The following is a 1,147,033-nucleotide window of genomic DNA, read 5'->3' as shown; positions in this document are numbered from 1 at the left end:
CATGCCCTGCCCCAGTCGCCAGGCTGCAGAGAATCTAGTCACCAATCTATGCAGGCCCACAAGTTGCCTGAGGGCTTGTTGTTGGGTGGGACCAGTCCCTAGAGTGGGCTGCCTGGGCAGTCACTTTTGATGCGGTGTCACCCACCACAGCCTGTCCTGAGGATGAGAGACAACATCCGCAAGTACTACATGGGGGCTGATTGACGCAGAGGGAAGCTGTACCTGGGCAGGAAACACTAGTGTCCTGAGGACAAGACAGAGAGGAGGAGGGGTCAGGAGTCACGGGGCTCAGAGGGCGGGGCCTGTTGCCAGGTGCCTGGGCTTCCTTCTCTCCACAAAGCTTAGATTCGACTTCGCCTGTCCCACCTGCACGGAGCCCTCCTCTCCAACTGCCCCATTTAGCTGCTGCTCCCACCAGACTCTCGCAGAGAACTTGGGGGACCAACATTCCCTCTGCCCACACTAGAGTGCACTGCCCCCTGCCGGGATAGGACAGTCAGAGCCCATGCAGTGTGCTTGCATGGCCATCCCCTGCCAGCCTGTCACATCACAACTTCATATAAGAGAAAGAGAAAGTCCTCCCCTAGCCCCCATTCTACAGATAAGGAGACCAAGGAACAGAAGGCTTTCCATGGTATCCTTGGGGCAAGGCTGAGACCACTAGCCAAGTCTCCTGACTCCTGGTCCAGGGACCCACCTCCCTGAAGGCATGCATTTCCCCTCCCTGTTCCTGCAGAGGTAAAGTAACTCTGAGGTCAGGGGGCAGGAGGAGAATCTCATCTTCAAAACAGAGAAGATCTCATTTATTCATTCTCCATTTGTTTAACCAAAATGAAAGGGAATTTGAGATCTATTTGTGCTTTTCTTGAATTGAACAAAAGGTGTGTGTGGGACTGGCGCTAATAACTAACTGTAGCTTATAAAATTTTCCTGTTTATCTCACTCCAGGCTTTGCCAACTCTGCAGCACAGATCTTTTCTGATTTCTCGAGTCCCTTTAATAAAGTGCCTGGCCACTGTGCCTTGCTCAGAACACGTGGGACACGATGATTCAGCTCAGAGTTATCTGAAGGATTCCATGGTGGCCAGGGAGTGGTTGGGAGGGAGAAGAATCTCTAAATTCAGAAAAAACAAGTCTTGATTCATTCTTAAGGATTACTAAGACACCTTAGAAGACCTCCTCCACCTAACTCACATGGATTTCATGACAAATTTTGCTGTAGTAGTTCAAGCCTGCCCATCCTCTTCCCTGCTCTGATCCTAGTCACTTCCTCCCCCTGCTGACTGTCTCTCGCTTCTCCGCTTCCTGGGGATGTAATTCACAGAGGAGGCTGCCCTCACCCAATGGGATACTTCTTTTCATGCCCAAAAGGGAGGTGGGCAATGGGGAGGGTCTGTGGTCAGCTGCAGTGTAGGAAAACAGGTCCTATGAGGAAGGTCCCCTGGCCTTGGGAGCGGGCTGGGCCAGCAGAGGCTTTCTTAATGCATGTCTAAGGTGTCCCATTTTATTCCTCTGTAAATGCAAATCACTGCTAAAAATATCACTTGACATTTGCAGACCCCTTGGGTATCCCGAAGTTCATTGTTTGATCACTTGATCTTCACAACCACCCCAGGAGGTCTCGAAACACAGCACAGACACATTGTCACAATTTCCAAACAGATTCAAATGCTGTTGAGTTTATAGAAGGAGAATGATGAGCAGTTTTTCTCTATGTTCCTGGAGGGTGTGGTAGAGATGGATGTCCAGCAAGACACACAAGTATTGTGGTAGTACATAAAGAAGATTGTTCGCCCCATTGGGCTACAGATTCTGGAGTGGAATGATGGAGAGGGGTGGTGCAGTCTCTGCCCAACGGAGTCCTTAAGAAAAGAGTAGACAAGCTCTTGTGCCAAATACTGCATATATTCATGGAATGTCAGTGCACCGAGGTCCAGCCAGGCGTACACCTCCTCATGGGGTGGTGGCAAGAGAATCCACTGGCGTATAGGAAGAAAACGTTAGAAGTCCTTTCTATATTTTCCTCATTCTTATAAAAATTCCGTTTTTTATTTACAAATATAATAGTACGGTGATATACATGTATATCCTGCACATCATTTATAAATGAGTATATGTGCGAACATCAGGAGTCTGTGTGCCCAAATAATGATGGTGGTGCTCAGCTTCACGACCATTCCTCCGGAGAATTTTCCAGGCTCTGAGGTTCTCTGAGACCTTTATTCCGAAGTGAGTCTCTTTCTGAATCCTCCCTATTCCTGCCCTTGTCTTCAGTGAACCTTAGAAGACATGAGCTCAATCAATGTGAAAAAAAATTCTTTTAATAATTTTTTAAAAATACACATGCATGTGTGTGTGCATATATATATAGAGAGAGAGACAGGGAGGAAGGGAAGGGGGGAGAGAGAGAGAACCAGAGACAGAGAGAGACCAGGCTCATAGACCCCAGAAGCACACGGAAATCAGGGTGTGGTGCTGCACAGAATCGATAGCACATTGTGGTTAAGAGTAAGAACTTGAATCAGATCTGAGCTCAAAGTCTCTGTCTTTCAGTTTATCCAACTACAAAATGGGAACACTGATTTCAAAGAATTGTAAATTAATTGAGGATTAGTTAAGGTAAGTGACGTGCTTAACATAGTGTCTTAAACATAGTAAACACTCAATAAATGGTGGGTATTATTTGTGAATATTAATTTTTTTAAAATGGGCAGACTATCCAGAGAAATAAGAATTCTACCTTCAGGGCTGCTGTTGGAATCTGTCCAGTAGAAGCACTCAGAGTGTCTGCTAAAGGAAGGGGTTTGGGTTTTTCATTTTTGTTTGTTTGCCTAATGAACTAAGGAAAGGGATACAGGAGGGAGACCAAATAAAGTTGATGTCAAATGATTCTTGAAAGTAACTTGGAATTTGAATGGGCATTTAAAGCAGTAAGTGGAAGAAACGTAGATTAGTGAAACAGAAATGCACGCTGCAACAATTAGAGAAAAAGCCCTCCGGTAAACAGCAAAACATGTTGTCAGACAGAAAACATGTTCTGGCCTGAGCTCCACCACTTGCAGCGTGAAGACCTGAGCAAGTCTCCGGGCTCAGAGAGCTGAGTCTGTGAACACAAACTCACCTCACACGTGGAAAACATGACCTTCCATTCTCAGGACCAGGAAATCTATGCTTATTGTGAGCAATTAAATTTTTTCTTTAGATGGTTGGGTCATGAAGAACTTGTAATACATCTCTTTTCCTTCTTCACACTAACTGTTAGGAGCTCAGAGTGAAAACTCTTAGCCATCTCTAGCAATGGTGCACAATCTCTTGGCATGTGTTTTATGTGAAATGATGTTTGTGAAAGTGCTCTGTAAGTTCTAAATCATGAAACAGACAACCTCAGAATCGTGAAGTATATTGACAGGTGTTGGGAGCATTTCAGAGAATGCTGAGTGGCACTGAGTCCCTCATATTGGGACAGAATATTCTGGATAAGTGCAGTTGACACTAGAGTACAGCACAGATGACAAAGCATTCAGGAAGCAGGGATTTGCAAGGAACATCATTATTAAATCACAAAATAATACTGGGAAATGATTTTGTCCTGATACCACCCAGAGTTGCTGCAATGAGGGCAAAAAGTGGGTAGGGGCTGGCCAGGCATCAGATCTAGAACTGGTGGGAATTGGGCAGCCTGTTCACCTGCTCTGAGCAGACTGTGCCTGACAACAGTGCTGGGGTGAGGCCTTTATCCCAGCCCTTGCTGCTTGCCTGGCCCTCCTCCTCACTTCCTTTCCTCCCTGTTTTAGATTTGGGTCCCAGGACAGCCTGTTAACAGCCAGTGATGTAGTTGTGGGCAAGACCTTGTCTCTGTCTGGAACTTAGTTTTCCCCTATGAATCAAAGAACTAAGCTAGATGCGGGTTCTTAACCTTTTTTGTGCCATAGATCTCTTTGGCAGTATACTGTGTTCTCGAAATAGTGTCTCTGAGGCATAAAATAAAGTACATAGGTTTGCAAAGAAAACCAATTACACTGAAACATAATTATCAAAATAGCTATAAAAACACACCTTTCCAGGTGATGTCAGCATTGTGGCAGAATGAGTTATCCCCTTTCTCGTTCCCCGCTAAATTACAACCAGGAGGACATCCATTCACCAGCAGAGTACTCTCTGCACGACACACCAGAATGCCTGAGAGATCCATACATCTGAAGGTGGGTGGACTAGACCTTCTCGAGGCAGTGGAACTAGGGGAGCAGGAGGTGCAAGTCCCGAGACCAGAGGTTCCAGGATCTGTGGCTGGGCCTGCATACAGAGGCCCGAGGAAGTGAGATGTTGCCCATGCACAGAGGCTTCAGGAATCCAGGCAGTGCATGTTCCCAGAGGTGCCAGGAATCACTGTGGGCTTGTGACCAGAGACTTGGGAACTGTGAGATACCTGTGACTCACTCCTGTCTCCCTCCCGTGATGGCAGCACCTCTGACACTGGCCCTTCCAGCAGAGACAGTAGCAAGCAAGACTAGGATACTTCCAGCAATGTCAACGGGTGACCCTACCTGAGGTTTGGAAAAGTGCACCAGCCCCAGAGACCAGAGGCTACAAGAGTAGCAATGGCACTCACAGCTCAGCCCCCATCCCTCACTTAGTAGTGGCAGGTGGCACCTGAAACCCTCAGCTTCAGAAAACGCAATGGGACTCGCAGCTTAGCTACTATGCCTCCCACAGCAGTGGTGGATGATGTCTGTGACCTGACACTTCAGGAGCCACAACCGTACCCATGACTCAGCCCCCAGTGGCAGCACCCCCAACACCAGCCCTACCTACCAGTGGGGGCTACCTACTAGACCCCAGGGCCCTGGCAGCAATAGCAACACCCGTGAACACAGTATCCCTGGCATTGGTGCTGCCAGCACCCGCAGGTAACCTGGGAGCAGCAGTGCAATTGGTGCATGCGGCAGTCCATGGAGAGCTGGCAGAGGGCCAGTGGGGGAACACAACCCAGGCGGCCCCAGATGCAGCAGAGGTGCTTACAGCTTGTTGACCCCCATTGTGACACCAGCAACTTCAGTGACATCATAAACAGAAAGGTTCCAGCAACTTCAGAGGCACAAGCAGCACAAGGAGGGCACTGACAACACCTCTAGCAGAGACAGTAGAGGGTGGAAAGTTCAGGGTCTCAAATGCAACCAGAAGAAGCTCAGAACCAAAGTAACCTAAGCCTTACACAAAGAAGAAAGATGAATATTACCACAAATACACCCACAGAGGATCATCTCATCAAGCACCATGAAGAACTACAGTAACATGGTAGTACTGTAAGAAAATGACAACTCTCAAGAAAACAAATTTGAAGAGACAGAAGAGTACAATCTAACTAATAGGGAATTTAAAACAGCTGTCCAGAAGAAACTCAACTAGTTACAAGAAAACTCAGAAAGACATTTCAATGACCTCAGGAATAAAGTTGATGAACAGGAGTCCTTCACCAAATAGATTAAAACGTCTATTAAAAAAAAGCCAAACAAATTCTGGGGCTGCAGAACACATTAATGAGATGAAAAATAAAGTGGAAAGCTTTGGAAATAGAGCAGACCATATGGAAGAGAGAATTAGTGAACTTGAAGATACAAATGTAGAATTGACTCAGGTGGAAGTGAAAGAGAACAAAGATTTTAAAAAGTAGAGAAATTCTATAAGAAGTAAATGACTCATTTCGGAAAAGCAACATGAGGAAATTGGGTAATCCAGAAGTAGAATAGAGGGATAAAGGAGCAGAGAGCTTATCAAAAGAAATAATAGCTGAGAACTTCCAAAAAACTGGGGAAGGAACTTGATATACAGGTACGTGAAGCAAATAGAGCACATAATTATGTCAACACAAAAAGACCTTCTCTAACCACATTATATTAAAACTGTCAAAAGTCAGTGAGAAAGAAAGAATATTAAGGGCAGCCAGAGAGAAGAAAATAACTTACAAAGGAACCCCCATTAGGCTACCATCAGATTTCTAACAGAAACTTTGCAGGCTAGGAGAGAGTAGAATGATATAGTCAAAATATTGAAAGACAAAAACTGTCAATCAAGAAGACTCTGTCCAGGAAAGTTATCCTCCAGGTATGAAGGGGAAATAAGGGCTTTCCCAGAAAAACAAAAGCTGAGGGAGTTCATTGCCAATGGACCTACCTTACAAGAAGTATTGAAAAGAGCCCTTCTGCCTGAAACAAAAAAGCAAATGTATACAAACTTTGAGCAAGATGATAAATAGAAAGAATCACAAAATTTTAACCATAGATCAGAATAGGTTACTAAATACTTAATTATAATGTAAAGGCTAAAGGGAAAAAAAGCATCAAAAATGACTATAACCACTTCAAGTTGGTAACAGACTTAACAATACAACAAGGAATAATTTGTGACAACAAAAGCATGGAAGGTGAAGAAGTAAATGATGGAGGCTGCATAGGCTAATGGAGATAAAATACTCTAAGCAGAAAATGGATTATCTCATCTATGGGATCCTTTATATGAACCTCATGGTAACCACAAATCAAAAAGTCAGAGCAGAGTCACAAAATATAAAAAAACAGGAAACTGAGAAAACACATCATAAAACTTAAATGGTAGACAGAAAGACAAGGAAAAAGAAACTATGGAAATATAGAACAACTTGAAAACAAAAGATCAAATCACAATATTTAGCCCTCATATATCAATAATCGCTCTAAATGTAAATGGATTGAATTCACCAATCAAAAGACACAGAATGACCAAATGGATTAAAAAATGAGAACGAACAATATGCTCCCTCCAGGAGACCCATCTCAGCTCTAAAGACAAATATAGGCTCAGAGTGAAGGGATGGAAGATGATACTCCAAGCAAATGACAACCAAAAGAAAGTTCGTGTAACGAAACTTATATCACACAAAATAAACTTCAGGCCAAAAGGATAACAAGAGACACAGATGGAGATTTTATAATGATAAAAGGGACATTACACCAAGAAGACATAAGATTTATTAATATATATACACCTAACATAGGAGCACTAAGTATATAAAGCAACCATTAACAGACCTAAAAGGAGAAATTGACAGCAACACAATAACAGTAGGGTAATTTAATACCCCACTAACATCAATGGATAGATCATCCAGACAGAGAGTCAACAAGGAAACATTGGCCTTAAATGAAACACTAGACCAGATGGATTTAATAGATATATACAGAACATTCCATCCAAAAGCAGCAGAATACACATTCTTCCCAAGTGCACATGCAACATTCTCGAAGATAGACTATATGTTGGGAGACTAAACAAGTCTTGATACATTTAAGAAGATTGAACTCATACCAAGTATCTTTTCCAACCAAAATGGTACGAAACTAGAAATCAACCACAAGAAGAAAGCTGGAAAATCCATAAATATGTGCAGACTAAACAATATGCTTCTGAGCAACTGTTGGATCAATGAAGAAATCAAAGGAGAAATCAAAAGATACCTGCAGACAAATGAAAATGAAAACAAACTATGCCAAAATCCATGGGATGCAGCAAAAGCCATTCAAGAGGGATGTATAGAACAATACAGGTTTCTACCTCAAAAAACAAGAAAAATCTCCACGAAGAATCTAACACTACACCTAAAAGAACTAGAAAAAGAAGAACAAATGAAGCACAAGATCAGGAGAAGGAAGGAAATAATAAAAATCAGAGTGGAAGTAAATGAAATAGAGGCTAAAAGACAATAAAAGGATCAATGAAGCTAAGAGCTAGTTCTCTGAAAGATAAACAAAATTGACCAACCTTTAGCTAGACTCACTAAGAAAAAAGAGAGCAGGCGCGAATAAATAAAATCAGAAATGAAGCAGGAGAAATTACAATGGATGCTGCAGAAATACAAGAGATTATAAAAGAATACTACAAAAAACTATATGCCAACAACTTGGGTAATCCAGAAGAAATAGATAAATTCTTAGAATCATACAATCTCCCAAAACTAAATCAAGAGGAAATAGATAATCTGAATAGATCAACCACAAGTAAAGAGACTGAAACGGTAATCAAAAACCTCTGAAAAAAACAAAAGTCCGGGACCAGATGGCTTCTCTGGTGATTTCTAGCAAACATTCAAAGATTTAATACCTATCCATCTCAAACTCTTCCAAAAAATTGAAGAGGACAAGATGCTTCCTAACTCATTTTATGATTATTTTAGGATCCCAACATTACCCTGAAACCAAAACCAGGTTACAGGCCAATACCACTGATGAACATAGATGCAAAAATTCTCAATAAAATATTAGCAAGTTGAATACCACAATGAATTAAAAGAGTCGTACACCACAATCAAGTGGGATTTATTCTAGGGACACAGGGATGTTTCAGCATCCACAAATCAATCAATGTGATACACCACATGAACAAAATGAAGAATAAAAAGCACATGATCATCTCAATAGATGCATAGAAAGCATTTGACAAGATTCAGCATCCATTTCTGATCAAAATTCTCAATAAAATGGATATAGAAGGAAAGTACCTCAACATAATAAAGGCCATATATGACACACCCATAGCTAATATCATACTCAATGGTGAAAAACTGAAAGCTATGCCTCTAAGAATGGGGAGAACACAAGGATGTCCGCTCTCACCACTTTTATTCAAGAAAGTATCGGAAGTCCTACAGAGCAATTAGGCAAGAAAAAGAAATAAAAGGGACATAAATTGGAAAAGAAGAAGTAAAACTGTCGTTATTTGTAGATCACATGATTCTATATATAGAAAATCCTAAAGAATCCAACAAAAAACTATTAGAAAAGATTGAAAAATACAGTAAAGTTGCAAGATAGAAGATCAAAATACAAAAATCAGTCACATTTCTATACACTAACACCAACTAACAGAAAGATAGTTTACAATCACAACAGAAAGAATAAAATACCTAGGAATAAATTCAACCAAAGAGGTGAAAGACTTGTACATTGAAACTGGAATTCATTGTTGAAAGAATTGAAGAAGACATAAAGAAATGGAAAGCTATTCCTTCTTTATGGGTTGGAAGAATTAACACAGTTAAAATATCTGCATTACCTAAAGCAATCTACAGATTCAATGTAATCCCAATCAGAAACCTAACAACATTTTTCACAGAAATGTAACAAAGAATCCTAAAATTTATATGGAACAACAAAAGACCCTGAAACCAAAGGAATCCTGAGAAAAAAGAACAAAGCTGGAGGTATCACTCCCTGATTTCAAAATATATTGTTAAAGTAATCAAAACAGCATGATACTGGCAGAAAAACACAGACACACAGATCAGTGGGATAGAATGAGATCCCAGAAATAAAACTACACATCTGTGGACACCTAATTTTTGACAAAGGAGCCAGGAACATACAATGGAGAAACGAAAGTCTCTTTAATAAACAGTGTTGGGAAAACTGGACAGCCACATGCAAAAGAATCAAAGACCATTATCTTACACCAGGCACACACATCAGCTCAAAATGAATTAAAAACTTGAATGTAAGACTTGAAACCATAAAACTCCTAGATGAAAACACAGGCAGTATGCTCTTTGACATTGGTCTTAGCAGTATCTTTTTAAATATCATATCTCCTCAAGCAAGGGAAAGAAAAGAAAACGTAAACAAATGGAACTACATCAAACTAAAAATTCCTTCTGCATGGCGAAGGAAACAAAACAAAAGACAACTCAACAACTGACAGAAAATATTCGCAAATCATATATCCAAAAAGGAGTTAATATCCAAAATGTATGAAGAACTCATAAAACTCAACAAAGGAAAAATAAACAACCCAATCAAAAATGAGCAGAGGATATGAACAGACATTTTTCCAAGAAGATATACAGGTGGCCAACAGGCACATGAAAAGGTGTTCAACATCACTATTAGGGAAATGCAAATCAGAAGTACAATGAGATATCACCTCACACCCATCAGAATGGCTATTATTAAAAAAACAGGAAATAAGTGTTGGAGAGGTTGTGGTGAAAAAGGAAGCCTTGTACACTGCTGGTGAGAATTTAAATTGGTGCAGCCACTATGGAAAACAGTATGGAGATTCCTCAAAAAATTAAAAATAGAAATACTGTATGTCTAGCTATTCTACTTCTGGGTATTTATCTAAAGAACAAAAAAACACTAATTCAGAAAGGAATATGCACCCCTATGTTCATTATTCACAATAGCCAAGACTTGGAAGCAACCTAAGTTCCCATCAACAGATGAACGGGTAAAGAATATATGGTATATAGATATACAATGGAATATTACTCAGCCATAAAAAAGACGAAATCTTGCCATTTGCAATAACATGGATGAACCTTGAGGGTATTATGCTAAGTGAAATAAGTCAGAGAGAGACAGACAATTACCGTATGACTTCACTCATATGTGGAAGATAAACACATAGATTTGGAAAACAGATTGATGGTTACCAGACAGAAAGGGGGTGGGGAGAGGGCAAAAGTGGTAAAGGGACGTATGTATGGTGACAGATGGCAACTAGACTTTTGGTGGTGAACACGATGCAGTCTGTACAGAAGTTGAAATATAGTGATGTACACCTGAAGTTTATATGTTACACACCAATGTGACCAGCATAAAAAGAATTCTAAAAATGCACACGATTGGATATTGTAATATAGATGCTTCTATAGTGAGGCATTAAATGACATGATCTTGCAGTAGATCTAATAACTACTGTAATTTCAAAGCAGTGAAGCACATAAGTCATATTTTGAGATATGTGAACAGTTGAAATGAGATTTGAGATTATCTGTGATTTGTGTCGGTGACAAAGTCACAGGTACCACTAATAGTGTTATACTTTGTTGCCTCATTCATAGTCAACAGAAATGTTCAATTTCACTTACTAAAAATAAAGACATAAGGACTATTCAAAATCAGACCTCCCCTGAATCTACCTAAGGGGTCCGTGGAGCACAGGCTAAGAACATCTGGACTGACAATCTCTGAAGTTGCTTCTGACCATGACGTAGTTGGATTGCATAGACTTATTTAAACGAGAGGGGGTTAGAATAGGGGACATTTAGGATAATGGGGTGAAATTTTACGATCTGAACTGCTGGCAGCAGACTGTATCATAGGGTGGAACCTGTTTTTGTTGAGAGAACTGCCTTGATACCTCTCTTGGGGTAGACTGAGATCCTGATGACTTGTTGGGCAGGAAGAGGCATTTAAGTGAGAAGTGAACTGCTCTGCATGACACATGCCCAGGAATTGGGAGGTGGGGGCAGGGAGAACCCAGAGGGTAATGGCACACAGCACAGAGGAGACTGGAGCCTGAAGGGGTGGAAATGGAGACTCCTTAAGAAGGCGGGTGCTTGGTATCCAATTGGAATTTGTTGAGTTCCTGGGGTAAACAATCCTCCTTTGACCCAAAACTTCACTGAGGTCATCAACATATACAGGAAATAAGGAAAGTGCTGGTTTCTCCTTCCAGGTCAATGTGCCAGAGAAAAGGAGAGTCTGTATGGCTTCATGAGATGCTCAGGAGGTCTGAACCAAAAGAGGTCATGAAAATAAAAGTGCCCTGGAAATGCCCAGAAACTTTGGGGATCACATTAGAACGAGGGTTTGAACCCTTCCTGTCTAGATCGCATAGGACACAGTGATCTTGGCCAACTTTCACGTTCTCAGAGCGTGGTACCCAGGTCAGCAGCATCTGCAACATCTGGGAACTTGTTAAGCAAATTCTTAAGCCCCACCCCAGACCTACTGAATGAGAAAGTATGGGGTGAGGCCCGGCAAGCTGAGATTCAGCCCTCCAGGTGATTCTGATGCTCATTCAAGTTTGAGAAGCCCTGCCATAGACATGATTGTGTTCTTAATTGCATCCCAGAGTCATACACCCCATAGAAGTTATCCAGTCCAATTTCTCACACACCCAGAATCCCTGCCAGCACTCAGCCTTGTGGGAGCTCTCTCTGAGCCTGGGGGTATCTCATCTTATGCAGGAGAGAGTTATCAGAGTCCAAAAAGGCTCCCAGTCATGGGGAGCTCCTTGCCCTAAAGATAGTCACTCCCTAGTAGGACATTCCCAATAACCTGAATGTCTACGCCTCCTGTTCCTGGGGCTGCCCTCTGGAGCCACTTATAGAAGAAGCCCTTGAGGAAAGTGAAGACTGAAGCTGAGCCTTTCCCTTTTCCTTCCTCCTTCTCACAACCTGGTTTTCAAGCCCCCCACTGGTTGTCCTTTAGAGCCTTCATTTAGCAGTGTTTCTCTTAAAATGGAGTGTCCAGAGCTTGAGACAGGCAGGGCTGGGCCGGGCCAGTGGGACTGTTGCCTCCTTGGATCTGTACATCCACCTGCTGTCACTGTGGACCACATCACACAGCTGGTGTTGAAGTCGTCCCCTGCACTTGACGAGGAGGAGGGCTAGGGTCTGAGGACAGATTAGGCAGGGAACTAAAATAGTGTGATCTCCTCCCCCTCGATGTAACTGAAAACACAAATACTAGCAAACCATTAAATAAATATAAGAAAGTCGAACCAAGTTTTACATTCTCTCATTGCAATTATTTCTGTATTTTTGAAATATCAAGTACCAATTTTTTAAATGTTATTACATAATAGTTCAGATGCTCAAAAATACATAAAGAATTATTTAAACAAAACGAAGTCATATTCTCGTCAGTCAGCTTAAGGAATAAAATATTACCAATACTGTTAAAAAAACAATACTGGGCTCGCGCCATGGCTTAGCAGTTAATTGCGCACGCTCCGCTACTGGCGGCCCGGGTTCGGATCCTGGGCGCACACCGACGCACTGCTTCTCCGGCCATGCTGAGGCCGCGTCCCACATACAGCACCTAGAAGGATGAGCAGCTATGACATACAACTATCTACTGGGGCTTTGGGGGGAAAAAAATAAATAAATAAAATCTTTAAAAAAAAAACAAAAACCAATACTATTTTTCAAAAAATTCTGCTTATCACTGCTTGGAGCCAATGGTTCTGAAATTTTGCTGCACATTAGATTCACCTAAAGCTTTAAAACTCCCAACACTCAGTCTCCACCCCAACCATTGGAATCAGGAGGTCTAGGAGTGACAGCCACTCCTAGACCTCTTTGGGTGATAAACTCATTGGGTGACTCCAAAATGCAGCCGAGGTTGACAACTGCTCCAGGAAGAGACAGCTCCGAGGGAAGGTGTGATGGGGCCTGAAGATGGGGCGGACATGGGCTCTAATTCCTGTCCTCTGGCTCAGGGTCAGCGCTTTCCCTGGTGGATTCTCAGTGCATTTGCATCCAAAACCAGCAGGACATCATCGCATTTTTTGGAAGAGCCTGCCATCTGCCGGCCAACTTAAGGAAAATATGGCAGCTGAGTTTGGCCTGGGGAAGCACACCAGGCTCAGGAATCATGGCAGGGGCACTCAGCTTATGGAGAGCTTCTCACAGGTGACACATGCAGTTCCCCACAGCAGCTCTGGGAGGGCAACAAATTATCTCATTTCCAGTTGGCATGTTAACACTTTATTTCACGCATCTATGCTCCTAATGAGTAAACAAACATATGGTAGACAGCTACTGTTTTGGGCCTGCCAGCATCCATATCCATTCCTCCTTCATGTTATTATTATTTTGAGAAACCAATATTATTTTGAGAAACAACCCCCTCCACTCTCAGTTCATGTGATTCAGGACAGCTGACCCCATCCCCAGGCCCAGGTGTGGGCATGTGACTCTCGCCTGTCCAGTCACTGTATTCCAACAGCCTAGCATGTGGTTGGTTCAGGGATGAGCACACGACCCAAGTCAGCCCAATGAGATTTAGCCCTGGAGCTCTGCTGGAATCACTGGGGAAAGAAGACTTGGGCGTGCTGAGCTGGTGGGAGGGGAGCCTTAGCTGCTGGCAGCCTTGCTGCCACCATGAGGAGAGAAGGCCAGAGAGTGAAGACAAACACAGGAAGGCAGAGCTGAGAGAAGAGAGGCAGAGTCCACGAGGCAGACATGCTTTTGATGTTGGCACCCAACCCAGAACCTTTTCTGGATCTTTCTGTTACATGAGCCAATAAAGTCCCTTTTTCTAGAAGTCAGGAATTCTAGAATTTCTGTTCCCTGTGGCTGAACGAGTACCAGCTAACATAGAAACAGAACAGAGAATGTGACTTTTCCTTATTTTTATTTTGTACTAAATCAAACATCATTTGAACACTTTTAACAGATCAGAAAACTACAACAAGCTTTTACATTATTATGAAATTAATCCCCATATCAGTTGAAAAGAGACACATGATGATTTGACCACATGGTCTCAAACGTGCTGGGGTTCTCAGGTTGGGGAGCCACAGAGTGGCCTATTCCAGGTTTTGCTCCCTTAATCTCCTTTTCCATCCCATCACCAGCACTCCTCAGCCCATTTCAGCCCTGCTTTCAGGAGCCAACTCTGCACAGAAGGTCACAGATTGCAGGCCTCACAGCTGCACCCTTGGGAACTTCAGGGAGCTCAGCCAGCAGCCTCCCTGCAGTCTCCATTTCTCCTTAGCCCAGCGAAGAACTGGCTGTTGCCAGCAGGGCTGCAAACATGGACCCGGGCTGCTTCTGCAGGACCTCAGGCCTGTCAAACTCTACAACCTGGGAGAGGCAGAAAGGAGCAGGGGGGGACAGGGACACAGCTGAGCTCGGTCTTGAAGATTCGAGGGCCTCCTGTGGTGCTGGCCTGAGTGCATGTCCTCCCACCAGCCCAGGGACCCAGCTCTCACCTTCCCACTGCTCATGACCAGGATGCGGTCACAGTTGAGGACAGTGGTGATGCGGTGTGCAATGACCAGCACTGTGCAGCCCTGGAAGGCTTCACGGATTGTGCGCTGGATCAGGGTGTCCATCTCCACGTCAATGGAGGCCGTGGCTTCATCAATTAGGACGATCTGGTGGATATGAAACAGGAGTGAAAGCAGCCTCCTCGGACCCCGAGACCTGGGTCTAGTCCTGGGTGTACCACTAATTCACTGAGTCCCTGAGCTGGAAAATGAGAGATCTGGACTGAGTGCAAAACCCACCTGGAGCCTTAATTATCCGTTACCTTATGCACAGAATGTGAGGTCTCAACCAAGGGCCAACTAATGTGTAGTGACCAGACAACTGAGTTCTTGAAAATGAAGATGTCCCAGTGGCAACTTCTTTTTCATGAACTGCCTTCCTATTTGCCTGCATTAATCTAGAGCAGTGGTCCCCAGAGGGGCATGCACACTCCCTGGGTGGCACATGAGATGGTGTCACCAGGATATGGCTATACGTTCTTTTTACTTTAACATTTCTGTGTTTCTTGCACTAAGAATATGCATTAGAAAAGTATGACTACTCAGAAAGTATGATTTCACAAACGTTACTGTTTAAATGAGGCTGTTGATAAAAAGAGGGCATCATGAATGAATCACAGGAAAGGTGGTATGCAGATATGACCCAAATCATAAAGCAGTGACTGAAATTTGGGAAGCAGTATAGAGAAAGTGGCTTCGGCGTCAAGCACCTGAGTAACTGGGAAATAGGGAACTGAGAGGTTGAGAAAGGGCTCTGTACATATTGCAAATCCTGTGGTTCCTCTCTCTCAGGAAGAGGGAAAGTCCTCCCTCCTCTGAAACCGTCTCCCCTGCTTCAGGCCCTGCTGAGCTCCCCTCCTCTCTTCCCACAGCTCTGACAGTCTGCAGCGACATTTTTTGCATTTTTCACTAATTAACAATGTTGTGTTACATATGTGCATGTGTGTCCAAGTGTGTATACATGTGTGAGTGTCAAGGTGCGTTGCATGTGTATGTGTGTGTGTGTGTGTGTGTGTGTGTGTGTGTGTGTGTGTGTGCTGCCTCCCCTGGGAGAGAGAAAGTTTGCTCCTAACTAGCCCAGGTAGTCAAGTACCTGAAATTACTGTGAAATATCTGGAAAATGTAAGAAGCACTGTTATATGAACCTTTTAAAAAATAGGTATTTTTGCCCTGGAACAGCTGTCATCTGATTCCCAATTCCAGTAAAGACAAATGAGTGCCCTGCATCCAGGTTTTAGAAAGAATTACACTGTGCAATTGTTAAATTAAAAAGTTCCTAAGCTTTCAGCTTTTTGTGGGAAAGCGCGTCATGATTCGGCTCTAGCGGTGGAGCATTTCAGCTCAGGTCGGGATGTCCGGGTGTGAGGGAGCCCAGGCTGAGAGCCACCCCCCCCCACACACACACCACAGGAACGTGTGGAATGGCACTCAGTGACGTGAGCGCGCCTGTGGATAGCTGTGGAAAGGACATGCAGCACGGTGCCCATGGTCCTGGGGGATGGGGGAGAAGCAGCCCGCGTGGCTTCCCATGCCAGGCACCACCCGGGACTCCTCGTGGCCCCTCAGGGGTCTCACCTTGGAGTTGCGGAGGAGGGCTCGAGCGATGCAGAGCAGCTGCCTCTCCCCCACAGAGAAGTTCTCGCCATTTTCCACCACTTCTGCTTGCAGCCTTTGGGGGAACATGGAGATCTGGAACATCGAGGAAGACGAAATGTAGGCCATGAAGGCTTGTGGGCATGGAGGCCTGTGGGGGAGACCTGACCTGACCCCTCCGACCTCTCCTGTCACATTTTGTAGCACGGCTGCCCTCTCTCTCCGCTCCAGCCACTGGTCTTTCTCTTCCTTACCTGCGCCCGTCTCACTCCCATCTGAGGGTCTTTGCGTATGCTGGTTCCTGTTCCTGGAATGTTCTCTCAAAGATCTGTGCCCAGCTGCCTCCTCCATATTAGTCTCAGCCCAAATGTCCCACCCTAAAAGAGGCCTTGCATGGCCGCCCCCTCTAAAGGAGATGCTCACCCACTGAGGGGTTGGCTGGTCTCATTACTGCCTTTACGGTGCTTACCACTCTCTGAAAGTGTCTCAAGTGTTCGTTTGTTTGTTGCCTTTCTCTCCCATTGAATGGAAGCACCAGGAGGACAAAGACCTTCCCGCTTCGTCTTTGCTGTGTCCCACAGCCTAGAACGTGCCTGGCTCTCTGTTGGTGTCTGAGAGCCATCAGCCTTTATGTAGGAATCCCACATCATCTCACCTCATCATGCATTATTTAATCCATGCCTCAGAGTGGCAGCATCTGGAATACCATGTGAGAGGAGCCCCAGATGCAGGGCACCCCTGTTGAAGAGGCAGGCTAAGACCAACAATCAGGCCTTGGAGCTACTTACTGTCTTGCTCAGGAATGTCCTCTCCAAGACATCCCAGATCTGCTCGTCTGAGTAGTGATCAAAGGGATCCAGGTTGAATCTGCCATAGGAGAGGAAGAGAAGTGTTCAAGAACCACACGTGACTGTTGAGCGTCTGTCTTATCCACAGCAAATGACCAGGAATGGTTAGAACTGGATTACTGGGTTAAGCGAAACCCATGGAACCACCATGAGTGGTCGTTTCTTGTGCCCTCCCAGCACCCACTCCGTCTGTAGGCAGCAGCCCCCAAGTTTTGTTTGGGGGTCACCTTCTGCCCAGCCCTCAAGCCCCTGTGATCTAGTGGGGCTCTACCGCCAACACCCAGGGTGGACCATGTGACTCAGTGTCAGCACATCAGCAGCGGCACCCCCTTGGCTCAGTGACTCGATAGGGGTGGGAGGGTGACCAGCCAGAGGGTATCTCAGGACCTTTAAGTCAATCACCAGAAAGAGGCTTGCTCTTTTCACTAACTAGACAGGAGAGGCGGCAACCATCTCACGTCAGGAATGGGACACGGAGCCCCCAGGACCCTCACTGGAGCCTGAGAGTGGAGCCACGGCAGAGTTAGGGACCTGGGTCCTTGAATCAGCCTTGGCCTTCCCAGTATCTTGAGCCAATAGAGGCCTTTTTAGCTGAAGCCATTTGGGGAGGGTGTGTGTGTGTTTGAATATACAAAACATAATTCATCATTTTAACCATTTGTAGGTATACAATTCAGTGGCATTAAATACATTTACAGTGTTGTGTAACCATCCACTAAAGTTCATCTTCCCCAACAAAAACTCTGTGGATTAACCAGTCTCCCTCTTCTTCTGTCTCTCTTCCCTCCTCTATTTCACTTTCTGTCTCCATGAGTTTGCCTACTCCAGGCACTTCATTTAAGTGAATTGTACAATATTTGTCCTTCTGTGTCTGGCTAATTTCCCTAAGCATCATGTCTTCAAGGCACATCCATGTTGTAGCACATACCCAAATTTCATTCCTTTCTATGGCTGATAATATTCCATTGTGTGTATATGTCACATTTTGTTTATCACGGATCTGTTGATGGACACTTGGGTTGTTTCTGCCTTTTGGCGATTGTGAATAATGCTACAAACACTGGTACACAAATATCAGTTCAAGTCTCTGCCTTCAACTCTTTTAGGTAAATACCGGGAAGTGCAATTGCTGGATCATACAGCAATTCTATGTTTACCTTTTTGAGCAACTATCGAATTGTTTTCCACAATGTAAAGTGGCTATACCATTTTACATTCCCACCAGCAGTGCACGAGGGTTCCATTTCTCAACAACCCTGCCAGATTTATGTCCCTTTTTCTTTTCTTTCTTTGTTTATTATAGCCATCCTAGTAGGTGTTAGGGATGTCTCACCGTGGTGGGGTTGCTTTTTCTTTCTCTTGCAGTGAAAGAAGCCTAACTGATCATCCAGGCAACTAACACAAGGTTGGGATCTATCTAGATATTAATCCCTTTCAGGTTTGCACCTGCATTTGGCAGAGGAAACACTCCCTGTCAGGCAGCCACTCCGTCCTGACTGAAACCTGTTCTTAACCTCTGCGTGATCTTCCCCCAGTTCTGGCAGCCACGCTCTCGTGTGTGGGGCTAGACTGTATTCCAGAAGCAGAAGGTCCAATGCCTTATTTACATGATACATGATAGTCTGCACAGCACTTTCACAGTGGGCCCATTGACACCCTCTCCCACATGAGATGGGTATACTCCTTTCATTGATGAGGAAATTATGGCTTATCAGTGTCAAATGGCTTGTTCAAGGTCACAGCACAAGTCAGACTAAGACAGGTTAGAATCGAAGGCACTCAGAGTTAGACGGAACCTTAAAGGGCAGAGAACCCGGATCTCCTGGTCTCCAGTCCACAATCCTCCTGCTGCAAAAGAATCATCCCTGGTTATGGGGTTAGACTACCTGGGGTTACAGCTCATCCTGACCATTTACTTGAGTGTCTCCTTAAACAAGTCATGTTTCCTCTCTGAGTTCAGCCTCTTGACCTCTAAAGGGGGGATAATAACAGTGCCTGTCTCATACGGTTGTTGTGACAGTTAAATGAGACAGAGTATTAAAGCATGGGGCTGCCACACATAAATGCTCATAAATATTTATTAATATTTTTACTACTCATATACCAAAGTACAATAGATTTGGCCAAGTTCTACCTTAACACAGATCTATCACTAAATGTTTTGTAATTCCCCTAAAACAGCACAATCATTTTTTTATGTGTGTGTGAGAAAGATCAGCCCTGAGCTAACATCCGTGCTAATCCTCCTCTTTTTTTTTTTCTGAGGAAGACCGGCTCTGAGCTAACATCTATTGCCAATCCTCCTCCTTTTTTTCGCCCAAAGCCCCAGTAAGTAGTTGTATGTCATAGTGGCACATCCTTCTAGTTGCTGTACGTGCGACGCAGCCTCAGCATGGCTGGAGAAGCGGTGTGTCGGTGCGCACCCGGGATCCAACCTGGGCTGCCAGTAGCGGAGCACGCGCACTTAACCGCTAAGCCACGGGGCTGGCCCAACACAATCATATTTAAATCCTCTGTTTGTGCACATATTATGCACTCTCCCTGGAAAGACTTTCTCCCCTTTTTCTGTAGGTAAGCTCCTACTTATCCTTCAAGGCCCTGCTCAAATGTCCCTTCCTCTGTGAAGCCTTTCTGGATTCACCCAGGCAGAGTTATTTATCCCACTTTCAGGCTCCCTTAGCACTTTGTCCATATCTCTGGTGTAGCAGTTACCTCTGGACACCATAATTTGTCGGGTCTTAATCTCTGCAGACTGTTTCCCCACTGCCACCCCAACTATACTGTGAACTCCTGGGGAGGGGGGCAGGGGCAGTGATCATCATCAAAGTGTCCCCAGTCCCTCGCACAGTGTCTGGATCTGGCAGAGGCTCAGAAAAGGCAAGTTAAATGGATGAAAGGAGGAAGGAATGAAGGAATGATGAATGAATGAATGAACAGAGCCCTCGGGTTCAGTCTATCCTCTTGCTTCTTAGAATGCCCCTTACATGCTTCTGAAACAAGGGGGAGCTAGCTTCGTTTTTAATGCATCAGTTTCCTCAGTGTCCATGCCTTGGTGTTCCCACACAGCTGACGTGCACTGTCAAGTGGGAGCACTGAGCTGGACGAAGTCTAGTCCTGGAGTTGACGTCTGAGGAAACAGAAAGTGTGGAGAAGAGGCTGAAAGATCCAGTGCGGTCTGCCTCACTGACCGGACAGCCTGGATTATTTTCACCTCTCCACTGCCTGGAATATGTACCCTGTAAAGAAGCGCTTCCTAACATCCCGCCTAAAACCCCCCATGGCCTTACCAGTGGGTGGAGAGAGAGGATAGACCACATCCAGACATGAAAGAATATTGTAGCCATAGTGAAAAATGCTTAATGGTGAACCGAAATCTGACCAATCCCATCAGGTTTTTTATAAATAAAAATTATGCCTTGCTTTTGTTGAGGACATTGTGATTTACAAAGTGCCCTTCTGTACATGAGGGACTCCTTCAGTCCTCAAGACTCATCAGAGAGCTGGGCCAGGACAGCATCATGGTCCCAGGGAGAGATCCAAGGCCCAGAAATTGGGGCATTGGCCAACAGCTACCCAGAGGCAGCCCCGCCCTGGCATCCTCGTCCTGTGGCTCCTCCCTGGAGCTCATCCTCTGCACCAGGCTGGCCTCTGGCCCAGCACTCACCTGATGGTTCCTGAGAGCAGGACGGGATCTTGAGGGATAACCGAGAGCTTGGACCGCAGGTCCTCCAGGCTGACGCTGCAGATGTCCACACCATCAATGAGAATCCGGCCTGCCGCGGGCTCCACCAGGTGGAAGAGAGCCACCCCCAAGGAGGACTTCCCTGTTGGGCAATAACCAAGCGGGGCCTCAGTTTCCTGAGTCTGCACCAGGGGCAGCACAGGTCATGCCTGGTGTTCACACCAGACCCACTCTCCACTCTTTGTCATGCTGAGCCCTCAGAGGGCAGAAGAGGGCTGCAGACTCTGCTCCAAGTGGTGCCCCAAACAAAGAGCAGCTTTCTTACAGCCCAGATCAGAGGGCACGAATGGAGCCCCTGGACTAAATCTAGCCCACGTGGGTGTTTTGTTTCACACACACGGCGTTAGTGTTGTTTTTAAACTCTTTGCCAGCATTAAAAAATCCAAAGATCCGATATATAAGAATTCAAATTGCATGCTTCTCTTGAAACTCAGCAGAACCAGCAACACTGGTCCCATGTCCTCCAGGCAACAAGCGGTTGGAGCTGAGGGAGCTGCTTCCTGAGAGGGAACAGTGAGTTCCTTCAACACACTGCCCGCCCACCCTCCTTCCATCACACCCAGACCCTCTTCACTCATCTCTCTTACTTGCCAGCCCCAGAGGCAGAGAGATTTCAACCTCTGCTCTAAAAGATAAGGTCAGTGGGGTGGATGCTGTGAGTCTTGTTCACCTTCATGCTCCCAGTGCCTGGCAGAGAGCAGGTGCTCAAGAAATTCCTGCTGAATGAATACAGTCAACTGGACCAGTATCTACTGAGACCTGCTCTATGTCAGACCCCCGCCCTCTCAGGCCACCTGCAGGCGAGAGATGGAAAGGGAAGAACACACGCGAAAATACAGCTGGGAGCTCCTCACCCTGCAGCAGTGCAGGTCCTGCAGGGGCCTAAGGAGGCGGAGACCATGAAAGTCTCGTCATCCTGGGGGCCTACCTGGAAGAAGCAGCTCTGGGAGTACAAGGGTGGGGCAAGAACCACGTCTGTGTAGTGTTTCTGAACAGTGTCTTTGCACAATGCAAAAAGTGGGAGCGAGTGACACTTGGGCCAGATCTGTGAGAAGTGATAGGAGAGGAAGGGAAGCAAGGGAGTCTGAAAGCAGAGGGGGAGAAGGAGGAGGCTGGTAAGAGAGGTCTAGGAAGGGAGGAGGGAAAAGGGGACCCACATTGCACTCCTGGACCTTCTCTCCACCCTCGCAGAGCCCCTGCACTGCCCCTGCTGCCAGCCCTCCTCCCAGGCATCCTGTTGGCCCCTGAGCCCAAGCCACCGGAGCTCAAGGACCCACCAACCCTGGGAGTCTGTGGAACACCTCCCCGTTATTCCCTCCATGGCATTCGGCACAACTGCAATTCTCTTGTTTCTTTGATGACTTGTTTAACATCTGTCTCCTCCACTGGATCCCGTGGCAGCAGGGACGCTGTGTTTCGTTCACCAGGTCTGGCACAGGGCTCACCACAAAGTGAGGGCCCATCGTATCTGAGGGGTCACTGAGCAAACACATGTGCAAAATAGCTCTGACACCCAGAGGCCACGGTTGAGGACAGGGGATGCCCCAGGAGGCTCAGCTCACCAGAGCCCGTCCTTCCCACGATGCCCACCACTTCTTGCCCGTGAATCGTCAGGTTGATGCCATTGAGGACAATGGGTGTGTTGTGTCTGTATTTCATCTGATAATCCTGGAATGTGATTTCCCCGCGCTGTGGCCACCCGTGGGGACAGCTCCTGCCTTCTCTGTGTAAAGGAGCCTCAGGGACACACATCTCGTTTTTGAAGAAAGAAAAAGAAATCAATAGTTAGCATTACTCTCTGTCCATGCCCTGCTGAGCCCCTGGCCTCCAGCCATTGGGTGTGTGACCCACCCCAGCCTGCCCTGCACCCTGGTAAAGTCATCAGCTGTGTGACCCGAGAAACACCCCAAGAGGAATGTCCCACTCTCCATAAATGCACATCATTTTGTCTCCAAAGAGTGAGAAACCCTAGAGCTAGCTTCCTTGTATTAACGTGGAGAACTTTTTCTAATTTGCTGTGTGAGGCTCTAAAGAAATAGATCCCAGAAGAATGATGATGAGGGCAGCGGAGCTAACTGATCCCGTGAGGCTTGTTTTACAGCTCAGAGCCCTTCTGCAGACTTATCCCCTCTCTAACCTCATCCTGTGAGCTAGGCAATTTTAGATGCATTTCACAGGCGAGGAAAGAGGGGCTCAAACAGGTTCAACGACTTGCTGAAGGTCACACAGCTGGTGAGTGGAGGACCGAGGACTCCAGCCCAGGGCTGCCTGACTCCACGCCCACGACTCTGCATCAAGCACAGCTTGGTGTGTGGGGAGGAAAGAATGATGGAGAAGAAGGAGGGTCACCTGGCTGCAAGTCCCAGCTCTCCACTGCTGGTGCAGTGTCACCACAGGGTCCCTCATTGTTAAAGATCTACGATTCACAAATTCTACTCATGTCACAGGGGCAGGAGACCTGGCTTTAGAGGGCTCTGCCAGCCCTGACTGTATAATTTAAGCACAATGCTCAACCCGGACAAACCTCAGTTATTTCTTCTGGGTAATGGGATAATAACTCAATCAACCTTATAAAATTGCTTGGTGATTCCATGAGATAATCTAGATGTAGTAACATTGAGCATTTACTAGGGGCCAGACACTGCGCCAAGTGCTTTACATATTACATCATTTAATCTTGGTAATAACACAATGAGGTAGATACTGCGATCTGTCTCATTTCCAAGATCGGGAACAGAGAGGCTGAATGAGTTGTCCAAGGTTTCACAGCAGATTCAAGTGGAAAGCCTGGACTTGAACCCTGTAATCTGGCTTCAAAATCTGTGCTCTTAACTACTATGACATAAATAGAAGCAATAATAACGGCAATGAATATTGTCATTATTATTATTATTATACCTTGGCAAACCACTCATTTCTGAAAAGACCAGATTATTCCCTCTACATCTAGGAATGCTGTGAGGGATGTGGTCAAAATGAGCTGATGGGTATGGACAAGCTTCTGAGAGATGATATCCAAGGTCCAGGGAAGATGGACAGGAAGGGCCTGGAGCTCTGGTTGTCTCCTGGGAAAGTCTTGGGGCCCCCGGGGTGCTAGGAGTTGCAGAGGCCACAGAAGCTGAGCCTCAAGCTTGGATGTGGAGCCTTCCAGAGGTCCCCACGCCAAGCCCAGACACGAGTCCCACCTTGAGGTACTGCAGCATCCTCTCCACAGCCGTGAAGTATGCCTGTGTCTCAGAACCAGTCCGGATAGTGGCCTGGAAGTTGCCCCCCAGCTGGAATAAAAGAACCGTCAGGTCAAGAGGCTGCTAGGGTTGAGCTCATCTCTCAATGCTCCTGAAAACCACTAGTTGCCATTCCCCTGAGCGACTCGTCAGACCAAGACACTTTCCCTAGAAGAATGGAGCAGATGCCTCTGGTGCTCACTGAGCCCACTTTGGAGGTTGGCTCCAGCCACCTGGGCGGTTCTGGGTGAGAGCTCCACCTACACTGTTCCACCTCAAGTACCCTCTGCTCAAGGCCCTTTTGAATTGGTTCTATGGCTTGCAGCCAGAAGCATCTCTAGTATTTATACCTCTTAGGACTGCAAAGCAACATGGCATGATCCCTGCCTCCCAAAGCTTAAATGTAATTTGCTCAAGAGTGTATGCAGAAGTTAGTGAGATACCAGGTTTACCGGAGGAGAGAGCTCATATTGGGGTCATGGGGCCAGAGCTGAGGGACCTGAAAGCAGGCTCCACAGCTTAGGTTTGGTGCATAAGGAGAGAGGGAGCCTCTGAGAGTTCTGAACGAGGCAGTGACATGAGGAAAACTGTAATGAAAATTCACTCTGGATTGACACCAGCATTGTGGCAGAGTGAGTCATTCCCTTTATCTCTCCCCTATACGTTACAACCAATTAGACATCCACTGTCAACAAAGGACCCCCTACACAGCATAATAGGACACCTAAGAGATCCACGAAGCCACACATCTGAAGGTGGGTGGACTGGACCTCCAGGAGGCAGTGGAACTAGGGGAGCCCTCATCCGCTCCCTCAGTGGCAGCGATCCAATGCACAGATCCTCACATCGGCGAGCACATCTGTGAGTAGAGACGGGGCAGACACGGCACATTCAGCTTAGGACTTGCCCCCACTCCAGCAGTGGGGTGTGATGCACATGCTCTGAGAATTCAGGACACATGGTGGAGCTGGTGACCTAACACTCTCCCCCTCCCACAGCAGTGGTCCAGTCTTTCCCACAGTGGGGACAGTATACAAAACTTGGATTTTCCCAGCCAGAGTAGGATGCCCTGACCATAGTTTTCAAAACACACTGGCTTGCACAAGAGACCAGAGGCTCCATGAGCGAGCAGCTATGACAACCTCTCCCTGCTTAGCATCTGACCCAGTCCCCTCCAGCAGAGGCAGGTGGAACCTATGACCAGAGGCTCCAGGAACTACAGCAAAAATGGTGACACAGCCCCCAGTGCCACAACTCCAACACCATCTCTACCAGCATTGAGGGCTTGAGAAAAGTCCCTGGGTCCACAGGCCCCTGGCAGCAACAGTGACACTCATGAAGCCAGCACCACTGGCAGTGGTGCTGCCAGCACACCCACATAACTTGGAAGAAGAAGCACAGGTGGTGCATGGGGCAGCAGTAGCTGAGCCCCTGGAGAGCCAGTGGGGGAGCACAAGACCCAGGCGACCTGGGAAGCAGGAAAACTGCTCGCAGCCTGGTGACCCTGGTAGGGACATCTGAGACTGTAGTGTCATCATAAGAAGCAAGGTACCAGCAACCTCAGAGGCATAAGCAGCACAAGGAGGGCACTGATGTCGCCTCTAGCAGAAGCAATGCAGGCTGGAAAGTGCAGGCTCTCAAATACAACCAGAAGCAGCTCAGAACCAATGTAACCAAAGCCTTACCCAAATAAGAAAGGTGGTTGGTATCACAAATGTGCCAGCAGAGGATCAACTCATCAAATACCATGAAAACCTACAGTAACACTGAACAACAGAAAGAAAATGTCAACTTACCAGAAAATAAATTTAAGTCTCAGAAGATTACAATCTAACTGACAGAGAATTCAAAATGGTTGCCATGAAGAAACTCAAGAAGTTACAAGAAAATTCAGAAATACATTTCAATGAGCTGAGGAGTAAAATTAATGAACACAAGGAGTACTTCACCAAAGAGACTGAAACTCTAAAAAAAAAAACCAAACAAATTCTAGAGGTGAAGAATACAATTAATGAGATGAAAAATAAAATAGAAAGCATTAAAGATAGAGCATACCAGGTGGAAGAGAGAATTAGTGAGCTCAAAGATAGAAATCTAGAAATGATTCAGGTGGAAGAAGAAAGAGAACTAAGATTCTTTAAAAATGAACAAATTCTACAAGAAATATCCAACTCTATGAGGAAAAGTAACATAATGATAATAGATATCCTAGTAGGAGAAGAGAGAGAGAGAGGAGCAGACAGCTTATTCAAAGACATAATAGCTGAGAACTTCCCAAACCTGGGGAAGGAACTGGATGTATAAGTACATGAAGCTAATAGAACTCCTAATTATCTCAATGCAAAAAGACCTTCTCAAGTCACGTTATATTAAAACTGTCAAAAGTCAAGGACAAAGAAAGAATACTAAGGGCAGCCAGACAGAAGAAAATACCTTACAAAGGAACCCCCATCAGGCTTTCAGCAAACTTCTCAAGAGAACCCTACAGGCTGGGAGAAAGCGGAATGATATATTCAAAATACTGAAGGCAAAAACTATGAGTCCAAAATACTCTATCTAGCAAAATTACCCTTCAGATATGAAGGTGAAATAAAAGTTTTCCCAGATACACAAAAGCTGAGGGAGTTCATTGCCACTAGACCAGCTTTACAAGAAAGGTTGATCAGAGTCCTCCCAGCTGAAACAAAAAGGCAAAGTTTTACAAAGCTTAGAACAAGAAGATAAATAGACAGAAATAATCTGAAAATTGCAGCTCTATATCAGAATAGGTTAGTAAACACTTAATTATAAAATAAAGGATAAAGGAAAAGAAAGTTTCAAAAATGACTATAACCACTTCAATTTGGTCACAAACTCACAACATGAAAAAGATTAGTGTCAAAAAAAAAACATAGAAGGGGAAGAGGAAAAGGATGGAATCTGCATAGGCTAATGGAGATAAGAGGCTACCAGAAAAAGGACTCTCTCATCTATCAGATCTTTCATGCAAACCTCACAGTAACCACAAAACAAAAAGTCAGAGCAGTCACAAACCATAAATAAAGAGAAAAGTGGGGAAAACATCACAGAACACTACCAAACTGAAATGGCAGACCAAAATACAAGGAAAGAGAAACAATGGAAATACAGAACAACAAGAATACAAAAGATAAAATGGCAGTACTAAGGCCTCATGTTTCAATAATCACTCTAAATGTAAATGGAGTGAATTCACCAATCAAAAGACACAGAGTGGCTGGATGGATTAAAAAGAAGACTCAACAATATGCTGTCTCCAGGAGACACGTCTTGGATCTAAAGACAAACATAGGCTCAGAGTGAAGGGATGAAAGATACTAAGCAAATGGCAACCAAAATAAAGTGGCTGTAGCCATATTTATATCAGACAAAACAGACTTCAAGGAAAAAAGGTAAGAAGAGACAAAGATGGACATCATATAATAATAAAATGGACATTCCACTAAGAAGAAAAATACTTATTAATATATATGCACCTAACACAAGAGCACCACAGTGTGTAAAGCAATAATTAACAGACATAAAAAGAGAAATTGATGGCAACACAATAATAGTAGGGGACTTTAATGCCCCACCTACATCAATGGATAGATCATCCAAACAGAAAGTCACCAAGGAAAGAGTGGCCTTAAATGAAACACTAGTCCAGAGGGACTTAACAGATATATATAGAACATTCCATCCAAAAGCAGCAGAATACACATTCTTGCCAAGTGCACATGGAACGTTATCAAAAGATAGACCACATGTTGGGAAACAAAGCAAGCCTCAATAAATTTAAGAAGACTGAAATTGATCAAGCTTATTTTCCAACCACAACAGTATAAAACCAGAAATGAACTACAAGAAAAAGCTGGAAACGTCAAAAATATGTGGAGACTAAACAACATGCTGCTGAACAACTATTGAATCAATGAAGAAATCAAAGGAGAAATATCTGGAGACAAACGAAAATGAAAAAGCAACATACCAAAACCTAAAGGATGCACTAAAAGTGGTACTTAGGGAGATGTTTTAGTGAAACAGGCTTACCTCAACAAACAAGAAAAATCTCAAACAATCTAAATCTAACAATACTCCTAAAATAACTAGGAAAAGGAGAACAAACAAAGCCAAAAGTCAGTAGATAGAGGGAAATAATAAAAATCAGACCAGAAATAAATGAAATAGAGACTAAAAACACAAGAGAAAGGATCAATGAAACAAAGAGCTGGTTCTTTGAAAAGATAAACAAAATTGACAAACCCATAGTTAGACTCACTAGGAAAAGAAGAGAGAAAGCTCAAATAAATAAAATCAGCAATGAAAGAGGAGAAATTACAATGGATACCACAGAAATACAAAGGATTATAAAAGAATACTATGAAAAACTATATACCAACAAAATGGATAACCTAGCAGAAATGGATAAATTCTTAGAATCATACAACTTCCCAAAACTGAATCAAGAAGAAATAAAGAATCTGAATAGACCAATCACAAGCAAAGACATTGAAACAGTAATCAAAAACCTGCAGAAAAACAAAAGTCCAGGACCCGATGACTTTTCTGGTGAATTCTACCAAACACTCAAAGAAGATATAATACCTATCCTTCTCAAATTCTTCTGAAAAATTGAAGATGACAGGACAATCATTTTACAAGGCCAGCATTACCCTGATACCAAAACCAGACAAGGACAAAATTAAAAAGGAGAATTACAGGCAAATATCACTTATGAACATAGATGCAAAAAACCTCAACAAAATATTAGCAAATTGAATACAACAATACATTAAAAGGATCACACACCACCATCAAGTGAGATTTATTCCAGGGACACAGGGATGGTTCAACATCCACAAATCAATCAATATGATAAACCACTTTAACAAAATAAAGAATAAAAATCAAGTGATCATTTTGACAGATGGAGAGAAAGCATTTGACAAGATAAACATCAGAAAGCATTTGATAAGATAAACATCAATTTGTGATTTAATAAAGTTCCAACAAAATGGGTATAGAAGGAAAGTACATCAACATAATAAAGGCCCATATGTGACAAACCCACAGCGAACATCATACTGAACATTAAAAAACTGAAAGCTGTTCCTCTAAGAATAGGAACAAGACAAGGATGCCCACTCCCACACTCTTATTCAACATAGTATTGGAAGTCCTAGCCAGAGCAATGAGGCAAGAAAAAAGAAATGAAAGTTATCAAAATTGAAAAGGAAGAACTGTCACTCTTCGTGGATGACATGATTCTATATATAGAAAATCCTAAAGAATCCACCAATAAAACTATTTGAAATAATTAACGAATACAGTAAAGTTGCAGGGTACAGAATCAATATAACAAAATCAGTCACATTTCTATACACTAACAAGGAACTAACAGAAAGAGAAATCAAGAATGCAATCACATTTACAATCAAAACGAACAAAAAAAGTGACATCAGCGTCACAGCAGAGTGACCTTTCCCGTAAACTCTTCCCCTGATAAGATACAACAAAAGGAACAGTCACAGACCAACAGGGGACTCCTAGACAGTGAAAAGCAAGATCAGAAAGATCTACACTGCCACACATCTGAGAGAGGAACGTGCTGGGCTCCTGGAGGAAGTGGGGAGAGGTAAGGAGAACTCCTCTCCCTCCCCACTGTGCAATCCCAGTTCACACAGCTCCCAGAAAGGGGGGAAGGGTGGCCCTCTGCGGGGAAACCGTAGCTCTTTGAGCTCCCTCAGCCAGTGGGAAACTCCCAACAGAGGACTCAGAACAGCTACAGGGCTACCATCAACATCTGAGCACCCCAGGAGAGCAGATAATGAGGGGCGAGTGAGATGCCCCCCACGCCATGGACCCAGCAGGCAAAAGAGGGAGCCCCCCCCCTCGCATGCTGGACACAGCAGCTCAGCCAAAAAGACCAGGCCAAGCGGCCAGCCGATTGCAGCGAACAGCAGGGGCAGAGCACAGGGGGCTCAGATTACACAGCCCTTAACCCTCACATGGTGGCAGCAGTGGAAATTGCATCCAGATATTTCGAGGATGAGGAAAAATAAAGCCAATACAGAAACCACAATGCAAAGATACATGAAATCACCAGACCAGAAGGAAAATGACAAGCACCCAGAAACCAACCCTGAAGACACAGAAATCTGTAACCTAAATGACAGAGATTTCAAAATAGCTATCATAAAAAAACTCAATGAAATACGAGATAACACAGACAAACAATTCAATGAGATTAAGAGTTTCTTCACAAGAGATTGAAACCATAAAGACAAACCAATCAGTACTGATGGAGATGAAGAACACAATGGAGGAGATAAAGGAGAATCTGGAATCTTTAAAGAACAGAGCTGATAATATGGAGGAAAGAATTAGCATTATAGAGCATAGGAATACAGATATGCTCCAGATGGAAGAGGAGAGAGAACTAAGACTAAAAGGAAATGAAGAAAGTCTCCGAGAAATATCTGACACTATTAGGAAATGTAACATAAGAATTATAGGTATTCCTGAGGGAGAAGAGAGGGAAAGAGGAACAGAGAGCCTATTCAAGAAAATAATAGCTGAGAACTTCCCAAATCTGGGGAAGGAGCAGGAAATACCAGTAAGTGAACCCAACAGGTCACCTAAATACATAAACAGGCAAAGGCCCACTCCACGACATGTAGTGGTAAGGCTGGCCAAAGTCAATGACAAATAAACAATATTAACGGCAGCTAGACAAAAACAAAAAATAACATACAAAGGAATTCCTATCAGGCTCTCAGAGGATTTCTCAACAGAAACTTTACAGGCTAGGAGAGACTGGAATGATACCTTCAAAATACTGAAAGACAAAAACTTTCAGCCAAGAATAGTCTATCCAGCAAAAATTTCCTTCAAATATGATGGAGAAATAGTAACTTTCCCAGATAAACAAAAGCTAAGGGAGTTCATGGCCACGAGACCCCCACTACAAGAAATACACAAGAAGGCCCTCAGGCCTGAAAAAAAGAAAAGAAAGGGAATACAAAGCTTGGAGCAAGGAGAAAATTAGGTAGACAAAATCAGAAATATAGTAGATCTTTACCGGAATAGGTTAGCAACCACTTAAATACCAAAATCAAAGATCAAAGGAAGGAACTCACCAAAAATAAATATAACCTCATCACTGTAAACACACACTCACAACACAAGATAGAATAAGGTATAAGAAGAACGACTTAGAAGGGGAAGAGGAAAGTGATTGAATTGACCTAGTATAAGGAAATAAGAGGCCATCAGATAATGGACTATCTCATACACAAGATTTTTTATACAAACCTCAAGGTAACCACTAAACAAATAATCAAAACAAAATCACATATGATAAACAAAGAGAAAACTAGAAGAGTCATAAGACAGAACAACCAAACTGAATTGGCAGTCTGAAACAAATGGGACAAGAAACAAAGGAAGTGCAAAAGAACCGGAAAATAAGTGACAAAACAGGAACATTAAGCCCTCATATATCAATAATTACCCTAAATGTAAATGGATTGAACTCTCCAATCAAAAGATACAGAGTGGCAGGATGGATTAAAAAGCAAGACCCAACAATATGCTGCCTCCAGGAAACACATCTCAGCTCTAAAGACAAGAACAGGCTCAGAGTGAAAGGATGGACGACAATACTCCAAGCGAATGGCAAACAAAAGAAAGCAGGTGTTGCCATACTCATATCAGACAAAGTAGGCTTCAAGATAAAACAGGTGAAGAGAGACAAAGAAGGGAAATATATAATGATAAAAGGGACACTCCACCAAGAAGACTTATCACTTATAAATATATATGCACCCAACATAGGAGCACCAAAGTACATAAAGCAACTCTTAACAAATCTAAAAGGAGACATTAACAACAACACAATAATGGTAGGGGATCTTAATACCCCACTTACATCAATGGATAGATCATCCAGACAAAAAGTCAATAAAGAAATAGTGGACTTAAATGAAAAACTGGATGAGATGGACCTAGTAGACATATACAGAGCACTCCATCCAAAAACATCTGACTACACATTCTTCTCAAGTGCACATGGAACATTCTCAAGGATAGACCATATGTTGGCAAACAAAGCAAGCCTCAATAAATTTAAGAAGATTGAAATCATAACAAGCATCTTTTCAGACCATAATGCTATGAAACTGGAAATCAACCACAAAAAAAAAAAAAAACTGGGAAAGTGACAAAAATGTGGAGATTAAACAACATGTGACTGAACAACCAATGGATCATTGATGAAATTAAAAGAGAAATCAAAAACTATCTGGAAACAAACGAAAATGAAAATATGCCATACCAAACCATATGGGATGCAGCAAAAGCGGTCCTGAGAGGGAAACTCATACCGATAAAAGCCCACCTTAACACACAAGAAAAAGCCCAAATAAGCAACCTTAAATTACACCTAACAGAACTAGAAAAAGAAGAACAAACAAAGCCCAAAGTCAGCAAAAGGAGAGAAATAATAAAAATCAGAGCAGAAATAAATGAAATTGAGACCAAAAAACAGTAGAAAGGATTAGTGAAACAAACAGTTGGTTCTTTGAGAAGATAAACAAAATTGACAAACCTTAGGCAGACTTACTAAGGAAAAAGAGAAAAGGCTCAAGTAAATAAAATTAGAAATGAAAGAGGAGAAATTACAAGGGATACCACGGAAATGCAAAGGATTATAAGAGAATACCATGAGAAATTATATGGCAACAAATTGGACAATCTAGAAAAAATGGATAAATTCTTAAGACTCATACTACCTCCCAAAACTGAACCAATAAGAAATGGAGAATCTGAATAGACCAATCACAAGTAAAGAGATTGAAATAGTAATCAAAAACCTCCCCAAAAATAAAAGTCCAGGACCAGATGGCTTCTCCTGTGAATTTTACAAAACATTCAAAGAAGATTTAATACTCATCCTTCTCAAACTATTCCAAAAAATAGAGGAAGATGGAACACTTCCTATACAAATCATTCTACGAGGCCAACATCACTCTGATACCAAAGCCAGACAAAGACAATACAAAGAAGAAAAATCACAGGTCAATATGGCTGATGAACATAGATGCAAAAATCCTCAACAAAATATTGGCAAACCAGATACAGCAATACATTAAAAAGATCATACACCATGATCAAGTGGGATTTATACCAGGGACACAGGGATGGTTCAAAATCCGCAAATCAATCAACGTGATACACCAATCAACAAAACAAAGAATAAAAACCACATGGTCATCTCAATAGACGCAGAGAAGGCATTTGACAAGATAGACCATCCATATATCATAAAAACTCACAACAAAATGGGTATAGAAGGAAAGTACCTCAACATAATAAAGGCTATTTACAACAAACCCACAGCCAACACCATACTCAACGGGGAAAGACTGAAAGCCATTCTTCTCAGAAAAGGAACGAGGCAGGGCTGCCCACTCTCATCACTCCTATTCAACATAGTAGTGGAGGTTTTGGCCACAGCAATTAGGCAAGAAAAAGGAATAAAAGGAATCCAAATAGGCAACGAAGAAGTGAAACTCTCACTATTTACAGATGACATGACTTTATATATAGAAAACCCTAAAGAATCCATTGGAAAACTATTAGAAATAATCAACAACTACAGCAAAGTCGCAGGGTACAAAATCAATCTACAAAAATCAGTTGCATTTCTGTGTGCTAATAACGAACTAACAGAAAGAGAGCTCAAAAAGATAATACCATTTACAATTGCATCAAAAAGAATAAAATATCTAGGAATAAATCTTACCAAGGACGTGAAAGACCTATACAATGAAAACTACAAGACATTATTGAAAGAAATCGACGATGACATAAACAAATGGAAAGACATCCCATGCACATGGATTGGAAGAACAAACATAGTTAAAATGTCTACATTACCTAAAGTGATCTACAGATTCAATGCAGCCCCAATCAGAATCCCAATGACATTCTTCACGGAAATAGAAAAAGAATACTTAAATTCATATGGGGCAACAAAAGATCCCAAATAGATAAAGCAACACTAAGAAAAAAGAACAAAGCTGGAGGCATCACAATCCCTGACTTCAAAACATACTACAAAGCAACAGCAATCAAAACAGCACGGTACTGGTATAAAAACAGATACACAGATCAATGGAGCAGAATTGAAAGCCCAGAAATAAAACCACACATATACGGACAGCTAATTTTCGACAAAGGAGCTAAGAACATACAATGGAGAAAGGAAAGTCCCTTCAACAAATGGTGTTGGGAAAACTGGACAGCCACATGCAAAAGAATGAAAGTGGACCATATGCTATCGCCATTCACAAAAATTAACTCAAAATGGATCAAAGACCTTAACGTGAGACCTGTAACTATAAAACTCATAGAAGAAAATATAGGCAACACACTATTTGGCATTGGTCATAAAGGAATCTTTTGGATGACATGCCTACCCAGACTAGGGAAACTAAATTAAAAATAAGCATGTGGGACTTTATCAGATTAAAGAGCTTCTACAAGATAAATGAAACCAGAATCAAGATCAACAGACAACCCACCAGCTGGGAGAAAATATTTGCAAAACATATATCTGACAAGAGGTTAATCTCGATAATATATGAAGAACTCACACAACTGAACAACAAAAAAACAAACAACCCAATCAAAAAATAGGCAGAGGAAATGAACAGACACTTCTCCAAAGAACATATACAGATGGCCAATAGGCCCATGAAAAGATGTTCAACATCACTAATCATCAGGGAAATGCAAATCAAAACAACACTAAGATATCACCTCACGCCCGTTAGAATGGCTATCATCACCAAGACAAAAAACCACAAATGTTGGAGAGGATGTGGAGAAATAGGAACACTCATACACAGCTGGTGGGAATGCAAACTGGTGCAGCCTCTATGGAAAACGGTATGGAGATTCCTCAAACAATTAACAATAGTGATGTCCTATGACCCAGCTATTCCATTACTGGGATCTATCCAACGAACCTGAAATCAACAATCGAAAGAGGCTTATGCACCCCTATTTCATTGCAGCATCATTCACTACAGCCAAGAAGTGGAAGTAACCTTAATGTCCCTCGACTGATGACTGGATCAAGAAGATGTGGTATATATATGCAATGGAATACTACTCAGCCATAAAAAAAGACAAAATTCTCCCATTTTCAACAACATGGATGGGCCTGGAGGGTATTATGTTAAGTGAAATAAGCCAGAAAGAGAAAGACAAACACTGTATGATCTCACTCATATGTGGAATATAAACAAACACATGCACAGGGAAAACTGTATTGTGGTTACCAGGGGCATTGGGGGTTGGGGGTGACATATATAAGGGAGACATATATATGGTGATGGACAAAGAAAAATGTACAACCCAAAATTTCACAATGTTATAAACTATTAAAACATCAATTAAAAAAATATGAAAAAAATATATTCAAGTACCTGGTTTAAAGGAAGGAAAAGAATAAAATACCTGGAAACCAATTTAACCCAAGAGGTGAAAGACCTGTACACTGAAAAATATAAGACATTGTTGAAAGACGTGAAGAAGACATAAAGAAATGGAAAGATATTCTGCATGGATTGGAAGAATTAACATAGTTAATATACCCATAATAGCTAAATCAATCTACAGATTCAATGCAATCCCAATCAGAATCTCAACACCATTATTGAAGGAAATAGAAACAAGTATCCTAAAATTTATATGGAACAACAAAAGACCCTGAAGAGTCAAAGCAGTCCTGAGAAAAAAAGAAGAGAGCTGGAAGTATCACACTCCCTGATTTCAAAATATGCTACAAAGCTATAGTAATCAAAACACATGGTACTGGCAGTAAAACAGACACAGATCAATGGAATAGAACTGAGGGCCCAAAAATAAAACCTAGTATCTACACACAGCTAATTTTCAACAAAGGAGCCAGGAACATACAATGGAGAAAAAAAGTCTTCAATAAATGGTGTTAGGAAAACTGGACAGCCACATGCGAAAAATGAAAGTAGACCATTATCTTACATCAAACACAAACATTAACTCAAAGTGGATTAAAGACTTGAATCTAAGACCTGAAACCATAGAACTCCTAGAAGAAAACATAGGCAGTATGCTCTTTGACATCAGTCTTAGCAGTATACTTTTGAATATCATGTCTCCTCAGGCAAGGGAAACAAAAGAAAAAATAAACAAGAAAAAGAAAAAATAAAGAAAAGAAACAAAAATAAACAAAAGAAAAAATAACCTACCAAGCTACTGCATAGCAAGGGAAACCATCAACAAAATGAAAAGACAACCCACCAACTGAGAGAATATATTTGCAAATCATTTATCCAATAAGGGGTTAATTTCCAAAATATATAAAGAACTCATACAACTCAACACACAAAAAAACAAACAATCCAATAAAAAAAATGGGCAGAGGAAATGAACAGAAATTTCTCCAAAGAAGATATACAGATGGCCAACAGGCACATGAAAGATGTTCAACATCATTAATTGTTAGGGAAATACAAACCAAAACTACAATGAGATATCACCTCACACTCATCAGAATGGCTATTATTAAAAAGACAAGAAATAACATGTGTTGGAGAGGATGTGGAGAAAAGGGAACCCTCATACACTGCTGGTGGGAATGCAAACTGGTGCAGCCACTATGGAAAATAGTATGGAGATTGCTCAAAAAAATTAAAAAGAATACCATATGATCCAGCTATTCCACTTCTGGATATTTATTCAAGGAACATGAAAATACTAATTCCAAAACATATACGGACCTGTATGTTCATTGCAGTGTTACTCACAATAGCCAAGACTTGGAAGTGACCCAAGTGCCCATCAATGGATGAATAGATAATGAAGATGAAGTATATATATAGGGAATACTACTCAGCCATAAAAACAACAAAATCATGCCATTTGTGACAACATGGATGCACCTTGAGTGTATTATGCTAAGTGAAATAAATCAAAGGAAGATAGACAATTACTATATGACTTCAGTCATACGGGGAAGATAAACAAAGAAACACATAGATAAGGAGAACAGATTAGTGGTTACCAGAGGGGAATGGGGCGGGGGGGGTGAAAGGAGTAAAGGGGCACATATGCGTGATGATGGATAAAAAGTAGACTATTTGTGGTGAACAGGATGTAGTCTATATAGAAGCTGGAATATAATAGTGTACACCTGAAATTTACACAACGTTATAAACCAAAGTGACCTTAATAAAACAATTTTTTTTAAAAAAAGCAAAATTCACTCTGGTAGAGAGTAGAAGGTGGATCGGAAGGCGATCAGGGCTTGGGGGGCAGATGGAGAGGCTGGGAGGTTGTTACCAGGGTAGAGAGGAGAACAGAGCACCAGACATTGAGAAGAAAGAATGAACCCAGGGCCATGTTGAAGCAAAGCCAGGCCTCCAGGTGGAGTTCCTCATGAGTTTCCTGGGGTGCAACAAGCTGGGGAGACCTTTGAGCAGAAGCCTGTGTGCACACAGTGCACCCTGGGAGAGATGAGCCTCTGCCCACCTGCCCCTGTGCCAGCACAGGACAGCCTTGACCTGAACTTTCCCTCCTGGCCCACGTCCTGCAGTAGTCAGGGGGGTTTCTAGCCTGACTCCAAGTCCCCCAGGACACCAGTTTGGCGCATCTCAGAGTTCTGGGAGGCTTGGGAGCAACTCTGCCCTGTGCATGTGTGCGTGTGCCCGTGATGTGGGTGTGTGTGCTCATGGGTGTGTGTGCGTCAGGGAGAGGGACGGAGAGAGAGAGTGAGTGCGTCCACTATGGACAAACCTGTCTCTTACCAGCTGTGGGAACACGGGCAGTTACTTCACTCTGAAGCTCTAGTGTCCTACTTGTAAGCCAGGAACAATAGCTAACATTGGTCCAGCGTTTATTCTGGGCCAAGCACTATTGCAGGAGTTTACCGTGCCTTAACCCTCATGTTTACACTCACTCCTCACAAGTCCATGGTTTCAGAACCTTCATCATCTCCTTTTTACAGAATAGGAAACCCAGGCACAAGGAGGGTAACAGGCTGCCCCAAAGTCACACAGCGAATAATAGGCAGAGCCTGGTGTGAACTTGCACGGCCCAAACCACCCATTCTTAACCACTTTGTGGTGCCTCATGGAATGCGATGAGAAGTCAATGGAACAAAGCACAGCGAGCACCTAGCACAGCGCCAGCTCAGTGCAAGATCCTAATAAATCCCGCTGTTAACTGCCCTGGTCAGCTGCTGTGAGCGTGAGCTCTGCACAGCTGTCTGCACGCCTGTGCGCCTATGGAAGATTCTGCACACACAGGCATGGATGTGTACGCACAGGACTGTATGTATGTGCAAATGTGTGCCCGCTGCAGGGGCTCAAGAAGGAGCAAGCTGGAGCCCCTTTGCACACCCAAAGAACGCCTTAGCACTGGGGCACACGAGACCTAAAGCCAGAGAGGAAGCCACACAACCACAGAGAGGACAGTTAATGAGCACCCCCTGGGGGAGGGGCTGCCCTGGAACTGAGCTGCCAGGCTCCTGAGGCAGCTGCTGAGCCAGCCTCTGGTGTCACAGACCTTCATGGACAGCCCTTCCGCAGGACTCTGTGGACACGAATGCTGACCAGTCCCTCTCCACGCCCCCAGAGTGCCGGGTGTGCAGGAACTTAGGCCATGAGGTGCACAGATTGCTACATCAGAGTCTCAGAGAACCAGTTGTTAAGATTAGGTTCCAAGACCCTGCCCGAGCAGGACCTGACTCTGGGTCCTACGACCCTACAGTGTGGGCCTCCCATGGGCCCCCAGGCGCCCGGGCTGAATAAGCCTGCAGGCTGGGAACAAGCACTCTGTTCCAAGTCTTACGCACATCAAAGTCTGAGCAGCCCTGCTCCAGGGGAGGGACTGGGACACGCAGCTTTTGAACAGCCTCCCCAGATAACTCAGGAAAGTTGGACATCTGAATCAGGAATGAACAGTGAAGTGAAAAGACACCCAGACACCCAAGAGGTCAGCGTTCTTGCTCTGGCTCTGCTTCTAACACTTGGTCTGCTCGGACAACTCCTTCCCCTCTCTGGGCCTCAGTTTCCCCATCTGCACAATAAGAAGGTAAGATTCTGTTGCCTATAGGCTCCCCTTCAATCCCAATATTCTATGATTCCATTCAATATCTTTAAAGACAGAATTCAATTCAGAGGTGACAAGGAAACAGCAAAGCAGCAGACTCAGGAGACCAAGCACATTGCTCATAAGATCACAAATGGCAAAATCCAAGGAGTAATCAAAGTCCCATGGACCCCTGGAGTCTGCCCACGGACCACAGATCCAAGTCCCCACTGTCCAAGAGTCGTTGCCTCACCTGCAGGACGAGGCTGATAGCCATGGCTTTATAGGAGTAGGGGGCAGAGGAAATGCCAAAGGCCACGAACAAGGCCACGGCCAGGGTCATCAGGTTGGTCATGAGCTCCAGCCTCAAGGCCACCCATCGCGTGGAAGACAGAAACATCAGCAGGTAGTTATTCTGCACATCAGTCAGCCTTTTAAACCTGAGAAAGAAAGGACAGCCTGAACTCCACTTGTGTTTGTCCAACCCAGGGTTTCCCAAGGGTGGACACTGGTTGCTTCCTCCAGCATCCGGCTCCCCACCCCCACCAACAGAACCCGACTTCTCCCTGGGGGATTCCTCTCTACCCCTTTCTCAGCCACGGAGTTGACCTGGCCCAGATCCAGCAGGAGGCTCTGATGGACTTAGGCCTGTCGGCTCATGTCTTCCCCTGACCTTGACAATGGGTTCAGAATGGCTAAGTTACCCTAACTGGGCCAGTAAGAGTGAGCCAATGTCAGGACTTGGGGGTGAGAGAAGGGAAGTGACCCCTTCTGAGTACCCATCCACCTCAGCACGGGGCTGTCTGTCCTGTTCACTGCTGTATCCCAGTGGGCAGTGAGCACCTGGTAGGCTCTCAGTGTTGACGGAATGCAGGCATCACTCCAGGATCCCTCAGTCCTGGTGTCCGCAGCCCTCGGGTGCTCCCCCAGGCCACTGGGAGAGCTGGTGCCAGATTCCTCCAACATTCCAGTTAACTGAGCACACACCACCTCGCATGCCCAAATCTTACCAGGCTTCAAGGCCAGCTCAGATGCCTCCTCCTCCCCAAAGCCTTCCCTGATCCCCCGAGCTGCAGGGCATCTCTTTCCCCTCTGAACTCGTATGGCATTTTATCTGCTCCTCTCCTCTGCTGTCTATCACCTTCAACCCTGAATCATTACAGAAATGAGTGTCTGTGTCTCCTGTCTCCCACCAGTTGTGAGCTTCTTGTAGTTCAGTGCAGATCATGCTGGATTTATCTTTACAGGTAGATAAGCTTATATGACACAATTAAGCCTCAGCAACAATGATAGGATATTTCTTGTTTCAAAAAACATTTAGAAGGCAAATGTATGAATAGTGAAGGGAATTCTGTTATTTAGAAAGCTATTGCTCCTATCATTTTATTAAAATTAGATACCTGTTTGCAAGCGAAAGAAAAAACACCGCAAGAAGTGCTGACATGGTAGTACTTCTTACTATTCATTATATTAATACATGTATTAATATAATGCATACATGTATGCAGTATCCACAGTATCCACAGGTCTTTAAGGTATACAGACATTTTCCACATCACTTACATTGTTTATTCTTATAAGCATCATCTTACAAATGAGGTTCTGGAGGCTCAGAGGGATGAACAGAATAAAGCAGTGTTCTCTCTGATTCTTCTGAAGATGACTCTATTCCCAGATGCTCTCTTCCCTACCTTCCTGCTTCCCCTCCCCCACCATCCCCATCATCCTCACATGGCAGCAGAAGCACTCACTCCTTGATGAAGTCTTCAGTTTTCCCATAGACATGGATGGAGCTCAGGCCATGCAAAGAGGTGAGGATGTGGGAGAATAAAGGGGAGCGGCTATAGTTCTCCAGTCTCTTGAACACATTGATGGCCCTCTTGAACATCCTGCATCGAGAATGAGAGTGACTGACCTGGGCCATCCACCACAGGGACTGCCCAGTTCTAAGTTGATCCCAGCCTCTCCCTCCATTCACAAGCGAAAAGAACCCACTCACAGGTAATAAATGAAGCAAACAATGGCTAATCCGACTCCTGTCAGCAGGATGTATGGAGACAGCACACTGACAACCACCAGGATGGAGATCATCACCAAAAACACCAGCAGGAACTGTTCAGCAACAATGGGCAAGAATTGGTCCAGCACATCCAAGTCCCCTGCAAAGCAGTTCAGGAGTCGCCCTCTTGGGGTCGTGTCAAAGAAACTCATGGGACAGCAGGAAACCTGCGGGGAAAAAAACAGCCCAGATCATGAGAGTAGCTGCAGGCCGTGCTTGGGACTTGAAGATGTCAGTTACCCTTAGGCTCTGAAGAGGTACAGGATGCAGATAAGGGGTGTCCAGGGGAGGCAGGGTAGAGCAATGGTTAAAGGCGTGGGCTACAGAGTCAATGTGCCTGGATTGCAATGCTGCCTGAATCCTGCACCTCCCACTGTGTGACCTTGGACAAGTTACTTAACCCCTCTGAGTCTCAGGGTCCTCATTTGTAATTTGGGGGTGATAACGATGCTTCACCGAGTTGTGGTGAGGATTGTACAACTCTGCAAATATGCTAAAAATCTCTGAGTTGTATAGTTAAAAGGGTAAATTTTATGTTCAGGTGAATTATATCTCTAGCTACTATTTAAGAAAGAGAGAGGGAAGGAAGGAAGGGAAGGAGGAAGAAGTAACACAACAAAAATGCTCACAATGGTACCTGTCCCTGGCAAGCATCCCATTAATACCAGCTCTTATTATTTTCTACAGATGGGACCGATTTCACTCAGAATCACCAAAATCAGCAGCAGCAGTTCCACTGTGATTGATACGACTGGGCGACTGGGGTGAATTTAACCCTGACTGCCCTTCTCGAGGGTGGCATCCTGACTTGATCTCTAAAAGCAGTGGGCAGGAAGCCCTCTGGAGCTCATAGGGCGTTGCAGACTAGAAGGGCTCTACCAAAGCATCGACTTTGCGTCCTCATTTTACAGATGAGGAAACAGGCCCAGAGAAGGTGGAGCAGCTTAGTGGTTTGCTCAAGGTCACCCCAGTAGTTAATGACAAAACCTCTACTGCACCAGGCCTCCCATGGCTTCCCCAGCCCCCGGCACAGACAAGCTCTTTACGGTCGGCATTTCTTACAAGCTCATGACCCTGCCCTGCTGAGCAGCAGACCACTCCCGTCTCCCTGTGTAATCCTCAAGCTGAGAGCAAGAAAAAGACATGAGTAGAAGTTAGTAGTATCTATTGGGCCCAAACCTAAAGGGAGGAATGAGAGGAGGAGCTGGGGGGTGGGGCGTGGGGGGGCGGGAAGCACAGCTGACGGAGAATAAACAGTAATTATGTGAGTCAGGAAGTGTCCTGACAGCAGCTCTCCCTGCAAATGCCTGGATGCTGCTGCCTGAGCATAGTTCACACTCACATTTGCTCTCTATGGGCGTGGGAGGCGTAGTGACAGGCAGAGGGGCAGATTAGGAGATTCCTCGCTTTTCTGCCTCTAAATTATCTTTAGTTTGATCTCCAGAATCTTTTGTTAATACATGAGCAAAAGCAATAAGAATTGTCACAGTCACTTCAAGAAACCAGAGAGCAAAGCAGTGCCCCTCCAGGACTCTGAGCACTCACGGGGGTGGGTGCAGGGAGAGGGCACAGGAGTGGAACTCAGTTCAGCTGTGGAGTGATAAGGCCTCCTTGTGAGAGCCCCCTGTCACTCAAGATTAGGGACAATGGTGGACACACGGAAGGGGTTTCTGGTCGCCTCCTAAGTGTCAAAATCATCTGTTTTGGGTTTTGTTTTTGTAGTCTGTCTGTTGTTTTTGCACTTGAGCCAATTTTCTCAGAGATTTGTCCTTCTGATTATTTAAAACTACAAAGGCAAATTTAAAATCAATAAAGAAATAAAGGACAAAAAAGAAAGTATTTTAAATGCAAAACATATTTCTTAATGGAAAAAACTTGAAAATCTCTCAAAATTAAAATACGAATCTTTTCGAGGCCTAGGCACTGGATATTCCTAGAATCTGGGAGTGTGGAGTCAGAACCTTAGAGACCACCTAGCTGGTGCCACCACCACAGGCCTGCCCTTGGGCAGAATTTCCCTCTCCTGCTTTCTGGTTCCATCAAGCCCATTGCTTTATCTGAGATGTGGGGAAACGCCTCCACCTCATCCTCCCAACATTGAAACACTGAATGTCAACACAATTGGCGTCTACGAGGAATGATGGGTACCCTCCTCAGTTCCTGAGAACTCCTACTCTCCCCTCTGGGCTCCAACCTTCCTGAACTCTATTGAATCCCTGGAAATGCTCCGCTTCTGTTCACCTCCTGATCCTGAGCTGGCGAATCCGATTCATCCTGAGGTCTTAGCAGAGAGGTCCCTTCCTCAAAAAACTTGCTTGGACTCCCAGTCTTCCTTCCACCACCCCCATGCTGGGGCTAGTGCCCCTTATGTTCTTATGGCTCTGTGTGTCCCCACCCTGTGGGTAACTTTGCACACCATGTTACAACAGCCTGTTTTCTTGTCTGTCTTCCTCATTAGACAATGAGGCCATGATGGCCTGAACCATACCTGCATAGTTCATTCACCATTGTAAGCCCAACGCCCACCACAGAACCTAGTGCATAGTATATTTGATGAATGAGAGAGAGGAATGACACTTCCAAGAAGCCGTGTGATACCACAGACAACGTGACATTCTAACCACAGCACATATTCTAACCATAACACACGAGGGATTTCAGTTTTCTCATTTGTAAAATGAGGATAATAATACCCACTTCAAAGGGAACTTACGGCAGTTACAAGTGACTCTAGATGTGCCAGTTCCGAGCCAAAGGACGCCAGCATTGGTGTGACCACTGACCCTCCAGCAAGGGACACTGAACGCTAGAGTCACATTTCCAGGAGCAGAGAGCTACAATGCACTCACCTCATTCTCTGGCCTCGCCCACCCACCTAGTGACCAGGGAACACTTGCAACTGTATGACCTTCTGGAAGAGACAAAACTATGGAGACAGTAAAAAACATCAGTGGTTGTCAGGGGTTTGGGGGAAGGGAGGGATGAATAGGTGGAGCACAGGGGATTTAGGGCAGTGAAGCTATTCTGTATGATACTTAATGGTGGATACATGTCAGCATACATTTGTCCAAACCCATAAAATATACAAAACAAAGAGTGAACTGTTAATGTAAACTATGGACTTTACTTAACAATAATAATATTGTATCAGTATTGGCTCATCATTTGTAACAAATGCCCCACACTAATGCAAGATGTTAATAATAAGAGAAAGTAGGGGTGGTGGTGAGGCATATATGAGAACTCTCTCTCTTTTCCACTCAATTTTTCTTAAACCAAAAACTGTTCAAAAAATAAACACTAAAAAAAAAATGGGGCAAGGTCAGAGTTCACCCTGTGGCCATGCCCAGTGCCCAGGCCCATACCTTGTTGAAGAGCTTGTTGTGCAATGCTGTGGATGCCTTCCTCGTGACCTTGGTGAAAGCCCCCGAGGAACAGATTGCAGTGCAGATTACGAACAGGGTGCTGAGGCCATACACCAGTTGGTAAAAGGGCAGCTGAGGGTTGTCCAGGATGTCACCTGTGTCTGCAGTGGTCCTGTTGCTCTCTCGGCTGCTGTTGGTCTTCAAGAAAGAATAGGGGGTGTGGAATGATGAGAAATATATTTCCTAAGAGATAGGGGTGCTCAGAGCATCTTTTGTTCTAATATTTGCCCTTGACTCTGGTTCCTGACAGAGAGCTTCTAAGTCCCTTGGAGTCTTTGGAGCAATAGGAGTGTCTTTTTGTAGCTAAAGAGATGACTGGTGGCTGGGGGCCCTTAGACAGCTTCAGGATGGGGGCTGGTCACCAGAAAGAACACACCATGAGTAGAAGTTTGGAACTTTCAGCCCCACTCCCATCATCCGGGGAGGAGAGAGGCAGTGGTGATTAAGTTAAGAATGGATCATGCCTACAGGATGGAGCCACCAAAACAATCCCTAAAGCACAGGGTACAGAGAGCTTCTGGGTTGTTGAACACATCCATGTGCCAGGAGGGTGGTGCACCCCAACTGCATGGGGACAGATGCTCCTGCACTCAGGACCCTTCCAGACTTCACCCCATGTACCTCTTCATCTGGCTGTTTATCTGTATCCTTTATTATATGCCTTATAACAAACCAGTAAAACTTTCCCTGAGTTTTGTGAGCTGTTCTAGCAAATTATCAAACCTGATGGGGGGTCATGGGAAGCCTCAATTCATAGCTGATTCATCAGAAGTACAGGAGGTCCAGACTTGTGATGGGCATCTGAAATGGAGAGGTCTTGTGGGACTGAACCCTTAACTCATGAGGTCTACACTAACTCCAGGTAGGCAGTTACAGAATTGAATTGAATTGTAGCACACCTAGCTGGTTTCTGGAGAGAAGTAGTATTGGTTGATGTGAGGTGTAGGTGAGGAAAAATTTCTCTTCTACCATTCTTGGTTGTGTAGCTGGTCAAACAATTGAAATGACATAAGACAAGTTAACAGGAGAAAAACAAATTTAATTTTGTATGTGTGGGAACTCCAAAGATAGGAGGCTCAAAAGGCAGCCAGGTAATTGAGGCTTACATAACATCCTGAGCTAAGGAAAGGGGTGGGGTTTTGGGGACACAGTGGGAAGGAAGGCCATTCACAGGAAGGTGAGAGGAGATGTTTGCAAAACAATGTTGCATTGTTTTCTAGATACGTTTCTTAGGTAAAAAGGTATCTCTAGTAATAGCTCTCTTCCTGGTACAGGGCCCCTTTCCAACATAAATTTAGGGAGTTTTGGGGAAGGTGGAGATCTCTTCCTGAATCTACAGTTTGGATTGCCTTTAGCTCAAAATAATCCTCATGCTAAACTGGCATATTTTGGGTCACATATTCTGCTACCCCTCAGAGAAAACCTGCACATTGGATATCAGAAGCCTTGTGTGCAAATAGAGGAAAACAGTGAGTGAGGGGGTCAGACCACCTGAGTCCAGGGTGAAACTCAGCTGGGAGAAAAAGCCTTCTCCCTGGGGCCACGTAAGACTCAGTAGCTGGTACAAGGTGAAACTATATGTTACAACCTTCCTGCTCGGTTCTTTTGCTTTCCTTTCCTCTCCCTCGTCCCTGCCCTGCCCTGGATTAGGCCCCCATCGTACGTCCCCTGGACCACTACTACAGCAGCCTAACTGGTCTGTCTCCCTGACTCCGGCTCTTCCCTCCACTCCATCACCCACTTCACCCTGATTGTTCCTATCAGCGGCCTCCTTGCTTCTGTCAGGGTAGAAACAGCTTGACAATTTCCTTCGCTCTAGGGTGTTAGAAATTGGTGCTTGATTATCATCCAGCAGCATCCCTGCCCCTTCTACACTCTCCACTGCAATGCAGGGGAAGCTTGAGAACTCGGTTTCCCAGACTCCCTGCCAGCAAGGTATCAGGTTAGATTCTGCCAAGGTGACCCACTCATGGGAGGAGAAGCCATCACACGCTGGTGGAAGCTGTGGCAGGTGTGTGGCACGTGGAGTTTGGCCAGTGGCTTGCAGCCGTCCTTCTGAGAATCTGCCACTTCAGTGCTGCCTGCTGCTGAGATCACTGGAGCCCACATCTCCCCTCTCCTCCAGCCCCTCCGGTGCACGTGTCGCCTTGAATTCCTATGTTAAATCTTTGGAAGCTCTAAAGACTTCAAGTGGCTTCTGACTTCCTGACACAAGACCCAAATTTAACCATGTAGAGCACTGGAAATCATGGCTTGGATTCAGAGCACGAAGGTCCACTCCTGGACCTGCACGTCCCAGGGCAGTTCTTCGTCCTCTCTTGGCACAGTTTCCTCACAGTTAAAATGGGGACAGTGATACCTCGGAACATGGGGAGATTAGTGAATTAACCAGGCACATGATGGCTGAGAGCTGCAGAACTCTCAGTGCAGAACAACTCCCCCCAGACCCCTGCACTGAGGGACTCAACCAAACTCTAGCATGTGTCCTTCTAGAGCTTCAGGCGTGTCCCTAGGATGACCTCAGACCCTCACCCCATTAGAATGCTGCCTGAGGAGCTCAAATGCTGCCAGGAAAATTGACTGCTGGCTCTGGCCAGCACCTGATAACAGGCCCTGACCTCCCTTCCTCAGAGCACTAACTAGAAGGGGCTCACAGTTGTGAACGTGTGTCTCTGGCAACTGAGAAGCATCTCTCTCCAGGACCTGAGAACCATTCTTTGAAATGTCATCATCAGGAAGGACAGGGCCCCTGCCTCCCAGGCTCTGTGGGAGGACAGATCCCTAACTTGGGTGACTGCCAGCTCTCAGACACAGCTGCCCAGTCCCAGGGACACTCACCAACCCTTGTAGTTTTCACCTCCTGACTCTCCTGAGCCTGCCCTCCCCCGCCCTCCTTCTCCCTTGAAAACGCCCAAATCACCTCTGCACAAATGAGAGTGGGGCTCAGCTCTCTCCCCTGCTGCCAGCAGTGACAGAGTCAAGTCTGTTTTCCCTGCTTTAACTGAAGTCAGCCATGTTCATCGTTGGAGTGGCCTCCCAGCCCCCAACAAGGAGTGCAGGGGCTGACGCTAAACAAAGCAGAGCAAGAAGGCGAAACTGCTGCCAAAGGAAAACGTCCCTAAGGTGGACTGTAAAGCATTCTTGGGAGCTGTTTGGGGACAGAAACCTCTTGGTTTTGTCCCAACGAGACTGCATAGGTGACCGCTCACTCTGAACACAGGAGGACCGAGCCAGCGGGGAGGGAGGCCAGAAATCGGGCTCGCAGAGGTTCTCTCCAGACCTCCATTTGTCAACTTGGCAACGGAAGGCTCTGGGCTTGTCATGGCCCTCATGGGGCCCCACGGAGGAACAAGCACCCCACTCCACACAAGCCCACAGAAACGCACCCCACTCCCACCACAGCACTCACCCCTGAGCCCTGCTCCAGCCAATAGCTCAGCCACCAGAAGTTGAAGGTCATGAGGAAGATGAACACCACCATGAGAAGGAGAACCATGACAGAGACCACGTAGCCTGGGAGGCAGAGGGGTGAGACACACAGGTGCCACAAAAAGATACATGGCAAATATTGACAAAGCTGCTTGTCCACCACAGCTCATGGATCTCCCTGACTCCCAGCCACCTGGGACACCTTGGAGGAATGGAAAGAGCCGGGGTCTGAGGTCAGAAAGCCCTGGGTTCGATCCTGGCTCTACTACTTACAAGCTATGTGACCCTGGGTGAGGTACCAAATGTCCATGACATTCCACTTCCTCATCTATGACATGGTGACAGTCATACCAGCCTCATGGGGTGGCTGGTAAGATGACACTACACTCCTCAGGGACGCCCATGGTGGAAGGAGTGGGGATGGTGATCTCCTATGCGCAGCCTGCCTCCTCCTCCCCCAGACAGGTAGAGAGGAAGACACACCTGACACGAGGTGGGTTCCATAGTCAGTGGAGAGTAAACGTTGGCATGGAGTCAAAATTACTCTCAAAAATCTCTTAAATTACTCACAAAATCCAGTGCCATATACTTGGTTTTGTGTTTACGACACTGTACGACCATATGTGTATGAATTTGGTAATGTACACCATTTAATACAGCAGTAGCTTTGAAATTTCTAATTGCTGTCTGCCGTCAGAAATACATTTCAGTACCAGCAAAATGAAAGCCTCACCAGGGCTAGGATATTGAACACGTGCTATTTTCCATTCTTTTCTATCCCATTTCTTCAGCGCTGCCTACAATCCACTCAACTGATTTCACAACCCACTAGTTTGTAAAAATCACTGAAATGAAGAGTACTGCATTGACTGTATTTTCTTATTCCTGAGCTCTGGTATTGGGGCCTTGGTCCTGGAGAGACCATCCTTCCCAGGGCCAGCTAATCCCTAGAGCCAGCAAACAACTCCCTGTGGGCGCATCTTTGATACACACCACCCGATCCACAGCCCACACTCCCAACCATCTCATTTATCAACTCTCACACACCAAGTCGTTATTCTCCCTCCCTAAATCACCCCAGGACTAGGTACCAGACAACTAGGGATCGCCCCTATAGCCCAGAGCACCCCCAAATTATTCAAACCCTCCAATCCTATATTTACTCAGTGTGCTCACACTGCCTCACCCACTCCGTCCCCCAAACACTCCATTAAAGGCTCAGGGCCGTACTCTACCTTCTCAGCCCTCTGCCTCTGAGCGAACCTGGTGCTTCCCCATGTGGCCCTGCATGGTGTGCCACGTCTGCTGCTTCTAGGGATCTGTGAGTATAAACTTCTCCCTTCATGACAATAGTTTCCACATCTGCGTGTCTTACCATACCTGATTAAAACCAATCGCAGGTACATTTTAACTCAAGCACTCATGAACAAATAACCTCCTGCATTGACTCAGGTGGTAGAGTTACTATAACTGAGTGTGGTGCAAATGGGATGTGCAAGTTAAAACCATGAACGGCAGGACTCCCCTGCGTCTCTCGACCTCACGTGACCTCACACATTCCAGTCTGACCCAGCAGGGACAGGGCTGGTCTGAGACAGAGCCCCAGGCATAGCATGGGCAGCTGACAGACCGTACCTCCGGCTGCCCGGATGTAGTGGTGGTAGACCCTCCATCTCAGGGAGCCTTCTTCCATCTTCTCCGTCTGGGTGAGCTGATTTTCCAGCACTGGATCAGGGTAAGAGAAGAAGGAAATGGTATGCCTCCCAGTCTCCTGCATCTCCTTCTGGGGTCAAGAGGACTCCTTGCACAGTCTTCTGCTGCAGGGCCCCACCCAAGTCTGACTCTGACCAGCAGGTTTTCCCTGGAAGACTCTGCTGAAGGTAATCTTTGACCTGGCCTCCAGAGTCTGGAAAGGGGTCCACCCCCAGCCATGCAATAAATCCTGGAGGGTTTGGGCTTCTCAAGAGCTTCATGAGTTGAGAGAGGCAGCAGGAGAGAATGAAGAAAGCAATGACCTGGGACCAGAAACTTGTTCCAGAATTGTCATCACAGTACTGTGCAATCTCAAGCAAATCACTTAACCTCTCTGTTTCCTCATCTGACAACGGCAGGCCTGTAGTAGATGATTGCTAAGATGCTTGGCAGCAACACACTTCTGAGACAACTCCTCAAAAACAGCTGTGACACCAGCCCAGGCCGACTCTTGGCCTAGAGCAGGGCAGGGAAACCAGTACCTGGAGATACCAGGAGATGTTGCTGATGACAACAACAACAGGAGGCAGCACTGTGGGGTGTCCGTTGTTTCTGCCTGACACTCTCCCTTCTAATAACAACACCCCAATTTTTCCTGGGGAAGCGGGCTCTTCCTGGATTTGAATCTAGGGGATGGAAATGTTTGGAGTAGGTTTACTTCAAAAAGATTCTGCACCTGTTCCTGCTACTGAGACCCCAAAGTTGCTGAGGCCTGGTTCTTCAACTTTGCCTTTTATTCTGTGATCCACACCCTTCCTCCAGTTATTTTTCTGACCAAACCGATTTCTACTTTCACAGCTGAAGACACTACTGGTGACAGGAGCCTACAATGTGCCAGGCACGGTGCTGGGGCTTCCCCACACCTGACTCATCTAATCTCCACTACAACACTGCAAAGCAACCACCATTACCTCCACTTTTGCCAGTGAGGGTTCAGAGAGGTTCAGTTGTTTGGCCAAGGTCACACAGCTTTGAAGCAGCAGAGCTGGAATTCGAATCCAGAACATGTCTCACTTTAAAAATAAAGGCCTTTCTGTTCTGCTGCCCTGTCTCAAAAAATAGCAAGGCCATGATCTCCTGGACGTGCAGAACTGGGCCCAAGTCATTTCTGATTTCTGACACTTTTGCTCTGAATATTTGCTCTCAACAAACATGTAATGAATAAATGTCCTAATGCCTTGCAAAGTTTTAAATTTAAGCCACTCCAGGCCAGAGCTACCCCCAGCCTGCCTCTGCCTCTGCCCCTGCGCACCCTCAGCTGTGCCCGCACAACACTCACTCCCTGGTTCCTTCACACCCCACGTTCCTCAACTACTTGGATCTGTAACCTGTGTGTGTGATGTCTGGGATCCGGACACTGAGGGACATGGCCCCGTCCGGGGTCCAGGAGGGCATGCCAGGACCTCTGGGGGCACAGGCGGGCATGCAGACGTTCTCGTCCCATCCCAGCACCATTACCAGCATTGTCAGGGAGAGGTTCTTCCCGGCAGGTGGTCTGGGCCTGACCTTCCACCCGAGGCTCTTCCGCCCTCTTTGCTGTGTCCTGCAGCCCCTCCTGGGAGAAAGCACACACCCTGAATGCAGGGGGCTCCTCCCCATGGGGCGAGAGGGAGGGGTGGGGTGGAAATTACCTGTGTGACTTTCCCGAGCATCTTCTGCATGAGTTGGGCATATCGCCCCTGTTTCTGTATTAACTCACTGTGAGTTCCTTTTTCACAGATTTTCCCATCTTCTAACAAAATGATCTGGTCACAAAACTCTAAATACTAAAGAGTCAGAAGAAATAAGATCTTCAGTAAGCATATGAAAAGATGTTCAACTTGGCTATTCAAACGGAAAAGGTAAAAGTTAAATCATGATCAAATATTATTGATCCCACCTGGTGGGCAAAAGCTTAAACACTGAGAACCCCAAGCGTTGGTGACGATGGAGGTCAAGGGAACTCTAATAAAATGGGGGGCGGGGTGGAGATTGTTACAACTACTTTGGAAAACAATTTGACGATATGCCGTAAAATTAAAGATTTTGAAGAATTATGAACCAACAATTTGACTCCTAAAACTCTACCCTAAAAAAACTCTCAAACCAGTGCAAAAAGACACACATAGAAGGATGTACACTGAAGCCTTTTTGTAAAGGTGAGAAATGTGTAAAACCTAAGTGTCCGTCCTAGAGAAATAAATTTTGGTATCTTCAGATGTTGGAATACTATGCCAGTGAGGATCAATTAGAGTTACGTGTATCAACAAGGAAGGTCTCAGAAATATAACGTTGAGTGAACAAAGCAAATTACCGAAGGACACAGTAAAATATCAGTTACATAAAGCTTTGAAATATGCAGAAGGACCCTGTCGTGTGCAGAGAGTCACACGTATGTTGTAAAAGGATGAAGATGTGCAGGGAACGATGGACAGGAAAGTGAGGAGAGCAGGAGGGAGGGAGCAGAATGCAATCTGACAGGGATCCTGTGTGGTTGTGGCTCTGGGTGGGAGACACGGGGGTTTTCATCAGATTACTGTCTACCCCTTTTTTATGTCTTAAATACTTTATAACAAAACAATAGTGAGGCCAACACAGAAGAGGGAGAAATGAGAGCAACGTCCTGAGGCCAAAACCAAGAATGAAAGTATCTAGGGAAAAGGACGTGTGAGAGGCAGCGGCAGGCACAGCCGTTGCAGTCGAGGGAAGAAGGCGAGACTTGGGGAATTCTTCTCTGAGGGATTTTCTTCTTTTTTTGTAACTTCAAAAGCAGGAGCCTGCCCATTTAAATTTGAAGATAAAGGAAACCTTAACATTTGGTTTCAATTTTTACCAGCCGCACAAATCTTTTGCCGGCCTATCCTGTCCACGTGGAAAGCAGAGGAAATGCACATTCTTTGCACCACTCCCCGATTTGAGGTCCAGTCCGAGATGAAGGGGCAGCTGCTGTGAGGTTGTTACCAAATGACACTGACAGGGCAGAGCCTCGGGGATCTCCGTGACCCGTCAGGCACGGCCAGAGCCCTGGCAGGGTGGTCACCTGCAGCTGGTGGGTCACCAGGACCACGGTCTTCCCCCTGAGCTTCTTCTGAATGCACTCCTCAAAGATGTGCTTCGCCACGTGGGCGTCCACGGCCGACAGGGGGTCGTCCAGCAGGTAGATGTCGCGGTCAGAGTAGACAGCGCGGGCCAGGCTGATCCTCTGCTTCTGTCCCCCAGAGAGGTTGAGGCCCCGCTCCCCGACCTGCGGACAGGCAGTCAGACGCACCGTGTCTCAAGGGGGAGCACAGCCAGCTGTGCCCAAACCAGCCTGCTGGGCGGGTGTGACAGACTGAGCCCCCTCAGTGCACACTCCTGGACACCTGAGGATTCGGCACCCCTGGCATTTAAAAAATAGTTTTCAAAATGTGCTTAGTAGAGGATGAAAAAACTGATTTTCAGTTAATCAGAATTCTATCATTGACCATTAGATGCAGTTTTTCTAAACCTGCCAACTTTTTAGAAGGCATATTAAACCCTTAACAATTTAGATAAAAAAGCGAATCATTCATGCCCAAGAAACGGCACCTTCTTACATCTTATTCGGGTTTTCCATCTCCATTGACTGCAACTGTCAACTTGTGAGACCCCCACCTGGGGTTAGGGGTGTGACCCGTGCACAACTACTCAACACGACACAGGCTGGGGCTCTATGTTGCTGTCATGGGAAAGGCCACCGTGCATGACACCATATGTCAGGAGTGACAGACAGTCACAGGCAACCAGTTACTGGGCAGCATGGTTTGGGGCCCCTTGCAGACCAGCACTCCAGGCCGCTGCCGGCTGGCCCATCCCTCAGTTAGGCTCTGAGGACGAGGGAGCCAGGGGCTAAGACCCAGTCCCTGCTGTGCCATGAACTCTTGGGGTCTCTGTCAAGAAGAAGCAGAGTTGAAAGAGTGGCCGGGTGACCTCTTGTCTGCTCTGCCTCCAGTTCAGCACCGTGTGCCTTGGACAAGCTGCTTGGCCCAGCCAAGGCTCATTCCCCCTCAGTCATTCATTCAGCAAACACAGGCAACGCCTCCTGTGTTCTTCTAATGATGGGCGAACACCTGCTCTACGCCAGGCACTATTCAAAGCACTTCGTATGTATCTGCTTGTCCAAACCTCAAAGCAGCCCGATGAGGTCAATACTCGTCTTGAGGCATTATATAGACCAGACTTCCTTCTTCCTACTGAAGAGAAGGCTGTCAACAAGACAGCTGGGCTCTCTGTCCTCAAGCATTTACAGTATCCCCTTTAGAAGAAGGATATTAAAGAACTGACCTCCTAGGGTTCCCTGGGGCTCAGCTAGACAATGCATTGCCGCTGCTGGATAGAACTTGGCATGTGATTAGTGCTCAGCACATGAGCTATTATTAGACAGTAAAATCAAAACAACAGCACTGCTTTTCTCTTACGAGGGTCTCATGTGGATTAAAAGTGGCTGCTGAGGTGAAAGTCGGTGAATTATCAGGAAAATGCAAGAGTCAGAAATCAAATTGCCACTGTGGGGCCATGGCTGGTGTTCCCGCTGACAAAGGACGTGCTGGTCAGAGAGGGCAGGGTGGGTGGGTGCTCAAAGGGGATTGGCTGGGAGAGTTCTTATCCTCACAGGGTATCTGCTCCTGCTCCAGGAGGGGGAGGTTGAGATCAGTTCCCCGTCCTTATGGGGAAGGTAGCCTCTTTGCCAGCTCCCAGTGTAAGATGAGTCCCAACTTCCCTCCCTCGTGAGGGAGGCTCTGAGGCAGCAGCTGCAGGGCCAGGTCGGGCTGCCTTGGAAGGAAGAGCTGGGGCCCTCCTCTACCTACCCAGGGAGGCAGCCTGAAGACCCCAGAAAACCGTTACAAAGGCACCATCATAACAGAGCTGGGGGAGGCTCACCTCCCACTTACCTCCGTCATGTCTCCGAAGGGCAGAATCTCCAGGTCCCGGGTCAGGGAGCAGCAAGGGAGCACCTGGAGGTACCTGCGATGGACAGAGAGCTGAAGGGGCAGGGCCGGGCTGCAGGACCTCCAGCCTTCCCAAGTTTGGAAGGGAAAGGTCATGCATTCCATGATAAGAAATGTGGACCCAATCCTGCATCTAATGGTAAACCACAGGAGGCTTTTTCATTTCCTTCCTCCCTTCATTTCCTTTAATCTGATACATGCCCTTAGTGAAGACTTGAACAGAACAAAAAGAAGATACAGTGAAAAGCAAGTCTCCCTCCCATCTTTGACCCTCACTTGCTTTCCTTGGAAGCAGCCACTTCACAGTTTCTTATGTATTTATTCAGAAATAATCCAGTCATATGTGTCTCTGTGCAGCATATATTGTTTTAACGGCAGCACAGTGTTCCATTACCTGGCTGCACCATGAATTACTTAGCCAGTGCCCCTGTGATGGACGTTTGTGTTGTTTCTAGTCTTTTGCTACTATGAACAATGCAGTATGAACATTCTTGTATATGGATCTTTGTGTTTATGGGTGAAATTATCTATGCATCAAACACCAAGCAGTGGGTTTGCTGAGGCAAAGAGTTGGTGTGCTTTTATTTTTGGCGGATATGTCAACACTGCCCTATGAGTCGTACCAATCTGAAAGCAGAGCAATGACAAGGTGAGAGCTGTGTGTTCGGACAGCTTCCTGAAGCGGGACACAGGGTGGAACAGAGCAGGAGAAGACTGGAGACAGGGAGCCAAGGGCAGGGGCAGTGGGAAGAGTTTGAGAAAAAGATCACAGACCACAACTGGAGGGAGGTGGAGAAGAAGAGAGAACTGTAAGAGATGTTTAGGAGATAGAGCTGCCCAGGGTTGGCGACCAACTAGATGTGGAAGCGAGAGGAGGAGGCGTCAGGCTCGCCGGGGTGCACAGTTCACTGACACCATTAAACCGAATTGGGCAACTTGGGAAGAGAAGCAGAGAGGCTGGTGGTTGGGCACGCAGGGGGATCATGCGTTGGTTCTGGAGCTGATGTTGAGGAGCCCACGGGACAACCAGCTGGAGACAGCCAGTGTACACACCTACGCATCTATGCTCTCAGTGTTGTTACTGGGGGCAGACTGCAAAACCCAGCAAATAGTCAAAGGAGGCCAGAGTGCAGCACAGTTGGAAGCACAGCTGTAGCGTTCAGGGCAGTTTTCATGGGTCCTTCACAAAACAGACTTCACTTGGGATTTCCAAGTGCATGTCTCAAGCAGGTCAACCCAGGACCTGGGAGGGAGAGGCCACAAAGGGCATGGAGGGATACGGATGGGAGATGGGCGGCCCTGCGGGCTGTCGATCTAAACTCATTTCCTCTACATCATCACCCCATCTGTTTCACCTGTTGACTGATGGGTCAGGAATTAATCAATACAATTGTGGGAGGGTTATTGGCAGCCATATAGCATAAGAGTTAAGTGTGAAGTTCCTGAAAGCCACCGGGTTCATATCCTGCTGGCTCTATCATATCCTCCCAGCTGTGTGACTTTGGGCAAATTATTTAACTTCTTGGGTCCTCAGCTGACTCGTCCAGAAAATGAGTATGATGATAGTCTTCCTTTCACAGTGAGGAGGAACCATGGTGATGCATATAAGTGAGCACACTGCCAGTGTTAGCAGTTGTCAACTGACTATTATCAGCTGGGGGTCCCTCCCCAAACCACCACACACCCCCAGGTCCCTCTCCGCCCCTCCCAGAAGCTTACCGGGCCTCGTCATACTGGCCTCCCATGAGGATGTTCTCCCTGACGCTGCCCGCGATGATCCAGGCCTGCTGGGGGACATAGGCCAGGCTTCCGTGCACCCCCACTGAGCCCTCCAGCAAGTGCATCTGCAGCAGAGTGAGTCCAGCCTCAGGACCGGGGTGGGACAGGGGACAGACCCTGCCTGGCTCAGCAGCCACAGTGCCCAGGGCCCCACTGCCCTCCAGGACCCTAGGGGATCTCCTATGTAAATAGGACTTTTAACTTGGTCCTGCCAGGCCCACCAGTGAGCCTGAGGGAGGCGCTGAGGACATGGGCAGGAGCGGGAGCTACGCAGCCCAGTTCCTGCTGTGACTGAACCTCAGTTTGCATTGAAGACACCCCATACTTCTTCTCTTCTTTCCCCAGCCCCATTCTCTAGCAAGAAGCACCTCCCTGCTCTTCACAGTGAGTCGGAAAGTTCCAGGCCTTCTCTGAGCATCCCTGGATATCACAGGATTATTACTAATGTTGTCAGGTGTGATAATGTCATCATGGTTAGATGGAAAATGTCCTATTTTTGGACATCATGGCGAAGTTTTTAGTGGAAAAAGTGTCATAATCTCTGTAATAAAATAGTTCTACACAATATGTTTCTGCATAGATGTGGGAAACATGCCAATGGTGTCAACTGTTGATCTAGGTGGTGAGTATAGGGGTCTTCAGTGTAGTGTCCTTCCTGCTCTTCTGTATGAGAAGGTTAAAAACACACCCTAAAGAAACATAACAGCCATAACCCCATCCCCGTCACCTCAGCACAGGACCTTGTCACCCTGTGCTCCTTTCTCTTTCTTACCCTGTGCTGCTTCTGACGTGGAGTCGCACTTTAATTAATAAGAACAAAACTTTACAATGACATCTTTGTGTCTTCCTTTATTGGGAGCAAAGTGGTTCATCTGAAGAGGAGACTGACAAACCACTATCACGTAGACAGGTGGCCTTGAATGGAAGCCGACAGGAAAGGCTGCTGTGATGAAAAGCAAAGCTCCCACAGCGGGTGGACCTGGTTTCAGCCCTGGCTCCAGCCCTTACCTGCTCTGTGACCTTGGGCGAGTCACCTCTCTGGACCTCATCTACTCGTCTGTAAACTGGCCCTAATGACTGTGCCTTCCTCATAGGTTGTTTTCAGGGTTGAAGGAAAAAATGAGATGCTCTTAGCACAGGACCAGGCATGTAAGTACTATTTAAACTATTTTTACTATTTAAAAGAAGAAAAAGTAGTCTTTCTTCTCACCAGCTCCAGGACACGTGGAGCACAATGAAATGATCTGCCAGACTGATGTATTAGGAGAGAATTGTACAGACGTGACCACATCCCAAGGAGGCGCTGAGTTTGGTATGTACATTTGGGAGAAGGAGCTGAGGGTGAGCTGAATAAAGGAAGGACCTGCTAGTTCTCCCAACAATGGGGGAAGGAGGGATGATGGCATCCTCTGAGAAAGGAGGATGAAGAGAGAGAAGCCCCAGGACGGGGCGAGGCTGGGGCTGAGTGGGGAAGAGCTGGTGAGAACCCCCATGGGGAGGTGGCCAGAAACACGTACCAGGTGTTGTGGCCATTGTGAGGTGTTGCTGGCTGGCAGGTGTGCAATGTGACCTTAAATGTTTGGGGGAATGGGAGGGCTTTTTCAGAAACTGGAGAAGGGATGGGCTGAGCCACATGTCTGCATGGCTGTGGACTAAGCAGACCTCAAGAACGTCCACAGGCAATGGAATTGGAGGGTTCAGGTCTCAAGGGCAGGGGTACCCAACAGGCATGTACGTTATACTGCTGGGCTACCAGTAAGACGGCCCATCCCATCCAGAGGGCCATCTCTCCACTCCCTTCTCCCTTTTTCCTCCTCCTATCTCCCTGAACTTGGCCCTCCTGATGCTGCCTCACAAGGGACACATGTCCCACTCTGAGTTTGGCCTCATGAAATGACTTTATTATCATTTTGGAGACACCCTGTATCACCACCCTGATAGCTGGTTGATTACAAAACAGGGTGGGGAAAGCAGAGAGAACAGGCGAGGATGGATCTTCAGGTGACCTCTCAGGGTCAGGAGGAAGCACATTTACAACTCACCTTCCCCTCAGTGCATGCTCCGCCATTTTCAATTGACAAAAATTTTATGGGCTCCAACTCCCATGAGGAAGACAGTGATGGTGTGACTTACTGGGCGACTCCAGCTTGGGAGCCCCTGGGACTGCCTGTGGGTGGACACGCATGGGTCACAAGTCTCTTACCTCCTCCAGGATGGCTGACAACAAGCTGCTCTTGCCACTCCCAGTGTTGCCACAGACCCCTACCATGGTCCCCTGCAAAGCCAAGGAGGATAGACAGGCATTGGGACAGCACAACCCTCCCACTGGCCCAGGGTGGGTCTATTGTTTGAACACAAAACAACAAACAGAAAACAAATTAGCTACCTACCCTAAGGCCCCTCAGACAAGCAAAGCTCAAGAGGACCTCTGAGGTCAGTCTGTGGAGGTGGGAAGGGGCAACCTCAAGGGCAGGAAGTTGCATGGAAGTGGCAGAGAGCAATTCATGTATAGGTAGCCCTGTTGGGCAAGAAACCCAAATTCCAGATCAGCATCTATTCTACTCTGTGTTCCTGGGCAAGTCACTTAGCCTCTCTGTGTCTCAGTTTCTTCATCTGTAAATTGGGGATAGTGAAGCCAGCCTCACAGAATTCATGCCTGCACTCATTCATTCATTCATTCATTTGACAATCAAATAGTCATTTGAGGTTCTTCTACATACCAAGTAATGAAGAAAAGAACTCTCCTGAGCTTACATTCTAGTGGGGGAGGGGAGACAAACCATGAAACAAGTAAGCAAACAAACAAACAAATAAATAGTCAGATGGTGATAAGTGATATAAGTAAAATGAAGTCGGCTACTATGACAGAGAGTTGGGTGTTAACGCAATTTTAGATGGGTTGGGCAGGGAAGGCTTCTTAAAGCAGTGCCATTGTAGCTGAGACCCGAATGACAAGAAGGATCCAGCCACAGGAAGATCTGGAGGTTCCAGGCTGTGGGAACAGCAGGTGCCAAGGTCCCGAGACAGGAACAAGGTTGGCTGCCAAAGAGGTGTGAGAGGGCTGGTGTAGCTGGTGTGGAGGGAATGAATGGGAGAAAAGGTTGGAAGGGTCTGCAGGATGCTCGGGAAACCTCGGCTCCATCCTAAGTGCAGTGAGAAGTCACTGAGGGGTTTAAGGAGGAGAGTGACTTGGATTGGTTTGTGGTTTAGAAGGATCCCTCTGTCTACCATGTTAGTGGATCATAAAAGGACAAAAGTGGAAACAGAGAGGCTGGTAAGGCTTAGAGGAGCTGGGAAGGCATGATGGTGGCTGGGGCTAGGGCACTGGAAGGGACTAGGGTGAGAGGTGACTGGGTTCAGGAGAGATGTCGAAGTAGAGCTGACAGCCCTCGCTGATGGACAGGATTGGCAGGAGGGAAGGAAAGGAATCAAGTGTGACTTCCAGGTCCTGGACCACTCAGGTGCTATCTCCTGAGGTGGAGAAGACTTGGGGAATGGGTCAGAGAGGGGGAATCTCAAGAGTTCTGTTTTGGCCTGGTTGTCTTTGAAATGCTTGGTAGGCATTGAAGAGGAGAAAATTAAATAGACAGTTGAGTCTAGAGCTCAGAGGAGACTTCAAGGCTAGATATAAAGCATAGAAATGAAATTTAAAGCCATGGGATCGCCAAGGGAGAAAATGTAAATAGACAATGAATATTAGACATTAATATCTATTACTATTGGTTGCTAATGTGGATTACTATTAGATATTAATATATTTTTAGATATATCTAACAATAGATATTGATAGCTGTATCTATTAGTGTTAGATATTAATATCTATTACTAGATTTTAATAGATAATAGAGAAGAAAATACAGAGGGGAGATTTGGACAGAGCAGGGAAGCTAGCCTTTGCAAACATTAGTCAGAGAAGAAGCCAGATAGGGTGAGTTCACAAAATAACCAAATTGAAACATGTAGGATAGTGCCCGGCACGTACCAGCAACTTCATAAATGTTGGTCTAATCTCCTTCTCCTTCTCTGCTCTGTGTCCTTGGTCCCTCCAAAGACCAGCACACATATAGCACACTATTCTGGGTCTTGCCATTAAAAAACAATTTTACACGATCCACTGATTCACACCAAAGGATGAAAGACTTCCTGTATTTTCCCTCCGTGAAAAATTTGTATTTTAAAGGGAGATGTGGAGGGGGCAATTTTTAGCTAAGGAAATGGTGGGGTGCCAGGCCAAGCTCCTAGCCTCAGGCCCCAAAAGTCTGGCAGCTATCCTGTCTGCATGGCCTGAATGAGGTTACCTTTGACACCACCAGGTTTATCTTGTGTAACCCTAGGGCCAGGCTGTCCCCTTCATCCTCTGGCCTGAGGACACCTGGAGGTGGCCGCGCCCTAGTCATCCCCTTGGGAGTATGTCTGTTCCTTTCCAGCTTCAAGGCTCCCTTGACAATCCTGGGGCAGGTCTGTAGCCAGGACAGGGAGGCCTCCTCCAAAACCAGTGCTTTGCTGGGATCTTTCAATGCCTGGACGTATAAAACAGGGCTCTCTTGGAGGAAAAACTTCTGTACAAACGAACAGAAAGGGAGAGAGGAGGAATTCAGTTCTTGAGTCCAGTAGGAACGTGGGCCCAGTTTGCTGGCCTGCCTGTTGGTCTGGTTTATGGATTTATAATAAACAGTAAAAGTTTGAAGAACCATTGCCAATTAGGAGGGGCCCAGTTTCAGCTGGTGAAAATTCTAAATCCAGGTTTTCCAAATTTCAGACCTCTAGGCCACTCTTTCGTATTTGCATACTACCCGCTCTCTTAGTTCTATTCTGTTCTATTTTACAGTGACTAACGGCCTAACCCACATTAGCCTCTTCTGAAGTGATAACAGCTGTTGACGCGTAGTATTGATGTGTAGTTTCTCTAATGAAAGTTCATTCATAACTATTAAAAGTGAAAGGTCTGCCCATGTACCACACAGTGTTGTTTCGGGTCATACATTGCAAATCCTGACCATGGACAGCTCCCTTCTCTCTGTGTCTGTCCCCATCTCCCTGTCTGTAAAATACAGGAGTTGAACTGTGTGTGAATCTAGCACTAAAAAAGGTGGGTGGGAATATGATCTCATGGAAGTCAAATTATATTCACATGTCTCTACCTGGAGATATGCTTAGAAAGAGATGTAGAAGGATACTTCTTGACATTTGGGACGATGGTTTTATCTCTAGGTAGAGGATGCTGAGAAACTTTTATTCCTTGTACCTTTTCACATTGTCTCAACTTTTCAGAATGAGCACACAGCATTATAAAAATAAAACAAAAAGGTATTTTCAAATGAAAAAAGTGCTCTGTTTCTTTTTTTAAAATTGGATCTCAGGTATTTTGAATTGGATTAATTATAACATTTGGGTCAGGGCATACAGTGATCATTGGGAATTGCACAGCCCCCTCTATTTCATTTAGTTAGTTGAGCGCTTACTGTTTCATTATTTTTAAGAAGATAATGAATATCCGGAGCCCACCACTGAACCCAAGAGCAATAACTGTGACCTAACTCTGGGGTCCTTGCCCATCTCATTCCCCTGCTGGTTGTGGGTGAAGCCCTCCAAGTCCTCTCCCCAGGACAACAACTGTCCCAAATTTTACAGTTTTCACTCCCTTGCTTTTTAAAAAGAAATATATATATATCACATACATTGTATCACATACAAACACAATTTGAGTAGCACGATGGCTTAATGAGTCAGCGTGACAAGCACACATCTCGATATGAATGAATCCTGATAAACGGGTTTATGGGGAACAAAAACAGGGAGTCCTCACACCCCAACAAGCTCTAAGTAAATTCTCAAACTCTAATTTTGTCCATGCCATTCAGTGTTTTTCACTTGATTTTCAATAAACAACACAAAGGAAAGATAGTCTCCAGACTCTCCCACAGTGCACACCCTGGGGGCCTTCTCCAGAGCCCAGTGTGCACCCTCTGCAGCTCCCAGCATCCAGCTCTCCTTCTACCTGAGGCCATCTGCAGGAGGAGTCCTCCCCGAGGGCTCACAGCTCTCTTGTCCCTGCCTCTGGAAGCTGGCTCCCTGGTGTCCAAGGACCAAAGGGCACAGGGCACTGAGACACAGTGCACTCACAGCCCCAGGCACACAGAGGAGGAAGAGGTAGTCATGGCCTTGGGGATCATGCCTCCTCCTTCCAGCCTGGGGCTCTCAGAGTCAAACGCCTAAGGGGCCAGATAGACAACTTAAGTGACTGAAGCAGGAAGAGTTGAAGATGGCTGATGAGTGAGGGGACTTGAGTGAGCTCCCCATCCAAAGGGGCAGCCCTGCCAGCTCCAGGCTCTGATGCCATGAGGAAGTGCAGCCCAGGGATCCAGATCTTTGCCCTGATCCTTGCCTACCCTGCCTCCTTGTCTCCCACCATGATTGCATTCATCCCACCCCCTTCCCACTCTCTAGCCACAGGCTCTCAGACCTCCAGGCTGTCTCTCCAGCCATTCCTTCAGTGAACACCCCTACCCACCCTTCTCAGCCCAGGTTGTAGCTTCCTCATCTCTTTCCACCAGTAGGTGAAAACAGGCACCACAGGGGAGGGTGGGAGAAGCCAGTGCAGCAGTGGGAGGAGGAAGGCGGCAGGGGGCCCTGAGGGCAGCAGGGGAGAAGTGAGGGGGCTCCTGGGGCTGTGGATAGTAGGGCTGTCTTGTGTTATCAGACAAGCCAAGTCCACCAGCTCAGGGCTTTTGCACTCGCTGTTCCTTCTGCCTGGTCCTCATCACTCAGCTCCAAAGTCACCTTGGCAGAGGCCCTTCCCTGACCAGCCACCCAAAGAGCCCCAGCCCTCCCCACTCACTCCCTAGAATATCGCACTGTTTACCAGCCTCATAGCTCTTCATCTGACCTGATGTTGTCTTCTTTGCATTAACGTGCTTGTTACCTGTCTGTGTCCAGCACCAGGTTGTAACTCCCTGAGAGCAGGTACCCTGTTGGTCATGCTCACTGCGGTATTCTCAGAGCCTGGCAGGCGGCAGGTGTTCAGTAAATATTTTTTGAATAAATGAATGCATGATATAGATCGGGGACTGAATGCATTTAAGTGAGATGGCTATAAAATATCTTTTAAAATTTGTTTTAGATTAGAGTTTTTAAACTCAGATGCCTGGAAGGGAAAGACCAGCTATGTAAAGAAGTGAAGTAGCCCATTGTTACGATGACAAATGATAAGAAAAACACAGCTCCAGTGTTCAAGGTGAGATAGGGCATGGCGGAGGCTGCAGCAAACCGCATCTAAAACCCACATCTACACAGGGCAGCTATCACCTCTGCTCCAGCTGCTTGCGGCCAGGAGAGAATGAAGGTCCACTTGTCAGATCTTCTGATTATTGAAGAGAATCCAGAAATCTGAGTTTTTATATACAATGTCCAGGTTTTTAAATGCAGGCAATAGGTATGATTTTTTTTAAAGAAGAACCATTGGGGTAACCCGACACAAACCTGGACAGAGCTTGCAGACCACCTGTCTGAGACCTGGTTGGGATACACTATCTTAAAAATTCCTTGTGGCCGGAGAGCTGGCCTGATTTATCCATCTTCCTGTCACCAACTAGTGCCCCGATGAACACAAGGGTGGGTTTGGAAGCATTTAACTGTATTCCAAGTTGTGTTTTTATGTAAGGAGACACAACCAGCAACCACCTTGAAGCTAACCAAGCCTCCCTACAAGAGCTACGCCTTGCAGCTCTTGTATGACCTTGCCTTATTTTTAATGCAAAGACCTCTTCAAAAGGAGATTAAGCCTCATTACCATAATCTTCAGTGTACCTGCCTCTCCCTGTTGAATATTCATTCCCTAACCAAAATAAAAGTTCCAGCTTCCCTTTGTTCAAGGACACCATGACTTGGAAATGATTCCTCATGGCCTCCTATTTGCTGTAAATACACTTTACTTTATAAGACAACTTCCACTGGTGTAGAGTCTTACTCAGCTCACCAGGAGGTGAGCTCACTTGGTTGGTAACAAATTAGTGACCCAGATGGGACATACCCCTTCGTGGTGCCTGTGCCAAAGGCTTGACATTGCTGCTCTGTGGGGAGACCCAGTAGCCACATGGAGCCCTTTTCTCGGAGGATCTCTCCATGGAGGTGAGTGGTGCCAACCCCAGGACACGGCTATAAGAGTTGTTTCCTTAAGTTGATTCACAAAGCCTGTCTGTTGGGGCCTGGCTTTGGGGTTTGAGTCCCCACCCGGAGGTAGCCTGGCTCAGGGGAGTGAGAGTCCCCTCTGTTTGGAAGGACTGCACGACCCAGCCACTCCAGAAGGGCCGATGCTTGGCTCTGCGAAATGGGACCAATCCCTGGTGACTAGTCAGGGATCAAACCCCATCTGGATATTGAATCTCATCTCGAGTGCACTGAGTCTGTCTAGGGGTCAAATCAGCTCTGGAGATTGAATCTCATCTGGAGTGACGAGGTGGGGGTTTGAGGCCCCCTGAGGTCACTGAGTCTGTCTTTGTGTTGTGCCTGTGATCAGAGGAGGGGTCCCTTTGGATGGGGTTAAACCCCTCTGGAGTTGCTGAGCCTGTCTTTTCATTGTTGTTTGTTTGTTTGTTTGTGTGTTTTGGTCAAGGATGCTCAACATTAATGTTTTTGTTGAGGATGCTTGACATTTTCCACAGTCTGGTTTTTCTGGACTTCTAGGTCTTTCTTTTTTCCCTTGCCCTCCTTATCAGTGGTTTCACCCAGCGTCCACCCATTTTATTTTCCCTTTAATGAATTAGTTACATGGCCTGGGTCTAGTTTCAGGCTATTAGGGTACTAAATTTCCTTTGGGCAAAACCTGTGGCATCTGCATCACCACTAACCGTTACAGGATGCGTATGGGAGGTTGGAAACAGACCATAAGAAAAGACGCTGGTCCACAGTCAGAGAGCTCTTGCAATGACTAGTCTTAAGACGTTAATCAAATTTGGAGTCTAAGCCTCCTCCCATGGTCTTATGAAAGCTCCACATCCCACCTCCACCCCTGGGATCTCTCCTCTGGGTTCTGGTTTTGGAGAGTGTGCTCCAACCCTGGGAGCTCTCCTCTGGTTTGTGGACACCTGGAGTGATTCCAGGTTGGCCCCTGGGTCAGTCATTTGACTGACAGTCTGGTACCTTGTTTAGTCTCCTGTCAACAACCTGTTGAGTATTTTAGGCACCTACTGAGTTAGTTGTGGGGACAAGAGACCTGTATCCTGTAAACCGTCCTTCAGGCCTGTGTTGCCCCAGCACTGGAACTGCTGTTTGTGTGACCCTTATCTTGATAATCCTTGGGAAGAGGCCGTGAGGGCAAAGCCTAATCACCTTTTTCCCTTCTTTGTCTGTCTCGTTCATCACTTCCTCTTTCGTCAGCAAGTTATGGTTAAGTTCAGGCTGGACCTGAGCAGAACCTGGACCTTCTGTAAAATTGAAAACGTGAAAACCTTTTGCAAGGGACTTAACTCTCAACCCCGGCAATAGGAACCCCGGCCCCAGCCCGCTCTAGGCTTTTGCCTCTGGCCTCCCTGGCTTGCCTAGTGCTGGCTCTGGGCCTAAGTGCCCGGACTGAGTGGGACTTAACTAAATCTTACAGCTATATTGATGCCCACAGTTGGGCTCTTAAACAAAACTTGACTGCTTTTTCTGTGTCTTTATGATGTAGATTTTCTTCTCCCATCTTCTCTAGAACCTAAGAGCCATTCTTTGAAATGCAAATGTTTCTCAGAAATTAGTGAGTTTTGTATTGTACCTGATTCATAACATTTAACATTTAACGTTGCTGTCTGTGTCTACCTATGTGTTCATGTGTCTATGTGTAGGTGTGGGGGATCAAGGTTGGCCACCTCAAAATGTGTCTCTTTACCTTGATTGTTTTGGGAACAGAGGCCTCTGAGGGAAGTCTTGACCTCTCTCACCACTAACTTCCTGAAAGGATTTAAGATAAGAGGACTGTCCCCAAGATAGGCCATCACCATAGAGAACTCTGGGTATCGATAGACTGGGAGGGTCCTTGCTAAGCCCATTCTAATCAAAGTTCTGTTTACCAAACATTTACACTTGTAAGGGAAATCTCCACGTAAAGCTATCTCCCTCTCTGCACTGGGAAGATGGGGGGATGACCTCATCTCTAGAAACGTATCAGTGCAGAAGGGGAGGCCTTAAATCTGCATTACAACCTTACTCTTGTTTACTGTGCTTTTCTGGCAAAAGCAGCCCTAGAGGCAGTTCAGATGCCACCCAGTTCCTTTATCTCAGAAGCATTATCACCTCTCTGGGAAGTATTATCTGGCCCATCACCAATTCCTAAGATTGGAGAAAAAAATCAGAAAGAGAGAAAGGCCATTAGAGCACCCTCACCAAAAATCTAGCATCTTGAGTGTCTTCTTCAAAAATATAAGTAAAAAGGCTTAGAACAAGATTTGGATTCATGACTAGGGAGCCTTGTGCCTGATTCATGACAGTAATTTTACAACAATAGCTGTGGAACCTCTGTGTACATGTGTCTACAGGTATGTTGTAAATGTGAGATATTTTTCTACCTCTGGATGGTATGACCAAAATTAAGAGCTCTATTGAAATTTGCTTAAAGTAAGCACTTACATAAATTCTAAATGTAATAGAAATTAACCCAAATGTCTTTCAAGTTAATGTGATATTAAATAATCTTTGGTGAATGAAAGCTTGCTTAAGTTTGTTGGTTTGATTAAAATGGACATGTCCTCAGAGTTATCAGCACTGGATATGATGCAGACATGCAGCCTGGGTTTACTAGTGAGATAAGCTCATGTTATCCCCGTTACAAATTTGTCAGCAAAAATAGCTTAAAATGACAGCTGATTTTGCCCAATGTCTCATGAAGTTTTCTTGGGTAATCTAAATGTAATTGTTGGGAACAAATGGTTTAGATGTAAGTGATTTAGAATTTATAGATAAACTTTTAGCAATAATTATAGTTTGTGACATATGTACTTAAAATAACTTCTAAAATCTCTTTTGTAACTTGAAACTTTGAAGTTTTGCTAGGTTAATGATAAAAATTCATTGAGTATTTAGATCATTTTCAAATAAGATATTAGCTATTAATTATAAAATATAAGTTTATCTACTTTTGGCTTATTACAGAGAAATTAAAAGGTGTTTTGGGTCTATTGGTAAACGTGTCTTGTGTTTTATTAAGATTGCACTATAAAGTAACATGTTTCCAGAAATTGTGAAAAGTATTTGTAGATTTGTTAGGCCACAGAAGGCTAATGTGAAAGAAAGTTTATAATTGCTTACTTAGTTTTTAGTTAAAAATTAAAGTTTCTAAGGATTAAAATTCTAATATGTGATTAAAGATACTAAAAATTAAGGAAAATATGTTTGTATTCAAGGAAAGTAAGATATGTTTTCAGTAAAGAAAGTATAAATAATGGAAATATTTTTGTTTTGTTAAGAAAGATAAATTTGTTCTAAAGTACTAGAAGGGAGGAAAGGAAGGCGCAGGACAAATTCTGAAAGTAAAAAGTGAGAGAAAGTTTGTGAAGGTAAAACCCTGAGGAGTTTTATGCATGGTCAAGTTGGCTAAGATTAAACTAAATCCAGTTAAGTAAATGAGTTTTAATGTCAAAAGTAAGCTGGTGCAAAATTAAAATTTGGTCTTCTTTCTCTTAAAAGGATAATTTTCTTGAACTTGATAAAGGGGTTATAAAAGGGTTTTCTTTGCCTTTGAGTAAGTCTACCTAAAAGACAGAAAACCTATGTTTTGTTAAAATAATTTTCTATGTTCAAAAAGACTGAGGTCTCTCTATTAAGATTTTTTCTGACTGTTTTAACTCTCTGTTTGCCCTTGACTGTTTCTGTTGTCACTTTGACTGAGTGGATAACTGAGCATTGTTTCACAGTGAGCATTGTTTCCTGCTTGATCAAGTGCTTTAAAACCTTTTGATATTTTTGACAACCTTCCCCACAAAAAATATTCAAATCCTGAATGAAGTCTTTCTTTTGACCTGGAAGAAGAAGAGAAAGAAGAAAATTGTTTTTCCTTTGAGAATTTTCAGAGGGCCCCTGGGACTTCTCAAAGAAATTTGCTCTCTTCCTATAAGGAGGAAGATACTACACTTATTAGGCTTATTTGGTATGCTAAATTACATGGGCAGCATTGTCAAATAAGTGATGATAAACCTTCATAGGTGGTGTTATGTGGGTAAATGTTATTGATATAGGTGTTTTAAAATCATATAACATTCCTAAAATTCTAGTCTGTCCTGGTTATCACTCATAATTCTGGTTATTATTTTGAAGTGTTGTACATCACAACAATAACCAATTTTCTTTGTCAATTGTCATTTTTAAGTCTTTTGTCATTTACAGAGAGTTATTGTTTTACTATGACGTTTTTTCAAATGGTTTCATCTTCAAAGAGTTCGTGGAAAGGTCTCTCTGGCCCTTACTCTAGAATACAGGTTTCTGACAAACTTTCAGATTATAAAAGTGAACTAGGTAAGAAATTACAAAACTCTAATGGAGAAACTAATGGCCCCATAAAACTGCTAACAGAGGATTAAGATCAAGAATCAATTACACAGGACTGAATTAAGTGATGAGGATGATTATAATTTTTATAACTTCATTTGAAATATTGCTGATTTTTAAAATGTTTTGTTTTTTCAGATTTAAGGAAACTTTTTTTCTCTTCTCTCTCAAGCTAACTATGACATATAGCAATTTGGTAAATCATACCTTTGTGAACAGAATTGAAACATTTATCTTTTTCTCTCTACCTGATCCCTCCATAATATGGAAACTCTTAGTAAGTGAATATTCTTATTTCATGGAAATATAGTTATTTGCATAAGTTCAAAAAGAATCTCTTCTCCTTATAATAGGACACTATTGGAAACACTGGTTATATTAGGAAGGCTTTGACTGGAATGTCATATTTAAGAGAAACATACAGACTCAGATATGACAAGACAGCTTTTGAGGAATAAATATTGACTTTATGGAATAAAGCCACTTGGAAATGTTGGCGTGATACCTTGTTTACATAAGTTCCAAGCAATCTTACCTGAGTGATCAAGGAATATCTTATGCACTTGCCACTTATGTGGCAGGTGCAAGGAACCTCAGTATTTGGGGGGACCTCAAGAAGAGAAGAATTCACCCAAATCTGTAGGTATTGCAGGTGAAGTCTGATGACAAAATCCTTGGCTTGGCTTTCCTGGCCTCAAGAGGCCTTTGAAGTTCAATCTGAGATTCCTTACAAAAACTTCCAGCAAAGCAGATTTAAAAGAGCCTGTATGATCAATTGCTATTCTTGCTGTACTTATGTAAATAATTGGGCCAAATTTATTGAAAGTAGACTTATTTTACAAACTATTTAGTCTTCATTTAGCTATCTTTGATAAAAATGAGGGTGATTTTAGAGAGAAAAATTATTTCAGTGGAAACTATAGTACACACTTGTGGATATTAGATCCCAGTTCTGTTAATTGTCTTTGAGGTTTTGATTTTGTATCTGTTAACTGGACTGGATCCTGAATTCTTCTAGTCTCCTGAAATATCTGGTTACAAATCTCCAAGCTAATGTTTTCAATTTTCCCATCATTTTCATTTGGAATCATTGAGAACTGAACCTGTACTTTTTCCTGAAGCCCTGCAAACTGAAGCAGAACAACTTGATATCAACTTAAGACAGATCACCACAATAGCATGTCTGTTGCTGTGTAAGCCACTCGAAGGGAGGCTAAAAGAGATGCTTCAACACTGACATCCAGAAATCTTCTTAACTAGCTGTCCTCTGAACTCAGAAACTGGTTTATAACTTGCTCCAACCATTAACCTTGTTTTTCTTTTGTTTCCATAGAAATGCTTCTTATTAAATACCCGATTGCTTGCTTCCACAAAATAGGCCTAACTTGCATGAACAATTTGGGGCTCTGCCTCTGGTGACCTGCAAACATACAAGATTAGCTGTAAATTCTGCTCCTCTACTGGTCTCTTTAACAACACCCATGCTCAGCAGGAAGCAGTTACAGAAGATAGACCTTCGACCTGTGCCCCTCAAGAATGAGGAACAGGATAAAACTAGAGGGGGGATTTGTCACTGACTAGTGCCCCAAGGAACTCAAGGGTGGGTTTGAAAGCATTTAACTGTTTTTCCAAGTTGTTTTTTTATGTTAAGGAGACACAACCAGCAATCACCTTGAAGCTAACCAAGCTTCCCTACAAGAGCTATGCCCATGACCTTGCCTTATTTTTAATGTGAAGACCTCTTCAAGAGGAGATTAAGCCTCATTACCATAATCTGCAGTGTACCCGCCTCTCACTTTTGAATATTCATTCCCCAACCAAAACAAAAGTTCCTGCTTCCCTTTGTTCCGGGATACCTTGACTTTGGAAATGATTCCTCGTGGCCTCCTATTTGTTGCAAATACACTTTACTTTGTGAGACAACTTCCACTGTTGTAGAGTCTTATTTAACTTACTAGGAGGCAAGCCCATCTGGTTTGGTAATATTCTCAGCCCCCAAACCAGCCGGGGCAAAGGAGGTCATTGAGTTAGCCAATCCCTCTCCTAGTCTGGACTCTGCCTTGGCCAGGGGTCACATTCAAGAGGGACACCGTGGGGGCTGAGGCAAAGGAGCAGCCAAGCAGAGGGCCCCGCAGCCCCTCGTCAGCTCACTTACCTTGAACCTCTCCGCTGCAGTCTTGGAATTTGTGAGACCTTTGAGTCCATAAGGCACAAACAACACTGGCAGCCGCATGGGATTCAACACAGCTACCGTGGTGAAGGCCTGGATGAGGAGGGAAGGAGGCAGTGAGGGTCACAGCTCTGTCCTGCTCTCTCACTCCCTGAGGCCCCCATCCCTGAGGCCCCCATCAAGCCACAGAGCCAGACCCTGCAGCTTCTGACAAGCAGGTCCTTCATTTGACAGAGGCCAAGCTGGCACTGGGGAGACTGGAAAAATTGGAGAAAAGGGCATGCATCTTCAGGTCTTCACGTCTGAAGTCCTGGTTCCTGTTGTAGCTTAGCCACTGGGAATTCTGTAACTGGGGGGCAGGTCTCCCCCCACCACAGGCTCAGTTTCCCCGCTGGCATAGTGCCCAAAATCGTAACATTGGTACAGGAGGAAAGTTTGGAAAGCACAGAAAACACACGTGAGAGAGCTCTGTCTGCTAAGGACATAGCTTGGTCCTAGCACTGCTGCTAAGGTCATATTTATTCTTCTTTGCCTTAGATGCTCTTTTCTTTTCTAACATTCAAAATCTCCCTAGGCTTCAAGCCTATTCCATGCCTCACTCCCTCCTGGAGACGTTCCCTCACTGTGGCAAACCACCTTCAGCCCCGAGGATCTCAGAATGGGACCTTCCAATCCATGTGCCATCCCCACCTCTTTCTTCTTCCAGCTTTATCTCAAGATAGACTCCAATGGAGCAGGAATGGTTCGGTCTAATCCTGCATCCTGTGAGTGCATGTGACCCGAGAGTCCCGCTGACAGTGTTCCGTACACAGGCCCCGCTGCCATTCAAACCTTGGGGGTGGTCCTCTGGCATGTGCCCGGGCCAAGCACAGGGGCCTGCTGTCTGGAGCACAATTGAGCGCCTGGCTGCAGACTCTCAAATGCTCCCCCTCTTGCACTGGGTGCTGTCTCTTGCCCTCCCAAGGCTGGACTCCAACCTTGCCAAGCACAGCACCCTGACCTATTCTCAGAGAATTGGGATTCCTCACCCTGAAATCTGCTGCTGCGTCTCAGGGCCAGAGTCAGACCACAAAGGGAAAGATAGAGGAAGCTATCCCTTTATTTAAAGTGCATTTTCAGGGCCCAATTTTGGGACCAGAGAAACTCTTCAATTTAGGATTCTCAACCTCAGGAGTATATCAGAATCTTTGGGGATTTCACTACACATCTGACGTTTCCTGCACCTCTAGATGACTCTCCCTCCCACAGCTGAAATCCAAGGAGTACCAGCTTCTCAGATGGGTTGAGATGGAAGAAAGCCTGAGCACCCTAAAAGTCTGGAAAATCACACCAATTTGTATTATGCATTTGCAAAACCTTCAGATCATTGAGGGGCATGGGCTGGGAGAGGACACATGAGAAAACTCCCTATCAATATGGGGGAAAACAGAGCACCCCAAACACTTACTGCTGAAGCTGTGAGTTTCAGCCGTAAGCACGTGTGAATGAGGAACATCACCACTATGGCCACCACTGGGACTGTGAAGAAGCTGGCAGTGGTCAGGCTCCGGACAAGCCCACTCCTCTCCAATAGTTTCCTTTCCTTCCTTCTCAGGTCTAGGAGATAAAAAAAGAAATGCACTGAAATGAACCACAAGAACATTCCCCAAGGAGCACACAACAATACTCAGAACATGAATGAAGTCCCCGGAAGGTGAGATGCGTGGCCCACCATCACATCCCCAGGTCTGAGCAGAAAGCCAGGTTTTCTGCACCTTTAATGATTTTGGCAAATGGTTTCTCCCACGTGTACATTTTAATCATCTTAATGCAGGTGAGGACTTCACTGGTCACGCGGATGCGCTGGTCGCTGACCTCAGATGTGTCCTTCTGTATCTTCACAACCCTTCTGATCAGGAATACCTGCAGTCAGGATACAGCAAGAGCTCCTTTTGACAAGGGCCGGAGAGTGCAGCCTGGCCTGAGCAGGACAACTCGGAGTATTTCCTAGGCCACCTCCAGATGGGACTGAATACCTGGGTTGAATCCTGCACTGTTTGAGTCCCTCGTGACTCTGGGATCCAGGGCCCCGCTGAAGGTTTTCCAGTGGAAGCCTCTCCAGGCCATCGGGTTGGACACCTGCCGCCCACAGCCTGGGGGCCTTTCTCTCCTGGGTCCCAAGCCAGGCTGCAGCTGTGATTCCTCTGCCTTCGGGAGCCCTAAACCCTCTACTACAATCAGCTTTGGATCACAGTACCCATGCTGAGGGAGGAAAACACGCGATAATTCCGAGCACGCTTAACCCAAGAGTCCCTTCCTGTTTTGCACAATTTATTTCACCTGAATCTTTGGCAGCCAATTTGCTTCGCTTCTCCCGTTATCCTGTGCTCAGCCAGATGTTAAATGCTGTCTGCAGTATTACATCAGCCCTGTCTGGGCGGAAGAGAAGCAGCAAAACCCTCCCACAGAGGATGCCTTCTGAGGGAAGTCTGTGAAGCAGATACTCCCTCACAGAAGCCTACGAGGCGGACCTCGCACACCAGTCAGAGTCACCTCTTATGTACTCAGCCAACGTCGTATCCAGAGAAGCCTTGGAGCTAGGAACTGAGGCTGAATCTCAACCACAATGGAACGAACAGTCAATGCGTCACCCCTCCCACTCAGAAGTACCCAGATGCCAGAGCCCCGGGAGTTCTGGGGGACGGCCAGCATCAAACAGGCAGCAAAGAAAGACGTTACCTCCAGCGGTAAGATCAGGAGATAGCAAACAGTGGCAATGAGTGCAGTGGGTCCAAGAATGAGGTAGGAGGTGACACTGCAGGCAATCAGCAATAAACAGGCGAGCAAGATCAGGGGGCCGTAGTACGTCCCTTCAAACAGGTAGTTTATGTCGCTGGCGAAGAAGTTGATGGCCTGCAAGACAGCAAGCCCGTGGGCAGAGGTCAGCTCTCCAGGTGCCCGGAAGGGGCCACACGTGCACGTGGCAGGTGCCTCGCCATGCCTTCTCCTTGCAGGAGGGCTTGAAAGGCAGGGTGGTACAGCAGAGACAGACACACCAGGTGCACACCTCTCCTGTAACTAGCTGTGTGACCTTGGACAACTTACTTTGCCACTCTGAGCCTCCGCTTCTCCCCCTGAAAAGCTGGAATCATGATACCTACTTTGTCTGGTTGTTGTGAGAATGGCCATGGGATATACAATATCTGCACATGTAGACTGTGCTCAACAAAAGTTCTGTTTTACTATATTATTGCTGTTGCTACCAACATCCAGATCCCAGAGGGTGGCGTCTGGTCTTCTATTCTATCATATGCCATTTAATTCTATCCTCTTCTATTCATTCTACTACTATTAGTCATAACTGAATTTTTCACATGGGAGCTGAGTCTTTTTTCCTTCTCCTTCTCCTTTCTGTTTTTTCCTGTCGACTCTTTGGCCCACTTCCCCGCTCCCAAACATAAACTGCCTAGTTCAGTGTTACATAAAAGTCGACATTCCCAATCAGGAAATATTTGAGGAAGCAGTTCACTGATGTCTTTTAGGATGACCAATCTGAATCCCTTAAGTGATTTCCTTTTAACTTGAACCTGATCTCCTCCAGTTCCCAACATGTGCCAGGCCGAGCCTTTAACAAAGTTAAAGTGTAAGAGGGAGCACATCATGCTATAGCCACTTTGGAGGGCAACTTAACAGCATCTTTTAAAATTAATAATTGCATGACCCCATGAACTGGCACTTTCATTCCTCGCTGGAGAAACATTCACACGAGCTGGAGGAGGCACATGCAAGGAGTTCACTGCAGCACTGCTACTAGCAGCAAAACCCCACAAACATCCTAAATGTCCACTGGTGGGGAAGGGTTACAGCCTCCACACAAGAAGTATTAGGTAACATTGGGTCCTGGAGCAAAGGGTCAAGTTCATGTCCCAGACCTGTCATTTACTAGCTGTGGAACTGCTGCCTTTCTCTGTCTTCCTCCTCTCCTAACTCACTTTTCTCCCTCCCTTGGTCCCAGGACAGTGATGTCTGGAGGAGGAGCAGGGAAGGATGGCCTCGGTGGGCAGTCCCAGTCACTCACCTCTCCCGTGGTGATGTGTGTTAGAGACTTAAATTGCATTAGCTTCTCGAAGGCAAAGGAGAAAACGGCTGTACGAAACCTGACGCCTGTGCGCTGGTTGAGGACCCAACATGAGCTCAGACTCACAGACTTCAGACACTCGGTGAGAAACAGGGCAAAGCAGAGTCCCACTCCATAGCCAATGTTCCCTGACTGCTCTTCGGAATATTCCAGGATGTTTGGTATAAGCAGCATCTAAAAGGAAGCAGGAGTTTGGATCATTCAGGCCTCCCAGTCCTTCTTTCAGGCAACAAATCTCAAACGTGGGCTGTGGGAGGTGCTCGGGTCAACGTCGGGGGCTTGTTGAATGGTTAAAACTGACTCAAGCACAATCCTGCCTTCAGGAAGGACACAGTCCAGTTGGAGGGGACTCAGAGGTCACACTGACCCAGATCTGAATCCCAGCTCCGCCACCTCGTGGCTGGTCCTGACAGGAACCAGAAGACACACACGCATGGGGCATTTCAGGAGTTAATAAAGTGACTATTTACAAAGTGTGGGTCGAGTTAGGAAATCCAACCAGGGATGGTGGATCACCATGGAGCTAGTGACAGCAGGGAACTGTTCCCTCCCCAGACCTAAGGGGAGATGGGAGGGTGAGGTTACTGGAACCCAGAAGGAGAGAGTCATGCAGACAGGGCTCCTCACAAGAGTCTGCTGGCTGACCTCCAGTGACAGGGAGGCAGGTGCCAGAGGATTACACACCCTGCCCTCACTTGTTCCTTCCCTCCAGTCTCCTGTTGGTGTCTCCCACTGGTCCAACCCAACCAGAGGCCACAGGGCAGGGGGACCCCATTAATGTGATCCACACAGGCCACACACAGGGGCACAGGGCAGGGTGGACAATGGCGGGGAGTGGACTGGAGGGGCAAATGGAGAATATCCAGCACACTAACGGTCACCCAGGGAACTTGTCTCCGTGGTGTCATCAGCTGTTGTTTCTTCCTGACCCGCATCCATGCTCCCTTAGCTGGTAACAGCACCTCGGTTTTCTCCTGGGGAGACTATCACCTGCCCCACTGCATGTAGTCTAGGCTGGATTGTCAACCAAAGTGGCCCACCCTCTGCTGGCCAGCCGGTGAGACTGTGACCCCAGCTGGGGCAATCAGATTCCCTCTCCACAGTCAGAGTCTTGGGCTGAGGAACTGGAGGACAGGAAATAGTCAGAGCCAATTCATCTCAACCTTGAGCCCTGGAGGAGACCATTAGTTCCTCCCCCCACATTCCCCAGGCTGCTCCGCCATTGCTGAAAGCAGCTAGCATGTACTGAGCCAGGCCCAGCTCTAAGGGCTTTATATACTGATCTCATTTAGTGTCACCCTCTGAGGCAGGTAGCGTCATGCTCTCCATTTTACATATGACTGTTCTATGAGGTCTACCGCAGAAGGTGTCTGGGGGTTCCTTGATGAAACTAAGGCACATAGGAGGTGAACAAATTGCCCAAAGTCACCCAGCAATTAAGCAGCAGGGCCAAGGTTTGAGCCCAGGCAGTGGCTGCAGAACTCACACTCCCATTCCTAGCTCCAATGTCCTAAAACGGTCTTCATTTTTGAGCAATTCCTGGCATGGACTTGAACATGCTAATCCCTAAAGCGTGGAGTCCCCCAAACCTCACCAAGCCCGCCACTTACTGGGCCTAGCACACTTGCGACACAGAGGCAGCAGCCGAGGATCAAATTGAAAATAACCCTTGTTCGCTGGAATCTCAGCATCACTCGAAGCACTGAAGCTTTCTCAATCCCATGCCTTGAGAATTCTTCTTCCCAAAGGAGGCAAAGCCTTGGAAAGAGGAAAATTGAGCCAAATGAAATCTCTTTGCGTGTGTCGCCCAAATGTCCCAGGGCTTGCTAGTCTAGGAGGTTCATGACAGGAATTTTCAAACATAACAAAAGTAGAGAGAACAGTATAGGGAATCTCCCCAAATACCCATTCCCCAACTTCAAGAATGATCAACATTCGAGATTTTCATTTCATCTCTCCTCCCCTCTTCTGTTTTTCTTTTGTGCTGGAGTATTTCAAGCAAATTCCAGACGTATCATTTTCTCTATAAATGCTTCAGAATGTATCTCTTCCACATAGGGCTTTTTAAAAAGAAACCATAATAATGATAGTTATTAATTAATAACTATTAATTGTTGTATATTAATAATATCGGGACAATAATTCCGTCTTGGCATTTAATATCCAGCCTGTATTCAAATTTCTCTAATTATTTAAATATACGTTTTTATAGTTGGTTTGCCTAAATCAAGATCCAAACAGGGTCCACACACTACATTAAAAGACAAATCTGATAGACCTCTTGCTCGCATTTTAATCTATAAGTTTCCCCTCCTCTGCATTTTCTGCCATTTACTTCTTGAAGAAACTGAGTTCTTTATCCTGTAGAGTTTCCCACTTTCTAGATTTGACTGCCTGCGTCCCTGTGGTGTTGACTAACATAATCTTCTATCCTCTGTATTTCCTATTAAACGCCAGGTAGAACTAGAGGCTGAATGAAATTCACAACTCAAGTCAGTTGGCAAAAATATTTAACAGGTGATGTAGTGTTCTTCCTTTTGCATCACGTCACAAGACACACCCTGTCTGGTCCAACTTTTAGTAATGCTGACGTGGATCAGTGGGTTAAGGTGTGTCAGCCTGATTCATTCATTGCCAAGTTTCCCATCATTGACGACCATTGCCTAGATCCACTTCCATTAGGGCTGGCACAATGGTGATTTTTCTAATTCTATGATTGCTTCTATATTTAGTAGCTTGAATTTTTCTGTAAAAAATAAGTATCTCTCATCAACTATTTTGTTCTCCTGAAATACAATTAGTTGAGGAAGTAGCCTAGGACTTTGAATAACATCATTTTTCCTTTTTATTCACAAATTATGATTCATAAAGCTCAGAACTCTGGCCTCCAAAAACTGCTCTGATTTATTTCAAAGTCCCCAAAAGGGTGCCCCTATGTTGGATCACCCAACAGAAAGTGTATCCTTATTTTGGCATTCCAAGCTAATGAATCCTAGGATGATTGTGTTACACCAGCATAACAGGAATGCCAAAACCATTTCTTTTGGAAAAACGTTTGATATACAATATTTCAAAAAAGTATCAAAGAAGTTATTAAAAAATTAAAATTTTCTGACTTTCTTATACTTATTTTTTATTTAATTATATCTGAGGCTGGAGCAGGTGACTGGACAATAGTCACTGTGGTGCTTAGGGCGTCCAGAATCTAATCCGGCCTTGGATGCCCCCTATGCCTCCACAGGCCGGTCTGTCAGCAGCAGTCCCCATGTTGGCATCTGCCCATTTACTTCCTGGCTCCTGCTGCCATATGTCCGGGTCCACTGTCTGGAAAGCGGTTACCACTGCCCTTGATGAGACCATCAAGGACAATGCCAAGGGACTCCAGGTTCTCCTCAAGCTTCTACGCCTTACAGAGCAAGAGCACGGTGGACAAAACGGGCCACCCTTTGTCCCCAGGCCCTGACAGCAGCACAGCTTGTGCCTGTTCTCAGACAGCTCTATCAGCTTCTGGGTCTCATCCTCTGCCCAGAATCTCACCAAGTTGCTCATGGCAAGCAGTTCTAGCCCTTTCAACCTTTTACCTCTCCAGCCATGGACACTCATGCCCAGCCTAAAACCAGAAGGGAATAAATACCACGAGAAACTTTCTGTCCTACTTCCCCTTATCTGCTATCAAGTCTAGGCTTCTTCTTCCTTCTTGAGTTATAAAACAATTACCCCATCCAGTGTCCAGGAAGGTGCACCAGACAACTGGGGGCTCTGGTCCCTAGCTCAGAAAAGCAGAAATGTCCTCATGACACCTGTATGTGTTAGAGGATTTTATTGCTTATGGATGATATGACTCAGGGCAAACCATGGGGTCACCTCTCATTCCAGCCCTACCCCCACATAACACAGTCCACAGAGACAACAAGCTCCAGAGTTGGCTCTCCCTTGACTAAACGAATCCAAGTTTTCCATAGCCTGCCCACGGCTCTCCTAGCAACTCTGTCAATTTCTGGCCATGATTACCAGACTCAGAAAGACTTAGTTTCAAATTGCACCTCCTCCACTCATTAACTATATGACTCAGAGAACATTATTTCACTTTTCTTAGTCCTAAGTTTCTTCACTTGGAAAATGGGGAAATAATATCTGCCCTGTTTATTTCATAACCCTATCATGATGGTCACGGGAGATAATGGATGGGGAAATGCTCTGTTGCTGTAGAACAATAAAAAATGCGAGGAATTACGAGGGTAATGATGATGAAGATGATGGTGGTGATGATGGTGATGCTGCTGCTGCTGCTGACAGTGGTGGTGGTGATGATGGTTGGCAGCTTGTCAGCAGATCCTTACAGAAGCCAAAGCAGCTCTTCTGAAGGATTAGGGACGATGCGCCCCAGAACTCTGCCTGTTAAATGGTGAACATACAGAAAGAAACCCCTCAAAGGTGTGAATGCATGGATAGTTATTTTTTCAAATAATCATGCGAAAATGCAGTGACTGCAAAGGTGTTGGTGGACAGACATGGTGAGTTATAGAATCAGAAAGGGAGCGCCAGTGAGCTGGAGATGAATGGAAGTAACTCAGATGTTGTACTCAGAATGGTTAGGGACAGACAAGCCAATTAACAGTTAACTGGTTGCCTGTCATGTACCGGGCATTTTTCCGGGTGCTTTAAACTGAATTTATCACTTTTTTGATTCTTACAATAATCCTATGTGGGACCATGAGATGAATTTTATGATCCTCTATTTTATACATAAAGACACAAGGCCCTGAAAGTGTAAGTAACTTGTCTGACATTCTAGCTGCTAAGAGGTAAGATTCTGACTGAAATCTGGCATTATCCAAGAGGTGCTCCCTGGAAGCTTTCTTTTTTTTTTTCTTTTTTACTGAACAAGTCTGAGAAGCAATGGGTCAAAGTTTAAGCAGTTTCTGTTTTCTCAGTGCCTTAAATACACTAATCATTTTGTAAATCTCTGAGACCTGGCTATAGCTTGCAACAATTCACGAACTCCTCTGACCATTGAATGCTCTTTTCAGGGAGGTTCTTATGGGACGACCATTTCCTGGAACACATTTGGAAAATGCGACTCTACAGCTGGTGGCTCTCAAGGAGTAGCTAGAGGTAGGATCATGAGTAGAGGACATTTCAAGTCACTTTTCATCTTTTTCCTCATTTGACCCTCATATTCCCTTGTGCGGTGGGTGGTACAGGAAATGTAATCACACAACTAGTTAGTGGTTGCTCAAGGATTAAGTGACGGGGCCACTAAACCAAAATTTAATGATCAGTGACACAGAGAAATGCCTGATCCAGAAGAAAAAGCAAAAGGGATTAGAAGCAGTAATTTCTAACTATCTTGGGGGGGGTCCTGTGACCTAAGGGAAATCTGATAAAACAAGTGAATTCCTGCTCCACAAAAAGATCTCCAGGCCATACAAATAAAATATGCAAACCATTTCAGGAGATTCGTGAACCCCAGGCTGAGAACCTCCAGACTAGAGTGAGGCGTCTGGCTACAAATGAAGAAACGATATTCTCTGGTTGAGAGGATGGACCCCCACTTGTCTCAAGCATCTCTGGTCACCATCCCCTCAAGACGTGGTCTTTAACCAACCCAGGGGCTTGCCCAACATGACTTTACCTTTCGGCATTTTTGGCTGAGGCATCATGCACTGACAGCTGGGGGATGGTGTTCTCGTCTAAGCGTTTCTGTAAACCTCGGATCATAAGTGGGGTGAGCCATGACAATGTGAGGTAGGAGAACAGGCCAGCATCATCCAGGGGCTGAGGGGCAGGAAACCTAGGAGAGAAGTCCCAGGCCATGTGGTCACCCCTGTGATCTAGGCTCTAGAGATGGAAAATAAGTCCAGGGCAAGACTTTGAAGGCATGAATTATAACTAGGTAAGAGCCGCAGTGTCGTCGCCTGGATGTACAAAAAACTATTTTTCATGACTCTATTATTTGTGATAGTTAAAAAGCAGAAACAACAAAAATACCCATCAATAGGGTAATTCTTTAAAAAGAAAGAAAAAAGTATAGTAAATCCATAAGGTGGAAAACAATGCAGAAGTGGCTAAAATTAGGTTTGATCTATACATAGAACATGGAAAGAGCTCTAAGGGTATTAAGCAAGAAAAATAATCATTTGCAGATTAAGAAATTCAGTGTATTTTTATTTATATAAAAAAGGAAGACATAAGGGAAGGCAGACAAAACAATATATATATGTAATATATATATCAAATTGTTATATCAAGTTATGTAAGAATTTATATCAAATTGTTAATAGTGGTTGACCTTGAAGAAGGGATTAGAATTGGCAAAGGAACAGGAAAAGAGATCCTCATTGGTTCAATTTTTCTGTTGTTTTCATGTAACTTTCACAAAAACAATAAAAATGGAATAGAAATTAAATAAGTAAGAATGATAAGGTCATATCTCTGGGAAGGATTCACATATAGTTATTGCATTGGGGTGTTGGGATTCTGTGTAATTTCTACTTTATTTTTCAAAATTGCCTTTGTTGCTATGTGTTTCAATACGAAGAATATTCAATTTAAAAAATGATTTGGGGAGAAAGATGAGAAGAGAAAAATGCCAAACTCGTGGGATGTTGTGTGGTTTTGGGCCATGGCCTCTTTGCTCGACTCTCCGGACCGTTATCTCCTCACAACCCACCAGCACCCATGGCTGTGCATTCTGGGCAAGGCTGGCCATGCCTCTGCCAGAGATGTTGGAGAGAGAAGGGACTGAAGGGAGGGTGAGACACTGCACCAGGAACGTGGGGCCACCTGTGATCGCCAAGGAGGGGGCGACAATCTATGAGCTGGTGCCAGGATTCCAGAGGCCCAACGGAGACACTGCATCTCTCTGAGATGAGGTTGCCCCGGTGAACTAAGCTACCACGGTTCTCTGATCTCGGTGGAGATGAGATCAATTCAGGGGAACAATGTAGCTAGTACTGACAGGAGCTCAGACTTGAAAACAGGTCAACAAATGCAGTTTGTTGATAGATCACAGGGCATTTAGCCTTTCTTGGCTCCCCATTTCTCTTAGAATGAAGACCACCATCCTTAATGTGGCCTGTGGGGACGTGCATGAACTCTGCGTGTGCCTGCCGCTGCAGCCTCATCTCGTGCCACGCCCATTATCGCACATGACTCCCCAGCGACACTGGCCTCCTTCTCAGTTCCTAAACATATCACGCTGTGTTTCTTCCACCCCAAGGTCAGGCATTTTCACATTGTGTTCCGTCCACCCAGATCATTCTTCCCTTTCTCTTGCCTAGTGAAATCTCTTCATCCTCCAGGTCTCAGCTAAAATACCACTCAGACGGTATCAAGCTGCCACTGTTCCACAGTCCCTCTGCACCCCCATACTTCTCCATAGCACCATCCTCAGACAGCTTGTAATCAAACGTGTATTTATGAGTTTACTTGCCTGTTGTCTCTCTGCCCCATGTGAGGTCCACGATGGGCAAGGATCTTGTCTGTCTTGCTCGCTGCTATTCCCCTGCGCTCTAGCACCGTGCCTGGCACACGCAGGTGTTCAGTGAACCCTTGCTGAATGAATGAATGAAGTGCTGACTGTGCCTCCCTCATGTGCCTCAGGCTGCTCTGCAGGTCTTCCACACTGGGGGGTGACATGAGTGTGTCTGGACATGGTTGTGTAACCTTAGGGAGGGGTCTAGGTGTGAGGGTCCGAGGATCATTGCCCTGGTGGGTAGTGCCCCTCATGGCCCCCTCAGCACTCACTTTGGCTTGGGACGGAAGGGAATCATGGTTCTCCAGGCAGCGTCGTACTTCCCCCAAGGGAGGACCTCCGCCCTGCCCGGTGCCTCAGGATTCCTCTCCTGCTGGCTGCAGGGGCCGTCTTCAAGAGTGTAAGGTTTCTTGGGAAAGAAAAACCAACAGCGCATCAGTTCCAGACCTCAGGGACAGTGTCCTGAGGGAGTGCTGGGCCAGCCACCTAAGGAAGATGGATCTGCCCACACCCAGCTTCCTGAAGAAAGGCTGCCAGAGTCAGACAGAGAAAGGCAAATACTTGTATGATCTCACTTACATGTGGAATCTAAACACAACAAAAGAGCTCACAGACAAGAGAACAGAGCTGGGGTGGTCGCCAGAGGTGGGGGTCCATGAAATGGGTGAAGGGGGTCAAAGGTACAAACTTCCAGTTATAAAATAAGTAAGTCATGGGGATGTAATGTGCAGCCTGGTGACTGTAGTTAATAACACTGTATTGTATATTTGAAAGTTGCTAAGAGAGTAGATCTTAAAATTTCTCATCACAAGAAATAAATTGGTAAATATGTGTGGTGATGGATGTTAATGAGGCTTATTGTGGTGATCTTTCTGCAATATATTCAAATATCGAATCATTGTTATACACCCAAAACTTTATGTTATATGTCAATTATACCTCATTAAAAAATAAATAAATAAAAGAAAAGTTGCCCAGCAGGGAATGAGCACTGGGCCAAGAGTCCAGACAACTGGGTCCCAGCCCTGGCCCTGCCCTCTATTCACTGGGTGACACAGGGCAGGTCACTCCACGTCCCTGGGGTTTTGTCTGGCAATAAACACCATAGACAAGAAATAAAGGGTGCTATCCTTAGTCACTCACAGAGTGTGAGAAAGTCACACTGTGACGTAAAACTACTACAAAGAAATCAATAATTAAAACTGTAAATCCCAAAACATTACAGGTTACCCTTTTGATAAAATGGGAAACAACTAAAACAAAAACATATCATTTCTAGGACATCATGTAGAATAAATACCACTACGTTATAAGCATAGCAAGAGATCAATGGGAAAAGACTTGAGACAGTGGTTACTTCAGGTGGAGAGAGTTAGGGAATGGGATGGAGGAAGACCAAGGCTGGAAGTGATTGTCAAGGCCCAAGCTGGTGAGCTGATGGGTTTACAGTTGCTGATTATGTTATTATAAGTAAACACATAGAAAAATAGTTAAAGGATGAGAGAGAGAAAGGGATAGAAAGATAGGTAGCTAGAGATAGGAACAGTGAAGGTGTGTCCTGACAAAAGAGTATGATTCAACTAATTGTGGAAGCCTGAGGACCGTTAAAAAAAATCAAGGTTAAATAAACATGGGACAAAATGCTTGACCTAATTTATGGCCATCGTGAAGAGCCTGTCACCTCAGTTCCCTGGTGCTGTGATGCAAAGCAGATCTACTTACACAGCTAAGTCCTGAAGGCACGCCATCGCCTACGTCCACGCCGAGATTCACGAGGCCACCAGAAGAGCTGGGAACCCAGTACATCCTCCTCCTGGTCATTTTCAGTTGTCCTGCCAATTCTTTGTTCCCAGAATCAGAGAATCTGAAAAGGCAGCAGGAAGGAGCAGCTTAGATCCAGCTCTGAGCAGCCAGGAGGGCGGACATCACCCTGCAGGGATTGTGCCAGGGCCACGCAGAGGGTTGGGCCATTGTCACAGCACCTGCTCTTCCCTCTGCCTGGAATGGACTTGGCTCCCTCTTTATAAACATCTGCTCAGGCCTCAGCCCAAGATCACTTAGGGTAAACCATCTCTAACCATCCACTCCCAGCCCCACAGCCTGGGGCCAGGTCAGTCTCCCTTGACATCTCCAAGGCCTGCTCATACACACGCTTATTCCCTTACCCCAGTTTGTAATTGTACATTTCTGTGCACCATTACTGGTTTAGAGTTCAGTTCCTGCACTAAACAGAGATCCTCACGAGGACAGGGCCTGTCTGCTTCGCTCACAGCGGGGACAGGGACAGTGCTGGGAGGACAGCAGGGACCAATACATAAATGATGAACAGACAGGTAAAGGAGTGAAAGAATGCGATTTTGCCACTCTCTGACTCTTGGTTTTCAGACTCAGGGGAGGGCACACTTTAGGAATCTTAAATAACCAAGGCATCTAAAAAACTACTAACATGCTTTTTGTTTTTGCCTTTGAGTACGTGACTCGCTCCCAGAACATCCGTGTGCCTTGGGCGTGGGGGAGGGTAATGGTCATTGGGCATATTTTGAAAGAGAAAGAAAGTGAACATCAGGGCCAGCAACATGGGTATGACTAGCGCCTCTCAGGGCCCGGTACCCAGAAGGGCCCCAGGCTTGTTTGAATGCTCTGCTGTCAACATCTTGAAATTCTTAATCATTTTGCACTGGGCCCCACAAATTATGTAGTCAGTCCTGCTGTTCAGATACAGCTTTTGACATTCAAATATTGGATTGTCCTTCAAGTAAATAGACTTGCAGACTAGCCTATTGTCTTGGGAGAAGATTCTCTAAATTCCTTTATCCCACTCCCTCCCATCCATCTTCCTTTCAGCAAATCACAACAAAACCTGGTAGACTCAGTTTCTGGAATTCTCCTGTACAGCGTATAAGAGAGACCCCCAGCCATGGCACCAGGCCATGAGGTATACTTGCCATGAAATGGTAGACGTGGACCTTTCAGGAATGATGGAAAAGAAAAAACAGAGAAAAGGAGGTGTGTTAGATAAAAGAGGATGTCACACACTTCTTGTTTAAGACTCTGGGAAGAGGCCAGTTTTCTGGCTGCCACAAACTAGACACAGACACACTAAAGTAAAATTGGCATGATTCAATAGCAGGAGGCCCTGGGGGTAGGACCATGGTGTACTGCTGTACTGTTTATTCACTACACAAAGGTTCCCAGGGGAGGGAATGGCAAGCAGGAGAGGGAGATGGAGACAGCCAGTTCTAGATTGCAAGTCATGCACCTTGGCAAGGGGCCGTGTCCGTGGCGTGCTGATAACTGTTTGTATCTGTAACTAACCTACGGTTGCAATGGGTGAACGAGTGGATTTCCAACATGAATGTTGCTCGACATTTTACTTTATGTTAATGAGTAAGAGGAAAATGAAACATCAAAGATGTTTGTCAGTTGGATCTTCACCCATTTGCCAATGACCTGAGTAACTTTGCTGAATTGTTTTCAAACACTGGAAGATATTTCCTCATTTTTTGGTACTCTTCTCAATGTAATGACTACAGGCACCACACACCTGGTAGATCTAATCTGCAATATTAACATTTCCTGCATTTATTTCTTAAGCCTAGACAATCAACAAAATAATAACACAAGACATCATCGATAGTATTTCCACCAGACAGATACAATAGATATAAATAACCCCCAAAGTACAAGCAACAGCAAAATGTAGTAAAATAATGAGGTGATAAATTTTGAGTTTGACTTTTGTCTTTGATATAATGTATTTAGTTGTAAGTTTAGATAATTTAAATTTAATAATGTTTGCGTTTAACAACTGGGCTCTCAACATTCCAGAAAATTGGACAGTTGGTTCTCATGAACCAGAATGGACAGGCTCCAGCAGACCACTGCTGCACCCATCTGGAAAAAGTGGTCCTTTTTTCTAAATCCTCCTCCCATCAGGGACACCTTTTTCCAATTCACTCCCAAGTGCTCTATGGGTTAGTGCGGGCTGCACCTGGGGAGTAGCTTTCCTGGCTCCCCTGTGGCGCGGATGGGGACACAAAGTAGCTAAACGTCTGGGTGAGGGCCTTGCCAGAGGGGGCCTAGGGACCACAAATCAGTGAGAAGCAGGGGAGGGTCTTGGAGGGCAGTATGGTGCCAGCAGGCAACACCACCAGGCCATGAGCAAGGCAAAAAGCATCCTTGAAGGCCTACACCAGATCCTCCAATGACAGCAGAGCCGGCAGTGACCAGGTGAACAAATGACATCACCTGGGAAGCCGAGGAGCGGAGGACACCGTGCCCAGGACCCTGACTCTTCTTCTGCCAGGCGACGACTCTGAGACTGAGCATTACTTACAGGAACTATTTAAATGACTGGATTAAACAAGGTCTCAAAAGGGTAAGCCTCAACATTTATTCTCTCCTCATTAACCAGCAGGTAGGGGCTCAGGAGGCAGACTAGATTCTTCGAGGCCAAGTAAAGAAACGAGATTTTCTCTCACCTTTCAGCTATAGTGTGATTTGCCAGCCTGGTCTCTTTATACACACCTGCAAAGAGAGGCAACAAGGGTTTCAAAGGTGTGACTCTTTTCTATATGGAATTTGTCCAGGAAGCTACTGACAGGGAAAAGTAAACCAAATGAAAATTAAGGAGGTGCAATCGTGTGTAATGGATATGTTTGCAGAACATGAATTGCTCATCTCAACACAGCTGGAGCTCAGCCACACATTAGCCTGGGCCGCCTTCCAATTCTATGAGGCCCACCTGCACCTCCTTGACTGGCCAGGGGAATTCCCTCCAGAACTTCCTTTGGCAGTCCTTGAAAAGTTCCCTGGCCTCCCACCTTCCCCTCAGGAAGAAGTTGGAGCTGAAGTTTATTCACTCAAATCAGTAGCAGGACTATCAGTGCGGTCAGGGGAGGACAGGGCATGGCTAGGAATAAAACAGAGGAAACATGCTTCCCGCTCTCGTTTTCCCAAACCAGGGGCAAACATCATGATTATAAATCTGGTTTAGACATGAGCCACTTGCATATGGAGAAACAGCCTGTGAACAGGAGGGGGCCGCTGCAGCAAGGTAACCTGTGGCAAGGGCTTTCTGGAGGAGCTGATTTATTTCCTCATTGTTCCTACCACTTACCCAGCAGGGTCTAGGGTCGAAGGCCAGAAGGTGCACCAGAGGGTAAGGAAGGTGCCCAGGGCAGGGGGGCAGAGGCCCCTGCAAGCCAGGAACCAAAGACGTTTAGAGGATTCGACCTTCCTCCTCCTGTACTCTCCCTTCTACTCCATTCGTTCCTGTGCTAGTTAACTTTCCTTGCTCTTAGGTTTATCTCCTTCTGCTAGTTCCAACAGCTTCTCGAGGCCATCACTGGCCATCTTGTTGACTGCTGCATCTCATTACCTCTTTCTCTTGTTTGTTTTGCCCATTAGAATGTCAGCTCCGTGAAAGCAGGAACCTTGTCTGTCTTGTTCACTGATGCACCCCCAGCACCTAAAATAACATCCCAATGCCTGATCTTCTCCTCTGTTCCAGAAACTGGCAAGCTCTTCCCCACCTTGATCTTTGCACTAGTCCTAATCTCTGCCAAGAACATTCTCCTTCCAGCTCCTTGCAGATCCTGTCCATTCTTGTCATTCAGGTCTCATGTCCAACACCACCTCTTTGGAGTAACCTTCCCAGGCTCCCCTACCTAATGTTGTACTCCTCTCCCTAACACCTTCTCCATATTTTCCTATTATATTCTCTTTACATATTGCTTTCTGAAATTGCCATTTAGTCCTTTGTTGGCTTATTTATTTTCTGCCTACCTCACTATAATGTAAGCTCTTTGAAACCAGGGACCTTGTCTGTCCTGTTCACTGACATATCTGTGAATCTAGAATAGTGCCCAGCACATAGGAAATGCTTAATAAACGTTTGATGGATAAAGGAGGGTAGTAGATGCAGAGCCTGTCAAAGAAGGAGCCGGGAGAGCCACAGGGTCACTAAAGACATCACATTTCCAAGTGTGCTGACACATGCCACCATAGATATGGAAAGAAGGTGTTCATCAAGCAAGTGACTTAAACGTGGACCCATTCCCATACCACACCTTCTATAGTGTACTAAGAACTTGTATGTTCAAAAAACAAATCCAGCAACTATTATGTGAGTAGAACACTTATATTGTTTGTTGTTGTTCTTGTTGGGTAATTGTGTATATGTTAAAAGCATTAAACATAAGTGTTTAAAAAATATACTGAAAAGTTTATAAGATTGTTTTTGAAGTTCCTTGTTAAAACACTAGGAGCTTCGAAAAATGGGGTCCATCCTCCCTTGCCCTTGGAGAGGTCTTGAAGAGAATGTAAGCTCCTGTGGACCTGCGCCTTGCATATTTTCTCTCCTATCACCCCCAGAGTCTATCACAGGGTAGCATACACGGTACACATCCAGAGAAATGATCCAGAGCCTGCTGATTGTATCCAGGATGTTCAGCTATCAGCTAAACTTCTCTCTAGGCCCCAGAGGCTCGGGACCCAACCTAGGAGATATCCTTGACAACCGTTTTCCCTTCGCTCATCAGGGCTAATCCATCAGCATATTCTGTTGAAGCTACAATCAAACATAGCTTGACTCTACTGCTTCTCGTCCAAATCATCATCACCTCTCACCTGGGCAACCGTACCACCTCCTAACTGGCTTTCCTGCTTCTGCCCTTAAACCCTTACCTTCCATTCTCCACCAGCAGCCAAAAGGATCTTCTGAAAACATAAGCCAGAAAAGTTATTTCACCACTTGAAATCGCCAATGGCTCACATCAGGCTGAGAGTAAGACCCCAACTCCTTACCAGGGCCTCCTACTCTCTCTAACCTGACCCTGCCCTCTTCTCTTTCTCATCAGTACCACTAGGTCCAAGGTCAGCAAATTCCAGGAACAGGTTCCTCAAACCTCCTCAGTTTATTGCAGCCAGAAAGTCTTCACTATTGTTGCTTCTTCTGCCTGGAATTGTGTCTCCTCTGCCCCACCCCCTGATCTTTGCATTGCTGCCTCCTCATAGTGCAGGGCTCAGTCCAATCGCCATCTCTTCAGCGAGGCCATCATCTAAAGGACTGATCACTATCCAAAATTATTTTCCTTGTTTATTGTTTTCTTTGCCCACTAGCATGTCAGCTCCAGGAAAGCAGGAACCTTGCCTGTCTTGTTCACTGAGGCATCCCCAGCACCTAAAATAATATCCAGTACCTAGTAGGTATTCAAAAAGTATTTGTTTAGTGAATAAATGAAAGAAGGTGCAATCACATCAGAGAAAGAGCTTTAGGCAGGAGCCTACCAGTTCCTGTTCCTCCACCACAGCAGCTGGTACATCTAGCTTCTCCTTTCCCTTATCTGCTGCACACACAGGAATATACAGTTCCATCTGTCCTGTATCAGACTCAGCCATCTATGGGACTGTCCCCCTGGCCCAGAGATGGTGAGGGTAGGACTTTGCCTTATGTTATGCTCTCTACTCCTCCACAGTTAGCCCAGGGCCTTGTACCCAGCAGTCCTTCAATGAATGCTTGTTGACTGGAATGGACTTTCAGTTCCCTCCTGGATTCTGAGAGCATGGCTAGACTTCACGACTTCATATTTGGGAAAAATTTTCCCTCTGCCAACTACAGCCAAAGCCAAGTCAAATCTCAACGTGAAGCAGCTCCCAATGGCCAAATCTGAAACAATTCAAGCAACGAAATACATGACATTTTTGGGTTACAATCCATAAAAAAAATAAATACCCATGAGTCTATACTAACATAAAAAAATTATTGAATAAGTAAATAAATGAGGTAGCTGAGGCAGCTTCCTCCTACAGAATTCCAATTAATAAACGTAGAATTAACTCCCCACAAGATACCTATTACTTATATAGTGGAAAGTGGTAACTTACAGTGGAGAAACCCGGCAGATACCACCTTCACCAAGTAATCAAGGTCAAAATCATACATTACTAAGACATTTCACCATCATGTATCACTAAGAAGGCCACATCAATTCTGTGGTCTTCCTGCCAAGAATGTATAAGGTTGAACCTGAGAAAACATCACATGAACCCAAATGGAGGGACATTCTACAAAATAACGGACCAGTACTCTTTGAAATACCAAGGTTTGAAAATAACTAAACAATATATTGAGGAGACAGCACAACGAAATGAAAAGTGGGGTCCTGGACCAGAAAAAAGCGCATTAGGGAGAAGAGTGGCAAATCTGGGTGAGGTCTATAGATTAGATAACAGTAAGGTTAATTTCCTGGTTGCTGCAATTGAACGTGATTACGTAAGATGACAACAGGGGAAGCTGAGAACTCGACTAAGTTTTTCCAACAGTTTTGCGACTCTAAAATCCATTCGAATGAAACGTTAAAAGCATTTGAGGTGGGTATAATGTAGACGCGATCATCCTTCTGAACACCCCAAGTAGGGGACCGCGACGCGAGGGACCCTGAGGGGAGGGCCCAGGAGCAGGCCTGCAGAACAGGTCTCAGCGCGCCGCCGCGCGCCTATGTACGCCGCCCGTCTTCCCGGGCAGCTCCGGGAGGGGGCAGCGCGAGGCGGCGGCGTTTGAGCCCCCGGGCGGCCCGTAGCGCCGGGCCGGAAGCAGCAGCGCGCTGGCGACTGGGAGCGTGGTCGCGGCCGCCGCGGAGGCCGCCGGGAGCGGCGCGTCCGGCTCCTTCCGACGCCCCGGGCGCGCCGCCGTCGCCATGTCGTCGGGCAGCCCCATCCAGATACCCGGCCGCCTCCCGCTGCTGCTCACCCATGAGGGCGTGCTGCTGCCCGGCTCCACCATGCGCACCAGCGTGGACTCGGCCCGCAACCTGCAGCTGGTGCGGAGCCGCCTGCTCAAGGGCACGTCGCTGCGGAGCACCATCCTGGGCGTCATCCCCAACACGCCCGACCCGCCGAGCGACGCGCAGGACCTGCCGCCGCTGCACAGGTGGGCCCGCGGGCGGCCTCCCGGCGCTGCCTCGGTCTCCTCACGGGGGAGCGGGGGACAGCGCCGCCTCAGCGCCGGGTGCGCTGAGCCCGGCGTGTGGGAGCGCGGCGGTCGGCGGCCGCCGCTCACGGCTGGACGTGGAGTCCGCCCCGCCCCCGCGCGGCCCCGGACTCCGGGCCGGCGCCCCCCTCCCCCCGCCTCTCCGGTCCTCGCCGCGGAGACCCTGCTGCCCCACACGCCGCCTCTTTCCCCGTCCCGTCCGCACCCCCCTTCCCTTAACTCGGGGCGCCTCTCTCCTCGCTGCCGGCGGCCCCTTCCCGCTCCCTCGGTACTTGTGTTTCCCGTCATTTTTTGTGCGAGGAAGACTGTCCCTGAGGAGACGTCCGTGCCCATCTTCCTCTATTTTGTGTGTGGGACGCTGCCACAGCATGGCTGATGAGCAGTGCGTTGGCCTGAACCCGGGATCGGAACTTTCCCCAGGCTGCCGAAGCGGAGCGCGCGGGCCAGGCCCCCGTTTCCCTTCTTAATGGGCCTTCCTGCCCGCGTTTTCCCGTGTCTCCTTCTCTAGAACTTTCTATCTTCTCATCCCTGCTCCCTCTCTCATCTCTTGCTCTTTCTTAGGGCCAGGCTTAGACTAGATTGCCCGACGCCATGGCCGTCTGTGTGTGACTTTGGGTGACGGACTTCACCTGTGCCTGTTTCTTTCTTCGTGGTAATTCGGACGCTATCAGCGTACATCTCTTCCGTGTGTTATGAGGATGAAATGAAACAATGTGTGTAAACGGCTTTGCGCTGTGCTTGGTCCATAGTTGTGCTGTCCAGTCCTCCAGCCACGACCATGTGTGCCAGAGAGCACTGGAAACGTGGCTGGTCCACATGGAGATACTAGAGTGACCATTTTGTCCCGGTTTGCCAGGGACTGTCCTGGTTTGAGCAGTGAAAGTCCTGTGTCCCAGGAAACCCCTCATCCCAGACAAACCAGGGTGATTGGTCACCCTAGATGTGCTGTAAGAGTACAATACGCATTAGGTTTTGAAAGTTTAGTATCACAAATGTTTCATTATCAGTAAATTTTGTATAGAGTAAGTGCTGTAATGATAATAGTTTGGCAGTGTGGGGTTAAATAAAATATTAGCATTTCACCTGTTTCTTTTTATTTTATAATGGGGCTACTAGATTTGGGTATGTGGCTCACATTGTATTTCTGTTGGACGATTCTGGTATATAGTATGCTCTCAGCAAATGCTTTTATTGTTTCCACACTCACGTCCCAAGCCCCTGCCTCCTGTGCTTAACTCTTGAGATCTTTCAGTTTAGAGCCTCTCATGCACCTACAGTTACCCTTTTTTAAAATTAGGGGTTCCTGACTCTGAGTGGATTTCAGGAGCATTAGGAATTCCATATTTTTATCCAAAATCTATACACATACAAAGTACACATTTTTTTAAGTAGAATCCAAGCTTTCTTCAAATTGTCAAAGGAGACTGGTACCTCTCCCGTCCCTTCTAAACAAAACAAAATGAAATACAAAAACTGTAACACTCCATTATTAGTGCACATGGTAAAAGCCTTGCTTTTCTCAAGCTTGGAAAACATTTGGGCTCCCATCTGATCTGCTTTGGTTATCGCTTGAGTGGAACTTGACACTTTGCAAGTTTCAGTAAACTCCGGTGAATTGTATTGGATTCTGGTTTCCCTACATATGACCCCACTCCTTAAGCCTCTGTTTATTTCTCCCATAATTTTTTGCTTTCTGTGCCCAGGCACTTAGTTGCCTGTTGATGCCGGAGTGCTCATGATTAGATTTTTAGTTTTATTTTGACTGTGCATATGAATGGTGATTCCCCATGCATACACTGTGAATTTCAAAAGTAGCTTTAGTCATATTTTAGGTTTGAGTGACCATTTGTTCATATTATTCTGGCCAGATTTTGGAGGCATTTTAATTTCTGTTGTGTAAATCTCTCCAAAACAACAACAGCTGAATTCTCCTGCTTGGAAGTAATCACTAATATTCAGGTAGATGTGTAATCTGATCCTTGATGTTCATATTGCTGCCTCTGTTTTAACTGAATAGCAGTGTTAACATTTAATCATTTAAAGTAGAAAACATACATTGAAAATTCTTCATAGAATTCCAGCATCTTAAGGGCCTTCCAGATCATCTAGTTTCCTAGAAATACTGTTTGCTACTTGAAAGGTCTATGTAGGAAGATTGTACTGCATTCTTTAGTTTTAGGTTCCAATGTCCTTTTTTTCTAATATGACCTTTAAACACTCTTTCTTTAAAAAAAAAAAAAAGCTTCAATGGTACAAATATTGAGTTATCCATAACGTTATTCTGTTTTGATCCATAAATCTGTTCTTCCCCGGTTACCTGCATTTCCAGATGGTAGTTGTACCCCAGAGGGAAAACGGGGGGCTCTGCTCCTGTTTGTCACCTTTAGACCATCCAGGTGATGATGCCTCAGCCTTCTTGGGGCAGCAGAAGTAATTTGTGCCCCTTTGTGTGTCCTTGCCCCACAAAGTAGGAGGGCCAGGTGTTGACTTACCTGACCCGCTTCCTTTAACGTTTTGCACAGCACAGTCCCTTTCTGCATGTTAGTGTGCGTGACCCGGGAGCCTTTTTATAGGAAGAGCTTTGGATTGTCCCTGCGGTGTGGAAGTTGGCTCCCATGCCACCTCAGGACACCTGGCTTAACTGCACCGTATTTCTAGTGGCTCCTGGGTGACCCATTGTTTTCTTAGTGAAAATAGGTAATAATTTAGTACTTCCTGTACACCATGTTTTCATGCATTTCAAGATGGTCATCCGGTCTTCTTCCAACCTTCCATGCTTCAGGGTACATGGCTTCATTTCCTCATAGAGCTGATTTCTCGGTGCCTCTTTTTGGCTTTTTCTTTGTCTCGGATACCCCAAATTAGTTTCATTGGCATTTGTCTGACAAGAAATGAATGCTTATATATAGCAGATGCACAGTTTCCTAATTTGGATCAACTCTTTGCTGGTGCATTACTCCTATTTGTATATAGTAGCATTCTTAGGCCTTCAAAAATATTACCTGATAATATGAAGATTTTAAAGTTTAATCTTTTATGTTAGCAAGTACGTAATGGATAGCTCTACTTAGATTTTCCTAAATCTGCATTTACTCTTTTTAAGGGAGGTGTGTATGCAAGTGGCATTTCTTAAATTCAGCATTGAAGTTTTAAGAAAGGAGTGAAAATCAAAAATCCTGCAGCAACAGAGTCTTGCCTATTGTAGAACTTGGGGCTGTCCTTCCTTGTTTCTGAATCATTATTAATCATGGTAGATTTTGCCAAAAATCATCAAATAGTCGAGAGGATAAGTTGAGTGACACCAAGACAAAACTAAAAAGACATTTCAGTGGTTCTTTCCCAGAAACGTGTAACTTTTGTTTCCAGAGCTTTGGTAGAAATGTGTCTCTTCGTTAAGTGCCATTAAGATGTAAACATTAGATATTAAATAACAGCTATGCTTTCCAGTATCTCAGCTCTTTAGAAGCTATGGTAATAAGTGTTTATTTGTCTACTTCTTGCAGGTACAAATTCATATTTTCCATTGTGTTGAGAAAAGAGTGAATTTTGTTATAGAACCTGGTTCAGGTCCCCAATTGCTATTTCATATCCTTGTAACCATGGATACTAACCTGTTTACCCTTTTGGAATCTCAGTTACTCATTTATAATAAGGAGATAGGGCTGCCTTCCTCACAGGGGTGAAAGGCAGTATATAATGAAATGATACTTATGAAAGCCTTTTGTAAACTGCAGAGCAATAACCCTGTATGTTAGTGGTATTATTCCCCAAATTGGTTGTTTTAAATGTAGATTTCACAAGTGGACGGTGGGGGCAGGAGTAGGGAGACCCCATATTCGTTCCATATGGGCAGAACTGAACTAGCATCATTACGAAAGGGACTTGGAAGATTGAGGATTCCCAGAAAAATGGAGAGCTTTAAATTAAAAATAAATTAATTAATAACATAGCAAGTGCTTGGCATATAGACTAGAGATGACATATTTACATAATATCCTCATCTTGGAAAACTGCTTTTTGCAGTAGTGCTGCTTTTAGATTTTTCCACCACTTTGGCTGATGGTTCTCAAATACTTTTGGAACTCATACTATCTAACTCAGTTTCCAAATTATACAGATCATACCCATTGTAGTCAGATTTTGTTTGGATTCAAATAATATTTACAACTCTGAAAGTAGTTAGGACTTTCAGAAATTCTTTGAAGTGTGAAATATCACAGTAATTACAGTGTAGATTTACAGAGCTACTACCTAAAGGGAAAGAACACCGCTCATTTGGATGTATAAATTTGCATCTGTTTTTCTTTAAAAAGGTACATTCTAGTCAACTATAAGTGATTTAAAGTAAGAGCTAATTACATATTTAAAACCTTTATGTCTTTTGTCTCATCAGGAGGAGAGGCATAGTGTCATTCCAGCTTAAACTGTTTTCAGTCTGGAACATCTTCCTTTCACAGTTAAACAAAGTATTTTATTTGCTTTATAAGAAAACTCGTTTTTAGCCTCATCTTTAATCAGTGATGTGGCCCAAATCATTAAATTTATCTCCTAATCTGGAGGTTGGGATTTGTCTCATCTCTGTCTCTGGTTTCTCCTTGATTTCTGGTTTGTAAACCCCTTAGGCCAGGGATCCGGGTTCTTGTTTGTTGTTGTTTCCTGTAGACAGGACTGTGAACTCTTTCCGCATTGTGTGAGCATTGATGGACATCACCGGCAGTGGATTATAGTCTTAGTTGGTCTGTGATCACTTTAGGTATTGCTGACTTGCTCAGGCCACCTGAGCTGGTTTTCAGGAAATGGGAGATACAACCTACTACAGTTGATGAGTGAAGAAAAGCAGCCGCAACACAAATAGCTCAAAATAATAGATAATTGCCAAATCATTCAAGTTTTTAAAGTATCTGATGCCTTTTCTTCCCACCCAATTATCTTCCTGATTTTTTGATTTAAGTTATGGTTTAAATCCCTTTCTATCCCCTGTACACATGGTATGACTAGAAAGGTAGTGAGAAAAGATGGACATAGCTTAAAATAAGCTAGTGGCAGAGTGAAGCTGAAGGTTACACATAATCTACAGAATGAGTCATTTATAAGGAAGTAATCAAGAAGTAACTGCATATAGAAGTAAGCAAATTCACTAAAATATTCACCTAGTGTATTTGTATGTGCCCAAGTGTGTTTGAGATGGGCAAGTGCAGTATTCTAGTATTACCATTTCCCAGGGTGTTGAGAGCCATAGTCACTGTAGTTCTGGTTTCTTTTCTGAAATTACAGCCTTTCCTCTGGCTGAGGGGAGAACATATCATTTTACCTTGGGATCTGGAAGTGTCCTCTGATGTGGATCTTTGTATTTGGTGTAACTTTGGCATAGTTTGGAACAGATTTCCTTTCTGTGAATTAAGTTTATATGTGACGTGGTCAGAATTGTATGTTGTGATAAGGAGCTGGGACTTAAAGTAGAACTTTCCCAGCTCATATCAGGTGAGGTGATTACCCATTAGAAGAGAAGGAGGTTTAACCTTCTGGAGATGCAGGTCTTAATCTCTCCTCAGTCCAAGGCAATGTGTGACCTCTGTGATTTAGCCCCACACTTAGAAATTTCAGTATTCTAAGGCATCTATGTTAATTCCCAGATTGGATGGCAGTTTGTGATAAGGTGAATATGTAGAAGTTTGTGGATTGTGTAAAAATCCCCTCTTGATGTTAGTAGCAGAACTGGTCCTGGAACAGAGATTTCTTTGATTGGGTTACATCATGCTGTTTATATTTAAATCTGTTTAAAATGCCAATATTTATGCTGGTGTATGATTGCCTCATTCCTGGTGGCAAGATTAATTTAAGCTTTGTAATTTTCAACTACTTTTACGTTTTTATACTTAAATAAATGTTTAGGAATTTCTACCTAATTTTAAAGGAGGTACTAATTAGAATGAGATGGCCCGCTTTGCCCCACAGTTGATGGACTTAACAGACCATGTACTGGGTGCTAAATTAAATAGAGAAATAATTCGTTTACACTTTAGATGTTCTTTGTTCTTAAGTGAATTGTCTCAGAAAAGGCAACACTCTTTGAGGCAAGTTTCTGTGCTACCATTCTGAACATTTTTAACGCTGATGTTTTGTGTGTGTGTCAGGATTGAGATGGCTGCTCTGGCAGTTCAGGTGGTGGGCAGTAAGTGGCCCAAGCCCTGCTGTACTTTGCTGATTACAGGCCTGTGCCATTTCCAGATTGTATAGCTCTTAAAAGAGAAGCCGTATCCTGTTGCTGAAGTGGAACCGTTGGATCGCCTTGAGGAATTTCCCAGCACCTGTAACACTAGGGAGGAGCTGGGAGAACTAGCAGAACAGTTTTACAAATACGTGTTATACGTGACTTGCTTTTATTTGTTTTTTAAAACTCCATGTTCTTTGGTTCTTTTGCTGCCCTATATGATGGATTTGTTGAGTGGTGAAATTTTAGGACAGCATATGTTTAAATGATTTAGTAGTATGTTATATATTAATTTCAATGTGCTTTTGTCTGAGATTTTACCTAAATCATTCTAAGACTTATTAGCCTTTATAAATCCCTTCTACAGTATCTCCAAAGAGTATTTTTAGAGCTTTCCTTATAACTTCCATTGTCTCCAAACCAGATAGTTCTTAAAACTAAATATGTTAAAAATTAAAATACTGCACAGAAGCTATTTGTCACTAGAATATCTGGGCACCAAATTGCATAAGTTATGTTGGTTCAGAAGTCAAGGTCACACCGAGACTGCCATTCACTATAGAAGGTCAAGCCCACAGTAGACTGATTTCAAGTGTAGTTAACCTTGGTTGACTAGAATGCTGGGAGGGAAGCACATGTTGAGTGTGCATCAGATGTTTGACTCCTTAATTCTAGGTTTGAGTTTGTTGTTAACTCTAGATTGAACAGAAAGCTCCTCCCGTCACTTGATTTTATTTTAGACATTACTCGAATATATTTTAAAATATAGTCTTCTACTTTCTGTTGATGTAATCCAGTAACTATAACCGGATCTGTGAAGATCAGGCAGTGTCTAAAGTCTATGAAAAGACCTTTTCATTGATCACTGAAAAGTGTGTAGAGCAAGTGGTCACAGCCTATCGTATTTCTACCTGATGTGGCATTTGAAGTGACACACTTCTAGAGTGGTGAAGAACAATAGAAAAATAGAAAATTTGGAGCTATATCTTCTGTGGGAGCTGAAAGGAGGAACTTACTCTGAAGAAAGAAACTTCAGTTTGAGAACTGGAGTAAGTGATTATGCTGTTTAGGAATGAATAGCTGGAGGAGGAAATAGAATTTCTCTTCCTTTTCCCGGGTAATGCTCCCTGGGTCTTTGTTTTTCTGTTGGACACAGCTTCGTAGCTTCTTTCACTCTGCTCTTTGCTTCTTCCCATTTTGAATCCACAGAAAAAATTTAAACATGTAAAGATTTTGTAATGACATTAAAGGAATTTTTAGAGAGAAATATCACTCTGATTTTACTACCATCATGCATCTAATTTGAATTTTTCCTTGTCTTCTGGTCTTGGTCCGTATTCAGTCTTAGGTTTTGTTTTCATATCCATGTCTAATTTTCATATTAAGTACTTTAATAAATTTCATTGAGTTGGGATATCATAATTTTATCCTTATTCTTTTTAGATGTTAAGATTGTGTCCAATTAATACTTTGCTTTCTTCCCCTTCTACATTTACTTCTAGAGCCCTCATCAGTAGACTTCTTCAGTAGCTTCCTAACTATCTCTTTCTAGTTTCCTTTCTCTCTGAGCCATCCTGTTCACTAAGTGTTTCTAAATAAGTTTTGGGTTTGCCTCTCTCATGAGTAAAAGACTTTAATGGCTGTAGGATAAAGTTCAAATTTCTTAGTATAACATTAAGGCTTTTCACAACTCTGGTTACTCCCATTTATACCCATAGTTCTAGCCAGGCTGTACCTCAAAGAGCTTCACATCTTGTTATTTCAGGTTGCTATGATTTTGCCTTCTGTTCTTTCTGCTGGGAGTGCTCTTTTTTCCTCTGAATTTTCAAATTTGATTTATGCTTTCTCAACTCTTGTAGGCTGTTAGTGGTTCTTTGTGCCTCAGATATCCCTTATACATCCCTTTTAACATAGTGCTTATCACCTTGTATTGAAATTTATCTCGTAGGTCTGTTTTCCCTACCAAACTTGAATTGATCCCTGTTTTAGTCATCCTGTACTGAACAGTATGTTGTGGGTGACAAATAGTTTGCACTAAAATAAGTGCTTGGACAATGAGTTTTAACTCTTTTAATTTATTTTCCTAGGATGAATTCCTAGGAGAAAGACTTCAGATTTTATCTACCTCTCCCACCTGAAAAGCATCATAATTATGCTTTAATCCCCTTGACTCTAGGCAAGTAATGGATAGGTTCCTAAATTACAGTGCTTTTAGAGAGGTTTGATTATTACTGGCATATGAAATCTTATTAGAGTGACTAAATGAGGATTTGCTTCATCATTTGTGAATTAGTCGGTATGGGCTAGGTTTTGCTGTAAGTGCTGTAAAATCTCAGTCACATACCATAACAGAGGTGTCTTCATGCCTCCTGCTTCATGCCTGAAACTAATGGGTGTGGTGATCTACCTATTAGAGTCCCTTAGGCACCCAGGAGGATTAGATTCACGTCAAAACATGCTTCTGTGTAGCAGAGGCAGGAAAAAGAAATGTGGCAGATCTCAGTGGCTTTTAATGCTTTTGCCCAGAAGGAACTGTCACATCCCCTCATGTTTCATGGATCAGGGGAAGACTCATGGCCACTTCTATATTCAGTGGAGTTGAGAAAGGGCAGTTTTACCATGTGCCCAAAAGAAAAGGGGAATCTTTGTCAACAGTCCCGATGTCTAGGACAGTTCCTGAAAGCTTGCTGTGAGCTTAATGTGTCTTAAGTCCAGGATATATCCTGGAAGTTGTTTTTATAAAAATGATTCACTGTCAATGCTCAGATTCTGGAAAATCCAAATGTTCTACTGAAAAACAATATTTCAGCTACTGATTGGTTAACATAATAGCATTCTGTTAAATTTCCAGAATTTGATAATCACACTGTGATTACATAAGAGAATTCTCTTGTTCTTAAGAACAAGGGTCATGATGTCTGCAACTTGAAAACGTTCAGCAGTGATACTGTATATGTGTGTATTTGTGTGTGTAGAGAAAGAGAAAGCAAATGTAGCAAAATTTTAACAATTGGTAAATTTAGGGAAAGGATATGTAGGATTTTATTGTACTATTGCAATTTTTCTGTAAATTTTAATTTTATTTCAAACCAAAATTAAAAATAAAATCACAAATTTACAAGACCTTTTATAACCATTAGTATTATCCACTTTTGAGCCATTTTTGCTTTTGATTCTGATTGACATTTTGGAAGTACTTCTGTTTTCCTCTGAGGCCTGTAGGATACCTAGACTGTAATAATCAGTCATCTTTCAAAAACTAAGACTGTGAGGCCCAAACATTAAACTTATAAGGCAATCTGATTTTTAAAAATCACAAATAATGCCAGATTTCATTAAAAAGCCGTTTTTCCTTGTAGATGGTTGAAATGTTGGATATGTCTGTGCCCGCAGTTGTTAAGTTGAGACATCTTATAGATAGTCTTCCAAGCGAAGCTCTACCACACATTCTTTTCCTTTTTTTTGTGTCTTAAACAAGAGAGAGCTTTATTTTTTTCCCATGTTAAGAGGCACCTGGAGGTAAGCAGCCTGAGGCTGTATGAGAGCTCCACGTTACAAGGTCCCAGGCTCTTTCTAGCTTATGCACTGCCAGACTTAGCCTAAAGTCTCCATCTTCACATTTCTATCATGAGCCACGATGCCTGCTGAAGCACCAGCCGTCATGTCTCTGATCCAGGGAGGAGGTAGGAGGAAGAGGAAGAGGGGCAAAGGAGGGCTTTCTCAGAAGCCCCAGCAACAACCCTCACCTACGTCTCAGCTGTCATCCTCCTCAACAGGGTACCAGGGAAGACTTGTTACTGTGAAGACAGCAAGCTATTTCTCCCACAGGTGGCTAGTATTACTTTTTTTCCCCCGATTTTTTTTATTGTGAAATTTTGTTGTACATTATTGTTTATCAGTCACCATATAAGTGCATCCCTCCACCCCTTGTGCCCACCCCCCACCCCCCTAGCCCCAGTAGTAACCACCAAACAGTCTATCTGTGCGTGTGTTGGTTTATCTTCCACATATGAGTGAAATCATGCCCTGTTTGTCTTTCTCTTTCTGGCTTATTTCACTTAACATAATATCCTCCAGGTCCATCCATGTTGTTGCAAATGGGACGATTTTGTCTTTCTTTATGGCTGAGTAGTATTCCAGTATATATATGTAGCACATCTTTATCCATTCGTCAGTAGATGGACACTTGGGTTGCTTCCATGTCTTGGCTATAGTGAATAATGCTGTGATGAACACAGGGGTGCATAAGCCTCTTTGGATTGTTGATTTCCGGTTTGTTGGGTAGATACCCAGTAGCAGGATAGATGGAACATAAGGTATTTCTATTTTTAATTTTTTGAGGAATCTCCATACTGTTTTCCATAGAGGCTGCACCAGTTTGCATTCCCACCAGCAGTGGATTAGGGTTCCCATTTCTCCACAGCCTCTCCAGCATTTGTTGCTTTTTGTCTTGGTGATTATAGTCATTCTAACGGGTATAAGGTGATATCTTAGTGTAGTTTTGACTTGCATTTCCCTGATGACTAGTGATATTGAGCATCTTTTCATGTGCCTATTGGCCATCTGTATTTCTTCTTTGGAGAAGTGTCTATTCATTTCCTCTGCCCATTTTTTGATTGGGTTGTTTGTTTTTTTAGTATTCAGTTGTGTGAGTTCTTTATATATTATGGAGATTAATCCCTTGTCAGATACACGGTTTGCAAAATATTTTTTCCCAGCTGGTGGGTTCCCTATTCATTGTGATCCTGGTTTCATTTGCCTTGTGGAAGCTCTTTAATCTGATGAAGTCCCACTTGTTTATTTTTTCTTTTATTTTGCTTGTCTCAGTAGACATGGAATTCAAGAAGATCCCTTTATGGCTGATGGTGAGTAGTGTACTACCTATATTTTCCTCTAGGAGTTTTATAGTTTCAGGTCTCACCTTCAGGTCTTTGATCCATTTTGAGTTAATTTTTGTGTATGGCGAAAGAAGGTGGTCTACTTGCATTCTTTTGCAAGTTGCTGTCCAGTTTGCCCAGCATCATTTATTGAAGAGACTCTCCTTTCTCCACTGTATGTCCTTAGCTCCTTTGTCAAAGATTAGCTGCCCATAGATATGAGGTTTTATTTCTGGACTTTCAATTCTGTTCCATTGATCTGTGTGTCTGTTTTTGTACCAGTACCATGCTGTTTTAATTACTATCGCTTTGTAGTATGTTCTGAAGTCAGGGATTGTGATGCCTCCAGCCTTGTTCTTCTTTTTCAGTATTGCTTTAGGTATACAGGGTCTTTTGTTGCCCCATATGAATGTTAGTATACTTTGTTCTATTTCTGTGAAGAATGTCCTTGGTATTCTGATTGGGATTGCATTGAATCTGTAGATTGCTTTAGGTAGTATGGACATTTTAACTATGTTTATTCTTCCAATCCAAGTGCATGGAATATTTTTCCATTTCTTTATGTCATCATTGATTTCGCTCAATAATGTTTTGTAGTTTTCATTGTATAGGTCTTTCACTTCCTTGGTTAAATTTACTCCTCGATATTTTATTCTTTTTGTTGCAGTTGTAAATGGGATTGTCTTCTTGAGTTCTGTTTTGTTAGTTCGTCATTGGTATATAGAAATGCAACTGATTTCTTTAAGTTGATTTTGTACCCTGCCACTTGGCTGTAGTTGTTGATTATTTCTAATAGTTTTCCAATGGATTCTTTAGGGTTTTCTGTATATAAGATCATGTCATCTCCAAACAGCGAGAGTTTCACTTTTTCATTGCCTATTTGAATTCCTTTTATTCCTTTTTCTTGCCTAATTGCTCTGGCCAGAACCTCCAGTACTGTGTTGAATAAGAGTGGTGAGAGTGGGCACCCTTGTCTTGTCCCTGTTTTCAAAGGGATGGCTTTCAGTTTTTCCCCATTGAGTATGACGTTGGCTGTGTGTTTGTCATATATGGCCTTTATTATGTTAAGTACTTTCCTTCTATACCCATTTTTTTGAGAGTTTTTATCATAAATGGATGTTGGATCTTGTCAAAAGCTTTCTCTGCATCTATTGAGATGATCATATGGTTTTTATTCTTCGTTTTGTTAATGTGGTGTATCACATTGATTGATTGGCAGATGTTGAACCATCCCTGTGTCCCTGGTATAAGTCCCACTTGATCGTGGTGTATGATCTTTTTAATGTATTGCTGTATTCGGTTTGCCAATATTTTGTTGAGGATTTTTGCATCTATGTTCATCAAGGATATTGGTCTGTAGTTTTCCTTCTTAGTATTGTCTTTGCCTGGCTTTGGTATCAGGGTGATGTTGGCCTCGTAGAATGAGTTGAGAAGTGTTCCATCTTCCTCTATTTTTTGGAATAGTTTGAGAAGGATGGATATTAAGTCTTCTTTGAATGTTTGGTAAAATTCTCCAGAGAAGCCATCTGGTCTTGAACTTTGATTTTTTGGGAGGTTTTTGATTACTATTTCAATATCTTTACTTGCGATTGGTCTATTCAGGTTCTCTATTTCTTCTTGATTCAGTTTTGGGAGGTTATATGAGTCTAGGAATGTTTCCATTTCTTCTAGATTATCCAATTTGTTGGCATACATTTTTTCATAATATTCTCTTATAATCTTTTGTCTTTCTGTGGTATCTGTTGTAATTTCCCTTTTTCATTTCTAATTTTATTTATTTGAGCCTTCTCTCTTTTTTTCTTGGTTAGCCTGGCTTAGGGTTTGTCAATTTTGTTTGTCTTCTCAAAGAACCAGCTCTTTGTTTCATTGATACTTTCTGCTCTTTTTTCAATTTCACTTTCGTTTATTTCCGCTCTGATTTTTATTATTTTCCTCCTTCTGCTGACTTTAGGCTTTGTTTGTTCTTCTTTTTCTAATTCTGTTAGGTGTAGTTTGAGGTTGCTTATTTGGGCTTTTTCTTGTTTTTTAAGGTGGGCCTGTATTCCTATGAGTTTCCCTCTCAGGACCACTTTTGCTGCATCCCATATGAGTTGGTACAGTGTATTTTCATTTTCATTTGTCTCCAGATTGCTTTGATTTCTCCTTTAATTTCATCAATGATCACTTGGTGGTGTAGTAGCATGTTGTTGAGTCTCCACAGCTTTGTCACTTTCCCGGTTTTTTCCTTGTAGTTGATTTCTAACTTCAAGGCGTTATGGTCTGAAAAGATGCTTGTTATGATTTCAGTTTTCTTAAATTTATATAAACATGCCTTGTTTCCCAACATATTATGGTCTATTCTTGAGAACGTTCCATGGGCGCTTGAGAAGAACATGTTATCTGCTGTGTTTGGATGGAGTGCTCTGTATATGTCTATTAAGTCCATCTCATCTAGTTTTTCATTTAGGTCCATTATTTCCTTATTTATTTTCTGTCTAGATGATCTGTCCATTGATGAGAGTGGGGTGTTAAGATCCCCTACCATTATTGTGTTGTTGTTAATATCTCCTTTTAGGTTTGTGAATAGTTGCTGTATGTACCTTGGTGCTCCTGTGTTGGGTGCATATATATTTAAAAGTGGTATGTCTTCTTGGTGGAGTGTCCCTTTTATCATTATATAATGCCCCCCTTTGTCTCTTATTATCTGTTTTATCTTGATGTCAACTTTGTCTGATATAAGTATGGCAACACCTGCTTTCTTTTGTTTGCCGTTAGCTTGGAGTATTGTCTTCCATCCTTTCACTCTGAGCCTCTGCTTGTCTTTAGAGCTGAGATGTGTTTGCTGGAGGCAGCATATTGTTGGGTCTTGTTTTTTAATCCATCCCACCACTCTCTGTGTTTTGACTGGAGAGTTCAGTCCATTTACATTTAGGGTAATTATTGATATATGAGGGCTTGTTGTTGTTATTTTATCACTCTTTTTCCAGTTCTTTTGCATTTCTTTTGTTTCTCGTTCCATGTGTTTCAGACTACCAGTGCTGTTTGGTAGTTCTGTATGGGGGTTCTCTTAGTTTTCTCTTTCTTTGTTGTGTGTGATCTGTTCTGACTATTTGGTAGTGGTTACCGTGAGGTTTGTATAAAAAATCTCATAGATGTGATAGTCCTTTTTTTGATGGCCTCTTATTCCCTTAGACTAAGTCGATTCGATCCCTTTCCACTTCCCCTTCTATGTTATCGTTGTCACATCTTATTCCTTCTTGTGTTGTGAGTTTGTGTTTAACATGATGAGGTTATATTTATGCTTGGTGCTTACCTTCCCTTGATCTTTGGTTTTATAATTAAGTGTTTGCTAATCTGTTTTGATAGAGACCTGTAGTTTTTCTGGTTTTGTTGACCTATTTTCCTTCTCGTTCAAAACTTTGAATCCCCTTTCTCTTTTTTTTCCTCAGGGATGAGGGGCTTCTTGAGCACTTCTTGTAGTGGAGGTCTTGTGGCAGTGAACTCCCTTAGCTTTTGTTTATCTGGGATAGTTATTATTTCTCCATCATATCTGAAGGATATTTTTGCTGGATAAAGTATTCTTGGCTGAAAGTTTTTGTCCTTTAGAATTTTGAATATATTGTTCCACTCTCTCCTAGCCTGTAAAGTTTCTGTCTAGAAATTGGCTGAGAGCCTGATAGGAAATCCTTTGTATGTTATTTTTTTTTGTCTAGCTGCCCTTAATATTTTTTCTTTGTTATTGACTTTTGCCAGCTTACTACTATATGCTTTGGAAAGGGTTTCTTCGTGTTGATATATTTAGGAGATCTGTTGATTTCATTCACTGGTATTTCCAGCTCCTTCCTCAGGTTTGGGAAGTTCTCAGATATTATTTCTTTGAACAAGTTCTCTGCTCCTTTTTCCCTCTCTTCTCCCTCTGGAATACCTATAATTCTTATATCGGATTTTCTAATAGCGTCGGATATTTCTTGGAGAGTTTCTTCATTTCTTTTTAGTCTTAGTTCTCTTTCCTCCTCCATCTGGAGCACTTCTGCATTGCTGTCCTCAATATTGCTAATTCTTTCTTCCATACTGTCAGCTCTGGTGCTTAAGGCTTCCAGATTTGTCCTTATCTTCTCGATTGTGTTTTTCATCTCTAAGATTTCTGATTGGGTTTTTTTTTTATAGTTTCACTCTCTCTTGTGAAGAAACTCTTGATTTCACTGAATTGTCTGTCTGTGTTTTCTTGTATTTCATTAAGCTTCTTTATGATGGCTATTTTGAATTCTCTGTTGTTAAGGTTATACATTTCTGTGCTTTCCGGGTTGACTTCTGGGTGCTTGTAATTTTCCTTTTGGTGTGGAGGTTTAGTATATTTTTGCATGGTGCCTGTTGGTGTTGGCTTACCTTTCCTCATAGTGAAAATATATGGTCTCATTTTCCTCTTGCTGCTGCTGGGTGGGGGTCAAGGGCTGTGTATTCTGGCCCGCCTTGATCCCTGGGCACTCTTGTCAGCCCCTGGCTGATCTGCGGTGTGGCTGAGTGGAGGCTGCTGGGGTGGGGAAGTGTGGAAACAGTTGGAGCTGGAGCACAGCTAGGCCGAAGCAGCTGGGGCTCAGGTGCGGTGGGTTGAATCAGCTGCAGCTGAAGTACCGCTGGACCAAAGAAGCTGGAACTGGAGTGCACTGGGCCGAAGAAGCTGGAACTGGAGTGCGCAGGGCCAAAGAAGGAGGAGCTGGAGCGCACTTGGACAAAGAAGGAGGAGCTGGAGCACCGCTGGGCCAGAGAAGCTGGAAGTGGAGTGCGCTGGGCCAAAGAAGGGAGAGCTGGAGCACTGCTGGGCCAAAACCAGAACTGGAGCGCGCTGGGCCAAAGAAGCAGGAACTGGAGTGTGGTGGGCTGAAGTTGCTGGCGCCAAGTCAGCTGGAGCCTGTGCACAGGCCAAGCTGAAGCAGCTGGAGCGGGTGGGGGGCGGGGGGGCTTCAAGCTGAAGGTGCTGGGGGCGGGACACATTCCAGCCGAAAGAGCTGTGTCCCTGGCACGCTGGAGCCAGGGAAGCTGGGGCCGTGGCTTGGTCCATCTGTAGCAGCTGGGGCTGTGGCATGGTGGGGACTAAGCTGCCGCTGCTTCTGGTGCGAGGGCACAGGCTTGCCCCACTGCTGGTCGGGCCCAGGCGCCTGGGGGCCGCTGCCTCTGGGGACAGGGCTGAGCTGAAGCTCCGCTGTGCTTAAGCACCAGTTGGGCGGGCCGGGTGGGGGAGGGCTTTCTGTCACCTCCCTGATCTCAGAGATTTCTCGCCTCGCGGTTGCTCTCTGCTCTCCTGAGGGGCTAGCTTGTTGAAACTACCTGTGCAATAGTTCCGATCCCTCTGTTGGGGGATCCCCTCGGGCTCTGAAGGGTCTTGGAGAGCACCGGTTTTCACGCAGTGAGGTGCCCCTCCCCCTCCTATGAGAGCCACGTGGTCTCAGTCTCTGGGTCACAATCCTTGGGGAAGGAAGGGAGCTCCTCTTACCTCCTTCCACTTATCTAGAGATTCCAGCACCTCAGTCCTCAGGTGTATGGCTGCCTGGGTGGCTCAGACGTCCCCTTTGTTGTGTGAATAGCTTCTGTTGGAATATGAATGTCCTTTTTGTTGTGTCTTAGAGGGGGAGAGTTCCATGGGAGAAGCTCACTCCACCATGATGCTGACATCACTCCCTGCCAGACATTCTGACATTAATTATCCGAACAAGCAACAAAGAGAAGCTCCAGGTACGGTGTTCCCTTCTTGAAGGCTGCGTCGCTGTGTCATTTTTTATTTGGATCGAGATAGTAGATTTTGACCTTCAGGTAAGAGATACTGGAGACTCACAGAACTAGTTAGAATGCTGTAACACTTAAATTGACTTTTAACAGTGATTGCTGTACATGTTTATATGCTCAAACAGCTCTTTTATTTGCGTTATCAGTACTAGTACTTTGTCAGTTCATGGAAAACGTTAAAGCAGAGAGTAATAAAAATGGTAAACATTTAATTTAACTTCAAAATATATAAATACACTTTGTCTCACTATTTTTTAAGCATGTGGACCTGAGACCTTTCCCTTGTGTACGAACCTGCTTCATTAGAATTCTTCATGATGTTTCTTACATAAACGAACCCTGTGATGCATTATCTATGATTTTCAGTTTCTGTTTCTTTCAAGTGAAGTAAGATTCAAAGACACTTGAAAAATAATCCAAGTGCAGAATCTTTTTTTTTTAATAGTATTTTTTTATTTTTTGTGAAGAAGATCAGCCGTGAGCTAACATCCATGCCAATCCTCCTCTTTTTGCTGAGGAAGACTGGCACTGGGCTTACATCTGTGCCTATCTTCCTCCACTTTATATGGGACGCCGCCACAGCGTGGCCTGACAAGCAGTGCCTCGGTGTGTGCCTGGGATCCGAACCCAGACCACCAGCAGCAGAGCGTGCGCACTTAACCGCTACGCCACGGGGCTGGCCCCTAATCCAAGTGCAGAATCTTAGATTTTCATGTCTTTCTTCAAACTATAAAAGTTTTCTTGCACACTTATTTTGATAGTATTTTTAAGCAGTCTGCTTTATTGAATCTTCCCAGAACATGTTAGTTAGTTTTCATTGAGACAATCCTCCTTGTTTTATCAGTTTGTTTAATACTTAAATCCAACAATGATAGTAGTGCAACTAATACAGACAGCTTGGGTATAAACACAAGAATTCACTTCAACTGGTAGGAGCAGAAGAGTGTAGGAGTACTAGCCAGTAATCTGGCTGTGGGCATTAGCAAGTATGTTTTACTGAGGGAGTAGAGAGCATTAGTTCCTCAGAGAAATCTTTAGTGGAGGTTAGTTAAAAGTGCTTCTCTTCTGTTGTGTATGTAAAAATGTAATAGTTTGAACCTAGAATCTGTTTAGACCTAATATGCAGACACATTCTGGACTTTACAAGAGTAATTCCCAGAGAGAGTTGATATAAAATGTGTGTTTTCTTCTTGGTCTTAGAACAATACACACAGCGTCTTTTGTGTGTGTGTGTGAGGAAGATTAGCCCTGAGCTAACATCTGTTGCCAATCCTCCTCTTTTTGCTGAGGAAGATTGGCCCTGGGCTAACATCCATGCCCATCTTCCTCTAATCTGTATGTGGGATGCCCGCCACAGCTTGGCTTGATAAGCAGTGTGTAGGTCCATGCTCAGGATCCGAACCTGTGAACCCCGGGCCACCGAAGTGCAGCGCGCAAACTTACCCACTATGCCACCAGACCAGCCCCACATACGGCTTCATTTTTGAATGAAAACTCAAGTTACTTTTTCCTTGTCTTTTTTAGGATTCTGGTATTGGTGTCAAAGGACCTTGCTGATTACTTTGGTTGTGTTAGCCATAGTGTAGCTATGAATACTGACGAGAGTTGTCTTTACATAACAATTTATGTCGTGACTCTGACTGCCTGGTTTTGGAGCACATGTTTCTGAGAGAGACTCTACTGACTGACTCATGTTTCCTTAGATTTGAGATGCTGTGAGTCTGGAGGAGCAGTTCAAGATGACCATAGTACTGCTTGTCGGACAAGTTGAAGGCCTGAAATTGCTTCAGAAAACACAAGCAAGATGATGTTAAGGGGGTAAATATTTCCTTTAATCCATTTCTTCAGGTTTCCAGGTGGTTTATGTGATATGAGATTCCATTTTTTTTGATGAAAAAATGAATTGGGAGATTAAAGAAAAGAATAAAGAAGAAAAATTTCATTGTCTCTTACCACTCAAGTTACTGACAAAATTTTGAATTTTGGTATATTTCCCTCTGGTCCTTTTCCATGTCTGAAGCTTTTTTTTAATTAGAGCATGTCAAAAAATTTTACACTTTTTGTTTTTGTTTTGGTAATCATCGAAAGGGATAATTTACTAAGCCATTTCTCTTTTTGCCAGACATGGTATGTTGTTTTCAATGTTTCAAAGTTAGCAGATAGCTGTGATAAGTGTCTTTGAGTATAGTTTTTTGTTACTGCATGTAGTATTAAGAATATACTACAAAATTGTTTCCTAAAAGGACTGTCTCAGTATGTTTTCCCATAATTTGGCTGGTTTTTGTTTGTAACTTACGGTTTCTTTTTTTCATGTAATCAAATTGTCAGTGTTCTCCTGTCTTCTAAGCTTAGAGTCCTCTATTTTCTAGTGATTTTATAAATATCCACTTTCCTTTTAGTTTTCCTTTAGTTGATTTTTGAAAAGTATGTAACTCTTTAACCATATGTAATTTCTTTTGCCCTGTCAATAAGGTGAAGATAGCAGTTGTATTTTTTCCCCGATAGCTTTTTATTTGACTCGACACCATTATTCAGTAATCCCTCCCTTCACCATTGATTCACGATACCTTCATTACATGCATTACATCCATGTGGGTGAGGGGTCTGTCTCAGGTCTACCTTGAGCTGTGGATTTTACCCTTGTTCTGTGTGGGCAACGTGAAGATGGGGAAGTTAATATTTGATGTGGGCAAGAGTGAAAGTGACAGTTCTCTGAAGGCTCTTGGAGGTCCAGAGGCTGTGGGAGATGAAGTGAAAGGTTGAGAATAATGTTAGAGATTTGGTGGTCCTCAGCTCAGCAGGGTCCCTTCATCAAAGAGGATACATTGTAGAGAAAGAAGAGCAGAAGCGAAGGCTTCCTCCCTGGTGGGACTAAGGAAGGAGCAGTAAAGTAGGCTGAGGAGATTGATGAGAGAGATAGGAGTAGCCTGTCTGGGGTTTAGTATTCCAGGACACTTCACTGTTTCAAACAAACATCAGAAATCTGAATTCTTTCTGGCTTGAGATCAAATCATTAACTGAGTTACTCATCTGGCACCGAAAGACAAACCAGTTCATCCTGGGCATTGGGAGATGTAGAAAACTGCACCTTCCTGTCAATAACTATTACCACTGCCTAAGAAGAAAGTTGTTCCAGTTGCTCCAGAGAATTCTGAAACAAGAGACAGCTATTTGGAAATATACGAATCAGAGGATCATATTTGGAGTTAGCCTAAAACTGGCTCCTTGCCTGTTTCCCTAGGAGTTGAAAAGCGTTCTTTTCACAGCTGGGGAAAATTGCATAAAACAGTACTTTTGTCTCAGCAATGAAATCATTGATGTGTTTTTCTTAAATCTCACTTAAAAAAATATTTTATTTCCAGTTTTTCGTACTTTAAAATATTTAATTTTATCTGCTAATGACTTGTGTAAGAATGAAAGTTTATATTTCATATTTGTTTTTATAAAATTACATTTTTATTTACTGCCTTATGTTTTAATTTTTATATTTGAATGAATTAAATAAGTAATGTATAGATTAAAAAATAAATTCTGAGTACGTTAAATACAATATCAGTGTATCATTTTATTCCCAAAATGACTGGAATTGACTTATGATTTTAATGATTGAGAATTTCAGAAGAACATTTAGGTAGTTTTAAAGTATGGTAGATTGTGGAGAAAGAGAAGAGAGACAAGGCCATTGACTTGGCAAAGGAGATGTATTGGATTTCAAAGAAAACTTCATCACTATGGAAACAAAAGCCAAAGTACGAAGCACAAATTCCTGAAGTAATTGGTGAGGAAGGGGAAGTGGTGGTTAAAGCCAGTGGTTGAAAAAGCAGAACATCACAAGAAGGGAGGTGAATAGTGTATAGTCACTGGAAGGGACGTAGGTAAGATAACGCATTTTGAAAGGGGAAGTCTGTTCTGTGTGTTGAAGACAGAGAGTAGAGCCAATGGTGGAAAGGTTAAAGATGCTAGAAATTTTTCATGTAGGAGGAAAAATGGAATTTATTCAGTTGCCAAATTGTAAGTAGTAATGTATATCAAGGAAATAGTGTCTGCAATAGCAGCTCAAAGAAAGATAATTCCAAAGTGTTTTAATTATTTCTAGTAGCCAGTTTCTTGAATTTTTTTCTCATATAGTAGTGTCAGCATGTACCAAAGAATCATGTCCATCTTATGTTGGTCTGCTTTTTAAGTTCTGCTGCTTCCATATGTGCATGTGCCTCTTAGTTATCATTCTGAACTTTAGTTCCTAAAGATTTAGATTCTGGACATAACAGTGTTTATTCAGCACCAGTTATAACCTTACATGTAGCTAGGCACTTCATTTCCAGTTTATTTTGACATACTGTTGTTCTCTTCTACTTTAGGTTATAGCAATATGCCTTATTAGGAGGATTACACACATCCCAGGTACTTTAGAAGATGAGGATGAGGATGAAGATGATAACGACATTGCTGTTCTAGAGGAAAAAATACGAACATCGAGTATGCCAGAGCAAGCCCATAAAGTCTGTGTCAAAGAGATAAAAAGGTAAATTGTAGAAGCTATTCATTCATTAGTGTTTTCATTTTGCTTATTAATGTTAAATACTGTTGCTCATGGACACTTGAATCTGCTACTTTGGATCACAAACTGGAACCTGAGTCATTTGTTTTCTAGTCTTTGATCTTTCTCCTTTTCTTATATTTAATATAGTCCTAGTCCACTCTATTCATCTTATCCTTCCATCATCAACTATTTCGTGGCTCTCCAGATCCTCAGGGTATGGCTGTGATCTGTGGAATTCTTTTCCCTCCTCATCCCTCAACCAGAATCCGATCCTTAAAACATTCCTAATACTCTTGAGTTAACGCCACTTTCACTAATCTTTTTCTCAAATGTTCAGTGTAAGTGATACAACGCTTCCACCTGCAGTATGCTGTCCAATGCGATCACTGTTGTCTCTGCCCTTTCATTGTCTTAAAGAATGGACCGTACTTTGTTTATACACAGTTTGTTCAGTTATACTGCGTTCTTCACATGTCGCTCTTTACTTCTTTAGACGATAACTCTAGAGGGCAGGGACTGTTGTTTCTCCTTGTACAAGATAAAGTACGGGGAAACCTTGATGACAGGGTAGGGTATATGGGTTGATTACATTTTCTGGATAATCTCAGGGGTAAATAGAAAACCAGTTTTTCCTTTACATGTAATGTTATAACTACTGCATTTTTTTTCTTGGTGAATTATAATGAAGCTAACTAAGGATTTGTTTTTCTGAGGTTCATGGTGAAGAACATTAGTAAATGTAGTTGAGGAAATTTTATATTGACTCTTATTGACATTTATTAGTTAATAAATGTAGAACACTTTGTGTAGAGAACACTTTGGTGAGTGTTCCATATATTATGGAAGTTGCATTTTTTATTAAATATCTGCTGTTTGCTTTTGTGAGCTGACTTCATCTCTGATACCAAAAAATATGGAATTATTGTGTTATGCATGGTCTGACACTTAAATCTTTTTGTGATAAGTAAATCAATGGATAAGTGTGACTTGAGATTCTCCCTGTGAGTTACTGATACTGATCAGGCTATACTTCAAGGATGGAATCAGACACAGTGTTCCCCACGCCTCCCCCCAGAGTGCAGGTATCTGTTTAATTTTATTTTCTAAGTATATCAAAAAGCAAAAAAAATTTTGTTAACTATATTTTTTAGAACTTTTTCAGATTTGTTTAATCAAACATGCATGATATTTCTGACCCAAAAAAGGAAATATACTTGATTTTTCTATTTTTATGGGATTCTTCTATGTTTTTGAACCTGTTTGCTCTGTATGAGACTCTATAAAATGCCTCAGTCAGTGCCAGAATATGGTCTGACTAGAAATTAAAGCAGTTTTGGTGCAACTTCCTTGGCACAAAAGTACAACTGGTGAGCCAAAAAATTACACCTTTTCTGCAGCCTGATTGTCACTCAGAAAGCTCACGCAAATTCTGTTGAAATATTCTTCACTGATTGTCTTTGTTGTTGTTAACCTGCCTTCAAGTGGACTCCTGCTCCTGGTGACCCTATAAATGAATGATGTTCATAATGTCCGGTCCTCAGCAGCCCTCCTCAGCTCCTGTAGACTCGTGTCTATGGCTGCCTTTATGGAATCAGTCCATGTCGTATTTGGTCTTCCTTCCTCCTTTCCTGCTGCCTTCTACTTTTTTCAGCATTATTGCCTTTTCCAAAGAATCCTGCCTTCTCATGATGTGCCCAAAGTAGGACAGTCTCAGTTTCTTTGTCTCCAGAGATTCAGGCTTAATTTGTTCCAGGACCCACTTGTTTGTCTTTCTGGCCGTCCAGGGTATCTGTAGAGCTCTCCTCCAACAGCGTGTTGCAAATGAATCAGTTTTCCTGTCAGGTTTCTTCACTGTGCAACTTTCGCACTCGTACATTTTAATAGAGAAGACGAGGGTGTGGATAATCTTGGCTTTGGTCTCTAATGACACTTCCTTACACTAGATGGTCTTTCCTACTTCTTTCATTGCTGCCCTTCCGAGTTTCAGTCTTCTCTTGATTTCTTGGCTGCTTTCTCCATTTAAATTGATGACTGAACCAAAGCAAACAAAATCTTGAACAATTTCCTGTTATAGTTCTTAAGTTCTTGTTTTGAGAAGCAAGTACATTCTAAGTTATGCTCATTCTTCCTTCATGAATACTTTGTAAATTTGCATTCATTCCATTCTCTAGATTTTGATTTGTTTTTAAGTTTTAAGTTTGTTTTTGTTTTAAGTCTCCCTGTTTGAATGTTTGTATTTTGTTTTTTCTTAAATTCTGGGAATCCATAAATTTTCATTAGATTAAATCATGTTACGCTGGTGAACTATAGAAGGAAATTGCTTACAAGCACTAGTAGTAAATTTTTTAATTTTCCAGCTTTATTGTGGTATAATGGACATACCGTAAACTGCACATATGTAATGTGTACATTTGATGAGTTTTAATGTACGTATATGTCTGTAACCCCATCACCATAGTTACGATGGTACTGTTCAATGATAATGAACATATCCATCACCTCTGAAAGTGTCCTCATGCTTCTCTGTAATCCATCCCTCTCTCCCTTTCCTCCTTGCTTCTCAATCCCCAAGCAACCACTATAGATTAGTTCATATTTTCTAAGATTTTATATAAATGGAATGATATAGTAAGTACTCCTTTTTTTTTTCTGGTTCTTTCACTTTGCATAATTGTTTTGAGGCCTGTCCATGTTGCTGCATGTGTCAGTAATTTATCTGTTTTCCTGTTGATAGACATTTGAGTTGTTGCCAGTCTTTCAGCTCCTACATATAGGTTGCTGTGAACTATGCTAGTAAATTTATTTCTTCCTTTATTTCATGCTTACATGTCCTGACAGCATATTGCCTTGTAGTTGAAGGTGTGTCACCAGACAAACTGAAGCTGAATTTCTTGGTTTAATTCTTAATTCAAAATTTTCCGGAAACTCTATTGTGTGATGAATGCAGGGGAGCATACATTCCCATTGAATTAGCCCTTTATTTTCACCTGATCAGTTTGAGTTCAGATGTGGGTCTGGTTCTAGCTGGGCTGTTGGGAAATCCATTTTGGTTCAGATAGTTTTCTGTTAACTTATAACTCTCCAGTGCCTCCTGTTTAAGTGAAGTTATGCTAATCTGTGAGATTTGGAGAGGACCTCTCTCCCAGTTAGTTTAGAGGTGGGAAAGAAAGTTACATTTAAAATTTATGTGTGTTTAACTGCTGTGCTTTCATTTTATCTGCCAAGCTTCCGGTGTTGCTGTATGTTTGATAGGTATTTCTTTGTGTCGTTGATGGAGTTGTTACAATTTTCAAACTTGGTTATTTTCTTTTGAAGATAGGGCTAGTGCAGGGTATGAGGGACATTTAGATAACTTGGTAATACCAGGAGTCTTATTTTGAAATTTTCATATTCTCTTGGAAATATTTTTCATTGCTCCAAGATTTATTTTAATAATGAGTAAAAAGAAAGGCAGGGTGGTGTCGGGGGAAGAGGGAGAATCTCCCTCTGCCCTTTTCCTTCAGGTTCTTCTGGCTGGCCAAATAATCAACAAGACAGGTTAGCAGGAGAAAATAATACCAAGTTTAATAACATGTATACATGGGAGAAACTCAGAAATGAGCAACTCGTCCTTCTGTCTAAGCTGCTTGCTTAAGTATTGCAGCTAAAGGCGAGGAGCGTGTTGTTGGTGGGTAGTGGCCTGGGACTTCAGAGGGCAGGAGGACCATTCTTTTCGGGGTCATCTATAGATAATGTGGTCAGGGAGAGACAGAGTTTTTGATAAAAGGGGCTTGGTGCCCCTCCCATTGTAACATCTATTTTACATTATCTTTATAGCCATCATGATAGAAGATCTGTTCTAGGAAGGAGCCACCATGTCAAATTCTTTAGGCAGTTAGTGGGGGAGGTCAAATGTCCTTCAGAGAAAACAATCAAGGTAAAAAGATATATTTCATGGTGGCCAAATCTTGATCTCCCACAGTGGGTTTAATATAATGGGCTGAGAATATTAAAATTGCACATTTAATTATTTGTTATTAGTAGCCTGGTAAGTTGGACTTGGCTTCTTCCCTTTCCCACTTGTCCTATTAATAAAGTGAAATTAATTACTAACTGGGAATTTTTGCCAGGGTATACAGTGCAATTATAGAGATTTTTGCACAAAATGTTTATTTGAATATGTCTGCTGATTCCCTTTCTTTACTGAAATAACCAAGAAAATGTAAAAACAGGGCAGAGCTGTTAATTTCACAACTAGGGAGGGAGGCCACCCATATACCTGAAACTCCGAGAGTCTGCTGGGTGTGTGTCAGCACTAGAGATGCATAGCACTCCTGTACCCATCGTGAAAATACTTCTCATTGTTGAGTATTTCAGTGGAGATCTGAACATGGGTAAGTTGTGGTATAAGAGGAGTCACGTTGAGCTTCTAAACCATTAGTGTATAGAGTTAGGTCTAAATAATTGTTGTGAGTATGGTTATAAAACCATGAAAATGTCTTTCCTAATTCTTGAAAGAGAAGCTTAGCTCAATAGAGATCATCAAAAGCAGAAAGGAAGACAGAGAGGAAAGAGTTGGAGGAGATGTTTGCTCATTTCCCACCTTGAATAGAAGGAGCCAGTATATACATTTCAGTGTTCCAGTTGTAAATAGAGAAATACATGTTCAAGTAAGTTTGAAACATTTTGTATGTAACCACAAGTATTTTTCAAAATAAGAAGCGTTCATTCTGAATCATTAAAAACAATACTCAGGGAAAATATATCCTTTTAATATAGATATTAAAAGTTTGAAAGAACTACTTTTTTTTTTGATGTTAATTAATTTATTTTTTTTTATTGATGTTTTAATGGTTTCTAACATTGTGAAATTTTGGGTTGTACATTTTTGTTTGTCCATCACCATATATATGACTCCCTTTACCCCTTGTGCCCAACCCTACCCCCACCCCCACCCCCACCCCCACCGCCCCTGGTAACCACAGTCCAGTTTTCTCTGTCCATGTGTTGGTTTATATTCCACATATGAGTGAGATCATACAGTGTTTGTCTTTCTCTTTCTGCCTTATTTCACTTAACATAATATGCTCCAGGCCCGTCCATGTTGTTGCAAATGGGACGATTTTGTCTTTTTTATGGCTGAGTAGTATTCCATTGTATATATATACCACATTTTCTTAATCCAATCGTCAGTCGAGGGACACTTAGGTTGCTTCCACTTCTTGGCTGTGGTGAATAATGCTGCAATGAACATAGGGGTGCATAAGCCTCTTTGGATTGTTGATTTCAGGTGCGTTGGATAGGTTCCCAGTAGTGGGATGGCTGGATCATAGGGCATCTCTACTTTTAATTCTTTGAGGAATCTCCATACCATTTTCCATAGAGGCTGCACCAATTTGCATTCCCACCAGCTGTGTATGAGGGTTCCTGTTTCTCCACATCCTCTCCAACATTTGTTGTTTTTTGTCTTGGTGATTATAGCCATTCTAACAGGCGTGAGGTGGTATCTTAGTGTTGTTTTGATTTGCATTTCCCTGATGATTAGTGATGTTGAGCATCTTTTCATGTGCCTATTGGCCATCTGTATATCTTCCTTGGAGAAGTGTCTGTTCATTTCTTCTGCCCATTTTTTGATCGGGTTGTTTGTTTTTTTGTTGTTCAATTGTGTGAGTTCTTTATATATTATGGAGATCAACCCCTTGTCAGATGTATGTTTTGCACATATTCTCTCCCAGCTGGTTGGTTGTCTGTTCATCTTGATTCTGGTTTCATTTGTCTTATAAAAGCTCTTTAATCTGATAAAGTCCCACTCGTTTATTTTTTCTTTAGTTTCCCTAGTCTGGGTAGGCATGTCATCCGAAAAGATTCCTTTAAAACCAATGTCAAATAGTGTGTTGCCTATATTTTCTTCTATGAGTTTTATAGTTTCAGGTCTGACCTTCAGGTCTTTGATCCATTTTGAGTTAATTTTTGTGAATGGCGATAGCACGTGGTCCACTTTCATTCTTTTGCATGTGGCTGTCCAGTTTTCCCAACACCATTTATTGAAGAGACTTTCCTTTCTCCATTGCATGTTCTTAGCCCCTTTGTCGAAAATTAGCTGTCCGTATATGTGTGGTTTTATTTCTGGGCTTTCAATTCTGTTCCATTGATCTGTGTGTCTGTTTTTGTACCAGTACCATGCTGTTTTGATTACTATTGCTTTGTAGTATGTTTTGAAGTCAGGGATTGTGATACCTCCTGCTTTGTTCTTTTTCTTTAGGATTTCTTTAGCTATTCGGGGTCTTTTGTTGCCCCATATAAATTTTAGTATTCTTTTTTCTATTTCCGTGAAGAATGTCATTGGGATTCTGATTGGGATTGCATTGAATCTGTAGATTGCTTTAGGTAATGTAGACATTTTAACTATGTTTATTCTTCCAATCCACGTGCATGGGATATCTTTCCATTTCTTTATGTCATCATGGATTTGTTTCAATAATGTCTTGTAGTTCTCATTGTATAGGTCCTTCACCTCCTTGGTAAGATTTATTCCTAGGTATTTTATTCTTTTTGATGCAATTGTAAAGGGTATTATCTTTTTGAGCTCTCTTTCTGTTAGTTCATTATTAGCATATAGAAATGCAACTGATTTTTGTAGATTGATTTTGTACCCTGCAACTTTTCTGTAGTTGTTGATTGTTTCTAATAGTTTTCCAACAGATTCTTTAGCGTTTTCTATATATACAATCATGTCATCTGCAAATAGTGAGAGTTTCACTTCTTCGTTACCTATTTGGATTCCTTTTATTCCTTTTTCTTGCCTAATTGCTCTGGCCAAAACCTCCAGTACTATGTTGAACAGGAGTGGTGAGAGTGGGCAGCCCTGCCTCATTCCTGTTCTCAGAGGGAAGGCTTTCAGTCTTTCCCCGTTGAGTATGATGTTGGCTGTGGGTTTGTCATATATGGCCTTTATTATGTTGAAGTACTTTCCTTCTATTCCCATTTTATTGAGAGTTTTTATCATAAATGGATGTTGTATCTTGTCAAATGCCTTCTCTGTGTCTATTGAGATGATCATGTGGTTTTTATTCTTTGTTTTGTTGATGTGATGTATCACATTGATTGATTTGCGGATGTTGAACCATCCCTGCGTCCCTGGTATAAATCCCACTTGATCATGGTGTATGATCTTTTTAATGTATTGTTGTATTCGGTTTGCCAATATTTTGTTGAGGATCTTTGCATCAATGTTCATCAGCGATATTGGCCTGTAATTTTCTTTCTTTGTATTGTCTTTGTCTGGTTTTGGTATCAGGGTGATGTTGACCTCGTAGAATGATTTAGGAAGTGTTCCATCTTCCTCTATTTTTTGGAATAGTTTGAGAAGGATGGGTATTAAATCATCTTTGAATGTTTGGTAAAATTCACTGGAGAAGCCATCTGGTCCTGGACTTTTATTTTTTGGTAGGTTTTTGATTACTATTTCAATCTCTTTACTTGTTATTGGTCTATTCATATTCTCCATTTCTTCTTGGTTCAATTTTGGGAGGTTGTAGAAGTCTAAGAATTTATCCATTTCTTCTAGATTGTCCAATTTGTTGGCATATAATTTCTCATAGTATTCTCTTTTAATCCTCTGTATTTCCATGGTATCCGTTGTAATTTCTCCTCTTTCATTTCTAATTTTATGTACTTGAGCCTTTTCTCTTTTTTTCTTAGTAAGCCTGGCTAAGGGTTTGTCGATTTAGTTTATCTTCTCAAAGAACCAACTCTTTGTTTCATTAATCCTTTCTACTGTTTTTTTGGTCTCAATTTCATTTATTTCTGCTCTGATTTTTATTATTTCTCTCCTTCTGCTGGCTTTGGGCTTTGTTTGTTCTTCTTTTTCTAGTTCTGTTAGGTGTAATTTAAGGTTGCCTATTAGGGCTTTTTCGTGTTTGTTAAGGTGGGCTTGTATTGCTATGAGTTTCCCTCTCAGGACCACTTTTGCTGCATCCCATATGGTTTGATATGGCATGTTATCATTTTCGTTTGTTTCCAGATAGTTTTTGATTTCTCCTTTAATTTCATCAATGATCCATTGGTTGTTCAGTAGCATGTTGTTTAATCTCCACATTTTTGTCACTTTCCCAGTTTTGTTTTCATGGTTCATTTCCAGTTTCATAGCCTTATGGTCTGAAAAGATGCTTGTTATGATTTCAATCTTCTTAAATTTATTGAGGCTTGCTTTGTTTCCCAACATATGATCTATCCTAGAGAATGTTCCATGCGTGCTTGAGAAGAATGTGTAGTCAGTTGTTTTTGGATGGAGTGCTCTGTATATGTCTACTAGGTCCATCTCGTCCAGTTTTTCATTTAAGTCTACTATTTCTTTATTAACTTTTTGTCTGGATGATCTATCCATTGCTGTAAGTGGGGTGTTAAGGTCCCCTACTATTATTGTGTTGTTGTTGATTTCTCCTTTTAGGTTTGTTAATAGTTGCTTTATGTACATTGGTGCTCCTATGTTGGGTGCATATATATTTATAAGTGATATGTCTTCTTGATGTAGTGTCCCTTTTATCATTATATATTTCCCTTCTTTGTCTTTCTTAACCTGTTTTATCTTGAAGTCTACTTTGTCTGATATGAGTATGGCAACACCTGCTTTCTTTTGTTTGCCATTAGCTTGGAGTATTGTCTTCCATCCTTTCACTCTGAGCCTGTGCTTGTCTTTAGTGCTAAGATGTGTTTCCTGAAGGCATCATATTGTTGGGTCTTGCTTTTTAATCCATCCTGCCACTCTGTATCTTTTGATTGGAGAGTTCAATCCATTTACATTTAGGGTAATTATTGATATATGAGGGCTTAATGTTCCTGTTTTGTCACTTGTTTTCTGGTTCTTTTGCGTTTCCTTTGTTTCTTGTCCCATTTGTTTTGGACTGCCAATTCAGTTTGGTTGTTCTGTCTTATGACTCTTCTAGTTTTCTCTTTGTTTATCATATGTGGTTTTGCTTTGATTATTTGTTTAGTGGTTACCTTGAGGTTTGGGCAAAAAATCTTGTGTATGAGATAGTCCATTATCTGATGGCCTCCTATTTCCTTATACTAAGTCAATTCAGTCACTTTCCTCTTCCCCTTCTAAGTTCTTCTTGTTATACCTTATTCTATCTTGTGTTGTGGCTGTGTGTTTACAGTGATGAAGTTAAATTTATTTTTGGTGAATTTCTTCCTTTGATCTTTGAATTTAGTATTTAAGTGGTTGCTAACCTATTCTGGTAAAGATCTACTATTTTTCTGAGTTTGTCTACCTACTTTTCTCCTTCCTCCAAGCTTTGTGTTCTCTTTCTCTTCTTTTTTTCAGGCCTTGAGTATTTCTTGTAGTGGGGGTCTCGTGGCCATGAACTCCCTTAGCTTTTGTTTATCTGGGAGAGTTACTATTTCTCCATCATATTTGAAGGATATTTTTGCTGGATAGAGTATTCTTGGCTGAAAGTTTTTGTCTTTCAGTATTTTGAATATATCATTCCAGTCTCTTCTAGCCTGTAAAGTTTCTGTTGAGAAATCCGCTGAGAGCCTGATGGGAGTTCCTTTGTACGTTATTTTTTGTTTTTGTCTAGCTGCCCTTAATATTGTTTCTTTGTCGTTGACCCTGGCTAGCCTTACCACTAGGTGTCGTGGTGAAGGCCTTTGTCTGTTAATATGTATAGGTGTCCTGTTGGCTTCGCTTACTGGTATTTCCTGCTCCTTCCCCAGATTTGGGAAATTCTGAGCTATTATTTCCTTGAATAGGCTCTCTGTTCCTCTTTCCCTCTCCTCTCCCTCAGGAATACCTATAATTCTTATGTTACATTTTCTAATAGAGTCAGATATTTCTCGGAGTCTTTCTTCATTTCTTTTTAGTCTTAGTTCTCTCTCCTCTTCCATCTGGAGTATATCTGTATTTCTGTCCTCTAAAGTACTAATTCTTTCCTCCATATTGTCAGCTCTGTTCTTTAAAGATTCCAGATTCTCCTTTATCTCCTCCATTGTGTTTTTCATCTTCATCAGCACTGATTGGTTTTTCTTTATGATTTCAATCTCTTTTGTGAAGAAACTCCTAATCTCATTGAATTGTTTGTGTTGTCTTGTATTTCGTTGAGTGTTTTTATGATAGCTATTTTGAAATCTCTGTCATTTAGTTTATGGATTTCTGTGTCTTCGGGATTGATTTCTGGGTGCTTGTCATTTTGTTTCTGGTCTGGTGATTTCATATATTTTTGCATTGTGGTTCCTGTGTTGGTTTTGTTTTTCCTCATCCTGGAAATCTCTGGTTGCAATTTCCACCTGCCGCCACTGTCTGGTGGTAAAGGGCTGTGTAGTCTAAGCCCCCTGTGCTCTGCCCTGGTTTTTCTGCTGCGATCCGCAGTTTTGTTTTTTTTTCCCGCTGCGATCCACGGGTCCAGTCGTTTGATCAGGTCTGCCACGGATCCCTTGGTCTGGTCTGTTGCTGATCACTTGGTCTGCTCTGCTGCGGATCACTAGGTCTGGTCTGGTCGACTGAGCTGCAGAGTCCGGTTTTCGGGGAAGGGGGAGCTCTCTCTTTTGCCCTCTGGGTCCCTGACGTGGGAGGCTTCTCGTTTGCCCCTCTTTATCTGCTCTGTGGGGTGCTCAGATGTTGATGGTAGCCCTGTGGCTCCTCTGAGTCCTCTGTGCGGGAGTTTCCCACTGGCTGAGAGAGTCCAAATTGCCACGGTTTCCCCGCCGAGGGCCGCCCCTCCCCCTCTCTGGGAGCCGGGCGGACCGGGATCGCTGATCTGATGGGGAGGGAGAGGAGTTCTCCTTACCTCTCCCCACTTCCTCTGGGGGCCCAGCACGTTCTGCTCTCAGATGTGCGGCAGTGTGGATCCCTCCACTCTAGCTTTTCACTGTCTGGGATTCCGTTGTTGGTCTGTGACTGTTGCTTTTGTTGTATCTTGTCGGGGGAAGAGTTCACGGGAAAGCTCACTCTGCCATGATGCTGACGTCACTCGAAAGAACTACTTTTTTAAATTGCCTTTACTTGGCATATTTCTTGGAAGAAATTCCTTCACAGTGTTTTCAGTTTTTTCTATGTTATGTAGAATTCTATTCTTAGTTTACTCAATGTTAAACAGATGTGGATGTTTCATTATAACATGTAGCTTTTTAGGAACAAAATGACATTGTGATGGAAGGTTTTTCTCCTTGGACATGATGATGTAATAAATACATTGATAACCTAATATTGAACCGTCTTTGCACAACTGAAATAAATCCCATTGGGACTTAGCAGATTACTCTTTTAATAGATGGCATTTACTAGCATTTTAATATGTAGAGCTATACTAAATGGGATTGGTCTGAAGTTTTCTTTTGTGTTTACCGTGGTAGATTATAGTGTCAGAGTTAGCTTTGTAAGACAGTCGGAAACTTTCTGTCTTTCATGTATTCTTGTACTCATTGTTTGGGTTCTGAAGCCTGGAAACGGGGAAGAAATTTTATTCTTCTCTTTCCAGATTGCTTGGCCAGTACTGACTAAAATCAGTAGTACTATAATTAAATTGCGTATATTCCTGCTTAGCTGAGGTTTTGTAGCCTAGCTTGGGAACCAAACTACCACTTAAGGCCATTGTTTTTGTTCCTGCGGGAAAAACACAGAGCAAGTTCCAAAAAAGTGATTGAAAGAGTGGACATGTGTGTGATTTTCTCTCCCATCTTCTTCTTTCACTGTCAGGATAATGATGTGACTATATATTATCCCCTGGCTGCCACCCAGCTGCTGAATTTATTTTGTCTTCCATGACCTAGTCTTTATTCAATGAGTATTTTACATACTAAACCACATCAGTAAACATGATGAAAGCTTGGTTCTAGGAACAAAGTGAATTGCATACATTTCTGGTGAGACTTTAATTGATACAACTTAGGCAAATCTTTACCACTTAATTGTTTTTTTGACCCAGCACTTCTGTTTATAGAAGATCAGCTCAAGGAAATAACTAGGGATATATGTGTAAATTTAGTTCCAAGGATGCACAGTGAAGCATACTATATAACTGTAAATTTATAGATAATCTGAATGCTCAGCAGTAGTGAATTCGTTAAATGAGTTAAGGATAATTCAATAATGGAATCTTATTTAGCTGCTAAAATGTTACTGAAAAATACATTTAACACTGAAAGATGTCTGTAATATATTAAGTAAAAAACATTTTTCAAAACTTGAGGGCTTCATCTCATTCCATTTTGAAAAATATGGATGTCAGCACATGTGCACGCATGCAAACACACAAACGCACAGAACCTGAAATAATACCTACCAAAGTGAAGATAGTGATGCTCTCTTGGGGGCATGAGATTATGGGTGAGTGTTTACTTCTTTTTTATTAGCGTCATTGAGTTTTCTGGAATCAGCATATATATCTCTGTAATAAAAAAACACCTTAAAAAAAAGAAAGGAACAAACGCCAGTCCAAAATATGTAGAAATTGTGTTTCTATAGAAATAACGTCTGTCTAGAAAATCATTCCAAATGAACTGATACGAGTATTAACTCTTTGAGTTATTAATTGTGTAGGGCTACAGTTTCTGGAGATATTGAGGCTTCTTAGGCAGAAAAACCAAGTCCAGTCTCCCTGAAGACCCATATAGATGGATCGAAGTCTGTTCTTGTCACATCTTTTTTCTAAAAAATATTTTGGCTCTTGCCAGCCTTGAAAGGCATTCTTCCATTTGAAAATTTCATGGGCTCAGATGATTTCTGTTGGATTATTTGACAGACCGTCCAGACATTGGAGCAGCCCGGATTCTTCTGGATAACGACCATTATGCCATGGAAAAATTGAAGAAAAGAGTGCTGGAATACTTGGCTGTCAGACAGCTGAAGAAGAGCCTGCAGGGCCCCATTCTTTGCTTTGTTGGTCCTCCTGGAGTCGGTAAAACAAGCGTGGGAAGATCAGTGGCCAAGACTCTGGGTCGAGAGTTCCACAGGATTGCACTTGGAGGAGCGTGTGATCAGTCTGACATTCGCGGACACAGGTAGAATTCTTCTCTCAGTTTAATCTCTGCTTCTCCTTCCTTTTCAATGGCCTAGAGCCCCCAGAAGCCAGACATAATATATCTCTTTTGCTTAAAGGGCTGTTGGTGGTTCCTTGAATGGAAAGGACAGTTACAGTACTTATCAGCCAGCCCAGAACCTCTGCCATAATGGTTAACCCGAACTAACCTTGATATTTGTGTAACAGTGGATAGTGAGTCTGTGCCTCGGCTTTCCTGGACCCTCATGTGAAGGTAATTATAAATTAATTAGAGTTGGACTTTATAATGTCTTTACATTCATTTTGACCCAGTAGTGTTTCATAAATAATGACCCAAAACTCTTCGAGTTTAAAAATAAGTGCGATACCTAAGGCAGGTAGGAGGAGATAGGAAATCTTCGACAACAAATTTGTTTTGTTTGCAGTTTAAATTTATTTTTAAGAAGGCTGGTTTGCATAATGAGTATGAGTAAGGAGGAGAAAGGTTAGGGTAATTAAGGCTTATCCTTGCATTTTTGACACCATTTCTATAAAAATACATTAAACTATAGGAACTGTGTCTCTGCTTAATTTACATTATTCAAATCAGATTAGCATGTTAGGTTCATTGTTTTCTTCTCTGTTGTCTCCCTTGCTCAGACTGGAAGATGCATTGGGAAAGCATGAACCTGTCTTTCATGGTTTAATTGTTTCATAGCAGTTGCAAGTTGTGAGAAAACATACCTATGGTATATTTGTTGAAGGACATTTAAAAATGTAGAAATCATAAACTGCTTATAAAACAATATGATACTGTACACCTGAAACTAATATGATTTTAGATGTCAATTATATCTCTAGTTTAAATAATCTTAAAAAAAGAAGCTGCTTAACTTCCAGTAGAAAGTAATTAAATTGAAGGTACAACTTCTATTCTTAAAATCATACCCTCTAACTTAAAGTTGTTAAAGCAGTCCAGATTAAAAGTGGAGGCCTTGACAAGCATGCCAGTCAGTGGTCAAGGGTAATTTAAATGCATCTTGGTGAATATGGATTAAACTTTGATTGTGGGGGGAAAAAAATACATGATGCTTTTATAACATCTTATTTTCCCTTAGCCTTATTCTCGAGATCACTGGCCTTAGGCAGGAATGGGAAACAATTTCAGAAATTTTCCTTGAAAAATGTTTCATTTTTCCATGAAGAAAAGTTTCATTTTATGCAAAATGGTTCTTTTTATTCTCTTTTATTTGCTTATTTACAATTCTTACACATTAAAGAAAAATCATTCCAAGATTTTAATAAATAAGCAATGAGGGCTGCAAATTAAGTCAGGAAATTGAATTGAGTAACCCTTTGGCAGTTTCAAAGTGTATTTGTGTTGCCTAGATTTTCTTATTCTCACATGATCCACTAGAGGCTGTAGTTTGCTTTTGTAAAGAAATAGGCACCATTATTCTTGGAGAAGCTTGTTCTAGGCCCTCAATCTTCTCCTTTTAGCTACAGAGCTTTGAGGAGATGTTCCCCATTCAAGTGACTTGATTCACGCACTCAGGGTTGTTTTAGTTTATTTCTTCCTTTTGTTACCTGCAGCATAGTGTCACGTGAGTATGTGATGGAACTTAGAGAGTGATTTTGTGGAATTATTGTCATGTGGAATAAACATCATGGGCACAGAACATGTAGTAATTTGTCCTATTTCTTTTTGCCTCGGTACTGATTATTCAGCAAGGCTCGGAAAGCACTTACCCAGTGCCTGGCACACACTGAGCATTCACTAAAAGTTAGCTTTAAGTAGTATTCTAATTCTCAATTCTTAGAAGGACAGGTTTAGATTTATAAGCTTCACTATGACTTTTTATAAAATTCAACATTATTTTTACATTGTACCTAAAATATTCTGTTCTTGGCATTATTATTTATTGGTAGAATTGTGGAAATTCGGAATTTATATGGCAGGATTGTGGAAAAATGTATTTTTATGATGCCTATTGGTGGGCAGTATGTAATGTCACAGTTCTTACCACTTCTCATGAAATCATTGGGTTTAAACAGATCTCTGTTTTATATCTTTACTGATACTGATATTAAATTTGTTCACTTTTTTCAAGTGAGTCTGCTTTCATGTGTGTGACTCATTATGAGAAGGGAATCTAGAGAAAATAAGAACTTATATGAGTCTTTTGTAAAAGGAGGTTGTGTATTTGCCTAAAATATGTATAAATATAAGATTTTTAGAGATGTATGGTACGTATAGAAGTTGATCATTGCCAAGTGAAAGGTATGTGGATTTGTCTGTGAATCATTCTATTAAGGTTGATTTTTGGTTCACCTTGCTGGTCAGTGCTTCCCAGCCATCACTGTAGCAGATGTTTCATTAGACACTACAGCAGCCTGCCCTTGTGCTATTGGGGACCTTGTACCCACCTACCCCCTAAGTTATGAAACCCTGGAGAAAAGTTTTATTTGAAAACCTGTTTGGAGGCAGGTGGAGAGTGGGATGTGGTTGTTAAGGAGGTGAGAGGTTGAGAGCAGTGTGTGTGCTTATGTCAGAGTGGTGGATTGGAGGTGAATGGGAGGGGAGAAAGAGCAGTAGAGGATTATAGCACAACCATGGGGTGGAGTTTGTGGGAACAAGTGGTTCCACGTGATAGTTGAGGTGTTTTGGAAACACCCAGGTCTTAGCATTTAAGTTTGATCACATGATCACAATGAGAGCTCATGCAGAGTTTTGTTTTTCGTCAGCCATTGACCAATAGAGGATTTGCTACACAGCACAAGACCCCTAAGAGATCCATGCATCTATACATGTCAAGGCAGGTGGACTGAATACCCAGGAGGCAGTGGATGTGGTAGGAGCAAAAAGAATAGGCGTCTCTGCCTTTCCCTGACTGGATCTGGCCAGCGCCTGTACAAGCAGATGCTTCAGGGGCTGAAAAAATGGGCGTCTTACCCCTTGCACATCTCCCAGGGGATGTGGCATGTGCACCCCTCTCTCTGGCAGTAGCCAGATCTTTCCAATAGTGTGGACAACATACAAAATTTGGGATTTCCCGGCTGGGGCGGTTGCTTCTGACCAGAGGTGTCAAACCACACCAACTCATGCCAGAAACCAGAACCTGCATGAGCAAGGAGCAACAACAACCTCTAACTGCTTAGCCCCTGCTCCCTGCTCCCACAGCAATGGTAGGTGGAACCTGCAACCAGAGGCTTCAGGGACCACATCAGAACCAGTGACCCAGCCCTCAGTGGCGGCACCCGCAACACAGTGTCCACCAGCAGCCAGGGCTACATAAGTCCCTGGGTCTCCAGGCTCCCAGCAGTGACAGAGAGACATGTTAGCCCTGCACTTGTGGCAGTGGTGCAGCCAGCATGCCCAGACAACCCAGGAGCAGCAGCACAGGTGGCGCACAGGGCAGCAGCATCCAAGCACGTGGAGAGCCCGCAGAGAGCCAGTGGAGGAACACAAGACCCAGGTGACCCCAGAAACAGCAAAAGTGCTCTCAGCCTGATGGCCCCAGTGGCAACACCTGATAGTGCAGCAACATTGTAAACAGAAAGGCACCAGCAACCTCAGAGGCACAAGCAGAACAAAGAGGGCACTAACAAAATGTCTAGCAGAGGCAATGAAAGGTGGAAAGTGCAGGCTCTCAAATGCAACCAGAAGCAGTGCAGAACAAAAGTAAGCAAAGCCGTACCCAAATGAGGAAGGTGGTTACTACCACAAATGCACCAGCAGAAAATCAATTTGTCAAATACCATGAAGAACCACAGTAACGTGGCAGAACAGAAGGAGAATTACAACCCTCCAGAAATCAAACTTGAAGTCACAGAAGATCACAATCTAACTGAGAGAATACAAAATAGCTGTCATAGAGACATTCAATGAATTACAAGAAAACTCAGAAAGACAGTTCAATGAACTCTGGAATAAAATTAATGAACTGAAGGAGAACTTCACCAAGAAGATTGAAACTCTAAAATAAAACCACAGAGGAATTCTGGAGATGAAGAGCACATTAATGAGATCATAAATAATGTAGAAAGCATTAAAAATAGAGCAGACCTTAGAGAGGAGAGAATTAGTGAGCTCAAAGATAGAACTCTAGAAATAATTCAGGTGGAAAAAGAGAGAGAACTAAGAATTTTTTAAAAATGAACAAATTCTAGGAGAAATATCTGACTCAATCAGGAACAGTAACATAAGGATAATAGGTATCCCTGTAGGAGTAGAGAGGGAGAAAGGAGCAGACAGCTTATTTAAACAAATAATAGCTGAGAGCTTCCGAAACCTTGGGAGGGAACTGGATATATAAGCATATGACGCTAATAGAACTCCTAATTATTTTAATGCAAAAAGACCATCTCAAAGGCACATTACATTAAAACTGTCAAAAGTCAATGACAAAGAAAGAATACTAAGGGCAGCCAGAAAATAACTTACAGAGGAACCCCTATCAGGCTTTCAGCAAGTTTCCCAGGAGAAATCCTACAGGCTAGGAGACAGTGGAATGCTATATTAAAAAATACTGAAAGACAAAAACTATGAGTCCAAAATACTCTATTTGGCAAAGTTATCCTTTAGATATAAAGGAGAAATAAAAGCTTCCCCAGACAAACAAAAACTAACAGAGGTCATAGCGACTAGTCCTGCCTTATGAGAAATGTTGAAAGGAGTCATCCTACCTGAAACAAAAAGGGAAAGTTTATAAAGCTTTCAGCAGGAAGGTAAATAGACAGAAAGAATTCGAAAATTGCAGCTCTAAATCAGAGTATGTTAGGAAACACTTAATTATAACATAATGGATAAAGGGAAATAAAGTGTCAAAAATAACTATAACCATTTCAATTTGGTCAGAAACTCACAACACAAAAAAGTAATTTGTGACAACAAAAATATAGAGTAGGAGGAGGAAAAGGATGGAGCCTGCAAACCTAATGGAGATAAGAGGCTCTCAGAAAAAGGACTGTCTTATCTGTGAGAACTTTTATACAAAACTCATGGTGACAACAAAAAAGTCAGAGCAGAGTCACAAATAGTAAATAAAGAGAAAACTGAGAAAACCATCTTAGACAACCACCATACTGAAATGGCAGACAGAAAAACAAGGAAAGAGAAACAATGGAAATATATAACAATGAGAACACAAAAGATAAAATGGCAGTATTAAGCCTTCATATATCAATAATCACTCTAAATGTAAATGTATTGAATTCATCAATCAAAAGATAGAGAGTAGCTGGATAGATTAAAAAACAAGCCCCAACAATATGCTGCCTCCAGGAAACACATCTCAGCTCTAAAGATAGACATACTGTCCCCATGAAGGGATGGAATATAATTATCCAAACAAATGGCAACCAAAAGAAAGTGGATGTAGGTATACTTATATCAGTCGAAACAGACTTCAAGACAAAAATGATAACAAGAGACAAAGAGGGACATTATATAATCATAAAAGGGACATAACGCTTATTAGTATATATGCACCTAACACAGGAACACCAAAGTATATAAAGCAACAATTTGCAGACATAATGGGAGAAATTGATGACAACACAATAATAGTATGGGGCTTTAATACTCCACCTACATCAATGGATAGGTCATCCAAACAGAAAGTCCACAAGGATACAGTGGCCTTAAATGAAACACTAGTCCAGATAGACTTAACAGATATAAGGAACATTCCACTTAAAAGAGGCAGATACACATTCTTCTATCAAGTGTACATAGAACATTCTCAAAGATAGACCACATGTTAGGAAACAAAGCAAGTCTCAATGAATTTAAGAAAATTGAAATCATATCAAGCTCCTTTTCTGATCACAACAGTATGAAACTAGAAATTAACTACAAGAAAAAAGCTGGGAAATGACAAAGAGGTGGAGACTAAACGTGCTACTGAACAACTATTGGGTCAATGAAGAAATCAAAGGAGAAATCAAACAATACCTGGAGACAAATGAGAATGAAAACACAACATACAAAAACCTATGGGAAGCACCAAAAGTGGTACTAAGAGGGAAGTTTATAGCAATACAGACCTACCTTAAGAAACAAGAAAAATCCCAAATAATCTTCTATCATATCCAAGAGAATTAGAAAAAGAAGAACAAACAAAGCCAAAAGTCAGCAGAAGCAAGGAAATAATAAAAATAGAGTAAAAATAAATGAAATACAGACTAAAAAAACAATAGGAAGGATCAATGAAACTAAGAGGTGGTTCTTTGAGAAGATAAAGTTGACAAACTCTTAGCCAGACTGACTAAGAAAAAAATACAGAAGACTCAAATAAATAAAAACAGAAATGAAAGAGGAGAAACGACAATGGACACAACAGAACTACAAAGGATTGTAAGAGAACACTATGAAAAGTACGCCAACAAATTGGATAACCTGGAAGAAATGGATAAATTCTTAGAATCATACAAATTCCCAAAGCTGAGTCAAGAAGAAATAGAGAATCTGAATAGACCAATCTAATAAAGAGATTGAAACAGTAAGAAAAACCTCCCAAAAAACAAAAGTCCTGGATCAGATGGCTTCTCTGGTGAATTCTACCAAACATTCCAAGAAGATTTAATACCTATCCTTCTGAAACTCTTCTGAAAAATTGAAGAGGACAGAACACTTGAAAACTCATTTTACGAGGCCAACATTACCCTGATACCAAAATTAGACAAGGACAACACAAAAAAGGAAAATTCCAGGACAGTATCACTGATGAACATAGAGGCAAAAATCTACAACAAAATATTAACAAATCAAATAGAACAATACATTAAAAGTATCATACACCATGATCAAGTGAGCTTTATTCCAGGGATGTGGGAATGGTTCAACATCGGCAAATTAATTAATGTGATACACCACATTAACAAATGAAGAACAAAAATCACATGATCATCTTAACAGATGCAAGGAAAGCATTTTACAGGATCCAACATCCATTTATGATAAAAACTCTCAATAAAATGGGCATAGAAGGAAAGCACCTCAACATAATAAAGTCAATATATGACAAACCCACAGCCAATATCATGCTCAAGCGTGAAAAACTGAAAGCCATCCCTCTGAGAACAAGAACAAGACAAGGATATCCACTCTTACCACTCTTGTTCAACATGATACTGGAAGTTTTATCCAGAGCAATTAGGCAAGAAAAAGAAATAAAAGTGATCCAAATTGGAGAAGAAAGAAGTAAAACTGGCACTATTTGCAGATGACATGATTCTATATATAGAAAACCCTAAAGAATCCACCAAAAAACTATTTTAAATAATCAGTAAATACAGTAAAGTTGCAGGGAACAAAATCAATATTCGAAAATCAGTTGCATTTCTATACACTTATAACGAACTAGCAGAAGGAGAAGTCAAGAATGCAATCCCATTTACAATCACAACAAAAAGAATAAAATACCTAGGAATATATTTAACCAAGGAGGTGAAAGGTCTATACACTGAAAACTGTAAGATATTATTGAAACAGGTCAAAGAGCACATCAAGAAATGGAAAGATACTCCATGCTCATGGATTGGAAGAATAAACATATTTATAATGTCTGTATTACCTAAAGCAATCTACAGATTCAGTGCAATCCCAATCAGAATCCCAATGACATTCTTCATGGAAATAGAACAAAGAATACTAAAATTTTTATGGAACAACAAAAGACCCTGAAGAGCCAAAGCAATCCTGAGAAAAAGAACAGAGCTGGTGGTATCACTCTCCCTGAATTCAAATTATACTACAAATCTGTAGTAATCAAAACAGCATGGTACTAGCAGAAAGACAGACACACAGACCAATGGAACAGAACGAGAGCCCAGAAATAAAACCACACATCTATGGACAGCTAATCTTTGACAAAGTAGACAAGAACATACAATGGAGAAAAGAAAGTCTCTTCAATAAATGGTGTTGGGAAACTGGACAGCCATATGCAAAAGAATGAAAATAGACCATTGTCTTACACCATACACAAACTTTAACTCAAAATGGATTAAAGACTTGAATGTAAAACTTGAAACCATAAAACTCTTAGGAGAAAATATAGGCAGTACACTCTTTGATGTCAGTCTTAGCAGTATCGTTTTTAATACCGTGTCTACTCAGGCGGGGGAAACTAAAGGAAAAATAAACAAGTGGGACTACATCAGATTAAAAAGCTTCTGCAGGGCAAAATAAACCATCAACAAAATGAAAAGACAACCCACCAAATGAGAGAAAATATTTGCAAATCATAAATCCAACAAGAGGTTAATTTCCAAAATATATAAAGAACTCATACAACTCAACAACATGAGTGGACAACCCAATCAAAAAAATGGGCAGAAGATATGAACAGACATTTCTCCAAAGAAGATATACAGATGGCCAACAGACACATGAAAGATGTTCAACATCACTAATTATTAAGGAAATGCCAATCAAAACTACAATGAGATACCATCTCGCACCCAGCAGAATGGCTACTGTTAAAAAGACAAGAATTAACAAGTGTTGGAGAGGGTGTAGAGAAAAGGGAACCCTCATACACTGCTGGTAGGAATGCAAACTGGTGCAGCCACTATGAAAACAGAGTGGAGATTTCTCAAAAAATTAAAAATAGAAATACCATATGATCCAGCTATCCCACTAGTGGGTATTTATCCAAAGAACATGAAATCAGTAATTCAAAGAGCTATATGCATCCCTATGTTCGTCTCAGCATTCTTCACAACAGCCAAAGTGTGGAAGCAAACCAAGTGACCATCACCGGATGAATGGATAAAGAAGTGGTATATATATAGAAATGAATACCATTCAGCTATAAAAAAAGACAAAATCATGCTATTTGTGACAACATGGATGGACCTTGAGGGTATTATGCGAAGCAAAATAAGTCAGAGAAAGACAAATACCCTATGATTTAACTTATATCTGGAAGATAAGGACATAGATAAGGAGAATAGACTAGTGGTTACCAGAGGAGTAGGGGGTGGGGAGAGGGCGAAATGAGTAAAGGAACACATATATAGTGATGGAAAAAGCCAAACTACTGGTGGTGAATACTATGCAGTCTATACAGAAACTGAAGTATAATAATGTGCAGTTGAAATTTACACATTGTTATAAGACAATATGACCTCAATAAAATTAAAGAGAAAAATTCATTCACATTGTATGTATCAGAACATCATTCATTTTTATCCAAATAAAATTTTTAGCCAAATAATATTCCACTATATGAGCATACCACGTTTTATTTATCATTCACCAGTCAATGGACATTTGGGTTGTTCTCACTTTTTGGTTTCTATGAATAATGATACTGTGATCATTCATGTACAAGTTTTTGTGTAGGCATAGGTTTGCAGTTCTCTTGGGTGTATACCTGGGTGTCGAATTGCTGGATCAAATAGAAATTCTTTATTTAACACTTTGAGAAACTTCCAAACTATTTTCCAAAGGTGCTGCACCATTCTACTATCTCACTAACAATGTTTAAGGGTTTCAATTTCTCTGCATCATCAACTCTAGATATTGTCTGTTTTTTTTATTTTAGCCATCCATTTGTTTTGGTAGGTGTGAAGATATAGCTCATTGTGGTTTTGACTTTCATTTCCCTAATTACTAATAATGCTCAGCATCTTTTCATGTGTTTATTGGCCATTTGTATATATTCTTTGTAGAAATATCTATTCAAATCCTTTGCCCATTTTTAATTATTTGTCTTTTTCTTGTTGAGCTCTTTATATATTCTGGAGAGAAGTCCCTTAGCAGATACATGATTTACAAATATTTTCACCAGTTTTGTGGGCTTTCTTTTCACTTTTTTGATGGTGTCCTTTGAAACACAAAAGATTTTGATTTTAATAAAGTTGAACTTGTCTGTTTTTTTCTTTTGTCATTTGTGCTTTTGGTGTCATATCTAAGAAGCCATTGCCTAATCCCAGGTCATGAGGATTTACTCCTTCATTTTCTTCCAAAAGTTTTACAGTTTTAGTTCTTATATTTAGGTCTATGACTTAATAGCTGTATACAGTGTCTTTTGCATGTGGATATCTAGTTGTCCTAAGCACCATTTGTCAAAGACTCTTCTTTTTCCATGGTATGGTATTGCCACCCTTGTTAAAAATCAATTGACTATAAATGTAGGGGCATATTTTTGGACTCTCAGCTCTATTCCATTTGTCTATATTTCTGTCCTTATGCCAGTACCACACAATCTTGACTATAGTAAGTTTGTAAAAAGTTTGAAATCAGGAAGTGTGAATCCTCCACTTTTTTTTTTTTTTTCAAGATTTTGTAGCTGTTCTGAGTCCTTTGTATTTCCATATGAGTTTTAGGATCAGCTTATTCCTTTCTACAAAAAAGGCAGCTAGGATTTTGATAGGGACTGCATTAAATCTGTAGATCACTTTGGGAAGTATTGCCATATTTATAATATTAATTCTTCCAGTCCACGTACATGCGAGTTCTTCTATTTATTTGGGTCTTTAATTTCAACTATGTCTTGTGAAATATATAAATCTTGCAATATTTTTGTTAAACTTATTCTTAAATGTTTTGTTCTTTTTTGATACTATTGGAAATGGAATTGCTTTCTTCATTTCTTTTTTGAATTCTTCATTGCTTATATAAACAAATACAATTGATTTTCATATATTGGTCTTGTATCTTGCAGCTTTTCAGAACTTGTTCATTGGTCCTAATAGTTTTTTCAGTAGATTCCTTAGGATTTTCCATGTAGAAGATCATGTCATATGCAAAGACAGATAGTTTTACTTCTCCCTTTCCAATCTGGATGGCTGGATGCCTTTTTTTGTTGTTGTTGTTCCCCTAATTGCCCTGGTTAGGGTCTCCAGTACAATGTTGAATAGAAATGGGAAGACATTCAGATTTTTTATTACTTCTGGATGCAAATTACTTTCAGCACTTTGTATCCTTGTAGGAATTTTTCTATTTCATTTAGGTCATCGAATGGTTGGCATACAGTTGTTCATAGTATACTCTTATGTCTTTTATTTCTGTAAGGTTGATAGTAATGTGGCCTGTGTCACTCTGATTTTTGTAATTTGAGTATTCTCCCTTAGTCAGTATGCATAATGTTTGTCAATTTGATTGAACTATTCAAAGAACCAACTTTTGGTTTGTTGATTTTCTCACTTGTTTTTCTCTTCACTGTTTCATTTATTTACTCTATAATTTTATTATTTTCTTCATTCTGCTTGCTTTGGGTTTAGTTTGCTCTTCTTTTTCTACTTTCTTAACGTGGAAGGTTAGGTTGTTGATTTGAAATTTTCTTTAATATATGAACTTTCAGCTATGAATATCCTTATAAACACTGCTTTAGCTGCATCTCATAAGTTTCAGTAACATATTTTTGTTTTTATTCATCTCACAATATTTTTCCACTTCCCTTGTGATTTCTTTTTGATCTTTTGTTATTTAGGATTTAATTTCAAATTTTTGTGAATTTCCAAATTTTCTTTTTGTTACTCATTTATACTTTCATCACGTTGTGGTCAGAGATTGTACTTTGTATGATCTCAGTCCTTTGAAATTCAGATGTTTGTTTAATGGCCTTGCTTATGGTCTATCCTGGAGGATGGTCCAGGTGCACGTGAGAAGAATCTGTATCCTGCTGCTGGAAGGATTGTTCTATAGATGTTTGTTATGTCTAATTGGTTTATAGCATTGCTCAAGTCTTCCAAGCCCTTGTTGACATTTTCCTAGTTTTACTTACCATTGAATATAGGTATAGATACATATTTATAGATAATATATAGATTATCTATATTCATATAACTTACAGATATATATATTATATATCTGCATAATATATTATATATATATATTATATATAGATATCTATACATGTAAAAAGATTTATTATAAGGAATGAGCTCATGCAACGATGGAGGCTGGGAAGGCCAAAATCTGCCATACGGCTGGCAGCCTTGAGACGCAAGAGAGCTGATGGTGCAGATGCAGTCCGAAGGCAGTGTGCTGGAGAACTTCCTCTTGCTGAAGAATATGGGCCTTTTTGTTCTATTCAGACCTTCAACTGATTGTATGAGGCCCACCCACATTATGGAAGGCAATCTACTGTACCCAGGGTTCACTGATTTAAATGTTAATCTCATCCAAAAACACTCTCCAAGTTGACACATAAAATTAACCATCACAAATAGTATATAAAAACTTACCTTCAGTAAGTCCCCCCTCCCTCTGCCCTCATTTGTGCAGTTATTGTTGTACGAAATACATCTCTGTACATTGTAAGCCTATCAACACAGTTATGTATCATTGATTCTCATTATTTGCAGTAGTTATGTTCTGTAAATTTGTAGCAAACAGTAAATTAGCAAATACTGAATCATTGCTCCTAACAGAAATACAGGGCTAGCTTTCTGCAAGCCAATTCATCAGCCAATCGATACATAACCTTGTTTTATTTGCGTTTCTGTTTAAAGTTGCTGTATTTAATATATGTTGTTGATTCGTTAACATTGAACTCATAACAGTAACTCATGAGTGAAGCTTATCTAACACACACATTTCTTCATAAGACACATCACAGACTTGCAATTAGGAACGCCAGACATCACTTCAGGGTGTCTCGGGGCTTTTAAAGAACAGCATCACTGATAAAAAGCAGAAAGCATGGCACTGGATAGGCTGCAAGAAAGATAGTTGTTTAGAGTAAGAGAACTGAAACAAGGAGGCTGAGTGCCGCTTTGTTTGACCTCAGCTGGGAGCATGCGCCTTGGGTGACCTGCTTTCCCATGTCTGCAGATGACACAGAAGCACTACAAGTATGAATTCTGGAATTACAAATGAATTCTAGCAAGATGATGAATGTGCAAATGTGGATCCACAAATGATGAGGATCAACTGTAATTACTGCTTTATGAAGTCTTTTGAATCAAGTAAGAGAAGGTAAGAGCTACAAACTAAAACACATCTGTACTGTCTTTTATATTTACCAGTGTAATTAATTACGGTGGTGGTCTTTTATTTCTTTGTATGGATACAGTTTAGTGTCCTTTCACTTCAGCCCTTAGTATTTCCTGTAGTCTTATCTGCTAGCTGCAAACTGTCTCACTATTTTTTTATTTGGAAATGTCTTAATTTCTCTTCCATTTTTGGAGGATAGACTTGTTGGATATAGAATTCTTGGTTGACAATCTTTTTTTCTTTCAGCACTGTCAGTATGTCCTTTACTGCTTTCCATCCTCCATGGTTTCTCATGCAAATTCAGCTGTTAACCTTATGGAGGTTCCCTTGTACTTAATGAAAGCAGTATTTTCTCTTCTTGTTTTCAAGAATCTCTCTTTATCTTTGACTTTTGACAGTTTGACTATGATGTATGTGTCTAGATATGAATCTCAGATTACTTAGCATTTGCTGAGCTTCTTAGATGTGTAGATTAATGTTTTTCATCAAACTTATAAGTTAATATCCGTTAATTTTTCAGACATTCTTTATGTCTTTTTCTCTTTCTACTTCCCTTTTTGGACTCCCATTATGAGTAGGATGGTAATCTTTATGATGTTCAATAGTTCTCTCAGGCACTATTCATCCCCTTTTCTTTCTGTTCCTCAGACTAGATAATCTCCATTGACCTATTTTCAAGTTCGTTGATTCATTCTTCTGCCAGCTGAAATTGATGTTTAGCTGTTGTAGTGAATTTTTCACTTGTTACTACATTTTTCGACTCTAAGATTTCTATTTGCTTCTTTTCCTGTAATTCCTGTCTCTTTATTGATATTCTCTATTTGTTAGGACATCTTTCTCATAGTTTCCTGAAAGTCTGTAGACATGATTTCCTTTAGGTTTTGGTTTTTAATTGTGGTAAAATACACATAACATAAAATTTGCCATCTTAATCACTTTTAAGTGTTCAGTAGTGTTATGTATATTCACATTATTGTGGAACCAATCTCCACAACATTTTCATATTGCAAAACTGAAACTCTGTACTTATTAAACAGCAATTCCCCATTTCTCCCTCCCTCAGCCCCTGGCAGCTACCATTCTCCTTTCTGTTTCTGTAAGTTTGACTAATCTATATACCTTACATAAGTGGAAACAGACATTATTTGTCTTTTTGTAACTGGCTTATTTTACTTTCACATAATATCTTCAAGGTTCATCCATGTTGTGGCATTATATGTTGAACATATTTATAATAGCTGATTTAAAATCTTCATCTGAGAAGTCCAACATTTGGGCTTCCTCAGGGACAGTTTCTCGTGACTGCTTTTTTAAAATTGTTTTTAGACAATACTTTTGTGTTTCTTTGTGTCTCACATAATTTCTTTGTTGAAACTAATCATATACCATATATTTATTATATTGAAATAATATAATCAGATCCCTCCCCAAGGATTTCTTGTTATTTGTTGTTTAGTGATCTTCCTGCTCTCATTCTGTCAAGGTTGTATTCTTTGCCATGTGCGGCCACTGAAGTTGCTCAGTTTGTTTAGTGCTCAGCTAGTGAGTGGACAGAGATTTTCTTAAGTGCTTGAACCAATATGTCTCTCACTCTTTCCCAAGGGGCTCTCGTGTGTGTGTGTGTGTGTTGAGGCACACCTTTAATGCTCAGGCGGATAGTTTACAACTCTGCCTTAGCTTTCACTTCTTGCTTTTACATAGCCTCAGTGTCTGCTGGAGGTGAGCTTTTAGAGTCTTCTGAGATCTTACCTGGTCATGCTTATACTGCTGTACATTTGCATGACCTGCTAGATTTTCAGAAATGTTCAGAGCTTTTTAAGGTCCCATGAATATCTCATTCATGAGTTTTTCCATTTAAGTTGTTTGAGCAGTGTCTTGTTAGTCCCAACTGGCATTGTTGCCTCAGGCAGTTGCAATGTTAAACAGTTGCTACTGTTTGTTTTTTACAAATGGCCCAGGGATAGGTCTGTTCCCACAGAGTGTTCTCGGAATCAGGTCAAATAAAGATAAATTCTGAGAATGGAGCTTCTCCAAGGAACTACCAGACAGGTCAAATAGTGACAGTTCTCTGGGGATTGGGCTTTTGGGGAGCTCTTGTCGTATTTTGCCCCAGAGAGTGGTTTCTTCTGGTTTTCACAGCTGCTGTGGTTGTGAGGCTATTGGTTTTCAAGACTACCATGAACTTGGAGAAGGGGCTGGGAGTAAAGCAAGTTAAAACACCACAAAGCTTGCTGTATTTACTGAGATTCAGCTGTTATTCTTGAATAAGCACTTCTCAGATTGTTGCAAGTTAATTTCTAGAATTCTGAAAAAAGTTGATGTTGACAGCTTTTGCTAGTGTTCTCATTGCTTTTATGGAGAAGCAGATTTTCAGAATTCCTTACTGGGTCATTCTAGAAGTGCTTCCTATATTTATTTTTAAGTCTGTGCTTAAATGATTTCATTGCTTACACCTGATCATTTTATTTTGATTTACATGTTGTTCAGATGGAATATATCTTCAGGTTACTTTTTCCAAGGATTTATTTGTAGGTTATGTTTTCAGGCCTTGTATATTTGCTAAGGTCTCTTTATTGTCTATACCAGTAATCTCCATATGTTTTGTTCACGTATCCCATCAGTAAAAAATTTTGCAAGCACATCCCTCTGGATATAAATATATATGTAATAAGGCTGTGTTAGTCTGCTAAGGCTGCCATAACCAAATACCCCAGACTGGGTGGCTTAAAAAAATACAGAAATTTATTTTCCCAAAGTTCTGGAGGCTGAAAGTCCAAGATCAAGGTGCTGGTAGGTTTTATTTCTCCTGAGGTCTCTCTCCTTGGCTTGCAGATGCTGCCTTCTCACTGTGTCCTCACATGACCTTTTCTCTATGCTGTGCAGTCCTCATCTCGATCTCTCTCTCTCTCTTCTTATAAGGACACCAGTCATATTGGATTAAGGCCTTGCCCTTATTACCTCATTTAACCTTAATCACCTCCTTAAAGCCCCTATTTCTAAATATAGTCACACTGACAGAACTCAATTCAGTCCATAGCAAAGGATATATATGTAATATATACATAACATATATGTACCACTATACTAATATTATGTACTTACATATGACACATGCAGAATAAATTTTAAAAGATAATTATATTTTCAGTCAAAACACCATATTCTAATTATATAGTTGTTTTTATTTCATAATGTGGCTGTCAAAGCTTAATCAGAAATAAAAGTGTCACCTCCATCATTTTCTTGTTGTTCACGTCTTGGCCTCTATTATCTTTAATGATATTTTGCAGGAATCTTTTTAAACTTTTCATTCATCCATTCATAATCTATAAAAGCACTTAGGCACACATGGACTGCAATGTGCTATATTTATAGTGAAAGCAGATAAGTGAGGGCACCACAATCAGCTCAGTTAGTTAGAAAACTAACTTTCTTCTGGTGTTTATAGATAAAGGTCAATATATATACCAATATATTTTACTTGCACTTTGGTGTGACATTTTAAACTTTCCACTTTTGTGACCACTGGTCTAAACACAAAATACAAGCGTGGTCACAACTGGGTAGTGGGTTCACAGATGTTCATTTTGTTATGCTTCATAGCTTATGTATGTTACATATATTCTTTGTATTACAGATTTAAAACTATTTTAAGCTAATCATAATACTGCTTGAAAATTCCATAGGCATTATTCTAATAACACTCTGTCATTTATTATTGTACAAGAGGAGTCTTAGGCTTTTCAATCTATAGTATTGGCTCTTCTAGCATATTTTCCTGATTATTTTTTTAATTATAACCTATTTTATGTTTGTGGAGACCTCGTTTTTAGTTATACCAATTGGCTATGTGTTAGATATCTTTATTTTTTCCATATCTGTCACCTACATAGCTTTAGTGCCTTTTTCTTCTGTGTTCTCCACATTTTTCTCGTTTGTCCTTATCACTGATTTAATGTCTGTGGTATTATTCATGTGTGGCTTCCAGAGCTGATTTTAGTTATTTTATTTTACTTTATTTATTTATTTTTGCTTTTTGTTGTGGACAATTTCAACCATAACAAACGTAGAGAAAAGAATATAATGAACCCTATAAACTCATCACCCAGTTTTAACAATTATTATCTCATAGCCAATCTTGTTTCATCTCTTTCCACCCATTCTCACCCACCCGACTCCTATTTATTGTGAATCAAATTCCAGACATATCTTTCCATAAATATTTTAGTATCTCCAAAAGATATAGACTTTTAAAAAATACAACCATACTATTATACCTAGAGATGACAGTTACCAGGTCATCTGTGATGAGTGGAGTGTATTCCTCGCAAATTGCCTACAAATGTCTGTGGTTGTTCTCATGCCCGAAATTATTACTGAAGAACAATTTTCAGCATATACCCCTCCTCGTAATTTATCCTGGTTCTGACTTCACGTTCCTAAGAACAGAGTGTCATATCACAGCTATTCCCATTCCCAGTTATACTCTGGAGGCAGGGATGGGGAAAGACCTTTTAATGAGGAGAAGAGAGAAAAACCAGTTCTAGGCGTTCTTGAAACAGCCCCTGTGTCTGGGTAATTGGGGGTGGAAGCCCTGGCTCTCAAGTTCAGGGAAAAAGCAGAAGTTTGGTGGCTAAAAAGTTCTTACCGTAATTTTTGTCCCTCCTTGGGCTCACCAATTTACCTTAAGGTTTCATCTGAGTAGTGTCTACTAGAAATTCTTCTTGTCGGGCAGACAATGGATCAGTATTTCTGATTCTATTTAAACTCTACATATCTTTTTGTGTTTTTCGAAATAAAAGATGAAGGCAGGCAAATTAGGCATCACTAATTTTCTCTCCTCATAACCTAGATGTTCTGTAATGCTTTTTAAGAGACCTCATTCATAGTCAGAAACATTGCTTTATTAATTTTCCTTCTTTTCTTAAACCCCAGTGTCTTAACATTTTAAGGGAAAAAAGTTATTTCACTTGGACAGGTCTGACAGCCATTTCTAAAACATATCCAACATGTGTGTATTAAATTTAATTAGAACCATTAAAGAATAGAATTTTACTTAACTAGATAATGGGTTTACCTAAGATTACCGTAGTTTCCATAGATAGATCAACAGTTTTCAGATAATTGGTAGACAGTAAGATTACTCTTAACCAATTCTATACTGAACATAATTAGAATTGTCTTCAGTGACTTGAATGTACCTTATTTTTATAACATGAAGCATTATTAAGTCTTACGAAAATATGAATAGTAGAGTTTCTGGGAACAGTATTCTAGGTAAACACTGAGTTTCCAATAATAATGAACGTTAAACAACGTTCAAGATTCTGTGTCAGGGGCTTTGAATTAAGACTAAGTTGTGGATATATGTAAAATAAGTAAAACTTGGGAAAGGGAATCAGAAGCAAGGAAAAGCTGGTTTTATAATAAAACTGTGATTGGTAAGTATTTTAGTCATTTTACTTTCCTTTTGACTATGTATGTGAACCCTATTTATATCTATAGTAATCTAATATAAGTGAAAGTGGTAATATGTTAAAGGTTTAGAACATGTAGAAGGCTCTTGATGACTTCTTTAAAGTCCTGTGTGGGCCTCTCCTGAATGAGTGCCTGCAACTGGGAGCCTTTGGGTGGTAATCTAGACAAGATACAGGCTCCTTTATTGTACAACGTTTTAAGAACCTAACTGGTAAATTATCTAATTTATCCAATTAAAATATCTTTAAGAGATACTGATATTTTTCTCATTACAAACAGAAAGGTTTTACTTTAAGGCATTTTAAAAAAGTGATTGTTTCCTTGTGCCATGTCAGAATATAGTAGCATAGTGATTTTTACTAATTTAGTCTTGTTTGGAATTCCACTCTCAGTTAAAAACTTTTTTTTTTTTTTTTTTTAAAGATTTTATTTATTCATTTTTTTCCCCCCAAAGCCCCAGTAGATAGTTGTATGTCATAGGTTCACATCCTTCCAGTTGCTGTACGTGGGACTCAGCCTCGCGTTGGACGGAGAAGTGGTGCCTTGGGGCGTGCCCGGGATCCGAACCTGGGCCGCCGGCATCAGAGCGCGCGCACTTAACCGCCAAGCCACAGAGCCGGCCCAATTAAAAACTTTTTATTAGACTTTCTGATAATGTTTGAGAAGAAATACACTTATTTTTACTTTACCTGTTACCTAAGAATTTTAAAATACTCTACACACTTACTTTATATTCCCATAGCAATTAGGAGAGGGTGTGTTACCAAGAGGGAAACTGGTTCTGCAGGATTGGTAACTTATTTATGACCACACAATGTGTCATTAATAAATAGGTTTAAGAACAAAGCTTGAAAAGGTAATTTTTGCTTCTCTGTGCTTTTACATGTTTTCAAAAATTTTGACATTGAACATGTTTCTTTTTTCAAAAAAAGTATTTAGAATGGGGGGAATGCAAAGAATGATGCTCAGGTTTTAGTGTTATCTCCATGCTTCCCAAACTAACTATGTAAGGCAGAAATATTGACCTAGCTAGAACATCCTGTGTGTTTTAATTTATACAGCTTTGTATTGGCACTACTGGATTTGTATACATGTTTATTGTTCTCCCACAGGTGTTGGATCCTGAACAAAACTATAACTTCACAGATCATTAACTAAATGTGGCCTTTGACCTTTCCCAAGTTCTTTTTTTTTTTGTTTTTTGTTTTTTGTGAGGAAGATCAGCCCTGAGCTAACATCCGTGCCAATCCTCCTCTTTTTGCTGAGGAAGACTGGCCCTTGGCTAATACCTATGCCCATCTTCCTCCACTTTATGTGGGACGGCGCCACAGCATTGCCTGACAAGCCATGCGTCGGTGCACGCCCGGGATCCGATCCTGGGCTGCCAGCAGTGGAGCACGTGCACTTAACCACTACGCCATGGGGCCGGCCCCCCAAGTTCTTTTTATAGCCACTGCCAACACCACTGCTACTATTCCAGCTGCCTTTTTAGACAGAATGGAGATTATCCAGGTGCCAGGTACTTGACTTGGAAAGAAAATCATTATTTGATATTTCTTGCCTTTCTGAGCATAATCCTTTAAAATTGGTCGAGCTGTGGAGTTTTGAGTAAAAAGTTGATTTGCCAGTGCATGATGTTCAGCCTCATTCTAGTCTGGAGCTTCTCAACCTGGGGTTCATGAATCTCCTGAAATGATTTACATAGTTTATTTGTACTGGCTGGAGATCTATTTCTGGAGCAAAAATTCACTTGTTTTATTAGATTTCCCTTAGGGCACAAGACGGCCACCAAGAAAGTTAGAAATTACTGCTTCTAATCCCTTTAGCTTTTTCTTCTGGATCAGGCATTTCTCGGTGTCAATGATCGTTCAATTTTGGGTTAGTGGCCCCGTCACTTAATCCTTGAGCCACCACTAACTAGTTGTGTGATTACATTTCCTGTACCACCCACTCCACAAGGGAATATGAGGATCAAATGGGGGAAAAAGATGAAAAATGACTTGAAATGTCCTGTACTCGTGATCCTACCCCTAGCTACTCCTTGAGAGCCACCAGTGGTAGAGTCGCATTTTCCAAATGTGTTCCAGGAAATGGTCGTCCCATAAGAACCTCCCTGAAAAGAGAATTCAGTGATCAGGGGAATGCGTGAAGCATTGCAAACTATAGCCAGGTCTCAGAGATTTACAAACTAAATTAGTGTATTTAAGGCACTGAGAAAACAAAAGCTGTTTAAACTTTAACCCTTTGCTTTTCAGACTTGTTCATTAAAAAAAAAAAGGGTTCCCGGGAGCACCTCTTGGATGATGCCAGATTAGGGTGAGAATCTCGCGTCTTAGCGGCTACGATGTCAGACAAGTTACTTACCCTTTCAGGGCCTTGTGTCTTCATGTATAAAATAGGAGAGCCTAAAATTCATCTCATGGTCCTTCCTAGGATTGTTGCAAGAATCAAAAGGTGATAAATTCAGTTTAAAGCCCCTGGAAGAATGCCCGATGCATGAGAGGCAACCAGTTAACTGTTAGTTGGCTTGTCCGTCCCTAACCATTGTGAGTACAACATCTCCTGATGTACTTCCATTCACCTCCAGCTCACTGGTGCTCCTTTTTTGATTCCATAACTCACCGTGCCTGTCCACCAACACCTTTGTGGTCACTCCATTTTTGGATGATTATTTGAAAAAATGATTATCCATGCATTCACACCTTTGAGGGGTTTCTTTCTGTATTTCCACCATTTAACAGGCAGAGTTCTGGGGCACATCGTCCCGAATCCTTCAGAAGAGCTGCTTTGGCTTCCGTAAGGATCTGCTGACAAGCTGCCAACCATCATCATCACCACCACTGTCAGCAGCAGCAGCAGCATCACAATCATCACTACCATCATCTTCATCATCATTACCCTCATAATTCCTCACATTTTTTATTGTTCTACAACAGAGCATTTCCCCATCCATTATCTTCTGTGACCATCACGATAGGGTTATGAAATAAACAGGGCAGATATCATTTCCCCATTTTACAAATGAAGAAACCGGGGACTAAGAGAAGTAAAATAATGTTCCCTGGGTCATACAGCTAACGAGTGGAGGAGGAAAAATTTGAAACCAAGTCTTTTGAATCTGAGTCTGGTAATCATGGCCAGAAATGGGCAGAGTTACTAGGAGAGCCGTGGGCAGGCTATGGAAAACTTGGATTCGGTTAGTCAAGGGAGAGCCAACTCTGGAGCTTGTTGTCTCTGTGGACTGTGTTATGTGGGGGTAGGGCAGGAACGAGGAGAGTTGGTCCCACGGTTTGGTCTGTGTCATATCGTTCATAAGCAATAAAATCCTCTAACACAGGTGTCATGGGGACGTTTCTGCTTTCCTGAGTTTGGACGAAGACCCCCAAATTATCTGGTCCACATTGGTGGGCACTGGGATGGGGTAGTTGTTTTATAACTCGGGAAGGAAGAAGAAGCCTGGAGTTTTGATAGCAGGTGAGGGAAAGTAGGACAGAAAGATTCTCATGGTATTTGTTCCCTTCTGGTTTTAGGCTGGGCTTGAGTGTCCATGACCGGAGGAATAAAGGGTAGAAAAGGCTAGAACTGCTTGCCATGAACGACTTGGTGAGATTCTGGGCAGAGGATGAGACCCAGAAGCTGATAGAGCTGTCTGAGAACAGGCACAAGCTGTGCTGCTGTCGGGGCCTGGGGACAAAGGGTGGCCCGACAAGGGAGGCTGTTTTGTCCACCGTGCTCTTGCTCTGTAAGGCGTAGAAGCTTCAGGAGAACCTGGAGTCCCTTGGCATAGTCCTTGATGTTCTCATCAAGGTCAGTGGTAACCGCTTTCCAGACTGTGGACCCGGACATATGGCAGCAGGAGCCAGGAAGTAAAGGAGCAGATGCCAACATGGGGACTGCCACTGACAGACCGGCCTCTGGAGGCATAGGAGGCATCCAAGGCCGGATTAGATTCTGGACGCCCTAAGCACCACAGTGACTATTGTCCAGTCACCTGCTCCTGCCTCAGATATAATTCAATAAAAAATAAGTATAAGAAAGTCAGAAAATTTTAATTTTTTAATAACTTTTTTGATACTTTTTTGAAATATTGTATATCAAACTTTTTTCCAAAAGAAATGTTTTTGGCATTCCTGTTACGCTGGTGTAACACAGTCATCCTAGGATTCATTAGCTTGGAATGCCAAAATAAGAACACACTTTCTGTTGTGTCATCCCACACTGGGGCACCCTTTTGGGGACGTTGAAATAAATCAGAGCACTTTTTGGAGGTCAGAGTTCTGGGTTTTATGAATTGTAATTTGTGTATAAAAAGGAAGAGTGACATTATTCAAAGTCCTAGGCCGTTTCTCAACTAACTGTATTTCAGGATAACAAAAGAGTCGATGAGAGATACTTATTATTTTATAGAAAAATTCAAGCTACTAAATACAGAAGGAATGATGGAATTAGAAAAATCACCCTTGTGCCAGCCCTAATGGAAGTGGATCTAGGCAATGGTCGTCAATGATGGGAAACTTGGCAATGAATGAGTCAGGCTGACACAGCTTAACCCACTGATCCACTTCAGCATTACTAAAAGTTGGACCAGACAGGGTGTGTCTTGTGACGTGATGCAAAAGGAAGAACACTACATCACCTGTTAAATATTTTTGCCAACTGACTTGAGTTGTGAATTTCATTCAGCCTCTAGGTCTACCTGACGTTTAATAGGAAATACAGAGGATAGAAGAGTATGTTAGACAACAGCACAGGGACGCAGTCAGACAAATCCAGAATGTGGGAAATTCTACAGGATAAATGATTCAGTTTCTTCAAGAAGTAAATGGCAGAAAATGCAGAGGAGGGAAACCTGTTAACAGATTAAAATGAGACGCAAGAGGTTTATCAGATTTTTCTTTTAATGTAATGTATGGACCTTGTTTGGATCTTGATTTAGCAAACTAGCTCTAAAAACATACTTTTAAAATAATTGGAAAAATTTGAATACAGGCTGGATATTAAATGCTGTTAAGGAATTACTGTCTCTAATTAATTAATTATTAATAAGAATTAAAAGTTACTAGTTAATAACTATTGTTATTATGGTTACTGTTCTTTTAAAAAAAGCCTATGTGGAAGAGATGCATTCTGAAGCATTTATAGATGAAATGATACATCTGGGATTTGCTTGAAACACTCCAGCAAAAAAGAAAAAAGAAGAGGGGAGTAGAGACAAAACAAAAATGTCAAATTCTGATCATTCTTGAAGTTTGGGAATGGGTATTTGGGGGAGATTCCCTATACTATTCTCTCTACTTTTGTTATGTTTGAAAATTCCTGTCACTAAGCTCCTAGGCTAGCAAGCCCTGGCTCATTTGGGTGATACAACCAAAGAGATTTCACTTGGCTCAATTTTCTTCTTTTCAAGGCTTCGCCTCCTTTGGGAAGAAGAAGTCTCCAGGCGTGGGATTGAGAAAGCTTCAGTGCTTCGAGTGATGCTGAGATTCAAAAGGACAAGGGTTATTTTCAATGTGATTCTGGGCTGCTGCCTCTGGCTTGCGAGTGTGCTGGCTCCAGTAAGTGGCGGGCTTGGTGAGGTTTGAGGGGCTCCAGGCTTTAGGGATTACCATGTTCAAGTCCGTGCCAGGAATTGCTCAGAAAATGAAGACCGTTTGGGGGCATTAGAGATAGGAATGGGAGTGTGAGTTCTGCAGGCACTGCCTGGGTTGAAACCTTGGCCCTGTTGCTTAATTGCTGGGTGACTTTGGGCAATTTGTTCACCTCCTCTGTGCCTTAGTTTCATCAAGGAACCCCCTGACACACTCAGCAGTAGCCCTCACAGAACAGTCATGTGTAAAATGGAGACCATGACGGTACCTGCCTCCGTGGAACTCCTGAGTCCCCTCCAACTGGACTGTGTCTTTCCTGAAGGCAGGATTGTGCTTGAGTCAGTTTTGGCCATTCAGCAAGCCCCCGGCATTGACCCGAGGACCTCCCACAGCGCATGTTTGAGATTTATTGCCTGAAAGAAGGACTGGGGGACCTGAATGATCCAAGCTTCTGCTTCCTTTTAGACGCTGCTTACACCAAAGATCCCGGAATATTCCGAAGAGCAGTCAGGGAACATTGTCTATGGAGTGGGACTCTGCTTTGCCCTGTTTCTCACCGAGTGTCTGAAGTCTGTGAGTCTGTGCTCATGTTGGGTCTTCAACCAGCGCACAGGCGTCAGGTTTCGATCAGCCGTTTTCTCCTTTGCCTTCGAGAAGCTAATGCAATTTAAGTCTCTAACACACATCACCACGGGAGAGGTGAGTGACTGGGACTGACCACCAAGGCCATCCTTCCCTGCTCCTCCTCCAGACATCACTGTCCTGGGGCCAAGGGAGGGAGAAAAGGGAGTTAGGAGAGGAGCAAGACAGAGGAAGGCAGCAGTCCCCAGGGTGAGTGTTGATAAACATCAGCATCTGCCTCTGGGGTCATAAAAGCAGGTCAGCAAGAACCCAGGAAGACGCCACTTTCATTCCGATGACCTAGAGAGGATTTATCCATTCACTCAACAAACAGTAACACTGCCTACTCTGGGCCAGGCCCTGTTCTAGGCCCTGGGTAGGGTAGTGAACACAAAGACACAAATTCTGAGATGAAGCACGTTGGAAAGTGCAGCCCCTCAGTCAGCCTGGGGAGGAAGGTATGAGCATCTGATGGCTCAGGGAAATCTTCTAGTGAAAGCAATCACAGAGAACCTCTCTGAGTGTTAATTTTCTTCTCTGCAGAAGAGGAGCTCTTAAGCTGTCTGGTGATTTTTATTGATGTATCAGATCCTTCTCTCCCTACAACATGACACACACAAGCGTTGACTGAGATTGGAGGAAGATTCTCCAACTTATCACCCATAGCCACAGGGGTGCTGGAATTTGATATATGTAATTTCAATTTCCCTATTTTTCTGTTGCTTAGCAGTTGCCTTGAGGAGCATGGATTTCTTTTGTACTGAAACAGGCATTTTAGTTTATGGAAGAGGCAGCACTGCTTTGGCTCCTTACCCTCAAGCCAAACCCCTTCGTCATCTGGCATCAGCAACACTCTGCCTCCTGTCTTCCCATATCTCCTCCTCTAGCCCTGGGTTGGCTTCCTCCCCTCCAGCCAGGCTGGGCTAACGTCCAGTCCTCCAACACACCAGGCATGTCCACCTCCTGGCAGCGTTGCTCACATCACCCCCACCCCCTGCCCTATCCAAATCCCTCTTGTCCTTCAAGGCCCAGTTTAGATGTCTCCTTCCTGACAGTACCTCTACCCCCACTCCACACCAAGCACAAATCTGGCTGCCCCCCTCATATGAGCCCCCTTCAAAGACAAGAACCATTTCAGATTCACCACTCTATCCCTCAAAAGGCCCAGCATCTGACTTACACAGGACAGATGTCCAAAACATGCCTGCTGAATTAACCTTTGCCACCGAGTGGATGCTTTCTCTAAACTCAAGGGCTAATGCACATACGATGTTCATTGTTATCATCATTACTGTTATTCTTCACCATTTTATTAGTTCTGTAACCTTAGACACCTTGTTCAGCCCCCCTGAAGTTGTGGAACAATAATAAGACCCACCTGCTGGGGTTGTTGTCTCATAGGATGAAGTGAGTTAGTACGCATGCAGCACGTAGAAAAGGGGTGATGCGCAAGTGTTAAACTATCATTAATTTCTGTTAGGCCTCGAATACGGAGGATGCACTTGGCTGAAGTGAAAGGGTCTAGGGCAGCCCTTCTTCCTGTTTATTTCAGGAACGTCAGCATAGTGATTGCAAACTTCCTGTAAGCCAGACATTGTCCCTAGTGCTTTACCTAGTTAGCTCAGTCAGTCCTCTGACAACCCTCTGAGGCTGTAGTTTCTCTTATTGTTCCCCTTGTCACAGAGGTGGAAACTGAGGCACAGAAAGAGTAGGAATCTTGTACAAGGTCACGTGGTTGGTAAGCAGCAGAGCCTGGCAGCAGAGTCCAGGCTCTGAACCAGTGCCCTTACCTGCCTCGCCGAGGAGACCTTCTGCACTGAGGTCTGTCCTGGTGCCTTTTCTGGACGCCTCTGTTCTGAGCACCTGCTGTATGCAAGGCCCAATTTCCCAAACCCCTTCATAGAAGCGTAAGACAAGGTGGCCCCTTTGGAAGTGGAGACGGAAGTAGTCGCTCACATGAGGATTTCGAGGGTATTGCTGCCATAAATTTTATTTTAAAACTAAGTTCGGAAACACCTAAATACGCTCCTTGGAAACAAAATGAAATAGTCTAGGTGACTCCCTTGACCTGTTCTTAGGACTTTCCTTATGCCTGGAGGAAACCACCATTGTCAGTTTGGCCTGTGTCCTTCCAGGCTTTTTAAAGTGTATTTTGTCCACATTAGACAACATATCGTATTTGGTGTGTGTGTTTTTACATAAATGATACCACATTTTGCATAGTGTTCTGCAACCTGTTTTACCAATAGAAACTGTACAATGTAGACTTTTTGGGTGAGTTCTTACATCAATGGTACTACATTGTTTATGTCTCCCACCTCGCCATGTCTCGGCTCCATGTCCCACAGAGATCCTCCTCATCCTTCTCTGTGATGCTTCCTCATCATTATGGCACTTTCTTTTTTCTCCCATTTGTATTGAGATAAAATTGACATATAGGATTGTGTTAGTCCAAGGTACACACATAATGATTTGGTTTATGTACATACTGCAAAATGATCACCACAGTAAGTTGACATCCATCACTTCACATAGTTACAACTGTTTTTCTTGTGATGAAGACTTTTAAGATCCGCTCTCTTAGCAACTTTCAGACATAGAATGCAGTATTGCTAACTATAGTCTGCACATATATTTATAACTAGAAGCTTTTACCTTTCCCCCCACCCCATATAACACTTTGAATGTGCCAAAATAAAGTGGTTTATGTGCATTCTCTCATTCAGTGGTCACAGCAACACTGTGAAGTAGGTTGTTTTAGTATTCCCATTTTACTGCTGAGGCGACCGAGGCACAGAGAGACTGAGTGATGTGTCTCTGGTTTCACAGCTAGTAAATGACAGGTCTGGGACATGAACTTGACCCTTTGCTCCAGGACCCAATGTTACCTCATAGTTTTTGGGTGGGGGCTGTAACCCTTCCCCACCAGTGGAAATTTAGGATGCTTGCGGGGTTTTGCTACTATTGGCAGTGCTACAGCGAACATCCTTGCGTATGCCTCCTCCAGCTCGTGTGAATGTTTCTCCATCAAGGAATGAAAGTGCCAGGTCATGGGGTCATGCAATTATTAATTTTAAAAGATGCTGTTAAATTGCCCTCCAAAGTGGCTGTACCAAGTTATGCTCCCTCATATACTTTAAAATTTGTTAAAGGCTCGGCCTGGCACATGTTGGGAACTGGAGGAGATCAGGTTCAAGTTAAAAGGAAATCACTTAAGGGATTCAGATTGGTCATCCTAAAAGACATCAGTGAACTGCTTCCTCAAATATTTCCTGCTTGGGAATGTCGACTTTTATGTAACACTGAACTAGGCAGTTTATGTTTGGGAGCGGGGAAGTGGGCCAAAGAGTCGACAGGAAAAAAGAGAAAGGAGAAGGAAAAAAGACTCAGCTCCTGCCTGAAAAATTCCGTTATTACTGTTAGTGGTAGAATGAGTAGAAGAGGATAGAATTAAATGGCATATGATAGAATAGAAGACCAGACGCCACCCTCTGGGATCTGGATGTTGGTAGCAGCAGCAATAATATAGTAAAACAGAACTTTTGTTGAGCACAGTCTACATGTGCAGATATTGTATATCTCATGGCCATTCTCACAACAACCAGACAAAGTAGGTATCATGATTCCAGCTTTTCAGGGGGAGAAGTGGAGGCTCAGAGTGGCAAAGTGACTTGTTCCAGGGCACATGGTGAGTTGGAGGAGAGCTGTGCACCTGGTGTGTCTGTCTCTGCTGTACCACCCTGCCTTTCAAGCCCTCCTGCAAGGAGAAGGCATGGCGAGGCACCTGCCACGTGCACGTGTGGCCCCTCCTGGGTACCTGGAGAGCTGACCTCTGCCCACGGGCTTGCTGTCTTGCAGGCCATCAACTTCTTCACCAGCGACGTAAACTACTTGTATCAAGTGATGTACTACGGCCCCCTGATCTTGCTCGCCTGTTTATTGCTGATTGCCTGCAGTGTCACCTCCTACCTCATTCTTGGACCCACTGCACTCATTGCCACTGTTTGCTATCTCCTGATCTTACCGCTGGAGGTAACGTCTTTCTTTGCTGCCTGTTTGATGCTGGCCGTCCCCCAGAACTCCCGGGGCTCTGGCATCTGGGTACTTCTGAGTGGGAGGGGTGACGCATTGACTGTTCGTTCCATTGTGGTTGAGATTCAGCCTCAGTTCCTAGCTCCAAGGCTTCTCTGGATACGACGTTGGCTGAGTACATAAGAGGTGACTCTGACTGGTGTGCGAGGTCCGCCTCGTAGGCTTCTGTGAGGGAGTATCTGCTTCACAGACTTCCCTCAGAAGGCATCCTCTGTGGGAGGGTTTTGCTGCTTCTCTTCCGCCCAGACAGGGCTGATGTAATACTGCAGACAGCGTTTAACATCTGGCTGAGCACAGGATAACGGGAGAAGCGAAGCAAATTGGCTGCCAAAGATTCAGGTGAAATAAATTGTGCAAAACAGGAAGGGACTCTTGGGTTAAGCGTGCTCGGAATTATCGCGTGTTTTCCTCCCTCAGCACGGGTACTGTGATCCAAAGCTGATTGTAGTAGAGGGTTTAGGGCTCCCGAAGGCAGAGGAATCACAGCCGCAGCCTGGCTTGGGATCCAGGAGAGAAAGGCCCCCAGGCTGTGGGCGGCAGGTGTCCAACCCGATGGCCTGGAGAGGCTTCCACTGGAAAACCTTCAGCGGGGCCCTGGATCCCAGAGTCACGAGGGACTCAAACAGTGCAGGATTCAACCCAGCTATTCAGTCCCATCTGGAGGTGGCCTAGGAAATACTCCGAGTTGTCCTGCTCAGGCCAGGCTGCACTCTCCGGCCCTTGTGAAAAGGAGCTCTTGCTGTATCCTAACTGCAGGTATTCCTGATCAGAAGGCTTGTGAAGATACAGAAGGACACATCTGAGGTCAGCGACCAGCGCATCCGCGTGACCAGTGAAGTCCTCACCTGCATTAAGATGATTAAAATGTACACGTGGGAGAAACCATTTGCCAAAATCATTAAAGGTGCAGAAAACCTGGCTTTCTGCTCAGACCTGGGGATGTGATGGTGGGCCACTCCTCTCACCTTCTGGGGACTTCATTCATGTTCTAGAGATTGTTGTGTTCTCTGTGGAGAATGTTCTTGTGGTTCACTTCAGTGCATTTCTTTTTTATCTCCTGGACCTGAGAAGGAAGGAAAGGAAACTATTGGAGAGGAGTGGGCTTGCCCAGAGTCTGACCACTACTATCTTGTTCACAGCCTCCACAGTGGTGATGTTCCTCATCCACACGTGCTTACGGCTGAAACTCACAGCTTCAGCATTAAGTGTTTGGGGTGCTCTGTTTTCCCCCATATTGATAGGGAGTTTTCTCATGTGTCCTTTCCCAGCCCATGCCCCTCAAAGATCTGAAAGTTTTGCAAATACATAATACAAATTGGTGTGATTTTCCAGACTTTTAGGGTGCTCAGGCTTTCTTCCATCTCAACCCATCTGAGAAACTGACACTTATTGGATAGCAGCTGTGGGAGGGAGAGTCGTCTAGAGGTGCAGGGGAGGTGGGATGTGTAGTGCAAACCGCAAAGATTCTGATATACTCCTGAGGTCGAGAATCCTAAATTGAAGAGTTTCTCTGGTCCCAAAATTGGGCCCTGAATATGCACTTTAAATAAAGGTATAGCTTCCTCTGCGTTTTTCTTTGTGGTCTGACCCTGGCATTGAGAAGCAGCAGCTGATTTCAGGGTGAGGAATCCCAGTTCTTTGAGGAGAATAGGTCAGGGTGCTGTGCTTGGAGAGGGTGGAAACCAGCCTGGCAGGGCAGGAGACGGCACCCAGAGCAAGAGGGGAGCATTTGAGAGTCTGCAGCCAGGGGCTTGATTGTGCTTGGCCAAGGCTCACCCCAGATGTCCACCCCCAAGTTTTGAGGGTGGCAGTCGGGGGCTATGTATGGAACACTATCAGCGGGACTCTTGGGCCACATGCACTCACAGGATGCAGGATTAGAGCAAAGCATTCCTGCCCCGTTGGAGTCTATCTTGAGATAAAGCTGGAAGAAGATAGGGGTGGAGATGGCGCATGGATTGGAAAGTCCCATTCTGGGATCCTCAGGGCCCAAGGTGGTTTGCCACAGTGAGGGAAGGTCTCCGGGAGCGAGTGAGGCATGGAATAGGCTTGAAGCCTAGGCAGATTTTGAATGTTAGAAAAGAAAAGTGCATCTAAGGCAACGAAGAATATATATGACCTTAGCAGCAGTAATAGGACCGAGCTATGTCGTTACTGGACAGAGCTCTCTCACATGTGTTTTCTGTGCTTCCCAAACTTTCCCCCTGTACCAACGTTACAACTTGGGGCACTAGGCCAGTGGGGAATTGAGCCTGTGGTGGGAGGAAACCTGCCCAAAGTTACAGAATTCCCAGTGGCTTAGCTACAATAGGAATCAGGCCTTCAGATGCAGGGACTTTAAGACACGTGCCCTTTTCCCCACTTTTTCCAGTCTCCCCAGTACCAGCTTCTCCTCTGCCAGATGAAGGACCTGCTTGTGGGAAGCTGCAGGGTCTGGCTCTGTGGCTTGAAGGGGGCCTCAGGGATTGAGAGAGCAGGACAGAGCTGTGACCCTCACCGCCTCCTTCCCTCCTCATCTAGGCCTTCACCATGGTGGCCGTCTTGAATCTCATGTGGCTGACAGTGTTCTATGCGCCCTTCGCAGTCGAAGGCCTCACGAATTCCAAGTCTGCAGCTGAGAGGTTCAAAGTGAGTGAGCGTCCCACACATAAAATACAGGAAGATTGGCAGTGATGTTAGCTCAGGGCAAATCTTCCTCAACAAAAGAGGAAAAAACAAACAAACAAACAAAAAAATCTTATCTATTGCTTGCATTTGGAAACCTGGAAATTTTATATAAAAACTCAGCTTTCTGGATTCTCTTGAATAATCTGAAGATCTGACAAGTGGACCTTCATTCTCTCCTGGCCACAAGCAGCTGGAGCCGAGGCGATAGCTGCCCTGTGTAGATGGGGCATTTAGATGCAGTTTGCTGCAGCCTGCGACGTGCCCTATCTCACCTGTAACCCTGGGGCTGTGTTTTTCTTATCACTTAACATTTTAGCCATGGGCTGCTGCAGTTCTTTACATAGCTGGTCGTGCCCCTCCAGGCATCTGAGTTTAAAAACTCTAATCTAAATCAACTTTTAAAAGACATTTTATAGTCATCTCAGTTAAATGCGTTCAGTCCCCGATCTATATCATGCATTCATTTATTCAAAATTATTTACTGACCACCTGCCGCCTGCCAGGCTCTGAGAATTACGCAGTGAGCATGACCAACAGGGTACCTGCTCTCAGGGAGTTACAACCTGGTCCTGGACACAGACAGGTAACAAGCACATTAATGCAAAGAAGACAACATCAGGTCAGATGAAGAGCTATGAGGCTGGTAAACAGTGCGATATTCTAGGGAGTGAGTGGGGAGGAATGGGGCTCTTTGGGTGGCTGGTCAGGGAAGGGCCTCTGCCGAGGTGACTTTGGAGCTGAGTGATGAGGACCAGGAAGAAGGAACAGCGAGTGCAAAAGCCCTGAGCTGGTGGACTTGGCTTGTCTGATAACACAAGACAGCCCTAATATCCACAGCCCCAGGAGCCCCCTCACTTCTCCCCTGCAGCCCTCAGGGCCCCCTGCCACCTTCCTCCTCCCACTGCTGCACTGGCTTCTCCCACCCTCCCCTGTTTCACCTGTTTTCACCTGCTGGCTGAGCAGAGATGAGGAAGCTACAATCTGTGCTGAGAAGGGTGGGTAGGGGTGTTCACTGAAGGAATGGCTGGAGAGACAGCCTGGAGGTCCAAGAGCGTGTGGCTAGAGAGTGGGGAGGGGGGTGGGATGGATGCAGTCATGGTGGGAGACGAGGAGGCAGGAAGGGCAAGGATCAGGGCAAAGATCTGGAACCCTGGGCTGCACTTCCTCATGGCATCAGAGCCTGGAGCTGGCAGGGCTGCCCCTTTGCATGGGGAGCTCACTCAAGTCTCCTCACTCATCAGCCATCTTCAACTCTTCCTGCTTCTGTCACTTAAGTTGTCTATCTGGCTCCCTAGGCATTTGACTCTGAGAGCCCCAGGCTGGAAGGAGGAGGAATGATCCCCAAGGCCATGACTCCCTCTTCCTCCTCTGTGCCCCCTGGGGCTGTGAGGGCACTGTGTCTCAGTGCCCTGTGCCCTTTGGTCCTTGGACACCAGGGAGCCAGCTTCCAGAGGCAGGGACAAGAGAACTGTGAGCCCTCAGGGAGGACTCCTCCTGCAGATGGCCTCAGGTAGAAGGAGAGCTGACTGCTGGGAGCTGCAGAGGGTGCACACTGGGCTCTGGAGAAGGCCCCCAGGGTGTGCACTGTGGGAGGGTCTGGAGACTATCTTTCCTTTGTGTTGTTTATTGAAAATCAAGTGAAAAGCACCAAATGGCATGGACAAAAAGAGATTGAGAATTGACTTAGAGCTTTTGGGAGTGTGAGCACACCCTGTTTTTGTTGTCCATAAACCCTTTTATCAGCATTCATTCGTATCCAGATGTGTGCTTGTCACACTTACTCATTAAGCCAGTGTGCTACTCAAATTGTGTTTAATAAAATTACAATCTATGTGATAAAATCTTATTTTTTAAGGCAAGGGAATGAAAATCACAAAATCTGGGACAGTGGTTGCCCTGGGGGAAAGGCTTGGAGGGTGTGGAGATGGAGAAGAACCCCAGAGATAGGTCAAAGTTATGGCTCTTAGGTTCAGTGTTGGGCTCACGGATATTCATCATGTTCTTAAAAATAACTAAACAGTAAGTGCCCAACTAATTAAATAAAATAGAGCTGTGCAATTCCCAATGATCACTGTATGCCTTGACCCAAATGTCATAATTAATACAATTCAAAATACCTGAGATCCAATTTGAAAAAAAAGAAACAGAGCACTTTTTTCATTTGAATATAGCTTTTTGTTTTGTTTTTGTGAAATGCTACCTGCTTATTGTAAAAACTTGAGACAATGCATAAAGGTACAGGGAATAAAAGTCTCAGCAACCTCTACCTAGATCGTCCCAAATGTCAAGAACTGTCCTTCTGGATCTTTATCTAAGCATATCTCCAGGTAGAGACAAGTGAATGTAATTAGACTTCCAAGAGATCATATTTCCCACCCACCTTTTTTAGTGCTAGATTCACACACAGTTCAACTTGTGCATTTTACAGACAGGGAGATGGAGACAGACACAGAGAGAAGGGAGCTGTCCATGGTCAGGATTTGAAAGGTATGACTCGAAACAACATTGTGTGGTACATGGGCAGACCTTTCACTTTTAATAGTTATGAATGAACTTTCATTAGAGAAACTACACATCAATACTGTGAGTCAACAGCTGTTATCACTTCAGAAGAGGCTAATGTGGGTTAGGCCGTTAGTCACTGTAAAATAGAAGAGAATAGAACTAAGGGAGCGGGTAGTATGCAAATACGAAAGAGTGGCCTAGAGGTCTGAAATTTGGAAAACCTGGATTTAGAATCTTCACCAGCTGAAACTGGGCCCCTCATAATTGGCAATAGCTCTTCAAACTTTTACTGTTTATTAGAAGTTCATAAACCAGACCAACAGGCAGACCAGCAAACTGGGCCCACGTTCCTACCGGACTAAAGAACTGAATTCCTCCTCTCTCCCTTTATTTTCGTTTGTATAGAAATTTTTCCTCCAGGAGAGCCCTGTTTTATAATCCAGGCATTTAAAGATCCCAGCAAAGCACTAGTTTTGGAGGAGGCCTCCCTGTCCTGGCTACAGACCTGCCCCAGGATTGTCAAGGGAGCCTTGGAGCTGGAGAGGAACAGACATACTCCCAAGGGGACGACCAGGGCTCAGCCACCTCTAGGTGCCCTCTGGCCAGAGGATGAACGGGGCAGCCTAGTCCCAGAGTTGCACAAGATAAACCTGGTGGTGTCAAAGGTAGCCTTGTCCAAGCCATGCAGACAGGATAGCTGCCAGACTTTTGGGGCCTAAGGCTAGGAGCTTGGCCTGGCACCCCACCATTTCCTTAGCTAAAAACTGCCCCCTCCAGATCTCCCTTTGAAATACAAATTTTTCATGGAGGGCAAATACAGGAAGTCTTTCATATTTTAGTGTGAATCAGTGGATCATGTAAAATTGTTTTGTAATAGCAAGACCCAGAATAGTATGCTATGTGTGTGCTGGTCTTTGGCGGGACCAAAGACACAGAGCAGATAAGGAGAAGGAGATGAGGCCAACATTTATGATGTTGCTAGTACATGCCGGGCACTACCCTACATGTTTCAATTTGGTTATTCTGTGAACTCACCTTATCTGGCTGCTTCTCTGACTAATGTTTGCAAAGGCTAGCTTCCCTGCTCTGTCCAAATCTCCCCTCTGCATTTTCTTCTCTATTATCTATTAAAATCTAGTATTAGATATTAATTTCTAATAATGAAAAATATAGATATCACTATCTATATCTAATGATAGATATATAAAAAGATATTAATCTGTAATAGTAATCAATATTAACATACAATAGTACAGATATTAATATCTAGTATCCATTATCTATTTATACTTTCTCCCTTGGTGATTACTTGCAATCTCATGGCTTTAAATTTCATCTCTATGCTTTATGTCTAGCCTTGGAGTCTCCTCTGAGCTCCAGGCTCAACTGTCTATTTAATTATCTCCTCTTCAGTGCTTATTAAGCATTTCAAAGACAACCAGGCCAAAACAGAACTCTTGAGATTCCCCGTCTCTGACCCATTCCCCAAGTCTTCTCCACCTCAGGAGATAGCACCTGAGTGGTCCAGGACCTGGAAGTCACACTTGATTCCTTTCCTTCCCTCCTGCCAATCCTATCCATCAGCGAGGGCTGTCAGCTCTACTTCGACATCTCTCCTGAACCCAGTCACTTCTCACCCTAGTCCCCTGCAGTGCCCTAGCCCCAGCCACCATCATGCCTTCCCAGCTCCTCTAAGAGCCTCCCGACCAGCCTCTCGGCTTTCACTTTTGTCCTCTCATGATCCACTACCATGCAGTGCACAGAGGGATCCTTCTAAACCACAAACCAATCCAAGTCACTCTCGTGCTTAAACCCTTCAGTGACTTCCCACTGCACTCAGGATGGACCCCAGGTTTCCCGAGCACCCTGCCCACCTCTCTGACCTGTTCTCCCATTTGTTCCCTCCACACCAGCTATACCAGCCCTCTCAAGGTCTTTGGCAGCCAACCTTGTTCCTCTCTCGGAACCTTTGCACCTGCTGTTCCCATACCCTGGAACATCCAGATCTTCCTGTGTCTGGATCCTTCTTGTCATTCAGGTCTCAGCTTCAATGACCCTGCTTTAAGAAGCCTTCACTGGCCCACCTATCTAAAATTGCATTAACACCCAACTTTCTGTCATAGTAGCCAATTTCATTTTACTTATATCACTTATCAACACCTGATTGTTTGCTTATTTGTTTCATGGTTTGTCTCCCCTCCCCCACTAGAATGTAAGCTCAGGAGAGTTCTTTTCTTCATCACTTGGTATGTAGAAAAATCTCAAATGACTATTTGATGGGTGAATGAATGAGTGCATGTATGAATTCTGTGAGGCTGGCTTCATTATCCCCATTTTACAGATGAAGAAACTGAGGCACAGACAGGGTAAGTGACTTGCCCAGGAGCACAGAGTGGAATAGATGCTGATCTGGAGTTTGGGATTCTTGCCCAATAGGGCCACCTATCCATGAAGTCCTCTCCGCCAAGCCCATGCAACTTCCTGCCCTTGGGGTTGCCCCTTCCCACCTCCATAGACTGACCTCAGAGGTCCTCTTGAGCTTTGCTTGTCTGAGGGGCCTTAGGGTAGGTGTGGCTATTTTGTCTTCTGTTTGTTGTTTTGTGTTCAAACAATAGACCCACGCTGGGCCAGTGGGAGGGTTGTGCTGTCCCAATGCCTGTCTATCCTCCTTGGCTTTGCAGGGGACCATGGTAGGGGTCTGTGGCAACACTGGGAGTGGCAAGAGCAGCCTGTTGTCAGCCGTCCTGGAGGCGGTAAGAAACTTGTGAACCATGCATGTCCACTCACAGGCAGTCCCAGGGCTGCCAAGCTGGAGTCGCCCAGTAAGCCACACCATCACTGTCTTCCTCATGGGAGTCGCAGCCCATAAAATTTTTGTGAATTGAAAATGGTTGAGCACGCACTGAGGGGGAGGTGAGTTGTAAATGTGCTTCCTCCTGACCCTGAGAGGTCACCTGAAGATCCATCCTCGCCTGTTCTCTCTGCTTTCCCCACCCTGTTTTGTAATCAACCAGCTATCAGGGTGGTGATACAGGGTGTCTCCAAAATGATGATAAAGTCATTTAATGAGGCCGAACTCAGAATGGGACATGTGTCCTTTGTGAGGCAGCATCAGGAGGGCCAAGTTCAGGGAAATAGGAGGAGGAAGAAGGGAGAAGGGGGTGGAGAGATGGCCCTCTGGATGGGATGGGCCGTCTTACAGGTAGCCCAGCAGTATAATGTACATGCCTGTTGGGTACCCCTGCCATTGAGACCTGAATCCTCCAATTCCATCATGTGTGGACATTCTTGAGGTCTGCTTAGTCCACAGCCATGCAGACATGTGGTTCAGCCCATCCATTCTCCAGTTTCTGAAAAAGCCCTCCGATTCCCCAAGACATTTAAGGTCACATTGCACACCTGCCAGCCAGCAACACCTCACAATGGCCACAACACCTGGTACGTGTTTCTGGCCACCTCCCCGTGGGGGTTCTCACCAGCTCTTTCCCTCTCAGCCCCAGCCTCACCCCGTCCAGGGGCGTCTCTCTCTTCATCCTCCTTTCTCAGAGGATGCCATCATCCCTCCTTCCCCCATTGTTGGGAGAACTAGCAGGTCCTTCCTTTATTCAGCTCCTCCTCAGCTCCTTCTCCCAAATGTACATACCCAACTCAGCGCCTCCTTCAGATGTGGTCACGTTGTCCGTACAATTCTCTCCTAATACATCAGTCTGGCAGCTCATTTCTTTGTGCTCCACGTGTCATGGCCTGTCCCCAATTTCTTTGTGCTGGGGAGAAGAAAGACTCCACTTTTTCTTCTTTTAAATAGTAAAAATAGTTTAAATAGTATTTACATGCCAGGTCCTGTGTTAAGAGCATCTCATTTTTCCTTCAACCCTGAAAACAACCTATGAGGAAGGCACAGTCATTAGGGCCAGTTTACAGACGAGTAAATGAGGTCCAGAGAGGTGACTTGCCCAATGTCACAGAGCAGGTAAGGGCTGGAGCCAGGGCTGAAACCAGGTCCACTCGCTGTGGGAGCTTTGCTTTTCATCACAGCAGCCTTTCCTGTCGGCTTCCATTCAAGGCCACCTGTCTACGTGATAGTGGTTTGTCAGTCTCCTCTTCAGATGAACCACTTTGCTCCCAATAGAGGAAGACACAAAGATGTCATTGTAAAGTTTTGTTCTTATTAATTAAAGTGCGACTCCACGTCAGAAGCAGCACAGGGTAAGAAAGAGAAAGGATCACAGGGTGACAAGGTCCTGTGCTGAGGTGACAGGGATGGGGTTATGGCCATTATGTTTCTTTAGGGTGTGTTTTTAACCTCATACAGAAGAGCAGGAAGGACACTACACTGAAGACCCCGATACTCACCACCTAGATCAACAGTTGACACCATTGGCATGTTTCCCACATCTATGCAGAAACATATTGTGTAGAACTATTTTATTACAGAGATTATGACACTTTTTCCACTAAAAACGTCATCATGATGTCCAAAAAATAGGACATTTTCCATCTAACCACGATGACGTTTTCACACCTGACAACATTAGTAATAATTCTGTGATATCCAGGGATGCCCAGAGAAGGCCTGGAACTTTCCAACTCACTGTGAAGAGCAGGGAGTTGCTTCTTGCTAGAGAATGGGGCTGGGGAAAGAAGAGAAGAAGTATGGAGTGTCTTCAATGCAAACTGAGGTTCAGTCACAGCAGGAACGGGGCTGCTTAGCTCCCCCTCCTGCCCACGTCCTCAGCGCCTCCCTCAGACTCACGGGTGGGCCTGGCAGGACCAAGTTAAAAGTCCCATTTACTTAGGAGAGCCCCCAGGGGCTCAGAGGGCAGTGGGGCCCTGGGCACTGTGGCTGCTGAGACAGGCAGGGTCTGTCCCCTGTCCCACCCCGGTCCTGAGGCTGGACTCACTCTGCTGCAGATGCACTTGCTGGAGGGCTCAGTGGGGGTGCACGGAAGCCTGGCCTATGTCCCCCAGCAGGCCTGGATCATCGCGGGCAGCGTCAGGGAGAACATCCTCATGGGAGGCCAGTATGACGAGGCCCGGTAAGCTTCTGGGAGGGGCGGAGTGGGACCTGGGGGTGTGTGGTGGTTTGGGGAGGGACCCCCAGCTTCTAATAGTCAGTTCACCACTGCTAACACTGGCAGTTTGCTCACTTATTTGCATCACCATGGTTCCTCCTCACTGTGAAAGAAGGACTATACCCATTTTCTGGATGAGTCAGCTGAGGCCCCAAGAAGTTAATTATTTTGCCCAAAGTCACACAGCTGGGAGGATATGATAGAGCCAGCAGGCTATGAACCCAATGGCTTTCAGAAACTTCACACTTAACTATTATGCTATATGGCTCCAAATAACCCTCCCCCAATTGTATTGATTAATTCCTGACGCATCAGTCAAAAGGGGAAACAGATGGGGTGATGAGGTTGTGCCATGTAGAGGAAATGAGTTTAGATTGACAGCCCGCAGGGCCGCCCACCTCCCATCCGTATCCCTCCGTGCCCTTTGTGGCCTCTCCCTCCCCGGTCCTGGGTTGACCTGCTTGAGACATGCACTTGGAAATCCCAAGTGAAGTCTGTTTTGTGAAGGACCCATGAAAACTGCCCTGAACGCTACAGCTGTGCTTCCAACTGTGCCGCACTCTGCTGGCCTCCTTTGACTATTTGCTGGGTTTTGCAGTCTGCCCCCAGTAACAACACTGAGAGCATAGATGCGTAGGTGTGTACACTGGCTGTCTCCAGCTGGTTGTTCCGTGGGCTCCTCAACGTCAGCTCCAGAACCAACTCATGATCCCCCTGCGTGCCCAACCGCCAGCCCCTCTGCTTCTCTTCCCAAGTTGCCCAATTCGGTTTAATGGTGTCAGTGAACTGTGCACCCCGGCGAGCCTGACGCCTCCTCCTCTCGCTTCCACATCTAGTTGGTCGCCAACCCTGGGCAGCTCTATCTCCTAAACATCTCTTGCAGTCCTCTCTTCTTCTCCACCTCCCTCCAGTTGTGGTCTGTGATCTTTTTCTCAAACTCTTCCCACTGCCCCTGCCCTTGGCTCCCTGTCTCCAGTCTTCTCCTGCTCTGTTCCACTCTGTGTCCCGCTTCAGGAAGCTGTCCGAACACACAGCTCTCATCTTGTCATTGCTCTGCTTTCAGATTGATACGACTCATAGGGCAGTGTTGACATATCCGCCAAAAATAAAAGCGCACCAACTCTTTGCCTCAGCAAACCCACTGCTTGGTGTTTGATGCATAGATAATTTCACCCATAAACACAAAGATCCATATACAAGAATGTTCGTACTGCATTGTTCATAGTAGCAAAAGACTAGAAACAACACAAACGTCCATCACAGGGGCACTGGCTAAGTAATTCATGGTGCAGCCAGGTAATGGAACACTGTGCTGCCGTTAAAACAATATAAACCCGTTTATGCTGCACAGAGACACATATGACTGGATTATTTCTGAATAAATACATAAGAAACTGTAAAGTGGCTGCTTCCAGGGAAAGCAAGTGAGGGTCAAAGATGGGAGGGAGACTTGCTTTTCATTGTATCTTCTTTTTGTTCTGTTCAAGTCTTCACTAAGGGCATGTATCAGATTAAAGGAAATGAAGGGAGGAAGGAAATGAAAAAGCCTCCTGTGGTTTACCATTAGATGCAGGATTGGGTCCACATTTCTTATCATGGAATGCAAGACCTTTCCCTTCCAAACTTGGGAAGGCTGGAGGTCCTTCAGCCCGGCCCTGCCCCTTCAGCTCTCTGTCCATCGCAGGTACTTCCAGGTGCTCCCTTGCTGCTCCCTGACCCGGGACCTGGAGATTCTGCCCTTCGGAGACATGACGGAGCTGAGTGGGAGGTGAGCCTCCCCCAGCTCTGTTATGATGGTGCCTTTGTAACGGTTTTCTGGGGTCTTAAGGCTGCCTTACTGGGTAGGTAGAGGAGGGCCCTAGCTCTTCCTTCCAAGGCAGCCCGACCTGGCCCTGCAGCTGCTGCCTCAGAGCCTCCCTCACCGAGGGAGGGAAGTTGGGACTCATCTTACACTGGGAGCTGGCAAAGAGGCTACCTTCCCCAAAAGGATGGGGAGCTGACCTCAACCTCCTCCTCCTGGCTCAGGAGGATAAGAGGATAAGAACTCTCCCAGCCAGCCCCTTTGACCACCCACCCACCCTGCCCACTCTGACCAGCACTTCCTTTGTCAGTGGGAACACCAGCCATGGCCCCACAGTGGCAATTTGATTTCTGACTCTTGCATTTTCCTGATAATTCACCGACTTTCACCTCAGCAGCCACTTTTAATCCACATGAGACCCTCGTAAGAGAAAAGCAGTGCTGTTGTTTTGATTTTACTGTCTAATAATAGCTCATGTGCTGAGCACTAATCACATGCCAAGTTCTATCCAGCAGCGGCAATGCATTGTCTAGCTGAGCCCCAGGGAACCCTAGGAGGTCAGTTCTTTAATATCCTTCTTCTAAAGGGGATACTGTAAATGCTTGAGGACAGAGAGCCCAGCTGTCTTGTTGACAGCCTTCTCTTCAGTAGGAAGAAGGAAGTCTGGTCTATATAATGCCTCAAGAAGAGTATTGACCTCATCGGGCTGCTTTGAGGTTTGGACAAGCAGATACATACGAAGTGCTTTGAATAGTGCCTGGCGTAGAGCAGGTGTTCGCCCATCATTAGAAGAACACAGGAGGCGTTGCCTGTGTTTGCTGAATGAATGACTGAGGGGGAATGAGCCTTGGCTGGGCCAAGCAGCTTGTCCAAGGCACACGGTGCTGAACTGGAGGCAGAGCAGACAAGAGGTCACCCGGCCACTCTTTCAACTCTGCTTCTTCTTGACAGAGACCCCAAGAGTTCATGGCACAGCAGGGACTGGGTCTTAGCCCCTGGCTCCCTCGTCCTCAGAGCCTAACTGAGGGATGGGCCAGCCGGCAGCGGCCTGGAGTGCTGGTCTGCAAGGGGCCCCAAACCATGCTGCCCAGTAACTGGTTGCCTGTGACTGTCTGTCACTCCTGACATATGGTGTCATGCACGGTGGCCTTTCCCATGACAGCAACATAGAGCCCCAGCCTGTGTCGTGTTGAGTAGTTGTGCACGGGTCACACCCCTAACCCCAGGTGGGGGTCTCACAAGTTGACAGTTGCAGTCAATGGAGATGGAAAACCCGAATAAGATGTAAGAAGGTGCCGTTTCTTGGGCATGAATGATTCGCTTTTTTATCTAAATTGTTAAGGGTTTAATATGCCTTCTAAAAAGTTGGCAGGTTTAGAAAAACTGCATCTAATGGTCAATGATAGAATTCTGATTAACTGAAAATCAGTTTTTTCATCCTCTACTAAGCACATTTTGAAAACTATTTTTTAAATGCCAGGGGTGCCGAATCCTCAGGTGTCCAGGAGTGTGCACTGAGGGGGCTCAGTCTGTCACACCCGCCCAGCAGGCTGGTTTGGGCACAGCTGGCTGTGCTCCCCCTTGAGACACGGTGCGTCTGACTGCCTGTCCGCAGGTCGGGGAGCGGGGCCTCAACCTCTCTGGGGGACAGAAGCAGAGGATCAGCCTGGCCCGCGCTGTCTACTCTGACCGCGACATCTACCTGCTGGACGACCCCCTGTCGGCCGTGGACGCCCACGTGGCGAAGCACATCTTTGAGGAGTGCATTCAGAAGAAGCTCAGGGGGAAGACCGTGGTCCTGGTGACCCACCAGCTGCAGGTGACCACCCTGCCAGGGCTCTGGCCGTGCCTGACGGGTCACGGAGATCCCCGAGGCTCTGCCCTGTCAGTGTCATTTGGTAACAACCTCACAGCAGCTGCCCCTTCATCTCGGACTGGACCTCAAATCGGGGAGTGGTGCAAAGAATGTGCATTTCCTCTGCTTTCCACGTGGACAGGATAGGCCGGCAAAAGATTTGTGCGGCTGGTAAAAATTGAAACCAAATGTTAAGGTTTCCTTTATCTTCAAATTTAAATGGGCAGGCTCCTGCTTTTGAAGTTACAAAAAAAGAAGAAAATCCCTCAGAGAAGAATTCCCCAAGTCTCGCCTTCTTCCCTCGACTGCAACGGCTGTGCCTGCCGCTGCCTCTCACACGTCCTTTTCCCTAGTTACTTTCATTCTTGGTTTTGGCCTCAGGACGTTGCTCTCATTTCTCCCTCTTCTGTGTTGGCCTCACTATTGTTTTGTTATAAAGTATTTAAGACATAAAAAAGGGGTAGACAGTAATCTGATGAAAACCCCCGTGTCTCCCACCCAGAGCCACAACCACACAGGATCCCTGTCAGATTGCATTCCGCTCCCTCCCTCCTGCTCTCCTCACTTTCCTGTCCATCGTTCCCTGCACATCTTCATCCTTTTACAACATACGTGTGACTCTCTGCACACGACAGGGTCCTTCTGCATATTTCAAAGCTTTATGTAACTGATATTTTACTGTGTCCTTCGGTAATTTGCTTTGTTCACTCAATGTTATATTTCTGTGACCTTCCTTGTTGATACACGTAACTCTAATTGATCCTCACTGGCATAGTATTCCAACATCTGAAGATACCAAAATTTATTTCTCTAGGACGGACACTTAGGTTTTACACATTTCTCACCTTTACAAAAAGGCTTCAGTGTACATCCTTCTATGTGTGTCTTTTTGCACTGGTTTGAGAGTTTTTTTAGGGTAGAGTTTTAGGAGTCAAATTGTTGGTTCATAATTCTTCAAAATCTTTAATTTTACGGCATATCGTCAAATTGTTTTCCAAAGTAGTTGTAACAATCTCCACCCCGCCCCCCATTTTATTAGAGTTCCCTTGACCTCCATCGTCACCAACGCTTGGGGTTCTCAGTGTTTAAGCTTTTGCCCACCAGGTGGGATCAATAATATTTGATCATGATTTAACTTTTACCTTTTCCGTTTGAATAGCCAAGTTGAACATCTTTTCATATGCTTACTGAAGATCTTATTTCTTCTGACTCTTTAGTATTTAGAGTTTTGTGACCAGATCATTTTGTTAGAAGATGGGAAAATCTGTGAAAAAGGAACTCACAGTGAGTTAATACAGAAACAGGGGCGATATGCCCAACTCATGCAGAAGATGCTCGGGAAAGTCACACAGGTAATTTCCACCCCACCCCTCCCTCTCGCCCCATGGGGAGGAGCCCCCTGCATTCAGGGTGTGTGCTTTCTCCCAGGAGGGGCTGCAGGACACAGCAAAGAGGGCGGAAGAGCCTCGGGTGGAAGGTCAGGCCCAGACCACCTGCCGGGAAGAACCTCTCCCTGACAATGCTGGTAATGGTGCTGGGATGGGACGAGAACGTCTGCATGCCCGCCTGTGCCCCCAGAGGTCCTGGCATGCCCTCCTGGACCCCGGACGGGGCCATGTCCCTCAGTGTCCGGATCCCAGACATCACACACACAGGTTACAGATCCAAGTAGTTGAGGAACGTGGGGTGTGAAGGAACCAGGGAGTGAGTGTTGTGCGGGCACAGCTGAGGGTGCGCAGGGGCAGAGGCAGAGGCAGGCTGGGGGTAGCTCTGGCCTGGAGTGGCTTAAATTTAAAACTTTGCAAGGCATTAGGACATTTATTCATTACATGTTTGTTGAGAGCAAATATTCAGAGCAAAAGTGTCAGAAATCAGAAATGACTTGGGCCCAGTTCTGCACGTCCAGGAGATCATGGCCTTGCTATTTTTTGAGACAGGGCAGCAGAACAGAAAGGCCTTTATTTTTAAAGTGAGACATGTTCTGGATTCGAATTCCAGCTCTGCTGCTTCAAAGCTGTGTGACCTTGGCCAAACAACTGAACCTCTCTGAACCCTCACTGGCAAAAGTGGAGGTAATGGTGGTTGCTTTGCAGTGTTGTAGTGGAGATTAGATGAGTCAGGTGTGGGGAAGCCCCAGCACCGTGCCTGGCACATTGTAGGCTCCTGTCACCAGTAGTGTCTTCAGCTGTGAAAGTAGAAATCGGTTTGGTCAGAAAAATAACTGGAGGAAGGGTGTGGATCACAGAATAAAAGGCAAAGTTGAAGAACCAGGCCTCAGCAACTTTGGGGTCTCAGTAGCAGGAACAGGTGCAGAATCTTTTTGAAGTAAACCTACTCCAAACATTTCCATCCCCTAGATTCAAATCCAGGAAGAGCCCGCTTCCCCAGGAAAAATTGGGGTGTTGTTATTAGAAGGGAGAGTGTCAGGCAGAAACAACGGACACCCCACAGTGCTGCCTCCTGTTGTTGTTGTCATCAGCAACATCTCCTGGTATCTCCAGGTACTGGTTTCCCTGCCCTGCTCTAGGCCAAGAGTCGGCCTGGGCTGGTGTCACAGCTGTTTTTGAGGAGTTGTCTCAGAAGTGTATTGCTGCCAAGCATCTTAGCAATCATCTACTACAGGCCTGCCGTTGTCAGATGAGGAAACAGAGAGGTTAAGTGATTTGCTTGAGATTGCACAGTACTGTGATGACAATTCTGGAACAAGTTTCTGGTCCCAGGTCATTGCTTTCTTCATTCTCTCCTGCTGCCTCTCTCAACTCATGAAGCTCTTGAGAAGCCCAAACCCTCCAGGATTTATTGCATGGCTGGGGATAGACCCCTTTCCAGACTCTGGAGGCCAGGTCAAAGATTACCTTCAGCAGAGTCTTCCAGGGAAAACCTGCTGGTCAGAGTCAGACTTGGGTGGGGCCCTGCAGCAGAAGACTGTGCAAGGAGTCCTCTTGACCCCAGAAGGAGATGCAGGAGACTGGGAGGTATACCATTTCCTTCTTCTCTTACCCTGATCCAGTGCTGGAAAATCAGCTCACCCAGACGGAGAAGATGGAAGAAGGCTCCCTGAGATGGAGGGTCTACCACCACTACATCCGGGCAGCCGGAGGTACGGTCTGTCAGCTGCCCATGCTATGCCTGGGGCTCTGTCTCAGACCAGCCCTGTCCCTGCTGGGTCAGACTGGAATGTGTGAGGTCACGTGAGGTCAAGAGACGCAGGGGAGTCCTGCCATTCATGGTTTTAACTTGCACATCCCATTTGCACCACACTCAGTTACAGTAACTCTACCACCTGAGTCAATGCAGGAGGTTATTTGTTCATGAGTACTTGAGTTAAAATGTACCTGTGATTGGTTTTAATCAGGTATGGTAAGACACGCAGATGTGGAAACTATTGTCATGAAGGGAGAAGTTTATACTCACAGATCCCTAGAAGCAGCAGACGTGGCACACCATGCAGGGCCACATGGGGAAGCACCAGGTTCGCTCAGAGGCAGAGGGCTGAGAAGGTAGAGTACGGCCCTGAGCCTTTAATGGAGTGTTTGGGGGATGGAGTGGGTGAGGCAGTGTGAGCACACTGAGTAAATATAGGGTTGGAGGGTTTGAATAATTTGGGGGTGCTCTGGGCTATAGGGGCGATCCCTAGTTGTCTGGTACCTAGTCCTGGGGTGATTTAGGGAGGGAGAATAACGACTTGGTGTGTGAGAGTTGATAAATGAGATGGTTGGGAGTGTGGGCTGTGGATCGGGTGGTGTGTATCAAAGATGCGCCCACAGGGAGTTGTTTGCTGGCTCTAGGGATTAGCTGGCCCTGGGAAGGATGGTCTCTCCAGGACCAAGGCCCCAATACCAGAGCTCAGGAATAAGAAAATACAGTCAATGCAGTACTCTTCATTTCAGTGATTTTTACAAACTAGTGGGTTGTGAAATCAGTTGAGTGGATTGTAGGCAGCGCTGAAGAAATGGGATAGAAAAGAATGGAAAATAGCACGTGTTCAATATCCTAGCCCTGGTGAGGCTTTCATTTTGCTGGTACTGAAATGTATTTCTGACGGCAGACGGCAATTAGAAATTTCAAAGCTACTGCTGTATTAAATGGTGTACATTACCAAATTCATACACATATGGTCGTACAGTGTCGTAAACACAAAACCAAGTATATGGCACTGGATTTTGTGAGTAATTTAAGAGATTTTTGAGAGTAATTTTGACTCCATGCCAACGTTTACTCTCCACTGACTATGGAACCCACCTCGTGTCAGGTGTGTCTTCCTCTCTACCTGTCTGGGGGAGGAGGAGGCAGGCTGCGCATAGGAGATCACCATCCCCACCCCTTCCACCATGGGCGTCCCTGAGGAGTGTAGTGTCATCTTACCAGCCACCCCATGAGGCTGGTATGACTGTCACCATGTCATAGATGAGGAAGTGGAATGTCATGGACATTTGGTACCTCACCCAGGGTCACATAGCTTGTAAGTAGTAGAGCCAGGATCGAACCCAGGGCTTTCTGACCTCAGACCCCGGCTCTTTCCATTCCTCCAAGGTGTCCCAGGTGGCTGGGAGTCAGGGAGATCCATGAGCTGTGGTGGACAAGCAGCTTTGTCAATATTTGCCATGTATCTTTTTGTGGCACCTGTGTGTCTCACCCCTCTGCCTCCCAGGCTACGTGGTCTCTGTCATGGTTCTCCTTCTCATGGTGGTGTTCATCTTCCTCATGACCTTCAACTTCTGGTGGCTGAGCTGTTGGCTGGAGCAGGGCTCAGGGGTGAGTGCTGTGGTGGGAGTGGGGTGCGTTTCTGTGGGCTTGTGTGGAGTGGGGTGCTTGTTCCTCCGTGGGGCCCCATGAGGGCCATGACAAGCCCAGAGCCTTCCGTTGCCAAGTTGACAAATGGAGGTCTGGAGAGAACCTCTGCGAGCCCGATTTCTGGCCTCCCTCCCCGCTGGCTCGGTCCTCCTGTGTTCAGAGTGAGCGGTCACCTATGCAGTCTCGTTGGGACAAAACCAAGAGGTTTCTGTCCCCAAACAGCTCCCAAGAATGCTTTACAGTCCACCTTAGGGACGTTTTCCTTTGGCAGCAGTTTCGCCTTCTTGCTCTGCTTTGTTTAGCGTCAGCCCCTGCACTCCTTGTTGGGGGCTGGGAGGCCACTCCAACGATGAACATGGCTGACTTCAGTTAAAGCAGGGAAAACAGACTTGACTCTGTCACTGCTGGCAGCAGGGGAGAGAGCTGAGCCCCACTCTCATTTGTGCAGAGGTGATTTGGGCATTTTCAAGGGAGAAGGAGGGCGGGGGAGGGCAGGCTCAGGAGAGTCAGGAGGTGAAAACTACAAGGGTTGGTGAGTGTCCCTGGGACTGGGCAGCTGTGTCTGAGAGCTGGCAGTCACCCAAGTTAGGGATCTGTCCTCCCACAGAGCCTGGGAGGCAGGGGCCCTGTCCTTCCTGATGATGACATTTCAAAGAATGGTTCTCAGGTCCTGGAGAGAGATGCTTCTCAGTTGCCAGAGACACACGTTCACAACTGTGAGCCCCTTCTAGTTAGTGCTCTGAGGAAGGGAGGTCAGGGCCTGTTATCAGGTGCTGGCCAGAGCCAGCAGTCAATTTTCCTGGCAGCATTTGAGCTCCTCAGGCAGCATTCTAATGGGGTGAGGGTCTGAGGTCATCCTAGGGACACGCCTGAAGCTCTAGAAGGACACATGCTAGAGTTTGGTTGAGTCCCTCAGTGCAAGGGTCTGGGGGGAGTTGTTCTGCACTGAGAGTTCTGCAGCTCTCAGCCATCATGTGCCCGGTTAATTCACTAATCTCCCCATGTTCCGAGGTATCACTGTCCCCATTTTAACTGTGAGGAAACTGTGCCAAGAGAGGACGAAGAACTGCCCTGGGACGTGCAGGTCCAGGACTGGACCTTGGTGCTCTGAATCCAAGCCATGATTTCCAGTGCTCTACATGGTTAAATTTGGGTCTTGTGTCAGGAAGTCAGAAGCCACTTGAAGTCTTTAGAGCTTCCAAAGATTTAACATAGGAATTCAAGGCGACACGTGCACCGGAGGGGCTGGAGGAGAGGGGAGATGTGGGCTCCAGTGATCTCAGCAGCAGGCAGCACTGAAGTGGCAGATTCTCAGAAGGACGGCTGCAAGCCACTGGCCAAACTCCACGTGCCACACACCTGCCACAGCTGCCACCAGCGTGTGATGGCTTCTCCTCCCATGAGTGGGTCACCTTGGCAGAATCTAACCTGATAGCTTGCTGGCAGGGAGTCTGGGAAACCGAGTTCTCAAGCTTCCCCTGCATTGCAGTGGAGAGTGTAGAAGGGGCAGGGATGCTGCTGGATGATAATCAAGCACCAATTTCTAACACCCTAGAGCGAAGGAAATTGTCAAGCTGTTTCTACCCTGACAGAAGCAAGGAGGCCGCTGATAGGAACAATCAGGGTGAAGTGGGTGATGGAGTGGAGGGAAGAGCCGGAGTCAGGGAGACAGACCAGTTAGGCTGCTGTAGTAGTGGTCCAGGGGACGTACGATGGAGGCCTAATCCAGGGCAGGGCAGGGACGAGGGAGAGGAAAGGAAAGCAAAAGAACCGAGCAGGAAGGTTGTAACATATAGTTTCACCTTGTACCAGCTACTGAGTCTTACGTGGCCCCAGGGAGAAGGCTTTTTCTCCCAGCTGAGTTTCACCCTGGACTCAGGTGGTCTGACCCCCTCACTCACTGTTTTCCTCTATTTGCACACAAGCCTTCTGATATCCAATGTGCAGGTTTTCTCTGAGGGGTAGCAGAATATGTGACCCAAAATATGCCAGTTTAGCATGAGGATTATTTTGAGCTAAAGGCAATCCAAACTGTAGATTCAGGAAAAGATCTTTACTTTCCCCTCAACTCCCTAAATTTACGTTGGAAAGGGGCCCTGTACCAGGAAGAGAGATATTACTAGAGATGCCTTTTACCTAAGAAATGTCTCTACAAAACAATGCAACATTGTTTTGCAAACATCTCCTCTCAGCTTCCTGTGAATGGCCTTCCTTCCCATTGTGTCCCCAAAACCCTACCCCTTTCCTTAGCTCGCGGTCTTATATAAGCCTCAATTACCTGACTGCCTTTTGAGCCTCATATCTTTGGAGTTGCCACACATACAAAATTAAATTTGTTTTCTCCTTTTAACCTGTCTTATGTCATTTTAGTTGTTTGAACAGTCACACAACATGGAATGGTAGAAGAGAAATTTTTTCTCCCCTACACCTCACATCAACCACTTCTTCTTCTCTCCAGACACCAGCTGGGTGTGCTACAATTCAATTCAATTCTGTAACTGCATACTTGGAGTTAGTGTAGACCTCATGGGTTAAGGGCTCAGTCCCACAAGACTCCTCCATTTCAGATGCCTGTTGTAAGTCCAGACCTCCTGTACTTCTAATGAACCAGCTGTGAATTGGGGGTTCCCATGACCCCCTCCTTGGGTTTGATAATTTGCTAGAATGGCTGACAGAACTCAGGGAAACACTTTTAGTGGTTTATTATAAGCAGCCAGATGAAGAAGTACATGGGGTGAGGTCTGGAATGGTCTCAAGTGCAGGAGCATCTGTCCCTGTGGAGTTGGGGTGCACCACCCTCCTGGCACATGGATGTGTTCCACAACCCAGAAGCTCTCTGAACCCCGTGCTTTAGGGATTTTTTTGGTGGCTTCATCCTGTAGGCATGATCGATTATTAACTCAATCCACAGCCCCTCTCCCCTCCCTGGAGGATGAGGATGTGGCTGAAAGTTCCAAGCTTCTGCTCATGGTGTGGTCTTTCTGGTGACCAGCCCCCATCCTGAAGCTGTCTAAGGGCCCCCAGCCACCAATCATCTCGTTAGCTACAAAAAAAAGACACTCCTATTGCTCCAGAGACTCCAAGGTTCTTAGAAGTCTGTGTCAGGAACCAGAGTCAAGGGCAAATATTAGAACAAAAGATGATCCTAGCACCCCTATCTCTTAGGAAATATATTTCTCATCATTCCACACCCTCTATTCTTTCTTGAAGACCAACAGCAGCCGAGAGAGCAACAGGACCACTGCAGACCCAGGTGACATCCTGGACAACCCTCAGCTGCCCTTTTACCAACTGGTGTATGGCCTCAGCACCCTGTTCGTAATCTGCACTGCAATCTGTTCCTGAGGGGCTTTCACCAAGGTCACGAGGAAGGCATCCACAGCATTGCACAACAAGCTCTTCAACAAGGCATGGGCCTGGACACTGGGCCTGGCCACAGGGTGAACTCTGACCTTGCCCGGTTTCTTTTTTTTTTTAGTGTTTATTTTTTGAACAGTTTTCGGTTTTAAAAAAGTTGAGTAGAAAATACAGAGAGTTCTCATATACCCCTCACGCCAGCCCCACCATTTCTCTTATTAACATCTTGCATTAGTGTGGGACATTTGTTACAACTGATGAGCCAATACTCATAATATTATTATTATTAACTAAAGTCCATAGTTTACATTAACAGTTCACTCTTTGTGTTGTATATTCTATGGGTTTGGATACTGACATGTATCCACCATTAAGTATCATACAGAAGAGCTTCACTGCCCTAAAATCCCCTGTGTTTCACCTATTCAACCCTCCCTTCCCCCAAACCCCTGACAATCACTGATCTTTTTCACTGTCTCCATAGTTTTGCTGTTTCCAGAAGGTCATACAGACGCAAGTGTTCCCTGGTCACTGGGTGGGTGGGCGAGGCCAGAGAATGAGGTGAATGCCTTGAAGCTCTCTGCTCCTGGAATTGTGACTCTAACATTCAGTGTCCCTTGCTGGAGGGTCAGTGGTCACACCAATGCTGGCGTCCTTTGGCTCGGAACTGTCACATCTAGAGTCACTTATAATTGCCCTAAGTTCCCTTTGAAGTGGGTATTACTATCCTCATTTTACATGTGAGAAAACTGAAATCCCTCATGTGTTATGGTTAGAATGTGTGCTATGGTTAGAGGGGCATTAGTCCCAGCATGGGGGTGGTAGAAGGAAGATTGGGAGTCCAAGAAGGCTTCTTGGAGGAAGAGACCTCTCTGCTAACACCTCAGGATGAATTGGATTTGCCAGCTCAGGATCAGGAGGTGACCAGAAGCAGAGCATTTCCAGGGACTGAATGGAGTTCAGGAAGGCTGGAGCCCAGAGGGGAGAGTAGGGCTTCTCAGGAAATGAAGAAGCACCCATCATTCCTCGTAGACGCCAATTGTGTTGACATTCAGTGTTTCAATGTTGGGAGGATGAGGTGGAGGCATTTCCCCACATCTCAGATAAAGCAATGGGTTTGGTGGAACCAGGAAGCAAGAGAGGGAAATTCTACCCGAGGCCTGGCCTGTGGTGGTGCCAGCCAGATGGTCTGTAAAGTTTTGACTCCGCACTCCCAGATTCTAGAATTATCCAGTGCCTAGGCCTCGAAATGATAATTCGTATTTTAATTTTCGGAAATGTTCAAGAATTTTCCATTAGAAAGTACATTTTATATTTTAAATATTTTCCTTTTTATTAGTCTTTTATGGCTTTATTGATTTTAAATTCACCTTTGTAGTTTAAATAAACACAAGAAAAGGACTATCAACTTAAAATGCAACTTAGCCTGTTACTCTACCCTCAAAATGAGTTTATTCAGAAGAAGTCAAAGAATTGCAATTTGGGATGTGCATGCTATGGTGAATGATAAGCAAATCCAGAAAACATGGAAATAAAGCAGCTTTTATAGAGAAAAAGGGGGATTAGCCAGGGGCTGTTCTAAATGAATGTTCATTGGGTGAAGGTAATAATTCAGGGTGGCAAAGGTTTCTCCTTGGCTGAGCTGTGTGGTGTTTCTCATTGGCTGAGCTGTGGCGTTTCTCCTTGGCTGAGCTGTGGCATTTCTCATTGGCTGAGCTGTGGCATTTCTCCTTGGCTGAGCTGTGGCGTTTCTCATTGTCTGAGGTGTGGCGTTTCACATTGGCAGAGCTGCGGCAATTGTCACTGGCTAAGCTGTGGAGTTTCTCCTTGGCTGAGCTGCGGTGTTTCTCATTGGCTAAGCAGCGGCCTTTCTCATTGGTTGGGTTGTTGCTGGGTGGGGAGAGAAATCTTCCTTCAATAGTATTAAGTGGTTTTTCTTCCTATTGAAGACACAAGCCTACGTCTCTTCCTGTATGATGTAATTGACTATATGATGGGGCATGAGAGCTCCCTCTACAGGCCTTCCCGATTCCAGTTTAGTTAAGGTTTCTTTAATTAACTTCCCATTTTGATCAAGATCTTTCTCCAAAAGCATCGCTGATCAGCCATCAGGTTCTCTGCACATAGTGGTCTTGTCCCTCAGTGCCAGGAATGACCTTTCCTGCTTGTTGTGACCCATGTTGGAGGGAAGGTGCATAGTGCGTGGAAACCATATGGGCGACATTTCAGTAAAAGGGAAGTTTAGAGGGAGAACTCTCAGGCATTTCCCATATAAAGTCTATATTTCTCCAAACTTGTAGGCATTGGAGATCATCTTGAAGTGCTGAGCCATCATCACCTTATTGGGCACATCATCTTTACAGAGGTTCAACAGGCAATAGGTACAGAGCTTCACACAAATATACAGAGTAAGATTAAGAACAATACTATAAGCCTAGTTTGCAGAATGGTTCTAAACCAGGAGCCCAGACCTGAAGATAACCAGCTGAATAAATCAAAAGACAGTGGATTGTTAGGTGCAATTTGTCATAGCCATTGTGCTTGCTGTCTAATCTTATGTAATTGGGTCTCTACTTCCCCAGAGCCATTTATCTGTGTGCACCAGGAGGTGTTCTCCACTGCACAGACACCTCCTTGCTCAGCAAGTAGATAATCAAGGGCTATACAACTATCCAAAACTACCTCAGCCAATGAGTTGTGACTTTTGCTGAGCTGAAACTGTTTTGGCTGTGGAGTTGGCCAACTCTTCTAGTGTCAGGGTGAGATGTCTGATCATTTGTTTGTTGGCAATCACTCTGACCCATGGGAAGAAAGCTCTCCTCATGGATGCAAACCCAGAGTCACTCACACCTCCTGGAAGTTCTCGTTTAAAGCAACTGTGGAGATTCAATGAGAGAGACCAGTGAGAGGGCTCTGTTTGGTTCTGCAGAGAGAACAGGGCAGTGAATATGGCAAGTGCACACTGTCCTTGTATTCCCCAGCTGTGAAGGCAATGAGTTGCCCAAGCATAAAGGCCATTACCAAAACTTCTACATATGAATGTGTAACCAGGTGGTATACATAAGGTTCCCACATAAGTGGGGTATCTATGGACTCATTCATTGGCACAAGGGGTTAACATTATCTAACCAAGTCTTAGACATTATGTTGTTACATACTGAGAGGTTGCCTAAATTTATGGGTCTATCACAAAATTTACAAATGGCCTGGGTTACACTGGCAGCCCCACAGAATTTTTCATACAAATGTTCAAAAGATCTTATTTTCCCACCCCAAGTCTGGGTTAAATTAAAGCAAGGGTACAAATTTAGGTGGGCTTAGCACCCAGACTCAGTAAAAGGGGCCAGCAGAGCAATTTAGACAAACACCACCATCTGGAATCCCAGTGAAATTATTTATAGGATGAACTAAGGGGTCCTTACTGTCTTGGACAGACTGAAGTTTCTGATAGCAAATCCAGCAATCAGAGAGGTTTTCCCTTTTCTCAAAGGATTGGGAAATGTGAACGAGGGCATTGTCCACCCAGGAAAGACAGGGGGAAAATAAAGTAAGAAACAACAGTGGGAAGAGGGTACACAGGCTTGGTCCTGTCATCTGAGGAAAGCTGCCTGCCTCAGATGTCGGCTGCTTCTCTTTCGAGTCGCTTTGATCTGGAGGTCTCCATTGTTTGCTCAGGACCAGATGTCAGGTGGAGCCTTGTTCAGCTGTGAGATATGCACACAAGGCTCAAGTCCCTGAAGTTTGGCTGCCATTTGGGTAATGAGGAGGGTCTAGTATAGTCCCTTCCAAAGAGATTTCAAGGGCAGTAAGATTGGAAACATCAGTTTGGAGTATCATAGCCAGACATTTAAGGAAACAGAAAACTTTAGGATCCAGTCCAGCTTACAGGTGTAACCAAACCTCAAGGACAGTAAATAGGACTAGAATTTAATATCTATAAAGGTACCAATATAATTTCTCTCTCCAAAATAACCCCCATTTTTAAAATAAAGGTAATCTTAGTAAAACTAATCTGTTTGTATACAACTTGGCCTGGTTATTTATATAAATGCAATGAGAATGACCGTAGAAGCTCTTTTTTAAGATTGCTTTGCTGGAAGCTTGTAAGCAAGGCACTAGGTGGATTTTTTCAAGCAGTTCCTTAAAGGTATCTGGTCATGTCTGAGTCTATGTACATCTGTCTTGAATATAACATTCTAGTCAAAGCCTTGGTAATGTAGCCAACATTTCCAATTGTGTTTTTTTACAAGGAGAACAGACCTTCACTGAAGCCCTGCAAATACATACATTGTCATGAAAAGAATACTTGAGTTCCCCAATCTGGAGGGATCAGGTAGAGAGAAAAAGATAAATGTTTCAACCTTATTGCAAAGATACACTTTACCAAATTGCTGTTAGTTTTAGATAACTTAAAAGAGAGGAGAAAAAAGAAGTCCTTTACATTGAAAAGAAAACATTAAAGCAATCAGTCCTCCACTTGAGTTCCAGAAATTCCCACTCAGTTCAGTGTTATGATCTTAAAGTTATCAAAACCTGTATTCCAAAGTACTTGTCAAAGTCTTTTTCATGAATGTCTTTGAAAATGAAACATATTTGTAAAAGTATTAGAGTAAAACAATAAGTGTAACTAACCAAAGACTTTTTAAAAGAAAGGTAATAGGTAAATACTATTGACAAGAAAAATTGGGTATTTTTGTGACATACATTATAGATAGTAACTAGAATTACAGGTAATAACATTATTAAGACATATCATATTTTTAGGAATTTTATACAATTTCTAGAACACTTTTTAGTAACATTCATTCATACAATATAATCTAAAAAGGTTTATTATCGCTTATTCAACCATGCTTCTTATGTAATCTGACCTACCAAATAAGCCTAATTAATGTAATATCTCTCTTTTTATAAGGAAAGGGAACAAATCTTTTGAGATGTTCCACATGCCCTCTGGAAAATCCCAAAGATCAAAAAGATGCGATTTAGAATTTGAATATTTTGGGCTTGTCAAAAATATCGAAAGGTTTGGACACCACCAAATAGGATCACAGATCATTACAAAATAATACTTAAGTATCGATTTGACCAGTCACAATAGCTGGTTTCAAAAGCAAATACAAAAGCTTATATAGTTGTAAGCAAAACTTAACTCCTTCAATACTAAGAAGATTCAGTTCTCTTCAGCAATTAAAGACCTGTTAGAAACAACATAGGAAATTATTTTGACAAAACATTAGCTTCTCCTTAGGACCAAATAATTTTCTTTTCTCTCAACATAATGCATTTTCATTCTGTATACTTTCCTTTACCGAAACACACATCCTACTTTTCTTGCATACATGTTTCTAGTAGCTTTAGTTATATATACTAGAATTCTTAAACTTAGAATCCCCAACTCCTTGTAAAAACTAAGAAGTAAGCAAGTGTGGACTGTATTAGCATTTTGTGGCTTGGTGCACTTAAAATACCTTTTATAAATTTCTAGAAACATGTGCCTTTTTTTTCCATAGAAAATTTCTCAGCATGGCATAAAACATGTTCACTAATAGACTCAAACATCTTTAATTTCTCTGCCATTGGAGGTCAAAAGTACATAACCTATGTTCAGTAATTAATTTTTTAGTATTTTATCTCATTTGGAAAATGATTTAGGTATTCAATCCATTATTTAGTTTAACTTAGTATACACTTTGATTTTATTTACATTTATTTTAATTATTTGCTTTTAACAATCATGCTTGGATTAGACATTCAATAACCAATCATCATCTTAAGTTACTTCCTTTTTGACAAATTTTGTGATAGAGACAGCATGAGCCTACGTGACTAGTGAGCCCAGGCAGAGAGAAAAGTTGCACATTTCCATTACACCCAATACTAACAACTCTGAAGACTTGCCTGTTTTTTTTTTTTATTTACACCAACAACCTTAAGCTAGCTTTTATTTACTACATATTTATTCTAGATCACATAAACTTGAAAAGCATTTGAGTTAGTTTCTATTATATTTCTGAGATTTAGGAATACTTTATTTTTATGTGCTTAGTTTCAAGTCAATTAAACAGAGCTCTTTATAAATCAGTTCTAGCAATACCATCCAGAGGTAGAAAAATATCACATCTCTATAACATACATACACAGACATCAAGACAGACATGAACAGAGATCGCATAGCTTTCACTTTAAAGCTTTTAGCCGTGTCTCAGGTACAAAACTCAAAAGACTAGTTGGACCCAAATTTTATTTCTGGCAGATGGACTAAGGTAAGGTTACTTGTTGAGATGGCCAAAGTCTTTTACTAAAGATTTTTATTTGCATGCTGTAAAGATCCTTTTAGAGTCATTTTGTCTATTATCAAAAGTCTAGAGTAATTGCTATTTAAAGTTTTCTTTCCAGTTGATTTGCTCCAGTTCACTCTGAAGTAGCAATTCGGGCTTTAGCATTTGAATCCTCAGAGTCTCTGAATTTAAAAAGGGCAGGTTCCCACAGAGGGGAGGAGAGGAAGATGGCATCAGGGGTGGAGCCTGGGCTCAAGATCGCTGCCAGACTGAGTTCTGAGCCACAGGAGTCTAGGAAGACAAACAAGACGGCGCCTGAGGCAAAGAAGAAGGGGGAACGAGAACGTGAGGCTTCAGAAGCCATTTTGCTCTTTCTCTGTTTTTTAACTGTTTTGGCTAATTCAGACAAGGTATCTTGTAGTGAGGCGATTTTAGAGCTTTGTGCATATCCAGAAGCCTCCAGGTACCAATGAAAATAGACATACCATTTATTTTGTTTAATTTTAGAGCTGCGGTCTTCCAGTTTGGTTTTAAGAAACGCTAGTGAGGGAAGGTCTAGAGTTCTCCATGATGCCCATTGCAGTTTTGGACTGCTTTTGGTCTGTTTGGCCCACTTGGTTAAAAATGTGCATGTAGCAGGCCCAAAGCTCTTAAACATAAACTCAGCCAGAGTTCCTGAGGAGGGTTTCCCTCAGGACATTTAAATGTCTGGGATCCCATTTCTGAAATTTCCTCTGAAAACCCAAGAAAGTTGCTAGAATCATAGCCCTGATCTCCGAAGGAATCTAAAAACAAAAGAAAGTTACTGGATTCCCAGCTATGATTCCAAAAGGAATCTGAAAACCAAAGAAAAACTCCTAGATTTTCAGCAAGGCTGAGCCCCTAAAGGAACTGTGCTACCTTCAGAAAATACCTGAGTACTCACCAAGGATGATGCCTTGAACCCAAGGATAGCACCTTGACCTAGGAGGACACAGTCCCTCCCCTGAGAGGACAAAGCCTCTCCCAATCCCGAATAAAGGCGGAGAATTACACGCAAGGAAAGTGGAGCTCAGAATGTGCGAGTTGCCAAACTGACAGCAGGCAGCAACTCACGAATGTGATGAGGACAAGGGCTAGGTGTGGGTAGCTCGCTCAATTACGGGGGTTGCTGTCTCTTGGGGTTGCCTCTTTTGGATCCTATTTCTGACACCATAGATGTCAACTTACAATGTAAATTTGCCTGTTATTTTACCCTCAAAATGAGTTGATTCAGGAATAGCCAAAAGAATTGCAATTCGGGATGGGTATGCCATGGCAAACCATGGGCAAATCCAGAAAACAAAGAAGGGGAGCTGCTCTTATAGAGAAAAAGGGCGAAGAGAAGAGCTGCTCCAAATGCAAGTCCACTAGGGGGAAGGGACAGTTCAGGGTGGCAATGGCTTCTCAGTGGCTAAGCTGTGGCATTTCCCATTGGCTGGGCTGTGGGCAGGTGGGGAGAGAAATCTTCCATCAGTAGGAAAGTAGTGTTACCTCCTCTCAGAGATGCAAGTATACCTCTCTTCCGGTTTGGTCTATGTATGACGCGGTGCGAGAGCTCCCCCTACAGGGCTTCCTGACTACAATTTAGATAAGGTTTCTTTTATTAATATCCACGGGACAAATCTCTGAGAAAACTGGATCAGCTGGGAAAACAACAAACAAACTGCAAAAACAACAACACACACAGGTGATTTTGACACTTAGGAGGTGACCAGTAACGCTTTCCATGTGTCCAGCATCGGCCCTAATCCTGAGTGACAAGGGGCTCTCACAAGGAGGCCTTATCACCCCACAGCTGAACTGAGTTCCGCTCCTGTGCCCTCTCCCTGCACCTGCCCCCGTGAGTGCTCAGAGTCCTGGAGGGGCACTGCTTTGCTCTCTGGTTTCTCGAAGTGACTGTTACAATTCTTATTGCTTTTGCTCATGTATTAGCAAAAGATTCTGGAGAATAAACTACAGATAATTTAGAGGCGGAAAAGCAAGGAATCTCCTATTCTGCCCCTCTGCCCATCACTATGCCTCCCCCTCCTTTAGAGAGCAAATGTGAGTGTGAACTACACTCAGGTAGCAGCATCCAGGCATTTGCAGGGAGAGCTGCTGTCAGGACACTTCCTGATTCACATAATTACTGTTTATTCTCCATCAGCTGTGCTTCCCGCCCCCCCACGCCCCACCCCCCAGCTCCTCCTCTCATTCCTCCCTTTAGTTTTGGGCCCAATAGACACTATTAACTTCTACTCATGTCTTTTTCTTTTTTTTTTTTTTAAAGATTTTATTTATTTATTTTTCCCCCCAAAGCCCCAGTAGATAGTTGTGTGTCATAGCTGCACATCCTTCTAGTTGCTGTATGTGGGACGCGGCCTCAGCATGGCCAGAGAAGCAGCGTGTCGGTGCGAGCCCGGGATCCGAACCCGGGTCGCCAGCAGTGGAGCACGCTCACTTAACCACTAAGCCACGGGGCCGGCCCTCATGTCTTTTTCTTGCTCTCGGCTTGAGGAATACACAGGGAGACAGGAGTGGTCCATTGCTCAGCAGGGCAGGGTCATGAGCCTGTAAGAAATGCCGACTGTAAAGAGCTTGGCTGTGCCGGGAGCTGGGGAAGCCATGGGAGGCCTGGTCCAGTAGAGGTTTTGTCATTAACTACTGGGGTGACCTTGAGCAAACCACTAAACTGCTCTGCCTTCTCTGGGCCTGTTTCCTCATCTGTAAAATGAGGACACAAAGTCGATGCTTTGGTAGAGCCCTTCCAGTCTGCAATGCCCTGTGAGCTCCAGAGGGCCTCCTGCCCACTGCTTTTGGAGATCAAGTCAGGATGCCACCCTCGAGAAGGGCAGTCAGGGTTAAATTCACCCCAGTCGCCCAGTCGTATCAATCACAGTGGAACTGCTGCTGCTGATTTTGGTGATTCTGAGTGAAATCGGTCCCATCTGTAGAAAATAATAAGAGCTGGTATTAATGGGATGTTTGCCAGGGGCAGGTACCGTTGTGAGCACTTCAGTTGTGTTACTTCTTCCTCCCTCCCTTCCTGTCTTCTCTCCCTCTCTCTTTCTTAAATAATAACTAGAGATATAGTTCACCTGATCATAAAATTCTCCCTTTTAAACTGTACAACTCAGAGATTTGTAGCATATTTGCAGAGTTGTACAATCCTCACCACAACTCGGTGAAGCATCGTTATCATCCTCACTTTACAAATGAGGACCCTGAGACTCAGAGGGGTTAAGTAACTTGTCCAAGGTCACACAGTGGGAGGTGCAGGATTCAGGCAGCATTGCAATCCAGGCACATTGACTCTGTAGCCCACGCCTTTAACCATTGCTCTACCCTGCCTCCCCTGGACACCCCTTATCTGCATCCTGTACCTCTTCAGAGCCTAAGGGTAACTGACATCTTCAAGTCCCAAGCACGGCCTGCAGCTACTCTCATGATCTGGGCTGTTTTTTTCCCCGCAGGTTTCCTGCTGTCCCATGAGTTTCTTTGACACGACCCCAAGAGGGCGACTCCTGAACTGCTTTGCAGGGGACTTGGATGTGCTGGACCAATTCTTGCCCATTGTTGCTGCACAGTACCTGCTGGTGTTTTTGGTGGTGATCTCCATCCTGGTGGTTGTCAGTGTGCTGTCTCCATACATCCTGCTGACAGGAGTCGGATTAGCCATTGTTTGCTTCATTTATTACCTGTGAGTGGGTTCTTTTCGCTTGTGAATGGAGGGAGAGGCTGGGATCAACTTAGAACTGGGCAGTCCCTGTGGTGGATGGCCCAGGTCAGTCACTCTCATTCTCGATGCAGGATGTTCAAGAGGGCTATCAATGTGTTCAAGAGACTGGAGAACTATAGCCGCTCCCCTTTATTCTCCCACATCCTCACCTCTCTGCATGGCCTGAGCTCCATCCATGTCTATGGGAAAACTGAAGACTTCATCAAGGAGTGAGTGCTTCTGCTGCCATGTGAGGATGATGGGGATGGTGGGGGAGGGGAAGCAGGAAGGTAGGGAAGAGAGCATCTGGGAATAGAGTCATCTTCAGAAGAATCAGAGAGAACACTGCTTTATTCTGTTCATCTCTCTGAGCCTCCAGAACCTCATTTGTAAGATGATGCTTATAAGAATAAATAATGTAAGTGATGTGGAAAATGTCTGTATACCTTAAATACCTGTGGATACTGCATACATGTATTAATATAGTAAATAGTAAGAAGTACTATCATGTCAGCACTTCTTGCAGTGTTTTTTCTTTCGCTTGCAAACAGGTATCTAATTTTAATAAAATGATAGAAGTAATAGCTTTCTAAATAACAGAATTCCCTTCACTATTCATACATTTGCCTTCTAAATGTTTTTTGAAACAAGAAAAATCCTATGATTGTTGCTGAGGCTTAATTGTGTCATATGAACTGATCTACCTGTGTAAAGGTAAATCCAGCATCGTCTGCACTGAACTACAAGAAGCTCATGGTCTGGTGGGAGACAGGAGACACAGACACTCATTTCTGTAATGATTCAGGGTTGAAGGTGATAGACAGCAGAGGAGAGGAGCAGATAAAATGCCATACGAGTTCAGAGGGGAAAGAGGTGCCCTGCAGCTCGGGGGATCAGGGAAGGCTTTGGGGAGGAGGAGGCATCTGAGCTGGCCTTGAAGCCTGGTAAGATTTGGGCATGCGAGGTGGTGTGTGCTCAGTTAACTGGAATGTTAGAGGAATCTGGCACCAGCTCTCCCAGTGGCCTGGGGGAGCACCCGAGGGCTGCGGACACCAGGACTGAGGGATCCTGGAGTGATGCCTGCATTCCGTCAACACTGAGAGCCTACCAGGTGCTCACTGCCCACTGGGATACAGCAGTGAACAGGACAGACAGCCCCGTGCTGAGGTGGATGGGTATTCGGAAGGGGTCACTTCCCTTCTCTCACCCCCAAGTCCTGACATTGGTTCACTCTTACTGGCCCAGTTAGGGTAACTTAGCCATTCTGAACCCATCGTCAAGGTCAGGGGAAGACATGAGCCGACAGGCCTAAGTCCATCAGAGCCTCCTGCTGGATCTGGGCCAGGTCAACTCCGTGGCTGAGAAAGGGGTAGAGAGGAATCCCCCAGGGAGAAGTCGGGTTCTGTTGGTGGGGGTGGGGAGCCAGATGCTGGAGGAAGCAACCAGTAGTGTCCACCCTCGGGAAACCCTGGGTTGGACAAACACAAGTGGTGTTCAGGTTGTCCTTTCTTCTCAGGTTTAAAAGGCTGACTGATGTGCAGAATAACTACCTGCTGATGTTTCTGTCTTCCACGCGATGGGTGGCCTTGAGGCTGGAGCTCATGACCAACCTGATGACCCTGGCTGTGGTCTTGTTCATGGCCTTTGGCATTTCCTCTGCCCCCTATTCCTATAAATCCATGGCTATCAGCCTCGTCCTGCAGGTGAGGCAGCGACTCTCGGACAGTGGGGACTTGGCCTCTGGCCCGTGGCCAGACTCGGGGTCCATGGGACTTTGATTACTCCTTGGATTTGGCCATTTGTGATCTTATGAGCAATGTGCTTGGCCTCCTGTGTCTGCTGCTTTGCTGTTTCCTTGTCACCTCTGAACTGGGAAGTCTGTCTTTAAAGGTATTGAATGGAATCATAGAATATTGGGGTTGAAGGGGAGCCTACAGGCAACAGAGTCCCACCCTCTTATTGTGCAGATGGGGAAACTGAGGCCCAGAGAGGGGAAGGAGTTGTCCGAGCAGACCGAGCATTAGAAGCAGAGCCAGAGCAAGAACATTGACCACTTGGGTGTCTGGGTGTCTTTTCACTTCACTGTTCATTCCTGATTCAGATGTCCAACTTTCCTGAGTTATCTGGGGAGGCTGTTCAAAAGCTGGGCATCCCAGTCCCTCTCCCAGAGCAGGGCTGCTCAGACTTTGAAGTGCGTAAGACTTGGTTTGGGTAGTGTAACTTCACACCCGGCTCTGCCGTTATTCACCGTGCGACTTTGCGGCGATCTGTTACCCTCCTTGTGCCTGGGATTCCTCTTCTGTAAAAGGGAGATGATGAAGGTTCTGAAATCAAGAACTTGTGAGGAGTGTGTGTAAATGTGAGGGTTAATGCACGGTAAACACCTGGAATAGTGCTTGGCCCAGAATAAGCGCTGGACCAATGTTAGCTATTGTTCCTGGCTTACAGGTAGGACACTAGAGCTTTGGAGTGAAGTAACCGCCCGTGTTCCCACAGCTGGCAAGAGACAGGTTTGTCCATAGTGGATACGCTCACTCTCTCTCTGTCCCTCTCTCTGATGCACACACACCCATGAGCACACACACCCACATCACGAGCACACGCACACATGCACAGGGCAGAGTTGCTCCCAAGCCTCCCAGAACTCTGAGAGGCGCCAAACTGGTGTCCTGGGGGACTTGGAGTCACTCAGGCTAGAAACCCCCCTGACTACTGCAGGACGGGTGCCAGGTGGAAAAGTTCAGGTCAAGGCTGTCCTGTGCTGGCACAGCGGCGGGTGGGCAGAGGCTCATCTCTCCAGGGTGCACTGTGTGCACACAGGCTTCTGCTCAAAGGTCTCCCCAGCTTGTTGCACCCCAAGAAACTCATGAGGAACTCCGCCTAGAGGCCTGGCTTTGCTTCAAAATGGCCCTGGGTTCATTCTCTCTTCTCAATGTCTGCTGCTCTGTTCTCCTCTCTACCTTGGGTAACAAACTCCCAGCCTCCCCGTCTGCCCCCCATGCCCCGATCCCCTTCCGATCCACCTTCTACACTCTCAACAGAGTGAATTTTGCTTTTTTCAAAAAAACTTATTTTTTGAGGTCATATTAGTTTATAACATTATGTAAATTCCAGGTGTACACTATTATGTTTCAGCTTCTGCATAGACGGCATCAAATTCGCCACCAGTAGTCTACTTTTCATCTGTCAGCATACATACATGCCCCTTTATCCCTTTTGACCTCCCCTCACCGCTTTCCCATCTGATAACCACCAATCTGTTCTCCTTATCTATGTCTTTCTTTGTCCATCTCCCACATATAAGTGAAATCATATGGTGTTTGTCTTTCTCTGTCTGAGTTATTTCACTTAGCATAATACCCTCAAGGTCCATCCATGTTGTTGCAAATGGCACAATTTTGTCTTTTTTAATGGCTGAGTAGTATTCCATTGTATATATATACCACATCCTCTTTATTCATTCATCAGTCGATGGGCACGTAGGTTGCTTCCATGTCTTGGCTGATGTGAATAATGCTCTGATGAACATAGGGGTGCATATATCTTTTTGAATTATTGATTTCATGTTCTTTGGATAAATACTCACTAGTGGAATAGCTGGATCACATGGTAGTTCTATTTTTAACTTTTTGAGAAATCTCCATACTGTTTCCCATAGTGGCTGCACCAGTTTGCATTCCCACCAGCAGTGTATGAGGGTTCCCTTTTCTCCACACCTTCTCCAACACTTGTTATTTCTTGTTTTTTTAATGATAGCCATTCTGATGGGTGTGAGGTGATATCTCACTGTAGTTGTAGTTTGAATTTCCCTAATAATTAGTGACATTGAACATCTTTCATGTGCCTGTTGGCCATCTGTATAGCTTCCTTGAAAAAAATGTCTGTTTATGTCCCCTGCTCAGTTTTGATCAGGCTGTTCATTTTTTGTTGTTGAGTTGTATGAGTTCTTTATATATTTTGGATATTAACCCCTTATTGGATATATGATTTGCAAACATGTTTTCCCAGTTGGTGGGCTATCTTTTCGTTTTGTTGATGGTTTCCTTTGCCCTGCAGAAGCTTGTTCGTTTGATGTAGTTCCATTTGTTTATTTTTCCTCTTGTTCTCCCTGCCTGAGGGGACATGATGTTCAAAAGATACTGCCAAGACCGATGTCAAAGAGCATACTGCCTATGTTGTCTTCTATTGGTTTTACAGTTTCAGGTCTTATATTCAAGTCTTTAATCCATTTTGAGTTGATGTTTGTGTATGGCGTAAAATAATGGTCTACCTTCGTTCTTTTGCACGTGGCTGTCCAGTTTTCCCAACACCATTTATTGAAGGGACTTTCCTTTCTCCATTGTATGTTCTTGGCTCTTCTGTCAAAAACTACCTCTCCATAGATGTGTGGATTTATTTCTGGGCTCTCAATTCTGTTTCATTGATCTGTGTGTCTTTTTTTCTGCCAGTTCCATACTGTTTTGATTATTATAGCTTTGTAGCATATTTTGAATTCAGGGAGTGTGATGCCTCCAGCTCTGTTCTTTTTTCTCAGGATTGGTTTGGCTATTCAGGGTCTTTTGTTGTTCCACATAAATTTTAGAATGGTTTGTTCTATTTCTGTGAAGACTGTCATTGCAATAATGATAGGGATTACATTGAAACTGTAGGTTGCTTTAGGTAATATGGAAATTTTAACTATGTGTATTGTTCCAATCTGTGAGCATGGAATATCTTTCCATTTCTCTATGTCTTCTTCCCCTAGTTTCAATAATGTCTTATCTTTTTCAGTATATAGGTCTTTCACCTCCTTGGTTAAATTTATTCCTAGATATTTTATTCCTTTTGTTGCAATGGTAAACAAGATTGCATTCTTGATTTATCTTCCTGCTAGTTTGTTGTTAGTGTATAGAAATGCAACTGATTTTTGAATGTTGGTTTTGTGCCCTGTAACTTTACTGTATTCATTGATTATTTCTAATAGTTTTTTTTTTTTTGGTGGATTATTTAGGTTTTTTTGGTGGATTCTTTAGGGCTTTTTATATATAGAATCATGTCATCCACAAATAGTGATAGTTTTTCCTTTTCCTTTCCAATTTGGATCCCATTTATTTCCTTTTCTTGCCTTATTACTCTGGCTAAAACTTCTGGTACTATGTTGCATAAGAGTGGTGAGAGTGGACATGCTTGTCCTGTTCCTCTTCTCAGAGGAATAGCTTTCAGTTTTTCACTGCTGAGTATCACGTTGGCTGTGGGTTTGTTGTATATGGCCTTCATTGTGTTGAGGTTCTTTCCTTCTATACCCATTTTATTGAGAGTTTTTCTCATAAATGGATGTTGGATCTTGTCAAATGCTTTCCCTGCATCTATTGAGATGATCACATGATTTTCCTTCTTCATTTTGTTCTTCTGGTGTATCACATTGATTGATATGCTGGTATTGAACCGTCCCTGCATCCCTGGAATAAATCTCACTTGATCGTGGTGTATGATCCTTTGAATGTATTGTTGCTTTCAGTTTGCTAATATTTTGTTGTGGATGTTTGCATCTACGTTCATCAGTGCTATTGGCCTGTAATTTTCCTTTTTTGTGTTGTTCTTGTCTGGTTTTGGTATCAGGGTGATGTTGGCCTCATGAAATGAGTTAGGAAGCATCTTGTCCTCTTCAAATTTTTGGAAGAGTTTGAGAAGGATAGGTATTAAATCTTCTTTGGATGTTTGATAGAATTCACCAAAGAAGCTGTCTGGTCCTAGACTTTTGTTTTTCTGGAGTTTTTTCATTGCTGTTTCAATGTCTTTAATTGTGGTTGGTCTATTCAGATTCTCTATTTCTTCTTGATTCAGTTTTGGGAGGTTGTATGAATCTAAGAATTATCTATTTCTTCTAGGTCATCCAATTTGTTGACATATAGCTTTTTATAGTATTTTCTTATACTCCTTCGTATTTCAATGGTATCCCTTATAATTTCTCCTCTTTCATTTCCGATTCTATTTATTTGAGCCTTCTCTGTCTTTTTCCTAATGAGTCTAGCTAAGGGTTTGTCAATTTTGTTTATCTTTTCAATGAACCAGCTCTTAGTTTCATTGATCCTTTCTCTTATCTTTTTAGTCTCTACTTCATTTATTTCTACTCTGATTTTTATTATTCCTTCCCTCTACTGACTTTGGGCTTTGTTTTTCTTTTTGTAGTTCCTTTAGATATAGCATTAGATTGTTTGTTTGGGATTTTTCTTGTTTTCTGAGGTGGGCCTGTATTGCTATAAACTTCCCTCTTAGTACTGCTTTGCTACATCTCATAGGTTTTGGTATGTTGTGTTTTCATTTTCATTTGTCTCCAGGTATTTTTTGATTTCTTCATTGATCCCATAGTTGTTCAGTGGTATGTTGTTTAGTCTCCACATATTTCTGACTTTTCCAGCTTTCTTCTTGTAGTTGATTTCCAGTTTTATACTGTTGTAGTCAGAAAAGAAGCTTGATAGTGATATGATTTGTTTATCTTCTTAAATTTATTGAGGCTTCCTTTGTTTGCCAACATCAGGTCTATCTTTGAGAATGTTCCATGTGCACTTGAGAAAAATGTGTATTCTGCTACTTTTGGATGGAATGTTCTACATGTATCTATTAAGTCTATCTGGACTACTGTTTCATTTGAGGCTGTTGTTCCCTTGCTCACTTTCTGTCTGGATGGTTTCTCCATTGATGTCGGTGGGGTGTTAAAGGATCCCACTATTATTATGTTGCTGTCAATTTCTCCCTTTAGGTTTGTTAATTGTTGCTTCACATACTTTGGTGCTCCCGTTTTGGTGCATATATATTAATAAATGGTATGTCTTCTTAGTGGAATGTCCCTTTTATCATTATATAATGCCCATCTTCGTCTCTTGTTATCTTTTGGGTCTTTAAGTCTGTTTTGTCTGATATAACTATGACTACACCCTCTTTCTTTTGGTTGCTATTTGCTTGAAGTATCATATTTCATTCCTTCATTCTAAACCTATGCTTGTCGTTGGAGTTGAGATATGTCTCCTGGAGTCTGCATATTATGGGGTCTTGTTTTTTAACCCATCCAGCCAGTCTATGTCTTTTGATTGGTGAATTCAATCCGTTTACATTTAGAGTGATTATTGATATATGAGGGTTTAATACTGCCATTTTATATTTTGTTTTTTGATTGTTCTATATTTCCATTGTTTCTTTTTTCCTTGTATTTTTGTCTGCCATTTCAGTTTGGTGGTTTTCTGTGATGGTTTTCTCAGTTTTCTTTTTATTTATGAAATTTGATTCTGCTCTGACTTTTTGTTTTGTGGTTACCATGAGGTTTGTATAAAAGATCTCATAGATGACATAGTCCTTTTTCTGATAGCCTCTTATCTACATTAGCCTATGCAGGTTCTGTCCTTTTCCTCTTCCCCTTCTATGTTTTTGTTGTCACAAATTATTCTCTTTTGTGTTGTGAGTTTGTGACCAAATTGAAGTGGTTATAGTTATTTTTGATGCTATCTTTCCCTTTAGCCTGTATGTTATAATTGTTTACTAACCTATTCTGATGTAGAGCTGCGATTTTCTGATTCTTTCTATTTTTCTCCTTGCTCAAGACTTTATAAAACTTTGCCTTTTTGTTTCAGTTAGGCAGACTCCTTTCAACACATCTTGTAAGGCAGATCTAGTGGCCATGAACTCCGTTTGTCTAGGAAACGGAGTTTGTTTGTCTAGGAAAGCTTTTATTTCTCCATCATAGCTAAAGGATAATTTTTCTGGATAGAGTAGTTTGGACTCATAGTTTTTGTCTTTCAGTATTTTTTGATATAGCATTCCACTCTTTCCTAGCCTGTAGGGTTTCTCCTGAGAAACTTGCTGAAAGCCTGATGGAGGTTCCTTTGTAAGTTATTTTCTTCTCTCTGGCTGCCCTTAGTATCCTTTCTTTGTCATTGACATTTGACAGTTTTAATATAATGTGCCTTTGAGAAGGTCTTTTTGCATTGAGATAATAGGAATTCTATTAGCTTCATGAACTTATATATCCAATTCCTTCCCCAGGTTTGGAAAGTTCTCAGCTGTGATTTCTTTGAATAAGCTCTCTGCTCCTTTCTCTCTCTCTTCTCCTTCTGGAATAACTGTTATCCATATGTTCCTTTTTCTAATTGGGTTGGATATTTCTCATAGAATTTCTTCATTTTTTTAAATATCTTTGTCTCACTCCTTTTCTACCTGACTCATTTCTGGATTTCTATGTTCGAGCTCACTAATTCTCTCTTCCACATGGTCTGCTCTATCTTTAATGCTTTCTATTTTATTTTTCATCTCATTAATTGTGTTCATCATCTCCAGAGTTTCTATCTGATTTTGTTTGCAGATTCATTCTCTTTAGTGAAGTACTCCTTGTGTTCATTTATTTTGCTGCTGAGGTCATTGAACTGTCTTTCTGAGTTTTCTTGGAACTTGTTTAGTTTCTTCATGTGGGCTATTTTGAATTCTCTGTCAGTTAGATTGTAATCTTCTGTGACTTCAAGTTTCATTTCTGGAGAGTTGTCATTCACTTTTGTTCTCCAGTGTTGCTGTAGTTCTTCATGGTACTTGATGAAGTAATCCTCTGCTGGCACATTTGTGGTAGTAACTACCTTTCTTGTTTGGGTGAGGCTTTGATTACGTCAGTTCCGAGCTGCTTCTGCTTGTATTTGAGAGCCTGCACTTTCTACCCTTCATTGCCTTTGCTAGAGGCGTCATCGGTGCCCTCCTTGTGCTGCTTGTGCCTCTGAGGTTGCTGGTGCCTTGCTGCTTATGATGTCACTGCAGTCTCAGATGTCCCTACCAGGGTCACCAGGCTGCTAGCACTTTTGCTGCTTCCCAGGTCGCCTGGTCTCATGTTCCTCCACCGGCTCTCTAGTGGCTCATCTGCTTCTGCCCCATGCAGCACCTGTGCTGCTATTCCCGAGTTGTCTGGGATTGGTGGCTGCACCACTGCCAGGGGTGCTGGGTTCATGGGTTTTGTTGTTGCCGTATAGGCCCGGGGACCCAGAGACTTGTCTGTAGCTGCCTTTGCTGGTAGAGACCTTTGCTGGGGTGCCTCCACTGGCGGCTGGGTCACCAGTTCTGTTGTGGTTCCTGGAGTCTCAGGTCACAGGTTCCACCTGCCACCGCTGGGGAGAGCAGGGTGTAGGCAGCGACAGATTGTCATTACTGCTCGTTCTTGAACCCTCTGGTCTCTGGTGCAAGCCAGTGTGTTTTGAAAACTGAGAATCAGGGCATCCTGCCCCAGCTGGAAAATCCGAGTTTTCTATATTGCCCCACTGTGGGAAAGACTGGGCCACTGCCAGAGGAGGGGGAGGAGGATAGTTTACTGGCTCTGCTCTGTGTTCTGAATTCTCAGGAAGTATGCACCACCCACCACTACTGGGGTGGGGGCAGCAGCTAAGACACGGGTGCCATGTCTGCCCCTGTAACCTCTGTTCACAGGTGTGCTCCCTGATGTGAGGATCTGTGCATTGGAGCACTGCTGCTGGGGAGGAGGAGAGGGCTGTTCCCCTAGTTCCACTGCCTCCTGGAGTTCCAGTCCACCCATCTTCAGATGTATGGATTCATGGATCTCTTAGGTGTCCTGTTGTGCTGTGTAGAGGGTCCTTTGTTGTTCAGTGGATGTCCAATTGGTTGTAACTTATAGGGGAGAGACAAAGGGAATAAGTCACTCTACCATGATACTAGCATCACTCCAGAGTGAAATTTCGTTACAGTTTTCCTCATGTCACTGCCTTTTTCAGAATCTTCAGAGGCTCCCTATCTCCTTATGCACCAAACCTAAGCTGTGGAGCCTGCATTCAGATCCCTCAACTCTGGCCCCATGACCCCAATATAGGATCTATCCTCTGGTCAACTTGGTACCTTGCTGACTGCTGCATGCACTCTTGAGGAAATTACATTCAAGCTTTGGGAGGCAGCGATCATACCAAGTTGCATTACAGCCCTAAGAGGTGTAAATACTAGAGATGCTTCTGGTTGCAAGTCATAGAACCAATTCAAAATGGCTTTGACAGTGTGGGAACTTATTATCTGATGTAATTGGAAGCCTGGGAATGTCCCAGGCAGAGAGAACAGCACACAGATCCCCGCAGGAATGAAGTATGACGGAGGCTGAGGCAATCCCTGGACCACACACAGCAGAAAGCCAGAGTCCTAGAGTTAGTGGCACGTGTATGTCACCGTCTGTCCCCTTGTTGGGGTTCTTAGGCAGCACCTGCTTCTCTCTACAGGGCACTTCCTAAGTGGATATGTTCTCTCTTTTAAAAATCCCTGTGCCTGGTTGGCCCCGTGCCCTCAGTCCTTGCCTCTTACTTCTTGGGTCCTGAAGAGTACCTGTGAGGCCCTCCTGCTCCCATCCCCTCCCAAGGCTGCAGGGTCGCAGAGTCGCTCACCTGCAAGTTGAAGGTGACCCTGCTCAGCCTGCCTGCCCCCTCCCAGAGCTGCTGTGGGGAGCTGCATGTGTCACCTGTGAGAAGCTCTCCATAAACTGAGTGCCCCTGCCACTATTCCTGAGCCTGGTGTGCTTCCCCAGGCCAAACTCAGCTGCCATATTTTCCTTTCGTTAGCCAGCAGATGGCAGGCTCTTCCAAAAAATGTGATCAAGGCCTCTGGTTTCGGATGCAGCTGCAGAGAATCCACCAGGGAAAGCGCCGACCCTGAGCCAGAGGACAGGAAGTAGAGCCCATGTCCGCCCCATCTTCAGGCCCCATCACACCTTCCCTCGGAGCTGTCTCTTCCTGGAGCAGTTATCAACCTTGGCCGCATTTTGGAGTCACCCAAAGGGTTTAGCAAATACCGATGTCCACTCCTAGACCTCCTGATTCCAATGATTGGGGTGGAGAATGAGTGTTGGGAGTTTTAAAGCTTTAGGTGTATCTAATGTGCAGCAAAATTTCAGAACCATTGGCTCCAAGTAGTGATAAGCAGAATTTTTTGAAAAATAGTATTGGTTTTCTAACAATATTCGTGATTTTATTCCTTAAGCTGAGTGATGAGAATATGACTTCGTTTTATTTAAATGATTCTTGATGAATTTTTGGGTATCTGAACTATTTTGTAATAAAATTTAAAACATTGATATTTGATTATTAAAAAATACAGAAATAATTGCAATGAGAGAATGTAAAACTTGGGTCGACTTTCTTATATTTATTTAACGGTTTGCTAGTATTTGTCTTTTCAATTACATCCTGGGGGGAGGAGATCACACTATTTTAGTTCCCAGGGGTTCTAAAGGCCTTAATCTGTCCTCAGACCCTAGCCCTCCTCCTGGTCAAGTGCAGGGGACGACTTCAACACCAGCTGTGTGATGTGGTCCACAGTGACAGCAGGTGGATGTACAGATCCAAGGAGGCAACAGTCCCACTGGCCCTGGCCCTGCCCTGCCTGTCTCGAGCTCTGGACACTCCATTTTAAGAGAAACACTGCTAAATGAAGGCTCTTCAAAGGACAACCAGTGAGGGGCTTGAAAACCATGTTGGGAGAAGGAGGAAGGAAAAGGGAAAGGCTCAGCTTCAGTCTTCACTTTCCTCAAGGGCTTCTTCTAGAAGTGGCTCCAGAGGGCAGCCCCAGGACCAGGAGATGTGGACATTCAGGTCATTGGAAAGGTCCCACAATAGAGTGGCTGTCTTGAGGGGCAAGGAGCTCCCCATGGCTGGAAACCTTTTTGGACTTTGACAGCTCTCCCCTGTGTAGGGTGAGGGGGCACTGGGTGTGTGAGAAGTTGGACTGGATAACTTCTATGGGGTGTATGACTCTGGGATGCAATTAAGAACACAATCATGTCTATGGTAGGGCTTCTCAAACTTGAATGAGCATCAGAATCACCTGGAGGGCTGAATCTCAGCTTGCCGGGCCTCACCCCATACTTTCTCATTCAGTAGGTCTGGGGCGGGGCTTAAGAATTTGCCTAACAAGTTCCCAGATGTTGCAGATGCTGCTGATCTGGGGACCACACTCTGAGAACGTGAAGGTTGGCCAAGATCACTGTGTCCCATAGGATCTAGACAGGAAGGGTTCAAACCCTCATTCTAATGTGATCCCCAAAGTTTCTGGGCATTTCCAGGGTACTTTTATTTTCATGACCTCTTTTGGTTCAGACCTCCTGAGCATCTCATGAAGCCATACAGACTCTCCTTTTCTCCGTCACACTGACCTGGAAGGAGAAACCAGCACTTTCCTTATTTCCTGTATATGTTGATGACCTCAGCGAAGTTTTTGGTCAAAAGAGGGGTTTCTACTCCAGGAACTCAACAACTTGCAATTGAATACCAAGCACCTACCTTCTTAAGGAGTCTCCATTTCCACCCCTTCAGGCTCCAGTCTCCTCTGTGCTGTGTGCTATTACCCTCTGGGTTTTCCCTGCCCCCACCTCCCAATTCCTGGGCATGTGTCATGCAGAGCAGTTCACTTCTCGCTTAAATGCCTCTTCCTGCCAAACGAGTCATCAGGATCTCAGTCTACCTCAAGAGAGGTATCAAGGCAGTTCTCTCAACAAAAACAGGTTCCACCCTATGATACAGTCTGCTGCCAGCAGTTCAGATCGTAAAATTTCACCCCATTATCCTAAATGTCCCCTATTCTAACCCCCTCTCGTTTAAATAAGTCTATGCAATCCAACTACGTCATGGTCAGAAGCAACTTCAGAGATTGTCAGTCCAGATGTTCTTATCCTGTGCTCCACGGACCCCTTAGGTAGATTCAGGGGAGGCCTGAATTTGAAGAGAAACAAAATTATGTCTTTATTTTTAGTAAGTGAAGTTGAACATGTCTGTTAACTATGAATGAGGCAACAAACTATCTGTAAACAAAGTATGTTTGTTTACAAACATAGTATCTGTGACTTTGAGGCAAACAAAGTATCTGTGACTTTGTCACCGACACAAATCACAGATAATCTCAAATCTCATTTCGACTGTTCACATATCTCAAAATATGACTTACATGCATCACTGCTTTGAAATTACAGTAGTTATTAGACCTACTGCAAGATCATGTCATTTAATGCCTCACTATAGAAGCATCTATATTACAATATCCAATCATGTGGGTTGTTAGAATTCTTTGTATTGAGGTCACATTGGTATGTAACATATAAACTTCAGGTGTACATCATTATATTTCAACTTCTGTACATTATATTTCACCTTCTGTATATTTCAACAATCACCGAAAGTCTAGTTGCCGTCTGTCACCATACATGTGTCCCTTTACCACTTTTGCCTTCTCCTCAACCCCTTTCTGTCTGGTAACCATCAATCTGTCCTCCGAATCTATGTGTTTATCTTCTACATATGAGTGAAGTCATATGGTAATTGTCTGTCTCCCTCTGACGTATTTCACTTAGCATAATACCCTCAAGGTCTATCCATGTTATTGCAAATGGCAAGATATCGTCTTTTTTATGGCTGAGTAATATTCCATTGTATATCTATATACCATATCTTCTTTATCCATTCATCTCTTTATAGGACCTTAGGTTGCTTCCAAGTCTTGGCTATTGTGAATAATGAACATAGGGGTGCATATTCCTTTCTGAATTAGTGTTTTTGTGTCCTTTGGATATAAATACCCAGAAATGGAATAGCTAGATCATATGGTATTTCTATTTTTAATTTTTTGAGGAGTCTTCACACTGTTTTCCGTAGTGGCTGCACCAATTTAAATTCTCACCAGCAATGTACGAGGCTTCCTTTTTCTCCACAACCTCTCCAACGCTTATTTCCTGTCTTTTTAATAATAGCCATTCTGATGGGTGTGAGGTGATATCTCATTGTACTTCTGATTTGCATTTCCCTAATAGTGATGTTGAACACCTTTTCATGTGCCTGTTGGCCACCTGTATATCTTCTTGGAAAAATGTCTGTTCATATCCTCTGCCCAATTTTGATCAGGTTGTTTATTTTTTCTTTGTTGAGTTGTATGAGCTCTTTATACATTTTGGATATTAACTCCTTTTCGGATATATGATTTGTGAATATTTACTGCCAATTGGTGGGTTGTCTTTTGTTTTGTTTCCTTCGCCATGCAGAAGCTTTTTAGTTTGATGTGGTTCCATTTGTTTATTTTTTCTTTTCTTTCCCTTGCTTGAGGAGACATGATATTTAAAAAGATATGCTAAGACTGATGTCAGAGAGCGTACTACCTATGTTTTCTTCTAGGAGTTTTATGGTTTCAGGTCTTACATTGAAGACTTTAATCCATTTTGAGTTAATGTTTGTGTATGGTGTAAGATAGTGGTCTTTCATTCTTTTGCACATGGTTGTCCAGTTTTCCCAACACCATTTATTGAAGAGACTTTCCTTTCCCCATTGTATGTTCCTGGCTCCTTTGTCAAAGATTAGCTGTCCATAGATGTGTGGGTTTATTTCTGGGCTCTCATTCTATCTCATTGATCTGTGTCTCTGTTTTTCTGCCAGTATCATGCTGTTTTGATTACTTTAACAGTATATTTTGAAATCAGGGATTGTGATACCTCCAGCTTTGTTTTTTTTCTCAGGATTCCTTTGGTTTTTTGGGGTCTTTTGTTGTTCCGTATACATTTTAGGATTCTTTGTTATATTTCAGTGAAAAATGTTGTTAGGATTCTGATTGAGAGTGCATTAAATCTGTAGATTGCTTTAGGTAATACAGATATTTTAACTGTGTTAATTCTTCCAACCCATAAAGAAGGAATATGTTTCCATTTCTTTATGTCTTCTTCAGTTCTTTCAGCAATGAATTATAGTTTTCAGTGTACAGGTCTTTAACCTCTTTGGTTAAATTTATTCCTAGGAATTTTATTATCTTTGTTCTGATTGTAAACTATCTTTCGCTCAGTTCATTGTTAGTGTACAGAAATTGTGACTGAAATTTGTATGTTGATCTTCTATCTTGCAAGTTTACTGTATATTTTAATCATTTCTAATAGTTTTTTGGTGGATTCTTTAGGATTTTCTATGTATAGAATCATGTGGTCTGCAAATAGCAACAGTTTTCTTCTTCTTTTCCAATTTGGATACCTTTTATTTCTTTTTCTTGCCTAATTGCTCTGGCTAGGACTTCCAATACTATGTTGAATAAAAATGGCGAGAGCAGACATCCTTGTGTTCTTCCCATTCTTAGAAGCATAGCTTTCACTTTTTCACTATTGAGTATGATATTTTCTGTGGGTGTGTCATATATGGCCTTTATTATGTTGAGGTACTTTCCTTCTGTACCCATTTTATTGAGAGTTTTTATCAGAAATGAATGTTGAATCTTGTCAAATGCTTTCTATGCATCTATTGAGATGTTCATGTGCTTTTAATTCTTCATTTTGTTCGTGTGGTGTATCACATTGATTGATTTGTGGATGCTAAACCATCCCTGTGTCCCTGGAATAAATCCCACTTGATTGTCATGTATGATTCTTCTAATGCATTGTTGTATTTCATTTGCTAGTATTTTGTTGAGAATTTTTGCATCTATGTCCATCAGTGATATTGGCCTGTAATCTGGTTTTGGTATCAGGGTAATGTTGGCCTCCTAAAATCAGTTAGGAGGCATGTCATCCTCTTCAATATTTTGGAAGAGTTTGAGAAGGAGAGGTATTAAATCTTCCTTGAATGTTTGGTAGAAAACACCAGAGATGTCACCTGGTCCTGGACTTTTGTTTTTTTCCCAGAGGTTTTTGATTACTCTTTCAGTCTCTTGGCTTGTGATTGGTCTATTCAGATTCTCTATTTCTTCTTGATTCAGTTTTGGGAGATTGTATGATTCTAAGAATTTATCTATTTCTTCTAGATTATCCAACTTGTTGGCATGTAGCTGTTCATAATATTCTTTTATAATTCTCTGTATTTCTGCAGCATCCATTGTAATTTCTCCTCTTTCATTTCTGATTTTATTTACTTGAGTCTTCTCTCTTTTTTTGTTAGTGAATCTAGCTAAAGGTTTGTAAATTTTGTTTATCTTTTCAGAAAACTGGCTCTTAGCTTCATTGATCCTTTCTATTGTCATTTTAGTCTCTATTTCATTTATTTCCACTCTGATTTTTATTATTTCCTTCCTTCTACTGACTTGGGCTTCATTTGTTCTTCTTTTTCTAATTCTTTGGGGTGTAGTGTTAGATTGTTTGTTGAAATTTTCCTTCAGGTAGGCCTGTATTGCCATACACATATCTCTCAGAACAGCTTTTGCTGCATCCCATAGACTTTGGTATGTTGTTTTTCATTTTCATTTGTCTCCAGGTACTTTTTGATTTCTCCTTTGATTTCTTCATTGATCCAACAGTTTCTCAGCAGCATATTGTTTAGTCTCCACATATTTATGGCTTTTCCAGCTTTCTTCTTGTCACTGACTTCTAGTTTCATACCATTTTGGTCAGAAAAGATGCTTGATATGATTTCAGTCTTCTTAAATGTATTGAGACTTGTTTGGTCTCCCAACATATAGTCTATCTTTGAAAACGTTCCATGTGCACTTGGGAAGAATGTGTGTTCTGCTGCTTTTGGATGAAATGTTCTATACATATCTAGTAGGTCCATGTGGTCTAGTGTTTCACTGAAGATGAATGTTTCCTTGTTGACTCTGTCTGGATGATCTATCCATTGATGTTAGTGGGGTATTAAAGTCCCCTGCCATTATTGTGTTGCTGTCAATTTCTCCCTTTAGGTCTGTTAATTGTTGCTTTATATACTTTGGTGCTCCTATGTTAGGTGCATATATATTAATAAATGTTGTGTCTTCTTGGTGGAATGTCCCTTTTATCATTATGTAATGTCAATCTTTGTCTCTTGTTATCTTTTTTGCCTTGAAGTCTATTTTGTCTGATATAAGTATGGCTACACCCACTTTCTTTTGGTTGTCATTTGCTTGGAGTATCACCTTCCATGCCTTCACTCTGAGCCTATATTTGTCTTTAGGGCTGAGATGGGTCTCCTGGAGGGAGCATATTGTTGGTTCTCATTTTTTAATCCATTCAGCCAGTCTGTGTCATTTGGTTGGTGAATTCAATCCATTTAAATTTAGAGTGATTATTATTATTATTTTTTTTTGTAAGGGAGATCAGCCCTGAGCTAACATCCGTGCTAATCCTCCTCTTTTTGCTGAGGAAGACCGGCCCTGAGCTAACATCTGTTGCCAATCCTCCTCCTTTTTTTCTTCCCCAAAGCCCCAGTAGATAGTTGTACGTCATAGTTGCACATCCTTCTAGTTGCTGTATGTGGGACGCGGCCTCAGCATGGCCGGACAAGTGGTGCGTCGGTGCACGCCCAGGATCCGAACCCAGGCCACCAGTAGCGGAGCACGTGCACTCAACCGCTAAGCCACCGGGCCGGCCCTTAGAGTGATTATTAATATATGAGGGCTAAATATTGTGATTTGATCTTTTGTTTTCTGATTGTTTTTCCTTGTGTTTCTGTCTACCATTTAAGTTTTGTGATGTGTTTTCTCAGTTTCCTGGTTTTTTATGCTTTGAGACTCTGCTCTGATTTTTTGCTTTGTAGTTACCATGTGGTTCATATAAAGGATCCCATAGATGAGATAATTCTTTTTCTACTGAAAGTATTTCATCTCCATTAGCCTATGCAGCCTCCATCATTTACCTCTTCATCTTCCATGTTTTTGTTGTCACAAATTTTCCTTTTTGTATTGTAAGTTTCTTACCAAATTGAAGTGGTTATAGTTATTTTTGATGCTTTCTTTCCCCTTTAGCCTTTACATTATAATTAATTGTTTAGTAACCTATTCTGATATATGGTTAAAATTTTGTGATTCTTTCTATTTATCATCCTGCTCAAAGCTTTGTGTACATTTGCTTTTTGTTTCAGGCAGAAGTGCTCCTTTCAATACTTCTTGTAAGGTAGGTCTAGTGGTGGTGAACTCCCTCAGCTTTTGTTTCTGGGAAAGCCTTTATTTCCCCTTCATATCTGAAGGATAACTTTCCTGGACAGAGTCTTCTTGATGGACACTTTTTGTCTTTCAATATTTTGAGTATATCACTGTACTCTCTCCCAGCCTGCAGAGTTTCTGCTGAGAAATCTGCTGGTAGCCTAACGGGGGTTCCTCTGTAAGTTATTTTATTCTCTGTGGCTGCACTTAATATTCTTTCATCACTGACTTTTGACAGTTTTAATATAATGTGGTTCGAGAAGATCTTTTTGCTTTGAGATCATTAGGTGTTCTATTCACTTCATGTACTTGTGTATCCAGTTTCTACCCCAGGTTTAGGAAGTTCTTAGCTATTATTTCTTTAAATAAGCTCTCTGCTCCTTTATCCCTCTCTTCTACTTCTGGCTTACCCCATTTCCTTATGTTGCTTTTCCTAAATGAGTTATTTATTTCTTGTAGAATTTCTCTATTTTAAAAAAATCTTAGTTCTCTTTCACTTCCACCTTAATCACTTCTAGATTTGTATCTTCGGGGTCACTAATTCACTCTTCCATATGATCAGCTCTATTTCCAAATCTTTCCACTTTATTTTTCATCTAATTGTGTTTTGCAGCTCCACAATTTGTTTGGATTTTTTTTCCCTACTATCAACCTTTATTTGATCTGTATCACTGGATTTTTTTTTTTAAATAACAGTTTCAGTGTCTTTGGTGAAGTACTCCTATTTGTTAACTTTATTCCTGAGATCATTGAAATGTCTTTCTGAGTTTTCTTATAGCTCATTGAGTTTCTTCCTGACAGCTATTTTGAATTTTCTGTCAGTTAGATTGTAATATTCCGTCTCTTCAAGTCTGGTTTCTGGAGAGTTGTCATTTTCTTTTCTTCTTCTTCTTCTTCTTTTTTTTTGTTTTGCTATTTTTTTTATTGTGAAATTTTTGTTGTACATTATTGTTTATCAATCACCATATAAGTGCATCTCTCCTCCCCTTGCGCCCAGTCCCCAGCCCCCTATCCCCTGATAACCACCAAACAGTTCTATCCGTCCATGTGTTGGTTTATCTTCCACATATGAGTGAAATCATGCACTGTTTGTCTTTCTCTTTCTGGCTTATTTCACCTAACATAATACCCTCCAGCTCCATCCATGTTGTTGCAAATGAGACAATTTTGTCTTTTTTTTATGGCTGAGTAGTATTCCATGGTATATATGTAGCACATCTTCTTTATCCAATCATCAGTTGAGAGACACTTGTGTTGCTTCCATGTCTTGGCTACAGTGAAGAATGCTGCGATGAACATAGGGGTGCAGAAGCCTCTTTGGATTGTTGATTTCATGTTCGTTGGGTAGATACCCGGTAGTGGGATAGCTGGATCATGACGTATTTCTATTTTTAACTTTTTGAGGAATCTCCATACTGTTTTCCATAGAGGCTGCACCAGTTTGCATTCCCACCAGCAGTGGATTAGGATTCCCATTTCTCCACATCCCTTCAGCATTTGTTGCATTTTGTCTTGGTGATTATAGCCATTCTAACAGGTGTAAGATGATATCTTAGTGTGGTTTTGACTTGCATTTCCCTGATGATTAGTGATGTTGAGCATCTTTTCATGTGCCTATTGACCATATCTTCTTCTTTGGAGAAGTGTCTGTTCATTTCCTCTGCCCATTTTCTGATTGGGTTGTTTGTTTTTTTTGTTATTCAATTGTGTGAGTTCTTTATATATTATGGAGATTAATCCTTTGTCAGATATATGGTTTGCAAATATTTTTTCCCAGCTGGTGGGTTCCCTATTCATTTTGATCCTGGTTTCATTTGCCTTGTAGAAGCTCTTTAATCTGATGAAGTCCCACTTGTTTATTTTTTCTTTTATTTCCCTTGTCTGAGTAGGAGAGTTGTCGTTTTCTTACAGTGCTACCGTGTTACTGTAGTTCTTTATGGTGCTTGATGAGTTGATCCTCTGCTGGTGCATTTGTGGTAGTAATTATCTTTCTTATTTGTGTAAGGCTTAGGTTACTTTGGTTCTGAGCTGCTTCTGGTTGTATCTGAGAGCCTGCACTTTCCACCCTCCACTGCCTCTGCCAGAGACATCGTCAGTGCCCTCCTTGTGCTGCTTGTGCCTCTGAGGTTGCTGGAGCCTTGCTGTTTATGATGTCGCTGAAGTCGCAGGTGTCACAACAGGGGTCACAAAGCTGCAAGCACCTCTGCTGCTCCTTGGGCCACCTGGGTCATGTTCCCCCATTGGCTCTCTGCTGGCTCTCCAAGGGCTTGGGAGCTGCTGCCACGTGCACCAACTGCATTGCCACCCCCAGGTTATCTGAGGGTGCTGGCGGCACCACTACCAGGGACACCATGTTCACAGGTATTGCTATTGCTGCCAGGGCCCTGGGGTCTAGTAGGCAGCCCCCACTGCTAAGTAGGGCTGGTGTTGGGGGTGCTGCCACCGGGGGCTGAGTCATGGGTACGGTTGAAGTGTCAGGTCACAGGCATCACCCACCACTGCTGGGGGAGGTGTAGTGGCTAAGCTGCGAGTCCCACTGCGTTTGCTGAAGCCGAGGGTTGCAGGCGCCACCTGCCACTACTAAGTAAGGGATGGCGGCTGAGCCGCAAGTGCCATTGCTGCTCTTGTAGCCTCTGGTCTCTGGGGCTGGTGCACTTTTCCAAACCTCAGGTAGGGTCACCCATCGCCATTGCTGGAAGTATCTGAGTCTTGCATACTACCCTCACTGCTGGAAGGGCCGGTGTCAGAGGTACTGCCATCAGGGGAGGGGGATGAGAGCGAATCACAGGTAACTCACAGTTCCCAAGTCTCTGGTCACAAGCCCACAGTGATTCCTGGCACCTCTGGGAGCACGCACTGCCTGGATTCCTGAAGCCTCTGTTCATGGGCAACACCTCACATCCTCGGGCCTCTGTATGCAGGCCCAGCCACAGATCCTAGAACCTCTGGTCTCGGGAATTGCACCTCCTGCTCCCCTATTTCCACTGCCTCGAGGAGGCCTAGTCCATCCACATTCAGATGTATAGATGTATGGATCTCTCAGGGGCTCTGGTGTGCCATGCAGAGAGTCCTCTGCTGGTGAGTGGATGTCCTACTGGTTGTAACTTAGAGGGGAAAGATAAAGGGAATAACTCACTCTGCCACGATGCTGACGTTACCTCTCCAAGTATCTTTTTTGTACTATTTTGATAACCATCTTTCAGTGTAATTGGTTTTCTTTGCAAACCTATGTACTTTACTTTATGCTTCAGAAACATTATTTTGAGAACACACTATACTACCAAAGAGATCTATGGCACAAAAAAGGTTAAGAACCCGCATCTAGCTCTGTTCTTTGATTCACAGGGGAAAGCTGAGTTCCAGACAGAGACGATGTCTTGCCCACAACTACATCACTGGCTGTTAACAGACTGTCCTGGGACTCAAATCTAAAACAGGGAGGAAAGGAAGTGAGGAGGAGGGCCAGGCAAGCAGCAAGGGCTGGGATAAAGGCCTCACCCCAGCACTTTGTTCAGGCACAGTCTGCTCAGAGCAGGGAAACAGGCTGGCCACCTCCCACCAGTTCTAGATCTGATGCCTGGGCAGCCCCTACCCACTTCTTGCCCCCATTGCAGCAACTCTGGGTGGTTCAAGGCAAAACCATTTCCCAGTACAATTTTTTGATTCAGTAATGACGTTCCTTGCCAAATCCCTGCTTCCCGAATGCTTTGTCATCTGTGCTGTACTCTAGTGACAACTGTACTGATCCAGAAACTTCTGTTCCCATATGAGGGACTCAGTTCCACTCAGCATTCACTGAGATGCTCCCCACACCCATCAATATACTTCGTGATTCTGGGGTTGTTTGATGCACAATTTAGAGCTTACAGAGCACTTCCACAAACATCATTTCACATAAAACGCATGCCAAGAGATTGTGCGCCGTTGCTAGAGATGGCTAAGAGTTTTCACTCTGAGCTCCTTAACAATTAGTGTGAGGAAGGAGATGAGATGTATTACAAGATCTTCATGACCCAACCATTTAAAGAAAAAATTTAATTTCTCACAATAAGCACAGTTTTCCTGGTCCTGAGAATGGAAGGTCATGTTTTCCACGTGTGGGGCGAGTTTGTATACACAGACTCAGCTCTCTGAGCCCGGAGACTTGCTCAGGTCTTCAAGCTGTAAGTGGTGGAGCTCAGGCCAGAACATGTTTTCTGCCTGAGAACATGTTTTGCTCTTTATCGGAGGGCTTGTTCTCTAATTGTTGCAGCGTGCATTTCTGGTTCACTAATCTATGTTTCTTCCACTTACTGCTTTAAATGCCCATTCAAATTCCAAGTATTTTCAAGACTCATTTGACATGAACTTTATTTGGTCTTCCTCCTGTATGTCTCTCCTTAGTTCACTAGGCAAACAAACAAAAATGAAAAACCCAAACCCCTTCCTTTAGCAGACACTCTGAGTGCTTCTACTGGACAGATTCCAACAGCAGCCCTGAAGGTAGAATTCTTATTTCTCGGGAGATTCTGCTAATTTAAAAAAGTTACTCACAAATAATACCTACTGTTAATTCAGTGTTTAGTATGTTCCAGAAACTATGTTAAGCACATCACTTACTTTATCTAATTCTCAATTAATTTACAATGCTTTGAAATCAGTGTTCCCATTTTGTAGTTGGAGAAACTGAAAGACAGAGACTTTGAGCTCAGATCTGATTCAAGTTCCTACTCTTAACCACCATATACTATCGATTCTGTGCAGCTCCACACGCTGATTTCCGTGTGCTTCTGGGGTCTATGAGCCTGGTCTCTCTCTGTCTCTGTTTCTCTCTCTCTCCCCCCTTCCCTCCCTCCCTGTCTGTCTCTCTCTCTATATATATACACACACACACGCATGTATATTTTTAAAAAATTATTAAAAGAATTTTTTTGACATTCATTGAGCTCATGTCTTCTAAGGTTCACTGAAGACATGCTGGTGAAGGGCAGGAATAGGGAGGATTCAGACAGAGACTCACTTGGTAATAAAGGTCTCAGAGAACCTCAGAGCCGGGAAAATTCTCTGGAGGAATGGTCGTGAAGCTGAGCACCACCATCATTATTCGGGCACACAGACTCCTGATGTTCGCACATAGACTGACTTACTAATGGTGTGCAGGATATACATGTACATCACTGTACTAACATATTTCTTAATGAAAAATAGAATTTTTATAAGGAGGAGGGAAAATATAGAAAGGACTTCTAACATTTTCTTCCTATACGCAAGTGGATTCTCCTGCCACCACCCCACGAGGAGGTGTACGCCTGGCTGGACCTCGGTGCACTGACCTTCCATGAGTGTATGCAGTATTTGGCACAAGAGTTTGTCTACTCTTTTCTTAAGGACTCCGTTGGGCAGAGACTGCACCACCCCTCTCCATCATTCCACTCCAGAATCTGTAGCCCAATGGGGCGAACAATCTTCTTTATGTACTACCACAATACTGTGTGTCTTGCTGGACATCCACCTCTGCCACACCCTCCATGAACATGGAGAAAAACTGCTCATTATTCTCCTTCTATTAACTCGACAGCATTTGAATCTGTTTGTAAATTGTGACAGTGTGTCTGTGCTGTGTTTCTAGACCTCCTGGGGTGGTTGTGAAGATCAAGTGATCAAAGGATGAAGAACTTCGGGATACCCAAGGGGTCTGCAAATGTCAAGTGATATTTTTAGCAGTGATTTGCATTTACAGAGGAATAAAATGGGACTCCTTAGACATGCATCAAGAAAGCCTCTGTTGGCCCAGCCCACTCCCGAGGCCAGGGGACCTTCCTCCTAGGACCTGTTTTGCTACACCGAAGCTGACCACAGACCCTCCCCATTGCCCACCTCCCTTTTGGGCATGAAAAGAAGTATCCCCTTGGGTTAGCAGCCTGCTCCGTGAATTACATCACCAGGAAGTGGAGGAGCTAGAGACAGCCAGCAGGGGGAGGAATTGACTAGGATCAGAGCAGGGAAGAGGATGGGCAGGCTTGAACTACTACAGCAAAATGTGTCATGAAATCCATGTGAGTTAGGAGGAGAAGGTCTTCTAAGGTGACTAAATAATTCTTAAAAATGAATCAAGACTTGTTTTTTCTGAATTTAGAGATTCTGCTCCCTCCCAACCGTTCCCTGGCCACCGTAGAATCCTTCAGATAACTCGGAGCTGAATAACATTGTGCCCAACGTGTCCTGAGCAAGGCACCGTGGCCAGGCATTTTATTAAAGGGACTCGAGAAATCGGAAAAGATCTGTGCTCCAGAGTTGGCAAAACCTGGAGTGAGATAAACAGGAAACTTTTATAAGCTACAGTTAGCTGTTAGCGCCAGTCCAACACTTCCCTTTTGTTCAATTCAAGAAAAACACAAATGGAGCTCAAATTGCCTTTTATTTTCGTTAAATAAATGGGGAATGAATAAGTGAGATCTCTGTTTTGAAGATGAGATTCTCCTCCCGCCCCCTGACCTGAGAGTTGCTTTACCTCTGCAGGAACAGGGAGGGGAAATGCATGCCTTCAGGGAGGTGGGTCCCTGGACCAGGAGTCAGGAGACTTGGCTACTGGTCTCAGCCTTGCCCCAAGCACACCATGGAAAGCCTTCTGTTCCTTGGTCTCCTTATCTGTAGAATGGGGGCTAGGGGAGGACTTTCTCCTGCTCTGATATGAAGCTGTGATGTGACAGGCTGGGAGGGGATGGCCGTGCAAGCACATTGCATGGGCTCTGACTGTCCTATCCCGGGAGGGAGCAGTGCACTCTAGTGTGGGCAGAGGGAATGTTGGTCCCCCAAGTTCTCTGCAAGGGTCTGGTGGGAGTGGCAGTTGATTGGGCAGTTGGAGAGGAGGGCTCCATGTAGGTGGGACAGGGGAAGAGGAATCTGAGGTTTGTGGAGTGAAGGAAGCCCAGCACCTGGCAACAGGCCCCGCCCTCCGAGCCCCGTGACTCCTGACCCCTCCTCCTCTCTGTCTTGTCCTCAGGACACTAGTGTTTCCTGCCCAGGTACAGCTTCCCTCTGCGTCAATCAGCCCCCAGGTAGTACTTGCGGATGTTGTCTCTCATCCTCAGGACAGGCTGTGGTGGGTGACACCGCGTCAAAAGTGACTGCCCATGTGAAAGGAAGCAGGGACCTGGGGCCTCCCAGAGTGGAAGGGAGGCCTGGGGCACCTCTGTATTTGGAGCCCCCTGGGATTGTAAAAGAAAAAGTAGAAATGGCAAGACAGGATTTCCAAATCCGTGATATACAAAAGCCTACACTGATCAAATTAAGTCTTTTCTCTCTCTTTCCCTCTCCCACACACACACACTGCACTGGTTCACAATTTAATCACAGAATTTGATAAAATGCTTGATTTTATGGTGCACTGCGGTGTGGTTCACTCAGGTCTAAAATGGGAGATCTCATCTTTCTTCAATCTTGTCAGAACATCTCTGTGAATGAATGGGTGACATTTGGAGACACTGTCACCATCTGGGAACCTCTGGGGATGACAGGATTCAGCAAAAGCCCCCACTTCCCTTTCTGCACCCCCAGGTTTGCATTCTCTCAGCAGCACATGCTTCCTTCTGCCCTTTCTCCACCTCCCTTCTCCCCCTCCAACAACAACCCCACATCACTCACAGCTCCTTCTCCCAGGTCGGGCTGCTTACATGGGTGCTGGGACAGCTGGGATGGACAGACGGGAGAAGTGAGGGGTGAGAGTGGAGGAAAGCTCCCCAGAGCTTCTCCTCTGAGCTGGAGGCTGGTCAGGGCCTAAAGGAAGGGGCTGTGGGAGTTGGGGGGAGGGCATGAGACCATCAGATATTGGTAATTTGAGTGGCTTTAAATTAAACATGGATTTACTGAGAAAGAAACTGGGGCCATAGTCTCTTAGTTGGGAAAGATTCTATGATTAAAAGTGGATCTGCATTTGGTTGACACAGGGGAGTCCTAAAGAAGAACTTGCATTATGGGCACCAAGGAAAACTGAGAATACAATTCTCAAACAAGATATTGTTAATTGTTAATTTTCTGGGTTAGAGAGGCAGAAATGGAACGTAAGTGAGCACAGTGGGTAGGTGTGAAAATGTATCTTCTTGAAATGCCTTCTAGATATCTTTGTTCTCCATCTTTGGAGAGAAACAAGGCTAAAGAAAAATGAATTTACTCTAAGGAAAAAAGCAGTGCAGATGTGGTGATAAATGCTAAGTCACCTGGAGCCTCAGAGTCAGGAAGACAATAAAGAGTGGTGGGGGCTGTGGCTAACTAAAGCAAGTGTCCCCTGCCAAAAAAGAAGTGGCCACTGCTCAGCATGAACTGAGCGTAGCTCATGAGCATACAGAGCTTCTGTGTTTTCAGAAAATAGCCCCCAGAGGTCTATTTTCTTTTAATGTGATATCTCCTAACTCAAATTCAAAAATTTTAAAAACTGTGCAGCTCAAATCAAATGGACCTGCTAGTTGAATGTGGTCTGTAATCCACAGTTTGTGTCCTCTGCTCTAAACAGAGACCTTCTTGTTTCTGCCCTTGTCCAGTCTATTGACCTCAGGTTAGGAACACACTGCCGGCAAGCAGAGAAATGCACCAGGGACCTCTTTCTGTCTTCTGCCAACCCTCAGAAGCTCTGAGTAAAACAGGCATGCCAGGAACACAGTCCTGATGGCTGCAGTGGCTGTGGCCTGGTCAGGTCCTCACTCCTTCCAGCTCTCATCAGTAGCCTCCCACCCCTACCTCGTGATGGCCGGCAAATAGATTTGTGGCTCCAGGCAGCTCCTCACTCCTGGCAGAGGATGGCCAGGAGACGGGGGACAGAGATGTTAGCCAAAAGCACACTTTCTGACTTTAAACTTCTTATTTTCCTCCCAGGGCTGCCAAATTTAGCAAAGTACCATTCCAGCTGCAACGCTTCCCAGCTGGCTTAGGTAATCACAACTCTGCATTCCCTGTGGAGTGCTCGACGACGTTACCTACCAGCACCAATGTCCTATGCGCTCTGATTACCCGAACCTGGACAGGGAGGCCTGGTCTCCCGTGTTTGGCATCTTGGAGTCCGGACCCCTTAAGGCAAGCTGATGACGGCTTGCGACCAGGACTCTTTGCCATCAGAAAAGTGAGAAAAATAACAGAAATCACAGGTAAGCGTTCTCCATGGACAGTGAGGTCCACCCTCTTAGAAGGAGGCTCAGGATCAGAGGGATGGGGACATTTAGTCTGGACGAGAGACGAACCGCAAATGTTTTGCTGGGGGTGAGCAGAGGGACATGACGATGGTCTCTACATATCCAAGGGCAATGAAGAGGGCAGAGATGGAGTCGGCATGGCTCCTGAGAGCACAGCAACTCTTGCAGGAAAATCACCTTCAGTTCCACAGAAGGAAAACAATTCATCCCCTTGAGGGCTATTTCCTTAAAAAAGGTTTAAGTTTTTATTTTGAAATGATTTTAAACTTAAGGAAAAGTAGCAAGAATAACACTAAGAAATCCTAACTATTTTTCACTGATTGCCAAAACAATGTTTTGCCACATTTGCTTTAACATTCTCTCTCGATGCATAGTTGTTATTTTTCTGAGACATTTGAGAGTAACTTGCAGACATTTTGCTCTATCATCTCTAAATACTTCAGTATGTATTTCCTAAGAATAAGGACATTCTCTTACATAACCATAATTATCAAAATTATTAATTATCAAATTGTACAATTATCAAAATCAGGAAATTTTACCTTGATATAATACCATTAAGTAACATACAGTCCATATTCAAACTTCCCCAGTTGTCCCTTTCACATTCTTAATATTTTTTTCCTGGTCCAGGATCCAATGCAGGATTGAGCTGTCATGTCTCTTTAGTTGCCTTTAATCTGGAACGTTTCCTTGCCTTTCTTTGTCTTTCATGATACTAACGTTTCTAGAGGGGATAGGCCAGTGGTTTTTTGGATGTTCCTCTGGGTTTGTCTGATATTTCCCCATGACTAGATTCAGGTTCTCCATGGTTTGCAGAGATACTGCATGAGGGCTGTCTTGAGAAGAAGTGACTGGGGCCTGTGGCCAAAGCTTGTTGAATCACGGCCTGGTTGGCCAGAGGGAAATGCTCACTGGAGATGCAGAGTTTGCCATGTCTGAGGTCTTCTTGATTTCTTTTAATTCTTGGATGCTGGGAGTCTCTCTCCTCAAAATAATTCCAGCTGGGTTTCAGAACTTGTAGCGAGCTCTTTCTTCTCCATCAACTAATCTGCTTTGCTACCTCTGCTTTGCTCAGACTCTCCTAGGCAGCCCTCGGGGCACTGCAGGCAGGGAAGTGGCCCAGGCGCAGTGGGAAGGCACAGGCGGCTGGTCAGGAACCACAGCTTGGCTGTTCATGACCCGTGTTGTGGCAGGAACAGGGAGGATGGGAGTGCAGTAGAAAGACTCTGTGTACAAGGCTGTGCTCCTGTCCAGATTTCCCTCCTCCTGCCTCTCTGATCAGGGCTGGATTGCATTTGGTCAAGAAGCCAGGGACCCACCGAGGAGTGAGTGGCCAATTTCTTTACTTTTCTCAGTCTGAGTGTCCCTGCAGTAGCCCTCAGCCCTCCACCATCTTCCTGCAGCAAATCCAGAGGAGCCAGGGGGCATGGCACTTTGGGTGGAAGAAGCTGTGAAGGGCTCTCTGGTAAACAGAAAAATGGAAGTCTTGTTGGGAAGCTGCGGGGGACACTTTTCCCCAGGGCTGGACATATGCAGGGGCCAGGGAGCTGCTGGCTTCATAAGTAGGAGCAGATCTAAAGCCCTTCACCGTTGTTCCCAACCTTGTCACTCTGACTCTCTGGCCCAAGCCTCAAGCACATGGTCCCTTGAAAGCCTCATTATGCAGCTGCCACGCACCAGTCTCAGCTGCATGTCTCACCTGGGCTTTCTCTCAAGCTCTCCTTCTCTCCTCTCCTCTCTCTTCCAACCACCCAACTCCAGTCTCAATTCCCATGTGAAGTCCTCCGTAAGCCCATCCTCCTCCCAGACCATATGGATCTCTCCTTCCTCAGAAGTTGGGTGGCACAGGTGGTCTGCATTACTCTGTGACACGGAGCACAGCTTGGTCCCAGAGTTTACATTCTCAAATATATGATTAACTATTACAACATCATGGGACAATCCCCACATAACTTCCAGATCTCGTTCCCCTACCTCCCAGAGGTAAACATCCGCTTGAAATTGGTGTATATCTTTCACATTCATTTTTTTAAAATAAACTATTTTTTAAGGACAACTTTAGAATTATGAAAAAAATTGTGAAAATAGTACAGAAGGGTCCCACTGTTATTAACAATTTGCATTAGTATTGTACATGTGTTATGATTAATGAACAAATGCTGACACATTATTTTTAACTAATATTCATACTTTACTTAGCTTTCCTTAATTTTTACCTAATGTCCCTTCTCTGTTGCAGGAGCCCATCCAGGACACCACATTACACTTAGTCATCATGTATCCTTAGGCTCCTCTTGGCTGTGACAATTTCCCAGACTTTCCTTGTTTTTGATGTCCTTGATAGTTTTGAGGAGTGCTGGTCAGGTATTGTGTAGAAGGTCCCTCAGTTGGGATTTGTCTGATGTTTTTGCCATGGTTAGACTGGGGTTATGGGTTTTGGGGAGGAAGACCACAGAGGTCAAGTGCCCTTCTCATCCCATCGTACCAAGAGCACATGCTATCAATATACTTACGATTGTTGGTGTTGACCTTGATCAGCTGGTTGAGGGAACGTTTGTCAGGTTTTGCCATGGTAAAGCTATTTTTTTTTCCCCTTTTCCATATTGTATTGTACTCTTGGAAGCACTGTGCTCTAGTTGACAGTGGTATTTCTCACGGAGCTACATGCTGACAATTCTGATACTGCTGTATATGCACTGGAATTGAATTAAGTCAGTGGCTGGTAGATGCTGAGAGCCAGCTTTCCCACTCTTGGTGTGGGATTTACAGACAAGCAGGTGAGGAGGCCAGTAATACGATAACTACAGGAATGGGTTACAGTTGGAGAATCAGTAGGAACCCATGTTTAGACTAAAATAGATTCAGATCGCTGCTTACAAACGTATTTTTAGGTATGTCTATATGTACTAGCTAATATACACACATACATTTCCTTCCTCTGTCAGTTGAGAGAGCCTAGAAGCAATAAATATCCCAGCAACAAAGAACTCACCTAGTGCCCAGATCTTGGTTTCAAATACATTCTCCAATAAAAGGAATCAGGGCTACTTGGAAAAATGAAATTCTACTGCAAATATATTTATCAGCAAATGAATATATTGTTCTGCAAGTATGAACTTCACACAAATGGTGATCAGAGTATATGAATCTTCCCACAACTTGTTTCTTTCTCTCTCAATTTATCATGTGTGACATTCACATAGGTTGATGTGTCGATTTAGTTCGTTCATTTTTACTGTTGAATGGTAATATACTGTATTTATATTATACAATTGATGTACTGACGGATGTTTTTGATGTTTCAAACAGAGCTGGTATAAATGATCCTATAGAGGATCCACAAAAATACTTTTTGCATGAGATTCTATCCTCTGTGGATTGTTTGCTTGTGTTTTTCTAGATTGAACTTCAGTGTTGACGCCAGTGAGTATAAGAGAAGAGAGGCTAGCAGAGGTAGGGGAGAATTTGTGTGGATAATGGGAGGCAGCATGCAAAGTTTGTTGCCCACTCTGTGTATAACTCCTTGAACAGGCAGAATTTGTTCAGAGCATGTATATACCTAGGGAGGAAAATTGCTGGCTATGTTAGTAAGATAATGTTCAACTTGACCAGATGGCATCAAATTGCTTGATAAATTAGTTGTACAATTTATACTCCCACCAGCAGAGTTTAAGAGCTGCTGTGCCCCATACATATGCCAAGACTTACAATTTTCAGATTCTTAAATATTGCCCATCTGAAGAACGAGAAATAGCTCTTATTGTGATTGTGGTTTTAACTCACACTTCCCTGATACTCAAAGATCGAGCATTTTTGTGTGTGTTTATTTGGCTCATTTGTGAATTAATTTCCTGTTTATATCTTTTGTCTACTTCTCTAATTGATTGCCCTTTTGTTATTGATGTATTGAGCATTCTTTGTGAATTCTGTATACTAATTCTTTGTAGTTAAATGAATCACACTTATACCACCATGTTGCTTCTCTTCTTAATCTTAATTTTTTTTTAATTTAATCTTTTAAAAAATTGTGTCTTTGGATTAACCTGACTTATCACTGTTAATGTTGACGTTGATCACCTGGTTGAGCTAATGTTTGTCAGATTTCTATACTGTAAATTTACTCTTTTTGCCCTTTTCCATATTGTACTGTACTCTTGGAAGCACCATATTCTAGTTGATAAAGTTGCTTCTCAAAGGAATATGGGTGGACAATTCTGATACTGTTAGCATGGTATTTTTTTTCCATCCTTTTACTTTCACCCTATTTTTGTCTTTATATTTCAAATGAATCTCTCATAGGCAACATATCACTGGGTTTTGCTCTATATACAGTCTGACAATCTCTGCTTTTTAAGTGGAGTGTTTTCTCCATTTACATTTAATGTAATTATGAATATGGTGGGATTTAGGTCTGCCAGCTTGCTATTTGTCGTCGTTTTTTTTTTTTTCTTGTGAGGAAGATTGGCCCTGAGCTAACATGTGTTGCCAGTCTTCCTCTTTTTCACTAAGGAAGATTAGCCCTGAGCTCACACCTGTGCCCATCTTCCTCTATTTTTGTATATGGGACACTACCACAGCATGGCTTGATGAGTGGTGTGTCGGTGCGTGCCCAGGATCCAAACCTGTGAACCCTGAGCCACTGAAGCGGAGTGTGCGAACTTAACCACTGTGCCACTGGGCCGGCCCCTATTTGTCTTCTATTTATCCCTTCTGTTTGTTATTCCTTTGTTCCTCCTTGCCTACCTTTTCTGGGTTAATCTACTATTTAGTGCTCCATTTCATTTTCTTGACTGACTTCTTAGTTTTAACTCGTACGTGCGTGTGTGTGTGTGTGTGTGTGTGTGTGTGTGTGTGGTGTTTTCTAGGTCTAATATTATCCTATGGCTTACATTTTCATGTGTGTTATTGTCTGCTATTTCTCCCTTTCTGGGAAGAGGAGTTGAGTCTTAGATTTCTCTCAGACTCATCATTGTTCATTCATTCTGTCAACATATTACCATCAAACATTTACTATGTACAGGGACTGTCTAGGTGTTGGAAGCCCAGCTGTGAACAAGACAGACGTGAAGTCCACGGTCTGTTTGGGGAAATAGGTAAGCAAGTAGGGAAATTTTCTCAGAGGAAGAAATGTCTGAACTGAGCCTTGAAAGCTGAAAGCAATCAGTTAAGTGAAGGGAGGGATATTAGATTGTCCCAAGTTGTGGCAGTGGTGAGCACAAAGACCCAGAGGCAGAAGAAAATGGCAATCTGTTCAGGGAACAGTAAGACATTCAGCACAGCTGGAGTGCAGTGTTGGGTGGTACAGACGAAGGGTGGGGTGTGGAGTACAGTGCAGGCTGATAAGAAATTTAGGGAGTCCCTGTTTGGTAACTTCTAATTTTTTCACTGAATTAGGAATCTAGAGCCTAGTCTGTGGTATTCTTGTCATTAATATTCATTAATTGAATGATTGAAGAGATTTTGAGCAGAATTACTGCCTGTGGAACATGTAGCCCCTCCAGCTGTCTATAATGCCTCAGTTTCCACTGTGAAGGGATTTGTTATTTTGAGGTGGAGACGTTTTGATTTTCAAATTCTATTGTAAGAAAGAATATATTATTCCAGAAGAGTGCTTCTTGTAATACAATATAAGGAATAGATTTTCTAGGGTTATTGGAGAAGAGAGAGTGCATCAGCTTACCTGTATCTAGACTGCCTAGATGAGATAGTGTCACTCATTCTACATATATTCTTTTTTTCCCCAGCTTTATTGAGATATAATTGACATATAACATTGTATAAGTTTAAGACGTACAATGTGTTGATTTGATACGTGTGTGTGTGTATATATTGCAAAATGATTACCACACTAGTGTTAGTTAACAATTTCACCCAGTCACATAATTACTATTTCTTTTTTGTGGTGAGAACATTTAACATTTACTCTCTTATCAACTTTCCAAGTATATAATACAGTATTGTTAACTATAATCACCACTACATTAGATCCCCAAAATTTATTCATCTTGAAACTGGAAGTTTGTATCCTTTGACTAACATTTCCCCATTTTGCCCACCCTGCAGCTCCTGGCAACCACCATTCTACTCTCTGTTTGTATAAGTTCAGCTTTTTTAGATTCCACATATAAATGATATCATATAGTATTTATCTTTCTCTGTCTGACATTTCATTTAGCATAATGTCCTCAAGGTCCATTCATGCTGTCTCAAATGGCAGGATTTCCTTCTTTCATGACTGAGTAATATTCCATTATACATATGTGTGTGTGTGTGTGTGTTTTATACATACATACGTATATGTATGTATACACGACATCTTCTTTATCCTTTCACCCACAGGTGGACACTTAGGTCATTTCTACGCCTTGGCTATTATGCTGCAATGAACATGGGGGTGCAGATATTTCTTCAAGATCCTGATTTCATTTCCTTTGGATATATACCCAGAAATGGGATTGCTGGATCATATGGTAGTTCTATTTTTAATTCATTGAGGAACCTCCATACTGTTTTCCATTGTGGCTGTACCAATTTACATTCCCACCAAAAGTGCACAAGTTTCCCTTTGCTCCACATCCTTGCCAACGCTTGTTATTTCTTGTCTTTTTGATGATAGCCATTCTAATAGGTGTGAGGTGGTATCTCCTTATGGTTTTGATTTGCATTTCCCTGATGATTAGTACTGTTGAGCACTTTTTCATGTACCTGTTGGCCATTTGTATGTCTTCTTTGGAAAAATGTCAATTCAGTTCCTCTGCCCATTTTTCCCCCTTTGCTGAGGAAGATTCACCCTGTGCTAACATCTGTTGCCAATCTTTCTCTTTTTTTGCTTGAGGAAGATTAGCCCTGAGGTAACATCTATGGCAATATTCCTCTATTTTGTATGTGGGTTGCTGCGAAAGCATGGCTGATGAGTAGTGTAGGTCTGCCCCTGGGATCTGAACCCGCAAACCTGGGACGCCGAAGTGGAGCATGCTGAACTTAACCATTAGGCCACTGGGCCAGCCCCTCCTCTGCCCATTTTTTAATCAAATTGTGTTTTTGTTTTGTTTTGTTTTTTGCTATTGTGTTGTATGTGTTCCTTATATATTTTGGGTATTAACCCCTTATCAGATATATGATTTGCAAATATTTTCTCCCATTCCATAGGTTGCCTTTTCATTTTGTTGATTGTTTCTTTTGCTGTGTGGAAACTTTTAATTTAAGTAGTCCCACTTAATTATTTTTGCTTTTTATTTTTCTTGCTTCTTATTCTTCTTGCTTTTATTTTTCATTTTTCTTGTGCTTTTGGTATCATATTAAAAAATTTTTTTGCCAAAACCAACGTCAAGGAGCTTTTTCCCTATTTTCTTCTAGGAGTTTTATAGTTTTAGGTCTTATGTTTAAGTCTTTAATCCATTTTGAGTTAATTTTGTGAGTGGTATAAGATAAACGTTGATTTTATTCATCTGCATGTGATTATCCAGTTTCCCCAACACCACTTATTGAAGAGCCTGTCCTTTCCCCGTTGAGTATTCTTGACTCCTTTGTTATATATTAGTTGACTCTATGTATAAGGGTTTATTTCTGGGCTCTCAATTCTATTCTATTGGTCTATGTGTCCCTTTTTATGCCAGTACCACACTGTTTTGATTACTGTGCTTTGTGGTATAGCTTGAAATCAGGAAGTGTCATGCTTCCAGCTTTGTTCTTTCTCAGTACTGCTTTGGCCATTCAGAGTCTTTTGTGGCTTTTTCACAGTATTAACTTTTTCAATCCATGAACACAGGGTATCTTTCTATTTGTTTCCATCTTCTGCAGTTTCTTTCCTCAAAGTCTTGTGATTTTCAGTGTACAGTTCTTTCATCTCCTTGGTTAAATTTATTCATAAGTATTTTATTGTTTTTGATGCTATTGTGAATGAGATTGTTTTGTTTATTTCTTTCTGAGATATTTTGTTGTTAGTGTATAGAAACACAACTGATTTCTATATGTTGAGTTTTTATCCTGCAATTTTACTGAATTTGCTGATTAGCGCTAATAGGTTTTTTTTGGTGGAATCTTTAGGAGTTCACATATATGTAAATCAAACCATTGTGCTGTACACCTTAAACTTATACAGTGACGTGTCAATTATTTCTCTGTAAAACTGGAAAAAAAAGAAAAAAAACGATTTTCTATGTATTGTATCATCTGCAAACAAAAGCAATTTTCCTTCTTCCTTTATAATTTGTATGCCTCTTCTTTTCTTTTCTTCCTAATTGCTATGGCTAAGACTTCCAGTACCATGTTGAATAAAATTGGTGAGAGTGGACATCCTTGTCTTGTTCCTGATCTTAGATGAAATGCTTTCAACTTTTCACCATTGAGTAGGTGTGAGCTTGTCATATATGGCCTTTATTATGTTGAGGTACATTCCTTCTATACCCAACTTGTTGAGAGTTTTTATTATGAACAAATCTTGTATTTTGTCAAATGCTTTTTCTGCATCTACTGAAGTCATATGATTTTTATCTTTTATTCTATTAACGTGGTGTATCACATTTATTGATTTGCATATAATGAACCATCCTTGCATCCCAGGTATAAATCCCACTTGATCATGGCATATGATTGTTTTAATGTGCTGTTGAATTCAGTTTGCTGATATTTTTGCCGAGAATATTTGCATCTATATTCATTAAAGATATTGGCCTGCGGTGTTTTTTTGTTTTGTTTTTGTAGTGTCCTTGTCTGGGTTTGGTATGAGGGTGATGCTGGCTTCATAAAATTAGTTTGGGAATGTTTCTTCCTCTTCAACATTTTGGAAGAGTTTGAGAAGGATTGGCATTAATTCTTTCGATGTTTGGTAGAACTCCCTAGGGAAAGTGTCTGATTCTGGGCATTTCTTTTTTGGGGGGTTTTTGATTACTGATTCAATCTTTTTAGTAGTAATTTGTTCAAATTTTCTATTTATTCCAGATTTAGTATTAGTAGCTTGTATGTTTCAATGAATTTATCTATTTCTTCTTGGTTATCCTATTTGTTGGCGTACAATTGTTCATAGTAGTCTCTTATGATCCCTTGTATTTCTGTGTATCAGTTGTAATGTCTACTCTTTCTTTATGATTTTATTTGTTTGAGTCTTTCTTTTTTTCTTCATCTAGCTAAAAGTTTGTCAATTTTGTTTATCTTTTCAAGAACTCATCTCTTAATTTCATTGCTCCTTTCTATTATTTCACTTATTTCTGCCTGATCTTTGTTATCTCCTTCCTTCTGCTAACTTTGGGCTTAGTTTGTTCTTCTTTTTTAGTTCCTTGAGGTGTAAAGTTAGGTCATTTATTTGAGATCTTTCTTTTTTCTTAATGTAGGCATTATCACAATAAAATTCCCTCTTGAAACTACTTTTGCTGCATCCCATAGGTTTTGATATGTTGTGTTTCCATTTTCACTTGTTTCACAATATTTTTTATTTGCCTTTAATTTCTTTTTTCACTTATTTGTTGTTCACAAGTGTATTATTTAATTTCCACATATTTGTGAATTTTACAGCTTTCCTCTTCTTATTGGTTTCTAGTTTCATACTGTTGTGGTCTGAAAAGATACTTAATATGATGTCAATCTTCTTAAATTTGCTAAGACTTGTTTTGTGATCCATCATGATCTATCCTGGGGAATGTTCTATGTGCTTTGAAAAAAATGTGTATTCTGCTGTATTCTGTTGGATGGAATGTTTCACATATGTTTGTTAAGTCTATTTGGTCTAAAGTATGTTCAAGTCCAACATTTCTTTGTTGATTTTCCGTCTGGATGACCTATCTAATGTTGAAAATGGGGTATTGGAGTTGTCTGGTACTATTGTATTACTATCTGTTTCTCTCTTCATATCTGTCAGTTTTTGCTTAATATATTTTGATGCTCCAATATTGAGTGTATATATATATTTACATATATATATATATAAATATATATATATGTATATATATATATATATTTACTATTTTTGTGTCTTCTTGATGAATTGACCCCTTTATCATTATGTAATGACCTTCTTTATCTCTTGTTATAGTTTTCAGTTTAAAGTGTATTTTTTCTGATATAAGTACAGCTTCCCCTGCTCTCTTTAGGTTTCCACTTGCATGAAATATCTCTTTCCATACCTTCACTTTAAGCCTATCTGTGTCCTTAAAGCTGAAGTGAGTCTCTTGTAGGCAGCATATAGTTGGGTCTTATTTTTTTAAATCAATCCAGTCACTCTGCCTTTTGATTTGAGAATGTAATCCATTTACATTTAGAGTAGTTATTGATAGGTAAGGACTTACTAATGCCATCTTATTGTTTTTTTGGCTGGTTTGTAGTTCACTTGTTCATTTCTTCCTCACTTGCTACATTCCTTTGTGAATTAATGATTTTCTGTAGTGGTATGCTTCAATTCCCTTCTTTTTATCTTTTGCACATCTACAGTAGGTTTTTGCTTTGTGGTTAACATGAGGCTTAACATAAAGCATCTTATAGATATAATAGTCTATTTTATGCTAATAACAACTTAACTTTGCATACAAAAGCTATACCCTTTTACTCCCCCCTTTTATGTTTTTGATGTCACAGTTTACTTCTTTTTATATTACGTATTCATTAACAAATTGTTGTAGCTATAGTTATTTTTAATACTCTTGTCCTTTAACCTTTGTACTAGAATTGAGTGGTTAACATGTTACCGTATTACAGTATTACAGTATTCCAAATTTGACTTCACACTTACCTTTACCAGTGTGTTGTATATTTTCATATGTTTTCATCTTACTAATTAATGTCCTTTAATCTCAACCTGAAGAACTCCTTTCAGCATTTGTGTAAGGCAGGGCTAGTGGTGATGAACTCCCTCAGCTTTTGTTTGTCTGGGAAAGTTTTTATCTCTCCTTCATTTCTGAAGGATAAATTTGCCAGAATATTTTTGGTTGGTGGTTTTTTCTTTCAACACTTTGAATATATCATTCCACTCTTTCTTGGCCTATAAGGTTTATGCTGAAAAATTCACTCATAGATTTATGGGGGTTCTTTTGTAAGTTACAAGCTTTTTTTTCTCTTGCTGCTTTTAAGATTCTCTCTGTTTGATTTTTGACAGTTTTATTATAACGTGTCTTGGAGAGTATCTCTTTAAGTTGAGTTTGGTGACCTATGAGCTTCATGAACTGGGATATCCAAATCTCTACCCAGATTTAGGAAGTTCTCAGCTATTATTTCTTTAAATAAGCTTTCTACTCCCTTCTTCCTCTCTTCTCTTTCTGGAACTCCAATAATTTGCAAATTGTTTCCTCTGATGGTATTCGATAGATGATGTAGGCTTTCTTTACTCTTTTTCATTCTTTTTTCCTTTGTTCTCCTCTGACTCGATAATTTCAAAGTTCTTGTCTTCTAACTCACAGATTCTCTCTGCTGTTGATACTCTCTATTGTATTTTTCAGTTCATTCATTGTATTCTTCAGCTCTAGAATTTCTTTTTAATGATTTCTATCTCTTTGCTAAACTTTTCATTTTGCTCATGTATTATTTTCCTGATTTAGTTGTATTGTCTTTATGTGTTTTCTTGCAGCTCACTGAGTTTTCCTCAAAACAGCTACAGATCTTCCTCAACTAATAATGGGGTTACATCATGATAAACCCATTTTTTTTTTTGATATTGACATATATTTATAATTTATTGTTCAAGTTACAAAACAGTACATATAAATGCAATATTTTTATAGGAAAAATTGTTTTCACGGGCCTAGAAAAAAGTATAGAAGGATCTCTTAGGAGATTGGGTTATTAATTACCTCTATTAAAAATATTTTTCCATATTTTCTGAATTTTTTGCAATAAATATGCATTGTTTTTATAATAAAAATGTTAATGAGTCAATATGAAAATTGCTGTTGGAGGCTCTGGATAGCTGCTTTACATCTGGAAATTTTGCTTTTCTCAGCTCTGTGGTGCTTGAACAACTGGCCCCATTTAGATTCTGACGTCATAAACCTCCACACTTTTCATCAAGGGCTGACATTTAATAAAGCTCAAGGACTACCTATTGCTACCAAAACAGTTTAAAGCCCATTCTACCTAGTGAGTTCTGATCTTCCCTAGATTGCTGACCTTGGTTAACCTCATGGGTCTGACTGAACTCATCTGGATGAATCCAGAGCAGAGTCTACCCAGTTTTCAAAAAAAATCAGTCTCTCACCATCTGCTTGTGAGGTTTTTGAAGCGCATGGCTCAGCTCAGAGCACCAGCATTCCAGGCCCTGCAAGAGCACGCCACCTCAAATTGTCTGCTCTTCATCACCTTCATCAAAGCTTGGCTGAGAAAAGTGATATTGATGGAAGATTGTTTAGAATTCATCTTTTCTTCTAGATGCCACAAGTTCTCTGCTTGAATCAAGCCAAACCAACAGAAATTTCCATTCTTGGAATATATTTTCTAAGCTGCTCATGAAATTATATTCATTGGTCGCATTTTAATATTATCCAAACAGGAAATTTATTAAAAGGCCACAGTGCTGTTATTTTGTAGAACTCTCTGGAAGAATTCTCCCAGGCCTTAGGGAGGACCAGGAAGAAGACCGAAGATCAGAAAGACTCTAGTCTCTGCTTCTTTATTTATTTATTTATTTATTTATTTATTTATTTATTTTTTTTTTAATTTTTTGTTTATTGCAGTAACATTGGTTTATAACATTGTAAAAATTTCAGGTGTACATCATTGTACTTCTATTTCTGCATAAATTACATCATGTTCACCACCAAAATACTAATTACAACCCATCACCACACACATGTACCGAATTATCCCTTTCACCCTCCTCCCTCCCCCCTTCCCCTCTGGTAACCACCAATCCAATCTCTGTCCCTATGTGTTTGATGATAAACCCATTTTAAGTTGAAAATATCATAAAAGAAAAATGTATTTAATACACCTAACCTACCAAACATCATAGCTTAGTCTAGCCTACCTTAAACGTGCTCAGAACACTTACATTAGCCCACACTTGGGCAAAATCATCTAACACAAAACCTATTTTATAATAAAGTGTTAAATATCTCATGTAATTTATTGAATACTGTACTGAAAGTGAAAAACAGAATGGTTGTGTGAGTCCAAAATGGCTGTAAGCATATCAATTGTTTACCTTCATGATCACATGGCTGATTGGAGGCTGTGGTTAGCTGCTGCTGCACAGCATCATGAGAGAGTATTGTACTGCAAATCACTAGCTGAGGAAAAGATCAAAATCCAAAATTTGAAGTATGGTTTCTATTGAGTGCATATTGGTTTCACACCATTGTAAAGTCAAACCATCATAAGTCAAAGCATTTTAAGTCAGGGACCATCTGTATTTTGAATTTATCAGGTCAATTTCAGATCTCCATGTCTTTGGGATTGGTTACTGGAAGATGATTGTTGTCCTTTGGTGGTGTCATGTTTTCTTTATTTTTCATCTTCTGTGAAGTTTTGCATTGCCATCTTTGCATTTGAAGTGCCTTCACCTCCTCCAGTCTTTACTAACTGCCTTTGAGAGAGAAATACCCTTTGTCAGCCCTGCTAGGGATTCTGAGGCTTTCTCAGACCTGCTATGGATTCATATGCTTCATGTTTCTTGCTTTCTTTTGTGACCGAATTCTCAAGCTCACATGCTTTCTCTCCATCCTGCAAGGCACCAGGCCAGGTGCTGACCGCCCCCCTTTTGTTTTTCCAAAGGTGGCACTAAAGCTCAAGTTTGTGGTCTCACCCAGGCCCACAGATTTGGGCCAGCTTTCTGTGCACGCTCACTGGTTGTCTGCCAAAACTCACTCTTGCAGCTGCCATTGGGATGCTCAGAGGAAACCCGCCACAGGGTGGGCAGTGTGTGAGTGAGGCAAACAGAGTGTTGAGGGTGCCTGTGGGCCAGTTGTGGGGATCCAGGGGTCCAGCGGTTTGTGGGCAGGCTTCCTGATGGAGTCTATGATGCAATTAGTAGGATTCGTGTTTAATGCCCTCCAAGAGTTCTGTTTGCCACTCTTCCAACCTCTTCCTGCCCCCTAGTCATGTAGCTCACAATTCAGTTCCCTGGATGCAGTGAAAGAGAAACGGGCTTCTTTGTCATTGTTCTGCACAGCTGAGGAAGCTGAGTGCTCATACACTCATACACTCTCACACTTCTCTACTGGAAACCTGGACTTTCCCAAAGGTTCTCTCATCCATAGGTGATTGTCTAAGATGGTGTTTTCCAGGGGCTCCTGGACCATGACTTAGAGGGGCTGGAGCCAGTTCATGGGCCACACTCAGGTCCACATCTTGGACTGAGCTTTGTATGTGTATTACCTGATGCATGGGTGGATGAGACTCCTTCCAAATCCCTTGGCATATGGTGCTGGATCCCACAGCTCCCAGAAAGGCACTTTTGTTCATGGATGGATGCCAAATTGTTGTTGTTGGGTAGGGATGGTGGATGACACAAAGGAGGGAAGTCTTAATCAACCATGAAGCTGATGTCACTACTACTCTTGAGTAAGTCTCTTTTCCTCTCTAGGCTTCTGTTTCCTCTTCTGTACAATGAGGAGTTTGTAAAAGATTGCATCTGAAGACACTTCCAACTCTGACATGCCATGGGTTTATCAGCCATTAAAATCTTGATGGGAGTTGGTCTATTTGATGTTTCCTGCCATGAAAACTTGCAGAGAGAATTCATGGGATGGGACCCTAATTTATTTATAATAGTGAGGCCTCTGGTTGCAAATGACAGAAACCAATTCAAGATAGTTTAGGTAAAAAAGAAGAATTTATCTATAGGATATGAGAAGGGGGATGTCATGGAACCCTAGGGAAAGAAAAGAGCTGGGACTCAGAAAAGGATTGGAACTAGGGGTAGGAAAACCTTCAGGGATTGTTCTCTATTCATTGAGTTTAGGTGATTGGTGAATAAGATGGTTGGCTTATGGAATGGACAGGTACTCCAACAAGTTTCCTCTCTACCTGGATTGTTGGTTTTCCTTTGGGGAACTGGTCACAGAAGTGAGGGGAATGTGGGCTTGTTCAGATGCACCTTGTCCTGAGGGGTGGCATCATTGAAGTTCTCTGACCCTTGGGTATGGGGACAGGGCAATGTAGATGCGCAAGTGTATCTGAGAGAATTGGGGAGAGAAAGGGATGTGTGTGACAAACTTAACTCTGGGTCACACTAAGACAGCAGGCCCATCTTTCTTGGGGGTCTTTTTCCAGACTGGGACTTAAGCTTGGCCATAGGCTGGCTCCTGACAGAAAACCTACAACAGGCTTTTCTGCTCCCAGTCAACCCAAAATGAGAAAGAAGAGGAACCGAATGTCTTGGCTAATAAGAAAGCCTCACTCTGGAGTTGAGGGATGTGGCAGGGCTTCTGGCCACTTTCTCCTATAAATGTGGAAAGCTAATTGGTGGAACCATGTCTGAGAGATTGGAGCAAGGGAGCTGGTCTGGGCGGAGTAGAGGATTCCTGATCCCATTCCAGAGTGTCTTCATGTCTCAGTGAACCTTCCTCATCTCTCTGCTGCAGAGTGAAGGTGTCCCTAGTCCAAGAGCCCAGGGCTCCAGACTGCTATCAGGATGGTAGGTGAAGTCGCCTACCTTATCTCAGATCTGGACCGGCGAGGCCAGCGGAGATCCTTTGTAGAGAGATATGACCCCAGCCTGAAGACAATGATCCCAGTGAGACCCTATGCAAGGTAAGCCAAGAGGAGGATTGGAGGGAGTCTAAGGCAGAACCTCCAGGAATAGTTTCCAGCCCATCAGGAGGGTGGTCACTACTTCTGCTCCCCATGCTGCTGCTCTATATGCTTGTCCTTGTGTCTTTCCATCCATCCATCCACGCATCCAATAAACCATCCATCCATTTATTCATTTACTGACCACTCACTTCCTGACTGCTCCCGTCCTTTGATGAGAGAGAGACAATAGCTAATGTTTAAGGAGAGCTTTCCCTGTGCCAGAACCTGTCCAAGTGCTTTATAATCATCTTCTCATTCACTCCTCACAGTCTCCCTGAAGACACTATTATAATCTTTATCTCTGGGTGAGGAAGTGAGGCACAGAGAGGTTAAGTAACTTGCCCAAAGTTAATCAGACAGATTTTGGTTTGTAACAAACCGTCTCAACGCTTGGCAGCCTAAAACAATTGCCATTTATTTAGCTTACAATTTTATGGGTGGGTGAGCAACTTGGGCTTAGTCTGTTGAGTGATTCATCTGGTCTTGACCAAGCTTACATATGCATCTACTGGTCAGCAAGGTGGTTTTGCTTCTGGGGGTTGGCTGGCTGTTGACTGGTGCAATGGGGGCAAGTGGACCACATGGGCCATTACTGTCCAGCAGGCTAGCCTGGGCTTGATCACATAGTAATGCAGTAGGCAGCCAAGAGGATGAGTTGAAGCATATAGGGTTTTTGGAGACTCAGGCTCAGAACTGGTACACCATTTTTTTCACTGCGTTCTCTTGGCCATAGCAAGTCACGTCAGCCCAGATTCAAGATATGAAGAAATGAACTCAATCTCTTGATGGAAGGAGTTGCAAGGTCACATTCCAAGGGGCTGGGAAACAGATGAGGAGTGAGAATTGGGTTATATTTGAACTGTAGAATAGGAACTCAGTCAGCCTGACTTCCAAGCTCACATGTTTAACTACAGTATCACATTATACTATATTATTATAACATTATTAATATTTTAGTAACCATAATATTATAAAATCCTGCCTTTTCTACATGGAAAGGGCCCTGTGGCCTGTTCTCTGAGCAGCAGAAGGCCAAGAGGCATCTCTATAGGGAGGAGACACAGCACTGCTCTCTCTCAGAATCTTTGGACCAAAGGTACACCATTGAGCCCTCTAAGTTGAGAGGTGAAGGTTGAAAAGCAGGGGCATGGACTATCATCCTTAGCCCCAGGAAGGAGAGCTCTACCTACCTACTGTTTTAGCTCAGTTCATAATTGCTTTGTGGAGAGACAATGTGAGGTAGTACTTAAGAGAATGATAGGACCCTGGAGTGAGCAAGCAGTAGGTTTGAATCCCTGCTCCACTACTTACCAGCTGGAAGACTTTAGGCAAGTACTCTAATCTCTGTGTGCCTCGATGTTCTTGTTTATGAAATGCGGTCATAACAATACCCCACTACACATCTTACTGAGTTGTGAGGATTATATGAGCTAATGCATAACTTTATGATAAAAGTTACCTTTTAGGTAATGCCTGGCACATAGTACCTCATTAATATTATCTTAACCTGGGTTCTCACAAAAGCAGAGCCTGAGTTAAGAATGTGGATGCAGGTAGCTTATTTGGCAGGTGATCTCAGGAAGCAAGAGGGAAGATTTAGGGAGAGTGAGGCAGGGAAGGAGAACGTGGAGTGTGTCATCAATGTCACTGCTGTAGTCAATGGGGACTGGATTCTACTAGGTCCTCCTAAGAAGTGGAAAATTTTCCACCCAAAGGATGGGAGGTAGGGGCATTTATCCGTGGGTGCCTGTACTCCATTAGTTAAGGTTTGCCACTGGGGGCATTAACCCCTGCAATTCTGAGTTGCACTTATGCTCCTGAGAAGGCTCTGGAACAGATAATGAAAAGAGGCACAGCATACATTTGAGAGGGGACACTCTCAACATGAGCCTGAGCTTGCACAACACTGTCCTCCATAGCTGAGATCAGAGGTGGACATGACAAGAGTCTGTGACTCAGGGCATCTTGACACCATCTTTTACAAATACAACGCTCTTACAGGGCCTGGAATATAAGCAACATTCAGCAATTAGTAAATAATACTCTATGTCTCTAGCTTTTATTCCATCTTAGATGGTCAATTCGTCAAGCGTAAAAGCATGGTCTTTTCCTCCTTCTTCATTTCTTCTTTCTCTTCTTCTTCCTTTTCTCCTTTCCTCTTCCTTTCACGTCCCCCTATTCTCCTTTATCTGCTAGCTAATATTTATGTAGCACTTTACATGTATTAGTCTATTCCATCCTCACAGTAAACCATGAATTTGCCTCTAGCTCTTTGCTCCTTGGCAAGCCTCACTCCCACTGTGGCACACCCTATTCTGGACCTTCCCCAACCTCCTGAGAGCAAGACACGTACCCAACTCCTCTGATGGTCAGCTACCAGGTCTCCATTTCCTCACACCAGATGGAGCGGGTGCCCTCTTTGTCGTGTGATGGTCATGAGTCTCGAATACTGGTAAATGTTCTACAACTGGCTCACTAAAAAAATTCCCTGGTTGTAACCTTTATCAGTTTTTATGGTGTAAATACTTCTACCACGGCTGATTTTAAGCTACCAATGTGATGTCACTGAGTGCAAAGCTGGGTAGAGATGCACAATTGCACCCTATTATATATGATATTTCCACCACACAGATACAATAGACTTCCGTAATCTAAAGAGCACAGATACTAGTAAAATAATTAGGAGGTGATGAGTTTTGAGTATTTATTGCCTTTGTCTTTAAGATAATTTATTTAAATTTATGTAATCTAATTTTTAATATTGGCTATGTTTAACAACTGATTTGCAAAATTCCTGTCAATTTAACAATTTGCTCTCACAAACTGGTATGAGCTGGTCCCAGCACACTGCTGCTCAGAGTGCTGATGGATGCGAATCACGTGTTCCGAGAGTGGCTGCGGTTATTACTGTAGTGAAGAATTCAAGTCAGGGACTCAGGGCAGCGACCCAACGTCCTGGAACACTGAGTGTCTCATTTGTCTCAGGTTGGCGCCCAACCCCATAGACGATGCAGGGCTTCTCTCCTTTGCCATGTTTTCCTGGCTCACACCGGTGATGGTTCGAGGCTACAAGCACACGCTGACTGTGGACACCCTGCCCCCATTGTCACCGTATGACTCCTCCGACACAAACGCCAAAAGGTACTGGGATTCGCTTGGGCCACTCGGGAGAGGAGCCCAACCAGGTAGGGGCCTGTGAGCCCTTTCGTGAGCCCATTTCCCCAGTGTGGAATCTGACACCCATGAATCCTGGTGGCCCTTCTCAGTGGCTGCTCTCTGAGATGTGGGCTGGGCTGACTGAACTTCTGGGCCCAATCTCTGGGGAAGAAAGCACTGGGGAGCGCTGATGTGGAGAAAGGACTGCTTGAGAGCTAGAGGCTTGAGGCTCAGGACGTTTCTGGCCAGGCTGTCAGCTGGTTTGTAGGAGCAATACATCAGGACAGGGCAGGCAAGAGTCTCACTTTGCTCTGTGCTGGTCGGACCCCACCTAGGCTGCTGCACATGGTTCCAGACATCATGTTCTGTTTCACTTCAAAAATCGTTATTGGACTTTTATATTACAAAATATGTTTAGATGCAACCAGATGAAACTGCCAATATTTGACAATTTTGACTTGCAAAACCGTAAATTACATTGATTCAACCTAATTCACCTTAATTATAAAAGTGTTAAAGCAACGGACGTGTAACCAGGGGAAGTGTCCCCACTGTACTCCTGCTCCACTCCCCAGAAGTGAGCACTGTTGAATGTTGGTGTGGCTCTGTCCAGAATTGCTTCTACTCTGATTGAACACACCCTGTGCTACCATCTTCTGCAGATCAATAACTCTTCTTCCTCCCTACTCACAGGTCATGTTTCTTTCCTTTACACAGAAAATGAAGCATGCTATATAATGGTTAACCATTTTGCTATTTTCCGTTAAGAGTTTATAAAGATTTTTCCATGTCAGCACAAAGACATCAACTTCACTCTAACAGCTGGGTTAAACTTTGAGGTTCTGATGAACCACAATGTCTTAAACAATGAGGAAGTTCTCAAAGCCCTCTCTCTGCATTTGTTTCTTCTGGAATTCTGCCTATCTTTGGACACATGAGGTAAAGTACAAGGCATAGCCTGGAGCATATGCTTAAAGGGCTGGGCGTTTTAATCATGGTCTTGCAATTGCTTCTACAACTGTGCTTCCCCTCATCTGTGCCCTGCGGAAATCTCAGTCAGTGGTAGTTTCTAAAATCCACAGTCTGGAGAAAATTGCCAGTGAGCACCGAGAGAAAGGGACTGGACCATTGTCTGTGGAGTACTGGGTTTTCCTTCTACCTTTCTGGCCAGTACTTTCTGTCTGTTTTCAAGGTTTCCTTCCATCTACACAAAACAAATGAGTTCCTCTTCTCTTCAGTGCTATATTCTGCTCCCAGGTGATCTTATCCACTCCAAAGGCTTAAACACCAAACACATGCTGACAACCTGAATAACACGCTATCTTCAGTCCATGCCTGTCTTCCAGACTCCGAATTCATTCACCCAGCCTCCAACTGAACAACTGCACTTGGATGACTCACGAGCATCTTGTATCTAAACCTGCATTCTTGATCCTCGGCCCCAACTCGGTTATGCTCTTCTCTTCCTCTTTTCCCCATCTCTGCGAACTCCATTCACACAGTGGGTCAAGCCAGAAAACTGGCATCCTTGATCCCCCTTCTCCTTTTCTCCCGTATCTAATTCATCAGTAAATCCTGTTGTCTATCCCTGCCTGCCTTTCCTTAAATGCACTCTCCTTAGATCCAGTGTTGAGCTGCTGCTACTTCTCACCTGGATGCCAACAATCTTCTACTGTGGTCTCCCTGCTTTTGGCTTTTCTCATCCTATAATCCACCACTCTCACAGCAGCCAGAATGTTCTTTTAGATATGTAAAATGATCTTGTCACATAGGCTTAAAAACCTGCAATGGCTTCCTTTGCACTCGGATGAAATCCAAACTCCTTCCTGAGGATTATGAGGTCCTGCGAAATTCGGCCCTGCATTGCCTCCCAGTGTCATGCCAGCCCTTCTTCCTCACCCACCACACTCCTGTCACATGGGCCTTCTTTCAGATCTTTGAAATGGACAAACTCCTCCCTACCCTGGAGAAGATTTTTCTCTTTATTTCCCTGTTGTCTCTGTCTTTTTATCAGAACTGGTATTGTGCCAGAGATGGGCAGTAGGAGCAGGAAATGAAGGCTTGGAAAGTATCCAAATGCCAGATCCCAGCTCATGCTTGTGTCAAGGCTTTGGCCCCTGCCCCTCCCATATGGCATCCACCCTGTAGAGGAAGAAAGGAGAATCGGTGCTGCTCATCTGAAGCCACCACTGCCAGGGATGCGGGTTGTGCTAAGCATCCTTGCAAGAGTTTGTCCATTAGAGTAGCTTCAAATGGCAAATGGAAATGTAAGTCCTTTTCTTCTTTCTTGTTCTTTCATCACAGATTTCGAATCCTTTGGGATGAGGAGGTAGAAAGGGTGGGTCCTGAGAAAGCCTCTCTGGGCTGAGTGGTCTGGAAATTCCAGAGGACACGTGTTTGGATGGATATTGTGGCCAACATCCTGTGCATTATCATGGCAGCTATAGGGCCGGTGAGTGGGGGTAGCCCTACCCTGCCTTTCCTCCCAGGTCCCCAGACTGGCAAAGAATGTCATTAGTTGCTTTCTCTGCGAGCTGGTGGGTTTAGTGCACTGTCGCTATCTTTGAGCTCCTTGGGGGGAGTTTTCAGCTAATCCTTGTCAAGCACAGCAGCAGCTGCTGAGATTAACTGAGAAGTTTGCCTCATCAAGCCAGCTTGCTGGCGCTGTCTGAGGCCCCTACACCAACCTCGACCCCCAGCGGTCTTCTCCGCTCTCTGCTGCAGTATTTTACAGACAGTTCTCACCCACCAAATCCTCCAGCACACTGAGAGCATCTCCCGGAATGTCTGGGTTGGCATTGGCCTATGCATAGCCCTTTTCGCCACTGAGTTTACCAAAGTCCTCTTTTGGGCCCTTGCCTGGGCTATAAATTACCGCACGGCAATCCGGTTGAAGGTGGCCATCTCCACCCTGGTTTTCGAAAACCTGGTGTCCTTCAAGACACTGACACACATCTCCATTGGCGAGGTAAGCTGGTTCAGAAGGAGTCTAATTTTAGGAAACTAAATCCTAAATTTTCTGAATATGTGTGAGATGTGCTTCCCGGATGGAGCATCTGCCTTCCTTTTGTTTGTTAATGTCCTGCCCGTTATGTCCCATCTTCCTGTTAAGTGAGGTGGTGAGGACTCAAAACACCAGAGGAATTCAGAGAAAGCTGGAGAATTTGGAAAGGCTTCCCTGTTCCAGTTGCAACAGGGTTTAGGAGTGACCTCATCCAGTCCCTTTGATTGTCCATGAGGACACTGAAGCATACGGAGCACACTATAGGCATTTAATAAAATTGACTCATGGATCTGATAATTCTAATTGTGTACTATTTGGGGTGCCAAAGCCATAATAGAGACCATGCCTTTTGGACTTCATGGTGACATTTTCTTAAGCCTTTAATCCTTAACAATAAAATCTTCACTTTTTACACAAGAAAATTTCCCTAGTCGAGGGAACCCAGACAGGGTGAGGTTTGGGAAAAGACTTACTTCTTTCTTACAATTGCTCTTTCAGTATGTTGAAAGTATTCCAGCATCAATTATGATTAGATTCAGTTGCATGTAACAGAAAACCCAAAATAACAGTGGATTAAACAAGATGAATTTATTTCACTCTATGTAAAAGGAGTCCAGAAGAGAGCAATCCAGGGCTTGTGTGGGGACTTCCAGATCTTTCTATCTTTCTTCATCACTATCCTAGCACCTGGTTGTCATATGGTTCAAGATGGATGCTGGAGATCCAGCCATGCGAACCTTTTTTCAGTTAGCTGGTAGGAGGAAGGAGAGAAAAGCAAAAGGAGTATGTCTTCCAACTTGAGTTGGTTGCCTTTAATAATTCATCCCCAAAGTCCCATTCCACACTTTGCCTTGTATCTCATTGCCCTTAACATAGTCACATGGCCATGCTCCTTCCACAAAGGAGGCTGGGATATGTAGTCTTTTAGCTGGACATGTCACTGCCCTGATTAAGCAGAGTTGTGCTAATAAGGAAGAAGGAAAGAGAGATACAGGGTAGGCAATAGCAGCCTCTCCAGCATGCTCCTAGATGGTAATAATACTCTTTAAGTCTCTCTTCATTGGGATTCTCAGTTCTAAAAGACCAGCCTCACCAAAGTCATACCAGAATGAGACCCACAAAACTTATTATGCTGGTCTCCTGACAGCCCCCACTCCCACTTTAAGGCTGTTTTTCTCTTCTTTCGTCAGACCCCTCAACCATTCTGAAAGCCTTCAGTTGAGGAAATGTTTGGGTGACCTTTCCAAAGCCTGAACCCATGTGCTTTCTTTCCAGGTGCTCAATATACTATCAAGTGATAGTTATTCCTTGTTTGAAGCTGCCTTGTTTTGTCCCTTGCCAGCCACCATCCCTATCCTGATGGCTGTTTGTGTGGTGTACTCCTTTTTCATTCTGGGGCCCACAGCTCTCATTGGAATATCTGTGTACGTCACATTCATTCCCATCCAGGTAATGGCAGGTCTTTGCAATTGTAACTGCTTTACCCTTGCATTTCACGCACACACTCGCACTGAATTGGATAGAAGGCTTTGTTTCCAGGGCGTGGACCTGAAGTCTGTGCCCCCACCTTGTGCTCACAGGTGTGCTTTCTTTTGTTGGCACAGTATAGTTTTTTAAAACCTTGAATTTGAATGCCTTGGGGGTGGGGGGCATGCTTCTTCAGTTTGTCGGTGTCCCCAGCACTTCCCTTGCTTCCTGGCAATTCGTGCATTTGTGTCACCTGCATCCCCAGTGGTGTCCCCCAGACCACATGAGCTGTCACAACTCATGGGGAGGACTCAGCCGAGAATCTCAAGCCGCCTTCCCTTAGAACTTTTCCTGGTACTTATACTCTGATCCCTGGATTTTCAGGCCAACTACAACTGAGCAACTCTCTCTGAACACAGTGTTCGTATCTCGATTTCAGATGTTTATGGCTAAGCTCAATTCAGCTTTCCGAAGATCAACAATTTCAGTGACAGACAAGCGAGTTCAGACAATGAATGAGTTTCTGACCTGCATCAACTTGATTAAAATGTACGCCTGGGAGAAATCTTTTACTAACACCATTCGAGGTAGGATGAGCAGCTGCTTAAAGAACCACTTACCTTGTAGAATTTGCTCTTCTAAGGGATTCTTAAGGTTCCTGGGGCCAGGCATTCCAGAAGGGGGCTGAGGAGACCCCCTGAGCTGCTCTGCAGGCTTTTCAAAGAATTACCGAGATTTTATAATAAACTCAGGCATCTGCTCTGGTGAACCCAAGGGCTCAGCAGGTGAGCGACATATGGTCATCTTTAACAGGGCACGTGGATGCGGGTACTGCCAGTTACCTTTTACAGAAATAATCCACTGAAACATTATGAGCAGGAGAAGAGCTCTCTCAAGCTATTTCCTTGACTTGGAAGATGTCTGCACGTACACCATCACACACTCACACTTACACCTGTATCTCCTCCTCGCTTGCAGCAGCCTCACTGTGATTGGATGGCCCACAGATTTGACATTCCTCAGGCAGATAGGAGGATGCCTATATAGCTGGGGCTTTTTGAAGATGATATTAAAACTATTTCAATCAAATATAAACGCAAATTTAATTGCAGGAACATTTACATAATTGCTGACATAGACTCAGGTGGTTGGCCAGTTAATGATCTGAACCACGGTGACAATTGACTCTCTGGATCTACAATTACACTTTTAGACCAGCATGTAGACACAGCCTGAAGCTGTGTATCCACATTTTAGGGAGTGCCTTTAGAAAACCTGCTTCTGAGCTTGCCAAAGGAAGTGCCCCAGGTTGGGACACCAGTAGTCTTAAGGGACCCTCTTTGAACCCCAGAAATACTTTCTCACACACTGAACTCACTTCAGTACAATTTATTTGATTTGATTAAATTAGACTCCATTTGACCTAATTCAATTTAATTCAGCTCAAAATCAGGTCAGTTTAATTCAATCAATATCTACCAAGTTCCTACTATGTGCTGTGTGCAAGGCCATGAGACCTGCACAAAATGATTAGGAAAGGGTCCCTGCTTTTAAAATTAAGGGAGGATGGGCTAACTAAGCTCAAAAATAGCTGTAAGTTTGTTGGCTCTACCTCTAGACTATATCTGGAATCTTTCTGTTTCTCTTCATTCCACTGCCACCCTAGTGCAAGCCAATATTCTCTCCCTTCTGGACTGTGGCAACTTGCAGATGCAACTCCTGCTTTCTTCCTTCCCCCTAAAATCCATTATGCACTCAGCAGCCAGAGTGAGCTTCTAAAAATGTCAATCAGATCCTGTCCCTTCCTGCTGAAAAATCTTTAGTGGCTTCTTATCATGTTTAGATTATTCAAATTGAGGACTTGTGAATGAAATCCATTTTCCTTCGTATGGCCTATTAGGTAATCTGGCCCCTGCTGACCTCTTTGACCTCATCACATCTTATCCTAACACTTGATAGTTCCACTTGAGACACGCAAACCTTCTGTCTGTCTTTAGAACAACATCCACACTCATTCATGCCTCAGGATCTTGGCAGTTGCTGTTACTTCTGCCAGAAATGTCTTCTGCTAGATGTTTGTGGTGAGCTTGTCTTGACTTTAGGTCTCCTCTCAATGTCACTGACTCAAAGAGGTCTTCTGGACCACAGTCATATGCAGGTCAACTCCACAACAGTTCCTTTTAATAACTTAATAGCCCTGTTCATTTCTTTCAGATCACTTAACACAAGGTGTAATTATCTTATTTAATTGTTTGTTTATTTCTTTATTATCGATCTCCCCTCCTGAAAGAGAGCTGAGACATTGTTTACTCCTATACTCCCCAGCACCAAGCACAGCACCTGATGTATAGTAGAGATCAGATTAAAATTTGTTGAATGAGTGAGCACATGAATTAATGATACAATAAAATGGAGAAATGCCACAAGAGAAACTGAGAGAAGCTCCTTGACAGTGAGCATCCAGGGTTGGAGAAATAAAGAGAAGCCTCGTGGCACAGGTGGCATTTCAGATAGACCTTGAAGCATAGCAAGATTTGGACACAGAGAGAGATGGGGAAGCCTCCAGGTAGGAGCAAAGGACTAAAGGTGGAGAGGGAAGGGTGTGCTTGGGGAAAGGAGGTAGTGGAGATGAAATGGTGTGCTTGGGGAAGGAGGTGGTGGAGATGAGAGGGCATGCCTGGGGGAAGGAGGTGGTGGAGATGAAATGGTGTGCTTGGGGAAGGAGGTGGTGGAGATGAGAGGGCATGCCTGGGGGAAGGAGGTGGTGGAGATGAGAGGGCATGCCTGGGGGAAGGAGGTGGTGGAGATGAAATGGTGTGCTTGGGGAAGGAGGTGGTGGAGATGAGAGGGCATGCCTGGGGGAAGGAGGTGGTGGAGATGAAATGGTGTGCTTGGGGAAGGAGGTGGTGGAGATGAGAGGGCATGCCTGGGGGAAGGAGGTGGTGGAGATGAAATGGTGTGCTTGGGGAAGGAGGTGGTGGAGATGTGAAGCATGCTTCGGGAAAGGACATGGTATAGATGAGAGGGCGTGCTTGGGGAAAGGAAGTGGTGGAGATGTGAAGGTGTGCCTGGGGAAAGGAGGTAGGCAATATGTGAAGCTGTGCTGGGGGGAAGGTGGTGTGAAGATAAGAGGGTGTACTTGGGGAAGGAGGTGGTGAAGATGGGAGGGTGTGCTGGGGGAAAGGAGATGGTGGCAATGGGAGGGTGTGCTAGGTGAAACGAGGTGGTGGAGGTGAGAGGGTGAACTTGGTGAAAGGAGATGGTGCAGATGAGAGGGTGTGCTTGGGGAAAGGAGGTGATGGAAAAGGGAGATTGTGCTTGGGGAAAGTAGGTGGTGGAGATGAGAGGGTATTCTTGGGGAAAGGTGGTGGTGGATGTGGAGGGTGTGCCTGAGGAAAGGAGGTGGGAGAGATGTTCAGCTGTGCCTGGGGAAAGGAGATGGGGGAGATGTGAATCTGTGCCTGGGGAAATTAGGTGGTGGAGGTGAGATGGTGTGCTTCGGGAAAGGACGAGGGGGAGACACGAAGGCGTGCCTAGGGAAGGGAGGTGAGGGAGACATGAGGGTGTGCTTGGTCGAAAAGTGATGGAGATGAGAGGGTTAGCCTAGGGAAAGGAAGTGGTGGAGATGAGAGGGCATGCTTGGGGAAGGAGGTGGTGGAGATGGGAGGGTTTGCCTGGGGAAAGGAAGTGGTGGAGATGAGAGGCTGTGCTTGGGGAAAGGAGGTGGTGGAGATGGGAGGCCGTGCTTGAGGAAAGGAAGTGGTGGAGATATGATGGTGTGCATGGGGAGGGAGGAGGTGGAGATGGGAGGACGTGCTAAGGGAAAGGATCTGGTGGAGGTGAGAACGTGTCCTTGAGAAAAGGAGGTTGGGACATGCGATGGTGTGCTTGGGGAAAGGAGGTGGTAGATATGGGATGGTGTGCTTGGGGAAAGGAGGTGGTGGAGATATGAGGGTGTGCTTGGGGAAAGGAGGTGGTAGATATGGGATGGTGTGCTTGAGGAAATGTGTTGTGGAGATGAGAGGGTGTGCTTGGGGAAATGTGTTGTGGAGATGAGAAGCCGTGCTTGGGGAAAGGAGGTGGTGGAGATGACAGGGCATTCCTGGGGGTAAGGATGTGTCTTCCCACAAAGGCTGTGTGGATAGATCTTTGGATTGCAGCAGTAGAAATGGGCTCCAATTCTGCCCCCACCACTTACAAGGCAAGTTGCCTACCTGGCTAAGACTTCCCTCTCCTGTTGGAAGGGTATAATAACAGCATCTTGCTCATCACGCAGTGGTGACAGCCATCTAATGAGTCAGTGCCCGCTAGGTGTTCAGCGGAGCACCTCGCACATAGTAAGCACTCTGTGAGAATGGCTATGGGGCCATGTTGTTAAGCTGAAAGTGTGTTTGCTGTGGAGGGTGGAATTGGCTTGAGGACTTGAAACACCAGTGGAAAGAGGCTTGAATTTAATTTATGAGTGGTCCAGAGTCATGGGCCTCTTCTGGACTTATGAAAGGGAGAAGTGCTCTTGGGATTTTGTAGCTGTTCCTGAGACACAGGACAGGGGCCCCAATCTGGCAGTCTTCAGGCCAGCATATGTTTTTTTTTGGCCCCTATAGTATTTAAAAACTTTTAAAATCATTTCCCAACATCGAAAAGTAGGGAGAAGTCTCATAAAATCCCATACCTCAGATTTCTGAACAGTGGAAGTTCTGGTGACCCTAGGCTGCCCTGTACTGAGAGGCGGCTGCCCTTTCACTGAAGCACGTGGTTCCCGTTTTGCCACACTCTGCACTCTCCCCCTGGTCTTACTCTCTGCCTGCTCCCCTCATTTAAGTTACTTGCCTAGCTCCTGTAGGCATCCAAGGTATGTCTCCTGACACACAGAGGATCAGGATTGGAAGGGACCTTAGAAACCATGCGGTAATGGCTGCTGACACGCACTGAGCTCCCAGTACGTGCTGGGTTTGTGGTCCGGGCTTTCTGTGCTTCCTCTCATTTAAACAAGGGGAATCTTCAACACTCATTTGCAGGAGGATCAGGATGGGTAACACGTCTCTTAATGCTGATGTTTGACATACAAAATAGACCACCACGGACTCTTTTCTATTTTGCAGATATAAGGAAAAGGGAAAGAAAATTACTGGAAAAAGCTGGACTTGTCCAAAGTGGAAACTCAGCCCTAGCCCCCATTGCATCCACCATAGCCATTGTATTGACCTTCGCCTGCCACATCCTCCTGAGACGCAAGCTCACCGCCCCAGTGGTAAGAACCATCCCTAGAGCTGGCCGCTTTTGCACCCCAACTTCGGCAAGTGCTCCTCCTCACTTTTCCCTGGTGCTGGCATCAGAACACCCAATCACAAGAGCCAGGCTCTGTCCCAACTGTTAAAACAGGTGCTTGGGCTGACAAGGAGCCCAGGAGCTCAGCAGCGATTCTTATCTGGTCTATGGCAGGCCAGGGGTAGCAGTTAATGTTGGAGCACAATTTCACATTTGGAAAACAAAATCGAAACCAAATGAGTGCTTGGTTGTTTTATTCATGTTTATTTGTATATACTACAAGAAGGAGAGTTTGTGGACATTCTCTGGGTGGGAGGAGTTGTAGGTATTGGGAGGGACAGTGTGGTGTTGGGGTCATATCCCCCCCCCTCCCCCTCCATTGTTTAAATCTTGATTCTATTACTTACTAGCTATGACTTATGGCAACTCATTGAAACTCTCTTGCCTTGGTTTTATTATGTTTAACTGGGGTGATAATAGTCCCTGTGGTTGTGGGGACTGAAGGATTTCTTTTATGTAAAGCACACGGAACAGTGCCTGGTATGCAGTAAATGCTGTGTAAGTGTTTGCTGTTCTTATTGGCCTGATGCCCATCCAGGCCAGGCAAATTCGGGTTGAAAGCCTCAGAGGGAGAATTGGGATGAATATGAGGTTCTCAGATTTTTGACAAGGTGGCCTGTGCATTCAAAGGTAAAGAAACTCTGAGCTAGAGGGAAAATGGCCCCTGGCTGAAATAAACAAACAAACAACTAAAATATTAAATCCAGTGTCTGAAGGGCAAGTGGTTGGAGGAAAGTCAACAAAGGGAAGAAAAAAAAGAGAGAGAGAGAGCGAGAATGAAATAAGCAAGTCTAGATGTGCTCACAGGGGAAGAATGCTCCCCAAATCAGGGATCTTGGAGGCAGGGATGGGGTGTTTGAGAAGGCAGGACACTCTTGCCAGGGCATCTTGTGGGGCTGTTAGTCCCGTTACTGCCCTGTGTTTCTTCGGGTGGTGCTTTTGCCTTCTCAGTTTACTCCCATACACTCTAGGGCCCAGCCACGAACCCAAAGCCAGAATGAATGGCAATGGTATACTGAAACCTGAAGGGTCTGCTACCTGATTATGTTGACTGCGTTCTATGATCCCAAACAGACAAAAAAAAATGTTTCCCCAGCAATACACCAAGCAAATTAATTTGAAACCAAATTGAGGATGCATAGTTAATATTTTCTAAATCGATGATATAGAAGAAAGCTAGACCAAGAACAAATTCCCTGAATGCAAGTCTTATATTTCTTTAAATTCAGAATCCCCTGCAGTTGCTTCCTCTGCCAGGGCCACAGCAGTGGGAGGTCAGCCCTGAGGCGTTCAATCACATCAGGAACCCCAGGTGCTCTGTCAGTCAAGGCCTGGGTTTTCTGAGCCAAGATAGCACTTTGGGACCTGGGGGAGCTGAGTTCTCTTTGGGGATGTATTTAGGATCAGATGTGATGAAGGGAGCATCCTTCGTCATCCTCTTAATGAACTAGCTAGGATTAGTTGAAGCCCAGAGCCCTGTCCATGGGGCCTATTCAACAGCAGGCAGGATCACTCCAGATTTGTCGATGAAAGTTGTGTTATTAATTTTTTAAATGAGTGGTTAGGGAGAGGCTGCTAATGAGAAGTCGGACAGATGAGAAGATGAAATCTGAAAGATGAGATCATGCGCTCCTGGGGCACCAACAGAGCATGGAAACTTGTCTTCATTGAGGCTATATGATGTTAACCACCCACCAGGCAGGGCTCAGTGAGGGAGGCCCAGTGAAAAGGGAAGGTGGTTCTTTGGAAATGGCAGCTGAACAAAGGCTCTCAAATCTGCCCCTGGTGTGTGGGGAGGCAGGGCATGGAGGCCAGACCCTGGGGACAAGAGAGCCAGAGGTCACTCTCCAGTAGCCAGCATGGGCCAGGCAGGTCCAGGAAGCTTCCGCCCTCATCCCTGGGGCTGTGTATTGTGTGGAGAAGGATGCTCTAGCTACGAAGGGTCAGAGGCCTCTGAAGCAACTAAGAGAAGGGGATGATTTAGGAAAATCTGCATAGGGTTTTGAGTGAGTGGTCTAGGCCAAGTAAAGATGTGATATGGATGGAGATTTCCAAATGCAGTCAGTTACAGACCTTCCTTGGACCTTATCCTCTCTGGATTGACAGAGACAAGGAGATACATTTCCCACCACTTTGGTGAAAATCCAAAAGCAAAATAGATTAAGATGTTGCTATCCCTAATTTACCAACCCATGATTTCTGAGCCATGAAGTGAAAAAACTTGTTCCTCTGAGAATCCCGACTGTGTCACCATTTCTCATCTCAGTAATTTAATCCCCATGAATATAATGGTTCAGAGCCAAGGCAATATCTCATCCTAAAGCCTTTACCTCTCTTTTGTTCCTCAGGCATTTAGTGTGATTGCCATGTTTAATGTAATGAAGTTTTCAATTGCAATCTTGCCTTTCTCGGTCAGAGCAGCAGCTGAAGCCAATGTTTCTCTAAGGAGAATGAAGGTATAACTAACACTGAGTGAGTAGGGAAGAGAGATTTCATTTTCGGGTGGAGAAATTCTCAGATATGGGGAAGCTGTGTCAACCTGTTGGAGGGCTGGGGGACATTGGGAGAAGGCCCTCCATTCAGTGTTGGATTGATAAATGTTCCCCAAGGATGGTATAGGCAGAGTTTTATAGGTGGTCTGCCCTTTCATTAAAAACGAGATAGAATCTCCATACATGGAGACGCTGTTCCTGACCCTCTACCCTTTATCCAAATCTTAAGTTGTTCCAGGAGTGGGGTTGGGTTTGCCCTGAGTCATCCCCCCTTTAACTACCTAGTTTGTCCTATAATGGATGTGGTGATGGGAGTGATGAAGAGGGTGGTGGGGACACCACATTTGTGCAATCGTTTAATCACTTTATTCATTCATCAAAGATTTACTGTGTGCTTCCTATATGCAAAGCATTTTGGGAAATGCAAATATAAGGAAGAAAGAGTCTTTACTTTCAAGATCCTCCAATCTAGTATAGGACCAATAATTGCTATCTGCAGTAAAGATGTAAATGACATGCAAGAAGGGCAGATAAAGTGGTTTTGAAGTTGAAGCAAGAAAAGGAAAAGGAGAAGGGCATTCCAGTCAAGAGAACAGCATGTTGAGATATCCGTGAACTGATTGAATGATCTTATTCACCCAAGCCAGAAATCTGGAAGTCATCTTAATCATCCTAGGTGCCTGTATCCTTCTTCTCCTTTATGATCCACATCCAACCAATCAAGAACTCTTTTGACTTGTCTCCTGATCACTGTATTCCCCCAATTTTAAGAGGCACCATTTGTAAGATTGGATTGGAAGGTACACTGCTGACTTATCACTTTCTAAACAAAACACGAGAATCAACACCATCACACTAATTGTATATATTATTACATCAGATGTCTTAGACTAGAGGAACAATGCTATTTCTTGACTCTTCCACTTCCACTCTGTCCCTATTGCCATCACTTTCATTCAAGGCCTCATCATCTCTCATTGGAACTAACACAGTGACTTACGAACCAATCGTCCTTTTCCAGTGTTGTCCTCCTCAAATCCATATTGCACTCAGCCCCCAGAGAGCTGTTAAAATATTGGTCTGACCACTGATATTCATCTGCTCAAAATCCTTGAATCCTGTCCCCTCCAGGACTGAGCCTGAGCCCTCTATCAGCAGGTCCCCAGTTATGTTTCCACCTCATTTCCTATCCCCTTCCTACCTTGAGCTCTGGGCCTCAGTAATCCTGAATTGCTTGCTTCATGCTCCCCACCCCAACAAACCACGCTGTTGCATGTTTCCTTGCCTTTGTTCATACTATCCCCTCTACTAGAAAGCTCTCAACCTCTCTCCTCTCCTTCATCTTTGCCTGCCCAGGACCAGTGTAGACTCAGCTCAGGCATCAATTACATGGACCTCCAGATTGGGGAGCCATGTGTCCCTTCTCTGGCAGTTACAGTATGTTGTCCCTATCACATTTCACTGAAATGATTTGTGCATGTTCCCATCTCCCCCCAGACTGTAATCTCTTCAAAGACAGGAACCATGCCTTATTTATATTTGCATTTCTGCTGTTTACCCCAGAATCTGGCACAGATTAGGCACATGGCAAACATTTTGTTGAACTGAGCTGAGTGGGGACCTAAGAAGAGGACACAGCAGAGTCCCTGGGCCCTGGTTTCATAAACATTAGCACCAAGCAATGAAGCCAACCACCCAAAGACTTGCAAAAGCTGACTATCTTGGGCACGAGGGTAACTGCAGCTGGGATCAGCACTTTCCAATGTGGGTGACCTACATAGGCCTGGTAGTTAAAGAGGCATCTGTCCTAGATAGGATGAGCGGGTAGACTATTTCTTCTGCAGCTTCTCTGAGGGGAATATCTTCAGAATATCTTTCCTGGATGTCCTAGGTAGAATTGCCAAGATTATGATTTGGGGTCATTAGAAGATATATTGGGATAATTCTTGCAAATGGATGATGTCTGCCCAGTTAATTTTGTTTCTTTAATCTTAGAAAATTCTCATAAATAAAAGCCCCCCATCTTACATCACCCAACCAGAAGACCCAGATACTGTCTTGCTTTTAGCAAATGCTACCTTGACATGGGAGCAAGAAGCCAGCAGGAAAAGCGACCTAAAGAAAACACAGAACCAGAAAAAGCATTTTCTCTGGAGACAGAGGCCAGAGGCATACAGTTTGGGTCCACCAGCCCAGGAAGTCACTGGCCCAGAGGAGCAAAGTGGCAGCCCCAAATCAGTTCTGCACAATATAAGCTTTGCCGTGAGGAAGGTGAGTATGTGTTCTAAAGGTATGACCTCCATCCTGCCTCCTTGCATTGCGTGGCTGTGGCCTTCTCAAGGCCTAATATAATTCAGTTTGAGCTGGAGGTGGTGGTGGGATGTCTCTAAACAGGCTGCTTTTCTCCCCAAATTTTAAAACTCTGTACGTGAACAATGGAGACATGTCTTCAAGCCTGAGAGAAGATGGTCGTTATATTAGTACTGATCTTCAAATTCCAGAGGAGTTGGCAGTCCATTGCAATGTTGAATGGATAATCCATTTCAGGTGGCTAGGCTCAAACTGGCTAACTTTTGTAAATCTTTTCAGATTTGTTCTTAATTTCGCATTGGAGTACTATGATAGGTAATAATAACTGACAATTATGAGCACTTATTATGTATCAGGTACATGATTAACTCCTCTAACCACCCCAATAATCCTCTGAGGTAGGTACTATAGCCACCCCCACTTTATATGAGGAACGTGAGGCACAAGGAGGTTAGATGACTCGCCTGAGGTCACACAGCTAGCAGGAGGTAGAAGTGAGCTTCACACCCAGGGCGTGTGGCCCCGAAGTCTACACTCTTAACCACCATGCCACACTGCTCTTGTAAAAAGCAAAATGAGATCAACAAGCAACCCAGCAAAAGAAGCCAGCCAGAGTCTGTTGGCTGCTCTCCTCCTCTGAGGATTGGGGCATGGATTCTGTAGAAAAAGCTCTGCATTTAGGGGATGTTTGGCCTTCTCCTGCATATATTCCCTTGCCCTGGGAACTCAGCAGCAGCGCTCCCAGCTGGCAGTGTTGATTCTGCTGCAGCGGGCTCAGCATTAATCTTGTGCCCAGTATTTTAATCTCCCATCTTGTTGACTCACTCTTTCCCCATGTAAGCACCAGAGAAGGAGAGGTTCTTATTTATTATGTGATACTAAGCTCAGTAGTTGGCATAGAGTGGTACCTCTTGTAGCTAACAAGGCTGCAGTGCCCAGATTGCTCCAACCATGCCTTCAGAACTATTTATTCCAAAGAGGCCTCAGTGAACTGCTCTCGTGTTAGAAAGGAGCTGCCTTTTGGCCCACCAACTGCTTTCCTCCTTTTCAGTACATTAGTAACTCCTGGGCTTGTGTATTAAGGACATGGTCAAGGTTTTGTGAAATAAGTTGAAGGTATAATGGGGGCAGCACAGCGTCATGTGGATTAAGGGCATGCCTCTGGAACCTGGTAGACCTGGGTTCCAGTCTCAGCCACTTACCAGCTGTGTGACCTTGAGTATATTGCCTAACCTCTTGAAGCCTCTGTTTCTTTACCTGCTCCATGGATATTTTAATAATGGTACCCACTTCACAAGGTGGGTGTGAGAATGGAAAGAGATGCAGTACACAAATGCTAAGCCCATAGTGAGTCTCTGCTGATGTCAGCCATTGGTGTTGCCTTTTTCCTCTGACAATCATGTCCAGCTTAAGTGCTGCCCTTAAATGTCCTAAATTCAGGTCATCCGTGTTTTTCCAAATTTAATTCCATGATTCCATTAGACTGTAGCCTCCTTGAGGTCAGGGCATGTATCTGTTTTGTCCATAGGTGTGGCCTTACACTGAGCCCAGTGTGTGGCACAGAGTAGTTCCCAATAATGTTTTCTGAATGAACAAATGAATAATCAGAAACTCAGGGGGTGCAGGCCTCATGGATTTCCTGCTGAAGACAAGGATAAACCTACAAGGCTCAGACCGAGCCCCAAGTAGTAGATTGGACTCAAAGGAGAGCCAAGTGCCTAGGGAGGCTGGATCCTTACCTGTGGGTCTCTTTGTCCCAATGTTTATAATGCCCCAATTTCTTAAAGTCCTTTTAGTGGAATTAAGATGGATCAGCTTCCCTTACCTGTGGCTTGAACGATGATGTGGGCTCCATAAGGCAGGAACCACATCTGCCTTGATCACTACTTTATCCCCCATGCCTAGCATGGTGCCTGGTGTTCAGTAAAGATTTGTCAAGGGCATTAATGATGACAGGCAGCAACTCTCATGTGCTGGGAGTGGCAGGCAGGTGATGGGCCCTTCTGGTCCAGCTCAGGTGGGAAAGGAGCCATATTTGGCCCCATGCTGGGCATCTTTTCTCGACGGGATGCAGGGAGCAGGTCTTAATGAGAATGTTCTTATGTTTCAACTGCAGCAATGCAATACCTGCTTGAACGCAAAAGTGGGCATGGGCCCACCTCAGAGTCTCCATATGGACTCTTTCTCTCCCTGCAGTGGTTCCCCCCAGATATCTACATGGTCCACTCCCTTGCCTCCTTCTGGTCCTACTCAAATGTCACCTGTAGCAGATACTGTCAGTGACCCATCCATGTGTCCTGCCATCTTCCAACTGCCAGATCTGCATCTGTGCCTGAGGGCCCTCCCTACCACCCACAAAGAGCCAAGATGTCAACAGCTGAGGGAGAAACTCTCACTGACTGTTGGGTATTTATCCCGACTCCTTCAGCCATTGAGAGGATAAAACTATATTCAGCTCCCCAGTTTCCTTGAGTTTCCCAGCAGGGTTGAGCTCCATGTGCCTCCTCTGGGGGCTGAACTAATAGTGTATCCATGATGGGCCACCTTCCCTTTCCTGTATCATTTCCCCTCTTGCCAGCTGGGGTTTCCTGCCTGCCCCCCCCCCCAACAAGTTACCTTCACTCAAATTCTTGATTCAGGGCCTGTTTCTGGGAGAACTCCAGCTGAGACACCTACCTCTCCAGTTAGGCCCCCGCCCCATCTCCTCCCTGCTTTGTGTGTTCTCATGGCGTGCACCTGACATACTCCATATTTCACTTGCTGACTTTGTTTTCTGTCTGTCTCCTCAACTAAAACACAGCTCCATGAGGGCAGACCGAGACTTTTGTCCCTCGTGTTCATAGCCATATTGTGCTGTTGCTGGTGCCCAGCACAGCGCCTGGCACGTGGCAGGCTCTGATTTGTTGATTGAATTAATAAATCTGCAGCTGTAGAATAATCCATGATCCCGAGATGTTGGAACAGTGTAACCGCTCAGTAATTTCAGATTGAGTTGTTATGGTGGAAGGATACTTTAAAAATGACTTTTGAAAAGCATCTGACTCTCCATACTTCAAAGGCTATCCCCCTAGGTTGTGCAGACTTTAACTTCCATTATATTTGCTTTCCTGGAGTCTGGGCACAGGACAACCCTCATGTCCAGGACCTGTGTGTCCCAGACCAGCACAAGGCTGTTTCACATCAGTGCTTGTACATGATTTGTAGAAGCCCTCTGGGAGCTCTGCTCTGCTGTGCAAGGGAAAGCACTTAATTAAGACTTAGGTTCCTGCATCCTCCCGGGCTGTGTATCAGGGTTGGGGTGTGAGGCTGCAGCTGCCACCTCACAGAGCCAACAATGACCTGTTGGTCACCGCCTGGCCTGGCCAGCGCAGTTTGGGGGCAACACCTTTGGCCCCAGATCCTCTAGGAACTGGGAGAATGACTGTGTCTTTTCTTTGTTTCTCTGGCAGGGGAAGGTCATGGGAATATGTGGGAATGTTGGAAGTGGAAAAAGCTCCCTCATTGCAGCTCTCCTAGGACAGGTAAGCTGTGTGGTGAGTGCTGTGAAGATGGAATGTTAATGTGACAATGAATTGGTTCCCCGCCTGCCGTGTTTGGGGCCCTGTGAGGACGGTGGAGCCAGCGGCTGGGCTTGGCTGCACTGGACTCTGTGCACATAGTTAATGATGATTTCCAGGAGGTCAAAGCACTTGGCAGCTCCACGCCTCTCGGCCAGGCGGAGCCGAGATTTTCACACACTCTTGGGTTTACCTCCTAAGGATGTGTGTTAAACGGTGACTGCTTCCTTGCCTAGAGCTCTATCTTGGTCAAAGGAAGAGACAGGTCATTAAATCCGTGCTTTTTCCCATGACTTGGGCTGTCCTGATTAGAAAGGCCAGAAAAGCATCTTGGCAGGGAAGGACCCAAGAGCCTGTGATTCCTGATGACTTCAGATGCATTTTTCCCTCATCCACCTCCACATCCCCAGGGTCTGCCCAGAGTGCTCCTCCATCAAGCTTTCTTTGATGAAGGAGTGGCTAAATGAACGCATGAACTAAAGCAGCAATGTGCCCCCAATTCTCTGGAAACCTCATGCTAGGAAGAGGGAGGAACCCAGGATTCTTACCCCTTGTCTGCTATTTCCAGCTGTGTGACCCTAGGGAAATGGTCAAGCCGTTTACTGTATTCACAGGCCTCTAAGTTGCCATGGTTTCTCATCCCAAATGAATGAGAAACTTTCTGGGGAAAAAATATTAAGTCCTCTTTCTCCCACTCTGTGTTCTAAAGAGAACGTTGGGCACCTGGGGTTGCCTTTGCCTGCAGCAGGGAAAGAAGGCACCTCTGAAGAACTGAGGATGCGAGGCTCAGAAGAGCCCCTAGACAGGTGGCTTCTCTTGACTCATTTGTAGAAAAAGTGACAACTTCTGTGCCTGAGGGCAGAGGTGGGAGCTGAATCAGGTGAGCTCCTGAGGTCACCCGTGCTCTGAGATTCTGTGTGTGCGCCTCTGTGATAACCCTAGGGTTGGCAGGCATCTTACAGGTGACCCAGCCCGATTCTCCACCTAATGATGTGAACACTCTGCTCAGATGTCTCCAGATGGAGAACTGATTACTTCACAGCCAGTTCCCTCTTTGGAGAGTTTTGATGTATATGGGCATGAAATTTGCCTCCTTTTCACTTCTGCCTTTGGCCTGCTCTTTGGAACATCCCAGAGAAAATAAAATCTATCTGCCATGCGACAGTGGTGGGATTAGGCCCCTCACTGTGGTCACTGGGGAGACAGGGTGGCAGTGTGCTTAAGCTAGTGGGCTCTGAACTGCCTGGGTTCACCACCTGCCTCAGCCTTGTGCTCACTGTTTAACCTTGGAAAAGTAAGTTAACTTCTCTGAGCCTCAGTTTCCTCATTTGTAAAATGGGCCTAAGGAGGTTTGTGGTGAGGATTAAATGAGATAATGTATATGATAGTTGGTTATAGGATAATTCTCAGTACTAAGCCTGGTGATCAGCATTTAAACAGTGCCTGGCATATACCCTATTCATTTGAGCTATTATTATTCATACCATTATTGGTATTAGCATTCTCTCTTCTCCAAGTCTAGTGTTCTCTGTCCCGTGGACCACTCCTGAGGTGAAATGGCATCACAGCCCTTGACCACCTTGGCTATCCTCTTTCCCTGTCCCCAACACACTGACGCTGCCCAGTACACCTCAGCCTTGAGCACCAAGGCCTGCCTCGCACATCCCTTCTCCTGACAACTTTGAACACAGCCTTACTACTAGCGTCTACCGCTACCTGTCGACACCCACCATGTGGGCCACCGTAAAGGAACTTATGTATTCAGGGTCACAGACAGGAGCCCATGCATGTTTTCTAATTGGATTGCTCAATGTTTTAAAAGTCCAAAAGTTCCACATGAAACTAGATTTTCCACTTCTCTTGAAAAATTAGAAACTCTGGCCACACCAGGCCAGCATCCTTGCATGGCACCAACTGTGCAACTGAGTCGAGGCTGCTTCCTTAAGATGGCGCCTCAGGGCCACCATCCACAGCACTGCAGGCTGTGCCCTGCCCCCGGGGCCTGGCTGAGGAGAGTGGGCTCAATCGGTGCACCTGGAGGAAAAGGAAACCTTTGTGGTGGGTCCACCCAGAGGGCGTCCTGTTCTCATTGCACGAAGCTGCTGTGTGTGCCAGCAGCAGCTCTGCAGCCTATGCCCTCCGGCTTGCAGCAGGACTCACCACAACCTCTTCTGGAACATTCCTGCTTGGACCCTTGCCGATGTTTGACTTTTAGACCCTTGATCTGCACACTTGGGCTTTGCAGTGTGTGGACAAGACATGCTGTAGCCTGCTTGCACCTTCAGAATTAATGATCATGGAATAAGTGGGTGGCGAGGGTGCAATGGGCCCCTGAGGAGAAGTCTGCAAGGTTTGGCTTCTGAAGCTTCTCTGGTATTGTCGCTGCAGATGCAGTTACAACAAGGGACCGTGGCAATCAACGGGACTCTGGCCTATGTTTCCCAGCAAGCATGGATCTTTCACGGAAATGTGAGGGAAAACATACTATTTGGAGAAAAGTACGATCACCAAAGGTAATGTTCACTTTGAAAGCATGAGGCACTTTAGTGTTTGGTATGCTCTCCTACAAAGGCTGATGCCACCGGTAATGATTGCTGAGTGAGTTTCTTTAATGAGTTTTGATTAAACATTCACCAGATCCAAATGAGAGTTGGTTTTTCTCTTCCTGACCCAAGAGTTCAGGAGAGGCACATTCTGCAGACCTGCGCTCACACTCTAGGAAGTGGATGGAACCGACACTTCCTTCCCAGTGCAGAGCAGCATATGTTCTGAGGTTCTCTGTAACAGTGCATATGTTGTGTGACTGGAGAAGGATGAATCTGGCAATTTTGCTTTAGGCCAAGTAACCAAAACTTTGCTTGAAATCGTCAGCAGCAGGTATGCAAATTAATCAGCCCTGAAATTATTAATTGACATCAGAGCTATTAGGATATATTGCTGTTAGTGTCCTCAAAATGATCTAATGGAATAAAAACAAAGTTCAAGTCATAATTTTTGGATACACTTTGGACCATTATCTTTAAGCCCCAGGAAGTGATAGCTTCCTATGGTTCTTTGCTGCGTTTGGTGTGCTGCCATGTACATTCTCTCATTGGAGTCCCCAAACCATCCATTTAGGGAGATCTTGGCATCATGATCCCATTTTACGGATGAAGAGGTTGAGGCCCAGAGAGGACAGTTGACCCACCCAAGGTCAAAGCTATTAAATAGCAGAGCTGAGTCTTGGGCTCTAGGCCAGCATCATTTGTTCTCACTGGAGATGTCTGACAGCTGGGTCATCCTGAAGCCTCCTCAAGCACCATGATGCTGAAATAAAGATATAAAGTTGGTTTTATGAATCTGGCTGTCAGCTCTCCAACAGCGGTCTGGACTTGCACATGTTATTGTCTGAACCCACAAACTCGGTCCTTGCTGGCCAGCATCAGCCAGTGTGTGGGTTCCCAGCAAGAACCCACTTCTTGGGTTCTTGGGAAGAACTGTTACTTCCCCTCATTTTCCCTGGCCATAACATCCTGTCACCGGGAGACTCAGGAGTGGCAGGAAGATATGATCAGTGCAGGAGTCCTTGGCACCAGCTGAACTGCTCTGTCTCCTGGCCTGCCTTTGCCTCTGCCTCCTCCCAGCCCCACCTGGATTGGCTTCTCGTTCCGTGGAAGCAGGCTAGAAGGAGGGATTCCTGTCTTTATCAATTAGGATGTCAGTGGGCAAATATTTACTAAATACCTGCAATATACAGGACCATGGGGGACGGAGGGTGGCTCAGATATATGTTTGCCCTCAAGGTGTTCCAGTCTGGAAAGGGCAGTAAGAGATGCATAGAAATGACAGTGCACCAAGAAGGAATGTGCCAAGAGGCAGGAGACTGTGCCGGATTGTTCAGAGGCAGCAGAGATCACAGGAGGGAGCAGACAATGGTGCTTGCATTGGGCCTTGAAGGATGGACCAAGCATCCTTTGCACATGGCATCTCTAGCAGAGGTTTTGCCCCTAGGGTGGACACTGTGGCTCTCAGGGCCACAGGAGGTAGGAGAGTGGAAGGAATTTTAAGGTGGGGGATGGTGGTGGCAAGGGGATGAAGATGTGCTGATCAGTCTGAAGATTGGTAAAGGTAATAATATTAATAAGAACCACCACTGATGGAGAATTTGCAGTGTGCCAGACATTGTGCTAATGGCTTTACATCTGTGTTCCTGCTTCATTCTCACAACCCAGTAAGAGTTATTAGCCTGATTTTATAGAGTGGAGAGTGAGGATCAGGGAGGCACAGTCACTTATCCAAGGTTACCTAGCTGGATTCAAACCCAGATTGCTCTGATTCCAGAGCCCCTGATCTTAACCTCCATGTATACCAGCTCTAAAGTTGGCACATGGGCACGATGCTCAGGGCTGTGCCCAGCTTCTGCTCTAGGGCGTCGAGTGCCGCTCCTTAGGATCCTCTTTTCTCAATGCATGATGATGGGCAGGCCTCACAACTCAGACTTTGCAAGACATACTTTCCCAGTAAAGGGCACCAGCAAGAGAGCGCCCCCTGAAGGGCAGTTACCCATGATCTGCCTGCTCACTCTCTTGCTGGTGGATCCCAATGATGATGATGATGGTAAGGATATCAATCAGTCAATCAGTCAACCAATCAACCCCCATGAAGGCAGGCAGCCCATCAAATGGGACAGAAAGTTATGGCCCAGCAGCTCCTTGGATGGAGCCACCTGGCACACCAGGGAATTCAGAGCAGGAGCCAGTTCCTGAGGTGGCTGTGTGTGGTACTCTGGTGCCCTGGGGAAGATTTTATTTACAGGGGGGCCTGTCTGAGTGGGATCGAGGTACAGAGAAAACCAAGAGAGAAGGGTGTGGGATTCTCTTATAGCTTAGGAACTGTACATCTCCAAGTTCCTACCCACTAACTTATTGACTTTTCTGGATCCCTTGATGTCGGAAGTCCCCAAAGAGTGGGACTGGAATCATGCCCAGTGGGTCACAGGACCTCCAACTTTGCTGTCCTTTGCAGGACAAGGTGTTGGTCCCAGCAGTGTGGCTGTTGAGAGGTGGTTAGGGACTTGCCCACCAGACTCCCCACAGACTGGCCTCCAGAACTAGACTGGGGGTGAGGCTGAGGGGCAAAACCGAGACGTTGGGAGGTTCAAGGAGCTGAGGTCCAATTCCTGCTTGGCCTCTCTGCCCCTCAGGCAGCTTTCTCTGTGCCTCAGTGTCCTCAGGTGTCTCAAGGGGAGAAAACCCTGTTCTCTCCAACCTGCTAGGAGAGACTGGTGGATAGAGAAGATTCGTGGAGCAGAGGTCGGGGTCACCATTCATAATCAACCAGCCCTCTGCTGTTACCCTCCACCCACACACATCGTCTCTTCCGTTCATGGTCCTACATCCTCCAGGAAGCCTCCCCAGCGACCTCATTGGTGACTTCCTTCTCTGACTCCCACAAACAGTGCTAGGAGTCGGCACCCAGTTTTTCCTTCATGGGTTTCACATACACTGATTTCATCTTTCTCGCATAGTGGGAGGCCTGTGAGGGGAGTGGCCATCCCCAAGACAACTCTGCATCCGGTGGGGGGTGCCCAGGGGTCCAGGGGAAGCTGCCCTTGGACATCACAGACGAAGCAACTAGCCACGTCCTCGCCTTGCCCCAGTGACACCAGCAATGCCTCTAGAGGCAACCCCGGCAGCAATGGTTGTAGGGCATTTTTCACCGTGTCTGACTTCTGACCTTTGCACCCCCAGGTATCAGCACACGGTTCGTGTCTGTGCCCTCCAGGAGGACCTGAGCAGCCTCCCTTATGGAGACCTGACCGAGGTGAGCAGAGCTGGGAGCTCAGCCCCACTGCAGTGGCATGGCAGCCCGACCGCCCAGGTCCAGCTGGCTGAGGCTCAGCAGGCCCCAGTTTCATCCACATCTGGATGCCCGGAGGACAGATAGGTCCAAGGAAATGTGGGGCAGTCAGGTTCCACCATCCCGAATTCTCCATCTGGCCTGTTCCTGGGGGATATCAGAATGGATGTGGCACCAACTCCACTTGTGTTGGCTTTAGTGTGGTCACTCCTGGGCCACTCTCAATTTGCTTGTCATCTCAGGGAAGGTTTCTGGCAAAATCTGCTTCCTCACCTCACGGGTCAGCTCTGCCCTGCAAAGACAGAGGTCCAGGGGTGCTGCATTGTGGCTGGAGTCTCAAGGGTCCTTTCTTGCTTCAGTGGCTTTGCCCAGCTCAGGAATATAAGGGTCACCTCCAAACACTGCCCCCGGGATGCTTGTCCAAAGAACTGGCTGGGTCCTAGGCTGAGCCTGCCAACTCAGGTGACCCAGGAGAGTCACTGTGCCGCCTTCCTGTCTCCCCATCCCAGTGCACCCCTGCACGGTCTCCCACTCTGCCCAGGAGCCCCAAAGGAGACCCAAGGGCTAAAGCGTCCTGAAGAAAGACCAGTTCAGAGCACAGTGCCTTTCTCTGCTGGTGCCCTCCATGTGCCTGTGTCAAGGAAATGGCCACCACAGCCTTCCCGGCCTGGCCTTTGTGCCCCCCTACTGCAGCCCCAGCCCACCCTTCCAGGGTTGACTTCTACCTACCCCTACCTGCCCACCTAAGTGCCCGCTCACCTCCCAGCCTCGAGGCCTCTGCTCCTTCTATCGTTACCAGTCGTCAAGTTCCAACCTCAAATCCACGCCCTTGAGGAAGACTTTCCCAAGTCCCATGGTCTGAAGTACTTGTCCCAAAGTACCCAATTATGCTTCTCACTTGTCGCTTGCTAAATTCTGCTTTGTGCCATTATTGTGTGTATAACTAACCACACACCCTGCTAACATGCGAGCTCCCAGTAGAGAGGGGACTTTGCTAGCCCAGCTCCATGTGTCCCGCCCCATTGCTCAGCCCAGCACCCGGCTGAACATAATAGGGGCTCACTTTGGGGTCAGTGGATAGAACTACCTGAAGGAGGCAACTCAGGATTTTCATCCTTTCAACAAATACTTACTGAGCCCCTGCTCTGGGCCAGGTGTGTGCCAGGCCTCAGGGATGCAGTGAGGAACAGGCAGACATGCCTCCCATCTTCATAGAGCTTAGGGTTACCTAGTGGGGGTGGGAGCTGATCCACAAGGAAGCAAATAGAGAGCCCTCTTGTACCTCTGCTCCCAGACTCTTCTCCCTTCTGTTCACGCGTCCATTCTCCCAAATTGTCGAGTTTTTCCCTCAACAATTCCCTTTGGTTTTAATGGTCAAGACATAGTCCCTCCCTATGGAATATGCACTGAGACGGGCTGTTGTGAGCCGGGTACCCCTCACTCAACACTGGAAAGAGCTTTTCCCTAGTTGCCACTGCCCATCGGGCTCCCTGCAAAAGTGGAGTCTTCCACTTCCCAGGGAAACTGATGGGTTCAGGGGATCCCTGTAAGGGTTGGAGGAGCTAGGACATGGTGATGATCAGTCTGCAGAAGAGTCTTGAGAAGCTTCAGGAAGCTCCTGCTCCCCGAGGACAGCAGGGTGGTGAGTGGGGCCCCATGATGGACAGTAGCATTGCCCCTGTCTGCAGATCAGGGAGCGGGGCCTCAACCTCTCCGGGGGACAGAGGCAGAGGATCAGCCTGGCCCGCGCCATCTACTCAAACCACGAGGTCTATCTGCTGGATGATCCCCTGTCGGCCGTGGACGCCCACGTGGGGAAGCACGTCTTTGAGGAGTGCATTAAGAAGACACTCAGGGGGAAGACCGTGGTCCTGGTGACCCACCAGCTTCAGGTGACTGAGATCATGGGATGGGTGGCGCCTGAGTCTCCTGTTCTGCCTGAACCTGCATCACCCATATGAGGCTGTTGTCACCTGGACACGGTGGGGGAGGGAGCAGGGCACGCAGGAGACACTGGTGATTCTCCCCAGCCACGCTGGCTTCCACATAACCCTGCCTGCTCCTCTATCTGCATGGCCTCTGTGGGTCCTACCTCGAGCTCAGTGGGGCCAAGACCTTTCCTCCACCAGAGGGTAGATTCTCCAGGAGCAGTTGACCTCTGTTTGTGGGGTGGACATGGAGCATCTCCCCCAGCTTTGGGCCACTGGTGGTGAGGAGATGGGAAGCCAAGTCGAAACAATTCAGACCCCACTCTTCCTCTAGCAAGGGCTGGGTGGGCCTGAGGCCAGAGGTGCCTGGGCGCGGACGACAGAGGGTGATGGACTCCTTGGAGGAGGGAGCAGATAGCCCTGGCATCACTGCCCAGGGGAAAGGGACTGGAGGCTAGGACTTGGGGCTAAAGCAAGAAGCTTCTCCCTGCTCAGAGCCACTCGCTCAGGCTTAGGAACATGAATCTTGCCGAGGAAAGTGACTGGGTTTGCCCTGAATGAGCTTGAGAATTTGGCAGGATGAAGACAGTTGTCACTGTGTCAGCCTCACCTGGTGGGAATCCAAGCCCCCTCCACTCTGAAACAAACTAGATTTCCCCTGTCCTACACTGCCTCTATCTCCCCTCTCCACAACAAGTCCCCAGAAGTGTGTGGGTATATGTGTGTGTGTACGCGTGGGCATCTCCTGCTGGCGGTGAGACCCCAGAGGACTGACCTGCATTGAGAGGCCTGTTGGAGCAGAGGGAGCAGAAGTCCTGTCATCTCTGCTCTCCTGCTGCTTGTGGGGAAAATGTTAACCAGGGGCCTGGTCTAGGGGTTAGAGACAGGTCTCACTGCCTTTGCGAGGGTAAGTCAAGCTGGGGGAGAGAGGCAGCATATGACGCTGCCACGGAGCTGGGGGAGAGAGGCAGCATATGACGCTGCCACGGCTACAGGATGCTCTAGGCAGCATTTTTAGGATCTTCTGTCAGTGGCCAGAAGATCCAGCCTGAAGAGGGGGAAGTTTCTTAAAGACCCAGGAAAATCAGGCCCTCCCATCGCTGTGGCTTTGTGCCCAGCCTGTGCCTGTCTTTGCCAAGGGCTAGAGTTCTCAGAAAAAGCTCCAAGCATCGGAATTTTGCGTGTGGGACGGCGGGGGTTTCCTCTGAGAGGGCTCTGTCACCTCCAGGAAGCATCAAGCTGGGCTAGTGAGGACAGGAGCTCCGAGCTCCTCTGCTGGCCAGGGGCCGGGGCAGAGGAGAAGGTTGGATTTCTTCTGGACCCCCATGAGGTGACTGGGAAAGGGCTCTCGCCCAGTCAGGGTGCTAAACGTAGTGACCGCTCTGCACCCTGGAGACCACCTGCAGCAGAGAGAGCAGTCCTCCTGAGGGTCCTGGGGATCTGGAGGGGGGCTCCTGGCCCCCAACAAATGTGGGTCAGAGCCGTCCTTGCAGGAGTCCTCCAGGGGGAGAATCGTAATCTCAGCCCCAGTCCACTAACCGGCGGGGTGACCTCAGGCAAGAACCACCTCTTTCTCAGGCCTTGGCCTCCTCAAATATTCTACCTTTCACCAAGGTCATTTTATCTCCCTTTCTGCATCTTAAAAAAATGCAGGCAACCACCAGATGGCACTGGAAGCTCCATCTGGTTGTCCGTTGTTGGGGAGGAGAGGGATCAGAGCCCTGGAATTAGAGCCCCGGGGCCCGGGGCTTTTCCGGAACATTTCTCCGCTGCTTTTACTCTCAGGCCCACAGGCAATCCGGATGCTTCCCAGTACTTGGGCTGGACGATTGCTCTTCTGTTACTTGAGGAGACGAAGTGAGGCTGGTGGCGGCCGCTGAAATCCACCCAGGGTCAGATTTTGTGAGTTTAGAACTAAGCTGCTCAAATCACACCGTGTCTTACTGGAGTGAACTGGGGGCTCGCTGGCCAGAGGGGCTTCACCAGGAGCTTCTGAGGCTGGAATGTGTGTCCCCACGCAGGCAGAAAAGGCTGTGGGGCTGCCACAGTCCCCACAGTGCCTCGGTTTCCCCATCCAGAAACTGAGCCGATAATAAAGCTGCCTGCTTTCTTTACTGGGTGTAGGAGATTGAGAGATAAGAGACGAGATCCAGCTTTGAAAAGTTAGAAGGTGCTGTGCAAAGTTGAGAGGTTATTTCCAGGAAAAGGCTCTGTCAGAAAGTGTCTCAACTGGACATTAAAAGCCAGGCTGTTCCTGCTTGGTCTGTGCAGGAAAGTGGACAGACAGCTGGGCAGTTAGTCCAAGGGAAGCAGAAAGGCTGGAGCTGTCCAAAGCCATCCAAACTGGTCATTTGGCCTTTGGACACCCCCTACACCCCCATCAGGTGTACAATGAGCAAATGTCGCTATTTGTTCAGGCGTTTAATCAAGAGCATTGCTTTGCTTTGACCTTGGGTAGACCCTGAAGTACAGGGGAAGGCCTCTGGCCCGTATTGCACAGGCTTCTTTAGGTTGAACCGTTTTAGATCTCATAGCACCTTGCCCACTTCTAGGAGGGGACTTCCTGCCCTTAGATGGGTTGATCCTATGGGGAGAACTCTGGCTCGTTCCAAAATTAAAGGAAACCCCTCCTAGAAGAACTCTTTGATCTCAAGAAAGATATGGAAATGAAGAGAACTCAAATGAGAAAAACAGCAGGGCTTTAGGCTAAATGTGGGATGCCATCATTAAATGCAGCTAAAATTTTATTGTACAGATAAAGCTGGTGTAAACTCCTCAGGCCAGGGGGTGTGGCCTGGTGGCTAAGGACTGCACCATACTTTGCGTGTCCTGGGCTAGATGAAGACGATGAGGTGGGCTTATAATGTTATAATAGAGGGAGGCTATCACTGAGGTCATATTTCCCCTCGCCATCAAATCTTGGCTGCAATAACTGTCAATTTCATATTCCAAATCTCCATGATCAGATTTCTTAGCAGAGCAGCTCATGTAGGGAGCAATAGCAAGGGAGTGTTCAATGTGTTTCACTGTGACAGTCAAAGGCCCCCTTTTGTACCCATAAGATGTGTGGGTACCAGATCAGCACTTCTCAATGGGGCCATTTTGCCCCGTAGCAGGCATTTGGCAGTGTCTGGAGACTTTTTTGCTTGGGGAGGGAGTGCTATTGGCATCTAATGGGTAGAGGCCAAGGAGGCTACTAAACATCCTACAATGCACAAGACAGTCCCCACAGCAAAGAATGATCTGGCCCTCAATGTCAATAGTGCCAAGGTTGAGAACCCCTGTACTGGGTGAGCCGGGAAGCTGCTGGTTGGGAGGTTGGCATGGCGCTCTCCTCTCTTTTACCAAGGCAGAAGTTCATTGTGGATCACTTTAATATCTCTGCAGTTCTTGGAGTCTTGTGATGAAGTCATTTTGCTAGAAGACGGAGAGATTCGTGAAAAGGGAACACAAGGAGTTAATGGAGGAGAGAGGGCGCTATGCAAAACTGATTCACAACCTTGGAGGGTTGCAATTCAAGGTAACTCTGCACACCTAGGTGTGAGAAATTGGGTGCCTCCTCTCATGATTTCCCAGCCTGGGAGAGGTTCTGTCAGTTAGCTTTCAGAAGGAATTTCATTTTGTCTCCAGGATCCCGAGCACATTTACAATGCAGCAGTGGTGGAACGCCTTAAGGAGAACCCTGCTGAGAGAGATAAAGATGCTGGTACAATCAGAGTTCCAATCACACCTCTCTTATTGCCCAAGGCTCATGAGTGGACACAGATCTCTCTTTATTTCTCACCCTAGTTTTGGCTCCAACAGATGAGAAAGTTGAAGGAAACGAACCTGAAACAGACTCAGAATTTCTAGACGTAAAAGGTATTTACCATTCATCCCTCAATTTCGTACTCTTAAATATTTGCTGAGCATCTGCCACTTGGGATGGAGAAGTGTAGGCACAGGGTAGATCCTTTTGGGCAGCTAGAATTGTATGGTTTACTGTAGTGTGAACCTTGGAGTTCAACTGCCTGAGTCCAAATTCTGGCTTCACCACTTAGTAGTTTTGTGACTTTGATCAAGATACTCGGCCACTCTGAATCTTAGTTTCTTATTCCATAAAATGGGGAAATAATTGTACCGACCTCATAGGTTCTTGCAAAGATTACATAAGAAATTGTACATAAAATAGTTAGCACAGTTCCTGACGTATAGTAACTCTCAATAGTAGTTACTATTTTAGTTGGAAAGACCAAAGCAATGCACAGACAGGAATTAGAGGTGAAAGCACACAGACGTTTCTCACTCTTTCTGGGGAGTGTTCAGAAAGGATTGTGCAGCAGTGAAGAGATTGAGGTGGGATAAGGTTATTCATTCTTTCAACAAATAAGGACTAAGCATTCCACAGGCACTAAGCTAGGCTGGGAAGAGAAGGAAAATACGCCCCTGTCCTCAGGATCTTATGGTCTGGTGGGGGTCACAGACAAGTAGATAATCATGGGAAACTGTGCTAAGAGTAATGGGGAGTTGGGGTGGGAGTAACAAGTCAGGGAGGGCTTCACAGAGGTGGCGACCTGTGGACTGGTCCTTCCAGGATGTGTAAGAGTTTTCCCGGGACACTGGTGAGAACATGAAGAAAGGGGAAGATTTGGAGTTGAGGGCACAAGGGAATTCCAAGAAGGCAGGGAGGAGAGATGTGGGAGAGGAGCCTTGTGAGGGCCAGGCTGGTCAACCTGTCTCTTCTCCTTAGACTCTGTTACCTTCCATCCCTTCATCCAGTCCACATTTGCTGAGCCCCAACTCAGTGCCCAGCACAGGCCACTGAGAGGGGAGAGATCAAAATCCACAGTCTCTTTCCTCAAAGTGCCCACAGCGAGGTGGCTTTCCATGTTTGAGTTCTGTTCCTCAATAATGTAGACCCGAAAAAAAACACAGTATATTTCATCAAACTTAAGATGCCATTCGTTTTAAGATCACCCTCATTTTATGTACCACTTAGAAAGAAAAGTCTCTGCCAATTAGATGATATGGCATATTACTGAATGGAAAGCACATCCTGATTTCAGAGATGTTCAAATGTGAAAAAAAAAAAATGCGAGTCTTTGAACTGATGAAATCTGACACCATTAATAGTGCTTGTGACAAACACATGAACGTTTGGAAACACAACCTATTTTTATCGCTCTGGAGGCTGCCAAGGCTGAAGTGAGGTGCCCAGCCATCTCCTTCATGCTTCTCCAGGATAGCTCCCGGCTGCCCAGGATTTGAGGTCCTGTGAAGAGAGTAAACTCTGCTCCTCTTTTCCTCCTCACCCCCCTTCTCTGGAGAGGAAAGTGAAAGTGTGAAATTAAATGCTTTCAAAGGTTTGGAAGAGAACCAGTTGAACGTGGGACTGCCCGCCATGCCTGGCACCAGCGCATTTTCTAAAGTGCAGCAAAGTTGACCAGCATCAGCAATACTCCTCAGCCCACTGCGTTGGCGGGCTGCAAGGGGATCTAGCCAGTTCCTTTGCACTCCAGGATGTCATTCATTAGGCTCTGCCAACCTGCCAAGGTATCTCTCCTTTTGCAGTCCCAGAGGGAGATACAATGAGCGAAAGTCAAGATGAACATTTTCGAACATGTGCAAAGGTTCCCGGGTAGAGGGTATAATGGCAGCTGTATTCATGGAGGCGCCTTTCAGGTGTGACAGCTTTAGAGCCCATGTGCAGGGATGCCCCCTTGTCTAGCTGTATTTATCTCTGTCTATAAAAGTCAAGTATGGTTTAGAATTCTGCTTTGGAGCTGACATTTACGTGCCTCTCTCTGGAGGAGAGGGCAGAGATGTGTGTTCAGTTCTGGCTGCTGGGAGCTGCTTCAGCCAGCATCCCTGAACCTCTGAATATTGTTTCATGAGAACTTAATGGTCATTTTCCATTCCCCTTTGGAAAATGGCAACGACTGGGGACAGCCACGTGGAGGGAACCAGGAATCCAGGCAGCAGGTGACCTGGGAGGATGCCCTGGGTTTCTTCTACATGGTGTGAGCTCCGAGAAGACAGACATCACCTCCTTCTTGTTCACCCTGTAGTAGCAGCTGCTGTGGGTGCCCTTAGCACCACAGTGCACATAGCCCAACTCCCAACCGCCACATCTGCACTCCGTTGCCTGGGCCCTCTCTGGCAGCTGCCACTACAGGTCCAGCAGTGGCCCCTGTGAGTTGGCATAGAAATATCTCACATCCGTCTGATCCTGTGAAAAACCTCTGAAGTGTATGCTCTACCCTGGCTCTAGATTTCTCTGTGTTGGGCTAAGCTCTAGTCGCTCACGGGGGTCACTGACATGACAAGATGCCTTTTATTGTTGCCATCTCTTCGCCCTTTAGCTCTGGAATAAACTGCACATATTCCTATCCTCTTCTTAGGATCTGCTTCTGGAGAACTAAACTAAGACAACCCCTGACTCCCCAGGGCTGAGCACACTGGAGGTGCTTAATGAATATTTCTCAAAAGACCAAATGCCACCTGCCTCTCAGGGCTGTAATGAGGATCAAATAAAATAAAATGAGTGAAAGTGTGTTGGGAATTTTAAAGCATAGGGCAAATGGAAGGAAGGATGATAACTGCCCTTAGTGGGGGCATGGAGTGTGCACAGGGGGGCACCCGCCCACTGGACTCCCACCCTGCCCGCGGGTGCCCCAGGACATGTGTTTGTCTCCACAGTTCCTCTGCACCAGCTTGTTCAGACTGAATCCTCCCGGGAAGGAACTGTGACCTGGAAAACGTATCACACGTACATTAAGGCTTCTGGAGGTTCGGTATAAAACAACGGGTTTCTTGATTTAATTTGCATTAAAAAAAATCCTTTCTTAAACTGTTGAGTTCATGTTCTATGGTTTCTTTAACAATTACTCTCTTTACGCTAGGGCTGTTTATCAATGCTTTTATTTTTTCCCCCTAAAAATCAAGTCTGATAAGACAGCCTTTTAAATGGAATCATCCTGTATCCCCACTAAAGCTGCCAGCCTCTGTTTATTGAAGCTGGAGGAGCAGCAGCATGAACCAGCTCTGGTTCTTCTGTAACCGGGCTCTCTAGTCACCAAGTACCACAGTAGTCAGCTCATCGCTTGCCTTCAGTGCGAGATTCCCATCTCGGTGTGCAAAACGTACCTTGTAGTTTCACTCCCTGTCTCTCCTCAGCAAGTATTAAGGAATATTGAGTCGCTTCTATTAAAGTGCATAGTGGTTTTTCCAATATGTTGACAATTTGGACCAATTTTTCAACCAAGTGGAACAGATGTCACCACTGGGTTTCAGGGATCCAATACCCGGACTTGTCACATTAGCCTAGAAGGTGGTTCCCAGGGGCAGGGACCATTTTGCTGCAGACTTTGAACTTCCCATCATGGTTGGGCCCTGAGGAAGATAAGCCTCCTGCAGCCCCTTGCCCCTGTAACCCCGGGGACCTCTACCTCCTCTTGCAGGGTACCTCCTGTCTCTCTCCACAGTGTCGCTCTTCCTGCTGATGATTGGCAGCTCCGCCTTTGGCAACTGGTGGCTGAGTCTCTGGTTGGACAAGCGTTCGTGGGTGAGTTTCCCTTTGGCATTGGAAAGTGTTGGGTCAGTTGCTGACAGAGTCTGAATGTGCCCAACACCACACAATGAGCTCATTTGCCTCCTGCAGCCCCTTTTCCCGAAGTTGAGGTAAGTTGCTTACAACACACGATTCAACTCCCGAAATCCCCTTGGATTTTTCAAAACAAACAGGGCCTCTGGGTCTTTGTGTGCCAGCTTCAGATTTTTAAAGGATTGGCTAAAAAGATTGTGCCAGGCAAGTGCAACATGTCTATGGGGTCTTGCCTGTGCAGATTAGGGTCAGTTTTGCTGCCTCTGTTGCTAGGTGCCTCTGAGGAAGGGCTGGGAGGGGCTAGGGAAGCCTGACACAGATTTCTGTCTTCCTGCCTCTGAAGAGAGACTGGCCTCTTGTCATCGACATTGCCTGGTGTCAGAGTCACCTGGCTCTGCTCCTCAAAGTCCTTCTACAGAAAGGAGACATGCAAGAGACTCGGTCCCTGGATCTGCTGCAAGGCCACTGGGTGTCTCTCTCTGCCTCCCAAGGCTCTCCTTTAAGCCAGAGCCCCTCCTGAGAAGGACTGATAAGTCTGCTCTCACTAGAGTTTGCTGGAAGCCCTCCCAGCTTTTAGCCAATGGTTTCAAAGCTTTCCTGGAGCCCCAGGGAATGCTGTGGGGTTGCCTGCCCATCCTCCAAGATTACATTTTGATATAATTCTGTTGCTATGACAACCAAAATGAGAAGGCATTGGGGAGGTATGGGCAGGGGAGAGACCACTACAGCCCTCCTAGAGTTTGGTACAGCTTCCTGAGACCATTCCCGAGGGAAGAAGCCAACAGGTGGCCTGCTCTAAACAGGAAGAGAGCCATCTCTGGAATGTATGTGTTCCCCCAGATGCTCACTCGCTCATGAAGAGCGCTTTCCTTAAACAGCCTAAGGTTTTGGGTCAGGGTGGAGCCTCCTCACAGGCGTGGCGCTTCCCCAGAAGGCCAGTGCCATTGGCTAACCGAGCATGCAGCAATGATGGCAGACCCCTGTGTTTGCCCGCCCCCCAGACACTGTGGGCACAGCCTAAAGCACAGCGAAGCCTCCTCTTCTGCTGAGTCTTTCATCGATTAGCTCTCCAGGGAGGGCTTTGCTTTTGTGGATGTTCATCCATCAGCTGCCACCTCTGGTTTACATTTCTGCTATTGCTATAATCAGCAAAGTGGCATTTAGAAGAAAGATGCTTGTTTGCTCCCCAAAGGCAGTCTTGACTTTTAGCACACAGCTCAGAGAAAAATGAAACTGCCAATGTCTCAAGAGGCAGAGATGGCCTCTCCCCAGAAATGGTGGGAAAAATGGGCAGGACGAAGCTGCGGACGGTCTCTTTGAATCCTGCCAGAGCCCCTTGGCTCACCAGGCTCCCTCCTTCCCACCTGGGGCTCCAGGGCAGTGGACTAGTCCCTCCCAGGTGCTCTCTGAGAGGAGGAAAGGAAGGGGGCTGTGGGGCTTGAACATCATACAAAGAAGCCCCCAAGTCTCCCCAAAGGCCTGGTGGCTTCCAGCAGGCAGTTCAGCAGGTTGGAGGCGGGTCCCTGATCCCTGTCCTGTCTGGGCTGCCTGAGAGTTGCTTTTGTGCAAATTTCTTTTGCTTCTGTGATCTTCCTGGCCCAGTGTCACCTCTGGTCTCCTGAGGCACAGGTAGCTTCTGGGATGGCTGCCCTGTGCCTGCCTGGTGTGTCCCTTTGCTGTGCTGAGCCTCGTTAAGTCAGGTGGCCCTTGGGGTCACAGCAGCCCAGCAGGAGGACCCATGCAAAGCTCAGAGGCCTGCAAAGGAAACTGACTTGATTTTACCTCCTGACTCATTCTTAATAATTGTGCACCTCTTGTTAGTTTCTTCTTTCTGTGGAAAGATTCTCTGGAAAATTCCCATTCGCTTGATAGTACCAATTCTTGGTGCTTCTTCTCGTTTTCCTCCAAAGATGACCTGTGGGCCCCAGGGCACTAACAGCACGTGTGAGGTCGGCGCGGTGCTGGCAGACGCTGGGCAGCACATGTACCAGTGGGTGTACGTGGGGAGCATGGTGTCCATGCTGGCGTTTGGCATCACCAAAGGCTTCGCCTTCACCAAGACCACACTGATGGCATCCTCCTTGCTACATGACCAAGCACTTGACAAGGTACAGCCCCGGGGGCTGCATGCACATGCGGTTCATCAGTCATCAGGGTTTCTTGAGCACCTGTGATGCACCAGGTGCTGTGCAGGGCTCCGGGGACAGACACAGCCCTCCTGGAGCTTACAGTCGAGTCTGGGAAGAGTCGCCCGATATCTAATTGCAACAGTGAAAGCAAACTTCAGGGAGCTGTGGGGGTGTCCCGGGCCCTCGGGCTAGGCTGGGGTGGTCAGGAAGCTTTCCCTGGAGAAACTGGAGCAGATGCGTGTAGGCAAAGAGGGCATCTCCTGCTCTAAAGAGCCCCAAGTACATCGAGGGCCTCAAGAAGTGCTTCTGGGTTCCTCCTCATCCCACTACTGCTGCGGGTGGCAGACCCTGGCTGTGAGACCCTGGCTGTGAGGCCCTGGCCAGAGTGCACAGGTGTGGCTCATACTTCAGGGGCAGACAGATGCAGCGGAACTTGGCTTTTTATTGCCCTGGGCACAAAATCCCTCCCTCCTCCAATGGCACCACAGGCTGCCTCCCCACATTCACTCTCACTCATGGTGGCCACAAGGATGGGGAGCATTCTTACTTTCCCAGGACCACCTGGCATGTTGTGTGGGGCCCTGGGAAAAAGCTCAGGCCCTGCTGTTACAATCCAGCCCTGGTGGAGCAGCCAGGGTTTACCAAGCACACACCTTGACGCCGACTCTCTGATTTTACCCACAGATCTTAAAGAGCCCAATGAGCTTCTTTGACACGACTCCCACTGGCAGGCTCATGAACCGTTTTTCCAAGGATATGGACGAGCTGGATGTGAGGCTGCCGTTTCACGCGGAGAACTTTCTCCAGCAGCTTTTTATGGTGGTATTTATTCTTGTGATATTGGCCGCTGTGTTTCCTGCTGTCCTTTTAGTCCTGGCCAGCCTTGCTGTAGGCGTCTTCATCCTTTTATGGTAGGTTGATGCACTATTTAAAAAGAAGCAAACAAAGCCTATAGATATCTGGTTAACTCTGCACAATGACCGGGTAGCACCAGGTGATATTGAAACCTTGCTGTCTTCTCTGAATAGTGGAGCACATTGATTTTTAGGGCTGATGAAATGCCAGGGGCTATGCTAAGCACTTTGCATACATCTGGCATTTGAGCCTCGGAGCAACCCTGGGAGGTGGATATTATTGGGAGATTAAGTCACTGGTCCCAGGCTAGGAAACTGGTAACTGGGGTTTGACTGTGGTTGCTGTATGCCTGCTGTTATGTTCTTAACCCTGCTGCTCTGCCATCCCTGCTGCTGGAGAAGAGAGAGGAGGACAGCTCTCTGTCTCTGAGCTTTGAGAAATAGCCTCACCCGAACCACTGATGTAGTTAGAGAACGGACTCAGGCTGCTCTTCAGTGGGGAGTCCCTGTGCCCACCTTCACACCCACCCTGGGGGAGAGCAAGAGGGCAGCATGCATCCCAGCCTTCTGGGAGACCCAGCTCCTTCCTGTTCCTGGGGCAAGCTGGAGTTCTCAGCAGGTAGCATGGTGGGTATTGCACGAGGGCAAAGGGTTGGAAATCAGAGAAATTTGCACCAGAGCCCCAGCTCTGCTGCAAAACTAGCTGGAGGACCTTGGAGAGGTCAGAGGAATGATGCAAGCCTCAGTTTCCTCATCTCTAAAATGGTCATCATTAAAACATATGCCACACGTGTTCTGGAGGGGTTAAAATTCTGATGAGGATCAAATGACACTATAGGACTATAAGTGCCTTGTAAATTAGAAATGGAATACAATGTTATATAAACTTAGAATTTCCATAAAACTCAACCAAGTGTTTATTATGCTCCTAGATGTGCTCAGCCCTGAGCACATTGTAAAGGATTAAGCCCACACACCTTGGCCTGACTCCACTTGTAAACGGGGCTGTTTGTTTTCATCAAGGGACACCACACTCAGAGCCGAGTTTTAGAAATATTGCTTTGGCCACAGTGTAGAGGGTGGATGGAGCTATGGAAAGATCAGGACAGGGCTACGGGATGGGAGGCTCTTGAAATGTAGTCTGAGTGAGAGGTGATGAGGACCAGACACAGGCAGCAGCAGTGGGGACAGAAAAGAGAGGTGGATTTAGGAGCCATTTTCAAGATAGTCATTGGGGTTGGGGGATAGGAGAGGCCAAGGATGAGTCCAAGATGGAGAGTGATGTAAAGAGATACAGGTGATACTGGAGGAGAAGCAGCATGGGTCATCAAGATTACAGGTTTGGTTTTGGATGTTTCAAGTTTGTGGATCAAGTCTGCAGATGGTGCCAGCAGACAGTGGGAACGGTGGGTGTAGGGACGTGTCAGGGCTGGAGAGTCAGGCTCAGCATCCTCGGCATCTGTGCAGGAGCCTGTGTGGCTGTGGGAACGAGCACTGGTGCCCTGGAGTTGGAGGAGCTGGGCTCTCACTTCACGCTCCCACTGCCTCCTTGGTGTCTCTGAGAAAGGACACATGGCTTCAGCGTCCAGCTTCAAGGGTTTATTGAGATGACCAAATAATATAATTTCTGAAAGCCCTTTACAAAAATAAAGCATGTCTCAGATGCCACTTCCTAAAATGACTCCTTGGGCTCGTGTTCATTTTCATAAGCCCTGTGTTCATCAGACCATTGTTCTTGTCTGTTCTCCTAGCAAAAGGTTTTTCTCTGCCCTGCACCCCCCACTTCTTGCTACAAAGACAGGCCAGATCGGGGCTGGCCCTGACTGAATTACCCAAATGTTTCCAACTAACTCACTTGAGTTCTGAACAAACGAGGTTTTCCCTTCCTCTCCCCTGGGTTAGTTTTAGCTGAGAGTCTGGAGGGCAGATGAGATTTGCCATCGTGGGCCAGCCTGCAATGCGCGTGCCAAGGGCAGTGGTCTTGCTCACCGGTGTCCTGGAGCACCAACACCCTGGGAGTTGCCTCCTGGGGAGGGTTCTTTCTAAAGTCAGCTCCTGAGGCTTTGACGACGTTTGTTCAAAATTACCTTTGAACGTGAGGTTAGAAGACCACGCATTGGCAGTTGACACACCAGATTTTCCTCCAGAATTGGAATAGATCATTGTTTCTTTGGTTGGGCACCAAAAAGTGGTTGGTCTGTATTTAGGGGCTACACTGTGAACAATTAGACAATTCTGTATAAACAAGTGAACAACTCTGTTCTTCAAAGACTGGAATCACACCTCGTGCAGTGAGGACGCTCACGCTGCAGGAAGCACTCAGAATGGAGACCCTGGGAAGGAGTGGCTCATGTTTCTGAGACCCAGATTTAAGAGACCGTCACCTCTCACACAAATGGGATGGCCACTCCTAGAGGAGAATGTTGTGAGAAGGGGAGAACCCCTTCTCCCTAGTTAGACAGCACCCATCTGACCTAAACTTTGTCTTGAGTGTATAGTTGGATCTGCATGTGCTGAGGGTGAGCCCTCTGAGACTCCACTTTGCAGCCCTCTTAACACCTGGTGATTTCCCCACAGCGTTTTCCACAGAGGAGTCCAGGAGCTCAATAAGCTGGAGAACATCAGCCGGTCACCCTGGTTCTCGCACATCACCTCATCCATGCAGGGCCTGGGCATCATCCACGCTTATGACAGGAAGGAGGACTGCATCAACAAGTGAGTCCTGTGCTGAGCGCCTGCTCCAGGGCTCCCCACTTCACGCCTGACCCTGAACGGGAGGTCACAGAAACAGATGGCTTCTCTGGCTCTGAGAAGGGAAGTCTGGGCTGCTGGGGACAGACCATAGATGAAGAGCTGGCAGAATCAAGGAGGAACTCTCTCAGACAAGTGTCCTTTCTTCCCAGTGTCTGGGGCCCCAAAAGATGTGAGATCATTCAGTGACAACCTTGGTATGGGGTTTTACATGTTTTATCTTTCACTCTAAAAGTGAAATGTGTTCAATCAGAAAATGCGTTATTACATATTCCTTGTAAAAGGAAATTTTAAAGGCCATATTACATTTCACTTAGTGGATAGACCAGTTTCCTTCTTTTTAAAATGTGGAGATTAGCTTTAGTAAATTTCTCTGGAGTCTTCCAGCTCCAAACTTCTAACGTATCATATAAATTATATCAGTCACAGTAGGCTTATTATGCTTACAAACAATAACAAATTTTAGGGGCTTAACACAATACATGTTTATTCTTCATCAAGTCACAATTTAATAAGGGTCCATGGGACAGGGATAGGGGATTCTGCTCCACACTTAGGTACACAGTCTCTTTCTAGCTGGAGGACCCCCTGGGACATTTTTATGTGTCGACCACGATGAAGATACCCATCATTTCTGCACATTCATTGGCCAGATTTCAGTCCCATGGCTCACCTAACTGCAAAGGAGTCTGGGAAATGTAGTCCAGCTGTGTCCATAGGAAGAAAAGAAAACTGAGTTTGGTGAATCTGTAGCATTCTCTGCCACATAGATGTTCTTTTTTTTTTTTTCCTATCTTTTTCTTCCTTAAAAACCTAACACACACTTCAGAGTTTGCATCTAATTTTATCTCTCTCTCTTCCCGCACCGCCACCCAGGATCTCAGTGTTGGCCTGCCATCACATCTTGTCTTTGGTTCAGTCAGCAGCTAGTCCTGTTATAGTTTGACCCGAACACCGGCTGTCAAGAGTCCTGCATCACACATAGACCCTTCCAATGTCTGGGCATGAGGAAAGGCTCCTGTGTATGGAGCCATTCATCGACTATCTCATGACAAACAAAACAGATTCAAGCTTTGTCTTCCTGTAGATTCTCTTCCAAGAGAATCCCACAAGATTGATGGGGTCTCCCCTCTTTTAATATTTTCTTTCCTATCCTGGACTTTCCCAAGTGCTTAGGCTTCTGATGTGTATTGCTTTTGCCACCAGACAAAAATGCTACAGCATTAACAAAAGGTTTTAGGTCCCAATTTGATCCCAGCCAGTGATTTTGCTTCTGCGTAATCTAACCCACCACACAGATAAGACCACAGATGACTTCTAAGTCACTTACGCTGTCAGTTGAATTTGTAGGCTTTATAACTATGTGATAGAAACACCACAGTGTTTGGAAGAATATTTTAACTAAGCTCTGGGGAAAATAAGTTACAGTGGAAAAAGAAAGGAGGAAGGTCCTACAGAGGCCAGCGTGGCAGGTCAAAGGTGCTTCTGGACAGAACTCTTTCAGGAATTTAGAACAGAATGAAGCAGCAATGCCTAAGGATGTTCATGACTATACCAGTGGAGGAATCTTAACTCTTTAGCGGTTTAAACATCGAAAGGTTTTCACTTTTTTCCAATAATTTCTACTAGTTGTTCTGATGAACCCCCTTTCCCAGTAGGACAGGAGAACCTTCAGGGGCAATGGAATCTGATGTCTCTTGTGGTCAATGGTTAATGGTCTGTTTTGTCTAATTTCTTAATTTTAGGTTTAAGATGCTAAATGATGAAAACTCCAGCCACTTCCTATACTTAAACTGTGCTCTCAGGTGGTTTGCTCTAAGAATGGACGTCCTCATGAACATTGTCACCTTCATTGTGGCCTTGTTGGTGACCCTGAGTTTCTCCTCAATCAGTGCTTCATCCAAAGGCTTGTCATTGTCTTACATCATCCAGGTAACACTTAGTGTAAAGTTGTGCTTGGCCTGGAGGCTCTGGCATAGAGTATATAAGGGAGGATGGATGTAACAGAAAACCCGACTTGAATGGGTTTAAACAACAAAGAGAGCTTAGTGGCTCACAAAATTAAAAGGTCTAGTGGTTGTGTGGGCTTCAGGCATGGTTGGATCATAGCCCTTGGCTTTGTCCTCCTCCTGTGATGACTTCCTTCACGATTGGTGACTGGCGGACTCTGGGGGCTATAGCAGGAGGAAAGCTTTTCCTACCCTAGCCTCTGAACTGTACTCTCACTGGATTAACTTAGGCAGGCCAGAACTGATTAGTGGCTTGATGGGCTTGGGATGATTGGCTTAGGCCAAAGGATGGAGTCCCATCCCATCCTACCTTGAAGTCACACAGCTGCCCCACAATGGGGAGAGGGAAAAGAGTGCTGGAGAGGCAACCACAATGCCCATGACAAATACTTACTGACTTGTTTTTTTGGTTGTTTTGCTGTTTTTCTTTTGAAAATAACAATAATATGAAAATAATAATAATAATAACAGTAGGGAATAATAATAGGGAAACACATGCTATTTCAGGCACTGTTGTAAGTCCTTTACCTAAATTAATTCATTTATCCCCACAACAACCCTATGAGATAGGTACTGCCATAATCCCCATTTTACAGATGAGGAGACTGAGGCCCACCACACACCTGTCATGTGTGAGAGCAGAATTTGAACCCCGGCCAGGTGGGTCTGATACCTATCTGAGTCTGAATCTCCTTCCTTTGTATATGCCTCACATTTACTCTTTGGAAGCTTTTCCGATGCAGTCCTTATCCTTGGTGCTCTGAAATTCCAGGACAATGTGTCTATGTGTGGGTATTTTTTCATTTATTCTGTGCAAGGCTGTGGGTCCTTTTATATTAAAGTCAAATCTCTCTACAGCTTGGAAAAATTTCTCCTTTTTTCCTTTCTCTTCTCTTAACAATTTCCTCCTCTCCTTTCCCTCTGTTTCCTCTGTCTGTGACTCACGTTGGTTGAATACTGGATTTCTTTGATCCATCCTCTATATTTCCTTTCCTTTATCTCAAAGTTTACCATGTTCTTGTGTTTTTATCTTTATTCTGAGAATTTTCCTTAACTTTGTCATTCAACCATTCTTTTGAATTTTAAGTCTGGCAATCATATATTCATATTCTTAATTTCTACAAACTCTTAGTCTCTGGGTTTTTAAAAGAATCATTTTTAAATGGACACAATATATTTTTTAATCTCTGTGAGGATATTAATTAGAGGTCTCCCTTCCTTAAACTCTCCTCTCTCCTTTGACTGATATCTGTTTTATCTTTTTGTTTATCTGATTCTTGCTGTTTCATGCCACTGGTTTTGTTCATATGTCTCTTGATCCATTTGTGTTTAAGGATGAGGGACTGGGTTGGGTTTTCAGGGTTTCCTCTGCCTTTGTATATGCCTTGCCAGGTCTCTCCTGGTGGGAAGTTTTATAACTCTGGGCGGGTAGGTCGGACTTTTCCTTGGGCTGGCTTCACTTCAGAAAAGCAGCCAGGGAGCTGGTCTTCAGGCACCCAAACACTGGATTGAAAGGGGTTTTTATCTGAAGCCCCATTTATCCCCAGGTAGTTCATTCAGTTTCTGCAGAGAAGTTTGTGTGTGTGTGCACGCATGTGTGTGTGTGCCTGTGTTTAGGCCTAGGGAGTATGTGTCCACTACCTCTGGTTGGGAGAAAGAATAGGGGAGGCAGGTAAACTGTCCCACCGGACAACAGACTACCTCTTATTCAGCCTCTCTGTGGGCCCCTCCTCACACCTGGAGCCTCTCTGAGTCCTGCTGCACAGAAGGCTCTGTAGGCCCCTGCAGCACATTCTGCCTCCATTTTTTCAAAAGGCTTTCATCTTCTTTTCATCTTCCAGAGATTTATAACTCTCTTATTCAATGACATTTCTTCCCAACTCCCTTGCCATTAAAGGTATATTCCTTTTTGAAAATCTCTCTGATATCATTTTAATGGTATTTTGGGAAGGAAGAGGAATAAAAGTATATTCTCGGGACTCTATCTTAAGTGGGAAAAATAAATTTTCCTTGCATAGCCAGTTTCCCTCGTTAAAGAATGTTTTCATTTGTTGTTGCCTAGTAAAATATAAAACAGATGATGTTGAATAGATTCCCTTACTTTGTCCAAGAGAAACAGCTTTCCTCAACTGAGGTCATGCTTTGGGGGGATACCATCAGCTTTCCATGAGATTGTTTTCAAACATTTCTGTGAGGCTGGAGAATTTGCACACACTGGGATCTGGGGAACGCTTCTTCTCCAGCTGGCTTTGTGGCTTTATTGAGCATTAGCCCCCTTTGGAGAAGACAGACCTTGAATGACAGAGCTTCCCCTGAGAACAGAGGAGGCTCTCTAGATGGACGAGAAATTGGTGTGAAGTCCCACAGAGCAGGAAGTGAGTGCAAAGTAACACCACATGACATCACAGAGGAGAATGAGTGCTGACTAGAGCCAGCACTGTGCTGACGTGGGAATTCTAAACCTGGTAGGGCTGCCCCGGGCCTTGACGAGCTGAGACCCTTGAATTTAACGAAATATGTGTATGCTCTTTTCAAGGGCAAGGTTCATTCATTCACTCACCAGATATCCACTGAGAACCTGCCATGAGCCAGAACCATGCCAGCTGCCGTGGATTCAGCAGTGAACAAGCTGGACAGGTCCCCGCCCTCAGAGAGCTTATATTTCAGTGGGATATAAAGTGGGATGGAATAAATAAGTGCACAAGTACATAAATGAGAAAACTTCACAACGCTTCAGAAGTGTTGTGAAGATAATAAAGCAGAGTAATGGGACTGTCAGGGGAAGCAACGTTAGCTCTGACAGTCAGAGAAGGCCTCTCTGGGAGGTGACCTCCAAGCTGATACCTGAATGGTGAAGAGGCAGCCAAGGAAGAAGGAAGCAAGAGTGCTTTCAGGCCAAGGGGCCGGGGAAAGGCTCAAGGGTAGGACGAGCTTGGCACATGTGAGGGACTCAGAATGTGGCTTCAGCAGAGTAGGAGAGAGTTAGGTCTGAGGAGCTGGCAGGGATAGACTGTGCAGGGCCTTGTCAGGCATGAGCAGGGGTATTGTCTACCTTCTAAGAAGGGTTTCTCTGCTGCAGCACTGTCAACATTTGGGCCAGATAATCCTTTCTGTGAGGGGCTGTCCTATGCATTGTAGGATGTTAGCAGCCTCCCTGATCTCTAACCAGGAGATGCCAGTAGAACTTCCCTCCTCCTTTGGTGGTGACAACCAAAAATGTCTCTAGACACTGCCAAATGTCCTCTGGGGCCATAATCACCCAGATTGAGAGCCATTGCTCTAAGAGAAATGGGAAGCCAGTGACATATTAAGCAGGGAGGCAGCAAGGGAGGCCTGCTGAGTGGGGTTCTCTGAGGGTCTGGACCCACATCGCTCTCTACCTGCTCGGGCCACACTGCCTCCTTCTTGTTAAGGCCCCTCGCTGCTACCCAGAGCTTTCTTACTCCAAGTTTGCCTGGCGGATTTCCTATCATAAATGCCTCAGTGCGTCTTCCCTAACCATCCTAACTAAGGTAGCTCACCAGCCCCAGCCCCTCTTTCACATCATCCTGTTTTATTGACATTCTTACATCCCTTGGAATTGCCTGTGTCTCATCCTGCCAGCCCGCAGTCACTGCTTACCTAGTGACAGAAGACCTGGTCCTGTCTCTAGCCCACTTTGTGACCGAGGCAGGTGCTGCTGGTGCCCTACCCTCCCTGGGCCAGCCAGTTGGCCTCCTACTGTTGTGGGAAGGTGCTCAGTCCAAGCCCAAGGCCAGCTGCAGGTGCGGGGAGTTCTCCCAGCTGGGAGCGGCCCCAGCAATGACTGAAGGGAGTTCATGGAGATGTAGCCCAGCTTCCTTGGGACAACTCGAGTGTGTCCCAGGCAGTCTCCCAGAGCCCCCAGCGGGACTGCGCTGAACCTCTCATGACTCACTTTCTCTTCCGTGCCTCCCTCCTCCCAGCCCTTACTGGTACTTTTTGGGTCCACCTTCTGGATTAGTTTCCTAGGGCTTCTCTAACAAATTACCATACATTAGTGGTTTAAACCAGAGAAATTTATTCCCTTGCAGTTCTGGAAGTCAGAAGTCCAAAATCAAGGTGTTGGCAGGGCCATGTTCCCTCTGAAGGCTCTAGGGGAGAATCCATTCCTTGTCTCTCCCAGCTTCTTGTGGCTGTTGGCATTCCTTGGCGTTCCTTGGCTTGGAGCTGCATCATTGCAATCTCTGCCTCTGCCTTCACATCCCCTCTTCCTCTTCGCTGCATCTTCCTCTCCTCTGTCTCTTATAAGGACACTTGTCATTGGATTTAGGACCCACCCAGGTAATCCAGGATGATCTCAAGATCCTTAATTACACCTGCAAAGATCCTTTTCCCAAATGAGGCACCATTCACAGGTCACAGGGATTTGGATGTGGACGTATCCTTTGGGAGGACTATGGTTCAACCTATCCTAATACACTGCTTGCACTCAGATCTCAGGGTTGGCTTCTGGGGGATCCAGGCCTAAGGTGGGGGACCTTAGCAAGCCATATGCCCCCATCTGAGCCGAGATCTTCTCATGTCTGAAGCAAGCTGATGGGCTTGATGGTCTTCTCCCACCTCCAATGATCTGTGGTGATTGGAGTCCAGTCGCTTCTTGGCTGCGGGTGGGGGAAGCGGGGAGGGTATAGAAGTACAGGACCTCACCAGGTGGCAGCAAGGGGCCGATACCCAGCAGTTCTGCAGCCCTGGGAGAATTCCCACTCCACGGTGGTTCCCCACAGCTCAAACCCAGAGGTGTGTGATGGAGTGGTGCTGTGGTGGGATGATTCTCACCATCTGGTGTGCCAGGGAAAAATGTAATTACCATTTGTTTCTAAATACAAAGGAAGTATTTAAAGGCAAAACACCCCAACAGGAGCATCCTTACTTCTGGGCACTTGGCTGGGAACGCAGCCTACTTTTTGTGTGGTCCTGAGAGAGGCGGGGATGGATAACTCCCAAGGGCTGCCTGGGCGGGCCGGGGCTCTAACTGCGGCTGCTTGTCCCTCTTCAATAGCTAAGTGGGCTGCTCCAAGTGTGCGTGCGGACAGGAACCGAGACCCAGGCCAAGTTCACCTCCGTGGAGCTGCTCAGGGAGTATATTTCGGTAAGAAATTAATGCGCGCAAGAGGAGGGACAGTTAACTCTTGCAGAACTTGTGCCAGCATTTGATCTTTTTATGTTTGACCTTTTTTCTTTTAAAAAGAAAGGGATCTTTTTAAAAACTGAAATCAGACCACAACCCCTCTTCTTAAAACCCATATTTACAATACAATCTAAAGCCCTTGAATTGAGGGAGAGGTTCTTTTGAAAAAAAGATTTCCTCCAGGGCAGTTTCCATACACAGAAAAGAGAATTCAGTGCCTTACTTTAGTTTCTAAAAATTAATATTTGATGAAAATTGTAAATTGAAAAAAAAGCAGTCTAACTCTTCTTTAAGAGCTTTTACGTTCAACTTACAAATTCTGCTATTCTTTGAAAAGAGGTCTAGCCAATTCAAGCAATCAGTTTTAAGGGCCTTTGAATAGCACTGGGCCCCATTTACAAACTTAATTAAACACTTTAAAACATTTTAAACTGCATTTTAAAATTTAATACATTCTATTTCCTTTTTAAGTACCTCGATTATCTGATTTAAAAACAAACCTTCCTGAGGTTATATAAATCTAATAAATTAAACTTGTAAATACAGTGAGCTTTAAGTTTGCATAACAATCACAGTGCTATACATAAACAGTAAGCTTTTAACTTAAAATCATGTTTAAATAAATTATTCAATTATACATTTTAAATTAGAATCACAAACCTGAATGTTATTAATATTATGAATACTTAGATCACCAAATACACAGACTCCTTAAACTAAAAATATTACTGTTGCTGTTTTACTTCTCTTAAATATTTTTAGTATTAATTTTAAATCTTTTAAGGGTTAAAAATACTCACCATCTAGGAATACAATTATTTTCTCAGCTAATTGTGTTGTCTATCAATCAGATTTGGGCTGGTCAACCACCCTAGCTGGGTACATGCAAGCCCTATTTCTTGTCACTAACAGGGACTTCATAACTTCAGAGAAGGGGTTGGTCTTGTAATGCAGCCAAGTAGCTCTACTCCTTAATCAGACATTGCGTTTCTTGGGCTCTTAGGAAGGTTAAATGTCTTTTCCATGGAAATCTAAAGGCCTTTGAACTTGACAACCTGCGTTCTTGTTATCTTCCTATTTCTAACACCATGATGACTCTTTCAGATGTTGAAATTGTATCTGATTGAATTCTGCAAATCTGAAGGATTGGTCTGGGTTTGTCACACAGCTTCAAGGTCATGTGCTGACACTTGCCCAGGCCCACGAGGCCTGGTATGAGCTGTCCCTTATAGTTGTCCATCTCTCAGTTCACTAAGTTCTAGCTACATGAATTTTCTTTCTGTTCCTCAAAGGGCCTGAGCTTGTTCTGGCCTTGTTATCGAGCAAAAGGGCCTTCTGCCCGACATGTGTAGAAGTTAATACTATGGCACCAGCTTTTGAGAAAAGAAAAGGCTTTATTGCAAAGTCAACTGGCAAGGAGACAGGAGGCAAGGCTCTCAAATCTGTCTCCCTGATCCAGGGTTTGGGGTAAAATTTAAGAGATTAGGGAGGGCAGGCCGGTGTGTGGAAGCACTGACAGGACAGGTCTTTATTGGAAGGATTCCAGACAAGACCATTTATGGTAAGGTACAGAAAGGGGCTTTAACACCAGATCTTCCTGGATGATGGACCCCTTGCTTCTGAAAAGGGTCCATCTTTCAAGTTCTGATTATGTCCCAGTCCTTTTGGTTCCATGGGGGGCAGAATCTTTGGTTCTAGGTATTAGTTCAGGTCAAAATTTTCTCCGCTGCACATGCTCCAGCTACATGACTTGCAGTTTTGGCCTGCTGCCCTTACAAGACAGCTTTAGCATTCTGTTATTGGTAAGATGGGGTCAGTTTAAACTGACAGTTTATCCTGTGGGTAAAGCCTCAGGGCCTTTGCACTAGCAGTCCACTCTGCCTGGAAGGCTCTGGACTCAAATTTTCTTATAGTTGGCATCTTCTCATCATTCCACATCACAGCTTGAATGTCACATCCCCATAGATGCCTTCCTCAACCCTTAAGTTACTTTTACTCCTCCTACCCCCTTCTACCACACACGTTCTAGATTCTATTTCAATACTCTGTTCTGTTTTCATTTCTGATTTCTTTTCTTGTCTATTATCTGATTTCCCCACTGGAATGTGAGTTTCTTGCATGCAGGGTCCTTATTGGTCTAGTTCATCACCATGAACACCAGTACCTAGAATTGTGTGCATGAATGAATAAATTAAATGAATGGAAAAGCAAATGACTATTAACCTATCATTGGTTATTCTGCTTTTCAGACCTGTGTTCCTGAATGCACTCACCCCCTGAAAGTGGAGACCTGTCCCCATGACTGGCCCAGCTGTGGGGAGATAACATTCAGAGACTATCAGATGAGATACAGAGACAACACTCCCCTCGTTCTCGTTGGGCTGAACTTGAACATCCAAAGTGGGCAGACAGTTGGGATTCTCGGAAGAACAGGGTCTGGTGAGGACCAGCTCTGATTGTGTTTCTTTCAGGTTGTTTTATTTGCATTTCCACTGAGTGTGGTAGTTAAGCCAAACAAGAGGGCAATGACTATGTGTGGCAGATTGGCTGGCTCTTTCCCTCAATCCTCTTTACTGTAAATTAGGATTTCAGATTGAATGGGTGTGTGGAGTTGGAAGCAAACACACAACAGTTTTTGAATTAATTAAATGAGGATCATTCTGGTGAAATGAGGCCCAGAGGATGAGTCTTGTACTAACAGCCCTGCCGGGATGGGCAGGTGAACTGTGTTAGGGCAGCCGATGGCCCCTGAAGAGTGAGGAATTCCTGTCTGCACAGTCATCTGCACAGAGCCATTCTCATTGCATTAAAAATTCCCTTGATTAGACACTTGGACAGACTGATGTGTGATTTACTCTTATTGCTTTTATTGTTCCCAGGAAAGTCATCATTAGGAATGGCTTTGTTTCGTCTGGTGGAGCCAGCCGGCGGCACCATCTTCATCGATGAGGTGGATATCTGCACTATTGGTTTGGAAGACCTCAGAACCAAGCTGACTGTGATACCCCAGGACCCTGTCCTGTTTGTAGGTACAGTAAGGTAGCTGTTTTTGATCATTCTGCCTTCCTATTTTTGGATAGTGAAATCGGACCAACCAGGAACTTTGTGAAGCCGGGCAGCGTGGCTGGCCTGGGGCTGTTCTATCTGAGGGAATCACTGCTAGTGCCTGTTCCCAAGTGAAGCCTTCCTTGGGAGGAGCCGAGGACTAGGTCCTTGAACATGACTTGTATTTTATAAACTACATGACTAATAAGCGAAGTGCTTATCCATCAGGTGAGCAGATGTCCCTGTTGGCCCTGGAGAGTCCTGCGTCTTGGCATCCTATCAGGTTTAGCAATGGCCACTTTCAAAACACCCCAGTTTTCTCAACTAAATAGTTATCCTTCGCATGTAGCCATCTGTTGGGAAGTGTGTCAATTCATTCCCACTAAGGAGTGAACAGAGGCTGTTCAAGCACAAGAACAGTAGGGTTGCAATTTCTGCAAGCCTCAAGATCTGACGGCAAGGCACACGGAGAAAACTAGTTTCTCACTTAGTCCAGTGCAGTGGCTGCCCCTCTGTTGAGATGGACGTTTCCTCCATTGAGCACAGGTTGAAGTAGAGAGCTGTATGTAGAGTTTTATGAAAAATGCATTCCATGTCTTGAAACGCTAGACTCCCACCCCGCAAATGAGCTGCTCACCCTCTGCAAGGCCCTGGGAGCTGCAGCTGCACCTCCTGCTTCTGAAGGCAGAGTGAATGCGATGGAAGATTGAATTGCTTGCTCTCCCTCTCTCTGCCAAGAATTTGCGTAAGGTCCAGTCCACTCTGCTGCTCATAGCTGCTGAGAGGGCCAAATGTGTCTTCCTGAGGGCCTGGCTCTGGCTATCTCTTGGCAGCATTTCACATATTCCTGCCTGTCTTGGTGGTCTCTGGGCCATCACACAGTGGTGGATCCTTGGTCTCTTGGCCTGAGGTTGGTGTTTTATTAAGCGTTGCTCTTGGAGCCACAGGGTCATTACACCCACCTCCTAGTCTCCCCCACATGCTGCAGAAAACATGCTCCCCCATCTTCTCCTCCTTGGAAATCCAGCTGCCTCTCTTTTCCTTCATTGCAGGTACAACTTGGATCCCTTTGAGAGTCACACGGATGAGATGCTCTGGCAGGTTCTGGAGAGAACATTCATGAGAGACACAGTAGGTTCCTGGGGCTGTCCAGGATGAGTCCGTTTCCCGGCACCAGTGCCCCAGATGCCTGGCCCAGGTTTAAATTCGACAAGCACTGGGCCAGCATTTGGCCAGGTTTATTTGTTGGCACCACGTATATCAGTAGACTACAATCCTTATTTACTCTCTACTATTAAAAGCAACAGTAGATAATATTTCCAGGCCTTTGCAATGATCCAGTCAAGAGCTCTACATGCATTATTTCACATGCTCCTGACTACAACCCTCTGAGGTTGGTACTCCTACTCCCATTTTTAGAGATGCAGAAATTAAGACTCAAGGAAGTAACATGCACAGGCTAATGTTGGAGAATGGAGAATGGAGACTGGACCCCAAGTCTATCTGACTCTAGAGCAGATGGAGCACCCTACTGCCCTGCCAATAGCCTCGTTTTCTTACCAGAACAGAGAAGCCACAGGAAGGTGAGGGGGTGTGGCCTGCTTCAGGAATGGCAAGTATGGCTGGTTTTGAGTGGACTGAGCCATCTGTGAGATGGAGTCCTGTCCTGTAAGTGCTGCAGCTGGGGTCAGCAGGTGAGCATGGCCCACTCTGCAGTCCAGAGGGGATTTTTTCCCCAGGACTTGGCACCCAGGTGAGCATCTCCCACAGCCACTTTGACTTGTCATGCTGGATAAATCAGACCCTGTCTTAGCTTTCCTTGATGACTAGAAAACTCTCCTGCCCCGTCTCTAGTTTGTCTGTGGAGACAGGGACCCTGGAAGCCGGTTATACTTGTTTTTGTTTCTCTGGAGACATATATGCATTATCTGTACTCTTTTGGCAAGGTGTCCATGGGCTTCTATGACTCATACTGTGATTTTAGGTTATTAATGTCTGCCTACTCCCTGGTCTTTCCCTGGGGCCTGTTTGTGATGTTGAAATGATTGTTGTTTTGCACTTTCTTTTCCACAGTAAAATAAAGCCAGCTGATGAATGCAAGAGAAGGGGGCCATCAATACAGCTGATGCAAGACCATTTTATAGATCATCAGCATAAATGTGGCATTTTCTGTGTTTTATAGATAATGAAACTCCCGGAAAAATTACAGGCAGAAGTCACAGAAAATGAAGAAAACTTCTCAGTAGGGGAACGTCAGCTGCTTTGTATAGCCCGAGCACTTCTCCGTAATTCAAAAGTAAGGAAACAGCACGGAAAATGGATTGGTCAAATTTTCGATATTTCCTGCAGTGCCATTCAGTCCAGGAGGTAGAGCCACGCATTTGTCTTTCAGCAAAGAGAGAGCAATTGAGACATTTAAAAACCGATCACTTTCTCTTACGACAAAGTTGTGAGGGGTAAAAATTGAAAAACAGCCATTTACAGCACTAACATCTGCCTCCGCTGGGCCTCCCCTTGGGCGGTCTTGTTTAGGTATTCTCTCTGTCCTCCTAAGGGGTTTGAGTTTGATAAATCTGCCTCTCAACTTTTTCCCTTTGTCCCTGAACAATGCTGAGGCCTGAAAAACAGTACCCAGGACACTAAAGAAGGCCTTCAGAATGCTAGGACAGGAGAACTGTAAAATTTAGACGCATTTTCCTTAGTGACTTAGCCATCCTTGCTTACTGATTTCAAGGAAGGGATTGCTGTTGCTTTAGAAATCCCATTCTCTGAATCTCGATCAAAGTGTAATCCATAGTGTGTGTTCTTTAGGTGTGCTAATAGCAGGAAAAGGAGCCAGCACACACTCAGTGCTGACTGTGGCACTGCACACTGCTAAGTGGTTTATGTGTTGTCTTTGCATTTCACACTCATGAGGTATAACCCCTTTACAGACAAGGAAACGGAGCTTTGGGGAAGTTAAGTAATTTAGTCAAAGTCAAGCAGAGTTAGAGCTGAGCTCAAGCCCTGTGACTTGCCATCAGCACTGCGGTAGACAGAATAATGGCCCCCCCGAAGATGTCCATGTCCTGGTATCTGGAACCTGTGAATGTGCTACCTTACCTGGGATAAAGGGGCTTTGCAGATATGATTAGGTCAAGGACTTTGAGATGGGGAGATTATCCTAGATTACCTGGGTGAGCCCAGTGTAATCATACAGGTCTTTATGAGAGGGAGGCAGGAGAGTCAGAAAGAGAGAAGAAGATGTGACAATGGAAGTAGAAGTTAGAGCAATGCCAGGAACGGGCCACGAGCCAAGGAATGCAGGAGCATCTAGAAGCTGGAAAAGGCAAGGAAAAAGATTCTCCTCTAGTGCCTCCAGAAGGAATGCAGCTCTGACCACCCGTTGGCTTTAGGACTTCTGACTTCCAGAACTGTAAGATAATAAATTTGTGTTGCTGTAAGCCTCTAAATTTGTGCTAATTTGTGATAACAGCAATAGGAAACTAATACAAGTGCTGTCATTATACCTCATACTGACTCATGTTAGCACAGTAGATAAAGCCTGTGGAGTGTTGATCCTACCAGTTTGTAGGATTAGAATAAACCACTTAAAAAGAGGGGTAAAGAATATACAACCTTGTTTCTCCAGCCAGTCCTTCTGAAGAAGATGAAAGTGATGTGACGTGACTTTATTTTGTTGCTGTTTTTCTAACTTTTTGAGATGGAGAATTAGCTCATTACTTTTCAGCTCCTCTTTTCTTTTTTCATAGATAGAACTAAGAGTATAAATTTCCCTCTAGATACAGCTTTGGCTTAATGTGACTTTTACAATTCTCCTTCCTCAACAGATCATTCCCCTTGATGAAGCCACTGCCTCCATGGACTCCAAGACTGACACCCTTGTTCAGAGTACCATCAAAGATGCCTTCAAAGGCTGCACAGTGTTGACCATCGCCCACCACCTCAACACGATCCTCAACTGTGACCTGGTCCTGGTCATGGAAAATGGGAAGGTGCAGGAAGTTGTCGGTGTTACCTCCCCAGAGGCTTCAATGGTTTTGTCTCTATGGTGGGTAGATAGTCTTCTGACAATTTCAGCTTTTCTTCTCTTTCAGGTGGTCGAGTTTGATAAGCCTGAAGTTCTTGCTGAGAAGCCAGATTCTGCATTTGCAATGTTACTAGCAGCAGAAAACAAAGTTCTATTATAAAGGTCCCTCCGGGGGCCACATTAGCTGGTTTTAGGGGAGGAGGAGGATGCATGAGATGAGTGGATGAGCCTGCAGGAGGAGGGGCTGTCATCTCAGCAGGCAGCCCTGGTCTACCGTCCCTCCCACCCCTGATGTACCAGTTGAGCTGGGGCAAAGGTTGCTTCCCCACCTCACCCAGCCCATGTCTCCGGACCTCACTTAGTGAACTTGGGGTTGGTTCTGGGTGGTGAACAGAAGCAGAAAAAGCTAGTGGATTAAAAAACTGTCCCTCACCTCATAAAACTCTAAAGGTCCCTCATGTGCCCCACCAATACCACCTCCGTGCCTGAGAATGGAAACATTGTAACCTTCTGTTAAAAACTGGTCAAAGTAAACAGAATGGGAAAATGCCTAGGGATGGAGTTGGTAAAGATTTCCCGCCGTGTTATCAGAAGGGAAAAGAGCAGAGTTTTCTTCCTGTTTAACTCCTACTCACATCTATTTTGAGTATGTGACAAGCAATAACTACACAGATCTGTACATGAAAGATTGATTACAGTGTTTTGTGGAAAAAAAGTTTTTTTTAAATCATATTGCATGTTCCATTTGATCTATTAGAATAACCAAGAAAACAAAATGTTGGAGTTTCTCTATAAATGACATTTTTATATCTTCTATATTGGTCATTAAAATGCAGTAGGAAATTAAACCACCCTGAAATGTAGCCATGCAATTATTTTACTGAAGATATTCCAATTTCTGTATTATTTCCTCTCACAGACCCTTATTGCTTTCTCTATTGACTCAATAATAAACCTTCACAACGTTTTCCAAATAAAAGCCTTTCTTTCCAACCTCAAGATTTGCTCGGACAGAGGCAGTGAAGACATATTCCAGTAGCCCAGGAGTGAGTGCTGCTAATTCATGGTGACATCTGGGGAAAAAAATAGAAAATCTGACAGACTCCTGTGTAGTATCTGCCAAGAGCACACCCACAGTCTGGCTGTTCCTCATTCCTTAGGATTGAAGGCCCAGGGTGTTTCAGGGATGTTTCCTGGACTCACCTCCCAACCCCCAGGCTGAGCTCTATTTGTGGCCCAGGGCAGCGATGGCCACCAAAGCTTCCACTCGACGTCTCCCACCCACCTCCCCTTCTTAGTCTTGGTCACATACTTCTCCCCATCCTTCCAAACATGGAGGAAGGCAGTGCCTGGCACATATGAGCACTCAGGAATGGGTGGCATGAGTGCATGACACCATGATGAACTCATTCAACCACAGGCCAGAGCCTGGCAGGTGTATTTGCATGTTGAGGGCTTAATCTGGAGACGTTGAGATTTACAGCAGACAAGCCATCAACCAGCATCTCAAGGGCTGGGCTGGTGGGGTTTGCCTCTAACAAATCATTCTCTAGCTCTCCTCTGGCCAGGCCTGGGCAAGTGTCTGCAGGACCAGAGATGAAGCAGGCACCACTGGCCGCAGGTAGAGCTCCCAGTCTGGTGAGCGTTAAGGCCCTGGCTAAGGCAGCTAGGTAGTGATTCTGCCATCAGAAGAGCGTACACTACAAAGGACATGGTTGAAAAGGACATGAGTGAGGGGCTCCTTTCACAGGCAGCTCCATGCCAAGTTCGGATCTCCCTGTGAAGGGACACAGTGCATCTTTAAATGGTCCACCACCCTGACTGGAGCCTTCCCCCATCATGGCATGTGACCCTGATCTGCGGTCCTCAAACCCACATCCAATGGGCTCCAGAGCAGCTGCCCTAAGCTGAGTGTGGCCATGTCCTCAATGGATATCAATGACTCCCCGATGTGGCAACCAGATCTGAGAGTCCTTGCTGGCCATGGGAATCCATGCCAGCTGTGTGATGGGGGAAGGGGTGCTTTATTTTCCGTCAACTTGGCACCAACCAGACAATCAGTCTATGATTTCAGGAAGGTGTTTCCATGATGGCAGGGGAGAGCTGAGGCTACGTGATTCCTGTGGGTCATTCAGATGCACTGAAAGATGAATCACCGCCTACCACTTGTTTCTGCCCACACTCCCTTTGGCTTGTACTGTCCAGAAAAGAATACCCATCCTGCTCTCTGGTGAGCCCTTGTGATGTGCCAGGCACCGTGATAAGCATTTTTCATGAATAATTTCATTGACTCTTCACCTCACCCCATGAGATGGACACTTCATTATTCCTATTTTACAGAGGTGGAAACTGAGGCTTACTGAAGTTAGTAACTTAGCTGCAGACGCACAGGAAGGAAAGGACAGAGACAGGATTTGAACCCTAACCAGTCTGACTGTAGGGCCCCTGCTCCTAACCCCTCCGCAACAGTGTTCCTCATGCCCCTTGCCCTCTGCCTGTAGCAGATCAGTGATGTGATGGTGGTCAGCATCGCATGGGGGGAGAGCGGCTTCTGAAGGGATGGCTGAAACAGTCTCAGTGAGCCCCCCACCCCCACCCCATACTGTCACTGAAATGTCAGCGGGGGAGAGACTATGTTGAATAATAATAACCAACGTTTAGCCAGTATTCCTCAAAACACAGCCATAGTTCATTGAATCCTCACCATCTCCCTGTGGGGTGGGTACCGTTTTATCTTCGTATTACTGATGAGGAAACTGAGGCACTGAGAGTAACCTGACCAACGTCACACTGCTGGGGAAATCTGAGCCCAGGCAGGCTGACTCTATGGTGTGTGCTCTTCAGTTCCAGGTAATGCTGCTGCATACCAGAGATGCCCCAGGCGAGAAAGAGCCCAGTGTTCAGAGTCGTACAGCCTGTGCATTGGTCAGGACAGACTCAGTTGTGTGGTGGTAACAAACAGCCCAAAATCTCAGTGGTTTATTTCCTGTTCATGTGACATGTCCTTCACGAGTCAGCTGTGCCTGTGCTTCTTCTCTTCACTCTGCAGCCCTGGCTGGCAGAGCAGTCTCTGTCTAGAACATCACCAGCCTTGTGGCAGATGGCAGGCAGACATGGCAATGAGAAGTGACATGTGCCACTTCTCCCATGTTTCATGGGCAAAACAAGTCACATGGCCGCACCTGAGTTCAACAGGGAGGGGGCTACACACTCTGCCTGCGGGAAGAGGCACCCCTAGGCACACGGTCAAGCTTGTCCCTGCAAGAAGCTGTATAATCCACCTCCTGGGAGGGGCAGCAGATATTTTGAACAACACTACAACCTGCCACAGTCTGTGTTTGGGTCTTGGCTTTGCCACTGAGTGGCTGTGTGGTCTAGGGAAGGTAGCATGCCCTCTTTAAGCCTCCATTCCCTCAACTCTGAAATTTGGGGTTTGGACTGAGTGCTAAGGCTCTTTTCAGTCCTGACTTTCAGTACAGGAGAAACAAAAAGGAGATATGAAGACAGTTTCTAAAGCATCAAGAATGGAATGTAGACTTTCAAGGGGATTATAATGACCCCTAAATGTAACTAAATATTTTCATAAATGTTAAATTTGTAAAGTAAGTTGAACAAAGTTTAACCAATTTCTGAGTCTTCCCTCAGTGTCTACTTTGATACTCATTAGGGCATAAGAACTTCTTTGAAATTTTATTCTGATTTTATTGTGATGCCCCAGTTTTGCTGCGCCCTGCTCATCTGCCTGCCTATTGGGGGATCTTATGTTCAACGTTATGAATTAGAACCTCTTGAGTATCCTTTGTTAGATGCCAGCACAGCATAGAATAAGCCACTTACAAGCATTGTTATTATAAATTAATAACAAATTGCCTGTGACATGTTTCACAGTCAATTGTGTCCTGAAGCTGATTGTGAATGGTGGCTGATCTAGAGCAGGGGTGGGCAAACCACAGCCCACGGGCCATATCCAGCCGGCCACCTGTTTTTATAAATAAAGTTTTATTGGAATACAGCCATTCTCATTTGTTAATGCATTACCTACGGCTACTTTCACACTCCAACGGCAGAGTTGAGTAGTTGCAACCAAACGTATGTCCTCAAAGCCAAAAATATTTACTATCCTGGCCCTTTACAGAAAAAATTCTCCGACTCCTGGTTTAGGCATTGGTATGTGATGCAGTTCAGGTCAATGAGACATGAGAGGAGTTGGCTAGAGGTTGGGGGTGGGTTCTGGAAAGCATTCTCTCCCATTGCCTGGTGTGTATGTGGTGGTGTCTGAAGCTGTGGCAGCCATCCTGTGACCACGGAGGAAGTAGAGAGATGGACAGAGCACAGGTCCTTGCTTGTGACATTGAGCTACTGGTTTACCAACCCTGCTGTCACCCCACCTCTTGTCATGTGAGAGGATGCATTTTCTTTATTGATGAAGCCAGCTTGAGTTGGCTTGCTGTTACTTGCAGCCAAAAACATTATAAACAATGCAGAAGACAGTGATGTCCTTCTTCCTGGGAAGGTGCTGATCCTGACCTGAGGAAAAGAGAACCCGGGTCCCTGCCCTGGGAGTTATACCCACCTTCCTCTACCTGAGATGTGGCCCAAATGAGCATTAGTTCACATCTGAGCAAGGAGGCGTTTCCAACTCTCATCTCCCTGCAAAGATGCATGCCGTTTATCAATATTTCCCTCACCTTCCCTCCTTGCTGCCTGAGATCAGAAGGACTCAGAAAGAATTCACAGATTTTATTCTTGCTATTCAAGTAAACAGATCTGAAACTGGCCCAAAATGTTGCTAAAAATGTGAAATATTCTTTGCTAAGAGTTGGAATCACTTTGGCCAGAACAGCATGATTTAAAATGAATTGAAAAGCGCAGGAGGTCAGATTGGGGTCAGATGGACGATCAAAGAAATCACTTTTCTTTTGGCCCTGTGTAGAAGGTCACCTCCGGGTGAGGCTCAATAAGGCATTAAAACCTTCGAATAAATGCTGATTTCCATGGAGAGGGTCTGCCTGACCTCACGATGTTCATGTTCACAGCTCCTGCTGAAAAGCTTTCCCTCTGGTGGGACTGGCATTAAAGGGCCAGACCGAGTCTGTGTCTATGATATCAGTACAAAACACGGCAACAGCCAGGTTGATCTTTACCCTCAGCTCCAGGAGCCTCTGGAGCTCTGGGCCTCCTTCACCTGACAAAAATCACACACAAAGAGACCTAAATTTGGTGTATGAAAATTGTTTTACATTTCTTTAAAAAAAAATTTATTGTGTTAAAATGTATATAACATAAAGTTTACCATCTTAATCATTTTCAAGTGTATAATTCAGCAGCATTAAGGACATTTACATTGTTGTGCCACCATCATTATCACCCATCTCCAGATCTTTTTCATCATCCCAAATTGAAACTCTGTCCCCATTGAACAATAGCTCTCCATTCCACCCTCCCCGCAGCCCCTGGTAACCCCATTCTAGGTACTTCATATAAGTGGAATCATATAGTATTTGTCTTTTGGTGACTGGATCATTTCTCTTAGCAGAATGTCTTCAAGGCATATGTCAGAACTTTATTTCTTTTTGAAGGCCATCCTAGTAAGTGTGAAGTGGTATCTCGTTGTGGTTTTTGTCTGTCCCTAATGTTTAGTGACACAGCATCTTTTCATGTGCTTATTGGCCTTGCATTTCTTTTAAAGAGAAATTTGCAGAGCATGTAAGAATATTAACAGAAGAGATAGCATTTTACCATCTTGTCAAGTTCCTTCTCTAGTATAGCATCCTGAATGAATATTCTCTGCCAGAATACGGACAGGAACTTAGAGACTATAATTATTAGCTATAGGCTAATCACCTGACATACATCATATTAAGTCTTTAAAACAACTCATGAGGTAGAAACGGTTCTTCCTGTTTGCTCAGGGAGATTATGTAACATGCCCAAGGTTACCCAGATGGTAGGTAAGGAAACAGGATTTGCGTCCCAGAGGTCACTCTCTTAGTCCAATCCTTTCACTTTACATGTTAGGAAACTGACGCCCAGAAAGCCTAAATCTGGTCTACATTCATCCAAAGAGTGGCAGGGGGAGGATTAGGATCCTGAATTCCAGCTTAGTGCTATGTCCATAACGCCCCATTGATTGATGCACAGACTGTTCTCGAAAAGGCTGGCAGTGGCCCAGTTCTGTGACCCGAGCCATAAAGGAAATAAAAAATAATAGTTCTTTCCTCCAGGGAGCTTATAATATTACTGGTATATGACTTAAAAGTGCCAAAGAGCATAACAGTGAAATGCTGGAGGCTGGAGTGTAAGGTTAGAGGTGAGCTCATTCATTCATTCTTTCATTTATTCATTCACTCATTCAGTATTTCACCTCCTCGTTCACTCTTTTGATCCTTCCTTCCATTTAAAAAAGAGAGAGATGAATGAAGGTTGGAAGAGGTGAGAACAATTCTGGAAACAACCGACAGTCCTTGTAGGACAAGTAAGGGTCACAAAGGTGATAAGGACTGGGAAGGGTGTTCCTGGTTGGGGAAATCGTCCAAAGACCTGGAGGTGAGGATGAGCCTGGTTGAGGGCTACAGCAAGTGACTTCATAACTAGGGCTGAGGATGGTTGGAAAATTGTCAGGTACTTCATTGTCTGCATCTCCAAACACACTTAGAGACCACCAATGGCTCTCAGATACGATTGGTGATGAGAGAACAGTTTGTTGTAGAAACAATTAGGACAGGCGCTGGGAAGAGCTCATTAGCAATCAAGGGAGTTGGGCCAAGAAAAAGCAGGGCCTCTAACAATCCCACTGCAGCGGCGCCAACAAGGTACTGGGGACAGAAAGGGGTTGGTTCTGCCACATTACCCCCTCTCCCCAGGGCAGGGTGGGCATCCTGAGGACAAACTGCCAGTGACATGCAAGGGTCACATTTGCCAGTCTGTAACGTGCATGCTGCCCCTGCCAGCAGGAAGCTCTCTCCCGGGCATGAGGTGGAAGAGACTGGAGAGCCAAGTTCTCTCCAGTGCATCCGTTTCAACTGTGTGCCTCTTTGCTTCTGCAATTGGTAAATCAGAGATCATCTGCGTAGCAGGATCATTTAGGAAATGATGAGGCCACTCTCTGCAGAGAGCTCGCTCAGCTTGGCAACCAAAGGAGTTCTTTGGGAAGTGGTCGTGACAGCGCCACAGCACTAATCCAATTCCTCAGTTTTCTCTGATGAGGGAATTTTAGAGCCAAGGGTCCTCACTTTGAGCAAAAGCAGCATGTTAACATCTGGATTGACAAACTGCAGGACAGGGACATGTGGCGTAGAGAAATAAGCCTGGCTCTGGGGTTCTAGGAAACTCTGTTGGTACCCTGCCCAGATCCCTCTGGTCACTTGTACGTTTCAGTGTGCTTTTCATCTGTACCTTTAACTCTTCTTCCCAGGACCACCTTGGGCGACTGGAGTCACTCTGCTCACACAAGGAAAGGCAGAGGGGCCTCGAAGTTGACATTCCTCCAGGGCACCACTGAGCTGATATGCCCAGCTCCCCAGCCTCAGGGTGGGACCATTCTGAAGGTTCCATGTGGGATCAGGCTGAAGGCAGCCCTGCAGGACTTTGCCAGAATCTATATACCCTTTCAGGGCTTCTCTCCTTCCTTGTCCTGCTTTCCTCTGGCCCTTACAGATTTTCCTTGATAAATTACTAGCATACAAATCCTTGTCTTGGGGTCTATTTCTGGGTAATCCTACCTTCACCAGATGGCCACACTCCAGCCATATGGCCAGGTTGGGAACTTGATGCTCTTTCAAGCCTAGGCCTTCCCTGCACAAAACCTCCTCCTGCAAATCAGTCTCTGAATCATATCTTAGGCCCACGGGGCTCCCCTGCTCTGCTACATTGTCCTACCAGCATCTTGAAGCACATAAATAATAAAACGTTTATTTAGTGCTTGTCATGTGCCAGACCCTGTTTTACGAGTTTTACCAGAACGGCCTCATTTACTTCTCATAAAAGCTCGATGAGCACACGTGGTTGTTATCCACATTTTCCTGAGGCACAGGCAAGTGAAGTTACTTGCCCAAGGATCTTGGACTTTTAACCATGAGCCCTCTAGGACCAGTTCAACTAACCCCATCTTATCACAGAGTAATTAAGAGTTGTTTTCCAGGAAATGAGACCTCTTGTCCAGTTCAAGCCAGTTGAGACCACCAACCCATCAAGTGGGTCTGTGCAAATGCCCAATAAGTGACCCTTTTGACGTCAAGGGCCTGAAAAATCCACCCTCAGATCATGCTACCACCACCATTTTGTGAACATGAGTCCTCTGAAGAGCCACAAAGTTTGACCATGCTTGCGCGGATCATCAGTTACCTCACTTCTCCTTACCTCCAATCATCCATCTCCACACTTCAGACCACCCTGCCCTTCATCCCATAAGTTTTGCCCCCAGCCCTGGATCAGGGAGACAGATCTGAGAGCTGATGCCTCCTGTCTCCTTGCAGATTGATCTCACAAATAAAGCTATTTTTCTTTTCCCAAAAGCTGATGCCATAATAATATTGGCTCTTTATGCGCATTGGGTGGCGAGCCCTTGCTCAATAACAGTACCATTAAGTTTTTTCAATGATTTTACATCTCTAATCTCCTTTTATCATCACAAGAGTTTCTTGAATTGGGATTATTACCCCTCATTTAAAATCAAACAAAAACCCCAACCCAAAGCACAAAAAGTGGAAATAAATTGTCCATGGTCAAAAACAGCTTTCAAGTCAGCATTCACTCACAAAACCGTAGAAGCCCAGAGTTGGAAGAAACTTCAGAGACCACACAGTTCCAACTGCTCACTAACTGGAAGGAAGACAGAGGCTCAAAGGAGAGAGAGGTTTGCCTAAAAGCAACTTGGGGTCTGGAGTCTTAATCTTCTTAGTTCTTTTATTCTGCCATGCTCCTTGGAGAGTGTGTGACTCTCTGTCTTTGTCTCTCTGCCTCTCTCTCTCTCTCTCTTCTTTCACATACACACACACACTGCACCTGCCCATCCTCTCAGAAACTACTCATTTCCACCCTCAACCCCTCAACTCCCCAACCAGGACGACATCCCTCTAAGTTCAGAAGGAGCAGAGGGTCTGGGCTAGCCACGGTCCTCTGATGTGTTTCAGCTCAAACACAAATGGCTTCATTTCCCCTCAGGAAGTGTCCTCAGTGCCTAAAGGACTTTCAAGTTTCCCTGAATTTCTAGGGGAAGACAAACTGAGAGGGGAGGCGAGAACATGATGAAGGGACCAGCACCCCTGAGGGATGGTCAGGGCTCCCTGTGTGACAGGGCTGCTGTGAGCACTACCGTCTTCTTCCACTGCTATAGACTGAGTGTCTGTGAGAGCGGAGCAGGAGGAGGGTGGCAGAGTGCTTCGCCAGTCAGACAGGCAGACCATTGCGCAGCCACACCAGCAGGCCTGTGGGCTGTCACGAGCGCAGAGAAGACACGGAAGGAGACTTCAGCCATGGGGAGTTCATGGTCAGAAACAGAAACCCACGCAAATAAAAGCCATCAACTGTGCTAGAGAGGTAATGAAGAAAGTGAATCAGCAGAGGCAATGCAAACTCCAACCGCTGAGCCAAGCCTCTCCCATCTCCCTTCCGAAAAGCTAACCCATGCAGATTGATGTACTATGTCTCTTGAGTTGAAGTCGGCAGCACAGGTAGAATTAATGAAGGCGATACCATGGGAAGGCATTGTGTTAATAGACCCAAGCAGAAAACAAATTAAAATGACTTTCATAAATGAGTCCCAGCTAGGAACAAAAAGAAGATGCAGAGGACAACAGAAGGTGTTGAGGGAGGGGAAGGGGTGTTGAGGATGGGTGGGAAGACATTGAAAATGATTATCAAAAGTTATTTATTTGAAGCCCTTGGTGACAGCAACACTAGAGATGAGCTATCTGATTAAACTAAAACATGAAAACATGGCAGTAATTCAACAGATTGGCACCAGAGAGGAGAAGGACGATGAGAGCAGAGGAGAATTTGAAAATCAAGAAAGTGAAGAGCATGACTCTATAAAATTGCGTTTTGCAACTGTGTGCAAAGTGGAGTCCCTGGAGGCAGAGTTCCGCTGGACATTGGTGGATGCAGCACCAGAGAAGCACTGCTCAGTGGGCTTCTGGCATCTGCATTAGGATGGAAAGCTCCTGATCGTGCTGGTAACCACACTGGGGAAGAAGGCCAGCGACCAGTCAGATCTGGGCAGCGTTTAGCATTTCCAAGGAAACATGAACATAACACGAGTGTTTCCTAAGGCTTCAGGCTTCACAATTTCCAGAGAATTAATTGGAGCCAGGGCAATGGGATCTCAGGCCAGGCAGTGTGGGTTGGTGACTTTCCCACAATGGTGCCTGTTTTCCTCATCTTGTAAAGAAAAGGGGTGGGAATTTTAGTTCCCACCTGTGGCGGAATCAGTGGTCTCACCAAACATTCCGTCGGCTCCTCCCTCGCCCCCACCATGCCCAGCCCCTTGCTGTTAGGGGAGGGATTTTTGCAATTCCCCTGCAGTTTTGGCTACTAGGCTTCACGGACTGATTCATGGAAGAGCCAGTGCAGAACCCTCTAGAGGTCTCTTCCGCTATTTTGGCTACAGATGGCGTTCCAAATGGTGGAGCCTCTGTCATCCGGGGTTCCTGAGAAAGTGTGCAAAGAAGAATTATCCCTTCGCCTCCCTGCTTCTCCTACCAGCTGACCTGAATAGAAGATGCGGTACAAGTAGGAAATAAACTTCTGGCATGTTAAGTAAAAGATAAATCTTTGTTGGGTTGAGATTTTGTTACAGCATGGCCTGGCATACTCGGGCTAATACGCTACCTAATAGGCACCAAGCACTATCCAAATGGACACTTGCAAAAGCACTATAACATCAGTAAGCTGTTTTAAGATTTGATTATTTAAATTCAGCAAGCATTTATTGTGTACCTACTAAGTTCCATCTATCTTCGGAGACAGGTTCATGGGTACATAATAGTGATGCAGTGGGAAAAGTTTTATTGTTTTGGGTTCAAAAGTATCATGGGGAAGCCAGAGAGCTGGATCCCAGGAGCTCAGGTGGGGCTGGGGGTCAGGAAGACCCTACAGAGGTGATGTCCTTTGAGCTGGGCTTTGGAGGAAGTGTACAGATGTACTGGTAAAGAAGGCTCGAAGAGCACTCAAGTCAAAGAATTGAGGAAGACCAGAATATCTACCTTCCTTTTGCTTCTCTATTGGACTAACTTACCTGCTACCTATCCCTTAAAATCTTCTCAGGCATTGCCCCTTCCTGAGAGCCATTCTCACCTCTACTCCCCCTCTCTCATCACCCACCAGCACACATAGAACCCCAACCCCAGGCTAGATTGGGTGGCCCTCCTCTCTGCCTCTGCAACACTCCAAACCCATCATAACAGTATTTTGTAATTCTCCAATTGTCTTATCTGTGTTCCCCATTGTGTTGGAACCTCTTGATGTCAGGCACTGTGACTACATTTCTAGAGACCAGTAGAGGGCTTAACCCATAGCAGATACTCAAAAAATTTGTGAAAAAAGTAAATAAAAACAGGAAAAGCAAACAATCCAATCAGAAAACTCTCAAGATTTAATCACAAACCTAAGGAAATCTGGGTTCAATCTGGCTCCAGGTTCTAGGTGTAATGAGGAGGAGGAGGATGGAGGGGAGAGGCTACACAAGGCAGGAGTCTAGCGGCCTCGCAAAAGTGCAGTCCAGCTGGGAAAAATCGGCAGAGCCTGGAGAGGACCGACCTTTAAAAGCAAAACGACGGGAAGCAATTCAATGTGGTAGGGTCATGGAGGTGCCATGAGCTATTGACTTTGCTAAATCATTAGTGGATTGACTGTTAACCAGAAAAGAGTATCTCTCTTGCCTATGATTTCTAATTTATCCATGAGCCTCTCTGACTTTCTGGAATTTCTGTTAACACATGTGAGCATCTCAATGATAAATTCCAAGTGTCACAGTTCTTATTGACATTTCTCCCAGGCTGAGACCTAAAGGTGATTCTGTGTCTGGAAATCAACAAACACTTGATGACCCCTTGCTCTGGATGAGATACAGGGCTATGAGTGAGGAGGACACCATGCTAGGACATAACTCAGCCCTTGAGTAGTTACAGTCTATCAGGGGAAACAGACATGCTGTATCCTGTCTAAGGACCCTTCAAGGTGAGGGTGGGGTGCAGAGCAAGCCCAGCCAGCATGGGGGTCCAGGTCCAGGTCCACCTCACCCTGAAGGCTTAGGACAGGAGAGAGCCAGAAGGGGAAAAAAGCTGTTTCCTAAGATTAGTAAGAATCAATAGCAGGAAGCCAACTTCTGTACTCAAGTGTAAGAGGAAGCACAGGGACAAAATGGGAGAACTATTGAGAAGTCAGAAGTCAAGCAAAGACTGGAGTAGAGTAGACAGTGAGGAACAGAGTGGGAACAGAGAGAAGATCTAAGACACTTTGCTGTGAACTGGGCTGGAGGTCCCAATGCCCACTTTTATTGGTCATTAGCCACACCTTTTGTAGGTGGTTGGACTTGTTTAAAGGCTCAGGTTCTGAACGTACATCTATGTAGTGCTTTAAGCCATGACCCACAAACCTGGTCCCAAGGTAGGTTTGAGGTCAAGAGAATCCAGCAATCCAGAGTAATTTCAAAGGAAGCATTCCTGTCCTTGACTTCTATTTTTCACACACCAAGGAGGGCACACACAGACCTCAGCCATTCTTAACACATTCCTGTTTTCTTTTCAATCCACCTTGCTCACGGGCTGCTGAAGCTCCAAACTTATTTTTCATTCCCCAAACCACCCTGAAAAACTCCATCCTCTAAGCCCTGCCTCTCAGATCTTGTATTTCCCTCTCTCCTTTTTCCCAATTATGTGCTACTGAGGTCTGCCGAGCAGCGCCCTTCCCGGAGGGTAGGCGGCAGGCTTAGCCAGAATGCTCACTGGTGGGAAGGGGGTCAGAAAAGACTGGAAACATTTCTCTTGTAAACATTATATCCCATCACATATATAACAGATCACCAAAAGCCGAATGTGAAGCAAATGCCTAGCAGAGCCCTGAGGATCTGTGTGTGCAGGCTCAGGCAGCATTCCCTGAGTCTGCTATGGAACATCAGCGATTTCCTGGGGCAGTGCTGCCAGGTGGCCCAGAGAGAACATTCTGACTCCTTCTAGGGCAAGACACAGTCTCTGGGTCCATACTGACATTTAGAGGACGTCTCCCTGTGCCTCTGTGATGGTCTGCACCCAAATGCAGCGTTGGCCCAGCGTTTCACGGCCGATTTTCCTCCTCACTGCTTCCACATCCTCAGCCAACATTATTAAATGCCTGTGCTTTGACGGTAGGGCACACCTTAGATTTTCCCACTATAAAATGATCCTATTTTATAACACTGCAGGCACTGCGTTGCTCGAATGCTTCTCAGTCCTGGAATCAATCCCGCTCAAGCCAAGTTGTTGAAAAAAACTCCCCAGCCATTTTCCATTCATCTCAAATGTTGAATTTCCTGACATAATTGCCCAATCCTGGGGTGTCTCTGCCTTTCCGTCTCACAGCTGGAGGAGATTGGTACCATTTCCTCACAGGGAGAAGCAGAGAAGGAGGGATAGTCTCACAGGCCTGCAAAAATATAATTATTTTGTGAAGTGTAAGTCCTCTAAGAATTAGCCTAATCCATACACTGCACTTGAAGTGTGCGAATGGGAATTCAAAGCAGGTCCTGTAACAGCAGGTAAACCCATTTAAGGCCCACATCAGCCACTTCCTGGCAGACTGGGCCTCTGAGGGGGCTCTGTCCTTGAGGAGTCCTAACCCCAGCTATCTAGGGGGCCGAATATTCCCTAGCCAACATCTTTCCTGCCTCACACCCTGATCATCCATCCTTTCCTTGACCTCTTCCCTCTCAACAACTCTGCAACAAGTCTGCATCCTTCCCAGGAATTAGAACAGTGCTTCCCAAAGAGCATTCTCTGGAACCCCAGTCCCTCAAGATGAACTGTGAGAAAAGGGTTCCTTGGTCATATACATTTGGGAAAGGCCTCAGAGGAGAACCCTCGCTTGGAGGTTTACAGTGCAAGTTGGCTGTGTCTTAGTTTGGGTTTCCCAAGAGAATTTCTGAGATAAAAATTCCTGTTTCCTGTAAGATGTAGAATAAGAGCAGGGAAGTGAGACAGGGAAAGAAAAGCAGCCAATAAAGAACGAGTCAGAGAGCCAGTTTACCACTGGGAACTGAAGCTTAATCCCACTGGGCGACTTGGCAGTCAGTCAGAACACGGGCCTGTCTTCCCACCCAAGGGCGGTTCGGGAGAGCTGGTGTGATTCCACGCCGCCCCCTGTTGCTCTCTGGTTGAGGGCTGCTCCTGGGAGTGTTCATCCTCGGCAGTTCTTGCTTGCCTTGGGTGGGCAAAGTGGGCTCCAAGGGTCAAACAACGCCCTCAGGAACTGCAGTGCAGGTGCCGACCGTCGAAGCCGGCTGCGTGTGCTGAAGTGCGAGGAGCGAGGGGTGTGGTGGACACTGACAGCCACTGCCCATTTATTTACCCAGCATTGTCAAAACTTAATTGATCGCAGAACTTTGTCCCCAACTCACCCCCCTAAAGAACATCAATTTCTATACTGTGACAAATTTTGGATAAACCTGGCTCAAATACTTAGCAGGCAGACGTATAAAACTAAAAGCTGAATGTGGTACTTCCGTTATGAGTAACAGGCTTTTTGGCCAGGAGAGCAGAAGACACCTAAGGGACGGGGGAGTGCATGAAGAGTTATCAGCCAGGGAGCCGAGCAAGCCTCTCTTTCCTCGGAAGCCAGTGGACAGATTTGGCTCAGTGCAAGGAAGAAGTGTAATGACCTGCCAGCTACCAAATGGGTGGAGGGACAGTGGCCTTGCCAGCCCTGGATGTATGCTCACAGCATCAGACTTCTGTGTGTTGGTGGGGGGGTGTATTAAGGGATATTTGTTTGAAGGCTGGACATTCCGGCTCTGAGGTTGTGTCGTTTTAAAGTCTTCATTTTGGTTCTTCCTCCAGCATCGAAGGGCAGGAAGAGGGGAAAGCCAGGGTATTTTTCCCCAGTCTCTCTGCTCACTTGGCATCTCTAGCACTAGCTCTGACTCCCTGTGCCCCCTGGGCAGCCTCTGCCGTGATTTAGTTTCTGCGGTAGGCCTCGGCTTCTGAACTTCAGATCGAAGATGGAAGATTTGCTTCTGCTCACAGCAGAAGCTTCCCCCGACCCATTATGCATTTACCCACTGGATGAGGGGAAACCTGCCCTTTTCGCAGAACCAGGGTGGGAGGAGGGTAAGGGAGGGCAGTGGCCCAGGGTCTTGTGTGGCAAAGGCCGTTCTCTTTCTTCCCTCTTTTACCATGTTGTTAAAAGTCCCACAAGAAACTCAGACTGTGCTGAGATTCCAACCCTGCCTCAAGCCTCCAAATTGCCAAGGAAGCAGGGAAACTTTTGGGTTCTTAATTCAAAAAGTTGTGCCTTTCTGTTGATAAGAAATAATAGTTGTCCTTTGTTCAAAGAGTCAGAAAAATGGATTAGCCCCTTGGGAACCGACAGATTTGGTTTAAAACAAACTCCCAAAGATGTATGGAGAACGTGAAAGAAAAATCACAGATTAATAAGAAGAAGAACTGAGGCACTTGCCAGACAAAAATTAAAGAAAACAAGCAGATTTTATTCCCTAATCCCAGCAGCATTTCCCTGTCTGCTCTCCAGAGTATTCTATATCCCGACAGAGTGGCCCTGGGGATGTAGTGTGGTTCCAGGACTCTCTCACTCAATTTACCCAGGACCTTCTGACACTTCCCAGATGAGAAATGCCCTTTTGCATTTTAATTCACCCAAAGAGACAAAGTTCTGTGCTGGGTCCAGGGGAGACAAGTGCATTAGGAAGTGGAGAGAAGGCTATGCTTGTCTACCACCTGTTTCTCTCAGATCCATTTCCTGCATTCTCTCTCCCGCTCGGTGTCATGGGAAAATGCACCTCACAGACTTCCTTGCTCCCTAGGTGGGGTGAGAGGAAGAGAAAAGCCAGGGTGTTTCTTCCCGGCTCCCTCTGCTTACTGTGGCATCTCTGGCAATGGCTGTGTCTCCTCCATGGCTTCAGCTTCCAGCAGACGATCCCTCCTTTCACTGTCCCAGGTCCTTCCCAGCAGCCCTGCCGTGGTTTTAGCTCCTACCAGAGGCCTGGCTTCTGGACTCTGTAGACCTGTCTCTTCCCATTGTCCTTCCAGCCGTCAGGTGATAGTGACTTCCTGCCCTCCCTGATTTCAGGCTCACCTCACTGTCCTCGGGTTGGCTTCTTGGCTCTTGCATTACCTGTGTCACCAATTCCCCATGTTAAACTGTTTCTGTTTGGAAGACCTAGAGTGACTTCTGCTTCTCTGACTTGATCCTAATTTATATAGTGGTCTGTCCTGTGGGTTGGGGACAAAAAAGTCCCTATTACCCTCCATCGATCAATGAGATGAAAAGCTGACTCCACTAAATGAAGAGTGTTCTAAACAGCAGCTAGGCTGCAGGGAGCCAGGATTTGGGCCAACAACATTATTACACAACAGCTGCAGAGGCCCCTCAATGCCATAGTCCCCACAATTTCCCTCTGCCCTGACCCGGAACATTCTAGGATTGTTACTATTACTTACTATTATTATCCTATTTTACAAATATGGAAATTGAAGGCTGAAGAGGTGAAATCGATTGGCAAAGGTCAGCGTGGGTTTGAACATGGGCAGTCTGTCTCCAGAGCTGTGCCCCTGCCGCCACACTACTCTGATCCCCAGACATGTCGTCCACATGGTCCCCTAAGTGAGCACTGCCCAAGGCTCTCTGTCTCTGATCCGCTCAGACCTGCCCTAGTTTCTTCTGGCTCTAAAGGAAGTTGGACTAAACGCAAAGTAAAAACATGCCCAATTTTTGCACCTGAGATCTCAGTCAACTTCTAACCAACTTAAGTGCTTAATCAATTCTGCCACAAAATGGCAAAAAGAGCCCCCAGGTCCTGAATGCTTAGACTATAGTTATGGGGGCTGCTTCACGGATAAAGATGCTCTCTCTAATCCAGCAGTAGTGAGCCAGCCATCCTCCACACTGACCATCTACGTGAACGCTCTGAGGGCATTTGCAAGACGCTGGGTGAGGTTAGGGTAGGCTCCACTCACAGAATGGAACAAAGCTCTTTAATCCAGGAGGGGATGGAGCCATGACACCATCCTCAGTAGCAAACGTCTCTAAACAATTGGTGACAACCGTTGACGCAAACTCCTTTTCTTCCAAGAACGTTTTAGGCCAAAGACTAACAGGCTGTGTCCCTACCCATTCCCTGGGAGCCCGGCCTCATTAAGAAAAGAACTTAGTTGTGTCCAAAAGTTCCTCAGAATGACAAATTAACTAAGCTTTTTATAAACTGTAGCCTTGGGAATGAAGAGGAACTGGGTTATTCCCAGTGACTCTGCTCCACTGATGCAGGAAGCCTGTTGTCTTGCAAAGAGCCCTGTACGGAGTGACTGGGAAGGCACAAGGCACCTATTAAGGAAGAAAAGAATTTGCAGAGATGGAACTGAGGCTGGCCTGATTTCTCACTGGGGAACTGTTGCCTGAGTTGAGACTGGTAGCACCAGAGGGAATTTGTTTCAGGTTTTTATCATCATCATCAAAGACAGTATCATCTTCAGCCCCACACAATATTTATTAAGTCTGTTGAGTTAGGCACCTTGTTATAGCAGCCAAATAAATTTGGGGTAATTAATTGTGAAATTTGAGCCCACATTTGGACTCAAGTCAATCAATCAAATATACATCAACTATTTTCTGAGCATCTGTGACATACTGAACCACTAGTTCTCAAGTCTGGTTGCACATTAGGATCACCTAGAAAGATTTAAAATAAAACCTGGGCCTGGGTCTCACATCAGGCCAGTTACATCCGAATCCCTTTGTGGGACCTGGTATTTGTATTTTGTAAAAGCTCCTCTGCAGACTCCAATGTGCAGCCAACATTGAGAAGAGCTGTAAGAAGAAATGTGGTAGGAACTGTGGAGAGATTTACAAAACCCTGACCTCTGGGTACTTACTACCTAGTTAGGGAAATAAGATGCAGTGAAAGAACAATGTATGGGTTAGCTCATGAAATAAGATGACAACTCACAAAGGGCCAAACAAGTTCAGAGGTGTGGAGATGAGAGTAGATTCAAGTATTCAGGAGTGCTTCATGGAAGAATTGAAAATTGAGAAGGGACTTAAGGAGAGTCTGATGGCAATTGGATCATCCAAGCTGAGGCGGTCCGATAGTTCTAGAAAAGAAGATTAAGTTTGTTATTTTCTAAAAGTAGTGGCTAGATCAAGACTACATTAAATGGTGAGTCAGTAAGAGAGAAGATTAAAAAGGCTGGTCATGGGCTGGATTGAAAATGGCCATGACTATGTTGCACAGCAGATTTCTAGACCTTATTCATTGTGTATAAGTGAACTTCATACCAGTTGAACCCAGTGCCTATGGTTAACAGCGCTGTGTTGTACCTGAAAATTTGAAATTTGGTAAGTGGGTAGATCTCATGTTAAACGTTTTTACCACACAAAAAAAAGACACAAGGAAACTTTTAGAAGTCATGTCTATTATCTTGATTGTGGTGATGGTTTCACAGGTGTATGCATATGTCCAAACTCATCAAATTGTATACATTAAATATCTGCAGGTTTTTTAATGTCAATTATACCTCAATAAAGCTGTTTAAAAAAAGAAAAGAAAATGGTCTTGACTGCAAACTAAGATGCTCGGCTTTTACCCTGTAGGTAATGGAGGAACTGTTGACTTCTGAGCAGGCAAGTGGCAAGATGCAGACACTTTTTATTTTTCCTTATTGGTGGTTTGCATTTAAAATGTAAAGAAATGTAGTATGGACTGGAGCGGAAGGGAAGGACCTGGGGAAAGAGAGGGCATTTAGAAGGCTATTGGATTATCTCAGGAATGAGAACTTTGACCAGCACAAAGGCTATGCAGAGAGAGGAAGATAGAAGAGATGCTCTGGAGGAAGAGTCAATGGGCCCCAGTGACCAGTGGATATTGGAGTTCTTGCCTTGGGTGACTGGGTGGTGGTGCTATTAACCAAACTGAGAGGCAGCCAGCTGGAATAGTAGAGGATTAAGGCTTTGGGACAGCTGGCTGGAAGTTAAACTGTGGCTCAGTCACTTACTAATCAAATGAGCCTAGACTCTTGGAAATTCAGTTTCCTCCTCTGTATAGTGGGCCTTATAATATCTGCCTTGCATCTTAGTTGGGAAGATTACAAATAATGTATAAGTAATGCCTACTATAGGGCCTTGCACAGAGTAATAGCTTAATTGGTGTTATTATTTCTAGTATTATTATGAAACATAGGAAAAGATGTTTGGGGGGATGAGGTTACATAATGAGTTGCTTTTTAGACATGCTATACTTTCAGGATATCTCAGCAGAAATGTCCAGAAGGCAGTAGGTAATACGGGCCCAGTGCTAAAGTTTGGGCCTGAAGTAAAGATAGGAGGATCATCTACATAGTGGTGACAGCAGAAACTCAAGGAGGTTGATGAGAATGCCCAGGGAAGGTATGTAGAGTAAAGAGAAAGAGGGTTCAGGAATAGGATAGGACAGTATGGAGTTTCCTCAAAAAAGTTAAAAAGAGACTACTGTATGATTAAGTAATTCCACTTCGGGGTGTTTATCCAAAGAAAATGAAAACACTAACTTGAAAAGACATATGCACCCCTATGTTCATAGCAGCATTATTTACAATAGCCAAGACATGGAAACGACATAAGTGCCCATCCATGGATGAATGGATAAAGAAACATGGTATATATACAGTGAAATATTATTCATCCATAAAAAAAGAACTCTTGCTGTTTGTGATAACATGGATGGACCTCTTGAGGGTTATGTGAAACAAGCCAGACAGAGAAAGACAAATACCATATGATCTCACTTATATATGGAATCTAAAAAAAAAAAGAAAATCAAAACCAAAAAACAAAAACCAAGCCAGAGATACAGAGAACAGACTGGAGGTTGCCAGATGTGGAGGGTGAGGGGTGGGCAAAATGGGTGAAAGGGGTCAAAAGAGACAAACTTCCAGTTATACGTAAGTCCTGGGGATGTAATGTGCAGCATGGTGACTATGGTTAATAATACTATATTGCTTATTTAAAAGTTGCTAAGAGAGTAGATCTTAAAATTTCTCATCACAAGAGGAAACTGTTGTAACTATGTGTGGTGACAGATGCTAACTTGACTTACTGTGGTGATCTTTTTGCAATATATAGACACATCAAATCATTATGTCGTACACCTGAAATTAATAAAAGAAAATCTGCTACTGAAAAAAAACAATGAGTTTGGGTTTTGTATCAGTCAGGACTCTGGTTACAGGTGACAAAACCCTAGCTCAACTGGTTTAAGAAAAAAAATCTAGAAGGGAGGAACATTTAGCCACTTCAATAACCAAAGATGTAGGAGAGGTATGTAGGGCTTCATACATGGTTGCATGGTTGAATCCAGGTGCTCAAAGATGTCATGGATATCATGAAGACTCTTCCTTCTGCTTTCCTTCAGGATGGCTTCATTCTCAGGCATGTTCTCCCTGTGTTATGGTAAAGATGGCCCCAAGAAAAGCTACTTTGTTCTATTAGCTTAGAATCCCAACAGAAAGAGGGTATGTCATTCTCAACAGTTAGAGCAAAAGAACCAAGGCTGTTTCTCATCAGCTCATTGGTCTTGGGCCCATCCCTGAGACAATCACTATAACTTTGTCCAAGCCTGGGTCACATGACCACCCTCAGGCCTGAGGAGTGGGCTCAGGCCCCCCCAAACGTGAATTGAGAGTAGAGAAGGGTTTCTGTCCAAAGAAAAATTGGAGGTGCTGTTAATCCACTAGAACTGGGGTCTGCAAGCCATAATCCCTCTCTCCTACAACTTGTTTTTGTAAATAAAGTTTTATTGGAACAGAGCCACATGCGTTTGTTTATGCATTGTCTACGGTTGCTTTGAGCTACAGCAACAGAGCTGGGTAGTTACTACAGAGACCATCTGGTCTGCAAAGCCTAAAATATTTACTATCTGGTCCTTTACGCAAAAAGTTGGCCAACCCCTGCCCTAGAATTGAAGTCCCAGTGCCTTCTTTTTTTATGGATGAATAATAGTTCATTTGTCTGTTTTATTCACTGTTGTATCCCCAGTGCAGGAAGAGTGCCTGGTAGATGATAGACACTTAATGAATATTTGTGGAATGAGTGGGTGAAGGGAAAGTGGGTACTGGGTTGGTATATAGACTGGATGTCCACTACTGAGTCATAGAGAGCATCAGCACCTAATGGGGGCTGGCTTGAGGGAGATGAGGAAGGACAGAGGAGGAGAGGAGACTCACTCAGGAGCCGTGTCTCCGGAGGTCCATGAGAACAGCTCAGAGAGGAAGGTCAACTGTAGGAAGGCCCGAGTGGAGGTTCATGGACCCGGATGGTGAGAGGGCATTCAACATGCTGAGCTTCCCCAACACCGGTCAGTGGATGCAGCCTGCTGAAGGGCGGGTGAGGAGGTGGAAACAGTTCACGTGTGCTACCTTTGGGAACTTGGGAGGAACAAATGGTCAGCAACCAAAGGTCATGTGGGAAGGGGGACAGTCTTTCACATTCAGGTTGATAGGAGGGGTGAGGGCAGGCCATGATGGGGAGCGGGCTCAGGTTCATAAAATGCCTAGGTCCCTTGGGAAGGTCTCCTCTCTTTATCTTGGCTTGGAAGTTAACCCCTGAGAGCCCAGCATGCCTGCTCCGACATCCATCCTTCAAACGCCTGAGATGCATGCCATACCAAGTCCACTATCACACAGGGCGAAAAGGACCTACTGTCCCTTCCTGACTAACTCACATTTTCCTCTAAGACCCAGAGCTCTGGGCTTTTCCGTGGGTTAACATCTTCTGAGTCTTTGTAATAAGCCCTGGAGGAATTGTCCTGTATGCGATGTTAAAATTTATAGCAGGAAGTATAAGGGCTGGTTTTTCTTCTTTTATTTTTTCTTGAGCTTAATTCAAAGACGTCTTCTGCTAACTTTATTGGAGTATATGAACTGACGTCAAAATCACCCAACTCAGTTTCAGTTGTATTTGAATCAATTTTAACATTTGCAGAGACCATTAAAGGCAGGAGCAAGAGTGACAGTTCGATTCCTCCAAGTGTCAATTCTCTCCCAGAGAAATTCCTCACATGCTGGTTTTCTCTGTGCATGTCGGAAGTGAGCTAAGGTTAGTGAAAGAAGCATCCAGCAGAATCTCAGCACTCAGTAGGCATTCACAAATCCATTTTCCCCTCCCTTCCCAGCCCTTTAAAATGCACTGGGAAGAGGCTGGTTCTTCCCACCGGCCTTTGACTCCAGGAAGGGGAGTCGAGGGGTGACTTGACTATTTAGACTCTCTGAAAAGAAAGGAGTCTTTGCATTAGTTCACTACCTGGGGTTGGGTACCTAAGGCCTCCTTTGGGTTGCTGTTTCAAATAAGCTTCTGCATTTAGGTTTTCTTTAGGAAGTTGTTCAATCTGTCATCCCAGGTAGGAGTCTGAGGTTTTGTTAAGTCATTCCTTGGGAAGAGAGGAGACATTCTGCTGCTTAATGAAGGGCTCTGTCTCAAGGGCGCCATTGTGCTTGTCTCCTGTGGCCGGTGGCAGCTGCTGGTGGGGATCTGAGGATAAAAGCAGGGATGGCGAGCCCCTGGGTGGGGCCTGGTCTGCCCACCCCTCACTCTTTGACAGTTGATTCTTCTGGACAAAAATCAAGTCAGAGCCGGGCCCCAGGTTCACAGGACACGTTGGACAAGTGAATTTTCTGCCAATCACACCCTCTTCTTACCAATCTCCAGCTCTGCATCTCTCACCCAGGGGCTCACTGACCTGGACGCCTCCCCGACCCCACACAGTGTCGAGGTGAGCATATATTTGTGTGCATATTTGCATGTGTTGAAAAACCAAAAAGCTAACTTCATCCGCTAAGAAATAAAAATTAGATCAATTCAGGGGAGGAGGGAGGGTGGGATGGGGATGTTTAGTTTCCTATTAGCGTCTGGAGACAAATATTTAGAACAGTCGAAACTCAAAAGCACTTCCTTTTGGGATCCTTTTCCAGTCCCGCGTGTTCCAGCTTGCGGCCACTAGGGGCTGCTGTGGTCAGGGAGTAGAACCAAGAACAGAGAGCTGTTTACCAAGAGGGAAAAAGAAAAAGACAAAGCAACGATTATTTCGGTTCGTGAATATTTTTGTGATTTCAGAGGCCTTGGGGAGTGTGCTTGCCCCCTGCTCCCATTTTGCAAGTGTGTGACTTCTTTCTTGCAGAGTGGCCCTGCCAGGTCGGCCCCATCAGAAGGTCCCCTGCGTTTGATCCGCAGGCCTTGTGTTGACAGGCTCAGGCTGCCACGGCTGACACGGGTGGGCTGGACCCCGTGCTTCATCTCCAACGCGGTACTTAGGGAGAAAAAGCTCTTCTGAGGATACAGAGTGGAGTTGGATTCTCAACTGCAAGTTGGGGAATGAACGCGGAAGAGAACAAACTAGACGGGGGGGTGAGGGGGCGGTATGATCAGCACATCTCCCCAGATTCTGTAATTCTCCACAGGTCTACGACCAAGATAAGGAGCTGTCGGGGCTTCAGTTTAATCCCGTGCAGCATTTATTGAGCACCTATTACGTACAGGACACCTTACTCTAGTTTAATAGTACTTACATGAGCCCTCTTTGGGAGAGCCGAATTAGAAATTTGAAGGGACAGGTAGGGGAGGAGTTGAGAGGCTTTTGAAAACAGAGCTCACAGGAGCAAGGAAAGTAAGAAAAGCCTGTAAATTGTATCTATTTAATTTACCAGGAAATAGAAACTGGATGGGGGAAACGGTGAATTAAAGGGCAGGGTGTGATGCTTCCTTTATTTCCTGAGGCTAAAAAACGTGAAAGCTGGAACAATGAACCCCTGCTGAAGAGTGGTTTCCTCCGTGTTGCTAAAAGGTCATGGTGGCATTGTTATTATTATTATTTTGTCATTCTTATCTTGGACATTTTTTGCCAGTGTGAGCAATTGTCCAGAAAGGACACGCATTGTTGCTTATCAATTTAGCCCTTTTCAATTCGAAAAAAACAAAACGAAAACCCATTTCTCCCCTGTTGGAAATAGACCCGAAATCAGACAGTCTTCAGTCACAGCATTTTGGTCTGGGCTCCGTTGCTCATGGTTTCGCACTTCAGGCTGCAGGAGAGGATCTGTAATTTCTGTGAGGGCAGCATCCGTGCAGGACTTCCGTGTTGGCTCTCTGCAGCCCTCCCCTGGGAGCAGACGGCGCTGGAGGGAAGTAACACAACTTGGAGCCATCATCCCTAAATTCTCCTCATGCAGCCAGGCAGCCTTGATCTGGGCATGCTGTGGTGTCTGGCCGGGGGCCCCCAGAGTCAGTGGGAGATTTCTGGGCATAGTCAAAGTAGGGACCTGTGTGTAGGGGGGTGGGGAGCAGTGTGGGAAATGCTCACTCACCCCCTGATGCCCACGCATATCAGGAAACTTCTGTTTCTGTCTTTACTCTCCATTGTCCTCTGACGATGGTGCAATGAGCATTAGGGAAGAGGTGTGCAATGGGCCTGGTCCATGGTCCAGCAGGTAGTAGGTGCTCAACTATGTGATTTGCTCCTATTTTTCTCCCTTCCCTGTCAGTTTGCACCTTCCCTAATCAGAAGCTGTCAACCCAGTGATTGCTGGTGGAGAAGGACTGGCCTCCTACCTGTTGGTTCAGGAACAGCCAGTGTGGTCAGCTCAAGGGACCAGAAGGCAATTTTCTCGGGCTCTCCAGGGCCAAGTGGAGGAACAGCAACAGCATGAAAATCTGGATGAGAGGCTGATAACTCAGAGAAACAAACCTAATGGAGACACTGGGGGAGTATGAGAGACCTCCTTTTGCTGAGAGCAAAGGGCTTTAAGTGTCGTCTGGGCTCTGCTTGAGTTATGCATTTTCTGCTTGTAAAGCATTTGACAGGTTTAAACGCACCAGACTGGGCAGATTTGTTGTGAAAGGCGATACACGCATGCTGAGTATTTTAGTAGAATCATAGCCACCGGGAATGCTTTTCTTCTGGTGTGAAAATACAAATACCTCCTCCTTCCTTTGATCACAAGTCCCAGCAAAGAGATATCTAGATTTACATAAATATAAAGATGAATTTATATGTCTGGAAATCACTACCAGATTTCTCAATTTTGTCTTTTTTGTGGAAGGTTCAGCACTCAGGGACTCTTTGAGATGCAATGACCTAAACTGATTATTGACACTAACACTGAGGAATTTCATCTACATCCTCCCTGCCCAAAGGGTGACCCATGAACAGCAGCATCAGCGTTGCTGGAAGCTTGTTGACAACACAGAATCTCCACTCCACCCCAGACCTCATGAATCAGAATCTGCATTTTAGTAAGACCCCCAGCTGATTCATGAGCACAGGGAAGTTTGAGAAGCACTGTTCTTCAGCTCTGACAGATGCCACCCACGTCCCCCAAAGGCAGCCAGCTCTTCAAACTTGTCTCCTCATTAGCTATCACTGAGCTTTTTGAAGCAGCGTGTTGTAAGTCAGCCCCTTCTTTCCCACGTAAGGCAGTTACTTCACTCACCCAATAAATACGTGTGGCGTGCCCCCTCTGTGCTGTGCTTGCGGGGGAGGAAAGATATATATGTGAAGAAGCAGCTCTGCATCCCATTGCTCTCCCTTCTCCAGACTCTCAAATGATATGGCTTTCAGACTCCTTTGTCATTCTTCTTCAGCTCATCCAGTTGTCAAAGTAATTCTTTCAACATTAATTCATTCAAAAAACATTTATTAAATCTCTCTTAAAATCTGGCACTTAATCAAGACCATATAATTCATTTTTCTTTTTTTCTTAACCATGAGATCCTGCAATCCCACATCGGGGTATTTATCAAAAAGAATTGAAATCAGGATCTTGAAGAGATACTAGCATCTCATGTTTATTGTAGCACTGTTGACAACAGCCAAGATGTGGAAACAACCTAAATATCCATCAGCAGATGAAATTGCGGTACATACATGCAATGGAATATCATTCAACCTTAAAGATGAGGAAAGTTCTACAGATTAACCTTGAGGACAGTATGCTAAATGAAATAAGCTAGTCACAGAAGGACAACTACTGCGTGATTTGACTTACGTGAAGTATCTCAAATAGTCAAATTTATAGAATCAAAGAGTGGAATGTGATTTCCAGGGGCTGGGGGGATGGGAGGGGTGCGGGAGTGGGAGAAGGAAATGGGGAGTTACTAATCAACAGGTGTAAAGTTTCAGTTAAGCAAGATGAATAAGTTCTAGAGATCTGCTGTACACCGTTGCAGCTATCATTAGCAATACTGTACTGTACACTTAAAAATTTGTTCAGAGGGTAGATCTCATGTTAAGTGTTCTTGCCACAAAAAATTAGATTTAAAAACCATATGTTTCTAATGTAGCCTGAAGAATTAATAATTTAGAGGGACTTCTACTTCTGTGGTCTGGACAGAATTATCTGGGAGTCTCTAGTTTGAGCACCATCTCTACCACTAACTAGCTGTGTGACTCAGCGGATGGGGAGGGGGCAATTCTTTTACTTCTCTGGTCATCTTCATCATAAAACGAAGCCATTGAAGTACGTCACTAAAGTCCCTCCACGTTCTACGTTTCATTCCAGATGCTAGGAAAGGCAGGAAAAGAGGCACCTTGCCACATGGCACCACTTGGAGCACACCACTTCCTTTCCACCATATTTGTTGAGCCCCGTTGTCAGGCCCATTTCCAGTCCCCGGAGATGCAGCAGTGAGTGGAGCAAACAGCCTCCACCCTCATGGAGCTTCCGTTCTAGGAAGGAAAGACTGAAAACAGAGGGACCCATAAATGAGCCTCTCTGGTCTGGCAGCCCTCTGCCCCGCATACTGCAGCTCAGACCGAGAGTTGCTGGCAAGGCAACAAGAGGGGGAGTCAGGAGAGAAGGATTTGCTTCTTTTGTTGCTGTAGACCTAGCAGTGGTTTCTCGTCTCTGTTTTGCAAGCAGCCTTCTTAAGAATGAAAGAATAAAGTCAACAAAAGCCTTTTGTTTTTGGCCAAATCGGCTCTTTCATTTAACACTGACTCCCACAAGGAGAACTGTGTTGCTTTTCCTGTGCAGTAAGAGGAGGAAAAGAGGAGAGAGGCAGAAAACCTGCAGCGTCCGGGAAGCGGTCGTCATTCACCCCGTGGGCAGCAGGAAAGCTGGAGTGACGTGGGCTCCTGGGCGTGATTTACAGAGGCTCGCTGGCCCGGCCACTCCACTGAGCACTCTGCAAACAAAGCTCTGCCGTAAAATGGAAAATGCGTGTCTACGGGCAGCCCAAAGAGAGGACGCTGCCCCTGTGCAGGGTCAGAGTGAGTGCTTCAGACTCGATTCATTGGCACTTCCCGGGCAGTCTCTTTCAAGCATCTCTGCCGCACACAGCAGTGACACTTGGAGGATAGCCTTTCTACAGGATGCCTGCCATTCTGCCCGTGCAGGGAACCATTTCCAGGAGGAAATGACACCTTGAACAAGCTTTGTGATGGAGAGGCAACTCTGGAATGTTCCCGTACAAAGCCTGTGTACTTTTCCTCAGGCAACCTCAGCTTAATGCAATCTGTAGTCCCAGAATCCCCCGGGAACTGCTCTGCTTGGCCATGAATCCACCATCCTGGAAGCTCCAGCGGCTCCTCACTCTGATTCACCAATGACTGCTGAATGTCTGCCAGACTCAGCATCTGCTCATCCGTAGCTGCATGGTCCGAGGAGGCTCTAGGCCTCTCTACTCCCTTTCCAATCCCTTGGCTGTCCATCTAGGACCTCAGTGACCAAGTAGGGGGCCAGAGCTTTGGAGAGATCATAAGCCCTGCCAACCCCTTTGTTTCAGTTGGGGTTCTGGGCTGCATGCAACAGAAAGCAACTGTGGCCTCTTGATACAAATGGAGATTTATGGGAAGGACATAACAGGCAGGAGCTGTTCTATCTCAAGCGTAGACGCCGTGGCCACTAGCACCTCCACCACTGCCATGATGAATGACCTCTAACCATTTACACTTTTCCTTTCAGTACTTTTCCAGATTCAAGGTCTGGGGAGAGAGCATCTGCCCTAGCTATCCTGAAGTGGATTTGGCTCCCTTAGTTTTTGTAGTGAAAGGTGATCATCTGGAATTATTTTTCATCAGGACTATCTCCAATGGGGAGGGGCAGAGGGTAATTCCGCAGTAGGAAAGTGGTGGGCCATTACAGAAAGGGATGGATGGAAGGTAGCCAAAGCTGATGAACGTCCACTGCAAAGCTGGCCCAGCCTTCAGCTTGCAAAAGACACAAGAAAAGAAAAATACAGTGGAAGGTGTCTAAACCTCTCCCAGTTTTATCCCCTTTGTCTTTTGAATATACCAGAGGCAGCACATGGGAATCCCCACCTGGATTAGTATGTAGGGACCTCGTTCCACCACCGCCATCTCCTGGCTTGGTGTCCTAGTCTGTAAAATGGAGCTAGTCCTGCCAACCTTGCAAGGTTGCTGTGAGCACTAAAGGAGAAAATGGGTGTGGGCGTCCTTGAAGAGCAGAGCTCATCCTGTAACTGAGAGAGAGTGAGCCTGCTGTGAATGGACCAGCTGTGCCTGATCACCGGCTTTCCATTCCCTCCTGTCCTCTCGGCCCCATTTCATTTGCTTTCGCTCTATTTAGTTAGCTTGTTTTACTCGGCTTTATTCCTAAGAGCGTTTGGCTTTCAGGTGGCAGAATTTCCTCCTTCGTTCCCCGGCAGGCTGGTTTTTGCTCACATCCTGTCCTCTGATTTCAGGGGGGCTTTTGCCCTCCTCTTTTGGGTTCCACATGCAGCTGATGGAAGAGCTGGAACAAGTATCGGGACCACCCTCTGACGGGCAGTCTTTCCTCAGCACCCACAAAGGACCAGGCTACCTTTTCCTCATCCAGGCTCCCGTGGAATCATTCCAACCCCCACCTCAACACGTTTTCCTCTTCTTCCTCCTTTTCTTTCTGCTTCTGTGTCTGACTGCATTGGGACCACCGAGACCCAACAGTCCGAGTAAGATGCTGCCAGCATCTCTGTCCAAGGCTTTCAGGGTCTGGATTTAACACACCTTCCTAGTCTATTCTACTCCAGCAAGGGGTCATTTGGCTGTAACCGTAACAGACCGAGATTCTCACTGAAAAGCACCACGGAAAAAGAACACCCTGAGTCCTCTTGGAAAGAACACCCAACGACAAATTACAGCCAGTTAAGAGAAGTCGAAATAAAGAACTAGGGGTGGAGAAGCCATGGAAAAGGGCAGGTTCTGAACCTGAGGGTCATGTCAATATAAACCGGGTCTAAATAAATTGGGAGTTATAATTATAGAATAACCTGCAAATGTCATAAACCTTGAAAAAAAAATAGTACCAAAATATTATTACAAATTATAATGTATAGGGAAAAATATATTATAAAGTAACAAAAATAGGGGAAGGGTAGTACTGATTTCCAAATCTTCCACAGAATGGAGTAAATAAATAGTATTTAAAATTGATATCAATAACTAAAAAATGACTTAAACATTTTCAAGTTTTAATTATCATTATTATTTTAATCTAAGAAAACTCTTAGAAATTAATACCTGTACTAGTACAGTAACTTTTACTTGAAATTCATAAACTCTTTTAATTTAATGTCATTTTTTTGGTAAAATTAAATTAAATTTCTTTTTTAAAAATAACATGTATAGGGGCCGGCCCGGTGGCGCAAGCGGTTAAGTGCGCACGCTCCGCTGCAGCGGCCCGGGGTTCGCTGGTTCGGATCCCGCGCGCTCACCGACGCACTGCTTGGTAAGCCATGCTGTGGCGGCGTCACATATAAAGTGGAGGAAGATGGGCACTGATGTTAGCCCAGGGCCGTCTTCCTCAGCAAAAAAAAAAAAGAGGAGGATTGGCGGATGTTAGCTCAAGGCTGATCTCCTCACAAAAAAAAAAAAAAAAAAAAAAACATGTATAGTATCATCCACTTCATAGAAATGTAGTTTACTTGATTTATCTGGCCTCCCATCTGTGTATATACAAAAAAAAGAGGTATTTGGTATGATATTCTTGTAATTTTAAAAATATTCACATTATTTTAATGATATCTATTTCTAGGGGTTAGATCTGGGGTAATTCTTTTACTGTCTTCTCTATAGATTTGGCATTGCTTCAGTTCTTTATAATAAACACAGACTGTTAAAAAAAGAAAAAGCCCAATACAATCATTACTCTCAAAAAAAGCATCTTGAAGAAAAGGACTCTGGGTTAATTGGAAAATCTGCTGTAGAGAAGAATAATTTAATGCAGATTCTTAGGATAACATGCATGATTACTCATGTTTACATAGACTTTTTGAATATATCTATAAATCCTGCTGATTTATAACTCAGATACTTTTTTTTTTTTTGCGAGGAAGATCGGCCCTGAGCTAACATCTGCCAGTCCTCCTCTTTTTGCTGAGGAAGACTGACCCTGGGCTAACATCCATGCCCATCTTCCTCCGCTTTATATGGGACGCCGCCACAGCATGGCTTGACAGGCTGTGCGTCGGTGCACTCCTGGGATCCGTACCGGCGAACCCCAGGCTGCCGCAGCACAGCACGTGCACTTAACCGCTTGCGCCACCGGGCCAACCCCTCAGATATTTTTCAAGTTTAAAGACTTCCAATTTGGAAATTTCTGTGTATGTCAATATATGGCTATGTTGTTGTTGACACCCATGCTTTCTTAATCCACGTTGGGGTGCAGAGCTGGTGATAGCATTGGGGCAGAGGGTGAAGAATGAGCTCCTGCATTAAAGGCAAATGAATTTATGATGCTCTGTGCTACCAGAGCAAAGCCAAAAGTGAATACAGAATAAATTAGTGATGTGAAGGAAGAGCTGAAAGACTCCTGTCTGTGACAGCAAGTTTAACACTGTCACTTAAGACCCTGTTTTCGTGTCTCTACCACCTCCAGTTAGGGCTTGTTATAGTGACAGCCCCGTGCCTTAAGACCTTCTCTAGTTCAAGTTATTTTTCCCTGGGTGGCAATTTTTCTGCTCTCAGTGCAGGGAGAGTGAGCTCAGAACAAGTGTGTCGTTGGTGAAGGCCAGCCTGTGGCAATCAGGGTGGTGGTGGGCTGCTTTTCCTGACCCCCAGCCCCTCCTAAGGAAAAGCCCTGGGGAAAGTTGATCAGGTAGTACCCTCTGCAAAGGTGGGTGGTTTTAAATTTTAATTGATCTGGGCAAATTACATTTCTCCAAATTTATGCCAACATTCTGACCCAAGCCCAGACACTGCTGCCACCTGAAACACTGATATTTAACATTGACCTTCCAAATTTATGCCAAAAACCAAGGAATAAAAGACCCGAGTAATGTCCATTTCTACTGAAACGGTGGGAAATTTCTGAAATTGCTTGCCATAAAAAAAATCAGGGAATGCATGTATTTTTATCTACCCGTGGAGAAATATGTGGCATTATTTTGTGTGTATTTATATAAATTCCTCTAAAAGGGTTTGTAAATCTCATCTCATAACAATGATGGCCTTTAGGGAGAAGGGAGGAGACCCATGTTGGGCATGGAGAGCAAAGGGGCCTTAGCACAGGAATGTCAGTAGTGTCCTCATGTCTCTCTTCTTCCCTATCTTCTTCTCCCTCCTTTTGTTTTCCTTTTTAAGAAATCTAGTCACACTTTACTTCCATGGCTAAAAATTACTTTTAAATATTTGGGAATAATACTCTCCAGAAAAGTCCAGTTATACATTTAATGATTGCCTTGTCAAATTTCTTGTTTAGTTGTTTTAAAAACTGATATCTGCATAGTAACTATGCTTTGTGTTGCAATCGATTCCGTGTGGTCACTGGGATGAATTAAAATATAAAAGAAATGGTTTTTTGATCTGATGTTTTTATCTGAAGAAGTATTATTTGCAGCTGGAAAGAGCAATGAACCTGTTCCTAAGTGGCACACTGTATTCACTCAACAAAGTATTTGTTAAGTGGCTGGTTGGCCGACCAGCTGGCTAGCTGGATGGATGGATGAATGACTAATCTGATATGAGAGAGAATCACTTTTTAGATTGAGCATGACCTTGAGCACAGGTTAGAAATTTGAAGAAAGTGAAAGTTAAAACACATTCTCATTTACTTTTAGTCAGTAGCTGAATTTGATAAAGGCAGTATTTCTTGACTTAAAACAATCAGCAAAATGGGGAGTGTGATAAGATGATCTAAATGTAATACTAAGCTGAAGCTGAGACTTAGTGGGGATGCAACTAGGGAGCGACAAACTGTTTCTTCTCTCCTAGTGAAATGAGAGGAAAACATACAAATGAACACCAACATCATTTAGGAATGTAGCGGGGTGATTACACAAGTTACAGGGAGGACAATAGTGCCCAGAGGTGCAGCAAAGCAGTCAGGAAAACTGAATCCGCTCCACAAACATGGATTTTATTCCAGAAGGGACGGCAGAAGGAGACAGTCAGTCACTGGCAGCCGAGTTTGCTCTCCGCCCCAAATATGATAATAGAACCAATAATCCCCTAAAAGGAAGCAAGAGACTCCTCTGCTCATGGCGCTCAGTGAGACGGGACTAGAAAGAGCCATTTTTGCTTGACCAGTGTGATGTCTTTTCCTAAATGATTACCTCCTACGCCCTCGCTTTCCACGTCCCAGCTCAGGATCACTGCCTCTCCTCCCCACCGAGGCTCTTTATATTTTTGCAGCTTCTAATGTGGAGAAAAATGAAGACTGAATGTGAAGCATAAAACTTTCATCCTGTGTTTCCACTACTAGCCCACTCCGTCCCAGCCTCTCAGGGAAAACAAAATCTTTTCTCTAAGCTCTCAAAGGTTTTCAGTAGGCGTCTTGCCAGAAAACACCTCCCGGTTCATGCAGCAAAGAATCTCCAGAGCTACACTTTGAAAAGCTCCTTGTTGTATGATGCCCTGGGGCCCATGGCTTCCAGGAGCTTCTGGGCATTTTCACAAAGGGAACACCAAGTCAGAAAGTGCCCTGGAAATTGGTGGGAATGAGAGGGAAATGGGTTTGCCTATTTCATACAACCATCTAAAGAGGGCAGACTAAGGCTCCGGGTGGAAAGAAGAAAAGAGAGAGAAATGAAGTCTCCCTCCCTCCTAGCTCCCACCCCACACAAAGATTGGCAGTGATTGACTTTCGAAGTGTCATAGATGCATCTCTGCTTAAGACGCACGCTGTCAAACTTGTTTTTCTGCGCCTTGAAAAATTCTGTCAAATGCCATAAGCCATTCTGTCAAGAAAACTCTTGTTTTTAACGCCAGATCCTTTGCCTCGCCTCTTTATTCTTAAAGGATTAACTTTCTTCATGGGCTGTTGGCCAAATATGATGGAGGAAATGGCTGCTCTCCTTGGTCATCCCAGTGATTGAATGTGCTATTTGGTGATACACTAAGCTACCCGCCTCAAACTCAAATGCCTACAGGGGCCAGGCAGGCCACATAAGTGAGCAAGCAGTCCTGACGGCAGCTCTGGCAAAGTGGACTGTCCTCATCCCGCCTAAAGGGAGCACCTGGTCCTCAGCTCCAGCTGACTGTTGACCTGCAAGTCTGGTGTTGCCAGATCTGCAGATCTGTTCTGCTTCAGGAAAAAGAAAACCCAGAGAAATATAAAGGGTAAGATAATTGCTGTTCCTGAAGCTGTTCAGCTTGCGGTGATTATTCCAGTGGCAAAACTCTACTATCCCCCTTTTAGGGAATTGTTTCATTTTTCTCTTATTCCGTGACTCTAAAATGTGATTTGCCAGAAGCTACTTTATCTCCCCCTCCATAATAACTTCTCCAAGGATGGGCACCAAGGATGGGCTGAATGATCCTGGTACCTCACCATCCTGGCCACAATGATTGGTCCAGGGGCTGGGCATGTGGCCCAAGTTGGCCAATCAATATCCTTTCCTGTTTCTTTTGCCTTTTTTAAATTGGAGCTTGGGGGCAAGAGCCTTCTTTTCACTGTGAAGCTGGGACAGTGTCAGCTAAGATATAATCCATGGTCCTGACTCCAGCCTTGTGGAAGAAATCAGCCTGAAGGAATTATGGAAACACCTGGAGATCAGAAATAGAGTCCTGAGGGCAAAGTTTGCAGCCTCAGTTGTCTCAGAGAGAGACTCCCTTCCTGTTCTTTTCAAAGATTGGTTTTGTGAGGATGTTTCCTGATAAACTCTCCCTTTTCGTCTTGCTAATTTGAGTTGAGCTTCTGTCACTTGTAACTCAAAAAACCCTGACAGATATGTGGACTCTGAGGCCAGACTGCTTGGGTTCAATCTGACACCTGCCAGCTGTGTGATCTTGAGAAAGTTCATTAACATCTTTGCCTCAGTTTCCTTGTCTGTAAAATGGGAACACAGGGTTGTTGTGAGGATAAAAAGAGTTAATAAAACATCCAGAACATATGTTGTCATCAAAGTGTGATCAAGTGGCAAAAAATAATTAAATATTTGAGAGGGAGGGACCCAATCTTTCTGCAACTGGACCCAAACTGTCTGTACTTCTGCTCAAAGAAAAATATGAAAACTGCGAGGTGGTTCCTCTTCCATCAGGTTCTTGCCCTTCAAAGAAGGATAGTAACTCTGCATAACAAAGATATTTCTCTTTTCCTTTCCCAAAAAGAAGGAAAAAGGGACTTTATAAAATCAAATTCATGTTACATCAAGAAATTAGAAGGCAAACTAGGCAGGAACTCTATAACAAGGTGAGATTCGTTAACATTCTGAGAGGGATGGAAGGTTGAAGAGAGAGTAGAGTCATTATAAGACATTTAAACACCCACTACAAAGAGAAGTTACTAATGGGTGAGTGTAGGTATAATTTAATGCCTGCATTTATGAGAAAATCCAGGAAATGACAGGCCTGTAATTTTTACTTCAGTAGAGGAGGTAATGGAAATGCTGTTCAGGCTTAGAGCAGCAGAGTGCTGTGAAAGTTGTTATTTAATTAGGAACTGTAAGCACAGATTCAAACAAGGGAAGAATTCTCCTTTTGCATGCAGGAGGTTCAGGCATCCTGAAGAAATGAAGAGGTAGCAGAGAAGTGAGCTACCAACTTTCCTAAGAGGGCCTGTCGGAAACGCAGCCCAGGGCCAGCATCTGGGGTCATGAGTCTAAGGATAGCTCCTCTGCAGGCTGACTTTACCCTCCAGAGCCCTTGGTGCCGGTGGCAACAGAAACAGTGGTCACCTGCAAGAATACAAAGGAGGAGAACAGAGCTGAGCAGGGATTTCCTTGTTTTAGGGACTGAACGGAGAAAGAAAGAGTAAACCAATGTGCGAGGGACTACAGTTTTGATAGGAGAGTCAACTCTGTGAAGGTCTAATGATAAATCATCAAGTTGAGGCCGCAGAGTCAGGGCATGGCATCTCCCCTCCTGGAGATCTTCAGGAAGGGAGGTGATGGCCTTCTGAAGACAGTTCCAGAAGAGTGAGCGAGACTGGTCCATTTAGGGTGGTTTGATGGCTGTTTTGCTCACCTCCACTGCCTCCTCAACACAACACATCACCAACGGTGATGTTGACATTAACAGACTGTCAAGGAAAGTTTCAGCGCGAAATCTCTTTTAAAGACAAATGAGGATTACATGCAAAGTTCATGATGCCGGGGAAGCCCTCTCTGTTAAAGGGTTGGGGAGGCAGGTTAGAAGACTGAGGATGCTCGTGGCTATGTCTGACGTCACTATTTCGCCAAGGAGGGACAGCCTTAAAAAAATGGTTATTTCCAGGTCAGACATTTCCTCTCGGAGGATCAGAAACAGGGAGGCTTGTCAGTCCCAACACTTGTGTCATTCACTTTTATTCGAAAAGGTTTAAAAAAGAAAGTAAATCAGAGACTGACTTGGAGAATCCATGGAGAGTGCATTCCATGGGTCAGTCTAATTGACCCCAAGACAACTTCGTCTGGTCACAAACCCAAGGGCCCCATGACCAAAAGTGTTTCTAGATTGTCTCAGAAGACATCAATCTTAACTCAGAGAGCAGCTGTGTCTCTTAGTGTCTGAAAGCTCGTGCTGCTGTATAGTTGTCAGCTTAATCTGCAGGTTACGCCCACAGGAGGTAGCCAGGTGCAGAGAAGCAAGCTTATTGGAAGCAGATGACACAGATTCTTGTCCCAACTTTGGCTCTGATTCTGGTGACTGTAGGCAAGTCACTTTTCCTGTCTAAGTCAGTTTCCTTTACTATAAACTTGAAGGAATGAAGAGTGGTTGGCTTCTAATGTCCCTTTCAGCATCAAAGTTCTATAAAATAAGTTCTTTCTATGGTAGAAAGAGAAGCTATAGTATGAACCATTGGAAAATGTGTTTTGAGAGAAGCAAATTTAATAATGAAAGACATGTTGACTGAGAAGGACAGATATTGCTGGGGACCAAGGGGAGGAGGAGAAGCCATTGCAGGGAACATGGCGGCAGGGAAAGGAGGCGAGGAGCCTTAAAAAGCAATGTGACAAGAAGGAATTAAGCAAAACAGGGTGCAGAGTCAGTGCAGAGAGCAAGTGAGTTCTACACCAAGCTCTGCTCTGAGGTTCATTCTTCAAAGTCGAGTTGTAGATTCACCTCCTTGAAGCTTGCCCAGGCCAGTCCCACCTACAGCCCTCTGGATGGGTCACACTTCCCCCAGAAACCGTCAGCAGCTCTTCACGGCCTGGAGAATAGAGTCTAAAATCCACAGTCTGTCTCCAAAATTCATTTCCTAACTATGTTTCCAGACCTCTCTCTAACCTGCCTCTGGCAAGGGCTGAATACTGTATCCTTTCTAGGCTGTTCCTGAGCATCCTCCCACTGTTTCCTCCTTCTGGAAAGCCCTTCAGCCCCCTCTCTGCTGGTGGAAATGCCCTTCTCTTTCGAGACCTATGACACCATCCCTGACCCCAGGAGTGTTTGTATCTATCAGGCCCTCCAGGGTTTTCATGAGCCTGTGACACTGCTCGAGACCTGCAGTGGAGGGGAAAAAATAATGAGCTCCAAAATATGAAAACTGAAACACCAAAATATTTTAAAAATGAATTTTGACAACAAAATATCATATTTAATGTGAGAACTGGATGCGTTTTAATATGATTACCATGTCTTAGGGTGGGGCCTTCAAAGGAAAGAGGGCCTGCAGCTTACAGACGTCTCACGAGAGAAGAGCCCTGCTGAAACCCAGGCTTGGAGGGCTCCACTCGCCGTCTTGCTCCTCCAGTACTTTGGAGATAGCCCTATCACACCACTAACCTCACTCTGCTCTGTGTCCGAGTGACCTGTGTCCACTGCTGCCTCCTCTGCTCCTTGAGGGCAGGAATCCTGTCTCCAATGGGGGGTCCCAATTAGCAGCCCATAGGCCAATCAACACGTTTTCCAAATCAGGAGATTGCACCGAATGTCCAGGTTTCTAGCCTCTTTTAAAAATTTAGATGATCTGGCCACCCGCCATCATCTTACCAGGTGGCCGGTGACTGGAGCTGAGCCGGTGGGGCCTGCGGCCTCCTGTTGGCCGAGCCCGCTGGCGCTCACTTCGGCTGTTCCTGTCAGCAGCCCAGCAACTGCAGGTTCTGAGGCTGGGGCCCTCCTGTCTTACTCCTTGTTGTGTTACTCCTCTTTCTTCTCTTCATACCCAGTCCAGTGTCTTGCATTGTGCAGGGGATTCGTATGTATTTGTTCAGCAAATAAGTGATTACCGGCTTTGGGGCTTGATGTCCCCAGAATTCACCATCAAAATCAGACTTCGAGGTACACAAAGCAAACTTTAGCCGTTTACTAATAAAATGACATTATCTTTCCTTTTTCAGCTGGTCGAGGGAAGGAGCCTAATAATAAGCTACGTGGAGTATAATTGGATCATTTTACCGAAAATGATCACAGCAGTAGCAAATTATATCTGTATGATGGATCTCCAGCATTACTGAATTTTTTGTCAAATTTGCAGGCAAATTATTATCTTAACTCCAAAATGATGTATCCAAAGATTTGTTAATGCAAGAGTGTCAGATGCAATGGAAATTCGTAATGAAACATAAACTGGAAGCAAGATGAATGCCTCCCATCTAGAGTTTCTATTTTTCTTTTATCAAACAAAATTAGTCTTTTCCTGTAAATTGGTAAAAATATCCTTTACAAGGTGAGAAATTCAGCTGAAAGGAATGCCAGAGAAGCCTAAGCACTGCTGATCAGAGCTTTAAAACCATCGTTTCAGAAAACTGAAATGTTTTCAAAATTTCAAATTTGCCTCTGAGACCTACAGAGGTCAGGTTTGAAAAACATGTTCAAAAACATTCTGTTCCATAGTCTCAGCTGTGGAATGTAAGGTGTATTTTCCATGATAGTTTGACCTGAATCACACATACACTGTAGACTGGCAAGGCTGGTCTATGTCAATATAGGTGAGCATCTCAGCTTTCCAGCCAGACTCTAAGCTCCTTGAGGGTAGGGACTGTCTCTCACCACTTAGTCTATCTTTACTTCCCTGCCACAGTGCTCTGTGTGTAAGTGGTACCTAAATATTTATGATTACTTGGCTAATAAACACGCCCAACCCATTTGCCATTAAATGCAACAAACCTTCATGCAACACTTTTAGAAAAGTATCAAGCTCTAAAACCTGTGAAGGCCATGGAAAAGTGAGTAGATTTATAAGGAGAACCTTTGCCACAAATAATTCATGCAGGGAGAAAACTAACAGTGGAGAAGAGTACTCACCCCCAATCCTACGGCTGTGTTTCTTTACTATGGTAGTGGAAATGTTACCACCTTGGTAATGGGAAATGAGACTTATGTATTGGCCGATTGCATCAAATCAAATGTAGTTGTTCAGTTTCAGAGATGGGATTTGACCTGTGAAATACTCAAATCAAAGAAATAATGAACAGAATGTAATAGAAATCTGTTGTAGTATTATTTCACAAATCAAGAATATACCCAGTTATTATCCCTTAAGCATGATGTGTATTTCTAACCTTGACCAAAGAGTCACTGAAACCAATAATCGTTGAGGCCCAGCTAGATAAAGGAACACAGTAGATTAGATTATTCTTAAAAAAAATATTTCCTCCTACCCACCTCATCCAATCTCTATGGGAGGAGCGAACTTCCCTGCCCCTTGACTTTAAGTTGGGCCATGCAACTTGCTTTGGCCAATGAGATGTTAGTAGATGGGACTATAAGCAGAGACTTGAGGTGTGATTGAGTGATTGGTTTTACCCACTTGCACTTCTGCCATTGACATGAGAAGAATATGCCATGGGTGGCCAAGGCCCCTCAGTCTGGGCCCTGAGCTGAGATCCGTGAAGCAGAAGGACCTCAGAGATTTTCGTTCACTGAGTGAGCATCCATTTGGGGAGCTTTGTAATGCAGCAGCAACTGACTGATACAGGTGCTCTACCCGCCCAAGGTCGAACAGCTAGTAGATGGTGCTTTATGTGTGTGCCCCAGGAAACCTGACGAATTACAACATCTCAGCTCTCCATCTACAGAGGGGCACACTGGGAAATATTGCCCTTGGGGACTCAGAAGGCCAGTGGTTGGACGGAGAGCGAAGTAGCTATGGGTGTTGATTCTAGAATTCCAGACCTGGGCTGCTGTCACATAGCTGTGCTCTGAGAGAGTCCACGTAGCCTGTTTTGAAAAATTCTAATGTCAAAAAGCTACATGAACAAACCAACGAATTACAGACCCCAAAACTCTCTCTCTGTCTCCCTCCCCACGTCTGTCTCTCTCTTTCCCTCTCCCTCTCTCCCTCTCTTTCAATTTAGGGATGGAGAAAGTGTGGTACAGTTGACAGTACACTGTATACAGAGTCAAGAAAACTACGTTCTGGTGGCTGGCTCTGCCACCATCTCTCTGAGACATTGGCTAAGTTACTTCGCCTCTTGGAGCTTCATTTTCCTCATTGGTAAAGCAGGGTTGGTAATACCACCTGCCTCACAGGGGAATTGAAGGGATTTATGAAATAACAATTCTAAAGTGTTCATGACAGTGTCTGGCTCAAGCTCTGCCTCTGGGGAGAGGCAGATATCTCTTCCTTTTACAACCTCCTGCAGCAGAAAAGGTGACATATTTCCCCACTCTGTCAGGTAAAAATGTGCAGAGCCAGTGGATCCTAGCATCTTCCTGTCAAGAAAATTGGCACATCGCAACCTCCCTGGCTGAGCAAAGCAGGTCACTAGGGTTCTGCTCTTCTCCTGTAAAGGTCCTGTGTTCTTCTAAAACCTCCTGTGAGTTATTCTTAGTAGAAGGGTAAGGGCACTTATCCTCCAATCGGCCTTTTGACTTTGCTTCCTGTTTCACACATCAGGCCTGCCAGGTTTTATGTCTGGAGCCTCAGTCAGGTTTGAACCTCCCTGATCCCCTTCATTCAGCAAACGGGAGCCGTAGGCCGCTGTCACTCTGAGAGTTGCATACCCTCACTACCTGTGAGGCAGACAGAGGCTCCCCACCTTGTCTTCCAGGAGCTCATGATCCCCTGGGGAAAAGACCTCTAATAGGAAGTTATTCTTTATTCAACAGGTATTTATTGAGCACCTACTACCTACCTGGCTCCGCGCCAGGCCCTGGGAATGCTGTGGCAAATGAAATGATGTTTGTGGAGACATTTAGTCTGGAGCAGCTCTGTCCAATGGAAATCTAATGTGAGCCACATATGTCATTCTAAATTTTCTAGTAGCTATAATAAAAACCAACAGGTGAAATTAATTAATTAACAGTGCTCACCAGCGCTGTTAACACTGTTTCCTCCTCTTGCCCCTCCAAGCCAGGGCTTGGTAATGGTCCCTGTCTGGCTTTTCCTCAGTGCTTCACTCTTCCTTCATGGTTCCCATAAGCCCCTCCGCACCTCTGTAAAATGCACCTTCCATAACCTCTCTTCATTCACCCCTCTGAGTGTTCCTGCCTCTTCACATGTGGTCAGGGAGCTCTTTTTGAGCTTTGGCTTGAAGGACAAGGAATCAGCCAAGATGACACCTGGGCAAGCATGCACCAGGCAGAGGGGATGCAGGAGCAAAGGGCTTGCAGAGAGCACTCTAAGTGTGTCACAGGAACAAGAGGAAAGCCAGAGGAACTCGAGGTCAGCAAGAGACAAGAGAGCAGGGAAAGTGAGAGTGGAGGTGTGCGGGGCTCACATGCTGGAGGAAGACTCTGGGGTTTATTCTAAGTATAGTGGGAACCCACTGGAGGATTTGGAGCTGGAGAGCAACATGTATAATTGATGCTTTTAAAATCCATGACCTGTGCCAAGAAAGAAATAAAACAGAGCAGAACAAAACCAAAAACAAATGCCAAAAGGAGGGGGATGCAGAGGAGGAAGAGAATTCCTCTACCCGATCTAGGTCCTTCTGGCTGGCCTAAAAATTAAATTGACATGAGACAGAATAACAGGAGAAAATCAAACAAAGCTTTATAACATGTACACATGGGAGAAACCCAGGAAAACTGAGTAACTCAGCCAGAATGGCGGAGGTTGTCATCTTAAATAGCGCCTTCAGTTAAGACCAAGGAGGGTGTTGGGGCTGGTGTTTTGGGACTTCAAAGGGGAGGAAGGCAATTCACATGGAGATGGAAAAGCAAATGTTTAGTGAACAGAACTTTGATAAGAATGGACTTAGCAAGGACCCTCCTAGTCTGTTTGATGCCCAGAGTTATCTATGGTGATGGCCTGTCCTGGGGACAGGCCTTTTATCTTAAATTCTTTTATGCAGTTGGGGGAAGGTCAAAGTTTCTTTCAGAGTCTTTTGTTCTTAAAAATAATCAAGGCAAGGCAAAGAGATACAGTTTGGGATGGCCAATTCTGATCTCTCACAGGGACATATTAAAAAGTCACAGAAGCCAACCTGAAAGAACTCTCAATCACCAAACTGGAACATTTTCAGCAATAAAATAAATAATGATAGTGTTGGATTATAACCAAAGAGAAAAATACATATTCATGAATCCATACTGACATTAAATAAATGATGAATAAATAAAGGAACAGAGTGGAAAGGCTAACTCTTCTTTACAGAAGAATTCCAATTAATAAACGGAAAAGGAATGAGGGAAATAGAAAATCACAAGAATCCTTGCTGCAGGTGAGATCCCCTGATGAATGCTAACATTAGTGAGGGAAAGTTGAAGAAGAAATAAGATATTTGCATAGCCTCAAAGTATCTCCCTCCAAATATTTACTAATCATTAATTACTAATAATTTACTAATAATTAATTGATAAAGATTATTAATATTTATTAATTGTTTATGTATTAGTCAATTATATGTGGCTTTAACATATCTCTACAAGTCCTTTGACATGTCTTCCTCCAGGAGGAGGAGCTTACCTCCTCTCTTCTTGATTGTGGGCTGGATTCTGTGACTCTCTTCTAATGCACAGAGTGTGGATGGGGGAAACAGTAACTGTACAGTGGGGAAACATCATCAACACCACATTAACCAAGTGATGGAAGTTAGCAACAGCAGTAATAAGACATGTTGATCTCACCTACCCCCTGATATGATGGCATAAGATGGTCTCCTCTTTTGTGGTGTACTTCCCCAAATCTATAACCTCTGTCTAATCATCAGAAATCATCAGCCAAATTCAAATTGAGGGGCAGCCTACAAAATACCTGACTGGTACTCTTCAAAGTGTCAAAGTCATGCAGGACAAGAAAAGACTGAGGAAGTGTCACAGATTAGCAGAGATTAAGGAGACATGATGACTAAATGCCGTGTAGTGTCCTGAATTGGATTCTGGAACAGAAAAAAGAAATCCGAATAAAGTCTGTAATTTAGTCAATAGCATTGCATCAATACTAATTTTTTAGTTTTGATCATTGTACTCTGGTTATGTAACATTAATATTGGGGGAGGCTGGATGAAAAGTATATGTAAACTCTGCTATCTTTGGAACTCTTCTATAAGTCTACAATCATTTCAAATAAAAAGTTAAGTTAAAAAAAAATACATGGGGGCCGGCCCCATGGCTTAGCAGTTAAGTGCGCGCCCTCCGCTACTGGCGGCCCAGGTTTGGATCCCGGGCGCGCACTGACACACCGCTGCTCCGGCCATGCTAAGGCCGTGTCCCACATACAGCAACTAGAAGGATGTGCAACTATGACATACAACTATCTACTGGGGCTTTGGGGAAAAAAAAGGAGGAGGATTGGCAATAGATGTTAGCTCAGAGCCGGTCTTCCTCAGCAAAAAGAGGAGGATTAGCACGGATGTTAGCTCAGGGCTGATCTTCCTCACAAAAAATTAATTAATTAATTAATTAAATAAAATAAAAAATACATGGTTGTATTAGCCAGGGTTCTCCAGAGAAACAGAACAAATAGTATATATATATATACACACACGCATACTATCATATATATGTATATATAGAGAGAGAGACTATGAAGAATTGGCTCAACAATGATAGAGGCTGAGCCGTCCCAGGCCTGTAAATCGGAGACTTAGGGAAGCCATTGGTGTAATTTAGTTTGAGTCCAAAGGCCTGAGAACCAGGGGAGCTGGTGGTGTAATCCCTAGTCCAAAGGCAGGAGAAAACCAATGTGTCAGCTCAGCAGCCAGGCAGAGAAGGGTCAAATTCTCCCTTCCTCTTCCTTTTGTTCTGTTCAGGCCCTCAATGGGTTGGATGAGGCCCCTCCACATTGGGGAGGGCAATCTACTTTACTGAGTCCACTGATTCAAATGCTAATCTCATCTGGAAACCCAGAAATGATGTTTAGCCAAATATCTGGGCGCCCTGTAATCCACTCAAGTTGAGATATAAAACTAACTGTGACAATAGTCCAAGATAAAAATACATTAACAGCAAGAAATTTACATTTAGTCATATCCACAAGAGAATCACAGGGAAATTTTAGTAGCATTATTTTTACACCACAGGCACAGGTTATGGTGCTTAAAACCCAACCGTCCCACCAAGGCTGCTTTGGTGCAGAAATCAAGTCAGCACATCCTCAGATCTCTCCTCTCTACCCACACACTCTTCAACACAGGGGCAGAGGGTTGAATCCATCTACATGCACATTCCTCACTCTATACCCCAGCGAGCTGCAGAGGCTCAGGTTTGGCCTCTTTGGGCCTCAGTGGTCCCACCTGTAAAGTGGGAAGTTGGCTTGTGGATCTCTAAGGCCTTTTGTGTTTGAGTACCCAACTCTGTGGGCAGATATACTGGATGATAATCATCTCAAGCCACTGGGGCCAAGCGAAAAGAGCCAGAAAACTTGTTCTACTTCTTGCGTGGTAGGATCACTGTGGTTGGAGGCAGTTATAACAACAGCTGTGAAAATAACTAACACTTGCTAAACTCTGGCTGTGGGCTGGGCCCTATTCTAAGCATTTTACATATATTAATGTACTAAATCCTCAGCACAACTATCATTATCATCAACTCCATTCTATAGATGAGAAAGCTGAGGCACACACAGGCGAACAGAGTGGCGCATTAGTGGTACAGCGAGCCCTTGAGCTCTGTGTTATTATACAGGGGCACAAGTTGTGCTGTGCTGGAAGGAGCAGGATGCGGGCACTGGAAAAGATGATGAAGTCCTGGTGAAGGCAGGGAGAGAGACTGCCTCCTACCCCAACGCCGGGACAGTGCATGCCAGCAGGTGTCTGCCGCTGCTGGACCCAGGACTCCGAGGGGCCACGTTCTCAGGCCAGGCCTGGGTCCCGGCACAGGAGCACACGGAGGAAGGAACGCCTTAACAGCTTGCTCCCTGCAGAAGCAATTTTCTTTCAGCTGCCTCCCCCAGGGACCTTGGGAATATCCATCTCTCACATGATTCTCGCCTACCTCCTCTGTGTCTCCTCCCAGCCTGGCTCCATCTAGATGGGGTGTGCTTAAGCATGCATGCAGCTCACTTATTTTGCTTCCTCTGTTGGTTTTCCAAAAATTACAAAGTGATAAATACTCACTGTAAAAATATTCTAATAGCACAGACATCTACAATGGAGGAAGTGAAAACACCCTCCTTCCCCTGAGCCTCTGTGCCCACCCCCAGATCCCACTCTCTGGGGGCAGTTGCTATAAGCAGGCATTTTGTGAGGATGTGGCACCAAAGTTTTTTTTCTTTTTTTTTTTAATTGATGTTTTAATGGTTTCTAACATTGTGAAATTTTGAGTTGTACATTTTTGTTTGTCCATCACCCCATATATGACTCCCTTCACCCCTTCCCCCCCCCCCCCCCACTGCCCGGGTAACCACAGTCCAGTTTTCTCTGTCCATGTGTTGGTTTATATTCCACATATGAGTGAGATCATACAGTGTTTGTCTTTCTCTTTCTGGCTTATTTCACTTAACATAATACGCTCCAGGCCCATCCATGTTGTTGCAAATGGGACGATTTTGTCTTTTTTTATGGCTGAGTAGTACTCCATTGTATATATATACCACATTTTCTTAATCCAATCGTCAGTCGAGGGACACTTAGGTTGCTTCCACTTCTTGGCTATGGTGAATAATGCTGCAATGAACATAGGGGTGCATAAGCCTCTTTGGATTGTTGATTTCAGGTGCGTTGGATAGATTCCCAGTAGTGGGATGGCTGGATCATAGGGCATCTCTATTTTTAATTCTTTGAGGAATCTCCATACCATTTTCCATAGAGGCTGCACCAGTTTGCATTCCCACCAGCTGTGTATGAGGGTTCCTGTTTCTCCACATCCTCTCCAACATTTGTTGTTTTTTGTCTTGGTGATTATAGCCATTCTAACGGGCGTGAGGTGGTATCTTAGTGTTGTTTTGATTTGCATTTCCCTGATGATTAGTGATGTTGAGCATCTTTTCATGTGGCACCAAAGTTTTTTATGCCCAAAATAGGCCCCATGAGAACCAGGACTGTGTCTGTCTTGCTCACTGTTGTGTTCCCAGGAGAGGGCCTGGGGAGGTGGCCAATCATATTTGTTGAATCTTGGATGAATAAGTGATTTTTTTCTGCAACTTGCTTTTTTTTTTCAAGAAACAGAGCTATCAACCTACTTCATTCTTTTTAAGGACCGCCAAGCATTCCACAATCCAGGTGTACCTGAATGTATTTACTATCTCCTTACGAACAAACACTGGGGTATTTGGCAGTGTTGCTAATGCAAGCATGGTACAGTGAGCCCTCTTTTATATGTGCTAAGGTATGAACGAATGAGCACTTCAGTAACGGAGAGTCCCTGCAGTGGAATTGCTGAGTCAAAGGGTGCTCAGAGTTCAAATCCTGTCCTAGAGATGTCAAAGGACCCCATGGAAGTTGGTCAGAGGGTGCAGGAGGGCTGCAGTGTTTTCAAGGCCACAGCCACTCCTGGCGGGGTTAAATCAGCATCTCCCTGCTCAGGCTTGGGTTTGGGCTCAAAGGAGAGCCAGTTTCTCCTCCAGGGCCGCAGCCAAGGAAACTCACTCTGGCGACCTGCAGGTGGCTGCATAGGGCAGACAAGTGTCTCTCTACCTGGACATTTAGGAGTGGTTCTTGTAACTCTTACTCTAAGTGTTTGTGATTTTCAAAATACCTTCACCTGATTAGCTTCCCTGATCTTACCATCCCCATGAGGCAGACTGGAAAGCCAACGTCATCCCCATTTTACAGGGGAGGTGACTGACAACCCCAGGTCACAACTCATCAGCAGGAGTAAAAGCAACTGTGCTCAGGGACTAGCAGGGGGACAACTGGAACCTATTGTTTTCCTAGAGCAACTCTTTAAGGGTGAAAATATCTTCAGGGTATTTAATAGGCACCTTGTCTTAGGAAGAAAAGAGAGTATTTGACATCTATGTGGTGTCAAATTTGTAATAACTTCTGTTGGCCCCAAATGAGGAGGCCTCCAAACAGCTTCTCGAAAGGTATCGCACAGTTGGAGAAGCGACTTCAGAAAATAGAAAGAAGGCTGCAGAGATCCCAATAAGAAGTGAATGTCCTATGGGTCTTCTCAGCTTGGGGCTTAGGGCAGTTAAAGTATCGCCTCATATAAAGGGACCACTGATGGTTCAAAAATTATTTAATTTTGTCGGGTTGGTTCTCCATTCAGTTAAATCAATTCATTTAAGTGTCCTTAAATGAAGATGAAAACCAGATGGTCTCATGACAAGACCCACAGCAACAACAAGAAACGTGCTTGCAATGGACATCGTTTTGGATTGATGTCTGGGGAGCTCTCCCTCATTCTTCATCCGGGAGAACTCCTCAGAGTCAACCCCAGGGTTTTTGCAGGAGCGATCAGCAAAGAGGCCACCCCCTGCCCAGGGTCGCTGACAGTTGGTAAGTCTGGAGCTGCTAGCAGCCCTCTGGCTACCATGTGGTGACAGGCTCCCCGAGAAGGAAGTTGGTGTGGTAGGAAGCCACCTGAAAGGTGAAGAGACGTAGCCTCCGAATCCAGCTGTTCCTGAAGCCAAACTATTCCTGGACTTTCCAGCTAAGAGAGTCAATAAATCCCCTTTGTGTTTAATCTAGTTTGGTCTGCGTGACTGAAGGACTCCTCACTAAGATTTATCTTAGGACACAACATGTTAAGTGCAAGTAGAGTAATAATTACGATTTTTACTGGTAATTTTTAAATGAGGTATAGTTTATACACAGCGAAATTCAGATCCTAAGTATTCAGTTCAGTGAGTTCTGACAAATGCACGCACACCCCATCAAGACACAGAACAATTCCATCACCCTCAGAAGGTCCCTTGCACCCTTTCCCAGTCCATCTGTCCCCGTCTCCCACCTCAGGGGCAGATATCATCCTGAGGAGATTGCATGTTTTAGAACTTCATCTCAACGCAGTCGTGCGGTATGTGCTGTCTTGTGCCTGGCTTCTTTCACTCAGTCTAACGTTTTCAGGTTTATCTACATGCTTACAAACACCACCCAAGCTTTCTGAGCCCTTCCGGTCAGCCAGGCGCTGTGCTCAGCAGCTTACATTCCTGTCTTTGTAAATAGTCCCGTGGCGGGTGGTTCTTACCCCCGTTTTGCAGTTGAGGAAACTGAGGCTGGGAGAGGTAAAGAAACTGGCTCGGATCGCATTGCCAGTCAGTGGACCAGGAGGAATTCGCGCTCCTGTGTCTGCTCCAGAGCCCGAGGCCACAGAACCTGGCTGTCTGTCTCCTGCCTGGGCAGGTCAAACAGGCCAGAAACAGGCCGTTCACCACCGCACACACGGCCCCGTCGGCCACGACCTGCTCCTTCCCCTTCTGTTTTCACTCCCCGTTCGCGGGCTGAGTCTCATCTTCTGCTGCCCTCCGGACGGGGTCACGGTCGCCCACCCTCCAGGCGCGCGAGCTCCGGGAGAGGCGCGAGCGTGCGAAGGAGCCACGGCTGTCCCGTGACTTACTGCTCCCCCGTGGTCCTCTGAGTGACGACCGGGTGCGCAGCCTGACCCATAAATACGGTTACATTTCTGGGCCTGTCTACGGAAAGAAAGATTATCTACAGCTCTAACAGGGTAAGGCGACATTAAAAAAACAACCGCCACCCAGATAACCCAAATGAAACAAAAACCTTTTTCGTCTAAGGTGACACCTGATTCAAAAACAGGAGTTTTGGGAAGGGTGTGAAGCTCTTAGTCCTGACTTACAGATAACTCCTAGAGCTGGGCCCAGCTGCGCAGTGGGCCTGTCAGACCAGCCCACGCCCCCTGCACAGCGGCCGTGAGGTCAGCGCGTGGCTGGGCACTCCTCAGCGAGATGAGAAACGGGGACAACAGCAGCCCTGCAGGAAGCCCTCAGTTCAGAAGAGCAAAACCCCCGCGCCTGGTCCTGCAAAGCGGGCTTCCTACCGCACGCACCCTCTCCAGACCCTTCCCCCTGAACTCCTCGAGATCACAGCTGGGAAAACATCATCTGGGTTCTCTGGGGAGGGGCTGGGGTAGAGGAGAGAGCAGGCAGCTGGGGGCAAATGAAATTGGGGGGAACTGGGCTACTTAAATTGAGCAAATGAAACAGGGAAGGACAACAACTCCTTTGTCTGGCCTTGAAGGACACAGAGCATTTCCTGGCTGCGTGCTCTTGAGCAAGTTGCTTAACCTCCCGGTGCCACTGCTTTCTCAGCTGCGACATGGGGATAAGAATCGTATGTGCCTCATCAAGCTGTGCTGAGGCGTAACTGAGTTAACACGTATAGCATACTTAGCACAGTTTCTGGTGGGTAACAGGTACTCCACAAACGCTATTATACTGCCATTACCTTTATTGTCGTTGGAACTGTGGAAAGAGCATGTGGACTGGGAGTTTGTCAATGTCGATTCTCATCTTGGCTCTGCCACTAACTTGCTGTGGCCTTGAGCAAGTCACTCTGTTCTGGGTCTCAGTTTCCCTATCTGCAAAGCCAAAGGGCCATTCCAGCTGACATAATTTACAGTCTGTACTTCTTGGAAGGACAGCATTCAAGCAAAGCTTTCGAACTCTCCTCCCCGCTCCTCCCCATTCGTCCCCAACACCTGAACCTGTCTGAAGATGTCGCCTCCCCCTGCATCTCGAGATGGAAAGGCTAGGACAGCTCCAAGCCCAGTTTGGAAGACTACCTGTTGGCTGCTTTCCTAAGGATGATGCTGTAGGCCGAACTGTCCAAGTCCTAGCTCGGCCACTAGCCAGCTGCTTGACCTCTGGCTGGTTGCTTGACATCTCTGAGCCCCAGATTCCTCTTCTGTAAAGTAGGGGTAACGGTCACAGCTGTCTCGCACGGTTATTGTGAAGAGTACACAATTAAAAGAGCTCAGCACTATGCCTGGTGCAAAAAAGTGCTCCACAGGGGCTGACCCCGTGGCTTGGTGGTTAAGTGCGTGTGCTCCGCTGCTGGCGGCCCGGGTTCAGATCCGGGCGCGCACCGACGAACCGCTTCTCCGGCAATGCTAAGGCCGCGTCCCACGTACAGCAACTAGAAGGATGTGCAACTATGACATACAACTATCTACTGGGGCTTTTGGGGGAAAAAAAAAAGGAGGAGGATTGGCAATAGATGTCAGCTCAGAGCCGGTCTTCCTCAGCAAAAAGAGGAGGATTAGCATGGATGTTAGCTCAGGGCTGATCTTCCTCACAAAAAAAAAAAAAGTGCTCCACAAATATTAGTCATTTTTCCCTTACTATGAGCATCTTCATGGTTTTCTCTTCCTTTCCAGTGCTGGTTCTCAGGTTCAAGCAACAATCTGGGAAGATAACCTCCTCCTTCACTGCTCCTGGGAGCCATCTGTTTCTGCTGCCCTCTGCTTGGACACACGGGCACACGCATTCACACTTACATGTGCACATCATGTGCACACCCCCACACATGTCCCTCCCTGGACCGCCTGGCTCTAGGAACACGTGGACTGGCTGTCCTGCGGGGTGAGGGCAAAGGTAAGGAGCTGGCATGCAGCTTCTGGCCTGAACACAACGATTTGCAGGCCGAACTGGGCTATTTCTGTAGGTTCCCCAGCAATTTTGGCTGCTCAGTAAACACAGCCTGTGAGTCAGGAGTTGGGTAGACTGTGCGCTCAGACTCATGTTTAAGATCATCCTTGGACAGCAGTTGGCAGTCAGAAAACCAAGCGTGTAATTTTCTATTAGTGCATGACCAGCTTCCAGGTTTGCCTAGGCCGCAGCAATCTCTGCTGGAATTTGTTTTGCAATTCACTATAGTCTAAAAAGCAAATGAGGCCTGGACTTCTGCAAGGAAGGAAAAATGTTTTGTATGTGAGGATTTCTGAGGCTAACCTCCTCCCCGCCCCCGATACACACACACACAAATGTGCGCGCGCACCCAGCCTTATCATGGGAATAGCACCCCCTTCCAATCCACACTGGGATTCCTTACCTCTTCCTCTCTGTCTGGGTGCCCCCTTCTTCTTACGTCACTGGGGCATGCCCTCCTCTCACTTGGGGCCTGGCTTCGTTTCCACTGCTGCTTTATCCAGCCTTGAACTCCCAAATGCCCACAATTTGGTGCACATGCCTCCTTCTACGTTCTCTAAAAGCAACAACCACCACCACCACGACAGTAATAATGATGATGATTATCATTTAGTGGCCATGTTCTGTATGTCAAGCACTGCGCTAAGTGCCCTATAAGCATTATTTCCCTTAATTTCAAAGCAGTCTTGGGGGCCGGGTACCACAAACCTCCCCACCTTGCTAATAAGGAAATGAGGATTAGAGAAGTGAAGTAACTCGGCTGAAATCTCCATGGCAGTGACGGGTAAGCTCGGAGCAGACCGCAGGAGGCTGACTCCAGAATCCAGGTTCTGAACTCCTATGTGTCACTGTCTTAAAGAGTGACACCTGGTCGTCGACGGTGTTCAAATCTTGGCTTGAGACCCATGAAGTCATCTCAGTGAATCATGCCCCCTTTAATACAGACGACACCGGGCTACAGTAGGGGATATAGGAGTGCACTGTCTGGGTTAAGGACAAGGATTATTTCTGATGCTTGTATTTCAGTTTGACGCTTACATGTGTGCACGTACCTGTTGACAACATGAAGTGTGTCTCCTAAGTTTAGTCACAACCAAAGTCAGTTTGAAGGTCTCTGGTTGACAGGGTCCCTCTGGGAAAAGCTGGATGTTTCGAGTTGAAGTCCTGCCCTCTCTCTTTCCTGTCTTTCCTCATTATGATGATGCTAAGGCAGTGATTTTTCATGGCTCTGACAGATGTGAAATTGCTGAGCAAATCATAATACACTGCACATAAGTAGGTTCCTGATTTGTACTTTTGCCAAGTGGTTTTGTTCACATATCTGGGGGTGGTCGGAGGGGGGCAGGTGCTCTGGGGACTCTCCCTCTCACGGCCCTGTGGCTGCTGCAGCCTGGCAGCCCTCGGGGTACCATTTCTTCTGATTAGAAGCTCAATGCCCAGAGGTTAGCTGCTTAGGCGACAGGGATGGAAAGGCTTCCAGTCCTCTGGGAAGTGTTTCCAGGAGGATTTACCTCTGTGAGCCTTTTCCTAGGCGTCCGAGGGCTAGCCAGGGCCTAAACCCACCCATACCAGCAGCTGGCTCTCAGCTTCCCAGTGAGAGCTGGGGCAGGCGTCTTCTGCTGGCTCTGCCACCTGAGGCCTTTGCTGGCTGTCCTTTCACAGGTCAAAGAAGAGCTTTGGGACTTGATTCCCACGGCAATCTCAGACTTCACGATCAGTGCTAAGAATCGCAGTAATCCTACAGGTTTATGCAGGGCCCTTCTAACAAGTCCAAAGTAATTTCTTGGATGTTGGCCTCATTCTTCCAAGGTCACTGTGGAAGGTGTGGTTTTTTCTGCCAATCTTGATCCGGAGTGGGGTGAAAGGATGACACTTTGGAAGTTCTGGCCTTGACCACCTGTAGAGGGTGTGGGCCAGAGTTGGATTTGCCTGTAGTTTAGCTTCCCAGATCTCCACACTGATTTCTGATTTCTCAACCCTGTTTTCATTATCACCTCCCTAAAGAGCCTTTTTAGACAGTTTTCCCTGCTTACCCTCCACCCTCCCCCCACTCATGGAATGTTAATTCCACAGATACACTGGCCGTACGTGCTCTACGTGCCTCTGTGTCCCCTTGGGGGTGGCTTTGCCCTGTTGGGAATGAATGCTCTAGGGAGATGGTACTGACAAGACCTCGCATCTCGAGGCCTCAGCTCCTCGTCTCTACACTAGTACAGGATGACCATAGGACCTCCTCGTGGGGTTATCGTAAGGACTCAGGCCATACTGCAAGTAAAGAGCTTAATACCATGCTGGGCACCATCTAGGCACTCATAAGTGCCATCTCATCGTTATTAGTGATAATCATAACAGTCAACATTTACTGGGGGATTATTGTATGATGGGATTTAGAGCTTTTCAGAAATTCAGTGACTTAGTTCTCATGGCAACCCAGTGAAGTAGGGACTATTATTGTCGTTTTCCAGGTAAGAAAATTGAGACACAGACCAGTTGACTTATCCAAGGGCACACAGCCAGAAAATGACAAAGCCAGTGTTTGATTCTAGGCAGTCTGGGTCCTGAGTTTACTCTTAATCACGATGCTGTGTGTATTAGCAGTATAAGTACAATGTTAGTAGAAACATCAGGATTAATCCTTTAACTTTTTCAACAGTGGCAAGTGTCCTCAGTGGTACTATGGCTTCAAGTGGATTCTGGCCCACGTGGTCATCTTAGGCTTTTGAAATGAACTTTTCTGATTGTTCCATCCCGGGCAGAGCTGCCTGAATTAGTGATAAGGATCAGTTGTTTGAGTTCCCACTTCCCAGCCTGGGGAAACTACCCAGGCATCCCCTACAACCACTCCTCCCTCTTTGGGATCAAGATGGCACCGAGCGTGGGCTGCTGCTGTAGAGATGTGTGTTGCTATGGCAGCACTCATGCCTCCTTCCTACCCTCTCAGAGGTGCTCTGACACAAGCAGCGGTTTCTATGGTAACAAGCTGAGTGGAGAGTCCATGAAGAAAGGACTGTGTGTGTTCTGACATGGGGAGAATTGAAAATGAATCCTGGGCATTTGGAGGGCTATCCCACCATATGCCAAAGGCAAACAGCATCCTCACGCAGGAATGGTCCTAGCAAATGGAGTGTTAAAGATATCAGGTTTTCTTAGCTTATTCTTCCCTATCAGTTCACCTTTTGTCTTTCTTTATAAGGATAATTTAAGACTTCAGAAAATAAGATGGAGAGAAGGAAATTGTAGGTGAGAGTGAATTCTCAGGGGTGCATAATTCAATTACTATGCAGGCAATAGGCCCACAAATAAACTTTTAAACATAGTTCCAAACCCCTTGGAGAAGCTTCAAAGGGGGAAGGGACCGATGATCTGTCCTATTTGAAGCTGTTCAGTGCCCAGACGCAGAAAACCTTTCCCACCGACTGATAGCCTTCACCCTCTAGGCTGCTGTGCCCCTTCAGAGCCCACACCATTCCTGCTGCCAGGAAGGCTGGGCTGCTCCACTCCCCTCCCTGGACCATGGCTGGCTGGACCCTGGGATCCGGGCTACACATCAACACTCACTTTGTCCTTTGCATGCTTTCAAGGTAAAGAGAGGTATGGGAGGAAAGCCAAGTTTGTGTCAGTCTGGTATTCTAAGAGCAGGCTCAGCAAGGAGAGACCATTTGGCAGTGGCAACTGTTTGGCATCTCTTCCTGGGTCAGCATACAGGATAAGATATGGGACGAGCAAGCTAGTGCTTATTGAGTGCTTACTATGTGCTAGGCACGATTCTAAGCAGTTGACATCTATTGACTCATTTAATTTTCCCCAAAATCTGAGGAAATAAGCACAGAGAGCTTGAGGAACTTACTCAAGGTCTCCCACTTAGTAAATAGCAGAGCTGGGATTCAAACCACCCTTTAGGACCCTGGATTTGGGGTGTAGCCATGGGAAGAAGCCAAATTAGCATACTCAGGGAAAGCTGGGCAGAAAGTGAGCTTGCTCCCAGAAGAGGTGGAAGCCGTATTAGGGCCCTTTCAGTGACAGAAATCCAACTCAGGCAGTCTTCAGGAACAAAAGGAATTTAGAGGCTCACAATGCAGAGATGCCCAAGGATGACAAGCTTCAAGCACACCTGAATCTAGGTGCTCAATCCTTCAGCCCAACCCAGCCCAGGTTCCTCTCTGTTGCTTCATTCTCAGACTCTCCCCATCCACAGATGGCTGCTGGTAGCTTCAGACTGACATCCTACCAGCTTAGTAGCCCCAGGAGAAAAAGGGAACCTATCCCCCCAGCATTCCAGCCAAGTCTTTGAGTTGATAATGTTGGTGTGATTGGTCCAGTTTGGGCCACATGCCAACCTCCAAACTGATCATTTGGTTGATGCTGTATTCACTTTAGCTAAACCTGGCTCATGTGCCCATAGTTGGCACAATGTAATGGTGGGAAGAAGCTAAGCATTGGTAAGGGGAGTCCCCAAATGAAAATCAAGGTGCTGTAAGCAGAAGAAGAGGGGATGGAGGCTGGATTGGCAAGAACAGCAGCTGTCCTTAACCCTTGCTCTCTGGCATATACCGAGAAATGGTGACCAGACACTCATCAGCCAAATCCTCACCCGGTGCATCTGCCCTCTGAGTCCCCAGCTTCATAAGGCACAGAGGTGAACCAATCTCTCCTCTCCCCAAGGAGGGAGTGGCCAGCCAGCGGCAGCTGTGCCAAGCTCTGCTCTGCCTGGCACTCCCCCTTAGCACTTGATGGGACACCTGCTCTCCCCTCACCTGCACTTGCACTGCTCCACTACCTTCACTTTCTGCGTCTCTCATCCACCTCTTTTCACATTCATCTCAGGCTCTCTCATCAGAAATGCTTCAAATCTTTCCTCTTCCACTTTCTGTCCATCCTTCTCCTGGCATTTTCCCACTATTATTAAAAACCCAAAGCCCCAGCTTTTCCACTGCCTTCTGAGCTCTCTTAGTGGCCCCAGCCCGGGCACATAAGAACTCAGAAGCTTTTGTCGGTGGATCTCTGAGCATTTTGAAGCATGTTTTCAGAGAACTGAGATTCAGAGAGAGGAAGCATCTTTTGCCGAGTTTTTGCTACTAAGGGAGGGCAGTAGCTGAGAGGTCTGTGATGCCAAGTTTGTCTCTTTCCTCTCATACACCAAACACTTCCTTTAGGCTCAGGCCAAACCATTCCTGCATCCCGTGTGGATACCTTGTTTCTCTGAACTTTCATGCAATCTTGCAGTTACTTTGGATCCCAAGAACTGTCTCCGCCTGTGGCACCTAGGACCCTAAGGTAACAGAAATTAAGGCACATTTGATTGGCTGCAGACTCTTTGGGGATTTTATTGTCTACAGTATCCTTCCCTTCAGGGGAATTAGAGAGTGTTCAGAAATAAAGCTGGCTCTGGAAGGCCACATGACAGGAGGGCTGTGATGGACTGAATGTTTGTGTCTCCCCCAAGTTCATATGTTGATGCCCTCACGCCTAATGTGATGGTATTTGGGAGGTAATTAGGTTTATGTGATTAGTGCCTCTTATAAGAAGAGAAGAGAACAAGAGCTCTTTCTCTCTCCATGAGTATGCACCAAGGAAAGGCCATGTGAGCACACAGTGAGAAGGAGGCCACCTGCAAGCCAGGATCTTGGACGTCCAGCCTCTCGAACTGGGAGAGATAAGTTTCTGTTGTTCAAGCCACCCAGGCTATGATATTTTGTTATAGCAGCCTGAGCAGCCTAAGACAGGGAGGTAGGTTATCAGCAGAAGCAGAACAGAGTCTTGCTCCTTTGTTCAGAGAGCTCAGATGTACTATGAGCAAACTTCTTGGAGCTAACATCAAACTTCCACATCTTAAATTCTTGATTTCATGTATCAGATATGGGAGAAAGGTAAATTCTTCCACTTTCCCATGTGAGGTAGTCATTGGTGCTGTTCAGTAAACACTTCTCATTCCCCTGCTACAATGTAGGACTGCACTGCACCATCCACTTGGATTAAGTGTGCACGTGCGTCCGTCTTCGGCCAAGAGAATGTGTGCAGTCTCTTCCAGGTGGAAGCTATAAGAGCTAGTATGTGATTCATGGTGTTCTCTCTTCCTCTCGTTCCCTCTGCCACAAAAAGCAGCATTAAGATATGGGCTGCTCCATCGGCCTGGGTCCTGGGATGAGGAAACATGAAGCAGACCCTCCGCCCCTCCAATCTGCTAGGGACATAGCATAGCAGATAGACGTACAGACATGTTCCATGAACACAACGTAAGCCTACGTTGCTATAAATCACTGAGATTTGGAATCACTTATTATTGTAGCATAACCCAGTCTGTCCTGACTGATGGTCAAATCCTTTTTACATGGGAGCTACAAGTGGGTCAAGGCCTGAAGGCACATTTATTTAATGGAGGTTTCCCAACTCCACTAGCCTAAAAGGTTCTCTTCTCCACCCACTAACTCTCCATATGGCTCAGCCCTTATCTTTTAGGTCTCGGCTCAAATCTCACCTTTTCAGGGGACTTTCTTGACCAGAATGCATTAAGAAGCTCCTCCCAATCACTTTGTACCTTCATCCTTCACAGCACTTGTCAAAACTGGTATAATCTTGTTTATTTGCTTTTCCACCAGAATAAAGGCTCCTCAAAGGCAGGGACCTGATCTTGTGCACCACTGTATCCTCAGTCCTTAGAATCCTGCCTGGTACCTAGGACTTCAATAAAGTTTGCTGAATAAATAAATAAATAAGTGAATGGGAAAGAAAGCAACAAAGAAAAACTTGTATGTAGACCTGTGTCCTTCAGAGCCATTTTGGCTTAAGACATAGCCTGCAAGTGAATGGGGGCTTGGCAAAGTTTGAAACTCTTCTCCCTCCTTCAAACTCACTGTTAGTACTATTTTGATGTCAGACCCCAATGTAATTAGAATATCTCATGCAAATACCCTGATAGCAGTTAATTGCCCCGGCTTCTCCCCAGTGAACTCACTCCTCCCGTATCACCCCCTCTGAAAAGCTGCTAGCTCTCCAGTGGGTTCATTATTTGCTTCATTAGGCAACCGCGATCTCCACTGCTAAAGTTTATCACACGCTTGTGGTAAGTTATGTGTATACGGCCCTCACACCATGAGCCCCTGGATGACAGGGACTGAACCTTTGTATTTTTTTTTGCCGAGACAGATTCACCCTGAGCTAACATCTATTGCCAATCTTCCTCTTTTTTTTTTTTCTCCCCAAAGCCCCAGTGCGTGGTTGTATAACCTAGTTGTAAGTCCTTCTAGTTCTTCTATGTGAGCCCCTGCCACAGGATAGCAACTGACAGATGGGTGGTGTTGTTCCACGACCGGGAAACGAACCCGGGCCACCAAAGCAGAGCACGCCAAACTTGAACTACCAGGCCATCAGCGCTGGCTCTGGGACCAAATCTTTATACTTGCATTTCCCAGGACCCCACAGCACTGGTCTTACAGAAGGAGTTTAGCAGATCTTGTCGAGGGCATGAACTGTCTTCTGTTGTCTGTAATTATTTCCCAGGTGTTAGTCTTGTGACTCCAGCAAGATTGAGGTAAGTACTTGGTTTTCTCCTTGTGTCTTCTTTGTGTGGAGCATGCAGTAAATGTTTGATAAACATTGACTGCTGTTCTCTTCCCTTGTCAGGGCCCACTGTGTTTTGCCTTTCTCACCGCACGGAGAGACAGGAGCTCACAGGAGCTGGTAAGCTTTCTGTAAACTTCATGAGCAGGGTCTCTGGGCTTCTTAGAGGAAAGAGTAAGTTGGAGAGGGGAAGCAGCTATCACAGATAGATAATACAATGGCTTTATTTCTAAAATTTCTAAATCCCACATTACAACACTCCGTCTGAATAAAGATTTTTGTCATGTTCATGTTCATGACATGTTTTGAACATGTCATGTTCAGGTGTGTGAGGTAATTTTGGAGTTGAATTTCAGATGCCCAATAAACATTAGCGAAGTAAGTAAATGAATGAATGACAAAAACCAAGATGAGCTGCAAAATTAAAATTTTCTGTCTCATATGCAAATGGCATCAAGGAAATCAATTATATCCGGACAAGAATCTCCTCATTTCTGAAAACTCTTCTGGAACATCAAAATATTCTTCAAAAGAAATCTGAAACAAACTGATTCTCTCCATTGGTTTGAGATCTTGCTGTGAAGCCCTTAGAAATTTTCATAAGATGCCAGAAAGATCCTGGTCACTTCTGTCATGATATTACAGTCAAACACTCAATGCACACAAATTGCACCCCACAGATGGGTGCCTGGGGTCAGTTGCCATCCTGCGTTAGTGTTTTCCTCACAGCTGAGTGCTTCATGCCCTGCACAGTGCAGACTTGTGGCCATGGGAGGGCCTCTCATCTGACGTAATCCTTGCTCTCACTCAGCCAGCGGGGAAAGGAAACATGGAAATAAATACCGGTTAAGAGTTTGATGTTCTATTAGAGGAAGCTACAAGGTACAGTGGGCGCCAAGGAGGCAATGGTTAACTCTCTGCTTACAGTCAAGGAAGGCTTGAAGGAGACGCTTAAGCTGAGCCGTGAATGATAAATAGAAGAGGACATTCCAGCTAGTTGAGACTTGGCAAAACCAGAGGAGTATGGAACAGCATGTGCCTTGGAGCCTTTCTGAGAACAGCAAGTGGTTCAGCATTGCTGGGGGAGCAGGGCATTTCTATGCTGCCTTCAATCTGCTTTCATCAAGTTTTTACAGTCTTGCCAACACACAGCATCAAGTGTACACATTCACACACACAAGCACACACACACACTAATGTGCACACAAACACGCTTGATGGCATTGACCTAAAATACACTTTGTGTGCTTCCAGTGGTCCATGAAGTCTACTTCAAAGGTGTAAGACTCACATACAAATGCACACACGAACCTAGCACATGCCCCTCTCAGTATAAGTTGGCACCTGCATTCTGCCTGTGTAATCATAGGAAATAGACCTGGATCTTGGTCCAGAGAAGTACTAGAGAATTATCTCCACAAATATAGCAGATACGTAATTCCCTGAATAATACTCTGGGTTTTGTTGTTAAATTTAACAATCTGCTCTCCTCCACATAGTCTTGTTATATCAAATAATGTAGCAATGTCAGCTGCCAATCCCAGACCTTCCCAGCTGCCTGGAAGCCAGTGAAGAGCTAACTCCATCAACCTCTTCTTGGAACTAGTGATTGCAAGAACCATCACAGCACATGCTTTACCTGACCAGTGATCAGGGGTCATTTTGAATGACAGCTTGATGGCGTTTCATATAAACTCACACCCTCTAAAAAGATTACAATTGTCAGGCTCAGTGATGCAGATCTATATGTCACCTCATCATCAAAACAACAGGCTCTGAACTCCTTTCCCTCAGCTTCTATCTGGCAGGCTGGCTCCACACCAGCAGTCTAGAGGTATACAGTGGGAAGATGGCAGTGAGGCCCACAAGCTGGAAGCCATCTCGGTTGATGGGCACGGTGTTCCTGCTGCAGTGCTATCGTTTTGGTTAGAGGCAATAACGCTTGCCTTGTTTAAAATATCAGGCAGTTACTTTTGTCTTCAGCAAACCTGTAAGCAGAAAAGTGAACCGGCATGGTCTGGAGAAAAGGAAGTTAGTCAAATATGCAGATTTAAACCTAGTGGCCGCCCGGACAGAAACAGTGCCACAACACCCAATGCGTCCCAATCTCCTTTCTCACTGGATGCCTATTGTGTTTTAAATACCCTCCAATGTGACCAGTTGGACTGTAAGGACTTCCTGAAAATGTGCGTTCTAACTAAATTATGGATTTCTTCCCTTGAAAGGTAACCAAGTAGGGTTTGTTATCTGGTAACTAGACCATTATTATCTGTTATTCCATAGAAAAAAGAGGGATCTGAGGCATGGAATACAAGTTTGGGAGAAGGTCCAGAGGTCAAAAGGTGCCAGAATGGGCTGTAGGAAAGAATACCAGGGTGCTCATAGGAGGGCGATCCCGATGGGAGTGACGGCAAATATGACCGAGAGGTGCCTTGTTTGTTTCATAACTTTGTCTAAGTCCATTTGTAAGGATTTTGTAAAGAGCCGAATAAATATTTCTATCAATTTTTATGAGCCTTAAAAAAGTTCTTACAGAGGAATTGGCTCTCTCAAAAAGGTGACTCACATTTTCCTAGAAGTTACAGATAAATTCCAGGGTGTATGTGTGTCCTTTGAAATAGAAGAAACACAGAGAGAGAGAGGAGCAAGGGCAGGTGAGAGCTGGTCTAGACCCCGCAGCGCTGAGAGGGCTGAGCAAAGGCGACTGCGGCAGGACAGCCGGTTCCAGCAGAGGGAGCTGGCAGTCTTGCTGCAGCAGCCCGCTGGAGTGCTCAGAAGGGAACTGTTTTAATTCTTTTTCACGCTGCACAGTCTCACGAGTCTCGCCTTCCCTCAAAGTCCAGCAGCTAGCATCCACATGATGCTGATGTATTTCAGTTCTGCTTTTGTTAATAGCCTCTCGTAGTCGGTAAAATCGAATCATCTTGCTGCCACCCAGAACGTTAACGGGCAGCATAGGCAGCGGAGCTCGCCTGTCAGGGCATTCTCCCGGCTACACACGTGCATATCTTTAAAGCCAAAGCACTTGATAAAATTTACACTTTGCACTTTAAAACATCTTCTGCATTTAGCTCAGAAACAAAATGTGTTTCGGTAGGCGGCTCTGTTACCCGCCGCCCCCATTGCTTCTTCCATGTCTTGTGACACTTAAACTCACCTTCTCCGCAATATTCTATAAAAATCTTTTCTATTTTCACCTCTTTTTGGAGATTTTCATCTCTACAAGTCAATTCTCTTTAAACGAGTTTTGAAGATTTTTATATTTTTAATAGCATATTTCGAAGAGAAAGGGATTTCTCAGGTTGTGGATAAGAATATTATATACACAAATACTCGCAAAATATTTTGAGATCTGCAGGACAAAGCTATGCATTTGTGTTTGATAGAGCTTTTCAAGAGGCAAAGGGAAATCAGCTCTCCAGTTTTCTTTATTGAATCCTGTCTTTGTTGATTGCTTTGCCCCTGGCTGAGCCCTTGGTGAAAAGCTCCTCAAAGCAGAAGATGCATTGCCCTTCTCCCTTATCATCCTCGTTCAGCAGACTTGTTCAGGAGGCTGCAGCTGGGAAGGAGCGTGTTGCGTGGATTGGGGACCAGATTGTGTCCATTAGAAGTCACTCCCCACAATTTCAGCCACACAAAAGGATTTTAAAATCTAGCTGTGGTCAAAGCCTCTTTCTCTTGCTCTTTGTGAGACCCACGTCCCGACTGAAGACCCCTCCCACACGTGAGCATCTGCACAGGGGGCTGTCAGTCATCTGTGTCAACAGAGGGTGGCAGCAGCGCTGTGGCCCCTACGTCATTCCTACAAGGCTTTGGAAGGAATTGAAAGAGCTTGGTTCTGAGGGAGCCAACGTATTTTCTGGATTACTTGTTATAGCTTGGCCTCATAGACTCCATGTTATTAAAATGAGGTCACACATAGCAGGGGTGACCAGTGATGAGATCTAGAAAGGGGCGAGGAAGGGTCAGACTGGGGTTCAAAGAGTTTCAAGCTCAGTTGCAAAGCTGATATCAAGAAAATAACCGGCACTCTGAATCCTCAGCAAGGCTGACCCTAGACTCATTTTGGGGAGGTGTGTTTTTGTTTTGTTTTTTTTAATTGTGATAAAAGACACATAACATGGAATCTACTTTTCTAACCATTTTTAAGTGTACAGTTCAGTAGTGTTAAGTACATTCACATTGTTGTGCAACCATCTCCAGAACTCTTTTCATTTTGCAAAACAACTTCCCATTCCCCTCCCCCCAGCCCCTGGCTACCACCATTCTACTTTCTGTCTTCTCGGGACCATTTTAAGTGCCTGTGTTGTTAGGGCTCGTTTAGCCATAAGTAATAGAAGCCACTGGAAACTGCCAAAGCAATAAAGGATATTTATAGGCTCAAGAGAATCCAAGGAAAGGTTGGGCAGTCAGCCACAGAAAGGCAGGGATGGGCCTCAGCAGAAAATGGAGTCCAGGCCTCAAATGCCACCAAACTCCTGCTTCCCTGCTTCCTTCTACACATCAGCTCCATCTCCCCGTCTCTGCAGAGGGGCTTTCTCTGCATGGCAGAGAACGTGGCTACCAGCAGCTCCATATTAACTTCATTCTCTAGAGAGACATTGGATTGATAACTCTGTGGTTCCAATATAAATTCCTAGGGAAGAGGCTTATTGAATCAAGTGGATCAGAGGCCCATTCAGGGATCAATCAGCCGTGGCCAGGATGGTCAGGATGCTATCATTGGCCCACCTTAGGTCAGGTGCCCTCCTTTGACAATCAACCATGGCTAAGGGAGGGGCATGTAAGATCATGACAGATCCTATGGGTAAGGGGAGGGGCTGAAGCAGTTCCCAGCAGAAAATGCCAGTGGTGCTGGGCTGATATAGCAGAAGGTGTTCGCTAGCATGCCCTTCACTTCTCTTCTTCCACCAGATGTCCATGTATTTCAAAGCCACTCATGCACTGCCTTGCTCCCACCCACTCACTGTGATGAGCCTTTCCCAGGAGGTACCCCCTTCTCCAGATCTTCCTTTCTTAGTAGAAACAAGATATAATGAGCTAATCATCTGCCTAGTGCTTGGCACACATGCAGATATGTTCCCTCTCTGTCTCTCTCTTTCTTTCCAACAAAAGATTACCTGTTAGGATCTTAAAATGTGATTCTTCCCAATGGTATTCTTGTACCTTAAAAAAACAGGACTAAAGACCAAAATCTTTTAAAGTGCATTGCCCCAAATTCATACCTCATGATGGAATCCAAGACCACGTAGTGGAATCATGGCGGCATCTGGTCACCTAATCTCCTCTCCCTGAGCCTGCCCAGCAGTGCTCCCTAGTGGGAACAGCCTTGGAGCAGCTGGCAAGAAGACAAAGGGAGGATTTCTCCTCATTCTTGTTATTATCCTAATTCCCTTATTTTGTAACATTTAACCAGGCGGGCTCCATCTGTGTTTTTATATTGGTCATATTATCCTTCCCTTTAAAGAATTGTCTCGGCATTTGGCTTGAGCAGATTTATAGGCAGGCAAATATTTCCTCTCCACGGCATATTAGCTGAAGAGCAAAACCCGACCGTGTCCCTAGAGGCCTCCATCCCAGGCTGGCCAGGGCCATAAATTCACTGTGACAGTGCCCCCACAAGGATCCCCAGAGAAACCTAGTGCCCACTGGCCCCTCAAGGTAGATCAAAGACCCTACATGGTGTGGGTCTATTTAAAGTAACACCACTGGGCCTGGTCAGTCCCTGATGTATTTAAAAGATCATTAGCCCCTTCTGAGAGTTCCCAAAGACCACTTTCGAGGTCTGCTGCTCAGTCTGAGGCTGTTGAGCACCATTCACAACTTTGAACAAAGTCAAAGAAAGATTTTTTAAAATGTTTATGCTATATTTCTGGCCACAAGTATTTCCCCAGGCTTTTCTGCCTAAAAACCAAGATGGAATCATAGCATTTAGCGTCAAGGAGTTTTGTTTTTTGTTTTTTGTTTTTTTTATGAGGAAGATCAGCCCTGAGCTAACATTCACGCCAATCCTCTTTTTGCTGAGGAAGACTGGCCCTGGGCTAACATCCTTGCCCATCTTCCTCTACTTTATATGGGACGCCGCCACAGCATGGCCTGATGAGCAATGCATCAGTGCGCACCCAGGATCCGAACCCAGGTCACCAGCAGCAGAGCACGCACACTTAGCCGCTACACCACGGGGCCAGCCCCGTGTCAAGGAGTTTTTAATATGAGCCAGGCTTGATGACAGCCAAGGTAAAGGAAAAATTATTTCTTGATCATCTACTATGTGCTCATAGTGCCTAAGATTGTGCTCAGATAAACATGAGTTGTGATCTCTACCCTCAGGAGGCTCACAGTCTACCACAGGGGAGCTGTGTCCATTTTCCTTTATGCTACTCAAGGAAACCTGATTTCTTTTGGGAAACCATCTGTATCCCACTCTCAGATTGTGTGGTTTTTTTGGCACTGCCCCTTCTCAAATTTCACAGACGGTCACATGACTCAGGGCTAACCAATCAGATTGTTGCATCTCTCTGATTGGTTCATAAAAGGGCATATGACCCAAGGCTAACCCATCAGACTCACTTCTGGGACTTTTACTGGAATTATTGGGAAAGAGCCTTGATCTTTCTCTTTGTTCTTTAGCTGATAAGATGGTGGTCTGGAGTGTCTGGTGGTTATATGCTTCCTCATTTTTACAGATGAGGGAACTAGGGCACAGAGAAACTAAGTAACTTGTCTAAGGTTATAGAGTCAGTTTTAGGAAGAGCTGGGATTCAAATCCAGAAAGCCTGGTTCTAGAATCCATGCTCTGCTAGGGTGCCTGTCATACAATCCCTGTACCTCTTATTACCAGCCAACAGGGAACTCTTTACACTCTCCATAGCTCCTTCTTCCAGGAAGAGGCCCCTTCTAGAACGTTCTTCCGGATCTACCAGAAACGATGATCTCTGACTTTGGTGCATACCATGGGTTACTAGGACTGATCTCTTGGTGAAGAACCCAAGAATCACAAATGGTGCAAGCTAAGGCAAATAGCCCATTAGAGAGCCTAGAATAATCGTTCTTAACCTGCGTTGGGTCCCTGACCCCTTTGAGAATTTGACTCCCCCAAAAATTTTGTATGCACTTGTAGAGTTGTATACGATGAGGTTCTTCTGATTGCAAGTGACAGAAACCCAATTTGAATCAGCTTGGTTAAAAAGAGGAAAATATTGGGCCAGCCCAGTGGCACAAGCAGTTAAGTGCGTGCGCTCTGCTGCAGTGGCCTGGGGTTTGCCGGTTTGGATCCTGGGCACGCACTGAGGCACTGCTTTTCAGGCCATGCTGTGGCCGCATCCCATATAAAGTAGAGGAAGATGGGCACAGATGTTAGCTCAGGGCCAATGTTCCTCAGCAAAAAGAGGAGGATTGGCATCAGATCTTAGCTCAGGGTTGATCTTCCTCACAAAAAAAAAAAAAAAAAAGAGGAAAATATTGGTTCATATAACTGTGGTAAGAACAAGGATGCAGCCAGGCCCAAGGGACAAGTGGAATGAGGGATAAGGCTTTTGTTTTTTTGTTTTTATTCTTTTCTCTGCCTCTTTCTATCTGTTGGTTTCATTCTCTCTGACCCAAACTAAGCAACATGGTTGAAATTGAGTCTCGTTTCACATTGAGAAGCCACATCTTTGCCCCAGCTCCAGTTGGCCATGGGTTGTGGACCCACCCCTGCAGCCATGGAAGCAGAGAACTGGGATCACCATCATCTGGGGTTATCACCCCAGAAAAAAGGGTAGTATCTTCAGAAGAAGAGAGAGTGTAGGGCAGACAAAACAAAGATGACCTTGATAAAGAATCCAGTGGGACCTTGGGCCTACAGCCAGGAGCTATGCCTAAAAAATAAAGTGGAGAACTGAATATATTATATGAATAATTCAGAGAAATAGTCATCTCAGGCTCAATTATCTGAATAGTTCAAGGGAAATCTTTTGACCAACATCATTCAGAATGTGGCCTCCAAATTTTCCTTTCTTGGGCTAAGAATTCATAGCACAGCCCATATTCCTATGCCCCACCAAAGGGAAAATTACTTTAGAAAACAACAAGAAGATAAGGTCTTTCTGCTGGGAAATATAGTGCTCTGTGAGCATGAAGTTCCATCTGTATCCACATTTTAAAAAAGAAATAAGGCATATTAGATCAGATTGGTCTTGACTAGGGCTGTCTGTATCCAATATTAATTGTGCAAGATAGTTAGGAAATGCTCAAGTGGGCTTTTAAAAGTCATCCTCAAGTCCAATTTAAGCCCCTTTCAATCTGTCCTCTGTACAGATGTCAGGCTAATTTACTTAAAACACTGTTTCATTATGATTCCCCTTAAATGTCTAGTGTTCAAAACTATACATGATAGGGATACACCCTCCTAAACCAATCTCATTGCCAACCACTCCATCTTGGATTGCCTCCTCAATTCTCCAAACCAATCTCATTGCCAACCACTCCATCTTGGATTGCCTCCTCAATTCTCCAAACCTTTATGCTTATTTTCACCTGTGACATCCTCATCTCTTCCTGTCAACTTATCCCAAACATCCTTCATTGTTTAAAGCTTGGTTTGATTTCCACTCTTTTAGAGGACTACCATGTGTCGTAGAATATGCTAGTCCTTCACCTCTTGTTCTTTAATTCATTGCCACCTTTCCCTTGTTCTGCTCTGTATGCATGGAGCTGAACCCTGCAAACTCTGTTTCCCAGGCTCCCTTGCTAACTGGCTTCCAGGTAGGTTCATCTGATAGGAGGTGAGAAGCCAGAGGACATCTTTGAGGAGTGGCATCTGGTAGTGACTAGTCTCCTCTATGGTCAGCCCTAGCTTCTGCTTTTGCTAATCTTTAGGTTTCCTCACTAACCCTGTTTGACTTCTCAGATCTTCCAAACACCTTTGCACATTTGTAATAAGTCCTCCATATTAAATTCTCTTTATTTGGAAACCTGATGTGGCTTTATTCTTCATGACTAGACCTTTTCTGCAACAGAGGACCACCTCTCTAATCTCTCTCTTCTCTGATTTCGCATAGTAGACATTGTATATATTGCTTGTTTCAATGATATTTTTTAACTTTTAAAAAGTAGTACAGTTTGAACTATTTCAAATAGTACAAAATAATAAACAATGAAGAGTTTCTTTCTCATTAGAGATTCCTAGTTCTTTATTTAAAGCACATCAGAATTAGAGCATGATGGCAGACTAGGAAGCTCCAGGCCCTTCATCCCCCACAGAAACAGTGAGTTAACAATAATATATGGACCATAATACCTCTGTGAAAACTATAGAGACAGGTGAGAAGCTACAGACTCAGGCAAATGTAAAACCAAAAAAAAAACATTCCAGAAAAAGAGGTAGAAAAATTCATGGCATTTTGCATAACCATTCATGCCCCCCCCCCCCCACACACACAGCATAACAAGGCACAAGACTCCCCCCCACACCTGACTACCAGGGGTCCTTCCCTGGGTCTGAAACAAAATAGTAGACTGTGCATCCAATGTTCTGTCTTGTCTGGAGGCTGCCTGAGGCACTGGTTTCTGTTTTGCCTGACTTGGAACACTGACAGGACTGGAGCAAGAGTTTGGAAGCTGCTGAAAACAAAAGCAAACATTGCAAGACATTACAGCCACAGTACTGCAGGCAAACATCATGGAGAATAAGAAGTCAGAAAAGGTTTTAAAGGTCCTCAAATGTCTAGCCAGGCTGATTGTGAAGGTCTTCTCCTTCATGAAGCCAATCCATAAACACTGGGAGAGGTGGCTACTTATCAAATGCCCAAGGCTCAAGAAAAGATCACAAGGCATACAAAGAAACAGGGAAACATGGCCCAATCAAAGGAACAAAATAAAACTCCAGAAACAGACCCTGAAGAAATGCAGATCTATACAAGCTTCCTGACAAAGAAATTAAAATAACTGTCATAAAGATGCTCAATGAGCTAAAAGAGAACACAGAAAGACAACTAAATTAAATCAAGAAAATAACACATGAACAAAATGGGAATATCAACTAGAGAAAGAAAATATTAAGAAGAACCAAACAGAAATTATGGAGCTGAAAATTACAATAACTGAACTGAAAATTTTATTAGAGGGGTTCAACATGGGCTTGATTTGACAGAAGAAAGAATCAGTGAACCTGAAGGTAGGTCATTGGAAATCATCCATTTAGAGGAGGAAAAAAACGAAGAAAAGTGAAGAGAGCCTAAGGGACTTGTGGGATATAGAAAGTAGATCAATATATGCACTATGGGAATCTCAGAAGGAGAATAGAGAGAGAAAGAGCCAGAAAGCTTATTTGAAGAAATAATGGCTGAAAACTCCCCAAATCTTGGGAAAGATATGGTCACACATATTTAAGAAAGTCAAAGAACTCCAACTAGGATAAGCCCAAAGAGACTCATTTAATGAGACACATTATAGTCAAACTGTCAAAAGTCAACAACAAAGAGAGAATTTTGAAAGCAGCAAGAGAAAAAAATTGACTCATCATGTACAAGGGAGTCTCTGTAAGATTATCAGCAGATTTATCAGCAAAAACCTTACAGGCCAGAAGGCAGTGCGATGATATATTCAGAGTGTTGAAAGAAAAAAACTGTCAACCAAGGATGCTGTATTTGGCAAAACTATCCTTCAAATGAAGGAGAAATTAAGACTTTCCCAGATAAACAAAAGCTGAGGTAGGTCATTACCACTAAACCTGTTCTACAAGAAATGCTAAAGGGATTCCTTCAAGTTGTAACAAAAAGATGGTAGACATCAACACAAAGCTGTACAAAAATGTAAGGTTATCCAGTAAAAGTAAATACATGGATAAATATAGTAAATTGTATTATTGTAATTTTGGTGCATAGAATTAGAGACAAAAACAGAACAAAAAATATAAATCTATGTTAATGTGTACAGAACATATAAAGATGTAATTTGTGACATCAATAACATAAAGTAGGGAGGAGGAGGTGGAGCTATAAAGGAGTAGAGTTGTTGTATGTAATTGAAGATAAGTTGTTATCAGTTTAAAGTAGAATGCTGTAACTTTAAGATGTTTTATATGACTGCAATGGTAACCACAATGAAAATATCTATAGGATATACACAAAAGAAAATGAGAAGAAAATCAATGCATGTCACTACAAAAAGTCAATGAAACACAAAGGAAGGCCATAAGACAGGAAGGGAGGAACAGAAAAGTTATAAGATATACAGAACACAGTTAACAAAATGGCAATAGTAAGTCCTTCCCTATCAGTAATTACTTTAAATGTAAATGAATTAAACTCCCCAATGAAAATACATAGACTGGCTGAATGGATTGAAAAAGAGTATCCAACAATATGCTGTCTCCAAGTGACTCACTTTAGATCTAAGGACACATAGGCTGAACTCTCAGAGCTCATGGAGAGCTCATAGAGAGCCAATGGGGGAACATGAGACCCAGGGGACCCTTGAAGCAGCAGAGCTGCTCACAGCCTGGTGACTCCAGTGGCAAAACCTGCGACTGCAGGAAAATTGTAAGCAGCAAGGGACCAGCAAACTTGGAGGCACAAGCAGGAACAAGGAGGGCACTGAGGATGCCTCTAGCAGAGGCAGCGGAGGATGAAAAGTTCAAGCTCTCAAATACAACCAGAAGCAGCTCAGAACCAAAGTCACCTAAGCCTTACCCCAATAAGAAAGGTAACAGTTACTACCACAAGTGTGCCAGCAGAGGATCAACTCATCAAATACCATGAAGATCTACAGTAACACGGCAGAACAGAATGAAAATGACAACTCTCCAAAAACCAAACTTGAAGTCACAGAAGAGTATAATCTAACTGACAGAGAATTCAAAATAGCTGTCATGAAGAAACCCAAATGAGTTACAAGAAAACTCAGAAAACAGTTCAATGAGCTCAGGCGTAAAATTAATGAACAGAAGGAGTACTTCACCAAAGAGATGGAAACCCTAAAAAAAAAAAAAAAAACAAACAGAAATTCTGGAGATGAAGAACACAATTAATAGATGAAAAATAAAGTAGAAAGCTTTGAAAATAGAGCATACCATATGGAAGAGATAATTAGTGAGCTCGAAGATAGAAATCTAGAAATGATTCAGATGGAAGAGGGGAAGAACTAAGATTTTTAAAAAAGGAAGAAATTCTATATATAAATTACAAAGGAGCCCCCATCAGGCTTTCAGTGGATTTCTCAGCAGAAACTCTACAGGATAGGAGAGAGTGGAATGATATATTCAAAATATTGAAAGGTAAAAACTATCAGCCAAGAACTCCACAAGCAAAGTTAGCCTTTAGATATGAAGGAGAAATAAAGCCTTCCCCAGACAAACAAAAGCTGAGGGAGTTAATTGCCACTAGACCCACCTTACAAGAAAGGTTGAAAGGAGTCCTCCTACCTGAAAAAAAAAAAGGCAAAGTTTACAAAGCCTTGAGCAAGGTGATAAATAGACAGAATCAGAAAATTGCAACTCTATATCAGAATACGTTAGTAAACAGTTAATTATAACATCAAGGCTAAAGCGAAATAAAACATCAAAATAACATAACTACATCAATTAGGTAACAAATCCACAACACACAACAAAAGGATAATTTGTGACAACAAAAACATAGTAGGGGAAGAGGAAAAGGACAGAACCTGCATAGGCAAATGGAAATAAAACACTATCAGTAGAAAAAGGACTACCTCATCTACAACCTCTGTCGTACAAACCTCATGGTAAGCACAAAACAAAAAAATCAGAGCAGAGTCACAAAACATAAATAAAGAGGAAACTGAGAAAACATCATAGAAAACTACCAAACTGAAATGGCAGACAGAAATACAATGAAAAAGAAACAATGGAAATATAGAGCAACTAAAAACAAAAGATTAAATGGCAATATTAAGCTCTCATATATCAATAATCACTCTGAATGTAAATGGATTGAATTGACCAATCAAAAGGCACAGAGTGGCTGGATGGATTAAAAAACAAGACCCAAAAATACACTGCCTCCAGGAAACACATCTCAGCTCTAAAGACATAGGCTCAGAGCAAAGGAATGGAAGATGATGCTCCAATCAAATGGCAACCAAAAGAAAGTGGGTGTAGGCATACTTCTATCAGACAAAACAGAATTTAAGGCAAAAAAGATAATAAGAGACAAATATGGACATTATAAAATGATAAGAGGGACATTCCACCAAGAAGACATAGCAACTATTAATATATATGCACCTAACATAGGCAAACCAAAGTAAATAAAGCAAGTATTAACAGACCTAAAGGGAGAAATTGACAGCAACACAATAATAGCAGGGGACTTTAACACCCACTTGCATCAATGGATACATCATCTGAACAGAAAGTCAACAAGGAAACAGTGGCCTTAAATAAAATACTAGACCAGACGGACTTAATAGATATATATAGACTATTCCATCCAAAAGCAGCAGAATACACATTCTTCTCAAATGCACGGGGAACATTCTCAAAGATAGACCAGATGTTGGGAAACAAAACAAGCCTTAATAAATTTAAGAAGACTGAAATCATATCAAGCCATCTTTTCCAACCACAAGGGTATGAAACTAGAAATCGATCACAAGGAAAAAACTGGAAAAGTCACAAATACATGGAGACTAAACAACATGCTACTGATCAACTAATGGATCAATTAAGAAATTAAAGGATAAATTAAAAAAAACTTGGAGACAAATGAAAGTGAAAACACAACATACCAAAACTTATGGGATGCAGCAAAAGGAGCACTGAGAGGGAAGTATATAGCAATACAGGCCTACCCCAAGAAACAAGAAAAATCTCCAAAAACAATCTAACACTACATCTAAAATAACTAGAAAAAGAAGAACAAATGAAGCCCAAAGTCAGTAGAAGGAAGGAAATCATAAAAATTAGAACAGAAATAAATGAAATAGAGACTAAAAAAAAAAATAGAAAAGATCAATGAAACTAAAAGCTTGTTCTTTGAAAAGATAATCAAAATTGACAAACCTCTAGCTAAACTCACTAAGAACAAAAGAGAGAAGGCTCAGATAAGTAAAATCAGAAATGACAGGAGAAATTACAATGGATACTCCAGAAATACAAAGGATTATAAGAGAATACTATGAAAAGCTATACATCAACAAATTGGATAACCTGGAAAAAATGGATAAATTCTTAGAATCGTACAATCTCCCAAAACTGAACCAAGAAGAAATAGAGAATTTGAGTAGATCAATCACAAGTAAAGAGATTGAAACAGTAATCAAAACCTCCCCAAAAACAAAAATCCAGGACCAGATGGGTTCTGTTGTGAATTCTACCATATATTCAAAGATTTTATAGCTATCCTTCTCAAACTCTTCCAAAAAAATCAGAGAGGAAGGGATGCTTCTTAACTCATTTTACAAGGCCAACATTACCCTGATACAAAAACCAGACAAGGATCACACAAAAAAGGAAAATTACAGGCCAATATCATTGATGAACATATATGAAAAAACCTTCAACAAAATATTAGCAAATCGAATACAATAATACATTAAAAGGATCATACATCACAATCAAGTAGGATTTATTCCAAGGATGCAGGGGTGGCTTAACATCCACAAATCAATCAATGTGATACAGCACATTAACAAAATGAAGAATAAAAATCACATGATCATCTCAAAAAGTACAGAGAAAGCATTTGACAAGATCCAACATCCATTTATGATAAAAACTCTCAATAAAATGGGTATAGAAGGAAAGTACCTCAACATAACAAAGGCCATATATGACACACCCACAGTCAACATCATACTCAACAGTGAAAAAACGAAAGCTATTCTCTAAGAACAGGAACACGACAAGGATGCCTACTCTCACCATTCTTATTCAACATAGCATTGGAAGTCCTAGCCAGAGAAATTGGGCAAGAAAAAGAAATAAAACTTATGCAAATTGGAAAGAAACAAGTAAAACTATCACTATTTGCAGATGATATAATTCTATATATAGAAAATGTTAAAGAATCCACCAAAAACCTGTTAGAAATAATTAACAAATACAGTAAAGTTGCAGGGTACAAAATCAATATACAAAAATCTGTCACATTTCTATACATTAACAACAAAGCAGCAGGAAAAAAATACAATACCATTTACAATTGAAACAAAAAGAACAAAATACCTAGGAATAAATTTAACCAACAAGGTGAAAGGCCTAAACACTGAAAACTATAAGACATTGTTGGAAGAAATTGAAAAAGACATAAAGAAATGGAAAGATATTCCATGCCCCTGGATTTGAAGAATAAACATATTTAAAATGTGCATGTTACGTAAAGCAATATACAGATTCAATGAAATCTCAACCAGAATCCCAACAACGTTTTTCACGGAAAAGGAACAAAGAATCCTAAAATGTATATGGAACAGCAAAAGACCCTGAATAGCCAAAGTTATCCTGAGAAAAAAGAACAGAGCTGGAGGTATCACATTCCCTTATTTCAAAATACACTACAAAGCTATAGTAATCAAAACAGCATGGTACTGGCAGGAAAACAGACACACAAAACAGTGGAACAGAATTGAAAGCCCAGAAATTAACCCACACATCTATGGACAGCTAATTTTCAGCAAAGGAGCCAAGAACATAAAATGGAGAAAGGAAAGTCTCTTCAATAAATAGTGTTGGGAAAACTGGACAGCCACATGCAAAAGAATAAAAGGAGACCATTATCTTACACCATACACAAAAATTAACTCAAAATGGATTAAAGACTTAAATGGAATACTACTCAGCCATAAAAAAGACTAAGCCATGCCATTTGCAACAACAAGGATGGACCTTGAGGGTATTATGCTAAGTGAAATAAATCAAAGACAAATACCATACGATTTCACTCATGTGTGGAAGATGAACAGACAGACATGCAGATATGGAGAACAATTTGGTGGTTACCAGAGGAGAACCAGGTGAGGGGAGGGTGAAAGGGGTAAAGGGGCACATAGGTGTGACGACAGATGGAAACCAGACCTTTGGTGGTGAGCACGAAGCCATCTATACAGAAGCCAAAATATAGTGATTTACACCTGAAATTTATATAATGTTATAAACCAATGTGACCTCAATAAAATATATTAAAAATAAAATAAAAAGAGATAAGACTCAAATAACTAAAATCGGAAATGAAAAATGGGACATTATAACCAATGCCACAGAAATAAAAAAATATTAAAAGAGACTACTACGAATAATTGTATGCCAGCAAGTTGGATAATCTCTAAGAAATGGATAAATTCCTAGAAACACACAACTTACCAAGACTGAATCATGAAATTTTATTTGATCACCTGCTGAAAGGTTCTTTAAGAAGGCAATATTTATGTAGAAATTGGATGAATGAAATGTGAATGAAAGGAAACAGCCTGGCAAAGGTTTAGAGCTGCACTGTCCAAAGTGTAGCGACTAGCTAACCAAATTTAATTAATTAAATTAAATTTTAATAAGTTAACATTATTAAATTAAATTTAAAATCCAGCTCTTCAGGTGCTCTGGTCACATTTCAAGTGCACAATAACCACATGTGGCCCGTGGCCACTATATTGGACAGCACAGATATAAAACATTTCCATCATCACAGAATGTTCTGTTGGATAGCACTGATCTGAAGAAGCAATTTTCAGACAGAAGAAAAAGTGAAAGCGAAAGCTAAGCTGAGAATTACCTTGGCACTCTGCTGGATAAAAAGAAAGGTAGTGTGTCTGAAGGGGGCTGACAGAAGGGAGAGAGGTAAGCGGTGAGGCTATAGAGTCAGGCAGAAACAAGTTATGGAAGCTCTTGAAGGCCATGGAGAGAAGTCTGGATTTTTATTCTAGTTGCCAAAGAAACCCACTGAGGTGTTTTTAGCAAAGGGGTGACATGTTCTGATTGTACCTTAGAAAGATCATTCTGAACGTCTTGAGACGTTAATTGAGGATAATTTAAGTATCCTTCATCCCAAATAAATTTTAATTTCAGTTGTGATTTTTTTCTTTGAAGAAAAATTATATTAAAGATAACTTTCTTTTTAAATTTCAAAGTGGGATTTTTTTGGGTAAGGAGATTGTCATTTTATTGATTTTTCTTTTTACTTTACTGTGGTCCAAAAATGTGGCCTAAAATGTTTATAGTTGGAGAATTTATTAAGGCTTTTGTTTATTTGTTTGTTTGTAACCAAGAAAAGGGCCAATTTTTATAAGTGATTTGTGGGAATAAGGCCAAAAAAAAAAAAGTAGGAATATATGTTCTCTATTTGTAGTATAGCCAACGTATTTCAAGTTTAATTGTGTTATTCATATCATTTATACCCTTCTTGTGTTTTGTTTAATTGATCTGTCAAATTCCAAAAGATCTGGACCAAAGTCTCCCAATACTAATACAGTTTTATCAAATTCTTCATACATTTCTATTATATATATTTCTTTGCTTGTTGTTTGTTGCATAAAGATTTATATCTATTATTTTCTTCTTTGTGTATTATAATTTTTGCTAACAAAAAATTCTTCTCTCCCTTTAATGCTTTTGACCCACTGCATTCTCTCTAATGACTGTATATTCATAGCATGGGCTACTATATTTATGTAACCAATTCTCTATAGATAGATATTTGAATTATTTCAAATATTTGCTATCTTCAACAATATTCTTTATCCTACACCTACTTAGGCATATTACTTTCAATTCTGTTCTGTTGATGGAGATGAAGAAAAAACATAAACCAATGTGTTTTAAGACATTATGAGATATTTTTATTAGTTAGTACCCTAGGGATATGTGTGATGATTTTTAAAATCGCTTCCTTCCCTGTTGAACTGCCTGTATAGTTCTTGACACTTGGGAATCAATTTTACTACCATATTATTAAAAGTAGAGGCAACAAAATAAATTATGTTGAACAGCTTCCTTTAAGTTAGAAATTTAATACTAGTGAAAAATGTACGGAATGATTCACCAGATGAGTGAGAGCAAACTAAGAGTATTCAGAACAGAAGAAATCTTGCAGATGGTACAAAGACAACTTTGACATTTAATCCAACAGCATAAAACTGAATGAGATCAGAGGGACTTTGAAATTATAGTTCCATATGGCTGCTGTTATAGAAACTCACCAGGGACTGTTATTGAGTTTGTTGAACACCACTTATAATAAAAAATTATCATCATCCAAAGAAGGAAGAAAAAATCATTGATTGCAAAGGTAGATACTCCATTGCTGTAATTCAAATGAAATCACCGGCATATTTGTCACACTGTGGGGAACACCATCTCCAGGCTTTCCCCACTGAATTACTAATGGGGTATTGGAGATTATTTCATAAAAGGCCAAAATGGAGTTACTTTAAGAAAAAACAAGTGTCAGTGACACTCAGAAGCAGGTGCTGATGAATAAAATGTGGAGGCAGTGGAGTACAATGAGGTGTGCCAATGACCTGGACATGCAGCGAGAGTGCACTGGTTTGCGTGACACAGCCCATTCTGGGTGAAGAAAATAAAACAATCACAGCCTTCAAAAGGAGATTTCCTACCAAGGAATCTATAAATGAGGTTTTTTTAAAGTATGACATTTCTTTTATAGTGATTCCTGCCTTTGAGATGCAACTCAAGTCAACAAAGGATTTAAGATGAGAATAGAAGTGGTCCTGGAGAAAGTATCTTCCATCCTTGTATTCTGGGATAAAATTCGATTAAACTCTCCCCTTGGATCTGAAATCTCCATGGGTCTCCACACTGAAAGCCTACCATGCCTGTAGCACATCTGTCAGGTGGGAGGAACAGTCTCAAAGAACTATTATAAAAACACACTAAAACTCACCTGCCCACCAAATTGTTCAATGTCCAGTGCCTTTGGTGGGGAGATTTCTCCGAGTTAGTGAAATCCATGTCATTTTCTCCTTAATGGATGTAAGTTGGCTCTTTTTCTTACATAGTTGAGTTAGGAGCAATTTATTTGCAAAGCTTATGTGGCGGTGATACACACTTAAACGGTGGACTATCACAGTGCAGGTACCACCCCAATGCTAAGGCAGTCCCACTGTGCTCCGAAGCCAAAGCTCCCCACATAAGAAGGATGGGTGAGCTGGGTGGACTCTTAAGGGCTCTTGTGCCTTTTACAGTCAACAAAAACAAGAGGCTCCACACTGCATAAACATCTATTTTCTCTTAAACTCTGAAATGTGGGTAACAAGCTCTTTTTTCTCTGTCCACTTTCAATGTTGAAAAATCTTGAGATACTTTGGTCAAAACACCTGAACTTAGATTTAGTACCAAATGTCCAGTTAACTAGTTCTTTTCAGCAATGTTAACATTGTTATATTTCCTAACAGAAATAATAAAAAGAGTGTGAACAGTAGCTGACCACTCACTTTCCTGTATACATTATCTCACTTGAGCCTTAGAAAACTCCTATGACCCCCATTTTTTTGCACTGACAACTTAGAACTTTTATTAATTTATTTAGTGTGGTAATTTAACATTTAACAATTTAACATCTCATTTAACATGAGATCTACCCTCTTAGCAGATTTTTAGGTGTACAGTACAGTATTGTTATCTATAGGCACAGTGTTGTACAGCAGATCTCTAAAACGTATACATCTTACATAACTGAAATTTTATACCTGTTGATTTGCAAGTCTCCATTTCCCCCTCCCCTCAGCCCCTAGCAACCACCATTCTATTCTTTGCTTCTATGAGTTTACCCCATTTTACATATGAAGAAACTAAGGCTCTAAGATGTAACTAATTTGTCCAGACCATACAACCAACAAGTGGAGAAGCTGGAGTTTGAACCCATATTGACTCCAAAGGCCAGTATTTCCATGACACCTCACTGCTTACTAAGGGAGGGGGGCTGTTGTAAAAATACTAATGGCTAACTTTTAGTGAGCAGTTTCTATGTGCCAGAAACTATGCTAACAGCCATAACATGTCAATTCCTTACCAAAAACTTGTTAAGAAAGTAGTATAATTGGCTCCATTTTACAGAAGAGGAAGCACACTTGGAGAGGTAGAACTTCAGAGCTGGGGATCAAATCCGGCAAGTTGGCTCCTAAAGTACAGTCACAAAACCACTGAGCACGCTGCCTCCTTCCCCAGGTGAGGAGAAAGCAGGGAGCTTTACTTGCTCCCACAGCACCCGAAGGCATAGTGTTTTCCTTAAACTATCCCCAAAAGAAAACTGGTCTTCTCCCCTCTGACAGTGTCCTAAAGCGACGCTACTTTGGTACTGACCCTGAGGACACAAGGCTCCATCGAGGCTGCAGTGCCCATCTTGGACCACTTGGAGCCACGGCTCTCCCTTCTGAATACAATGCACAGCTGAGTTCACCTCAAGGGAAAAAAACATGGTGGAGTTTGCGAAGTTCTAGGGAACAGCAGAAACGGAAATTCAGATATCACGGCTCATGGAAGGAGCCTGGTGTGGAATGGCCTGTTCAGTCAGGAACAGTGACGACTGAGCTGGGTAGTGGAGGTGGTCCTGGTCACCAAATCCTGCTACAAGATTTAGGGGATCTCCAAGGCCTTGAAAGGTGTCTTATTGTACAATCTCTCCACTTTGGAGGTATGTGCCTTCTAGCTGCAACACTCTCCGTACCATTTACCACTCCATTTCTCAGTCACTTCCAGCCTTATTCACTGATGACTATGGTATTTGGCTCAAGTGAGCCATCCTTTCCCACAGTCCATTCTATCGGATCAAAGGTTCAAAGAGCTCTCTATACTCCCATGAAATTCTATCATCTGAGCCAGTTCACTCAACAACACCCTAAACCCCCACCAGACCTAAATCTTCAACCTCATGGAAACCTTCAGCCATTGACTCATCTTTTTTCTCCCTCTCCACCAGTCTCTTCCTCTTCTCCCTATGCCAGCTAGACCCTAAGGAACATAAATAACACCTAAACTTCCCTTCTTGTCCGTCTTTTCAAAGCACCTGCTGTGACTCCAGCCCCAGCTGAATCTAACTGCTTTCTCCATGGCTGCATCCGGACTGCTGGGCACCGCTGGAGAAAATTACACAAGTCGGCTCATTGGTACCACTGGAAACTCATGGTCACTGACCCCAACTTTGCAGGCGCCCTACTATGTTTTCCTGGTCAGTTCATACTCCTATTATTTTCAATATTTTCTCATCTTAAATCTCAGATCCCCTTGCCTCCTCACTTACTGTTTATCCTTGAAACAAAATATGCAAATATTCCTGCACTAGCACTATAGCTCTGTTATTGGGGCTCCTCCCAGGTCTCCTTTACAGGTGGGTGCACCCGTTCCTCAGCTGCTATGGAAGTTGGCTGCTAATGGCTCACACCTGCACCCTTCTGCGGACGATTGCCCTTGGATTATGGAAGCTGCTTCACTCAAAGATGCCTGGGAAGTTATGCATCCCATTCCACTTCCAAGAGGGCAGCCGATGGCTAAGGACTGATGCAGGGATATAGAAGTTCAGCCCCCTTGCCTCAAAGACAGACAAACTCAGTGGGAGCAGTTCACATGCCGGAGCTCCCTGAGGGATCAGGCTAAGGCTGGATTTCTGAAACCACACCTTGCCTAGCCTTTGCCCTCCAACATTCTGCTTCCCACACTCCCTTACACTTTCTTCTTGAGAACACTCCCTCAATAAATCACTTGTACAAAAATCTCCACATCAGGCTCTGCCTCTACGGAACTTGACTTGATACCCATCAACTTTTTTTTCTCCTTTCCTCCTATTGGAACTGAGTGATCCCTGCTCCTATTCCAGGCCAGTACCTCCTCCTGTGTTCTAGACCCTGTGCTGTTCTGTCTTCCCCAGAACCTTGCATGATCAATAACCCTTTTGCTTTTTCTTGGCTCCTTCCCATCAGGACAGACACAAGCTCAGGCCTTTCTCATCTTAAAAAGTAAAACTCCCCTCAACACCACCCCTTTTTCAGCTACTGCCCCCTCTCTCTTCTCTTTCATAGCCAAACTTCAGCATTAAGTGGTTGGAGTTTTTAAAGAATTTTCTTCATGGTAACATTTCTCCCTCATAGGTAGAATATAAAGGGTCCACATTATGGAAAGATTAGAGATTTTGGAGGACTCAAGATATTGACAGAGGGGAACCCTTTAAGCATGTGCCTATTACCCTTATTGTTATTTTGAGCTTTTCTGGAATATGAGCTGGTGAATGCTGCCCCATGGTGCTGTTTACATGTATCTCCTCCATTCCCTCACTTCCTACTCTTTTTTCAACCCACTCCAATCTGCTTTCTTCCCCTGCCACTTTACCTCTGACCTCCATGTTGCTAAATCTAACGGACACCTTTCAGTTCCCGTGCTACTTGACTGCTCTCCCTCATTTTTTGGTGCATTCTCTTTTCTTGGCTTCTCTCTCTTTGTATTCCCCCTGCCTGTCCAGATGCTCCTTTTTGGCTCCTTCTTCAGTTCCTCTTCCTTTCAACACCCATTAAATGATGGTGTCTCTCAGAGATCTGCCTGGAACCTAATTTGTTTTCACTCTGCATGTGCCCTAAGCAACTATATGCATTGCTAAAGCTTTAATCAGCATCTCTATACAATAGATTCCCAAATATCCAGCCCAGGCCTTTCCTCTGAGCGCCGCACTCGTATATTCTATAGCCTTTGCCACATCTCCCTGAGGATACTTTAAATATGCCTTAAACAGAATATGTCCAGAATTAAATGCATAATTTTTCCACCCAAACTGCTCCAACTCCAATCTTGATAGCCTTAAGAAATAGCACCACCACCCACATAATTTCTCAAGTCAATAATTCATGAGTCAGTTGTTATTCCTCCCTAACTTCGTAGTCAATCACTGAGTCCTATTAATTCAATCTCTTAAATATCTCTCAAATATATCCCCTTCTGCACATTCCCCCATGACAGTATGCTAGTTTAGCCGTCGTTTCTCGTCTGAAGTATTGCAATAATCTGTCTATCTATTATCTCCATACCAAGTGGGGGTTGGTTGCAGGAAGTAGAAATAGCTTTAGCTCTTAAGTATAAAGGGATTTAATATAGGAAACAAGGAGCTTGCACAATCCTGGAAGGACTGGAAGGCTTTGGGCCAGGCTTCCAGAAACAACATCCAGAACAATGTGACAGAATGAGCCTGGCAGAGGAACTGCTCTCCTACCACAGTCAGGAAGGTGGAGAATCAGCGAGCCATCACTAGAACTATTGGCTTTAAGAACATCACCTTAGATGAAATCCAGGGATCACAAAGCAACTGATGCTGTCTCTTGTCACCATTTTGCTGGTGACTGACACTGGACTGCTGCTTCAGAAAAACCCAATGGCCATGACCAATCTTGCCAGTTGAGACCATCTTCTGAATCTCCAAGATTCCTGTAATTCGTGGAATCTTATCTGCTCCAGAAACTGAGCTCTAACCTGATCTTGTGCAGCCTCTGCAGTACAAGAGGGCATGTTCCCGGGAGAAAGAATTAGACACTGAACAAGCCAACCTCCCATATCTGCCACAATCTTCCCACTGGCCCCTCAGATCTCCTCTTCTCCTCTAGCCCCTTTTCATCTCAGCTGCCAAAACAACACTTTTAAAAGCCCAAGACAGACCATAGAATCCTTCTTAAAATTCACTGCTGGTTTCCCATTGCCTTGAAAATATAACCCAAATTCCTCATTGTGGCCTACAAGGCAGTGCATAGTGTTTATTTGTGCTTGTTATGTGCCAGGCACTGTGCTAAGTGATTTTTGTGGATTATGTCATTTAATTCTCAAAATAAGGCCATGAGTCAGGTACTTTGTCCTGGTTTTACAGATGAGCCAACCTTAGAGAGGCTAACTTCTCAAGGTCACCCATTCGGGAGGCGGGCACTCAGACTTTCTGACTCCATCCTATGCACTTAGCTCTGTGCTGTACTGTCTTCAAGACAGGCCCTGGCAGTATCTCCAGCCTCATTTCTTACCACTGCCTCCCTCACTCCCTATGCTCTGCCCATGCTGGCCACCCGCAGTCCTAGAAGATGTTGTGCTCTCTCTTGCCTCCAAACTTTTGAACTTATTGGTCCCTTTTCTGAAATGTTCTTCCTCCTCTTTTTCCCTAGCTCACATCTGCTCATCCTTCAGAACAACTCAGGCAAACACCCCTTCCTCTGAGAAGCCTCTCCTGACCCCTTGGAGGATGCTAAGTCTCCTGATTACTCCTGTCTAGGGTGCCCCCCACATCTCCTCTCCTGCAGCACTTCACACATATGGAATTATCCACTAAATTGTCTAATAATTCTCTATTTAATGTTTGTCTTCCTCACAAAACTACACGGTGACAGCCACCATGCCAGTCATGTTCGTTGCCCTCTCCTAGGCTACATGCTACAAAATGGGCACTCAGTAAATATTATAAACTGGCTGATTGGTAAAGGGAAAGAACTTTTTCAGATTCATTATCTGAAATAAGGGTGACAAAAATAAAAACAGCTCAGGAAACAGTAAGGACAGATTCCCCCTGAAAAAAGAAAGAGGATTGAGTAAGGGAAGCAGGAATGTTTGCAGACCGCATCAATCTCCTGAGTTATTTAGGTGCAGAACGCAGGGGCGGGGGAAATGGGACTGCAATGTAAATGGATCCCTAGGCGCAGCCCCGGTTCTCACCCCATGCCCACCTTGAAGCAGAGCTCAGCAGTCCAGAATTAGACCCAAATCCACAATGCTGTACCATTGGATCCAAATCCACAATGTTATAGTTCCAGGAGGTGGAGGGGGCAGTTTATGTTTCACACCACGGAGTCACACATCATAAATACTCCCTTTAAACATCTCTGCTCTGCCCTCTGAGTCCTCTCCTGATGCCAGCCAATTGATCTCCCCTTTCTCCTCCAGATTAACCCTTCCCACGGCCTTGCAACCATGCCAGACCTGGCCTCCTTCCCACCAGAGGCTACTCATATTCTGTGTGTCCCTGTCTTCCTTTCCTTGGGAAGGGCAGTGAGATTCACACTCTCAGCTTCCCCAGGGAGCATCCTTACACTCAGCCCCTGTTCAATAACAAAGCTTCCTCCTTGGGATTCACTTCCCCTTGGAGGTAGGGTGGATTGTAAATAAAGTGAGGATGTCCCTATGGGGAGTCATGGGCGCCCACACCAAGAACCACATTCAACATGCTCAGATCACAGAATTTCTTCCATGATGTAGCAAGGATGTTTCCCCTTCTGTTATTAAGTCTGAGCCATGAGACTCAGCGCCTGGGAAATAGGAAAAGGGCCTTTCAAAGAGAAACCGTGAGATGAAACACTGCTTCCACATAGTGAAGTGTGGGAAGAAGAGTCAAGATATCAAACATGTGTCCCCACTATCTTCCTCATCACGTGGAAGCTTTGCTGGGGTTGATAGAAATACCTTGATAGGCAAGGAGGAGCCAAGATCATCATGGGGCTGGAGGTTGGAAGGTAGCATACTTTAGTGGGCATTGCCTGGGGAAAATTTACCCAATGTGGCACAGGTGGGATGCAGTATCTCAGAGTGAGGGGTCAGACAGGACACCCTGCGGTAGCATTCCTGGCTCTTTCAGGCCTGAGCATGGGCTGCAGGGAACCCAGAAGTTTCTACATATTCCTTGAAGGAGACAAAAGTACAGAGAGGACTGTTGGTGTAGCAGAGACCTGGGTCAGGAAAAGGAGGCCATCAAGGGTGGGACCTCAATGACCAGAGGCAATGACATTGGTACCTTAGTAAACACCTGTTTAGCCATCAGACCAGCTCAGCCACCCAACAGCAAAGATCAGAGAAGGTGGACAGCATGTGGGCCCAGTGTCATGACCTCCATTCCAGGAGGGCTCAAAGCTTTCTCTATACCCAGAAGTAAGGCAGCAGGAGGAAGAAAGAGGAAATGGCCTTGAACTGACCAAATATTTACCCAATAGAGACTGTTGCAAACTAAAGAGATTCTTTAAATGACTTGAGTTGGAGAAACCATTATTTGGCAAGTTTAAAGTTTGTTACCTGCCTTTTACTCTCTCCCCACTATCTAGCCCATTCTCAGCAGAGAGGGCTGGAGAGCTGTGGGGTACTTAGAGAGACCTCATACTTCAGGCCTGAGCCATAAGCCATTGGGATAAATCCCAGCACCCACACGGTCTCAACAGGGATTCTGAAGGAAGCTGTGATGGAACACACCTCCTGACTTGACCTGAACGATCTGGTTGTGAATGAAACAGCGTGCCCTCAGATCTCTCAGTGTAGTGGCTGCCTGTAGCTGGGAGGCTGTAAAAAAGAAGCCCAATTACATCTTGAAACCCATATAATTGTTTTTAGTAGCGAGCCCTCCATCCCAGGAAATGATGAGGGATGCAGCCAGCTGCTATTTCCATGGAGGACACAGCCACCCAAAGACACCCAGCACAATGGGACAAGCATTTTGGAAGGCCATGAGGCGGGATCCCATCTGCACACCATCCAGTGAAGACAGTAAGGCAAAAGTGAGGAAGCCAGGTATGGGCTTAGTTTTAATGCAATTGCCGTGGTCTCTTGTTGTGGTCTTTAATAAAAGGTAGGTGATGGCGGGGAGGGAGAGGGTACAGGTAGGAAGGGCTGAGCTGTTGGGAGGACAAAACTGCCAGGAACAGCAGCTTTGGAAAAAACCGCTTCAGCCATTTACATGCTATGGTTGGTTGTACAGAATGATTGTTATCTCGAGGCCTAAATTCTGCTGATTCAATTGCTCTTATTTGGACCTTCGAATTATTCCTGATGAGATAATAAGTCTTTTTCAAAACATTAAATCAGATAAATCTCCCGGCTGGAGGTCTCCAGTTCAATTTAATTTTCTGCAGATATTCTAAGGATCTAATGAGAAATCAAAATGAAAGGGCTTAATTGGAATTCTTCTAATTCCCCAACATGAGGTCCCGTGTTAAAGAACTTGGAAGCGGCCGTGCAGCAAGACCTTTCCTTTCTCTCTCTCTGGGTTTAGCCGGGTGAACCCCACTCCTGACCTTTAAACCATCTTGTTAAACCTCACCGTCTACAGAAGGCTGAGTATTAATTACAGAGCTTGATTTTTTGCTTGTTTTTGTGGCTAATTCTAATATACTCCCCAATTTTCTCTAGATCTATTTAAGGCTGCATGTTATGTCTTCAGCTGAGCCACATGGACATAGCATATAGGATGTGAATTTCCAGAGCTGCTATTCTGCAGAACTTGGAGGGCTGAGAACTAAGCTTGTAAAGTCCCCTGGAAAGTAGTTTCCCAAAATTCATTTCCTTGATTCTCAGGATCTTCCTGGAGAAGTGCCTGTGGGTGATGTTACCATCCATGCTAGGTAATAACCACTGCCCTTTATCAAGCACTTTCTTTGGGCCAGGAACTTTGCTAAGCTTTGTGCATGCGTGTTTCATTCCATCCATCTCCACACAACATCCCAATGAGGTGGATGCTATGATTATTCACAGGTGAGGAAGAAGCTCAGAGAGGAGAAGTCATTTATCTGAGGCCACACGCTTGGTAAACAGTATGTGTACTGGGGGATGGGTGGAGGGCACAGATTTGAGTCTAGATCTGTCTGCCTCCCAGACTCACACTCTCCTTACCCCAAGAATAGACCATCTAAGTCGCATAAAAATCGCTTTTAATGAGGTTCCAGGAGAGCAAGATATGCCTTTAGATAACAGGGCACAATCCTTGTCATACGTCCATCAACACATCCATCTGTGAGACTAACTCTTCAATTGCTTTTAGGACTTTTACAGAGATGGACGCTGAGGCAGGTGGAGGGAGAGGAGTGATGTTCTTTCCTGGAGAATGGGGTACAACTTCCTCACTGAAGAAGCTGCTGTCACTCTGATTGGGAGAGAGACTAAGGTGACAGTAACTACCTTCATGTTCACAGCATTATGAGAGAAGACAGAGAAGACACGTTAGGTGTTCTTGGCAAAGCTCCCACCTCATTAAAGATGCCTTTGGCCACTTTAATGGTCCTGGGACAAACATGGAGAGAGCATCTCACTAGACAACCAAGTCAACAGACAAAAGAACACCTACCCACAGGCTTTATTTTCTCCCCTGCTTGCTAGCTTGGCTGACAACTCCACCTCCGCAGATGACAGATGCTCCTGTAGCCTGATATTAATGACCATCCCAGATTAATGGAACCAGGAGGGTAAAGACCCGCCAGCAATCGCTTTGAATGGTAATTTTCAGTGTGGAGTTTGCACTTGCCCTATCACTTCTCAACTTTTATCACCAGCCATGATGATACTGCAAAAAAGGATGCTCTGGCCAGGATGCTCTAGCCAGGACACTCTTTTCAGACTGGCCTTGCTCACAAAACTTCACTATAAATATAAAATGGCCTGTGCCCCTTGCTTTTAAATCCACAGCGAAGGTGTGCAGTGATAAAAAGTGGAAGGAGCTTACTTTGGCTTAATCAACACAAAAACTTTCAAAAAGAGGAAAGTTGTAAGGGACTTCAACGTGGGGGACAGTGGCTTCCTCATAAAGTGGCGCCTGAGACCTGGAGGACCTGGCATCAGTACTAGAGCTGCAACGGCAGCACTCTCCCTGGTACCTCCCATCCATCTACAGCTCCTTCCCTCTCTGCCCTCTGCCCTGTGCCCCTGATTTTCACCCTCCACTGGCTACTAAGGCATTTGAGATGCATGTAAGGTTAAGGGAAATCCCCTTTGAAAAGTTTGACCTCAGGGCCTAGAATGTAAGCTCTTCGGTGGAGACAACAGTTTCTCCTAGTTTTGTTTACCTATCCAAGGAGCAATCAGACAATGAATAATTCAAACAGTAACCTCACAGCTAGCAAGGAGTTCTGAGGGAAGGCACTGTCACTTACTAGGTGCTATGATGCTGTGCGTTGGGGCTTGATATTGTTGGCATTCAGGCGGTGCTGGGTCAAACTCCTTATGAACCATTTATTATTTATACCCCTGACTACTTTCCAAAAGACATGAGATAGCTTACACCAAAAAGACACATCCATTAAGCCTGTAAAACCAAGACTCAAGGATAAGAAACAGACATTGAAAGAGACAAAACAGAAAATATTATTGTAGAAGCCTAGACTACAATAAGTATAAATTGTTACTTTGAGCTTCCTGACATCCAAGGTGAAAAAAGAACCATGTGAAGTTGCGTACTTTGCAACATCTGATTTTGAAAGCACACCGCATCAGGGTATAAAGACTACTTAGTTTTACTCTGTTCCACAGCTGCCCGCCATACCTCAAGCAAAGGCCAAACAAAACGAGACCTGGCAGATGGGTTAGGCAAACCCTCTGCCTTAAACAAAACAACATGGCCACAACAATATCCTTTCTCAAACTGTGACGTTCTCTAGTCATTTCTCTTATTTCTGGGGAAGAAAGAGTATTCGTTCATTTCTTGATAAACCCTCAGTAGGATTCTGGATCAGAATTAATTTCATTAAAATACCCCATGCAGGAGTGGATAAACAGTTGTCTGGTAGCAATAGCTGAAGTTCATTTCTTCTGAGCCTTGTGAGAAGGAGTAAGAAGAGGTTAGTTACTATTGCCAAAGATCTGGTTACAATAGGGCTTGACGCTCTTCCAGAGAACATTGACATGGGAGTCAGAACCCCTGTGTTCTCGTCCCAACTGGACAACTAACGTAACTGTATGACACTGGGTAAGCTCTTTCTCCTCTCTGAGCTGCACGTGCCCCATCTGTACCAGGAGAGACTTGACATAGTTCAGAGGTTCTCAACTCTGCTGCACATAGAATCACCTGGGGGAGTTTTAAAACATGCACATGCACGGCCCCCTCCACAGATAAACTAATAATCTCTAATTTCCTAGGGTAGAGCCCAGGCATCGGTGTTGTTAAAAACACCTCAGGAGATTCCCATGTGTAGCCAGGACTGTGGACACTGGATGGGATCTCTAACAGACCTCTCCAGGTCCATGCTTCCATGGAGACAGGCCTATTTTGAGGAATATCTCAATTAATGATTCCCCTGGGCATGGAGCTCTTTCTCACAGAGTCAGCTAGGCTAAAAGAACAAACAGAAAGGTCCTTACAAATCATGCAAAATCAGCTGCCTGCTTATTATGCAGCTGCACGACAAAAATACCTCCGTGCACAACGTCTATTTCTCCCTTCTTGTTGATGATAAACGGCAGCCCTCTAACGAAGAGCACAAGTCCCATCATCTATGACCTCAGTCTACCTTTCTGGCTTCCTCGTCTCCCCACGTGGGCCCTCTCACCCCACTTCACACTCCAGGTCCTTCCTCCAGCATATACTGAGAAGGATCTGATAGCAGGCACTAACCCTCAAGGATCTGCTGATTAACGTGGATAAAACACTCAATTGTTACTTCAACTTGCATTTTGAGCAAACGTTAACTCAGCACCTGTGGCCAAGGCTGGGTTAGGCAAGTTCACTGCCTCATTTTAAATATTTTATTGGCATTTGTAGACAAGAGGGGATATCCCCCTCCCCTCTGACCATCACCATTAAAAGAATAGGAAGCATCAGGCAAGCAATAAGCTTAGGAGTGGATTAGATAAGGACACACAGGGGGGCCACTCAGCTGACCTCGAAGAATAGCCTCTTCCAAGGGACTTGGTGAAGTAGGTTGAGGATGGAGTATACCAGATGGTCCCCTCCGGGGAATGTGGCAGCCAATGGCTTCTCCCAGGACCTGGAGCCCAACTTGCCATAGCTGTGGTTGACCAGTAGGCCTGTGCTCCTGCCCTTCACCTGCGTTCCTCAAACAATTTGGTCAGATTACATCCTAACCTCCCATGCATTGGTTTAAGACTTTGTGTTAATATTTTGCATCCCCTGGACCACTTTAAAAGAATGTAATTAGTATCTATATCCTGACACTCCCATCTACTATCTCTTCCCCAAACTGACTTCCGATAAAAGAGAATAAATACTATAAAAAACTTCGCACAAGAGTTCACTAATATGGAATACACATTAAGTTATGGAGGGGATTATGGTTCCAGTATAGAATATAAGCATACAACACCCTGACAGACTGAAGATAATATAACCAACAAAAATTGAGTTGTGAAGGGAGGAAGGGGACAAAAATATAAGCAGAATGATCAGTTCATTTTCCATAGTCAAGAACAAATGCCACTTCTAAATCGAATTAACAATACAGTTAACCCTTAAAGTTTTTATAGTATATTTTCTTTACCATCAAGAAATCTTTTGGAAATTAATGATACCTGTAATAAAAAGCATTTAATAGAAGTTTTGAAATTCCATCAATTTTGCATCTTTCCCTTCTATTAAATTTATACAAAATTAAATATAAATATTCTTATTTTCTAAAAAGCATGTATTCTACAGATTTCTCTCTCTTGCTACATATATATATATATATATATATATATATATATATATTCATACAGAGATGTCTGGAAACATGTTCACCAAGTGTTAATATCTGTTATTTCTAGGCAGTGGGAGTTTAGTTAATTTGTTGCTTCAATATTTGTTCTTTTCTGTCTTGTTTGCATTTTTTACCATGATCATGTACTTATGTTCAAAAAACGAAATCATGACTTGGAAAGAGTCAGTGACTATGGGTCCAGGGATAGCTTCAAGATGAACTCTGAAATTATAATGCAACTTTTATGTATAATATGTAAGTGTGTGCTTTTTTTTTTCTGGAAACTGCGTCATGTTCTCTTCAAACAATCAGAGGTGTTTATGAACTCCAGAATGTAGTTCTGTGCCCTCTGCATTTCTTATACTTTCAGTTTTTTAAACTTCTGGCTAATAATATACCTGCTCTCAACTATCAACTAAATGCCAGTCACTGTAGCAAGCACTTTATACGTATTATCTCTTGGGTTTTGCACAACTTTCTAAGATAGATATTCTAATTTCCATACTCTGGAGGAGAAATGAGGATCAGGGATGCTCAGTAACTTGCCCAAGGTCACACAGCAATCAGAGATAGAGCTTGTAGTCTGAACCAAGCTCTGCCTGGGCCTAAACTCTACACTTGCTCCACTACATTCATCTACCTCATCAGATAAGTCACTAGAAGTCATTCAACTGCCATTACTTGAGGGCCTGCAATGAGCTGGCACTGTCCCAGGTGCAGGAGACACAGCAGTGAACATTGGACTCTGCTTTCCTGGAGCTGATATTTTAGAATAGCTCAACACAGTTCTAAAATATGTTTATATTATTTCATTGAATCATTATAACAATCCTCTGAGGCAGCAAAGGATTGCCAATTTTTATAGACAAGCCAACTAAATCTGAAAGAAGTTAAAGATTTATCCAATTTATGTAGCTATTGGGTGATGGAGTCAGAATACCAAACGTGATAGGACTCTAAATCTCATCTTTAAGTTTAAAATATGCGTGCATTTTATAATTAGACCATACCCTAGTACGTAGTACCACAATAGTGGTAGTGATAGGAATATAAAAAATAAAGGCAAGGTTTCTCCTCAATTGTGCCCAGTCTCACTTGATAAAGGTTATTGGACACTGTGGAACAGATTAAGTTTTTCCTTACCTCACTCCAACTTTCCTTTTCAGGATACTTCTCTCCACTCCTGATACTCCTAATTTGTCACCCATAGTCCTCTACTTGCTCTCAATTGTTTAAACACAACTATCCATCTTACCCCCTCTGCTCCTATTCCCAGAGCTTAGGGGTCACCCTGGCAATACTTGGCACACAGCCGTTGATCACCAAATACCTAGAGGACGCTGAGCATGGTGCGAGTATGGGGAGGTAAATAGGTAAAGATATGGCACAAACTCTCTTCCACCAGAGGCCTGCATTTGCATTTTAAGTTGGGATTTGTTAAGCCTAAAAAGAGTTTAAAACCTAAGACCTAAGAATGTATCTCAAATGTAAGATTTTGGGGTATATTTTAAATGGTATATTCATTGGAATCATTTGTAAACTATCTAGGAGCTTGCTATAAATGCATTTTCCCAAGCTCCATCCTCAGAGTTCTGGGTGGTGGCCAGGAATGTGCACACTCAGCAAGCTTCTCAGGGTCCATGCGCCACAGTTTTTAAAAGCATTGGTGTGTGGGGAAAGAGTGGATGGAACACCCACCCCAAGAATTTCCACATCGTGGCTGCACCCATGGTATTTCTGTCACAGCATTTATCACACTCCATTGCCGTTGTCTGTCTGTGTCTGTCACCAGATATGGAACCCACTCCTATTCATCTTTGCAGCCCAAGCCCCGGGCTCACGGTGCTCTACCCAGAGACACTCAGTAAATGTTTATCAAATATGTGAAAATGGGCCCAACCCCTCATTAGTCATACACGCACACGCACCATCATCCACTGTATTTCCATGGAAAAAGCTGGTCCTAGCTCTGCACCACTACACGGTGCCTGGGATGAACATCTGCTTTGGCAATATGCTAAGAAGGAAGGTTTCATAAAGCCATAGTTGATTTGGCAGCTGGAGAAAAGTAACAAGTCATATTGCAAGAAGAGAGTTAAACTCTTGATGCATTCCCATGCCCATCTAGCAAACAAAGGCTTGAAACCTGCAATAATGAAATTGAGAGTCTTGGTGAAGATCGCAGAGCAAGTTGCTCAGATCTAGGACTAGAACTACAATTTTTTTTCTATATCAAGTCCTTATTGCTCTGATCAGACCTGAGAAATCCAAACATCTTTGATCTTTTACCACTATCAGTAAAAATGTAATGATATATTAGTAAAACATAATTTTTCATATTGTCGATACAATAAATAGAACTAGTACGTCTGGGTGCTGCACAGCCATGGGTCCTCTTGCAATCACTCCACTCAGGGAGCCCCTAGATGCCTCAGCACTCTTCACTAAAAGAGGGAAATCTAGTTCGGGGCCAAAAGGGGAGGAAGCCCAGCACAATATGCAGGAAGGAAAAAAGGAAAGATAGAAAAGAGAGACGATGGGGGAGCAAAAAGCAAGGGGGAAAGTGGGGAGAGAGAGAGAAGAGATAAGGAAGGATGAATGGAAGAAGGGAAGGAGGGGAGGAACAAGAAGGAAGGAAAGGGAGAAGGGAAGGAGAGAGTTCTGAAGCTGCACACAGGTTTTTATTTGAAGCCAGCATTACATGTACACGGGGTAATTTTGTGCTATTGTTATTCTAACTCGCAAGCCACAAGCTTGGATTAGTCAGAGGGACATCAAGATCAGATTTGCTATTTCCCACACTTTCCTCCTTCCAATTTATAATTTAGTGACTTTGGTAAGGCAGAGAGTAACCATGTCCCTCTTCATGGCTTCCCTGACGCTTGTGAGCGCCCATGAATGCGTTTACGGCCGCTCTCTCTCTATTCTGGAATGCAGTCCTGTAGCACTGTTTGCTTGTTTGTTTCAGGTTCCAGGTGCTTCACTGAGACTTCAGCACAATGCAGCCCTGGTAATAGAACAGATAAGGTACTTATTATGGCTAAACTGAGACAATCTATTTGTGCACGGGCCAGAATTTGACTTAATACAACTAAATAAGGTCAATGCTGTGTGAGTCCAGAGAAGCCCTACAAGTGCTGGAACTGTGTAAAATACTTTGCTCTAAATTTCATATACTTGGAAAGAACTTTAGATGTCATCTAAGTCAATCTCTAAACTATGAATTAAGTACTAAAAAGTAAAGTCACTTTATCCTTTGGGGGGCCTTGGTTTCTTCATCTGCGAAACGAGAGGGCTGGACAAGTTGAAGTCTAAGATTCACTCTGGTTCCAACATCTTGTAAATCAACAGGAATATCCAGGAGCAGCGAGCAGTCGCAGACCCTCTGGTGAGTGGTCAAACATACTGATTAAGAAATGAGAATTATGGCTCTCTTCTTTGCTTCCAAATAGCAGCTTATAAATACTAACTTTAATTTGAAGAAAGACAAGTATCATTTAAAGGAAAACTGGTCTAGTCTAGAAGATACGTGGAGATACATCTAGTAATGTAAACACTTTCATTTCTTTCAGGATGGTGAAGGATTAATTGTAGGCATTGATTGATAACCTTTTATTTCCATGTTTTTATCTCACCTCTTACCAAATGTGCAACCTCAATGAAGTGTCAAAAGGGTAGTAAAGTTCCCAAAGCTAAAAAAGGGCAGGTCTTCTCAGACTTCCGCAAATGCTAATTACTCATAATGACAAGTTATTACCCAAATCCATTTCTGGAAAATCACAAGGACTCGACAGGTCAAAGCAAAAATGTCATTTCAGGCTCCAGCAAGAGACTCTGCCAAATTAACCCTCAGCATACTCATATTTACCCTGTCTTTTCCCAAGGAGGGAGAAACACAATATAAATGTACCTTGAGTACTTTGGAGAGAGGAAACCAATTCAAGGTATACACTTGGGGGATGAGGGCAGCTGTTGAGCCCAGGGCTAGGGGCTTGTATCAAGGACACCCTGCAGCACAACTGTCACTACAGGGCATACCTGTGGGCTTCTATAGGGGAAAGGACTCACAACAGAACACAACAGAAACGCAGCTATCTGGAATTCGGAGGTGGGGATACGGGAAGGTCAGAGCTCTTTGAGAAGGAACAGGGAGAGGCTAAGGGACTTGGCTGCCCATGGCAATGGATCTTGTAAACAAATGCTTGTTCCATCCGGGTTCTTATTAATACTTTTATTCATTATTTCATTTATGCATTCAAGCATGTATTCAGCCAACAAATATTTCCTGAATATCTACTTTTTGCCAATACTGTTCTAGGTTCTAGGGATACAATGATGAACAAGATAGATAATACTTGGAAAATAGTATAGAGGTTCCTCAAAAAATTAAAAATAGAACTACCATATGATCCAGCAATTCCACTCCTGGGTATTTATCTAAAAAAAACCCCAAAAACACTAATTCTAAAAGACATATGCACCTCTGTGCTCATTGCAGCATTATTTACAATAAGCCAAGATGTGGAAACAACCTAAGTTTATTGATGGATGAATGGATAAAGAAAATATGATACATATATATATACAATGCAGTATAACTCAGCCATAAAAAAAGAAAGAAATCTTGCCATTTGTGACAACATGAATGGACCTTCAGGGTATCATGTTAACTGAAATAAGCCAGACAGAGAAAGACAAATACTGTATGATTTCACTCATATGTGGAATCTAAAAAAACAAAACAAACGAACAAACAGACTCATAGATACAGAGAATAGATTAGTGGTTGCCAGAAGGGAGGGGTGTTGGGGGCTGGGCAAAATAGGGAAGGGGATCAAGAGGTACAAACTTCCAGTTATAAAACAAGTCCTGGGGATGCGAGGTACAGTATGGGGACGATAGTCGATAATATTGTATTAACTTTGTATGGTGACAGAGGGTAACTAGACTCATTGTGGTGATCACTGCACAACGGAGACAAATGTCAAATCATGATGTTGTACACCTGAAACCAATAGAATATTGTACGTCGATTACACTTCAATAAAAAACAATAGATAGTGCTTGACCTCACTGAATTTCCAAAAGGAAGATGAACCGTACCTAAATAATCACACAAATAATTAAATATAATTAAAGTTCACACTTTATTGAGTACGATGAAGAGAATGAACAGGGCAAGACGAGAGATTTCAGCAGGGCCACTTGATCTAGTCAGCAGACAGGGGCTGCGGACAAGAAGGCAGAGCGGATAGGAGAGAAAAAGATCAATAGTGGCATTCCAGATGGAAGGCACATTGTGTGCAAAGGCTGTGAGATGGGCATACAGGAACTGAAAAGAAAGGGCAGTATGGGTGAACATAAGACAAGTCTAGGAGTGGGGAGAGCAGAGACTGGAGAGGTAGGAGGGAGCCTCTGAATTACCAAGGCCACTTAGAGACAGGAGAGAGGTAGCAGGAGAAGGTAGGAAACAGCACGTTCCAAAATTCACAGGCAACAAGAGGCCAAGACTGGTACAGAGAAGCAGATCCCTAGAATAAAGAAGGCTGCCTGTGGACTGTAAATACCTGAATAAATCCTGGATAGCCTTGCAGTGGAGGGACGGAGTTTGGGATTTGCCCTAAATTCAGTGGTAGGCCGCTGAAGTATTTTAGTTGGAGAGAGAGATGATTTTCATAATTTTTTAAAGATCGCACTGGGTATACAGTGGTAAAAATGACAGAACAAAAACTACACACAACCACATGGAGCATCTTTAAAAGATGATGAATTTACAAAGCAACCTCAGAAGACTACATACGGTGAGATGCCATCTTCATAAAGCTCAGAAACAAGCAAACTAAGCAATACATTTGAGGATACAGAAGGGATGAAAGAATATTTTTTAAAGGGAACTATAGACATGACATTCAGGATGGTAGTTGCCTCTGGGGAGAGGAAAGCGCGAGATAGGGGACACACAGGTAGTTACCAGGTTTGTGTTCTAGTCCGTAAGTGAGATGGCTGGTTTTGAGTGTTCATTTAATTATGTTTTAACACACACACATATATACACACACACACACACATTATATATATAATATACAGGTTACATATAATGTATATGTTAGATATATAATGTATCAAATATTATATTTAGGAGAAAAATAGATCATTCTGGCTACTGCATGGAGAATGGATTTGAGGGAAGCATGAGTGAGAAGAAGCAGTGGGACTAGTTATGGGCTGTTTCAGTCCCCCAGACAAGACACTTCAAACCTTCCATTGCGCACACTCCAGGAGGTCCAAGAGAGGGCTCACAGCCCCCCAGTCATACCTATCCAGCACCTGCCACCACTCTGTGTACACACTAGAGACTCAGTAAAATTCTCCTTAATAAAATCGTCAATAAGTACAAAGAGGGGCTAGATATGTTGAAATTGAAGACACGGACTCACGACCGTTACTGAACTGTCGACTCCATGGCAATTACATGTTCACAAATTGCTTTCGCATTCGTTATCTGTTTTCACCCAACTGCAGGAAATTCCAACATCACATAGGAGGTAAAGTGACGAGTCCCAGTTCACACGGCAAGGTGAGGGTTGAGCTGGGACTGGACCCCTCTGAGTTGGCATGCTCTTCCCACTATATTTTGATTCCTCTCAAACACCAAACATAAACAGCTACCTTGAATAGTGTGCCACCTCACCTCCAAACCATTCTGTTCCAGCTCTGTCACATTTGGTCAAGTATCTTTCAAACTCTGCAGCCTTTAGAGTTTGTTATTCATATACATATACATATATACACTGCATACATATTCTTTATATAATCATCAGATTCTATTTGCCCATCCCCAACAATTTCATCAGCTTATTGAGGGTGATATGTAAGCTTTTGCTTTTTTTGCAACCCATAAAGTACTGGGGCTGTGAGCATGTTGAGGCACTCCCACCTGTCACCCCATGTGTCACCAAAATTGATCCTGTTACTCTAGTGGCTAGGTGGGTCCCCTTCTCTCCTCACTGCTCTAGTCTGAATGCTCTGTTAATGATAAAGACTTTCTATATATGAGGAGACTGTTATTCAGACAAAGCTATTCAAGACTAGCTATACATTCTTGCTAGAAACATGCAAAATTCTAAGCCCTGACACCAGACACACAGTAGTTGATTAATAAATTTTCCTCTGCATTCTAGGGCAGCAATTCCCATTTACCTGATGCTCAGACATCTGATTTCTTCCTACAAGGGCCTTAGATACCTTCCGTAATCTTGTTAATTATAATCCAGGATACAGTTCACCATCAAGAATATCAGAAATTTATGGCTGAGCAAGGTAACAACTAAGATACAGGATCCAGTCTTGGGTCCAGGAGCAGAACCACAAACATCGAGATGTAGAACATTAAAGTGGGTGGATGCAGGGATTGCGCAGGGTCAGAAGACTGAGAACTCAGAGTCTGAATTAGCAAATCCGGGTCGGATCCGAGAAGAGAAGCTATAGGAAGAGTTGGGAAATACCATATTCCAAAGTCTACATGCTGAAATGGACTAAGACTGACAGAAAGAAGTCAACCTCTAAAGGAGAGGAGGTTTTTTGAAGACCTTAAACGTCTAGTGGGCTCCTTTTTTCAAGAATAAAAACTGTTAATATCTGCTATGCTATGTTTTGCGTTATGTGCCAGGCACCACTGTAAACTCTTTACATGCATAGTCTCATTTTATCTGCACAAAAGTGATTTACCATTTTTCTTCCGGTTTTGCAGATGAGAAAACTGAGGCTCAAGAAAATGAAGTGACTTGCCCAAGGTCACACAGCTATCGGGAGATAGGAGAGCTATTGGGAGAGGGAGAGAGAGAAAGAGACAGAGAGACAGAAAGAGGTTGAGCTGGATTCAAATCTAGACAGTCTCACTCACAAACCACCATCTTAGCCAACAATCGATACTCCCCTCAGATGAAACTTTGCCTCAATTCCCTCTAAGATTTCCTGACAATATACATATATATATAATAAAAATAAAAGCAAGTTAATATTCATTTCGCCTTGATGGTTGAGCATTTTGGTTTTGTCTTTTGAGGCGACTGGAGAGAGCTCAGGACTGAGAACCACTGCTTTGGGCTTAATAAGCCCTCACTGACGGGGCGTCAGGATGCTTCACCCTGGAGTTCCCCAGGGAGAATTCAGCATCTCCACCACAGCTCTGCATGGGGTCTGCAGCCTGCTGTCCATGGCTGTCATGCCCTGGAGGGTTAAAGGCAGAGAGTGGGGGCAAGTCAGAGGATACACAAGGATGAGTCTGTGTTATAATTCAGATAAAAAAAAAATCAAGACACCATAAAAATTCTATTGCTGAAGATTTATACTCCCCTTAATGCCATGAGGACTTGGGGTGGCTAAACAATATCTGCTTGGAAAGCAAATAGAATAATTGGATTGTGAAAATGAGAGCCATAAAATTTAAAACTTTTTTATATAAAACTTCAATCATTTTGTATTTCAAAGTAAAAGAGCCAGACAGTATCAAGTAAATTTGAATCTCATAAGGCTTGAGGACATGAGGAACAAGGAGAGATGTGAAAGGTTTCCCTTTGCTGAGCAGCTGAAAGGCTGCCATCAGCGGGAGGTGACTGACGTTAAACGCCTGCTCTGGGCTGGAGCCTGAACTTGACCCTGATTCTTGCCGTATAAGATTTGCTCCTGGATCTCTCATTGTGTCTGCAGGATCCTCCCTTTTCTTTTTCCCTACGGAAAGTCTGTTATGACTCTGTGCCTACTCCAGCCTCTTGGTGAACATGGCACCTGAACTTCACATTTAATCACACCCTGTAAGGTATTATCTTCTCATTTTTCCCCTTTGTGTTAAATTTCTTTTTCCAGTTGAAGAGTAAGCTCTTTTGGTACAAGAACACTCTCTGATGCTTCTCTTGTTCTCGAGTGGCAGCTTAGTGCAGTGACTAAGATTTGAGTTTGAATTCTGAATCTGTGTGATATTGGATAGGTTACTTTTTTTCCTTCTGTAAATTATGGATTAAATGGGCATAAAGGGCTCAACCCCGTGCCTAGCACATATTCATTACCCAGTAAGCTTTATTTATGATCATTATCCCTTACTGATTGGGAGAAATGGCTTCAGCCCCTGACACACAGCTGAGGCCCTCTAACGGATGATCTCCCCATTCCCGCCTCTCTGAGTTGTTAGATACCATTCCTCCCTTTTCAAGATTAGGAGCTGAAGCCTTCTTTCGCCACAATAAGGAACCTCCCCACCCCACTCCCACAGCTGCCACTACAGCTCCTCTCCATCTGATTTGAGTGTCTATTATCATTTCGCTGACATGCCAGTTAGACAAGGCCTTAACATGTGGCGCTGGGGACAAGGGCCGGGTGTAGGCTGGGATGGAGCACTGCCCCATTAACATTCAATCCACAATAGAGACTATTATCTTGGCAGCAAAATACCCCAGCGGTATTGATGTGAGGAAATGGGGGTGAGTTACCAAAGCAACAGAGACTCGAGCTGCACTGTTTCTATGGCAACAGAGAGCAGGCACGAGCATTTTCCTAGTTGGAATGATGGTTAGTTAAACTCTTGCCAACAGTATGGGTGACTCATCAGGTGGATTGCATTGCGAAGGGTGGATTAGCACAGGGTTTCTCTTAGAATTTTGGCCAGAATGAAGGTCACAGTAGAGATCCTAACTCTTTAAGCTGGAGCCCAGACTCCTCTCTTAGGAATTGGTGTTATCGCTTTGGCTGCTGACCAATCAATTACCTCCCCAATATATCATCAATTCTTGTTTACGACCTGCAAGCTCCATGAGTGGCCTGCTTGAACAAAATCCATTTTTGGAAGTCCAACTCATAAGGTACGTAAATGAAGTAGTAGACAAGTAAGTGCCCAAGCAATTTTTCCCTTTTTCCTCAACTTTAATTTATCAAAGAAATACACTCACATCATTAAAAAGTCAATTAGTGCGTAAAAGCTTATGAGAAAAAACAGCAGTCCCCGCACGTATAACACCCCTCCCTCACCCAGGTTCCTAGAGGCAGCCATTTTTAACAATTCTAGCTGTATATCCTTTATTTCCCTCAACATTTCCAAATATTTTCATATTGAATACAACTCCCTATTAAAGTAAATAGATAAAGCTCTCTCCCACCCTACCTCTCTTCAACTCAACCTCCTGATATGATTACATCACAATTTTTGAATAAATCCACATGAAGTGTTTTCAACATTAAGGACACATAAATATTGGTTCACTGCTCAGTCAATTAGGGAACCACAATGACATGATTTCGCCTGGCCAAGGAGTTGGAGGCCTGCCCATTGGAGATACAGACCTTCACCCAATCCCCTGGATCTGGTCTTGTACACCTGCCCTCTCCTGCACCTGGTGTCCTCATATCTAGAGGCTGTCTGTTCAGTTTCACTAGAGAATTACCTGCTGCTTCTTGGCAATAGGAGTAGAGATCTGGAGGCTCTCCTGTCCCTTACCCAGACTTTCAGATAACTCCCTGCCTTCAGCTGCTGCCTTTTGCTCACGTTCAGCAGTAGCTGGTGCCTCAGATTGCTGAGTCTGTCTTCAGGTACCTGGGTTTGACCTTCCTCCCAGGCCATCTGATGATATGTTGGGGGTTCTGAGTTACAGATGTCTTCTGCTATTGTCCAAAATGAAGTTGAGTTTTTAGTTCTTATTCCCTTGTTGTTTGGGGGGGATTATAATAGAAGAGGGCAGAAACATCTTTTTGCCATCAGAAATCTGGAAGTTTTCTTGAAGTACTTGGCTGCCTGGGAAGTAGCCTTCACTGGAGTGATTTTGGGACGGGGCTAGATTATATGGAATAACTTCCTAAACATTTTGTTACAGTACTGTTATTTTAAATGTATAACTATCTAAACCCATCCAGAGAATGATTTGGTTTAAGAAAATTTGGTTTGAAGAAAAATGTTTTCTGCTCTGGTTCATTGTAATCAAAGCTAGGTGATTTTACCTTTTAACTGACTGAGACTTTATCCTAAGAAAATAATTTAAGACGAGTACTAAATGGAATTGATCCTTGTTGTGGTAACTATAATTGTGAAAAATGGAAATCACCTAAATATCCAATGAGAAGAAAACCCTGATCCATGAATGCGATGGGACAGTACGTACAAGACGGAAAATATGCCACTGTACCAAGAAGCTGGCTTTATGCTCTGCTTACAAGTCTGTAAAATATCCACTACAATCTGCTTGTGTTGCAAACTCCTCACCTGTAAGATGGGATAGTAAAGCAGCTGCCTCATAGGGTTGCCAGGAGGATGGAAGGAAAGAATGCCCCTCAAGTTTTAGCTCATGCCTGAGGCATAGTAAGTGTGCAGTAAGTTACCTGCTGCTGCTGCTGTTACACAACACGATGGCATGTGTGTAAAGGTTGTGGGATTATGTGTGTTCCATTCCCATTTTTTTCTAGTATTACTTGTTCAATAAATTTAAAAAAATCGAGACAAAAATTTACCTCCATAACAATAAACTTATAAATAAACATTTATGTTATAATGGAATTTTGTAAGCATTGAGGTCTTTTGGGTAAATCGCTGATTTAGGGCAGTGGTTCTCAAAGTGTGGTACCAGGATCAGCAACATCAGCATCACCTACATTGTTGTTGGAAATGCAGATTCTCAGGCCCCACCCCAGAACTTCTGGATCAGAAACGCGGGGGGGTGGGGGGTGTCCAGCAATCTGTGTTTTAACAAGCCCTACAGGGGATTCTGATGCATGCTAAATGGTTCTCCACATTGTCTGCATATTAGAATCATTATAGGGGCTTAAAAAATAATGATGCCTGGCCCCTCTCAGATCAATTAACTCAGAAGCGCCATGGATGGTGCTCGGGCATTGGTAATTTTTAAAAGCTGCGAGGTGATTCCAGCGTGCAGCTAAAGCTGAGAACCACGGATGTAGAGTGATTACTATACAGAGAGGCTATATTAGATGGAAGGGGCAGGTAGCCTTACTGGCAACATCTTAACTTTATTCCATCATCCTTGGTTTCCACAGGACCCTGTTGTGCCTATTCTTAAATGATTCCAAGTCCAGGAGAGGAGAGGGGTGATTAATAAGCCTCTTCCAAGCCTTCCAGATACATGTCGATAGATTTTGGAGATCAGGTTGAAATAGGGATGAGGGAGATTAGATGTGGTAATGTAAGCCAGTAGGACATGATTCTCTCTACCTTTGAGAAAACTTCCTCTTTATAAAGTGTGGTCTGGGTGCATTGAACAAGGAAAACCTGATATTTTCTTAGGAACTAGACCAGAGAGTCCAGATTCCCTCAATTTTCAACGCATACCTCCCTCTGCCTTGAGATTCCAGCTGGGTCTCATCAGAGGCCAAAGAACATGCTACAGGAATAAGTTTCAGTTCTTGGCAAATTTTCTGGGTTCACCTTGGCTATTTGCTGACAAATTTCTATCAAGAAATGACAAAGAGGGGCTGGCCCGGTGGCGTAGTGGTTAACATCGTGCGCTCCGCTTCAGCCGCCCAGGGTTCGCAGGTTTGGATCCCGGGCATGGACAGATGCACTGCTTGTCAAGCCATGCTGTGGCGGCATCCTCTGTAATGTAGAGGGAGATTGGCACGGATGTTAGCCCAGGGCCAGTCTTCCTCAGCAAAAAGACAAGGATTGGCATCGGATGTTAGCTCAAGGCTAATCGTCCTCACACAAAAAAAAGAAAGAAAGCAATGACAAAGAAATAAACACCCCTGATTTGATTTCATTTTCCCTTCACTCTAATTTTCTCACTTGCTTGCTTTTATCCTGTTGAATCTTTCATATTTTTATAATCCTCCTCAAATCCTCTTTTAGGATTCAGTGGGGTAAAATAAATAAGTTATAAAAGCCAATCAGTCATGTTCCACATTTGTTTTTTTAATTGAATCCTTCATTTATTCAACCAGTAAGCATTTATTCTGTTCATTTCAGGAAATTTCTACTGAGAACCTATAGGTGCGCTCTGAAAGCTACAAAAGAAACACACGCGATAACGCCCTTCCTTTCTTTAAGAAATTTAGTTACCATTGTTATTAGATGAAAAGAGAAACACCTGAAACAAATAAGGAACAGTGTGTGATAAAGTACTGAGCTGAATACAACCAAATGTGAGGGAACGAACGTGTGTTGAGCTCTTACTACAGACCGTGCAGTGGGCTCGGTGTTTTCCGTACACCATCCCACATGTTCCTGGTGCGACCCCAAGAGGGGTAATTACGGCCGTCCAGCTTCTCGGGTCAGAGCCTCAGCTCCGGAGTCCACCTGGGCAATTGACTTAACCTCTCATGCAGCCCAGGTCAGGGCTTGTAACTACAGCAAACCTTGGCTTACTGTGCACAGCACCACCCGTATTATCTCATTTAATGCTCAACCGCACCTTGATTTTGTGATCCTCACTTTGTAGATGAAGAAACTTGGCCTCAGAGGGGTTAAGAAATGTGTTGGAGGTCCCACATCTAGAAACTGGAAGCGCTGACCCTAAACCTGGTTCTCTTACCTTGTGCTGCAATACTCGTGTTTCACGTTCATTTGTCCTGGCCCTCCCACTAGACTTGGATCCTTGAATTGAGTGAGCACAGGAGTGGGACACAGCAGAACTACACATTTAGCGAGCAACAGAGCAGGCCCTCAGACAGAGGTCTACACTCTGATGGAACAGTCTTTCCCATCACAAACCCAGCTTGCACAATTGAAGAAAGCCCACTGGGCACAGACTGACATTGGGAATGCTACAAGACCTTCATGATAAAGACCAGAGACCAGTGTCCCCCAGCCCCAAGCCAGCCTTCTGACTAAGTTGCCCTCTTTCCTCCCTACTTCTATCCAGAATCTGAGATCCCATGGAGGCTTATCTGGTTTAGTTCTTGAGTGGCATGAGTTTATTCTGGACTTCCTTTAGTTAGTTATTTATTTAAAAGTATTTAATGAGCACCTACTATGTGTGTGGTCACTGTACTAGATGCTACAACATAACGATAAGCAAGAAGAGATGCGGTCCTTGCCTTCATGGACTAGAGCCACGTGATCAGAGAATCCCACAAATCCATCATGATAACTGCTGTGATCGAGAGGCATGAGGTGCTCTGAGAGTGCTCACAAGAGGCACTTGACCTGTCTGGGAGGTAAGGGAGAGCCTTCCTTGAGGGAGTGATAATTGAGCAGAGACCTGAACAAGAGTAAACATTATCTAAAATAAGGCAAGTGGTGCGGAATGCAGAGCAAACAACATGTGCAAAAGCCTTGATGTGACAGTCACATAAACGGGCTAAGGGAAGACACGGCGGGAGGTGTGGCTGGAGATGGGTCAGACCAGGAATGGCCTTGTGGACATGTTAAGGATTTGGATTCTTTTCTTAAAATCAATTGGAAAACCCTGAAGATTTTTAGGCAGAGGGTGACATAATTAGATTTATGTTTCAGAAAGCTTGCAAAATGGAAAACCGATTGGGGCCATGCACCAGTAGTCTCAGCCAGAAAAGCGATGTGGTGCAGGGTGCTGGTGGTGGGGTGCGAACAAGTGGACCAGAGTGAGATATTTAAGTGATATAACTGCAGTGATTAATGATAGAGTAGATAGGAGAGGGTGGGAGACAGACTTGTCAAAGAAGATACCTGGGTTTTTTGTTTGAAGGTTGGTGGGTGGGACCACCATTCATGGAGATGGGAATCTTGGAAGAAGACAAGCTTCTAAGGGGAAATACTGAGTTCAGATTTTAACAGGCTGAGTTTGAGGTGCCTTTGACACATCCACATGGAGATATCAGAAGGCCAGTTAGGCATATGAGTTTGAGATTCACAGGAGAGGTTTAGGGCCTTCAAACTAGAGTTTGGGAGTCATCTGCCATTAGGAGGTAACTGAAGTCATAGGCATAGATGAAATTCATAAGAAGAGATTAAAGACTGAGAATGGAGGGGCTGGCCTGGGGGCGTAGTGCTTAAGTTCGTGCTATCTGCTTTGGCAGCCCAGGGTTCAAAGATTTGGATCCCAGGCACAGACCTACACACCACTTATCAAGCCATGCTGTGGCAGGCGTCCCACATATAAAGTAGAGGAAGATGGGCACAGATGTTAGCCGAGGCCCAATCTTCCTCAGCAAAATAGGAGGATTGGCAACAGATGTTAGCTCAGGGCTAATCTTCCTCACAAAAAAAAAAAAAAAAGACTGAGAATGGAAAATGGGTTGGTCTAAGCCTGATCTTCCTCAATATCTAATGGCCAAGAGAAACCTGTAAAAAGAGACATAATGCTTAGAGTGGTAGGAAGAAAATGAAGATGAGGATGGGAGCGGATTTTTATGGATGATTTCACAACGTGGAGGTCACTGGGGCCTTAACCTGAGCGTTGCAGTGGAGTAAGGCCAAGAGCGATAGAAATGGCCTCTGCTGTCGTCAGTGATTTTTGTGGGTATGAAGGCCAGAAACCCCATGTTGCAGCCCCAGCCAAACGCCGATAACCGTGGTCTTGGTATCTGCCTCCAAGCCAAGCTGTTTGAGAGAAAGCTGGTTTCATCCATCCTATTTCTAGCATTTCAATCCAGCCAAAGAGAAAAAGACAGAAGCATTCGAATTTGTTGATAATCTTTGACCTAAGGGTCAAGACAAGAAAGGGAGTAATTATCTACATCTGAAATCAACTCTCTCTCTAAAGCAAAGGTGGTGAATTCCCAGGTGGATGCAATGTGCACACCTAATGAAGAGTCCATCTGTTACAAGATGAATTGTGGCAAAGCTCTGAGAGCATCACAGCAGCCTGTGACAAGACCACTTTGTCCCTTCAAGCATGTTACAAAGACTTGGGAAAGGCTTCGTTTTGCACCTGACGTTAAAGCACCATTAAAGGATCCTGAATACAGTCTCAAAACCAGGGAATTCTGAGGATGGCAGGAGTCATTAACTCATCCCATTCCTCTTAAAGGGACAGAAAACATGAGAAAAAAGAACAAAGGTCTGTTTAAAGAACAGAAAAGCCCAGGAATGAAAGAGGAAGAATGTAACTGTATGTGGAATCTCAGCTTAAAATAGCACACAGTGTGCCTGGCGCCTGTGAAGCAGCAACAGCTGCTTGAGCATCTGTGCTCAGACATGCTGTCTGTCACATGGATGTGAGGATTGAGCCCGTCTTTCAAAACTCTGGGGGCAGGCAATTACCACCCTACTGGGGTGGGCAGGGGGCTCTCTGTCAGCCATACTCCCTTCTTGGTGCATTGTGAGGCTCCACAGTTCACAACCAATTCATATAACAATTGGGCCTAAGTGCCTCTCCCTTTTGGATAATTAGTAAGTTCATCACCCATCATGGAGGAAGGGCAGAGGTCTCATGGTGGTGGTGGGAGAGAGAGAGGAGCAGGTCCATTGCTGCTCCATCATTAAGAATGATGCCATGGTTGCCATTTATTACGGGTCTACTGTGGGTCAGAAACTGTGCCAAGCACTTTATTTGGGTTATCTCTAATCCTCACAAGAACTCTGAAGGTTAAGCACTATTTACCTCCATTTTACAGATAAGGAAACTGAGTCCAGGTAAGATTAAGAGATTGTTCATGTCTGGCTTTAAGGTCCATCCTCCTTGGATTGCACCCCAGATTCATATCTGGTTGTGGATGCAGTGTGTGACATCAAAAGGAGGCATTAGAAAGTAAACTCAGTAGAGGGGATATCCATTACTGTCTGTTAATTCAGCATCCATTGTCCCTTTTTGGATATTGCCTCTCCCCCACAGCGTTAAATCAGGCTGGAATGGAAATCTAGGCACCTGCCCTCCACCATGGAAGCTGTAGGAGTCTGTAGAATCTGCCAGATCTCTCCTCCACTCCCCACAGACAAGGATTTGGCTCATGACCTAAACTCGGCCAACCAAGGTCTTTTCTCTGGGATATTGACCCCTGAGCCAAGGAGCAAGGACAGAATTAATCACAGAGTTCATTCATTCCAGCAATAGAGCGCAAGCAATGCTACTGAGCACTTCCTTCCTGTTCCAAGCCGGATTTCTCAACCACTCCCCTTCCAATAATTTATCTACTGCTTGCAACCAGTTTCCATTGCTTAGAGTCCAAGAAACCTAACTGAAACAAACTAAGTATGTAAAAGAGTTTTGATACTTTATAAAACAAGAAGGAGAATTTGGGAAAACATTTCAAAGAACATATTAAGGGAGTGGGGTCATATAGGCCCTTGGTGGGAGGGTGGACCCAGTGAGTGCTGTGACCAATAGAATATGGCAGAAGTGACACTGTGCCAGTTCTGGGCATTGCCCTTAACTGGCCTGCAATCTTCCATTTTTTGCCTTTTGGAACACTTACTCGTGAGATACTCCCTCTTGGAACCCAGCCACCATCTTACGAAAAGCCAATTCACGTGAAGAGGCCATGTGAAGCAGTCCAGTCAACAGCCCCAACGGAGCACTCAGTTGCCAGCCAACACCAACTGCCAGCCTATGGAAATGTGCCGTCATGGATGTCTAGCCCTGTTGAGCCTTCAGATGGCCAGCCTCCATCTGACTGCAACCACGTGAGAGATCCTAAGTGAGATTCGCCTGGACAACCTATAGAAGTGTGAGCAATAATAACAAATTATTGTTTTAGGCCAATAAGTTTTGGGAGGTTTGTTATGCAGCAATAGATAACCAGACAGAATGCTTAGAATTAGAGTTGCTGGATGGAAGGAAAGGTAATCTTATGGTTTGATAGATACTGTCAAATCTCCTCCCTGAAGGTTGTACCAACTCACATATCCATCAAGGGTAGCTGACAGTGAAGACAGATTCTTTAGCCAAGCTCCTTATATTTTTCATATCTATAAGAAATAAAGGGCACTCATGTGTCCCCTACTAGCACTCATTATTTCAAAACTCTTGTCAAGAATAAAGAATGGAAGAAAAGATATTTGAAAAGAAAAGCAGGCTGTTCTGAATTCCATTTTTTTTTTTTTTTTTGAGGACGATCAGCCCTGAGCTAACATCCATGCCAATCTTTCTCTTTTTGCTGAGGAAGACCGGCCCTGAACTAACATCTATTGCCAATCCTCCTCCTCTTTTTTTTCCCCCTTTTCTCCCCAAAGCCCCAGTAGGTAGTTGTATGTCATAGTTGCTCATCCCTCTAGTTGCTGTATGTGGGACGCTGCCTCAGCATGGCCAGACAAGCGGTGAGTCGGTGCACACCAGGGATCCAAACCTGGGCCACCAGTAGCAGAGCACGCACATTTAAGCACTAAGCCACAGGGCCGGCCCCGTGAATTCCTTTTAACACCTACAATATATTTTTGGTCCATCTCTCAATTTACTTTGGGTGCTGACAGTAAATTATGCTATCATTTGTGACTAAGATAACTAAGCAGTGGCTTCTAACTAAATTTCATCTGATGTGACACGAGCTTACTGAGGGGCCAGAGAGATGACTGAGATAGGAACAGAGCAGAGTCTACAGTGCCTCATGTGCACAAATCAGGCCTGCTTCTTCTTTTCTGCAAAATTAGAGAAGCCCAACATGGCCTCCACACATTTATCCTAAAGTTGAACCATTCCCGCATGTGGGTTTCTTTACTTACGGCCTTTGTCTATTCCAGGAGACTGCTTCCATTCCTGTTAGCTTCAATTCCTAGTTCCTTTATAAGATGACTCTGCAGGAAGTAGGGTTTTTTCCCCCTCCTTCTTTACATCTCAACACACTACCCAGATGGTTTCACTACCATAGTGTGTGTGGGTGTGATTTCCAGATGCTGAGATTCCTAGATCTCTGAAAGAAAACTGGAAATTGAAGTAGTTGAGGCAAGGAAGAGGGTGAAGTGGGGGGCTGGGGGTGGGGAGGAAAGGGAGTGAAGAGAAGAGAGATGACCCCCATATCAAGAAGCAGACAGTTCCTTCACCCTAAACCAGTGACTGGGACAGTTAAGGAGAGAAGTCTTTCCTATACATAATAATTAGATAATGATGAGCCAGCCGTAATGGCCCAGCGGTTAAAGTTTGGCACGCTCCACTTCCACGGCCCAAGTTCAGTTCCCAGGTGCGGAACCACATCACTTGTCTGTCAGTAGCCATACTGTGGCAGCGGCTCACGTAGAAGAACCAGAAGAATTTACAGCTATACACAAGTATGTACTGGGGCTGTGGAGGGGGGCAGAAGGAAGAAAAAAGGAGGAAGGTGGGCAACAGATGTTAGCTGAAGGCAAATCTTCCCCTGCAACAAAAATTAGATAATGTTGTAGGACCTGGCCTACGATGAAGACTCTCTCCTTGACCAAACTTTAGACAGGCTCCTCTGAGCCCTCTTTTCCACTAGCCTCAACCTGACCCCATCCTGTGTTTGGCCTGCCCAGACCAATCTAAGCAAAGAATCCTGCTAAGTCATGGCCTTACTCTTGAAATCTGACCAAGTTCTTCATCCCCCACCTTTGATGTCTAAGTCCTTGGCCTGCTTTTAGCAAGAATCCTGTTAAGTCAGTTTAGCAAGAGTCTCCCTAAGCTTGATGTCTCCTCTTAACAATTTTCTATCCACTGACCCCTCACCCTGCTCCTTGGTTATAAATCCCTACTTGTCCTTGTTGTCTTTGGAGTTGAGCCCAATCTCTCTCCCCTATTGCAACAGTCTTAAATAAAGTCTTCCTTACTGTTTTAACAAGAGTCAGAATAATTTTTTCTTGAACTACACATGAAGAGTGTGGAAGGTCCTGTGCCCCCTTGTGCACCTGGCAAAATTTCATTCCTCCTTCAATTTCAATGTCACCTTGTTTTCCACCTTTCCCTGAGACCCCCACGTCTCCCCCAGCAGAAGAAAAGGCTCTCATTTTAGCACTTGTCACATGGCCTTATGGTTGGTTTTTTCACAGGTCTGCTTCCTCTGCTGTGAGCTCCTGGAGGAAGAATGTGTCTCCATGTCTCTGCGTCCCCAGCACCCGGCACAGGCCTGGCACAGAGAGTAAGCTCACTTCAAGATTGTTAACTGAACCGCTTCACTGTGGAGTCAAGTCCTTAGGCTCTGCTATGGACTGAATGTTTGTGTCCCCCTAAATTCACGCATTGAAGCCCAGTCCTCAATGTAATGGCATTTGGAGGCAGGGCCTTTGGAAGATAATTAGGTTATGAGGGTGGAACCCTCATGAATGGTATTAGTGCCCTTATAATAAGAGACACGTGAGAGGGATGACCTCTCTCTCTGCCTTGGAAGAACATAGCAAGAAGGCAGCTGTCTGAAAACCAGAAAGAGAGTCCTCCCCAGGAACCAAATTAGCCAGCACCTCGATCTTGGACTTCCCAGCCTTCAGAACTATGAGGAATAAATTTCTGTTGTTTAAGCCATGTAGTCTGTGGTGTTTCTGGTATAGTAACCAGGACTGACTAAGACAGTCTCAAAGCACAGGGAGCCCTTTCTGGGTTGAAGGAGTCAGGGAGGGCTTCACGGAGGATGAAGAATGCTCAGGTAGCCAAGAGCAGCAAGGAGGACACCACTGAAGTGGGGGCAGCATAAACAAGTGGGAGACAGTGAAACAGTCATCACGTGGGGAAATGGTTCATCACACATCATTTGGTATCTAGAAACAGCAACCCACTCAAGATTTGAGCAATTTACGGTATATAAATTATAACCTAATTAAAAGTGGACCTATTATAAGATTATTTCCTGATATCCAAGTTAGGGAAACATGGCGTTTGTCAAGATGGACAGAAACAAGGAGCTGGAATGTTGGCAAGATTGTGGACAAATGCCACATGGTCACTTATTTCTGCACATGGTCCAGTCTGGACATCCTCAATTCACCCCCATGGCCCCTCAAGTCCATAAGACATTCCAGTCTAGCTCTGAAACTAAGTAGAGTCACCAAGGCTCCAGTCGGCTATGATGTGGGAAGGGACACCTGGGGCTGCAGGGACCCACTCCCATGGTGGTGGGAGGCAGTTCTCAGGGAAGGAGGCCTAGGCAAGACAGGCACTCCCACAGGTGTGTCAACTACAGCACATGCTAAGGAAATCAGGTGGACTAGAATAAAGGGTTTGCATGAAAAGAATTGAGGATGAGGTTAGATCCCTGAGGTTGACCAGATGAAGGCCCAGCAGGGTTATGTACAGTATCTTTTAGGCAGGAGAGATCCTGAATTGTAGAAATACTTTAACATTGGGCTCCAGGTTCCCTAGGGGTGTATCCTGCACTTCTCCCAGAAATGACTTCCCAAGGAAGAGGATTAGAGAAAGCAAGTCCAAGCAATCTGGGGCTCAGTTGCGGAGCTCTTTTCTATGCAAGTGCTGTTGTGAGCTGTTTAATGACCTGCCTCCTCTCATTACAGAGGCTGCCCTTCCTCACCACCCAGAGGAGCAGAAGCCTCTGCATCTCCTGACTGCAGGGGCAGGTGCACATCGAGATTTCCAGGCCTCCAGGTGGGGCTGTGCCGACTGGCCCTAATTGCCATTTTGAGAAGCGGAACAGACCTGTCTCATCTCAAAGGGCCTATGCCGGGAGATGGAACATGTGCCCCCGCTGCGTCTCCTGGCAATAAGGTATTAGAACAGCACCCAGGAGGGGGAATGAAGGGGAGCTGGCCAAGGTGCGTGTTTGGCAGTCATGCCAATCTCAGAGTACCTTTGTACAGGTTACAACTCTTCTGGCTGCAATTACTGATCCTCACTGGAGTGGGTATTGGCAAAAAGAAGTGATGGGAAGAACACAGAAGTGACTTAGGAAGCCCACTGGATTTCGGGGACAGAACAGAGCCAGGAACTGGAGCCCTGTAGGGATCTCAGGGGGCCATCTCTCTGCACCTCATCTCTGCTTCTCTCAACATGCCTACTTCATTCTGTTTTCCCCCAACAGAGTAGCCAACTCCACTTTTCCGCCTACAAGGCAGAACGGCAGTCACCTACAGCTCCTCAGTTCACATGGCCTCCTTCCCACAGAGCAATCCAACTGAGCCTGCCATCTCTTAGTTCCAATCTCTATTTATTGGGACGTGACCAATTGGTCCAGCTAGCTTTGGCCACTGAGGACCAACCACCTACTGTGGCCGGTGGGGCATGGACATGCTGTATGAACATGGCTCCTCTCACTGTAAAAAGAAGCCAGGAGCAGGGAGGGGACAGTTATCAAAGAAGGGTAATTACACGGTCAACTGGGACACACCCCAAGGTTGTCCTCTGTGACCTCACCGTGTAGGCACCCAGTACACGAAATCCCCTTCTTTAATGTCACTGGATGATTATTCTGTATTTCCCAAGCTTCAGTCATTCAGAAACCATCTTGACAATTCTTGCCATCTCTGAGTACCACCTCTCCTGTTATCTACATAATTTTTAAAAATCAACTCACTTGTTTTACTTAAGTAAATTTTGGCCTTGGCCTAAGCAATAATAGTCATAAAATTGCGTGTTCAGTATGTTTTAAAATATTTTCTAGCATAGATTACAATAAGTGCACACCATTAAAATAAAAAGTGTTTGTCCATGAATTCCTGAAATGGTTTCACAAACACCCAGTGACATGAATACCACGCTTTGGGACAGTGCCCTCAGAAGTTCTCAGTAAGAGACTAGCAAAGGATGGTGGTTCTTGGAGCCAGGCGGGTCTGAGTTCAAATTCCCCTTCTAGGCTATTCAATCTTTGGCAAGTCACAAAAACTCTGTGAGTCTCAATTTTTGCATTTTTTAAAATTCTTTTCAATTGAGTTGTAATTGTGTAAGTTTAAGGTGTACACAATGTTGATTTGATACATTTATACAATGCAACATGATTACTACCACAGCATTGGCTAACGCTTCCATCACATCACATAATTATCTTTTTTTTTTAATGTGGTGAGAACACTTAAGTTCTAGTCTTTTAGCAACTTTGAAGTATAATGGATGAATGGGTAAAGAAGATGTGGTATATATATATAATGGAATATTATTCAGCCGTGAGAAAGAAGGAAATCGTGCCATTTTCAACAACATAAATGGACCCTGAGGACATCATGCTAACTGAGGTAAGTCAGACAGAGAAAGACAAAGACTGTGCCATGTCACTTATACGTAGAACCTAAAAAAGCCAAACTCGTGGCAACAGGGAGAAAAAAAGGTGGTTTCTGGGGCCTGGGAGGAAGGGAATTGGGGAGCTGTCGTTGAAGGGTACAAACTTGCAATTGGAAGATGAATATGTTCTGGAGGCTTCACGCACAGCACGGTGATTATAGTTTTTGCATTTGTAAAGCGAGGACAGACTATACCCACCTCACAAGGGCGTTAAAAGGCTTAGATGGGATGAAGTGTAGGAAGTGCTGGGTGTGCTCCCAATGCTGCAGGGGCTGAAAGCCGCAGATGCTTTCCAGTGTATGCGTGGCCCCAAGAAGATCACCACTGCTGGCTTCACCTTGGCGCCGTCTTGTGCCCACACCTCAGAAATCATCCCCCATCCCTCGAGGTGAACCAAGGCTCTAGGATTTGGGGGTTAATTAACAGGAAGGGTGCAGTTGACCCTTATTAAGATGGAGAAGACTGTAGGAGGAGCAGGGTTTTATGGTCTAATACAATCATGTATGCAAAATGCTTAGCACATGCCTGAAACACAGGCATGAAATCCCCCAATGAAATCCCCCCAAGGAAAACACAGGAACGGCAGCCCAGTATGGTGGTTAAAGTGTTGGGAGTTGGCAGAGCCAGATATAAATACCAGTTCTGCCATTTACTGGTTGAGTGACCTTGGGAAAGTAGCTTAAATTCTCTGAGCTTCTGTTTCTTCATCTGTAAAAGCAATGATAACAATACCTACTCCCAGAAGGTCTTTGTGAGGCTCAAATGAGAGAGAGCCGGCCCTCTATAGCCTCACATCTGCCTTTCTGCCACGCCAGCAGGGTACCCACAGCAGTCACCTACCTTTAGCCACCGTGACTGTGACATTCCTATACATGCCTTGACAAGAGCCGCTATTTTAGGGACATGACAAGATGAGCTGGCTGCTGGAGAGGGACTCCGTGAGAAAACAGGCCTGACCATCAGCTTCACGAGTTCTGACAGTAACGTGTCTAGCAATGAAAACAGTCATCATTTCCACAGCAAAAAAAGGAAGGAAGAAAAGCGTCTCCCAAACCTTTGTAAATGAGAGATAATTCATGCGTGAAGAAAGTCATTCCAGGGAGATATTATTAAAATTCTACCCTTTCTGGCTATTAGAAGATGAAAATAGACAGAGAGAACTGGGGGACGAGGGGGGATTCTCCTCCTGCATCTACAGCTTCAAAATAAATATGAAATGAGTTATCTTTAAATTTTGAAACTGTGTCCCTTCTCTTTCAGGACCAGATAGGAAGGGAAAGGGAGGCGAAGTCTCTGATCTGCTCATGGGGACCCTTTTTAATATTTTATTTTTATTTGTAAAACCACAGGGGTGGAGGGATTCTTTTTCTATCAGATGCAAAGCTGACGCTCATGGGTGTGCCTTGGTGGTGTGGGGGCCGGGGGAGAAACTGCACAAGCAAGGGGCTGCTGGGAGGGCTCCTTCAAAGAACTCGGGATTGGGACCCCAGATTTAAGTCAGGACTGCAAACTTGAATGCCAACAGGGCCAGGCAGTAATTAAAATAAGTGAGTGAAGAACATAACCAACTGGAGGGTCCATTCTCCAACTAAATGGGGGCAGCTCTGGCTCAGCTCAGCCAACTCCCTATGTTGGAAAATGGGCCTAGAATTATCAGATCTTGCAATCTTTCCAGAAAAGTAAAAAATCTGCATTTTTATTTGCAACTTTCTTTTAGATCACAATTCAAATATTTTTTTAAACACTAAGCTGGCCAAAATAAAAAAAAGCATCCATGGGCCACATTTGATTCAGGGGAAACCGGTTTGCCACCTCTGATTTAAACATTTTGCCCTTGGCCTACTCTTTCGTTCACTGGGGTGTTTCCAGACTGTTCTGCTGGTGCGGAGTCACAGGGTGTTTTTCAAGATGCCCTGTCTTGTGACCAACACACACAGCACTGAAGGACACCTGCCCCGTGTCATTAATGGAGGAAAATTTGCATCCACTCCTGCCTACCAATCCTCTCCAGAGCACTTGTTCCTCAAAAACACTCCATTTTTTAAGGAGGGATATTTTTCAATCTCAGATGTGTTTTCAGCCAGGATGTTCTTTTTGACACCAGCATAATCTACTGTGCCATCCCCTGTTTGCCTGACAAACGACAAGACAGGGACTTGACAAGCGGGATGGATTCCCAGCCGCAGGCCTGGCCCTCCGCTACCTGCAGGGTCCTCCGGGGCCCCGGGCAGTGCCGGCCTCCTCCTCCCGCCCCTCGCAGGTTGCCTGATAGATGGCTCTTCCCAAGACGAAAGCTTCCGGCTTTTTGTCATAAATCCGAGAGCTGTGTTTTTCTGTTTTAGTCATTTAAGCATGCAATCCTGAGAGGGCTGCAGCCTCCCCAGAGGGCGATGTGTTTTGACAACCATATTTAAGGCTGACATTAGAAGGCTCCTGAGAAATAGCCCTGCCGTGATCTCCCTCCAAATGGATGGTACGTGGGGCACAATCTGCTCCCGGCTCGGCTTTTCACCAAGGCTGTTCCACTGAGTGAGGGACTCAGGCGTCTTATAGAACGGAAGTGATTTGAGGACCACAAGAGCCTCCATAACCATCCAGTGAGATGGGGATGATAATGCTGATTCTTGGGGTCCTCACTGGGGCTAACTGGGAACATCTATGTATAATATGTGGTTTTACAAGAGGATATCAAACATCGGTTCCATTCTGTTTCTTATCTAGGAAATTTTATCCCCAAATCATGAGACAAATGGAGAAGGAAGAATTGTATTTATCACATTTTAAACTTTAGACATTTTACACTTTATTATTAGAGTTTACATAACATAAATATCATCTGATAAAATCAGAATATCTTGGGGGCCAGCCTAGTAGCGTAGTGGTTAAGTTCGCGCACTCTGCTTTGGCGGCCCAGAGTTCACAGGTTCGGATTCCGGGCACGGACCTACATACCACTCATCAAGCCATGCTGTGATGGCGTCCCATGTACAAAATGGAGGAAGATGGCTACAGATGTTAATTCAGGGCTAATCTTCCTCAGGCAAAAAGAGGAAGATTGGCAACAGATGTTAGCTCAGGGCCAATCTTCCTCACCAAAAAAAAATCGAATATCTTGGATTTATCCAACACCTTCCTTCATTAGGAACTCAAAGTTTCCATGTTGCCATTTCATTTATCCTCACATAGTAATGGCTAAGTATATGCCCTTGAGTGTCGCTTGTCTTCTCCAGGTTTCAGTTTGCTTATCCATGAAATGGGATAATTTAGTGCTCTATCTAATGCCCGGGGTTGGCCTTGGAAGAAAACTGTGGTAGGCTCTGTGAAAGCACTTTAAAGGATATGAGAAACAATATACAAAGTCAAGCTGTTGTCAGTTTGGTTCCCTGAGTCCATTGGAGATTCGGCACAGCATCCTGACCTCTTACACGACTGGCGTGACTCGGGCCCTGCTTATCAGAAGCTGAGGTTGAATGCTTCTGGGTAACAAAGCCGACAATAGGGCAGGGGCTGTGAGTGCTGGGCCAGGTGCAGAGGTGTGTGAGTGCTTGGCTATGCCAGGGCCTGGCAGGGTGAGCGCTCATCATGATTGTCCATCCCTTAACCTACCCTTGGCTCCTCTCCTTCTCTCCAGTCCCCAGCTCTCAGCAAACTCTGTTGGCTTACCCTTCAAAATGAATCCCCCCATGACCACCTCACTAGTCCTAGCCACCGCCGTCTTTCACGACAGCCTCCTCACAGGTCCCTGCTTCTGCGTTTGCCTCCTACAGTCTGCTCTCCACACAACAACTAGAGGCATTTTTGACAAAGGAAGTCAGACCAGGGCCCGTTCTCTGTTCTGCTCACAGCACTCCAGTGGTCCTCCACCTCCCTGAGGATCAAGCCAGGTCCTACTGTGGACCTCACGGACTTGCCTGAGCTGACCCCCAGCTCCCTCTCCACCTTCTCTCACCCCAGCCACGCAGACCACCTAAGCACTTTACATTTAACCTTCACAGCAGCCCTGCCAGGAGTGGACTCTGCTATCATTTTACAGATGAGGAAATTGGAGCTCAGAGAGGTAAATTAACATGCCCGAAGTCACGCAGTTAGGAAGTGATGGAGGCAGGATTTGGATTCAAGTATCCGTTTACACTGATAGTATTTATTTTTACCCTGTTGTATATATTTTCTAAGCCCCTTCAAATCCATTTTGGAATAGGCAGGGAAGAAAGGAAGAAAGGCATTGAGGCAGGCACAGTTTGGGGCCTAGGACTAGCCGTGTCTCTAGACCAAGATTCTTGGAGGCCAGAGAAACCATTAGCTTGGTAAAAATCGGTCTAAATGTCACCTGGGTTTGTCCATCGCTTCAGGAATGTCTGCAGACACAAAGAGCCATTTCATATTTCGACCAGCAGAGAAATCCTGACTAACCAGGCTGGCATTCAAGTTAACGGCACAGAAAATGTAGTTGAGCCATCAGAAAATTGTTTTAATGTGCAGAGTTTCTGCTATTGTGCACCATTAACATGATGCTAATGAAATGTAATAAAATGTGGCTTGAAAAGGAAACCCATCTGCTCTGAAACTTCAATTAATACGATTAAGATATAGCTTTTACACAATGAACTTGCATCTGATGCACATTCTGTGCTTCACGGATTGTTCCAGCAGTGCTAACGCAGTCACATGAAGTTCAGTTGTGCCCATTTAACACTTGCAGTTGGCTCTGCAGCCTGCGGCCTCGCCGAGGACAGGGGCTGGCAGTGCCTTGGACTTGACCCCTCCCTGCACGGCGCACCAGCTCTCCTCTCAGTTCCTCAGGATGGAGCAGCACCCAGTCTCCTCCAGCTTCTGCTCCCTTCCATTCCGTAGTGTCCAACGCAGTCTGGCCCAAGAAAGTGCAGGGCTCTGGGCCTGAGAGAGGGGCATCCTTCTGCTCTGACTACAAGGGGCTGGCATTTTGTTGACAAGGACTGCCTTTCTCTGCTTTTTCTCTCAATATTCTACCATCAAATTCAACGAGTTTTTCTAAGCATCTCCTATGTGCAAGTCTTTGGGGGAGAGGGGAAAAGATGCAAAGAGAAAAATGACGGCCCCCGTCCTCAGAATACATGGAGAGTCTCCAGGAGTACAAATGGGCCACTATGAAAAACGTACTATGGTTTCCTGCACTCCTTCTCCGTTGCTCCAAATCCCAGCGGAGTTCAGCTGGGAGCGAGTAAGACAGCTGATAGAGGAAGCAGTGAGGGAAGGCCAGAACTTCTTTTCCTCCAGCGGTGGGAAGGCACTCACCCCAAAGCCGGAGGCGGTAAAGACATCTGCCCCAGGTTGAGTCCTTACCATCTATGTGGGGCTGACCTCGCTCTGCCCTCTCTCTTTCCCAGGCGTGGCCAGGCAGGACAGTCCACACCTCTGACCACAGTCATTGGCCCAGGGGCGTGCACGTGAGCAGATCAGACCAGTAAGAATGAGGCCCAGGACTTGCTCTGGGAACTGTTGGAGAAGAAGTGCTCTCCTTGGCTGTGACTGCTCAGCTGGAGAAAGCAGGCTTGGAGCTCCTGGGGGCTACATTTGCCATCATGGGGGATGAGGGGAAGGAGGCCACCAGAGGACAGCAAAGCCAAGTTACAGGGAAGACAGAGTGTGGATGACATGGTTTGCACATCAAGATCCAGTTGTGCCTGGATCCATTTAATCCCCTGCCTGCCCGGTTGCCAGCCTCACAGAGTCCACCCTCTCCCTCTCTCCCTCCCCACCCACTCCTTCCTCCTCCCCACTCTCCCACGGAAACAGCCTATCGCCCTTCCAAACTGTCGCGGGGGCGTTGCTCCAGTCGACTCACACTTTGTGAATCATTTTGGCCTACACTCTCTCACTTGAGTCACATTTTCAAGAGGCTCAGAGCTTGTGAGCCCCAAGGCAACACTGGCTGCCTTCCTGGGCTGAATTTGGCCCCAGCTCACAGCCTAACGTTCAGGAGATATTTCAGGCAGGAGAGCGAGGAAAGCAGGGCCCACTCAGCATACCAGGTTGTGACTCTCAAAGTTAGCAGAGGTCGTGCCCAGTTCTGCATCTTACAATAGGGTGGCCTTGGCAAGTTACCTAACTTCCCCAAGCATCAGTTTCTACCTCAGCAAAATGGTAATCCCTTCATGGGGTCATTGTGAGGATTCCATGAGCTACGGTTGTGTATTGCTCATCTCAGGACTTGACACATACTAAGCTCTCTGTAAACTTAGTTTTTATATTCCAGCATGGAGCAGGAGTGTCGGCATATTTTCTCATTTACTTGTCACAAAATCCCTATTAGGTAAGTATTATTATTCTTGTCTTACAAGCAGGGGCTCTGCCAGTCAGACTGTTGGTTGCAAAAAAACAGAAACAGACTGGCTCTCTCAGGCAGAAAGGGAATGTAATGAAAGGATATTGGGGATTCAAAGAATCACTGGGAGGTCAGAGGACCAGGCCTGGGAGTGAGTGGGAACCAAGGTCATGTGGGAGGACCGGTCTGGCCCACACTCCCTACCAGCATGGGCAAGGATCCGACCTCCAGAGGGTCCCTGAATGTGACCATTCAGCAAGGTCCCAGAGGGGAGGGGCTGATTGACTAAGCCTCCACCAGCTGCCTGTCTCCTGGCTGGGATGGGAGATAGATGGAAGGAACAGAAAAGATTTATGCCCCTCAGCTTCCACAGTAAGAGAGGTGAGCATAGGAGCTGCCCTTCTTCAAAAGTGTACAATGGGCCGTTTCCCACATGGAGATCAGGGTGTTAATAGATGAAGGGCGTTTCATTCAGGATGGCCTACATGTCCAGAGGCACACTCAAGGGAAATGGACTCGGAGATGTTTAATGACTTGCTCAAGCTCTCCCTCAAGCCACCCTCACCACACACATTACCACATTAGTAGCAGAGAATGAGGACTTGAACCCGTGTCTTTTGACTCCTGGTCCTCCTTTTTTTCCACCCCTCTGGGACAGACTCCTGCAAAGTGAGGGAGGTACAGTGGGCAGAGGCACCAAAAGGAAAGTGGATATGGAATTGGGTGCTCAGATGAGCCTCACAATTGTACAGAGGAGACCTGAGGCAGGGGAGACTAGCTCAGCTGAGAGGAGGTAGGGACATTATGTGGGATGGCCTGGGAGGGGAGTGTGTCTCCTCCAGAAAGAGCTGGGAAAAGCGGGGAAATTCTGGAGGTGAAGTGGGCAAGGAGTGAGAAGCAGAGCATTCCTGGGGTTCTGTATCTGGACAGCGACTACACAGTCACGTGTTCCACAGGAGAGGATAAAACCACAGGAGAGTCTGCCCTTGGGGTTCTGAGTCAGCACAACCTGGACCAGCCACTCCTCCAAACACAGGAGCTCATAAATCACAGCTGACGGGCTGAGGGCTTTTTGCTGTGCACACCTTTTGTTTCAGGGACAGATGGCCACTGGAGCACACGTGTGGATTTTGTGTGGTTGGAGAACTGCATATGCATCCTGGAGCGGTTATTAGGCCAGAGAGCTGAAATAAACAAAGAAAGAGATTGCTTCTGTCCCCACCTACTGTGGGCAACGGAAGTGTCTCCCAAACTCAAACTGTTGAATACCAATTGTACTATTTTTAATACTATTGTTCTTTTATTTAGACTCACTTTTTAATGCAAATATATATATATATATTTTAAAGAAATCCTAGATTTCCAGTTTCTGGTCCAGCATGTAAGGAGCTTGAAAGTTGTCACTGCTTTCCAATGACAAGTAAAAAGCTGAGCAAACTGAAAAAGCAACAACTCTTCTTAGATCTGTCAGAGAAATGAGGTCTCAGGGCAAATTGAAGCCCCCAAAATTGGAGAGACAGATATGTGAATACAAGGAGTCACAGCTTACTAGAGCAGAAACCTCCCTTGAAACCAGTACAAGGGTAGGAAAACTTAACCTGTAACTGACAAATCGCTGGAGGCTAAGTGTGGACAAGTCTGAGAGTAAAAAGCTCCTGGGGAACCCAGGCATGGGGGGTCTGCATACTTTTGTGAGTTTTACCTCCAGGAGCTTAACCAGATTCTCACAGTAAATATCAGAGAAAAATGTCATGCTTCCAGCAGTGGGAGGGGAAAAGGAATCTTTTTAAAATAAGTCAAAGCACTCTGTTCTTCCCAACAAGGCCCGCCCTCAAGAGAAACCATTTTACCAGAGCCTAAACTATTGGGTTTTTTGAGTCTAATCAACCTGGGGCAAGGGAAATACTCAACTCCAGACCACTCTAGCCGTCGTGTCCCCCCAAAGGGGACAAATGACTAAGAAGCATTTGTAAAGTTCACAGTCCAGCGGCACAAGCTCACCAAAAGACTGAGACCTAACCACAGGACTATACAAAGGACTATACAAAGGAGTATACAGGACTATACTTACTATCACACTACTAAAGACCTCTTTACAGTGGTCCCTTTTACTGAGTGCAACATGTCTGGCTATTGAGAGAAAATTAAAAGGCATATTAAAAGACAAAAAACACTGCTTGAAGAGACAGAGCAAGCATCAGAACCAGACTCAGATATGACAGAGATGTTGGAATTAACAGTCCAGGAATTTAAAACAACTGTGATTAATATGATAAGGGTTCTAACAGGAAAAGTAGAAAACAAGCAAGAACAGATTGTTAATGTAAGCAGAGAGATGGAAACTCTAAGAAATAATCAAAAAGAAATGCTAGGGATCAAAAACATTGTAACAGAAATCAAGAATGCTTTGATGAGTGCATTGGTAGGCTGGACATGGCTGAGGAAAGAATCTCTGAGTTTGAGGATATGTCAATGGAAATTTCCAAAACTGAAAAGCAAAGAGAAAAAAAGACTGAAGAAAATGCAACAGAATATCCAAGAACTATGGAACAACTACAAAAGGTGTAACATATGCATAATGGGAATGCCAGAAGGAGAAGAAAGAGAAAAGAGAACATTTGAAACAATAATGCCTGAAAATTTCCCCCAAATTATCCCTTTATCAAGGATAAAGAGGGGCATTACATAATGATAAAGTAGTCAACTCTCTAAGAAGACATAAAAATCCTTAATGTGTATGCACATAACAACACAGCATCAAAATACATTAGGCAAAAATTGATAGAACTGCAAGACAATTAGATAAATCCAATATTATAGGTGGAGACTTTAACACCCCTCTATCAGAAATGGACACATCCAGCAAGCAGAAAATCAGTAAGGACATATTTGAACTCAACAACATCATCAATCAACTGGATATAATTAATATCTATAGAGTACTTAATCAAACAACAGCAGAACACATATTCTTCTCAAGTTCACATGGAACATTCACCAAAATAGACCACATTCTGGCCATAAAGCAAGCTTAACAAATTTAAAAGAATAGACATCATAAAATGTCTGTTTTCAGACCTCAATGGGATTAAACTGGAAATCAATAACAGAAAGATAGCTGGAAAAATCTAAAAGTACTTGGAGATTAAACGCTGCACTTCTAAATAACACATGTGTCAAAGAAGAAATCTCAAAATAAATGTAAATATATCTTGAACTACATGAAAATGAAAATAAACCTTATCAAAATTTTGGGGATGCAGCAAAAGCAGTGCTGAGAGGAAAATTTATAGCATTTAATGCATATGTAAGATAAGAAAAAGATCTAAAATCAATAATCTAAGCTTCCTCCTTAAGAAATTAGAGAAATAAGAGCAAATTAAATTCAAAATAACAATAAAGGAAATCAATACATATTATTATTAATACATGAATAAAATAAATCAATGAAACTGAAAACAAGAAATCAGTAGAGAAAATCAACAAAACCAAAAGACCATTCTGTGAAAAGATCAATAAAATCAATAAGCCTCTATCTAGGCTAACTAAGAAAATAGAGAGAGAGAAGATACAAGTTACTGATATCAGAAATAAAAGAAGGGACATCACTACAGATCCCATGGACAAAGGATAATAAAGGAATACTGTGAACAATTCTATACCCTCAGTTTTGATAATCTAGATAAAATGGACCAATTCCTTGAAAGGCACAGTCTGCCAAAACTCATACAAGAAAAAATAGACAACAGGAATAGGATTATATCTATTAAAGAAATTTAATCAATAATTAATAACCTTCCAACACAGAATGCACCAGGCCTAGATGAGTTCACTGGTGAATTCTACCAAACACTTAAGGAAGAAATTATACCAATTCTCTACAATCTCTTCCAGAAGACAGAAGCAAAGGAAATACTTCCTAACCCACTCTATGAAGCCGGCATTACCCCAATACCAAAACCAGACAAACACATTACAAGAAAAGAAAACTACACACCAATATCTCTCATGAACATAGATGTAAAAATCCTTAACAAAATATTAGCAAATTGAATCCAACAATGTGTAAAAACAATATACACAACAACCAAGTGAGATTTATCCCAGATATGCAAGGCTGGTTGCATTGGAAATTCCAAGGCAACAATTGGAAATCAATTAATGTTATCCATCATGTCAACAGCCTAGAAAAGAAATATCACATGATTATATCAATAGATGCAGGAAAAGCATTTGAAAAAATCCAATACCCATTCATGATAAAAACTCTCAGTAAACTAGCAATAGAGAGGGACTTCCTCAACTTGATAAAGAACATCTACAAAAACCTACAGATAACATTATACTTAATGGTGAGAAACTAGAAGCTCTCCCACTGAAATCAAGATCAAGGATGTCCCCTCTCATCATTCCTCTTCAACATCATACTGGAAGTCCTAGCTGATGCAAGGAGAAAAGAAAAGGAGATAAACCGTATACTGATTGGGAAGGAAGAAATAAAACACTTTGTTCACAGATGACATGATCATCTACATAGAAAACCCAAAATAATTGACCAAAAAAAAACCCTTCTGGGACTAATAAGCAATTATAGCAAGGTTGCAGGATACAAGGTTAGCATTTAAAAGTCAATCACTTTTCTATATTCTAGCAATGAGCAAGAGGAATCTGAAATTAAGAACACTTTACCATTTATATTAACACTCCCCAAAATGAAATATTTGGAGATAAACCTAACAAAATATATACAAAGAAAACTACAAACTCCAATGGAAGAAATCAAAGAAGAATTAAACAAAGAGAGATATTCCATGTTCATGGAGAGGAAGACTCAACATCACCAAGATGTCAGTTCTTCCCAACTTGATCTATAAATTCAATGTAATCACAGGAAAACCCCATCAAGTTTTGTTGATATCAGCAAACTGATTCTAAAGTTTATATGGAAAGGCAAAAAACCCATAATAGCCAACACAATATTGAAGGAGAAGAACAAAGTCAGAGAACTGACACTACCTGACTTCAAGACTTACTATAAAGGTACATAATCAAGACAGTGTGGTATTAGTGAAAGAATAGACAAATAGTCAATAGAACAGAATGGAGAGCCCAGAAATAGAACCATATAAATATAGTCAACTAATCCTTGACAAAAGTGTAAATGCATTGGAAAAAAGATAGTCTTTTCAACAGGTAGTGCTTGAACAACTGCACATCCACATGCAAAAAACTGAATCTAGACACAGACCTTATGCCCTTCACAAAAATTAACTCAAAATGGATCCTAGAACTAAATGTAAAATGCAAAATTATAAAACTCCTAGAGGATAACAGGAGAATATATAGATGACCTTGAGTTTGGCATGACTTTTTGGATACAACACCAAAGGCATGATCTGTGAAAGAAATAATTGATAAGCTAGACTTCATTATAATTAAAAACTTCTGCTCTGTGAAAAACAATGCCAGGAGAATGAGAAGAGAAGCCACAGACCAGGAGAGAATATTTGCAAAAGACACATCTGATAAAGGAGTTTTATCCAAACCATAGAGAACTCTCCAAACTTGACAATTAAGAAAATGAACACCCCAGTTTAAAAACGGGCAAAGGACCTGAACAGACACCTTACCAAAGAAGATATATAGATGGTAAGCAAGCATATGAAAAGATGTTCCACATCATATGTCATTAGGAAAATGCAAATTAAAGCAATGAAATTCCACCACACACCTATTGGAATAGCCACAATCCAAAACACTGACAACAACAAATGCTGGCGAGGATATGGAGCAACAGGAACTCTCATTCATTGCTGGTGGGAATTCAAAATGGCACAGCCACTATGGAAGACGTTTTGGCAGTTTTTTTGTGTGTGTGTGAAATTTTTGTTGTACATTATTGTTTATTAGTCACTATGTAAGTGCATCCCTCCACCCCTTGTACCCACCCCCACCCCCTTGCCCCTGGTAATCACCAAACAGTTCTATCTGTCTGTGTGTTGGTTTATCTTCCACATCTGAGTGAAATTATGCCCTGTTTGTCTTTCTCTTTCTGGCTTATTTCACTTAACATAATACTGTCCAGGTCCATCCATGTTGTTGCATATGAGATGATTTTGTATTTTTTTATGGCTGAGTAGTATTCCATGGTATATATATATCACATCTTCTTTATCCAATCATCAGTCGAGGGACACTTGGGTTGCTTTTGGCAGTTTTTTACAAAACTTACGTACTCTTACCATATGATCCAGTAATCGAGCTCCTTGATATTTACTCAAATTACTTGAAAACTTCTGTCCACACAACTTGCACACTGATGTTTATAGCAGCTTTATTCATAATTGCCAAAATTTGGAAGTGACCAAGATGTCCTTTAGTAGGTGAACAGATACATAAACTGTGGTACATTCAGCAACTGAGTGTTATTCAATGCTAAAAAGAAATAAGCTATCAAGCCTTGAAAAGACATGGAGGAATCTTAAATGCATATTTCTAAGAGAAAGAAGCCAATCTGAAAAGGCTATACACTGTATGATTCCAACTATATGATATTCTAGAAAAGGCAAAACTACAGAGACAATAAAAAGATCAGTGGTTGCCAGGGGTTAAAGGAAAAAAAGGGATGAACAGGTGGAACATGGAGGATTTTTAGGCAAGTGAAATTATTCTGGATGATACTATAATGGTGGATACATGTCATTATACATTTGTGAAAATCCATAGAATGTACAACACTAACAATGAACCCTAATGTAAACTATGGACTTGGGGTGATAATATGTTGATGCAGTTTCATCAGTTGTAACAAATATACCATTCTGTTGCAGGATTTTGATATTGGGGGAGGCTATGCACATGTAGGGGTAGGCTATATATGTGAAATCTATGTACCTTTCACTTAATTTTCTCTGAACCTAAAACTGCTCTAAAAGATAAAATCTATTTTAAAAAAAGAAATTTTATTCTATATATTCTATAAATGTAAAATCAATGTTAGCCATGACTAGAAAGTAACTCTAGATTCCTGCTTTCCTTCCTTCCTTCCTTCCTTCCTTCCTTCCTTCCTTCCTTCCTTCCATCCTGAAAAACTCAATCCAAAAGTCATCAGGTGGTTCCAAGCAAGATAAGTCTGTGTGGGTCGTGAAGCAGCCTAGTGTAAGGTGTCACAGTGAGACGAAGAGGACATCCCAGCAGCATGGGCAGGATGTAAGAGTGTGTGCATGGGGGTGGGGGACAGTGGTGGCGATGACCCAGTGCAAGATACTGAAGCCTGAGAAGAATGAAGAATGCATCCACACATAGTGAAGGGGGCAGTAATGGCAGACACGGTGAGGTATTGGGTCACAAGTGGGAAGAAGGTGGCAACCCTGTGACCCTATGTAGAGCGTTGGAATTCCAGTTGGGTAAGGAGGGCATCCATGGGGTGGGGTGGCAGCAGCCAGCACAGGGTGTCAGGTCCAAGAGGAGTGAGGAAGGCAGCTGTGTGTGTTGGGGGGAATGACAACAGCAGCTGGTGTGGGGTGTTAGAGCCTGAGTAGGGTGAGAAGCACAAGTGCAATGGGGATGAAGGAGGTATGACCCAGTGTAAGACATGAAAGCCCAAGTAGGATGAGAAGGGCGTCTGTGCATGGAGCAGTCATGGTGATGGGAGACTGGCTATATAAAGGAGGGATTGCTCCAGAAAATAAATAGATTGATGCTAATGGGAGTCAGTTTTCTCACTGTTGGAGAAGGGAGTTATGCATATGAAAATGGAAAAAACTAGAATGAAACCTGTGGTATTGGGTTGGAATTAGTATAAACTCATGATAGGTAGAGAGATAGGGAGCAGTTAAAAACAAATACAGATATTGAGAGGGCCTGGAAACAGTGATACTCCAATAGCAATGGGCACATTTAACACCCAGATCTTGGTTTCTAAATACCATTCTCCACAAAAGTAAACAGAATTCCTCAGAGAAATGGCTGATTCCAGGACTATGGCTGAAGAACCTGGAGAAACTTGTGTCAGGAAGCAAGGAAGTGCTCAGAGAATGATCGGGACATGTTAAAAGGAGAGAGGACAGACAAGAGGCTCTTACAGTCCAAACCTGGGACAATACGAATATCAAAATAATAATGATAGTAAGAGATTATAACCAGTTGAATAAAATAAGAATCTGTGAGTCCACACAGACATAAATAAATAAATGGGGGAAAAGAAAGCTTTTCCTCTCGGCAGAAGGAATGATAGAATGAGAAATTCACTGTTCGGCAGCCATCAGGGTAATTATTAATTCATTCAAGAAACATCAGTGGATGCTAAAACTGGTCCTTAAAATTTAATGAGGAATAGAATATTTACATAGTATCAAAGTACCTCCCTACAAAATGCTTACAAATTACAAAGGATAAATGAGTAGCTTTCTTTACAGTGGTGAAACCTGGCAGACATCAGCTTAATCAAGTAATCAGAGTTCACATTAGCAGTAATGGGACAAATCAATATTATGTGCCATTTGATAGGATGCAATGAGAGGAACACAGCATCACTTCTGTTCTATTTTGCCAAAGATGCATAATCTGGATCTAATAATGAAGAAATGTCAGACAAATGCAAATTGGAGGACATTCTACAAAATAACTGACCTGAGATCTTTAAAAGTGTCAAAGTCGTGAAAGTCAAGAGAACTGTTCCATGTTAAAGAAAATTAAAGAAATATGACAACTAAACACAGTCATCATGGAATGGATTATTTTGCTACAAAGGGCGTTCTTGGTGCAATTAGTGGAATAGGAATGGGTCTGTAGCTTATCTGGTAGTTAAGTATCAGTGTTAATTTCCTGATTTGGCTGGTTGTATCATGGTTGTGAAGAGCATTTCCTTGCAGTCAAGCGTTTAAGGGTGATGGGCACCATATCAGCAACTTCCTCTAAAATGATTCAGGAAAAATGTTATATAAGTTCCTTAAGCTTTTCTGTAAGTTTGAGGTTGTTTCAAAATAAAAATTATCCTTAGTATTTAAAAAGAAAGTAACTGTAAAATAAATACAATGAAAACAAAATAATGCTGTTAAATAGCTAGATTCTGTTGCCTGTTGAGGGCTGGAAGCCTGAGGTTTCCTCTGTTTGGAATGGAGATTAGCAAGTGTTCAACATTAAGGACATGCTTATAACAAACTGAGACTTTCTTCTGTCATCAGAAGACTGAACGAAACTAGAAAAGCAAATAACCTTCTCATGATATGTCTTCCTGTTATTTAATGCGCTTTTTGTGTTTACCTAAAATCATCCTCTGTACCAGTAGAAGTGTTTGGTCTACACTTTGGGAAACACAGGAATGCAGTGGCGCAAATCCATTCTTAATAAATGCTTATGCCTGAGTAGATGTATGAGGATAACTTACTTCTTCTTTTATTAAAGAAGCACTAAATACTTCAAAATAGACAAACATGAGCAGAAAGAATGTTGTTAATTGAAAGCCTCAACTTATCTTAGACTTGACCCTGTTTCTCTCAAATCTGTTCATACCCAACCAATGTCATGTTTAGCCTCCTTCTCTTAATGCTCAGTCTTTGAGGCCCAGCGTGTCCATAGAACATTTCCTGAGCTCCAGGGTCCAGTATTCAGCAGTCTATTGACATCTCCTTGTACATCCTACCAGCATCACAGTGTTTAAATATTCAAAACTAAACATTTCTGGGGCTGGCCCAGTGGCACAGCAGTTAAATCCACGCGCTCCACTTCGGCAGCCCAGGGTTCGCAGGCTCACATCCCGGGTGTGCAGCAACGCACTGCTTGTCAAGCCATGCTGCGGCAGCACCCCATATAAAGTAGAGGAAGATGGGCACGGATGTCAGCCAAGGGCGAATCTTCCTCGGCAAAAAAGAGGAGGATTGGCATCAGATGTTAGCTCAGGGCTGACCTTCCTCACAAAAAAATAAATAAAAACAAGTAAACATTTCCTCCCGATCTCAACTCTCAAATCTGCCCCCCTTCCTCCCATCCCTGTCTTGGTGAATAGCAGCACTCTTCCACTAGTTTTCAAACTAGAACATTGGACTTCATTCTTGACACTTCTCTACCTTCCTTTTCCTTACCGTCTAGACCCTCTCCATAACTGAGTCCTGTGAGTTTACCACAGAATATATCACAGATGTTTCCACATTTCCCCATATTCACTGCCTCCATCCAGCCCAAACTCCTGACTGGCCACTCTACTTCCATTCCTGCCCTCTCCAATTCATTCCCTGCCTTGCAGCTAGAGTGATTTTTTTAAAAGATAAATCTGATCTTGTAGCTCTCTTTCATAAAACTCTTCAAAGCTGCACTAATGTAATAGCCATTAGCCACATGTGACTATTTAAATTTAAGTTAATTAAAGTTAAATAAAATTAAACATTCAGTTCCTTGGTTGCACTAGCCACATTTCGAGTGCTCAATTGCCACATTTGGCTAGTGGCTGCCATATTGGACAGCACAGACTATAAAACGTAGAAACATTCGATTGGATAATGCTGCTTCAAAGGCTCCCCACCATTTTTGGATAAAGTCCAAACTTCTTGTGGGGGTCCACAAGGCCCCTCTTGACTGGATCTGAGCACCTTTTCCAACCTTCTCACGTGCTTCTCCCCCCACCAATCACCACACTCCAGCCACATGGCCCTTCTTCTCATTTCTTCAAATGGACCAAGCCCTTTGCCACCTCAGGGATCTACTTATGGTGTTCCCCTGCCTGGAACATTCCCCCATTCTCTGTCTCACTAAGTCCTACTCAGCATTCAGACTTTCTTAAATCCCCAACCTAAATAATTAAGTTACTATTATGTACTCTTTTTGCACCCTGCCTTTTAAAAATCATTTATTCTTTATTAGATTTTACATTATCACAGGGCCTATGAAATCATAGACAGTCAAGAAACATTTTTTAGAGAAGTTTTAGGTTTACAACAAAATTGAGAGGAAGGTACACAGATTTCCCATATACCCCCTGCCCTCACACATGCATAGCCTCCCCCATCATTAACATCACTTGATACAATTTTTACCAAGGATGAACCTACACTGACACATCATAATCACCCAAAGTCCATAGTTAACCTTAGGGTTCACTCTTGGTGGTGTATATTGTATGGGTTTAGACAAGTGTAAAATGACATAATCCATCATTGTAATATCATATAGAGTATTTCCACTGCCCTAAAATTCTCTGTGCTCTGCCTATTCATTTAACCCCCACACCCTGGTTCTGATCTTTTTACTGTCTCCATAGTTTTGCCTTTTCCAGAATGTTATATAGTTGGAATCATACAGTATGAAGCCTTTTCAGATTGGCTTCTTTCACTTAGTATATGCATTTAAGGTTCTTCCATGATTCATGGCTTGATAGCTCAGTTCTTTTTAGCATTGAATAATATTCTAGGTCTAGAAGTACCACAGTTTGTTTATCCACTCACTTACTGAGGAACATCTTGGTTGCTTCCAAGTTTTGGCAATTGTGACTAAAGCTGCTGCAAACATCTGCGTGCAGGTTTCTGTGTGGACATAAGTTTTCAACTCCTTTGGGTAAATACTGAGGAGCATGATTGCTGGATCGTGTGGTAAGAGTATGTTTAGTTTTGTAAGAAACTGCCAAACTGCCTTCAGTGTGACTGTACGCACTTACTCTTCTTCTGTGTTATTTACCATGTTCACAAAGGCAGTATGTTTATTTCTGTGTTTATTTAATACCTATCTCCCTAACTCAGTAAGGAAAGATATCCTAAATTTTGGTTCACTACTCTATTTCCATTTCATAGCACAGTGAGAGTGGCGCATAAAATCCACTCAAAGATTGTTTGCTGAAGGAGAAAAGAGTGATTTGATAGGGATGTAATACTCTAATCTACAGGTCTCTGGGAGTTAGGCTGGGTATGGAGTGGGTAGCAGAAATCAGGAACACACAATTCTCCACCCATGTTCCTACCTTGTCACTTCATATCCATGGGTTCCTTGTCTTCAAGACAAATCTTTCTGCTGAGGCAATCCAAGAAAGACACTTTCTCTCTTCTGTTGGCTTCGTAATCCAGTATTAATTCCTCACCTGAGAAATGGGGATGCATCCTCTCTGCCTGATATCTGGGGTCACACTAGCAGATCTCGTGAGAGACATTCCTGCCCCAGACTGTAACCGTAATTCTCTGTCCAGAAGGCTGGTTTCTCCTAGGGCAAATTTGTAACTAAGTAGCTTACTACAGAGGTTAATTGCACAGAAAATGTGATTTGCGGACCATCAAGGTTTTTTTCCCCCTCTTATGTTTCTGCTATTAGGCTGCCATGAATGCTTGACTTAAAAATATCATCAAAATATCGAGAAGGAAAGGAAAACAAGGAGAAATCTACTACCTGAAACACTCATGATCTGGATCATTCGCCATGTAAAAGGGGGAGTTGAAGTTGCCCTAGAAAGAGAGTGCCTGCTAATTGGAACCATTGCCACACAGCCTGACAGTGGGACAAACCATCTCTCCAGCAGCGGTTCCTGCCCCACAGCAGGAGAGAGATGAGAGACAGATAGGTCTCCTGCTTAGGTTCCTCAAACAGGAGTCCTCAAGTCCAAGCACAAACGTTTGCATTTGCAAAAGGAAGCCCAACCTATGAGGACTTGAACTCAGGTCTCCACACTTGTAGTCCAGAGCCCCTTTAGGGCAGCATTGCCACAGCACTAGATAACAGGGCATTGGAGCTGATTTTTCATGTTGTTTCTTTATTCCCAGCCATACCCAAAGTTGCCCCAACAGGAGCGACAGGTGAGGTATATATGATCACAATGCTGTCATTAGGGGAAAGCATCGATCCACACCCTCCCTGAGGGCCTGACATTTGACTCTTGCTTTGAATCAGATCAGAGATTCAGAGGTGCTCCATTTTTAAACCACACGCCTACATCATGTCCTGAGTCAGCAAGACCTCTCTCTCGTACTCCGGGACTACTTCTTCCCGTTCCAAATGAGCGAGAGTGCAGGCTCCCCACTGGGTCACAAATCTCCTCCATCATGACATATTTAATGCAGGGACAAACTCCTTCCCTCTGTACTCTCAGGACTCTAACTTGATGCAAGGCTTAGGGCAGGAAAGTGGCTCTGTCTTATCATCATCCATCCAACAGGATGATTGCAATTTACCTGGTCTCCACTTAGAGACAGAAGATAGCCAAAGAAAAGACATTTCCTTCTTTTCCTTCCTCCTCTGGGAGAATTGAGTTAGGCACTGAGGCTGGGGAAAGGAGTGACTGGAGCGTGAGGAAGTAAATATTGGGATAACTTCTCTACTGACATCTCATTCCATCTTCAAATAATTCTGATACAAAGTGGAAAATTACTAAAGTTCCAAAAATATGGTTTGGAAATCATGGTCAAAAAAAGTCCCTGATTGAAGGATCACAGATCCGCGTATCTAGAGGTGAAAAGTCACTGATGAGCCAGTCTCTCCTCTCTCCCTCTATTCCTCTCTCTCTGTCTCTGTCTATCTGTATGTCTGTCTGACTCTGCCTTTGTCTCTGTCTCTGTCTGTCTCTCTTTGTCACACACACACACACACACACACACACACACACATCAAGTTATTCTCAGAATATGTTACAACCTAGGAAATGGCTGCTCCATTGAAGAAATCTAACTATTTTTCTCAAAAGCGATATACTAGGATGCATGAGCCATTCAGAAGGAATAAAGGTATCCTAAGTTAAGCACAGTGTGGGCAGCATGAATTCAATTCTATCTGCCAGAGTCACTGGTTATAGACAGACAACTAGAATCCTTTATTCTGCTACATAAACCTCGGCTTTTCATTGGATTTCCTGCTGCTGTTTTGTGAAAACCACTGCCCAAGCCACCAACAGGGCTGCTAATTGAAGAGCTGAGCAAGTTTTTCCCCAAAAGTCAGGATGACGTGGTGAAAGTGGGCACATTGCCTCTGCTCCCCAAGCATCCTTTTGAAAAGCGTGCTCTTCTTCGCAGAAATGAAACTTGCAAGACACAGCAGACAGAAGGCTGAAGGTCAAGTGATAAATTCCAAGTGCTAAGACATGCTTTACTAACTAAACTTCTGTGTTCCACCGTGCCTCTGCTTATGTGAGGCAAAGCTCCAGGAGTAAAGAGCAGAAATTCACAGACTCAGGAAAAGCTGAAGAATTTGGGTCAGGATTGAGGGAAGGATGCTTCCTGGCTGGAAATTATGCAGTATTTGTTGAGCACCTACAATGTACCAGATAGATAGATAGATAGATAGATAGATAGATAGATAGATAGATAGGAGATAGATAGATGTTTAATTTCACATAGTAATGTGTATATATACAGATGTATGTGTAGGTGTATGTGTATATGTGTGTGTATGTATAATATATATCGATAGGTAGATAGATAGATAGATAGATAGATAGATAGATAGATAGATAGATAGATATGTATATCTTTCCCTTACTGATGAGAAAAATCAAAGCTCAGATAAGTTGAGTAAGTATATTGGCTTGTCCCTAAATCAGAACTTGAAGCAAAGACTTGAGTGCAGGTAGTTTATTTCAAGGTGATCCCAGTAAACAAGAGTGAGGGAGTGGGGAAGGTGATACAAGGAAGGAAGAAAGAGCCAACACAAAGCACATTATTGAGCTGATTACTGCTATGGGCAACTGGGCTCAATCCCACTGGAGATACTTTGAGGAACCACGTAGAATGTGCCTCAGAATTGACCCTTCAAAGGATGAGAGGGTAAGCATTAATTCCCTGCACATCTGGGCTGTACCTGCAAGTGAGCTGAGAGAGGGCCCCTAGCTTTGGAGTAGACCCTTGTAGCAAAGCGGAAGGACTGATTAGGCTGGACTTTGAGGGAAATGTTGTCTATGTGTATGGACCTGTCCACCATAATTATAGCTGAAATCAAACGCGGGCTGAGTGGAAATGATGCCAAGCGCAAACCACCTGTTAGAGTGACCGACCTGCTCGGCTTCAAAGCCCAAGCTCTCTGCATCTATCACATTATTTTTCTAGGACTGGGCATCAGCAGTGTAAAGACACCCTGTCGTTCCTAGGTATCCATCCTCTAGCTCATTCCTGAAGCTCAGGTCCTTCCTCTTGGGTAGATGTCAAGCCTTAGTTAAAGAACTACTCAACATTTGCCCCATGCCAGGAGTTCTCAAGTTTTAAGGGAGGACTCTGGCACAGCTCTTTTGAGATACACTAAGTACACAGGTAATGAGCTCTCCATCAGTAAGATGTTCCATAAGCCCAGGGTGAATGACAGAAAGCCATAACGTTAATGTCTACACCAGATGGTGAATTAGACTTAGATACATGCCTAATGTATCTAAGGAAATGTTAAAGGAATATGAAAGGAAATTTCAGGATTAAATTCCAATTCCAGGATTCTACTCCACCATATCATGGGTAGATTCATATTTATGCTTGTATGTGTACAGTCATGTGTCACTTAACGGGCATATGTTCTGAGAAATGCATTGTTAAGTGATTTCATTGTTATATGAACATCATAGAGTGTACTTATGCAAACCTTTATGGTATAGCCTACTATACATCGAGGCTACAATCTTATGGGACCACCATCATACAGGCAGTCTGTTGTTAACTGAAATGTTGTTATGTGGCTCATGACTGTATATGTGAATGTTGACTTATATGGGAGCAAAATATAGTGTTCAACTTGTTTTTCATCCAACAATATACTTTACAGATTGCCTTAGTCAGTTTGGGCTGCTGTAAAAAATATACCATAGACTAGATGGCTTAAGCAACAAACATTTATTTCTCATAGTTCTGGAGATTGGGAAGTCCAAGATCAAGGTACCAGCAGATCTGGTGTCTGGTAAGAGCCTACTTCCTGGTTTGAAGATGGCTGTCTTCTCATTGTATCCTCACATGGCAGAGTGCAGAGAAAGAGGAAGCAAACTCTGTCTCTTCTTATAAGGGCATTAACAGCCTCACGTGGGCTTCACTCTTGTGACCTAATTACCTCCCAAAGGCCTCACCTCCAAATAATGGGGACTAGACATCAACATATGAATTCTGGGGGGACACAAACATTCAGTCCATAACATAGATTAATCATTTTCATAGCAGCATGTACCTATTTTAACATTATTTCACTGTATAAATAGTGCATGATTTATTTAATCAGATCCCTCTTAAAATTACATTGTTTCCATTTTTTTGCTTCAGTGAACATGCTTACACATATATCACTTGTGATGTATGCCTGTAAGATAAATTCTGAGTAATTGCTGGGAAAATTGGTATATGCATTTAAACTGATGAATACTGGCAAATTATCATCCAAAGACGTCATACCAATTGATAATCCCCACATAAATCTATAAGTATGTATTTTATCATCCCCTCACAAAAAAAGTCTCATCAATCTTTTGCTCTTTAGGGAGCCTTCTTTTTATTCTGACATATTTCTACTTAATAATAAATGTTAGGAATTGGACAAAGGCATTGCTATTCTTTGCACTGAAAATCGTAGAATATGACCTTCACCCAGTGTTTTAACACTATTTCTATTTGTCTGTATATCTCCCATTGTACCAGTTAGCTTTTGCTGTGTAACAAACCACCCTGAACTCTGTGGCTGAAAACAACAATCATTTATTTAACTCAGTCCTGCAGGCTGATCATTTAAGATAGGCTCAGTGGGTGGTTCTCCTATCCTGGGTGAGCTCACTCAAGTGGGTCATGCCAGGTTGGCTCATCTCTGCTCCACATGATCTCTCATCCTCATCCTGGAGGCTAGCTTGGTCTTGTTCTCATAAAAGCTAGCAGGGTTCCAAAAACAAGAGTGGAAACATGCAAGATTTCTTGAAGCTTAGGCTTAGAACTGGCACAATGTCACTTCCATCACATTCTATTGGATAAAGCAAGTCCCAAGGCCAGCCCAGACTTGAGAAATGGGAAAAGACCTTTCGCACTGACATTTCTATGGGAGAAGCTACAAATTCTTAACTTTAAAATGAAGACATGCATGATTCTCTTGAGCAAGTCCTTCATTTTATAAATGAGGAAATGAGACTCAGAGTGAAGGGATGACTTATTCAAGGTCTCATAGCTTGGTAGTGCATATAGCCCATTGCGTGTAGTGGGCTGATCCAACTAGACAATATGGTAAAGGAATAAAACCAACAAGACAACCCATTGAGGAGAGCGAGGTAAGTCACTGGTGCTGAGAATAATGAAAATTTGTGTTTCACCTGCTTGCCCTGGGTAAGTCATGAAAAACTGCCCAGCTACACTTCAAGGCACATTACTGCCGCACTCCCTCAGTAAGCCTATTCTTTATTGAGAATTAAATGATTAATAGCACAAAGTCTGTAATTATAGGCATATTTTAAAAACCTCTTCAAGACGAATGGCACAGGTATTGAAACACTCTGCTATGAGCAAATTTGGGTTTTTCAACACAGAAAAAAGAGACAAGAGACAGAAATTTTCAGTAGAATTGTCATTTTTCATTAAAGTACCAAGAAGAATGTGGCAGTTCATTGCATGCAATTCATCTTTGTTCTTTTGTGTACATTTTGATGAGCTTTCTTAAATTCCCTTGGTAAATAGCAAATATTATGGGCTCTCTATTAAAACTTGGAAGCAACTAACCATAAAATGAAATATGACTAGTTTCCAACAAGCCCAACATTACCATTAATAGGGATGTTTCACCAACACAGGTTGCTCTTGTAGATTTTGCTGAGTTATATTTTATACTTCATAGTTCTGTTTTGAGATAAAAAGAACAAGCTACCCATTAGGCAGAGTACATAATTCATAACAAGAAATAACAAAGATCCTTTGTATTAGCTATTCTGCAGAAACTACAGCCTTCAGCCACTTTAGCTAGCCTCGGGGTTGAAAAGGAGTGTGCGAGCAGTTTACTATACATGTTTTGCCTTTTTTAATTTAAAAATTTGCCCAACATCTGAATTCTCATGATAAAAATTAACCCAATGTAGAAGTAAGAATAAATATTAAAAGTGACCCTCACCCGTACATTTCCACCCCATCCACTTCAAATGCCACTTACCTCCTAAAAGGTAACCACTATTCACAATTTAGCATATAACTTTCTAGATATTTTTCTATGCCTTCACATTTGTAATATTAACATAAAGGAGGGGGCTTTTTTTTTTATGTAAACAGCATTCTTCTCTTCATTTTTGTGCTTAAATTCACTTTTTACATTTAGTCATATGTCGTAGAGATCTTTCCACAGTATTATATATAGATATACATTATTTTCTTTACTGATACATAGCATTTCATAGTGTGGAAATACCGTAATTTTACAATCCTCCTATTGATGGAACTGTAGATTGTTTCTGATTATTTTTACTATTACAAGCAATGCTACAGTGAATATTCATGTGTTTGTATGTGTGTGTGTCTTTGGGTTAATGCTTAAGTATTTCTGTAGTATAGCTCTTTGAAATGGAATTGCTGGGTAAAGGGGATAGGCATGTTGAATTAAATAGATTTTGAGGCATGTTGAATTAAATAGATTTTGTCAAATTGTGTTCCAAAAAGGCTGAATAAATTATGTTCTGTGTTTAGTGCACATGAGCTGGGGCTCAGAAAGCCCTGGAGTCAGATAGGCAAAGTTCTCATCCGGTCTCCACCACTTCCTAGGTGGTGAATTGGGAAGTTAATCAAGCTCTTTGTGCCTCAGTTTCCCCATTGCAAACACAGGACTAATGCACATCTTTAAAGGGTCTTTGAGAGTTTTAAATCAGAGCGAATTGAAATGGAAATTCCTAGTCTATGACAGGTTTTCCACTTTCCCAAAGAGTAGTAGTCTAGTTTTCTAGTTTTCAAACTTGAGCATGAATAAAAACCCCCCGGGGAGCTTGTTTGCAAAACAGATTCTAGGGCACCACCCCCAGTGACGTGACTGGGGTGACCTGAAATGTAGCCCAGCAAGTCACACTTGTATTTTTCTGAGTAAGATTAGCGCTGAGCTAACATGTGCCAATCTTCCTCTATTTATATGTGGGCCACCGCCACAGCATAGCTGATAGTGGTGTCCATGCCCAGGATCTGAACCCACATTGCCAAAGCAGAGTGCACCAAACTTAACCACTAGGCCATGGGGCCAGCCCCAAAAGTCATGCTTTTAAACAAGCCTGTTAGCTAGTCTTTGGAGCACACTTTAAGCATCACCTCTTTACTAGATAAGTCCCAATTCCACTAATGACTTCTTCCTGCTGAACAGAATCCCACTTAATAAAAATAAATAGACAATTTCCTGTCCTCATTTCTAGCTGCCTGTCCCTGTCCTTTCCAGTAAGAAACAATGAATGAATCAGGAGCAGGGATGGGTGTATCTGTGTACATAATTTGTTAACCAGGCCTTGGAACCCCATGGACTTTGAGATATTTTTTGTTTTGAAAAATTTTACAGAAATTTTAGAGAAAAAAATTTTAGAGAAAACTTTACATAATAAGTTTATAATAGCAATAACAGCTCTTGGAGAGAAATAGCCCTATATTCAGCTGGAGGAAATGCCATGTTTAATCAAATCTGAAACACTAAGAAAGAAAAATGTTGTCATTTATAATTGTAAGATGTCTTCTATTGTAAGTAGTGTTCCAATTTCAGAGATGCTAAAATATGAGACAATCTCAGTCTTAGAACTGATAGAATATGGAGATTTGTATAAGCTATTTGACATGCAAGGAGGAAAACACCAAATCGTGTGCAATTACAAAAAATGATCATCAAGCCATCTTCTGATTGAGAGAGTCCTATGGAGGCCATTTGGTTTGCTGAGCACCTGGATGAGTCTGGGTATAAAAGTTGGGGAATAAGCAGAATTGCTATGCTTGTTGGAGGACAGAGAAGAATGAAGTTCTGCTAGGAACACCAGGAGGAGGAAGAGAAGTGAGGATTCTGGGTAGCGCAAGAAGGAAGAGCAAGAATCTCTAAACACACACACGTGCAAGCATACACATAGTCACACACATACTCACTCAAATATTCACAGTCCCTTTGGAATATTCCTTAGGTGTGGGAAGTGCAATGAAACCTCTTCTTCTCCTTACCAGGTCTTCCGCAAGGTTGGCATGGCTCATTTATACTCTTCATGAGAGTGGGTTCTTTGGCTATACTTAGGTTTTATTTCCGCTTTGGCAGTAAGCAAAGACAGAGGAATCTCACAATGAGGGAACTGAAGGATGAGGAAATAGCTAGTTATCAGCATCAGGTTTTTAAGTTAATTCGTAAGTATGGAAACCTCATCAGAAGAGCTAAATGGCTTGTCTGACGTCATTGGATGGATCTGAACCCCAGGTGGAACTCAGGACCTCTTGAGCTCCTTCCAAATCAGCGAGTGGACTCTTCTGTGGGCTACATCTAATGTTTCGTTCATTGAAATTAACTATGGGGTGGAAATTTCCGGACTCCAAGAGATGCAGTACATTCTATGGGTGATTCTGCTGCCCCTTTCTCTGCTCAAACAATATCACGCAACTTTCAGTCACTGATGGTAAGTGCAGTCCTCAGTGAGATTTCTCCACTTTTTCCCAAATGTCACCCACAGCTATGCTACCCCTGACCCTGGCATAAAGGCATGTGTGGTCATGGAAACAGAGTTTTGCTCACAATTGAGTATCTGCCACAAAGAAGGAGTGGCATGTGGAACTTTCTTACGACACCTCTTAGAGGTGAAATGACCGGTCACGGTGAGGGTCAAGCATCAGTCCAGTGGCTACATCTCTGTGAGTGGACATATCGCTCTAAATGAGATGTGCTGCAACTCCTGGTACTCTGGGTGCCGCGACTTTAAGACTCAAACTGTCTTAATAGAGAGGACCAGACCTGTAGGTACTAATATTGAGTGTGCTTCTCAGCATTCATCCCAAAGGAGCCACGTCAAGAAAACCTGTTCTGCCTTTGCAAATTAAATGGAATGCTTAATAGTTCACACGAGGAAGACACAAAGTGTGTAAACAGCTCTTTGAGGTTTAACAAGCTGAAGACTTAGCTGAATGTTTTCTGCCACTTGACAATGAGAAATGACATCCACACAATAGAGCGTCACTCTTCTTAGCAGAGCCATTGTTTCTCTGCTAATAAATCCAAGTGTCACATGGAATCCACTTCTTGTTTCATTTTCTGCAGCATAATGTAGAATGGAATCACCAGCCCTCCAGCAGACCTCTGACATGCTCCCACAGGATGCGTGGAGTCTCAACAAAGGATGCCTGCCTGCGCTCACTGAGCCCCTTTCCCCACTGGGAAGACGGTGGAGGAAAGGGCCCCTTTCCGGTGGTCGGCACCGGTGAGTCTGTGCCTGTTTGCTTGCTTTGATCAGCGTGGTTAAGGTATAGTGTGCATTCAAAAGATCGCGTCCGCCTCAAGTGTCCAGATCAACAACTTGGACAAATGTACACACCCACGTAACCACACAATCAAAATGTAGGACATTCACATCACCCCAGAAAGTTCCCACCCACCTCTTTGCAGTTAACCTCCCACAATTCATAGCCTCAGAAAATCACTGATCTGTTTCTGCTGCTGTAAGTTAGGTTTCCCTTTTTTATAGTCTCATATGAATGAAACCGTGTCACATGTATTCTTTTGTGCCTCTCTTTTTCATTTGGCACAATGTCTGTGAAGTTTGTTCCTTTTTGTTGTTAAGTAGTGTCCCTTCATGGTGTGAATGTATCACAGTTTGTTTATCTGTTCAGTGGGTGATGGTCACGCGGATTGTTTTCATTTGGGGCCATTATAAATAAAGCTGCTATGAGCATTCATGTACAGGTCTTTGTGGGAACATGTGTTTTCATTTCTCTTGAGTAGTTATCTGAGAACAGAATTGCTGGGTCATACTGTAAGTGCATGTTTAACTTTACAAAAAAATTGCCCAACTGTTTTTCAACGTGTTTGCACTACTCTATTGTTCTATATCCTCACTAACCCTTGAGATTTTCATTATTTCCACTTCTTCTAGTGGATGTGAAAAGGTATATCACTGCAGTTTTAATTTGCATTTCCCTGAAGATTAATGATATTGAGCATATTTTATGTGCTTTTTCATCAGTCTTATATAACATTCATTAAAATATTTTGCCCTTTTATTTTTTAATTGTATCTCCTTATTATTGAGTTTTAAGAGTTCCTTGTGTATTCTGGATGCAACTACTTTTCTGAATACATCTCACATAGACTTTCTTCTGCTCTGTGACTTGCCTTTTTAAATTCCTAAGGTTTTTTTTTTTGAACAGTAGACATTTTTAATTTTGATGAAGTCCAATTTGTGAGGTTTTTAAAAAACATTTTGTGTAAAAGCATAAATGCCTAAGAAATCTTTGTCCCAAGGTCATGAAGACTTTCTCCTGTTTTCTTTTAGACTTCTTATAGTTTTAGCTCTTATGTTTAAGTCTATGACTCATTTGGAAAACACTTTGGTAGTTTCTTATAAAGTTAAACATACACTTTCCATATAACCCAACAGTTCCACTCCTACGTATTTATTCAAGAGTAATAAAAATATATGCCACAGAAAGATTTGAGTACAAATATTCATAGCAGCTTTATTCATAAGAGCCAAAAGCTATAAATAATTCAAATGTCCACTAACAAGTGAATAGATAAATAAAATTACTTGTATATCCCCATGTCTATTCAGCAATATAAAGGAGCAAATTACTTGTAAACACAACATTGAAGAATCTCACAGATATTAGGCCGAGTGAAAGAAGATAGACACAAAAGAGGACATGCTATATTATTCCATTTATATGAAATTCTAGAGAAGGTAGAAACAACTCACAGTGACAGAAGTCAGATCGGTTGCAGCAGGCAAGCAGGCAGATGTGGGCAGAGGGAGATTGACTGGGAAGAGGCATCAGGAAACTTTTGGGGAGACAGAAATATTTATATCTTAATCAGGATGCTGGGTACATTTTCAAAAAGCATTGACCTGTACACCTAAAATGTGTGGATTTTATTGTGTAAAATTATATCTCAATAACATTGACTTAAGTTTGACAAGTTAAAATTTGTAATTGTATTAGTTGGGGTTTTCCAGAGAAACAAAACCAATAGGATAGATAGATACATAGATACATAGATAATAGATAGATGAATAGATAGATGATTGATAGATACATAGATAATAGATAGACAGATAGATGATTGCTATATAGATAGATAGATACATAGATAATAGATAGATGATTGATAGATATATACATAGATCATAGATAGATGATTGATACATACATAGATAGATACATAGATAGATAATAGATAGATAGATAAATAGATGATTGATAGATACATAGATAATAGACAGATATATAAATAGATGATAGATAGATAGATAGATAGATAGATAGATAGATAGATAGATAGATAGATAGAGAAATATAGAAGAGGAGATTTTATATAGAAATTGGCTCATGTGGTTATGGAGGCGGAGAAGTCCCACTATCTCTGTCTGCAAGCTGGAGAACCAGGGAAGCTGGCGTGTAATTCAGTTGGAGTCCAAAGTCCTGAGAATTGGGGAGCAGATGGTGTAAGTCCCAATCTGAATCTGAAAGCCTGAGAACCAGGTGCAGGAAAGTCCCAGAACAGGAGAAGATGGACGTCTCAGCTTAAGCAAAGACGAAGGAGAATTCGCTCTTCCTCTACCTTTTTGTTCTCTTTGGGCCTCAACGAACTGGATAATGCCCACCCACATTGGGAAGGGCGATATGCTTTACTCAGGTCGCCAATTCAAATGCTAACCTCTTCCAGAAACACTCTCACAGACACACCCAGAAGTAATGTTTTGCCAGCTGTCTGGGCATCCCTTAGCCCAGTCAAGTTGACACGTAAAATTAACCATCACAGTAATTATTTATTTGGGTGAATACTATTTAACATGTCTTCCTTATTAGCCCTCAAGCTCCAAGAGGCCAAGTACGTGTCTATTTTGCTCACCATTGAATCCCCAATGGCTACAAAGCCTAGTAACTAGCAAATGGAAGGTATTCAACAAATATTTGTTAAAGGAAGGAAAGAGAAGGAACTTACACTCATATTCAGAAGAAACAATGCAGGGCACTGAAACTGAGCACAGTCAATTTCACCAAGTCAAAGGGCAGCAGGAGTTCAGGGAGAAGAGATAAATCTGTGTGTTCCAAAGCAGTTGAAGAAGACACTTTGAAATAAGTGAGTTTTAAAAAGTAATCAAATTTGAAGAATAGGAGTATAGGAGAGAAGCAATTCCTGGTGGAGAAACCTTTATGAATAAAAACATGGAGGTAAATGAGTGGTAAATGAGGAGGGAGCAGAGTTTCGTGAATTTTCGTCTCACTCCCGGAGTATGCAGATGAAGAGACCCATCCTGCTACTCCAGCCCCACACCCCAAATCCAGACCACTATCCTTCTCTGCCAACCTCTGCCATGCAACCCCACCCCCACCGCGGCGGCTTGCGTGACACAACTTCCCACCCACGCTGAAAGCAAGATGATTTTGAACCTTCTTGCTGATACTTCGCAAGGATCTGGTGCTTAATGGCGGTCCCGGGCCCGGGGCATGCAGCAAATGGGCTTCAGAGAGAGCATCTCAGGTCTTCTCCCGCACACTGGAGACAGCAAATTACAAGCTGAAAATTCATTACATTTGTGAAAAACCTGAATTTATTTAGACAAAAGCAGATGGAGAGGATGGATAATCTCGTTACATTTCAGCACACTACACTTTATTCAGAAGAAATGAAACATAATACATTATACCTTCCTGTCTTTCCATCTGCTTTCCCTTCCTGAAGTTCGGGTTTATTGTTAATATGATAAATTCGTCTTGTCTCCCTCTCAATTCCATTAGTCCATACTCCTAGTTAAGTTTTGTTCACATTGTCCTTTTCAACAGCTCAGAAACTCTCTTTCAATGTAGCTATTTTGCCCAGACCTCAAATCATTTCTACAGATGAACTGCTGCTATCAGCGTATGAAATGTCTTAATGAAATTATAAGGTTTCTCAAATGTTAAGAAATTATCTAGGCCCTTCTGTTCCCTGAAACAGGTCTGACTGACTGAAGGAAAGTTTCTTCAGAGGACTGGGACCAATTCTTGACTTGGGTTTTTGGGAAGAGGAGGTGGAGTCATCTTCCTTGGATTTCAAGTGTCTTGACCTTCATCAGCTCACTGTGAGGCAGAATGGTAGTTTCCTCACTGCCCCTTGACCAAAGCACTTTTTTCCCAGAACAAATGTAATTGGGTACAGAAGAAAAGTCTAAGCTTCAGAGACAGTAAGGACAGAGGAAGAGTTTGTAGAGCAGTGCTGAGAAAGATGCAGTGACTCAGAGACAAATCCCAGCGCTCCCTTCACTCAAGTCCGTGTTCCAACAGTGTAAGATTTCTAACGTTTCTGTTCCCAACCAAGGCAGATTGTTTGTGTGGTGTTGCCACCAGCTGCTCTGGCCTGGGGAGTTAGGCACTTTCCAGACCCCGGTGGTACTTTCCCAGTCAGGCCACCATCTGATTCCAGTGATCCTCAGCCAACATTCCTTTAGGTCAGGAGGGTCTGCCCGAGAGTAAGTAGAGCCTGGGGGCTAAAAGACCACTCCTTAGAATCAAACTCCCGGCTCTGCCCCCAGCTACTAGGGTGAACCTGGTCAAGTTAGTTTGTGTCTCAGTTTCCTCATCTATAAAACAGAGATAATGATTCAAATCTCCTTTATAGAGTTATTGTGAAGATTAGATGTAAGAAAGTATGAAAAGCACTCAGCACAGTGCCTGGCATGTGAGTGCTCAATAAATATTGGCAGTCACAACTATGGCAACCACGATGACTCTGCTACTCTTCAGAGAAATCTTCAGGTCTCCAGAATTTGACCCCAACTGGTGCCTGCATTCTTACTTCTGCACCCAAAGACTTAGGAAATCAACCTATAACTAAAAACCACGGCAGCTGACACCAAACATTAAGGACACTAGCATTTCTCTCTTGGGTCAGTTCCATCGTCCATTCAACTGAGGAACTGTCCCTCTGATGGGGTTCCAGAGGGAGACTCGAGTCTTATCATGATTCCCCTCCTGGAAGCCAAATCACAAACACTCCTCATTACCTATTTCAACCCTCCTAGGGGTTATTTATGGTTTTCAACAGAACCCACTTCTTGGGGCACTGCATTCCTTAGCTGATAAAACTGGGTAAGGTTGGTTTTCTTTTTCCTTTTTGTTCTAAAGCTTTAAGCATGGGTCAAGGAAGTCTGCTGTTGGTATTCCGAAAATCGGCAAGTAAGATCCGTTCACCTCTCTTCACAAAGCTAGGACCTGCATCACAGAGAAGCCAACTCGGCCTCTGGCCTTTCATTCTAATTGACTCTGGGTTCCCCCATCGCCAACCTCTAAAGACAGCAAGCTGAGGCAGCCCTGACCTTGCAGACTTGATTAACAAGCTTTCTGGAGGTCTTCAGTGGCTACCTGTCTTGTGGTTTGAGCAAGACACCTCTCTGACCAGGTGCTGTTCTTCCTCAAAGCAGGGGCAGAGCAAGCTGCCTCGCTGACCCCTGAGGCCAGTCAACCCTACAGGCTGGAACAGTAGTCACCCTGCCTTTATTACACCCGTTGAAAGCTTCCAGAATGAACCCACATAAACCACTGCTTGTGGGACTGGAGAGCGAGTTTTTTATGACTCTGTTCCAGGGCTCTTAGGAAAGAGCACATTTTCCCAAACTTAAATCTTCTAAATTGGAGTTGCCACCTTTAAAGGGTGAGCTGACCCAGCCTCCTCGCTGGTGGAAGAAACTTACAAGTGCAGAGGGAAAATGAACACCTTCTTTTTCAGATACTGAATGAGAGGCCACACATAGGTCAGAACATTGGCTCAAATCAAATTGTTGAAGCAGTTTGAGTTTATTTTTATAGATAGAAAAGTTGCAAAACATCTGTCTCTCTACTCCTCCCTCTGCCTAGGTCCCTCGCTCGTCCATCACGTGTCTGTGCGTTGCTACCTCAGAGTCCTCCAGGACGGGCTGCCCTCGTCCCCAAGCAGACACGGTCTGGCCACATTGATCCAGACAAACCGTGTGCCTGCAGGAATGTCAGATCTAGAGAGGACGGGGAGCAGCGACTAAGTCAGGACCAAATGTCACATCACCTCTCCAGCACCTGTACGTCTCTGCGCCCAGGCTGTGCACTCACACAGGCGGCCCCACCGCTCAGGCAGCAGCAGGTGTGAGCGGCACTGGGGGCTGTAGGAGGGCGAAAGAAAACAAGAATGCCTCTGACCTGGAAGAGCATGCGGTCAGGTGGGGACACAGGGCACATCCTAGGGAAACGGCTGGAGGACACGGAAGGCAGACTAGCCAGACTCTCTGGGTCCAGATCCTGCCTCAGCATGATAATTATGTGACCTTGGGGAAGTCGCCTACCTCCCATCCCTAAAATGTCATGGGGTTGTTATAAGGACTAAAAATTAGAATATATACAATATTTGCTACCCACTCAATTAAAAAACTCTTATTGAAGAGCTTAATCAGCTCACATCACTGCCCCGACAGCTTCCTGTCACAGAGGGAACAAGATCCAACCAGGCCTCAGAACTGCAGGCCCGCACCACCTCGCCCTGCCTGTCTCTCCAGCCTCAGCTCCCCCACTCTCCCCTTCCTCCCCCTTGCTCAGCCCCAGGCCCCCTGGCCTCCTTGTTTTCCTTCCTCCCACCTCAGGGCCCTTGCGTGGCTGCTTTTCCATCTAGATTGCTCTCACTATCCACCCCAGCCCACCTTCTCTGGGGTAATTGTATTGTGTTGCCCTTCCCTGATCACTCTATCTGAAATAAAAACATTCTATGCCCTTAACCTGCTCTATCTTTTTTCATAGAATATCCCTACCTGAAATTTATTTATTTTATACCATTCACTGTAGTATTCTCAGAGCCTGAAGAGTATCTGACACATAATAGGCTCTCGATAAGTGTTTGTTCATGTGCTAGTGAATGACTGATACATAAGTGCTCAACAAGTGTTCTTTTCCCTTATGACCTCTGTGGCAGGTGCCTTGGGCGACCCACTCCTCGCTGCCCGCCACCTCTGACTGCAGCCGCAGCCGGGCGTGCTGTCCCACGGCCCCCCTGACTTGCCCCTTGCTGGCTCTCACCTCAAGCATTCACAGATTTTCATTCTGCCCCAGGGTCTTCTCCCGTGCCCTGGGATTCCACTGGGTCAGAACCCAAGTGTTGCCACGAGTGGGAGGTTAGAGCACCCAGTGGCAACTTACAACCGTCTGAGGCAGGAGCCTTCACTGCTCACTCCACCTCCCCTTCAGGCAGACATGTGGAAGGTGTTCTGCAGGCTTCTCCGGAGGTCCTGGTGGAATTGAGGCCCACTGTACACGACTGTGACCTCAGTAGCCCATCCTCATCTCCTGTCGCGCTCTCCCCAGCCCCTCACTTCTGCTCCCTGGAATCACCTCCCAAATGAAGCACCCACTCCCAAGTCCTTGCCTCAGGCTCTGTTTCAGGGGAAACACCTGACGCTGAGTCTAAAAGTGGCTTGAAGGGGCGTGCACAGAGCATGACCAGACTGCAGTAGACAAGCAGAGAGGGCTTCCTGGAGGAAGCAAGCACTCAATTTAGTTTCAGAGCAGAGGAATGTGCTTTTGGGCTGCAGTGTTCCACCTCCCAAAGACTTAGCAGCAAAGAGCGGAGAAGCGAGTCCACACGGACCACATGGGTTATCACCCTAGGAAGATGGTGACCGTCGCTGCCAGGTTTTCCACTTTTCTGGCATAGGAAGGCCTTCAGCCCTTCTTTACAGAGACAGAATTTATAAGACTGCTTTTGCCTTCCTAATGAAAATTTAGCCTTTCAAGTCTTATTAACTGTAATAGGGAAAAAAATACCTCAATCTCTTTTTTTCTGGAGGTAAAAGCAATGATATTAAATGATCCAATTCACCCATTTCTAATACCGCTCTGGTCACTAATGAAGATGCATCTGCGATGTACTGTGTGGTTCTCACACAGGGCAGCACTGCTTGCACGGAGAGCGTGCAGGTGGATTGTGCCATAAGGAAATGTTGGATGCAAATTAAATGTTTGTGAATCAAATATTGCTCTCCTCTGGATTCACGTGATTGTTTAAGCATCATCGTGTCTAACCGGCAGGTTCCCCATACTCCACCTCTCCTCACGGCCAGGCGCTGACGGCCAATCAGGAAAACCGTGCGCGGGGAGAGCTCCTCTGTCAAGGAGCCGCATGGAGTGGACTTTGGGCAGTGGAACTTCTGCTGTGTAGATAATTGCTAAATTTAATGATAATCACAAACATGCTCCGTGCTTTGCTGGTAGTACCTCATCGCAACAGTCCTATGAGGTAGATATACTATTACTTTCATTTTTATAGCTGGAAACCTAAGGCTGAGAGGTTAAGTAAATTGCCCGGGGTCACAGAGTTGCGCCAGCTGAACCCAGCACATGGACTGCACACACGTGGTGTAGGTTCACTCCATTCTCACAATTAAGCACTAAAGGAGTTTATGTTATCTTCCATTTCCTGTTCATTAATTCATTCACCCAACATTTCTTGAACAACTACGAAATGCCAAGTACTGGTATATAATTGTTACCTTTGACTAGCATTCTTTAGGTGCCCCTTTATGTTATATGCCTTGTCTCATTTAATTCTCACAATCACCGTATTCTCATCTCCACTTTACAGATGAGGAAACAGATGTAGAGAGGTTAAGTTCACAATCAAAGTCACATGGCTGGTAGCTGAGGAGCTGGGATTTAAAACCAGCCACATAGACCCCAGAGCACCTTCTTTACCTTAACTCTAAATTCTCACCTAAAGAAGGGAATTAAAATTCAAACCTGAGTCTTATGATTCTGAAACCTATGTTTTTGTTACTATGTTACACTGTGACATAAGATTCACAAATGTTATTATACTCTTTGATCTGTTTATACTGACATATGCAGTCGTGGCTGCATTGGTGGATGCTCAGGACATATTAAAATGGCAGCCACAATGTTCACAATTGAAGTTTTCTATCTGGTCTAGCGCCCATCAGAATTCTGACCCCATGTTCTTTATGCCCCTTTGTTCCACTCATCCTGGAGGCATGCTGAATACAAATGAAAGTAATAGCATAAGCAAAATTCTGGGAGAAAAGCCCAAACCACACCAACTAGGGGTATATTCCAAAACTCCAAGAGCAAGGCAAGAGAAATGAGGCAGCTTCTTGAATTCAGGCGCTATGCATTTGTTCCTGCCTCAGACAAATCTTGCTCCCACGAGGCGTCCAGCTGCCTTTGTGGTTCTGGCTTGGGTGGGAGCTCTGCACGTATTCCTCTCAAATCGAGCATCTATGTAACAGACCCCAAGTGAGCACTGTCGGGGGAAGAGGGAGACTCTCCCTCTGCCCTTTCCCTTAAGGTTCTTCTGGCTGGCCAAATAATCAACAAGACAGGTTAGCAGGAGAAAATAATACCAAGTTTAATAACATGTATACATGGGAGAAAGCAGGGACACTGCGTTTCTCAACACAATAGCAGAAATTCTCGTCTTAAATATCATTTTCAGCCAATAACAAAGGAGGATTTTGGGGGTGGGGGAGTCAGTTACAGGAGATTACCACTAAAGCACTGTAAACAAGGGTAAGGTTATTATGCAGATTTAAGACCTCACCTTCCACATTGATAAGTTTCTAGAAATGAGGTCATCCCCCCTCTTCCCAAGACAGAGAGGGAGATACCTTTACAAATGGAGATTTCCCTTATAAATGTAAATGTCTGTCTGGCAACTCCTTGCAGGGCCATCCAAAGAATGTGGCCAGAGACAGAATTTCTGATAAGATGGGCTTGTTGGTGCCTTTCCTATTGTAACATCTATTTTACATTATATTACAGCCATCAGATGGAAGATCTGTTCCAGGAAGGAGCCACCATGTCAAATTCTTTAGGCAGTTAGTGGGGGAGGTCAAATGTCCTTCAGAGAAAACAATCAAGGTAAAGAGATATATTTCAGGGTGGCCAAATTTTGATCTCCCACAGTCCCGCCTTTGAAACTAAAAGTTTCACAGTCCTTTTGAAACTTAAAGAAGTTTCATAGTCCAGAAGCTGAGTTGGTAGATTGTTTCATCTCACTGAACACATTTCTTAGTCCTGATAATAGATCAGTTCAATTAAGTTCCTTTTGGAAGGTAGGTGGTGATGCAGGTGGGCTCTCAAGGTCACGCCTATATTGTGGAAGCAAGCAATCAAATATTTAATAGAAGCATTTCTATAAAAGAAAAACAAGGTTAATGGTTGGAGCAAGTTGTAAAGCAGTTTTTGAGTTCAGAGGACAGCCAGTGAAGAAGAATTTTAGATGTCAGCGTCAAAGTATCTTTTGCAGTTTAAAATGTCTCAGATGGTGTCGTCAGGTCATCTCAAGTTTATATCAAGTCCATCAGCTTCAGTTTGTAAGGCTTTAGGAAAAAGGGCAGGTTCAGTTTTCAGTGATTTCAAATGAAAATGATGGAAAAAAATCAAAAACGTTAGTTTGGACATCTGTAGCCAGATATTTCAGGAGACTAGAAGAAATCAGGATCCAGTCCAGTCAACAGATATAAAACAAAAACCTCAAAAGACAACAAAACTAGGATCTAATATCCGCAAACTTATACTTAAATAGTTTTTACTGAAATATAATTTTTCTCTCTAATATCACCCTCATTTTTATTAAGATAGCCAAATTAAAACTAACTAGTTTGCAAAATAAGTCTAGATCCAATAGAGTTGGCCCAATTATTTACATAAGTACAGCAAGAATAGCAATTAATCATATAAGCTCTTTTAAATCTGCTTTGCTGAAACTTTTTATAAGGAATCTCAGATTGAACTTTAAAGGTCTCTCGAGGCCAGGAAAGCCAAGCCAAGGATTTTATCATCAGACGTTGCCTGCAATACCTACAGATTTGGGTGAATTCCTCTCTTCCGAGGTTCCCCCAAAATATTTTGAGGTTCCTTGTACCTGCCAGATAAGTGACATTCTTTACTTATCCTGGTAAGTGCTGCTTGGAACATAAAGGTACCAGGCCAACATTTCCACGTGGCTTTATTCCATAAAGTCCAATCTTCATTCCTCAAAAGCTGTATGGTTATATTGCAAATATGATGTTCCAGTCACAACCTTGGTAATAGACCCAGTGTTTCCAATTGTGTCCTGTTATAAGGAGAACAGATTCTTATTGAACTTATGCAAATAACTATATTGCCATGAAAACAACAATATTCACTCACTAAGAGTTTCCAAATCCTGGAGGGATCAGATAGAGAGAAAAAGAAAAATATTTTAATTTTACTTAAAAAAAATATCATTTACCAAATTGCTATAAGTCATAGCTATCTCGGGAGAAAAGAGAAAAAGTTTTCCTTAAATCTGAAAAAACAAAACATTAAAAATTCAGCAATACTTCAAATGAAAAATCATAAAAATTAAAAGCATCCTTATCAGTTTATTCAGTCCTGTGTAATCCATTCTTGATACCACTCTTTTTGTTAGCAGCTTTATGAAGTTATCAGTCTCTCCATCAGATTTCTATAATTTTTTTTACCCAGTTCAGTTTTATGATCAGAAAGTTTGTCAGAAACCTGTATTCTAGAGTAAGTGTTAAAGTCTTTTTTATGAACTTCTCTGAAGATGAAACATATTTTGCAAAAGCATTAGTGCAAAGAAATAAGTCTGTAAACAACAAGACCTCAAAATGGCAATTGACAAGGAAATTTGGTTAATTTTGTGACATACAACACTTTAAAATAATAATAACCAGAATTATGACTGATAACCAGGACAGATCAGAATTTCAGTAATGTTATACAATTTTAAAACACCTATATCAATAACATTTGCCCACATAATAGCACCTAAGCAGGCTTGTCATCACTTGTCTGACAATGCTTTCCATGTAATTGAACATATTGAATAAGCCTAATAAGTCTAGTATCTTTCCCCTTATAGGAAGAGAGCAAATTTCTTTGAGAAGTTCCAGGGCCCTTTGAAAATTCTCAAAGAAATAAAAGTTAAAAAAAGACTTTAAGATATGAATTTTGGGGGAGCTTGTCAAAAATATAAACAGTCAAAGCAAACATAGCATTAACAGTCCAAAAAGCCTTAATAGAGAGACTTCAGTCTTTTGAACATAGGAAATTATTTTAACAGGTTTTTTTTTTTTTTCTGTCTTTTAGGTAGACTTACTCAAAGGGAAAGAAAAATCTTTTATAACCTCTTTATCAAGTTTAAGCAAATTATCGTTTTATGAGAAATTTCAATTTTGCACCAGCTTACTTCTGCTATTAAAACTCATTTACTTAATTAAACTCATTTCAATCTTAGCCAACTTGACCATGCAAAAACTCCTTTTCCAGAATTCCTCTTCCACAAACCTTCTATAACTTTCTTTTTACATTCAGAATTTGTCCCATGTCTTTCTTTTCTCTTCTAGTACTTGAGGATTATCTTTCTTAACCAACCAAACAAAATATTTTCATTCTTTGTTCCTTCTTTATATATCTTACTTTCCTTGTACACAGACATATTTTTCTTAATTTTTAATCACATATACTAGTTAGAAATTTTAACCTTTAGAAACCTTAATTTGTGAGTAAAAACTAAGTAAACCATTATAAACTTTCTTTTACATTAGTATCTTGTGGCTTGGAAAATTTATAAACACTTCATAACTTCTAGAAACATGTTACTTTATAGTACAATCTTTTAATAAAACACGTTTACCAATAGACCCAAAATATCTTTTAGTTTTCCTGTAATGAAAAGCCAAAAGAAGACAAATGTACATTTAGCAATCAATGTCTAATATCTTATCTTATTTGGAAATGATGATACTCAGAGAATTTTTATCATAAAACTTAGCAAAACTCTCAAGTTTTAAGTCACCAAAAAGAGTTTGGAAGCTGTAACCAACATAACACATAATTATTGTTTAAAGTTCATCTAACATTTATCTTTATCACAACTATTTAGTTACTTATTCCCAATAATTATTTAGATTGCCTACAAGACTTCATAAGACTTTGGATAAAATTAGCCATCATTTAAATTACTATTTTTGTTAACCAGTTCTGTAATAGAAATAACATCAGTTTTTTTCCTACAAAATTTCATGCAATTTTCATCACTTTTTATACCTTTAAACATAGTTATCATTAAGATTTTTATCAATAGGTCTTGGTCTTCTAACTTTGGACAAGAGAAGCATTCCCAGTCAGACATTTTAAAACATACTCAGGCAAAGTTGATGTAACCTATTCGTATAAAATTAGCTCAAACATTCCATCCTTTATAATCTTATCAACACTTACACTTTTACATGTTCTCAATTTAATTGTAACCTGAGTCAAGGTCTTAAGACTAGTCAAATTTTTTCCCTTCCTTTTTCTGGCCTTAATTCTTAGGTACCAATTAAGCAATTATGTGAGAGCTCTCAAAACATTTTTTTTCCCCAATTTAGAAGTTTTTCCAATTCAAAGGATCCGTCGTCTGGCCATTGACGAGTAGGATCTTCATTTGTATATTTATTCCAATAGTGACTCGAACCAATAAGCCTTTTTAAGGAAAGACCCGGAGGTAACTTTCCACGCTTAAAATAAATCTTTCCCATGGACGCAAGAGGCGTCCCTGGTGAGGGCGCAGATGATGTAGCCCCCATGATCCACAGAATTCACTCCCAAAGATATTCAGAGAAAGTAAAGACCTTCGTTGCACAGGCGGTAAGGATAAAAGGGTGTCTCCGGTCTCCCACAATAGTGTGGGACGCCTCCAGTCACAGACCCGCTAATCTGTGACACCGGGCGGGCGATACTGGAATGGGATTTTTCCAGCACTAACAAGCAACGAAGGTAAAGACGACAAAAGCCCTTATGGACTGGGCCTTTTATGACAAACTCCCCTGAGAACTTGGCACAGCCGGACAAAGAGACAGTTTGGAACCCCAGTCTACTCGACTGGCCACCAAGGTGCACCCCGGTAAATGCACCTTCCGTATGGTGGAGACCAAGGAGAATATTCTCACTGGTCACAAAGCCAAGTTCTCAGGACACAGAACAAGACAGAGACTACTCTGGGAGGAAAAGGGATCAAGATCAAAACCAAGAGTACTCTACCAAATTTAAACCAAGAGTCACTAAAAGCCCAAGAAACTAGTTTCCCAAATATTTTCTCCTGCCAATCTAAATTTAGAAAGAGAAAAAAATTCTCACCATTTCCTTCCGCCGGGCTCCGCAGATAGAGATTCCGGGAGGCTGACGTGGTAAGAAGTCTTACCTTTTGCCGGCTTTCGTCAGGCGTTCCCGTATCTCATCATCTGCAGTAGTCCAGGGAGAAGGCAGGTCTTCCAACCAGAGAAGGCAACTTACCAGCCAGTGCTTCTCCTGGCTGGCTCGCCAAAACTGTCGGGGGAAGAGGGAGACTCTCCCTCTGCCCTTTCCCTTAAGGTTCTTCTGGCTGGCCAAATAATCAACAAGACAGGTTAGCAGGAGAAAATAATACCAAGTTTAATAACATGTATACATGGGAGAAAGCAGGGACACTGCGTTTCTCAACACAATAGCAGAAATTCTCGTCTTAAATATCATTTTCAGCCAATAACAAAGGAGGATTTTGGGGGTGGGGGAGTCAGTTACAGGAGATTACCACTAAAGCACTGTAAACAAGGGTAAGGTTATTATGCAGATTTAAGACCTCACCTTCCACATTGATAAGTTTCTAGAAATGAGGTCATCCCCCCTCTTCCCAAGACAGAGAGGGAGATACCTTTACAAATGGAGATTTCCCTTATAAATGTAAATGTCTGTCTGGCAACTCCTTGCAGGGCCATCCAAAGAATGTGGCCAGAGACAGAATTTCTGATAAGATGGGCTTGTTGGTGCCTTTCCTATTGTAACATCTATTTTACATTATATTACAGCCATCAGATGGAAGATCTGTTCCAGGAAGGAGCCACCATGTCAAATTCTTTAGGCAGTTAGTGGGGGAGGTCAAATGTCCTTCAGAGAAAACAATCAAGGTAAAGAGATATATTTCAGGGTGGCCAAATTTTGATCTCCCACAGCACCATTTCAAATGCTAACATGTGAGGTGAACAAACGAAATAATTCATCTGAATATATTTATTTGTAATGATACATGAAGTGTGGTGTTTAAGGGAAACAATTCTCTGAAAAGAATGCTCCTCATCACAATGTGAGTTGTTGGGAGGCCAACTCAAAAGCAGGAGAGGCATAGGATATTTCTGAATATTAGATTCACAATCAAAGAGCCATCTGCCCCAGATGATAATGATTGAAATTGACAGTGTCAGGGGAAGAGGGAGAATCTCCCTCTGCCCTTTTCCTTAAGGTTCTTAAGGCTGGCCAAATAATCAACAAGACAGGTTAGCAGGAGAAAATAACACCAAGTTTAATAGCATGTATACATGGGAGAAAGCAGGGACACTGCGTTTCTCAACACAATAGCAGAAATTCTCGTCTTAAATAACATGTTCAGCCAATGACAAAGGAGGATGTTGGGGGTGGGGGGAGTCAGTTACAGGAGATTACCACTAAAGCACAGTAAACAAGAGTAAGGTTATTATGCAGACTTAAGGCCTCACCTTTCACATTGATAAGCCTCTAGAAATGAGGCCATCCCCGCCTCCTCCCAAAACAGAGAGGGAGATACCTTTACAAATGGAGATTTCCCTTATAAATGTAAATGATTGTCTGGCAACTCCTTGCAGGGCCATCCAGAGAATGTGGCCAGAGAGACAGAACTTCCGATAAGATGGGCTTGTTGGTGCCTTTTCTATTGTAACCTCTATCCTACATTATCTTTACAGCCATCATGATAGATCTGTTCCAGGAAGGAGCCACCATGTCAAATTCTTTAGGAAGTTAGTGGGGGAGGTCAAATATCCCTCAGAGAAAACAATCAAGGTAAAGAGATAGATTTTAGGATGGCCAAATCTTGATCTCCCACAACAGACAATTCCATTAAGTGTAATCTTCAAATTGAGACTTTCAGGAACAGCATGCAAGAAGAGGGTATGTTAAAGATGTGTTATGCTTATGAAGTATTTTTGTACAATTATTCAAGACAGACTGAGAGTAAATTATCTTATAAAATGTACTTGAAATGAGTGTGTACATTAGGCCTTTAGAGTGTATGCATTTATTAAAGAGCTCTTAACATCCTGCTATTTTATTTGGCATGCAGTTTGTGTTTTAAAACCCAGTTAAGTATTTCTCTGTTTAGGGATATTTTTCAAGTGTTTCTATGAGAAATGGAAAATGAAATAAGGCTGTTAATTCAGTAAAATTGTATCTGGAGGGGCACTGAACTCCGGATGTGTGCTCGACCCGTTTTGTAAGTGGTGCTATATGAAACAGTGGAGGCGGTTGGTATATTTCAAATATGGATGGGAAATAAGTAAGACAGGCACTAATATCTTTATATGTTATTTATAATGCCCTAATCTCATGCTTTCAGAGACTTTTATCCACACTCCTGTGCCATAGTTCAAGCTACACTTCATTCCCTTTCACATCTGTCCTCCTAGTGATCTTTCTTATCCCTTTGTTCCTCCAGGCAGATTCCGACACTTCCCATTGCCTCCTTCACTCCATCACTTTGATCCTGTAGGACTTGAGGGTAAGGGAGGCTATTTCTCCTTCCTCTGAAGAGCCAGCCCTACAACAGGTGGATTTGATATATACAATTATACTCTTGAGTCTGGTCCATTGCATACCTTCTGAGAGTATGTCTCTTTCATAAGGGAAGGCCAGTGCCAAGGAGAGAGAAGGGCTGCATACTGTTTCTCCTCTCATGGCCAAGCAATATTCAAGACTCTCTCTTACCCCCCGCCCTCCTCAGCTCCCGCATTGTCAAGGAAAGGAGGAACGGTTCTTATGAGTCTACCTTTTGGCAAACCTTATGGAGGCTTACCACTAGCTAGAAAATAAATTCTCCTAGAATCAAATATCAGCTTAACTAAGAGAGAATGAAAAGCAAAAGTGAATTAAGGGTTGTTGTACCATCAGAGACAGACATGAAGAATGAGCCAGATTATTAATATGTTTTGTTTAATATTTAACAAACCAAGGATCTCCCCTTGCCAAAACTACTCCCCGCGTATAAATCTGGCCCAGATGGAATGGGAGATTTCTTTTCCCCACTGCAAAATCTGATTTTTATTGTTCTCTTTGCAGTCCTGGAAATTGTCATGTGCTTTAAATTTATGCTCTTCTCTATCTAAACCAGTATACCAAAACTCAACCTGTCCTTCACTTTGTCCTTGAGTTAAATACATTCCCAGTCACTGACATAGTTTGGAGCAGTTCCCATAGAGCTAGCAAGTCTCCTGCTGTTTTTTCCTCCTTTGTCTCATAGTGACTTCAGAGGCAGGGAAAGAACAGGGGCTTGTGACCAAATCAGAAAGTCAGAGCTGGTGGAGACTTTGTGGACATTAACTGGGGAAACTGAGGTCCAGAGAAGAAGTGACTGAGCCAGGATCACGTGGTCAGCACACGGCAGATCTGGGGCCGACAAGCCACTGTAGGGTAGGGGTACGTGAACCCTGAGATCTGGCTCCCAGAGGTCTACGCCTGGTTCTACCACCCGCTAGTTGAGTGTCCTTGTCACCACTGGGTGCCTCGGGAGACTCAAAGGTGGGTTGGGGAGCAATTGACTGTTTTTCCGAGTTGTTTTTTTTTTCCTTTTGTATGTTAAGGAGATGTAACCACCAGCCATCCTGAAACTGACCAAGCCTCACCACAAGAGCTACGCCCAGGACCTTTGCCTTATTTTTAATGCAAAGATCTCTCCAGGAAGAGCTTAGGCCTCGTTATGTGGAAGCATGTTCTCCAGCTGAGCCTGTGCAAGTGAATACCCACCTCGCCCTTTTGAATATTCATTCCCTAACCAAATAAAAGTTCTTGCTTCCCTTTGTTCAGGGACGCCATGACTTTGGAAATGATTCCTCATGGCCTACTATTTGCTGCAAATACACTTTACTTTGTGAGACAACTTCCACTGGTATCGAGTCTTGTTTAACTCACCGGGAGGCAAGCCCACTTGGTTCAGTAACATCCTCTTGGAGCCTCAGTTTTCCCACCCATAAATTGCGGGTAAGTATTGATATCTACCTGCTGGGAGAGTTCTGTGGGATAATACAGGAATATAGGAAGAGATCAACCAGTGTTAGTGATTAACATTCAATACAGAGTGACTACTCATTCTGTAAAAGAATTCTCCCTTTACCCAAATATTGCTACTCTAGAACTCAATTTTCCTTTTTACCACCATGGGATTTAGTGAACCCACTTACTATTCTGGCTGGAAAATTTGGGAATAAATGCTAGAGAGGCAGTCTGCCATTCCTTCTGCCCCAAGTATTCTCAAAGACACTAAATAATGTTCTCTGTTGCCCTTGATGACTTGACAAGTAAGGGATAAAAGGGACAGCGTCAAAGAAAAAAGGGAAAGGGAAGTGAACTTCATAAGAGAGGAGGGGCACGGGATGGGGAGGGAAAGAAAAAGAGGGCTCCGTAGGAGCAGACAGAATTCCTTCCTGGATAGACCTTAAGAAACCATCTAATCCAACCCCTTGCATTACATTTTGGGAAACTGAGGCACGGAGAGGATATGGGTCTCCATGGTGGCAGAGATGGGATAAGAACCCAGAATCCAATTTTCCCTCTGCCTAGAATGCTTTTCCTCCTGCACCCCACTCCCATACTACCTTCTTGCCCAGTTAATGCCTATTAATTTTGAAACCTCAGCTCAGACATCCCCTCCTCTGGCAATTCTTCCCTGACCTTCCCCCCAACCCAGCCCCACATGATCCAGGCCCAGTTACGCACCCTCATAGCACCTGCCATTGTGTTTCTTCCCCATTCTGCACCTACCACACAGGGCTTGTAATTGGCACCCCATAAATATAGGAGCCATTAGGGAGCAGGAAACACGGAGCATGTGCTGCACGTGGGATGCTTTTCACTACAGCAAAGAAACATCTCCATACAACTCATTCATAAAGCAGCAGACAGAAATAGTTTCCACTGATGCATCTCTCAATAGCAAGGTTCACCAGAATTCGTTAAAGGAGACTTTGTTAATTGTGATGTTCCCTCCCACAGAGGCGATGCGACCCTTCTTCTGGCTCTCTCCTCTTTTCAAGGCAAGCAATGCTAGAAAGGACAAGAACTAAGAAGCAAATTCCGTCAATTGTTCTAGTGCTTTGTTTTTTTCTAACATTTGCTCTTATCACCCAGACATACTTTATGTGGAACAAATTGATTAAAACATAAAACGAGGATTCACTTTCTGTTAGGCTCTGCAGCGTGTAGTTATTGGGATGTAAAAAGATCCAAGTGGCTTAACTAAATCCAAAAAAATCCATCTCCTACTGTCTTATCTTCAGCTGTAAAGCTTAAGCTCCTTGCTGAGAAGGGCAGAGGAAGAGAACTGACATTTATTTATTGAGTTCCTACTGTGTACCAAGCACAGTGTGAAACGACTCTCATCATTTACTCATTCAGCAAATGTTTGAGTACCAGGCACTGTTCTAGGAACTGGGGAGTCAGCAGTGAAAAAGCTCAAGTCCCTGCCATCCTGGAGTTTCCATTCCAAAGAGAGAGACAGACAGTAAGCAAATAAGAAGACCACATGATGTCAGATAGGAATTATGGCTATGTGGAAAAATAGAGCAAGTTAAAGAAATAGGAGTGATGGGAGATATTTTAGGTCAGGGGTCAGGAGAGAGCTTTCTGGGGAGGTGGCCCTGGAACAGAGACCTGAATGATGTGAGCAGCAAGGCTTGTGACTTTTGGGAGGAAGAGTATTCCAGTCAGAGGTAGCAGCCAGCACAGGGGTCCTGAGGCGGGGATGTGCCTGAGCTGCTGGGGAAACAGGGAGGAGGCCAGCGTAGTGAGAGCACAAGGAGCCAGGCAGTGAGGATCGGGAGGTGTGGACAGGGAGGTGGACAAGGGCCAGATCACGTGGACATCCAAAGGATTAGAACTCTATTCCAAACTTCACAACCACCCTGCAGAGGGTTTTGAGTGAGGGTGTGCCATGATCTGATTTTCTTTTAAAGTGATTGTCTCACTTAATCCTGAAAACGACTTTAATAGATGCTCACTTTGTAGATGTAGGTATTGGGGGAGATGCACTGTCTTGCCCAAGTTGCTGCTGCTTGTAAATGGTGGCTCTGCAGTTCTGGCTCAGGACTGCGTGATTCCAAACCCAAGGCTCCTCACGCCTCCCCTGCTGTCTGGGACAGGACCTGTGACCTGTGCCCTGCACGATCCTGAAGCACGGTCACAGCACCCGGCTCGTGGCTGGCGCCTGGTGGGTATTTTCTAAATGAACGCATAAGACTCAAACTCTGCCAAATTCCTGGGATGCCTGGGTGTTTGGGTCGTTGAGGAGGTGGATATGGAGAATAATGGGATCTTTACAATCAGAAAAGAGAATGAAAAAAATTAAGATGTTTTGATCTGTGCTCTGTTTTGGGCAACACCCTTCCGTGGAAACACATGATTTTATTTTCAGTGTTTCAATTTTTACTTCATTTGATATTTAAAATTCTATTTTCTACATAAACAATTCTGTGCTGCACACACATCAACTTCAAAAGGGACAATTTGCTCACCGTTCGGTCCAAGGGTCTATGGGAAACGACATCCATTAAAATTTAGCTGTTTTGAGTTTACTCCTAACGGTTATTCTCACACATAGATCATGTCAAGACGAGGAAACTGTTACTGGATCACGTGCTTTTTCTTCCTTCTACGCCCATATAACCCACCATGAAGAGGCTCCTTTCTCAATGCTTTTCCCAGGGGTGAACTGAAAGAGAAAAGACCATTTTCAGGTACATACGCATTACGTACCCCACCTCTGACTCAGAACCCTTCACTGACTGCCCCAAGGCTGGTCCCTCGCAGTCGTTCCTGCAATAAAGATTAGTAAGTCAAGTAACGCTAGAGTATAAAGCCTTCTCCTTGGCGCTGGGGTGCTAGTGAGCCAAGCCAGGCCGCCCTGGCTCTCGGGAGCCCCGCAGGCTCGGCGGGGGGATGAGGCCAAACACATTCTCACACAAACAGCACATGGGAAACGTGGAAAGGCACTGAAGGAAACAAACCAGAAATTCTGCGAGCTTCCAGCAGGGGTCTCACCTGTGCTTACCTGTCCACCAGAGAACCAGAGGGTTCTCTGATGATTGACTGCAGAGGATGGACAGGTTAAGAAGAGGAAGAGAAGAAGAGAGGAGTAGTCTAGGCTAGGAGCTTTCCCGGGGCTCTGAAAAGGGCAGAATCGAGGGATGCTCCAGGACCTGAAGACGGGTCATGTGATGAGGGCCCAGAGAGAGCACCGGAGGACTATGGGAGGGAGGCACGGACTTTTAGGGTCTGATCTCAGCATCTCCTTTGCCCCCATCCCTCACCACACTGAGTGTTGGCACTCTCCCTGTGAGACAGCACAATAAACAGGCAAAAGCAGGCTAAGGACACAGTAAGAGCTCCCGGGGCATCTAGACATAGTTGTTCTACAGTCCTGCAAGGAGACAAAGGGTGGGGAGGGACTTGTAAGGAAAGCCATTAGCATCTCCTCCCCAGGGAGAGGAACTCCAGATGAGGCTCTCAGGGAACCTGGCCATGAACAGTCCTTTACATCCCCAGACTCCCGATGAAATGAGAAGCAGTCATTAGCACAGCAAGCAGCCCTCATCCTTCCTCCTCTGTAATAACACTATCACCAGAGGACGGAAAATTACCCTGATGTCTCTGTATTTCCAAATTGCACCTTGGAGACAGGCTGCAAAAGGCAAACAAACCCCAAGTGGAAACCTCCTGGCTAGACTTCCAAGCCAAGGACTGATAAATAACCCTGACATATACAATCTGACTGTGGCTTTGCTCTGTGGCTCGTGGCTTCTGCCCTAGAGAGGACTATGAATCTCAGGGCCTGACAGACAGTCAGAAAAGTGGTGTCTGCCAGGTGGGTTGAGGACCCCCCATGCTTTCAGGACAAGTCAGCCTGCTGAGGCAAAGACTCACCTCTAAGGTGTAGACCTGGAGGAAAGGCCTCCTGGGCAGGAAAGGATCAACGCCAGCACACAAAGTGCAGAGATGAGACATCCTGCCTGAAGGAGGGAGCCCTGTGCATCACAGGATCGGATAAGGCAAACGAGATTTCTAGGGGTGATTGAAAATGCTCGTTAGGAGAGAGCATGTATGGCATTAAGTAAACCCAATTGAAAGGTGCGAAATTTTCATACTCTGTGTTTTTCTTTCTGGGTCAAAATCACTCTTGATTTGCCAAAGCACTTTTGGAATCATTTGTAAATTGGTCTGCCAAAGTATCCACGAGAATGTTAAATGGCAAGAAGAAGAATCAATATCTCATCGCCGACGCAGGGACAGGCATCCATGTGAAAAACAGGATTCAAAGCACCGATAGAAGGATGCAGAGATGTCAGTCTCCTGGGATGAAAAATAGATCAGCAAAAGGTGCCAAATGCCAAGCCAGACGGCTGATCTAAATAACTAATGCAAGTAAATCCAACATAAGGCAGCTATAGATGTGGAAGCTTTTTTTAAAATTTGCTTTTGTCAGGGACTACTGATAAGAATTACATCAAATAAGATTATCAAGAATAAATTGACTCGAGCTTAAGCAATGGCTGCCAAAAAAAGTTGTAATGTGAATTATAAGGAAATCATGTGACATGAATAATAAAGAAAACACATGAACAATTTCGGGAATGGGAAATTTACAGAGTTTAGAACAAATTCTGTATCTTGGAAGAGACACTGCATTTGGGGGTGAGGGACTGCTATTTGGGAGCCAATAATTGTTAGCATTTATCAGGTATTAACTACATACCAAGTACTATTGTGGGGTTTTTGCGTGTGAATAAGTGGTTTTTGTGAACATCCAACAAGCCCTGTGAAGTATGAAGATTATTATTCCCATTTTGTAGATGAGGAAACTGTGGCACAGAAAAGTTAACTCTCTTATCCAAGATAACACAGCAAATTACAGCTGGGATTCCAGTCTCAGTCTCAGAACAGTTGCTATTTGATTCTACTTTTTATAATTATCTACCCATTAGACTGAGAAGGAAGGGAATTTGGGGGCGGGGCGGGGGGACTACCTGATATTCCCACAAGAACAAGAAAGAATTAGCTAGATAGCTTTACCCAAGCAAACTGTTTTTCTGAGAAGAGACTGAAATGGCAACAAGAAGAGAGAAGACAGACCTCGTTTAGGTTATGGCCATCGCCCGGGCTGTTTTCTTTCCCCTCAACGCCATTCCAGATGCTTCAAGCTTCTGGCTGGGACTACAGAGAGAAGTATTACTCTCACATGTTTTTCTCAAGCTCCTACAGGAAAAGGAAATTCAGCAAAGTAATTATTTGAAATATTTTTAGATAATTACACAACAAGAAGCCAAAAAGCCAAAACATTCTCTTCTTTTTCAAGATATCCTGACTCCTTTTGTGTTTCTACTTCTTAGAATAACAAACCATTCTCTTTTTATTTCTTTTCTGTTTTAGAAAAGCTACACAAACTCCTCTCACGCTCATGTCTTACCCCTTCCAGCAAATTATCAGTGTCTCCTGAAGTATTTTCCTCAAACATTGCAAGGCTGGTAATCAGATCCTTCGAGAGAAAACAGAACTTTTTTTTTTTTTTTTGGCTTGTGGTCTTATACCACCAGTATCTTCTTTTTCCTCCCAAATAAATATATGAACAACATTCTCTTCCCAAATAACAAATGAACCATTTTCTTGTTTTATTTTAGAAGGAAGGTCTGGAGTTATTGTCGATGCAGTTCAAGACAACAGCTTCCACCAGAAGATGCCAACGGTCCTGTTTTCCGTGTACTTAATAGCCACATGACTTTTTTTGCGGCTCTTTTGTTGTCCACATCTGCTTGGCAGTGGATGAGGGCATTAAGTCAATTAATTGTGTTTGGATGCTGCCGGCCATGTATTCTGTGAGCCAGCAGAGGACCGCAAGCTTGGCTGTGAGAAAAGGGTCTCAGAGAGAGGGAAAGAGGATGAGGTGGTTTTGCGGGGAGGTACTGAAAGAGACCCCACTGCCCAAGTGGCCCAGGTGTGGACTGAGTGGTGACACGGAGAAACTGAGCAGACTTGGCTCGGTGGGTTTCTTCCAGCCAGCAGCTCAGTGCCTCCCTCATGAGATCATGGAGCTCTCTCTCCTCAGAGCCTCTCTGTCTCTTTCTCTTTCATTCCCTTAGCCATCCAGAAAACCTTTTCCTTCACTCCCTCCTCCCCTTTTGCTCACTTTCCCGCCTCCTCTATCTCTGTCTCCTTCTCCCATCTTCCTTTTGTCACTAATGTTTTATAGGAGACACTCCATTTGGCTGGCATTTTTCCCCCAGGGAATTGATGTGCAATCTTTTGTTCTTTCAAGCTGTTTTTGTTTCCAAGAGACAAAATACCTACTTTGTGTCATGTTCTCTTGTGTGTGACTAATGAGAACAGAACAGTTATGAGCTGTACATTTGTATTCTTAGAAAGCTTAAATTAGTACCATTTTTTAATATAACAATTATATTAGCATAAGTTGTTTGCTTCTAAAACAAAACATGTGAAAGCAAGTTAAATGGCTTAAATTATAGATGTCCATTGACTACTAAACCATTAGAAAGTAGAGACTAGTAATTCTCAGTCCAAAATGCTGCCTTATTTTTGTTGCCCTAATGCTTATAAGATGACTTCCCTTCTAAGAAAAGCCTTCTAAGAAAAGAGAATATCTAGGGAGGAGGAAACAGCATATGTCATCAAGGCCAATCATCTGAACCTGCTCCCATTTCTGATACCCACTGTCTATGCCAATGCTCTGTCTTGACATTTTTGATACAGCAATTAATATTAGTCATAATATAAAAGGATTTTAAAACTATGGATTTTGACATAATTGAACTAACTTTTTTTTGTGTGTGTGAGGAAGATCAGCCCTGAGCTAACATCCATGCCAATCCTCCTCTTTTTGCTGAGGAAGACTGGCCCTGGGCCAACATCCGTCCCCATCTTCCTCCACTTTGTACGGGACGCCGCCACAGCATGGCCTGACAAGTGGTGCATCAGTGCGCGCCTGGGATCTCCCAGGATCCGAACCCAGGCCGCCTGCAGCAAAGCGCGCACACTTAACCGCTATGCCATGGGGCCAGCGCCTAATTGAACTAACTTTTAATAAACTTTTCCTGGGGAATGAATGAGTGGATGAATGGTGGACGAGTAGATGGATGGATGGTAGATGGAAAGATGAATGGATGATGGAAAGATGGATGGATGGTGAATAGATAGAGGGATGAATGGTAGGTGGATAGATGGATGATGGTAGGTAGATGGATGGATGGTATGTGGATGGATGGATGGATGGATGGTAGATAGATAGATGGATGAGGATGTATAGATGGAGGGATGGATGATGGATGTAAGTGGACTCTGGTAGTTAAATCAGATCATCTTAGGAACATTAGGTTTGCTTATTTCCAAGTAAATATGTGCCTGTTCTATGCAAAATGTGAAGGTGGTAGATGTTTTGAGGCAAAAAAGTAGAAGACATGGTCCAAGCCCTCCAAAAAGTTGCCCTCTAATTCAGAAACAAGACAATATATAATTAAACATAAAATTATGTAGTACAGATTGTTCAGAAAAAACTTAGATGGAAAAAACAAAAAAGCAATTCCAAGTAAGCAATGGAGTATTTAGTGAAGGCCTTATGGAGGAGACCTGATCTGAGCGAGAGTTTAAAGGACAGATTAGGCATGGACAAGTGGGGAGGAGGGGCCATTTCTAGGAAGTAACAAATGAAATTTGGTGGCTCCAAGTCATTTCTCTTTTATTGATAGTTTTCCACTGTTCAAGGACTTTCAGCATGAGGAATTATAATTTTATATTTTCTTTAATTGTACACTCAGCTCCTAGCACAATATCTTGCACAAATTAGGATCTCAATTAACATGAAGTGAATGAACAAGTATAACAAATAAACGAAGAGTTATACCTAAAGTTCCCACCCAGACTACGGTCTCTCCTTGAGATTCTTGGCATCAAATGAAGTTCAGTTACACTCTAGTATGGATTATATTTGATTAGACTTTCCTGCATAAAACAGCCCTCATAGCAAGTTTACAATATGGATTGGGAATAGGTTGATTAAATAAAACTTGTACTTTAGCAATAATGGAGACAAACCAGTTTCTTTACATTTTTTCCAAGAGGAATCCTCTCATATTTGAAATGAAAAGAAAAAGGCCAAAGGGAAAATGGACCCATGCTTTGACACAGTCTTAATTAAATAACTTCACTCCCAGCTTTTTAGAAAAATCAAATCTAATAATATTTTGCCCATGGATTGTTCTTCAAGAGGATAATAACAAATCACTCCACCAGCTTTAGTCTTGCAACCAGCAACATGCTGTAATTTAATTACAATATGTGCCGTATCAGCAGTTTAGAGAGTGCAACTGACTACTCTCTGAACTTAACAGGAAGCTTGGTTGGGAAGTGGGAGATCCCTCTAAAAGTCCAGGGCAGCAAGTGACATGGGGAGTTTGCTGATGACTTCAAGTCTTCTTAAGTAGCTGAGCCCTGGATTCCCTAAAGGCCATCTCTTCCATAAGTCCTATGTTTTTGGGACCTTCTAACTCCAACGCTGGAGAGGAAATTGAGACAATAATGGAGAAAAAGAAAGGAATGTTATAGTCTCCAAGAAGATCCTACCTGCCTCAGGGCCTTTGCATTTACTGTTCTCTCTGTTTAGAAGGCTCTGCCCATAGTGGCCCAGCTTCCCCTCACTTCCTGACTTCCCTCTGGCCCCTGCTCAAATGTTACCCCAACCGAGAGACTTTTCCAGGTCACGCCATCTATTCTAACACCCCCTCCTCTCCTGACCTCTTTTACTCTCCATTCCCTTACACTCCCTTATTTTTTCCTTAGCCCTTATTACCACATGGTATAGATATTTGCCCGTTTGTTGTCAGTTACCTCCCACCAGAATAGATGGGGTAAGAATCTCATCACTTGTCAATCGTATTCAATACTTTATCTTCACTGGAGGCTAGAAGGTGCCCGACACACAGAAGGCACTAATATTTGTTTCACAAATAAGGGAAGGAATTTATTGGGGTTTTGCTTTGCATATTTAAACTCCTTACAGAGCTAAGCTGAAAGCAAGAGCTCTAGTAAGACTCAGAGTTGGCGTTTCCTGAATACCTGTGTGTAAGGCATCATGTTACTTACCTCACATTCGTTAACTCATCCCATCCTCACAAAAACACTGTGAATCAAGTACCATTATTACCCCTTTACAGGTGAGCAAACTGAGGCAGCCATTGCCTGCCATGCTTTGGGTTGCTGTGGAGGGATTCCATAGGAGGGGAATTGTATTGAAGATCATCCCTTTGGCAGCCTGTGTGTGTTGAAAGTAAGGAACCACTTGAGGGGTGAGGATGATAGCTGTCATAGAAAGTACTTACAGTGAGTTGGGTACTCTTCTGAGTACATTACGTGTGTTAATTCATTTAATCCTCACCACAGCCCTATGAAGTAGATCCTGATAGTATCTTCATTTTACAGATCAGGAAAATAAGCCAGAGAGAAGTAACTGGTTCAAGGTCACACATTCAAGTTAAATGTCAGAGTCTGGCTCCAGGGTCATGTGGAAACGCCATTAAAGCAAAAAAATTGGAAGCCCGAAGAAGAGAGCTGCTCAGGACTGGAGTCTGCATAGCTCCACAGATCCACAGGCTGGGGTTCAGTAGGCGCTGTCATCAGCGGGGTTAGGAAGGATCCAGAGACAAGAGCATTACTTTTCCCTAAATAAGCATATGTATTATTTACAAAAAACTGCTCATTGAAGAGACTGTTAAATGTGGAATCTCTTACCAAAGGGGATTTTGATACCCAATAATCACCAGATAAGTGAAAAATTCATGCTCCATGGAGCTAAAAACTCTCTCCCAAGGGGGATGGAAAAAGCAGTCTCTAAAATAAAAAAGGACATGTAGGATAATCATTATGCTAGACAACATACATGAAAAGCAAAAGTCGGCCAGTCCTTTGCATTTAGCTGAAGACATTTTTTGTTGAATGAGGTTCTTTTACTCACATCTAAGCTATTTCTTTTTCCACTTGAACTGCCTCAAAAAGAACGAGTTAGAAAAGTTACTGGGAATGGAATTCAATAATACTTAGGGAAAAATGAAATTAAATATTATTTGATGCCGCAATTCCTGGTTGGCCATACATAGTTTCTGGCAGGAGCTCACTCAGCTAAGCTTCAGAAAGCATGTTCAATGGGCTGTGATTCTACACACATGCACATACAAACACACATACACACACACACACACACACACACACACACACACACACACTAGGGACGTGGGGGAACAGAAGGGAAAAAACCAAACAGTCTGAGTTCTCTGGTAGCACCCAGAGTGCAGCCCACAGACTCTAACACAGATTTTGTGTCTGTATTCTTACCACTTTTCTTCAGCCAATGAGAATCTCAATAATTTAAATATTAATAGTTATTGTTTGTTGAGCACTTTCAGTGAGCCCAGAACTATGCTAAGTGCTTTCTGGTTATTACATCATTTAAATTCTCACAACAAGCTCGAGAAAGAGAGGAAGGAATTAGGGCTCAGAAAGGTGACCAGGACTCACTCTCCCTCACAGCTGGGAAGAGGTGCGGCTGAGACGTGCACTGCGGCAGATCTCCCTCCAAAGCCACCCCATGGTAGTGGTGAAGAGCCCTTCGGGAGTAGCTTAGCTGGGTTTAAGTCCCACCTCCAAACATTACAGAATGAGGCCAGGTGAGAAACGGTTCCTCAAAATGAAGAGGTAGGCTCTTGGACCGGAAAAGACTCGGACTGCTGGGCAAGGTGACAGACCCGTCCAGTAGCTGTCGTTCACGCGTGGCATGGATGTGGTTAGCAGATCGCTTTCCTCCTCACCACTGGCGCTGAGCTGATTAAAAGGTAGTCAAAGGACACTGTCCAGATGTGATGGCCTCCTGAGAGTCCTGGCATTGGGGGGACCATCTTAAGACACAAGGACCCTAAAGACAAGCAGACTGCTTAGTGATGCCCCAGGCCACTTCTGCACTGGGAAGAGTGGTTTGTCACCTGCCCTTTTTGAGCGTCACCAGAGATGTGATCTTGGAGGACACTGGAATAGGAAATAGCAGGCAAGTCAAGGCCAGCTCCAGGGTCTTCTTTTCATTTCCTTTTGGGGATGAAGTTAAGCATACTGTTGGGATCTCCCAGAAGGAAATCCTGAGACAACAATTTAAGTGCAAGTCGCTTATTTGGGAGGTGATTCCAGGAAAACCAGGAGGATAGGGAAGAGAAGGGAGCCAATGCAGGGCACATTTGTGAGCAGGTTCCCCTGGGGGAAACTGGGGTTCTATTCTGCTGAGGACCTCAGGGACCATCTAGGCTGTGCCTCAGAGTCGGATACTTATCCACCAACTCCCATCCATCGTTTTCTGAGAGCTGCTCCCAGGAGCAGCTCCCTGACATTTCCAGCCAACCCTGTGGGTGGGCTGAGAATACTCTGGTAGGCAGAGAGAGCCCCAAGGGAAAGAAGAGCAGGCTGGGGTGTCTGGGGACTGGACGGCATCAGCAATGCCAGCCACACACACAGAAAACTAGCTCTCTACTATGACAAAGACAACAGCCTTCACGTTAGTGAGAAATCTCAGCAGGTGCTTAGCTCCAGCCAACTGGCCGTGCAAGAGTGTGGACCTCGTGTTCAAGAGAAACTACAAATCTAAGTTTTATTTGAAATCTCTTGATTTTCAAATGTGTTGGTAATGAATTCAAAAATTCAGAAACACTGCGCAGGCTAAACAATGCTCATCTGCCAGTCCTAGTTTATAGCTTCCGGTTCAACAATGAAGGGTGCCATTGCCTGGTATCCATAAAGCCCTCGATCCGTTCTTCCATCTGTCATCTCACGAGGCTTTTATCACGTCCTAGGGAAGAACCCACTTCTGAGAGAGGTTCCTGCGTGGAGCACATCTCAGAGTTTTCCCAGCTGAGGGGGAGAATTCAAGGTGAAGGTCTTTGCTGATACCAAGTCCTGCCAGCTGCATTGTCCTTTCTGCCAGGCCAACCATTGGTTTGTGACTCTACCCTGTCCTGCAGGTGTGCCCTCTTCTGGGGTGGCTGCCTCAGGTCAGGAGCTTCTGAAGAGACGGAGTTTTCCTCCTTTCTCTTCACCCACTGCACAGAGACGGGAGTTTCTCAAGGGCAGACGGCACCATCAGCAGGCACCGCTCTAACAGCTCTCACAGCCGTTCAACAGCATTCTGAAAGGAAGTGTTTAACAGTCGCCCTGTGAACAATAAAAAGGACAGCAGTAATAAAAATGATTCTCCAAACACCCACACACCACCTTGCACCTCCTTAAACTTCCGGAGAGCCTGTGGTCAGGGACAGACTCATTCACTCATTCGACAGACATCGCTAGTGCCCGCGGTGTGCCGGCACATTCTGGGTGCCAGGCCGAACAAGATGGACGAGCTCTCTTCTCGCATGGCGCCTACATCCTACTCAAGGAGACCACACCCACACTGGAGAAGATGAGAAAGCAGCCCCAGCTCAGCACTGACGATCTATGGGACCTCCTTGACCAGACGAGGGTAACACCCCCTGAGCTGCCCACATTACACCTCTGTGTCAAGGTCAGATGAGGCGGGAAAGAGTCGGGAAACTGAGGGAGCCTTCAAAGTAAGGCATGTTCGTCACCTGCCCTGTCCGGCTCCCCAGCCTCTCCCAGCTGGAGAAGAGCTGCCTCTTCTAAGTGCACAGTGAGAGGTGGTTGGGTAACATCGCCAGTGTTTACCTAGAAGTTAAACATGGGGGAGACAACTGCTGTGTCACTGTTTAACATTCAACAGGAAACAGACTTCCACCCACAAAGATTCACTGTTTCACAGCAAATTAAGGTGTTTTACCCTAAAAATTATCACTGGGGGATCTACATCAAAGCCTGAAGCCTTGTGTTTAGATGCTCCTTATGAAAGTGGGCTCAGTGAATATTAGTGGTGTTCAAAGAGGTGAGAGTTGGAAAGTGTTATCTTGACTACTCTTCATTTTATAGCTGGGAAAATTGAGGTCTGGAGAGAGGAGGTGACCTGTCACAGACTCCCCAGCTGGTGGGAGCAGAGCAGAACGAGATCAGGACTTAGTCCAAAGCACTCTCTGCAACAAATCACAGAAATGACCTTCCAAATGAATTGTCTAACTCACTCAATACATTTCTACTGAGCACCTCTCCACGCACCGTCTTTGGGTGAGCACTTGGGACAAGAATTTTCTTAAAATAAGCTTCCCAGGTGCTTTCAGGGCAATTCTGATTGGGGATCTCCAAAGTGGGACCTGGAAACCTGTAATTCTAACAAGTGCCCCTGAGTTACTCTGGGAGCCAGGCAAGCTTGTGCAACACCAACCTGCCTGGCCTGGGGTGTGTTTCTGAACCAAAGCTGAGCACAACCGTCTTAGAGCGCACACCCCCGGGCTCCGCCTTCAGCGACACTTCATAATCATTTCACTGTATTTCAAAAGCTTTCCTGGGTGAGCCTGATGCACACTATGTACCTGGGAACTCCTGACATCATAGGTAAGACCCCTGCTACAGAGGTCCACACACCTGGGTTCAAATCCCAGCTCCCCAGTTACCAACTACCTGGGGTAGTTACCTTACCTGCTTCAAACCACAAGGGATAACGACAGTGGAACCTACCTCAGAGGGCTGTTGTGAGGATTAAGTGATTCATGTTGAGCCCTTAGCACAGTGCCCAGCACACAGGCACACAATGAAGGTTAGCTATTGACATTATTTTGTGTAGTCTGGCAAACATATACTTATCCAACAGCCTAAAACACCATGTGAAGCTACAGTCCCATAGCCTATGGAAGGTAAATAATGTTGGAAGAGAGCATGCCGCCAAATGTTTTGTATTAAAACAGAAAATAAATGCTAAAAAACCCATAAATATGGGCTTTTGGTATTGAACCTTAACAAGGAGAACCTATTCCACATTGTGAAAACTTCAGTCCCCTTCCCCACATCTAAACTCCATGTCTTCCTATATTACCCCAACCCAGGGATGTTTCCTAGCACAAGCATTCTGGTAAAGGACGAGTTTGGAGTTACCTTTGCACTCAAGGCAAGGCCCACATTGTGGATCTCTCAGAAAACCCCCAAATCTTCCAAGGCTACCCAAGAACACTCTTGAACTGACAGAGATGCTTTAAATCAGGCCACTTTTTTAGCAACTTCTCTGATTAGGCGTTACTGTGAACCACCAATTTTGGCATTCTGCAAAGAGATTATTCTATGTCAGGGAATAAGACTATGTCAAAGGAGGTAAGAAAATAAGTGCACTTTCTCCATATTGAAGCCTCTGCCTTCTTTGAGCTTCTCATTTTTAGAATATCGTCACTGATAAGGACAAATGCAATTTTCACCATCAGTGGATCTGAACAGCCAATTACATTAAGGCAAATAAGACAGGGTGAAGCCAATGATGTAAATCACATTGTGTGCATCTAATGTGCAAACAAAACCCTCGGATGAAAATGAACCCTCAAAAAGCAGTCAACAATTATTATCTTTTTTTTTCCATCTAATCAGGACACCATTTGCATAAACTATTCCTCTACCTACCACCTCCGCAGAATCACTTGCTGGCATTTGGAGGTCTGGGTGGAGGGGAGAATCCAGCCGATTTTTAAAACATTTTCCCTAGGGGAACTGCTCGACCCCCTTGGAAAGGGCTTCCAGGTGCCTAACAAAAAGAACGCCCTCATTGTTACCGCAGTTCAGGATTACAAGGCTCCTTCCCATCTGGTCCTCACCACAACCCTATGAGCTTACAAAAGCAAAGGTTCTTCTCTCTATGATGGAGATAAACCCGAGGTTACAGGTGGTCTCAGTAAGCGGAAGGACTGGAATTGGAGTCTCACTGGACCAGGCTCGGTTTGCCTCTCAAGTGTTTGCCCAGGTAATGAGTATTCGCCCCATCAGTGGATTCTCCAAGGCCTGATCTGCTCTGACCCTGAGCTGGACGATGGTTTAGAGTGAGCAGGAACTTGGAAAGGGGTAGCAGAAACTGCACTCAGCCTAGCTGAGATTTGCATTTTTGCAAGTGGCGTTTGAGCCAGCCAAGCGGAGGAAGCAAAAGGTCAAACTCACAGAATGAACTCTGCATTGAGCCTTTGTGTGCAAGAGAAAGGGAAAGAAATGATATTCAGGAAAGGAGTGTCAGGGAGACCATGGGGAGGCTTAGATGGAGCGAGGCATGAATGCACATGCAGAGAAAAGCAACAGCCTGCTCTTTAAAACCTCCCCGGTGCTTGGCATCAAAGAGAACAGAGACCCAAACTGATGAGCCTCTGAAAGGAAGCTGGCGGCTCCTAGGGTGTTATTTGCAGGCTCCTCACACATAGCTGTCAACGTTTGATGAAGGCCTGGGGTGCTTCCAACATTGGGGTGCACTGGTGTCACAGAGAAGAGGAGGCTTTCCATAGCCCACCCCACTGCTTGGCTTTTGACGTGCGTCTGCCTCCCCCTGGCTGCCAACGGGGCTGACGGGGGACACTCATGCTGCTTCTTTGTGGAAGGGGCCAGCACGGGCCAGCACAGGACGGAGGTAGGAAGGGACTCGAGGAGAGGTTTCCAGATGGGGTGTCTGGGGAGATGTGGTTTCCTTAGAGGAATGAGGGAGAATCCATGAAAGGGTTCAGACAGAGCAACCCTGTTTTTTGCTGCTTTATGTATCATTTCCAGCTAAAAAAATAAAGGGTGGCGAGATGACAAAAGGGCATCACTGGTGGGAAAAAATAGCTTGCAAACCACTGCCTAGGTACTTACTAAGGCCCCTTCTGGCTCTAAGGTTCTAAGATTCTCCCCTTTCCAGCAAAAATGGGTCTGCTTCATTCTCTAACCTGATGTTTTCCTGAAGGGGGATAAACATATTGGCAGGGATTTTACGTGGTACTTAGAAAGCATTGTTTAACAATTATGCATTTATTTTAAAGTGGTATCTCATGTTTATAGCAACTGATGCCAGTTTTGCATCAGTTAGTGACATGAAATGTCTTTTTAAAGTCAACGTGTTTGCACCTTTAAAAAGTGAGTTGCTTTCATTATTGAGTAATTTCTAAGTAATAGTACGTGTTGCACATGGAGATGGCAAAGAGCATACAGTCGGATTCCCAGCACTCCGGGTCTTGTGTTGACCCAGTCGGTGGAGTCAGCCCAGCACTGGCAGGGAAGCGAGTGGAGCACCCAGCAGGCTGCCCAGACCCATCAAGTCCTAGACCAAGTCACTGTCAAACAGTGGCCACCGCACGAGAATTCACAGTTGGCACTGCACACCTCCCATTTTAGGGGCAAGGACGGGCTAAAGACACAAGTCAGAAGAGGAGATGGCCAAGTCCAAGATCCTGCCCACAAAGGGCGGAGTGGGGGAGGCACCCTGGGGAGAAGAAAGGGAGACCGACCTTTTGTGCAGAGTCCAACACACCCTGCCCTCTAGCCAGGCCAGTCTATCACTGTCCCATAATCCTGCTATTAACTTTCACCCTCATATTTTTATGTTTTCCTGCCAGAAATGACCTCTGCTCTCCTCTCTATCTTTTCAGAGCTCAAATTCTACTTTCTCCATGAAACCTCCCCTGGTCACTCCAATAGCACAAACGTTCTGGTGCCCCTTTGGCATTTTCCATACACTGACCCATATTGCTTCACCCTGCTTTCTCCATTGCAGGAAATGTACCCCGTTGACGATGTGTGAGATGGTGCAAGGGTAAGCTGACTCAACTTTAAGTCACACTAAATCACAGAGTGAGAAAGTCACTCTCTTCTTGCTTCTACTTCAGTGCATCTGACCAAGTCAAGAAGAAAGTTTCAGTTTGCTACTAAAATGTCTTTAACAACTAGGACACTTGCTAATCTCCCTTGTTAACAGAGTTCTGGATGAGAACATTCATCGTGCAATAATATCCAGCTAGAATTTAATAACATTATTTTGGTTTTTTATATCTATTTTTAACTGAAGTAAATTATTCTGGGTTTTCACTTGAAATCATGATTTTTAAATCAATGTATTTAAACAAAAATCTAATCAATTTAAAGAAAACATCATGTGGCGGCACAGAATAATGCATTTATACATAAGGTGCTGGGTGGACACGGCAAATATTGAGAAGGTGGAATCTGATTGACTGAAGTTTGGAAAACACTGGTCAAACTTTGCTTGTGGGTATGGTTAATCTGTTCAGCTCCACACGGCAGAAGTCAACCAAGATGACCAGGAGTCAGAGTCTGGCACCAGCCTCTCCCGGCTCTTGATCCTATCCCTCACCAGCTAGCCTCCCTGCTCCACAGAACACTGCCTCCCCAGGCCCAGCACCTCACTCCTCATTCTTCTTTTAGGAATAGTTAGAGTGCAGGTAACAGAAATGGGTACTATCTTAAGCAAAAATAACAAACAACAGCAACAAAAGACAAACAAACAGAGGGCAAAACAAATTTACAGAAAGGAGAATGAGGACTCACAGAACCAAGAGTTAGCTTCTAATTAGGGCAGCCCCAGAGGACCGAAAAGAGGAAGTGCAAGGTTTCTGGCAGGAAGGAGCCATCACTGTGTGAAAGAGTCCTCTTGGACCACCCATCTGTGCGTCCCTCTGTCAAGATTCAAAGTCTGCTGGGGATCTAACTGGCTGAGTCCAAGTCACCAGCCAGCGTGCTGGCTGCCTGGGGGAGGGAAGAGGGAAAGCATGGCCCTGAGCCTCCAAAGCCAGAGGCAGGGCACTGCCTCCTGCAAGACCACACTCAGTGGGGATCTCTTTCAGCACAGGAGGGTAGAAGCTAAACAGCTCAAACATGGAGAATGTTCCTAAACACACACACCGCTGCCTATGCTCTGCATCTCCCCCGCCCCACTTCCTAAAGTGCCTCCCTCTCTCAATCACCCTCTCTCTCCTAGCTGTATTCGATCCTGCCCTCTCTGCTAGCCTTCTGCCTTAGCCTGTAAACATGTTTGAATCTCTCCCATCATTAAAAACCAGCCTTTGTCCATATACTGCTTATGACCTAGGCCCTAATCTTTCCTACCAAGAGTCAAAAAAAGGTTCTTCACTCACCACCTACGCTTCCTCGCCACCCACTCACCGCTCAACGCACTGCAGCCTGACTTCTGCCTCCCTCACCCAGCACTTCCCTGAAACTACCTTCCAAAGTCAGCAATGAACTTCTACTTGTTCAGTTTAAAGAGCACTTTCTAGTCTTGCGTCTCTCAGGTGTTGATCACTGTGCTTTCCTGAAACACCGCCATCTTGGCTCTGGGGTCCCTTCATCCAATTTTCCTTCAGTAACTGTTAGTGAGTCATCACCATACACCAGAGTTCTGCAGTCAGAACTGGGGATGAATAATAAGCAGGATGGCCCAAGTCGTGCCCTGAAAGCCCTAAGAACCTGTGGGAAGACAGGTAAACAGGCCAACGCCGTAACGTTTGACACTGACGTGGGGGGCGGATTGTTGTCCCCAGCTCTTCACTCCCTTCCTATAATGGAATTGCATGTCCACGCCCTCTGCCCTGTGAATTTGTGCGGCGGAGTATGCTTCCCGGCCCCTCTGACTTTGGGCTTGGCCATGTGACTTGCTTTGGCCAATGGAACGTGAGCAGACGTGAGCAAGCAGAGGCTTTAACGTGCTGACACAGCTCGGCTCGGCCTCTTGCACTTCCGCCACCTGCAATGAGAAGAACATGTGCTAGAATGAGAGACGTGAGGAACGGACCTCGCCAACCACAGCCTGCAGCAGAGGTGCCCCAGGTGATGCACCTACACGTGAACGAGGAAATTCAATATATGTTGCTGTGAGCTATGAGATCTGGCAGTAATTGTTTCCACAGCTTTGTAGCAGACGCCTGACTTACTGTGGGGATCACGGACCCTATGGGAGCACAGAGAGTGGGACCTGATCTTCCTGTGGTTGATCAGAGGAGTATTGATAACCAAGATGAATCATGAAGGATAAGTAAGAGTTGGCCAAGGGAAAGAGGAATGGGGGAGGGGGCATGGAGTGGGGGGGGAAAGTCCTCAGTGGAGGCAGCAAACCGCACTGAGATGAGAGAATGCAACAGGCTTGGAACAGGCCCATTGTTCCCTCTTGCTGGAGCATGGATGCTGTATCCTTTTCATCTGCTTCTCTGGGCAATGTCAGCTACTCCTGTGGCTTCCTTGATCCTCTTTGTCCTGACTTATCCTCAATCTACATCTTCAACTGAGACTTCTCTCAAGCTTCGGGATGTCTTCTCCTACTGTCACCTCAGTGAGGCTCTCGTAGTCAACGCAGTCAATACAGTCCTGTATTTACTTTCTTAGTCCCCTCAGACTTGCTTTACCTGTGCTCCTGATCTCGATAACAAGCCCCCGCCCCACACCTGCCGGTTGCCCAGACCAGAAAGTTTCCCCTCATCTCAGTGTCACTTATCTCTCACTTGGCCCACATCCAACAGGTGATAAGCCTCTGTTTAGCCCACCTCCAATCTCCTGAATTTGCTCCCGACTTTCCACACCTCTTTCCACTGCAAATAGTCACTGTGTTAGTGGGCATTTTTACCTTGTTCCTGATTTTAGTGAGAATCCTCTAACATATCACCGTTAAGGAGGATACATGTTAGAGGTTTGTGATGGTTACACTTGATCAAATCGACAAATTTTCCTTCTATTCCTAGCTTACTGAGAGTTCTTTTTTTTTAAGACATGGATATTAATTTTATAAATTGGTTTTTTCCTGAATTAATTGAAATAATCACATAGTGTTTATTTCTTAGTCAGTTACTGAAGGAGATGTCCTGAGGCATTCGTAATCCATACTTGGTCATTCAAAACCCATACTTGATGTAGTATTCCTTTAACTCAATGCTTAATCTCATAGAGGAGTGGGCTTTGTTAGAGGAGTGGGCTCTGTTATCATTCTTGCATTGATCTCTCCCAGTCAACATTTCCAACTCAGACATTCTGCATCTATGTCATGACTGACACTGACTTAGGCCTTTCGTTCTCTGTAGTATTATATATAGGATTACATGAAATACTTCAGTAATAGTGTGATAGAGTCATACAATAAGTTAGAACTCTTTACATCGTTTTCTATAATACTGAAAGTGTCTGTGTACATACACTGGATAATGATCATTGTGTATACACAATGGATAATGAAAACCTTAATGGTTTAGTAGAACTTACTTATTAAATCAACTTTTTCTTAAACTGCTTTTCGAGTTATATCTTTTACTGCCTTTTCACTTTCTTGTATGATTGTTGGTCTTCCCAGGTATTTTTTTGACCTTTAGTCAATTTGATTTTATTAATCAAATTTAATTAGTTTATTTTCTATTTCATTAATAGAAATTAGTTTTCATTAATTTTATTTAGCTTTTTTACTTTTAGTTTGTCCTTTTTTTATAGCTTCCTATGTTAAAGATGAGTTCATTAATTTTTAATATTTCTTGGCTTTCAGTGCATGCACTTAAAGCTATATGTTTTCCTCTGGGTGCCATATTGGCCATCTCCCATTGGTTTTGATTCGTAGTGCTTTTATTGTCATTCATTAAAAATGGCTCGTATCATCAATTTGGCTATCTTATATGGCAAGCCATATCTCCTTGATTTTTGACTAGTTTTGAACATATTCCTCTTCCACATATGCAATATGCAGACCATTTTAAGCTTCCTATTGGGATTTTAATTGGGATTTTATAATTGAGAGTTTACAGTCTAATGGGGAAGAATTAATATTAGATTTCCTAAGAACGTGGTGTGTGTTTCAATTTGTTTAGACGTCCTTTTGTGTCTATCAGTAAACTTTAGTTTTCTTTTACATAGGTCTTATGTATCTTATCAGGTTTGTTATTGCTATCGTGAGTAGGATCCTTTCCCCTTTATGTTTTATAACTGGTTATTAATGATACATAAGGTAACTAACAATTTTTATTTTTAGTTTTTATATTTGACCACATTACTAAACACTTATGGGAATTAATAATTATTTGGCTTATTCTCTTGAATTTTCTAGGTAGGCAATCAAATCATCTGCAAAATAAGTGCTCAATAAATGTTTGTTGAATGAATATTTGTTGAATTTCTGAGCTTATCTTCCAGGAAGTATAGACAATCTTGTGTAATTTGGATGTCCCTCAAGAATCTTGCCCTACATGAGTCTCTCAACTTTTCTGAATACGCTCTGAATTTTCTCTACAAATTCTTGTACCTCTGTGATGTATTTCATCACATTACATGAGCTATACTCTGATCTTAAATAATTTAGAAGAACCAGAATGTAAAAAATTCAAAGAGCATTCTCACAAATATTCGGGCCTCAATGGCAAATATTCTCATATTTCCGAGCGACCTTCCACATCAAACCTAAGCATCAAGGGTGGAGGAGCCCTATCCTTCCCCATTGCAAAAGGACGTTGTGCAGAAATGCCCTGCCTCCTCTTGAAAAGCACAGACTGGCCTTTTGGCTCTACCTGCCCTTTTACACACAGGCTCTTTCCACAGAGAACGAGCAGAGAAAAGAAATGCTGAAACTTGCCCTAGTGGCAACCCCAGTCCAGGAGGACTTGAAAGATTTGAGAAATGCAAACTGTCCTTCAAGAGACAAATTTGCTCTTTCTATATTTGATTTAAGCAATCCAAACTTTAAAAAAAAAAAAAAATGAATGAGGGCTCGGGAGGAGAAGGAGGCTGGAAAATGAGTCCTTTGAAAATTCCTCTAGAGAGCCAACCGCCGCCTATTAATATTAACACACGGTACCTCTACCCTTGGAAGCGTTTGGAGATTCGCAGGCTGGCTCTCGGGAACCCTGCTGTGCGTGGTTCTTTTTGAATGTTAGGAATAAAACCCACAGCCTCTGAGTTAGGCAGAAAAATGTCCATTTGCCTTTGTGCACACACTTTCATAGGAAGCTGCCTCAGGTATAGAAAAGAAGAAGGAAAATGACGAGAATTCTTAACCACAGGCTGCTCCTTGGCAAGGAAAATCCTTATTTAAGAATCTTACAAAGTGCAAGATGAACGGGAGACAATGAAATGAAGCTCAGATTCATCTTGGAAAATTATTTCTTTCTGAGATGGACTCAATTACTGATACTGCTTGGTGACTTGCGACTACTTATACCCAAAGTAGTAAAGTGAAAGCAGCACAGAACCTCGGGCTCTAAACAGAAAATGGCTGGGGGGAAGGAAGACTTAAAAAAATTAGAAGAAAGGAAAATAAGTGCCTCAGCCCTTCTCTTAGATACATAAGGTTTCTTGCTAGAAATTCAGACTTGACCTTGAACACAGATCGATTCTCACCACCAGGCTGTGAGGATGGGACAGGACCTGGTGAGCATTGCCACACTCGGCCACACGGCTCCATCCTGAGTTCTCTGAACAAGGCTGCTTCTTTGCACCTCTCTGTCTGCCATGCTTTCCCATTCCCTCTTAACCTGCTGGCTCCTGCCAGTCCTCAAGGTCAGCTTAGATGTCACTTCCTCCAGGAATTCTCCCATAACCTTCCAGACCCTGTGACTACCTCTGTTGTAGCACCTGCCACACGGGGTTATAATTGTCCAGTTAGTCATCTATCTTTTTCCTGTAGATTCCATGTCAGCTGGCAATGACTATCGCCCACCTGATACAGTGCCTGGCACATGTGAAGAGCTCAATAAATACTTGTTGAATGAATGAACAGAGGATAGACCAGCACAGCATTTCTGAGGGCAAAAAGTCACCCTCTCACCCCAGGGCTGCATTTCTGTTTGAAATGAAAGCAGTTTCAAGGTTAAATATATTCTTAGAGTCACGTTTAATTGGCCAGCATCCCAAACACTAAATCATTCAGTCCCAGGAGGAAGATTTTTTTCTCCCTCGGCAAACATTTCCCAAAGAAAAGTATAGATGAGGCGACTGCTGGAAGGAAATAAAACCTTACTGTGGAGCTGCAAAGATGTCCAAACACTGCCAAAAATGTCCCACAGGCTTGCCCACTCAGAGAATATCTATAAATATTTTCCTCAGTTAGGCTATTAAGACAAAATTATCTTGAAAACGCTTTCTAAACGTTGTCACAACCATTTCCTAATAATCTGTTGCCCTTCCTTACTCTCCAACACAGCTGGATATCAAGGGTGTCCTGCATCTTAGGACCACATTAGAAATCTTTGCCCTTCCATATCATCTCTCATAAGAAAAGGCAAAACAGTTAAACTTTAGAGTTTGACCAAAAGAATCTTCAACCCTTAAATCAGGTATATTAGTTTGCTAGGCCTGCCATAACAGAGTGCCACAGACAAGTGGCTTAAACAACAGAAATGTATTTTCTTAGAATTCTGGAAGCTAGAAGTCCGACATCAAGGTGTCGGCAGGGTGGTTTCCTCCGAGACCTCTCTCGGTGGCTTGCAGATGGCCGTCTTCTCCCTGTGTCTTCATGTGGTCTTCTCTCAGTGCATGTCTGTGCACAAATTTCCTCTTCTTATAAGGACATCAGGCATATTGGAATAGTACCCACCCTAATGACCTCGTTTTACTTTAATTGCCTCTCTAAAGACCCTATCTTTGAATACAGTCACATTCTGAGGTACTGGGGGTTAGGGCTTCAACATATGAATGGGGGTGGGGAGACACAATTCAGCCCATAACATCAGGATAGAGTTTATTTCCTCAGATATTTGTGGGCGGAAATGGAAGACACAGAAGCGTAGACTCATTGGCTACTTTTCTTCAAGAGTATAACGGGAACTGGGACCTCCGTTCAACATAGGATGGTCTCCAGTGGGAAGTCCCAAGATCGGAAAACAATGATTTGATTCTTCTGTGGTTTAAATGTTCCCCCTCCCCATCAGAGTAGGAATAAGACAACTATAAATTTTCTTGGACTTCTATTTTGGTAGCCCTTTCTTTTCCATTTCCAAAGTAGCAGAACAGTGAGGACTATGGGTAGAGTCGGCAGAGATGTATGAGGGGTGGACTCTTCCAGTCTGTTCCCCATGACTTAGATGCCCCTGTTATTAGCACATCACTTTCCTCTAGGATTCAGCATGAGTGTGGGTTGTTTCTCTCTGAGAGAGAGAAAGCAGAATGAAAAGTGACTTTTGGGGTTTTCAAATCACATCTGCCCTGGCTTTGATTAAACACACTGCTGCCTGCTTTTAGGAGATAAACAGCATTTAATAAGATAGCCCAAACATGCCACCACTCTTCACCCAGACATGGAGATTTTTCTCAGCAGATGGGAAAGCAGACTGACAGGCACATCACTCACCCTCGTTTGACGATAGCGGGAAGACTTGGGAAGAAATGTCAGAACGTGACCCTGTAGTGAACATCTCTGGTTATTCCTTGTGCCCTGTCTCATTTCTACCTCATATGTTCAGAACACCTCGATTTTCCTTTGGGGGAAAACTCCTGATGTTCCTACTACTGTGAAATTGCCAGAGTTCCTGTCTTTTCCAAAAAAAAAATTTTCAGAATTATCTTGGATTCTGTGAACTATTTATATCTCCCACCCAGACCTTTCTCTCAAACTTCACTCATATATCCAACTGCTATTTGACACCTCCATTTAAATATTTGGCAGATACCCCAAACTCTAATGTAGCTCCTGACTCCCAAGCTTGCTCTAGCCATGGCCTTCCTCATCTCATCAGATGGCAAGAGACAAGAAGGACTCTTTTCTTTCCCTCACATTCCACATGCAACACGTGAGGACATCCTGCTGGCTCTGCCTTCAAAGTATATTCAGAATCCAGCTCCTCGCCGCCTCCTTGCCACCGTCATCGCTTGCAGGATTTACTGCAACTGCCTCATAACTGGCCTCCTTGCTTCTACAGTCTGCTCCTCCCAGCAGCCAGAGTGTATCTTCCGAAATGAAAATCAGAGCATGTCACTCCCCTGTTCAGACCCTTCAGGCTCACCATTTAACTCAGAGTAAAATCCAAAGTCCCTGCCACGGGTGACAAGAGCCCACAGGATGTGGGGCCCCTGTACCTCTCTGACTTCCTCTGTTGCCACTCTCCCCCAGTTGCTCCTGGAACACACAGGCTCGTGTCTGCCCTCAGGAGCTCTAGCTAGCACAGCTAACCCCTCACCAACTTCAAGTCTCCCCTTGTCAACATGGCTTGCCCTGATCACACTATTAAAAGTGCCACCTCTGGCGCTCCTGATCCCTTTGCCTTGCTCTGTTCTCATTTGTTCCATATAACTTATCACTTCTCATATATCCTATAGCTTACTTATTTATCTTTATTGTTTACTGTCTGTCTGCCCACCGGCCCTTCCTCTTCTCCAAAAAGAGACTAAGTTCTACAAGCTCAGGGATCTTTGTTTTTTCTCTGAACTTATCCCAACACCTAGAATAGTGCCTGGCACATATTAGGTGCTTAATAAATAGTTTTTCAATGAACAATAATACAGCACATATCCTTCCAATGAATCCTTTTTAATTCAACTAGCTCAAATCTGTTACTGTTGCTTCAAGCAAAGCAGCCCAACAGAGAGAATGCCCTGCTCTGAGCACCATGGCCCACAAGGAGAACCTGATATACTTTTCTGCATTTAAGAAAAAGCGTCAAAACCAGAAAGAAACAGAAAAGATACAGACTTTCTGCTTGTCTCTATATTGAATTCAACTTTGACCCGAACAACTGGTCCTTTCTGCCCTCCATGTTGGTAAGTCAGTGGAAAAGTACTGGACTTGGAGCCGGAAACTCAGCTGGGTGCCTTGACCCTGCTGTTTTTGGATGGCGTGAGTTTGGGCGTTACTCAACCTTCCTGGTCCTCAGTTTCCTTACCTGTAAAGCAGAGCTAATAATCCCTACACCTCAGGTCGTGGTGAAGCTTAAATGAGACAATGAGTGTGACTCACCCAGCACAGGGCCTGGGACTGGGAGGAGAGGCCTCTGCTCCTGATAGTCAGAGCCGCTTGGCACTGCGAGCACCGGCATGCGCTCTGGGCCAGGTGAACCAGTTCAAATCCCACCTCCACCACTTACTGCGGTGAGCCTCGTGCACAGCACCTGGCTCCTCAAGCCTCCACAGCCTCATCCTTAAAATGGGATCACGAGAGTCACCTGCCTCAGAGCAGGAGCAGAGGAATCACTAAGTTCATGCCTGGGCAGTGTTGAGCACAGGGCCTGGCACATGCCAAGTGCTGGGTAAATATTTGTTGTTGCTGTCACTGGGGCTCAGTAAATGTTCCTTTCCCTTCCCGTGACGAGAGCTTCAGCACCTGAGCCAGACCAGTTATTTCTTTTTCTCCTCTGATGCCAATAGTGACATATAACTTGCTCCAACAACCTCGATCCCCTGGAATATTTTGATGAGATAACAAAAAATGCATTTCTTGTGCTTTCTACAGCTACAGTCTATGACTCCTGGCCTGGACTGTCAAAATAAGCCAGAAGCACAGTCTTGATGCCAAGTCCTCTTTGAGAGAGAGAGTTTTGCATGCAACCCTTCCTTTCTCCCTGCACTGTCCCCCTGCCCCGCCCCAAACCAATTCTTCTGCTGCAGGACCCTGTGTCAGCCGTGCTCGAGCGGGTTGGTAAAACAAGGGTTTTTTTTAGCTCCCTGTAGCAGAGCACAGGGCTGTGTGTGGAGAAGGCCTGAGGGTAGAGGCACATGGGAATGCCTCAGAAATGCCTGTGAAATGGCGCTGGACTGCATGATACGCTGCAGGCAAAGGTTATGGCTGCTGTGCCCTCATGGCTGACTTGGAGTCACAGCCGTGACACCCTGCATGTTGATGAGGAATCAGAGCAGCTGAGGACAGACGAGGACCCCTGTTCACCTTGGCTTAGGTCTTTCAGGGTGATGCGAGATGCCAGAGGCAGCGGTTGGCTGCCAAACCTTGTGGGGCATCATAGCTCCTTTGTCACTTCTGGTTTTGATAAGAATCTTGTAAAACAGAGATCCTCCTGCTTCCTAAGGTCTTGGAGTCAGGAATTTATAAAAAGAATTTTACCTCAAGCTCAAACACACACACCATTTCCACAGCCTCTGACCCCCTGTTCTGACAGGAAGGCTGGTCTCTCATGGTTTAGCCCTCCATGTGTACAAATTGGACTTCTTTGAAAACCACTGTGTTTCATCCATAAATTGTCAACCATGCAAATGTTGATCTCTGATTGACACAGAAATCATTCGTTCAAATCTCCATCAAGCACATACATTAAAAAATAACTCATTGTCTTCCTCGGGCCCCCTTTCTCACTTAGAGAGGTTTATATTGTCAGGACTCTTGGGTGCAGGTGACAGAAACCCAACAGAAATTGAGTTAAGCAAAAAAGAAGACACAGTGGTTCCCGTGACTAAAAAGCTGAGTGGTAGTCCAGCTTCAGGCATAGCTGCATTCAGATGTCCAAAAATATTGTCAGACATTGGTTTTTCTATTTAGGCTCTTTCTGCCACTCCCACTTCTTTCTCAGGTGGGCTATTTTCATGTGCTATGAGGAGGGGTCCCAGCAGCTCCCACTCCAAGCTTACATCTTTCCAGTTTAGTCTCCCCAAGATAGAGAGGTTTCCTTTGTCAGTATTTCTAGCAAAAATCCCAGCAAAGGATGGCCATGGCTCATGACCCTGAGTGGGTCACGCACTTACCCATGAACCAACCACTGTGGCTAGGGACACCTAATATTCTCAAGCAATCCACATTTTAATAGCTGTTATCAATTGTCTACTATGTGCCAAGACTTTAACTACATTATTTCTTTATTACCGCATTTTCAGATGATGAAACAGAATTAAAGAGATAAAATAACTTGCTAACTTTACATCCCAAAATGGAAAAACCAAAATTTTGGCCGAGTTCTCTTGTACTCCTTATCAGAGCACCAATCTCCCCGCTGCTCTAGAACAAATGAACTTGTTCATGGACTATGCATCCATTCCACAAACGTTTATTAGGCACCTATTGTGTGCCTGGCACTGAGCTAAGACACCAGTTATGACTGGAAGACCACGAGGGCAACTCAGCCCTCCAGGAACTCGCTTCCTGAAGCCCCACATGGGCCCCTCGGGCAAGTGACACGTCAGTACTCAGATTACACGCTCATCAGGTACGCCTGGGAGTAGAACTCTCCCAAAGAGGACTAATTCGCAGCTGGCAACTTGTGCTCTACCTGTTTGACTCACCCGCAAGGAGCTGGCCCTCTTAGGGAAGATAAAAATGAAAAAAGCTTCACAAACTGGTTTGGACCCAGCTCTATTTTTGTTGTCCTATATGGTATTTTTTTTCTAAATTGGATTTGTTGCCAATATTAAAAAGACAGGACATTTCATGTTCAATGCCACGTGTCTTGCTTCTCCTAAACGTATCAGATGTGTCAGTACTGAGCCCATATTCCCAAGTGGTGACAGTCAGTGAGAACTGAGAAGAGAACTGGCTGCTGCTTTGGGGCAGGGCATGTGCTCCCCAGTTTGCCCTAGTCCCCTTCATTCCCTATTGCCTTCCACCCAGCCTGCTTTACTCATCTACTTTACTTGCTGAGTAAGCAGAGTGAATTAAGTGGCTGAAGAGTACAAACATGAGTCTACGGGCATGCAGAGAATGAAGCAATGCATTCCCTGCGTGGAGAGGAAGGAGAAATCAAAAAGAGGCTCCAGGAAGAGTTTGAATTTGAGCCAGGCCTTAAAGGTTGAGTAGGATTTTAAATACAAAAGTCCTCTTCATATGTAAGGTGGGTCGTTATCATTAGAGTGGAACAGTGTGGGGAAGGGGTTTGCCAAGGTGATTGAAGGGCATTGCGAAAGACACAGGCAAAACGTCCCACCTAGGTTTTGGGGAGCCCTGCCGGCAGACGCAGACAAGCACGGTGCAGCCCAGGGGACTGAGCTCTGCAGCACGTCTGCCCAGCCTCTTGGGGGCTCAGAACAGTCGCAGGAGCCTGGGGGCCCGAGATGCAATTGAGCCCAGCTGGCCAGCCCACCCCGTGGGCCTCGGATGGGGCTCCAGGTGAGGGAGCTGAGGTGGGCGCTACCCCAGGCTCAGCAGCACCCCCTTTCTCCCCATAAACGTGACTGTCTCCTCAGCAGGCCTGACAAGCGTCTTGACCCGCATCCTGCCAGGAAGGGGGCCTCTTGCTGCTTCTCCCAGCTTCTTTCCCTGCTGTGCTGGCTGCTTCTGAACCCCTAAGGCTCAGACACCCCAGCCCAGCCGCTAGCCTCCTCTCAGAAGGGAGAGAAGGCCCCCGGCTGAATCTGGGTCCCCAGGGTTCTGTATTGCTGGGTGCGGGTCAGGGCTCAGTGAGGTGGATGAGGGAGGGCAGGGAAGCAAGTGACAATGTGCCCAGCACAGCTGGGTGCTCCCTCCAGCCCCTTTGAGGGGTGGAATGGTCATTCCCACTTCACAAAGGAGGAAGCTGGAGCTCGAGAGGTTAATGACCGTGACCCTGGGCAAGGCCTCTCAGCTTCCGTTTCATCCTCGTATAATGAGGATGATTTACAAATCTCCAAGGTTTTCTGAGAAATTTAGAATAGTGTGTAAAGTGCTGGCCCTGTGCCTTTTATGCACTCATTTGTTTAATATAATTAGGGAATGTCTTATACTCCAGGCACAGTGCTGGGCACAGAGTTATAACATCAACAAGATGGACTCAGTTCCTGCCTGTGGGGAGTTGTGGTTGGGGAGTGTGTGTGTGTGTGTGTGTGTGTGTGTGTGTTGGGGTGGGGGAGTAGGGAGAATGAGTAATAACCACCAACACAGTGCAGGAGTGACCGTCAAGGGGCATTCAAGAGGGCCTCAGGAGTTCAGGGAGGATGTGCCATTTCAACATGGGGTTTATAAAACAAGGAAACTCAGTGTGACTGGAAGAACAAGTGTGCCTGGGAGAGAGGTTAGTAAGGAGAATGGAGAGGAATGTGGGCCTAGAGGGAGGTCGGGTCAGGCAGGACTTTATAAATTGTGTTAAGAGGGTGTCCTCCATTCGAAAGGCACTGGGGAGTTAAGTGTGGTGGAAGGGAATGAGAGAAATGGGGGTTCCACGCAATAACCTTCCAGCTGGTCCTTTGGCCTACAATGCATCTCAACCCAGCAGGCAAAGCAATCTGTTCAAACATCGGTCGGAACACATGACGCCTCTGCTCAATACCCTCCAATGGCTGTGCTTTTACCTCTGCGGAAAAGGCAAAGTCCTCATGTGGCCCTCTGTGACCTGGCCTGTTGCCTCCCTGCTCGTTTCAGATGACCCCCCTGCCCGCCCGCTCCAGCCGCACTGGCCTCATTGTGCTGGAATGGTGTGCTTCCCCTTACGGCTTTCCCTCTGGCTGTCGCCTCTGCCTGGGGTGCCCTCTCCGCTTCCTCTCACCACCTCAAATCTTTGCTCAAATCTTGCCTTCCCAGGAAGACTTACCATGAGCACCTATTAATACCGAAACTTGCCCCCTACAGTCCCTACCTCTAATAGTCCCCTATTTTTCAGACCTTTCTTTGCTTTTTCTATAGCACTTATCTTTTAACAAACTGTCAGTGCCCTCTGGCCAAAGACCACCAGGAACACACCTGCAGTGGGACATGGTCAGTAGTACCGTTGCTATGACGGAGATGACATACCAGGGGAACCAAGGGGCATCTCCTTCGCTGCAATGAGCAATAACCCCAACTTGCTCAACTACACCTGTGTTCCTGGGGGTCTTTGCCTGGAGGACATTGACAACACTGTGGAAATTACTTCTTTGTTATGTTTATTTTCTGTCTCCCTCTTCTAGCTTCATGAAGGTAGGGATGCTGTGACTGTTCTGTTAACTGTTATATCCAAGTGCCTAGAACCATGTCTAATACATAGTAGAAGCCCAAAGCATATTTATTGAAGGAATTAGTTAGTTAATTAAGCCAAGAGCTGACAGGGTATGGTGCTCAGTTGGGAAAGGGAGGCAAAGAGAAGAGTTACAGCTGACCACCAGACTACTGGCTTTGGTAACGGGGTGGGTGGATGTGTCATTCGCTAAGATGGGGAAGACTGGAAGATGGGCAGGTTGGCAGGGTGGGGGTGGAAGTGGGGAGGAATTAACAAGCTTGAGTTAATTCCAGTCTCAGAATCATTAACTCATCTTCCTGTGTCAGCCTCACCCACCTCTCAGCTGCAGACACAACCCCCACCCCATCTACCCTCCAGGCCTGCCTCAGCCCTCAGTGAACTCCCCCTGCAGCAGGAGTAATAATACCATTATCACATATGCTGGGCACTGTGCTAAACACTGGACACAGGTGATCTTATGCAGTCAAAATCTTCATGCTTTTAAAGATGAGAAACTGAGGTACAGGGTAGATAAGTAAGTCGTGAGTGGCCAAGCTGGGATTTGAACGTAGGCTGTCCAACTCCAGAGTCTAATGCACTGCAGGCATTCCGCAGCCGTGAATTTAGACGCCAGGAAAAAAGGCGGGTTGAGGAGATGACATGGCACCAAGACACAATTGACTTTGGGGTGTAGCAAAGAAATCCCTTTTTTTGACTGTTGGGAGGGGACTGGTTGCAACGAACACTGCTCCGTGTCCCACAGGGAGCCCCAAAGACTGTTCAAAGCCCTCACAGCCACCAGGTCCCTTTCAGGCCCCTCATGCCCGTTGAGTCAGCCCTGCTGAGTTATGTGACAGGAAGGGACCGGCGCCTCTGACAAGACACATCAACTGGGAAATTCATAAAAATCTTAAGCAGATCCAAGCCCAGCCCTTCTCTCCCCTGCAAAGGAGAGCAGCTGAGACCTGAAAAACAGGGGTATTAACTCTGCCAGGCCCCCGAGTTGCCATGGATACCGCCAGCCTGGCATGACGCTTCTTCTGCCCTTTGGTCCTAAAACTGCTTTGCTCTTCGGCCCTGACTCATGCTGGCCAAGAGGATTCCTCTCTCTACCTCTCAAGAACTGGGTCTAAAAGTACAAAAGGCGTTTGAGGACTCAGAGCTGGGAGAGCTCATTCTGTTCCATGTCATCTTTTAATCACTGATTTCTTTCCAACTCTGCTGTGCGTCACGCTAGCTGCATTCACAGTAACACGAGCCTGTGTGTGTGAGTACAGTCGTGCTCTTAGAAGGTTTGTATCTCTGTGTCTATGCTACAACTGAAAATTAAATACCTTGGAGATCTGAAGAGAGGGAACTAAGAAGCAAATTCTAGTCTCTGTGTCTGTGCCTATTACAAAGACGGTCACTGGTGATCCTGAGGCTCTAATAGCACGGTAAAGTGAAGCCTGAAGTTTGTCCCCATCGTGAAGTCCCCAAGTTCCTTCAACACAAGGACAGTGATTGGTCTTTGTGTCCCTAAGACCTCACTCAAAACTGTGCCTGCCACTAGCATTCTCAATAAACGTTTATCAGATAAGCATATTTGGAGCTGCTTTTAACTTTTCGAGTATTCCTTATCTCATTTGAGCCTCACAACCACATGAAGTCAACAGTACAATTGTCTAACCCTGGCCAAAATGAGTAATATAAACAATAATCATTTAAAAATGCCACAGTAAGGGGCCGGCCTCTTGGCGTAGCGGTTAAGTGCGCACGCTCTGCTGCTGGCGGCCTAGGTTCGGATCCCAGGCGCGCACCGACACACTGCTTGTCAGGCCATGCTGTGGCGGCATCCCATATAAAGTAGAGGAAGATGTGCAAGGATGTTAGCTCAGGGCCAGTCTTCCTCAGCAAAAAGAGGAGGATTGGCATGGATGTTAGCTCAAGGCTGATCTTTCTCACCAAAAAAAAAAAAATGCCACAGTGGAAGTTGACCTGAAATGCAGCAGTCCTAAGTGGACTGATGGACGGACAGAGGGATGATAGATGGAGAGACATGAACAGAAAGTACAGCAGAATGTTAATGGTAAAATGCACGGGTTGGACAAACCTCAAAGGTCCTTTCCTTCTCCCAAACTCTATGTTTATATATTGACTTCCTAAGCACTTATCAGATACTTACCATAAAATGAAGAGAAGTTACCATTAGTCAGCTAAGATCTATTTAAGATTAAGCTTTGCAGCTACTCAGAGTTGACCCAAAGTGTGTCAGTCAGGGGCTACCTTATGCTGTGATAGCAAACATCACTAAAATCTCCAGGCTGAAAATTACGAAGGCTGTCTCTTGCTTACGCTGTACGTCCACCGCGGGTTGCTGGGGGCCTTGCTCCAGCATCACCATTGACGTTGTTATCTTTGTTGTTCTCACTCAGAGTCCAGTTGACAGAGAACCAATGTACTTGCTAGAGGGAAAGAAGAGTCCAGCAGACCTCAGATGTCCCTTAGGCTTCCTCCCATTTCATAACCACAGGCCCTCCAGGACAGCTTCAACTGACCCCATCTTATCAACAGAGTAATTAAGACTGGTTTTTCAGGAACTGAGACCTCTCGTCCAGTTCAGGCCAGTTGAGACCCCCAACCTATCAACTAGGCCTGTGCAAATGCTCAGTAAATGAGCTTTTTGACATCAAAGTGCTAAAAAGTCCACCCTCAGATCATGATATTGCCACCATTTTGTGAACATGTGTCCTACGAAGAGGCATGAAGCTTGACCAAGCTTGCACAGATCATCAATTACCTCACTTCTCCTTACCTTCAATAGTCTGTCTCCACACTTCAGACCACCCTGCCCTTCATCCCATAAATTGTGCCCCAAGCCCTGGATGGAGGAGACAGATCTGAGGGCACATGTCCCCTGACTCCATGCAGATCAATCTCACAGAATAAAGCTGATTTCTTTTCCCAAAATCTGATGCTGTAATTAATTGGCTTTTTTATGCACATTGGGTGGGAGAACCCCCTTTTTGTGCAGTAACAATTTCATCCACTGAGGTGGGTGCTATGGAGTCACACAGCCAAGGGAGGGGAAGCATGGACGTTGGACAGTAGTCAAGTCCTCAGGCAGAGTAATGTCTGTGCTATTTTGTCCTTTCCTTTTAGATTGTAAGCTCCTTGAGGTCAGTCTCCATGGGTTTTTTCCCCTAATTATACAAACTACAATGCCTAGGAAATTTCCCCCTCTCTGTCACTCAGTAAATGTTTGCCTTTGGTAATGACCGAATTTCTAGTGTCTTGACCCTCTGAGAACAGCAGCTCTTTTTTATGTGCAATACCCTGATTTTGCCAGCTCCAGGATGAAATCCCACGGACGGTGTTCAAGGTGGGTCTTAGAACCTGTGGAACAAAGGCCTTTCATGGTTTTCTTTGCCTGGTTGAGATTGGGGCTGAGCAGTGGGACAGTCTCTCTCTGGAAGCTCTCAACCTGACACTCTGCTGTTGTGCTATTGCAGCAGGGAGCAGGGAAAGAGGGAATCACTGAGGGACCTCAGGCTAGTGTGGAATTTCCAAAAGACAGAGGTGATAATAAAAGCTCAGTGGAGTGGGACAATTGGGAAGGAGATAACACTCTGGGTGGGAGGGGGAAACGGGCTTAAAAAGAACGCTGAGGCCTGTTTCCAAGGCAAAGACAGCATGTGCTCACTTGTGCAGCCTCTCACCCCCATACCCTCCCCTCCACAGACGTCTTTGAGTCTACTCCTTGGAGTACTGTACAAGGCCAGGGCCCCTCCCCAGAGGCCTTCCAGCTGTATGATTCGTGCTGTACAACCTGAGACATTCCGACACAGGCTTCTCTGAAAGCCAGCTCGGCTCTAAAGCTGCAAAGCACAAAGCCCTTACAGCAAAAGCCAAACAGGTACACAAACGAATCAATACTTGAGCACTCAGCACATTCACACGTTGGCTAAGGAAACACACTGGCCCAGGCCCAGCCTTGGCCCCTAACTGTGCTAGTCAATATCACTCGTCAATTAAAAGCTAAAGGAGTTTTATCACTCCCCCTGACACCCCAGGCTTCTGGCTCATAAAATGGATTTCCAGTCAGTGTAAATAGTTTCCTTTGCCCAGCAGCTGTGTTCCTGAAAAGTTTCTTGTAAATCAAATCCTCTTTTAAAATGCGTGAAACTTGCTGTTTAAAAGGAACCCTGTGATTAATTCTTTTGTAAGGCAAAGAATATTTCTGTAGTATAAAAATGCCACTACCACCTGCCCCTATCTCGTTCTTCCTCTCCCCGGCCCCTCCACCCCTCCTGGTGGCCACCTGCCCCCACCCAGTCCATTCTGTATGGTCAGCTTTTAGGAGTAAATAACATTTTTGAAAGAGGACTTGTGTCTTTGTTACTTGGAAGCAAACCAAAGACCCATCTTTCTAACACGTGTCTTATAAACATCCTGATGGAGAAGGCTGGGGAATATATAACATGTGTTTGCAGATACCACAATGCACAATCACCAGAAACGCTGATGAGCTGGCTATGAAAGGAACCAGCTGATGTTCTCTGCGAGAATGGCTCATCATCCCTCACTCAGAACAAACCAAAGACAGCATTGCAGAAGACAGGTGGAGACACAGAGAGGATGCCTTTATTTCCCCCCAAGAGCTCATCCCGTCCCTTCCTGCTGGTGAAGACTGAAAAATAGAAGGAATCATGGAAAATATTCTTCTCCAAATGTCGTTGGGAACATCAGTCCATAATTTTGCCCAAGAGTGAGGCTAAAGACTAGCCCAGTGTTTGTCAATCTTTAGCCACTTGGGATTTTTACCAGGTCCGTGTACTACCTGCAGTTTAACTAAAACTCAGTAGTTTTCATTAAATTGACTCATTGCTTTTAACTTAGACTCATGAGAAGCAATGAGATTCATGAAAGCACAGGTTTGAGATGTAGTTATATTTTTTACACACATCAAAATAAATGTATAACTATTAAAAATATGTGCTCATCCAGGTGCCACCTAAAGTCATCCTGTGGGCCACTATTGATACACACACCACGCTTTGCCAAGACTGGACTAGGTGGCCTCACCAAATCTGAGTGGGTCATGATAGTCTCAATTCACTCACCATTGGTTACATACCTGTGCCTGTGTTCATTGAACAGACGTTACTGAGTAACCACTATACATGGGCATTGTGCTAGGCATGGGTGACAAGAGAGGAAGAGCTTTTGTGTCTTTGGGAGCTTACAATTTGTAGAGGGGGCAGGCCAAAAGAAAGAGAGTTGTAACATAGTGCATTGTACAAAGAACTAGGGGAGCACAGAAGAGGAGAAATGATGTCTCCCTCAGGAATAGGAGCCTTGAAGAGAGCATTTTGGGTGGGCTAGGAAGAGTGGATGAGATTCCATTCTTCCCCTCTGATGGTAAGAATGAAGGAAATACATTCCAGGAGAGTAAACAGCCACATGCAAAGGCCCAGGGGCATGTGACAGTACAGGATGTGGTTGGGAGGGGTGAGTGCTCTGGGTGGAAGGCAGGGGCAGGCTTTAAGATCAAATCATAGAAGTCTATTGTATGGGACCTTAGGTGATAATGTCCTCAAGGTTCATGCATATTGTAGCATGTGACAGGATTTCCTCCCTTTTTAAGGCTGAATAATATTCCATTCCACATTGTTATGGACTGAATTGTGTCCCCCCAAAATTCATATGTTGCAGCCCTAACCCCCATGTGACTTATTGGGAGATAGGGCCTTTAAAGAGACAATTAAGGTTAAATGAGGGCACGAGGATGGGGCCCTAATCTAATAGGACTGGTGTCCTTGCAGAAGAGGAAGAGACACTAGGTAGGCACAAGCACAGAGAAAAGGCCACGTGAGGACACGGCAAGCAGGTAGCCTTCTGAAAGCCAAAGAGAGAAGCCTCAGGAGAAACAAGCCCTGCTGGTACCTTGATCTTGGATTTCCAGCCTCCAGAACTGAGAGAAATTAAATTTCTGTGGTTTAAGTCACCCAGTTTGTGGTATTTTGTTATGGTATCCCTAACAAATTAATACATTCCACGTTTTGTTTATTCATTCATCTGTCAATGGACATTTGGGTTGCTTCTACCTCATGGCTATTGAGAATAATGCTATTATGAACATAGGGGTACAAATATCTCTTCAAGATCCCACTTTCAATTCTTTTGGATATATATCCAAAACTGGAATAGCTGAATCATATGGTAATTCTACTTTTAATTTTTTGAGAAACCTCCATACTGTTTTCCCTGGTGGGTGCACCATTCTACAATCCCATTAATGGTGCACAAGAGTTCCAATTTTTCCACATCCTCACCAACATTTATTTCCTGTTTTGTTTTGTTTTTTATAGTAGCCATCCTAATGGGTGTGAAATGACATCTCATTGTAGTTTTGATTTGCATTCTTCTAAAGATTAGTGATGTTTAGCATTGTATGGTTTTCATGTTTGTTGGCCATTTATATCTCATCTCTGGAGAAATGTCCACTGAAGTCCTTTGCCCATTTTTTAATGAGGTTATTTGGTTTTTGTTAAGTTGTAGGAGTTCTTTATATAGTTTGGATATTAATCCCTTATCAGATATATGATTTGCAAATATTTTCTCCCATTCCATATGTTGCCATCTCACCCTGTTGAATGTGTCCTCTGATGCAGATAAGTTTTTAAGTTTGAAGTAGTCCTAGTTGTCTATTTTTGCTTGTGTTGCCTGTGCTTGCGTTCCCCTATGTTTTCCTCTGGGAATGTTATAGTTTGGAGTCTATATTTGCATCTTTAATCCACTTTGAATTAATTTTTATATATGGAATAAGGTAAGAATCTGCCTTATTCCATTGTATGTGGATATAAGATTTTCCTGACACCATTTGTCCTTTCCCTATTTAGTGGCTTTAGTATCCTTGTCAAAAATCACTTGACTGTATGCACAAAGGTGGATTTCTGGGCTCTCCACTCTGTTTCTTTGGTCTATACGTCTGTCTTCATGCTAACACCACACTGTTTTTGATTACTATAACTTTGTAATATGTTTAGAAATCAGAAAGTGTGAGACCTCTGACTTTGTTCTTCCTTTTCAAGATTGTTTTGGCTATTCAGAGTCCTTTGAGATTCCATACGAATTTTAGGATGAATTTTTCTATTTCTGCAAAAAATGCCATTTAGATTTTGATAGAGATTGCAATGAATCTGTGGATTGCTCTGGGAAGCAAATATGAAGCCTCCCAATCCATGCACCAAGGATCTTTCCACTTATTTATGTTTTCTTTAATTTCTTTCTGAAATGTTTTGTTGTTTTCAGTGTACAAATTTTTATCTCCTTGGTTAAGTTTATTTGAGTATTTTATTCTTTTTCATGCTATTGTATATGGAATTGATCTCTTAATTTCCTTTTCTGATTGTTCACTGTTAGCATATAGAAATACAACTGATTTTTCTGGGTTGATTTTGTATCCTACAACATTGCTGAATTCATTTATTAGCTCTAACAACATTTTGTGGAATCTTGAGGGTTTTTTATGTATAATCTCATGTCATCTGTGAACAGAGATAATTTTACTTCTTCCTTACCAATGTGGATGACTTTTATTTCTTTTCTTTCCCTAATTTTTCTGGCTAAATCCTCCAATACTATGTTGAATAGAAGTGGTGAGAGTGGTCATCCTTGTCTTGTTCTTGATCTTAGAGGAAAGGCTTTCAGTATTTCACCATTGAGTATGGTGTTAGCTGTGGGCTTTTCATATATTGTCTTTATCATATGGAAGTTGTTTACTTTTATTCCTAATTTGTTGAGTGCTTTTATCATTAAAAGCTGTTGAATTTTGTCAACTGCTTTTTCTGCGCCAATTGAAAAGATCGTGTTTTTTTTCCTTCATTCTGTTAATGTGGTATATTAAATTGATTGATTTTTTGTATGTTGAACCATCCTTGCACTCCAGGAATAAGTCACACTTGGTCAGGGTGTATAATCCTTTTAATGTGCTGTTGAATTAGGCTTGCTAGTATTTTGTTGAGGATCTGTGAGTCAATATTCATCAAAGATATTTTTCTGTAGGGGTTATTTAGGGTTTGGGGAGGTTTTTCTTGTTTTTATTTATTTTTTTCTTGCAGTGTCTTTGTCTGACTTTGGTATCAGAGTAATGCTGGCCTCATAGAATGAGTTTGGAAGTGTTTTCTTGTCTTCAATTTTTTGCAAGAGTTTGAGGGGGATTGGTGTTAACTCTCCTTTAAGTATTTGACAGAATTTTCCATTGAAGTCATGTGGTCTATATTTCCTTGTTGGGAAGTTTTTGATTACTGCTTCAATCTCCTTATTAGTTATAAGCTATGCTGATTTTCTATTTCCTCATGATTCAGTCTTGGCAGGTTGTGTTTTTCTAGAAATTTATCCATTTCTTCTAGGTTATCCAATTTATTAACATTTGTTCATATTAGTCTCTTATAATCCTTTTTATTTCTATGGTATCAGTTGTAATGTCCTCTCTTTCATTTCTTATTTTATTTTAGTCTTCCCTCTATTTTTAGTTAATCCAGCTAAGAGTTTGTCAACACTGTTGATCTTTTCAGAAAACTAACTCTTAGTTTTTTTAATTTTTTCTATTGTTTTTCTATTCTCTATTTCATTTATCTCTACTCTAGTCTTTATTATTTCCTTTCTTCCACTAGCTTTTGGGTTAGTTTTTTTCTTATTTTTCTATTTCCTTGAGGTGTAAACTTAGGTTCTTGATTTGAAATCATTCCTCTTTTTTAGTGTAAGCATTTACAGCTACAAACTTCCCTCTTGGCACTACTTTCATGGCATCCATAAGTTTCAGTATGTTGTACTTTCATTTTCATTTGTCTTGAGATATTTTCTAATTTCTCTTGTTATTTCTTCTTTGACCCAGTGGTCATTTAGGAGCATGTTGTTATATTTTCACATATTTGTGGATTTTCAAGTTTTCTTTCTGCTGGTGATTTCTAATTTCATTCCACTGTGATTGGAAAAGATACTTCATATGATTTCAATATTTTAAAATAATTTAAGATATGAAGATGTTAATTAAGGGGCCAGCCCCATGGCCTAGTGGTTAAGTTTGGCTTGCTCCACTTCAGCGGCCTGGGTTTGGTTCCCAGGCACAGACCTACACCACTTGCCAGTGGCCATGCTGAGGTAGTGACCCACATACAAAATAGAGGAAGATTGGCACAGATATTAGCTCAGGGAAAATCTTCCTCAAGCAAAAAGAGGAAGATTGGCAACAGATGTTAGCTCAAGGTGAATCTTCCTCAGCCAATAAAGATGTTAATTAAATTTTTAAAATTCGTTTTGTGGCTTAGCAGATGGTCTATCCTGGAAAATGTTCCATATGCACCTGAGAAGAATGTGTATTCTGCTGTTGTTGAGTAGAGTGTTCTGTATATGTCTATTAGGTCCCATTGGTTCATAGTGTTTTTCAAGTCCTCTGTTGCCTAGTTGATATTCTGTCTTATTGTTCTATCTACTATTGAAAGTAGAGTATTGAAGTTTTCTATTATTATTGTAGAACTGTCTATTTCTCACTTCAATTCTGCCAAATTTGCTTCATATACTTAGGAGCTCTGATGTTTGGTGCATATATACTTATAATTGTTATATTTTCCTGATGAGTTGACCTTTTTATCATTATATTATGTCCTTCTTTGTCTCTTGTAACAGTTTGTTACTTAAATTCTATTTTGCCTGATATTAGTATAGCCACCCCTGCTCTCTTTTTGTTACTATTTGCAGGCAATATTTCTCTATCCCTTCACTTTCAGCCTATGTGTGTTCTTAGATCTAAAGTAAGTCTCTTGTATACAGCATATAGTTGAATCCTGTTTGTTTTCTTTTTAATCCATTAAGCCAATCTATGTTTTTTGTCTGGAAAGTTTAATCCATGTACATTTAAAGTAATCACTGATAAGGAATGACTGACTGTTGCCACTTTGTTAACTATCTTCTGTATGTCTTCTAGCTTTTATGCCCGTTCTTTCCTCTCTTACTGCCGTCCTTTGTGTTTTCTTGGGGTTTTTTGTAGTGACATGCTTTGATTCCCTTCTCATTTGCTTTTGTGTATATTCTATAGATATTTTCTTTGTGGTTATTATTGTAATTACATAAAACATCTTAAAGTTATAATAATCTATTTTTTAAACATTTTTGTGTGTGTGTGTGTGAGAAAGATCAGCCCTGAGCTAACATCCATGCCAATCCTCCTTTTTTTTTTTTTTTTGCTGAGGAAGACTGGCCCTGAGCTAACCTCTATTGCCAATCCTCTTTTTTTTTCTCTTTTTCTCCCCAAAGCCCCAGTAGATAGCTGTATGTCATAGTTGCACATCCTTCTAGTTGCTGTATGTGGGACACCACCTAAGCATGGCCAGACAAGTGGTGCATCGGTGCATGCCCGGGATCCGAACCCGGGCCGCCAGTAGCGGAGCACACGCGCTTAACCACTAAGCCACAGGGCCGGCCCTATAATAATCTATTTTAAATGATAACAACTTAACTTCAATCACACACAAAAACTCTACTCCTTTACAGCTCTACCCTTACTTCATTTCATGTTATTGATGTCACACATTACATCTTTATATATGGTGTACCCATTAATATAGATTTATAGTTATTTTTATGCTTTTATCTTTTAAATTCTATACACGAATTTAAATTATGCACCAAAATTACAGTAATGCAGATTTCTATATATGTACCTATATTTACCTTTATCAGAGAATTTTATATTCTCAAATGGCTTTACGCTGCTGTCTAGCATCCTTTCATTTCAACTTGAAGGACTTCTTTTAGCATTTTTTATAGGATAGTCTAGCAGTAATGAACTTCCTCAATTTTTGTTTATCTGGAAAAGTCTTCAGTTCTCTCATTTCTGAAGGACTGTTTTGCTGGATATAGTACTCTTGGTCAACAGTTTTTTTCTTTCAGCACTTTGAATATATCATCCCACTGCATTCTGGCTTGTAAGGTTTCTGCTGAGAAACCCCCTGATAATCTTACAGAGGCCCCCTTGTATATGATAAATCACTTTTCTCTTGCTACTTTCAAGATTGTCTCTTTATCATTGACTTGACAGTTTAATTATAATGTGTCTCAGTGTGGGTCTCTTTGGGTTTTTCCTAGTTGGAGTTCATTGAAAGTATTTATTTCCATGTCCATAAATGGACATGGAAATAAATGTCCATTTATTTCCTCAAATTTGAGAAATTTTCAGGCATTATATCTTCAAATAAGCTCTCTACTCCTTTTGGGACTCCCATATTGATCTGCTTGATGGTGCCCCATAAATCCCTTAGGCTCCCTTCGCTTTTTTTCATTCTTTTCTTTTTTGCTCCTCTGACTCAATAACTTCAAATGAACTGCCCTTAAGTTTGCTGATTCTTTCTTCAGTTTAATCAAGTCTAGTTGTTGGACTCCTCTAGCGAATTTTTTAATTCAGTTATTGTATTTTTCAGTTTCAGAATTTCTGTTTGGTTCTTTTTTATAGTTTCTCTCTTTTTTTTTGGTATTCTCATTCTGTTCCTGTATCCTTTTCCTGATTCTGTTTAGTTGTCTGTATTCTCTTTTATCTCACAGAGCATCTTTAGACAATTATTTTAAATTCTTTGTCAGATAATTCAGAGATCTGCATACCTTTAGGGTCAGTTTTTGAAGATTTATTCCATTTCTTTGATTGGGCTGTTTTTCCTTGTTTCTTTGTATGCCTTGTGATCTTTTATTGAGATTTGGACATTTGAATAAACAGCCACCTCTCCAGTCTTTATAGACTGAGTATGCAAGGGAAAACCTGCACTAATCAGCCTGTCTAGAGGTTCTGGGACCTCTCAAACCTTTTCTTGGCATGCATCTCCTCTGGGCTTGTGTGTGTGCTTTATTTCAGTATATGTAGCTCCTTTTGACTATCTTAATTTCCCTAAAAACCTCACCCCTGCTTTTTTTCAGGAGCTTTCAGTTTCTGCTTCTATTGTATTCCTCTGCCCATAATCTCTTGCTCTCCTGATGCCTGCCTACAGAGCTTCAGATTCCCTGCTGCTCTAACATACTGCAGTGCTTGCCTCTGTTTTCAGTGTGGCCTCTAACCTGGTATCTAAACTATGCCACTGTTGCCATCAGTGCTCCAAGTCACAAGACAGAAGCCAGTTCCTCAGGCAGCCACCAGACAAGCCAGCACTTTTCTTTCTCTCCCAAGGGAAGAGTGAGGAATTTGGAGGTTTTCTTCTGTGCCACACTGAGTAGGGAGAAGGGCGAGGGTGTGCAAAATGCCATTTTCCTACCGTTTTTAGTGTTTTTTTTCTTGGCTATGCATTCTCCTGGGTTCTCCACTTCCCAACTGATTTCTAAAATATTCACAGAGGTTTTGATCAATATACTGCTATTAATTTGGCGTCTCTGTAGGGAATGAGGGCATAGAGCTTCCTAGTCCTCCATCTTGCTGATATCATCCTCATCAATTGATTTTTGATAAAGGTAAAAAAGCAATTCAATGGAGAAATTATAGTCTTTTCATTAAATTGTCTGGAATACTTGGATATACATATGCAAAAAAATGGATCTTTACCCATACTTCATACCGTTTACACCAATTTGCAGCTTGGATTATAGGCCAAATTAGAAAACCTAACACTACGAAACTTCAAGAAGAAATCATAGGAGAAAAATATTTGTGATCTTTAGTCAAACAAAGATTTTTTGATATGATACAAAAAGCATGATCCATTAAAAAAATTAATAGGTTGGACTTCATCAAAATTTAAAACTTCTGTTCTTCAAAAGATTCTGTCAAAAAGAAAAAACATTTAAGATAGTAAATTTTATGTTATGTATATTTTACCACAATAAAACAATTGGAAATAAAAAGGAAAAGACAAGCCATGGACTGAGAGAAAATATGTGTGAAGCAAATATCTGATTAAAGACTTGTTTCATAGAATATATATATAAATAACTTTCAAAACTCAATAATAAGAAAATATAGAACCCAAAGAAATGGCAAAATATTCGAACATATACTTCACCAAAGAAGACAAATTGTTGACAAATAAACATGTGGGAAGATTCCCAATGTTATTAATCCTTAGGGAGATGCCATTTAAAACTACAATGAGATACCACTACACATGTATTAAAATGGCTAGAATTTTTTTTAAACATAATATCAAGTGCTGGCAGGGATGGGGAGCAAATGGAACTCTCAGACATTGCTGATGGGAATGAGGAATAGTTTAGTCAATTTGGAAAATAGTTGGACAGTTTCCTTAAAGTTAAAGCTTTACCTACCATATGACCCAGTACAACCATTCTTAGATATTTACACTAATAAAATTAAAATGCTTGTTTACACAAAAAGATGTACAGAAATGTTTATAATGACTTTATTCATAATCATCAAAAACTTGAAACAACCCAGAAGTCCTTCAACTGCTGAACAGATGACCAGAGTGATTGATCCACACAATAACTCAGCAATAAAAAGAGATGACAACTGAGTCCCACAAAACGGATCAATCAGAAATGCATTATGCTAAGTGAAAAAAACCCAAACCAAAGGATGTACAATTCTCTGTGTATGATTCCATTTATATGACAAAAAGTAGGTCAGTGGAAAATTGAGAAGTGGAATGGCATGAGTTTTGTTTTAGACAGAAGAAAGAGACTGGAGATAAGTAGACCACTTGAGAACATTCCCACAGGGGAATGGCATGTGCCAGCCGTTGAAGCCTGAGAAGGAATATGGGCGACATTTTGGGGGAACAGACCAGCACAGAGTACCAGAGCCTGACAGGAGGGTGAGAAGGACTTCCACGCGGGAGACATCCGAGCACAGTATGTTGGAGCCTATGAAGGATGCGGAAGGCTTCTGTGTGGTTTGGGGGAAAGGCAATTTGGCATGGAGTGCTTGAGTTTAGATAGGGTGAGGTGCATTTTCACATGAGATGGGAGCCCCGTGTAGGGCATCAGATCCTGGTGAGTGAAGAGAGGGTCACATCGGCTGCAGCAGGGCAGTAGCCCAGTGTGCAGGGTCAGAGATTGAATGGGGTGAGGAGATGCCCATGTTGGCGGGAAGGACAGCAGTAATGGGAGACTGGTTACGTTCAGAAGAACTGATCGAGTATGGTCAGAATAATGAGAGGCAGGTTTCTTTCTTAGGCTTTCCATCTCTCTGCTTACATTTCCCATCTGTTCTTGTAAAAGCTGTCTACTTTATCTATTAGAGCCCTTAGCATATTAATCATAGCTGTTTTAAATTCCTGGTCTGATAATTCCAACATCTCTGCCAGGTCCGGTTCTGATGCTTGCTTTGTTTCTTCAAATTGTGTTTTTTGCCTTTTGCTATGCCTTGTAATTTCTTCTTGATAGCCAGACATGATGTACAGGGTAAAAGGAACAGCTGTAAATAGGTCTTTGGTAATGTGGTGTGGGGGAGGGGAAGCATTCTGTAGTCCTATGTTTGGGTCTCCCTCTTGTAGTGAGCCTGCGCCTCTGGACTGTGTACTTCACGTGTATTTCTCAGTTTTTTCTCCCCCCTTAGGTGGGTTGGGATGGCTAGAGTGGGCTGGAGTTGGGTATTTCTCTTCCCCCATGTCAGTTAGGCTCTGATAATCCCCAGCAGGTTAGGCTCTAGCTAACTAGTTTCTCCTGAGGGCTGGCCCTGTTAAGAAGAACAGAGCGCTCTTGTGTATTTCAAAATGGTTCTTTTTTCCTCCCCCTTGCAGAAACACAAGGGAATTTTTCTCTGATATTTACTGTAAGAATCCAGTTGAGTTCCTAGAGGTAAATCTCACAATATTTTGAGGGTCACCCTATGATTGAGTCCCCCTGGAGCCTTTGGCTCTCAGGCTTGTCCACAACGAGCCTCCAGCAGGTCTTCAACTACAGTTTACGTTTTCTACCCCAGCTCTGCTTCCCGCGGTGAGTCCTGCTCAGGAGGCTCTGCTCCAGCAAGCCGCGCCTCCCTGTATTCACTCATCTATCTCTCCAGTCGTGGGGGCAGCAGTTTGTCCTGCGTCCTCCTCTCTCTTACAGATCCAAGAAGAGTTGTTGGTTTTTCAGTCTGTTCAGCTTTCTACCTGTCGTTAGGACAGAGTTGTGACTTCCAAGCTCTTTACATGTGAACCGGAAGCTGGAAATCCTCGAGGCAGTTTTCTTATTGTCAGAGAAGGGAGTCACAAATATGCAATGGGAGAAAATTAGAATGAATAGATGGTATTGGTGTGAACTTAAGGTTTTCAATATATATAGATAGATATGGAAATCAATTATAGACATAATGTATAGATATAAATATATATTTCCTAGTTCATCATTGCAAAGGCCTGGGAGCAGTGACACTCTAGTATCACACCAGATCTGGGTTTCTAACTACTGTGAAAATTAATAAACAGAAACCTCATTAAATCGGAGTCAGGAGGCCAAAAGGGGGCGCTCTCACATTCTATGTTGATAGCTCAGCCCAACAGGAAGAAGGATGACTTCCTCTTCTTGGCAAGCAAGAAGCTCAGCCAACGAGAGACTGTCACAACTCAACCAATGACACCACACCTGGAACCCTCTGTTTACAACAGTCCTTCCAACCTCCTCTTCCCCTATATCAAAGAGTTTCTCCTCTCTTTGCTGCTGAACTTGCACGTGGCTCACCATGGTTGCAGACTCCGAATTGCAATTCTTTACTGATCCCGAATAAACCCATTTTTGCTGGAGAAATAACTGGCTGCCTATATGTTTAAGGTCAACAATACCATTCTTCAATAAAAGGACTTCGTGGAGAAATGATTGATTTCAGGGCTAGGGCAGGACAAGTATAAGACAGGCCTAGGTCATATGCCAGAAAGTAAGTATAGGCTCAAATATTGATAGGGTCATGGCAAAAGGGCACAGAAGCCAGCTTCAAGGGGCTCCCACGATGCAAATCTAGGATAATTTGGGCATCAACATGAATGATAATAACAGGTTATAACTAATTGGCTAACATAGGAATCCATGAGTCCATACTGATAGATTTAATAAATTGAAAGTTTGAGGAGAAATAGAATATTTACATAGTCTCAAAGTACCCCCTCCAAGAAAATTTTGTCAACTGCAAAGAGAAGAATAACTTCATAAAGCCTGATTGACACCAATTTACTAAATGATCAAAGTTAATGTCACTGGTATTGGGGCAAGTCATAATAATCACATGGCACCTAATAAGATGCAATAAGAAGCATATCGTGTCACTTCTGTGATATTCCTGCGAAAGATGCATAACTTGTTTAATCATGAAGGAACAGCAAATAAAACCCAAGTTGAAGGACATTTTACAAAATAAGTGGCCTGTAATCTTCAAAAGTGTCAAGGTCACAAAAGTCAAGGAAAGACAAGCACTGTTACACACTGAAGAAGACTGCATAGACATGACAACGAAATACCACACGGAATCCTGAACTGGGTCCTTTTACCAAAAAGGACATTGAAATAACTGGGAAAACTTGAGTGGAGTCTGAGGAGTAGATTGTAGTCATGTACCAATTTTAATTTCCTGAATTTGATGGTTGTATTATGGGTTTTGTGGTAACTAAAGTATTTGAGGGTAACGGAACATCATATTAGCAACTTATTCTCAAATGGTTTGTATTGTTTTTACAACTTTCTGTAAGTTTGGGGTTGTTTCAAAACTGAAGGCTGCTTGACTGACTGTTACAGGTGTTCAGATGAGGCTCTATGAAGATCTGAACATGGACTCATCACAGCCCTTACCAGGAAGAGGACAAGGTGACAAGGATGAAATTGGCAAGACTGTTGTGGATGAGGGAGCAGCGATAGCATGTGGAGACTGAGAAGACTCAGTCTTCAGGCATGGAAGGTTGAGACTGGTGCCTTATTAGAAAACGAAGAGTAGAAATGCATGAGTCAGGAAGATTAAGGTTGAGGGAGGACAAGAATGAGTTTGTTTTTTGGAGTTGAGTTGAAAGAGTAGTTCACAGTCTGTCCGACTCCAGGTCACCCTGAGGATTTGGAAAAGAGAGATTCTAAACATAGTGGGGTGTGTGTGTGTGTGTGTGTGTGTGTGTGCGCGCGCGCGTGTGTGTGTGTGTGTGGTGGGGAAAGCCGATCAACACGGGGCCTGGCTTGCTCTGGGTCCACCCCCAATAGCCATCTGAATGTGCTGCATTCCTACCATGAATTATCCTTTTTACCAGCACCTTGATTGTCCACACCTGTGGGGAATAAGCCTTGGAATGTTGCCAAGAGGAAAAGCTACAGCCAGAAACTTCCAAAGCTGTCTCCAGAGCATAATGTATTTTCAGCTCACACAAATCCCTTGTTGACAAATGATCTCTCAATGGCCTGGACGTTAAAGAGACTGAATGCATTTTGGTTGCACAAATGTGTCCTTTGATTACCTTATTATTTGGTCCCCTCTATTAAGGTAACCTACAGCCCCAATACCTTATCTTAGCATTTGAGTCTATCTCCACATGTAATTTTTTTTTTTAGGAAGATTGGCCTTCAGCTAACATCTGTTGCCAATCTTCTTCCCTTTTTTCCTTTTCTCTCCCCAAAGTCCCAGTAGATAGTTGTATGTCATAGTTGTACATCCTTCTAGTTGCTGTATGTGGGACACAGCCTCAGCATGGCTTGATGAGTGGTACATAGGTCCATGCCCAGGATCCAAACCGGTGAACCCTGGGCCACCAAAGCAGAGCACACAAACTTAACCACTACACCACCGGGCTGGACCTATCTCCAAATGTAATTTTGCAGCCCCATTTCCTCTACTCTCCTGCCCGAGTCCCCACTCAAGCCAACCCTGTGGGCTTTTTATTGTCAAAGCTTGTCATGCTCTTTCCCACTTTTGAGACCACTCATCTGGCAAGTTGAAATTCAACTCACTTTGTGCAGAGACAGCACCATGCTAGGCGCTGTGGAGACACAGAGTTGATTAATACATGACCTCTATTCTCAAGGAATTTTCAGTCACAGTAGAAATAGAAGGTGCCTCTATGAGGGAGATGAGGATCTTCTTTATGAAGGCAGATGTGGGGAGAGGAGTAGGCACATGCAGCTCAAGATTGGACAGATGCTTACTTGTACAGTTATGAGGAAGACATCAAGCCAACCTGTCCTCAAACCTCCCATTTACAACTGGCTGCTCCCACTGCCTGTAGAGTACACGCCATGTTTTGCCATCCTCACTGTCCCTTATTCTTCAGGCCTCAACTAAAAATGAACATTTCCCTCAGAGTGGCCTTTTCTGATCCACCCTTGCCACCAACCACAGTACAATGAGACAGTGTACACTCACACTTTCTTTCTTTCTCATCAGAGAAACCAGCCAGATACATTACAAAGAATCAGAAGCACAAAGTCAGTCTCAGAATCTCAGAGCTTGAAGGAACCTTGGCCAGCCCAGATCCTTGTGTGGCAGATGAAGAAACCGAGGTTCAGATAGGGAAAGTCACTTACCAAACACCGCGCAGCGGTTCAGATGCTTTTGGTTGCAAGAAATAGAAATATCAATCCAAACTGACTTATACAGAAAGAGAATTTATTGGTTCAAGTAATTGAATAGTCAAGAGGTATATCTAGCTTTAGATAAAACTTAATCTAGGATCTCAATGATGAGATGGAGATTAGTGTGCTCTTGCTTTCTCTCTCTCTCTCTCTCTCTCTCTCTCTTCCTGTTTTTCCCATTGTGGTACCAAAATGGATCCTAAGACACCCCAGAGCTACATGTTTCCTCACTGGACTCCATTTCCCCAATAATTCAACCTAAGCTCCAGAGGTCGGTTTTCTTGGCCCTGATTCAACTGACTTGGTACATGGTACATCTCTGACCCATCACTGTGGCATTTGGAATGGGATATACAGACTGGCTTAAGGCAAACAGGGCCTAGCCCTAGAGATGGAAGCATGATCAATTCACCCATGGCTGAGAAATGTTTGATGCTATTGTGAAGGGAAGAGGACAACGGATGCTGGGAATAAGATCCACAGATGTTCACCACAGAAAGTCACTGGCAAAGTCAGGGCTAAAATCCAGGTCTCTTGGCTCTGGTTCAGTGGTTTCATTACATTCTGGAAAAGCCAGTGAAGGTTCTGTGACACCAAGACCTAGCCAATAGAGCTTTGCGTTCAAGCAGTTCTGTACTGACTCTGGAGTGGCAATGCTAAATTCACCATTCCTCACGCAGGGAGAGAGGAACTCCAGGATCTGAGTCCAGACAGAGATGGATTGATGTGATTACTGGAACAGTCTGTAGATCTAAATCAGGAATGAGACGTAGAGACCCTGGGTAATAATTGTCCCACATGTGCTGCCAATGAAATCGAATCAGCATAATTGATTTAATCTACACAAAGTGAAACAGGTCTTCTGGAAAACTGCCCATCAGCAGATCAGCAAAACCCATAATTGGCATATTAAATGAAAATAAAGTGAGAACTAAAGGTGGCGTTCTTCCAACCTGCAATACGCAGAGCAATGCACACTGGCTGGTTGGAGGAGAGCAAGACGAAGGATGGCAGGTGTGATTTATTCCAAGGGAGCCATAGTTCAGAGCTGGCTCCTTCAGGGATCTTTATTTGTTATTGTATTAAAAGTGAAACTCACACAGAATACATTTTATTCTCAATAATATACAATTTAAGATGTGCTTGATTCTTGATTTACCCACAAAAATATTGCATCTGCTAATCCTCTTGAGGTTTTCCCAGTTGCATAATGATAACCCCTGCTGGTACATAATACTGTCACCAGATAAGCAGGAATGACTTGAATCTTTTGCTAACTTTCACCTCCATCATTCTTAAAGTGATCTCTTAGAGAGAAGGGCTGGAGAGTTGCAGGACAATTCTGCTTTGTGAGGACCCGTTTATGGCACAATACTCTATAAGAAGGGAAATTCAAATTCCTTGGCAAGGTTCTCCATAATCTAGTCCTGGCCCACCTTTCAAATTCAGTCTCTCGTTTCTCCTTTTCAGTCTCTATTGCAACAAGCCTGGAACAAAGATTTTTTCTATACAATTTCCATGCCTTTTTGATGTGTCACCTTATACAGGCTGTACCCCTTGCCTTCCCACACATCTGGGGCTAGATTCAGATAGCGGTCTCCAGTTTGTGACCTCTAGATTAAAATTCCACCTTCTTGGTGAAACCTTCTTTGATTCTCAACAAGAGGAAATGATCACTCTTTCTTTTGGACCCCACATCAATTTGCTTCTCTCCATCTTAGACCACTCATTGCATGTCTTGCTTTGTATTATCCTGATTTGTGCATCTATCTTATCTTTCATGTTGATCTCTGGATTTCCAAGGCAGAAATCACAGAACATTCATCTCTGTAGTCCCATGATGTCTAGCCTGGACGGATTTCTTGAAGAAAATTCACAAGGCAGAAACTGTGTATTTTACTAGCTGCAGCACTTTGAACAAGTACAGTCAGATAATTCATGAAGGCTTTGAGGGTGGGAAAATTGGGAGGGATCCTGGGTTCATTCTCTGACGCGGCTCCCTAAAACTTCCCTTTCATTGCTCAGCCCCGAGTCTTTCACTGTAGAGGCTATTTTTCATCCTCAGCCCAGAAGAACCTTCACTTATTGAATTACTGTGACTTTGGGCAGTTACTAATCTGTGAGGCAATTTCAGGCCAACATTCTTGGTGGCACTAATCATCTATAAAAGTTATTGTGAGGTGACATCCAGCTGGTAACATGCCCTGAAGCGGGACGTTCCCAGGAAAGTTGTCTAGATTAGAAAAATAGACTCTGAAGCACCAGTCTTAGAATTAGATTCCAGTACTAGAAACTATTTGGGGTTTTATTTTGTTTCTTTCTCCCGTGCTGTTGCTACCAGCTTACCCCAGGAATCTAGCTACCAAAAGTGCCCTACCGCATCCAAGGTGATGGCGAATCTTCCAGGAGTCAATGGCACACAAGGAGATCTGAAGACAATTGACTCTCAGCTTTAGGCAAAACTAACCAGAAACCCATATGTGTCATTAAAATTAAAGTGGAATGCAGTGTAATGTTAACCAATAAAAATATGGGTTCTAGAGTTAAGATCCAAGGTTTGAAACTGGTTCCCGTAGTTGAGGGAACTTGAGAAAGTTATTTGACCTCTCTGAGCTTCAATGAACTTATCTATAAAGTGATGACAATAGTGCCTACCACCTAGGATTGTTTTGAAAATTAAGTGAGATTGTGCAAGGAAAGCTCCTAGCACGGTGCCTGGCACATAATGGCACTAAAACATGTCATCTATTATTTTTTCTACTTTATCGTCATTATTAGTAAAGTTTCTTGTCCTAAAATTCCCAGACTAACAGCTAAGAAGGGCTATAGGACAGGCTCTTAACCACCGTCTTTCCTGGAGCTGAAAACTCATAGGATATCCAGGCACCTCTTCTGCCTGCAGGAATGTCTGTTCTCACATATCTTTGGAAAAGTGTTCCTCATCCTTTTATCTTTCTTTCAAAGATTCCAAGAACCAGAGCTAGAACCATCAGTTGGAACATATGGGGAGGCTAGTTTCGGCTCAATGTAACAGAAGAACTTTCTCACAAATAGGACTGTCAAATATGACACTAGAGGTAATGAACTCCTCATCACAGGAGATATTCGGGTAAAAGCTGGATGAGCACTTGTTGGAAATACTGTGAAATAATTCAGGTGTCATACATAGGAATTGAACTAGAAGACCTTTGAGGACTTGACTAACCCTAGGATTCAATGCTGTCTCTTTTTTTATTCTTGGCACTTCCTTACAGAAAAATAATTTGATAACGTTGAAAAGCATTCAAAACAACCATTTCATCTGGAGACCTGCATTGTGGAGCAGAGCATTTTACAAAGCAAAGATCTCAAAACCGTTATCTTTGCATAATGGAAAAGAATTGCTAGTAAACATGCTACCAACACTTAGAAAACTTACACTTGAGAAGTCAAAGAAAATTCTATTTGGTAAATTCTTATTTGAAAAAGGCATTCACTGAATTACTTAGCTATGTGCACCTTGAGTTGAATTAAATTCAGGAGCAAAATGTATTTGAAGATATGCCTGCCTTCTATCTTTCACTACACCGCACCTTCTCGCTTCAAAATGTGTCTTTTATCTTCTGGGGAGGATAGAATCTCTCATCCTAATCAAAGAGCTCTTACTAGATGCTGTGCTATAATAAAGAATTTGTTTGATCTTTGTCCCAGGTTCCTGGCAGGGAGCTTCTAAAATCCTTGAAATTTCTTGAGTGATAGAAGTGTGTTTGTTACGCTAATAAAGCGACTCATAGTGGGTCCTTAAATAGCTTCAGGATGGGATCTGGTCCCCAGAAGGACCAACCACATGATTAAAGGGTAGCAACGCTGGGCCAGACCAACTACTGGAGAGAAAAGGAGGGCTGCAGATTGAGTTCAATCAGATGGCCAAGGATTTACTCAAGCATGCCTATGTAGTGAAACCCCAATAAAAACTCTAGATACCAAAGCTCAATGCAGCTTCCTGGTTGGTGAACACACTGATGTGCCAGAAGGTGACATGCCCTGACTCCATGGGAAGAGGGCATGGAAGTTCTGCATTCAGCACCCTCCCAGAGCTCACTCTATGTGTATTCTTTATAGTAAAATTGTAATTGTAAGTATAGTGCTTTCCTGAGTTCTGTGAGTCATTCTAGTGAATTATCAACCTGAGAGGTTTGTGGGAACCCTCAAATTTATAGCCAGCTGGTCAGAAGTGAAGCCTGGGGACCCCCAAAGTGTGGCTGGCATCTGAAGTAAGCACAGTCTTGTGGAAGACTGAGCCCTTAGACCTGTGGAATCTGAGGCTAATTCCAGGTGGTTAGTGTCAGAATTGAATTGCAGTACACAGGTTAGTGTTGAAGCAGAATAGATACCCTTAACGTAAAGTTATTTCACTAGACAGGCTGTGTCTTGGCTCTCCCTTCAAAGAAAGCTTGGAAGGGATCAGATGGGAAGAAACTGGGCCACTGGAGGATTGTGAGGAATTTGTAGGTTCTTGGAAGGACACTTCACAGGCCAGAGGACACAGGTAGAAAGACTAAGGCCTGGTCATGAAATTCAGGAAAAAGTGGGAACGTAGACCAAAAGGAATGTTTTTACAAGTTCTCATTTAATTCTCATACAAGCTTATAAGATAGTCATCATAACTTCCCTTTTGCAGATGAGAAAAATGAGACTCAAAGAGGTTAAGTAATAGGATCAAACTTGTACGTGTCAGAGCCAGGATTTTTAACTCACTTCTATTTGACTTTGAACCGCTTGCCCTGTGCAATATGCAGCACTGCCCTTCCCTCTAAGGGTGCAGGCCGTGTCTCAGCACCCTGTCTGTGATAGGAAGTCTCCAGTAGGAACCTGGGACGAGTTCACTCAGCCAAGACCTGAGGGAACAAGCCTTTAGTGGCAGGAGAGGGGAGACCTGAGGGAGGGTTTTTGAGAGACTGAGCATGTGGCGAGGTTATAATGACAGGGATTCTCACTTGAAAGTATGATACTGTACCTGGAGTGCAGGGAGGGACTCAGTCACAGAACCAAGGCAGAAAAGAAGCAAGGTCCACCCAGCAGCTTCTCAGTATCCTCGATGATGGACAACCTGGATTCCTCCTGTCAGAGTTCAGTATTAACCCCAAACCCCAGCTATAGGATTAGACATCTGTAGAAACAAGGATTGACCAGATGATGAGGTTGTTGGTCTAAAAGGAACAGGTAACATAAGTACAACAGGTAGAATGTGTTTGTATTTGCAATGAAGCCTAACACCAGCTTGATTTATAGGGAATCAAAACTCTTTTTAAAACACATGGTAGGCCTAAAAAATGTATCCATAGTTAACCAGTGTGTCATCCCAGGCCAAGTGAAAGGTACAATATTCATCTGGGGAAGAAAAGGGAAATTGAGTGAGCTGATTTCCCCCTTCAGAGATGTTACCAGGCAGATACAGACCAGTTTTTTTCTTAATTCAAATAAGAAGAAAATGTACCGATAGTAAGATAGAAAGAATTGCTTCACCGTCAAGGAGACAAAGAGGAATGGAAGCTATGTCAAGAAGACAACAGACAAGTCTACCTTTCTCTTGGTTACACTTTTAGGAGATTTGTCAAGTTCTAACATCACTTTATCCAGCCTTGCAAAAACTCTCATCATATCAAAAACTCTAAATTGACTTTATTTATCTGAATTTAAATTAAAGTTGTCACCTCTACCCTCTTAAATAATGTTGCATATCTGAGGTTTCATCAAATTGTAATCTAGATATTAATCTGTTCAAAGGCATGTAATAAAGCGACTGACTTAAACGGGTTCCCTTTCAGCTCTGTGATTCTTAACTTTACTCTATTTTAAATTTTTAACCTTTTTTCTTGTGACATACATCACATACACAGAAAACTACACTATTCAGATTTTATAATTTTTCTTGTGTTAGTTTTAGTGAGCTGCATTTTTCTAGAAATTTGTCTATTTATCTGTATTTTCAAATTATTGGCATAAAGTTGTTCATATTATCCACTTATTAACTTTTTTTGTATCTATGGAATTTGAAGTCATGCTCCTTTCTTCACACCTGGCGTTGGTTACTTGTGCATTCTCTCATTTTTTTCTTGCTCAGCCTCAATAGGGGTATCAAATATTATTAATCTTGTCAATAACAATATTATTTTATTAATTCTTATATTTATTTTTTTCTTTCTTCTACTTTCTTTGAGCTTAATTTGATAATTTCTTCCCACTTCGTGAAATGGATACTGACTTGATTAATTATCAGCCTTTCTTCTTTTTCATATGCATTTAAAGTTATAATATTCCTTCAGGCACAGCTTTACACTCCACAAGCAAGTTTTGAATGTAGAATTTTAATTTTCAGTCAGTTCAAAATATTTCCTTTTTTTCCCAGATGTTATAGTATGTTTTTTATTGATGCTTCTGGGCACCAAAGTTTTCTGCTAGTTAAATCAACACTTCAATGGGAAAGTCAGCTACGCAGTAAGTACGGCAGTGCCTCGGCAAAATTGTGAAGTAAAGCAAATACATCTTTGAACCTTTCGCACCTTTCACCTTTTCTTTCTTTATGCGTGTGTGTGTGTGATGAGAACTCTCAGGATTTACTCTCTTAACAACTTCGTATATGTCACACAGCAGTGTTAACTATAGTCATCATGCTGTACATTACATCTCTAGTGCTTATTTATCTTGTAACTGGAAGTTTGTACCTTCTGACCACCTTCCTCCAATTCCCCCTCCCCTCACCTCCTGTCTCTGGTAACCACAAATCTGATCTCTTTTTCTATGAGCAAAACACTTCTAATTTCAATTGAGATGTCTCCTTTGACCCATGGTCAATATTACCATGGTAAGATGGAAGTATATTTCTTAATTTTTACATATATAAGTTATATTTTTGCAATTGGTTTCCAGCTTAAGTACATTAACTCTGAGAAATACTCTGAATTATTTCAATCCTTTGAAATTTATTGAGACTTGCTTGAAGGCCCTTTAATGCAAGTGATTCATTGTAAATGGTGAATTATTGCAAGCGTTTCTTGTGTGGTTTGAAACACAAGTATTCACATTTGTTGTGTAGTATTTTTATTTTCATTTAAAAAAGAGTTAATCATATATTCTTATGACTTTTTGCCTGCCCTTTCAAACACTCACAGAAAAAGAGATGTCAAAAATTCCCCATTATGATTCTAGATTTTTTATATCTTGTAGTTCTGTAATTTTTGCTTTATACATTTTTAGGCTATGTTTTTGGGTGCATACAAATTGAGAACTATGAGATTTTTCTGGTGATTTGAAAATCTTATCATTTTGAGGTATATCTCTAATGGGCTTTTTTTTTTTTTTTTTACTATCTTGCATAGTTTTTCTAGTGGCTGCTCTTGAATTTACAATAAACATACAGTTAATCTTTATTATTCATGGATTTCATATTTGTGAATTTACCTATTCACTAAAATTTATATATAACCACAAAATCAATGCTTGTAGCACTTTCACTATCATTCACAGACATGTGCAGAACGGTGAAAATTCTGAGTCATCCAACACGCACGTTCCCAGCTGAGGTGGAATGAGGCGATGCTCTCCTTTCTTATTTCAGCTTTCATAATGTAACCAAATGTCCTTTTCATCATCTATTTAATGACACTTTTTTCACTTTTTGTACTTTTTTTGGTGAATTCAATGTTTGAAATGGCCCCCAGTTGTAGTCCTGAAGTGCTGTATAGTGTTCCTAAGTGTAAGAAAGTTGTGATGTACCTTACCAAAAAAAATGTGTAGTAGATAAGCTTCCTTCAGGAAAGAATTATAATGCTGTTGGTTGTGAGTTCAATGTCAATGAATCGACAATATAGATTAAATAAAATGTCTTTAAACAGAAACACACATAAAACAAGGTTATCTATTGGTCAGTTGATGTAAATATTGACCAGAGTCTCACAGGAACCTAATCCTGCATTTCCCCTAGAAGCAATGGTTCAATATTTGCTAATTCAGTATTCATGGAGATTTTATAGAACAAACTACTGTAAATAACAAGAATCAACTGTACTTGACTTTCACAGTCTACTTAGAATTAATATTTATCACTTAGTTGCAATATAGATATATAGAATGAAATTTAGAAGATATGGAATATAGAAACTTTGCCACCAAGGTCCTTTACTTTCTCTCCTTTATCCTGTAATTGTCATAAATAGTATATCTACGTACATTGAAAATCCTACTAGAAAATTGTACAATTTTTACTTTCAACCGTTATACATATCTCATCTTAAAAACTTAAAGGAGGAAAAACAGTCTGTTATATTTGTCAATATATTTACCACTTCTGTTACTCTTTCTTCAATCTTGAATCTCCAAATTCCCTCTGGTATCATTTCTCTTCCGCCTGAGAAACTTATTTTATCATTTCTTTTAGAGAAGGTATGATGGCAATGAATTATCTTAGTTTTCCTTCATCTAAGATTGTCCTTTTTCCATCTTTATTCCAGAAAGATAGTTTTGCTGGATGTAGAACTCTGGGTATTTGAGCATATTAAAAATGTCATTCCACTGCCTTCTGGCATCCATGGTTTCTTATCAGAAATCTGCAGTCATTCAAATTGTCGTTACTCTACAAGTAATGTCTGTTTTTCTCTGACTTCTTTCACAACTTTTTGTGTGTGTTTGGTTTTCAGCACTCTGATTATGATGTGTCTGTATGTGTATTTCTTTGAGTTTATTCCGTTTGAGGTTTGCTGAGGTTCTTGAATCTGTAAGTTTATGTCTTTTACCAAATTTGGGTATTTGTCAGTCATGATTTCTTCAAACATATTTTTTGCATACTCTTCTCTCCTTCAGAAATTCCAATGACGTAAACGTTAGACTTTTTGATATTGTCTTACAGGTAATTTTATTTTACAATCTTCTCACCCTCTGTTTATCAGATTGAATATTTTCTATTGATCTATCTTCAAGTTTACTGACTCTTTTCCCTGTCATCTCCATTCTGCTATTAAGGATATTAAGTGAATGTTTTATTTCAGTTATTATATTTTTCAGTTCTAAAACTTCCATTTGGTTCTTTTCTATAGTTTTTATTTCTTTATTGAAACTTTCCATTTATTTCAAGAAGTATTCACACTTTCTTCTTGGAGCATGGTTATAATAGCAGCTTTTAAAAATTTGTCTTATAATTCCAACATCTGGATCATCTTGGAGAAGACACCTGCTGATTGTCCTTCCTCTTGCCTGTTGTTTTAGTTTTTCTGGTACTTTGCATGTTGAATAGTTTCAGATTGTATCCTGGACATTTTGAATACTATGTTAAGATACTCTCAGTCCCATTTAAATCCTACTTATTAATTTATTTGTTTGCTTGTTTGTTTAGTTTTGTTTAGCAGGCAATAGACCCAGTTAGGAGCAGGCCACAAGTTTTGACTCACATTTTGTGGGCTGTGGTTTCAATGTCAGTGCTGTTTCCAAAGTTTTTGCAGTGTTATTCAGATGTATTCTGTGTATGTGCCACCCAGGGGCCAGTTGGGGACCTTGGTGGTGGTCTGCCCCCAAAGCTCAGTTCTCAAAGGAGTTGGTATGCTGTTTAGAATCAGATCCACACATGTGCAACTTGGAGGCTGACCTCAGGAGTTCATCCACAACAACTTCATGGGATCTTTCTCAAGCTTCCTCCTCTCCACAACCTCCATACTCTCTCCCAGGAGCCCCTTGCCTGTCCTCTGGCTAGAAATCCAGAGCTCTTGTGTCCCTAAAGTGCTGTGTACTTCTCACCATTGAGTCCATCTCAAAGGCCAAATAGTTTGGGAATAGAGAGAGAAAAAAGCAATGGGGATCTTCCCCACTCTTCAGCCAGCATTTATAGTTAGAGAGAAAGGTTCATCATCCTCAGAGTTTTAGATGCCTGTCTGGCCACTGCTGCCCCCATCGCCTGTGCCAGGTTTCACTTTCAGGACTGGGGAGAGAAAGAAAAAATATAGGAAATTTCTCCATTGTCTGACTGATAGGGGTTCCTCTTCCTACTCCTCTGACAAGAAAGGGAGGGCTTCTCTTGGAGCTCTTTCTCTCCACATTCAGTGACGTGTTTCAGGATTCTAGTGCCTTTGAATGAACACCAGAACATAGAGAGAGGAAAAAGCAGGGAAATCACTGACATATCAATCATACTTCAAGTTCAGGCTTTCCTGCCCAATCTGCCTGATACCATTTACTTTTCAGAGTTCTCAGATAGCTGCTTCACGTATTCTGTTCAGGGACTGTAGTTACATTCATTGGGAGAAACAAGATGGAGTGTACTTAATCCATCTTAATTGGAACTGGAAATGTTTTGTGTATTTCTAAATTTTATATAAATTATATAACTGTATTATTCACTTAGTTTAATATTTCATTTAATTTTTATTATCATATAGATCTCATATACATATATATTAACTGCTATGTCTATTTACCTACTGATGAATAGTTAGCTTGTTTCTAAATTTTTACTGTTACAAAAATGTTGCAATGAACATTCTTGTACATGTTTTCTTGTGTCTGTGTGTGAGAGTTTCTCTAGAACATATGCCTAGAAATGTCATTGCTGAGTAAAAAGATGTATCCTGTGTATTACAAAATACTCTCTAGTGTCAGTTAACACTCCTGTTGACAGTCAATGAGCATCCTCCACTCCTTCCTCACATCCTTGCAAACAGTGTTATTAGGTTTTTTAAATATTTTCCACTCTGATGGGTGTGAAATGGTGTTTTATGATTGTTTTATTTTGCATTTCTCTTTTAAACTGTTTTCTGACTACAAAAGTACGTATACACTATAAAAGTAACATATGCTAATATAGAAATATAGAAGAATTGGGGGGAAATAGAAGAGTATGAAAAAGATTGTTTTAAAAATCTACTACACCAAATTAATATGAGTGATTGTTGTAGAGGAGAAGGAAAGGTGTTTAGGACTGGGCACAGGGGTTAAAGGGCATTTAGCCTTAGTGTAATATTTTAAATTTTTAGGTAAAAAAATGTATTTATGCATTTCTTATAATTAAAATTTAATTTAAAAATAAATTATGATTCCCTTGGAATATTTCTTTCCATTTTATATGCTATTTGTTATTGTTTATATGTTATATGTTATTACATAGATATGAGTAGACTATATTTGAAATTTAAAATCTTGATTTTTTTTTTTTACTAATTATGCCATAATAATTTCTTTATTTAAAAAAACTTTGTAAATATCTTTAATGGTTGCACAAATGTTCATCTGTGTAAGAATGTCGTAATTTACTAAACCATTCACCCCTTACGGGTATTGGAGTCAGTTTCAGTTTTTCCTCCTTGGAAGGAAAAATAACACTTCAAGGGACATCTTTGTCAACATTCTGGATTATTTCCTCAGGTTAAATCCTCAGAAGAGAAACTGATATATTCAAGGGTATAAATACTGCTAAGGCTTTTGATATATTCTTCCTTATTGTTCTTCAGAAAGATGAGTCACTTCATCCGGCAATATATGAGAGCACCTTGCCAGTACTGGGAAGTTTTGTTTTTTAACAATTCTCTAATTTCTTTTTTATGTTTCTCAGAGAGAAATTCCATAAAACAATCCTTTAACTTGCCTAAAATGTAGTTTCACTAAGAGAGAGTAAGAATGTGTGTGTGTGTGAGAGAGAGAGAGAGAGAGAGAGAATGAGAGAGAAAAGGAGAGAGAACATTCCTTTCCCAGCTGGAATATGGTAGTGGGCAAACACTGAGTGAATCAGCTCCCAGGAAGGGCAAATAGAACAAAATTAACTTTATTTTTGATAGAAATCTGTGTTTTTCAACTACTTATTGCTGCAGTAGTCATGTTACTTCTCTTAATCCTAGGACCACCTTCTAAGCCCCAGCCACATGCAGGCAAGACAACAAACGTCCTTGGTAACAGCATGTGGACTTAGTCCAGCTGCTCAATCCTGCAGAGGAGTGGCGGACACTGGAGCTCCAGTCCTGCCCAGTGGGATCAACCCTTCCCCCAAATGACACAGAATGTTCATTTCACCTTACAATGAGACATTTTAGATACCTTGAGAAATGCTGTTATTAAGTGGTTGAATTAAAAACATCATTTTATATTGCAAAAAACACCTTTTTGCCCCCAGGAAACACACTTACAGATTCTTTTTGGAATACTCAAATCAAATGAAAATGAAGCACACATAAAAAGTAGTCACATAAAACAATTTATAATTCTAGAAGCTAGTGTTAAACACTGAACACAGACACACTTTGCAAAGATGAAAATAATCTGTGAGTTCACTAAGGAGAATTCTGTTTATGGTATTACTTCCAGTTTTTTCTATGCATATTTGTAAGTTATTGAGATAATAGCATATTGATCATTTTTATCTTGCTTCTTTACTTAACTTTTTTGTAAGCATTTTACCTGCCATTCATCCCTCTCCGTAGCACTGTTTTTTATAGCTGCACAATATACTACAATTTACTACTTGCCTTTGGTTATCTGGAGAGTTCCTGTGAGGCAGGTACTATGATCATCCCCATTTTACAGGTAAGACAGTTGCACAAAGTCTGGTATCCTACTTCAGGGATGAAAAAAATCACAGTCTAAGTAGTGATTTTTGTCTGCCAACCGTGCTTTCCATAGATACTGAGAGTCCAAATAATCACTGTTTTGTTTTGTTTTTATTATTATTGATGTTTTAATAGTTTATAACATTGTGAAATTTGGGGTTGTACATTTTTGTTTGTCCATCACCATATATATGTCTCCCTTCAGCCCTTGTGCCCACCCCCTACCCCCGTGTCCCCTGGTGACAGCAATACAGTTTTCTCTGTCCGTGTGTTGGTTTATATTCCACATAGGAGTGAGATCATACAGTGTTTGTCTTTTTCTTTCTGGCTTATTTCACTTAACATAATACCCTCCAGGCCCATCCATGCTGTTGCAAATGGGATGATTTTGTCTTTTTTTATGGCTGAGTAGTATTCTATTGCATATATGTATACCACATCTTCTTGATCCAATCATCAGTAGAGAGACATTTAGGTTGCTTCCACTTCTTGGCTATAGCGAATAATGCTGCAATGAACATAGGGGTGCATAAGCCTCTTTGGATTGTTGATTTCAGGTTCGTTGGATAGATTCCCAGTAATGAGATAGCTGGATCATAGGGTATTTCTATTTTTAATTCTTTGAGGAATCTCCATGCCGTTTTCCATAGAGACTGCACCAGTTTGCATTCCCACCAGCTGTGTATGAGGGTTCCTGTTTCTCCACATCCTCTCCAACATTTGTTGTTTTTTGTCTTGGTGATTATAGCCATTCTAACGGGTGTGAGGTGATATCTTAGTCTTGTTTTGACTTGCATTTCCCTGATGATTAGTGATGTTGAACATCTTTTCATGCGCCTGTTGGCCATCTGTATATCTTCTTTGGAGAAGTGTCTGTTCATTTCCTCGGCCCATTTTTTATGAGGTTGTTCGTTTTTTTGTTGTTCAGTTGTGTGAGTTCTTTATATATTATGGAGATTAACCCCTTGTCAGATATATGTTTTGCAAATATTTTCTCTCAGCTGGTGGGTTGTCTGTTCATCTTGATTCTGGTTTCATTTGTCTTGTAGAAGCTCTTTAATCTGATACAGTCCCACTTGCTTATTTTTTCTTTAGTTTCCCTAGTCTGGGTAGGCATGTCATCCAAAAAGATTCCTTTATGACCAATGTCAAATAGTGTGTTGCCTATATTTTCTTGTATGAGTTTTATAGTTTCAGGTCTCACCTTCAGGTCTTTGATCCATTTTGAGTTAATTTTTGTGAATGGCGATAGCAGATGGTCCACTTTCATTCTTTTGCATGTGGCTGTCCAGTTTTCCCAACATCATTTATTGAAGAGACTTTCCTTTCTCCATTGTATGTTCTTAGCTCCTTTGTCAAAAATTAGCTGTCCGTATATGTGTGCTTTTATTTCTGGGCTTTCAATTCTGTTCCATTGATCTGTGTGTCTGTTTTTGTACCAGTACCATGCCGTTTTGATTACTATTGCTTTGTAGTATGTTTTGAAGTCAGGGATTGTGATGCCTCCAGCTTTGTTCTTTTTTCTTAGGATTGCTTTAGCTATTCAGGGTCTTTTGTTGCCCCATATGACTTTTAGTATTCTTTCTTCTATTTCCGTGAAGAATGTCATTGGGATTCTGATTGGGATTGCATTGAATCTGTAGATTGCTTTAGGTAATATAGACATTTTAACTATGTTTATTCTTCCAATGCATGTGCATGGGATGCCTTTCCATTTCTTTATGTCATCATCAATTTCTTTCAATAATGTCTTGTAGTTCTCATTGTATAGGTCATTCACCTCCTTGGTAAGATTTATTCCTAGATATTTTATTCTTTTTGATGCAATTGTAAATGGTATTATCTTTTTGAGCTCTCTTTCTGTTAGTTCGTTATTAGCATACAGAAATGCAACTGATTTTTGTAGATTGATTTTGTACCCTGCAACTTTGCTGTAGTTGTTGATTATTTCTAATAGTTTTCCAATGGGTTCTTTAGGGTTTTCTACATATAAAATCATGTCATCTGCAAATAGTGAGAGTTTCACTTCTTCGTTGCCTATTTGGATTCCATTTATTCCTTTTTCTTGCCTAATTGCTCTGGCCAAATCCTCCAATACTATGTTGAATAGGAGTGGTGAGAGTGGGAAGCCCTGCCTCATTCCTGTTCTCAGAGAAATGGCTTTCAGTCTTTCCCCATTGAGTATGATGTTGGCTGTGAGTTTGTCATAAATAGCCTTTATTATGTTGAGGTACTTTCCTTCTATACCCATTTTGTTGAGAGTTTTTATCATAAATGGATGTTGTATCTTATCAAATGCCTTCTCTCTGTCTATTGAGATGACCATGTGGTTTTTATTCTTTGTTTTGTTGATGTGGTGTATCACGTTGATTGATTTGCAGATGTTGAACCATCCCTGCGTCCCTGGTATAAATCCCACTTGATCATGGTGTATGATCTTTTTAATATATTGCTGTATTCAGTTTGCCAATATTTTATTGAGGATTTTTGCATCTATATTCATCAGCGATATTGACCTGTAATTTTCCTTCTTTGTATTGTCTTTGTCTGGCTTTGGTATCAGGATGATGTTGGCCTCATAGAATGAGTTAGGAAGTGTTCCATCTTCCTCTATTTTATGGAATAGTTTGAGAAGGATGGGTCTTAAATCTCCTTTGAACGTGTGGTAAAATTCACCGGAGAAGCCATCTGGTTTTTGGTCCTGGACTTTTATTTTTTTTATTTATTTATTTTTTTCCCTCCAAAGCCCCAGTAGATTGTTGCATGTCATAGCTGCACATCCTTCTAGTTGCTGTATGTGGGACGTGGCCTCAGCATGGCCGGGGAAGCGGTGCTTCGGTGCGCGCCCGGGATCCAAACCCGGGCCGCCAGCAGCGGAGTGCGCGCACTTAACCGCTAAGCCACGGGGCCGGCCCTGGACTTTTATTTTTTGGGTAGTTTTTGATTACTATTTCAATCTCTTTACTTGTGATTGGTCTGATCAGGTTCTCCATTTCTTCTTGGTTCAGTTTTGGGAGGTTGTATGAGTCTAAGAATTTGTCCGTTTCGTCTAGATTGTCCAATTTGTTGGCATACGATTTCTCATAGTATTATCTTATAATCCTTCGTATTTCCATGGTATCCGTTGTAATTTCTCCTCTTTCATTTCTAATTTTATTTATTTGAGCCTTTTCTCTTTTTTTCTTAGTAAGTCTGGCTAAGTGTTTGTCAATTTTGTTTATCTTCTCAAAGAACCAACTCTTTGTTTCATTAACCCTTTCTACTATTTTTTTGGTCTCAATTTCATTTATTTCTGCTCTGATTTTTATTATTTCTCTCCTTCTGCTGACTTTGGGCTTTGTTTGTTCTTCTTTTTCTAGTTCTGTTAGGTGTAATTTAAGGTTGCTTATTTGGGCTTTTTCTTATTTGTTAAGGTGGGCTTGTATCACTATGAGTTTCCCTCTCAGGACCACTTTTGCTGCATCCCGTATGATTGGGTATGGCATATTTTCATTTTTGTTTGTTTCCAGATAGTTTTTGATTTCTCCTTTAATTTCATCAATGATCCATTTGTTGTTCAGTAGCATGTTGTTTAATCTCCACATTTTTGTCACTTTCCTGGGTTTTTTTCGTTGTTGATTTCCAGTTTCATAGCATTATGGCCTGAAAAGATGCTTGTTATGATTTCAATCTTCTTAAATTTATTGAGGCTTGCTTTGTTTGCCAACATATGGTCTATCTTTGAGAATGTTCCATGTGCGCTTGAGAAGAATGTGTAGTCAGATGTTTTTGGATGGAGTGCTCTGTATATGTCTACTAGGTCCATCTCATCCAGTTTTGCATTTAAGTCCACTATTTCTTTATTGACTTTTTGTCTGGATGATCTATCCATTGATGTAAGTGGGGTATTAAGATCCCCTACTATTATTGTGTTGCTGTTAATGTCTCCTTTTATGTTTGTTAATAGTTGCTTTATGTACTTTGGTGCTCCTATGTTGGGTGCATATATATTTATAAGTGATAAGTCTTCTTGGTGGAGTGTCCCTTTTATCATTATATATTTCCCTTCTTTGTCTCTCTTCACCTGTTTTATCTTGAAGTCTACTTTGTCTGATATGAATATGGCAACACCTGCTTTCTTTTGTTTGCCATTAGCTTGGAGTATTGTCTTCCATCCTTTCACTCTGAGCCTGTGCTTGTCTTTAGAGCTGAGATGTGTTTCCTGGAGGCAGCATATTGTTGGGTCTTGCTTTTTAATCCATCCTGCCACTCTGTATCTTTTGATTGGAGAGTTCAATCCATTTACATTTAGGGTAATTATTGTTATATGAGGGCTTAATGTTGCTGTTTTGTCACTTATTTTCTGGCTCTTTTGCAATTCCATTGTTTCTTGTCCCACTTGTTTCAAACTGCCAATTCAGTTTGGTTGTTCTGTCTTATGACTCTTCTAGTTTTCTCTTTGTTTATCATATGTGATTTTGTTTTGATTCAAATAATCACTGTTTTTTTTTTTATTTTTATTTATTTACTTTTATTTCCCCCAAAGCCCCAGCAGACAGCTGCATGTCATAGCTGCACATCCTTCCAGTTGCTGCATGTGGGACACGGCCCCAGCATGGCCGGAGAAGTGGTGCGCCGGTGCGCACCGGGGATCCGAACCCCGGGCCACCAGCAGCAGAGCACGCGCACCTAACCGCCAAGCCATGGAGCCGGCCCGTCAAATAATCACTGTTTTTAAACTTCGATTACCTTGTGTTAGCTGAGCTGGTGTCCATTTCCATGGAAACAGAAGTAAGAGCAGCAGAGGAGGGAGAATAGGCTTTGTGAGCATCAGAAACAATTGCTGCCCGAGAGCAGTACTGTCACCTCCTAAATCACACCTGCCCAGCCCAAGGCATAAGATACACAGCTGAGTTTGTAGATTATTGACTTTGGAAAGTGAAAAGATGAGTTCTGCTAGATTTGACACCCAGCTCCCCAGCTAAGCCTCACCAGTCAGTCTAAAAAATTCCGGCAAAATTAGATATTTTTTTTACCCAAAGTTTGCAGAATGACTACCTAGTTGTCTCCAACATTTTCTAGATAATTGCTGAATATTCTACTTTATTCATATAGAAAAGGCTTACTTTTACCAAAATGTGGTTGCTATTAAGTGGCCTGTGCTTTGCGCATGGCAATAGAAGGTAAGAATTTTGTAACTATGGCCTCACTCCTTAAGAAATTATCACATAACTTCGGGCACAAATATTTTAACATTTTACTATGGAAAATTTAAAACATCTACTAAACTAGACAGAATAAAACATGGGTTGGCAAATCTGGGCAATGGGCCAAATCTGGCCCGCCACCTGTTTTTGTAAAGTTGTGTTGGAACACAGCCACGTTTATCCATTTACATATTGTCTATGGCTGCTGTCACACTACAATGGCAGAGTTGGGTGGTTACAACAGAGACCATATGGCCTGGAAGCCTAAAATATTTACTATTTGTCCTTTTTAAAAAAAATGTGCTGGCCCCTGATCCAATGAACCCTCGTAGACCCATCACTCAGCTTCAGCAATTATCAAGTCATGAGAGGCATACATTAGCAGGTGAGCCTTAGTGTTTTAAGTCTCCCTTTGTGCCTCTTATAAAGCATTCAATGATTTATATAACATAAATATCAACAGTTAAACATAGTTGCAACTACAGGCCTGATAACTAAATCAAGCAAATGTGTAGATAGGCAAGAAGGTATTGCTGTCATTTCTTCCTCCCTCTCTTGACTGTCTCACTCTGACTTGGTGCTGAGGAAGAGAGAGGGGAACGGAGGTCAAGGCTGAGAAGATGAAGAGGGTGCTTCAGAAAGGTGTGTGGCAGCTTCGAAGAGAAGGAAGAACTGAAGGCTGATGAGGAAGTCTCCAGGATTCTTTACCCCTACCTCAAGCCCTGGGAGCTCGCCCAGCACACACTGCCAGCACAGATATCAAGATTCTCTTACACTAAAACTTTAGGTGCAGTGAGACTGCGGGGTATGTAGAAAGAACATGGAGCCAACGGATGGGGGCTCTGCTCTGCCGCCAGCTTGCTGTGCAACATTGGGCAGCTCATTCACCAGTTCTGGGCAGATGAGTCCACAGCAGACTCAGTTTACCCAGAAATCAAAGGATATCATCCCAGCTCTCAAAATTCTGAAACTCAGATGGGGGGATATGCGTGAATGTGCTTTTCAGAACATCAAAGTTCACCTACGTGGTGGGTATGAGAGAGAACTTGTTGAAACCATCCACGTGACAAGAATTTGGAGTAAAACAAAGTAACAAAAAAAAAAGACAAATGGGGATAAAAATCCTTCCTTTGTTTTCCCCACATCCTTTAGCTTTTTTCAACGTGCTTTCAGATTTATCCATTTATTTTATCCTCAGGACCTGCCTTTAAGATATGTAGGCAATTTATCTAAACCCACATTTTATAGACGAGAAGTACGAGGCCCAGAGAAGTAATTGCCGTTTCCCAAGGCCGGTGGAGGCGTGATAATGCTCACAGCACAGACGGTGCGAGCTGACCAGTAGGACTGAGATTGCTCATTTTAACACATGCATCTCTGTCTCCTTGAACAAATTTCTTAACCCTTTTTTACTTCTTTTTTCTTCTTTGTAAAATGTAGTAATACCTAAAGAGCGCTTAACAAATGTTTTTTCCCAGGCCGTGTCTCCTGGGGGGAGACAAGCTCAGCACAGTTTTTGTTTATTTGTTTGGGGCTTTTTATAGGAGAGGCATGTAAGAGTGAGAGGAAAGCAGAGTTCTGGCCTAACTCTAGGTGCATAGCAAACGTAGACCAGCACGGTGAACGGCAGAGAAGGGCAAGTGTTCAACACTGGAGAGAATGCTCTGGGTCTGTTCTCAGACACACTTCTCAAAACAGCAGCTCTAAACAATAAGACTGCTTAGCTTGAGCTGTTAGCCTTGGCTTGTGGAAACTTAATCTTCACCCAAACCTTGAGTGGCTTTTGGGTTGGCTGAGTAAGGTGACATCTCCATCCAAAAGTTACTAGGGCATTAGGAATCCAAGGATACTCCTTCTCACCGCTGCTGACAACTGCAGCTCCCCAGCCATGGAACCCTCCTTTTGTGAAGTAGCTTCTGCAGGTTTTACCACGAGGAACACCCAATGCAAGCAGAGGCTAAGGTGGACGCACAACCGCTGCGACACAAAACTAGCAGGGCTGCAGGCTGGCACATAAATGGCTAAGCACTCAAACCATCAAAATCACTCCCATCAGCTTTCTCAGAGCCATGCCTCTGCCTTCTGTTTGCCATGGTGAGATTTTCTCCTGTTCAGCCTATTATCCTAGCATTCGTCTGTCCTGTCAACACATCATAAATTGTTTATAATGCATCGCTCCAGAATAGCACTGGAGTTATGAGAATAAATAGATCCTGATAGACGTATTGCTACCCGCCGAGACTGAACCGTTAAACAGCTCATGAATATGTAATAGGCGTTGACTTGCTTCTCACCTCATAAGGCATTTGGGAAATGGTGCCACAAAGAGGGGTCTGTTGCTTGGGGAGCCATGGAGAAGCAATGAATAGAAAGAGTCCCTTAAACTCTCTGGGCTTTAATTTGCTTATCTGAAAAGTATCTCTAAGGTCTCTCCTAGGTTTGAAATTCTGTTTCGGGGGGAAATAGAGGCCTCTTGTATGTCACTTCATTCCTCTCAGCCTCCCCTGCCTCAGGGCTTTGAGCCGCTCATTCCAGCCTTAGTCAGCACTGTGATGACCAAGTCAGCTTGACTCAGCCTCAGCCTCCCCTGGATACAGCCTGACAGTGCTTTGCCTCAGGCCTGCACCACCCCCTGCAGCCTCTTGTCCTGGGACGTCCCCATTGGACACTGAGGTATGAACGCCCATGCTGGTGAAATGGAAGTACAAGGGCATTCAAGCCCTGTGGGTCAGACGTTTGACTGCTGGGAGATGGGATTGGGCAGAAATTATTCTCCCTTACTCAGCCAGATGGGCTGTTCCAAGAAGCATCTTTTGATTTGGCATTGCAGCAGATGGTCCCATGGGAAAGAGCAATCAGTCACACCTACCAAGTGGTGGCCAGCTTATCAGGCGCCCTCACATTGGCTTTCCCTCCGCTTCCCCACTCCCCTGGTGCCTCACTCCTGCCCCCTGGGACTTCACTCCCTAATAAAGAGGTAGCACAGGAGCTCGGCCTCAGGCCTGGCTTTCTGGGGAAACTGAGCTAAGACACTGGGAATATTCATGGATCCAATTAGACAATGTGAAATTTATAGTCCAAAAGAAACACCCAAGGTCCTATACTTTAGAAAGTAGAGCATCATTGGGCAATTATTTTTATCTATCTATCTATCCGCCTATCTACCTAGAAAAAGATATAAAAATGCCCTTCAGAAATGATCTTTAAGTGAGGCAAGAGAAAGGTAAGACGTGGATCTCCCCATCATGAAGACTTCTATCTGAGTGGAGGAAAACAGCCAACGTTCTTTTTTCCATGGCTACCTTGCTTATCTTGAACCCAACAAGACAACAACTCTTACCACTGGCTCCCTGAGGCTTTGCCTGTCCTCACATGTCTAGGGTTTCAATATCGGCTTTCTTCTGAAAATAATTCTGCCTGAAATTCTTCTGCATTTCCATGTGGCCTCACTAGGGTGCTGGTCATGAGAGAAAACACAGGTTCCAAGAATAGAAAGCTGAATTCTAAGATTCTACAATGATCTCACTTCAATATACTTCGGGTTATTTTCTTGAGCCCTGAAGATGCTCTCCGAGTTTGCACAAAGTCACATTTGTGTGCTTTGGCGCTGCTGTTGTCATATGCTTTCTCATATGTCATATGCTTTCTCCTGCCCCCATCCCCACCTTATTCTGGTTACAAACCTTGTTCCCTCCACCAGGTTGGGTAAATGACCCAGGCTGGGCCAATCTTAGTACCTTATCTTACCCCTCAAGCCAGAAATTGGTCCAGGGGAGGTACTTGACCATCTAGGTCAATCAGAGGCCTTCACTGTTGTTTTTTTTCTTAACAGAACTAACATAGAAGACTCCCTTTTTTCTTTGATAGAAGCTTCAAAGATGTGACCCCAGAGTCTCTAGTAGTGGTGATCACTGCCACATGGAGAAAATTCTCTGGTATACAAGAGAATGAAGCCAAGACAGAGAGAAAAACAGAGATAAGGGACGGACAGAGGGAGACAGTCTTGGTCTCAAGTCCCCAGTTCCAGGCTCTGAGCTTCACATTTTCCTGAAGCTCATGTTTACTCCCTGAGATGCCCCAGTATGATGTTACTAAATCCCTTCTTTGCTTAAGCTGCTGGAATTGGGTTTCTGTCACTTGTAATTAAAAGAAGCCTGGTTAATATAGATGTGTATAAAAAGCAAAGCCCTTTCTCTACTTTAATATGCCCCGCTATTCCTTTCTTCTCTGTGTAAAAGAATGAATTTGATGGAGAGATAAAGCAGGACGCTCCAGCTACCCTGTGCACTAGTTAGTTAAGCTGGATTTACGGATCGTCTTTGGACCCTGATGCATTGCTCTGTTTTTCCATGCCATGGAGAAGTTTTATTTGGATGTCTACAAAAACCAGAATAGGCAGCCATAGCTTAATATGACAAAATGTCAACCAAGCTAGTGTACTCTGCTGTGCTAATGTCAAATTTTATTCATGTGTACAACAGATGGAGGAAAACCCCAAAATGTTTAAATTTTGTTTTGTCTTATTCAGAAACACTGTCAGGTAGGTAGAAGGCCCAGGCTTATTCTTTGGTTGGAGGCTTTTCACCATGGACTTTCACAATCCTTTATTTTCCTATATTCTGGAAGCACAGAGAGCTGAGTAATTATGCAGCATGGGATACCTAATTGCATTCAATAATTATACGGGAAGCTGCGGTGTGGAAAATAAAGAGTTACCAAAATAACACATTGTTTCTGACAAAATGAGGGGAAAGTATAGATGTGGCTCCAGCAGGAACAGCTGCCTGCCACGAGGCCAGTGCCCTATCTCCTCATCGGGCAGCTCTGCCACCCATGTGCACGGATGTGAAAGGACCCAAGGAGTTCTGAGCGCTGACTCCTGTGGCTGGGATGCGTCATTCTCTGAAACAAACTATTTGGGTTCCTTTCAGACTTGAAAAGAGGCCGTGCTTCAAAAATTGATTCTCAGGCATCTTTCACTCTAGTTTCTGCAATATTTTCTTCAAAGCTGTAGGCACTTCAGTATGAGGCCTCGCAGCCACACATCCTGATGTCTCAGTTATCCAGCTCCGGAGAGCCTGCCAACCATTCGCTGTGCATCACTATGTGAGCCCATTTACTCTAATCAACAGCAGGAAGTCAGAATCCTTTGTATTTGCATAGCACTATCTTCTTCTCAAAGTCTTTCAATTTTAAATTTGACTTCCACCTTATTAGGTTTATAAGGCAGGGATTATTATCACCATTTCGTGGAAAAGAAACCTGTGGACCATAAAAAGGTCCAGGATGAGTTAGGACTGATGCCAACTCATATAGAGAGTATGACCTCCCTGTTGCTGTACACACACACACACACACACACACACACCAGTGGAAAGTGTGTCAGTTAGTAGTGATCATCTGCTGCCTGATTATTTCCCCTTGGAGATATGAGACTGTTCCTAGTCCTTCTTCATCTTTACCATGGCTAATCTACCACTGGATAAAAAGAGTTAACTGTATTAATCAAAGTACAGACCTATCTGTGATCTCCTTCCCTCCAGAAGTAACCAGCCAATTTAGAGTTGACTGTGTCAGTCCTCACATCTTGGCAAAAAAAAAAAAAAAATTTCATAGTGCTGTACTGCACCAGTCTACTTTGAGTCTCAGGGTTTCTAGCATCGGTGTGTTAATTCCACAAAAACTAAATACCAACAAAGACCTTTAGAAAATTCTTCAAGAGATGATACAGAGATAAGCAAAGATAATAGAGAAAAGACACTAAATGGTCACTGAAATAAGCAATTCCACTCAATCATTCTTAAAAGAACACCAGTAAAATATTGTCAAAAATTTTTGCAAAAAATATCACACAAAAAAATTGCAAAGCCCCCACTTATAAAATGTTTAAAGTCATTATGCTGAAATCTATCAGGGAGAAAACCAAGGCAGAGATGGCCATGGAAGGGCAGTGTCTGTGGTGAGGGAGGACCATATCCCAGAGGGGTCTTGATGCATACTTTTGATTTTGTACAATGCGAAATGTCACCACAATAAGAGCCCTGGAGAGGTGGTGTTCAGCGGTGTCCCTACCCCCTCTGATGAGGCATGGTGTCCACTAAGTGTCCATGGTGGGTCTACTGCATAAGGTCTGTGGGTCAGGGACGCTATGACAAACTAAAGCCTGAATTCATCACACAGTGTGTCAGCAGAGAGGAGTTGTTCCTGCTGCTCAGTGTTCTGTAACTTTCTAGCTAACCAGTTATTGCTCTTCTAGGTGCTTAGAGAACATTTCTGAGAGGCACTTAGTAACTCGCTAACCTTAGAAAAAAGGGAAAAGAGGCTCTGAGTGGTTTTGTGAAGAAAATGGAAAAACAGGTTTCTGCACACAGAAGCCAACTTAAACATGAGAGGGAAAGAAACTGCCTCTATTTTGTTTCTGTGTTTGGCATTATATTGTGTATATTCAGATTGTCATAGCCTGTGTTTCAAGTCAACCCACGTAGAGACACAAGTGGCAGGACCATGCATAGATGAAGTAGGTGGATAGCCACACAGTGTGGACTAAATTAAGGGGTGGGTGGGCTCCAGACCCGAAAATAGTTCTTCCTCTGACTCTACAGGTCACATTAAGTAGTGATTCCTTCAGGTTTCGCTATTTAAATACAAATAACTCTGGAATCAGTGTGATTAGCTTATCAGATCACTTTCCCACTAGATTCGTAAGAGATCCTTGTTCGAAATTTACCTTGACTTAAGTACTGGTTTGTGATCTTGGATAATTCCCATAGCCTCAATGTCCTCTGCCATACAGACACCATGGTTTGTACCGTCTGCTTCTCAGGACACTTATAAAAATTGAATGAGATTATGTATAAGTACTAAAACAACACAGACTCTAGCAAGACATCACAGTTAGAACTGGAACAGCACTTGGAGCCTGAGGGTCTAAAAGGCGAGACCACATTACAACCTCCCAGACACATACTTATTTTCATAACAGCTGTGCTTTATATTTCAAAGAAAGAGCATTGAATTTAGAGTCAGAAGACCTAGATTTCAAAATTGTCAAATGGGAAAGTAGGCAAAGATTATGAGAAGAAAGTTAAGTAAAGAAGGGTTCAAATGGCCAAAAATGCTTGAAACAATATCCCATCTCACTAATAACATAAGAAAGGCAAGTTAAAACAGCAAGATACCATTTTCACCCATACAATATTTTAAAATATGGTTTTAAATAATAATACTTTAAATAATGTATGAGTATAGAGGAAAACGAGCTGCTGATTGTTGTACAAATTGGACTATTTATTGACATGGATTAAAAGACCTCAAATTATGTGATCCAGTAATTCCAAATCCAGCAGTTTTCTTGAAGATTTAATAAGAATCTGCATAAACATTTAGGTACAAGTGTTCTTATTGCAATATTGCTTATAATAACAAAGACAATAGAAATTATCTAAATGACCAACAAAAAATTTAGTCAAAAATTATGGTGCAAACTCACAATTATATACTAGTCACCTATTTTTGAAATGCTGTAGAAGTATATTTATTAACATAGAAAAAAGTACCTGAAACTTTCTAAGTGAAAAATGTTGTTGTAAAACAGAATACACAGTGTTAGATCACGTATTTTCTCTCCATCCAGTCTATTCATCTATCTACATCAAGGAATATTTATCAAAATGTTAATAGCAATTCCCTCTGGGTGTGTGACCATAAAGTGTTTTCATTTTCTGCTTTGTTTATCTGTATATCTAAAACTTTCCATAATTAACATTTTTTACATATGTAAAAAATACTTGTTTTAAAAGATATCTATCAAAATGGGAGAAATTCTGATAGGAGTAGAGCTTTATTGATTTGAGCCAAGGATTCCCACTCTACAAAATGTAGGAAGAAGGAACCATCTTCCCTACAAAGTTTACAAAACTCTCAGGAAAAAAACACAAGATATGTGTGAAAAGAGTTTTGAAATCCGTAAATCTCACTGTAGCGTCAAAATGAAGATGGCAGAAATGTTACTTCCCCTCATTCTCCTGCCATAAGAAAGATTGTTTCAGCACCACAGACAGCGAAACTACCCAGTTGAAAAACTTGGCCCACCAAAGCAAAGGAAAGGAGTTTTAAACCAGCTTTTAAGTGCAGACGTGTGTCAGTTAATGCAAGAAATTATCATTTCATTAAAGTGGCTGCAGAGTGATTAGTCAATCCATTCAGTCACTAAAATAACTCTCCCCATAAGTATCTGATCCTTCTACCTCTGGTGAGTATAGGTGACAACTGGCAAGGAATCCTATTATACACGGCTTGCTGGGAGCCTCACAATAGAGAGGATGGGATGCTCACAAGAAACTTGTCTGCTCAGCAGCAACAACTACCCTTCCTGCTTTCTTTAACTTTCTTTACCTCCTCAACAAAATTTAGCTCATTACTTCACATGAACACAACACAATAATGAGTTCTAGAGTACAATGCAGCCACTGGTGTTGTACAACACCACCCACTGAGGGGCCCCCAAGCATCTTACAGGGAACATCCACACACACGTATCAGCTCTCAGACTCCAACCACAGCTCCAGGTCAGCAAGGGGTCAGGGACCAGAGCCGAGAGAGGGCCTGCACATCTAGAGATTGGGAAGAGGTGATGGGCTGCCTTCAGAGACGTTCTCTGACCTCCAAATCCCCCTCCCCCTCCTGCTTCTACAAAGATCTGAATTTCACCTTTGAAGACACTCCTTCATTTTACAGATATTTAATGGGCACCCACTCTGTGTCAGGCAGTGTTCTGGGCATGAGAGATACCACCAATGAAGAAGGAAGATAAGGTCCCTGCAATCAGGGAGTGCACATCCTGGTGGGAGTGACAGACAACACACAAATAAATAAGATAATGATAAGTTCTGTAAAGAAGTGAAAACAAGATCATGGGTTGGAGAGTGACTGGGAATGGGGGGAAACTTTGGATTAGGTGATAAAGAAAGGCTTCTCTAAGAAGATCTGAGAAATGAGAAGGAGGCAGCCATGGAAAATACCTGAGGGAAAAGCCTTCCAGGTAGAGGGAACAGTGAATGCAGAGGGAACGGTGAGGGCAGAGGCTCTGAGCTGTGAATGAGCTTGGCGTGTTCAAGGAACCAAAGAGTTTAGTAATAAAGGACAGAGTGGAGTAAGATGGAGTCAGGGAAGCAGGCAGAGGCCAGATCATGGTGAGTCTTGTAGGTCATGGGGTAGAACTTGAATTGTATTCCATGTGCAATGGGAGGCTAACTGGGAGATTTTAAGACAGAGAGTGACACTTGGATTGTTGAGTGAACATATTTCAGTGATATAAATGTCAATTTTTCCAGGTTCCTCATTTAAAATGCAAATATCCTTGGTGGAGGTAGCATCTTAATTGGAATCTATTGATCATGCCCCCTTCCCCATTCCAGTTGCAGTCCAGGCATGGTGAAAGCACTAGGTGTCTGACTAGAAGGCTCTGAATGCATGTAGAAGTGTTTCAAAAGGCAAAAACACACACACAACTGAGACCAAACAAAATTGCCCAGGACAGACCTTGAAAACAGATCCTCCAGCATGGTGAGAGGGGGAAATTGTAAACTTTGGTATCAGACAGTGCTAAATTCAAAATCTGGTTCCTCAGTTTCTCTACCTACTAACTTTGGGCAAGTCCCATTCTTAGAAAATTGGTTACAAAAGCACATGAAATGGGCATCACTTGGTTTTATGGACTGAATGTGTTTCTTCCAAAATTTATGTATTGAAACCCCACCCCTCAATATCATGGTATTAGGAAGTGGGCATTTGGGAGGTAATTAGGATTAGACGAGGTAATGAGGATTAGATGAGATAAAGAGGGTGCAGCCCTCATGAATAGGATTAGTGCACTTATATGAATCACAAGAGAGCTCGTTTCCCCTCTCTGTTCTCTGCCATGTGAGGATACAGCGAGAAGTTGGCAGCCTACAACAGAGAAGAGGGCTCTCATCAAAACCCAACCACGCTAGCACCCTGATCTCAGACTTCCAGCCTCCAGGACATAATAAATAAATTTCTGTTGTTTATAAGCCAACCAGTCTGTGATATTCTGTTATAGCAGCCTAAACTAAGACACTTGGAAATGTACTGAAATTTATCTCAGGCATCCCTGTGAGTTCCTGAATTGACTACTACACTATAGGAACACGTTAGGATTTAATTCAATATCACAACGACTATTTACAATATGCGCAGAACTATGTTAGGTACTGGGGTTTCAGAAATGAATCAGAGAGACAGCAATAATATCCACATGCTTCTATGCGCACTCTTTTTCTCAGAAAGCAATGAGATTTTGGAAACAGATTTTGGCAAAGAAATCTTCTTAAACTAAAAGTAACAGGATAGATATTCCAAGCATTTTTAAATGCCTATGGGACTCTCCACCGGTATGAAAGAGTACTGTTTTTGGGGACATCCTTTTGTTCTGAACTAATTAGCAAGGTGAGTTGGAACCCATATCTAATTCTTGTGGGATTTGGCAAGATGGCTGGAGTTCTGCAGTGTAAATTGTTTACAACTGATGCTAATGCCTGCTCATTTGATTTAATGTGTGGTGTGCTATTCAATTGCTCCAGGGGAGGAGGGAAGGGGGCAAGATTTCTCCTAATCATCAGTCTTGTCCATAATTGCAAGGTCTGCCTGCCAAATGAATTCACAAGTATTAAAAAACAAGTCTAATAAACAATGAATTGGGGAACCTGGAGAAAATTTGCCACAACATGAACGGAAATGTGGATGAAGAGGCAGAAGCTATAGAGACTGCTAGAGAGAAGGGGACCCGCTGGGGCTGAGGGTTCAAAGTGAAGACCAAGTCCTGGGTAGGAATGGAAACAAAGGAACTGAGGTTACATCCAAAGAGAAAGGAAGAGAGGAAGAGTGCCTGTCCTTCTAACAAGAACTCTCCCACAGGTTCTATCCACCTTCCAATGCACCGCCACAGCCATCCACATCCTCACAGCAAGGGAAGGATGTCGTTGGAAGGAACATTCAGAGGTAAACAGCACCACGGTTGGATGTCTGACTATCTCTGCCTTTGCTATTTCAAATAAACAATTGGCACCCCAGGCTATGAATTAAAAATCCCAACATGCTTTGGCCACCTCTCTCAAACCACAGCCTTGTCTTCAGGGACTTCCACTGATCTGAAGTAAACAGACTCATCCCTCTACCTCGACCAGCTAGGAACAAAAACAGGTCTGGTTAAAGCCATCTTTCCTTTAAAAGTTGGAGTTGTCCTTAAAAGTCAGCTAATAGAGAGAGGGATCAAAATTTCAAAGTGTTCTATCCCTTGCTAGTTCACTGCTAAATCTATTTCAATTTCAGACATTTATATGACAAAATATAATATGACTTAAAACACTAAAACCTTACCAATCATTACCCAAAAATCACTCGGGTCATAGGTGAGGAGGTGGGACAATTTGGCAGTAGCCCTGGGGCCGTTAACAAAAATGACAGAAGGATCTTCAAATATCTATGGAGCTAACCTTGGATGCTGTCTCTAAGGAATTATTTTCCAGTCTAGTGAAAACATTGGGATGAAAGTAAGCCCTTGAAGTATCATTTCTGTCAGGCCACTTCTCTGGGAAACAGACTCTAAGATGGAGATTTGCATGCTGGAAATGTACCAGAGAGTGACTTAGGAATCAACACCTATCTGGGAGTGAAGAAAGTGGAAATGGGTAAGGGGAGAAGTTGAACATTGTTACAGACACAAGAAAAGGCCCCATGTGGAGCTCTGGTGCTGGGATGGCCCTTTAGAGTTGTCCAGTCTGGAGGCAAGCAGGCTGGACCTTTATGCTCCCTCACTGACCAGTCATTGGACGGGGGATGCCCTCAGGAAGGGGCATGAACTTGGATGAGGGCATTCTGTGGCTGAAGGCGATTCCCAGAGAGTGACTCAATGGAGAGCCATTGGTTGCCACACTCCCAGCAGCTGGCGGAATGGACGTCTCAATCTTAAAGTGCAGATGTGGGCTGCAAGCCACAGCATTCATTATCACTGACGGCCAGCGGCGTGTCTGGTTAGTGGGGCTGGGAGTCTGCCCTCACAGATTGCCTTCATACCTTTGAAATTTCCATCTTGCCTTCTTTCCTTGGATTAGATTCTCTTCTAACAGTAGTCTCTGATTACTGACTCTACGTGTTATCCAAACTGAGTCACTTAGATGCCCCTCTGTCCTCACGTTCTCAAGTTTCCCTTGCAGAGGGAAAGGCATGTGATCCAGTGCACGTTGGCTCTCTCCTTATCCTCACTCCTCCATTCGAACAGCACTCACAGGGTTCCTGATGGTGCTGGCGCTGCACTCAGCTGGGACTTGCAAAGGTGAAGAGGACACCAGTCCCGTCCTTGAGTAGCTCACAGTCTGTTAGAAGAAAGAGTGAAAACAAATTTCAAAACAATGTGGTAAGAGAAATAACAAATGTCATAAACAAAATTTTTGAGAACCTAAAGGAAGGAATGACCAATCTCTGTTTGGGGAACATCATAGAGAGTTTCCCTCTGAAACTGATGTTTGATCTTGGCTTTGAAAATCAGTTGAGATCTGCCAATTAGGGATACGGAGGGTGGACACATGAGGTAGGGCACGTGCAGTGGTGTGAGTAGGGTCTAGAGTTTTTTAGGTTGTTTGGGGAACTATAAAGTTGAGCATGGCTTAGGCATAGGCTGTGGATGGTCTGCTGTGTTGAGCTAATAAGTCTGGATTTTATTCTGTAAGAAATGGGAAACTAATCTAATGGAAGTTTTCAAGTAGAGAATGACAGAATCGGATTTGTTTCTTATTAAAATATTTAGTGGAATTGTGGAGGAATGAAGGGGACAGGACAGGAATGAAGGGGAACTCCCAGAAAGGAGGTCAGACAAGAGACTTTAAACATTTTTATTATTAAATATTCCAAATACAGAAAATACACAGAGAAAGTAATGAACATCTGGTTCATACCACACAGATTCAATAAACCTTAACCTTTTAGAATATTTGCTTCAGATCTTTTAAAAAGTAAGAAATAAAAACTCAGAGACACTGTTGAAGCCTTTCTTGTATCCCTTTCCTCTCACTCGGCACCCCCAGGTGACTGGCCTGTGATGGGAGACTCTGGAGACAATTCAGGGGTGAGAATATAAAGGATGGAGTAAGGCAAAGGCAATTAGAAAGAAGATGAGAGAATGGATTCAAGAGACTGTCTGAGGTGTAAGTGCCAAAATTTGAGAATAGATGAAATGAAGGAGAGGAGGATTATCTGCGTCCGTTCAGGCCACCATAACAAAATACCACAGACTGGGCAGTTTACAAACAACAGAAATTTATTCGTCACAGTTTTAGAGGCCAGAAGTCCGGGATCATGGCACCCACAGATTCGGTGTTTGGTAAGGGCCTGCTTTCTGGTTCATAAGTGGTGCCTTCTCGCTGTGTTCTCACAAGGTGGAAGGGGCTGGGGATCTCTGTGAGGTCTCTTACAAGAGCACTAATCCATGTCACGAAGGCTCCACCTCATGACCTAAACACCTCCCAAAGGCCCACCTCCTAATACCGTCATGTGTGGGTGTGAGGATTTCAACTTATGAATTTGGGGGTCAGGGGGCAAGGGACACAAACATTCAGACCACAGCAAGGAGGAAAGGAGGAAAAGCCAACTCCCAGGTTTTAGCTTGGATTACAATTTAGCCAGTGACACCATTAATGAAACATGAAAATGGATGTGGCTAAGCAGATTCGGAGAAAACAATGAAGAGTTTGGCTTAGGGTGGTTCTGGAGCTCCGAAGAGAAGTCGGGGCTGGAGTAACCTCCCTGGTAGCCACACGTGAATGATGTCCTGAACGTTGGTCACCTGCACCCTCTGCCTTCTTTATTGTAAACAACATATAGATGTAACTTCTGGGTGAACTGATTGCCAGAACTGGAATTACAGAGTTACAGGGAAAGGAGCATTTGGCATCCGGGACTTGAACATACTAAGGATGTGCAGGAATTCCTCTTATCGCTCCCTCTTGCCAGAATTAGCTATTATCATTTTAACACAAATTTGCTAATCTGATAGGCAAAGAATGGTTCCCTTACTGTTGTTTAGATTTGCATGTCTTTGATTACACTGGAAGTTGCACATATTTCCGTATGTTTGTTTACTGCTTTGCATTTCTTATTATGTGAATCATCTGTTCACGTCCTTTGCCCATTTATCTAGTTTGGTTTAAATGTTTTCATAATCAATTTTAGGAGTTCTTTACGTAACAAAGCTTTTAACCCAACATCACGTGTCTACAAATATTTTTTCTCAGTGTGTTTGCATTTTCATTTGAGTTGTGGGTTTCATTTTTGTTTTACATGCACATATTTTTCATACTTATTCTTTTGCTTAAAATCTTTTTGCACTCAACTTCTGAGCAAGGTATTCAAGGCCCTTCGGGGTCTGGCTCCTTCCTCCTCTCCCCTGGTGATTCGTCCCACAAAAATGCAGACTGCAACTACCTCTCCCTGCATAAATGTAAAAGCTCTCTCATACCTCTAGGACTTAAGGCATCTGCCCAGAATGCCCTTCCTGCCCCCATCAACCAAGAGAACTTCCAGTCCTTCAGAATCCAGCTCAAGCATCGCCTCTAAGGCAACATGATGGGGGGTTCAGTGAACGGGCTCTGGAGCTGTCCTGGGCTGGAGTCCCAGCTCGGCAATTGACTAACTGCATTTGCCAGTTGACCCAAACTATCCTAACCTCCATTTCCTCACCTGTTAAGTTATAATAAAAGTAGTGGTTCCTCAAAATATTAAACATAGAGTTACCCCATGACCCAGAAATTTCAATCCTAGGCATATACCCAAGAGAATTAAAAACATACACTCAAACAAAGACTTATACATGAATGTTCATAGCAGCATTATTCATAATAGCCCAAAAATGGAAACAGTCCAAATGTCCATCAACTGATGAATGGATAAACAAAGGTGGTATATCAATAAAATGGAATATTATTCAGGCATAAAAAGGATTGTAGTATAGATAGATGCAACAACATGGATGACCCCTAAAAACATTGGTGTGTGCTTGGTCTATGGCATCAAGCTAACAGGGCCTTTGGCACAGGGAATGGCACAGAGCATGTGCCACCCCCACGTCACCCAGGAGGAGCAGTGCCCCCTTTAGGTGCCTTTTCCCCTCCTCTAACCCAGCACTTAGACACGTAGCAGCCTTTGCTTTACCTTTCTAGGGGATCCTTATGAGAAGGGCTGGGTTACGATCAGCCACATGTCCCTGTGCCCAGCACAGGGTCTGGAATATACATTTATTGTTAGATAAGTTGAGAGTTGTCCGAGGCTTCCAAGTCAACTGGGAATAGAGTTGGGTCTAGATCCCGGGAATATACACGTCTGGTGAGTATGAGTCTGGAGAATCAGCTGGGATCCCAGAATTGAGACAGATCATAAATGTCACTTTGTAATTCCACCTTTTATTACAGGAGGAAACCAAGACTGTATAGTATAGTCATTCAGGCCACATGGGGGATGGGAGGAGAGGATGGCTTCAAGACATCTTTCTGTGGGCCCCCTACTCAGTACCAATAACCCTATGATCACTGTTGATCACTGTTAGGGATGGAATTGTGTCCCCCCAAATTCCGTATGTTGAAGCCCTGACCCCTCAGTGTGACTGGTTGTGGAAACAAGACCTTTAAAGAGGTAATTAACATTAAATGAGGTCATATGGGTGGGGTCCCTAATCCCATAGGACTGGTGTCTTTATAAGAAGAGGAAGAGACCCCAGGGGTGTACACACACACAGGAAAGACCATGTGAGGACACAGTGAGAAGGTGGCCATCTGCAAGCAAAAGAGAGGGGCCTCAGGAGAAATGAAACCTGCCAATACCTTGAATCTTGGACCTCCAGCCTCCAGAACTGTGAGAAATAAATTCCTGTAGTTTAAGCCCCCCAGTCTTTGGTATTGGTTATGCCAGCTGGAGCAGACTAATACGGTCACCAAGTGGCTGTTGGATGCCTGCTCGGGATTGTCCTACCCACAAGAAGGAAGAAGCCCCCAGTGAAGGGTCACGGTGAAGGAGAATGCACAGGGAGCTGAGTCTCCAGGCCTTCTTCCTCTATCCTTTCTTCTCACCTCCTGCCTTTGCCTACACTGTGGCCTCTCTTGCTGCAGGAATGTTTCTCTGGTGTTGTTTAACAAAAGGAGAGCTGGTTCTGTGAGGAGCTAGGGAGGAGTAAGATCTGAAGGCCAAAATCAACATCTTGGCTTGTAATTCAGAGCCGCCTCCTCCTTATCCCACCCCCAGGGTGACCTTTTCCTGCAAATTAATCCCATGAATGGTTTAAGATACAAGCACTAAATTAAACGAATCATTTTCTCTTGCAAATTCTCCTTACTGTCTTAGTTTCTTTATATGTCTGAAATTATTTTATTTTTAGTTAACACATTTTTTAAAAAAACAGAATTAAATGCAAATCCTTGCAGAACTTGTCTGACTCCTGTAATGCTTAACTACATAAAAATTTCAATGTATTATTTATATCCAGATATGCTGCAGCTGAATTTCACATGTGAATGTTCAGAATTCCAAGTTCCTTAACGAAAAAAAAAAACCTCTTCACTGCTACTTGCTTTCTCCCATCTTTTATTAAAGAGTCTGTTAACACTTTAAAATGTGGCCCTCTTACCAGAGATCCCAAACCAAGTTAACATCTTGCTTTAATTCAGAAAAGAATGGAAATACAATACATCTGGAAAACGTTCAACCTGTTTGTAAACACTCTAAGAAAAATTTACAAGAAATGTCCTGGGTCCTGAATAAGTACTCTCCTTGCATTCAGGGGAGACAAGAAAAGCGTGGCTTCCTCTAATAGCATCTATAATCTTGAATTTGTACCCTTAAAATCAATTATTTAACTCTTTAGCATGTGGTAAGACTCAGAGAGAAATCAAAGGGATAGATCTGAGCCTCAAAATCTTCAGGCCAATTATAATCACAGGAGCAGTGATGCCCAGTGGAGGCTAACCCAACTCGTAAAGGAGTACCAGGATGCAGGGCAGGGAGCACACCGAGCTGCTGGCAGAGGCAGAGCCAGGTTCCAGCAACCAGGGAGCAGGGCTGGGGTTGTGGGGGATGAAGTCAGGACATTCCCACCCCCACCCCCACCCCCTTCTCTGTGGTTCTCTCCACTGGCCTGTTAAGGCTCCCATTGCATATTGGACAGAGTGACCCTTGCTTTCACAGGGCTGGAGAGAGAGAGAGAAAGACTCTGAGAGACAGAGAGAGGAAGTGTCAAAGACCTGCTACTTTTGGAGAACGGGCTCGCTCAGAGAGAAGGGCTCTTCTAGCAATGCTTCTGACCAGGAGGAAGAAGACTCAAGTCTAGTTCCTCTTTTGGCCCCAGCCATGTGACCTTGTGATGTCCACAGATAAACAATCTGAGTTTATCTTCGGTGAAAGCAGTGATTGTCGGATGTTCCCTGGAATTCTGAGTTCTAAGATTCTCAGAATTTGCATTAGGACCTTAGAACACCACAACAGGAAGGGGCCTGGGAGCCCCCCCCCCCCCTCCCCACAGGCTATGGCATCCGGATGGGCCCTAGGAGTTCCAGTCTCCTGAGGCAGTTTACTCCCCAGCCCATGAAGACAAGAAAAGCAAGTTGGGCTTGTGAGTAGGCTGCGGTTCTGGGGAGAATGCGACTGTGCTGTCAACTACTCGAGAGCATTTCCTGGAGGAAGTGGGTTGCAGGCAGGCAACTGGAGACTTTCAGTAGAATGTCACTGTGCTGTCAACTACTCGAGAGCATTTCCTGGAGGAAGTGGGTTGCAGGCAGGCAACTGGAGACTTTCAGTAGAATGTCACTGTGCTGTCAACTACTCGAGAGCATTTCCTGGAGGAAGTGGGTTGCAGGCAGGCAACTGGAGACTTTCAGTAGAATGTCACTGTGCTGTCAACTACTCGAGAGCATTTCCTGGAGGAAGTGGGTTGCAGGCAGGCAACTGGAGACTTTCAGTAGAATGTCACTGTGCTGTCAACTACTCGAGAGCATTTCCTGGAGGAAGTGGGTTGCAGGCAGGCAACTGGAGACTTTCAGTAGAATGTCACTGTGCTGTCAACTACTCGAGAGCATTTCCTGGAGGAAGTGGGTTGCAGGCAGGCAACTGGAGACTTTCAGTAGAATGTCACTGTGCTGTCAACTACTCGAGAGCATTTCCTGGAGGAAGCGGGTTGCAGGCAGGCAACTGGAGACTTTCAGTAGAATGTCACTGTGCTGTCAACTACTCGAGAGCATTTCCTGGAGGAAGTGGGTTGCAGGCAGGCAACTGGAGACTTTCAGTACGCGTGAATGAAAAAGCCCAGAAGCTGCAGGGAAGCCTGAAGTTCTCAGGGGCTAAAAGGAGGGGACTTTTTCACAGAAAGTGGAGAGGCTAAGAGGATAGACACCAGCTGCAGAGGGCAGCCCCTGAGGTCACCGTGCCCTACACCCAGTGCAGAGCACTCCAGAGGCCCATGGGTTCACACAGGAGCTGTCCATGTGCGGCCTGGCTGGTGCACAGAGGAGATATTCTGTGCCAGGTGGGAAATTATTCCCAAAGGGAGAGTGGAGACTCAGGCGTTTCACTCCCAAGGATCCAGGGAGGAAGGGCAAAGAGTGCTGGAAAGACACCTTCCTAAATCATCAAAGATCCTGGGTAAGGGGAAATGAAAGTTCAACTGCAAATACTACTCAAATGGTAATAATCACAGTCATATAATAGCTCGTATTTGTTAAGTGCTTATATGTGAAGCAACATACTCAGCACCTTACGTTTGTTATCTCATTTGATCTTCACAAAACTCCTAAAACGTAGATATTGTTATTGTGAATTTGAGATGACATCCTGGAGGCACAGACGATTCAGTAACTTCCCCGAGGCAACACAAGAAATTGCCCGACAGGAGTTTGAAAACTTGAGTTTTAGTCCTTTTGAAGATTCCTTAATCTTATTATTGTTGTTACCTCCTAATAATAAAAGTGTGTGCATATCTGTCTTAAGAAACCAGAAGGTGGGAGCTAGGCAGGTGCTACCTCCAGGCAGCCTTGGGTCAGTGTGAGCGGTAAGGAGACCACTGGGGAGAGAACGGGGACACTGGGGCAGGAGGAATGTTTGCACTGCCTGGAAGCTGTGTCCACAACACCCTTTCCTCGGAATAAGTCTTCAGCAAAATGGCAGAGAAACACTGTTTACTACTGGGCTGTGGGAACATACTAAGCCTGGGCATTTGGGGGTTGGATCAGTCTTGGTTTGTTATGGACTGAACATTTGTGTCCCCTCAAAATTCACATGTTGAAGCCCTAACCCCCAATGTGATGGTGTTAGGAGGCGGGGTCTTTGGAGGTAATTAGGTTTAGATGAGGTCATGAGGGTGGAGCCCTCCTGATGGAATTAGTGCCCTTAGAAGAAGAGGAGGAGACAAGAGTGCTCTCTTTCTCCACATGCACACAGGGATGAGGCCATGTGAGCACACAGCAAGCAGACAGGCTTGTGCAAACCAGGAAGAGGACCTCACCAGAGCCAACTCTGCGGGCACCTTGATCTTGGCCTTGCAGCGTCTGGAACTTGAGAAATAAATGTCTGTTGTTTAAGCCGCCCAGTCTGTGGTAGTTTGTTATGGCAGCCTGAGCAGACTAGGACAGGCTTCTTGGCAGCAAGCAACAAAAGCAAAGGGAATCTGCTGAGGACATCAAGGCACTCGTGGAACCTGTGGGGCAGTGGACTTGGGAAAGGGCAGGAAACAAGAGGGGGTCACGAGGTCAGCAGATTGGAATCGGGAAGCATCTCCTCACACCCGAACCACCTGCATGGGCACCAATCGTCCCCTCTTCGTGTGTCCCTCTGCTCGGAGTCTAACTCCCAAGAAGTCGTGTTCCATTGGCCAGTCCCCAGCAAGCCAGCAGGCGGGAGAGGAAGGCTTTGTCCTCAGTTTCTGCAGTGGGAAGCAGGGCCTGGAGCAGGCCTGCCCCTAAGGTAGCAAATGCTGAGAGAGAGGAAACTCCTGGAAGGAATCTGGGGGCTGCTGGGCAGGGAGATGAATTCTGGGCAGGCAAGAGAGAATGCACATTTAGGTGCAGATGCGAACGAGCCTGAGACAGAAGAGTCTGCAGGAAGTAGGGCACCAGCCTCCCTTGTCCACGCCCGCCAGGGAAGTCTCCCTCCCAGGTGCTCCGGGACCACAGGAAATCCCACCACCCGGGGGCACTGTTGTTTGTCCAGCGGACAGAAGGCTGGAGGAATGGAAGCGAGGGCCAGGGAGACTCTAGACTCCAGGAAGCAGCAGGCAGGTCAAAAGGAACCCAAGGAAGGTTCAGCAGGTGGAGTGAATAAACCTGCGCCAGAGACACAGGGGGTAAAAAGAAATCACCAGATTACCCTTTAGAGCGAGACCTTTTAGCTGCAGCTGGCAGGGTTCCAGGAAGCCAGAGGCATCACTTCTCAGGAAGAGACTTCCATCTTCTTCCATTTGCGTACATTTCTGTCCCCGCCTGCGGAAGCCGCTGATGCTTTTCTGAAGCTCATTACATCTCTGTTTTCACTTCCATTTGACCTCCCTTTGCATCAATTATTCCCTTCTCTCTCTAAGGCTGTTGGATTTAGAAGGCAGGGTGGGGGGTTGCAGGCAGAAACCGAGGATAAGTGGAGGTGGGTAGGGACAGAGGGCATGGACAGCGGGTGAGATAGATGAGCTGCGAGAGTGTGGAGACCTGGCCTCTCTTCTCAGTGACGCCACTGAGCCACCTCCCCACCCCGGGCACTGGGCTGCCCCAGCCCAAGGGCACCTTGTGCAAAACAGAAAAAGGCATCGCTTCCTCCAGGTCAACGCAGCCCATGGACAGCTTGGCTGTCAAGCACAGACTGTATTTCAGCTCTCCTCCTTTCTCTGCTGGTTTCCTTATACCGTGAAAACCCGCACAGCTGCACGTGGCAGCTCTGTGTAGTCAAATCACATAACTTCTGTGCCTCTTCTTCTCCATCTGCAAAAAGGGAATGATACCGGTTGCTGTGCTTGAGTTGTGTGTATTCTTTTACCTTTTCCTTGTGAAATACAATGTATAAACAGAAAAGTGGATGAAATAAATGTGTAATGTCCCAGGGCTATTTCAGGGGAAATGAAACAATGCCAGAGAAGGGACCTTGCGAGTTAAAAGTGCTAAGTAACCTGACCAGTTACTGAGTCAGGGCCAAGGGTTTTCACACCTTCAGAGGGACATCTAGGTTGAGCGTTTGCTTCCTGTTCTGAATTGAGTCCCTTCTGGGCTTTCTTAGGGAACTCCTGGGGCTCCTCTCAGCTTCAGTTGCTGCTCTGTGGTGCTGGGTTCAGGGCGGAGATGCTGCAAGTGTTGGCTGGCATCATGCCCTCCCCTCCTCCTCCCTTCACAACCAAGTGTGACTCACCCTGAGGTGGGGATCCTGAGTCACTCGCCCACTCACATACCCAGTACCTCTCAGCATTGCAGATAAGAGTTTATTTGACAGAGTCTCGTTGGCCTGACCCACTGCCTCCAAGCTGTGTGACCTGGGGCAAGTCACCTTACATCTCTGAGCCTCAGTGTCCATATCTGTAAAACAGGAATAATAGGACCTATCTCATGGGCCAGTGACAGTTTTACATGAGATAAGCAGTCAACAGGTGCCAGCTGCCATTGTGAATGTGCAGGACTAAAACTCAGATCTCTTGGCCACCAGGCTCACTGCTCTCCCTGACTCCATGTTCCTCATTCTCCACCCTCACTGGGGGGGTCATTCTAATGAAAGCTAGCTCCCCACCCTGCCCCTGGGAGGAAGCCACTGAGAGAACTTCTTCCCCCAGCCACAATGGTGATTTTTAATGGAAATCGTCAACATCTTGAGAGGGTAAGTAGCCATGTACTGAGCAAAGTCACTTCCTGGCTTCTCAGAAGAACCCTCTTCCCCTTCCAACACTGAATGTGGTTAGGGAGAGGCTTGGTCTTCTGGGGTTGTTGTTTTTTTTTTATGAGGACAGGAAACAGCTCAATAGCAATGCCTGAGTCCAGTGTTCATCTAGGGTCTGGCAGAAGTCAATCTTTTCCCAGGTCCCTGGGAAAAAGTGCCAAGGACCTCGGGGCTGCGGCCTCAGAGAGTCAACTCAACTCCCGTCACGCTTGCTCCACATGGGCTGTGACAGCCCCTTCTTTTGAAGATATGGGCACAGGGCCTTGCACATGACAACCACATGGGGTATTTACCCATGGACTGAGTGCGCTCCACTCCAGAGAGGTGGAGGATTACAAAGAACCCCCGAATCCAGTCTACCAACAGGGCTTCGAGATCATTTAGTTGAAGGAGTCCATGCACCTCTGGGAGGGGGTCACCCGTGAATGGATCCAGAGTGTTTCTAAGTACCCTGAAATCATATACAAAATTTTATCTATGTGAGTCATTGTAGGAACAGAGTAGAGAGTTTCCATTGAGTCTCAAGAGGATCCACCTCCCCCAAAATATTAAGAATAAATGAACAAGAATCAGGAGTCAAGAGCACATACCCATAGGGACCACAAAGCCGGTATGAATGCACGAGGCAGGCCGGGTTGAGTATGAAAGGGATCGGTAGGGACACAGTGAGCTGGAAAGCACCTTCACACCTAAGAGCATATATAGTAAAAATACTTTTTAGGACAACAGGTCATACTGAGCCAGATCTGGTCCATTGGTCACCGATGTGCAAACCCCACCAACTAAAAAAAGGACTTACCTGAAGCCAGAGCCAGCTGCGGCTACACCACACTCAACACTCCAACACCCATGGGGGGGTCTTTCCACAACCTCACACACTGCTCTTGTGTACATAGAAGAGGAACAAGAAGAAGACTGGGTTTGGATGGACTTTCACCAGAAAAGAAGCACGAATCAGGGTAGCCCAAGGAAGCCTGCATCAGGGATGAAGCTTCAGCTAGATTGTGAAGGGTGGAGAAAAACTGTGTTTCGACAAGAAGATATAACTGAAGCAGAGGCGTACAAGGCATTTCGCTAAAAGAGCTAAAAGTAAGGGTGAAAAATGCCATCAAAAGCTTTCACTGAAACCCGCTGGTGTCTAATGAACACGGAAGGACAGTTCGGCTTTTCTGGCCACTAACGCATTCGAGGGTGTTGGATGGAAGGTTTTGAGGCACATTGGGTTTGGAAAACAGTTCCACCCAAAGATGCCAATGCCTGACCCACACCTGTGCCAGACAGACAGCAGCCCAGCCCAGATGTTAGTTCCTACAGTCTGAGTTAGGAAAACAGAGGTGGATTTTATCCATCTCACCTTACAGCCAGGGGAGAATGACAGGCCAGTTAAAGCCTTCCACAGGGGAATATGGCCTTTTCATGCCCCTCCAGGTGACTGGACTGGCTTGGGACAGAAGGAGGGGTGGCCTGAGGAGCAAGTGGCTGACAGCTGGAGGACATTGGTGAAAAGATAATATCCCACTTAGCCCAGCCTTTGGAAGAAGGCAGGGATAGTGTACCTTATTCATGCCTGCAAGGAGTTGGTCACAGGTCACAGAGGGTATGGGTCACCCCTTCCCTGTGGAGGTGGTAGGGCAGGGGGTTAACATGAAGATATTGGTGCAGCTGCTCCATGAGTTACCCGGAGCAAGCAGGAGGAAGAGAGTGTGGTATCCACCCCTTCTGTGGCTACTTTTTATGCAGCGTCCACAAGCAGTGTTCGTGTCCCCTCTCTCCGGTCTCTCTGGGCTGGACAGACTCCTTTTGCCCTTCCAGGTCTCCTCTCTGCCCTGGGCTCTGTGCTGGGAGGCTGACCTGTATGCGCCACATCTACATGTCCTCTCAGCCAAAGGGGATCCCCAGCAGGAGATTAGCAGGAGCGGGGAAGTGAGGTCAAGGTGTTTCTTCTCCCTCTCCGAAGGTCACCATGCCTGGCTGCCAAGATCCAGTAGCCTAACTTTTATGTAAAAAACTCATAGATACACACATTTGTCAATGCCTAGGAAATGACCTGGAAGGATTAAAAAACTGGTGAGGGTTAACTATGAGGAGGTTGGTAAGATTTGGGTGGAGTAGGAGGCGAAGATAAACCTTCTTTTTCTTTAAATATTCATGTTTGAATTTTTTTGATTAGCATGCATTTGTGAATTCTTTTTATAACTTAAATGTTGTTAAGTAACTGCATTGGACATTGTCGTGCTTTGGGACACCAAGGATCAGTCCCCCTTTCCAAGCATCCTTCCAATTGCCTTTCAGGGCACTGTGGCTTGCTCAAACCATTCCAACTACATTCTAACATACCTTCTCCCTCCTATACTACAGAGGTTGGAAAGACCAAATCCACTCCTTGCAGCTTAGGGTTCTAGACATGGCTTAGGCTCTATGGGTTAGATGCATTTACTTGAGACCAATTCAGAACAGGGTTTATGTGGAGATGGAGTTTAAAGGAGCAAGGCAACCATTCTATTGGCATAGATTACAGCAGAGGAGGCTGCAGCTCTGGTGGCGGCTTCCTGATTGTGGCAGGGGTAACAACTTCTTGGTTGGCCAATACTACAATTTAGTTGTCAAGTCATTCCTGGAAGCCTAGATTCTTGTATTAGGGCTCTCCAGAGAAACAGAACGTAGATATAGATATAGATGATATAGGTATAGATATAGATATAGATATATGGAAACATGAGTATGGAGGCTGGCAATTTCCAAGATCTGCAGGGTGAGTTGTGAGCTAGAGACTCAGGAGAGATGATAATTTAGTTCAGTCCAAGTCCAGAAGCTGAGAACCAGGGGAGCTGATGATGTGGCTCCAATCTGAAGGCCATTGGACTGAAGACTCGGGAGGAGCCAATGTTTTACTTCAAGCCCAAAGGCAGAAAAAAGCTGATGTCCCAGTGTGAAGGCAATCAGACAGGAAAAATTCTCTCTTACTTGGGGGAAGGGTTAGCCTTTTTGTTCTATTTGGTCCTTCAACTGATTGAATGAGGCCTGCCTATGTTATGGAGGGCAATCTGCTTTACTCAGTCTACCAATTTAAATGTTACTCTCATCCAGAAGTACCCTCATAGAAACACCCAGAATAATGTTAGACGAATATCTGGGGACCTTGTGCCCAAGTCAAGTTGACACATAAAATTAACCATCACAATTCTGTTCATTAAGCCCTCTGAGATATTCTGTGATTTACCTACAGCTCTTACTAAATGTCCTTTCTTTAAACTACTTTAGTCAACTAAGAATTTCAACCATTAGAGTGAACCACAAAAGTGGTTGCTTCAAGACCAAAAAGTCCCCAAGGGAATGAGAATATGGAAGTGGCTAACTGACACAGTTGAGTTTGAAGACAGTGAAGATCTAATGACCATTAAAAGGCTACACCTGGGGCCGGCTGGGTGGTGTAGTGGTTAAGTTCGTGCACTCTGCTTCAGCTGCCCGGGGTCCCCATGTTCAGATCCTGGGGGCGGACCTACACACCACTGATAAAGCCATGTTGTGGTGGTGTCCCACATACAAAATAGAGGAAGACTGGCACAGATGTTAGCTCAGGGACAATCTTCCTCAAGCAAAAAGAGGAAGACTGGCAACAGATCTTAGCTCAGGGCCAATCTTCCTCCCAAAGGAAAAAAAAAAGGCTGCACCTAGTGGTCCTTGGCTCCAAAGTAAAAGCTATGTGGTCACTTGGAATGCAGGACCTACTGCAATCAGGACTTAGGTAGACAGAGTGGCTGATGGGATACATGAAGGCAAGGTCATTCTCACTTTAAGAAAACTTAAAAGAAAAAAATTATAGGCTCTAGAGCAGTTTTGATTCTTCTATCAAGGCATGACAGTTTTTATAACTGGTACAAAAGAAACTTTTTTTAATATCCACAGGCAGACATAAGCAAAAATGAGAAGCAAAGTCTGACCTTGTGGGCTGCTGAATTCATACTCTTTTCTAAGACTTTACGTGAAAATTAGGGCATTGAATGGGGGTGGAAATGGCACCTTGAGAATTGGATTTGCAATATTTGGGAGGAGTTAGTTGACTCTGAGTATTCTAAACCCTCAAACCCCAGTGGTACCCCTTCTGCAGCAGAAACAGCCATTCCTGTTCCCTCTGAAGGTTGTGATGCCTTAGTTGAAGAGTTCATCATGGCCTCACCTGAGGTATTTACATTGCAAGAGGACATTAATTCTCCTCATATCCCATACCCAACACCTCCCATTGTGTTCAGGCTGAACTCCAGACCTGTCAGGTCCAACTCAAAGTCAAACCCAGGAGAAAGCCCAAACACTAAAAATAATTGCAGGATTTTGCAAATTTATCATCAAAAACCTGGGGAAAATGTATGAAATAGATTCTGAAGGTGCTAAGCACAGAAGGCAGAAGCAGTTTTAGTTCAGGCTGCGTTTTTCCACGTGGATGTGCTTATCAGAGACTCTGGCTTCAGTGTGCTAGCTGCAGCTAATTGTGGTTGTAAGTGTTTGCCTATTTGGTGGCGTGAGACTCGACTAATGGTGACCTGCACTGAATGTAGTGTGAATGCCAGAAATCTCTTGTTGTAATATAGAAGAAGAAATCCACAGACATAGAAAGATGGGAGTATTGGAATAGATTTACCACTTGTGACCTGCTCACCCAACCCTTAACTGTATTTTTCAAGAGGGCTCAGAGGACACTTCCCTCACTAAGGCATTGAGAAATACACTCTACTTCCACACGCCAAATCTTGAGTCAAGCCCAACTCCTCTTTCTCCCCCATCTCACATCTAATCCATCAGCAAATCATGTTAGCTCTGCCTTCAAAAAACATCCATATTCCAAACACGTCTCATCACGGCCACGCTGTCTCTCTCCTGGCTTATGACACAAGGCTCTAATTGGTCTCCTTGTTGCTTCCACTGTTGATTCCCTTCATGCTGTCCTCCAAAAAGCCAAAATGATCCCATTTTGAGTCTTTTTTCTAACAATAACCAATTCTCCAATTCTTTGACACCAACTGGATGTCCTACAATTCTACTCAATTCTGACACTACCCAGCGTTAGCACAGACCCTATAAGTTGGGGGTTCAGTCCCACAAGACTGTCTCCACTTCAGAAGCCATCTACAAGTGGGATCCCTAGGCTACCTGCACTTCTGCCCAACAGACTACAAATTTGAGGGTTTCCATAACCCAACCACCCCCCTCAGGTTCGATAATTAGCTAGAATAACTCACAGAACTCTGGAAAGCGACGTACTTACTATTACAGTTTTATTATAAAGGATACAGCTCAAGAGCAGCCAAATGGAAGAGATACAGAGGGCAAGCTATAGGGGGTGAAAGGTGTGGTGGCACAGAGCTATCGTGCTCTCTCCAGGCACTCCACCTTCTCAGCACATTAATGTGATCACCAACTTGGAAGCTCCCCCAGCCTAATTATATCAGAGTTTTAATAAAAGTTTCATTATGTCGACATGATTGATTAAGTCATTGGCCATCAGTGAATGAACTCAATCTCCAACCCCACTCCCTCCCCAGACGTGGGGGCAGAGAGATGAGGTGAGACTGGAAGTTCTAACCCTCCAATCACATGGTACCACCAGCCCCCATCCTGAAGCTATCTAGCCCCCCTATTCTCAGCCCCCATTCCCCCCCCCCACCCCTGCCCCGTGCCATGAGTCATCTCATTATCATACAAAAGACACTTCTCTCACTCAGGAAATTCCAAAGAAGGCCTCATTAAGAGAGGAAGACCAAATATATTTTTTATTATACCACATTCTTCTAACTGCAAGCACATCCCATCACAACTCTGTTCAAAATCCTCATTTCTTTCATAAAAAAGCCAAAGTCCCCACAATGGCTCACAAAACAATACATTCTGGCCCTGCTGCCCTTCCCTTAACGAGCTCCCTTCCAGGCACAAAGACCTCAAATACACTAGGCAGCTTCCCACTACAGGCTTCTCCACAGCTGCTCCACAGTTGCTGTTTCTTTGACCTCCCTATTTGAACGTGACTCTCCCCCAACACTCCATGTTCATCTTCCCTGCTTTATTTTCTTCCAAAGCACATATCACCTACTTGCATACTGTATGTTCTATTTTGTTTATCTGACTCTGCCCGCTAGAATGGATCTATTTCTCCTTGCAGTTCTATCAGTTTTTGCCTCATGTATTTTGATGCTTTGTTGTTAGGCACATACACATTAAGAATTGTTATATAGGGACGGCCCCATGGCATAGCGGTTAAGTGCACACGCTCCACTGCTGGCGGCCTGGGTTTGGATCCTGGGCACGCACCGAGGCACTGCTTGTCAGGCCATGCTGTGGTGGCGTCCCATGTAAAGTGGAGGAAGATGAGCACGGATGTTAGCCCAGGGCCAGTTTTCCTCAGCAAAAAGAGGAGGATTGGCATGGATGTTAGCTCAGGGCTGATCTTCCTCGCAAAAAAAAAATGAATTGTTATATCTTCTTGGAGAATTTTTTCCTTTATGATTATATAATGTATCTCTTTATCTCTGATGATTTCTTGCTCTGAAATCTGCTTTCTCTGAAAATAATATAGCTGTCCCAGTTTTCTTTTGAATAGAGTGTTAGGTACATCTTTCTCCATCCCTTTACTTTTTTTCCCTTCTTTTTGATTGCGGTAAAAACCCTTAACTCTAAAATTTGCCATCTTAACCATTTTTAAGGTTATTAGCATTACAGCTCATTAGCATTAAATATATTCACATTGTTGTGCCACAGATCTTTCATCTTGAAAAACTGAAACTCTGTATCCATTAAACAACAACTCCCAGTTTCCCCCTCCCCCAATACTCTGGTAACCATCATTCTACTTTCTGTTTCTATGAATTTGACTCCTTTAGATACCTCATATAAGTGGGATCATACAGTATTTGTCATTTTGTGACTGGCTTATTTCACTTAGCATAATGTCCTCAAGGTTCATCTATGTTGCAGCATAAGACAGAATTTCCTTCCTTTTTAAGGCTGAATAATATTCCATTGTGTGTATATACCACATTTTTCTTATCCATTCATTATTTATGACTATTTTATTCTTTTTCACTCTATTGTAAATATAATTGATTTAATTTCCTTTTCTGATTGTTCATTATTAGTGTACAAAACACAACTGATTTTTATGCGTTGATTTTGTATCCTGCAACTTTGCTGAATTCATTTATTAGTTCTCACAGTTTTTTTGTAGAATCTTTAGATTTTCTACATATAAGATCATGTCATTCTCAAAGAGAGAGAATTTTACTTCTTTCTTTCTGATTTGGATGCCTTTCACTCTTTATTTTTTTTTTGACTAATTGCTCTGGCCAGGACTTATGGTACTATATTGAACAGATGTGGCAAGAGTGGGCATTATTGTCTTGTTCCTTATCTCAGAGGAAAAAAGTTTTCGGTCTTTCACCATTGAGTATTGTGGGAGATCAAAATTGGCCACCCTGAAATATATCTCTTTACCTTGATTATTTTCTCTGACGGACATTTGACTTCCCCCAAACTGCCTAAAGAATTTAACATAGAAGACCTTGTTTCAGGAAGGAGTTACTATCATATGATGGCTGTAATATAATGTAAAATAGATATTACAATAGGAAAGGCACCAACAAGCCCATCTTATCAAAAATTCTGTCTCACCCAGGCCACATTCTCTAGGTGGCCCTGCAAAGAGTTACCAGACAAACATTTACATTTATAAGGAAAATCTCTGTTTGTAAAAGTATCTCCCTCTCTGTATTGGGAAGGGGGAGGATGGCCTTATCTGTAGAAACTCTTATGAGTACGGAAGGAGAGAACTTAAATCTGCATACCCTTGATTACTGTGATTTCTGTCTCCATTCTGTCTCCCACCCCACCCTCAATATCCTCCTTTGTCTTTAGCTGAAGATAGTATTTAAGATAAGAATCTCTGCCATTGTGTTGAGAAACTCAGTTTCCCTGGTTTCTCCCACGTATACATGTTATTAAACTTGGTATTATTTTATCCTGCTAAACTGTCTTTTAATTATTTGACCAGCCATAAGAACCTTAAGGGAAAGGGTGGAGGGGGATTCTCCCTCCTCCCCAACAGTATGATGTTAGTTGTGGGTTTTTCATACATGGTCCATCCCTTTATTTTTAACTTATCTATGCCTTTGTATTTCAAACAGGTTTTTTGTAGATAACATATAGTTGAGTCTTGGTTTTTTTATCCACTCTGATAGGCTCTGTCTTTTAACTGGTTATTTAACTATTCACATTTAAAGTGATTATTGATATCATTTGAATAATATCTACTATATTTATAACTATTTTCTATTTGTTACCCTTAATTTTTCTTTTTTTTGTTGTTTTTTTGTTTTTTGTCTTCCAATATTTTCCTGCCTTTTGTGGTTTTAACTGAGCATTTTATATGATTCTATTTTATCTCCTCTACTAGCATATCAATGATACTTCTTGTTACATTTTTTTAGCGGTTGCTCTAGAGTTTGCAATGCACATTTTTGACTAATCGAAGTCCACTTTCAAATAACATTATACTACTTCATGGGTAGTGCAAGGACCTTATAATAGAGTATTCCCAATTCCTCTCTCCTATCTCGTATAACATTGCTGTCATTCATTTCACTTATCTATAAACTATAATCACCAAATGCATTGTTGCTATTATTATTCTGAACAAACTGTTATCAGTTAGATTAATTAAGAATCAGAAAAATAAAAGATTTTATTTTGCCTTTATTTATTCATTTTCTAGCACTCTTCCTCTCTTTACGTAGACCTATATCTTTTTCCTTCTCTCTGAAGAACTTCTTTTAACACTTTTTTTTTTTTGCAAGGAAGGTCTACTGGCAACAAATTTCCTCAATTTATATTGTCTAAGAAAGTGTTCACTTCTCCTTCACTTTTAAAGGATAATTTTGCTCATACAGAATTCTAGGTCTGTGAAGTTTTTTTTCTTTCAACACTTTATCTCACCTACTCTTTACTTGCTTGCATGGCTTCTGAAGAGATGTTCAATGTAATTCTTATCCCTGTTCCTCTATAGGTAAGATATATTTGTCCCTTTGCCTCTTTCAAGATTTTTTCTTTGTCTTTACTTTTCTGCAGTTTGAATATGATTTGCCTAGGTGTCATTTTTTTTGGTGCATATCCTGCCTGAGATTCCTGGATCTGTGGTTTGACATTTGTCATTAATTTTGTAAAACTCTCAACCATTATTGCTTCAAATATTTCTTTTGTTTCTTTCTCTTTTTCCTCTCCTTCTGGTATTCACATGTTATACCTTTTGTAATTGTCCCACAGTTCTTGGATATTCTGCTCCATCTTATGCATTCTTTTTTCCTTTCACATTTCACTTTTGGAAGTTTCTATTGATATATTTTCAATTTTTCCTTAATTCTGCTTGATTTGGGTTTATTTTGCCATTTTTTTTCCAGGTTATTGACGTAGGAGCTTAGATTATTGGTTTGAGACTTTTCCTCTTTTGTAATGTACACACTTAGTGCTATAAATTTCCCTCTCAGCACTTCTTTAGCTTTGTTACACAGATTTTGAAATGTTATATTTTCATTCAGTTCTATGTATTTTCTTTTTTTTTTTCTGGGAAACATTCGCTGTGAGCTAACATCTGTTTCCAATCTTCCTCTCTTTTTCTTTCCTTCTCCTCAAAGCCCCAGCACATAGTTGTATATTTTTAGTTGTAAGTCCTTCTGGTTATTCTGTGTGAACTGCCACCACAGCACGGCTACTGACAGAGGAGTGGTGTGGTACCACGACTGGGAACCAAACCCAGGCTGCCGAAGTGGAGTGCGCCGAACTTTAACTGCTAGGCCATCGGGGCTGGCTCCAGTTCTATGTAGTTTTTGATCTGCTTAAGGACTTCCTCTTTGACACATGAATTATTTAGAATTGTATTGCTTGGTTGCCAAGCATCTGGAGATTTTCCTGTTATCTTTCTCTTATTGATTTCTAGTTTGATTCTGTTGTGGTTGGAAACACACTCTGTATGACTTCAATTCTTTTAACTTTGTTGGAGTTTGTTTTATGTCTCAGGATATGGTTTATCTTGGTATATGTTACACAGGCACTTGAAAAGAATGTGTATTCTGTTGTTGTGGGTAGAGCCTTCTGTAAATATCTATTAGTTCCTATTGGTTAATGATGTTCTTTAGTTCTTTTATATGCTTATGTATTTTCTGTCTAGTTTTCTAGCAATTGTTGAGAAAGAGGCATTGAAATCTCCAATTCTAATTGCAGATTTATTCTTTCAGTTCTATCAGTTTTTGCTTCACATATTTTGAAACGCTGTTGTTTGGTGCAAACACAGTTAGGATTGCTATATTTTCTTGGTAAATTGACCCTTTTATCATTTTATAATGTCCTCCTCTGTCTCTGAAGTCTACTTTATCTGACATTAATATAGCTACCCCAGCTTTCTTTTGATTAATTTTTACATGGTGCATCTTTTACATCTTTTTACTTTTAACCTGCCTATATTTTTACATTTGAAGTGAATTTCTAGTAGACATCATATAGTTAGGTCATGTTTTTTATCCACTCTGCCAATTTCTGTCTTTTAATTGGTATTTAGTACATTTACTTTTAATGTAATTATTGATGTGTTAGGGCTTAAATCTTTTTGTTTTGTTTTGTTTTCTGTTTCTTCTCTCCATTTTTTGTTTCTCTGTTTTCTTTTCACTGCCTTCCCATGGGTTACTTAAACATTTTTTTAGAATTCCATTTGGATTTACTTATAGTGATTTTAAGTTTATAAGTGTATTAAGCTCTTAGTATAGCTTCTTTAGTGGTTGCTTTAGATATTACATTTTATATACATAATTTGTCACAGTCTATCAGTGTCTTTGTTTTATCAGTTTGTGTGACATATAGAAACCTCACTTCCTTTTACTTCCCTTAACCCCCCCATTTGTAATATAATTGTTTTAGATATTTCCCCTGTATACATTTAAATCCACATCAGACAGTGTTATACTTTTTGCTTCAAAAGTCAAATGTAATTTTGAAAACTCAAAAGCAGAAGGAAAGTCTATTATTTCTACTCATATTTTTCCTTCCTGGTGTTCCTATATTCCTGCTTATATCATTTCCTTTCTATTTGGAGACTTTCCTTTAGCCATTCTTTTAGGGCTGGTCTGCATGTGCAACAAATCCTCTTAGGTTTACTTTTTCTGAGAATATCTTGATTTCCCCTTCATTCTTGAAAAATATTTTCGTGGGATATAGGATTCTGGGTTGATCCTTCTTTCAGCTCTTGGAAAATATTGTGCCACTTCTTTCTGATCTTCAGTACTTCTTTTAGAAATCTGATGCCATTCTAATTTTTGTCCCTTACAGTTAAGGTGTTATTTTTCCTCTGACTTTCAAGATTTTTTCTGTCTTTAGTTTCAGAAGTTTAATTCTGGTGTGTCTTGGCATGGATTTCTTTGGGTTTATCCTGCTTGAGGTTTGCTTAGTTTCTGTAGGTTTATATCTCGTGCCAAATTTGGGGAGTTTTCAGTCATTATTTCTTGAGGAACTTTTTCAGCCAGGCTCTCTTTCTCCCTCCTGAGTCTCTGATGAAACAAATGTTAGGTCTTTTGTCATAGTCCCATAGACACCTGAGGCTCTGTTCAGTTGTTTTCAACCTATTTTCTCTCAATTTGTTGTTTAGATTGGGTATTTTCTAACGTTTGATCTTCACTTATTCTTTCCTCTGTTCCCTTGATTTTGCTGTTGATCTCATCCACCGATTTTTTTTCGGTTATTGCATTTTTCAGTTCTAAAATTTGCGTTTAGTTGTTTTTTATATTTTCTATTTCTTTGCTGATGCTTTCCATTTTCTCCCTTATTGAAAACATGTTCATAATTGCTCATTGAAGCATTTTCATCGTGGCTGCTTTAAAATCTTTGTCAGATAATTCTAAAATTTCTGTCATTTTGGTGTTGATATGTATTGATTATATTTTCATTCAGTTTGGGATTTTTCTGTTCTTCCTGGTATGATGAGTGATTTTTTATTGAAAATTGGACATTTTCGTATTGTGCTGTGAAACTCAGGGTATTATTTAAAAGTTTTTTTGGTTGGATTTTTCTGACACTGCTCCGGCAGGGGCAGTAGGAGCACTGCCTTGTTACTGGCGGATGGGAGTAGAAGTCCAGGTTCCCCACTCAGCCTCCACTGATACCTGTGCAGTGAGGGTTCCTCATTACTGCCGAGCAGGGTGGGAGTTCCAGCTCCACGTGTGGTCTCCACTGACACTGTGGTGGCGGTGGCCTCATTACCATCAGGCTATAGGGGAAGTCCTACAGTCCACCAATCCCCCTTTGACACCCATGAGTTATGAGGGGTGCCTCACAACTGCTGAGCAGGGTGGGAGTCTAGCCTCCCCACACGGTCTGCACTGATCCCACAGGGGTTGGGTCTCATTACCTGCTGGCAGGTGTGAAGGGCCACATTCCTACTTGGCCTTTCCTGACATCACCTCTTGGGGGATGGTGTTGGGGTTCCTCTTTACAGCCTCATAAGGGTGGAAGTCCAGGCCCCCTACTAGGCTTCCATGTCCTCTGATGGCATGGTGGGTATCAGGGCCACAGTTTTTCCTGTGGTGTTCAGCTGGAGTAGCGTAGTTATTACCTAAATGCTTTCTATCTTGCTGTCCCTTTCCTGGACCTTTGTTGTGACTTCTTTTTGGTCTGCACTCCTTATTATTTCCAGGTTGCCCACTTCTTCAGCTCCAAGTCTGGAATATATGAGACCAAAAGAAAACTCAGGGAATTCATTATTACATTGTTCCTTAGGTCCGGAGGTCCCTCGCTGGTCTGCCTTCTTCTCTGTGTTTCTGAGTCTTCTTGTGTTTGCTTTATATACAATGTTCAGAGATTTTAGTTGTACTTTGAAAGGAGAACAGAAAAAAAGCACGTTTACTCCATCTTCCCAGAAGTGGAAGAACCACTTTTGCCCATTTAAAAGATTGGGTTTGTCTTATTATTGAATAAGAGTTCTTTATATTTTCTGGATAATGGTTCTTTTTTTCATATTTTTTACTGAAAATTTTTTCTTTCAGTCTATAGCTTACCTTCTGGTTTTCTTAAGAGTATCTTTTGAAGAGTGGATGGTTTTACTTGTGATGAAGTTTAATTTATGATTTTAGAATTTTTTGTGCATCACACGTAAGAAATTTTCCCAAACTCAAGGTAACAAGGATTTCTTTTTACATTTTCTTCTACAATTTTCATCATTGTAAGTTTAACATTTAGGTCTATAACCCATTTTATGTTATAATTCAGTTTTCTGTATTTGTATACAGTGACGGGTAAGAGACAAGGGGTCTGCCCCACACCTCCATGAGGATATTTAATTCTTCCAGCACCATTTGTCAAAAATTAAAGGGTCATATATGCTTGGATCTATTTCTGGACTCTATTCTGTATCATTATTCTATATATATGTCTTTTATATATATATATATATCTTCTTTTGATATATATTCTATATATCTTCCTTTGATTCCTTTGATTTGGTTTGATTCCAAACCACACTATTTTGATTCCTGTAGCTTTATAATAAGTCTAGAAATCAGGTAATAAAATCCTTTCTCTTTGTTCTTTTTCTTCAAAATAATTCTGGTTATTTTAGGTCCTTTGCACTTTGACACATACTTTAAAATCAGTTTGTCAATTTCTACAAAAAATGCCTATAGGTTTTGATTGTGATTGCATTGACTCTATAGATCAATTTGGGAAGAATTGATATGTTAATAATGTTGAGTCTTCTAATACATAACTGTGGTGTATCATTCCATTTATTTCTGTTAGCAATGTTTTATAGTTTTCAGTACACAAGCCTTGCAAATCCTTTGTCAATTTTGTCCCTAAAGTTTTTCGTATATTTTGATATTGTAAGTCGTGTCATTTTTTAAATTTCTATTTTGATTGTTTGTTATAACTACAGAATTACAGTTGATTTTTCTATATAGACCTTGTATTATGCAACTTTGCTAAACTCACTTATTCTAATGGTTTTTTGGTAGATTCCTTAGGATTGTCTGCACAGACGATCACGCCATCTGCCAATAAAGACAGTTTACCTCTTCTTTTTCACTCTGGATGCTTTTTATTTCTTTTTCTTGCCTTTGTGATGGCTAAGACCACCAAGAAAATGTTCAATAGAAGGGATGAAAGTGGACATCCTTGTTTTGTTTCTTATCTTAGGGAGAAAGTATTCAATCTTTCACTATTAACTATGATATAAATTGTATGCTTTATTGTAGCTTCCCTTTATCAGGTTGAGAAAATTCCCTTTATTACAAGTTAGCTGAGAGGTTTTTTTTTTTTATCATAACTAGATGATGGATTCTGTCAACTGCTTTTTTATACATTTAGTGAAATGACTGTGTGGTTTTTCTGTTTTAGTCTGTTAATAAATCATACATTGTTTATTTTCAAATATTTGATAAGCTTTGCATTTTTGGCATAAGAATATATTCATTTTTGACAAAGGATATAGAAGCTATTCTTTGCAGGCAGAAGATTAAAAAGGAAAAGACCACCCTTCAAATGACATCTTCCTTTTTCAATTAGGATGATGCTATCCAGGAGTGACAGAAGAAAACTGGTAGCACTTACACACCTTCTGCAAGCTGAGCATAACTTCTTTAACAGGCAGCACAGCCCAAGTAGTAATTAGAAATAATATTTGATGGAAGTCAACTGATAATTGGGGTCTCTAGGACCAAAACAGACGAGAAAAACTATGGTCTTACTTGCTCTGTATGATTGATCATGCTATGGGTCTGGAAAACAGGACTTACTTAAAACACTGTAAAAAGAATCGCAACCCATTGCTCAGTTCCAAGGCCTGAATCAATTCATAGACCCAGAGCCTCTGGAATAAAGGGGAGTTCAGGTAAACATTGAGTAAGAATGTTGAGATAACACAAGTGTGTACTGGAAATCTCCCTCCCTGCCATGACCAATGGGACTAGAGGCCAAGGTAACTGATCATTATGGAAAAGAAAATACTAGGACCATTAAGAAATTACTGGACTCCAGCTGTGAGCCTGCACTAATTCCTGGGGACCCAGAATGTACTATGATCCACTGGTCAGAGAGTGGACTTATAAAATTTTCTTCCCATCTCTGTAACTTTGGACTTTGTTAATTTAGAGGTTTTAGAATTCAAGAGAAAAAGGCTTCTACCAGGGAGTTCCAACAACGTTTACACTGAACTGAAAGTTGAAAATTCCACGTGATTATTTGCCACTGGATAAACAACGAGAAAACAATTGTGTTGGTTGGGGTGACTGATCCTAATTGTCAAGAGGGAATGGGGTGCTGCTCCACAATAGGAACATGAAGGGACACGTAGAACCAGGGGATCCTTGAAGGAAACTGCTGACCAATACTGCACTATGAACAGTCCTGGTGGGAATGGAAGGCCAGGTGCACAAAGAGGTTCCACTATCCTTCTCCTGCCTCTCCAACCGCTACCAATGGGTGTACACATGGCCTAAGCCTAACTAATCAAAAAAATCTTCCTCTCTCTCTCTCATCTTTTAGTGGAAAGATACTTGGATGAAAGAAAGGAATTGTTGGAGCTCAGTCATTCCAGATATGCTACCCTGCAGAGGAAACCACTAGCTGCCCACTAATATCCATGAGCCCGTCTTCCATAGGAATGGAGTTGAATACAGGATGCAACAGCCCAGCTAGGAACCATATTTCCACATTTCCCAGCTTCTGTGGTGACAAGTGACTAAGCTCTCATAAATACAATAAGCAGAACAATTCCTGCCTCACATATTAAGAAAAAAAATCCCCAACCCTGAACTTCTATACTTTCTCCCTTCCTGATGACTAGAATGGCAGTGATAAGAGGAACCGTAGAAGCCACATATTGAAAACAGAAGCACCATCATGAACCTGGATCCTTGAATATCTGCATAGAGCAAAGCTTCACCAACATTTGAACATACATGGAACAAACATACATTTGAACATACAAGAGTCCAACATATCTTGGACTCTTAGGTGAAAAAGAAAGAAATTTATTTCTTCAAACAATCACTAAATTGGAGGGTCTCTGTTAGAATCCTAAGATATACTCTAATGGGCAATTAATTTCTGTCTTGATCTCAGGTCTGATGTTCAGTCTTTCTATCAATTTAGTGATCTCTGTAACTAATACAGTAATTACAGTTTTAAATACCCTTGGGGAAATAAATACCATAATCAATCTTCAGCCGTTGCACTAACTGAAACGAAATTAGTTGACAGTCCACTGAAAGCAACACTCTGTTGGAGAGGATGCAAGGTATGACAGAGACCACTGGTTGTTGCCAGTGTCTGTTCTCCCTTCTCCCATGATAATATTCACCCACTGTAGCTGATCACATGGCTACCCAGCTTCCCTTGAAACCAAGTGTGGCCATATGACTAATTTCTTGCCAAGGGGATGTAAACAGAAGTGAAATATGCAGCTTTCAGATTGTGCTCTTAAAAGGTGAGGGCATGCTCCCCCCTTACTCTGTCTGGAATGCAGGGGTGGTGTGCGACATCCTGTACTAGCAGATGAGGGCAGCACAGTAGAGAGAGCAGAAAAATAATACAGAAACAGCCTGGGTCCCTGACGCCATGGACTGCTTGAGAGACATGCAAACTTCTATCTTATTTAAACGCTTTTTTTCAGGAGGGATCTCATTAGAACGGCCAAAGCAATGTTCTAACTGTTGCCCAAATTATGTTCTTAAAGTAAAACTAAGATGCGTGGATTGGGAGTCAAGAGAAAGGCTCTGGCTTCAACAGGGCTGCTAACTTGCGAGGTGACTTGAGCAAGTCAGTTCCCTCCTAGGAGTCTCAGCTCCTGCATCTGAAAATGCAGCCCCTCCCAAGATGAACAGCCAATGAATAAGATGAGAACATGCTGCGCCAAACACAACAATGAAAGAAAAAGAATAGACAAAATCAAGTGCTGCCAGAGGTGAACAAATCCTTGGAAGACATCAAAAACAAAAAACAAATATAAAAAATATTATAGGGCAACTCCATGCCCTTTCTTTTTTGGGGGATTTTTGGGTTTTTTCTTTTTTTTTTTTTTTTCCTTGGTGTTATTCTCTAAGACATTTGTGTTTTTGAATAAATCTCACAGATTCAGTGCCAAAATTCCATCTGCCTCCTCCTGCTGAGAAGTCATAATGCCATGTTTATGACACCAGGCTCCGTTTCCATGGGGATGACTGTGTCAGTGTAATTCCAGCATTATGACTTCGGGGTATGTTTGAGAAGATGGGTGAAGGCAATGAAAAATCTTTGAATATACACATTTGTTGTTATTCTGATAACTCCCAGCTACAGGAGTGATGATGCTGATAATGGAGAGTAGGAACCAGACAGATGCCCATTAAGGGCTAAGATCATTTTTCTGACTGCTGAAAAGGACACTTAACTCTTCAGCCCTTGAAGTTTTTGGTCTGTTACATTTTTAATGTTTTGCTTAAGTTTTTAATACAAAATAATTTGCATGAGGCAACTGTAAGGCTTTCACGTGATCCATTTCATTGCCTGAATCTTTCATCTGGGTGGGGACTGCATTAAGCTCATCCTGAATAATAGCTTCTATTATTTAAATCCATTATTTAAATTCAATTTTGCCAAGAAGCTATCACTCCTACTCTATCTGCAAATATGGAAACTTAAATGTAGAATTTCCTCCTGAAATTTTCCATAGGGGAAAAAAAATGTCATCCATTTAAATGCATCCTTTGAGTAGTGCAAATTCTGTGAGCAAACAACTTTAAACAACCTATTTCTTTTTCATATCAAAATTGGGATTTTAAAAAATTTTGCTGATTATAAAAGTAATTTGTGTTTACTGTAAAAGAAAAAATGAAACACTGAAGAATCTAAAGTAGAAAGCAGTGTCTACTCAAAATGGCTATGCCCAATGGAAACATTGTGTTATCTCTATATTTTTTTCTAGATTTTTAAACATAAAGAAACATCAATATTTACCTAAGTTGCATCAAATGATACCACGCAGACTGCATTTTCCAAAGACAGCCACAACAATATTCCCATCCTGCACGCTCTTCTGCAAGTGTCCTTGGCATTCTCTCAACAAGAATTGTTATTTCTCCACCTCCTGGAATCTGAGCAGGCCGTTGGATAGCTTCAATAGATAGGATATGGCTGCCATAATGTGGCATAAAACTAATTCTGTGCATAGCCCTTAACTGGCCTGGCAACTTCCACTTTCTACTTCTTGGAAGCTGACCACCATGTAAGAAGTAGGACTATTCTGAGAGCACCATGCTGTGAGGAAGCCCAAGAAGGCCTGGAAGATGAAATTCCATGTTGAGAGGTGAAGAAATTAAAGTTCCCCAAAGCACCAGACATGTGAATGAAGAAGCCATCTTGGAAGTGGATTCTTCCATCCCAGCTGATCCAGGTGATTTACACGTGGGTCAAAGACAAACCACCCAGCTGAGCCCTTCCTGATTCCTGATCTACAAAATCAGCAACAGAGTAAAATAGTTGTGTTTTAAAAATTATTACCAATAATTTTTAATGAAATGGGAAAATACTAATTAGGGAATATTAAGTGAAAAAACTTAAGTACAAAACTATAAATACAACATGATGTTAGATGTGCCTTAGCTTGTCTCACCTGCTCACTGCAGCAGCCACCAAAATGGGCTCCCTCACCCAGACTTAACCCCCTTCAATGCATTCTCTACACTGAAGCCAGAGACATCGTCCTAAATTAAAATAGTTGTTTCAAACTCCAAAGTTCTGGGGTTATTTGTGATATAGCAACAGAAAACCAAAACATATTCCTTGAATATTTTTTATCGTAAAACAAATTAAATCCACCTCATCTCTTTTAGTGGTTCTCATATTATATGCATTTACCATATGCTAATTAACTCATCCCTTATAGATGTACGTTTAATTTTTTGTTATTGTAAATAATGCTGCAGTGAACATTTCTTTGCATATGCACCTATCTGATTGTTTTCAAGGGTGAATTCTTGTAAGTCATATTACTGATCCAAAAGATAATTCAAAAATTACATTTTGATATCTTCAGCGTGACTATATTTCAGAAATGTACAAATTTATTCTCACACCAGGAGTCTGTGAGAATGTCATTTCCATCATACTGGGCCTTATCAACTTTTATAGCCAATGTGGTAAAATATACATAATTTCATTTTTATTGGCCATTTCTTGTATTTTGTAAATTGCTTGTGCATAAAGTATAAACCATTTCAAAGCCATTTTAAAGCTTAGTTTCTTTATAAAAATAAATAATTTCATAAATCTATATACAGTAGACATTATTACTGCTCACCAATATTTCCATTCCTCCTCCCTTTCCAGAGGAGCACATGAGGAATAAATTTCCCTAATTCCATGAACTTATGTACAGCTATGTGCCTTGAATGGGGAAAAAAAAGAGGAACATGACATGCATCAAATTGCTGGTGCACCAATCTCCCATGTTCTTTCTTCCCCTGCTGCAGCAATCATGAAAACACAGGTTGATAGGAAGATTCCATGTGATCTAAATGGCCTGGAAGGCTAAGCCAACCTGTTGAGATAATTGCTCTGGAGAGTCTCCCAGACCCTCCCTCACCCTTTGTGTGAGAAAGTAAACGTTTTTTCATATTAATACATTGAGATGTCAAACTGTTTACCACTGAAGAATAACCTAACTTGTCCTGACTAGTAAAATACACATCTGGGGGCCGGCCAGGTGGCACAGTGGTTAAGTGTGCATGCTCTGCTTCGGCGGCCCAGGGTTCACAGGTTCGGATCCCGGGCGTGCACTGACACATCGCTTGTCAGGCCATGCTGTGGTGGCATCCCACATAAAGTAGAGGAAGATGGGCATGGATGTTAGCCCACGGCTAGTCTTCCTCACACACACACACACAAAAATACACATCTGGTCATATATATGCTTTCCAAATGCAGACCTTGTTGTTGGGTTTGTTGGTTCTTGGCTTTATCCCTGTCTACGCATATATCAACACACACAACATGGGTCACCTTGGTAGAAAGATTTAACAATCTGTTCTGTATCCTTCCATATTTTTCATTCATGCTCATAATATTATACAGATATATCCATATGCATATACACAGAAATGTATGTATGTATGTAAAGTGGGATTTTAGCCTTTGTTTTCCAAAAAAAGAAAGTGGATAATTATACCCCCTTTTCTGCCTCTTGCATTTCTTACTCAACAATAACTGGTGGAATGTAGTCACTTTCTATAGCTCTAATTCCCTCATTTTACCGATTGCTCAATAGAATGTAGTCTGCACGCAGTAGAATTCATTCAACCAGTCTCCTCTTGACCGGCATCCACTTTGATCTAGTTTTGTGCCATTAGAAACAATGCTGCAGTAAACACTTGAGTGCCCAAGTCCATTAATACATCTGCTTTTATTTCTATTGGCATTCTTGGGAGAAGCCCGGTGAGGTTAAATGATATATGTGTTTTTATTTTTAATAAATGCTGCTAGATTACTTCTGCCAAAAACTATAACACTGCACATTTCCACCAGGAATATGAGATATTATTTCCTTTAATTCCCCAGGAGTATTAAGTGTGTAGCTCTTTCTAATCAATGTAAACTGCTATCTCATCACTTCTTAAATTTGCATCCTCCTGGCTACCAGTGCATTTAAGCATCTTTTCATATATCTGTGACCATTTACATTTGCTCTTCTATGACTTTTCCTTAGTCAATTATTTAACAGTGTTTTTCTCTTGTCAGTTTGGAGAAGTACTTTGAATAACATGCACAACTTACCCCTTGTCTGCCATTTGCATTACACTATTTTTTCCTCATGTATTTTGTCTGTTGATTTTAATTGTTTCTATAGCCACACAAAGGTTATTATCATTTCTTTTATAGCATTTAAGTTTCTGATCTTAGTTAAGAAGTTCTCTCTGACCCCTAAGTTGTAAGATTTTCTTGCAAGGGTATTGATTGTGGGTTTTTTCTTACACTTGAGTATTTAAGTCATGAGGAACATACTGTTTTCTTTTTTGATTTTTGAAAAGCTAAGGTATTATTTCTATTTAAAAAATGCGCTTATTTTAAGTGTACAATTTGAGAAATTGTGGTAATTATATATGATAAAGTAATCACAGTCAAGATATAGAACAGTTCCATCACCATAAAGTATTTTCTTACGCTCCCTCACACCCTCAGTGCCAGTCCCCGGCAAACACTGATCTGCGCTCTGTTACTCTCGTTTTGAATTTTTCTATACTGTTGTATAAATAGAATCATCCAGTATAGACTTTCGTGCTTGACTTCTTTCAGTTAGCATAATGTTTTTGAGATTCATCCACGATGCTGAATGTATTAATCTTTTGTTACTTCTTATTGTAGTGTAGAATTCCATAATATAGATAAACCACAATTTCTTTATCCATTTACCAGTTTTTGCCTATTGTAGACTGTCCTGCTATAAATATTTGCATACATGTCTCTGTGCATATGTTTTTCTTTCACTTGAGTGAATATCTAGGAGTGGAACTTCTGGGTCACATGGTAAGTGTATGTCATACAGTTAGAGATACTACCCGACTGTTTTCCAAAGTGACTGTACCATTTTGCATTTCAATCAGCAACGAACAAGACTTACAATTGTTCTATATCCTCACCAATGCTTGTACTCAGTATCTTTCAATTCAGCCACTCTAGTAGGCATGTCATTGTGGTTTTTAATTGGCATTTCTCTGATGATCAGCGATGTTGAAAATCTGTTCATATGCTTATTAGCTACTCGTATATCTTCATTTGTAAAATATATAGTCATAAATTTGGTCCTTGTTTTAGAAAGACCTTCACTTTTATTGGGATGTTTGACTTACTCTTGAGCTATAAGTGTTCTTTATCTATTCTAGATACAAGTCCTTTGTCTGATGTATGCTTTGCAAAAAAACTTCCAGTCTATGGTTTGCATTTTTATTTTCTTAACTTTGTCTCTTAAAATCCAAAAGCTTATAATCTGAATGAAGTCCAGTTTATCATTTTTTTATTTATATTTTATGCTTTTTGTATCCTGTTTAAGAAATCCTAGTGTAACCAAAAGTCACAAAGATTTTCTTCAATGTTTTCTTCCAGAAATGTTATAGTTTTAGTTTTTACATTTAGACCTGTGATCCACTTGGAATTAACTTTTTTGCATAGTGTTAGGTAAGGGTATAAGTTCGTTTTTTTGCATATATCAGAATATATAAGTATTCCAGCACCCTTTGTTAAAAAGACTGTCCTTTCTCCATTGTTCTTGCCTTGGCACTCAATTGCCCATATAAGTGTGGGTCTATTTATGGACTCTAATCTGTTCCGTTGGTCTATGTGACTATCCTTAAGCCAATCTTGATTGTTATAGATTTATACTAAGTTTTGAAATCAGGTAGTGTAAGTCCTCCAAATTGACTCCTCTTTTCCAAAAACGTTTTAGGTATTCTAAGCCCATTGCCTTTTCATATAAACTTTTAAATCTGCTTGTCAATTTCTTCAAAAAGCCTTTTGTTTTTCACTTTCTCAGACCCTGGCATCCCGGATGCAGAACCCAGAACTGACAGGATGTGACTACTGAGGGGGCCGAGAGTATGCAGTAACAGGGAACAGATTAGCCTTCCTGCCTGAAACAACTAACAAATTGGAAAATACATTAAAGAAAGTCTCTCAAGACATTGGACATCAAGTAATGAAGGACAGTGACCCCTGAGAGTTGAGAAACAAATGAAGTGAGCCCTAAAATGCCCCGGCTATGACCTGCAGAGAGTTTCCAGGCAGCAGCACAGGGAGGGGAACCCAGGGGGAGCACAGCAGTCTCCCTAAGTTGATGAGAAGGAGCTGGGATCCAGGGGGCTAAGGCAGCTAGAATCAGCAGGGCAGAGCGTTGAAGAGGAGAGCACTGCAAGGAGAGAGAATTGCAGAGATCTACGAGAGTATTCTTCAGCATGTGTATGTGAGAAAACTGTCAAAAGCATTAGAGGGGAAAGTCTTCCAGGATAACGGAGGGCCAGAGCAGTGCCTGCTCACACCATCTGGAGTGGAAAATCCTCATAATTATAAGGACTGGTAGAATACTGAAAAGTTTTTCCTCAGTAGTGGAGAAAATTTTACCCTGGACTAGGCGTTACTCTGTTCCCTCCTAGCAAAGCTTAAAGCACAACCCAAAAGGATCAAATTGTTTCCAAGTAACTTAAATGCATCCCAAAACGAAGCTTAAGTATATTTATAGGAATGTTATAATGTATAGCACCCAAAAAGGAAAAAAACCACAAAGCCTGGTATTTTTCTCTTAGAGTGTTTTAGCAGATAATGTCCTTGCCTAGGCTTAAACTTCAAACTCGTCTCTTAAGCAGTGGCCCTAGTCATAGTTCAGATCTTTTGTCTTCAACTGAGCCGCTTTGAGTCCTCCGCATATGTGTAGTTTGTGAGTCAGAGATATGGGTACACCCATCCCTCCGCCCCCCGCCAACCCTCTTCAGTGGTCACAGCATTCCAGCTTCAATCTTCTGGTCCCCACATGCACCCCCACAGCTGCTGTGTGCACTGCCATGTGGAGGCAGAGACAACACTTGTAGAGCTTCTGATCTCCCCTCCTTCCTTCTATTCCTCAGACTGAATAATCTCAGTTGACCTATGTTCGATGTCACTGACTCTTTCTTCTGCCTGCTTACATTTGCATTACATCTTATATTGAGCCTATCTAGTGAATTTGTCATTTCAGTTATTATACTTCTAACTCCAGCTTTTCCATTTGGTTGCTTTTTATAATTTCTATCTTCTTATTGATATTCTCTATTTGGTGACACATTATTCTCCTGATTCCTTTTGTTCTTTGGACTTGGTTTTCTTTAGCTCTTTGAACATATTTAGAATAGCTGACTTAAAGTCTTAGTCTAGTAAGTCCAAGGTCCAGGCTTCCTCAGAGACAATTTCCAATGGATTCCTGTGTATGGACCATGTCTTCTTTTGTATTGTCTCATAATATTTTTTCTTGAAAACTAGACATTTCAAATAATATGTATGACAACTCTGAAAATCAGATTCTCTCCACTACCCAGGGTTTGCTCTTGCTGCTTGTTATAGTTTTTATTGTCTGTTTAGTGACTTCTCTTAATTCTTTAAGTCTGTATCTTTGTCATGTGTGGACACTGAAGTCACTACTTATTTAGCTTAGCAATCAGCTAATGATTAGACAGAAATTGGCTTAAATGTCTAGAACCCATAAGTCTATGGGTATTTGCCCAGCAGCTCTGTGTGCATGTTGGGGCGTGTCCTTGACACTCAGCCAGGTGATTTACAACTCTGCCTCCGTCTGCACTTGCTGCTTGCACAGAGCCTCGAAGTCAATCAGGGGTGAGGACTTGGGACTTTCCTCAAGTCCCAGGTGTCTCCTGAACACGTGTATAGCCCTATGCATGTGTGTGACATTTTAGCCTCTGTGGACATCTCATTTGTTCCTTTAATAGTCTTGTCTTTCTTCTTTAAAAGTTAAGACATTTAAAGCTTTAGATTTTGAAGAGTTCAGATGTTCTGTGTCATTTTATTTTGTTTGGGATTTCTTTTACATTTCTCCTATAATTCAAGGGTTTTCTAAAAATGTGTTTCTTGATTTTCAAGTGATTAAGATTTTTTAATCACTCTTTTATTATTTAGTTCCAATTTTTTTGGATTATAATCAGAGAATATGGTCAGAAAAATTTAATGTTTTCTTCATGGCCAAGTCCATTTTTTAAATATGTACATGAGCATAGAAAAATCCAGTTTTGCATTTGAAGTATGTAAAGTTCTATACACAGTTATAAAATCAAATTTGAGTATGACCAAATTCCACTATATCATTTCTTCAAAAAAAATTTTTTTCTCAAAGGGAGACTGAAGCCAACCGAAAGAGTGGCCAAAGCTGGAACAATTTGAGCAACAAAATAAATAAAATAGTATGGGGTTGTAACGTAAAATATAAAATAAATTTCTGTAAGTACATACTGATATAAATAAATGATTGAATACATAAATAATTAGGGAGAGAATAGACAAATTTGTCATGCAGAATTCCAAATAATTTATGAAGCAACTCTACACTCAAGGACATGGAGACTAACTCTCACTTCTTAAGTGTGGGCTGTGCATAGTGACTTCCTTCCAGAGAACAACATGGAAAGAGGAGGGGAAAATTAACCTTACAGTGGAAAAACACAAACACTACTTCATCCAGGTTAACACCTATGCGATAAGCCACTCTGATAGTATGTTCCCTTGATATGATGTAATGGGAAGGGCACTTTACCTCTGTGATATTTCTGCCAAAAATCATAACTTCAGTCTAGTCATGAGAAAAAAATCAGGCAAATCACACTTGAGGGACACTCTACAAAATATCTGACTAGCATGCAAAACTGTCAAGGTTGAGGTGTCAACAAAAATGTCAGAATAAGACCTGCCGAAGTTCTCCCTCCATAAAAGCAATGAGAAAATGGCAAAAATGATCACAATCAACTTTATTAAAGCTCTATAAATTAATTTAACATTTGTAGCAACTTTGAGACTATTCAGTGAAAAAAACCTTAAAAACAAACAAACAAAAAATCCCACTGAATCTCAGCAAAAACAACAAGGTTTGTGGCATTTTAACTTACCATTTTCCACTCCTCAGCTTTGGAGGCTTTGAAAAATAATAGCCTGCATTCCTAACGTAAGAGGGGGTAGACTGGGGCTGGAGCTCTCTCTCAAAGACTCGCTACCAAGATTGTTATTGGACCAATCTTATGGTTCCCTGGCAGACCTCATGCAAAAACTTGTCTTTATTTGACCTCATTCAAATTATCCCTGTGCTAAAGCTTCACCTTGGAAAGCATTTGTCCAATGTTTTAAAATCTTGGCTTCCTGAGGCAATAACAGTTGGGGCAAAGAACAGACTAACCAAAAAGCTTGAAAGGAAAAGCTGAGTAATGAGATTGCCACAGGGGCTAAAATGTCACACACATGCATAGGGCTATACACATGTTAGGGAGACACCTGGGACTTGAGGAAAGTCCCAAGTCCTCACCCCTGATTGACTTCGAGGCTCTGTGCAAGCAGCAAGTGCAGACGGAGGCAGAGTTCTAAATCACCTGGCTGAGTGTCAAGGACACGCCCCAAGGTGCACACAGAACTGCTGGGCAAATACCCATAGACTTAAGGGTTCTAGACATTTAAGCCAATTTCTGTCTAATCATTAGCTGATCGCTAAGCTAAATAAGGAGTGACTTCAGTGTCCACATATGACAAAGATACAGACTTAAAGAATTAAGAGAAGTCACTAAACAGACAATAAAAACTATAACAAGCAGCAAGAGCAAACCCTGGGTAGTGGAGAGAATCTGATTTTCAGAGTTGTCATACATATTATTTGAAATGTCTAGTTTTCAAGAAAAAATATTATGAGACAATACAAAAGAAGACATGGTCCATACACAGGAATCCAATGGAAATTGTCCCTCAGGAAGCCTAGACATTGGACTTACTAGACTAAGACTTTAAGTCAGCTATTTTAAATAGCTTCAGCAGCCCGGGGTATGCAGGTTCAGATCCTGGGCACACACTGATGCACCACTTGTCAAGCCATGCCCTGGCAGCATCCCATATAAAGTAGAGGAAGATGGGCACAGATGTTAGCCCAGGGTCAATCTTCCTCAGCAAAAAAGAGGAGGATTGGCAAAGCATGTTAGCTCAGGCTAATCTTCCTCACACACAAAAAAAAAAAGAACGATCTCAAATCAACAACCTAAATTTCCACCGTAAGAAACTAGAAGAAGGGGCCAGCCCATGGCTTAGCAGTTAAGTGCGTGCACTGTGCTACCGGAGGCCCGGGTTTGGATCCCGGGCACACACCGACGCACCGCTTGTCCGGCCATGCTGAGGCAGCGTCCCAGCAACTAGAAGGATGTGCAACTATGACATACAACTATCTACTGGGGCTTTGGGGAGAAAAAGGGGGGGGGAATAGGAGGAGGATTGGCAACAGATGTTAGGTCAGGGCTGGTCTTCCTCAGCAAAAAGAGGAGGATTGGCATGGATGTTAGCTCAGGGCTGATCTTCTTCACACAAAAATAAATAAGTAAATAAATAAAATAAGAAACTAGGGGAAAAAAGACCAAACTAAACCCAAAGCAAGCAGAAGGAAGGAAATAATAAAGTTTAGAGGGAAAATAAATGAAAGAATAGAAAAATAGAGAAAATCAATGAACTTCAAAAAACATCAACAAAATTGAAAACTTTTAGCTAGACTGACCAAGAAAAAGAGAAGACTCAAATTACTAAAATCAGGAATGAAAGAAAGGACATTACTACTGCCCATACAGAAACAAAAAAAATGATAAGGGAATACTATGAACAACTGTAAACCAACAAATTATATAATTTAGGCGAAGCAGACACATCTAGAAAGAGACAAACTACCAAAACTGACTCAAGATGAAATATAAAATCTGAATAGATCTACAATAAGTAAAGTGTTTGAGTTAGTAATCAAAATACTTCCCACAAAGAAAAGCCCAGAACCAGATGACTTCACTGGTGAATTCTACTAAACATTTAAAGGAGATTTAACACCAGTCCTCCACAGTCTCTTTCAAAAAATAGAACAGAAAAGAAGATTCATTAGTTTGATACCAATGCCAGACAAAGACACCACACACACCAAAAAAACTACATGAAAATCCTCAAACATTTGCAAAAATCCTCAACAAAGTACTAGCAAACAGAATCCAGCAGCATATAAAAAGGATTATACATCACAACCAAGATAACTTCATAACCAAGTAGAATTTATCCCAGGAATCCAAGGTTGTCTCAACATCTGAAAATTAATCAATACAATACACCATATCAATAGAATAATTTTTTAAAAAATGATCATATCACTAGATGCAGAAAAACATTTGACAAAATTCAACACTTTTTTGTGATAAATTAGGAATAGAAAGGACCTTCCTCAACCTTAAGGGACATAAGGGACAAGTGTCCCAACTCATAAGGGACATTTATGAAAAACACACAGCTAACATAATGTTCAATGGTGAAAGACTGAATGCTTTCCCAAAGATCAGGAACAAGACATGGATGTCTGCTCTACCACTTATACTCAACACTGTGCCGGAGGTTCCAGCTACGGCAACTGGTCCAAAAAATGAAATAAAAGGCAGATTGGAAAGGAAGAAGTAAAACTATTTCTATACACAGATGACATGACCTTATAGAAAATTCTAAACAATCCATGCACACTAAAAACTAGTAGGGCTAACAAATGAGTTTATTATGGTTGCAGAATATAAGATTAATATGCAAAAACAGTGGTATTTCTATATACTTTCAATGAACAATTTGCAAATGAAATTAAGAAAACAATTCTATTTACAATAGCATAAAAGAGAATAAAATGCTTAGGAATAAATTAAAGAAATGCAAGACTTGTACACAGAAAATTGTAAAATGTTGTTGAAAGAAATTAGCAGTAGTATTTATAATAGTCAAAAAAATAGAAACCACCCAAATGTTCATCAACTGATGAATGGATGAAGAAAATGTGGGATATCCATACAACGGAATGTTATTCAGGTGTAAAAATGAATGAAGTACTGACGCATGCTTCAACATGGATGAATCTTGAAAATAACATGCTAAGTGAGAAAAGCCAGTCACAAAAAGCCACATATTATATGATTCCAGCCGTAGGAAATGTCCGGGTTAGACAAATCTATAGAGACAGGAAGTAGACTAGCGGTTGCCTAGGGCTGAGGAGATGAGGACTCTGTGGGGTGATAAATAAAAGGAACTGGGTTTATTTTAAGGGTGATTTAAATGTTTTAAAATTCATTGTGGTGATGGTTTCACAACTCTGAGGATACACTAAAAAATATTGAATTGTACACTCCAAATGGGTGAATTGTATGGGATGTGAATTATATCTCAGTAAAGCTTCTACCTCCCAAAATGTAAACAACTGTCCAAGTCATCCAAAACAAGGAAAGTCTGAGAAACTGTCACATTTAAGAGGAGCCCGAGGACACAGTTGAATAAATATAATGTGGTATCCTAGATGGGATTCTGGAACAGAAAAAGGACATTAGGTTAAAAACTAAGAAAATATGAATAAATTATGTACAGCAGTCCCCCCTTATGCACAGGGGATACGTGCCTGAAACCACGGATAGTACCGAACCCTATATATACCATGTATTTTTTCTATACATAGATAGCCACGATAAAGTTTAATTTATAAAGAGACCAACAACAATATTATTAACATTATAAACTACATTCTATTATAAATTATTTTTATATTATATTGTAAATTAACAAAAACAGTGACATTAGCAATAACTAATAATAAAATAGAACAATTATAACAATAAATTGTAATAAAAATTACTGTAGATCTCAGCAACCTCAGCATACAATTTTTTTTCTTTATTAAGTTGAGCATTTTCACATTTTCACTTAAAGGAAGCACTTGACAGCTTCTCTTTGGCATACCCGAATCGCCAGTGTCACTACCCTTGTGCTCTGAGGCCGTTTCTGAGTAAAATAAGAGTTAGTGGAAATACAAGCACTGCAGATACCACGACAGTTCCTCTGATAACCCAGACTACCGACTAACGGGTGGGTAGCGTATACGGTGTTGATACTCTGGACAAAGGGACGATTCACATCCCTGGCGAGATGCAGCGGGATGCCATGAGATTTCATCACACTACTCAGAACGGTGCACATTTTAAAATTTATAAATTGTTTGTTTCTGGAATTTTTCATTTAATATTTTCAGACCACTGTTGACTGCAAGTAACTGAAACCCTGGAAAGCAAAACTGGATAAAGGGGAACTATTGTATTTGATTAATAATAATACGTCAATATTGGTGAATTAATTGTGACAAATGTACCATACTACTGTATCTTAATAATAGGAGAAACTGCATATGGGGTATATATAAACTCTCTGTACCGTTTTCACAATTTTTCTTTTATCTAAAACTATTCTAAAATTATAGCATATTTTAAAAACCATCTTCACAATTCTGAGAGAGTTGATTAAGGTGCCCACTTTAATTAAATTTTTATCAATTCTCCCTTACTTTATGTATTTAATCACTATTGCTTTTGGTGCACGCATGTTTGATTTGTCATCACACAATATTCCTTTCTATCTTGGTAGGCGCTTTTGCCCTTGAATCCCACTGTAATTTTAACAGGGCTATGTTCGCGGGCCCGTGGCGCACATGGTTTCCACATGACCACGTCTGGTGGGGTCTGTGAGGGACCTTCACTCACCACCTTCACTCCCTCTGCACAGTCTGTTCCATCGTCAACACCACTCTGTGGCTTCCAGAACTAGTGTCACCTGCGTCTCGCCTCCCAGCTCGTAAATTTGCTGAGTATTTATTAGAATCCCCCTACCATACCCTCTCTGTTTGAAGAATTTTTGCCTTTGTTGTCTCATTTCACAATGTCAATCTATCCATTTCCATTTATAGATATTCTGTTGTTCACCTCGTTTTCCTGGTTTTCCCCGACTTCAGTTCTCTACTCCTTTTTTGTGGTCAGTTATTTCCTTAGTATTTTCTTTAAATAAAGCATGTGAGTGATATACTCCAACTTGAATAAAAAGAAATATTTTTAGATCCATTTTTAAGGCATTCACAACTTCAGAAGCCACAGGGATTCTGAGGTTCATCAACAATATAAGAATCATCAAGGAAGTGAGAATGATTCAAACTGTCTCTCTATCCTTGATTTCTTCAGAAGGATAGGAAGACCGATTTCCTGTCAGGGAGAGGTTGAGGTTTTCTCTTCCGTGAAAGACTCTTAGAAATCATCAGGGGTGAAGGCAGAAATAGAAGGTTGCTGGAATTTACCTGCCTAGCAGCAAGAAAGTATTTGGTGTAAATGTTAGTGCAGTCAGCATAACTGAAAGGGCAGCTTGGCCTGTTGGAAAGGGAGTACTTAAGACAAGTAAAGCCGAGTCCCACACACTGGCTGAGGGAAGCAGCCAGCCGGCTGGCCCAGGTGCTCTCATTTCAGAGACCTCGCCAAGCAAGATTTGGTTTTTCAAATAGCCTTCCTCGTAGAAAGAAGTTATGCCTCAATAAAAATGAATTCTTCTTCCACTCGCACTCAGATTTATTTTAATGCGTTGTTCCAAGGGCCTGATTCCACACTAAAGGAAGGGGAAAGGAGAGGAGCGAAGAAAAGGAGCCAGGGAGAAGTTTCCGTGTCTGTCTCCGTGTGAATTCACTAGGCCTTGTAGGAACCACCTGACCTGAGGTTACGTGGGAGAACGCACCACTTGTAGTTTTCCAGAAAGAATGTCCAGAACCTACAGATTTAATAGAGCCGGAGAAAGACACACAGATAAACTTTAGGACCCCTGACAAGCTTAACTGAAGATTTTACCCCTGGACAAGGGGGTGAGTTACTTCAATATTTCCTTCCTACATACTGATGTGCATTGTCCCAGGCCTTTAATGCAACATTCGGGGACCACTGGACTGGGCCCCAAGGACTCCCTGTAATTATTAGTACAATCACATTTTTTCCGATTTCAAGGAAGAGCCTAGGGTATATTTTTGATTATAAGGTAGACTCAGCATTTGGCCCTATGTATTATGAAACATCTCGGCCAAAGTCAAACAGGTGAGTCCCAGGACCAGGGGGCAGTATTCATATGTTCTTATAGTAAGCACTTCAGCTCCTCTTAGCCTCAAATCTGCCCTCACCGCGTCCATTGAACACACATCTGTGCCATTGTTCTCACTTGCACGCTCTGACGGGAAGCCGTGTGACTTGATCTCTCACACATTATAGGTGTCTCATTAGGATTATCATTTAAAATGTGGGGAAAAACGCACACTCCAGGGTGCCACATATTAACATTTTATCTTTTCTCTTTAAAACAATCAGAGCTAAATGTTTTTACAGATAATCCCAGATCTCATTACAGAGGAGTAAATGCATACTCTAATGAACCACTTTTCAGATTCCTCAATAACCCGGCTTATTAACGTTTTCCTCTTCTCTTTTCCCATTTTCACATTTCACCTAGTTTCCTCACCTTTAGAAATGCAGCTGGAGCATCTCTGTCTTGTGTGCCCTTGGCTGTGTTCCCCTGACTTCGCTTCCAGAGATGATTTCTCTGCTATTTACTTAATGCCACCCACACAGTCACACTCATAACACAGAGTTTGCCTGGGGTGGGCTGTCAGCAGTTAAGGTCTTTATAATTTTCATGCTTTGCACTATGTTTTGGAGAGGGAAGAAATCAATGAAGCTAGTCACTGCTGCCCTTGCCTCCCCTTCAGGTATTATTATTATTATTATTATTATTATTATTATTATTATTATTAAGAAAGATTTGAGTCTGCAGTTGGACAGACTCTCCTGCTTTGGAGGGCAAAGATGCCACATGAGTGAAGGAGTCCATAGATTTTCTTGTCCATCCCCGTGCCTCTGGGAGAGATGGGATTGGTTCTAGAGTTCCAGAGCGTTAGTTCTCCCTCCCTGCATGAGAGAGTTCAACTTCATACTCAGCCTCATGCTTCAAGAGGAAGTTTTCTTAGTGTAGCAGAAACTCTTGGGTCCTCCGCCAGCCCCCAGGCTGAGCCAATCATAATCCTTCCTCAAGAATATGGATTGGGACTGCATAGCAAGACCCCCAGCATGTAAACCCAGGTATTGCTGGTGGCCGTGCCTTCTACCAGGTGAACTGGAGAACAGAGGAAGCAAGGACATGGAGTGAGGAAGACGTGCAGAGAGGAGTTGAAATGAAGGCAAAGAGGGGATCCTCTTTGGTGACATCCATGTCTTTGGTTCCATTCTTTTCTGAAACCCAGCTGCATGACGAATCCATGAGCTACTCTTATCCTTATAATGAACCGTCCTCACTTATTTTTCCCTTAAACAGCTCTAGCAGGCTTCTGATGCAAACAATAGGGTCTTTATTAATAAACATATCTAAGTTTTAAAGGATTATTATTATTCTCCTCATTTCGCCTTTTCCCACTTAATTGCTTGGCTTTTGCCTTTGTGGTTTTTGCTGAGCATGCGCACGTGCACTTGTGTGTTGTATGTAGATAGGTTAGTCCATATGGGAAAAAGATCCATTTATCCTCTTCATAGACTAGTGCGGGGAATAGCACTTCAGAGCCTCCCTTGGTGAGTCTCCTGCACCCCCTTCTCAGGGTAGTCGCTCTTCAGCACTGGTCTATGTGGAAATGCAAGGCTGGTGTCGAAGGATGTTTCATTTTTTTCCAAAAGAAATCAGAAATCTGAGTTTTTGTGAGAAATCTCTTGATTTTGAAATATTGACTCAATTTGCATTTAAAAATGTAATAGATCAACCAAAAAAAAAGAAAAAAAAAAACCACAAAACAGTCTGTGGGCTGCTGGAGATCTCTATGGTAGATCCTTGCTATTCATAGTATGGTCTGAAAATCAGAAGCGTTGGCATCACTCAGGAACTTACTAAAAGTGCAGAATCTCAGGCCCACCCCAGACCTGGTGTATCAGAATCTGCCTGTTAACAAGGTCTCCAGGCCATTTGTCTGTACGTTAAAGACTGAGAAGTCCTGGCTTCATTCACTTGTTCACAAACTGAGCAGCACAGTGAAATTACCTGAGCAGCTTCAAAAAGTACCGATGTCTGGGTCCCACTCCCAGAGATTCTGTGTTAATTAGTGAATGCAGCCTGGGCGTTTTTTTTAAAGCTCCGTAAGTGATTTTAACGTGCAGCAAATGTCAATATCCACCTTGGCCTGTGAGCCGGCGACCCCCCATCTGGAGTCTCAAGACCCTCACAGAAGTTGTAAATCAAAGGTCCACAGATATTTTCAGATTTATTATTTTTGGCACAGAAGAGTGTTTCAAAAAAATTTTTAATTTTATTGTCCTAAATTAGAAGATAGGACTTTCTTAAATGCTGCAAAGAAACATTAAGTATGAACATCTTAGAAAAATAAACTATTAGAGCCCAAAGTACTCAATTACACAGGACAAAGACCCCAAACACACAGCACTAGCCAAAGCCTGCATCCTAAATGATCTCAGACATCTGAAAATTCCTGTCCTTTGAAAATGTAGCCAAAGGAGGAGAGAGGGCGACAATAGCAAAACCACCACAGTTGAACCCTGAGACAAGGGACCCCCAAAGTCAGAGTACAGGAAACCATCTTCTTTTAAATGTCAACATCTAATCTTGCACTCTGATCATTATTCCCATATTCCAGCAGCTAAAACAATCTTTTCTGTTTGTGTCTGTGTGTATGTATAAAATTCTCCCAGTGTGACAAACTGCAAACAAAAAACAAACCCACAATTCTTTACCCTCCCCGTATCTGTGCTCTTTGCAATGTGACTCTGTGGCTCCTCCCCTCAATAGGTAGAGTCTATTACCCACCCTTTGAATCTGGTCTGGCTGAGTGAGGTCCAGGGCAGTTCTAGAATGGGCAGAAGTGATGTGCCAGTTCTGAGCCTAAGCGTCAAGAGACCTTGCTCACTGCTTCTCTCTCTTTTGGACCCCTGCTACTGCAATGTGAGCAAGCTGGATTAGCTGAACTTAGAGAAGACCCAAGGCCTTGCTAGACCAGCTGCCAGCCAGCTGACTCCCAACATTTGAGAAAACCCAGCCGGCATCAGTAGAGTGACCTACCTGGCCCACAGCTGACCAAAGATGCATGAGCAAGCCCAGTCAAGACCAAGGAATCACCCAACCAGCACACAGAATCATGAGATACATAAATGCTTGATTTGTTTTGGAGTGATTTGTTACACAGCAATAACTAACTGACATACCCAGCCTAGAGAATTTCACCTTAGACATTGAAGTTCTAAAGAAATAGAGTCTAAAAAAAAATAACTAGAAAACAGTTAAGCTGAACTAGAAAAGACTAAGAAAAGAATGACAAGGCCCTCTTCTCCACTTTGCTCCTGCCATTGGGCCGTCTTGGGAATGCTGTGTTACTTTGCTAGGTCAAGGAGCTGAGCAGAAATGAAGCCAGCGGGCTGGAGGTGGTGCATATTCAGAGGATGTCCCTAATGACCAGCATCTGACAGTGATTTCCTATCTACTTCCTAATTCTACCACCACTATTGCTCCTTTTATATTTCCCTCTCAATGTTATTGAGCATCTTAATCTGAAGACCAAATTTAAATGTGAACAATGGATCATGTTCTGAATAACACCAAGTATATGGATTCAGATTTAGATAATTCTTATGACTTAGTAAGAATTACCATCTGAACCACACCTGTTGGTGGTATTGATCTACACACCATTGTTCTCAGGTACGTCCATCTTGTAAAGTTAGTATGATTTCCAAAAGATAGTAGCATTACATGTCCTAAAGTTTTCTGCAACCTTGCTAAGAAAACTGAACTGTTTCAGAAAAACTGCTTTCAATGTTCTTGCTAGTTCTGAAAAAGAGTTTAAAATTTAGCTCAAATGGCAAAAGAAAATAGAAAAAGAAAGTCAGCATTTAAAAATACCACATGTACCGCAGACTCGGTCCTCTCCCTCCTCTAACAAATTAGGAGTGGTGTTCAGTCACTTTACAGTAGGTAGCTTTGTGAAAAAGAAAATTATTTGCATAGCTCCCTGTCACAGAGATTTCGGCAAATTCCTCCCAGCCTTCGTAGCTGACTTGAGCTTGCCAAGAAGGGAACAATAAGCTATCCATGGCTTTTGAGGAAGGTTGGTGGCTGCATATGGTAAGCAGCGGCCCAAAGATTAACAAGATCCATGTTGAGAAGCCAGATCTATAGCAGTCTCACCTCCAGGTAAATAGAAGACTAAGGAAATTGCTTTTTACTCCTAATAGCGAGGCCAGCAAACTAAGTATGTGACATACATATGGATCTTTGTCGTAGACATTATGAAGGATAGAGAAACCATTTCCGATGTAGTCCTGCTGTCAAGGAGCTACCAGTCTGACTACGGAGACAAGATGGACATACCTGAGAACAATGGTGCGCCAATCGACTCTGCCAGGAGGTGTGGTTCAGATAGAGAATGGTGCCAGAGTCACCAGATTAGAGGCAAAAGTGTCACCATGAGCTGGCCAGTAGGGGAAGGCTGTGGGAGAAATCCAGCAGCCCTCTGGAGAGATCAAGGACTGTTTATTTTTGACAGCATTATTGAGACATAATTGACAAATAAAAATTGTATATATTTAAGATGTACAATTTGATGTTTTGATACACACTGTGAACATTGTGAAATGACTGCCACACTCAATCTAACATATCCATCACCCTGCATAGTTACCATTTTTTTTCCCTTTTTTTGTGGTGAGAACTCTTAAGATCTATCCTCTTAGCAACTTTAAAGTGTACAATACAGTATTGTTAACTATAGTCACCATGCTGTACATCAGATCCCCAGAAGTTATTCACCTTGCATAACTGAAACTCTGTGCCCCTTGAACAATAGCTCCACCATTTCCTCCTCCCCCAACCACCATTCTACTCTCAGCTTCTATGAGTTTGACTGTTTTAGATTCCACATATAGGTGGAATTATGCAGATTGTGTCTTTTTGTGTCTGGTTTATTTCACTTAGCATAATGTCCTCCAGGTTCATCCATGTTGTCGAAGATGGCAGGATTTCCTTCTTTTTTAAAGCTGAATAATATTGCTGTGTGTGTGTAGGGGGGTTGTATACATATATATATCACATTTTCTTTATCCATTTATCTATTGACAGACATTTAGGTTGTTTCCATATCTTGGCTATTGTGAATAATGCTGCAATGAATATGGGAGGGCAGATATCTCTTTGAGATACTGATTTCATTTCCTTTGCATATATACCCAGAAGTGAGATCGCTGGATCACATGTTTTAATTCATTTGCAGAACCTCATACTATTTTCCATGATGGCTGTACCAATTTACATTCCCACCAATAGTGTACAAGAGTTCCCTTTTCTCCACATCCTTACCAACACTTGTTATCTCTTGCCTTTTGGATAATAGGCTTCTTAACAGGTGTGAGGTGATATCTCATTGTAGTTTTGATTTGCATTTCCCTGATGATTAGTAATGTTGAACATCTTTTCATGTATCTGTTGGCCATTTGTGTGGAAGAGCCTGTTTATTAAATACTCCTTTAGAAGTATGTCCTGGATATCTGTCCCTCTCTCTCTCTCTCTCTCTCTCTCACACACACACACACACACCCACACACACACGCTGTATTTGTCAAATTATCCCTGTCTCCTGAGAGTCTCAGGAGAGATAGCTGTGCAGTAGGTCACTGTTGTCATATCTTCACATTATCTTGAGCTAGACAACACCCAGGACAGGTGAGCTCCCAAAGAAATGGTCACAAGTGTTATCAATGAGACAAGAGCAACCCAGACACATGAACCAGGAACACACACAAAAGCATCTTTTGATAAGTTCCTGTGAATAGCAATTCTTAGAAAGCTTCTATGGGATGCCATCTGGATGCCCAACTATCACCATGATAAAATCGCACTTGCTTCCACTCTAGCCATGCACGTATCTTATAATTATCTATACTCCCAAGTTTTCTGAGCCTTTATTTTTAAAAATTAAGGGAAACTTCATCTTTGCACATTTGGTTTTCAATACAGTTGTAACGCATTTTCCAAAATGCCAAGTAATCTAAAAGTAATTTACATCTGAGCTAGGAATACGTTGGATTTTTAGGATATTTTCCTTCTTACTTCCCAAATTGTGCTCTGACTAATCTAGCAGTAAAATTAGTTAAATATTCAACTAGGCACAAACTGCATGATTAGAGAGGATAGCTGTGAGGTCTGGAAGGAAACCAGACTGATTTAAAATTTATCAAGAGATCATTTAATTCCATGCAATGAGCATTTCCTGCACTACCAGGGAACCGATCATCATTCAGACACACCTACGTGGAGCTAGATTAAGGGATGATCACTCAGAGGCCTCACTAGTTTTTACATCCAAATCCAACCCCATAGTCGTAACAGCACAGACCAGCCTGCAGACAGCAATTTCACCTCTCAGGTTATTAACATGAGCCTCTCCTTCCAGCTTCACCCAGCAGACAACTGCCTAGCCTTATTACAATCAACCTGAAACGTGCTGCATGCTGCATCTCACGGCCTTAATTAAAGTACACCAATCATCCAATTACACCGCATGACTTCTCAAGCCTCTCTTGAAGCAAGCCCCTAGAAAACCAGGAGGAAAAATCAAATTGAAGAAGGAAGCCCCAGGATCTCAACAGGCTCTAACCACAAGGGCTTCAATTTGCTCCTGGGTGTATAAGGGGTAGAAAGGAAACAAGATTCTTTATCTCCTGCATGGTCTTCACCAAGCAGGGGACTCGGCACAGCCAAAGAAGGTTAGTGTGAAGCTGCTCACCCACGCCTCATTGTGCGGTCACACCTGGCCTCTCATTGTCTCTCTCCCTCTGGGCTGACCAAGCTGGGTGCCCTCACCCGGGCTACTAAAACACAAATCTTTGAGAGGAAACAGCTCACTTCGCTGACTACGTCATTCACTAGCTAGACCATCCTTTACATTTGATAAAGGGACCTGCAAAAGAGATCTTCTGCAGAAGATGTACATCCAAATGTCCCTTTACCAATGAGCACCAGGTGTCCATGGCGAGACTCCTGGAGACACGTAACTAGGGCTTTCTGAATCCCTGCGCCGTGGCTGACACAACACAAAGCACTCAGTGCACGTGACCACATTTCATCTTAACCGCTCTACTGGGGACCTGGAAGTTCAGAGTGGGTCAGTAATTTGCTTACAGACAGGCAGGAGGTAAAGTGCAGAATCAGAAAATGCTGTTGGACAATTTGAGAAAACAAGTTCAGTTTCCAGTTCTTCCCAGAGGCCGGTGAGACACGGTTGGGAGTAGCGCCTCGGAAGCAGACCAACGTGGATCTGAATTCTGATTTTACCACTTTATAGCTCTATGACCTTGACAAAGCTATTGACCCCCCGAGCCTTGGTTTCTTCATCACTAAAATGGAGATACTCCCCTCTGCCTTATAAAGTTGCAATGAGGATTAGATGAAGTAATAACTCATGCAAAGTAGTTAGCACATTATCTGACACTCAAAGTATTCAGTTGGTGCTGGCTATTATTATTTATTACACTATTTTTCTTGGTTTAACCTTCTTTCAATCCTTACTGGGGTAGCTTGAGAGCTTTAGCTAAAGCAACTTCCAACAGATGGATGTAAGAAGAAACCGGAGATCATTTGCCACGATGGCGATACAGCAGCAGTTAAATCAGAATTACCACCCAAACTCAACCAGGCAGGAGGGATTGGGTAGGAAATCTGGTCTATTGTTTTCTCCTTATCGGAGGAAGAGCTGTGCTCCTGGTGATGCTGGAGCAGGAGGCAGAGGAATGTAGAGCTGAGAGGAAGTAGGGCCCTCCTCACTGTGGCTTTCACTTTGCTTAAGACTCCGTTCTTTGCACTGCACCCTTGAACAAGACAAACCTTGCACACAAGGGCATGTGGCAAGAGACCCCACTTTCATCGGCTGGCTCCCTGGGCCAGCCATCTGCCACATCTGATTGGGGAGCAGAGTTGAAATTAAATAGCTGTGGCATCACTTCCCCACTGCCCAAGAAACCCAGTGAAGTGTGAGGCTGCTGGCTGTGACCGTTTCCAGGCAGACCATTCTGCGCTAACAGAGCAGAAACAAGCGGGACAGCGAAACTGGGAGACGCATTTTCTGTTTCTTCGTGGAGGGACCTCAAGGAAAGACAACATCCCATAACAAAGGGAGTAAAAGAAATCAGAATCATGTTCATTTGATGACGTCTCTGTCAGCTCACAGTTTCCCAGACAGAGGAGCATGGAAAACTCTGAAAAGAGTTAGGAGAAGAGCAGCTGGAAATAAGGAAAAGGGCTTATGCGTGAGACCAACACCAAAACGCAACAGCAGCAGAATTCACCCACAGCGTGGAGATGCAATGGTCAGCTGGACCCAACAGCCTGCCTGGGACAGAAGGCATAGCTGGACCAGGAGCAAAGGAACCTTAGTTCTAGTCCTGCCCAGAACCAGAAGGGGGCAGGGGTAGAGACGGAGCATGCTCTACAAAAGTGGGGATTTTCAGCAGTTTCTTTCATATTCTGTGTTGATGTAGATGAAGAGACATGAGAGGGCGTCAGAGTGAAGGCAAGACCACAAGAGGCACAGAGAAAGCAGTCCAAAGGCAGCAAGGGCCCCCTCACCTCTCCCCCAACAGTGGGGCCAGCCCCTCCCCAACAGTGGGGCCTGTAAGGTAGCTGGGCAAGGTCTCAGAGAACACGAGCTGGGGTTGAAATTTTACCACCGTTTGGCCTCAAGCATAGAAATAAGAGTTTCCAATATGCAAGGTGCCCCTCTAGGCACTGCTAAGATGTCAGAAGGGGCAAGGAGGGGAATAACGCTGCGGTGTTGGGACCAGATCTGACGGAGTGTCACTTTCACGTACATTACCTCACAGCAAGCCACTGAGCTCAGTACGGCTTTCCTTGTCTTACAGAGGAGCCTCAAACAGTGGCGGAGAAGGAGTCAGTGTAATGTGTTTCTCATTCTCTTCCTACACCTCTCCTGAATTTAGCTGGAAATGGGTCAATATGCAGAGAAACTCAGGTGTGTTTCTTGAAGCTGACGTTTCAACAAATCTAAAGACTGTAACATGGAAAAAGGAAATAAACATACTCTGGTGTCTGCACACATCGCCATAGCCTAGGGGTGGACGTTGTCTTGACAGCTCCTTTGCTCTGCTTCTGGACCAAAGGGGCTGCATGACTCTCCCACTAGCAGAGAGCTGGTCAGTTGCAGAGTACAGATTTGGGACTTTTCCCGAAACACAGTTTAAGAAGTCTGGATTCTATTCTGTAAGCAGTGGGGAGTCAAGAAAAAAGCTTCTGAGCAGAAGAGGAACTGGATTGGATTCCCTGCCTGTAGGGGAGCTGGGCAGGAAGGACAGAACTCAGGTTTGGAAAGCCGGTGGGAAGAGGTACCTGGAGCAGTCAAGACGAGAGGTGATGAACAGGTGATGAAAGCAGAAAGGGACAATGGATAGAAATTTCCTTACAGCCCAGCCTTTAGACAGCCCACGTGATTAACCCGTGTAGATGTGCTTGCATGATATGGTCCCGTTAGTCGGAGCATGCATTTAGCAGGATTCTCCTAGAGATAATGGCTTCCAGCCAAAGGGCTACTCGAGGTGGACTATGTCCCCCAGGGGCAGCTGGGTGAGGAAATCTCTCTGGGAAGGGAGGCGCTGGAGGCTCCCCAGCCCTGATAAAGTGTCTCTGGCTTTCCTTAGCTGGGTGAGGCCCATCACCAGAGAGCACCTTTTCCACCCACGTCAACCAAAGTCTCCTGGGAAATGGAGAGAGGGATGTTCCTGCTGTTCCAGCATCTGAGTCCTGGTCCTTTCCCCTTGTGCCTGCCTTCCGATCCAGCGGTGGTGTTTAGCCAGCAAAGCCTTCCTTGCTGGTTCTCTGAAAAACAGGCAGAATCATGTCTTGCTTCTGAGGGACTGTTATAAAAGTACTTTGATGATTAACTTTTTTAATGTGCAGAATAGATTTTAAAATTGTCAGTCCTATCACCCAGCCCCATCCCTGGGCTTCACTCAAAGCTAACCCTGTGCCCTCCTTTCTCCATCTATCACAGACATAAAAGCTGGTCAAAGATCCACTCACTCCTCCCGCCCCCCATAATTATCACCATAGTTCTAGCTGTCAAGAGATCTTGCTAAAGAAAAGAAGGCTATAATTCAGTATTAGCTTACTGGAAAACACTAGTGGGAGTTGAAATCACAAGTAGGCAGAGAATAAAGTAGAACCAAAATTCATCATGAAGTCATTTTCGCCTCCCACATTCCACTGTGACCCAGACAATAACCTCTATTTGTGAAGAACATAAAGATTTGCTCCTGCACATCATAGGAAAAACATCGTGATGGTTGGTTGCTGTTATTTTTTGTGTACGTGTGTGAGGAGGACTAGCCCTGAGCTAACATCCAATGCCAATCCTCCTCTTTTTTGCTGAGGAAGACTGGCCCTGGGCTAACATCCATGCCCATCTTCCTCCACTTTATATGGGACGCCGCCACAGCATGGCTTAACAAGCGGTGCATTGGTGTGTGCCCGGGATCTGAACCAGCGAACCCTGGGCCACGGCAGCAGAGCGCACGCACTTAACCACTTGCGCCACCGGGCTGGCCCTGCTGCTACTTTTTTGAGTGTCAGGATTGTCATTCCTCCCCTGAAAAAGAGCAGTATATTTTTGAAACGCTCTGATCTCTTATCAGCATCTCATCAGAAATGCTCTGATCTCTTATAGCTCACTTTGAAGAAATGATGTTTGGACTGGATTCCAAAAGCAGGCGACATGGATAAGTGGCAATTCTCTGCCTCTAAGAACCGTGGCAAACGTTGCTGAAGAGCTTTGGCCGGAACTTCAACAAGAGGTTCCCCGGAAGCTGGTAGGTGCCTACCGGTCCCCTGACAGGGAGGCGTGGAGGGAAGCAGCTCCTGGAGGTGGCTGGCTGGCTTCGGGCACACAGAAATTCGGAGACAGCAGTTTTAAAAGTAGAAAGCTAAGTCTGCAAATGTGGCCAAGTCATCTTAATTAAGGCCTGAGCCTCTTCATTAAAAAGAAACAGCACCTGAGTTTGGAAATCCAATAGAAGTTGCCACAACCAACTGGAAAGAATGGAGGGCACTGGCTAGATATGCTGCTAAAGGCACATGTGATTTTTAGTTGCCTTTTCCTAAAGGTAGTCTCAGAGTCAGGCCAAGTGGCTGATGCCAAGGGAGGCAGTTTAGCGAGAGCCAGTGACTGGTGCACAAACCCCACTGGCCTTAGCCTTACCAGGGGCTCTCCCTCTTTGTTACCAACCCCGCAATGAGTCCCCCAAATTCTTCTTCCCCACTCCAAGCTTTCATATCACCCCTTGCTCAAAACCCTCCAATGGCTTCCTCCTGCACTTAGACCAGCAGCCAACCCACCCCCTTGCCAAGGCCTGCAGAGTTCCCACCCTCCAAACTCGCACCTACCCATTCCCCTGTGTTCCTTCCATTCCAGCAACTCTGGACTTTCTGTTCTATGAACACAGCAAACTTGCTCCTGCCTCAGGGCCTTTGCACTTGCAGTTTCCTTCTCCTGGATTGCTCTTCTCTCAAATCTTCATATTGCTGGTTCCTTCCCACCATTCAGTTCAAACATTAGCTGCTCGTAGAAGCCTGTCTGACATTCCCTATATAAAATATCCCTTCCTCCCTTCATAACTCTCTAATCACTATCTTGTTTTTGTTTCTTTTTCTCATCAATATCTGACATTGCTATATTTCTTTACTTGTTTATTTTTCTGTCTCTCCACAGTAGAATATCAGCTCCTTGAGAACAGAGACCTCACCTCTCTGGTTTACCACTTAATCCCTATCCCCTACAACAGTGCTTAATCAATACTTTTGAATGAATGAATGAATTTGTTAGGAGACTCACAATTATTAAAAATCTAAAAATAAATCTTTAAAAACCTCAGCAGTCAGGCGAGTACATGTGTACATATGCCAACCTGGCAATGCTCTACAGAGAATTCTGCACACATCTCCATCAGAGCCGTCACTGCACCTCTAGCCCCGCTGTGCTCCCGGCTGGCACCAGACAGAAGACAGAGATAACTTGTAGGATGTTGCTTTACAGCAAAACCAGAGGTTCTAGTTTCCACTCCCCAGAGCCCCTGACATTCATTCGCGGGCATTTTTACCCAGAGATGCATCCTGCAGTCAGCCCCATTAATATCTACATAAGCAAGCCACAAGGGGCATCCCTTGGAAAGTCTTTAAAAAAACATCTCAAGTAGTCTGTGCACAGCAGTAATCTCAAAGTCAGAGTGAGGCCACTGCTGGGGAGAGAGGAGTCCATGAGAAAAAGGAGAGGTTGGAACTGGGCTCTCGTTCAGAAGTCCCCTTACCTCACTATCACTCTTACACATCCATTTAGACGTTGTCCTAGGCTGTCACACAACCCAGCAAACACAAATGAGGTGGGTTTTCTAGTTATGACGCAGATTGTGAGCACGCTCCCTGGAGCGTATTCTGCTCCATCCTGAGTCAGTGATCCAGAAAGAAAAGTGGGAAGAGATGGAACCAAATGGGGCCAAACTCATGGATTGGGTGTGGCTCCCTTTAGAGTAATTCTAAAACAAATAAAAGTGGATGCTTTGTAGAAAGAAGGGCATGTGGTCTGTCTGTTCCTGTGGCTCCCTCCAAGACTAACTGATTTCTGTTGGTGACAGAATTTCCTCAGTGGTGATACAGATGTGTATGGTACCTCTGTGGAGCCGTACCAAACAACAAAGAAACTATTCAGGAGATGTAAAATGATAACGATAATGATAGTAATAATAACTCAGCTGTTTTCCCTAGGAACTGTTGGTAAGAACTCCAGGAGACAGCTGTGCACAGACCTCACCATGAGCACCGAGACCCTTGACGTCATTCGGCTATCTCTGCAGGCACAGAGCGGCCTGGTGCTTCAAGAGTCAGGCTTTCAGAGGGGAAACTAGAAAACTCCAGGGTCTGATGGTCGTGGAACCTCTAAATTCAGGGTCACTGCTTCCCCTCGCAGTGTGACAGAGGTCTAGGGGCATTTATATAGAAAGCATTAAAATTATCGGGGTGGAATGGATCAAAGTCAACATTTCTTTCCCAAATCTAAGAAAAAACAAAACATTTAGAAGGCCAGACCCACACAGAAGGGCAGCCCTGCCCTTTACTTGCCCTCTTCACCACCAGTCAACCAGCATTTAAGCACACGTCATGTGCAAGGCACCCTGTTGTGTGCTAGGTGCTCAATGATAGACACGACTGACAAGTTTCTGCCTCATCTACAGCTCTCATTCCAGTGGAAGCCTGTCGTTTTTTAAAGACAACTTTATTGAGATATAATCCACCTACCATACAATTCACCCATTTCGGGTGTACAATTCAATGGCTTTTCATATATTCATGGAATTGTTCAACCATCACCACAATCGATTTTAGAACATTTTCATTACCCTAAAAAGTAGTGTAAAACCTTAAGGAGCAAATCACTCAGTCGATTATTGAGTTACAATCGTGAGCATTGCTTCTACCTCTCTGAAAGAATGAAGCACATAACAAGAGGACCTCTCTGGTCTTGCGGCTCCAAGAAGGCTCCGTGCAAAGTGACATTTGAATTGTGAGCTGATGGATGAGGAGGAGAGAGTCAGGCAAAAGGAGTGGAGCGAGGAGGAGGCAGGCAAAGCAACAGCAAAGGCTCTGTGGTGAACCTGAGGAACTGAGGGAAGAATTTTGAATTTTATCTTAGAACAATTGGTTTTCTATTTTTCAAGACATTTAAGTCTCGCTGCTCTCTCTTCATCCCCACTCCTCACACTCATGCTCAGATTTTCATTTTGAAAGTGTATCTCCTGCTGATGGCTGGAGAATGGCTCGGAGGGAGGCAGGAGTGAAAGCAGGAAGACAGGAGCCCATCACAGGAGTCCAGCTAAGAGGTGATGGTGGCCTAAGTTGGGGAGTTGGCAGTAGAAGTGAGAGCAGAGAGTTGATTCAAGATTTGTTAGGACCTGAACTGAAAGACCTTCGTAATTGATTGACCGTGGGAGGGATAAATCCCAAATATGATGCCTCTGCAGCTGGGTATACGGGCTATGGAAGGAAAACTGGAAGAAAATTAGGATTTTAGGAGTTGAGAGATCATTACAGATTCAACACTGGATAACGACGATGAAGTGTCTACAGACTGAGCTGTCAGGTAGGTGTGAGTCTGGCGTCAGAGGTGAGATCTGGGGTGGAGACACAAACACTGGGGTCATTGTTGCACAGCAGGCTGTTGACCACTGGTGTCCTGCAAGTGGGTGACACCCACGGAGAGACAACAAAGTACAGAGGGGGCCTCAGGCGAAGCCAAGGGGAGGTCCAACATTTCAATGGTGGGTAGAAGAGGAGGAGCTGGTAAAAGAGGCTGAGAAGAGCTGCCAGCGAGGAGGTAAACCAGCAGTGTGGTGACCTGGAAACCAAGGGAAGATGGTGCTTTAAGGTGGGAGAGGCTATTTGTTTAAACACTGCTGAGACACGAGGCCTAAAATAATGTCCTTTGGACTTGGTGACTTGAAAATTATTGGTGACCTTAGCAAGAGTCATTTCAGTGACAGACAGGGAGGTCAAAAAATTGAACGTGTGTGAATTGTTTTGAGAAATTTGGCTGGGAATGGGAGGAGAAAGATGGTGTGATGAAGGGCCAGGGGGGTGAGGGAGGAAAGTCTGTTTTAACATGGGGGAGATGTAAGCAAATGTTAATGCTAACAGGAAGGGTTCAGTGAGGAGTAGAAAAGAGAGGAATGACTGATGGGTAAGGCACCTGAGAAGACGGGAGGGGGTGGGATCCCAGCATAGCTGCAGAGTGGGCCTCAGCAGGAAGGGAAACCTGCTTCTGCCCTGAGGAGCCTGAAGCAAACCCTGGTCTCAGTTATAGCCAGGAATGAACCCGAGCCACACTGGGAGCCGGGGCGTGTTCTCCAGAAGCCTCACTGGGCGTCGTGTGCTCTTTACTGTGCACTGGGTGTGGGATGAGCGTTCTTGTTCTGGCCTGCTGCCCCCGCCAAACACAAACACATGCACACACACACATGCACACGCACTCACTAAACATGTTCTGGAAACAGGAGCCTCATAGAAGGAACCCTACCTCTCCTTCCTGTCTGAAGCCCTTCTCCTTGCACAGCTGAGACCTCTGTTTATACTTCACACATCAGAACACCCTTTCTCCATCCCTCCTGCTCTCAGCGTTCATCCTTCACCTCCTCAGGACGATAATAAATGGCCAAGTTAATTGAGACATAATTAACAGCAAAAGGGAGGTCAGAAGTATAACATCACTCCAGGGATGGAGCCACCGCAAGACATTCTTTTCCCAGAGGCAACAAGACAGGCACGAAGAGGAACGGTGGCGACAGAGCAGAGCAGCAGCTGCCTGACGCCCTGCCCCTTCTGACCTAGGGAATTCATGGAGACTCAGGCCTGACTTGTGAGGGAGGTGGCTGTCCCCATCTCTTGTCACAGAGTTCAGATGGAGGGGCCTTGGACGCAGCTCCAGGGTGGTCAGCAGGGGTAAGGACTGGGCAGCATTGGGCCACCGCTCTAGGAGGAGGGGAACCGCCCCAGAGCAGGGCCTCAAAGGTGGTCAGGATAAAATGGGATGATGCTGGGAAAGGTGCTTGAACAGGTGACTAATATCGTCATGAGTCACTAATGTTGGAGGATCTGGCGAAGATTCACGTAGACCTCTGGCCTGTAAGGGAGCTTTGGACCAAAGGCCCATGCAGTCACTGTTGTCACACCACCATGGACATATTAAAGTCAGGCTCCCATATGTACAACGATACAAGGCCTGTATATAGTTAAAACTTCCTTTTTAATCATCACGTGATGGAATAACTACCACGCAGGCCTGTCGTTTTACACCAGGCCACCCTCAATAATGATATACTATATAGTGAACTGTTACACTTTTCAGTGACGTTTCTCACTTATTGCCCCAGTTTTTCTCCACAATGACCCTCTGAGATGTGGTGGGTAATTTTGGGTTCCCCTCATGCATCTGATGAGGAGAGGGGAGCCGGGAGACCTCTGGATGAGCATGTGTTTCCTCCAGTTACTAGTAACGCAGGGTGACTAAAGGCAACTGTTTGCTCCAGCCAACACTGCGCACTGCTGCCTTGGGCCTCTCCTTAGTTAAAGGATCTAAGGAAAATTTCACTGGCATCATGTATTTTAACCAAACAGTTGCCAACTAAGCTCCTGTCAAGGATTTGGGGCACTGGGCCAAAAGTAGAAGGAACTGTGTTGGGCTCATCCTCCACCTCCACAACAGAGAAGATTCACAGCTCTGCCCTTGACACGTTGCGAGAACCACTTAACTAACTGCTGACTCTGCTAGTTCTGGTTATTTACTTCCCTGTTCAATAGAAGTTGAAAAATCACTTGTGTTATTAATTTGCATAAAACCTTCCAGCTTCAGAAAATGACTCGAAAGCCATTTTTACAAAGCAAAGCTGGAATTCTCAGGTTTTGCTTTCAAATGACCAGTCATTCCTCAGCGGTTCTCATAAACACTGAGCTTACAATCTTTTTACCTTTCATTCTCTAGATGAGATAAACACATACAGGTTTACTGAATTTCTCTCTCACTACAAAGTCATATATAAAACTACCGAAACAGCCCTTAGTTCCTTTCCTGTTTTCAGACAACCAGACGATGACCTTTCCCTTTGGGAAAGTCCCCATTCCTGTCAAATGTTTGTTGTCCACTCCTCTTCTGTCCATCAACAGTCGTTTGTTCAGCTTCTGCTACATGCCCAGCCTGCGGTGGGTAGCAGGTGGAGACACCTGATTGATGTAGCCTTTCTTGAGTGCTGGGCCTCAGCAGGCTTATACTTCATCTAAAGAAAGCATTGGCCTCAAGAAATAATGAAGATATCAGTGGATAGCCTATATTCTATAACCGCATGGAATTACGTGGCGTCCGTGGGCATCCCGAGACAGGGACTAACAGGAGGAGGAGGGGACACGAGGATGGAAGTGCTGAATAAGAGAGAAGGATGGGAAGTACACTTCAGGCAAGGGGACCACATCTGTGGCTGTTTTGAAGACCATGAGTAGCCTGGACTGATTCAAAAAGGCAGATGATAGGGAGCCATTGAAGTTTCATCTGCAAGATGAACAAGGTGTTTACAGACATGGTTTTGCAAGGCTAGAAGGGAACAGATAATTAGACTTGAGTCCTGAACTGGATGGGAGGAGGGTATAGTCAAAGTATTTGGCAGTGGGATAGATCTAGGGACAGAAAGTGTCTCTCTCATCCCCTGCCAGTGGGGGAACTCAGGGAGAACAAGAGAACCCAAAAGGATGTCTGGAGTGTGAAAGGGAGGGGGAAGAAACATACTGATTCAGAGCAGTATACTGTGGAAGCAGTCCCACAGTATGATTACGATGTCCTTCAAGGATTCTTGACTCCCCAGGATAGCATCGTTTCTCTCCTAAGGCGGCAAGAAATATCTTGATAACCCCATCGAGGTCATATTCTTTTTAATGGGGGCCCAGGGCTGGTGGGAGGTGTACCATGGACTGTAATGTGAAAGTAAAATGTGCCCTCCCTCACGGAAGAGGTGCACTGCCAGGTAGTCCTGAGCTGTTAGAACCATTCTGCATGAGTACAACCCACCCTGTTTCAAAAAACGCCACTCCAGCCAGCTTCTCCTCTAATCTTGGGAGGTGGGCTAGAGACTCGGAGAGGCTCCCCCCCGGGATCCTTCCAGGGCCTGGCTACAGTCTCTGCTTCCCCCCTCCCCTGACCCCTCCACAGTGTCCGTCAGGAGTTACAGCTCCACGTGGGGCCTCACCAGGACCAGGGCAGGGGCACAGGTAGGAAAGCTTCTGTCTCATCACTTCCTGCTCATGGCATACAAACACCATGGTTTAAACCAAATCGAGGGTTTTGTTTTGAAACCATGGATATTAAAATATGTTAAGTCTCAGATGGGAGAGATGTTTACAAGCCCTGCTGTTCCTGTCAATCAAATGTACCATGCCCATGGGAATTGCAGCCTGGGAAGAATTTGCCCAGGAGACAACCCCCCAAGTCTTCTGGGTTCTAAAGAGAGCTGTCCTTAATCAAGCTGGGGATTCCATTAAAGGTGTAGGGGGAGGGATGCAACGGAGCAGAAGCAAAGCAACAGGAACAGAAGAAAGTTTCCATTCTTCCATGCCTACCACAGGGAGGACTCGCTCTCCACTAAGGGCACTATCTCAGACTTGCTTTTTCTCAGCCATTATTGTCATTAAATAAAAGATAGATAGACAATAGCTAGAAAGATAGATAGATGATAGATAGATAGATAGATAGGTGATAGATCAATAGATGATAGATAGAAGATAGATCAATAGATGATAGATAGATGACAGATGATAGATTGATAGATGATAGATAGATTATAGATAGATCAATAGATGATAGATAGAAGATAGATAGATAATAGATTGATATATAGATGATGATTGATAGATAGATAGATAGATAGATAGATAGATAGATAGATGGCTAAAAAGTAAAATAAACCAAAACCAGCTGTTTAGGAAGGAGAGGCACATTAGTGTCATGAGGTAAGAGCCCAGATCTGAGATCATGCAGACTTTCATTCTAACCCTAGCTCTGCCACTGACTTGGCACAGGCTGTTTAAGTTAGCTGTTCAGCTTCCTCATCTGTAAAATGGGAGCAATAATGGTGCCTTCCTTATAGAGCTGGGGTTAGGGTTAAACGAGATGCATCATGCAGAGAGCTCAGCATGTGGAGCCCACACTCTGGATGGACATTGTAGGGAGTCTCAGGCTTGGGGCAGCACCCCATGGGAAGGCTCTCCAGCCCACGGTCCCTGGTGTTTCAGTCATCTCCTAGGGCAGCAGGCACCCTTTCTTCTGGGCTGAGGCCTGAGTCCTACACCATATTCTCTCTTTGCCCCATTTGTGATTTCGTGATTACAGACAGTGAGACAGGCAGGGGAGCAGTCCCCACTCCCTGCTGAGGAAGTTTCTCCTAGATCAAGCCAGATATCAAGTGGGCCGTTACACAGAAGCAAGGCGATCTGGGCCCGGCAGTGGGAACAGAGAGGACATTCAGATTCTGAAGACAGAAGTAAGAAGACAATGGGAGCTGGCAACTGATGAAGAGGGTTGTCAAATATGACTGCAGGTCTGGGGAAAATGGGGATGCCATAGAGAAGAGAACTTGAAAGCAGAACTGGGAACTCTCTACGTTGGGAGGGAAAAACAAATTCTACAAAATTTGGATAAGAAAGGGGTTTGATGAAAGATAGTAGGACAGATAAGTGGAAATTTCCAGTGGGCAAATAGAGATACAAGATATATATATATCAAGATACAATAGAGATACAATATATTGTGTATATATATTGTAGATATATATATATATATATATGAGTTATGAGGAGAGAGGTGATATTTAAGGCAAGGGAACGGAGGTGTTCTTTGAAAAACAGCACCTAGCAACACAGAGGAGTGAAAGTTTAAAAGAAGGGGATGTGCACACACACATGATGGCAGATGAATTGACAAAATGGTGGAGTTGAAGGGACCCTTGCAAAAATCTCACCCAACTCTGTCACTTTAGGGATAAAAAAACTGGGGTTCAGAGAGTATCAGTGATTTGTCAAGTGATTCATAACATCCAGAGAGATCTGGGGCCTGAGACCAAGTTCTCAGATTCCCAGTTTTTGTCCTGTCCCACGGTTCTAAGGTAAAGACCAGGAAATGGCTGTGTGCAAGGTGAATACTAATTAATGTTGACCACCAGGGTGAAACTGGCCATCAGGAGCTTCTAAATCGGGGTAAAATAAACTTACAAGTCAAGGAATTATTAATACCAAAAAAGTGAATATCCTTTCTCTCTTAATAGATCAATAAAAAACAACAACAACCAGAAAAAGCCAAACCAGAAAGCTATCTTAAAATGAAACAGAATCTCTTTTATAGAGGGCAGATTAATTATTTCAAAGGCTGGAGATTCATTCCCCTATTTTGTTCAGGATAAGGAAGTGGCAGAAAAAATTGGATTCAAAACATTTTATTTCTGCTTGGATTCATCCTGAAGTTGACCAGAAAGAAAGCTTGATTGCGCTGCCAAACTTCTGGGTCATGAGCTGTGCTTATGTAATTTGCAATATCTCCATCAAAAAACAATTGAATCTGCAGAGATAGAAACACATGTTGCACGAAAGATTTCTGATTACAGCACCCACTCTCGGGCTCAGAAAAAAAACACTGCTCTAAATGATCCGAACCGCTTCTGAACCTCTCATCTTTACTGGTGGTTCAGCTGGTATTTGAACCAAAATTGCCACTTAAACCTGCCCCTGTAGTTCACTGCACTGAGAGCACAAGAGGGGAGAGTTAATTATCCACCACACATTGTATTTCTCTACCAAGCAGAGGAGTGTGGCAGGGTGGGCACTGGCTGGTGAGCAGCTGATGTTCTTGAGTTTCTTCATTTTCGTCTTACCGTGGGCTCAAAGAGAGTGAAACGCACTCACACTGTGAACTTGCGTGCTTATTTGGTATCTTCAGGGCTTTCAGCAAGATGGCACTGGCGCCTGCCTTTCCTCTCCGATGCATATGCCTCAGGTCATCTCTTGGCAAGGAGGGAGGAGGATTAAGCCAGGTTCCGGTCACTGTACTTCCCTCAGAGCGGCAGGGTTTCCAGCTCCTCATTTAGGAAAACTGCTCTCTTGTGTCCCCATTGTGCTGTTCGTAAGACGCCTTACACATCGCAGAGGAACCAATGCTGTGGTCAAGTGGGCACCGGTGCTGGAGTCCCTGAACTCTACCCCCAATTTCTCAGATCTTCAAAAATAGATGAGCTTGTTTCTTCATGAAGCGTCTTTGAACCCGTCACGTTACAAGTTTGAGAATTTTCTAATGGTAATACGTATCATTTAAATTTTAAATTTCCTCTGCATCTGTGAAATAACTATTTCATCTTTCTGAGCTCTAATTTGTGACCTGGAATCTGACTGTTCAGAATCTTACTATTTGTGGGATCTTGGATAAGACGCTTAAACTCTTCCTCAGTTTCCTCCTATGTAAAATGAGGATGCTGACAGTTCCGACCTCACAGGGCAGAGCTAACAGACATGAAGCATGAAGCCCCATGCCTGGTATATGAAGTGCTCATTCAATGTAAGCTACTCTTAGTCGCCATAATTACCTGATTAGACTGACTGGTGGTATAGCTATCTGACGTTTTCTTCAAAAAACCAGCTCTTGGATTTATTCTGATTTTCTGTTTTTGAATTAATTGTTTCACTTTATCATTTTCTTTCTTGTGCTTTCCTTATGCTTATTTTGTTGTAATTTTAAAATTTCTTGCAATGAGTATTTAATTCTATCTTGTTTAGCACTATGTTTGAAACTATGAATTTTTGTGTCAATTTGGCTTTAGCCATCTTATCCGTAGTAATTTGATTATAGTCTAGATATTCTGAAATTTCAGTCGTAGTTTCAATTGAGAAAGAAATTTCCAAATTTCCAAGAGGTTGGCTTTTTTTCTTTTCTATTTTGGTTATTCAACTGTAGGTTTTTTTTTTTTTTTTTCTTTTGCTTGACATAAGAGAATGCAGTCTTTACTATTTCTAATTTTGAAATGCACAGAGGCTTTCTTTGGCACCCAAATTACGGTCAGCTTCAAAATGTTTCAGGTGAACTAGAAGGTGTCATCTCGGTTGTTTGGATATGGAATTAAATATTTATATACTAGTGATTATATTATTCCCTGCAGTGTCATTATTTGTGTTTGTAGATTTCATTTGTCATAGTAAGTTACTCTGATCATGTTTTTGTTTTTCCTTGCATTTTCAGATACTTGCTTTACGTATCTCGATACTTACACGGGTTAGAGTAAATGCATAGGATAAACATAACGGCTCGTATACGCACACTCTCTGTTTCCTACTTTATATTTGGTTAAACAATTCTTTGTATTACATTCTTTCTGTCCAAATAACTGGGACAGTGCTGTCTCCTGATAGAACGCTGGCTCAGTAGTCAATGAGGGGAGTTTTAGTAAGCAGAGGGGGCGTGGAGGGGAGAGAGACCACCCCACAGTCACTCAGGAACCGAGACTGAAGCAGTTCAGCCATCTTCAACACATCCCTACCACCTCCACCTGCCCACTGTCATCCCAGCCCACGGGAAGGGGCAAGAGCGCAGAGGGGCAAGCAGGGGGGTTTATGCGCCAGGCCCAGAAGTGGCACTCACTACTTCTGCTCACATCCCATTGGAGCACATTCCATTGAAATCACAAGGCCACACTCTAAGAGAGAACAGAATGCACGGTATATCTGAGCAGCCACACACCCAGCTATAATCGTTACCATGGAGGTGGAGAACAGATTTTGATGGACAGCTAGCAATTTCTGTCACGATGCTGTTTTGTTTTGCATACAGATTTAGGCCACTTGTATTCTAGTTACAGATTTGATGCCTTTTCACTTTTAATTCAGTGTTGTCTGATATTAAAGTGGAAAGTCATAGTTATAATGGATGTGGAGGCTGTCATTTTTCTTTTGTCTTCTATCTTCTGCTATACGGTCAGTTTTCCTAACATCCTCCCCGCACCCTCCCACCCCTGGACCTTCCCGTAATTTAAAATTACTTTTGTATTTCAAATGGTAAACTTTAAAAAACTTTATTTCTTGATTTACTAACTTTAAAAAGTGAAGTGAATATTGACTTCTTGCGGTGAAAGACAAGGGAATTAGCTCACTTACACTTCCTTCTCAGCGCCCACCAAGCTTTGTCACCAAGCTCTAGGATTTTTGTCCCAGTCACTTACAGTATTTTAAATTGTAAAGTTTTCTTTCAAGTCATCTTCACATTCGTTTCTGTAACTGTAAATTGCATTGTTGTTACTATTAACTTTACATTTTAATGGACTAATCGTTCATAAATAGTTCTTATGTATTATGTTTTCTCCATTACTACATTCTTCACATTGATTCTCTTGGTTGACTGGATTTAGTGAAATATTATTTTCAAGAAAGGTTCACAGTTGTTATGATTCCTGAGTTGCTGCATATTTAAGAATTCTTCATTTACCTTTGTAACTGATTGGGAAAAAATCTTACGTCACACTTATTGTGTGACATTGAACTGGTGAGGAGCGTTGAGCCCTGGGAGATGATGGGTATCTTTGGTCCAAACTTCTCTAAGTAATTTCTCCAAAGTGTTTCAATGTTGCTCATTCTGTATCAAATTTTTCTGGAATATAATATGTTCTCTTTATCTGCAGATTTAGTTCTTTCTTATTTAGGGAGAACTTTTATCATATCTTTGAATTGTTTTTTCTATGCTAATCGTAGCCTTCTCTACCTATGGATACCAATTTTCTTTATGTTTTCTCTGTTCCTTTCCATCTACATTCACTGTGATTCTCTGATCAAATATCACCATATCAGAGGCCTTTCCACAACCACAGGAAACCCAATGACCTTTGTCACTCCTTGCCCCCCATCCTGTCTTATTTTTCTTCACAGCATTTATTACTACATGTCACCCCACGCCCCCAACCCAGCTAGAACATAAGCTCCAGGAGGAGAGGGAATTTGTCCTTTTTTCCCATTGCTGTGCCAGAACAGTGTCTGGCTTAGAGTGGACACTCAGTGTTTGACTGAATGATCTCAAGCTTTCCCTGTGTGTCAGCAGTTCAGTTTTTAGCTGTGTATATTTTGTTCTTTGCTGTTTCTAATTTATGAAACTTGTTTCCTTAGCTCTATTTTTCTATCTTATTGTATTGTCTTATCTTGTCTTTGATTTTTTCTTTATTGATTCCTTTTCTCTTTAATTTCTTTCAGAGTACAGGGCATTTGTTGTGGAGGATGTTCTATTTCCTAAAGTAAATTTATTTTCAGACCGAGTTCAGTATCTATTTTTTTTTTCCTGTGGTATTTTTACATAGTTTACAGGCAGTTTCTTTCCATCTTTCTCATGACTGGCACAGCCACTTTGTGGGCGCCCTGATACAGTGTGGGTGGTCTTCTGAACCTCTTCCCAATATGAACTCTTTTGTTCTCTCTTATCTGTTTCCAGCTGAGTCCCTCCCTCTCAGGCAATAAGTAAGTAAGTGCCAAAGTTTACCCTGTTTGGAAGAACAATATCATACTGTAAGGCACTGTCCTTGGAAACAGGACATGTCCTTGACTAGGCAGAGTGACTTCGGGTCTCATAGTATTAAAAGAAAACTACGTACAGGAAAAAAAAAGGGCAGGCATCTAATCCACTCATCACTGTCCATAAGGCCCCTCTCAGGCAAGGAAACAAAGGTCTGGGGTACCAGCTCCTAGACCATCTATTGTTGGAGATAACCGGTTCTGGGGGACCATGGTTACCCTTCCTCTTTATCTGCCTCCCTCCAGATGAAAGATCAAAATGCCCATTCCCAATAGCCGTTCCCTTCCTTGGGGAGCACCCCTGTGGCAGTCGTGCGGTTTCTGCACTGCACAAAAGTGCCCAGTTGAGCGGGCAACAGAAGGCTGAAATCCAGTTTATGCCTGGCTCTCTGAGCCATGTGTCCTGGTATGCGTTGTATCTGCTCAGAGAAAGGACTTTTTCTTTGCACAAAGGTGCTAAACCTTGTGCCCAGTGGGCTGAGTGTGCCCAGAAAGGAGGCCTTTTTCTACTTCACACCAACGTCATGTGGGCTGGCACAGCCCTGCTGGAGAATAGCGTGGAATGGTGGTATGTGTGGAGGGGGAAGAACACCCACTGTGGAAGGACATTTTCTCTTTTTCCCCTTGATGTTACCCAACGCTTACCTGATTCCCCGAGATGCATTAGGTTTTTCATAATTTATCTCCTGACCTTGTCCTCGCCCCGCACAGCTTCTGGGAGGTTAGAGCACAGGAGCCAAAGACAAAGTCCAACGAGTCTTTTGTCTTCCTGCTGCTCTTCTACGAGGCTGTGCCGCTTCCTTTGTGGGAATGCTGCTGGAGTTGTTTGCTGATCCTTCCTCTCTCATTTTTCATTTATGTTTCCAGTTTCCGAGACAGAGTAGTTTTATGATCTGGCTGCACACTACCCTGCTACTTCCAGCCTCTCCTTGATTTAAATGTGGTCTCTCTGTGCTGTTACAACTATGTTTTCACATTATGTTGACTCGTCCACTTTTATAGGACATCTACTTAATATGCATGATCATGAAGGGCTAAAAGCATGTCTCAATCTACTCAGAGTTCTGGGGAAAAGTTACATTTATTCAGATAGTCTATAAGCGTTATTTGGTGTCCATAAGGCATTGCAGGCTTATCACATATTGAAGATGACATCAAGATGATCCCACACTCTGATTTTTAAAAATTGAAATATGACTTTTTTCAGACTTAAATAAAATGAAAAGAAATCTGGAAAACACCATGTTTCTTAAAATGATGCTCTGGAAATGTAGTTGAATTTGATATTCAGTCAGGAGTTTCCAACAGATGTTGCTTGTACAATAAACTTACACAGTGAATCTGCCATCGTGATAGAGTAAGCTTTAAATCAGATTTAAATCTTGTCATGGCTGGATAAATGTGCTAATATTTTCAGTCAGTCTCCTGTACAGCTGTTAAAACATTTTGGCTCTGTAGGCCAAACGGGACTTCTAAAATTCATATGAGTTCTGTGTTCTAATTCTTATTATTTTTGCTTTTCTAATTAGAAAACAGACATCTACACCTTTTGTAGAGGTGAACATCAAGATTTACTGATCCTAATATATCTTTCAGAAAAATAAATTTTGAGTTTCATCAAAACACAAAGTCGATAAGTATGTCACAGACTCTGAATGCCTTTAGTAGCATGGGAAAACTTCAGAATTCTGTACATGTAACACTGAAGCAGGAAGCTAAAACTCATTCAGGAAATATACATTTGCAAATGAAGTCTGATTTCAACTAAGACAGTGGCAGATTTCTGGCAACTTTGCCCAGCTAATCAGACATTTTTTTTAAATTCTTAAATGTACAACACAGTTTACTTTCCTCTAGATTTCAGCAAATATTAACTATTTCAAGGATTTTCTTTTTTTCTTTCCAGTTTCCCCAGCTATGATGTGTTATCCTCAATTCTCTCTCCATGGGCTTCATGTTCAAGGTTTTTTCATGCTTGTTTTATAAACTGGCTTCATTATCATCTTTCCATAAACTCTCTAAATATTCCAAGTCAAGTAATTATCTTCTCTGTCATACTCCTCTCCTTAGGTCAGATTCTTCCCAATTTTGCCAACCAGTGTAAACACGATTTCCTACGCAGGATTTAAGCAGTGTGCCTCACAGTTGTGAGAAATATGCCCGAGTCTTCAGACTCTTCCCTGTGCTGATGCATGCATTTATTTGATGTCACTCTGACTTGTTACTGAAGCCACTGTCCTTTCTTTCTCAAACCCTTTCAAGACTCTGCAATGGGCTGCATTTTTTATGTGACAAGTCTAACTTCTCAGGTGAAACTCCATAATAAGATTGGCTAGAAAAATGACTCTCTTTGGGGCCAGGGCTCAAACTAATGGGTTGCACTGGAACATTCAGTAATGAAATAAATTAATAAAATTTAAATGTTTAATCTTTCTATTTTTATCATTTTATTTATTTATTTATTTTTCCCCCAAAGCCCCAGTGGATAGTTGTGTGTCATAGCTGCACATCCTTCTAGTTGCTGTATGTGGGACACGGCCTCAGCATGGCTGGAGAAGCGGTGCATCGGTGCGCGCCCGGGATCCGAACCCAGGCTGCCAGCAGTGGAGCGCGCGCACCTAACTGCTAAGCCACGGGGCTGGCCGTAAGCTACTTGCTATTTTTATTAAAGGTTGCTTAAGTAAATTTGATAGCAAAACACGTATAATGGTAGATATCATAGATTCTCTTCTATTCCATCTCCAGATCAATTAAATGAAAATATTCAGGAATAATAAACTCAATATTGTGAACAAGAGAACAAAGAAATGTGTCCAGATATATTTATTAATTCAGAAATAAAATTTAATGACTTTTAATTTTGTTTTTACTAGTATAAACTAGGTTACCCGTCCATACTTCTGAACAATCCTACAGATATCCTATTTTTATAAAAGCTCAAAGAAAATGTTTGATCAGGTATAGATTTATTACACTGTACTTTAGTCCAACCTCTACAGTAAGCACAAATACAAAACCACAGTCATGTTTACAAAGTAAAAATTGTACAATAGCCCTGTATACTAAAATATTATCAATAATGCAGTTTCTGAGAATAAAAATATCAGCTGGCTGATTTTGCTGTTATGATGTATATTAATATTTCTTCTAGCATGACAATGCCACTAGAAAAAGTTCACCATTCTTTCAATGTCTTTTCATTCCCAGTCTGCATTACTACTAGTAGTAGTAATTGGCAAATTTCATTTTAATGGCAGGTGGGAATTTAGTGCAAAGAGCAAAGATTCATTTTGATGAGCTATTTGATCATAAAACATGCAATATTGAATTTTCAATTAATAAACTATTTCTATCATTCAGTAAAGATTATTGGCATAATCCTGAGAACTTTTTTCACTTGATTAAAAGAATTTCTTACCATTAAATTGGCTACGGCATGCAAGAGGTCCAATAACTCTGCCAAGGGCGTGGCAACCACCTCACCAGCATGAGCAGTCCATACATTAATGGCTACCCTGATTAAGCTGCAACACAACACTTAACACACTTCTAAAGACTGTCTCAACAGAGCCTCTGACACCTCCTCACTAGCTAACCAGACATGGGTCGTCACTGCTCGGCTTCACTTCTCCTTCCAGCAGCAAAGTCATCACAACCTTTGTCAAGTAGCTGCATGTTCCTCTTTTTCCCAGTGGGGGAGTGTTGTAAAAGGAAGTCATGTCATCCTACAAAGGAAAACAGTAAGCAAGTTGTTTGATTTTTTTGTTTGTAAAGAGTTGACAAGTAAAATCAGTGTCAGCCTAGGGGGAAAAATAAATTCACAGGAAGATTTCCTCATAGAAAATATGAGCTTCTTGAGCTTTTCTTTCATTTTCCTGAGGCATCTTCTCAGCATATAAAACAAAGACAGGCATTTTTAGTATTCTCCTCTTTGCTGATAATTTTTTTTTTGTGTGAGGAAGATCAGCCCTGAGCTAACATCTATTGCCAATCCTCCTCCTTCCCCCCGCCCCCCGCCGCCAAAGCCCCAGCAGATAGTTGTATGTCATAGTTGCACATCCTTCTAGTTGCTGTATGTGGGACACGGCCTCAGCATGGCCGGAGAAGCGGTGCGTCGGTGCGCGCCCGGGATCCAAACCCAGGCCGCCAGCAGTGGAGTGAAGGCACTGTAACCGCTAAGCCACAGGACCGGCCCGTCTTTGCTGATAATTTTTATTTACTTAGGGACCCTTTACAGATGAGCATAAAATATTAAACAGAGAGCCTGGAAGGGACTACATTAGGTAGTACACAGCACCAATGTAGCCTGTTACGTATTCCTTTCCTCCCTAGAATTTAATTTTATAGCCTTCTGGAATTTATGGCTTCTCTCTGGTAAAACACATTTTAACTGCTAACTATATAAAGGAAATTTATCTCTTCCTAGATTTCTTTTTATTCAAAACTTTATAGCTGAATTGGCTAGTAATTAACTAAAAGAATAATTCTTCAAATAAGTCAGACTTTGCCCTGCCCCTCAAGAACTCTATTTTGCACTCTGTAAATCTATTTTATAAGTTAAATGGTAAGAGACTAGGGATATTTTGAAGAATTGAGACAAAGAAAAAATTCTACAAAAAGCTATTTTCTCTACTTACTTGTTTTTCAATTTCCTTTAGTCGACTCTCATCTTTCTGAAACTCATGAAACGCTTCTTTCACCAGTTTGTCCAGATCTACTTTGTCTTGAAACTCTAGCTCAGGGTTCCTTTCCAGTACAATGGATACAACCATTAGTAACTAGAAGAGACAAACGTTGAAAGCAAACTATATGAACCATATGAGCCAGGACATGTTTCCATTCTTTATTCAGACTGATAGATGATCCTCGTATTCCATAGTGTGTTCTCTACGATAGTAGACTTCAGGATCAGCTATGGATGGAATCTTCCTCATCTTGCAAATTAGTAGCATAAGTTCTGCTTGGAAACTGCACTTTTTCATTGTGTGTATCCCAGCAGCTGTACAGAAGTGCTTTTGGTCACTTAAATAAAACTAATAACTTAGAAAAATGACTTCCCTACTCCTATCTATAGTACATAGTTGCCCTATTCACCCAAAGTGTCTGAACTCTTCCTGGCCTTTGGGCATTAATCCTTGTTGGCAAGACACCAAAAACCAGTGTCCAGTAGAGCAGAGGCTGCCCCAGAAGAGGTGGCAAACAACAAGCCAGGGAAGGAAGGTCAGTACAGTGGAGACTCTGGATTCAGGCTCACGATCAAATGACGTGGAGCCCAGCACCCCAAAATGGGTATAATCTGTGACATCATAGTAGTTTCTCAGGAGATGGTTATGCTTTAAAAAATACACTTAACTCTGATCTCTTTACGACATGAGTACTAATTGGTCTGTATAAACTATCTTAGTTTAATGCATCATCCTAGTGTCTGGCTATCCCATACATTTACCCTAGGTTGCAACAACGTTCATTTTAGGTGACAAACTGTTATATGCAAACATTGTGTCTGAGTATACAATGCTTGGTAAAGACTTTCTGATGATGATTATGGCTCCTACTTTGTACATGGAACATGTACAAAGACCTCCTAATTCCCAATTTGGGAATCTCCTTGACTGTACTTTATCGAAATGCTTCCAACAGAACCTGAAAGAACTAAAGGTAACAGTTTCAGAAAAATCCAAGAGTCACAATGTGGGATACCTTGGAGCAGGGCTTTAGCCAGGAGAATACAAAGTTTTGCTCTAGTTCTAAAGGAAAAGTTCTTCCACAAAGGGAATGACCTCATTTTGGTCAACAAGAAGAACTTCTATGTCCACTCTAGGTCCCAGATGCTGGGCACTAGACACCAAAAGGCTAAAAGCACAAGGAAGGCATTCACCTTTCTACTAACCCTATCTCTTCCTGACCCCAGTCTCTGCCTCACTCCCACATGTTATGAAACGGATTGGCTGATACTGTTTCCAAATCCTGGCATCTCAGAGATAAAGCTGACACTCATTCAGCTCTGACTGAAATTCAGACATGCTGGGTTTCAGATGATGCCACATCTAGTTCAGCAGGCACTGAGAGCTTCTGCATCTATGACACATTACCCACCCTCAGGAAAAACAAAGTCTGATGGAGACATTCTCAGAGAAAGACAAAGTGAAGATGAGCTATATGTTAAGTCCATTCATTTGGGGGATTCTCTATGCATTCGGTATAATGTTTTAAAATGGCAAAAGAGCACGTGCAAGCACGTGTGTGTATCTTATCATTTAACTTTATATAGAGCAATGACGATACAGCACAAAATTATGTGTCTTCTCTGTTCACAGAGAGATGTTTGGACAGACGTCCCTCAAAAGATCAACAGTGCAGACTTATTGCTAGTGGGTGTGGAGAAATTTTTTTGCTTTCTCTTCTACAATTTTCTGGACTACTAAAACCTTCTACAATAGTCATGCATTATTTATGTAAACAGAAAAAAAATTAGAATAAAACATAGAAAAAGGTCACTTCCTCTCTGTTACGGTGTTGTTGATGCACTCGCTGCTGAGGGGCGAGTGTGGAGCTGGAGCAGCTGGACAGCCGGCCGTTCCACCCTGGGGGATGTGAGATGCTGGAACTGCTCGTGGCCTTGATGTGGGTCAAGGACAGGCGTCTTCTCCAGGACTCAACTGGAGGAGATTCGGGTTAGGTGAGGAGGGGAATTTCTGGTCTCTCCTTTATACTAGCTTTCAGGGAGCAGACAGAAAGCACTTCTTCAGCATCTGAATTTCTAAATACAAACCTCCACAACGATCTGTCTGTACTTCGGCTGGTCAATATTTCCCAACATGTCTTCCACCAGGAGGGAGAAATTCATCTCATACATGGTCATATCCGACAGGGTTGGTTGCTGAAAAAAATAACTCAACATTAACATGCTGCACTGTTATACTCTGCTTCCCACTTAAAGGAATTTCATTTTCTAATCAATAAACTTTTTCAGTTTCTATAAAACCTTAGAGAGCATTTGCAGCTATATGCGTGGATTTTATATATGTCAAACTACTGAAGCCAACCAGCTGACTATTGTGATAAATTCAACCTCCTGTTTTTAGTAGTTATCTTCACTATACTAATGTTTTTCAGAGAAAGGGGCTATATTAGAAAGCCACTTCAATACACAAAGGGAAGAGCCAAAAATGGAGACAACAAAGAGAGTACATGTTGCTTTCAGAATTAATACAAGAAGTTATGCTTGCTGTCACTTTAGCATGTAAGTCATTTGCTATTGAATTTACATCATTTCTGTGGCAGGTCCTTTCTGAACTGGCAGCATTAAAATGCATACAAATAAGCAAAAACAACATTATGTGAAGAAATGGCAAGTAAACACAGAAAAAAGCAAAAGGAAGGGTGGATAACCCTCAAAGAATGGAAGACAAGGCTTGAAATGTGAGGCTTGTGTGGTGGAAAGCAGATGGAGTCACCAGGATTATTACCAGAGATGCAGAGGCGATGAGTCATGCCTATTTGCTTTTACCACAATGATGATTTATAGTGAACTTAATCATAGCCTCAGAACACTGTGTATCTACTTACTATTCAAAATGGGACCCAGCAGAAACATCCCTTTTCAATCAAATGACAGCAAAGTTAATCTGCCTGGTATAATAATGCCTCAGCCCTATATTCAATATGGTCCATCTACTGTATTCTATATTCAATACAATCCAACATATACTAATATAGGGAAAATGAAGCCCAGTTGCTGAACACAGTAATTATAATTATTTAGATGTCCAGCAATGGGATTAATGGGGTTACAGAAGGAAATAAGGACTCTTTCATGCTTTCACATCAATTTCCTTTTAACATATCTCATTTGAAAAGTCAACCTAGTTACTATGCAACTATGATAGTTAAACCTAGAGAAGAGACATCAAGCTTGCCTTAGTTCCCACCCTCAGAAAAGACTCAGGGTGGACAGTGTGGCGCAGAAGTTCAGAGAAAAGGCTCAGAAGTCAAATGGCTGGCGGGGGGGGGCCGGGCACGCTCGGGGTCAGCTACTCCTAGGTGTGTGACCTTGGGAAAATCACCCAGCTGTGCTTCAGTTTCCTCATCTGTCAAACAGGAATAATAAAGTCCCTACCTCAAAATTGTTGTGAGGATTAAAGGAGCACCTGGAAAAGCGCCTGGCCCATAAAAATACTTAACACATATTGTTGTTGTTAGCAAAGAGAGGATACCAAATGGAAGCGGCCCAGGCAATCAGACAATTAAATGAAAATCTGGTAGGGCCTACAGGGGGCTGGGAAAGAAGCTAACAAAAGGTTGCCCTAGTCTACTGTATGCAGAAGCAGCAGGACTTGAACCACGGAGGCCCGTTCTCCGCTGGCAGGAGACAGTGCTGCCCCGACAATGGTCACAGAGCCTCTGGGACAGGGCTGGAGCACCTACACGGGCAACGAAAGAAACCCACTCACAGTTTGTGAGCAGTATAAAGAACACTTTCAAAAAGTTCTTATTCCTTTTTTTGAATAAGCAATAGATTCACAAAGTTCAAAATTTGAAAAGTTAAAAGAGTTTTCAATGAAAAGCTCACCCTGCCCCCCAGACCACACTTCCTTGTCCCAATTTCTTGTGGGTCCTTCCAGAAACACTCCATGTACATATAAACAAAATGAGTATGGGTGTGTGTATTTAAGAATACTTTATTTGTATAAAGACCTTCAGCAAAAATAATTTTGTTGATGTTTCAACACTAGAGACAAATACAATACTCTATTTCCAAAAGGCCTAATTATTCATGTTTGTGTATAAGCAGAATGATTTAGATGTCAGGATTAAATAAAATAATCAAATCAAAGAAGCAGGTTAGTTTATATAACTTGGGAAACCATCTGAAGGAGGGAGCCCTAATTCAGTTGGACGAAAGGGAAGTTACATTTCAAGTAAAATAAGTGATTGTCTAATGACCTAAAAAGTTACTGCATTTTTCACATTCAGTGCAATTCATAAGTAGTATGAATCCTTATCCACAGCATTACTAAGTCACCTTGCTTCTTAGGCCTGATTTAGTTCCGTCGTTTGAATATCTATTTTACTGTCTGTGAGGTCCCCAGCACTGGCCCACTAGCACTTGGCGGTGAAGGAATACTACCATTCATGGTAACGCCAATATAAGAAACCCCAAATTCACTAATAAGTAAACAAAAGAAGGACAGCTTGCTTGGAAAAAGGTTTGGCCATGTGGTTCCTTTAAACAGAGAGCTTCCTTGAAATATCTGAATGTAATAATCCAAAAAAATTTTGATCAAATACAACTTTTAAGTAAAATACTCATTTGGTAAAGCAAGCCTTTGTATAGAGGGACATTAAAATTGGAAAATAAAAGTAACTGACATTGGGAAAAAATATTTCCAAGCCAATTGATTAGCGTTCTTATATTCTAGTATTTCCTCCTTCAGGTATCTGGACACCCCTTCTTTAAACACTCTTAGAAAATGGAATAAGCAGAAAGGTTATTTGCAACGCGGAGGGGGAAGAATTCTCTCCTCCCTTAGGTCCCTTTAGAAGTCTTTTCACTGAAGGAAACACGGTAAGGCTGTACCTGTGGCAAATGCTTTCCAGCTACGATGATGCCATTGGGTGTGCGCTCCAGGATCTGCCACACTCGGTCATAGAACCCAGGGGGAGTTCTATTCAAAGACCCATCGATCTGACGCCTGTTCATCCAACATCTGTAGACCAAAAGAACATGGCTCAGAGTTGAAAAAGAAGCTTGTTCTGGTAGAAAGCAGGGCTTTCAATATGGATTAATTGTTCCAACAGAGTGAGCAATAAAAGCCAAAATTCATCAATGATGCATATCTACCATGTGTTACAGAAATTACTAAATATTTCATAACGAAAACAGAGCTTGCAGGAAAGGAAAAATCCCCGAGGTTTTAAAAACTTTAATAGGCAAAACGTTATTCTCTAGCAACCTGTAAGACTGCTCACTATGTGATGAAATGCCTTTCTAACACACAAAGCAGCTCCATCTAAAATCACAGGAGCAGCCAACTTCAAAGTAAGTTTATGGGGTTCTTCCATACAATAAAACGTAAGCTCTGTGAAGGCATGGACATCATCACATAGGTTGATCCTCCTCTACACCTCTCCCAGAAAGGTGCTTAATAAACATTTGATAAGTGAATGAATGCTCAAAAAAGCATTACGTATCTAATGAAATTACCTTACAGCAGTCCCCTCTTATCTGTGGAGGATACGTTCCAAGACCCCCCAGTGGATGCCTGAAACCAGATAGCACTGAACCCTGTACATACTATGTTTTTTCCTAGACATACACACTTATGGTAAAGTTTAATTTATAAATTAGGCACAGTAAGAGATTAACAACAATAATTAATAATGAAATAGAACAATTACAACAACATACTGTAATAAACTGTCAGCATCACTACTCTTGAGCTTTGGGGCCATTATTAAGGTAAACAGGAATTACTGGAATATGAGCCCTGTGATATTTATGAACTGTTTATTTCCGGAATTTTCCATTTAATGTTTTTGGACCTCGGTTGAACATGGTAACTGAAACCATAAAAAGCAAAACTATGGATAAGGGGGGACTACTGCATTTTAAACTTTATATTTTAATTTTAAACCTTATATTTAGTTTTCTATTTAAATATGGTCAAAGTACCAACGCTAAAAAATCAGCTAAAAAATCTTTCAAGTCATAATAATCAGAACGTGATAAGCCAAAATTCTTGGCTCTTATTTTATCAATTACGTATTAAATCTTAAAGATATAATACTTACTTCATTCACAAACTGCTAAAGATGTAGAATTTGCATAATTTGAAAAGAACACACAAATGACATAGTAGTATATTCTTCCAAAAGCTGAAGGTAGGAACAAATACACATTTTTTTTATACTTGGTATTAAAACAGGCAGCAGAGTGAAATGTGTCATCAACCACAAAGTAGACATGTCGTGACCAACAATATTTCTAGGTATGAAAGTAGCTATGCAGGATACAGTAAACAAAAAAAGAAAATTTTTTTCCTTTTTTTAAATTGAGGTAACATTGTTTTTTTAACCGGGTAACATTATATGTTTCGGGTGTACAACATTGTAATTCAACCTCTGTATATACTACAGTGTGCCCACTACCAAAAGTCTAGATTCCATCCATCACCATACAATTGACCCCCTTTAGCTATTTTACCCTCCTCCCACTCCTCTTCCCTTCTGGTAACTACCAACCTGTCCTCTGTATCTATGTGTTTGTTTTTGTTTTGTTTGTTCATTTGTTTGTTTTTTTTATACTCCACATATGAGTGAGATCATATAGTATTTGTTTTTCTCCTTCTGACTTATATCACTCAGCATAATAGTGTCAAAGTCTATCCATATTGTTGCAAATGGCAAGACTTCATCTTTTTTCTATGGCTGAATAGTATTCCATTGTATACATACATACACCACATTTTCTTTATCCATTTGATTGTCCTTTAGGTTACTTCCTATAATTAATATATTAATAATTCCTATTTCCTACTTAGGTTGTTTCCACCTGGCTATTGTAAATAGTGCTGCAATGAACATAGGGTTGCATATATCTTTTCAAATTAGTGTCTTCATATTCTTTAGATAAATACTCAGAAGTAGAATAAGACATATCAAAATCTATGGGATGCAGCAAAAGTGGTACAAAGAAAGAAGTTTACAATAAGACAGGCCCATCTCAAGAAACAAGAAAAATCTCCAACAGCCTAACATCATACCTAAAGGAACTAGAAAAAGAAGAACAAATGAAGCTCAAAGTCAGTAGGAGAAAGGAAATAATAAAAATCAGATTGGAAATAAATGAAATAGACACTAAAAAACAACAGAAAAAAAAATCAATGAAACTAAGAGCTATCTCTTTGTAAAAAATTAACAAACCTTGAAAAAACCAACAACCTTTTGAAAAAACAACCCTTTGAAAAAAAATTAACAACTCTTTAGCTAGACACACTAAGACAAAAAGAGAGAAGGCTAAATAAATAAAATTAGAAATGAAAGAGAAGAAATTACAACGAATAAGACAGAAATGCAAAGGATTATAAGAGATTACTCTGAAAAGCTATAAGCCAACAAATTGGAAAACCTAGAAGAAATGGATAAATTCTTAGAACCATACAACCTTCCAAAACTGAATCAAGAAGAAATAGAGAATCTGAATAGACTGATCACTAGTAAAGATATTGAAACAGTAATCAAAAACCTACCCCCAAAAAAAAAAGTTCAGGACGAGATGGCTTCTCTGGTGAATTCTAGCAAACATTCAAAGAAGATTAAATACCTATTTTTCAAACTCTTCCAAAAATTGAAGAGGAGGGGACACTACCTAACTCATTTTATGAGGCCTACATTACCCTGATTCCAAAATCAGACAAGGACAATACAAAAAAAGAAAATTACAGGCCAATATCGCTGATGAACATAGATGCAAAAATCCTCAACAAAATATTAGCAAACTGAATACAACAATACATTAAAAGGATCATACACAATGATCAAGTGGGATTTATTCCAGCGATGGAGGAATGGTTCAACATCTGCAAATCAATCAACATGATACACCACATTAACAAAAGGAAGAATAAAAATCATATGATCATCTCAACAGATGCAGAGAAAGTATCTGACAAGATCCAACATCCATTTATGATAAAAACTCTAAAAAAAATGGGTATAGAATAGGCACATACCTCAGAAAAAGACATTTTTGTTCTTGTGAAAGAGGACCAATGATGTTTTAATGCTACATAAGAGACAGCGGCATCTTTTCTGGATGTACAGTTTCTTTGGTAGACCCAGACTCTCGTGGCTGGGTTCAGTGCTATGCTAAAGAGAAGAAGTCCAAAGGTGTACGGGTTCCTTGGTGATATTTTACTTTGAATAATGGGTGTGCAAACCAAATACCCTACACTCTGCATTTGATCTTTTTTCCTATTCCCTTCAAAAGATGTTTTCAGAGTTCTATGAAGTCATGGTTAATCCTATAAAAGGGAGATGTTTGCTTAGAACAACATAAAAAATAGAAATGTGTGAATACTCATAATGGAGGTGGAGAATTATTTTAGAAGACCTCTCTTTTATTTTTATTTTTTGGCTTTTTATTTTGAAAAATTTTAGACTTACAGAAATGTCAAAAAAATACCTCATAAAGTTCCTGCATACTCTTTACTCAGCTTCCTCTACTTTTGTCATCTTACAGAACCAATAGTAACTATTGAAACCAGGAAATGAACGTTGACACAATATTAATCTATGGACCTTAGTCAGATTTTTCCAATTTTACCACTAATGTCCTAGTTTTGGTCCCGAATCCAATCTAGTACCCTGCACTGAAGTTAGTTTCCATGTCTCCTTAGGCTCCTCTAATCTGTGACAGTTCCTCAATCTTTTTTTTTTTTTTTTTTTTGCTATTTTTCCTTTTGCAACCAGAAAGTATCTTGAGTGGAAATACTTGGAAATTGTGCAAATTTTTCATTTCTCATCATACTTTCACCCACTAAATTTAGCATCCATTGATGCTTTTTGCCTGCAACAATTATTACTGTTGTATTTGTCTAATGGAGATTTTTTATCATCACTATTGCATCTACACTTATTAATTAAAATTCTACTGTAAGGAGAGTCCCTTCTCTCCCATTTATCCATTTATATCAGCATGGACTCATGGATATTCATTCTATGGGTTATAATCCAATATTATCATTATTTAGTTTTCTGCTCAAATTGTCCCAGCTTTGACCATTGAGCCTCCTTCAAGTTGTCTCCAGTATCCTTCTAACACAACTCTGTAGTTTTTTGCAGCACTTTCTTACTTTCTGGTACCATAAGATACTCCAGGCTCATCTTGTATTTTTCCTGCCCCAGCTCTGGAATCAACCATTTTTCCAAGGAATGCTGGTTCCTTTTATTAGAAAATGGTATTTAGAAATCAATATCTGGGCACTAGGTTTGCTCATTGCTGTTGGGGTTTCATTGCTTCTAGGTCCTCTCAGTGGATAGAGCTAGGCAAGATATGGATGTACACTCATATATACATAGACATCCACATTTATTTATGTATCTTTCCATGTAAAAACCATGAATCCACACGGATATTTCCAATTCCAATCCAACACCACACAATAGTCTAGCCTTTCCCTTTTCCTTATTTATAAATACATTCTCTGACAAGGAGAAATCTGTCTCTCATTACCCACAATGTATTTACTTATTTATTCAATCTTAGTGTAAATATATATATATATATATATATATATATATACACACAGCAATTTCAGAATTGTTAATACCTACCTCTGTGAAAAAAATTGTTAACTAGAGTAGAGTATTTGTGTGTACTTCTTTTTTTCTTTAGCATTACAGTATCCAGTTGATGTCTTCCAAAGGTATTCTGGTTAATTCTTTTCTTCCCCATCCCCTTCAGTGTGAGAATACTACTCATTTGTAATACGGTTAGGTTCATTTGTTACTGTTTATATTCTACTTTGGTTTCCTTCCACATCTGGATTAATTTTAATTAATTATTTATTTTTTTTGGTATATAAAACATTACCATAGTTTAGCAGTCAGAGCTATACTAAAAGCTATACTCAGCGATAGTATACTGTATGCTCTCCTGCTCAATCTTATTGCCCTGTACCTATTTCTCCATTCTTTTCACTCTGTTCTCACCCACCCCCTGAAGGTAACCAATCTTATTAGTTTCTGATTTATCCTTCCTATAGTTCTTTGGCACAAATGAGCAGATATCCCTTTCTTTCTTACATGAAGAGTAGTACACTATAGATGTTTTTTTGTACTTTGCTGTCTTCATTTAACAAAACAGCCTAGAAATTACTCTATATCAGTTCATAGAGACCACACTCATCCTTTTTTAACAGCTGTACAGTACTCCATCACGTGGATGTACCACAGTTTAATCAAATAATCTCCTATGTATGGAGATTTAGGTTATGGGCATTCCAAAATGTGCAATTATAAACAACGATGCAACGAATAACCTTGTGTGTATATATTTTCATATTGTTGGAGGCACATCTCCAGGGCATATTCCTAAAAGTGGGATTGCTGAGTCAAAGTGTAAATGCACAAGTAGATTTTTTTTAGATGCTGCCAAATTCCCATCCAGACGGGTTATACCCATCAGCTTATGTAAGAACGTCAGTTTCCTCACAGCTCAGCAAACGTTTGTCATACTGTTTAACTTTTGCCAGTCTGACAGATAAGAAAGGTATCTCAACATGTTTCAATTTACATTTCTCTAATTATGAGTTAGTTTGAACATTTTTTCAAATATTTAAGGTCCTTTATTTTGTTTTAAATGAATTGATTAATCATCTTTTTTCCCCATTTTTCTCTTGGGTTTTTGGTTCTTTGTCTCTCAGTTTTTAAGAATTCTTGGATATTAGCTCTTTGAGGCATTTTGTTCCAGTTTCCCAGTTGCCTTTTGATATTGTCTACTTTTTGCAATGCAAAATGTTTTTAATTTTTATGTAGTCTTATTAATCTTTTATTGCCCCTGGGTTGAGTCATAGTCAGAAAGCCTTTCCCAAAGCAAGGTTGAAGAGGAATTTACCCATGTTTTCTTTTAGAGCTACTACAGTTTCATTTTTTACATTTAGATTGCTAATCTCTTTGGAGTTTATTTTTGTATATGGTATAAAGTATGGATTTGATTTTACCTTTTTCCAAATGGCTATCCAGCTGCCCCATCACTAGTCATTTAAAAAGTCCAGTGATTTGAGATGTCATCTTTATCATATATTAGATTTCTATATGTGCTTGGGGTTTGTTTCTGGACTTTCTACTCCATTCAACTGGTCTATCCATCTGTTCATGTACCAGCTCCACAATGTTTTAACTATAGAGGCTTTATAGTATGTTGTACTGTCTGTTGGGGCAAGTGCTTTTTTTATGTTTTTCTGGTTATTCCTGCATGTTTGTTTTTGCATACGAAGTCTAGTATTAACTTGTCTAACTCCATAAAACAGCTTGTTGGAATTTTAATCGAATTGCATTACATTTATAACTGACATCTTTATAATAAAAAATTGAGTTCTCCTATGTAAGAACAAGGATGAATTTCCATTTGCTCAAATCTACTTTTGTAGAAGACTTCTTTTCTAGGCATTTCTAAGCACATAACTATACTACCTTGGAAAATATCAGGCACACAAATAGTGCTCAATAAATGCTTGCCTACATAATTATATTAAAGCTTTTTCTGTAATAAAAAATATTCTTCAGTTCAAGGCAATCCACAAGTATTTGCCTTGTTCTCATTCTAAGGTTAGCGTAAGTTAAGTCTACAAAAGGGTTTCGCCCTGAAAAAGCTGACAGTCTATTTAGGGAGACAGAGTAACAGGCAACATATTTAAATAATGTTACTAAACCCAAACTTTTATGCCAAAATGTTAGGAGGAGATGGTGAGTGCTACAAAGGTTCAGAAAGAGAACTGAACAAAGTGGTATGAAGTGCTACATCAAGAAATGTTTGTAAACTATACCTGAAAAAAGTATAAAATTCAAATCAACACAAAATCACAACTGAAGACAGGTATTTTAATTAGTATCTCTGTGCACACTGTCCATCTAGTAGAGTGAACTCTGATACGCTGCTGTATTTTATTTCTTATTAATATCTTATTAATTTCATATATATATATGAGTTATGATGTTACAATAAATCCAGAGTGTCCTACAGGTAACAAAGGCCCTCATTACCTTCCATTCTGTTGAGGCTGGAGAATATCCAACAGAAGCTGTTTAACTTCACTAGGTGACAGCTGATATAAGTCTGTGGCTGGCTTGTTTCTGCCACGGATCTGTAGTTCATATTCCATAGCATGGATGATCCACCTGAAACAAAACAGGGGAAGCATGAATCAACAACTCTTGAAATAAAATCACCTTGTGCTTCTCCCAGCAACGCCCTTAACAGCACTGACCCATCCAAAGGGGAATGAAGAAAAGGCCATTTGAATTTCCTGAACCGTTGATATAATTATTTCCATCAAGGTTATGCGACACGATTAGACTCTTAAAAATGAGGCCTGCTCTTGCATATGAGGTTAGGTAGTAAACATGAAAATAGGTTAGTACTTAAGTTCTTATCAAATGAGATTCTACCAATTCGATATGATAGTATACTGCACACAAATAGCCGCCACACCATTATTTTCTTAATACTAGAATATGTGAAAAGCAAACAGGATAAAAACAAATTATTTTAAGAAATGGGCTGAGATATGCTATTATATAAATATTCCTTTCCCAGGAAGGATAAGAAATTTTCACCTCTTTCTTTTACTTTGCAGTCGTTCCCTTGCGATTGGAGGGGCTAGAGGAGAAGTACCTGCCTTGGAAATACAGGGGCACAGTTAGCTATAACTTAATTATACTAGTATGTTAGGGAACACACTTCAACCAACAGATTTCAGAAGAATCTTCTTTATAGATATTTAAATGCTGTTCACGTACCTATTCTTAATCTATTCTTTAATAGATATTTAATTGCTGTTCATAAAATAATTTTTTATTACAGAAAAAGCTTTAATATAATTATTTAGGCCAGCATTTATGGAACACTATTTGTGTGCCTGGTATTTTCCAAGGTGGTATAGTTATATGCCTAGAAATTTCTAAAATATTAATTATTTTATGTGCAAGTAATTTTATTTTTTGATCTGAGAAGCTTTCAATAAGTATTTTTACAGTTTCATCTCATTTCTTTCATTTACTCTATTCTGAAGACAGACTTAGATAAACTAGTTATGAAACCAAAGAAAACCCTGCAAATAATACTGTGCCTTAGGGAACCAGAACTCTGCACACCATTAGGGAAAGCTGGGGAATTAGCTGTACACAGCCGATTCCAATGCTCTATCCTTAAATCCTTGGGTGAACACTGAACAACAGACAGACAGTGTAGCTCAGCGTCTGGAAAGAATGTGCCTTCATTCATCCATGCTGCTTTGTCTCTCAAACAGGGGCTGTGTAGCCAGCCCACTGGTAGAAAAGTCTAGTTAACAGCAACTAAGATTTAAAGTGGCTAAGTTACTGCACTCAAATATATCACTATCTTCCTCTTGATACACTTATTTGAATGACAACGCACAAGGCTACTGCAGGTACAGAGATTAAAAAGGTAGGTGGATATAATCAAAAGATTAAAGTCCTTCTTTCTGCCAAGGCTAGTTTGCAGAACAACAGTGATGCATCTCATGGGATGACTTGAATGTCTCTCAGTGGAAAAGAAGGTAAGAAAAATGTTAAGCCTTCCCAGTTGAGCCAGAGGTGATATCAACCAGATACCCCTGCCTGCCGATTATGTGTTGAAGAACACTGAGATAGATTATAGAGGCATAAGAGAGACACAAGAATGGAACATAATTTTTAAAATGTATTATCGTTACTATTACCATTGATAGTACATACTAAATATTTAATAGTTGCTCATTGGCAAGAACATTAAGATGACAAAGTATTTGCAAACACCAAAATAAATGTTTGTGAGCTTCCTGATAACATGCAACAACAGAACACGTGACAGAATTAAGATTTACAATTTGCGTTTCTCTAATCAGTTGAAAAAGAAAAACTACACTAAACCTATGTTATTGCCAAAGACTAGAATTTCTTAATTGTTCATCCACATTATTATTAACTATATTTAGTCAGGATGTTATACACAAGCATAAAAATCACCAGGATACAGTTACCTTGGATGCTTTGATGTTAAAGCTGCTTATGAAATTAGCTGTTAAAGAAACATTTCAGTTATAATAAACTGCTCCACGGACCTCTCTTTAAATAAAAAAATTCTATTTTTAATTTTACAGGTTAGACAGAGTTGTCGTCTATTTATTATTTTCTTTCTTTAACATTTAAAATTAATATTCAAGGCAGCTTAGTATAATAGAAGGGATATCAAATTAAAAATCTAAAGAACTGCCTTTTGGTCTCCTCAACAAGCCAATGGCATGAAAAGAAAAGAGGGGGTAGGGAGTAATGTTCTAGATTAAAAGTGACTTAAGAGACATAACAACTAACACCATGTGTGGGCCTTGTTTGGGATCCTGATTGTTTTTAAAAAATCATTTTGAGACAACCAGAGAAATCTGAATAAGAATTGAATATCAGGTGTTATTAAGGAATTATTGCTAATTTTGTTGGGTGTAATAATGGTATTGTGATTATTAAGAAAAAGTCCCTTTTTAGAGACATATACTTACTAAAATATCGAGGGGTAAAAGTCATAATGTCTGGAATTTGCTTTATAATCTACAGCAAAAAACAATGAAGAAAATATGGCAAATGTAAATTACTAACCACTGCTTATACCCATTTACATAATGGGCATATGAGAATTTACCAAATTATTATATTATTACACATTTAAAAATTTTCATAATGAAAAGCAAAAACAATAAAAGACTTGAATACCAATTCAGTCACTTACCAACTATGCCCCATTGGCAAGTTATTTTTCAAATGGGAATGTTACTATTACTTGTTCAGCTCATTTTATGGAATTATTTTGAGGAACAAATAAGACAATGTATGTTAAAAGGCTTTTGAAACCATAGAGTCATTAAAATGTTAGCAAACTCCCTTTATTTGACTTCTCAGACTCAGGGTGGAGGAAGGTAATACAATTTTTTAACTCAAGTCTTGGAGTTAATTAATCAAGTGCCACATCTGTTTGACTTCAGGAGGCATCTTCTTCTAAAATAAGTCACTTTCTCATTTTTAAAATGCTTACTTTTTAAAGTCCTCCCAAACCTGAGTTATTAAAACTAAGCATCGTGTATTACATTTAGCTTTTAAAATCTTTAGTATCATAAAAAAAGATAGTGGGAGATTTAAAAATTTCCCCTCAGGCTTCTTCCTTCTGTCTATAAAATCTCAGCAATTCTTTGAGCAAATTATAGAAAACACTGTACTCAACAGCAACCCAAGAAATATAACTGTTTTTCATTCATTCAAGCACAAATGAATATAACTTATCAGATTATTAAAATACATTTATTCATTCAAAAATATTGCCAAACTAATCTTTTTAGCTTGGAATTCTTCAAAAGACTAAAGTAAAAACAGCAAAATAGCCTTAGACATAAACTATACTATACTATACAGCAGTCATAGAGACTTAGAGAAAGTAAGTTACGAAGTGTATTACCACAGTTAAGAAAGTCAAAGACATTTTATCCGTTTTTAGAACTACTAATACAAAAGGGCATTAATTCCTTTGCATGGGAAAATCTGACTCCTTACTCTCATTCCCAACGACAAAGTCACCAAACCTGGTTTGACAATTCCAATGGAAAAGCCCTTAATGCAAAATGGGGAAAGACAGAAAGCAAGCAAATGTGGAAGGTCAAAAGAATGAAGGTTATCCTTGGACCAGAGCCTTATAAATTCAGTCTGTCTAAAGAACCAGGGATGTGCTCGACTTGCCAATAAGCAAATGAGAAAGTGGCAGATACACAGGAATGACCAGATCAACCATCGTACGTATCATGGTTTGACTTCAGGACGATGAATTAATTCCTCAGCGCTGCTCAAAGAGTCTGAAGAGGGGGACTAGCATTCCTACACAGTCCTGGGAATAAGCTTATCCTTATGAGGTTAGGAAGCATATTGTGTAGGTACTGGCATTTTTCTTTCCAACATGCCCTAATCAAGCAGTCAAATATAAAATAAAGTACACCGAAATCTGACATCATTCATAAACCAGAACGGCTGTCATTTTCTGAAAAAATGCCATAAAGAATAACTGATCCATAGCAAGACACAATTTTTTTTAATAATCATTTTGAGGCTATTTCAAGGTACCAAGAAGTATTTGCCAAGTTTGCTGTTAAACAAGTGAATGAATAACTCGCTGTGGAAGCATTTTACTAAGCCATATAATAGGGGATGTGAAAGCTGCAAGAAGGGACTTTCTTGCTTGATTCATATTAATACAGAGAGGGAGACAATTTGATAAGGCAAACTGAGCTTCCTGTTTCGTAACCAGAGAACGAGTCCCCCACTCTACCTCTGATCTAATCACAACAGAATAGAGGTACGAGAGCCCCATCACCTCACTTCCTTACCTCACATCAAATGTCAAAAACAAAGACCTTTGAATGAGTATCAAACCACGCTCATGAACTCAGGGCTGCAGTGATCTCCTCTTTCCTTTACTGCACAAGCAATGTTATAGTCATAGTACCTGTAACACAGGCCTTCTCTGAGTATTGGATGTGTGATCCACAGATGAAGTTGTGGGTATTAGAAGACAAGACATGGCTGGATCATAATTCCTAACAGAGGATGTCCTGGAAGTATGGAAAGCAGAGATGAAAAAGGCTTGATACTATACCCTCAGGGGTTATCTCCCACTAAGGCCTGACTGACAGACCTAGGGCAGAAAACAGTTGATTGGCGGTCTTGACAGTAATGGGCCTGTCAGGAACTTGATCTATTTCAACATGCAAGCTGGAGCACAAATCAATAATGAGACGGAAAATCAAATCATTATCAGACTAGAATTCCATTCCTGTGAGCAGGCTAATTTCATTCGCTGGAGTGCCTGATAACAGGAATGTTGAAGAAATTGCATTGGCAGGATTAACCTTTGAAAAATCGAAAAGACACATGGTGGTATTGGTTTAAAGCAACTGAGGCAGTGGGTGATGTAAATAAATAAATTTTAAAAATCCAAAAACCTCAGAGAGAGAGGTTAAAACAGAGATAAAAGTATACATAGTGCAAGGGAATTCTGGGCAAGATGTACCACAACTAAGACAAAAGTTCTTACTTCTTATGTCCATTCAGCCTAGTGAATGTTGGCATTTCAGGAGGAACATAGTGTTAAAAGCTGACTGAGGTGGGGCCGGCCCGGTGGCGCAAGCGGTTAAGTGCGCGCGCTCCGCTGCGGCGGCCCGGGGTTCGCTGGTTCGGATCCCGGGCGCGCACCGACGCACTGCTTGGTAAGCCATGCTGTGGCGGCGTCCCATATAAAGTGGAGGAAGATGGGCACCGATGTTAGCCCAGGGCCGTCTTCCTCAGCAAAAAAAGAGGAGGATTGGCGGATGTTAGCTCAGGGCTGATCTCCTCACAAAAAAAAAAAAAAAAAAAAAAAAAAAAAAAAAAAAGCTGACTGAGGTATCAATCTCTTTACTCATAATCAACATTTAAAAGAGGGAAACAACAGTAAAAAGTCAGATATAAATAAGTCTAAAATGCTTTAACCAATAAGGAAGTAAAAAAAGAATGTTTTCTATAAATCCCCTCTCTCCTTTCTTTTAAAATCATGCTACAATCACTACAATACACAAAGGGGTAACTTTCTAGAGCAACAAGTTTAACAATTTATAAGAAATTTGACATTCAAGGACTCTATAAATGAATAATCTGCTCATCAATTTTAAGCAAACTAAAACCTTCCAGGGACTAATTCAAGGTAAATTTTGTAAAGAAACATACTGAGTATGTGTTTGCTGCTGGCAGTAGACTAACATGCAAAGAAGCCATTCACTTAAGGAGCTGAGGTCTGAGTAAAATTTATTAAGGATGAAATGCAATAAAAATACATTAAAAAGATACAAAAATATCTTTCTCCTTTTCAGAGGGACACTATCATAAGCCCCACGGACAGGATAATGGCACTTCTCTGAAACTGTCCAACATCTGTAGAGTAGAAACAGGGTTCCAACACCTCTTTGTTAGCGTGGTGGAGGAGCGCTGTGGGCACAGGTGTAAGGACATGCATCTTATGAGGTCCCACCAGGCGATGGAGGGGAAAGACCACGCCAGAGAATCCAAAAGGGTTTTGAATTAAGGTTTCTGTATGAAACGCTTGGGGATCATTCCACTGGGCCCTAAATGAGACACAACCACAGCAGAAAGAGATGCCTCCAGAATGAACGTCTCTTGCGGGAGCAGAGGGTCTTTGCAAGCCTAGGACTGGAAGACAAGAGTGACTGTGTGTGTGTTTGCTGGAACGGGGGAAGGTTCCTCCTTCTTGGGATTTGTGGTGTGGAAAAGAAATCCCCAGAGGGACTTGTTCTCCAAAAGCCACAAGACAGGAGCTCAAACTATTGAATGTCACAGCAATACAGCTGAAGCATTATCCTTTGGAAAACATCTTCACATTCCTTACCCAGAATCCCCATGCCCCAACGAGGAAGCCAGAGCAGGGAAAGCCTCCCAATTTGACAGAAGAGAGCTGAAAGGGGGGGTGGGGCAGCATGAACTCTAGAGTCATTCACCCTGGGTCTAAATCCTGGTTCTCAGTCTTGTGACCTTGGGCAAGTTACTTAACTTCACTGAATTTTCATAGTATCTTAATATATATCTTGCAGTGTGCAAGGGGCTAACTTAGAATCAGGTCCAAATTGTCCCCATTTCCGTGGTCTCATGATGAATAAAAGGGGCAAAATCTCATTTCCCTTTGTTTGTTAACTTGTAACTATTCAGGCTCCCCAGTGTGCCTTGCACCGTACAATGCTGATCCTAGACTGGAGGACTGACAAACACAAGACAAAAAAACACCGGGAGCCAATGCACATCATAGGTGCTACACGAATACTTGAATACAAAATGGGTTATAAGTTGACATCATGTAGAAGGCACCACAAAGGTCATGAAGTTTTAGAAATAAACAGTAAGGCCTGTTTACCTGAGAAAACAGCAGCAGTATACACAAGTGAACGGACACGTACAAAGTACTTAAGATCAAAGAACAAGAACTTTGGAGTCAGGCAGACCTGGTATAAACCCCAGTTCTTTCATTTACTGGTTTGACTAAGACAGGCCATCTGAGCTCTCTGAATCTCAGTTTGTTTACTTTAAAATGAGAGTCCTAGTGCCTACCTCAAAGCTGTTGTACAGAGTAAATGAGATAATATATGTGAAGTATTTTTAGCACATTGCCTAGCATATAATAGGTGTTCAATAAATAATAATTGTGGTTATGCTGATGGAGGAAAAGGAGGAGGAAATAGTCTCCCAGAGTAAACTTCTGAGTGTAATAACCATGTGTTCGTGGTTGTTCATATGTGTACCCCCTGAGATCCTTACTGGGAATGCTGCTCAGAGAGGTTCCATTTATAAGACAACTTGCATACTCTGATATGATTATCTGCACTATTCCATTAATAAACGAATGGAGAAAAGTGCCATATCCTTTTATCTTCTTCATGTATGACTGGATTTTCATATAAAGAAGGCCCTGTTTAACTCGATCATTTCCTGAAGGTCATGACTTGTACAAATCAAGTGCATTTATCAAAATTAAAAGTCCTTTATTTCTTTCTCTAATGAGTACAAGACATGCTGTCTTTTGTTTTTCCTAAATTCCCTATCACTAGCTCAAGGCAAGCTACCTGAACCTGCTTACAACCTATGTATTAAATAATCTGGCAAATTTTATTGAGCAACTCCTGTGAGCCAGACCCTGATACAGACAGGAAGATAAGATCTAGTCCCTATCCTTACCAGAAGTAAATTTCTTAAATAAATTACTCCTTATTAAAAAAAATTAGACTCTTCCCCAACCAAAAAGGTTCCAATGTTTACAGCTGACCTTCCTGCATAAGAGGAAATACACATAATGAGTTGGGCAGGGACACTGTTAATACTCACAATGGGAATATAATGCCACAATTACTTCCACGATAAGTTTCAGGACAGTGAATAATTCAAGTTTCATGGCAAATTTCTTCATCAGGAGGTTTTTGCTTTCGTTAAATAAAGTCACATGTTGCTGTCCTGGCATTTTTATTTTGGGTGAACACAGTTTAAGGAAAAGAGTTTATTATTTCTCATGGAAGGCACTGAACATATAGAGTAGCAGATACAAAAAAGGGAAGAAAACTATTTTTAGAAGAAACTAAACATACTTCATTCGAAGAGAAGGAAGCTTCAGGTCAGATTTGAATTCAAGAAACAAAATTACACTGGATTTTTGAGGGAACATAAATCAGCCTAAAATGCTGAATAAGTAGTAAAGGAAAAACTACAAGGGGCTGAAAAACACAGCATTGTAAAATCCTGGGAAACTGTTAACTTTTAATCTAAGGCTTTGTTTAAATCTCTGCAAGGATGACTATCACAAAGAGGCTCTCCTGAATAGAACGTTTACTACAAAGAATGTACTTTGGAAGAGTTATAACCTACACTTCTGAGTTAGCCTCAGAGAAATGCCTGAGTCTGTGACAACAGAGTACTTTTAATACCCTGGATGGATATGGAGAATCACATTCCTTTTCATTTAGAGACAAGTCACATGGAAGACCCATTTCTGTATCCTCATATGTAGTCAAGAGGCTGGAGTTGAAAATATTAGATCAGAGATCAAACAAATCACGGTACAATTCAAAGTTCTTATAATTGATTTGAATACTTCTAAATCTTTGAAAAGAGCAATTTTAAGGGATAAAAATGAAGGTAAAGTTCTATGCAGAGTGAATTCACTTCTCGATCAAAAGAAAGAGAAGATAAAGAATAGAAAATTCACCTGAAATATACGATACAGTCATGTGCCGCATAATGACATTTTGGTCAATGACGGATCTCATTTAGGACAGTGGTCCCATAAGATTAGTACCATACAGCCTAGATGTGTAGTAGGCTATACCATCCAGGTTTGTGTGAGTACACTCTATGTTTGCACAATGACCAAACTGCCTAATGATACGTTTCTCAGAACGTATCTCTGTCGTTAAGTGATGCATGACTGCCACTGAAATCAGGCAAATAGTTTAAAAAATAATCTCAACTAAAACTGAAAAATATAACTTATAAAGTAGAAATCTCCTAGAGAAAATAACTGATTCCATTTATGTATATTTTTCAGATATTTTTCCACACATATATTACACATATAGATGTACAGTATTATTATTGTTCTTTTATAAAAAATGGAACAACACATTTGCAACTCATTTTTTTCACTTAATTTATCTTGGATATTTATAACTGTCAGTATATAGACTTCATCTTGTTTCTTGTAATGGTTGCACAGCATTTTACTGTATGGCTATAACAATTTATTTAAACTGTTTCCTACTGATGGATATCTGGGTTGTTCCCAGTGTTTCACTATTTCAGACAATGCTGAAATGAAGATTGCTGTAAAACACATCCAAATTCCTAAAATGAGAGTTGTTGAAACAAGAGGTATGCAGATACTGCCAAATAAGCAACTAGTTTTGTATATGTAGTTTTTTGAAGGAAAAAAACGGGTAATCATTTTTCATAAAGTGCTTCATACTCACATGCAAAATTAAAACTAAGAAATGAAAAGAAAATCAATCCAACAATAAAGAAGAAAGGAAAAAAGTAACAACAAGAAAGCATGGTAAATAGGAAACATAAAATAAAATGGCAGGAATAAGTCAAAATAATAAGAAATGGCACAAATGTAAAATATATATTTCTATTAAAAGATAATCTGAGGGGGCCAGCCCAGTGGTGCAGCGATTAGGTGCGCGCGCTCCGCTGTGGCAGCCTGGGGTTTGCGCTTCGGATCCCAGCCATGCACCGAGGCACCGCTTGTCAAGCCATGCTGTGGCGGCGTCCCATATAAAGTAGAGGAAGATGGGCACGTATGTTAGCCCAGGGCCAATCTTCCTTAACAAAAACAGGAGGATTGGCGACAGATGTTAGCTCAGGGCTGGTCTTCCTCTAAAAAAAAAAAAAAAAGATAACCTCAGAGTGGATTGAAAATAAATACAGCATAAATGCTGAATATATAATATATACCTATACAAAATGAAAAAAGAACATTGAAGGTAAAGGGATGGAAGACAGTATACCAAGCTAATAATGACGGAATAAGAAAGCAGGCACGGCAGTAATATCAGACAGAAAATAATTCAGTTGTTATATTTTATGCATTGTAATGGTCTCATGGTTATATAAAAAGTCCTTAACTTTTAGACATACACACTGAACTATTTACAGATTAAATGACATGATGGGTTTGCTTTAAATCTAGAGGGTATGTGTGTGGGGGGAGGAGTGAAATAAGATTGTCATATGATGACAGTGGTGGAGCTGGGTGACAGTATGGGCACACAGGGCTTTACTACACTATTCTCTATATGCAGATATATCTCTATATCTCTATTCTGCAGATGTTTGAAATTAAAAAAAATTTTTTAAGAATTCAAGTTGCAAAGCAATAAATGACACACAGATATAGTGATAAAAACTATAAATTAACATGGATAAAAGTGAAGCTTTAAAATACATAAAGCAAAACTGACAAAAATGCAAAGAGAAACTAACATCTATAATTATAATGAGAAAATTTTAAGACTTGATCAGCAATCGAGGATCAGGCAGAACAGAAATAGTGAAGATACTGATGATCCCATTGTACAATTAGCAAGTGATACTTACTCACATTCACACACATTCACCCATATTTGTGCCCAACAGAGACTATATATTCTGTCCAAACACTTGAGGAACACCCCAATGACCACGTGTTAGTTTACTCTATATGCTCAGGTATCATTTCACTCTTTTACAATTAGAACATACTCACGTGACACTTGTACAATCAAAAATATATTTAAAAAAGAAAAGAAACATGTACACTTTGTTTGGTTGTGACGGGCTTTTTAGACAGGCTGTCTCATTTCATGTCACAGGAAACCGTGGGCTGGGATGAAAGCAAGGGCAGAGGGTCAGTCATCTGTCCCAGGCCACTGAGAGGAGAAGCTCTCCTGAATGCCCACGTCGGGTCAACTCGCCTGACCACATGGCCTCACAAAACTCTTGATTAAGAAAATTCAAGATCACAAGAGCCTTACTTTCAATTTCTTCTCCAAACAGAACACTTATGATTTTTATGATTAAAAATAGACTCTGGTAGAATATGGACACAGCAGACTATTCTTAAAAGGATCAAATTTTTATCTGAGTGTGTCCTCCTGACACTCTTTTTACTGAAAAATCATTCTTAAGGCTTATCCACTTTATTCATAGGAATTTTTACAAGTATTGTGCTTAGTGGCTTTTTTTTTCTTTTTTTTTTTTTTAACATGACACGGCTGTTTAAAATCCCTGGAGTTTGATTTTACCAGAGACAGAGTTACTTCACTACGTCTAACATGGGTGTTAAACAGACAGGAGGATTCTTTCAGGGCACTGGTATTCATTTCTTCATGTCTCCAGACACCACCTGTATGACTTGGGGAAAAGACACACTTTCCTAAATACCTACCAGACCTGGGGCAGCACTTCACCCGGAGAGGCTGAGACTGTTAGAGGACAGCTTGAACGGTTCTCTTTATGCAAACACAAAGTACTTTACTCACCCAATTCGTATTTTCAGCATGCCATTGAATAACTCAGGGTTATTGGAGATGATCCAACCAATATGGATGACCAGTTCTTGCTGAAGGACCGCTTCCCTCTCATCGTGGGTATTACACTTGTAATAGATGATGTTCTTAATCACTCTTGGAGACAAAGGATTAGAGATAACCTCTTCTTCATGCCCAAAGGCACCCAGAGTTACCTACAAGTGGCAGAATTTTATTGGAAAAATTTCCTAGCTACTAAAAGATAAAAGAAAGAAATTCAAGGCTCAGGATGACTGGCAGGCTGAAATTACTCTATGCAAGCTAGGGAATTAGGTAGAATAACTGTTCCTGCTATTTATTAAAATGGCTTTCAAAGCACAACTCCCACTGGAGTTCATGATGGTTCACAGTCTGGTCTAAAATATAAGGGCAGGTGAGGGTCCCAGTTAGGGGAGTGGAGGTGAGTAGATAAAAGCAGGAAAGGAATATAAATAACTATTAAGGTAAAATTATTCTGAATAACTTTAATAGTAGAAACTCCCCAGAGAAACCAGAATACATTACTTTACTGCACAGTCTACACAATTTAGTATTTGAGAGTATATTTTTTGCTTCTTTTATAGTTTCTCATGTGAAACTTTCTGTTCTTTAACAACACTGTGAGGTTTTCAAAGGCAAGCGTGAGGTCACATGGCGGTAGCGTAGCCCCACTTCTCCTGGCACAGTGCTAGGCACTAGGGGGTGCTAACATGCTTGTTGTGCCTCTCTCACCTGTGGAGGGGAGAAACGCACTGCCCGTGAGCCTGGGACACGAGAAAGCACAGAGGGAAATGGCAACGAACGTTCAAAGCAGCAAGTGCAGCTGAAGCTGGCAAGAGGAATACCCCGGTCTCTCCCTCTCCTCTATCCTTAGATTTTGCCTCCCAGAAGAGTCTGTGGCCCTTCCTTCCTCCTCATAATCTCTCTTCTCTCTCTCCCTCTCTCTTCCATGTACAGTACATGTTTATAAGAAGCAGGAAAAAGAAGAGCAGATCAAAGGGCCCTTGTGTTTTCAGAGATGAGGGGAGAGAGCAGAACATGGGGTCTTTTGCCCTCGTTTTGTGAAGGAGTGAAAATTGAGAACTACTGGTTTATTATATCACAAGTGGTACCAACCTGTTAGTCCAAGTGCAATTACTTTTATTAACATGTCAGTGTGTAAAGACGAAAACAAACAGAAGGCACATCATTGACTCTGAAAGCAATGATGACTAAACCACTCTTTCATTCCAGAGAGCTTGAGGTGATCTGAAAGTGCTTTGCAGGAACAATATCACTTCAATTCTCAGGGTTGCATTTCATTAATGAGCAAAGGCAAACTTTGAATGCTCCATTCTCATTTCTTTTTTGTAAAGGGGTAAGATGCAGTCAGTGAATGGACTTCATGCACCTGAAGCAGAGCTGTCAGCCTCCTAGGCTTACCCAGCTCCCTAAGTGACTGTGTTCTTGGGAGATGTGCTAGTCTGATGGGCAATTGTCCAGCCACAGCCTCAGGACAGGCTCCAAGGCTTCCGGGATGTGGGGAGCAGAGTCTCGAGATCACAGGCTGCAAGCCCCTCTAGATAGTGTACACAATGGACATGACAACTCTAACCTACTCCTTCCCCAAGTGGCAGGTGCCAGAGACCCCAAAGATCTCCAAAGCCTTCTCATATGATCATACGTGGTAGAATTCACTATATTTTCAAACATACTACAGGGGCCTAAAATCCAAGAAGCAACAGCTTCCTAGAGCCTATTTACTTTCTTTCAGAGGTGGCTCATCCAGGGCACCAATACAAGACTCGGCAGCTGGAGGTAAGGACTGCAGTGAGAAAAGGTACTGGGTAAGTGACCTCCTGTGCTCTGGTCTATTTAGCTGATGAATGAGGATGAAAATTCTACCTTTTAATAACTTGCAAAAAACAGAAAATAACATGTGAAAATGATTTAACTTTTTCTCAGGAGTTTTTTATTAGTATAATCATTTTTTCATTATAATTAAATATTACAGGATAAAATAAATAGCTTATTATTCTAACATTTCAAAAGCTGGATATCAGGATGAAATACTTTCCCTTTTAATGAATTAAGAGCCCTGAAATATGAGCAATGGGTTGATTCCATTAAAGAGGGTTAAAGTATTTCATATTATTAAAGCTTATTAGATCCCTAGCTTATCTGTCAGGAAGACACAGTAAAGCACACATATTCCTGAAGAAGAGAAAGAAAGCAAACAGGTTTTCATTCCAACCAAATGATGACTCAGCCAGGTAATTAGCGCTTATAGAAAACAAAACAAAAAATGACAGCCACACCCCACTCTGCATACACACATGCACAGGCTCAATCCAACACACATTCACCAAGTGCCTATTCCAAGGCCCCGTGCTGGGCATACTGGGACCGGTGCTGGACAAGACCTGGGCCCTGACTGCCAGGGGTCCACAGCGTACCCTGGGGTGAGAGACACACATCCAAATGAACTGGGACCCAGGGCAGATTGTGAGACGTGTCACAGGCCTGTTGGGAGAACCCAGAGGAGAGAAGAACTGCCAGGTGGAGATGGCTCTGCAAGGAGGAGCAGACAAGAGCTGGCCTTGGTGTGAGGGGAGGAGCGCGAGGGAGAGGCGGCCCAGGGGGTTAGGGATCTGGGGAGTCAGTGCATTTCTAAGGGGGTGAGGAATCTCATGTGGAGCAGGAGGGAAATGTGCCCTTCACTAGTGACTGGTCTTTGCTCCTATACATGTCTGGAGTACTTCAGTAAGTATTAGTCCATTTTCTTAATTAGCATCTTCACTGATCTCAAGTTAATAGAGGAGTTGAAAATTAAAGCTCTAAGGTCCAGCAGGAAAAAGGGATGGTCTATTTAGTATCTGCGCATCTTTAAGACTAAATTTTGCTTGGAAAAGGAGCCTTTTGTAGAAACGCCTGAGCCACTGCTAACGTGCCTGTGAGAGGCCAATACACTGAGGCTGCCAGATTTAAAGCCAGGGTCTTACCCAGAAACCTTTGTGACTGTGACCGAGTAAGAGTCTGAAAATCCGATACTTACCTGTTTGCCCTGCACTAAAACATTAGTAATGGATGGGGCCAGGCTGTCCACTACTTTACTTAAAAGACTTGCTGCACGGCGCACAACCGACCTGGGGGCAAAGAAGAAAGCAGGCCAGAGGGTGACAAATCTAAAAGACGATCAATGAATAGGGCCCCTGGATGGGGAGACTTAAAAACATACTCAATTAGGTCCTCATGTAATAATGTGGAGGAAACACTGAGCCGAAGACAGTGGACCCTGCAGCAGAAAACTCCAGAATTAGGGAGGGGTCCCTCATCCTCAGCTCTGCCACCAGCATTATTCATGCCATTATCAATTTATAAGGAAAGAAAATAGAGCCTAACTATCCCTTTCATGGGGAGTGGGACAGGAGGAGGAACTGAATATTCTGATTTTGCATTAAAAAATTCATTAAGTCTGTCACTGGTACATGACATCTATTTCTATAACCACTTTAAATCATGTCTCTTTTGGTGTCTAGATAACCAAATCCCTGGATTAGGGAACTCACTTAATATTCAATTTTAGGAAGTGATACAATGAAATACCAATTTTTTTTTTCTTGATAAACCCAAAATGTTGGAAGAAAGAATTCACACTGCTATTTTTACATTTCTGAAAGTCTCAGACTGTAGGGAGAACAGATTTTTTTGAAGCACAGCACATGCAACACATAAGACATTTTTTCCCCTCAAAAGTAAAAATTCATGTGGAACTTTTAGATGGAGAAAATACAATAAAAATGTAGGTTTAAAACTGTTTCCTTATATTTCAGGATATCCATGGAAGCTGACCTATAAAAAACATTTATATTCCTTAATCTCAACATAGACGGACTAGTAGAAAATTAAGTCAATATCTGGTAAAGTTAGTGAAACAAACACCTCCTTCTTTTAGAGAAGCTTTCACCCACACACTATGAGACCAAAAAACATGTTTAACCCTCAGAATGCAAATAAGCCCACACGTTTCAAGCAGCTTGAGTTTCCACATTCTGTGCATGTTACCTGTTTCCCATGTACCAGAAAAGTAGTAATGTGTGGGGCTATAGAGGAAGAAAATTTCTGGGTAAATGCAGCCCCGTAGCGCACCGCCAACCTGGGTGTGTCAGTGGAAAGCCATAAAAGGGAAAATACAGTGAATAAAACTTCCAGGAGTCTGTTCTTTTAAACATAACATCACTCTAAAAGTCTGCTCGTTAATGATTTATCTAAAATGCAAGTATAATACATAAAGCAAAAATAGGTTTGCTTAGACAAAAATATGATTATAGACGACATTTGAAATTTACTGGCTAAAAAACATCTATCAGCTTCCGTGCCTTACTGTGCTAAGAATTTACAGTGAAAATTTGAGATTTAACCACAGGATGATTACATTATTTCTTCTAGGTTGGAATGGTATATTTACTATAAATCTTAGAGTTGAAACAAAAATAAGAGATTATTTTGTCTAATCCTCTTACTTCAGAGATTAGAAACCTGAGGCTCACTGAGGTTAAGGGAGTTTCTTATTACACTGTTTCAGACTTTTTTTTTTCAAAATTAGATAATAATGGGTCATTTAAAAAATATATATACTCTTACTTTCAAAATATTAGATTCTGCTAGTAAAACTGTTAGAACTGCTTTCAAGTGCAGAAGACCATGCATTTAGGCATACCTATCCAATTGTGAATTTAAACAATTTTATCGCAACCTACATAATTTTTTTTCAATCTCTAGGAAGAGACTACCTTTGCGGAACATATCAGTTATTTATGAAGCAACTATAGTCACTGGGATTCAGTCAACTTAAGTGGTAAGAGAACTACCTTCTAAGTATATTATTTTTTGCTTATGATTAAATGAACCATTGGTCTCTTTTCATGGCCTTCTATAACAGAATAGGTTTCCTGAATACAAATTAGAACCTAAAGCACCTTGCTGGGACAGAGGGGGTGCAGGGTAGGAAAGAGTCATTAACATATGGTTCCAGTGAATACTCTCCAGGTTCTATTCCAATGGAAGTCTTTATTCCCAGACATTTTTTAAATATCTTGAGAGAGCCATGATAAGATCCTTAGAAAGTAGACAGAGTCACGGTGCCGTTACCTCGGAGTTTAAAAGTAAAAATTAGGAGGAATAATTATCTTTAAGATTGGTCCATCATCTTTAGGCTATTAAATATGACAACACAAAAAATAAAACATAATGACAAGGACACTAATACGAACCAAAGCTTTTTGCTGCCAGCTCTTCTATAGACTCTCTCAATGTGATCAGAAACGGTACCTAGACATTGGATAATAGAGTCTTTGTTGAAAAAAGCTTTTAATTAAATGCATAACATTTATTCTCCTTTAAAAAAAATCACCCTTGAATTTTCATTTTGTTCCACTAGAGCTGATACATCCATCCATTAACATTCTGAACTACCTGACATATTATGTAACCTGTATATATAATGTGAATGTCCCCAGCCCTAGTTACTATTTAGTTTGAGTATATGATTTTGGTGAGTACTCTACTTCTGGAAATTTATTCTTTTCTTAATTAATATGCAATCTAAGTTTTTAACAAATAAAAATGTTATTTTAATTTACTGCAGAAAATAAAAAACAGAATATAGCAAATTGAACAAATACTGTAGACTCTGAATATATATGATTCTTGATTTGTTTGTTCAACAAAATTTTATGGAGACTGTTACATGCATGATCATGCCAACATACCCCAGTGCTCAAAAGACATCACTGGGCTTCATTCTTTGGCAGCAATTTACATGCGACCTGGCCTCATGACTGGTTTGTTAATAAATTAACAATGTGACAGGACAAAGCACCAAAAAAGAAACAAGGGTAAAGAACAAGATCTTTATCACTTTCCCCTGAACTTATTTTTATAGCTTTATAACAAATTGGATAAAATTATATTCAGATTCTGTTAGATGTTTACGATTTTCAATGTATCATAAAGTTTTACAGATTTAAAACATTTAAAGTCTTTCAAATATCTAAGTAAAAGATGAGTATTATCCCCAAGTTTAGAAAAATGGTTTAAAAATAATTCTCTCAGCATTTTCATTGTAAAGTATTTTATATAAATTTTGTTTTATCTTAAAGCACTACTAAAATAACCATTCTGAATGCTAGGTTCCTAATGAAATGTTTGCTTTTAAAAATCCTATTGTTTTAGTTAAAGTATAAATTTCAATGAATGTCCTCAATATAATTGGGATTCTGCTTATACTTATAGTTTCAAGACTAATTACAAACATGAGAGATTCTATTGGAAATTTGCTTAGAGTTCTTCTGCCTTTAGTCAGTTAACAGAATTAAAACTATTCAATTCACATGTGTAATACACAAGAAGGTTATCTCTTAGCTATAATAATGCAAAAACTAAGTAGACCTTATTTGAATAAATAATATTGTTTAGTTTCCTATCAAAACTATAAATCTTATTAATTACATTGCTGTTTAGAATGCTGGCTCAATTTCCAATTCTAACCAAATCAACATGCCTCTCTGGACGGAAGACTTTCAGATGAGCCAAAAACTTCAAGTAGCTAGACGTTAAGTACTTGAAATGTATTCTACATTATTCTGTATTATAACATGCCAGAAGCAGACCATGATGTAGAATTCAAGAATTCCTTAGAGTAGTGACTCAATATACAAGTGTGGATTTCAGGAATAATTGGGTTTCATCCTTAATGCAGAGTGGACACGGATACGATTAGCAACAATTTATTTTTGTTAACAATCTTTAAAGCACTGTTCTATTAAATACCATGTTCCATTCCAAACGACTGCTGCAGACCATGAGGGAGCTAATCTTCATAGCTATAATGATTCAATACTGTTTTTGAAAACACACAGAAAATAAAACTAGAAACAGAAACTGGCAATAAACAACTATGGAGTTATCAGAGGTTAACAGTCACAAGCAGAATCCAGGCTCCAACTCCATTCAGACAATCAGAGAAACAATCAAGCATCACTGCACAAAGGCAATTAGGAGTTCAGACATCAGTCTATTCCACTCTAGGGGTATGAATGAACATTTTCCATTTAAAAGCAAAAAAAAAAAAAAAGGGTTTAATGAAGGAGAAAATAACTTGTAACATTTTAGTGGATGTTCATTATGCATATTTGATATATGTTCAAGAATAGAGAGGTCTTATTATTTAAGAAGGTTCTCTTAGACATGAACTCTTACCTTCCTTTGTGATGAAGTTGGGGCCTTCTCTTTTGAGTAGTATACCCAGCAGGATGGCTTGGCTAGCCAAACAATTGCAGTCCTGAAAAAATAAATCACTGTGAATAACTGGAATGAAATGGGTACAAAAGTTACTAATCAGAGCGGTAACTATTCATGAAACCACATGATGCAGAGAGGAAATATTCTGCTTTGGAACTGAGGAAAGATAAAATGTCACTGATATACTCAACAAGCATAAGATGACATTATACAAATATTTATCCTGGATATCTTGGAGACAGAGGGTAGACAAGCTGGCTTCCTGAGGTATATCAAATTTTCCAGGAAACAAGATAAGCAATGGATAGAAAATATGGTGTCTACAAGCCTTAATATTGATTCTGCCACTCTCTGAGAGATTTGGCCACTTCATTTAACCACTCCCTTCTTGACTTTACTTAATCATAAATGGGAGACCATGTTGCTATCCACCCATTGTGAAGAGATGGATGAAAGGAGGGGACATGTGTAGAGTGCTTATTATATATTAGGGCACTGTGCTACGTGCTTTATGCCTCTATATCATCTTTATGCTTATGCAGATCTATAGATAATATCGATCAATAACAAAGACTGAGGATGTCTGGCAGGATATATATTTAGCCTATATACTCAAATTTGTATGGCCCAACAAGACATCACCGTGCTTAGAATTTCATTTCCTTGGATAAGTACTACTACCCCTACCCCTCCTCTTCTAAAATGCAAATGACCTTAGGGAAGGTACACTATTAGGTTGCTAACATAATGTTCACATGGACGTGGTCATAGAATTGCTTTCCTCAGTGACTGCAGAGACTTAAAGCAAGTATTAGTCCTAAATACGGGTCAGGAGAGAGGATCCAGGCTGGGAAAAAGGCACTGAGCGAGAAATATGGAGATCCCAAAGGCAACTATCACTGATTTAACTTCTTTAATGGTCCATACAATACTTTCATACCCAAGACAACCCAACTCATCCCCACTCCTTCAGCATCTGTAAAACACCCTCGCTAATGTTAGAGAGAACAACCTCTCATTATTGCCCTGGGTATAGACAGGCCATCCACCTCCAGGCTGATTGCTACCTTCTCTGAGAGGACAAAAAGAAATACAGCTTGCCCCTGTGAGTTCCTGCTCTGCCAGCCTCACTCAGGGCCATGTGGGAATCGCATCTTCCTCACATTCAGCTTTTGAAGAATCTCATGGGTGGGTTTGTTTTTCCATTCAGTAACCACGACATCCGACTGCTGTTCCAGTTCAGGAGCACTGGCCGCGCTGCTTTGTCGTTTGACTTTTGAATGTTTGGGAAGTTCTAATTCCTCAAAACTCTTAAATTCCGGAAGCCTAGTATTTAAAAGAAAAAGTTTCAGATTTCCTGCATTTCTAATGTAATCTCAAGAAACATAGTAATAACTCAAAGGGACTTACTCTTCTGTGTCACTGATTCGTAGGAAGTCAAGCTGTTCCACCACAGCTCCAGATATCAGCGTCTGAAATGTGATTGAGAGAAGATTCACAACTCTTAAATTCATCAAGCCATACCCTTAGGATCTGTGCATCAACTTCTCTGTAAGTACTAATACTTCAAAAAGAAGAGTCTACTTATAAAATATACATAATTCTTAAGTAAGTTCTTAAACGAGCATTCTAAAATCAGACAGGTTTTCACATACAAAAAAACTCCCTGAAGTAGAACATACACATCAAGCTATAAGTTCATGAGTCATAATAAATAGGAAAGTCAATGTGAGATGAACTGTATTTTCTCTCTGTTCTTAGAATTGTGGGTATTTATTTTTAAGCTGGAATTAAAATTCAGTACCCATTAAAATGTTGAAAAATACTTTGAAATTCAAAAAATATGAAATACTAAAATTGTTTTGGGAAAAGACAATGTGAAATTGCACTTTCTATTCTGCTACTATAATATATTTCAGGGTCATCCAATGATGGGATACTGCCAAGTCTCCATCTTTCAGGATCATGAAGATGTTGACTATCTAGGCCAGGGCTTCTCTACATCCTGGCAACCAATATTTGGTCATTTTATTTTGCATTAGTTCCTGATTATAGGTTGATCGTACCAAATGAGGCCAAATTCAAACACACTTTTTGTTTGTTAGTGGTTTATGGTGAATAGTATAAATGAATGATAACCCACAATGATTTTTAGCAATATGTGTCACTTCCAATTATCTGATGAATTGTCAGATAAAATTGAGAAATGTACTACATGAAAAACAGGCCATGAATTATTATTTTAAAAATAAGGCAATTCTTCAATCAAAATTGCCTTACATATATTACTTTCTCTGTTTTCTCACTGTTCGTTTCAAATGTGAAGCAACAGGACACAGGGAATGCTGCTCTTGTCGGCTAACCACCAGAGCTGTGCTGCCTGCTCCTCGAGTGGAAACCCGTAAACCAAGTGGATCATCAACAAATACCCACTCCAAATGGCAGGATGGAAGTGTTACTAGCCATCATGCTAAAGCCTCCTTGCAGAGTCTGAGGGAGAAAGGCCAAACATGCAACTGACGCGCACATTCTTATGTGGCCCAGCCACAGCCAGGGTCTGAGTGCAGTCTGTGCCTGGGTGGAGAGCAGTGCTGAGCACGATAAAAGTCTGTTGAGTGATACTTCCTAAGATGGAGGCTCACATCTACACATCCTGCTTTCTAGTTAACTAATTTAGATGAATATTTAGACAAATATTTATTGAACACCTACCATATGCCAGGCACTATACTGGGTATTGAGGATACAGCGTGTACAAAATACACAAAATTCTTGCCCTCTTGAAATCGACCTTAGGTGTGTGTAGGAAGCAGACAATAAACAAACAAACAGAAACCTAAATATGTTATATCAGATGATGATAAGTGCAAGTAGAAATAGGAAAGGTAGGGGATGGGGAGTGCCAGGGCAGGGGAGTAGGAGGAGGCAGATTTGCCATTTTATATAGGTGATCAGAAAAGACTTCTCTAATAGGGAGAAATGTAAGTAGAGACTGAAGGAAGGACTGTAGTCAATGATATGGATCTGAGGGAAGAGTACGCAGGGCTGAGGAACAGCAAGTGCAAAGGCTCTGAGGCAGTAGCATGCTTGGTATGCTTTAGGAGCAGTAAGGAGGACAGTGTGGTTGAAGCAGGGTAGACAGGGAAAGTGGTAGAAAGATGAGGTCAGAGAAGAAGGTCCATGCCATGGACAGGACAAAGACCACTGGCTTATGGCCAGTAGGAATTTAGGCAACTAGTATAAAAATCTAGGTAAGAGATGACGGTAGCTTGGATCATGATGTTAGTGCTAGAAGTGATGGGAAATGGTTAGACTCTGGATATAATCTGAGGATAGAGAAAACCGGATTTGATAATAGAATTGTAATGTCGGGCATGAAAGAAAGAGAAGAATCAAGAATTATTTAATTCTCAAAGCCAATAGCTAATATCGAAAACATAAAAAATTTTTGATTTAATATTTTCTATTTTTATTAGCCTACCCACTTATATCCTAATTCAGTCCATAAAGTAAATGTTTAATCTGAGTTAATAGACAAATGCTAAATTCCATTAATAGTCTCTAGAGCTTTTGATAAAAAAAAAATTCAATTGGTTGCAGACGCTCCTAAATTAGTTTCATAAAAAAATTTGCTAGGCATTAATACCTTAGTCCGGATGGTAGTTAAATAACTTAATATTGTAATATATGTGGCAAATGCAATATAATATTCAAAAAGTTATCCTGCTCTGTGATACTCAATTATATCCCATCAGGTCCTTTCCAACTGAACATCCTACCTCCGACTGCACTCTATCCCATCATTCTGCATCCCTACCTGGCTTTGTTTTCGGTTTGGCTCCCCCACTAGAATAAGTCCCATGAGATCAAGTACCTTGCATATTTTTTTTACCACTATATCCCCAGTGCCTAGAGGGAGCTCAATAAATGTTTGTTGAGTCAATGAACCAATATTTACATATTGCCTACAGAGAGAATAGTAGTGAGCAGATTACTCTGGGAATACAGAGATGAATAAAGCTTGGCCTGAAAGAGTTTTCAATCCACAGAGAGAAGCAGACATAAGAAACTAGCTACACCTAAAATAAGAGCTACAGGGCCAGCCCTGTGGCTTAGCGGTTAAGTGCGCGCTCCGCTACTGGTGGCCTGGGTTCGGATCTCGGGCGTGCACCGACGCACCGCTTCTCCGGCCATGCTGAGGCCGCGTCCCACATACAGCAACTAGAAGGATGTGAAACTATGACATACAACTATCCACTGGGGCTTTGGAGAAAAAAAAAAAGGAGGATTGGCAATAGATGTTAGCTCAGAGCTGGTCTTCCTCAGCAAAAAGAGGAGGATTAGCACGGATGTTAGCTAAGGGCTGATCTTCCTCACAAAAAAAATAAATAAATAAAATAAAATAAGAGCTACAGCAAAGGTTCAAGTAAAATGCCATAGAAGGACAGTGGAAGGAGAAATTAATTTCAGTCTTGCAGACTTCACTAAAGGGGTGACACTGACCTAAGTTATAAAATTAAAGTATGACTTAGAGAGAAGGAAAAAAAAAAGAAAAAGTCAACTCTAGAAGGAAAAAAAAAAGAAAAAGGCAACTCTAGAATAGAGTAACAGCATCAGCAGGAAAAAAATTCCAATTACATTCCGATATTTTCAAGTATGCAGTATACTTGGGGAGGGGAGGGCAGGGCTGAGAATGACCTGCATGGAAAGACGTCCTGGCTGATGAAGCTGGAAAGTGAGGCTGATGCCCAGTGACGAGCGAGACTGTGGATCATGGGCCAAAGAAATTTGAAAGGGCTTGAAAGAAAATCCAAAAGAAACATATAGGTGCCGTTTTCATTGCTATATTAAGAGAAGATGGAGGCTGGGGTGGGAGGAGGAGGGGTTGTTGTTTGATGGGTGCAGAGTTTCAGTTTTGCAAGATGAAAAGAGGATTATTCTCTGATTAAAGATTCTGTACTCATGAGTATAGGGCACAGCAGAGAGCAGGAGATATAAAGATTAAACAATGGATTAAGTGAAAGACTGTAATACAGCACAGTGGGACCCCCTGGCTCCCTTCCTCCATCTTGTTCTCAGGACATGGAAGCAAAATGTATGCCCTTCAGGTTGGAGGTTAGATGTTCATTTTCTGGGGAAACTAAAGAGTCCAGGAGAAAAAAATCTCCAGATATTGGCACTGAGGTTTCCCCCAACAAAAAGGGCCCTTGCCACCAGACCACCTTATAATTATAAATGAATTCATGACAAGAATCCTTATTCCCAAACACACAACTTCCAATAAAATTTTTACTCTTTCACTCTTAAAAATGAATGGATAGCTAAAGATTACCACACATCTGACATATGCCTCCAACATGAAAGACTAACCCCCCAAAAATAGAGAAAATAAACCTGAAGGAGATAATGTGGAGAAGAAAATTTCAAAAACTGTCTAGTTAATATTCTCAGAAATATAAGATAAAATATATCTAGAAAATAAGAACACGATACTATGAAAAGGGAAAATTGAAAACATGATAGCCAAAATACAAAACTTAATAGAGGAGCTGCATGATAAATATCAAAGAAATTGCCCCAGGAAGCATTACAAAAAGGCAAAGCAATAGAAAATAAAGGGGAAAAGATAAAAAGCTTAGATAAAAATCAATCAAATATGCAAAATACAAGCACTAGTAAATGAGTATACAAACATGCCATTTATAACATCACTACGTAAGTCTCTCTATATAAATTTTCCTCTACCTTACTCAATACCAAACACCTACTACATGAAAGATTGTATGGGATGATCACAATTTTTTATAGGAAATAAGGCATTTAAGTCCATGATGGACTACAATCTGAGTAGTTTATGTTAAAGGTCATAAAAAGATGTTAAAGAAGAGAAGTGTCATGCCTGGTCTGGGTGATATTGTAGAACTGGCCCTTAAAGTTTGGTAAGACTTCAAAGCCCAGAGATCTTGAAAGAAGGAAACGGCGTGAGCAGAGGGGCAGAACCTCACAAAGTTCAGAATACAGTTAATTAATTTGTATTGGCAGAAGGACAAAGAGTGTTTAGTAGGAGATAACTGTGGGCAGAGAAGCTGTTATGGCTAACAGGGAACCACAAAGGGCTTCTGTTATTAGCAGCTGTGAAGATAACGCTGTGAGGTTCTAGACGTAAGAAGGATTATCTCCAGGTTGGATGTTACTACGGAGCAGGGACAAGAGCACTGGACCAGAGTCAGGCTACCTGATCTCTACCTACCAGCCCAAGATTATACAGCCGGTCACTTCACCACTCTGGACTCCAACTTCCTCAAATGCAAAACTGAGGTTAGAGATGAGCTATTAAAGTCTAAAATTCTGGTTAGGAAACCACTGCAATTGTTCAAGAATCTGACTGGAGGAATCAGGTAAACAGGGTGGTGACAACAGGAATAGGAAGGTAGGTACAGAATAAAACCTTACGACAAAAATCTTATATAGAACATATATTTAAAAACAGCTGTATCTGTAGATTAATTGTCCTGAAAACAGAAACACTGAAATTCAGAAGATTACCTGTAGACGATCAACATGAACTTTGACTCCTCCAACCATTCCTTTTTTGAAGGCTGCCAGCATATCTAATATGGGGTTGAATCGGCTACCTCTAAAAAATATAAACAGATAAACAAAACGTGCATATTAATAACAATGAGAAATAAATAAGCTAATACTAAGTGCCACTTTACATATGCAAAGCACTCTGCCACACACTGAGAGGGATACAAAAAATAGGAGGAGGTCCTGCTTCCAAAAGGTTCACAGTGTTAATGGCGGTGAGACCTCATTTCTTTCATCAACCTACCTTATATTGTCTTCCCGGATGAGAACAAGGAAAATGGGACGTCCATGCATTTTCCAATATTGTTTAATGAACTGTAGTGCATTCTATGAAAACATAAGAATGAAGTAGGATGTAATAGCACAGTACATGAGCTGATCAGGATACTTAACCACTAGTGGCAAAGAGCCAACAAAACTCATATATCAAGACAATTCACAATCAAACCCTGGATAATATAAACTACTTAGGGGCAGAAATGTTCTGATACATACAAGTATAAAGGTACGAATACATACAAGTTAAGATAGAAACCCTTCTGATCTTACACTTTGTTCTTAAAATTAATCAGATCATACATATTTTAAGGCTGCTTTTTTGTTGGTGGCCTAATAAATGATCCCAGGGAGGAAAAATCAACCCAGGGTTATTATTCAGAAGATTAATTCTCACTCCACATTACTGCAGATTTATATTACAGTGGGTAGAAGAGATTGGACTGAATCTATACAGACCATGAGAAATGTGCAGAGAGTTCTCGATTTGACTCAATTTCTATTGCTGTCATCATCATCATCATACCAAAGACTCACATAACACTTCACCATGTGCCAGGCACTACTCTGAGTGCTTTACATATCTTAACTCATTTAATCCTCAGAACAGCCCTATTATTATTCAGTTATACAGATAAGAAAACAGGGACACAGAGAAGTCAAGTAACTTGCCCAAGATCACACAGCTGGTAAATAGTGGAGCCAAGATTAAGCAAATGCAATCTGGCTCCAGACTTCATGCTCTGAACCATGACTCTAAGCTTCTCTACTCTGCAAACGGAAAAGGGGGTAGAGGAGATTTTAACTGACTGAGTGTTATGAGTTAGCTGAGGTTTTACTTGGCATTCTTCACAAATAAAATCATTTTGCTAACTCAATTTTTGTTCAAAAAGAGATATACTATTGCTGTCGTATGAACATGGTTTCCAAAACTGTTCCCTCTCGGCTTTTACAAACTAGATCCTTTCCTTCCATTTGTAGAAAGGTATATCAAGCAAAGTCATACAACTTTATATAAAACAGACTCCGTCTGTTATTATAATGCTACAAGTAATTTAACTCTTTCTCCCAAAGCAGATGTTTTACTTTCACATTTTACACTGTGTTAACCCAGTGTCACAGATGCCCAGGAGCACTCAAGTTAACAACATAAAATCAGTAGAAACAAAGTCATCCCATTTCAGCAAAAAGGTGCTCTGACCTTTATATCATCTATCAGCAGTAAAACATCTTGAGACATGTAGAAATCACTTAGGTCGAAGATGATAGGATAACAAACCACAGTCTTTCCTAAAATGCGATAAATCTGTAAGAGATAATTAAAAAAATAAATAAATACAAAACAGACCAAAGGCAAAGGTAAAGCTTAAGTCCTAATAAAAATTAAAACTGATGTTTAATCCTGAATAAGCAAATAATATCTTGTGAAATTCACATAATATTAAGAAAGTTTAAAGTTTCTTGATTGGATCACTATGCTAATAAACTTAAAGTAGTCCACCTCTACTATGATGGAAAAAGCCTCTGTTTGAGTAAATACTGTTATAGTCAAATATCTTACAACGCTTAAAAATAACATAGCAGTGAGATGCTTATTCATTCCTAGAAGACTTCTGTAATATCATACAAGACAAATAATAAGATTTACTTGTAGAAAATAATAATTCAGTTAATTAGCCCAAGTATATAATGAAATGTGAGCATGGATGCATAGCAGGTCAAACATCATTTCAGTCCGTGGTATTATAACCTGAACACTGCTCTACAAGGAAAATGGATGAGCACCTTTGATGTCCCGAGGCAGCCAATGGGCCTATCTGGCCTTCCGGAGAGTCCTAACTTTTCATTGATACCCAGATGGAAATAAGCCTGTAAGACATAAATTTGTGAACCAGAGTCAGGCAAGAATCCATGCTGTTCTTTTGTTGCCCCTTTCCCCCCTGACTATTGCCCTGCTAATTTCTGATCTTTCTAGAGAAAAAGAGGCCAGGGAAATCTTATTCGGTGAACTTGTAGGAAAACAAGCTAGCCAATGATGTCCACTTAGATTCTGGGGCCCTGAGAGATTTAAGAGCAAAGCTTCTGCAGATCCACTTAGCAACATCCTAAAATTTGATATTGTTCTTATGCTATCATAAATGTACAACTTGCACAGCTCTGTCTGATTCACAAAAGAATACAGAGACAAACGCTTTCTGTGTGATAAAAAATCTGGCTATTTCAAGTTTTAAAAAAACGGGGCCACACATCTCCTAATAGATTCCCACCCTCAAGTGTTTCCCACCAAAATGGAAATTGTCTTTATTGATTTTTCTGATCAGAGGAATTTTATGAAAAATTTAAGCCATATGCTACAGGTGAATGGTCCTATTTACTCTCACAATCCCTTAGGCAACTACTATTTCACTTCGGTGTATGTTGAAAGGAACGTAATTTATTGTGTGATCCCTAAGAAACACCAAAGTATAAGATAGGGTTACAGATTTTTTTTTTTGAGGAAGATCGGCCCTGAGCTAACATCTGCCAATCCTCCTCTTTTTGCTGAGGAAGACTGGCCCTGGGCTAACATCCATGCCCATCTTTCTCTACTTTATATGGGACGCCGCCACAGCATGGCTTGCCAAGTGGTGCGTTGGTGCGCGCCCGGGATCCGAACCGGCGAACCCTGGGCCGCCGCAGCGGAGTGCACACACTTAACCGCTTGCGCCACCGGGCCGGCCCCAGGGGTACAGATTTTTAAAAGTACATAGTAAATATTTACATGAATGGGTTAATATACTACATAATCTATTTGGTGTTCCATTTTTTTAAACTTAATACTGTGGTGTTTCAGTTTCAAGATGGTAAATTGAGCCTATGCATTTACTCTACATTTCAATGTTGAAATGATTGAAGAAATATAAAGACTGGAAAAATATCTGTAGAAGTATCAGAAAAAGGGAAAGGTACCACTGTGGAGCAGAAACTTAGAATTTCTGTAAGGTAAAAGCAGAAAGACTTGGAATGAACTACAAGTTATTCAGTGCCAAACCTGAGCACTTAATCCAGTCAAGAAGCCTCTTTATCCTGTTTAACACCTATTCCCCAGTGAAGGCAGCTCCCAATATTTTATTTCAAAACTAATTCAGTAAACACCTTTGAACAGTACAATATTATTTTTTCTCTTTGATATACATTCTCTTTGAAACATAATGCCAAGTTGGTCACCCTCTAGAAGTAATGGACGAATTTATACTGACATTAACAGTGCATAGGTCCTTTTTGTCACTCTCTTGGGTCAAAATGATACTTCATTTTAGTTTTAAACTACTGTATTCAAATATTTTGTGGTTGACTATTTTCCCGTATATTTAATGGCTATTTGTATGTTCTATAACTTTTTTCATTTGTTTCCTTCTCTACTGGGTATTTGTTATTCTTTTTGATTTGTAAGAGACCTTGGTATATTAAGAATATTATCCTTTGTATCAAATATTTTTCCCAGTTTGCTCATCTTCAACGCTGTTATGAAATGTGAGAAGAACTGCACAGTACGTCAAACATCATTTCAGCACATGGTATTTCAATCTAAACATTTTTCTACTAGGAAATTTCTAAAGTATCTTTGATGTGCTAGGTTGCTTATGCTGTCTTCAGCTATGTTTAGTTAAATTTGTCAATCATTTCCTTAATGATTTTTTGACACTGGTATTATTCTAAGAATGGACTTCCCCTCCCAACAGTTATAAACTGTTCTCCTATTTTTTCTTCTAGTGATTTTATATTTAAATCATTTTTTTTTAATATTTAAATTTTTAATCTATCTAGAATTTATTTTTGTATTTGATGACAGGTAGAAATCTAACCTAAATTTTCCTAAATGGAAAATCAAATCAACTGTCTCTACACAATCTACTGATTATGATTTGAGCTGGTTTCAAATATCAACCTGATCATATACAAAATTACTGTCATCACCAAAGCTCTCTGTTCATTCTGTGAAGGCGCACACATCTATGTCAGAGTTAGCTCTGTGCTTCCTTATCCTTCTGCAGTATATGTTCCTAGAGAACAGCATCCCCTGAGTTGGCACTGTGCCTACCATATAGCTTGATGGATGAATGAAGGAACTGAATGTCCTCCTGAGCCACATGTGCCGTGTGAATATTGATTCTGGAACAGCAGTAGTTTCAGACAAAGTCAACTGGCTAGAAAGAGTACTCTATAAGCATTATTTGTATAGCTTCCCTGAAACTACAGTACATAACACTAGATGGAACCCCCTTTCCCTCAAATATTTTCAATTTTTCAGAAATACATGTATGTCTTTAGACTTCTTTCAGACAAGTGATTGTATTAATCAACCATGTACAAGTTAAAATGTACTCATCTAGGTAGTTTTCCTTTAAATACCACTCTATTACAGTAAAAGGATTTTCCTTAAATTTCTGAACCATGGTGCAGCAAGTCTATGACAAACAAGTAATCAGATATGGAATGGCCCCTGCATTTCAGGGTGCAGATAATACTGTCCCCATGTTAAACACATTCACACCATTTAATGCACTGAAACATACAGTAGGGACCAAACCACCCAGAAGTACAGAAATACTTCATTCCAGATCTGCATTTATTCAGATCTCCCATGAGGCAGATCAGACCACAGTTACCACATCATGAAACATTAACCACACACAGTAAAAGCCCTGCTCTTAGCTGTTGGCCCTCACATTCTCTTCAGTGGGATGAAGACGGGTGCAGCTTCTCAGAACAGAATGAGCCACTGGCGTAAGAATATGTGATTAACTAAGATTTGAGGGAACACTTTTAAAAGGTAGACTTATGAGAAGCAGTATACTAGGCAGTATATCTTAGGGGATGACTCCCAAAGAGCAGCTAGCTTGGAACACAGAGACTGTAGCCACAGAGACTCTTCCGTCCTGACACATGTACCGGGAAGCTGAGCTCTTGGTCACAAATCTGTGTTTTTAGCCATGCCACACACCCAAACTGTAAATCATTGGTTAACACCATCTTTAAAACAACCAAATATAAAATAAATCAGGAACATGTTATAAGTCTTCACCTTACTCTGTAAAGAAATGCTTCCTACCGCCTCTGTGATTCCACAGAACCTTGTACAAATGTACATTATAGCATTTATCAAGGTGGACTGTAATAAACTATTTTTTCTGTCATACCACTAGACACCGAGAACAGGGACAGAGTCGTTTTATCTGAGTGCCCCACATAGTGCTCTGCACATAGGAGGTGTTCACTGATAAATGAATGAATAAAATGTCACATTCAAGTCATTTGGAGCCATATTGGTTTTTTTTTTTTTTTTTATTGATTGATTGATTGTGAGGAGATCAGCCGTGTGCTAACATCTGCCAATCCTCCTCTTTTTGCTGAGGAAGACTGGCTCTGGGCCATGCCCATCTTTCTCCACTTTATATGGGACGCCGCCACAACATGGCCTGACAAGCGGTGCGTCGGTGTGCGCCCGGGGTCTGAACCGGCAAACCCCGGGCCGCTGCAGCAGAGCGCACACACTTAACTGCTTGCGCCACCAGGCTGGCCCCATGTTGGTCTTTTAAATCTTGACTGCATGTTGTCTGGTAGAATACAAACTCACCAACAAAAAAGGTTGCTAAGGAGGAGGGGGTAGGGGGACGGCGAAAGGGATAAAGGAGCACACATGTATGACGACGGACAAAAACTAGACTATTGGTGGTGAGCATGACGCAGTCTATACAGAAAATGAAATATAATAATGTTCACCTGAAATTTACACAATGTTATAAGCCAGTAAGACCTCAATAATAATAATTAACAAAAGAATAAAAAAAGTTGCTACTATAAATTAGGCCTGAAAAAACAGATTTTTTCTGTTTTTTCATGAGAGCATGTTTATCAATAATAAGAATAAATAATAATAACCTTTGTTTTCATTTTCTGGAGCTTTCAGAGACCATAAAAGTATATCAGCAAATACAGCCTGCACCTGAAGGATAAGTGCTTAGTGTTAGAGCCTTAGATTTTTGCCCCTCCCATGCTGCCTCCTTTTCTTATCTTGTGGATCATCAGTTCCTTCTTGGTCTCATTTACCCTTTTCTACCACAAAAACCAGCTTTCCATCATTTATATCTTGGTGTGATTTTAAAGTGTTACACACTCCAGGGATTCTTGCATTTTTAGCCTTATCTCTCTAATTGGGGGAAAAAAAAGAGCTCTAAATTTGTTAGAGGAGGTTTAAGGGCTCTTGAAGAGCTGGTGCTCTGGGTGACCTGACACCCAGGTTCTGGTTTTGTTGCCAATGGGTAAGGTCCAGTGTGACTAGCAGCAACTCTAAGGCCCTGCACCTTCCCATGCAATGTGCACCTCACTTTTCTAAGCTTTCATTCTTTGTTGTAGCATCAGGGCTTTGACCACACACATTTATATCAATCTAATTGACTTAATCTTGATCAGTTGAGAGAGACGACTATAAACAACTCCACCAAACACTGCGGAGTTTGTTCCTGTATTGAATAATTACCAAATAAAAGTGGTACTTTATAAATAACCAGTGCAAGTCAACAATTTTCCATCCCTAATGAGCAGGAATATTCCTAACACAGGCACTTCTGCATCCACCTGCAGAGCAGTGCATGCAAAGGCCTCAAAAGTCACCTTTTAATCCACTCCAAATAGGTATGTAACTGCATCAAAGACAAACTCACATGTTACTTTATAAGTACTTTGAGACTCAGCAAACCGAAGGGGTAGAAATTACTTCAGACTCCAAATAGTAAGGCAAGGGACAAAGGGAAGCAGTTATTACCAATACATAAATATTTAGATAAGAAGGTTTCTTTAATAGTTAATAAAAGGGAAAATAATCAAATCAAATGGAAAGCTTAATTTTACACACAACTACTAAAATTAAGGCTAATTTGTTATTTAAGTGCTCAGTCTAGGTTAGCAATAGATTTTAGCAAGGAGTTAAAATCAATGAGACCTATGAATATAATGTATACACCACAATGCAGCTGTTTATTCAGTAAAAATGTCTGATAAAGTAGGTTTCTCAAGATAAGTAGAAAGACTTTTGGATTAGTGACCCTGTCTCAGCATCAGATGAACTATGCCTCCCGACTGTAAGCTAAGTCTAGTCATCACGCTCCAGGACTCCCACAAGTAGACAGAAAGAGGCAGAATCACTTACCTTCACGAGCTCCTGCTGAGCCCATATTTGAATAGGTTCTACCTGCTGAGGAGTTTGAGTCTGAATACCATACGTGTTGAGGAAAACTTGAAGGCTAAAGAACATGGGGAAAAAAAGAGAGAGACATTTTTAAGCAATGCATTTATAGTTTGGAAAATGGTGAAGGAGGAGGAGAAAATGGAAGAGACTATGCTAACTTGGAGCACATGATTAATTTGCTAATGTCAGCAATATGCCATCTGCCCTGGAATCCACAGGCCTGCTTGGGTTCTTCACAAAGCATCAGATGAGAGCTTTGGGGGCTGGCAGAGAGGGTAACCACTGATTGTGGGAATCCTCATACTTCGTTTGCACTAATTTCTCAGAACTACACCCCAGGCAACACTGGTACTGGTCATAGTCTTTAATATTTACATCAACTAAAACATAATTATTTGAAAAGAATGTTGTTCTGGCACTTAAAGTGACATTAATGACTTCCTTGAAACCCTGTCAAGGGGTTTATGAAATTAATCTCTACCACCATACTCAATATTGTAAGCATAAAGCAATCAGTCCCATTCCCTTCCCCACAAAAGAACACACCACCATCTAGATTTCATACCGTTGGCTTTCTGCTATGAGTGCTACATGAACTACCAAATCATTTTCCAGTGGGCCCTGTAATACAGAACAAGGGAGGGGAGAAAACATTTTAAAAGATCTGGTCATCATCAACTACAAAGAGAATCAAAGACAGTATTAACCATTCCTAAGCAGTTCATTAAAATGATGGACACCAGCTGGCTCTAAGCAGTCGCCTGTCTTTCCTTGCTCTCTACTGCCTACTAATCAATTTGACGGTGTAGACAGTAATGGAACACCAAGGAATGGAAAGCCATAAATCTCACCACTACCAGAGGGGCTAGCCTGTCAGGGCTATTTTGAATGATGCATAAGAGTAGTTTGGGGACTGAGAGTCATTTTCCATCATTTAACTCTGAAGGGAAGAGGAGGAACTAAAAATAAAAACCCAATTTATGTATTCTCTGTAAAAAATGATTGTGAGTTAAAATTGTCCATTTGACATCTTAACCACATATAAGGCTATTCCCTTTCTTGTTAGCCAATTTTCCTTTGGCACCTTATACATCAAAACAGCTTTATTCTGGGGCCAGCCTGATGGCATAGTGGTTAAGTTCATGTGCTCCGCTTCAGCAGCGGGGTTCGCAGGTTTGAATTCTGGGCGCCGACCGATGCATCGCTCATCAAGCCATGCTGTGGTGGCGACCCACATATAAAATGGAGGAAGATGGGCACAGATGTTAGCTCAGGGCCAATCTTCCTCAGCAAAAAGAGGAGAATTGGCAACAGATGTTAGCTCAGGGCCAGTCTGCCTCACAAAAAAAAAAATGAACGAAAAAACTCAGCTTTATTCTAATATATAGTTCCTATGGTAGAGGATGAACTACTCAGTTGACTATATAATTAACACTGTGTTCATTAAATACAAGCTTTGGGGTTAATAGTTCTAATCAAAGATAGTGTTGGATTTTTGCTACTCTTTTTTCGTGTGGAAAAGATTCACTATAGCATATATTACACATTGTTAAACTGAACCCAATTTTGAGCCTGTATATATAATTAACTGAGAACATTAATAAATTACAATATTAGGAAGCTCTGAAAATAGTGATGAAATATAATTTCTTTATAGTAATGAATCCAACATTCCCAATAGTACACTGTAAAATGTTTGATTTACCATCAGTCAGTTCCTCTCTATGGTATTCAATATGTCACTAGAATTTATGTATGATGGGAGGCAAGAAACACCAGAATACATATACCAGCAGTAAATATCACAGAATCAAAGGGATAGTTCCCAGAATTGTCGTAAAAATGCCATTTCAGGCAGACTTCCAAGTGATTTAAATGAATATATAGGAGAAAAGATGATATAACAACCCAACAAAAATAAATACACATTAAAAATACTATAAATTCTATTTTTATTTGATAAAGACTAAAAGTTTATGTTACTTGAAAGGATGAGAAAAATTTAATTATTCAGAGTCTCATCAAGATTTTTTAACAACAAATGAAAACATTAAGCTTTATTTCTCTTGGATGAAATCCAGTATTTACTTTGTCAAAAGGAGGAGTAACCTGAAAATTGGCCATTATCTACAATCTTCAGGACAATTAGAGATCTTTAAATAAAAGCAAGTGAATACGTATATTAGAATGCAGATGATATTTCAATAACAGTAAATGAGCAGCTTATAGATCCTAATGGGCAAAGTGGTATCTTCTTTTTGAATCATAGGCCTGTTCGGGATAATGATGTTTCATTTGTATGACAGAGTATTCAGATCTAAACTGCCCACTACACATGTTGAATCACAGTGAGCATCTGCTTAGGGGAGTATTAGATGGCTGAAGAACTCTTTTATTGTAAAAACTCAGCATTTCACCAAGTTCCAATTCACAAACCATCTACCATAATGAGCTTAGGCCTTCAACCCCAGCCCATTTCCACCCACAGAAAGATTTCAGCACAGGCAGTCGCACCCCAATAATTTTCTTCCTTTCACTGCCAAAGTCAGAACTAGCTTTTCCCTATTTTCACCATTTTCTTCAAACCACCAACAATGTCGTCAAAACCCATGAAGTCTCTCCAAAAACTTCCTAATAGTAATTAATACCTTCTATTTCTGAATGGTATTTTCCTAAATAATACTGCAATAATTTCTGCTTTTAGGTTCACAAAGTACACACACACACAAAGTACACACACACACACACACACATATATACATATACACAATAAAGCCCTGTGTGGTACTAGTACTCTCCATTTTATGCATTATGCACTCACACATTTGACCAACAGTTAAGGCATACTAATATACAAGGCTCCAGGCTAGACCCTGATGTTACAAGGTGAATACAGTCCAGTGGTCCTCCTTGAGGAGTTTAGGGTCTACTGGGACAGATGGACAACAGATAAGTTTTCAAATATGTGTTTATTATCATGTAAAAGTATTTCACTGATATCTTTCTTTGCCAGTATTGCTCTATTTCATTTAAAAAAATCGCTGCAGGGCATTACATTATATGGACATATAATTTATTTAAGGAATGTTTATTTTGATGGACATTTAGGTAGTTTCCAATATTTCACTTCTGCAGAGAATATAATTGTCCCTATAGCAAAGAATTGCTGAGGATTTAGGGAGAGAATAAAGTGCTAAGCACAATATTTGACACATAACAATAAAGGGCACTGATACTTGCTGAAGTTGTACTTACTATTTTTACACCTACCCTAGGACAGCTGCTCCTCTCTTCCTTGCTGAGATTTGCTGTAATACCTATGTTGTCCTAGATCCTAATGACTTCTACTGTTCTAAGACATTAGGACCATCCATTATCCCATCCCCCACCCCCCCAAAGCCCCAGTAGATAGTTGTACGTCATAGTCGCACATCCTTCTAGTTGCTGTATGTGGGACGCGGCCTCAGCATGGCCAGAGAGGCGGTGCATCGGTGCGTGTCCGGGATTGAACCCGGGCCACCAGCAGCAGAAGGCGCGCACTTAACCGCCAAGCCACGGGGCCGGCCCTATCCCATTTTTTATATGGCTAGTTCTTCTCCAAAGAATTTCAAACATCTTTTAAAAGAAATATTCAAGTGACTAACCACCTTCCCAATTTTCCCTCCTTTTATTTCTCAAACATAGACTATAACTATTTCCTCACCTTCCTTGCCTCTGTAACTCTGTACTCTGCCATCTAACATGCTCTGCCTTTAGAGATGGAAATCCTCACACTTAAGTCCTTGGTCTCCTATTCATCCCACTTATTTCTCTCACCAAACTCATTCACTCTGGTAGCTATAACCATCACCTCTAAGCAGATGATTCCATATTCATATTTCTAGTCTTGAACTTTCTCTTGAGTCCAGTTCCCAGATTTTTAACTGCTTTCTGGACATTTTCTCTTGGCTATTTCCAAAGTTAATAGTTCTAAAATTCAATTCTTCATCAGCCCCACCTCCACCTCAAACAGACTCACTCAAGCTCAGAACCTCAGAATCATCTTTGACTCTTCTCTTTTACCCTCCATATGCAATTTGTCACCAAAATCCTGTTAACCTTTCCTTCATAAAGTATCCTGAATCCTCTTTTCTTTTCATTTCTATAGCAACATTAAGGATTGAAAAGTAACAACAGCAGCAACAAACACTTTACATAACACCCTACGTTCTATGTGTGAGGCACTGTTCTAACTGCTTGAACAAACCATTATCACCATTTTACAGATAACAAAAGTGAGGCACAGAAAGCGTAAGTAACTTATCAAAGGTCATAGAGTTAGCAAACAACAGAGCTAGAATGCAGATCCAGGCAGTCTGACTGCAGAGTCTGTGCTCATAATCACTCACTTATTCTGCCTCTCAAAGAGCGGAAAGAGGGCAGGTTTTAGAACTGAAAGACCCATATACGAGTCCCACCTTGTCACTTCCTCCCATGTGATCCTGGTCATCTAATAGGCACCTTAAACTTATCATGGACAAAACTGAACTACTGATTTCTATCCTTAAACCCACTCACTCTCAACATATTTATTATCTCTTTAAGGCCCCACACTATGTACCCATGTGATCTGGCCATAAATCTGTAAGTCATCCTTATTCCTCTTTTTCCTTCAAATCTCATAACATAGCTAAAAAAATAGAGAGCACTTATTGAGCACCATAAAGCCATACTAAATTATTTACTCATCAAAACACTATTAGTAGCTTACTATAACTATTCTCATTTACTGATGAGAAAACTGAGGCATGGAGTGGTTAAAAAACTTACCCAATATCCTACAGCTAATAAGTGGCAAAGTTGAGATCCAAACCTGGGCAATCTAATCTCTCTCTTAAACATTATAGTATACTGTCTGCCTCTCTAACGTGCTGCTAACTCACCTCTACTTCCAAAGTACATCTCAAACACACCACTTCTCTCCATCTCCCCTGCTACCACTCTACTCAAAGTCACCATGATCTTGCATTTGGTCAACTAACTCAGTCTTACCCCACCATTCACAGCAGTCCATCCTGCAAACAGCAATGAGGATATTTTTACTGAGGTAACACTGGTTTATAACACTATATAAATTTCAGGTGTGCATCATGATATGTCAATCTCTGTGTAGACTACACCATGTTCACCACCCAAAGACTAACTACCATCCATCACTGTACACGTGTGCCCTGTCACCTCTTTCGCCCTTCTCCCTCCCCCCTTCCCCTCTGGTAACCACCAATCTAATCTCTGTATCTATGTGTTTGTTTGTTGTTGTTGTTGTTTTTATCTTCTATTTATGAGTGAGATCACACCGTATGTGAATTTCTCCATGTGACTTATTTCACTTAGCATAATACCCTCAAGGTCTACTCATGTTGTCACAAATTGATGGATTTCATCTTTTTTTTTTTAATAGCTGAGTAGTATTCCATTGTATATATATACTACATCTTCTTTATCCATTCATCCGTTAATGGGCACCTAGTTTGCTTCCAAGTCTCGGCTATTGTGAATAACGCTGCAATGAACAGAGTGGTGCATGTTTCTTTACGCATTTGTGTTTTCATGTTCTTTACAAATACCCAGAAGTGGAATAGCTGGATCATATGGTATTTGTTTTTAATTTTTTGAGAAATCTCCATACTGTTTTCCATAGTGGCTGCACCACTTTGCAGTCCCACCAGCAGTGTATGAGGGTTCCCTTTTCTCCACATCCTCTCCCACACTTGTTATTTCTTGTCTTGTTAATTATAGCCATTCTGACGGGATGAGGTGATATCTTGTAGTTTTGATTTGCATTTCCCTAATAATTAGTGATGTTGAACATCTTTTCATGTGCCTGTTGGCCATCTGTATATCTTCTTTGGAAAAATGTCTGTTCAGATCTTTTGCCCATTTTTGAATTGGGTCGTTTGTTTCTCTGTTGTTGAGATGTATGAGTAACTAGGATTTTTTTTTTTAAGTGTAAATCAGACCATCTCACCACCACTCCACCCTACACACATGCATATACACATGTGAACACATGCATATACACAGAGACACCCTGCTTAAAACTCTCCAGTGGCTTCCTATGGCCCACAGAATAAGAACCAAACTGCTTACCATGGCCTACAAAGCCCTACATGATCTAGCCCCAGCCTAACTCTTCTTTCTTATTTTCCCTCCCCTCCTTCACCATGTCACAGCCACACTGGGTTCTCTCTGTCCCATGAACACTCCAACTGTGTTCCCATCACAGGGCCTTCGCACTTGCTGCACTTCTGTTAGGAATGTTCTTCCTTCAGATGGTTGCATGCGGGCCTTCTTGTTATGCAGGTCTCAACCATCATCCCTTCCTCAGAAAGGCCTTCCCTCTCCACCATGGCCAGCCCCTCTCTATCACTTTACCATATTTTGTCTACTTTATAGTACTTGTCAGCTCCAGAAATTATATTACATTATTAAATTGTATGTTCATTGTTATTCATTCCCACCAGAAAGTAACTCCGTAAGAGCAGAGACCTTGATCTATCTCATCCACTGCTGCGTCCCCACTGCCTAGAAGAGTGCCTGGCACATAGTCAGTGCTTACTATTTGATGAATGACTGTCCAGGCAAGTTTCTCAATCCTGTATTTACCTGTAAAATGGGAATAATGATAATTGACTGCCTATCACACAAGGGGAAGATCAAACCAAAGAGGGCATATAAAATATTTACAAATTCTGATCTGCTAAACAAATGGTTTCTATACTATTATTGCGTGACTCCGATGTCAATTAACCTCGCTAAGCCTCGTTTCCTCATTGGTAAACTAGGATAATAAAAGTATCTACTTCATAAGATTATGAGGATAATATATAACATATATAAGCATTTAACACAATGTTTGGTATAGACACTTAAGTGTTCAAAAAACATTAGCCTTTTCATCAACTCCAGTAACACAACCACAATCCTGGATCGCTGTAATAGGCTGCCTCGGCTTTCTGCTTCACACCTGCCTCTGCCCATCTTCTGTACTTTACAGTCAGGTTAATTTTCTTACATCAGTGGTTTGCACAACGCAGGTGGTCAAAAAATTTATTTGTTGAATGAATGAAGAAAAGGGAGGGAAGGCAGGTAAGTAAACAGATATATTTACGTAACGTTGAAGACTTTACTTCTATGCTCAAAAACTAGTGTTTCCCAAATAAAGCAGTGTTTCCCAACTTCCTGAGGACCTTAAAACTTCATTGCTACCTGCATTTCCCTATTTGTCTCCCATCTGTTTGCCTTAGGACACTCACTAAACAAAACAATCACCCATGACCATCTCGTTTCTGTCCACTGCCCTTCCACATTGGGACTGCTCCTCTGTTCCTTTCTGTCTATCAAGTTCCTGACCCACTCTTTCAACTGAGTCTCCTCCACAACCTCCCCCAAACATCAGAGTGTCCAGACGTCTTCTGTCCGTATCAGCAAAAGCAGGTACTGTCTGTATGAGGCACTTGGCAACACTCACAGCCAACTCCTTGGAAGGGCTTTTTGCACTCTTATGAGTGGTCTGTATAACTACAGAGTGAGGCCCTTGAGGGGCCTCTCATGCTCACTTTTCCTACCTAGCATGTACACAGCACCTTATACTAAAAGAAAGGCAATTGGTACTCACTTGATGGTCTGGAAGAAGAATCTTTTTTGTTTCTTTTTTTACTATTGCTGCTTACATTTATTAGCAATATACAAATCTTCCCTTGAGCATTGATAACAAATATTTGCAAATATAAACAGGATATTTTTAACAAAGGGAAATAATCATAACTAAATGTATACATATTTATATAGGCTATCAAGGAATGCACACAAGTCATTTTAATCACATGATTAGGGACCAACCACCTGTAGTTGAAAATATTCTGATTTAAAACTTTCATTTCTATAAGTGAATAAAGTGAGACTGACGTTTTTTTCCTACATTTTTCTTATTGTGATAAAAAAACCACATAACATAAAATTTACCATCTTAATCATTGTTAAGTGTACAGTGGAAGAGGAACTTTTATAGCATAACTTGCCTATAAGCTGGGCACTACCTATATTAATTGCAACTCATCTTGTTCAAAATTTAAAATATGGTAATTAAAACACTGCATGTACATCCATCTAGATTCTAGTTTTCAAATTACCCAAATCAGGACAAGTAGCAAGGCTAGAAGATCTGCAGCTGGGAGCTATAAATAGTGTACTACAACTTGCAAAGGATATACAGAGAAACTTAAATGTGAATGTGCCCTACTGGTTTTCCTTTCCCTTGTTCTTTTTTTAATTTAATTTTTTCAATAGATAATGAATTCATATGGTTCAAAATTTTAAAATTATGATAAAGTTTTCAGTGAAGTATCTCTCCCACCTGTGGCCCCTGTATCTACTCAGTTCCCCACTGTCTACCAACCAATTGCTATGATTATTTATGCCTCTTTCCAGAGTTTCCTTTTGCCTATAAAAGCAAACAAGAATCTATATTCTTACTTTCTCATATTTTTAGACAAAATGCAGCATACTATCAGCACTTTTTTCCACTTAATAATTATATATCATGGTGTTCTTTTCATATATTAGTACACAGAACATGTCCTCATTTTTGTTATAACTGCTTAGTATTGTACTTTGTAGATGTACCACTTATTAATGTCATCTTTTCACGTCTTTTATCATTTAAGACTAGTCAACCTTTTGTACTGAAAGCTCTGGACATGGTTATGGTTACATAGTGAAACTATTAAACATCAGGTTTTAATTTTGCTTATAAGAGTGGAACAAACGCTCAAACTAAATCATTCAGAGGCATTACTACCAATGCACTATGTGGGTCACTAGAAGACTGTTACTAGAAAAGATCAGTAGGACTGGATTTGGAGAGGGAGGCAGTGGGAAGAGTCTGACTCTTTTCTAGAAGAATAGCACAGAAAGATGCACAGATGTCCATTTACAATTTATTCATGGAAATAACATGACAGCTTATTAAGATTTATATTATTTTATTGATTGCATTTGTTTTGTAGTCCAGTTATGAATGTTAAGGAATTAATATATCTCGAGAGCCTGCTACGTGCCATGTGTTATTTAAGCACTATGTTATATGTACTGTCCCAAGAACTCCCATTTTTAAAGATCAGGAAACTGAGGTGGAGACAGGTGAAATAATTTGTCAAACGTCATACATCTAGTCAGTGGTAGAGCTTACACCTGCAGGTATGTCTAAGTCTAAAGTCAGTATGGCACACGTCACAGCATGTATTTCACAGGTTATGGGCTGCTTGCTGTTGTGGTTTGTATAAGTCAGGGTTCTCCAGAGAAACAGAACCAATAGGTGTATGTGTGTGTGTAGAAAGAGTAGAAAGAGATTTACTATAAAGAATTGTCTCAGGCAATTACAGAATCTGGCAAGTCCCAAGATCAGCAGGGTGAGCTGGCAAGCTGAAGACCCAAGAGAGTTGATGGTACAGTTCCAGTCCAAAGGCCAGGAGGTTCAACACCCAGTTTGACTCCAAAGACAGGAAAAAAGCTGATGTCCCAGTTTGAAGGCCATCAGGCAGGAAGAATCCTCTCTTACTTGGGGAAAGGTCAGCCTCTGTGTTCTACTCAGGCCTTCATGGATGAGGCCTACCCACGTGAGGGAGGGCAATCTGACCTACTCAGTCTACTTATTTAAATGTTAATCTCATCCAAAAAACACTCACCCTCATCCAGAATAATGTTTGACAAAATATGTGGGCACCCTGTGTCCCAGTCAAGCTGACACATAAAATTACCATCACGGTTGTAGGAATGTGTTTCAACATGGAGAGCACAGTGGTGACCACAAGCCTTTGTGGCTCAACAACAGGCCATTCTTCATCCACTTGAGATCAGGTTTTAAAAAAGCTCAACTCCAATGTTGTCTATAAAACACCTACTTTCTTATTTATTTTTTGATATAATGTAATTCTTTAGTTCTTGGCAATTAAATTTTAAAATGACCTCTTCTATTAAATAATGCATATTATTTTTGCAACACTGTATTTAGCCTGGGTCTAAGTAGCTTTATTTTTAATATGCCCTATGCTGCATAAAATAATCTACTGTGACTGGCTTGAATAGGTCTTTTATAGAAAGAAGGGCAAGGGATGAGAGCGAGAAAGAAAGAAAAAAAAGAAGCTAACAAATAAATAGATCACATCTCTTCTGAGGCTGGTCTTGCCTCAAGGCCAGTGCATTTGAAACATTCTATGCCTCTGCTTTTGCGGCCTTACAGAAACTCATTTATGCTCATTAGCCTTCATCAGTAGGTCCTGCCAACATCCAGCATTTTTTCATTAAACTCATTTTTCAGAAAGACCTCATTAGCTGAAGAAACCAGGCAGATGCTTTATACACCTCAATTCCAACTGGAGACACTGCACCCGCAGTATTTCTCGTGTAGGAGCCAAGTAACAGGCTACAGCAGTTTGAACACAGGCACGTCCTGACTGGAACACGTTGGCATCTTGTTCTAACATTTCCAACAAAGCCAAAGCACCAACATGGAGGAAATTAACAGAGAAGCAGAGAAAAGGTAAGTAGAAATATCTCAGGAATAACAACAACATCAAGCATGGTTAAAAAGCTAAACTTGGCTTGACAGTAGAGCTGGCCAGGGAGAAAATGGCCCTTTAGGATCCTTGTATTTATATACTGCATTAGTGATTATATACACTTTTAGTTTAAGAGGAAAACAAATGAATTTTAAAAAGTATTCCCAACCTCAAACACAGTTTCAAATGCCCGAACGAAAAAATCAGGCAATGTTTTTTGACAGCAGTCCTTGCAATGACTGCAAATATCTTGGAAGAAAAATACTGATCACTTTGTCACAACAAATTGATTTGTATAACTGTTCTTATCTCTTTCCAAGCGCTTGCTGTAACTGGATGTTTCTATATTTTTATCTTAAAGAAATGACAGTGCTAAAGGTCTTGTCTACTTCCTGGAAACAATGCTAAAATAACTATATGGGCCCAGATGGAGAAACCCTGACCCATAGTGTTCACACAGCTTTAATCACAACCAAAGGGAAGAACAAATGATGAGAAACTTACAGAAACACAATAGGAAAGATCAACATCCGGAAAGATTGGTAAAATGAGAGTGAGACAGCGGAGGCAGAGGCAGAAGGGGGGAGTATAGGTTCCCCAAATCTAGTCATTTTACATTCAGGGTTTCTGTGTCATTTCAAAGGACCTAAGGTGGTGGGTTATAACCAATGAAAGCCTCTAACGGTGGACAAAAGGAAACCAGCTATTTAGAATCATGGGGAAAAAAGAAGCAAGTACAGCAAGCCAACTGTGTTTTTGGTATTTCTCCTTTGGGTACTTGTACTGACTAGATCAGTTCTCTGGTGCCTGAGGTGAAAATGTCAGAGATGGAAGGGGCCATTTTATCATCTGGGAGTGAGTGGTAATGGAAAAGGTGTGAGGGAGTCTATGTGAGAGATTGGGTGGCAGGACTCCACTTCAGCCAGAGCAGCACAACTTTGAACTACGTTTTATGCTGAAATTCTGCCTGAGATTTTGTCTGAAAAATGGGTTTCCTTGATAAAAATCAGTAATCTACTTGACTGATGAGGAGACTGAGGCCCAGACAGGGGAAACAGTCCAGGTCTTGTAGCAAGTTAGTGGCAGACCCAGAAGACCCAAAGAGTCCAGGTCTCTGACTGACTTGGTCTAGAGTTCTCTTTACTTAGACAGACTGCCTCATGTTACTGGGTGTACAATAAACTTCTCAGCATACTAGAGAATTGCCAAGTGCGTGAGTCCACTTATGAGTGGAGATGAATGGATAGGTCACATACGCAGTTATTACAAGATGAAAGCCACCTGAGAAGAGTGTCCTTGAAGGGAGAAGAGTATAAAAATCTGTGCTACTTTCTCTTTCAGCACTAGGGCCTCATCCCAACGACAAGACTGGGCTAGTAAGACCACACAAGGGAGAACTTGTGGCAAGATTTATAGCCACTAGGTTAGAGACCAAACAGCTACAGAGGTAGCGAGCAAGCTCTATAATCCAGCAAGCCTTTAACTACATAGAGCCATCTTCTTTGGTCGAGGCAAAATTGCTTCTAGGGTGGATTCTCACAGGAAACCTGACAGTGGAAGAGACACTCTACCATCACTCTTAGGAGAGTAAACCTAAATGTCTTTCATATCGATGAGATCACTATTCAATAGTTTTGTGTACTAGAAATGCTTCTGTCTTAGAGGGTTTGTTCATTGTTCATTCATCCAGACATCATGGTAGGCACTAGGGATGGCAGAAAGACAGATGAAACACTATCCCTATTATGAGAGAGAAGACAAACCATATACGGAGTTCAGGAAGATACTAAACACAATGCTCTTAATAGGCGCTTTGATGGCAAGGGATGGAGCATCTAATTTAGCCTCAGGGAATTGAGGAGAAGTTTATAGAAAAGGTACATGAGGTGTTCTTAAAGGATAAAAACTTGCCATTAATGAATTTATTTAGTAAATACTTATCATCTATTACGTGTCAGACAAAACAAAGTCCTTCTCTCATGAAACTTACATTTCAGTGGGGAAGAGAAACAGATGATTTAAAAAATAAACAAAATACCGAAGTAAATAATAAAAGTCAGTGATAAATACCATGATAAAAGTAAAGGGTGACAGAGTGATTGAAGACAGAGACTACCTTAGATTGATGGTCAGAAGAGAATTCTTTTGGGGGCGTCGTTAAATCTGAGCCTTCAATGACAAAAAGGAGCGAGATTTGGTAATGAGCACTTCTGGCAGAAAGATTAGCAAGTGCAAAGACCCTGAGACAGAAAGACTTGAAGTGTTTGAGAAAATGAGAGGAGACCAGTGTGTCTGGAGCATAACAGGCAAGCAAAAGAATGACAAGAGATGAAGGTGGAGAGAGTTAAGGTCCACCAGGGCCTTATAAGGCAATAAGGCATTTGGAATAAAAAGCTACTAAAAGAGTTTCAAACAAGGAAAAGATTCAATTTAGTTCACATTTAAATAAACACATATATAGTATTTACTATGGGCCAGGCCCTGCCTAAGTATTTTATATACAGTCATGCATCTCTTAACAATGGGGATGCGTTCTAAGAAACGTGTCGTTAGGCGATTTCGCTGTTGTGCAAACATCACAGAGTGTACTTACACAAACCTAGATGGTATAACCTACTTTACACCTAGGCTATGAGCAACTAATCCTTATGGGACCACCGTGGTACATGCAGTCCGTGGCTGACCAAAACATTGTTATACGGCACACGACTGTATACATTAACTTATGTTCTAATGGCTGCTATGCAGACATGGTTTGCAGAGGGCAGAGTAGACACAAGGAGATTAGCTGGAGGTTCCAGTTGAGGGATGATGGTGTCCCGGGCTGTAGTGATGGGAATGAAGAAGAAGCAAGTGAGAAGACTTCAGGAATGTTCAGGAAATAGAACTGACAGGACTGGTTTGGCAGGAGAGAAGCAGTGACACAGGCAGAGAGGAATCAAAGATTACTTCCATGCTTTTACAGAGCTGAAGGGAAGAGGGAGTGGTCCATGGTGCTGAACACCTTTGAGGTCAAATTCACTAAAATCTGAAAAGAGATCATTGGATATATCACTTTGGAGGTCATCAGTAACCTATTGCATGTGATTTTAGTAGAGCGGTGGTATAAGCAGCCAGACTGTGTAGAGCAAGGAGTGACTGGGAGCTGAGGAAACAGAGACGGTGCAAGTATTTTTCCAAGATGTCTGAAAGGGAAGGAAAGAAGGGAAGTGAGAAAGGTCCTTGAGAGAGGGGCACAGATGAGAAAATATTTCTTGTTTTTTAGGTCAGGGGACAATTAAACACGTCTATAGATTCAGGAGAAGTAAGTAGAGAGAAAGAGGGTGAAATATAGAAGAATGGATATCAAACTAGAAAGCTTAAAAGTGGAGAGAAAAAAGTTGGGTGAGTTAACGTCTGGGAATGGGGGTTTTTCTTATTCTTCTGGGATTCAGAAGAAAAGATTCATTCATAATTAGAGGCAAGGATCTCAGCGTATACTAGAATCCATTAGTCTACTTCTAATTTTTATTTTTACAGACCCTCTGAGAACTTAAAACTGTATCTCCCACTTTTAACAATTTTGACCTAGTACAAGGAAGGGCTCATGCTCTGCTACATAGACTATTCCTTCTTCATTGCCACATTTAACTCATATTCTTGGACTGACTTTATTAGTTTCTTCAGTATATGATTAATGATATGATTAGAGGAGTCATAATCAGTGCCCAGTTATCTGACCATGCCACAATGCCCTTTTCAATTCATCTTCATAAACCATCTGGCTCTCCAAAGCACAGGCTCCCATGATTGAAGATGTTTTGAATAAGGTTGGAGAAATCATAAGACGCTCATAAAAATAAATATAAAGAATAATAAAATATGAGGATTTGCTCATGAAAATTCATAAAATTTATAAAAATTATTTAGAATCATACAACCTTCCAAAACTGGATCAAGAAGAAGTAGAGAATTTGAATAGACCAATCACCAGTAAGGAGATCGAAACAGTAATCAAAAACCTCCCCAAAAATAAAAGTCCAGAACCAGACGGCTTCCCTGGTGAATTCTACCAAACATTCAAAGAAGACTTAATACCTATCCTTCTCAAACTCTTCCAAAAAATTGAGGGGGGGGGGGAAGCTCCCTAACTCATTCTACGAAGCTGACATTACCCTGATACCAAAACCAGACAAGGACAACACAGAAAAAAGAAAATTACAGGCCAATATCACTGATGAACATCGATGCGAAAATCCTCAACAAAATACTAGCAAATCGCATACAACAATACGTTAAAAAGATTATACACCATGATCAAGTGGGATTTATTCCAGGTATGCAGGGATGGTTTAACATTCGCAAATCAATCAACGTAATACACCACATTAATAAAATGAGGAACAAAAATCACATGATCATCTCAATAGATGCAGAGAAAGCATTTGACAAGATACAGCATCCATTTATGATAAAAACTCTGAATAAAATGGGTATAGAAGGAAAGTACCTCAACATAATAAAGACCACATATGAGAAACCCACAGCTAATATCATCCTCAATGGTGAAAAACTGAAAGCTATCCCTCTAAGAACAGGAACCAGACAAGGATGCCCACTGTCACCACTCCTATTTAACATAGTATTGGAAGTCCTAGCCAGAGCAATCAGGCAAGAGAAAGAAATAAAAGGGATCCAAATTGGAAAGGAAGAAGTGAAACTGTCACTATTTGCAGATGACATGATTTTATATATAGAAAACCCTAAAGAATCCACCAGAAAACTTTTAGAAGTAATAAACGAATATGGTAAAGTTGCAGGATACAAAATCAACATACAAAAATCAGTTGCATTTCTGTACACTAACAACGAAGTAGCAGAAAGAGAAATTAAGAATACCATCCCATTTACAATTGCAACAAAAAGAATAAAATATCTAGGAATAAACTTAACCAAAGAGGTGAAAGATCTGTACACCGAAAACTATAAAACATTTCTGAAAGAAATTGAAGAAGACACAAAGAAATGGAAAGATATTCCGTGCTTTTGGATTGGAAGAATTAACATAGTTAAGATGTCCATACTTCCTAAAGCCATCTATAGATTCAATGCAATCCCTATCAAACTTCCAACAACATTTTTCACAGAAATAGAACAAAGAATACTAAAATTTATATGGAACAACAAAAGACCCCGAATAGCTAAAGGAATCCTGAGAAAAAAGAACAAAGCTGGAGGTATCACACTCCCTGATTTCAAAATATACTACAAAGCTATAGTAACCAAAACAGCATGGTACTGGCACAAAAACAGACACACAGATCAATGGAATAGAATCAAAAGCCCAGAAATAAACCCACACATCTATGGACAGCTAATCTTTGACAAAGGAGCCAAGAACATACAATGGGGAAAAGAAGGTCTCTTCAACAAATGGTGTTGGGAAAACTGGATAGCCACATGCAAAAAAATGAAAGTAGACCCTTACCTTACACCATGCACAAAAATTAACTCCAAATGGATTAAAGACTTGAATGTAAGACCTGAAACTATGAAACTTCTAGAAGAAAACATAGGCAGTACGCTCTTTGACATCGGTCTTAGCAACATCTTTTCACACACCACATCTGACCGGGGGAGAGAAACAACAGAAAAAATAAACAAATGGGACTACATCAAACTAAAAAGCTTCTGCACAGCAAAGGAAACCATCAACAAAACGAAAAGACAACCTAACAATTGGGAGAAGATATTTGCAAACCATACATCTGATAAGGGCTTAATCTCCAAAATATATAAAGAACTCATGCATCTCAACAACAAAAAAACTACCAACCCAGTTAAAAAATGGGCAAAAGACCTGAACAGACATTTCTCCAAAGAAGATATACAGATGGCCAACAGACACATGAAAAGATGTTCAAAATCATTAACTATCAGGGAAATGCAAATCAAAACTACAATGAGATATCACCTCACGCCCGTCAGAATAGCTATAATTAACAAGACAGGAAACAATATGTGTTGGAGAGGATGTGGAGAGAAGGGAACTCTCATACACTGCTGGTGGGAGTGCAAACTGGTGCAGCCACTATGGAAAACAGTATGGAGATTCCTCAAAAAATCAAGGATAGAACTACCATATGATCCAGCTATTCCACTGTTGGGTATTTATCCAAAGAACTTGAAAACACCAATTTGCAAAGGTACATGCACCCCTGTGTTCATTGCAGCGTTATTCACAATAGCCAAGACTTGGAAGCAACCTAAGTGTCCATCAAGGGACGAATGGATAAAGAAGCTGTGGTATATATACACAATGGAATACTACTCAGCCATAAGAAACGATGAAATCCAGCCATTTGTGACAACATGGATGGACATTGAGGGTATAATGCAAAGTGAAATAAGTCAGAGGGAGAAGGTCAAATACCGTATGATTTCCTTCATTAAGTAGTAGATAATAACAACAATAAACAAACACATAGGGACAGAGATTGGATTGGTGGTTACCAGAGGGGAAGGGGGGAGGGAGGAGGGTGAAAGGGATAATTCGGCGCATGTGTGTGGTGATGGGTTGTAATTAGTATTTTGGTGGTGAACATGATGTAGTCCATGCAGAAATAGAAGTACAATGATGTACACCTGAAATTTTTACAATGTTATAAACCAATGTTACTGCAATAAACAAAAAATTAAAAAAATAAAAATAAAATAAAATCCTGAAGGTACATTCAAAAAAAAAAAATTATATGAAAATTACATACATTATATGAATACAGTACTTTACTAGCTTCTGAAAGTAATTTTCAAAAAATACATTTCTTAGGCATTATATTCTGACATTTCTAATTCAATACCATTCTTAACGAGTATGAGATGCAACAGGATAATGTAATCTGAGAAAAGGCAATAGACAATTAAGTTGTATCTACACCAAATCAGAAGTATCAATTTATGGCTAATTTTTTTAATGGAACTATATTCCAAATTAAAAAAGAGAACTTGCCCAAATTAAAACACTGGCTTGCACATGTATAGGGACAGTCTAAATCAGAGACATACAAAGAGATAAAAGGCATTTAACAGGTCAAATACTCAAAACTGATTTTTTCTAAGTCGAATATAATCTAAAAAATATATTCAAATGGCTCCTTACTAGTACTAAGGCTAGTGTTTCCTTTTACACCCTTCCCAATTCTTCACAAATGCAAATCTTAACTTCTCTTCTGCAAAACAGCCCAACTATAATGTTTAATCAACAGAAATTATAAAAGTTTATACAAAAAGTATTCTAATATATAATGATCATCAATAAGGTCAAACTCTCTGAGCACTCAAAAAATAAAAATAAATGAGAAATTTTCCAACTTAGGAGAAAGCAAAGGAATGAGAGAAACTACATATTGGTTTCACATTACTGGTAGTAATTGGTTGATTAATGAATATTTGTTGGCCTACCTATAGAAGCACTATGCTAGTTGTTGGTGTGGGAGATGCAATAATATAAGACATGCTGCTTATGACTAATCTAGCTTAGTCATAATTAAGGGATGATGAAAACATAGGAAAATGGCATTAATAATATAAGCCCCATTGACAATGATTTTTTGCTTGACCAACTTCAGTCAGGCTCCTAAACCTTCTCCTAGGCTCATCTGTAAGTTTCCTTGTAAAATTAAGTTTTAGCAAAAATTCTGCTAACTCAGTTTAAGTAGAATCCCCCACCCTCAATATCTGATCACTCTCAATATCTGATCAGGTTCCTCATCCTCCACCATCCCTCAGGTGCTGGTCTGATCACCCTGGCCTGTCTTCAGCAAAGAATCCTGTTAGGACAGTTTAGAAAGTTAGACAGAATCGCCTTACCCATGATGTTTCCTCTTGGTATTTTCCATCCACTGACCCCTACCTTGGTCCTTGGCTATAAATTCCCACTTGCCCACGGGATTCTGAGTTGAGCCCAATCCCTCTCCTCCACTGTAAAATCCCATTACAGTGGTCCCTATACCTATCATTATGGTCCTGAATAAAGTCACCCTTATCATCTTTAATAAGTGTGACTGAATATGTTTTTCTTTAATACCATGCAGTACACACACATTTTTCACCACATTGTACCCACCATGTACACCACCATGTACCCATGGTGTATGTGGCTCACCAGGCCACACTTTAGGACATCTGGTTCCAGCCTTGGATCCACACCTGTGTGATCTCAGATATGTCACTTTGAATCAGTTTCCTGCTCTATAAAATGAAGAGGTTAAAGAAGTTTGCTCTTGATAATCTCAATATTCTCTTAATATTCTACCATGTATGTGAGGTACAGGCAATAAATATAGGGTATGGCAAATGATTTTGAATTTTATCTGTGTGAAACAAGAAGAAATCAGCTCCTCTCTGTGACAGAGCTATGGGTAGCTTTATAGCTTATACACACACATTTGATTAAAAAAATAAAACATTCCCTGGCAACCAAAAGAAAGTGAGTATAACCATACTTATATCAGACAAGATAGACTTCAAACCAAAAAGGATAACAAGAGACAAAGATGGAGGTTATATAATGATAAAGGAAACTATCCCTCTAGAAGACATAATGTTTATTAACATATATGCACCTAACATATGAGCACCAAAGTATATAAAGCAACTATTAACAGACCTAAAGGGAGAAATTGACAGCAACACAATAACAGGGTAGGGGACTTTAATACTCCACTAACATCAATGGATAGAGCAGCCAGACAGAGAGTCAATAAGGAAACAGTGGCCTTAAACACTAGACTACATGGACGTAATAGATGTATATAGAACATTCCATCAAAAAGTATCAGAAAACACATTCTTCTCAAGTGCACAAGGAACCGTCTCAAAGACAGAACAAACGTTGGGAAACAAAACAAGTCTCCATAAATTTAAGAAGACTGAAATCATATCAAGCATCTTTTCTGACCACAGTGATATGAAACCAGAAATCAAGCACAAGAAGGAAGCTGGAAAAGACACAAATATGTGGAAACTAAGTAGCACGCTGCTGAACAGCTACTGGATCAATGAAGAAATCAAAGGATGAGTCAAAAAATACCTGGAGACAAATGAAAATGAAAACACAACATACGAAAATCTATGGGTTGCAGCAAAAGTGGTACTAAGAGGGAAGTATATAGAAATACAGGCCTACCTCAAGAAAGAAGAAAAATTTCAAAGCGACAAACTATTGCTAAACTAAAAAGAACAAGAAAAACAACAAATGAAGCCCAAAGTCAGTAGAAGAAAGGAAGTAATAAAAATGAGAGCATAAATAAATAAAAATAGAAACTAAAAAGGCAACAGAGAGGATTAGTGAAGCTAAGAGCTATCTCTTCGAGAGATAAACAAAATTGACAAATCCTTAGCCAGACTCACTAAGAAAAAAAGAAGGCTCAAATAAATAAAATCAGAAATGAAAGAGGAGAAATTACAACAGATACCTCAGAAATACAAAGGATTTTAAGAGAATACTATGAAAAGCTATATGTCAACAAATTGGATAATTTTGAAGAAATGGATAAATTCTTAGAATCATACAACTTCCCAAAAATGAATCAAGAAGATATAGAGAATCCGAACAGACAAATCACTAGTGAAGAGACTAAAACAGTAATCAAAAAACTCCCAAGAAACAAAAGTCCAGGACTAGATGGCTTATCTGGTGAATTCTAGCAAACATTCAAAGAAGATTTAATACCTATACTTCTCAAACTCTTCCAAAACATTGAAGAGGAAGGGATGTTTCCTAATTCATTTTACAAGGCCAACATTACCCTGATACCAAAACCAGACAAGGACAACCCCAAAAAGGAACATTACAGGCCAATATCATTGATGAACACAGATCCAAAACTTCTCAACAAAATATTAGGAAAACAAATACAACAATACATTAAAAGGATCATACACCATGATCAAGTGGGATTTATTCCAGTGAAGCAGGGATGGTTCAACATCTGCAAATCAATCAACATGATGTACCACATTAACAAATGAAGAATGAAAATCACATTATCATCTCAATAGATAAAAATAAAGCATCTGACAAGATGCACCATCCACTTATGATAAAAATTCTCAATAAAATGGGTATAGAAAGAAAGAACTTCAACATAATTAAGGCCATGTACAACAAACCCACAGCCAACACGATACTCAATGGTGAAAAACTGAAAGGTATCCCTCTAAGAACAGGAACAAACAAAGACGTGCACTCTCACCACTCTTATTTAACATAGTATTAGAAGTCCTAGCCAGAGAAATTAGGCAAGAAAAAGAAATAAAAAGGATCCAAATTGGAAAGGAAGAAGTAAAACTGTCACTATTTGTGGATGACATGATTTTATATATAGAAAACCCTAAAGAATCCACCAAAAAACTATTAGAAATAATTAACAAATACAGTAAAGTTGCAGGGTACAAAATCAACATACAAAAATCAGTTGTATTTCTATACACTAACAATGAACTAACAGAAACAGAAATCAAGAATACAATCCCATTTACAATCGCAACAAAAGGAATAAAATAGTAGGAATAAATTTAACCAAGGAGGTGAAAGACCTAAACACTAAAAACTATAAGACATTATTGGAAGAAATCAAAGACGACATAAAGAAATAGAAGATATTCCATGCGCATGAATTGTAGGAATAAATGCAGTTAAAATGTCCATACTACCTAAAGCAATCTAGAGATTCAATGCAATCCCAATCAGAATCCCAATGACATTCTTCACAGAAATAGAACAAATAATCCTAAAATTTATACGGAACAAAAGACCCTGAATAGCCAAGCACTGAGAAAAAAGAACAAAGTTGGAGGTATCACACTCCCTGTCTTCAAAATATACTACAAAGCTATAGAAATCAAAACAGCATGGTACTGGCAGGAAAACAGACACACAGATCAATGAAACAAAACTGAGAGCCCAGAAATACCACACATCTATCGACAGCTAATCTTTGACAAAGGAGCCAAGAACATACAATGGAGAGAGGAAAGTCTATTCAATAAATGGTGCTGGGAAAACTGGACAGCCACATGCAAAAGAATGAAAGTGGACCATTATCTTACACCATACACAAAAATTAATTCAAAATGGACTAAATTTAAGACCTGAATGTAAGACCTTGAATCTAAGACCTGAAACCATAAAACTCCTAGAAGAAAACACAGGCAGTATGCTCTTTGACATGGGTCTTTTTGAATACCATGTCTCCCCAGGCAAAGGAAACAAAAGGAAAAATAAACAAATGGAAATACATGAAACTAAAAAGCTTCTGCGCGGCAAAGGAAACCATCAACAAAATGAAAAGACAACCCACCAATTGGGAGAAGATATTTACAAATCATATATCCAATAAGGAGTTGATATCCAAAATATATAAAGAATTCATACAACCCAACAACAGAAAAACAAACCACCTGATCAAAAAATGGGCAGAGGATCCAAACATACATGTTTCCAAAGAAGACATACAGATGGCCAGCAGGTACATGAAAAGATTTCAATATCAGTAATTATTAAGGAAATGCAAATCAAAACCAAAATGAGACATCACTCCATGCCCATCAGAATGGCTATTATTAAAAAGACAAGAGGGGCTGGCCCGGTGGTGCAGTGGTTAAGTGCACACGCTCTGCTGTGGCGGCCGGGGGTTGGCTGGTTCAGATCCCAGGTGCACACCGACGCACAGCTTGCTAAGCCATGCTGTGGCGGCGTCCCATATAAAGCAGAGGAGGATGGGCATGGATGTTAGCCCAGGGCCAGTCTTCCTCAAGAAAAAAGGAGAGGATTGGCATTGGATGTTAGCTCAGAGCTAGTTCTCCTCACAAAAAAAAAAAAAAAAGACAAGAAACAACAAGTATTGGAGAGGATATGGAGAAAAGGGAACTCATACACTGCTGGTGGGAAAGTAAATTGGCGCAGCTACTGTGGAAAACAGTATGGAGATTCTTCAAAAAATTAAAAATAGAACTACCATATGATCCAGCTATTCCACTTCTGGCTATTCGTCCAAAGAACATGAAAACACTAATTCAAAAAGATATATGCACCCCTATGTTCATTGCAGCATTACTCACAATTGCCAAGACTTGGAAACAACATAAGGGCCCATGAACGAATGAATGGATAAAGAGGATGTGGTATATATACACGACAGAATACTACTCACTCATACAAATGATGAAATCTTGCCATTTGTGACAACATGGTTGGAACTTGAGGGTATTATGCTAAGTGAAATAACTCATACAGAGAAAGCCAAGTACCTTACGATTTCACTCATATGTGGAAGATAAACACACAGATACAGAGAACACATTGGTGGTTCCCAGAGGGGAAAGGGGTGGGGGGAGGGTGAAAGGGGTAAAAAGGCACACTTGTATGGTGATGGATGGCATCTAGACTTTTGGTGGTGAACACAATGTAGTCTATATAGAAGTTGAAATATAAGGATGCACACCTGAAATTTATATGATGTTATAAACCAATATTACCTCAATAAAAAAAATTTTTTCTTAATCAAGTAATATATTCCCAAATCTTGGCTAAGGCCTGTAACAATATGTTTAGATCGAGTATGTCTTAGGGAAGGACAGTTTTTAGAAAGTGATTATCGGGGCCGGCCCCGTGGCTTAGCGATGAAGTGCACGCGCTCCGCTGCTGGCGGCCCGGGTTTGGATCCCGAGCGCGCACCGACGCACTGCTTCTCTGGCCATGCTGAGGCCGCGTCCCACATACAGCAACTAGAAGGATGTGCAACTATGACATACAACTATCTACTGGGGCTTTGGGGGAAAAAATAAATAAAATTATAAAAAAAAAAAGAAAGTGATTATCATTTTTATGATTTTTATATAAGTGTAAACTTAAACTGTTTTATCTTATAATCCCTTGCCTCATTCTCATTAGCTAATGAACACTATAGAATATAAAATATTTCACTGAGAAACAGAAAAGCATTGTGTAAGTAGAGACTTTTTAATGAAAAGCAATTTAGTCACATTGACAGTCTTAAAATGCTACAATGCTGCAGTAAACATCAAATCTTAATCAGCTCTTGTTAGGATAAACTTCTAGAATAGAAATTATTACATTAAAGAGTGTATGGTAAAAGAAACCTTGATATAGCCTAATGAAGAAACATTATATAGACATTTAAAATAATATTTTATAGAAATAATATGAAGAATAACTATGATAGTATAAATAAATGTTAGTGAACGCAAAACTGAATATCCAATAATGGCTGTAACCACATAATAAGAAAGCCTATGCACAGTAATAGCCAAAATGTTGAAAACATAATGTTTTCCTCCAGACTTTTCAGGATTTTTCACATTCTCTTTGACGAGAAATTAATATTATTTATAAAATGAGTTATTTGGAATAAAATAAAAATAGCAATATTTATTTAGCTCTTATAATGTGTCAGACATTTTGTTAAGAGCTCTACACACATTATCATTTAATCATATATGACTACCATGAGTTAGGAATTATTATCCCTATATAATAGACGAAAAAAGTGAGGCGTAAAGAGATAAATTAAATTGTCCAAGGTCACACAGTTAAGAAATAGAAGAGACTGGTTTTATAGCTAGGCCTATATGATGCAAAGCTACTTTTGTGTATCACCTTCTTAAAAATAAAAATTTATTATATATATATGTGGTATTCTTTAATCTTCAGGAAAATAATTTGTGGAAAATTTCATGGACCTGTATTTTCACAAAACAAAGTACGAAATCTCCTTTTCTCCATTAATTTGAAAAATGAGAGACCAACAAGTATATATGTTTTTAGCCCAGATCTGTATAAATCTGTACATGATTTAGTAAATAAGTACTGACATTCATCCTAAATTTAGAACCTTTGCAGCTTGGAAAATAAGCTCTTATGATTAAAAAGCATTCCTTTCTTATTGGCCTTTTCTCCAAAGACTGTCAAAGTAGATCAATCCATTTTAATTGACATATGAAATGTGCTAGTCTACTTCTCAGATTTAAAGTTTGGGTTCACTGAAAACGACAAATGTGAAACAATTCTTTCAAGGATGCTTCAACACACATGATCTGATCTATCACGATAATTATGCCATAAATGTAAAATACTGCTTCAAGTAGCTGACCAAAATTACTCATATTGTGTTCACCAGTACGATGGCAAAAATACATGGAACTCTCCAAGAACCTTATGAGAGAACGTCACACCTCAGGGAAGGAGGGGCTCCCAAGGCCCAGTCCTCTGGTTTAGAAGAGGGCAGCTCTTTACAATGTGGCTCATTAAATAAGAGGGGGTTAGAATAGGACTAAATAGGATAGGTTTCTCTTCAAAGTTCAACAGACCTTTAAAAACTGTTAATAGATTCAAAATAAGAACAAAAAGGGGGAGGGAAATAGGGAAGTCCCAGGTAAGTTTCTAGATTTATTTATATTTATGAATAAATATGATTTTTTTTCTCAGAGTAAAATGCCAGGAATATAGGCAGGCTCAGTGGGTTGGACCAGAGCAGGGGCACAAATTGAGACCTGTAGTAGATTCGGTAAAACAATACTAGATCATAATATTCCTTGTACATCTTTATTCTGGACCATAAACCTTGCTTTCTTATTTGAATCTGTTGTTCCTCTTTTACATTTCAGCCATAACTATAAGAAGTCTGCATCTTGTACGTGAAACATTTCATTATATCTCATGCCTATTATTGGAACTTCTAATTTTAATAAGTTCAGTGGGTTAATTAGAAGGATGCTATTAAATGTCTTTAAGCTCATTTTTTTTTACTTCCAATTTAACTTTTCTCAGTTCTGGATATTTCTGATCAAGGCATTTAATCTTCATTGGCTCTGGTATAAATACTAGTTGACAGGAGACTTTCATTTCCCTTAAAGACTGCAGACAGTATTACCTGAAAAGAACCTCTGTGTAGCTGTCGCATATGCAGCCTAGGCTTTCAGAAGCAGTTCTGATGCCTTAACTATTTTATTCTGTTTTATTATGATAATCATAAGAATGTCTGTTCAGTACTCAAATTCACTCCCATGCCTATAGATAAATTTGGCTTTCTGGTTCCTCAAAAACACTTTCTTTCTTTGCCAAACTAACAAAGTAGAGGTTTTCTTTTAACTCTTTAAGTAGAAATTATGTCTCAAATGGGTTAAACTATTTGAGAGCATGAGAACGAAGTGAACCAAATAAAACTGAGCCACGTGCAAAATTTACTTAAATCGTCAAAGATTAATAAACCTTTAAGAACTGTGAACAGATTTGAAACAAGAATAAAAGAGGGACATCAGTATAGGTTCATGTTGCAGGATTGCTATATAACAAATCTACTAAATTAGGAGAGGCTTATACCCTTTCTTGGATTGCAGCAAACTCACTTCCTGAACAGATGGTCTTCCACCATTTAATCGCTCTTTAACTCCCTACAATCTGGCTTCTGGGCACACTATCCACTAAAATCACTCAAAGGTTACCAATAACCTGGATCATGGAAACCAGCAACAGAAGTGCTAGAAAGAGATTTACGAATCAAACCCAGCCAAATAATTTTATGGATTAGAGAACTACACTCCAGATACATTAGGAGACCTTCCCCAGATTACACTGCGGGTGAATCGTGCGAGGTCTGAAGACCAGCACCTGAATTTCTGCCAGTGCTGTGCTGTTCTTCCCAGCCAACAAGGTAGTCAAAAGCCTTCTTGAACCACCATCTCAAAGTCAAAGTTCACACTTTCACATCCACTGACACTGTTTTACCTTCTCACTAGACTCCTCTGTCCCGCCCTCCTTGAACATCCCTTTACTCCATCATCTGCATTACCCACACCCTGGCAAAGAACTAAGCCTCAACCCTGGCCTCCCAAGAACTTTCTGCTCATCGTTTCAAATTCTACCATAAGCCATGTTCAATAGCAACACAACCTTGTACCTTTTCTTTTCATTAACTACTGGGCACCTCCATTAACTACCACGTCTGCATTGGAACTATCAAAATGCAAATATTAATAATAGCTAACATTTGTTGAGTGCTTAACTACAAACTAGGAGCTGTTTTAAGCTCTTTACCTGTATTAACTCATTTAATCCTCACAACTCTTGAGTATTATTCTGGTTTTACATGCGAGGAAACTAAGGCATAACAGAGGTTAACCAACTTGCCCAAACTTGGATTCAAACCCATATACTGTGCCTCCAGAGGCTGTGCTCTACACGGTTTTGCTAGGCAGAAGGTCTAGCAATATGAAATCTTTCCTATTTATATTCTTGAATACTAACACAGCATTTTCATATCATAGTGTTTTTTTTTCTATGACTCGTCCTTTGATGTTAGAATGGCTTATTTATGTAAAAATTCTGTTGCATTCAACATCAATTTCAAGAAACAACATCAAATTTTCTCAAGTTGGTTTAAAAATGAAGAAAAGAAAACCAATTCCTGGCTGGTCTTATGCTACTGCCTGTTAAATATGTTAGTTTCAGACAGAATCCTGCAAACATTTAAAAAGGTATGAAGTGTGTTTTCCTATTTAACCACTAATCTTCTGTATTTTGATTAGTATAATACACATTTCAAAAGAAAGTCCATTTGCTCTACAACTCCAGAAACCTACCCCTGGTTGCTAGAAATGGATGTCCTCTGTAGGGTCACCTTATCCCCAGTGGACAACTGCAATGTAGAATACAAAGAATCAGTGAAATGTACATGGTCTGCTGCTTACACTTTCTGCACCAGTCAAATCTCTTCCAGATATGAATGAGCAGCAAAGGCTGGAAACAAACACAGCCTTCAAGAAACCATTATCTCATGTTAACATGGCGGAGTCACTGCAGTGCGAACAACGAAAGTCTCATCGACAGATAATCAGTAGGTAGTCAGCACCAGAATTACTGAGGCAACAGAAAACGAACATCTACCGACAACAAGTTAGGGTGAAAGGAGAGGGAGAGTAAACACTCAAAGAAGCTTGCTAGCCTCCCGAAAGTGTTTTCCTTTGGACAAGGAAGAAGAAAATCCCTAATAAAATTACTAATTATTAGACTGTAGACTTGATCTCATCCTAGTGCTAACAGGGAAGAAGAAAGAAGCTAACAGTTAGACCCTTTTAACATGATCAACCCCATGAAGTGACATCTCTGCATCTAATTCTTCAGATCATTTCCACAGCCCTCTCAGTGTGCTAAGGCACAGGTGCAACTATTTTTCTGTGATGTAATATTGAGCCAGCCTATTCAGTTAATAAGCTATTTCCTTTGTTAATTCCTTCACACCATTACAAAAATCATTGCTTCCAAATGCTTGACATCCCCTCCCCCTTTCCTTCTTCAGGTAACACCTTCATATTGGTTATGCCACTTGACAACTGTGTGACCTTGGAAAAATTACTTAACCCTTCTGAGACTCACATTATCTATTTGCAAAATGGGTATAATAATATATATTTCAGCAAAGTGTTAAAATCAGATATAATACATATAATACATATAAAATACCCACATAGTAGGAGCACAATCAATAGTGGCTATTCTTATTTCTCTCATTTCCTTTCTCTTGCCCTGACAAACACCAGACTAGGCTGATAGAACACAAAGAAGAATAAGACACATTCTCTACTGTGAGGAGGCTTGCCAGGCCACAACTACGACAGTGTGACAAGTGTTGTAACACGGAGTGCGTAAAGAGCTATAGGAAAGCAGGCTTAGTGGCACAGCTGCCAAACCCACACGACTTGTTTCCAGGGAGTTGTTTATAGGATGATTGGATAATATGGTCTTTTGTATAATTTATCTTCTCTAAATCAAATGTGACATAGGAAAGTGGGAGCAAGAAGAGCAGGCATTGTTACCCTATTTATAAGAACAAAGGACAGACTAATTAACAGGTTGGGGTAAATTATTTTCTTTCAAATATTTCTTTATCAGATAATATGAATAATTTTGGCATTTAATTTACTTGGTTTGCATCTACTTGGGGTCATCACAACTGTTTAATGAACATTTACTCTGCTTAAATCCCAGTGTCAGGTTTATCAACCCAGATCTGTAGAGCATAGAGGGTAGCTGGAGAACAAAACACTTACAGAAACAATGAGATAAGACTCAAGCAAAGGAGGTAAGGCTTAGGTTTCTAGTTCCAGAGAGCAAAGTGAGCACATGCACCCAATTCTCATTCCTCCTCAGACCCCACAGAAATGACCATAAAGATGTTAATAATAAATAAAAAAGACTAAAGCCACAGCAATGAAGAGAAAACATGAAATAAGATATTTCAGCACATTTCTAGTATAAGAGACGGCAAATGGAAGTGCATTAATGCATAAAGCAGAGCAGAGGAAGCCCATATATCCCAAACTATACCACTTAGAGTATCACCAAAATGCTGCCACAGGTGTGGGAGCTGATCCACCGAATAGAGGGGCCCCAGAGGGGCACCTGGTTTGCAGGCACAATGGAGGGCAGATGGGAGAAGTGGGGTGTGACACAGAACTGATGAAAGACCACAGTGGCCAGCCTCATGCCCCACACAGAGAACCACAGTCAGCAATAAAACCAAGTTTTTCTCTTAATATACTGAACAAACTGACTGGCGCGAGTTAATGCTTCCAGTGTAGGCAAGAGCCTCCTCAAAGTTTCCCCTTCACATTCTGGCATTTGGCAAGAATGATGAGGGTCTGATCCCTGAGAGACAAAACTCCTAATCACATCTCCCTCACCTCTTGTTGAGGTGGTGTGGGGGCAGACCACTTAAGACACTGAGACACTTAAGTGAGACCACGTAAGATACAATCAGATCATCCAACACATTAATATGACTGTATAAATGAGGATCATCAGGTAGGTGACAAAATAACCAGCAGGAAGAAAGAGAAACATCACATTAATGAAACACAAAAATTACCTTGGATATTACATTTAGTGAAATAAGCTAGACACAGAAAGGTAAATATTGTATAATTCCACTTATATGAGGTACCTAAAATGGGAAAATCCATAGAGACAGAAGACAGAATAGAGGTTATCAAGAGCTGGAGAGTGGGGAGAAGGGGGAGTCATTGTTTAAGGGGTAGAGAGTTTTTGTTGGGAATGACGAAAAGGTTTTGGGTATAGACAGTGGAGATGGTTACACAACATTGTAAATGCATTTAATGCCAACGAACTGTACATTTATGAATGGTTAAAATGATAAATATTATGTTATGTACATTTTGCCACAATAAAAAAAAAGAAAAAAATTACTCTGGAGATTTAACAAATGGCACTTTGACAACTGGATATTCACATGCAAAGAACCAAGTTGGATCCCTACCTCACACCATATACATAAATTAACTCAAAATGGATCAGAGACCTAAACATAAGAGCTAAACCTATAAAATTCTTAGAAGAAAATATCAGCATAAATCTTCATCACCCTGGATTAGGCAATGGTTTCTTAGATATGACAGCAAAAACACAAGCAACCAAAGAAAAAATAGATAAATTAGACTTCATCAAAATGGAAAACTTCTGTGCTTCAAATGACACCATCAAGAAAGTGAAATGACAGTCTACCAAATGGCATAAAAAATTTGCAGATCATATAAGGAACTCATATTCAGAATACATAAAGAACTCTTACAATACAATAATAAAAAGACAAATAACCCAATTAAAAAATGACACTGTATCTTAACAGACATTTCTCCAAAGAATATAAATACAAATTGCCAATAAACACATGAAAAGATGCTCAACAACATTAGTAACCAGGGAAGGCAAAAAAAAACCCCCACAATGATATACCACTTCTCACCCATTAGAATGGCTATAATCAAAAAGACAGATAATCACAAGTATGGACAAGAATGTAGAGAAATTGGAACCCTCATACTTTGCTGGTAGGAATGCAAAATAATGCAGTCACTTTGGAAAACAGACTGGCAGTTCCTCAAAATGTTAAACATGGAGTTAGCATATGACTAAGCAATTCCATAATGTCCAAGAAAAATGAAAACATGTCACACAAAAACTTGTACACAAAATTTCATAGCAGCAATATTCATAATGGCCAAAAGTGGAAACCACCCAAATGTCCATCACCTGATGAATGGATAAATAAAATATGGTGTACACATACAATGGAATGTTACTTTGCCCTAAAAAGGAATGAAGTACTAATACATGCTACAACACTGATGAATTCTGAAAACATTATGGGAGTAAAAAAAGCCAGTCACAAAACATCACATATATGAAACCATTTATATGCTATGTCCAGAATAGGAAAACCCATACAGACACAAAGTAGATTAGTAGTTGCCTAGGGCTAGGGTAGGGAGAGAGAGAAAGGTTGAGGAAAGTGGAGAGTGACTGCTAAAGGGTACAGGGTTTCTTTTGGGGGTGATGAAAATGTTCTAAAATTGATTGTGGTGAATATACTAAAAATTATTGAATTGTACACCTTAAATTAGTGACTTGTATAGGATGTAAATTATATTTCAATAAAGCTTTTATTAAAAAAAGTTCAATAAATGATAGCTGTTATTGTTTTATACAATTACACTGGAGAAAAAAGATGCTTCAAGAACAGAAGAAATCTTAACTCCAAATTTTACTTACAGAAAGACTTACAGAGATAAAGTATCTATTGAAAAAAGGGAAATGGGAACAAGATGCCTAGACTCAGTTTTCCCTCCTGCTCTAATTACAATTTTTTACCCTGGAAATAATCAATGGATAACAATTAAAGGACTCTGAAAGCTGGAAAGAAGAAGGTAGACTGGACTGGCTAAGAACCTCAGGACTTGAAGAATGGCAATACAGTGAGATTCTTGAGATCCCACATATGCTGGGCTGAGCACCAGGGAAGCCTGCAGCCTGACACAACCAACAGGTATAGACAAAAAAATAAACAAACACAAAAACAATAAAAGTCTGTTCTCTCTGGCGAAAGGACTGGGAAACAGGAAGCACAACAGAGACCAAGTGGGGACCCCAACCCTAGTTCCTCAACTGAGGTACTTGTTGGCCAATTTGCCTTTAGCAGCAACTGCAAAGTCCTAATGGGCCCACCCAACCTCTGCTTCACAGCCAGGGCACTGGTGGGCCAATACAACTGTAGCATCAGCAAAGAAGCCCCAGTGAGCTGTCCAGATCCCTGTTTGTCAAACCAGGCTTCAGTAGGCAGTCCAATTCACCTGCAGGAGCAGCAGTCAAGTTTCAAGAGCCAGCTCAACCCCTACTTCAGAACCAGTGCACCAGCAGGCAGTCTGATCCGCCAGCAGCAGCAGCTCCACAGCAGTGACAAGCCTACCCAGCCCTAGTGCCACACCTGGGAACCAGTGAGTGGGCCGATCCACCCGCACCAGCTCAGGCTGGTGTCAGGCCAGAGAGAAATGGCGTATTACCTATAGAAGAACACAAATTTGAATCGACAAGGGATTTTTCATCTGAAACTACAGAGGCCAGAGGAAGTGGTACAATAATTCTTAGTGCTGAAAGAAAACAACTGCCAATCAGGAGTCCTGTATATAACAAAAGTATCCTTCAGGAAGGAAGAAATAAAGACACTATCAGACAATGGAAAACTAATAAGTTTGTTAGCAGACCTACTTATAAATAATATCCAGAGAAAGCTATCTAAACAGAAAGAAAATGATAAAATGTGGTATATACATACAATGGAATGTTATTTGGCTGTAAAAAGGAATGAAGTACTAATATATGCTACCAGATTGATGAATTTTGAAAACATTATGCAAGTGAAAAAAGCCAGTCACAAAATACCACATATTATATGAAACCATTTTTCCAGAAAGCTGAGACATTCAGAAAGGAAAGAATAATGGAATGGTAAAAGTTGAGATAAGCAGAACAGACTCTCCTTTACCTCATGAGTTTCTTTAATCAAATTTTATGGTTGAAGCAAAAATTTTCACACAACCTGATGTGCTGCTCAATTAATGCAGAGGACATACTTAAGAAAATTATGCTTAAAAAGTGAAAAAGGGAAAGAAAACTAAATGGAAGTAAAGTTTCTACACTTCACTTAAAGTGGTAAAATGTTGATACAGTAGAGTTTTGATAATGTAAGTATGTATATGGTAATTCCTAGAGCAACTACTAAGAAAATTTAAGAAAGCAATACACTAAAAAACATTATAAATAAATCATAATGGAATTCTAAGAAATGTCAAATAAGCCACAAGATACCCTTCAGTGGGTGAACGGTGAAACGACGGTATAGTCATACCATGAAATACTACTAAGCAATAAAAAGGAACAAACTTCATAACATGCAACAATTTGTATCAGTCTCATGGGAATTATGCTGAGTGAAAAAAACCAATTCCAAAAGGTTATATATCATATAGTTCCATTTATATAACATTCTTGACATGACAAAATTATAAAATGGAGAACAGATTAGTAGTTGTCTGGGGTTAAAACTGGGGGTGAGGGAGTGGGTGTGGTTAAAAAGGGGTAACATAAGGAAGCCTTATTATGATACAGTGATGGTACAGTTAAGTATCTTGACTATGATGGAGGTTACAGAAAGCTACACACGTGATTAAAATGGTCAGAGCTCTACACACACACACATACACACACACACACGAGTGTATGTATAACTGGTTAAATCTGAATAAGCTTTATAGACTGTACCACTGTCAATTTTCTGGTTTTCTGTTGTACTATGTAATATAAGGCATTAACATTGTGGAGGCTGAGTGAAGGATTCACAGGCCCTCCCTGGACATTTCTTTGCAATTTCTTGTGGATCTGTATTTATTTCAAAATAAAAAGTTAAAAAAAGTTTTTATTCAATTGATACCTCAAAAATTTTTGACTCTCCAAATTTGTAGTAATTGTGACAATAATTTTAAATAAAAACTAGAAAGCTATGAAAATGAGAACAAGAATGAGCTATTAGATATTAAAATGTGACTTTGAAAAAAAATTCAACAGAAGAGCTGGAACAAAAAGTTAAGGAAGATTCCCTGAATGTAGAGCAAAAAAAACACAAAGAAATAGAAACCATATGAAAAAAAAGAAGAGATTCAGAGGATCACTCCTTTAGGTCTAAGATCTCACTAATAAGAGCACTAATAGAAAGAATAGAGAAAATAAAGAAAAGGAAATTATCAAAGATATAATTTAAGAAAATTTCCCACAACTGAAGAAAGTCACAAAATGAAAGGGGCAACCAAATGCCAAGCAAAATAAATGAAAATAAGATTCATACAAAAACAGGTTCCCATGAAATTTTAGGACATCAAAAATAAGGACAAGTTCCTAAAAGGAGATGACCCAAAAAATGTAGTTTTATTACATCGTTTAAAGTTATAAACGTGATAAATAAAATAACTAAAAATAACTACTAAATATTGGGAGATTAAGATGGAAGGGAGGTTGGGGTATACAAGTGATCTTTCCAAAACAAAGAAACAACAGATACTGTGTAAAGGTAAAACATCAAGCACAGGAGTTACGTCTACATTATTCAGAAATTTGGAGACAGAGGTGAAAACAGATATAGATTTAAAAAAGGCTTTTCTAGAGATGGAGAAATGGTGGAATGGTTAATACTCCCAATGGATTGTAATGCAATTGCACTGGAATCTCATCTGTATTATTTCACATTTTACAATATGCATTTATGTAAATTTTTTTTTTTTGGTGAGGAAGATTGGCCCTGAGCTAACACCTCTTGCCAATCTTCCTCTTATTGCTTGAGGAAGCATGGCCCTGAGCTAACATCTGTGCCCATCTTCCTCTATTTTGTATGTGGGTCACTGCCACAGCATGGCTTGATGTGTGGTGTAGGTCCGTGCCCAGGAGCTGAACCTGTGAACCCAGGCCACCAAAGCGGAGCGCGCAAACTTAACTACTATGCCACCAGGCCGGCCCCTGCATTTATATAACTTTTATATGTAGTCAAAGAAAAAGGCACTGCATGGGGCTTGGATTTTAAGGATTCTGACTCAAAAAGAGGCCAGGGTTTCAGGATGAAGGTTGCACTAAGTGTGGAGGTCTGGGAGTGGTTGAGGGCAGGGTGTGATATTAGATCAACAATTCTGCTGAGACTCTAGCAAAGGAAGAGCAGGGAGAAATTTGGAGAAATTGCAGGATATAGGTGAAAAACAAGGAACTGAGGTGACCGTGTGGGGCCTCGAATGTCGGGATATGGAGTTTAGAATCTATCCTGTAGGTAGCAGAGAGTCAGGGAAGGTTTTAAGCAGAAAATAACATGAATGCACCCACGCTTTATAAGATCATATGTTCTCAAGCACAGACGATAAACAGGAGGAGAGACTGGAGACAAAGAGATTATAGTAATCATCCCATTGAGTAGTAATAAAGTCTGAGTGGTAGATGGCAGTGGGGATGAATATGAAGAGACAAATGTGGATGTTACTGTGAAGGCAAAGCCAATATGACAATCAACTGAATACAGAAGCTACTGGTGTGAGAAGACACTACTGAAGTCCTTTCTTATCCAAGATAGGGACTGTGGAAAGAGGGGTAGGTTTGAAAAGAGAAGACAACAAATTTGGCATTAGAAATGTTGGGTTTTACTTCTTTTTAAATTTTTTAAACCACTGTATTGAGATATGATTGACATACAAAAAGCTGTGCATATTTAATGTATACAACTTGATGAGTTAGAAATAAGTCTACAACCAGAAACATCGGGTTTTAAATACTAGATCTGTGGAGAGATGATCACCAGGTAGTTGGAAATTCAAGTTTAAATATTAGGAAAGAATCACAATTAGAGAAACAGATTTAGAGATATTGGCATGAGAAGTCCACTATTTCCCATGACAGACCTTCCCCCCACACATCCCTTCAAGCATCCCTTCAAGCATACTCAAGCATTCAAGTTAAACACTGAGTACCTCCTATATAACAGGTGTTGTGGTACTAGGACAGGTCCTGAAGCTACAAAAATGAATAAAACATAGTTTCTTATCTCTAGGAGTTTACATTCGAAGACCTCCAAAAGGTTTTTTTTTTTTTGCTCAGAATCTCATAATACGTTCAAGTATATCTGCTATTGCTTACAATGCTTTTCTTTCTACTTCTCTAAACTTTACTTACAAAATGGGATTTGTTTTATTCTCTAACTAACATCAAGAGAAAACAGCAATTTTTGACTAAAGAGTGAGTAGTGAGAAGGGTTACCCTAGATGATACCACACTTCTCCAACCTCAGTCTTACTGCCAGGTACAAAAGTATTCCCTTTTCCTGAAATGAATTTGCTACGGGTATTGTTAAGAAAATCAACAGTTCTCAATTTAGTCCTCAATGTTTTGGGTTTGCAATGTGCCAATAGCCCTATGCAAACTTGAAGGAATGGACCTTTCTACAGTTCTAGCACACTCCCTGCTTTCTGGATTCTGGAAACTTCCTTCTGCCGTAACCCTTCTGTGAAGGAATGAGTTGATTCGGCAGGTCTGGGTTGTTCAAACCCTGAACATTCCCAAGAAAGGCACGTTTTCAGGATGGGCCCTTGGCTGGCTTCTTGGAATGTTCTGTCAGATAAGAGTGTTTTTGCATGCCTGAGGCCTTGGGCCACAACGTACTAGTTTGTCCAGAGGGTTTCCCCTAACATTGTGATTTATGGGGAACATCTGCTTTTTCTCTAAGGGGCTAGAGCTGGAATGACCGAGGTCAGTCATGCAGGTGCTGTACGCCCACAGGACTGACCCCCAGTGAAAAGCCTGGACACTCCAGCTTGAGAAAGCTTCCCTGGTTGGAAACACTCTGCACATTGTCACACGTGGCTGCTGCGTAACTGCGTCTCGCATGGCTCCGCTGGGAGAGCACACTGGGCGGCTTGTGCCTGGTGTCCCCAGACTTGCCCCACGTGCCTCTGCTGGTTTTACCCTGTATCCTTTCACTGTAATACACCTTAAGTGTAAGTATAACAGCTTCCAAGTCCCGTGAGTCCTTCTAGTGAATCTCTGAGGCTAAGGGTGGTCATGGGGACCCCGATACGTCTTCCTTCAAAGTCTGGGATTTCTCTCGTTTTCAGGAATTGTCTGAAATTTACTCCTCTCTATTTACTTTTTCCAACACTTGGCAGACTTTAAAGCACCTGGTCAACCCCCACACATCAGTTAATTGCAAAGTCTGACCTGGTCAATCATGACCAAGAGGCCACTGACACCATTTCAAGCAGAGGACTACATCTGACCTCTATATTTCTCCAGTCCATGTCACCCAAGCCAGCAATGGACATGGGCATGCCAGTCTTGGCTACCGCTTAAATGGCTGAGAAAGTGACAAGGGCACCTCACCATTTTATATCCTACCACAACTAAGCTGCCAGTAGGGTGGGGCATGACAACTCCCAGCAATTTTCTGCTGCCAATCCTCCCCATCATCTCCCTCTCAGAAACCATACACAACTCTGCACAGACATAATCTACCACATGGCTGCAGGAGACGAGCCTTTGTCCTCACCCTAGAGCAAGTCTCTTAGCTGCGATGTGGCTCCACCAGGGAGGCATGCCACAGACAATTTAATAGCAACATCAGAAAATGATTTCAACGTTAAAAAATACACTTAAAGGGGCCGGCCCGGTGGCGCAAGCGGTTAGGTGCGCACGCTCCGCTGCGGCGGCCCGGGGTTCGCTGGTTCGGATCCCGGGCATGCACCGACGCACTGCTTGGCAAGCCATGCTGTGGCGGCGTCCCATATAAAGTGGAGGAAGATGGGCACAGATGTTAGCCCAGGGCCGTCTTCCTCAGCAAAAAAAGAGGAGGATTGGCGGATGTTAGCACAGGGCTGATCTCCTCACAAAAAAAAAAAAAAAAAATACACTTAAAGCAAATTCTCTATAAAAATCACTCTCACTCACTCTGATATGCTTTCTTGAGTGAGAGAGAAAGAGCTGCAAGCATATTGGATGTCAAAAAATAAAAATAACCCACAGCCTTCCTTATAAGTATCAAGCATAAAAAATTGTTTATATTGTTGATTTTGCTAGCCATGTGCTTTGATGTTCTCTGGCTCCTGCCCCCACACCTCAAATCTGTGACCTATTACTTTATTTTCTAAGAAAAGGATTTGAGATTTCATTGCCCTAGAGAAGTGGGTCACACATGTGAAATGCTATGTAAATGATAAACACTAGTCTTAAAATGGCTCCGAGTCACAGCACTGGGTAATATGAAGTTAAATGTATTCCCTATTTTATCATTTCTTCAATGATAAACTGCATGTCTCAAATCTGTACAGAATGTACACTTATACTGCACTGACCCCAGTGGTAACTAAGATAAAGGCTAAATCCCCACCTTCTGTAGGAGCTAACAGGCCAGTGAAAAATTTCTATCACATATTAACATAGGGATTTTATGTTCTTGAGAAAATCTTAACATTTATTTACAAGTCTCCCAAATAGCTTCCCATCTATAAACCACAAGGAGTACTTAACATGTTTTGTTGAAGACCAGCAAAAGACTCAGAAATAGCGTGATAGAATGTAATGGAGCTGGTTGGCTCTCCTTTCTCTCATTAAAACAAACATTTATTTCTGTGTGTGTGTGTGTTTGTATATGTATGTTTTTTAAAATAAAAGGAGCATTTCAATTTTGTAGACATGTCTTCTATAAGCGCTGATGCCGTTCTTATTCAATAAATGTTAACTGCTTGGAATCCCAGGCACACATTCAAGTTCATTTCCTTTCTCCTCAGGCAGTTTCCATAATCCAAAGCATTTTCATTTTAACAGTCCTCATTACTGGTATCATTTAATACTTGAGAGTTTGCTCAAGTCTACATCAATCTTGCTGATCCTGCAAACACTTACGTTGCTGACACAACACACTCTGAATCCATAGCTACTAAATGTAAAAAACTGAGAACTATTCCTTCACCCGACACATCACCAAGTACTAAGAACAACTCTGTCAGTCACTTGTCCCGTCACGGAGACACAGCGCTGGAGAGACATCAAGCACAGGGCCTTTCACCAGACCCCACTCCCTTCAATATGGTGCCATCTCATCTATCTCCCTGCCTCCCATAGGTACTGCATCTTCTCAAAGACATTTGACACCTTAAGCTTACCCACTTTGAAGAGGAAAATGTTTACCTGGAAAACATCTTGTTAGACATATCTGGCTCATACTCCCTCACTAAAAAAGAGGCCTTTACCACAAGTAAATCTTAACTAACCAGAGACGGAGAATCTTCGCCCTCGGAAAAAGCAATAAAAACCCCTTCAGAATAAAATTTCTTCTTCAATTAAGCTTTAAATGTCTTTGAATGAGTCTAAATCAAGAAATAAAATCTCTCTTTACCTGATTGGAAAACCTCATGCTCACGTTACGTTGATTCTGTAGTGGGATATAGCGCTGAACAGGATCAATGTCTTTAGGACTGATTAATTCATCAGCTGAAAAAAAAAGAAGGGAAATGTCATTATCAAAAATGCATCTGTACAACACCATAAACCAATCAGACCTAATATATATCTATAGAACATTCCATTCAATAAGAGCAGAGTATATATCCTTCTCAATGCAAATGGAACGTCTTCCATATGCTAGGCCATAGAACAAGTTTCAATAAATTTAAAAGGACTAAAATCATACCAAGTATGTTCTCTGACCGCAATAGAATGAAATTAGAAATCAATAACAGGAAGAAGTTTTAGAAATTCACAAATACGTAGAAATTAAACAACGTAATCCTAAATAACCAATGGGTCAAAGAAGAACCAAAAGGGAAATTAGAAAATACTTTCTAATGTACTTTCTGATGAGATGATTAAAATAATGAAGACATAACATAACTTATGGGATATAGGTAAAGCAATGCTCAGAGGGAAATTTGTACCTGTAAATGCTTATATTAAAACAGAAGAAAAACCTCAAACCAATAACCTATTCTTCCACATTAAGACAGCGGATGAAAAAGAGCAAACTAAGTCAAAATCAAGCAGAAGCAAGGAAATAATAAAGATTAGACTGGAAATTAATGAAATAGAGTATAGAAAAACAATAAAGAATATAAATTAAACCAAAAGAAGATTCTTGAAAAGCTCAAAAGTTGACAAACCTTTAGCTAGACTGACCAAGAAAAAAAGAAAGAAGACAAATTACTAAATCAGGAATGAAAGAAGGAACATTACTACCAACCTTAAGGATTATAAGAGAATACTATGAACAGATGTACACCCAGAATTTAGATAACCCAGATGATATAGACAAATTCCTAGAAATACACATATTACCAAAACTGACTCAAGAAAAAACAGAAAATCTGAACAGATTTGTAACAAGTGACTGAAACTTCCCACCAAAAAAAAGCTCAGAACATATGGCTTCACTGCTGAAATCTACCAAACAGTTAAAGAAGAACTAAAACCAACCTTTCACCAACTTTTCCAAAAAACAGTAGGGAGAACACTTTCCAACTCATTCTAAGAGGCTGCTATTACCCAAATACCAAAACCAAAGACACCACAAGAAAAGAAAATTACAAACCCAAATCTCTTCTGAATATAGACACAAAAATCCTCAATGAAAATACTAGCAAACCAAAGCCAGTAACATTTTAGGATTACACACCATGACCAAGTGAGATTTATCCCACAAATGCAAGGATAGCTTAACATCCCAAATCAATACTTGCAATACACCATTTCAATAGAATAAAGGACAAAAAACTACATGATCATCTCAGTAGACACAGAAAACACATTTGACAAAATTCAACATCCTTTCTTAATAAAAAGCATTCAACAAACTAGGGATAGAAGGGAACTTCCTCAACCTGATAAAGGGCATCTATGAAAAACTGATGGCTAATATCATACTCATGATCAAAGAGTGAATGTCCCAAAGATTAGGAACAAGACAATGATGTCTGCTCTTGTCACTTCTATTCAACATTGTAATGGAGGTTCTAGCCAGAGAAATTAGGCAAGAAAAAGTAATAAAAGGCATCCAGATTGAAAAGAAGAAGTTACAGTAATTAAGACAATGTGGTACTGGCATGAAGATAAGACACACAGATCAACAGAATAGAATCGAGAGTCTAGAAATAAACCCTTACATTTACAGTCAATTGATTTTTGACAAGGGTGCCAAAACAATTCAAGAGGGAAAAGAATAAGTTTTTTTTTCCCCACAAATTGTGCTGGGACAACTGGACATCCAAATGCAAAAGAATGAAGCTGGACCTTCATTCCTCACACCATCTACAAAAATAAATGGAAAATAGATCAAAAAGTTAAACGTAAGAGCTAAAATTATAAAACTGTTAGAAGAAAATATGCGTAAATCTTTGTGACTTTGAATTAGACAAAACTACATCAAACCATAAATGACAGAAAAAATGAGATAAATTGGATTTTGTCCAAATTATAACCTTTTGTGCCTCAAAGGACACCATCAAGAAAGCAGAATGTTAGCCCACAGAATGGAAGAGAGTATTCGCAAATCATATATCTTGTAAGGAACTTGTACCTTGAATATGTAAAGAACTCTTGAAACTCAATAATAAAAAGACAACCTAATTTAAAAATGGCCACAGTACCTAAATAGACATATCTGAATAGACATTTCTCCAAAGATTTACAAATTACCAATAAGCACATGAAAAGATGCTCAACATTAGTCATTTGCGAAATGCTTATCAAAACCACAATGAGATACCACTTCACATCCATTAGGATGGCTATAATCAAAACAGACAAGAAGAAGGGTTGGAGAGAATGTAGAGAAATTGGAACCCTCATACATTGCTGGTTGGAATGCAAAATCATTTAGCCACTTTGGAAAACGGTCTGGAATTGCTCAAAATGTTAAACACAGAGTTACAATATGACTCACCCCTAGGTATAGACCATACATTTCACCTATTTAAAGTTTACAATTCAGTGGTTTTCCACCCCTAGGTATATCCAAGGAAGCTAAAAACATGTCATTTTATGAATGAAACAATGTCAAACAATAATTTGTACATGAAAGTTCATAGCAGTATTATTCATAACAGCAAAAACGTGGAAACAACACAAATGTCTATCTCCTGAGGAATGGATAAATAAATCAGTTGTGGTATATACATACAATGGAATGTTATTCCACCACAAAAAGGAATGAAGTGTTGATTGATACAGGGATGAACCTTGCAAACAGTGAAAAAAGTGAAAATAGCCAGTCACAAAAGGCCCCACATTATGAGTCAAGGTACATGAAATGTCCAGAACAGGAAAATCTATAGAAAATAGAAAGTAGATTAATGACTGTCTAGTGCTGGGGTGGGGAGTCAGCCTTGGTGGTCTAGTGGTTAAGATCAGGCGCTCTTCCACTGTCGCCCAGGCTCGTTTCCTGATCAGGAACCACATGACCCATCTGTTGGTTGTGACACTGTGGCGGCTGGGTGTTGCTGTGATGCTGACAGCTATGCCATTGGTATTTCAAATATCAGCAGGGTCGCCCATGGTGAAGAGGTTTCAGCAGAGCTTCCAGGCTAAGACAGACTAGGAAGGAGAACCTGGCCACCCACTTCCAAAAAATCTGGCCACGAAAACACCATGAATAGCAGCAGAACATTGTCTGATATAGCCAGGATGCTGGGAGGAACGGGGGAAGGGTGAAGTGATTGGGGGGAAGTGGGGAGTGACTGCTAAAGGGTATGAGGTTTTTTGGGGGATGATGAAAATTAAATTAATTAACTATTTGTAGTGACAGTTGCACAATTCTCTGTGAATATACTAAAAACCACCAAATTGTAAACTTTAAATAAGTGAAATGTATGGTGTGTAAATTATACCTCAATAAAGCTGTTCTAAAAATAATGCATTTGCATTCTCAAGGAAGGAAATCATTTCATTAAGGGGAGTCAAAGTGTCTGCTGATGCTAAATTCTACAATAGTCTTCTGAGATGCGGCGTTTTTTCTGGGGCACTGACCAGCATGACGGTAATGTCTCCAACCGCTGCTATACTGTAAACACGGAAGCTCTTTTCATGTGGTAGTCCCTTGTGGCAACTTTTGATAAAATCCAAGGATACAACAAGGAACGCCACTTAGATTTTTGGGAGGGGAGGTTGAGAAGAAGGTACTAAGTCAGTGGTTCTTTGCTGTCTTCTGCTCTAACACACCTGAGAGGCCCATCAACACCTGAGACTCACTGAGGCAGGGATTCTCCCTGGGCCTGGAAGAAACTAAGCTGGGGAGGAGAGAGTCGGTGGTGGGAAACCACAACTCAAATGTAATTCTGCATAATCTTGTCAGAGGACAAGTTGGCAGTATTACCCAAATTTACAGCAAGCATACTCTGACCCAGCATTTGCACATCTATCAAGTTATCTTATTATGCTCAGACATGTGAAACATAATTAAATAATAACATCGAAAAAGGAATCCAACTATTCTAAAGTGAGTCAGCACACTTCTTTATTTTTACTGCACTTAAGTTATGAAAATGTGCTCATTTCACTCTTGATCTTCAATTCTATATTGATCACATAAAAACGACACCATGCTGAGTTTTGTATAAATTCACCCACGTATAATATTTACTAAAAAAAAGAAAAAAATTACACCTCATTTTCCATAGCTTTTTAGGTACTGCTTTTAGACAGTGAATAATTCTGAAAAACAGAACAGGGAGTTAACCACAAAAATGCTTATAAATTTCTTTGCAGTTTTGGGAATGTTTCTCATTATATTTCTATTTGAGGGTAACTTCAGGGCACATGTGCAATGTTATCCAACAGGCAAAATCACCAAAGGTGTTTATAGTAACACTTGAAAGATGTTTTTAATAATAATAAAAGTGATATTAAAAATAGAATAACAAAAAAAGGAGGAGCAGCCACAGAAACCACCAGAGCCACTGCTGCCTCTGCAACAGCAGCCCTAGCAACACTCACACAGAACTCACTACATCCCTGGCAGTATGTCACATGTATTAATTCATTAATCGTCACAACAACTTTATCATTTTACAGATGATGAAATGGAGGCACTGAGTGGTTAAGCAACTTGCACACGGCTGGTAAATGACAGAGCTTAGATTCCAACACAGGCAGTTTCTCTCTGGAGTCGGGGTTCTAAACCACATACAATTCTGTCCTTTGAGAACACTGACATTCTATACAATACAGATGGAAGAGACACCAGGATGAAGAAACAATAAACAAACAATTTAGACCTTGATATGTTATACTTTCCTACCCAAATCAGGGAGCATATTACAGAACATTCTTCTCTCTGAAAAAAAATATACTTTTGCAAAATTTAAAACAAACCAATACAGGCTTAATTATGGCAAATATCAACATATAATTCCAATTTATTAGTATCATTTTAGCTCATGATGCAAGGTTGACCGTGATAGTCTAAATAGCAGCAAATTATTTCCCTATCTCATTTGTCTGATCATTGAGATGTGGAAAAATTTCCACTACCAACAAGCATTTTACATAATTGATGTTTCACTGTCATTCTATAGAAATGAAATTCTATCTTTATTATTTTGTTATTTATAAATGATGACAGATAAATTAAGAAATCTTTATATCCTTGGAAAGCATAAATGCTAACGTATCAAAATTGATATGAATCAAATAGTTAACCAAGTCTTTTGAAAGTTTATTTCTTTGCACTTCCTTCTTATTTCTCTCTTTGTACTGCACCTGCGTATCTAGCTTGACGTTCCCACTTATACCATGTGCTTGTCTATGTCTCCATGGGCTGTATGCTTCTCACTCATAGCTGTACCCCACTACCTAGCACAGCATCTGGCATACAGTAGGTGCTCAAGAGACTTATTAACCAAAATAATAAATTGGTGAGTTAACAAATTTGGAAACATTAATTGCCATAATCATTACTTTAATTTCCATAGAGGTAAAAGTGACAGGTATTTTAAAAGGTCAAGTTAACAGACATACATTTTTTTCACTGCACTGGTTTTTATCACTCAGGAGGCAAAAACGGAGCTCCTCATTGTGCTAATTCCGTGACACCAGCTTTCTGGTGAAGTGTGAGAAGCCTGAAAGAACTTACACCCAACCAACTACAGAACTGTTAAAGGGAAAATGAGACAACAGGAGAAAAGAGCAATTGGCTTTCCACATTTCACAATACAGTACCAAAACTCACAGAAAATCAAGCATTTCTATAAATAGGGATAGCTGTCTCTAAATCCTTAGAAGACAGATTAGGTTCATTAATATTTGCACTTTTTTATGCATAGAAAGGCTTATAAAACATACCCTGGGTTTACCTCTAACAATAATTACTGAGGGTAAAAAGAAAATATTAAGGAGAATTTTTGTTTCTTTAATGAAATGACAATTTAAAGGAAATTTAACAGAGTAATTTTTTATCATGACACCAAAATTACATAGGACACACTAAAACAGGCTCAGCAGCTAATTTATGGAGTAAAATTCTGTGCTGCAAAGCCTGGTTGATTCTTAGGGGCAGGGACACACATTAGTAACACATGTATTAAGAAATGAGCCATGAAGAAAAAGGAAATGTAGATCTTCAACTTAATACATTATACCAAAAAATTTCAAATGTATAATATATGTTTTTAACTCAATTGATTAACAGTGATGAACTTTCAAAGATTAAATGTTAAATTCTATGGCAAAAAGTTAAATAGAAAAACAATGAAACACCTGAATATATAAAGACTTTAAATTTCATTCATCAAAAAACAGAACAAGCAAAGTTTAGAGGCAAACAAACTAGGAAAATATCAGAGAGGTTTAGTATACCTAACATATAAAACATTTATGTAGACTGATAAGAAAAATCGTAAAACCAAGGTTAAATGCGCAAAGCAGATATCCAGACAATTCACAGAGGATACAGAAATGACTAAGAAATATGTTTTTAACAATCAGCATGTAAATGAAAACAGGATACAAATTAATTCTTATTAGGATATGAAAGTTTTTATTTTTAATAAGCATATTTACTGCCACAAAGGTTACAGGTAACACAAGCACCTCGAAGACTCCTGAATAAATCAATCAAGTCTCTGTCAGTCACGGGCTGGGTGACCTCGGGCGAGGTGCTGAGCTCTTCTGAGCTTCAGTTATGACACAGAGTACCCATCTCATAGAGATGTTAGGAGGATTACTTAGGATATTATTTGTAAAGGGTAGAGCACAGAATCTGACACATTTTAAGGCAGGTATTATTATTAGCATTTCTGGGAAATAGTTTGACAATATGTATGCAGTCTTCTCGAACTCTAGGCATCACTGCTTTCATATTCAATGTTACTAATATATTTGAGGGTGGGATCATAAATTTTTTATACAAGTTTTCTAGCCCTAGTAGCAATTCAACTAAAAATTTCAGTTTTAAGAAAGCTAGTCATTTATACAATAAGCTAAAAGAAGAAAATCTTCCTATGTGAAGCTTTTCAAGTAATACTGTATTACATGTGCTCTCAAGGTGTTTATAATGCCCACTGCACAGAAATCCCATTATAGGTCACTATCAATCACAAGGATACCATGAAAAGGATAACAAAAGTGCTCAGAAATTGATGTCTTTCTGCTTGAAGTTTCCTGAAGTGTAACAGATGGGAAATCTTTCAGCAACCACAATTTATAAATATATCTGTACTCTTATCTATTCATTTTACCTTTACTGATCAGTAACAAAACACATGCTATACTGAGTAATAAAATTAAGTCAACTGCATTTGAAGTCAACGGACCAATGAAAATCAAGACCTCAGTTTCGTATGACCTCATGCACACTAGGGGTGTGATCACTGATTTACTTTAACTTTTAAAAGCATTAGATTTCCAGGGTTAATAAGTGGCTTTTATATTTGAGGTCAATTGGGCAAGAAATATCATGAATGAAATCAAATGCAAATGGACTTATCTTAGTTACAAACACTGGAATTAGGAAGCAGTATATCAGAATAATTAGGCTGCCCTCAGAGGACAGAAATATTTCCTAGATTGTCACATTCCTTTCTTGCTGTAGAGCTACTGGATATCACAGTGACTAGCATAGAGCAGGCCTCTACAAACAGTAGCTGAATCATCAAGCAGATGAATGGTTATGGAGCAACTAGGCAAGCATTCTCTTCCTGTGATGTTTTGTGGCAATGGGAGTACTAGCAAGGAGGGCCCAGGAGCATCCTGAGTTGCCTGGTTAACAAGAACTATGCAACATATTTTCACAAAACTATATCTTAAATGGTGGCTGAGAGAGGGAGGGAGGGTAGAAGGGCAGGAAGTGGAAGAACCATTGAAGTATGTAGTTGTCCCACAGTAAAGGCTTTATGTATATTTCCTCATCAGTTAATCTTTCTGACATAAAACTAAAGAAACTGATGATCACAGAAGGTAAGAAAGTTCTTCAAGTCATATAAATAGTAAGTAGTAGAACTTATATTCAAACCGTGAACTGCCTAGTTCCTAAGTTTATGACCCCAAAACTCTTGATCTTTTCACTACAGTCAAAGAAAAACATGAAGAAAAGAAAAAAAGGAAGAGAAACTAGGGGAGAAGGAAGTGGAGGAAAAAGATGATAATGTCAGAGAAATAATCTATATCACGTGGCTACAAGTTTGCTAGGTATTAATACTCATTTAAAATATAGTCTAGTGGAAAATAAATTGAGTTTGAAACAATGACTTACCAAACAACTTTAGGTACCCAAGAAATTAAGTTGGGAACTTTATATGTACATAACACTTTGGATATTTTAAAGTACTTTTATATCCATTTTATCACTTTAAAAGTCTCTGATTAAAACTCCCAGGAAATTAAATAACATTCATGCCAAAAAGAAAAAAAGTCTTCACAAAACTCAAGAAAATTTTCATTCACTTGAATACTTTGGGAGTTTGTGTATATTGGAGAGAAAGGTGTACTTATTAAAATTACTCAATAATTCAAGCTTAATCAAAGAACATGACTGACTTTAACTCCTGATGTTTACTAATAATGCTTTCATAATGTTTTCAAAGTATCCATTCTAAAAAAATCCTTCTATTCGCCTGTCTTAAGTTATACAGTATATAAAGCTCTAATCTTTAACGATTTGGGATCTTACAGTAGGACCTACATGAAGGTCATCACTGTCAATGTCCTACATACAGAGAAAGGAAAGTCAGTTGCATGTATATTGAAAAGACAAGATAAAATCTAGAAGTCAGATATTTTTTAAAGCTAAACAACTGATATGTTAGTTTCTCTTTTTAGAAAATACTAAGAAAACATATTAAAGTTAAGTAATGGCTTTGGGAAAGTTTTAGAGTAAAGTTATCATTAACCTTATGTTATCTTATATTTCCCTACTTTTCTTAACCTCAAAAAAGAAACGCAATCCAAAGAACTTTTATGTGATAAATACTTTTACAGTTATTTTTGCAAAGAAGTCAAAAAGTACACTGCTTTCTACAGACTGATCATCTCTTACATGGATAGTTTCTAAACTTCCAAATTTAAATAACAATGGAAGGTATAACAAATGATCACTTTATTCTAAGACAAGACAAATGTATCTTAAAATATGTCTCTGGTTTAAGATAAACATGTTTACAATTTGTTTACCCATTTTATAGCAAACATTGATATTCTAAAAGTCTAAATTTTCTAAAGAAAAAAAAGAAATACTGTAATAATTAACTATTTTCTAAGAACACAGTGGGTAGGTCAAGCCTTCGGCCAGGAAACAGCATATTGAGTCGTTTTGCTCTAACAATGGAATACAAGTCACATAGTTTTGTTGTATAATTATTCACTAAGGCATACACAGAACAAAATATTCTTAGTGGTTTTCACTGGATACAAACTGGCCTGAATTAGTAAAAGTCATGTATTCCAGAATATTTTTAAAGATTTACTGTTCTATTATTTTCACGTAACTCCAATCAATTAACTGTCCATAAAATGTTGTCAAGCAGATATCCAACTGAGGCTTCTTTAATGAATAAATAAGCCTTTGTTGGTAAATGTGGCATCTAGAATGCTGATTAACGCCCACAGAAGCGTGTTTGTTCTTGGAGCAAGTATACAATAGTTAAGAATGAGTTGTCAACCAGAAGACACACAGCTAGGTCAGAGTGCTAAAGAATATGCAGCATCTCTTTCTCAGGGAAGACAAGCATGTCGTTTCCTAGTTTGCAACACACCTTCTGCATGTTCTCTACCACCTTTGTAGAAGCTCAGCAGGGAAGAAGAGAAATTGACTCTTTCTTTGAAGGCTCTTTCTTCTTTTTGATCATGAAACAGATCAAGGCATGACCTACACTATTTCTGTTCACTCTGGTCTTAAGATAAGAAAATGGTATCTAAACTCAAAATCTGTCTACACTGAATACATTAATTTTGGAGTAAAGAAGGTCCAATGCTTTTTTACTGATTGATATTGTTTTCAATTTTTTTCTTTTTTGTTAAAGTTCAATTTGCTTATGTAGAGTATAGTCAATTCTGCATTCCCAATTCATTAGGCTTCTCAATTTTATCCAGAGGCTTTGCTCAAATAGCACTTTTTCTCACTGTATCAACCTCAGGCTGAATATACAGCAAGAAGCAGAATGAAGAAGGTTTAGATCTCAAATCCCATATCCCAGGCACCAGTTTTCAGCCTCTGAATCACAGAAAAACTTCCTTATGCTCATTTGTAATTTCCAAGTATAGTAGTACTGAGGATTCTGATGTTAAAATTCTTGTCCTTAGGTAGGTTAGCTACTCCTCTACTATAATATGTTTTATTTAGCTGTGAGTATCAACAAGGCTTCTTCACATTCATGTTAGTGAGAAGGAAATAACATTCTACCCAGATAATAACCTTACCAACTAGGCTTGATTCTAAGAACACTACTTCATCTATATATATTTGTCGGTTGAAAAATCTAAATGCAAAACCTATATAAATAATATCAACTCCTTATTAAAAGGCTGTCCTTTTAAAGGAAGAAAATTTTTCTACAGGTTTTAAAATTAGGATTAAGTTTATATGGAGACCCAGAAAATACAGTTAGGAAAAGAGCAAACTGGAAACAGCATTAAGTTAATTTTCTCTTCTTTGGTTAGCTTCTATTTGCCCTTATATATCATCTGTGTAAAGCTTGAATTGGAAATCTGGACTTTGAAACATTCTTCCCTAATGGAATGGAAAAAAAAGAAACCAAAGACAATTACTCCTACAGCACAAATTTAGCATTTATGTAGTAGTACTGGGGACAAGAAAGACAACAGTATTTCACATAGCAAGCAGTTCTTTTAGTGCAGGTACAGTATTCACAATCAGCCTGTTTCATAATCTTTTTGCCATAAAGGAATTCTGCCTCTAATAAGATAGCCTTTTTGATGGAAATGCTAATAATATTTTAAATTTTAGCAAGGAATCGCACAGGAAGAGGCATAATAGTTCTTTGTGTTCGTTAAATTAGCCTTCATTTCAATGTGTCCAAAGAGTACTTTTATTCAGCTGAAGTTTTAGGAAAAGCTAAAGAATAATTCTTCAAAGAATTATGAATAACGGTCCCGTTAAGCCTCTAGCAAACTGAGTAAATTGCCAATGTGTATTTACCGGAAAGAAGAAAACTCTGGGATAACCAATTCCTTTTGGCAAGTGGTTTACTAAAGCTATGACCAAACATGATTGCTATATTAAATCAGAATTTTATTACATTATATAAAAGTAACTCAAAGTTCCCATAGGCTTCTGTTAGAAACCTATCCACTAAGCTGAATGCAGCCCTCTAAATGATAATGGTACCCACACTATCTGACTTTCTTCCCAGAAACCGTCCATCATCATTCAGTGAAACAGACATATTAATATACCTTTACATAATAAGAAACTCCCCCAAGACCTCTTAACAGCATGAAACGCCAGGCAAACACAAGAAAAATGTCTGCAAAGACCTACTTCTTTTTTTTTTTTTTTTTTTTTTTTGGTGAGGAAGATTAGCCCTGAGCTAACATCTGTTGCCAATCCTCCTCGTTTTGCTGAGAAAGATTGGCCCTGGGCTAACATCCGTGCCCATCTTCCTCTACTTTATATGTGGGATGCCTGTCACAGCATGGCTTGATGAGTGGTGAGTAGGTCCGCACCTGGGATCCAAACCTGCAAACCCCAGGCCACCGAAGAGGAGTGTGTGAACTTAACCACTAACACACTGGGCCAGCCCCTGACATACTTATTTCTAACGACTTGATAACAAGAGATAAAATTGTTCCCAACCTTCTCCACTTACCCAGGAGTTTTGCGATGATATAAAGGGCTTGTCCCCAAAGAAACAGTTTTCCATCACGGCCACAGTTGCTAGGAAATCGCTTTTGACTACCAGGGTTTCTTTTTTCAGATTCTACAAAATCAGCTGGCACATAGTAGTACTTTGGTACAACAGGATAACCTATGGAGTTTAAAAATAAATATTTAAAATATAACAAATCAGTGTCCTTCCCAAATTTTCTCTTCAAGAAATTGCAATGACTAGAAAGGAGAGAGAAAGGTTATAGAGGAGGGAACAGATTTGATAGACTACAGAAAATTGGATATTTTGGCTCCTTTCAGAAATTGCAAGTGCAAAATGTGGAAAAAGCTTCTTGACTTTAAAACACTAATTTGACAGCATATGTTACGCTTTAGCCAACAATGTTAACATATCTCCTTTAACAACATTTAATTTTAACACCTTTAAATGAATCAACAAATATATAGTACGCAAATATTTAGAGCCATTGAAGAAGCTATTTTTAATAGGATTAGTCTGTGGAAGTTTTACAAATGAGATACTGTATAATCTTAAATGAAGAATTATAACCCTGAGCCATTGCTTAGAGGGAAGAAATCCTCATTTTAATCATTAAACCCATTATCTACCATTCAATATCACTGAAGAGAAAAAAATCCATCTTACCCTGTGAGCAAACTGTTTAAAAATATTCCTTGGTAGAAACTAAAAATTATTATTTAAAGACTATATCATCTGTGGATGATATAGAGGGGGGGAAAACCCCAATTCCAGTAGAGTGCTAGAGAAGACTTTTTGCAATATCAGCCCATAGTAAACTTAATTTCCCTAATTTCCCTAAAATTTGCTTCCTTCTGTATGCAGCAATCAATCGAGATATTTGTGTTTAAAACTAGTAAAAAGGTCTATGATTCACAGGGAATAGTTTGAACACCACTCTCTGAATGTGATGAAGCCTACAGTGTGGTACACTAAACCACCACCTCAAGGCATCAATAATTTACCACTGAGTACTAAAAGATCTCATTCAAGGGATTTCAAATATCATATTCATTACTACACGCATTACACTATTTCTCACATTGGACAAGTAACTATTTGGAGCATAAAGACATAAATAAATTAATTAATTTTTATTTCAAATTCAATGTTTATCCATAAACATTTCACTACTTTAACATTACAAGTATTTTAAAGGGTGAGCACATACTGTGAAGTATTTAGGGTACTTGTGGAAAACCCTAAAGAATATCACAAACTTCATGTGAGATAGGAACAGGGCTCAGTGCTGTAACCGCCAGTTCATGCATTGTGCCCATAAGCCATCCATTTTTTACCAACAAATCATATATATATATTTTTTTTTTGTGAGGAAGATCGGCCCTGAGCTAACATCTGCCAATCCTCCTCTTTTTTTTGCTGAGGAAGACTGGCCCTGAGCTACCATCCGTGCCCATCTTCCTCCACTTTATATGGGACGCCGCCACAGCATGGCTTGACAAGCAGTGTGTCGGTGCACGCCTGGGATCTGAACCGGTGAGCCCCGGGCCACTGCAGTGGAGCGTGCACACTTAACCGCTTGTGCCACTGGGCCAGCCCCAACAAATCATAATTTTTAACTTCCAGGTAAATATGTTTTCAAAGCTGTTCACTTATGAGAACATATTCTCATTTTATTAATACTTCCAAACCCCAAAGATATTTGGAACTTCTCCTTTGGAATTCCTTTGATGACTAGTTTTCTAGTTATACAGAAAAATCAGTTATGGTCTTTTATGGGCCCTGACAGTGTTTAACTGCAACCAACATACTACTCCTAAGATGGGGCCTTTTGACCATTTCTAAAATATTAAACCCATCCTCAAAGGATGACATTTTAGCATCACAGCAGACATTCAAAATAACATGCTAAAAGCCCTAGAAGCAACTCTAAAGAGGAGGCCAAAATGTTCTTGACAATGGTAGTACCTTTAGGCTAGGACAGAGCCTCTAGCTGGCCCTCTGGAGGGGGCAGCAGTCACCTGAACATACCATTCCTGGTGACCTGAATAAAAATCAGTCATTTTATATTATTGCCACACTACACAGAGTGGAGTTACACAGTTGATAACAGATGAAGAACCTGGGCTTAGCCAATGAACTATTTTCCAATTACTATAGCCATGACGACCTAAATTCGTCTCCAGCCTTGTATTGCCTAATGAACTCCTTTTATAAAAACAAATGTATTATAGCAAATTAATAAATTATTCTTTCTAATTCATTCAAGATCTCATTCATTTTTTTCAATTTAAATAAACTGTTCTGTTTAAAAAGCAATCATTTACGCATTTCAAAGGAATGTGAAGGAAATATCAGTAGGAAGACTTTCTTGAAAAAACAAGCCAACTATACCGTCTGTGGTCTGATGAAGTACTGGAGTCAGAAGGTCCTGATATTCCTTTACTTGGTTGGGATTGCCTCTAAAAACTCCTAAAACGTAAAACATAAAATCCAACAGCATCTGAGCTCAATAAGCACCACAGAAATTTTACCTTAGGGAAATCTATTAGTCCAGTTATAATTATTTTGGTAATTTTCTACATAAATGATAAAAATAAAATTGAAAAAGGTAATACAAACGTGTGTGATATTTTTTCAGGAAATTGATTTTAGAAGGTCATGTTAGCATTTAGAATCGAAAACAGAATTTTAATTGAAATATCTCTATTTATATGTGTAAATATTATAGATATTCACAATGTTACGAATTATGGTATTCATGATTTCTATTCATAAAAAAACTTCTTTGCAAATATGAAAATATGTTTGCATCATTTTTTAAATAAAGTATTTCTTTAATTCTTTAAATTCTTTTACAGAAAATGATTTAATATTCACTCAAAGCAGAAGAGTAGCGTACAAAAATGCAAAGCAGTTAACATCACTGTGTGCAGTCTATTTTGCTAGCTGAAAGGAGTCATATTTCATTTTTCTCTTCTTTAAACCACTTATATCCTATAGCTTAAATTTCAGGAGGAAAGCTCACTTACCATCAATCATCATGTAAAGGAAAAATATGGGAAATTCACATTCAATGCCATCAAATAGCTAAAACAGAAAATAAATTATTAAAAATTTCACTAAATTAATTAGAAAATTATATTAATTAGAATAATTATAGTTAGGATGTACATAAAAGATTCATTTATAGTAATAACAAAATTGGACTGATTTATAAGTAGTTTCATTGTTCTTTTTTAAAAATTTTTCTCAGAACTCTTATTATTCAAACGCTCATTCATTTAATCCATCACACACAGCAGTCATTCATTCAATAAGCATTTACTAAGTACTCAGCAGTGCCTGGCACCAACTAGACAGAGGGCTGTGAAAACAAAAAGACGGAGAAGCTGCCCTCAAGAGCTCACAGCCTAGGGGAGAGGCAGGCATGTAAACGAACAACTGTAGCACCTGATGAAATCTGTATACGTGATATACCAGAAACACAGGGAATGAAAGACCCAAGTCTGCCTAGGGGGTCAGGGAAGGGTTTATAGGAAAAGAGATGCTTCAGCTAATGCTTGATGGATTTCTCCAGGGAGATGAGCTAAGGGAACTCCACACAGAGAAACAAAAGTATAAACTACAGATGTATGGAAGCACAAAGTTTCTTAAAGAAACTACCAGCAATTCAGTATTTCTGGAACAAGCAAGGAAGAAATAGTGAAAGCTGAAGCCCAACAGGTGGGCCAGGCCAGCCAGATCAAGAAGAGCCTGGCAGGTCACGCTAAGAGACTAAGACTTTGATCTGGAAGTGACACAGAACCACTGTTGAATACTGAGCAGGATCAGATTTATTCATTAGATTTACTTGCTAGATGGACAGCAGGCAGTGTTGAAGAGAGTTTTAGGGCAAGAGATGAGACCAATTGGAAGGCTGCTGGGAATAATCCAAAGAGAAAAGATGATAGCCTAAACCAAGGTTTTTCAACTTCAGCATTTATTGACATTTTGGGCAAAATAATTCTTGGTTGTAGGGGCTATCCTGTGCATTGCAGGATGTGTGGTAGAATCCCTGGCCTCTACCTCCAGATGCCAGTAGCACCCACCAAGTGGTGACAATGAAAAAATGTCTGCAGATATTGTCAAATGTCCCCTGGGGAGCAAAACTGTTCTTGATTATGAACCACTAGCCTAAAGCAAGGAGTTAATAGAGAGGAAGGTTAAATCTGTCAGCCTTGGTGAGTGACAACGAGGGGTGAGTGAGAGTGAAGTGCCTAGGATGACTCTCAGGTTTGCGACGGGCAGAAGAGCGGGAGACGAACATAAGCAGACTGCAGGGCATCCAAGTGAGGACGTCCAGAAGGCAGGTGGATACATGGTAGGGCACTCCTGGGGAGAAGTATGAGTTAGGGATAGAGACACTAAAGTTAACAGTGATAGCTATGATTGCATGAATAGCAGAAGAGTAAGGATGGAACCCAGGAGAAGAGTAATATTTAAGAGGTGGAAGAAGAGGAACCTGCAGAGGAGACTAACAAAGATAGTGAGAGAAGTAAGAGAGTCAGGAAGAGAATGGGGTCACAGAAAACGTTCCAAGTAAGAGAACTCAGTTAAGACACCCAAATGCCAAGGAAATAAGTGAAATAAGGCCAGAAAAGCATCCACTATGACCCAGTGACCTAAACTGACTGAAGCCAGCACAGCTACCGGAAGTACTGGGAAGAGGAGCAGGGTTATAAGGTGAAGGAGTGAGTAGACGCAAACAAGGTACTACACCTAGAATGGACCATGCTTTTCAGAAGTGTAGCCACAAAGAGAGAGGCGATGGGAGGCAGACAGGGGTGAGTGGTGAGGGAGAGTTTTTGTTTGTTTTTTCAATGATGAACTTCAATGTGTTTATGTGAAGAAAAAGAAGCTGATTTGAGTTGGGGAAGCAAAACAGCGGGAAGGAAGAAGTGGGGAAGATGAGGAGACAAAAAGAAAGAGATAAAAACAGACAGCTATCTATCAGGGAAGAAAACAAATAATACAGCAAGAATCCTAGGAAGTAAAAGAGAACAGGATGGGGTGTACATATGGAGGGTTAGCCTTAGAATGAAGAACAGGCAGCAACTTCTGGGAGACAAGAGAGATGGAGGTAAGTATGGATGAAGGATAGACGCAGTGGAGGAGGCCAAACAGAAATGTAAGGCTAACAAGTAGAAAGTAAGACGTAAAGTCTGGGAATTTGAGTACAAATGGAAAAAAGTGTGAAAAGCTTATAAGAGGAGTCCCTGGCAGGGTCACATAGCATAACTAAAAAGCAGTGAAAGCAATGATGAGGACTGAACCAAGATGGATGTCCTAAGTCTGGGGTGGCATCTATCCACACTGCTGTGGCCTTTCTCAGTGGTGCTCAGCAACAGGTGGGAAATAGAGAAAGTCTGCTGGACTGATCCAAACTTGAAAGTATGCAGGGTGGTAGTTACAGGGGGTCCAGTTCAAATGTAAGTGCTGTAAATCAGCACAGGAAAGGTATTAAATAGAAAAGAAACATCTCAAGGTGTTTAAGAGATAAACGGATCTTTTGGCCCAATCTAACAGACTGCTGTAAGGTTTCAAAGACGTACACAATACAATGGCTCCTAATGCTCCCAAATGATAGTCAGTTGTGAAATTAAATAAAATGATAAATAGTGTGTCCCGCTGTTCTGCAAAACTAAGTGTATACTAAATTTTAAAAGAGTATTTAATTGTCAAACAAATTACAAGGTACCATGCTGCCTGGACATTTTTTATATACAGATTCATGGGATTTTCCCTATCTTCAGTGAATGAGTCAAAATTATGACAATGCTTACAAAAATAATTTTCAATCTACCCCACTAATTGTATTCAGCAATGTGGAGGCATGCTTACCTTTTTGGGGGGTGTTATAGTTTTCTGGACAGCTTAAAAACACCTAGTATAAATCTAGATATAGTGGTACATATGTATATTTGAAATATAAAATATTTTAAAACTAATTATTTAGAGGACTATATTTCAAAGGGAAGTGTCTAAGTGAAACAAAAAAAAAAGAGCATTTGCTTAACAGATTGAAAGTTGGATCACAAACAGATATTTTCTATTACATGAGACAAATGGTATGAAACAAGCAGGCAGAGTTCTGAAAGTGTGAAAGAAGAATTATTCACCCGATGAATCAATATGGCTCCATATGAGCAAATGGGCTTCACTGGTGGTAAGGGCTAACACTTATCAAGTGCTTACGATGTGCGAAGCACCAATCTAAGCATTTTTATATATACTAACTCATTTAATCCTCACAAGAACCTCAATAATAGGACCAATAATAGTAGGTACTATTATTTTACCAATGAAGAATATTAACACAGAGAGGTTAACTAACTGGCCCAAGGCCAGACAGCTAGTAAGTAGCAGAGCCAGAAGTCAAACCCAAGAAGTCTGACTCCTCAATTGGTGCTTTTGACCACTCTGTTATGCTCTGATGTGGAATAGTTTTTGATACCTTAATTTCAGCTGGTTTGTAGTAGCGTCTGCTGGGATCTTCCAATGATGTTCTATATCCATCTCTCAAGAAACGTTTAAATCCATATTTTCCTTTTAATTTTCTAACCACTTTATCAAGTGTCTGGCTAAACAGAACTTCATCATCCAGGGCAAATGCAGGATAAGTGATGCAGGGGAGCAGGGCAGCATCTGTGTTCTGGCAGCAATAAAAAAAGAAGGGACTGTAAGTGCCTGCAGTGATATGATCAACACAGCCCAAGGAGAATCATGGAGATGAAAAGCCGATAAAAATAAGTCAATAAATAAGGAATAGATAATAAAAGGTAAATAAATAAGAAATAAGTCAATAAATAAGTCAATAAAAGTCTTTAACTGACAGTGAGATTGCTGTGCTGCAAGGGACACACAGACGCTTATATGGCATGGTTTAGTGAAGCTTACAGAGGAGATAAAACTTTATTCACCAATAAGGAGTATTTTCAAGGTTCAACACTGGACTCAAACTTTAAGATATTAATTAAGGCAGTGTGTAAAAATTTAACACCAATAACTAATCATTAAAACTTAGTTTCTCATAACAATTTTTTGGTATCAGTGAAAAACGCAAAACAATCTAAATGTCCAACAATTAGATAAGTAAATTAGCAGCCATTAAAGTTTATATTGTAGGAACATTTATTGATATGGAAACATGTCCATTCATAGAACCAGATTATCAAATATTATGAATAATATTCTCCCAGTTTTATAAAATGAAAAGTATATATGTATATAAAAATATATAAAAACATATAAACACAAATGTTGTCACCCTAAGATTATAACTGAGTGGTGGAATAACGAGTGGATATTTATTATATTATTATTATTTGCTTATTTGTGGGTTTTGTTTTTCTTTTATCATAATCCTGCATTACTTCTATAAAACAGTTATTTTTAAATAATTAAATTATTCCATTTTGAGTGTTTTCTAAGAATAGAGCCATAAATAACCCCTATAAAAATCCGCAATTGAATACTATAGGCATATAAAAGTTTATCAGACCAAAAAAATTGTGACTCGAATGAAAGAAAAGAAGCATGAAAAATAATTTTATTCAAAAGGAATATAAATTATGAAAAGTATTTTTCTAATATTCTGTGACAAAAAAATTTATTTTGGTATAATGTTGCTACTCCCTTCTGAAAAAATAAAAGGTCTACTTTTCTACTGCTTTACAAAAGACTCGAAAGACAAAGCAGCTTTGTCCACAGCTCTGCTCACTTCCTGAACAAGACCTCCACAGACCAGGCACGTGAGAGGCAACATCTATTCTCTCTTCTCTTCTCTGCTGGCAACCTCTAACATTCTGGAACACATTCTTAGAAAAGTAAACAAAATTACAAAACAATCATAAATGATAGCTCATATTAATTTATTATAAAAATATCTCACATGAGATCTTGATTCTCTGGGTAAGAGTGAGCACAAAGTTTGCCTATTGCGATTGTGAGCATCGAGATCCACAAATATAACCGACCAAGAACAGCCCTGGAACGAGAAAGAGAAAAACATTTCCTAAATTAAGAAAAAACGACTTGTAGAACATTGGGCATTTTGACTGTAAGAAATTTCACAAAAACACTAACATTGGTTGCATTGAGAGTGGCATTACAGAAGATTTTAATTTTCTTTTTTTTATACTTTCAGTATTTCCCAAATTTCTTGCAATAAACATTAATTTTATAATCATAAAAAATGTTATTTTTACATTTTCCCTATTTCTCCTCAGTCTTCTTATAAATCAAAATGTATTGATTATAACTAACCAATTAAGGATATTTATGTTAATAAAAATACAAATAGTTTACTCACATTTTTGACAAGGAATAAAACAAGAACCAATTTGAGTTCACAAAATCTGAATTGTACAGTCCTAATAAAGAATGTTGATTATATGATCAAACTAAGCAAATTTAGATACAATCTAGAATTATAGATATAAAAACTACTTTAAAGCATAGAGACAGGAGAATCTCAAATAATAAAAATGCAAATAAAAGCTAACATTCACTGTGTGTCAGGCACTGTGCTTTATGCTTCACATGGATTATCTCATTTAATCCCCATATATAGAGGATTATTATCCCCATTTTACTGAAAAGGATGCTAAATTTTAGTTTAACAGAGCACGGGTTCAAAATCAAGTCTCTAACACAGAAGTCCACACCTTAACCACTAAGTTATACAATTTCCCACAATAAAAAATATCTTTCAAGTAAGAGCCAAAAAACTTGAACAAAAAGACAGGTGTAACAAAAAATGTCAATTGGTCTGCTAACCAAGTTAAAAAAAATTTAATATTTAGCCATTAGTGCTTTCCATATTTAAGAGCATAGCCATAAGTAAACATAGCTTTGTTCTTTTACTGGGGAGCTAAACATTTTGAAAACACAGAGAATGAAACTGGAATACAAATACAGCTTCCATTATAAGAGAATACTCAGAAAAACACATAGGGAAGGGAAGAAGAGAACTATCATTCCAATTCTCACCAACTTCAAAGACGCATTCACTCTGAAACTAAAATACCTCGAATCAATCACCTAGACTGAAACTCAATGTCTAGTGGTACTAGGCCCTACCTCCAAATATCAGACTCACTATATGTACATTTTTCCTGTTAACCCATGTACATACATGAGTATTAGCTCATAAAATAGAATGATTTCTCAGGCCGGCCAGGTGGTGCAAGTGGTTAAGTGCGCGCACTCCGCTGTGGCAGCCTGGGGTTTGTCGGTTCGGATCCTGGGCGCGCACCTACACACCACTTGGCAAGCCATGTTGTGGCGGCGTCCCATATAAAGTGGAGGAAGATGGGCAGAGACGTTAACCCAGGGCCAGTCTTCCTCAGCAAAAAAAGAGGAGGATTGGCAGATGTTAGCACAGGGCTGATCTTCCTCACCAAAAAAAAAAAAAAAAAAAGAATGATTTCTCATTCATAATATCATTTCTTAAATCTGTTTTAACTCTGACGAGTAAATTAATAAATGAAGAAGAAGTGAGTGAGGCTGTCACTCAACAACCAGATTAATGCTAAACTGTCCTTTCTATTATTTGAAATTCCCTAGTTTTCATATCCACTGACAAAATTGAATTCAACAAAGCTTCACGCGGTATCTGCCACTGTCAGAGTAATGTGTTCTCTGCTTTGAGGAAAACAAGATAGAACTTGACCTCTGCTCTCAAGGAGCTGACCAAGGTGATATTCAGTCCTAAACAGATGAATATTAAACAAAACAAAAAGACTGCACATGGCAGGCAATACATGACGATGTACCAAGATATGGGACTATGTACCAAGTGAGTGGCTTAGATGAGAGAATAATAATGATAATAAATCTCTAAAGGTAACATAAAAAAAACAAAATAGGGAACCTGGGATACTTCATGGAGAAGGCAAGGACCAAAGCTAGGATCTGAATTTTTGTGGGAAGGGGAGCAGGCAGGGTAGTTAGAACAAACAGCAGAGAAATGAATAGGCACGAGATGTTGGGGGCCTGTGAATACACAAAATAACAGGACTTATAATTTATCCTTAGGCTCATAATTAATAAAGTAAATTGCATGCCAAATCAGTCTGCCTTGAACTGAATTTTTAAAAGATAAAATCTAACTAGTGTAATTTATAAATAATGAAGTGAAATAGCAAATTTGGCAATTCTTGCCATTATCTGATTAATATAAACAAGCCAACTTCTATTTTCTGGCCACAATAAATGGTTTATTTATCTAAATTCATCAAAGTATTTGTTCAGGTTTCTTCCTCTGCCAGCCTCTAAGAAATATGCACAAAGGGAAAAATAATTTCATAATATTACTGGATTTTAACAGTGAGAGCAAATGCTAGTTAACTATATTGTGTGGGTGTCCTCTTAAAAAATATACCATGCTTAGGCATAGGGCCAAGATTCACAGGAAGATAAAATTCACCATAAAATTCACCTAAGACCATGGGCACCTATTCCTGTTCAGAAGCAAATTTTTAAGAAAGTCATCAAGGAGAACCTACTTATGGAATTAATTATCACCAACTTTAAATCATGAGACACATTAATTTTATGCCTACAAATTTCAAAGGAAGTTTGATATGTCTGCATTGCTTTGAATGCTTTGCATAACATGAGCAATTTCTCTAGTCATTACCTTTTAGATTCTGGCCTCAGCTCATTTGTCAGTATTGTGATTTCTCCAATCAAAACCAGGAATATGAAAGGATGTTTTATATGTATATGTCACTCCAAAGTATCTGATTAACACTGTATATTTTATTTTCATCTTCCATTTCCTGAAATTATCACAACTCTACCATAATATCTACTTTCTACACTAGAAGATGATTCAACCTAACCACTGCCATGGGGACTTGAGTTCCAATGGTGGGGAAGAGCTGCACTGAACCATCTACCCCAGACTCCATGACTGCAACAAACACTTTTGAGATGGTACCTAAAGCCAAGGGTGACGTCTATGACCATAAGACACTGCTGATCTCTTTAGTCTCAATTCAAAGTGAAATGATTTGAAGGATTGTCTGGGCCTTTCTTTACCCCATCAATCACTTCTCTGACCCTGAGCTAATAGGCTTGCTGCCAGATAGCATCAAAGCATGAAACAAGATGAAACCACTCAGTATATCTACTACACATGATTTCTGTTCTTCTGAAAGCAAAATCATACCACAGAACTACCATCAGGAGACTTTCTTCCCTAGTTCAGCATTAAGCTGTTCTTGAGCTCCGTGGCAGAGCCTGGAGAGCAGGATTCTTACAGAAAGGATATTTACTGATGGGAATTACCCCTCTGCACCATGGCTGTGGTGGCAATGGGCATGTAAATAGTCAACTTTTACTTACTGGCCCAACGGTAGCTTCCAGCATCCCCTCTCACAAGCCATGCTTCTCTTTTTCTACAGAAGATTCTACTCACATGCGTTAAAAGAACTTTCCAACTACAGAGCGAGATGAACCTGAGTAGTAATTCTCAGGGTTTCAGAAAGGGGAGAGCTGAGACTCAGACCCAGGAACCACAAAACTGTTGCTTAGCATGTCTATGACATTTGCTGAGTGTGAATTATAATTTATTTAAATATTGTCAAATATCACTTAAATATTATATATGTCACTATATTTATAGAGAACATATTTGAAAGTATGATGAAATATGTGATTCTCATATTGATGAGTATGTTTCTAAATGCTCCAAATTAGCCTTTATTATAAACTTATCACTAAAGAAATTAGGCCATTTTATCACATTTTCTTCTTAGATATTTTCTGCCAAAGAAAAATAACTTGCTTTCAAAGGGAAGATTTAAATGATAAAGTTTTTTCCTTGAATAATAAGGCAAGTCTGACATTTTAAAAAAAAGAAGAAAGGAAGTGTAAGAACACATAATAACCATTATCAAAGCTAAAAGCTTATTCCACACAACAATTTTCCATAAAAATAAAAATTAACATTTGTCTTATCTCATACACTGAAGCACAAAAAGGGCAAAAGGCAAGCCTTTCACGCTGTTTGCCAAGTGGATGTCTCATTCAGAAGTTCAACAATTAAGAAGAAAATAGTGTAGTCAAAAGGTAAAAACTTCCAGTTATAAAATAAATAAGTCATGGGGACGTGATATACAGCATGGTGACTACAGTTAACAATACTGTACCGTACATTTGAAAGTTGCTAGGAGAGTCGATCTTAAAAGTTCTCATCACAAGAAAAATAAATTTGTAACTACGTGTGGGTTTGGATGTTAACTAGACTTATTATGGTGATCATTTCATAATATATACAAATACTGAATCACTATGTTGTACACCTGAAACTAATATGTCGATTACACCTCAATAAAAAAAATTAAATTTTTTAAAAAAGAAGAAAATGGCTTAAAAGTTTTCAAAAGCAAATGCACAGTTCTCACCTCTAAAGGTAGAAAGCATTCAAGATTTAAGATTTCCTGTACTAACAGTTGATATTCCAGATTCATTACCAAGTGGCTTTGGTTTACTTCCTGTTCTGCCTCTTTGTTGCATGACCAGTGAAAAGCCACCTCAACTCTGTGACCACTCATTTTGAAAGAAGGGCCCTTCCAGCTCCAAAGATCTAAGATTGTCTGAGTTGCGACCAATAGGTGTACTTTTTCAAAGCTCTAAATTAATTTAGTTAAAGACACATGATCAGGTCTGCTAAAACACTACATCAACAGTTTTTGGAAATAGCTGAGAATACTAATCTGATCTGAAATCCCTCAAATCTTGAGGAGGTTTCTATAGGTTTTCATTTGAATAAAAACATTTCTTTGTTATATCAGTTCTTTTCCCAGCCACTGACTTTTAATTAGACCACAGCCCATTGAAGTACATGGAGCAATATGATAAAATGATTAAACACTGAAAAGATCATATGCACTCTTAAATGTGCTACTATTTAGCAGGTATATTTTTAACTTTGCTGTAGAGGTGGGAATTTTAACATTAACAAAGTCAGGTTTCTGTAATTCTCCACATCAGAAACAAAAATGAAAGGGAATTGGTAAAACTAGGATACTGTTTGATATTATCCAAAAAAAGGGAAGATGGAGAGCTCCAGTTGCAACATGTGACATCTATGTGGCTAAAGGAATAAGACATTATTTGTCTATATTTCCATCCAAAATACTCAAGGAATAGTCAACTCGGCAAACATTTGGCACACAGCTCTGCTGGGAATGGACATGAACTAACCAAGGTCAATATTAACTCTGCTTAGAGCAGTCTTTCTCATCCTTGGCTGCACATTACAATTCCTGGGCAGTTGGAAACATCTCAAGGCCAAGGTCTCCCCCTAGACCAATTAAATCAGAATCTCCAGGGGTAGAGCCCAGCAATCAGTATTGCAAATAATTCCACTGTGCAGCCAAGACTGAGACATTATGGCTGAGGAACAATTCTAGCAGTATATTTATAACTCAGAATCAGAAAGTATAGTAGAGCAATTCAGTGCTTTTAGAGTTATGGCTAAGAGATCTATGAAAGCTTCCTGGGAAAAGTAGGCTGAAGACAGAGCCCTGAAAGATGGGTAGTTAGGAAAGGTAGCATGTATACGTGTGGGCTTCTATGTAGGTGGAGGCATATATGTAGTATATATACCAGACACATAAGCAACATACACTAAGACTCGGGACATCAAAGGAGATGGCACGATTGCAAAAAGGAGCTGGCCACTACCTTATAACGTCCAACCTAGACACAAAACTCCATTCAGCACACTACTTGGTATGCCATGGAAGGCAGAAGAGCAAGACCTGTATCTTTCCAGACTGCTGCTGTAACACTATTGATTTAGTCCATGACTCCTCTAAGTCTCCTTGAGATACTCTCTAGAGGTTTTTCAGTCCAATCTCTTCATTTCCCTTCTTTAACATTACCAGTACTTCATTAACAATAACAAGAGATAATATTTATTGAGGGTTTAATCTTTGCCAAGCACTATGCTAAGCTTTTTATTTGCATGAAAACCTTCTGAGTTAGGTCCTAGTATCATTATCCCTATTTTTTTAGATGAGGAAGCCGAGACAGGTAAACAACTAGCCAATGTCACAGAACTCACTGGCGGGAGTACAGAGCATACAGTGAGTCTCCTGATTCCAAATACAATGCCATTCTTTTTTTTTTAATTGAGGTATAATTGACATATAACATTATATTAGATTCAGGTGTACAACATAATGACTCAATATTTGTATATACTGCAATATGATCACCACAATAAGTCTAGTTAACATCCATCACCGTACATAGTTACAAAAATTTTCTTTCTTGTGATGAGAACTTTTAAGATCTACTCTCTTAGCAATTTTCGAATATGCAACACAGTATTATTAACTATAGTCACCATGATACACATTACATCCCCATGACTTATTTTATAACTGGAAGTTTGTGCCTTTTGACCCCCTTCTCCTATTTCACCCACCCTCCACCCCCCACCTCTGGCATCCACCAATCTGTTCTCTGTATATATGTGCTTGGTGTTTTGTTGTTTTAGATTCCACATATAAGTGAGATCATATGCTATTTGTCTTTCTCTGCCTGACTTATTTCACTTAGCATAACGCCCTCAAGGTTCATCCATGTTGTCACAAATGTCAAGATTTCATTCTTTTTCATGGCTAAATAATGTTCCATTGTATAGTCATGCATCACTTGATGATGGGGATATGTTCTGAGAAATGTGCTGTTAGGCACACTGTATGTTGTTCATCATTGTGTGACTATCACAGAGTGTACTTACACAAACCTAGATTGTATAGCCTACTACACACCTATGCTATATGGTACTAATCTTATGGGACCACCATCATACATGCAGTCCATTGTTGACCAAAACATCGCAATGCAACACGTGATTGTATATATATTCACCACATTTTCTTTATCCATTCATCCATCGATGGACACTTAGGTTGTTTCCATATCTTGGTCATCGTAAATAATGCTACAATGCCATACCTTTATGCCATGTTTATGCCTTTATACCTTTATGCCATACTCCTTCCTTCCTTCCCACCTACCTATCTATCTAATATACCTATATACATACACAAACACAAATACAGACATACACACACAAATTCATACATACACACATACACACTAATTTAAATGAATGTATTGAGAGTGAGGCAAGGGTGAAAAGGAAATGAGAAGTACTGAAGGATACATGTGGGACTTCCATGAGTATGTTGACTCTTCCAGTGAGAGAGAAATGTTGACATAAGCCAAGAGATCAGTGCCAGAGGCACCAAGAATCTCCAGGAGAGGCATAATATTAATAATCATGATTTTCAATAGGCTCACACCCCTCAAATCCCCATGAGCTCTGATCTCTCCATTTCTCCAGCCAGAGGTCTTGAGAGAGGAGGAAGTGTGTGGGAAGTGGGCGATTTAGTCTTGGGCACCCAAAATAAGGTGCTGCTCCCCTCTTCCCAATCCGTTCCTATCTATGTTCATTCTTCATTCTTCATGTCCTGGATGTAAGCAGAATCCATCCTCCAAGAGGAAGTTACAGTGAGAATAGAAGTGAGTCTGTGGATGTAAGGAGTGAAAGAGAGGCAGTTGTGCTATGACACTCCAACTTAAAACTTTCTTAAATTCAAGACTTCGGGTACATAGTATTATAATTGCTATAACAAAAACCATGTTACCTTTTGCATATATGCATAACTTCCTAAAATGTATTTTTACTGACTTGGCATTTTAATTGGTTGTTGTTTTTAGTGCCATCAAGTCCGTTCCCTAGTGACCCTGTGTACCGAAGAGCAGAACCCCGCCTGGTCTTTTTGCTCCATCCTCTTACCTTCTGGTGCTGTATCAGATAATGCTCCAATGCTATTCATAGGGTTTTCATGGCCAATTTTTTCAGAAATGTGTGGTCATGTCCTTCTTCCTAGTCTGCCTTGGTCTGGAAGCTTCCCTGAAACCTGTCCACCATGGGTGACCCTGCTGGTATTTGACATACCAGTGGCATAGCTTTCAGCATCACAGCAACACATGGCTGCCACAGTATAACAACCAACAGATGGGTGGTGAGGTTCCCTGACCGGGAAACGAACTCAGGCCACAGCAACGAGAGTGCTAAATCTTAACCACTAGACCACCAAGCATTTTAATAGCTTAGGGTTTATAATATCAGCTGGAAACTTCCTTTGTCCTCCCATCTTAAGAATCTTTACAAAAATTGCTAAAGACAATTAGCCTACTTCTTGATCCAAAGTAACAACCTGTATTCCTACATTTTATTCCCTTTCATTGACAACTCAATCCATGGTCACTTGATTGGGTGCAGAAACTTGTTAAAGATCTTGTTTTAAGAAAATTTAAGGCAACCCTTAGGATTTCTCTTTTATCCCAAAGAAAATGAGATTTAGACATATAATTACAGCCAGTTGAGGGTTAAGCTAGGATTAAAAATTCCACTTCTTTGGCTGCACATATTACACAAATTCCCCTCTATGTACATAAGATTTACATTAAGTTGAAACCAACATGAGAACTAATATGGAAAATATATGATATATAAGGCTAGGAATATTTAAAACTGTGAAAGCTCAACAAGAGACCTGAGGAAAAAGCTAGCGAACAAAGACAATGATAATTCTTTATGAAGAGATTTTTTTCTTTCTAATTAAACAATGTTTTTTAGTTAGAAAACTAAAATTTAACTGGCAAATCATATTCAAAGGAAAGTCTGTTCAACCATGGTCTGCCACATAAATTTCAGACATTCTCTGATCATAAGGAACAACTTGGTTAATGAATGGTCATTAATTAAAAACATAATTCAAAAAAAACAATCACAGTTTATTGTTACTATTGCTGTTTTTTTTACCTGGTTGCCAAAGAGGTTGAATCCATTAATTGCTTCTAGAGCTGCTTTTGCTAAGCCAACAGAGCTAAAAGAGAAAAGGAAATACTTTATAACTCTGATATATCTGGCTACAAAATAAGAACCATTATCTGATGAATATTCACAAGCAAGTTTCTTTATTAAAACTTATAACAACTTCTGTAGGAAGAATAATGTCTAAGAGATCGCAGTCTGACATTTCACTATTTTAATTTCTCTTTTTTATAGTTAGTGATCTTCTGGGAAAAATATTTCTAAGTTCACCTTGATCTAGGCAAATGGTCATACTATTGATGGGAGTAGTTTTAATTCCAGTATCATTTATATTCACTAACTCAAGAAAAAAAAGATGAACTTTAGAGGAAGGTATATTGTAATGATATGTGCACAGTAATAACAAGGTTGCGCATCATTAGCTCAGATCAATGTAAAAGAGCTTTTCTGACGTCAACTCTGAGCCTTAAAAAAAGTTCTTGCACATCATACACTTACCACAAAGTGTGGTTTAATATACTCATTCAAATACTCTTTGCTTAGAGTCCAATAAAATAGGCATTACTTTATGCTCACAAAACAACTGATCATCATACCTCTCATTTTTTGCTATATTGTTCTGTTTATCATAAAATACGTACTCCTTTGGCCTCTCAAATGCCACATACAATAGTGCTGGAAAATGGGAAGACCCAAATTTCATTAAAAATATGACTGTCATCTTATAAATAACATTTAAATATTTTAGATCTAATATCCAGTTTATTTTACTTATTGCATTTTTTCTGTTTTTATTAAAAGCAAATGCATATGCCATTAATATCATTTAAAATTAATGATCTGTCATCATTTCAGCATTTCTCTAAAGAAGTGATTATCAAAGTGTGGTCCCCAGAGCAGTAGCATTATCTGGGAACTAGTTAGAAATGCCAGTTCTCACTCCTCTCCAGGAGTGGGGCCCAACAATCAGTGTTAAAAAGCCCCCCAGGGGGTTAAATGCACTTTAAATTTGAGAACCACTGTTCTAAGCTATTCGAATCATCATTATCTACATTTTCAATGGGTTGTTTACATGAAATGTTCTCAAGTATGCATTACTTTTATTACAGGGTAGTAAATAGGTGGGAAACCTTTTAAAATACATGGATGGGGAAGTGGAGTAGACATAAGTTTCCCTATTTCTCTCACTAAGTACAACGAAAAACCCTGGACATCACATAACAAAAATAAAAAGGCTCAGAAAGATGGAAAGGCAGACTGGCTAGGAGCCTTAGGATTCTAGGAACAACATTTGGTAAGTTCCCTGAGTTTCCTTTTTGCCTCCAATATACCAGACTTAGAGCTGAAGAAGTCAAAAACCAGGAAATGCCAGTAGGTGCATTAAAAAAAGCCCCAACAAAAGCCTGCTCTCTCTAGCCAAAGGACCAGGAAAAGGATAGCCTAGCAAAACACAATAGACAACAACCACTCAAAATTTAGACAATTTAAAATTTAGAGAAGAACCACTCAAGAAAAGAAAACTATGGCCCTACCCACACTCACTCCTGTAAAGGCTAGTGGGGAACCTAGACTTCTACACTGAGTCTATAATAAGGAACCACACCCAACCTGCAACCCTCTCAGCTGCCATGTGGTGTCAGAGAGTCCAAGAAGGAAGCCAAGACTTTCATTACCAATGAGTGTTAAGAAGTCTCCCCCCTCACACTTCACTGTCAGTGGAGAACACACGGAAAGCCTAGACTTCCACACCTGCTTGCCAGTAATGAGGTGAACCTACCCTTCCTGCTGGGATGGCATCAGAGGAGGTCCAATGGAGAGTCAGTACTTTCACTAATGCCCAGCTGCAAAGAGGCCATAACTTCTCCCTGTTACTAAGTAGATGCCAACTGGGAATGAGTAATGAGGCACTCCTATCCTTCCTAGCCAAGGAGGTATCAGTGGAGGCCTACTGGGGAACTAGGCATCCCAACTAGACCCAGCAACAATGAAGAGTCTCCATCTTGGATATCAAAGAAAAACCTAGACTTACATTCCCACCCAGTAGTAACGAGGTGATGCCCCTGCCCCCTTCCCCTGGCAGAGTGGTGCCAAAAAAATATAGCTAAAATAGAAAGTTAAAATAAGATTCAGGGTGTTACAACATAATACTCAAAATGTCCACATCTCAATCAAAAATCACTGATCATATCTAGAACCAGACCCAGCCAAACTGAATGAAAAAGGACAATCAATAGATGCTAACACTGAGATGAAAGCAATGTTAAAATTATCTAACAAAGATTTTAAAACAGCCATAATAAAAATTCTTCAATGAGCAATTATAAATATGATTGAAAAAAATGAAAAGATAGAAAGCCTCAGCTAAGAAACAGAAAAGTGTAAACAAAGTTTTTACAAGTGAAAAATTACAATAATAAAAATTAAAAGCTCAGTGGACAGGATCAATGGCAGAATGGAGGAGACAGAGGAAACAATAACCAAATTGGAAGATAAAACAATAATTGACTAGGAAAAAAAAAACGAAGAGAGCTTCAGGGACCTTTGGGGCTATAACAAAAGATCTAACATTCATGTCATTGGACTCCCTCAAAGAGAGAAGAAAAAGGGCAGAGCTAACTTCCCAATTTGCAACAGACAAAAAGCTACAGATTCAAGTAGCCGAGTGAAACTCAATCAGAATAAAATAAAAATATCCATACTAGGCACATCAAAACTTCTGAAAACTAAAGACAAAGAAAAAATCTTTAAAGTAGCCATGGACAACATTTTACCTATAGGGGAAAAACAATGGAATGACAATGAATTGCTTACCAGAAACCATGAAGGCTAAAAATATGTGGTGCAAGAGTTTTCAAGCATTGAAACAGAAGAACTGTCAACCCAGAATCTTATACCAGTAAATATTTATTTATTTACACAAGACATTCCCAGATGAAAGAAAAATAAGAAATCTGTCACCAGCAGATCTACCCTAAAAGTATGACTAAAGTAAGTTCTCAAAACAAAATGATTGCAAGCAAGCAACCAACCAGTCAACCTTGGAACAATCAAAAAGGAAGAAAAAATATAGTAAGCAAAAATATGGGTACACACGATAGGCTTTTCTTCTCCTCTTGAGTTTTATAAATTATGTTTGACAATTACAGCAACAGTTGTAACACTGTGGGTTCTAAATGCATGTGGGAAAAATATTTATGATAACTATAATATAAATGGGGGAGGGTAACAAGACATAAATGGAGGTAAGGCTTCTATATTTGCCTCCAGTGGGTGAAATAATGACCGCGATACACTCAGTTTATATATATAATGTAATACCTAGAGCAATCGCTAAAAAGCCATACAAAAAGATACCTTCAAAACCATTATAGATAAATCAATACACAATTCTAAAAAATGCTGAAGAACCCACAGGAAGGTAGGAAAAAGAAAACAGAAATGACAAGGCCTGGAACCTGAAGGAATAAAGTCCAAGCGAAAAATATGTGCCAGTTTAAAACATGTCTGCAAATTCTTTGACAGTCTTCCCATCAAGAGCTGGAGTCTTATTCCCCTCACTAGAATATGGTCTGGTCTTACTGACTCTAACAAATAGAATGTGGTGGAAGTTATACTGCATGACTTCTAAGGCTAGGTCATAACAGGCCATACAGCCCCCACCTGGCCCTCTCTTTTGTGACGCTGGACCTTGGAACTCAGCCACCATGTTGTGAGGAAGTCTATATGAAAAAACTTCATATAAGTCTTGTGGCAGACAGCTCCTGCCAAGGTTCCAGTCAACATTCCGATACTTGAGTGAGGAAGCCATCAAGCTGACTCCAACCCCACCCACAACTGATGGAAAATGCATAAAAGACCCTGAGCAGGAACCACCTAGCTTAGCCCAGCAACCCTCAGAACTATGAGAGTTAATACTAATAAAATATTGTTGTTGTTTTATGCCTCTAATTTGGGGGTAGTTTATTGGCAACAATAGGTAACCAGAAAAGAACCTAAGTCAGGTTCCTAATTCTATCACGTACCCAGAATAAGTAGGCCAATCATACTCAGCCTTGCATGCTCCAAATGGAAACCAAACAGTACCTGCATAAGAATTCTAGACTCCTGGAACCTAAGGGTTAGGAGAGCCCCTAGGGGTCATCTATTCTGACAGTTCATGCAAAAACATCCATTGTCAACTGGTGTTCTTGCTTAAGAATGTGTTCCTGATGTCCTAGGAGTTCCCTTATAGCCCCCAACGCACAAACATTTACATGCATTTAACTGAGTAATACCAGAAAACCTCCACTTACAGTGTGAGGTACATGTGTTATGAAGACTGTTTGTAGTATTTTGAGAAGCGAGAATAAATAAATTATTCAAAAGGCAAATATCCAAAAGAAATACTGCACTGGAGGAGATACACAATGTAGCTAACTCAAGGTTTTGTCTTTAACAAGACAGCTAAAGGATGAATTTGGAAATTGTCTTCTAAATAAAGCATTACAAAAAAAGACAAACACTGTACCTGGACTAGAGTAAATGTGGAACTCTTTCTCTTTTAACTTTCTTTCCCAATGCAATTGGTTAAATAATTGGACTTAACTGAAATTCACAAATATGTTACTTTATTATCCACTGGTTATTTAAATCTCTGGCTACAGCAAGCTATTTAGAAACTCAAACATACTCCTAATGTGATCTTACATCTTACTGGCAAATATAATACATACTGTTGTAAGAGTTAAAAATATTTTACTAGCACAAGACATTCTCAGAAATTAAATTATTCTATAATTAGTTATTGAATATATTAATATTAAGTGAATACTACCAGTAGAACATTCACCAATTTGATTCTTGAAAAGTGTTACCTCAACATTCATTTAACAGGGCTAAAATGAAGTGATGTTCACTTGGGAGATAGTTTGTAATAAAAGTGATTTGTTGCATATTTCAAAGCTTTTCTAGAAAAGATGATGGGTTTGGACTCAGTGATTGATAACCCACCACAGAATCCAAAAAATTCATTGACAAGCATGAGAACTAAATTCACATCCTCCTGCTCATTAACACTATGCTTTAGCTCCCTGAGCCAGCCAATCATATCCCCTGAAACAGCAAGGACTTGACAGGACTATAGTTTTAATGGGTGCTGATGAATTGTTCAGTACGGCAAAAATATATAAAATGAAGCAGAACGGAGGGACAGTTGCTTCTATCATAGTTCAATGACTGGAATATCAAAAACAATTTAAGAAGATTAAGTAGTTACTTTAAATAACAAGCACTGTGTGGAATAAAATGGTCACTAAAAGCATCTTAAACTGAGTAAAGTGGTGATATGATGGTTACTTATCTGATATTTTAGTGATGGCTTTCTTTATTGGAAAAGCCAAGTGAATAGAACATAAAACCGTGAAAAAAAAAAAAAACTGAAAAATCAGATCTAAATTTCTAAATTCTCTTTACTTCTACAGTCTTCTTTGTACCGCAAATATAAGATTTAACAAAGTAAAAAAGGAAATTATGCTATTAAATAGAAAGTTCTATTTAGGAGTTAATGTTTCAAAAACTTTTCTTTCTATTTGGGCAGATATCCACATTACTAAGTTATTAAGTACAATTTTCCTTTTTCTTCCCAACAGCCAAAAAATTCAAAGTTAGTCTTGGTGAAGATTCAATTCACATCTTATAGATGACTCATCTCTTCTCCAAAACAAAGAATTTTGGTTTAAAGGTAGTCCCAAGATGTAGGAATATCCTCTCATAAATGAGGAAGGGGAAATATAAAGATTAAAATACTTTAATTCAACGTGGAGCAGCTGAGAAGACTACTTGGATACGTAATTCTGGGGGTTAAGAATTAGTGCTACAATAAATAGGTACCAAAAAGATATATGGAGGAAAATGTAATTAAATCAAATAATATAGGATTTTAAAATACATAGGCATTTGTTAAAGACTTAGAGACTGAACAAGAGAAAAGAGGAGAATTAGCTGACACAGTTCCAGACACCCTGGGAGAAACTGAAAGGAACATGTCACTTGAGGAAAGTCAAGTCAACAGAAAAACCAGGAAAGCAGGGAACACTTGCTTAGGAAACATTTCAAGAAAATCATAGTGAGCCTAGAGCAGTGAATCCTTTTCCTAAAGCCCTGAAAAGGGTGAGGCAGCTGCTAGAATGAGGTTCAGATAAATGTAAAGAGATCACCTTTCAGAAAAAAATTCTAGGGTTTATCTAAGAAATACTAAATAATTCAAAAACTTGGACTAAAAGGGATACCAGCAAACCTGGGGCTGAAAAGGGCAGATCAGGAAGGGTCTGATCAAAGCATTAAGCTGAATCAAGCTGTACTGATTACTAAACAAAGATATACTTGAAACTTATAACAGTTTCACCAAGAGCATATACCCTACTGTTCTTTCAAACTTTAGAAAAACTTTTTAAGACTTGAAAATACAACGTGAAAGAGCAGAAACAACTTTGGACTTGGAGGCCGATCACCTGGAATCCAGTTCTGGTTCCACTACCTACTGGGTTGTATCATTTAAGGGCAGGATCGGAGGGAGATCACTAAACCTTCTAAACCTTAGTTTCTTCCCGTATAAAAGGCAATAATGTTCCCTGCCCAACCTAAATAAAATACATTCTGTAACTGTACAGTGCCACAGATTGCAATTATTAAAGGACCACTGAGCACGGATGCTGAAAAGGGAGCCTCTGACCTCAGAATACTATGTGTGCGTTTTGGGGGCCTAGGGGTGGTAACCTTCTTTGATCAAGTTGCAGCTTAGAAGGGATGTGCCCAGTGTGATAAGGGAAGAAAGGAACATTCACCAAGCCAGTCGCTTTGGCCAAGGCCCTAGTGAGCACCAAGGCAACAGTCAGATTGTGCTCTGTCTCTTCTATGACTCCAGTCAGATTGTGCTCTGTCTCTTCTATGACTCCTGCTAAGGAGGACTGTATAGTACACAGCTAGAGGGAGAACGGCAAAGAAAGCCAGAAGGCAAAAAGGGTGGTATGGGTACTTACAGCAAGAGTTACTGTATACTACTTCAGGCTGTCTGAAATGAGGAGGACAGCTTAAGGATATAACAGGGTATTGCACTAAGCAGTAAAGATCAGATCCAACCAGGCACAGACAGTTCTGGGATGTCTTACAGCAGCAACAGGCTAAGCAGCAGCTCCACATTCCACTACCCAGGCCTGAGCACAGAAAGATACTGGCCTCCCACCACTACCGCTATCACTGCGTCCATCAGTGCCAAGTCCGCCTGCAGTGTCAAAATAGACCCTTTTGGCACCAGAGGTGACACATCCAAGAAGGCTTGTGGAGATCTGAGCTCAGACACATTTGAAAAAAATGTTTAAAATTCTTATGGAGAATTATAAAGTGTTATACCACAGAAAATTAAAAGATCAATGTTAAATGTATAAAACCCATCATCCAAACCTAATGGCAAACTAAATTACCCATTCATTTGAATATAATTGGCCTGCGACAATTAAGATTAATTTTGCATGCACAAGGTAGCAAAGAACATCATATAATGATCTTCCAAGCCTTGAAATAAAATCCTTAATGGTTCAATTAAAGATTAGCACCTTAGTTACAAGAAAACAAGTTGGAGCCTGTTTTTTCACTAGAAACCTTCCAACACCTTCACTTTCTAGGATGGTATCTTTTACCCAAGGTTCTTTCTGAGTTTACTACACTTTTTATAAACAGAAAAAACCTTACTCCAAATATTTTATACTGAAAATAATGTCAGTGGGATAACACTGGCATGTATCAAATGGTTATTAAAACGCAGATAAAAGGTCTGATAAATCATAAATGCTAAAAAGGTAAATTTTTAAAAATCACCTTTTCTAATCAAATCCACTTTCTTTCTTGTAATTTGATAATCTGGAAAATGTTGAGAACTTAATTTGGATTATGGCTGAAATATAACATTATCTTCCTATTTTTAATATTTGCCAGAATTTGTTTAATGTCTGAACTGAACTTTCCCACAAATTATTTCTCCACTTCACTGATTTCTTCACTGATTGCTACTATTCTGCTGTGTACTATAAAAATGCCTCATATGAATCATAAAACTTACAGAAAAATGTTTGTATTTTAGTTAACCAGAGTTAACTGAAGTCCTTTTTGTTTCAATCTTTGTTATTAAAATATTCTTAAATGTGTGAGTACACTTGTATTCTAGTGCTCACTTATGCCAGGTATTCAAATGCTTTACATATATATTAACTCAATCATTATAACAACTTTATAAAGTAGAAACTATTATTATCTTCATTTTATAGATGAAGAAACTGAGGCATGGAGATGATACACAGCTAGAGATCTGGAGCCAGTTTTTATATCTTAGTTTATATCTTATATTGGCTTAGTTTTCTGTGTGATTAGTTCTTCTACCCAAAAAAATATACAGCTGTGGATTCCTCTTAACCAGTGTTTCTTAAACTGTTTCTCTACTTCAAGTCTCAATGATCTAAACTGACCTATAGTTAATCACCTTTAAATTCTTAAATCTTTTAGTCTGAAATGGATAGGACTCATTGAGCTACACTTTTTAGTTAAAAGATGACCTCCTGGGCAAAAATTTACAAAATCTGAAAGGTGCAATCAGTCATTAAAGCTATTTCCCTAACCCTAAGGAGTAAAGGAAATTCACAAACTACTAACATAAGTTATCAACTATTCTTGTTATTCAAACCCCCTAAACCACAGCTCAAGATGGTGACCACACCTCTCAGAGAAAACAATGAATGTTAAGTTTTATATGAAGAGTGTAAGTATCTCTGATTAGGACAAAAATCAGCTCTATAACATGGAAGGGAATTTTACATGCAATGTATATACATAGGTGTTTGGCAATTTTAATTTCCTTGATCTTTCAAAGAGTGTCATTGTAAAGAGGAAAAAGAAAATGACTTGGCTGAGCAGCAAGGCCAAGCTGTCGACTGGAGGCTGATACATATGTACTAACACCAAGGGAGGCTGGGAAAGACACCCTGCTCCTTTCCTGCATCTGTTTATGGGCACTGAGAGCAGACTCTTTTGCTTTAATTTTAAGTGAATTTCATCTGCATCACATAGAAAAAAAAAAAGAGATGAAATTAACATAGAAACCACAGTTCCCATCTAATACTTTTGATTTTTATTCATATTCAAATTCCACGCATTTAAATTTAAAAAAAAAACCCTTAGAAATAAACAAATTACCTCGAATGTAGCTCTGTGCTGCCATTATTATATTTGCTTCCTCTTTCCCAGACACCAAAATCAGGCACACGGTAAACTCTTTCTACACAAAATACAAGGTTTTGAATAAAAGAGACCTAAAAGAAATGAAATAAAACATAAGGACACATGCAGTAACAGGATCTTTTGATACTAATAAGAACAATTAGATACCATTTGAAAACCAAATACATACTTGCCTACTAGCACTTTTTTACCATGTTGAAACTCTTGTGATTATTACATTACTATTAATATTCTGCTATACCTGGCTTTTCAAATATAAAGCTTAAAATGAGAACCTAATATTATACCGTACAGATACAGAATTTAAATCCTGTCAATGCTCCAACGATAATTCTTCAATGATACACTTATTACTGTTCATGACTACTGTGCATCTTAAGAATTAAGAAAAACATAAAGCACTCTTTTATACTAGATAATAATATTTGGAATCTAAAATAGCCATATGAAATGTTAAATAAGCCTAAAACTTGAGAGATAAAAAGGTATTTCTCAGTTCTGCAACGAGCCAGTCCCATGTTGAATAAACCAGGAGTCTTGAGTCTATTACTCCTGGAATCTAATTTTCCTCCTGCCTTTTCGACAGCTATAGGTACCCATTCTTATAAACTCAAAGCTTGCACTTGGAGGTAGGCTCCAACCAACAGGCCAGGAGTCACAGCTTCCATGTAAGGATTTCAAATATTTGATGAAGTTTACACTCTCAGAAGTAACTACGGAAAGCAAACATTACGGTCAGTTCTTATTTAATAAAACTTTAGTCATTTTAATAAAGGCAATATCTTAAGTGGGCTATGGTCCTGATTATAGGGTTTTTAATTTAGTCATCATGTTTGGTTCAATGAGACAAACTGAATATGTGCATCTAGCCTACCCTTCATCTCAAGATCCCTCTCAAGTGGCAATATATATTCCCAACTGCCACCCTACACACACATAATTAATATAATGTACATACTTTTAGAATGACAGAATAATAACACTGAAAACCAAGGTAAGGTCCCACCAGTAGACCAGAAACTTTGAGAAATTACAGGAAGACAGAAAGCAGTAGGAAGGAATTGATCAAGAAATCAAAGCAGGGGCCGGCCTGGTGGCGTAGTGGTTAAGTGCGCGCGCTCCAATGCGGCGGCCTGGGGTTTGCGGGTTTGGATCCCAGGCGCGCACCGACAAACCGCTTGTCAAGCCATGCTGTGGCGGCGTCCCATGTGAAGTAGAGGAAGACGGGCACGGATGTTAGTCCAGGGCCAGTCTTCCTCAGCCAAAAGAGGAGGATTGGTGACAGATGTTAGCTCAGGGCTAATCTTCCTCACACACACAAAAAAGAAATGAGAGCAGAGGAAACCATAGCCCCTCAAAATGGTTCTTCATTGTAATCTAGCGTCTCTGGAAAGTCTCTAAGGCCAGAGTCAACATATACATTGATCAAGAGTTGAGCAGGGAGCAGTCTACCCACATTCTCTTACAAATGATAGACAGCTGGGGTACTTAACACCTGCCTTTTCCATTCTCCATCCCAACAGAGAGATATTTGCCCTCAGGGCCAAGAACAGCTCACACATTTCAGTGGACAAAAAGGAACTAGGGTGTTGGGGCCTCACAGAAAGAGAACTGAACATAAGATAATTCTGGGTTTCCACAAAACATGCATCTATCTCACAACTTCTCTACCCAAGAGTGGAGCAGTACATACCTACAGTAAACTTTTTTTTTTACTTTGATCATTGGTGAGGGTCTCCCTAGCTTTCCCAACCTCTTGCTACCTTTCTACATACCCTAAGGAAAACCTGCCTGTATAAAAACTCTGGTCCATTTTCACAAAACCTGGTGTCTTTGGCTCTTCCATGGTCTTTCAAGTTATTTAGATTCTATAACACATACAGGAAATATGCTATACTTTGTCAGGTCTCCACGTTTAAAGCTTTGAAACCATCCAAACCTTCTTCCCTTCACGATAAACTTCTCAAGTGATAGTCCATATACCTCTTTCTTAATCCTCTTAGCAGAACTTTAGGAACAGGCTCAGGCCCAAGTAAGGCAGTCTGGTCAGGCTGTGTAATTGGTATAACAGGTGGCTAGAAAGGCATTTTTGGCTAACAAGCCCTGTGGGGAAAACTAAAATAACACTTACATTCCAGTTCTGCAAGTAAGCAGTTTGGAAACTGCCATTCCACTCCGTCTTAACAACAAGTAAAAAGCTGAACAGACTGAAAAATCAACAACTCTTCTTGGATCCATAAGAGAAAAGAGGACACAGAGCAAACTGCTGCTCTATGACTGGAAAGACAACAGGTGAATACAGGCAGTCACGGCTTCCTGGAGCAGAGACTCACAGGGGAAACCAACTTGGGAACTAGCACTGGGGTAGTAAAACCTTAACGGTAACTGACAAACTGCTCAGTTAAAAACTGCGAGTTAAAAACTCCAGGAGGACCCGGTCATAAGGGGGTTCCCACAATATTGTGAGATTTACCTCCAAGAGTCCAACTAGATTTCCATACTAAATATCAGAGAAAAATCCCCTCTGGCTTCCAGCAGGGGGAGGGGAAAAGAAACCATTTTGAGATACACCAAAGCACTCAGGTTTTCTTAACAAGGCCTGCCATTGTGGGGCAACTAGTCAACCAGAGCTTGACCTGCTGGGCTATTATCAGAGCCTAACTGACCTGGGGAAGGGAAATACCCAACTCCAGCCAGCTCTAGCCTTCCACAAAAGGAAGCCCACCATAGCCATTCTGTCGTCTCTAAGGGGAGAGAAAAAAACTAAGAAACACTTGTGAAGTCCACAGTCCAGAAGCATAAGGCAACTAAAAGACTGAGACCTAATCATAGGACTACAGAATGCTTTGCTTCCCTCCCCCTCACACCTCACCACCAGAACACTAAAGGCCTACTTACAGCAGATCCTTTTAGTTGGTACATCATGTCTGGCTATCAAGGCATACCAAAAGACAAAAAAACACAATTTGAAGAAACAAAGCAAGTACATGACAGGATGTTGGAATTATCAGACTGAATTTTAAAAAACTATGATTAATATGATAAGGACTCTCCTGGGTAAAGTAGACATCATGTAAGAACACATGGCCAGTGTAATCCGAGAGAGGGGAATCCTAAGGAAGAACCAAAAGAAACACTAGAGACAAAAAATTATAACAGAAATTTAAAATGGCTTTGATGGGCTTATTAGTAGACTAGACTGAAGAATCTCTGAGCTAGAGGATATGCCAACAGAATCCTTGAAAACTAAAAAGCAAAGAGAATGAAGACTAAAAAACACAGAACAGAATGTTCAAGGACTGTGAGGCAACTAAAGAAGGTGAAACATACATGTAATGGGAAGATGGAGGGACGGAGAGAGGGAGGGAGGAAGAAAAGAAGGGAGGGAGGGAGGGAGGGAGGGAAGAAGGAAGGAAGAAAAGAGAAGAAATATTTAAAACAATGACGTCTGAGAAGTTCCCCAAATTAATGTCTCACACCAAACCACCAAACCATATGATAAATGCCAAAAAAACTACACCTCAGCATATCATTTTCAAAATACAGAAAATCAAACATAAAGAAAAAAACCAGAAAGAAGTCAGAGGAAAAAAACACCTTACCTATAAAGGAACAAAGATAAGAATTACATCCAACTTCCAACTTCTCAGAAGCCATGCAAGTGAGAGTGGAGTAAAATATTTAAAGTGTTGAGATAAAAAAAACCATCAACCTAGAATTCTGTACTCTGTAAAATTATCCTATAAGAGTGAAGGAGAAATAAACACTTTCTCAGGCCAATAAAAATTGACAGAATTTGTTGCCAGTAGACGTGCCCTGTAAGAAATGCTAAAAGTCCTTTAGAGGGAAGGAAAATAATATAAGACAGAAACTCAGATCTACATAAAGAAATGAAGAGCAGCAAAGAAGAAATAAGTGAAGGTAAAATAAAAATTTATTTTTCTTATTTTTTTTTTTGCTGGGAAAGATTTGCTCTGAACTAACATCTGTTGCCTATCTTCCTCTCTCTCTTTTTTTTTTCTCCCTAAAGCCCCAGTACATAGTTGTATATTCTAGTTGTAAGTCCTTCTAGTTCTACATGAGCCGCCACAATATGGCTACTGACAGACAGGTGGTGCGTTTCTGCAGCTGGAACTGAACTCAGGTCGCCAAAGTAGAGCACACCAAACTTTAACTGTAGGCCATCAGGGCTGGCTCTATTTTTCTTATTCTTAATGGATCTAATATATAACAGTTTGTTCAAAATAATAATAGCAACAATGTAATTGATTATGTTTATGAATATACCCTATGTAGGCTTATATATACGTGAAATGAACAACAGCAAAGATAAAAGGGAAGGAAAGAAGGAACTAGGGTTATTTTGTTATTATAAGGTATTGACACTATATGTGAAGCAGTATAGTGTTATTTGAAAGTGAACTAGGTTAGTTATAAATGTATATTGCTAACTCCAGGGCAACAAGTAAAAAAGCTAAAAAAAAAAGAAGTGTAACTGATATGCTAAGAAAAAAGGGAAAATGAAATCATATAAAATACTCAATTAAAAAGACAAAAGGCAGAAAAAGAATGGAAGACAAAAATAGACAAACAATAAGGGCAACAAATAGAAAACAGTAAAAAATATAGTAGATAGTAATCCACCTGTATCAATAATCACTTTGAATGTCAATGGTCTAAATGTACCAATTAAAAGACAAAGATTGTCAAAAAACATGGCCTAATTATATGTTGTCTATAAGAAACCCACTTTATATATAAAGACACATAGATCACAAGTAAATGAATGGAGAAAAACACACCATGCTGACACTAATCAAAAGAAAGCTGGAGTAGCTATTTAATTTCAGAAAGAGAAGACTTCAAAGTAAGGAAAAGTCATCCGGGGTAAAGAAGGGCATTACATAACGATAAAGGAGTTAATTCTTCAAGAAGACATAACAATCCTTAAGGTGTATGAAACTAACAGAGCATCAAACTAAGTGAGGCAAAAACCAATAGAATTGGGAAGAGAAATAGATGAATATACTATCAGGATTGGAGACTTCAACTCCCCTCTATCAAAAATAAGCAGATCCAGCAGGCAGGAAAACAGTAAGAACATAGTTGAATTCAACAACACCATCAATCAACTGGATATTACTGACTTCTACAGATGATTTCACATAGCAACAGCAGAATACACATTATTCTCAAGCTTACATGAAACATTCACCAAGACAGATCACATTCTGGGCCATAAAACATACCTTAACAAATTTAAAAGAATAAAAATCATACAATGTCTGCTCTCAGACCACAATAGAAATCAATAAATTTCTACAATAAAGTAGAAATCAATAAAAGAAAGATAACTGGAAAATCCCAAAATATGTGGAGATTAAACAACATGCTTTTAAATAACACATGGGTCAAACGAAAAAAACCTCAAGAGAAATTAAAACATATTTTGAGGGGCCGGCCAAGTAGCACAAGTGGTTAAGTACGTGCGGTTTGCTGCAGTGGCCTGGGGTTCGCCAGTTTGGATCCCGGGTGCGCACCAACGCACCACTTGTCAAGCCATGCTGTGGTGGTGTCCCATATAAAGTGGAGGAAGATGGGCATGGATGTTAGCCCAGGGCCAGTCTTCCTGAGCAACAAAAAAAAAAAGAGGAAGACTGGCAGATGATAGCACAGGGCTGATCTCCTCACCAAAAAAAAAAAAAAAAAGGAAGAGAGATCTAAAATCAACAATCTAAGTTTCCACCCTGGGCAACTACAAAAAGAAGAGCAAATTAAATCCAAAATAAATAGAAAAAAAGAAATAAGAATTAGAGCAGAAATCAATGAAATTGAAAACAGAAAATCAATAGAGAAAAATCAATGCAACCAAAAGCTGGTTCTTTGAAAAGATCAATAAAATTTATAAGCCTCTAGCCAGGCTAAGAAAAAAAAAGAGGACACAAATTACCAATACTAGAAATAAAAGAGAGGACATCACTACAGATCCCATGGAAATTAGAAGTAAATAAAGAAATATAATGAACAACTCTATGCCCACAGATTTGATAGGCTAGATAAAACGGAGCAATTTCAAGGAACAATTCCTTGAAAGACACCATCTGCCAAAACTCACACAAGAACCAACAGACAATCTGAATAAACCTATATCTATTAAAGAAATTGAATCAATAATTAATGAAATTCCAAAACAGAAAACACCAGGTCCAGACAGGTTCACTGGTGAATTCTAACAAACATTTAAGGAAGAAATTATATCAATTCCCTACAATCTCCTTCAGAGGACAGAAGCAGAAGGAACACTTCTTAACTCATTCTACAAGGCCAGCATTACCCTAATATCAAAACCAGACAAAGACATTGTAAGAAAAGAAAACTACAGGCCAATATCTCTCATGAACATTGATGCAAAAATGCTCAACAGGGGCTGGCCCCGTGCCATAGTGGTTAATTTCGGCACCTTCTGCTTCAGCAGCCCAGGTTCGCAGGTTTGGCTCCTGGGCATGGACCTATACCACTCGTCAGCCATGCTGTGGCGGCAACTCACATACAAAATGGAAGAAGACTGGCACAGATGTTAGCTCAGGGCGAATCTTCCTCAGCAAAAAAAAAAAAAAAAAATCCTCAACAAAATATTGCCAGATTGAATCCGAAAAAGTATAAAAAGAATTACCACAACTAAGTGGAACTGATCCCAGGCATGCAAGGCTAGTTGAACATTAGAAAATCAATTAACGTCATCCATCAGATCAACAGAAAAAAAAAAAGAAAAATCACATGATGATATTAACAGATGCAGAAAAGCATTTGACAAAATCCAATACCTATTCATGATAAAAACTCTCAGTAAATTAAGAATAGAGGGAAACTTTCTCAACTTGAAAAAGACTATCTACAAAAAACTTATAGCTAAAATCATACTTATGGTGAGAAATTCAATGCTTTCCCACTAAGTCAGTACAAGGCAAGCATGAACCCCCTCACCACTCCTTTTCAACATAGTACTGGAAGTCCTTGCTAATCAAAAAAGGCAAGAAAAAGAAATAAAAGGTATACAGATTGGGAAGGAAGACATAAAACTATTTTTGTTCACAGATTACATGATCATCTCTATAGAAAATCCAAAAAAAATCTACAAAATAACTGGAACTAATAAGTGAATATACCAAGTTGCACGATATATGTTTAATATACAAAAGTCATTCACTTTCCTATATACCCAAAATGAACAATTTGAAATTAAAAACAGCACCCCTCAAAATGAAATACTTAGGTATAAATCTAACAAAATATATATAAGATCTATATAAGGAAAACTACAAAACTCTGATGAATGAACTCTAAGAAGAACTAAATAAATGGAGAGATATTTCATGTTCATGGATAGGCAGACTCAATATTGTCAAGATGTCAATTCTTCCCAACTTGATCTATAGATTCAATACAATCCCAATCAAAATACCAGCGAGTTATTTTATAGGTATCTACAAACTGATTTTAAAGTGTTTATGGAGAGGCAAAAGACTCGAATAGCCAACTCAATATTGAAGAAAAAGAACAAAGTTGGAGGACTCACACTATCCAACTTCAACAACTACTATAAAGCTATGCTAATGAAGACAGTGTCGTATTGGCAAAAGGACAGACAGACAAATCAATGGAAGAGAACAGAGAGCCCAGAAATAGACCCCCATAAATATAGTCAACGGATCTTTGACAAAGGAGCAAAGGCAATACAATGGAGTAAAGACAATCTCTTCAATAAATGGTGCTGAAACAACTGGACATCCACATACAAAGAAATGAATCTAGAGAAAGACCTTATACCCTTTAAAAATTAACTCAAAATGGATCATAGACCTAAATCTAAAAGCAAAACTATAAAACTCCTAAAAGATAACATAGGAGAAAACCTAGATGACCCTGGGTTTGATGATGCCTTTTTAGATACAACACCAAAGAGACAATTCATGAAAGAAATAATTGATAAGCTGGACTTCAATAAAATTAAAAACTTCTGCTCTGTAAAAGACAACGTCAAGAGAATGCGAAGACAAGTCACAGATTGGAAGAAAATATTTACACAAAAGCTACATCTGATAAAGCACTGTTACCCAAAATATACAAAGAACTTTTAAAACTCAATAAGAAAACAATCAACCCAATTATAAAATGGGCCAAAGATCTTAACAGACACCTAACAAAAGAAGATATACAGATGACAAATAAGCACGTGCCAAAGGATGCTCCAAGTCATGGCATCAGAGAAATGCATACTCTTAACAAACGATCTGGCAATTGCACTCTTTGCTATGGACCCAAAAGAGTTGAAAACTTAGGTACACATAAAAACCTGCATTCAGATGTTTATATCAGCTTTATTCACAAATGCCAAAACGTGGAAGCAACCAAGATGTCCTTCAGCAGGTAAGTGGATAAATAAACTTTGGTATATCCAGACAATGGAATGTTATTTAGCACTAAAAGGAAACTAGCTATCAAGCCATGAAAAGTCATGGAGGAACCTTAAATGCTTATCAGTAAGTGAAAGAAGCCAGTCTGAAAGGCTACATACCGTATGATTGCAACTATATGACATCTGGGAAAGGCAAAACTACAGAGACAGTAAAAAGATCAGTGGTTGCCAGGGATGGGGGGAGATGAGCAAGCAGAGCATAGAGGATTTTTAGGGCAGTGAAAATACTTTGTATGATTTTATAATGATGGGTATATGTCATTTTACATTTGTCCAAACCCATAGAATGAACACCACCAAGAGTGAACACTAACATAAACTATGGACTTTGGGTGATTATGTGTCATTGTAGGTTCATCCTTGTAAACAAACTTAGCCTTCCGTTGAGTGATTTGATAATGGGAGAGGTTATGTATGTGTGGGGAATATATGAGAAATGTTTCTACCTTCCTCTCAATTTCATTGTAAATCTAAAACTACTCTAAAAAAATAAACTCTAACAAAAACATTTACATGTTTGTTAATTTATCCCCCTCCCAATGTAAGCTCCCTGAGGGCAGGGACTTTGTTCTGTTCACTGCTATATCCCCAGAGAACAGTCCCTGAGATATAGCAGATGCTCAATAAACATTTGCAGATTGACTTCCACCCTCATCACACTATAGAAACTGTACTTGTAAAGATTACCAAAATAATTCTTATAAAAGTCCAATCATTGGTCCTCATCTACCTGTTCTTAGCTCTATCACATTTTATAAAACTGATCACTTGTTTCTTCTTCAAAGTTCCCATCCCCTTGACTGACACCACATCCTCTGCTTGCCTCCTCTTCTTCCTTCCACCCCGACCTGTGGACATTTTACAAAGCTCTGTCTTGTTCTCTCTCTACACATATCTCATGCCTCCAGCAAGCTCATTCACTAACAAGATTTCAACTACAGATTGTGGTATAAGAGACAGTACCATGTTTATAATACATGTTTACAACACTGTGATTTTTGCATTCTAGCCCTGAATACTTATAATCCATACCTTTGCTTCTATACCCAATTATGAAATATTTCCACTTGGATTTCTCATCAAATGCCATGTTTTAATCTCTTTCATGACTTGAAATCACCCCTCAATTCTGTTATTCTGCACGAGACCACTGGTTTTCCATGTTCTCAGTGTAGAAATCTGGAAATCATCTTTGCTACCCTGTATCCTTTATCCCCAATATCATTCTGACACCAAGTCCTGTTTCTTTGGTCAAAAAGGTGAATCTTGAGGCCAGCCCTGTGGTGTAGTGGTTAAGGTCGCGCACTCCACTTCAGCGGCCCAGGCTTCATGGGTTCGGATCCCAGGCATGGACCTACACACCACTCATCAAGCCATGCTGTGGCAGTGCACCACATACAAAATAGAGATTGGCACAGACGTTACCTCAGGGACAATCTTCCTCAAGCAATAAGAGGAAGATTGGTAACAGATGTTAGCTCAGGGCTGATCTTCCTCAACAAAACAAAAAAAGGTTCTCTGAATCTTGACATAGTATCACAACTCTCACATCTGACATTCAAATCCTTCATAATCTTCTCACTCCATCCCCACATGTCTTTATATACTTCACAGTCTGACAGGAACTGTAGGTTCCAATTGGGTTGGTTGGCTTTAGTCTTGCTCTTCTTCAGCTGAAACAGTTTTCTATGAATCTTCCTTCAGTCCCAGTTCAACTTCTGTACTTGGTGAAGCCTCAGACTTCTTTCTCTTAACTCAAATTGCATTTAGAGCCAAGACCACAGCTCTGAATTCTTTGTTTCATGTCATTTTTCCCCCACCTCTAATTACTATATAGGTCTACCATCCCTTATTTGCAATATGAAAAGCCCACAAACTCTGAAACCAGTTATTTTTTCTTAACTCATTGTCAGCAAAACCCAGAAGTGACAGGAGGTTATCTGCCTTATCTATCCCACTTTGCGTGAATATGCATATGTCTTATGCAAAAATGTGCTGATTATGGGGTTTTGCCCTAAATGTTGCTGGGATTATTGCATAAATAAACAGTATATCCTTTTTAAAATCCAAAAATTCTAATATCTAAAACATATCCGGGGCCAGCCCCGTGGCACAGCGGTTAAGTGCGCTCGCTCCGCTGCTGGCAGCCCAGGGTTCGGATCCCGGGCGCGCATAGACGCGCCACTTGTCAGGCCATGCTGTGGCGGCATCCCACATAAAGTGGAGGAAGATGGGCACGGATGTTAGCTCAGGGCCAGTCTTCCTCAGCAAAAGACAGGAGGATTGGCATGGATGTTAGCTCAGGGCTGATCTTCCTCACACAGACAGAAAAAAAGAAGCACTCTTGTACTGAAAACCCACATTGCTGAACCAAAATCGAGATTAAAAGTACTTCACCAAAAAAAATAAAATGAAATAAATAAAAAATAAAAAAGTAAAACATATCTGCTCCCAAAGCTTTCTTCAGATAAGGAATTATGGACCTGTATAACTTCTCTGAAATCAGAAATATATATTTCTTGCATTACGCACACAAGCAGTACTGTGGTTTAGTAAGGACTGGGCAAGTGGGGGAAACATAAGACTGCTAGAATATGAAAACAAAGATCACAATCATTTTCAAGGTCAGGGTATTTGTGTACTAACTCCAATTCTGACTCTAATTTGTGTGCCTGATGTTCTTAACCCGTTGCTCCATCTTCATCAAATTTCTAATTTGTGTTCCTTTGCTTTGAAGACATATATCTTTGAAAGTTACTTTTGTAAAAAAGACCCTAGAGAAAGATTCCTAATCTGAAAGAGCTATAACAGTGAGAATCAAATGTTGTCTGAAGTATTTCTGGATATTTTTAGTTAAACTATAAAATAATAATTCAAATATTTGAAATAGTTTTAAAATAGAGTTAAACGCCAATGAAACAATCACATTTTGGGAGATAGTGATTTAGAGTAATACTGTGCTAAAAAACAAAATCTTAACCAGGAGAGAAGTCAAGATGGCAGCGTAAGCAGACTCTGAACTCACCTCCTCCCCCGGACACAGCCAATTTACAACTACTCGTGGAAAAATTACCCCTGAGACAGAACTGAAAAGGGGATATGAGGACCTCCTGCAACAAACGACAATCCTAATGGAGGTGGAAGAGACAGAAATTCCCTTCTGGAGAGGAAAAACGCCACTTTCACAAGCCGCAGCGCTTCACGGCCACCCAGGAGCAGCCCACAAGTACGCAGCCCTCCCTGGAGGAGTGGGGCCGTGAGCCGGGGAGCGTGCCCGCTATAGCCATTTTTTGGACCCACCACAATCGAGACGAGTGGCATAATATCTGACTTTGTTTGCTACTAAAACATTGGGGAGCACCCCCAGAAAAGCTGGTGCACAGAGAAATTAAAACCGACTCTTAAAGGGCCCATGCACAGACTCACCCGTTTCAGAAAGCAACCTAAAATCAGCAGAAAGAAAGGTGCATAGCCCTTTGGGGAAAAGAGACTCACCTGATAGGCTCTGAGTGCATGTTGGTGAGAGGTGAGACCTCTCCAGGGACTGGGACATTGGTGGCGGTCATTGTTGTGACCTGGTGTGGGCGTGCTGACACAGACGCCAGCAGATGCCATTGGAGTTCTCCCTGAGGCCTGCTAGCCCAGGGTCTGCCCCACCCACTAGAGCACCGATTTGATCCAGCTCAGCCGGGGCAGGCAGCCCACACTAGGGACTGGTCCCAGCCAACAACAAGCCCTCGGGCAACTTTTGGGGCGGCTAAGGATGCTGCCTGGATTCTCCACAGCCTGGTGAATGGGTTCACCTCTGTAGGGCAGGCTATGTGCAAGGAGCGGGTGGAGAGTGTGGGGCAGTGGTGGAGTGTTTGGGGCTCCCGCCTTGGAGAGACTGGGTCCATTTCAGGTGGTCGGGATGCACACGGGGGGCAGGACTGTGTTGACTGTGTGTGGACCTGTGGGTGGTGGGGCTTGTCAGCTGCAGAAGACTTGTGCTTCTCAAAGAGCAACATAGGCGGTGGGCCCCACCTTCCAAAGCCTGAAACAATTGGGTGCTCCCGGGCCTAAGGCCAGACCCACCAGGCTGCAATTCTCAGAGAGTTGACAAAGGACCTAAAGGCTAGAGACTTATAGCACTTGTAAGCCACCTGCCACGCTGGCGGCCTAATCACTTAATAGAAATAGGGCAACAGGAATGTGCTATTAGACCTTGCAGCTAACTTTGCTGGGACACCCCACATCCGATAAAGAGACTGAAGGGCCCACAACAACTACAAGCAGCTGAGCATTATAACAGCTGGTCAGGGGCATAGCTCAGCCTCCCTGGGTACCTGTGAGAAGAACAACCCCGCCACAACAGAAGGACACACGTAGCCCACATAGGGGTCACTCCTGGAACATTTGCAACTGGAGAGCAGAGGGAAGCACACTGCCAGGCCTGCTAAAGCATCACGTATATGAGGTCACCTCTCTGAGAGCAGGAGTCGTAGCTGACCTACCTGATACATAGACACAAGCACAGGGAAAGAGGCAAAATGAGGAGGCAAAGGAATACGTTCCAAGTAAGGGAACAGGACAAAACCCCAGAAAAGGAACTAAGCGAAACAGAAATGAGCAACCTACCTGACAGAGAGTTCAAACAAAGAGTGTTAAGGATGCTCACTGATGTTGGGAGAAGAATGGATGAACTCAGTGAGAATGCCAACAAAAAAATGGAAGATATAAAAAAGAACCAATCAGAAATGAAGAATACAATACTGGAAATGAAAAAGTCACTAGAGGGACTCAAAAGCAGAGTAGAGGGATCAGAAGAACGGATCTGCGAGCTGGATGAGAGACTAGAAGAAATCACCCAAGATGAAAAGATAAAAGAAAAAAGAATTAAAAAGAGAGAAGACAGTCTAAGGGACCTCTGGGACAAGAACAAGTGCACTAACATCCGTGTTATAGGTGTCCCAGAAAGAGAAAAGCAAGACAAAGGGGCAGAGAATCTATTTGAAGAAACAATAGATGAAAACTTCCCTAACCTAAGGAAGGAAACAGACATCCAGGTAAACGAAGCACAGAGGACACCAAACAAGATAAAGCAAAAGAGGCCCACGACAAGAAACATCATAATTAAAATGTCCAGAATTAAAGATAAAGAGAGAATCCTAAAAGCCACAAGAGGAAGACAAGTTACATACAAAGGAAACCCCATAAGGATATCAGCTGACTTCTCGGCAGAAACCTTACAGGCAAGAAGAGAGTGGCATGATATATTTAAAGTGCTAAAAGGAAAAACCTACAGCCATGAATGCTCTACTCAGCAAGGTTATCATTCAAAATGGAAGGAGAGATACAAAGTTTCCCAGACAAGCAAAAATTAAAGGAGTTTATCACCAAGACACCTGTACTACAAGAAATGCTAAGGAGACTTATTTAAGGGGAAAAGAGAAGATCACAAATAGGAAAAATTATCTATTTCCATGATAAGAGGGTAATGGATATAAATGCACAAAAGAGAGGTTCGATATGGTATCAAACAGGATAAAATGTGGGAGGAAGGGAGTTAAAGAGAGGAGCTTTCAGACAGAGGTCAAATTAAAGAGACTATCAACTTAATACAGACTGCTATATACGTAGGTTACTATATATGAACCCCACGGTAACCACAAACCATAAACCTATAATAAATACACAAAAAGCTAAGAGAAAGGCACCCAAACATAATACTAAAGAAAGCGATCAAACCACAAGGGAAGAGAGCAAGAGAAGAAACAAGGAACAGAGAAGAACTACTAAACACCAAGAAAAAAAAGTTTAAAAATGGCAGTAAGTACATATTCATCAACAGCTACTTTAAACGTTAATGGACTAAATGCTCCACTTAAAAGGCATAGGGTGACTGACTGGATAAAAAAACAAGCCTCATATATATGCTGCATACAAGAGACACACTTCAGACCTCAAGACACTCACAAACTGAAAGTAAAGGGATGGAAAAAAGATACTCCATGCAAATGGCAATGAAAAGAAAGCTGGGGTAGCAACACTCATATCAGACAAAATAGACTTTAAAACAAAAACTGTAAAAAGAGACAAAGAAGGGTGCTACGTAATGAACAAGGGAACAATCCAAGGAGAGGACATAACACTTATAAATATCTATGCACTCAACGCAGGAGCACCTAAATATATAAAGCAATTATTAACAGACATAAAAACAGAAATAAACAGTAACACAATAATAGTAGGGAACTTGAACACTCCACTTACACCAACGGACAGATCAACCAAACAGAATATCAATAAGGAAACACTGACCTTGACACACTAGAACAGATGGACCTAGTAGATATATACAGAACATTCCATGCAAAAACTGAAGAATACACATTCTTTTCAAATGCACATGGAACATTCTCCAGGATTGAACACATATTACGCCACAAAACCAGACTCCATAAATTTAAGAAGACTGAAATAACACCAAGAATCTTTTCTGACCACAACGGTATGAAACTAGAAATCAACTATAGGAAGAAAATAAGAAAATCCACAAATATGTGGAGATTAAACAAAATGCTGCTGAGCAACGATTAGGTCAATGAAGAAATCAAAGGAGAAATCAAAAAATACTTGGAGACAAATGAAAATGAAAATACGACATGCCAGAATTTATGGGATACAGAAAAAGTGGTTCTAAGAGGGAAGTTTATAACAATACAGGCCTATCTCAACAAACAAGAAAAATCTCAAATAAACAACAAACAATGCACCTAAAGGAACTGGAAAAAGAAGAACAAACAAAGCCCAAAATCAGTAGAAGAATGGAAATAATAAAAATCAGAGAAGAAATAAATGAAATAGAGACTAAAACAACCATAGAAAAAATTAATAAAACCAAGAGCTGGTTCTTTGAAAAGATAAACAAAATTGACAAACCTTTAGCTAGACTCACCAAGAAAAAAAGAGAGAAGGCACAAATAAGTAAAATCAGAAATGAAAGAGGAGAAATTACAACAGACACCTCAGAAATATAAAAGATTATAAGAGAATACTATGAAAAGCTATATGCCAACCAATTTGACAATCTGGAAGAAATGGATAAATTCTCTGAATCATACAACCTTCCAAAACTGGATCAAGAAGAAATAGAGAATTTGAATAGACCAATCACCAGTAAGGAGATCGAAACAGTAACCAAAAACCTCCCCAAAAATAAAAGTCTAGGACCAGACGGCTTCCCTGGTGAATTCTACCAAACATTCAAAGAAGACTTAATACCTATCCTTCTCAAACTCTTCCAAAAAATTGAAGAGGGGGGAAGCTCCCTAACTCATTCTACAAAGCCGACATTACCCTGATACCAAAACCAGACAAGGACAACATAGAAAAAAGAAAATTACAGGCCAATATCACTGATGAACATGGATGCAAAAATCCTCAACAAAATACTAGCAAATCGCACACAACAATATATTAAAAAGATTACACACCATGATCAGGTGGGATTTATTCCAGGGATGCAGGGATGGTTCAACATTCACAAATCAATCAATGTGATATACCACATTAATAAAATGAAGGATAAAAATCACATGATCATTTCAATAGATGCAGAGAAAGCATTTGACAAGATACAGCATCCATTTATGATAAAAACTCTGAATAAAATGGGTATAAAAGGAAAGTACTTCAACATAATAAAGGCCATACATGACAAACCCACAGCTAACATCATCCTCAACGGTGAAAAACTGAAAGCCATCTCTCTAAGAACAGGAACCAGACAAGAATGCCCACTCTCACCACTCCTATTTAACATAGTTTTGGAAGTCCTAGCCAGAGCAATCAAGCAAGAAAAAGAAATAAAAGGGATCCAAATCAGAAAGGAAGAAGTGAAACTGTCACTACCTGCAGGTGACATGATTTTATATATAGAAAACCCTAAAGAATCCACCAAAAAACTTTTAGAAATAAGAAATGAATATGGTAGAGTTGCAGGATACAAAATCAACATACAAAAATCAGTTGCACTTCTATACACTAACAATGAAGCAGGAGAAAGAGAAATTAAGAATACAATCCCATTTACAATTGCAACAAAAACAATAAAATCCCTAGGGATAAACTTAACCAAAGAGGTGAAAGATCTGTACATTCAAAACTATAAAACATTGCTGCAAGAAACTGAAGAAGACACAAAGAAATGGAAAGATATTCTGTGCTCTTGGACTGGAAGAATTAACATAATTAAGATGTCCATACTTCCTAAAGCAATCTAAAAATTCTATGCAATCCCTATCAAAGTTCCAACAACATTTTTTACAGAAAGAGAACAAAGAATCCTAAAATTTGTACGAAACAACAAAAGACCCCAAATAGCTAAAGGAATCCTGAGAAAAAGGAACAAAGCTGAAGGTATCACACTCCCTGACTTCAAAATATACTACAAAGCTATAGTAACCAAAACAGCATGGTACTGGCACAAAAACAGACACACAGATCAATGGAATAGAATCGAAAGCCCAGAAATAAACCCACACATCTAGGGACAGCTAATCTTCGACAAAGGAGCCAAGAACATGCAATGGAGAAAGGAAAGTCTCTTCAACAAATGGTGTTGGGAAAACTGGATAGCCACATGCAAAAAAATGAAAATAGACCCTTACCTTACACCATACACAAAAATTAACTCAAAATGGATTAAAGACTTGAATGTAAGACCTGAAACAATGAAACTTCTAGAAGAAAACATAGGCAGTATGCTCTTCGACATCAGTCTAAGCAACATATGTTCAAGCACCATGTCTGACTGGGCAAGAGAAATGATAGAACAAGTAAACAAATGGGACTACATCAAACTAAAAAGCTTCTGTACAGCAAAGGAAACCATCAACAAAACGAAAAGACAACCTAACAATTGGGAGAAGATATTTGCAAACCATATATCTGATCAGGGGTTAATCTCCAAAATATATAAAGAACTCATGCATCTCAATGACAAAAAAACTAACAACCCAATTAAAAACTGGGCAAAAGACCTGAACAGACATTTCTCCAAAGAAGATATACAGATGGCCAACAGGCACATGAAAAGATGTTCAGCATCATTAATTATCAGGGAAATGCAAATCAAAACTACAATGATATATCACCTCAGAATGGCTATAACTAACAAGACAGGAAACAAGTGTTTGAAAGGATGTGGAGAGAAAGGAACGCTCATACACTGCTGGTGGGAGTGCAAACTGGTGCACCCACTATGGAAAACAGTATGGAGATTTCTCAAAAAATTAATGATTGAACTATCATACGATCCAGTTATTCCACTGCCAGGTATTAATCCAAAGAACGTGAAAACACCAATGCTTAAAGATACATGCACCCCTCTGTTCACTGCAGCGTTAGTCACAATAGCCAAGACTTGGAAGCAACCTAAGTGCCCATCAAGGGACCAATGGATAAAGAAAATGTGGTATATATACACAATGGACTACTACTCAGCCATAAGAAACAATGAAATCCAGCCATTTGTGACAACATGGACGGACACTGAGGGTATTATGCACAGTGAAATACGTCAGAGGGAGAAGGTCAAATACCATATAATCTCACTCATTAAGTAGTAAATAATAACAACAAACAAACACATAGAGACAGAGAGTGGATTGGTGGTTACCAGAGGGGAAGAGAGGAGGGAGGAGCGTGAAAGGGATAATTACGCACATGTGTGTGGTGATGGGTTGTAATCAGTATTTGGGTGGTGAACATGAGAACATGATGTAATCCATGCAGAAACAGAAGTATAATGATGTACACTTGAAATTTATACAATGTTATAAACCAATAAAAAAAAAAATAAATAAAGACTGTATTAGAATGTCACCAGTTTTTATTCTGTCATTTTCTGTTCCAGGATCCTGTCCAGTACACCTCATTGTATTTAGTTGGTAATTAACAGAGCCTTAGCTTACTTCCTCCTCACTCTTTCCTTGGTTTTCACGACCTTGACACTTCTAAAGACTGTTCATCAGTTATTCTGTCAGAATTTCAGTTTGTCTAACGTTTTCTCAAGATTGGACTGAGGTCATGTACTTTGGCAAGAGGTCATGCATTTTTGGCAAGAATATGATAAAAATATGACAGCACAGGGATCATGATGTGAATAATGTCTTCTTATTTATGGTGATAACCTTGATCACTTAGTCAAGGTGGTTTCTGCAAGGTTCTCCTCTACGTTACAATCTTTCCCCTTGTTGTCAATAAATATGTTAAGGGAGATGCTTTGAGACTACTAAATTCTGATACTCTTCATATTTTCAGCTAACAATTTTAGCATGTATCAGTAGATCTTGCTTATAGTAATTATTACTGTAGTTTTACCTAAAGGTTTTCTATTTCCTTCTTTACTTTTCTATGTATTAATTGGTTTTCTACCATAACAAATGCTTTATGTGACACTGCTGCAATGAACCTTTTAGTATGTCTCTAGAAAAGAGCTTCCCAACCATTTTGACAACATGGTACACATAGAAATAATATTTGTACAACACACCGAAGTAACTGGACAGGACTCCTGGCAGCCAGAAGTTACTGTCCTCGGCGGTATGGCTAGCTCAGGCCCCACGAAAACTATGATGAAGGATTCAGTACACTGGCATATCTGTAACCTGTCTGTGGTACCTTAGTAGGGAAGCTCTGATCTAGGGTATATATCTGAAAGTTGAGTTGCTGGATTGTAGACTAAGTGCACCTTCAACTTTACTACATGTTATCAAATTGCTCTCCAAAGTAGCTTACAGAACATATGCCCACCACAAGAGAAAACAGTTCTCATTGCTTTACATCATCTGCCAATATTCAGAATTATCCAACTCTTTATTATTAAACCAGTCTGATGAGTGTGAAGTGGCACATTATTTGGGTTTTAATTTGAATTTCCCTGATTGGGTACCCTAATTTCCTGTAATAAGGTTTTCTTTTATTGATGAGCAGTAGTTCTTTATATGTTCTAGATACTTACCCTGTGTCAGATACATGTGTTACAAATACCTTTTCTCAAGTCATGGCTTATTTTTTCATCTTCCTTATTGTTGCTTGTTTTTTGATGAACAGAATTGTTACTTCAATGGATCAAAATTATCTTTTATGTGTGTATTTTATACTTATTGTGTCTCACTGAAGAAAGCCTTCCCTATCCTAAAGTCAGAAAAATATTCTCCTAAAGTTTCCTCTACAATAGTAGTTCTCAAAGTATGGTATAGGAACTGAAGTCAAAACTATTTTCACTATCATTCTCTCAGAAACATACAATGGAGTTTCCCAGAGGCTACATGGTTTATAATACTGCATAGATAAAAGGCAAAAGCAGGTATGAGAATCCAGGTGTCTAGTAATAAACCAGAAATTAAAGAGATTTGGAAAAATACAGAGCAATGCTACTATTCTCACTAAATTATTTTTGGATTGGAAAATGTAGTTATTTTTCATAAAAATATTGTATTTGTGTTAGTATATAATGGGTTTATTATTTTCAAGTTAATAAAAATAATTTTAATGTATGTGTTTTAATTTCTAATATGGTAACTATCAATAGATATAAACACATACAAAACAAACAAAAACATTAAAACAAGCAAAAGCTCTACAGGGTTCTCAAAATTTTAAGACCATAAAGGGTTCCTGAAATCAAAAAGTTTGACACCATTGCTCTAAAAGTATAACTTTTTACCTTACACAATTCGCATTCTGTCTGTGGGAATTAACTCAAACAAAAACTGGCATCCAATGTCATTTTCTTTTATAGGAATAACGGCATCCATTCTACCACTCCATAAAGCCTCCTCCATCATAAGTCAAGCTCCCTATATATATATGTATGTGGAGGAGGGGCGTAAATCTGTTTCTGGACCCTCAATTCTGTTTCATCAGCTATATTTATATTGTGGTACCAGCATCATATTGTATAACTTCTATGGATATATGGAAGGGTTTTTTTATCTGGTAAAGTGAATCTCCCTTTGTTCTCTTCTTATTTTTCTTCTTCAAAATGGCCTTGCCTATTTACACAGTTTACTCTTATATATGAATTTTAGAATCAGCTTATCCAGTTCCATGAAAATTCTGTTGGGATTTCTATGGAAATTTTGCTGAATTTAGAAAGTAATATAGGGAGAATTGACATCTTTACAATATTAAGCCTTCCTGTCTATTCATATAATTTATATTAATAATTATTTAGATCTTTTTATGACCACCAAAGTTTTCTAATTTTGACCATCTGTTATTAGGTTCATTTCCAGGTACCTTATAGTGAATGGAATCTTTACCTTAAATTACATCTATTTCCTCAGTAGTCATTGCTGATCTATAAACAAGTCACTGATCTTCACATACTGATCCTGTATCCAGCACTGCAGGCGAACTTTCATTATGCCTTTTAATAGTTGATCTAAAGATGCACTTGGAGTACTATGTAAACAATAACATCACTGGAAATGAAAACTTGGTTCCTGCCATTCGCATCCATACCCTTTATTTCTTGTCTAATTGCTTTCACTAGGTCATCTGTACAATATTAAATATAAGTTGGTATAATCAATATCCTTATCTTGTCTCCGAACTTAAAAGGTCTGCTTCTAACATTTCACCCTTAACTATGATATCCGCTGTAGATTTCTGGCAGATACTCTTTATTGTTGTTGTTAGTGCCATCGAGTCAATTCTGACTCCTAGAGACCTTGTGTGCAGCAGACCAGAACTCTGCCCAGTCTTTTTATGCCATTCGCTCACCTTCCAGTGCTATATCAGTCAATGCTCCGCAGCTATACATAGGGTTTCATGGCCAATTTTTTTGGAAGTGGGTGGCCAGGTCCTTCTTCCTAGTCTGTCTTAGTCTGGAAGCTCTGCTGAAACCTGTCCACCATAGGTGATCCTGCTGGTATTTGAAATATCAGTGGCATAGCTTTCAGCATCCCAGCAACATCAGCTGCCATGGTGTGACAACTAACAGACGGGTAGTGTAGTTCCCTGATGGGGAAACAAACCCGGGCCATGGCAGTGCGAGCGCCAAATTGTAACCACTAGACCACCAAGATACTTTTTATTAGGTTAAGAAAATTTCATTTTTGTACCTATTTTACAAGAATGCTTTTCAAGAGCAGGTGATGAACTTTTACCAAATACTTCTACCGCATCTATTGAGATGATCATATGGGTTTTCTACCTTAACTTGCTAACATGATGAATCACATTAAATGGACTTTTTCATTTTAAATCATCCTTGCATTTTCAGGATTAAACACTACTTGGTTCCAGTACACAACGCTAGTGGACCATCAATATCTATTCTCACTTTCTTTTTTACTAATAGAACCCCGATTTTCACTTTACAAGGCTCCACAGCAGCAGGAGCGCTCATGCAACTAAGTTCTGGCCAACAATGTTAAGGAGAAGTCACTGGGTAAGGCTTCCAGAAACGTTTTTTTTTGTGTGTGTGTGTGAGGAAGGTCAGCCCTGAGCCAAAACCTGTTGCCAATCCTCCTCTTTTTGCTGAGGAAGACTGGCCCTCAGCTAACATCTGTGCCCGTCTTCCTCTACTTTATATGGGACACCGCCACAGCATGGCCTGACAAGCAGTGCATCGGTGCGTGCCCGGGATCCAAACCCGGGCCACCAGCAGCGAAGTGCACGCACTTAACCACTACGCCACGGGGCCGGGCCCTAGAAACATTTTTTTAAAGCCCCTTTCTTCTTTCTCAACTCTTACTTACTGGTGTAGACATAATACCTAGAAGAACAGCATCTCTATTATGATTATTTGGATAAATGTCTCATGCTAAAGATGGCAGAGTAGGAGAAAAGGAGTCTATATCCTCAATGACATTGATCAGCTACTGTTAAAGCCCAGGACTTCCAAACTCCAAAAATTTTGGTGCCTGAAATAAAACTTTTATTTGCTGAAGCCACTCTTTTTGGGGTTTTCTACTACCTGTAGCCAAATCTAACTTAAACGATACATTATCCTACGATTCATTCACATTCTCATTCTCCACCTCTCTTCTTTCTCCTCTCTCTCTCTGCCAGCTAGAGTTCGTTTGCAGATTATTTAGGATCTTAATTTTCCCTGTCCACTCAATCAAAAGTAGTATATTTAGTATATTTGTCATTCTCTGTGATACCATGCCATTTGAATTTGCTGCACTGGATGTTATCTTTTTTCTATTTTAGAATTTGGGTTTTTGCTGACTTCCCCAACTAAAATGTAATTTTCACAAGGCAGGGACCTTGTCTGTCTTCATCATTCTGTATCCCCAGTGTCTGGAACAGTAATTTCCACATGGCAGAAACTCAATCACTTTGTTGAACGAATGGTTAAATGACTGAAAGACTAAACGAAGAATGAAAAAAAAAAGAATGAATAAGTGCGATTGGCGTAGAATTTGATCTTTCATGCTATCCTTGTCAAGTTTTATAAAATTATACCAAGCTCATAAAACTTATTGGGGAGCTTTCCCTGTTTTATGAGGTAGAAATTCTCTCTCCCTTCAAGCTTTGCTAAAATTTGCCTATAAAACTAGCTGGAACAGTTCTTTTTCTGGAGAAGATGAGAGAGAGGAGAAAGATTTTTGACTAAGGACTTACTTTCTTCAAAGATTATAGATCATGCATCCTAAGGAGGTGAATATTTGTTCTAGGAAGCAAAAAAAAATCTTAGATATCACAATAGAATGGGTCCTCTAAAGCTCAACTCTACCTGACAAAATCTTATTACTTAGTATTTAATTTCTCACTTAGAGAAAACTTAAATAGTTTTTCCCCCTCTTGGTGGCAGTAACACAACAACAAAAAAGGTTAAGAAGTACTGTAATAGGTCTATTTCATTTTTCTATTTCTTAAGTCACTTTTAGTAACTATATTAATTTGCTAGGGCTGCCATAACAAAATACCAGAGACTGGCTGGCTTAAACAACAGACATTAATTTTCTCACAGTTTTGGAGGCCAGAAATCTGAGACCATGGTGTCAGCGGGTCTGGTTTCTTCTAAGGCCTCTTGTGGCTTTGTCCTCACATGGTTGTCCCTCTGACCACACATGCCCCTGATGTTTCTTTGTACATCCGAATTTCCTCCCTTATAAGGATCCCAGTCAGACTGGATTAGGGCCCACCCTAACAGCCTCATTTTAATTTTCCTCTTTTAAGGTCATATCTCCAAATACATCTGCGTCAACCCTATTTCAATATAAGATCACATTCTGAGTAACTGGGGGTTAGGGTTGTAACGCATGAATTGGGGAGGAGGGGACAAAACTCAGGTAATAACAGTAACTTAAGGTTTTTCTAGATGATATTCCATTTTGGATCATCTTAAATTTATTGCCATACAATTTTTATGGTATATTCTCTCTTTAAATGTGTACTTATTTGTAGTTATGTTCTCATTCCTAATATTTATCTGTTTAAATACTCCTTTTCTACTTGGCAAATTTTGTATGAGGTTGGCTTTAAATTACTAACCTTTTAAAAAATACAGTTGTTTGTTTTGTTGACAATCTCTATTCTAACTTTATATTATATGTCATTATTTCTGTTTTTATCTTTATTACTTTCTTCCTTCTACTTGCTTTGTGTTTACTATGGTATTCTTTTTCTACCTTTAAAAATAAGATATGTAACTTGCCAATTTTCCATCATAACTCTTTTCTAATACGTGCATTCAAGGCTAAAAACTGCCCACTAATGACATTTTGGCTACATTCCACAAGTATTGGTATGTAGTCTTTTCATTGTCATTTCATAGTATTTCTCAATTCCATTTTCATTTCTTCTACAAAATCATGAAATAGTTAGAAGGATATATTTTTAGTTTCTAAAAACAGGCTATTAGGTGGGCATCTTTTAGGTGTTGATTTCTAAATTCAACGTAGTCAGAGAACCTAGCCACTGACTCCTTGATATTCATTTAGTCTTTGCAGAGATTTGGTGAGACTAATTGTGCTATTCAAATAATCTATCATACCTTTTATTTTTTTGTCTCCTTGGTTTAACACTTTCTAAGAGAAATGTGTTAAAAATCTCATACCTATTGAATTAAATTTTTGCTTTATATATTTTGAGGATGTATTCTTAGTTTCATACAGTACTATTGTATCTTCACAGTGAAATGTTCCTTTAATCATTTAGTAATGTCACTCTTTATACCTTTACCTTAAATAGAGTAAAAACCAAAATGCTGTAAGAAGAAACTGCCCCAAAACAGTGGCATTTAAGATATAACTGACTTCTCATACAGTATGGTTGGTCCATGTGTAATATAGTTTTGTTTATTTATTTGTTTTAATGCTGTCTTAACCCAGTTTTGAGGCACTGGTTAAAGGCTGGTTAGTTCCTCCTCCTAAACAAGGAACAGGATTAAGTCCTGATTAAGTTCACACTGCAGCCACTTTCCTTATTGGATAATTCTCACACCCTGTGCCATTATACACTCACCCTAATCTCCCCAGGACCAGAAAGATACCCTACAAATGGAGACAGGCCCCTATTGGAGCCCACAAAGATATTCAAATTAGCCAATGCTCAGGGAGCCTGCAAACCTAGTTAATCCCAGCCTGCTTGCCATACATAAGCTGTCCCCTACAGCTGCAGCTTGTTGTTACCCTGTCCTTGCATACAACCTCCTGTGTGGTCCTACACGGGGCCTTCTCTCACTTAGAGCTGTCAAAAACAGAGAGTTGTGCATTTCATCTATCCAAGTGTCACTGTGCTGTTTCCAGCCATCAAAAAAATTTTCGAATCTTATAAAACAGAGGCTGGTACAGCAAATTAGTTCTACAATGTCATTTAGGAATGCAGGTTTCTTTGATCACTTGATCTATAATTTCCCAGGGGTTTCTCAGTGCGGGAAGGAGAGGCCAGAAGGGAGAATTTTTTATGTATTCTGCATAAGACTCATGTTTTCCTCAGTTAAGATTATCAGTCATCATCTCTTCAACTATTGCCTTTTCCTAATTCTCTCTATACTTTTCTTCCTATGAAACATATCTTGGAATGTCTCATCCTGTCCTGAATTACTCCTAAACTCTCTTTCATATTTTCTATCATTTTACTTCTCTGTTCTACATTCTGGATAATTTCTCCAGAACTATCTTCCAGTTCATAAATTCTTTCTCCAGCAATGTCCAATCTACTCTTTAACATGTCCACTAACTTTTAGTTGTTTATATTTTTATTTCTAACAATCATATTTGGTTCTCTTTCATTCTTTATTTTGTCTCTATCATATTAATATTTAAGAATTTAAACATGTTTATTTTAGAGTCTCTTTCAAATAGTTGTTCTACTATCTAAAATTCTTAGAGTACAAGCTTTTCTATTTGCTCTATCTGGTTATTTGCTTTGAATAATTTCCTTATGTAATTTGTAATTACTATTTGTATTATTTAAAGCATTTGCAGCAAAGATTTTCATTTGTGGATATGTACCTAAAAAGCAATTTTATCTTTGTTTCAGACCCCACATAAGCATATGTCACAGGCTTGAGGTTTCAATCTAAGGTCCTAGACAAGGTAGTTTCCTATTCTCTAGGCCAGTGGGCTGAGGTTTTTTTTGTCTTCCTTCCATAAAGAGGACAGTTCTTTATAACTTCATGCACAGGACTCACATGTAAGATCTCACTTTGAGTAAGCCCAAAGGAACATCTCTTGTTCCACTGTGAGCTTTTAAAACTTGAGCCCCTGGCCCATAACATCTACAGTATAGTGATTCCAAAAATAGCCTCAATTATCCACGCTTCTCCCTTATCTACACCCTTTGAAATATGATTTTACAGTTCTCTTCCAACAAGAGGCCAGACTCATGATTTGCTTGGCCCGACAGAATGCAGCAGAAGTGAGGGTGTGCCAATCCTGTTCCCTCAGATCCCTAACTTTACCACGAGAACAAGGCTTGCTCCTTTCTGGAGGATGACAGACCATGTGGAGAAGAGACGGCTTATATCAGCCAATGCCATCCTAAATCAGCCGTCGACCTGTCAACTAGCCACAACCTGCATGAGTGCATTCAGCCAAGATCAGCAGAGCCTGGTAATAATCAGCAGAACTGGCCGGCCCTTCTGGAGACTGGTAGCGGGCAAAAAGTTGTTTATAAGACACTAAATTTGGGGGTGTTTTTTAAAGAAACTATAATAGCTAAGTGATACAATATATCTGAATCTATTAGGCCCCTGGTCTTAGCCATACCATCAGATCAAATGCAATTTGCTCATTCTCTCTTCATTGCTGGCATCTAGGGATTTCCTCTTCTTTCATTTGTGCTTGGTTACTTAGTTGGTTTTTTATAATAAATTTTGCTATAGTTTATCTAGTATTCTGTATTTTTGGAGTGAGAGAGGCTAAACAATCAGCTTATTTGGTTTTATTGTCACATTTACAGAAACTTGACCAAATTTCTCTCATGACAGGTACCCCACTAAGTTTCTGGTTGCCCCCAAAAAGTTAGAAGTAAAGCTTCTTCCAGTTCCTGGAATAATCTATGCTCTCTCTCAAGTTTGGTTATTTCTACATGCTATTGCTTCTTCCTAGTATATTCTCATTTCACTGCTTCACCTTGCTACTTCCTACACGGCCTTCAGATATCAACCTGGCTGTGGAAATTTCCTGAAACAGAAGAACTTCCTTGATTCCCCAAGTCTAGATGAGATGTCTATGCCATTCACCATTTTATCCTATCACCTATCATAGTTTCTTACACAAGGAAGGTCCTCAAATAAATATTTGTTGAAAAAAATTGGCATATATTTACACATCTATAAACACAGAAAAGCCACTTATCCTTTTAACGCTCTGAATTACTGAAGAAAGACATTCCTATCCTAAAACAGTGATCATTTGCGTGCATAAATTCCAGAAATATGAAAATCAAAGAATAAGTTGGGGCTGGCTGGGTGGCATAGCAGTTAAGTTCACTCACTCTGCTTTGGTGGCCTGGGGTTCACCAGTTTGGATCCTGGGCACAGACCTACGCACCACTCATCAAGCCATGCTGAGGCAGTGTCCCACACAGAGCAACTAGAAGGATGTACAACCATGACATGCAACTATCTACTGGGGCTTTGGAGAGAAAAAAAAAAAAGAAGTCTTTTCTTGACAGAACCACACCCTGCTTTCTTCCCAAAATATTAAAAGAATTTGTCCTTGATGAAGAATTATTCTTCTAACACTGTCCTACTGTTACAGGTGACAAGTGTAGGTGCATTCAATTCTTTTTTTTTTTTAAAGATTTTATTTATTTATTTATTTATTTTTCCCCCCAAAGCCCCAGTAGATAGTTGTATGTCATAGCTGCACATCCTTCTAGTTGCTGCATGTGGGACGCGGCCTCAGCATGGCTGGAGAAGAGGTGCGTCAGTGCTCGCCCGGGATCCGAACCCCGGGCCGCCGGCAGCCGAGTGCACGCACTTAACCGCTAAGCCATGGGGCCGGCCCGCATTCAATTCTAAAGAACTTTCATAGAGGGATTTCAGGGAAAAAATTAATTATTTATGTCATCCTAATGAAAATTCTACTGAAAAAAAAACTTACATGAACTTTGCCAGATCAAGGATACTGCAACCAGCAGAAAAATAATAGCCATTTCACAATTCCATTAAATAGTAAATAATATAACTTGATGTAAATGCTCATAAAAGGCCTTTACAAATTTTTAAGTGAGCCAAGTGAAATTTTCATGATACAGTAACAAAGAAAATACTAAAGTCTTCCCTTAAGACTTCCCAGTCAGGCACTGTGGGGACAATGAACAGCAATAAAAGAATTTCAGAACTGGAAAACAATAACCTCAAAGAATGTTATTAGCAGATCAAATATTTGAATATTAACTTTAGCACCTCATCTTATCATCAGTAACTTCATTCCCATGGCAGTTGAGAATCTGTAGCTAATAGTAACAGAATCAAAATGCACTTGATGTTGCAGAGAAATGGCTAAGAAACAATTAAAAATAGATAACTTAGGTCACTGGAAAGGTTTTGTGTCATACTATAGGATATTAATGGCTCTTTTCTGCTTAATTCTTAACAAAAAATATAAGAAGATTACATATCTTAAATATCACTTAATTACATGGAAAGAGAATTATTCAAAATTTCAGTTCCTTGCAATTCTTGCTTTCCTCTTACAGTAATTTGGAATAATTCTGAAAGTTAAATTTTATGCTGTAATTCAAGAATGATCACTCACAATTTGCTTTGTAGCTAAACATAACAATATATTTTAGTTTGATCAATGCAAATAAATCCTACTTCACAAGAAGTCATTTTACTGTTCAAATAGAAATATTTGTCACAAATGGTTATTTTCTAAGGAAACAAGAGATTCCTTATACGTAATTCTAAAGTAACTGTCATACTGCATAACAGATTAAAATTTTTTAGGGGCCAGCCTGGTGGCGTAGTGGTTAAGTTTACATGCTCCGCTTTGGAGGCCCGGGATTTGTGGGTTCAGATCCCAGGCACAGACCTACACACGGCTCATCAAGCCATGCTGTGGCAGCGTCCCATGTACAAAATAGAGGAACACTGGCAACAGACGTTAGCTCAGCGACAATCTTCCTCAAACAAAAAAAAAATTTTTTTAGACAAGTAATTCAGCCATTCATTAAACTAAAATATTAACATTTCCTGATGAAACAGAAAAAGGACTCTGATATATAGGACTATATGTATATTTAACTTGCCTATCACAGTAAATGTAACTCCTTGTTTGGTACATGTAAATATAGTTGGGAAATAAATGCTTTATTATGAACAATTACTAATATTATATTCTTTTCCTGTAACATGTCAGATAGAGAAGTGAATTCATATTAAACAACGACTATTTTATATATTTTAGATAATTTGTATTTATTTCAGCAATAAGTGAAGTGGCCATTCCAGCTTATTCTGTCTCATGAAATTATCAACTATTTTAAAAATCTATCTGCTTTATTTCAAGTAACAAATAACACTTAGGAATATGTCTGATGGTGACACTATCCATTAATTAGGTAAAAAAATCTATACCAATACACTGTAGGCTTAAATTTTTTAAAATTCCCCAAGTTATAACATTATCCTGAAATGAGAGGCTATTGTAATAACAATTAAAAACCCATTTAATCCTACTGAACATTGTTTAAACTTCCCCATCTCCCTTATCTTCTACCAATAACACACACCAAAACAAACAAATAAAATTCAATTGAGAAAATTTCAAAGGATATATATGGAAATAGGAACAAATTCTCATGTGTGGGAAACATTTTTATCTGGTTAACAAAAATAGAATAAAACTGTTATTTTTAAAATTTCTGAGACTAGGTTAGAAATGAGCTCAAGACATTATGTATATCAACCACATCTTTCTGGGTGTGTCCATTTCTAGCACCTATTCTAAATCATTTAAATTGATGTAAGCTCTTAAAGGTCCTATTTTTCTAATACTAAAAAATCTGAATCCTCTCCAATGTCTCTAAATTCCACTTAGATTCTAGCAGCCCAAATTAGATACAATATTGCAAAAAAGATTTGACCACTGATGAGTAATAATTTGCATTTAATTCTTTCAATAACACATCATAACCAAGATACCTCCTGAATAACACTGTAATTCAGTCTGAATTATGTGTAGAAGTACCACCAACAAGGGAAGGATAAATGAACATTTGAGGTATGAAAGGTTTTAAGCATGGGAAAATTTCAAGGGGTGGAAGTAGCATGGAGACACAAAATGGTAGCAATGGTTAGACAATGAATCTGACAACTGGACTGGTCCTCTAGAGGACAATCTGTTCCCAAGAGATTAACATTTTGTCTATTTTTAAAAATATATACATTGGTGTGTACATGGTTGGCTTAGGAGACACTAAATCTCTTATGAGACACCACCACCACCACAAAAAAAATGAGGTAGGATAAGCTTTCTTTCATCAAGAAAAGCTCTGAGTTTTGGGGTGGGGAAAAAGGGATAAGGGTAATATCTCAGGGAAAGTATTTCCTCATTCTTGTACATTTACATTATGAAAATTCAATATATTGTAAATGACAGGCAAAGAAAACAACCAACCATGTGCAGTAAATAATGTAGCCATTAGCCACATTGGCTACTGAGCACTTGCCATGTAGCTAGTCCAAACTAAGATGGGCTTTCAGTGTAAAATATATACCAATTTTGAAGACTTAGCAGAAAATAAAGAATAAAATATTTTCCTACTAATCTTTTATATTTGTTACATGTTGAAATAAGGATATTATAAATATATTGCATTAAATAAAATATATTGTTAAAACTAATTTCATCTGCTCTTTTTAATGTGGCTACTGAAAATTTTAAATTACATATGCAGCTCACGTTATATTTCTATTGGACAGCACAACTATCTAGGCTAGAAAAAGAAATACATGTTTTCCCAGCCTGCCTGCTCAGCAAGAGGCAGCTTACAATAGCTCTGACCAATAAGGCGTAAGCAGAGAAGTCTGCTGGGGACTTTTGGGAAGGCTTTTGATGTTTCTGATAAAAAGGGATACTTCTGATGAAAAGTAGCTAATATACCACTTTTACCAACCTTCCCCCTTCTTTTTGCCATAACGCCAGCAGTGAGAGCATCCATTATGAGATAATAAAGAAAAGACAAACTGAGAAACCAAGCAGCTAGCCATCTCCAGGCAACGCATTATATGAGAAAAATAAGCACATTTTCATTTAAGCCACTGTAGTAATTCCCAACAGATACAGAATGAATTAGTCCAACATTTCATACTGAACTATCATTTCAGAATGTCCAGGATTAAAGATAAATATCAGTTATTCATATGACAAGCTTTATTAAGTATGACACTCTAAATTTATTCAATAACGGCCATACAGCAAACAAAATTATAAAAGCATTTCTACATAATTACTTGAGAGTTTCATTTTAGTTTTAAAAAAAGTCAAAGATACTAATTTGGACATAAGTAAAAATTCACTACGAAATCAATGAAGTGAAAAGCAATCTCAAGGTAATACTGAATTCTAAGAGCTTCTCAAATATACTGTTTAAAAATGGGTACAAATATTCAGCAAAACATTATCTAAATCGTATTACTATTATAAAAGAAACATAACATCCAAGCATAGGTCTGGCACACAACAGGAGTTCACTAAATATTTGAGAATGAATGGACAGTAGGCATTTAGTTGCATATTTCTAACACATGGTACAGAATCTCAGGCAGCCATTAAATGTGTTGTTATATAGATGGTTAAATGTTGCAGAATGGTTGCAGCACATTAAAGTTGTATTTTTTTTTAAATGCACTTAAAAAATACATTAGGATTCCTGGGTTAAGTGATCTTATAGAATGACTGAATTGCAGGATAAAAGGCTCTTTGGGGAAAAAAAGGTATAAGTAGAAAGTTACATTAAAAATAATTACAAATGGGAATTCAATTCACAGAATGGCAGAGTAAAGACCTCAGAAAATCCAGTCATCCATAAAAGCAATGAGAATACTGACAAAAACCATCAAAATCAACTTTCTCAGAACTCTGTCAATTAAACAAGAGCTTGCAACAATGCAAGGAACATTTAATCAAGAAAACGGACTGAAATCTCAGTTAAATAGAGTGAGCTTTGGGATGTATTAAATTGCCCTATTCCTACCCCCCCTCTTCAGTTCTACTGTAGCCTTGGCCACACAATCATAGTAGTCATGAAAACCAGCAGACTAACAGCCACCAAAAGGGACAGAACAGGTTTGGAACTCCCCCACATCACCATCTCACTGAACTGTCACTATTTGAACTGTCTGACAGCTTCTCAGAAACTGGTACTTGCAGAGCTTTTCTTTAAATGACCTGACACAGAGCTAGCAAAATGCACACAGCCTCTCCCCTAGGCATACACTGAAAATAATCAGTGGCAACTATTTAATATTGCAGCTGCCTAATAAAAAAATTTTTAAAGATGGGGAATGAGATGTACATATGGGCTTTAAAAATATCCAATATATCCCTGGGAAGCCAGAAGGCTACGCACATGAGTAGTGTTGTCCCCATAACCAGACAAGATCTGAGATACAACAATCTCACATCTCTGGCTGACCTTGAGGCTCTACAAAAGCAGGAAGTGAAGGCTAAAACAGCGTTATATACTACCTGTGAGGGCTTTCATGTCGTGCCCCAAACATACACAGAAGACCTTGGGAAAGGCTAGAAGACCTACTGGTTGAAAGCATTAAGTATATCCTTATCTAAGCATTAGCTGACCACTAAGCTAACTGAGCAAAGACATCAACAGCCACATATGACAAAGAATACAGACTTCACAAAATTTTTCAGGAAGGACATTAAACAAACAAATAACAACACAAACACAACACCAACACCACACCTTAAAGGAAGTGGAATCTGATTTCCAACGTTGATACATTATATTATTTTAAATGTCCAGTTTTAACAAAGAAAAATATGAGACATGCAAAGAAACAAAAAAATATGGCCCATACACCTGAATAAAAGAAACTGACAGAAAACTGTCCCTGATAAAATCCAGACACTGGATTTACCAGACAGAAACTTTAAATCAACTATTTTAAATAACCTCCAAGAGCTAAAGAAATGCATATACAAAGAACTAACGATGATTTGGTGAGAACGACATCTCATCAAATAGAGAAAGTCAATAAAGGGATAGAAATTATAAAAAACAACCAAAATTAAAATTTGACTTCAAAAGAACAATAATGAGAATAATAGTATTCAATTATTATACTAAAATTACTCCAAGTTGTTCTCCAGTCATCATGAAATGAAATTATAAATCAACAACGGAAGGAAATTTGGGAAATTCACAAATAGGTGAAAATAAAACAATACATTACTAAGTAACCACTGGGTAAAAGAAGTCACAAGGGAGAGTGCAAAATACATTGAGATGGATGAAGCCAAACCCATAACATATCAAAAATAATGGGATGCATCTAAGCAAGGTGTAGAGGGAAATTTATAACTCAAATGCCTGTATTTGAAAAGCAGAATGATCTCAAATCAATAATCTAGCCTTCTACCTTAAGAAACTAAAAAATAAGAGCAAAATAAACCCATACAAAGCAGGAAGGAAGGAAATAATAAAGACTAGAGGGGAAATGAATAAAATAGAGAATAGAATAACAGTAGAAAAATGTCAATGAAACCAAAAGTTCGTTTTGTTGATATTTTAAAACATCAATAAAACTGATGAACCTTTAGATAGACTGACCAAGAAAAAGAAGAGAAATGATTCAAATTACTAAAGTAAGAGGGGATATTAATACCAACCTTAAAGAAAAAAAAAGATTTACAACCTAGATGAAATTGAGAAATTCCTAGAAAGACACAAACCACCAAAACTGACTCAAGAAGAAATAGAAAATGTGAATAGACATATAATAAGCAAAGAGATTGAGACAGTAACCAAAAATATTCCCATAAAGAAAAGCCCAGATCCAGCTAGCTTCACTGGTAAATTTTACCAAATGTTTAAAGAATTAATACCAATCCTTCATAAATTCTTCCAAAAAAGAGAAGAGGAGAGAACACTTTCTAACCCTTTCTATGAGGCCATTATTACCCTAATACCAAAGCAAGACAGAGATGTCACAAGAAAAAACAAAAACAAAACAACAACAAAATACACACCAATATTCATTAAGAACATCTAGGTAAAAAATCCTCAACAAAATACCAGAAAACTGAATACAGCAACAGACAAAAAGGATTACACATCGTGACCAAGTGGTACTTATCAAGCATGTATTTTAGGTTGGTTTAAAATAAGAGAATCAATCAGTGTAATACAGCATATCAATAGAATAAAAAACAAAAACCACATGAGCATCTCAACAGATGCAGAAAAAGCATTTGAAAATATCCAACACCTTTTCAGGATAGAAGCATTCAAGAAATAGGAATAGAAGGCAACTTCCTCAACCTGATAAAGGCGATCTACAAAAAACTCACAGGTAACATCATATTTAATGGTGAAAGACTGAAAGGGTCCCCCCTAAGACCAGGAATAAAACAAGAATGTACACTCTTGTCACTTATATTCAACATTGTATTGGCATGGTCTAGCCAGGGAAATTATGGAAGTAAAAGATTAAAAAGCCATTCATAATGGATATGAAAAAGTAAACTATCACTATTTGCAAATGACATGGTATTTTTATAAAGAAAATTCTCACAAATTCATGAAAACTACTAAACACAAGGTCAGCAAGGTTGCAGGATATAGGATCAATATACAAAAATCAATTGCATTTCTATACACTTGCAATGATCAATGAAATTGAGAAACTCCATTACAATAGAAAACAAAATAAAATATTTAGGAATAAATTTAGAAAGAATGAAAGACATATTAAAAACTACAAAACCTCACTGGAAGAAATTTAAAAAGAGCTATGATACCTAAAACACAAGCAATAAAAATTATATAAACTGGACTTCATCAAAATTAAAACAACCTTATGCTTCAAACGATACTATCAAGAAAATGAAAAGATAACCCACAAAATGGGAGAAAATGTTTGCAAATTATATATCTGATATAGTACCAGAATATGTTTTAAAAATTCTAATAAGTCAAAATTAAAAGACAAGCAACAATTAAAAATGAGCAAATGATTTGAAGAGCTATTTCTTCATCAAGATATACAAATGGCCAAAAACCACCTAAAAAGATGTTGAACATCAGTAGTAATACAAGAAATGCAAATCAAAACCACAATACCACTCCACATCCACTAGAATGGCTATAATGAAAAACAAAACAAAACCAAAAACAAGAAGAAGAAGTGTTGGCAAGGATGTAAAGAAATTCGACCCTCATACATTCTTGATTAGAATGTAAAATGGTGCATTACCTTTGGAAAACAGTTTGGCAGTTCCTCAAAAGTTAAACACTGAGTTATCATATGATCTAACAACCCTACTCCTAGATATATACCTAGAACTGAAAACATACCTACATGCAAAAACTTGTACATGCATGTCCATACCAGCATTATTCATAACAGACAAAAAGTAGAAACCACCTACATTTTTAGCAATTGATGAATGGACAAACAAAATGTGGTATATACATATGATGTAATATTGTTTAATCATAAAAATGGATGAAGTACTGATACATGCTACAATAAGGATGTACCTTGAAAATATGTTAGGTGAAAAAAGCCATACACAACAAGTCACACGTTATATGATTCCCTTAATATCAAATGTCCAAATAAACAAATCCCTAGAGAGAGAAAATAAATCAGTGGTTTTCAGGGAGAAGGGTTAGAGAGAAATGGGGAATGACTGCTAATGGGTACCAGGTTTCACTTTACAGTGATGATGATGTTCTAAAAGTGACTGTGATGATAGTTCCACAATTCTGTGAATATAGTAAAACCACTGAATTGTTAAACAATTACTAGGCATAACAGGCATGCAGGAAAACAAGACCAAATGACAAAACTGATGAGGAAAAATAGATTATAATAACAAACCCCCAGGGAATCCATCCATACACTGGAGTTATCAAACATGGAAGTTAATATAACAATAATAATTAAGTTTAAGAAAAGAAATTTTTATAATGAGAATTTCAGTAGAAGATATCAGTCTAAAAAAGAAAATTCAAAAGTAAATTCTAGAATTAAAAAGTAGGATTCCTATAATTAAAAATTAAATTGATGGGGCTGACCCAGTGGCGCAGTGGTTGGGTTCGCGCACTCTGCTTCGGCAGCCTGGGGTTCACGGGTTCGGATCCCGGGCAAAAACATGCACACCGTTTATCAAATCATGCTGTGGCAGGCGTCCCACATACAAAGTAGAGGAAGATGGGCAGGGATGTTAGCCCTGAGCCAACTTACTCAGTAAAAAGAGGAGGATTGGGAACAGATGTTAGCTCAGGGCTAATGTTCCTCACCAAAAAAAACAAAAGAATCAATTGATGGGTGTAGCCAATTACACACATTAGAACATAAACAATGAATGTGAAGATAAACCAGCAAAAAAAAATTCGACATCAAATTAGAGATAGTAAAAAGGATAGGGAAAAGGATAGAAAAAAAGAGATTAAAAGATATAGGAGAACGTGCAAAGTCTCATGTAGTTGGTGTCTCAGAAAAGGATAAAAGAAAAAAATACAGCACATGCAATATTTGAGTAAATACCAGCTGAGAATTTTCCAAATCTTATGAAAGACATTAAGCTCAAATTTAAAAATTTCTATAAGCCCCAAGAAGGATAAACACAAAGAATAGAACAACCAATAAAAATGAAAGAAAAAGAAAATATTTGAAAGATGCCAGAGAAGACAATGTTTTCATAGAAGCAACAGAATTACAGCTGATTTCTTAACAAAAACAATGGAAGCTAGAAGACAATGTAATGACATATTTTAAAGTGCTGAAAATAAATAATTGTCAATCTAAAATATCCTTCAAAAATGAAATAGAAACAAAGATATTTTCAGAAAAATAAAAAGTAAGGAATGGACAATGATCCCAGACAGAATATCCCAGGAAAGAAAGATGATCATCAGAATGGTACATGTGAAGGTATACGTATATAAATGGATATACAGTTCTATACTGTTGTATACAGCAATAACATTAATGTTTTGTACAGTTTAAAATATATGTAGAATTAAAATAAGTGTCAACAACAGCACAGTGAGTGGTAGGTAGGTATGTAGAGCAAAAATGGGGTAAGAGCTTTGAATGGTCTAGAAAGTAGTCAAAGTACAAATATTGAGTAGACTCTAATAAGGAGGATGCTGTGATTTCTAAAGTAATCACTAAAACAATACAACAATGTTTACAAAATGCTTACAAAAGACATACCATACAAACAAGGATACCGAAGGTTTCAAAGTAAAAGAAAAAAGAAATACCATACAAATACTAACCTAATTAACACATAAAGAACATTGAGCACAACAGCATTTTTGTCATGTTTCCATGAAACACTAACCAATAATAATCCATGCTGAGTCATAAGCAAATCTCAACAAATTTTGAAAGACTGAAACAATATAGAGTACGTTCTCTGACCACCGTAGGTTTAAACTAGAAATCATATTAAAAAAAAAAAAAACTCAGAAAATCCCCAGATGTTTGGAAATTAAGAAATATATTTCTAAATAACTCACTGGTAAAAGTAAAAACCATAATAGTGATTAGAAAATATTTTTAACTCAATGATAATAAAAATATGACATAAAAACTTTTAGAATGCAGCTAAACAGAGAATATTTAAAGCCTTAAATGCATACATTAGGGGAACAAAAACTAAAAATCAATGATATAAGCCTCCATATAAAAAAAACCTTGAAAAGGGGTCAATTAAACATAAAGAAAGTAGAAGGAAGGAAATAAAGATATAGGTAGAAGTGAATGAAACAAAAAACAAACATACAGTAGAAAAACTCAACAAAGCTGAAAACTGGCTCTTTAAAAAGTCTAATAGAACTGAAAAACCACAAGTAAGACCAATTACAAAAGAAGAGAGATGTCACAAATTATCAAATTTAAGAATTGAAAACAGGACATCATTATAAAACCAATAGATATTAAAATGATAAAAGGATATTATGAACAACTTTATGCCAATATATTTGAGGGTTTAGATTGAAAGAGAAAATTTTCTTGTAAAATACAACTCGACAAACCTAAAAAAGAAATACATAACGGGCCAGTAATGAGTGAGAGTTGAGATTAATAAAATGAGTACTTAATTATACTTGGAACTTTGCATTTCTTTGAATCTCCATATAAATTAAGAACTGTGATTTAATACTTGAGTTTTCTTTAACATACATGTTTAAAGAAAAAAAAGTTAAGAAGTTATACTCGATGAATTTAATAGTGTTTTGTTTTTCTTTTTGTTTTTTTACAACACATGGTTAAGTAAACGGAATCAGTGAAATTTGTTTTACAACACCTATGAAGATCCTAGGATGCCAAGACACCTCAGGGAAAAAGTGAGTGCCTAAGAAGAATTAAAAGCCTCTGGAAAACCAGGCTGCTTTGCAGCAAACGAGACAGTATGTTATCTCGTTTGACGTTCACAACCAAATAATACTGGAGTACTCACAAATCTCTAACATTTCTCACACATAAGGGGCTATCAGGTTAATTTTCACATATAATTTTCCCATTTGGGATGGAATAAACAAAAATTGATAATACAGTATTTACTCTGATTTGTGTTAGGATCGATTATGCTTGCTGATTAGTTTAACACAAAAAGCTGTGAAAATTATAACATCTAAAATAGTTTTTATCATTTATATATATAAGCTACAAATTCCTGTAATTAAGATGAATAATATATGATAAAATACTCTTTCATAGACAGGACTAAGGAATAATTTATTAAGCCACAGGTGCGGTTTCCTGTGCCTAAACTGTTTATGCAAACAATACTTTTGCATAAGCAGGTGTTACACTGACAACGTGTTTTCCTTCTGAAGAGTTAGAAATTTGGTACCTGCTAGGCAGAGGGTGTTTATGTGACCAGCCCGCAAGAAACACCTTGGGCAATAAGTCTCTAATGAGCTTCCAACCGTAGACAACATTTCACACATGAGGAATTAAGCATGTTCTGTGTGACTACACAGGGAGAGGACTATTGGAAGCTTGTGCCTGGTGTCCTCTGGGCTTTGCTCCACACACCTTTTCCCTCGGTTGATTTTGCTTTGTGTTCTTTCTCTGTAATAAATCTTATCTGTGACTATGACAATATGCCAAGTCCTGTGAGTTCTCCCAGAGAATCACCAAACCTAAGGGTGATCTTTGGGATGCCCCCCCATACAGTACTATTCAGTTATTTTTAAGTTACATTGAAATAAAATATCAAAAGCGGGTTAAGAATCTACAACAGTGACATAATTAACCTGGCTCAAAGAAGCCATGCATTGATTCTCTCTAAGCAACATTTCAGATGAATATAATCCTAAGAGTGCTTCTAGACATAAAAGGATTCCCACATTCTTAAAACTTTAGTTTGTGTTAAACAGTTTTTGCCACAAATTTCAAGAGTTAGTAACACAAGTCCAACGTTCAACTATATAAATTCATACAATGGAAATTAGTTATCAGAATGGTTCTTGGAATTTTTTTTCATTTAAAGTTACAAGTCCACGTGACTGTTTCACCCCTTCTTCTACCTCTTAAACAATCCACCTCCTTGGCCCCTTTGCATATTCAGCTGACATTCCTGCTTTCCATTTGACCAAGAAAACAGCAATCACAAGAGAACTTCCACATCTACCAGTCTCTGCATTTACCATCATACCTACACATCTATCCATTATATTCGCACTCCTTCCTGTTACACTGTCCGAAATACTAGCAATTCTAGCTAAAAAAGATCATTCTGTTTACGCACTATATCTCATCCTACCTGGCCTATTCAAGAACTTTACTATCATTTGTTCTTCCTTTCTGTCCTGAACAATCAAATTTTTCAATTATACTGGATCCTTCCCATCAGCCTATCTCCCACTCTAAACAAAATCCTCCCCCCACTTTTGACAAGAGATTTTCACATATTGAGGTATATGGGGTAACTATTTGGGTTCAAAACTGATTCGGCTTGGATTAAAGACATGTGATTTATGGCCTACCAAACATATATTGTACATCTACTTTAACCATTAAAGTAAAGAATGCACTCTCTTAAGATAAGAATGCATACCTTCCCTCCTACGCCCTGTATATAATCCAGTATTAGTCCCTTTGCAGACATCAGGGTCATGTTGACTTGCTAATTTGGAACTGAATATGCCTTTGAAACTTTGATGAATATGTATCCTGGGCATGTTTAACATATGTTCCTTGTTCTAAAAAGTTATACGACTGTACTGAAAAACATGCTTCTCTGGAACACTTTCTTCCTTTCTTGAAAAGGCCTTCCTAGGTTATAATCCTCAGCTTGGCTCAAGTAAAATTCACCTTATCTCTCTTATCTATAGAATGGTTACTGGTTATTTTGTGTCAACACTGTCAAAAGTGTCCTGGGTTGGAAATGAATCATGTGGTCACTCCATGAATGACCACAGCGATAAACACAATGGTCAATTCTCAGTCCTCCTCTTACCAGACCTCTGTTCATTACTGGATAATTTATTATTGCCTCCTTCTTGAAGTACTTTCTTCAGTTACCTTCTGGGGTACCTCATTCTCCTGTTTCACTGCCCTCTCCTCAATCTCCTTTGCTCCTTGTTATTTCCCATATCTGGTGTGCCCAGGACTTGGTCCTTCCCTTCTCTAGCTATGCTTGCACTTCAAGTATCTCACCTAGTTCCATGGATTTAAATATCATCTGTATGCTAATGACTCCCAAATTCATACCTCCAGCCCAGCCTTCTCTCCTAGACTTCCAACTAACCTATCCAACTGCCTATGTGACACCTCTCTTTCAATGTCTAATAGGCACCTCATATTTAACATATCCAAAACCAAACTCCCAATTGCTACCCATGTCACCTCTTCTTCTCCCACGTTCTCTACTATGTCAGTTAATAATATCATAAAGCTATTCAGGCCCACAACTGTTGTCTGATCTTTAATTCTTTTTCTCTCACACTATTTATCCAATCCATAAGCTAATTTTACTGATTATACCTTTATATTGTATCCAAAATGAAATCTCTTCCACTGCCATCATGCTAGTCCAAGCTACAAACATTCTTCCCCTTGACTATTAAAATAACTGAACTAGTCTCCCTTATTCCAATCTTGCCCTTCTACAGTCTATTCTCTACACAGCAACCAAAGTAATTTCTTTAAAACATAACTCAAATTATATCATACCTTTGCCTCTAAAGCTCCCAGTGCATCCCATCACACTTGGAATAAAATCCCAGGTTCTTAGCATGTCTCCTGACTACTAAGACGCAATCTCTACCACTCTCTGACCATCAACCCCACTCCAACTACGAATGCCTTCTAGTTATTTCTCAGTAACAGCAAGCACACTCAATCCCAAGGGCTTTCCACTTTCCATTTCCTGTGCCTGAAGTATTCTTCCCCTCACGTACACATAACTTGTTTCCTTAGTTCATCCACTTTTTTGGTCAAATCCTCTTTTTCAGAAAGGTCTGTCCTGATAACTCTACTTAAAATAGTTTTATAGTTTTATTTTCTATTTTTCTCCTTACACTCTTAAAAAAATTTATATATTACTATCTGACACTATACTTACATTTTATATTTAAATATTTATTAATTCTCTGTTTTCCTCACTATAATGTGGACTTCATGATGTTAGAGACTAATCTCTTTTTTCACTGCTATATTTTCACTGTTTGGTCCATTGTAGAAACTGAATAAATAACTGCATGACTCATGCCAAGATGCAGGAATGAATACAAGCATCTATACACGAATAAATCTGAAAATCCTGGGTCGCTTTGGCTGCCCTTATGACTTGAACATGACATGTGTCACTCATATCTGTACAGCATAAACAAAGATACAACACTTACAGTCAATTTAGAGAATGCACTCTGGTGCCAGACGGCTCAGTTTAAATCCCAGCCTGGCCACTGACTACATGTGCAACCCTAGTCAAGCCACTGACTGACTCTCTGCGTTACGTCTGTTATTTGTAAAATGAAGATGATAACTGTACCTACCTGGTATTATTGTAAAGATTAAATGAGTTTATATATACGCAAAGCACTTTGGACAGTGACAGCACATTGTAAATGCTTTATAAATGTTACCTATTATTATTATTGCTACATATAATTTTGGGAAACAAGGACAATGATATCTTCTTATTTTTTAGAGAAAAATATCTATAGTTTTGAGTAACTTACTCATTTTTCTGTGTACATTGCTAATAAGCAGGAGCTAAAAATACTGCGTAACACTTCTAAAATTACTCAAAGAGATTTACTCTAACTTTTAAAAGACAGAAACCCCTCAGGTTCAGCCTGAAAACCACTTCATACCAAATTGTAGAGTCCGTAACACAGAAGTATCCATATAATAAAAAAGAAAAGAAAAATTGCTATTGAAAAGCTTCTGCACAGCAAAGGAAATCATCAACAAAATGAAAAAGTGACCTACTGAATGGAAGAATATATTTGCAAATCATATCTGGTAAGAGGTTAATATCCAAAATATATAAAGAACTCATACAACTCAATAGGAAGAAAACAATCTGATGAAAAAATGGGCAGAGGATCTGAACAAACGTTTTTCCAAAGAACATGTACAGATACACAGAAGTTGGCTTCTTTCCAAAGAAGACAACAGGTACATGAAAGACGCTCAACATCACTAATCATCAGGGAAATGCAAATCAAAACCACAATGAGATATCACCTCACACCTGTCAGAACAGCTATTATCAAAAAGACAAGAAATAACAAATGTTGGCAAGGATGTGGAGAAAAGGGAACCCTTATGCACTGTCAGTGGCAGTGTAAATTGGTGCAGCCACTATGGAAAAGAATATGGAGGTTCCTTGAAAAAATAAAAATAGAACTACCATATGATCCAGCAATTCCACTTCTGGGTATTTATCCAAAGAAAATGAAAATGTTAACTCAAAAAGATATATGCACCCCCATGTTCACTGCAGCATTATTTACAATAGCCAAGATATGGGTACAACCCAAGTGTCCATCAACACATGAATGGATAAAGAAAATGTGATATATATACATATATATATATAATGGCATATTATTCAGCCATAAAAAAGAATGAAATCTTGCCATTTGTGACAATATGGATGGACCTCAAGGGCATTATGCTAAGTGAAATAAAGTCAGTCAGAAAAAGACAAATACTATATGATCTCACTTATATGTGGAATCTAAAAACAAAAAAACAAAAAGCAAGCTCATAGATACAGAGAACAGAGTGGTGGTTGCCAGAGGTAGGGGGTGAGAGGTGGGTGAAACAGGTGAAGGGGGTCTAAAGGTAAAAATTTCCAGTTAAGTCATGGAGATGTAATATACAGCATGGCGACTACAGTTAATGTACTGCATAATTTAAAGTTGCCAAGAGAGTAAATCTTAAAAGTTCTCATCGTAAGAAAAAAAATTCTGTAACTATGTATGGTGACAAATGTTAACTAGATTTATTGTGGTGATCATTTCACAACATAAAAAAATATCGAATCATGTCATACATCTGAAACTAATACAATGTTTATGTCAATTATACCTCAATTAAAAAAAATTGCTAATATTTGAAAGAGAAAACATGCACACAAAGCAAAAGTCAAAACTCAGTAAGTAATAACAGAATAAATAAAATACCTACCTTTAAATTTAAAAATAAAAGTCTCAGTGTTAAGAGAAAAAAATCATATCTTAAAAAAAAAAATCTCTCGAACAAACTTCAACTAGAAACTATTGCTTAGTGGGCTGGCTCTCAATCATACCCAATTCCTATTTATACCTTTGTGTAGTCTCTGCCCACACTGAATAGTGCTGACTGGTGTAACAAATAAGATCTTGTAAAAGTGACAGAGGATGAGTTTTGAGGCTGGGTGATAAAAAACACTGTACTTCCATCTTGCTCTCGTGGATCACTTGATCTGGAGAAGCCACCTGCCATATTGTAGGGACACTCAAGCAGCTCTATGGAGAGGCCTCTTGCCAACAAGTGAGTGAGCCATCTTAGAAGTGAATCCTCCACCATCGGTAAAGCCTTTAGTTGACTGTAGACCTGGCTGACAGCTTGAGTGCAACTTATGAAAGATCCCGTGTCAGCACAACCCTACTTAGCAGCTCACGAATTTCTGACCCACAGCAACTCTGAGGTAATAAATGTTCAGTCTTTTAGGACACTAAGTTCTGAGGTAATTTGTTACACAGCAATAGATAACCAATACAACAGATAACTAATACAATAAGAAAGACATTCCATGTATCACCCAATCCAAAAATATTTGAAAAGAGCTTCTAGGGCAGACGGTAGAAGATATCTTTGCAAAATAAAAAGTAAATGGCACATGAGACAGTCAGTAAAAGAGACTTTTTCAGGTCTCTTGTCAAATGAGCAACTGCAGTTTTGTGAGGTATTTTTATTCTAAAACTTACAAACTAAACTTCTTCTAAAGAGTTGAACAAGCAACTGTCTGACCATTCCTGAATAAACAAGCCTTCACCCATGGAGGCAACATTCAACTGTACTTATCTAAGGGAACTGGAGCACGCAGGACCATTTGACAAACTTCTGCCAATACAACTGGCTCTACAGGCCATTCCAAGTATTATCCCCAATTAACGCTTATTTCCACTTAAATTTTCAGTTTGTAAGAAGAATATCTGAGGTAACTTTTCTACAATGACATGACACTGTGACTTGTGACCTATCACTAAAGGACACCAAAATTAGACTTGTGTAACAGCATGACACTGGAGAAGGGACATTAGAAGCCATACAGACAGTTTCTCTACTTCCTGGTATAAAGATTTAGCTGATATAATTTAACACAGAGACATACAATTAATAGGTTTTAATACCTTAATTAAAAATAAGAGCAAATGCAAAAGGTAGGACAGAAAGATAAAAAGAATTATGAGTCTTTTCACGTAATGAGATTTTTCCATAAAAAGCAAGAAAACATTATCTTAAACATTAAACAAAATCTCATTTATTATACACATGTGGGGGGTATGTGGGGTTCTTTGATTTTAAATAAAGTTTCTCTGAACCCATTTCTGAATGATTCTTTTCTTGTTTCTTTTAATCTACTTCTACAAAACTTATTTATGGGAAGATGTCATGAAATGTGCGATAGAATGCCACGTGGTAGTTCATTACTTTGCCCCCCTCCAACGGATAAGTTCTCTCCATTAGTAGATGGAAGGACTAACTTAGGTGAACTTTATATTTAAATAATATAAAAATATATTAACTATATAATATTTATAAACTTCCATATAATATTTACAAACATATTAAAAATAAGTATATATGTTTATATATACATATATAATACTTATATGTATATTTACATATATATTTATATTTATACATATTTTAATACATATATACTTATAAACTTGTATTACATATATAATATTGATAATATGTAATATATACATAATATTTACACATAAACATACATATATAATATTTATAAACATACATATATAATATTCATAAACTTATATTGAAAATATTTAAGTTCAACATATATTATGGGTTTCTCTCTACATAAAGAAGAGAAAGCAAATAACAGTATCAGGCCAGAACTACAGAACTTTGTCTCTTGCACAGTTTTTATTTTTAATAAAAAATCAATATCTGTGCAGTGCACCACTTTTAAAGACACCAACGTAGACATAAAACACAACACGTGTGTGGGAAAGATGTTTGAAAATGAGTGTACACTACTGTTCCTGCCCTTAGGAAGTACGTTCCCCAGCAAGGCTCAGCAGCGCACACAACGGCACTCAGTATGTTCACAGTACCTTAGGGAGGGTACACATGATCATTAAGACAATGGCCTTGTCCTTAGGGAACTGCAATGTGGGTACAAAGTTTATAAAAACAAGAGAATCAGTGAAGATATGATGATCAGTTGTCAAAAGAAGGAAATGGTTCATTAAAAAACCTCAAGTGCTGACAATATAATATGTATATTACATTACACATATATGTGTGTGTATGTGTGTTATGTGTGTATGTGTATATATATCCCCAAACTCTATATTCTTCAATCCTAAGAAAAATAAGGATTTTGGTGAATTAAAAATTTGATAGTAAACAGAGAAATAAATGAGTGGTAATCCCACTTCCTTCCCAGGTCCTTGGATTACCCTGAGATGTGAATGTGGTTGTGAACTAAAGAAAAGAGATAAGACTAACAACTTCCCATTCCAGGGCATTAGGTACAATTAGAAAAGAAAATGGTTCCAAGTCATACCACCTTTCAGAGGATTAACTTCTCTGAAATATCTAGAGAAAAGGAACTTCATTCCCTGAAAGGTTCTGTGTAGGCCCACTCACTGCCTCTCCGGATGATCCCTGGCACAACATATGGAAGCGCGAGGGAAAAGCTGGTGAGCAGCAATAACACATTTTATTATTCCAGGATTTTAAGTGTACATGTGGAAGTCTTATTGATATTGGCTATATAAAAATTTTATATGTACCAAATAAAAATTATAAGGCCAAGAAATAACATAAATAAGAAAAAGACTAGAAAATACTAAAATTGCTTAAGTATACTTAAGCCATATAAAACATAAAGGAAAGGTTAAAACAATATCATATTTATGAAAAATGTCAGTTGACAAATGAAGATTTAAGATTAACTATGATAGATATTGAGAAAGCAAAAAATAAATGCTTGGGGTTGGCCTGGTGGCGCAGCTGTTAAGTGCGCGTGCTCCGCTTCGGCGGCCTGGGGTTTGCAGGTTTGGATCCCAGGCGCGCACCGATGCACTGCTTGTCAAGCCACGTTGTGGCGGTGTCCCATATAAAGTAGAGCAAGATGGATGTTAGCCCAGGGCCAATCTTCCTCAGCAAAAAGAGGAGGATTGGCATCAGATGTTAGCTCAGGGCTAATCTTCCTCACAAAAACATAAATTAAAAAAATATAAATAAATGAATGAATGAATGGATAAATAAATAAATGCTAAAAATGCAAACAAAATACCAAACAAAACAAAGCCACCCGTAACCCAGGCAATTTTACCACTACTATTTGTAATATTAATGGGAAATCACTTGCAACCATCAATGCTAGTTGCTACTACTTATTGTAAATGATTCTCATACTGCGTCCTGCTGGAACCTGGAATACTTCTCCCAGTGCTTCGAAGTTTCTATGGGTGAAAAGAAACGAAAACCTAAACGAGCTGATTCTGGGAGCTCTCCTCTCCTTAGTCAGAGTCACTCTTCTTTTATTTGTTTTACATTTTAGGATGCTTCTTAAGATTGGTCTGAAATAGTAGTCTCCCAACTCCACCTCTACTCAAAATATTTGAATACCAGTATTTCATAAAATTATAAAAACCGAGATGAAATGAAAACGTAATTCTTTGATGAATCAAATAGAAGAAACCTTAAGTGGGTATTATTAATTTCTTCTTATCATCATTTCTTTATTATTTATCTTCACTTATCTAAATAGACTTTACTTACTGTATTTAAAAAGCACAACTGGAAGGACGTACAGGACTATAATCTACTAGACAGCAGGACTACATGTACCAATTATAACACCCTCAGTGCAGTCCATTGATGATTTTGGTGTCTAGTATATGATACAATTATTCTCCCTGCATGGATCACAGGACAGGAATAATAACAAGTATATATACTTGTAGCATACCAACTCTTTGATGGAATTCTCATTGTATGTACCATCACAATAATAAAAGCTTTTTGCTTCCACTGTGACACATTTCAAAACATGTCAGCATGTGTGTCTGTGTGTTTGTTCAAGCATTAGTGTCTATGAAAGAAGTGCTTCTGAACTTGGATATAAATTGTTTTCAAATTTCCTATTAAGAATAAAAACATGGTATTTATCTTTTGAAAAACATCAAGAACCCTACTGAGGTTCCACAAATAAAAATAATACAATATGATAAAAGTATCTTTTTACTTTTAAAAGGATTGGTTACAAAAAGCAATGAAGTGAAAAGAGACAACATAACTCTGAGAAAATCTGCAAATCCTATTTACTTTCGTTGTTACTAAAATTTTCTGAAAGTTACAAGTTTTTATTTCAGATAACCTGAAATAGAGCCTTCGTAGGAGTAAAGTTTTACAACTGGTTATATATTTTGTTCATTTTTAAAGTGCTTTGCATTGAAAATATAAAGACTCTTTGATCCAATATCCAAAATCCAGTATCTGATTATATGAATTTAAGAATAATCCATTTTTATGAAACTAAAAATAAGTTTTAAAAAGTTAAAAAAAAAAAGATATTTTCAGAGAAAACTCAGTACTAAAGACTTTGAGGAAATCATACCTCATCGGTGTTATAGATAATCTGCAGCCCTGAGGAAATCATTTCCACAAGGTAAAGGAGATAGAGCGACACTGCGTTTATCTGAAAACAAACAGCAACATTAAAAGGTTAAAGGAAACAACAAAAATATTATGTTATGAAATTAAATGTAAAAGCTAAACTTACAAGTCATTTGTTCTAATAGTGGCATATAAAAACTATTTCCTTTCCTATTGTGAAATAAAGAAGCTATGGATTTAGCTCATAATAAAATCCCAGCTTTGTACATAAAACTCTAAAATCCTCAAATTCATCATGATGGTTAACATCTGATTAGGAAAATGGCTGCAAGTAGGACTGTTAGCAGGTGTCTCTATAACATTTGTTTTCAAAAATTTATTTTCAAACTCTAGGTCTAAAGTACATCTACTCTGGAATAGTTCTGCCCCTACAGGCAGCTATGTAATGTCAATGCATCTCAAACACACGTAAATGAAAAAGTTATTTGGCAAGTAAGACATTAGGACCATGCCAGTACACCATAAACAATAGGCAATGCATCTTGAAAACAGTCTTATTTTCAGAGAATACAGAATTTATGAAAGCAACTGCAGGGACATATTAATTTTAATCAATGGTACAGCATATTATTTAAAATATATTTATGAACAAATGAATTTTATAATCAAATGTGTTATTTTCTTCTTTTAGTTTCTTAGTCTATTACAGATAGACACTATATGACCTAAACAAACAAAAAAAAAATGAAGACAAAAATATCCACTTTAACAAAAAAAGATTCTCACAGAATCCTGTATGGGACATGTAAATTGTTTCAAGTAAACAAGCAGTGAAAGATAAACACTATGACACGGACAAACCTTGAAAAGATTATCCTAAATCAAAGAAGCCAGTCACAAAAAACTAAATATTGCACAATTCCATTTATATGAAATGTACAGAATAGGCAGATTCATAGAGACAGAAAGTACACTGGTGATTGCTTAGGGCTAGAGGCTTTGGGGGAGATGGGGAGTGACTGCTAATGGGTAAAAGATTTCTTTATGGTGTGATGAAAATGTTCTGAAACCGATTGTGACAGAGGCTGCACAAGTCTATGAATATACTGAAAATCACTGAATTGAACACTTTAAATAGGTGAATTGTATGTCATGTGAGTTATATCTCAAGAAAGCTGTTATTAAATAAATAAATAGGAAGCAGCAGAAATGTTACATTTAGTCAGGACATTGCTAACTTAAGTTAAAACAAAGAGCAAGCAAGACGTAATTTTGCTTGTCTCCCTTGACTGTCCTCCAAACCTTACTAAGTAGTTATTTATGGAAAGTTGGGGCACAAAATTATTTGTGCCTTAGAGGCCCGGGACAAAGCAGCCCTGTGTAACCAGGACCTAGCAGTGTTGGTGGCTCTCTCAGGAACCAGGATGATGCCAGATGTCTCCTGACTTCCCAGGACTCGAAGTCCAGTAGGGTGTCAGGGTCTTATTAAGATCTAAGCAGGCCACTTTTACAAAAAGATACAGGATTCTGGTTTTAGTTTTTTTGGACTGACATAAATTTTTGAGTGACCTTTCTCAGAACATGATGGAAAAGAGCTTCATCCCTCTGCCAGGCTCACCCAAATATTTTTACAGCACTGACACTGGCCTGTCAGAAATGACTTCAAAGAAATTTCATTCCTATGGACAGCCATTTACAACTGCACCTCCAAGCTCTCTGCTCTGACTTTTGAGAAAATATCAGCAAGTGGCAAATTGTAAAGGGACTGCCAAATAACAGGTTGACTAGCATTTACTGAACACCTACTAAGTGCCAGCCACTGAGCTTAAATTCTGGGATACAAAAATAAATGAGCCGTTATCTTCTGAAAACCCTATTTCAGATAGTAACCCTATTTGTCAAAGTAAAAGGTAAAGAAAACCTAATTATGTGATAATTATAAGGAGAAGGTTAAGAAACAACATATTCATATAACACTAACTCTCCAAGGAACTGGTTACAAATAAGTATGCGTTTCTGCTGTATTGAAATGGAGACACTGCACTTTCTGTGTATGGAGGAGTCATACTAAAGTAAGACATATCAGATCTCTAGAGAGAGAGGTACTATAAAAAGGAGATACTCTTATTTTAGTAACGAATATATGAATAATAAGTACTCTATCCTAAAGATCACAGAAACAAATGCAAAAAGAAAATCCATTAAAGATAAATAGCATGTATAATATTTGTATCCCAGGAACAAGGCAATGGAATGTCCTGCTAAAAGCAGTACACAGACCTTAAGAGAAAAAACAGTAAAAACAAAACATGAAATCCTACAGTGTTTTCTTAGCACAGGATACAATTCAATATATTATAGAAGACAAAATTTATAGACTCCAGAAATGCCTTTTGGAATTTCATTTTAGTGGTATGTTTTTAGCTTTACTGAAAGTTGATATATTAAAAATGAACTGTCACGTAACAAAAACTTCTGATTTGCTGTTACATCACTGTCAACTGTCATTTATTCCCTAGTTTCTAAGTGTTGAAATTCTTCCAAATTTGATAACAAGTACAAGCTTCTGTCACTGAAAGAACTGTCGGATCCGTTCTTCTAGATAGTAATACTATAATTCATCCAGTTGCCCTTTTGGCTTGCGGACCAAGAACACAGTCAGATTTAATGTTCAATCACAATAACTAATTCAGTCCTTGTGGCTGGCAGTTCACGTCTTTTCATGGTCGATTTTCTACTTCTACTTTGAACAATTTATGAAATCTACTTTTTTTTGTGTTTTGCTGAGGAAGATTCACCCTGAGCTAACATCTGTTGCCAATTTTCCTCTTTTTTTTACTTGAGGAAGATTAGCCCTGAGCTAACATCTGTGCCAATCTTCCTCTATTTTATATGCAGTTTGCCGCCACAGCATGGCTGACGAGTGGTGCAAGTCCGCACCCAGGTTCCGAACCGGCAAACCTGGGCCACCAAAGTGGAGCGTGCCAAACTTAACCACTACGCCATGCTGCCGGCCCCAAAACCTACTTTTTAAAAATTTTAAATAGTAAATAGCTTCAAATCTTCTGTGATGTAGAGTGTAAAGAAGAAAATTTGAAGTCTTCTCTTTTTACCTGAAGATGGCCATATTCCCCATAGGAGAGGATCTCATCTCCTGTATGCACATTGAAAACAGAGTGAAGACATGTTGTTGGGCGTGGATCCTGCTTAAATTGCTGAACCTAGAATCAAATATAAAATTTAAGTAACGCTAGTAATTCACATTCTCATCCAAGATTAGAGATTATAAGTTATTTTTCATGAAACTTTTTAATGAGGAAAGCTACAGCCTATAGGCAGAGTACAGAACAAAGCAGAAATGTTACATTTTCTAAAGAAACAAAACACAGATAAAACTCATAACTACTAACTGCATAGAGTTAACACGATTCTTGAATACTTAACTGATATTTCACAAACAGCAATTCAAGTGTAATAGGGAACATTTTAATGTAGTAGCAACGGCTTTTGCAATGGTGTGCATCTTACTTTACTTTTGAGTCAAATAATGGCTTACTCTGTGGGACAGGATTTCAGCGATTATATCCTCCTGCACTGCTATTTGGAAATGCTTACAAGACATTCAGTGAAAAAGTGCTTCAGGCCACATTCTAATTCAGTAAGTGTTCAGAACCTCAAACCTATTTCTTTCTCTAAAGATCACAAATTATAACCTATGCTCGTCAACATGTTTTCATTCCTTTTACACATATACTCTCATTACTAAGGCATCAATTTCAAGAGAACCTAGGCCATTCCTTTACTTATTAATTGAACATAAAATTTAACCATTTTAGAATACTAAGTAAATACTAAATGATCCAACAGACAAACTACAAAGACAAAAAAATCCATTTACTCTTTTAGGTCCTATTAAATTCAACTTGGCAAACATTTACTGATACCAATTATAAGCCAAGTACTGTGCTAGTCTCTGGAAGTATGAATGAACAGGAACAGAGAATGAACAGAATGACACATAGCTCTATGTAAAGGCAATGATTTTCTTCTCTCTTTGATAAGAGATAAGTGATGATAATTATCTGGTGGTTATGATCTTGCCTTGCTTCACTTGGCTAAGGAGGCACAGAGAACCATATTCTCTCCTCTACCTTCAAAATTCTTCTCATCCTTAAAATCCTATCTCAAAAATCATCATCTTTTATAAAGTCCCTTCTGAACTCCCACTAAAATTCCTTTCTCTGGACTTCCACATCAGGGTGCTTATCCCTCAATGATTTCTCCTGTCTTTTATTCTTATTAGTTGTCTGTATCTCCCACTATCTTATAAGCTTCTAGAAGCTACACTATCCAATATGGTAGCCACTAGCTACATGTGACTATTTAAATTACAATAAATAGTATTTAGAAATTCAGTCCCTCAGTCACACTGGCCACATTTCAAGTGTTCAACAGCCATATGTGACTACTGGCTTCTGCATTGTTTGACACAGTGATAGAGAACATTTCTATCATCACAGCAAGTTTACTGGGCAGTACTGTGCTAAAGGGTTAATACACCCTTCCACCCCCCAGGAGCCCTGCACAAATACCGCCCTCCCTGTGATTGAAGTCAATAAAATGAAAGTCAGGACCTACGAGTAGGTAATCAGAAGTGAGAGAACAAGAGTAAAGGTAGGGATTTACATCCTCTGTCTATAAAGTAACCAAGCCATCTGGGGCCCTACTGGTGGCGCAGCAGTTAAGTGTGCGCGCTCCGATTTGGCAGCCCGGGGTTCGCAGGTTCAGATCCCGGGGGCGCACTGATGCCCCGCTTGTCAAGCCATGCTGTGGTGGCGTCCCATATAAAGTAGAGGAAGATGGGCACCAATGTTAGCCCAGGGCCAGTCTTCCTCAGCAAAAAAAAGAGGAGGATTGGTATTGGATATTAGCTCAGGGCTGATCTTTCTCACACACACACAAAAATGTAACCAAGCCATCCAGTGTTAATTCAGAGAAGGTGAGAAGGCTATCCTTCCCAACATCTGAAACACACATAGAAATCATTGTGGTCACTCCTTCCACACTACCATGATTATTACCTCAAAGTACTAAACATTATTCTGTACTCTTAGACAAAAATATAGTTAAATTAAAACAAAATACATTTTGCTTACTTGATAAGGATCTAAAAAGATAAGGTTTTATTAGTTTAATAAAGTGATTGCTGCAGTTGACAAGGCAGTGTTTACTATTTGTCTTCAAGACATGCAAGTACCCAGCATGAGAATTTACATTCAATCACTGCATCAGGGGAAAAGCAACTACTAAAGATGCTCAAATGGGGACTTACATAACTATGCTCTGGGTCTTAAAGCTGTTAAAGGACAAATAATTTAAAGTTTCAGAAAAATATAAGATCCAAACTCTACAGGCTTTGAAAATTAATGGGGCGTATTGTATGTGAATTATAGACAAAAAGTACTCTTGAAAGCAGTCAAAAACAAGGGGACATTAATTAGTATTTTATATGATGTCTGGCATCTCGCAAGTAAAAATAAAGAATAATTAAAGCAAAATTTTCTAGACTAAAACAAATCCTGAATAATGTTTTCTCTGCTTGTATTTTACTTGGACTTTTCCTGAAAACTTTAATCATTGTGAATACACAGCTTATCACTGAGGAAAAGGTAACTGAGTATTTACCATCTATTCTTAACTTATAGCCTTAAAACAAGCACTTAGGTGGGAAAAATCATCTCATAAGGGAATCCTAGAAGAATATATTTTACAAAATTTTAACGATTTCTCACGTATTAGAAACCACTTAGCAGCATTCTAAACAAATAGATTTTTTAAGTAGATAATTAGGGACAGCAACATTCATAGTCTATAACTACTAACTGCAGATTAAGTCAATCTTACAAAATTCTGAATGCTTCTCCTTAAGGAATATTAGAAAAGAGAATAAATGAGAGAATAGGTATACGAACATTTAGAGATAAAAAATACCTAATATTAATAAGTAGGAATTAAGACAAGTGGCAAAACAATAATAGGCAGAAATAGATTGCTCTACATTCTGCAAATCAAGGACAACTTTATTTATTCACAGTAAATTAAAAATATCTCTTTCAGGTAGTATTTTTAGAAAATATTTTAGGAAGCATGCTTCACAATGAGAAATCAATAAAAGTGGAGATTCAGACTTTCTAAGTCATGGTTTTACTTCAGAAGACAAAGAAGATGAGCCTTAAGTTCAAAGAGCAAATCAACACTACAAATACGCTTCACTTTAATTTAAGGCAAGGCCAAAAGAGATACATTTCACATTTTAAAACATGGTAACATTCTCTCCGGCTATGGAATCATGAAGGAAATGGTGAGCACCAACAAGAGGTGAAAGTATGGTGGTAGGCAGTGAGAGCGGTGCATGGTTCAATCACCCTGAGTCAGTCCCTCACAGTCATATGTGGATTATAGTAATATCCTCCACTCCTACTCTAAAAAGTTATGGGGATGAAGAAAGATTGTAACAATGAAAATACTTTAACATTTGTAAAACCCTACATTTTGTGGTATGCATAAATACCTAATCCTAATGTGATCCATACCTTCTTACAACTCACACTTATTTTAATGGTCTACCATTGTACCTACATAAGGAAAAACATCCTAATCCTTTATAGTTTAAGGAAGGAATTCAAGACAGTTTAAGTCACATTCAAGTTGTATTCAAAAGAAAACATATCTGTGAAGACTGGTTAGTAAGGTTGAATAATATTTAGAAAGGACACTAACAATTGGCTAAACAAGCAGCAAGAAAAATCTTCATATTACATCATTTCCCTCCTTCTGAGAAACAACTCTAATTTAAGTCTGTCAGCTTGTTTAGCAAACACATGAAATTCATGGCTCCCACAATGTTTCCTTGAGAGAAAAGTTGAATTCACACACATTAGGCATTCATGAAATGATAAATGTGAAATAAACAGTAAACTTCTCACACTTAGGAAAAAATAACTTTAATCAAAATTCAATATATATAACATACTAATTTAATTCAAATATGTTAATATAACATACCACTTTTTGTCAAGCATTGAAAAACCTTTATAATAATGATTTGCAAAGTCAAATCTCAGTAGACAAATTATAGGTTTGTCACATATCTATTACCAGCTTGTGAATAAATTTACTTTTTCTGCCAACTAACATTTTCTTGTTGCCATATTCTGGTGCAGAATATAAATGATTTTTTTCAGTTTTAACTTTCAGATACAGATCTCAAGAAGAAAATGGGCTATCACAATTTTTTGATCCTTTTCAAGCATAAATTAAAACAATATAACATTCACATGATAAAAACATACAAAATATTAAGTGATCAAAATTGTCTGCATAATTACTGATGTGCATCTTTGCTAATAAATCATCAAACCTGAGGGTTGTCTTGGGGACCCATGACACGATGATGTACATATAGGGACACTTATATTAGGATCTGGGGACACAGAGATGCAGGTAAGTAGGGGGAATATCACATTATATTTGTATAGAGCTTTACAGTTTAAAAAGTTTTATTATGTATATTATTTCTTTAATTCCCACAGTAACTCTGTAAAGTTTGCTGTTTTCTAAGTCTATAATTCCTGCCCTCTTTGCAGGTATATAAACGAAGTATTATATATTTAACATTCACTTAAGTCACAGCATTCACATGTCCCAAAGGAACTGTGATAAAGATTTTCTTAAGTAATATAATATTAGTTAGAATTATGAACATTGTGAGATTCCTGAGAAACTGAATCTTTATCAAGCAAACACCAGATGCAAAATACAAACAAATTCAAGCCTAAATAATAATTCTCAATCACCTCTCACTTAAAGTATTTCTTCAATTTCCGTATTTCAAAACCCTGGGCTGGGAAGGCAGGGGCTGTTTTAACCCACGTAGACTGCCCTAGGATGTGGTTTTACCTTTTGAAAGCACACTCTTCTTCAAAAGATGCTATTGCTACACTGGTTAAACTAATCCCTCAGAATGACGTGAGAATTGCAGTCCACACGACGGTGTTTTACCTTATCGGCCTGACGCATATAGCAGTAGAGAATTCCTCGCATACATTTTATAGCTGAGTGCTCCAGCTCATGGGTCCTTCCCTTGTCATCATCAATGCGCCTGGGTGAGAGAGATAACTCATGAAACAAATTGGAAATGCATTTGAAAAGGAAGCAGGGTTTTTGATAATTAAGTATTTAACTATCTGGCTAATCCTACGTTCTGGCGACATCTACTAATTCTGCAACAGTGAAACTCCATTTTCCCAGCAGATGTAGAAACGCTACAATAAAAAAAAAATCCTATGATGAAACTTGTGCAGATTCCTCCTTCTTTTAAGGAAGTAAGCCAATTGCTTTAAAAAACAGCATACAATATTTTCTACATTGACTTGGCTGAAATTTTAAAGGATATTTCTATATCAGAAAAATCTACCAAAAGATTTTTTAAATTCACTGTTACAAAGAAAAGGCAATTTTTACTATCAATTCCTTTTAGTTATGCAATGAGCACCTGGATTCAAGGAAGCACAGAATAACATAGGCACATGACTACTTTGCTCTGCCACGTGTTCAATAATGCCAGGGTGGGCACTTTCGTCACGGATGCCTTCAACTAAACACACACCCAGTACAAGACGTGACATATTTGGGCATAAAGTTTTATATTCTCAGGTCTTAGTTTAAAATCAATTGATGATAGTTTACATCTCTTGCTTTTAGAAAGAAAGAAGAGCTAAAATCTGCCTATCACATAGGTTAAGATGTTCTTCTGTGCTTAACTTTCTTTTTTATTATGGATCAGTGACCTTCAAAAGGTGGATGATTATTACCCACTACTGAAAAATAAAAGTAGCTTATTCATTGTTTCACTAAATCTTAACTAAAATATCTGTCAATCATCCTTACCTGATAAAAAGTATCATTTGTCTCCTTAAAAAGTATACTATGATTACCTCCTGTTCCAATTGCAGATCTCATATATCACTACTAGGAAGAATGATGATCATTTTAACATAGTATGGTGAATGTCAGTAAAAAGTAAGTTTTTCGTCATTAGAACATCATCCCTCCTTTCATATGCAAACACTGCAGGAAAACTAGCATGATTTTGCTCTATGCTCCATTTTTCCCCAAGATGTCAAACACAAGTGTTTCAATAGACGCAAATTACAGCATGGATAACAGTGGACCACGCATTGATATATGGAGGAAACAGCACAATTGGAGTATAAGGAACTCACCGAAATGTTCTATGTACAATTCCTACCACATCTAAAAACAAAATAATTCAGAAAAAAATGAAATCAAGCCTTTAAAATAGTCCTCTGCCCCTAATTTCAACAAGCATTAACCCACAACTAAAATATTCCATAATACTTCAGGCACAATAACAAATCTTTCTATTTCAATGAAGTTCTCCTGTTTCTCCTTTCTTCTGCAAAGAATATGGTAATCAGAACAATATTTCTCTTCTGACTGAGAAAATAAAAGAGCAGTTGCATCTCAGTAAAAATATTTAGGCCAGTAGGATATATTTATTATCTTTCCTAAGATTTAAAGTGAACCTCAGGACTCAAAATAACTCCTCTATTTTCTACCAGGAACTGGCAATATTCTATGCTCTTTAGCAAGTTCTGTGGATGCAAATTCAAGTTTTAACATGATCTGAAGAATACTTTTAATTTTAAAAAATGAATAAACGAAAACTTTAAATTTAATTCTAGTCTATTTATTGATCACAAGCTATGTGCAACTGTTGATCTGATACTTCTACAATATGAAGTCTTTTTTTTTTTATAATTTTTTATTTATTTATGTTTTTCCCCCAAAGCCCCAGTAGATAGTTGTATGTCATAGCTGCACATCCTTCTAGTTGCTGTACGTGGGATGCGGCCTCAGCATGGCCGGAGAAGTGGTGCGTCGGTGCGCGCCCGGGATCCGAACCCGGGCCACCAGCAGCGGAGCGCGCGCACTTAACCACTAAGCCACGGGGCCGGCCCTGAAGTCTTGATTTTATATCTAAATCAGAATTCCATACTTAAAATATATAACTAGTGAAGAAAGTAGACACTTGAATCCCATCATTGATGCATTATTTCCCCACAGGCAAACCTCAAGGAAAACAAAATCAGAATATTGTGTGGTAGAAATAGCCAGATGACCTGATTGCTTACTAGTACTAAGATAAGACCACCTATTATAATCAATCCTAAAATAGCGATAAATCTGGCACTGGAAGAGAACAGGTTGATTTCTTGCAGGAAGGTATCCTTTCTCTCCCTTGGACAGTACTGCAAGGTATCTCATCAACATTTGCCTTGAGTTTTCATTTTTCCCATATACACACATTTAAGCAGTCTGAAAGTACTCTTTCAAGTCAATACTCTTTTAAAAAATGACTTAGTCATCTCAAATATAAAAAGTAAAGAAAATGAAATTCCACAATTAAACCCTAACTTAAAGTCATGTTTTTTTCTAGAAGTTATATTGGAAACAAATTAAAAAATGCAAAAAACCTACATGATACTTTTTAATATGACATGAAGTATAGGTTCAACTTTCTTTTAACAGATTTTGTATAATTGAGTAGACTCAGAAACAGTTTTAATCTGAACCATGTTAAGTCAAAATAATATAACTATTTATAAACTAATATAATTATAATAGTTATAATTATATAATAAAATATAAATATATTTACTTATGTTAATTATAATATATAATGTAATATAATTAAAATTATAAATAATGGTACATTCAAAACTACAACTTGATATATAAACGACATTTTAAAAAGTCAAACATATTAGTAAGCTTTTCTTCCCTCCTTTAAAATAAAACAATTATACAGTGGAATTGTAATATTACATTTAAAAAAACAAACTATTTCAAAGTGTATTTTTGCAAATAAATTACTTCATTGTCTCTAATAATAAAATATTGACTATATCTAATTAATGAAATAACACCAAATTATACTCCTAAATGTGTGTGAAATATAAATGTGCAAAAAATAACCTGTTTAAGTCCTCAGTACACACACACATACACGCACAAATTCAAACAGATGTGAGGTTTCATGAGACTGTCAACAAGACTGACTGAAAACTAATGCAATTAGAAAAATTAAATTACTCATAATTTTTAAAAACTAATAACTTTATACTATGTATTCACTACCAAAAAGAGGTAGATATAAATTCCTGAAGAGAAAATATTGACAGCTTAATTTTTGAGAAATTCTTCATAATGCAATCTTACATGACGTCATTGGCATTTACAAGTAGCATTAGAAACAAAAATTCCATTTATTTTACAACATGAGAATTCTCTAAACAAACCATCACAACTTGATTCTGTGAAAGTAAAAAGAGCTTCATAATAATTCTGTGCTAAGTACTCTTGCACTTCTCCAAATGGGAGATACCTCTCCAAATGGGAGATATTGCTCTTGCTAGTAACACAAAAAATCTATTACTTTAACTACATAAGAAGATAAATTACCTGCGCAGTTAGTACAGAGTGTGCCCAGGAAAGAAAGGACTTTAAATTCTCTATCAGATGTTTATTTATTTATTTTTTTGTGAGGAAGATCAGCCCTGAGCTAACATTCATGCTAATCCTCCTCTTTTTGCTGAGGAAGACCGGCTCTGAGCTAACATCTATTGCCAATCCTCCTCCTTTTTTTTTTTCCCCAAAGCCCCAATAGATAGTTGTATGTCATAGTTGCACATCCTTCTAGTTGCTGTATGTGGGATGCGGCCTCAGATGGCCGGAGAAGCGGTGCATTGGTGCGCGCCCGGGATCCGAACCCAGGCAGCCAGTAGCGGAGCACACGCACTTAACCGCTAAGCCACAGGGCTGGCCCCTCTATCAGATGTTTAAAGTATTCTGAATAATTTTTAGCAATTTTCCCTCAACATTTTATTTAGAAAAATTTCAAATCTATAGAAAAGCTAAAAGGATGCTACAATGAATAAACCTTCCACTCTTCATCTGGATTCATCAATTGCTAAAATTAGCTTGCATTCTCTATCTATAATTTATTTTCTGCACTATTTGAAAGTAAGCTACAAACATCATCATCCCTAAACACTTCAAAACTATCTCCTAAAAATAAGGACATTCTCCTACATAACAATAATATCACTATCACACCCAAGGAATTTAATACTAATACTACATTATCTAATATATAGTCTATATCAAATTTATCCAATTATCCCCAAAATATACTTTACAGTGTTTTTTTTTAATGCATGATCCAATCAAGGATCATACAACGCATTTGGTTGTCATATTTCTTTAGTCTTTCTCAATCTAAACATCTTCACACCTATTTTCTCATCTTTTTTGATAGCTACATCTTTTAAGAGTCCAGGCAAGTCATCTTACAAGTAGCCACGATCTGGCTTTGTCTGATTGTTTATTCACAGGTAGATCCACCTAAACATTTTGGTAAGAAGTCAACATGGGTGATGTGTACTTACCATTGTGTCACATCAGGAGGCACCTAATGTCAGTCTGTGCCATTACCGGCTTTACCACTTGGTTAAGGTGCTATTGGTGCTCCTTGTACTCCTAAGACCAGTAGTAGCTTGACATTTAACAAAAGCTATACTGTGCTTTAATACAATATGTAAAGAAAGGCTTGTAGTGATATTAGCAAACAAGTGTGCTGAAAGTGATTACTCAGTAGTATTTGATTTTCTTTTACAAATGCAACACATTGATGATTTAAGACAGAGGAATCATGTTCATGTGAAAGATACAATTTGCAAATCGGAAGTATATGTATGTGTCACCCTCAGAAAATTAATATTCAGAAACCTAATCTTAATAACGGTTAAAATGTATTACTACTGACTACGTGTCAGGACCCACATTGGATGTTTTCCATATATAATGAAATAAATAAGGTAAGGAGAAATTTGGTATAGTGAAAGAATTTTTTTTTACTTTATAAATAATTATTTGACTTACAACCAGATTTAACAAGTGATACTCCAGTGAACTGCAGTGGGAAAAACACTAAACTGGGGAGGGGAAAGAAAAGGAGTCCTGGCGCTGGCTCTATCATTAACTAGTTGTGTAATTTTGAACAAATCTTTTAACTACTCTAGCCTCCAGTTTTATCACCTGCAAAATTCAATCACCATCAATTCTCTCTATGATTGAAACCAACCAGCTCAATGAAAATGGGCAGTTCATTCTGCCAAAGACTGATGCTGATTTACAAACAGAGATGAAAAATTTTGGTCACAAAGGTGTAAAATGTTAGAACTAGTCTCATATAAACCCTCAGGAAAACTAAAAGGTTTAGAGGCCGAAAAAGAGATGTGAGCAGTCACAGGTCACGCAGTAAGTCAGCAGCAGAGTCCAACGACAGCTGCCCAGTTTGTCTTGGGCGAACAAATCCCTATTACCTAGACTTGGAGTTACTAGCAGTACACACACCAGCCCACCTGTAGGCAAGAGCCAAAGCCCAAGCCCCAGCAGCACAGTACAGACTGTCCTGGATCTTGGCCTTCCGATCATCACCGCATGTTTTAGTGGGAAAGAGACCCGTGGTTGGACTTTGATACAGCAGCAAAGTTGACTTGACTGCAATTGAAGACAAGAAAAAGAATGAATTGTACAGCCATCCATTTTCCTTGGATTTCCTCATCCTCATCCCACTTCTGAAAATTTTGTTGTTTCTAAACTCAGCTGTAGTATAAAACTTTTAAAGATGTACAAACAACTTCATGTAGGTTACTCCAGCCTAAGCGGGAATCCACCCTGCATGAAGGAGTCTTCCCACTGTTGAGGAAAGGACTCGGCTACTCAGAACTTAAAAAGCCTTTAGCAAACCCTGGTTAATGTCAATAACTGTTATAAGGCAACATCAGGTACAGAAAAAAAAATATCAACTAAAAAACTAAGCATATTTTCAACAAATCAGTTTAACAGGGAAACACAATGCAAATGTACAACAAAGAGTGGCATGCAATCGCTCACCCCAAAGCCAACTCAACTGTTAAACAGGTCAGAATCCTATTTTTCACTAACAACTAATTTGTGCCTGGTCTTCAGAGGAATATATTCACTTTACATATTATATTGTGCAGGTTAAGGATATGTTTAACATTTCAAAACTGAATCCTATCCTAATATAACATGAAAACAGAAAGTAAGCTGATTTTGTGAACATTTCACTTAAATAATAAAAGAAGTCTGAAATTAATGTTTTATTATCTTTTATGAAAGTCATAAAATAGAAAAATAAACACACTAAAACTACATTTCCTAAAAGTTGTTTTATTCTTGTCTAATAACTATAAATGGATGAGTAATGTTTTTCCCAAAAATACATTAATCTAATCTAGATTGCCATGTCAACTACTTTTAGGATAGTGTTTCAAAGGTCCAAAGCACTCTGGTCCTTCAAAGAGATCAAAGAAATTAAATTAAATTAAAAGAAATTAAATTTCTCTTTCTTTTTCTCAGACTAAACTGACATTATCATTGCTTTTAGAAGATGAGGCTATTTGTTATTTTTCCCAGAGTAAAGAATTGGCCCTCATAGTCTGAAGTAAACTATTGACATTTCTTTAAAAAGGTAGTTAAATCTCTTTAGCTAGTTATGGCTACAAAGGTAATAAAAGGGCAATAAAAAAAATAGATAAAATAAAAATAGATAAAAGAATAGAATATATACCAGAACCTTGACCAAAATAAGTTAAATTAAGGTTTTACATGAGGTTTAAACAAACAAAAAGTCCTTATCTTAGGGAAGACAAATAAATGAAATTTTATATTATTTGCCATACTAAGCCAAGTAAATGGCACAAGGAGCAAACTCACAAAAAATTAATAGGCATTTCCAACTTATGGTCTGATGAACAAAGAGAAGTTGCATACATACATATCTCACAGTTGCTTACTCATATTAAAAAACAAAATTTGCCAGGCTGATCCTGACAAAAACAAAACAAAACAAACAAACAAAAAAACCCAGGGACCTGATATTAGTAACAGTAACCTGAGATTACCTTTTGTATCTCAATGAATTAGAAATGGATATAAAAGATTCAGAACTACCCAGGAACCATGTATAGGTAAATGAGCAATAAATACTGCAAAATCTTTGTTTGTGTAAGTATTAATCCAGAATAGCCTCTAGTTTCAAATCTGGTTATGTTTAGGAAGGCTAAAAGGACACAGAGGACTTGGTGACAGTTTTCAGGGACAGATATGACTAGCTGGATTCCTTTTATAGTCCCGGTATCAATATGCAATTGGAATGTATAGCTGCCTAAGCACTGAAACTACCGCAGCATCCAATGAGAGAACACCACCATCCACATAATGTACGCAATATAACTAAGGCAGAGGAAAGCCTAGTCATAGCTTCCTAAGGACATGTTCTCCTCAGGTTTTGCTTACCAATTCTGTAATAATGATCCAATTTATCCCACAGAGTTTCATTATCAGGTCTCGGAAGGTTAATGCTTTTAAGAGGTTCATAAACTGAGCCTAAAAGAAAAATGAAAACCCATCAAATTCAGTCATTTTCATCCAGATAAACAAACAAAACTTTTAAACAAATGAAGAAGCACTACTTACAATCTAATTTTTGTTTTTATATGTAAACTATCATATTTCACTACTGGTCAAATTTTTGGTGGGGGAAGGAGAGAGCAGAAAGCACCATTGTAATAAGTATAGGAGGGTTCTAAATGTTATGGGATACCCCCCCCACCCCTGGCAGTGAATCCAACTAACTCACATGTACACTGGTCCTAACAATTGAAATATCACTATTACTCAGGTGGTAGTCACTAGCTCAATAATTTCAGTTCCCTTTGAGAAATATACCTACTTACATGCCCTGAAATCCAAACCTTATTCCTTATGCTCATGCTTCATCAGGCAATTTTCTATCAAACGATCACACCCCAAAAGCCTCAAGGAAAAAGATAATGCCGATATGTTCCAAAATCATCCACTCCACAAATATTCAGATGGTTTTCATACTGAAATTCTCCACTTTCTCCTAGGTAGATGATATTCTTGCCTTATTATCCAGACTATAAGCAGAAAGCATTTCTACTTCTCAGCCACAAAAACTACTCCAAGGTGTTAGCAGAGCACAGTGCTCAAAAGCTACAGAATACACAATAATCATGATAATTTGCCATAAAATGGATACAGAAAATTGTTCACTTGACTAGTGTACTTCTCAACCGCTGACTGAAAAGAAGACATCTGAAACTTCAGCCATCAGACTAAGTACTGTCTCTCACTCCCACTAAAAGCACTCAGAAATCATAAACATCTCAAGGTCACAATTAATCCACCTCCGGTTTCAGATAATGCATGTCATATAGTCTAACGACACAGCACAAGAGTGAACCTATAACTCACCTGGAGGAGAAATCGTGTTGGCATGCATTAAGAAGCTGTTTTTAAAGAAAATTAAAGCATTTACGTTTGCAAAATTATGTCCAGTATGCTAGTTTAAAGCCAAGGTATTAGAATCCCTTTATGTCTAGGCAGATAAACATTATGAAGGAAATGAGAAAAGGATTTACATATTCAGGCAATAGGTCCATTATCATCTATTGGAAAGAGAGATGATTTGTGGATAAAAACAGGGAATACGAAATGACCTGCTCTGAGTGAAGAGATTTTCTAAAAGAGTCTTCACAACGACACCAACCAGAATGACCCCATGGTGAAGAAGGGGTAGACCTATCAACTTAGACAGGAAAGCACTAGGACTCCTGTACAGGAGGCAAGGGCCCAGCCGTGCCCTCTGCCTCCCTGCATTCACTTAGCTCTAGTTGGGTTTAAGTATCTGGGCAGCCTGGCAGTTGGGAAGGAATAATACAGCCATGACTTGCACATTAGGTGCCAAGCTCTGGGAATCTACACATTCCCAGTGAAGCTCATCCAATAATTAATAAAATAAAATCAGGTACAAATCATCACAAGTTTTAAATTGTGCATAGATATATATAAAGTTTAAGGAGACACCTTTGCTGGGTTGGAAGGATTGTGGATGAATAAAATGTCTGTTTTTATTTAGATCTCTATTAGTAGAGCTAATATTTTGCTTTATATAAGAAAACTAAAATCATCAAAAGTTGCACATATACTTTCATTACAATTAGGTAAACAATGCATGTGCATATGGATAAAGACTGAAACAGAATATGCAAAACTAAATCCACCTGCATTATAATGGTAGGTGAATTTATTTTGAAAGATTGTTTTAATGACATTGTATTATGGTTTTTGGAGTGAAAAAAAATTTATTTTTCAAAGTGCTATTACATTTAAGGTGATCCTCATCTCCCAAAAAAGACTAAAATGATCTGTCATCTGTTTCTCAATAAAAATCACCAATGGGACCCAGTGGCATAGTGGTTAAATTTGCACACTCTGCTTTGGCGGCCCAGGGTTCACAGGTTCGGATCTCAGGCACGGACCTGCGTACCACTTATCAAGCCATGCTGTGGCAGGCGTCCCATGTAAAAATAGAGGTAGATGGGCACAGATGTTAGCTCAGAGCCAATCTTCCTCAGCAAAAAGAGGAGGATTGGCAACAAATGTTAGCTCAGTGCTAATCTTCCTTACACACACAAAAAATCACCAGTGGAATTTCTTAGAAGCAGCAATAAATAAACAAAAGAAAACCAGATATTTCAAGAAAATAAATAACTATTCAGTAAGAGCCAAAAGAGAAGATGTTCAAAGCATAGCAGAAAAGAGTAAAAGTAAAATCCCTAATTCACTAGGAATCAATATTTTTTCATACCTTCCTATATCCTCAAAGAAAGCCCACAGTGAATTCACAGCAGCCTGGCTAGACAAACGTTAACACTTTAGTGATCATCATAATAGTGCTTCTGAAGCAACTGGATAAAATTAAACAAGGATGTTCCACACAATATATGGTGAACAGTACCACAAATCTGAAGTCAAAGGAAAAGTAATCAATGGTTACATTTTAAACAAGAATTAGACATCTGAAAAGCATCAATACAAATAAAAATGTGCAGGAGAAAGCAAACAATGGAGCATGAATTCCCAAAGACAAAGAAAAAGAGGCAAAAGAAAACTCTAATAAATGTTTAGAGTTCAAAATGAAATGAATTTTTAAAATGTAAATTTTTCCTTCCATGTTTTTCCCATTTGAATTATGCCTATATCCAAACATCACAAAGTAAGATGAAACTTATCAGCTATCAAGTTTGTAAAATGAGTTTAAACATGTGATCTGATTTTTCACCTGTCAATTCCCCTTGTGTTAGAAAAACACAATCTACAGCTTCATTTCAGAACACATTATTGTCAAAGAGATAAACTGCCAAAGAACAATACAAAAGCAGCAGCAGCAGAAGTTGCTGCTTGAAGAGAAATATTACGGCTCTATAATGGCAAAGAGGGCTATTTACTAACAAGAAGACTAAAGAAAGAGGTTCCCAAGATATTTCCACGAGACAAAAACAATATTAAGAAGGAGTAACAACTTAACAAAGGCATAAACTTTCTGAATTTTGCACTATAAAACACCTAGAAGGTTTCTGAGCGCTGTGAGAAGGCTCTTAAGAAGTAACAAATAGCACTGGTAATTCAAACAGCAACCATTAAAAGAATAAAAGAGATGATCCAAGAGGAAATTCAAGGTAGAAGACTGACCAGCAAACCAAAACATCAATAGTCTACTATTTTGGCATAGTACTTTTTATTATATGATTCAAAGCTCTTTAATACAGACAAAAATGTTATTAATCAAGACTTTGATGATCCCTGAAGGAGCTTTATCATTGTTCCATGTATGATGATAGACTAAGATAAATACCACTATTTATTCATTCAATTAATAAGTACAGTGTATGCATAAGACTCTGGACCATACATCTAGCAGGCTACCAAGGCTTACAGATTAGAGAGAAAGGTAAGGTTTTGAATAAGGGTGACACAAAACAGGGTGGGGAGTTCCTTTAAAGACAGAGGACAGGAAAATTCAGTCCCCCTGTGGGGCTTGGAGAACAAGGAACTCCTGCATTGTAATCTCTGAAAATAAGAGCAATACCAAATAACGAATTGCCCTTTAAATATGAAGATAACAACTGAAATCTAGGAGGACATGAAGTCATAAACATATGTACATATATGCACATATACTTAATATCATAGTTCTAAAACTTATACATGTCTTATGAAACAACATATTACCTACTAAGATTTTTTTTGAAGTGATACACATGAAAAGGTTTAAGTGAAGAAAGTATACCACTAACAGGTTAAATTTTATTAAAACACTGACTCAAGTATGCCTTTTCACAGGATAGAGAATTTTATTATAAATCTAAATCCATAAAAGGCCTACAGGATTCTCATTTTCTCCTTCAATTAAAATAATTTCTTTTCAGATTTAAAAAAAAAAAGACAAAATTCCATCACCCTAAGACAGGCATCATTAACATTTTGGTACATTTCTTTCAGGCATTTCTTCAGGCAGTATATATAAACATACATACAATTTACTACACATGGAATCATAACATACATGCTGTTTTTATCATAGACATTATTCCTTTTTTTCCCTTACCTCACCTCTTACCCTCTTCTATCCTCAATCTCAGGTAACCATACTTTTTTCTATGTTTATAAATCAAACACACATGCATAAATGAGGAAAGAGTGTTTTAGAAAAATGAGATCATGAAATAGACTCATCCTTGCAAATGCTCCTCTGGTTTAACAACACACATGGCAATCACCAAAGGCAACGGTTCTTGCTAATGGCTGCTATATATTCCAAGGTGTTGACACAGTACAACCTACTCAACTACGCCCCTACCAGTGGGTATATAATTTGTTTCCTGGTTTTGCTATTATAAACAATACTGCCAAACATCCTTATACACAGATATAGCCAGTAATACGCTGGAGCCTGCAAGTACCAGCTGGAGAGAGGCAACTGTTAACTTTTCAGGAATTTTGGGAGCTGGGTATGAAACACAGCCATAACTGAAAATTAAATGATGTAAATTTACAACTAAATAATTATTAAAAACAAAGGTAATAAACATTCAAAACATTGCTTCCTAATTTATTTTACTACATTTTACTATTACATATGCTCTTGAATTTATTTGCATCTATATATCTGTACATTGGAAATAGATTATGACAGCATATTACAACACATCTCTTCCCAACTCTGCATTCAGTGATGTCACATAGAATTTAGTAGTTGTGACAAAAAACATATGGTCTGCAAAGTCTAAAATATCAACTATCTGGCCCTTTATAGAAAAAGTTTGCCCACCTCTGGTCTAAATTCCTAGAAGCAGTACTGAATTAAATGATCAATGTACTTTTTACAAAATAAGGGCAAAGTGCATTTTTTAAAAAGGTATAACTCACATTCCCATCAGAAATGTAAATGCTCCATTCTTTCAAAAGTTTTAAGTAAAGCAGCATCTCACTTGCACTTGATTTTCATTTCCCACACTATGAGTGAGTTTGAGAATATTGTCACACCGGCCGTTTGGATTTGCTCTTCCGTGAACTGCCTACACCCTACTGCCATTTGCTATTGCTCTGTTAGTGTTTTTGTCATCAACTTCCAAGAGCTGTTTGTATATTTTGTTTGCTATTTAACATTTCTATTTCAAATATTTTCCCCTGAGCTTTCATTAGTATACTAATGTTACAGGATAAAGACTTTTAATAGTCAAATATATCTATCTTTCCTCACTTGGTTCTAGTTTTCCTTTCTGTTTAAAAAGGCAACCCCTAGGTTATACATATAGTCACCTCAATTTTCACCTCAGTTTTTTGTTACGTAAAAATATAAATTTTCGCATTTAGGTATTTGATCCACTAGAAATTTGTTTTCTAAACTGCTTTTAAAGTAAGTAGTGAATTCCATACTTTTTAAAAAGATCAAATTGGTCCAATTTTTTTTTCAGGTTACAAAATATTGAATAGAAAGATTCATTTATCCTAAATTATAAGCAGGGAACATCTCCAGTTAAGTGAGTCAACAGACCATTTCCTCTTGAAATAATACGACTTAATTTTCAAAAGCTACATAAAAACTCTAGTATCTAATAATGTAGCATTTGGCCTACTTATATTTTCTTACAGATATAACAATTTTATGCAAGATTTCAAACCTATCATGGACATATGATGTTTACAAATAGCTTAATAGTCAGCTTTAAGTGTGGTTGCATTAATGTCTCTGAAAATCCTCTTTGCTTGGAGCAACATATATTGATTTTTTGAAAGTATTCTATGTAGCACTCATTACTGGATATTGACACAAAGTTAAAACATAAACAGCATACTTTAATTTTTCTATGGGTCTTGGTTTCTAGCAGAAAAATACACAAAATTTGTGAAAGTAGAATCTTACCCCTAGGAGAGAATCAATCAGTATCTCCCATCTGCGTTTTATTAATGATTCTCTAACTTCGAGAATTGAACAAATTGAAGTTCACCAGCTCTAACGATTGCAACTTCAGAATCTTCACTTGCCTTAGCTAATAATAAGCAGCTAATTTTATAAATATAGGACATGTTAAGAGTTGTGATTTTTCAGAGCCAGGAACAACATAGATGCTAATAAACTAATAACAAAGTAGGTACAAAGAAACAGGAAAGAACCAAACTCCCTGAGCTAACATATTCCACAAGATTATCAAGAACTAAGCAGACTCTGAAGACTTTGTATTGTAAAGGGTCAAATAGTTTCATGTGGTTTGTATATTCCTTGTACTCATATACGCATGCAGAGAAGGTGAGGAGGGCAGGAAGTGTGCCAACCAGGAAGGTACGGGAGAGCAAACAGATAAGCCTCGGATGTGAACATACAAAATATATGCAAACCACATCTGTGGTTTATCAGTAAATTATTAAAGCATTAGTTTTTGAGCTGCTAAGATAGCGAGGGTTTCCAGAGTAAAATAATCTATATGTTTATCCTATGTATCATCCAAATATGATACAATATATTTTCAAGCAACTTTGAAATTTAAATTACATCATTAACTTCAGATGATAGTTTCTTCATCTTAAAATTCCCTTTTACTCCTCCACTTATAAAAACTAGAAGGATACTACTATAGGAAGGACAAGGTATTCCAATACATTCTCAACTCTGTATCCCTAATGCTGGCACTAAGAGGTTCTCCATAAATATTTACTGAATTGAAGTGGGTGATCCACACGATTAGGGGGAGGCCTTCTTGAATTCCCACAGGCAGAGTTAACTGTCCCATCTTCTGCAATCTTACAGCACTTTGTAAATACCTTCATTACAGCTCTTGCTTATCACAATACATTTTATTTTCACTATTTGATTAATGTGTTATACTACATTGGAAGCTGATCAATAACAAGGACCATATATAATACATAGTATATGGCAGCAAATGTTTGGTAGGAAGGAAGGAAAAGAAAGAGAGAAGCTGACAAAATGTTTCAGGAAACTTTTGACGACCAGTTTACAACTGTATTCTCACAGGCTATCTCCTGATACTGCCCCATCCACATCCTCTGTTTAATGATCAAGTCCCATCTCTTCAGACTTTCATGATGAGACAAACTGAAAAACTTATCTTACTAACTTTAGAATGGATATAAGTTAACTTTTCTAGTTAAAAGATATACACTATACATAACTCCACACTTTAAGTATTAAGATCATCAGTAACTAGCAAAACAAAAAAACAGAACTTAAACCATGATTTTCTATACTGTTCAGTTTCACCACGCACAAAAATTTAAAACATTAAGGAATAAATGTGCCTCCAGTAGGGGAATGAATAAATTCTGACACCTCCATTCAACGTTTGTACCTTGAAACAGTTAAAGGAATGAGATAGATCTATTTGTAATAACATGAAAGACCAACAAAAATATAGTGTGAAAAAGTAATGTCATAACACAAGGTATGCAGTACACTGTGTGTTGCAAAACTAAGCAAAATAACGTTACACGTGTGCTGTTCACAAATGTATATGCATATATAGATAACTAAGGACTTTCAAAAGCCCAGAAGAAGCCACACCAAACTTTTAAAAATAATTACTACTGGGGAGAGGACAGTGATTTTTACTATATATTCCTAATTGTCTAAACATTATATAATTTTTTTTAAATGGGAAAGGGAAATTTTGAATGCCTACCGCTATGCATTGTACAGGATACTTTATACACATCGTCCCATTTCATCATCCTAACAAAGCTATGAGGTTAGCATTAAATTGAGGCACAAAGAAGTTAAGTGACTAAATATCGGTCTGAATTTGAACACAGGGCTCTCTGAAGACAAACTGTATATGTGCTCTTTTCCCTATACCATGAAATCTCAAAAAAATGCTTGGTTGAGAAGAGTTAAGAGCCCTTAATTCTTGCCTTCATTTTCTGCCTTAAACAACAGACTGCTCCAAAATTATATGTACATGTATACATACATTTACTTAACCCCAATTTATTATCATAGTTCTGTATGTTTAATTCTGTATGTTTCTCCATAGCAAGTTGGGTAAAACACATTTTAAATGTAAAATATGAAATGGTAAATATGAAATAACACAACTTTATAAAAATGAAGTAAAATTTGCCTATTCAACTTATTCAAATAAGATGTGAAAAGGCCATTCACTGTTCCCATTTTATTTTTAATAAAAAGGTATTAAGTTCTTCCAGTGACCTTTAAAGAAGGAGTATGGCCTATAAAATCTATTTAAGGATATTAAAGCTGGTTGATGTTTCACGTGTTGACCTTATGAATACCAATCACTCAATTAGCTGTTTCATTTTCCTTTCTTATTTGTAGTCTAGTTGAGCACCTTGCCATAATGTACCACGAATTTGTACCATTTCTGTGAAGTCAGAGCTGTATTCCAACAATTCTCATCTTTCTAAAAAGTTTTTGGAACTCCTCTTTAGGGGAAAAAAAATGCATTCAGAAGTGGCAGAAGTTATTAAATGTCCTCAGCAGCAATTGTTTCATTCACTGCTATAACCCCAGTGCCAACAGTGCCTGGTACACAGTGAGTACTCAATAAATATTTATTGAACAAATGGAATTAATATCCTCTGATATATAAAATTTTCCAAAAGTTACTCAGAATCAGCTGCAATGAGTAAGATGATTCATCAGGGCAGATGAAGTTAAGTAAGACTCTCTCATCAATAACCTAGGCTGTGAACATAAAGTAATTCAACTTGTTCTATTCTTCTATTTTATTCTATTCTGTTCTATTAGTCTATCACTCATAAAGGAGGGCCTGAATGAAATCACAAAAGGATATTATTAAAAATGATTTGATCACTAGAATAAATGTGTACAGCCTTACAAGTGGGCCACTTTATAGAGCATAATACTAATCTGAACATATAAGATTCCTCAAGAGAAACCCCGAGTCATTATTTCTTACTTATACTACAAGCAAAAATTTTAAATTCCAAACCTCTAAGACTTAAATGACAGAGTCTTAGGTTAATATTAATTGAATTACACGGAAGAGAAAAAAATTCCCTATACATCATTCCCAATTTTTACAAGAAATATTTAATTTTATTATGTCTTCTGTTATTGTAGTGATGAAAACATGTGACATAGGCATTTTTCTCTCACATGTTATTCTACACAAGTCCTACAGAAATAACACTTTCAAGCCACGCAGCATTTGAAAAATGGAACTGAACCATTTCTATTTATCATTTACACTTCGGTGAAGCCTGGTCTATATTTCTCGTCTTGGCAAAGTTCAGCAATGCATTTAATATGAATGTTATTACTACTAATTAAAAATTGCCCTGATAACACTTTGTACAGTAGGCATGACTAGAGGAAGTCTTGAATGTTAACTGAAAAAAATAACAATAAACTATGAATTAGCAAAGTAAGCTGACCATAGGAATAAAAATATTCACAACCAGAATAAAACTAGAAATACTTCAGAAAGACAGTATAGAGTTTGTAGATCATGAATGCTAGTTAATTTTCTTCTCATCAAAACGCAGTGAAGTTTAGACCATTGGCTAAGTAAAACAGGGCAGATATGGCACTGCCATTTCCTACCCTATACCCTCAGACTTTGGCAATTTGCTTGAAGGCTGTCCTGAGGGTATGTGTCGATGAACTGCCTTTTGTAAAGACTCACCTACAATAAAATCATTAAGTGACCAAACTTTCTTGCATGGAATCCAAGTCATGTCTTTTACAAGCCAACTTTCACTCTTTAGTGAATAAGGTTAAACCCAAGGTTCAATCAAGTAAAAGAGAGGTCTGCCTGCTCTCCTCTACCCCTCCCCGTCAACCCCAAAGGGTAAAGAAACTCCTGGATGGAGACTGTCTTAAAACCCAAGAAGCTGTGGAAAGAGCATGGGTTTTGAGAACAGGCAGACCTGGCCTACAATCATAGCTATATCACTTCCAGGACTTGGGCTCTCTCTGAGCTAGGTCTTCTCATCTGTAAAGTGGAGAAAATCATATAACCTCATAGGGCTGTTGTGAGACTCAAATGAAACATTTTAAGTAAAGAAACTAGCAGAGTGTATATTAAATACTAATTGCCTTCCCTTCTCCATCCTTATGCTTTTGAACCTCCTCCACCACTTAGCACTGGACTGGTCGCTAGTAAAAAATCAAGGAATTCTTGATTAATTGGCTTTGTCAGGTTAACATCAGAATCTTCTTGATCAAAGCAAGAATGGATGCCCTCCACAGTGATTTTAAAACAGCAATTTAAATAATTAGTAATTTTTAAGAAACAGAAAAAGATAATTGAGTGGAATTTGAGCTGTAAATGTGATATTAAAGTACCCTTGGGTTGCTATACATAGCTTAGTGCCTATGCGCGCGAGCTGACGGAAACCAAGATTATCACTTTCTCTAACCATGCCAGAGGAAGGAGCATTACTTAGGGTGGAAGAGGGAGAAAAACTCCACTAGAATGTGACCCTGTGCTACATAGGAATGATGCTAACAGGTCTTCAATAAAATTTTATAACCAAAATAATAATTATTTCTGAAGCATGACTATTCAGAGCTAACCTTAATTTCACTAACAAGTCACCAACAATCTCCAAGTCTAATTAGGGCTAATTGTCAAACATCCCAGAAAAGCAGGCTGTCTCTAGGGAGACAAAGCGAACTCAAGACCCTTGGGGGCAGAACCAAATCTCTCATTAAGAAGTGTAGGATGAGTATTAGGCTGCCACACCCATGCTAACATGAAAATATTAAAATGTAAATTACTCTACCTTCCAATACATACATTTAAATTTATAGAACTGGAATACTATAATAGGCATTCTTTTAGGTCTAAGTATATTATTCATCAAGCAATACACTATTCAAACCATCTAGTTTGGCTTAAAATTCTTCATGTCTATTCTAAGTGTAGCTTAACTTTACCATATTTTTCACGGACTATTAGTTTTTTATGTAACACAAAACTGAAAGAATATAACTCTGGGTGAACACTAAGACTATTACAATTTTGCTGTACTTTAATTTGCATTATATTTTAGTTATAAAGATTTTACTGTAGCAAAAAATTGAAATGAAAATGGAAGTCATGACAATGGATATTTAAGGTATTCAGCTTCTACTATTGCAAATGAAACTAAACTACTACTGTGACATGAAACCATCATGGAAATTAGCCCTGAACTTGCTAGTTTTTTGTAGTTAATTTGAAGACAGCTTGCTGTTTCCTGTCCTTTTCAAACACAATTATATTCTATTACTTGAAGCACCTACCCTCATATTTTTATGTTCATTCTATAAGATTGCTGAATCTTATCTTATAACGATGCCTAGGAAAAAAAGACTTCTAAAACCAGTGTTTACTGGCATTATTCTGCTTTAAATGATAAGCTGCATGAGATATGAAAGACACCAGATCCCACCACCACCACCACCAAGGGCCTCCACAGAGATCTTCAAGCAATCAGCACTTCAGTTTCTCAAAGAAATACCTGTGGAAAATAAATTGGGCAGGGGGAAAAAAAGTCAGCTTAACCACTAGTGCTGACCAATTATGCCTCTCAACTCCATTCCATTGGCTAGGCAACTCCCTGAAAATGGAGGCAGTCATAACCTCCCAGAGCAGAACTGCCTACTGAAATGGAGACTATGCGGTCCTCTAGACATAGAAGGGATCACTAAACATAATTACTGAAATCACATATGGTAAAGAGACCAGAAGGAAATGTGAATAATATGTAGTCATTTCTAATAACATCTGCTGGAAAATTTAATTTATGTTATTAATATACAGCAATGGCTTCAAAATGGAAGCCCTAAACTGGCAACCCAAATGCACTGTCTCAGCTGAGTAAAAAGATTTGGTCCAGGTAAATCCAGGCCAGAAGTCAGAGACTGGAGTAGACTAGCAAACTGGTACAAAGGCAGAGAGCCACACTAGTGAAAAGAGGCTTGCAGAAACAGCCATGGTCACACAGAGTAAGTGTGAGATTGTGCCTAATGGGAATCAGGGATGCTGATAATGACATATTTACCCAAAGACTAAGGTCAAGATTAGGAACATGAGGATGCTTAATTGGGAGCCCAAGATCTAGAGTCTAAAATGCAAGACAGAGAAGAGATGAGGATGTTACAAAGGACGCTGCTCAACAAGTATAGTGATATAGACAGACTTTTGCTCCTCAGAGTGCACTCCATCCAGCAACACAAGGGCCTCGCCTGGCAGCTTGCTAGAACTGCAGACTCTCAGGCCTCATCCCAGACCTACTGAATCAGAATCTGCCTTTTAAGGAGATCCAGGACTCTGCAGAGATAGTAACTCCATCTTGTAAAAAATGAGAGAGAGAAGGGGAAAGGAGGAAAAAAGAGGGTATCAAAATCAAATAGCAGCTTTACTGTCTTAGGAAAATCCAACTCTATAACCCTTAGAAGGTAAAACCATGAACAAACCAAAACAGCTTAACATCAAGACTACCCTCTTCTTCATGGAGGCTTGCTGCAAGACCTTAAGTGCTGTAACAACCCAAAGCTAACATGTCATCAACTCTGCCCAACCCCAACCAGTTCCCCATCTTGTAAGATCTGCCTTAAAATCACACAGCAGAGGTCCTAAAGCCCTGTAAATATTCTCCTCTGACTACCCTGACAGTCAACGGCCAAAAGCCATGATATTTTGAAGCAGAAAGGAACATGAACAAGCATCAGTCTAAGCCCCTTTTTTAATGGAGAAATTTACAATTTGCTCAGGAACGCAGAGCTAGTTAAGAGCAAGATTAACACCAGAAACAAGATCTCCTGACTCCCTCTTCAGGGGTCCGATTTTTTTAATTTAATTCATTATTTTGGCCTCTATGGTGCAGAGAAGGACACAGCTCAATGTTAATATAATTTACCAGTATGCCCAGAACACCATGCTTAACGGGAGCTGTCAATACGCAACATGCCAGATTGAATATAAACATGTAAATCCACTTTTCACCAAAGAGATCAAAAAGGAAAGAATAATATAATAATCTCATTATTACCCACATCATAATAAAAACAGCTAATATTACTTGGGCATTTACCATGTGCAAAGTACTATGTTGAGAGCTTTATATGCATAATTTCCTCACAACCCTAATATGTAAGTACTATTATTATTCCCATTTTACAGATTAAAAAAACTGAGGTTAAGTGACTTATCCAAGGTCACATTGCTAGCAAGCAGAAGAGCAAGAACGTAAACACTGAAGTATACTTTGTTTTCTTTTGTTTCAGGTAAAACAAAACAAAAAACAGGAGCACCTAGTTATTATTTTGGGTCTTCTCTTGAAAATTTCATTTCTTATTATGAAAACAATACAGATTCACAGCAATATATAACCTGCTTCTAAGGTAACATTTAAATCAGAAATACTGCTTTAATAACAACTGTGCCCAAAATACTAAGCTGTTTTCCAAGCAATTCAAGTATTGATTCAAGTATGGATCACTTTGTCCATGTCAGCAGTATAAATGAGGTATTTCCACCATCCTATACTTGCACCTGACCTTTACCTAGATTTCACTTCCTTTTACTTCTATTAGTTCAAGACAACTGCAACACACAAGAAGAAGAGCTCTCATCTATAACTTAACTATGTAATAACTGCTAGGCTCTGATCTGAAGAGGTCTAACATGAACAGAAATTTTTCTCTAGTGTGTTATTTAACATTGTATTTAAGACTTTTACAGAAATAGATTTTATATCATTTCTTATTCTGAAAAATTGCGAACTTACTCTAGATGGCAAGATTTAGGAAGCTAATTTTTTACCTCTTCATTTAAAAGTATATCATTTTATTCTCCTTCATTACCATATTCCTGAAATCAAAGTGTCAAGTTCAAATTTCTTGGTATCTTAGGTAAAGTCTATCCTGTGATAGACAAAGACCTATTAAACTGTGTTGACCTTCTCTATGTGTGAAAGAATAAACATGCTACTGATGACTTACATTTTGATAACAATGTAGATGAATAATCTATGTGATTTCTTCCATTTTCCCTTCAGGGAAAGCAAAAGTCAGTACACAGAAACTGCTCATGGTTTCTAAGCAAGAGGCAAAGGCAGTCAGAGCCATGTAGCTTGGCCCTAGAGATGCTGTCCACAGTTCAAGAGAACAATCCAGAGTGCCCTCAACAAGTCAAAGTTATTACACACTAAGGTCATTATTTTGTTTCATTTATTATATTTCTTTTCTGGGGCCTGCCAGGTGGCACAAGCGGTTAAGTGCACACAGCGCGGCTGCCCGGGGTTTGCAGGTTCGGATCCCGAGCGCGCACTGACGCACTGCTTGTCAAGCCACGCTGTGGCAGTGTCCCATATAAAGTGGAGGAAGATGGGCATGGATGTTAGCCCTCTTCCTCAGCAAAAAGAGGAGGATTGGCAGATGTTAGCTCAGGGCTGATCTTCCTCACACACACACACAAAAAAGGTCTATTATATTTCTTTTCTGAATTTGAACCTTTTTAGACTTGACCAGTGGAAGAAATATATTTAGTATGAAAATAACATGTTCTTATTCAAAAATAGCTGAGAAATAAATTCACCAAATTTTATTTACCAAACAAAAAGGTGAAATAAGTAGACAATGTAGAGTGCTGGGAAGTTCATTCTGTAGCACAATTGCACTAATTCTTCTTAGCATGATTCATTAATTCATTCAACTTTAAATCCCTAGCACCAAGCCCTATATCATGGGCTACTGATACAAAGCTACAACCAATTCAGTCTCTGACCTGAAGGATTTCATAACCTAGAAAGGAGACAGATACATAATTATCTAATAGCAATGCAATGACATCAGAGCTAAAAGAAGCATGTATAAAGTACATGGTAACCAGAAGAGCAATTAATTGAAACCTGGGATGCAGGGAAGGGGGTGTCAGAAAATATATAAAGATAAGAGATCACTGGAGCAGAATAACAGATTATGGGAGTGCACTAAGCTTACACAGAAAGGCTATTTAACACAGGGAACTTCATGATAAAGGTGCAGAGAATATAAGTGGGAGAGGAGGCTGGAAAAAGGTATCCAGAAGTCTAACAGTAGAGGATGCTGAACAGCAAATTCCAAGTCTGCATTTTATCCTTTGGATAACGAAGAGCCACTGGGCAGGTTCAGGTAAGGACATTACATGATCCAAACTTTAGAAAGATAAGTCTCTCGGCAGTGTGAAAGACACCAGAAAAGTGGGGAGTCCTAGGCAGGCACAAGAGTCTACTTTTGGTTAAAACATTCATCCCAAGGCCTTGAATTAAGATAGTGACAGCAGGGATGCAGGGGGAGAGAATATTAAAGAAATATTTAAAAGGGAGAATAAATAGGACTGAGGAAAAGCTTAAATTTGGTACAGGTCTTTGGTACAAGTATCAATATTGTATAGTGTAATGCAGAAGGAAAAAGAGTCTAGTGATAATTTCCAATCCTCAAATAGTTTTTTATTCCTCCAAATTATAATAATTAACTGTACATCTGCTAGGATTTTTGTTTATCCTTGTGGTCACTGAGCAAATGATTATCATCAAAGCTGCAAGACTACTGAGAATTGGCATTAAGTGGATATAACAAATTAATTGAGCTTCATCGTCTATTTCCATGAAAACAAGATAACATATCCAAACACAAGGATCTCTGAACTGATAGAAACAACAGATTAAAAACTCATAGAGGGCCAGCCTTGTGGCGTAGTGGTTAAGTTCGGCATGCTCCACTTCGGTGGCCCAGGGATCTTGGGTTCAAATCCCGGAGGCAGAACTACACCACTCATCAGCTATGCTGTGGCGGCAACACATATACAAAGTAGAGGAAGACTGGCACAGATGTTAGCTCAGAGTAAATCTTCCTCAACAAGAAAACTCATAGAAAGATTCCCCACAAAGCAAAGATAACTACTCTCAGAAATATGTAAATTAAGAAAACATGCTCTTATTTTAAATATCTCTTTATTAAAGATATTTAACATGGAAACTTCGCTGTTATCGGCAGACCATTTAAAAGACGTTTAAGACAAACAAAAGGTCTAAAATCAACTAGATTATATGAGCCATATTTAAAAGGGACTCAGTTTGAATGGAAAAAAAATCCCATCAAAGCAGAAAGAATATCAATAGAAATGATTAATGCTCTCTACCAACACTTAGCCTAAGACCAAATAACATTATGTTTAAATAAGATACATTTTAAAAATATATTTAGAAGTATAAAAGTTCGAAATGTCACACAGTGGGGCATGGCTCTGAATACTACACTACATCATGAGTGAAGCCTAACGATGCAGAGTGCATTTTCTCCAGAGCTCCAGGTTTCTCACTACGAATTTCCAGGTGAAGTCACCCAACCAAATCCACAGCACCAAACTGGTCAAAATCTAAGGTGCTGCCCACTTTGAAATCACTCAGCCACAGGATGCTCTATTGTTCAAAACTTATTAAATATATTGTTTTTGCTTAAAGAGAGAGGACATAGTAAGGCCATCTACATTAAGATAGCAAGGTCTGTGGTCAAATTACACACACACACACACACACACAAGCTACGTGAGACATGTGCCAAAATTTCCATCCTCGAAATATATCAGTAAATGCTTATATCAAAAAATTTAAAATCAAAGATCAGAGTAAGTTTAGAGGTTTAGTCCATTGCCCTTAACTTTTGAAGAGTTAGATTTGCCATTTGATTATACAGATGAAAATTCATGACAAATTCATATTCAAAAGACAGAAAAAAAGAAAAAATGTGACTGAAATCATCCTAAATCAGAAGTTGTTAAAAGTTTAAATGTAAATTTAAAAATAAATAAATAAACAATAAGCTGCCCTATAACCTGAAAACTAAGCCACTGACTGAAGCCACAGCAAGGCAAGGTCATCCTTTTGACATAAGGATGATTTACAACTATCACCAACCATCAGACAGTTATGACCAAGCTTAAAAAGCTAATGCAACCACATAAAAAAAGAGAATCTAAATATATAGAAAATTCTTGACTGGTTCAATTGCTGGAGGAAGACAGAAACACAATAAAGAATATAAGTTAATTACCTGATATGAGTATGTTTTCAAAACATACCAGGAAGAGAACACAAATATGATGAAGGACTGTTCAAAGGTCACCTGCCCAATCCCAAGCCCTGGGCCTGTCCTTCCAGTCTGCATTCACACTTTTAGCAATAAGACTCAGTCTATAATCCAAGTAACAGCATGACCGTTCATCTCTGTGACAGGACCTACACACCTGCAAAAATTCAGTTCTGACTTGAATTTTAAATGGTTGAAAAGGAGGGCCATGGAAATGGTGTGAGGTTACTGATAACAAAGGGAATACAATAACATGCTTTAGAAATTTTTATATATTAAAAACTAACAACTTATACTATGCAAGACAACAAAGAACACAGGAGACACATAATATATGAGAACCTATAAAAATGGCCAATTTCAAGTATACACTTAAGAAGATTCTCACCGTGGTTTTGGAAGTCACTTAACGTACCACATCTGTTCATCTATAAAAAGTAACTTCCTCAAGAAATTTGTGAAATATGAACAGAAAGAGAAGAAAGCTATAAAATCAAGAAATTAAAAATGAAGAATAATCCTTTTTAAAGGATTAAGATATACCACAGTTGGTAAAAAAAAAAAAAAAACTAATAAAAATCTGTAGGGAAGAAAAAGAAACAAATAGGAAAACACAAAATAGCAACAATTTTTCATCTTTTTAAAACCACTTCTAATCAAGGCAGCCAAAGCCTAACGTGACAAAAATAAGAACAAGTGTGAATTTATTAAAAACACATTATAGAAAATTACTATGAACCATCAGAGAGCATTTACCAAATTTTCAAGATCAAGTATATAACATATGCAGTACGATTTTCTTTTACTTGTTTTCTACTCATGGATTATTTTCAAATCTATTTTGGGCCTATTTTCAAGACCCCAAAATATCATAAAAGACATGTCCCAACTGCACAAGTGTTTACCAATAAATAAAAAAAAAAAAAATCCTTTTTACATTCCCATAAACTCAATATCTTTTAACTGGTAAATCAAATGTCTATATGTATCTTTCAGCCTGAACCAAGAAAAGATACAGCAGCACCTTGTGTGGTTTTGCAGATTATTCCTCAGAAATAGAATAGTCAATCTGCCACTTTAAACATGAACATAGATAATCATAATGATATAAAAATAAGATATAGATTTATAAGAATTTGCTATTTATACACACAGGAAATTTTCCTGTGTTAAATTGGGCCACATTCTAAAAGTTAGTCTCTTGAGCTAAAGATGTTATAAATGTTAAGACAGATTCTAATGCATAACAAAGGTGGCCACATTTTCTGAATCCAGACAGATGACAGAGTCAACACCTGTGCTTTCATAGACATTCATTATTCATTATCAAATATGGACTGAGCGCCCCACGTGCCCAGCACTGTGCCCTGTGCTAAGTGTTAAACACAGAGACAGAGACATATAACACACAGCTTCTCCATTAGGCGGCTCCCTGCCTTTTCGCCACACTCCAACTTATTTTCATAGCAGTCAGAGGATCTTCATAAAATATTACTCAGGTCTTATCACTCCTTACTTGGAATTTTCAACAGCTTTCCCTTCCACTTATAACTAAATTTAAATATCTTCAAGGCTCCCAATGCCCTGCCCAATCCCACCCATCCTCTCTCTCCTATTTCTGTCATTCACAATGCTTTGTCCTTTGGCCTTCTCAGTGCTCCTCAAATACCCAGCTCTATCTATCCCCAAGATCCTAGCCTAGAAGCTTCCTCACCCCAACTTCTCACTTGACTCCTATTTCCTCCTTCAGCTCAAAGGTCACTTTCAGAGACGCTTTCCCTGAAGTCACATCCTAATCCTCCAGGAGATGGGGAGCTGACAAGTGGTGTTAAGCAAGGGAGTAACAGGATCAGTTCTTAGAAAAATCACCCAGATAGGATCTTATAGAATGGACTGGCTAGGGAGGTGGTCCAATGGGGGGTGATGGCTGTAGTCAGCAAAGTTCAGTAGGAAACAACTGGAAGAGTCCAGAGGAAAGACAGAGATGGTATGTACGCAAAACCACTGATGTCATCTTTAGTTCTGCACAGTTCCATCAGGCTGAGCTCTCTGAGGCCAGTATCATGTATTACCAACTTTCTACACGTCAGAGGGGTCCAATAAACATTAGTTAATTTGAAATGAATGAAAGAAGAGCAGTGAACACTGCCAAGGTGCAAATAATCACTGCCACTCATTTATGGAATACTAGGCACCGCACATGATGAAGAAGGGGAAGGCAGCTGTGGTTAGGAGCAGTGGCTCTGCCTGAGTCTGAACCCTAGCTATGTGACTTTATATAAGTTACTTTACTTCTCTGCGTTTTGATTTTTTTCAACAGAGATAGTTAATAGTACCTATAGCATGGCATTATTGTGAGATTTAAATGTAAAGCACTGAGAACGCTACTTGTCACATATTTAAGTACTCAATAAAAACTAGCTACTGAAATTGTCACTGCTGTCATCATCAACGTTATAATCATTATCATTATATACACCCCTACTACAACCACTAGGTACTTCACAGACATTATTTGATCTTCACACAAGAACTTATGAGGGCTATACTATTATCTCCACTGTATAAGGAGGGAAAGTAGGTGCAAAAGTGGTTCACACAGTTTACAAGTGTCATACTGGGATTTAAGCCTAGGTGTATGAGTCCACAGTCCGTATACTAACCACATTATGACACTGTCTCTCAAAAGGGGTGGGAGGGACTCAGGTGCGATAAGGAATAGGATTTACCGAGCATTTATTATGTTCCAGGCACTCTTCTGAGCTCTAGGGATACAGGAGTGAACAAAACAGATGAAGTCTCTTCCATCATATGAGAAAGGGAAGCCAAGGAAAAATATTAAATAGTGAGAAGTACATTACAGAGAATTAAAATTAAGAATGATGTGTCTGGGCCGGCCCCATGGCTTAGCGGTTAAGTGCGCACGCTCCACTGCTGGCAGCCCGGGTTCGGATCCCGGGCGCACACCGACACACCGCTTCTCCGGCCATGCTGAGGCTGCGTCCCACATACAGCAACTAGAAGGATGTGCAGCTGTGACATACAACTATCTACTGGGGCTTTGGGGGGAAAATAAATAAGTAAATAAAATCTTTAAAAAAAAAAAGAATGATGTGTCTGAGGGCCACTTGGATTGAGTAGGAAGAAAAGGCCTTTCTAAGGAGGCTAAGTTTAAGATGAGAACTTAAAAGACAATCAAAAGGAAGAAACTACCCAAACAGCAGGATAGAGAGCTTTCCAGGCAGAAGAAATAGCTGCTACAGAGAGCCTAAATGAAAACAAAATTATGTCTTAAGGAACCAAAGAAAGTTAGCGTGGGTGGGGAGAGGAGTATTCCATGAGGAGAAGAGGGAGGCAGGCAAGAGCCAGGTGACTTGTGGTCATCCAAGGGAGGGGACTGTGGATTTTATGCTAAAAGTAATGAAGGATCACAAGACAGTGACATGATATGACTTACATTTTTTTTTTTTTTTTTTTTTTGTGAGGAGATCAGCCCTGTGCTAACATCCGCCAATCCTCCTCTTTTTTTGCTGAGGAAGACGGCCCTGGGCTAACATCCGTGCCCATCTTCCTCCACTTTATATGGGACGCCGCCACAGCATGGCTTGCCAAGCAGTGCGTCGGTGCGCGCCCGGGATCCGAACCAGCGAACCCCGGGCCGCCGCAGCGGAGCGCGCGCACTTAACCGCTTGCGCCACCGGGCCGGCCCCCTATGACTTACATTTTTATAAAATTCTTCTCACTGCTGGGCAGAGAACAGACTGCAGTGAGTCAAGAATGTGAAGACAAGAAACCAGGCTATTTCAGTAGTTTAGACCAGAGATGAAAGTGCCTTAGACTAGGTGGGTAGGAGTACAGCTGGAAAAAAACAGCCAGATTTTGGTATATGTTTTTGGAGATGGAGTAGAAAGGATTTACAAACAAACTGAATAAAAAGGGTAAAGTCACGAGGAATAACCTCTATATTTTTAGCTTGAGTAGCTGGAAGAATAATGGTTTAGTTTATTGAGATGGAGAAGATTTAGGGAGGCACATATTTGGGATAGGAACAGGATTAGAAATTAAGAGTTCTGTTTTGGTCAGGTTACTTTGAGATGCCCATCTTACATATCCACTCGGAAATGTTCAGTAGGCACCTGGATCAGAATCAGGAATTCTGGGGAGTTCTTATTCTTTCTCTGGTTTCACAGAAGACTGAAGATAAAGAAAACAGCAAAAGGAAAATAGCTTTTAGGATGCACAATGCCAGTATTCTGTAACAATCTAAAGTAGTGAGACAAGTCATTGTACTCTTCATGAAATCATGTCACTTATAAAATCTGAAGCATCATCTTTGCTGAGGATAATGACACAGAAAGAGAGTAAGCTTTAAGGTCAATGAGATTCATGCCAAGGGAGTTAAGCCATATCATATGGCCTCTATTTCCTAAATCTTATAAGATTATAGGGCAGGACCCAGTAAGAAGAGATCAGAGCTCCCAGCAGGATACAATTTATAAGTGCTTCTGAAAATTCCATCCTACTTGAAAGGAATTCATTGCATACCCAATGTAAGACAAAAATATCTTCTAACTATACATAAAATAATGACTGTTCTCCCTGCTGTCAGACAGAAATTTCCATGGAAACTGTCAGAAACAATTTCTTTAGATTTGTAGTGATTATTGATAATGAAATAGACAGAGTAAAATGAGAGCTAGACTCTGGGTAATCTGATTCCAGCTAATTGTATTCTAGCACGACAAGTTTTCTTTATCAAATGGCTCCTTTGAGCATAGATATGAAAATGAAGAGAAAGGCAACCATGTCTGTTTTTGTATAAGTCCTATTCTTAAATATTTATCAGCCATATTGTAAGAGATACATTTTTAGGAAAGATAAGATATAAAATTTATTGGGAAGCTACTAAATATCAAGTGTTTTGCATACAACATCTTATTTAATCCTCACAATAATCCTTCCAGGTAGGTTTTATTACCCTTATTTCACAGAGAAAGAAACTAAGTCTCAAAGATATAAAGTAACGTGCTCAAGATCAAACAGGTAGTAAACAATGGGGCCAGATTAGATTCAGGTATAGCTGAAAACAAATGAGTACTTTTCCCTTAGGCTCTAAAAGGAGGCCACAACCCACCACAGTCCAGGAGGCTCAGGCCTATCATCTCTTTAAGCCACAAGAACCTTTTTGATTACTTCAGCGTTAAATTAGGCTGAAAACAAGGCTGCTATATAAATGCCTAAAAAAGAAGACATTGTCAGTCATGTAAAATAAAAAGTGGAGTTTTGCCCAGAATATACAACAAAACTTTACCAGGTATTGATATGCCCATCAAACCAAGTTAATCAAAGCAAATTAATCAAAGAACCTAAAAAGAAATAAGTAAAGGAAAAAACTCAAGGCACATGCTGATAAACACACTTAGATGCTGATAAACTTACAGAGCCAAGATAGAGATAAGCTCGTGATTCATTTGAAGAAGAAGTAATTTTTAAAATTATCTTATCATCTATGAATAAAAGCGAAAATGCCAAGACATTCCTTACCTCATCACAAAATGCTACAACTACTATAAATAATTGAACTGTAATGCCAATGTGACTGCTATAGCTGACCAACTCTGCTAACCTAATATACTATATAACTGTAGCAGTCAAATGAGAAATGAAAGCAATCTGAGGTACTGGATGCTACACTCCTTCCCTAATAATTAGCTAATTCATTTTGGTTGTGGAATTTGCCTATAAGTTTATTGCTTGTACATTTTACTTCAAGGTTCTTTAAAGAAAAACCTGGACATCCAGACCTCTTTTTGGATTTATGCAGTCAAAACAAAAGAAATTATATTCAACCACAGCACATCCTGACACATTAGCAGTCAGAACACAACTCAAGCATGCACACACAGAAATGCAGAACACACACTAAATTCAATAAACAGCAGAAATGAAGAAAAAACAGCAGAAACAAATCCAAGAGGAATAAAGAGGGTTAAAATGCATAAAACATTCTAGGTACTTTGGAAACTAATTTTCCATAATCAAGAACTAGCTTTCATTTCTGGTAACACTGGATAGTTTCTAGCCAAAAGTACCAGGGAAAAGCTCCGCTGTGAACCCAGCACATGCTTTAAAATGACTGTCAAATGAAATTACACCATAAAACACTCTCCTACAATGATAATGTCCAAGGAACTACAACAGGGGAAAACAAATCATTTCCAACATAACTGCAGTATTTCTAAATTTGTAAATAAACTACAAATGCAAATCACTCTGAGTATTTTAACAGATAAAAGTTTTAAGTATTTCTTTATAGTCATTATTAAGTTTTGGTTAGAGGAACCCAAAAGTGTAAATATTGAAAGCAGATTTTAAGGAATCAGTCTTCAAAATGGCTTGAACAATGAAGTTTGGTATTCTTCTATTTTGTTTCTTGGTGCATTCTATTTTGATTTAATAACATGGTACTGGAAAAGCTTTTTGCATATGCCTTCAAATACTTTATGTAATGTTAAAGCACAGTTCTTAGGTTTTGAAATTTTCAGGACTATTGGTGCATAAAAGCATATCTTTAGCATTCTATTTCCCCATAACTGCTGAATGACTTTGCTAGTGCTGAAAACCCACTAAGCCCTTATTACGAAAGCCCAGATGGAAAACAGAGTCTGGTGCTTAAAAGAAGAAAAGACAGCCTAAAGATTTATGTCTTCTTGGTTCTCTTAGTTCAAAGATTAAATCAGAAATCATTGGTAATGTTACATAAACTATTTTGTCATTTAGCAGATGACAACTAAAGGATCATTTTCACTCCTTAAAGTATAAGCTTTGTTTTCTCCTGTTTAATTGTATCCTTCCTTAAGCTATTTCCTATTTCTTTTCTTTAAGATTTTCCTCCTCCATCTTGCCAAAAAGAGGACTTGAAATATAAATGGAAATAAAGTGGGGAACCACTTCTGAATGCTTATGGTGAAGCCAAAAGAGTTTTCACTGTCACTGTTTGTGCTGGCTCATCTCACACTTACCTATTAATGAGTTCTGAGGCTTGAATATTCTGCTTAAGGCATATTAGAGACAAAGCAGCCTCTTGCCAACAGGCTTCCCCCTGAGTGTTCAGACACAGAACAGGTTTTAAATGGTCCAAAGTGGGTTACAACTAGCAGAAAAAAGCCCTGAAGACTTCAGTCTTCACTGCAGCTCCATGGCCACTAAACAAAGCCTTTTCTTCTTCTGTAAAGCAAGACTGGGTACATCCAAAGCCCCCAGTTCCTAATGGGAATCCATACATGGTCTTTCCTGGATGCAGGAATCTCCTCAAAGTTGTCTTTAAAATCCTGGGCATTCATCTGGGGAGCAATTCCACAGCTGTCATCCAGCTCACAGAGGGTCCCACCAATACGACAATCTAAGAGCCACTGTGCCAACATCTCCTCCAGCCCTTACACCAGGAAGCCATGGGATGGAAGACAAAGCACATGGCCTTGAAACATAATAGTCTCAGGACCTGGGGCAAAATGCTTCAGCTCCCCTTTCCTGTCTATGAAAATGTATATAAAAATATCTACATCATAGGGAGTTGTTGAAGAGTAAATAATTGGGACGCTGACCAAAAATTTCTAATTTATAAAAGTTATTTCCATTATGCATGAAGACAAAAATCATTTAAGAAGTTTTTTAGGTACCCAGTTGACAAGTGAGGCTCCCAGACACTGAGAAACTACCCCTGGTCAAACAGAGCGAGTGTCATGGCAGGGGCTCCACTCTGAGCTTCTCATGCCCCACTTAACAACACAACAGGCCACATTCAGCATACTGTGCAAACTTGAGCCTAACAACAGCAGAAATGGTGCTCAGGCCTGGGCCCACCAAAGAGGAAATAAAACCAAAATGATATCATATGGTGACATCAACCTTCAGAAACAAAGGTATTTAAAATTACCAGTGACCCTTTTGGAGTCTACACACTTACCAGACCTTAAGAGAGCTGGTGGAGAAGAGATGACTGCATCAGGTGAGCTGGCCATTTCAAATTGTTGACTCTAATCACAAGCGTCGCAGGCTAAACTACAGCAATTTTCAAAACTGTTTAGTGAAGGTTAGAAGCAATCAGCATTAGATTAATTGAAAGCAGTGTGAGTAGTTATTAACATGATGCACTGTGCAACTAAGGCAATAATTGAGGTTCATTATAATTTTATTTTCTCTTTTATGAGTTGAAAATTTGATTTTCTTTTCTTTGATAAATTACATTTGCTTATATGGATGAGAGAGGAAATATATAATATCCACTTATTAAAAGTTACATAAGAGTAGTATCCTTTATTGAGCAGAGAAGTGATTATGCTACTATGTAACAATGCTCAGAACTTTGCAGTAGCATCAGGTTAGTCCAAGTTTCAAAGCTCAATTTACATACTCTTCCAAAAGTAACAACAATCAGGTTGATCGGTTTTAATGACACAGGAAGTCAATGATTCACTCAAGAAACTTTATAGTCTACACTTTACAGTTACCAGAAGAATCTGAAACCTCTACTAATTTGGAGGAATGACTTCAAATGGTATCTCTTACTCTATGACGTAAACATATAGGAACATTCCACATTTATACTATGCACTTTACTTTGCACATGAAACTGGATTTAAGTGACTGCATTCAACAATAGTTAAATAAAATTTGAAAATGTTTTCTCAGTTAAAAAGAGAAGGTAGGTTTTCAAAGTTTACTGTTATGTCATGCAGGAAATAAAGACTGGAGAAGAAAAATGAACCCTATGTGCTTATTAAAGGAAAAGAGAAATTGCTGTAAAAATATATGTTGAGGGCAGAACTCAGTTCCCTGTAAGAAAACTTCAGTTACTCTCTTTGACCAGATATTATCAATCCAATAACACTTTTTATAGCCCAGATAGACACATTGTTAGTGGTCAACTCAAATATGACACAAAAATTTTAAGAAAAAGTGTGAAATAAAAATATATGTGACTATTCCAAGTAACTGTATTGACTCTAACACATACTAAGGACTACTTTTTGAAAAATTCTCTCATACTTTTGTGGTAGTTTTGCTCTTTTGCTATAATCCTGAGTAAATAAATGCAGAACTTTTTTTAAAGGTTTAAAAAAATCAGCAACAAAGATTGGGTGAATTTCTCCTGTATGGTTTACGAAATTAGATACTTTATTCAAATTTTGCACAACAGACAACTAAGAACTTCATAAACGGGAAAAGTCCAAAACCCAGCCAGCCAGGAATAGGGGAAGTTTCAATCCTGGCTCTGAGGAGAGTTAGCAGCCACAAGCGCTAACTTCAAAGTCGTGACTTTGCAATTTGAGCAAGTCAGTTGAGGACACTTGAACTGTTATAACTGCCCACGCAGCGTCTTCTGACCTCGGAGGCCTCGGGTTTGGGAGCCACAACTGGGAACTACGCGTCCACCGGCCATTTGCCCAGGGACGGGCCCGCTTCCTTCTGAGCCCTAACTGTGCTCAATGTGACCCCCTTCGTGGCTTGAGGCCTTGTCCCTCTCGATTTCTGCCACATAGATAACTGGCTAGGGCTCAGAACTTAGGAGGAACGTAAAAGGGAGATATGAAATAAGGCAACGAGCAGCCGCTGGTTTTCCAGGACCAGATCATAGTCATATCCAACAAGGAAGCTACCTGATTTTTGAGGAGGAACACAGAGGGAGAACACACTCTCTTCCCCAGGAATGTGGCCGCCGTCTGATTTCTAAGGAAAACTCCGGAAGAAGACGGCACCACTACCAACTTTCTAGGGGGGAACACACACGGAATAAAGTTGGGGTCACCGCCTAATTGCTAGAGGTGTGGGGACACATCAGGAGGAAGGCCGGGGCCGCCGCCTGCTTTCTAAGGCGAAACACGCGGGCACAGCTTGGTTCCAGGACCCCCACCAGCCTCCGGCCCAAGGCGCTTGAGGGGGAGCACCACCCAAGGTGCAGGGGAAAGGGGTGGCGCCCCAGCCAGCCAAACCTGAGCGCTTGGTCCTGGCTCTTCGCTCCAAGACCTTCCAGCTAGCTTCGGCCACGACGCCCGCCGTCCCCGCCATCCCGCTCTGGCCACCGCCCCCGGAGCCGCCTGTCAGCTCCGCGGGCCGGCCCCGCCCCACCCCCACCCCCCCGCGCGACACTGTCGGGAGGCGCGCCGGCCGGAAGTGAGCGCGAGGGCGCTCTTCAGCCTAGCTCTGCGGCCTCCCCGGCGTCAGAGGGGCAGCCCTCGGGGCGAGAGAGCGGGCAGCCGGCGGCGGCACTGACGGGCGTGGGGCTGCGCGCTTTCTTTCTCGGCCGGCGGCACGGTGCTTTCCGGCTGCCGTCAAGCGCGGCAGCGGGCCGCGGGCGGGGGTCCAGGGGCTGCCATGGCTGCGGCGGGCGCGCTGCCGAGTTCCTGGGTGCTGCTGGCGCCGCTGCTTGGGGGCCTCGCGCTGCTGGGAGTCGGGCCGGTCCCCGCGCGGGCGCTGCACAACGTCACGGCCGAGCTCTTTGGGGCCGAGGCCTGGGGCACCCTGGCGGCCTTCGGAGACCTCAACTCTGACAAGCAGACGGACCTCTTCGTGCTGCGGGAAAGTCAGTGCTTGCCCGGCCCTCCCTCTGTCCGCTGTCCCTGTGCCCCTCCCGATGTTCCCCACACCCCTTGCCCGGATGGCCGGTCCTCCTGCGTTTCCCGGCCCTTCTCTCCCAGCCCGCGTCTCTCCCTTTATCTCCAGCATCCTTGACAGCTTGTCCGTTTTTCCATCTTTTCCAACGCCAGGTCCTGGCCCGGCCACCCCACAGTTTGACCCACCCCCCTAAAAGCCATGGAAACACCCCAGTTTTTTTCCCGAGAAGCCGTAAGCCTTCATCCACGCACCCCGTCCTCCCCATAGGATCACCTGCCCTCGAGAGTCCTTCCTGATTCCCAGGAGTCTTTGTAGCTTGCCTCTTCGTTCCCTCCCAAGGTCCCTTCATTCCCTACCTCTTGACTTGCTCCAGTCTTCCTTCCCCATTGATGAACTGCAAAAGGTGCAGCTTGACAGTATCTTCTCATAGACTTCCCCTTGCCTCATCTACCTAATTCACCCCCTCCCCTGGTTGTCAAGGTCCCAGCTTTCTCTGAAGGTGCTGTGCCCTCCCAATGCCCTGAACACTCCACAGCTCACACAAGCATTTTGCAGGGACCACTGATAAACACAATGCCTCCTTGGGAAAGGATTCTCAAACTGCAGATTCTTCTCTTTTCTAAGCTGACTAGTCTTTTGCGTGCCCCTGACCCTTTCTAGCTTTTGTCACCGCCCTAGTCTTGCAGATCTCTGCTTTGTTTGCCAACTTGTGGTTCTGGAGAGTTCCTTGCCCTAACCGTCACTAAACAAAGTTTTTTGTAAATCTTGATGCTGACGATGGGCTTAAAGGGTGTGTTTAAGGTCAGAAGCGGTGTACTATTTAAGGTCAAGGCGGTGAAGGAAGGAAGTGATGTGCTTATGCAGATTTCTTGGGGCCCTTGCCTGGACCACAGAGCCTCTTGTGGATCTTGGGTATTTTTCCTGTGTTGGTATGACCCCTTGTATTGCAAGAAGAGTGCATACTGCCAAACTTGTAGCTACTCCATCCAAACTGGATACAGAGATTCTCCTCTTAACTTTAAAGATGGCTTGTGTTTGCTTAAACAATTTCAGAAGCCTGTCCCAGTGAGCACTTATTGTACTCCAAAAATGCATCAACCTGGGGAATGGTTCCACAGAAGCCACAAGAGGAAGGTCTTGGAGGATTCAGGTTTTTCTGGTGAAATACATAATCATGTCCTTGTTACTAGTCAGATACCTACAGTAGGAGTTCCTGCGTCCTTGGTGTGATGCATTTGTGTGGTGAACTAAACAGCCTTATGAAGGGCTGCGTTCTTAGGTTTGGGGAAGGCTTGACATACAATGTAGTTATAAGGTATGTCCTTTATATGGTTCTTTTAAGTCAACTGGCAGAATCTGTTGGCTTGAATTTGTCTTGACCTATTACATTTTCATGTTCATCCTTCCTGTTTCTCTGCTGCTTTGAACGTTGAATTTGTGATAGACTGTTAAGAATCCCCATTCCATAGATTAGTAGGACTAATCTTGAGAGGGCAGATGAACTGGAGTAAAATAAAACTTTTCTTGTTGAGAAAGGTGCCCGGAAAGCTTCTTATAACCACTGATTGGATGTCCTACCGGGAAACATTTTTTCTAATATCATATATTTGCTTTTTTTAGGAAATGATTTAGTCATCTTTTTGGCAGACCAGAACGCACCCTATTTTAAACCCAAAGTAAAGGTATCCTTGAAGTAAGTATGAATATGTTTGTTTCTGTAAAACAGTAGGCATTAGTGTAATAATGGATATGCAGTAGCTAGTAGGATTGTCTTTGAAAGCAGTTTTACTCAACTGTGGTGTTGACACAAACCACTAGTTATGAGGTATGAGTAGCAAGTAATTTGTTAGGAAAAATAGTAAATATGCCAAAGTTTTAAAGTGATTTACTTTTTGCAAATGTAAATAAATTTGAGTGGATCCAGATCTGTTCCCGCATAAACACTCTTTCTTCCCTTGCAACCTGATATGCTTTCTTGAATGTGTTGGGATTGTCCCTCATCCTGAGTGTGCCTGTTGGAGCAGCTCACTCACAGCCTCATCAGGTCAACTGTGTGTTTTGTAAGAAGTGGGGGGAAGTAGTTTGCCAGTGAGGGGAAAGGTCAGTGACCTCTTCTAATTTTTTGTTTGTTTATTCACTGATAGATGGTGAGTTTTTAAGGTTGATTTTGAAGACATTTAAATCAAGCTGAGTTTTTTAAATGTTCAAATAATAGTTCTTCTTTTTCTTGTACATGACTGGCATTGCATTAAACACAGTGATCCCCATCAATAGTGAGCAGTACAGTTTTGAACCTGCAAGAAGCAAGTATTGATTGCTCTCTGGTTCGAGGAAGAAGAGATGACTCAGTGCAGACTAAAGTGGCAGCTTTTAGAAAGTCATGGAACTTGAGCTTGACCTTAAGATAAGTGAAATTTAGATGAGGGCTTTCAAGTTTGGGATACAGCATTAACAAGAGATGGCAGTAAAAACAGTATGTTGTGAAGAGGAGGCAGAAAGATTTGCCAGACACAAGTGGGGGGTACACTTTGGAGAGTTATGGTCTAAGAAGATGAGATCAGCACCAACTAGGAACCTTTGTAAATATCAGAAAGAGTTTAAACTCAATCCCATGAGAAGTAGGGAATCTTACAGGGTCTTGTTTAAAAAAGAGATGATGAAAATGGTATTTTAAGTTGGTTTACTTGTTAACCATGTGGAGGATGAATTGGTATGTAGAAAGATCAGAGATTACTTAGGAAACCGTTTAAAAAATTTTTGAAGTCCCCAGTGAGGTAATGAGTGCTCAGATTCTACGATATTTAATTTAAATTCAGGCATATGTAAAAAAAAAATTGGCCTTGAGTTAGAACATTGAGAGGAAAGTTATAAATGGATACACAGGAACTTATCCCTCTTGAGGTATGTTGCTGGGTACTGAATGTCGGCGTGCTTGGAGTAGAGAGGGAGCAGAAGTTGATAAATATTATATACAAGAAATGAACTGCCTAGAAGTGAGTTTTCTTGGAAGATTAAAAGTTAAGGAAATTTATGGGATATAAAGGACTTGGGTTCCACTAAGTTAAAAAAATAAAACCTGATTAATTTCATTTTCTTTGATTAATGCAATGTTGTTTTATACACTTAAATTTTAGAAACTATTGCTTTTATTTTATTTATTTAGAATATTTTTCAAAGTGAAAATAACTATTCTTCACCTTTCTCTCCCCTCACTTCCCTGTTCCTCTTTCAGATGCAACCGCTTTTAAAACTTTTAGCTGTTTCTTCTGGTGTTTATTTCCATATTTTAAAATAAGTTTTTATACTGTAATTTCTTAGTTATCATCTTCATCTCTTGAATTTTTTTGGCATAAATAAGGATTTAGCATCTTTAAATTAGCTCGATCATCTTGATTTAGTTATGTCATTTTTTTTTTTTAATAATTTTTTTATTTATTTATTTTTCCCCCCAAAGCCCCAGTAGATAGTTGCATGTCATAGCTGCACATCCTTCTAGTTGCTGTATGTGGGACGCGGCCTCAGTGTGGCCAGAGAAGTGGTGCGTCGGTGCGCACCCGGGATCCGAACCCGGGCCGCCAGCGGCGGAGCGCGCACACTTAACCGCTAAGCCACGGGGCTGACCCGTTATGTCATATTTTTTAGTTGAATCAGTAATCATTGCTTACATTTTGACCATGTAGATTCTGTGTACTTCAGAACCAAGCAGTATACAGTATTTCATTTCTGTACAGTTTTTCCCTTCTGGAGTAAATGATTGCTTTTTGAAAAATAAACTGCCTAGTTTTCTGTGTACTATCCTTAACTTCTTTGCAGATGTTCCATCATATCTGCCATATAGCTGTTGTGCATTTTTATTTTCCCCGTTAAGTCCTCTGCATTCCTACCCAATCTGGATTCATTCTCTAGGCCTTCTGCAGAGTTACTATTTGGGGGCTTGCCCTTTGCTGTTCTTTGATCCCTGTGTCTTGGGTCCTGTGCCATTCTGTTCTTCACTTCTTCATTTACTTCACTGGAGTGCATCCTTCAGTAAATTCCTGAGAAAGGATGCACTGTATGTCCCTCCATGTCCAAAAGCTTTTTCCACTCACCCTTAATATTTTGGTTGGCCTGTAGTCTTCTAGCTTCATGGGTTGCTGTTTTAAAATCCAATGCCTTTCTTTCTCCTAATCCTTCAAATGTGACTTGTTTTTTTTTTTAATTTTGGACGCTATTAGAGTATCTTGTTTATCTCTTTTGCTCTGAAATTCCATGATAATCTGTCTTGGTGTAGATTATTTTTCATTTATTACAGTGGGCATTAGGTGGGCCCCTTCAAGCTGGAGGCTTCTATCCTTGGGTGCTTTTTAAAATGTTCTTATATTATTTCTTTGAAACTTTTTTTACTCTCTTTCAGTAATTCCTATCAGTTGGTTATTGGACTGCCTGGGTCCATTCTTCATTTCTTTATTTTATTTATGTTTTTGTCGTTTGGTTTTGTTTTCCTTTCTGGGAGGTTTTCTCAATTTTATCTTAAGTTTTCTATTGGATTTTTTATGTTAGCTGTCATATTTTTTATCTCCAGAAAGTTTCCTTTGTTCTCTTACTGTTCTTTTCTCTTTGCATGAGGTTCTTTTTTTTTTTTTTATGGACATACTTTTTTACATCTTCAAGTGTAATTTTGAAGTTTTTTTCTGTTCCTTCTATAATCTCTGTTTTCTTCAGTAATTTATTGCTATTTGTTTTAGCACTCTTTAGTATTCATAGTTTTCTTCAAAATGCAGATGTCTATTCATATTTAACATTTGAGTAAGATACTAAAGAGCTAATTGGAAACTCTTTGCATGGTGGGACCTGTCTCCTGTCTCTTGCCCTGTGGGTGTGTTCCTGGCTGACTGGCATCCTAGGAATAGGGTAGAGCTAGTGGCAAGGGTCAAACTGTTTCTTGTGCAGACTTTCCATTAACTCCTTGTTTTTAGCTTAAGGCCAAAACCTTACCCTCTGCTGTAACTTAAATCTCTAATGCCTGAAATTACTCAGAAGTAAACTTCTCAGTTCTTGCCTTGCTAAGCAAGAGGGAGAAGGGACCATCACTCACAATACAGACTTAAATTAAACCCGTTTTCAGCCTTGTGCCTCACTCTTGCCTTCCACTGTTTCTGAGGAGCAACTTCTGAGCCTTTCCGGGGTTCTTCAGGGCAAAAAGCTTTCCTTCTTGAGCCTTTGTCTTCTAGCACTTTAGCTTATGGTTTCCTTGCCCTGCTAAGTCAATTAGCATCCCTCCATCTGCTATCTCCTTTCATATCTTTGTGTCTTTGAGGGTTATACTCCTTTTTTTGAATTCATTCTATATCATTTTAGTGGCTTCTTTGAAAGAAGAGATAAATGCATGTGTCAATCTGATATTTTTAAATGTTCTACTTCCTATTTTTACAACCGTAAAGAAGCTGGGCAATTGTGGGAATAAAACCTGGTCAGATTAAGTTCCTATCTAATCCTTTGTAATAAATTCCTATCAATTTCAGGGTACTTTCTGCCCCCAAATCATGAATGTTTTTGGACAAGTATTACTGCCAAGTACGTACAGTTTGTATTACTGTACATCCATACATGTACACGTACACATGCAGAGGCAAGCACATTAAGTATAGCTTGCTACATAGTAGTCTGTGTGATTGCTATATCATCATTTTTAAAGACCAAGTATTTTTCATGGAAAGGTTAAAGTACTGTTGGAATTCTTTGAAGAAACTGACATTACTAAAAATATTTTATTGTTATGAGGATCAGTTTTAGTGGCCGACACTACTGAATTTGAATTCTAGCTATTCCATTTAACTAGCTGTTTAACACAAGAAGCTACTTAATCACTCCAAACCTCAGTTTCCTAGTCTGTTCAATGAGAATAACAATATCTATTTCAGGTGATGAAGATTAAATTATCAGATAATAGCTATTAAGCACTTGATGTAATATCTGGGACATAGTAAGTAGATGCATTATAATAAAGCTATTATTATTGTTTTTCTTCACTATTAACCTTTTCAGTATTTTCTTCATTTTCATTTGAAATAAAACATATACATATATACACACATATTTATATTCTCAATTCCATTTAGGAAATAATTATCTATAGTCTATGTGGAAACTTGCTGTGTTGATATTTGCTCTAAGCAGAATTAAATATAAATGGAATTTAAGGCCTATTTTTTGGTTGGATCACTCAGACAACATTATGACAAGACTTTAGGATGTTTTTTGTTAAGTTTTCAAAGTTCATAATTTTAGGATTGTTTTATTGTTAAAAACGTAAAATTTGGAGGGTTGGCCCAGTGCAATAGTGGTTAAGTTCGTGCACTCAGCTTCAGCGGCCCGAGGTTCACAGGTTCAAACCCCAGGCGTAGACCTACGCACTGCTCGTCAAGCCATGATGTGGCAGCATCCCACATATAAAATAGAGGAAGATGGGTACAGATGTTAGCTTAGGGCTAATCTTCCTCAGGAAAAAGAGGAAGATTGGCAACGGATGTTAGCTCAGGGCCAATCTGCCTCACCAAAAACAAAAAAGCAATATTTGTTATGTATGATTTGATAGTATATTGCCAGGTTTGGTAAAAAGAACTTAGTTTCCATTGTGAATCTTGAGCAGCTTCCAGAAATAAAATGTTTAGTTTCCACTGTAATTTTCGAATCTGCATTAAAATCCAAAATTAAATATTGTATAAACATCATTTAACTTAAAATGACAGTGAGACTCCTTGCTGCTTTGGTGGTTGGTTATGAGCCTCCATTTGTTATAAATGCTATCCCAATGTCCTGGTACCCTTGACAAAAGGGCTAAGTAAAAGGGCAGTATGAGCCAATGCTTGAACGTAAAACTCAGCTTTCTCTTGATGTATAGTTGAGATTTTTCTTGTTTCTTAAGACTCCTCGGCATTCATCCTGAGTTCTTTTGTAGACCAAAGAAGCCTACATACATAAAGAATGATAGGCTATTAAAGAAGAAAATGAAATTAATCGGTTCTGTGAAATTTTAAATTCTACATTGAAAATATTTTTGTATAGTACAGATATAGAGGCATCCTTTTTCATCATAGCGTGACTGGGTATCTTAAAATGCTTGTTTCTTCTAGGACTCACAGTGCACTGATAACAAGTGTAGTCCCAGGGGATTATGACGGAGATTCACAAATGGATGTCCTTCTGACATATTTTCCCCAAAATCATGAGAAGAATAAATTAGGAGCTGTTATCTTCTGGGGACGAAACCAAACATTAGGTGAATTTATTTTAAGAATTTTTAATATTCATCTTTGGATATTAAAGGAAAAACATGCTGGGTATTCTTAGGTAAATGTAACAAAAATATTCTTCTGAAATCAATTCAAAAATGCAATTTTTGAGTATCAGTAATTGTCTGTACAAACTTCTTTAAAAGTTCATTTTCTGAGTTTTACTTTTCAACCCAGAACTGGTCTTGGGTCAGTTCCAGAGATCCAAATCCACTCTTGCTAGGTTAAGGGAGAGAGAGATTTATTAAAGGATTTTTATGGCTTGCAGAATTATTGTGATGGCCGAAGAAAAGACTCTAGGTTGAACCTTCAGGAATGATCCCCATAGCCTTCAAGGAAGCCACTGCCTTTTTATTATCAGAAAATGGCCAGTTGTGCAACAACTGCTAGAATGACACTGTGGCTGCTGTGATTCTCACTGCAAAATGGAGGCCCTGCACCCTGCCTCTTGATGCTCACAAATTCAGCAATCAGACATTGAAATAGAAGTGGCAGAAGCACAGCCTTCACTCTCTCTGGCGTTCTAAAACTCACAGTGTTGCTGATTGGAAGGCTTACATTTTATTCAGAATCTCAGATGGAAAGATATCTGAGAAATGCTATTTTTGGTTTCTAGTCTCCCCAGTACAGGAAAGCACAAAAACGTTAGAGTGGAGGTTGAGAGTCAGTCTACCATATCCACTCACAAACCTTCATGTCTTATCTGAGAAGCATAATAATTGTACCTAAATAGACAACTTTGTTCATGGAGCCAGATTTCAAGGCCAGAATGGGGTGGGGGGTTGGGAGGGTGCATAGACATTTTAGAGTCAAGTAGGTTTCTGTGTATTGGCTTCTGTACACCAAAACCTTAATTGTCAACTGCTTTAGTGCTAAATTGAATATAAAGAAAACTCACCTAAGTGATTTTTAGATTGACGATTCAAAAGGAAGTTATCGTAATGCTAGTCTTCACTGTAGAGTGAGCTCTCCCAATATATTATCTTTACAAACTTGATGTCCATTTAAGTTAGATTTATAGTATCTCATTGATGGTAATAGTTGGAATTAATTAGAAAGGAATCTTGAAAAGAATAAAGGAATATTTTTCCCTAAGTGTTGATTTAAAAAATAATATAAAATGCCTGCTAATTTGTGTATTTTTTTCTTTACAGATCCTAACAATATGACCATACTCAATAGGACTTTTCAAGATGAACCACTAATTATGGAGTAAGTATGTGCTTACTTCCATTTGAATGATTTTAAACTTACAAAATCTTTCACATAAGAAACTACTTTACTAAGACAGTAAATTCATTCTCCCTTTAAAACTCATACTCTTGATTATTTGATATTTGCCTTGATGGAGGATAGAGAAAACTGAAATTCAGTATTTTGGAAAGAGAAAGCGATTTGTTTTTGTTTTGTTTCAGTAGCTTTGAATGTGTCCATTATGGGTCTGTTTGATTCCAGCCATGTTATTACTCAGAGAATTAAGATAACTCTTTTTGGGTAAAACTATTAGTACTTGATTAACAGATGTGAAGGGTACAGGGTTTCCTCCAGAGATTTAGAAAGGTTTCTACATTAAGGAGAAGCTTCTGTGTTTTTTTTTTTACAACTCTTCCTTAGTGTTATCATTTATTTCCTCAAAATAGACTCATGTACCAGGATAAATTTAATCCAAATTTCTCTCAGGATTTTTGGTAATGAGGTAGAGATCATTTTTGAGACTAAAGCAATGTACAGCCACATTCTTAACTTCCAGTGCTGCCTTTCATATAGTTACGAAAATCATAGTCATACTTCACTACGTCAATGGCCATTAGAAGTCTAAACTATAAATCCATGGATTAATCTTCTTCAAGGCGTTCAGCTTGATTTCTTTCATAGTTGGGTTTTTTTTTCATTGTTGTTACAATATTCAAATTCAAATGTGACTTTTTATACCAGCTAGGGATTATTTTTGTGGGTTGTTTTTCTAAGCACATTTAACTAAACAAGTTGGGTTATGATTCTGAAATAAGTACTGTCTTCTTATTACTCAGGGGTGGGCTAGGGTATGCAGAGATTATAGACAACCCCAAAATCCCACAACAAAAGTTTATTTCTTGCTTACACCACATGTCCAGTGCCGGTGGTCAGTGATAGGCTCTGCTCTGTGCCATCACTCAGAGAGTCAGGCTGTTAGAGGCCCCATCATCTGTGGAGCAGGACCATCTGAAACACATACTCTTCGCGTTACCATGGCAAGATTTAAGAGGGCTGGAGGGTCCAGTAACAAAAATTAAACACTTTGGCCTAGAAGTGACACATGTCACTTCTGGTGACATTTGACTACAACAGGTTTGGTGAGCATTATAATGTCTATGACACCTCCCAAAAGTTATTTTTCTTTTAAAGCTAAGTTAGAAAGGAGAATTTAATAAAATAGCTGCTTAATGTTTTTAATGTTTTCTTTTCAGCTTCAATGGTGATTTAATTCCTGATGTATTTGGTGTCACAAATGAATCCGACCAGCCACAGATACTATTAGGAGGGTGAGTAAATATGATTATAACTGTGTAATTAATTGTACATATTGCTGGTGCAAGGACTATGTGTCTATGTGAACTGACTGCTTTAACCATTCGGAAAAAAACCCAGCTCCTTGGAAATCTTTGTTGTTAAAGATTTTTAAAAGGACATTTGATTGACATATAAGCTTTCTCAGATAGTTGGATTTGATCTATAACTGCTTTCCATGTAGAGCAAATTTAATCCCTTTATCCCTCTGGAAATTAGAGATACAAACTTTACAGGTCCCCATTTAAATATTAGTATTTTCATTAGATGTTTTTAGAAATGGAACGATTTAATTTAAATAGGATGAATAGCTGAGTCTTGGATAGATTTTCCACCTTAGTTATGTTAGCTCCCACAGTTCTATTGATAAGCCTTGTTCCTTCTTTCCTTTATTTGTTCAGTGAGCAATCGCTAATTGCCTGAAAATGTAAACACTCCTTCTCTAAGCTCTGGAAACTTTCCCGTGTATACTTTATCCTTGACCAGTATGTGCTAGGACTCTCTTATTATCCAAGCTTGCCATTCTTAGGAAAAACTACCCGGAATCTTGAATTCAAAGAGCTCCATTATAATTCCTCTACATTTAAATAGAACTGTCCTCTTAACACAAGAATTCTTGATAGCAAGATACTTTTCGTGAGATACCTTCAACTTGGTTAATTTTCTCTGTATGATAAGGCAAAAATTTAGTTCAAGAGTACAGAACACATTTATGGACTTTTTTGACTTTCTAGCAAGTATAGAGAACCACCTTCATCAGTCTGTCTTCCCCAGATACTTGAAAATCTAGTGAATTTTCCTTCTGTTTTTTGGAGAAGTAGCGTACTTGTATGATTCGTTTTTGAAATGTGATTCACAGGCACACAGATGAGTAAATTGTCAAAATTAAGGTATTCGGTGGAGAAACTGTCACATTTCCTATTACTTTTTCTGAAGGTTTTCAATAAAGAATATGGGTGTTTTGATGCTAGTCATGGTGACCTCTGAAAGACTTATTGTGAATCTTAAGTAAGAAACCTGTTTTTTCCCCAAACTTGGAACGATATCTGGAGGAGGCCCCTGCTTTAGAGACCAAGTGGGTGGAGATCCTACCTGGCCTTTGTGGTGGTTTCTAGGGGGACCTGAGTGTGGGTGGGCTCAGGAAGCGCACAGGCCACTCCTGCAAGGGCAAGCCTGCTCATTTTCGGGACTCCAGAAACCCTGTCCTTTCCTTTCCTGTCCTCAAAGGCAGTCTTGTGATTGGGAATGTGATGGTGACTTGTGGCCTGGTTGATTTCGTGTTAACCTCCATTTTAGTCAAAGAAATACTTGGAATATCTTGAATATGATGTAGTTTGACCTTTAGAAATTAAAACTTGTGAAACAACTATTGTTGATAATTCAAAAAGTAAAACTTCTAATATCTTTATGGATTTTCTACTTAATTTACAAGAAAACTAGAATATCATGTGATAGTGTCATAGCTTATTTACTTGTTTTGAATTCTATGTTAGATGTTTTTCTCTGATTCTTCTTAAAAAACTCCAGCTTTTGAAATTTATTCTGCCTAAAGACGTGTTCACTTTTATTTTTAATACGTTATACTTTGGTATACTTAAGTATACTGGAGTATTATTTTGGTATTTTATGATATTTCTCATTTAAACTTCAGTTACAAATTAAGCAATAGTAGCTAACCATATTGTAAGTAACAAGTTTGTGTCCAAAATATGTCCTGATGCCACTTTAAAGAAAGAAATTAGAAAAACTGATAGAAAAGAATAATAGCATTGTTAGGATGACTGTAGCCTAGTGTAGCGGAGGATGACAATTCCTCTACCCTCTACCCAGTCCTTCTGGTTGGTCTAAGAATTAAATTGACATGAGATAGAATAACAGGAAAAAATAAAACAAAGTTTAATAACGTGTTCAGGGGAGACACCCAGGAAAACTGAGTAACTCACCAGACTGGCTGAAGCCTCCACCTTAAATACCATCTTCAGCTGAAGACAAAGGAGGATGTTGAAGATAGTGGTTTGGGACTTCAAAGGAGAGGAAGACCATTTACATAAAGAAAGAAATGTAAATATTTGATAAACAAGTGTTTGCTGGGCTATCTATAGACAATGTGACCCGAGAGACAGAACTTTGATAAAAATAGGCTTGCTGGTGCCTTTCTGTCTATCATGCCTATGTTATGTTATACTATAGTTATCTTATGGTATTAGTTCCTTCCTGGAACAGGCCTTCTATCTTACATTCTTTTAGGCAGTTAGGGGGAATGTCAAAGTTTCTTTCAGAGTCTTTTGTTCTTAAAAGTAATCAAACCAAAGAGACACATTTTGGGGTGGCCAATTCTGATCCCCCACACTAGCAATATCACCATTTAGACTACAGAAAGCTGAATATTTCCTTATGGGAGCAAGCATTAATATGTTACTAAAATAAGAAAATTATATTTAGGCTATACCAGTTTTATGTTACAGACATATGCCGTATGAAAAAGCCATCAGCGTTGACATTTTTGACTAGTCACGTCACCTCTGATTAGCAACCCAATCTTATTTATCAAGAAATCTAACCTACCTTTTACAACTTAAATATTATGCTTTATGGGTATTACCAGACCCAAGATTGTCTTAAATTTAATTAAATTTGGCCAGTACCTTAATTTTATGGGAAATTTGCAATGATCTTTAAATAGAGTGCTAAATGGCCTCATAGGATTGTGCTGGAAAGCCTATGGGTGTAATTTTACCCAGTGCAGGCATGGAAATAGGAGATTGCCCACAAGTAAAACTAGCATGACTGGTTCAGCTGGAGTAAAGGTGCAGATGGTCCGTCTAAGCAGGCAATGGTAATAGACAGAAGAATCCCTTTTAACTGGTACAGTGGGGGTTATCTGACGGCAACAGGAAGGGTGCTAAATCTACTGAGGTGCCAGAGATAATTGAAGGGTGTCAAATGGTCAAAGGTGAGACTTCAGTTTGTGCCTGAACCTCACTTTATAATGACATGAAAGAGTATAATAATGCGCCACATTACTTAGAAATAACACCTAGCTATTAAGTGTTAGAACAGCTTTTGCAGTGACATGAGGTTATAGTTAATGAACATTTTCTATAAAAGGATGTTTGAAACAGATGTTGCATAAGCATTCAGAATATTGTTTTTAGTATTGAAATGAAAACACTTGTACCTGTAATTTTAATCAAAGCCAAATGTAATATTGGTCTGCTCAGATTTTTTATGACTCATATACTGAGTTCAAACACAGTTCTGGGTCAGGCCCAAGTTGTATACTTGAGAATATTAATGTAGGTATGTGACAGATAAATACTTTGCCGTACTCTGTTTACTTCATAAGTGATTGCATGAAAATTTTGAATGTAATATTAATGGCACTGAAAGCACTCATTTTTAACTCTTAGTTACATGGGTGGGTATTTTTCTTCCATTACCAGAAAAAACTATACCTTCTATTTAAATATAGTTAGCTACTCTTGATCCAGAAGGAATACATCTGTTTTTTCATGTAACCTTCTGTCTTTTCTCACATTATAACCAATGATTGATTTATTAAATCACCCTTCATTTTTACTGCTGATTTTGTTTGCATTACAGAAAATATTGCAGATATCTATCTTAATGAAATATGATATTGTAACACTTAAATCTATTGTTTAGAAAAAACATGAAAATTTTGATGAAATTTATAACACAAAAGAAAACCAAATAGTCATCAAGGCAGCTTTTACCTTTGTAATCAGCATTAGTACTCATAATCTTAACAAAGAAAGGCGGCTTTGAGATGGTTCATATTTTCTTAGAATTCTACTAGCAACCCCTCCCTTCTCACCTTGTACACCACTTGTGCTTTGAACATTGTTGTCTAAAGGAATCTGTTAGAACTTGAGAAATAAGTTTTTTACTGGTGCTTCCATAGAAACAGTGCATCAGTTTTCTAACTTTTCTCTTTTCCTAAAGAAACATTGCTATTGGAGATAAATTCATTTACTCTCCCATTGTTGCTCACCTAAGCCTTTTCGTTTTCAAAATTAAGCCACAGAAATAGTGAAAAGCTTTAGCAGATGACTAAAATTGTATGTGCTGTGATTATTTCAAGTGGCATGTTACTCATTGGGGAAGAGGGAGAATTCCCTTCCGCCCTTTCCTTTAAGGTTCTTATGGCTGGCCAAATAATTAAAAGACAGGTTAGCAGGAGAAAAGAATACCAAGTTTAATAACATGTATACATGGGAGAAACCAGGGAAACTGAGTTTCTCAACAAAATGGCTGAGATTCTCATCTTAAATACTATCTTCAGCTAAAGACAAAGGAGGATGTTGGAGGTGGGGGAGGAGACGGCTGTATGGGGGATTACTGGAAAGCACAACAATCAAGGGTATGTAGATTTAAGTCCTCTCATTTCTTACTGAAAAGAGTTTCCAGAGATAAGGCCATCCCCCCCTCTTCAAAGTACATGGAGGGAGATACCTTTACAAATGTAAATGTTTGGTAAACAGAACTTGGATAAGAATGGGCTTAGCAAGGACCCTGCCAGTCTGTCCATACCCAGAGTTAAATTCCTTTAGGCAGTTAGTGGGGGAGGTCGAATGTCCATCAGAGAAAATAGTTAAGGTAAAGAGATATATTTTGGGGTGGCCAAATTTTGATCACCCACATTACTTAAGGATCTATAATTTTATTTCCTGGAGTCCCACCAGAAGCTTTTGAGGGGTCAGTTAAATGACCCACAATTCCCTGGTGATTTATCATACTGCTTTGTGTTAGGTTCTGGTTGGCAGTGCTGTATGTATGTGAACTTTTGTTTGTTTCTAAGTGAATGATTTAAGATGTTATTCTCAAAGTTTACTCACTTTGCTTTTAGTGAAATCTTAAAATTTTTAGATATGTATTCTTTTCAGTAATCTTTGAGAAAGGTAATCATCCTCTTTTGAGAAAAGCATAGTTTTATAATTTCTGTGCAAAGAAATTTGATAGTAACATTTCATCATGAATATTGATGATATTTAAAAGTGTCTTGAATTCAGCATATTTCTATTACCATATATCAAAATTTTGTTTCATTCTTTGAGGGGAAACCATTTTGTTTTATTTTGTTACTATTTGCATATGTATTGAAAAAAGTCCATTTTGAAACAAGAGTAGAATACCACTGAACTATACACTTAAAAATGATTAAGATGGTAAATTTTATATTATGTATATTTTACCACCATAAAAAAAAATTGGAAAAAGAAAAACAAACATGGTTAGAGAAGCTGTGTATACAGAAGACTGTGAGTAGGATTAGTATATATTACCATTTCCATTTAGGATAAAATGAAGCAAAATAGTTTATAATTTCTGAAAATACAGGTTAAGTCCTCTTTCATTAGCATCCTATTGCATTTTTTAGAAATGTATATGCTGTTGAAAATGCCCTACAAATACTTGGTTTTTAAGTCTGGAGGCCTAGGCTCTGAGCTGCAGTTCCTGAGTTCCACAGTAGTCCTGAGCAGAAGTGTAGGTTCAGCTGTGGGGGCCTGTGTTTCTCTTCAAACTGCCTGCTCTTCTGTTTATCTGCCTGCTGTAGGAGCCGGTGCTGCCAGGCACATCTCTCAGGTGTGATAGTACCGTTGTACACCCTGTGGAGGTAGGGATATTGGGACGAAGTAAGGATATGGCTCAAAGAAATCTCCACTTTTTCTTAGGAACATGTTATTTCTGAGATGTCCTTAACATTTATCTGGTCGGTCCCTCAGCCTTGAGTTCTAATAAAGGCCTAGCTTGAGTGAATGACCATCAAGTATTTAACAGGGTGACTTTTGTTCTCCAGTGATGCTGCTTTTCCCACTCTTCCACATGTCCTGCTCTTCACCATGCCCCTCCAGACGAGGCATACCACGGGGTTGCACAGGTATCAGTCCTCTGTGAGACACAGGGTCGGATGGGGAAGAAAGATACGAAAGAAAATCTTAAACTTTCTTATTATACCAAAATAAGAAACCAAATGGTGTTATTTCTCATTTATATACTCTATTTTTATTTTAATTACTCCAAAAGCCAGACACCAGAGTTCAATATTTACACACATTTACTGATGGATTGTTATGTCTTTTATCATACTATTTGTATTATAAGTTATTTTAGCTGTGTTACACTGCATTGCTGTAAGTTCACTAGTGATAAACAGCATGTTGCTTTACTATCTTGATTTTATAACCTATTTTATAAAAAATAGATAAATCCATTTTATCAGAATCATATTATTTTAATCTTGACTGCTTTTAGTAATCTGCTTAAAAAGTAATGTACTTTTCTCAGCAGTTTTTGTAATATTCCTTGAAACTCATTCATGTGAATTGAAAAAGTGAGGGCAGGGCCAGCCGGGTGGTATAGTGGTTAAGTTCGTGCACTCCACTTCAGAGGCCCGGGGTTCGTGGGTTCGGATCTGGGCACCGAGCTACCCACAGCTTATCAAGCCATGCTGTGGCAGCATCCCACATACAAAATAGAGGAAGATTGGCAACAGATGTTAGCTCAGGGCCAATCTCCTCACAAAAAAAAAGAAAAGAAAAGGAAAAATGAGGGCAAACTCTTTCTGACAGAAAATAACTTTCATTTAGAGATTTGTTTGTCAGTGAGGACTGGCTTTGCTGATTGGATTATGTGGCAGACATTTTCCATAACTGAATGAGGTAAATCAGTAGCTCTACATTTTTTTAAAACTTTTATTATGGAAAATTTTAAACGTATGCAAAGATTTTGAGAATGGGACAATTCATTTGCATATAATGCACCTGTCAGCCAGCTACGGTTATCAACACTCAACCAGTCTTATTTCATTCACACCTTTTTCCTCATTTCTCTCTTCTAGACCCCTCTCCAGACATTTTTAATCTATAAATATTTCAATATCTCTAAAAATAAGTATTTTTAAAAATACATAATTGCAATATATTTATCATACCTAAAAAATAAGAAAAATTTGTTGATATTAAATTTCCAGAGAGCTTTTAATGAAAATATATGAACAAGATTTTTTAGCATTTCTATCTATAAAGATGAAGAGTAGGAATAGACTTTATGCTGAATCCTGTCTTATTCTAGCAATGTCATGTTATTCTAATAAATAAATGCGTTTTCAATGAAATTCTAGCTGTGGTTTAATAAGTTACTAAACTATATAATATGTGTTTTCATCAATTGTACGCTAATAGTTAAAATAACCCAACCTCAAACACTTTTTAAACACTTGAATACATAAAAACAATTTAAATACTAATTTTAATTGATATACCAATTTGTAGACATACATTTCTTTGGAGACATATGATAGAGTAATCACTAAAAAGACTTCAGAATAAAAACATGACTTCAGAATAAAAACATGTTGCATCATGATAAAGCTCTGTAAGAGAAATGGAATAGAAGTACAAGTTCAAAGATGAAAGGAAAGATATACAATTGAAGAGCTTGTTCATGTGGTTTTCGTGTGTGTGTGTGGCTGATGGTGCATAACAACTCAGTATGGTATTTATATTCCACTGGATACATTTTTAAGAGTAATGATTTTATTTTAAAATCTCAATAATTCTATAGCTTTGAAGATTACGTATTTTGTGGCTATTTAAGCTGATGAAAACATTTAGATTACTTTCTTAGAAATGAATTTAAATGTGTTAAGGGATAAATAGTTTTTCAAAATTCTTTTAACGCCTATATGTGCAAAAATGTTTGAAGACCACTGGACTAAAGAATTAGGCAGTTTGGAGAAGCATACCAGACCCATCTCCTAGTAACTGCTTGTACCTGGCTATCTTAAATAATGATAAATCAATATAGATTGATCATTGAAAAGTGGGTAGATTAGCAGTCATTTCAAAGAGAAGTTACCATAGGCAACCAAAAGCTACAGTTGACATTAATTACATTTAAATTCATCCTTTGATAAATGCTGTTCTTTGAGATTAAGGGTGATGATGCCCACAAATTAGAACACCTTGATATAATTATGTTTCCTGTGGGAGGAAAAGCTAATAATTAGAATTTTCTAATTTCTATTTAGAGGTCAAGAAATGTCAACAAATAGACTCAACATGGCTCGGAACTGCCCACTTTTTCATCTCTGCTGCTTCTTCCTTTGTAATCTAGAGCAGTTTGTATTTGTGACCTTGGCCTTCAGATGGAGTTGAGCACATATATGAGAAGGTTATTGTTTATATGAGTATAGTTGCTTGAGAAATATGGTATTTGCTTATTATTATTGAAAAACTATGATGTCCACAAAGAGCAACATTAAAGGTAGAAGGAGAAATGAATTTTATTTTCAACTATAAATTTTTAAACAATTTAATCTTGATAGACAACTGTATATATATTCAGTTTTCAGTCATCTTAAAATGCACCACAAAAAGAAACCACAGCTATTTCACCTTTCCCCGTACCTTTGGTAAGCATCAAAATGGTAACTAGACACTGTATATAAAATAAACTATAAGGATCAGCTGTCTTTTAAGAGATGTTAATATAAAATAGCAGAGTACAGATAGCAAGTAGAAAACTTAAAATATTGTGAAAAACTTGAATATTGATTTGAAATGTTCAAAAAAGCAAGATTACAATTAATATTCTGTCAGGAGTTGCAACCTCAGATGTATAAAGGGGCCCATTAGGAAACCAAAGTAAGTGAAGCGGTTTGGGAAGATTGGGACTTCAGCTGCTTATAGGCACTAGCTCTGTCTGAAAAGAGCCAGTTGGTTCCCAGACCTTCTGATATTTCAAGAGAAGCTGGAAATCCAGATTTTCATGTGAAATCTGATTTTTTTATTTAGGTTTTACCAGTGAATTCAGAATTTTCAAAACAAGTATGGGTATCGAGGAAATGTATCAAAGAAAACACGTCATTAGGCTGAATTTGGCCCGTAGTCTGCCACTTTATGACTTCTGCTTTATCACTGTTCTAGATTCTTCATTTGAAATGTGCATTTTGTTAAATGGCTCCTAGGATAAAAATGTCACAAGTTAATTGAGATTTTCCAAAATTCTAGCTATAACTTACTTCAAAACTATAAAAAATTTCTATAGGGAATGAGATCAATAACTACTCAAGTAGTAATTAAAGACAGCCACATGATTAACTTCGTTGAGCTGAACTCTGCAAAAGCTTGTGTTTTTTCACTCACTTTTGACCTGTAATTACAAATTTGTTGGGAACATTAGGAAACTCTTCTGAAATGACTTTGCATTAAACTTGCCATAGAATCTCCAGCCTGAGTCTGATTATTTTGTTATTAATTAAAAATACTGTAATGCTTAGAATTTAAAGAATTGGTGAATAAATGGCCTATCTTAAAAAGAAGTGAACCAGCTATGATGAAATTGGACTCAACTGCAGTTATTTTCAGCATTTCTAACCTTGTGTAGTATGAAAGAAGAACATGACGTGAATGCTTGGCGCTGAATTACTTTATAACAAATGGTAAATACAATTTCTCAATTTCTTTTGGTCTTTCATTATTACCATAACCTAAAATTATGGAGATTTTGGTTAAAATAATAAAATCAGGTTGTATGAACACTGCTTGGTTTTGTTTTTACTATCTTGTTTAGGTTACAGATGAGGCCCAGTGTGTGCTAAAAAGAGTGTGGAAATAGGTTATTGGGAAGAAGTTACTGTTTGTAGAACATGGACCCTTTGTGTAGGGAAAATTTTCTCCTGATGAACGCTTAATCTTTTTCTCAGATTCCACCTGCCAAGAACAAATTAGTCAATTGTTTCTCTCCACTTTGCAAACACATCAAAACCAAATTCACAAATAACTTTGCTATCCAGTGAATTGGATACTGTGTTCACAATTAAATTGGACTTAATTAGCCTTAAATTGCCCTTCAAGAGATGACGTTTCTGTGCTTCCATATTCCACTGGGACGTAGTACTATGAAAAAAATAGTAAATTCTAACTAGAATTAGAGAAGAATAGGACATTCTACTTGAGACTATGACTCAGTCCAGCCGGTATTTGCTGACAGGACTGTGATTCACTTCAGCCAGTATTTGGGAGCCAGGTCCTGGTTCAACATTGTAGATACAAATATCTATGAGTCAGGGGGTCTGGAGGAGCTTATGCCCTGAAAGAGATAGTTCCTCAAGTAACTTTAATGCAAACCAAAGTGCTCTTAGTACAGAAAAGTGTTAATAGGAAAACAGTAAGAGAAGAGCAAAGGCCTTTTGGAGGAAGCTGATTTGAGTAGGGCCTTGATAAATGGGAATGCCTTTGACACTCGAGTGTTCTGTACTAATGAGGAATTGTAGGGGAATGATTTTATTTAAACTTGCTCTTCCTTCTATAGTTCGTAATAGTCAACCAGTGTGACCGTCTTGGTTTTGATAATTGTACTATTGTTATCTTAGGTATTAACATTAAGGGAAACTGGATGAGGGATTTATAAAAACTTTGTACTGTTGGTTTTTTTAATGAGGTAAAATTCACATAACATAAAATTAACCACTATTAAGTATACAATTCAGTGATATTTAGTACATTTACAATGTTGTACAGCCATCACCTAGTTCCAATAGCTTTTCATCTAGTTCCAGTAGTTTTTCGTCACTCAAAAGGAAACTCTGTACCAATTAAGAAATCATTCTCTCTTTCCCCTACCCCCACCCTTGGCAACAAATAATCTGCTTTCTGTCTCTATGGATTTGTCTGTTATGGATATTTCATATAAATGGAATCATACAGGATGTGACGTTTTTGTCTGGCTTCTTTCACGTAGCATAATGTTTTAAAGATTTATCCATATTGTACCATGTGTCAGTACCTCAGTCCTTTTTATGGCAGAATAATATTTCCATTGTATGGATATATGACATTTATCCATTCATCCATTGGTGGGTGGATATTTGCATCATTTCCACGTTTTTGGCTATTGTGAAGAGTGCTGCTAAGAGCGTTCATGTACAAGTATTCGTTTGAATACCTGTTTTCAATTATTTTAGTTATATACCTAGGTATAGAAATGTAGGGTCATATGGTAATTCTACGTTTAGCTTTTTGAAGAACTGCCAAACTATTTTCCACAACTGATGCACCATTTTGTATTCCCAACAGCAAAATGTATAAGAGTTCCTGTTTTTTCACATCCTCTCCAACGCTTATTGTTTTCTGGCTTTTGATTATTGTCATTCTTGTGATTGTGAAGTGATTTCTCATTGTGGTTTTGATTTACATTCCTTAATGACTAATGATGTTGAACATCCTTTGATGTGCTTGGTAACCATTTCTGTATGTCTAGTCTTTGGCCTTTTTTTAACTAGGTTGTTTGTCTTTTGGTTGTTGAGATGTAAACATTCTTTATATAGTCTGGATACTAGACCCTTATCAGAGATAAGATTTGCATTCCAAGGTCATGAAGATTTACCCCTATTTTTTCTTCCAAGGGTTTTATAGTTTTAACTCTTTGATCTGTTTTGAGTTAATTTTTGGTATAAGGTGCAAATAGGGGTCTAAATTCATTCCATTGCATGGCTCCAAACTTTGGAATTGGTATTCATAGAAGATAATCATTGCCATTTTCCACAGACTTGAAAAAAACATCCATGATAGTATTAAATCATTTTTTATTATACTTAAAAAAAAAGAATTGGGGGCCAGCCTTGTGGCGCAGTGGTTAAGTGCGCGCGCTCCACTTCGGTGGCCCGGGGCTTGCAGGTTTGGATCCCGGGTGCACACTGACGCACCACTTGTCAAGCCATGCTGTGGCAGCGTCCCATATAAAGTAGAGGAAGATGAGCACAGGTGTTAGTCCAGGGCCAATCTTCCTCAGCAAAAAGAGGAGGATTGTCATTGGATGTTAGCTCAGGGCTGGTCTTCCTCACCAAAAAAAAGAATCAAAGACATAAATATAAGAGCTAAAACTATAAAGCTCTTAGAAGGAAGCATAAGGGTAAATCTTCATGACCTTGGATTTGGAAATGGATTCTTAGATATGACACCAAAAGAATAAGCAGCAAAAGAAGAAATAGATGAATTGGATTCACATCACAGGACACTGTCAAGAATGTGAAAAGACAATGTACAGAATAGGAGAAAATATTGCCAAATCACATATCAGATAAAGATGTAGTATCCAATCTATATAAAGAACTCTTACAACTCAAAAATAAAGCAGTAAATAACCCAATTTAAAAATAGGCAAAGGATTTGAATAGACATTTCTCCAAAGAAGATATATAAATGGCCAATAAGCACATGAAAACATACTCAACATCATTAGCCATCAGGAAAATACAAATCAAAACCACAAGATATTATATCATACCCTCTATGATAGCTATAATAAAACAGACAGTAATAAGTGTTGACAAAGAAATAGAGATATTGGAACACTCCTACATTGCTAGTGAGAAAGTAAGATGGTGAAACCACTTTGGAAAACAGTTTGACAGTTCCTGAGAAAGTTAAACATACAGTTACCATGTGACCCAGCAATTCCACTCCTACGTGTCTACCCAAAAGAATTGAAAACATATGTCCACAGAAAACATGTACATGAATATTCATAGCAGCATTATTTATAATAGCCAAGAGTGGAAATAAGCCAAATGTCCATTGACAGATGAACAGTTAAACAAAAAGTATAGCCATACAGTGAATATTATTTGGCCATTAAAAGGACTGAAGTACTGACACATGCTACAACATGGATGAACCTGAAAATGTTATTCTAAGTGAAGGAAACCAGACACAAAATGCTACATATTATGTTATTCTATTTATATGAAATGTCCAGAATAGGGAAATCCATAGGGACAGAAAGCAAATTAGTGGTTGCCAGCAGCAGGAGGAAAAGGAAAGTGAGAAGTGACTAATGGTTATGGAATTTCTTTTTGAGGTGATGAAAGTGTTTTGGAATTAGATGATGGTGATGATTACACACTGTGAACATACTAAAAACCAACTAAATTGTACACTGTAAAAGAGTGAATTTTACAGTATGTGAAATATCTCAATAAAAATAAATAAATTTTAAAAATACCTTGCATGCAGAGATTTTTCTGTTTTAGAACAACGCTTATTTTGGTGTTTGCCTTAAGAACGTTATTTATTTATGTTTTTTTAGGAATTTATCATGGCATCCTGCATTGACCACTAAAAACAAAATGCGAGCTCCACATTCTCATGCCTTTATTGATCTGACTGAAGATTTTACAGCAGGTGAGTTGCACATAAATGTAAAATATTTCCTTTGAACTGCCAAAGAATTATGAGATTTTATTCACTATTTTCTTAGTAATCATTTGCTATTGAATTGAATGTTAAAACCAGAAGGTTATAAGGAAGTCACTGATATTGGAGACATGTAAAAAATACTGGATATAAAAAAGTAAGTCTTTAGTTGTGGTTTTTGTTGTTTGTTAACCACATCAAAATTTGGATTCTCCACTTGTGAATTTTCAGTAATTTAGACGTGTAGCCTGATGTTTCTTTTGCTTTCCATTTAAAAGTTATTGACTAATAAATGCTATAAACTTAATTATAAGAAAAATATTTAGCTTATGTATTAAAAAATTTCAAGGCTTTTAAAAACTTTTATCATGAAAAACTTTAAACATAGGAAAGGAGACAGAATAGTATGATATAAACACATTTAATCATGACCTAGCTTCAACAATTGTCAATACATGGCCAATCTTGTTTCAACTGTACAGCCACCCGCAAGCCCCTCCCACTCCAGATAATTTCCAAGGAAATCCCAAACATAGTATCATTTCATTTGTAAATATTTCAATCTATATCTCTAAATGATAAGGTCTTTTTTATTTTTAATAATCACAAGATCATTTTCAAACCTAAAAAAATTTAACTATGATTCCTTAATATCATCAAACATTTATTCACTATTCAAAATATCCCAATGATTTTATAAAATTAGGAGCTCAACAAGGTACATACATAGAAAAAACATTATCCGTGCTGTAGAATTTCTCAAAGTCTGGATTTTGCTGGTCCATCCCCATGGTGTTAACATGTAACTCTGTCTCCCTGTATTTCCTCTAAACCAGTAGTTAGATTTGGAGCTTTGATCAGAATCAGACTCTTGTTTTGGTCAGAGATACTTCTTAGGTGTTGCTGTTTGTTTGAGCAGATTGGGAGACACATGATGTAGGTTCTCCTTCTTTTGTGATGTTAAGATTGATCAGTAGCTCCAATTTTCCTCAGTATGGACCATTCATTATAATGCTCTCCTAATGGTTTTAGCAGCTATTAATGATCATTGTAAGATCCATTATTTCAATAGGAGTTACAGAATCGTGGCGCCCTAAATCTCTCAGTCGTCTAGTACATTATTAGCTGGAATTTTCTATTAAAAAAAACAAGGAACTTCTGTCATTATTTCTTTAGTCACCTGAAGTACAGTTGAGACAAGCAGGTTAAATGCTTTATTTTTTTTTTCCCTCCGTTTCCCCAGTTTTTACCCAGTTTCTTTTAATGTGGTAAAATACACATAGCATAAAATTTACGATCTTAACCATTTTTGTGTGTGTGTGTGTGTGTGTGGAGGATCAGCCCTGAGCTAACATCTGAGGCTGATCCTCCTCTTTTTACTGAGGAAGATTGGCCCTGAGCTAACATCCGTGCCCATCTTCCTCCACTTTATATGGGACGCCACCACAGCATGGCTCAACAAGCAGTGCATCAGTACACGCCCGGGATCCAAACTGGCAAACCCCGGGCCGCTGCAGCGGTGCACGTGCACTTGACTGCTTGTGCCACTGGGCCGGCCCCCCATCTTAACCATTTTTACATGTACAGTTCAGTAGTATTAAATACATACATAACGTTGACCTACCATCTAATTCTTCATCTTGTAAAACTGAAACTCTACACCCATTAAACAATAACTCTTCATTCTCCCCTTTCTCCCAGCCGCTGGCAACTACTATTCTACTTTCTGTCTCTGATTTTGACTGCTTTAAGTACTTAAAATAAGTGAAATAATGCAGTATTTGTTGTTTTGTAGACTGGCTTATTTCACATAGCATAATGTCCTCAAGGTTCATCCATGTTATAGCCTGTGTCAGAATTTCCTTCCTTTTTAAAGCTAAGTAATATTCCATTGTATATGTACCACATTTTGCATATCCATTCATCCATTGATGGATACGAGGTTACTTCCACATTTTAGCTATTGTGAATAATGCTGCCATGAACATGGGTATACAAACATCTCTTAGAGATCCTGCTTTCAGTTGTTTTGAGTATATACCCAGAAGTGGAATTGCTGGATCATATGGTAATTCTATTTTTAATTTTTTGAGGAACCACCATCACAGCAGTTTTACCATTTTACATTCCCACCAGCTGTGTACAAGGGTTCTAATTTCTCCCCACGCTTGCTGACATTTGTTATTTTCTGTTTTTTTCATAGTAGCCATTCTAACATGTGTAAGGTGGTATCTCATTGTAGTTTTGGTTTGCTTTTCCCTAATGTTTAGTAATGTTGAGCGTCTTTTCATGTGCTTAGTGGCCACCTGCTTATCTTTTTTGGAGAAATGTCTATACAAGTCCTTTGCCCATTTTTTAACTGGTTGTTTTTTTGGTGGTGTTGAGTTTTGGTTATTCTCTATTGAGAATATTACTGCCTTATCAGATATACCACTTGTGAATGTTTTCTCTCATTCTATGGGATGCCTTTTTACTCTGTTGATAGTGTCTTTGGATGTAAAAATTTTTTAAATTTCAAAAAGTCAAGTTTGTCTGTTGTTTCTTTATTGCCTGTGTCTTTGGTATCCTATCCAAGAAATCATTGCCAAATCCAATGTAATGAAGCTTTTGCTCTATATTTTCTTGTAAGAGTTTTATACTTTTATCCTTCACATTTAGGGCTTGATCCATTTTGAGTTAATTTTTATTTATTAATTCTTTTGGTGAGGAAGATTAGCCATGAGCTAACATCTGTGGCCAATTGTCCTCTTTTTGCTGAGGAAGATTGGCCCTGGGCTAACATCCATGCCCATCTTCCTCTCCTTTATATGTGGGACACCTGCCACAGTATGGCTTGATGAGGGATGCATAGGTCCACGCCCAGGATCCGAACCCAAGAACCCCAGGCCGCCAAAGCAGAGCATGCGAACTTAACCACTATGCCACCAGGCCGGCCTGGAGTTAATTTTTATATACGGTGTTAGATAAGAGTCCAACTTCCTTCTTTTGCATGGATATCCTGTTTTCCTTTTGTTGAAAAGGCTTGTCATTTCCTCATTGAATGGTCTTGGCATCCTTGTCAAAAATCATTTGACCATATGTACGAGGGCTTATTTCTGGGCTCTCTGTTTTCTTCCACTGATCTATATGACTGTTTTAATGCTAGTACCACACTGTTGATTACTGTAGCTTTGTACTAAGTTTTGAAATCAGGAGGTATGAGTCCTCCAACTTTGTTCTTTTTAAAGATTGTTTTGGCTTTTTGGGATCACTTGAGAGTCCATGTGAATTTTAGGATGAGTTTTTCTATTTCTACAAAAATTGCCATTGAGATTTTCATAAGGATTGTTCTGAATCTGTAGATCACTTTGGGTAGTATTGCTATCTTAACAATATTATCTTCCAATCCATGAACATGGAATATGTTTCCATTTATTTATGTCTTTGTAATGATTTTTTTCAGCAATGTTTTGTGGTTTTCACTGTATACTTTTTTCACCTCTTTGGTTAAGTTAATTTCTAGGTATTTTATTCTTTTTGATTCTATTGTAAGTGAAATTGTTTTCTTAATTTCCTTTTTGGATCATTCATTGTTAGTGTATAGAAATACAACTGATTTTTGCATGTTAATTTTGTATCCGGTTACTTTGCTGAATTCATTTATTAGTTCTAACAGTTTTTTTTTTGGAATCTTTGGGGTTTTCTATATATAAGATTGTAGGGGAGGAAGACAAATCTTCTACCTTCTGGGTCCTTCTGGCTGGGCTGCAAATTAAATTTACATGAGACAGAATAACTGGAGAAAATCAAACAAAGCTTTATAACATGTATACGTGAGAGAGACTCAGGAAAACGGAACAACTTGCCAAAATGGTAGAGACTCTCATCTTAAATACTATCTTCAGCTAAAGACAAAGGAGGGTGTTGGGGGTAGTGGTTTGGGACTTCAGAGGGGAGGAAGGCAATTCACATGGAGATGGAAATGCAGATGTTTGGTGAACAGCACTTTGATAAGAATGGGCTTAGCAAGGACCCTCACAGTCTATCCATGCCCAGCGTTATCTATGGTGATGGCCTGTCCTGGCAACAGGCCTTCTATCTTAAATTTCTTTTAGTCAGATAGTGGGGGGGAGGTTAAAGTTTCCTTCAGAGTCTTTTGTTCTTGAAAATAATCAAGGCAAAGAGACATATATTGAGGTTGCCAATTCTGATCCCCCACAAAGATCATATCATCTGTGAACAGAGATAGTTTTACTTCTTCCTTTCTAATTTAGATGCCTTTTTTTTCTTTTTCCTAGTCCTCTCAGTTTTTACAAGTTTCAAACACTTCTAATCTGCTTTTGCAATTACATTTTTATACCGTGTATTAATTGCAAATGAATAAAGCATGCCTGGTGACTGCTAAACATAATAAAACTTCCTTCCTTTAAAAGTATTCCATGATGAAACACCTAAACTTTATTTGAAAAACAGGTAGCAAATAATATTGTATAATTTAAGCATTTTATTAATTCTGGATGATTATGAGTTTTGCTGGAGCGTTTTCAATATTAAGGTACAATTTGCAAAGTTAAGAAAATTGTAGTGCTCAAATTTAAAACATTTTAAACTGATTTAAAAGAAACAAAACCACAAATTGTACCTTTTGCCCAGTAAGTTTTTTATGGGTCTAAGAGTTTAGGTTCCTGAGTATGTGTACAGGTTAGAAAGAGAAGAGAGCGTTTAAGAAGAGAAAAGAGAGGTTATTTTTAGTATGGCCTACCTGGTATGCTAAATCATGTGGAAACAAAATAATAAGGTTTTGAGTACATTGCCATTGAAGTTGTCTTAAAAGCTTGCTTTTCAAGATAAGGAAATTCTGTAGTTATAGGCTCATTTTCTATTATCTCATTCAATATATAAAAACACACACAGATTCTTTTTCAATTCCTTTTTGAACAAATTTCTATCTTGTGAGGTTTTAGAAAGTTAGTTTCTTTTAGTTGAGTAATATTAGACTTCCTTAAGCAACACTGACTTTGTATGTAAGTAATTTTCAAACAATTTTTGGATATTTTTTACAGTCAGCAAAATCTACCTTAAAAAGTTGGTGATGAAGCAAATCAGAGCCATTTTTTCATATGAGTTGTCATTTTGAGCTAAACAATCTATTATGTATAAAGTGTGAAGAAATTCTCTTTTATGAGTAATCTTTTGGAAAATAACTTAAAATATTTGAGGAAATATTAAAAATTGAAATTGTTATTGTTGTTATTCAAAGCACTATCTCTGCCTTTGAAATAATTTCCACAAACAGTTATTGAGTACCTGCTCCATGCGAAGCCCTTTACCCTTTATGTGAAATACAAAGATGACAAGTTTACTTGGAGAGGATTATAAGTCTAGCCATGATATGTAGCTGAATGCAATAAGTGCAGATGAGTTACAAAATGCTATATAATAGCAAGGGAGGGAGGTGGAGGAGGTAGTCCCACTATTCTTGGGACTGTGGAGTCCTACACAGTTGAGCTAAGAATTTGCCAAATGAGAAAACTAGTGAGTTCTGTGCTCTCATTGTTCATAGTATCTCATGCCTTAGAAAATATAAAGCTTTTCCAAACAATAAGCTGTAGAAGAAATTCTTTAATATAAGTGGGACTTCCTATGGGAGACAAGACAAGATATGTAATACAGTAATTGAATTCTCCGTAGCAAATTTTTGTGTGTGTGTGTGAAGAAGATTCTCTCTGAGCTAACATCTGTTGCCAGTCTTTTTTTTTTTTTTTTTCGCTTGAGGAAGATTAGCCCTGAGCTAACATCTCTGCCAATCTTCCTCAATTTTGTATGTGGGTCACCACCACAGCATGACCTGACGAGTGGTGTAGGTCTGTGCCCAGGATTCAAACCCACAAACCCCGGCCGCTGATGCAGAGCACGCCGGATTTAACCACTATGCCATGGGGCCAGCCGCACCATAACAAATAATTTTCTTTAACGTTTTTATTTGTTTATTAGATTCTTTAAAATAGTGAACTATGTGACTTTTAATGACTCTTATCCATTGTATGGTTATAACATAGTTTATTTAACTAATCCCTTTTTTTTGAACAGTAAGTTTTTTGTTTTGTTTTGTTTTTTTTTTTTTTTTGTGAGGAAGATCAGCCCTGAGCTAACATCCATGCCAATCCTCCTCTTTTTGCTGAGGAAGACCAGCTCTAAGCTAACATCTATTGCCAATCCTCCTCCTTTTTGTTTTTCCCCAAAGCCCCAGTAGATAGTTGTACATCATAGTTGCACATTCTTCTAGTTGTTGTATGTAGGACGCGGCCTCAGCATGGCCGGAGAAGCGGTGGTCAGTGCGCGCCCGGGATCCGAACCTGGGCTGCCAGTAGCGGAGCGTGTGCACTTAACCGCTAAGCCACGGGGCCAGCCCTTGTTTTTTATTATAAATAGTGCTCTGGTGCCTTATTTTATATGCCTCTCTCATAAGTTCCTTAAGGAGAGTTCCTAGAAGTGAAAAAACTGGTTAAAACTGGTTTTAAAGAGGTGCACCATTGCCATGTTGCCCTCCAGAAAGGCTGTGAGCGTGCTTATTTCTCCCATCTTTGCCACATTAGAGTATTTCCTTCTTTTGTTGGTGTTGAGGAAGATTCTCCTTCAGCTAACATCTGTTGTCAGTCTTCCTCTTTTTGCTTGAGGAAGATTATCCCTAAGCTAACATCTGTGCCAGTCTTCCTCTGTTTTGTATGTGGGTCACCACCACAGCATGGCTGCTGACGAGTGGTGTAGGTCTGCGCCTGGGAACCAAACCTGGGCCACTTTTTTTTTTTTTCCTGAGGAAGACTGGCCCTGAGCTAACATCTGCCAATCCTGCTCTTTTTTTGCTGAGGAAGACTGGCGCTAGGCTAACATCCGTGCCCATCTTCCTCCACTCTATATGGGACGCTGCCACAGCATGGCTTGACAAGCGATGCATCGGTTCGCGCCTGGGATCCGAACCAGCGAACCCCGGGCAGCTGCAGTGGGCCACCTTTTTTTAAATTATTATTTTGATGGGTGAAAAAAATGTTATTTCATTATGATTTTAAAATGCATTTCTCGGATTATTGACATAGAATTTTTCCTTATCATATATGAGCTGACCTTTTCTGTGTTTTCCCTTATGTATTGCTGACAGTTGCCAGTTAGTTAAGGCTGTCTCTTACAGAGTGAAAACTAAAACAACGTGAAACTAAATAAAAACTAAAACCAAACATGAAAACTAAAAACATAACACAAAACCCAAGTCAATGAAAGCAGTTCTGCACGAAAGCCAAGTCAGTAGCACCCATGTTGCAGCCTAGACCGAGGAACAGTCCTGGAGAATCAGGAGAGATGAATGGTGCACCTGTCCTCCATCATTCGACTGTAAATATCTTCTTTCTCAGCTGGACTTATGATACAGGTTTCATTTTATAACAAGGACCTGGATTTTTCTTTATTTTTTTCTTTATTTTTGAAGGCAGATACCTTTTCTTTAGTTATCAAATGAGGTGAACAGATGGTACGATTGATTTTCTTCATTAGAAATAAAGGAAAGTGACAGAGTCTGCTCTAGGTGATCAGTAGCCATTTCTGTTGTGCCTGGAGGGGTGGTCCAAGAGACTAAAAGCTAGACTTTATCTTCTTAAGATGGATTATTGAAGACAATGATATGATGAGAATCATGTGGTCAGACTGATATAGGGAACGTTTTGGAGTATTCAAGGACTGCAAACCTTGAAGACTAGAAGGCTGCAGCATTCGTGAGTTCGCATTGCCAGTGGTTGTGTGCAAGTCCCTTGGCTAGAATAGAATCACAGAACTCTAAGCCAAAGTAGAGAATTTAGGAAGGAACATTTGATTTGGGAGAATGTGACTTTAGACAAAAACGTATTTGACGCAATGGGTAGGATATACATGCAGGCAACCATTGTCAGTTTTGCCCTAGAGCTTGAGAAGACAAGTCAAGGTCAGAGCCTTAATTTTGGGATTCTTCTGCATTGTTGAGGCCATGGAAATGGCTGAGCTCTGAAAAAGTGAGCTTGGAGTGATAAGAACAGAGGACTGCGAACTCATTATTTATCTTATTTGCTTTTGTTTGATTGTTTATTCATGTGTATATTTGTATCCTTTTTAAAAAGTTATTTAAAAGTAACGTGATTATGGTAAGAAACTCAAACAGTTCAAAAGTTCATAAAACAGAGGCAACTGCTATTTTCAATTTCTTCTATGCGCATGCTGAAATGTTCTGTACAGATACATACACACTTCCTTTTTTACCCAAATGGAAGAAGGTTTTGTATATATAGTAGTGCCTCTTACCTGCGGTTTTGCTTTCCGCAGTTTTAGTTACCGTGGTCAACTGCAGTCCAAAAGTAACACTATGTCACAATGCCTACATCATTAACCTCGCTTCATCTCATCACGTAGGTGTTGTATCATCTCACATCATCACAAGAAGAAGGGTGAGTACAGTTCAGTAAGATGTTTTGAGAGAGGGAGAGACCACATTCACATAACTTTTATTACAGTGTATTGTTACAATTGTTCTATTTTATTATTAGTTATTGTTGTTAATCTCTTACTGTGCCTAATTTATAATGGTATTTTTTTTCCCCCAAAGCCCCAGTAGATAGTTGTATGTTATAGTTGCACATCCTTCTAGTTGCTCTATGTGGGACGCGGCCTCAGCATGGCCGGAGAAGCGGTGCGTCGGTGCGCACCCAGGATCCGAACCCTGGCCACCAGTAGCGGAACGCGTGCACTTAACCGCTAAGCCACGGTCCGGCCCTGTGCCTAATTTATATATTAAACTTTATCATAGGTACGTGTATATAGGAAAAAACATAGTATATATAGGATTTTGTACTATACACAGTTTCAGGCATTCACTGGAGGTCTTGGAAAGTATTCCCCCTTGGATAAGGAGACACTACAGTAATTGTGAATCTGTCTTAATTCAGGTATATTAACATATCAGCACATGTAGGGCCGGCCCTGTGGCTTAGTACTTAAGTGCGCGCGCTCCGCTGCTGGCGGCCTGGGTTCGGATCCTGGGCGCGCACCGCTGCACTGCTTCTCTGGTCATGCTGAGGCCGCGTCCCAAATACAGCAACTAAAAGGATGTGCAGCTATAACATACAACTATCTACTGGGGCTTTGGGGAAAAAAAAGGAGGAGGATTGGCAGTGGATGTTAGCTCAGAGCCGGTCTTCCTCACCAAAAAGAAGAGGATTAGCATGGATGTTAGCTCAGGGCTGACCTTCCTCACAAAAAAAAAAAAAAAAACATATCAGCACATGTGTATCTACCTCAGTTTTTTTTTTTTCTCCCCAAAGCCCTTAAATATTTTTTATCATAGAATATTTCAAATATACTGAAGAGAATATTTCAAATATACTGAAGAGAAAAAAGAATAAACTAATATAAATAAAGAAAACTTTTATTTTTAATTCTAATAAGTATTGCAGTTTGCCTTCAAAGGCTATACTGATTTATGTTCCCACAAAAGTATTGTGAAAGTGCTCATTCTTTTTCCCGACATTGAATATTTTCTATCTTTTGTTTTTAAAATGTATATTTATTAATTATGGATTATTTGAGGCATACAGAAAAAAATAGATAAAACATTTGGTATTTTAAATGTTCACGTTTTTGCCAGTCTAATAGGTAAAACATCATATCTTGTTTTGATTTGCATTTCTTGAGGTATGTTATTAATGTTAAACAACTTTTCATTAATTGTTAGCCATTTTCAATTCTTTTTCTTCAAATTGTCTGTTCATATACTTTGCCCTTTTTTCTATTACAGTTTTTCCTTGTCTTATTTTATTTTTTATTTTTATGTTTTGTGTGTGTGTGAGTAAGATCAGCCCTGAGCTAACATCCGATACCAATCCTCCTCTTTTTTTTTTCTGAGGAAGGTTGGCCCTGAGCTAACATCTGTGCCCATCTTCCTCTACTTTATGTGGGACGCCACTATAGCATGGTTTGACAAGCAGTGCGCCAGTGTGTGCTGGGGATCCAAACCTGTGAGAACCCTATGCAACCAGAGCAGAGCGTGTGCATTCAACTGCTTGCGCCACCAGGCTGGCCCCTTGTCTTAATTTAAAATTTATAAAAGTTCTTTGTACCTTAAGGAAGTTAGTCTTACTTTGTTGTATGTGCTATACATATCTCCAGCTGTTGTATAACTTTTTACTTCATATATAATATTTCGGGGGGGGGCAAATAGAATTGCCAAATAATTACTAGTCAATTTTTTCTCCATGGTATTTGTGTTTTGTCTCTTGCTTGGAAAATGCCATTTGTATGTAAAATTTTTTAAAACAAACAAATTTTTAAAATATATTCTATGCTTTTATGTTTTTGCCTTCAGATCTTTGATTCAGTTTCTTGTTGATATTTTTATTATATGTTTAGATAAACATCTCCCTGTATTGATGGCCCCTGAGGATTCCTTCTTCAGCAGGACAGGCCTCCTTATAATTCCTGCCATGCTATTGAGGAATTAATTCCTGCACTTATTGTCTTACCTATGTCTTCTTTTATAGAGCCTGTGGGTCATCTTTGCCTAATTATAGGTTTACTAAAAGTAAAAGGAACAGTCCCAATCATTGGTCATTTAAACAAGAGATTTATTGTGTTTAAATAAAAGAAGACTCACTTTAATATCATAAATAGTGGGTTTAAAATTTTAGTAAATTACAACATAGATATACACAGGAAAAGTAGCCTCTTTGTTTTCTAACATCAAGGCTCTATGCCTTGGACAGGTGTGGGAGAAAGGGAATTTAAACTTTTAATTAAAATTATCTTAGTCTCTTTAGGATTTTAATTTGTTGGTTAAATTTTCAGTTTTTCTGGCTCTTACCCCATTTCTCCTTCTCCTAGCAAAAATGGCAACTGGGTGAGCATAAGGATAGCCTTATATGTCCTCAAAGAATTGGAAGGAGGTCCTTGTATCTGCTCTGAGGTCCTTGTGCCACCACATTTATGGCCTTTGTGTACTGGGTCCCCTGCTGGCATTTGCTGCTGAGGTTGGCAACTGGAAACCTCCTGGTATCTTTCCCTGGCTCAGTCAGAGCCTCATAGTCTGCCCTAGGTGACTTGATCCTGCCTTGAATCTCACTGTTCTAATGGATTCTTCTGAAGCTCCACCTCCTCCATCCAACCCTCTGACTTGGACTATCCATCACTCATCCTCTACCATAGAATTCATTTGCCTTATACCATGGTAGCCTGTGGAAGGTCCATTGGCCTTTTATGCTACCTTTTATGTTCACCACAGAGGATCTTAAGTTCCTTCTTTACACATGAAGATCAAGGGAAGTTTGAGAATACTAGGTTAGACTCTCTACACTCTTATCTGCGTCCCTGAGGATAACCCCTGTGTGTAGCTGTCATCTCAAAAGATAGGCTTCTCCCTGAGTTCCAGCAGGAAGCAGGATCCAAGTCTCCCTTTGTACTCAGTGTTATCCCCTTCCAGGTTGAACCCTGACATTGAGGCCAGGAAAGGTGTTCAAGGAAACTGGACTTGAACCTCTTCTGTCTTCCTCCAATCTCTGACGCCTCCTCTTTGCACTAAGCCTTCTCATTGCCTCCCTAGGTAGCTGACATCCAGACTTGAGGTCTTTCTCCCTGTGACTTAAAGTAAAATTTGTTCAGATCCTCAGGTTTTGCTTTTAATGTGTAAATAGAATTCTGGGGATTTAGGAATCTTTTTCTCCTCCTCAATAAAGCCTGTCTTTCAATACTTTTTCTGGCTAGAGACTCAAAAACTGCTATTTTGGAAGTCAGAAGTTGAATATTGACTCTTTTTTGCAGTCCTGCTGTAATAACCCCAATCTTCCCCTAGGCCAACAGTTTTGAAAGTGTGGACTGGTTATCCCTGAGGATCCCAAAGACCTTTTGGAGGGTCCATGAGGTCAAAATAATTTTCATAAAAACGATAAGGCATTATTTGCCTTTTTCACTCTCATTCTCTCACATTCCCTTCACTGTCATTCTCTCACAAGTATACGGTGGAGTTTTCCAGAAACATTAAAATACGTAATGACTTCACTGCTCTGACATCTTATGTGTGTGCTTATGTATTCTTGTGTTTTAAAAACTGGCTTTAATTTTTAATATGATAAATTATATCAATATTCTGTCAATAGATATAGCTCACATAAACAAAAGCTGTTTGAGATCCTCAGTAATTTTTAAAAGTGTAAATAGATCCTGAGACCAAAAAGCTTGAGAACTGCTGCCCTAGGCAAATGGATGCCTCTGACTGAGTGGGGTCACTGTACAAAGTCATGAGAAAGAGTAATATAACATCCTTGATACCTACATAGATTTATCAAGCAAAGATAAGATCTTGGCTGTGACAAGTCAGATAGATTATAACAATCTCTCTGAGCACCGCCCTCGCTCCCCACCCCCCTTCTTGTTCCCGCCAAATAGTTGTCATGGTTCTGGCATCTGGCCCTGAAAGGCAACCAAATGAAGAAACTTAGAGGCTGGTCTATTGGGGAGGTGGTATAAAATATTTAGCCTTTGACGCCAGGGACTCTACCATTTTCTTTCTTAGGTCTCTTGTCTGATTATTACAAAACTGGAGAGCTGTCACTTTATAATTTTATTTATTTATTTATTTTTCCCCCTAAAGCCCCAGTAGATAGTTGTATGTCATAGCTGCACATCCTTCTAGCTGCTGCATGTGGGACGCGGCCTCAGCATGGCCGGAGAAGCGGTGCGTCGGTGCGCGCCCGGGATCCGAACCCCGGGCCGCCAGCAGCGGAGCGTGCGCACTTAACCACTAAGCCACGGGGCTGGCCTGAGAGCTGTCACTTTACCTGCCATTAGCTATGTATTTTACTTTTAGAACTTGAAAGTTCACACTCATAATGTATCCCTAGTCACTTCACTGAGCAGGGTGGACAGAGCCTGTTAGGCATTTAAAAGGCATGTGTTGTGTCGATGAGAAGGCAAGGGAAACATGACCTGAAAATTTCTTTCTTTTTTTTCCCATTTTAGTGAGATATAATTGACATACAGCACTGTGTAAGTTTAGAGTGTACAGTGTAATGATTTGACTTAATTATATCATGAAATGATTACCATGATAAGTTAACATCCATCATCTCATATAAATATAGAAAAACAAAACAAAAACACACACACAAAAATGCTTTTTCCTTGTGATGAGAATTCTTAGAGTTTACTCTCATAACAACTTTCATATATATCATGCAGCTATCTTAACTATAGTCCTCATATTGTACATCACATCCCTAGTATTTCTTTATCTTATAACTGGACATTTGTACCTGTTGACCACCTTCATCTAATTCCCCCTCCGGCCTTTGGTAACCACAAATCTGCTCTTTTTGTATAAGTTTGGTTGCTTTTGTTGTTGGTTGTTTTTTTTATTTTAGATTCCATATATAAGTGAGATCATACAGTATTTTTCTTATTTCACTTAGCATGTTGCCCTCAACGTCCATCTGTGTTGTCACAAGTGGCAGGATTTCCTGGTTTTTTACAGCTGAGTATATATATACCACATCTTCTTTATCCCTTTTTCCACTGATGGATGCTGAGATTGTTTCCATGTCTTAGCTGTTATAAATAATGCTACAGTGAACCTGGGGGTGCAGACATGTCTTCAACATAGTGTTTTCATTTCTTTTGGATATATTCTCAAAAGTAAAATTGCTGGACCACATGGTAGTTCTCTTTTAAATTTTTTGGGGAACCATTATATACTGTTTTCCTAGTGGTTGTACCAATTTACAATCCCACCAGCAATGCAGGAGGGTTCCCTTTTCTCCACATCCCTTCCAGCATTTATTATCTCTTGTCTTTTTGATGCTAGCCATTCTAACAGGCGTGAGATGATATCTCATTGTGGTTTTGACTTGAGTTTCAACATGACCTGAAAATTTCTTTAATATGACAAATGCTTTTCCATTCATTCATCAATTTCAGTAATTATTTACTGAGCCTCTACTCTGCGAGGCATTATGCTAAAAGCCAAGGGTTCAAAGATGAAAAGCAAGATCACTAGACTCAAGAGCTACAATAACATGAATCTCAAGGATGTCACTATACCAAGGCATCACTCTAGTCATTCAGAAGTTTAAACTTCATTTTTAAACACACTGATTTACATCTTAAATGTTTTAAAATGCAACAGAGGGGGCCGGCCCCGTGGTTTAGCAGTTAAGTGCGTGTGCTCTGCTACTGGCGGCCCGGGTTCGGGTCCCGGGCGCGCACCGACACACTGCTTGTCCAGCCATGCTGAGGTGGCATCCTACATACAGCAACTAGAAGGATGTGCAACTATGACATACAACTATCTACTGGAACTTTGGGGAAAAAAAGGAGGAGGATTGGCAATAGATGTTAGCTAAGAGCCGGTCTTCCTCAGCAAAAAGAGGAGGATTCGCATGAATGTTAGCTCAGGGCTGATCTTCCTCACAAAAAAATAAAATAAAAAAAAAATAAGCCCAAAAGGGCTAATTGCTCTAAAATGCAGCAGAATTTCAGAACCAGGTGTACGTTAATACTCAAGAATATCATTTCTAGTGCATTTGGGTGGAGCTGTGCAAGATTCTTACCTTTCTTTCCTTACACTCCCTTTTCTCTCTTGCCTTTAAGCGTCATCTACATGCCAAAGACCCCAAAATTTATATATCTAAGGCTGGACCTCCCTTCGAGCTCCAAAGTCACATATTCAGCTGCTTGCCAGCCGTCTCGACATCTCTGTGTCTGATAAGACATTTCAGACCACGTTTCCCAAACTGCATCCTTGGTCTTTTCCTTCAAACCTCCTCAACCCATAATCTTCTCTTCTTTCTAATGGCAATCCTATCCTTCCAATTCCTCTGTCAAAATGTTGGAGTCATCCTTGCCACCTCTTTCTATCACACCCAACGTCAAGTCTGTCGGGAAACACTGTTCATTCTGCTTTCAGACTATATCCACAACCTGACCACTTTTCCCCACCTCCACTGTAACCATCCTGGTCCAAATCAACATCATTTCTCACCTGAATTCTTCCAGTTAACTGTTCCCTGCTTCCACCCTTGTTCCCCTATGATCTGTTGCAACACATGAGCTGCTATGATCCTTTAAAAATGTACATCAGGTCATGTTACTCTTCTCATAGTTTTCGGGTGGCTTCTTTATTACATTTAGAGAACTGGCCAAAGTCTTTAAAATGGCATACTAGGCCCCATATACTTTGGCCCACCATCATCTCTCTGACTTTCTATTCCATTTTCCCACTTGAGGCTCTGCACTAGCCACACTAACATCCTTGCTGTTCCTTAAATACTACAAAGCAAGGTCTAATCTCAGGGTTTGGGTCAAAATAACTGATTTCTCTGCCTGGAATATTATTCCTCCAGATACCCATATCACCTCTTTCAAGTTATTTCTCCAAATATACTTCACTTCCTTCACATCTTCACTCAGACACCATCTTATTTTTCATCGAGGCCTACTGTATTCAAAATGGCAACTCTCTCGCACTTCCCTTTGCCCTTGTTCTGCTTTAGTTTTTCTCCATAGCTCTTTCACTTGCTAAAATACTGTATACTTATTATTTTTACTATATCTTCTCGTACTATAACATAAACTCCATGGGGGCAGGGATTTTTGTTTGTTCTCTGCTCTCTCATTTCTCCAGTACCTAGAACAGTACCTGGCAGCAAATGGGAACTTGATGGATAGCTGTTGAATAAACAGTCAGATTTTTGGCTGCAGAACAGAATCTGAAGACAAAGCATATTTTTAAGTGCTCAGACTGTCCCCAGTGGATAGGCCTCTTTCAGCTAAAGATTTAACAGCTGACAGAGGAGGCTCCTGATGAAAATGGTGTGTGTTTGCAGAAGTTCAAACATTTATTATTGAATGGATTTTCTTTTAAAAATCCACAAAGGCTTTCTCAGAACTATATACAAAGCTTAGGAACTTTGGCTGTGGGCATTTTATGTAAGCAGATGTAGAAAATAGTGGAGACATTTTTCAAGAATTCTGTCCATTTTTCTAAAAATATAAATTAAACCATTCCAACCCTTAAGATATCATAAGGTTATCATATAAATCCTTTCTAAATGCATTCAGTTTGAACCAATTCTAATTCTGTTCTAAATAATAGTTGATCTTTATCAACAAAGATGAAGAGACCTGTTTACTAAAAACTGCTGTTGTTTCTGATGTTATCATTCCATTCTCTGATAAAGATAGGGCACCAGGGAGACAAAGTAATAGGGAATGTTTTGTTGTAAGCATCCTATAACTTCTCTGATACTTATACTTTATTCCTAAACACTTCTGAAAGAAACTTAAAGAGATATTAGTCTGTTGTAGCAATATTACACTTAATTATTTCATACCTATTAGTACCCATTATTAGTACCCAGGCTTAATCCAGGGATGTCCAGCCCTGCCTCACACTCTTCCCAAAAATGTCTATCAAAGTATTAATCTGCCATAATTTTTTTAGTCTTTGTCTGAAATAGGGTCAGGAATTAATAATAAAAATAATTACTACCACTTATTGAGCACATAGATGAGCCTGGCACTACTCTAAGTAGTTTATATGCATTGACTTATTTATTCCTCACAACAACCTTATGAAATAAGTTCTTTTATTAACACTGTTACCCATATTGTGAAACCAAAATACAGAGGTTAAGTAACTTCCCCCAAGTCATACCATGGAAACTGAGAGCCTTTCTGCCTCTAAACTTTCAGTTTATTATACATTTTACATAATTGTGTAGAACTGTATTCTTAACATTGTTGTGATCCCAAACCCCTTTGAGAATCTGGAGAAAATTGTGGAACCTCTCCCAAGAAAAATGCCCATAAAAATAAAATTTTATGTTCATGAGCACCCTGAAACCTATCCATAAACTCCCTAGAAGGTCCCCCAGTTAAGAATGAAGTAATATAGCTCATTTTAAATACATAAACATTACAGGCATATGTGGTACAGAAAACAGAAGCCCCACGTTACCTGAACCCTTGGATATTAACGTTGTTAGCACTTTGGTCTGTGTTCACCAGATTGTTTTTCTAAGCATGTTCTGTGCGCAAAAGAGAACATATGTGATTTTACCTTTTGTTTTGTTTTTTTAATGATGTGAGGACTGTGTTAAAATGTAAAACCTCTATTCATGAGAAAATATCATTAAAATAAAATGGAAAGACAAGCCACAAATTGGGAGAAGATATTTGCAACATATAGAACGAATCATAAGTTGAGTTCTAAAATAGAGAACTCCTATAAATCAAGAAAAAAACAACCTACTAGAAAAATGGGCAAAAAATATGCACAGGTGTATATCACAAAAGAACAAACAGAAAAGGCTGATAAACATACATGTTCAGCATCTCTAGAAATCAGAGAAATTAAATGAAAACCACAAGATAACATTTTACACTTATCAGATTTCCAAAAATTATTGGACTGCTTTTATTACACAGTGAAAAAATTTAAGAACTAAAACTTATACGCATTAACATGGTTGAATCTCAGAAACAATATTGAGCAAAAAAAAATCTCAGAAGAGTAATAGCATTTAGGTAGAGTTTAAAACTATACAAAACTAAATAATATGTATTTTGTACATGTGAATGTGTAAAGTAAAACTATAGAGAGGTTAGGAAATAAACAGAAAGGAACCTTTGTGGAGGAGGAATTAGAAAAGATTCAGCAGAGACACACTGAATTTGAGTGGCAGAAGGGTAGTCTGTTAAGGGAGCAGAGGATATTAGAGTATTTATTTTATTATTCTTTATATCTTTGTTAGATTGTTGTATGAGTTACTTCACAATTTTAAAAATGATTACCAAAAAAGAAGGTCCAACTATACATACCATTTTCTAACTTCCTTTTGCTTAATTACCTAGACCATTCTATCTTAGTACTTAGATCTATCTCATCTATGTCATAACTAAATTATATTCTCTTTACATGAATACTATATTTCTTTCAGAATACTAATTCTTGCCACTAAAGACAGATTGGAAAGGTCCCCAGTAATAAACGCTATTTACCGTATTCTGGTTTGTGAAGGGATTCTCTGTGTTCACGAGGATTTTACAAATTGTCTCTGTAGATACCACTACCATCAGAGTATTTAACGCGTTTACTTTGTTGATTTAAAATTTGAATTTTGTTGGTTTAAAGTTTATTTAAACTTTAAATAAACACATGCTGTAACGCCAGTATACCATTGTATACAACCAGAGTTGTATATATAACTCTGCTTTTGGTTTGCTTGTATTTGACACAGCACTCTACGTTCAGCACTGACTTCTTTTGTTTTTTCTTTTCCCAGCTTTTTATTCTGAAAACTTTCAAGCATTTAGAAAATATTTAAAAGACTGTTACAACTCTTCACCTAGATTGAACAATTTTTAGCATTTTGCTATATTTTCACATATATACATACATGCATGCATGCATACATATGTATGTAAAGAGAGAAAGTTTTTCTGAACTATTTGAAAGTGAGTTATGGGCATCTTGACACTTCACCTCTGAACACTTTAGCATGCATCTTTGAAGAATAAGAATGTTCTCCTACACAACCGCCGTAACATTATTACGTCTGAGAAAATTAATAGTTATTCCATAACATCATTTAATAACCAATCCATATTTGCATTTTCACAGTCATCCCCAAAATACCTTTCATTACTGCTTTTCTTCCCTATTTAGGACCCAATCAAACCTTACATATGCATTTGGTAGTTATTTCCTTATAATCTTTCTTAGTCTAGCTATATATATGCCCTTGCCTTTTTGTTATATATTGAGTTTTTGAAGAGTCCCGGCCACTTGTATTATAGACTATCCCTCATTCTGGATTTGTCTGGTTGTTTCCACATGGTTTTAACTTTTGAGCACCAACTTCTTATTGTAAAAAATAGAATAATAAGCTCCAATAAGCTCTGTTTTGTTGGCTTTGTATGTTTTGACAAAGTAGATGAAACCTTTTTTTTCATTATGAAAAAAAGGAACAAATGGTATAAATAGCACAAATATTAGCTTTCTTAAAAAAATCGAAGTATTAAATATAATGAGTGCTTATTATATTAGTTGTATTGCCCAAGAGAGCAGTATATTGGCCATAAGCAGTTAGAGTCTCTTTCTGATCTTTTAAGAAGTATAAAATATCTTTGTTACTTTTTTTCTTATTATATTAGTGCAATATGTTAGTTATTATGTAGAAATAACAACAGGGAATTTCTTCCTTTGATTCAAATAGTTTGTCGTATTTGTTGCATGAAGTATGATTTTTTTTCCCCATGTATTAACACACTATATTTCTGTACATGAGATACTTATATGTTGTACATCTCTTTTTTGGTTCCATATAAAGATATTTGACACTCATGTTTTATGGTTCTAGAAATAAAAACATAGTCTCCTTATATGCTTGATCAATTTGATCGTTTCAGTCACTAACCGTTACAGTCAGTCTATAGAAGCTATTGAGATCAGACAAAATAGTTGAAGTCATTGGGCATTTGGTACCAAATGGAAACATATTCCAGATATTTCTAGTCACAGAAGGGTAAGTCAACATTATTTAACAACCATGCACACAGGCTCTGGGTGGCTGGAGCCCAGGTTCTGTAGGGAGTGTTGGCCTTACAGCCAGGTCAGGCTTTGGGTTCTTCCCCTCACAGCCCGGGTTTTGGGTAAATCCCTTTTGTTCTTTGAGACTCTGTCTCCTCATTTTAAAAAATGGTCATAGTATCACATAGCCTGATGCAGTGGCTTTAGAGTGTGAAATCTGGATTTGTGAAAATGTGAATATGGATTGGTTGTTAAATGATGTTATGGAATAACTATTAATTTTCTCAGACGTAATAATGTTGTGGTGGTTGTGTAGGAGAACATCCTTATTCTTCAGAGATGCATGCTAAAGTACTCACAGGTGAAGTGGCAAGATGTCCATAACTCACTTTCAAATAGTTTCTGCTGAGAACTATAGTAAGAAAATATTTTACGTTATAACCTGTGCACACAGTTACACCACGTATGTTTATAGGTATATACCTGTACGTGTATAAACATTTTTACATAACAAGGCTTAACCATACTGTGTGGGGTACACTTTACTTTAAAATGTTGATGAAATTGATTTTATGAGCCACTAGAGGGTAATGACCCTTGGTTTGAAAACACTATATAAAGATTCATTTAGGCCAGCCCCGTGGCTTGGCGGTTAGGTGCGCGCTCCACTACTGGCGGCCCGGGTTCGGATCCCGGGCGCGCACCAACGCACCGCTTCTCCAGCCATGCTGAGGCTGTGTCCCACATACAGCAACTAGAAGGATGTGCAACTGTGACGTACAACTATCTACTGGGGGACTTTGGGGAAAAAAAAAAAAAAAAGGAGGATTGGCAGTGGATGTTAGCTCAGAGCCAGTCTTCTTCAGCAAAAAGAGGAAGATTAACATGGATGTTAGCTCAGGGCTGATCTTCCTCCCCCCCCGCCCCAAAAAAAAAAAAAAGATTCATTTAGTTTCAGATTCTGCTGCCAAAATGATTCTGCCACTTTGGTCATTCAATCAGCAAACATTTATTGAACAGTAATCATGTACCTATGGGAACAAAACTGGCAGTCCCTAAGCTTGTGGAGTTTGTAGCCCTTGGGGAAGACTGGAAATAAACAAGAAAATTTGTCATTGTGAACTGTCATCTAAGCCACAAAGAAACACATACGCAAGGTGTTTCACATGGGCCCGTGAAAGATACCAGGGAGGATCAGCTTTAAATTGGGAATGGGAGGTTGCAGATGCAAGTTCAGCTGCAACAGGAAGGAAAGGACTGAGATAACCAGAGCAAGAATGAAGGAAAGCTTCAGTGGGGCTCTTGAAACTTGTCTTGACCAGACAAATTTGAAAATTGTGCTTTAAGTCATGCCTCCGGAGGTCACTGATGATTTTTTAATGAACTAATTGTAATTAACCACATAAATAATGCTTTGCACAGATCATTTTCCCAAATGATTTTAATCTTTAACTGTCTGTTCCATTTAATAGTTATCCCCATGGTCTATCACCCTCACCTCATTTCCGGCTCCGGTCCCATGGCCATACCTAGTCCTTATCTCCCAGAACTCCTGACCATAGCCTCCTGCCCTTTTGACTCTTATTTAACCTCTTGGCAGCATCTGACACAAATTTTCTGTTTTTATAACACTTGGCTTTCTTTTTTTTTTTTAATAATTTTATTTATTTTTCTTCCCCCAAAGCCCCAGTAGATAGTTGTATGTCATAGCTGCGCATCCTCCTAGTTGCTGTATGTGGGACGCGGCCTCAGCACGGCCAGAGAAGCGGTGCATCAGCGCGCGCCCGGGATCCGAACCCGGGCCGCCAGCAGCAGAGTGCGTGCACTTAACCGCTAAGCCACAGGGCTGGCCCAACACTTGGCTTTCTTTAACCATTGTGAAACCTGGTTTTCTTTCTTTTCAGAACCCTCTGTGGGCTCCTCTTCCTCTCTCTAACCCATAGATGTGGGTAGAGCTCAGGATTTTGTCGTCAGCCCCTTCACCTTTTGCGCTAAACACTCTCTTTGGGCACTTCATTGATTTGTCCACTTACATGGCTTACATCAGTTACATCCGTTATGGCACCAACTCCCAAATTTATCTCTCCTATCCCAGATCTTTTTTATGGATTTTACCACTCCTGTAACCCACAAGCATTTCAAACTCCACATGTCCAAAATAGAACATGTTATCTTTCCCTCAAAACCTCCTCTTCCTACTTTGCTTCCTGTCTCAGTGGGTGGCAACATCATCTCCCCAGTTGTCATGCCATTTACAGGAGTTATTCTTGTTCCCCCTCTTTCTCAGTCCTCACATCCAATCAGTTTCCAGATCTTCATGATTGCCTCCTAACAACCTTTTGAAACCACTATTTCAACTACCCACGTTTAGACTACTATTATATCTTGCTTACTTTACTGTGACTGTCTCCTGACTGCTCTCATAGCCACCAGTCTCCTCCTCTTCAAGTCCAGTCTCCAGGTGGAATCCTAATGTCTAAAATAGAGATTTGATCTTATCACACCCTTACTAAAATCTCTTAGTGGCACTTCATTACCAACAAGAAGAATTCTGTACTCCTTATCATGGCACACAAGGGCTTTCCTGGTCTGGTACCTGCCCAGTGCTCCAGCCTTAGCTCTCTCCCACCCCCATCTTTTTCTCTCTGCTCCTGCCACATGGAACTTACATGCTATTTCTTCTACCCAAGACACTCTGAACTCCCCCATCTCCTTTTACCTGGCTGACTTTTACTTATCCTTCAGTTCTCAACTGAGATCTCTCTTTTTTCTGGGAACCTTTCTCTGACCCCCAGTGTAATGGCAACCACTCTGTTATAATTGCTCGTTTACTTATCTTTTTCCTCCAGTAGAGTGTCAGCTCTTAAGGAGAGTGACTCTCTCTGCTCTGTTCACCATTTTAACCCCAGCTCCTCACACAGTGCTGGTGCCTAGCGGTACCTATTTGAATGATGAAGGAAGGAATGAAAGTGAGAGAAAGCCGGTTGCAAACAAAGTCAGTGTACCATCGTGGTTAAGAATGCAGGCTTTGAAGTCTGGCTCTTTCCAGTCCTGGCTCTACCGCTGACCAGCTAAGCAAATTATTTCACCTAAGCTTCAATTTCCTCATCTGTAAACATGGGAATGTTAATAGTGTCTACCTTGCCAGGTAAGGAATAAAATTAGAGAACACGTGCAAAGTATCTAGCACGGTGCCTGTAGCATAATAAGTTTACAATAAGCTTAGCTGTTTTTTCACTCCATTCTAATACATGAACAGATAGAAATAAGAAGCAGTCTGATTATCGCTGTATTCTTTTTGAGAATAAAAGCACGCATATGTAGAGGACTACATGACCCCACTGCCAGAGATTGCTTACGTAATGTCAGTAGACACGATGCATACTATTATGTGTAGCCTTCAACCCCTGAAAATATTAGAACAAGGTAACTGACTTCCCAGTTGGATAAAAATCTAGTTATTGTATGGGGTAAAACAAAATCTTTACTTGTTTAGGGAACTGTGAGCCTAACTACAGTATATTAAAAATGTACTTTATGAATGTATACTGCATGAAATAGAAGGGAAGCTTTATTATAGCTGATAACAGATGGAAAGAATGTGAGGTTTCTGAACTTTTTCTGATGGAAACTACTGTCTACTAAAGTATGTCACTTCAAGTGTTTTTTCTTAAAGAAGGAAAATAAAATGTGGCTCTCTGTTAAAATTCACTTTACAGTATTGCTCCATTTACCCTTCGTCTCATTTCCACTGAATTATCTATTAAGATATGATACCAATTAATTTACTTGCACCTTGTAACGTTTCTTATACCCTTGCCGTCTGTAGTCCTAGCCCTCAAAATTTGAGCTGTGAAGAGAGGGAAACACTTATCCGAGCTGATTCAAAGAACAGGGAAGAGGCTGTCTCTCCTTCCTGATCTGGAAAGTTCTTCCCATCGTGAGTTTTATCTCGTCTGATCCATGCATGTAGTTTAGAGAATTGGGCTTCTCTCTCTGATTAATGTTAACTAAACATTTTCTGGTGAATAAGTTTTCCCTACGTATAGAAAGAGCATCCTTGAAATAGTGTTAGATCTTTAATGTCACTAGGGCTGCATTTAGTACACTGGAGGAAGGAATGAGTGACACTTTGGCATTATGGTTATCATTCTGAACAGTATGCCTACCAGCGGATTAAATTCTTTACCTGTCAGAAAGGATCTGATTTATTTGGGGGCATTATTGACTTGGTGACCTTGCTTGGTGTCTAACTTGTTTTCAGAGAGAGGAACAGAAAAGGCAACCTGAATCAAGTTAATATTTTCTTCTTAGAAACAGATTGCCTTGGTTATATTCAGGCTTTTATAAATTACCATCATCACAGAAAGTAACTGCTAACTGAAGTGAGCCAGACAAACTTATAGAACAGCTAAACACTGGTGCAAATTCAGAAGCTTGAGTTGTTAAGGATTTCCTTCTTGAAGAGGTGGAGTTAAAATGATTGAAGAGGTTTAGTGACACACGTTTCAGCTTTCATGAATATTTCCAGAATTGAGCAATACAATTTGCACTGAATTTTTCAGGAAATATTTAGATACTTCTTATATTAATTCAGGGCTTTTTTTGTTTTCCTGCCTCATGCTTCCTTCTATTTCTTTGTTCCTCAGCACCTCTAAATAGACACTGGGAATGAAGAGAGGAAATTAAAGTTTTTTATGTTTTCTCTATTTTTAGTAGTTGAAGGGTATGTGTGGCAGTGCTGTTAAAAGCAGTGTAGCTTAAAGTCTGAATTTCAGGCTAGCCTACTGTGTGTGCCTACTCTAACTGTGGGACATGATGTCTCTCATCCACGGCCTTACTGTTCTGTTAAGGAGATGAGACATCAATGAAGCATTCAAGAGTGATTAAAGTCATGCTTAAAAGTGCTTGTAAAGTGAAAACACAAATCATTGATAAGGCTCTAATCATATGTAAAGCCTCCCAACTTAATGACCTTTGTGTCATTTCTTTGCTCAGGGACCTTCAGTGGCTCCTATTTATCCTCTAAATTACATGCTAGGTCCTTAGCCTGCACACAGCATAACCCTAGCCTCCTTTCCAGCTGTGTCTCCTGAGATCCCCTGCTGGTATCCTAGGCTTCAGCTGAACTACTCTTTGCTTTTTCCTGAGCGTGCTCTGGTTTTCCTCGTTGCCATGCCTTTGCTTATGCTATTTCTTCTACCTCAGAGTTTCTCAACTGTGACAGTATTGACATTTTGAGCTACATAATTCTTTGTTGTGGGGAGCTGTCATGTGCATTGTAGGATGTTTAGCAGTATCCCTGGCTGCTGCCCTCTAAATACCAGTAGTAACCAAAAATGTCTCCAGACATCACCAGATGTCCCTTGGGAGGCAAATTACACTTACAAATTATTTCTGTCCTATCTTTCTGCAAGTCTCCTACTCCTTTGAGGCTTCTGCCACCAAGCTACACCAACCACTTTTTGTTTTTTATTACTAACACCTACCAGTTTTCTAGTCTACTGGAGATATAACGCCTCCCAGACAGTTGTTTAACTCCTGCCATCATTTTAGATGATTTCATTGTCCACAGAGATGACCCAGCCCAGCACCATGACCGCTTCACCTCAGCTATCTCACTTCACGCCCTGTACCTTGTAGGTACCAGAAAATATACTGCCCCAAAACTCATTCATCAAATATCCCACTCGTCTACCAATACCTCCTGGCCTCCTAGGCTGCCTGCTCGGAGTGCCTTCCCTGCAACACTTCTTCGACCTCATTGAGACCTCTAGTCCACTAACTGACTCTGCTACTTTATGTCCACCCCCTCCATCCTCCACTTCCCGCCCTTTCCATGGTGTATCATTACAGACAGTCTCTTGGAAATACACTTCTCTCATTCTCTCACACTCAGAGGCTCTAATCCCAGGTAAACCCAGCCACCGACAGTCTTTCTCCAAGAAAACCACGTTATAATCATTGAGTTGGAAGGCTGTTCCTGATCTCAGTCTCACATTCTAAAGTCAAACCTTCATTTTATTCTGTCTCATAGTTTCTGAACTTTGTCTTCACTTCGTCACAGTTTGAAATTAAAGTCTCCTTCCTCATCCTGATATATGTCAGGTGATCCATCTCACTCCCTTCTCCTCTTCTCCTTCTCTCCTCTCCTTCCTCCCTCCCTCCTGCTACCCTTGGAGAAGAAAGCAGTGCACAGAATCAACAACCATTAACAGCTATACCTGTTCTATTTTGGCATTTAGCAATGTATTTGCTCCGAGTAGCTTCAGAGACAAATGTAGACCTCCCTCCCTCCCCACCCCCATAACTTAAGAAAATAAAAAGGGAGGGTTGAGTGTTTTCTGCTACTATCAAGGAGACTAAAGTAATGAAATATCCTTTGGATAACTGAATAGATGTAAATTGGGTCATCAGGTGTCTAAAACATTAGGCAGTCTTTTGCCAGGAGACTGATATGACATTTAGTAGCAGATTATGTTGCATGGTTTGATATTTCTTCACTCCTGCTTTCTGAATATAGATGTGTTCTTAATCTGATATCCAGGATTGCATACTGCTGATGATAGACGCAAGGCAATAATATTGTACTTTCTACATAAATGGAAGGAAGTTTTTGAAACTCAGCTTTTTTGACATTTGGAAACTGAGTATTTTTATTATTAATAGAACCCTAGAATGGAAACTTTGTCTTAAAACAGTATTTGGGTAACCTTAGATACTCAGCTCCTAATGACTGTGTAGTAATGAAAATAGAATTACATGTTTTGCTTTTATTGTACGGTATTTTCCATGTATTAATGTACACCAAACAGTGATTCTTAGTCACTAAAGATTACTTTCGGGGCCAGCCCCGTGGCATAGCGGTTAAGTGCACGCGCTCCACTGCTGGCGGCCTGGGTTTGGATCCTAGGCGCGCACCGAGGCGCACTGCTTGTCAGGCCATGCTGTGGCAGCGTCCCACATAAAGTGGAGGAAGATAGGCACAGATGTTGGCCCAGGGCCGGTCTTCCTCAGCAAAAAAAGAGGAGGATTAGCATGGATGTTAGCTCAGGGCTGATCTTCCTCACAAAAAAAAATATGTATATTACTTTCAATCTTTGTCTATAATTAACGGAATTGTGTTGACACTTCAGCTGTTACTAGTTACCTTTGCATGGGTTTAAGTTGTAATACAGACTTTTAAATCAAGCCTGTTTGCCTGGGCTCTTCACCTGAATTAGAATGTGGCACCTGCTATGTCTTTTAATCTAAGTGACAGCTTATAGCATCCCCAGGCAGCGCATATTATGCCAATAAACTTAAGTGATTGTGGTAGCTCATCATATTTTTAATACCCAATGTAATGAATATACAGTAAGTAGCTTAAATTGTTTGAATTATTATCTAGTCGTATTCGACATGAACTAGGTCAGTTTCTACCCATTATAGTTGGTTTACTATGAACTTAAAGTCTATTAACATTAAATGCTCTGGACCTTGAAACTATAACATTGGTGCAGTTAAGAAGAATACAAAATTAACATTTAACTTAAGTCATTTAAAAATGTTTTGGCAAAATGTTGACGTTTCTCTGAGTAGAAATTGTCCATAGTCATAACGGACTCTCACTTCATATTGTATATTGGCCAGCGAAACAAAACTGTCTAAAAGGAAATATTTAGTTGCACCGTTCTTACACTTCCCCTAAAAACCAAGAGGGCTAATTTTCCATTAATGTTTTTTTGAAGGCTAGCTGAAATCATGGAGCGAGAAGAAACTTTAATTTTTCGTGACTGGAGATCTCATTTCTCTCTTTTAGCACCAGGGATTTCAGATATCACTCATGGAGGTCGGGCGCTTTGAGGTTTTTGAGAATCCCTTTAGTATCCATGTTTAGAAATACAAAGTAATTACGATGTGGGGTAAAATGAGCTAAAAGCTTATAGGAGGACCTTTTACAAATTAAGAGATCATCTTTTTTTTCAATTTGATTTTTGAAAGAACCTCTGTCACTGTGCTTCTAGCAAGTAATGAGGCCTTAGCCCTTCCACTCTAGGAAAATACAAAGAGCCTGGGACACGGCATTCTCTTAGAATTCTTAAAAGTGTGCTTTTTATTTCTGTGGCCTTTACCTAAAGTGAAATACAATTTTGTTTCTGAAATACACTTTAAAGCGGAATTAGTTTATGTCAGTGAGTCATAACAGATTTTAAAACAAAGCTATCAGGAGGGCAGAGCAAGCTGAGGTAGAGGTATTTTTTAACTCCTGAGAGTTGCAAGCTATCAGCTGACTTAAAAGTATATAGTATTTCCCATCCATTTAGTAATGATAATCAGTATGCCAAACACATGCACACACACAGTTTTTTTCCTTAAAAGCAGCACAGAATATATCTGCAAGATAGCTCAGTTATATCTAACTTTAAATTTTCCTATCATCTTAGACCAGAGTTAATTTTTTATGATCGTTAGAAATATAATGCAGATGAAAGAAATAAATGGGTTCTCTTACAAAAAAATTTAGAGTATGAACTACTAAACATAAAATGAGTTCCTAAAACCTGCTGCTGTTGAGTAAATCCTGTTCCATTGCTCACAGAAGCATTTCTAGTATTACTCTTAGAATAAATGGTAATTCCAGTGTACATACCAAAGTATATAAAATGTTTAATATCCCAAAGGATGAGTCCTAATCTATTTTCGTAATTGAGAACTCAATGTACCTAAATAGACTTAAATTAAAAGCTGTATATTTTAAATGACACTGACCTGTTAATGCGTTATGACTTCCTGTGATTTTATTAATCCTCAAAACATAAAACAGCCAAATGTTTGATGAAGTTTGTTATAATTCCAAGGTCTTGTATTTAATGACTAACTTTACATTTATAGAGACATAAAGTCACTCTTTTTTTCTACAAGAATTTTTAAATTTTTATTTTTTATTTATACACTTAACGTAAAATTTACCACCTAACCATTTTTAAGTGTACAGTTCAATGGTATTAAATACGTTCATAATGTGTTGTTCTACCATCACAACTATCCTTCTCCATAACTCTTATCATCTTGTAAAACTGAAACTCTGTACACATTAAACAATAACTCCCGATTTTCCCCTTCCTCCATCCTCTGGCAACCACCATTCTACTTTATATCTCTATGATTTTGACTACTCTAAGTACCCCATAGAAGTAGAATCATAAAGTATTTGCCTTTTTTGTGACTAGCTTATTTCACTTATCATAATATCCTCAAGGTTTATCCATGTTGTAGTATATGTCAGAATTTCCTTTTTAAAGCTGAATAATATTCCATTGTATATGTACCACATTTTGCTTATCCATTAATCCATTGATGGACACTGGATTGGTTCCACATTTCAGCTATTGTGAATAATGCTGCCGTGAACATGGGTATACAAACATCTCTTGGAGATCCTACTTTCAGTTGTTTTGGGTATATACCCAGAAGTGGAATTGCTGGATCATATAGTAATTCTGTTTTTAATTTTTTGAGGAACCACCAGCACAGCAGCTTTACCATTTTACATTCCCACCAAGAGTGCACAAAGTTTCCAATTTCTCCCCATACTTGCCAACATTTGTTATTTTCTGGTTTTTTCATAGTAGCCATCCTAATGGGTGTAAGGTGGTATCTCATTATAGTTTTGATTTGCATTTCCCTAATGCTTAGTCATGTTGAGGATCTTTTTATGTACTTATTGGCCATTTTCATATCTTCCTTTGGAGAAATGTTTATTCAAGTCCTTTGCCCATTTTTTAATCAGATTTTTGTTGTTGTTGAGTTTTAGGAGTTTTCTATGTGTTTGGAATATTACTCCCTTATCAGATACATGATTTGCAAATATTTTTCTCCCATTCTATGGGATGCCTTTTTACTCTGTTGATATTGTCTTTTGAAAAATATTTCAATATTTATGATGTCCAGTTTGTCTACTTTTTCTTTTTTGTATGTGCCTTTGATGTCCTAAGAAATCACTGCCAGATCCAATGTCATGAAGCTTTTGCCCTGTATTTTCTCATAAGAGTTTTATACTTGTGGCTCTTACATTTAAGTCTTAGATTCATTTTGAGTTAATTTTTGTATATTGTGTCAGATAAGGGTCCAACTTTCATTCTTTTGCATTTGGATATCCGGTTGTCTCAGCACCACTTGTTGAAAAGACTGGTCATTTCCCCATTAAATGGTCTTGGCACCCTTGTCAGAAATCACTTGACCATTTATACAAGGGTTTATCTCTGGCCTTTCTGTTCTTTCCATTGGTCGATATGTCTGTCCTTATGCTAGTATCACACTGTTTTGATTACTGTAGCTTTGTAGTAAGTTTTGAAGTCAGGAAGTATGAGTCCTCCAGCTGTGTCCTTTTTCAACATTGTTTTGCCTATTTGGAGTCCTTTGAGATTTCATATGAAGTTTAGGATGGGATTTTCTATTTCTGCAAAAATTGCCATTGGAATTGTGATAGAGATTGCACAGAATCTGTAGATCACTTTGGGTGGTATTGACATCTTAATAATAGTGTCTTCTAATCCATCAACGTGGAATGTGTTTCTCTTTATTTATGTCTTCTTAATGATTTCTTTCAGCAGTGTTTTGTAGTTTTTATTGTACATGTTTTTCACCTGCTTGATTAAGTTAGCTCCTAAGTATTTTATTCTTTTTGATTCTATTTTAAATGAAATTCTTTTCTTAATTTCCTTATTGGATCATTCATTGTTAGTGTATAGAAATGCAACTGATTTTTTCTTGTTAATTTTGTATCCTGCTACTTTGCTGAATTCATTTATTAGTTCTAACAGGTTTTTTGGGGATCTTTAGGGTTTTCTACATATAAGATCATATCATCTGTCAACAGAGGTGATTTTACTTCTTTCTTTCCAATTTGGATGCCTTTTATTTCTTTTTCTTGCCTAATCGCTCTGGCTAGAACTTCCAGTACCATGCTGAATAGAAGTGGTGATAGTTCTCATCCATGCTTTATTCTTGGTCTTAGGGGAAAAGCTTTCAGCCTTTCACCATTGAGTATGATGTTCACTGTGGGTTTTTCATATCTAGCTTTTATTATGTTGAAGCTGTTTCCTTATATTCCTAGTTTTTAAGTGTTTTTGTCATGAAATGGTATTGAATTTTGTCAAATGCTTTTTCTGCATCAATTGAGATGATCATGTGTTTTTTCCTTCATTCTATTAATGTGATATATTATATTGATCAATTTTTATATGTTGAACCATGCTTGTATTCCAAGAATAAATCCCACTTGGTCATGGTGTATAATCTCTTTAGTATGCTGCTGAATTCAGTTTTGCTAGTATTTTTTTTTGAGGACTTTTCCATCAGTGTTCATAAGAGATATTGGTTTGTAGTTTTTCTTCTTGTAGAGTCTTCATCCAGTTTTGGTATCAGGGTAATGCTGGCCTCATAGAATGAGTTAGGAAATGTTCCTTCCTCTTCGAGTTTTTGGAAAAGTTTGAGAAGGATTGGTATTAGTTCTTCTTTAAATGTTTAGTAGGATTCACTAATGAAGCCATCAGATGTAGAGATTTTCTTTGTTGGGAGATTTTGGATTACTTATTTCAATTTATTACTAGTTATAGTCTACTCAGATTTTATATTTCTTCATGATTTAGGTTCATAGTACTCCCTTATTTTTTTTTATTTTTGTAAGATCAATACTAATGTTCTCTGATCGTTTCTGATTTTAGTAATTTGTGCCTTCCCTATTTTTATTTTAGTCCATTTAGATAAAGGTTTGTCAATTTTCTTCATCTTTTCAGAGAACCAACTTTTGGTTTTGTTGATGTTCTCTATTATTTTTCTATTCTCTATTTTGTCTATCTCTACTCTGATCTTTACTATTTCCTTCCTTCTGCTAGCTTTGGATTTAGTTTGTTTTTGTTTTTCTAGTTCTTTAAGTTGTAAATTTAGGTTATTGGTTTCAGATCATTCTTGGTTTTTTTGTGTGTGTGTGAGAAAGATCGGCCCTGAGCTAACATCTGCCAATCCTCCTCTTTTTGCTGAGGAAGACTGGCCGTGGGCTAACATCCATGCCCATCTTCCTCCACTTTATATGGGACACCGCCACAGCATGGCTTGCCAAGCAGTGCGTCGGTGCGCGCCCGGAATCCAAACCGGCGAACCCCGGGCCGCCACAGCGGAGCGCGCACACTTAACCACTTGCGCCACCAGGCCGTCCCCCATTCTTGTTTTTTAATATCAGCATTTATAGCCAAAAATTTCCCCTGTAGCACTGCTTTTGCTGTGTCCCATAAGTTTTGTAATGTTGTGGTTTTGTTTTCATTTGTTTCTAAGTATTTTCTAATTTCTCTTGTGATTTCTTCTTTGAGCCATTGGTTTTTTTAAGAGTCTCTTGTTTGGTTTCCAAAATTTTCTGAATTTTCGAGTTTTAATTCTGTTGTTTATTTCTAACTTCATCCTATTGTGGTCAGAGAAGTTACTTTGTATGACATCTATCTTTTTAAATCTTAAAAAGAGTTAATTTGTGGCATAACATATGGTCTATCCTGGAAAGTCCCGCATGAACACAAGGAGAATGTATAGGCTGTTGTTGTTGGGTAAAGTGTTCTGTATATGTCGGTTAGATCTAGTTGGTTTATTTTGTTTTTTAAGTTCTGTGTTTCCTTACTTATGGTCTGTGTGTTTGTTCTGTCCATTACTGATAATGGGGAATTGAAGTCTCCAACTATTATTGTAGAACTGTCTGTTTCTCCCTTCAATTCTGTCGGTTTTTACTTCATATTTTCAAATATGAAATATTTTGTATTTTATTTTACATTTTGTTGCTCTGTTATTAGGTGCATAAATGTTTATGATTATTATATCTTCTTGCTGTATTGAAGGTGTTATTTATAGATAATGTCCATCTTTGTTTCTTGTAGCCTTTTTTGATGTAAAGTCTGTTTTGTCTGATATTAGTGTGGCTACACTGCTCAGTTTTGGTTACTATTTGCATAGAATATCTTTTTGTATCTTTTTACTTTCAGTCTATTTTTGACTTTGGATCTAAAGTGAATCTCTTGTAGATAGCGTGTAGTTGGGTTGTGTATTTTTATTCATTCTGCCAAATCTCTGCCTCTTGATTGAGAGTTTAAATCTTTTACATTTAAAGTAATTACTGATAAAGAGGGACTTTTGTTATTTTGCTGTTTGTTTTCTATGTGTCATAGCCTCTTCGTCCTTCATTTCCTAAATTACTGTCGTTAGTGTTTAATTGACTTTTTGTAGTGAAATGTTTAAATTCCTTTCTCATTTTCTTTTGTGTATATTCTTTATCTATTTTCTTTGTGGTTACCATGGGGATTACATTTAACATCCTAAAGTTATAAACTCTAATTTGAATTTATACCAGCTTAACTTCAAAAATATACAAAAACTCTCCTCCTTTACTGCTCTGTCCCCACCCCTTTAGGTTGTTGATGTCACAAAATTACATCTTTATTCATTGTGTGACCAAAATCATAAATTAATAATTCTTTTAAATGCATTAGTCTCTTAAATTATGTAGAAAACAAAATATGTTGTTAGAAACCAAAGTTATGATAATACTAGTTTTTAGAAAAATGATTTTTTTAAATGATATATTATGCTCTTCTATCATGTAGAAAACAAAAAGTAGAGTTACAAACCACTGTTTCAGTAATATTAGCTTTATAATTGCCCATGTATTTGGCTTTATTTCTATCTTAATTTCATCATACAGCTTCAAGTGACTGTCTAGTGTCCTTTCATTTCACCCTGCCAGACTCCTGTGAGCGTTTCTTTCCGGGCAGGTCTACTGGTCACAGACTTCCTCAGCTTTTCTTTATCTGGGAATGTCTTAATTCCTCCCTTACTGTTGAAGGACAATTTTGCTGGATATAGGATTCTTGCAATCCTATATCCAGCAAATCTTGGTTGACAGGTCTTTTTCTTACAGCATTTTGAATATATTGGCCCACTGCCTTTTGGTCTTCAGTGTATCTGATGAAAAAATCTGCTTTTAATCCTATGGAGCATTCTTTGTATTTGATTAATTGCTTTCAAGATTCTTTCTTTGTCTTTCGTAAGTTTTGATTGTAATGTCTTGGTATGGGTCTCTTTGAATTCATGTTTTTTTGGATTTCATTGAGCTTCTTGGATGTTTATATTCATGTCTTTCATCAAATTTGGGAAGTTGTCAGCCATTAGTTTCTCAGATATGCTCTCTGTCCCTTTCTCTCTTCTCTTTCTAAGACTCCCACTGTGTCCCACAGGTCACTTAGACTCTGTTTACTTTTCTTCAATCCTTTGTCTCTCTGTTTTTCAGACTCAATAATTTCCAGTGTCCTATCTTCACATTTGCTGTGTTTTTTTTCTTGTGCCTTCTCAAATCTGCCTTTGAATTCCTCTAGTGAATTTTTCATTTCAGTTGTACTTTTTAGCTCCAAAATTTGTTTGTGATTTCTTTTTAGGTTTTCTGTCTCTTTATCGCTATTTCCAGTTTGTTCATATATCATTTTCTTGACTTTCTGCACATCTTCCTTTAGTTCTTTGAGCATCTTAAAGGTGCTTTGTTTTAAAGTTTTGTCTGGTAGATCTGCCATCAGGTCTTTCAGGGATAGTTTCTGTTGATTTATTTTTCTCCTTTTTCTTTGTATACATTATGATTTCTTATTGAACACTGAACATTTGACTCTAATAGTGTGGTAACTCTTGAAATCATGTTCTCTCCCTTGCTCAGGGCTTGCTGTTTGTTATTGTTTATTGATTTTGATTGTTGTAGGCTCTCCTACTGCTGAGGACCCACCTGAGGTGTAAACTTAAGGTCTTCTCAGGTCTTTTCTGGGCCTGGGCCTTTCCCTTGGCATGCACAGTCACTTTCTAATTTTTCCATGTATACAGTTGCTTTTTAAAGTCCTAGTCTTTAATGATGTCTGGCTCATAAATGAAGAAAAACAGACAAATGGTGGGGGTGAGGGAACTGACCCTTTAAATCCCCTAGAAGTCACTTCAGCTGGAAGGAAGGGGGGTTACAACAATGGGGGAGGTAAAACAAAAATGGCCATCCTCCTCCTTGTCTGCACTTCTGTAATCAGAAGGAGCAATCAATGATCAGAGAACAGATACCCAATATTTAGAAGACCACGTCATTTCTGCTTACCCTGGCTCCTGCAAACTGTGTTGGTGCTGCTCCAGGAACATGTGCATGGCTGCCTTCCGTGGAGCTGAGGGTAAGGGATGGGTAGCTGATACTGTGCTAAGAGCTGAAATAGACCAAAATTAACTGCACTTTACTATCCAAACCTTCCCCTGGAAGTTGCAAGCCTTCAATAGACTACAGAATTCCAAAATAATTACATCAGACAGATTCTGCCAGTGCAATTGTTGTGTTGATAGGGAGACAGATTCTTGGTGCTTCCTACTCCACTATCTTCCCAGAATCCTCTCCCCTAAAGTCACTCTTAACTGTGAAAAAACTGAAAAAGATCAATCCTGAAAGCACTGTATAAAAGCCAAATTTGCCTGTTATCTCTCTGCCACTTATTCTTGTAGGATCTCTCCAGTCTACCAGGGACCCTCTCTTGAACTCCCCGAACACTTCAACACCAGTACAGCCCCTTGGATGATGTATTGTGCATGCTGCATATCATTATACTACTAGTTATCTACTTTTACTAGAGGAATAGAAGCTCAGGCACCCTCAAGTGTGATGTAGTCAGAAAAGGAGCAAATGCATTAGGTGGATGTGTCCTTGGCTGTTGTTAGATATCCAGGAAACTTGGGGGACCAGATAACTTTCCTTATTTCTTCCTGAGCATCTAAGCTCCAGTTATCCTAAAATGACAGTGCCAGTGCCACCACTTTTCTAGCTCTGCTTTTCTTTATATATTGTTTTGTCTTTTCCCTTGACTGGTTGGCTGATATTGCTCCTCAGAGGCTACATCTTTAGACATGTGCATAGTCACCCTAGGATAACAGTGGTTTTAGCAAGGCTCTCTGTCTCTTTCCCTGATCACACTCAGCTGTTAGGCACCACTAATCACCAGCTGATTGCTCTATTATTTTTAACAATACCTTGGGGCATAAATTGCTCCATAGTCTGATATAATTAAGTTCAGATTCCTTTGCAGGTTAGTTTTTTAGGTCAGTGTTTTAGGTTGTGCAGACCCCAGGAAGGCTCATCTTATTTCTTCTTTCCCTAGTCCTCTCTGGTAAGGTGTCTGGTCTGTGATTTAGGTTGTTTCTTTCATGAAGCTGACAGCTTCCTCTTAATTGCTTTCCCTCCATTGGTTTTGAGTGTGCCCTTAGGCTTGAACTTCCTCCCTTTCTGTTTCAAATGAATTCAGTTTCTTAGATAAGAGCTTTGGAGCCTGCCTCTCTTCTTGAGCAAAATGTCTGAGCCATGGCTCCTGAGTTGGGAGCCAGGATAATGATGTACTCCTCTAAGTGACACATCTGCTTTAGGAGCAGAGTGCAGGGTGAGAGGGGTAGCTTCTGATCCTCTTGGCTTGCCTGTCCAGCAAGAACCAACAGCCTACAAATGAGCTGGGGTGCAGGTAATCAGAGCCCCAATATTTTGAGTGTGTTGTGCCTGATGTTAATTGCCCACCCTATGAGTGGGGGCAGACTTGAAGAAGGGATTCCCTGACCTCTCGGTTACATTCTCTTGGAATTTAGCCTCTGCAACACATTGCTGGGGGAGATCAGAAATGCTGGTGCCTCCCACTCCCAGGAATATATAAACCTTGATTACATTAGAGTAATAAATTGGTCTAGAGGAATAGCTTGATTGGTAGCTGGGGAGAAAGGGAGCCCTGTGTTTTTGGCTACACCTGTCTGCAGCAGAGTTTCCATCGCACTGAGCTAGGAGAGGAAGGGAAGAGAGCTGATCGTGGTTCAGATGCCACAGACTCTCACGATTCTTACTGAGTTTTAGTATATTTTCTTAAGTAAAATGTTTCTTCATTTGCTATAGGCTCTAGGAACAATTTCCATAGACTTTAAATGGTGGGTTTTTTTAAAAATGATTTTCCCCAGTTATGTTTGTTTTGCTGGGGGGAGTAGGTCTGCAGCGCTAGCTCCTCACCTTGCCGTTCGTTGCTGGAACTTTTGCGTTTAGTTGGCATTTGCAAACCTAAAAGTAGTCCATCATAATGCCACATGGTGGCTTTTGTTTAAGCCTATGGCCTTGAATTTTATTGTTCACTCTTTCTGATGGGGCTTTTTCAGGATAAATATTTATAATGGATGCTACATGGGATTATTCTGCCATGTTAGAGATTATTCCATAAATTCAATATGATAAATTTACAAAAGATCCTTAGAACTTTCCTATCTGGCTTAACAAGCCATTGCTTTCTTATTTTTGGTACAGTGTTTTAATTAGGTTTTCAGCTTTATCATTGACTTTTGCCAGTTTTACTAATATAGGCCTTGGAGAAGGTCATTTTACATTGATGTAATTAGGAGTTCTATTGGCTTCATTTACATGTAATTCCAGCTCCTTCCCCAGATTTGGGAAGTTCTCAACTATTATTTCTTTGGACAAGCTCTCTTCTCCTTTCTTTCTCTCTTCTCCCTCTGGAGTACGTATAATCCTTTCTTTCTCTCTTCTCCCTCTGGAATACGTATAATCCTTAGTTGCATTTCCTAATTGAGTCAGATATTTGTTGGAGAATTTATTCATATTTTTTTAGTCTTAGTTCTCTCTCCTCCTCCATCTGAAGCATTTCTGTATTTCTGTCCTTCAGGTTACTAATTCTGTCCTCCATAATATCAGCTCTTTTTTTAAGGATTCCAGATTCTTCTTTTTCTCATTCATTGTGTTTTTATCTCCAACGTTTCTGATTGGATTTTTTATAGTTTCAGTCTCTTTTGTGAAGAATTCCCTCTGTTCATTAATTTTATTCCTGATTTTATTGAACTGTCTGAGTTTTCTTGTAACTCATTGAGTTTCTTTATGGTAACCATTTTGAATTCCCTGTTATTTAGATTGTAAATTACTGTGACTTCAGGATTGGTTTCTGGGTGCTTGTCATTTCCTTCTGTTCTGGAGTGTTAATATATTTCTTCACACTATCTGATGGGGTGGACTTGTGCCGTTGCATCGTGGTAGTATCTGGTTGCGGATTCCACCTGCCACTACTGGGTGGGGCAGGAGCTGTGTTTTCTCAGCCTGCTGTGACCCCTGGCAGTTGTGCCTATCTGTTGGGAGCTGTGCCAACAGGGCCTGTCTGTGTTTGCCCGCTGGCTGCCACTGCTTTATACATGCAGGTATGCAGGAGCTCTGGCAGGGATCCACTGCTCTGGCCAACCAGCAGAGCTGGTATGCCAGGCGGGAGAGGGGGAGGGACACTTTCTTTTGCATGCACTATCCTGCGCACTTCCACTCTGCACTCACTCTCTGCCCGCCTGGGCTGCTCGACTTGGTGGGGACACCCCCATGATTGCTTAGCTGCCTCAGTGGAAGCATTCCCATGGGCTGAGAGGCAACTCCGAGAGCAAGAGCATTCCCATGGAAGGCTGCGCTTTCCCCCTTCTCCTCTCAGAGTCGAGTGCCAGCTGCCATGTGAGGTTCCACACCCTAGATCACTGCCACTCAGGAGGGAGAGGAGATCTGCTTACCTCCTTGCACTGCCTCCCAGGGCAGTCCAGCACCCCTACCTTCAGACGTATGACCTCCTGGATCTCTCAGACGTCTGTTGTGTTGTGTGAATGTCCTCTGTTGGTTTACGAATGTCCTTTTTATTGTATCATGGGGGCAGAGACTGAGGGAAGAGCACACTCCACCATGATGCTGACGTCACTCCACTAGGTTTTCAGTTTTAAATGATGAAATTTGATTCTCGTTACATTAAAAAAGAAAGGTTAAATCTCTTCTTTGTGAAGTGAGCACTCTTAACATGACCTATAAATAGTATTCTACTGTTACAACAGAGAAGAGAAGATGGAGTTAAAAGAAGATTAATTAGAGGCTCACTGCTCACTGTATTGTTTACTATTTGCATTACAACTGTCTATGTACTTTCCGTTATCGTTAAAGATGTACTTTTGGAGTTAACGTTAAGTTTCTTAAATTATTTCATGTAGCTATGTGAAAGGAAGCTTTAATGCATTTAATATACACTTGATTTTCATATTTAATCACTACTGTACCTGTTTCTGCTTCAAGAGAAATATATTCATAATTTCACATGTAAAGTTTAGAGACTACTTTAATCAAATTCTGTAATTTGGGGAAATTATTTACTTTTCAGAATTATCATTAACCTCAGATTTTGTACAGCTGGAAGAGGCATTTGAGCAATTTTTGTAATTGTCAAGCATACTTACTGTGTATATTACATTAATAAGATAAGCTTTACCTAATATTTGTTTTTGAATGAGTTAGAGGCCATGAGTATGTCTTATTATTTTAATAAGTTGCTCCAAGTTGAAGTTTCTTAATGATCTGATTGTTTGGTTTTAACTTAGTTTGTGTATAAAGAACTTTGTGTACTATAAAATGTCGTGTTGGTAGTGTTAGCATTTCACTGATGTAAGTAGCATAACTTCTAAAACTAATCATCTGTTAAGTTTCTGACCAGAACAAATGTCACTTTCTCAGTGAAGTTCTCCCCAAATTCACCCAAGCAGTGAATACCTCTGCCAACTCGGTTCCCATCACACATGTTTGTAATTCTAGCAGAGCCATTGCCACGTGTTATCAGTCTGTGTCCACATCTCTTCTCCAGAGACAAAAAGTTCCTCAAAGGCCAGGAGCACACCTCGTTTCTGTTTATCTAATACCTAATTGAGTGCCAAGCACATAGCAGGTGCTTAAAAGATGTTGAATGAGTGGGTGGATATGTATGACAGAAATCTTAAAGATCAGTTAGTCTAACCAGATCATTTTATAGGCAAGGAAATGAAGCCCATAGAGGTTAATGCTTTGATTTACTTTTTCCAAATTATTGGAATTTATTACATTTCAAGCATTTTATCACTTCACTGCTCTAGATTTAGCAAAAATGTTCCCTTCCAGTATGTTCCAGAAATGATGCATAGAAACTGTATAGAAAGATTATCTCATTAAGGCCACTGTTACTCTAGTCTGCAGAAAGTTCTTCTCTGGTGTTAGAAAGGAAAATGAGACCAGTTAAAAAGAGAAGATAGTACACAAATCAGAAGTTTCTAGACTGGATGGCGTAAAACTGCCTATTATTAGAGGTTTGTTTTTGAGTGACTATGAGTTTAAATCATTGCAAATAACTCATTTTGTGTATTTAACTGTCTTGCCCGTGGATTTAGAAGAGGAATAATCTGTCTTGCCCGTGGATTTAGAAGAGGAATAATCTGCTAAACTTTGCTGACCATATGTATTGTGTTCTGCATTTCATTCTGACATAGCAGTTATCAGAGAGATGGACCGCTTCTACTCATAAATTTTAGAGTATTCATCACCTTGATTGAATCGTGCCACTTAAGAAATAAATTGCTTTCAGGATGAGTTTGATTTTAAATGTCTAGCCACAATTTTTGTGAGCAAAATTGAGGTTTCTTCTCTAACTCAAACCCCCTGAGTAGGAGCCCGTGATGTAGTAAAAATTAAGAATTCTATTAGAAACGAAACAAATCAGGAGACAGAAATACATGAGAGAGACATTTGGGGGGAAAGTCCTTTAACATCAGTATAGACTAACACACAATCTTTTCATTCAAAGAAAATAAGTACTCAGACATCCAACATGCCATGTTTCACCTTCCAAAAGAACCATTTTTTGACAGTAGTGCTTGTGTAGGCAGCTGTTGAACAATTAGCAAGTATGACGTCTTTATAAATTTGTAAATGAGATCTAAGTGAACATGGTAAGAAACGATCAGATTTTGGCATGTAAGAGACCAATGGAAAGGGACTAATGAAGGCACTAATGGAAGCTTTATTATATAAACCAAATGGATACAGACTGACTTCATTGCCCTTAGAAAAAACATCAACCCGAATACGGTTCTAAAATTGGTATTATAAAACCTTCATTTAAGTAAATTTACTATAATGCGAGTTGATGGAAAATCTGAAAATCTTAGTGATGATTAATGCCAAGTTCCTGTTCTCCAGTTCTTTCTATCATTAAGTATTATCATCTCTAATGAATTCTTTACCTTCTGGAACATAGAGGACTATTCTAGAAGATAGAGGGTCTTCTCATATTGGAATTTTGAATTATAATGTCTGTTAACCCATAGAAACATTACAAGATTGAAAATATTAAAACTGCAAACTGTCTCAGATTCCTTAAGACCCTAATCTCATGGGATTAGAGGAAATATAACTTCAATTGAGATATACATATAACAGTAGAGTTCAAAATATTGTAGTCTTTGAAGATCATTAACTTACAATAATTACCTTCATTACATTTCTCTTAAAAATTCAATTTACAAGTTATGAAAAATAAATTCCCTGTGATAAAAATGTAGTAATTTAAATGTATCTTTTCCTCGTTTGTTAATAATCCTCCTCAAATGAAAATTATAATGCCCTTAAACATTCAACTTCAGGACAGTTAGGCTCCCATCATCATTTGCTGCCAGCAGCCTATTACCTGGAGTTTATTGTTTTCACCTGAGATTTTCGTGTACATACACAATCTAAAATAAATAAATCCAACCTTTTGTTTTCTTACAACAAAAGTGCTTCTGATAATGATTTTGTTAATGAGGGAAGGCAGGCTGGGAGCAGGTTTACTGTTTACCCAGCATTAAGAGCTTTCAGTCTTAGAATAATGTGTGCCTTTGTCACAGAGTATGGTGTCTGAGTCTCTCTGTGGCTTGTGTACACTCTATTAAGTCAGAGGTAGTCAGAGCTCTCTGCTAAGCCTAGTGAGTCTTCATTTGGGCCCCAATGTTCCGGGACAGAGAGAAAGAAAGGGAAGGGAAATCTAGATAGAAGGTTATGAACTTACATAGTGAAATTTTAAAATGATTCCTAGAAATTTAGACTTCTTCCTAAGAATAGTATCTTGCTTGTGAATGGGGACTCATTCAAACAAGTTCCTCATATCATCTTGCAAAATTAGTATTATTTGGCAGTATTATTGGATATTGAGAATGTGGAAAGTAGAGTTGGCTCTCTGCAAACAAACATGTAACCAAAACAGTAATCTATCAGAGGTTTCAGTCTGATACCTGTGGCTCAAATTGAGTCTGCAGATGTGTTTTTTAAATTTTTTTTTTTTACCCATACTGCTTAAAATATTTTGAATTAGATTTCGATATTTTTAAAATATGGTTTTTCACATTGAAAAAATCATATTTCCATAACAACAGTGATTGCCTGGAGCTAATTAGTTGCTGTCCTCTTTGGTCAGTCATGGGCTATTTTTGGTTCATCTGAGTCCCCTACTTCCTCTTGTCTCATCCATCCTGAGACCCTTAGTCAGTTTCTGTGCCCTGTGCCCTTTTGCTATTTGATCCTCTTGGTTGTACCAGGACCTCTTAACTTATTTAAGTTAGGGCCTCATGCCTTACAGAGTTTGAGTTGATGGCCTCTGAGCTACAGAATGCAATTAAACTACTGCTGCGAAGGGAAGAGTTGTTGGCATTAGTTGGTTTATCTTAATGATTTCAGCAGTCATATGGCCTTCAGTGTACTTTTTATGAACAAATGGAAGCAGGTGAAAAATATTTTTATTTTATACTCTAATGCTGCCCTTTCGCTAATATAACCGGGCCTAAGAAAAACTGGACAGTACTATAGAACAGATGTAAACATGAACTTGACATCTCCTCCTGGCTAAAGCATAGAAACAGTACAGACTATGATACTGCTTTGAACCATTCTTTCTGGAAATGTCTATAGCTTCCAGAAAATACTACAAATGTTTTATTAACTGTATTTTTCCAAAATGAACCATAGTACTCCTTTGGAAATATAGTGACTATCATCATTTAAGAATTTCTTCATGCAGGAACTCTAAATGACATTATGAATGCTTTTTAAAAATTTCCATCAGAATATTTTTCTTAAAATATTGAGACTTCACACCAATAGGATACAGTGCCAGAAATCACAATATTTAGCATCTTTCTTCATATCATAGTATCTCAAAAGGGTGTTAGGTGCCCATTATCATTAAACTTTAAACTTTGATCATAATCATAAAACTTTGTTTTGGTTTTTCCTGACATGGTTTAGTTCACATAGTCAGACTTCCAATTTAAGTTTCTAAAACTCCTAAAGCTTCCTTTTGATGCCAGCTTTAACCAGAGGGCTCTTCATTTGAAGAGAAGGCTGTACTGCACTTGGCAACAGTTAAAAGGCATTATCTTAATCCTTTCAAGCTATGAATGGAAATAATTGAAGCATAAACCATTTAATGTTTTTGTACACACTTAATATTAGAAATTCTAATGAAAAAGGATTTAATTGAGTTTAGGGTTTATATCCTGAATTTTTTACTAACTCATGATGTGATCTTTTGTTAAGGATTATTTCTTCAAGGGAATACCAGTGATGTCAGCTATCATCATATTGTTTCAGCTATCATCATATTTTTTCTATTAGCATTTTTAAAATTAGCTTTCAAGACAGGAAAGACAAACCCATATCCAGAATATGTGTCTACTCCTATAAAATGAATTGCTGCCACTTCTAGGGTGGAAGGGGTCCAGTGTAATCACCTTGCCCCCAACTCTTTATTCTGCCCCACCCTGTACCCCATCTTTCCTACCCTGCCCCTCACCCTGTGCCTTGATCAGGCTCTCCAGAATATAGTCTCATGCATACTCTCCTGGCTCCTGCCAGTACATGTTAGCTAGGTCCTGGACTTAATTCAAGCTATAGTTCCTTTTTCCTCTACATGTCCATCACATTCCTGGCCAGGTTATCTTGTAACTTAACCCCACTTTTTGGCCTAGTGTCCAGGAGAGAAGGTGGGGCAGACTGTAGGAAGTGGGAAGCATGTTGCCTAATGGGGGCAGACACTTCTCCATCATCCTCCAGCAGGAGCAAACACCAGCCTTTAACAGTGAAGAGTGGGCCTCTTCTGCAGGCTCTGAAGGTTCAAGTGAATCTGAGGATTCAAGATTTTCAGGTTCATCACCCAGATGTTCCTATCCCATGGGTGAAGTATCCTTCTTTCCCCACTAGGGCCCTAACCTTGGCACAGCAGACCTACTTAGGTTGAGAATTTAACCTTCTTGGGAGCTCTTCTACTCTTAACCATTATTATGTCCTGGTCGTGATCCTCAGCTTTCCTTGCTCTCCTGCTGCAGGAGATGAGAACTTCTTTATGTGACACCTAAGAGGCCCTCTGGCTTTCATGCTTAGCTGTTAATTTCTGATCAATCATGTGTAGCCTGTGTGACTTTCCTGTATTGAGCTTAGCCATAGCCATCTAATTCCACTGTCCTTATAGTTAGTGTTTACCTTATATGTCTCAAAAAGCCTAAAATCACATCCACTAGTGCCTTCTCTTCCACCAGAATACTATCCCAAGATAGCACCAGTAAAAGATCGTGTGGCTCTCTGTGCACTGCTTACCCCCAGGGAAGGAATCCTTATTGCCAGCCCCATGTTAGGTGATCCAACTCCAAAATCTTAGTGTCTGCTTTTTCCAATCACTTTGGTGTCAACTGTTGTTAGACTGGGTTCCCTGGGAAGCAGTCTCGGAGGTGGAGCTTAGTATGCAAGAAGTTTAGTTTTAGGGAGTGCTCTTATAGTCAATACCACTGGAAGGGAAGAGAAGAAAGCAGAGTTGGACTATGATTCAGTGTCACTAAAAGCCTCAACTGACCCTGGGACCTCTGAACGTGGAATGGCTCTGCAGCGTGGTCCTGAGTTGTGCTGAGGGGATCTAGCCTGTATTCCTCTGAACTGAATAGTTATTGAATGCAGGCTAGCGCAGAAAGGGATGTGACCTTTGGCAAGGTAGCTCTTTTCAGCCAAGGCTGTTCCAGAAAGGGCTGACTACTAGGGCTGTCTGGCAGCAGCATTTCCAGCAGCTGAGGGAATAAGTCCTTCACTCCTAAGAGGGGATCTGGGTGGCATGTCACAGCATCCGTTACAGTTTCATTGAGTACATTTCCTTTAATTTTTTTGTGTGAATTACTCTTAACCATGTGGGAGGGTGAGAACTTTATTGCTGTGTTGACTATAATTTTTTTCTAGTTATTTCATTCAAAGGCTGAGGCATGATTCTTCATATCGAATAGTTAATAATTAGTTGTCTCTTTTTATTTCTCTACATAATGAATCATTTATTTTTCTATAACCTCTTTACATAATTGAGTAGTGAAATGAAATTTTTTTACTTTTACAAGGTACTTCCAATCTCTCATCTCACTTTACTGTTTTTCAAAGTCTTAATAAATAGCTAGTGAAGCTATGAAAATAGAATCAGAAAACATTGTGTGTTATAGTTCTTAAATTTTCTAAATATGAATGAAACAATAGGAAGCTCATAATTTATCACCTTTTATGCAAATATACAGAGACTAATGCAGCACCAAGAGAAAAAAATATTTTGTGGTGTTTTTCCAGGAATGGTGATAGATTGCTGGTAGCCATCCACCACTCCCCTCTAACTGTCCCTGCTTGGTCATTTGTGGTAACAGAAGAGCTCTTCCAAATCCACGAAGCTAACTGGCTTATCAAGGCAGTGAGCCTTTGATCCCTTGTTGGAAAGATGCCTCCTCATTTATTCTCAAATGGGTTAAGAATTTCAACAATGTAATGTTTTCAGTTTGAACAAATTCACCTGTTATATTATATAATAGTATAATTGCCCCTTTTCTGGATTTTGCTTCTTTCAAATAGCTCAGAGCTTACATTGACGTGGCTCTCAGTGATTCTTAGAAATCCCTTTGGCTATTAATCTCTTATCATTTTCTTATGCTGATTATCCACATTTTCAGGTAATATATAAAGGTAACAGCTTTTAAACATGCTTAATACAGTAGTCACTGTGATCAGTCATACTTATTTTTAATGAAATGCTTTAACATAAGACCCTTCTTTTCCATAGACTCCATTTAAAGATGCTATAGATTAACTATTTTTAGACAGTTCAAGCAAATTTGCAGAAACCACAGTACGTATATAGCCTGGTGTCATTTAGTTATTCAGCAGTCATTTGAACACATACTATTTTCAAGCACATATGAACCACAAAGATATAAAAATCAATTAGGCGTAACTCCTCCCTTCAAGAAGCTCAGAGAAGACTGATGTGAAACCAGAATATCATGGTATATGTAATAATTGCAGTGATAGAGATAACATAATGGAATAACAATGGAGGGAAGGATGGGGACATTTGAGCTAATTTTGAAGAATTAGTTCACCAGGTGCTGTGAGGCAAAAGGATACCACACAGAGTAAGTTTCTTGTGAGAGAAGCAGGAAATCAGCCTGGAAACGCAGGTAGGTAGGTAAGCCTTCTCTTGAGGAGAAGAGATCCTAGGAGAGAAGGAATGAGATCAGATTTGCACTGTTGTTTTTAATCATGCTGATGGCAATGTGGAGAATATATGGAAGAAGGAGAGGAATGGGCTGTAGGTGCAGCCTCACACAATCTCGGATATTATTTGGGAGTTTTCCTAGTTGAGTATGGAAGTAAACGCTTCATCGGGAATGTTTATTTGCCAGAGTAAGGAAATTGTCTTCGTAAAAGACTACATGTCTATATCTATAGGCAAAGTATCCTTAGTGCAGGGAAAACAAATGCAGAGATATTTGTACATTGACATAAAGAGTGGTTCCACCTACTCAGTCAGGAGTTTTGAGTTCTGCTAATTATAAAAGTGAACAAATTGCTTAGCTTTCTGGGGATTCCATGAAAATATTTATTATTATAATTATTACATAAATTAGCTTCACTAAATTCATATGAAACCTTTACAGAAAACACATTGAACTGTGGATGATAGGTTTCTAAACATATTTAATGGGGAGAAAAAACTCTTTTCTTTAAAATAGTCATGGTCTTCACAACACTCTGAATAATTTCCATTTTTTTAAAGCACAAAAGAATAATGTCTTTTTCATATTCCTATGACTTAACTCACCATTTTAAAATTATATATTCACTAAGTAAAATTGCCATTGTGCAAAAATAATAAATGCTGCTGCTAGAATAAGATTTGCAGTTCACCTGGCCTTTGCATTAATAGGATGTTTGATTTGACTGTCAACCTATTGTTTTTCAAAAAATTTTATTAAAATTCTTGCACTTTTCAATAAAACAGACTTTATTTGGAATATATAAAGACAATTCTTCTGCAACTCAAAATTTGAAATATAACTTGTTCATTTAACATGAGTGCTAAAGATTCTGGATGCTGTAGTGCTGTGATTTAAAATTATGCTGAAACTTGACTTTGATATATAGGTAACTGTTGCTCCTAGGGTGAGAAAGCAAAACGTGTTTATAATTAGGATATCTTTTTAAAAAGTATACTGTACCTTAGAATAAAAATGTCTAAGATAAAAAAGTGGTATACGTAACTGTTCTTAAAAATAAAGAATGCTTTTGAAAGACTAATACCAAATGCTCCCTTTAAATACATTTTCCTTCATTGTACTAATACAGGATCATCTGCTGTTTTTTCTTTGATGGCATTAAGCTTGTTAAAATATAATTTAAAATATGTTTAAATACAACTATATTAATAACTATTTTTATGTATTGCATTTCTTCCTCTTTTTAAATGTATACATCAGTAACAAGACTTAAAATTCTGTCATTTTCCTTCTAGATTTATTCCTCACGACAGTGTCTGCCTCCAGTACCGTCCAGTTTGAGATATGGGAAAATTTGGTAAGAAATCTTTCCTTTGAAGCATTTTTAAATGATGGCTTTCAGTAAACGCACACAATTTTAGAAAATAAAATGAAAGTAATCACTTGGTCGGTTGGTTATAATAATAAATAGAACAACTTTAAGAATCTTTGGTTGCATTGCTGCATTCAAACTGCTGAATATTGCTGAAGAAAATGATTCATTCAGCATCAATTCCTCTGCAGGTTTTTAGGCACGACTGCCAATTAAACCAATCAGTCTGCCCTAATGCGCATGTTAACAGGGCCCCTGCTAGGCTGTCAGCTGTTGAGAGAGATTACTGTCATTTAATTTGTCAGCATGATGGTTTATTGAAGAAAACTTTTTTAAAAAGACTAATGTTTTTCCTTGACTTCAGGCTTATATAAAAAAATAAGAACAACAGACACTAAAGTCACTACCAACTTGACCAAAATTAAGGAGTCTTTGCCAATATGTTTTTTTTAATTGCAAGTAGAAGATTCCCAAACTGATGTCATGATTTTATTTTATTTAATTTTTAGCTTAATGTAGATTATGAAACATTACTTAGTGAAGAACAGACCACTTGAAATCTTAAAGTTGAATTTCAGAGTACACAATAGAGGACAGGATTTGAGGACAGGTCATATTGGCCTACTGAGTGACATTCATCAAGTAATGGTCAAGTATTAAGCCTTACTTTCCTCACATGGGAAAACAGATGTAAGAGTGTGCACTTCATAGAATGTTTCTTTTTTGTTTTGTTTTGTGAGGAAGATCGGCCCTGAGCTAACATCTGCTAATCCTCCTCTTTTTTTTGCTGAGGATGACTGGCCCTGGGCTAACATCCATGCCCATCTTCCTCTACTTTATGTGAGGTGCTGCCACAGCATGGCTTGCCAAGCAGTACGTCGGTGTGCACCCAGGATCCGAACCCGTGAACCCCGGGCCGCCGCAGCGGAGCACGCGCACTTAACCATCTGCGCCACTGGGCCAGCCCCGTAGAATGTTTCTGAAGCTTAAATGAAGCGATGTGGGTAAAGTGCCTGGCACACAGTGGACACTTACCAAATTTTAGTTTTAGATCTCTTGATGTTACTGCCTGAGAAGGGAGTTGGTCTGCTTGCCGCAAGAAATGCCAATAGTCAAGAGGCAAGGTGGTAGGAAAGAAAAGACTTTTTATTACAGCTTGCTAGCAAGAGGGAAGATGGCCGACTAATGTCCAAAAATAATCACCTTAAGGGGGCACAAAAATCTTACAGCAGTTATATAGGCTGGTGGGTTATAGGGGAGGGGGTTAGGAATGTTCACCTTCTGGTGTTACACACTGGAGTGCCACACCAGATCTTTCAGTTTTCATTAATGATGACTATCAGCATAGACTCTCTTTTCGGGGGTCATCACATTCCTAAGGAACTCAAAAGAACGAAGTCATTATCTTATCGCAGCTGGGAGGTAGGTGCACAAGCAGGGGTCGTAAAATCTACAGAGCAGGTAGGTCTCCTGGAGGGTGCACATCCAGCTGGGTTAGTTTGTCAGAGGTCGTTCAGAGTTACAAGAGGGTTTTTCTTTTCTACAATATGGCTTCCCTTACGTCAACTGTCTCTTGAGCTGGTATCATTGATTTCCCATATGTTTACTCTTGATTGTCTTTTATTCAATCCAAATTAAACCTATAACATGGAATTTCATTAAAATACTGATGAAAAATAAGCAGATCTAAAAATAATGTAAGGTGCAAGCTTGTGGAAGGAGATTCGTTATCAGCTATCTCTTCTAGCACAGTCAGTGATGTTGGTCATGACTCAGCTTTCTTCACGAAAAGAAACTAGGATGAGGGGAGGAGCTTTGTTTAGATGAGATCAGGGCTTCCAAATACTACTAACTACTTCTAAACTAAGCAATTTGATCCTTTTTTTTTTAATGGGGCAAGGAAAAGGAAGAAAGACATCTAAACCAGAAAGATTTATCTTTGTTTAATGCTCTACTTTAAAAATATATATATAATTATATTTGTTTTTCTGATGATGGAAATATGGTTGTTATATTCTTTTTTTTTTTTTTTTGTGAGGAAGATCAGCCCTGAGCTAACATCCATGCTAATCCTCCTCTTTTTGCTGAGGAAGACCGGCTCTGAGCTAACATCTATTGCCAATCATCCTCCTTTTTTTTCCCCAAAGCCCCAGTAGATAGTTGTATGTCATAGTTGCACATCCTTCTAGTTGCTGTATGTGGGACGCGGCCTCAGCATGGCCAGACAAGCGGTGCATCAGTGCGCACCCCGGGATCTGAACCTGGCCCGCCAGTAGCGGAGCGCGGGCACTTAACCGCTACACCACGGGGCCAGCCCAGGGTTGTTATATTCTTAATGATTACTTAAATAAAATCTCCCACTGCTGGGGATATTTGTTTTCAGGTGGCCTTGAAAACAATACCTCAAGTGGATCTTGAGGTATTAGAAAATGAGAAATTCAATCATTTTGATTGATTAACTTGTATCCATATGAGAAAAACCTCATTATAAATAAATATGATGCATATATAAAATTATAAAACACTTTTAAGTATATGATGTCCTCTCAGCCTAAGCTAATTAAAGGTAGTAAAGTGATGCAACTCAATAAGAGAAAAATCTTCGTGAAGAGACGAGATTTTGATTGGGATCTTTTTTTCCCTTTATTATTGCCTTCTTTAAAGAAAATTAATAAATTGGCTATTGGACAACAGAGACTAAGGGTTGTACTTGCTATAAAACAACTGGGTCAATAAGGTACTCACGTTAGCAGTGAATAAGTCATTAGTACAAATTAAGGGGAATGTAGACTCAAAATTAACTAGTTCAGATAAAATGTAGGCTTTGTAAAATGGAGGATCATTTTCAGTTAAGAGATTGGGCAAACAATTTGCAGTAACACGCTAACTTACCAAAAAAAACTCAAAACCTATAAAACATATTAGCTAGTAGAAGAAGAAGAGCTGCAACAAGTCTTCTCAGTGTCAGTTGTGTGCATAGCCTCAGGGTAAGTGCTCTGGGAGATAACAGAAGTGAATAGAGCTTCTAGGCCAGGAGGAGGGCTAAGATGTGAGTTTGGGCAACTCTGGCTGTAATGATGAGAGGTATAAACCTCATGCTATAGGCACTTAAAAGACAGAGCAGTTGCTTCCATTTGATCTGCCCAGGATCACCAGGGAAGGCTTCGAGAAAGAGGTGGTATTTGAAATGGCTGGTAGAGATGAGCAGGATTTTAGTGATTGGAAGTGAGAAAAAGGAAGAGATGGGCAAGGATGTGCTTGGGAAACACGAAGTATATTCAGAGCAGAAAGGGCTGGTTTGGGCCAGAACGTGAAAAGATACTGGAAGGTAAGATTATCAGAATTGCTTTAGACCAGTCAGCAAAGGCCTTGACTTCTAAACTAAGTAATTTGATCTTTTAAAAATTTATTGAGAACCTTTTAAAGGTTTTAGGACTGAGAGTGAGATGAATAGTGATTTCCTTAATTCCAGTTAATCTGGCTACGGCATATCAGATAGGTTTGCATGGAAAATCTGGAGGTGGGCGATAACTTAGGTGGAATTTACTATAACCTGGGAAAGAGGTGAGTGATTAAAAGAGTAAAATGTTGGGAGTGGACAAGAAGGGATAGATATAAGAAGACAGGATGACCATTAATGCGAGGGTAACTTGTGTTTTGTCCTGGTGACCAGTAACAGAAAAGACAAAATATCTAATTTGAGGCAGGAAAAAAAAATTATTTTAGATAAGAGACGTATCAAGGAAGTAGTTAGAAATGTGGGAGCAGAACTCAAGGCAGAGAGTAGATAAGTGTCATGAAGGGAAAGAGTTAAGAGAAGAATGGCAAAGCCAGAGCCTCAGACAGCACCCATGACCCTTTGTGACAGAAATTTTCAGTCTTGGCACTATTGCCATTTTGGACCAGATAATCCTTTAATGTGGAGATCTGTCTTGTGCATTGTAGGTTATTTAGCAGCTTCTCTTGCCTCTACTCACTTAGATGCTAGTAGCCACCCCCCAATTGTGACAATCAAAAATGTCTCCAGACATTGCCCAATATCCCCTGGAGAACAAAATCACCCCCAGTTGAGAATCATTGTTTTATGTGAATAGAGATGTGGACACACATAGTAGTTGTATATTGATTTGTCATCATTTTTTAATCATCATCGTATTTAATATAAATATTAAATATTTATAATTTCCATTATAAATATGGCAATTTTAATATAAAATATTAAAACACACAGGCCAAAACATAGGCAGTCATCCAGGAAAAGATACTTGTTACAAAGTAGCACTTGTGGTTGGAATTCAAGCAGAAAATGGCAGATAGTCTCCTCTGTCAATGGCAATGGGTTAGCTACTTCAGTGGTGGGTGTGGTAGTTGTGGAAGCAGAAATAGTATTGCTACTAGTGTTCCTACTACTACTAATAGTTAATGTTAACTACACACATACTGTGTGCATATACTGTGCTAAGCACTTTATATGGATTATCTCACTGATCCTCACAAAAACCTTGTAAAAATACATTTTTGGGGCCAGCCCGATGGCATAGTGGTTAAGTTCATGCTCTCTGCTTCGGTGGCCTGGGGTTCGCAAGTTCGGATCCTGGGCACAGACCTACACACCACTTATCAAGCCATGCTATGGCGGCACCCCACATATAAAATAGAAGAAGATTGGCACAATGTTAGCTCATGGACAATCTTCCTCAAGCAAAAAGAGGAAGATTGGCAAAAGATCTTAGCTCAGGGCCATTCTTCCTCACCAAAAAAAAAATACGTTTTAGAGGTAAGTAAATGATGCTTAGATTAGAACTTATTCAGACCTCAAGGCTAGCAAACAGTGGAGCTGAGAGTTGAACTAGGAAATCAGGCTCTAAAACTTCTACCCTTAAGTCATTGTATAATCATACCAGAAACTGAATAGGCAAAAGAAAAAGTGGAGGACATAGCTGCCGCAGAACCCCTAGTGAGTTGGCCCAACTTTGATTGCAGGAATACAGTGAAGCCCAGTAAGAACAACATGGTGAAGAACGGGACAGAGTGGAGTAGATGAGTCTCAAATGGCAACCCATAAAAAAAGTACTTGCAGCTCATAAGCACAGGACTGTAGTTGTAAAAATACCTTGTAAGTGCCTGATAACTTTACATTTTGCAGAACACTTTCTGATCTATCGTTCCATTGATCCTCTCCAGAATCCTGCAAGTAGACAGTACGTTTATTCCCTTCTAACAGTTGAAGAACTGAGACCCAGAGCACTAAGTGGCTGTTCCAAAGTTATACAACTTATCAATGAAAGCGGGACTGGAACCCACGTCATCTGACTCCATGTCTGGTGCCCTTTCTCCCAGACTGTTCTGCTCTCTCAGTATGCCACAGACATGGGAGGCCATCACCTGGGAAGTACTCATGTTTCTTGATGGAGATGCATCATGAGGTTATATCTGGAAACATTTCTAGATATAGTTATTAAGTGTAACAGAACTTCAGTGGAGTAATTTGTTCACTTGAATCAGTGTAATTGGTTGATATTCAGATTTATGTTATATGAGGCTGATGTATTTTAAGACATATTTTTCCATTCATTCTAGAATCATTATGTCCACTCTGTATCCAATACTGTGATCTTTCTAAAACACAAAAGCGCTTGACACTTCAGTCAGAAATTTGGCAACTTGGATACATTTCTAATGTAATCTCAGATACTTGGTAAGACTGGAGAGGAATCTTAAGATTTAAGACACTTATGTATAAGATTTCTATAGAAAAATCATTCAAAAGCTACATCATATACTTTAGTAATGATAGAGGAAACGTGTTTCTGCATGTGGATAATAGAGTATTAAACTGCTTGGAAAACTGCCTGTCACAAGACAAAGCTTACTCACTTACTCTTGGTCCTCAAGCATTTGGTCTTCATGCTTTCTGTGTAGCAATGCCTTTCTCTGTAAATGTCAGAAATGATTTCTTAAGAAATTAACTTGCAGATCTGCAGTATCCTTAGAGGAACAAAGAAGGAAAAATGTTTTAAAGTTTTAAAATATTTTAAAATAATAGGTATTTTATATAAAGTATGTAGGGATCAGAGTCAGTATATCAAATAGTGAATAGTGATGTTAATGATAACAAGAGAGTGCTATATAAAACCAAGAGCTCAAAATCCCAAATTCAGTGTTTTGGTTTATTTTTCTTGTATAGTAATCTAAAATTATAAAAAGGAAGGGCAGTAATCTACAAAATGTATATTATTTTTATAAGTCAAATGTGTACTCCTCAATTTTGGAAAGAGTAACTGAAATGAAGAATCTCTAATGGGTTGTCCTTTTTTGTTTAACTTAGCTGCTTCTGGTTAGTACATGCCATCTGTTGTAATTTTTTGCTCCCCTTCTCATTGATACATAAACTTGAGTTGATAATGAATTGGCCCTTTAAGGATCAATATAATTCTCATCTCATTTGAATATCTTTTCTTAATTGTCCCCAACAGAATCTTCTTCCCTTGAAATCTATAAAACATAGTGTCTTTACTGCTTACGTGTACCACTCATGTGTTACCTTCAGAAATTCTATTTTCCTGACTTATATCTTATCTCCCAACTGGACTTTAAGCTCTTTGAAGGTAGAAACTATTTTTTATACTTCTTTACATTTCCAAAACCTTTCATGGTACTTGAAAGTAGAAGGCACGCGTTACATCTGAAATTATGATGATGATTTAGTAAAGGCTATCATACCAGAGTTGAGAGCAAGCAAGGCACTCCAGATGCACATCTTCATCAACTCACAGCAGTTTGTTTTATGATAATAGTAGAACAGGAAATTAGAATAATTTTTATGCAGTACAACAAAAGCCTTAAATTATTTATTTCCCTCCTTCACTTAAAATGCTTTGTTTCACACTTGACAAATGAATGAATTATGGTGGTCTAATCCAAAATTTTCTGCCTTTAACAGGATGGAAATTTCTCTGTCAGTACTGTATTTGAAAAACCTCAAAATATGATGGTGGTTGGACAGTCAGCATTTGCAGACTTTGGTAAGATTGTTTTTATGTTTCAAATTAATTCCCCCCTCTCTCTGACCTAGTCATATTAATTCCCCATATCAGAAAATAACTTGAGTGTCTTCAGAACAATTATAGATTTAAAAGATGCCTCTTCTAGTAATACTCATGGCATGTGGTCAATTCCTTAATACAATAAGGAGTGATTTATGACATGTATGTTAAATTACAGTTTGAATTTAAGGGACTCCTGTTTGCACGAGTAACATGCAAAACAAGGAAATCTACTATGGCTTTTCTAGAGAATACCAAATAGTAATTATTGTGAAGTCTTCACGTGTGTCCAGGTTAATGGAACAAAAAAAAATTGAAGGAGTTCACCTGACTTCTTAAACCTTAAATACTAAAAATCCATTTTTATTTACATCTTAGTTCCAAAGAAGAGTAACATCTATTATGAATTCGCCACAAGAGGACACATGAATCTCTGTTTTCCATAAGATTCTACATAGTAAATCAAGTTCACATTGGTTAGGAATTTCCAAAACATATATGTGTCTTTCATTATTTGTCAGAGTTGTTATTAAAAGGATTTTGGTATTAGATGGGAATGTTGTCTAGATGGCCACCACCTAAGAGTTCAAAGCTCACTCCCAACATGCTTCTCCTTCATTCTGCCCATAAACACCTCAGCCCGTTCCTCAAAATGCAGGCAGCATTCCACCACACACAGAGGCCTCAGTTTCCTCACTTATAACGTGAGGATGACGATCATGTCCACCTCACAAGGCTATTGTGAATAACGCAATGTGAATAAAGTGTCGAAGCACAAAGTAAGAGCACAAGAAATTATTGTACAGTTTGAGTCTTTTCATTGGACTTACCTAGTTTGGTAGTTGTTGTTGCTGCTCTTTGCTCAGTTGAATAAATCAACTCATTGTTCAGTGTCTTAGAGATGAATCCCAAGGCAGCTAAAGCAGGAGGTTTGATAGTGTTAGTTGATAGAAATTTCAACATGAATCTCTATGTTTTACTGTGTTTTAGTTTTATTATATTGAATTTTACTTTGATTTTGAGCAGATTTCTGTTGCCTGCTTTGTAGTCTTCAATGCAAATAGTCAAGTGATAGAATACTGTGTGAAATTACTTTTTTTTATTTGCTGATTGACTTGATTAGCCGGATTAATGACAAATCCCATGCAAGTCTCTCTCTAGGAAAAAAAAAAGTATATATACATTATGTAATTCTCAGGGAACTCTCAGACCTCCCTAAACCCCTGGCTAAGACCCTCCGAATTAAAGTTACTTGTTTTATGATTGTGTGTTTTGTAAGATAAAGTGCCTTGCTTTTAACAAATTATTAGTAGCGTTACTTAAAATTTCTTTTTCATTATGCTGACCATAAACATAGACATTTATTTGTTGGGATTTTTTAAATGTACAGAATATAGGATACAGTCAATTAAGAAATATAACTGTATTTTCTCCCATTTTTGATAATTTTAGGTATATATCAGTAAACTTTTTAAATGTATCATTAAACTTTAAATAAATATCCTACAATGTCTTTTTAAAGTCCATGAATTTTTGGCTGGGTATTATCAAAAATCAAGACTGCTAATGAGTCCAAAAAAGCAGATTGCATTGAATAAGGTTATGAATATTAATATAAACAAAATATGCATTTTCCTTTACATTTGAATACATCTGTGAATTGCATCCTGCCGTCCATTCTCCACTCCTCCTACTCCCTTTGAACCAAGTCAGGGGAAGTGACTGACAGCCAAGAAGTAGCATAATTTCAGAAATTTACCATTCATTTGGTAAAAAAAGCACATGCTTGAATAAATGGTGTAGCTCACAGGAAGAATCCTGTACCAAAAAGAAGTGTTTAAATGGCTCCCGGCTCACTTACCTTGTCTAGAAACTGAAGTTTTTTACAGCTATAATGAAGTTTTTAGCTGCTAACGCAAAATATTTTTTAAAAGATGTCAAAAATATCTACTCTAAACTTAGGCTGTTCTGGTATAACCAAAGGGAGGTGAGTAGGGTGGTTTAAAATCAAGCAAATCAGGAACTTTTAGCAAATAAAGCAAAGAAATACTATCCAAACCATTATAATGTTATTTTTTTATAAGACAAAGAAATACTTTCCTAAAAATCAGCTAAATAAAACACCATAGAATGTTATACAGCCAATAAAAATGATGGTTATGAAGATTCTGTTAGGAGAAAAGAACAGAACAATATGTTGTACAATATGAGCGTCTAAAAAAAGCCAGACTAGAAAGAAATATATTGAAATGATAATAATGGTTGTATTAAAGTAGAATAATAGGTTATCTTACTCCTTGTTTTCCAAATGTTCTGTTACTTAATTAGATTACTTTAATATACTGATTTAATGATGAAAAAGTACATTATAGAAGTAGTCAACAATGGCAAGAAAGAACCAAAGTATGTACTTAACGTGTTGTTAGATTTTTTGTTGTAGTGCTTCTCCTATCTTCTGAGTTGTGTGAACAACTCTTTAGAGAAGGTGATGTACTTTCACACGATCTTTAACTCTTAAACAAATAAAATGCAAAACTTAGACCTCTGTTATGCTTAAAATGTGCTGAATACTATGTAAGAAAGCAGAGATTTTTAAGGTAAGGTCCTTACCTTTGAGAAATTCACACAGTCTAGTTGGGATGACAAAAGACAAATATGTAAAAAGTACAAGAATAAAAAAAAAATAACTGCCGTAATATAAAAGAAACCAGACTATATTTCATTGTTAATTATGAAATTAATGCCATAGAGATGCAAAGTCTTGTGGCAATTACGGATCGCTCTAGGCTGAGAAGGGGTAGGAAGCCTCATGAAAAAGGTGAGATTTTAGACTAGAGTTTGAAGCAATTCTGAGGTTTGGCTAAAAATATGTGGAGGCATGAAAACAGGGTATGGTTAGTAACTAGTAACCAGGTTGGCTTGAGAGTTGCTGTAAAAATGTAGAAACATATAAAAATGGACTGTGAACACACTGGATTACCAAATGAATAACAGATGAACAAATGTTCATTTTGTTCTGTGAAAGTACTGGGAAGTAGTAGAACAATTTTGATCAGTTCTTCATTAATACCTTTTTTAATTAACTTCTGAAAGTAAACAAAATCTTTTAATCTGGTGGGATATTCAGAAGGTAATGCTTAGACATGGAATAGGAATTCAGGAAAGATTATTAGAATCGTTAAGATGCTCAGGATTTTTATATCAAAAGAGAAGCAGATTTAAACAGTTTTAAAATACTGGATTTTCTAGGAATGGAAACCATTCAGTGCATGCGGTGGTGAGAACATGAGCTAACTACATCAGTAGATGGAGGGACAGGTGTGAGAAACTTTGCAAAGAAATAATCAATAAATTTAGTGATTGGTTTGACCCTAGAGAAAATAAAAAAAAATGTCTCTGAACAACTAAAAGAATCATTCCTTTTTCTACCAACCTCCATAGAGGTAGGTAATCAGGAGAGAAAGCTGGTTTGAATATTAAGATACTTCAGAGTCATCACGTTAATTATGCTAATAAGACAGCAAAGCTGGAACATCCAGGAAACCTAAGTACAGGAATAAAGCCAAAAGCAAGTTTAAAAAGTCCTCTAAGACCTACGAGGTCAAGACCTGAATGAGCCCTCCAAGGAAGAGTGTAAATAGTTTGACAGAGGAATAAGGAAGGAGAAAAAGGAGTACTAAAAGGTAGTCAGAAACGATTGATGATATTAAAATGTGATGCAAGAGGATGACCAAGGCCTTTGCATTTACAGGTTAGCAGGGCACTAGTGGCCCAAAAGGAATCATTTACAGACCTCTTTAGCAGTCCCTGAGGTGTAGAAATCAGCTAATAAATAGTGGCTGCTACTGGTTAAGGTGTCATGTGGTACTGGGCCCTGGCCTCATGCTTGGGAGATCTGCAACCCATAAATGCCTCTAATAGTTAAGCAGTCATCTAGAAAACATGTTTTGTGTCTTACCCTAATATATCATCCTTTTAAACTATATGTTAGAATTGAGTCTTTTTCCACGTAGGCTCAGAACATCAAATTCTAGAATTTCTACAAATAAGGTGACATCTCTTTATTACATCGCATAGGACAAAAATGTCAAGAAAATAAGATACATTTATTCTCTCAAAAAAAATTACATACGACCAGGCTTAGAGAAAACATTAATTTTGTGTGCAATGACAGATGTAGTGGAAATCAATAAAAAGCTACAAAACTGAAGGGAAAAGAGAAACCTTAATAGAATGTCAGCATTTTCTATAGATTGAATCATATTTTTATCTCATAATACGTAAATTTACATATCCAAATCTGATGGTAACTCTCGTGTATCAGATCATCATAAGAAGATCACACTTTATTCTTCAAGTGAAGGAAGAATACCTAGCATGTTGGTGAAGCCTGGGAATTGTCAATCAGATCTCCTAAATAATCCTATAAGAAATAAAGGAGCTAATGAAAATAGAAAACTTTGTCACCATGAGAGTTAATAACGTATTGGAAAATATCAAACCCCTTAAAGATGGTGTCATTGATGGTTGAGACCAAATCTTATTCAATTGAGTATCCCCATTGCCTAGCACAGTAGGTAATCAATGGTATTTATTCAACTGAAGAGAAAGGGAAGGTAACTCCACAATCGAGTCATTTTATGAAGTCTTTATGATGCTTGGTAAAAATTCAGATTTCAATTCCAAATTAACCAAGGTAGAGCTGAAATGCTTAGTTTGAAATAACATAGCAATTGTACTTCCTCTTGTTTTACAGTTAGGTGTATTAGATAACAGTCTAACAAATTAAAATTGTTTCTTGTTAGGGCTGATCTAGAAATAAAAGTAGATCAGATGAGCCATATATGGAAATTTAGATTTTATATGTAGCCTGAATGCTAATGGATAATTGAAGGTTCATATTCTCTTTTACAAAAGAATTTTAAAAATGAAGTGCCTTCAAATAGACAGATGATGATTATATTATAAAAAAGACTGTATAGGGTCAAGTTCTAGGTGTTAGGCTTTCTGGGCTTGGTCTCATTATATGAGTCACTTAAGGCTGTCTTTTATTCAAAAGATATAATAGTGGACTTTTATTTGTTTGTTTCTTATAGTTGCAAATTGGCTGCTTTTTTAAGTAGACTTTTTTTTTTTTCACTAAAAAGAGACACTGAATTTCAATTGAGAATAATCAATAAAACAGAAAAACGTTTGAGGTTTCAGATATTCTCTCTTAAATATACTACTATAGCACCTTCATCGCCAGTCAGAATTTATTAAGTAAATACAAATACAGAATGCTTTAATATATGGAACATAGGCAAGTTAGATGTAAGTGCTGGATTCAAGGAATTTGAAATATAATACTTATATTTCCTTTGAATGAATTTTATGGTACAGACATATCAGTTCAAATAGTTTAATCTGTTCTTTAAAATTGTTTAGTGATCAGTTTTTCTTCCGTTCAGTTTTCTTTCTATTTTGTACTGAAAGATGTACAAGATCTTAATTGTCTATTCAAAAAGTACTTTTTAAGTGCCTGCTATTGGGACTGCTCTATTCTGCATGCTTGGTATATAGCCATGAATGAAGCATCCAAGAACTGCTCTCATGGAGTTTAAATTCTATTGAGGGAGGAACGACAACAAGAAGTAAATTAGTAACTCATTTTTAGAAGGTGGTGAGAGCTTTGAGAAAGTAAAACAAAATGCTCTAATAGGAAGTGAGAAGAGCTATTTTCCATAGCTGATTGGAAGTCATATTTGACCCGAGACTTGAATGAAATTACAGGAGGTCTTGGGAAAGTGTTCCATGCAGAGAGAACACCTAAGTGACACCTAAATGTTCAAGGAACAAAAAGAAGGCTGGCTCTGGGCCAGGTCTTTGGGGCCTTGTGGACCAAGGTAAGGAGTTTGGATTTTATTCTAGATGTAATTGAAAGCAGCTTCCAGGAGACTTGTTAAATAGGATATGAGTTAACCATGCAAAGGCTGTGATAACGTGGACCAGGGCAATCACTAGGAGATGGAGAGAAGTGGTCGTATTTAGGATATATTGGAGACAAAGTTGACGGGACTTGCTGATGGATTGGATCTTGGAGGGAAGAGAAAAAGAACAGAGGATGACTTCTAGATGACTGGATGGCAACACCATTCATTGAGATAGGAAAGGCATAGGAAGAGGAACTTTGGAGTTCTGTTAAATAATAGTTCTGTTTGGGATATGTTAAGTTTGAGTTGTCTATTTGACACTAAAACGGGATACAAGTGGGAGATACAAGCTGTGAAGAGACACAGAGTTGGATATCAGTATATCCTTGTTTAAATGCTTTTTAGAAGATGGATAATGGGTAAATGCAGTACCTGCCCAAAGTATCCCACCTTTCTTTTTAACATTATACATGTAACTGTATTCCAGCCACACTGGCTTCTTTGGGTTCTTCAAACAGGCCAGGCAACAGTCCCCCTAAGGGCTTTTGCCCTTGCTCTTTCCTCTGCATGGAATGCTCTTCCTCCAGATATTCCTCGTGGCTCCCTCCCTCACCACCTTCTAGTCTTGCTAAAATATCACCCTCTCCGGGAAGCCTTTCCTGACCACCCTGTTGAAAATTGTAACCCCTCCCTCCAGCACTCTTGACCCCTTTCCACCTTTATTTTTCTCCATGGCATCTATCACTGACATACTGTGCATTTTACTCTTATATTCTCTCTAGAACATACTCCATTGGTGTGTTTTGTTCACTGCTATATCTCATGCCTGGAGGAGTGCCAGTCACACTGTAAATACTCAATGAATAATTTTGAATGAACAGTTTAATGAAAAAAAATATTCTAATTGATTTAACTAATTGGTTTTTAAGAATTGAGCCCAAATTTAGGACATGTCTTAAGTACATTCAACCATAATCCTAAACCAAAACTTCTGATGAGGACTGACCTAACATTACTTTTACTCATTTTGATTCAAGTTAAATGGTTGAGCTAAAAATTGTTCTGAATCTCTAAAATAGGTGGGTGCTGATTTCAGTAGGAGACATCTGAGTCCTCATAAATTGTAATTCTTAGTCTTATATATTTCCATTTTTCTAATTCCTGAATTCTGACAACATGGATTATCTATAATATTTATATTATTTAACATTTAAATAGACCACTGTATTTGCACAGCTTCTTAATCTTTCTGGATCTTTCTAGTGCCAGTTTGTTCTGACATGATCAAAGTGAAAGCAAGCAGTTTAGACAGTTCTCCCTCTAACCTGCTGGACCCTTATCTCCCTCAGCCTGACCTGCCCTTGTCCCACCAAAGACAGACAATACTATTATAAATTTTTGGTAAAACTGAGTTATTTTATATGCACACATTGCCATATGGCACGTAAAGTGATTAGACGTTCTAGTGTAAGTGCAGTTCGTGCGTATTTCCTTTCCACTGCATGTCACTGCGGCAGTTGCCATAGCAAAAGTGATTAGTCCCTAAGTTTCCTGCTTTCTAGCAAAGACTGTGAGGCGTCTATCTTGGTGAGTCGTGGATGCCAGATGTGATCCTGGGAAATATTTTGAATGCTTTTTGATTGGAAATGGTAATTTATATACAAATTACAAACTTGTTACTTCAGAGTCTTGATTTTGTACATACTCAGCATTTAAAGCAGACCAGGCTGTAGTCGTTTCTTTTAAGATACACAAATATAAGGAAGAACTAGGGTCCTAAATCCCTGAAGCCTTTAAGTGCAGGTTTGTATATGATAGATTCTTGCCTTTCTAAGAAAGAGGTTTTTTGAGTAAAGCTATACCTGTGACATATTGTATTCTCAAAACTACACTATTCTTTTAATTTTTTTAGTGCTGCATGGTATTGGGAATGTATAATTAGCCCCTTGAATATTAAATTTGAAGTACTTAAAAGATTCTAATAGGGTAATGTTATATTTTACATTATTACAGTGCTGTTTTGTAATGTAACAGGTGATATTTTTAATACTTTATCTAATATAACCCACAACTTAATTAGGACACTTGTCTCTCTAAGCTGCCTTAATTAATAAAATGGATCTATGATAAGTGAAGCAACCCATATAACTGCCCTGTGAACTTCACCATGCGTTTATCTCCTCGTTATTTGATTGCCACAATACTAGGAAAGTCTTATTGCAGGATCTTGCCTATTCTTAGACCTTCCAGATACATACAGCCTGAGAAAGCCTGAAAACAATGAGATTTATTCCTCTCTGTTACATTATGCCTGAGGGAATTCCCTGCTATTAGTCAGAGCAGTATAGAAGCCTGAGAATAAATGATGAGGAGTCCAGTGTCACCCCTTTTCTAAATGTCCTGCTCCATTTTCAAACAACTCAAACTTCCATTTCAGCCCCATTATCTTCCATCTGCAACTCTGCATTTTCACTCTTTGTAAATGCCCCATCCATTGCTAAGCAAAAGCAAAGATGTGCTTCTTGGATGTGGGTAGATACACACCTCTTCAGTGCTTAACCTTTACCTACTAAAGAACTGAGTGATGGATGAGTGGATAGGAGGATGGTGGATGAGTAGTGGATGGATGGATGAAAGTGCCCTTTGTTACTTATCCCTTGTCCAGAGCAATCCATTCCCTTAGCAGCTATCACAAAGCAATCCCACTTCCCTGTTCTTTTCCACAATAGCAAGTCAGTTCCTTTTTATTCTCTGTTAGACACAGAGATGAGTGGACTTTATCTATACTTAACCTGCCACTGCCTATCATCATATTACCCCATATAGCTGATGTATTCTTAATTTAATCAATAGGAAAATTTCTGTTAATCAGTGACATTTAAGGATTTAGGAGTTTAGTATTTTCCAGATGTGTGTTTATTTCTTTTTCATAATACTTAACAGTACTTACTATTTGGTAGGAAATCTTTTACAGGAAGTGTTTTACATTTATCTCAATTAATCCTTCCAAACCTCTCTAAAGTGAGCAGTGTTATTTATCCTCATTATACATATATGGTAACAGGGGTTCAGAGAGGATAAGAAACTTGCCCAAGGGTACAGAGCTGGGAAGTGGCAGAGCTGGGACGTGATCCTTGGCTCTGTCTCACAAGCTGTGTTCTTAAACACTATACACCCCTTCTTCTGCGTTAGGTCTTAAAATGTGTGACCATCCTTGTTGATGGTCACCAACAGTGACCTCCTGGTATGCACTGTTTTAGTTTTTTAAAACCATATGATATGTTGATGGTGAATCTTCTCCTTCTGCTCCCTGAATTTTTGATAGCCTTTCCCTTATTATTTTTCGAATTTTTATACTATCTGACCATTTTCCCAAGTCATTATCCATCCCAAAAATATAATTATGTATATCAATAATTCTAGAATATATAATGCTTATGAATTCCAGAAAAAAATAAAAACCATCATTGGTGATTTTGATACAAAATTTGTTATATATTAATATCTGTTGGATTAAGACAGCTTTTCAGAATCTCTCTTTATCAAGTATAATACATTTCTAGTTATTATTAGTGTAAAGTCATTCTACTGTTGAGTTTCTGAGTACATGTGGAAGATCATTTCCTAGAAATAACTTCCTTGATCTCGCTTTGATTTTGATTTTTTCCTCTACTCCAGTTATTTACAGTTTTGCAGCCACATATCCTTATTTTTTAGTCAATTTTTTATTCAATTTTAGTCAGAATTTGTCTGATTCACTTCTAAATTATAACTCATTCTTTGAGACCAGGATCTCTCTGAATTTAATCAAACATTCTTTCTTAAACACTCACTAATAAATCTATAAAAATTCTTTATGTCCTTTCCTAGTTCATATTTTTTAAATCAAGAACTTTTTGCTTCATATTGTACGAATGATTTCTTTTTCTGTTCTTCTCCGTTGATTTAGTAGTCTTCATTTGAAAGATCTTTCTGCTTATATCTGTTGTATGTTAAGGATGTCACTTGTCTCCTACTTCTCATATTTCTTATAATCTTTTCAACATAAGCTGCCAATTTTCAATGGCATATTTTGTGATGATAAGTGAAGGAAGCAGAGAATAGGAATTTAGTACATCATATGTAAGACACTTTTTGAAATTAATCATCAACCTATTAAAAGTGGTGGTGTGTTTATAGAGTAAATATAATATATATTTTATTTTAAATTTATCACAAATCACCTATAGCAGTTAGTATTATTTTGCTATTAAAGATTTGTCATAGGCTTTAGATTCACATAGATCTAGATTCAAATTTTAGTTCTGGGTAAGTTATTTGAACTCTGTAACCAACTATTTCCTCATGTGTAATATGACATTATAACTAGGTTTGTGGTAAACATAAAATAAAATGGTATTTTAGGTGCTTTAGTGCCTTTCTTGCACATAGTACGTGCTGAATAAATGTGAGCTGCAATAATAATAATATTTTAGACCATTTGCTTATAGTTTAATATCCTCTTTATTCATTCAATATGTGTAAAAAGATACAAGAGAGAGAAGGAGTTTCTAGTACAACAATCCTTCTTTAGAGCCTTTGTCCTTTCCTCTCTGCTGCTCCCAGAATATCTACCTAAAATTTTTCTTCCTCTTCACTAGCCTGTACTCTTGGTTCCAGCCACCAAACCCCGCGGAGTCTTACCTCCTTCATATCTCTTAAAACTGTCCTTTCCCATGGATACATCTTTAACTCATCTCTCTCCTAGCTTACTGAAAGATTATTGATCTTCTGACTCTATTCTTGTGCCTCTCCAAACCATTCTCCACCCTGTAGTGCTGCTTCTACGCAAAATAAATCTGAAATACTAAAATCCTTTAATAGACCCCCTGTGCCCTTAGGGATAAGGTCCAGTCTTCGCTGTGGCACACCAGGCCCTTTTAGATCTGGCTTCTCTTTACATATCTACAACAGGACTTGACAGACACGCTGATCTATGTACAGTTCTCCACATACATCATACTCTTTTTTCTGTTTCACTTCCAGGCCTTTGTATGTGCAATTCCCTTTGCCTGGAATCCCCTTCCTCCTCTTTTTACTCACCTAATCCCTGCTCATCTTTCAGGTCTTTTAATAGTTATTTTTAACGACACTAACCACGGTAACTGACACATAGTAGGCTCTCTGGACGTGTTTGCTGGATGGATAAATAAACTGCTTACTTGACTGATTAGATGATTATGTCAGATGGAGTTTCAAGTTAGAGTGACTTGCTAATTCCTTTTTGCTCCTGTTCTACTTACTCTGTTTTAGTGCTTGCTGTTCTCTGTTTATTTACTTCTGTTTTTCTCACTTACCTAGGAGTTCCTTGGAGACAGAGAGCATGAATTTTCACACTTATTTCAATGTCTAGAATAGTGATTGGCACGTAGTAAACACTTAGGAAACGTTTAATGAGTAATTCCTTTCAAAAGAATATGCTTAAATAAATTCTTTTAAATTTTTAACAATTTTATTGAGGTATAATTTGCATACCATGAAAGTCTCCTATTTTAAGTGTACAATTCAGTGAGTTTTAATAAACTGTGATACAGTTGTGCGACCATGATGACAGTCCCAACTTGGAATACTTCCATTAACCCAAAAAGTTCCCTCATGCCCATATGTAGTCAGTATCCACTCCTATCCCCAGCCCCAGACAACCACTAATCGACTTTTTTTTAATTGTGGTTAAAATATATATAACGTAAAATTTGCCATTTTAACCATTTTTAGATGTACAAATCAGGTGGCATAAACTACATTCACACTGTTGTGCAACTATCTCCACTATCCATTTGCAAAACTTTCATCACCCCAAACAGAAACTTTATAACTATTAAACAATTATTCCTCATTCCTTCCTTTCCCCAGCCCTTGAAAACCTCTAATTTACTTTCTCTCTCAATGAATTTGCCTATTCTAGGTACTTCGTGTAAATAGAATTATGCCGTATTTGTCCTTTTGTGTCTGGTTCATTTCACTTAGCATGATGTTTTCAAGGTTCATCCAGGTTCTAGCAGGTATCAAAACTTCATTTCCTTTTTGATTATCCATTTTTCTGTTGAGAAACTGTTGAGTTGTTTTCACCTGTTAGCTATTATGAATAATGCTGAAACGAACATTGGCATGCAAGTATCTGTTTGAATCCCTGCTTTCAATTCTTTTAAGTGTATACCTAGAAATAGAATTGCTGGGTCATCAGGTAATTGTATGTTTAACTTTTTGAGGAACCAAAAACTTTTCCATAGCAGCTGCACCGTTTTATATTCCTGCCAACAATGCACAAATGTTCCAGTTTCTTCACATCATCGCCAACTCTTGATATTTTTCTTTTTTTGTTATTATTATTATAGCCTTCCTAGCAGATATGAAGTGGTGTGTCATTGTGGTTTTCATTTGCATTTCTCTAGTGACTAATGATGTTGAGCACCTTTTCATGTGCTAATAGGCCATTTGTGTATCTTCTTTGGAGAAATGTCTGTGCAAGTCCTTTGCTCATTTTTTAATTGTGTTATCTGTCTTTTTAGTGTTGAGTTGCTGGAGTTCATTATATATTCTGGATGTTAAACTCTTTATATGGATATTTGAACATATATATTTAAATATGCAAGTACGATTGGCAAATATTTTCTCTCATTCTCTGGGCTGTCTTTTCACTTTCTTAATAATGTCCTTTGATGCACAGAAGATGTTAATTTGGATAAAGTTCAATTTATCTATTTTTTCTTTTCTTTCTTCTGTTTTTATTGTCTTATATAAGAATCCATTACCAAATCCGAAGTCATGAAAATTTTCACTGTTTTCTACTAAGAGTTTAATAGTTTTAGCTCTTATATTTAGGTTGATCCATTTTTAGTTAATTTTTGTACATGACGTGAGTTAGGAATCCACATGATTGATGTTTTTGCACGTGGAAATCCAGTTGTCCGAGAACCACCTGTTGAAGAGACTGTTCTTTCCCCATCGAATGGACTTGGGACCCTTGTCAGTTGTCCTTAGATGTGTTGTTTATTTCTGTACTCTCAATTCTATTCTGTTGGTCTGTGTGTCTATCCTTATGCCAGTACCATATTGTGGTCTTTTTTGTTTTAATTGAGATATAATTGACATATAACATTGTATTAGTTTTAGGTGTACAACATAATTATTTGATATATGTATATATTGTGAAATGATTACCACAATAATTTTAGTTAAAATCCATCACCACACAGTTACAAATTTTTTTCATATGATAAGAACTTTTAAGATCTACTCTCTTAGCAGCTTTCAAATATACAATATTAACTGTAGTCAAAATGCTGCTACACCACACCCTCAAATAAATATAAAACTTATTTATAACTGGAAGTTTGTACCTTTTGACCCCATTCACCCATTTTGCCAACCCCCCCACTCCCGTGCCTCTGGTAACCACACAAATAAACAAGTTCAGTTTTTTTTAGATTCCACATATAAGTGAGATTATACAGTATTTGTCTTTCTCTGTCTGACTTATTTCACTTAGCATAATGCACTCCAGGTCCATCCATGTTGTCACGAATGGCAGGATTTCCTTCTTTATTATGGCTGAAAAAGTATTCCTATATAGATAAATAATATGTCATTTATATATATTCCTATATAGATAAATGTGATATATATATATCACATTTTCTTTTTCCATTCATTCATCAGTGGACATTTAGGTTGTTTCCATGCCTTGGCTATTGTAAATAATGCTGCAGTGAAGATATCTTTTCAAGATAATGATTTTGTTCCCTTCAGATAAATAACCAGAAGTTGAATTGCTGGATCATATGACGGTCCTATATTTCGTTCTTTGAGGAATCTCCGTACTGTTTTCTGTAGTGGCTGCACCAATTTACATTCCTACCAACAGTGCAAAAGGGTTCCTTTTTCTCCACATCTTTGCCAACATTTTCTTGTCTTTTTGATAATAGCCATTCTAATAGATGTGAGGTGATATCTCACTCTGGTTTTGATTTGCATTTCCCTGATGATTAGTGATGTTGAGCACCTTTTCATGTACTCGTTGGCCATTTATATGTCATCTTTGGAAAAATTTCTGTTGAGTTCCTCTGCCTATTTTTTAATCAGATTGTTTTCTGTTGAGTTGTATGAGTTCTTTATGTATTTTAGGTATTAACCCCTCATCAGATGTATGATTTGCAAATATTTTCTCCCATTCTGTAGGTTGCCTGTTCATTTTGTTGATGGTTTCCTTTCCTGTACAGAAGCTTTTTAATTTGGTGTAGTCCCACTTGCGTATTTTTGTTTTCTTGCCTTTGCTTTTGGTGTCAAATAAAAAAATTATTATTATTATTGATTATTCATTGCTGGTGTACAGAAATACAGCCAATTTTTCTCTGTTGATCTTTTACCCTGCAACTTCACTGAATTCATTTATTACTACATCTATTGGCTTTCTTGTGGATTCTTTGGGGTTTTCTCTATATAGGATTATGGTATCTGCAAATAGAGATAGTTTTATTTCTTCCTTTCTAATTTGGATGCCATTTATTTCTTTTTCTGTCTAATTGCTCTGGCTAGAACTTCCAGTACAATATTGAATAGCAGTGGTGAAAGTGGGCATCCTAGTCTTGTTCCTAAACCTAGGGGGAAAGTTTTCAGTCTTTCCCCATTGAGAATGATAGTAGCTGTGGGTTTTTCTTAAATGCCCTTTATCATGTTGAGGAAGTTCTCTTCTATTTCTAATTTTGTGAGAGATTTTATCAAGAAAAGGTGTTAGATTTTGTCAGATGCCTTTCTTTGTCACATGAGATGATCATGTGGGTCATTATCCTTCATTCTATCACTGTGATGTATTACCTTGATTGATTTTCTTATGTTGAATCACCCTTGCATTCCTGGGATAAATCCCACTTAGTCATGGTGTATAATCATTTTAATATGCTATTGGATTCAGTTTGTTAGTATTTTGTTGAGGAACTTTGCATCAATAATCATAAAGAATATTGTTCTATAATTTTCCTTTGATGTCTGTACTGACTTTGATATCAGAGTAATACTGGCCTCATGGAATGAGTTAGAAAGTGTTCTCTTTTCTTCTGTTTTTTGGAAGAGTTTGAGAATTTGGTGTTCATTCTTATTTAAATATTAGTAGAATTCACCAGAGAAGCCACCTGCTTGGACTTTTTCTTAGTTGGGAAGTTTTTGGTTAATGATTCAATCTCTACTTGTTATAAATCTGTTGAAATTTTTCTATTTCTTCTTGAGTCAGTTTAGATAATTTGTATGTTTCTAGGCATTTGTCCATTTCATCTAGGTTATCTGATTTGTTGATGTACAGTTGTTCAAACTGTTCTCTTATACTGCTTTTTATTTCTCTAAAGGCAGTAGTAATGCACCCACTTTCATTTCCGATTTTAGTGTTTTGCATCTTCTTTTTTCTTTGTCAATCTAGCTAAAGGTTTGTCAATTATTTTGATCTTTTCAAAAATGCAACTATTAGTCTCATTGATTCTGTTTTCTATCTTCTTTACACTATAGTCTGTTATTTTTTCTTTTTCGTGTTTTGGGTTTAGTTCGCTTTTTTTCTAATTCCTCAAGGTACATACTTGGGTTATCGATTTGAGATCTTTCTTCTTTTTTAATGTAGGCATTAAATTTACAGCTATAAATTACCTCTGAGCACTGCCTTCGCTACATCCCGTAAGTTTGGGTATGTTACGTTTTTGTTTTCATTCATCTCTTAAGTATGTTCTAATTTCGCTAGTGGTTCTTTTTTGCCCCATTGGTTGTTTAAAAGTATGTTGTTTAATTTTCACATATTTGTGAACATTTGTGTTTTCCTTTTGGTGTTGATTTCTGGCTTCATTCCACTGTGGTCCAAGAAGACACTCTGTATGATTTCAGTCTTTTCTAAATTTATTGAGACTTGTTTTGTGGCCTAACATATTATCTGCCCTGGAGCATGTTCCATGTGCACTTGCAGAGAATGTATATTCTGCTGTTGTTTAAAGTGTTTAATACACGTCTATTAACTCTAGTTGGTTTTTAGTGTTAAGTCCTCTATTTCCTTTTTAATCTTCTCTCTAGATGTTCTGTCCATTACAGAAAGTGGAGTATTGAAGTCTCCAACTATTATTGTAGAACTGTCTATTTCTCCTTTCAATTCTGTCAGTGATTGCTTCATATATTTTGGGGCTCTGTTTTTTGGTGCATATATGTTTACATTTGTTATATCTTCTTGGCAAATTGACCCTTTTGTTATAATATCCTTTTGTGTCTCTTGCAACAATTTTTAACTTAAAGTCTATTTTCTCTGATATTAATGGGCCTCCCCATCTCATTTTGGTTACTATTTACATGGAATATCTTTATCAGTCCTTTCACTTTCAACCCATTTGTATCTTTGAATGTACACTGTCTCTTACAGATAGCATATAGTTACACCATATTTTTTTTTAAATCCATTCTGCCAATCTCTGCCTTTTGATTGGAGAGTTTAACCTATGTATACCTAAAGTGATTACTGACAAAAAGAGACTTTTTCTGCCATTTTGCTATTTGTTTTGTATATGTCATTTAGCTTTTTTTCCTTATTTCTTCTTTCTTTTGTATGTAATTGATTTGTAGTGAACTTTTTTGATTCCATTCTCGTTTCTTTCTGTATATATTCTATAGATTTTGTGTTTTTGTTACCATCGAGATTACATTTAAGATTACATTTAAAGTTATAACATTCTTAATTGAATTAAAACCAACTTAAGGGAGCCAGCCCTGTGGCTTAGTGGTTAAGTGCGCTCGCTCCACTACTGGCAGCCCAGGTTCAGATCCCGGGCATGCACCAACGCACCGCTTCTCTGGCCATGCTGAGGCAGCGTCCCACATACAGCAACTAGAAGGATGTGCAACTATGACATGCAACTATCTACTGGGGCTTTGGAGGAAAAAAGGAGGAGGATTCGCAATAGATGTTAGCTCAGAGCCAGTCTTCCTCAGCAAAAAGAGGAGGATTGTTAGTTCAGGGCTGATCTTCCTCACCAAAAAAAAAAAACCAACTTAACATTATATCATACAAAAACTCTGCTGCTGTGCAGCTCTGTCCATCCTTTCATTTTGCTGTCCCAAATTACGTCCTTATACAATGTGTGCCCTATAAAGAAGATGTAGAATTATTTTTATGCATTTGTCTTTTAAGTTATGTAAGAAATAAAAAGTAGAGTTACCAAAAAGAATACAATGGTACTGGCTTTTATATTTGCCCTGGTATTTACCTTTACCAGAAATCTTTTTTCTTTATATGGCTTTGAATAACTGTCTGACGTCCCCTCATTTCTCTCACAGAGAAGGTCTAATAGTAACAGACTCCCTCAACCTTTGTTTATCTGGGAATGTTTTAAGTTCTCTCTCACTTTTGAAGGACAGTTTTGCCAGATGTAGAATTCCTGGGTGACAGCGTTTTTCTTTTGGTGCTTTAAATATATTATCCCACTGCCTTCTGGCCTCCTAGGTTTCTGATGCGAAATTGATTGTTAATCTTATTAAGTATTGCTTGTGTATGATGACTTGCTTTGTTCTTGCTGCTTTCAAGATTTTCTTTTTCGGGGCCGGCCCGGTGGCACAAGCATTTAAGTGTGCGCACTCCACTGCAGCGGCCCAGGGTTCACCGATTCGGATCCCAGGCGTGCACCACTGCACTGCTTGGCAAGCCATGCTGTGGCAGCGTCCCATATAAAGTGGAGGAAGATGGGCACAGATGTTAGCCCAGGGCCAGTCTTCCTCAGCAAAAAAAGGAGGATTGGCAGATGTTAGCACAGGGCTGATCTCCTGATCGAAAAAAAAAAAAGATTTTCTCTTTCTCTTTGGCTTTCAGCAGTTTTATTATAATGTGTTTTGCTGTGGGTCTCTGAGAGTATCCTACTTGGAATTTGTTGACCTTCTTGGATTTGTAGATTCAAATCTTTCCTCAAATTTGGGCCATTTTTGGCCATTGTTTCTTCAAATGTCTCTTCTGTCTCTCGCTCTTCTTCTGGCACCTCTATAATGCATATGTTGATCCACTGATGGTATCCCACACATCCCTTAGGCTCTGTTCACTTTTCTCCGTCCTTTTTTCCTTCTGTTCTTCAGACTCAATAATGTCAATTGTCCTATCTTCAAGTTCACTGATTGTTTCTTCTGCCTACTCACATCTGCTGTTGAACCCCTCTGGTGAACTTTTCATTTCAGTTACTGTAATTTTTGGCTCCAGAATATCTGTTTTATTCCTTTTTATGATCTCTTTATTGATATTCTCATCTTGTCTATACATCATTTTCCTGACTGCCGTTATTTCTTTGTGAGATTTTTTTAGCCATTTGAGCATATTTAAGACAGTTGTTTTAAAGTCTTTGTCTACTAAGTCTGATATCTGGGCTTCCTCCGGGACAGTTTAGTCAGTTAATTTTGTTCCTTTGAACAGGCTGTCCTTTTCTGTTTCTCTGTATGCCTTGTGATTTTTTGTTGTAAAAAATCAATTCAATTAGACAATTTGAATACTATAATGTGGTATCTCTGGAAATCAGATTCTCACCCTTGCCTAGGGTTCTAGGCTATAGTAGTCCATTTGTTTAGGTATTTTTCCAAACTGTTTTCACAAAGATTGTATTCCTTATCATGTACACTCACTAAAGTCTGTATTCTTTTAGCTCATGTTCCACTAATGTTCGATGGAGATGTCCTTAAATACCAGGAGCTTTAAAAAAGCATAGGAAAAAGTAACACCACATATCCTAGTCTGTATATTGGCTCTGCACTGAGTCATTCCTTCAAAACTTAGCGCAGCTTCCACTGAGTCTAGGGAGTGACCTAAGGTGAAAACTTAGGGTCTTCTCAGGTCTTTTCTGAGCATATGTCTTGCCCTGGGCATGTGGCTTTCTGAATCAACCCCCTCACCCATCCCCGTACACAGGTGCCTTTACATGTCCTAATTTCCCAAAGAATCTCCCTCAGCTTTTTCTCCCATGCCTTAGGCAGCCAATTATATGCCTTGACTCATAATCTTTTGCCCCAAGCATCTGTGGTCCTTGCAGTGTTTTTGAGCAATGCCCATTGCATTTCTGGCCTGAGTTTCAAGTTGGCTGGAAAAAATACAAGCACCTTGTGTCTGTCTTTCAGTTAGCCCCTAGCCTGTGTAGAACAGACATATACAATAATTTGCAAATAAGATCTGCTCTGTTCCCTCTGGATCCAGAGTCTCACACTGAGAACACAAGCCATCACTGTTTCAGCACTGCTATCGCACCTAATAGGGGTAGGAAAAGGGCAAATGGAAGTGCTACGAGTTTTCCTGCCATTTTCAACTTGCCTTTTTTTTTAGTTCAAGAACGCATTTGCTTGGTTGCTACAAACCTTTGACTGTTTTCAGAGTCCTGACAAAGTTGTTTGTGTCAGTCTCTGCTTGTTTTTTTTTTAATGTCTGTGAAGGAACCAGAGCCTGAGCTGCCTAGCCTGCCATTTTGCTGATATCATTTGACCTACTTTGTCTCTCTATTTTTGCCTCTTTTAGAAATTTTATATAAATGGAATCATATAATATTCCTGATGTCTTACAGTTAGCATTATGTTTCTGAAGTTCATTCATGTTGTAGTATAGATTAGTAATTGGTTCCTTTTTATGGTGAGTGCTATTCCAGTCTCTGAGTACACCACACTTTGTTACCCATTGATGAACATTTTGGAATGTTTCCAGTTTGGAGCTATTATGAATAATACTGCTACGAACATTTGCTTAAATGACTTTTTTATAGACACATGGTTTCATTTTCCACGGTTATGACTAGGAGTGAAATTACTAGGTCTGCATGGTAAGCGTATGCTTAACTTTTTATGAAGTACCAAACTGTTCTCCAATGTGGCTATACCTTTTTAAACTATTACCAGCAATGTGTGAGGGTTCCAGTTGCTCCACATCCTTGTCAGCATTTGGTATGGTCATTCTTTTTTATTGTAACCACTTTTTTGAGTGTGTAGTGGTATCTTAATTTGCCTTTTATTTGCGTTTCTCTTGTGACTGATGATGATGAGCATCCTTTCATGTGTTGCCATTTGTATATTTTCTCTAGTGAAATGTTTATTCCAGTTTTTTGTCCATTTTTTAATTGATTGTATGTCTTATTATTAAGTTGTATAATTTTGTGTGTGTTTTAATTCTACTTCTGATGTAGAGTTCTAATTCTCTGTATATTCTTGATACAGATCTTGTATCAGATATATGGTTTGCAAATCTTCTCTCTTAGTCCATGGCTTGTCTTTTCATTTTCCTAATAGAGCCTTTTGAAGAGCAAAAGTTTTAAATTTTTATGAAGTCCAATTTATCAGATTTTGCTTTTATGTATTGTGCTTTTAGTGTCATGTCTAAGAAATCTTTGCATAACCCAAGAACAGAAAGATATTCTCCTATGATTTCTTCTATAAATTTTCTAATTTTACCTCTTACATTTAGGTCTATGATCCATTTCAAATTAATTTTAAATAAGTTCTTGAGTGTTATATGTTATCAGCAGCATGTCTTTTTTCTCAACTCAGAGCACTGTATTATTTAAAGTATTTTCTGGGGCTGGCCCGGTGGCGCAAGCAGTTGGGTGCGCGCACTCTGCTGCGGCGACCTGGGGTTCGCTGGTTCGGATCCCGGGCACGCACCGACGCACTGCTTGTCAAGCCATGCTGTGGCGGCGTCCCATATAAAGTGGAGGAAGATGGGCATGGATGTTAGCCCAGGGCCAGTCTTCATAAGCAAAAAAAAACAAGAGGATTGGCGGATGTTAGCTCAGGGCCGATCTTCCTCACAAAGAAAAAGAAAGAAAGAAAAATAAATTAATAAAAAGTAAAGTATTTTCTAATCATAATATTTGTATGTAAGGTGAGTAATATCACATAAAATGGAACCTATTTGAGGGATTATACTAATATTGACTGACAATTATTTACTTTAGCTCAGGGTGAGGAAGAAGCTGCAGGAACTTCTTGGTTGTCAGAGTTGAAGTTACAGACCCAAGTGTCAGCCTCATAATCCAGCTGACAGTTCTTCACCCACATAAAGATACATAATTTGCCTAGAAACAAGGCTTCAAGAAATGAATCATAGACCAAAAAAAAAAAAAAAAAAATCTCTGAAATTACTTGCTGTAGGATTTTTTTAAGGTTCATTGCACCTTGATTCAAGTGTTTATTTAATATAGAATGAAATTTATTTTCTGTAACCATAACTCATCATACAGGGAAATAACATCATTTTTCAGGGAACAAAGGAAAAAAATATACTCCTATGTTAAGGAGATGGTCTTTTGATGGGAGTTACATTGATGGATTTCATTGTACTTAGCAAAAACAATTAATAACCAAATAAGTGGAACATGATTGAAAACTTTTTCACATACTAACACTATTATTTCACAGCACTTACTGGTAGGCCAATATAACAGTATGGCGAATGGGATGTCTTAAAATGTTTTTGTGGATATCTGAATTAATAAGACACTATTTAATCTACAATGAAGCCATGCAGATGTGGATATCACAGTTCATTGACTTTTGAAATGTCAATTCAGGCCATTTTGTTTTTCAAGCTTTGATATTGGTTAGTAAATACTCAGTCACTGATGAAGAATACATTTGTTTTCCTGTTCAAGGAACAAAGTAAAGAGAACCAATTCCTTAAAGCAACAGAGAGGCCACTCTACTTGTTTTGTGCATTAGAAAACAGAGCATATGGACTAAAGCAACTTGCCTGTGGTCCTGAAGTCAGACAGCTCTTGGTATGAATCCTAGCTCCTCACTAACTAACTTTATGAACTTATGAAAGTTACTTGACCATTTTACATTATGGTTAATAAATACAGTGTTAATATACTTTGCTAAATGAAAAATTTTAGGATGAGTGTTCATGCTCATTTCTTACACTTGAACTGATCAACTCAGGATAAGATAAAAGAGTCATATTTGAGGATATATTCTTCATTACTGGCCACTCCCTTTAAATCCAGGGAAAAACAGTCTTCTCCAGCTGCTTACTAGATCTCGAATTCTGGTTGAACTCTTCAAAAATCCACGTCAGTTTCAATAAGGGAAGGAGACAGCCTTGGATAATAAACTTAGATAGACTTAAATTCAAATCCCAGGTTTACCTGCCACTTACTGGCTTTTTGCCTAGGTGATTAATATCACCAAGCATCAATGTCCTCATCTGTAAAATGAGAATAATATTAATTACTTCATGGTTTTTGTCAGAATTAAATGTGATAGTGTACATAAAAGAAGCTCTACTAGGACTTAACAGATGTTAAGGAATTACCTGTTCCCTTCCTCCACCCCAAGGCATACCCCTCCTGTGTATTGGAGTGGAAAAAAATTGAGAACCACAGCTTTAGGCATTATATATTTATTAAAATGGAGACAGCTGCATGTCTAGATGTTTTCTCCCCTTTTTCTTCTGTGATTTTTGTCAGTGCTTATGAACATAATTGAAATGTGTATATAAATGTGGTAGTAAATGATGTTTCAATTATTTTATGGATGAATAACCCTTTAAATCGCTCTGGTACCTTTAGATAAACTGCTGCTCTAATGCGGAAGGTAGTTGGAAAGCCTTACATCAATACTCTGATGTTGTGTGGTGACTTATGCCTAATGAATTGAATAATTACCTGGTTCTGGCCATTCCTATGTGAGAACCATTCCTAAATAGAGCCTGCACGGTTGAAGGAGCAAGTGACTGGAGTCAGTCTTGGTTCTTCCTCGCCACGTGATCCTGGACAAATAATTGAACCTTTCTGGGCCTTACTTTTTCCATGTGTAAAATGCTGGAGGTAAAGGACATAATTTTTATGGCCCTTTATATATCTAACATTATATAATTTGAACTCAGTGAGAAATTAATCTAGTCAAAGTTGATTGTTATATTTTGTTGACTGATTATTTAAAATAAAGGGCTTAATAGTTAGGAAAATATGTGAAAAAAACACCAATGTTAGGAGGGATCCTTACACTTCTTTAGGTTGAACATTTTACTTTTAATTAATGCCTGTGAAATAATTGCAGAGATCACAGCTGCCGTAGAATTCAGTGTTAACGTTGCTTATGAACTTAGCAGGTTCATAAAGTTTGATTTCTTATTTCTCCTTTGAAAAGGATGGATAATAAAGATTTTAATCTTGAAAATGAATATCTTGTGAGAGTGGTGGTATTATCACTGTTACCAGTTGTTTATTTCATCCATCCCCATCCTTCTAACAAGAAGTTCACAGCCAACCAGTGAAACAGAATTCAGCCAGAGCTAGAAAAAGTCAACACTCTTTCAGACATTCCATACAGAAGACTCTTCCACTAATATTATGAGGGGGGAAATGCACTTCTTAAAGACAGGGAGCTGCCACCTGAGAGCTTGATGTCCTCATAACTTGTTGGGTATTTGTAAAGTTGCACATTTGGTTGTTATTTTAATAGCTGACCTAAATAAATTGTGACCCCAGTAGAAATTATAACTACTCTACAGTTGTGAAAGAAATTAAAGATGTTTATCTTCTGAGAAAAAAGTGCTAATTGGCTCATTGATTGTACAACCAAATGCCTAAAAACTTCTAAAATACTTTTTTCATGAAAATTTTAAAATTAGCATTACTAGAATATTTATTTTTCAAAAGAATATTTCAAATTAGTCTATGTATTTCTGAAATTTGTCCTTTTTTTGTACTTTTAAACTAGCCCGTTTATTTAAAATATTACCAATTATAAAAGGACCTCAAAGTTGAATCTCTCAAAGATACATATTTCAATGAAAGATGAATATAGGCAGAAGTTGTAGGAAAACCCTAATTAGTGGTTGTTATCAACATCCATTTTAATGGGAGTCATTTTCCTCTCTCTTTGGAGATAACACCCTGCACGCTTTCCAGAAGCAGCTACCTGATCATAGCCCTTCCCCACTTTTTTGGAGTGGTGACTCTTGGCTTATGTGAAAGCAACTATCTTTGACATTGTAGTATCAACATTTGACAACTTTGAATGTTCATCATCCTAACAATAACTACCATTTATTAAACTTGTGTATGCCAAGCACTATGCAAATGGCAGTGGCTAAGAATATAGGTTCCGGAGTCAGGCTGCCTGGGTTGAATTCTGGCTCTGCCTCTTACTAACTCAGTGATTATGGGCAAGTTACTTAACCTCTTGATACCTTTGTTTCTTCTTCTGTTAAATGGGGGTAATAATATAGGATAATAACACAATAGGAGTTATTATGAAGATTAAAGGAGATAATGTATAAAACTTATAACTGTTTTGAACATAGTAAACACACAGTGAATGCTTACTAGTATCACCATTATCATCATCATTTAATATTTCCAAGAAAATGTTGGGGTACTGTGTGCATTTTACAAATAAAGAAACTAAGGCTAAGAAATGGTAAGTAACTTGCCCATGGTCACACTGCTAGCAAGTGATAGCTGAGATTTGAACCCACGTCCTTCTGACACCTAAGCCCATGCTGTTAAACTATACTCTGGCCCTAGTGGAAGTGGACTCCTGATAGCATATTAGAATGTCCTGTGTGGAATCTAGCCTTTCCATTTTATGGATGAGAAAACCGAATTGGCCAAACACCTTAATAGCTGAATAATTCAAAAGCAAAATCTTTCCCATTCCTAATCCATTGACCTTTCTCCTCGCCCCAAACATGTCTGCATATCCTGAGAATTCCTTGAGACAGCTTTCGTCATATGCATTCTGATTCTGATCTCTGCCCAAATATAAAATACTGGATTGTTAGCATTTAATTAGAGCTCTTGAGTACAAAGATTTCATTCTTAAATAAACTGGTTTTACTTGTACTGTCATTTTATGATTCCTTATTCTCATAGTAAGAGTTATGAGGCATTTCGCTGGCCTTTTTGCTTAAACGTGGATTTTCATGTTTAAATACATTTCTGTTCTTTTGATGTTATGGCCTTATTTTGGACGCAGGATTGTACTGACAGAAAGAGACTAGCAGCCACTTTTCTCTACCCTATTGGGTGGACATTAATAAAGGTATAAAGCAAAAAATAGGATTTTGTTTCAGCCTCTTTTATTTTTAGAATTCAGATTATGGATTTGACTTAGCTGGTAATTTGTCTTAATGGGTTACTTTATTAGTGGGATTAAAGGCTATTGAAAGAAAAAAATTTAGTCTCTTTCATTGAAATGAGCTAATCTTAAAATGATCCCACACACACAATTTCATGTTATATTGAGTGCACTCAGAAGTAAATACACAAAGTGTAATACTCTTTAACTATCACTCAACTCTGGAAAATAAGAATGTTTAAAGTAAGCTAATCAGTTGTGCAACAAGTAGAATGGACTTAAGTCTTTTTTTGCTGTTTTACCAACTTGGTCTTAAAGAATATATGGTTTGGGGGCCGCCCCGGTGGCGCAAGCGGTTAAGTGCGCGCACTCCGCTGCGGCGGCCCGGGGTTCGCTGGTTTGGATCCCGGGCGCGCACCGACGCACTGCTTGGCAAGCCATGCTGTGGCGGCGTCCCATATAAAGTGGAGGAAGATGGGCACAGATGTTAGCCCAGGGCCGTCTTCCTCAGCAAAAAAAAAGAGGAGGATTGGCGGATGTTAGCACAGGGCTGATCTCCTCACAAAAAAAAAAAAAAAAAGAATATATGGTTTGATTTTTTTAAAATACATTCAAAAATTTTAAAGCATTATTAATAGAAATATTTCTGTTAATTTTATATGATACATGAACATTAGAGAAAAGTTATACTAATATGCATAATTAAATAAACATAGTGTTTGTTTTTGGTAAGAAAAGCTAAAAGAATTATAATTTCACAGCACATTTGATAATTAATATAAAATAATAGACATAGAGTTTTAGATTTAATCATAAGACTGTTAAGAATAATCTAGTCCAAGCTTCGTCTCTTCACCCTCTTCCCATCTTCAGAAAGTAAGATGACAAGGCCTTTGCCGAGTAGAGTGTGTAGGAGATGTTTCCACCATCGTATGTCTACTGCTGCCTGGGCTGGACTGGGCCTCTTGACCCCTTTACCTCCCTACTCACCAAAACACTTGGCTTTTACCTTTGTTCACAAAATAGAGCAGGGAGAACTCAGAACAGGAAGTTGAATAGATCATTACTTTGCTTTGTAAAATTCTTAATTAGGAAAAAAATCATTACAACATAGTAGTCAAAGAATTGGTGTATTCAGCAAAATGGAGAAGCATCAGCTGATGAGTATCCTGGAGACAGTATTGAAACCTGATAGATATTTAGGTATTGAAATGACACGGAAAAATATTTTATCATTTCAGTAAGAACAATAAATGGAGTTGACAAGAGAAAAAGAAGTCATCATGAAAGGCCTGTTTCATGACCAGCTACTCACAAAGCCTAAACTTAGGTTAAAGCAAATTTGGTTAACTTTTTATATCCTTGGCCCCACTTCGCACTTTCCAGCATTACCATGTCTAATAGTAACCAGCAGCATCTTAAAGAATTACAGTTTTTCTCTTCTGATCATGTTCATATTCTTTGACATACGTGTTTCTTGTCATTGAAATTCTGTTAAGGCCGTGACACTTTGGAGACTTGTCTTCAATCACATAAGTATATTAATACTATATTTATATGAGTATAACTTAAAGATCAACCAGTATGCTATTTAACATCTGAAGCAAAGTAAGTAAACTGATGTACATGTTCATAATTCATTTATGTCATTTAAAAATGAATATTTTGGGACTCGCCCCGTGGCCTGGAGGTTAAGTTCTGTGCACTCCGCCTCGGCAGCCCAGATGTGGTTTCCAGGTGCAGACCTACACCACTCGTTGGTGGCCATGCTGTGGTTTCAACCCACATACAAAATAGAGGAAGATTGGCACAGATGTTAGCTCAGGGTGAATCTTCCTCAGCAAAAAAAAAGAGAATATTTTGAAGAAATTAAGTTTATCCCTTCCACATGATAACGTGATAATATGTTATTTTTTTTCTTGTTTTAATTGATTTAGCACCTGTTTCTCATTGTCATAATTTGATTTATGAGCATTTAAAAAAACTAAAGAAATCTAAATGTTTTCATGCATACCCTCTATTTTTATACTATTCATCATTTCTTTTAAAATTCTTAATTTTGTTTTCCTAAAAAAATCTAATCTATTATATTGCAGTAGTTTTTGTATCATATTTATTTTTGTGCCATTAATTCTCTTATGTTAGTGATGTGTTCTTCTGAAAAATATAAAGTGATATACTTCATATATTATAGTGGAAGTAAAAAGGAAATGGATTTTTGGTAAATTGTTTTTGTATTTTAGTATATATATTTCTAGCTGTTTATTAATAATGAATCACAAAAAATGTAGTTTTATATGTGAATACATTATTTATCATATGTCTTACATATCTCTTGATAAATGTGATGGGAAAGCTGTTTCTTCTACCTATATTCTGGGTCTATTTTAGCAAGAAATGTGGTTTTAGAAATCCTATATAGAAAGCTTTGTCTTGGGTCCCACATGTTAAAAGTTAAAGAAAGCCTTGAATTCTATTTAGAACTTTCTACCATTAATTAGTCATGCAACGTGTAGTATTTACGTCTTGTATATGCTATAGCCATCCATGAGTAAATTTTCTAGATGGTGGAAGGAGTGAGTCATTTTGACTTATTCACCATTTGAGCTGTCATGACGTGTTCTAATCTATAATTCAGAAATCACTGCTTTATTTTTGTTATTGAACTCACAGTTCCAGGTTACAGATCAAAACATTTAGCCTTTCTACTTACAATTTTTTTTCTCTCCATCTGTGGAGTAACATTCATCAAATCTTAAATTGTCACTTTCATTTTTCATGACCAAATGTTTCAGTGTAGCCTACTGGAAGCACTACAGTGGGTCCTGGAAGTGAGAACTTGGAAGAAAAAGCATTCTGTCTTTCTATGAAGTTATGCATTTTTTACTGTGTTGCCCACCTATTAGACACAGAATACCACTGTCCTAAGTACATACAGCATACCACAGTGATAGAAGGGATAGACAGGGATAATGTACTGCTTTATGGTTATTTACTGCTTTACAATTTTTTCCAAATTCTTTACCCCACATTTAATTTTCACAGTGACCCCTTGCGGTAGCCAAATTATGTTCCTTTTGATCATTTTACAGATAAAGGTAAATAATACAAGAGATATTGATTTTCTTTTCTGAAAACTACGAATCGATCATTCAGTAGTGGAGTGAGATAACTGGATTTCTCCATCTGTAAATAAAGTACAGTAGGATCATAACTCACATCTTCTAGTAAACCAAATTCCAGGTGAATCTAAGACTTAAAAGTAAAAACAATAATAATGTCCCAAAGTACTGTGAATTGGAAAGGCCTTTATAAGTTATAAGCAAAACCTAGAAGCTATAAAGGAAAATGTTAATAAATCACAGACAAAAGAATAATTTTCTTGATGTAGGAAGGACTCCTACAAATTGGTAAGAAAAAGACTAACAATATCATAAATAAGAAAACTAAAAATTAAAACCACAATGAAATACCATTTTCACTTATCAGAGTGGCAAAAATTAAAATATTTGATAATTCACTTATTGGTGCAACCTCTCTGGCAAAGATTCTCAAAGCATGGTCTAGTGTATAGCAACTCTTCCCTGCAACTCTTTCAGGGGGTCCACAAGGTCAAAACTATCTTCATAATAACCTTGTCCACAGTGTTGACATTTGCTCTGATGATGTAAAACGAATGATGGGTGAAGCTGCTTGCCATTTAGCACAAATCAAAGCAGTGGCACCAACCTTTATTAGCATTCATTGTATTCTTCACCACCATACACTCACAGTGTTAAAGAAGGAGGAGGAGGAAGGAAATAAGAAAAATAGTTTCACTTAAGAATGTTTTTGATGAAACAGCAAAAAACAATAATTTTATTAGATCTCAGCCCTTGAGTACACACCTGTTTTGAGAGGTTCGGTAGATTCAATCAGAGAAGTAAAAAGAAACTTTCCAACCCAAACGAATGGACTGAATGTATATTTTATTATATAGAGGAGAGTAAAGGCGATAGTCCGCAAACAGATCCAAATAGGTCAAATAATGTGGGAAATGACACAAATCGATCGGAAAGGGAAACATCAGATTGACCGAGATAGAAGCAGATTCAAATAGTCATATAATAAGAAGGAAAAACATCAGATCTATCAGAAAGGGAAACACCAGATTGACTGAAGGAAAATAACACAAATCAACTGGAAAGAGAAACACCAGGTTGACTGAAAGAGAAAACATCAAATCAAATCAACAGATTGAATACAAAAGCAGTATGAAAATCCAGCTTTTTTTCTGTTAAGCCAGATAATACCACATTTCTTGCAAAATATTTTTGTTAAGAGTATAAAGGATTCTTGAGTCTAAAAAGTTTCAGAACTACTCCTCTATGGAGATTAAAATAAAAATTTTAAGTTTGTATAACTATTGAAACAATTTCCATTTTAGGAATTTATAGTACAGATATAATCTCACAAAGATGAGATAATACATGTACAAAGTTATTCATTGTTGGATTGTTTGGATTACCACAAGATTGGAAACAACCCAGTGTTTGCCCATCAATTGAGAATTGGTTGTATTGAGATATAACCATACAATGTAATGCTATATTATCTATTAGGCAGGTATAAATTTATCAATGTGGAACAATCTCAAAGATATGTTAAATCATAAATTCAAAGTGCCAAAAAATGTGTAGAGTACACTATAATTTGTGCAAAATTATATGTTGTATATGTATATGCATGGACTATGTATTGAAGGATACCCAAGAAACTGCTACAGTGGTTGCCACTGTAGAGGGGAGCTGTGGGTAAGAGTGGGAGAAAGACATTTCTAAAAGTCTGAATACATCATGAGCAGTTCTAAAAAATACAAAAATAGCTGTATCTGTTCCAAAAAAAATTCCTAATATTTTAAAAATTATTTTTTGGTTTCTTTCCTAAATTTACATGGCTCATTACTTATTAGGAGCTAAGCCGGGTTAAAAATCCAAAACTGATCCGGGTTCTGCTTCTTTCCTTACGTTAAAATCTGCACACACTCTCATGTTGTGGCAAGACATTCACAAAAAGCAGTTGTTTTATGTGGTGGTAATTGTTTTGTTGCCGTAATGAGTTGACCTGCAAAAGAGACACAAGAATTTGCAGAAGATGACCTGGAGTCAGTCCCAAGAGGCTGCAGCAAAGTTCCTGAGGAAGGGATACATTGGGTTTTAAAGGGATAGTGGAATTTTATTAGCAAGAAAAGTATATTCTAAACAGGGATTGATGAAGACTGAAGTTGGGATACATATAACACTCCCTGGCATTAGTGGGAGACGAGTGTTAAGTACCGTAAAGTAGTGGTTCCCACACCTTATCATACATCTGAATCAACCAGAGGCTTTATGAAAATATAAATTGCTGAGCCCCACCCTCAGAGGTTCTGATTCATTAGATCTGGACAGGGGCCTCAGAATTCACATTTCCAGCAAGTTCCCAGGTGATGCTGAGGCTGTGGGACTGGGGACCACACTTTGAGAATCAATATATAAGAGAAGTTGTGGTTTACCAAGGGATTTTAGTCTTCAAGAAAACTTGAGATTTGTAATATACTCAAGTCCTGAGGAGAGGCAGTCCAAAGCTATTAGTTCCTGGGACTTCTTTAAGGAATGTGGGCCGAGTTCACAAACTGGTACCTCCATCAGCGTGACTTTTGTCATAGTCTACTCACAAGGTCACATTATTTCCCAGAGAATTTGCTTAAACAAATCCTGGTTCCTGCCTAGTGCCTCTGGTTCATGGGAAACTTGTTTTTCTGAAACTACTTTCTTCCGTAGGCAAAATAACTTATTAAAAAGTATAAGATTCTTGTAGTCTGAGGTAAACAAAATATGCAGATTATGAAAAACAAAGAAAGACAATGGGAATATTCTAGATTAAAGGAAGCTAAAGATTAATAACAACTAAATGCAGTTCCTACCCCTAGACTGGATCCAGTGTTAGAGGGGCAGAAATGCTATAAAGGACATTAGGTCTGTGGACAAAATTGGTATATAAATAGTACATTAGATAAAAGTATTGTATCTGTGTGAATTAATGAATTAATAACTGTACTGTGGTTATGTAAGAGAATATCCCTACTCCTAGGAAATACACACTCAAGTATTTAGGGGTAAAGGGCCATAATATATGTAATTATATGCATGGTTCAGAAAAAAATTGATTTTATAGAGCACATAAGTGATAAAACCAATGGGGTAAAATGTTAACGATGGGCAAATCTAGTTAAAGGGTTTACAGGTGTTCCGTGTACTATTTTTGTTATTGCAATTTTAAGTTTAAATTACTTCCAAATGAAAAGGTTTTTTTAAAAACATGCAGGAAAGTAAACAGGTAAGATTTAAAAGTTTGTTTTCTTTAAGAGAGAGAAAATTTCCTTTGGGCGTGAAGTTGGGCTCTTTGAAAGCTTTTCTGTCACTTCCTCTAAACACCAAAAAATAGCCCTTAGAGTCAGCACAAGGAGCACATTCTCTGATTGAGTTTCAGATTTCTATGACCGTATCTATAAAATATGAATGATAATTTATACTAAAAGGCATGGTTATGATTTTATCATGTGAGTTAGTTATATTTTTATTACATGGTTATTTGCCAGCATTAAATATCAGTTAGGTCATGATCGAAATACTTGTGGGAAATAGGAAGCTATTTGGAAGAAAGAGCAACTAGGGGAAAAGAAAAGAGTAAATCAGAATCTAATCTGAGTGTTTTGCCATTGGGGTAAAAATAAAGGGCAGAGACTTAGTAATGTTCTTCTAATTGGTCACCCGTTAATTTGTAATAAATGGTTTGACTTTTAATGAAGTCTGTGATATTACTAGAGCCAGCTTATAAATCACATTTTGTATTTAATTCTTTCTTACTTGGCTAACTCTTTTTTATTTACCTTTTTAACCATGATATATGTTGATGCCCTTGGAAAGCCTTCTTCTTTCCAAGTATTCCTGCCTGGAGTTGCATCTCTCTCTCTGCTTCTTTCCCAGTAGTCTGTTTATGTACTGTCAAATCACAGATGTCCTCTATACTTTCAATTATTAATTCAACTAGTTCATTTAATGTTATACTCCTCTAAGTAAGGGTTTATTATCACAAATGATATTAATAATGAAGGTCATAAGTAATTAAACCATGAAATTAAATGAAAGAAATTCATTTTTCACTATGCTGTGCCTTTTACTTTACCTTGCTAAGATCAACTTCCATTGGCTAAATTTTCATCCCACTCAGCCTAAAATTTTTTTTCTTTTTGAATATATTATTGGAGACCTAATAGGCTTGTTTTAGGTATATAGCTTTCTTAATATGTAAGCCTACACAAGAATATTTCTTTATTGTTAATCCTGTATCTCTTTCCAAGTGAGAGCATGACTTCGGGCACACATTAAATAATACTTTAAACCGTAGCAAATAAATCAGTGATTAAAACAACGCAAAATCAGGTCCCAGATTTAAAAGGTGACTACTCCATTGTGAATGTCCCTAGAGAGATTTAGCTCTAGGACATCAAAATCTATAAACCCCATCAGGTAGGGGGCAGTAGATAGGAGGGAGCCTTAGGGGAACTGACTCCAGGTTCCTCAGTAACCTCACCTCTAGAGGTCTTTGTAGAACATTGTTCAGCTTTTTAAAAGCCAGTCGGTTGGAAAAGACATCTGTCTTTCCGTCATTTGCTTTTTTATTGATAAAAATTTATTAGTGCTTTTTAGAAGCCAGAATGCTGAGTTTTTTTTGTAACTCTTGAAGTTCATGCTTTATAAAAGACACTTAAAAGTATGTGTAAAGGTAAATTATGTGTAAAGACACATTTAAAATAAGCCATATAATAATGGATTACTATTGATCTTATTTTTTTTTCTGTGGCAGCAATGATAATTATGTAAATAAGTCCAATGCACATTTTTAAAAACTGATGATTTTAACATTAAAGCCTGAAATGGGTTCTTTTTCCAACATTGGATAAATATTTAACGACAGAAAAGTGAGCAATTTAAAATAAGACACAGTCCGGGTAATAGATAGCAAGGGTCAGAGTAATTTTTTTAATTGAGTTACATTCTTTACAAAGCCATATGTCACATTCTTCAGTTTACCCAGATTGATGCAGACTTTGGACACAGGGATTTAATCTGCCGTGCAAGAGCACTTTATTTTGTGGCTGTCAATGGACTCTTGAAGTTTCTTTTGGCAGATGGAGATGGACACATGGATCACTTACTGCCAGGCTGCGAAGATAAAAACTGCCAGAAAAGCGTCATTTACTTAGTGAGATCTGGAACAAAGCAGGTATATCAGCTTGTTTTTTATTGTAAAACAAGTTAAGTTGTTGAAAAAAAATCTTCAGAGGTTAGAAAAGGTATCTGAAGAATCAAAACAGAGAGAAACCAAAAATAATTTACTGACTCCTTCATTTTAACTTAATGAAATCCATTTAGATCTATTTTTTGTTGGTTTATTGATGGAAAAAGTACTATTATGATTATTTCTGGTGAAGAAAACCCATTCTTCATCCTGTAATTAAATGATCTGTTTGCGTCTATGGGCTGGGAATATGGTAAAATCCTCTGTAACTATAATAAAGGGTTATGTAGAAGAACATCGTTATCTCTTTTTAAGGCTAATCTTGCTATTGTCTAGATCTATTTCATTCTCTCATGCTGACTTTTTACCTGTAGCTTGTAGGTAAACAGTTTAGAATCTGATGGTCACAGCAGAGGATTAATATGGGAATGATAGATTGTGGCATTGAGAATTTTTCCATACTGATTACACCTAAAAGGAAACCATTAATATAGTAGTAGAAATAAGCAGTTTTATTTTCTATTTGGGGGTAATAAATGATAGAATAATATTGACTTTTATAGTGCTTATAGGTGGGGAAACATCCCATTTTGTACTAAGACACTAAACAAAACAAATCTTCATACAGTCAGCATTCTAAAAACATTTAACTGTTCCACCCATAAGTTTTGTTATCTTGAACTTTTTTTAAAGTTTTTAGTCACTGAAAACATTAAGTGAAATAACACCTCATCATTGCTTCACAGGTATAAGTAAACCTAGCAATTATAGCCTGTCTTCGAGTGACAGACTACTGAAGGAATATTTTCAAATTATACGGTCATCTCTCTCTGAGAAGATAAATGTCACAATTCTTTGGTGACTGTTAAGGATGTCACACTAATGAAAAATCTTTTTACTTTTTAGACCTTAATACATTTACCTTAACAAGAATACCTTATCCTCATTAATAAACTGTCAACATCTTCAGAAATGTGTGATAACTTGGCATTTTGTGAAATTTCTTATCTTCTAAAACAAAACCAACCTTTTTTTTTCAAAGTCAAGTGAAACATTAAAACATTTTGATGATATATAGTACTTTTTTGCTTTAAGAAAGATTGAAAAATTGATTAAAGATGCAAACCAATTTTTTAAAACAGCCCGTTTTCTGTAAATATGTTTTTATCATTAAGCTGTTTTTTTTCTTTTTCCTTGGCAAATTATGCTTTCTTTGGAAACCTAGAAAATGTTCAGGATTCCCTGTGTTCTAAACCCTTTTCAAGAAGCCATTTTTAATATGGTTTGGCTTAGAGCCGTATAAACGAGTCCCCTGCTTATGAGAAAAAAACATCTGCAGGCATGTGTGGCCTCATGTCATTTCAAGCCAGCTGCGTCTGCTTCTGTCTGGACATCTCCAGGTTATGTGCCAGTATCCATACTCTTAGCTAACTAGGAGCACGTCTGTAATTTTAATGGCATGATTTCCACTCTTCAGATTTTCGATTTGCATTAGGTTATTAAAAGTGAAGATTTGGGCATTCATAAGAGAAAGGGATTTCCAAAAGCTCGTTTTATAATTAACCTATTCTCTGTTCTTTTCTTTATAATCCATATAGAAATAAAGAATTTACGAAAAATGTAGCTTCTGGCTGTTTTGGTGACTCTGAGGATGATGACTAAATTAATTGTCATGTATAGGAGGCACAGCAGGAGAACAAGGGAGACTCTGTCATGTTCTAACTTTTTTCCTAAGCTGGTCTTCCTGAAAGTACATCAGTATTAGATGATATTACAGTTTGCTTTAATTTTAAAAAATATTCATTTGAGGTTATATTTCCACTCAACACAGATTTTAAAATGGGCAGTTCAACTATATTAACATCAGTTCAATCCTAAGATTTCTGTGATTCCGTGAAAAACCTTTTAAGGTTCTATTACCAGTTCAAGGAAAGATGACTAGTGATAAATTTTAAAGGAGACTTTTTTTTTCCAGAGTGTTAGTTACCTATTTATCAAAGTAAATTATAATACCCTACCATATTGTAGAGATAAAGAACTTAAGTAAGATGATGCTTATCTTGAGGACTTTTAATGGATCGTTTGTTTTGCAAATGGTGAATTTTTTTTCTAAAATAACCGTAAAATTTAATTCTTTTCCTCTTAATCCATAGTGGGTTCCAGTCTTACAGGACTTCAGCAATAAGGGCACACTCTGGGGCTTTGTGCCATATGTGCATGAAGAATCACCAACTGAAATACCAATTCCAATTACCCTTCATATTGGAGACTACAACATGGATGGCTATCCAGATGCTCTTGCCATACTGAAGAATACATCTGGAAGGTACAAAAATACATCAAATGAGAAATATTTGTAAAATATCTTCACTTTGACACTTTGTAAATGAATAGCACCTAAATATGGTAAAGCAAGTGTTTAAAACCCAGGGTTTCTTTTTTGTTCTTTTGAGGTAGAAGAGAATTGAAGGATAGATTTCAGTGCATCTCAGTGTTCATTAAATCACTAGATGAGAAATAGCCCTATGCTTGAAAAGGAGATGTGTGTCTAGGAGAACTCAGCATAATATATTCTTTGAAACATAGAAGAAGAAAAAGACATAGTGTGCATTATAATTCTTTCCTACATGAATTTACTTTTGTTGAGAAAGCATTTTGTAATTTCTAACTGATTTAAAGACTGCTACATTGCTGAGAATTAGTTCAGGGTTGATGTTTCTAATTTGAAGAGTTGCTCACTGGAGAGTTCTGTCTCCTTTTTTTCTGCAAGTTTGAAAATCAGGTAGAGATTAAGTATGCCGATGAGAATAAAATCCACAACATGTATTTCATAAAGAGAAATTTTGAAGCCATGGTTAGTTAACTTGTTTTTTTGTTTTTGTTTTCAGAAGACAGCTGTTGTTTGGGTTTCTATTTGTATTTTGTTTTATACTGAAAACCTGATTTATCATAAGTTAACCTTTAAAATCATGTTACATGAAAAACATCTCTATTAATGACATTTTATAGACACAGCAAATGATGCTAAACAAAACAACATGGTTCGAGATTGCCCATTTTACCTCTGTGCCACCACTGACTGAAAACCCTGTTGTTTCCTTGGCTGTCCCATTGCTACTCAGTGGTCCTGTGTTTAGTCATGTTCTGTATATAGTCATGTTGTCTTAATTCTCTCAATTTTCTTTTTTATTGAGAGAAAAAAGGCAAATTTAAAATTTCATTGTTCCAATAGTGTACTCTTAAGCCAATAACAATTCTATTTTTAGAATATTTTTTTGTTTCATTTATAAAGTAACACTGAAAAGGTGTTTCATGTCCTAAGCCTATAGTATGGAACTGAAAAACTTTTTAAAAAGAAACTGAAGGATAAGTTGTAATAAAAAATATTTGAGTAACATTTATCTAATTAAACTTTTGTCCTTATGGATTTCCAATCACTATTTTTTTTTTTTTTAGCATATAAACTTTTTCTCCAGCTTTATTGAGATATAATTGACATATAACATGGTGTAAGTATAAGGTTCCAATCACTATTATTTTTTAATTAACCAGAGTTACTAGAAAAAGTAATACAAAAAAATGCAAAGCTTGAATTTATTTTTGCCTAATATTTGAGATATTGGAAATTTTATTTTATGCATATATTAGAAAGAATTTTCCTCTAAATGTTCCCCGAGATATATTAATATCATAGGTAAAATTAAATCTTAATTTAATTTAGAGCTGCTATTAGGGTTCCATATGAAAATTTGATAAACCATATTTAAATTAACATTCTAAACCTTATTAGGTCATTTTTTAAAATTCAAAGACAATATAGATTTTAATTTGCTCAGAATAAATATGTATTTGTTTAACACTGGTACTATAATCTAGAAGTTGTGTTAATTTATCGCTTTGCCAAGTACATACGGTGCACATTTCTTCCTTATTCTGAGCGTTTAACTGAGTAGCTGTGTAGAAGAGAGTGACTCCTGGTCTTTGTTCTGACTACTCCATGTCAGCTTCTTATGATACAGTCAGAATGTTAGTATAGTTAAGAAAAGCTTTATTGTTATTAATAAATTGCAAGTCAGTGGATGAACCTATATAGCAAAACTTGAGCTTCCAGCAGACTTTTATAGGAGATCTAAGCCTAAAAGTAGCTGAAAAAAATTAAAAACAAAGGGTTTTGGCAGCAAAGTAGCAGATTCTGAGTATCAGCCATGAGAACACCCAAAACCTGTTAAATGGTAAGTAAATCAGTTGAGGTCCAAATGTGATATATTCCTTGTTAGTTGATGCCAGGAAGAAAAGCGCTTTAGTTATAAAGTGATTTTCATGCATTTTCCTTCACAATAATTTTTATAGGGTGGAATTATCTTTCTTTTATAAATAGGAAGTGGTCCCAGATAAGTCAGACAACTTGTCAAAGGTCACAGCTGCAGTCAGGACTCTTTAAGTTCACAAAATCCGAATCCTTTTTCTTTCCCTGTAAGAAAAAATTTAGGAGGAAGGAAGAGGTAGATAAGCAAAAATTAACATATTTTTGGCAGAGGTTAGAAGTGATAATTTGGGCAGATAGTAAAAGTCACTCTGACAAGAAAAAAAAGGAGCAAGCTAAAGACAAATAAAATTCAGAAGTTTTGTGATTCCTGAAGTGGAAAACATAAGTATCTGTCTGTCTGTTCCATGGCAGTCGTTCCTCACCAAAACTGCCTGCTGTCAAAGGAGATTATGTGCAGGCATGTGGTCTCTTATGTTAGTAACTCAGAAACCAGAGGTATAATCTGGGTATGTTGGTGGTACACATTCAAGCTGCCATTATGAGAGGATGGAAAATGACCAGAAGCAAATTGGGATCTGGGACCTTGTCAAGAAAGTAATTGCTGGGGACTTCTACTGAAAGTGTTAGCTAATTATCCATTCAGTATAATCTGCATTTTCATCTTCGTCCTCAGCTTTTTTATAGAGTAGTTTAGCTTCACGTTGATACCCTGCCTCACCAAGTTTACACTATGCTCCGGATGTTCTGCTTTAGAGAGCAAGGAGATTGCCAGTATAGGAGCCTATATCTACTTGAACGTTTCCAGCTACTTTTGTTTTTCATTTTCGTTGTGAAATGTATCAAAGGATTTCGTCGTCATTTTAAAATAAATCATCCCTCTTACCAGTTTTATATGTTATACTTCAAATGATTCACCATAATTTTTGTTTAAAATAATGTTATTCACCATCTTTTCCATGGATATAAAAATGTGACAGACTTCCTAATTTGCAACAAAAGAAAAAAACATTCCATGACTATTCTGCCTATGAATGGTTGGTGGTAGTTTGCAAAATAAATCTTGATTTGGTATGTCACATGCCATATCAGTATTTCTGTCTCTTCAAATGTTACTAGAGAGGATTGCGTGTTTCTAACATTACAACCTATATCATTTGTCTTATGACCTAAATCATTAACTAGTCTTTAGTTAATGAATAATAACTCTGGATAGGGAAGTTATCTGCATTCATAGGTTATTGAAGACAAGCGAATATTTTTGCTTATAGTATTTTATAAAATTGCAGGTAAGGGTTAGAGCAGAGTTGTTTTCATAAAATGTTTGTTTTTCAAAATTAAAAAGGGTACTGAATTCAAGAATCATAATCACAGGCCGGCCCAGCGGCATAATGGTTAAGTGTGTGCACCACTGCTGGTGGCATGGGTTCGGATCCCGGGCGTGCACCGATGCACCACTTGTCAGGCCATGCTGTGGTGGCATCCCATATAAAGTGGAGGAAGATAGGCACAGATGTTAGCCCAGGGCCAATCTTCCTCAGCAAAAAGAGGAGGATTGGCGTGGATGTTAGCTCAGGGCTGATCTTCTTCACGAAAAAAAAAGAGTCATAATCACTTTACTGCTGGATTTAATAAAATTCATTATTTCCTCCTAAGCAAATTATTATAAAGCCTCCAGGAGTATCAATATGTGATTTCTTCAAATCAATTTTTACAATGTGGAATATCTTATCAGGCTTAAATTTACTTTCATTTTTGTACTATTTCTGATCAAATATCTTGTTCAATAGCTTTTGTCCCTCGAATGAGAGAGAATACTAAATTATCCCAATATGGTGTGGCAGAATTAAAAATGCCAGAATATGTTTTAAAATCTTGTGTGGATGATGACTCATCACCGAAGAACTCACACTGCTGTGTTGGCTAACCTTCACTCACCAACCAACTCCAACTTCAGTAGTTGGAATATGTAACAATCATATTTTTTATACAGTAAGGTTGCCTATTCTTTTGCCCTAATGAATCCCATATTAAAATCCTTAATCCCATACTAAAATGAGAAAAAAGATCCACTAATTAGTTATGAGGGAAAAAATTATGTAGTCAGTGAGCTAAAACACTGACAAGCTCTGTTAATTCCAAAAGGAGATATATTAAATATTATTTACTCTATCAGCAGTTTTTAATCAATCAATTAATAATTACTCCTATACACTAAATATATTGGCATAACATTGTATTCTTCTATAATTTTTACATTTCCTCTGAATCTATAGGTATAGCCCCTTCATATTTCTAATGTTGTCTTTTTTTATTTCATTCATCAGACTTGATAAAGGCTCTATTACTTCATTTCATGTCTGTGTTTTTGTTGTTATATTGTAGTTGTCCAAAGAATCACTTTTATTTTCAATAAGCTGAATTTTTTCATAAATATTTTCTGTTTTTATATTTAATTCCTTCCTGTTTTGCTTCCTTTAGGTTTATTTTTAAGTTTTGTTTTTTAGTTTATTTCATTGAATACTTAGTTAATAGGTTTTTTTCCCTTTTCTTATTTTCTAATATGTGTTTTTGAGACTAAATATTTCCTGTGTACTTGGCTTTATACCACATATTTTGATAATTGGTGTTTTCATCATTCTTTGCTGTTTTTTTTTTTTAATTTCTCTTAACCTAAGAGTTATTTAAAAAGATGTTTTGTTTTGTTTTTTTTAAACAGTTTTATTTATTTATTTATTTATTTATTTTGTGAGGAAGATCAGCCCTCAGCTAGCATCCATGCTAATCCTCTTTTTGCTGAGGAAGACCGGCTCTGAGCTAACATCTATTGCCAATCCTCCTCCTTCCCCTCCCCTCAAAACCCCAGTAGATAGTTGTATGTGATGTTGCACATCCTTCTAGTTGCTGTATGTGGGATGCGGCCTCAGCATGGCCGGAGAATTGGTGCGTCGGTGTGCGCCTGGGATCCTAACCCAGGCCGCCAGCAGCGGAGCGTGCACATTTAACCGCTAAGCCACGGGGCCGGCCCTTAAAAAGATGTTTTTAAATGTTCACATAAATATGTTTGGGGAATTGTTTTGTATCGTCGTTTTGAGGTTTGAGTCTATATTTTTATTCTTTATTCTTAAAGTTATTACATTGCAAACATAAATGTGTCTTGTGCAATACTTTTTGAAGCTTGTTGAGATTTTTCTGATAGTTTAACAGATAGCTCAATGAATGGTTATTTGAAATATCATTCATGTTAATTATGTTATTTAAATCTTCTATATACCCTTATATATTTTTTATGTACTTTTAAAGGAATCCTTTACTATGAATGTATACAGTTGGCAGCTTCTCTTTTTTCATTTATATGCTTGTAACCTTGATTATTAGATGCATAGGGTTTTATGACTTTTGTCCTCCTCACTTTTATTGATCATGAAATATCTCTATTTTTCCATTTAATGCTTTTCGCTTTGAATTCTTTTATAATAATATAATTTCTACACTGTTTCTTTTCTCAGCATTTACCAGGCATATATTTCTATCCCTTCATTTTCAACTTTTATGTGACATTTTACTATGGAAAAAATTGATTTAAGTAAAATGCAAAAATTTTAAATGTATAATTTATTGAGTTTTGATAATGTTTATACCTGTGTAACTAGTACTTCAATCAAGATATCGCCCCAGAAGATTGTCTCATGCTTCTTTTCTAGTTAATCCTCAGCTTTATAGATAACCAGTGTTTTGATTTCTGTCAACATAGGTTGGTTTTGCCTGTTCTGGAACCCCAGAACACCGTTGAGAGTAATTAAAGAAGACCTAAAAAAAATGGAGTGAGATACCATATTCATCCATCAGAATACTCAGTATTGCTAAAATTTCAGTTTCCTCCAACTTGATCTATAGATTGAATGCCGTTCCAATCAAAATCCCAGCAAGCTTCTTGTAAAAATTGATATGCTCATTCTAATATTTGTATGAGAAAAACTAGATTAGCTAGATTAAAAAATTAAAATTAAAAGCTAGGTTAGCCAAAATTATCTTGAAGAAAACAACAGAGATGGAAGACTCATGCTACCTGACTTTAAGACTTACTATGGGGCCGGCCCAGTGGTGTAGTGGTTAAGTTCGTGCACTCAGCTTTGGTGGCCCAGGGTTCATAGGTTTGAATCCTGGGTGTGGACCGATGTACCACTTATCAAGCCATGCTGTGGCGGTATCCCACGTACAAAATAGAGGAGGATGGGAACAGGTGTTACCTCAGGGCCAATCTTCCTCACACACACACACAAAAAAGACTTATTATGAAGCTGCAGTAATCAAGACACTGTGGTATTTGCATAAGAATACATATAGAGGTCAGTGAAACAGAACAGTTGAGTCTATAAATAGAGCTATATATATTATGGTCAACTGATTTTTTTACATATGTGCCAAGACAGTTCAGTGAGGAAGGTATACAGATGGCCAATAAATACATGAAAAGACATTTGACGTTATTGGTGATTATAGAAATGCAATTAAAGCCGTGATATAATGGCTTTCATGCCCACTAGAATGGTTGCAATTAAAAAAACAAATAACACCAAATGTTGGTAAGGTTATAGAACATCTGGAACTCTTATACATTTTTTGATAGGAATATAAAATTGCACAATTATTTTGAAAAACTCTGGCAGTTTCTTATGAAGTTAAACATGTACCTTTCCTATGATCCAGCAGTTCCATTCCTAGGTACTTATGCAAGAGAAATGAAAACTTAAATTCACAAAAAGACTTTTAAAAGAATGTTCATAGCATCTTTATTCACATTAGTACCAAACTGAAAGCAAGTCAAAGGTCTCTAACAAGAAAATAAATAAGCAAAAGACAGTGTATTTATGCAATTTAGCAATACTCGCAATTAAAAAAAAGATAAATTACTGAAGAAGGATAGTCAGCAACATGAATGAATCTCAAAAACTTTAGGTTAAGTAAAAAAAGGAGTACGCGATGAGAATTTTTTAAAACTGAATATATGAGTCTCTGCCTCTTAATAGTAGAATTTAACCCATTCAAAGCAGCATAATTTAGTGGTTAAAAGCTTTGACTGTGGAGCTTAGATTCAATTTCTGGCTCTACAGTTTATTAGCTGTGTGATCATGGCAGGTGACAACCTCTCTGTATCTCAGTTTTAATATCTACTAATGAAAATAATAATAGTACCTACCTCATGAGGTTATTGTGAGGATCAAATGAGTTAACGTATGCAAAGGACTTAAAACACTGCATGGCACAGCGTAAGTTCTGTGTGAGTGTCTACTATTATTTTAATTATTTAACAATATTATTTTGTGGTCATATATAGTTTGATTTATTCTTGCCATTTTGTTTGTATTCATTGTTTTTTCTCGGTTTGTTTCCTTTTCTGCCCTCTGTTAGATCATTCAAATTTTTCTTTTTTTATAGTTTTTAAGATGGTTTGTATATTATAAATTTCATTTCTGTTGTAGTGGTTGAACTTAAATGTTTAGTACATATATTTAAACTTTATGTTTTTATTTTTTATTTTTTTTGTGAGGAGATCAGCCCTGTGCTAACATCTGCCAATCCTTCTCTTTTTTTTGCTGAGGAAGACTGGCCCTGGGCTAACATTCCACTTCCTCCACTTTATATGGAACACCGCCACAGCATGGCTTGCCAAGCGGTGCGTCAGTGCACGCCTGGGATCCGAACCGGCGAACCCCGGGCCACCGCAGCAGAGCACGCGCACTTAACCGGTTGCGCCACCGGGCCAGCCCCTAAACTTTATTTTTTAACGAACTACTAGAGACAAGACAATATCTAAGACAAGAATTTAGCGTATGTTCACTTCTCTCTTCCCCCACCCCAGTCACTCCCCATTCAGTGCTATCATCACCATGTTGATATCATCCAGTATTTATTTATGTGCTTATTTTTACTTTTTTTTGCTATAATTATTTATACTTGGCTACAAAGTTTACTGGTTTCTTTGATCACTATTGAACACTGTGTCTTCCATTCTTTGATTCATGTATTATTTTTCTAGATTAATTATCAAATAATTCTATTAGGGACCATCTGCTGACTTTTTTTGATACCTGCATGTCTTAAAATTTCTTATTTTCCTCCAACTGGAATGCTAACTTGGCAGAGTATAGGCTTCTGGGTTTAAAATCATTTTATTTTGTATCCTTAAAGATACTTCACGATTCAATGCTAATACTCACTTTTGCTAGTGAAAAGTCTGATGTTGTCTGATTGTTCCTTTGCAGCTAAACTCTTTATTTTCTAAGATATAGCTTTGTGCTTTATCATAGTGTGCTAAAATGTTACTAGATGGAGTCTAATTGTGGCTCCTACTTCTGTAAATTTCTTTTTGTTATTTATGTGTTTTTTTTTGAATCTCTTGAGTTTTTTCTTGTTTACTTGTTCATTTTTTCTGAAGCTTATGTTAGAACAAACAAAGGAGCTTCTGGATCTGTCTTCCTAGTCTCTCTCTCTCATCCTCTCATGTTTTTTGATCTTTTTTCTTTTGTGCTGAGTTCTAGAAAAATATTTTAGTCAACTCACTATGTTGATTACAGAATTAAATAAGACAAAATTTGAGGTTTAATCACTATAAATTACTCATCACTACTGTGAAAACAACTCAGAAGATATGACTTGCTGGCAGTGGATCAGGAGCATCATTTTTATAAGCATTTTATATGTATGGGACAGCCCATCATTAGTTACAGAGAAAGAGTAGTGAATGAAATATGAGTGTATATGCTAGTCTTTCCAGACCAACTATGTTGATAAATTTCATTACTTATACACTATTACTAAAGATAAATTCCAATAAGCATTTTCTATATAATTGATGAGTGCATTGCTAACTTTGTTTTTGCATAAAATTATACTATTGCAAAGTAAATTAAGCTTTTTAGCTATTGAATCATCAGCATGTACAGTTAACTTTTATAAATGGAGGAGAGAGGCTGAGAAAGGAGAAAGACACTCTGGAATAATATACTTAAATCCATTTTATTTCATTTTAATCAACTTCCTTGCAAAGTTTCATGGCCTCCAAGTAAGAGTGTTCCTTCAGAAGGGCAGTAACGTAGAAGATTTTCAGCTTCTATTTTTGTAATTCTTACCAGCTATATGAATTAGACTAATGGTGGTAGAAACTGGCATTATGGAATCTATTTCCGGGGATGACAGAGTGGAAAATGGGTCTCCTAATAATCCATGAATAAGACAAGACTTAGGTTCAGACCTCTCTGTTATATATGTACTTGCAGTCAGATCTATGAATAAAAGAGGAAATAAAACACAAATGGGGGGGCGGTTCCCAAATTTTTGGACAGTATTTATCCCAAAAAGAATTTAAGTGAGAGTGCATTGTGAAAGATGTTTCTTCCACTATGTTGTATATCACATAAGGTTAAAAGAAAAATTTATTTCTAAATGCAGTTTAGGAGAGAGAGAAAAAAGCATGGACTTTGGACTTCAGTTTAAATGCCAGTGCTGCCACTTAGGAGGTGTTTCCTTCAGCAAGGTATTTAGCCTATCTATATATCTATGAATCTATAAAATAAGGGTGGTTATACCTACTCTGCAACTTTCTTGTGAGGATTGAGTGAAATACTCCCCCGTCCCCTTCCCTCTCAAGCTTACCTTATTAAGAAACCTCTATGTATTTAAACAACATGATTGTTGACTTCAGTTCCAAGATATCTGTGACAGCTAGGTGACCTCTGACCACCTATAAATCTCACAGATTATTGACAGGGAAAGGACTGATGGCTATTTTATTCGTGTTAATTTTGAGCCACAACTCCTAAACCCCGTTTAAAAGCAGTGTATTTATGTGTTAGCAAATTTAAAACCTATCAATCTAAGCATATAAATAGTTTCTTCAAACCTAAGTGGTTTAGTCACATTGGAATTTTTTTATTCAAAAGACAGTGTATTTATTTGGAAAATGATAGTTTCAGAATTATCCTACAGATCGGAATATTTTAAGTAAAGGTGGACTCAATTGACAGCTTCCAAAAGAAAATGAGTAACACTAAAAGAGAAAATTTAAAAATATTAGCAAAAAGTTTTTTTCTATTGATTTCAGGAAGCAACTTAAAATTTTCCAAGTCTTTCCAGATCCTCAGTTTGCAGCCTTTTCTCCCTAAGTCCGATGGATTAAATGCTCCAGTGGGTCACTGTTTTCAGTGTTGTTACACATGAATTTAAAAATAATAATAATAATAATAATAGGTCTGTGGTAGCCAAATGTATCTTTTTATGTCTGTCACATTTTCTCACTTTATGAGCAAAGAGAAAGGGACAGCCATACAGAATATGTAATATATATGAAGAATACATAATGAAGATATAAATTAGCATTATTACACATTATCTTTTTATCTTTCTCACTAAGTTAAGTAGAAATAGAATTTTTGCGGGCCGGGCTGTTTTTACAGAGGAGAGGCTTGATTCAGACTCAGTGTTTTCTTCATCCCCAGTATCTCCAATATGCAAACACACCAAATAGAACCGGATAGCAAGGCAGCCTGGCACAGCGGAATGGGAATTACATTTCATGTAAAAAGATTTGCCTTAGAATCCTGACTTTCTATCATAATTTTCTCATCTGTGAAACGAAGCAAATACTTGTGCTACGTTACAGAGAAGTTGTCAAAATAAAAAGGATAACATACGCAAGAGGAAGCTACAAAATATTTTATGAAATTAAGCCTTTATTTTAATCCTTAATTTCTTGGTAACAGATTTTTACCGCTCAAAGTAAGTATTTACAGTGTTTAAATTTGCTGCATTTAGAGATTATGTTATTAAGGTCTTGGGTATAGTAGAATATCTTTTAAATATACTTATTTGGCATTACATTGCTAAAAAGAAATAAGACCAAAAAGATAGGTCTTAGCTAAAGAAGGGGCCTATTCCTTGTTAAGGGAAAGATGCTTATGAGTTTTTGTAAGACAGAAAAATTCCGATTTCTCTAGCCTGATAAATACGAACACAAGTTTTGTCTCTAACACTTCTGTTAATAGAAAAAAAACTAATACAACTTCCTGAAAAGTAGGATTCTTAACGGATCAGAATAACCTATATGTTTTAACAGAGATTGCCTTTTATTTTATTTATTCTTGTGCTTCCTTTCCAATGTTCTGCACCACAGCATTACTCTTTTAATCAGAAACATAATTTTTTTTTTTTTAAAGAGTTGCTTGGGGAAACTAGACATGGTCACGTGCATGTGATTGGCTGCCTCCTCCGAGTCTGGCATCCATGTGAAAATATCTAATGAACGAGTTGAGAGTTAGGCAGTTCTGACCTTATCAAATGGCATTATCTGGTGATAAAAAATCTGGCTGATTCTGGTCAACCAATAAAATGAGACCTGTTAAACAAAATTTGAACTGGGATCTTTGAAAAATTTGTTAAAAATATGCACCAGAAGAAGATGAAATTATTCTCTAATTGATACTCTGTCAAATCATTCAATAATTTTCTATATTCTTACGATTTATCATCATCAGTCATACAAAATATTTAGCTAAAAGAAATTAGATATATCAGTAGTCCCTACTAGAATTTATTTTTACTCTAAATCAAAACAGACTCACTAAAGCGTTTATAAATTTGACTTTATTTTAATATATTAATCCCCATTTTCTCCAATTTTAATCTGTTCTTTCAGTGAAAATCTGCACCAAGAATCACTTTTGCAGTCCCACTTCTAGATACGTACCCAATAGAATTAAAAACCTATGTTTATGCAAAAATATGTATACAAATGTTCATAAGCGTTATTCATAAGAATCAAAAGTAGAAACAGCCCAAATGTCCATCAACAGATGAATGGATAAAGATACAGTAGAGTGTTATTCATCTCAAAACAGGAATGAAGTACTGATATATAGATCAGTGGAAGTACCACATGGATGAATATTGAAAACATTATGCTAAATTAAACAAAGGCAAACACAGAAGCTACATATTATATGATTCTACCTATTTAAAATTTCCAAAATAGGCAAATGTAGTGGATACAGAAAGAAGATTAGTAGTTACCAGGAGGTAGAGGCAGGGAAGAATTAGGAATGACTGCGAATAGGTATGGGGTTTCTTTTGGGGGTGATGGAAATGTTCTGGAATTAGATAATAGTGATGATTACACACCAGAGTGAATATAATAAAAACCACTTAATTATACACTTTAAAATGGTGAAATTTTATAACACTTGAGTTATATCCATGGATTGTGCCATGCACATTAATTTTTTTCAAAGATGTGTATCAAAAATAGTACCTTTATTTCTCTCTTGACTCTCCAAGGAACACAGAGAATAACTCTAATGAGATTAGCAGCAGAGAAAGTGGACATAGTTTACCTGCCCCCTTGTGAAATGATCTGTCAAGTGGTTGAAGACTGTAATGAAATAGCTGTTAGGGTTTTGTTTGTTTGTTTGTTTGAAGAAAAAAATTATTAGGAGAACATTTATCTATCATCTGTTTAGATGATGGCTACACTGTACATTGCAACTGAAAAAGAGATCAGAGAAATTAAAATTGAGTTTCATCTATCAGCATTAAAACATTTGTGAGTGTGAGGAAACAATACTGTTTTCTAAGGCTACTATGTAATGAACAGAGTGTCTGCTTAAATAACTTGTATATATATATATATATCTGTGACTAGAGAAAAGTGGTATATCTTATAGGTACTTATTTTTTGCTAGGATTTTGGAATGCTTTGGTACTACTTCATTTTTGTTTATAAATGTATAATTGTTTCATACCTTTATTGAGATATAATACACATCATAAAATTCACCCATTTAAAGTTTACAATTTATGGCTTTTGGTATATCCACAGAGTTGTGTATCTATCACCACAATCAATTGTAGAACACCATCAATTTTTATTTTCCTAAAGAGAAACCCCATACCCCTAAGCCATGACCACCCCTCAAACCCCCAAGCCACCCCCAGCCATAGACAACCACTAATCTACTTTCCGTCTCTATAGATTTGCCTATTCTGGGCATTGACGTAAATGGAGTCATATAATACATGGTCCTTTCTGGCTTCTTTCACTTAGCATAGTGTTTTTAAGGTTAACCTATGTTGTAGCATGTATCAATACTTCTTTCCTTTTATTGCCAAATAATCTTCCACAGTATGAATATACCACATTTTATTTATCCAACTTCAAGTGAAGAATGACACAATCTTGTAGAAGGATACCAGAAATGACATTGGATTATTAGTGTATTACCACCGATATAGTATCTTATAAAAACACAAATTTATTCTATTACAATTCTGGAGGAACGTTTGAAGTCATTTTCATTGGGCTAAAATCATAGTGTTTGCAATGCTGGTTCTTTCTGGAGGCTGTAGGGAAGAATCTGTTTCCTAGCCTTTTCCACCTTCTCAAGGTTGCCAGCATTCCTTGGCTCATGGCCCCTTCCTCCATTGTCAAAGCCAACAGTGTAGCATCTTTGTATTAGAGTTCTCCAGAAAAACAGAAGCAATAGGGTATATATAGATAAATATTTAGAGAGAGAGGTTTATTATAAGGAATTGGCTCACATGATTATGGAGGCTAAGTCCTAAGATCTGCAGTCAGCAAGCTAAAGACCCAGGAGAATCGATGTGTAGTTCCAGTCCTAGTCTGAAGGTCTGAGAATCAGGTGAGTTGATGAAGTAAGTTCTAGTCCAAATTGCAGCAGGCTTGAGACCCGAGAAGAACCAGTGTTTCATCTGAGTTCAAAGGCCAGAAAAGACCAATGTCTTAGCTCAGCAGTCAGGCAGGAGGAGTTCCCTCTTACTCAGCCTTTTTGTTCTATTCAGGTCTTCCACTGATAGGCTGAGGCCCACCCACGTTAGGGAGGACAATCTGCTTTACACAGTCTACCAATTTGAATGTTAATCTCATCCACAAACACCTTCACAGATACACCCAGAATAATGTTTAACCAAATATCTGGGCATACTGTGGCCCAGTCAAGTTGGCACAGAAAATTAACTATAACAATCTTTCCTCCTTTTTGACTTCTGCTTCCAACCTTAAATCTTCTCCCCTCACCCCTGCTCTCATCCTACTTACCTTTTATAAGGAACGTTGTGGTCTTCATTGGGGGGCCGTTATTCAGCCTACCGTAGTCTGCCCTCTGGCATCCCAAAGATTTACCTTTATCCTGCATGCAAAATAAGTTTACTGTGTCTCAACATCCCCAAAAGTCTCAATCCATTACAGTATCGACTCAAGTCCAGAATGTCATCTATGTCTATCAGTCCTAAAGTCCCAAATCTCATCTTGTAAATTATCTAAATTAAGCACATCTAAGGCTGTCAGTATCATTGATCGTAGGGCAAAATTACTCTGTATCTGTGGATCTGTGAAACTAGAAAACAAGTTATTTGCTCCCAGAATACAATGGTGGGACAATCATGGGATAATTATAGGCATTCCCATTCAAAAAGGGAGAAAACTAAAGGAAAAATGGAGTTACTGGTCTCAAGCAATTACAAACCCCAACCAGGCATACTGCATGAGGTTTCAAGGCCTGCATTTAATCCTCTGTGACCCTCACCTCCATCTTTGAGCCCATGGATCATCCTTGGAGTCATCCTTTTTTTTCCATGGAGGGTACCATGTGTTTGCAGCTGAGTAGTTTTATCAGCCTGTTTCCTGCCTGTAGAATTTTGAGAGCCTTCTTTCATTTAATCCTCTCTCTCTTCCTTCCTGTCCAAAGTGGCAGTGTTTCTGCAGATATAACATTCTCAAAGACCTTGTGGGTCTCCTGTGTATGTCTAAGGGAGTCTCTCCGTTTGACAACAGGCTTCTCCACAAATCTTTCTTGGATAAATCCATCTCCATTTTTGGCCTCTGAGGTGGTTAAAGGGATACATGAGTCACACACCTAGTCTCTTCAGAGAGCCCCATTTGTGATTGAATACTTTGATGTTTTGATCCTTCCAAGACACTAACAAAATATTGTCCAGGCATGATCTTGACATTCTCTTCAGAGCACGCTTTCCTGACAGTAAATCTATTAATTTTTGTGTCTTTTGCAACCTGCATAGGCTGAAGATTTCCCAAATTATCAAATTCTGGTTTCTTTTTTATTAACAGTTCTTCCCTCAATTTATCTCTTTATCCAATTTATCAGTTTCCTCTCATATTTTACTATAAGGAGTAAAACCAAGTTTTACCTTCAAAACTTTTCTTCAAAATCTCCTCAGTTAAGCATCCACATTCATCACTTACAATTCTGCTTTCCATATAAGTGTAGGATACAAGTCAGCTAAGCTTTCTGCCACTCTATAATAAGGATTCTCTTTCCTACAGTTTCCGATATGTTTCTCATGTCTATATGAACCCTTACCAGGAGAGCTTTTAACATCCTTATTCTACCAACTATCTGTTTATGGTGATTTATATTTTCTCTATGAAGAAACAGATTTTCTTGGTAATGTTTCTCACATCCTTCTGAGCCTTCACCATCAGTCTTGAAGATCCATATTTCTACAAAAGGCAATCTGTTCAAGGCAATTTAAGACTTTTTCTGTCATATTTCTCAAAATTGTTTCAACTTCCACCAGTTACCCAGTTTCAAAGCCGCTTTCCCAGTTTCAAAGCCGCTTTCCCATTTTTAGATGTTTGTTACAGCACCACCCCACTTCTGGTACCAAAATATGTATTAGTTTCCTTTTACTACTGTAACAAATTACCACAAATTTAGTGGCCTAAAAAAATTTATTCTACAGCAGTTCTAGAGGTCAGAATTTCTATATCAGTCTTTTTAAGGCTAAAACCATGTTATTGGCAGAGCTGGTTCCTTCTGGAGGCTCAAGTGGAGAATTCATTTCTTGCCTCTTTCAGCTTCTAGAAGCTATCTCTGTTCTACTGAGGCCCACGTCAGCAGATCTGCTGGCCCCACATCACCATTTTTCCCCTCTACTTCTGTCCTCACGTCACCTTCTAGCTCTAACTTTCATCTCCTTCCTCCCTCTCATAAGGACCCTTTTGATTACGTTGAGCCCTCCCAGAAAATACAGGATAATCTCCACACTTCAAGATCCTTAAGTTGATCACTTCTGAAAAGCTCTTTTTGCCATATAAGCTAATATATTCAGAAGTCCTGGGGATTAGGATGTTGGCATCTTTGGGATGTGGGCCATTATTCTGTCTCTTACAGGTTGTGTATTGGTATATTTTTCTCAGAATAATTGCTAATATTTACTGAGCACTGATGATGTCTCCTGGTGCTTTGCTGAGTTTAAAATATGATATTTCATTTAATCCTCAGTATTATCCCAGTAAGCTGATATTGTTGCCCCATTTTATAGATGAACAAACTGAGGTTGCCATGCAATGAACTGAACACAAATGACAGCATATGGGGTTTAAATACTAAATTTTCAAAACCTAGTGGAATAGCCAAAACAATCCTGAAAAAGAAGAACAAAGTTGGAGGTCTCAGACTTCGTGATTTCAAAACTTACTACAAACAATAATCATTAGAACAGTGTGGTACGGGCATAAATACAGAACATAGAATAGAAAGCTTAGAAATAAACTCTCACATATATTGTCAAATGATTTTTTACAGTAGTGCAAGACCATTCGTTAGAGAAAGGACAGTTTTTTCAACAAATGGTGTTGGGAAAACAATATCCACACGGAAAAAAATGAAATTGGCCCCCTACCTTACACTATATACAAAAACTAACTTAAAATGAAGACCTACACATAAGAGCTAAATCTATAAAACGCTTAGAAGAAAACATAGGGGAAAATCTTCATGACTTTGGATTTAACAGTGATTTCTTGGCTATGACACCAAAAGCACAGGCAACAAAAGCAAAAATAGACACGTGGAACTCCATCAAAATGATAAACTTTTGTTCATGAAAGGACACTATCAACAGAGTGAAAAGCCAACCCACAGAATGGGAGAAAATATTTATAAATCATATATCTAATAAGTTAATATCCACAATATATACTCCAACAAATCAACAACAAAAAAATTTTTTAATGGACAAGAGACTTGCATAAACATTCCTCCAAAGAAGATATACAGATGGCCAGTCAGCCATGAAATGATGCCTAACATCTTGAAGCACTAGGGAAATGCAAACCAAAAACCATAATGCAATACCACTTCACACCACATAAGATTGCTGTTATTTAAAAAAAAAAAAAGGGAAGGAGGGAGGGAGGAAGAGGGAGGGGAAAAAAACATTTTGGCAATGAGATGGAGAAATTGGAACCCTTGTGCATTTCTGGTGAGAATGTGGAATGCTGCAGCTGCTGTGGAAAACAGTATGATGGTTCCTCAGAAAATTAAAAATAGAATTACCATATGATCCAGCAATTCCGCTTCTGGGAATATATCCAAGAGAATTGAAATCAAGGACTCCAACAGGTATTTGTACCCCATGCCCATTGCAGCGTTATGCACAATAGCCAAGGTTAAAGCAACCCATGTGTCCATCAGCAGATGAATGGATAACAAAATGTGGTAGATACATACAAGGGAATGTTATTCAGCCTTAAAAAGGAAGGAAATTCTGACATGTTACAATATGCGTGAACCTTGAAGACATTATGCTAAATGAAATAAACCACTCACAAAAGGACAAGTACTATGTGATTCCACTTTTATGAAATACCTAGAGTAGTCAGATTCAGAGATGGAAAGTAGAATGGTGGTTACTAGGAGCTGGGGGGAGAGGAAACTGGAGGGATAGTGTTTAATGAATACAGAGTTGCAGTTTTTGAAGATTATAAAGTTCTAGAGATGGATAGTGGTGATGATTGCACGACAGTGTGGATATATGTAATGCCACTGAACTATATACTTTAAAATTGTTAAAATGGTAAATTGTGTATATTTTCCACAATAAAAAACATCTAGTAGAATATTAAGAGGATTGTCTGCATCTGCAAAAATGGTGACAATATAGTGTACGTTATCTAAGAGGAAAAATTCCATTTTTCCTTACCGTAATAAACTTGAAAATACCTAAAATATTCCTTTAATCAACTAAACTAATTTATCTGTTTTCTTTTTCTTCTATCCTAATCTTTGTGTTATTTTAGTTTGTGAAGGTATTTTTTCCTCTTATGCATATTGTTAGAAAATAAATAGTGCTGGGCATCTTTTCAGATGTTAAAGAGAGAACAGGAACAAGAAAAGACAAAGCCCTTGCCTCTCATTGAGCTTTACATTCTGGTGGTTGGGGCTGAGGCCGCGATGCCTATTTTAACCGCTGTTTGTCAAATAAGGCATTGCCAAAGTAATAGCATTTGCGATTAAGCTGAAATGATGAGAAGGAGATAGCCACATGAGAACTACTGCATCATAAAACTTGGTTATTAATTTACTCACTGAACAAATTTTATTGGGTGTGTAGCATATTCCTGGCCCCTTTCTATACTCTGGAAATAACAGCGTGAAATGAATAGAGTTTCTGGTTTCTTAGAGCTAATGTTATAGTGCAAAGAATAGACCACAAACAAATACATGTAAATGTATTATAAAATGTAAGAAATAAGGGCCATGAAAAACAAAATTAAGGAATAGTGTGACAGAGTGGGAGTGGAGGACAGTGGAAAGGCGGGAGATGATTTTGGATGTAGAAATCAGGTGAGGCCTTTTTGTGGAGGGGCTATTTGAGCAGAAACAGGAATGCAATGAGCAAGAAGCCGTGGGAATATCTAGTTAAAGAACATTCTAAGCAGAGGGAAAAGGTCCTGAAAGACCATGTTAGAGTATTCCATGAAAGTGAGTCGCTGGAGTGAATGATCCAGAAAATAATAGGAAATGAGGCGAGAGAAGTAGCCAGGGGCCAGAGCATTTACAGCTTTATGGGCCATAGTAAAGACTTTAGATTTTACTCGAAGTATTATAGGAAAACTTCAGAGGATTTGAACAGAGGCAGGATTTCAGTTTTTAAAGAATCATTTCTAATTATTCTTGCTGCTATTTGTAGAATAGGTTTGGGCAAGATTTGAGTAAGGGAGGCCAATTAGGAGGCTGTTGCACAATTCTAAGCAAGAGATAATGGTGACTTAAGGTGATAGCAGTGAAGGTGTGGGAAAGTGGCAAGTTTTGTTATGTATTTGAAGATCCAACCATCAGGCTTTCTTTATGAATTGGATGGAGAGTCTAAGAGAATGAGAAGAGTCAAGGATGACTCCGTGGTTTTTGCCCTGACTAGCTGAGTGGATAGGGGTGCCATTTCCTAAGACGGGGAGCACTAGGGAGAAAGCAGTTTGGGCACTGGAGAAAGGAATGTATAGAATCTGTTTTGGATATGCTTTGGTTGGGATGTTCCTTGGCCGCCTCAGAGGAATTATTGTATAGATAGTTGGGTATGTAAATGTGAAGAGAGATAATATAAAGCTGAAGTGAAAAAAAAAATTGAGGAAGGGTCAGCTTATGTATAATATTTAAAAACCTTAAGGCTGAATGACATAATTTAGGGAATTAATATAGATAGAGAAGGAGTCTGATAACAGCTATAGGTCACTGCAACATTTACAAGTCAGGAACAAGAAGTAGCCAGCAAAGAAGACTAAGGAGATAGGGCCAGTGAGGAAAACCATCACAGTGTGGCTTCCAGAAGAAAGAATTTCAAGGAGTAGGAACTGATCAGCTATATTAAATGTTGCTAAGAGTCTGGATAAACTGAAGCCTGAGAATTCACCATTAGACTTAGTGATGCAAAGCTCTTGTTAACTTGGACAAGATTGTTTTCCAAGGATTAAAATTCAATTGGAGTGAATTCAAAACTAAATGGAGGCATCTAATTTCAGAGAAGATAGAATGATCAAAATGTGCCTTTTTCCTCCTAATTATAACTAAAAATACATAAAGTGCATAAAACAATTATCATAAGACTCTTAAAGGTGGAAAAAAGAAGGTGGACTGGCTAGAGACCTCAAGACTGGAGGGACAACCCAGTGATGAGTTCCCTAGTCGTTTTTTTTATATTGTTTTGCTAGTTAGCTGGGGTTTTTTGGTTGATTGTTGCTTCTTATATATCCTGGCCTGGACACTACAGTAGCCTGCAACTATGAAATAACATTGTGCCAAGACAAAACAAAAAGCCCTAAGGAAAGACTCTCAAGCCAAAGGACTGGGAAGATGGAGGACTATTGTACAACGAAAATTCTTTTACCAAACCTGCTGTTATTTCTCACAGTTTGGGAGTTAGAAGTCCAAGATCAAAGTGCCATCAGGGTTGGTTTCTGGTGAGACCTCTCTTTATTGCTTACAGCCAGCCACCTTCTCACTCTTCTCACATGGCCTTTCTTCTGTCTCTGGTGTCTCTCCTTCTTCTTACAAGGACACCAGTCTCTTATGAGATTAGGGCCCCACCCCAATGACCTCATTTAACCTTAATTACCCTAAAGGCTCTGTCTGCAAATACAGTCACACTGAAGGTTAGGACTTCAACATATGAATTTTGGGAGGACACAATTCAGACCACAGCACCCTGTCTACTCTGAATGAACACCATCACAAAGCCACTGCCCTCCTCATGGGGTGCCATGGAGACTGGGGAGTGGAGTCTTGTGGAATATGCCAACTATATTAACAGGCAGAGGCAGTACTCTGCCCCTCCTCACCTGGTAAAGAGATTGAGGCAATGTCCTATTGACCATTCCTACCCTCCACTAATAAAGTGGTGTCCCACCCTCTCCCTCTTAAGTGCTTTGCAGACTGTGGTAATTGAGCATTGTTGACCATCCCCATCCTGCTATAAGCAAATGTCAGCAAAGAACCAGTACCCTACCACCTACCAACAAGAGACCACAGAGAGAATTAAGTAGAGAGGGAGCTAGAGAAAGAGATTCTTTAAATCTGTGTTTGAAGTCCTGGGTATGCCCCAAAGTGGCCTGTGTGTGAAAATGACCAGGGTCAACTGAGGATAACTTTTGTCAACTGAACTACATTGTGGAATACTGGCCAGGTTTCACAATGGCCTCTAGTAGCAGAGAAGCAGGGCAGACCAGAAGAGCACTGCAGTGGCTTCAAAATCTAGACTGACATTCAGACTGAGTTGGGACATGCATTCTGATTGACTCTTCTAAAATAAAAGATTTAAATAGAAACTAGAGTCTTGTAACATAAAATGTGAAAGATATAATCCACAGTTGCTCATCATACCAAGAACAAGGAAAATCTCAACTCAGATGAAAAAAAAAATAGTTGGCAGGTGTCTACAACAAGATAACACAGATATTGGAATTATCTACGGTTTAAACTGCTGCTATTAAAATACTCTAGTAAGCAATTACAACCCCCATTGAAATAAATAGAAAAATAGCAAAGAAATACAAGAGATAAAGTAACCAAAATGGAAATTTTAGAACTGAAAATTACAATAACCGAAGTTAAAAACTTGCTGAACATCTCAATAGCAAAATGGACATCACAAAAGAAAGAATCTTTGAACCTTATAAATAGAAGTTATCCAGCCTGATAACAGAGAGAATATACATTGAAAACAGAATGAACAGAGCCTTAGAATTTCTGTGGGACAATAATAAAAGATCTAGCATTCATGTCATTGCAGACCCAGAAAGCAAGAAAAAAGAATACCAGGTTGAAAAATATTTGAAGAAACAGTGGCTGAAAACACCCCAAATTTAGTGAAAGACATAAACCTACAGATTAAAGAAAGTGAGCAAACCTCAAACAGATTAAACCCAAAGTAATCCACTTATCATAATCAAATTTCTGAAAACAAATATGAGGGGAAAAAAACATGAAAGTGATCAAAGAAAAAGGCAGCATTGCCTTTAAGGGAACAATGATTCAATTAATTATGTTTCTTATCAGAAACTATGGAGACCAGGAGGAATTGGCACAACATTTTTCAAGGGCTGAAAGAAATTAATTGTAAACCCAGAATTCTATGCCTAGCAAAAATATCCATCAGCGATGAAGGTTAAATAAATACATTCTCAACAAAAATCTGAACATTTAGTCAGCAGACCTGCTATAAAATCATTGTTAAAACAGATTCTTCAGACGGACAGAAAATGATGCCAGAAAGAAACTTGGAATATCAATAATAAAGAAAGAACAATTAAAAGGGTAGGGTAAATACAATAGATTATTCTTTTCCTCCTGAATTATTTAAACTGTGATTGTTGAAAGCAAATAATGTAACATTTTCTGCTAAGACTCTCAACGTATGAAGAGATAATATTCAAGATAATCATATGCTAAAGGGTAAATAGACCTAACTGATGAGTTTTCTACATTCCAGTTGAAGTGGTAAAGTGATACTAGTGTATGGTGATGTATGTTGTGTTGTGTGTAAATGTAATTTGTAGAGCATCCACTAAAGAAAAAAATCTATACATACAGAGATACTCAGAAACACAATAGATAAATTAAAATGCTATATTTTTAAAATATTCAAATAACCAACTGGGAGACAGAAAAGGGGATAAGAATGAAAAACATTGGAGACAACAGAGGAATTAATAATATAGCCAACTTAAACCTTATCTTATGAATGCTTACATTAAATGTAGATGGTTGAAACACGCTAATTAAAAGACAGAGATTGTCAGAATGGATTAAAAATTATGACCTAACGATATGCTGTCTAGAAGACAATCACTTCAAATATAAAGATATAAGTAGCTTAAAACTAAAAGGGTGGGAAAAGATAACATGCCAACAAATAGTCAAATAAAAACTGTAGTAGCTATTTTAATATCAGTAAAGCAGAGCAAAGAAAATTACCAGAGACAAAGAGTGATATTATATGATTATAAGAGGGTTAATTCACCAAGAAGATATTGCAATCCTAAATGTATATGATCAAACAACAGAGCTGCAAATACATAAAGCAAAAATTGATAGGACTGAGAAGAGAAATAGACAAATCCACAAATACAGTTGGAGACATCAGTACCCCCTCAATCAATAGAACCACTAAACAATGAATCAGCAAGATATAGAAGAACTGAGCAACACTATTAACCAAGAAGATCTAATTCACATTTACAGAGCACTCCACCCAACAACAGCAGAATGCAAATTCTTTTCATGCAAGCACGTGAAACATTTACCAAGATAAAACAAACCTTAACAAATTTACCTGTACAAGATATGACCATAATGGAATTAACTAAAAGTCAATAAAAGACAACAGGAAAGTCTCTAAACACTTGGAAATTAAACAACACACTTATAAATAATATGTGGGTAAAAAGTAAGTCTCAAGGAAAATTTTTAAATAATTGAACTAAATGAAAATAAGGCTACAACATCTCAAAATCTGTGGGATACAGATAAAGCAATTCTTATGAGAAAATTTATAGCACTAAATATTTACATTAGAAAAGAATAGCCATATCAGATCAATAATCTAGAAAAAGAAAGCAAAATAAATTCAAAGCAGACAGAAGGAAGGAAATAATACAGCCAAAAGAAGAATTCAATAAAATTAAAAATAGAAAAACAGTAAACAAAGTCAGTCAAATCAAAAGCTGATTCTTTGAAAAGAACAATAATTGCTAAACCTCTAGGAAAATTGACCAAAAAAAGGAAGAAGATAAAAAGTACCAAAAACAAATAAAAAAGAGGATATCACTACAGACCTCACAGGCTATTAAAGGATAAAAGTCTGCTGTGAACAACTCTACATGCATAAAGTGACAATTTAAATATAATGGACAATTCCTTGGAAACCATAAACTAACAAAATTCACCCAAACTGAAATAGATAATATGAACCATCGTATAACTATTTAAAAAATCAATTCTTTTGATAGAAACCTTCTGAAAAAGAAATCTCCAGACCCCGATAGTTTCACTGACAGGATCTACCAAACATTTAAAGAATAAATAATTCCAATTCTCCATAATCTCTCCCAGAAAACAGAAGATGAATGAACACTTCTCAAGTCAACTGATTTTAAAAGGCTTTCATTACCTTGATACCAAACCGTACAAAGAGAATACAAAAAGAAAACTACAGACCAATGTTTTTCATGAGGAGAAATACAAAATCGCCAAAGTATTAGCAAAGTGAATCTCTCTGATTCTCCAACACCAATTGGGTGTCCAACGATTCAGTCCTGTTCTGACACTAACTACACGGAGTTAGTGTCAGATTCCACAGGTTTAAAGGTTTAGTCTCACAAGAATGCCCTCACTTCAGACGCCAGTTGCAAGTCCCAGTCTCCAAGCTATCTGCACTTTTGTCTGACTTGGCTACAAACTCAGGAGTTCCCACAATATCACCCCCTTTCAGGTTTTATAATTTGATAGAACCACTTACAGTACTCATAAAAATGTTATACTTACTTCTACAGTTTATTATAAAAGATACAAATGAACAGCCAGATGAAGAGGTACATAGGTCAAGGTCCAAAAGGGTGAACTCCTAAGCACAGGAGCCTCTGTCCCTATGGAGTTGAGGCACACCACCCTAATGGTACATGGATGTGTTCACCAGCTTGGAAGCCCCCTGAACCCTGTTGTTTAGGAGTTTTATGGAGGTTTCATTGTGTAAGCATGATTGGTTAAATCATTGGCCATTGGTGATTGAACTCAGGCTCCTGTCCTTCTCCCCTCCCCAGAGGTTCCAAAGCTTGGGCTTTCTGGCATCCAGCCCTCATCCTGAAGCTATTGAGGGGCCCAACAAGAGTCACCTCATTAGCACAAACTCAGATATGTTTGAAAGGTGTTTGTTTTGAATACCAAAAGACGCTCCTGTCACACAAGAAATTCCTAGAGTTTTAGGAGCTCTGTGCCAGGAACTAGAGACAAAGACCAAAATATATATTTCCTATTATGCCACAGAATGCCAGCAATATATCAAAAGAATAATAACATTGTGACCAAGGGGAGTTTATTCTATGAATGCAAGGTTAGTTTAATATTCAAAAATCATTGTATTCTTCCATTTAATACTCTAAATGAGGACAAAATCATATCAGTTAAGACCTAAAAGTTGTTTGACAAAATTCAACACCCATTCATGATAAAAACTCTCAGAAATATGGGAATACACAGAATTTCATCAACTTGATAAAGAACTACAAAACATCTACAGCTAATGTTATACTTAGCGGTGAAAGACAGACTAATGCTTTCTCCTTAAGATTGGAAACAAGGCAACTATGTGTACTCTCACCACTCTCATTAAACATAGTCCTGGAAGTCTTACCCAGTGCAGTAAGGCAAGAAAAGAGAATAAAAGACATAGAAGTTGGAAAGGAAGAAATCAAGCTTACTCTATTGCAGATGACGTGACAGTGTAGAAAATTTCAAAGAATGTAGGAAAAAAACTCATAGAATTAATAAGTGAATTTTGGAAGGTTGCAGGATACAAGATCAGTACACAAAAAAATCAATCATTTATTTACCGGCAAAACAATTGGAAACGAATTAACTGCACAATACAGTTTAAAATAGAAAAATGAGGTAAAGTATAAATAAAACTTGTAAAGTATCTGTATGCCAGTAACTCCAAAATGCTGATGAAAGGAATCAAAGAAGACTGAATGAAGAGACATAACATATTCTTGAATTGGAAAGCTTAACAAAGCAAAGATATTGTTTCGCCTCCTCTATAGATTTAATGTCATTCCTGTCAAAATCCAGCAGGATTTTTTGTAGATATAAACAAATTGATTCTATAATTCATGTAGAAAGACAAAAGAACTAGAATAGCTAAATCAGTTTTGAAAAAGAAGAATAAAATTGTAGGAATCACAATACCTGAGTTGAACATTTTACTATATAGCTACAATAATCAAGACAGTATGGTATTGGCAAAGCAATATCAGTAGTGAAATGACAGTCTTTTCAATAAATGATTGGAACAATTGGACATCCAGAGGCAAAAAAGAAGAACCACCTCAACCTAAACTTCACACTGTGTACAAACATTAACTCAAAATGGATCACAAACTTAAGTGTAAAATGTAAAAGTATAAAACTTTTAGAAGAAAACGTAGAAAATCTTTGTGACCTAGAGTTAATTGAAGAGCTCTTAGGCATGACATCAAAAACACAGTCAATAAAAGAACAAAATTGAAAATTTTATCTTTATCAAAATTCATACCTTTGCTTCTGCAAAAGAAATTGTGAAGGGGATTAAAAAAACAAGCCACAGACTAGGAGAAAATATTTGCAAAAGAGCTTGTGTCCGTAATATAGAAAGAACTCCAAACTCAACAGTAAGAAAACAATAATATTCAGAATGTTGCCTGGTTTCTAAGTTTTCATGAGGATTAAATTTAGAGTAAATAAGAAATGTGAGAATGTCAAGGCTTTCATAAGTATTCACCGTTTCTTAAGTTACTCTCTTATAGGTTGTACGTGGCTGTGTTGTCAATGGGTAATATTTAGTGTGATGTTAATTCCTATTAGCTGATAATAATCACTATTTCTACTCTAGTTGCTAAGTTATTTTCCCCTCACACAGCACTTTCCTTTCCTCCGCATTGTCACTTCTGGTTTTTCCCTGCAATAGCAGCATCAAGGATTCCAAAATATCAGTTTCACAGCTTTTTTCTATGCAGAAATATTTTTTTATCTAAGCTTGAGTGTGACAGGTCTGTAAAAGAATAGCAGCCACATTGCTGTCCAGGCAGGAATTGAAAAAACAGGTCTGCCTTCCTCTTGTTCCTTCTCTTCTCTCAGTCTCTGTCCATTACACCTGGGCTTTGGGCACTTGTGCATAATGCTCTGCCATCTGAAATTTGGAGCAAAACAGCACTACTTGCCTGGTCTATTCCTAAACCAGACTAAGCCAGTTCTGATGTCTGGAAAGAAACATTTGTAATTGACTTCTTCCATTCTTCTTGCAAATCTCCACCACTCAAGGAAATCCTCACTTCTTATCACATTTGCTTCACATCATTCAGATACAGCTGAGACCTCTGTGAATCTCGTGTTTTGCCTTCTCATCTTTGTATCTCTCTTTTTTCCATGAAAACATGTATTATGCACTGGCACTTTTATGCACAGAATCTCCATTTGTAATCTCTCTTAAATAAGATTGTTTGCTTTAAACAAAGACTAGAAACAGTACTCAGGAGCCATGAATGAATGGATCTAAACTTGAGCTCACTTTTGGACAGTTAGGAATATCAGGACATAAAGAGAGGAAGATATTTAAATAAATACTTGGTATAAAGTTGAAACAACTTTCTTCTACCTTATTTATTATGTGTAATTTTGTGATACACTTTAAAGGTGATTTGTTTGCCTCACTGACTAGAGGCAATTCTGAGCTTGAACTGGAAACATAAGCTCCGTCCCAAACCTAAGAGCTGAAATAAATGTGCTTGCACATCACACGCAGCCATCTCCTTAGAGAGTAAGAAATATAGATAGCGTATTCTTCAAAGTACAGTTTTGTTATTGTATGTATTTTATGTATGTGTACTAATTCATCAAAATCTGCTGTGGATTTTACACTACAGCATGTCTGAATTTGGTCCAGCCACATTTCAGTTGCTTAGAAGCCACATGTGACCTAGTGGCTACTGTATTAGCTAGCAAGGGTTTGGGCTAAGTCATCTCATTCTTAACATCCTGAAAATTCAAATTTGGTTATAAACTTAATTTCATTTGTTATTACCATTTAAAATTACATGTTTAAATGGCCAATATCTCATTTTCTCTTTAAATTTCCAGGTATTGTATTCATTGTAAATATATTTTTATATTTAATTTTTATAATTGGGAAATAAAAATGCATGAATTATATTTCTAATAAAATGAGCAAACTGGTTTTAACATAATTTTATGTCTTTTATGACCTATGTCCCTCAACTGAATATATAATCTAGAATGTTGTTATATATCATTGCATGTAAGCTACCACAATATTAATGATAATCACTTGCACATAGTAGACTCTTCTCATGTGACAAAGAACTACGGAGAATAGGGATAATTATATCCAACTTAATATTAGAAATGCATACAAGGAATAAATACAGATTAAGCTTTCTTGATCGTGTTTTGGTAATACCGATATATCCTGTGGTCATAACATTTTCCTGTATTTTATCATAAAAGTTAAAAATTTTTTTTTTCACATCCAAGCTTTTAATCTACCTAAAATTTATTTTTGTATATTACATCAAAGGGATTTAATTATATTGTTTTCCTCTTGGATAACTGTCTCCGTATTTATTGAATAGTCTGTTTTTTATCCACTTATTATAATGCCACCTTTGTTCTCCGTGTACACAGTTCTGTTTCTGTGCCTTCTATTCTGGTGACTTACGTAGTTTGTCAGTCTATGTATTGATTCTACATTGTGTTAATTATTGTAGCTCTAAAATAAGTTTTGATATTTGATTGAGAAAATCTTCCCGTGTAATCTTTTCCTTTAGAATTGTCTTGACTATTCTTGTCCCTTTGTTCATAAATTTTAGCATTAATTTTTGTTATTTGACCAGAAAAACCTCTGTTGGACATTTGATTACATTGTAGTTAAAGATTGATTTGTGCAAAGTTGGCATATTTGTTATGTTGACTCTTCTAGTTCATATTTTCTTTAAATATTTTTTAGTAAATGTTTTGTCATTATGTTTTGTGATTATCTTCATAAAACTCCTCATGAAACATCTTTCATTAGATTACTCCTTGATAACTTAGAGATTTCATTGTTACTGTGAATGAGATTTTTCTGTTTATTTTCTAATGGTTATTATTGGTATGTGAGAAGACTGTTGTTTTGATATGTAGATCTTGTATTCACCAATCTTGCTTTATTCTCTTATTCTAATAGTTTGTATATTCTCTTGGATTTTCCGTGTATATAGTCATTTTATTTGAAAATAAGGATAGTTAGGTCTCTTGCTATGTAATTGGTATACCAATTGTAATTGGTATATTTTCTGATCTTGTTGCATTGGCCAGGACTTTCATTACAGTGTTGAGTAGTAATGGTGTTATCTGGAGTCATTGACTTATTTGTGACCACACATTATGTTTTTATTCAAAAGAATCATTTATTTTTTAATATGTAACAGAAGCTGGCATGATTTAATAGAATACAAATATGGTGTAGTATTTTTTACTTTATATTTTTCTAATAAACAAAAATTGTAGAAATTTAGAAAGTACAAATAAAAAAATTAATTAAAATCACCTATAATCACCTAGAGATGATCGCTGTTCACATTTTGGTATATGACAGAATCAAAATTTAGGTTTTAAAATTGATCTAAAAATGGCAAAATTACTCTTAAAAATCCATTACATCATCCATAAGTTAAAATATATATATATGGATTTGTGTAATCCTCCCTATACATATAATATATACTGTGAAGTGAAATAGAGAATACATATGAAAATAAAATTCTATAGCCTTTTTACTATACTTCTAGAGTTATTAAACAACAGATTATGTATTATTCTCTCAGAATGTAACAAGCATTGTACATATAGTTGAATTCAGGACATTAAATGCTTATGGATCAGCTCCAGTATGTACATGATTTTCACCCTACTGGCTTGAGTACCTATGCTTCTGTAAGATGCATCTCTCATATAATATGTACCATATTTTATAAATACCTACTATTGTGTATTTACTTGCTAGCATTTTTGTTTAGGCCCATAATTGACATTTCAAAAATGGTGCCCTTTGTAATACAAAAACAGCAGTTGAAGAAATGTAATAGTAAGGGAGGGGCCTGGGATTCTCACATTCCAGGAAAATATATTTTTCATTCTAAGTCCTTTCAGGAGGTGGACAACGAATGTCAACTAAACAGAGTAGAATAACAGATTGATACATGCTCAGGTGTGAGAAATTTAGCAAAAAATTTATGAACATGAATCTAAGAAAGGGAAACTGCAAAAATAACGGAAATCTGATATATAAAATCCATGTTAGCCAAGCTTTTAAAATGCTATTGTTCATAGGTCTTAGAAAGTCCTTCTCTCCATTCTGAATAAGTGAGCATAAGAAACCAAGTAGAATACCAAAGAGAGAGTAGTACAAAGTTGTCATTTTTCATATGCCATTGAGTTTTAAATAGAGTTCTAAAGAGTGAAGGAGGGATCATGGACTGACTGAATTCAAGCTCCTTTTGCGTTATAGATGGGGTATTTAAACACACTTATCAGGTTTTTTCCCACAGAATGTAAATTGAACTCATGGTCTTTCTCGCTGTAGCTCCGTTTCTCTACATCGTCAACAACTTATTATTTGTTAGCACGAGTATCCTAACGTGGGAGTCATGGCTTTATTGGTAAAATTTCCAAAAATGGTCATTGTCATAAGTATGCCATTACTTGACATTGTTAAGGCCATCGTTACCCCGAGAACAGAGAATTTTATCTCACCTTCGAGTAATGGTAAAAAGTAATTTAAGATGATGAGCTTAATCTCAAATTGACTTGGGGTCGCTCAAGGCCAAGAAAGACCTAACAGGGAAAAAGGTTCCAGTTTTATAGAAGCACTAATTGTGTTACATCTGCTTTTTCTTTCAGAGTTTTAGTTAATTATCTAAATGTTTTGCCCTCTACTTAATAAAGAGTTTAATAGGTGATTATGTATACATTCCTGGTTTGATCTTATTTTAATGTATTTTCATTGATGGGACAATATCCTTTTTTTAAGGTACATAATTATCTTAACTCAGCATGTTGTCACGCTTTTCCCAAGAAGATAAAATTGAAACCTAAATGTGGTTGGTTATTTTGTCTCACAGGTATTCAAGTGCATGGGATTTCTTACCTTTCATGAACTAATGAATATTTCATAAGTGGTTTTAGAATATGGTGGAAAAACAAAATATGGCCGGTGGCAAAACAATTTGTTTTCCTTGATTGAATTTCACTGGTAATGAATATGACTGATATTTGTCTAAAAATAATATATACAGATGAATCAGTTGTACGGAAGAGTCGCCTTGGTAGAATAGACATTTCTTTAGTAGTGTTTAAAACACTATAGACATTCTTCTCTAAGAATTGCCTGTATAGGGAGTGACTGTTAATGGGTATGGGATTTCATATGAGGGTGATGAAAATAATCTGGAATTTAATAATGGTGATGGTTATACAGTCTTGTGAATATACCAAAAACTACTAAATTAAACACTTTAAAATGGTGAATTTTATAGCATATGAATTATATCTCAATCAAAGTAAGTCAAAGAGTCAGACTCATGTAAGTCTCACTGCTTTATATATACTTTGATTTTGTACAAATATTGTACTAGCCAGCCTATTTACTTATCTTAACCATAACACTGAAGTTCACATTTACTGCTCACATTGAAGATTTACCATCCCTGAGGATGTCAGAAGACTGAACAGCTTCTGAAGGCATCTTCAAAGAGGAATCCCAAAATATTGTGAGCAATGACATTGAAGTATAGAGCATCACAAGGAGCTGACTTGGAGGACACAAGATTTGTCTGTGTTCTGAGATTATTCTTTTATAAAAATGAGTCATATCAACTTGTGACATTCAGTCTTTTCTTGTGCAGCGATGCAGGACTGCTCTGGGCCTTGTGAGGTGTCTCACTAGACAGCCCAGAGAAGCATTTGTCCGTCCTCCGAGTCAAGAGTCTTCTTGGGGGTAAAGTCCTATCAAGCAGACTACGTCTCCACCATTTTCCTTTGCTTCCAACATACCTGATCACTTCAAAAATAGAGAGACTTAGGAGAAGCAGTGCTTAACCATAAATTAAGCTTTTAGGGTTATTTTTCTTATTACCTGTTAACTTTTACTTAAGAAATATTTATTGAATTAATAGCAAATTCAATTTGCTATTGAAGCAAATTCGGGATGCTGAGGCTACAAGTGTGAATAAGAGAGATAAATTTGGGAAAGGCAGACAATGAACAAGCAAATCACAAATAAGAAAAATATAAAGTAGTGCTAAACTTCCAAACTTGCTTCCAAACCCTGCTCTACCTCTGTGTGCATGAGTATGTGTGTGATGTTTTGTTTGTATTGCCAAACAGGATCATACCATTAATACTGTTTTGTGACCTGCTTTTTTCACTTATTATGAACAGCCTTACATGTCAGTAATACAATTAATAATTGTAAAGTGTTCCATTGTGTCAATTTAACCATCTTCAGTTACTGGATGCTTGGACTATCTTATAGCATAACTCAAAAAAAAATCACATGGGAAGATGTCATATTTAGCTCAAGTTCACATATTCAAAAAAATCATTTCTAATGTTGAATGACACAAGTTTCTCTCCATCACTGTAAGATATATATTTTTCATACTTCTGAGTTGTTGTTTTTATTTTAAATCTTTTGTCTGCTCCCTGAGGACATTCCACAAGGTAGAATCTTCAGCTATTGACACTTTTTCCTGTATTTGTTCCCTCAGCTGTTTCATTCAGATTTACATCACAAGGTGTCTTAACTTCTAGGTGAATAACGCCCGGATCTTTATCTCAAACCTTGTCTTCTCTGCCATGTTGATACCCAACCATCTCCTCAAACTTGACTTGTCTAAAACCAAACTTGATCATACCTCCCCTTCTCTTCAGATCCAACTCTTCCTCATAATTTTCCTGTTTACTATAAAGAGATTGTCATGGCCCCAGTCATTTTAGCCTAGAAAAGTTAAATTAGTATTGTTTCTCCTACGTCAAGCAGGTATGATCCTCTTTAATAATGTGATTTTCAGTCTTCTTTTCTGTTATCACTGCCACCTCCCTAGCTTAAGTCACTTTTTTCTTACCCGGAACTGTTGTAGCAGTTTCCTCATTGATTTCTCTGTATCTATTTGAAATCCTCTCCATTCACTTCTGCCTCTATCCTCTGGATCTTGCTGCATCAATTATCCCCTCTCCTTTGCCTTCAAAATATTCTCATTCCACTCTTTTTTTCCCCAATCTTTATTTAAGTATATGCAAGTCTCCCCAAACTTTAAAAAAAAATTATAACTCTGGACAGCTTTCTCTATTACCTAAAATTCACCCTTAACCTGTCACAGTCTGCCTTCAGCCCACTCTGCTCTACTAAATGTCTAATTCAGTCCCAGCAACTTCTAATTGACAAATCCAGTGGACATTTCACAGTCTTGGTGTCGCCAGATTCTTGCCTACCTTTGGCTATTGATGATTTACTCCTAAAACTCTTTTAGTTCCCTCTGTATCCTCTCTAACTGTTCCTATACCATCTCTTCTGAGAACTCCTCTTCATCTTGACCACCTTAAATATTGGTGTTTCTGAGGGTTCTATTCTCAGCCCTTTGTCCTCACTTTACATGTTCTCCATCTACTTTGGCTAGTTTAACAGCCACTGGTAAGCTTGGGACTTTTAAATTCCTGTATCTGGGCTTCACACCTGTGTATATAACTTCCCCTGGATGCTCTATCTATGTCACCCAAAACCTGAAAGTATCTTCTCTCCCCTGAACCTGTTCTTAGTGTACTGTTTATCTCAGATGGTGGTATCATCACTCACCCCATCACTAAAACCAGAAATGTGGACATTGTCTTTCATTTCCTTATCTGTTTCATCATCTTCTCTCTCCCTTTCCCCTTATCCAACTCATCACTGCATCCTACAGTATTAACAACTGAACAAGAACTAGTATAATTTCCTAACCGATCTTTGTTCTTTCTGCATGTGTACTTTATAAGTTGTGGTATGTCGCTGAATTTCTCACTCTTAAAGTCTGAATATACTGTTTATACTATTATCCAATGAACAAAAAAAATGACCCTTATATTTCATTTTACATAATAAAATACACAAATATTATAATCCCTGGAAAGAAGGTGTTGGAGTGGCTACCAAATTGGCCAATATAAGGAACACCTTTGAATAAAGATAAATTAAAACATGACAAAATCTTTTCTAACCACTTCTTTGACAGGACCTTTTAGCATCCAGTCTCACAGCCTGTTACGTTTTGCCTTTCAGTTGGCCTTGCTCTACAACAGAGGCTCACTTCCTCCTTTTATGCAAGAAACATTGACTGTCTGCCCACTGAATCTTAAATCCTAGCTGCTGTCTAGGGAAAAAATCTATTGCTTTTGTCCAGAGCTCAAGTGAAGTTTATATTGAATATCAAGTTTATCACCTCTTTTGAACATTTCTGATTGTCAGTAGTCTGTATTACAGAAACACTTCAATAATTTTTAGTATTTTGAGGGACCGGCCTGGTGGCGTAAGCAGTTAAGTGTGCGCACTCCGCTGTGGCGACCCCGGGGTTCGCCGGTTCGGATCCTGGGCGCACACCGATGCCCTGCTTGGCAGACCATGCTGTGGCGGCCTCCCATATAAAGTGGAGGAAGATGGGCATGGATGTTAGCCCAGGGCCAGTCTTCCTCAGCAAAAAGAGAAGGATTGGCATGGATGTTAGCTCAGGGCTGGTCTTCCTCACAAAGGAAAAAAAAAATTTTAGTATTTCAAAGTGGAAGCTTTATTTTGTTAATTAGCTTGGCTGAGGATTCTGCATTTACCAATAGCTGGCAGCATGGGTTTTAGAGCATCAATTAAAAAAAAATTGTTTCATTTTTAGAGGATTCCTAATGGACTTATTGGTATTTCTTCTTAATCTGTTTTTCTTCTGTGTGTACAACTACCGTTCTTAAGGTTTACACAGAAAGATAGACATATCCCCAAACTGAAGCTCTTTTCCTTCAATTTGAGCCTAGGCTGAGAACGAAATGGGGGGATTAAGAGGCAGAGAGTTAAGGACAGTCTGGAAGAGCAGAACTCACTGGAGATAGAAATGGCTAAAGTGGACACACAAGCTCTACGAGCAGCCAGGGAGAAAATCAAACTTCAAGTTGAAGGATCCATCAGCTACCTTTGTTAATGAGAAATAAGACAGATGCACATAGCATATTAACAACCTAGAATAACCCAAACTTTGTCAAGTGGTAGTGTATCGAGAAACGACATTTAGTTTACAGCCTTTGAAGAGAAATTAAAACCAGCCTCAAAAGGCTGCCCACTAGATGTGTAAATACTGGCCTGCTCAGAGAAGAGGCATTTGATATGTGCATTGTACATGTTATGTCACTTAAACATTTCCCATGGGGTTTTTTAATGGGCTAAAATTTTCTGAAGTTACTTCTGTTTTTTTTAACAGCTTTATTAAGATACAATTCACACACCATATAGTTCGTCCATTTACCATATACAATTCAGTGGCTTTTAGGATATTCACAGAGTTGTGCATCCATCACCACAGTCAATTTTAGAACATTTTCATAATGCTAAAAAGAAGCCCCACTCACCTTAGCCATCACTCTCCCATCTCACCAGCCCTAGGAAGCCACTCATCTACTCTCTCTTTCTATAATTTTGCCTATTCTGGACATTTCATATAAATGCAATCAAACAATACATGGTACTCCATGACTGGCTGTTTGACTTAGCATAATGTTTTCAAGGTTTATCCATATGGTAGCTTGTATCAGTACTTCATTTCTTTCTATTGTTGAATATCCATTGTATGGATATACCACATTTTATTTATTTATCAGTTGATGGATATTTGAGTTCTTTCTACTTTTTAGCTATTTTGAATAATACTGCTATGAACATTCATATGCAAGTTTTTGTGTGGACATGTTTTCATTTCTCTTGAGATTTATATAAGAGTGGAATATACTGAGGAGTGGAACGCTATGTTTAACCGTTTGAGGAACTACCAGACTTTTCCAAAGCAGCTGCACCATTTTACATTCCCATCAGCTATGTATGAGGGTTCCAATTTTTCCACATCCTCAGCGGCATTTTTTGTTACCTGTCTTTTCTATTGTAGCCATCCTCATGGGAATGAAGTGTTATCTCATTGTGGTTTGCAGTTTTCTGATGAGTAAATGATATTGAGCTTCTTTTTATTGGCTGTTTGTGTATCTTCCTTGGATAATTGTCTATTTAGATCCTTTGCCCATTTTTAAAATTATTTGTCTTTTTATTATTGATATGTAAGAATTCTTTGTATGTTCTAGGTACAACTCCCTTGTCAGATATAATGATTTGCAAAAAATTTCTCCCATGCTTTGGGTTGTCTTTTCACTTTTCTTGATGCTGTCCTTTGAAGCAAAAATGTTTTTCGTTTTGGTGATGGCAAGTTTATTTTTTCTTTTGTTGCCTGTGTTTTTGTTTTGTTTCTCTCATGAAGGAGTACCATATATTTTTAACAGCTTTATTGAGGTTTAATTGACATAGAGTAAACTGCATATCTTTCAAGTGTGTACATTGGTAAGTTTTGACATATACCACCTATGAAAATATCGCTACAATCAAGATAGGGAGAAGATATCCATCACTCACGGAAGTTTCTTTTTAATCCTTTGTAATCTACCCTTCTCCTGCTTCCACCCTTTCCTCATCCCACAGGCAACCACCAGTCTGCGTTCTTTTTGTTTTGCTTTTTTTTTGTGAGGAAAATCAGCCCTGAGCTAACATCCACACCAATCCTCCTCTTTTTGCTGAGGAAGACCGCCCCTGAGCTAACATCTATTGCCAATCCTCCTCCCCGTTTTTTTTCCCCTTTTCTCCCGAAAGCCCCAGTAGATAGTTGTACGTCATAGTTACACATCCTTCTAGCTGCTGTATGGGGGACGCCGCCTCAGCACGGCTGGACAAGCGGCGCGTTGGTGCACGCCCAGAATCCGAACCCAGGCTGCCAGTAGCAGAGCGCGTGCACCCAACCGGTAAGCCATGGGGCCGGCCCCCCACCAGTCTGCTTTCTGACACCGTAGATTAGATTGCGTTTTCTACTATTTTATATAAATGGAGTCATGCAATATATGCTCTATGCCTGGGTTCCCTCACTCAGCGTTATAATATTGAGATTCATCCATGTTGTTATATGTGTCCTTAGTTCATTGCTTATTTTAGCTGAGGAGTATTCCATTGTATGGATATATCACAATTTGCTTATTATATCCGTTTATATATTGATGGGCATTTGAGTTTTTATCAGATCTGGTTATTACAAATACTCTGCTATAAACATTCCTGTAAAAGTCCTTGTCTGGACATAAGCTTTCATTCGCTTTAGATAAATACCTAGGAATGGAATGGCTGCGTTTTTTGGAAGGTAAGCGTTTAACTTTTTAAGAAAACACCGAACAATACCAGTTGCTTCACATTTTCTTCAACATTGGTGTGGTTAGTCTTCTTTAACTTTAGCTATTTTGTTTGTAGTGTAGCTCTTTGTAGTTTTAATTTCAATTTCTCTAAAAACTGATGATTTTTTAATGTCTTTTTATGTGATTCTTTATTAGATATATGTTTTGCAAATACTGTCTCTCATCTCTGGCTTGTCTCTTCATTCTCTGAACAGTGTCTTTCAAAGGTCAGAAGTGCTTAATTTTGGAAAAGTTCAAATTTATCGATTTTTCTTTTGTATATTGTGATTTTTCGTGTCATATCTAAGAAATCTTTACCTAACAGTCCTATGCTTTCCCCTAGAATTTTTTATATTTCTACATTTTATATTTAGGTCTATGATCCATTTTGAGTTAATATTTGTATATGGTACAGAATATGGATCAAAGTTCATTTTTTGGTAAATTGTTCTAGCACCATTTGATGAAGAGACTTCCTTTTTCCACTCTATTGCCTTTGATCTTTGATGAAAATCAATTGACCATATGTATGTCAGTGGGTATATTTCCTCACTGCCTCTTCTGTTCCAGTGATCTATTGTCCATCTTTGTAGGAGTACCACAATGTTTTGATTATAAGTAGTGAATTCACATAGTGTAACTTTATTCTTTTTTTCCCAAAGTTATTTTGGCTATTCTAGATCCTGGGCATTTTCTATGAATTTTAGAATAAGTTTGTCAATTTCTGCAAAAAAAAAAAAAGTCTGCTGAGATTTTGATTGATATTACATTGAATCTGTAAATCAGTATGAGGATAATTGACGTAACAATATTGAGTCTTCGGACCCATGAACACTGTGTGTGTGTGTGTGTGTGTGTGTGTGTGTCCTTTTATTTTATTTTTGGTCTTTAATTTTCTCAGCAGCATGTTATAGTTCTCATTGCAAAGGTCTTCTACATCTTTTGTCAGATACCTAAGTATTTCATTTTTTAAAATAATTTTATTAACGTCACATTAATTTATAACTGTGTAAATTTCAGGTATACATTATCATATTTCAACTTTTGTATAGACTGCATTGTGTTCACCACCAAAAGTCTAGTTTCCATCCGTCACCATACATGTGTGCACCTCTACCCCTTTCACCCTCCCCTGCCACCTTCCCCTCTGGTAACCACTAGTCTGTTCTCCTTATCTATGTGTTTGTTTATCTTCCACATATTAGTGAAATCATATGATATTTGTCTTTCTCTAACTTATTTTGCTTAGCATAATACCCTCAAGGTCCATCAACGTTGTCTCAGAAGGCACGATTTTGTCTTTTTTATGGCTGAGTAGTACTAAGTTGTATATATATACCACGTCTTCTTTATCCATTCATCCATTGATGGGGACTTGGGTTGCTTCCAAATCTTAGCTATTGTGAATAATGCTGTGATGAACATAGGGGTGCATGTATCTTTATGCATGCGTGTTTTCATGTTCTTTGGATAAATACCCATAAGTGGAATACCTGGATCGTATGGTATTTCTATTTTTAATTTTTTGAGAAATCTCCATACTGTTTTCCATAGTGGCTGTACCAGTTTGCATTCCCACCAGAAGTGTATGAGGGTTCTCTTTTCTCCCATCCTCTCCAACACTTGTTATTTCTTGTCTTTTTAATAATAGCCATTCTGACAAGCGCAAGGTGATATCTCATTGTAGTTTTGATTCCATTTCCCTAATAATTAGTGATGTTGAACATCTCTTTATGTGTCTGTTGGCCATCTGTATATCTTCTTTGGAAAAGTGTCCGTTCATATCCTATGCCCATTTTTTGATCAGGTTGTTGAGGAACTGCCAGACTGTTTTCCATAGCAGCTGTACCATTTTACATGTTCCCTAACAATATATGAGGGTTCCACTTTCTCCACATTCCACCAACACTTGTGCTCTGTCTTTTTTTACTATCGCCATCCTAGTGGATGTGAAGTGGTATCTCATTGTGCTTTTGGTTTGGACTTCACTGATAGCTAATTATGTTGAGCATATATGTGCATATTGGCCGTTTGTTTATCTTCTTTGGAGAAATGTCTATTCAGATCCTTAGTCCATTTTTTAAAGTGGATTGTCTTTTTATTACTGATTTGTGAGAGTTTTTTATATATTCTAGATACAAGTCTCTTATCAGATACATGATTTGCAAATATTTTCTCCCATTCTGCGGGTTGTCTTTTTGCTTTCTTCATGGCTGTTATATCACTTACCATCAATTTTACTTTTTACCTATTTATGGCTTTATATTTAAGGTGGATTTCTTTTAGACAGCTATAGCATATAGTTGGATCTTTTTAGTCCAATCTGACAATCTGTGCCCTTTTTTTCTCATATCAGTATTGATATGGTTAGATTTAACTCTACTATCTTGTTATTTATTTTCTTCTTTGTTGTCTTTTTCCTCTTTCTGCTTTCGTTTGAATTAGTTGAGCATTTTTATGATCTATTTTATCTTTTTTGCTAACATGTTAACTATAGATTTTGTTATTTGAGTGGATGCATCTTTAACTTATCCCAGTCTGTCTTCAAACAATATTATACCACTTCACTTACGGTTTAAGAACCTTCCAACAGCATATTTCTACTTCTCCCTTTCTGGCCTTGGTGCTATTATGTCACACATTTTACTCTACTTATGTCGTTAACACCACACTCTGTTCTTTAATTATCAGTTATCTTTAAAGAGATTTAAATAATAAGAAAAAAATCTTTTCTATTTGCCTACGTATTTAACATTTTCACTGCTCTTCATTTCTTTCTGTAAATGAAGATATTCATCTGCTGTCGTTTTTCATCTGCCTGATGGACTTCGTTGAACATTTCTTATGTGCCATAAAGGAAAGTATTGACATAAATGACTGTGTAAATATTATAAACCTTTTGTTGAAGGATACCTTAAATTTTAAAAAGAAAAGGATGGGACAAAATGTTTGCAACATATAGAGGTAATAATAACAGCATATGTAATAATAATAATAATAGCAGATATTGAATACATGCTGTGCTATGTACCAGGCAGTATACTAAACACTTTACCATGTATTTTCTCATTTAATCCTTACAACAGCCATTTGAGGTAATTTTTACCCCTATTTTACAAGTAATTATATGAGAATAACAGGTAAGGGGCTAAGGTCCCTAACAATCAGGGATGTCCTAAAAAATCAATAATTAAAAAAAGTATTGAAGTGCCAGTTCTCAGAAGAAACATGAACAGCTGGTAAATGTAAAAGTAATACTCAGCTTCTCTCATAATCAGGAGAATGAGATCATTTTTAAGCTACCCAACTGCAAAAATAAGAAGCAATGATACTAATATTGGCAAGATATGAAGAAGGATATACATGAACACTACTAGAAGTATAAATTGGTACATTTTTTAGAGGGCCATTTAGCTTTACCTGTTGACAGTTAAAATATGCATATCATTTGACCAGATGACTATCATTTGGAAATCCTTTTACAAATTCCCGAGGAAAAGTAACTTTTATATATGTGTGTATATGTGTATTTGTAATGGAAAACAATTGAAGACAACCTATGAGTAACAAGGTGTTAAAAATGAATGATGGCTTAGCCACAGAGTAGAGTGGCCATTGAAAAGAATGAGCATGTGGGGAAACAGGCAGCTTGATGGGCTGCTGCTGGGAAATATAAACTGGTACAGCTTTTCGGGGGGAATTTTCAAAACAGATATCAAAAGCCCTCGTTGAGACTATTTCCCTTTCCCTCATGTGTATGCTATATTATTGAATGGAAAGAAAAACGTCGCAGAAAAATATGTATAGTAAAACCCAATTGGGTTTTTTTCTTAAGGATATGTGTATACATATTTGTATATTCCTAGAAGAAAGTTTAGAAAGATGCACACCAAATTGTTGACAATGGTTATCCCTGGAAGGGAAGGATTTCAACTTTTTAAATGTCTCTGGTACTTGAATTTTATAACTTTTGTGATAGTTTTGAATAAACAGTTTTAAAAAAGATATATTGGTTGAAATTGCCAAGAACACTTAGAGAAACAGACTCAAAAGAAGCAAGATTATTTCTCCCAATGGGTTTCCAAACCAAATAGATCAAGGTTCTTCCTTCCTAGGCTTAAATGGAATTTTATTTTAAAAGCTAAGATGTTGAGCTCTACCTGTAGAATTCAGTAGAATTTAAAAGAACTGAAATTTTACAGACCCCAAGTTCCACAGTGCAAGACTAAGCTAGTTAGTAAGCAATGAGACAAGAACCATGGCGTGTGGCATTTATAATCTTTACAAACTCATAACAAAAATTAAAATGACATTTTAAATTGTGCAACTGCAATCAGAGTTCTTGTTTTAGGTTATGTTTTGTGTTTTTGAAATTGTGGCCGGAGTTAGAATATAATAGTGAGATTCACGCATTACCTTTGAAGAGGGAAACCAGTGGCACACGCTCACTCAGGTTAAGCGGTATGATGCATTGGTTAGAGGAGATTGTAGAAAGGCTGCCTTTATCACATGTTCTCATGTTTTAATATAATCTCCTAATAACAAAATAGAGTATTCTTTATTTCTGTGAAATATCTAGTAAAATTATTTAGCTAAAAAGGTAGGATGAGTAAATTACCTGGAAAGAATATTACAAATTAGAATTTAAACATCAGTTATTAGACAAGAGACAAAGAAGAAATCATTATTCCTTCTAGTCAAAGAACACTGTTACTTGTTAGGTCTTGAGCAAAGTCACCTCAAAGTTTTCCAGGTAAATGTTATAATCTAGGAGGTTTTTTTCTTTGGTAAAGAATTGTTATTATAAACTATTTGTGTTGGAATTTTTTATCTAGAAAAGTCAATCATATATTTAGTACATCATGCAAATTGAATATTTTGTACATAGGTTTCTTTACTGCATTGAACACTAAGAAATTTTCCTTTCCTCTAATAGAGCTTTTTTTTCTTTTCCAAATCGCCCAGACCCAAAGTAATATTTTCATATGGAAAAACAGAAATCTGCCTTTATAGTTTTATTTAAAATAATTATTAGAGAAAATTGAATGTAGTGAAATTTAAGCCCTTTAGCCTATTATTTTCTATGTACCTAGAGGAAAGTGAAGGAATTGTAGATATTGGAAAATACATACAAGTGGAAGCCATTACAGAAAATCACACTATTTACAAAAGTTACTTCTGTATCTAAAGGAAATATTTTTACATGGCATGGTGTTGCACTACATAAATAAAAATGATGATAGTATAAACACTTTTCCTGAGATCTAACTGGATGACAGGAATTGTTCCAAGTACTTTGCGTTCAGTGTTTCATTTCTTTATTACAGCAATCCTGTGACATAAGTACTCTCCTTACTCAGTTTACAAATAAGGACCTGAGTCTTGAAGAGGGTAAATAACTTGCTCAAGTTTACATAGCTTCTAAATGACAGAGCCAGGATTTGAATCCAGGTAATCTGGCCCCCAAATCGAAGCTCAGAGCCTCTTTACCTGTAGAGTAGGATTCAAGAGGGAGGACTTCATAGCTATACAAAGTCAATGCTTCTTTTATCTGAGAGGTGCCTAGCAGTATCTACCCTACTGCCTGTCTGGAAAGCTGAAATTCTGTCATTACAGATTCACTGCTTTGGGTTTACAAGACTTAGGGATATCAGGCTAAATGCACATATTCACCTGAGGAGTTATACACATCTAAAGGGACAATGACAGTGACAGTGACCAGGAGCTCAGTAGTGGAATACAGGGTTTATGGCTGTAGAGTAGCAAGGGAGGAAGGAGATATGGACTTGGAGACTCCACATAAGAGGAGAGCGAGGCCAGCAACCAACTAGCCTCAAAGGATTTTTGCCAAAGGCTGACAAAGCATAGCCAACAATTTAAGTTTTTTATGACACAGTACAGAAGTCAATAAGATGTGGAGATTTTTTTATATTGTTTCACTACATACCGTTTACCATCTCTTTGATTTCAAGAAATACAGCGCGGCTGATGCCATACAACACTGATGTGTTATATTAATTAAACACCTTTCCTTTGTCTTACAGCAATCAACAGGCCTTTTTACTGGAGAATGTCCCTTGTAATAATGCAAGCTGTGAGGGGGCACATCGCATGTTTAAAGTCTACTGGGAGCTGACGGACCTAAATCAAATCAGAGATGCTGTGGTTGCCACCTTCTTTGACATTTACGAAGATGTGAGTTCCGAGCTCTCCTGTGTGTGTGGAGTCTAATTGCCTCCACCTTATCTCACTTCTACTTCACCCTGTTTGACCAGAAAATGTAGATGAGATAATGAAAGCAAATGAGTTAATTAAAGAAAGCCCCTTTTAATGTTAAATGGCAGAGGGGACGATTTATTGACAGCACTGGTTGATCAGTACAGTGAAATATGAAAACGCCTTTATCTCATTTTGTGCTATTTAGATTAAACCTCTAGAGAATCATGCTCTGAGACTGGGAAATGTACACGTGCACCAGTAGACAAAAGCACAGCTGACAGATAAAAGATGCTTGGACCTGCACAAGATCCCAGAAGAACGAGTTCAGTACTCTTTTAACTTGTGAACTAGAGGTAGCATATATTGCACAGATTCTCGTGGCTCTGTCTTCAGTTGCCAGGTGACCTTGTGAAAGGCGCTCAGGGCCCTGGTTTCCTCCTTTCTAATGTGAAAGCCAGTTTACCACTCAGAAAAATAATAAATTTTGATAAAAATGTGTTAAATTCCAGAGTTAATATATCACAGTATATCCTTGTGAAATAACTTGATTATTTTAAAAAGTTAAATGCCCATCAGGACATGTATGTCTTTGCAACCCCATTTTTGATTTTCTTTTCTTTTTTATAAGAGGCTGATTTTCAATTATATGAATTATCCAGGTCCTTGTTTTCCTCTGTCTCTCTGCTACCAAATCTCGTATTATTTCACTTTTTATTAGCAGTTTGGAAACTGCTTGGAAACATAAAAGTAATTGGCAAAAACATCACAAGGGAAGAATCAAGAGAATTGACTACAAATCAATTTTTAATTTCTGTACATAAAAACATCATAAATGAAATTTAAAACTGTTCTTAAATCTGGGAAATAAATTTGCTATGAAATAGTCAAATAATTAATATCCTTAATACAAAAAGGGTGTATACAAACTGATAGAAGTCACCAAAACTCCCTCTGGAAAAACAGAACATAGTCAATTTACAGAAAAAACAGAAGTAGCTAACATGAAAAAATACGGTCAATGATCAACCTCGTTAAGAGTCAGTGGAATGGAAATTTAAATGAGCACAACTTTTTTTTTCTACAAATAAAATTAGCAAAGCTTCTCCCTTTTTTAGGAGAAAGAAAATGATAATATGCAGTGGTAGCCAGGGCAGATGAACAGTGCTCTTTCTCTGATGGTTGGAAATGGTTTGCAGTCCATATCATAGGCCTATAAAAATTCATGCAAATGTGACTGGAAGGAAATATGTTAAAATGCTAACAGTTATCTCCAGAGATTAAAATTGCAGATTTTTTCATTTTATTTATATTTTACTATTCAAGGTTTTATATATTTTAATAGTATTTTTATTTTAAACATCAAGATGAATAGATAAGCTTTATATATACATGATAAGCATGCCATGCATTTTCATCGTTTTTTCAGTCAGTCTAGTAGTTTCTTCTTACTTTTTTTGTATATGTTTTTTTCCAGGGAATCTTGGACATTGTAGTACTAAGTAAAGGATATACAAAGAACGATTTTGCCATCCATACACTAAAAAATAACTTTGAAGCAGATGCTTATTTTGTTAAAGTCATTGGTGAGTATTTGTTTTATATGTTTTATTATTAAATATTAGCCTTAAATTCTGTATTCTCTCTCTCTGTCAACACAAATTTTCCAAAGAGTAAGGACACTCCTACATACCTTCTGTACAACTCTCCAGATCAGGAAATCAGCTTCAGTACAACACTACCATCCTATACACAGATTTCACCAGCTGTCCCAACCATGACGTTTTTCTTTCTGGTCCAGGATTCTGTCCAGGAATACCTGTTGCATTTAATTGTCACATCTTTGCAGACTTCTTCAATCTGGAACAGTTCCTTTTCATGTCCTTATCAGTTTTAAAGAATACAGGGCTTACGTTCTCTAAGATGACCCTGTTTCCTCATTACCCAGCTCAGGTCATCCATTGTCTGCAGAAATTCCAGTGCGTGGAGTTGCAGACCCGATGCTGTGCAACCTGACCATCTGGTCATCTTCATGACTACCAGGTTTATCCACTTTAAACTCACTGTTTCCCTCTTTGTAGTTGATTAGTATTCTGTGGAGAGGTATTCTGATATTACTTTAATCCTTTTCCTTATCAAACCTCTACCTACCAGCTGTAGAATCCATTGACAACTCCTGCCTGAATCGACCTTCTATATGATAGTTGTCAAAGGATGGCTCTGTATTTTCAGCATTCCTTCTGCATTTATTTGTTGGCATTCTACTGTAAGGAAGATCTTTCACTCCTCACCTATGTATTTATGTATTCATTTATTAGTATAGATCTGTGTATTCATATTTTATTTAATAAATAAAGTCATTTCTTTTAATTTTCAAATTCTTCCCAATAGAGGGCAGTAGGAGCTCCTTTTGGCTGGCTCCTATATCTTTTTGACATGTTCTCTGGCATAGCAAGATATTCCAGATTCATCCTGTACCTCTCTTGCCCTAAGTCTCGAATCTGATCTTTCTCCAAGGAGCCCTGGTTTCTTTTAGTAGAGGATGATATTTAAAAACCAAGTTCTGGGTGCTCAGTGTGCTGGTTGCTACTGGGTTGTCATTTCTTCTAGGTTCTCTCAATGGACAGAGCTAGGAAATAGAGGTGTGGCTTCACACAGATACAACACACAAATATACACATCTACAATTATTTATACACATGCGTATATATATATATACACACACACACACACACACACACACACACTGTAAAACTATGAATTCATACCGTTACTTCCATTTCTAATCCAACACCACATTTCAGGGGTTCTTTCTCATCTTTTCTGTTTATAGATATCTTTGCTAGCAGTGAGGAACTCTGCTCGCATTTTCCTCAGTATATTTACTTATTTGTTCATTGTTCTCTACTCCTAGCCATGCTAGCCGTCTCCTCCACGTGACACCCATGTTCATCATAAAGACCCTGCACGTGTTTTATTAAGTGTATGCCTAAGTATTTTATTTTTTGAAGTGATTATGTTATTGTGTTTTTAAGTTTGGTTTCCACATGTTTATTTTTAGTGTATAGAAATGCAATTGGGGGCCGGCCCCGTGGCTTAGCGGTTAAGTGCGTGCGCTCCACTGCCGGCGGCCCGGGTTCGGATCCCGGTGTGCACTGATGCACCGCTTCTCCGGCCATGCTAAGGCCGTGTCCCACATACAGCAACTAGAAGGATGTGCAACTATGACGTACAACTATCTACTGGGGCTTTGGGGAAAAAAAAAGGAGGCGGATTGGCAATAGATGTTAGCTCAGAGCCGGTCTTCCTCAGCAAAAAGAGGAGGATTAGCATGAATGTTAGCTCAGGGCTGATCTTCCTCACAAAAAAAAAAAAAAGAAAAGAAATGCAATTGATTTTTGTGTGTTGATCTTGTATACTGCAACCTTGCTCAACTCACTTATTGGTTCTAGGAGGGTTTTTTTAAGATTCCATGGGATTTTCTACATGGACAATTATGTCGTCTGCAAAAAGGGACAGTTTTATTTCTTCCTTTCAAATCTATGCCTTTTTTTTTTTTCTTTTTTCTTATTCTGGCTAGAATTCCCATTAATGTTGAATAAGATTGGTGAGAGTGGACGTCTTGCCTTGTTTCTGATCTTAGGAGGAACGCATTCTCTTTCCCCATTAAGTATGATGTTAGCTATAGGTTTTTTGTAAATACTCTGTGTTGTATTAAGGAAATTTCCCCTATTTCTAGTGTGCTGAAGTTTTATCATGATCTGGTGTTGGAAGCTAGCTGTTTTTGTGTTATTATTATCACAATTGACATCAAGACAGCCATATCAGTTCATTTGTTAATGAAATGACACATGTATTTCATATAAATATTTATTACCATTTTGAAATGAGCATAAGTAGCTAAACACAGAAAAGCAACAGAATAACAAATGAGTATTGGGAGATTTCTTTTGAGAAATAAAAATGACAGAAAATGTAATTTTTCTTTGTAACCAGCAGATTCACTCTTACTTGAATGAACTAAGAGTAACTCCCATCTTGAATACTGTTGCAGCCACAGAATACTGCTATTATGAGTCTAACCATTTCTATACTTGTTATCCATATGACTGTCTTCTCTCCTTTGCCATTTTGAAAGAGGTATTATTTGGCTGTTTTAGAGTTAAAAAAAAGTTTTAATGTGCTGTATATTTGGTATGCTATTAACTTATTTAGTTTGAAGTGTATTTTTTTCTCAATGGTTTTCCTTCAACTTTAATCTTCTGGATAAGAAGACAAGGAATCCATAAAAATTTTGCTAACCCTAAATGTATATGTAATTAGAATAACCTGGTTCAGTTAATTTAATTGAAACAGGGCTGTTGGAGTAAGACTTTGGAATTTGATCCCTTATGATGAATTACTAAGTCAAGTACAGCCACTGACCAATGCAAGCTTTGGTTGCTAAGGGGAGATTCAACAAAAGCAAACATCCCAACATCTATTCTGTGCCCTTGGATCACTAGAATAGTGTGAATGACAGCACACTCTTAGTTCCCATTTATTTTAGTACATCACGTAATCGCGTCTTCCCCCCGCTCTATCCATTCCAGGATATCTGAGAAGCACTCTGAAATCTAGATTTATTTAGGTCATTTGCTTAGCATCTTTCTCTCCTAGTATACTGTGATAATCTAAGCAACTTGAGGGTAGTATCTGTGTCTTATTTGTCTTTAATTCCCCAGTGTCTAACAGGGCCTGGCACAGAGGAGGCCTTCAGGAAGTTTATGTTACACAAATGGCCAGCTACTTTTTGGGGCATGATTGGCTATCTTACTTTAAAAGTATTCCCTCTAGTACCCAAGCAACGCTTGATGCCTCTGACCCCACATTCTGTCTCTGGAAAGCATTCTACCAAAATATGAAATTTTAGTTCAAGGACATGTTTCCACCTTTACCCCTTTTCTTATATAAGTGACGCAGCTAGTCAACAGTTCGTTTCTTAAAAAGAGAAGATTGAGCCTTAGTGATTGAGTTAACCCTGTCCTGGTTTAATCTCTCAAGTCTACCCATCTTTTCAGATTCTCTGTGACTGAAAGCTCTAAACTTACTTAATTTCCCAGGCTTACAATACCAAAAATGTACAGAAAGAGTAACATGCAGTGAGTAAGAGTGGAGTTCTCGCTCATTGCCTTAATGGGATGCTGTGAAAATAACCATTTTGCTCAAACCTAGAATAAATGTTATTTGTTTGAAAAATATATTTTGAAATTCAAGTTAGTAATTCTCTTTCAAAGTATCTTCTTTCTGTTTAACGAGATAGCTGTAGGATTTGTGTCCTTGAGTTTTGCCGGTGTGCTTTAAAAAAACTATTTTCTCAAGTTTGTAGCTTTCAAAAACACACAGATTTATTACTTAGTTCATCTGAATTTGGTGTGTTCGTATGTGTATCTGCATGGATTGAAGATTAATGCTTTCTAGAACAGGTGTTAGTCATTGAGGAGCAAGGAAAAATTCAAGTGAAAGAGATCAATTTGTATGTGGTTAGGACAAATCAAGTTCACCGTGCACTCAGCAAGTTCTTTTATTCAAGCTTTAAAGCTGTTTTCATACTAAATATTCTTTGTTTTGTACTCTTAAAACCATGTGATTGAGTTTCACACTATACTTGTCACACATTGTTAGCTGGCGTGAGGGCACGTGCTGCCTTGCTGTCCGCGCTCGAGTCTGGGGCTCTTTCCTCAGGCAGAGGTTGTTAGTCCTGTGAAATAGCGGTAAATCAGAGCATGGGATTCTCCTAACAGTGAGAAGGATTCAGGTTCCCAGTTGCAATAATGGTAATGATGGAATGCTAAAGAGAGGAGGCAGTTCTCAGTGTGAAGCAGAAGCCGGTCTCACTGTTTTGGGTCTTAATTGATCATTTGGAAATTTTCCATGTAGAAAAATGCGTCCATATACTTTAGGGTCCTCAGTCCTTCCTTGGTATTTGTTCACTTACATTTTTAAAAATTAGAAAAAGATCAGGGGCTGGCCCAGTGGCATAGTGATTAAGTTTGCCTGCTCTGCTTTGGTGGCCTGGGGTTTGCATCCCGGGCACGGACCTGCACACCACTCATCAAGCTGTGCTGTGGCAGGATCCCACATACAAAGTAGAGGAAGACAGGCACAGATTCTAGCTCAGGGACAATCTTTCTCAAGCAAAAAGAGGAATATTTGGAAACAGATGTTAGCTCAAGGCCAATCTTCCTCACCAGAAAAAGGAAATTACAAAAAGATCAGGGAATCTCAGAGATGGGAAAGTCCTCAGAAGGCATCTTGCCCAAGTCCAACCTAAGGCACCATCTCACCTAGCTCCTGCTTGAATGCTTTGCAGTAAAGCTCACCTCCTCAGAAAGCAGCACACACTTCTATGAGTCGATTTAGTTGTTGGAACACTTATTCTGTTGAGATCAAAATGTGTATATTTAGTATATTTAGCCTACTACAGTAGGCTTTTGATAAGTATCTGTTGAATAAAAAACAATTAGTCCTAATAAAACTATTACAGTTTTTATCCTTAAAGAAGACCATAACTATATGTTGTGAGAGGTTTGGGGATTCAATTGGAGATGTAAAAGAAACTTTTCACTCCAGACAAATGCACTGAAGGTATATTTTATTATATAGAGGAGAGTAAAGGCGATAGTCCACAAACAGATCCAAATAGGTCAAATAATAAGAGGGAAAAACATCAGCTCGACTGCAAAGGGAAAACATCCACATCGACTGAAGGGAAATGACACAAATCAACTGGAAAGAGAAACATCAGGTTGACCGAAAAGAGAACACATCAGATTGGTTACTCACAACATCCATGCCTCACTGCTGGAGTCCTTTCAATTGACACGGCTGGGCGGGAATCACACGCCCTGGGCAAGGCGTCACTTCCACAGGTGAGACTCTCACTGGCTCTCAGTCTCCAGCAGTTTTTTTATAGCATCAATAATTCCCAGAGTAAGCAGTTGCAGAGGTTTTTGCAGAGCAAGCATCCAGTGTTCCCGTGCACAAATGGTTATCAGTGGCGTACATGCACTGAGCCTCCTGGCTATTGTCCCAGCTCAGCAGTTGTGTATGTGCATTGTTTACCCTGCTTATCGTCCCAGCCCGGCAGAGATGGCCAGTCTGCCCCAGGCTCTGGCACCCAAAGGGCCTTGAAATTTTTACACATTGCAACTATCTCCATGGGAGAAGGGCTGGTTCCCACCACGCAGAAAGCAGCTTTTATATTTCTTTTTGTGGTGGTGGCTGTAGGTCAATGGAGCGGCCAAACATGGCTGTACTCATGTCAAGACATTTTTGGCCGTGGCCGTCTCCATTAACCATAAGACACCATGTGCACAGACAATGAACTTCGTACACAAGTACACAAGGCACATCCAAGAACCCAAAATCCAGTGATTATAACCATTATAAAATTGTCTTGCAATAAAGGACCCAAACCAATCAAATAATCCCTTAGATAATGAAATATTATTAACTTGATCTTGCAAATCATGTACAGCATCAAAGATAACATTAGATACGGTAACACTTAGCCCTAACAAATTAGCTTGTAGAAGTCCAGACCAGCCTGCATCGCGGGGCGTAGTAGAAGGCAGGGTAGTAGAAAAATTATAATTAGTTTTGTGTGATTGATCAGATATAGGCTGATACTGAGAAGTTGTTTGATGTTTTTGAGACCAAACTTCTCGGCCATTCATAGTCTAGGTTACAAGTCCCAGTGGTGTAGAGCAGTTGGTCCAGCAGTGCAGGGTCAAAGGTTGTCCTACGGAGGCATTAGTTGGTATGGAGGTCTGTGACAGACATGGAGTTGCAGCATAGCATAGCAAGCACAGCAGGAATGTCTATTCATGCAAAGAAACAGAATTTTTAGGAACATGATTTAATTGTTTACTTCCTGTATACATGACTATGAGTGTTGCAGGGGGCCCTTGGGCCACTACTTTTCTGGCCCGGGGAGCTGTATTGGGTGAGTGTGTCACCCACACCTTTGCTCCAGGTTTCCATCCATCTGTAGATTCAAATCCTTGCCTTCCTCTTTTAGTTAATTCAATTGGAGGTTGTCCTTGTGACACACTTGGAGTCAGGAGGGGAAGCACCAATAATTGTCCCACTCGTTTTCCAGACTCTATAGTTAATACTGTGTCACTACCATTATATAATATAATTTTATTTTTCCTTGGTAATCTGGATCTATAACTCCTCCTAGTACATCAATAGCTTTTGTTGCTAGTCCGGAGCGTCCTTTTAATAAACCAAAAGTGTTTTTGGGAAATTGTACCCCTATCCCAGTAGGGACTATAGATTGCTTCTTAGGGGGCAATTGAATAGAATAAACAGTGGATAAATCCAATCCAGCCGCTTCGGCCGTGGCACGAAAAGGCGGTTTAGCAGACTGCGTCAGGGGCCAATAGGTTAAGGTCATAAGCTCATGGGTAGTGGCTGCCACTTCTGTGATCTTTGCTGGTAACAACCTTGACAGGGGAGTCTCATTAGGGCCTAGTGGCCTGTTATTTAACATATTTAGAGCAGTACTTAGATGGTTGTGCCACCCTTTTAATGAGCAATGACTGAATTTCCTCAATTGTTGTTTAAGCAGTCCATTCATTTGTTTTATGAGGCCTGCAGCTTGGAGGTAATAAGGTATATGATAAATCCATTCTATATGATTTTTCTTTGTATAAATTTGAATCAACTTACCTGTGAAGTGGGAACCGTTGTCACTCTGAATCTGTCTTGGTGTTCCATAGAATTTTATGACACTCTGTTGGGTGGCTGCTTTAGCCAGCATAGCTAATAAATAACCAAAATATGTATCAGCAGCAGTGCAAGCATAAACATATCCACAAGAATTTGGCAATGGTCCAATAAAATCTATTTGCCAGGTGTGGGTGGGAAATAATCCCTTTTGAATATGACCTTGGTAGGGGGGTGGAACTCCCTGTTTATTTAACTGTTGGCATAATTGACATTGTTGTACTGCAGTGGCAATATCATCGTGGGTGACAAGGATTCCCCTTTGTTGTGCCCACCTGTATGAAGTTTGTTTTCCCAAGTGTCCGCTCTTTTTGTGGACCCATCGTGCTAGGCCTGGGTTGTGCACTGCACGAATTTGCACCAGCTCATCAGCATGAGAGTTATATTTTTGTTTTGTAGAAATTAAAGAACTGTGAGCATCAACATGAAGTACAGTAACAATTGTGTTTTGGCACCATAATCATATGTTTTTTAATAATTTTTTTAAGTTAAAAAAAGACTAATTTTTGCAGAAGTTTATCAAAAATATCAAAAGATTTTAAAACACTTGGTCAAAGAGGAAACAATGCCTGGTTATTTATTTAATTAAGTTGACAACAGAAACAGTTAAAGGCAAACAGAGAGTTAAAACACTCAGAAGATAAAAACAAAAAGCTTAATAGAGAGACCTCAGTCCTTTTGAACATAGGAAATTATTTTAATAAAACATAGATGTTTTGTTTTTTATATAGATCTACTCAAAAGAATACCTTTTAATCTCTATATAAAGAGCAGACCAAGAGTTTAAGGAAATTACCTTTATAAGAGAGAAAGCCAAATCGTAATTTTTCATTAGCTTACTTTAGCCAACTTGACCCTGTACAAAACTCCTCAGAGTTTTACCTTTACAAACCTTTTGTCACTTAATTTTTGTATTTAGAATTTGTCCCATGCTTTTTTTTTTTAGTACTTTAGGACAAATTTATATTTTTTAATGAAACAAACAAAAATATCTCTATTTTTTATACCTTTTTTATGGACAACATACATTTTGTTTTTTTTGGTATACAGACTTTCCAGAAAGGTGTACTTTTATAGAAAAATTTTAATATGCACAGAATATGTTTATCAATAAACCTAAGCATCTTTTAGTTTCTCTGAGATAAGAAACCGAAGGCAGACAAATCTATGTTTAGTAACCAATTTTTAATGTTTTATCTTATGTGGAAATGACCCAGAGACTCAATAAATTTTTATCAACTTAATTTAGCAAAACTCTAAAGCTTCAAGTTACCAAAAAGATTTTGGAAGCTGTTTTTGAAATAACTTTGTCTTTTAAAAGTTTTTGTATATTAATTAAAGATTGCATTTCATTGTGAGAGGTTTTGAATCCTCTCTTTTAAGGCTGACTCTTAAGGTGAACTCATCTGAAACAGAGGTTTTCTAGAATAGCCATTATAATTCCCAGTTATCTCAAAACTTTACTTATTTTCGCTTGTTTAGTTTCAGATCAGGAATTCTGGGGGAGTAGAAGGGGGGAAGCTCAGCAGAGGGGAGAGGAGCAGCAGATTCCGCGTTGGCTGCTGGCATGTTTAATTACTTATTTTCTCTTAAAGAGGCAGTACAGTATTTCTGATTTTATTTAGAAACTTCAGAAGATTAAAATAGGCTTCCCATTAGTTGTTTAACTTTTTAGTTGGCTTTTTCCAATTGCATATGCAAATACATCAGTTTTGGTAAACTGATATTGCCCCAATTTAGCCACTCGTTTTCTGGAGTCTATGGAATATTGTGACCATGTGGTGCTATAAGAAAAAACTGTCTTCTTCTTGGACATGGGCTCCTAGTTGAAGATAGCCCATTTAGCCAAGAGGTGGAGCAGAGGGCTTTTTTGGGGGACAGATGGAATTCCCCCCCCCAAAAAAAATTACAAACATACAGAACAGACAGTCAAATGAGATCCCAAACAGCACAGACATCTAACAGATTCTGGGTAAAAGTCCTACAACTATTCCTACTCCAGTAGGATAGCCCTGCCTCTTAAAGAGATAGGATCCCAGATGGAGGGGAAGGGAGCTCTCGGTGTAAGCAAAAACAAACAAACAAACAGACAAACAACAAATAATTCTAGAGCCTGTTTCCCTGGGATAAGAAAATGTGCCCAGGGTGAGCGGTGCCGGGTCAGATGGAAAGTACTGGGAGCAGTCCCTAGGGCAAATCACCTAGGCAGCTGCTGGACTATTTCCCAGGACATTCCACTCAGCCCAGGGCCGCCGAGCCACGGGCAAAGAGCCTCCTGGCTGGCTCGCCAAATTATTATTGGTTATATATTCAGGCTCTCTATTTGTCACATAAGAGGGGCCAAATAAAACTAGAACGCTAGGCTCATGGCAAGGAAAGAGTTCCTATTTTGGGTGACAGCCGGGACTGTAAATCTAAAACTTCTTTTTCCAAGAGTATCTTCTCCTTCTGTATTTTATCTCTATCTTCTATAGCCCGACGATAAATAGTCAACAAACACCAACCTTGCCATGCCAGAAAAGAAACATCATCTCTCTCTTTTCCACCGTCTGCAAAGCTTTGGTTACATCCAGGGGTTCATATCTCGCAGACAAACATCCCAAGATTTACATAACCCTGACCTGCAAGCCCACTCCCCAGCCAGAGTGCAAAAGGGAGGGTCCTCCCATCCTGGAATTTCTTCCACGTTGGCTTCAGTTACCTTTTGTTTGAACAGGAAAGCCATCTCCTTAATCGAATCCTGCTCACAGCGCCAGTTATGTTGTGAGAGGTTCCGGGATTCGATCAAAGATGTAAAAGAAACTTTCCACTCCAAACAAATGGACTGAAGGTATTTTTTATTATATAGAGGAGAGTAAGGCGATAGTCCGCAAACAGATCCGAATACGTCAAATAATAAGAGGGAAAAAACACCAGCTCGACTGGAAAGCGAAAACATCCACATCGACTGAGTTAGCAGCAAATTCGAATAGGTCACATAATGAGAGGGAAAAACACCAGCTCGACTGCAAAGGGAAAACATCCACATTGACCGAAGGGAAGTGACACAAATCAACCAGAAAGAGAAATACCAGGTTGACCGAAAAGAGAACACATCAGATTGGTTACTCACAACATCCATGCCTCACTGCCGGAGTCCCTTCAGTTGATATGGCTGGGCGGGAATCACACGCCCTGGGCAAGGCATCGCTTCCACAGGTGAGACTCTCACCGGGCCTCAGTCTCCAGCAGTTTTTTATAGCGTCAATAATTCCCAGAGTAAGCAGTTACAGAGCTTTTTTCAGAGCAAGCATCCAGTGTTCCCGTGCACAAATGGTTATCAGTGGCGTACGTGCACTGAGCCTCCTGGCTATTGTCCCAGCCCAGTAGTTGTGTACGTGCATTGTTTACCCTAGTTATTGTCCCAGCCCGGCAGAGATGGCCAGTCTGCCCCGGGCTGCGGCATCCAAAGGGCCGTGAAATTTTTACACATTGCAACTATCTCCATGGGAGAAAGACCAGTTCCCACCACGCAGAAAGCAGCTTTTATATTTCTTTGTGTGCTGGTGGCTGTGGGTCAATGGAGCAGCCAAACGTGGCTGTACTCATGTCAAGGCACTGTAGTAACAGAATACCTATAAACATGTTATGGTCCTGCTCAGGAAAAAGTAAACTTCTTTCAAGAATTAAGTAGTGAGACAACAAACTACTTGAAAATGAAAAGACATGTCTGACGTGTTTCTTTAAAGTAATCCAGGGAAGTAGGAAATGGAATATAGATGAAACAAGATTGGCCACATGTTGTTGGCAGTTGAAGCGTGAGTGAGTGGGGTTCCTTATCCTGTTCTTTCTAATTTCATATATGTTTGAAAAATTCCATGTAAAAATTTCAAAATCCTGAGAGTCTCTTGAGAATCTGTGGCCTGTGACTTCCTAGTCTAAGTCGGGATGGGTACCCCTGGGGAGCAGTGCCATCTAAGTACCAGTGTCCTAGGGAAAGCTTTCTCCACACTTCTCCAAGCTCAGACCCAGGGATAGCCAATTTGGTGCAGGAAGTTTTCGTTTTAGAAAACAAGATGACTTTGCATCAAAGATATTAACGTAAATATTAATAACATACTTTTCAGAAAGGTCATGGGAAATGAGAAACCAATTTAAAGCAATCATTTGGGAAAAATAACCTTCTAGCTGTTTTGAGATGCCCTTCCACTCTTTCCTTTGATTAGTTGTTTGCCATAAGTCAGACAGTTACTAGTATGTAATTACCCTTTCAAAGCCATCTACGATGTCCAGAGTTGATTCTGATCTAAAATTATTCTGTTACTCTATTCCTTAAACCAGCCTGTGCTAAATGCCACTGCTTTTCAGTTGAGGAAATTTGGATACTTAAGCTTTACATGTGGCTAAGGGACTGTAAAACTATCCTTCTGCCTGTTCCCCTGCTGATTCCCCCGACGCCACAGATCCACAGAACGCTTTCCATGCACTTGTGAGAAGACAGGGGACCCTGTGTGTGGCAGAATTGTGGGGTTCCCTAGCTCCCTTGAAGCAGAACTGGTTCCCAACTCTAATGTTTTTCTCTTATTCCTGTCAGCTATATTTGGAGGTTCTGCATTCTAATTTTATTCTTCTAATACTACACTCGAATTTCTAACACACATATAGGAACCTGTATTTTCCTAGCACTTTTAAAATTGTAACAGTTTTACTTCCAAAATAAGATGAGACCTTTAAAAAGTTTTTATTCCCCTGCCTGCTTCCAGATTTCGTTGAAACAATGTGGAAGTTTATTTCTGGATGATTTATTTTGTTTTACCTTTTATGCCTTCTGTTTTACAAATCCTTTCTTAACATTTCACAGCCACGTTATCAATAAACTTAAATTTTACCAGCTTGACTGTCACCATTTTACTTATATATCACATCTTTCCCTCTCTTCATTCTAATTCCTTCTTCTTTTTGTGGAATAATTCTTCCAGTGATTTTCAGAAATTTGTACGTAGATTAATATATTTTTGAGTACTGATGTCTTAAAATATCTATCTCTTATCCTTACGTATCAACGCTAATTTTGCTAGTATAGAATTTTGTAAATACCATTACATTTTCTTCTTGCAAATAGTATGGTAGTCTTTGAAACTCTCTCCTTTTCCCAGGTATTCTCCGGTTTGGGTAGGGACCATTTATCTGATTGCTCACTTTGGTCTTCCTTCTTTTAAGCCGTTTTTTTCCATGTGTCTGAGAATTTTTCTCTGCTTATATTTCTAAAAAGAATCAGTGTTGGTAGTTAATATGGGTGGCAAAAGCACTTGTGTCACATGTAGTTCTGCCCAGGAGATGATTGCCACCACTCTCTTTCCCCCCTGCCCGTGCAGAAGCTCCTTGGGGCTTGCAACCTGGGAGCTGACCAGAGGTGGAAGTGAGTGAGTAGGATAGTGGCTTTGAGGTTCTCAGATAACACAGCAGAAGTGATGCCTTGGTGGTGACCTGCAGCCTGTCTGTGAGAGTCACTCGTGAGGGACACTACATGTGCACCCGACCTACCCACTCCTGTGGCCTCAGCATGGGGGTCATCAGACTCTGAGTCTGACCAGAGGTGTGCTTTTCAGAGGAAAGAAGAGAAGGAGAGTGACTGGGAGGTGCAGTTTATTAGGCAACCTCACTGCTTTGCTGGGCCGTTTCCTGTTATTGTACCATATGGGTTCAGAGGTTTGGTTTTGTTGGCAACACTCTAAGCTTCTTTAGGACCCTGTGTAAAAGTACCAGGAAATTCCCCACTTTACTTCGCCAGCAAGAACCTCCAGGTGACAAATGTAGCTGTCCCCTCTATGAGCCTTGGCACAGTTCCTCCTTGTTCCCCTGGCCCCACCATGGCTTGCCCTGTTCTCAGTTGCCGCAGCTCTGAGATTGAAGGTTTTCACTGGTCCGCTGGGGAGTCCATCCACTATGGCCGTGTTGACTCTCTGACCCAGTCAGCACTCATTGGCTATTTTCTCAATATTATTTACCTGTTTAGTGCCCTTTAGAAATTACTGAAAATATCTGCCATTGATGACTACATACTTTTATTTTCATACCTTTTTAACCACTGTAGTGATATTTAGAGAATTAAAGGAAGTAAATATTTATGTTTTGCATTAAAATGCAAATTATTTACTAAAAGTTTTTCAAGCATATTTCCCTAGAATCAAATATGTTTTTAAAGGTCAGGCCTCTCCTGAATTTAGCAAAAATTTTAACAAATTCATATGTGTATAAAAATATACTTATGGGGCCGGCCCCGTGGCTTAGCGGTTAAGTGCACGTGCTTCACTGCTGGCAGCCCAGGTTCAAATCCCAGGCGCGCACCGACGCACCGCTTGTCAGGCCATGCTGTGGTGGCGTCGCATGTAAAGTGGAGGAAGATGGGCGCGGATATTAGCCCAGGGCCAGTCTTCCTCAGCGAAAAGAGGAGGATCGGCATGGATGTTAGTTCAGGGCTGATCTTCCTCACCAAAAAAAAAAAAAAAATATATATATATATATATACTTATATGTATAAAAAGTTATATGTGCATAAAACATATACCTACCACATATAACATTTCATATGTTTGCACATGAAGAGAACAGGATCAAGATGATTCACATTTTACTTCATATGTTTCTGTATTTGTGTTTTACAATGAGCATACAATTTTTTAATTTAAAAAAATGCGTGAAAGATAGGTAATCAATAACAGACAAAAAGAGGTTTCATTTAGTGTCTAAAATAATGTTTAAATGACAAGAATGGCTGGGAGGGGGGCCTTCCTTTATTTCACACACGATATTTGATTATGATATTTGCTTTGTATTCATGTGTCTTAAGGAAACAAAAACTAAACACATTTCCAGAGAATGAATATGAAGAGTCACCCATAATCCAGACAAGAATTTTTTATTTTAAATGCTACTCAGACCATTATACAGTATTGACCTTTACGGCTTTGACTTTATTCTCCTCATCCTTCTCCCAACCTGCACGTTGGTTTGGTGTTACCGTATTTATGCATGATTATTGCTATTTTTCGGTTCTGGCATTTGTGAAAAGTAGCTAACACAAACTGAATCACAAAGCTATACGTACTTTAAATATCTTTAAGAATACATGGGCTATGACGTATAGTGTGGTTTAACATGAAATGTCAAGATTCTAAGCATTGTCATTTTAAAGAAAACTTATGAATTGCGCATCCCATTAGTCGTGCTTTAAACTAATATAATCTGCTAATAACCAGTAATTCACATAGCTCATTAATAATGTTACTTACAGTTTTTCATTTAATTCTGTGAATAGGCTGTCTTCTTATATCGTATTAATCTTTTTAAAACAACTTTGGTTTTCGAAGTCTAGGGATATTAGAAATTACTTTTTAGAACAGCTTATTTAAAAGAGTATTATAAAATGTTATAATAAATCTATATAGAATTTTGAATATGGTTATAAATACTAATAATTTACAAAAGTTTATGAAATAGTTAAAAATCTTTAAACTTCTAAAAATTAGGCTATGGTTCAGCCAAGATCAGCTAGATAGTAGGAAGACATTTACTGACGCTTGAAATGAGAAACATAGAGGATACGTAAAAACCAAACAAACAAAAACAGTCCTTGCCTTCAGGAAATTCAAAGTGTTGAAAACCACAAATAGTAGGAGGCTGGAATTGTATACTGGTATCTGTCCTGTTAAATTTCCCTTTTCCATAATGGGCTCTTTTTGGGGGGAGGTGAGGGGGTCAGTGAGGAAGATTGGCCCTGAGCTGACATCGGTTGCCGATCTTCCTCTTTTTGCTTGAGGAAGATTGTTGCTGAGCTAACATCTGTGCCCATCTTCCTCTATTTTGTATGTGGGACACCACCACAACATGGCTTGATGAGCGGTGTGTAGGTCCACGCCCAGGATCTGAACCCACAAACCCCAGGCCACTGAAGCAGAGTGTACGAACTTAACCACTATGCCACCAGGCCAGCCATAATGGGCTCTTTATGTGTTTTAGCACACCTTCCCAGTAGTTGTTATAGTTGCTTAAGAAAAAGTGTTTTACTTCACTCATAACCATATGCTTTTATATAAAAAATATAATTGTCCCACTTCTAGGAAGTGAGCTTTTACTGTAATAATAAATTCTGTCTTGGAGCATTTAGTAATGGGGGGTTTTTTTTGACACAAAGGGTGGAATTTTTATTCTGATGTCACTGGGGAAATTACATTCTTGTGCTGATTTAGTAGACTACTGGCACTTTTTACTTGTTCATAAGCTTGACATTATGGAGTCTTAAAATTGTAATTTCAGTGTGACATTTGTAGAAACGCCGTCAGAGTCTACCCTTTCACTTCTTTCATTATACAAGAGAATTTTAAACCATATTCCTTTTTTTTGTTGGTAAAGTTTTGGTTTGGCATTTATTTTGTTTTGCTTTCTGATTACAAAAATAAGGCAGCCTATTGTAATATTAGGAAAATCTGGAAAAGTATTTTAAAAAGCTGTGCCCTTTGCCAATTATTAGATATGAATACAGTGAGCACCGAGCACTCTCTGCTTGCTTTTGCTAGTTTCCAAAGTTGCAAGCATACCAAAAGAACCTGCAACTATGAAAGCTGATACTTTTAAATCCTGGAATCTAGAATGATAGAATCCATAATATATTTCAAAAGACGAACAACAGTAGCTAATACTTATTGTATTTCATGTGCCAGGCCGTCTGCCAAGTGTTTTACATGGGTTGTCTCATATGATAGTACCTATGTATGATAATTTTTTTATCCTTTTTCTTTTTTTTTTTTTTTGGCTGAGAAAGACTGGCCCTGGGCTAACATCTGATGCCAATCCTCCTCTATTTTATATGGGACACCACCACAGCATGGCTTGATAAGTGGCGCGTCGGTGCGCGCCCAGGATCCGAACCTGCGAACCCTGGGCCGCTGCCGTGGAGTGTGCGCACTTAACCACTGCACCACCGGGCTGGCCCCTCTATAATAATTTTTAAATGAAAATATTTGAGAGTGTATAACTTTTAGAAATAGTATAATCTTACATTTTATATAAACAGAAAGCAGAAAATTAGCTTATAAAATAATGAGTTATGCTCCTGGTTCTCCTCTGCATTTCTGACTTAAGAAAGTATGTATCATCCGTGATCCAGGCCCGTTCCTTCAGACCCTGCCTTTTCAAGGCTTCCACTTTATAGATATTTTGTCATATGTGAGCAAACTTACACAAAGGGCCCTTTGAAACCAAACCACTTTCCTCTGTGCTGGGGCAGAGTGTGAAGCACCTGAAACTGCGTAATAGCAAGATCCCAGTTGGAATCCTAGAATTCAGGAGTTTTTCTAAACCTTATAAATTGTTTTATCCAACCACATTGTTTTAAAGATTTTTCTAAGACTGAAGCAGAGAGAAGTGCAGTGTGTGGGTTCACACAGCCAGAGAGGGCCCCGCTTGATGGAGTCCCCTGCACCGTGTGAATAGGATGCCGGAAAGGAGCTAAGCGTGTGGTTTTGAGCCAGTGCTGGTATCAGGTGGTCACTTTGGGATTTATTCTTGATGAACACTCATGACCTGTAGACTTAGTGTAATTAATCGGATATGAACAAAAACTAACAGAAGAAAAACCTATTAACGACAGAAGATACGCTAGTAACACGTATATAAGATACATGCTATATTGTGTTTCTCAGCAGCATTTCATTCAGTTCTTTCTTTCTGAAGACGTTATGTCTGATTTCAATCAGCTATGATTTAAACTGTGCTAATAAGCCTGTCACGTTAATATACTGAAAAATATGAGAAGTGAAAATAAAAGTTTTCTTTATACAGCCTGTACATTTGAAGAAACCTAATGTTTTTCAGATTCTTTTTTTATTTTGTTAATAGTAAGATTAGTAGATATAATCTTACTAATAAGATTCTTATTAGTAAGAATAGTAAGATAGATAGTAAGAAGTATGTATGTGAGTGGATTAGATGTGTCCCTTTTTTTCTGATGGGAAAACTAAAGGGTGAGTCACAGAGGGATTTAGTGATAAAGCCAAAGCTAAAAGTAAAATTTCACTCTTCTGTAGTATTCCTTTAAAAAGCAGTATAATTACTGAAAAGAGCTAAAGACTTTTTTTTCTGTCTTATGTCTAACATACAGAGCTAGTAGAGCCCAGAAACCGTGCAGTCTAAGTCTGCCTTACCTGCTGCCATGTAGATGTCACTGGAAAAAGGTCAGGTCGTTCTATAGCTGAAATAATAATTTCAGGCTAAGAACAATTTAACCTTTATAATAGTTTTTGGGAGTTCTGAATTCCTAATTAAACAATATTATCAAGCAGAATATAAATTAAGCTCAGGGATTAGTATTGCTGCTTCTTGAATCTGTGGTTGCAAAAACTAAGGAAATGTGTATTCTATTTGTGTTACGTAGACATCTCTTCTTCTAAGACATATATATGCGTAATATATATGACTTATGACATGTGTATGATATGTATGATACATTTAAATCTTATCATTTTGATTCTATTGCTATAATATGAAACTTCAAATTTGACAGAAGTAGTCTTGTAAAAAGCAAAAATAGAGGAAACCAATTTTTAGCTTGCTATATACAAAATGAAAGAGACTATTATATAATTTTGAGTAAATACTCTCGACTATGCTAAACAAGACACAGACATTTTATCTTGTACAGAAAATAAAATAATCCGATGGTTCATTGATTTCCCATCTCTCATAAAACTAGGATAATGTGTCTTTTTAATGAGTGTCTAGTGGCCACGTGGTCTTTCAAAAGAGTTCTGTTTGCTTTGTGACTTTCAGTAATGTACTGGCCCAAGCTTCAGTTTCCCCTTCTGGAGCAAAAAAAAAGGAGGTGCAGGGCAATATACATCCAAAAGCTTTAAGATTAAACTTGAAAATAATTCTATTTCCATGAATTTATCCCAAGGAAATTATCAGAGATGTGCCAAAGATTTGTGTATAATGCACCAAAGATTTATGTATAATGTACCATGTCTATAAAGGCAATATTTCAAATAGTGTTTTTAAGAGGAAAAAAATGTTGGATTATAGAGTGGAGGAGAACCTGAATGTCCTAATGAGGAGAATGGGCTTGTATATATATATGTATGTATCCATACATACATACATGCAGTTACGTGGTAGAAGTATATTTAATGATGTGGGAAAAGTTTGAGTTACATTAACCAAAAAGATTACAAAATTGTTTGTAGCATGACTTCATTTACTTAAAATTAAAAAAACAAAAAAAGTGTGTGTTTGTATTATTCTACTCGGCCTGCCATAACAAAGTACCACAGGCTGGGCGGCTTAAACAGCAAAAACTTTTTTCTCACAGTTGTGGACGCTGGGAGTTCCAAGATCAAGGTGCCAGCAAGGTGGGTTTCCTTCTGAGGCCTCTTCTCTTGGCTCGTAGGTGGCCACCATCTCACTATGTGCTCTTTGTGCATGTGGAGAGAGAGAGCTCAGCAGAGCAAACTTTCAACGACACCAGGCCTGTCAGATCCCCTTATGATCTCATTTACCTTAATTTCTTCCTTAGAGGCCCCATCTCCAAATACAGCCACACTCGGGGTTAGAACTTCAACATACGAACTTTGGGGGGACACAAACATTCAGTCTATGACAGTATGATACCTTACAACAAATTGGTGACAATATCTGGATGGTTGGATCACAAGTGATTTTTGTTTTCTTCTTTTTACTTATCTATATTTTTAAATTTTTTCTAGAATGACATATGCTCAAAATATTTAGAAAAGTATATAGACGCAGTAGGTGATTAGTAAATTAGTGGCTGCTTTGGGCTGGAGTGGGAATGGAGGACCGGGACATGATAGCTACAAGGCACAAGGTTTCTTTCTTGAAGTAATGAAAATTGTGGTAATGTTTGCACAACTCTGGGAATATACTAAAAACCCTTGCATAGGACACTTTAAATGGATGAATGCTATGGTGTGTGAATTATATCCCAATAATGTTATTACAAAAACGGGAGGTGGGGTGGGGTGTGAAAGGGGTTTTGGAAATAGATCTGTTTCTTACCACTTCCAGTCACTATACCCAGTATGTTCTCCCACATTGCACACTATTGTTTTGGCTTTTGAATATAACTCAGTTTTTCTCTGCGAGGATCTATCCATTTATGTAGCAAAGCATTTATTGCTATCAAGAGGAATCTGTCTACTTGGAAGGGGAAGATGTATGCACGTAAAATAGCTGAACAACAGTGAAAAGTGCTTTATACTCAAATGTTGAATGGAATTATATTTGCTATAAGATTCCTAAGGTCAAAGAAGCCTTCTGTGGAGATGGTGGGTGAGAACCTACTGTCTGGAGATCCGGACGAGTTAAGGGGAGAAAGATGGGTAAGATTTGGAATGATCAGAATGGGTAGTGGCATAACATTCCAGGTGGGAGGCCATGAGCACAGTAATAGAGAATGAGCAGATAGTAAGAAGGAGAAAGAGACACGCCTTCTTGCACTATGTTGAAGATTAATAAGGGAGAATACTGATGGGCATCTGTGGCAAAGAGAAGGTTTTGTCAGTGACCCAGTAACTGCAGATACTTACTGTTTTAGTCAGAGTTCTCCAAAGAAACAGAACCAATAGAATATAGAGAAAGAGGGAGAGAGAGATTTATTATAAAGCATTGATTTATGCAATTATGTAAGCTGGCAAGTCCAAAATCTGCAGAGCCAGTGTCCCAGTTCATCAGGCAGGAAAAGCCAATGTTCTACTTTGAAGGCCGTCAGATCAGGCAGGAGAATTCTTATGCAGGAGAGGGTTAGCCTTTTGTTCTATTCAGGCTTTCGACTGATTGGATGAGGCCCACCCACGTTACAAAGAGCAATCTCTTTTACTCAGTTTACCAATTAAATATTAATGTCATACAAAACGCCCTCACAGAAACACCTAGAATAATGTTTGACCAAATGTCCGGGCACCCTGTGGCCCCATCAAGGTGATACATAAAATTAATCATCACGATTTACTATTCAAATTCTTCATCAGAGAGAGCCTGTGATCAAATGTGTGGCTTAAGAAGATGCATTTTGCAGCAGTGTTCAAAGGGAAAAAATAGATGTTCATAATTAAGAGGTCAGTCCTGGGGTGACCACCTAGGAATACAGTCATCTAGGTGTGAGGTGATAAGACAGTAGAAAGAAGGTCGTAGCAGTGCGTGTACAATAAGGTAAAATAAAGTGTACAGCTTGGCGGAATTGTAAACAGGTATACCCCTTACAGCCACACCCAGATCGAGATATTTGCAGTACCCCAGGAGGGTCCCTTGTATCCCCCACCCAGTCAGTCCTCCCTGCAAAAGTATAACCACTATTCTGATCTTTGTCACCATAGAGTAGTTTTCCCTTTTCTGAGTGTCATATAAAGACAGGCATTCAGTATGTACTCTTTGTGTCTGGCTTCTTTTGCTCAACTTTATATCTGTGAGATTCATCCAACACATTTGTAAGTAGACTCTTAGTAAACGTATTTGCCTGCATCTTGTTTTTTACCTTAGCAAGAGAGTATAAACACCCTTTCAAGTTGTCACCTGCAGGTCTCCATGTCATTCCATACTACTATAGATGTTCCACAATTTATTTAGCATGTTCTTTCTTGGTGGACACATGAGTGGTTTCCAATATTTCATAGACTTGAAACTGATGAGTTGAGGGGCTGTGTTTTTAATGTTAATAGAGAATACCAAATTACCTTTCCCAGAAGTGGCAGGCATTTAGATTCCCACCAGCATATGACACTGTCTAGTTTACCACATAGTCATCTGAGAGCTCTAAATTTTTATCTCAGTAATTAATTTGTTTTTAAAATAAGTAATACATGCAAATGATGAAAAAAATACAAAAGAGTATATGGTGAAAAGTGTGTCTCCCTTTCACGCCCGTCTCCCGATGGTCCAATTCTTCCCAAAGAGAACCTCTTCTAAGTGTCTATCCAAAAATGTGTATATGAGCATGTATGTGTATATACTTTTATTTTACATAAATGGCAGTTCTAGACTTTTCTTGTTCCACTTAACAACATATCTTGGAGATTATACCATAGCAATATAATCTAGAGCTGCCACATTATTTTAACTACTGAATAGTATCATATAGTATGGATACAACACAATTTAATGAGTTCTTTATTGATAGATATCAAGATTATTTTCAGTCTCGTTATTATTATAAATAATGCCACAGTGAATATCTTATAGGATAAATTCATAAAAATGGAAGTATTAAAAATAATAAATGTGCATTTTTTAAATAAACATTATTAAAATATAGAGAAAAGTATACAGAAGTACACAGGTCTGTAAATTTTCACCAAGTAAATGCATCCATGTAATTACACCCAGATCAAGAAACACATCTTACCAGCAACCAGAAGCTTCCTCATGCCCTCTTATTTGTTACAAACGCACTTCACGTAAAGGTAACCACTAATTTCCAACACCGTAGATTAATTGTGCCTGGTTTTGAACTGTATAGTATAAGTAGTTTTTATTCTAACAGATGTCTCTTCATAGAAATGGTATCAGTTTACACTTGCACCTACATTATAATTTGAGAATGCACATTTCCTAACCTTCACCAAACCAACGGGTTATATAATTTTTGATTTTTGCCGGTTACCTAAGTGAAAAGTATTGTCACTTTTATTTTGCATTTTTCTTATACTGAGTAGAGTTCAGCATCTTTTCATGTTTAAGAGCCATTTATATTTTCACTTCTATGAACACTCCTTGTCCTTTTTCATTTTCTTATTGATTTATAAATGCACTATAATATATGTTAGGGAAATTAATCCTTTGTGATATATGTTGCAAATATTTTTCCTAATTTGTCATTTATCTTTGATATTATTGTTTTTCCTACAGACATTTTTATCAGTCTTTTATTTTTTTTCTCTCTGTTAGGTGTAAAATTGATTTTTTCCCAATTGGTGAGGTTGAGTGTTTTTCTTCATGGTTTTTGATTCTTTGCATTTTATCTTCTGGATACTGCTTCTTGATATCTTTTGCTTTCTGTTGGATTATCACCTTCTAACTCATACCTAGACGCTCTTTGTATATGAGCAATAGCATCTCTTTGTAATGTATGTTTAAAAAAAGTTCATCCCCTTGTCATTAGTTTTTTTAAATTTTATGGTATCTTTTTTTATTTTGTAACAGCTTTGAGATATAATTCACACACCATACCATTCATCCATTTGAAGTATACAGTTCTGTGGCTTTTAATATATTCAGAGAATTGTGCAGCCATCACCACAATCAATATTAGAATATTTTCGTCACCAGAGAAGAAGCCCAGTACTGTTTAGCTGTCACCCTCAATCTTCCCAGCCAAGGGCAACCACTACTTTCTGTACCGTAGATTTACATCTCCTGGACATTTCATATAAGTGGGATCATATAATGGGTAGTCTTTTGTGACTGACTTCTTTGACTTAGCAAAATGTTTTCAAGGTCCATCCATGTTGTAGCATACATCAGTACTTTATTTCATTATATAAATATACCGCATTTTGTTTATCCATTCATCAGTTGATAACATTGGAATGGTTTCCACCTTTTGGCTATTGAAAAATACTGCTGTGAACATTGATGTACAAGTTTTTGTGTGGACGTATATTTTACTTTCTCTTGAGATATACCTAGGAATGAAATTGCTGGGTTAAATGGGAACTCTAATTTTATCCTTTTACGGAATTGCCAGATTGTTTTCCAAAGCAGCTGGACCATTTTACATTCCCACCAGAAATGTGTGAAGGGTCCAGTTTCTTCACATTCTCACCAACATTTGTTATTATTTGACTTTTAGATTATACCCATCTTAATGGGTGTGAAATGGTATCTGGTGGGTTTGTTTTGTTTTTTACCATTATAACCATTTTTTTTTTATTGTGGTAAAAAACATGTAATGTAAAATTTACCATCTTAACCATTTTTAAGTGTACACTTCAGTAGTGGTAAGTATATTCACATTGTTGTTAAACAGATCTCCCGAACTTTTTCATCTTGCGAATCTGAAACTCTGTACCCACTTAACAACAGCTGCCCCTTTTCCCCTCCCCTCAGCCTCTGGTAACCGCTATTCTACTTTCTGTTTCTTTTCTGTTTTATTCTGTGACTACTTTAGATACCTCACATAAGTGGAATCATACAATATTTGTCTTTTTGTGACTGGCTTGTTTCACTTAATATAATGTCCTTAGGGTTCATCCAGGTGTAACATATGACAAGATTTCTTTCCTTTTTAAAGCTAAATAATATTCCATTGTATGTATTTACCACATTTTGTTTATCCGTTCATCTGTCATCAGACATTTATTTGGGTTGTTTCCACCTCTTGGATATTGTGAATAGTGTGCATTTCATTGTGGTTTTGGTTTGCATTTCTCTGATTACTGATGACGCTGAACTATCTTCATGAGCTTTGTATATCTCTATATCTTCTTTAGACAAATACCTATTCAGATCCTTTGCTCATTTTTTTAGTTGGATTGTCTTTTTATTATTAAAGTGTAAGAGTTCTTTATATTATTTGTGTCTTTGCCAAATGTAATTTTTATGTTATGAGTTAAAGTTTGACTTTATTTTCCTCCAAATAGCCAATTATCCAGTACCATTTATTGAAGAATCCATCTTTTCCCTCCTTTAACAAGTGTTTATTGAGCAAATGCATTGGGTTAGGCCCTGAGAAAATAAGGATAAAATGGTGCAGAGCTTACAGACTAGTTCCAAGACAGACTTGTGAGTAAATAATTACTGTTCAGCAAGATAATAGTTTAAATGAAAGTTGATGAAAGTCATTTGGGGACAAGTAGAAAAGAAGTACCAGTGCCTGCCTAGAGTTGAGGGAAGAAGAACAAAGGAGAAGGAGGAGTTAGGTCATGGAAAGTTTGAGAATGAAAGAATGAGAACCAGGCACTGTGCTGGAGTAAGAAACTTAAACATTGGAAACTGTTTTTGCAAGTGTAAAACATTTATTTCACTGTGTCCTCAAGTTGTATTTAATGTAAACATACCTTAGTAAATGAGCAGGTTTCTTCTTTTGTGATGACATATGTCATGCTCATTTCTGGGTGCCTTTGCACTGTTATACCCTGCGTAAGTATAATATTTCTATTAGAATGATTGTCATGTCACAGTCATAGAATATAAATAAGAAAACATTTTCCTCTGGATATATTGGAACTAGTATTCCTAATTACTGTTGACATAATTCATGCTTGAGCGGAACTGTCAGCTCTCTGTCTTTTAACATAGAATATTAATGGCATGTAATGTCTACGTCCTTACAAAGGTCTCACTTCAGCTGAAGTGGCAGTAATGTAGTTATGTTTCAGAACTCGTGTTATTTATATGAAGAATGTTCAGATATTCTGTCTTTTTCTTTGTGGTGATTATAGAATAAATGTGTCATTAAGTTATTTTTGTATATTTGTTGTAGTCCTATCAATTACTTTATAGTTATGTTCTCCATCATAGATACTGAGGGTGCCCAAAGTCTTTGACCCAGAAACTGACTAGATAAATGGAAAAAGTCTATTTGAGATATAAAGTGCTAAATGTTCTATTTGTTTATCTCAGTATACATTTTAATTGGTTTGCACTTGGCACTTCTCTGTCAGATTCTAAGTCATCCTTGGAATTTAGCTAACCAATTGGAAAGTAGAACCAACAGTAGGTATGGTATGATGTAACCATAATTAATTATCTCAGCTGTATATTTCACAAAATAGCAGCATCTTGACTGCTTCATAAAGACTTTTGAAATATTGGTGTAAAGTGAACAATTTACTTAATTGACTCAGATCTAAAGAAATTGAATTGGTTTCTGCTTGTGATCATAAATCAATACAGCATATTAATAGATTTTAGGGGAAAAAGATAGAGCTCACTTTAAATATAAGCTTACATTATATCAGTAATAATATTTTCTTTATTTTTTCCACAGTTCTTAGTGGTCTCTGTTCTAATGACTGTCCTCGTAAGATAACCGTAAGTAAACTGAACTCTCAGTTGTAAATATTTCTATGAAAATTATCTGCATGATAAAAGATTTACACAAAATAGTTGTTATAGGTTATAATCAAATTGTTATTACTCTTTAGAAATGATGAAAGTACCCTTCAGTGCTCAAGGAAACTTTACTGGGAGTAAAGTACCTTGCCTAAAAAATTTCTCACCTCAAGGTTTACCTCCTTTATGAAGCCTTTTCTGATACCCTTTGAAAAATCACTACCCCTCCCATTATTTCTGTGCATACTGCTGCCATTTTGGCACATACGATACTTGTTCACACTTATCTGTTTATATTAAATGCCTCTCCACACTAGACTGTAATCCCTAGAGGTCAGCCATGTCATCTTTGTATACCTGGTACATAGCACAGGGTCAAGCATATAGCAGACAATTATTGAATTTTTTCGGTGTACTCTTAATATTAACTTGCTGTCTAATAGAGTTTTTCAGTGAAATAACAAAATGTGAAAATAATTAGGTTTAGTTTTCAAAATTGCCAGTTCATGTAAATTGCAATAGGAATATTACATTGTATTTGAAAGTGTGTGTATGTGTCAGTATATTATCCCTGCTTGGGAATCAAAGTCACTCTTAGTTCATAAGGAATTATCCCCCATTAAAAGATGAGGAAACTGAGGCTCAGAGAAATTAAATTATCCAAAGTCGTAGAGCTATTAAGTAGCAAAACTAGAATACAAAGCGAGGTGTTCTGGTTATAGTCTGGTATTTTTACTACCCCATTACAGCATTGCATTAGCAACATTTTCTGTCTGGTTGGGAAACTTCCCATATTTAAGACATGTGGAAACAGATCCTGACCCAGAGATTTGACTGCAGAGGTTCAGTCTAGACACAACGTGGGAGCAATCCTCTGAAGTAGTGAGGAAGGCAAGATTGGCAGGAGAGGTTGGTCTGTGGCGCATGGAGAGCTATGAAGCTAGGATAGTCCTTCAGAGATGGCCCAAGTTAAGGCAAAGGAGCCAGGCCTTTGTATTCCTGCCATCAGTCAGACATTGCATGTAGGCAGTCCCCGGGAAAGGGTTATAATTCCTCCAAGCCAGCTCCCTTGGCTGAGAACAGTTTCTAGGTAGGAGCCCAGCTATGAGCTGTCAGCAGCCAACACTTGGAGCAACTCAGGGAATGTGTGCCTCAGTCCTAAAGGGAAGGTCTGGACAGTGCATCACATGTTCACTGTGAATGTGTGTGAGTGCCACGTCAGCCCCCCCCCGCTCTCATATCATTATGAAAATGTTGATATGTAGTGGGGGAGGCCGGGAGGAGGAGGGATGTGGAGGGTGTATGGGAACTTTTTGTACTTCCCACTCAATTTTGCTGTGGATCTAAAACATCTCTAAAAAGTAAAGTCTATTTTTAAAAATTGTAAAGTGTAGATGTGATTAATCAGAGGCTCCATATTACCTTAGAGATTCAAATATTGTCTATCCAGTTAGTGAAATATTCAGACCCTTGGTTCCTCTTCCTTTCTGTCATTGACCATATCCCCATTGTATGGCTCTTTCATTATGTGGTCAAGCAAAGAACTTTAAAACATTGAAGTTGAACCCACTCATTTTACCCTCAAGTTCTAGCAGAAATTTGGATAGGAAAGGCTATATGATTAAGGCAGGTTATACTTCTAAGATCAATAAAGCTCCCACTCTCTCTCTCTTAAATAAAAGCCACTTCTATCATATGAAGAACAAAATCATTTAGAACATCACGTAAGTAAAATCCAGCATGCAGAACTGTTCTTACAGTGATTATTCTAACAGTCCAGCACCTTGGGCTTTTCTGCAGGTGATATCTCTGTCTCACATTCAGATATTTACTACTTTCTTTGAAGTTCAAATTCTGTTAAACTGCCCTTCACATATTCATTTTCATTCCCTACTGGTATCACAGATCACAATTTTATGACAACCTAAAAGAAACAAATGCATACTATACTTCCCCAGTATTCCATATATCAAATGTATGCCCACTTGTGAAATTATTTCATGAAAAAGTGGATCTTCATATTGCTCTGACATCAGATCCATTTGATCATAGTAGAAGTGTTATTATATTAGGTATGACCCAGTGTGAGACTAAGGGAAAATGTACTTATTATATGATATTCTTTACCTCTTGAGTTAATTTCTGAGTTGAATAGCTCTTCTGCTGCCTGTGTGTTCCCACCTTATACAGGCAACCTATCTGATATATGAAGAGAGGAAAGAATTATTCAAGTCAGCAATTAATCCCACCCAAATTCCTTCACCTTGTTTTGAAAATCCCAGAGTCTTTCATTCTTAATCAGCTTTAGCTGCTCACTGCCGTGGCCAAACTCTGGACCTTACGTACCAGAACTGTTTTACTTTTGAAATGTCAGTGCCATCCATTCAACTCGCTGACCATAACCTATTTTTCTAGCCCTCTCACTCTTGTTGCTCTACCTGTTCAACTTGAAGACCATTAGTCTCTTGACCTATATCAGACCACTCTTGTCTTTACCTCCCTCCTTATTTAGCTACCATACATCAACTATCACTTCTGCCACTACCTTTAATTCCCATAAAGCACTCTCCTTCCACTTTACCTGCCTGTCAAAATTACAACCCTGGGTTAGTCAAGCTCTCTCTCTTGTTCACTCCTAGACCTTGGCTACTGGGCATTTCTGAAGAAAAATATACAGCCCTGCATATTGGCACCACTGATTCATAGTCTTCAACCTCAAATGAGTATTCATAATTGTAGCATAGTCTTATATGGATCCGTAGTCATCTTTTCTCCCATTCTTTTTCTCTGGTTGCTTTCGGGATCTTCTCTTTGTCTTTGATTTTCTGCTGACTGAATATGACATGCATAGGTTTAGATTTTTAGGTATTTTTCCTGTTTGATGTTCTCTAAGCTTCCTAGATCTGTGGTTTGGTGTGGAGACAGGAAGGCTAGAGGGGGTTGAAGTTAGGTATTTCCTTTCCCCTAGATTGGTTAGGTTGTGGTAACACTCAAGTCACTTAAGCTCTGATAAAACAGTTTTCTTTGAGGGCAAGCGGTTGTTAAGGAGAACAAAGAGCTCTGGGCATATTTCAAGATGGTTTCTCTCCCCTCCTTGTGCTAGAAGCATAAGGGTTTTTTTTTTCCCCCTCAATCTTCCCCCTGAGAATCTGGTGGGACTTCTGGAGGTAAAACTCACAGAAGTGTGGGGCTCCTCTAAGACTGCCTCCCTCCCTCCCCCGGAGTTTTGAACTCTCAGACCAGTTTACATGGAAGCTCCAACAGTCTCTCAGTCACAGTGTAAATGTTCCTACTGGTCCTGCTTCAGTCTCAGGCTTCTGCCTCTGGGCTTCTGCTCCCAGTAAGCGATGACACTCTATCCGCCTCTCTCTCCAGTGTGCGAGTAGTTTGCCCCGTGACCTCAATTTTCTGATGAATCTGAGAAGAGTTGATTTTCTGTTTCTTCTGCTTTCTTGTTGTTGTTGTGAGGACAGAAGTGACAACTTCCAAGCTCTTTACATGTTGGACCAGAAAGCAGAAACTCTCCTTGCATTTTTATCAGTATTGCTTTATTTTTCTTGTTTTATTTCTTACAGCTTTATTGCAGTACAATTGACATGCAGTAAACTGCACGTTTCATATATTCAATGTGATGTCATGACATATATACATATAACAATACATATTTTTAGTGGATATGTATATATAATATCAATATAATGAACAATATATCATATCCAAAAGTTGTTTTGTGCCCCTTGGCTATCCCTCCTTCCCATCCTCCCTGACCCTCCTTCCCTACCCCACTGTTCCTCAGGCACCTGATAGGTTCTCTGTCAGTGTTGCTTTATTGTAAGAGTTGTTTTTGTCCATGTTACTTCCAGGCTTTTATCAATGTATCTTCCTGCATGTCGTTTATTGCTCTTTACCTTGAATTCTTTTTTTAACTTCTTTTTGAAAAATTGTAAACATCTATAAAAGTGTAGACTAGTAATAAAACCCCTTGTGCCCGTACTCCACCCAGCTTCAATATCATATGCCCAATCCTATTTCACCTATACCCTGCCTATTACTTATTCCACTCACAGCTCCCCTTAGATTATTTTAAGATAAATCCATCATATCTTATATTCTGTAGATACTTCAGTGTGTATCTCTAAGAGATAAGGGCTTTATGTTGTTGACCTTAAACAGATAGCCAGTTATTTCTCCAGCAAAAGTGAGTTTATTTGAGATCAGCAAAGACTTGCAATTCAGGACATGCATGTTATGGTGAACCATAGGCAAATCTGGAGAGACAAAGGAAGGGGCCTGCTTTTATAGAGCAAAGGGGTGTAGGGAGGGGCTGTTCTAAATGAAGGTTCATTGGAAGAAAGTAACAGTTCAGAGTGGCAACAGCTTCTCACTGGCTGAGCTGTAGCATTTCTCCCCAGCTGCATTATTGCCAGGAGGGGAAAGAAATCTTCCTTCAGTAGTAAAGTAGTTGTACTTCCTGCTGGAGATGTAAATTACCTTTGAGAAAAATAAAATCCATACTGTTAAGTCAGCTATTTTTCTAATATTTTAGAATCATAAATTTATACTGCACAATTGAACTTAATATTGATTTTATCTAAAATAATATTTCTTATAAGATCTTCCAGTTTTGTTTTACCATCCAGAGCCAGTGATGTAGAGTATACTTGATCTTCACTGTAGGAGCCCCAGACCTTGAAACAAATCCTTAGACAATCAGGTACTTGACAGTGACATAAAAACCACCAAGATTTGTCCAGGCTATTGAAAAAGATAGTCTTTGAAGAAAATGACCTTGATAAGTCAACAGGCATACAGAGAACAGTTAGTTAAAAAGAATCTGTATGATACAACACCTGAACTGTACTACATCAGTATGACACATCCTAGAATAGAAAAAAAGGAGCCAAGTATAGTCCTTTTTTTACTTCTAGTATGGAAAAATTGAGAGAGCACTAATATTTTTTCATTTAACTTCTCTGAATTGTTTCAAACAAATATTAGCCATGACATTTAAAAGGAAAGATAGACAACGTGTGAGAGATTTGTACTGATTTTCACACAGAAAGTGAACTTGCTAGATGATGTGGTATAGCGCTCAGCATTCCATAGGCATAGCTAATGTCTTAATCCTTTCTTAACAAAATTTATTAAATCATTTTACTAAATGTTTTCCATGAAAATATGTGTCTGCTTTATTTAAAAAAATTCAAAGAGAAAACTTCATTTTATAGAAACTCTAAGATGCATTCATTTCATTAAGCGAGAACTCTTTACACTTAGACAACTAAGATTACCATACCACTTACCATAGGTTGCATCCTCAAAAGTGTGTCTGGAAAATTCGAGTGAAACTAAGGACCACAAAAGCAGCACCAGGTCCATGCCTAGACACCCTGACATGCCTGCTCCCACCACTTACAAACCAGGGAAATAACCCTGTGCCTTTTTCTGTTCAACTCAGGAACTCAGATGTCTCACTGTAGAAAGGAAGAAACTGTCTCATGAAATTTTGAAGAACTCCATAATTATTCACTTAATATAGGAAGTTAAAAGCAATTGCTTATTTTATATACTATTAAAAGTATCCCTGTGTATATTAAGTTATTATATTTTCCTTACCCCATGTATGTGGTAAACATTTCTAAACATGAAAACACATCATCAGCTTATAAGCCTTGTGTAGAGTGATAAGTCTATATCAGACAAACTACTTCTTAGAAGTTTGTAATTTCTGCCTTACTGCTTCTCCTGATGGATAGAATAGGGGCTAGAAAACTCCACCCAGTGGGCCAAATCCAGCTTGCCACCTGTTTTTGTGGGTAAAATGGTAATAGAACATAGCCACACTCGTTTATTTACATATCGTGTATGGCTGCTTTCATGCCACGACATCGGAGTTACGTAGTTGCAACACAAGACGTTATGGCCCACAAAGCCTAAAATACTTACTATCTACCTGGGTTTTTAGAGAAAAAGTTTGCCAACTCCTGGGCTAGAAAAACAACTGCAATAGAAAGTAAAAGTTACTCTCATCTTTCTCTAATTTGCTATGTGTTCTGACCAGCACTCCTAAACTTTTTAAGCCAGCACTATGATTATCCATTTAATCAGATATTTTCCTTTTCTGAGATGTTCCCTCCAAATCGTTTTTAAACTATCTTTTGTGACACTGCAAAAACAGGATTCTTTCATTTGAAATGCTCTGTATTTATTGTTCAGGGTAAGACTGCTCCCCTCTTCATGGTTATTCTCTTTCTCTGAATTTAAGTCACTTGCATATTAAAATGCTAATGTTATAATAGTATAGGCCATGTGAAAACAGTTATAGAATAAATACTTTAAGATCATATTTTTCAAAGCTAAATAAATTAAATCTAAACATTGAAGATTATATCACTATAATCTATATATGTAAGAAAACTTCTTAATGCTGAAACTTTCTCTAACTGCCTTTCAATTCTGTGAAATTTCAATTCTGTGAACCCTCATTTCACTCCTTTGCATTTGTATTGGTTGAGAAAGGAGCATTGCTACTAAAAAAACAATTTTCTGCACCACTAAAAGCAACTGAAAAGAGTGAGACGTTGTTTTTTGTGCACTCAACGGCATCAAATCCAATCATTATACAAAGATTTAGGTTACACTAAATACTCTCACAAGCTATCAATTTTTATAAAGTATACAAAGTGTCATCCCAATAGATCACTGAGTCTTAAAGAAGGGTTCCCAACCACCAGCATCAGCATCTCCTGGGAACTTGTAAGAAATTCACATTCCCAGCTCCACCCAGACCTAGCAAATAAGAACATCTAGGGATATAGCCAATGAATCTGTATTTTAACAGTCCCTCCAGGTGAATCTGATGCGTGCTAAAGTTTGAGAACCACAGCACTGGACTTTTAGAAAAGAGATTTACTGTAAGCTAACAACCTTGTCTTCTTACACAGCAATTATGTATACTTAGAAGTGGAACTTCATTCCAAACATACATTCTTGCAAATAAGTTATTTCTGTAGTTTTAGAATCCTACAATACATTAAAGAAGACCAGAAAGTAAATGTTTCTGGTTTTGATCAAAATAATTTTGCTCACTCAGTAGTTCAACATAATTGAAAATGAGATTTCATTACCAAAAAAGACATTATTTGGCCAAAATAAAAAAAAATAATAGTGCATATATATTGAGCACATACTGTGTGCCAGGTACTGTTCTAATTATTTTACACATGTTTACTCAGTCTTCACTACAATCCTATGAGATAGGTACTGTGATTATCCCTAACTGAAGATGAGGAAACTGAAACAGAGAGAAGTTAAATAACTTGCCCAAGGTCACACAGAAAATAAGTGGAAGAGGAGTAATTTGAACATAGATTGTCTGACTCTAAAAACTACATTCTTATTTTCAGAATTTGAAAAGTTAATACCTAAAATATTCTCATGATGTGAAATATATGAAATAACTCACAGGCCTTAAATTATTGTACTAGTCAGCATAGGCTGCCGTTACAAAATACAAGAGAAATTTATCTTATCACATTTCTGGAAGCTGGAAGTTCCAGATCTGGGTGCTAGTATGGTCAGGTTCTCATGAGGACTCTCTTCCTGGGTTGCTGAGGGCCACATTCTCACTGTGTGCTCACATGGCCTTTTCTAGGTTCGTGTGCACGGAGAGAGCAGAGCAAGCTCTCTGCAGTCTCTTCTTATCAGGGCGCTAATGCCATCGTGAGGGCCTCACCCTCATGACCTCGCTAACCTACTTTCCAAATATCATCACATTAGGGGTTGGTGCTTCAACATATGAATTTTGGGGAGACAAACATTCATTCTATAACAATGAAGTAACTTATTTCAAAGTGTGAGAAAGAAGTTATATGCGACTTTCACAGATGTGTTGTCATCATTGCTGACTGACCTTGTAGTTTGGGCTCCTGGCAGATGAGCATTTCCGGTTTCACGTAGAGGAATTTAAGATGTGTGCATAAATACTTAAATAAACTAGAGGAATTAATTGTTTCATGAATTCTTAATCCTTTTAAATTGAAAATTCCTCATTGATACTAATAATCACTCCCCAAATTATAAATTTATAAAAATCGAGATTTTCTTCAGAGCACACTAATGTAACCCAAGTATGTAAAAGGTATTAAAGATACAGCGGGGGCCGGCCCTGTGGTGTAGTAGTTAAGTGCATGCGCTTCGCTGCTGGCGGCCTGGGTTGGGACCCCTGGCATGCACTGATGCACCACTTGTCAGGCCACGCTGTGGTGGCGTCCTGTATGTAGTGGAGGAAGATGGGCACGGATGTTAGTCCAGGGCCAGTCTTCCTCAGCAAAAAGAGGAGGATTGGCATGGATGTTAGCTCAAGGCTGATCTTCCTCAAGAAAAAAAAAAGATACAACAATACTCCCAGCACCCCTGCTGTATTAGAAGAGACACAAAGTAAAAATTACTCTAGATGTAGATGAAAAACACAGTAGAGGAGATAAAGACAGATCTGGAAGCCTTAACCATCAGAGCTGACAATATGGAGGAAAGACTTAGCAATATTGAGAACAGCAATACAGAAATTCTCCAGATGGAGGAGGAAAGAGAACTAAGAATAAAAAGAAATGAAGAAACTCAGAGAAATATCTGACTCAATTAGGAAATCCAACATAAGGATTATAGGCATTACAGAGGGAGAAGAGAGGGAAAAAGGAGCAGAGAACTTGTTCAAAGAAATAATAGATGAGAACTTCCCAAACGTGGGGAAGGAGCTGGAAATACCAGTGAATGAAATAAATAGATCTCCTAAATATATCAACATGAAAAGACCCTCTCCAAGGCAGATAGTAGTAAAGCTGGCAAAAGTCAACAACAAATAAAAAATATCAAGGGCAGCTAGACAAAAAAAAATAACATACAAAGGATTTCCCATCAGGCTCTCCGCCCATTTCTCGACAGAAACTTTACAGGCTAGGAGAGAGGGGAACGATATATTCAAAATTGTGAAGAACAAAAACTTTCAGCCAATAATACTCTATCCAGAGAAAATATCCTTCAGATATGATGGAGAAATAATAACTATCCCAGATAAACAAAAGCTAAGGGAGTTCATTGCCACAAGACACCCCATACAAGAAGTGCTCAAGAAGGCCCTCATCCCTGGAAAAAAAAAAAAGAGAAAGGGGATTCAAAGTTTTGAAAAAGGAGGAAAATAGGTCGACAAAACCAGAAAAATTATGGTCCTCTATCAAAATAGATTAGCAAACACTTAATTATAAAACCAAAGATCAAAGGAAGGTAAGCACCAAGCATAAATATAACCTCATCGTGTTAAACACGAACTCACAATACAAGAAGGAATAAGATGTGACAACAATAACATAGAAGGGGAAGAGGAAAGGGATCGAATTGACTTAGTGTCAGGGAATAAGAGGCCATCAAAAAATGGACTATCACATCCACGAGATTTTTTATACAAAGCTCATGGTAACCACTAACCAAATAACCAGAACAGAATCATACACAATAAAGAAAGAGAAAACTAAGAGAACCCCCATACAGAACTACCAAACTGAATTGGTAGTCTGAAACTCACAGGACGAGAAACAAAAGAAATGAAAAAGAACAATAAAATAACAACAAGCCCCCATATATCAATAATTACCCTAAATGTAAATGGACTGAACTCTCCAATCAAAAGACACAGAGTGGTGGGATGGACTAAAAAACAAGACCCAACAATATGCTGCCTCCAGAAAACACATCTCAGCTCTAAAGACAAACACAGGCTCAAAGTGAAAGGATGGAAGACAATACTCCAAGCTAATGGCAAACAAAAGAAAGCAAGTGTTGCCGTACTTATATCAGACAAAGTTGACTTCAAGATAAAACAGGTAATGAGAGACAAAGAGGGGCAATATGTAATGATAAAAGGGACACTCCACCAAGAAGACATATCTCTTTTAAATATATATGCACCCAGTACAGGAGCACCAAGGTACATAAAGCAACTATTGACAAACCTAAAAGGAGATATTAACAACAACACAATAATAGTAGGGGATCTTAACACCCCACTCTCATCAATGGAGATATCATCCAGACAGAAAATCAATAAGGAAATAGTGGACTTAAATGAAAAACTTGATGAGATGGCCTTAACAGATATATATAGAGGACACCATCCAAACACAGCAGATTACACATTCTTCTCAAGCACACATGCAACATTCTCAAGAATAGACCATATGCTGGGAAACAAGGCATGCTTATATAAATTTAAGAAGATTGAAATCGTAACAAGCATCTTTTCTGACTGTAATGCCCTGAAGCTAGAAATCAACTACAGGGAAAATACCAGAAAAGTGACAAAGCTGTGGAGACTCAACAACATGCTACTATTGGATCATTGATGAAATTAAAAGAGAAATCAAATCATATCTAAAGACAAATGAAAATAGACTGTACCAACTCATATGGGATGCAGCAAAAGCAGTCCTGAGAGGGAAACTCATAGCAATACAGGCCCACCTTAACAAACAAGAAAAAGCCCAAATAAGCAATCTCAAACTATGCCTAACAGAATTAGAAAAAAGAAGAATAGACAAAGCCTAAAGTCAGCAGAAGGAGGGAAATAATAAAAATCAGAGCAGAAATAAGTGAAATTGAAATCAAAAAAACAGTAGAAAGGATCACTGAAACAAAGAGCTGGTTCTTTGAGAAGATAAACAAAATTGACAAACTCTTAGCCAGACTCACCAAGAAAAAAAGAGAGAAGGCTCAAATAAATAAAATTAGAAATGAAACGGAGAAATTACAACAGATACCACAGAAATACAAAAGATTATAAGAGAATACTATGAAAAACTATATGCCAACAAATTCGACAATCTAGAAGAAATGGATAAATTCTTAGACTCATACAACCTCCCAAAACTGAATCAAGAACTAGAGAACCTGAATAGACCAATCACAAGTAAAGACATTGAAACAGTAATCAAAAACCTCCCCCCCCAAAAAAAAGTCCAGGACCAGACAGCTTCTCTGGAGGATTTTACCAAACATTCAAAGAAGACTTAATACCCATCCTTCTCAAACTATTCCAAAAAATAGAGGAAGATGGAACACTTCCCAACACGTTCTATGAGGCCAACATCACCCTGATACCAAAGCCAGGCAAAGACAATACTGAGAAGTAAAACTACAGACCAGTATCCCTGATGAACATAGATGCAAAAATCCTCAACAAAATATTGGCAAACCGAAAACAGCAATACATTAAAAAGATCATACACCATGATCAAGTGGGACTTATACCAGGGACACAGGGATGGTTCAACATCCACAAATCAATCAATGTGATACACCACATTAACAAAACGAGGAATAAAAACCATATGATCATCTCAATAGATGCAGAGAAGGCTTTTGACAAGATCCAACATCCATTTATGATAAAAACTCTCAACAAAATGGGTATAGAAGGAAAGTACCTTAACATAATAAAGGCCATATATGACAAACCCACAGCCAACATCATACTCAATGGTGAAAAACTGAAAGCCATCCCTCTGAAAACAGGAACAAGACAAGGGTGCCCACTCTCGCCACTCTTATTCAACACAGTACTGGAGGTTCTGGCCAGAGCAATTAGGCAAGAAAAAGAAATAAAAGGAATCCAAATAGGCAACAAAGAAGTGAAACTCTTGCTGTTTGCATATGACATGATGTTATATATAGAAAACCCTAAAGAATCCATTGGAAAACTATTAGAAACAGTCAACAACTAGAGCCAAGTGGCAGGGTACAAAATCAACTTACAGAAATCAGTTGCGTTTCTGTATACCAACAATGAACTAACAGAAAGAGAACTCAAGAAGAGAATCCTTGGGGGCTGGTCTGGTGGCGCAAGCGGTTAAGTGCGCGCGCTCTGCTGCGGCGGCCAGGGTTTGCCGGTTCGGATCCCGGGCGTGCACCGACACGCTGCTTGGCAGGACATGGTGTGGCGGCATCCCATATAAAGTCGAGGAAGATGGGCACAGATATTAGCCCAGGGCCAGTATTCCTCAGCAAAAAAAAAAAAAAAAAAAAAGGAGGATTGGCAGATGTTAGCACAGGTCTGATCTCCTCACAAAAAAAGGAAGAAGAAGAAGACAATCCCATTTATAATTGCAACAAAAAGAGTAAAATATCTAGGAGTAAATTTAACCAAGGAAGTGAAAGACCTATACAATGAAAACTGTAAGACATTATTGAGTGAAATCAATGATGACATAAAGAAATGGAAAAATATTGGCACTTAGATTGGAAGAATAAACATGGTTAAAGTGTCCATACTACCTAAAGCAATCTACCCATTCAGTGCAGTCCCAATCAGAATCCCAAGGACATTCTTCACAGAAATAGAATAAAAAGTACTAACATTCATGTGGGGCAATAGAAGACCCCGTATAGCTAAAGCAATCCTGCATAAGAAGAACAAGGCTGGAGGCATCACAATCCCTGACTTCAAAACATACTACAAAGTGATAGTAATTAAAACAGCATGGTACTGGTACAAAAACAGACACACAGATCAATGGAACAGAATTGAAAGTCCGGAAATAAAACCTTATATCTATGGGCAGCTAATCTTTGACAAAGGAGCTAAGGACATACAGTGGAGAAAGGAAAATCTTTTCAATAAATGGTGCTGGGAAAACTGGACAGCCACTTGCAAAAGAATAAGTAGACCATCTTCTTTCACCATACACAAAAATTAACTCAAAATGGATCAAAGACCTGAAGGTGAGACCTGAAACTATAAAACTCTTGGAGGAAAATAATAGGTAGCACACTACTCGTCATCAGCCATAAAGGGATCTGTCTACTCAGACAAGAGAAACAAAAGAAAAAATAAACAAGTGGGACTTCATCAGATTAAAGAGCTTCTACAAGGCAAATGAAACCAGGATCAAAATGAATAGGGAATCCACCAGCTGCAAAAAAATATTTGCAAACCATATGTCTGACAAGGGATTAATCTCCATAATATATGAAGAACTCACACAACTGAATAACAAATAAACTCAATCAAAAAATGGGCAGAGGAAATGAAAAGACACTTCTCCAAAGAAGATATACAGATGGCCAATAGTCACATGAAAAGATGCTCAACATCACTAATCATCAGGGAAATGCAAATCAAAACTACACTAAGATAGCACCTTACACCCGTTAGAATGGCTATAATCACCAAGACAAAAAACAACAAATGCTGGAAAGGCTGTGGAGAAATGCGAACCCTAATCCACTGCTGGTGGGAATGCAAACTGGTGCAGCCTCTATGGAAAACAGTATGGAGATTCCTCAAAAAATTGAAAATAGAAATACCTTATGATCCAGCTATCCCACTACTGGGTATTTATCCAAGGAACCTGAAATCAACAGTCCAAAGAAGCTTATGCACCCCTCTGTTCATCACAGCATTATTCACTATAGCCAAGACATGGAAGCAACCCAAGTGTCCCTCAACTGATGATTGGATAAAGAAGATGTGGTATATATATACCATGGAATACTACTCAGCCATAAAAAAATACGAAATCGTCCCATTTGCAACAACATGGATGGACCTGGAGAGTATTATGTTAAGTGAAATAAGCCAGAAAGAGAAAGACAAACAGGGGATGATTTCACTCATATGTGGAAGATAAACCAACACATGGACAGATAGACCTGTTTGGTGGTTACCAGGGGCTAGGGGGGTGGGGGTGGGCATAAGGGGTGGAGGGATGCACTTATATGGTGAATGACCAACAATACAACAAAAATTTCACAATAAAAAAAATTACTCTAGATCTCTTGGCACTTGCTGTAAGCATAACCATTTTTAGTACATTTTGTACTTAACATTCATAGGGAGGTAAATGGCACTATTTGGAGGGAACAAACAAACTCTGAAACATGTAATGCTGTGACATATGGGGTTAGAAACCAAAAGACTTGTAGGCACAAGTGTCAGTCATATCATTTCAATTGGGAAGGGCAAAGTAAGAATCAAGTTACTCATTATGTACATGGGACATGGCAGCAGTTCTCAAACTTCTTGGTCTGAGGACCCCAAAGAATTTTTATTTATGTGAGTTATGTCTATCAATATTACTCTATTTGAAATTAAAACTGAAATAAATGTTTTTATTAATTCATTTAAAAGTAACAGTAAACCCATTACCTGTTAATATAACCTATGTTTTATGAAAAAATAACTGAATTTTCCAAATTAAAAAATTAGTGAAGAGTGGCATTGCTTTACATTTTTTCAAATCTCTTTGATACCTAGCAAAATAGGAGACAGAAGATTCTCACATCTTTTTGCATTCAGTTTTTTTTGTTGTTTTGGTTGAAATATATGAAAAAAAATTTTAACCTCACACAGATGTGGAGTAGAAAAACAGAATGTTTCCTATCCTGTTCAGATAATTGATACCATACCAAAACTCAACAAGTGGCAGTTACTTAAAGGTTACTTGTAATGTGAAATTTGAAACCTTATCAATGAACTTTTCCTACTCTGTTACATTATCCACTGGTGATTTAGAAGTCTGTTGTTTAATTTCCATACATTTATGAATTTCTCAGATTTCTTTCTGTTGTTGATTTCTAATTTAATTCCATTGTGGTCAGAGAACATACTTTGTACAATTTCAATACTTTTACATTTTTTGGATCTTGTTTTATGAGACCATGGTCTCATATATGGTTCCCCGTGGAGAGTGTTCATGTATGTTTCAGAAGAATATGTCTTCTGCTGGAGTTGGGTGCAGTGTTCTATACATATCTGCTAGGTCTAGTTGCTTTATAGTGTTGTTCAAGTCTTCTAGTTCCTTGTTGATCTTCTGCCTCAGTGTTCTATCCATTATTGAAACTGGTATATTAATAATAATGATTACAATAGTATCCAACCATTATTGTTAAATTATCTGTTTCTTCTGTCAATTCCTCATGTATTTGGGGGCTCTGTGGTTAGGTGCATTTATGTATTTTGTTTTTTGGGTTTTTTTTACTTACTAGATTATTGGTTTATTATAAAAGGATATAACTCAGGAACAGCCAGATGGAACAGGTACATAGGGCAAGGTCCAGAAGGGTCCCAAGTGCAGGAGCTTCTGTCCCCAGGGAACTGGGGCTGCATTTATGTTTATAACTGTTATGTCTTCTTGATGGATTGACCCTTTTATCATCATTAAAATGTCAATTTTTTGTCTCTAGTAACAATTTTTGTCTTAAAGTCTGTTTTGTCTGATATTAGTATGGCCACTCCAGCTCTTATTTGGTTACTATTTCCATGGTCTGTCTTCCACATGCTTTTACTTTCAACCTATTTGTTGTCTTTGAATTTACAGTGTGTCGTTTATAGATACCATATAGTTGGATTGTATTGTTCTATCCATTCTGCTAATCTCTGCCTTTTGGTGGCAGTGTTTAATCCATTTACATGTATTATAATTACTGATAAGGTAGGATTTATGTCTGCCATTTTGCTATTTTATTTCTATATATCATGTCTGTTTTCTTCCTCTGTTAACACCATTACCGCTTTCTTTTGTGTTACATATTTTCTAGGCTATGATTTTAATTCCCTTGTTTGTTGTACTCTAATTTTTAAGTTATTTTCTTAGTGGTTTCTCTCAGAATTATGGTTCCATCTTATCTTAGAAACAATCTAGGCCATATTAATACCAGCTTAATTTCAATAGTATAAACAAACTTTGCCCTGATATATCTCAGTTTACCGCCCTCGTTTGTGCTTATATTGTCATATAGATTATATCTTCATGCATTATGAGGCCAACAACATGATTTTTTAATTCTTGCTTTATGCAGTCGTGTTTTAAATTAGATAGGAGAAAAGAGCTACAAACAAAAATATATTTATACTGTCTGGTAAATTTACCTATAGTTACCTCTACTGATACTTGTTATTTATTTGTATGGATTTGAATTACTGTCTAAGGTACTTTCAGTTCAGCCAGACTCCCTTTATTGTTTCCTTTTAGGTGTGTTAATAACAAATTCAGTTTTTATCTCACAATGTGTTAATTTCCCCTTCATTCTTGAAGGATAATTTTGCTGGATTTTAGTCTTCATGGTTGACGGTCTTTCTTTCAACACTTTGAATATATCATCCTAATGCCTCTGGTCTCCTGGGTTTCTAATGAGAAATCAGCTCTTAATCTTATTGAAGATCTCTTGTACATAATGAGTTGCTTATCTCTTCCTGCATTTTAAATTCTCTCTTTGGCCTTCAACAGTTTGACAATGATGTGTTTGGTGGGGTTTGACTATGATGTATGTTGGTGTGGATCTCTTCAACTTTATCCTACTTGGAGTTCATTGAGCTTTTGGATGTGCAGATTAATGTATTTAATTAAAGTTGGGCAGTTTCAGTCATTATTGCTTCACATATTCTTTCTGCCACTTTCTCTCTCTCCCCTCTGGGTATCCCATTACTGTTGGTATTCTGAATGGTGCCCCATATGTCTCTGAGGATCTGTTCATTTTCTTTATGTTCCTCATTATTCTTTCTGTTCCTCAAACTGGATAATCTGAATTTACATATCTTCAGTTTGTTGATTCTTTCTTCTGCCAATTTAAATCTCCTGTTGAGCCTCTCTAATGAATTTTCATTTGCCTCTATAGTGACTTTTTCATTTCAGTTATTTAAGCTAGAATTTGGTTCTTTTTTGTGATTTCTATGTCTTTATTGATACTCTATTTTGGTGAGACATTGTTCTTATAATTTCCTTCAGTTCTTTAGACATGATTTCCTTTAGTTCTTTGAACATATTTATAATAGCTGATTTAAAGTCTCTGCCTAATAAGTCAAACGTCTAGGCTTCCTTGGGGGCAATTTCTATTGACTGCTTATTTTTTTCCTGTGTATGACCCATACTTTCCTATTTGTGTGTGTCATAATTTTTTGTTGAAAACTGGCCATAAAATGTGTTAAGCCTAGAAATTCCTCCCCTGAACTTGTTGTTGTTGCTGTTTGTTGTTGTTGCTCCTGTTTGTTGTTGTTTTTGCTGTTTGTTCAATGACTTTCCTGGACTAATCCTGTAAAGACTCTATTCTTTACTGTGTGTAGCCATTGAAGTCCCTAATCAGCTTAGTGGTCAGCCGTGATTGGATAGAGTTTTCCTTAAATCAGAGATTAGGGCCTTTTTAGGTCTTTTGTCTGAAAATAGTGTTCCTCATGTGTGTGGTCTTCTAGATACCCAAGAATATGTCAGAGCTTTTCAAAGCACCCCCTTTGAACATCTCATTTGCATTTTTCCTTTGAAGATTTGGTCAGCTGCTTATTAGCCCAAACTGATATCACTACCTCAGGCAGCTTCAATATAAACAACTGCTAATGATTGTTTTTAACAAATGTTCCAGTTTGATAGGACTGTTTGCACAGAGCAAGCTCTCGGTCTGGCCAAATAAAGACAAATACTAAGAATGGAGCTTTTCAGGGACCTGCCAGACAGATCAAATAGTGACAGTTCTCTGGGGTTGGGAGTTGGGGGAGCTCCCAACCTGTTCTTCCCCCTCCATTGGATGCTGGGCTGTTCGTTTTCATAGCTACCTTAGTTGCAAAGCTGTTGGCTTTCAAGGCTACTTCAGAGCTGAGGAGAGGGTAAATTTATAAATCAGGCACAGTAGGAGATTAACAACAATAACTAAATATAAAATAGAATAATTATAACAATATACTGTAATAAAAGTTACCATAGATCTTAGCAAACTCAGCATACAATTTTTTTTCTTTCCTTATTAAGGCAAGAACTTTCACCTTTTCACTTAAAGGAAGCTCTTTACGGCTTCTCTTTGGCATATCCAAACAAATTACCAGCATCACTACTCTTGCACTTTGGGGCCATTGTTGAGTAAATAAGGGTTACTTCAACACAAGCACTGCGATGCCATGACAGCTGATCTGGTAACCAAGACAGCTACTAAGTGACTAATGGGCAAGTAGCATATATATCGTGGATACGCTGGACAAAGGAGTGATTCATGCCCTAAGCAGGATGGAGTGGGACAGTGTGAGATTTCATTACACTATTCAGAATGGTGCGCAACTTAAAACTTATGAATTGTTTATTTCTGGAATTTCTCATTTGATATTTTCAGACTGTGGTTGACCATGGGTAACTGAAACTGCAGAAATCGAAACCACATTTAAGGGAGAACTCCTGTATTCTTATCTAGATTCAGTCATTTGTCTTCAATAAATATTCCTCAGATCCTTGCAAACCTTTGATTTCCAGAGTTCTGAAAAAATTTATTTTGACAATTTTTTTCCAATGTTCTCATTGCTTTTATGAAGGAGATTTTTTGAGGTCCTTACTATACCATACCATTCCAGAAGTGATTCTCCCCTACTCGTGCATTAAAACCCACTGGTCTCTCTTGTTCTTTGAATGACCTTTTATCCATTCATGGTTTTGTAACATAATGCGTTGGTCACTTGGAAAATACTGGTTTGCCAAGTTACACAGAAGTGTTAACACATTTCATTATATAATATTTTAAAATCACATTTGTTAATATCACCACTGATCTCATCAGAAAAGTTTTTAAGTTTTTAATGTGTCAGGCTCACAGTGGTGCATACAAGTCCTCCAAAATTCCAATTTTCATTTGGAAGCTCAGATTTTATTATTAGCAACAAATACTGTCAGTCATTTTCCTAAAAGTGACAGACTCACTTTGTCATTTTCAGGAAAATGTCTAAATACCCAAGTCTGAATAACCATGCTTTAGTGCCACTGCTAGTTACCCACCTTTTTACAGTGGAGTTTTGTGACCACCCCCAGGGATCCTTGTACCACATTGAACTACTGTGTAGAGGAATCAAATCTGGATTTTTGGACCTTGTCTATCGTAGTGACAGGCCCATGGTGAGAAATGAACTTCAGCTTCAGGACTCATAATAGAGACTTGCTGACTGATTTTTTTAATTGAATATAGGGCAAGAGAGAAAAAAATGCCTAAATAAATCTGTAAAGTAAGATACTGTGGACAATAGTATGAAATTCTCGAAGTGTGAATTAGCAAAAATATTCAAGAATATAATTGGGAAATTGAAGCATTGAAAACAATGCTAATAGCCCAAGACCACCAGTCTTCCGGTATGGAGACTAGACTATGGATAATAAAGTAAATTTGAGGTTATAACACAGTAATAAATGTAGCCTCTTAAGTGTTATCTCTAAGCCTCACCGGAATGAGACAAGTTTAAAGGATAAAAGGGCATACCCTATTCCAAAGAAACAGACCTGGGACAGATGAAATAATTTATGTTAAGTATATACTATATTAGCAATGTTTGTTGCTAAGCATGCAGAGCAACAAAAAGCTCGTAGGAGTGTAAATTGGTAATACCTCTTTGGTGAAAAAATTGGCACTACCTAGTACAGTTGAAGATGCAAATATCCTCTGACTTTACAGGTCTACCTCTGGGTACATAACCCTTGATAAACATTTGCACTCATGCATCAGGTGACATACATAAAAATGCCATGTTTATCATGGCAAAAAAAATGGAAACAAGTGTCGATCAACAATAGAATGAAAAATATTTATGCTGTAATCATACAATGGAATATTCTACAGCAGTGAAAATGAACTACAGCTACATGCTTAATCATGGATGAATCTCAAAATGATGTATTTTAAAAAGCAGGTCACAGAAGGATATGCACAGTATGATTCCACTTACATAAAAATTAAAAACAGACATAACCAAATATATGTTAACATATTTACATATATGATAAAACTATAAAGGAAAAAAGGAATAATTGCATGAAGAAGATAATTCCATAATTTAACTTCTATTAAACTATCTGTGGTTTGCTTTAAAACTGCTTATCTAAAGAACAAAGCTTTCTCTTGCCCATCGTCAAAACATTAATATAGATATATAGAATTTTGGTAATTCTTTCATGGAAATAGTATGTTGTACAAAGTATAATATTCTTCTTTATACATAAAAATACTTCATTAACAAGTTTTTTTTTATTATTTGTGTGACATTCTTCATGAATCTTCATTCAATTAGTAATATCTTATGACTAATTCCATTCTTATATAACAACCTGTTTTGTTATGGTCATTGAAAGCACATGGACGTCTAAAGTTCTTAAAATATCAATCAGGTAATTGTAGTATCAATGAAATTAATTATTTCTTGCCTGTTATCCTAGAGGAAAATTATTTCTAGTGTATCATTAGACTATCTAAATGTCTTTATTAACTTTTTCCTACTTTATTGGGAAGAACAGTAGAATTTTGAATTCTATAAAGTATTTAAAGCATTTCTTGATCGTTTTGTCATCTCTTTTTAGGATACCCATTGCAGATATTGGTTTCTTTATATCCTATTTAATTAGCCTTGATTTCTAAAGGGAATAAATCATTCTGTCAAAGTGTGAGGAATGTTCCAGAAATAGGGAACAATATACAAGTTGGAGATAAACCTCACCATTGTAACTAGGCTCTGCCAATTATGTTTTCCTAAACCAGAAAATAATGTATTCTCTAAATCTAGTACAGGAGATTAAATGTGGTAAACTACTCATCAATATTTTTCATTCTATTGTAATTATTATGGATGGATTTTATTTATTTTGATACTTTAGTGGGACAATGTAAACTATGTCCAGTCCATCCCAGAGGGGAAAAGCAATGCTATATTCAACAGAAATGTCAGAATAAAACTGTGGTAGCTCTATTCTAGATGGAACCAAAAGTAGTGAAGAAAATTTTGCTTAAAATATTCATCCTTATATAATAAAGAAGAGACAATATTAGATCTTAGAAATATCACTTTTGAAGTGTTACCTATTTATGGAAATGTTCTCTAAGTAACTGCCATCTATGCAAGACTTATATGTAAGAATGCTTTACTTTATTTGTAATAGCTTTGCCTAAAACTTCAAATGATTCGCTTACTTTCCAAGGCTTAACTATTCCTTTTTTATTGCAGCCCTTTGGAGTAAATCAGCCTGGACCTTATATCATGTATACGACTGTAGATGCAAATGGATATCTGAAAAATGGTTCAGGTAAGACGAGATACAGTATACTTAATGCATAAAAGCACCTTTAATCAATATATTGACAAAATAAACTGGATAACAAAACTTATCATGATGTTTTCACACCCTTTATAGAATTTTCACTTTTTATATTATATGTAATCTCTCTGTAGACTTACATTGGTAGATTACAAAAGGTCTTCATGACAAATATACTAACGTTAATTCCTCATATATCCCTCTTGTGATGGAGCTAAATCATTATCCTTATTTTTTAGTTGAAGTAACAGAGATTGGGAGAAATTACTTGAGTTATCTTGATCAAAGTGTGAAGTGGGGGCCGGCCCCGTGTCTTAGCAGTTAAGTACGCGCACTCCGCTACTGGCAGCCCGGGTTCAGATCCTGGGCGCGCACCGACACACTGCTTCTCCGGCCATGCTGAGGCCGCATCCCACATACAGCAACTAGAAGGATGTGCAACTATGACACACAACTATCTACTGGGGCTTTGGGGGAAAAAAAGGAGGAGGATTGGCAATAGATGTTAGCTCAGAGCGGGTCTTCCTAAGCAAAAAAAAAAAAAGAAGAGGATTAGCATGGATGTTGGCTCAGGGCTGATCTTCCTCACACACACACAAAAAAAGTGTGAAGTGGTAAATTAGTTAATAAAACTCACTTTAGAAGAAGAAGTAAAATTAGGAATCCAATCTAGACTAATCCTAGTTTTTTCATATGTAGAATAGAAGCTGGAATATTATATAGAGAGTTTTTTGAAATATGATTATAAAGAAAAGGATCTAGTTATACATTTGAATCAATAATAAAGGGAAATGCAATCAAGACAAAAAGGAAATAAGACTAAGCAAAGGATGTCTGCTTTTGACAGACGGCTAGCTGACAGAGGTGAGATCCAGACCACAGTAAATACAACTGTGATCATCTCGATTCACTAAGTAAGAAAGGGAATCCTAACATATGCTTCTTTGAGACTCCTAGAGTCCTAATCATGAAGAAGTGTAAAAGAGTTGCTGTTACTCCTCCATTTTTATGGACCAAAAACAAGAGGAGAACTCATTATAGGGTCATTCTCATTTTATATAATAGCTGAACACGGATCAAATATACCAGAGTGAGTTTCCTTTTTGGCTAATTGTACACATTTAAGACTCAATCATACTACTGCTTCAGCACAGAAACATACCATAACACAAAACTGTTTAAAAAATTCAAGGAGAAATTGACAAACACAGTTATAGTCAAATACTTTAATATACCACTGTCAGTCAAGGAAACTTAAAATAAATAAGGATATAGACTATTTGAACAAATCACTTATGTTTTAATTCAGATACATATTAAACTGTGCAAAAAAGGTTCAGGACCAGCTGGTTTATCTTTTATCACTTAATTCTTTTAGACTTGCAAAATGCAGATAATTTCAGTGCTAGGTAAGATGTTCCAGAACATAAAAAAAAAAGATGAAATTACTTATTTCATTTCATGAAGCTAGTATAATTTAGGCAGAGCCAGCACACTCAAAACCAAAAACTTAGCTCACTGGTGAGTTATCAGTGAAAAATGCTAGCTAAAATACGAACAATTTCAATTCATCTGTATTTTGAAAGAATTGCTTGCTTAATACCATCAAGTAGGTGATTATCTCAGGAATGCACTGATGGTTTAAAATGGGGGAAAATCTCTTTATTATCATAACAATAGATCAATTTTTTTAAGACCTGTCTTCCTCTTTTTTTTTCATATAATGATATATTGTGTAAATCGTTCCATGTCTGTTCATATAGCTAGTACTGATTTGTTTTGGGATTGTTTTGTATGGTGATACAATAACTACTTTAGACAGTCTTCTGTTGTTTATTTTTTTCAATATAATACAACAGTAAAGATCTTTGTGCATATATTTTTTGTGCAATTAAATGAATAATTCTCACTTCATAGAAAAAAATCTGGAAGAATATTCATCAAATTGTTAATGTTTATCTGGGAGCAAGATTTCAAGAGATTCACTTCCTACTTGGCACATTTCTGTAACTATTTACTACTTTCAGTCTTTTAATTTAATTTTTAAAAAAGATAAATTTTGTAGCAAATCAAAGCATATCAAAACTATTAGTTTGATTAAAATTAGATGTAGAAAATATTTTTTAAATCTGTGATTGTTGATTCATTCAAAAAAAATATTTACTGAACTTCTACTGCAAACCAGATGTTGGCACCTAGTAGGATATCTTACTAGATGCTGAAAATCCATTTAGCAATATTCACTACCCATTACTATTTGTTTAAGTGAATGGAAGATTATTTCCTTAGCATGATTTCTTTTTAGTCTACCCCAAAACAATAATGGAACATTGGATTTATTCTTAGTAAATTAAGTATTTATTTCTTCCCTGGATTGGGAAGGAATTTGTAAGTCTAAAAGCAAAGGAGAAAATATCTACCAAAAAGATAAATGAAGTTGAATTCACAAATCAAATGAATGCATAAATTTCCTGGTAAAAAATCGTAAACAAAAATAAAAGGCAGTAGCAAACTGGGAAAATCCAAATGTCCAACAATAGAGAAATAATTAATAAATTATGCCATTTTATAATAATTTCTAGTCTACAGAATATTTTAAAATAATTTTTAATGAAATGAACAGATGTTTATGGCATAACATTTGGGAGGGAGGCACATCTGCGTATATAATCCAGATTGTGTGTGTGTGTTTTTAAGTGTACCTACGTGTAGGAAAAATATAAAAACAAAATGACATATAGAAATGTTACTATTGGGGGCCGCCCCCGTGGCTTAGCAGTTAAGTGTGTGCACTCTGCTACTGGCGGCCCAGGTTTGGATCCCAGGCGCACACCAATGCACCGCTTATCTGGCCATGCTGAGGCCGCATCCCACATACAGCAACTAGAGGGATGTGCAGCTATGACATACAACTATCTACTGGGGCTTTGGGGGGGGAAAAAAAATGTTACTATGATTATCTCTTGGTTGTAGGATTTTCTTCTTTATATGTTTTTCGCATTTTAGTTTACTACACTGATTATATTTTGCTTTTAATTTAATAAATTAATAATAAATAATAGTAAATATATTAAAATGTTTTATATGTACACTATATTTCATGCATAAATACGTGTTCTAAACAGGGAAGTGACACTTTATTTAATTGATTTAGGAAGTACTGTTATGAAAAACCTGCCCCAAATCTTAAAAGGATGAAAATTCCTAGTTTAAATATTAAGCATGTTGAAGTCTAAAGAAATATTACTTTGTTAAATCATACCTTCCCACCCCTCCAGCCCCACCAGGAGAGAACTTTCCACTCTAGGAAGAGAGTGACCGCACGTTTATGTGTTTCAGAAGCTACAACTCTGGTTTTCTTGTAGAACAGCTAAGGGTCACTGCTCATTATGGGTCATGAAATTAATTTAGTGGCTTATGATGAGGACTTTTGATTTAATAGAGTAAAAGAGAACGATAGAAAATATCAGAGTACACCACAAATATAATGTTAAATATTGTTTCATAAAAGTTTTATTTTAGGGGTTTGTGTGTATGTTCTTACTGAGTGATGACATAAAATGTAGTTTTTATTGTGGGTTGTGGTCAAAAAAGTTTGAAAGCTACTGCCAGAGACAATAACAAGCCTTGGTGTTATTCAAAAAAGCCCTGGCCTAATTATCGTTTTGCTTATAGATGGATCTTATCATTGTTACCAAATACTCTGTGGTCTTATTCTACTTCCTAGCAAAGCCTGAATAGTCAAATGTTACTAGAGGGTTACATTACAGAGTCGTCATTGATTTTCTAAATAACTGATAGTTCTTAACAGATCAAAAAAAATTAACTACATTTATCATGAGTATTTTAGGAGCTAAACTCCTCTGGTTTTGAATCTAGGATTTTGTTTACTACTCTTTTAGATTAGCCAGAGATCTGCAATGGGGATCCATAGTCCCCAAACAATATTTGATATAAACTTAGTAGATTGAGGCATGTTGGCAAAATTGTGTGAACTAGTGAGTTGTTGGTTATTTGTGAATAATAACATTATTAGACCAAAAATTGTTTTTCTACCCCTTAAATTACCTATTTGGTCCTGTTATTTGGCCCTATTATTTAAATCTAAAGGGAAAATTATTTCCCTTTAGTCCTGTGAGGTTACTATTTGTTAACATATCTGAGAAAAACATAAGTAACACTTACCTTCTATGCACTCTTCATCACATGCCTCAAATATAAGAGCTGTTAGAATGTAGGGCAGGCTGAGAGAACAGCACGTCTAAGGGCAGAGAAGCATTTGGATTAAGGTATAACAAAATTCATATTGACGGTAAACATTAGATTACTGAGGAAAAAGATTTGTTGTAACATATAAGCACATTGTCTTTCTATAATTTTAATTACAACGGTTCAGATTTCTTCTTTTTAATCAATAGTTGTCAATTACATCTTCCAGTGTCAAAAAACATTTTATTCTTTATGTTCATTTCTCACATATATATTTTGTGAAATTATCTTCAAAGTATAGTCATGTGGCATTTATCCACATGTAACTATTCATAAGAGTTTTTTTAGTCCTGAATCATTTTATTTTAACCACTCATCACATTTTAAATTGTCATACTCATAGTTCAGCCAAAAATTTTAGCTTGAGCAATAATTAATTGGGCATATTTTTGTGTCAAAAATCATAATTCATAACAAAGGAAAATGGCAAGAGTTGTTATGCCCTCCTGGATTATCCGTGACATTCTTCTCTGAAAGAATGAATTCTTGCAAGAGGAATCATTCCCTTACCTTAATCTCACATCAACCAAAGATCTGGCAGGAATACCAAAGTAAACAGAGATAAGGATGGGGGATTTGGCTAGTGATGGTGATTTTCTTTCACTGAAATGAAAGAGAGGGCGAGAGGGAAGATAGGGAATAACTCTAAGCAGTAATTGATATATCCTCTTGATATAATTACAAGCATTGAATAAGTGAATGAATGAATGAATTACAAGAAATACAGAAAGTCTGAGAAACTGTAAGAAAGTTTGCAAATTATTCAGCTGTTCGCAATTAGAAATCCCATCTGCACAGATGCAAATGAGTCAGTCATATTCTGGAAAATCAAAAGAAAGAAAACCAGAAATTGTAGTGCCAGCAAAAACAAAAGATTTGCTTCATGAAATTCTATTTACAAACTGATTTCTAATATAGTATTACTACGTCTATACAGATCTTATTACTGAAAGAAAAACTGCCAATAACAACGACTTTGGGAACAGAAAGTGGGAGAAAGAATATAATTTGTCTATTCTTTGGTCTTTGCTAGCAAATGTTTTGTCATTCCACAAGTTGTAAATAATTCAACAAACCCTGTCTACTGTGCAAGTATATTTGGTCCAAAGGAATTTGATTACAATCTCATTTGTCACCCAGTAATACCACTGATGTATTCCTTCTCATTGCCTTAATCGTACTTAAAGACTTAACTATTTTCAGTATCCATGTTTTCCTCTAACTTCATGCACAACACAAACCATAGAAAGCTATTATATGCTACAATAAAAGTTGAAATTCAGTAATATTTTGTGTATACAATGTCTGTAACAGGAAGCACTCAGTACACATTGAACAAATGCAAGAATGAAATAAAATTCTAGAGATGATTTTCTCATGCATACGTAAATAAAATATTGCCAATACAAGGAATAAGTTGAGTCTAAAATTGAAATAGAATAGTATTTGAAGAAAAACTAGATTCTGCATCTCCTTAATTAATTTTTCACCACTCCCTATCTTAAATTCGTTAGAAATACAGTATCAGGTAAAGTCAAAAAAGTAAATTTAAAGAAGAGATATACTGATTTAATTGCATATTTTATTTTTAGCAATTTACTCATAGGTATTTACTTTTTTAAGCTAGCTCTACCCTGAAACAAATTCTAAATTTTTATTCTCTCGTATGCTTTTTCCATTATTAATCTTGAGGTTTTAGACCAAAAAAACAACAGGAGAATTAGAAGCCACAAACAGCAAATATATTGTACAGACCCATAATTAGATTGTGCCTACTCAGCATAATGCCTCCAGCTCCCCACACTGCTCCCACAAAGACCTAAATCATGGATCAGTATTTTCTCATCTTTCCGTAATCCCTGACATTGCTCATTGCAAATTTAGATAACAATTGTCTGAAGTAACATCAGAGATTAGCTTCTAGAATATTGAGATCTCTTAGAAATCTAGTTGTAGAAATTAATCTTTCTAAAGCACAGCTCTTTTTATATCCCTGAGTGGCTTCCTACTGCCTGAGAATCAAGGACTTCCATAATTGAACCCTAAATTATCTACCAGGCTTATCTCTCCCTAATTCCCTTTATGTATCCTACACATACCCAGCTTCATTTCCAGTATGTCTTGCTTTCTCCACTTCCAAGATCAATGCCTTTGTTTGCCCTTTCAATGTCTACCTCTTCCCCATCCCTACATCTCAGAACTTCAAATATGACAATACTAGCACTATCCCATCATTCTTTCACTAACCCCACTCCCAAAACGGGAAATAAACTCTCTTCCCGCCAAATCTCAATAGAACTTTATGTGGTACCTCTCTTACAACACCTGCCACACTCTACCTTGTATCAAAAGTATGTCTCTGTCTTATCTCCCCTGAGACTATAGACTCATTGAGGACTGGTTTTATACCTAATTTTGTTTATATGTGCATTTCCCATTCTAGAACACCCAAGTATTTGTTGAATGTTTACATAAGATCAGTACAAAGACTTCTATTTCTTTATTTTTTTTTTCAATTTCTATATAGATTACATCGTGTTCACCACCCAAAGACTAATTAGAATCCATCACCACACACATGTGCCTAATCATCCCTTTCACCCCCCTCCCTACCCGCTTCCCCTCTGGTAACCACCAGTCCAATCTCTGTCTCTATGTGTTTGTTGTTGTTTTTATCTTCTACTTATGAGTGAGATCGTACGGTATGTGACTTTCTCTCGCTGACTTATTTCGCCTAGCATAATACCCTCAATGTCCATCCATGTTCTAACAAATGACTGGGTTTCATCATTTCTTATGGCTGAGTAGTATTCCATTGTGTATATATACCACATCTTCTGCATTCGTTCATCCCTTGATGGGCATCTAGGTTACTTCCAAGCCTTGGCTGTTGTGAATAATGCTGCAGTGACTTTAGGGGGTGCATGTAACTTTACACATTGGTGTTTTCATATTCTTTGGATAAATACCCAGCAGTGGAATAGCTGGATCGTATGGTAGTTCTATTCTTAATTTTTTGAGGAATCTCCATACTGTTTTCCATAGTGGCTGCACCAGTTTGCACTCCCATCAGTCGACTATGAGAGTTCTCTTTTCTCCACATCCTCTCCAAAACTTATTTCTTGTCTTGTTAATTATAGCCATTCTGACCGGCGTGAGGTGAGATCTCATTGTAGTTTTGATTTGCATTTCCCTGATAGTTAATGATGTTGAACATCTTTCATGTGCCTGTTGGCCATCTGTATATCTTCTTTGGAGAAACGTCTGTTCAGGTCTTTTGCCCATTTAAGACCCATTTCTTTAAAATAAGATTTCAGATGGAAAACTTGAGCAGAAAGCTTAACCAAAGTAGATCATAGTAACAGTTATATGAACAGTTATAACCATTCATATCTGGTTATAAGCAGATTTTTTTCAAATCTAATATAAAGTAGTGGAAATAGTTCATAAAAATAGAATTAAAATTAATAGATCTGTGGATGTTTATTATAGTTATAAAGCCCCTACTTTGTGCTGGGCACTATTCCAGACTCACTACATGTTAGCTCATTGAGTTTCACAGTATCCTTGTATGGCGGCCCTCATTCTACAGCTGAGCAAACTGAGGCTCTGAGAACTTAAGTAATTTGGCTGTGTCATTCAGCTGTTAACTAGCAGAGCTGGATTAAAACTCAAGACTGCCTAACTATAAAACCTACACGTTCTTAACACTACTCCAGTATTTTTAAATGTCATCTTGTGGAAGGTTGAGGTATCCTAAAAAGAGTAAGTTATCCTTAACAGTCTTTGTTTCATTTGTGTTTAAACCATGGTAACAATGTAAAGTGAAATGATGACTACAATTTAACAAACACAAACTGCTGTTTTATGATGTTTCTGTTTCTTTTTTATTGCTTTAGACTTATGATTTTTGTACTTCATGATCTTGTTTTTTTATAATGATTTCAGAAACAACACTTAGATAATGAGTACATTCGTTGGCTTTCTGGGAGGTTGCTGATCCTACTTTATTTATTTAGTAGTTGAGTGATAGTTAAAAGAGTCTGTCAACCCAGTGATTCTAACACATTGCTTGATGTTTGTTCCTGAGGGATATCATCATGATCTTTTATGACCAAAGACTTGAGGCCTACTCCTAAGTAATAATAGTAGCCAACAGTGATTAGTACTTACTTTGACCAGGCACTGTGCAAAGCATTTTACATGGATATTCCCATTTATAGTATTAGGTGTAAAATTTCCTGTCAGCTACATATATTGCATGAAGTTTTTAAAATTAAAATACACAAGAATAAAAAAATACTGTAGTATCATAATAGAACATATATTGATAGATAGAAGAGAAAATTTCCCAATACAGTAAGTTAAAGTTATGATCCTGGTGTTCTGCTCTTGCGTTTCTTTCTTCCTTGATTTAGATGAAGATAGATTTCCATTTTCTTAATACAATCTGAAGAAGACAATAGATTCACCTTAAAACGTCTAATATTTTGTGTGTGTGTGTGTGTGAGGAAGATCAGCCCTGAGCTAACATCCGATGCCAATCCTCCTCTTTTTGCTGAGGAAGATTGGCCCTGGGCTAACATCTGTGCCCATCTTCCTCTATATGGGATGCCACCATAGCATGGCTTGACAAGTGGTGCATCGGTGTGCATCCAGGATCCAAACCCGCACACCCCGGGCCGCGGAAGCAGAGCATGCGCACTTAACTGCTATGCCACTGGGCCAGCCCCAAAACATCTCATATTTCTAACATTCTTCATTTAAGACCAAAGAAGTTACATTTTTAACAGTTGAGACTATAATTAAATTTAGTCATTTTAATCCAAGAACTTGACCATATTTACAATTAAAATGTATGAATAGATTGTTTTATTAAATGTGTCCTTTTGACTATCTTACTTTTAGTATCTTTAAGCCTTTTCCATGTAAGCAGAACTACTTCTAAAAGTTTTTCCATAATACATAGTACTGGTAGTTTTATTATACAAAACAGAAATAACAGTTTACTTATATTCAAAAGTTAAAAAATGGAATACTGACTCATGGGGGAACACTAAGAACCAAATAGTGTTCTCTGCCAAATGTTTTTATGAGGCTATTGTTATTTTTTTATATTAAACGAGGTAATAGGAATCACTTGTTCTTTAATCAATAAATGTTTTAGAATTTGTTAGTGATATCTGAATAATTTAATAGATAACACAGAATGGATGTTCACTATTAAGAATTAAATTATCTCTCTCACCGAGGAAGATACCATTTAATACACTCAAGTAGTTTAGGGAAGGAGGCACTAATGGTCTGAAGGACTTCTTGCCATAAAACAGAGCAAGAAGGTTATTCCACAAAACTGGCAAACTCAGGCTTAGTTTTCAGATTAGAAAACTGAGTATTAAGAACAAAAAGAATACAGGTTAAAACCTTGTACGGTAATTAACATTTTTAAATGTCTGCCATTCCTTCACTGATACAGGCTAATTGATATTCTTTAATGTTCTCCTAGCATTAATTCTTTTCATGCTCTACCCTGTGAATGAGTAGTTATTTGAAAGGCTGCTATGCAGTTGTAACTATTAAATGAAATATAATAAGAAAGCACTTAGATACTGCCTCAAGCAGAACTCTTAAATCATACGGGCATGCTCAACAACAACAAGAAAAACAAAAACAATTAGAAAGTGATCATAGGACTTGAATAGATATTTCTCCAAAAAAGATATACCAATGGCTAATAAGTACATGACAAGATGTTCAACATCATTAATCATTAGGTTACTGCAAATCAACCTCACATTCACAATGAGATTCCACCTCACACTCATTAGAATGGCTACTATCCAAAAAACAGAAAGTAACAATTGTTGGTGAGGATGTAGAAAAATTAGAACCCTTATGTACTGTTGATGTGCTATAGGCTAAATGTTTATGTTCCCCCAAAATTCATATGTTGAAATCCTAATGCCCAATGTGATAGTATTAGGAGGTGGGGCCTTTGGGAAGATTAAGTCATGGGGCAGACCCCTCACAAATGGGATTAGTACCTTATAAAAGAGGCCCTAGAGGGTTCCCTTGCCCCTTTCACCATGTGAGGACACAGCGAGAAGGCACTGGCTATGAACCAGGAAGCAGGTTCACAGAACACCAGAACACAACCATGTTGGCATCTTGATCTTGGACTTCCCAGCCTCCAGAACTATGAGAAATAAATTTCTGTTGTTTATAAGCTACTCAGTGAGTGGTATTTTGTTATAGCAATCTGAACAGACTAAGACATGGTGGTAGTGTAAAATGGTGTAGCTGCTATGTAAAACAGTATGACAGTTCCCGTAAAATTAAACAGAGTTATTGTATGATCCAGCAATCTCACTTCTAGGTATATACCCAAAAGAATTGAAAGCGAGGTCTCCAAAAGATATTTGTACACCCGTGTTCATAGCAGCATTATTCACAATAGCCAAAAGGTATGAGCAACCAGGTGTCCATTGAGAGATGAATGGATAAACAGAATGAGGAATATACCTACAATGGTATATTATTCAGCCTTAAAAAGGAAGGAAATTCTGACACATGCGACATTATGCTAAGTGATATAAGCCAGTCACAAAAAGACCATATGATTCCACTTATATAAGGTACCTAGAGTAGTCAAATTCATAGATACAGAAAGTAAAACGGTGCTTGCCAGGGAGTAGGACAGGAGGGGAATGGAGAGTTATTATTTAATGGGTACAGAGTTTCAGTTTTGCAAGATGAAGATTTCTGGAGATGGATAGTTTCTGGAGGTGGTTGCACAACAATGTGGATGTACTTAATACTACTGAACTGTACACTTAAAAATGGTTAAGATAGTGTATTAGGGTTCTGCAGAGAAACAGAACCAATAGGATATGTCTACACACACACATATATGTACATATATCTGGAGATACAGGAATTAGCTCATGCAATTATAGAGGCAAAGAAGTCTCCTGAGTCTTCCTGGAGAACCAGGGAAGCTGGTGGTGTAATTCAGTCTGTCTGAAGGTGTGAGAACCAGGGGAGCTAATGTCTGGGTGCAGGAGAAGATGGATGTCCCAGCTCAAGCAAAGAGAGCAGATTCACCCTTCCCCCGCTTTTGTGTTCTCTTCAGGCTCTCTTCAAGGATTGGATGATGCCTCCTGCATTGGTGAGGGCAGATCTTAGTCAGATGTTAACCTCTTCCAGAAACACCTCACAGACACACCTTGAACTAATGTTTTCCCAGCTATCTGGGCATCCCTTAGCCCAGTCAAGTTGACACAAAATTAACCATCACAGATGGTAAATTTTGTTCTGTGTATTTTACCACAATTAAAAATAAAAATAAAAAGCCCTAAGGAAATATATAAGGGTGATTCTAAGAAGACTCTCTGGTCCCATTTAGAAATGTAATTTTGTTTAACTTAGACATCATTAGCCTTTTTATCCTCAAAAAAGCTTATCATGACTTGTGACAGCCCACTTGTCATAGCTAAAACTTGTCAACCACGCCTATACCAACTCTGCCGATGATGCACCCTTACTAACCAGCTGCCATCATGAAAAATTCAAAACAACTAATTTGTGCTCTCGCAGGCTGAAAGTCTTTGAGTCATTAGTTGCCTTAGCCAATCCAGTAGACACTTTAAAACGATGTGACTTTACAAGCTCAGAGTATTTTCTAAGGTACATATCATCTTTTTTCCCCCCTAAAGTGCTTCTGCAGATATTCAGTAAACTCAATAACTTAGCTAATAGAAATACTTTCGTACTTTGATAGCTTCTAGTTTTGTTAACATTTGTTTATCTTTCTCATAGTTCTTTTATTTCTTTACTTGTCTGACTGTTGTGCAAAGGAGGTATGCACACACTCATCATTTGTGCCAATAATGTAAAAGTAAAATAAAGTTTAATGAGAAATGACAGGTAGAAAAACAGCAGAATGCCTGGGCTGCAGTCCTCTCACTGTCTTGCAGTAAGGCACACTTGAATCAACTGTAGTGGGATGCACCTTGGGAAATACTCCAGCAGAAGACAAAATGTCCAGGAAATGTAAAATGATCTGTGGCATTCTATAATTTATATGGATATTGGAAGACAATGGGGAATATCTAGATGAAAAGAGAGCTACCTGGTTAAGGAAAATGACCTTGTTAGAAAGGAAGAGCCTCTGGAGCTAAGCTTCAGTTATTAGCCCGTTCTTTTATTGATCTAACTGACTTGCTGAGCCAACTCCCTCCTAAGTTATCAAAAGGTAGGAGAAAATGAAACCAGGACCATCCGAATTTGCCTCTCCCATCTTCCCCTTAAAATATAAGCTCCTCAATGTTCAAATCTTTTCCTAATTCATCTTTCTGTTTGCACTGCTGTAAAGTGCCTGCCGACTGAATATTCATGAGTTTTATAATGTTAGTGAGTTTTATAGTCTATGTCAGGATTTCTCAAATCAGCACTATTGACGTTTGGGGCCAGATAATTTTTTGTTGTGGGGACTGTTCTGTTTATTATAAGATGCTTAGCAGCTTCCTTGGCCTCTATTGACTAGATGCCAGTAACACCCCCCAGTCATGACAATCAAAAATGTCTCCACTGGCCACCCCCATGGACTAGTGGTTAAGTTGGGCACGGTCCGCTTTGGCAGCCCGGGTTCAGTTCCTGGGCGCGGACCTGTACTAGGCGGCGGCCATGCTGTGGCGGCAACCCACATGCAAAACATAGGAAGATTGGCGTGAATGTTAGCTCAGGGCGAATCTTCCTCAGCAAAAAAAATAAAATAAGTCTCTAAAGAAGAATAAAGCAGGCGACATCATGGTTCCTTATTTCAAGCTATATTATAAAGCTGTTGTAATTAAAACAGTATGTAACTGGCATTAAAACAGACAGATAGATCAATGGAACAGAATTGAAAGCCCAGAAATAAAACCATACATCTACAGACAACTAATCTTCGACAAAGGAGCTAAGAACATACAATAGAGAGAGGAAGGTCTCCTCAATAAATGGTGTTGGGAAAACTGGACAGCCACATGCAAAAGAATGAAAGTAGACTATTATCTTTCGCCATACACAAAAATTAACTCACAGTGGATTAAAGACTTGAAGGTAAGACCTGAAACCATAAAACTCCTAGAAAAGAATATAGGCAGTATGCTCTTTGACATCGGTCTTAGAAGGATCTTTTCAAATACCATGTTTACTCTGGCAAGGGAAACAAAAGAAAAAGTAAACAAATGGGACTTCATCAGACTAAAGAGCTGCAGGGCAAAGGAAACCAGGAACAAAATGAAAAGGCAGCCCACCAACTGGGAGAAAATATTTGCAAATCATGTATCCAACAAGGGGTTAATCTCCAAAATATATGGAGAACTCAACACAACTCAACAACAAAAAAAACAACCCGATCAAAATGTGGGCAGATGATTATGAACAGACATTTTTCCAAAGAAGATATACAGATAGCCAACAGGCACATGAAAAGATGTTCACCATCATTAATTGTTAAGGAAATGCAAATCAAAAGTACACTGAGATATCACCTTACACCTGTTAGAATGGCTGTAATTACCAAGATAAAAAGTAACAAATGTTGAAGAGGATGTGGAGGAAAAGGAACCCTCATACGCTGCTGGTGGGAATGCAAACTGGTGCAGCCACTATGGAAAATAGTATGGAGATTTCTCAAAAAATTAAAAATAGAAATACCATATGACCCAGGTATCGCACTACTGGGTATTTATCCAAAGAACTTGAAATCAACAATTCAAAGACACTTATGCACCCCTATGTTCACTGCAGCATTAGTCACAATAGCCGAGATGTGAAAGCAGCCCAAGTGCCCACCGACTGATGATTGGATAAAGAAGAGCTGGTGTATATATATATATATATATATATATATATATATACAATGGAATACTACTCAGCCATAAAAAAGACAAAATTGTCACATTTGCAGCAACATGGATGGACCTTGAGGGTGTTATGTTAAGTGAAATAAGCCAGACAGAGAAAGACAAACACTGTATCATTTCACTCATATGTGGAAGATAAACAACATGGACAAAGGGAACAGATTAGTGGTTACCAGAGGAGCAGGGGGTTGAGGGGTGGGCATCAGGGGTAAAGGGACATATGTATATATGGTGACAAATAATAATATACAACTGAAATTTCACAATGTTATAAACTATTATGACCTCAATTAAAAAAAAAAAAAACACAGGCACATAGACCAATGGAATAGAATAGAGAGCCCAGAAATAAATCCCTGCATGTATGGTCAACTAATATTTGACAAGGGAGCCAATAATACTCAGTGGAGAGAAGACAGTCACTTCAATAAATGGTCTTGGAAAAATTGGTTATTCACATGTAAAAGAATGAAACTAGACCCCTATCTTACACCACTCACAAAAATTAACTCAAATGGATTGAAGACTTAAATATAAGACTGGAGACCATAAAAATCCTGGAAGAAGACATAGCAAAAAAGCTCCTTGACATGGATCTTGGCAATGATTTTTAGGATATGACACCTAAAGCACAAGCAATAAAATAAAAAATAAACTGGGACTACATCAAATTAAAAAGCTTCTGCACAGCAAAAAGAAGTGATCAACAAAATGAAAAGACAACCTACGGAATGGGAAAAAAAATATTTATAAACCATGTATGTGATAAGGGGTTAATATCCAAAATACATAAAGAGCCTGTACAATTCAATAGCAAAACAACAAGTAATCCAATTGAAAAATGAGCAAAGGATCCAAATAGACGTTTTTCTAAAGAAGATATACAAATGGCCAACAGATACATGAAAAGGTGGTCAACGTCACTAATCATCAGGGAAATGCAAATCAAAATCACAATGAGATATCACCTTGTGCCTGTTAGAATGGCTGTCTTCAAAAAGATGAGATAACAAATGCTGGCAAGGATGTGGAGAAAAGGGAACACTTGTACGCTGTTGGTGAGATTGTAGATTGGTACAGCCACTATGAAAAACAGTATGGAGGTTCCTCAAAATATTAAAAAATAGAACTACCATATGATCCAGCAATTCCACTTCTAGGAATATATCTGAAGGAAATGAAAACAGTACATCGAAGAGATATCTGCACCCCTTACAGTAACCAAGACATGGAAGCAACCTAAGGGTCCATCCACAGATGAATGGATAAAGAAGTTGTGGGGGGGGGGTGTATACACAAATATATATACATACACATACAATGGAATATTATTCGGCTGTAAAAAAGGAAGGAAATCCTGCCATTTGTGACAAAATGGATGGACCTTGAGAGCATTATGCTAAGTGAAATAAGCCCGACAGAGAAAGACAAATAGTGTATGATCTCACTTATAGGTGGAATCTAAAAAAAAACCACCTCAAACTCAAAGAAGAAGAGATCAGATGTATGGTGACCAGAGGTAGGGGGAGGGGGAATTGGAGGAAGGTGGGCAAAAGGTACAAACTTCCAGTCACAAGATAAATAAGCACTAGGGATGTAATGTACAACAGGATGACTATAGTTAACACTGCTGTGTGGTAATTTGAAAGTTGTTGAGAGTAGATCCTGAGTTCTCACCACAATGAAAAAAACTTTTTTTTTTCTTTTTCTTTTTCTTTTGTATCTGTATGAGATGATGAATGTTAACTTACTCTGGTAATCATTTCACAATGTATGCAAGTCATATTACTATGCTGTACACCCTAAACTTATACAGTGCTGTATGTCAATCATATCTCAATAAAACTGCAGGAAAAAAATGTCTCCACATATGATCTCTCCACCTAGTGTCTAGGGTTTTTAGTTATACTTACCAGGAAGAATAGGGAAACATATATCTACTACTGTAGTCTCTTCCCAGAAGGGAAGGTTCAGCCTGAGTGATTCTGATACAGGAGAAAAACTAGTGGGAAAAACTTTCTTGCCTATAAGTTTTGTCTTCTGAGTTTGACCATGCCGGTTTCTGTTGCCACAGTTGAGGTTTAGCTTCTCAAATAAGAATGGCAGGGGTAGAGTGAAAGAGTGGGGGAAGACACAACAGCCTCAGACTTGTGTGTCTTGGCATTAGTCAAACATGGTTCATTTCACAATATCAGGAGAATTCTATTGAATCAATGTTCCAAAATTCCTTTTTAAAAAAGTCTTAACCTTACTTTCATGACATAGCCACCTTGGTTTCTTGCACTTGCATCTTGCACTTTCTAAACTTGTGGAATAAAATAAATACAGTCATCTATCTAGTAAAAGTTTATGCAATGCTGCCAAGCAATTTGTTTATTGATTTGTTCATCTCATTCGTGTATGTGAGAAGGGGAATATGATAATGTACAAGGATAATGTATTATGGAGCCAAAAATGAAGGCATTTCTGATTAATGAGCGATAGTACTCAAGTTTTATAGTATTCACAATTTCATCTGAACTCTAGTAATTGTGTGGTAGTGTGTTTAGAGTTGCAGTGAATTAAACTCATTTTATCAGGAGCAGTACCTGAAAATGCAACTGGTTTATTTTCTATCATATACTTTCAGAGCAGAATGTTTTAACATCATTATTCCCATATAATTGTTTTGACTAAGGTAGAAAATATTAATATGAGCATAGTAACATTTTCAGCTAATTACCTAGGATGAAAAACAAGTACCTTTATATATGTATCTCTATCCACTGAGATCCATGATTGACCCCTAAATTAAATGAAAAAAGTTAATATAGTATATCATTAACAACAGAAATTATTTTAGCAATTAAAATGGAAAAATAGAATGTCTACATGGAAAACACCTAGGAAAGATATGTACTATTTTATTGTTAAGCATGTTTTAGGCATAAAAGTATTTTCTTACTCTATTCACATAAACTAGAGTTTTCTCATTAGCCATATGTTTTTTTTAAGGTGAAATAAATGGCTTTGACTCTAAGGCAGATTACTAGTATATAAATCACAACTCTTTCTGTTGGTTTTTAGCATAATTACTGCAACTTGGATGTAGTTTACGTAGTAGATCAGAGCTACCATAAAATCCATCAGTCTTATCTACAGCCTAAAAAGTAGAAAATTCTTAAGAAAAATGTCACCGCCACCAGCTATAAACATTAAAGGATCACTTTGAGAACCTTGAAATAATTTTAGTTAGTTCTGTGCGTGTTTTTAATTACTGACACTGCATTCAAAGTATTGGGCCAGACCCCCTGATGAGGATACGAAGATAAACAATACAAGGTCAGCCTTTTCCCTAAAGGGCTAGGGAGAATACTGTTGAGATTTGTTGAAAACTTTCAGCCATTATCAGAAAATATTATAACATGATTAACTATAAGACAAATTAAAATGTACTGAATACTTATGTGAAATAAATTTAAGGGGCTTTATTTTTTTGCTGACTTACAGCTTCATTGAAATAGTATTTCACAGATCCTCAATTCATTCCACCAGCCCCTCCAGCCTTCCTGTCTCACCTAAGCGGGGTAGGGGGGAGTGGTTGGAAAACTAAGAACCATTGCTGAAGCTCACATCCCAGGGACACAGGCCCACTGAAAGACTGAGGTTTGCTCATAAGATTACAGAATTCCTCCCCTCACCAATACCTTATCCCCACACACACTGCTCCAGTGTAATAGTAGTAGGTTACAGTTGAACAAGCTTCAAGAGCAGACACTATCTAAAGAGGAGTTCTTAATGAAACCCAAGATAACAAGGAAGACAAAAACAAGGACACTAAGGGGATTTGAAGGCTCTGCCACCAACAGCTATAACAGGCGTTAAACCAGCCCACCTTGTAGCCAAATTAACATAAAACCTCACACTAAAGGGCTCAGTTCCTATAACATCATATCCATCATATCTGGTGCTCAATGAAAAATTACAAGACAAGGAAAAACTTAGTCTGAAGAGACAAAGCAAACATCAGAACCAGACTCAGATGTGTCAAAGATTTTGGAATTATCAGACAGGAAATTTAAAATAACTATGATTAATGTGTTAAGGGCTCAAATAGAAAAAGTGGACAACATGTAAGAACAGATGCATAATGTAGGCAGAGAGGTGGAAAGTCTAAGAAAGAATCAAAAGGAAATGTTCGAAATCAAAAACACTGAACGGAAATGAAGAATGACTTTGATGGACTCATCAGTAGAGTAGACATGGACAAGGAAAGAATTAGTGAGCTTGAAGACATGTCAATAGGAATTCCCCAAACTGAAATGCAAAGACAAAAAAAGAATGAGGAAAAAGCCCCCCAACAACTGAGGGACAATTTCAAAGTGTGAAATATGTGTATAATTGAAGTCTCAGAAAAAGGAGAAAGAGGAGAGCAGAAGAAATATTTGATGTATTAATGGCCAAGAATTTTCCAAAATTAATGACATATACCAAACCACAGATGCAGGAAGCTCAGAGAACACCACGCAAGGTAAATGCGAAATGTACGCCTAGGCATATCATAATCAAACTGCAGAAAACCAAAGACAAACTCTTGAAATAAGCCAGAGGAAAAAATACCTTACCTTGCCTATAAGGGTAAGAATTACAACTGATTTCTTCAGAAACTAATGCAAGCAAGAAGAAAATGAAATATTTAAAGTGTGGAAGTGTTGGGAAAAAAATCACCAACCTAGAATTCTATATCCAACAAAATTATCTTTTAAACATGAAGGAGAAATAAAGGCTTTATCAGACAGACAAAAACTGAGGGAAATCATCACCAGCAGATCTGCCCACAAGAAATGTTAAAAGAAATTCTTGAGGTAGAAGCAATATGATAGGTCAGAAACTCATATCTGCATAAGAAAGGAAGAACATCAGAGAAGGAATAAAGAAGATAAAATAAGGCCTTTTATTTTTCTTAGTTGATCTAAAAGGTAACTGTTTAAAGTAGTAAGAGTAACAGTGTACTGGGTGATTATAGCATATGGATAAGTGATATGAAAGACAGCAATGCCATAAGAGGTGGGAAGGAGGAATTGGGAATACTCTGTTGTTTATTTAAATTGACCCTTTCCTGGAAATGACAATCCTGAGTCCTTCCTTACCACCAGCTTTGTGTGATAACCTCTTTCAGTGAAACAATAGTGGGCAGTAAAACTTGACTGTATCTTCAAAGAAGAGTGACTTTGCAACACCCCCTCCCCCAAATTTATAGAGAACTAAAGAAGACATGAGGTTAAATAAGGGTAAGAAATATTAGAAACTGATTAAGAATATACTATTCTTACTATCTATAAAGAAACTTCTACGGACAAATTTATAAGTATGAGCAAGTAAAGACACAACAGCAAGAGAATAGAAATTGCTAAGAGCGTGATTAAAAATTGACAAGTGAAAAGTTCAAGAGTATTAGAATCACTTGTAATATATGTGTTGTCTAAGGGTGGGGACTATGCATGTAGACAGTAAACTCCACAGTGATCCTGGTTTTCTCTGAGAAGATTTATTTTATTATTATTCAAAAAATATTTATTGAACATCTAAGTGCAAGCTGTAATCTTAGGCACTTTAAGAAGTATGAAATATATTCATTGTCCTCAAAAAGTCAACAGTTTATTTGGAGAGAGAAAACAAGGAAAAAATAACATGATAAGCTACTAATGAAAGACTTATCAGAAGACTAATGACTTTCTGGAAGATGATTGACTTCACTATTCACCGGCCCCTTCTTCTATGAGACTTAGATGTCTAGAGTGGAGTCTTAACAAAGAACTAGGATTCCATATCATTACCACCTAGAAACTTGATACCCTGGACCTTATTTGCCTGGATAACTGAGCATGACACTTTGCCCAGTGCTATGAATGTACAAAAATATTAAGACACAGTTACTGCTATCAAGAACTTTATATTTCAGGAGCTAAACATATATATTTTTAAATATCTTCTTAAATAATGATTACAAAGCAATAAGTAAGTGTCAAATTAGTGGCAGCAGTAAGTGCTATAGGAGTTCAAAGAAGAAAGAGACCGTTGTAGACTGATTGACAGGTTAACATTTTGTGAAGGAAGTCTTCATTTGAAGCATTGGTACAATACGGATCAGAAGAAGTTAAGAAGAAATGTAGAGGTAGCATTAGCAAAGTCAAAATATGGGAAATGTAACTATATTAGAAGCAACACAAAAAGGAAATAATTTGACCATCAATAAAGAAAATCTTGTTCTGGTTTTATCTTGTTCTGGGTTTTGAAATCTATTGTATACACAAAAGCTATATATTTTGAAGATTTCCTTTTTGTTTTCTTAAGTGTGTTGAGGAAAAACTCTAGTATCCTAGTCAGATGTTCCTGTTGGTTTTATTTAGTTGTTCTAGTATTTTTGCATAACTTGGCAAATGACCTGGAATTTAGTATAGTCATTGTTCTTTACACAAAATATTTGTTTGGTTTTTTGTGTGTGTGTATGGGTGAGGAAGATTAGCCCTGAGTTAACGTCTGTTGCCAATCCTCCTCTTTCTGCTGAGGAAGACTGGCCCTGGGCTAACATCCGCACCCATCTTCCTCCACTTTATATGGGACACCACCACAGCATGGCTTGACAAGCGGTACGTCGGTCCGGGCTCGGGATCGGAACCTGCAAATCCCGGGCCACCGCAGCAGAGTGTGCAAACTTAACCGCTATGCCACCGAGCCAGCCCCTGTTATTTTTAAAGTTATTTTAGTGAGCAGTTTACTAACCATTATAACACATTTTACTTAATTGTGTGTATTCACAAAAAGTAGTAATCGAGAATATGAATCCTACTTAATTTATTTCAAGATTTTATATTTTTAAAAAAAGCAATAAACAATCTAAAATAGGCCTGATGGCCTATTTCTTGAAATATATTTTAAAAGAAAGAAAAGAAAGAAAGGAATGAATGAATGAATGAACAAATGAAAGAAAAATCTCCTTTTACCATGTTGGGGACTTCCAGTTTCTGGTCCAACATGTAAAGGGCTTGGAAGTCATACCCTCATCCTCACCCGAAAAAAAAAAAAAAGGAACAAAATGAAAATCAACAACTCTTCTTAGATCCCTCAGAGAATTGAAGACACAGGGCAAACCACTGCCCCCAAAACAGGAAGGACAGGCAAATACATAGAATCGCAGCTTACCAGGAGCAGAAGCCACAGCTGGGGCCAGTAACTGGCAGGAACACTTGAAGGGTAATTGACTAATTGCTGGAGACTGAGTTCAGACTAGTTTAAGAGATTAAAAACTGGGGGCCCAGCCTTAAAGGACCCAGACTTTCATGGGTTTTATCTCTAGGAACTGCACCAGGTTCTCAGGGTCAAGATCTGAGAAGAATCCCCTTGTACTTCTGTCAGCGGACGAGGGGAAGATTCGCCCTGAGCTAACATCTGTTGCCAGTCTTCCTTTCTTTTTTTCCTCACCAAAGCCCCAGTGCATGGTTGTGTATCCTAGTTGTAAGGCCTTCTAGTTCTTCTATGTGAGCCGCCACCACAGCATGGCAACTGACAGACCGGTGGCGTGGTTCCGCGACCAGGAAGCGAACCTGGGCCGCCGAAGTGGTGAGAGCGCCGAACTTGAACCACTAGGCCATCAGGGCTGGCTCAGAAAATAAACATTTTAAAATACTCCCAGAGCTACTGTTCTTCTTAACAAAGGCCTACCCTCAAGGGAAATTATTTTACCAAAGCCTAATCAACTTGGGTCTTACCAGAGCCTAAATGACATGAGGGAAATGAGATACCAACTCTAGCGCCCTCTAGTCTTCCTGTCTCACCTATGGGGATGGATGGGGGTGGAGGGGAAGGGACCTGAGAAGCACTTGTGAAGGTCATAGCCCGGGTCACAGGCTCACTAAAAGACTGAGACCTGATCCTAGGACTCTAGAACATTTACCCTCCCCCTACAGCCTACCACCACAGCAGTCGGGCTCCCGTATAACAACAGAGGGTTACAGCTGAGCAAGGCTCAGGCCCTATTTAAAAAGGAGTCTCTGAGGAAACCCAAAGATAAGGGAAGAGACAAAAACAAGGACACTAGAGGAGGTTTTAGCCTCTGACTCCTACAGCTACAGCGACCAGTAACTGCAGCCTAACGCATAGCCAGATAAACATAAAACCTCACACTAAAGGCCGGTTTACCTTAGTTCCTATGACTTGATACGTCACGTCCGGCTTTCAGCAAAAAATTACAAGGCATGCTAAAAGGCGGAAAAAAAAACCAAGAAACAGTTTGAATAGACAAAGCACGCATCAGAACCAAGCTCGGTAAAGACAGAGATTTTGGAATTATAAGACCAGGAATTTAAAATAACTATATTTTTAATATCCTAAGTGGTCAGATGGAGAAAGGAAAGGCTAGAAATCAAAACCACAGGCTCAGCAGCAGCTTGGCCGTGGCCAAGGGAAGAGTCAGTGAGCTTGAAGATGTCAATAGAAACTTTCCAAACTAAACAGCAGAAAGAAAAGGAACAAAAAATAGAGTTTACCGTAATGAACTTTGAGGTGTCAATTGCTGTACTACTGGCCCCAGTGACTCACAGTACAGTCCCCTCTCACATTGACTCTACTTAACCAGGGGGCCATCAGCAAACATGACACAAGCAGAACCTTGATAAGCTCTTAACTTTGAGGCTTGCCCTCTTGGGAGGCTGCCCTGAGATTGCATGTGAAGAAGCCCAGTCTAGTCTCCTTGAGAACGAAAGACTATAGGGAGAAAGGCCTACTCAGCCATCCCAGCTGACCTGCCAGCCGAATGCAGCCACGTAAGTGAGCCCAGTCAACACCAGGAGAAACTGCTCAGCTGACCCACGGAAGCATGAGGAGTGAAATGGTTATAGTACTAAGACACTAAACTTTGGGTTGATTTGTTATAAACAATAAATAATTGCTAAAAGGATCGTATTCTGCTTTGCTTAAGAGCCAAATATGAAAGCGTTTATAGAGATGGACTTGTCAATGTTAATAAAAAGGTGTGTTTGGTAAGTGCAGGCGTGAGTAGACAGGATAGGGAAAGAGATGTAGAGAAGCAGAAGGTGAGAATTTGAGTTTAAGAGAATATGCTTACTGACAGTCACAACGTGAATCACATCCTCCAGAAAGACGTTACAAGTGAAAGAAATGACTTTGGTAAAGGAAAAATTATAAGATATTTTTGTGTTTTATGTCTATTGATAGCCAAGTAATTGCCCCCAGGTCTCGCCGAGTTCACTATCATGTGACAGCTACCTAGTCTAATGAACATTTATTGTAACATCACATGTTTCAGTAAAAATATCCTATCTTGCAATTAAGGACTTAAAAAACCTCCTCTCACCTTTGTAAAGTACCTGTGTGTCTTTTATCTCTGTTTCAGAATTAAGCAGTTTTTGTGCTTTTTGTTGCTACTAAAAGACAGAGCTTATAGCAAAATGCCATGGCCCACTGGTTTGCTCTCAGAGAGGTACAGATCTCCAGCATGGAAAATAACGTGCACTAAAGCATAAGCCAAGCCAGGCTTTCCCCTGTAGCTCCTTTATACCACATTGTCCACTTTGGAAACCAGAGTTTATCTTATTAATACAGAGAATGAGAACTGAAACGTAACTGCACATAACCTCAGAAGAGTTTACCTCCCTGTTGCAGCTCTGTACAGGAACACTGACCATTAAGTTAGACCTCCACAGGCAGTAACACCAATGCAATCTGGCTTTAGGAGAGTTGCGGATTTATTTTATTGTTTTCCTTTGCATTATTTTTTACATGTATTGGCCGTGGCTTTTTTTTTCCAATTATTTTATTGAAATCATAAAGGTTTATAACATTGTGTAATTTCAGGTGTACATTATTATTTATCAGTTTCTGTATAGACTGCATCATGCTCACCACCAGTAGTCTAATTTTTATCCATCACCATAGCTATGTGCCCCTTTACCCCTTTTGCTCACTCCCTAGCCCCCTTCCCCTTAGGTAGCCACTAATCTGTTCTCTTTGTCCATGTGTTTGTTTATCTTCCACATATGAGTGAAATCATGCAATATTTGTCTTTCTCTGTCTGGCTTATTTCACTTAACATCATACCCTCAATGTTGTTACAAATGGGATGATTTTGTCTTTTTTATGGCTGAGTAGTATTCCATTGTGTATATATACCACATCTTCTTTATCCATTCATCTGTTGATGGGCACTTGGGTTGTTTCCACATTTGGCTATTGTGAATAATGCTGCAATGTAACATAGGGGTGCATAAATCTCTTTGGATTGTCGATTTCAAGATCTTTGGATAAATACTCAGTAGTGGGATAGCTGGATCATGTGGTAGTTCTATTTTTAATTCTTTGAGAACTCTCCATACTGTTTTCCATAGAGGCTGCACCAGTTTGCATTCCTACCAGCAGTGTATGAGGGTTCCCTTTTCTCTATGTCTTGCACTGGCAGTAGCTTTTATCATTCCTTCATTAGATGTTCATGTGCATTAAGCTATAGAAAAGCAGTTATCAAATTCAAACTACTCAGTTCCTCAAAAAGTTAAACATCGAGTCACCATATGAACCATTAATTCCACTCCTAGATATATTACCAAGAGAATCAAAAATATATGTTACACAAAAACTTTTACATGAATGTTCACAACAGCATTGTTCATGATAGCCAAAAAGTAGAAACAAACAAATGTCCATTAACTAATAAATGGATAAACAAAATATGGCATATCAATACCATAGTATATTATCCAGTTATAAAAACATGAAACATGCTATATAACATGGATGAACCTTGTAAACATTATTCTAAGTGAAAGAAGCCAGGCACAAAAGGCCACATAGTATACAATTCCATTTATGTAAAATGTCTGGAATAGGCAAATCCATAGAGATAGAAAGGAACTGGGGAGGGGTTTCCAGGGACTGGGGGAGGAAGAAATGGGAAGTGACTGCTGATGGGTACAGCTTCCTTTCTGGGGAGATGGGAATGTTCTAGAGTTAGTGATGACAATTGTACAACCTTGTGACTATACTAAAAACCACTGAGTTGTATATACTTTAAAGTGCTGGACTTGATGGCATGTGACTTATTTTTCAACTTAACAGAAAAAAAAGGAAAAAACAACTACTTACATTCTAAATTTAAAATTGGGAAGTAGGTTGACAGATAAAGCTTGAACCAGGGGTCCAAGCGTCCTGATTTATTCCAAAAGAAAAATTAGAAAAACTTCCATGAAAAACTGGTTTTACACTATTTTTCAGGAACTAATATCAAGTTGAAATTCAACCTAAGGAAAAAAACAGAAAATGAGGAATGATTATATAGTAATCAAAATAACAACTAACATTGGTATAGTGCTTTACCGTTTCCAAAGCACTTTTATATACATTAAAAGTTAAGTACTGTTGTAATTGCCTCACAAAATCCGTGCAGTAGGTGGTATTGTAATTCTAATTTTATAGACGAGGAAACATTCAAGTTATATTTTTCTGTTGTATCTTTAAGCATCTCCAGGTCAAGATTTGTCTCTTTTTCATCTCTAAAAGACATACAGTGTGCATTCAATAAATGTTTGGGTGAATGAATAGATAAGTAAGGCTTAGGAAGGGGAAAGGACTTTCTAAAGGTCAGACAAAGCAGTGTTAGAATACTGTCTTGGCATGCAAATCCTGTGTGCTTTCCATGATACCACATCACAAGTCTCCTGTGTTAGGGAACACAGGTGTTCAAGTTCCAGTCTTTAAGCTCGTATCATGTTATTATCCAAAGCCCAAATGGATGTCTCCCACAGTAATCATTGATGTGGCATATGATTAGACCTCAAGGGAAACTAAACAATTGTACAAATTACACTTTGTTATTTACTACCAAACCTTCAGGTTAGTACAACATTTACCAAATGCATGTTGTGTGTCAGCCACTATGCTATGCCCTAGAAATAGGGCATAACAATGAATAAGCCATTAGACTAGAAGCACTGAAGCACCTCTTTTCATGGAGCTATTTTGAGTCTAGTAGGAGGTTCTCCCACTTATTTCACCACTTTATCCTTGTCAATTCTCTAGAAGCTGAGTTCAGATATAATTCAAAATATTCCAAAGGAGTAACAGTCAAATGTGAGTGCATTTTTATTTCTCCATTATAAGCCACCCGTCAACTACCAGGAAAAGAGGCCAATAGTTGTTTTAAGAAGTTTTCCGTAAATAGCTACAATCCTAACTTCTGAAAACCAGGAATTTAGCATTTGAGCATGTAGCCTCACAAATTCCCTATATACTGTTCACATAGGATAACGCGAGATCTTTAGTCTGGATCCACAGTCTAGAGCACCTAGTAACACCTAGTAATACCTTTTAAAAGGTATTAACCACTTTCTCTACATGGATTCTGCCTTTCTATGAAGATAGCCTATTTCTTGTTCTTAAGCTAATTACTAACTAGGACTATTAAAAACCAGGAGTATTTATATAGTGACATTAAATTAATACACATCTTAGATTTGTAATTTGATCATAGATTGATTAAGATGCTCCTCTCATCAACAGAGTGCCTGATAGACAGTCATAAGCAACATAATGACATTTCGGTCAATGACAGACCGCATATATGATGGTAGTCCCATAACACTATAATGGAGCTGAAAAATTCCTATCGCCTAGTGACATCTTAATTTCGTAAAATCGTAGTACAACACAAAATTTACGTGTTTGTGGTCATGCTAATGTAAACAAACCTACTCTGCTACTAGTTGTATAAAAGTATAGCACAGGGGCCAGCCCGGTGGCGTAATGCTTAAGTTCAGCGCACTCCACTTCGCAGCGGTCCATGGGTTCAGATCCCAGGAGCAGACCTACACCACTCATGCCATGCTGTGGCAGTGTCCCGTACACAAAATAGAGGAAAATTGGCACAGATGTTAGCTCAGGGCCAGTCTTCACCAAAAAAAAAAAAAAGTATAGCACATACGGTTCTGTACAATACCTAATACTTGATAATGGTAATAAACGACTATGTTACTGCTTGTGTATTGACGTGTTATCGATATTTTTAGGAGTGTACTCTTTCTACTCATAAAAAAAATGTTTACTGTAAAAGAGTATGCCATGTTACACCAGCAGCAGCCTCATTCAGCTCGTGTTTACTGCGTCTCTTCATTGTATCATTTTCTCTTGTGCTTGATTTAATCTCATGTTGTTTTGTTCATCATGGTCCCTAAACATACAAAATCCACTGCTAGTGTTGCCAGTAAGAGGCCACATTGAGTGATTGACCTGGAAATGAAATTGAAAGTTATTAGGTAACTACGAAGGTGGAAAATCGGTGATGGTTATTGCTCACTGGTCAGGCATGTCCCATTCCACCATAGCAGTAATCTTAAAGAACAAGAGCAAAGTGACAGAAACTGTTAAAGGATCTGCTTCATTGCAGGCTATGAGACTAAATAACAAAAATTCAAGGGCCTGTATGAGACAGGGAGAAACTTTTTTGTGTGTTTTTAATTTTTTGTTTATTGCAGTAACATTGGTTTATAACATTGTAAAAATTTCAGGTGTACATCATTATACTTCTATTTCTGCATAGATTACATCATGTTCACCACCAAAATACTAATTACAACCCATCACCACACACATGTGCCCAATTATCCCTTTCGCCCTCCTCCCTCCCCCCTTCCCCTCTGGTAACCACCAATCCAATCTCTGTCCCTATGTGTTTGTTTATTGTTGTTATTATCTACTACTTAATGAAGGAAATCATACGGTATTTGACCTTCTCCCTCTGACTTATTTCACTTTGCATAATACCCTCAATGTCCATCCATGTTGTCACAAATGGCTGGATTTCATCGTTTCTTATGGCTGAGTAGTATTCCATTGTGTATATATACCACAACTTCTTTATCCATTCGTCCCTTGATGGGCACTTAGGTTGCTTCCAAGTCTTGGCTACTGTGAATAACGCTGCAATGAACACAGGGGTGCATGTATCTTTACGCATTGGTGTTTTCAAGTTCTTTGGATAAATACCCAACAGTGGAATAGCTGGATCATATGGTAGTTCTATCCTTGATTTTTTGAGGGATCTCCATACTGTTTTCCATAGTGGCTGCACCAGTTTGCACTCCCACCAGCAGTGTATGAGACTTCCCTTCTCTCCACATCCTCTCCAACACATGTTGTTTCCTGTCTTGTTAATTATAACCATTCTGGCGGGCATGAGGTGATATCTCATTGTAGTTTTGATTTGCATTTCCCTGATAGTTAATGATTTTGAACATCTTTTCATGTGTCTGTTGGCCATCTGTATATCTTCTTTGGAGAAATGTCTGTTCAGGTCTTTTGCCTATTTTTTAATTGGGTTGTTAGTTTTTTTGTTGTTGAGATGCATGAGTTCTTTATATATTTTGGAGATTAAGCCCTTATCAGATGTATGGTTTGCAAATATCTTCTCCCAATTGTTAGGTTGTCTTTTCGTTTTGTTGATGGTTTCCTTTGCTGTGCAGAAGCTTTTCAGTTTGATGTAGTCCCATTTGTTTATTTTTTCTATTGTTTCTCTTGCCTGGTGAGACACGGTGCTTGAAAATATGTTGCTAAGACCGATGTCGAAGAGCGTACTGCCTATGTTTTCTTCTAGAAGTTTCATAGTTTCAGGTCTCACATTCAAGTCTTTAATCCATTTGGAGTTAACATTCAAGTCTTTAATCCATTTGGTGTTAATTTTTGTGTATGGTGTAAGGTAAGGGTCTACTTTCATTTTTTTGCATGTGGCTATCCAGTTTTCCCAACACCATTTGTTGAAGAGACTGTCTTTTCTCCATTGTATGTTCTTGGCTCCTTTGTCAAAGATTAGCTGTCCATAGATGTGTGGGTTTATTTCTGGGCTTTGGATTCTATTCCATTGATCTGTGTGTCTGTTTTTGTGCCAGTACCATGCTGTTTTGGTTACTATAGCTTTGTAGTATATTTTGAAATCAGGGAACAAACCTCCAGCTTTGTTCTTTTTTCTCAGGATTCCTTGAGCTATTCGGGATCTTTTGTTGTTCCATATAAATTTTAGGATTCTTTGTTCTATTTCTGTGAAAAATGTTGTTGGAACTTTGATAGGGATTGCATTGAATCTATAGATTGCTTTAGGAAGTATGGACGTCTTAACTATGTTAATTCTTCCAATCCAAGAGCACGGAATATCTTTGCATTTCTTTGTGCCTTCTTCAATTTCTTTCAGCAATGTTTTATAGTTTTCCGTGTACAGCTCTTTCACCTCTTTGGTTAAGTCTATGCCTAGGTATTTTATTCTTTTTGTTGCAGTTGTAAATGGGATGGTATTCCTAATTTCTCTTTCTGCTACTTCGTTGTTAGTGTATAGAAATGCAACTGATTTTTGTATGTTGATTTTGTATCCTGCAACTTTACCATATTCGTTTATTACTTCTAAAAGGTTTCTGGTGGATTCTTTAGGGTTTTCTATATATAAAATCATGTCATCTGCAAATAGTGACAGTTTCACTTCGTCCTTTCCAATTTGGATCCCTTTTATTTCTTTCTCTTGCCTGATTGCTCTGGCTAGGACTTCCAGTACTATGTTAAATAGGAGTGGTGAGAGTGGGCATCCATGTCTGCTTCCTGTTCTTAGAGGGATGGCTTTCCGTTTTTCACCGTTGAGGATGATATTAGCTGTGGGTTTCTCATATATGGTCTTTATTATGTTGAGGTACTTTCCTTCTATACCCGTTTTATTCAGAGTTTTTATCATAAATGGATGCTGTATCTTGTCAAATGCTTTCTCTGCATCTATTGAGATGATCATGTGATTTTTATTCTTCATTTTATTAATGTGGTGTGTTACGTTGATTGATTTGCGAATGTTGAACCATCCCTGCATACCTGGAATAAATCCCACTTGATCATGATGTATAATCTTTTTAACGTATTGTATGCGATTTGCTAGTATTTTGTTGAGGATTTTTGCATCCGTGTTCATCAGTGATATTGGCCTGTAATTTTCTTTTTTTTTGTTGTCCTTGTGTGGTTTTGGTATCAGGGTAATGTTAGCTTCGTAGAATGAGTTAGGGAGCTTCCCCCACTCCTCAATTTTTTGGAAGAGTTTGAGAAGGATAGGTATTAAGTCTTCTTTGAATGTTTGGTAGAATTCACCAGGGAAGCCGTCTGATCCTGGAATTTTATTTTGGGGGAGGTTTTTCATTACTGTTTCGATCTCCTTACTGGTGATTGGTCTGTTCAAATTCTCTACTTCTTCTTGATCCAGTTTTGGAAGGTTGTATGATTCTACAAATTTATCCATTTCTTCCAGATTGTCGAATTTGTTGGCATATAGCTTTTCATAGTATTCTCTTATAATCTTTTGAATTTCTGAGGTGTCCATTGTAATTTTTCCTCTTTCATTTCTGAGTTTACTTATTTATGCCTTCTCTCTTTTTTTCTTGGTGAGTCTAGCTAAAGGGTTGTCAATTTTGTTGATCTTTTCAAAGAACCAGCTCTTGGTTGTATTAATTTTTTCTATTATTTTTTTAGTCTCTATTTCATTTATTTCTGCTCTTATATTGTTTCCCTTCTTCTACTGATTTTGGGCTTTGTTTGTTCTTCTTTTTCCAGTTCCTTTAGGTGCATTGTTAGATTGTTTATTTGAGATTTTTCTTGTTTGTTAAGATAGGCCTGTATTGCTATAAACTTCCCTCTTAGAACCACTTTTGCTGTATCCCATAAATTCTGGCATGTCGTATTTTCATTTTCATTTGTCTCCAGGTATTTTTGATTTCTTCTTTGATTTCTTCATTGACCCAGTCGTTGTTCAGTAGCATTTTGTTTAATCTCCACGTATTTGTGGCTTTTCTGATTTTCTTGCTATAGTTGATTTCTAGCTTCATACCGTTGTGGTCAGAAAAGATGCTTGGTATTATTTCAGTCTTCTTAAATTTATGGAGACTTGTTTTGTGGTCTAATATGTGATCATTCCTGGAGAATGTTCCATGTGCATTTAAAAAGAACGTGTATTCTTCAGCTTTTGGATGGAATGCTCTGTATATATCTACTAGGTCCATCTGTTCTAGTGTGTCATTTAAAGCCAATGTTTCCTTATTGATCTTCTGTTTGGATGATCTATCCGGTGGTGTAAGTGGAGTGTTCAAGTCCCCTACTATTATTGTGTTACTGTCTATTTCTCTTTTTATGTCTGTTAATAATTGCTTTATATATTTAGGTGCACCTACATTGGGTGCGTAGATATTTACAAGTGTTATATCCTCTTGTTGGATTGTTCCCTTGTTCATTATGTAATGCCCTTCTTTGTCTCTTTTTACAGTTTTTGTTTTAAAGTCTATTTTGTCTGATATGAGTACTGCTACCACAGATTTCTTTTCATTGCCTTTTGCGTAGAGTATCTTTTTCCATCCCTTCACTTTCAGTTTGTGAGTGTCTTTAGGTCTGAAGTGTGTCTCTTGTATGCAGCATATATATGGGTCTTGTTTTTTTATCCAATCAGCCACCCTATGTATGCCTTTTAATTGGAGCATTTGGTCCATTGACGTTTAAGGTAGCTATTGATAAGTATGTGCTCACTGCCACTTTTTAACTTTTTTTTTTTCAGTGTTTTAGTAGTCCTTCTCTGTTCCTTTCTTCTTCTATACAGAATTGATGGTCTCTTTAGTTTGACCTCTGTCTGAAAGTTCTACTCTTTAACTCCCCTCCTCCCTCATTTTATGTTTCTGATATCATATCTAACCTCTTTTTTGTGCATTTGTATCCATTACCCTCTTATCATGGAAATAGATAATTTTTCCTATTTGTGGTCTTCTCTTTTCCCCTTAAATCAGTCCCTTTAACATTTCTTGTAGCACTGGTTTCTTGGTGACAAACTCCTTTAATTTTTGCTTGTCTGGGAAATTTTTGATCTCTCCTTCCATTTTGAATGATAACCTTGCTGGGTAGAGTATTCTTGGCTGTAAGTTTTTTCCTTTTAGCACTTTAAATGTATGGTGCCACTCTCTTCTAGCCTGTAAGGTTTCTGCTGAGAAGTCAGCTGATAGCCTTATGGGGTTTCCTTTGTATGTAACTTGACTTTCTCTTGCGGCTTTTAGGATTCTCTCTTTATCTTTAATTCTGGACATTTTGATTATGATGTGTCTTGGTGTGGGCCTCTTTGGGTTTATCTTGTTTGGGGCTCTCTGTGCTTCCTGTATCTGGATGTCTGTTTCCTTCCTTAGATTAGGGAAGTTTTCATCTATTATTTCTTGAAATAGATTCTCTGCCCCTTTGTCTCGCTCTTCTCCTTCCAGGACACCTATAACACGGATGTTAGTGCGCTTGATGTTGCCCCAGAGGTCCCTTAGACTGTCCTCACTCTTTTTAATTCTTTTCTCTTTTACCTGTTCAGCTTGGGTAATTTCCTCTAGTCTTTCATCCAGCTCGCAGATCTGTTCTTCTGTATCTTCTACTCTGCTTTTGAGTCCCTCTACTGAATTTCTCATTTCCAGTATTGTATTCTTCATTTCTGATTGGTTCTTTTTTATATCTCCCATTTCTTTGTTGACATTCTCACTGAGTTCCTCTATTCTTCTCCCCAGATCGGTGAGCATCCTTAACACTCTTTGTTTGAACTCTCTGTCGGGTAGGTTGCTCATTTCTGTTTCACTTAGTTCCTTTTCTGGGGTTTTGTCCTGTTCCCTTACTTGGAATGTATTCCTTTGCCTCCTCATTTTGCCTCTTTCCCTGTGCCTATGTCTACATATTAGGTAGGTCAGCTACGTCTCCTGCTCTTGGATAGGTGACCTTATGTGAGTGATGCCTTAGGGGGCCTGCAGTGTGCTTCCCTCAGTTCTCAATGTTCCAGTGGTGACCCCTATGTGGGCTACGTGTGTCCTTCTGTTGTGGCCTGTTTGCTCTCCCTGTAGGCGCCCAGGGAGGCCGAGTTATGCTCCTGGCCAGCTGTTGTAATGCTCAGCTGCTTGTGCTGGGGAGCCCCAGCACAGTTGGCTGCAAGTTCTAATACCCCATTTGTGTTGCAGTATTTCTTTTAAGTGAGTAGGCCCCCAGCGTGGCAGGTTGTTAGGCTCTGGGCCTTACAATTGCTGTAAGCCTCCAACCTTTAGGTCTCTTGTCAGCTCTCTGAGCATTGCAGCTGTGTGGGGCTGGCCTCCGACACGTGAGCACCCAATTTTTTCAGACTTTGGAAGGTGGGGCCAACCCCCTATGTGGGTCTTTGAGAAGCACAAGTCTGCAGCTGACAAGCCCCGCCGCCCACAGGTCCACACACACAGTCAACACAGTCCTGCCCCGTGTGCGCGCCCCGACCCCCCGAAGTGGACCCAATCTCTCCACGGCGGGAACCCCACACACTCCACCACCCTGGCTGAGCTGGATTAAATCAGTGCTCTAGTGGGTGGGGCAGACCTGGGCTAGCAGGCCCCAGGGAGAACTCCAACGGCGTCTGTGTCAGCACACCCACACCAGGCCACAACAATGGCCGCCGCCAATGTCCCAGTCCCTGGAGAGGTCTCACCTTTCACCGAGAGGCACTCAGAGCCTATCAGGTGAGTCTCCTTTCACCAAAGCACTATGCACCTTTCTTTCCGGTGATTTTAGGTTGCTTTCTGAAATGAGTGCGTTTGCGTGTGGGCCCTTTAAGAGCTGGTTTTAATTTCTTTGTGAACCAGCTTTTCTGAGGGTACTCCCCAATGTTTTAGTAGCAGGCAAAGTCAGATATTATGCCACTCGTCTCGATTGTGCTGGGTCCACAAAATGCCCACAGTGGGGTCGCTCCCCAGCTCAGGGCCCCACTCCTCCAGGGAGGGCTGCGTACCTTTGGGCTGCTCCCAGGCGGCTCTGAAGCTGGTGGCTTGTGAAGGCGGCGTTTTTCCTCTCCAGAAGGGAGTTTCTGCCTCTTCTACCTCAATTAGGATTGTGCTTTGTTGCAGGAGTTCCTCTTATCCAGTTTTCAGTTCTGTCTTGGGTAATTTTTCCACAAGTAGTTGTAAATTGGCTGTGTCCGCGGGAGGAGGTGAGTTCAGAGTCTGCCTATGCCGCCATCTTGACTTCGTTCCCACAGGGAGAAACTTTTAATGACCCGAGTGGAAGACCAGACACAGAAGCATATCCCTCCCAGCACGGTGATGATCATGGCGAAAGCAAAAAGCTTGTTTGCAATGTTGAAAGAAAAGGTTGGATCCTACTACAACATTGAATTCACTGCTAGGCCTAGGTGGTTTAAATGATTCAAAAATTGTTATTCATTACATAATGTGCAAGTGAGTGGTGAGTCTGCAAGTGCTGATGTGAAGGCAGCTGAAAAATTTTTTGAAATTCTAGGTAAGCTGATTGTGGAGGAAAATTACCTGCCAGAGCTGTTATGGATGAAACCTCCCTATTCTAGAAACAGGTGCCTGAAAGGACTTTCATCCTTAAGAAGGCCAAAGCAATGCCAGGCTTCAAGGCTTTTAAGGACAGGATAACAATAACAATCTAGCTTGGGGGCAATGTTGCAGGCTGCAAATTGAAACTCTGTGTGATCTGGCACAGTGAGAACCCCAGGGCCTTCAAGCATATGAAGGACCACACACCGCCAGTGTACTACAGGGGCAATAAGAAGTCATGGATGACCCAGCTCCTCTTCCAAGATGTCCTCCATGGCATCTTGGAATTGCCATGCCATGAAATGGAGAAGTACTATTTGGAGAAAAACATACCTTTCAAGATTTTGCTTATTGTTGATAATGCTCCCAGACATCCTCCTCTTTTTGGTGATCTTCATTCCAATATCAAAGTGGTGTTTCTCCCTCCAAATACCACCTCTTTCATCCAACCAATGGATCAAGGAGTTACAGCAGATTTTAAGGCCTACTACCTGGAGGACCTTTGCCCAGGCTACTGCTGCAACTGAGGAAGACACTGAGAAGACACTAATGCAATTCTTGAAGGATTACAACATCTGTGACTACATTAAGAACCTTGCTTGGGCTTGGGGTATGAATGGCATCTGGAAGAAGACATTCAGGAGGTTCATCCATAACTTCAAAAGATTTACCAAGGATGAGGAGTTGCAAAAATCAACATGGCTGTGGTTGAGATGGCAAACAACTTTAACCTAGGTGTGGATGAGGATGACATTGAAGAGCTCCTTACTTTGGTTTTTGAGAGATTGACTAATGAGGAGTTGTTGGAACTGGAACAGGAACTGAGGAAGGCACTGATGCAATTTTGGAAGGATTACAACATCTATGACTGCATCAAGAACCTTGCTTGGGCTTGGGGTGATGTCACCAAGGACTGTATGAATGGCATCTAGAAGAAGACACTCAAGAGGTTTGTCCATGACTCCAAAGGGCTTGCCAAGGATGAGGAGGTTGCAAAAGTCAACAAGACTGTGGTTGAGATGGCAAACAACTTTAAGCTGGGTGTGGGTAAGGATGACATTGAAGAGCTCCTAGAGGTGGTTCCTGAGGAACTGACTAATGAGGACTTTTTGGAACTGAAACAGGAACACATAGCTGAAGAAGAGGTAAGAGAAAAGGAAACTGCAGGAGAAGAAAAAGAAGCCCCAAGAAAATTCACAGTGAAAGGTTTAGCAGAAGCTTTTGCAGACCTCAACAAGCTCCTTAAAAAGTTTGAAGGCATAGCTCTCCAACACTGAAAGGTTTCCATCAATAGAGAGGAATGTTCATGCTACATATCTGCTTACAAGCAATTTGATGATGAAAAACAGAAACAAACCAAGAAAACCACCATGAAGAGTGACACCTACTCAAGAAGAGCCTCAGGCAGGTCCTTCAGGAGGTGTTCCATGTTACCACAGGAGACGACAGCTCCGTGCATGTCACTGCCCCTGAAGACCTTCTAGGGGGACAAGATGTGGAGGTGGTAGACAGTGATATTGATGATCCTGACCCTGTGTAGGCCTAGGGTAATGCGTGTTTGTTTCTTAATTTTTAACAAAAAAAGTTTAAAAGTGAAAAACAATAAAAAATTTTAAAAACAGAAAAAAGCTTATAGAATAAGGATATAAAGAAAGAAAATACTTTTGTACAGCTGTACAATGTGTTTGTGTTTTAAGCTAAATGTTATTACAAAAGAGTCAAAAAGTTTAAAAAATTAAAAAGTTTATTAAGTAAAAACGTTGCAGTAAGCCAAGGTTAACTTATTATTACAGAAAGAAAAATAGTTTTTATAAATGTAATGTAGCCCTAGTGTATATTGTTTATAAAGTCTACAGTAGTATTCAACAATGTCCTAGGCCTTCACATCACTCACCATCACTCACTGACTCACCCAGAGCAACTTCCAGTCCTGCATGCTCCATTCGTGGTAAGTGCCCTATACAGGCATCCCATTTTTTATCTTTTTTTTTTCTTTTTTTGTGAAGAAGATCAGCCCTGAGCTAACATCCAATGCCAATCCTCCTCTTTTTTGCTGAGGAAGATTGGCCCTGGGCTAACATCCGTGCCCACCTTCTCTACTTTACATGGGGCACCTCCACAGCATGACTTGGCAAGCAGTGCATTGATACCCATCCAGGATCCACACCTGCGAACCCCGGGCTGCCGAAGCGGATTGCGCACTTAACTGCTGCACCACCGGGCTGGCCCCCATTTTTTATCTTTTATATTGTACTTTTACTGTACCTTTTCTATGTTTAGATATACAGATACTTACCATTGTGTTACAACTGCCTACAGTATTCCGTGTAGTAACATGCTGTACAGGTTGGTAGCCTAGGAGGAATAGGCTCTACCATACAGCCTAGGTGTGTAGTAGGCTATCCCATCCAGGTTTGTGTAAGCGCACTCTACGATGTTCGCACAGCAACAAAATCACCTAATGACACATTACCCAGAACGTATCCCCGTCGTGATACATGACTGTATAACAAGTGCTTAATATCTATGGAATAAACAAACTAATTAATCACAAACACAGTAAGTCATTAGTGAGAATCCACTTACACCAGAAACTAGATTTTCCCAAAGTCCAAGTAAAATGATGTGCCTTAGTCATGTAAGCCAGAGAAAGATTTTTACCATCAAGCAAAAAACAACTGCTTTATTTCTTTTTTTCTACGTGCATAGCCATCCGTTTAATTTAAATTAACAAATTTTAAAACAAAAACAAAAAGAAGCTATGATTTAGTAAATGTTTTAATTGCCGTGACTATAGCCTAAAAGGTATCGAAATTTTAAAATTAAATATCAGGATTTTTGTTCTTCTCAGTCAAAATTTCTTTTGCCTTCTCCTCACCTTTCAAATCTATTTTGTCCTCTCTTTTTTCTCACTTCTAAATTCTGGTGTCAGATTACAATGTGCTATTGGGAAGTACAGGTTAGCCTGTTGACAACAAGTAGCCTTTTCACAATTACTGTGTTCTGTATATAGGAATTAGCTGTCTCTCCCTATGGCTGGCTAAACACTTCAGCAATGAATTTAAATGTTAAAGATGATCACTGTTTTAATACATTTTATCACTTGCTATCTTTGGCTACTATTCTATCTTAGTTGATTTTTTATTGTTAAAAAAGTGGTCACTGGGGGCCGGCCCCGTGGCGTAGCGGTTAAGTGCATGCACTCTGCTGCTGGTGTCCCGGGTTCGGATCCCTGGCACGCACCGAGGCACCGCTTGTCCAGCCATGTGGCAGCATCCCATGTAAAGTAGAGGAAGATAAGCACAGATGTTTGCCCAGGGCCAGTCTTCCGCAGCAACAATGAGGAGGATTGGCATGGATGTTAGCTCAGGGCTGATCTTCCTCACAAAAAAAAAAAAAAAAAAGTGGTCACTGGTATATTACCAGAAATCATCCTAGTATAACAGCTATGATATTTTATATTATCCAGACTATTCAGGGCATTGGGGGTCTCAAATCAAATCAAATATTTTGATAAGAAGCCACTAAGGTCACTTTATATTTTTAATTGATTTCCACAAAATTAGAATACATATATTTAGCATCTAACATACAGATTCTTTTCTGTAAAGTTTGCATGTAAGTTGTTTGAAACTTGGAACACTTTTTAAATATCAGGAAAAGGATTATATTATCAGAGTAGACCCTAAACACCAATTTAATTGCTAGACTTTTTCTGGCTAGAGTATCTGATTTGATAAACATTTACAATGAGCCTTATCATATTAGATAACACAGATTACCCGAGGTTGACATTTAGGTACAAAAGACTGTGATAATTGTTAGAGCTTGGAAGATTTTAATAGTTGTATCAGAAACTTACTCTGGCAGCAATTAAAACAGACTAGCAGCAAAGGAAAGCAAGTGATAATGTATTTTTAAATTTTTAATTTTATCATTTATCCAAACCTTTTTAATCCATTGATTTTAATAGAATCCTAATCACTCTTGATAACTTCATGAGAAAAAAATATATCAGTAACGTGGAACAGTCTCGTTCTCCATTCCTTTGCCTTGCTAGGAAGAGAGATCATGTATCGGTCACCTAGTGAGCAAAGAACACATTGATTAAGGGAACATCTCTCCCTTACAGTGAAAAGACTCACGGCAGACATGACAATATACCAGAAGCATGAGTCTTTTAGGCAGTTATAAAATTGGAAACAGACTATTAAACAGTACACGCCAGTTAGTAAGAGGAAACACTACTGACCAAATCAGTTTTATATCGGAGTCCCTATATAATGAAATATAGTTAATATCAAATCTATTGATGAACATATTTTTCTTTCAAAGTCTTAACTTTTTCTTAACCTCTACCACTCATGTTATTATCCAGCTTAACACCCTCAAATTTCCAAATCCCCTCACAGAGAAACAAACATTGTCCCCTAGGTGATATTCTCATATTGTTTTCTTAAAGGAAAATATAATTTAATACACATACCACGAACAAAAGCATGATGATGTTTCTTTTAGCATCCCCCCACAATCAGAATAGTCTTAAATTTTTCACTGCCAGTTATGACCCTTTTAACTATCGGGAATGAGCCAGAGAACCTGAGCTTATTCTGGTGTAGGTCAAGGACTAGTCCATATCCAGAGCATTGTCTTTTTCATAATCATATCCTGTTTGGATATAACTGGATTAAAGTCTTCCTCAGCAAGTTGGTGCCCATCATAGAAGAGCAGCAAGATAAACCAGCCTCATCTCCCAAAAGAATTGCTTAATTCTTAATTCTATCTCACTCCATATAAAAAAAATTAACTCAAAATGGATCAATGACCTAAATATAAGAGCTAAAACTATAAAACTCTTAGAAGAAAATATAGGGGTATATCTTCATTTTCTCGGATTTGCCAATGGATTCTCAAATTTGATGCCATAAGCACTAGTAACAAAAGAAAAAATAGTTTGGACTTCTTAAAAAAATTAATGCTTTTTGTGCATTAAAGAACATTTTCCAGAAAGTGAAAAGGCAACTGCACAGAATGGGAGAAAAAATTTGGACATCTTATCTCTGATAGAATTCTAGTATCCAGAATATATAACGAACTTTTACAACTCAACAACAAAAACAAACAATTCAATTTAAAAATGAGCAAAGGACATTTCTCCAAAGAAGATACAAAAATGGCCAGTAAGTACATAAAAAGATGTTCAGCATCATTATTCATCAAGGAAATGCGAAATCAAAACCACAGAGTTACCACTTCACAACGGCTCACATGGCTTTAATGAAAAAAATAGAAATAACAAGTGTCAGTGAGGGTGTCAAGAAATAAGAACTCTCATACATTGCTGATGAGAATGTAAAATGGTGCAGCTGCAGCCACTGTGAAAAAAAGTATGACAGTTGCTCAAAAAATTAAACATAGAATTACCATATGATCCAGCAGTTCCACTTCAGGGTATATACCCAAAATAATTGAAAGCAGAGTCTCAAAGTGATATTTGTAAATCCATGCTCATAGGAGCATTACTCATAATAGCCAAAAGGTAGAATCAACCCAAATGTCTATCAATGGATGAATGGATAAACAAATCAAAGTATATACATACAAGGAATATCAGTCACCCATAAAAAGGAATGACGCACTGATACTTGCTACACCTTATATGAACCTTGAAAACATTATGCTAACTGAAAGAAGCCAGACACAAATGTTCACATCATGGATGATTCCTTTTATGTGATAACATGTAAAAAACATGTAAAATAGATAAGTCCATAGAGACTGACAGCAGATTAGAGGTTACTGGGGAGAAGGGAATGGGGAGTGATTACTTGATGGGTTTGGGGTGTCTCTGTGCTGTGATGAAAATGTTTGGAAACTAGAGAGAGCTGGTGGTTGCAAAACATTGTGAATATACTAAAGGCTGCCTAATTTTATACTTGAAATGGTTAATTGTACATTATATGAATTTCACCTAAAAAATAATGATAGAATGGAGTGAAATGAGTGCTTTCATTGAAAACTAGTGAAAATGTAAAGTAGTACAACCTCTTTTTAGAAATCAGGTTTTCTTTTGTATGTCATTATCCAGGTGTCCCAACACGATTAGTTGAAGAGACTATTCTTTCATCCAAGGAATGGTCTCCCTACTCCTTGACCCAGTATTCCATATCTGGTATGTAAGGAAATAATCCAGGGGCAGACAAATATTGATAATAGAGATGTTCACTAAGGCATTATTTGTAATATTGAAAGATTAAGAAAAATCCTTAATATCCAACAGTATATGATTAATTTTTTAAATGATGATATAAGAGGATATTATGTAGGCAATAAAATTATGTTTTTGATAATGTCTGTGTAGATATCGTTTTAGAAAAATAACCTTAAAAAGTATATGTAATAATATGTCTTTGAACTGTGTTATCCTTGGTTTTCCCTTAATGGGATTTCAGTGTTGCAATAATATTTCTTTCTGCTTACATATTTTTAAAGAGTTTTAATGACATGAGAAAATACTCAAAAAATAATACTGAGTGAAAAGCAATAATACTAAAGTATGCTAACGTGTTTATTTGTGCATGCACATGCCTAGGAAAAAAATTACATGATTAAAAGTATGCTAAAAGGGCCGGCCCCGTGGCTTAGCGGTTAAGTGTGCACGCTCCGCTGCTGGCGGCCCGGGTTTGGATCGCGGGCACGCACCGACGCACCGCTTCTCCTGCCATGCTGAGGCCGCGTCCCACATACAGCAACTAGAAGGCTGTGTGACTATGACATACAGCTATCTACTGGGTCTTTGGGGGGAAAAAAAAAGGAGGAGGATTGGCAATAGATGTTAGCTCAGAGCCGGTCTTCCTCAGCAAAAGGAGGAGGATTAGCAGGGATGTTAGCTCAAGGCTGATCTTCCTCACACACAAAAAAATAAAAGTAAAAATAAAAAAAATAAACGTATGCTAAAATATAATAATTATGTCTTCATTTTGATATTTGGATAATTTTATTTTCCTTATTTTTAATAGTTTTAGGTTTTCTTGTTAAACATACAATTTTAATTTGGAATTTATGTTCTATGATCTTAATAGACTACTGCTGATAATTGTTCTTATTTTGGTTCTTTTCAGTCAGGTAATTATAGGAAAATAGTTTGTAAGTCTAGTTGAGTGTCTATTAAGTCGGTGTAATGAAATCCATATATATTTAATTTTTAGTTAATCTATGTAATAATAAATTTTATGTTAATAAAGACAGCTAACATGTATTGAGTATTTACTGTGTGGGACACTCTTCTTTTAAGCATTATCATTCAGTCAGCATAACTCCATGAGGTGGACTAATTCTACAGCCCATGCAATTCACTATATTGCTTTATAATTTCACATACATTAATTTTTTTTTAATGCCTATTTAAAAATTCCTGTCTTATTAATGTAAGAACTACATAAAAATCAGATATATATGCTTCCCAATAATTTCATATTTCTGGGTAACATTAGTGATGTTTAGCAGAGTCCCACTGAATATTATAATATTTAGATATTAATTAACCTTGTCATTTAAATGTTCAGTATAATTATGTGGCAAATACCTAGCAAATATATACACTCTTTAAAAGTGAACCATAATAGAGAGAGATTGACTTTTGGAATGCCAGTGTGAGGACTTCATGAACCTGCTCTACCAAAAAACAACAACAACAAAAATACTGGCCAAACACTAATATCAACCATTTCAGAACTCTGGAGATTAACCAAAGTCACAGAATGGACTGAGTATCATCTGTCCAAGAGGAACTACTAATCCTCAGTAAGATAACAGGGTCTCTGGCGTTTTACCTTGGGGCTGTTCCCGTCCACCTCCCTTCTTCTGAGAGGTGCAGCAGCCATGGAAGCCAGCAGCCGCACCGTCAGTGCCAGGACTGACCTTTGGAGCTCTGTTAGCATTCCCATCTGCACAGCACTGTCAGGATTTTGTCTAAACTAGCAACTCCCTAGGAAATCTCCGTTCTCAGGATGTTGGGGCTATTTGATTTCACTCAGAGTTCAGCCCAGCAGGGGAAAAAAGGCCTATCCCCAGGGCATTACCGACAAAAACAACAATCTACTGGCAAAGCCTACATACCCAAGCTTATGATTTCGGGTGTAGTGAACAAGAGACTGGCCAAAATATAAAAGGAAGTCCTGAGGAACTAGACAACTGTAGGCAACTTTGAAAAGCTACAGCATATTCTTGGGAATCTAGAAGACTGTGAACATGCCTAGAAAGGAAACTACCGCATTCAAATACTTAGCTCCCTTCTGCCTGACCTGGAGGCCCTGTGTTCTATAAACTGCCTGAAGTTTGAAGGCATGCCTTCACATAAATCCCTTGACAAAGGGTGGAAGACATATAGACAAGATATTTAAGGAAATCTTATGACCAATCGTTGGCTGACCACTAAGTTATACTGACCCAGGTATGCCCCCTAGGAAGCCAGGTGTAGAACAAGGACTTTAAAAATAAGAAAATAAAAGAACTTCGTGGCATTATTTCATAATAATAGAATTCATCCAGGAAATCGATTAGAATTCATAGATTCTATAGTATTCATCTATAGCATTCATCCAGGAAAGTCACTAAACAAATGAGCATCAACAACACCAACAAAGAAAAATCAACAAACCCTTGGGGGGAAATAGGTAGTACCATAGTTGTTATGTTATCTAAGAAGTCCAGTTTTCAACAAAAAATTATAAGACATGCAAGGAAACAGGAAAGTATGCCACATACATATTACAAAAAAAAAAGAAAAAAACAGGAAATGTGCTGGAAGATGTTGGACTAAGTTGACAAAAAGTATAAATCAGCTATTATAAATATGTTGAAAGACCTAAAGGAAACTAGGATTAAAGAATTAAAGGTAAATATGACAACTGTGTCTCACTAAATAGAAAATATAAATAAAGAGATAAAGATTATTTTTAAAATTCAAATAGAAATTCTGAAGTTGAAAAGCAGAGTAACCGAAATGAAAAATTCAGTAGAGGGCTCAACAACAGATTTGAGCCAACAAACGTGAATATAGATCAGTTGAGGGGCCGGCCCCATAGTGTAGCGGTTAAGTGCGCACGCTGTGCTGCTGGCGGCCCAGGTTCAGATCCCGGGTGCACACCGATGCACCACTTGTCAGGCCATGCTGTGGCAGTTAGTGCCCCATATAAAGTGGAGAAAGATAGGCACAGATGTTAGCCCAGGGCCAGTCTTCCTCAGCAAAAAGAGGAGGATTGGCATTGGATGTTAGCTCAGGGCTGGTCCTCCTCACACAAAAAAAAAAAAAAAAGAGGAAGATTGGCATGGATGTTAGCTCAGGGCTGATCTTCCTAACACACACAAAAAAAAGTGAATATAGATCAGTTGAGGGTACACACTCAGATTTACAGAAAGAAAAAAGAAAGGTGAGTAACCTCAGAGACCTGCGGAGCCACCATCAAGCATATCAACATATGCATAAGGAGAGTCTTAAAAGGGAAAGAGAGAAAGAAAGAGGCACAATAGATATCTGAAGAAATAATGGCTGAAACCACTCAAATTTGATGAAAAACATTAATCTGCACATCTGAAAAGCTCAACAAACTCCAAGTAGGATAACCTCAAAGAGATCCACACTGAGACACATAGTCAAACTGTCAAAAAGCAAAGAGAGACACAACTCATCACATACAAGAGAGCCTCAATGAAATTAACAGCTGACTTCTCATCAGAAACCACAGAGGCCAGAAGGGAGTGCTGAAAGAAAAAAACGTCAGATCAAGAATTCTATATGTGGCAAAGCTATCCTTCAAAAATGAAGAATTTTAGACATTCCTAGATAAAGAAAAACAGAGAATTCATTGCTAGCAGACCTGCCCTACAAGAAATACTAAATGGAGCCGTTCAGGCTGAACTGAGAGGACAACTGGACAGAACCTCGAATCTACACCAATAAGTAAAAAACAACAGTAAGACTATAGATATATAAAATATGGTATATGTGTTCTTGTTAGGTAATGCCTCTTATTTCCTATCTGATTTAAAAAACAGCTGCATAAAGTAATAACTAGAAACTTATGTTGATGGGCTGATAATATATGTAAAAATATAATTTGTATAACAATAGCACAAAGTAGGGGGAGCGAAGTTGTCATATGTACTAGGAATTAAGGGTTTTCTTAAGTTAATATGCTAATTGTAATCCCCAGGGCAACCACTAAAAAAATAACAAAAAATATATAATAAAAGAAGCAACTAGGGAATTAAAATCGTATACTAGAAAACATTTAACAAAAGAAAGCAGCAGTGAAAGCACAGAAGAATTAAAAAGGCATAAGATATATAGAAAACCAATAGCAAGTGGCAGGCATAAATCTTACCTTATCAGAAATTACATTAAATGTAAATGGAATAAACACTCCTATCAAAAGGCAGAGAATGGCAGAATGGATAATAAAATATGACCCAACTAGGTGCTATCTACAAGGGACACACTTTAGATTCATAGATACAAATAAGTTGAAAGTAAAAAGACGGGGAAAATTATACCTTGCAAAGAGTAACCAAAAGAGGGCCAGCGTGGCCTTTCTAACGCTGGATAAAACTAGATTTTAAGACAAAAATTGTTACTAGAAACAAAGAAGGACATTTTATAATGATAATAAATAGGTCAATCCATAGGAAGATGTAACAGCTATAAAGAAATATGCATCTAACAACAGAGCCTCCAAAATAACGTGAAGAATTGAGGAGAGAAATCAATAATTCAACAATAAATAATTGAAGACTTTAATACCTCATTTTCAGTAATGGATCTAACAACTAGGCAGAAGATAAAAAGGAAAGAAAAAATGACACTATAAACAAACTAAACCTAACAGACATGTAGAGAACACGCTACCCAACAACAGCAGAATAAGCATTCTTCTCAAGCACACATGAGCATTCTCCAGGATAGACCATATGCCAGGTCAGAAAACAAGCCTCAGTAAATTTCAAAGGATTGAAATCATCCCAAGTATGTTCCCCAACTATCATGCGATGATATTAGAAATCAGTAATAATTTGGACATTCACAAGTATTGGAAATTAAAGAACACACTCTTAAAAAACCAAGGGGTCAAAGAAGAAATCACAAGGGAAACTAGAAAATACTTTAGGTGAATGAAAACAAAAACACAATATACCAAAATGTATGGGATGCAGCTAAAGCAGTTCTTAGAGGGAAATTTACTGCTGTAAATGGCTATGTTCAGGAATAGGAACAATCTGAAATCAATAACCTAATCTTCCACCTTAAGAAACTAGAAAAAGAAAAGCAAACTATGCCCAAAACAAGCAGAAGGAAGGAAATAATGAGAGGAAATAAGTAGGGAATGGAAAAACAGAGAGAAAACCTATTAAGCCAAAAGATTTTTTTTTAAGATTAACAAAATTTTACAAACCTTTCGACTAACCAAGAAGAGGAGGAGACTCAAATTACTAGAATCCAGAATGAAAGAGGAGACTGCTACCAACCTTACAGATATAAAAAGGAAGCTGCACAAATTGGCAACAAGCACGTGACAAGAAGCTCAGCATCATTGGTCATTAGGTAAATGCAAACAAAAGCCACAATTAGATACCAGTTCACAACCACTAAAATGGCTCTGATCAAAAAGACACAGTGCTAGCAAGGATGTGGAAAAATTGGAACCCTCATACATTACTGGTGGGAGTATAGAATGGTGCAGCCATTTTAGAAAACCTAAGTTGACACAAAAACTTGTGTATGTTCAACTGTTCACAGCAGCATTATTCATAAAAAGACCATCCATTGCATGATTGCATTTATATGAATCTCCAGAATAGACAAATCTGTAGAGAAGGTAGATTAGTGGTTACCTACAGCTGGAAGGGTAGGGGTTAGAAACAGGAGTAACTGCTAATGGGTATAGGGTTTCTTTTTTGGGCAATGAAAATGTTCTAAAGTTTGATTGTGATTATGGCTCAGCAACTTTTTGAATATACTCAAAACCACTTAACTGTACACTTTAAATGGGTGATGTTTATGGTATATGAATTATATCTCAATAAAGCTGTTTTCTTTAAAAAGCGAATCACTTATATTAATGAACTGGACATTTAATTTCACATTTTTATCCTTAATAAGTTCTAGCACATACATTTTTTAACATTTTTATCATTTTAATATTTGATGAAAGCACTGTTTCCAAAGATGTCTTCTTTTCTTTTTCTGTTTTTTTTTTTTTTTTTAATAAATTTAGCTGGACAACTCAGCCAGTCGGCATATTTGGCTCTCCAACTACCGTACAATGTACTTGGTTTAGGTCGAAGTGCAAATTTTCTTGATCATCTTTATGTTGGTATTCCCCGTCCATCTGGAGAGAGGGTGAGTAAATTCAATTGAATTCAAATTCAAATAACAGTAGTCCCCCCCTTATCTGCAGTTTCACTCCATGGCTTTAGTTACTCGAGGTCAACTGTGGTCCAGAGCAGATCAGCCGCCTCCTGACGTATAGTCAGAAGGTCAGTAGTAGCCTAACACTACACTAGGTCACAGTGCATACGTCATTCACCTCACCTCAGCTCTTCACGTAGGGATTTTATCATCTCACATAATCACAAGGAGAAGGGTGAGTACAGTTCAGTAAGTTATTTTGAGAGAGAGAGAACACATTCACATAACTTTTATTACAGTATATTGTTATAATTGTTCATTGTATTATTAGTTTTGTTGTTAATCTCTTACTGTGTCTAATTTATAAATTAAACTTTATCACAGGTATGTATGTATAGGAAAAAACATAGTATATATAGAGTTCAAGGCTATCCACCGTGTCATCCACTGGGGGTCTTGGAACATATCTCCCACAGATAAGGGGGGACTACTGTAATTCAATTTTTTTAATGCCCTTTAAAGAATAAAAAAAAATGATTGGTAGTGACCTATCCAAGCCTATCTTACATAGAGCACATCATAATTTGAAGATATAGTTTTCCACCACCTATCCCATAAATCTCACGACTTCTTATCCTTCTTTCCTGCTTTTTCTCCGTATCATTTTCACCATCTAACATACTATAAATTATTTGTTTTATTGTCAGACTCCCCCCTTCACTTGAATTTTAGCTCCAAGCAACATTTGTACAAAGCACTTTGCACAGTGCCTGCTACATAACTGTTCAGTCAATATTTGTTGAATTAATGAATCCCTGAGACAGAAATATAATCCTTCCCTGAAAAGATCAAAAAATTTTTGCCAACAGGGTCAGGGCCCTATTTTGGACTTAATATACATAAATTTAGCTTAATCCATACCTAGGATTTCAATTAATCAGAGAGGACTTAAGCTTTTTCCTTATTTATTTAGAATAAGAATTGTTTTTAGAGCGTACTGGATGTAAAATGTTCTTAAATTCTTTTTCTAGTCTATACGAAAACAAGAGTGGACTGCAATCATTCCCAATTCCCAGCTAATTGTCATTCCGTATCCTCACAATGTTCCTCGAAGGTATGTCCTTGCTTGAACTGAATTTGGTAGAAGTACTGTCAACTCTGAGTCATAGATACAGTTACATCTTTTGAAAACCCTTATTCCTGCTGTGTTCCCATGAGTGCCATCACTTAATTCGCTTAAAGCAAACTTTAACATACCTACACAAAAGGTCCCTGACATTTTTCATGAAGAACAAATTAAACCTTAGTGGAAAAACAACAGGTTAACTAATTAGGGGTTTATACACTTATACATACTCTGCTTAAATAAACTGGTCTTCAGTTTACTAGCTATAAATTCTAAAATTTCAGGATGCTGAATATTTTACTAAGCATCGATCTTTTTAATAAATGCTTTGAGAAGTGGTATATATCCCACAGTGGTTAGGCACAAATTTTGGAGTCAAACAGATCTAGGCTAGAAACTCAGATCCACTGCTGACCAGCTGAGATTGGGAGCTAGCCCTTTGTCCTGAGGGTCAATTTCTGCATCTGTAGAATAGGAGATAAAATACTGCATTATAAGGATGAGGATGAAATACAGTGCCCAGCATATAGAAAGTTTTCAGTGAATGGTAGGTATTTTTATGCTTATTAACAGAATATATTCCTTTCATAATATAGCATTTAACTCTAAATCTTTATCTTTGTTCTTTTTCTTCAAATTACTAGATTGAGTCCATCTTTTTAAAAGAATAGGTGATGAAGATACTTACTGACATTTAAAATCATTGGGAAGAATATAACTTGTTCTTAAGGCTAGTCTGATGTCAATATGAAAAAATAACCAAAGAGAAACAGTTTAATGTATCTATGACTCTGTAACCAGTGGGGTCCTGATTGTTACATTTCTTCTCAAAACACAGGCTGTAGATGGGATGTATTCAATAGTTTGCTAGAATCAGCTCAAGCCACCTCATGAGCTGACTGAGTGTATCTCTTTCCAACTCTCTTCAGTGAGTTCACATTAAAATCAGCTATGATGGGAGTATTTATACCATGAAAATTGGCAAGTGCCAGTCAGGGGTTTTTTTGCCCCCCAGAGAGCCAGTTTACCAGCACACCACTGTATGTATTTTATGGTGGATTTATGGGCTTTACAACCCAACTACTTAAGAAAACAACTTTATTAAGCATTGTGCTCATTATGCTGGAAGTAAGATAACATCAGTAGAAACAGTTATAGTCTGAGTTCACATTTTTTTAATGAGTCTGTATTGTGTGTTTGTTAGTTTTCTATACATGAAATTTATAATAAAACTAGAAAATCTGCATCATGAGTAAGAAATTATATAAATTATGGTACTTCTATATGGAGCAATATCATGACATAGAACAATATCTTAAAATAGGTGGTAAGCAAAAGACAATAAAAGGAAAATGCATTGAATATGTATAATAAGCACCCATTTTTTATTTTAAAAAGAAAATATCTATGCATATGTTTATATATGTATAAAGTATCTCTGGAAGAATATGCAAGAAACTGATAAGATGACTGCTTCTGAGTAAGAAACTGAGGACTGGCCTTTTGTCCAATTTTTTCCTCATCAAATTCCTATATTCATGGGTTTTTTAAATTAATTTAAAAAGTAGAACCACCAAAAAAATCTCATGAAAGAACTTTTTTTAAGTATGAAGTAAGGTACTGAGAATGCTAACCTCAACTAATTAACAGTATTTGTTTTCTTACTCTTGAATTTCTGGAAAATTCTGTTATAGCTTTCTTCTATAATCTCAACATTTTTCATGCTTTTGTTGCTTTTTCTGAAGAAATATTCTTCTTTTTTTTAATAATTTTATTTATTTTTTTTTTTTTTCCCCCAAAGCCCCAGTAAATAGTTGTATGTCATAGCTGCACATCCTTCTAGTTGCTGTATGTGGGACGCGGCCTCAGCATGGCCGGAGAAGCGGTGCGTTGGTGTGCGCCCGGGATCCGAACCCGGGCCACCAGCAGTGGAGCGCGCGCACTTAACCGCTAAGCCACGGGGCCGGCCCACTGAAGAAATATTCTTTTCAAATTTATGCACATAATAAAACCCAAATTGATTTTAGTTTGAGGTGTATTTTGAGATCTATTGACTAGAGGTTAATTTATGGAACAATAAATTTTAATTATCCCAAAATAAGTCAATTTGCTTGTTGCTACTTGCTATTCATCAGAATCATCTTACCTTTATTAAACTTTTAAAATGAAAATATATCCATTATCTATTTTCAGGGAGAACAAAAAGTTCTTTGTGTATGACCACCTGCAGTGTCGGTGACACATACCTCAGTTTTAGGCTTTTCAAGGTTTTCATGAGCTATATTATATGGACTGTTTTAGAAAAAGAGCTGATGATATTTATGCTAAAGTCTGTATATTGCCATTAACATTGAGGGACTAAAAGTGATTTTGTAAGAAGTCTCACATCACTGTAGTATGTAAACCCTACAACATAACAAAGAAATGGTAGAAGTTTTGCACAAGCCATCTATCTACACCCACTTGGACATATGGTTGTTTTAGTTGGTCAAAATACATATGTGAACCAGGGTAAAAAATAAGCCGATACAGAAATCTTATCGAAATCATGTGACTGCATAACCTTAGAGTTCAACGTTTCAAATTCAGCAAGTCAATCAAGATGTAAAAACAATGTCTATTATCCAAAGTACCCTTGATAAGTTTGCCTAAGAATAATTCTCACAGGATCAATGAAAAATACTGAAGCGTCTCATCAAAAATTCTATTCTATTTCAGTTCTCTGAGTAAAATCTGAACTCTGCAGGATCAATATTCTTAGCCCTATCTAAATTTAATTGCTTTTGGGCCGGCCCCATGGCTTAGCGGTTAAGTGCACGAGCTCCGCTGCTGGCAGCCCAGGTTCGGATCCCGGGCGTGCACCGACGAACCGCTTCTCTGGCCATGCTGAGGCCGTGTCCCACGTACAGCAACTGAAAGGATGTGCAGCTATGACATACAACTGTCTACTGGGGCTTTGGGGGAAAATAAATAAATAAATAAATAAATAAAATCTTTAAAAAATAAATAAATAAATTTAATTGCTTTTGTTTTATTTATAATGAATAGATAGATGGGTAAATGAATTAATGAATGAATTGACTGATTCTTTGATTTAATAAGCTGTTTTGCTTTTTGATCTCAGTAGAATTTTGTTATTTTTAAGTTAAAATGTGTAATTTTAATTCTTCTGTTTTCTTCTACAGCTGGAGTGCCAAACTCTATCTTACACCAAGTAACATTGTTCTGCTTACTGCTATAGCTCTCATCGGTGTCTGTGTTTTCATCTTGGCAATAATTGGCATTTTACATTGGCAAGAAAAGGTTTGTTCATTTAAATGAAACATTAGCTTTGGTTAATTTATAATAGTAATATATTGCTCTTTAAAAAACCATATTTTAAACTTTCTTCACATGACTCAGATTTTCTGATTTTTCAAATTCTGTCTATAATGTCATCTTATTGATAATTTCTTTTATCCTCTTAAGTTATTAAAGTCTCTTAGCAATTCATACAAATCATAGGAGAAGACTATTTTAAAACTTTGATGTTGTTCAATAGTAATAATGTGATCACCCAAAAGTTACCAGGTATTGAGAATAACTTAGAAACAATTTCATAATGGCTTTAAAAATAATTTTTTTAAATGAGCCTCTGTTCATCTACTTACAGAGCCATGGACACTTTTTTCCAGGAATAACAGCTTTCTCTTTATAAAGAATTAGAACACAGAGAGGTTAAATGATTTTCTCAAGGTTTAGGTTGGAAGTAACAACTAAAGTAATAAACATCTTTTCCATCTTTTAAGTATTCTTTGCACTAAACTAAACAGATTTCTGTTCTGTAGTGTAATACCCTAAATAATAATTAAAAACAAAACTCCAAAAATGTAGATTTTCTATACAATGTTTATGAGAAAAAAAGAAGCTATTACATAAATTTATTAGCAGTTATATATAAATTGAAAAAGCCAACTTGTATTTGTATATGAATATATATTAAGGACATAACTAGCAGGTTCCAACAATGTGCCCCAGAAAAGGCTTCTTTGTATCACAAAAGTGTTTTCTTTTTTTACACTTACTCTCTTTGGATTGTCATGCCCATCATAATCATTTTTTGTTAACTAAAATTACCATCTGTTTTATCTCAGCTGTTTTAACTTATGAAAAAGAGAACATGTTAATTGTCCTGATAAATGTTCATAGGTTTGTCCCTCAAAAAAAATCACTCCTGTACATATCAAAAATGATAATGTAAAGCTACATATTCAGTTAATTTTAGGATTGCAACTTAAGAGGTGAGATCAAGGGTGACCCTATGTACTTCTGTAGAGAAGTGTCAGAACACAGTCTGAAATATTACACAGCTCTAGACCTATGAAGGAAAGGAAATTAATTTCATTCTTTTCTCAAGAGATCTGATTACGGGATAAACGCTGTGGACCTAACAGTAATGCTGCAGTGGCTAACAATTAAACGTTTTATGTACAGATGTGGATTTGACCACATAGACTGCCCCTGCAGCACTGTGGCTCTCCTGTCTCTTCAACCACTTCTCTTTCACCTGCACTGGCTGCTCCTCTCTGCCGTTTCCTACCCAGAGTGTCTGCCCTAGGCCTTCTTCTTTCTACACTTTCTCTGCCAGTTCCATCTAAAATCCTGGCTTCAGGTCTTACCTCAAATGTCTGCAGCCCTCCTCTCTCTGTAAAGGTCTCTTCCCCCATTTCCAGGGACATCTCTACCTGGATCACTTACAAGCACCTTAAACCAGTACAGTCATGTGTCCCTTAATGACAGGGATACATTCTGAGGGATGCGTCATTAGGCGATTTCGCTGTTGTGTGAACATCATAGAGTGTACTTACACAAACCTAGATGGTATAGCCTACTACACACCCAGGCTATATGGTACTAATCTTATGGCACCACCGTCATATATGTGGTCCATCATTGACCGAAACGTCATTATGGGGTGCGTGACTGTACTCTAAAGCTTTGTCTCACTTCTTTCCTACTTATCTACAGGATTTGATCAGTTGCCCTATTGATTCTGCCTCCATAAGAATCTCTGCAGCTGACTCCACTTCTGCATTCCTACTACCAATGCTTTAGTTCAGCTCCTTGTGATGTCCTACCTGATCTCCCTGATTCCATTCTCTTCCCTTTCCACTCCATTTATCACATTGCTGCTGGATTACTCATCAGTAAGTTTAGCCTTAATCATGTCACTCCTCTGCTCAGAAACCTCTGGTGACTACCTGCTGCCTAGTAAGTGTCAACTGCCCAGCCTAGCCTTCATGGTCCTTCCATGTGACTCCACCCTGTACCTTTCCAACCTTGTTTCTTACCAGTTGCTTTGACACATGCCCTGCTCCTGCCAGACTTCCCAGGATTTCTCCTCTTCTACCCCCAGCTTGGAATGAATGCCCCTGCCCCCATTTCCATAAAGACTATCTTTTCAAAGCTTTCCCTTTCCCCACCCCAACCTAGAAGTAATCTCTCTCTCAGAATATTGGTAACATTTTTCACTTTTTTATCCTGAAACCCACTTATTCAGTATGTTTTGCTTTGTCCTTTCTAGGTTTTAAGTTCCTTGAGAACAAGATACAAATCAGGTTTTTTTAATCCCTCAAAATACCAAACACAGTACTTTGCTGGTAGCAGAGGGTCAATAAATATCTGCTAAATCAATGAGTTAACCCAAAAATAATGTACTTTAATATAATTAGTTTATATTCATTTAGTAACATCAGTGTTAAGAATGGGAAAAATCTAATTGTTGATTCCATCCTTATAGAATCTAAAGTTTACTCCTACTTTCAAATAAATAATAAATGATAACAAAGTAAGGAACATTTCTGGTTGGTTTTTAAATTCAATTTAGTGGATCATTAATTATAAAATAGCTACTGTAAACTACAAAAATATTTCATAAGATTATTGCATAATAAAATCACACCTTATATCTAATTGCTGATGGCTTTTTTTTTAATCACTTTATATTTCAGAAATGAGTCTTTTCTTGTCATTCTCCTATCATTTATAAACTAGTCTAAAATTCTTTTTCAGAAAGCAGATGATAGAGAAAAACGACAAGAAGCCCATCGGTTTCATTTTGATGCCATGTGACTAGCCTTTACTATTACATAAAGGCAATGGAACAGCTATTCACTTGATTAATTGAAATACTAAATTTGGACTATAGAAGAAAATAGGAGATTTTGAATATTATTTATAAATGATGCATCTCTTGGTGATTATTGGAAAGTGTTCAAATAAACATGGTCTGAATGTGTCACAAGATCTTTTTTTAAAGCACTTTTTATACAGTAATTTGGGTTCTTTATTCAATTGTGCTGTACATTTTTGTTTCTTTGTGGAATGTGTTGCATGTACTCAGGTGTTTATGTATTTATAATCTTATTAGAATAATGATGATGGGAAAAGACATGTGTAAATAAAAATATTTAAATGAGCAGGTCTTTTGTGTTCCACTTGGTCTTGCTTCTTATTCTAACGATGCAAATTATACTTTTGTGAATGTGTCACAGTTAAAGTTACTAACTCATCTTCATCATAGCAGGTCAGGGGTCTCTCACTGATGGCATACCAACCTAGTGACTGAGTCCTCCAGCTTTGGAATTGCAGTCAGACAGATCTGCCTTAAGCTTCTGGTTCCACCACTTACAAGCTGTTTGAACTTAGCTAGCTAATTGCTTACCCTCTGTAAGCCTCTGTTTTCTTGTTTATAAACAGAGCTAATACTACTACTCACCCGAGTTATTGTAAACATTAAATGGGATGATGTATGTCGAGTGCTTAGCTTGGTGCCTAGCACAGAGTAAGTGCTCAATAAGTGGTAGTTGTCATTATTACTACTTTAGATAATTTTTTTTTTCAGAAGTCTACAACTAATTATCAAAGTATATAGACTCAATAGAATTTTATTTTCAAGCATGAGGAAATCATATCCTTTGGAAACCTAAATTCTTGGTGGTTGACATCTTATATAAAGATTTATTACTTGTTCATAACTACACATTATAGTACCCTCTAAGAATTAATGTGCCCTAAAATCTTTCATTTGAACACTAATCCTTATGTGGTAATGAAGAGCATTTGATTTCTTGAAAGGAAACTACTTTGGATAGCATTTGGAAATACAAATCTTCAATCACATTTCCATTCTCAGAAGCTTGTAGGAGTCTATAATTTACATTCAGACCTCAATGCAAATTTTTGTGAACTTCACCTCGCCAAAAAGTTACTTTAAGACTTAATTTATGGGCCAGCCCCATGGCTTAGCAGTTAAGTGCGCGCGCTCCGCTACTGGCGGCCGGGGTTCAGATCCCGGGCGTGCACTGACGCACCGCTTCTCCGGCCATGCTGAGGCCACGTCCCACATACAGCAACTAGAAGGATGTGCAACTATGACATACAACTATCTACTGGGGCTTTGGGGAAAAAAAGGAGGAGGATTGGCAATAGATGTTAGCTCAGAGCCGGTCTTCCTCAGCAAAAAGAGGAGGATTAGCATGGATGTTGGCTCAGGGCTGATCTTCCTCACCAAAAAAAAAAAAGACTTAATCTAAGATCAGGAAAAAAGTTTATATATATCAGTGTTAATAATTTTCTAATATGCAAATAGACGTGATAGCTATAAAATACAAAAACTTATCTGAAAACAATTTTGTTCTTCATGTGATTTTGTTTCTTTACAGTTCACTGAGAATTGCATGTGTATAAGTGGTTTACTTTGTGTATCTAAGCATGTTAATATGTCTTCTTAATAAATATTCTGTATCGAAACAAAGTATTTTGGTGAGTCTGTAATTATTTTGGAGCATGAAGACACCTCAGAGGTTATAAGGTCGAAATCACTTCTCTGGACTGTGAGACAGAGGTAAAGTGACTCACCACTGCCTCCTTGTGAGCGGGGCAAGATAGGAGTCTCTGACCCCCGTACTCAGTTCAAGTCACTCAAGAGTTATCCACCCACACAGCGTGCCAGTTCCACACTGTCCCTAAAGACAGTTAGGCTTAGTATGTATCAGTTGATATAGCATGAGTTTTAAAACTCACTTGGAGGGGCCGGCCCGGTGGCGCAAGCGGTTAAGTGCGCGCGCTCCGCTGCGGCGGCCCGGGGTTCGCTGGTTCGGATCCCGGGCGGGCACCGATGCACTGCTTGGTAAGCCATGCTGTGGCGGCATCCCATATAAAGTGGAGGAAGATAGGCACCGATGTTAGCCCAGGGCCGTCTTCCTCAGCAAAAAAAAAAAAAAAAAAGGAGGAGGATTGGCGGATGTTAGCTCAGGGCTGATCTCCTCACAAAAAAAAAAAAAAAAAAAAAAAGATTAAAACTCACTTGGAGTCAGGGTCTTCGAGGAATAGTGCTGTAGGCAAATAAAACGTTAATGACAATTAAAAATACAATCAGTGACATTATACTATGTTTCTGTATCTTGATGCCAACCTCCAGATGCAACATCAGTGTCATTTTTTAAGGGGCAACAGATGAAAAATGTGTCACAACATTGAGAATCAAATACAAAGACCTTTATATTAATTTTGAATATTTTAGTGGAAAAAGCACAGGCCTTTGAGGTCAGACAGATCTGGATTCAGAGCCTCTCTCATTGTGTTACTTTTAGTCACTTTACTTCTTTGAGCTTTGGTTTCTTCCTCTGTAAAAGAAGGACAGTGAGTGATACTTTCCTTAAAGGACTGTTTTGAGTCTTAAATGGCAATATAAGGTGCTTGATAAGTGCTGGTTCTTTTCTTCCCTCCCATTTCCCATTGCAGTGACAAACAATAACTTAACAGTTTCTGACCTTCTTCTACCGATCTATACTTCTATAATCCTTCTTTGGGAAACAAGGAGGACTAATTAAGACGGTAAAAATTACAGTATTTGTAAATACTATAAATACATTGTTAACACCATTTATTTGGACTAGCCTTTTATATTTCTCCATCTACCAGCCAAAAAACTTTATATATTCTCAGAAACTTAATTCCCAAAATAGTTTCTCACTCCTAGAGGGCCTCAAGATTAAAGGTAACAACTTTTAAACATACTTTCCTCACCATCCCACTCTTGGTAAGGAAAGGTAAGGGCCTGTTATGGGCAGAGATACCTCGAGATTCACCCTCAGATTTTACAAATCTGTGAAGAGCATCTCTACTCACGGGCAGTGGTTACTAAACCATCAAAGGGAAAAAGATCTTGGCTTCATAGATAGCTTTTTCACCCAGAGAAATGCTATAGCAAAATGTTTCAAGATATAGGAAAAATAAGATCACTAAGAGTACATAATAAATCTTAGATTTCTACAAGGGTCCAGTGGATTGATAATGGTAATTGCAAGAGAAAAATGAGTTTTATTCCATGTTTTAAAAAATAATTTTCCTTTTGTTCTTTAGAAGACCTCTAAGAAATAATAAAAGTCAGGAAATATTAATCCTTACAAATAGCTAGAACTACTCAAAAAAGAAACTCAAAAACTTCTTAAATTGTGTCCAACAGACCCTGATGGTATCCCGAGGATTAAGCTAGGACACTTAAGGGCTAACTCCTCAGTATAAAGGTGAACTGAAAGTTAACCAGCCCTTGTGATAACTTGCAGCCCGGCCTTACATCACCTGGCTAGTTATCTTCAAAGACTAATAAAATAGATAATAGATTAGGGAGTGCTCTTGATCAACACATGCAGAGAGGAAAGGAAGATTGGGCAGAGAGAAATCGAGTTGTGATCCATTCTCAGTGGAATGCTTCATACAACCCTACGGTGAGTTTTGAGATAGGATGAGCTCTCCTATCTCCTAACCTGTCTCAAGTTAGGGTAAGAAGGCTAGGCCCATATACCCCCACATTAATCAATTATTGGCTACCAGCTGCCGCGAGAGCCTCTATCAAGAAAAAGAAAACAGCCACAAATAACCAGTATCAGAAATGAAAAAGGAGAGATAACTACAGATAATGTATGTATTAAAACAAAAATAGGAAGACGTTAACAATTTTATACCAATGAATTTGCAAGTTTAGCAAAATAGACCAATGCTGTTAATGTGGTGTCCAGATCCTCCTTCAAGAATAAAGGATTTATCCTAATTTCTGCGAGTCCCTTCAGTAGTCAGCTGTCAACCCCCTTTGGGGACTGTGTCAACTGAAGAAAGCAGACTCACTCAAGATCACTCTGCTGTTCTTGACATAAAAATCCTAAATGTGTATAAAATAGGTACATAAAGCAAAAACAGACATGTGAGGAGAAACAGACACACCCCCACTTTAGGTTGGAAATGTCAACACTCCTCTACAGTGACTGATAGAAAAAGTAGACAGACAATCACAAAGCTTAGAGATGACCTGAAAAACACTATCAATCAACCTAACCTAATGGATATTTATAAAGCACTCCAACCAACAACAGCAAAATACAGAGTCTTCTTAGGTGTAGATGGAGCATTCACCAAGACAGGTCATATTCTGGACCATAAAACAAACCTCACCAAATTCAAGAAAACAGAAATCATACAAAGATTTTCAGACTAAAATGGAACTAAACTAGAACGATACCTGGAAAATACCCAAATATTTGGAAATTAATGTACTTTTAAATAACGTTGGGGTCAATGAGCAAGTCTCAAAGGGAACTTAAAAATATTTTTAACCAAATAAAAATAACAATACAACATAAAATTTGTAGGAGACAGAAAGCAGTTTTTAGAGGGAAATTTATAGCATTAAATGCATATATTAACAAAGAAGATCTAAAATCAGTAACCTAAGCATTTACCTTAATCAACTAGAAAAAAAGATCACCTTAAATCTAAAGCAAACAAGACAGAAAGAAATGATTAGAGGAGAAATCAATGAAATAAAAAGGTGGTTCTTTGGGGGCCAGCCAGGTGGCGCAGCAGTTAAGTGCTCGCGCTCCGCTGCAGCGGCCTGAGGGTTCGCAGGTTCAGATCCCAGGCGTGCACCAACGCACCACTTGTCAGGCCATGCTGTGGCAGCATCCCATATAAAGTAGAGGAAGATGGACACGGATGTTAGCCCAGGGCCAATCTTCCTCAGCAAAAAGAGGAGGATTGGCATCGATGTAGCTCAGGGCTGATCTTCCTCACAAAAAAAAAAAAAAAAAAAAGGTGGTTCTGTGAAAAAGATCCATAATATAGATATACCTCTAACCAAGCTGACCAGGAAAGAAAAAGAATAGACATAAATAACCAATGTAACGAACGAAAGAGAAGACATCATTACTGATCCGACAGACATTAAAGGGATAATAAAGGAGTACTATGAACAAATCTATGCCCATGAATTCAATAAATTAGATAAAATGGATCAATTCCTTAAAAGATACAAACTACCAAAACTCACTGAAAAATAAATCAATAAACCCTATCTATGTTTAAAAGTTAAATTTTTATCTTAAAAAACAAACGTTCCACCAAAGAAAACTCAATGGAACAGATGGTTTCACTGGCAAATTTTACTAACACTTAAGGAAGAAATAATACATACTCTATACAGTGTCTTGCAGAAAAAGAAGAGGAAGGAATACTTCACAACTCCTTTTATAAGGTCAGTATTTCCCTAATACCAAAACCAGACAGTGACATTACAAGAAAATAAAACTACAGGCCAATATCCCTTATAACATAGATGCAAAAATCCTCAACAAAACATTAGCAAATTGTATCCAGAAAGATATAAAAAGATAATATATCAGGATCAAGTGGGTTCCAGCTCAGAATGCAAGACTAGTTCACTATCCATAGGAAAAAAAAGTAATATAATTCACCATATTAATAAATCAAGAAAACCATCTTACCTCTCAATAGACACAGAAAGGTAATTTGACAAAATCTAACATCATTCCTGATTTAAAAAAAAAAATTCTAAGCAAACTATGAATAGAACTTCCTTAACCTAATAAAGAGCATTTACAAAAAATCTACAGCTAACAACATACTTAATGGTGACAGACTGAATGCTTTCTCCCTAAGATTAGGTACAAGGCAAGGATGTCCTCTCCCACTGATACTCTTCAACATAGTACTGCAAGTCTTAACTAGAGTAAGAAGCCAAGAAAATAAAATAAAAGGCAAACAGATTCGGAAGTAAGAAATAAAACTGTCCCTATTAGTAGATGACATTTAGTCTAGGAAATTCCCAAGAATTTATACACACACACACACACACACACACACACACACACACAAAAAAAAAAACTCCTAGAACTAAGTGAATTCAGCAAGTTCAGCAGGATACAAGGTCAATACAAAAAAAAAATCATATTTCTATGTAAATGCAATGAGCAATTGGAAATTGAAAATTTTTAAACTACCATTTAAAATAGATCCAAAAAATGAAATTCTTATGTAGAAATATAACAAAACATGCACAAGATCTGTATGCTGAAAACTACAAAATGCTGATGACAGAACTCAAGGAAGACTTAAATGTAAAGACACTGTGTTCATGGATTGGACGATTCAACCTAGTCAAGATGTCAAAACTGCCCAAAGTGATCTATAGATTTCATACCATCCCTACCAAAATCCCAGCAGTATTTTTTGTGGACATAGACAAGATTATTGTAAAATGTATATGAAAGAGTGAAGGAAGTAGAATAGCTTAAATTAATTTTGAAAAAGAAGGCAAAGTTGGAGGAATCAAACTCCCTGATTTTAAGACTTATTATAAAGCTATAGTAATCAAGATAGTGTGATATTGACAAAAAGATAAACACATAGATCAATGCAACAAAATAGAGTCCAGAGAAAAACTCATACCAATAAAGCTATTTGATTTTTGACAAAAGTATAAAAGTGATTCAGTGGAAGATGGTCTTTTCAACAAATAGTGTTAGAACAGTTGGTCATCCATATGCAAAGGAAAAAAAAAAAGAACCTTGACCTAAACCTCATACCTTATACAATAATTAACTCAAAATGGATCATAAATTTATTTATTTTTTAATTAATTAATTTATATTTTTCCCCCAAAGCCCCAGTAGATAGTTGCATGTCATAGATGCACATCCTTCTAGTTGCTGTACATGGGACGCGGCCTCAGCATGGCCGGAGAAACGGTGCCTCGGTGCGCACCCGGGATCCGAACCCCGGCTGCCAGCAGCGGAGCGCGCGCACTTAACCGCTAAGCCACGGAGCCGGCCCTGGATCATAAATTTAAATGTAAAATGTAAAACTATAAAACTTTTAGAAGAAAACATTCAAGAATATCTTCACGAGCTGGGCAGAGAGTTCTTAGAAATGACATCAAAAGTTATGATCCATAAAAGAAAAAATTGATAAATTTGACTTCATCTAAATTAAAAAACATTTTCTTTGCCAAAAGCACTTTCAAGAGAATGAATAGACAAGCTACATATGCGAAGAAAATATTTGCAAATCACATATCCATCAATGGACTTGTATCCAGAATGTATAAAGAACTCTCAAAACTCAACACTACACAAACAAATAACTCATTTAAAAGTGGGCAAGAACTTGGACACTTCACCACAGAAGATATACGAATGGCAACTAAGCATGTGAAAAAGTATTTAAACATCATCAGCCATTAGGGAAATGAATATTAAAACCATGGAAAGATACCACTATACATCTATTATAGAAGCTAAACCAAAAATATTGACAATTCCAAGTGCTAACAAGGATGAAGAACAACTGGAATTCCCATATACTCCTGGTGGGAATACAAAATGGCAAAGCCACACTGGAGAACAGTTTGGTAGTTTCTAAAATCAATTCCATTTTTATATATCAGCAAATTAGTCACAAAATGATTTAAAAACAGATAACATTTATAACAGCATCAAATTAAGTCAAGTACCTAGGAATCAATATAACACAAGATGCGCCACATCTCTGTGGGGTAAATTATAAAACTTTCCTGAGAAACATTAAAGAAATCTTCAATAAATGCATGTGTATATCATGTTCAGAGATAGGATGACTTAATATTGTAAAGATCTCAAATCTTCCCCAACTCCACTCAATATCCCAATGGGTTTTTGTTGTTCTTGTTGCTGAACTTGATAAGCTGTTTCTAAAATATATATGGAAATATGAAGCACCAAGAACAGCCAAAACAATCTTGAAAAAGAACAAGAACTTGCTCTGTCAGATATCAAAACTTAATATAACGTCATAATGATACAGTGTAGTATTAGTGAAGAGACAGGTAGATGTGAAATGCAAATTTATAAACTTTTAGTATTTAACATACATAAATAACTTCATGATCCTGAGGTAGGATCAAGTCACAAATACACTATAAAGGAAATGTTTGATGTGTAGGAGTACATTAAAATTAATAACTTCTGTTCATCACAGACACTATTAAAAGGGTGAAGAGACAAGCCATAAAATGAAAGAAAATATTTTCAACATGTATAACTGATTAGTATCCAAATTAGAGAAATTCTACAAAATGATTTAAAGACAGCCCAGTAAAAAATTGGGCAAAAGTTTTGAACAGGTCATTCACAAAAAAAGGAAATTCAGGTAGCCAATAAACATATAAAAAGGTGTTCAACCTAATTCATAAGGAAAATGCAAATTAAAACCTCAATGAGGGGCTGGCCCGGTGGCATAGTGGTTAAGTTCGTGTGCTCCGCTTTGGTGGCCCAGGGTTTGCAGGTTCAGATCCTGGGCACAGACCTACACACAGCTCATCAAGCCACACTTTGGCAGGCATCCCACATATAGAGTAGTGGAAGGTGGGCACAGATGTTAGCCCAGTGCTAATCTTCCTCAGCAAAAAAGAGGAGGATCGGCCACACATGTTAGCTCAGGGCTAATCTTCCTCACCAAAAAACAAAAATAAAAAAACATCACTGAGATACCACTACACACCCACCAGACTGACAAACAGTATTAACAGCTGACAATAACCAAATCTTGGTGTGGATGTGGAGCATCCTCTTAGTGCGACTTTATAAAAAGTGGTATAATCGCTTTATAATGCAGTGGTTGCTTTTACTTTTATTTATTGCAGTTGAAGATATGGATACTGTCATTCCACACAGCAATTCTACCAGGATATAGGTATAAATATAGCAGCAATGTTCATAATGGCCAAAAACTACAAACTGCCTAAGTGTCCATCTACATGGATTTTTATACGATGAAACACTACACAGCCATGACATTTAATGAAGTACAGCTTTACATAACAGCACAGATCAATCTTACAAAAGTAAGCAAAAAGCAAGACACAAAAGCATACAGCATGATTCTGTTCATATAAAGTTCAAAAATAGGAAAAACTAAACTATATTGTTTAAAGATGCTTTTAGAGGTGGAAAACTATATTTAAATGGATGAAATGATAAAAGTCAGAATAACGATGAACTCTAGGGAACTGGGAGAAAACTATGATCAGGCACAAGCACACAGGGGGCCTCAGGGTATAGGTGCAATTTTACTTCTTGATCTGGATGGTATGTACATGGCACTTAGCTTTATAATTAAACTGTATATACATATATGTTTTAGGCACTTTTTCAAATATGTATTATATTTCACAATTTTTTTTTAAATCTTATAAAAGTTTCCCAAAGATCTTTTTGTAGATCACATATCTAGAAATACGTTTCATTACAAATCTTAGATTATATATTTTACAATGCAAAAAAATAGTTTGAGATTTGTTGCTAATAATTGCAATAATTTAGATACACCTTCCTTACAAATACGAGAATTCAACACTGACATATAGTTGAATACATGCATTCTAATCACACGAGTATTAATAGCATATGTATATCAAGCAGCACAAATATTCACAGTCCATCAAGCTCTTAAGTTGAACATATAAGAAAGTTCTATTATCTAGCAAACATTACCAAATAACTATATCAAGAATTTTACACTTTAATATTATGTTTTCATATTGTACCAACAAACTAGCATTCATTTCAGCTTGTAGTAAACAGGTTTAAGCATAAAGTAAACAGATCTCCTTTCAAAATGGGATTTGGGCTTTTAAGAAAAAGGTACCATATATGTTAGCAATGTTATTCTAAGAAATATAATCAGGACTTTTGTTAGTTTTTCACAATCAAATGAAAGTAACTGGATGACCAGAAATTTTCCTGATAAAGTTGAAATACTTTAGTACTGGTAGTAGGCAATATTTCTTAAAAATCTTCTTGCTCTGGAATTATATGAAGCACAATTATGGAAACAGGTTTAGGTGACAGGGTTACTGAAAGAACTGGTTTTGAGTCCCTGGAGGCGGGTCTTCTTCAATACCACTAACACAGGAATAATTTTGTTTCATGAGCATACGGACTGAATTGTGTCCCCTCAAAGTCACATGTTGAAGCTCTAACCAACCCCCAATGTGATGACTGTCTTTGGAGACACGGCCTTTAAGGATGTAATTAAGGTTAAAGGCGGTCATAAGGGTGGGACCTTAATGCAATCTGACTGGTGTCCTTACAAGAAGAGGAAGAGACATGAGCAGTTTACAGCACACGGAGGAAGGGCCATGTGAAGACACAGCAAGAAGTTTGCAGTCTGCAAGCCAGGAAGAGAGACCCCACGAGAAACCAACCCTATCAGCACCTTGATCTTGGACTTCCCCAGAACTGTGAAAAAATAAGTTTCTACTGTTTAAGCCATCCAGTCTGTGGTATTTTGTTATGGCAACCCAAGCAGACTAATATGATGAGTCACAAAAATTAAAAATTTTCCTTTTCCTTCCCTAAAAAAAGCCCTACACTTGTAATAACAATGAAATCTTCATACACTGAGATCCTATGATTTTTTTCACTAAATTTCACCATCATTGTAGCCATATCTGCACACTGTAAAAAAAAGCAGTGTGAGACCCCCATTTTACTTTACTTCAAACAGATTTTCTGTACATCAGTTTGGTTATATGTAAATTCCTCTATCTTCCTTAGTTATATCTCTGTATTAGTCTGCTGGGGCCGCCATAACAAAATACCATAGACTGAGGGGCTTAAGCAACATTTATTTCCTCACGTTCTGGAGGCTGGAGGTCCCAAATCAAGGCTCCAGCCGACTCCATTCCTGGTGAGAGCGCTCCTCCTGGCCTGCAAACTGCGGCCTTCTCACTCTGTCCTCACAGGCCATTTCCTCCACGCCTGCGCTCCCGGTGTCTCTTCCTAGGACACTAATCCTATCAGATCAGGGCCCACCCTTATGGCTTCATTCAACCTTAGAGGCCCCATCTCCAAATACAGTCACGCTGGGGTTTAGGACGTCAACAAACAAATTTTGAGAGAACACAACATTCAGTCCATAACAATCTCTAAACACAACAACCTGCCTTCCTAGGCTATGATTTAACAAAATGTTAGAGCTCCCAAACTCAAGCAAAAAAGAGAGACAACATGGGGCCGGCCCCGTGGCTTAGTGGTTAAGTGCGGGCGTTCCGCTGCTGGCGGCCATGGTTCGGATCCCGGGCACACCGAGACACCACTTCTCCGGCCATGCTGAGGCCATGTCCCACATACAGCAACTAGAACGATATGCAGCTATGACATACAACTATCTACTGGGGCTTTGGGGGGGAAAAATAAATAATAAAATCGTTAAAAAAAAAAAAGAGACAACAAAAATCTGCTCAGTACATAAGCACTGAGATAAAACACTGCTTTTTTAAATGATTCATTCTTTTTTTAATACATTTTTTTAAAATAATTTTATTTATTTATTCTCCCCCCAAAGCCCCAGTAGATAGTTGTACGTCATAGTTGCACATCCTTCTAGTTGCTGTATGTGGGACGCAGCCTCAGCATGGCCGGAGAAGCAGTGCTTCGGTGCGCGCCAGGGATCCGAACCCGGGCAGCCAGCAGCAGAGCGCGCGCACTCAACTGCTAAGCCACGGGGCCGGCCCTAATGATTCATTCTAACAGTAAGTCAATCTCACACGCCATTCAAGTGCTACAGGGGCCTTGGTCAGAGAAAACCAAATTTAAATTACAGGAATGACTCTGCGGAGTCAGAGAGACCATACTCATGCCTGGAAGACCAGGTAGGATGCAATGAAAGCAGAGTCCTCAATCACCTGGGAACTGGCAGGTAATCTGGGAACAGACTGGGAGCTACGGGGGGGTCTTCCGGGGAAATAATAATTCAAATACAGAGCTCCCCAGCTGAGAGATTTGCAAACTGCTTCCCTTTTGATTTAGTTAACATATGGCCACACAGTAGTCTCAGCTATGATCTGTGCTTCAACAAATTCCTTGAAAAATCTACCACAGACAATTACACCAGTACATCCGAAAGATAGGTGTCTTAAAAGGGAGCCACAAAATGAACATTCCCAATCTACTCCTTGGGAATCTACTCCCCAGCCAACACACTAGAGAAGAAAGGACTTTTTAGGTTTCATCAAAATGGCACTACCAATAAGAGCTACCAGGCTAAACGAAAAAGTGCTGCATATATCCTTTAAACTACTACTCTAACCTCTCCCCTTTTATTATATCCTCAACTCCACCACCAGATTCATCTTCCCGGAACTCCATCCTCCACTATTAAAATTGTGCCTGTGGCCTCCTGAGTTGTGTACAGACTCCTCTGCCTAGCATCCATCAAGGACCTCCACAGTCAAAGCCCACTATCTGCAAGCTTCTTTAACTGCTACCCAACGCAACATCTGCCCCAAGTGCCACGCTCACCCTGCTCGTTGCCTGCCGGCAAGCTCTCCTGCCTTGTCTCCTCTCCACCTGCCATCCATAGCCTTCCCTTCTTTGCGTCACCTCCTCACAAAGCACTCTCTGACGACACCACACACACTGATTCTTCAAGTCAACACCCGTGCTTTAGGAACCTATAATGTTCCAGAAGCTGAGCTGGCTCCTTCCTCCCAATCCTTTTTGTCCACCATTGCCTGTGACTTAGATTTAATACTCTTATTATTACTGTCCAGTCTCCCAGTATGTCACTTTATTGTATTTGTGGAAATTCTCTTCAATGTTTTATTTCCTAGTTGCTTCTTTTGTGCAATCTCGATTCAACTGTAGGCGATTTGTCCTTAGGAACTCAAACATACGCCTCTTTTATATGTCCCACTGTGCACGGTAAAGGGCGTTATTGATATTGACGTTAAAGACGTTTTCACTTGTAGACCTTGTGAACACTCGCTTTCGTGCCTTTCTTGAAGGGATATAAGGACAGGGAGAAGAGCTTGACCTCCCTGGAAGAGTTTTTTCAGTTGCCTGACATTGTCCCTAACTATAACTTCTTAGGAAAATCTTTATGGCGTTCCTACTACAGATCAGACACAGGCATCAAGCTTCTATCTGCCAGGGCAGGGCCGTGACCGCGGAGCTGCCAGCACCTAGCACTGTTTTCTGCACGGTAACAGGTGCGTGTCGAGCGAATACACCAGCGTAGCCTCGCTGCCCTCAAGCGGCTTCCCTTTTGATGGTGGGGGTAAATGGCGTACAGGTGAGGAACAAACACACACGCAGGTGAGCAAGGTCACTTCGGGGCGTCATCACGACTACCGAGAAGATAAAACAGGATCGTGAATACCGCATATGAGCAGGAGTCTGCAGTTTGGAGCGTTTCATCAGCGGAGTCCGGCGGCCGCCTCAGCACGGCTCAGCGGCTGAGGGGCAGTCTCCGCAGGACGAGCTCCCGGCGTCACAGCCCTGCTCCCTCGCTCGCTGCTGGCTCCGGACAAGCCGCTTCACCGTCCTGGCCTCGCTGTTCCCGTCCTCTGTCGGTACCTACCGCAGGCGGCGAGTCTGAGGGTCACACGAGGTGACAGGTCAAGTGCTCGGTACTGCGCGTGGCGGCCCGGGCAGCGGTCCGCCAGCGTGAGTGACCGTTCCCGTCGGGCAGGTGGAAACCTCGGGCCCCTGTGCTCCGAGCCCTGCCCAGGTCAAGTGGTCGAGAGGGCTGAGCTGGCCAGACTTTCGACCTTGACCTGAGGGCCCAGGAGGCCGAGGATCCCGGCCCCCTGTCCGTCAGCGAGGACGGACGGAGGCGGGCGGGCGAGGGCGACGGGCCCGGCGTTTCCCTCAAGCGGGAGCCTCAGGAGCTCGGACCCGCTCGCCCGCGCCCCGCGGCGGCGGCAAAGGGCCCGGCTCTCCCGGGGCCGGCCTCTCGGAGCGGCGGTTCGGGGCCGAGCGGGGCGGGTCAGCGGCGCCCGGCCCTCCTGGCCCCGCCCCCGCCCAACGGTCGCGGGCGGGCACCGCCTCCCCAGGGCGCGAGGCCGCGGGCTAGCTCGGCCTGCGATTGGCTGGGAGGGCGAGGGGCGCGGGCGGGCGGGGGCGGCGCAGGCGCGGAGGGGGCGCCAGCACGCGGCGCTCGCGCTCCCCGCTTAAATGAGCCGGGCGCCTGCCCGCCGCTCCAGTGGGTCCCGCGCGCTGCCAGCCTCGTGTCAGCGCGGCTGGGCTGCGGGCCGGTCGATGGGACGCGGCGCCGCGGAGCGGAAGGCGGCGCCCGTCGGGGGGCTCGGGCCGCGCGGGAGGCCGCCGGGGGGCGCGGGCATGGCGGGCCGCAGGACCTGAGCGCTGCCCGCAGGGAGGCAGCCGGGTGGCCGGCGATGGGGACGGAGCGGAGCTGCCGCCGCGCCGGGCCGTGAGCGCCGCCTCCTCGCCCGCCCCGGCCCCTCGCGGAGCGCCGGCCGCCCGGGAACATGGCCCTGGAGCAGCTGTGCCCGGCCCTCAAAGGTAAGCGCGCGGGCCGCGGACGGCGCCCCCTGCGGGCCGAGCCCGGCGTCTCGAGCCCCTGCCCGGCGGGGCCCGGCGCGCCTTTGTGTGGTGCGGGCGGACGGCGGAGCCTCGCGGTGCCAGCCGGCCGCGGGGGCCGGGGCCGGGCCCTCGCGCCTCCTCCTTAGCGTCGCGTACATCGCCTCGCGAAGTTGTGGGGTCGTGGCGGGGGAGCGAGGCTGGTCTCGCAGCGTTCGGTGGCGGAAAGTCAGTCCACGCCGACAGTGAGAGCCGCGGCCGGGGCGGCGCCGGTCCCCGAGAAGCCCCGCGGAGGCGGGCGGAACGGCCGGTCCACCTGCTGCGGCCGCGGGCTGCGGCACCACTGCGGCCGGCCCGGCCCGGCGCTCCCGGACCTCGGGGCGCCCTGCGCCGGCGATTCTTGTACTGGGAAGTCACACAGTCGGCTTGCCGAGTGCACAGAGTCCAAATGTGTCAACTATAGAGGCTGTGCATCTTCCAGGAGGTGTTATTTTAGATTAAAATTTATATACATCGATCAGTAAGGTGTTCAAAGTTGCTTCTGAAAGTCGCCCTGAAGAAATGGTTTTTTCAGTCCTCAGAGGACAACAGCACCGCCGATAAAGGGCTCCCCTTTCCCCCTACTGATTTGAATTGAAAACTGAATTGCTGCATATTTGTCGTGTTATTAAGTATTCTTTCTTGTATCGGGGAAGGAGTTAAGGCATTGCACTGACAGTGTCATGTGTCGCTTGTCATTGTGTCTTGATCTTTGTACAGTGACAAATGTTGGTGTTTTCCCCCCTCCGTAGTAACACTTTTTTCAAATTTGTCTTATTAGAAAATTCAGTATAATTTTACTTTTAATTGGACAAATTATCAATTTTCCAGATATTCCTAAATTCATAGTTGAGATTTCAGCAATTTAAAATGTTTAACTGCCCAATTGCACACTTATGTATACAGTTTGTACTGAGGTAACCTAGGACTTTGTAGCTGCTATTTCCCAGTCCCCCCATAAATTCTTAGTGATTCCCTTATTATACTGTATTAAAATTTAAAACTCTGAAATTAATTTCGTAGTTTTTCCTATCTGTAACTTTAGTTTATATAGCCATTCTTTGAAAATTAAGGTTTTGTTTTCCTCTTTCAAAATAAACCATATACACAGTGGGATTTTTCTTAGTGCTCCTTCTCCGGATTTTTTCCGTTGTTCTGATTGTCGTGGGGTTGTCAGCATCATAACGACAGTTCACCCGCGTAGCCCCCTGGGGAGAAGTCCCGTAGATCTGTCGTACAGCTTTTCCTGCAGAACTCGACGACGCTGAGCCGGGTAGGACGCAATCGCCCATGCTCCTCGAACGGTGGACGGATTCGCAGCCCTCTGCCTTCGCCTTTGTCGTTGGTGCATACTGCCCTCTCTGGCCGCCGCGGTGAGGCATGTGGTGGTTGCACTTGCAGGAAAGGATTCTGTGGTGATGGCCGAACTGCAGCGGCAACAATGTAGTAACTGGCTTTTTTGTTTTCGTAATGTTACCCAACCTACACAGTTTTTACATGCTGGAATATTTTTAAAGCTCAAACTAAATTGTTATTGTTGTTTGTAGCCTGCCTTAGAGAGAAAGCAAGCTAAGTCTTTTAAGTTTATGTGTATGTGCCTGTAAATATGGGGAATTGGTCTGTAATGATTCAAGAAATTAACAAAAGTTGATTCTGAGAAGGGAATCTGGAAAACTGAAAGAGGAGAATGAAGGGAAGACTTACATTTCACTGCACACCCATTTGTATCACTTGATTTTTTTAACCAAATGCTTGTGTTACGTATACAAAAATTGACATTTTTAAGTTTAAAAAATCACCTTTTAAAAAATATTGGCTCTTCCCTGTGCTGCCATTCATTGCGTGCCCCACGGCATGAAAAACAATCCCTTAAGTATCCTGGAAGGTGAATTGCTTCAACATCAAAGAGGTTCTTATGGGAAGCAGTCATTTATCATTTACATAATTGTAGATATTACCTACCAAAAGCCTTGTTTGGAATATTGCGGTCAGTTTCTACTAAAACAAATCAGCCATAAGAGTCTGAGATTTTAAGTAGGAAGTACTTTTCTTTAAGATGCTATTGATTCTTTTTGTTTTACTTCCAGCAGGGAGAACAAAAGGACAACTCTACTAGGCTTTTTAACCCTTCATATATTGTTAAAACAATAATTCTCTTTTAATTGTTTATGATAACTCTAGGTCTTATAAAATTTGACTTACCTTTTATCACAGTTAAATAAGCATCATGGTCATGTGAAAATATTATTTTAGGATTATAAACCTATGTTTTTACTGTTCTTATTCATTCTGCTGCTGGCTTCAGGAGACTCCTATTAGACTCAGTTACATTTAAATCTGTATAAACTGTGGTTAAGTTTATGGTATAATGAAGCATAAAGATCTCCTGGCGCTATATGCTAAAAATCTTATCTGAGACTGACAAATATTGATTCCTGTCCTTCATTCTTATGTCTCATCCAAGTAAGTAAACTACACGGAAATAAGTACTGTACTGAAAAGCTGTCCTTTTAATAGTGTAGTTTTTAAACACAGACTTGTTAAAAATGAAGTTTTTGGCTTTTTCCCCCAGGAGTTGGAGAAAATGTTTTAATGCTGACAATTGAAAAGTCTGATAAAACGGTGCTTTTATTGTAGTAAATCCTCAACTAGAATCCAGTTTACGTTTTGAAACCAAACTCACATTTTGGGAAAAACATGCAGTCCTGAAATACACACCCATGTACATTACAAAACAAGTTCAAATCAAAGCTACTTTCAGTCCTTTTGGGAATAAGATAAATAAAAGACTATAAATAAAGTTCCTATCTAAAATTTTAAAGCAACAGTCCAAGTTCTGCTCTTGGTTACTGCCTATTCAGCACAAGTCTCCTATCATTTTTAAATTTATGCTCCTGCATAATAATTGATATTTAAAAAAATGTGTCCCTGAGGCACTTTGAGATCCCAATAATTACGGTCTTTGAGTTGGAAAGGGGAATCCTAAGAGTTGATCTAACCTGTGGTTTCCAAACCTTTCTTAACAGCAGAACTCCCTCAAAGGAATCCTCATGAGGGGGTACTGAAAAAAAAAACAAAAACAACAGATAAGAGCCAGATTGCTCTAATTGCTGAGGGGGCTCGCCTTGTCAGTCGCTCCTCAGAGTGGTCACGAAAAACTGAACACTTTTTAATGTATTTGTTATATCACTCACAAAATTACAGTGTGTGCTAAGCTGAAAGTTCAATTCTTCCTAGTCAAAATGACATTAAAACATGTTGGTTTAAATATGCCTAGAGTGATATATTGAAAATTACAGCACTAGTGGGTGAGAGGATATCAGATACTCTTCAAAATGTGACCTGGCTGTGTTCCAATTTGATGGTCGTTGCTGTGGATGTCTAAGGAAGACTCCTGTAACCAGAGCATACAAAACTGCCAACTCAGGGGCATTTGGCTAACAAGGAGGTTGTCACATCCTGCAGGAGAGAGAAAGTACTTCTACAGTTACTCTTTCTTATAAAAGTGATTGGCACTGTGATTAGCATCCGTAGGCTGAAGTGATCCCAAAGGTCACCAAGATCCATCTGCTTTCTTAGCTAATAAGTAAAATTGAGTTTGATTAAATTTAGGTAGTTTTTTGTTCTTAGGAACATAGTTTATAGAAAACAAGTTACTGCTACCACAAGTGGTACGTAGACTCGAATGGAACTCCATTCTGCTTTCACTACAGAAAATAGTAAGGAGCAGGGAGACCAGTAACGTGGTTGTTACATTCTGGCATCTCATGATAGATTGAGCAAACCTTATGTTTACCACTTAGATGCTTAAAGCAGGAAGGCTTAGAAAGAGGCGTGCTTAATTAGTAACAAAGGTAAATTGAGCCAGCTTAAGAAAAGTGAGAGTAGTGGCTGGGTGTCTGAATTGAAAATAACCTTTTCCTGTCCCCTGATTTATGCGCAAATAAAAAGAAGCTGGGTCATATGTGTGGCTACTGTTAACCAAGATGTGTGCTTGTTAATTTGTTAGTGCAGGGCTCTCTGTACTATACGGTGTGCTTACAAAAAAGATAAAATCAGCATCATGCTTAGTCACTTCAGGGATTCGTCTGGTTTTTATTGAGTGCTGTTGTGGGCAGGCAATCTTCTAGTCCCTAGAGATGCATCAGTGAATCAGACAGACAAGGCCCCCCTTTCTAGAAGGAAGAGACAGATAATAAACAAGCAAGAAAATACCAGGTAATATAAGTAATAATTAAAGTATTATTTATATAATAAAACAGGATGAAGGAGAAAGTGTGAACTTCTTTAGAAGTTGGGGAAGCCTCAGAGGACCTGAACGACAGGAAGGAACAGCCATGCAGAGAGATGCTAGACAGAAGAAATAGCTAGTCTCTAAGGCAGGAATTAACTGGGTGTGTTGCAGTAATGACAAGAAGGCCTTGTGTAGCCATAGAGAGCAATTGGAAGGTCAGAGAAGTGGCGGGTGCCGGATCACATCGGACCTCTGAAGTCAGAGTAAGGAGTACAGATTTCTTCTAAATGTAATGAGACTCTCGGAAGATTTTATGAAAAGCTGTGATGTGATCTGATTTATGTTTTGAAAGGATCACTGGCTGCTGAGTACAGAACAGACTATAGAGGACTGGCAAAAGCAGTCAGTTATCTCCCAATATCCATTTTACCCTTCAGCAATTCTTTGAATCACCCAAAATAAAGACTAGATTTTCCAGCTTTCTTTAAGGTTAGGTGTGGCCATATGACTAAATAAATCTGGCCAGTTAGATATGTGTGCACCTTTGTGGAAGTGGTGGCGTTTTTGTTGTTGAATTAAAATTTTTATTTTGAGGTTATTGTCGATTTGGGGCAAGTGTTTTTAAAGGAAGAAAGAATGTCCTATGTCATTTCTTCATTCTTGCTGACTCTAATGCATACCTGGTAGTTGTAATGAAGATATAATGGCTGGCACTCCAGCATCCATGTTGGACCATAAAATGACCTTGGAAACGAAAGTCATACACAACTGAACAATAAGGTAGGAGAAACTTAGGTCTCTAGTGATGATAAAGCCTTCGTTCTAGCCATTGATAGTTTTCTTACTGCCACAGTTAGCCTGACAGAGCAATATACTCTATCTTGTTTAAACTGTTAGTTTAGATTTTTCTATTACTTGTGCCAAACCTAATGCTAACATCATAGGAGTGTGCAAAATCAGTGAAAGAAACAAAACCAGATGGAGATAGAGAGCTGTTGAATAGTCACAGGAGTAAAAAGTCTGAATGTATCAGATAAAGTTAATCTTGAAAGAAAAAGCGGGTTTTAAACAGTGTGAATTTTGTAGAGGCAGAGGGAGGTCCATGCAAGTGCAGATGTTCAGAAACAAGTATTTGTAGGGGCATCATAAGAATAGGTAGTAAAGCATTCACCAACATTTCCGAAACCAACTGGTCGCCTCCTGTTTGCCCAGCCTCTGCCCTGCCACATCCATCTTGGCCAGAGGAGGAAGCAGGCAGCCTCTTGCTGTTTCTTGCCGTGTACTGTCATTCTCCTTTTGCAGTGGTCCTCAGGCCAGCAGCTAGCATCACTAGGGAACTTGTGAAAATGCAAGTTCTCAAGCGCCTACTGGATCAAAATCTCTGGAAGTAAACTACCCCCCAAAGTCTATGTGTTCATAAGCCCTCTGGTGATTATGATGTACACTGAAGTTTGATAATCACTGTCCCGGGGATTCAGGTCCCAAACCTGCAAGTGCTATTTGTACATTTTTAAGCCTTGATATATGTTACCATAATAACCTCCAAAAAGCCATGCCAGTTTACAGTCCACTGGCAGTATATGTCGGTTTCCTATATCTTGACCAACACTAGAATCTGCATTTTTTTTTCATATTAGTAAGGCTGAATTTCTGTGTTGTTTTGTTTTCTGGCACATTTTTCTGATGGCATAATCTTTTCTTCCCGGTTTGTAGTTTTTATTTATGTTTCTGTCTTTAGTAAATGAACGTGTTCTCCATCCAAAAATATATACATAATTCACCTTTTTTTTTTTTTCAATCTGGTATTTATTTTTCTTTTTAGCCTGAAATAGGGATCTACTTTCCCCCCCAAGTAATGAACAAGTTATCCCAGAACCATTTATTAAAACTATCCTTTCACTGAGAGTTTCAAGTACCACATATATCATAATAGAATTTAGGATATATATGTCTGTTTCTGAGCTTTTCCTTTACTTCCATTTTCTTATCTGTAAGCTCCTTAAGAATAAGGACCATGTCTGCTTCGCTCATTGCTGTATCCCCAAGGACCAACTCACTGCCTGTAACACAGTGGGTGCTGGATATGTTTTCCTTGGCCAATATAGAAAAATCTTCAAGATGAACATTAGAAACATTTTAAGTCCCCCCCAAAACTAAGATTTTGATTAAAGTATCATTAAATGTATGACATATTGGGAAGAATTGTTACCTTTACATTGTTTTACTATCTGGTACGTGTTACTTCTCCATCATATTAAATTTATTTACTTATTTATTTTAGTCTTACTCTCTTCCCTTAATAGGTGTAATAATTTTCCAAGTAATTCTCTTGGGACTTCTAGGTTTTAAATAACATTATCTATACATAATAATTTGGTCTCCTTTCCAGTATTTAGCGCATTGGCCAGAATTTCCCCTATTAAGTAACAGTGAAAAGAATAAACCTGACCTTGATTTTTACAATGGAAAGTAGGGCCTTTACACTAGAAGGCTTGGGGACAAGACTCGGTGTAGGCTAATGTGATGGTGATTCAGGATAAAAGGAGCAGCTTTGGGGATTTGTATTTAACACCTTGAAGAGTACCTGTCTTTATATTTTAAGCCTTCATTTTTAAGTTAGGTCTGTATACAGGTTGTCACAAGGCGTAGACTGGACTCCAGAACCAGAAGTGATAGCATAAATGGTGGGCAGGCACTGCCTTTCTCAAGCATCAAGTCACAAGTGGTTCTCTGCATAACCAAACTGTGTAGTTATGGTGTTCAGAATTTTTATTTTGGCGTGGGTTTCTACCTTAAAGAATTAATGCCTTCCGGGGTACATTGTCTTTGAATTCAAAGTATGCGAGATGTCTGGGTTTGAGAGATTATTGATTGTTTTGGTAAGAGGAAGAAGGGAATGGTGGCACGTAGATGGGGACTAGAGACAGAACAGAGCACCACAGCACTGCTTTAGGGACTACATGACTTCAGTGTTGGGCATTAATGGAGTTTGTTTTAATATCTCAGTCTGATTATAACAAGCGATTTACAAAGATCCTGTTATACAACTTGGAGGAAACCATGTTTATTATGATATAGTTGTGACTGTTAATCGTCCTAAATTCTGTATCACCAACGACTGTATCACTGCATATTTCTGTCCCTAATTGTTGTGCAGATTTGCCCAATTTATAAATAAATATCATTTTTATATTCAGTGGCACAGCTCATTTGGTTGATTGAGTTGTGAATAATTTTTTTAAACATTTGGGAAAAAAGAAAATTGTGAGCAGCCCTCTAAATAAAGTAGAAAAGAATAATAGGTTTCTTTGGTGTTGTAATTTTATTTTTAATATGATTGTTCTACCTTAGTTGTATATTCTGTGCAGGTTTCATAAATAAGATATTTGTACAACCAAAGTTTCATTGGTCATTATAGAATTTTCATGGCACAGTCCATCTTTTTGCTCTAGTTTTACTATTGTTCTCCTGGTTTCAGTTTTTTTGATCTCTTACTTGTCCTGTGTGCCTGGCTTTGTGTTACTTGTTTACATACAGTGAATTATAAACGTGAGAACTGGTAAGTTGTTATGCCTGTGATTCAGGAGGAAAGGTAACACTGAGCACAAAATTTTGACCAGTTGTGTATCATCTGCATGGTATGCCTTGGGAAATAGTGTCCTCTTACAAGATAAATTGATACAAATGGATGTTATTTGCTGAATTGACGGTTGTCTAATATTACCCTAGGTTTTCTTTTTGATCCTAAATCTTCTGTTTTTAAAAATATATATTTTAACATTCCATTCCTCTAACTGTGATCCAGTGCAAAGATGTGAAGAGTTTGAAAGGGTTGTTCCTACATAACATGAGATCTTCAACACTACTAGAAACCAAAGAAAGGAAAAGGGGAATTCAAGTTGTTGAGAGAAGACAGAGGAGACAAAGGTCAGCAAGGATACAGGAAACCAAAGATGAAGTGGTCAAATGATCAGATTATAAGATGTAAACAACTGAATGGCAAGAAGTCTCATACATTGGTAACTTTGCGTAGTAGATACTCAGTGCGTGCTATTGAGTGAACAGTGGCATGACCATCTACCAGTCACTTAACTAGCAACATCTTCAATGCCTCCATCTTCCTCACTCCTAAGATCCTATAAGTCACCTTTGCAGTTGACTCTACATCTGAATCAGGTTATAAATCTCTCCTCCTTTCCATTTCTACTACCACTGCTCAGCTTCAAGACTCAATCATCTTTGCTTCCTAAATGACATCCTCTCTTTAAAAGTTTGGACTCCACACAACCATCGGGGTTATTGGTCTGAAACACAGATGTGACAAGGTCACACTCAAATTTAAAAACCCACAATGGCTTCTCACTATAGTCAAGAGTCCAGACTCTTGAGCGTGGCGTCCAAGACTTTTTACAGTCAGATCTCATCCTACTAATTCTAACTGGTAGATCACTTTCCCTTCCACATGCTAACCCACCGTACTGTATCAGAGTTTGTCGACACCTCCTGTAGATAAGTGCTCCTGCCTCCCTGTTTTTGTCTAAGCTATTTCTTTTTCCCTCTCCTGGGTTGAAGACCTATAAGGTCCAACTAGAGTATAATCACCTGCCTTCTCTGAAGTTCTTTTAACCCCCAGCAGATTGGTTCCCTTCTCTGCTTCCATTATGCTTTCTGTATAACCCCTGTTAAACTCGTTTTCACCTCGTATTATAGATTATCTTTGACAATAGAGTGAGTCCTCCTTAAGGATAGTAGTTTGTCCTAATATTTGTCATTTATTTAGCAGAATGCATAGTACATAAAAATTGCTATGTTCATCATCTCTTTTAATCACCACAACAACCCTATGAGGTTGGTGCTATTAATACAACATCCTCATTTTACAGATAAGTAAACTAAGCTGAAAAGGCCTCACAGCTGGTACACGGCAAAATTTGAATCCCAGCCTAGATCCGTCTAACTCATCAAGTCCATACTCTTACTATTTTGCTGTATGTCTCCTCCCACATCTGTATATCCTCCGTGCCTGCTATCCAGTGGGTAGTCTCTAAGTGCTTATTGACTGAATAAATAATAAAAACTCCAGTTCACACAGGAGTTTGGGTAAGCTGGTCGTGTGATTTCCTCTGAAAGGGAGAATGAAAGAGATTGGTGCACCATTCGTAGAAATAAAATGTTCAAAAGAATCTTCAGAACACATACATACACCAAATAATTCAATACGTTATTGATTGGGTCTCAGAAATGTGCAACCTGGGGGAAAAAAGCTTCATTTTCTGAATATGCTAGCTTTTGTACCTTAGGACACAGCATAGTACTGCACAGTATACAAGGTCTCATACTGGTTTCTGGGAGACTGCTGCCCCCTTACTGCTGTCTCTGTTATGAGCGTGCTCACAAGTCAGATAATCTAATTGAACTTTTACTGGCATAATACATTGCAGAGCTAGCCATAATGCATGTAAAGTTTTGAGATATGGAGTACAGTAAATATAGGAATAATTGGGGTCAGCAAAATTTGCAAAAAAAGTATGGTTTTTTAGTCCATCCTAAATTGAAAAATGCTTTAACTGCCATATACTATTAGTGCTTGTATAAATGTGTACAATATCAATTATGGGTTTTTCTTGAGTTGTCTTAAGTGTAAAATAGTAAATCAGAACATAACATTTAACCCTTAAAAATCTTGCGAGTGAATGTTAGTAAGAAATAGTGGTTTTAGTTAATCTTTTTTTGTCATCTGATTTCCCTTATAAACTTAGTAAAATGTAATATAGATTCAATTTTTAACTTCTCTGTTTTGTTATTTTTCTAGTGTTGTTAATAACAATACTTGTAGTGGAAGGGATTGCTGTGGCCCAAAAGACCCAAGGTAAAGTCCTTACAATGATAACTTTCTGTATGTTCAGGACAGTGGGTGGTTTATTTGAAAGGATTGCAACTTCTGGGATGTTCCAATGACCTAAGGCTTTCTGAGGCCTATCAGCCTCAATTTAACTGTGTTCAGCTGCAGTTAACTAGAATAAATTGTCAACATAAGGTCTTGCCCTGATAAATTTTAAAAATTGCCATCACTAGTAGCTCCTAGCACACTATGGATTTTATCCACAAATTAAATGAGATTCATGCTTTATCACTAAGCAAAAATAAAAATCCTTTTTTCTAATGTAGACAAATGAAACATTTCCATCAATATCTTATTCAAACCCTTTGGACCTGATCTTATTGTCCTTGTTTAGGAAAGAAGATTACCTAGTGGTTTGTTTTTTTTGTTTGTTTGTTTTGGTGAGGAAGATTGGCCCTGAGCTAACACCTGTTGCCAATCTTTCTCTGTTTACTTGAGGAAGAGTGGCCCTGAGGTAACATCTGTGCCAGTCTTCCTCTATTTTGTATGTGGGACGCTGCCACAGCATGACTTAATGAGCAATGTAGGTCTGTGCCTGGGATGCGACCCCGGGCCACTGAAGTGGAACGTGCAGACTCAACCACTACGCCACTGGGCTGGCCCCTAGCTAGTGTGATTTTTGAACCAGATTTTCAAGTCAGAGGTTAGTACATTTCCTATATACCTTATTTATTTTTTATTTTCATCAAAGTTATACATACACATGACAAAAATCAAAGCATTCTAAAAAGTTAATTAGGAAAAATCAGTCCCCTGTCCAACCCTACCCCCCTTCATGCTCCACGGAGATAATGACTCTTTTTGCTGATTCTTTTGATATTTCCCTGTATATTTCTAAATAACATACTCTGCTGTTACTTCTTTATTATTTCAGTTTTAGGTATTAGATAATGATTTCCCAGCATTGAAGATGAGAATCTAGCTCCTTCATGCACCCACTCTTCACCCCCAGCTGTATACAGGTCTTCTTGTACTTTCCATCTGTGCCACCTGTCTCAGGAGTTATAATTCTGGTTACATCCGTATTCAGGATTTACATTGTCACTCATTGAGCTTTTTCAATATGAAAATTCTGTCTTTCAGTTTAGAAGTTTTTATTTCTTTTTTTGTTTAATTTTTGTTAATTCCCTTTTCTCTATTTTCTCTGTTCTGTCTTTAAGGAACTCCTGTTATTTGTTTTTTGTTTTGTTTTATCTTTTCTGTTTTCCAGCTCTCTTTTTACTCTATTTTCTTCTCAGTAGTCTCTACTGGGACTGCCTCAGTTTTATCCTCTAAACTAGGAATTGGAAAACTTTTTCTGTAAAGGACCAGATAGTAAATATGTGAGGCTTGGCGGGCCTTACAGTGTCTGGAGCAGCTTCTCGGCTCTGCTGTTGTGTGGAGGCAGGGATAGAAGTGTGCACGTGGATGGACGTGGGTCTGTTCCCAGGAGGTCGTGTTTACAGGAACAGGCAGCAGGCCAGGTTTGGCCCAGGACCACAGTTTGTGGACCTCTGCTCTAAACTGTCTACTAATTTTTTCATTTCTCCTATTTTTAGAAGCTTTCTTTTGTTTTCTGAATATTCTTTTTTTAGACTATCCTTGTTCTGTGGATATACTCTCTTGTTCTCTGAGGAGATTAAATGATAGTTTTGTTTAGTGTTGTTGTTATTGGGTTTTTAGTATTTTTTCTGCATAATCTTTGTTTCCTCAGAGTTGCTTTTTTTGTTTGTTTTTTAATCTGTTTTTCATAGTAGAGGCTTTACTCAAGTGTCTGGTGATCCCTGAATGCTCCGATTTATGAGAGGAGCACTAAAATCTGATCATTGGCTGCAAGTGTAGATAGGGCTTGTTTCCTGCAGCCCACACTGTTGAGGGACCCAACATCGGGGAGCCCCTGAGTCTGCATCCTGGGGTCTTTTTCTTAGACCTGGGGCTGATTAGATTCCCCAGGGAAGACTCTCTCCGTTTTCTGCTTAGAAGCTCTACATCTGACCAAGAGGCCTCTGGGGAGTTGAGTGAGGGAAGAGACTGGGAGCATCATTCAGTATGTTAATATTCACCTAATCTCCCTATTTTCAGGGTGGTGTTTTCACCCTCGCCTGTGCCTGATGTCCCCTAGTCCTGTGACCCTGTTTTACCTTTGGCAAAGAAATAATCTCATTTTTTGATGTGGTGATAGAGCAGCAGCTACCTAGACTTCTGGAATAGGGGAGGGTATTAGGAATCAAATTGATTCTAAACAGACTTTTAACCAAGCCTCATGTTTTTAAAAAGCCCAACTTCACCACTCTCCCCCACTTCAGAGATACCTACTACTGCCAGTTGTTACTGTTGGTTCTTACAGATTTATGCCCTAAAAAACAAAAAATTGTTTACTGTTGTATAAGTGGAGTTTGAGGAGGGAGCAGAGCTAAATACATGTATTCTGTCTATAATCTTTAATCTTTGAATCTTATTTGACTTTTGTGTTAAACTAAATATAGATGTACTGTCCAGAGATAAACTCCTGGGATCTTTTTATTTTTATGTCACACTGAATTTAATAGAGTTTTACTGATTTATCAGATTCTCCCACATGGTTTTGCCCTTGTAAAATCTGTGTTTTATTTCTCTGCTGTCTTACATGGCAGGCTCGTCTCTAGCAGCAAGTTCTTCCAGTAAGCACAGCATACAATCTTACCTTTCCTTCACTTCTGCAGTATTCAATTTGTTGTGCTAAATTTGATAGTGGTTCTTACAAGATTATATATATGTGTAACATAGAGTGGGCAATTATTTGGGGAAGTTGTGCGGGAAAGAGAAGAATGATGTTCTCTTTGCTGTAATTAATGTTTTAAATGCTATTTTTCCCTTAAGATGGACAAAATATTGGAATCAAGCACATTCCTGCAACCCAGTGTGGCATTTGGGTTCGAACCAGCAATGGTGGTCATTTTGCTTCACCAAATTATCCTGACTCATATCCACCAAACAAGGAGTGTATCTACATTTTGGAAGGTATTTGACCAATATGTATCTTATTGGATGAATTTTTACTTTATTGTAAAACTAAATGCGTTGGTAAAATACCCTGTTTAAACCAGTTTGAACAAAATTTAAACATGTATTTGAATTAAACTCTAGTAATTATAGATATTTACGAATACTGAACACATTAACAAAATAATAGTTGAAATTTTATAGGAAATTTGAATCTCCTAAAATATAATTCAACTAGTTGCATCAGTATATATGAGAAACTTCTCTGGTAAGAAACTTAAACTTACTGGCATCTCTTATTAGGCTTTATGCAAATTTATGTCCATAGTTACAGTAGTTGTTCCTTTCATTTCTTCTGTTGATCATGGTACATCATATCTCATGTACTGAGCATTAGCTTCTCGATTCTAATTTTAATCAAGTACATTTAACTAATTTAATATATAGCATATGCCAAAGAGAAAGATTACTATAGTACTACAGAGTGGCAGTATTAATAGTGTAAAATGTAGCATTTGTGATGAATTTTACATTCTCATTATGATCCTCATCTCTGACAGTAACAGCACGTTTGTTTTGCTTTTCTCACTTATGTTGGGGCGTTTATACTCTTTCTTATTTGTGTTGCCCTGATTTGCTTACTTTTATTTTCTAGCTGCTCCACGTCAAAGAATAGAGTTGACCTTTGACGAACATTATTATATAGAACCATCATTTGAATGTCGGTTTGATCACTTGGAAGTTCGAGATGGGCCATTTGGTTTCTCTCCACTAATAGATCGTTACTGTGGTGTGAAAAGCCCTCCGTTAATTAGATCAACAGGGAGATTCATGTGGATTAAGTTTAGTTCTGATGAAGAACTTGAAGGACTGGGATTTCGAGCAAAATACTCATTTATTCCAGGTAATGAAGTTGTCTTTTCAGCGGTTAGGTCTCACTCTGGTTTTAGAATCTTAAGGCTAGAAAAGAGATAATTTAGTAGAGTTAATCAAATCAAGGCTTTAAAGAAATTAGCAAAGTCAAAGGCAAGTCAGTCCATGAATAAATAAAAACTTAACGAAAATTGGAAATAGAACTATATCACTTGAATTTTGAAGTGTATAGATGGTATCACATTTTTTCTTAGATTTCTTCTTTGTCATATATCAAGGCCAAAAACAATAAAATAAATACTTTTAAAAAATAATTGAAAAAAAATTGTCTTATTTTCATAAATCCTACCAAAAATTATTTTGGCAGGTTTTTTCCATTGGAGTGATTGAATTAACCACTCTTCTGAATAAATAGTCTGTAGAAAATATTAAGCAGTAGAAAGAATACTGCTCTGCATTGGAGGCAGGAGATCTGGGTTTGGATCCTCTCTCTGCCACGTAATAACTGTAAGACTTTTAAGCACAGAGTGGTGCTGGGAGTTGCTGTTGGTAAAGTGGGAATGCCTGCTGTATTAGTGTCCTGAGGCTGCCGTAACTCACTGCCACCAACTTTGCGGTTGAAAACAACAGAAATTTATTAAGCCAGAAGTCCAAAATCCAGCAGGCTGTGTTCCCTCTGGGAACTCTAGGGGGGAATCCATTCCTTGTCTCTTCCAGCTTCTTCTGGTGGCTGCCCCAGCATTCCTGAGTTTGTGGCCACATGGCTCCAGTCACTACCTCCATCTTCACATCACCCTCTCTTTTCAAAATTCTTAACTTAATCACATCTTTTGCCGTGTAATATTCACTGTTTTTTTACTATATAAAGTAATATTCACAGGTTTTGAGGATTAGGACGTGGACATATATTTGGCAGAGGGGGGGCTCCATTCAGCACACTCTACCTGTCTTACTTACCCCATGGGATGTGAGAACACTTGAAGACCTGCAAAGCCCTGTGCAATGTAAAAGTATGATACTCCTAATGTGGAAACACAAAGATATATGAGTTACTGCTCCTGTCTTCAAAGAGCTTACAAACTAACAAGATGAAAAAGTAACTTAGTGTAGCAATTATACAATCTTTTTGCTTTTGTGTTTTCATGCAAGAAATTTAGTTGAAAAAAATTAAAACATATCCAAATGGAAAGAAAATATCCATAATCTTACCACCCTATATATAAAAAACAAGTATTAACAATTTGCTGTATATCTTTTCAGATGTTTTTCTATATCTATTTATTTTGTTTTACATAACTGAGATCATGCTATATATACAGCTATATTACCTGCTTTTTTTGCCTGAACAACATAGTCAACTTTGTTTTCCTATCAGTAAACATACGGAAATTTTTAAGTGTTGCTTCAGTATTTACCTTCTTAATGCCAAAAGGACATTTTCAAGAAGTAAAATTTCTCTAGTAGACTTTATTTTTTAGAACAGTTTTAGATTCACACAAAACTGAGCAGAAAGTATAGTTACCATGTACCTCCTACTCCCCGCCCCCCCCACACACAGCTACCTCCAAAATCAACATCCTGCACCAGAGTGGTACGTTGTTATAACTGATGAACCTCCGTTGACATCATTATCACCTAAAGTCTGTAGTTGACATTAGGGTTCACTCTTGGTGTTGTACGTTCTGTGTGTTTGGACAAATGTATAATGACACATGTCTACTGTTACAATATCATACAGATTACTGCCTTAAAAATCCTCTGTGCTCCACCTGTTCTTCCCTCCTACTCAACCCCTGGCAGCCACTGATCTTTTTACTCTCTCCATAGTTTTGCCCTTTCCAGAATGTCCTTTAGTTGGAATCATACGATATGTAGCCTTTTGGGATTGGCTTCTTTCCCTTAGTAATATGCATTTAAAGTTCCATCGTGTTTTTTCATGGCTGGATAGCTCGGTTCTTTTTGGTGCTGAATATTTCATTGTATGGATGTACCACAATTTGTTTATCCATTCTATTGAAGGATATCTTGGTTGCTTCCAAGTTTTAGCAATTATGAATAAACATACATCCATATGCAGGTTTTTGTGTGGACAAGTTTTGTCTTTTTTTTTTTGGTCCAAATTTATTTACTTATTTATTTATTTATTTAATTTATTTTTTAATTGATGTTTTAATAGTTTATAACATTGTGAAATTTTGGGTTGTACATTTTTGTTTGTCCATCACCATATATATGTCTCTCTTCACCCCTTGTGCCCACCCCCTACCCCCATTGCCCCTGGTAACCACAATACAGTTTTCTCTGTCCATGTGTTGGTTTATATTCCACATATGAGTGAGATCATACAGTGTTTGTCTTTCTCTTTCTGGCTTATTTCACTTAACATAATACCCTCCAGGCCCATCCATGTTGTTGCAAATGGGACGATTTTGTCTTTTTTTATGGCTGAGTAGTAGTCCATTGTATATATATATACCACATCTTCTTGATCCAATCATCAGTTGAGGGACATTTAGGTTGCTTCCACTTCTTGGCTATAGTGAGTAATGCTGCAGTGAACATAGGGGTCCATAAGCCTCTTTGGATTGTTGATTTCAGGTTTGTTGGATAGATTCCCAGTAATGGGATAGCTGGATCATAGGGTATTTCTATTTTTAATTCTTTGAGGACTCTCCATACCATTTTCCATAGAGGCTGCACCAGTTTTCATTCCTACCAGCTGTGTATGAGGATTCCTGTTTCTTGTGTGGACAAGTTTTTAACTCATTTAGGTAAATACTAAGGAGTGCAATTGCTGGGTCATATTAAAATTTGTCGTTTTGATTTTTGGTGAAATGGATGGTGGTGATGATTGTACAACATTGTGAATGTACTTAATGCCACTGAATTGTACACTTAAAAAAATTAAAAGGGTAAATATCATATATATAAATACTTTACTACAATAAAAGTAAATTTTAAAAAATTACTAACAGGTGCCTAAAAAGAAAAACTTAATTTGAAAGTTCAGATAGGACCTAAGTATACCAAAGTGCCAGAGTGAGAAAACTGCTAGTCTAAAATGTCTCAGAATCTTTAATTAGCCTGCAAAACCTATTTCAATACAGAAGTTTCTTTTATGCAACTGGGTGCTCAATTCTTGTTAAAATTGTTTTTAATTCCAGATACTTTAGGCATGGTTATCAAATTACATACTGAAAAAAGTAGGGGGAAAATTTTTAGCTCAATTTAGGATATATCTCAGAAGCTGTTCTTTTTTAACTTAATAAATTAAACCCAAAATTGCTAAGAAGGGGTAACGACACTTTAGCTGTTTTGCAGAGAAATGTCAAAGAGAAATTTGAATCTTAAACAGCATTGGAGTAAAAACTCATAGGAGCTCTCTGGCAAATGAATCCGAATTTCTTCATTCAGGCAATAATTCTAGGATGTTGTTGTTACTACATTAAAATTTCCAGAATTATCCCAGTTACTTCCAGGAAGTAGCAATCCATTAGAGCCTCTGCCTCAGCAAATATCGCCAGTAGCTTAGAGAATTTCATTTAAAAGACACTAATTTCTCAGCATTGTTAATAGGCTTCTTCCAGGTTTACCAATCGCCAGACAAAATTTATTTTATAAATATGACTTTAAATAACTAGGCACACACATAATTTAGCTAATTATGCATTGTTTCTTTATTTTAACGTGCGGTTTTTTTCTTCTTTTAGTTGTAAAATTGTGGAATCCTCACATTATAGAGGCAACATGGTAGAGTAACAAAATTGTCCAGACAATTGGAATCTAGTCCTGGCTTTGCCATTATATGACCTAAGAAAATAATCTCTCTCTGATTCAGGTTCCTCATCTATAAAATGGAATATTAGATAATCTTCCTGATGTTACTGTCATTAGTATAATATTAAACATAATCTATGTAGAAAATCTGAAAATTTATAAACTATAAGTGCAAATGTAAGGTAATATAGTCAAGAAATCCTAAGCATTTTATTATAATTTGTCTATATTTTAACCATAAGTCATATAAAGTTGTGTATCTCATGATACATGAATAATAGAGGAAAAGAGCTACTTTTCTTCAAAGTAAGAATCTTTACATATAAAATTGCCTGATTTTGTTTTTTAATATCTAAAAACATTCAGTTAATTTAGAACATTGTTTTTGATGTCTGTTCTTTCTTTCAGGTCTAAAGTGGTTTGCCAAGATCTGATTCATATATAAGATTTTGTAACATCTTTTTAATGCTAAAAGTATCAGTTACTCTTATATATCACCTAGTCATCTTTCTTTTTTCCTGCCATTATGAAAAAACACTTACTAGCTACTATTTTTTGTGTGTGTGCGGTAAATTATACATAACATGAATTCACCTTTTTTAACCATTTGTAAGTGTATAAGTCAGTGGCATTAAGTACGTTTACAGTGTTGTGCGACCATCACCACTATCCATTTCCAGAACTTTTTGTCATCCCAAGCTGAAATTCTGTACCCATTAAACACTAACTCCCCATTCCCCCTCCCTCCAGCTCCTGGTACTTACTGTCTCTATGAATTTGACTAATGTAATCTAGGTACCTCAGTAAGTGGAATCATACAATATTTGTCCTTTAGTGTCTGACTCATTTAACTTAGCATAATGTTTCAAGGCTCATCCATGTTGTAGCATATGTCAGAATTTCATTCCTTTTTAAGGCTAAATAATATTCCATTGTACTGTATTTACCACATTTTGTTTATTCATCCGTCAGTGGACTAGCTACTGCTGTTGATGGAGCATTATGAGTTTTTAGGTAGCATAAATCAGTTACTCGTGATGGGATCAAAAGTATAAACATTATTTTAAAAACATCAATCCTATAAGGGAGCACCTGAATATGCTCATAAATAACCAGTGAACTGTAGTCTCTACCAGTGAAAGCTTTCTCTTGCTTTGCTGTTAAACTTAGCATTAAGCCTTAAGACATTAAGCCTTAAAGTAACTCTGAAATATCTCAATGCCAATGACTTTCTTCTTTTTTCTGTTACAGATCCAGATTTTACTTACCTAGGAGGTATTTTAAATCCCATCCCAGGTTTAGTATATTACCTCTTTTTCCTCATAACATTCTTATCAGTCTTATTTTCCTTTGAACATCATTCATCTGTTCTTTCTAGATTGCCAGTTTGAGCTCTCAGGAGCTGATGGAATAGTGCGTTCTAGTCAGGTAGAACAAGAAGGAAAAACGAAACCTGGGCAAGCAGTTGATTGCATATGGACAATTAAAGCTACTCCGAAAGCTAAGGTATTATTATTTATTGAGTCATTTCAGAGAAGAACATAATGAGACTTGATTTGTATAATATGTTATTTTGGTTCATGCAGATACTTATTGGTTATATAAACGGATATTACAACTTTTTAAAAATTAACTTTATTTCACTAACATTATTGGGCACTTTCTAAGATATCAACATTTTTATAGTTAAACTACAATATAAATTTCAGAAATATCACACATTAAGATTCTTATTTTAAGAATTTTAAGATTCTTGAAATCTGTGTATTCCTAATTAGAGAGTGCGGGTATTGATCACTATGATCATAGATTCATAAAAAACTTTATGAGAAGGAAAAATAGGCAACAAGATGTTAAAGTGTCTTGTCAAAGATCTCAGAGTTGGTCATAGCAGTGTCAAAACCAAAACACAAATGTATGAAATCTTAGTTCTGTGTTCTTACCTGCTGTCTTCTGCTAATTATGTAGAGCTTTTACTGCAATAAGTATCACAGGGAAGAATGTTTTTAAATAACTGACAGATTGAGACTGGTTGCTAACTGTTTTTGCTTTTAATTTACACTTCTAGGGATATTAACAGAGTTAAAATTATATTTAATATGTATATACATGAAAAGAGAAAAGGGAGTGAGGGTAAGAGAACAAACCTTTAAAGAGTTATGAAAATCAAATTTAGAGTTATGATAATATGGTGGATTAGATTACCTGAAAATCTACCTTTTAAAAACACCTGGAAACACTGGATAAAATATAATGGGTATCCTTTTAAAAACATAACTCAAAAAAAAAGAAGGTAATTCTGGGGCCAGCCTGGTGGTATAGTGGTTAAGTTTGTGCACTCCGCTTTGGCGGCCTGGTGTTTGCAAGTTTGGATCCCGGGTGTGGACCTAGGCACCGCTTATCAAGCTATGCTGTGGCGGGTGTCCCACATATAAAGTAGAGGAAGATGGGCGCGGATGTTAGCTCAGGGCTAATCTCCCTCACAAAAAAAAAAGAAAAAGAAGGGCATTCTTATGGACTAGAAATAAAGAGAGAGAACTATAAACCAGAGCAATAAACTGAAAGCTGAAATTGATAGTACAAATGCCCCTTGCTGATTTTAGTAACCTGTGAGTACCCAGGGGTAGCCATGCCAGGAGCTTGGTGTTAATACCCACGTTGAGACAGAAAAAGGCGGCCTGTGGTTCTCGTGACCTTTGTGAGATCCCTCACACAGAGCTGGAACCCTCAAAGGGAGATGATTGCCATAAATAGTAGATTAGGAAAAATCTTCCAGTGGCACAGGTTAATAACAAAGGAGCTTAGCTTTCTGGGCTCAGTCTCGGGATAGCAGTGAGGCTGGGATTTCCCCTAAAACTTTATATACATAGAAACCTGTGTTTGTTAGAGTTTGGGATGTGAATTTACATTCCCTGCTAAATCCAGGAACCACTTAGCCCAAAAATTAACAAAATGGTCCTGGCCTGATAAAGCCTTTTGTGGCAACTAGCAAAAGTAAATACAAAATAACTATGGAGGCTACAGGATTACCATAGATAAAACACTGCTGAGGTAAACTCACAACCCAAAGTTAGAAAACACGTAAGCGAACAGCCCACACTGTGAGTGAGTTAGACATAACAGACAGCAAGAAGTTTCTTAGAATTTAAGTGTTTTAAAGATCAAGGAAGAAATCAAGGATGAGAAAGTAAAATGACCAGTTACACTTTAAAAGTAACCAAATAAGACTTCTGCAAGTAAAAAGTATAGTTATTGAAAGATCTGGGAAAATTACCCAGAATGTAGCTTGAGGGTAGGGGGAGTGGCAGTTGATTAAAATTTTCAAGAACTGACAAAAAGAGTTGATACACAGTGACTCCCAAAGCAAGAAACAAAAACATTTTGACGCCCAATTGCACTAGGCACCACAGACAATGAGAGAATCTTTAAAACAAGTAGAGAGAGGGGGGCTGGCTCCATGGCGTAGCAGTTAAGGGTGCGCTCTCCACTGCTGGCGGCCTGGGTTCGGATCCTGGGTGTGCACCAATGCACTGCTTGTTAGGCCATGCTGTGGTGGCATCCCACATAAAGTGGAGGAAGATGGGCACAGATGTTAGTCCAGGGCCAGTCTTCCTCAGAAAAAAGAGGAGGATTGGCATGGAGGTTAGCTCAGGGCTGACCTTCCTCACAAAAAAATAAATAATAAGTAGAAAAGAGAGATTGCCTACAAGGAATAACATCAGAATCATCAGTATCAAACTAGAAGCAGGAGACAATAGAATAATATCTTCAAAACACTGAGGAAAAATAAATGGCAATCTAAAATTCTATATCCAACTAAACTGTCATTCAAGAATGAAAGCAAAATTAAGGTATTTCTGGGCAAAAATAATAAATGGATCAAACACTACAGTTAAAATCCAAATATATCCTGGGGCCGGCCTGGTGGGGCAGCGGCTAAGTGCGCACACTCTACTTCAGCAGCCTAGGGTTCGCAGGTTCGGATCCCAGGCGCACACCAATGCACCGCTTGTCAAGCCGTGCTGTGGCAGCATCCCATATAAAAAACGTAGAGGAAGATGGGCACAGATGTTAGCCCAGGGCCAGCCTTCCTCACTAAGAAAGAGGAGGATTGGTATCAGATGTTAGCTCAGGTCTGATCTTCCTCATCAAAAAAAAAAACAAATATATCCTGTTTTAAGATAACTACAGGGAATTTTGAAAATACAAAAACCGGAAAGAAATACCAGACAAATACCAAAAGAGAGCTGATATAGCTATTAAAATAGAAATCAAGAAATAAATAAAACTAATTCACAAGGAAGATATAATTTTAAATTTTATGTATTAATATAGCCTCAAAATGTACAAAACATGAACTGACAATTGCTGAGGAAAACTAACAAATCCACAATTATAGTGGGTAATTTTTTTCACCTCTCAGTAATATATCAAGCATAGAAAAATTTAGTAAGGTTCAGAAGATTTAAACAACACAGTATCCCTAATGGGACATAGTATCTTATTCCCAAGATACAGAGAATACACATTCTCTATAAGCATGTATAAGTGAAACATTTAAAAACCGATCTGTATACTAGGCTAGAAAAAGAAGTCTGAAAAATACCAGTGCTTGTTATCATGCAGAGCATCCTCTGACAAAAAATACAATTAAATTAGGAACCAGCAACCAAAAGATAACTTTAAAACTCCACATGTTTGGAAATTTAATAATATACCACTTAGTAATTCATAGGTCACAGAAGAAATCAGGTTGGAAATTTGAACACATTTGAAACTCAATAATAATGAAAATGCTGCCTTCCAGAACTTGTGGGATGCAGCAAAAAGTACTTTGAGGGAATTTATAACCATAAATAGTTCCTTTACAAAAAGAAAAACATTTAAATTTAATGAGCTAAGATTCAACTCAAGAAGTTACAACAATGACCAAAAAAGTCCAAAGGAAGTATAATAATAAAAAAGCAGAAATAAATGAAATTAAAAACAAAGTTACAAAAGGAAAGAATCAACAAAACCAAAAGTTAGCCCTTTGTAAAAAATAATGATAGGCATACCTCTGGCAAGATTGATCTGGAAAAAAAGAAATAATATTAGAAATGGAAGAGGTCATACGTAAATCAACTAGAGTAGAGATTGAAAACTATTGTGAGACAAACTCTGAAGAAGACCTGCTGAACAAGAGGAAAAAAAACCTTGAGTGTTTCTTCTATAAACAAATGACAACAGGAAAACAGCAGGGGAACCTACAGATTCAAAGAAATGTAAAAGTCAAGTAAACTTCTGGATTCAAACACTACAAAAGGAGGGGAACATTAGGAGACAATTAAAAGTCTGAACACCAAGTAGTATTTGACATTAAGAAATTATTCAGAGAAGTCAAGATGGCGACGTAAGCAAACTCTGAACTCACCTCCTCCCATGGACAAAGCCAATTTACAACTACTCGTGGAAAAATTACCCCTGAGACAGAACTGAAAACTGGATAAAAGGAACTCCTACAACAAATGACAATCCTAATTGAGGTGGAAGAGGCAGAAATTCCCTTCTGAAGAGAAAAAAAATGCCACTTTCACAAGCCACAGCGCTTCATGGACGCCCAGGAGCAGCCCAAAGGTACGCAGCCCTCCCTGGAGGAGCAGGGCCCTGAGCCGGGGAGCACCCCTGCTGTAGGCATTTTGTGTACCCAGCACAATCTAGACAAGTGGCACAATATCTGACTTTGCCTGCTGCTAAAACATTGGGGAGTAACCCCAGAAAAGCTGGCTCACAAAGAAATTAAAACTGGTTCTTAAAGGACCCACGCACAAATTCACCTGTTTCAGAAAGCAACCTAAAATCACCAGAAAGAAAGGTGCACAGTGCTTTGGTGAAAAGAGACTCACCTGATAGGCTCTGAGTGCATCTCGGTGAGAGGTGAGACCTCTTCAGGGCCTGGGACATTGGTGGCAGCCATTGTCGTGGCCTGGTGTGGGTTTGCTGACACAGACACTGGCAGACACCATTGGAGTTCTCCCTGGTGCCTGCTAGCCCCGGGTCTGCCCCACCCACTAGAGCACCAATTTAATCCAGCTCAGCCAAGGCAGGCAGCCCACCCTAGAGACTGGCCCCACACAACAACAAGACCTCAGGCAACTCTGCACCTGCATAGATTGGTGACTGGATTCTCTGCAGCCTGGCGACTGCCCACTTCAGTGGAGCAGGGCGTGCACAAGGAGCCGGTGGAGAGTGTGGGGCAGTGGTGGCGTATATGGGTCTCCCACCGTGGAGAGACTGGGTCCACTTCAGGAGGTCGGGGTACGCACACAGGGCAGGACTGTGTTGACTGTGTGTGTGTGGACCTGTGGGCGGCGGGGCTTGTCAGCTGCAGAAGACTTGTGCTTCTCAAAGACCCACATAGGGGGTTGGCCCCACCTTCCAAAGCGTGAAACAATTGGGTGCTCCCATGCAGGGCCAGCACCACCCAGCTGCAATCCTCAGAGAGCTGACAAGAGATCTAAAGCCTGGAGGCTTATAGCAATTATAAGCCCCAGAGCCTAACAACCTGCCACGCTGGGGGCCTACTCACTTAAAAGAAATACTGCAACACAAATGTCCTATTAGAACTTGCAGCCACCTGTGCTGGGGCTCCCCACACACAATAAAGAGACTGAAGTGCCCAGTACAACTACAAGCAGCTGAGCATTACAACAGCTGGCCAGGAGCATAGCTCAGCCTCGCTGGGCACCTACAAGGAGAGCAAACACGTCACAACAGAAGAACACAGATAGCCCACATAGGGGTCACTCGTGGAACATTCAGAACTGAGGGAAGCATATTGCAGGCCTCATAAGGCATCACTTATATAAGGTCACCTATCCAAGAGCAGGAGACATAACTGACTTACCTAATACATAGACACAAGCACAGGGAAAGAGGCAAAATGAGGAGGCAAAGGAATACAATCCAAGTAAGGCAACAGGACAAAACCGCAGAAAAGGAACTAAGTGAAACAGAAATGAGCAACCCAAGAGAGAGTTCAAAGAGTGTTAAGGATACTCACTGATCTTGGGAGAAGAATGGATGAGCTCAGTGAGAACGTCAACAAAGAAATGGAAGATATAAAAAAGAACCAATCAGAAATGAAGCATACAATACTGGAAATGAAAAATTCAGTAGAGGGACTCAAAAGCAGAGTAGAGGGTACAGGAGAACGGCTCTGCGAGCTGGACGAAAGACTAGAAGAAATCACCCAGGCTGAACAGGTAAAAGAAAAACAAATTAAAAAGAGTGAGGTCAGTCTAAGGGCCCTCTGGAACAACAACAAGCGCACTAACATCCATGTCATAGGTGTCCCAGAAGGAGAAGAGCGAGACAAAGGGGCAGAGAATCTATTTGAAGAAATGATAGATGAAAACTTCCCTAACCTAAAGAAGGAAACAGACATCCAGGTACAGGAAGCACAGAGAAAACCAAGCAAGATAAACCCAAAGAGGCACACACCAAGACACATGATAATCAAAATGTCCAGAATTAAAGATAAAGAGAGAATCCTAAAATCCGCAAGAGAAAGACAAGTTACATGCAAAGGAAACCCCATAAGACTATCAGCTGACTTCTCAGCAGAAACCTTACAGGGTAGAAGAGAGTGGCACGATATATTTAAAGTGCTAAAAGGAAAAAACTTAGAGCCAAGTGTACTCTACCCAGCAAGGTTATCATTCAAAATGGAAGGAGAGAGAAAAAGTTTCCCAGACAAGCAAAAATTAAAGGAGTTTGTCACCCAGAAACCAGTACTGCAAAAATGCTAAAGGGACTTATTTAAGGGGAAAAGAGAAGCCCACAAATAGGAAAAATTTTCTATTTCCGTGATAAGAGGGTAATGGATACAAATGCACAAAAAAGAGGTTAGATATGATATCAAAAACATAAAATGTGGGAGGAGGGGAGTTAAAGAGTAGAGCTTTCAGACAGAGGTCAAACTAAAGAGACCATCAGTTCTGTACATGAACCCCATAGTAATCACAAACCACAAACCTATAATAAGTACACAAAAAACTGAGAGAAAGGAACCCAAACATAATACTAAAGAAAGCCATCAAACCACAAGGGAAGAGAGCAAGAGAAGAAGAAAGGAACAGAGGACTACTGAAACACTGAGGAAAAAAAGAAAGTTAAAAAATTGCAGTAAATACATACTTATCAATAGCTACTTTAAATGTCAGTGGTCTAAATGCTCCAATTAAAAGGTATGGGGTGGCTGATTGGTTAAAAAAACAAGACCCATATATATGCTGCATACAAGAGACACACTTCAGACCTCAAGACACTCGCAAACTGAAAGTGAAGGGATGGAAAAAGATACTCCACACAAATAGCAATGAAAAGAAAGTTATGTCAGACAAAATAGACTTTAAAACAAAAACTGTAAAAAGAGACAAGGGCATTACATAATGATCAAGGGAACAATCCAACAAGGGGATATAACACTTGTAAATATTTATGCACCCAACATAGGAGCACCTAAATATATAAAGCAATTATTAACAGACATAAAAAGAGAAATAGACAGTAACACAATAATAGGGGACTTGAACACTCCACTTACACGAACAGATAGATCATCCAAACAGAAGATCAGTAAGGAAACATTGGCCTTAAATGACACACTAGAAGAGATGGACCTAGTAGATATATACAGAACATTCCATCCAAAAACTGAAGAAGACACATTGTTTTCAAATGCACATGGAACATTCTGCAGGATTGATCACATATTAGGCCACAAAACAAGTCTCCCTAAATTTAAGAAGATTGAAATAATACCAAGCATCTTTTCTGACCACAACGGTATGAAACTAGAAATCAGCTATAGGAAGAAAATCAGAAAAGCCACAAATACGTGGAGATTAAACAAAATGCTACTGAACAACGACTGGGTCAACGAAGAAATCAAAAAATACCTGGAGACAAATGAAAAAACAACATGCCAGAATTTATGGGATACAGCAAAAGCGGTTCTAAGAGGGAAGTTTATAGCAATACAGGCCTATATCAATAAACAAGAAAAATTTCAAATAAACAATCTAACAGTGCACCTAAAGTAACTGGAAAGAGAAGAACAAACAAAGCCCAAAATCAGTAGAAGAAGGGAAATAATAAAAGAGCAGAAATAAATGAAATAGAGACTAAAAAAATAATAGAAAAAATTAATACAACCAAAAACTGGTTCTTTGAAAAGATCAACAAAATTGACAAACCTTTAGCTAGACTCAACAAGAAAAAAAGAGAGAAGGCTCAAATAAGTAAAATAGAAATGAAAGAGGAGAAATTACAATGGACACCTCAGAAATTCAAAAGATTATAAGAGAATACTATGAAAAGCTATATGCCAACAAATTCGACAATCTGGAAGAAATGGATAAATTCTTTGAATTATACAATCTTCCAAAACTGGATCCAGAAGAAATAGAAAATTTGAATAGACCAATCACCAGTAAGGAGATCGAAACAGTAATCAAAAACCTCCCCAAAAATAAAAGCCCAGGACCAGGCGGCTTCCCTGGTGAGTTCTACCAAACATTCAAAGAAGACTTAATACCTATCCTTCTCAAACTCTTCCAAAAAATTGAGGAGGGGGGGAAGCTCCCTAACTCATTCTACGAAGCTGACATTACCCTGATACCAAAACCACACAAGGACAACACAGAAAAAAGAAAATTACAGGCCAATATCACTGATGAACATGGATGCAAAAATCCTCAACAAAATACTAGCAAATCGCATACAACAATACGTTAAAAGATTATACACCATGGTCAAGTGGGATTTATTCCAGGTATGCAGGGATGGTTCAACATTCGCAAATCAATCGACGAAATATACCACATTAATAAAATGAAGAATAAAAATCACATGATCATCTCAATAGATGCAGAGAAAGCATTTGACAAGATACAGCATCCATTTATGATAAAAACTCTGAATAAAATGGGTATAGAAGGAAAGTACCTCAACATAATGAAGGCCATATATGAGAAACCCACAGCTAATACCATCCTCAATGGTGAAAAACTGAAAGCTATCCCTCTAAGAACAGGAACCAGACAAGGATGCCCACTGTCACCACTCCTATTTAACATAATACTGGAAGTCCTAGCCAGAGCAATCAGGCAAGAGAAAGAAATAAAAGGGATCCAAATTGGAAAGGAAGAAGTGAAAGTGTCACTATTTGCAGATGACATGATTTTATATGTCACCTAAAGAATCCACCAGAAAACTTTTAGAAGTAATAAGCGAATATGGTAAAGTTGCAGGATACAAAATCAACGTACAAAAATCAGTTTCATTTCTATACACTAACAACAAAGTAGCAGAAAGAGAAATTAAGAATACCATCCCATTTACAATTGCAACAAAAAGAACAAAATACCTAGGAATAAACTTAACCAAAGAGGTGAAAGAGCTGTACACGGAAAACTATAAAACATTGCTGAAAGAAATTGAAGAAGACACGAAAAAATGGAAAGATATTCCGTGCTCTTGAATTGGAAGAATTAACATAGTTAAGATGTCCATACTTCCTAAAGCAATCTATAGATTCAATGCAATCCCTATCAAAGTTCCAACAACACTTTTCACAGAAATAGAACAAATAATCCTAAAATTTATATGGAACAACAAAAGACCCCGAATAGGTAAAGCAATCCTGACAAAAAAGAACAAAACTGGAGATATCACACTCCCTGATTTCAAAATATACTATAAAGCTATAGTAACCAAAACAGCATGGTACTGGCACAAAAACAGACACACAGATCAATGGAATAGAATCCAAAGCCCAGAAATAAACCCACACATCTATGGACAGCCAATCTTCGACAAAGGAGCCAAGAACATACAATGGAGAAAAGACAGTCTCTTCTACAAATGGTGTTGGGAAAACTGGATAGCCACATGCAAAGAAATGAAAGTGGACCCTTACGTTACACTGTACACAAAAATTAACTCAAAATGGATTAAAGACTTGAATGTAAGACCTGAAACTATGAAACTTCTAGAAGAAAACATAGGCAGTACGCTCTTCGACATCCGTCTTAGCAACATATTTTCAAGCACCGTCTCTGACCGGGCAAGAGAAACAATAGAAAAAATAAACAAATGGGACTACATCAAACTAAAAAGCTTCTACACAGCAAAGGAAACCATCAACAAAACGAAAAGGCAACCTAACAATTGGGAGAAGATATTTGCAAACCATATATCTGATCAGGGCTTAATCTCCAAAATATATAAAGAACTCATGCATCTTAACAACAAAAAAACTAACAACCCAATTAAAAACTGGGTAAAAGACCTGAACAGACATTTCTCCAAAGAAGATATACAGATGGCCAACAGGCACGTGAAAAGATGTTCAACATCATTAACTAACAGGGAAATGCAAATCAAAACTACAATGAGATATCACCTCACGCCTGTCAGAATGGCTATAATTAACAAGACAGGAAACAACAAGTGTTGGAGAGAATGTGGAGGGGAGGGAAGTCTCACACACTGCTGGTGGGAGTGCAAACTGGTGCAGCCACTATGGAAAACAGTATGGTGATTCCTCAAAAAATTAAAGCTAGAACTACCATACAATCCAGCTATTCCACTGCTGAGTATTTATCCAAAGAACGTGAAAACACCAATGCGTAAAGATACATGCACGCCTGTGTTCATTGCAGCATTCTTCGCAATAGCCAAGACTTGGAAGCACTCTGACTGCCCATCAGGGGATGAATGGATAAAGAAGAGGTGGTATATATGCACAATGGAATACTGCTCAGCCATAAGAAACGATGAAATCCAGCCATTTGTAACAACATGGATGGACATTGAGAGTATTATGCAAAGTGAAATAAGTCCGAAGGAGAAGGTCAAATACCATATGATCTCACTCATGAAGTAGTAGATAATAAAAACAACAAACAAGCACATAGAAACAGAGATTGGATTGGTGGTTACCAGAGGGGAAGGTGGGAAGGAGGAGGGCAAAAGGGGTAATTAGGCACTTGTGTGTGGTGATGGATTGTAATTAGTATTTAGTGGTGAACATGATAACATGATGTAATCCATGCAGAAATAGAAGTATAATGATGTACACCTGAAATGTATACAATGTTATAAATCAATGTTACTGCAATAAACAAAAAATTAAGATCCAAAAAAAGAAAAAAAAATTATTCATTTGTTTGGTTTGGTAATAGTATTGATGTTATTTTTGTAAGTGGTCTTTAGCAATACGTATGGAACTATTTACACATGAAGTGATATCTCTGGGATTTGTCTCAATATGTGAGAGGCCAACGTGGGGAGGGGTATAGATAATGCAAGATTGGCCGAGTTGATCATTGTTAAAGTTAGAGGATGGGTACATGGGTTTATGTACTATTTTGTCTGCTTTTGCATGTTTGGAATTTTCCGTAATCAAAGTGTTTTAGACCATAAGAGAATATTATGAGTAATTTTTTGCTAATAATTTTGTAAACAGTCTCAATGGACAATTTCCTGAAGTATATAATGTATGTGTGTATATATATATTTACATATATATTTTTTACCAAAATTAAATCAAAGTAATAGAAAACAAGAATAAACCTTTACCAAATTAATGAAATTGATTTGGTACTTTTAAAATATGTTGAGAAAGACCGACCAGATTAGATTTTACCAAATACTCAAGGAACAAGTTATATAAACTGTTTCAGAAAACCGAAGAAGAAAGACCATTCCTCAACCTATTTCTATCAAAACTAAATAGATAGCATGAGAGAATTATAAACCAGGACTATTTATAAAATGGAGGGGGAAAAAAGACCCAAAAAACTAAACAAAGTTTTTTAGAAATCATGACCAAGATGGGTTTATCCTAGGAATTCTTGGATAGTTTCATATTAGAAAATTGAATGATATAGTTTACCATATTAACAAATTAAAGGAGAAAATCCAGATATATCAATAGATGCAGAAAAAATATTCAGTAAAACTTAAAACCTATTGTTAAAAAACTCTCTGTAATTCTAACATAGGAAGATACAACTTCAGCATGATGAAGAAGTATCTAGTAAACGCTAAAACAAACATCATAATTAATGGTGAAACCTTAAAAACATTTCCTTTAAGCTCAGAAACAAGTTAAGGATGTCTGTAGTCTATATTTTATTTGGTAGTATTCAGAAATCCTGGTCAATACGACAAGATCAGAAAAAGAAAAAGTTAATCAGTTATAAAATCAATTGCTTTTCTGTACTACAGCCAAAAGCAGTTTGAAAATAACACTTTTTAAAAGACCATTTACAATAAAAGCAAATCATTAAGATACCAGGAAGTAAATTTTTAAAGTACGTTGAAATACGGAAAAGAAGGCCTACAGAGATGGAGAGAGACATCATTTTCATGGGTGAGAAGATTAAATATCACAAACATTTTCATTGTTCCCTAATTAATCTATGTATATAAAATAATTCCAATACAAATCCCAGTAGGGCTTTCTGGGGAACTTGGCAAGCTAATTATAAAGTTCACATAGAAGAGGAAGGGATCCAAAAGAACCATGAAAATTTTGAATAAACAAAGTGGGGTTACTTATCCTTCAAGGTAAAGTTGGGGTAGTTGGACAGAGTGCAGTTGTCACTGGGATGTACAACTAATAAAACTGAATAAAATATCCAAAAGTAGAACTACACATGTGTGGAAGCTTGGCATACAGTCATGTGTCGCTTAACGACAGGGATACGTTCTGGGTATGACATTGTCATTCGGTGATATTGTTGTGTGAACACCATAGGGTATACTTACGCAAACTTAGATGGGATACCCTACTACACACCTAGGCTGTAGGCTGTAGCCTATTGCTCCTAGGCTACAAACCTGTATGGCATGTTACTCTACTGAATACTGTAGCCAGTTGCAACACAAAGGTAAGTATGTGTGTAGCCAAACATAGAAAAGCTAGAGTAAAAATAACAGTATAAAAGATAAAAAATGGTACCTCTGTATAGGACACTGACCGTGAATGGAGCTTGCAGGACTGGAAGTTGCTCTGAGTGAGTCAGTGAGTGAGTGGTGAGTGAGTGTGAAGGCCTAGGACATTACACTACTGTAGACTTTATAAACAATATACGCTTGGGCTACGTTATATTTATAAAACATTTTTCTTTCATAATAAATTAGCTTAGTGGAACTTTTTTAGTTTATAAACTTCTTAATTTTTTTAACTTTTTAACTCTTTTTTAATAACACTTAGCTTAAAACAAACACATTGTACAGCTGTACAAAAGTACTTTCTTTGTCCTTATTCTACAAGCCTTTTTCTATTTTTAAAATTTTTTTATTGTTTTTAACTTTTTAAACTTTTTTGTTAAAAATTAAGACAAACACACGTTAGCCTAGGCCTGCACAGGGTCAGGATCATCAATATCACTGTCTACTACCTCCACGTCTTGTCTCCCTAGAAAGGTCTTGAGGGGCATGAACACATGGACCTGTCATCTATGATAACAATGCCTTCTTCTGGAATACCTCCTGAAGGACCTGCCTGAGACTTTTCTTGAGTAGGTGTCACTCTTTTCGTGACGGTTTGCGTGGTTTCTTTATTTCATCATAGAATTGCTTGTAAGCAGATACGCACTATGAACATTCCTCTCTGTTAATGAAAATCTTTCAGTGTTGGAGGTCTATGTCTTCAAACTTTTTAAGGAGCTTGTTGAGGTCTGCAAAAGCTTCTGCTAAACCTTTCACTGAATTTTCTTGGGGCTTCTTTTTCTTCTCCTGCAGTTTCCTTTTCTCTTACCTCTTCTTCAGCTATGTGTTCCTGTTTCAGTTCCAACAAGTCCTCATTAGGCAGTCCCTCAGGAACCACCTCTAGGAGCTCCTCGATGTCATCCTCATCCACACCCAGCTTAAAGTTGTTTGCCATCTCAGCCACAACCTTGTTGATTTCTGCAAACTCCTCATCCTTGGTAAATCTTTTGAGGTCATGGACAAACCTCTTGAGTGTCTTCTTCCAGATGCCATTCATACAGTCCTAGGTGACATCACCCCAAGCCCAAGCAAGGTTCTTGATGCAGTCGTAGATGTTGTAATCCTTCCAGAATTGCATCAGTGTTTTCTCAGTGTCTTCCTCAGTTGCAGCAATAGCCTGGGCAAAGGTTTTCTTCAGGTAGAGGCCTTAAAGCTGCTATAACTCCTTGATCCAACCAATGGATCAAGTGGTATTTGGAGGGAGAAACACCACTTTGATATTGAGATGAAGATCACTAATAAAAGGAAGATGTCCAGGAGCATCATCAACAATAAGCAGAATCTTGAAAGATATGTTATTCTCCAAACAGTACTTTTCCGTTTCGCTGGCATAGCAATTCAGGAGAGCATCTTGGAAGAGGAGCTGGGTCATCCACGACTACTTGTTACTCCTATAGTGCACTGTAGTACTCCTGTGTGCTGCTTGATATGCTTGAAGGCCCTGGGGTTCTCGCTGTGCCAGATCACAAAGGGTTTCAATTTGTAGCCTGCAACATTGCCTCCAAGCAATTATCCTGTCCTTAAAGCCTCAAAACCTGGCACTGACTTGGCCTCCTTATGAGTGCAAGTCCCTTCAGGCGTTGGTTTCCAGAATAGGGAGGTTTCATCCATATTGAATATTTGCTCTGGCAAGTAATTTTCCTCCACAATCAGCTTATCTAGAGTTTCCAAAAATGCTTCAGCTGCCTTCACATCAGCGCTTGCAGACTCACCACTCACTCTCACATTATGTAGTGAATAACAGTTCTGAATCGTTTAAACCACCCAAGCCTAACGGTGAATTCAGCATCGTAGTTGGGCCAGCCTTTTCTTTCAACATCGCAGACAAACTTTTTCCTTTGGCTGTGATCATCCTGGTGCTAACAGGGGTATGGTTCTGTGTCTAGTCTTCAATCCAGGTCATTAGAAGGTTCTCCATGTCTAGAAAAGGCCCTTCTTGAATTTTTGTTAGTCTCATAGCCTGCAATGAAGCAGATCCTTGAACAGCTTCCGTCACTTTGTTCCGGTTCTTCAGGATCGTAGGTATGGTGCAATGGGACATGCCTGACTGGTGAGAAGTAACCATCGCTGATTTTCCACCTTTGTAGTACCTAATCACTTTCAATTTCATTTCCAGGTCAATCACTCAACGTGGCCTCTTACAGGCAACATTAGCAGTGGGCTTTATATCTTAGGAGCCATGATGAACAAAACATGAGATTAAATCAAGCACCAGAGAGAATGATGCAATCAAGATATGCGGTAAACACAAGACATATGAGGCTGCTGTTGGAGTAACACAGCATACTCTTTTACAGTAAATTTTTTTTTATAAGTAGAGTATATTCTAAAATAATGATAAAAAGTATAGTATAGGAAATACATAAGCCAGTAGCATAGTTGTTTATTATCATTATCAAGTATTATGTGCTGTACATAATTGTACATGCTATACTTTTATACAGATGGCAACACAGTAGGTTTGTTTACACCAGCATCACCACAAACACGTGAGTAGTGCATTGCACTATGACATTACGATGGCTACGGTGTTACTAGGGACACCTAGTAACACCTACTCTAACACCTAGCTGAAAAAGAAATTTTTCAGCTCTGTTATAATTTTATGGGTCCACCATCGTATATGCAGTCTGTTGTTGACCAAAACATTGTTAGGCAATGCATGACTGTAGTTGATTTTTTTTACAGAGATACAAAGGCAATCCAATGAGAAAAGGTAGTCTTCAACAAATGCTGCTGAACAGTTGGACATCCATATGCAAAAAGAAATTTATGGACCTTGACCTATACGTAATACTTTATACAAAAATTAACTCAAAACAGATCGTAAACGTATGTATAAACTTATAAAACTTTTAGAAGAAAATCTTTATGACCTTCTGTTAGACAAAGAATTCTTAGATATAACATCAAAGGAGAATCCATAAAAGAAAGAAATTGAACTTTATTAAAATTAAAACTTTTTCTCTGTGAAAGACACTATTGAGTGAAAAGGAAAGCCACCAACTGGGAGAAAATATTTGCAAATCACTGGTCAAAAGGCTTTTTTAATCCAGTACTGAAAACTCAACAATAAGAAAACAACCCAATTTAAAAATGGGCAGAAGATTTGAACAGACTCTTCACCAAAGATGATTTAGTCATTACAAAAATGCAAATTAAAACCACAATGAGATAGCACTATACCTGTATTAGAATAACTATAACTTAAAAAAACTTGACAATACCAAGTGCCGGGAACTATGTAGAGCAACTAAAAATCTGATAACACTCCTAGCAGGAATGCAAAATGATATAGCCACTTTGAGAAACAGCTTGGTGGTTTCTTATAAAGTTGGCTCGTGATTCAGCAGTCTCCTGGATGGGTACTGAGGAGAAATGAAAATGTTTACACAAAAAAAACTGTACATAAATGTTTATAGCAGGTTTATCCATAATAACCAAAAACTGGAAACGGTCCGAATGTTCTTCAGCTGTTAAAAGAATAAACTGTGTTAAGTCCATACAGCAAAATCTATTCAGCAATAAAAAAGGACATACTTTTGGTACCTGCAGTAACGTAGAAGAATCTCAAATGCATCGTGCTACGTGAAAGAATCCAGACTGATACATGCTGTGTGATTTTGTTTATATGAAGTTCTGGGAAAGGTAAAACCAAAGTACCACGAAAGGTCATTGGGTGCCAGGAATCAAGATTGGAGATGAGTTTTGACTGCAAAGGAGCAGCACAAGAGAATTTTTGGTGGGGTGATGGGACTGTTCTCGGTTATGGTGGCTGTCACGTGACTCTGCATTTGTCAAAGAATTTTACAGTATGTTACTTGACATGACCGAGTGTCAGCAAGGATTGAGTAACAGAAGCACTCTTAACTTGCTTTAGAAGGATAAATTGCTACAACCACTTTGGAAAACCGTTTGGCATGCTCTGGTAAAGTTGAAAATAGTCATGTCCTACAACATGCAACTACACTTCTAGATACATACCCAAATGAAATCATCATACATGTGCATAATGAGAGTACAAGAATGTTTGTAGCAGTATTACTGAATATTTTAAAAAGTGGGAGCAAGGGCTGGCCCTGTGGCATAGCGGCTAAGTACGCCCGCTCCACTGCTGGCAGCCGCAGTTCAGGTCCTGGGCGTGCACCAGTGCACCGCTTGTCAGGCCATGCTGTGGCGGCGTCCCACATAAAGTGGAGGAAGATGAGCATGGATGTTAGCTCAGGGCCAGTCTTCCTCAGCGAAAAAAAAAAGGATTGGCATGGATGTTAGCTCAAGGCTGATCTTCCTCACAAAAAATAAAATAAAAAGTGGGAGCAAACTAAATGTCCAAAAGGATAGTGAATAAATAGTGATCTATTTCTACAATTGGTAAAAGATTTTAAAATTACAGAACAATATTGTATATTTTTATAGACACATAAACACGGAGATACAAAAACGTGCACAGGCCAACCCCAACGGCCTACTGGTTAAAGTTCGGCACGCTCCGCTTCAGCAGCCCTGGTTCAGTTCCCTGGGCAGGGAACCAAACCACTTGTCTGTCAGCGGCCATGCTGAAGCTGTGGTGCACATAAAAAAAGAGGAAGGTTGGCAACAGATGTTAGCTCAGGGCAAATCATCTTCAGAAAAAAAAAAATGCATGGGACTTATAAAAATCAAACTCTGGATTAGGGTATGTAGGAAAGAATGAGAACACAGGAGTCTTCAGCTATATTTGTAATACATATAGTTTTTATTTTTTTGACAATATTTAATAAAGTGTTTAAGTGAAATTATATTTCTTAGATTCTACATTGATAAAATTTTCAGGAGTGTTACCTGGAGTGTTGAATATTGGAGAATGTTACTTTTAATAAAAGTAAATCAATTTTTAGAAATTAAACAGAAATATATACAGTTGACATGGGAATTGGATCAGGTTTGTTAAGTGTTAAATGAGTAAACAGATGATTTTATTTAAGAAATTTAAAGGAAAAAATGTTAAAGACCACCATAACCCTTAAATACTCAAAATGAGATAAACTAGTTAATGGGGGATGTTCAAGAAAAATCCATTTATGTATACAAAAGAAGTTATTGGTGTTTGAGTATGCAAGTAGTGTTTTAGTCCACTTTTATCTGTGACCTTTCCATAGAAATAGTGGCTTTCTGGGCCGGCCTTAGCAGTTAAGTGCACGCACTCCGCTGCTGGCGGCCCGGGTTCGGATCCCGGGGGTGCACGGACGCACCGCTTCTCCGGCCATGCTGAGGCCGTGTCCCACATACAGCAACTAGAAGGATGTGCAGCTATGACCTACAACTATCCACTGGGGCTTTGGGGAAGGAAAAAAAGGAAGAGGATTGGCAATAGATGTTAGCTCAGAGCTGGTCTTCCTCAGCAAAAAGAGGAGGATTAGCATGGATGTTAGCTCAAGGCTGATCTTCCTCACACAAAAAAAAAAGAAATAGTGGCTTTCTGGGGATTTCATTGCATTTCTGTTGGGGCCTTTGGGGATTCCAATAAATAACATCTCTTTTCCCCACTGGAGTTTCGAACCAGTTGAGAATGTGAGGATTCAGAATAGCCGCTTCATTACAGTAAGGGCCAGGGAAAGCAGCTTTGTGAGAGAGTCAAATTAGACTTGCTAATTCCTCTCCCACCAACTGCACCTCCACTTAAGTCTACCCTGAACTATCCCATTCCAAGGGCAGTTTGCATCTGCAAAAGAGATCTACTTACTCAGGTCACTGTTTCCTACTCGTCCAGGGAAAGAGGAAAGGAAAAAAGAGACCCAATTCCTCACCATCCAGGTAACATTCTACCTCCCTGGGGAGGGGAGGGTGGGATAAGAGAGCAGGAGTGTTTACTAAAAGATCTCTTCTCATGCAGGCTGAGTGAGAGAAGAGTAGTTTGTGCCCTCCAACCATTTCAATTTGTCAAATTCATATTGTTAGGAATATTTTCTGAAAATTAGTTGAACTAAACTACAATATTTAACTGTTTTCACACTAGAAAAGAATGCCATTCTTATCATATGACTTACCTTAAAACTTTTGACTTTTAAAAATTTATATCTTTAAAGAGCATTTACTGTGACTTGTACAATACCGTATTTCTTTGGATTAAAAAAAAGCAGAGAGAGACAGGCCAGCCCGGTCGCGTAGCAGTTAAGTGCACACGCTCCGCTGCGGCGGCCTGGGGTTCACAGGTTTGGATCCCAGGCGCACACTGACACACCGCTTGTCAAACCATGCTGTGGCGGCGTCCCATATAAAGTGGAGGAAGATGGGCATGGATGTTAGCCCAGGGCCAGTCTTCCTCAGCAAAAAAAAGAGAGGAGGATTGGCATCGGATGTTAGCTCAGGGCTGATCTTCCTCACAAAAAAAAAAAAAGGAGGGAATAAATACTTCAGACTTCTTGATTGTTTTCCTGATATTTAGCTGTACGAATTCATAGTTTTATAAACGTAGTCATTTATTCATTACTTTCTATGAGCAAGAATTTTACTGGATATGATTAGCATATGATCCTTTTGTTGGAAGACCTTACAGTCTAATGGAGAAGACAAATAATAACAGAACCATGGACAGAGTGTTTTAGTTATATAAATGATGGAGAAATTAATGAGAACAGATGATATATTGGAGAAAACATATTGCTTCTGTTTCAAAATACATTTTGAAAATTCTTTGAAGTTTTGAAATGGAAATCCTATTTCATTACCAATTTTCTACCATTCTCATGGAAGTGGTAAACGTTACTTGGTCAAAATGTAACTTTTTTGAGCTATATTTTTTTAGTTGTTTGCTCTTAGTTTTATGCCATCAAGGTATTTCGGGGGAAAAATCTGACATTACATTTTTCTTTTATGAAGCCCCTTAAATTGAAGGATGAAGGTGGCATCATATTGCTGCTTTAGAGATAGCAACTAGAAAGTGAATGGTCATCAGATGTCTTCAGTGGCAACCAAAGGAAATCTTTATTCTTCACTCACTAAAATTTTATTTTAATTATAGAGTGAACTGTGTGTGTGTACACACATGCATGCACACAGAAGGCATCCCAGGGAGTGGGAAGAAGGCACTCTTCAGAGTCAGACCAACCTAAGTTCATATCTCGCCCTGGGTAACCTTGGGCAAGTTCCTTCATCCCTCTGAGCCTTAATTTCCTCCCTGCCCATAAATGATACCTACTTCATTCAGTTCTTTTAGAGATTATACTCAAAGTCTTTCTAAGCCCACAACTTAAAGATTAGTTCTTAAGGTCTTTCAAAGCCTACAATCTAAAGGAAACCTTCAAACAAGAATGGGCCAAGCATATTTTAAGAAATAACTTAGTGCCAGGTACCAAGCTGCCTTATAAAATTTGAAGAACGAGGATAATAAATAAAATAGAATACTAGTAGTGCTGATTTTGATACTATAGTTCAAATCTTCCTGACTGAAAATGTAGAATTTTTATTTATGGGGTAAAATCTGAAAACCACTTAAGTGTGCAATAGTCAGATAGTGGGTAAATAACAGGACATCATGGGAATGATTACGGTTATGAAGAGTATAGATAGGATAGAAACAGTTCATGTGTTAGAGCAAAAGCAGGGTATATGTATCTTACAAGTAAGCTTATTCTTGTAAAATGTGTAGGTTTTAAAAATGTGGAGACCTGAAAAGAAACTCACCAATTAATCACAATGATTGTTAGAGTAGTAGAAATATGAATGATTCTTTTATTTTCCCAATTTGTCAGTACCATGAGATTGCTTTTATAAGAAGGCAAATGTGCAATACAGTCATACCTCATGGAGCAAAAGGTTTCCTCTCTTTGTAGACGGAACACAAAGTTTAGGTTCCTTATTAGTGCTTGGTTCCATTATTAAGACAACCAAAGAAACAGACCATTAGACTTAGTTCTTTAAGTACATAGGCATCAGCCTTTTATCTATTGTTTTTCTGTCAGCTGTCATAATTCAGTTCAGTCTTCCATGTTGACTGGATAATAGAACAACAAAATTCAAATTAATGTGTCTTTTTAAAAGCAGTGTTTTCTTTGTTTTAATGTTACAGATTTATTTGAGGTTCCTAGATTATCAAATGGAGCACTCAAATGAATGCAAGAGAAACTTCGTTGCAGTCTATGATGGAAGCAGTTCTATTGAAAATCTGAAGGCCAAGTTTTGCAGCACTGTGGCCAATGATGTAATGCTTAAAACAGGAGTTGGAGTGATACGAATGTGGGCAGATGAAGGTAGTCGGCTTAGCAGGTTTAGAATGCTCTTTACTTCCTTTGTGGAGCGTAAGTAAATAATTCCTATAGCATTGAGCTCTTTTACATAATTTTCATTCATTCAGAATACAATTATTGAGTGTTTCCTTTCGACAAAGACTGCAAGTCACAGAGGATGTAGAAATAACTAAATCTTAGTCCCTATTCTCAAGGAACTGACCGTCGTGGGTGTAAAAAACATGTTAATACATAAATGCACCACTACGTTATTATAAAAGTGTAAACACATGATAGGGAATGCCGAAGGTGGAGACTTCTCTCAAGATTTTCAAAATTAAAAATAATTATGAGTAGTATTAGTTCAGTTTGGTGAATAATTATGAATCCACCAAACCATGCTTACCAAAGATTTAGATAGGCTATTTTTTTTAACTTTTTATTTTTAAATAATTGTAAGTTTATAGAAAGTTGTAAAAATAGCACAGAGTTCTCATATGCCCTTCACTCAGATTCCCATTAACATCTGACAAAACCATAGTAAAGCTGAAAATTCACACTGGTAGAATATTATTAACTAATATGTAGACCTTATTCAAATATTACTAGTTTTCCCATTAATGTCCTCTTCTGATCCAAGATCCAGCATTGCATTTGGTTGTGTCTCCTTTAGTCTCCTCCATCTGTGACAGTTCCTCAGTCTTTAATGACCTTGATGCATGTAAGGAGCACTGGCCAGTTGTTAGTAGAATGTCCATCAGTTTGGGTTTGTCTGATGTTTTCTCATGGATTCAGTTGAGGTTATGCATTTCTTTCAAGAATACCAGAGAAATCATGTTATTCCTTTCTCAGTGCATCACACCAGTGAGGTAGGGGTATAGCATGTTTTGTCTTAGGTTTACTTCGACCACTTTCTTAAGGTGCTGTCTGCCGGGTTTCTCCACTATAAAATTGCCAATTTTTTCCTTTCTAATTAATAAGTCTCTTTGAGACTATGCACACATCCTTTTGCTCACTGATTTTAGCATCCATTAATGGTTTCCGACTATAATAGTTATTAATTGTAGTGTTTACCTAACAATGGTTTTCTGTTTCCATCATTCCTTCTACACTTATTAATTATAATTCTACTGTGAGGAAGAGCTATTCTTTTTCCCTCATCTGTTTATTCAGTTGTTTATATCAGTATGAGCTCATAGATATTTATTTTATTCCATTATTGTATATATATTATATTATTCTATTACTAATATCATTTTGTTGCTCAGAGTCCTAGCTTTGGCCATTGGGAGCTCCTTTAGGTTGCCTCCTATATCCTTTCGGTGTGCCCATTATTTTTTTAATCACTTCCTTACTTTCTGTTACCATGTGATGAACCAGGCTCAACTTATGTTTTCCATGCCCCAGTCCTAGAACCAACCATATTTCCAAGAAGTCATTTTCCTTCTCTTACAGTGAGAAACCTGGCTCTAATTATCCACAATATATTTGTTCAATTGTAATATACACATAAAGTAATTTTAGAATTGCTAACCCGTATCCCTGTTAGAAATTTCCTAACAGAGGTATTATTTGTGTACAGTTCTTTTTGTCGTTAGCCTTACTGTCAAAATACGGGTTTCCAGTTACATAGGTTGGTTGTTTTCCTCTCTCCTTTCTTTGTGGTTATGTAATTCATTTGTAATACACTTACATTCATTTGTGACTGTTTTTATTTTGTGTTCCCCCCACTTCATGGTTACTTTAAATTGTTCTTATTTTTGGAATACCTGGAACATTACCATTGTTTCCGGAACGCTGTACAAAAAAGCTATACTCAAAGTATCCTTCCCCTTGTGTACCTACTGTCCTGGTCCCATTCTCCTCTTCTTTGCACTCCATTCCTGCCCACGTTTTGTAGGTAACCAATCATATTAGTTCCTGCTGTACCCTCTTTGTATTTCTTTTTGCACAAATGAGTTGATACATGTGTATTTCCTTATATCCCCTTTTTGCTTACATGAAGGAAAGCATATTATACTCTTTGCACTTTGCTTCTTTCACTTAACAGTATATCCTAGAGATCACTCCATATCAGTTCATAAAGATCATCCTTATTTTTTATAACTGCATAGTAGTACATTATATATACATACTTTGTTCAGTCAGTCTCCTATTTATGGGCATATGGGTTATTTCCAATATTTTGCAATTATAAGCAATGTTACAATAAATAATGTTATGCATATGTATTTTCATATTCTTGGAGATGTATCCTCAGGGTAGATTCCTAGAAGTGGGATTGCTGACTTAAAAGGTAAGTCATATGTAATTTAGTTAGGTATTGCCAAACACCCTTCCATAAATGTTGTATCTTCTTTTAAAAAGTTGTGGTAAAATATGCATAACAAAATTTACCCTCAACTATTTTTAAGTGTACAATTCAGTGACGTTAAGTACATTCACAATGTTGTGCAACCATCACCATATCCATTTCCAGAACTTATGTATCATTTCAAAAGGAAACTCCATACCCATTAAATACTAATTCCCCATTTCCCCCTCCCTCCACCCCCAGGTAACCTCTATCCTACTTTCTGTCTCAATGAATTTCCCTATTCTAGGTAATTTCCCTATTCTCATATAAGTGGAATCACGCAATATTTGTTCTTTTGTGTCTGGCTTATTTTATTTAGCATAATGTTTGTAAGAATTCCAGTCCTTTTTAGGGCTGGATAATATTCTACTGTATGATTAATACTGCATTTTTTTAATCCGTTCATCTGTTGATGGACGCTTGAGTTGTTCCCACTTTTTGGCCATTGTGAATAACGCTGCTATGAACATTGGTGTGCAAATGTCGTTTGAGTCTCTGCTTTCAGTTCTTTGGAGTGTATATCTAGCAGTGGAATTGCGGGATCATATGGCAATTCTGTGTTTGAAGTTCTGAGGAGCCACTAGCTGTTTTCATAGTGGCTGCACCATTTTACATTCCCACCAGCAATGCAACAGGGTTGGTCCTCATCTTAGACAACACTTATTTTTATGGGTGTAAAGTGTAGTTTTTTTCATTGTGGTTTTGATTTATATTTCCCTAATGATTGGTAATGTTGAACATCTTTTCACATGCTTCTTGGCCACGTGTATACCTTCTTTGGAGAAATGTCTGTTCAGTCCTTTGCTCATTTTTGGATTTGGTTTTTGGTTTTTTTGTTAAGTTGTAGGAGTTCTACATATATTCTGGATATTAATCTCTAATCAGATATATGATTAGCTAATTTTTTTCCCATTCTGTGAATTTTCTTTTCATTGTCTTGTTAGTGTCCTTTGAGGTACAAAAGTCTTTTATTTTAGTATAGTCCAGTGTATCTTTTTTTTTTTTTTTTTGCCTATGCTTTAGGTGTCATATTCAAGAAATCTATGCCAAAGAGAATATCATGAAGCTTTTCCTCTATGTTTTCTTCTAAGAGTTTTATAGTTTTAGCTCTTACATTTAGGTCTTTGATCCATTTTGAGTTAATTTTTTTATGTAATGTAAAGTAAGGGCCCAGCTTCATTGTTTTGCATGTGGCTATACAGTTTTCCCTGGACCATTTATTGAAAAGACTGTCCTTTCCTCAGTGGTCTTGGCACCCTTGTCAAAAATCAACTGATCATATATGTGAGGGTTTATTTTGGGGCTCTCTATTCCATGGGTCTATATGTCTATCCTAATGCCAGTACCAACTGATAATGATTACTGGAGGTTTCTAGTAAGTTTTGAAATCAGGAAAGTGAATCTTTCAACTTTGTTCTTCTTTTTCAGGATTGTTTTGGTTACCATGGTCCCTTGAGATTCCGGGAATTTGGGGATAGGTTTTTCCTCTTTCTGCAAAAAACATTGTTGGGATTTTGATAGTAATCACAATGCAACTGGATTGCTTTGAGTAGTATTGTCTTCTTAACAATATTAAGTCTTCCAATCTATGAACCCAAGATGTCTTCCCACTTATTTGTCTTTTTTAATTTCTTTCAGCAGTGTTTTATACTTTTCAGTGTACAAGTCTTGCATCTCTTTCATTAAATTTACTCCTAAGAATTTTATTCTTTTTGTCATAAATGGAATTATTTTCTTTTCCAGTTGTTCATTGTTGGTGTACAGAAATGCAACTGATTTTTGTGTGTTCATTTTATATCCTGCAACTTTGCTGAATTAGTTTATTAGTTCTGTGTGTGTGTGTGTGTGTGTTTGTGATTTTAGGGTTTTCTACATAGAAGATTGTGTCATCCTCAAACAGAAATAATTTTACATTTTCCCTTCCAATTTGGATGCTTTTTTTTTTTTTTTTTTTTTTTTTGTGAGGAGGACCAGCCCTGAGCTAACATCCAATGCCAATCCTCCTCTTTTTGCTGAGGAAGACTGGCCCTAGGCTAACATCCATGCCCATCTTCCTCTACTTTACATGGGACGCCGCCACAGCATGGCTTAACAAGCAGTGCGTCGGTGCGCACCCGGGATCCGAACCAGCGAACCCCGGGCCGCCGCAGCGGAACGTGCGCACTTAACCGCTTGCGCCACCGGGCTGGCCCCCAATTTGGATGCTTTTTATTTGCGTTTATTGCCTAATCGCTCTGGCTATAACTTCTAGTACTATATTGAATAGAAATCTACGTGGACATTCTTGTCTTGTTCCTGATCTTAGGGGAAAAGCTTTCAACCTCTCACCAAGGAGTATGATGTTAGTTGTGGGGTTTGCATATATGGCCTTTATCATGTTGAGGAAACTTTCTTCTATCCCTAGTTTACTGAGTGTTTTTATCATGAAATGGTGTTGAATTTTGTCAAATGCTTTTTCTGGTTCAATTGAGATGATCATGTGGTTTTTCTCCCTTAATTCTACTAATGTGGTATATTACATTCATTGATTTTCATATGTTGAACCGTCCTTATGTTCCAGGAATAAATCCCACTTGGTCATGGTGTATAATCCTTTTAATATGGTGCTGCATCTGGTGCTGGTATTCTGTTGAGGATTTTTACATCAATATGCATAAGGGATATTGGTCTGTAGTTTTATTTTCTTGTAATATCTTTGTCTGGCTTTGTTATCAAGGTAATGCTGGCCCATAGAATGAGTAAGAAGTGATTCTTCCACTTCAGCTTTTTGGAAGTTTGAGGATTGGTGTTAATTCTTCTGTAAATGTTTGGTAGAATTCACCAGTGAAGCCATCTGATCCAGGGCTTTTTTTTGTGGGGAGGTTTTTTGATTACTGATTCAGTGTCCTTGCTAGTTAGAGATCTATTCAGATTTTCCACTTTTTTATTCAGTTTTGGTAGATCATGTGTTTCTAGGAATTTGTCTATTTAATCTAGGTTGGCAGTTTGTTGGCATACAGTTGTTCTTAGTATTCTCTTCTAATCTTTTTTATATCTGTAAGATCTACACTAATGTCCTCACTTGCATTTCTGATTTTAGTAATTTGAGTCTTTTTATCTCTGTTTTTTTCTTTTTATCTTAGTTTAACTAAAGTTTTGCCAATTTGGTCGATCTTTTTAAAGAACCAATTTTGGGGTTTTTTCTTTATTCTCTATTTTATTTATCTCTGCTCTAATCTTTATTATTTCAATACTTCTGACAAAGGTGTAGAACTTTGAGTTTAGTTTACTCTCCTTTTTCTAGTTCTTTAAGTTATTGATTTGAGATCTTTCTCTCTCTCTTTTTTTTTTTTCTGTGAGGAAGATTAGCCCTGAGCTAACATCCACTGCCAATCCTCCTCTTTTTGCTAAGGAAGATTGGCCCTGGGCTAACATCCGTGCCCATCTTTCTCTACTTTATATGGGGCACCTCCACAGCATGGCTTGACAAGCAGTTAGTCGGTCCACACCTGGGATCTGAACCTGTGAACCCCAGGCCGCTGAAGCAGAGTGCACGAACTTAACTGTCATCAGGCTGGCCCCTCTTTCTGCTTTTTTAATGTAGGCATTTATAGCTGTAAATTTACTTCTTTACAGCTTTCACTGCTTCCCATAAGTTTTGGTATGTTGTGTTTTCATTTTCATTTGTCTCAAGGTATTCTCTAATTTGCTTTGTGATTTCTTATTTGACCCATTGGTTGGTTAAGAGTGTGTAGTTTAATTTCCACATATTTGTGAATTTTCCAGTTTTCTTCTGTTATTGGTATCTAGTTTCATTCCATTGTGATTGGAAAAGATACTTTGTATGATGTCAGTCATTTAAAGTTAAGATTTTGGGGGGAGCCTAACATACATTCTATCCTGGAGGGTATTCCATGTACACTTGAGAAAAATGTATATTCTCTTGTTGGGTCAGGTTTTCTGTATATGTCTGTTAAGTTCAGTTGGTTTATAGTGTTGTCAAGTCCTTTGTTTCCTTACTGATCTTCTGTGTGGTTGTTCTGTCCATTATTGAAAGTGGGGTATTGACATCTCCAACTACTATTGTAGAGCTATCTAATTCTCCCTTAAATTCTGACAGTGTTGATTTGTTTCTTATATTTTGGGGCTCTGATTTTTGGTCCGTATATATTTATAATTGTTATATCTTCTTGGTGAATTGACCCTTTGTCAATATATGGTGTCCTTCTTTGTCACTTGTAACAGTTTTGACTTAAGTCTATTTTTGTTTGATATTTGTATCACCACCCCAGCTCTCTTTTGGTAACTGTTTGCATGGAATATCTTTTTCCATCCTTTTACTTTCATGTCTTTACTTTTTTTGTCTTTAGATCCAAGGTGTCTCTTGTAGAGCAGTGTATAGTTGGATCTTGTTGTTTTATCTCATCTGCCAATCTCTGGCTTTTGAATGGAGAGTTAATCCATTTGCATTTAAAGTAATTACTAATAAGGAAGAACTTCCGCCATTTTGCTATTTGTTTTCTATATGTCTTATAGCTTTGTTGTCCCTTATTTCCTTCATTTCGGCCTTCTTTTGTGTTTAGTTGATTTTTTCTAGCAACATATTTGAATTTCCTTTTGTGTGTGTTCTTGAGATGTTTTCTTCGTAGTTACAGTGGAGATTTTGTCTTTTTTATGGATCGCTTAAGTCTTTAAAAGTCGTCTTTGCTATTTTTTGAGCATGTGGGAACCTTTTTATATTAAAGGATGTTTTAGGTCATGTATAGACACTGACCCAGCTTAAAAGGAGAGAAACCTTCCTGAGAGATTTTAGGAGTCTTCCCTTAAACTCCTGATAATTCAGATGAACAAATCCTTATAAGCAAAAATTGGTTCTGCTGACTTTGTGTCTCCTATAAAAGTCCAAGTGACTGGTCAGAACCTCCTAATAATTATTTTGTTGCTTTTGCTTATCCTAAGTGCAGATCATATTACATTAGCTTTGACAAAAAACTGCTTTCAAAAATGCCATCGTGGGAGCCGGCCTGGTGGTGCAGCGGTTAAGTGTGCTCACTCCGCTGCGGCAGCCTGGGGTTTGCAGGTTTGGATCCTGGGCGCACACCGACGCACTGCTCGATAAGCGGTGCTGTGGCAGCGTCCCATATAAAAAGTAGAGGAGGATGGGCACGGATGTTAGCCCAGGGCCAGTCTTCCTCAAGAAAGAAAAAAGGGGAGGATTAGCATCAAATGTTAGCTCAGGGCTAGTCCTCCTCACCAAAAAAAAAAAAAAAAAAAGCCATCATGTTTTTGACTTGGTTTGAATGACTCTTAACTTTAATCTACATTTGGGCAGAGCTGATTAGGCTCTCTTGCCCACAGTCATCTCCCATATGAAGAAAATTTCCATTTAAAGACTCATCCAGGGCCGGCCCCGTGGCTTAGCGGTTAAGCGCGTGCACTCCGCGGCTGGCGGCCCCGGTTCGGATCCCGGACGCCCACCAACACACCGCTTCTCCAGCCATGCTGAGGCCACGTCCCACATACAGCAACTAGAAGGATGTGCAGCTATGACATACAACTATCTACTGGGGCTTTGGGGGGAAAAAATAAATAAATGAAATTATAAAAAAAAAAAAAAAAAAAAAAAAGACTCATCCGAACTACCCACATATGGTTGTGTGTATATGTTCGCATCACATATATTCTGAAAATAAGTGGTATATCTTATCTATTGTCCTCATGAGAGAAACAAATATTTTAACTTGTATATCATAACCAATGAATATGATATAATAAGGGGCTTGATTTTTGAAAATCCAAAGTTTGTAAATACAAAGGTATAACAGTAAGATATTATCTGATATTTTTCTTGAGAAATTTGAGAATTAATAATTTTTGACTTATAATTTCAAAATATTATATTATTATTCCATGGATTCTATATTAAAATCATGATTGTATGTGACCATATAGAGGCTTTATTTTAGCTGAACTCTTCTATCTATAATTTTAAAGGACTTTATGAGTTCCAAAAGGTCAATTGGGTTATGAAGCCAGTTTGGCCAACTAGCCTTTCTACCTGGCTTCCATTCATTTATTTAATATTTATCATACGAGGTCCTGTGTTTGCTGTGAAGATACAAAAATGGATGAAACAGTCCCTGTCCCAAAGGATCTAATGGTCACTTAGGTGAGGTGACATACATGCATATGAGGCAAATACAGGATTCACTGTGACAAAGACCATTGAGACAGAAAACAAAGTGCTTTCATATTAAATATCCAAGTTAGTTTTAGCAGGCAGCGTCAATTATGGAGCAAGTAGTCCTTGAGGGTAGGTCCTTTGAGTTTATCCTTGAGGGTAGGTAGATTTCAGAAGGTAGAAATGTTAATTGAGGTTGTTATCTCCAACAAAGGCAATAGAATGAACAAAGGCATAGAACCAGAGCTAATCTGGGCCACAAGAAGTAGTGGAAGAAAGAACAGAGAAATGAGCCAGAAAAGGTAAAGCAGAATTCGAAGGCCTTTAAATTAAAGGCTAAATTTAGACTTTATGTTACAGGCATTGCGGGGGTTGAAGGGTTTTGTGCTACAAAATGCATAATCAGAGCTGTGCTATAGTTGGGGCATGGAGGCTGCTTCCAGAGTCAAGGTGGGAAACCAGGGAGGACTGAACCAAAGCAGCGACAGTGAGGATGAAGAAGACTTGTGGAGATAGAATCAGCACGACTCGGTGACTAATCAAGAATGAAAAGTAACAGATAATGAGTCAAAGATACCTACGATTTTGGGTCCGACTGGATCAGAGGGAGCAAGTGAGGGGTTATTGTGGATAGAGGAGTTCCTCAGGCAGTTGAAGTGCGAGAGCTCAGCAGTGGTGTTTGCCGTGAGTAAACTGTGCTGCTGCTGCCTGTTGCCCTGTGGATATACCCTCAGTTTATTTATCTTTTTTTATGTAATTTGGGAACTTTTCAAATTTGAAAAATAAAAAACAACTATACTATACAAAGACTGTTTCACTATTTCAAATAACTATAAATCAGTGCTTAATACAAAGATATAGTTAGCAAGAAAGCCTTTTAGCCATCTTTTTCCTCGATTTATTTATTCCTAACATCTGTACCTACACCATCCAATACAGTGTCCATCAGCCACATGTGGCTATTGAGCACTTGAAATGTGGCCAGTCTAAATTGAAATGTGCTATAATTGTAAAAGTATATCCCAGATTTCAAAGGCTTGGTATGAAATAATGTAAAATATCTTATTAATAATGTTTTCTATTGATTACATGTTAAAATGAGACTATTTTACGTATTGTTGCAGGGCTCGCCGACACCACCCACATGTTAGGTAATTTCCTAGAAGGACGCAGCCCATGTTTGTACTCGCAGCTAAGGTTTATTACAGTGAAAAGATACAAGATAGGATCAGCCAGGGGAAAAGACTGTCTGAGTCTGGAGAAATTCTGTCACAGACTTCCTTGTGCTTGCTCCCTCCCATGAGGGAAACGCTGAGCATGCTCATTTCTCCAGCAAAAAATGCAAGAATGTGTACAGTGTTTCTGAAGCACATTAGAGACTCAGTGCTCAAGGTTTTTATTAGGAGCTGGTCACATGGGCACTCTCTGCCTTGAATGTAGCAAACAACTAGACTCACAGAAGGAAAGCAGGTATTTGGCATAAGTGACATTGTTAACACAAACTCTTGGCTCTGTGAAGTCCTGTACCAGTCAGGGAATGAAGGAAAGCATAGTTCCCAGATGCCCACTAAGGGCCAACCTTGCACGCAGACCCTTCTGCACGTAGCTTCCTTGGTCCTGCTATATTAACTCTTTTCTGCACAGATATATTGGGTTAAATAAACTATTAGTAAAATTAATTCCACCTGTTTCTTTTTATTTTTTTATTTTTTTTTTGTGAGGAGATCAGCCCTGAGCTAACATCCGCCAATCCTCCTCTTTTTTTGCTGAGGAAGACGGCCCTGGGCTAACATCTGTGCCTATCTTCCTCCACTTTATATGGGACGCCGCCACAGCATGGCTTACCAAGCAGTGCGTCGGTGTGCGCCCGGGATCCGAACCAGCGAACCCCGGGCCGCCGCAGCGGAGCGCGCGCACTTAACCGCTTGCGCCACCGGGCCGGCCCCACCTGTTTCTTTTTAAAAAACCTTTTTAATGTAGCTACTTGCTCATGTTTTTGGATCGCATATTTTGGGCAGCACTGGTCTAAATCTTACATAAAAAATTCTTCTCTAATGTGTTTTAGTTATCTTCTCTATATACATGAATGATTTCTCCATTAGTACAGATTTGATAAGTAAATAGGTGAAAAGCCTTCTTCAAGTGATGTCTCTACACTAATCACTGAAAGTAAGACTGAGTCGAAGGCTGCAATAGACTTAGCTCCATATCCCAAATGTAGCTTTATCACCCAAGAACAAGAAGAAAACCACCTTCCAAAAAACTGTGTATGAAATCAAAATAAAGGATTTCATGAATTTTTATAAAACGTTAAGTCCCAGTTTGAAAGTCTCCTTGTGATAAGCACATTTGAGAGCTCCAGACAGTACATTTTTACATACTTATCATTAATTCAAACTATTTGTTTTGTTCGTCTCTGAGCTTTTAATGATTTCTAATTGTTGTGAATCCATCCATGAAAACAATATTTCAGAAGTTTTATATAAATGCACTAATTCTGCATCAGAGATTCGCCTCATATCTACCCATTGTAGATTGCAGATGTGACTAAAATTTTAGCCAAGTATAACTTGGCTAAAATGAATGATATAGAATAGCAATCAGGATATGTTTAACTTCTTCCCAAGCACAGAATGCTAATGTATACCTCACTCTTTAAGAAAGGATATGGTTTTAGGAAAAATAATTTCTAGGACTGGATCTGTGAAAGCAGCAGAAGATATTTTTGTTAGAATAAATCCATAATGTGATTTTCAGTGACATATTGCCTACAGGCCCCCTGCAGTCTTAGTTGAAAATCAGAACCAACTTTCAGCATCTCATCAAACTGCCACATCTCATCAAAAGTCGAGGGGAGCTGAAATCTCAGCCCCCCTTCTTTTTCCACACCATGACCCAGTAGTGAGTAAAGAGGGAAAGTAGAGAGTCCTCAGGCTGTAAGTAGAGAGCAGTTCATAACTGGCTCTATTTTTGCTATTATCTTTGTCTCTTGCTATAAAGACTTAGAATTCAGCCATTTTCTATAGTTTTGAATTGAAGCGTGTCATTAGCATCCCATGTCAATAACTGATACTTTGATTCTCATTATAAAGAGCTATGCTTGTGCATAACATTTAATAATGAAATCCATAAAATTTAATAGATTGTAATTATAAATATAACACATTTCTACAAAACCTAATCTGATAGTATCAGTGCTGCTTTATAATTGCTGTAAATAATGTGGAGAGCAATTGTAAAGAACTCTATAACTGAGGGTATTTTCCACTCACTAGTCAGTCAGTGAGAAACACTGAGCACTGTCTTTTTTGCCACTGTTGAAGCTATAAAGAGCCATCAAAATGCAGTCACATAATGTTCTGTGGATAGACTTTAAGAGCTAATGATAGTTGGACTCAGAAAATCAGAATACCTGGAAGCCACAGTGCTGTTTATAACCTCATTCAACCTGTCTTGAAAATAGCTTCTCTTCCCTGTATTCCCATTATGAACTGGATAAAATAGGTAAAATTAGAATTCAACATGTAGTATGATACAGTATGTAATAGAATTATAGTATGATAAACAAAAAACAGAAAACCCTAGTTTTTAGAAATGAGGAATTCAAAAATGCTGTGTGTTCTCTAGGCTGTTGGTTATATTTTAAAATGCACATATTTGTGTAATACACAACTGAGGTGGGTACACTAGCTAATTTTGTACTTAAATAAAATATTACCATACATCTTCATTGGCTTTTCTGTCCTTAATCTAATGGCTTATTTCTGTAACTAATACTTATTCTCCTTATGATGAGCTTTGAAACCATCAAGCATTTTTTAAAAATCATGAAATACTTATTTTATTAGTTTAAATGATACCATTTTGGCAGGTTAACAGTCTCTGAACAAATTATTTATTAGTTATACACATTGTTCTGCATTTAGGTTAAGAACAGAAGTATCAACATGATTGAGACCACTGATTTCATAGTCTCCTCAGATTTGAGGAGAAGTCTGAGATGGCCTGTAGTCCATCCCACTCACTTAAAAAGAGGAAGCTCAGACTCGGGGAGGTTCAGTATCTTCAAGTATATAAGTGAACCAATAACAGAAACAATTCCAGTTAATTAGTAGTCCGTTGTTTTTTCCCCTCTCTGCTTCACAGCACTGTTTCCCAAGTTATTCACACTTCTTGGCTATTTTAGACTTCTTTATTTAGCGACCTAGGGAGTATTATATTTGAGCTGTAGTGGGTGAGTACTCAGCAAATTAGCAAGCTTAAAAGTTTAGTGTGGGAATATGTAATCGTATGTAGATAAAAGTCGTGCATGAACTCACTTTAGCGTACAGTGGGGTGGGAAAAGGGATAAACAAATCCTAGTTCATAATAATTAACCATAGATTATTAACCTGCTGCACTGGAACTTGGGCGAATATTACGTTTTGGGGATTCTGCCTTAAAGTGAGATTATGTTTGCTCTCTAATAGCAAAGCAATTTTGGATGTTCTCTATTCACCTACCTTTATCAGATTATATTTTAGGGTTTTCTGGGGGGCCCAATAAATAGTACCTGTTTTTCCAGCCCATGTTTAGCACCAATTGAGAAATAGACACAGGGTCAGGCAGGTGGCTATACCAAGCTATTGGTTTTATTACTGACATGCAGTTGGAGAATGTGGGTAGGTATTCCAAAGCTTCCTATGACTGTAACCTAAAAAGAGAGCCTTCTCTTTAAAGGGAAAGAAATACTAAATTCATGGCTATTGTTTTAATGAGGTTCATTGTATATTTATAAAAAGAAAGCTAATATTTAGGGGGAAAACTCCACTTATTTATTAGTCCTGTAAAATTTTAGGAAACTTTTAAAAAGATATAAAAAATACTTGAGGTCTGTTAGTATAATATAGAGCAATATTCAGTACTCCTTCCTTGACTAAATATGTATTTTCTGAAAATAAAAAATGTTGAGTTTTTAGGCAAGAAAGACATTTTGTTTGATTATATCTTTGAAATCAAAATGGTTAGTTGATTTGGGGGTCAGGGGCTTCTGTCTTAATTAACCTCTACAATCTTTTTTAGTGGGAGGAAAAAATAAGCTGTCCTACTTCTTGACTTTCAGATTTTTCTGTGTCTTTACACTGAAATACATGATATTGTTGGTAATTCTGTCTCCAGTCTAGGACTTTATTTCCTAACAGAAGTAAACACGCTGAATCATATTCTAGCATAACAAATGTTCACATATACAAGGAGAAGTGCTAATTAGAGGAGTAGATAGATGTGACAGGAACAGGAGTCACTAGCTACCTAGAAGAACTGAAGGGAGTCTTCACAGGGCAACGTGTGGGGTAATCTTGAAAGATGAGTAGGTGGTCACCAGGAAGGGAAAGAAGGAGACATTTCAGGCTGAAAGAACAGCTTTTTCAAAATATGAACTTAGATTGTATATACTCCATATATCTTTATTGTTTTAAAAAAATTTTTTTTAATTCCGAAGAGTGGTTTGTTTCTTGTGGTAGAATCTACAAACAGAAAATTTACCATTTTAACCATTTTTAAGTGTATAGTTCCATGGCAGTAGGTACATTCACACTGTTGTGCAACCATCACCACTATCCATCCTCTGAACTTTTTCATCATCCCAAACTGAAACTCTGTACCCGTTAAACACTAATTCCCCGTTCTCCTCTCACTCCATCCCCTGGTAACCTCTGTTTTACTTTGTGTCTCTATGAATTTGACTGCTCTAGATACCTCATATAAGTGGAATGATACAAATTTGTCCTTTTGTGTCTTGATTTATTTCACTTAGCATAATGTTTTCAAAATTCATCCATGTTGTAGCATGTCAGAATTTCATTATGAAATTTCAGTTGAGTAATATTCCATTGTATGTATATACTGCATTGTGGTTATCCATTCATCCATCAACAGACATTTGGGTCATTTCCACCTTTTAGCTCTTGTGAATGATGCTGCTGTGAACATCGGTGTACAAGTATCTGTTCAAGTCCCTGCTTTTAGTTCTTTGGGGTATAGACGTGAAATTGGAAGTGAAATTGCTAGAGCATGTGGTAATGTATGTAAACTTTTTGAGGAAACGCTGTACGGTTTACCACAGCAGCTGCACCATTGTACATTCCCACCAGCAGTGCATAAGGGTTCCAGGGTCTCCACATCCTCAACAACATTTTGTTTTAACATTTTGAAAAAATGTACCAAACTATATACTAGTTGCATAAGAACCATGACAAATATATTCATATTGTCTTGATTAAAAATGACGTTTTGGTGCCCAAACATAAGTAAAAGTTTACATGAGTCAGCATCAGAATATTAGCCTTTGTCTTATTGTTTGTGTAGTACAGAGTGTACTCATAGAAAGGCCTTTGAGGTAAGATATTGACTTTATAAGACTAAGTGTAAAATAAATCAAGATGAGTTCATAATCTGTATGCTTTCTGTTCTTAGCAACAAAGTTTTCTTTTTTCCTACAGCTCCCTGCACAGGCAGCACTTTCTTTTGCCATAGCAACATGTGCATCAATAACTCTTTAGTCTGTAATGGTGTTCAAAACTGTGCATACCCTTGGGATGAAAATCATTGTAAAGGTGAGTCTGCTGGTGAAAGCCTACCTTTTTTAGAGAAGAGTGGCCATTGCCTTTCATTTAAGAAAGACTTAAAATGTGCTTTTCTATAACTGTGCTTAGCATAGCTGCTTTGGCAGAAATGGAGGCATATAAATGTTCCTCTTAAATGGATCGTAGATCTCTGGGATGTGGTAAAAGCAGAGAAAAATACTCTCAACAAAAGCATTTTTTTAATTATATTTTTGATCTTAAGTTGTACAAAAGTCCATCATATTTCTTGCCCTTATTTTCTTAGTCATTTGTATTGTAAAGATACCTCATTCTCAAAAGAATTTAGAAAATAACCTATTGTTTTTTTTTAATTATGTGGAAATACTATTTAATAAAAATCAACTGATGGATTCAGTCTTACACTATAAAAGCAGACTCATTGTAAGAACTGCTTTTTTTCATTTCGTAAAATATCCCATGCTATATTTCCAGTGTATACTCCCTGAAAGATAAATATGGCTTGTGGTAATAGTTGAATGTCTACAAACTGGTTATCAAATCACTCTCTCAGTACTAAAATTTATCTGCCTTATATTCTCCAAGATTTCAATAAATACCTTATTATGAAAAGTTGATGTAATCTGACATGGCTGTTTAGTATGATCATTCTAGTTCTCTTTTCCTGTTGGCCATCAGTAGAAATACTGTGGGGTTACTTCAACGTGGCAGTTGGTCAAACCCACCATAGAGCACAAAGCTAAATTTGAAGGAACGTGAATATTTGTTTCGGCATTTTCTATATGCCATGTATCTAATTCGATGTGCAAAGTGTACGCATTCATGTACCTTCTGAGTAAAGAACCAAGACCTTTTTTTGTAATCTAGCCATATTGTGATGGGTTAGTTTAACCAGAATTTACAGTAGGATTGTTTTGTTGAAAAACCTAACTTTAAATTGTATTCTCTCTGGTATATTTGCCCCGAGTGTTCTGCATTACCTAAAAATACCTTACCAATTTGTGACAGGGCTCATTAATTAATTTTGAAAGCCTCAACATTTCTCTTTCTTTTTCTGCAGAAAAGAAAAAAGCAGGACTTTTTGAACAAATCACTAAAACTCATGGAACAGTTATTGGCATTACATCAGGGATTGTCTTGGTCCTTCTCATTATTTCTATTTTAGTACAAGTGAAACAGCCTCGAAAAAAGGTCATGACTTGCAAAACTGCTTTTAATAAAACTGGATTTCAAGAAGTGTTTGATCCTCCTCATTATGAACTGTTTTCACTAAGGGACAAAGAGATTTCTGCAGACCTGGCCGACTTGTCAGAAGAACTAGACAACTATCAGAAGATGCGGCGCTCCTCCACTGCCTCCCGGTGCATTCACGACCATCACTGTGGATCACAAGCCTCCAGCGTCAAACAAAGCAGGACCAACCTCAGTTCCATGGAACTTCCTTTCCGGAATGACTTTGCACAACCACAACCAATGAAAACATTTAATAGCACCTTCAAAAAGAGTAGCTACACTTTCAAACAGGCACATGAGTGCCCTGAACAGGCCCTAGAGGACAGAGTAATGGAGGAGATTCCCTGTGAAATTTATGTCAGGGGGCGAGAAGATTCTGCACAAGCATCCATATCCATCGATTTTTAATCTTCTAATAAAGGTGACATTAATTATTAAGTATGTACGTATTCAACCTACAGAGCACCCATACTGTTTTCAGCAGCCAACCCTTCCCTCCTGTCAAAACTAGGAAGACTTTCATTTCCCATTAACCTATTGTAATGGTGAAGTTTTAGCATCTCAGGCAGTCTATATATGTTAAACCAACCAAGGAACTTACTCCATTCACTGAAAAAAATAATCATCATCTAATGCTTGGTGTCATATAAACAAAGCACCAGTTAAATAGTATTTGAAGAGAGGAGGGTTGTGTTGAGCTAGGTTCAGGATGCCTGTTAGTTTTAGCAACAGGAATACTGCTCTTGATTGGTACAGCTTTGTCAATATTTTGATCCCACAGTAAGCTTAAAAATAAGATTTTTCTTTACATTCCTTTTATTTTTCTTTTCTCTAAATTTAATTTGTTTTATAAGCCAGTAATTTTACCATTTCAGTTTCTTACATAAATATGAGTGGTTAATGTACTACACATATTTCAATATAGGCATCTGTTTTAGAATTTGTCAAAATGTAACTAGTTACTGTGGTTAAATGCCAATTAAGATCCAGAGTTATGTTTTGTCCATCTGTTTCTTCTTGACTAATTTCTATACTGCTGCCTTTTAATTGCTGGATCCTTAGTCTTGATTTTCTGGGAGAAGTAGATGATATGATTTATCACCTTTAAGTCATATTTTGTCTTAAGTTATACTAGAAAAATTTCATAATCCTGGGATGTATGCACTATTGCCAGTTATGACTTAAAAACTTGAAAAAGATTAAAACTTCTGGAAATCCTTTGAAATTTCTCAAATTTGGCCACATTGAGTGATAGCCCATTCATTCTTATGAGCAAAGAGTCATTTAATTTTTGGGGGGAGTTCTATAATTATGTTTATTTCCATTGTTTGTTATCACCAGATCTGTGTTTCCTATTATTTTTATAAAAAGATTATTTAGTTCTCTTTGTATTATTGGTTTTTCTTATGGCATATGGTAGCCAAAGTTGTATGAGAGTTAAAGGAAAATTCCTAAGAAACTGTATAAGCCTTTAGATTGCTGCTTACTTGGGACAATACATTTTTCTAGTTCTTACCAAGAATAACAACTTCCACTTTTTTTTTAAACTGCACTTTTGACCTTATTTTTTTTTATGGTATATAAACAATAATTTATAAACATGATGTAAAAACCCATTGTGTTTTCTTAGACTTTTGATATTATTTGATACGGTACAAACTTTATTAAATCAAGATTCAAGACCTACATGGCAGATTTCTTTCAGTGTTCACGTTAGCAGCCTTGCATACAAATATGCTGTGATGGAACTGTACACTATAACTTATTGTAAAGACCTTGGTAATGAGTACATAAGCTTTTTGTTTCCTTTTGTTATTGCATTTAGTTTATGATACATTTTCCACTGTCTTATATTTATTGTTCTAAATCACTACACAAATCTTTTATTAAAATATACATTGTTACGTGATTCTTCAATCATATTATTTATGGCACTGAGATTTTTGATCTTAAGATATTATATGGAAAGGAATCTGTTTATTGAATTATAACTAATACAGACATGTCATTTAAAAAAGGTAAATTCTCATTTTCTGTATTTTTTGTAGTAAATTCTCAATGAAGTGAGAAAGTGAAGTTTTGCTGGATTTCGTTAATTCTTTAAATATCACATCTATGTGTTTTCTCAGATTAGTGAAAACTGTGACCTTCAATATCATACATACATATAATACTTCTTCAAAATGTTTCTTTTATCACATTTTTTGTTTTTTGAAAGTATGCAATATCCAGGAGATAGGAAAATCTACACGAAGTATATTCATGATTTAAGTTTTTTTAAAGTCACCATAATTTCCTGTTTTAAAAATACAACTTAGGAAGGTAAAAAGACTTAATGAATGTAGTATTCAATGAACTAATGAACCAGAGCCAGATTAGATAGCTAAATTCTTTCAATAGCTTTCAGTAGGTTGAATAGGCATTCTAGTAGGTAACACACCAGACAGCATTTGAACAACATAGTAAATACTTAATGTAATAACAACTGTGATCTCATTCTTCATGATGATGAAAGGAAAATTAGCATATTTTCTATGTAAAATTATAAAAACAGCTGTTAAATCCATCTTTAATATCTAGATCATGGTAGAAAATAATGCAGTATGGTTAACTACATTGGCTATAGTCATTGTAACTATATTTTTATTTTTTAAATTTGTATCCTGTTTTCTTTTGAAAGGGCGTGAAGAGGCCTACAAAATAAAGAGCCTTTAAAGAAGACATTTAACATTAAAACGGCACAGAAGTACATGGTTTCATGCAACTCAGCAAGTAAAGTTTGGAAAACAAATTTGGTTCTAAATTTTCTGGCTGCTAAAACACATGAAATAGTTTTTGTTTTTCACAGGAGAAAAGCCAGACTTATCTACAGAAGCCAATTTTCTCTTAAACTAAAGAAAGAGAGGGTCTTTATAGAGGACAACATTTCCTGAAAATATAAAAAAGATGGAAAATGCAGAGAGAGGTCCTGACGGTAAATCTTAGCCCAGTGAAGGTACATCTTCATGTAATCTAGGAACATAGTTTCTGGTCAGTCTGTCTGCAGGGATAGAACCAGATGAGCCAGACTCAGAATACTGTACATTATACACCTTCATTGAACTATAAATGGATATTAGACTTCATTTATTTCTTTAACATTTGGCAGAATACTATAGGAAGAGAAGAGAATGGAACTAATAAATTTAAGCCATTATTACCAGCGTAATGCTAATTGCCTAATATATAGTCTTTCATCTTTGAGGTCAGTGAGAAAACTTTACAATTGTTTACTAAAATGAAAGCCATAAATTTTAGTAATGGAAGATGGAAGGTAGCCATCTTGTGGAAGTGATTACACCCTTCACAGAGAATATAGTACCCAGTGTTAAACCTATCTTAAAATAGAAAATGGAAATGTGGAGGGGGAATCAGGATCAGCGTTCGTTACACCTCTACAATATTGTCACATTATCTTTTATCTGTGACACAGTTGATCCTGAATTTAACACAAGATATCAGTCCCCAAGTGCCCACAAATTGCAGCAAACCCACTAATCCCAACATCTCAAGTGTGTCAGAATAAAGTGTGGTGTATCTTTTGCGGGAGGAAATGTTCAACCTAAAGGTTTAACAAAAAGCAAAGGACTTTCCACATTTCACATCACAAGAAATTAAAAAGGCTCCTTTAACTTTGACTTGTTGAAAACTCTTGTGTCATTGTCTTTGTCATGTTTCATATAATTATTAGGCATTAAAAGGTCCTCCTAAATGTCTGCTTCTAAACCTTTTTATAGCTCTGCTGTTATGTGATGAGAAGGATGCTTCCTTGATTGAGGAGTGTGTCAGCTAATGAGACAGAATGGGAAAAGCCTAGTTGTGATTCCAGGAATAATTCTCAATCAAAAGAGATTATGCTTTCTTGCAAAATGGTGTCTGCTATATTGTTCATGTTACTTTATTTCAAGTACTAAAAAGAACATGCCTTGGATCAGACTGATTATAAGGAACCTTGAGTTTTTTATTTTTTGAAGATCCAAGAAAGATTATCTGGTCCAACTTGATTAATGAGAAGACTGAAGCCCAGAGAGAAGTGAGTACTCGTGTCTCAGAATCAGTCCAGTGCTCTTTGCTTGCTGTTTGCTCTCCCTGCTTTAGCTGGCTAGACGTTTTAAAAGTCAAGCAGGTCTAAATAGCAGCCCAGGTGTTCCATGTAAGCTTGTCAATCATTCTGATTTAAAATGTAATTCATTCTATAGCAATTTTTTTAAAGTATATTTTACTTTTTTTTTCTTTATCTGTGTAACTCTGTTATTCTACAATTTTATTGCCATGATTTCTTGGCACCTGCAAACTCTGCAAGACAGTTACTGTGAATTCTTAATAAACAATGGATGGTAACAGTTTATAGCCTTGACACTAGACAGAAACTGCTTCAGTGGTTTCCTTTTGTGATCTTTTGTAAATCTAAAGGAAACAATGTATACTCTAGAAATTAAACATTTGTGTGCTATATCTGGCAAGTTTGGAGAATGATTTGAGTTCTGAGCTGTTATAAATACAAGTTGACCTCATATATCTTCTTTAGCTCCCTGCAAAATCATTTGTCCGTGTTTTATTTACCTCTACTAATAACATTCAAAATTATGAATTTGCCTTTTCTTAGTAACTTTTTTATATATTTCTGTGATTGGTTTAATGACTACAAAAGCCCAAAGAAGCTAATGAATTGGGTGTGTGTTTAGTATGTACCATCTTGAGTAAAATTTTTTTAAAACAATGGAGTTTTCTGTCAGAGATGAACTTCCAAACCATATAAGAATTGTCATATGCTTAACCCTGGATTTGGTGCTTCACAGTAAAAAATTTGACCCTTGAACTGGAAATAAAAACTTGTGTTTTGATTTACAAAGTCTCTAGAAGTGGCAAAGAATCCTTATTTCCTTCCAGGGTAAAGTTGACATATCTTAGGCAGTAGCTTCCAAAGTAAAATCATAGTTATGATAAAAATAAATAAATAAAAAATCCTCAGACTATTACACTTAAAACCATTTTACGTTTTCAAATTAATTAATCTTCAAGTGAAGATGAACTGAAAAAAAAAAGGTGAGTTTATTCATAGGATCCCTGCAGGATCCAGAGTTGCGTCTGGTCACCGGGTGGCAGCGAGGACTTCCCCAGAGTGGGCTGGTGGAACCTGCTTTCAGCTTGAGGAGCAGCATGCATCAGTCACAGCCACAGAGCAGTAAGGAGAGAGGAGTAGATCTCACAAAAGGTGTACACTGAGGAGAAAGCCAAAGGAAGGCAAAAACTCCTCTGAGTTTTACAGTCACAGACACAGATGAAGGAGCAAAGGAAGAAGAAAGAAAAAGGTAGCTAGCTACCAATGGTCTGTCTCTGCAGATAGTTCAAGAGCAATTTTACTTTCTGTTATTTAGGATGAAGAAACAGCTTTTAGCTAAAAGTGCTCTCACTTTTCAAGCTTTGTCAGACTCTGTAACATCTGATGCCAGCAGGCCACTAAGGCAGTACATACTTTATTGAAACATTTTGAGTAGCTGCTGATTGCTAGAAGGAATTTTCATCAGAAATTGAGGTATTGAACCATGCTTTTCAAATCTTGTTCTGTTCTTCCATTGATGGCTTTGTCGTATTGTGTTAAGTGGTGTTTCAGAGAAGGATTCATAAATTTTGAAACAAAAAATAGTCATGTGAATCGTAGGGGAGTTTTTTCTATACCCTTGAGTTATTTTATCACTGTATTATGTGTAACTTCTCAGAAAACAATTTAGCTCTGAAAATGTGCACAAGTAACAGTGAACTTGCTGCACCTGGCTCAAATATACAGCCTCTGCCTTTCACATCCATAGTCTTAACTTCCTCAGTCATTAGTTTTTACTGTAAAAAAACAAAGCTTGAGTAGGAGGCTTCTAAGACTGCTCCCAGCGATCGCTGCCTCCTGGTCTTTACAATCTTGTGTCCTCCCCTCCCCCTGAGAGTGAGCTGCTTCTAATGAATAGAATACAGCAAAAGTGACATGTCACTTCCAAGATTAGGTGACAGAAAGATTCTGGCTTCTGTCTTGATCACTACTCTTGTGCTTTCCGGCTTTGATGAAAGCCAATTGGCATGTTCTGAGATGCTCTGTGGAGAGGCCCGTGTGACAGGAAATGAGAATTTCCAGCCAACACCTAACATGGTGGATGGCATGTGAGCGGGTCTGGAAGGGGATCTTTCCCTACTGGAGCCTTGAGATGACTGCAGGCAACACCTTGATTGCAGCTTGTGAGAGACCTTGAGCCACACCCAGATTACTGACTCAGAAACCCAAGATAAAACGTGAAATTTTAAGCTGCTAACTTTTGGGGTTATTTGTTATGCAGCCATAGATAACTAATACAAATCTAGAAAAGGACAGTGGCGTATCCCAACTCCACTCCTGGGGTAGGAGTAGTTGATGGAGATCTAACGTGATGTTTTATGTTTGCAGAAAACCTGTCAGAGGGGCCAGCCCCGTGGCGTAGCAGTTAAGTGAGCGCACTCCACTGCTGGTGGCCCAGGTTCCATCCCAGGCACACACCGACGCACCACTTGTTAGGCCATGCCGTGGCGGCGTCCCATATAAAGAGGAGGAAAATGGGCATGGATGTTAGCTCAGGGCCAGTCTTCCTCAGCAAAAAGAGGAGGATTGGCAACAGACATTAGCTCAGGGTTGATCTTCCTCACAAAAAAATAAAAAAAGAAAACCTGTCAGAGCCATGGGCACGTCATCCTGAATCTGGCAGCATGGAGTAAGGAGAGCTGGTCTTCCTCCTGCATGAGTACCCGTGAGCTGTCTTAGCCTCTCTAGCCACAAATAAAAACTTAACTAAATCCATTCTCTCTCTCAACTACTGCAAAAGATATTGAAATTTGATTCCACGTTTGAAATGTAAATTAGGTTACAATTAAATCCTAGCTCTGGAATAGTGTCCCTTTTAAATCACTCATCAAATCTCCTTTGAGTAAGATGAAATTATCTAAAAATGAAGAAAGGATAAAATTCTATTTAGATTCTATATGGTATTCCCATAATTCAGTCAACATCTTTCATATTTCCAATCACATTAACAGTTTCCCAGACTACAGGGCTAGTTACAACTCTATCATTACACGGAAAGGTGACAACTGATTTAGAAAGCAGTGGAACCCCACTCCCCCAAAAAGATGGAAGTGAAAAAAGAAATACAAGATTTCATGCCCGGAACCCATCCTACCCCCAAAATGAGAAGTGTAACCAAGACATTTCTATACAGTGGTTTTTCCATTGTGATGAAAAATAGATTTCCTGAAATAGAATGCTTTTTTTTTGCTTTGCTTTGCTTTGCTTTGCTTTGGTCAAAATGATCGAAAGACAAACTCAGGGGGCAGGCCCGGAGGTGCAGTGGTTAAATTTGCTCGCTCTGCTTCAGCGGCCTAGGGGTTGCAGGTTTGGATTCTGGGTGCAGACATGCGCACTGCTCATCAAGCCATGATGTGGCAGGCATCCCAGATATAAAATAGAGGAAGATGGGCAGGGATGTTAGCCCAAGGCCTATCTTCATCAGCAAAAGAGGAGGATTGGCAATGGATATTAGCTCAGGGCTAATCTTCCTCACCAAAAAAAAAGACAAACTCAGGAAAGTTTTTGTTTCTGAAATTGTTTTCAATAGCTGGCTGACAGCCACAGCTACCTGCTATGAAGATAAAATTGTATCTTTAATTGTTTCTGTGTATGAATTTTTCCTTTGAATTTGAAGCTGCTATTGCTGACATTGTGTTGCCCCATGGGTATAATTGTGTCCCAAATCCTTCTCTACTATGAACGTCTGACCTTTGCCTCTGGAAATAGAACAGCACCTTTTGCTTGGGAAGCTCCACCTGTTCCCTGACCTTTGCAAGAGAGGCAGCAAGTGAATCTAGTCTCCGTCCTGCCATTGTAGACAGCAGGCAGTGACTGTGCTGCTGGGAGCTTTTCCTTCTCTTCTGCAGGGTTGGGAAAGTACCTGCCTGTCCACTGGAAGTCTTGTGGATATCCTCTGTTCTTTCAACATCAACCACACCCACACTTTCCAAAAACCTTCCTGCCCTGCTATTACTACCTCCTTCTTGGGAATCTTGTGTTTTGTTTTGTTTTCCCATTACCCACAAATGCTCACAGACTTGTTAAGGAAATACTAGAACACCAAACCAGGTTCTCTGAAGAAACTCCCAAGTTTGTCAGTGAAAATGAGGGAACTTCCCTGAGTGGCGCAGGTCAGTAGTAGGCTGAGAGGTGTACTGAGAGACTGCATTTTTCAAAAGCCATGTCTTAAAGGACGTGCCAGGGAATGCTTCTATTTTAAGCTGGCATTCTCACCGGAAAAATAGCTTGCTTCTCTTCCCCTCATCAGGTAGGCAAAGAAAGTGATTGCACACTGTTTTGACTGCAGGTTTACATAAACCCACAATTCGAGAGCACTGATTTGTTGGACTGTAATCTACACGTTAACACACGGAGCCGCACTTAGGCAGCGTGCCGGATGTGTAAAGTCGGAATTTAATGACGATATTTCAGCAGCAGCCCCAGAATTTAGTACAGTACCACTGTCAAATGCTAATGTGCCCCTAGCAAGAGAACAAGAGGACAGAAACAGCTGCTTTCTGTTACCTTTTTTGTACCTTTCTTGGAGATGGAGAAACTGAAAGCAATTAACTATTTCATGGAAACTTCATCTCATGAAACTCCACTCAAAAGCAAACTTTGGTAGTTGTTCCATGTGCATACCACTTTATCCATCAAGCAAAGGAAAATTAATTTTTAACACTTTAAAATATTAATTATACTGCCTATTTATGAAGTTTGTGTTTTTCCTGAAGACTTTATCAAGCATTTTTACTTTCTTAAAATAATTATGTACATAAGAAGTACTGTGAATGAAGTCACCATGTGATGACATCATTTCTGCTTCTCATGATTTACAAAATGAAATTCCATTTCCTTTTAAATAGAGGGGAGAAGGAGAAAATCTAACTTTTGAAAAAATAAATTTTCTTACCCTAAAGAATGAGATTTCTTGAACTTAGCACTATTAACATTTGGGGCCAGGTAATTCTTTATTATGGGGGGCCTGTTCTGTGCTTTGTAGGATGTTTAGCAGAATCCCTGGCCTCTACTCACTAGGTGCCAATAGCACCACCCTGATTTGGGACAACCAAATATGTCTCCAGATACAGCCAAATGTCCCCAGGGGGGAGGGGGTCAGAATCAACCCTGGTTGGAAACCACTACTATAGAGAGATTAAAGAGGTTTAAAATAAATAAATAACCAAAAGCCCCTGAATTCTATTTTAAAGAAATGTTTCATACTTATGAAAAGACATGAAGAATAGTGAGCACCCACATACCCAGAGCCCTGCTTAATCCCTCTCAGTTTCACTTCCCTCCTGCCCACCCTGTCCCTCAGAGGTCCTGGATTTGGTGTTTATCATTCCCAGATATGTATTCCTCAGGAGTTGTATACTCTATTTCTTACTTTCATGACTCACCTTCATATTTTCTCATGTATGCATCAAGTTGAACAGTAATATTTCTAGTATCTCTCTCTCTCTTTTTTTTTTTTCTGAGGAAGATTAGCCCTGAGGTATCGTCTATGCCAATCTTTCTCTATTTTGTGTGTGGGTCGCCACTACAGCATGGCTGATGAGTGGTGTAGGTCCATGCCTGGGATCTGAACCCTCGAACCCAGGCCACCAAAGCAGAGCACACTGAACTTAACCACTGTGCCACAGGGCCAGGCCCCTCTAGTCTCTTTCTTTTTTTTTTTTTTTGTGAGGAAGATCAGCTTTGAGCTAACATCCTGCTAATCCTCCTCTTTTTGCTGAGGAAGACCGGCTCTGAGCTAACATCTATTGCCAATCCTCCTCCTTTCCCCCCCGCCCCAAAGCCCCAGTATATAGTTGTATGTCATGGTTGCACATCCTTCTAGTTGCTGTATGTGGGACGTGGCCTCAGCATGGCCGGAGAAGTGGTGTGTCGGTGCGCGCCCGGGATCCGAACCCGGGCCGCCAGCAGCAGAGCACACACACTTAACAACTAAGCCACGGGGCCGGCCCCTCTAGTCTCTTTCTGAACAAAACAA

General features: G+C 40.2%; 6 protein-coding genes and 1 long non-coding RNA gene across 22 annotated transcripts; 5 read left to right on the top strand and 2 right to left on the bottom strand.

The window, feature by feature from the left end:
* Nucleotides 1-14,155: 14,155 nt before the first annotated feature.
* Nucleotides 14,156-85,033, bottom strand: ABCC11 (ATP binding cassette subfamily C member 11). 3 transcript variants are annotated; one of them, XM_058527762.1, is made up of 29 exons: nucleotides 84,752-85,033; nucleotides 83,302-83,438; nucleotides 81,188-81,346; nucleotides 77,163-77,310; nucleotides 75,493-75,726; nucleotides 74,154-74,327; nucleotides 73,190-73,337; nucleotides 72,883-73,031; nucleotides 71,421-71,528; nucleotides 61,048-61,308; nucleotides 58,953-59,024; nucleotides 56,690-56,814; nucleotides 54,914-54,986; nucleotides 53,044-53,247; nucleotides 51,656-51,790; nucleotides 51,483-51,579; nucleotides 49,908-49,997; nucleotides 48,253-48,356; nucleotides 44,784-44,981; nucleotides 41,359-41,585; nucleotides 41,111-41,248; nucleotides 39,613-39,799; nucleotides 24,180-24,269; nucleotides 22,557-22,746; nucleotides 20,917-21,076; nucleotides 17,193-17,271; nucleotides 16,387-16,500; nucleotides 14,755-14,919; nucleotides 14,156-14,626 (listed from the first exon to the last, which is right to left on the bottom strand). In XM_058527762.1, the coding sequence occupies exons 1-29, from the start codon at nucleotides 84,848-84,850 to the stop codon at nucleotides 14,534-14,536; spliced, it is 4,158 nt and encodes a 1,385-aa protein (XP_058383745.1). In that variant the 5' UTR covers nucleotides 84,851-85,033; the 3' UTR covers nucleotides 14,156-14,533. The 3 variants fall into 3 exon arrangements, with proteins under 3 accessions (XP_058383745.1, XP_058383744.1, XP_058383743.1); XM_058527761.1 differs by lacking the exons at nucleotides 44,784-44,981; nucleotides 48,253-48,356; nucleotides 49,908-49,997; ... (12 more) ...; nucleotides 83,302-83,438; nucleotides 84,752-85,033 and having other exon boundaries at nucleotides 51,656-51,760; XM_058527760.1 differs by lacking the exons at nucleotides 44,784-44,981; nucleotides 48,253-48,356; nucleotides 49,908-49,997; ... (13 more) ...; nucleotides 83,302-83,438; nucleotides 84,752-85,033 and having other exon boundaries at nucleotides 51,483-51,643.
* A 70,850-nt stretch (nucleotides 85,034-155,883) lies between these two features.
* LOC131395975 (uncharacterized) lies at nucleotides 155,884-160,705 on the top strand. The gene is made up of 3 exons (XR_009216414.1): nucleotides 155,884-156,000; nucleotides 157,617-157,724; nucleotides 160,674-160,705. It is a non-coding gene; the product is annotated as an uncharacterized LOC131395975 (long non-coding RNA).
* Nucleotides 160,706-162,955: 2,250 nt separating this feature from the next.
* Nucleotides 162,956-177,116, top strand: LOC131395924 (ATP-binding cassette sub-family C member 11-like). The gene is made up of 9 exons (XM_058527699.1): nucleotides 162,956-163,021; nucleotides 165,180-165,304; nucleotides 167,025-167,108; nucleotides 167,169-167,181; nucleotides 168,757-168,960; nucleotides 170,214-170,348; nucleotides 170,425-170,521; nucleotides 172,007-172,096; nucleotides 177,001-177,116. Exons 1-9 carry the CDS (start codon nucleotides 162,956-162,958, stop codon nucleotides 177,045-177,047), a joined length of 861 nt encoding a protein of 286 aa, XP_058383682.1. The 3' UTR covers nucleotides 177,048-177,116.
* A 52,591-nt stretch (nucleotides 177,117-229,707) lies between these two features.
* Nucleotides 229,708-286,657, top strand: ABCC12 (ATP binding cassette subfamily C member 12). The gene is given in 30 exon segments (XM_058527755.1): nucleotides 229,708-229,826; nucleotides 232,854-233,009; nucleotides 235,329-235,476; nucleotides 235,759-235,992; nucleotides 237,304-237,477; nucleotides 237,935-238,082; nucleotides 242,598-242,746; nucleotides 245,172-245,279; nucleotides 247,311-247,586; nucleotides 251,075-251,146; nucleotides 253,571-253,695; nucleotides 256,912-256,984; nucleotides 258,709-258,912; nucleotides 262,336-262,394; nucleotides 262,396-262,468; nucleotides 262,579-262,680; nucleotides 262,683-262,809; nucleotides 265,627-265,716; nucleotides 266,388-266,491; nucleotides 268,441-268,638; nucleotides 269,344-269,570; nucleotides 272,091-272,228; nucleotides 274,010-274,196; nucleotides 279,294-279,383; nucleotides 281,672-281,861; nucleotides 282,302-282,461; nucleotides 283,520-283,598; nucleotides 284,650-284,763; nucleotides 286,298-286,462; nucleotides 286,565-286,657. Coding segments are annotated over 30 exon segments (4,182 nt in total).
* A 305,135-nt stretch (nucleotides 286,658-591,792) lies between these two features.
* Nucleotides 591,793-806,976, bottom strand: PHKB (phosphorylase kinase regulatory subunit beta). 8 transcript variants are annotated; one of them, XM_058527748.1, is made up of 32 exons: nucleotides 806,884-806,976; nucleotides 804,858-804,970; nucleotides 779,704-779,793; nucleotides 777,741-777,879; nucleotides 772,294-772,393; nucleotides 767,346-767,453; nucleotides 764,234-764,314; nucleotides 715,718-715,833; nucleotides 706,487-706,550; nucleotides 697,517-697,612; nucleotides 696,080-696,277; nucleotides 692,616-692,673; nucleotides 691,978-692,055; nucleotides 689,584-689,742; nucleotides 677,673-677,767; nucleotides 639,315-639,370; nucleotides 638,711-638,804; nucleotides 633,307-633,390; nucleotides 632,723-632,827; nucleotides 631,490-631,572; nucleotides 631,201-631,291; nucleotides 626,065-626,126; nucleotides 625,818-625,980; nucleotides 624,613-624,694; nucleotides 622,626-622,683; nucleotides 621,418-621,508; nucleotides 617,347-617,549; nucleotides 605,750-605,884; nucleotides 598,563-598,692; nucleotides 595,755-595,862; nucleotides 593,620-593,760; nucleotides 591,793-592,707 (listed from the first exon to the last, which is right to left on the bottom strand). In XM_058527748.1, the coding sequence occupies exons 2-32, from the start codon at nucleotides 804,910-804,912 to the stop codon at nucleotides 592,570-592,572; spliced, it is 3,261 nt and encodes a 1,086-aa protein (XP_058383731.1). In that variant the 5' UTR covers nucleotides 804,913-804,970; nucleotides 806,884-806,976; the 3' UTR covers nucleotides 591,793-592,569. The 8 variants fall into 8 exon arrangements, with proteins under 8 accessions (XP_058383731.1, XP_058383730.1, XP_058383732.1 ...); XM_058527747.1 differs by lacking the exon at nucleotides 621,418-621,508 and adding an exon at nucleotides 620,408-620,498; XM_058527749.1 differs by lacking the exons at nucleotides 621,418-621,508; nucleotides 806,884-806,976 and adding exons at nucleotides 620,408-620,498; nucleotides 806,551-806,864.
* Nucleotides 806,977-807,125: 149 nt separating this feature from the next.
* ITFG1 (integrin alpha FG-GAP repeat containing 1) lies at nucleotides 807,126-1,066,311 on the top strand. 5 transcript variants are annotated; one of them, XM_058527742.1, is made up of 19 exons: nucleotides 807,126-807,473; nucleotides 809,126-809,198; nucleotides 814,618-814,763; nucleotides 815,931-815,988; nucleotides 817,224-817,298; nucleotides 830,437-830,531; nucleotides 877,833-877,894; nucleotides 884,853-884,934; nucleotides 918,172-918,266; nucleotides 920,435-920,607; nucleotides 963,695-963,845; nucleotides 965,344-965,452; nucleotides 990,619-990,662; nucleotides 1,011,685-1,011,763; nucleotides 1,045,887-1,046,129; nucleotides 1,058,594-1,058,718; nucleotides 1,059,759-1,059,841; nucleotides 1,063,039-1,063,156; nucleotides 1,065,905-1,066,311. In XM_058527742.1, the coding sequence occupies exons 1-19, from the start codon at nucleotides 807,266-807,268 to the stop codon at nucleotides 1,065,962-1,065,964; spliced, it is 2,079 nt and encodes a 692-aa protein (XP_058383725.1). In that variant the 5' UTR covers nucleotides 807,126-807,265; the 3' UTR covers nucleotides 1,065,965-1,066,311. The 5 variants fall into 5 exon arrangements, 4 of the variants coding, with proteins under 4 accessions (XP_058383725.1, XP_058383728.1, XP_058383729.1 ...); XM_058527744.1 differs by lacking the exon at nucleotides 1,045,887-1,046,129 and having other exon boundaries at nucleotides 807,133-807,473; XR_009216412.1 differs by lacking the exons at nucleotides 1,045,887-1,046,129; nucleotides 1,058,594-1,058,718; nucleotides 1,059,759-1,059,841 and having other exon boundaries at nucleotides 807,132-807,473.
* Nucleotides 1,066,312-1,080,243: 13,932 nt separating this feature from the next.
* On the top strand, nucleotides 1,080,244-1,141,407 carry NETO2 (neuropilin and tolloid like 2). Of its 3 annotated transcripts, XM_058527733.1 has the most exons (10): nucleotides 1,080,245-1,080,531; nucleotides 1,090,635-1,090,691; nucleotides 1,093,563-1,093,703; nucleotides 1,094,341-1,094,589; nucleotides 1,099,587-1,099,631; nucleotides 1,099,714-1,099,841; nucleotides 1,120,429-1,120,657; nucleotides 1,135,581-1,135,694; nucleotides 1,136,743-1,137,336; nucleotides 1,139,596-1,141,407. In XM_058527733.1, exons 1-9 carry the CDS (start codon nucleotides 1,080,498-1,080,500, stop codon nucleotides 1,137,321-1,137,323), a joined length of 1,578 nt encoding a protein of 525 aa, XP_058383716.1. In that variant the 5' UTR covers nucleotides 1,080,245-1,080,497; the 3' UTR covers nucleotides 1,137,324-1,137,336; nucleotides 1,139,596-1,141,407. The 3 variants fall into 3 exon arrangements, with proteins under 3 accessions (XP_058383717.1, XP_058383716.1, XP_058383715.1); XM_058527734.1 differs by lacking the exon at nucleotides 1,139,596-1,141,407 and having other exon boundaries at nucleotides 1,080,244-1,080,531; nucleotides 1,099,587-1,099,610; nucleotides 1,136,743-1,138,390; XM_058527732.1 differs by lacking the exon at nucleotides 1,139,596-1,141,407 and having other exon boundaries at nucleotides 1,080,246-1,080,531; nucleotides 1,136,743-1,138,390.
* The last annotated feature ends 5,626 nt before the right edge of the window (nucleotides 1,141,408-1,147,033 follow it).

This window comes from Diceros bicornis, chromosome 32, assembly GCF_020826845.1.
Source record: "Diceros bicornis minor isolate mBicDic1 chromosome 32, mDicBic1.mat.cur, whole genome shotgun sequence".
Lineage (NCBI taxonomy): Eukaryota > Metazoa > Chordata > Mammalia > Perissodactyla > Rhinocerotidae > Diceros > Diceros bicornis.
This window is presented reverse-complemented; position numbering and strand designations above follow the sequence as displayed.

What these genes read in the sequence shown, in the direction of transcription:
- ABCC11 (XM_058527762.1), bottom strand. Translation starts at nt 84,850, where the DNA reads ATGACCAGGAGGAGGATGTACTGGGTTCCCAGCTCTTCTGGTGGCCTC. An exon ending in CACACATCACCACGGGAGAG is followed by an intron (nt 74,328 to 75,492) that starts GTGAGTGACTGG and finishes GCTGTCTTGCAG; the next exon opens with GCCATCAACTTCTTCGCCAG. An exon ending in TGTCAGCCATCCTGGAGGAG is followed by an intron (nt 56,815 to 58,952) that starts GTAAGAGACTTG and finishes ACTCTGCTGCAG; the next exon opens with ATGCACTTGCTGGAGGGCTC.
- LOC131395924 (XM_058527699.1), top strand. Translation starts at nt 162,956, where the DNA reads ATGGTAGGGGTCTGTGGCAACACTGGGAGTGGCAAGAGCAGCCTGTTG. An exon ending in TGTCAGCCGTCCTGGAGGCG is followed by an intron (nt 163,022 to 165,179) that starts GTAAGAAACTTG and finishes ACTCTGCTGCAG; the next exon opens with ATGCACTTGCTGGAGGGCTC. An exon ending in GGCCAGTATGACGAGGCCCG is followed by an intron (nt 165,305 to 167,024) that starts GTAAGCTTCTGG and finishes TGTCCATCGCAG; the next exon opens with GTACTTCCAGGTGCTCCCTT.
- PHKB (XM_058527753.1), bottom strand. Translation starts at nt 806,959, where the DNA reads ATGGCGGGGACGGCGGGCGTCGTGGCCGAAGCTAGCTGGAAGGTCTTG. An exon ending in TCAACCTCTTTGGCAACCAG is followed by an intron (nt 697,613 to 706,486) that starts GTAAAAAAAACA and finishes TTCTCGTTCCAG; the next exon opens with GGCTGTTCTTGGTCGGTTAT. An exon ending in TATCATCGCAAAACTCCTGG is followed by an intron (nt 677,768 to 689,583) that starts GTAAGTGGAGAA and finishes TTTTTTTTTCAG; the next exon opens with CTGATGAATTAATCAGTCCT.
- ITFG1 (XM_058527742.1), top strand. Translation starts at nt 807,266, where the DNA reads ATGGCTGCGGCGGGCGCGCTGCCGAGTTCCTGGGTGCTGCTGGCGCCG. An exon ending in GTCAGCATTTGCAGACTTTG is followed by an intron (nt 884,935 to 918,171) that starts GTAAGATTGTTT and finishes TTCTTTTGGCAG; the next exon opens with ATGGAGATGGACACATGGAT. An exon ending in TCTTTGACATTTACGAAGAT is followed by an intron (nt 963,846 to 965,343) that starts GTGAGTTCCGAG and finishes GTTTTTTTCCAG; the next exon opens with GGAATCTTGGACATTGTAGT.
- NETO2 (XM_058527733.1), top strand. Translation starts at nt 1,080,498, where the DNA reads ATGGCCCTGGAGCAGCTGTGCCCGGCCCTCAAAG. An exon ending in GCTGTGCCCGGCCCTCAAAG is followed by an intron (nt 1,080,532 to 1,090,634) that starts GTAAGCGCGCGG and finishes TTATTTTTCTAG; the next exon opens with TGTTGTTAATAACAATACTT. An exon ending in TGTGGCCCAAAAGACCCAAG is followed by an intron (nt 1,090,692 to 1,093,562) that starts GTAAAGTCCTTA and finishes TTTTCCCTTAAG; the next exon opens with ATGGACAAAATATTGGAATC.